Genomic DNA, 1,153,433 nt, shown 5'->3' with positions numbered 1-1,153,433 from the left:
AAAAATTAAGGTAAAGTAATACATAACCTCTTGTAATTCAAGCTATCCTGGGGGCTGGTGGAGGCAAGGCAGTCTGGGTGTCTTAACTTTAGAGAAGCACTTGCCTCATACATTTCAGAGCCCATCCTGAGGCCTTGCAGCTATGGGTCAGGGAAATTTGAGGAGAGAGCTAGGCATTTATATTACACTCACAAAATCTTCAGGCAATTTGCAGCCAGTGGGCAGAACCTTGGTGATCCAGATGGAATTGCACAAGAGAATAGCATACCACAAACAGGACAGAACTGATTTATTTAGTGACATTTGGAAACCGTTTATAGTTGTGTCAATTTATAGCCAGTGGTTTGAAGCTGAAGAAAGAGATGGGATGACTTATCCACAGCCTTCACATCCTGAGTGAATGTAGAATGGAAAAATAAGTGGATACAAGAAAGAAGTGCTTCCTCTTATCAGAACTTTTCATAAATGTATTAACCTTTAAACATTTTTATGCATATATTATATGTGCTGTTTTAGAAAAAGTAAAATGGAAAAGTCACTCATTTTTCAGTCATGGACAAATATTTGTGAGATATCAGGCACTTTCTAGGCAGAAAAGAGTGACACAATTTACTTGTGAAAGTATAGTAATGTTTACTAAGAGTTTACTATGGATTGTCACTTAGTTTTTTTCAAAAATCCTATAAAGTAGGTATGTTTATTATCTCATATTTACAGATGAAGTAACCGAGAAGGGAGAGATTGACTTGACCCAAATGGCACAGTTAGGATGGGGCAGAGTTGGTATCTGAAACCAGACATCCTAAATCTGAAGCCTCTGGGTTTAACCAATGAATTAAACTGCTTTTCCACTGTTCAAACAGAGCCAACGGACACAGTTGGGAGAAGGAACTTCCTAGGTTTCCCAGTCAGTGGCACAACCAGGATTTGGATCCAGTCTGACTCCCAAGTCTTATGTTCGAAGCATCTTGCTTTATTGACTTCAAGTTATTATTTCAGGTTTTCAGATATGAAGACCAAATGAAGCAGATGTCAGATGTTTTGAAATGCCCACTATTTTGCACAGTTTGGATATTTCTGTGGTTAAAAAATTAAGAGATTAGCTGCAAAAAAATTATATCACTAAATACTATGCTAGGCATTACTGATGACATGATAAAGAAGGTCAACTTTGTTTTCACAGAGTTACAGTCCCTAGGGGAAAGATTGATCAGTGAAATGGCAATGACAACACCATGGGGACACATGCCCAGCTCTAGGCAAGGACATCAGAGCAATACCAAGCCCAGTTTTCAGGTCCAGGAGGGCTTCCTGGAGGAGGTAACTTCAGAACTGGAACAAGCTGCACAAAACTTGGGCATGACAGGGAGTTTCACCCCTTGGGGTCCTCAAGTTGGTTGTGTTTGAAACAGCATGAGACAGGGACTGAGAAACACAACTGGGAAAGGAAGCAGAGTCTAGATCTTGAGGCCATGTCAGGAAATTAGGATTCATCCTTAGGCTATAGAAAATCATTGAAGGGACTTAAGTGGGAGAGTATATTAGGACTCCTTCAAGCTGCAAGTCACAAAAAATCCTAATTGAACTTGAGCAAAAAATGAGGAAATCTGCAGGCTGGTACAAGAAAAGAGACAGTTGTTTTTTCAAAGTACAAAACAGTATTCAGGCCAGGCATGGTGGCTCATGCCTGTAATTCTAGCACTTTGGGAGGTCGAGGCAGACAGATTGCTTGAGCTCAGGAGTTTGAGACCAGCCCGGGCAACATGGCAAAAACCCATCTCTACTAAGAAAAAAAAAAGTTAACCTTCCGTGGTGGCTTGTACCTGTAGTCTGAGCTACCTGTGGTGCTGATGCAGGAGGATCCCTTGAGTCTGGAAAGCCAAGGCTGCAGTGAGCCATGTTTGTGCTATTGCACTCCAGCCTGGGTGACAACGTGAGACCTTGTCTCAAAAACAAAACAAAACAAAACAAAAATAGTATTCAGTGGAAACTCTCCCTCTTAAACTTGTCTTCCAGCCGCCCACTTCCCCTCCCCACTCCAGATAACCTTACTTCAGGACATAACCATTATTGTGTATCCTGCTAGGACTATTCTATGCATCTTCAAGCATATATCTCTGTGTGTGTGTGTGTGTGTGTGTGTGTGTGTGTGTGTGTGTGTGTATAATTTTTCTACATAAATATATGTTATTACTATGAACTAATGTTAATCTTTCACCAGAGATCAGTTAACATGCATGTAACTCTTTTTTCTAGTTTATTTTAAAATATTAGAATTTCTCAGTTGTAGATTTAGCCAGAAATTATTATTATTTGGCATGAGCTTTTTCTCTATTAAAATTTAGTATACTCCTTGCAGGGGGTGGGTGTGTGAAGCAGGGGGTATGGGGATGTGGCAAAACACTGTAATCACTGAAGATCAGAGCTGTAGAAAGAAACATTGGTGTTTCCTCAGCACACTATAAGCCTTATTTGTGACGACAAAACAAAACACCCAGGGCCTCTGAGATCATCTAAACACTGAAAGAGCCTTGAGTGTTAAGAGCTGTCAGGAGACTGGGGTCTTCACTTATCTCCTGATTTTATTCTTGCCTGTTCCCTAACCCTTCCAGTCCATTTTCCAGCCTGCAGCAAAAGTGATCTTTTAGAAATGTAAATCATCTGTTAGTCCTGTGCTTCAAACTCTCCAATGGTTTCCAATGACACTTAGAATGAAATCCAACTCACTCCAGGTCATAAAGACTTATCTGATCTAGCCCCTGCCTAGGTCCCTGTCCTCATCTCCTCCTTGCACAACAGAGTCCAGTTATGTGAGTGTCACCTTGCGTCACTGCCTAGAAAAGCCCAAGATCTTGCCTGTCTAAAGGACTTTGCACTTGGTTCCCTCTGCATAGATTGCTGTTCCCTCCTATCCTACGGTTGATTTCATTCATTAGGTGTTACCACCTCAGAGAGGCTTTTCCTAACTTCCCTAACCAAGGTAGGTCTCCCCTGTGATTATCTAAAATGTAGTTTTCATCTCCTTCCACAGCATTTAATGCAACCAGCAATTATTTACTTGTCTTCATCACTGGAAAGTGACTTTGTCTCAACCACTCTTGTATTCCTAGCGCCTAGCACAGCATATAGCACAACTAGGCACTTGGCAAATACTGCTGAATAAATGAATGAGTGCAATGTGTCTTAAGCTCACTGAGCCTGATCTATAAAATGAGTGGCTTGCAGTAGCTCTGTGACTCTCACACTTATTTACACATCAGGATCACCTGGAGCGCTTTCACAAAATACAGATTCCTGGGCCCAGACCTGAGTTGCTTCTGGGTGGGGTCCAGAGAGACAATATACTTAATAACTTCCCCTGAAGACTCTGATTCAAAACCAGATGATCTGTGATGCCCTATCTGGCTCTAATATTCTGTCGATTATCCTACAGCTAGCTACATTCTTTTGGTATCATAGCTGGATTCTGATGTGAGAAGCTGTTGAGGTGGCAGCACTGGAACATCATTAAGAGAAAGCACAACTAAATCATCTCTGTGTCAAATGAGGCTAATTACACCAGCAAAACCCTCCCTGTCAGCATATGGATAAAATGCACAGTAGAAGCAGCTGGGAGAGATTTACCCACTGCCTACGCTCATTCAGCAAGATGCAAGTCAGATGAAGGAGCACTCCTTACAGAAATTCCTAAATCAGCTCGATCATCAAAAGCATTTTGATCACATTAAAATAAGTGGAATTCATCAGAAGAGAATTTGAATCTAAAAGCTTACAAGCCACCTTTCAGATCATTTTCTTGGGGGAGCTTCATATTTATATGCAAATGGTGGTTTTCTATTTTCTTTATACATAATTCCACCTAAAAGTCTCTCAGTTCCTTTCTGTAAAAGCAACAAGATTTTGAAAGCTCTTTTGTTTATTGCCATTAATATAACGGTTTCTATCTTGAAAATGGTTTTTAAAATGTAGTACATGTAAATGTACTGCATTATGTAAACATACTGCATTTTATCATTGCCTTTGTTTTTCTTTAAATATTTCTGCAGTTAACCATGAGTTATGAGAATAATACTGTTTAACATTTATTGAGGGTTACTCTGTGCCATGTACCATCCTACCACATATATCTATGGATATAGATATAATAAAGCCTCATATATATGTATAAAACCTCATTTAATTTTCTCAATAATTGCATATGGTAGACATTATTATCAGATATGGGCTAAGTTGCTCAGTATCACCTAAGTTAGGAATGGAGCTGACACTGAAATCCAGGTATACTGACTCCAGAGGCTGCTCTTTAATATTTAGCTCTGTATTTCCCAAAATATGAATTATTTAAGATTGGGGAGGGTTAGGTTAAAAAACTGGTTTCTTTAGTGTAGAATTTCTCAGAGTTTCTCAAAGCTAATTGTGCTTTACAAATATCTAAAACACAAATGCAGAATATAACATTTCCCAAGCCTCCCTGAACAAAATTGATTTGTTGTTCTTGTTTTGTTTTGTTTTGTTTTTGTTTTGACTGAATCTCTTTAGATCATTGTTCTGCAAAGAAAACTCTATGAAATGATGGTCCACAAATCAGTGGTCTACAAAGTGGTCTACCTCCCTGCCCACCAAGGCTCAACTCTTCCCCCTTTTACAGGGACTAAAAGAAGACCTGGCCAGGCATGGTGGCTCACGCCTGTAATCCAGCACTTTGGAAGGCCGAGATGGGCAGATCACCTGAGGTCAGGAGTTCAAGACCAGCCTGGCCAACATGGTGAAAACCCATCTCTACTAAAAATACAAAAATTAGCCGGGTGTGGTGGTACACGCCTGTAGTCTCAACTACTGGGGAGGCTGAAGCACAAGAATCACTTGAACCCAGGAGGCAGAGGTTGCAGTGAGCCGAGATCATACCACCGTACTCCAGCCTGGGCAATAGAGTGAGACTCAGTCTCAAAAAAAAAAAAAAAAAAAAAAAAGAAGAAGAGAAGACCTGATAGGCGAGAGGCCAGGGATAAGTTGCCAGTACATAACTGTGTCCTTTGAAAATTCTCATTCAAGTAAATTGGAAATACCTTTCTGGGGCATTAATTACATATGAAAAGCCTTTCAACCTGGAATGCTCAAGATAAAACACTAGGGTAGGAAGAAAATATTATAACTTTCATTTCAAACTCACACTTGATTTGATTTTTTTTTTCTTCCTTTTTCACAAATTTTATCAATAAAATATCCTTGGACAGATACACAAGAAACTAAAATCCTTGGATACTTTTGGAGAAAGGAATGGGGGTGTCTCAAGTTTCAAACTTACATATATATGAAATGTTGGAATGGTAACATGTATATCTGTTTGTTTGTTTTTATTTATTTATTTTAAGATGGAGTCTTGCTCTGCCACCCAGGCTGGAATGCAGTTGTGTGATCTCAGCTCACTGCAGCCTCTGCCTCCCAGGTTCAGGTGATTCTCTGCCTCAGCTTCCCGGGTAGCTGGGGCTACAGGTGCCTGCTACCACGCCTGGCTAATTTTTGTATTTTTAGTAGAGATAGAGTTTTGCTATATTGGCCAGGCTGGTCTTGAACTCCTGACCTCAGGTGATCTGCCCGCCTCGGCCTCCCAAAGTGCTGGGATTACAGGCATGAGCACGGCGCCCGGCCAACATGTATAGTATTTGTAAATATTTAATATAAGTAGATTGGAGATGGGTCCTAGTAGGTTGGTGCAAAAGTAATTGTGATTTTTGCTGTTACTTTAATCTACATATAAAAAGTATTTAATTTCTTCGTATTCTGTGACCTAGCAATTTCACTTTTTAGAATTTGTTCAATTTACTCTAAAGAAATAAACTTGTGTGTTTATAAACTATTTAGGTATAGGGATATTTATTAAAGAACTATTTGTGCTTGTGAGAATTGAAAACATTCTAAATATCCAACAATTGAGGATTGGTTATACAAATTATGGTACATCCATATAAAGAATCCTAACAGAGGGCAATAAAAAATTATTTAGTAGTAGAGTACACAGTTGCCTAGAAAAAAAGAATCCTGACTTTCTCAGTCAAAAAAACAGATGAGAAAAAATGATAGAGTTTGTATGCCTAAAAGAAAGGACTGGAATGAAAAAACTGAAATGTTAATAGTGGTAGCTTCACAGTGAGGTAAGGGGAAGATTTTGTTCTGTGCCTTTCTATGTTATCCTAACTCTTGTACAATGAATGTATATTTCGGAATAAGAATATATTTACGAGCCAGGCACGGTGGCTCACGCCTGTAATCCCAGAACTTTGGGACACCGAGGCAGGTGGATTGCTTGAACTCAGAAATTCGAGACCAGCCTGAGCAATATGGCAAAACCCTGTCTCTACAAAAAATACAATTAGCTGGGTGTAGTGGTGCATGCCTGTGGTCCCAGCTTGATCCTGGGAGGCAGAGGTTGCAGTGAGCTGAGATCGCAGCACTGCCCTCCAGCCTGGGTGACAGAGCCAGACCCTGTCTTAAATATATATATAATAAAACTTGTATATTATATATTATTGTACCCTTTGTCACACAAATAATGGCATGTAAAACACACTGTTTTGTACTTTGCTATATTGTGTAACCTTGTACACACGTTGTTTCACCCATGTAGGGGTATATCTGTAGGATACACTTCTCAAAGTGGAATTGCTGGGTCAAAGGAAATGGGCATTTGTAATTTGGACAAATGTTGCATATTGCCCCTTCAGGGTTTGAAAACAAAATCTTCTCATAGTTTCTTTTAGTATATTAGTGGTCTGGATTTCTTTTTTAACACTTCACTTTAGAGCCATTTTCATTGATATTGGCTTAATGGATACTTAATAAGAAAAGCAAATAATTTAAAATATTAAACTCACTTATAGTGGAAATCCAAGTGCTGGTTGTCCCCATCTGTTAGATCACAGGATCTAGATGCAAACAGGACATCTTGCAAAGGTTCGGCTTACACAGAGGATGAGTGACATAGCAAGACCTCTGTTCCACTGTGCACCACTTTATTTGCTTCCACACTCACCTTGTAGGGAAGAGGCAGACCCTAAGAGCTTGATTTCTACCTTCAAGTGAATTCTTTACTTCAGAAACAACTCAGGTTGCTGGTTGGATTTCCCTTCTGAAATATTGTAAGTTGCTTTAATATTTAAATAAAAACAAGTGGAATCCCCTGGAGTATTGGGGTATGTATGTATGAGCTGCATGAATTTGTGTATGGCAATATGATGGCATATAGGAAGATAATTAATTTTATTCCTGCAGAGATTCTGTAGTCTCTGCTAGTCTCTGGCAAACATAGCAGCTGTACTGAAATGTCAGATGGATTTGCGCAGCTGACTCAAGTTGCCAAAAAGAGAGCAGCATAGTTGTTCCATAAATTGACCCCATCCAGCCAAGCCCTGCTTAATATAGATCCGGCAAGAGCTTAGCTGTGATCACTCCTAGCTGCTCAGCAAACCACTGAGGTTCCTGGGAAAAAAAAAAAAATATCTCAAGGGTGTGTTAACTTGGGACACTCGTTAACTGGGGGACCTTCTTGAGGCTTTTTTCCTTCTTTTTAAAAATCATCTTTGATTATTCTTCTTTTCTAGTAAAATAATATTTAGAAAAAATAATGTCAGAGCACAGCAGAAATTCAGATCAAGAAGAACTTCTCGATGAGGAGATTAATGAAGATGAAATCTTGGCCAACTTGTCTGCTGAAGAACTGAAAGAACTGCAGTCGGAAATGGAAGTCATGGCCCCTGACCCCAGCCTTCCCGTGGGAATGATTCAGAAAGATCAAACTGACAAGCCACCGACAGGAAACTTCAATCATAAATCTCTTGTTGATTATATGTATTGGGAAAAGGCATCCAGGCGCATGCTGGAAGAGGAACGAGTTCCTGTCACCTTTGTGAAATCCGAGGTAACCAGAGATTTGTGTACAACCGAGAAATGGCTGCCTGGGATGGGCTGTTAGGTCTCTCTGTTGTAACTGTGATTTCTCAAGACTCCAGGGTTTGGTTCTGCTTTGTTTTTGCCATATCTAGATTAAACCATAATATTTAATCCTACTCCGACTGGAACTTTCTGAAACACATTTATATTTACAAGGGGAAAATTGGGTAATTTCTTGCAAATGTCTCTTTTTAAAAATTGCTGTCGGGTTTGCTGTGTCAGAAAGCCTGTGTTCTATTGCCACGATACTTAGTGACTTAACTCATAACCCAGAGGCAGTTGTCCTTACCTCTCTCTTTCTTTTTTATTGCAGGCCCCTTTGAGAAAGTAATGACAGCTCTGTAGCCTCTGTCTCTCTGGCACATCCAAACATACGCAGTGTTTCGCACACAGTGTCAAACATTTCAGTCCTCCTGAAGTCTGGCCACACAACCTGCAATTAAACCAAGTCGAATAACCAGAAAATGTCTTATATTATTACTATGTATTGGCTGTCAGTGATGACATTTAGAAATCGATGGCTATTAAGTGGTTTTGAAGCTAGTTCTTCACTTTCTAAAACCTGAAAGCTAGAATTGTTAACTCTGCAAACTTACTGTGCATGAGCATAATTTTTTTTTTTATGTTCCACTTGAAAATGACTTAACAAAAAGAGGACAGAGATGCCTCCTAGGTAAAGTCTCTTTAGGTTATGCCTGTTTACAAAGATACATCTTGTTAAATTACTCTGAAGCTGGCTGTAATTAAGGAAAGTTGTCAATTGGTTTTACAGTCAGTAGAGTTTAAACATGTGCTAAGATTAAGAAAAGAAACAGCTGGATTGATCAGGTTAGAGTTCAAGGTACAATTTGCAGATTTTTTACAACTGGAGATCAATGGATGAAAAGCCAATTCTATGTGAATGCCAGTTTCAGGGGGTAAAAACGAGTACTTGCAACATGTTTTTCCTTCCTCTGGTATAACTTGAACAGCTTGATGGTTGGCTCCCCCTTCTGGTCAAGGTGAGAAATGCAGTGGTGAAGACTTCAGGTGGTTAAGGTGACTTGTCACTGTCTCTTCTGACCTATGTTATGAGCATGAAATTTTTGCTCAAATGAACCTGTGTCTCAACTTGCTATACTGGCTTTCAAAATGATATCTATGAGGCCCACAAGTTGCATAGAAAAGCATTATAATTGATGTGCAAGAATCTAATACATATTATTGATAAAAGGCCCATTTTATTTCCCAGACTAAGCAATTATTTCTCAATGTCTGCATAATCCTGTTTCATCTTACAGCTGGCCCTGGTTCCTAGGCACTTTCTTTCACAAGAAACTGGGATAGTAAACTTGTCCTAGACAGAGTATCATGGCAGTTGTCAAAGAACTGAAAAAATAGAATCAAAATTGAGGTTTTAAATATATATATGTATATATATATATTCAAAATCAAAATTGAGGTTTTTAAATATATATATATTCCAAAATGTCAAACGTATCTAATTTCCCATACATTATGTTATGTTCTCAGAGGAAGTTCATGTACATTCTATACTAGATTAGTAGACATTGTAGGGATGTTAATTTTAGGGCAATAATTTCCTTATTCTAATATATTTATAGTATCACATTTATAATATATTGGAATAATAAGGAAATTATTGCCCTAACTCAGGACTGTTGGGTACTAGATGCCTATTTGGTAGATACAAAATCAAAGCTTCAGTGTATCGATGAACAATTCTATGAGGTTTTCAAAACAATTTTTAACTGCTTCTGAAATTAAACACCATTAAAAAGTACAGAATATTAAAATTAATAAGGTTTCCTTTTAATACTCATTTTAATTTATGGGATAGAATAACCACCCATTTTTAGCAATCAGCTATTTAAATAAGGATTATTTAAAATAGCAACCAGCTCTTTTAAATAAGCATTTTTATTATCTCCACTAGCTGATGCTCCACTTCATATTTCTTCTCTGCTATGTATTCTAACCCTCATAAACCTCTCTTGTAGGAAAAGACTCAAGAAGAGCATGAAGAAATAGAAAAACGTAATAAAAATATGGCCCAGTATTTAAAAGAAAAGCTCAATAATGAAATAGTTGCAAATAAAAGAGAATCAAAGGGCAGCAGCAATATCCAAGAAACAGATGAAGAAGATGAAGAAGAAGAAGATGATGATGATGACGACGAAGGAGAAGATGATGGTGAAGAGAGTGAAGAAACGAACAGAGAAGAGGAAGGCAAAGCAAAGGAACAAATTAGAAATTGTGAGAACAACTGCCAGCAGGTAACTGACAAAGCATTCAAAGAACAGAGAGACAGACCAGAGGCCCAAGAACAAAGTGAGAAAAAAATATCGAAATTAGATCCTAAGAAGTTAGCTCTAGACACCAGCTTTTTGAAGGTAAGTACAAGGCCTTCAGGAAACCAGACAGACCTGGATGGGAGCTTGAGGAGAGTTAGGAAAAATGATCCTGACATGAAGGAACTCAACCTGAACAACATTGAAAACATCCCCAAAGAAATGTTACTGGACTTTGTCAATGCAATGAAGAAAAACAAGCACATCAAAACATTCAGTTTAGCCAATGTGGGTGCAGATGAGAATGTAGCATTTGCCTTGGCTAACATGTTGCGTGAAAATAGAAGCATCACCACTCTCAACATCGAGTCCAATTTCATCACAGGTAAAGGGATTGTGGCCATCATGAGGTGTCTCCAGTTTAATGAGACGCTAACTGAGCTTCGGTTTCACAATCAGAGGCACATGTTGGGTCACCATGCTGAAATGGAAATAGCCAGGCTTTTGAAGGCAAACAACACTCTCCTGAAGATGGGCTACCATTTTGAGCTTCCGGGTCCCAGAATGGTGGTCACTAATCTGCTCACCAGGAATCAGGATAAACAAAGGCAGAAACGACAGGAAGAGCAAAAACAGCAGCAACTCAAGGAACAGAAGAAGCTGATAGCCATGTTAGAGAATGGGTTGGGGCTGCCCCCTGGGATGTGGGAGCTGTTGGGAGGACCCAAGCCAGATTCCAGAATGCAGGAATTCTTCCAGCCACCGCCACCTCGGCCTCCCAACCCCCAAAATGTCCCCTTTAGTCAACGCAGTGAAATGATGAAAAAGCCATCGCAGGCCCCGAAGTACAGGACAGACCCTGACTCCTTCCGGGTGGTGAAGCTGAAGAGAATCCAGCGCAAATCTCGGATGCCGGAAGCCAGAGAACCACCCGAGAAAACCAACCTCAAAGATGTCATCAAAACGCTCAAGCCAGTGCCGAGAAACAGGCCACCCCCATTGGTGGAAATCACTCCCAGAGATCAGCTGCTAAACGACATTCGTCACAGCAGTGTCGCCTATCTTAAACCTGTAAGTAGAAGGAGGGAGAAATGGTGACTGAGCACCCTCCATAGTAAATGCATCCCAACTTTATTCCCTCTCTGTTTTAACATAAGGGGATACTCACTAATTGAGACCAACTGGGGGAAGCCAATGAGCATTACCAATAGAACTAAATTACTGCTATCCCTAAGGATGTACACCTGTAGCACCCCATCTCTAGGTACGCCTATATGACTTCTGTAACAACGATATTAGCAGCTAACATTTAGGGAGCATTTACTATAGGCTGGAGTTGTTATATGAATTAACTCATGTAATCATCTTACTAACCCTATAAGCTAGGTACTGTTATTCTCCCCATTTAATAAAAAGGATACTGAGGCTTAGAGAATTTAATAACATGTGGAGGAGACACAGCTAGGAAGTGGTAGAGCTGACATTGAAACCCGGTTCTGAGTCTAGAGTCAAGCTTTAATTCACCTCTTCTTCTGACCTCTTCAAGTGCATATTCAAAAGAACACCATTCCAGCCACAATGGAGCTGACACTCAGAGATCCCTAGGAACCTACAGTGAGGAATAAATAAGAATGAGGCCAGGCCGGGCGCATTGGCTCACGCCTGTAATCCCAGCACTTTGGGAGGCCAAAGCAGGTGGATCACAAGGTCAAGAGATCAAGATCATTCTGGCCAACATGGTGAAACCCCATCTCTACTAAAAATACAAAAATTATCTGGGCATGGTGGCGGGCACCTGTAGTCCCAGCTACTCAGGAGGCTGAGGCAGGAGAGTCACTTGAACTTGGGAGGCGGATGGTGCAGTGAGCGGAGATTGCACCACTGTACTCCAGCCTGGTGACAGAGCGAGACTCCATCTAAAAAAAAAAAAAAAAAACCACCCAAATTGGGCCAGTTGTTTGTAGATAATGGAATGCTTCCAAAATGCATAGAAACAGTTCTTTTTAGTAGATGAAGAGAGACTGTTCGAAATTGCATTTGTATTGCTCACTTTTTAGGCAGATAAATGTTGAACTTCAGGTTGGTGTCACCATGAATTCACGGAGTTTTAAAATCACTATTTCAATTTAACATTTACCATGATCCACGATTACTGCCGAGTGGAAAAGTTATTTTCCGTGCAACTTAAGTTGCAGAAATGAAGATATTTTGGTCATTATTATGATGGCGTTTATTGAGGTTGAAAGATGTGTTCAGAGGCCGCAGGTGATTGATAATTAACTATATTATTTTAAAATCTCCTGTAATATAGCCACGAGATTATGTTGGCAGAATAGTCTGTATATTATTTTGTTACACAGATTCATGTTTTTTCAAAACATGTTGAATTTTTATGCATGCTTGCTCTTTTTCTGCTTTAAAGAGCTTGATATTCTGAAATAATTGCTAGTCTTTCACATATGTATCGTCCTTATTCCCAACTCCTAGAATGGAGAATTATCAATAGCCCATTCTTCTAAATCAAAGCTGACTTTCATCTATGATTTAGAGAGGCTCTGATTCTTCCTGGAGCAGTGGCCAGGGTGAGAACGCTGGAGGTCACATGAGGTCAGACAATGGTTCTTTGCCTGCCCTTGGGCACAACATCAAGACTTTCTGCACCTGCTCTTCTCTGGACAGCCAGAACTCCCCTAGGAATGAATTGGGGTATTGTTTGAGAGAAACTAGTTCTACCACTTTTCCAGTAACTAGTCATTGGCAAAGAATATTCAAGCCACCTTGGTGGCTGTACATTCAGAAAAGAGCAGTCTGAAAAGAATGATGAGACGTCTTTTGAAAAAATCTGTGCCAAAGGTGGCATGTAAGTTCGGAGTAGAAGAGGGAATGAAGTTCAGAAGAGCATCTGAACCAACTCCCTGACTTCTGAGTGCTCTGCTGAGCAAATCCATTTTTCCTGGGTCAATTCCATTCTATCCATTCACTTATTTGTTAATCTAACAAATATATATGTCAGGCAGATGAGAAGGATTGGGGATATAGTGGTAAGTCAGGTTCAGTCTCGACCGCACACAGAGCTTACAGTGTAGGTTTAATTTTTCACCCCTCTGCCTTTTACTCAACTGAGAACACTACAGTTTTGGGTCTAGAGTCTAGGACAAAAGACATTAAAATAAATTCATGATGATAATTGCAAGAATAAAACACCCCACCAAGCACTGCATTTTTCATATTTTAATCAATTCAAAACTACTACCAATTTTAAGTGTATTTGGTGGTGGTGTTTTAAAAAAAATAATTCAAGAAAAACATGCCGCAAAGTGAACTCTGACATGCTTTTTGAATGACAATCTTGCATATCACCCTCGGTTTTGAAAGGGCTTCATTTATTCTGAAGGATTGGCAATTTCTCCTGCCTTCAGTTGCCTGGCTTGGCCTGTGACAGATCTGTTTGCATGTGTCTCAGTTACAAAATGTCACACAACTTCATCTATTCGGTCCTGGAAAACACTCGGCAAGAAAAATATGAAAATGCCTCCTTGCACTAATGAAAATTTGCTTCACTAATATCAGATTGCTTCCCAGCACTCTGTTTCTGTGCCTTTCTGCATGTACTATAAATTTCTGCTTTAAAGCCAAAACATAGTATAATCTTTTAAAAGATATTTTAATTTTTTTGTTTTGTTTTGAGGTCATTTTAGACTTACAGAAGGTCAAAAGTAGTACAAAGAATTCTTGCATACCCGTCTCACTTTACCACATTTGCTTACTTATCTTTCTTTAAAAGCTATTTTAAGAGGCAATACATCTGTGTGTGTAGTATCAACAGGGCACATGACTCAATGGAGGTAATAATAGTATGAGTAGCTATGATGTGTTCACACTTGGGTCTCCAGCCAACTATTGTAAAACACCATCGATTTTAAGATGGATTCTGATTTCAGAGCTGTTGAAATGTCCCAAAATATACATCTTAGACTCAAAGTACAGTAAACACTATAAATGGTAATGTCACAAAATCTCAGCAGAAAGGGATAGTTTTAGCCAATCAAGTGAGACAAGACAATGTTCACTTGATAGAGGTGAAATGAAGGGTTTTGGGGATTTGGGACAGATACCCTCCAAATCCCTGGATTTTCAAGAACGAGGTTAAAATTAAAACACAGTTTTGAAACCTTGTGGGGTTCTCTGTGTGTGTATGATGTTACTAAAGAGAACATTATTCAGAAACAAATTTTTTTCTTAGAAAAGTTTTGTGTGTGTGTGTGTGTGTGTGTGTGTGTGTGTGTTTGAGGCAGGATCTCACTCTATCACCCAGGCTGGAGTGCAGTAGCTCAATTATGGCTCACTGCAGCCTCAACCTCCAGGGCTCAAGTGATCCTCCCACCTCAGACTCCTGAGTAGCTGGGACCGCACTCACCACACACGGCTAATTTTTTTTTGTTTTTTAATTTGTAGGGATGAGATCTCACTATGTTGCCCTGGCTGGTCTCAAATTCTTGAGCTCAAGTGATCCTTCCGCTTCAGCCTCCCAAAGTGGCGGGATTACAGGCATCAGCCACCATGCTCGACAGAAAAATTTTTTTAAATTGTAGTTACTGGCTGGGAGCGGTGGTTCATACCTGTAATCTCAACAGTTTGGGAGGCCAAGGCAGAAGGATTGCTTGAGCCCAGGAATTCAAGACCAACATGAGCAACAAAACAAAGTGAGATCCTGTTTCTACAAAACATTTTTAAAAGTTAGCCTGGTGTGATGGCATGCACCTGTGGTACCAGCTACACAAGAGGCTGAGGCAGGAGGATCACTTGAGCTCAGGAAGTCAAGGCTGCAGTGAGCCATGTTTGTGCCACTGCACTACAGCCTGGGCAACAGAGTGAGACCCTGTGTGAAAAATAAAAGTAGTTATTTTCCTTATAGATTTGGAAATATTACTTTTGTATTTGATAGAGCACATGTATTTTAAAATTCTTTTTTAGGCTGGGTGCGGTGGCTCACACCTGTGATCCCAGCACTTTGGGAGGTCGATCACTTGAGGCCAGGAGTTTGAGACCAACCTGGCCAACGTGGTGAAAACCCATCTCTACTAAAAATACAAAAATATTCGGGTGTGGTGGTGCTCGCCTGTAATCCCAGCTACTTGGGAGGCTGAGGTATGAGAATCACTAGAACCTGGGAGGTGGAGTTTGCAGTGAGCCAAGATGGTGCCACTGCACTCCAGCCTGGGCGACAGAGCGAGATTCTGTCTCAAAAATTTTAAATTAATGCTTATTCTCTCCCTACCCCACGCTTCTGGCCTGGGATACCTGAAATGAAGTTGCTGGCAAAAAAATAAAGGAAAATCCATATACTTGCTTTGCTCAAATGCTTCCTCCTCTGAGAAATTACCCATTCAATTCAGTTTAAAAGAAGTTTACTCCGTGGGCCAGGTATTGAAAACTGGTAAAGCATGAGGTCAGATCTGGTAAAGCATGAGGTAAAGCAGGCCCACTTTATTTAGCTTGGGTATCATTGTGTAAGTTTTTGAATGTCACATGCAAAAAAATCCAGATATCTAGCACCACTTGGAACATCAGATCTGGCCACACTGCACTTGCATGGAAAAAATTAGCTGTTTCTATGCATTGGTTTCATCCTTGAGAATGCTCATGGACCCTCTAGTTTTTCTCTTTTGCCCTTACTGCTTTGTACCTGGCATGCTTCACTCATTTACATGACTTATCTGGCTTCTGTAGAATTTTTTTATTATGCTCTTGTTGTTTTTAGCTATGTTTTTAAAAATCTTTGTCTTATCTAACAAACTGAATTTATTGGATAATGACTAAATCATTTCCCTATGAGTTAATAAAGCTGAGTCGTATGATAACACAAAGACATTAGGCTGGTATAGGCCTATCCCTCCCTGACAAATGTGTGATATTCTTTCATCTTCAAAAATCTTGTGGTCTGCTCACTCCTACCATCTCAAATGAGTGTTTGTACTTTTCACTGAGATAAAATCCCATTTGCAGCAACTGTCTAATTCCCTGAGGCCAGCTGCATTTTGTATCATATCCAAGCTTCTGTGCCAATCACGCAAGATAACTATTTTAACATTCACTCAATTTCACTTCAGGCTTACTCATGTATATCTGGACTGCTCCCATCCAGTTGGCTAAAGCCATTGCTAAATTTTCCTCCAGAAAGACTTCAGTATAATAATATCATGGGCCGCCTTAGTACATCAAAAGACTCCATGACACATTAGGGGTTGTTATGATTACAGAACTGAAGTTTACAAACCCTTCAGCATTCATCTTCATCACTGGCCATTTCTTCTTTGCCTCATTTATGAGGTCTTCTTTCTCTTTAGCCAGATTCTCTAGATTCTCTCCTTTTGTACTTTTCTCCTCTTTCTCATCACATAATGGGAAATTTTCTCCTCTTTCTCTTGTCACATAATCTAGAACAATTCCCAAATCTCCCTTTCCCTTTAGATCACTCAGGGTTTTCTTAGCACGTTCAATCTGTCCCCAAACCAAGCTGCTCATTTTTAGGCCTAGTGGTTGCTTCTGGTTCCCAGTTTTCTGTCTTATCTCCATTCTGTCACGCATTCAGGTCTGAAACTCCAGGGTTACCTTCTACTTCTTTTTCTTCCTTCGACCCCTCCTCCCCCATTTTTAGGACCTCCAATAAAGAAACCAGGATGATCTATAAAAGCCAAAGCCAAACATAGATCATAGCTTTGGAAATGTTACAATTCTAATGAAGGGAGCCTCCATAGGAAAAAAGCAATGTAACATTTCAAGCTCATCAAGAGCACGTATAATCCAGGAATTATATAAACCAGAATTGCTTGCCTTTGATGTGTAGTGGGAAAAAAGGTTTTTTATACACTTTTCTAAAGTCCATATAGTGATTCTCAAATGTTATTGTGGATCAAAATCACCTAAAGGGCTAAATACAGATTACTGAGTCCACTGACAGAGTCTCTGATTCAGTAGGTCTTGGATGGGGCCTAAATATTTGCATTTCTGACAAATTCCCTGGTAATGCTGCTGCTGCTTATTCTGGGACCACATTTGACAATCACGACTCGGTGACATCTATGGTAAACCATGTCTGCTGCTGTCTTCCCTGAAGGGCCTTGCTTTCTTGCCTCTGTACCACCCTTTGCCTCAAATTACCTTTTCTTCTATCTCTGTTAGAATCTATCCAATTTCCAAGGCTTGACTCAAATGCTACTTCTTACAAAAAAACGTTAGGGGTACTCTGCCTGTGTATTTCCATTACCTTTTTTGTCCACACCTCTTTTATAGCACCTCCCACATTCTGCTTCAGGTTGACAGCCCTTCTGGCCACAGTGGTGGAAAGACTTTGAGCCTTACAGGATTCTGAGTTCTTCAAAGCAGGTCTTGCTCATCTCTGTCCTGGACATCCACTGAGGTGTTGGTCCAGAGCAGGAACTTAATACAGGTAGACCAAATTAAATAGCCTGTGCTGAAACCAACTTTCCCACCCGCTCTGCCTCCAAGCCTCTGAGTGTATGCGTATGTGTGCACTGTGTGATGCTAGACACACACACACACACAAGCACACTAGACATACTTTCTTTGAAAACTAACAAGCAAAGGGGAAAAAGGCTCCCTACCAATAACACAAGTTGATTTTCTTCTGTTTGTAAGTTTTACATTTTTATGACATCATATCTAGCTATTTTTATGATTTCTACCTTTTGTATTCTGCTTAGAAATGGCCTCTTTGAAAATGATTAAAATGTGTGCCTGCCTTTTCTTGCAACTTTTATAGTTTTTGGTTTTTAAAAAATATTTGATATTATGGATAGATTAAAGGGTTAATTTTTAAAGTCAGTAGAAAGCAAGAAGGCTATTTCATTATTTCTTTTCCAAATAGTTAACCAGTGATCATTTAGTGACTGATTCCTCTTTTCCCCAGTGATCTGAACTACCAGCTTGGTCATACTTTAAAGTAAATATGTGTCTGGGTTTACTATTCTGGGTCAGTGCCACATTTTCTTTTTAAAATATTATTCTGGGCTGGGCATGGTGGCTCACACCTGTAATACCAGTACTTTGGGAGGCCAAGGCAAGAGGATCACTTGAGTCCAGGAGGGCCTGGCTGCTTTGAGTTATCATTGCACCACTGCGCTCCAGCCTGGGTGACAGTGAGATCCTCATCTCTCTAAATAATTAAAAAATTTTTAAATTTAAAATATTATTTTGGAACTCTTCCATGCATATATAAACAAATACAGGGAATAACTTATATAAAATGCTTCTTTTTCCATTCCATAATACAAAGAACACAGTGTTTTAACTATTTATTGCAGCTTTACAGTTATTTTAAATACCTGGCTCATGGTTTCTCTTAACTACTGGTGTTCTCCATGGGAGAGCCCTGCAGGGTGCAGTCATACCCCTCTCTTCTCAAAGTTTGGCACAAGGGAGGTAGAGGGTCAGAAGCCATGGAAGTCCCCTTGGCTTGAAGGCTGGCAGGCAGCAGCACATCAAAGGTCCTCTCTGGTGGGCAGAATATTGGAAAAACATTCCTAGCCAAAGATCGTGGGCTGAGAACTGGCTGCAAGAGGAGCCAGAGCAGATGACCAAAATGGTTCATCACACTGGCAGGTGGACATTAGCAATACAGGGAGAAACATTCCTAGTCATTGTTATACAAATGCCCTGGGGACACTGGGCATCTTCAGTGTCCTCTGGAAGGTACATACATGATGGATGAGTTGATGAGTTACTTTCCTAAGATACAATGACACTTGAAACCCTTTAAAAACTTGCTTTGTCCTTAAGGTTTTCCTATGAGGCAGAAGTATGAAGTGGGTTTGCAGTGTTGGACTTCTGTTGTTGTTTTATAATTTTTTTTTGTCTTGGGGGATGCTTTAAATATATATATATATATATATATATTTTTTTTTTTTTTTTGAGATGGTGTCTCTGTTGCCCAGGCTGGAGTGCAGTGGTGGGATCCCAGCTCAAGGCAACCTCTGCCTCCCGGGTTCAAGCAATTCTCCTGCCTCAGCTCCCTGAGTAGCTGGGATTACAGGCACGTGCCACCACGCCCAGCTAATTTTTGTATTTTTAGTAAAGACAGGGTTTCACCCTGTTGGCCAGGCTTGTCTTGAACTCCTGACCTCAGGAGAACCGCCCACCTCGGCCTCCCAAAGTGCTGGAATTACAGGCGTCAGCCACCGCGCCCAGCCTTGTTATAAAACTCTTTTAAGAAAATCAGGTGGCTGGGTGCGGTGGCTCACACCTGTAATCCCAGCACTCTGGGAGGCCAAGGTGGGTGGAGCACCTGAGGTCAGGAGTTCACGACAAGCCTGGCCGACATGGTGAAACCCCGTCTCTACTAAAAATACAAAAATTAGCTGGGCGTGGTGGCATGCACCTGTAGTCCCAGCTACTTGGGAGTCTGAGGCAGGAGAATCGCTTGAACCTGGGAGGCAGAGGTTGTCTTGAGCCGGGATCATGCCACTCCACTCCAGCCTGGGTGACAGAGTAAGACTTTGTCTAAAAAAAATAAAATAAAAATCCTAACAAGGTGAGATGGGTCTCACTTTGTTGTTCAAGCTGGTCTCGAACTCCTGGCCACAAGTGATTCTCCCATCTCAATCTCCTGAGTAGCCAGGATTACAGGTGCATGCCCCCTTGCCTGGCTTATATTTCATGTTTAAATATTTCTGACCATCAGATTAGGAGTGTGCTTCAAAGAGGAAAGACATGTTTTAAAAAGAACATATATTTTATATTCTTATAGTGATATTTTTACAGGCAGTGTATAATAATGAGCACTGAAATCAGGCAGACCTGGTTCAAATCCTGCTCTGCCACTTCCTAGCTGTATGATCTTAGGCAAGTTATTGTCTTCTCTGAGCCATTTCTCTCCCTACAAGGCTTTTGTAGGATGTAATGAGATACTGTTTTAAAAATAAGTGTTAGGCCGGGTGCTCATGCCTGTAATCTCAGCACTTTGAGAGTCCGAAGCAAGTGAATCACTTGAGGCCAGGAGTTTGAGACCAGCCAGGCCAACATGGTGAAACCCTGTCTCTACTAAAAATACAAAAATTAGCTGGGCATTGGTGGCACATGCCTGTAATCCAAGCTACTTGGGAGGCTGAGGCAGGAGAATCGCTTGAACCCGGGAGTTGGAGGTTGCAGTGAGCCAAGATGGTGTCACTGCACTCCAGCCTGGAAGATAGACTGAGACTCCATCTCAAAAAAAAAAAAAAAAAAAAAAAAAGTGTTAACATGGATTACTCACTTGTATAATAGCCTTGTGAATTAGATACTGTTATTATCATTTTACAGCTGAGAAAACTGATGCCCAACACCACATAACTACTACATGCTAGTGCCAGTCTTTGAACCCAGGCCAACTTAGGCACCCGCCCTCTTATTTCCATGATGTTACTTTGCCATGTGCTCAAAGCTCTTGGAACAGTCCCTGGCATTAGTAAATGTCTAATAAATGGTGGCTGTGGTTATGATTGTTGTTTTATCTTGATTTTGGAGGTGCTTTGGCCAGAATTTCAAACCTATTCTGTATCTTTTAAGGCATGTAAATTTTGTAAATTTTGCTGCAAAGCTCTTAAATTTCCAGGATTAATTTCCCCCGTTTCCTCAAATGCTTAAATCGCAGGTGCAACTGCCAAAAGAACTGGCGTAAGAGGCAACAGAGCCATCTAGAAGAACAAGAAATGGAAATAGTGACTCTTGGATTACAGCATGGAGACTATGTCAGCAGCAATACTTTAGGATCCACGTGGCAGAACTGGAAACAATGCTACCATCTGATAAGGGTATTTGTAAAAGGCAGAATGTTTGGGCCATGAAGAAGTAGGGGCTGAAGAGGAAGGTGGAAGGAGATAAAATATAATATTTAGAGGCAATATTTTCTACTTGCAATCAATTTGAGTGACTCAGGTGAAATTTAGAGTCATATTTCCCGAAGCAGAAGTTAAAGAAAATTTTTTAAACATTTGCTTTATTATTGTTTTCTTCTGGTAAATAATAAATATAACAGAAGTGTTAACTATTGTATTCCCATTTTTTTCTCCTTCCATCTCTTCTGCGGTAATTCATCACATAGTATCTTAAAGGGAACAAATAATGTTTCATCCTATGGAAATGTGAAGGATGAATTGAGCTCCTGGCCCTTCTGATGCTTTGAAATGGAAGGATTGTTCCTTAGAGCTTCTCTGCAGAATCAGTGGAGATTTTCAGTTTCCCACCCTGCCTGGCTTTCTCTCTTGGTGACTCCCTTGGTGTTTTGGAGTATTCTTTCTATAGGGGTACCTGTGAGGGGCAGAACACGTAAGCCACAGAACATGGTGAAAACTAAGTGTCACTAGGAAAAGTAATGGGAAAGTAAACCCTGCATATATGAAAACTTCCTGGCAGCAAGTTTTCATATATAGAGGGACAATGGGAGACAGCATGCTGTTTTTATAGAAAAGAAGTTTTACATAATATAGTTATTGACAAGCTTTTGGTTTTGGCTAAATACACACACACACACACACGCTCATATGTGTTTACTCTGTAAGTCTAATTTGATTTTATCACTCTCAAACATATTTTAAAGGAAACTTGCTTACAGGAAGGATTAAACTTGAACTACTTATCCTATTCTTTAAGGCACTCCATTGCCTGGCCCCAATTTACTAATCCTGTCTTATTTCCCACAAATCCTTTATACTCTACTCGATGAAACATCCTTGTGCACACCCTTGTGCCTTTGCTCGCATTAATCCTTCCAAGAGACTTCCCTCCTGTTCTCCATTAATGAACGTCCTACCCAGTCTTCAACTCCCGGGTCAGATCCTGTGTCCTCCATAAAAAATTTTCCAGACAACTCCAATCTGTCCTTCTTCCAAGTTCCTAGAGGCCTTAATTATTCATTCTAGCCACTAGGTGCATAGAATTTGAGATTTTTGTAATAATAGAAGTAGTGTGAACCCTAGAAATTAGAAAATCAAGCTTTGGGCCAGGTGCGGTGGCTCATGCCTGTAATCCCAGCACTATGGGAGGCCAGGGAGGGAGGATCTCCAGAGGTCAGGAGTTCGAGACCAGCCTGGCCAACATGGTGAAACCCCGTCTCTATTAAAAATACAAAAATTAGCTGGGCATGATGGCAGGCACCTGTAATCCCAGCTACTCGGGAGGCTGAGGCAGGAGAATTGCTTGAACTGGGGAGGCAGAGGTTGCAGTGAGACAAGATCACGTCACTGTACTCCAGCCTGGGTGACAGAGTGATACTCCATCTCAAAAAAAAAAAAAAAAAAAAAAAAAAAAAAAAAAAAAAAAACCTTTGGTGCCTTTTCTCTCTTCTTTACCTGAGTAAATAATTGGCACCTGCCTTCTTTCTCCTTTTATGTTATCATAAGTGGCATGTATCAAACCAAACAGGCTAGGGGAGAATAGGTCTAATTGTGACAGACTTAAAAACAACACATTATTTGGAAAGACAAGCCATGGGAAAGAAATATGGCGTTTCTATTTTTTTAAGATAATTTAGTATGTACAAAAGTATCCAAATTTAAATATAGTTTTCAATGGCTGATAGTTTTGTTTTCTCACCCTTCAATATTTCTAGAAAACATCCTTGCATACAAAGCAGGATAGCTAAGAAAGGGCTGTAACAAACAAAACTTCAAGTGTCTAGCACATACTACATCTAAGAGGCTAAACTCTGATAGGAAAAGCACTTTAAACATAATTAAAAGCTTAATGTAAATTAGTAGTTGAAATTCTAGGCCGGTGCGGTGGCTCATGCCTGTAATCCCAGCACTGTAGGCGGCCGAGGTGGGTGAATCACATGAGGTCAGGAGTTCAAGACCAGCCTGACCAACATGGTGAAACCCCATTTCTACTAAAAAAAAAAAAAAAAAAAAAAAAAAATACAAAATTAGCCAGGCATGGTAGCTCATGCCTGTAATCCCAGCTACTTGGGAGGCAGGAGAATCACCTGAACATGGGAGGTGGAGGTTGCAGTGAGCTGAGATTGCACCATTGCACTCCAGCCTGGGCAACAAGAGCGAAACCTCATCTCAAAAAAAAAAAAAAAATTCTAGAAAGCCCCTATGCATTTGTTTGTATAGCCACAGTATTATTAAAGTCAGGAATTTCAAAATGCACAGTAAGAGGGTTTTTATCTTAGATATACAAGAAGAAAAGATGATCCAATTTCATAGCTTATGGCCTCAATACACAGGTTTTGCCAAAAGAGGTGAAGCAGTTCACATTATGCTTTTTCTACCACCCAACCCTAAAGATCTTAGTTGCAGATTTTAGCTTGTTTTTAAATGTAATCATAATTTACAACATTTATATGTTACATTTTTCTGTTATTACCCTTCCAGAATTGACTACTGGCCATTAGTAATTACAGGTATCTTTTTTTTTATTAGTTTCTCCAAATTTATTGGATTTTATCGGCAGAATTCACCTTGTAGAAAATGGAATGGGCTAACATGTATATAAAACTGGGCTAACATGTATATAAAACTCGTGCCAGGTTTAAAAATAGGATCCCACTGGAATTGTTTTATTCTGGCTGCAAGTTAATAAAGTATTCAAGCTTTACTAAACAGTATTTGAAACAGCTGAAGTGTTTGCTTCACTGTTTATAGGGTCGTCGCCAAGTTTCTCAGGTATTTAAGACAGATGTGCATTAAATAAAGTCTCACCAAAAAAACCTTTAATCAATTTTATTCTTCATATGTGGGTAAGGGTACAGATTCTAGACCATGTCTGTGAAGTCATGGTGATATCACTGTGCTAAAGATCATGGCTGTAGGTTGGCTGAGAATTTAAAATGCAAGAAAAATCAGAAGCAGCACATCATTGCTTCTTATTCTAGGACATACAGAGAGTTTCTTCAGTAAGTACCACTCCAGTTGTCTTCACAATTTAATGCTACAGAAACCTAAATGTTTCTACTTCAGCTACGAAATCATTCAATTGGCAGGCAAAACATTTTTTATTACCTATTTATAAAAACATGAGAAAGGGAGGAAAAATAATAGAATGTATAAACTCATGCTATCATAATTCTAATGTCTAGCTATAAAGGCATATGGTTGTAACAATTGCTATCTAAAATTTTTTATTAGCTGCAGTAGCTGCATTCCATTTTCATTACCATTTTTTAAAGTCTTTTTGCTTGGTCATCTAAAGACGTTTTTCAAATTTCAAAAGATCAGCTATTATTGTCCTCCTTGTGCCCCTAAGGAATTAATAAAATGCACATTCATTTCCTTCTTTCTAAATGTTCCAGTTAAAAACGAAACAATGCAAAAATGGCAAACATTTTCTTGGACCATTTTTTTCACTGTAACAACAAAAAATGTGCAAGGTAAATAGAACTCAAGTTTTGTTTTATTTTTTGTCTGTTTGTATTTTAATAAGTCCGTCCAGAATAATACAGGTTACATAGCTGTAACCATCTTAAGGAAAATGACATTAAGTTTGCAACAAATACTTGCTGGTGAAAACACATTACTAGCATTTCAAAAATTTACAAAAATGTAACAAAATATCCTAAACAGCTATCTTTATATTTGTAAAGGAAGTATGAACAACTGGCTTAACCAGTTTCCACTGCACATCAAACAGGTGGCAAAGTGATAGAGATCATCTTTGATTTTTAAGAGAATAATAAAAACTAATTTATATCCCACACATTACAATTCTAGGGGATTAGGAACAGGCTAACACATGATGTCATCTACTTTAACAGCCTTTTCATTTACTCGTATTGTCTTGATACTTTACAATGATTTTTTTTTTCCTATAAGATAATCGTATTGTTGCTGTAAAAGCCGTAATTCTTTTATTTTTTTTAATTCCCTTAAAGAAATCGTGTGATCCATTTCCCATTAGATTTCATAAACACACGTGAAACTTCAGACACAATAGGAGGGTGGTGGTTTTCTTTCGGTTTCTGAGGTCTTCTCTCTGAAACATCAGAGCTGATAATAGTTCGGCCTATACATGCATGCTGCCATAGATAATTGGGTGGTACGTGCACCTCCTGTTTCAAAAACGCAAGCAGAACATAGGTCTGGACAAGGGCAAGCTGCAACTCAATTTCTGCTGCAACCCTAGCTCAGGTAAGTTATGTTTATTCCTTCACTTTGCTGATATAGTCAGTGAGTCTGTTGATGCCTTCTTCCTGCTGTTCTAGGGCATCCAGGACAATGCCCATCGGTGTCCTCTTCAAACCTATTCCTTCCATTTTATTCTCCAGTTTGTTCTTGAGGTTCCGAAGTCTCAACGATGCATGGATAAACATCACTGCAGAGAAGGGACACCTGGTTAACACCAAAGCAACAATTCTCTTTTGCCATATCAATATTACACTCCCTCTCTTCACACTATTAGTAAACTGCCTTAGTTAGCCACAGTCCAGTCTGCTTCTCGAATTGATGCAAGCTTTCAAATGGCTCCTTGGACTTTATGTAAAGCTCTCCATCAAGTCATACATAGTTTTTTTTCTGCATTAAAGGAAAATGCTGTATTCAACAGGAAGGACCATTATCTGGAAGCCACACCCTTTCCTTCACACACTGATATCATCACCTTGCAGATGCTACTTAAATGTCCTGAAATTCAGAGTGAATCAACGGGATTCCATCCTACTTAAAAATCAACTTACCCGAGGCTTTCCAGAAAAGAACTCTTGCTCGATTCGGGATTATCTGTATCTTGTTCCCTGCAGGAGCACGTGAGTAAAGTCCACTTTTAAAGTGCCTCCCGGAGGCTTTACCCAAAGTGTTGGGTATAGAATTCTAGATGTAAAAATCTAAGGGCTTTACAGAGTTTCTATAGCCTACCGTTCCCCAAACTTGCTTGATTATTTTACCACAGATTCCCTATCCCCTTTCCTGGACCTCCTCCACCTGAGCCTTAAAGAGACAGGCCTGGGAATCTGTATTTTAAACAGGTAACCCTCTCTCCATATGATCTATACCAGTGGTTTTACAACTTCCATGTACATTCAAATCACCTGGAGAGCCTGTTAAATAGGCAAATTCCTGGTCTCCATCACCCCAAATTCAGACTGTTACAACTGAGGGAAGGCTCCAGAATTCATTATTTTAATAATCACTCCAGATGATTCTGATGTAGGTGGATCTTGGACCCTTATTTTGAAAAACCCTGATGTGGATTCATCTGGAGGATCTCAACCTAGACCACCCGTTAGAAATAGTTGACGAGCTTTCTAAAAACCTAACATCCTTGGGTACCACTGTTGACCCACAAAATAAAGATGTGGCTGGGAAATGTATATTTTTAAAAAGTATCCTGAATGCTTGTCACAATTATCCGTTTGGGAATCACTTATCTAATCTCCTTACTTTAGAGATGAGTGAACTACAGCCCATATAGGATGACTGGTCCAAATCACATGCTGGTTTCCAGCAGGTCTAAGAATAGAAATCAGGACTCTTAACTGTCTACCTCTGATACATTTCGTTACACTGGCCTGTCTCAGGTTCTGATGTGGAAAGGTATTAAAATTAGCAAGCTGTTTGATTAAACAGTATCATTGAAATACTAAGCGTTAAGCACCTACAGAAAACCTGAAGAAAATTCCAAAAATGTGTGAATTTGTTGGCTCAGATATTTTATCCAATAGGGTATGGGATGTATCCATAAATATTCTGGACTTAATCTAACAAAGCCCTAAACAAGCAAATAATTTCATTTAGTGGAATAAGTGCACATGTCAAATGTTATTGAAAGTTAAAGGGATGTGCCTGTCACTTAATATACTAGAATTTTAATCAGATTTCTGCTGATTAGGCTGGGATTTTATTTCTTGTCTATTTCAGGCTTCAAGTGTTTGGAGTCTTAGTAAATAATTCATGTAAAACTTAGAGAATATCTAGATCTCTTCACCAGAATCTGAGTATTTAGTACCTATATTCTGAGCCAATTATTCCTATAGACTTACCAAACTTTTAACACTAGTTATGATCTCCTGAGCAAGTGGAGAATAAATAGTCTACTTCCAAATAATAAATACATTCATTCCTGTGTCAGGACAATAGGAATGGCACTTAAAAATTGAGAATAGACTCTCTTATTAGACAAATCTGGAGTCTAGTGCAGGTTATGCCACATTCCTGCTGTATGACCTGGGATTTGTCTTTGTTCTGTTTACTGTTGTGTCCCCATAAGAATGTATGGCACACAGCTGGGCGAAGTGGCTCACGCCTGTAATCCCAGCACTTGGGGAGTCCAAGGAAGCTAGATCACTCAAGCTTGGGAGTCCGAGATCAGCCTGGGCAACATAGTAAAACCCCGGTCTCTACCCAAAACACAAAAAATTAGCTGGGTGTGCACCTGTGGTCCCAGCTATTCAGGAGGCAGAGGTTGCAGTAAGCCGAGATAACACCACAGCGTGGGTGACAGAGTAGACCCCATCTCAACAACAACAAAAGAATGTATGACACATAGCAGATGCCCCAACAAATATTTGTGGAATTAATGAACTATAAGGCCTTGACCTCATAGTTCTTGACCTCAGTTCTGTGTTATCTGGGTCTAGTTGGATAACAAGTAGAAAGCTGTTTTAGAAAATTCTGACACTTTTGCTGACATGCCAACACATATAAGAAATGGGTTATGGAATTCCCGTTGGATAATTGCTTCTACATTTTTTTGATGATGGAAGAAAAAACTCAAGTTCACTTACACAGCAAAGGAAAAGTAATGCCAAACACAAAGACCATGACTCCTCCAAACATGGAGATAAGGAAATAGCTCGCCAACATGACCACCATAACGAACGTCGTGGGGTAGCGCTTCTTCATCCGGCGAAGGACGTCTTTATTGTGGGCTGCCCACACAAACCCTGTGAACACCAGCACCACCACGATTCCTCCCAGGATCATGTTGAAGGGACTCAGAAACCTGAAATATGAGGAAGAAAAAATGAGGGGTGACTAGTTCAGCAATAGAAGTAGCAAAAGGAGAAAGAGGAGTAAAAACAATTATTGAGAACTTACTAATACTTTAATACTTTATCTAAATTGTCTCATTTGATTTCTCATAACCTTATAAAGGAGATACTATTAGTTCATTTCTCAAATGAAGAAGCTAAGGCACAGAGGTTAGAAAATGGTGGGGAAGGCCAGGAATGGTAGTTCACACCTATAATCCCAGCACTTTCAGAGGCCAAGGTGGGAGGATCACTTGAGCCCAGGGGTTCAAGACCAACCCAGGCAACATGGCAAAACCCATCTCTACAAAAATATGAAAATTAGCCAGGTGTGGTGGCACACACCTGTGTTCCCAGCTACTCAGGAGGCTGAGGTGGGAGGATCACTTGAACCTGGGAGGTTGAGTCTCCAGTGAGCCAAGATTCCCCCACTGCACTCCTGGCTGGGTGACAGAGTGAGACCTTATCTCATTAAAAAAAAAAAAAAAAAAAAAGGTGGAGCTGAGATCACACCCAGGCAGTTCCCATCAAAGTATCTCGTTAGAGGTCCACAATTTTGAAGACTAAAACTTCTTTTGAAGGTACTATGTTTAGCTTCCTTACATCCTGGGCTCTAGTACACAGTAGGTTGTGTTTTCTTAGCTCTAAAGGTTTATTTAAATCCTCAGAGAAGCTCATGATGGACGAATGTAGAATACAGGCCACATAATGGCCTCCATGGGCTAGATCCAGTATACAGTCACATTTTTGTTTGGCCTGTACAGTGTTTTAAAAAACTTTTACTTGAAACCCATGTGTTAAAAAAAAATCCAGAAAACTTGGGATTTCTTGTTCTCCTGGAACAAGAAAATAACAGTGCTAGGCCCACTTTCCCACATGTCAACAGCTGGCTTGAGTGCCTTCTCATTCAGACAGAATAAACAGTCTCCATTGAGCTCCAGTCCACACTGCTCTCTACTGCATCATGGACACATAGGCCCAAAGTGAGGTGCTATTAATCACTGTTTTTCTTTTTTTTTTTTTTTTATTTGAGACAGAGTCTTGCTCTGTCACCCAGGCTGGAGTGCAGTGGCGCAATCTTGGCTCACTGCAACCTCTGCCTCCTGGGTTCAAGCAATTCTTGTGCCTCAGCCTCCCGAGTAACTGGGATTACAGGTACATGCCACCACGCCCAGCTAATTTTTTGTATTTTCAGTACAGGTGGGATTTTGCCATGTTGGCCAGGCTGGTCTTGAACTCCTGGCGTCAAGTGATCTGCCCAGCTCGGCCTCCCAAAGTGCTAGGATTACAGGCATGAGCCACACCATGCCCAGTCTAATCATTGTTTTTCTAATAGCTGGCCTGAATCGCTCTCTTACATAACCTGCCTGCCCCATGGAGGCATTTGAGTTTATGACTCCTCACATAGAGAGTTCATTATAAGTGTTTTAAAATGCCCAAAGTATCATTAGGAGATGAGTTACCAATGCAGATTTTCAAGCACACAGTTCCAGATTCATTCTTATATAAGCCAAATGTTTAGTATGTAATAGCAATTACACTACTATTGATAATGGAGGAAACACATTATGTAGAAGAAATTTATGCCAGGCATGGTGGCACACACCTGTAATCCTAGCACTTTGGGAGGCCTAGGTGGGTGGATCACCTGAGGTCAAGAGTTCAAGGCCAGCCTGGCCAACATGGTGGCACCTCATCTCTACTAAAAATACAAAAATTAGCTGGGCGTGGTGGTACATGCCTGTAATCCCAGCTACTTGGGAGGCTGAGGCAGGAGAATCACTTGAACTCAGAAGGTGGAGGTTGCAGTGAGCTGAGATCACGCCATTGCACTCCAGCCTGGGCAACAAGAGCAAAACTCTGTCTCAATAATGATAATAAGAAGAAGAAATTTAGACAAAGTTTTGGGCATTATAGTCGCCCACCCCAATCCACTGTGTATACAAAACCCTTAACAAGACGTCTGTGGTGGGCTGGTACAATGAGTTACTTAACTTTTTACCCTAGAGGCTAATGAGGACTTTACTTGGGAAGGACACAGACGATAGTGTGTTCTCCTCATGCCCTGAATAGTAACATTGCTGATTTGAAATGAGGGAAGGGGGAAGACAGGATAAGGGAGGGTGATGCCAAGAGCTTACTTTCTCTGAAATGGAAGAGATGAAGAACTCATGCTCATATTGGGATTCGTATTCAGGATAAATACAATTCTTTTTCAAAAATCCCTTTAAATTTTAGCTCTGTTTCTGCCTACTGAAACATAAAAGGAATTTTGAACATTTTAAAATTAAGAGTAAAAGCTTTTCACACCTGAATGGGTGAAATTAAGGGATAAAATCAATGTCAAACTGCTTTGAAAAAGCTAAAAATTTCTATTAAGATGCACAAAGCTAAACAGTGGTAAGAGTAGTTGCATATAATTTTTTTTTGTTTGTTTTTTTGAGATGGAGTTTCACTCATTGCCCAGGCTGGAGTACAATGGCGCGATCTCGGCTCACTGCAACCTCTGCCTCCCAGGTTCAAGCAATTCTCCTGCCTCAGCCTCCCTACTAGCTGGGATTACAGGCACCCGCCAACATGCCCAGCTAATTTTTGTATTTTTAGTAAAGACGGGGTTTCACCATGTTGGCCAGGCTGGTCTCGAACTCCTGACCTCATGTGATCCACCCCCCACCCCCCCCGCCCCTCAGCCTCCCAAAGTGCTATTACAGGCATGAGCCACCGCACCCAGCCAGTTGTACATAATTTAAAACTAAACTCTACAATAATAAGTTGCTAATTTCATTCAAAATCCTTGCAAATACTTGTATCCTTCAAGCCAATAAATCCCCTCCTCAGAATATAGTCTAAGGAATTAAACAAAAACGCAAAGATTGAGTTGTAACAGTATTGATATTAGTGGTATTTATGATTAAAAACTTTCAGAAACGACCTATATGGCCAACAATACCAATAGCTGTGGTATTGTATACACAGCTATTTTTAAAACATTGAAGTGCATTTAATAATATGGGAAGACATTATATATTGAGTGGGTAAAAGCAATTGTAATACATAATGCATTGTCTGTTAGGTAGATTTATCATATAAGTTAGATAGCTCAGAAGTAGAAGTTTCTAGGCTGAGTACAGTGGCTCAAGCCTGTAATCCCAGCACTTTGTGGGGGCCAAGGTGGGTGGATCTTTTGAAGTCAGGAGTTTGAGACCAGCCTGGCCAACGTGGTGAAACCCCACCTCTACTAAAAATACAAAAATTAGCTGGGCCTGGGCTGGGCATGGTGGCTCATGTCTGTAATCCCAGCACTTTGGGAGGCTGAGGCGGGCAGATCACCTGAGGTCAGGAGTTCAAGACCAGCCTGGCCTACATGGTAAAACCCTGTCTCTACTAAAAATACAAAAAATTAGTTGGGCTCGGTGGCGGGAGCCTGTAATCTCAGCTACTCGGAGGCTGAGGCAGGAGAATTGCTTGAACCTGGGAGGCGGAGGTTGTAGTGAGCCGAGATGGTGCCATTGCACTCCAGCCTGGGCAACAAGAGCAAAACTATGTCTCAAAAAAAAAAAAAAAAAAAAAGCCAGGTATGGTGGCAGGCACCTGTAGTCCCAGTTACTTGGTAGGCTGAGGCAGGAGAATCACTTGAACCCGGGAGGCAGAGGGTGCAGTGAGCCGAGATTGCGCCACTGCACTCCAGCCTGGGTGACAGAGTGAGACTCTGTTTCCAAAAAAAAAAGAAATAGAAATTTCTATAATTAGTATATTATTTCATAATCAGAAATAAAATGAATATATAAAAAAGGAAATACAAAAACATAAAAGCAGCTGCTCTCCAACCCACAACCGCCGCTTGGCACAGACCAACCACAAAAGTCCATCTCTACTTGTCCCATCTCGCCAACAACATTAATGGAATTTCAGTTCATGAACCACAGCGAAGCTGTTCCTTCTCCAATCCAAATCCTGGTTTTCTGCTCATCCTCCAGATCCTCTTGTGCCAGTCTATAGCACCCCAGTGCCCCAACCTTCCCCAATACCCAGCACATGTGCTATTCTCTCTGCCCTCTTCCCCTCCCTCTTGGTTCTGTGTTACCTGGGTCTACTTGGCCTCTCTGCACTTTCTTTCTGTTTTATTTTATCTGGATTATGCCCTGTCTTCTGAGACAACCCCGGAATTGGTCTGGGAAAGAAAAAATTCCCTTATACGCCTGAGGAAGGAAAGAATCTGATGAATCAAAACCACAATCCCCTTCAGCAGGTTGTAGAGAGTGGAGAGTGAATGAAGAGGCCTTGAAACTCTTATAGATTAATATTATCTAATTCCCAGCATCACAAAAGATTCTAAGCCAGTGTGGTAGCTCATGTCTGTAATCCCAGCACTCTGGGAAGCCGAGGTGGCGGATGCATCGCTTGAGCCCAGGAGTTTGAGGCCATCCTAGGCAACATGGCGAAACCCCATCTCTCCAAAAAAAAAAAAAAACACCCCACAAAAATTAGCCAGGTGTGGCAGCACACACCTATAGTCCCCACTACTTGGAAAGCTGAGGTAGGAGGATCATCTGAGCTCAGAGGTCAAGGCTGCAGGGAGCTGTGATGGTGCCACTATACTCTAGCCTGGGTAACAGAGTGAGATCCTGTCTCAATTAAAAAATAAAAAGATACTTAGAGAAACTGAAAAATTATACCAAAGACTACAGTATAGTAGGATAAGGGGAGTTTATTTCCATTTGCTTATTTTTATTTTCATATTTTTTTCAATGGCCATGTATTCCTTGATGAATAAAAAAAATTGGTATTTAAAAATGAACAAATGAAATTGGGGAAAGGCTCCTGAATGTAAAAAACCCTTTACAAAGCCTTGACTTTGACCTATAACCTACCCAAATGTTTCTTCTGAGCCGTAAAGAAAAACAAAGATCGCCAGGTACAGTGGCTCACACCTGTAATCCCAGCACTTTGGGAGGCTGAGGCAGGTGGATCACAAGGTCAGGAGATCAAGACCATCCTGGTCAACATGGTGAAACCCCGTCTCTACTAAAAGTACAAAACTAAGCCTGGCTTGGTGGCATGTGCCTGTAATCCCAACTACTTGGGAGGCTGAGGCAGGAGAATTGCTTGAACCCGGGAGGCGGAGGCTGCAGTGAGCCGAGATTGTGCCACTGCACTCCAGCCTGGGTGACAGAGCGAGATTCCGTCTCAAAAAAAAAAAAAAAAAAAAAAAAGCAAAGCAAAACAAAGATCAAATCAACACAAAGAACTCAAATGGAGGATTGAAATTCAAGGAAATTCCTTTGCATACCCTGCAAGTAGGAGTGGGTTGGCTGGCAGCAAAGCATCAAAGGGCTCCTACTCAGTTCATTCTGGAATACTTATTAAAATAATAATTCATGAAGTGAAGCATATAACAAAATTCATGTCAAGCTGTTTTTATTTTCCTCTAGACAAGTAAAATACATATTTAGGTTGAGTGCCTAAAGTCCAGGACAAGGAACAATGAAAAATCCAGGCCTAACTCAAGCAATTCCAAATTTGTTTCACCTGTTCTGGTTGCTCATGTCCAAGAGAAAAGAACAGAGCCTGAAGTTCTATAGAACTGGTTTTAGTTCATAACCTGCCCAACAACAGTCTATAATTAGAAAGCAAGCAAGTTTCCAAGCTGGAAAAAAACTAACGAAGTTACTCTGAGCAGAAATTATTTTCTTCTGTATCTGATAAAATGTATACCACTCCAATGCCCTGGCACTTACCTGTATTTGGAACAAAAGACAGACAGACAGACAGACAGACACACACACACACACCCTCTACAGATTAACAGAAATTCTCAGAAATCTGGGAACCAGTTCTTGCCTGAGATGCTTTTTAGTCAACAGTTGGGCTGTTTATCACAGCAATCACGACAAACCCCAAAGACTTTTAGGACAAAACTTTCCATAAACATGCCACCCATCTTTCATGTAGACAGCTGCCTCTGTGGTCTGCTGGGTGGAGTTTCACTTACTGATAGTCCTAGAGTAAGAAAGAGGGCTGGGTGCGGTGGATCATAACTGTAATCCCAGAACTTTGGGAGGCTGAGGTGGGTGGATCAGCTGAAGCTAGGAGTTTGAGACCAGCCTGGCCAACATGGCGAAACCCCATCTCTACTAAAAACATAAAAATTAGCTGGGCGTGGTGGCGCATGCCTGTAATCCCAGCTGTTCAGGAGGCTGAGACACGAGAATCACTTGAACCTGGGAGGTGGAGGTTGAAGTGAGCTGAGATTGTGCCACTCCAGCGTGGGTGACAGAGCCAGACTCCGTCTCAAAAAAAAAAAAAAGAACGAGGGATGGTGAGAAAGAAGGGAGAAACAGCAGGACCTAGTTTTGCAACTCAAAAACCGTTATGTTTTTCTATTGTGAAATTAAAAATATATTAATACATATGTTTGTATATATTTTAATTATATATATTTAAAATATGAACATGTATTACCCAATTCCAATAAATAATTAATAAATCTTTCCCTATAATAGTTACACATTCTAGAGCAGTCATTTATGGTTATAAAAAGGTTTAGAATCCCATCACAGAAATTTTGTAGCAGTCTTCAAAGATGAATCAGTCTAGTCCAATTATACAGATAACTAAACTGAGGCCCAGAGAAGAAACATATCCAAAGGGATCCAGGAGAGAAACAAGAAAACAAGGGTGCCAGTTGTGGCAGCAACTCACAGTAGAACCCATTCTGTCATGTTAACCGGCTTTAAGGATTTCCCCCACACTCTAAGTAACCTACTATAACCAAGGATCATCCTGGAAAATCCCTCTGCACTCTCATTTCTCTCTGAAACAAGGTGGCTATTAGTGGGTGTGGATACAGGTCCTAAACTTCCCAACGTGATTCAGTAGCTATGTCTATAGTTTTACCACAAGTTACTGAAAGGGGAAAAAAAAATCTCACAAAATTTTAGAGCTAGGAAGGATCTTGCTAACCCACCTCATTTTACACGTAAGCAAGCTAAAGAATATACAAGTTAATAAATTTGTCCAAGGCCACCAATTGCAAAGTTGGCAATAAAAGTTTGCCATAACAGAAATCCTCGGATCAACTCAAGGCCACATTTGGTGACTCCTGTCAGGCTGCAAGGCCAAAAAGAACCACCAAAGAGGCAGCAAAATATTTCCTGAGGAGTACAGGCAGCTTTGCACTGAGTTCCAATTTTCTAGCCGAAAAAGCTATTTTTGAAGTGTGGTTTCTGAGGAAGGCTGACTCACCGAAAAAGTGGGGAACAATATACTCACGGTGGACTTCTCTAAATTGGCGATGTTTCTCTGTGGTCCTTAATCAGCCAGAGGGATCACTGCAAATATGAACCCACCCAACCATTTTCTTTTCATTGTTCTTAAACTAAAAACAGAATTCTTTAAACATTCTACAAGGCTTCGCAGGGTCTGGCCCCTGCCTGCCTCTGCAGCCAGGGCCACTGTATATAGGTGTGGAGTTGGTGCCTGGCTGAGGGGGTAAGTGGGGCCTGGAATCCAGGTCACACACTCCACAAGCCAAGGCCAAAATTTGGCTTTGGCTGTAACTGCTAGGAGAGGAAGAAGTGCCTTAGTAATTAGCATGAGGGAACTCTCAGGGCTAGCAGCTGGCCTACCTGCCAGGTTTGTCACACCATCTCCTGATTGCACCCCCATCCACTCAGGGTTTCTATCTACCCCAGAACTCACCTTGCCTTTTGCCATCTCAGGGTGAGGTGAATCAGGCAGAGAGGATACTTTGCACACAGGCCTCACTCCACCCTCCTTCAAGTCTCAGCTCAGCCAGCCTTTCCTCAGTCTCTCTGACCAGAGCACAGCTCCATATGCCTTTTCTTTTCTTTCCTCAAGAAAGGTTCTTCCTCTGTCACTCAAGCTGGAGTATGATGGCATGGTCATAGCTCACTGCAGCCTCTTTCTCCCACACTCAAGTGACCTTCCTCAGCCTTCTGAGTAGCTGAAACTACAGACTACAGGTGAGTGCCAGCTTGCCTGGCTAATTTTTAATTTTTTTCTTTTCTTTTCTTTTTTTTTTTTTTTTGAGACAGAATCTCCCTCTGTCGGCAGGCTGAAGTGCAGTGACACAATCTTGGCTCGCTGCAACCTCTGACTCCCTGGTTCAAACAATTCTCCTGCCTCAGCCTCTCCAGTAGCTGGGATTAAAGCATGCGCCACCACACCCAGCTAATTTTTACATTTTTAGTAGAGACGATGTTTCACCATGTTGGCCAGGCTGGTCTCGAACTCCTGACCTCAAGTGATCTGCCTGCCTCAGCCTCCCAAAGTGGAGAGCTATTTTTGACTATAGGCATAAATGTGGGCTTTGGACACAAATTCGTCTTGAGTAAATGAGAACAGTGTCTCCTTGGCCTAAGGATCATGGAATAAAGGAGACTGTACAGTAGGTAAAACTGAACAGGAGCCTGTCTCTTTTGTTACAGAAAGGTCATAGTGAGATTTTCCTAACCAACTGAATTAGGAAGGCCTAGAGGATTTATTGTATTCTTGCCATTCCCTAAATATTTACTGTATCCTGTGTAATTTGGCACAAATTAAACACTCGCATCCAAACCAACCATTGTCTTTTTAACAGTTGGCATGTTAAAAGTGTTCATACTAAGACATGCCTTAGGAACCTCCAGATTTTCTTTTGTTTTTAATAAACAACAGGTTGGACTCGGATTAGAAACCATAAATCTGACGCTTCCCACAGTGACGGAGCTTCAAATAATAGTTGTGTACAAAGCTCTGATTAGACTTCATAAAACCCTTTTTAACTTTTCATTATGGAAAACTAACATATACATAGGTAGAGAGAATAATGTATAATGAATCTTCATGTATGCTCATCACTGCTTTCACAATTAGCAACCCATGGTTACTCTTAACAACCAATACTTTTTGGGGAACAGAAGTGGAAAGATATTTGTTTACAAACTGTTCTTCTTGAATGATTTTAGAAAATTAAAAAAAAAAAAAAAAGGCTGGGTACAGTGGCTCACACCTGTAATCCCAGCACTTTGGGAGGCTGAGGTGGGGGGATAACTTGAGGCTAGGAGTTCGACACCAGCCTGGCCAACATGGTGAAACCCCGTCTCTACTTAAAAATACAAAAATTAGCCAGGCATAATTGTGTGTGCCTGTAATCACTTAAAAATACAAAAATTAGCCAGGCATAGTTGTGCGTGCCTGTAATCCCAGCTACTTGGAGGCTAAGGCAGGAGAATCGCTTGAACCTGGGAGGCAGAGGTTGTAGTGAGCCAAGATCCTGCCATGGCATCCAGCTTGGGCGATGCAGAGAGACTCTGTCTTAACAAAACAAAACAAACAAAAGCTACTGAGAACTGTCACATGGCAAATTCTTACAGAGCTGTGGAGAGAAGACAGGGGCTGGACAAATGCTAACGAGCTTGGTAACACAGACTTCCTTCTCACAAGTTTCCTGTCTATTTACCCCTCACTAACCCCCAATTTCTGCATTCTTTTTCCTCTGAGACAAGGAGAAGCTGCACCAATGAGATATGAAGCAGATTAGAAGAAGCAGGGCTTTCTGCCTTCCAGGTGTCTCCTTTAGCAAATTGCATAACGAGAAGGAAGGCCAGGAAATCCTATCATATATCAATGATGAATGCTTGCAAACCTGAAGTTGTTAGCCTGAAGGTTTTGCCTAAAATTACAGGGCTTGAAGGCATTCTCAGAAACAGGAAGCCACGCTCATTTCAAGAGACAGAGGATGGTATTAAGGGTGAAGGCATTCTCAGAAACAGGAAGCCACGCTCATTTCAAGAGACAGAGGATGGTATTAAGGGTTAAGTTTTCTGAAGCTGAGTGATAAGGATAGAATTCATTTGTCCAAAAAATAAAAAATACAAAATTTCCAATATTGATGCTTAATTAGATATTAAGTGGGTAGGTCAAGAATGGGTCTTGACCTTTTTGAACTGGATTTCCTGTACAGAGCTCTCTGTCCCTAAGCTGATGGAGAGCTTCTCCTTTCTAAGACAGGGGGCCAGGAATCCAAAATACACTCATTTATTTGCACACTTACCTAGAATCATTGTAAATCCTTACCTAGGGAAAGGAAACAGAAACTACCAACCAAAGGCCAAAAGTAGCAGGCAACATTGAAAAAAAAAAAAAAAAAAAAGCTGGACGGAGAGGGGAGAGAAGTTCAGATAAACAAAGTTACATAAATAGTATCAAAGGTGTGCCAGCCATACCTCTCGCCTGTCATCCCAGCACTTTCGGAGACCAAGGCAGGAGGATTGCTTGAGCCCAGGAGTTCGAAACCAGCCTGGGCAACATGGCAAAAACCCTTCTCTACAAAAAAAAATACAACAATTAGCCAGGCTGGTGGCACATGCCTATAGTCCCAGCTACTTAAGATGCTGAGGCAGGAGGATCACCTGAGCCCAGGGAGGTAGAGGCTGTAGTGAGCCATGACTGCGCCACCATACTCCAGCCTGGGCAATAGAGTGAAACCCTGTCTCAAAATATATATATATGTATGTATATACACACACATATACACACATACACTGTCAGAGGTTATTTAATGAAAAGCAATCCTTATTAAAGATTTATATTTACTTATTTATTTTTTACACGGCGTCTCACTCTGTTACCCAGGCTGTAGTGCAGTGGCGTGCGTTCTTGGCTCATTGCAACCTCCGCCTCCCACGCTCAAAAGATCCTCCCACCTCAGCCTCCCAAGTAGCTGGGACCACAGATGCATGCCACCACGCCAGGCTAATTTTTTCTATTTTTGGTAGAGATGGGGTTTCGCCATGTTGCCCGGGCTGGTCTTAAACTCCTGAGCTTAGGTGATCTACCCGCCTCGGCCTCCCAAAGGGCTGGGATCACAGGCGTGAGCCATCATGTCCAGCCTAGATAAAGATTTTGAGATTAAAATGTTACTGTGTGTTGACAGACCTCTTAAAGTTCTGTATTCAGAAGAAACACATAAGCCATCAGAGGAAGACAGGTGCCAGCCTCAAATGCAAATAAATGGGCATCGAAGGGCAGGAGAATTCTGGGAGGATTTGGGAAGGCTGGTGGAGTTGTACTCCTGACTGTATCCTCAGGGCCTAGACAGTGTCTACCACATGGTAGGTGCTCAGTATTTGTTCAATGGAATAGAAGGATCTGAGCTGTGGGTTAGGATAGTAAAATTTAAAAAAACCTTTTTCCTGTCTACATACTCAATGCCTCCCCTATTCCCAACACCTGAGAGATTTGGAATTTGGAGTAATAATGTACAGGGGAGATCAGGTAAGTCAGGTTGAGAAGGATGTGTTTATGTAGGTGTGTATTTCTGTACACTTGCTATACTTGTATACAAATTAGTTATCATGTGTTCAGTGTGGTCTTGCTGCCTTTCCGTGAAGGCAGGAATCACAGCTGTCCTATTCTTCACTATCTCCTAGCAGTGTCTGAGAAGTTGGTAAGTGCTTCATACTCTTTGTTAATTGAATGAATGAAGCAACACAAATAAGAGTAATGTTGTAGAACTGGTGTTGAAGCTGACTAATCTCAAAAACATTTCCACTTGCTTTAGTATAAACAGACTGCAACTCATTCTATCTGCAATCATTTCAATAGATTCTGATCCAGAGCCTCCCAGGGTTGCCTTACGCTTTTTTTCCTCTACCAACTGGAAACTTGGTTCTTCATCTTTACAGCATTTAAAGGTACAAACAATACGAACATTTCATAATACCAGATGCTGGGAGCCACAGGCCTAGAACATATTACAGAGCCACCAAGCCACGTTCATTTTGAAAAGATTACATTAATGCTGTTTTCAAACTTATAATTACCAGCCTTCTAGAAACTCCTTACCATCTTGAGTAACTGAAAGCATAAAGTGGCAGCTGTCAATTCCACCCTCCTGCAACATCTCCATAGGCCAAATGATCAGGCCACATGGTGAGGAGTTACTTCAGCTGAGAAATCATGGGCTCATTCCTTCAGCAGCTACATGGTTCTATCTAAAGGGGGAGGCACAAATGTATATACATAAGAATACATGCAGCTCTCTTGCTGGAGAAGCAGCAGAGGCATTTTTATATGTTGCAAATTCTGTGTGTGGTTGGTGATTCTGAGGCCATACCAGAAAATATGAGTTCTAATGGCAGAAAATAATTTTTTTTTTTTTTTTTTTTAGACAGGGTTTCACTATGTTGCCCAGGCTAGTCTTAAACTCCTGGCCTTGAGCAATCCTCCCATCTCTGCCTCCCGAAGTGTTGGGATTACAGGTGTGAGCCACTATACCCATCCAGGAAAGAACTTTTCAGAATAAGACAGCAATAGCATTGCAAATATTGTAAGAGTCAGGGATGCAGTTGAATTTGGTTAATCAAGAGCTTTAGAAAATTTGCAATATGGCTTAATGGAAAAAATATTTCACTTCCTATTATTAGCAGCTTTAGTTCCAATTAGCCTGTGACCTCGAGCTTTTACATTTCAGAAGTTACGGGGTTCAAGAGGATCAGTATTTCTCCTAGGGGTGTATAATCACAATCACTTAGGAAGTTAGAGAAAAAGAAAAAAACAACAGATGCCTGGACCCTGCCAAGAACTATACATTTTGAATCACGGAAGGTGACACCTGGGCATATAGGTATATTTATTTAAATTTTCTTTTGAGCCAGACCAATCCAGTGCCTCTCAGATTTTAATGTACCTATGAATCATCTGAGACTTTTGTTAAAATGTAGATTCTAACCCAGTAGGTCTGAAATGGGGCCTGAGATGCTTCACTTCTGACAAGCTCTCAGGCGAAAGATGCTGCTGTTCCATGGCTCACACACTGAACAGAGTTCTCCAGCTCAAATCATTTGGCATTCCATTAAGCACAAAGAAGTTTTCATCCACAACTAGAATGTATCACACGCTTAGTACTTAAATTGCAAGTGTCATTAGGTGTTGCCTTTGTTTTTCACTTTGAAGATCAAGGTAGAGACTTCTATTGTTGTGTGTGATGTGAAAAGAATATCTTAATCCCAAAACGTCTCACATCAAGGATGCAGAAGGTAAGCTATGGCAACTTCGATCTTAGACACTTTTCCTTCTTGATGTAAAGGATCCAAAGGCATTTCCAGCAAAACGCAAGTTTCCTAGCCTGTTATTCATGCTATTCCTTTTAAATAATTCAATCTCTTCTGATCAGAAGTTTAAACACAGATTTATCTCTATCCTAATCCCTCTTAATCTCCGTCTTGGTATGGGCAGTTTTTTCCAGTGTTTCTGGATCTAGATAGTATTTGCTATGTTCTTCCCTCACCCTTCCTGAAATCTTGAAGAGGAGGCCCTCTCTATCCTCATCTAAGCCAGTTTCCAACATTGGAGAGCTGAGGCTAGAGCACTCCTACAATGCCCTTGAGGCTCTCCTCACCAGCAGGGGATGGAACCATTGTTGAACACTCTTTTATCCAGGTCACATTTTCACATATACTCTACCAAGATATTCTGAGAAACTAGAGAGAAGTCTGTGGAGGATCCAGATGAACAGCTGCCAGCACTGCTCTGACCTACCCATCTACTAGCATCACCGAAAGAGGATAGTTCTCTTTAGAATGAGAAGTGTTCTGGAATCAAGGACGCTCCCTAACTCTGAAGATGTTTGGTTTCTTCCTTGTGACTCATAGTAAGACAGAACAGTAGTTAAGAGCACAAGCCTAAGTTTGTGACTTTGAGTAAATCATTTAACCTCTCTGAGCCTCAGGTTTAATGATAAAAAAAAAGTAACAGTTTTTTAAAATTGGGTTCTATGACATAATGCAGGTAAAATACTTTGCAAGGTACCTGACACACAGAGCACTCAATAAATATTTATATTATTAAATGATAAAGAAAGAAAAGAGAACAACTGGTGGAAAAAACTACTGACTGTGCTTATAGTTGCATAGAAAACAGTTAGGGGTTATATACCAAACTTTTACTGAAGTATGAAGGAAATTTCACATTTTATCCACATAATTTTCAAATCAACCTTTACTACTAGCCTGTATCTTTTGTAAGTTTTTAAAAATAAGGATAAGTTTTAAAAACTTCATGGCTACTTTTCACTTTTTCACTTCAAAATTTTCATTGACAACCAACAACTCTTATTTGAAAGGAAAATGAGGAGGGCCAACACCCCTAAACTACCTGAGTTAGTGGCCTAAGGCACAATACTGACGGAGCTATATTTAGTCAAAGGGCTGGCCCCTGGCCTTCACAGTGAAAAATGGATTCTATCAAAAGCAGCAAGGCTGTCTGAGCTTGTGCCTGGTCTGGGCAGCACACATGTCTGAAGAAAATAGACTTTTTTTTTTTTTTAATTATTGGTCTGTGTCAAACTTTGCCCCACATCTAAGTTACCTCAAGAAAATACCTCCATAACTAGATCACCAGATAAGATGCCCTCCTGCTTCTTTGCAAAGAGAAAGAAAAAAACAAAAATTGATGCAAACCTATTTACTACTTATTTTGTTTTAAAGACTTTTTTGGCCAGGCACAGTAGCCCCCGCCTGCAATCTCAGTGCTTTGGGAGCCAAGGTGGAAGGATGGCTTGAGCCCAGAAGTCAAGACCAGCCTGGGCAACATAGTGAGACCCCATCTCTAAAAAAAATTAGCCAGGCTTTGTGGCACGCACCTGGGGTCCCAGTCACTTGGGAGACTGAGGTAGGTGGATTGCTTGAGCCCAGGAGGTTGAGGCTGTAGTGAGCTGTGATCACAATACTGCACTCCAGCCTGGGCAACAGAACAAGACCTTGTCTCAAAAGTAAATAAATAATAAAAATTTTTAAAAAGAAATTTTTGGCCAGGCACAGAGGCTCACGCCTGTAATCCCAGCACTTTGGGAGGCTGAGGCGGGCAGATCACCTGGCCAACATGGTGAAACCTTGTCTCTACTAAAAATACAAAAATTAGCTAGGCATGGTGGTACGTGCCTGTAATCCCAGCTACTCTGGAGGCTGAGGCACGAGAATTACTTGAATCCGGGAGGCAAAGGTTGTAGTGAGACGAGATCACGCCACTGCACTCCAGCCTGGGCGACAGAACGAGGCTCAGTCTCAAAAAAAAAAAAAAAAAAGAAATTTTTTAGTGTTCCAGGAAAGCAGCCTGAAGCACAGAGCTGAGGGAAGGTTCAGAAGGCAGCTGCCTCAGGCCTTGGGCCTGCCCCACCCTGCCCTGACTAACTTGTACCTTGGCTGCCACACTAGTTCCGAGTCCACTCAGAGCCTGTGCCCTCTATACACCAAGCCATTCCCAGAATGCAATTCCTTAAGAATTCCTTAAGCAATGCAGAAGAAGGATCTGTGCGATTGTGTATAGAGTCCCACATGTGGGCTTCCACCTCTGCATGGGGGTGATTGCTGTGAACCATACTCGGAAACTGTGAAGTCTCCCCCTCTCCTCTGTGCTGTGTGTTTGCTCCTTTAGCTTCTCAACAACTGCCAGGAGCCCCTGGGCCAGAATTCAAGTCTGATTCATCTTGGTGTGCTTGGAGCTTGGCATGGGGCCAGGCACAGAGAGGTGGCTCAATGTATAAGCCAATTAACTGCGAGCCAACTGAAGAAGCCACCCTGTTCACCCTTTCCCACACCCTTCAAGTGCAAATTTCTCCCTTTTCTCCCAAGCCAGCTTGCTGCTTCTTCCCTCTACGTCTGCCCTGAAATAGAAATGTCAGACATTTAAGTGCAAGTGAGTCCTTTATAAAGTCTGAGGGTGGCTTTTTCTTTAAAGATGTGTAGGAGATAATCAGCAAGATTGAGAATATCACCACCCATCCTGCATAAGCGAGAGAAGCATTTCTTAAAGGGTGAACTAGAAGGAAAGGTGGTTTCTAGGAAAGCAGGTGTACATGCAGTCTCAACACAGGATACTTTGTTAAGTATCAGGTATTGAAAAGGCCTTCTGATACATTGAAACCTCAGGCTAGGAAGCGAAGACAGAGAAAGTGACCACGCCTGGCCACTGCTGGAAGAAAATGCCAGAAGGCCATCTTCCCACAGTCATGGCAGCCTTTACCCCACAATGGGAGATGCGCCACCAGGAGACACCCCCCCTTTTGATCCCAAGCTCAGCTTTACTGTACAGTGTGGCAGGCATTAGGCAGAGAAAGCAGCAAAGTGCGTCGCCACTTGGTTGCCCTTTTTACACTAGCCCGGGTCCACACCCTGCCGCCCCAGCCAGCTCCAGGGTAGGGTTACACCACTTTCCTTTTTCTTCTTATTTTTAAAAGACGAGGGCGCTACAAATATCTTTCCAGCAAGAGCCCGATCCTGGCACGCGGGCGGGGGCAGGGGGGTGGGGGAACTCTCATTTTTCTTCCCTGCGGCTGGCAAATTTTCCCCGTCCTCTTTCCCCTAGGGCCCCCCTCAAGTCTCAGCCCTTGGTGCAGAAAATGGGGCCCCAGGTTACTGCGGCCTCGCCCTGCAAACAAGTTTCCACTGGCTTGGCCGCTTGCAGAATTGCCAGGGCAGGCGCTGAGCGTGGTCAGAGAGCGTCTCTACATCCCGGGATCTTGCACCCCGAGGCCCCTCCGTGCTCGCCCCGGATCGGTGTCCCGGGTAGGGGGACCCCACTTACCCCACAATGGAAATCATCATGGCAGCCACCACCAGGTAGTTGGTCTGGTAATAGAGCAGGTTGCTCACTACGCGGTTGTTCCATTTGGAAATGTCCCTGAAGTCCGGCCGGGCAAAGCGATCGGAACCCGGGAAGAAATCGTCCCAGGCGCGGAGTGGGGCGATATTAACGTCCATGTTCTCAGCTTTGCGTTCTTCGCCTCCAGAATCTGGCGGCGGCGGCGGCGGCAACCGATCAGCTGAGCTGAGTTGGAGAGTTGACAGCGGCTCCGTCTCGGTCGGCTTTGCGGTTGGCAGACAGCAGAGCAAAGGAAATTGGGAGTGGGCGGGCGTGTTTGCTCCTCTTTACTTCTTCATTGGCTCTTGGTTGGGTACAGGAAAACAGGAACCTCCAGACAGAACAAGGGACTGAGTGCAGAATAGAGACGAAATGACAGAAAGCAACTAGCGGAAATCCCCTGTCTGAAGGGAGGTGGCAATGCCTTCTCTAGCAGCAGAGAAGCTGCCTCCTTCGAAATACCTTTTTTGAAGGTTTACCTAGGAGTGTGTTCTCTGACTTAGAGAAAAATTTTGGCAGCTGTGCAGATGCCAATCTAAGTGAAATGAAATGGAAGGCGACTACAGTGTTAATGGAGAATGAGCTGCTTTTGAAAACTAAGTCTTACTAACCTCTACACATCTGAATGCAATTCCCATGTTTTCTCTGTTTCACCATGAGTCACTATGTGTGAAATCAGATTGGCAAAACGGGAAAGAAGGTCATGTAGAACAGAAGGGCTGGTCTGTTTTTTTCACTTCTCTTCTTTGTTCTCCACCTCTGTTCTCTCTAGGCTAAATTGTTGGACTGCTATGCCATTCTGATAAAGTAGGCACTCTGGCCACTTCAGTCCTGAGCTGGGCATGTTGCTTACATTTTAAAGCAAACAGTTGTCTGCAGTGAACTAGTTGTTCTGCATCCAGCATTTTCTGGGCAGAAATATGCATTCCACTTCAAAAGTTTTCTTAGTTTTATTGCAATATTTGGTGACAGCTTTCACTGAGGGACCACAATATATTCATAGATAACGTGATGTTTTGTATCCCAGCCCAAAGACCTGGCAAAAGAAGTATTCGTTGTCAATTCTCTTCTAAGCTTCCAAGGGTCATCTTTTTTCAGTTAAGGGGCTGATTGGTACAATGCATGAGAAAAAAAGTAGTTTGTTTAATTGTATAATGTAATAGGTAGAATTCTAAGGTGAAGATTTCTAAGATAACAGAGTCTCTAAGCCCCTAAGTGGCTTAGACAAGGTGAATTCACTCTACTCAGATCACCAATTTTTGAAAACTTGGAAAGTAATGAAATATACTAATGCAAAGTCTAGAAAACATAATTTAATTTTCCTTATTAATTCAGAAGACAGTTAAGGAGCTTACAGCGACTCTAAGAAATTACTACTACTACTGTTGTTTAGGAAAATTTGGTGATTGCATGGAATTAGTGCTAAGATATATCTTATGTGCTGCTTTTTGAATAAAGTTTAAAATGTGAAAATATTCCTGAGTGCTCATGTTTTCTTGATTCTGGAAAAATGGGATGGTGTGAAGTCAGAGAAAGCAAAATTAGAGTCGCAGCTCCTTCCTCTCTGGCAGGTGACTTTGGAGAAACTACTTAATCTCTCCCAGCCTCGGTGTCTTCATGTGTAAAGTGGGGATAATGGAACATCTGCCATATAGACGAGGCTAAGTGAAGGAATGTATAGGAAATGCTTAGTGTATAATAAAGGTTCACAGTTATATGTTACTATTATTGTTATTAGCAATAGGATAGCCCACGATTCTTGTTTGCTATTAATAGTGCTTTAATCTGATTTGTTTTCTATGCTTTCATTATAAACATCTACTAACTTTTCTCTACCTTGCTCCAACTTTATTGTTGTGGATGTATCTGGGTAGGGGGAAAAGGTTGAGAATATTCAGTACAATGCCAGCAAGTATTTCGAGTTCTTTTGAGGCTCTGTGAAAGCACTGTGGGTTTTTTTTCTTTTCTTTTCTTTTTTTTTTTAAAGAGGAGAAAAATGTAATCCTGCTCTGCCTTCAAAACTTCTGCAATCCAGTGGAAACACTAGTTAAATATGAGACAGTAAGAGGAGTGCTAAATAGAGATGCACTGAGCCTCAGTGCTCAGTTACAGGAAGTCAGAGGGTGTGGAGGAATTCCCCAGGGCTTCAGAATGTCAAGAGGCAGCACTGTGGGCAAGCTGAGTAAATCATCTTGGTCAAGATGAGAGTGGGAACTCCAGTGGGGCCCCACACTGTTGGTGAGATTTATGAGTATTAGAAGCTGTAACTAAGAACTTTATCTTCCAACTGCTCAGAACTGCATGACCAAAAGCTGTCAAGAGTGTATTAGTAACAATATGATTACTCCTTGATCACAGGCAATTGATACCCAAGAAAGAATTAAACCTCTTTAGAGGTTTAAACATAAATAAATAAATTCTGAAAAGACAGAGAAAGCTGTTTATAGCATGATTCCCTTCTGTCTCCCTCCCAAAATGTTAACCCTGTCTCTCTCTTTGGGGTATGGGAGATTTTTTTTTTCTCTAAATATTTCTACCTTTGTTAAATTATTTTAAATAAAAATGAACATGTAATGAGTCATTACTTTTTTCCAGTAACTGTTTGAAATGCTATTAGTAGCAGCTCTTTGTTAGTGTTCATTCCGGGGAGGGAGGGGTCAGATTCACTGTAGAGGTCTTTCTGGAGCTTTAATTTATTATTATTTTTAGAGACAGGGTCTCACTATGTTGCCCAGGCTGGTTTTAAACTCCTGGGCTCAAACAGTCCTCCCACCTCAGCCTCCCAAGTAGCCGGGACTACAGGTGTGGGAAGCCGAGCCCTGCTTGATGGGGCTTTTATAATGGGACTGGTGTGTCTAGATAGGACCATTCAGACTATCTGTCTGTTTAAAAACCATAGCAGATAGTCTAATTGTTTATGATATGTTCCATTTGAAGTAAAATAAATCTGTTGAAGGTTTTGCTTGCATGTCTCTGTTGCTTTCATTCCTGGCAAGGGCAGATGGCTATTTCTAATCCGTCAATCAATCTAAGCCAGTGAGAGTGCCTGGTGTCGTTTATCAAAATACCACCATGGTGAGTCAGGCTGTTAGTCTCAAAGCAAGCAGATGCAGGGCCAGATACCTTTGCAGACTTCTTCATCGGCTAGCTGTACTCTATCCCTAGGCCTCAGTTTCCTCCCCTGTGAAATGGGTGAGACTGGACTAGGTGGCCTTTAAGGTGACTGCTGCTTTTCACTATCTGAGAGGGTTGCAATGCTCACTACCACTAATCAAAGGGTATCCAGTATTGTTGGGGGTTCAGGCTACAGGAGCCCATTTTGATAAGCACTGAGGTTAAATCCTCAGTGAAACCATCTGTGGAGTTGTCTGGGCAAGAAAAAGTAGTTTCATAGTTGACGCTGAGACATGTGATGCAGAAGGAGGCTGGTATCTCTTGATAGGGACTGTGAACTCTATTCCCACGCTCACTGCCTGGCATTGACTTTCAGCTCAGTGAATGCTATTGAACTGAACCTAATTGGGGGACCATAAAGGACAAGCTTTCCTTAAGGTTCACTGAAAACTAGGACAAGAGGAGGTTAAATATCACAGTGTAGTAACAGCAGCTACATTTACTGAGTACCCATCAGGCTTTATGTACTCCATTTCAGTGGCCCTCAAACTTTACCAGTGGAGAATCACCCCAGGCTTTGCAGAAGGCTGAAGGGTGGGGTGGCGGGGGGGCGGTGGGGAGCGTGGTGGGGGCGGTGAGGGGTGAAAATTTGTGTTAAAAAAAACTTCCCAAGTGATGTTGATCAGGAACTGTATTTTGAGAGCCACTCTGGATTTTACTTAATTATCAGTCTTACAAGGTGAATAGTGTTATGCCCACTTTATAAATGAAGAAATAGAAGTGTCTAAGGGTTTCGTAGCTCACAACTGAGAAGAATTTAAAATCAGTTACTTTTGATTCCAAATATCATTCTTGTCCCACTCCATAGAAGGAGATGTGTGTGTACGTGTATATACATACATTTTTGAACATGATCATTTCCCTCTATCCAGCCATCCAGATTCACAGTGTATATTTGTATTTCTGACTCTAGAAGAAAATAATTGAAACTTTTATCACAATTTATCTTTAGGTGATAGGATTATGGGTGTTCTCAGTTATTCTTTGATTTTTGTGATTGTTTTCCTTTATACTTTTTTCTTTGTATCTAAATATACACATTTATCTCAGGAAAAGTTTTAATCATTTTGTTTCCGCTGAACTTATCTAACAGAATGTGACATGAAAATATTAATGCTGATTTGTTCAAAGAAAATAATAATCTCCCACCCCACCAATGTAAACGGATTTAGATAAATTTATTATTCAAGTGAGTACTTATAAAGGCAAAGACTTTGGAACCATCCTGAAAAGCAGAAAGTGAAAATTTCCTTGATCTTTGCCCCCAGAGGAAAGCTCTGGCATACTGGGAGGGTTCTTCACGAATTTTTCATAGAATATACCAATATTTTGTATAATTACGTATTAACATATAGTTTGTGTAAACGCATAATGTATTGTCTACATTTTCACGCTGCAGAGCAACATTATGCACGGTATAAGATTCACCTAATTAAGCGTAGGTAATTAAGATTATAATTACAGGGCAAGACTTTAAAGCCCATGGGAGCCCAGCCGCAGTCAACCTCGCACCTCCCTGCCGGTTGTGTTTCTGGCCTCGCCCCTCCCCGCTTCGCCAGCCCCGCCCCTCCCCGCTTTGCCAGTCCCGCTCCTCCCCGCCCTGCCGCGCGTGGGCACCTGGGAAGAGGCGGAGAACAATATGGCGGATGGCGAGGAGCCGTAAGTACCGGGGCTCTGCAGACGCGCCGGGCTGGGCTGGGTTGTGAGAGAGCGCGGCGGTGGGCGGTTGCCGCCGCCACCCGGGGTCCCCACACCCCCCGCCCCGTCCCCTCGCCCCCCTCCCCTCGCGGCGCCCAGTGTGTAGCGCGATGCTGACCCTTCTTTTATTCTCTCTTTTAGGGAGAAGAAAAGAAGGAGAATAGAGGAGCTGCTGGCTGAGAAGTTAGTGCTGCCGGGAGGCCGGGGCCCTCTCCGGGGACCCCCGCCTCCCCCCACCCCAGGCCTAGGGGACCAGCCGCAGCGGGCCCGGGGGGCTGGGAGGGGGACACCCGGAGCGCAGGCCGCGCTGCCTCATCCCCTGATCCCCGCCCCGCAGCCCCGGGGGCCTGGCGGGCCGCTCCCGGTATCTGCCCGGTGCGGGCGTCGGGGCCAGGCTGTACTGCCCCAGCTCCTGCAGGGGCCCTCCGGGGTGCTTGACGTAAAGGTCTTGAGGAAGGACCCTTGTGCACTCCTCTTCCTCCATCCCAAATTGTCAGAGCAGTGACCCTGTGAAAAGGCAATCTACCTTAAACACACAGGAAAAGGACACAAGACCGTTTTGTGGCCTTTTGCAAACACTGAGACAGTAGTACTAATTGCAAACTTTTAATGATAACTCTACATGTCAGGTATTGTACTAAGCACTCCAGTCATTTTGGCAGAATAATTGGCTCTTAAAAGATCTGGAAAGAGGTTGTTGACTTCAAACAGCCTATTTATCCCTTTTACTACACACCCTATTTCTTATCAGATGCTTAATTCTATGCTGGTGAGACAGATTTAATCGAAGTGTTTTCTAACCTGGCCAGCGCCACATAATTTACTCCCCTCCCTGCCTGGGCAGGGAAAAAATACTCTTGCATTGGTTATGGTGAGTTTGTAAATTTCCGTGCCGATTCCCAGTAGCAGTGCTTTGATCTTTATGTGTGTCCCTCAGTTGAATTTCAGCTGCAAGAGGACCGGGATGACAAACTTAATTTCACATTCTTTCCTGCCTTTTATTTCCCTCCCACTTTTACATGAAATCACAATTAAACATTGCTTACCATATCCCACGTACTGTACTGAGTCTTCTGTGTGATTATCTATATCCTCATGGCTGAAAGAAGTAGCTATGAACGGCCTGCAGATGAGGTTTATGTCTATTAAGTAATCTGCTCAAGGTCACAGTGCTGTTAATTGTGGAACCCAACACAACTCTGACATCAAAACGTATGGTTTTTATTGCTAGGCAATACTTCTTGGTCCCTTTTGTAAAAATTGGATATTACTAATATATTTGACGGTAGAAACTGTGGAGTTATAGGAAATTAGAAAATTAAAAATAATCACAACCAAACGTGAATCTTAACTAAGTATAAAATAGATGAATTTTGTAGAGGAGTCCCACCTTATTCTGTTGTATGTTCTAAAAGGTTTGTAGATGTCTATCTGTGGCGTAATTGTAATCTGAAACTTTGTGTTTAGTGGCAAGAAAAGCCGTCCCACAGCATTAAGAGATTCTTTAAAAAATTAAGACCTCTGCCAGGTTCGGTGGCTCATGCCTGTAATCCCAGCACTTTGGGAGGCCGAGGTGGACGGATTACTTGAGCTCAGGAGTTTCAGACCAGCCTGTGCAACATGGCGAAACCCGTCTCTACTAAAAATACAAAAATTGGCTGGGTATGGTGGCATGTACCTGTAGGCACAGCTACTTGGGAGGCTGAGGCAGGAGAATCACTTGAGCCCAGGAGGGCAAGGCTGCAGTGAGCTGCAGTCACACCACTGCACTCCAGCCTGGGCAACACAGTGAGACTCTGTCACAAAAAAAGAAAAAGAAAAAGAAAAAATAACCTTATTTCTGAGAAAAGTGTGTGAAAATTCCTCTCATCAAAGTGATTTTTAGATTACACCTTTGGAAAGGACACATAAATATTAAATTTGCATCAGACATATAAGCATCAGAATTCTGAAAGTGTGACTTTTTTTCTCTGTTGTATCTCATATTTCCTAATGCAAGTGTGATGAAACAACAGATTGAGGAAGCTTGCAGTGTTTTTTTTGTAAATACCAAATGTAGAGAAGTCAATTTCTCACATAATAGACCAATATCCTAAGTTGAACCTTGGATTGCTTTAGGAAACCAAAAACATGTAGACTGATTTATTTCATCCATTGGGTGAAATAAAAATAGAAACGTGCAGTTCTTAACTTTAAATGAATTGTATAATAGGCAAGAAAAAATTTCAAAGCATAAACATAATCACATTGAATATTTTCCTTTTTATTTGAGCAGGTCTGGTGTGGTTACCTTTTCATTTGGGGATACCATAATAGTTGTAGGTGTGGTTTTTTTCATACTGATCTTTGCAGCTGAATTTACTGTGTTCTGTGCAGAATGGCTGTTGATGGTGGGTGTGGGGACACTGGAGACTGGGAAGGTCGCTGGAACCATGTAAAGAAGTTCCTCGAGCGATCTGGACCCTTCACACACCCTGATTTCGAACCGAGCACTGAAGTGAGAAACGTTTATTTTTAAATAACTGCTCTAATAGTTTTATGTTTCAAAACTAATAGAATGCTTCTTTTTTAATTTGCTCTTACAATGAAAATACTAATAAAATTGTTTTGTGAAACTAAATTTTTCTTAAAATATGAGATTGAATATTCACAACTGATTTTGTTTGAATATTTGAGTCTTAACATTTCTCATGTAATATAAGTTGAAAATTTTTGTGAGAAAAATCTAACTTCATGACCTCATGTAAAAATTTAAAATGCTTTCTGAAACATACTCCCCTTTTGTAGTGCTACTGTGAGAAATTAATTTTGATAGGAGTATAGGTGTGCTTACTTAAATTTTGAAATTTAGTTGGAATGAACATCTTAGCTTTGAGTATAATTAATTGCATGTTAAGAATTATGTAAGTACTAAATAATAGAGGCGTAGAATTTTGGACTGATAGTGTCTATCTTAAGGCAAGTGTTCACTTATATGTCACTTTTTTTTATTACAGGGTAGGGAAAAGTATAGCACATCTTTATGTGCTTTTGTATTTATAAAAAGATAGTATTTTGAAATAGAAATATTGTGTTACTCCCATAAATTAACGTGCAAACTCTTGGTTTGGCCCAGTGTCTCATGTGAATAACTTTCTCCTTTAATGCTGGGCAGAACTGAAAGCATTAAAAATAAAAAAAAAAAAAAGAAAAAGAATTGAAAGTATTAATTCTGTCTTTCTTTAGATAACACACCATATTTTCTTGTGCTTCTAAATTTTTTTTTTTGCCTGATAATTTAAGATTGTTACTTCTGTTAAATGATTGTATTTCTGCTGATAAGGAATTTTCTAAGAGTTTTATATGTTTTCGTGTTATCTCATGTTTTGTGAGTTTCGCTCACTTTATTCAAAAGGAGATGTTGGCCAGGTAAGGTGGCTCACGCCTGTAATCCCAGCACTTTGGGAGGTCAAGGCGGGAGGATCACTTGAGCCCAAGAGTTCCAGACCACCCTGGGCAACATAGAGAGAACCCATCTCTAAAAAAAAAAAGAAAGAAAAAAAGAAAAGAAAAAAAAATTAGCTGTGCATGATGATACATGTCTTTGGTTTCAGCTACTCAGGAGGTTGAGGTGGGAGGATTGCTTGACTGCACCTGGAGGTGGAGGCTGCAGGGAGCTCTGATCATGCCACTGCACTCCAGCCTGGGTGACACAGTGAGACCCTGTCTCAAAAAGGAAAAAAAAAAGCAGCTGTTACTCTTTCCCCTTCCATCTGCCGCAGATGGAGTTTTGCTTTTGTTGCCCAGGCTGGAATGCAATGGTGTGATCTTGGCTCATGGTAACCTCTGCCTCCCAGGATCAAGTGATTCTCCTGCCTCAGCCTCCCAAGTAGCTGGGATGACAGGCGCCCACCACCACACCTGGCTAATTTTTTATATTTTTAGTAGAGACAGGGTTTCACCATGTTGGTCAGGCTGGTCTTTCCTGACCTCAGGTGATCCACCCACCTCAGCCTCCCAAAGTGCTGGGATTACAGGTGTGAGCCACAGTGCCCAGCCCTGTTACTCTTTTTACCTTATTGTTTTACTCCTTTAAACACTTTGGGCAGTGCTTGATCCTCTGTTTTTTAAATTTTTAAACTTTTATATTTTTAGGAAGTCAGTTAACTGAATTTGATGTTCTCTATCCCTTTGCAAAAATTAAAAAACAAATTAGAGATAGTTTTCCTTGTTAAAAATACCCTTTAACTTTCATACAATAAAAGGCAATTTAAAAACATTAATGGCCGGACGCGGCACCTCATGCCTGTAATCCAAGAAACTTTGGGAGGCTGAGGCGGGCGGATCACTTGAGGTCAGGAGTTCAAGGCCAGTCTGGCCCACATGGTGAAACCCTGTATCTACTAAAAATAAAAAATTAGCCAGGTGTGGTAGTGCACACCTATAATCCCAGCTACTCGAGAAGCTGAGGCAGGAGAATCACCTGAATCTGGGAGGCGGAGGTTGCAGTGAGCCGAGATCCCATCAGTCACTCCAGCCTGTGTGACAAGAGCGAGACTCCGTCTCAAAAAAAAGAAAAAAAAAAGAAAAATTAACATTGAAACTTCCTGAAATCATTAGAGTTTTAGAATTCCTGGTTCAATAGAATTCACAAATTTCAAATAATTGAGCAAATACAAAGTCTCCTCTTTATCCTAGTGGCATTTTTTCCTGGAAACATCAGAAACTATTTTAAAGTTTGTTGCTTTATTTATAGTCTTTGCGGTTATCACCCAGCTTTTAATATGCCTTTCCATTCTTTACAGTCTCTCCAGTTCTTGTTAGATACATGTAAAGTTCTAGTCATTGGAGCTGGCGGCTTAGGATGTGAGCTCCTGAAAAATCTGGTAATATATATACATATATATATAAATATTTTTTTCTTCTTTGTGATAAGTAAACCTTACTTATCTGTCATACTAGGGAATTTCTCGTGATTCTTAACCTTTTCTCTTGAGCCTTTGTTAGATAAGTTTAGCATGCCAAATTCCAAACAGTAATTAAAATGGTAGAACTTTGGAACTTTTTAAATTCTAAAGCTCTCAGCTATAAAGTTATTGATAAAATTTCATACTTCAGTTTTCTTCTCTGATCTTTAACAAACAACTTTTGGTGCTTCCTCTGGCAAAACGCTCCTAACTTCAATGAAGTAAATAACAAAACTGGCAATTCATATTTTAATGTATAGTTTCAAATAATTTATTATTTCTTTTGCTTCCCCAAATAACCCAGCTAGGTGGGTAAGGCATTACCCCATTTTATATAGAGGGAGACATTGAGGTTTAGAGATGTTGACTGAGTTGCTGAAGTTTTTGTGGATTATAGCGATTTGCCTGGAATTGAATCCAGGTCATCAGTTCTTAGTTAAGTGTTCTTTTTCAGTGAACCATTAGGTCATTTTATGACCTAATAAGACGATTGTGGACACCTAAGGTTTGGGAAAGCTAAACCTTTACTGAACTTATTTGCATATATTTAGAAATAAATTAAGTATATAATTTGATTTAATTAATTGGTTTCCTTGACTTTTTCTAATCACAAAGTCGCTTTCTATAAATTTTAATGAGTTTATGTAACAAATGAGTAGAGGCAGAATTGGTTTAGAGTTGTATGCTAGGCTTCTCACTGCTGTGTAGAAAAGTGGAAATGCTGGAATAGACTCTTTAGAAAATAAAGCAGGTCACAGCCAGATGGAGGACCCAAATAATTGGCCAAGGGGGTTAAAGTTTAAATATAAACATAGCCACATTAATTTTGTTAAGAAACACTAATGTCGCTTGAGTGAAGTTGTAAAAACTTAAATATACTTCACTGTATTTAATGTCTTGCTGGGTTCTGTGGGGATTATATGTCATCGTGGTCTCTGTCTTCAATCAATCTGAAGTTTCATTGGGGAGATAAATCTCACATGAAATAAATAGCAGTATGCATGATATACTCTGTGGTGGAATGCCAAAATGACAGTACCGTATCAAACATAAATACTCTAGCAGTGTGAGAACCAAAGACTTAGAGAAGGAAAGGGTTTATGGAGGATGGGCATTGGTTTTTGTTAGGTATTATAAATGTACAAGTTTCCTAAAGCTTATTAAATTTTGAAGCCATTATTTGCAAATGTGACATTTACTAATTTTAAGTGTAAAATAATTGAAGATTAGATCTGAAGATTAGTCACCAAGCAACTTTAAGGAGTGACCTCTTCTTTATTGCATTATAGTAATCTTTTACACAAAAGAAGAAAACTAAGGGTTTTCAATTTTACTCCTTGTTTTGCTTATTTAATTCATTGTAAGCCCCCTAAAGGCTCATTCTAACAAAAAAGAATATGATACTAGACTGGGCATGGTGGCTCACACCTGTAATCCCAGCACTTTGGGAGGCCGAGGCAGGCGGATCACAAGGTCAGGAGATCGAGACTATCCTGACTAACACAGTGAAACCCCGTCTCTACTAAAAAATACAGAAAACAAAAAATTAGCCGGGCGTGGTGGCAGGTGCCTGTAGTCCCAGCTACTCGGGAGGCTGAGGCGAGAGAGTGGCGTGAACCCGGGAGGCAGAGCTTGCAGTGAGCCGAGATCACACCACTGCACTCCAGCCTGGGCAACAGAGCGAGACTCCGTCTCAAAAAAAAAAAAAAAAAGATACTAATATTACTGATTGAGCAAATATTTATTGAGCCTCCATCCCATATGCCAAGCACCATTTTAGATGCTGAAGATACAGCATTGAACAAATACAGAAAGGTGTTTGCATTGGTGGGACTCACATTTTAGTTGAATGAAAAAGTAAGTATATAGTATGTCAAATGGTGTGAAGGGAAAAGGTTTACAAAAAGGTGCTATTGAGTACAAAGGTGAGCAAATGAGCCATACAGTTATCTGTAGGAAGAATATTCTAGTTAGAGAGAATAACAGGTACAAAGCTGTGAAGTGGAGCACTCCTGTTTGTTCAAGGACTGCAAGGAGGCTATCATCGCTAGAGCAGAAGTGGGTTGGGGGAGCATTTTTGGAGACCATATCAGACAGATAATGGGAGATGGAGGGGCTTGGAGTGGATATCACAAAAGACTTTGGAGGTTACTGTAAGTGCTGTCGCTTTTACTCTGAGTCATGAAGTCATTGGAGAGATTTATGCAATGAGAGACTTGATTGGCTTTTCACCTAGGTTACTGAGGCTGATGCATTGAGAATAGACTAAGGGAAGAGCAGAGAGGGGGAAGAAACAGAGAGACTAATTAGATTATTATAGTCCTCTAGACAAGAGACAACGTGACTTGAAACAGGATGGTAGCATTGGATGTGGTGACAGGTGGTCAGATTATGGATATATTTTGAAGATGGAATCAACAGGATTAGCTGATGGATTGGTGGTGTGCTGTGAGAGAAAGGAATCGAGGATGATACAACAAGGTTTTTGCTCTAGGGGCGGGCACCTGGAAAGATGGAGTTACTGCAATGAGGAAGTTACTGCAATGAGGAAGATCTGGAAAAGAACAGATTTGGTTGTTGTGAGCAAGGGTGATCAAGTTTGGTTTTGGAAACTGTTAAGTCTGAGATGTCTGCTAGATGGTCTATATCTTACAAGATGGTCTGAGATCACCAGAACAAAGCACAAGGCTACTCCGAATTCTGGCCAGTAAAGTAGGAAGAAAACTGAATGAACTGGAAACCAATTTTTAAAAAGTGTTTAAATTCTCATGAGTGTGGTGACCAACTGAAGAACATGTTTTAGGGTGGAGGAAGTGACCCACCCAGCCTAATACCTCAGAAAGGTAAGGTCAGATAGATTGAGAATTGGTCATTGGAGTTAGCAACACGGAGGTTATTGGTGAACTTGACAAGTACAGTTTCTGTGGAGTTTGAGAACAGTCAGGACTTTGAAAGCACAAATATGGATAAGTCTTGAAGATCTCTTGGTATATAGGGGGACAGAAAAATGAGGAAATTATTGTCAAGTTATTTGATCATCGAAGTAAACTGACCAAGACCAGAAAAGTTAGTTATTGAGACTTATTTTTTTCAGTTTTTTGCATCTGCTGCTAAATTTGAATGTGGTTGTACTGTTCAGAATGCATGGCATTATTATGGAAACCTAACAGGTTTTTTGTTTTTTGCCTTTCCCTGCTTTTTAAATTGCATGCTCTTGATTCAATATCTTTTAAGATACTCCTTTTACAAATACAGCCTACCCATGTGTGTGTTTTTATAATATATGTCTTATAATAGTTACCATTTCTGAATTGTGGCATGCTTAATATTAAGTAAACTAAAATAAAGCTTGTAGAATTGCTTTTAACAATATTTTGAAAAAATAATAGCAAGCATAGTAAAATTAAAGTATCCATCAATAGCAGCAAAGCAACAAATTTTACAAATGTGTTTATGGAATTATATATATATGTAAAATAGTTTCAATCCGTAGAAATTTTGAGTTGTTCTCTTTTGGTTATAGATTATTTGAAACTGAGTGATTGTACACTTTTGACCTGTTCAAGAACTCTGAATTTTATATACCTTGCAAGAGTCTTTCAGCCATTGAATACAAATTACACAGAATTTATTACTGAGAATTTGTAGACTTAAGACTACATTGAAAACAAATGTTACGTTTTTAAATGTGAGGAAACTTCTGCTTAATTGGATTGTTTTTATTCCCACAGGCCTTGTCTGGTTTTAGACAGATTCATGTTATAGATATGGACACTATAGATGTTTCCAATCTAAATAGGCAGTTTTTATTTAGGTAAGTTTTAATATCTTAGCGGTTTTCTTTTTTTAAGCTCTGATAATCATTTGAACTTGTACATTGCAGTTTAATAATTTTTAAAAATGACTTGAGAGGATAATACTAATTTTATTTTAAAAAACAAAAACTACCATTCCCATTGTAGGTAAAGTTTTGTAAGAAAATTTTGGGCATCTTGGTGATAGTAGTTATGTAAACAAATACATGTTTTTGTTTTTTCGAAGAAGTCTCCTTCCAAAGGTTTATGTGATTTTTGGGAATATCCTCAGGTTAACTGTGCTCTGAAGAAAGGAAAGAACGGTAGCTCTTCCTCCAGTTGATGTCAGAAGAGAATACTCGCTGGAGTATTAGGCCCTAGTGAGAGATTGGCAGGGATTTGTGAGCCAAGGTTTGAATGGTGACTGGAGCAATAAAGTTGGGAAAGAGTTTGAGCTTTTCCTACAAGGGGAAAGAAAATGGAAAGTCGAGGAGAGAAAAACCAGAACCAATTGGAATGGAACAAAGAGGGATGGTTACCTTAGGCATATATGGAATATAGAGAACATCAAGGAGTGATTTGTTAAAGATGAGTTTAAGAAGAGAAGTAGAGGCCAGGCATGGTGGCTTACACCTGTAATCCCAACACTGGGAGGCTGAGGTGAGAAGATTGCTTGAGCCCAGGAGATCCAGACCAGCCTGGGCAACAAAGGGAGATTTCGTCTCTACAAAAAAATTAAAAAATTAGCCGGGTGTGCACCTGTGGTCCCTGCTGCATGGGAAGCTGAGGTAGGAGGATCGTTTGAGCTCAGGATCTGGAGGCTGCAGTGAACTGTGTTCATGCCACTGTACTCCAGCCTGGGCAACAGAGCGAGACCCTGTCTCAAAAACAAAAACAAAACAACCCAAAAAACAAAAACTGAAGTAGACCATGTATCCAGACATGAAGAAATGTTCATTCATGAATTTAGTATGTAATATTGAGGGGTTTGAGTAGTTTAGGTAAAAGTGTATATTTGTTAGTCAAAGATACACAGAGATAAGGACTTTTTTTTTCTCTCTCTATTTAGGAAGTTTGCATCTGTTACTGACAGTGCTCAAATTGTTCTGGGTATATAGGATAAAGTTGAGCTAGCAAAAAAGGTAACATTAAGTTTTTGGATAGGCATAAAACCTCTACATTATCTTTGTGGAAGATCTTAATGGGACTGAAGTATGGATTAAAATAAGTTAATGAAGTGTTGTAATTGCAGTGTGACCCTTAATGTTTAACTTTTAAGCTTTATTTTTTGTTTATTTTTTAACCTTTGAAATTTCCCTTCTCTATAGCAAAGTTTGTGGGCTCTGTCCAGCTTGTCAAATTTTGAGTTGTGAATTCTCTGAAAAAGATACCACTGAATTGATTTGTTATTGATACAGGCCATACCCTTTAATTTGTGGCTAAAATGGTTGAAGATGGTAATAACGATATGTAGCAAGTACTTCTAAACTATCCATATTATTCCATTTAATCTCAGCAACCTCAGGGTAGGTTCTTGTGTTCAAGGTTAAATAATTTGGGCAGAGTGTCCTGCAAGGATGATGTGTGTGAAAGGCCATTTTATTGAGGTGGAGCAATCTGATTGTTTCATCCTGGAATGGTAAATTAACAAACAGTTCCCAGAAACCATCTAGGAGTTCTTTTGTTTGGGCCGTGCCATAAAAGCACATAGAATATATTACTTAAAATAATCTTAGAAGTCTACTTTATCCCTTTTACAAACCAAAAGAGCTTTCTGTGTGTGGAGCCATTGAATGCAATACTGAAATTAAGTTCTTTGATTTATAACAGGGCCTTTTTTATGTAAGTTAGTACAAAGTGAAGATAAAACATTTACCAAAAGTTTTGAATCAAAAAAGAACAGTGCTTTATTGGAGAGAAAAAAAATTGGCCTGGCATGGTGGCTCATGCCTGTAATCACAGCACATTGGGAGGCTAAGGTGGGCGGATCACTTGAGGTCAGAAGTTCGAGACCAGCCCGGCCAACACGGTGAAACCCTGTGTCTACTAAAAATACAAAAATTAGCCAGGCGTAGTGACTCATGCCCGTAGTCCCAGCACTCTGGAGGCTGAGACAGGAGAATTGTTTGAATCTGGGAGGCAGAGGTTATAGTGAGCCGAGATTGTGCCACTGCACTCCAGCGTGGGTGACAGAGCGAGACTCTGTCTCAAACAAACAAAAAAAAAGAAAAGAAAAATTGACATGCTAAAGTGTTTTTCTTTGAAATTTCAGATTTTTTTCTAATAAGCACACGATTTATTATTTTCATTTATTTTAAAAGTATTTACTGTGTGCTAGGTAGGAAGGAATATGAAGAGAGTAAGAACATGGTCACTTTCATCCAAATAATAGTCTAGTGGGTATGATAGACGTGTATGTAGCAAATATGTTACGAAAAAAGTAATAATGTTCTTATTATATACATGGAGTGATTTCTCTGAGGAGAATATGGAAATATTAGGAAAGAAAATACCATTTGTATAGAACTTAGAGGAGGAAATTCATATCCTTTCCTATCTATATGTGTGGTTATTGTTTTAAGAGTGACCTTTTGAGGCCTTATATATTCAGCTTCTGTGATGTAATAGTAACATTTGCAATTTTAGCTGACACTTTTGGTATTATTCTTTCTTTAAAAACTTGGTGCCGGGCATGGTGGCTCATGCCTGTAATCCCAGCATTTTGGGAGGCTGAGGCGGGCAGATCACCTGAGGTCAGGAGTTCGAGACCAGCCTGACCAACATGGCAAAACTAAAAATACAAAAACTAGCTGGTTGTGGTGGCAGGCACCTGTAATCTCACCTCCCTAGAGACTGAGGCATGAGAATTGCTTGAACCTGGGAGGCGGAGGTTGCAGTGAGCCGAGATCGCACCACTGCACTCCAGCCTGGGTGACAGAGTGAGTGAGACTCCGTCTCAAAAAGAAAAAAGAAAAAAACGTGGTTACAGCCTCTTTTTTTTTTTTTTTTCCATTTTATATACGGTCCAGTGAAATTTTTTTTTTCTTTTTTTTTCTTTTTCATGCAGCTTCTTAGGGGACACAAAATTTGCTGCTTAATCAGCACACACAGGAAGAAGGGGTTAAATGAAGGTTCTTGCATCCCAAGGATGAATCTTATTGTGTATATTTCAGCCAAGACCTGTGGAGTAACACCATAAGGTTCTGAGCTCTAAGAGTGGGATAATTTTTTACAGTGGAAAGTGGCCAGGAATCATAGCATTATTATGCTTTATCTGGGAGGAAGAACACTGTTCAGATTTTCTCTTAATTAAAGCAATACTTAATTAGACTTATGTTAATTTGGACCATTAGCAAGGGTTGACATTTAAGGTTAAATGACCGTTTACCAAAAGTTATTACTGAAATCAAAATACTTAGGCAAAAATATTCCTTCTAAATTTCCTATAAGTAAACTTACTGTGAATTTACTTTTATGTTTGAAAATAAGTTATGTAGATCATATAGATTTATAATATGAATTATAATTTAAATATTTTTCCTGTAGGCCTAAAGATATTGGAAGACCTAAGGCTGAAGTTGCTGCAGAATTTCTAAATGACAGAGTTCCTAATTGCAATGTAGTTCCGTATCCTTTTGACAAAAAGAAAATTACTTAATTTTTAAAAGCTTTTTTCCTTTATTATAAGAGATATTTAACAGAGAATACAGATAAGCAAGAGGGAAAAAAAGTCAGCAGTAGTAACTTTATTACTGAGATAACTGCTGGTAACATTTTGCTATCTATTCTTCCAGTCTTTTCTGTATGGTTATATAAATATTTTTTGGGCCCTGATTTTTAACTTAAGTTTATAAAGCCTGTTTCATCATCTACTTTATTTTGCATTATTGCCCTTAATTTCAGTATCAATTACATATCTCCTTTACTAGAGTGTAAATTCCTAGGCTGGATCCAATTAATCTTTGTTTCTTTATAGTAGCAGACAGAGTAGACAGTCAATATAGTATTAGCCAAATGGAAGGTACATCACAGTAAATTTATTTTTACAAGAAATATGTTTTTAAAAAGGAGTATTTACACTGTAGTTTGAATTTAGATCTGGAGAACTTTTGGCATTTTATAGAAAGTCAGAAGATGTGATTTCTATGTAGAAAGTCCCACAGAATACAAAATCAACATACCGGTGAACTTGTGAAAGTTAATGTAAAATACAATGCCATTTACAACTGCTTAGAAAGAAAAATAAATACTTAGATGTAAACTACAAGATAAGTAAGAGATTTATATAGTGAAAAACTACAAAATGCTGATGAAAGAAACCAAAGAAAATCTAAATAAATGGAGAGATAGTCCATCTTCAAAGATTGGAAGATTAAATATAGTAAAGATGTCATTTCTCCCTAAATTTGTATACATATATACCATAGTTTCTATTAAAATCCCAGCAAAATTGTCGATATAGACGATCTTCTAAAATTTTATATAGAAAAGCAAAGGAATACCTACTACAAATCTGAAAAAGAAAGTGGGAGGAATCACTATCCAAATTCTAGACTTATATAGCTATAGTAATCCAGACTCAGTGGCGTTACCAGAGGGATATATAGATGACTAGAACAGAATAGGGAAGCCAGAAATAGCCCCATATAAGTATGGCCAATTTGTTTTTGATAAAGGTGCAAAACAGTTCCAATGGAAGAAGCATAGTCTTCAACAAATCGTACTGGAGCAATTTCATATCCATAGTTAAAAGATGAATTTTGACCTAAACATACAAAATTAACTCAAAATGGATTATAGGTGTAAATATAAAATATAAAATGAGCCAGGCGTGGTGGCTCATGCCTGTAATCCCAGCACTTTGGGAGGCCGAGGTGGGTGGATCACTTGAGGTCAGGAGTTCGAGACCAGCCTGGCCAACATGGTGAAACCCCGTCTCTACTAAGAATACAAAAATTAGCCGGGCACAGTGGCTCCCAGCTACTCAGGAGGCTGAGGTGGGAGAATCGCTTGACCCTAGGAGGCTGAGGTTGCAGTGAGCTGAAATTGCGCTACTGCACCCCAGCCTGGGCGACAGAGCAAGGCTCCATCTCAAAAAAACAAAAAAAAACACAAAAAACCATAAAACGATAGAACTTTAGGGTTTGGTGGAGAGTGCTTAGGCCACGTCAAAAGCAAGACCTGTAAAAGGTGGGGTATGGTGGTGCAGATCACTGAGGAAGCAGTGAGCTTTTATCATACCACTACAGAGTCCTGGCTGCTTGGGAGGCTAAGGTGGGAGGATTGCTTGAGACTAGGAGTTTGAAGCTATAGTAGGCTGTGGTCATACTGTGAATAGCCACTGCATTCCAGCCTGGGCAATGTAGTGAGACATCATCTCTAAAAAATTAAAATAATTTTTTGTAAAAGCATGAGCCATAAAAGGAAAAAATTGATACACTGAACTTCATCAAAATTAAAAACTTGCTGTGTGAAAGACCCTCTTAAACGGATGAAGAAAAGCCACAGACTGGAGAAAATACTTGTAAAGCATCTGATGGAGGACTCATATCTAGAGTATATAATGAACTCTAAAAACTCAACAGTAAAACAAAAAAAAATTCAATTAGAAAATAGACAAAAGATAGGAAGAGATATTTTACTAAAAAGGATGACGAAAAGCACATGAAAAGATGTTTCACATCAAACTAAGACCACCATGAGCGATACTGTTACACAACTATTAGACTAAAAAAAAAAAGCCAGTCTCAAAAGGTCATATACTGCATGATTCTGTTTATATAATACTCTTGAAATTACAGAATTATAGAGATGGCTGGGTGTGGTGGTTCAGGCCTGTAATTCCAGCACTTTGGGAGGCTGAGGCGGGAAGATCACTTGAGCCTGGTTGTTTGAGAACAGCCTAGGCAACAAATGAGACCCTATTTCTGTAAAAACTAGAAAAATTACCCGGGCATGGTGGCACATGCCTGTAGTCCCAGCTATGTGGGAGGCTGAGGCAGGAAGATCAGTTAAGCCCAGGATGTGGAGGCTGCAGAGAGATCTTTATTGTGGTCGAATAGTTATGTGTGTTGCCTGGGGTGGTGGTTACACAAATCTATGTGTGTTTAAATGACAGAATTATAAACACACATTGTACCAATGTTCTGTTCATGGTTTTGGTACTGTACTATAGTAAGATGTAACTGGGAAAGGTGCATGGTACCTACCTATACTATCTGTGCAACTTACTGCGAATCTATATTATTTCAAAATAAAGAGCTTAAAAATGCAAATACAGGCCCCTGTAGGGAAAAAGGAAGAGTTGGTGGGGGTGGGTTGGTTAGTGGGGGGCACTCAGTTTGTCTATCCCCATTATGTGGGTCTGGGAAACTTTGGGTATTTTCTAGAAATCCAGATTAGATTTCTTAGTCTGGCTCTTGGTTCCCTGATTGCCATTCCTCCACTGTTTGCTTTGTTTCTTTTTTGACCTCTTTCTAGCTGTAGCTTCGTTCTCCTGCTTGCCTAGCATTCAAAGGGAATAGAGGTCTGAATGACTGAGGGCTAGAATTGAAATTATTGTTCATAGCTTTATTTGTAGGCAAGAATTAAAAATCTAGAGGAAGCATGTATTGTCCCTTTTTTCTATGTATTGTCCCTTTTTTCTCTGTATTGCTTTTAAAAAATTTATAGTGGACTATTTATCTTAACTTTAGAGAAGTTGCATAATTTATAAATTATTAAACAATTGCTCCATTCATTAGAAAAATTAAAACAAGTTTTTGCACACATGTGCTATTAAAACATTAAGTGCTATATTGACTCACCCACAATCAGTTTTGAATGGAGTTTCCTTTTTAGCCTCCAGGGATGGGAAGACTGGTAATAGGATTTGGTAGGGTAACTTGAAAACTGAGTTAAATGAGAAAGGTAGAAAAAATTCGTACTTTTTCTCCTCCCCACAAAAAATAAAAACAGTAAAATCTTTACCAACTGAAAAAGCTGTTGAAATTTTCTGTATGTTAAAAAAATGAGCTTTGCAGTAACTCTTAAAATCACCTAGCAAAATAGGAACTATAATGTGCATCTTTCCTTCACTAAAACATTTATTGCATCTCTTCTTGATGCTGATGATTGAGGACACACATTCTGCTTTCCTGGGGCTTATGGTTTTATATAAAAACCAAAGCAAAGTAGAAAGTATACCTCCTACCAAGGGCATAAATATAATGATATAGGGGTTCAGGAATGAGAAAAAGTAAGTAGTTAGGGGAGGAATGGCAGAAAAGTTTTGTCAGAAAGGAGAGTTGTGTTCATTTAGTCAGATTCCTTGAATTCCACTGATGTGAACATTGATTACTTATTTCTTGTTGTAAATATATGCAGAGTGTGTTCCTTATGGCATTGTCAAATTCATTTTAGAAATTAAAACTTAGCTGCTTAAGTTCCTTTACTTGTATTCAGACATTTCAACAAGATTCAAGATTTTAACGACACTTTCTATCGACGTAAGTTTTTTACTTGAAATTAATGCTCACTAGATTCTTAGAATTTTTTAGTTGGTAGCTATTCAAATATTGCTAGCTATTTCAAGGCTATTTCTTCACTTGCTTTCCTCTCTCACTGTTGGCTTTTCAGTAATGTTGCTGATAGACTGAAAAGAGAATGCTAGTTTTAGCTGACATGACCAGCTACAAGTTTCTATGCTTACCTGAATGAGAGTTCACTCAAGGAATTGGAGCTCTGAGAACGTATGTGGGATTACAGTAAAAAGTGCTTGTGGTTTTTTTGTTGGTTTCTTAGAACGTGCAAATTGTTTTCTGCAAGTGCTTTTTTTTTTTAATTAGTAAACTTTATTTTTTAGGGCAGTTTTATGTTCACAACAAAATTGAACAGAAAATTTTTGAAAACTTGGGTTCTCATAGAGCTTCCTGTTCCCACAAACACACTACCTTCCTAATCAACATCTTGCACCAGAGTGGTACATTTGTTGCAGTTGATGAATCTACATTGAAAGATCATCATGCAACTACATATTTAAAAACTAAAGTTGCTTTTTTTTTTTTTTGTAGAATTTCATATTATTGTATGTGGACTGGACTCTATCATCGCCAGAAGATGGATAAATGGCATGCTGGTAAAGACTTTAGTATTGTTATAGTTCTCTGAAGTTCTTGCTGCTGTGCTTCACATCCCCAAAATTAGAATTGATATATTTTTGAAAAATCAGAGTTTAATTTTTAATTAAGTATATTTACTTCATTGTTTATTGCCAGTCATTGGTTTTCAGGTGAAGACACAAATTGTTATTATAATCCCTTGATTTGATACATTGGTATTCAATAGCACAACCGACTCATAGGATTACTTGAAAGCATACTTCTTCTTTTGAATTCTTATCCCCTTCTCCTTTAAAGCCCTTCAAATTGTTTTCCTAGATATCTCTTCTAAATTATGAAGATGGTGTCTTAGATCCAAGCTCCATTGTCCCTTTGATAGATGGGGGGACAGAAGGTTTTAAAGGAAATGCCCGGGTGATTCTGCCTGGAATGACTGCTTGTATCGAATGCACGCTGGAACTTTATCCACCACAGGTAATCAAAAAAGCACCTGCATTTCTTTTATAGTATCTTGGCATGGAATTAGGGATTAATTATTAAGTCTAGTTAATATTTAGGATTGTTAATTAGAAGTGGCCGTATTTTAAAAATTACACTAAGAAGAAAGATAAAATATGAAATTCTGCTCTATTTGAGGAAAGATATGAACCGAGTACATTGTTTTGATACTATTCTGCTTTCATAATTTATTTGTATTTTTTATTTGGGGAGTAGGTATCAAGTAGAATTACAAAGTTGTATATTGATGTCAAGCTGTAATCTATGTGGTTTTCACCTGTATTTATTTCAGGGAAATAAAGATACCAGGGATAAGAATGATCTTTCCAAGGATGGGGCTTTTTGGTTTACATATCCACTTTAAAGAACACTTGAAATTTTGAATAATAAATGTAAACAATTTTATGAGTATTCACTTGGGATTCACTTAACTCTGAACTTGCTTTTGTTTTGGTTTGCTTTATACTTAAATATTAGGTAAAAATAACAAGGTGTTCATATTTGAGAAAATCTGTTCAGTATTTTTCTTCTCATAGTCTAACAAAGCTTAAATTTTATACCTTGTAAATGTAGGGCAAACCTGTCTTTACAGGCAGTGCAGCCTAAGTGAAGTGACTCAGTTAATCTGTATTATAGTTTGAGAGGCATTTTTAATGGTATACAATATTTTGAGTTGAAACAAATTGTATGAAATTGTTAAGAACTAGATCATAACTGGAAGTTGCATTTTAAAATAATTCGTTTAAAATTCACTGAAAAGGACAAACTGTGGTTTTAGGTTAATTTTCCCATGTGCACCATTGCATCTATGCCCAGGCTACCAGAACACTGTATTGAGTATGTAAGGATGTTGCAGTGGCCTAAGGAGCAGCCTTTTGGAGGTAATAAACCTAATTTAATAATCTAGAATTACATAAAATACATATTTTTTCTATATTATTCCTTTGGATAATTTCATTAAAAACATTGTTTTGTGATTACGTATTCCTGTCTTCTCTCTCTCTCTCTCTCCCTTTTTTTTTTTAAACAGAAGGGGTTCCATTAGATGGAGATGATCCTGAACATATACAATGGATTTTCCAAAAATCCCTAGAGAGAGCATCACAATATAATATTAGGGGTGTTACGTATAGGCTCACTCAAGGTAAGTCAGCAAATTGTCATGAATTATGATGTTGGGATGACTTAGGGCTGGGATGCTTTCAGGAGAATAATCGATAAGTGAGTTTAGACAGTACCATCCACTTGAAGTTCAGTAAAGGTACCATGTAATTCATACTACTTATTAGCTAGGGGGAATTTAATAAAATTATTGAATCTTACTTACTTAGGCTATAAGTCATCCAAGTCAAACTGTCCATTTTATCTTCCACTGAATTCATCATCTCTTAGAGACAGTCTATTTCACATTTGGACAGGACTGTTAGACAAATATTCTATATATTGAACAGAAATTGTCTTCAGGTCAGCTGCGGTGGCTTATACCTGCAATCCTAGCACTTCGGGAGGCCGAGGCAGGCGGATCACCTGAGGTCAGGAGTTCGAGAGCAGTCTGACCAACATGGCAACACCCTGTCTCTACTAAAAATACAAAATTAGCTGGGTGTGGTGGCACATGCCTGTAATCCCAGCTACTCAGGAAGCTGAGGCAGGAGAATCACTTGAACCCAGGAGGCTGAGGTTGCAGTGAGCCTGAGATTGCGCCACTGCTTTCCAGCCTGGGCAACAAGAGCAAAACTTCGTCTCAAAATAGAAATCGTCTTCAGTTTGGTCTGACTGTTGTCCCAGTACTGTATACAGTCTAATTCCCTTTTAAGTAATAGCTTTTAACATATTGAGGACAGTGATCACATCCTTTGCAAATTTTTATCAGTGCCATAAACCTCCCTAGTTAGTTCCTTTAACCCTGTATTAGTTCATTTTGCTTTGCTATAAAGGAATATCTGAAACTGGGTAATTTATTCAGGAAAGAGGTTTATTTGGCTCATGGTTCTGCAGGCTGTGTGAGCATGGCAAAAGCATCTGCTTGGCTTCTGGTGAGACCTCAGGAAGCTTTTACTCGTGAAAGCTAAGGGGGATGGCAAGGCATGTCATATGACGAGAGGGAGCAAGAGAGAGAGGAGGGAATACCAGGCTTCTTTTAATAACCAGCTCTTGCGTGAACTTAATATCACAGGGAGGGCACCAAGCCATGCATGTGGGATCTGCCCTAACGGTCCAAACACCTCCCACTAGGCCTCACCTCCAACACTGGGGATCACATTTCAGTATGAGATTTGGAGGGGACAGATATCCAAACTATATCCAACCCTTTGATATGTTGTACAGCTTCAGGTTCTCATGTTGTTTTTCTGTAACCATATTCCAGCTATCCATATTGGTTAACTGGAATATAGTTAGAGAAAACAACTTTTCCTAATTGTTCAGGCCAACATGCAGCATTATGGGACTGGTCTTAACTTTAGATAATAGACTTCTGATAACTGATGCAGTCTTAAAGGAGAGCAGGTATTTATGTTGTTGTTTTTTTGTTTACATTGATGCTATACTTTGGATTCTTTGATGTTACTAGCCACTGAAAGCTGGATGTTTTGTCCACATATGCAATTGCTAAGCCACATCTGCCTATTATAAACTTGGCAGTTTGGGGAGTGTCTTTTTTTTTTTGTTTTTCTTAATATCCAAGTATAGGTCCTTACAAATGTATTCTTAAAATTCAACCTGTTTTTCTCTCTTTATATGTATTCTGCCAACTTACCTGGTGTTTCTAGCTTCATTTCACCTGTTTTGATAATTATATCCTTTATTTCTTTTTCAAATAATTGATGAAAATTTTTAATAAGACTGAACTCTCTGAGAACAGACATCTGAATCATACTTCTGGCCAGGCCCTTTTAGGTTTATCTCATTCTGTTCATCAGACCTTCTTGGTACTTTGTATTTCTTTATCTTGTTCACAAGGATGTCATGAAAAACCTTTCCAGATCCTCTACTGAAGCCTAGGTATGCTATCTTTTGCATTTTCCTGAGTTGCTAAGTTAGTCATAGTAGCCAAATGAGGCTACTCCAACATGATTTGTCTAGTAACCAGTCATGCTCAATCATAGTGATCAATGTTTCCAATCTAGTTATAGTTTCCTTTTTTAGAATTTTGCCCAAGATCATTACCAGGTTCACCAGAATGAGCTTTGTCTTCTTTTTGAAAATCTGCCATTTCTCTCCTGTGATTATTTCCTTACATTTACTGATCTAGTAATGTCATTTTAAAATTCCATTTATACTTACTCCTTGTTGCCCTCTGCATTCTCCCTACACGGACCTGCTTTGTGTTCCTTGAACACACCAAGTTCTTCTGTACCTTAGAGCTTTAATACTCCCGAGTTCCTACGCCGGGGATGGTGTTTCCTTGGATCCCCTCAGGCTGGCTCCTCATCTCTTAGGTGTCTGCTTAACCAGTTTTCCTAATCATTCAACCTAAAATGACTTCTGAGCCATTCACCATTCTATTTTTTTTGGTAATTGCTCAGAACTGATTAATGGTAGCCTCATTCTCCTATGCAAAGAATATTTCACACTTAAACTATCTTACATCCTTGCCCCAGGACCAGGACCATTGCCATTGCTGTTTACAAACAGCTTTTTCTTCAGGTAATTGCATGGCTGGATCTCTCTCATGGCTTAGGTTTCAGCTCAAGTTATCACCTCTCCAAGGAGGCCTTCCCTGACCATTCTCTCTAATGGACTGCATCCATCATTCTCAGTCTAACACATACCTCATTTTCTTCATAGAACTCTTCAATATCTGAGGTGTTCCAAGTATTTACTTTTGTGTTATCTCCCCTATCAAAATGAAATCACTATACGAGCAGATACTTTTTTTCATTGTTACTATGCACAACACCTAGAACAGTGTCTGGAGCATGTGTTACACATATTTGCTAATTGTTAGAATTAACAAACGAATTCAGTGTGTTCTAACCAGAAACTGTAAACTCCCCATTTTAATATGTAGTCTCATCCATCCTTCTTTACCTTTTACCAGGGCTTGGTGTGTACTTTCTAGGCTGGTGAATGAGGGCCTCAACAAGGAGTACAGAAGGAGAATTGGAAGTGAAGTTGCACAAGCCAGTGGTTCTATCTATTCTATGATTTTTCCCCTTGTTCTCAGTATAACAGAAAGTTGCCTTTCTGCCCACTCTAGCTTTTTTTGGTCGAAGGGCAGGGGTATGGGTGGCAGGGGTTGGAGAAAGAGGGGAGTCCTCATCATTTTGGCAATGTTCTTACTGGGCAGTGTCTCTTACACGCTTCACTGTTTGTGTCTACCACTTCCTCCTTTCAGTACATCCTGCTACATGTGGTTCAGTGGAGAGCTTCCAGTTTAACCATCATGCAGTTTATCTCTTTTTAAATTTCCTCTTCTCCAAAACTATAGAGAATCATATGGTCACAGTCAACTTTTTAAAAAAGCTTTCCAGCCTTCGTAACTGTCTTTCTTTCATGTCTTCTTAGCTACTTGCTGTTTTTCCTTAAGTTTTTGAAACCTGACTATACTTGGAGTCTTGGGAACACATCTTACAGTGTTTCCTCACACTGTGAGATAAAATGGCTACTTTTTCTTGAAGTTTTTGTCTTCTAAAATGAACAATTCAAATATAGTTATAAAATGGAGTATTTATTTTGTACTTTTAAAAAATGGTTTAAGGTGAGGCTTTGTTTATTCCTAATATGTGAATAATACTGATGTGAAAAATGTGAGTCCCAGCACTTTGGGAGGCCAGGGCGGGCGGATCACAAGGTCAGGATATCGAGACCATCGTGGCTAACACGGTGAAACCCCATCTCTACTAAAAATACAAAAAATTAGCCAGGCGTGGTGGCGGGCCCCTGTAGTCCCAGCTACTTGGGAGGCTGAGGCAGGAGAATGGCGTGAACCCAGAAGGCGGAGCTTGCAGTGAGCCGAGATCAGATCACGACACTGCACTCCAGCCTGGGCGACAGAGCGAGACTCTGTCTCAAAAAAAAAAAAAAAAAAAGAAAAATGTGGGGTTGAAGTAGAGAACTGTATTTAATATTTTGTGTAGCCTCGGTTGTAGAGTAAAAGATAATAAAGGGCAGCTTTTCTTTTTTTTGAATGTTTGTGAATCAAGTGACTGAAGCTGTTACAGGAATAATTAGATAACACTTATTCTTCATGGTGTATCAGTTAATATCTGTGTTCATATGCCAACCCCACCTCTTGCTAAGTATATAGCTGTGGATAAATTACTAAATTTCTCTCAGTCTCACTTTTCTTATGTTTAAAATCAGAGTAATTAACATGAAGATGTTGTGAAAATTAAATAATATTTAGTCTTTACATTGTGCCTGGAACATAATACTCTAAATTGTTAACTATTATGATGTTATTGTTTCACCTTTCTATAGCACTTACTTGAGAGAGTTTTCTTTGCTACTGTAGCTTAAGATTCTGAATTTACTACAAAGTGATGGGGATGTGAAAGATTGTTTCATGGTTAAATTTATTTTCTGGCTTGAAAGTCTGAAAAATCAAGTTTTAGAAAATGGTATTTAATAATCATGCCTTCTAATTTAAGAGAACTCTTTTATTTTAAAGAAATGACCATATTTTAATTGATATGTTTTTTCAGGGGTAGTAAAAAGAATCATTCCTGCAGTAGCTTCCACAAATGCAGTCATTGCAGGTGAGGAAGAAAAGGCCATCACTTAGTTTATTTTGCTTTCTTTAGTTTTTGACGTTGCTGCAGCTTTTTTGTGTTGTAGGAATTTGATATCTTCTTGGATGGGTTGTGTAACTAAGCTGTCGAAAAAGAACCAGTTATTAGACTTTGCATATTTTTTGTCTTACATTATGTCTTAAGTTACCTGCAGTAAAGAGACGTTTTAGTTCCATATGAAGCAGGCCATTTATTAATCTGATAAACAAGAAAAACATGTAGTGTTACTCTATTACATGAATCACACAAAACAATGTAAAATTTGTTACTGTCTCAGTTTTTAAAAATTGGAATATGTATTTTTTAATGAAGAGCCAATGTAAATTTATCTGTTCTGATTTATAACTGACTTTTAACATGCCTAATTTCCATTGAGTTAAAGCACCTGTATTTTCTCCTCCCTTCAGCTGTGTGTGCCACTGAGGTTTTTAAAATAGCCACAAGGTAATAGGTTTCATTTTTAATATGCATGTAAATTTATGTTTTGACTTGGTTTAATTATATAAAGATGAACATTTTTTCATTACAGTGCATACATTCCCTTGAATAATTACTTGGTGTTTAATGATGTAGATGGGCTGTATACATACACATTTGAAGCAGAAAGAAAGGTTAGTAGTATTAAGAACACATTTTTGATCATGCATATTTTGATTTTTAAATATTATTGGTTAGAAATTTGAACAAAGTCACCCATACATTTTCTAACTTCCAGAACTCTACTTATTATATATCTTTTGCTTTATAGCCTGAAATAACTCTATAGCGAAGTAATTTACAAGAAATGGTCTATTATGAAAAGCAGGCTTTAAAGCATAAAAATTTTTTTATAGGAAATATGCATGATTATAAAACAACCTGATTTTTATTTTATTGTTCATAAAAGAGACTAATATTGGTGCATGTGCTGCTGTAATTTGTTGTGTATTATGTGTGTAGGAAAACTGCCCAGCTTGTAGCCAGCTTCCTCAAAATATTCAGTTTTCTCCATCAGCTAAACTACAGGAGGTTTTGGATTATCTAACCAATAGTGCTTCTCTGTAAGTATTGTAGATTTTTGTTATGTTGTAAAAATCATTTTTGTGATTTTTGAAACCTTAAAAAAATTATCTTTTGATAAAAATTATGTTTGATACTTCTCTCTCATCATAATCTTTAGGCAAATGAAATCTCCAGCCATCACAGCCACCCTAGAGGGAAAAAATAGAACACTTTACTTACAGGTTATCAATGTGTATTTTAAATTTTTTTCAGAAAATTATATCAAGTTTTATTTTACTTTAATGTGTCTTACATTAAAGTAATTTTGTTTTCTAGTCGGTAACCTCTATTGAAGAACGAACAAGGCCAAATCTCTCCAAAACATTGAAAGGTATTTTACATAAGGGTATTTACTAATCATTTTCTTTCTTTTCTCTCTTTTTGGTGAAAGTAATCAGTGCTTGTTCTAGATTTCCTCTTAATGCCTTGTATATGGTCAGGTAATAATTACTTACAACTTTAGACATATTAATAGAATTAATTGCTCTTTTAGTAGAATATTTTAAAATCTCTAAGAAATCAAATATTACTTTGATTAAAGAGGATTGGATTTTGATGTTTTTCTAGACCGTAATACTCTGTAGTTTGTTTACATGTGTATTATCCTTTCTGTTGAGTTTTTTTTGCTTGTATTAATAATATTTTTTCTGTTTTAGAATTGGGGCTTGTTGATGGACAAGAACTGGCGGTTGCTGATGTCACCACCCCACAGACTGTACTATTCAAACTTCATTTTACTTCTTAAGGAAAATCTCCACATAATAGAAAACTCATGGAAATAATATACTTTGTGGATGCTAAGAAGTTGAATCGATGTCATTTTTAGCAATAGTGTTGCCACGATTTGTCTTTTTTTATATAATGAACCACTCTTTTTTAACTTTGTAACCTTCCCTTGAAGACAGAATTTTGGTGTTGGTGCTTGTAAGCATTTTCATTAATAATATGAGAAATGATACCTGGAGAGAGAGATTATGAGCAAATGTATTGCTTCTTTTAGAGGAGGAAGCATACAACCTCTTTTGTGTGAATTTTGTTATTATGGTCAAAGAATGCATTCCTAAGTTTTCATTTGAGTACCCAAATACACAAAAGGTGTCCCTTTAAGGAAAATAAAGAATTAAGTTTTAAATAACATTACATTTTACAATCTGACATCTGGAGTATATTGAACATAGGCTATTTCTTGATATAACACTCATTTAATTGTGGCCATCCAAATGAATATTATTGCAGAATTTATCTTGTTCATAATGATTTGTAAATGGTGTTATAGCTGAATACCTGTGCATGAAAATGGGCAATATTTTCATCTGTTTACTTGTAGTGCCATAGAGGCCAATATGCACAATATTAACTAATGCCAAGACATGGCTGTTTAAAAAATTTAATGTTCAAACAGTTATCACTGATGCTTTTGCACTATTTATTAATAAAATCATATATTGTGTACTTCTTTCACTGAAGTTTTTAAAAGTACATTAAGGGTAATCAGTAGTTCCATGGTAATATAGGAATAATTTTTAAATGTGTAGCAGAGTTATATCAAATTTTTATTGCACTTAATACTTTTGCTACAGCAATTTCTATAGTAAAAATTTACTGGTTTAATTTAACTTTCTGTATCAATATAATTTTTTTTTTTTTTTTTTTTGCGACAGAGTTTCGCTCTTGTTGCCCAGGCTGGAGTGCGATGATGCAACCTCAGCTCACTGCAACCTCTGCCTCCCCGGTTCAGGCAATTCTCCTGCCTCAGCCTCCGGAGTAACTGGGATTACAGGCGCCTGCCACCATGCACGGCTAATTTTTTGTATTTTTAGTAGGGACGGGGTTTCACCACGTTGGCCAGGCTGGTCTCAAACTCCTGACCTCAGGTGATCCACCCCCCCCCGCCCCCCTCGGCTTCCCAAAGTGCTGGGATTACAGGCATGAGCCACCATGCCTGACCATGTTTTTGTTTCTTTTAAGTGAATAAAACTTCAAACAAAATTAAGTACAAATACTAAAAAAGTAGGTGCTAGTATTTTAATATGAGAACATGTATGTGTTCTCATTCTTTGTTTTTGACTTAGATATGGCAGTTTTCTGTTCAAATGTTTTTTGGTTACTTATGTGTCACTGAGTTAAGTTTTCAGTAATCTTTCTAGCTACATATTGACAAATAAGTTTTATTATAAAACCATACGGAATAAATTTATAAGCTCTACCTGAAAAGTTACAGGTGTAGCTTACAATTTTGAAAGTGAAGGAACTAAAATTTAGCACCATATAGGTGCTATAATAATTCTCAAAGTAGCATTGTAAGAAGGTGACTCTATCTGAGAGCTGAATAAATAGTTTTAGATGGTTTAGGTAGGTCATTTCACCAAAGCTGTACAATTAGAAGTCTTGGAACTGTAACTGTACAGCTAATTTCAACCCGAATCTGCCCCAAATCTCCTCTGCAGACTACTTAGCTGTTTGAAAGTACTTGAGTTACTTGGTACTACTTGTGTACATGACTAAATTGTTAGTTTTAACATGCAAGTTTTTACTGTAGTTAGATAAAATTATTGGAAGATGATTATAACTTCTTAAGGGGTTCAATCTGATTTTTTAAAAGAAAAATAATTCTTTTTTGCAGAGTTCCTTGCAGTGGGGTAAAATATTCAAATATGGGAGGCAGGCATATAAGGTAAATAATCACAGCAGGGAGGGTGTAATAGGATGAGTGATAGGGGTCTGTGGCAAACTGGAGTGAGTGAAAATTATTTGGTGACCACTCTGGCTGACTATTCCCATGCTTGGTATTCATATTTTTCAAAAGCAGCTGGAAATCTAGATTTTTGAATGAAATCTGGCTTTTAGTTAGGATTTTGTCTTTAACTTGGGCCCAAACCAAATATAGCTGCAGACTGGATTAGGAAGGCCACCAATTTAAGGTATTTTCCCATGTCCAAATGTTCGAAGAGAATGCACACAGAAAAGGTTATGTTTTAAGTAATATGCACAGTGCACATTGTTAGGATAACAGCTTTAGTGCTTCCTAGGTGTCTTAGTCCATTTGGACTGCTGTAACAAATTGCCATAAACTGGGTGGCTTATAAGCAGTAGCAATTTGTTTCTTAACAGTTCTAGAGGCTGAGAAGTCCAAGATAAGGAGCCGGCAGATTTGGTGTCTGGTGAGGGCTGCTATTCTGGCTTAGAGTTGGTGCCTTCTTGCCGTGAGCTCCCTTGGGCCTCTCTTATAAGGGCACTAACCCCATTTATGAGGGCTCCATCATCATCTAATCATCTCCTAAAGGCTCCCCTTAATACTGTCCCATTGGAGATTAGGTTTCAACATAGGAATTTGTGCAGGGGACACCGACAGACCACAGTATTAGGGGTATTTTGACTGCAGCAATGAGTTTACTACTATTTTGAGAGAGAGGTTGTGCTTTATGCACCATGTGTTCCACGAGTTGGACACAGTGTTCATACGTGATCCTGTCTTTTAGGCAAGCCCAAACAAGTGTTTCTCCTTACAATACCAAGTTAATACAGAGCTTATTAAATATTTGAGACAAAGGGCTAAGAGAAGTGTGAGGCCCAATTTCCCTTTGCAATTATTGCTGGCAAGGTGCAAGCTTTTAGCACGTGAACTATTTTCCTGGAAAGCACACACACGAAAACTTGAATATTCCTTCCGGGGAAATCGACCTCTATCGGTAGCCATAGCTTCCCCTTCGCTAAGAACTGCTGTAAGCACGAAATCGACATCAATAGAAACCCTTCCGCGTTCCTCGGTAACTAACGGCAACCCTGCGCTCCCGGATGTGACGTCAACGTTCTTCTGTTCTTCCGTCTGTCGACCGAACTCTGGGCTCGTAGATTTGGTTGCTGTGTACGTGGAAGAAGCAAGCGCATGCGCACATGGGCCCCCTTCGTCTCAGCTGTGCGGGAACGGCCGAGGGTAACATCCCGGGCTCGCGGGAGGCTGTCGGGGTAATGGCCACACGCTGACAGAACCAGCCGAGTGGAAAAGGGGAGCGAAGCCGTTCCTCTGCACCCTTCCCCAGGCCTGAGGCCTTCCCGCTTGGTGCTGCCGCCGCCACTGCCGGCTGAGGAGGGGCGATGAGTTGGTTCAACGCCTCCCAGCTCTCCAGCTTCGCTAAGCAGGCCCTGTCCCAGGCCCAGAAGTCTATTGACAGGGTTCTGGACATCCAGGAAGAGGAGCCGAGCATCTGGGCCGAGACCATTCCGTATGGAGAGCCGGGTAAGAGAGAGAGGAGCGGGGTTCCTGGCTCCCGGAGGCTGCTGTTCTCTTGATGCAGGCAGGTTAAGTGGTGTAGAGAGGGGTCCTTCCTTGCTGAGAGAGTTTTCAGGAAGTAATTTCTCCCCGGCCCGTTCCCTAATGCTGCTTCAGCCTCCAAGTCGGTCTTTGCTGTTTTCCTGAGGGAAAACCCAGATCCAGGTTCCCCCTTGTCTTTCTTTGGTCCTGGGTGCGAGGCTTGTGGACTTGGATGACAGGGGACTTGGTTGGTTGGTCTTGCCCTCAAGCTCTCCCTCGACGCAGCTTCCAAGCACAACCTTCCCGAACCTGAACCTCGAATTGCTTCGCGTCTCGGGCACTGTTGGGATCCAAGGTCTGAAGTACGTAAATCATCAGGGAAGGGAAGAACAATCGCTAACAGTCAGTGAACATTTCGCGCTTGGTAGCGCGTAATGTGGTTTTATGTTGTTGTTGAGACGGAGTCTCACTCCGTCGCCCAGGCTGGAGTGCAGTGGCGCGATCTCGGCTCACTGCAACCTCCGCCTCCCAGGTTCTAGCGATTCTCCTTCCCCAGCCTCCCTAGTAGCTGGGATTACAGGCGCCCACCACCACGCCCGGCAACTTTTTGTATTTTTAGTAGGGACGGGGTTTCACTATGTTGGCCAGGCTGGTGGAACTCCTGACTTAAGGCGATCCACCCACCTCGGCCTCCTAAAGTGCTGGGATTACAGGCACGAGCCTGTAATGTGCTTTTTTATGGCCTTCTCATCTTCAGAACAACTCCCAGAGAGAGCTTGGTTTATATCCGTGTTTTACATAAGAGGAAAATGAGGCCCAGAATGGCCAAGTAACTTGCTCTAGGTCACACGGCGGAGGAGGATTAGAATGTGCCGGAGGTATTAGCCGGAAAATGTGTGACCCAAGATTTCTGGATGGTATCACATTTTATTTCTGAATAGCCAAGTCTCTCTTTGCAGTTTCATTGAGCTTAATCTTTCAGGGATCTTCATTCAGTTGCTTTTGACTCTTAAGTCTAAGGAACAGTTCAGCATTTGATGTGTGGGGTAAAGATTTGCTGGTGTTGGGGGATGTGAACCTTTGTGTGAAAAAGGATAAGAGATGTACTTGACTACTCCTTTCTGGTTTCTGTTCTTAATTTTACATCATTGAAAAGTCAGGACCTAAATTTGAGGTACCTCAGTTTAAGATATTTTGGTCCATGTGTGTATGTGATGATCCTCTTTACTTTTTACAAGATGTCATATAACCTTGCTGGAGTAACTCTGTTTTTTCATATGTGCCCCAGTTAATTAGAATTACTAAACTTTAGATAAGATAGAATATAGGTTTTACATATAAGGATATTTGTTTTCGGAAAATGCCCATAGTCTTCAGAATGGTATAATTTAGATGGATACCAAATAACCCTGGGATTATATAAAGTATTCTCCAAGAGGCAAAATTAATTCCTGTCATCTTTTGAATGTATTTAAATTAATCAGACATAATCTTGGTTGTTCATTTGCATATTTAATTTTGATTTTCTCTGGTTTGGATATTGTGCAAATGAATGTGTAGAACTATGCCTCCAAACTGAAGTTTTCTACATACTTTTCATCCTAACTGCCTTTGAAGTCATACATATATTTACATATATATATATTTGTTTTTTTGTTTTTTTTTTTTTTGAGACACAGTCTCACTCTGTCATCCAGGCTGGAGTGCAGTGGTGCCATCTCTGTTCACTGCAGATTCTGTCTCCTGAGCTCAAGTGATTCTCGTGCCTCAACCTCCCGAGTAGCTGGGATTGCAGGTTTGCGTCACCACACCTGCCTAATTTTTGTAATTTTAGTAGAGACAGGGTTTTACCATGTTGGCCAGGCTGGTCTTGAACTCCTGACCTCAGGTGGTCCGCCCGCCTCGGCCTCCCAAAGTGCTGAGATTACAAGCGTGAGCCACTGCGCCTGGCCTGAAGTCATATTAAAGGATAGATTCTACTATAAGGCTTGATAGTTTTTAGAAGCTTTTAGTTACTTGTGCTCTCTCCACCAACTTCTAATTGTGAATATTTTGTGAATATTTTGTTCAGCCACATTTTAATTTGAAAAAGAAAACATTTTTAAAGAAATGCTTTAAATACTTTAACGAATATACCATTTTTAAGATCCTGATTATGCCATTTTTAAAAATCAGGATTTTAGTAGTAGCTATTTGTATGACTGATATGATAATTAACTTTTTCCCCAAGAAAACAGTCATTTTCTTTGTAGCGCTTTTTTAAAAACCCTAGTGTCAACCACCTCTATGTCAAAGAGCAATAGTTCTTAAAAAAACACACATTTCTGAAATTTATAATGACCTTGTAATTTCTGACATAATTTAGAATTTGAGAACAAAACTTCCTCTTAGAGTGGGCTTGGAGAGTGGGATTTAGAGAATCAGCCTGTGATTAAGTGGATGAAAATGAATTTGTTCTCTAGAACTTACCATTCCCATCAGTTTAATATGATCTTCGGGAAAGAACATTTGTCACCATTATCTTGGTTTGAGGCTTTTGTTGTTTTGTTTGTTTTCGAGACAGGTTCTCGATCTGTCACCCAGGCTGAAGTGCAGTGGTTTGATCATGGCTCACTGCAGCTTCCACCTCCTGGGCTCAGATGATCTTCCCACCTCAGCCTCCTGAGTAGCTGGGACCACATATGTGGGCCACCAGGCCCAGCTAATTAAAAAAATTTTTTTGTAGGGACAGGGGTCTCACTATGTTGCCCAGGCTTGTCTTGAACTCCTGGACTCAAATGACTCTTCTAGTGTTGGGATTATAGGTGTGAACCTCCATACCCACTGAGTTCAGTTTTTGAGTGTTGCCCTTTGTCTAGCTCATAACTATATTACTGATATTACAAGTAAAAATTAATATGAAACTGACTGAATAGGTAGGGTCATTTTTCTGTGACTGCACATGGCCCAACCTATTCAGTTAGTTCCATATTAGTTTATTTCATATTGATAAGTAAAGCGTGTTATTATGAGATGAATCATAGGTATCTTGGACTTACTGTGGGTTATAAAACATATACTGTTACTTCCTTAATTTGTTGTGGGGAGGAATAACATACTCGCATCTGGTAGTCCAGGCCAGGCCCAGTCTTTTGTCTGTGCTCCTCCTTCCTCTCAGGTGGACCCACACCAGTTTTCTTCCGTAAGTCCCTGTATTAACTTGGAAACTACTTAATGATGTAGTAAGCAAGGAGTTTAGCAGGTGCAAATTACAGGTATTTCATAGGGTATTTTTTCTAAATTTATATTTATACTGATTTATAATGATGATTGAAATATTAATGTAACATATATGTGTTCTTTTTTAATATTTACTTTTTTGTTAAAGGAATAAGTTCCCCTGTCAGTGGAGGATGGGATACTTCAACCTGGGGGTTGAAATCAAACACTGAACCTCAGAGTCCACCAATAGCCTCTCCTAAAGCAATCACAAAGCCAGTTCGGAGGACTGTGGTCGATGAATCTGAAAATTTCTTCAGTGCCTTTCTCTCGCCAACTGATGTCCAGACCATTCAGAAGAGTCCAGTGGTATCAAAACCTCCAGCAAAATCACAACGACCAGAAGAAGAAGTGAAAAGCAGCTTACATGAATCCTTGCACATTGGCCAGTCAAGAACTCCTGAAACAACTGAATCACAAGTAAAAGACTCTTCTTTGTGTGTTTCAGGGGAAACTCTGGCAGCAGGTACTTCATCACCTAAAACTGAAGGCAAGCACGAAGAAACTGTTAATAAAGAATCGGATATGAAGGTGCCAACTGTAAGTTTGAAAGTATCTGAAAGTGTAATTGATGTGAAAACAACTATGGAAAGTATATCTAATACGTCTACGCAGTCTCTCACAGCAGAAACAAAGGACATAGCTTTGGAACCTAAGGAACAAAAACATGAAGACAGGCAGAGCAATACACCTTCTCCTCCTGTTAGTACCTTTTCATCAGGTACTTCTACCACCAGTGATATTGAAGTTTTAGATCATGAAAGTGTAATAAGTGAGAGCTCAGCGAGCTCGAGACAAGAGACTACAGATTCAAAATCAAGTCTTCACTTGATGCAGACATCTTTTCAGCTTCTCTCTGCATCTGCTTGTCCTGAATATAATCGTTTAGATGATTTCCAAAAACTCACTGAGAGTTGCTGTTCATCTGATGCTTTTGAAAGAATAGACTCATTTAGTGTACAGTCATTAGATAGCCGGAGTGTAAGTGAAATCAATTCAGATGATGAATTGTCAGGCAAGGGATATGCTTTAGTGCCTATTATAGTTAATTCTTCAACTCCAAAGTCTAAAACAGTTGAATCTGCTGAAGGAAAATCTGAAGAAGTAAATGAAACATTAGTTATACCCACTGAGGAAGCAGAAATGGAAGAAAGTGGACGAAGTGCAACTCCTGTTAACTGTGAACAGCCTGATATCTTGGTTTCTTCCACACCAATAAATGAAGGACAGACTGTGTTAGACAAGGTGGCTGAGCAGTGTGAACCTGCTGAAAGTCAGCCAGAAGCACTTTCTGAGAAGGAAGATGTTTGCAAGGTAACTCTAGTAAGTGGAAGGGATTTTTAGATGTGCTTTTTGGAGATTAAATCATTTGTTTTAAAAAATACTTTCATTGATGCATAATAATTTATACAGATTTAAAAACATACGCATTTTGCCATTTCTGTGTAGCATTAAGTACCTTGAAGTTGAACAATTATTAATATAATTTGGAATTTCTCCAAGGCAATTATGGTAGAATAAGTTGATACTTCAATACAGTTAAGCATGAAAGTTTTCATCTTACATCTTTATTTTTGAGTCCTTATCACTTCAAAATTCTGTTATGCTTATTAGTATGTCAATTTGAAAGGAATATTTTCTTACATTAACATGTATCTTCACCTCCTTTGCAGATAGATGTGCCAAAAAAACTAAATGTTATGGTTTTTCTTGTATCAGAATTTGTTTTTACATGTTTACATTATTTGTAGCAAATATTAAATGATAATTTAAGATTTTAATTATTGGTGCTTTTCTGTTATTAGTATTTTCATTCATATATAAGGAGTATATATCCTTATATTGCTTCAGTTTGTTTTCTGCTTATGTTATTTTTGAGATCTCCTATTGATAGCTATATTTCACATGAACGAGAAAGAGAAATGTCTAAGGAACAAAAGCATTGCTTAGGAGGGACAGATTGCTTCTACCTAATACATGTGAAAGGAAAGTGATATAAATTCTTTGACATTAAGTCCTAGTTTTGGTTTTTACTGTGACTTTTAGATATACAAATTTAGTTGGATCTGGTATCTTTAATAGACTTCTGAGATGTAGGATGTCTTGAAGAAATGTCCTGTAAGTGCCATGTATTGAATTACTTAATTTTTTAAAAAAGTGCCAGATTCTGTTAATCAGGTTAAATATTCACAAACAAAATGCTGTGCAATAATATTTCAATTAGTAATAGCTATATACTGTAAGATATATAATAGGAGTTTGAATTCTTAGAAACCAGCACTAATTACTATCAGATATTTTTGAATTTCAGTGTATTTAAGAAGGTAAGTGATTTCTAAGTTCATCTAAACCAAACTCAGGTAAGACTATTTTTTTGAGTCCAAAAAGGAACCCTTCCTACTCCTTTTATACTCAAGTTTATCACCATTTGAGTAGGACCTAAGGAATTAGACATTCCAAGCATTACTTTTTGTTTAGCTTTATACTGATACATTATGGAGATTTAAAAATTCTTATGGGTTTTCTAAAATTACTTTTAGTGTGGATGGATGTATGTATGAATGAGACAGGGTCTCTCTCTATTGTCCAGGCTAGCGTGCAGTGGTGCGATCGCGGCTCACAGGGTCTCTCTTTGTTGCTCAGGCTGGTGTGCAGTGGTGCGATCATGGCTCACGGCAGCCTTGACCTCCTGGGCTCAAGCAGTCCTCCCACCTAATCCGCTCTAGTAGCTGGGACCATAGGCTCGCACCACGCCTGGCTATTTTTTTGATTTTTAGTAGAGATGAGGTCTCACTATGCTGCCAGGCTGGTCTTGAACTCCTGGGCTCAAGCGGTCTTCCCATCTTGGCCTCCCACAGTGCTGGGATTATAAGCATGAACCCGTGTCCAGCCCTACTTTTATTTTATTTTATTTATTTATTTTTTGAGGCGGAGTCTTGCCCTGTTGCCCAGGCTAGTCTGCCTCCCAGGTTCAAGTGATTCTTCTGCCTCAGCCTCCCAAGTAGCTGGGACTACAGACGTATGCTACCATGCCTGGCTAATTTTTGTATTTTTTGTAGAGATGGGGTTTCACCGTGTTGGTCAGGCTGGTCTTGAACTCCTGACCTCAAGTGATCTGCCCTCCTCAGCCTACCAAAGTGCTGGGATTACAGGCATGAGCCACCATGCCCGGCCTCTACTTTTATTTATTTATTTATTTTTACTTTTTGAGATGGAGTTTCACTCTTGTCACCCAGGCTGGAGTGCAAGATCATTGCAGAATCTTGGCTCACTGCAACCTCCACCTCCTGGGTTCAAGCGATTCTCCAGCCTCAGCCTCCTGAGTAGCTGGGATTACAGGTGCCTGCCACCATGCCCAGCTAATTTTTGTATTTTCAGTAGAGACTGGTTTTCACCGTGTTGGCCAGGCTGCTCTCAAATTCCTGACCTCAGGTGATCCCCCCACCTCAGCCTCCCAAAGTGCTGGGATTACAGGCATGAGCCACTGCGCCTGGCCTACTTTTATTTTTTAAATGCAATATGTCATATTTTAAAAAGGGTATGTGTTTCGGGTAAAGAATAATACAGAAAATAGACACTTGTGTATCCACCACCTAGCTAAAATATAGAGGCTTTAAATTTCCTCTTTGACCTCTTTTGATTGCATCCATCTCCCTTCTTCTTTTGGTGTGTATGCAGATTATTCCAGATTTTTGCTATTACCAGGAAGCTACATAAAGTATTCTTATACATGTCGCCTAGTGCATTTATGCAAGAATTTTCTCCTCTAAGGTATACCTAAAAGTGAAATTTTCTATATCAAAGAGTATGTAGATCCCCAACTAGATATTGCCTAATTGTTTTCTCAAGGGGTTTCTCAACTTACACTCCCACTAGCTATTTGGTTGTATTTACTTTTACTCTCCTCTCAGCTGCCTAAGAGTTCTTCTTGTTCTGGATCTTCTGTGTTCCTAATACTGTTCTTGATTGTTTTTATGAGATAAAGCTGTTTTCTTTGTTACAGTGATACACCTGCATGTAAAAATGGTCTTTTTTAAAGCTAAGCGTTCTGACTTTTATGTATTCGCCTTATCCAGACAGTTGAATTTCTGAATGAAAAGCTGGAAAAAAGGGAGGCTCAGTTATTATCTCTTAGTAAGGAAAAAGCACTTCTAGAAGAAGCTTTTGATAACCTGAAAGAGTAAGTATTCTGCAAATGTGAATAATGTTACACATTTTCTGGAAACCTGTATACTTTGTACATATTTAAGAATGTTTTTGAAATTAAAATGTTTTGTAATTTTATCATTATTGAAAGTTGTATAGCTTTCAATTATAACCCTAAAGATTACTTTTCTCTTTTGATTGTCTTTACCCTTTGCCATTGAAGAGAGTCATTTTGCAAAACTGGAAAACTCTTTCCTTTCGTTTTTAGTCTTTTAGTATTAGAGATTTAAAACGTATTTGAAGAAAACTGTGTTAATCAATAACACAGTTGTGCTATAAGGAGCTGATTGGGAAAATGTGATACAAGAAGATTCAGAATTGAAACATTGTATTTACTCTTCTCTTATTTTTACATGTCAGATATTGGTGACATTTTCTCTTTCTAACAGATTTTCTTTGAGGTGTTTTAAAATAAATTTAACAAGGGAAATTTCCTTTTTTTTTCTTAAAAGTTAATAGGCCTAAAACTGTTCTATTTTAATAAGGTATATGTCAGAGAAAAGTTATCTTCCTTTTGAGAATTGAACTCATGTATACCTTTGGGATATATAGACACCATCCTCATTCTCAAATATTATTTTAAATTTAGTGAAATGTTCAGAGTGAAAGAAGAAAGCAGTAGCATTTCTTCCTTGAAAGATGAGTTTACTCAAAGAATTGCAGAAGCAGAAAAGAAAGTTCAACTAGCCTGCAAAGAGAGAGATGCTGCTAAAAAGGTAATTGAAATTTAAAGTAATATTAATTAAACTCTATAGAGATATAGATTTTTGAGGAGTGCATTCATCGTATTTTGATATTGGAAAAAAGAGAAGTAAGGTGAAAAGGATATCATCTATTAACATTTAAATTGTAGATTTTTGGCCACGTGTGGTGGCTCATGTCTATAATCCCAGCACACTGGGAGGCTGAAGTGGGCGGATCACTTGAGCCCAGGAGTTAGAGAGCAGCCTGGGTAACATGGTGAGACCCTGCCTCTACTAAAAAATACATAAAGTTAGCTGGTCATGCTGGTGTGCGCCTGTGGTCACAGCTACTCAGGAGGCCGAAGAGGGTGGATCGCTTGAGCCCAGGAGTTCAAGACCAGCCTGGGCAACATGGCGAGACCTCATCTCTACAAAAAATACAAAGATTAGCTGGCCATGGTGGTACATGCGTGTGGTCCCAACTACTCGGGAAGCTGAGGTGGGAGGATCACCTGAGCCTGGGAGGTTGAGGCTGTGGTGAGTCGTCATTGTACCACTACTCCAGCCTGGGTGACAGAGTAAGACCCTGTCTCAAAAAATAAAAATAAAAATGAAAAGGAAAGTTAATTTATTCTCATTTATATTTTCATATTAACACTTGCTTGTATATCTGAATTTAGGTTTTGAATATCATTTTCAAAGTTGTTTTCTTAGTCTTAGTTAACCAAGGTAGTAGATTAACTGAACAAAACTTACAGATTCTTATTGCAAATGTGATTATGGACAGCTTCTTTGGATGGGGGAGAAATGAGAACTGTACTTAGAGTGAAAGTCATTCTTTACGGTATTCACAGATTTCTTTTTTATTAGGAAATCAAAAACATAAAAGAAGAACTTGCCACTAGATTAAATAGTAGTGAAACTGCAGACCTTTTGAAAGAGAAAGATGAGCAGATCCGAGGGTTAATGGAAGAAGGTGCGTATAGTATTTGGTTGACTATGAAAAATACTGTAAGAACAGGAAAAGTACTTGCCACATAACTAGCTGATGCTTCCTAATTAAAAATACTGAAAGCAAGGAGGGTTTGGACGTAAACCATAGAAATAGGTGACAGTTTATGGAAGAATGAGGAATAAGATATATTGAGACAGAGATACGTGTTTCTAGCTTTTGTTTTTTGGAAGTAAAAAGAAAAGTAAGTCCCTGTAAAATAGACAGAAATTTGTGCTGCCCTAAGAAAACTTTAAACAGGTCTTAAGAGCCTGTCATTTAAACCAAGACATTCAAAGTGTGTAACTCTGGGATTTATGTAATATCTGAATACCTAGCTTAAGTACTGTATGATATTGTCTTTTTCTGACATTTGATAGTGAATTTTTCATTGTATTAATTTTTAAATTATTAAGCACTTTTGTCTCTGAAAAGATTTAAAATAAACAGGGTTGGCTGAGTGTGGTGGCTTATGACTGTAATCTCAGCACTTGGGGAGGCAGAGGTGGGTGGATCATTTAAGGTCAGGAGTTCGAGACAAGCCTGGCCAACATGGTGAAACCCCGTCTCTACTAAAAATACAAAAATTAGCCGGGTGGTGGTGGTGCGTGCCTCTAATCCCAGCTACTCAGGAGGCTGAGGCAGGAGGATTGCTTGAGCCTGGGAGGTGGAGGTTGCAGTGAGCCAAGATCACGCCACTGTACTGCAGCCTGGGCGACAGAGTGAGACTTTGTCTCAAAAAAATAAATAAATAAAATAAAATTAATAGCATTACAGAAATTAAAGATCTATTCATGAAATAAATCATTACAAATGGATACTGAATTAATTTCTTCATGTAATATCCTGGGAGAGAGGAGCCTTTGGAAAACGTGGTCAAGTGAATCTCTCTTTTTATTTCTCTTGTTAATTAAAGTTTTTGTAGTTATAAGAGTAATACTTGCTACTTGTAGAAAGTTTTGAAGTTATAGGAAAGTATATGAATAAAGAGGAAAAGTAGATTATAATCCAATATTATAAGGAACTATTAATTTTTTCTAGTTTTAATGTATTTTTTAATGCATTTTTAAACATATTTAAGATCATATATTTAATTTCCAATCTTCCTTCTCTTACATCTCTCTATGCCATTAAATGCTTTTTATCATTATTAGTGGCTGTATTAAAGTCCATTATATGGGTATACCATAATATGTTTTACTATTTCTAGTGTTGTACATTTATTTTTATAATGTTAATAATATAGTTAGTGGTAGGATGAATGTTTTTGTGCTTAAATCACTGAACTTAAGTAAATTTCCAGAGAAAGGGTAGCGTTTGAGAACAGTTGGAAGCAGTCATTTCATTTGAAAGTTAGCTTTATCCAACTTTTTCATTTATTCAACTAATATTTATTGAACGGTTAGTATGTCAGATACTATGTTTGATACAATAATAAGTATGACACTCTGTCCTTTAGGGGCTTAGTTCAGTGAGAGGGAAATATAGGAACACAGATAATGATAAAACACAATTCTAAGCACTAAAATAGAAAAATGAAGGAACTGTTGTTATAATTATTTTCTCAAGATGTCTTGAAGTCATTAACTGCCTTGCCTTACAATATCAGAGACTGAGGGGAAGGCTAACTGCATGGTTTTCTTATTTTAAAAGAGTTATTTGAAATATTAATATCGAATGTTATTATTTTGTAATTTAATAATTTTGTCAGAGAATGAACTGATGTCTTCTTTTGCTTAATGAACCTTTTTACAGAGAAAATAGAGCAATTTCACATGGGAGTATTTTATATTCACAGAGTATTTACATTTCACAAAAGGGTATTATATATTGTTTCCGCGTGCCCCAGAAAAATTTTTTTTTTTTTTTTGAAACAGAGTCTCACTGTGTTGTCCAGGCTGGAGTACAGTGGCATGATCCCGGCTCACTGCAACCTCCGCCTCCCAGGTTCAAGCAATTCTCCTGCCTCAGCCTCCCGAATAGCTGAGACTATAGCTACCTGCCACCACGCCTAGCTAGTTTTTGTATTTTTAGTAGAGATGGGGTTTCACCATGTTGGCCAGGCTGGTCTTGAACTCCTGACCTCTGGTGATCCGCCTGCTTCCCAAAAGTGCTGGGATTACAGGCGTGAGCCACTGCACCCGGCCAGTATTTTTAAAACTTAAAGCTAAAGAGCTGTAAAACTCAAAGCTGAAAGCACACTACAATGAATACCTGATTACTTCATCACCTAGATTCATCAGGTGTTAACATCTTGCCACAACTCTTCCATATCTTTCTGCACATACATACACTACCCTTTTGTCAACTCATTTGAAAGGAGGTTACAAATACCGTAACATTCTGCTCCTAAATTCTTCAGTCTACATCTCCCAAGGGCAAGTACGTTTTCCTTGACAGGTACATCATAGTCAAACCTAAGAAATCAGCATTAATTCAGAAGTGTAATCCAGCATATATTTTAATATTAATCCTAGTTGTCTCTAAAAGTGTCTGTTATAATTGATCATTTGTTCTGCCCCAGGATCCAAAGTTTGCCCATTGCATTTGATTGTTATGTCCTTTTAGTCTTCCATCAGTCTAGGACAGTTCTCTCTTCTTTATGTCTTTGAGGACTCTGTAGAGTCTAGGGCAGTTGTCCCACAGGATGTCCCACCCATGTTCGGGAATTTGTTACTTTCTTCATGATGAGATTTAAATTAGATTTAGTTCATATTTCTAGTAGGAAATATCTGGGTGATATTGAACAACTATATCACATCAGCAGACACATATTGTCAGGCTGTACTACAATTGGTGATGCCAAAACTGAATGCTTAGTTAAGGAGTTGACTGCCAGATTTTTCTCTTTAAAATTAGTAGGTGATATATGAGAGTGATTCTTTAAGACCGTGTCAATATCCAGTTCCCAACAACCTTTTACCCAATAATTTTAACATTCATTGATGATTGCTGTCCAAATTAGTTGTAACATTGTGGGTTACAAAATTGTAATTTAAAAAAATTCTGTTCTTTTATGTTACTATTAGATAAAACATTCTATTGAGATTTTTAGGGAATAGTTATCATTTGAGTTTATACTTCTTTACCATCACCAGGAGAAAAACTTTCAAAACAGCAGCTGCACAATTCTAACATCATCAAGAAATTAAGAGCTAAAGACAAGGAGAATGAAAATATGGTTGCAAAGCTGAACAAAAAAGTTAAAGAGCTAGAAGAGGAGTTGCAGCATTTGAAACAGGTGAATAGCAATCATAATTCTCTACATATATATTGTTATTACTTCCTGTATGAACAGTTGGCCATGGTTATGGAGCATTTGAAAAGATTTAATGGGGTATATCATGTAAGAAGGATTTTTCAAACAATAGATAAATGATAAGATTTTTTAGCCGAGTGGGGTGGCTCACGCCTGTAATCCCAACACTTTCGGAGGCTGCGACAGGCAGATCACTTGAGGCCAGGAGTTTGAGATCAGCCCGGTCAACAAGGCGAAACCCTGTCTCTGCTAAAAATACTGCACCAACCTAATACAAAAATTAGCCGGGCGTGGTGGTGCACATCTGTAGTCCCAGCTACTTGGGAGGCTAAGGCACGAAAATTGCCTGAAGCTGGGAGGCAGAGGTTGCAGTGAGCCAGAACATTCCACCCTGGGCAATAGAGCGAGACTTTGTCTCAAAAAAATATATATTTTTCTCCATTATTATAGATTCCTGGAATACAGTTATTTACCATGGTATTATTTCTTGAAAAATACTTTTGTCTGTTTTTATAACATATAGGTCCTTGATGGCAAAGAAGAGGTTGAGAAACAACATAGAGAAAATATTAAAAAACTAAATTCCATGGTAGAACGCCAAGAGAAAGATCTTGGCCGTCTTCAGGTAGACATGGATGAACTTGAAGAAAAGAACCGAAGTATTCAGGCTGCCCTGGATAGTGCATACAAGTAAGAAAATGAACAAATATGCAACCCATTTAGAATGAATTATCAGAGTAGGATGTTGAAGAAATACTTTTTCTATTATCTGATCACTGGCAACATTTATAAACTCAATCTAATTTTTTAAGAGAACTTACTGATCTTCACAAAGCCAATGCTGCAAAGGATAGTGAGGCACAGGAAGCTGCTCTGAGCCGTGAAATGAAAGCTAAAGAAGAACTTTCTGCAGCATTAGAGAAGGCCCAAGAAGAAGCCCGTCAGCAGCAAGAAACATTAGCCATTCAAGTAAGCAATGGATGATGAATTAGAGTAGTTTTAAAAATATTTGTTTATGCTTCTACAAATTAAACAATTAGCTGGTTTGAATCAAACAATGTAGTGATACATGTGTTAGATTTCAGAGTACTGGATTCTGCTAAATTTAACCAGTTGTGTTTTTTAAAACTGTTAAAGTAATGCTTACGTGATACCAGTATTGTTTAATTTTTTTGAGTTTTAGACCCATTTGAGAGTATTATAAAAGCTAGGAACCCTCTTAGAAGAGAAGAGCAAAAATGCACATACATATTGCATATAATTTTGAGAGAATCCATTTAACTCCTGAGCTCATTCATAACATCTGTGGGAGTCCAAGGACCTCAGATGAAGTAGGAAAAACAAAATTTGTGAGGCTTTGTCTTATCAAATCATCAGTTGATGGGCATATGGGTTATTTATACTTTGTGGTTATTATCAATAATGCTGCTTTAAATATCCATGCACAAATTTTTGTGTGAACATATATTTTAAATTCTCCTAGATATATATCCTTAGGTCATATGGTAACTCTATATATTTAACTTTTTGAGGAACTGGCAAACTTTTCCACAGTGGCTGCATTACTTTACATTCCCACCAGCAATAGGTGAGGGTTTCAGTTTCTCCACATCCTTGCCAAGATTTATTATTGTCTGTTTTTAAAAGTATAGCCTTTTTAGTGTGTGTGAAGTGGTAACTGAGTATGGTGTTGATTTGCATTTTTTTTTTTCAATTTATATATATTTTTTGAGACAGAGTCTCACTCTTGCCAGACTGGAGCACAGTGGCACGATCTCAGCTCACTGCAACCTCTGCCTCCCGGATTCAAGCAATTCTTCTGCCTCAGCCTCCTGAGTAGCTGGGACTACAGGCAGGTGCTACCATGCCTGGCTAATTTTCTTTTTTTGTGAGACAGAGTTTCGCTCTTGTTGCCCAGGCTGGAGTGCAATAGCGCAATCTCGGCTCATTGCAACCTCCACCTCCCAGGTGCAAGTGATTCTCCTGCTTCAGCCTCCCGAGTAGCTGGGATTACAGGTGCCCACCACCATGCCCGGCTAATTTTTGTTTTTTTTTAGTAGAGACGAGGCTTCACCATGTTGGCCAGGCTGGTGTTGAACTCCTGACCTCTGGTGATCCACCCGCCTCCGCCTCCCAAAGTGCTTGGATTACAGGCATGAGCCACCATGCCCGGCCACCCTGCTAATTTTTTTTTGTATTTTTAGTAGACATGGGGTTTCAGCGTGTTAGCCAGGATGGTCTCAATCTCCTGACCTCGTGATCCGCCTGCCTTGGCCTCCCAAAGTGCGGGGATTACAGGCGTGAGCCACTACGCCCGGCTGATTTGCATTCTCTTAATGACTAATGATGTTGGATGTCTTTTCATTTGCTTATTGGCCATTTATGTATCTTCTTGGGAGAAATTAATTAAAATATTCAAATCCTTTGCACATTTTTAAATTGGGCGGTTTGTCTTTTTATTGTTATTATGAGTTCTTTGTATAATCTGCATACTAGACCTTTATCAGATATAGGATTTGTCAATATTTTGTGCCTCTCTGTGGGTTGTCTTTCTTTTTCTTGATAGTGTCCTTTGATGCCAAAAGGTTTTAATTTTAACAAAGTCTAGCTTATCTATGTTTTCTTTTGTTATTTGTGCTTTTGGCATCATATTTAAGAAACCATTGCTTAATCCAAGTTTATGCAGATCTTCATCAGTTTTCTTCTAAGAGTTTTGTAGTCTTAGCTCTCACATTTAGGTCTTTTGCATGTGGATATCCAGTTGTTGCAGGACCAGTTGTTGAGAAAACTATTTTTATTGACTCCTATGCCCTTTTGATTTAATTTTAAGTTTTGTATGTGTAAAACATTTACATGATTCCAAAGTGAGAGCAAAATCTATTCAGACATTTACTTCCAATTTAGCTGCTCCCCATTTCCTCTCTTTGCCTGTAGGTAACCATTTTATTAGAGTTTGGCTTATCTTTTCAGTGTTTCTATTGGCAAAATGCAAGAAAATATATGTATCTATATACTTACATGTTCTGCGTACATACACATTCGCTTATACACCTATTTCTGTCTCCTACATCCTTTTTACATAAATGACAGTTTATTATTCACACTGTTTTATAACTTGTTTTATTTTCTTAGTAAAATATCCTGATGATCACTCTAGTAAAACATAGAGGTTTTTAAAAAATATCTTTTTACAGTTTTATAATACTTCATTAGGTGAAGGATTTTCAGCTCTTTCTTATTGATAGATTATACACCTATTTCTATCTCCTACATCCTTTTTACGTAAATGATAGTTTATTGTTTATACTGTTTTATAACTTGTTTTATTTACTTAGTAAAATATCCTGATGATCACTCTAGTAAAACATAGAGGTTTTTAAAAAATATCTCTTTACAGTTTTATAATACTTTATTAGGTGAAGTATTTTCAGCTATTTCTTATTGATGGATATTTGGGTTATTTTCAGTATTTTGCTATTATAAGTCATGCCATGGTCCATATATCCTTTGTGTTTCTGCTGGGATAGATAAAATATCAGTAATTTAAATTTAAAATACGTTAGAATAATAATAATACAGAAAAATTGGGGGAATGGGAGATAGAGCATATATGAGTTACCATGCATAAATCCATCACTTTTTCCAAGTACTGTCAGTTTTGTGTGTTAGTGTTTCATTCTATTCCCATATATGTGTTTTTCATAATTGATGTCTTACGTGTTATTTTATAGTTTTTCCATTTAATAGTATATTAGAAATTTTTTTTACATGTTTTATACATTTATTGTAATTTTTAATGGTTATATTCATGTTGTATCGACATTTGCAACTATAGATTACTAGTGATGGAGATTTAGAATATTTCCAGTTTTGTTTTTGCTAGCCTATTTAATACTGTAGGGAATATCCCTGTGTATTTACGTATCTGCTTTCTTAGAGTGAATTCCCAAGACTAGGATGGCCCGGTGAAAGGATGTGAGAAGTTTGATGATTCTTTAAACATATTATAACGTTTTCCAAAAAGGCTATGGTAGTTTATAATGTATGCTCCTGCATATGAGTGGAGCCCCCAGCTTTTATAATCCGTATAGCACCTATCACTTTCTGTGTGATGTGGCAAATATTTATAGACGCACTGTCTTTTCTCCAATATTGTATGGTAATGGCTATGCCTTATACATATTTGTTTGCGTTTCTTTGCCTTAACAGAATGCTTTTCTAAGTAAACATTGAATATACATACAGTTTTAGAATTGCTTGATGAATGAGAGATGTGATAATCATATGTAAAAGTTCATTGGAGAGTATGAAATAGTATACATGAACAATGTTGACACAACACAAAATATGTAGTTAGTGGGAAGTTATAGATAATACTGTACCATTGTTTGTGAATGTATTGTTTCTCCTCCTACAGGTGGGGGACCTTAGGCTTGCATTGCAGCGTACAGAACAAGCGGCTGCCAGAAAGGAGGATTATTTACGCCATGAGATCGGTGAACTTCAGCAGGTACTGTCACAGGTTTCCAAAACACAAATCCAAGAAGTATGTGTTTTTCTAGAAATAAAAGAATTCCTCAGTGGGATAGTGTTCATGGAATTGAGAGGATTACTGTCACACCTAGCATTTGCTGAATTTTTGTGGCTTGTGTGAATAAATCAGAGTGGGCACCTTAAAAATTATACAAGGAAATTCCTTATTTTGTTTTATAGAAAATAATGTTATGATAGATTTGTTATATGTATTCAGTATTGCTTTTCCATTTGTAATCGCTTATTAATGATTGTCAGTCTTTGATTACTGTGGGACAGGTAATAGTTCCCGGTTTCTATGCCTCTGTTAATTTTCAGTCATTTATAACATGCAGAGGAAAAGGGAGAGAAAATACAATTTAGGTTGATTTTTCAGTTTTTATAAATACTTAGAAATATTTGGATGAGGAGGTAACTACTAAGAGGTTTGGATGAACTCTTTTTTAACCTTCAGGTAATTGAAGACTATCTTAGAAACGCTTTTTAAAGAAGCACTTATTTATTTATTTATTTAATTTCTTTATTTTGAGACAGAGTCTTGCTCTGTTGCCCAGGCAGGAGTGCAGTGGCACAATCTTGGCTCACTGCACCCTCTGCCTCCTGGGTTCAAGCGATTCTCCTGCCTCAGCCTCCCAAGTAGCTGGGATTACAGGCGTGCACCACCATGCCCAGCTAATTTTTGTATTTTTAGTAGAGATGAGGTTTCACCATGTTGGCCAGGCTGGTCTTGAACTCCTGACTTCAGGTGATCCACCCACCTCAGCCTCCCAAAGTGCTGGGATTACACACATGAGCCACCGTGCCTGGCCAAAGAAGTACTTATTTAGATACTGTATTACACAATCTAACTCTCTTGGAAGGATTGAACAGTTAGAAAAATAATTAAGGGCTGGGCATGGTGGTTCATGCCTATAATCCCAATGCTTTGGGAGGCTGAGGCAGTCAGATTGCCTGCTCAGGAGTTCGAGGCCAGCCTGAGCAACATGATGAAACCTCGTCTCTACAAAAAAATACAAAAATTAGCCAGGTGTGGTGGCGTGTACCTGTAGTCCCAGCTGGGAGGATCGCTTGAGCCTAGGAGGTTGAGGCTACAGTGAGCCACGATTGTGCCACTGCACTCCAGCCTGGGTGACAGAGCGGGACCCCGTTTCTAAAATTAATAATAATAATTAAAAAGCAAATTATTTTCTCTTGGAAAAATAATTTTCCAGGAACCTCTCAAAGTTCAGGTTTGCTAGTGTTTTTAATGTTTTTATTGCTGTCATTGGTAATGACTTCAGAATTTCATGATTCAGAGACTCCAGGAAGCAGAGAATCGAAACCAGGAACTGAGTCAAAGTGTTTCATCAACAACAAGACCATTGCTTCGACAAATAGAAAATTTGCAAGCAACCCTGGGATCCCAGACATCGTCGTGGGAGAAATTAGAGAAGAATCTTTCTGATAGGCTTGGTAACTGCTTTAGTTTTTATGCTCGATGCAGAAGCTCTTCCATCTTGTTTATAGAATTAGAATAATGGTATGAAATTGAAATTCATTTGATCTGATAGTTACATTTTGTGTCTAATATGTAGATTTTTACATTTTCTCTTTTTCTACATGTATTTTTAATACCTTTATTATGTCTCTTTCAAACCATTTTTTCCCATTACACAATGGTATCAGATACTGGCTAAAGTACTTCCATGTCATTCTTTCATTCAGTTCTTTTTTTTTTTTTTTTTTTGAGATGGAGTCTCACTCTTTCACTGAGGCTGGAGTGCAGTGGCGCGATCTCGGCTCACTGCAAGCTCCGCCTCCCAGGTTCACACAATTCTCCTGCCTCAGCCTCCTGAGTAGCTGGGATTACAGGCGTCTGCCACCATGCCTGGCTAATTTTTTGTATTTTTAGTAGACTGCTGCACTCGATTTTTTTTTCTTGTCCATTGCTAAATCTGACCCCTTTGTAGCTTGTCTGCAGTAGTGTAGGAGGTAGAGATCATATATGATTCTCATCACTGGTAGAATTCCAAGAGCGAAAATAGGTCTAAGGAGAGTCAAGATCGACCTTAGAAGAGACATACTAGGGAGTCTTAAGATTCCATATTCTGGCAGGGCGCGGTGGCTCACACCTGTAATCCTAGCACTTTGGGAGGCCTAGGCGGGTGGATCACTTGACGCCAGGAGTTCAAGACCAGCCTGGCCAACATGATGAGACCCCCGTCTCTACCAAAAATACAAAAATCAGCTGGGTGTCATGGCGCATGCCTGTAATCCCAGCTATTTGGGAGGCTGAGGCAAAGAATCCCTTGAACCTGGGAAGCAGAGGCTGCAGTGAGCTGAGATTGCGCTACAGCACTCCAGCCTGGGTGACAGAGCGAGACTGCATCTCAAAAAAAAAAAAAAAGATTCCATATTCTGCTTCTTTACAGTCATGCCCCAGGTTGCCCTTCTGTGATGTTAATAAAAAGAAAAGTATTATTCTAAAATGTTTCCCTTCAAGCACAGACAGCTAGTGTATGTATATTATAGGTATCCCAGAAGCTAGCAAATTCATGAAAAATTCATGTATGCCTTCTACGCCTGACACTAAATGTAATTTGAGAAATCACAGTGTAGTGATAAAATCAGACCTAAATATGAGTCAGGAGACATGGACTCAGGGTATTCTGTTTTGAATCATCCAGCAAAACAGTGTGGAACAAGTCACTTATATTGTTCCAACTATCTCTGTGCTATTCCTTGTGAATCGGGGGGGTGAACTAGATTAGTGACTTTCAAATAGTATTCAGTGGACTCTTAGATACCTTTGGGGCTGCTGTCATGGTGAGAGGGAAGCTTGATAAATAAGAGGCTGGGCTTCTCTAGCTGCTTTAATGAAAATAGGGCCTCCTTTGTCTATCTTTTTTTAATTGGAGTTCCATGAAAGATTTGGTCTAGAAAAAGATTCATTTACTTAAAAAAATGAACTGAATTAGATAAACCTTCATATATATTTAAATTTATAGGTATAAATGTTAGGTCTGTCGTTTATCTCTGACAGCTTTTGAGAGCAATGTGCTGTGAAATATGAGACATCTGAAAATGATATCTTTTGAAATAAATATTTAGCAATAAATGAATGCTAGAAACTGGTACTTTTGTGGTTTTTAGACTGAAGTCTACATACCCTCAGCAATATGTGGTATTGTGCTAGCATATAGGCAAAGCCACAGGACAAACATACCAAGGAATGCTATTAAAAAGACCATAGCTATGCTGTGGAGCAGAGTGTAAAATGTGAAATAGAGGTATTACTAGCTCTACTTTGGTGGAGAAAAAATACAAGAATTCTTACCTAGGTTAAATCTCAGAATCTTACCCATTGCTCTTTTTTTCAATTGAAAATTTTTGTTGATATAATGTAGATTCATGTGCAGTTATAAGAAATAATATAGAAAGGTCCTTTGTACACATTGCCTAATATCTCCAAGTATTAAAATCTTACAAAATTAATGTATAATATCACAACCATGGTATTGACATTGATACAATCTACTGATTTTATTCAGATTTCCAAAGTTTTATTGGTACTCATTTGTGTATGTGTGTGTGTGTGTGTGTATTAAGTTCTAAACAACTATACCACATATCCATTACCATAGTCAAGATATTGAACAGTTCCAACACTATTGAGTCCTTCCTGTTAGCTTTTTTTCTTTTTTTCTTAGCTGAAAATAATCACTCTTAATGTTACCCTTTTGGAAACACACCTACCACTCTCTCAACCCTTCCTCCCTTGTCCCAAATCTCTGGCAATCACTAATCTGTCCTCTGTTTCTAAAATTCTGTCATTTCAAAAATGTTACATAAATAAAATTATACAGTGTATGACATTTTGGGTTTGGCTTTTTTCACTCAGTGTAATTCCCAGGAAGAGGTTCACACAGTTGTTTTTGTATCGGTAGTTTAGTCTTTTTATTGCTGAGTGTTATTCCATAGTATGTACCACGTATATTTAACCATTCACTGCACAAGGGACGTCCAGGCTGATTCCAAGCTCTGGCTATTACAGATAAAGCTACTGTGAATATTCATGTACAGGTTTTAGTGTGAACCTAAGTTTTCATTTCTCTAGATAAATGCCCAAGTGTGCAATTGCCAGGTCATGTTTAGTGTTTTTAAGAAAATGCCAAACTGTTTACAAAGTGGCTGTGTAAGAGTAATGTGGTTTCTTCACACCCTTGCCAACATTTTATGTCGTCCCTGTTTTTTCTTTTAGTTACTCAGACAGCATGTAGTGATATCTCATTATGATTTTAATTTGTATTTTTTCCCTAATGGCTAATGTTATTGAACATCATTTTATGTCCTTATTTTCCATTTGTACATTCTCTATGGTGAAATTTCTGTCTATGTCGTTTACCCATTTTCTAACTAGATTGTTATATATTCCTGATACTAATCCTAGATATATGGTTTGCATTTATTTGCTCTCACTCTGTAGTTTGCCTTTTCATCCTCTTCACATAGATTTAAAAGTTGAAAATTTTGAAGCAGTTTGTCAGTTTTTCTTTCTATGGCTCTTGCTTTTTGTGTCAAATCTGCCTTGTTCTAGATCCTGAAGACTTTCTCCTCTGTTTTTTCCTAAAAGTTTTATAGTTTCATGTTTTACATATAAGTCTATGATCCATTTTGAGTTAATTTTCGTGAATGATGTGATGTGTAGGCTTTTTGGTTTTTTTGCATATAGCTGTCCAGTTGCTCCAGGACCATTTGGTGTTGGTGATCCACTACTCTTTTAATGCATGACTCCATTTTGAAATTAAAATACTTTTGGAAAAGAGTGATAAAGCAGGTATAAGTTAAGATTGGTTCATTTGTCTCAGTAGACAGTCCTGCCTTAGGCAATAAATAGTTATCAGTTTTAAGTGTGGCTACTTGCATCATTAAATGTTTGAAATCAGAATTGACTTGGTATTTTGGTCTCTGGGCTGTATGTGTATGTGATTTTTTTTTCTGTCCTGTAATCAGGTGAATCCCAGACCTTGCTGGCAGCAGCAGTTGAGAGAGAACGTGCAGCTACAGAAGAACTCCTTGCTAACAAAATTCAGATGTCTTCCATGGAGTCACAGAATTCTCTTTTAAGACAGGAAAACAGTAGATTTCAAGCCCAGCTAGAATCAGAGAAAAATAGGCTGTGTAAACTGGAGGATGAGAACAATAGGTGAGCATGGTTTCTGAGTGATATTTTTGGTAGTTCCGTGACATCCTAAAGCACTTTTTAAAAGTATGTTGTTGGGCCGGGCGCCGTGGCTCACGCCTGTAATCCCAGCACATTGGGAGGCCAAGGCGGGCGGATCACTTGAGGTCAGGAGGTGGAGACCAGCCTGGCCAACATGGCGAAACCTACTCTCTCCTAAAAATAAAATTAGCCAGGTGTGATGGTGTGCGCCTGTAATCCCAGCAGCTCGGAGGCTGAGGCATGAGAATCGCTTACACCCGGGAGGCGGAAGTTGCAGTGAGCCAAGATCCCACCACTGCACTCCAGCCTGGGTGACAGAGTGAGACTCGGTCTCAAAAAAAAAAAAATAAATTAAATAAGTAAATAAACAAAGTATGTCGTTGGCTTTTAGCTTCAGGGTACCAAGAACTAAATGTAATCACTTTTAGCATTTAAAGTTAGGGTTATTAGTAATAGGATATTATGGCCGGGTGCTGTGGCTCATGCCTGTTATCCAGCACTTTGGGAGGCTGAGGCAGGTGGATCACCTGAGGTTAGGAGTTCAAGACCAGCCTGGCCAACATGGTGAAACCCTGTGTCTACTAAAAATACAAAAATTAGCCAGGCATGGTGGCAGACGCCTGTAATTCCAGCTACTCGGGAGGCTGAGGCAGGAGAATTGCTTGAACCTGGGAGGCAGAGGTTGCAGTGAGATTGCACCATTGCACCCCAGCCCGGGCAGCAGAGCGAGACTCCGTCTCCAAAAAAAAAAAAATAAATAAAGTAATAGGATATTATAACAAGAAGATAGTACTGGGATTCATTGTCATGTAGATTGTTGAGATTGTGTGGCATGTTTTGTATTTATTTTTTTTTCCAGGGAAAGGATTTGTACCTTTAATCAGATTTTTTAAAGGGGCCTATAACACCACAAAATAGTTTTGAGACTACTCTTTGGAGTTACTTTTATATTACAAGGATTTTAGTAGTATAATTTAAGTCTTTTCTAAATAAATTTCTGGGTTCTTGGAAACCATGGGGTGTAAAATCCATCTATCTGAGATTATATTAAGGCAATGGTTAGTATTTTTTAACCCTCTGTTCTTCCTTGGAAATTTTACTTTTTAAAAAAATGTCAAGTAAAAATGATTTCTAAAGTAAAATATCTGAACTTTTAGAAACATTTTCATAGAACTCCCTAATAAGCTTTGTGGAATCTGAGCATATTATAGGATGATGGTACTCAAAATTATTTTTATAAAGTCTCTTTTTAAATGAAATCTTAACCCAGAGCACCAATAAATAAAATGCACAGAAGTGGAGCTTTTTCACTTTTGGTTTGGTTTCTGAGTGAAACTCAGATGGGATCTGGAACACACTGTTGGAAAATCACTGATGTCAAGCTGGTAATAAAAATGATTTCTCAATATGTAGCTGGAGTTAATAAAGTACTGAGTTTTTAATAGTCTATACTAGCATCTTTTTCATTTTCTGTTTTTTTAAATTCTGCCTTGTTTAATAGGTACCAGGTTGAATTGGAAAACCTAAAAGATGAATATGTAAGAACACTTGAAGAGACGAGGAAAGAAAAGGTATTTCTCTTCGTGACCACTCAGCTCTTAGGGCATACATTAGAGAATGGTTGGGGATGGCAGCAAATTAATGAGATAACAAGATGAAATGGGTGATGCCACTGCTTTTGGAACTTGGTCTTTAGTAGGAAAACAAATATGAGTTTATACTTTATGCTTCTAACTTTGAGATTGACTTATCATGGCATGAATTACTATCACAGAAATTGTCTAACTTTATTTCTCTCTATTAGACATTGTTGAATAGTCAGTTAGAAATGGAAAGAATGAAAGTTGAACAAGAAAGGAAGAAAGCCATTTTTACTCAAGAAACAATAAAAGAAAAGGTATTGAATTTTGTTTTTGTTTGTTTGTGGTGTAACCATTTAGTAGATGCTGTGATTAATCATTGCTTTTTAATTTTAGCTATGCTTTATAACAAGCTTGTCCAACCTGTGGCCCTGGTTGGCATGTGGCCCAGGATGATTTTGAATGAAGCCCAACACAAATTTGCAAACTTTCTTAAATCATCATGAGATTTTTTTCATGATTTTTTTTTTTTTTTTTAGTTCATCAGCTATTGTTAGTATATTTTATGTGTGGCCCAAGACAATTCTTGTTCTTCAAATGAGGCCCAGGGAACCAAAAGATTGGACATCCCTGCTTTATAAGTATCATTTTTTTAATGTCTAAAATCAACATAGTGATGAATTCTAGTATTATAATCAGTGTCCTGCTCAGAGTGGACCCAAAGTAATTTTGAGTTTATCCAAAGAGATCTATGATTTCTAGGACTTGAAATATAAAACCTCTTGCCCTTTTTAAAAATGAATTTAATTGTCTGTCACTGAAACCAGTGCACATCATTTGGTCTATAGGCACTTAAGGAGTAAGTCTGGCTTGTTTTCTTTCTGGTTAATGAGGGTAATTTTTCTGAAATGAGTTTTCTGAGGCTGAGCATGGGGACTCACATCTGTAATCCCAGCACTTTGAGAGGCTGAGGTAGGTGGATCACTTGAGGCTAAGAGTTCAAGACCAGCCTGGCCAACATGGCAAAACCCCATCTCTACTAAAAATACAAAAATTAGCCGGGCATGGTGGCATGTGCCTGTAATCCCAGCTACTCGGGAGGCAGAGGTGGGAGAATTGCTTGAACCCGGGAGGCGGAGGCTGCAGTGAGCCGAGATCGCATCACTGCATTCCAGCCTGGGCAACAGATCGAGACTCTTTCTCAAAAAAATAAAAATAAATAAATAAATAAAAATGAGTTTTCTGTATTGAAAGAATTACCGTGTACTTGGAGTTAGCATAATATATTTAAACTACCGATAGGTAAATTTAAATTACCTATTGAATTTATTTGGAATTTTAAGAATACATTAAAAATAAAATGGATAAGCCAGAAATTTTATGATTTGTAACACTCATTAGTAATTTTATGTTACAGAAATAGGTTTAATTGATAGTATATTGTATAATATGAAGCTTAACAGAAACATTCTTATTCTATTATAAAAACCCAACAAATTACATTGTTGTAATAAATGGGTTCTGTGATGATCTAACCAAGTCTAGCTACAGTTTTAATTAGTAAATATTGTACTTTTTTTTTGTTTGTTTGTTTTGGAGACTGAGTTTTACTCTTATTGCCCAGGCTGGAGTGTAGTGGTGCTATCTCAGCTCACCGCCACCTCCACCGCTATCTCGGCTCACCGCAACCTCACCTCCCAGGTTCAAGCGATTCTGCCTCAGCCTCCCGAGTAGCTGGGATTACAGGCATGCGCCACCACGCCCAGCTAATTTTGTATTTTTAGTAGAGACGAGGTTTTTCCATGTTAGTCAAGTTGGTCTTGATCTCCCAACCTCAGGTGATCCACCCTCCTTGGCCTCCCAAAGTGCTGGGATTACAGGCATAAGCCACCATGCCTGGCCAAATATTGTATTTTTGACTTAAGAAGCCATTTTATGGGGAAATTAGAATGAATCTTAAAAAAGTTTTTTTTCTTCTTTTGATTGTATTGAATTCCTTTGTAGTGTGGCTTTTTTAAAAGACTGAATCTTTGTTCTCATTAACCCTAGGAAATGTTCTTGCTTTCTCTGCTTATCTCTTTGCTCTTTAATATGAACAGAATTTTTTTTACTCCCTAAGGAACGCAAGCCATTTTCTGTTTCTAGCACTCCCACCATGTCACGCTCAAGTTCAATAAGTGGTGTTGATATGGCAGGACTACAGACATCTTTTCTGTCTCAGGTGATGTTTTATTTTTTATATGTGCTTAGTTCTTAGAATAATAATAAAGGAAATATGCAAATGGCAATATTGTCTGTCATCATGACCTTGCCATTCTATGGGTAATTCATCTGAATACTTGTGGAGGAGTGCTAATTTTAGTGAGAGGAAACACGTGAATGATTTTCTGCCTTTGAGAAGACATTTAAAGCAAAAATTGACAGAACCATTTTTGTTCGAACCTGGTAATGGAAGACAAGCTATGATAACTGAGTAACTGTGTGAACTTTCTTAATTAACATAGGATGAGTCTCATGATCACTCATTTGGACCAATGCCTATATCAGCAAATGGAAGCAATCTTTATGATGCTGTAAGGATGGGAGCAGGATCAAGCATAATTGAAAACCTACAGTCTCAGCTAAAGCTAAGGGAAGGGGAAATCACTCATTTACAGGTATTGGAAAAATTAAATTTGCTATAGAAGTAAATGAAGTTTTGAGGCCTAATAAATAGCACCCTTCATTTCCATCTGAATTCTGAGCAAATTGAGAAACAAGATGACATAGTGGCATGTGAAGCCCAAAATGTATCACATATATCAATGATAAAGGCTAAAAAGAGAAATTAGCTAAGGATAACAGCCAACTGAACCTGCTAATTGCCAGAATTAGGCATATTCGGCTGATCTGTCACAGGAAATGCTGGGCTGGAGCAGGCCTCCCATGTTTTACAACCTGCCTACATAAGACATAAGCATCTAGGAGCAGAGAATCCCTCCTCCTTTCAAGCAGCTCTTTCCCAACAGAATAAAGGGAAGTCACTGAGCTGTGAATGCCTGTTCTATTCAGATTTACCTCTTAGATAAGTTGTTCCAGCTACCCCGGGAAGGAGGGGTAAAGGGGATGAGATGTTTGAACTGTAACACCCTGTACATGGGAGGAAACAACATGAGTTGTTGATGGAGCATCCTTCCATCTTACCTTTTTGGCTTTTAAAAAACTTTATGCAGTCAGAAATATTGAAATGTTTTACAGGTTTGAGCATCCCAGCTCTGAAATCTGAAATGCCCCCAAATCCAAAACTTTGAGTGCTGACATGCTGCTCAAAGGAAAAGCTCAATTGAGCATTTTGGATTTCCAGATTTGGGATGCTCAACCAGTAAGTACATAATGCAATTATTCCATAATCTGAAAAAAAAAAAAAAAAAAAAAGAAATTTGAAACATTCCTGGTCTCAAGCATTTTGAATCAGGATACCTCTTTTCAGTGTTAAACACAATACACTCAGAAGTAGGTAAAAATTCAACTCCCATTATATACTTTTAGTTATATGAAAATATTAAAGAACTTGAATTGGCAAAAAGTAGATCAGACTAATCTGAATCCCAGATGTTTGTATAGCTGGTATGCTATACAGGGACCTAATTAATTTCTTTGGTAGTGATGAAAGCCTCTGTCGATACAACCTACACAGGTGGGGCTACGTTAAAGTATATTTTTATTTCTCTGGGTTCTTGTAGTAATTTAGAATAACTGAAATATATGTCATTTCCTTAGATTAGAAAAATATATGGTTGAATGTTTTCAAACAAATAATTGGATTTATCTCTGTTGCACAGTAAACCTTATAAACGGTATACCTCTCAGGAAAGTTGGGACCGTTTTTCTGCCACTGTTTCCTTTACTTAAGAAAGAGCTAGCTCAAGGTTATATGTTGACATGTCTATTTCAAAAAAAAAAAAAAAACCACACACACATTAAATATTTTTATATTACTGGGAGTATTAAAAAAGATATGTTTTGATTTAAACTATTTTGTGGTAATGCTTCTCAGCTAGAAATTGGCAATCTAGAAAAAACTCGATCAATAATGGCTGAAGAACTAGTTAAATTAACAAATCAAAATGATGAACTTGAAGAGAAGGTGAAGGAGATACCCAAACTTAGAACTCAGCTAAGAGTAAGTATTCTTCACCTAAGGATGAGTCTAAGATATTTTAGTTCATTTACTTTAAATCTCATGTTTTTAATTTATAGTATGTGTTAGTGATTTATTTGAAAATTAAAGAGTACTAATATTTGAGCAAAGAAGTTTAAAAATGAATCTTTTATCTTGCTTGTATCTTTACATATTCAAAGTAATTTTCACAATCATGTTTAGTCCCAGTATAGGAAAAGAACTAGATTTCATTTGGCTACACTTCATTTATAACATTGAACTTTGTATGATCTTAGTAATATTTTGTTGATTGTTGTTATATGTATCATCACAATTGTCTCATCTGGATGTTAGAAGACACTGTTAAGCCATAAGTGAGAATATGTTTTCTTTTGATCTTTCCTGTGGTGTGGGCTAAATGCCGGGTAATACTTATACCACCATGGAACAAAGAGACTAAATTTTATATCAAGTGTGCTTACATTAATGGGAGAGAAGTCATATATGGGGAGAATTGTAGATTTAGTGGAGAGATAGGGTAAAATTGATAGCCATCTAGCTTGGTTTTTTTCTTTAATTCCTTTTTTTGCTATTTAGTTCAACATAGACTGAAGTGTGAGTTTAATTTTTAAAAGAGATGAGTATATACTTTTATTTAAATTGTAGTGTTTTCATTGTTGACTCCTATGGCAATATAAATATTAAAGATGTTCTGTGTAGTTATTTTAAAAATTGTAAACAAATACATTTTTCAGGATTTGGATCAAAGGTACAACACTATTCTGCAGATGTATGGAGAAAAAGCAGAAGAGGCAGAAGAACTTCGATTAGATCTCGAAGATGTAAAAAATATGTACAAAACTCAAATAGATGAACTTTTAAGACAAAGTCTCAGTTAACTTGTGAAAATTGAATTCCCATCAAACTGAATGTAAGCATTTAATATCTAAACATTTAATGTGGACTTCCAATAAATTCTTTTATAGAATTAGAAAGTGGGATTTACTGTAGAGTGTAAAAATTTTTTTAAAATTGTTTTACACTATGTAGTAATATTTACAGTTAAATTATTTTGTGCAATATTTGAACTTTATTTTTGAAACTATTCTTTAAAGATTTATTTTTTAAAGCATTCATTTTTTTTCCTTGAATAGCACAGAGATTTATTACTTTATCCTCATATAAATATGGCTAGAGAAGAAGAATGGTGTTCATATATGTATTGTAGATATACAACTAGTTGTATCTATAATTTGTAAGTGTTTATATATATATTAAGAACATTTGAAGAGTAATGTTAACATACTGAAACTTTGAAATCTTTCACATTTAAAATTTCAACATATCTTAATTACTGCTCATGAAAATGTACATTAAGTGTTAAAGTAAAAAATTATTAAATCTGTGGCTATTAAATTTTAAACTAATTTTTTTCCTTTAAAAGTAAGAGTCACACTGACACTGTCTGAAATTTAAAGAGTGAATGATTTAAACTTAAAAAAAATTTTGATCTGAAAATTTATTTCACCCAGCTTTCACAATTAAGTCTGTATAAAATGTGGTACCTTTTGGTACCTATCCAGAGAAACCTGTACATATTCAATGTTATCTAGATGTGATTGGATAATGGAGAAAATTTATTTATAATGATTTTGCAATGGCATCAATAACATTTAAATGATTTTGAAGAAGTATTATTTTACTACCCTATAAAATGAATCGAAAATAATAAAGTTCTTAACATAATTTACTCTTTAAAAATTACCTGTTCATATTTTGTAAACCCATATTTTTAGCACATTAAAAATGAATGTTTGATATTACAGAATATTCATAACAAAATGGAAGAATTATAGGAATTAACTTGAATTTGGCATTTTTAATTTTGTGATTTATCATTTTATTTTTTCTTGAAATTTCAAACACAAGGAAAGCATAGAATAGCTTTTAAAAGTAGCTATGCCTTCTTCCAAATGTTATTTTATTCAAAAAGGTAACCAGGTTGTGTTTTAAACCTGTGAAATATTGTGATGCATTTTATTACTGAAAGTTATTTAACTGCCTTTACTTGCACATAAAAACTCTCATTTACGGCCAGGTGCTGTGGCTCATGCCTGTAATCCCAGCACTTTGGGAGGCCAAGGCGGGCATATCACCTGATGTCAGGAGTTCAAGACCAGCATGGCCAGCAGTTTGGTGAAACCCCATCTCTACTAAAAATACAAAAATTAGCCTGGCGTGGTGGTGTGCGCCTGTAATCCTAGCTACTCGGGAGGCTGAGGCAGGAGCATTGCTTGAACCTGGGAGGTGGAGGTTACAATGAGCCAAGATTGTGCCACTGCACTCCAGCATGGGTGACAGAGAAAGACTCCGTCTCAAAAAAAAAAAAACAAACTCTTATTTAATTTTTAGTTAAAATTAAAACACTAGTACTTCAGAATATAGATACAAGTACACCATCTTGAAGAATTTGGAGTTTTTCAGGGCAATTCAAATGACCTCATTTTTTGTTCTTTTTGTATTCCAGACAGTGTTTCTGTCATTGGATCTCTGATTGGTAGTGTTAATAAATATTCTTTCAGTGTGAGCCAGATTCATAAAATTAATTTTCTTCATTTTAGTAGTAAAAAGTAGTCTAATAGCTTTTTGTCAGCTTGATTTTTTTGTGTGTGTAATATTCAAGGGCAGAATGACAGGACAGATAAGCAATAAGAAATGTATAGAATTAGAAAATATAGTAGTTCCCTCTTACCCATGGGACATACGTTCCAAGACCCCCAGTGAACGTCTGAAACCATGGATAGTATAGACACCTCTATACACTGTTTTTTCCTATACATATATACCTATGATAAAGTTCTATTTATAAATCAGGGACAGCAAGAGATAAACAATAACTGCAAATAGAACAATTATAACAGTGCACTGTAATAAAAGTGATGTAAATGTGATATGTCTGTCTCTTTCTCTCAAAATATCTTATTGTACTGTACTCACCTGTAATCAGACTGTGGTTGACCGTGAGTAACCGAAACCACAGAAAGCAAAATCGTGGATAAGGGGAGACTACTCTATATGAAACTTAAGTTACAAAATTCTCTGAAGCATTTGAAACTAGACGTTTTGGAATTATAAAATAGTCCCTTTAAAATATCCACTAGTAGAAAAAAACTTCATTTGCAGAGAAAAGATTGCAATAAAACTCATTCCTAAACTTTTCAATTTTATAAAATTAAACATTCTTTTTTTATCCGTATTAACAATTTCTAGTTACATAGTTTCTAGTTACATATTACCATATATTACTCTTTATCTACAAATAAATAGCTGATACTCAAACTGATCATATTTTGATTGTTAAACACTTGGATCTCTCAATACTTCTGTAAGTTAAAGTGAACTTAAACAGTTTCTTGAAAAACTCCAGTAGGTGGCAGAATACCTATTGAATATTCGTTGCTATACTTTGCTGTTTGTCATTAAAACATCTCTACCCATATTCTTGCAAAATAATATTTATATTTTAATGGATAGGAAAATGATTTGCAATTAGATGTTTCCATTCTTGAAAGAAAAAAGCTGCAAATAACATTTTCAAGAATATAAAAAAATGAGTAAACAAAGGGAAGGTTGTTTGGTCATTTATAGACAATTAAGCACAGACTGTAGATGTCCTTCCAATTCTTGGGAGGCTAAACTGAGTCTACCATTTCTTACATTTCTTTTACCTATTTTTTGAGAATTGCCAGTTGTACAGTGTTTAGCATGTGGAATGTACCAAATATATCTATGTTGTGACTTAAGATATTCTAAATGTGGATAACTTCTGACCTAGGAAACATGAAGTTTGTAGTGAAGTAAGTGAAAAGAATGTTCAGGAAATTTTTTTTCTCCATCTCTTCAGTTGGCATTTATTGAGAGTTTTATTTGAATGCTTATTAAAAGTATATGATTTATAATATTTAGAAAATAGAAGAAAAAAGAAAACTGTAGATGTTTTATCTTGTTTTAATACTGTATGTTTAGTACGTATACATTTATGTTCTAGTGTATCAAAATTTTTCATTTTCATTAAAGTGAATCCAATTTTCCATATTCTAGGTCCATTTTAAACCATGAAAACTTTAATCACATATTTTGTAAAGGGCTGAAAGTATGATTTAAACTACAGATTGATATATTTTAATTCTAAATGAAAGGTAATGTAAATAAGCATGGATCTGATTGAATAAAGATTTTAAAATAGTAATAGTGTATTTCATTTTTAACAAAATTTATAGTGGTCAATAGTAATGAGTGAAGAATGAATATTGTTTTATGAAAATATAACTTGTTTACATTTGAGATTAATATTTTAAGAAAATGAAGCCCTAATTTTCTATAAGTTACATTATTAGTATTAAGTGTAGTTTTTTTTTTTTTTTTTGACAGAGTCTCACTCTGTTGCCTGGGCTGGAGTGCAGTGGTGTGATCTCAGCTTACTGCAGCCTCTGCCTCCCAGGTTCAAGTGATCCTCCTGCCTTAGCCTCCCAAGTAGCTGGGATTACAGGTGCGCACCAGCACATCCGGCTAATTTTTGTATTTTTAGTAGAGATGGGTTTCACCATGTTGGCCAGGCTGGTTTCGAACTCAAGTGACCTGCCCACCTTGGCCTCCCAAAGTGCTGGGATTATAGGCATAAGCCACTGCGCCCGGCCCTAAGTTCATTATCTTCTAATGAAGATATGTTTTCGGAAAACACAGTGCTAAGAATTTACTTATAACTAGCTGGTAACTACTGTAAGGATAGTTTGTGTCAGTTTTTAATCTTAAGCAATATCAAGACATTCTTCTAAAAGTCTTATGTTTCTGTATTCAAGTAATAACAACAGTTAAAATAAGTTATCCTCTATTTCTGAGTTCATATTGCTTGGATTAAGCTCTGTAACCTTTAAAGTACTTTTAATCTGTTGCCTTTATACATACGCATTTTACCTTTTAGCAAATTAAGATCTTTTTGTAAGACAGACTGGAAATGAAATGTATTTCTCCTTAGTACTTAAATACCTTTTCTCAAAACAAAACAAAAAAACTCAAAATGCTTCAATAATTCACAAATACGGTAAAGAGAATTTACTCTTAGAACTGTCTGGAATTCCCCACACTGCCCTACTCCCAAGTAGCCTAAATTTAATATTTAGAATCGCAAATAACATTAAACAAGAACGTAATGGCAGGTTTTTCTGTTTGTTTAATATTAAACATTCTTCTTGCTTTTACAGGTATAGGCACAGCATGGTAGATAGAGGTATTCCTTCCATTTTTATAAAATGCCATGCTGATTTGTCTGTTTTAAAATTACAATCTTAATTTTTAAAAATATACGTTGTTCAAAAATCTGTGGTCAGGTTGGTAATAGGAAATATAGTCTTTTCTTCTTTTTTCTTTTTTTGGGAAACATAGTCTTATTTTGTTCCAAACACTGTGTAAGGAATTCACTTATGTAGGATTATAATCCCATAATCATTGTTCTGAAATCCACAAAGCTCTAAAAACCATACATATTTTAATACATTTGCTGTTAAATCTACTTCGGTGGTAAAGCCTGCACTGCACTGACATAGGGCTATGTATAGTCTTTAACTCATTTGGTGTGAATACTCATACATTTTGCTGCAGAAATACTGTGTGAGATTATGGGGTACTCACCCAGGACTCAGTGGGGGGGGGGGGGTATTAAGTTAAACGATGGGCATATCTATTCTATTTTTTAAAGTTCAGACACACACAGGGACCCAAGGATTTTGGAAAAGGAAGTGTGTACCCACACTTTATCATCAAGTCAACCTTTTAAAATGGATGCCATTATCACCCCCATTTTTAAAAATAAAGATTAAGTAAATTGCTCAAGGTCATATGGCAAGTAAGTGGCAAAGCTGGGATTCTAATTTGTGCAGTTTGGCTCCAGAGTCTATGATTTCAATAATTAATTATATGGTGCTACTTTTCCTACTGCTTTTCTGTAAAATCATAAGCATATAGATCAGTTACAGCCAAAATTTATTCATTAAAAATGTCAACACCTTTTAATTATGGTCTAACAGTTGGATGAGAGAACCAGTATACTACATTCTGCTGATATTGTTAGCAATTTACTCATTGTAATTTGTTGGATTTGTCTCAAATTTTTTAAGCCATGCATTCTTCCATCTCTGTCTCTCTTTTTCTTAATTCTTGCAATTTCGATGAAGTTTCTTATTTGTAGAAAAAACTAGGTCATTTGTCCTATAGTTTCCCTCCATCTGGATGTTGATTTCTTACCTTTTGTTAGTGTGTTCCGCCTCCTGTGTTTAAATCTAAAGGCAATTATTTTTCAACAAAAATACTTCATTAGGTGGAAGTGTATTCTTCCAGCAGGAGACAGATAATTCCTGATGGTTTCTCAGTTGTGATAAAGAAATAATTGATGATCACTTCTTAAATCTATTAGTTCACAGAGCTTGTGGAGTGATATTGTCATTTCTTTTTCATTTAGTAGTTGGAATGTTTCCATAAAAAATTTACTTCAGTTATTTTGTTATTTGCATCATAATTCATACAGGAAAGACAGTATAAATATTCCTGATTCTTTCCCTTTGTTTACCAGTTTTCAGAATAAGAGTTGGTTTCCTTCTGTCATTAAAAATGAACAGCGATACCTTTTTGGCTTGCATGTTTGGTTGATTGGTCGTGTCTGATATGATTACTTAAATGTATCTGTCCTTCATCCAATTACAGTTACCTTTATTTATGTTTTAAATCATCCTATCTTTGGCCAGTAGGAAGGTTTTCAAGGTGGATCCTGAGTCCTTTTGATATGACCCTAATAGCCTTTTGATTGCTTTGCTGCTTCCTGATGTAAGATGTTGCAGGCTTATCTTGTACATTTCCTGCTCCAGACCCAAGATCATCCATTGTTCTATGGAGTCAGTGTTTCTTTTAATGGGAAATGGTTGGTAGAGATCACAGTGTGAGCGCAAGGGGGTGCTTCTTCCTCCTGGGTAGCTTGTCTCTAGGCCTTTTCAATGGAGCACGTAGGAGAGATGTGTTTTTAAAGATTAACCATACTGTTAATCATACTGAGGCCTCCAACTGAAATTCAGAACTACAGGATGTTTATATAGCCTGATTAAGCTTTCATATTTCTATCTCATGTCAAAAATTTCAGCTTCAAAGGTACCATCATAATTACTTCAACTTGGTGTATCCCATAATACCAATATTGCCACCAACAATTTGGTTACGGAATGCAGTCTACAAAAGAGTTTTTTTGTACTTTAGTCCTGAGAATACATCCCACTAAGTATATACAAATTAAGTTTTAAAGTCACTTGGGATAGCTCCTCTGGGTGATATGCCACAATTGGAAAACATTTAGGTTCATTTAGTTTCATTTTACTTTCAAGGATTGCTTTTTAAAAACAGAATTTTGCTTTATAATGTAACATATTTACATGACTTCAAAGTCATGTCTTCACGCCAGGCGTGGTGGCTCACGCCTGTAATCCAAGCAGTTTGGGAGGCTGAGGTGGGCGGATCACTTGAGGTCAGGAGTTCGAGACCAGCCTGGCCAATACAGTGAAACCCCGTCTCTACTAAAAATATAAATATTTGTCAGGCATGGTGGCGCATGCCTGTAATCGCAGTTACTCAGGAGTCTGAGGGAGAAGAATTGCTTGAACCCAGGAGATGGAGGTTGCAGTGAGCCAAGATTGCACCATTGTACTCCAGCCTGGGCAAAAGAGTAAGACTCTGTCACACACACACACACACACATACACACACACACACACACACACACCAAAAAACAAAGTCATGTCTTCTTTGTTCCTTATACCCCTCCTCTTCCCTCCTTGCCCATATAGTCATTTTAAATGTTAATCTACTTGTAAAATAATAATTAGTAAATATATATGTGTATACACATGTATACACACATATTCCTCTTAGAAAAATGATATTTACATATTACATATCCTTTTCCCACTCAATATTCTGTAGTGTACAGAGATATTTCTCAATTCCTTTTTATGCATGCATAGTTTTACATTGTATGGATAAACCATAGTTTATTCAACCAGCCTTCTATTGGTAGACACTTGAGTTTTATGTCAGCTCAAAGAAAATTTAAATTCTAACATTGGTATTTTGGAGAGAAATTCTATTTGAGAATGGCTGTTACAGTAAGAGAGACTCAATCTCATGTTCAGGTTTATCATATCTGGTTTCCTGTAAGTCTGAATGACCATTCAATATGTAGGTGTTTAAAATAGCACCACATAGCCAGGCGTGGTGGCTCACAACTGTAAACCCAGCACTTTAGGAGGCCGAGGCTGGAAGATCACTTGAGGCCCGGAGTTGGAAACAAGTGCTGGGAACATAGCAAGAACCTGTTTCTACAAAAAAAATAAAATAAAATAGTACCATGCACATGTCATACTGATTTTAACCTTTTTGTATGTGACAAAAATAGGATGGTAGCAAGTAGGCTGAGGAAGCTTTTTTTTTTTTTTTTTATGAGACAGGGTCTCACTGTGGCCCAGGCTAGAGTGCAGTGTCTCAATCATGGCTCACTGCAGCCTCAACCTCACTGGGCTCAAGCGATCATCCTGAGTAGCTGGGACTACTGGCATGAGCCACAGTGCCTGGCTTGAGGAAGCATTTTAAAAAATTACTGTCATTAGTGTGGGATGGTGAAGTATGCAAAGTATAAAATAATAGAGCAGTAATTCTGTTATAGGAAAGGGGTCCCAATCCAGACCCCAAGAGAGGGTTCTTGGATCTCGAGCAAGAAAGAATTCAGGGCAAAGTGTAAGCAAGTTTGTTAAGAAAGTAAAGGAAAAAAAAAAAGAAAGTAAAGGAAGAAAAGAATGGCTACTCCATAGACAAAGCAGCCCTGAGTGCTGCTGGTTGCCCATTTTTATGGTTATTTCTTGATGATATGCTAAACAGGTGGATTATTCATGCCTCCCCTTTTAAGACCATATAGGGTAACTTCCTGACATTGCCATGGCATTCGTAAACTGTCATGGCGCTGATAGGAGTATAGTAGTAAGGACTACCAGAGGTCTCTTTCATGGCCATCTTGGTTTTGGTGGGATTTAGCCGGCTTATTTACTGCAACCTGTTTTATCAACAAGGTCTTTATGACCTGTATCTTGTGCCGACTTCCTATCTCATTCTGCGACTTAGAATGCTTTAACGGCCTGGGAATGCAGCCCAGTAGGTTTCAGCCTCATTTTACTCAGCTCCTATTTAAGATGGAGTTGCTCCGGTTCACATGCCTCTTGACAGTTCCCTTAGAGGCAAAATCTTTTCAATAAAAAGAATAAATTAATACTGTAAAGTGCTTTAAAACAATGTTTGGCACATGTTAAACACCACATGTTCTTGCTGTTATTATTTGAAAAAAATTCCAGGTAAGATTCCTAATTTAGCAGGTCACTAATGGAACTTGTAACAATTCTTAAACAACATTACTTTTAAAAATTACGTAAAAAGCATGTAAGCCTTTGGAAACAAACTTGTTTCCTTATGATCATATTATTTAACTTCTGGTGACTATATTCATTTGAGCATGTTTATTTTGAAGTCATCACCTTCATATAATCAGTTCAACTTTAGTCACTATTTAATGATCAACTCTACTGTGCTGTAGATGGAATACTAGGCCTGGGGGAGCTTAGAGGAAAAGACAGTGGGGGATGGGAGTTCAAATAATTATAAGCAGTAATAAAGTAAATTAACAAAACCATAAAAATTAAACTCCACAGAGTAGCATTTGAACTTGATGAGTTTACGGATAGGTAAAACTATACTGCTTTTAAAATGTGTGTGGACTCCAAAGTATCCTCACCATCACAAAGTGTATTCGGTGAACGATGTTCAGTCCCCAAATTTGGAAGTTAGGGCGGCAACTTCTGCTTGAAATAAGACAAAAGTAAAAATCCACCTCAGTGCAACGCAGAAGACACGAAGAGTCAGGTTTTCTACCCACCCCGTCCTAACATCCTCTGAGCGCTTTAACGCTCTCGCTCAAGGAGGCGCGGGCTGCTGCGATGGAGATGGGCGTCCGGCGCCGGCACGTGCCGTCGGTCTTTCCGGCCCTGGTGAGGGAGCTGGCGGACTCGCGCGAACGTTCGCGGGAGAACGCCAGGAAGGGCAGATGGTTCCTCGACTCTGAGCCCCTCCCTGCTGCGCTCGCCGGGTCGAGGCCGCTCGCCGGGCTGAAGCCGCTCCGAGCGTCGGGCCCCGCGCCCTGGCCCTCCTGGGTGTAGTCCCGGTCCTGCCTCTGCGGGGCCCGAGCCCGCCCACGGCGCCGGCTGGCCAAGGTGTCCCAGCTGCTCCTTGGCGCCCCCTGGCCCAGCTCCCGCGCCCGAGGTTTCCGGTGAGCGGCAGTAGCCGGTTATGACGACTCCCTCCTCTGGAACAGCCGCCGTCTCCTCCGCCTCCTCCTCGGTAGTTCACGGCTGCCCCGGCTCCAGGTGGGACTCCCCCGCAATCTGCGGAGCCTTCCCCCGCTCTCCTTCCCGCCGCCGCAGCGCTCTGCGCTGTTCTTGCCCGGGTGGTAGCCGCTCCCGGCGCGGCTTCCCGGAGGGCTATAGCCTACGCACGCACTCCGCCCGCGCCTTCCCATTCCCTGCGGGCCGGGAGGCGGGCGTCGGAAGCCGATCCTGGCCCTCCCCGGCCCCGGGCGCCCGGCCCCTTCCCAGCGCCCGGAGCGCAGGCGGGCCCCGGGCCCTAGCCGCGTTGACCAGGTTTCCAGCCGGGGCGGAGCCGCTCCCCGGGGCCCCTCCCAGGCGCGCTGGGGACCCGGGGCGCCGCGGTGCACGGTGGCGGGCGGCCCCGGGAGATCACCGACCCCGAAGCAATCCCTGGCGGCGCCCGGGGTCCGGAACCCCAGCGCGGCGTCTCAGCCGCGGCGGGGTGCTCGCCACTGACCCCTCAGCCCTTGGCCGGGACTGACGTTCAAGCGGACAGCTGGGCTCTGCCGGGACTGACGTTCAAGGGGCAGCCGAGCACTTCCTGAGCCCTGCCTGGCACCCGCCGAGAGACTTTTTGGCACAAGTAGGGGCCAGCCGTTGAGGTGTCATTCGGGGTCTCACGTGTTGAACTTTCCATTTGCCCACTGCCGTCTTTAAACTTTTCCAAGCTCTCTCTCTCTGCGACATTGCCCCATTTCGCCCGCTGTGTCAACCCCAGGTTTTGCCTCCTATCCATCATCTTTCAGATGTTTCCCTTTTTTCCTTCCTCATTAGGCCTGTGGAAATCGAATCAAGGGTTTCTGGAGTGGAGTGATTCCAGCTGCTTTGAGCTGAAGGAAAAGTAGCCTGGCCAGTAAAGCGTCCGTGTGCTGGAGGAGTGCAGCCACCCATCCCGGCGGGCCTTGCAGGACGACCGACACCAGGAAGGCTTTGTGCCAGGCCCAGCAGCCACCCCCAGCCGCCTTATGCAAGTGGGTACATGCCCTCGCCAGACGCCAGCTTTCTGATCTGCGTCTTTAGATTTTTTCCATCGCCTAAGCGTTACTTCTCCACTGATCGGTGAGTTTAGTGATGGCCAGAGCTCACTGGAGGACAATGGACTTGGATAACCAAAGGTCAGGGCTTGGTCATAACAATGACTTTATTACCGGGAAGGACGAGTCAAAAAATAGGAAGGCCTGGGAACCCTCAGGCTCGCCACTCTAGGTGGGTAGCCCTGTGATTCAGCCAGTGGGATTACTGCTGTGAGAATGGGAAAGTTGTTTGCTTCTGGGAATGTTTGATCCACTAAGTATCCTGTTGGCCAGTTCCAGTGGATGCCTGTAGAAAGTGGGCCACCTCCTCCCGTTCCCCATTGGAATCTGGTCCGAGTTGCTGTGTTGGGGGTGGTGCCTGTGAACTCGAGTATAGCAGTGTGGTATTCATTAAGGAAAAGAAAGCGCACCACCGGCCAGGCCTTCTGGCTGAGAGTTATCACGTTACATTATTTTCTTTCTTAATATTTCCTTTAATTCACAACATCATCTGAATGATCAGGTTTACTTTAGCATCCTTTTAAGGTAATATGTTTCATTTCTGACAGGTTTTAGAGACCTGAAACATCACAGAAGCTTCTGAGTGGTTCTGAAGATTCAAGAGGTATATATTTTTATTACAAGTAGAGTCATTGTTACTATTAATATGTGTTTTTAAATTTTTATAAAACTGCTGTCAACTCATTCTTGGATAAAAGCTCCAAGTGAAAATGTTATTGTAATTCAGATCAGATTTACAGCAGATAACACCATACTCTTGAGGGCCGCCAAAGTGAAAAACCACAATACTTAACTACTCCAAGGGGGGAAAATGGGGGAAAAAGGATTCCTTTTTGGTGTCCCCACTGTTCACTTAGAATTCCATGGCCTTGGAACTTGAGGTTTGATGGAACATAGCAGTCAATTTCCTTTTCTTCTTTCTTTCTTTGTTTTTTTTTTTTTTTGAGACAGAGTCTCCCTCGCATTACCCAGGCTGGAGTGCAGTGGCGAGATCACGACTCACTGCATCCTTGACTTCCCAGGCTAAAGTGATCCTCCCACTTCAGCTGGGACTACAGCTGATTTTTTGTATTCTTAGCAGAGACCGGGTTTCATCACGTTGCCCAAGCTGGTCTCGAACTCAGGGACTCAAGCAATCTGCCAGTCTTGGCCTCCCAAAGTGCTACTATTACAGGCCTGCAGTCTGTTTCTAAAGGTTCCATCTTCACAGCCCATAATCAATGAAGACTGATTTCGAAAGTTGGGTTTTCCGGTATGACCCAGGAAACAGCAGTCCTAGCTGATGAACATCCAGTGTGTATTAAGACTCTGTCATCCAGTGGAAAGAGCACTTAAAAAAAAAAAAAGAACAAAGATCCCACTAAAGTGACCTGAGAATGGCAGGATCATTGTCTGGGATATATAGGAGAAATCTGGTCCAAGAGATTTAACACTTACTGGGTGAATTAGAAATGCAGTGAGGTTTCTGACCATTATCACTGTTCACAATGTAAAGGCATGATGGGAGAGCTTAAGGGCACAGTCTTTGAGGCAGACTGCTTAGTGTCCTGGAGTTTCTAAGTCTTAGCTATTATAGCTGATTATTATACCTACTAGCATGTAAGCTTCACAAGGGCAATGAGTTTAGTTCGTGACTGCACCTTCATTGCTGTATCCTGAGTACAGAAGCGCTCCTGGAACATTGTCTGTGCTCATACCTTGATTATGATTATAATTTTTTATTCAGCAGACACACACTTGCTCAGAGCCATCCCACTCCCTTTGCTCTCTCACAGATACTTTTCCCCTCCTCATCATTCAGATCTCAGCTTTAATGTTATTTAGGCCCCTTCTCTGCCCCACATGGCTTTAAACTTTTATTTAATAAACATTTCCATAGCATTTAGCATGTGCCAGATAGTTTTCGAAACACTTTACCAATAACTAACTCATTTAACTCATGACAGCTCTATGATGAAGGTTTATTATTATTTCCATTTTACAGATGGGAAAGCTTAGGTGCAGAAAGGTTAAGTAACTTGTTCCAGGTCTTACAGCTGGGAAGCTGCAGATTTGCGATTCAAATCCAGGTGGTTAAGCTTTAAATGTTCACCATGCTATGTTGTCTATCATATTACTTTATTTAGTTTCAGGTATCACTAAACTGGATCCTATCAAGCCCTTCCATAATTTTTGTAAGTTAAAAAGTTTTATTGGAACACAGCCTCATCCATTCTTTTATAATAGACCATGGCTACTTTTTTGGACAGAGGCATTGTTGTGTAGTTGCCACAGAGATCTTATGTCTGGCAAAGCCAAAAATATTTACTGCTTCTCCTTTACAGGAAAAGTTTGCTGGCCCCTAGTTGGTTTGATTCACAGGCCCAGTCATCAGCTGAAGTTGTTTATTTGATTGCTTGTTTATGACAGTTGTAGTAGGTTTAAAGGCACCATGAGAGCAAGGCTCTTTCTTGTTTTGTTCACCTCTGTATACCCATTTGCTAACGTGGTGCCTGGCACCAAGCAAGTGCTCAAAAAAAATTGAATAAAGGATCATTATTCAGTGGGATAGCAAAGTGCTTTGTAATTATACTTAGCCCTTGACCCTTTGTTTTTTTTTTTTTTTTGTTGTTGTTGTTGTTGTTGTTTTGGCTTTTAAAGGAAATTTGTTAACAAAGTTGTCTTCATTTTGATCTCTAGGTTTGCAGGTTGCTATGTTAATGTTGTTTGTCTTTGGAGTCTTACTTCATGAAGTCTCACTGAGTGGTCAGAATGAAGCTCCTCCTAATACTCACAGCATTCCAGGCGAACCTCTGTATAACTATGCCAGCATCCGCTTGCCAGAGGAGCACATTCCCTTCTTTTTGCACAACAATAGGCATATTGCCACTGTCTGTAGGAAAGACTCTCTTTGTCCATATAAGGTAGGTATTATTTCTTTTCTCCTTATTTTTATGAGGATGCAATTTCAGCTGGCTTACAGGTTCTGCTTTATAACCTGAAACTGAAGGCAGAATTCTAATTTTCGGTTGTCACTGTATAAGTTAATCATTGTTTCATATAATACTTCTAAGTGACTAAACTGCTTAAAATTATGTCCCATTCATAAGAGAGAAATTTAAAATCTAAATCACTTCTAAAACAAATAAGTAGCCAATACTATTTGTAAACTCTGTAAAGAAGCAATTAGATTTTATGCAGGAAAGAACATCTTGTTAAAAGTAACTAAAGAATTTCACACCTCTTCTTTCTTAAACGGCACATGAGAGGATCGGTTAGCACTTAATTTCAGTAATAACACCTCAGCCTCTGTCTCCACATAATTAAGCCTGTTACTGTGGCTTTCTTTCTGTTTTAGAGGAGTTGGAAAGGCCTCAAATAGGAGCCCATTAAGACATCTCACAGGGCCCCAGAGATCAAAGCTGGGCATTGTGAGACACTTCCTTTCCCATGGTGCTGGCACAGGAAGCATATGGAAAAGCAGACTTGGGAATCAGACCAGCATTGCTCCTGGGGCCTTGCAGAAGAGCATTCTCAACTCCTTGGCCAGCAGCAGCTGGGTGGTTCCCAAGGGTGGCAGAGTTGTCCATGTGTTGTGGGGTCTCTGCTGATCTTGATTGCTAAGTGAAGTTGCTGATTGATTCAGTTTAGCTGTGATTCCTTTGGTAGCACAAATTCCAGTTTATATGTCTTTTAGGGACTGATTTTAGAATCCGCTTGCTCACTGAGAAAGGTGGTTTCTTAAGCTACTTCAAGAAATTCAAATTCAAGTGGTCTTTGAGCGTCTAGGTAAAGCCCAGACTTTCGGTTAGGGGACCGATATGGTGGGGGTGATGAGTAAGGAGGATTGTTAAGAACCTTGAGACTGCTCTTTTTAGAATTAACTGTAAGTTTTAAATTTATTGTTATAAGAATACGTATTATAAATGTAAATGTGAATGCTCTATAATGATTTGTTTTCTTAATGGAAAAATCTAAGAGTCTTCTCTAAATGTCAGAAGAAGGGAAATCAATGTAAGTTTTATGTTCTAGAAACACCTAGAGAAGCTAAAGTACTGCTGGGGTTATGAGAAATCCTGCAAACCAGAGTTCAGGTTTGGTTACCCAGTTTGCAGCTATGTCGACATGGGATGGTAAGTTTCCATATGGAATACCCTCTTCAAGTCTTCCTCTTTCTATACAGTGTATGTTGATGCCCTAATTTCCAGCTAGATTCTTTTGGTTTTAGATAGTAATTCATTTAGATATTAATTTGCTTGCACAGTCATGAATTCAACTTGACTATTTCATACTGGGATAGGAATATCTGTCATTTCCTCTGCCAGAGGGAGAAACAGCCAGGACCATAGATAATTTTTTCCCCCAGTGTATAGTAAGAAGATAAATGGATGGTTTCTTCTTGATTCTTCCTGGGAGAATTAAGTATAATTAGTACTTCCAATACATGCAATGTTAATGAGGTAAAGAAAATATAGTAATTAAGAATGCATCATTGGCTTCAGTTTCAGGTGATAACTTCATACATGTCTGTTATGTATTTTATGATAAAGGAATAATTCTGTGAATAACTTAGTTTCGTAACTTCATGTAGTGAGGCGTAGTTTTGGAAAAACTATGATAATATACTGTAACAAAATTAAAGTAATAAGGAACCTCTAGCATTTTAACCTTTAGAATGAAAATTCAAGGTCCAAAAAAGTAAAAAGAAAAAAACACAGAATATTTTTATTTGCAAATAGGACGGACACTCTTGAGTCAGCTGAGGACATATTTTGGAAACAAGCTGACTTTGGATATGCCAGAGAGAGGCTGGAGGAGATGCATGTGCTCTGTCAGCCTAAGGAAACGGTGGGTATTTTGCTCCTTACTAAATAAACTTGTTTATTTAATTTTAATTTTATTTATTTTTGAGACGGAGTTTCTGTCTATTGCCCTGGCTGGAGTGCAGTGGCGCGATCCCAGCTCACTGCAACCTCTGCCTCCCAGGTTCAAGGAATTCTCCTGCTTCAGCCTCCTGAGTAGCTTGGATTACAGGCGCGTGCCACCCCCCCCCGCTAATTTTTATATTTTTAGTAAAGGTGGGGTTTCGCCATGTTGCCAGGCTGATCGCGAACTCCTGACCTCAAGGGATCCACCCACCTCAGCCTCCCAAAGTGCTGGGATTACAGGCGTGAGCCACTGTGCCCAACTAAGCTATTTTATTTTTATTACTTATTATTGATTTTTAATATTTATCATTTAGCTTGTAATGTAAAAACAAGATAGACGGCACTATGAAAGGAATTCCTCACTCTCACTTAGTTATTGGCATAGAATTTTATGTAACTTCCCCAAATAGGTTGTTTTCTTTCCTTTGGAAACCCTGTCCTCCTTATCCCACATTTATCAGATAGTCATATTTTAAGACAGTCGAAATATTTTTAGGTTTAGAATCATTCCCCCAAACATGTGCTAATGAAGAGAAATTGATAAACTGCGTCTTTACAAATTCATTCTCAGATAGTTTGGGACAGATGATATAACACCACCATACTGCTCTATATTTGCCCAGAGCTTTACAGTTTGCAGAAAGCTTTTCTGTGTGTTATCTCGTTTGATGCTTATAAGCGTTATAGCAGATACTACTGATGCCACTTTATCAGTATGGAAAACAGGGTCCTCAGAGGAGTTAAGCAACTTCTCCAAGACTGCACAGCTACCTTTTAAAATTAATTACACATCTAGGATTAAAATGCAGGTTTTTTTCCAGTTTACTTTCAACCATACCATATCGTACCTCAGTGGATCAGATAAACACGTTGTCAAGAGGTGGTTTGGGGTAGTAAATACAAGAGCAGGCTCTCAACTACAATTCAGATCCTGAGTCTTAGACAAGGTACTTAGGCTTTCCTTGTTTCAATTTCCTCTGCCTTAAAGCCATGCCCATTATGTAGCATATGGTAAGGAAGAAATGAGGTTCTGCAGATAAAAATGCTCAGTGCAGCAGGGCCTGGTTCCCGGCCAAGGGCTCAGCATTATTTTTTAAAGGTTGATGAAGTTGTAAGCACTTACGATTAAGGTACACTGTTCAATGATCCTGAACCCTGAGTCTCTGACATCTCAGGGGTCTCCGATCTCCAACCACACTGGAGAACTAAAAAAATTTTTTAATTTACTCACATTCAAAAACTGAGTATATACTTTATAGAGCTATTGGAGGGTGTCACGTAATAGAGCTTTGAGCATTCTAGCAAGGTGAATGAGGCCTCAGGATGTGAGGCATGCCATTAAACTGCACGGCCGCAGGGTGTCTTTAACAGAGTTCTGTTCTGTCTTGCACATTTGGCTCAAGTCTAGCTGTTCACATGGAAAGGGCAAGATAATAATGACAACCCCTATCTTGCACTCCTCTTTCAAGGTGGCTTGTAGAATGTTCTTTTGATTAAGATTTACCTTGATTTGCTTTGTGCTAGCAGAGTATGATCCTTGTCTTAGTTGTTTGGGCTGTTATAACAAAATACCATAGACTGGGTAGCTTCTAAACAATATCATCACATTGGGGGTTAGAATTTCAACATATGAATTTGGCAGAGACACGGACATTCAGTCCATTGCAATATTTTACCAACTACAGACTCCAAAACACCATGCAGGTCAAGATTGAGACTTTGTGTTCATTGGGAGTTTTGGGAAAAACAATTAAAATGGCATTTAAATCTATAAATAAAACCCAGAGCAGATAAAAGTTTTTGAAGTTCTGAGCATAACCCAGATTGGTTGAAATAGAATCAGGCTCTGGTAGCTGACTCTTCGACTCCTTTCTTCAATTATTTAGAAAATATTGCCCTCATGTTGCTGTTGAGACAGAGGCTCCCACAAGCTTTACGGTTTGCAGAAAGCACCTCTTATTAAAACTGGCAAACTTCCCTCCCTGCTTTTAATGTCTCTTACATGTGCATTTTTCCTTGTTTCTTTTGGCTTTTGGAAGCTGCTTTTTCATATAGCTGTGGGGGTAGTAGTACTGGATCTGGGTACTTTTTTTTTCTTTTAAAGGGGACTGAACTGAGCCACATATACAGCTCTTGGCTTTAAAATTTGAGGTGACAGATCGTTGGGGAGTTTTCCATGGTAACTTAAAAGTGGGAAACTGGCAAAAGTATGCTTGGCCAGGGTCTGCTGGGAAGGAGAAAATATCCTTCAGCAGATGCAGTCTTTGGAGAGCTTTCCTTGTCATGTTGTGTGGTTTGAATGTGAGGGTATCCGTGCTGTCAGTGTGTCTAGCAAGTCCGGATGAGTCTTTGCTGTGTTAATACTCAGAGTCATTCTTTTCTTTTGCTCAACCTTCAGAGTGACTCAAGTCTGGTGTGTTCCCGTTATCTTCAGTACTGCAGAGCAACCAATCTCTATCTTGATTTAAGAAACATCAAGAGAAATCATGACAGGTACTTTAGTGGTTAATGTTAACATCTAGTATAAATTCTGAAATATTTTCAGATCCAGGGATTTTTTTTTTTTTTTTTGAGACAGGGTCTTGCTCTGTTGCCCAGGCTGGAGTGCAGCGGTGTAATCATGGCTCAGTGCAGCTGTGACCTCCCAAACCCAAGTGATCCTCCCACTTGAGCCTCTCAAGTAGCTGGGATACAGAAGCGCACCGCCAGGCTTGGCTAATTTTTTAATTTTTGAAGAGATGGGGTCTTCTAACGTTGCCCAGGCGGGTCTCAAACTCCTGAGTTCAGGTGATCCTCTCACCTCAGCCTCCCAAAGTGCTGGGATTATAGGTGTGAGCCACCAAGCCTTGCTGAAGGGGTATATCTTGAATTTGTTTTTGATGATATGGCAGAGGGGTTGGGGAATGGGTGGGGGGATGGATGACTCAGACAGGCCATGAGTTAATCGCATTGCAAAGTTGGGTTGTGGATACATTAGGGTCCTGATAGGATTCTGTTACTTTCATATACACTTGAAATTTTCTATTGTAAATAGTTAAATTCTTTTAAAAAATTCAGTTTGGAAATTGGTAATCCACTTTAGTTACAACCCACGTGCTTGGGTCATGAAGACGTTTTCTGAACTTAACTTAATGTTTTGTTATATACCAGATTTAAGGAGGACTTTTTCCAGAGTGGTGAAATTGGAGGGCACTGTAAACTTGACATCCGTACATTGACGTCTGAAGGTCAGCGCAAAAGCCCTCTGCAGTCATGGTAAGATATTTTTAACGTATCTGTTTCGGAAATATTTGCCTTTATTTACGGCACTTGCAGATATTAATGGAGACTCTCAAATGGAAAATGTTACTTCATTTGTACATAATTTGGCATGAGCTTCTGGGAAGTGACGGAAACCGAGTGAATCCCTCAGTTGCATCTGAATTAAGTATGTGTTTATAATAGTAGATACAGTACTTACTGTTTGCTAATGAAAGAAAAAAATCAGCTTAAAAATCCATTTTTATTAACTCACAATTGCCAAGTTTTATTCACTTACAAAGTCACATAGGTTACTTACATAATGTTAATTTTTGAGGTCAAACGTCCATGCCAAGGCCAGGAATGGTGGCTCATGCCTATAATCTCAGCACTTTGGAAGGCCAAGGTAGAAGTATTACTTGAGCCCAGGAGTTCAAGGCCAGCCTGGGCAATATGATGAGACCTCAAATCTAAAAAATAAAAATGTGTTTTGGGGAACCCATTTAAAAAACAATACACATATATTAAAGTATGTAAAAGCATACAGAAAAAGGTACAGTTTGGATTGTGAAAAAGTGAACCCACCCATGTAACTTTTACCCAGGTCCAAAAATAGAACATTGTCAGCACCTCAGTCTCCCTCCCAGGCTCTACCCCCATCCCCCTCTCCAAAGGTAGATGCTACTCTGACTGTTAACATCATTGGCCAGCTTTTTGAATTTAAAAAGTTTGTATTTTAAAATAATTTTAGACTCATAGAAGTTTAAAAATAGTATGTATTATACCCAAGACTGACTAACTTACAAAGGAAAGAGGTTTAATGGACTCATGGTTCCTCATGGCTGGGGAGGCCTCACAATCATGGTAGAAGGCAAAGGAGGAACAAAGGCACGTCTTACATGACAGCAGACAAGAGAGCGTGTGCAGAGGGAACTGCCCTTTATAAAACTATCAGATCTTGAGAACAGCGCAGGAAAAACCCACCCCCATGATTCAGTTACCTCCCACCGGGTGCCTCCCATGATGGGAGCTACAATTCAAGATGAGATCTGGGTGGAGACACAGCCAAACCATATCATACTACAAGGAGAACTTGTACGTTGTCTAATTCCCTGAGCTTCCTCTAATGATAATATCTCATATAACCATGGCACAATGATCACAACCATGAAATTGACATTGGTACAGTAGTATTAACTTGTGCAGGTTTTACCAGCAATTACCTGTACTCATTAAAATTTTATCACTTGTGTAGGTGCGGGTATGTAGGTAGGGAGAGAGAGGGGGAGGAGGACGGGGAGGGCGACCACCACAATCAGGATGCAGAATTGTTCCATCATCCCAAAGAAACTCTCCTGCTACTCCTGTATAGTCACATAGGTTACTTACATAATGTTAATTTGTAAGGTCAAATGTCCATACCAAGGCCAGGAATGGCGGCTCATGCCTATAATCACAGCACTTTGGGAGGCCAAGGCAGAAGTATTACTTGAAGCCAGGAGTTCAAGACCAGCCTGAGCAACATGATGAGACCTCATCTCTAAAAAAGAAAAATAAAAAATAAAAATAAATTAGCTGGGCGAGATGGCATGCCCCTGTAATCCTAGCTACTTGGGAGGCTGAGGCGGGAGGACTGCTTGAGCTCAGGAGGTCGAGGCTGCAGTGAGCTATGATTGCACCACTGCACTCCAGCCTGGGCGATGGATCAAGACCCTGTCTCAAAAAAAAAAAGAAATTCATGCTGAGCAAACCTTTTTTTTTTTTGTCCTTAAAGAGGCCTCACTGCCTGGCTGCAGATCATTCAGAATAATGATCTACCACACATTTATCTGGGATTTTGCAGTCTGCAATGCAATGTCTCAAGTCACTTAGCAGACTTTTACAAGAGGTAGTTTCTATATTCAAGTGGGCTTTTTGATTCCTGGTACTTTCTGATATTTGATTCCACATGGTAGTTGCTCAGGGCATAATTGTATTAGTTGCTTATTGCTGTGTGACAGGCTATTCCAAAGTGTACCCTAGGGTATATTTATATTTATTACCTATTGTTGTATAACAAATGACTCTAAAATTTAGCAGCTTAAAATACAAACATTTATTATCTCACAGTACTTCTGAGGGTCAGGGTTTGGGAGCAGCTTGGCTGAGTTGGCCAGGGCTGTAGCCATCTCTAGACTCAACCTGGGCCTGGAGAATCTGCTGCTAAACTCACTCAGGTTGTTGTAAGCCTCGGCTCCTTTTGGCACCATCTCGGCTCACTGCAACCTCTGCCTCCCAGGTTCAAGCGATTCTCCTGCTTCGGGCTCCTGAAAATGGCTGGGACTAAAGGCGCTCGCCACTACGCCCAGCTAATTTTTGTATTTTTAGTAGAGATGGGGTTTCACCGTGTTGACCAGGATGGTCTTGATCTCCTGACCTCGTGATCTGACTGCCTCTGCCTCCCAAAGTGCTGGGATTACAGGTTTGAGCCACTGCACCCGGTCTGTTCCTTGTCTTAACATTAAAATTGATATCAACCTATATAAAAGTCAGTAAGTTTTAGAAGTTACAGGTGTCCATAGGAGTGTCTGTACCATTTAGAGGTAAAATCTGCCTAATGAACAGATCCTAAGTTACAGTGTTCTAATAGGAAGTTTGGGAGAATCAGTTTGAAGTCATGTCCCAATTCATAATTTCAGGTTTGCTGAGCTACAAAGCTATACTCAGCTCAACTTCAGACCTATAGAAGATGCTAAATGTGACATTGTCATTGAAAAACCAACATATTTCATGAAATTAGATGCAGGTGAGAAATAACTTTTTCTGTTATTTGTGTATTTGTTAATGAGATATTATTCCTTTTTTTGGATGTAGTAATTCTCTCTGAATTTTTTGGAAGCAGTATGACAAACAGTAGATTTGTTTTTTTTGCTTTCTTCTCTGAAGAAGTAGTTGAACTAATTTGAACTTCCCATTATTTTATAACTTGGGCATTTTAGAAGAAACTTTCACATTTATATCAAAGGACTTAACCAAAATCAAAGGACGAGAGGTGAAGGCATATTTATGCCTTTTGTAACTAAATTTACCTCATCTGGTTTCTCTAATCACTTGGTTTAGATTGTCTTTCATTAAGATGTTTAAAATCAAAAGCTAAGCCGGGCGCGGTGGCTCACACCTGTAATCCCAGCACTGTGGGAGGCCGAGGCAGGCAGATCACGAGGTCAGGAGATCGAGACCATCCTGGCCAACATGGTGAAACCTCGTCTCTACTAAAAAAACACAAAAAATTAGCTGGGCGTGGTGGCAGGCACCTATAGTCCCAGCTACTCGGGAGGTTGAAGCGGGGGAATCGCTTGAACCCAGGAGGCAGAGGTTGCAGTGAGCCAAGATCGTGCCGCTGCACTCCAGCCTGGTGACAGAGCAAGACTCCGTCTTAAAAAAAAAAAAAAAAAATCAAAAGCCATGTGTATAGTATGGGTGGGAAAGAAGTGTCCATGACCTGCGCTGACAAACTTTCTGTATCATTTCCATGACTAAAGTGAACTTAAAATTCTTCTGGAAGTTACCAGTGTAATTTATTCTTGACATAAAATTAAAATTATTTTATCATTTATACTTATAGCCTCTTTCTCAGCTTGCAAGCAGAGCTTTAACTTTGCGAACTAGTTACACTGGGGAGGAGAAACACAGATTGTACTATATTATCTCTTTCATTATGAGAGACAGGGATTACTGTGCTAGATCATATCAAAATTCATGAGAGGTTGGGTTTACAGTGAAATATAGAGAGCCTCTGTCACAAATATTTCAGAATTAGTATAATTTATTGATCATAGTTTTAATGTGCTCTGCCTTCTGAAGTCATAGTTCTTATATTACAAAGTATTAAATTCAGAAATCAGACAAGTTTAGGTTTTTGAAATAAAAGCGAGTAAAAATGCTATGTTCCAGGTTTTGACTCGTTTTTAAAACATGCAAATTAAAAAGGGGCAAAGAAAACACTGATCCGTCTGTAAAAGTGGCAAATATGTGTGAGCTATTAAATTTATGCAGATACTTATACAATAAAGTATATAAAGTGAGAATAATAGGCTAGAGTAGACATGTCTCATTTCTTTCCTATATTCATAACTCTACTTTTTTCTTCTAATTTATGCTGTCTTCCAATTTTACTTTTCTTTCTTTAGAGACAGGTCTTGCTCTGTTGCCCAGGCTGGAGTACAGTGGCATGATCACAGCTCATTGCAGCCTCAACTTCCTGGGCTCAAGTGATTCTCCCACCTTGGCCTGCCAAGTAGCTGGGACTACAGGCATATGCACCACCATGCCTGGCTAATTTTTAACATATGTTTTGTAGAGATGGGGTCTCATGGATTGCTCAGACTGGTCTTGAACTCCTGGGCTCAAGTGATCCCCCTGCCTTGGCCTCCAAAAGTTCTGGGATTACAGGTGTGAGTAACTGTGCCTGGTTCAGTTTTCCTTTTCATGTTAACTTGTACCTTAGGGAAATGAACATTCTACAGATCAGGACTCATTAGGGGGCACATTTCTCAAGGATGGAGCTTATGTTTTCTTCTCTGTTTATAAATTCTTGCAACCCCAAGCACTGATTTGTGCTTGCTGCATTCCTCAGTAACTGTTAGGAACTCACTAAATGTTACGTGAAAGAGCTCATGTGTGCTCTATGGCTAACCTGGGAAAAGAGGATAGATTCTGATAGAACTTTATTTTTCTTGTTAATTTGAAAATATATTCTTTGCCAAGATTTTTCTGGGTGAAAAAATTAGCCCTTCCAAACAATCAGCTAAGATACGAGGCTGAAAAAAACAGAGTATTTTTATACTGTTATTTCTGGCACACAATGTTATTATTCACTGTGGGAATGAAGTCAGAATATTTTATGATTTCTGCATTTGAGAGTCCCTGTTTTTCTTTTACTCAGCATTTTCCTACCTTTAAAATGCATGCTCTAAGTGTCAGTTCTTGGAATTTCATCCCATTTAGATTTGTATATTTCCAGGATGAATATTGGGTCCTGCATACCTAAGTGGAGAGGGTGCACATTCTGTTTCTTTTTAATGAATGGCATGTGAACTTACAAATAGTAGTTCCCACAACCCTCTCCACTCTATCTGACCTAGTGGGATCCAGCTAGTCTTCATTCAGGTCTTCCTATGTGCCTGGCACTGGGATGGGTACTTTAAGATGTATTATCTTTGGGTTTCTCATAATAAAGCTGGCACTTAGGTAACTATTTCCCATTTCTATAGAGAAGCTAAAGCTTAGGGACTTTATAAACTCATCTAAGAATGTTGCGCATGCTTGGCTGTGCTGGAATTCAACTTCTTCTTTCTCCAGAATTGCTTCTCTTTCAATCAGAACACAAGACATTCACTTCTTTTATATGATAGTTGGTTAATGTTTTTCCAGGAATGATACATGTAATGATTAAATAGGGAAAAAAGAGACAGGAATGAAAATTACCAAAATGTTAGTTGCCATCATTGCCAGTACTTCCCTGATGAACAGATGTTTCTTAATTGATTTTTTTTTTTCTGGTTTTTTTTTTTTTTTTAGACAGAGTCTCACTCTGTTGCTCAGACTGGAGTGCAGTGGTGTGATCTTGGTTCACTGCAGCCTCCACCTCCCAGGTTCAAGCAAATTCTCCTGCCTCAGCCTCCTGAGTGGCTAACCACGCCTGCCTAATTTTTGTATTTTTAGTAGAGATGGGATTTCACTATGTTGGCCAGGCTGTTCTCAAACTCCTGGTCTCAAGTGATTGGCCTGCCTCAGCCTCCCAAAGTGCTGTGATTACAGGTGTGAGCCACTGTGCCTGGCCCCTTAATTGACTTTAAAAAACAACTGATCAAGCTAGGCATGGTGGCACATGCCACCATAGCAAGACCCCACCCCTGATTAAAAAAATAAATAAAGTCAGAAGAAATAATGGTTTGTCTTCATGGCCCTGTAGTTCTACTCAGTTTTGAGTTAAATAGACCTACCTTGTTTTTTTCTGGGAACTTAATGATCACTTGTTACTTGGGATATATGGGAAAATGCATTCCTGATTTTAAATAACCAATTTTAGAGTGACTTTTGAAACCCAGGCAGTCCATAAATTGAGGACTACCTATGTATCTAGATCATTTCATGTTTGGAAAAACAAAACAGTTATTTTTTTCCCCATTTATTTAAACTAAAATTCTCTTAAACTGTAAATAGATGGGATAGAATAAAACTTGCTTGATCATGTGCTCTTTGGTGTTAATTAATGTAGTTTCATTTTCCAACACTAGGTGTTAACATGTATCACCACTTCTGTGATTTCATCAATCTTTATATTACTCAGCACGTTAATAACTCATTCAGTACTGACGTGTACATCGTGATGTGGGACACCGTAAGTAAGAATGTGCTCTCCGCTTCAGTACTGTCTTTCCCTTGTATCAGTGTGTGACTCTGATGTTGTGAAACAGAATTTTCAAAGACACATATATTTCAACATGTACAGCCGCACATAATGCGGATGGGTGCGAATGTATCTGTACATATATGTGTTGACATGTGCATATACGTATAGGCAGATAGGTATGTATGTGTGTACCTTCATTCTTTGAATTTTAGAATGAGGCAGTGGGGAAGGTTTCTTTCTCTTTCTGGGTGGGTGGAGCTCCAAAGGCCAGAGATTCAGTGACTTTGGCTTAGTGTTCCTCTGGGACACACATATGAAAGACTGCCATTCAGCAGGGCGTGGTGGCTCACGCCTATAATCACAGCACTTTGGGAGGCCGAGGCAGGTGGATCATTTGAGGCCAGGAGTTCGAGACTAGCCTGGCCAACATGGTGAAATCTTGTTTCTACTAAAAATACAAAAATTAGCCAGATACGGTGGCAGACACATGTTGTCCCAGCTACTCAGGAGGCTGTGGTCGGAGAATCACTTGAACCTGGGAGGTGGAGGTTGCATTGAGCCGAGATCGTGCCACTGCACTGCAACCTGGGTGACAGAGCAAGACTCTGTCTCAAAAAAAAAAAAAAAGGCTGTCATTCACTCAACCTCTGTAACCTATGTTGGAAGTGCTTGCCTCTGTTTACTGTTTGGCCTTTTGCATTTACTGTCTGCCTTTGCTTAATAGCAGCTTCCTTGTTACTGTGTCCTTTGTGCTGAATTATGCTGTGTGTTTCAGCTCACTGTAAAGGGCAGGTCTTAGGCATGCACATAAATGCATGTGTTGAGTGACACCTGCTATTTATTTGTTTTTAGTGCAATCTTTTTTTCCTTCTCTCTCTTTGCCTGCCTTTTCCCTGCTTCTTCCCATATCTGGCCCCTCCACTTGCTGAGGAAACCCCAAGATGTGCCCCAGAATCTTCAGCTCTGAAATGAGATAGTGAGATAATGACATTTACCTAGGTGTCATTTTGAGAATGAACCGTGTAGTGTGTGAACAGTCACCATGCCTGGTACACAGTACTTGTGCTCTGAATGTTAACTGTGACAATTACAATAAGGAGAATAAATGGTTTGTAGTGTACATGAGAGAGGCTGTCTAAACTGGGAAGTTGGAACACCCACCAAGGGGTCATATAAGGTTCCACTCAACATTCTGACTCACGACACTCATATGCTCGGCTCTTGGTGTGAGTCTATTCAGGATGACATTGCAGGGGAACCACAGCTTGCTGGCAGGGCAGCCTCAGGTGTTTCTTCCAGAGGGAGTGCTAGCAGTTCACACAGCACAGCTCAGGTGCAAGGAGACAAGATTCGCCTGGGGCAGGTACAGGCGATGCCTTGGCTTAGGAGCCTCATATCCTGTAGGGGCCAACATCTCCTGACACAGCTGTGTTGGCAAAGTCCCCAGGATCCCTGAAAGAGACATGCCTGGTTCCAGGAGTCAGCGTACTCAGGGAATCCGAAACATGGCTTTCCCAGTCCAGATGCAGTTTACCCATCAAGCATCTTTTTAGATCAGAAGCATTGTTGCCTAGGCTTGTTGACACAAGCTGTCCTCATTTGCAGAGAGCCGACTTAGCTAGTTAACAGGAGGTCAAATTCTCATGCAGAAGGAGAGACAGTTTTGCCGACCCTTAATTTCACTGATAAGAGGCTTGTAGTAGAGCTGTGTAAAAAGGTTTTCAGGATCACTGCTCCCTAGACTTTGAGTTAGATTTGAAGTCTGATGAGACTATAATTCTTGGCGTGTTAATGCTTTATTTTCCGTCTATATGCATTTACATTTTCCTCTTGTATTTCAGTTTTGCTGCCACCACAGTTTCATTTCTTCGAAATGTTTTGTGAGCAAAGGGAACAACAATCCCTTTCTTTTCTTCTTTTTGTATCAGTGAAGTCAGGCCACACTCACCAGCCATTACAAGCCCTAAATTATTAACTCAGGGTTGTTTTGCCGTTTTTAAACAAAACTATTTTTAAATTTTGTAATTAACATAAATTATGTTACTTCATTTCATGCTTATGACCCCCGTGGACTTGAGTTTTCATTAGCTTATCTTACAGACAAGAGGCCGAGGCCTGAGCAGCAGGTGAGTGTTCTAAGATAATGCTGTCAGCGAGGGCAGAACCAAAGTTTCCATCCAGGCAGCCTGACCCCAGACCTGTGCTCAGACACCACAGTGCTCTGTCGTCTTCTTAAAGTCCTCTGAAGAGGACTCTACCTAAGTTGCCAAACAGAATTTTATCAGATGACAGAAATTTATCAGATGGCTTCCAGAAGCTTCCTTGTACCTGTTGCATGCTTTTCTACATCTTCCTCAAATGGGCTTAGTATAACTTAGTCACATTAGCTCACTGTAAGTGAGCCAGCTCCTACAACCCTCCCCTTCTCTGTGGCTGCTGGAGTAGGATGCACGGCCACCATGAAGACCCCAGGTTACTCAGTCAGCTGAGCATGAGACATGAGGGCAGTCTGACCTCAGCTCTGGCACAGTTAAGCAGGATGGGTGTAGCCCAGCAGGGTGGCCGCCTGGTGTTACCTCCTTCCTTTGCCACTCCATGTGCATCCATTTTAAACCCGGACGCTTGGTCAAAGAAGCCATTTACTAAGCCAGGTTCTCAGGACAGGCAATTCTGCCAGATTGCTCCAGAATTCAGGTCCACAGGGTAGGTTGGATGGGGATGGCGCTAAGTAAGGGTTTGTGTGGCTGCTGTTTCCCTTTTGTTGGTAAGGACTTAAATTAAGCATCACTGTGACCTGCAGGCTGACTATGACATGAATCCCTCCCGGTGGATGGTGTTGCCAGAGTCCTGATGGTCTTGGATGAGCAGTTTGCCCAGGGAAGAGCAGGGAGGTAACTGTGACTGCAGTTCACATCTTGGTGATATTTTCCAACCTGTCATCACAAGGAAGCCTATGGGGCCTTTCCCTCTCCTCCTTGAAAAGCTCTGCAGTTTACTCCCTTCAGCATGTGGCATCTTCAGTGGGATGGGCAAGGCCACCAACCTGCAAACATGCATAGAGGGACCCATCTTCAGATGCCTCTCTGGGCACAGCAGGGTTGCTCTTATCAAACAGAATGAATAAAAGGAGAAATTACGGCAGGCTTTCCACATTTGCTTGTGCTGAGAAGTAGTATAGCTTTATGATTACTTTTTTTCTGTTTGTTTTTGAGACAGAGTCTTGCTTGTCACCCAGGCTCAAGTGCAGTGTCGCGATCTTGCCTCACTGCAACTTCCGCTTCCCAGGTTCAAGCGATTCTCCTGCCTCGGCCTCCCCAGTATCTGGGATGACAGTGTGTGCTATCACACCTGGCTAATTTTTATATTTTTAGTAGAGACAGGGTTTCACCATGTTGACCAGGCTGGTTTCGAACTCCTGACCATAGGTGATCCGCCTGCCTTGGCCTCCCAAAGTGCTGGGATTACAGATGTGAGCCACCGTGTCCAGCCATGATTACTTTTTTAATTATGAAAGTAATACCTGATTATAATGAGTTCAAACAACACAGAAGTATGTGAAGTTTTTAAAAAAGTCTCCTTCTTCCTCTCCAATTCCCTGTTCCCCCAAGGGTAACTGCATTTAACGTGTGTGAGTCCCTTGCAGGACTCTCTTTATTTTAATAAGTGCAAATATGTCACCCAGGCTAAAGTCCAGGAATATGATCCTAGCTCACTGCAGCCTTGCTCTCCTGGGCTCAGGTGATCTTCCTGCCTCAGCCTCCCAAGTAGCTAGGACTACATGTGCATGCCACCATACCTGGCTATTCTTTTCCATATATGTGTTATATATGTGTTATGACAATATAGTCATAACATATGTGTGTGTGCGTATATATAATATATATTACTGTCTTCTGATTTGACATCTGGCTAATTTTTAAATTTATTTTCTGTAGAGACAAGATCTCGTTATGGTACCCAGATTGGTCCTTGATATGGTTTGGCTGTGTCCCCACCAAATTTCAGCTTGAATTGTATCTCCCAGAATTCCCACATGTTGTGGGAGGGACCCAGGGGGAGGTAATTGAATCCTGGGGGCCAGTCTTTCCTGTGTTATTCTTGTGATAGTGAGTAAGTCTCATGAGATCTGATGGGTTTATCTAGGGTTTCCACTTTTGCTTCTTCCTCATTTTCCCTTGCTGCCACCATGTAAGAAGTGCCTTTACCTCCCACTATGATTCTGAGGCCTCCCCAGCCATGTGGAACTGTAAGTCCAGTTAAACCTCTTTTTCTTCCCAGTCTCGGGTGTATCTTTATCAGCAGACTGAAAACGGACTCATACAGTAAATTGGTACCAGTAGAGTGGGGTGTTGCTGAAAAGATACCTGAAAGTGTGGAGGTGACTTTGGAACTGGGTAGCAAGCAGCGATTGGAACAGTTTGAAGGGCTCAGAAGACGACAGGAAAATGTGGGAAAGTTTGCAACTTCCTAGAGACTTGTTGAATAGCTTTGCCCAAAATGCTGATAGTGATATGGACAATAAAATTCAGGCTGAGGTGGTCTCAGATGGAGATGAGGAACCTGTTGGGAACTGGAGCAAAGGTGACTCTTGTTATGTTTTAGCAAAGAGAGTGGCAGCATTTTGCCGTGCCCTAGAGATTTGTGGAACTTTGAACTTGAGAGAGATGATTTAGGGTATTTGGCAGAAGAAATTTCTAAGCAGGAAAGTATTCAAAAGGTGATTTGGGTGCTGTGAAAGACACTCAGTTTTAAAAGGGAAACAGAGCATCAAAGTTCAGAAAATTTGCAGCCTGATTGTGCAATAGAAAATAAAAACCAACTTTCTGGGGAGAATTTCAAGTCAGCTGCAGAACTTTGCATAAATAGCAAGGAGCCTAATGTTACTTCCCAAGACCATGAGGAAAATGTCTTCAAGGCATGTCAGAAACCTTCATGGCGGCCGCTTCCCATCACAGGCCTGGAGACCCAGGAGGAAGAAGTGGTTTTGTGGGCTGAGCCCAGGGTCCCCATGCTGTATGCAGCCTAGGGACTTGGTGCCTTGTGTCCTAGCCGCTCCAGCCATGGCTGAAAGGAGCCAATGTACAGCTCAGGCTGTGGCTTCAGAGGGTGGAAGCCCCAAGCCTTGGCAGCTTCTATGTGGTGTTGAGCCTGCGGTGCACAGAAGTCAAGAATTGAGGTTTGGGAACCTCCACCTAGATTTCAGAAGATGTATGGAAATGCCTAGATGCCCTGGCAGAAGTTTGCTGCAGGGGCGGGGCTCTCATGAAGAACCTCTGCTAAGGCAGTGTGGAAGGGAAATGTGGGGTTGGAGCCCCCAAACAGAGTCCTTAGTGGGGTGCTGCCTAGTGGAGCTGTGAGAAGAGGGCCATCATCCTCCAGACCCCAGAATGGTAGATCCACTGACAGCTTGAACTGTGCACCTGGAAGAGCCGCAGACACTCAATGCCAGCCCGTGAAAGCAGCCAGAAGGGAGGCTGTACCCTGCAAAACCACAGGGGCAGAGCTGCCCAAGACTGTGGGAACCCACTTCATGCTTCAGTGTAACCTGGATGTGAGACCTGGAGTCAAAGGAGATCATTCTGGAGCTTTAAAGTTTGACTGCCATGCAGGATTTCGGACTTGCATGGGCCCTGTAACCCCTTTGTTTTGGCCAATTTCTCCCATTTGGAACGGCTGTAATTACCCAATACGTGTATCCCCATCGTATCTAGGAAGGAACTAGCTTGCTTTTGTTTTTACAGACTCATAGGTGGAAGGGACTTGCCTTGTCTCAGATGAGACTTTGGACTGTGGACTTTTGGGTTAGTGCTGAAATGAGTTAAGACTTTTGGGGGACTGTTGGGAAGGCATGGTTTGTTTTGAAATGTGGGGACACGAGATTTAGAGAGCCCTGGGCAGAATGATATGGTTTGGCTGTGTCCCCACCAAATTTCAACTTGAATTGCATCTCCCAGAATTCCCACATCTTATGGGAGGGACCCAAGGGGAGGTAATTGAATCATGAGGGCCAGTCTTTCCTATGCTATTCTCGTGATAGTGAATAAGTCTCATGAGATCTGATGGGTTTATCAGGGTTTTCCACTTTTGCTTCTTCCTCATTTTCTCTTGCCGCTGCCATGTAAGAAGTGTCTTTCACCTCCCGCCATGGTTCTGAGGCCTCCCCAGCCATGTGGAACTGTAAGTCCAGTTAAACTTCTTTTTCTTCCCAGTCTCAGGGTATGTCTTTATCAGCAGTGTGAAAACTGGCTAATACAGTCTTGAACTCCTGGCCTCAAGTGATCCTCCCACCTCAGCCTCCCAAAGCACTGGGATTACAGCCATGAGCCTGGCCAATATGTTTATATTCTTATGGAAAATACATTCTCTGTCTCATATTGCCACCTTAGTATTATCTGTGGAATGTCTTTTTAAGTCAGTACCTTTAGGGCTATCCTTGCTTTAGATGTTATGTGGTATTCTGTTTAATGGATGTTTTGGAAGTTGGATGCATGCATCAGTGCATGTATTCATTTCCCACTCCACCCCCCATCACATTTAGTTTTGTTTCCAGTTCTGTGCTATTTACTGAAATGTGACCATAAACACATATGTCCTTTCAATATACCTATATCTTCACATGCTCATCCTAGCATTTCTGTAGGACAGATTCCTATAATTGGAATTTCTAAGTCATAGATTATGTGCATGTTTAAATTTGAGACACACTAAAGGAAATTTTATGTCATCTTGAAGACTATCCAAATATTCTTCAACATGAGTATAGGAAGAAGTGCCTCCTTCCCAAATGGTGGATAATTTGGACTTGGGAAACATGGAAAAGAAGCTTTTGGAGGTGGTTCTTATTCAATAATGTATGACTTCCCTGAGGAAGGATCAGTCAGGATTACTGTATTTTATTATTAAAATTTCCTTTCAAACATATTTTATTTTATCTGAAGTATTTTATCTCAGGAAACCATCTAGAATCACTTCTTTTAATTGCCCTTTATTTATTATTGAGCCAGAACAGGGACATTTCATTTTAGATGGTGTTGAGAAGGGCCTTTATTAGAATGGCATTGGAGGAACATGGAAAGAAGGCTTTTTTTTTTTTTTTTCACATCTAACAGATCTCAATAACTTTGAAATAACTGTAATATGTGCAACATAAAATTTTCAAAATCTGAGAAAAGAATGCTATAAAAAAGAGACATGAACATAATGTATAACTGTAGAGCTTGAATGTAGTGCTACAATGCATATTTCTGATTTCTATTGGCTGAATTTTTCAATCTAAGTGAAACCATTTAAAAATTAATTGATCTTCTTAGCTAATGGAGCTCATAATCAACTACTTTTCAAAAAATAAATCAGGCTGGGTGTGGTTTCTGTAATCTCAGCACTTTAGGAGGCCGTGGTAGGCGGAGCACTTGAGCTCAGGAGTTTGAGACCAGCCTGGCCAATATGGTGAAACCCTGTCTCTATCAAAAGATACAAAAATTAGCCGGGTGTGGTGGCGTGCGCCTGTAATCCCAGCTACTCGGGAGGCTGGGGCAGGAGAATTGCTTGAACTTGGGAGGTGGAGGTTGCAGTGAGCCCAGATCACGACATGGCACTCTAGCCTGGGCAACAGGGTGAGACTCAGTCTCAAAAAAAAAAAAAAAAAAAAAAGCATGTGGTAATTATACTGGAAAGAACTAATTCCTGCTGAAAGGCAGCTGTCAGATGGAAGTGGCAGCACAGGCTGGGTTGAATACCAGCTCTATAACTCAGCTGCTTCGCAATGTAGGCAAATGACTTAAAATTGTGTCTCAGTTTCCTCATCTGCAAAATAGAGAAAATGATATTATCAACTCATTAGGCTTGTGGGTGGCTTAATGTACATTAATAATATCAAGTGCCCAAAAAAACTGCCTGGAACATAGGAAGTATGTAAGATGCTATTATTATTATATAAAGTTGTTATTGACACCATTAATATTAATGGGAAATTACCACTTTTTATTCACTAGTCAATGGGTGGGGGGATATTTCATAGAATTACATATGTTATATATTTTTATTTTATTTTATTTTATTAGAGACAAGGTCTTGCTCTGTTGCCCAGGCTGGAGTATATGGCATGATCATAGCTCACTGCAGCCTTAAACTTCAAGGCTCAAGTGATCCTCCCACTTTGCCTCCCAAAGCGCTGGAATTACAAGCATGAGCCACTGTGACCAGCCTATATTTTTAATGTTAAACCTTTCTTTTTTTTTTTTTTTTTTTTTTGAGATGGAGTTTCGCTCTTGTTGCCCAGGCTGGAGTGCAATGGCATGATCTCGGCTCACTGCAACCCCCGCCTCCCAGGTTCAAGTGATTCTCCTGTCTCAGCCTCCCGAGTAGCTGGGATTATAAGCACATGCCACCATGCCTGGCTAATTTTTGTATTTTTAGTAGAGATGGGGTTTCATCATATTGGTCAGGCTGGTCTCAAACTCCTGACCTCAGGTGATCTGCCCGCCTCGGCCTCCCAAAGTGCTGGGATTACAGCTGTGAGCCACCGCACCCAGCCAGTGTTAAAACTTTGAACCCATTTTCTTGCTCTGAAATTTTTTTCCAAAGATTTTTCATTCACCCTGATGGTTTTTGCACACTGAGCATAAGAGTGTGTGTAAACGGTGGCATAGTGTGTGTTGTGTGTATCTATAATTTGGATAAGATGTTCACAGGAAAAAGCCCTGAACTACAAAGATGTGAGAATAAAAGAAGTTAAGGTAGAAAAATGAAACACTATTAATGGCTAAGAGTATAATTGTGATAATTATTTCTGATGATATTTCATCAAATTAGGCATTTGCTCTGGCCCAAGATGAAGATCCATTTTGCTTGTATGGATTTTATGAACTTGCGTAGGATTGTTAGTTTTTAACACAGGCAAATTCAGGTATTTTGTTGCATCTTTGAAAAGTCATGTTATATCCTTTTATTGCCCTAAAACCTTGTTTTGTTTCTACTTTCAGAGTTCTTACGGATATGGTGACCTATTCTCCGACACATGGAATGCATTTACTGATTATGACGTTATACATTTGAAAACTTATGATTCCAAAAGGGTACTGGAAATTTTCCTGAAATGTCTGTGAATATTTCTTGAGTGCAGATGACTCACTCATAAAATAAACATTTATTATGAGTTCCTATTAGCCATTACCACTGATTTCTGAATTTCTGAATTTCTTTTATAATTAGAATCCTCAGTGTTGTTAATCATGCAGCCTTTGAAAAGTTTTTTCTATAATCTTTCCAAAAATATGAATTCTGTTCTCTTTGAATGAAATAGTGTGCTATTCAAGCAATGCAAAATGGAGATTAATTAAAATCTATTTCTCAAAATTATACGTGCTATTTTTGGTGTGAAGGGTGCAAATTACATCTTCTTTTAATGTATCTTTGTTCTTAGGTATGTTTTAAAGAAGCTGTTTTTTCATTACTCCCCCGCATGAGGTATGGGCTGTTCTATAATACTCCTCTGGTAAGCACATTGTCTACCATTAGCATTCATATTTACAGACATAACATTTATACATAAGTTGACAGTATCTTAAATTATAATACAGAAGTATTCATTGTAATATGAACCAGTGTTTTTATTTTAGATATCTGGCTGTCAAAATACTGGACTATTCAGGGCATTTGCCCAGCATGTACTACACAGACTAAACATCACACAAGAAGGACCTAAGGTAATGGATACACTGCGGATTCTGAGGTGGGCTTGAGTTTTCTTCCCTAATAAAAATCGATACCACCTTTTCAGAAACAGAAATAATCAGGAGACCATGTTTTTGTGTTAACATTTTCTGGGGAGGCCAAGGCAGGTGGATCACTTGAGTCCAGGATTTCAAGACCAGCCTGGCCAACATGGCAAAACCCCATCTCTGCAAAAAATACAAAAATTAGCTGGACGAGGTGGCATGTGCCTGTAGTCCCAGCTACTCAGGAGGCTGGGGCATGAGAATCGCTTGAACCCAGGAGGCAGAGGCTGCAGTGAGCCAAGATCATGTCACTGCACTCCCGCCTGGGCGACAGAGCAAGACTGCCCCAAAACAAAACCCAAAAACATTTTCTGACCTGGAGTCATCTGAAACCAGGTGTCAAAAACCTATAAAAGAGAAGCTAAGGGATATTACAAGAATGTGCTTCCTCCTGTCCTCCTTTCCCCCTTCATTGGTTATATCTCCCTCACCTCCCCAAATGTTCATGTAACATACACAACCCCTGCCAAAAAATTCACCCACCCAACCAAACAGACAATGTAATGAGCTGGTTTTTGCCTTCGGTGGTTGAAGTGGATACATTTTTATTCCCTGAGAGTGGTGAAGGAATCAAGCTAAAAAAGAAGAGTTCTATTAATGTATCCTGGTTGAGTTTCATCTCTTTGTGAAAATCACATTTTGGGTTCAGATGTTCATTCATCTACCCAGGCATATGCAGTGTTATTTTACCGTTTCATTTTGATTACAGGATGGAAAAATTCGAGTCACCATTCTTGCACGGAGCACAGAATACCGGAAAATCCTTAACCAAAATGAGGTTAGTTTTTGGTATGCATTTTTAATGCCTTCATATTCAATTCATAGAGCAAATTGTGTTTTTTTTTTTTTCACATTACGTTAAAAGCTTTGGTTTAAAACTTAGTTTTGAGAAAAGTTTGATGGCCTATGCCCGGTTTATTTATTAGATTTGAATTTCTAGTGAGATTCACCAAACCACCCATAGACAAACTAGCTTTGCCTTATAGTAAATTTCATCTGCATCAACTCAGCATGGAAAAAGCTGTCAGAATCTTGCCTTGACTGCAGTAGAGGGCATCCGGACAGACAAGTAGCAAAAATGTAAGACTTTCTTTTGCATAGTTGATGCAACAGATGGTTGAGGCCATTAATCCTGTGGTATCAGCAGCAGATTTAGTTGGAAGAATCTCTGTCCTCTTACATGACCATGTCTTAGAAACTGCATTTTCAGCATCCTTACTCATTTCAGTAGCACCAACTCATAAATTACATTTAACCTCAATGAGATCACCATGCAAGGCCACTACCTACAACATCATGGCCTGAAGATAGCCTCTCAGTAGTAAGAATTTATTCTACAATAGTTAATTGAGCACCTGCTATGTGTCAGGCCATGTTCTAGGCCCTGGAGATAGAGTAGAGCAAAGACGGGGAAGGTGCCTGACCTCATGGAGCTTACACCGTAGAGGTGAGAGACAGATAAGAAGTAAGTGAAAACGTCAATAAGTACGGTGATGTCAGGCAGTGATAAGTGCTTTGAAGGATGAACCAGGGTGATGTCATAGAGACTGGGGATGTGGATGGATGGGGGTTTGTACTCACATGAGGGCATTCAAAGACCTAATCAGAGAAGAATCTAGCAAGGGAGAGAGCCTCTCGGGCAGAGTCAAATGTATTCTAGTGGACTGAGCTTTCAGTATTCTAGAAACAGAATACCAATATGACTGTAGCATCTTGAGAGAGGTGGGGCGATATCCAAGAGGTCAGGCATGGTGCAGGGGGCCACAGATCGTATCAGCCTCCTAGACCTTGGTGGGAGAGGGATTTTATTCCAGTGTAGGGGAAAGCCATTGTGAAGTTTTAAAGCAGGGCGTTGTTGGTAGAATAATGTCTCTTCCTGCTCCTCCCAAAGGATGTCCACATCCAAATCCCTGGAATCTGTGAACAGGTTAGGTTACATGGCATAGGGAAAGTAAGGTTGCAGATGGAATTAAGGTCCCCAACCAACTGGCCTTAAAGTAAGAAGATTATCTTGGATCATCCACGTGAGCCCAGTATAATCACAAATGGGCCTTAAACTCCATCTGCTAGAGAACTTTTGCCTCGGCCTGGACAGCTCTTTTCTTCACTGGATTCTTCTCACTGATCAAATCAGAGTTCATAATTTCCTTAAAAGTGGGAGAGGGAGATATAAGGGAAGTGGGGCCAGAGAGATGCCATGTTGCTGGCTTCGAAGATGGAGGGGGCAGGCCTATGAGTCATGGAGTGTGGAGGGCTTCTAGAAGCTGGAAAAGGTGAGGCAGTGGGTTCTTTCCTGGAGCCTGCAGGAGGAACACAGCCCTGCTGACACCCTGGTGTTAGTCCAGTGAGACCCACGTCAGGCTCCCATCCTGCAGAACTGTAAGGGGATAAATTGTGTTGTGTTAAGCTGCTAAATTTGTGGCAGTTTGTTACAGCAGCAGATAGAAAACAAATACAGAGGGAGAGACATGAATTGACATTTATTTTTAAGTCATTCTGCAAGGAGATTGATCAGAAGTTGTTATTGTGGCCCAGGGGAGAGTGTTTAGCCAAAGTGATGACAGTAGAGATGACATGGTAGATGCATTCAAGACATATTTTGGAGATAGGACCTATGATACTTACTTTTGGAATGTAAAAGTACATTCACATTAGAGAAGGCCAGGAAAGGTATCAAGGATCAAGTGTGACTTGAGGCTTTTAACTTGAGCAGATAAGTGGAAACAAACTGGAAAATATTCAGTAAGAGGAAAGTTGAGGGGGGAGGTGGTGTGTGTCATGTTTTGATGGGTAAAATATTTTACACAGACTAATTTGGCTGCCTAACAGGCTGATCCGAATTATGTAATTAACATCTCTTCCTGAGACCCATATGGATTACAGAGGACATGAACATATGGCATAATGAGGTGTTAATTGTAAGCTCTGTGGATGGAAGAAATGAGCAGTGTGTGTGTTTGTATGTGTGTGTTTAAAGACCTAGAAATACGAACGTATCAAATAGTGCAATGTTGGGAATACAAATGAGAAGCCTCACTAGCCAACAGATCAACAGTATATATTGGTATAGACCATACATATTGAGTGCAGTTGGGGGTCAAGCATATTATTGTGTGCTCCTTTTGTACATTGTGCCCCCCAACCCTCCCAGCAAACCCATGAGGTAGGTATTGTATTATTATCCTCTATTCTAGACAAGGACACTGAGGCTCAGTGGTTAAAAAACATGCCTAAGGTCACCCGGCTGGTGATTAGAGTAACGGGGGCGTGAGTCAAGGTAGTCAGGGACTGAAACTGCTTTCTTAGCCAGAGTGTGCTACTACTAAAACAGCAAATAGATTTCAGAGGAGGCAGAAGCTACCTCTGGCCCCAGTCCATCAGGAAGGGGCAGGCTGAGGAACAACATCAGGCCACTGCAGAGAAGTCCAGTAGAAAGGTATAGTGCTGGTAGATGCTTTAGTGCATGTGTGAGGTTTTCAGATCCAGTCATGCGCATTGCCCAGATGATGGCACCCAAAGGCGAAATTTGATCATTCAGCCCCCAACTCCAAGCCAAAGAGCACCCAACTGGCTGCTTCTTTCTTGAGGATTGGATGTTACTAGAAAGGCAGCTCCTGGGAAGGGAAGAAAGCACCTTTGGCTATACTTTGATTAATAAACAGGTATGTATTAATCAACCCAAATGGCCTCATTAAATCATGGCTTGTGGAATTCTGCCCAACTTTAGGGTTTGAATAGCCATCGGAAGGGATAGGGCCACCTTTTTCGTGCAACTAGAAGTCATGAAAAAGGGCATGCTTGCCCTGAGACCGTCAGCACACATGATTCCTTTTATGTGGGCAATCTTGTTAAAAGACCAAGGCTTATGCCATCTGCCATCTCTCCTGTAAAACAGAATTCTAATCTTCTTACCCCTTCAACTCTTTATAAGATTTCAGTGGCTGTCTGGAGAGGGAAATTTCCATGTTATGACTGTGTGCGTGTGTGTGTGTGTGAGTGTGAGAGAGAGAGAGAGAGGGGAGGGGATTAAATGTTGGTCACTGCTTGTTGCTTTCTGTAAGCAGGACAATAGAGTGCACTGGTTAAGAACGCAGGTTCTGGGGTCAGAAGACCTAGATTTATTTTTGGCTGTGCATTTGGGAGCTGTGAGATCCTGGGAAAGTTATTTCACTTCTCTGAGCCTATCTTGTCTAATTTGTAAAGTGGGCATAGTACTAATACTTACTTGGTATGATATTTGGTATGTTTTTTTCTTTTTTTAGACAGAGTTTTGCTCTTGTTGCCCAGGCTGGAGTGCAGTGGCACGATCTCGGCTCACTGCAGCCTCCATCTCTCGGGTTCAAGTGATTCTCTTCTCTTAGCCTCCCGAGTAGCTGGGATTACAGGCATGTGCCACCACACCCAGCTAATTTTGTATTTTTAGTAGAGACGGGGTTTCACCATGTTGGTCAGGTTGGTCTCGAACTCCTGACCTCAGGTGATCTGCCCGCCTCGGCCTCCCAAAGTGCTGGGATTGCAGGTGTGAGCCACTGCGCCCAGCCACTGGTGTGATTCTTACGAGGATTAAGTGAAGTAAACCTAACGACACTCTTAGAAATGCCAGCACCATTTACATGCCCCATCAATGATACTTGCAACTGTTGATGTTGCTGTTGCAGTGCAGTGCATGCCACAAGGCAACATGACACAGTTGCAGAAATTTCTGAATGGTGGTGATCCCCCGTGGCCTAATTGTGAGGGACAGAGAACCATGACTATATTTTTGATAATAGATTAACAATGCTTTGTTACTTTCTGTTTGCTAGAAGAATAATTGTTTTTCTATGTAGAAGTACTGAAAATGTTTTTCTGCCAAGACCTTAGTATTTTCAGAGGATGAGGTTCAAAGCGCTAGTGTTGTCTGAAATGAGATAATGGATGGGGCAAAAACTCTTAAGGTAAAGTCTAGAACATTTTGGGCATTCTGATGCCCAAAAATGTGTGTTGAAAGTTGAGGGAATAATAAGCAAATGGTAATAACAACAGTTAATGGTTAGCTATTTCTGTGCCTAGCACTTTACTTCCCTGAATTGTCTTCTCCTTTCAGCCTCACAGCAACACAGTGCATTGGTATCTGAGGGAGGTAGAGTCGTGTGTTCACAGGTGGGGCCTGGATTTGAACTTAATGACAGTTCAGAACTATTGACCTGAATGATATTTATTTATTTTCTTTTTATTTGTTGTTGTTGTTACCAAATGATATTTAATATCTGAAATAGTATATGCAAAAAAAGAAATTTTAGGACTCATAAGGGAAAAACAGAAGTGAAAGAAGGAAAAGAAATGCTAAATGTTTCTCTTTTTTTCCCAGCTTGTAAATGCACTGAAAACAGTATCTACATTTGAAGTCCAGATTGTTGATTACAAGTATAGGTAAGTAATAGCCAATCTCAGCAGACACTGTCAACTTTTGCTTGGATGAGGTCAAGGGGGCTAGAAAGCATTTTTCCAGTGGGAGCCATTGGCATTTGTAGGCCCAGAAGGGACAAGTAGACACTACAGATGAATGAAATGGGCAGGTGAAGTCCCTGGTAACAAGGGCAGTTACTCTTTGGCTTTCTGGGGCCTGATGTTGTCACTCCATCTCCTTATTCAAAAGAAGTGATGAATTCAGATTTTCATTTAAAATTTCAGAATTTTTTGTTTGTTTGTTTGTTTGTTTTTGAGACAGAATCTTGCTCTGTCACCCAGGCTGGAGTGCAGTGGTGCCATCTCAGCTCACTGCAACCTCCACCTCCTGGGTTCAAGTAATTCTCCTGCCTCTGCCTCCCGAGTAGCTGGGACTACAGGCGTGTGCCACCATATCCGGCTAATTTTTGTATTTTTTGTAGAGACGAGGTTTCACCATATTGGTCAGGCTGGTCTTGAAGTCGTGACCTCAAGTGATCTGCCCGCCTCTGCCTCCCAAAGTGCTGCAATTAAAGGCATGAGCCACCACACCCGGCCTAAAATTTCATAATTTTAAAAAATTGGCAGACTGGCCACGATGGCTCACGCCTGTAATCCTAGCACTTTGGGAGACTGAGATGGGTGGATTGCCTGGGCTCAGGAGTTCAAGACCAACCTGGACAACATGGTGCAACCCCATCTCTACTAAAAAATAAAAAAAATTAGCCGAGTGTGGCAGCGTGTGCCTGTAGTCCTAGCTGTTCAGGATGCTGAGGCAGGAGAATGGCTTGAACCCAGGAGGTAGAAGTTGAAGGGAGCTGACATTGCACCATTGCACTCCGGCCTGTGTGACAGTACGAGGCTCTGTCTCAAAAAAAAAAAAATTGGCAACTAGTTCAAAATTTAGGTGTTATAAAATTTATCAAATATTTGATAACATTATCAAATGTTTGATAACAAAAAAGTTATCAAAATTTAGATGTTATAAACCTAATTTGCCCTGCCTCCTGCCAGATTTCAACATCTGACTGAAAATTATTTATATGGGGATAATTTGAGGGTCAGAATAACATGAAATTTTAAAAAAACTTACCAAATATTTACATTTCTTTTAAAACTCTTAACACAACTAAAAGGCTTAGAAAGACAGAATATGCCTATTATTCACAGTTTGGGTAATTCCTGTTGCTAGAATTACATCTTCCTGGTAAAAGTAGTACATGTTTCTGGTTGAAAAGTCAAGCAGTATAGAAAAGATCAAAAGGAAAAGTGAAAACTTCTGTCTCCATGTCCACCTACAGTCACAGCTGTGTTTCCCAAATCTAACACTGTGAACACTTTCCAGTTAAAAGAAGTATACATATCCCAGCATGTGGGTATCTAATATAGATACACTTAATTTCAGAGAATGTTGGCATGGGAGCTTTGCACTTCATTCATCATACATTAGTTCATTTGTGCAATAAATCTCTATTGGGGACCCATGAGCTGGTCACCAGTCTCAGCAGTAGGAATCCCATTATGGCGGATGGCATAGCCCTGGTCTTGAGGATCTCAGACACTGAATAGAGGTAAATAGCAATTGTAAAAACAGCTACTATTTATCGAAATGTACTTTTATGCTTACTTGCTTTATCTCATCTCACGCTTTCAACAGTCTTCTGAGTTGGCCCAGCTAGTCCCATTTTACAGATTATGTAAAATCTGCTGCGCTGAAGAAATGTTGTGTCAGTGTTGCTTGAAGAAATGAGTGAGCCAATATGGGGCCCCCACATCAGTCCCAAAACCATTCACCTAGATGAGGCTGGGAAGAAATGGAAAGAACTGGGCAGGGCACCTCTGAGGCTGTATCATTGACTGGCTTTTAAGGATATGTTGTAGTTTCTCAGATAAGCAAGAATGATAATGAATTCGTACCTTGCCAGTCTGCGGGAAATACTAGTAACATGTTGGCATGGGGATTGGTGAGTGCTGACCACAGGCGTTTCCACAACTGGCAGTGCAGGGGTATGTTCACCTGGGTGAATGGCCGTCCTTCCCTTGGCATCAGTTCACATTCCTGGAGAAACTGAGGCACATGTTCTCGTTGTGATACACATACACATGGAGCTGTCATCTTTTTCCTATGCGGAGTTTTTGTTGTTAGCTGGTGTAAAAGGGAATTCAGCTTCCCTTCGTAGATCCAAAATAATCTTGATCATTTATTTTTCTTTACTTTGGGTAAGTTGGGGCTGGGAGATCTCATTTCTTTCTGTTTATTCAGAGTGTCACCCTTATTCCAGCATTTCTCCCTAGCCTCACCTCAGTGAATTGTTTGGGGACTGATTTTTGGTTCAAAGTTTACACACTGGTTAGTGTCTTGGATTTAGAGAACACTTGTACAGTCCTAACATGCATAAAATTGTGGATTTGTCTGTTCCAAAGGCAGGATAATGCCCTGGTGGTATCTGAGATCATTTTGGAGGTACCCAGAGGGCATTATAAAAACTTAAATCACACAAGGAGAAATGTTTCTTTTTAAAAAGTGCTTCTATTGTCCTAAGGAAATAGTTTTTAATTTAGTGCTAGTGTGTCACAACATCTCTTTAACACTTGCCAATTTCTCTTTTTCATGAAGAAAGAGCAGGCCTCAGGCTCTGAGCTTTGTCTTGCAATAGTATCTACCTCGATTTGAACACTACTTAGTTTGATTATATCAATTTTTACAGTTTTGTTGATGTCATATGTCACTGCTTTTCCATTTAAGACAGATATTAAAGTTTCCTTTAAAAAAAGTACTTAAACCTAAAAGGATAGGTGAGCTTACTTAGAAAATATGTTAAATTATTAAGAAACTTATTAATTACTAGAGCGCACTTGAAATTGGCAAAAATGCTTCTTAAAAATGGAATGTGGTTTAAAATGGGCAATACACTTTTATAAATATCCTTACTGTGAATCATGAACTAACTCAACCTAATACTTCTCTCTTCTCCCCATCTCTCTCATGTTATTCTGTATGTTCACAGAGAACTTGGGTTTTTAGATCAACTAAGGATCACACACAACACGGACATATTTATTGGAATGCATGGAGCTGGTCTGACCCATTTACTTTTCCTTCCAGACTGGGCTGCTGTATTTGAACTGTAAGTGTTGGGAGGCAGTTTTACACTGAAGCAACTGATAATGCTTTTTATGCATGCTAAAGCTTTCATTCTGAGCATCAAAAGGCTTAATATTTAATCATTCAAAAAGAGAAGTCACATCATATAGACAATCTGGAAAGAAAAGAGGCCTGAAGCTAAAAATACAAAGTCTGCAGCCTGCCATTGCACTTAGTAAGCCAACTACCCCTTCATCTTCCCATCCCGAGCATGATATGGAAGATGTGAATCTGTGGTTTCCTTATTCTGAGTTTGTTCCTGCATACCTCCCAAACTCTGAGCGTCTTCTTGCAAACAGTGTAGTTATTGTGTTAAAAGAAAGCATTTATGTCTCATGCACGACATAGCTTCAAAACACAAGCCAACCACTTAACTTAGTGCTTGCTGATCCCATACACAGGGAAACTGAGGCCCTTGGGTGTTCATGATTTGCCCAGGGCATACTTTTAACTCAGTGGTTGGTTTATGGAGACATGACCTTCCCTCTCATAATAATTCTGCTGTTGGCACTGTGCTCCATTTTAGGTCTTGAGACACTAATAGCAGTTACTGTTACCTGTTTCCCCCCATTATGTCTAAATATCTGGGTTCTATGGTTTCATTTTAAAAGTGATTTGACTCTGTATTTAAATAGGAGGCTATTTAGGAAAAAAGTTGTCATGAACTTCCAATGCCCTGCAAAACATTTCAAAAATATATATGATATATGTAGAGAAATAGCCAGATAATGGATTCTATCTCTGTCATTTCTCTTATAGAGAGAGAAGGAAGGATGGAAGAAAGGAGAGAGAAGGGAGAGAAATGTAACTGAGAAAACTCAAGCCTTATAGTCTAATGGACCTGGGTTCTACTTTTGCATCCTTCACTATTTAGTTATATGACCTTGGAAGTGTTACCTATCCCCCTTGCCTCTTTCATACATTTAAAGACAGAGGTATTATAAGGTCATGCCAAGTCCATAGGCAGCAGGCCCTATTGAATAAGGTCAATTCTCTCCATTCCATGACCCTATTTTGTTTTTTAAAAGTTAAGTTCATTTAGTTCAGAGAATATTTTTACATTCTCTTCCTCAGTCTTGTTTACTGTCTTCCTCAGTCTTGTTTACAACCTTTTGCAAGGACATATTTGGGAGCTGCATTTTATTTTCGCAGAGTTGTTGATTTGGAAAAAACCTTGGACAAAAGCCTCATGTTGTGACACCCTTGTGTCCTTAGGTACAACTGTGAAGATGAACGCTGTTACTTAGACTTGGCCAGGCTGAGAGGCGTTCACTACATCACTTGGCGACGGCAGAACAAAGTCTTTCCTCAGGATAAGGTAAAGTTCAATCACAAAACTTACCTTGCTTCATTTTTAATTGGTTTAAAGTATCCAATTATTGATATGAAAAATGGTTATTGAACTTCAGTGCTGCAAAGATAAACTGTTCTCTGGAATACTGAATTGTTTTATTTTATATTTGCAAATAGGAGAAAAAGGGGAATTAAGCAACCTATATCTTTAATGTTACAAAGGCAGCTTCGTGAAATTTGGGCTTAGAAAGATCTATTAGATTATATATAGAGACGGGATCAACAAGCAACAGCCCTGTGGGCAAATCCAGCCCATGACATGTTTTTGTAAAGAAAGCACAGTCATGCCTGTCTGTTTATGCACTGTCTCTAGTTGTTTGTGCACTTCAACGACAGTGGAGTAACTGTGACTGAGACCTTAGAGTCAGCAGAGCTGAAAATATTTATCATCTGGCCCTTATCAGGAAAAGTTTGCTGGTCTCTGATGTAGAACATAAATTAGTTGCCTTAACCAAAGTAACATAATTTTCCTGCTGTAGAGAAAACCATGCCCTCATTGAGTTATGGATTCGTGTTTTGGTTTATTTTCACAGGGCCACCATCCAACCCTGGGGGAGCACCCGAAGTTCACCAACTACTCTTTCGATGTAGAAGAATTTATGTATCTTGTCCTTCAGGCTGCAGACCACGTATTGCAACACCCAAAGTGGCCATTTAAGAAGAAACATGATGAGCTATAAATATGCTGAGTCTGTTTGCAAAAAGAGAGTGTTTAAACACTCCAACACCCAGACTTAGAATTAAATCAGTAAAGCAATCTGTTATTTCCTATCCCCGAATTACCTTTTCTATGCCAAAACATACCTTCAGGATATTGTTATGTGTTGTATAGATGTTAAGTGTTTCATGTGGTTTTTGTGTCATTGCTATTTATCAATAGCAATAATTTTGCACTGAAAACTTTTTATAGTTCAAAAATTAAGCATGGACTCCCCAGTATACTTTAACTTTCTTTCTTTCTTTTTTTTTTTTTGGAGACAGAGTCTCACTGTCACCCAGGCTGGAGTGCAGTGGCATGATCTCAGTTTATGCAACTTCTGCCTCCCCAGGTTCAAGCGATTCTTTTGCCTCAGCCACCTGACTAGCTGGGATTGCAGCCTGCACCACCACACCTGGCTAAATTTTTGTTGTTGTCGTTGAGATACAGTTTCACTCTGTCACCCAGGCTGGAGTGCAGTGGCATGATCTCAGCTCACTGCAACCTCTGCCTTCTGGATTCAAGTGATTCTTGTGCCTTAGCCTCCCAAGTAGCTGGGATTACAGGCGTGCACCACCACGCCCAGTTGATTTTTGTATTTTTGATAGAGACGGAGTTTCACCATGTTGGCCAGGCTGGTCTCGAACTCTGGGTTCAAGAAATCCTCCCACCTTGCCTCCCAAAGTGCTGGGATTACAGGTGTGAGCCACCACGCATGGCCCTGAACTTTCTCTTTTTAGGAATACCAAAGTTTTCAACTTTTTCAGCTTTAGAATTTGTAAATATTTTTGTAGAATATCATATGACTGTAATTCCAGAGTGTTCCAACTTGTTTATGATATATTTGGGTAAATTTACAACTGTTCTTTTATTTGCCATAATCTGGTTATAACACTGTTTGTGGTAGGAAAGGAAAACATGCAAAACATACACACACACACACACACACACACACACACGCAGAGTTGTGATTCTCAGTACCAAGCTATAGGACCATGTTATAGATCAGCGTTTAGTCACCTCCAGGTTATATGCATCGAGAACCTGAATAAATCATGCCACTATATTAATTTATATTACATGTTTCATATTTAAATCATGTTTTCCTAAAATGTAGCAACTACATGTGATAAAAGCAAATTAGAACATTCTGTAGGACTGTCTTGCATACCTTCTGTCTGGTTTCCACTGATTCCTTCTTAGCCATGGAGAGCATTTGTGATTAATTAATTTATATATGAAATAATGGTTTCCATTTTATGCGAGTATTTGTAACTGCATATACCAGTGCGTGTGCGTCTACCTCTGTCAGCATGAAAGTATTCCAGTCTTTAATTTCAAAAACTTCAAATTAGCCTCATGAAGAGAATTTTTCCCTGTGAAAAGTAAGACCAAGAAAAAACAAACTAAAGACATGTGACTTATTCAATGAAAGTGAAAAAGAAGCTCTAAAACAGTGTCATTGATTAAAAAGAATATCTGGAATGTAGCCCCACTCTTTGAGTGGGATTCATTTCTTACTGCTTATGAACTTTCAATTTAGTAGTCAGAAACCATGGATTTATTTTACTGCACAATGTGAAGTTTACATTTTATTAACACTTGAGTAGTCTGATTTAGAGACTAGTTACTTCTATTTTTTAAAATAATGGAGTAACAAATTACAGAATAGCTAAATAATTTTTTAAAAATATTTTACAGTTGTAAAAAATATCCATCAGAAAAATGACACACAAAACAAAATATCTGGACCTTTACAGAAGACGTTTGCTGACCCCCACTTTAAAGGATTGGAACAGTCTTCTAGAATTGAGGAATATTTATTAAAATACCTGTAAAGAAAATAGTGAATCACTGTAGCAATGGCTTTGATTCAGACCTTAAAATCACATAAGAAGAATTACAACATGTTATGGATTTTTAAGTGGCAGGTATTGTAACTGTTTTTTGTGTGCAAAATACTGAGTAACCACTGGGAAAATATTTCAGATGAAAGGGATGACAAAAGCATGTTGCGCTTTGCATCAGCAAGGCATTGACTTCTGAAAAAATGATCTGAAAAAAGTTTCACCGTTTGTCTTCTTACCTCATTTTAAGAAGCATGTGAAAATGGGATACTATAGACTACTGAGAATTTCAGAAATTGAGAACAATTTCATAATAAAACGGCTATATTTGAAGAGAGAATACATTTTATATAAACAGGAAAATACATTTGACACTTTATGGAATTTTATGAGACTTTTTGTGGGAACAGAAGGTCTTCAAATTGTAAAATGTAAAGATTGCTCTTTTTATTAAGTCTTTAACAGGGATGTATTTCATTGTATGTTTTGGGTATGGCTTTGGAATAAATCATTTTATATTTTATTTGAATATCAGAACCATTTTTAAGGTTTTCTGTGTCTGAATGTTTCTGTGCTTCCTTTTTGGCAATCTGGTAGCTCTTAGATTATAAAAATTAAGTACCTCTCTGATGAAGAATTCAGTTTGATCAAAAATGCCTTTTATTTAGCAGTTTATTACATGATGCTTCTATAAATGTTATATTGTATAATCATTACCAAAATGACATAAGAATTATGGTTCCTGTTTTTCATGTGAAGAATGCTTCCCTAAAGATCACAAGCCTTCTGATTCCACGTTCACAGTCTTCCATTCGTTTAGGGAAGTCTTCCATTCCACTCTAGGGAAGTTATGGGACTTCCCTGAAGATCACAAGCCTTCTGATTCCACGTTCACAGTCTTCCATTCGTTTAGGGAAGTCTTCCATTCCACTTTAGGGAAGTTATGGGACTTCCCTGAAGATCACAAGCCTTCTTCTGATTCCATGTTCACAGTCTTCCATTCGTTTATTTACTTGTTCATTTAGTAAATATTGATTGGGCTGCAACTTTGTATCAGTTACTATTCTAAGTTCTGGGAATACAGCAAAGAATAGATAAAAGTTATTGCCCTCATGGAGCTTACGTTCTGATGGAGACAGACATTAAACAACATAATGGAGCTTACATTCTGGTGGAGACAGACGTTAAATAACATCAATAAGATGTACCGTGTGCCAGATCCTGATACGTGCTATGGAGAAAACCAAAGAAAGGGATGTGGAGTCTGGGGTGGGGTGGAGTCCTGCACACTTAAGTAGGGGGTCAGGGAAGCCTTCATTGACTCAAGACTAGAAGGAGGTGAGGGATGGAGTTATGCAGATAACTGGACAAGGAGCATTCCAAGAAGCTAGAAGAAGATGTGCAAAGACCCCAAGGCAGAAGCATGCCTGGTATGTTTGAGGAAGAGCAAGGAAGCCAGTGTGGCTGGTGTGATCAAGGGCAGAGGAGTAGGAGGCAAAGTCAAGAGATAATGCAACAAGGGTGTAGATGGCAAGGTTCTGATGAGATGGAAGCCATTGAAGGGATCTGAGTAAAGTAGTAAAGACCTGCCTTATCTCTAACACACTAACTCTAGCTGTTACGCTGAGAATAGGGTGTGGAGGGATGTCTTAGGAAAACAGATTCTGGGATGGAGATTTGAATGCAGATAGTTTTTGGGGGGAAGGTTCTCACGATCAACACCTGTGAGGGTGTAAGGGGTCCAGGCTTGGGCAGAGGGAGAAATTGAGGGGCAATGCCAGGTGAGGCCTCAGCGGGGTGCTGTAGGGCTGGAGTGGCCTTTCAGTGAGGTCCCCAAATGAGGCAAGAAATGCACGAGGCAAGAAATGCACGTAAGTTCAAACAGGGGCCATCCCAGAGAGGGGTGGGGCCTTAGCAAGGCCACTTCCTTCAGCTGAGGGCAAGGCCTGGTGAGGAGCTCAGCTGTGACCCATCAGCAGCCAAATGTCAAGCAATCTGGGGACTGAGTGCTTCAGTCTGAAGGGGATCTCAGCGGCACATTCACTAGCGGGTGAGGTGGTGCCGAGGTGCCGTTTAGCTTGTCTTACTCTCCCTCCTGCTTCCTGTCAACTGAAAGTTGGATCTAAAGTCTCCTTAAGATTCAGATTGAATGTCTGTTTTTAAAGAATACTTATAGTTGATACCGTGTACTGCTGACTGAATATTTTAGGCTTTGTGGGCCACATATGGTCTCTGCTGCGTATTATTATTTGTTGCCCTCCTCCTGCAATCTTTTAAAAATGTAAAAACCGTTCTAAGATGTTTAAATAGAGGTTAAGGAACTTGCCCAAAGTCACACAGCCAGTAGCAGAAGGATTGGATATAGGGCTTTCTTGGTGAAGGAATTTTGAGTTAGGTAGGGATGTTTACATGTAATGCAGGAAGGAAGGAGGTCGGGGAGGAAGAAAGGGAGGAAGGAAGGAAGGGAGGGAAAGAGAAGGGAGAAATTAGTTGGGGGATATAGAACATGGAAAAAACAGTCCTGGAGTTGGGCCTTTTCTTGCCGTTAAAAAACGAATTTTTTGTTTTGTTTTTTAGTTTTCCGACAGGTCTCTCTCTCTCACCCAGTTTGGAGAGCAGCAGCGCAATCACAGGTCACCGTAGCCTCAAACTCTTGGGCTCAAGTGATCTTCCTGCCTCAGCTTCCTAACTAGCTGGGACTACAGGCATGCACCCCCAGGCCCGGATAATTTTTCATATTTTGTTGAGATAGAGTCTCACTATGTTGCCCAAGCTGGTCTCAAACTCTGAGCTTAAGAGATCCTCTGGTCTCAGCCTCCCAAAATGCTTGGATTACAGGTGTGAGCCACCACTCTTGGCCCAAAATAGTTCTTTTTTGAAACCTAGTCAGTAGAGAGAAAATACGGAAAATACTTGCTTTTTCTAAACTAGGAGCATATACACAAATCAACTCAGGTATGATTGCCCTGGAGAAAGCAATTGTTTAAAATAACCTACTCCCAAGCAAGGGCTGTTGCGAGAATACTTTAATACCTTGTTCTCTTTCGGCTTACTGGGACATGTCAAACGATGTTATAACCATTCTTGTCAAAACAGAAGAAGTGGGTTAGAGCAGTTTGCTCACGGTTTGTTTCTCCCTGGTTGTGTGCCCTCGCCTTGGCTGGTAGTGCACAGGACCACAAGGTGGCAGTCAAGCCCTTCCAAATGGCCTCTTGGGTGGTCTGAAGCCTGTGTCTGAATCTCATTGTAGATTCCAGGCACCCGAGTGTTAGGAGTAAGGCCTTGCTTCTGAGTGTGATGGATTTTGTTATTCCTGATTTGAGGGAAGGCGGGAAAATGATAACGGACCGTTTTCAGGTTTAAGTGTGGAATTGCTTAGCTGCCGCCAATAGCTGGATCCTGTATAGTATCTCCTGATCATCTTGTGGGAAGAGCACTTGGTCCCCAGAAGATTATTTCTAGTGACAGAAGCTGCTTAGGGGAATGCATTCTTTTTGACTTGGTAGAGAATTTGATGAAGACTCTAGCTCTATTTAGGATCTATAGATGGCACATGATCTCTTCAGTTCTTCTTCAGAGCAAATTTCTTTATGTTGGTCTTCTAGGTTATATTTTCTTACTTGTAGATTGGTGGTAATATACATTAGGCAGCGTTCATATAAGGATAAAATAAAAGAATAATGTCACACTTATTTAGTGCCTGGCACAAAACATGTTTAGTAAATGCTATTATTGTACTATAACATATAGAGTTATTATTTAAAGGTCTAATACCTGGGGAGCATTTAAATTCTGATCTCCAGACCTCTCCTCAGACCAAGTAAATCAGAATACCTAGCGGCACAGTCTGGCTGATTATATTTTGTTAAATGTCCCCAGGTGGTTCTGATGTACAGGGGTTGGGAACTGCTGTTCTGGAGACACTGATGAAGCTGGTGGCAATAGACAGTTCATGAGGTCTAAGCCAGAATTTGCCAAAGTATCTTCCACTGAGTGTCCATAAGATGTTCCACAAAAAAATGGGTTACAGCTGGGCGTGGTGGCTCATGCCTGTAATCCCAGCACTTTAGGAGGCTGAGGCAGGCTGATCGCGAGGTCAAGAAATCGAGACCATCCTGGCCAACATGGTGAAACCCCGTCTCTACTAAAAGTACAAAAATTAGCTGGGCATAGTGGCATGCACCTGTAGTCCCAACCACTTGGGAGGCTGAGGCAGGAAAATCGCTTGAACTTGGGAGGCAGAGGTTGCAGTGAGCTGAGATCCCGCCACTGCACTGCAGCCTGGCAACAGAGCGAGACTCGGTCTCTAAATATATAAATAGTTATTTGATAAATGCTTCCTTAAGTCAATTTAAAGCAAGTTTATTGCAGGACTTCTCAGCACCTTTGATGTATGTGCATTGTGAATCTCTAAACAGGAAGATGTCATATGCACTGTATGCAAGTTTATTTGACCATGGAATCTTTTCTTCAAGAGGTATGAGGATTGGTGTTGCAAGAATCCCACTCCAGGCAGGCTACCCTAAGCATTTGCCATGGCTAAAGCCGCCTTCTGGGGAAAGGGGGACCAGGCAGTGCCTTCACCATGCAGTTGTTCTGGTCAGTTGCATCTTATTTGTTGAGTTAAATCAACTGTGATACCTGGTTCTTGTTAATTGGACCAGGAATCAACAGCTGAGCCAAAGTCTATTCAATCAAGAGGCTGCGAGATAAACGGTAAATAAATGACCCATCCAGAGCCATTCTGCTGGGGACATTTGAAGGTGAGGTGCAAAGAGAATGCCAAAGTTCCTGGGACAAAGACACCAGATCTGAGCTACTGGGGTTCCTCCTCTATGGGGTACAATTATGAGTCACTTTCCAGTTATCCATGAAGCTGCTAGTACATTTAGGTTATGGATTGGATTAGCTCATCCTTACAATCTGAAAGAACTTCACTGCTACAGCAATGCCAACACTGCAGGTATTATTCTCCCCATACTACACCATGGAGATGCAAGCAAACTAAGGTTGAGGGATTTGGACCTTTGTTGTCTTACTCCAAGTTGAATGCCAGCCAGTTACATCACTGTGTTGTTGCCTCTCAAGCTGAGGTCATTCAATCAGCAGGACAAGAGTAGGCAAAAAGTAATCGTAGTTTCCAGAGAAATCTGGAGAGTAAATGGCAAGGACACAATTCAGCGGAAGTGTCTCCTGTCTTGGGTGGAAATCCAAGTCGGGCACAGTGTTAAGTAAAGGTGCCAGCAAAATCAGGCCAGTTTGATATAAGGCCATTGGATGAGGAATCAGCAGGTAGGGGATGAAGTTTAAGGTGACTGTTGCAAGTCCCAGAAGAAAACCCGAAGTTAAAGTGGTATAGCCATGTGACTAGTGAAGCAGGTGACTAGTGAAATGAGAGTAGTACTAGGGACACATTGAACAGACCTAAGGTGAGGCAGGGAAAGGCCAGGATTAACATTTGAAAGCCAGCTAAAATAAGGCAGGATGAGGAGGAAAATGGAAAAACTAAGGAAACAAGTAAACATCATCCATAGCAACCCTTCAAACCCTTAAGGCACGTGGAAAATGGGGAGAAAAGAAAGCAAGTACTTATTCACAGCAAGGGCAATTCTACATTGATGGGAAAATGTAAATCCTCTAGAAAAATATCTTTGTCTACATATCGTTTTTCAAATATTCAAGTGATATTCAGCAATGTGCTGGGAGAGAGTTTACCCATGAGGCATTTAGAAGTGTTTATGGTTCACCTTGCAGAAATGAGACTGAGAGGTTTTCTTCCAGTTGCTACAACTGCTTTTCTGTAAAATTAGAAGTAAGATGTGATGATGGAGCATCTCATAGTACATTATTACCAGATTCTGAGATGGAATTTTGGTTTTCCCTCTCAGGTATCTCTATGCAAATAAATTGCCTTCAGAAATCGCTTTGTTATTCTATCATATTTACTTTTTACTAGATTATATGTTACTGGAGAGTCTTGCTCTTGATATTCAGATAGCAGTCTATTGGAAAGAAGAGTTTTATGGTGGAAGCTACGTGGTGCAAGCAATAAATCTAGAGGACAAGGGGATAAAAGTCATACCCATAGAAAGGTGCCCATTCTTTGATGGTTTTGCTTTTAAAGTAGTGAAAAGGGCCATAGCTGGGAAATATGCTCTCCTTCTCTTTGTCTTTCTTCTCCTTCTTGTTCCTTTCTTCCTCCTCCTTCTGTTTAATTCTAATAGCACTTAAAAGTCTGTGGTGTAAAAGTCTGCTTTCCTGTTGGAACTTGATAGCACCCATCAGCCAGGAGTCCTGCAGAAATGACTTGACTAGTTGCTTCTTAGGTAACAGCATCTTGTCCAAGTGAAGACCCCTGTGGTAAGACATCGTAGCAGAATTTGGATTTACTCTGTTGGGATCTGTGCCTGACCCTTGGAAGAGAACCCAAGTTAGCCTGAAGATAACACCCGCTTCACCCATTAAGACATCTTGACATCCACCGAGAGTCTTCCATAAGGTAGTGAGTGATGTTTGGCAAGTGCATGCAGATGACATCTTGACAGAAATTAGAGGGGTTTTGCAGACTCATGAGGAGTGGCAGTGTGGGAGACGGGTGAAAGTATGGGCTCTGGCCTCAAATGCACCCCGTGCTGCTACTTTTTACATGTACACCTAAGGCAAACCACTTAAGCTCACTGAGCCTCAGCTTTCTCATCTGTAAATGGAGGGTATTAAGGGACCCAACCTCATCAGGTGGTTGTGAGGAGCTATTTGTTCATTCCAGGTATGAGGCACTCTGCTGAGAACACAATGGTAAGGAATAGGGGAGACTGATATTAGTCAGGTAATCACACAAGTGAGAGTATGTAAGGATAACGGGAGAGAAGTACCCTGAAGGGAAAGAATATGTTGCTAAAAGGAAAACCTTAGCCACATTAAATTTAACAGAGTTTAATTGAGCAAAGGACATTCGGGAATCAGGCAGTCTCCGGAGCCAGAGTAGGCTCAGAGAGACTCCAGTGCAGCCACATGGTGGAAGATTTATGGACAGAAAAAGGAAAGTGATAGACAGAAAGCCAAAGTGAGGTAAAGAAACAGCCAGATTAGTTACAGCCTGGTGTTTGTCTTGTTTTAACATGGTTTGAACAGTTGGCCCCCTTCGATTGCCCCTGTGATTGGCACAAGAGTAGGCTACAATTTGTTTACACCTCCATCATAGGATACAGTTTCCCATCTACGTAGAAACCTTTAGGCTGAACTTTAAATATGTGAGAAGGCAGCTTTAGACTAAACTTTTTTTTTGAGACAGGGTTTCCCTGTGTCACCCAGGCTGGAGTACAGTGGCACAATCACTGCTCACTGAAGCCTCTACCTCCTGGGCTTATGTGATCTCCCATCTCAGTCTCCCAAGTAGCTGGTACTACAGGCATGTGCCACCAAGCCCGGCTAATTTATTTTCTGTTATTGGTGGAGATGTGGTTTCACCATGTCGCCCAGGCTGGTCTTGAACTTCTGGACTCAAGCCATCTGCCTGCCTCGACCTCCCAAAGTGCTGGGATTACAGGTGTGAGTCATCATGCCCAGTCTAGGCTAAACTCAACAATGTTCCTGACCAGGAGAAACGCTTTAGACTGAGGGGTAGTGTAGTCAGGGGAGCTTCTTCCCAGGGAAATGTAAGAAAGCACAATTAATGCCTGGCATCTGGCAAGGCCTCGATAAATAGTAAGGCAGCAGGGAGAGGAGGAAGAGCAGGAAGAAGATGCAGACATATAGGAAGCCAAGGCCATGTGCCCATGTACCCCAGAGAAACCTTTGTGTAGGTGCCAAACTTTAATCTGAGATGCCATGATGCCAATGGCCACTGAGGTCTACAACCCCAGAATGTTTGGCCCTGTAATGGGTTGACAGTCTGAGAGGTAGACCCTCAGTGAGAAGGGTGAGAGCAGATGGCAAATGATGCCCCCCTGGGAAAACTGGCAGATGCTCCAGGGCTGCAGGACTGGAACTTTTGCCTTGTGGTAGTTTTATCAACATCATCTGAGAACTTCACTAACTAAAAAGGCTCTGTCTGCCAACCTTCCTCCCCAGGCCTCAGCATTCTCAGCTTTTCAGTGAGGAGTTTGGACACGTTATCTGAGCTCTAACTATCTTGTCTAGACTTCTGCTCATCAAGTCTATGATGAAATGACAAATTAAATGTGGATATATACAAATATATGCACACATGTGAACTCATGTTATATAAAATAGCCACTTCGTGGCTCTGATGGAAAAATGGTTCTTCTGTGCCTTATCCTAAAGTCTTTATATAAAATGCATGTGTTCTTAACCCCATGTTAGTGGGGGGATTATTCATCTACTTGTATTTAGAGATGGGCTGAGACAGAAAGAAATACTCACATAATCCAGTGTTTTCAATGATAGTAGGAAAATGTCTACCAAGAGAGGGGAAACGAAAACTGCCCCCTTTTTTTTTTTGAAATAACAAAATTAAGAAAATTAATTGCTGTTTAGTGGAGGGGGAGGGGAACTCCTGAAGCAGGTGTTATTACTATAATACTCACTACTTGGGTGAATGTGGTAGAGAAAGCCCCTACCTGGAAACCAGAGAAGGCCCTATCTGGAAACCAGAGTCTTTTTTTTTTTTTTTTGTAATTATATTTTAAGTTCTAGGGTACATGTGGACAACGTGCGGGTTTTTTACATAGGTATACATGTGCCATGTTGGTTTGCTGCACCCATTAACTCGTCATTTACATTAGGTATTTCTCCTAATGCTATCCCTTCCTCTGCCCCCCACCCCATGACAGGCCCCAGTGTGTGATGTTCCCCACCCTGGGTCCCAGTGTTCTCATTGTTCAATTTCCATCTATAAGTGAGAACATGCGGTGTTTGGTTTTCTGTCCTTGTGATACTTTGCTCAGAATGATGGTTTCCAGCTGTGTCCATGTCCCTGCAAAGGACATGAACTCATCCTTTTTTATGGCTGCATAGTATTCCATAGTGTATATGTGCCACATTTTCTTAATCCAGTCTATCATTGATGGACATTTGGGTTAGTTCCAAGTCTTTGCTATTGTGAATAGTGCCACAATAAACATACGTGTGCATGTGTCTTTATAGCAGCATGATTTATAGTCCTTTGGGTATATACCCAGTAATGGGATGGCTGGGTCAAATGGGATTTCTAGTTCTAGATCCCTGAGGAATCGCCACACTGACTTCCACAATGGTTGCACTGGTTTACACTCCCACCAACAGTGTAAAAGCATTCCCATTTCTCCATATCCTCTCCAGCATCTGTTGTTTCCTGACTTTTTAATGATCGCCATTCTAACTGGTGTGAGATGGTATCTCATTGTGGTTTTGATTTGCATTTCTCTGATGATCAGTGATGATTAGCATTTTTTCATGTGTCTGTTGGCTGCATAAATGTCTTTTTTTGAGAAGTGTCTGTTCACATCCTTTGCCCACTTTTTGATGGGGTTGTTTGATTTTTTCTTGTACATTTGTTTAAGTTCTTTTTAGATTCTGGATATTAGCCCTTTGTCAGATGGGTAGATTGCAAAAATTTTCTCCCATTCTGTAGGTTGCGTGTTCACTCTGATGGTAGTTACTTTTGCTGTGCAGAAGCTTTTTAGTTTAATTAGATCCCATTTGTCTATTTTGGCTTTTGTTGCCATTGCTTTTGGTGTTTTAGTTATGAAGTCCTTGCCTATGCCTGTGTCCTGAATGGTATTGCCTAGAGGAAACCAGAGTCTTAATGAAAGTCCAAGACTGCCTTTTAAATGCAGGAAAAAAAGTTATTTACACAAATGGTAAGTGCCTAATGCATTAATGCCTAGCTCTGTGGATTGTGACTTCTGTCAGTATTAAGCATTTTGTAGCTCCAGTTCTTAATGTTACTAGGGGCTCTGGACAAGTTTGCTCAGTGGGTCTTACAGCCTTCAGGAGACATTCCCTTGGCTACAGTGGTTCAGATTTGGCCTACCCTGGAGATGCAGAGAAGGATGATCATGCTTTAGGAGCAGAGTATAACTTGGGTATGTGTATATGACCCATTCTAAGGGAAATGGCCCCATGGCTTTGATATGAGTACCTTCTTTTTGTCTTTCTTATCTCTGAGCCAGGGGAGCTGGGCCTCTGAGTTGAGTGCAGTAGCAGCAAATAGCTTCCAAGCCAGAAAAAAATCAAACCCCAAACCTTTCCCAAGTAAAAAGGCAGAATTCTTGGATGGTGTTTTGTTGCAATTATGTCGAAATGTGAATGTGGAATTGTATGTTTTCTTGTTTTTCTTTTTTAAGATGGGGTCTCATTCTGTTGCCCAGGCTGGAGTGCAGTGGCATGATCTTGGCTCACTGCAACCTCTGCCTCCTGGGCTGAAGCCATTCTTCCACCTCACCAGCTGGGAATACAACAGGCACACGCCACCATGTGCAGCTAATTTTTTGTATTTTTGGTAGAGACGGGATTTCACCACAGTCCAGGCCAGTCTTGAACTCCTGAGCTCAAGTGATCCACCTGCTTTGGCCTCCCAAAGCGTTGGGATTATAGGCATGAGCCACCAGCGCCCAGTTGGAATGATACATTTTTAATTATGAGGTGTTATCACATGCACCACAGTTGTGTCTGACCTTAATGATACCTCTGACCTTGCCTCCATTCTTCCCTCCATCCCTAAACCACCATCCTCCTCTTCAGCAGTCCCTGAGCCTGCCCTCATCCTCCTAGTTTTACACACCATGGAAAGAACATTGATGTTATTCATCACCCCTGAAAAATGCTGCATGGAGCCCAAGAGTTACGTGCGATGGTGATGTCAATGGGAACAATTCATTATTCTATCAAGCACTTGGCATGTCAGACAATGAAAAAGTATGTGCTTTAGAACTGACAGCTCAAAGTAGTCTTTTCAGCTATCAGCATGCCAAGATCTTGATGGTATAATGAATTATTCTTTAAACCTATCATTTCATCCTATCAATTTAGTCCTATAGTCTTTTTTTGGGGGGAGGAAGAGGGGGGAAACTAAATTATAGAACTTATCTCAACTAGCAAGCAAAATAACTTTGCACCTGGGAAGAAAAGACTAGAGGTGTGAGAGGTAGAATTAGAAAGAATATTCCTCAGGGATGACATTGAGGTAAATATATATTACAATTCACAGAAGTATGGGAAAAGTCCCTGATTTTTATTTGACTCTTGGGCGTAAAACATAGTTTATTCTCATTGACCACCCGTAGAATTTTCATCCTCATTTTCCATAACAATGCACTGGAAAAATCAGAGACAATTTATTATTCTGTTTACATTGTTATGCAAGCTTGCTGAGCAATATAGTTCCTGATTATTTAGGACATGCAGGTGTTTAGAGTAGTCTTGGATTGGACTTTGAGTTTGGTTGGAAGATCAATTTTTCCCAGTTAATCTCCATATGTAGATAACTTTTCCCACACTTGATGTATGGTTTCCTTACTCTCATGTGGCTAATTAATTCTGTTCATTCTCAAATCTGACCTCTTCAAAGATCTGCACCCATCTCTTCTCCCCTGAGTGTTTTGAGACCAGAGTGAGAAATTCCACAGCTTGCTGGCTTTATGGGGAGTGTTTAGCACGTTGGCATGCATTTCGGGTGACTTCTGAACACGGCACAAAGCATGTTTAGGTTTCAGCTGGTTGCTTTCATCCGAAAATGTCAGCTTTATTTCTAGGAACAGCAGCTGCCACATTTTTTTTTCCCAGAATATCTCTGCTGAAATGCTTGATGTAAATGGTTATTTTCATTCCTGTTAAATAATACCTTGTTGCTACAGCAATGGTCATTTTAAATACCATCACAAAATAACAGCGACACCAATTTGTCCTCAGGATTGGGTCCTAATTGTTCATCCATTGTTTGAAAATAGAGAACTGCCTCATTAATCCACTGCAGAATATTAAGCGTTTCATTAAAATATTGCCCAGAAAGGAGAGTTACTTCAAATCCCCTTCATGTGTCCTTCATAGCCAGCAATATTATCTATTCTGCATTTTTAACTATCAACCTGAAGAAAAATCTGGGCATCCATGACCTTTTAATTTGTGCTTCAAAGAAAACATTTCTTAATGTTATGTAATAAATCAATCATTACTTGCTTAATAATCTTAATGCATGTCTTTGAAGTCAGCAATCCACAAGAGATGCTGGGATTTTTTAGAAATTGGCAACTCTCTGGTCATTTGATGTAAACTGTGTTTCATTGATTTGCTGTGAAACTGTACTTGATATTAGCTGCATGTAAAGGCATGAGATCATGAAGAACAATGAAAAATGAAGAGAGATACACACATACACATTTTCATATAATTTCTGTAATGCATAGGAAATATGATGTTTTAGTACTTAAGTATTTGAAATGTGTCAGATAATACTAACTCCACTTTAAGTCCAACTTATTTTTGTAACTACTATGTATATAAAATGTATAAAATGGTTTGTATAATCTTGAAATGACAATTTGCAACTGTATTTTCTATGATTCTATAGATGCATTATTTAAGATGCAAATTTATCCAACTTCTTTCAATCATCTTTTGTTTATTTGCCTTGATTTCTTTTATCTGAAGCCTTTTTCAATTTAGACATATTTCATCCTAGGAAGAATATCCTAGTTGCTTTTTATTAATGCTCTGTTTATTAGACCAAAAAAAGAAGCCCTGGATTTTTATTTTATTTTTTAGAAGGGCTTCAGATAACACAGTTGCAGATCCACTGCTACTTTAATGACTAACTGCTGAATTATAGGTTTCCTGATTTGACATGTATTTAGAAAAAGCAACAAAATGCAATTAATCTGATAGTAATAGGAATGGAAGTTAATATTGGCCTGAAGCTAAATTGCTCATTGTAAATATCTAGCCTGAATAATTTACAATCACAAATGCTTACTTCTGGTTCCTAAAAATGTCCCTCAGTTGCTGCCTGTACAACTCAGATTGTCCCCATTTTTCAGAGAATTCTATCCAGACATTACCAAGGTGTTGTCTTGGTCACTGTAACAGTGACAATGACTTTCTTTGCACTTTCCTGGGTTCTTCTCTTTGCAAATGGAGAGCCCCGAACGGCATCTCAGGGCATGCCCTTGGTGAAGGGCATCTCAGCTCACAGATTGCCTGCTATATGACCTTGGGCAAGACATTGAACCCCCCACTCCCTGGGCCATAGTTTAGGAAGACCTACCTTAAAATAATTTCTGTTAAGGATCAGCAAGTAAAACCTGGTCTGTTACAGGAACTCCAAAAAACTCTGGCACTCCGAAAAAGGGAGAGAAAAATGTGCTATAATATTTCACTGGTTTGGTTGGTGAGGGGAGCACATCTCACTTATAACTCCCAGGCCCAGCTTGGGAAATTATCACCAATTGTAGGGTGGCTCTTCACTCCTCTCTGCTTCTTTCCCCATTACCTTTTCCATCATTTCTACTCAATAATTAATATGGAAAGGCTTTTCTTTATTGAAACAATGCTCCCAAAAGGTTTTTTACATCTTCTCTAGGTTGTTTCACTTGCCTTTTATCTGAACACTTGAAACACATTTAGACAGAATAGGTTTTATCTGTTATTTTTGTTCCTTTTTATTTCGTATGTAGCTACTACTTGTAGTAGTATTCCATTATAGAAATATATAAAAATACTGCTAGAAAAAAAATCACCTAAAGGATACCATATTTCTCCATCCTGACTTAAGCTGTGCACACACACCCCTCCACAACACTCCCTTAAACACATACATTTACACAAATTTTACACACATATATGTATGTAGAGGTAACTTCTTTCATGTGAGGCTATATATATGTGGGTGTGTGTTTGTGTATATGTATAATAATATATTCATTAAATGCATATTGTGGATAACCTGTTTACTAACAGGATTTAATGAATACCTCTCCACTACCATACAATTATTTGCATCAACATTTTAAATTTCTGTGGATAATTTCATTAAGCCAATCCCATATTGTTGGACAGTTAGACTCTTTGTATTTACTATTAAAAAAACAACTGCCCTCAATATCCTTGCATAAAAATCTTTGTGCATCTGTCCAGTTACTTCCTTAGGATAAATTCCTAGATATGGCACTACTGGGTTCCAGGGCATGCACACTCTTAGGGATTTGATCACATATTGATAAATTTAAATTTCCATCCAGAAATGTGGCACTTTTTTTTTTTTTTTTTTTTTTGAGAGATAGAGTCTCACTCTGTCACTTAGGTTGGAGTGCAGTGGTGTGATCTCAGCTTACTGCAACCTCTACTTCCTGGGTCCAAGTAATTCTCCTGCCTCAGCCTCCTGAGTAGCTGAGACTACAGGCATGCACCACCATGCCTGGCTAATTTTTATATTTTTAGTAGAGATGGGGTTTCACCATGTCGGTCAGACTGCTCTCGACCTTCTGATGTCAGGTGTTCCTCCCGCCTTGGCCTCCCAAAGTGTTGGGATTACAGGCGTGAGCCACTACACCCAGCCAATGTGGCACTTTTAATCTAACCCCTCAGCAGAAATGTGAGCATCCAATTACCCCCCCCTTATTCACTGGATATTCTAAGTTGATGGACGCAGAGTAGCAGAATAGCTTTTACACAAAATATTGTGTGAAATATGGAAAAGATTTCACATATGGGATCAATCTGGTTTCCTATATTGAAACAATTCTAAATACTCTGGTTAGCAAGGCAAGTTTCAACGCTGATGTACAAGACAAGGATCATGACTGAATAGAAAGTATATCTAGCTCTACAGGGCTGGACCACACACCAGGAACTATTGTTTTTGATTGAATAGATCAAATAAAAGAGCAGTGGCGTACATTATTTAGACAGCTCAGTGGCTGTCACTTCTCAAACTAGGTTAAGTAAAAAGGGCTACACAGGTTAATTAAAAGATAACACCATGCAGTTGGACACAGTGCTTGGGTAATTGTTTCTTCCACTAAGGTAAGTATGCAATGCATATCATAGAGGTTTAGAACAAAAAAAAAAAACTTGTGTGACAAAAATGGGACCTTTGTATTTAAAGCTGAAGTGCTCTTCTTATGTTAGATATTTATAACCTAGACACATAATGAAACATTTTCAAAATTATCTACAAACATTGAATAGCAATACTGATCAGTGGACTTGGATTGTTTGTAATTGCATAAAAAAGATGACATTAAAAAACCTTTTTAGGGGCCAGGCACAGTGGATTGCTCTTGTAATCCCAACACTTTGGGAGGCCAAAGTGAGCAGATTGCTTGAGCCTGGGAGTTCGAGACCAGCCTGGGAAACGTGGCAAAACCCCATCTCTACAAAAAATATGAAAAAATTAGCCGGGCATGTTGGCATGACTACAGTCCCAGCTACTCAGGAGGCTGAGCAGAGAGGATCCACGGGCCCGAGAAGTCAAGGCTGCACTGAGCCATGATTGCACCACTGCACTCCAGCCTGGGTGATAGAATGAGATTCTGTCTCAAAACAAAACAAAACAAAAAAATCCCAAAACCTTTTTATATGGTTAGCTTCCAAGATACGCAAAAGTAGAGTGAATAGTACAATGGGCGCCCACATACCCATCACTCACTCACAAGTCATCAATATATGGTCACTCTTATTTTATCTATACTCCACTCCCTCCTGCACTGGATTATTCTGAAGGAAATTCTCAATGACATATCATTTTATTCATAAATATTTTAGTGTACGGAAAGGTGATTTTGACAGATTGATCCCAGTTTAGTTTTTTGATCCAGCCTTATCAGAATATCTTTGGAAAACATGATTAATTATAGAACCTCAGAAAAATCATTTGACTTCTCTAAGTCTCAGTTTCCTCTTCTGTAAATGAGATACTTAGACATCATAGTGGTGATACAAGGATTATAGGAGATAGTTCAAGATAACATAACATCAAAGTGATGAAAAAATTTAAATAATCTAAATAATCATCATTGCCATTATCATCATTGGAATTCAGATTTTATAGGTAAATGACACAGGAGCATTGAAAAGTGGAGTAATAAGATGTAGGGACTTAACCATAAAAATGAACAATATAATGGCATTCACAGAAACCTGGTTGGAGTTGGAGACCATTATTCTAAGTGAAGTAACTCAGAAATGGAAAACCAAACATCGTATGTTCTTGCTTATAAGTAGGAGCTAAGCTATGAGGATGCAAAGGCATAAGGATGATACAGTGGACTTTGGGGACTCAGGGGGAAGGGCAGGAGGGGGGTGAGGGATAAAAGACTACACTTTAGGTACAGTGTACACTGCTTGGGTGACAGATGCACCAACATCGCAGAAATCACCACTAAAGAACTTTTCCATGCAACCAAACATCACTTGTTCTTCAAGAACTATTGAAATTAAAAAAAAAAAAACAAAATATCAAAAATTTCAAGCCTGAAAAAAAAAAGATGTGGGGGCTTAAGAAGCTGCTGGGAGAGATGAAGATGGAAAATGTGGCAGATGTATTTGAAAAAGATGGGTGAAGTAAGATATACATGATGAAGGAGCATCAGCACAGACAGCCAACGTTCAGGCATGGGGGAGAGTAAGGACGTGAGTGTCTGATGGTGGTGGTCACTTGTCAGTGTTCTGCTTCTAGGCAATAGGATAAGAACTTGGGGAAGTGAAACATCAGTAGAAGATTGACGAGGAAGAGACAGAACTTGAGTTTCACAAATGTTAAATTCTATTAAAGGTCAAATTCTATCATAGTAACAAATACTACTATAATGGAGAAGTTGAGCTGTATATGGAAACAATTTTTAAGTCTTGCCTGATGGATCCCTTATTTCCAGAAATGATTGATATCACAAATTTATATGTGACCGATATATTTAAGTCATCTCTTGGAATTTAGTTTTGGGGGGATTTAATTGGTGCTCTATTATGCTAATCTTATCAAATGAAACTGGCTAAATTATTTTGAAATTTTGGATCCTAAATGGCTATTTACACTGGCCACTGGCCACCTCCTTCTTCTTCTTTTTTCTTTTTTTACTGATATCAATAACTTTTTAATTCTTCATCAAAAAAATGACATGCAGAATAATTTCACAATACAGAATCTTTCCAGATGCTTGTATGTTTTATGTTCACCAGCAAATTACTTTTATTTGAATGTATCAGAAATGGCTCCAGACACTAACTTAGACAACCCTTGCCTTTTTTGAAAACTTATCTATCCTATGACCAGTTTCAAAAGGACTGAATAGCCACAGAGGATACTTTCATGAATGGCATAAAGGAGTTAATGGCTGCTAACGGCTTAACTGGGGCCATGCCTCTCAGATACCATTTGCAACTAACAAGGACTTCAGGTGCCTTAACTAGAAGGAATGGATAATATGGACATTTTATTGGCAATGCTAGGGAGAGAAATGTGTGGGGCAGGAGGGCATTTGATGTCTTTAAATCAAATCACACAAGAACAACACTTATAAATCACATTAAGGAGTTTAGATTTTATCCTCAACAGTATGCCTTCCAACTAAAATGGGAAGCAACATAATCATATTTAGATTTGAGAAAGGTCACTCTGGACTGTAGGGGAAATAGTAAGGAGAAGAGTGTAGAAGTCCATGAAGCAGAAGAGTGACAGCGAGGACAGAATAACGTGGTAGATAATAGCAGTTAGAATTGACAGGCCTTTGTTATCAGTTGGCTGCAGAGGGTGAGGGAGAAGTAGGAGATAAGGATGCTACTCAGGGTACAGATTTCGGAAACATGGTGGATGGTTGCATAGCTTGCTGAGATAGCAAAGGCAAAAGACAGGCAGGTTTGGAAGGAAAGATGGCAAGTTCCATTTGGGATGTGCTGAATTTGAGGTGCCTGTGAGGTATCCAAATGAATATTTGTGGTGAACTCAGTCTTGGAGCTCAGGAGAATGGATGTCATGGGCATGGAAATGGTAGCTGAAGCCACAGGAATGGACACGATCAAAGACAGCAGTAAATCAACGAAGAATACAGGTGAACACACAGGTGCTGAGCACTGCTTACATCAGCCCTCTCTGGTTTGGACTTTCCCCTGGTATAAGCTTTTTTTTTTTTTTTGCTTTTTTTTTTTTCGAGAAGAATCATGCCCAAGGTCAGGGAAGAAATCAGTGTCATTGGGCTATCATTCGATATTTGAGTTGGAAGAGATTCTTAAGGTCAAGTGGCAGATTAAAGATAGCCATAAATTTCTTGACATTCTTTCCATGTACAGGTGGAGTGTATTTCTTGCCCTCCCACCTCTTAATTCTTGGAGGGCTCCATGGATGCTTTCACCAATTCAATATGGCAGAAGTGACCCTGGGCCAGTACCCAGGCTCAGGCATCAAAAGACTGGCAGCTTCCCTTTCCTGTTGTTTGGAGTATTTGCTGTTGGTGCCCGAGCCACCATTGAGAAATCTGACTACCCTGCTGGAGAGACTATGTGGCCCTTGGACCCATGTAGAGAGAGAGAGAGAGACCCAACTGAGCCTAGCCTTCCAGCTGTCTCACCAGGGCACCAGATGTGTGAGTAAAGCTGTCTTGACCCTCCAAACCAGCTACCAGCTGAACACCACAGAGCAATTCCTGTGGTCCCAGTCAACAGTCGCCATATGGAGCACAAGAATTGCTTATCGGAGCTCTGCCTGAATTCATGCCCCACTAAGTTGTGAAACACAACAAAATGTTTGTTGTTTTAAATCACTGAGTGTCGGGTTGTTTACTCAGCAATAGAGAAGAGAAACAGTTGTTTGTACCATATTCCCTCGTAATCCAATTTTGTAAAACATTATAGCATCAGTAGAGTCCTCTGTTAAGCCAGAAAGACCTATATGATGTATTCAAACCCGTGTTTCCATCTGTAAATCAAGGATAATAATACGTGTCATCCCTGCTTCTCAGAATTATTTTAGAGCTCAAGTGAGATAATATATGTGAATGCACTTCATAAATTATAAAGCACTCTACAAATATAGATGAATTTAAATAGAATTGTAAAGCACTCTACATTTTAAGTTTAAATATTTAAGTTTAATTTAAATAGAATAAATAGAATTTCATTATAAAACGAAAGTTTTAAACTGACAAAGTTTTAAAACAGTGTTAAATATACAAAATTAATTAGCGTACTTATAATTTTAAGTTAAGATTAATCAGAATTATTTTAACTCTCCATAAGTTGATTCAGAAGCTTTTCATTAGTTTTTTCTGCTTATTTAGTATTTTGATTCTTTGCAAAAGAATGGAAGTTCATTTTCACCTCTTCTTTCACCTTGTGTTGGTCTAAAGAGCTTTATTTACTTAAGGAAATTGAACAGATTCATTTTGGTCAAGAACAAAGAGATTTGTATCCAAATACACAGCAGGTACGAACTTCCTTGGATGACTTGGTTCTAGCTACAGATGACTAGCTTTTAAACATTTGTCACATTACCTCATTAGTAAATTGAATTATAAAATTAGCATCAGTTGCTCAGCAATCTGGTGATCTGGTACCAGTTTTCTTCAGAGTAATTGAATTAATTTGTGTAGTTTAAATGAACACCAATCTTGCAATTTTTCCATCATGATGCCTTTGAAAAAGTGGGTGGATGGAGAGTTCAAATTGAATTGTGATCCTTCAGAGGAACATAGTGAGGGATGCTTTCTAGTGTTTATCTTTAGTTGTTTGACACATGCCTGTAATAGCAAATTCGAAGTAACAGCAAAATAAAGTCAGGCGTGAGGTGGGGGTCAGCCGTGGTAGTTCCTGAGTCTATAAGATTTTTCTACTTTGGCACTATTGACCATTTTGGGCCAGATAATTCCCTCTTGTGGAGGCTGTGCTGTGCTTTGCAAGTTGTTTAGCAGCATCTCTGACCTCTAACCACTAGATGCCAGCAGTAACCCCTGACAATCAAAAATGTACAGACATTGCCAAATGTCTCCTAGGGCCCCAAATTGCCCTCTATTGAGAACCATTGCTGTGGACAGTTGAGTGTGTTTCTCATTCTAAAGAGCAAACAAATTTTGCCCCAAACTCCTGCTCACTTCCCATCCCTACCTCCCTAATCCACAGCTTTACACATTACGTACATTTCTGTTTGATCAGCCCATCTCTGGTGGTATTTTTGTGGGCAATGATCTCTTGTTTATCTCCTTGATATTTGACAATAGGCTGCTCTTCCTTAGCCCCACTTGGAAACTGACATCCACATTTGAAGGTGATTTTTTAAAGAAGCCATCCTTTAAAAGGTCATAAAACACTTGGCATTAGGTTCTTAGAGTGTGTGATGAATATTTCAATAGTTAAAAATGTAGCCAGGCAGCACAAAGAAATGATTTAATGTTGTAAATAAATCTCTTTGTGGGATTTAATGTGCAAAAATGGACAGCAATGGCTTTAAAAAATCATTCCCCAAATGATAAGATCTATACAATGGCACACTCTGTATGTTGGATCCATATCTGGGGAGAGTGTTCACTATATCTTTCTTAGATATTGGAGGAAGACACTAAGATCATTTTCTCTCTTAGGACCTCCATCTCTTTTTCTCAAAACTAGAAGCCCATAAGGTTGACTTTCTGGGAAATAATACTGATACCAGATCTCTGGAGAGTATAGCATTCATCATGGTCCGCTAGATAATAATAATAAATAACAACATGGAAGTAGTCCTTATGTTGCGTCAGGCACTTATCTAAGAGCCTTACATGTGTTATACTCAACCTTGCGGACTACGTCAGGAGTTGACCAGCTTGATATGGCCCAATGGCCAAATGTGGCTACTACTTGTTTTTGTACAGCCTGTGAGCTAAGAATATTGTTTACATTTTTAAGTGGTTGAAAAAAAGGTCAAAACAAGGATATTTCTTGACAAGTGAATATGATATGAGATTCAAATGTCAGAGTCTATTCAGCAAGTTTGATTGGGACATGTCCACACCCATTGGCTTACATATTGCCTGTGGCTGCTTCATGCTACAAGATGGAGCTGAGCAGTTGCTGCTGAGCCCATGGCCTGCAAAGCCTAAGGTATTTCGTATCTGGCGTTTTACAGAATAAGTTCATTGACCCTTGAGCTAGGTATTATTACTGTCCACATTACAGAAGTGAAAAGAAAATCACAGAAAAATAAATAGTTTGTTCCAAGTCATGTATCAGAGGTGTGGCAGGGTCAGGACTTGAACCCAAATAGCCTGGCTTCAGAGATCCTTCAGTCCACTGTGGTATCACAATACAGTGACGATAAAACTTGCCAGTACAGAACTCTTGCTAAAAAACAAAAACAACTCCCTGTAATTCAGCTCCCTTTATTATACTTTCCAGCCAGTTCATCTTTATTTTTGTACTTAGAGTCCCTGAGCAGCGATAGCTGAATGAAGTGCAGAGCCTTTTGCACTCCTTAGGCTGTATATATATTCCCTTCCAAATTTCTAAGGATGAGTGTTTATAATTTTCCTTTTATCTAGGGGGATCCTGCCGTAAAAGGAAGCACCCCTGAGGTGCAGTGAACAGAGAGCTAGGAACTAAGGCAAATAGCTGGCTTCCTGTTGCAAAGGAACAAGTGAGGAAGGAGGAAATGTCAAGGACAGAAGGACGGTTTCTAGGTCTGCTGTAATGGATGTTTTAATGTCTATGTAGAACAGTTAGGAACTTAAAAAAAAAATCTCATCCAACAGCTTGGCCCAGAATTGGCCTTGCTTCATTCAATTTATCCATTTTAGAAGATGAAAGGCTGCGTTGTCTGCCAGGATTTAGTGTCCAGTCCCAGGGAATCATTGTGTTTCTAATCTGATGTTTGGGCCATGACGCCAACCCTTTGCCTGCTGGTCAAGATCAGTTCCTCTTTTTGTTATGTTGTTAAAAGGCCCATGACACAGATTGGTTTCAAACAGCATTTGGCTCCGTAGGGGACCAACTCACAGTCCTTCAGTTTTATTTTATTTTTTTCCTGGTATTTAGAGAGGAGTTCATTCCTACTAGCAGAGGACTGTAATAATACTCATTTTTAAAAACAGCTCCCCCAAAATTGAGTACGGAATGTTCTAGATCCTGACTGGGGTGTGGTTGCATGGGTGTATACATTTGTCAATGCTCATCTGAGCATTTTACCTCAATTATAAGGGCATGAGAGGAGGAAAAAGCATGAAAACTAGATAGAAAAAAAGAAGAAGAATGAGAATAGTTAATTAGAGCACCTGTCTGAGGCTGGGTAAACCTAGAATTACTCTCTAGTAATCACTTCTAATTCTTAAGATTTCTTCAATCCCAGATCAAGGTATCCCCTTGTGGGAGGCTTACATTCATTCCCCCTAGTTGTGTTCTCCATTCCTTTGAAAGCAGTCATTCTAAGGCCACATAAGGATAACTGATATTTATCCCTATAAATAGTTAGTGTCAGAAAGGTAATCTTTCTCTGCATGTCTCTTTATTATGTCACACTGGACTTAGAATTAAATGAAGATAGAAAATCTATCTACTTGAGGTGGGGGGCAGTGAATGAATTTGGCATTTATTTCCTTAAACTTGTAAGGAAAGTGAAAGTGTAAAGATAAGAAATATGACTTTAAAATAAAAAAGTCTTTGGTTGTAATCATTCGTCATGCCTCTGATACAGATTTCCAGTCTTAGATATAAATATTTCAGGATCGAGACGCTTTCATCTTTCTCTGCCTTGCAAGAAGGGAAGATTGGAAACAATCTTCCTTAAAGTAAGCAGCTTTAATCATTGTTTCTAAATCAACTGAACTGTGTAGGGAAAAAAAGAAGATGTAAGAATCCTATAATCCCTGGTTTAGTTGTAATGAAAATGTCCAGGCTGAGAAGGGAACAGATGGATTTTGATTAATTTCTACTAAGACCAGCAAGTATCAACCTCAATATTCTTTATAAACTTGTCAGGGTAAATGTTATGTAGTCATAAGAGAATGAAGAAAAAAAGATTTATAACTGGGTTATGAAGAGTTAAAGAGGATATACTTAAAAACACGATCCTTAGCAACATGTCAAAAATGCAGATTCATTGAATCACGGCAATTTTTTTCAGAGACTGTTTCAGATTTGTTCCTTTAAAACGAAGTTGATATTTTTAAGAAGAGGACTTGTACCCATTGCCTTGGGTATCCAGTGCAGTGGGCCACAACATACCCACTACATAGGCTTAACGGTAAGAAGAATGCAAACAAGACTCAAAGAGCTGAGAAGCTGCACCCTGGATTCGACATTTATGATTCCAGGATGATAATTGAAAACAAAGATGAACTTTACCAAGACATAATTTGGAATGAACTTAGACAATTCAGTTGCCACAGTTCATTAGTTTTATGGTTGATATTTAGGGTACTGAGGGGCAAACTCTCAGCTTCCCTTGTCCTTTGCAGAACCTCCTCATTCCTCCAGTCAATCAGAGAACCAACTGGGAAGAAGTGCAGAAAAATTCAGGGGCTTAGAGATTTAAATTCGGCATTAACTTGCAATTAGAAATGAAGTTTCTAAAAAGGCAAAGAAACAATCTGAAGTAGCATCAGTCCCACATTTGGGTAGAGTATGAGATGTTTACCTCCAACAGAAAATCAATAACTGCTGATTTTAGATTTAAAAGTACTTCTGCTGTCTAGCATTGTCTTCTTCCCGGTGTAATTTCACATTTTCTATTACTTTCTGCCTGGTCTATGAGACGGCCACAGACTGAGGGCCGGGTGAACAAATAGAATCTTAAATATAACCTTCAGTATTATCGATACTTAACAAATTGCCAATTAAAGGCAGTATTCGTCATTCAAAAACTTCTCAGATCTCCTTTAAAAACAAAACAAATTTCAACTGGGAGCAAAAATGTGATCTTTCTTAAAAAAAAAAAAAAAGGATCTTTCTGAGCAGAGAACATATGGAAAATGTCCTCTCCTTCCCAGGTATAGAGTGATATATTTACATAGAGGAAATGGAGAATTATTAATGAACTATGTGATCGTTGTGCCTCCCATCACTGGAATGTGGTGAGTAGTAAATGAATTAGGCATTAATTCAACAGTAGATACACCATTTTTTTCTATTATCTTGTCATCATAGCTGTGACTTGGAAATAGGATCTACTTAGGGACAAGGATGCTGAGCTCACTGTAATGGAAACAGGCTGTTTGGGAAATTTGATCCAAGGATCATGATTTTAACTTGATAGTAGCCCACCTTCCAGGGAGCTCCTGTTCATTTTCTGTCAGTTAGGCCTGTGGGTTGAAGAGGATGCATCCATTAGAATGGCCTCCTGTAGAAAATAACTGGAGCCAACCTCTCCATTAGGCACAGTAGGCGCAGTGCCTAGGGCCCATGGAATATTTTAATTTCTTTTGAAATTGGAAAAAAAAGATTATAATCCAGTCTGGATGACATGTCTTTATATCAACAGAATCATAAAATATAATTTTCAATAGCTTTAAAATGTTCTTTTTTTATTTTTTATTTTCAATAGCTTTTTTATAGAGGAAGGAAGTCATGTAAGCAGGAGTGCCAAGGGCCCACAACAGCCATGATGTAGGCCTGGAAACTGATGGCAAACTCTAAGATTTTAGTGGAAGAGAATGATGCAAAGGGGCTCTTTGCAAAGGCATGGCTTGAGTGAAGAAAACCAGGAAGGGGCGGTGAAGCCCTTAGGGGTTAGAAATCATGGGAAGCTATCACCACCTGTGGGCCTGAAGCCACAAAAGAAGACACTTCATTGGCCAAACCCAATTAGAAACCAGGGGTGAGGGAATCTAGAGGTTCAGTCCATCAGCTCCAGAGGACAGAGAGCCAAGCAGAAGCACAGGCAAGAGCAGAAAATAGATTAGAGTTGGGAGATGGAGTTGTCAGCAAAGAATAACCAATTCAAGGACCCATATTCCAATTACTTCCTGTCTCTGGATATTTTTTTCTTTTGTTTTTTCCTTGAGACGGAGTTTTTGCTCTGTCACCCAGGCTGGAGTGTAATGGCACGATCTCAGCTCACTACAACCTCCGCCTCCTGGATTCAAGTGATTCTCCTGCCTCAGCCTCCTGAGTAGCTGGGATTACAGGTGCCTGCCACCACACCCAGCTAATTTTTGTATTTTTAGTAGAGATGAGGTTTCACCATGTTGGCCAGGCTGGTCTGGAACTCTTGACCTCAAGTGATCCACCCGCATCGGCCTCCCGAAGGATTACAGGTGTGAGCCACCATGCCGGGCCCTGTCTCTGGAATTTTTGAGGGGGTAAAGCTGCCTTTGTGAAGGATTAATAGGATTCATGCATGAATTGTAAAAGTAGAAACTTATTTTCACTTTCAAAAAGAAAAAAAAAATGGATTTGAGAGGATGGTACCTACCCTTCAGGGTGCAAAGGGCCCAGGCTTTCTTGCTTGAATGCTTTCTTTTTAAAGAATCTGTCCTTTAGGGGTTGTGTTTCCTAGCCCTTTCCAGTCAAGGCTCAACCTTCCTTTCTAGCCCAGTGAGGAGATGGTTGGAGAATTGGTCAAGAAAAGCCTTCTGAATCAGACTGCCTGACCGAGCTCCATTATTGAATAGCTGTATCACCTCAGTTTCTGTATCTGTAAAAATAGAATAATAACAGTACATGCTTCATAGGATGGTGGGGAGGATTAAATGAAATAATAGTAGCAAATATTTATAGAGTGCTTATTATGAGCTAAGCAGTATTCTAAGCATGTTATGTATGTTAACTCATTTTAACCACACAGAAAAACAAAGATTAAAACCTGAAGAGAGACCAGTTTGTGATGGTATTATTTGGGTAACAGGATATGGCTGTGCTTGAAACTAAACTGCCCTGGGTTTTCATATATGTGAATCAATAAATATTCTCTTATTTTTGGGAGAGTCTCTAAGCCGGTAACATTGAATTTCTGTTATTTGCAACCAAGATAATTCTAACAAAAGAGATAACATATATATATATAGTTATGTATGTTGATATGGCTTGGCTCTATGTCCTCACCCAAATCTCATGTCCTGTTGTACTTCTCAGTGTTGGGGGAGGGATCTGATGGGAGGTGTCTAAATCATGAGGGCAGATTTACCCCTTGCTGTTCTCATGATAGTGAGTGAGTTCTCACTAGATCTGGTTTAAAAGTGTATAACACCTCCCCCTTCACACACTCTCCCTTTCCTCCTCTGCCATGGTAAGAGGTAATTGCTTCACCTTCATCTTCCACCATGATTTTAAGTTTCCTGAGGCCTTCCAGCCATGCTTCCTGTACAGCTTGCAGGACTGTGAGTTAATTAAACCCTTTTTCTTTATGAATTACCCAGTCTCAGGTAGTTCTTTACAGCAGTGTGAGAATGGACTAATATATATATACACACACATATATATGTATATATTTATGTATATTGTATATATGTACACAAATATATACTCATTAGCTAAATAAGGAAGAAAAGTGATAGAATTCATTGGTAATGTTGTTAAACTTGTATAGACATTGCTATAGGAAGTCTCTCATTAGAAAAACTAATAAGGCCGGGCGCGATGGCTCACGTCTGTAATCCCAGCACTTTGGGAGGCTGAGGTGGGTGGATCATGAGCTCAAGAGATTGAGACCATCCTGGCCAACATGGTGAAACCCTGTCTCTACTAAAAATACAAAAATTAGCTGGGCGTGGTGGCACACACCTGCAGTCCCAACTACTCAGGAGGCTGAGGCAGGAGAATTGCTTGAGCCCGGGAGGTGGAGGTTGTGGTGAGCCAAGATCGTGCCACTACACTTCAGCCTGATGACAGACTGAGACTCCATCTCACACATACACACACAAAAAAACCCCCAAAAACTGATAAAAGTGACTTTAAATTTGTTCAGTACCTTTGGTGCCAGGTGATTGTATGTATATTTTTCATCCACCCTATGAGGGAAGTTTTAATACTATTCCCACCTTATAGAGGAAGACAGGAAGCACCAGAGAGCTGGAATAACTTTCCCAAAGCCAGTTAGCTGCTGAGTCAATTGAGCCAGGATTCAAATCCTGATGCCTAACTCCAAAACCTGTGCTATGTTATCATAGTAGACTTCCTCCCTGTGACATACTCAGAATGTATGAGGGGATGGCCCATGGGTTTGAGCCAGTGTAGTTTTTGCCATCTTCTTTTGTTCCATCAGAGAAGGCTGGGATAACCACAAGAACTGCAAAGGAGGATGGGATCAGAGCTGCCGTGATGAACACGGCTCACCGTGAAAAATGAACTCTGCATCAGCTTTGGAAAGGTGACCCTCTCTCCTTCAGAGTAATTGAACTGACAGAGGCTTTTCTCTACCTGTTGGTCACATGCTGTGTGGGCATTAATAGTAAAGCCCCTGACACTAACTTCTGCAGCGATAGAGCAATTGTCTTGCCATATTATGTGCTTTGGCAACAATAAGAGTCTGAAGTGGTACCCACTGGCCCAAACCCAGAAGTGAACTCCTTCCTAATGACTTTTTATTTGTTACCAGTCTTCCTGCCCTTACTGAAGCAAAAGGGAGGCCCTGATCATGGGTGGAGGCCACAGAGAAGGGAAGACATTTCCCTGGACCTGAGCATGCAGCTGCAGCCTCTCAGTTCCCTGGAGAGGGGCTGGGGTCAGGGTTGGGGCTTGAAGGATAGAGGAACATCCTCAGTCCTTTTCAAGCCTATGATTCCCATCTCTTGGGGTTAATATCAAATAATTGCCTGTCAGGCTTTCTCTGACCTTCCTTCCTCAGGCCCAACTTCTTTCTCCTTCCTGTGTGCTTTCATAGAGCATTTATTATATCACACTGTAATACTTTTTCCTTTAAAAATGTATTTCCTCTTCTTTATAATACAAAAGTCATTATATTCTAGACTACTGGAAAAAATACTCATAATTTCATCACTTAAAAAACTCATTCTTAGTATGTGTACTTCCTTTCTTTCAAAAAATATTCTAGGTTTTTTTTTTTTTTTCTGAGACAGAATCTCACTCTGTTGCACAGGCTGGAGCTCACTGGCATGATCACAGCTCACTGTAGCCTAGACCTCCTGGACTCGAGTGATTCTCCCTCTATGCATAATTTTAAAATTTTTTCTAGAGGCAGGATCTCATTATGTTGCCCAGGCTGGTCTCAAACTCCTGGGTTCGACTGATCCTCCCACGTTGGCCTCCCGAAGTGCTGGGATTACAGGCATGAGCCACTGTGCCCAGCCGAAAATATTTTACTTTTTAGTTAAAAGCTTATCACTCCAAAAGGGCCATGATCTCCTCATATTTTAGGTGGCTAGTGCATAGTAGGTGCCTGGACAATATTCGCTGAATCTGGCTGGCACAAGCCAAATGTTGATTTTAACTTGCTTTTTAAAAAATTTCCAATTAGTCACATCAAAGTTGTCTGGAAACCTCTTTAGCCAACTTAAACCAGTGAGAAAAAAGCTTCTTCTAATGTTGGAATCCTATGTCTGTCTCAGGCTCTTGGTTCTTTTATTCTAACTTTTTAATTCTGTCTCTGCCTTTTTTTAAAAAACAACTTTACTGAGATATAATTCACATACCATAAAATTCACCCCCTTTAAAGTGTACAGTACATTGGCTTCAATATATTGACAGAGTTGTGCAGCCATCATCTCTACTTAATTTTAGAAAATTGTCTTCACCCCAAAAAGAAACCCTATGTATATTAAGAAACTGTAATAAGCAGTCACTCTTCAGTCTCCTTTCCCCATCTGCTGGCTGCTAGTGTCTTTCCTCTGTCTGTAGATTTGCTTATTCTGGATATTTCATAGAAATGAAATCACACAATATGTAGTCCTTTGTGATTGGCTTATTTCATTGAGCAAAACGTTTTCAAGACTCATCTATGTTGGAGAATGTATCTTTTTTTTTGAGACGGAGTCTCACTCTTTCGCCCAGGCTGGAGTGCAGTGGTGTGGTCTTGGCTCACTGCAGCCTCTGTCTCCCAGGTTCAAGCGATTCTCCTGCCTCAGCCTCCTGAGTAGCTGGAACCACAGGTGCCCACCCCCAAGCCCAGCTAATTTTTTGTAGTTTTTCTTTTTTTCAGTAGAGCTGAGGTTTCTTCCTGTTGGCCAGCGTAGTCTAGAACTCCTGACCTCAAGTGATCTGCCCACCTCAGCCTCCCAAAGTGCTGGGATTATAGGCATGAGCTGCCATGCCTGTTCCATCTATGAGTTTTTTTAAAACAACTTTTTACTGTTGCTCTGCATGTTTTTTTCTGTCTACTTGTCCTTCACATTCTTTGAGAGCTCCCTAACTGCCTATGTGTTCAGATGGCCTCTGTTATCTGATATTTGCCTTCTTTGTCCAAGCAGTGTGACATCTCCTGTATCCCATTGCTCAAGACTCCAAAGATCAAATAACAACCCTATTGGAATTTGCCAGACTCTAAAAAACACTGTTTATTTCAGCTTTATGTAATATACACTTCTATAATTGGATGTCTAATGACTAGAAAGCAAGTCTATTTGAAAGTAACAATCTTACACACACACACAAACACACACACACACACACACAGACACACACAGACATACAGAACCATTCCAAAGACTACATAGGCAACTGGGAAAAGAAAAATAAAATTTCCAGAAGAGTATGTCGAACAATTCATTTTTAAAAAGTATATCCCTGCAAAAGAATTTTAATTAACTGAAAGAAGGATTGGCAACAACTAGGTTCTAGGAAATAGAAAAGTTATATGATGTTCTAAATTTTCCAAGTTTTATTATAACTGAGAGGAATTGGTTCAAGGTTTATCTGGAGCTTTAAAGTCTAAACCTCAAATCAGTGTCAATTACCTCAGCATACACTGCCAAGAAGATCACTTATTATTAATGGGTGGTGAAATGGATCACTAGGAAGTTAAGATAATTCTTTGTCATGAGTTCTGTCTCTGAGTACAATTGAGTTGTTTTTCTAACTATATTTCAGAGGTCTAGAATATGTCTGTATCTAATCAACTCATCACATTTTCCTCTGTGTGTTATTAAGGCATTCATTAGCCTTCAATAGCACTGCAGAAGCTGGCTTTGGTTTAAAATTGTGCCCATGGTAGGAATATTTCCATAAACCACTTAAAACATTAGTAAGCTGTACTCTTCTCCCCGCTCCGCAGAATTTATTTAATCTCATTAAACTTAAAAAATAGTCGAAGCAGTGGGTAGCATTTTCTTTCTTTCTTTTTTTTTTTTTGGTGAATCAAAACATGAAAAAAGAATGCAAGCATTAAGAGGTAATGAACATTGGATGCACTCTATTCTAACTGTTCAGACTTAAAGCAATATAAAATACTTAGGTGTCATTATCTAAAGTACTTATGATGGGATTGTTTTTCCTCGATAAGAAATTAATTGGTAATAAATCTGTATTAGAGGGAAGCTGGAAGTAAAAACAGACTGTGCCAACTTAATTTGGCTTTAGGGATAAGAAAGAAGCAGATGTTGGAATTAGCACTTTAGATAGTAACCCTCCAAATCAGCATTTGGAGACAAGATTGGTTGTGGAATTTTTCCTGGGAACTGGTAGATTCACCCATCTGAGGTCCATAGCTTTGATTACATTTTGGGACCTCTGAAATTTATAGAAAATTGTACTTAGAAATAGGACTCATAATTTAAAATTTTCTTAACACCACAGTGCTCACAAATTTGCATGTCATTTGTGAGTAGGGGGCATACTATACTAATCTTCTTTCTCTGGATTATGTCAATTTTGGTGGTATACATGCTGCCAAAGTAAGCACTAATAGCAAAAAGCCCAGGACTCAAGCAAGATGGGTTTTAGCATTCTTGTAAAATAATTATGTTGCCATAGGCAAGTCGTCTAACTTCTATGACATCAGTTTTCTCATCAGTAAAATGGGAACAATTGGTAGCTGCCCTGCATGTTTGGTAAGGTGGAAAGTACTGTGGAAAGTTAAAAGCACTGGAGAAATAAAATGTGTGTGTTAAGTCAGAAAACTATGACTTACACCACTGAGATAGTAAATATTACAGATCCAAACCCCAACATTAGAAATTTTTTGTAATAAAACAATCAAAGAAATATATGAAGATATTCATCAAAACATTACCAATGATGGTGCAATGTTGGGAGTAATCTAAATATCCAACAATAACAGATTGGCAAAATAGATTATGTTATGGCTATAGTAAGGAAAACTATACCTCTATGAAGTTTCACGACATGTAATCTGCAAAAAATTGCAGAATATGAAACAGTATTTTATTATATAACCCCAACTTTTAGTTTGTTGAAATACAATATATAGGAAAAAACGGAAATAGATAAAACATTAATGATTAGCTCTGAGTGGATGAAGCATGGTTGACTTTTTATTTTGAGGGGAATTTTCTGTATTTTTGAAGTTTTCTGTATAAAGCACATAACTTTTTTATTAGAAAGATATACATGTATGTGTGTAATATGTATCTATGTCTCATTGATTCCCAACTGGGGCTAGTTTTGAGCCCCATCCCCACCCCCAGTGAATGTTTGGCAATGTTTGGAGCTATTTTTGCTTGTCCCAACTGTGAAATGCTATTGGTGTCTAGTGGGAAGAGACCAGGGATACTGCTAAACACCCTACAGTGCACAGGGAAGCCTCCCACAGTAAAGAATTATCTGGCCAAAATGTCAATAATGCTGAGGTTGAGAACCCTGAGCATTTCTTCCTAGGTCAGACCTCTGTTGCTGGTCTCATGAACAAGGGCTGAAGGCTAAGGGAGATTTGTCCACAGTGGTCTCCCAGGTAACGCTCACCCCTACCTGACTTTCTTCTCTTCAAACTGTCTTCTCTTGCACTCAGCCCATGGAGTCTGTACCCAGTCTAAAGCTAGAGGGGAGGCTATTTTCCCCAATCTATTGTTCAGGGTAGGCTGTGGCTTTTTGATATTCAAAAGCCTGGCTTCTGGGGCTCAGAAACCCTTTCAAAACTATTATCTCTGGTGTGGGTTTCAGCAGCCTATTTTGAAACTCATAAGCCATGGCTTTGTCTCTTTGTTCTCAGAGTTTTGCTTTGGTATTTTTTTCCCTAGGGCTGTAAGCATACTGTTTAGCTGCTGCAATTTGTTGAGTGCAAGAAGGAAAGAAGGGGCATGGAGTAAAAGGAAGTACAAGGGAGTATTTAAAAAATCATCTCAGTGCATTTATTTATTATTTAAAATGTATGTCAGTGTGTTCTAATAACCTTAAAAAATAAAATGCTGACATAATGAATCACACATTACTTTTTTGTTTTTGTTAAGAATCTTATGAAAATGTTAGAATGTTTTGAATTTGCTAGGGGCAAAATTAACTCAATTTGGAACCTTGTTTATCAAGACTGGGTGGGAGTGTCACTTTGGGGTGTCGCCATATTCAACCTGATACCCACTTTTTTTTTTTTTTTAAAGAGATAAGGTCTCACTCTGTCATCCAGGCTAGACTACAGTTGCCCAATCATAGCTCACGGCAGCCTCAAACTCCTGGGCTAAACTTACCCTCCTGCTTTAGCCTCCTGAGTAGCTGGAACTACAGGTGCCTGCCATGACGCCCGGCTAATTTTTAAATTTCTTGTTAAGACAGGGTCTCATTATTTTTCCCAGGCTGGTCTTCCCAATTACTGGCCTCAAGCGATCCTCTTGCCTTGGCCTCCCAAAATGTTGAGAATACAGGCATGAGCTATGGCGCCCAGCTGATACCCGCTTTTTTATATTCTCCAGGTCCCGTCTCGTTCTCTTCAGCCTGGTCCTTGAGACTTGTATTAATTTGCAAGGTTTGTTTAGAGATTCAAATGGTTAAGGCAGATTGAATTTTTCAGACCAGGCATACTACGAGGGTAATGGAACATGAGCATGGCAGGAAAATGACCAAATCCTAGAACAGAAACTGCTTGAGGTTCCTTCCATCTCATGACACCTAGAAGCATGGTCACTGTGAACCTCTGTAAACTCTACCTCAATCTTGCTTCTGTTGATAGAATACTATAGTAGTCAGCGTTCTTCAGAGAAACAGAACCAATAGGATATATATAGAAATAAATATGAATATAAATTATATATATAAATTATAAGTATAGCTTGTATAAATAAATATAAATTATACAAAAATAAATTTAAATACAAATTATATAAAAGTAAATATAAATATACATTATATATAAATATACATTATTTATAAATATATATTATATAAATATACATTATAAATATATATTATATATACATTATAAATATATATTATATATAAATATACATTATTTATATATATAACAAACCTGAGATTTTTTTAAGGTAATTGGCTCATGCAATTACAGAAGCTGAGACTCCATGATCTGCCATCTGCAAGCTGGAGACTCAGGAAAGCCAGGGGTGTAGCTCAAAACACTGAGAGCTCTATAGCTGATGGTGTAGATTCCAATCCAAATCTAAAAACCTGAGAACCAGGAGTGCTGAAGGCAGGAGAATATCGATGTCCCAGCTCAAACAGTCAGCCAGAGAGTGAATTCAAACTTTTTCTGCCTTTTTGTTCTATTCAGGGACTCAATGAATTGGGTAATGCCCTCTCTCGTTGGGGAGGGCCGTCTGTTTTTTACTTAGTTTACCTATTCAGATATCAATCTCTTTCAGAAATACCTTCACAGACATACCCAGACATTATGTTTAACCAGATATCTGGGCATGCTGTGGCCCAGTTAATTCAACACATACAATTAGTCATTACTAGTATATAATGTGTAGAGCCTTGCACAGAGTGAGTGCCCAATAGATGAGGCTATCACAGTAATTCCCTAACTGTGTACTTTCACTTGACAGCCTCATTCCCCTCTGTGGCTGCAATGAGTACCTCTAAGCATCTAAGCAGATGATTTCCAAATCCACGTCTCCAGCCCAGATCTCTACCACTCAAGATTCTGAGGCAACTTGGAGTAGGGGAAAAGCATTCTTGACTTAGAGACTTTCTAGCTTGAAACAAGTCACACTAAGAAACATCACATATGTTCTCTGAGCCTCAGTTTATTCATTGGTAAAAATGGAGAAAATAAATAACTTCTAATGGAGTTACTACAAAGAGAAAATAAGACAATGTGGGTAAAATCACTAAATATGTTAGCCTTTTCTTACCTAGATATTCTACTCAAACACAAAATTTTCAAGCACTGAAGCTCCCAGTAAACCGAGTCAGCTACTTCCTGAATATCTCTTTTAGAGTTGCTGTGGTCTCAGATCTCCAACTCTGTAGACTGGCTTCTTCATAGCTTCAATTGCACATCGTCCATAATTGTCTGTCATGTCTTCTACTTTATTATGACATTTAGTTCAACTGCCCCAACCAAATGACTCAGTCTCTAGGGCCCCCATTTTCAAATTCCAGGAAGAAAAGTCTGTTTGGCTCATGCCACTTTTCCAGCCAGGTCACACAAATCAGAGGAACTGGATAGATGAATTGTACCTGGCTTAGGACCTCAAACATAATTTATTTAGCTGTTGCCACGTGGGTTGGGTAATACGGAACATGGTTAGTTGTTCAGTCAGGGCAGTGGGTAGGGCAGTTTTCCGCAATGGACACTAGTGAGCATTGTCCAACGTTCCTTCTTTTCTAGGAATTTATAACCATGTAATGATAGTGGGGCTGCCATTCACCACCGCCCCCCCTTGCCCAACCTGGGCATGGACATAGACTTGTGAAACAAGCTGGGCTAGATTTTTAAAAAACTGAAGTCAGAGGAGAATTCTTGTTGCCTTTAGGGTCACGTGGCTGGAAGGGAATAGCTTGGGATTATTGAATAACATTTCCTCTGCTTTTTGGATGTAGCCTCTTCTTGATAAGAGAATGAGGCCAACAATAAAAAAAGAAAAAAAAAAGCCAAGAGATGGGGAAATTATACATACACATACATTCCTTCCCTGAGTACTAATATCCAACCACACTTCTGGAACTTCTCAGTTATGTGAGCAGATAGCTGTCCCTTTTTGCCTATGCCAGTTGTGTTGGGTTTCTGTCACCTGCAATCAAGGGTTTTGGCTAGGACGCTTTCTCGGGAGATGCTTGGCAGGCAGGCAAATGTCTAGTACTGCATCCAGCTTGAAATCCATGGGATTTGAGGTCTATGGATAGATTTAGCTTCCCTGATGAGAAAGTCCCTGATTGAGAGTATTTCAAATGTCAGTTGTCCAAGTGAAGCCTCTTAAGTCCTACTTTAACATTCATGACCTTTTACAAAATAATGTTCCAAGGTAGAGGCAAAAAACTCAAGTCCAAAAATAAAAGTCAAATGGCATGTGGTTTTTGTTGCATGTGTTAGAATATGATAGATAGAAAAAAAAAACTGGAATAAAACCCAACTCTTATTTTTCGGTTTTCTCCAAAACTTTGCACTAGAATTCTAGGAGATTAGACAGGACAGGTAATGACCACCAGCATGGTTTCTCTTTCCACCTTTATTTTGTCACAATATCAACTTGCAAGACACAAACTCAGCACGCTCAGAACCCAAGTTCCAAAGATATTTAACTGTCAGCCCATCTTTGCCACCATCCTCACTAGATTGAGTCGTTTCAGGGGAAGCTGAGTTGGTGAACGGGGAAGGAAGAAATTCTCAGTATACATCATCATTCAGTGTGAGGCAGAGTGGCTGCCCCTTAGGGTTGCAGAGCTAGAGAGAGAAGAGAACATTAAGGATGGAATCAGGCTAGGCCCATGGTGGAATATGAAGGCACTGCAAATCCTGTGTTTCTTTAGAATAGCATTCTCATTGGCCATTTCTGCCAATGGAGTCACTCCTATTTTCATAAATCTCAGCCCCCTTCTGATTGTGTTATGCCCCACCTTTCCAATTTTGCCATTTACTTAAATTATTATCCATATATTTTTCTTTAATTGGAATCACCTTTGAATTTAGCCTCATTCCAAATAGCAATATCCATGAAACCACAGGTTTGATATTCTCACTTAACTTTTTCCTGATGTACATTAAAACAATGAAAACTATTAAAAAATTCTTTTGCATTTCAGGTAAAGTCATTTTGCAACCCATCTGTGGAATAAAAACCATATTTTGGAGAATAATGGGTTAATATATTGTTTCTTGTGTTACCACACAGACATGCTACAAATGTGGGAGGGATAACAGTTAGAAACTTTATTTATATCTGGAAATGATTAGCAGATTTGATACGGTCACCTGTTACAGTCTATAAGGTGAAGGTACAGAGAACCAGTAAATTTTGATGGAGCAGATAGGGGTTAGAGAAAAAATAATTTCTTTCTTTCTTTTTTTTTTTTTTTCTTGAGATGGAGTCTCACTCTGTTGCCCAGGCTGGAATGCAGTGGCTCAATCTTGACTCACTGCAACCTCTGCTTCCTGGGTTCAAGGGATTCTCCTGCCTCAGCCTGCTGAGTAACTGGGACTACAGGCACGCACCACCATGCCTGGCTAATTTTTGTATTTTTAAAATAGAGATGGGGTTTCATCATGTTGGCCAGGCTAGTCTCAAACTCCTGACCTCAAGTGATCTGCCCGCCTCGGCCTCCCATATTGCTGGGATTACAGGCGTAGGCCACCACACCCTGGCTTAGGGAAACAATAATTTTTTGTTTATTATCTTTTTTCCTTGCTAGACTGGCAGTCCTGTGAGAGTGCAATCTGTATCTACTTTGTTCACTAATGTGGGCTCGTAGGTAGCAGAGAGACTGGCACATAGTTGGCACTCATTAAATATTTGTTGGAGGAGGAAGGTATGAGCTGAATAAAGAGTCTCATCCAGGTCATTGTGGTATATATTTGTAAGTTCTTTGAGGTCTAGGATTATGGATTTTTCTTTTACAACTGCATCTCAAGTACCTCATACAATATCTAGCACATGCAAATAAAATTAAAAAATTTTTTTGACCAAAATATGTTTAGTCTAAGTTTGGTAATTTATGATACAAATGGAATCACATCTCCATTTTCAGCTTTAAAAATTTGATATTTTAGACATTTACAAGAACTTCCATTAGTTTTTAAAAGTTATTTTAAATTGTGGTGAAATGCACTTTGTAATAAAATGTACCAGCTTAATGATTTTTAAGTGTACAGTTCAGTGCCATTAAGTACATTCAAACTATTGGGTTACCGTCACTTCATCCATCCCTGAACTCTTCATCTTGCAAAATGGAAACTATACCCATTAAACACTAACTTTCCATTCTTCCCTTCCTCTAATCCAAACTCATCCAACCCATGGCCTGTGGGCCGCAGGATGGCTTTGAATGTGGCCCAACACAAATTTGTTAACTTTCTTAAAACATTATGAGATGTTTCTGTGATTTTTTAAAAAAGTCCATCAGCTATCATTAGTGTTAGTGTATTTTATGGGTGGCCCAAGACAATTCTTCTTTTTCCAATGTGGCCCAGGGAAGCCAAGATTGGACACCCCTGCTCTAGCCCCTGGCAACCACCATTATACTTTCTTTTTTCTTTTTTGAGACAAGGTCTCACTGTCACCCAGGCTGTAGTACAGTAGCATGATCATGGCTCACTGCAGCCTCGACCTCCTGGGCTCAAACAATACTCCCACCTCAGCCTCCCAAGTAGCTGGAACTATAGATGAGCACCGCCATGCCTGGCTAAGTTTTTAAATTGTTTTCTGTAGAGATGGGGTCCCACTATGTTACCCAGGCTAGTTTAGAACTCCAGGGCTCAAGCGATCCTCCTGCATTGGCTTCCTGAAGTGCTGGGATTATAGGCATGAGTCACATGATTCCACTTTCTGTCTTTATACATTTGACTAGTCTCAGTACCTCACATAAATGAAATCATACAGTATTTGTCTTTTTGTGAATGGCATATCTCACTTAGCATGATGTCTCCAAGGTTCATCCATTTTTGCATCATGTGTCAGAATAGCCCTCCTTTTAAAGGTTGAATTACATTCCATTGCATTCATGTATATATCACATTTTATTTGTTCATCTATTGATGGACACTTGGGTTGCTTCTTTCCAAAAAGTAATGTTGCTATAATGTGGGTGTACAAATATCTCTTTAACAAACATAATGTTTAAACAAATTAGCAAAAGAATCAATGAAAATAAAGTAATGAATGACATCACCAGCCTTCTGTGTAGCTGAGTGCTATACGACCATATTGGGAGATGCTGGAGTGGAAGGGATGGACAGAAGAGAGGGTACCAAAAGGAGCATTATTTCTTTGATGATTCTATCTGTGGTTGTCCCTGCTTGGAACCTAGCTTGTATTGCTCTGTGCAACAGCTCTTGTATGATTTCTAAAAGTGACCTCCCACTGTGGTTTCATAAATCCTTCTTATGCTAATTTGCCCTGAAGTGCTGATCTTTTCCAGGGTGTAAATTATTGAAGCAGTTGTGGTCAGCAAAGGGAATGATAGTGAAACCCACCCGAGCCTTCCAAAGCAAATATCCAGACACCTTGTCTGAGTTCCAGAAGTCTAAAACAAGTCTGACCAAGCCATCCAAGGCAGGAAGTCATTTTACGGCTAAAACGGCTACCCACTTCCTGGGCAAGGTGAGGGAATCCAGGATGCAACAAGAGAAGCCTCACATCATTTCACTGTTGCAAGTTCTCTGGGCTTTTTCCCTGATCAGGACTGTGGGGAAGCCACGAGAATAGAAAGTTATTCACAAAGACTGGCCGAAGCCATTTTTAGATGTTCACTCTCAGGCAGGAGGATCTATTAGTATCTGTGTAAAGCGGGCCGGAGCTGGTATTGCAAAATTGTTTATAGCATTTGGTCTGGCAAGGGACGTGATGTTCTTTACTATTGGAATAAGGGGAGGGACCCCTTAGTGTTGGGACACTGTCAATGTATGAGATAGGATGTCTGGCAAAGTAGGCTGAGCGCTAAGAAGCTGGACTTACATTTCCTTAGAGGGTGTTGAACAACAGACAGGCTGAAAACAAACAAACAAAAATTATATGTATCAGTTATTTCATTTATAAAGTCCCTGCAGTTCCTAGTTTGAAGCAAGGGAAAACAAAGCAAATATCCTGCTAGAAAAGTGTACTAGAAAGCTAGAAAGCTGGGGTAAATAAAAAAAAGTTAGAAAACAGTGCTTTGAAAATTTCAAAGACAAATGTAAAGGAATAGACAGATGCTTTAAAAACATTTAAATTTATTTTTATATATTTAGGAGGCACAAGGGCAGGTTTCTTACGTGGACATGTTGCATGGTGGTGAAGTCTGGGCTTATCGTGTACCCATCACTTGAATAGTGAACACTGTACCCAACGGGGAATTTTTTAGCCCTCACCCCGCTCCCACCCTCCCACATTTTGTAGTCTTCAATGCCTATTATTCTACATAGTATGTCCATGTGTACCCAGACAGAGGCTTTTTGCTTTTTCTCTGTTCTTTCTTCACTTGTTTCACTGTTCAACCACTCGAACACAGAGCTGACAGTAAGCGAGACTGTTTCAAGGCATAAGTCGGCCATTTAAAGGTGGTTTCAACCACGGGCATATTAGCCTTTTTGGAGTGTCAGTTTTCTCATCTGTAACATGGAGATTATAATAAGAGAATTTACCTTGTATTTACCTTTACTTATATTTACATGGATTATAAAGATGATAATCCGTGTGAAGTACATAGTATAGTGAGCCACACACAAGCCTCCAATTAAGTCAGCTATCATTCTTATTAGTCTCCTCAGAAAAATTACTAAGTGCAAAATTGTGTTGCAAATTTTTAAAACTGAAGCTTCGCTAGAAACAAGAGGATTTTTTAAACAGGCCCAGGAGAGTCAGAACGTTCCTTTCAGGCATAGTCAGTCATCAGCACGTATTGATTAAGCACCAGGACATGCCAGTAGTGTTCTGGATGTTATACAAATGAGGAAAGTAAACACAATGTCCAAGTCACGTGGTGTCACTACCTACAAATACAGAGGCACATCCAGGGGTGTTTTGTGAATGTGTGGTGTGTGCAAAATACCGTTGGCGTGACCTTCACAGGTTCTTACATAAGAAAATAAATCATTTGACCCCATTTTTAGGAAACAGATGTTGATTGATTTTACACAACCTCAAAGGATGCAAAATGGGTCGCAAAGAGAGAGAGAAAGAATGTTACCGAATGAATGACAGGAATGTTTTCTTGTAAGAGGAACTACTGTCTCTGCCTGGAACAATTTTTGCCCAGATATTCGCTTGGATGGCTTTTTGTCAGTTAGGTCTTGACTCAAACGTCACTACCTCATAGGGACCTTCTCTAGGCAGCCAATCTAAATTAAACCCATCCTCATATCCTTCTAATGCTCTAGCCTTCTTTTATTTTCTTTTAGCACTTATTGTGCTCTGAAATGACCTTATTCATATATTTGTTGAATTATTTACTGTCCAACCTTCCCCACAAGAATACACGCAACTCACATGTGCCTTGTTTGTCACCATATCCTAGAGCCTGGCTCACAGCAGGCGCTTGATAAATAGCTGAATGAGGAAACAATTGGATAATTGGGGCTTAGTGGCTATTTCTTTTTTTTTTTTTTAATATAGCTTGCCTTTTTTGTGGTGATTTGGTTAGTAAATCTCAATTTATCAGATCATTCTGGCTTCTTGCTACTGCACAAGAGACATCAGGTCATTGGAAACTTACAGATGAGTCCCTTAACTGTACTATCTTACTTTAGAAACAAACACACTTTTATGCTTGTATGAATTTGCTAGGGCTGCCATACAAATACCACAAACTAGGTGGCTTAAACAACAGAAATTTCTTGTCTTACAGTTCTGGAGGCTAGAAGTCCAAGGTTAAGGTGTTAGCAGGGTTGGTTCCTTCTGAGGGCTGCAAAGAATTTGTTACACGCCTCTCTTCTCCCTAGGTGGTTTGCTGGCAATCTTTGGCATTCCTTAGCTTGTGGAAGTATCACTCCATCTCTGTCCTGATTTCTACATGGTGTTCTTCCTGTGTGCATGTCTGTCTCCAAATTTCCCCATTTTATAAGGACACAGTCATACTGGATTCGGGCTCATTCTAAAGACCTCATTTAATTTAATTCCATAAAGACCCTATCTCCAAATAATGTCACATTCTGTGGTACTGGGGGTTATGACTTAAACATATAAATTTTAGGGAGACAAATTTGAACCTCTAACAGTACTGAACATCCAGGATGGAAGAACATGGTATTAGGTTGAGCCAAACACAGTTGCTTACGTTTTGGTTTTCCTCACCAGGACAAGAAACCCCCAGTGCAGGAAAATTGGAGACATGGAAAACAGGGCTTAAGTAAACACGCAGATCTTTGCCAGAACCATGTTTGTCACACAGTGTGGAAGCAACGAATATCTGGTGAACAAATGAATGTGGACTTGTTCTTCTAAATGACTTGCTCCCTCACTTCTTCCAAGTCTTGGTTCAGATATTACCTTCTCAGTGGGAACTAGCCTAACTACTGTTCTTAAAACCACCATCTCCCCAGTACTCACCTTCTTTTCTGTTACTTTCTTTCTCTCTATAACACTGACCACTTTCTATCAAACTCTGTAATTCACTTATTTGTCATGTTAATTGCCCATCTCTCCCTACTAGAAGATAAGTTCCATGAACTCAGGAACTTTTCACTGTTGTGTTTCCTTCTCTATGTACCAGCACTTGTTACAGCGCCTGACACAGAGTAGGCCCTCAGTTTTGCTGAGTGAGTGAATGAATGAATGAATGCTGTTGAGAAAGAGCTCTGGAATCTCCTGGCATGCTATTTCAGGTTTTGCTTGGATCTCCCCTTTGGCCGTCACAGAACTTCAATGCTAGTCTTTAAAGGAAATCTCAAAGATCAAGCGCCTATCTCCAAAGCTTGAATTCTCTCTTAAACTGGTGACATCTTGATAACAAATTGCCTTTGAATGTAGAACCCCCATTTTAATAATAAGAGAGTAAGAGATTGAAACTGTTTAACAAGTAAAATGTGCTATGGTATGTGTGGTACGGGGAACAGAAGCAGAAGGCCTGCCATACGTTAGTTCAAGGGGTAGAGTCAGAGAAGGGTGAACATACTTTGGAGTGCAGCAGGGGCAGGATGGCACATAATTGTATGTCAATGCAGAGTAAAAGGACCAGAAGATGATAAGCCAAGCCAATGACAGTGAGCAGCATAGTGGTACAGAGCAACGTTTTCTAACTTTATGCATGCACCAGCCACTTGGGCATCTTGTTAAAATGAAGATTCTACTTCTGGGGTGGGGCCTGAAAGTCTGCAGTTCTAAAGTGTTCTCAAGGGACCGCTCTACGACGCCATGCTTTGCATACTAAAGAGCATGGATTTACTAGTTACCTGTGTAATCTTCAGTAAACGATTTAACTTCTCTGTGCTTCAGTTATCTCATCTATAAAATAGAGATCAGATGAACTAATCCCAGTAAAATGAATACCATTAAGTGACACTGATTATCAGTTACTTCACTTGCGGAAGAGTGGAGGGCATGACTAGGAATGGGGTGGGAGGAGGGAGTCAAAGAAGTCTTAGCTGAATTTTTTTTTTTTTTTTTTTTTTTTTTGAGACGAAGTCTCGCTCTGTCGACCAGGCTGGAGTGCAGTGGTGCGATCTCGGCTCACTGCAAGCTCCGCCTCCCCGGTTCACGCCATTCTCCTGCCTCAGCCTCCCGAGTAGCTGGGACTACAAGCACCCGCCACCACGCCTGGCTAATTTTTGTATTTTTAGTAGAGACGGGGTTTCACCGTGTTAGTCAGGATGGTCTCGATCTCCCGACCTCATGATCCACCCGCCTCAGCCTCCCAAAGTGCTGGGATTACAGGCGTGAGCAACCGAGCCCGGCCCCAGCTGTATTTTATACATTAAAAAAGAAAAGTATTTAGGTATTCATACGTGGGCCGAGTTTTCTCCTCTCTCATACAAGCACATTACACGCGAAGCCAGATTAGTTCATGAATGTGCTACTGCACGGGGTGGCTAAGAAATCCTGCTTGCAAACCGCTTTGGGTCCTGCGTGGAGAATGGTTTCGAGTGAGAGCCGAACCCTAAATCCGTCTTCCTTATGTGGAGCTCAACGCGACTCTCAGGTATTCAGGAAGAATACCTTTTGCTCAGCACCTGCGGAGTGGTGGCCACAGCGAGGCGCTCGGGAGAGGCGCCTGGAGGCCGGCAGTGGGGGCGCGCCGCCTGAGCAGGGGTGCGGGGCGGGGAGAAGGCCGGCCCACGTGGACCGCGGGGCCAGGCAGGGACAGGAGCAGCCGGGCGGCCCGGCCAATCAGCGCGTTCCGCGGCGGGCCCGGCCCCTCCTGGTCAGCGCGCTAGCTGGGCTCGGCTCCGCACTGCTAGCTGCGCGCCGCCCTGGACGGGGCGCACCGACTGCGCGCGCGGCTGCGGGCAAACATCGGGAGTCCTGCCTCAGCTGCCGCTTCTCCAGCAGCAGCTTCAGGCTTCTCCCGCAGGAGCTTCGGGCTTCTCCTGGTAGAGACGTGGGAACTTTTCTTCTCCTGGCGAGGCTGCAGAGGTGATGGGCCGCTCCCGGGGCTCCCGCGGGGAGGCGGCACGGTGAGCGTCCTCGGGCTCCGGTGCGGCGATCAGTACCTAGTTCCGGACGCGCCGGTCCGACTTGGATGCCGGCTCTAGTCGAGTAAGAAGGGTTGGAAGGGATAAGGAGGGGCGAGAGGATGGGGTGGGGGTGGATTTGGACCCTGTATTTAGGTGCTGTCTCGTGGGCAGCCGCTGCCTCTCGGCTGGTACCGAGTTAACTCAGCTCGGTGCAGCTCCCCTCATCCCGGCTCTCTGGGGCGCCGGGGAGAGTGCCTGTGCTGAGGTCGGCGTGCAACCCGAAGTTGGAAGGGGCACTCCGAAGTAAGGATGTGTGGCTGGAGAGAGGCAGCGGCCGCTTCCAGTTTCGGGGTTCATGTCTGACAGAATCCCCGGGGGTGCTCTGCTGATGCGGAGGAGGCCACTCGATGAATTGGTATAGGGGGTGGTGAACTCACCGTGAGCTCTTTTCTGGACAAGTCGACCTTAGCGCTTCATCCCTTTAATCTGAGCTAGGATCTTTCTAGGAGCAAGCAGGTGGGAGCCGGTCAGCGTCCCCCCGCCCCCACCCCCACCCTGAAGCTCTGGTTGCTAGGATCTTGCTTGAAGGGCGCAGCGAGCGCTCGGGAGGCGTCTTCCAGCTGGGAGCGCAAAGCTTCCCGCCCAAGTGGAGAACTGGAGCGGGTCTGGAAGTTGCGTCTCTTTCCGCGGGAGGCATCTCAGATTTGCCCACCAAGGTGGCATCTCTACATTTCTTTCGCTCTTTTTCCCACTTTGCCCTGTTAATCCGCTCCTAGAAGAGAGGGCATCCTTGACCCTACGCAAGGAGCTCGGGAGAGGATTGGAACTGGAAAGCTTGATCTCCTGCACCTGGTGAGGCTGCCCAAGCCAGACACAGTGCCGCTGGTGCGTTTTCTTCTCGAATCAGCATCATTTAACGTTTAGGGGCTCCACGGAGCCTTAGTAAAGCTGTGAATCAGCTCCTAAGCAGTATGTACATGCACGGGTTCACGGACTCGCCGAGACCTAGCCTGGTGCCCATCCCCCGTCACCGAGATTCAGGGACCCCCCTTTGGTTTAACGTCTTTATCCCTGAACTCTTTTCCCTTTTAACTTTTCAATGGTCTTCCCTCTGAGACAAGCAAGGTTGATGTGATGTGACAGGCGATCCCCGTGTGTGGGGATGGGCGCCTTCGAAGCTTTGGTCTGTTTCTGTCTCTAATATCCTTGGCATAAAGCTTGTCCACCATAACTCGTAGCTGCCACCTGCAGACTCGGTCACCCAAACTTGTGCACACTGATGGCCTAGCTTCCTAATCACACGCATCTTCGTTTGGCCCCCTCTAGAACACTCGCTGAGGAGGGAAGAGGTGGGGGCAGTTTGTGTCAGAGCCCAGTTCAGGAAGGCCTTGGATTTTTTTAAAGGCTAAAATAATTTAGGAACAGCCATTTTGCAATATAATTAGTGTTACCACTCAGTCACTGAGAACAAATGTATGACTTGAAGAATTCTTCAATAGCTCGCGTGGGTTTTATAGTGAGAAGAATTTCTGCTAAGTTTATAGTCATATCAGTGTGAAAGCCCAACACTTCCTCTAGATGGGAAATACAGGCCTTAATAAGGTAGTGTGAGAGCAGTTTTCAGAATCATTATGACGAATGATGACTTGTGTCCTCCCAAAATGACCGAGTGAGTTGGCATGGCTCATTTGTGGAAGAAGCTTTCTTCATATGCACGGACATTTCTTAATCAATATTCTCATAGCAGAAAGCCGTATTTCAAGGTTCCCTTCCTAAGTTCTTCTGTCTCATTGTTCTGCTTTGCGTGACTTTGCTTTCATCCCTCAGTACCATCTTAACTGCCCTTTGACACTTTAAAATTTATTATAAGGCTTCAAGTCACAATTTGACTTGGCCACTTTTCCCTGCTAAAGATAAGTAAGTTGTCCTGTCCAGAAAAGCAGTGGCTGCCAATTTCTCTATCTTTGAATGACTTTAATTGTATTACTTGTTCCCTTAGCACATACAAAAACCCCTACAAATATCTCTGCTTGATTATTGGATATTTTTCATTGAAGGCAACCATTTTTATATTTCTAGTACTAGAATATCCTAGGTCACTTGAATTTCAATATTCATTTTCTGATCTTTTTAGACATGTGTATTGTTTGATGACCTAGTTCCATTTAGTAATTAAAAAAGAAAAAGAAGAAACTCCTTTGCTCCCCGCTACCACCTCCTTTTCAGTGGTACCTAGCCTTTTCCTAATAGCTGCTTTTTTTCTGCACCACTCATTTATTGTTACACTTAATATAATACTTTGCTATGTAAATGGCATGTTGATGCATGTGATATTAAAACTGCATTCACTGGGGATTAACCATTGGATATGACATCATCAGCAGCCAATCCTTGATCTGATTTGAACATGCATTGACAAAAGTCATATTATCATATTGAGCAAGTGATTCTATATTGCCTGTGATGAATAAGGGAAAGAAGGAAGTCTTTTTGGCACTTACTAACTCTCCGTTAGCTGCCCAGTTTGAGAGTTTTGGGTATTTCTATACTAAGAGGCTTAGCTTAATAATAACATTCTCAGATTGCAATTTTATAGATCTCTTTAGAATTTGCATAAGTAGATTTTCCCCCTTGTGCTTTCTTCCTCTTTGCGAGTTTTTCACCCTGTGTTCTGGCTCTGTTTCTTTACAAATATGTAAAGACATCACAGTAAATGGACTAATCTTTTGCTTTTATTTTTTGTCCTAGAGATAGCCACGTAGGTGATGGGCTAATTTGAGTACATGAGTTCATTTCTTCAGGTGTTGGCTATTAAATCACTCAGGATTAGCAAGATGACTTAAAGTCCTGAAGCCAATCAATCATAAATGATTGGGAGGCCATACAGTATATTTATCCTAATTTGTCAAGATTCAGGATTGAGGGTGGGGGATTGAGGCCATAGGAAACAAGATTCACGATTCAGGCAATAGGAAACAAAGATATCCACAAAGGTATTGGTGAAGCGATCTTGGCCACATTAATCACTTCATAATTATTTGTTTTGAAAATGTTATTTCTGAAAGCCATGTCAGAACCTAGACAGCCCTGACTTCGAGACTTAAGTATGGTATGGCAGCCCTGACTTAGAGACTTAAGCTGTAGTATGGCACTGCACTTTGTAATGCCTCACTCAATTTGTGATCTCCTGTAACCCACCTCTCAAAAGATAAAATTGACCTTGACTTCCCATCTATTTGGTATCTGCTGAAAAATAAGAGAAATTCTTCCTGTTGTACAGTTGCTATTCAATTCATTTCCCTTCAGTCAGTCAAAAGGGCTCTTTTTTTTTTTTTAAATAAACTTAATTGTAAAATCTGGTTTAAGGAAACGCTCAAAGAATTTTAAATCTAGAAAGTACCTCAGATTTCACCTTTCTAGAAGATCAGGGGTAGGAGGTGTTGTCCTACCTTGGATCTATTATGTTATTTAAAAAACCTGGGATTAGAATCCCGGAGTCCTAATTCCTAGCCCAGTGCACTTTCCAATGAAGACTGGGAGAGAATGACTCCTGTGATGTGGTGGGACCCCTTCCCTTGGCTGTCTCTGCGGAGGAGGGCCACATTGGCTTCTTGCACCATCAGTTTGCTGGACTACCATGCTAGTTGAGCCCACCTCAAGGATTGGACAGCTGTATACACCAGCTAGCTTGGGTTACTTCCTAGTAGCTGCGACAGTATCCACAGTTATAAACGAAAGGTTTAAAGGGGAGCTGGCGATGGAAGAGTATTGGGCAGGGTGACGCAATTTGAACCTAACTGAACACATGGAAAGACATGGATGTTAGAATGATGGTCAGGCAGTTTAAGATAATGATTTATGGTTTATTTGTGAAAGAACTCAGAATATCAATCTATTAAGTGATAGGCTGCCCTTTCATACTTAGTGCCTTTTAGTTGCTATAAAAGCCAGTACTAGCCAATAATTTGGTACAACATTATTTTCTGGCATGATTGTGAATAACGATAATGGTACCCCACATTTGTTGAACACTCAGTATGTGCCAGCTGTAGCGTGTTGATGTTATGGAAACATTCTGGTTACTAGATGGCTTTCTTTATATGGATGAACTACTGATTTTCAGAGTTATGAATCTAAGGCAACATTGAATCTTTTTTAGTCATTCTTTTTAATTCAAAAGCTGTCAGGATCTTAGAGTAGCAAATCATTAACACAAGCATAAATAATTTTAATTCAGAAGTATGGTAGCATCAAATATTAGGGAGTTCTTGTTAATAAAATGACAAGACACCATTTAGAAAGATAATAAAGACATGGGTAATTTGTTTCCTTTTATGAGATTGTGGTATTGTTAGTCCAGAAGAGTAAAATATCCTTTTTGGAAAAATAGGAAGATATCATTGTATTTCTTTTTTCTTTTTTTTTTTTGAGATGGTGTCTCTGTTACCCAGGCTGGAGTGCAGTGGTATGATCACAGCTCTCTGCAAACTTGACCTCCTGGGCTAAAGCAATCCTTCTGCTTCACCCTCCTGAGTAGCTAGAACTACAGGTGTGCACCATCACGCCCAGCTAATTTGTTATTTTTTCTAGAGACAGAGTCTCAGCATGTTCCCCAGGCTGGTGTCGAACTCCTGGGCTAAAGCAACCCTCCTGTCTCGGCCTCTCAAAGTGTTGACACTACAGGCATGAGCTACTGTGCCTGGCTATACTTGTATTTCTTATGAAGCAAAGAGAAAACACTAAGCTTTTTTTAAAAAGATAAAAATATGGCAGTACACACAAACTACTCTGTTGGCTTTGCTAGTGCTATAAGTTCATTTTAAACTAGAAAGCAATAGAACATTCTACAGTATTTCAGTTACGTTAACAAAAGGCGGAGCTGTCAAAAGCTAGAGTTATTATTTATTCATTTTTTTTAATGACCACTGTGTCTGTTTGGATTCTTTTAGTTTCACATCTGTGCCATGTGTTCTAAAGTTTTCTCTGAAAATTAGTAGTTTTATTTCTTGATTTTCTTCATTTCTATTTCATCTTTTTCTCTAGTGTGATGAAAATATTGATAAGTCTGCAGTACACTGTAGTTACTAACCTGGGAATCATTGGGCCTAAAACCACAGACTTTAAATACAGCTTCTAAAAATTAACAAAGGTTTTCAGCAAGGAAGAAACTTACAGACCACGAAGTGGAGGGGAAACTTAAAATTGCTCCAATGGGGGGCAATTTTGCTCCCCAGAGGAGTTTTGGCAATGTCTGGAGACATTTTTTTGATTGTTACAATTTGGGGCAGGATGGTATGGGAGAGCAGTCTCTCGTGGGTAGAGGGCAGGAATACTGGCTAAATAAACATCCTGTTGTGCACAGGGCAGCTCCCACAGCAAAGAATTATTATTTTTTATTTATTTATTTTTTTGAGACGGATTCTTGCTCTGTCACCCAGGCTGGAGTGCAATGGCGGAATCTTGGCTCACTGCAACCTCCACCTTCCAGGTTCAAGCGATTCTCTCACCTCAGACTCCTTAGTAGCTGGGATTACAGGCACCTGTCACCATGCCTGGCTAATCTTTGTATTTTTATAGAGACGGGTTTCACCACGTTGGCCAGGCTAGTTTCAAACTTCTGACCTCAGGTGATCTGCCCGCTTCAGCCTCCCAAAGTGCTGGGATTACAGGCCTGAGCCACCACGCCTGGCCGCAAAGAATTATTTGATTCAAAATGTCAGGAATGCTGCAGTTGAGAAACTCTGCTCTAATGGCAACTTTTAAGGTCCAGAGTAGTGAAAAGTGTCTTATCCAATGTCCGCAGCTCTTTATTTCTGTCGGGGAACCCAAGTATCTTGATGCATAGGCCACAGTTCTTTTCATCACCCTAGGCTTCTGTTTTGAAAATTTCTTTTCTTAATTTATAAAAATAGTACATACCTGGGGTAGAAAAATTCAAACATTGCAGAAAAATATAAAAGGAAAGTTAAAAAAAAGAAACCCACCCAATTTTGCCACCCAGAGACAATTCCTTTTTAAACTTTGGTAAACCTATTTCCAATTCCCTCCTGCTGCTTTTATTCACATATATTTAGACCTGATTTTTTTTTTTTTTTTGGAGACAGAGTCTCTGTTGCCCAGGCTGGAGTGCAGTGGCATGATCTCAGCTCACTGCAACCACCCCCTCTTGGGTTCAAGCAATTCTGCCTCAGCCTCCTGAGTAGCTGGGAGTACAGGCGTGCGCCACCATGCCTGGCTAATTTTTGTATTTTTAGTAGAGACGGGGTTTCACCATGTTGACCAGGCTGGTCTGGAACTCCTGACCTCAAGTAATCTGGCTGCCTCCGCCTCCCGAAGTACTGGGATTACAGGCATGAGCCACTGTGCCCGGCTTAGACCTGACAATTTTGAATAACGGGGTTCATACATCATATGATCTGTGTCCTGCTTTGTTTACTCAGCAAAGGCCCATTAGAGGGCTTTTGATGAACCTGTGGCTAGGGAAGGAGGCCGACATTCCTTGCCTGTAGAGACCTCCTACGTTGTGGTGATCATTTTACATGAGACCCAGATGTGCTCTGGAGTGATTCCAGGAAAGATGACAAATCAGTGAAGAGAGCTATATGTCATTCTTTTTCATGGCTATATGTTATTCTACCTAAAAATTTATCTTAATATTAGTCATAAAACATCCAAAAGTTAAAAGGGATTTTGAGTTTCTTTGTAATGCATCCTGTTTACCAGACATCAAGTTTCATATGTCAGTAATGGAGTAAGTCCTTCAATTCTACCTTTTAAAGTGGTGTCTAGTTTAAGATTTTAAGTAGTCTGAAAGCCATAAATATTTTGTACAGTGTGATGTTTAATTAAGGCCATCCAAAGAAAAAATTACTGGGGTGAATTCTTCTCTGTATGTATCGTTGGGGGCAACAAATCACTGGAATAGTAATCTTTGTTACTATTTAAATCATTTGGCAGCTCTTCCAGTAGGAGCCAGATTGTAATGTAAACATCTATTACCTTTTCTCTGCCTTCAGAACTGATTATGCAACTCGGCTTCACATCAGAGTCGCAGCTTTCTTCATCTATATTTTTGGATTAATTCCTTCTCAACACACACTCACACACACGCACACACAGAGATATCCATGGACCCAAATCAAAAGAGCCATAAAATTGGTTACCATGGGCTCAGTCCTCCCAGGATAAAAACCTCACATCTTCTTTGCACTCTGTCCTGCTCTTTGTCTGCTTTGTCTAGGTCTGCTTAGAAGCACGGAACTCCATTAAGCAAGCCAGAGGATGGCTGTGAGTCTGCCCCTTGGTACCAATCTCATTCTCCTTGTATGCGGAATTTCCCCCACCTCAAAGCTTAGGTGCTGATATGCAGCTGAGGAGATTTAGAAAGCTCATTGGTTAACATTTAAACATCCCCATGAAGGTCAAGGAGTGCCTACCAGTGGGGGTTAGAGAGGCAGTGGGGAGTGGGTAAGGAGATGTTTAAATGGAATTAAATCTTACTTAGCAAGTGTGTCTTTCATCAGAGCTTTCTCTGGATGCTGGCCATTTTTGCGTTGGAGAATGTTTGTTAATATTTGCCTTGTTGAGCTTTAAAAAAATTATAATAGTAACAATAGTTATCATTTGTTGAGTAAGGATGTTGCTGGGTGTTATACTAAGCATTTTTGTTTCAGTTTGGGTAAAAAAGATAAAATTTATCATTTTAACCGTTTTCAAGTGTACATTTCAGTGGCGTTAAGTACATTCACATTGTTAAGCTACCATTGCCCATTCCATCCACAGAACCTTTTTCGTGGTGCAAAACTGAACTCTGTACCCATGAAACATGAATTTCCCATTTCCCCCTTCTAGTTCCTGACAGCCACCTTTCTACTTCCTGTCTCTCTGAGTTTCACTCCTCTAGGTACCTTATATAAATGGAGACATAACATTATTCGTTCTTTTGTGTCTGTCTTATCTCACTTAGCATAATGTCTTCAAGGTTCATCCATGTTGTAGCATGTGTCAGAATTTCCTTTTTAAGGCTGAATAATCCATTGCATGTATAGCCCACACTTTATTTTTTATTTGTCCTTCAATGGACATTTGTTTTTTTCCACCTTTTGGCTATTGCACGTCATGCTGCTATGAACATAGGTATACAAACATCTGTTCAAGATGCTTTTAGTTCTGCCTTTAGTGCTTTTGAGTCTCTACCCAGAAGTGGAGTTGCTGGATTGGATGATAATTCTGTGTTTAATTTTTTGAGGAACCACCATGCTGTTTTTCTATGGTAGCTGTGCCATTTTATTGTACTAAGAATATTTTTGTGCTATCTGATTTAATTCTCCTGAAGTCCTACAAGGTAGACACAATCAATCATCACCCTTCTTTGCATTAGAAAAATGAAGCACTCAGGGTGGAAGCCACACTGGTAGTTTGTGGCAAGGACGCAGTATGAACCCAAGCAGTGTGGTCCAGAGACACAACTCTTAGTAGATTATTCATTCTTTGAACTCAAGAAACGTTGGACAAACTCCTCATGCATATGGCCCAGGCGTGGTTGGGAAGAAGAGGTAAATAACAAGTGTGTTTACCCTAAGGAGAAGCTCTAACAGTCCTCCTCCTGCCACACAAAGGAATTTCACCGAGATCTGGAGTTCCTGTAGGTCAGATGTTCATTGTGAAATTGGTATTTTATCAAAATAATAACAGGCAATAAATACACACTGTGGCTATTGAGGCTGTTAATATTAGTGCTGCCTCAAATCCTTTGTCAATTGATAATCATGCAGCCCATGGTTTTTTAAATGCCATGACAATTTTTGCTTCTCGTTGGAGTTGTGGGGGAGAGGTGGGTTGAGACAATATGAGGAAATAATCAAGATTAAGATAAGCCTTAGGTAGGATCTGACTGATGATTGCATTTTTGTTTTACAGAGACAGTAGGCAGAGGACGTGGGCATCCTTCCCACCCAAAACACAGCTTGATGGAGTTATTACAAAGGAAGGCACGTTTAGTCACTTTATAGAATTAACAATTGATCAGTTTTGTGGTGCCTCAGTCCTTTTTAAGCACCCCATGTTTATTCATTATTGTGATTACACAGTAGAAGCAGCTCTGCTTGATGTGATGAGCAATAGCAAGATGTGAAGACATTTAAATATACTTGAAATTAACGTTTGCACAAATAGGTGTCTGACAGGGTGTTCTAATTTGATTCTAAAGACCCAGAAATAAGCCTGTATGGGGAAGGGGAGTGGGAGAGCTGGGCCTCATGGAATCCTGAGTCAGATGTGTGTAGTTTATTTGCCAGGTTTCTTTGCTATTTTAAAGGAAAATGGCAATGGTTAGAACCATGTTCCTCATGGGTGAGTTGGGGGAGCAGACAGTGCCAGTAAGCTCTGCCATTGATACTGGCCTAGCATGTTAGTTAATCCTTTTACAATGGAGCACCAAGCTCTGGTGTTCTCAGTAGTAGGGGAAAAGTCATGAGCCAGCTTGTCCTGATGTACACATGTACAAAATATACTAATCATCCTATGAAGTATTAATCAGGAAAGGAAAAAATTCCTCAAGACTGAAAGTTAAGGTCATCCTGAGAAAAAGGAATGGCAGGATTCCTAGAAAACCGTTTCTTCGAGAGATTTTGATTCCAAGTTTACTCTTTTCACATCTACAAAAGACTCAGGATCCCAAGTGTAAACTCAGATTCTGGTTTGATGTGCAAATATTTCTGAACCACAGCATAAATAGACATGAACTTACAAGCAATTGACTATATCCATATGTAAGTTTCATGATCCTCATTTACTTAGAAGTAAGGAAGGAAGGGAGATGAATATAGGGTTTATGCTGATTGCAATTTTTTTTTGATCCTCTGCAAATTCTGAACTTTGTTGGATTTTAAAAATTGATTTTACATGATCGATCTTGTTTGGTATACCGGTCCCCAAATTCCAGTATTCTTGACATTCCTAATATTACCCTTTAGACCAATGCTGGAGCACCTGGAAGGCTTGTTAAAACAGATTCCCTGGCCTCACCTCAAGAGTTTGTGATTCAATAAGTCTGGGATGAGGCCTGTGAATTTCTGTTTCCAGGAGGCTCCCATGAGGTGCCGATGCTTCCAAGCTTTGGACCACACTTTGTATAACACTTTCTTACACAATACATTTTTCAGAGTTTAAAAATTTTAATACAGAGATTTTTATAAAAATAAGGTTGTTTTGATTAGGTTGAGAGTTTCTCATTTTGTCATATGTTGGTAAGCTTGTCTAAATAGTATGATTCAGAAGGTTGATTTAAATTACTGAACCAAAAGTACAAATTAAATGTTCGTTGGATCAGTGTTGTGCCCGAGAAACTGATTTTGATAATGTCTTGACGTTTCTTTTAGAGCATAAGATGTGTTTTCTGTAGTTGAGGCCTTTTAAAATAAGAATTGCATAGTTGTTTAAATGGATGTTGAGGCAGGTTTGCTGTACGTAGCATGTAACCAGCCTATTGCCAACTTCCGTCATCTGACTGATGTCTACATTGGACTAGGAAAAAACAAGGCTTCAATTTCCATATACTTTTGAGTCTGATTTAAATTGTAATCCTATCGGCAGGTGACATACAGGAATTCCGTTTTTGTTCCTGTATAGTTAAGACTCGGCAGATGTTAAAAGCTGATGTGGATTTAAGATTTCATTCGTTCTGGGAATAATCGAAGATTTAGTCAGGACCAGAAGATGGAGTTGTAGACAGAGTTATAGGACTTGAGGGGGTATGGAAAGTTTTGCACAGATGCCTGGCTTATTGCTTTCTCCTGCCACTTGGAGGAATAAATTATCTTCTGCATTTGCTTAAATGAAAAGCCTTCAGTGGATTTCACTTTGTCTTGCACTGTCTAAAAAGATTAAAAGTTTGCAAACTGAAGTCTCTTTTGAATAAGAAAACACATGTAAAGAGCTTGCTTTTTTTTCTTCACTTGTTTAAAAAAATTGGAAGTTTGTGAAATATTTTGGAGATAATCTGAGTTATAGAAATGTGTGGGTGTTGGCAGGAAGGTTAGAATTGGCAACCACCAAGCAGAGCGGATGGACTGGGTCAGAGTCATTTAACCTCCTTCGTCTCCAGAGCTGTGTTTTAATTACATAGCTGGTTTGTGGAACTGTGATCCCCTCTTGCGGGCAGCAGGGTGTTGCGTGCGACTAGGTTTGTACTAATACTTCCTTAGGAGCCATCAGTCACTGTTGTCCCCTCGGCAGGTTTTCACATTGGTCATCTCTGCCCAACTGTCAAGATGCTACAGTTCTCCTCCCTGGCTGCCGACCCTTTTGGCCTTTGTCCCCCCAGCACTCAACCCCAGACAGTTAGAAGATGAGGTTTCCAAGTTGAGTGGCAGACGAAGGCCCTGCTGGAGATGGCTTCTATGGAAGACTAAACAGCAGAAGCATCCAAACAACAAAATTGTCCTAATTTTTTTAAGAACAATATCTGCTTTTAGAAAACCATAGTCTTTGATTTACTGTAGAACATGGCATGTGTGGGTGGTACTGTCTGCTGGCTGGGAATGGCTGCTTAGTGTTATTACAGCCACTTAGGCTGCATTGTAGGGGATAGTGGTGCCACTGGTCATAATACAGGGTCACAGTGACTTTGTAGAACTCCTGCAGGGAATACACAAGTTGTAAAAAAAAAAAAAAAAAAAAAAATTAGAGAAAAAGTAAAAATCACTTCTAACTCTCTCTACAACCCATTTCTATCTCTCCCTTCTCAGATACTATGAAGAGTTTGGGCTTCTGCGCATATTTAAAATATTTAGTATACATTATGTTTCAAAGAAATCCAAACATGAGCAGGAAGAATGGACTGATGAAGACCTGGTAGATTCTCTCTTATCATTTGAAGTTGATTTGTATCAATGCCAACTAATCAACAGAAATAGGAAGCATATTTGGCATTTAACTTTATTTAAAAAGTATAATGTGAAAATATCAAAATATATTAAACTTTGCTATTTATGTTAGTTATGTATGGTTACTAAATATACAGTCTTGTGTGTGAATTTTTTCACTTAAGTAGTGTCATTTTATACATCTGATTCTATAGTTTGTATTTTTTTGCTTACTGGTGTCTTGGAGATTATCCACGTTTATACATACACAGGTCTCACTCATTCCTTTAACTACCATATAGTGTTCCACTATGAATGTACTGTATTTTATTTAGCTGTTTCCCTACAGATGGGCATTCAGATTTTTCCCAGTTTTTTCTACTACAGAGAGTATGATGATACCATTCTTGAACAAAGTCATATATGGTGTTAACTGAGATGTGGTGTTTACTGTTTAAAGCCTTCTCATAATTACAATCTCTTGGTACCCATGTGTTTGCATTTTTCTAGGGTAGAAGTGTAATTGCCTGGTCAGAGGGTGTGTTTTAGAGCATTAAAAACACCAATGCACTAGTGGCTTGGGAATGTGTCTGGAAAACGTGGGGACTGCAGAAAGTCTCTTATCATTATGTTCTCTTGGAATTCAGATATGTTAACTCCAGAACAGGTCAAGTCCTAGACATTATCAATAAAATCTGTAAGTAGAATCTTACAAATTCCTGTATGTTTCAATAGAACTTCCCTGTGATGGTGGAAATGTTCCAAACTTCTTGCTGTTCACCGTGAGAGCCACTAAGCAACATGTCACTTTTGAGTACTTGAAATGTGGTTAATGTGACTCAAGAAGCAAATTTTAAATTTTCTTTAATTTTAATTAATTTAGCTTTAAACTTAAATAGCCATGTATGTGTAGTGGCTGCCCGATCGGACAGCGCTGGTGCAAGGTATGCATCATCATAAAAGGTAAGGCCATTGTAATTTACTACAGTCCCAAAAAGTTTTAGAGAGTGACTCATGGAGAAATGGAAGTGTAGTCTATTTTGTTCGATCAGGGGCTCGAGACTCTTGAGCTGAAAATAAGGTGATAAGTAAGTGAATGAAAACAAGACGATGTCATTAAGATTTATCAGGCATTTTCCTCCTTGTTTAGAGACTCCTGTCTGCTCTGTCCTGACGGGGGCTGCCTGCTGGAGCTGCACAGTCCTACTGGGGCAGTTCTTTGTAAAGTGAATTGATGGCTATGTAAATACAGCCATTAACCTTAAGCACCTCAGACAGCTCCTTGGGCGCTGCTGTTTTCTTGCCCTTGAAAATGCTGGTTGATGGATGCCAAGATGTTTTTTAAAAATTGTTTTTCCTAACTGGTTGAAGCAGTGGACTTGGGAAGCTGCAGGGAAGGTGACAGAATTGAAGGCCTACTAAGTGTGAATCCTATGGCAGGGGTTTGGAATTTCGTTCTTACAGAGGGATATTTTGAAGGTTTACTCTTGGTATACAGGAAATAGGATGCTGTATATGTCTGTGTATATGGTATTTTTAAAAAACAAAGTGAATTGCAATTTGAAAGTGCTGGTTACAGAAAGTTTATAAAAATCTGGTTTTAAAGCAAATGGAAGAGGCTGGGCATGGTGGCTCACACCTGTGATCCCAGCACTTTGGGAGGCCAAAGTGGGCAGATTTCTTGAGCCCAGAAGTTCGAGACCAATCTGGGCAACATGGTGAAACCATGTCTGTACAAAAAAATACAAAAATTAAGCAGGCATGGTTAGATGCATGCATGTAGTGCCAGCTACTTAGGTGGCTGAGATGGGGGGATTGCTTGAACCAAGGAGGTCAAGGCTGCAGTGACCCGTGATTGCACCAGTGCATTCCCGCTTGGGTGACAGAGCAAGACCCTGTCTCGAGCAAATAAAAATCAAATGAAGTTTTATAATTTAGGAATTTTGTATATATTTTAAAATTAGACATAGCTTGCAATGAAAACAAGAGCTTCTTTTTCGTTTCTTGAAAGACATTTTTAGAAGTAGATTGAGTGAGGATGACAGAGGCAGAAGATGGATAAGATTCCCATGTTGAAAATCTATCTGGAGGTAGGACAAGCAAAAGTTACATTAGAAGTAGGGTCAGAGGATGACGGTTGACAGTGCGCTGATTTTTTCTCCAGTGTCATTTGCGACCTCTCCCCCTTCCTCTGAGGTAACCACACTGACCATCTCTCATTTCTTACCATACAGTGAATGTGTTCCTTCCTTGTTCGGTGGCTCTGTACCTGATTTCCTTTCCCTGGAATGTGAAATGTGTTTGTGTGTGTGTGTGTGTGTGTGTATGTGTGTCTGGCTTCCTCTCATTATTTAAGTCTCAAATGTTGTCTCATGAGAGAAAACCTTAAGCAATAAATCCCTAACCTACTCAAAGCTACAAAGATCTGGCCTGCTATAAAGTACTGATGGGAGTTTCCAATTGATGACTATGTGAAAATGCTTCGAAAACTACAGCTCATTGTATAAACGCACATTATCATTACTCCTAAAGATCTGCCAGAAGCCACGTTGCCATCTACCAACTTGTCCTGATCGTCCACAAACTGGGTGTCAGAGTGAAAACTCAGAAGTGTTGAATTCAGAGCTTAGGTTTCTACCTTCCCACTTGGTTCTAGGTAAATACCATTGTTCCTGGGAACTTTCTTTTTTTTTTTTTTTTTTTTGAGACAGAGTCTCGCTCTGTCGTCCAGGCTGGAGTGCAGTGGCGCGATCTCAGCTCACTGCAACCTCTGCCTCTCGAGTTCAAGTGATTCTCCTGCCTCAGCCTCCCGAGTAGCTGGGATTACAGGAATGTGCCACCACGCCCGGCTAATTTTTTGTATTTGTAGTAGAGATGGGGTTTCACCATATTGGTCAGGCTGGTCTCGAGCTCCTGACCTCGTGATCTGCCTGCCTCGGCCTCCCAAAGTGCTGGGATTACAGGTGTGAGCCACCATGCCCGGTCGTTCCTGGGAACTTTCAGTCTGTTCCACACTGACACACAGGGGGGGAGGTCTCTGATTCTGCTTTGAGCTTGGATGATGTAGAAACACCTGTGAGATTTTAAAGCCCTAAAAACTCAAACTGTAGAACCACCACAGTCTCATAGTAAGTGCAGTTGAGGTGCTGTTTATATCTGAAATCTGTCATTACATTAACCTGATGAGGAAATATGCAATACACCCCCATGTCCAATCTGAGAAGTACATCAGTGTTTCCTCACTAGGGGTGAAAGTTGCCCTCCAAGAGGTTGGGGTGGAATCTTCTGGAAGTTTCCCTTAGGTGATGAAAGGGCCCATGCTGGAGACATTTCTACATTTCTTTCAATTATTTAATTGTTGGTGGTCCATCTATACAAAATGGATATATGCAATACAGGGTGGAAGAGATGCTAGCTACGTACGTCACATCTATTCTTCCCCCTACCTTAGTAATTGGAACCCTGATTTCTAGTAAGACACAAGCTGTACAGAATCAGGACTATGTTTTACAGACTCTCTTTCACCAGGGTAGCCATAGGAGATATATGTAGAAGTTTTGGGTGGTTATTTCTAGTGAGTCTTCTAAAATCCAGGGGTAGAGCCCTTTCTGGATCTTCCTCCTTTCTAAGTCCTGGAATGTGATGTAATAGTTGGTTCTCCAACAGCTATTTTGGGCTATGAAGTGACCTTGAGGATAAGAGGCAGAAGGGAAAAAGGCAGAACAGAAAGACAGAAGCTGCCTGAGGCCCTGGTGATTCTGTGGTGCTGAAGTACCTGCCTTGACCGTTCTACCACTAGGCTTAATTTTTGCAAAAAGAACAACATTTTTGTATCAAAGCTTTTATTTTCTAGGGCATTGTTACATGTGGGGTGAAATGATACAGGCAGAATGCAGTCATAAATGAAGTTGGGACCTAGTTTTAATGAGGTAATAATCTGTAAATCCAGAATACTTCGAGTTACATGTAGATCTAACTTGAGTTCTGTAAAATCCGAGTGATGGGAAAGGAAACCACACAACGGATTTGGAATTGGAGGGATGGATACTACGAAGACAGATACTGAGGGCCATTTCTGGGAAGGATCAAATGGAGAGATACTCAGTGGTTTGGGGGCAAGAAGAAGAAAACTGTCAAGGCTATTAAAAGCCATCAGAGAATCCTCCAAATTGCCAATATTGAAGTGAGTTACAACTTATTCTCAAATAAATTGAAGTCTTATCCGTTTGATATGTTTTGACAGGAAACGTATATTTACTGCCTGAAATGACTTCACTTGCTGAGCTCTGAACCACAGTATTTCATAAATGATTAACATTAGATGGAGTCAGTGGGAACCTCACAACATTTCTTAAACAGCATTCCACAAGAAAGAATTTCTCACAATTGTAAGGTATTTACCCTATTTCCAAAAGTACACATTCACACTGGTAGGTTTTGAACTTGTCTGTCAAAAATAGTTATTGCCTTTGCAGATAGAAAAATAGTCACTTAAAGTCTAAGGAGATGAGCAGATAAATTCAGCATATCTTGGTCAATTCCATATTTATTGAATGGAGATAGAAATTTCTCTTATAAATTTTTCTTCACTTCATATGTATCTTAAGTGCCCATTTTGCACAAAGTGGTGGGCTGGGTATGATTATTAATTCTAATATGGATTTCATATTCAGTGAACTATCAGTTTAGTTAGGGAGATTTAGCTACAATGGAGACAGGAGGAAGGATATTCCCATGTGGAGGAAAAAATGCAGTCCCATAAAGTCACCTCCCTGTTCTAATTCTTTCTTACTAAGAGGCTATTGTCAAATACCCACCATGATTAACTTCTTGGCTCCAAATTCTGAAGCCTATTGAAAGTTCAGAGGTGGGAAAATTCATCTTCCATCACCATTTTGAGAGTTAAATTTTCTTATCACCTAATTAGCAGCCCAATTATTTTCTGTCTGTACATGTCCAACAATGACCCTAAATGTTTCTACTTTAAAGATGCAGTAATGACTTGAAAACATAGAAGAGGACTCTACAGTTGGTTGGTTTTAAAGCAAGAACTAACTTGAGAGCACAGTAAAAATTCCAGAAAAAAAGGACACTTTTTCAATGTGGTACAAGAGACTAACTCATAATGTTTGCTTGTGATAGTTTGTAATTGTATTGTCTTTTTTGGCAAAGATCTTGTAATAGTGTTCTAGTTGCCATTGGGCCAGAGCTTGTCCTAAGAACTCAGAGCTTAGACACTCACTGGGCTTCAGAATTTGGAGCCAAGGAATTAATCATGGTGGGTATTTGAGAATAGCCTCTTAGTACGAAAGAATTAGAACAGGGAGGTGACTTCATGGGACCGCATCACTGACAATGATGAAAGGTATCCACTTGAGCAGCAGGGATTGACAAACTTTTTCTATAAATGGCTATGTAGTAAATATTTATACTTTGTGGCCCCATGAACTCTGTTATAGCTACTGTTATAGTGGGAAAAAGCCTGCGATGGTATGTAAACGAATGTTGCATGACCATGTTCTAATACATTTTATGAATACTGAAATATGAATTTTATTTAACTTTCATGTATCAATAAATACTATTCTTTTTTTCCCCCAACCATTTGGGAAGGTCAACACGATTCTCAGTTTACAGGGTGTACAAAACCATGCAGTGGGCTGGATTTGGCCCATGGACAAAGTTTGTTGATCCCTGCTGGAATAAAGGACTGTGTGCCCACTTCTCCATAGTCTAGTGAAGTCCAAACGTCACTAATTTGCACACCGCTTCCATGGTTTTTTTACTACATTATTTATTAAATATGCTAATTGAAGTAGACATATTTGGTCTCATCTTAATAACGAGTTTGATGTTGTAGCTTAATTGATGAAGTGCATCACGAATGCATCACAATTTAAATAAACTTTAAAACTCTTAGTTACTAACTTTACACATAAGGTCACATCACATATACTGATTTAATACCTTTTGCTAATTAAAAAACTTGAGGTGCAATTTACAATAAAGTGTCCAAATCTTAATTACTAGAGCTTAGTGAATGTTCACATAGGTACATAGTCATGAAACCACAACTCACATAGCATGCAGAATTTCCAGCACCCAGATTGGTCCTTTGTAACCCTCCTAGTCATACACACCACTACCAGTAGAACTTACTTTTTTCTCTTTGACAGCTTCTTATAAATGGAAATATATAGTTTATATTGTTCCCTAAGTTTTTTGCCCAACTCTATGTCTGCTGTTACCTGTAACAGTAGTTCTTCTTCATTGTTGCATAGTATTTCGTTGTAAGAATAGGCTACTTTATTCTAGTGTTGAACATCTATTTTTTTCACCTAGGTTTTGGCTAGGGAAATAAAGCTTCTGTGAACATTCTCATACATGTTTTTGGCAGATGTAAGCACTCATTTTTGTTGCACTTCCTTGTTTTTTTCAGACTGTTGGAGTCAGGACTACTTCTTGCCAGAATTGATAATTAAAAGAAAACATAGCTACCACACATATAGCACTTATTTTATGCCAAGCACTATTTAAAATCCTTTAGATGTATTAACACACTTAATTGGGTTGGGTAGGATTATTGTCTTCATTTTATAGGTGAGGAAACTGAGGTATAGAATGATGAGGTATTTTGCCAGGGTCACACCTAGTGAGTTCTAGAGCTCGAATTTCTTTCTCTCTCTGTCTCTAATTGAGACTGTCTTTCAGACATTGATCAGATTAGTAACAGATAATTTCTCCAAATGGTTCTCATTCTGTAGGACTTGCATGCTGGAGAGAAGGCAAGCAAGGAACAAACAGCACTGTAAATTGAATACCAGCAGCTCACGACTTGAACTGCCATTGGAACCCAGGTGGTCCAGCTTGAAAGGCTCTGCTTTTAACCATTCTGCTAAATAAAACACATTTTGTCTTTGGCAGCCTTTCCCTGCCCCTTCCATCACATCTTTCCGCTTCTTCTTGGGCACTTTGCTGCCCTAGCTGGCGGTACCACCTCCTCCATGCCCTCCTTTCTGTTCCCTGATGGCCAGCTTTATTTTGCAACTCCGCCCAGCCACCGGGTATACAAGGAGGTGGAACTGGGTGGCCTTTAGAAAACTGGCTCTGGAGTCACTCTCCTGGATTTAAATCTTGGCTTGAGTCCTATCTGTGCAACCCTGGGCAAAAAAATGTTAGCTCTTTCAGGTATCCTCTGTAAAAGGAAGAAAATAACAGGTGAGGATTAGATGGAAGATGCATGTACAGCACACAGCACAGTGTTTTGACACAGGAAGTTTTCATTAGGTAGAAGCAGCCATTGCATTCATTATTTATTTTGGTGGTTATTCATATAAGTAATTAGGGCAGTTTAAATGAATTAGCAGCTGAAAGTCTTTTCGTGTTAATTCCTCTAGGACAGGCATTTCCTAAAGAACCCCAAAGAATTGATCTCTAATAGTATAACCCAGTTGGGGAAATATTTTGGGGCAGAATTCCTACCCCCACATCACCTTCAGTAACACTTCTTCCAGCAGCCATGCTCTATTCAGGAACCTGGGTAAATACCTTGAGCCTTAGAGTAAAATCTATATCTTACTTTTTATTAACATCCACCTAGAGGAAAATACTAGAAAACTCAGTTTTTTCCTTTTGACTTTGTTGCTCTCCAGTGGTTTTCTGAAGCCCCAGAGAGGGTATTCTTGGGGCTTTGCAATTTTCAAGCTATCACAGAAGTAAAACTGAGTTTGATCTCTTGGGGCTTAAAAGAACAGCCATGAATCTGGGAGCACTTGAACAGGAGCCAGCAGCACCTTGGTCCTCCCGGTTTTCAGCTAAGCCCGTTATTAATTCTCTTTGAATGCAGCGGCACACACAGATGAGTAAGACTTGATTAACGGCATGCCGCTCGCTCGCTCATCTGGTCCCCAACACTGCGAAAACACGGCAGGATCGGGGAGGGAGCCAAGGGGCGGCTCATTTTGCAGCAAAAAATAAAAACCCAATATAGTGTGGCTCATCCCATTTCAAATTAATGTTCCTGTTTTGCATTTAATTAGCGGCCAGTAGTGAAGTCAGGCATCTAACATTTTGGTTCTGTCCTTGAGTTGCAGCAGTCTTTTAATCATGGCTATTTCCCCCTTCTCCCCAATCTTTCTTTTGATGTACTATTCTGCAAGCAAATAAAAAGACCCAGATTAGATGAGACTGGTAAAAGTGGAAGGGGGATTTTGGTTTTCAGGTCTTCCCTGTGGTTTCATGATTAAAGGGGCCCCGGCAGGTGTAGAAAAGCAAAACTGGCTCATATTCCCCTTTAGGAGTGGGCTCCTCTTTCGTGGGATACAGACAATGGGGAAAATAACAGACTGACTCTCCCAGTGAGTTGCGGGGTGGTGTCAGGTGAAAAACAGAACGAAAGTACAGGAAATATTCTGTGAGCTCGGACCCAAAGAATGGAGAAGGATCAGTGATTCACTGGAATGCAGAGGATGAAGCATTGATCCAAGGGGGCTTATGAGGGGAGTGATGCTTCGGAGGTGAGGTGTGGAGAATTGAAATGATTTCCCAGCGCTTGGGCTGATGATCTGGGCACTAGAGCCCTCCGTGTGGGTCGGAAACGTATTACCACTAATAAGAGCTTTGAGCCCTGGCAGCCCCACTGGCTGACGCACACCCAAACGTATGCACACCCTTCCTAGGAAGGTTTGTGGCATTTTATTTCTGTTTGACCGTTTCTGACATACCGACTTAAATTAAGCAGTTTTCCCTCCTTATCCCCTCCCTGCTAACTCATGGTTACAGGTGAACTTGTATTTTTGTGTCTCCCTTCCTGATTTGTTCTCCGATTTAGGTATAAGCCATGCAGTGGCTGGTGGTGTCCAGCCCATAGAAGACTCAAATATTTTTTGAACAAATGATTGGTTTGGGCGATTTGTGTGGCCTTGAGCAAATCATTTAACCTCTCTCACAGCTTCTGTTTCTCTATCTGAGTTGATCATACCCATCACCTGGGGTGTGTGAGGTGTAAATGAGCTAGCATGGGACCTTGTTGAGCACAGTGCTTGACACATAAGTCTTTGTTAGTGTCTTTTCCATCAAAATACACAGGGAATGTAAATCTCTTGGAAAAGAACATTTGATTCTAATTGGACAGCACCTTTCTGTGGTTGATGTTTTGTCTTTGCCTTACGAGAAGATGATAGAAACATGGGGGAAAGCTGTTAAGTCTCCAAATGCAGTCTTTTATAGGAAAAAAATGGATCATGGAGGATTCATCTTTACAGTTCATTTTATCGATTGGCTTGGCATAATTGCTCTCCTCCCAAACGTCAGCAGTGTCTTTGCTTTCAGCAGCGAGCTGTTTGAATGTGAACCGTGCCCTTAACATGTTTTGGGGCTACAGTTATTGAAATGTAAATTCAGCAGAAGAGAAAAATTCAAAGTTTGACCCTCTTTTGGAGAATGCAAAATTAAAATGAACTAATATTTCAGGCAAAATCTATCATATCTTTTTTACATGCTTTGTAGTTTAATAGGAGGTAAGAGTTGATATTTATCAAGCACTTAATTAAGTACCAAGCATTGTGTTAACCTTTTATTGATGTTTTATTAGAACAAACCTATGAGGTTGGTACAATGGAATCTGATTGCACATGAGATTTGGTGCTGAACTATGCAAAGAAAAATCGTATATAGTCAGAATAACTCCCTGCAAAATCCCATAAAATATTTTTGTGTACAACCCTGCAGAACAATTCTTAGCCCTAAAGTTTGAGAATTGCTGAGCTAGTCCACAGGAAGGAACAAAAGGAATGTCTACGTGCAGAAGTCTGGGCATTCAAATTTGTTGAATAAATGAATGTTGAATGAATTCTGCTTCTATCAAAGTTCTATAGAGTGGATGATGGCTTGAGAATTCTTAAGTATATCTCTGGCTTAAAGGGTTGGCTCGCTTCTCTTTTAATCTTAAGCCTCTTTAACCTAAATCTATCTTACTATATTTGTTGTTGTGAGGTTTCAATGCCATTGAGGAGACAGACCTGACTCTGGTTACATCCTAAAGTGAGTTTGCATATTTAGGGTGCCTATCATGATTCCACTGTACTATTAGTTGCCTCATTTTTATAGATGAGAAGCTGGAGTGTGTTAAGTGACTTGCTAAGGTCACTGTCACAGACAGATACCAGGGTGGGCCCCTATGATCCCCACATCTGAGTGTTCTCACATTTGTATAATCACCTCCCCTTGAGATGGGTGGAACCTGACTTGCTTCTAACCAATAGAATACAGCAAAGGTGATAGGATGTCACTTCTATGATTATGTTATATAAAACTCTGCCTTGCTAGCTGCCTAGCTCTAGAGACTCTATGATGGCTTGAAGAAGTGAATGTGTGTGTTGGGGATGCCCATGTGGTAAAGGACTGCAGGTGACCTTTAGGAACAGCTTAACCTCTGGCTTAGAGCCAGCAAAAACCCCTGAAGCTCTCAGTCCTACAGTCACAAGGATGAAGGACTGAATACTGCCAACAACCCTGTGAGTATGGAAGTCTTCCTCCCCCAAGCCTCCAGGTGAGAAAGCAGGCCTTCCCAGTGCCTTGAGTGCAGCTTCTTGAGACCCTAAACAAAGCATCTAGATAAGCCACACGCAGGCTTCCGACCCAAAGAAACTGTGAGATAACAAATGTATATTACTTGAAGTCACTAAGTGCATATAATCCATTATGCAGCATTAGATAAGTAACACAGTCATGTGAATTACGTGTCAGGATTTGAACCCAGTCCCATCTGATAGTAGAGGCAAAAGGCTTTTAGCAGATCTGGAAAGCACTTAAAGGCCATTTAGTCCAGCTACCTTTTGGTGGAGCCTGGATCTTCCATAGTATCCCTAGCAAGTTGTCAGCCAGCTCCTTGGGGCTCCTCCAGATTGGGGAGGCGGGGAATTCATAGTCTTTTGAGGTGTTTATGTTCCATTTGGACAGTTTCCTATTTCATGGGTTGATTGAGCCATTCACTCATTCAGTAGATATATTTACTGAGGGACTACTTGGTGCCAGGCACTGTGTTAGGTGCTAGGTGGTGAGTATGGTGACGACAGGTCCTGCCCTCATAGAATTGATATTGTTGTAACTGTTAAGCTGTTACTTCTTCAGCGCCATGGATATTCTCTTACTGTAATTTCTCTAAGTCCTAATTCTGCCCGGTGGGTTGCAAACAGTATTTCTAATTCCTCTTCCACAAGACAGAACTTCAGATACTAAATTCTGTTGTCATTTTGTCCCCAAATCCCTTTTTTTTTTGGGGGGTTTGCCATCCTTTGAGTTACTTCCACCATTTGGCATATGGCGTTGTCTAGAGCTGTGCAGCCCGACTTGGTAGCCCCAAGCTACAAGCAGATACATAAATTTAAATGAATTAGAATTAAACAAAACTAAAAATTCAGTTCCTCAGCTACAGTAGTTACATATCAGGAGCTCAGTAGCTACATGTGGGTAGTGACTACTGCATTGGAGATAGAGAATGTTTCATTGTGGTGGGAAGCGCTGTCAGATGGGGCTGGTCTGGCTTTTTGACCATCTGGGCCATGGATGCTGAATGAACCCTGGATCGTTGTCATGCTTATTAAATGGAACTGAAAAATAGGATATTGTTGATTCTGGTCTAGCTACTTCGGAGTATAACTGAACTAGCCCTTCTGTACTTTTGAGTAGTATACTTTTGTTAATGAAACATAAGATGAATGTTTTTACCAACCATATTGTATGACTTACTCATCTTGAATTTACCATCAAGACATTCTATGTGCAGTCCTTTTCCATGCGGAGAGCAGTGTTTCTTCTCTCCACTGTTTGTCCACTTATAGTTTTAAACTCATGCTTAATGTTTTGCATTTACCTCTGGAGAATTCCATCTTACTTTCTGTGAATTGGGCACCTTGATGGATATTTTTTTTTTTTTCACTTTTGCTTCTGATTTTTTAGAGTGGCTGTTTCCCTTCTTAGCTTCAGGTCATTCCCAAATTTAGTGGAATGATGGCAATATCGCCATCTGAGTTGTTGATAAGAACGTGAATAGGACAGGCTCTGGATAGAGCCTCGTGGCTTCCCACTAGAGATTAGGGCTGATTTAACAAAGCCCTAGAGCTGTTGTTAAGAGAAGGACTCTGGAGGCAGACCCTCACAGGTTTAAATCCCAGCTTCCCTACTTATCAGCTTTGTAACCTTTCCCAAAATGTTAACCTCTGTGTCTCTTAGGGAGTCTCTAAGAGGGACATTCTAAATTGATGTAGATATGGTTAATCAGTACTTTTAGAGCGTTATTTAGTCTACCTATTTTCATTACGTCCAGCCTACATTTTAAAATATTTTTGCATTGGAGTCAGTTATATGAAAAACCTAGTCAGAATGCCTTGCTGAATTCCAGATTTTATAACCATAGTAATCTCTTGATCACCAGCTTCAGTGAGTATGAAAAAATGGAATGAGCATTGACTGGTATGAATTATTTTTAGCGAATCCATGCTGATTCCAAGTAATCGTTGCTGCATTGAGTGTTCACCCTGTCCCCCTTGTTAATAATGCATTACAGCAGTCTGTCTGGGATTGGCATGATGCTTACTGATATGTGATTGGCACAACTTGTATTTTTATTCCTTTTTATTCGCTGGTACATCTCCTATTCTCCTGGATTCTTTAGAGTTTACCATCGATGTTGTGGCTACTTCAGACTTCATGCCATGAGTAGCCTGGGCTTTAATTCATCAGGGCCAGGAGCCTCAGACTTATTTAGAGAGGGCAGGCACTCTGACAATCGTGGTACCTTATTTTGGATCTCACTTCCCTGAAACAGTGTCCCCTCTCCCCTGTATGGAAAGCATCTCCTCTATCTTGAGGGAACACAGATGCAGACTGGAGGCTGAGTAACTGCACTTGCTGTCACTGTTAGTATCACAACACCCTCTCCAGGCGTCAGACCTATGTCGTCTTGTTGTTCTCCTTGCCCTGAGCATAACAAAAATAGCCCTTTTGTAGCTCTTTGCATTTTCTGCCGGGTTCAGCTCATTCTAGCCTTTTGCCTTCCTGACACTTGTATCAGCAGCTGAAGAGTTTTCATATGAGGATCCAGGCATTCTCCAAAGCAGGGGACTTTAAAGAGCTGGCTAGAAACAAAGCTATTCTACTGAGAATGACAGTTGGTGCATATCTTTGCCTCCACCTTCTCTTTGGACAACAAGCATTAATTTCTGTGGCTACTTTGGATATTAGCAGAGAATCAATTTCTCCAAATCTTCTCTCCCTTGCTTTTTTGCTTCCCTCCCTCTTGGCTAAAATCACGTTATTGAAACCTTTTCATGATGGGTGTAATGTACCATGGAAACTGGTTTTTAGACAGCAATGAGTTCTTTCTCCCCTTCCACCCCTGGCTTTTTTTTTTTTTTTTTTTTTTTTTGAGACGGGCTCTCACTTTTATCACCCAGGTTGCAGTGCAGTGGTGCAATCTTGGCTCACTGCAGCCTCCACCTCCCGGGCTCAAGTGATCTTCCCACGTCGGCCTCCCAAGTAACTGAGACCACAGGTATGCGCCACCATGCCCAGCTAATATTTTGTATTTTTGGAAGAGATAGGGTTTCTCCATGTTGCCCAGGCTGCTCTCAAACTCCCACACTCAGGTGATCCACCCGCCTCGGCCTCCCAAAGTGCTGAGATTACAGGAGTGAGCCACCATGCCTGGCCCAGATGACAGTGAGTTCTGTACAAGATAAAGGGTGCTGTCTACATACAGGCAAGTTTTAAAGGCAGCACCTTTAAAACACCAGCGCCTTGGAAAGTCCACTCTCTGGTTGACACTGATTTAACAAAGTCCTAGAGCTGTTGATAAGAGAAGGACTCTGGAGCCAGACCCTCACAGGTTTAAATCCCAGCTTACCTACCTATCAGTTTTGCAACCTTTCCCAAATTATTAACCTTTCTGTCTCTTAGGGAGTCCCTGTCTCAGAAGGCTGTTGCAAGATTCAAATGAACTAATGTAAACAAGTTTTCAACATAGTATTTGGTACATCGTTAGTGCTAAATAAAAGCTGTCTCATAGTAGCTATTATTATTTGCATACTGAGTCCCTCAAGAGTAAAAGACCCCGAATAATTGAAAGTAAAAAGCAGTCAACTGGCAAGGTCTTCAATTCTAATGCCCAGGGAGGGACATGTGTAATCAATACCTGATTTTCTGTTATGCCAATCAATGTATCATCGCCCAGGACATGAACAAGAGACAGAGAGGCAGTGCCAGCTTTGCCATTTTGAGGAACGACACTTGTTCCTTTGAAGAATGTCTACTCCACATCCTACTTCCACATCTGACCTGCTGTGTACATACAACATTATTTCACTTCATGTCTATGCATTCCCACTTGCTCCTTTTCTTCCTCAGATGGGAATTTACTTTATTGTTTACTTTTGCTTTTACCTTTCCCAAATGCCCTGGGACTCAGGCAGTTTGGGATTTTCACTTCGGTTTAGGCCCAGTTAACACAGTGAAACTTCACGTTCAGTGATCCGTGGATGGCAGTTTAGCAAGAAACAAAGAAAGCAACAAAAGCTTTGGCTTGCTTGGAAGCCTGCTCCAGGAGAGGACCCTGTTTCTTGTACAGATCTTATCACCATCTGAAAATAAATTTCCATGGTACGTTTACCCCCTGACCAATGAGAACTCCTGATTATAACAGATGTTCCCTTCTCCCTACCTTGTGGGAGATCGCACTGACTAGTGATCTTTACACCTCAGGGCCTTTGAACATGCTGTTCCCACTGCTTAAATGCTTTTCTTCCACATGTCCCTGGTCTGTCTCCTCCTTGTCATTTAGGCTCCAACTGAAAATGACAATCCCTGACTCCCCTTGCTAAATTATCTTCTCTGTGTGTTTCCCTTTCCTCATCACTCTTTCTTTGATCTAATTTTAAAGTCAGTATCTGACATATTAATTTTTTATGAATTTAAGGAGTATGAAAGCAGAGACCGGCCGGGCGCAGTGGCTCACACCTGTAATCCAAATACTTTGGGAGGCCGAGGCGGACGGATCATGAGGTCAGGAGATCGATACCATCCTGGCCAACGTGGTGAAACCCCATCTCTACTAAAATACAAAAACTTAGCTAGGTGTAGTGGCAAGCGCCAGTAGTTCCAACTACTTGGGAAGCTGAGGCAGGAGAATTGCTTTAACCTGGGAGGCAGGAGGCGGGAGGCGGAGGTTGCAGTGAGCCGAGATCGCACCACTTGCACTCTAGCCTGGCGACAGAGCAAGACTGTCTCACAAAAAAAAAAAAAAAAAAAAAAAGGCAGAAATCTTGCCTGGCTTGGTCATTGTGCTGTCCCAGTGTCTGGAGGTAGTGTGTAGCACATAGTTGGGGCTCAAAAATGTTTGGAGAGTGGATGGATTTTAAAATGTAATGCAGGGGGAGCTGCTATAGAGGAAAAAAAGCTTACATTCCGCATTTGGTTATGGGTAGCAGCCACCTGTGTTACCTCATGTTACATCTCCTCAGCCTCCACTGATTTTGGCCACAGCTGCAAGGCCAGTTCCCATCCCTAGCATTCACCAATTCTCTTGCCACCTTCCTCACTGGGCATTCCCCAGGGCACTGGTGGACCAGCAAAAGTAGCCCATGAGTTAACTGCCATTAACCTGGAAGTTAATGCCCCTGAGTCAGCAGAAGTGAGGAGTTGATAAATAAATGGCCTCACCTCCTGTCCTTCGGTGGATGATTCTGGGAGCATCTCTATGCTTCTTGGGAGCCCCTGGTGGCATCCAGCTTCCGTTGCTCATATCAGCAGTCTTGATCATGCATTCTTCTGTTAAGTCCTTGTCCCAGGCTCTGCTTTGGGGAAAACCTACCCTAAGACCCCATTCATATTGATAATTTCACTTCATTGTTGCCTGTCCTTTGTCATAGCCTGCGTAGACACTTGCAATATAAATTGGGAAACTTTTATGAACCTCTTTACTATTATTTGCCTGCTTACGCATTTTATCTTTCATAATGACAAAGATCTCTTTGTCTGTGGACTTCTGACACCTGTCATCCTAAATATCTTAGAAACGTCATCTCCTTTTTCTCACAGCTGTTTACTGAGCAACTCGCTAGCCTATGGCTCTCCCGGTTTCCTTCTTAAAGATGCAATCATGGAATCAAGCTTGCTGTTGCTTTCCCAGGGCATGTGTATTTATAGCACAGGCTTTTAGATTGTGGGCTAACTTTCAGAGGTGCTTGCTTTGAAATAGGCTTTCTGAAGGACCTCTGTGGGGATAATGAGGCCATTTCTACAGTAGCAAGTTGGAATACATTATAGGATAGTGGTTGCAAGAGGCACTTGAAACGATGGAGCTTTCTATACATGGCAAATTGTTTTTTTTTTTTTTTTAACTTTCTAAAAACCATTCTGCAACAGTTTTCTGGTGCTTTTGTGACTGGTGTATGCCTTATACAGAAGTCATTGCATCATCTGTCAGTTTTCTTTCCAACTTCTGGAAGGATTAATGGGTTATAGGTTAGGCTCACATGGGATGGAAAGGAGGAAAGAGGGAGGAGGCAGCTGTGATATTGCGCATCAAAGGTATAGTTTTGTCACCTCTGAGGATGGAGAGTCCTGAACCTTTTCTGTGCCATCGGTCCCTTTGGGAGTTTGATGAAGCCAGTGGATCCTGTCTCATAATAATGTTTTAAAAACACATAAAACAGGGTGATGAAATAATCTGTACATCAAACCCCTGTGACACACAATCCACTTATATAACAAACCTGTGCATACACCTCTGAACCTAAAATGAAAGTTTAAAAAACCCACATTAAACAAAATTCACTGGCTTTCAAAGGAAGCCATTATATGGAAATGTAGTGATCAAAACATTAAAACATTTTATGATATAGAATATGTGTGCTTCTGTATTCATTTAACAACATGATCTTCAAGCAAGCCTGTTAACTACATATAATTATGAGGTTGTTGATGGACACACATTTTGAGGTCTTGCTGATAAACTTTAATGAGATTTGAAAGTACCTATGATTTCTATTTGCGGCCAAGTCATAGGAACTGCTAAATGGTTTGTTGCTGACGTTTATAATTGAAGGAACAGATGAATTTCAAATAGAGGCTCATAAATATTAAGATGTCATTTTTTTTTCTCATCCCGGTTTATGGACCCCTGATTCTGTGCAAGGACCCCAGGTTCAGAATCCCATTCTCGAGGCTGGCAGTTGCTTTATAGCCTATGCTGAAGCTCCTGTTTTCTAGGTGGGTGGGCGACCCTTTGCTCCAGCTTCTGACTACCAAGAGATGCTAGGAAGGAAGACATTGGTTGAGTAAAAGCATTGGCTAGCACTGTGCCTGCCATTGTTACAGGACAGATAAATGTTAACAAGAAGAGGGAGGGTGCTGGGATGCTCTCCAGAGTCCTGTCCCTGATTTTTTTTAATTTTTTCAGTTCCTTTCGTCTATTATAGAAATGGCCATTGATTGGGAGAACCAATGATGTCTGAAATTACTTATTAGATTGAAAATACTTTGGAAAGTGATTTTACTAACTTGGGTTGTCAGGTTTTCTCAAGCAGGATCTGTTTGCTGATTGCTACTTTGCATAATATTGTAGGATGAACAGGCCTGCTTCTTGTTTGGATGTCAAGTGTTTTCATGTCTGATAAGGTTCTGGTTGTTTCTCATACCCATGTACAAAAATATATACATATAAGGGAAACATGTTAATAGAGGAAGACCAAAAGACAAGGTTGTAACTAGAGTGTGCATACAAAATATGAATGAGGCTGGACACAGTGGCTCATGACTGTAATCCTAGCACTTTGGGAGCCTGTGGTAGGTGGATTGCTTGAGCCCAGGAATTCGAGACCAGCCTGGGAAACATGGTGAAACCATGTCTTTACAAAAAATGCAAAAGTTTTTCAGGCATGCTAGCATGTGCCTGTAGTCTCAGCTATTCTGGAGGCTGAGGTGGGAGGATCACTTGGTCCTGGGAGTTCAAGGCTGCAGTGAGCCATGATCATGCCACTGCAGTCCAGCCTGAACAACAGAACAAGACCCTGTCTCCAAAAAAAAAAGTGAATGATATAGGTATTATCTGAAAGAAAATGGTGGTATGGGTAAAAGAGAGGGAAGAGTGAATGCATTGATTGTGGAATACCTGCTTTGAGATCTTAGAAAGACAGAGTTGCCCGATGGTTAAGAGGGCAGACTTGGGAACCTGGCTTCATATTCTAGCTTTGCCACTTGGTAGCTGACCTTGGACAAATCACATCACCTCTCTGCCTCCACATATCCTTCTTTGTAAAATGGGGATACTGATAGCAACTGCCTCAAAGTACATTAGAGGGGATTAAATGAGTTAATGCATTGAAAATTCTTACAGCAGAGTTCTTATATAGGCTCTAGAAATGATTTTAACTGCTGCTGTTATTAATGATAACAACTATTGTTAGTACAGGTGCAATTTACAGAGCCCTTCACTATACCATGCCTCATTTGAACATTGGACGGACCCTGGTAGTTATTTCCAAATCTATTTTCAGATAAAGAGCTTGAGGTTCAGAGAGGTCTAATGATTTGCCCACTGAAAGGATGTAAACAGTGAGGACAAGAACCCAAGCCTTGGGTTGGCAAGATCTGCCCTCCTTCCAGTGTGTTCCACTGTGTTTGGTATCAGCCAAAGTCAGCTTTTGCAGTTTGTTTCAGATTTTACAAATAGAGAGGGCTTATCCTTCAAGGATCTAGTGCTATTCAATATAACTTTCTGCAGTAGTAGAAATAAATGTTCTAGAACGGTACTGTCCAATATGACAATATTACCATATGGAGCTATTGAGCACTTGATATATCGTTCCTGGAACTGATGAACTTGATTTTAAATTTTACCTAGTTAAATTTAAATTTAAATAGTCATGTGTGGTTAGTAGCTACTAATTGGGTAGCATAGACAGAGTTTCCCTTGTCTCAGAAGGCTTGGGTATAAAGCCCAGCTCTACAACTAATTAGCTTTGTAACTTTGGGAAGGTAATTTCTGGGGGCTCATTTCTTCCTATCTATGAAATGGGCTAATTCTATTTAGATCAATACAGAACTCCAGCGAGGCCAAGCAAAGATAAGAATTTTTTTTTTTTTTAAGTGAAATAGCTGTAGGAGTTCTTGAGGAATTCAAGGGAAGGCACAAAGGCAGGCCAAGGAAAGTCTTGGAACTAAAAATAGAATGACCTTCAGGGACCTGGATCATCCTCTTCTAGTCTTATTTCTGTTTTGTGTGCATCTGTGTCACTCTTGTCTCTGTGAAGTCTGGCTTTCTTTGTACCCCCTGCATGGATGAGGAAAAGCTGGCCACCTCATACCTCCTAAATTTATATATTTCTCCCTTGACAGCTAATTCTGGAATTATTAGCTGTTTCTCATTCTCAATTCTAAGTTGCAGGAAGAGGAAAGTTCCCTTGGCTTGGCTTGAATTAGCCATGGGTGGCTGAACTACATAGCAAACCATGCTGCCCTGCCCTTTCTTAGAAGGTTTGATGGGGGCTGGGGATGTTCCTTAGTGAAAGCAGTAGTTGTGAATTGGGTCAATGTCTAGGAAAGTATCTTTGGTTAAAAATTTCACTGCAAGGTGGAAACTGTGATTGCAAAACCAAATTTATTAGGTAAAGGAAATGGGATAGCCTGATTAAGTTTAGGTGTTCAAATCCATTCATTGATTCAGCAAGTATTTGTTGAGTGCTTTGAACTTGCTCTGTTAAGGGCTAGAGATGAGAAACAATACTGAGAGAAGAGGCCTGATCTTTGCCCTCACGGAGCTCCAGTTTGATAGGGAATTCTCACGAGAGTATAAAAAGGCAGTTCTAGAGAGTACCAAGAAGAAAAGACTAAAATTTGGGATTTTAGCTAGTGAGTAGAGAGTGCTTCTCTGAGGCAGTAATATTTGCCCTGAGATATGAAGGATGAGTAGGAGTTAACTTAGTGGAGGACAGAAGAATGTGTTTGCCTCTGAACAGAAGGACTGCCATGTGCAAAGACCCTGTGGCAGGAAGGCTGGAAAAAGCTGGATACTATTGGAATTATATTGCTTCTGTTCCTTCTGGCCCCAGTTACCAAAGTTACTATGGAATTAATGGTTTCCAGGCAGCTTTATTATTATTATTATTATTATTATTATTGTTATTATTATTATTATTATTATTATTATTATTATTATTATTAAGAGAGAGTCTCGCTCTGTCACCCAAGCTGAAGTACAGTGGTGCAATCTCGGCTTACTGCAACCTGTGCTTCCCAGGTTCAAGTGATTCTCATGTCTTAGCCTCCCCAGTACCTGGGATCACCACAGCCAGCTAATTTTTGTGTTTTTTTTTTTTTTTTGTGTGTGTAGAGACAGGGTTTTGCCATGTTGCCCAGGTTGGTCTTGAACTCCTGAGCTCAGGCAGTCCCCTGCCTCAGCCTCTAAAAGTGCTGGGATTACAGGTGTGAGCTACCATGCCAGGCCTATTATTTTAATTAAAGGTTAAATGTCTTTTAGGTGGTGAAAATAAATTTGCTTTCCAGATATTAATTTTTATGTTACACTGCATATTATGGTGATCTGAGTTTTTATATGCATTTCTTCTTTTGGGGATGAATAGTACATTTAATACCTTGAAGGCATAAACTAGGAAGAGAGGTCATTCTCCCTAGTCTCTTGTGTTTTTCTGCTTTGGAAGTCTCCTAAAGTGTGTGGTGCATCTCTTGTGTGTTGGAGTTATGGGATCGTGACCTAATATTTCCTTATATAGGTATACTTGCTGCCAGGATGTTTCCCTGATGCCTGAACAAAGCCTTGATGAGTGAATTTGCGTTTGAAACTGTGGACTCGACATAGAAATTTCTTAGGCCTCAAGTTCTGGTTGTAATGCGTTATAAATGTGAACTGCTGCTTTTTTAGATCCTGAATAGGAGGAATGGCTTCCTAGGCCTTTATCTGAGTCAATGATGTCAAACCATGGAAGAAGTTTAAGAAGCCTTCCGTAAATGCCAAAACTTTTTTTGAAATGAAGAAAAAAAAAAATCCAGGGTATATTATTGTCTGTGGAAAACCACTTTTGGTTATACCAGTGTGCCTGAATTTTATGTTTAATTTTCATATTATATTTTATTTAGCTGGCTATGTCTAAAATAATATTTCTACATGGAATATTAAAAATTATTAATGAGGTAGTTCTTTTTTCTACTAAGGCTTTAAGATTTGGTGTGTATTTTACACTTAGTATCTCAGTTTGGATGCTAAATTTTCTTTGGAAATATTTTAAAGGTATTTCATTTATTTCATAAAGTTTACACATGAAAAAGTAGATATGTGGCTGAAATTTATGTGATGTATTTCCTACGCAGCTATGGCCAGTGTTGGGAAGACTCCATCTTTAACAACTGCATCCTCAACCTGAGAAATACTCTGAGTTGGGCTTTCTGTAGTGTCCAAACTTCAGTCTTCGGAAGGTCTTGGCTGACCACTTACTACCCTACTTCAATTCCCCTTCTTGTTTTCTCAAGCTTTTTTTCTGGTCGACACTCCCTTTTCTTCCCAGGTAGTGGAATCTCCCAGCCTAGTTTGGAATCCTGAGTCTACCACTAATATTGTATACTTGGGTAAGTAAACGGGTTTACTTATTTTCTCTCCTGTTAAACAGAGATGTAAACAAAACAAAACAGACTTCCTTACAGGGTTATTCTAAGGATTCAACAAGATGAGCGATAAAGTGCTTGATTGGTCCGATATTTGACCCAGAGTACACATCTGCTAAATTATTATTTTTTATTTTTTTGAGATGGAATCTCATTCTGTCACCCAGGTTTGAGTGCAGTGGCACGATCTTGGCTCACTGCAACCTCTGCCTCCCAGGTTCAAGCCATTCTCCTGCCTTGGCTTCCCTAGTAGCTGGGAGTATAGGCGCATGCCACTATGCCTGGCTAATTTTGTGTTTTTAGTAGAGATGGGTTTTCACTATGTTGGCCGGGCTGGTCTCCTGACCTCAGGTGATCCGCCCACCTTGGCCTCCCAAAGTGCTGGGATTACAGGCATGAGCCACAGGGCCTGGCCCACATATGCTAAATCATTATCATTATAACAGATTATTTGATTCTCTTCTCTTGACTTAAACACGAGGGCAAAACAATCAGATATGCCTTTCCATATTTTCTAGGGCCTGTGAAAACTTTTCCGGATTCTTGGATCATACATAACAAGTTGATTTTAATCTCAGATGAAGCGACTGGTTCTGAATCACTGCTGGTCAAGACTGACCTTTGCTCAAGCTATAAAATGTATCTCCTTGGGGTCCTTTCCCATCTCACCCCTTTTTCACCTTGTCCTTCTCCAGCTCTCCTGATTGCACTCACTTCCCTGTGCCACATGTCCTGGACCTTGTTCCTCCCATTCGTATTTACCTTAAACCAAACCTGACCAGTCCTTTGTCTCATCCCCTTGCAACCTTGCTGTCTACCAGGAAATCAGTCAATGAATCCCAATGTGATCTGTTGTCTGTGACTTCCTGTGAGGTACAGTCTGGGTAACATTTTTCATTTGGAAAGAATGCTTTCACCTGAGGTAACCATGTCAAGGGGGAAGTGTTGAGTTTTGTTCTGGCAAGTAGGTTGGGTAAAGAAAAGGGGAGTCAATGAAGAGACTCTTAGGACAATCTGAACTTTGGACCGGTTAGTGTGTGGTGTCTTGTTGATATATTCATTTATTTGTGTATGTCTTCATCAAAACAGATTTGAGAGTGACTTTAAGAATAATCATTGAAATGAGAGATAAAGGGAAAAATAAATATTTTTTTTTTTTGAGATGGAGTTTCGCTTTTGTTGCCCAGAATGGAGTGCAATGGCATGATCTCAGCTCACTGCAACCTCTGCCTCCCGGGTTCAAGCGATTCTTCTGCCTCAGCCTCCCAAGTAGCTGGGATTACAGGCATGTACCACCATGCCCGGCTAATTTTTGTATTTTTAGTAGAGATGGGGTTTCACCATGTTGGTCAGACTGGTCTCAACCTCCTGATCTCAGGTGTCTGCCCCCCTTGGCCTCCCAAAGTGCTAGGATTACAGGCATGAGCCCCCGTACCTGGCCAAAAATAAGGATATGCAAAATTAAGCATAAGATTAATATATAAAAGGCATGGTGAAAGGTCCTGTTCACTTACTGAAGATGAACTATAAATTTGGCTGTCAGCTTCCTAGCAGCCAAAGTGAAGAGTGAAAAACAATAGATTAGGCCAGGCGTGGTGGCTCACACCTGTAATCCCAGCACTTTGGGAGGTCGAGGCGGGCGGATCACTTGAGGTCATGAGTTCGAGACCAGCCTGGCCAACATGGCAAAACCCCATCTCTACTAAAATACATAAGTTAGCCAGGCATGGTGGCGTGTGCCTGTAGTCCCAGCTACTCGGGAGGCTGAGGCAGGAGAATCACTTAAACCCGGAGGCGGAGGTTGCAGGGAGCCAAGATCGCGCCATTGTACTCCAGCCTGGGTGACAGACTGAGACTTCGTCTCAATAAAAACAAAACTAAACAAAAACAACAGATTGTATGAAGTACAGTGTCCATAAGATAAAAATGAGTATTGTTGAAACTTGGACCTTATAGTTAGTTCGGTAGTTTTCTCCCATATGGTAGTTTGCTCCCACATGGAGTGTCTGAGATACCCAGCAGGGATGTGAGAGGACCCCATTTAGAGGCCTGGGCTTCACAGGTACCCTACTCTCCAGATAGCTGGCCAAATTCATTCTCTTGTACTTCTCGTCACAACCTTAGCCTGCGAACAAGCAGTCAATAAGGTGTTTTGCCACTTTTTCTTCTCTTGAGGCCATCTATGTCAGTATTTGTTGTATTTGCCCATGAGACAGACATCAGCTCTAGAGAGAGGTTAAAAAACCAATGGCATATTGCAAGACTGGTAATAACATTTTGCTCACTTACTCAAGCATTCATTCATTCACAGACTTATTGAGAACCTGTTGTGTGCTCGGTGCTACTTTTGGCCTTGGAAGATCAGTTTTTCTTGGGCTGTGTTGTCACCATCCTGCTCCAAGCCATCACCATCTCTTGCTTGGATGGCTGCAGTAGACTCCCTGTTTCCGATCCTGCCCCCACATCAGGACATTCTCTACCCAGCAGCTGGAGGGCTCTTGTGAAAACCTAAACCATCTCCTGTTTCTCTCCTGCTTAAAACTCTTATACCACATTTGGAATAAAATTCTAACAGCACACTATGGCCTACAAGCTTCTGCCTGGTCTGTCCCTGGATACCTCTCTGCCATCACCTGCTACCTAACATTACCTCCTACCTCTCTTTGCCTTGCTTACTCCCCTCTGGCCTCCCTAGCTACCTCTCCGCTCCTGAACACACCAAGCTTATTTTAGCTTCAGGCTCTTTGTGCTGTCTATTTACCTGGAATATGCTTCCCTTGGAAAGTCACATTATGTAATTCACCATGATGTCACAGTCACCTTCTCAGTGAGGCCAGGCCATCCCTGAACACCCACTCCAAGTAGCTAACCTCTTTTCCTCCAAGCTCAGCTAGTCTCCATCACATTGTTCACTTTTGTTTTCTCTGTAATGCTTCTCTCAGTCCACAGTTAACCTTATTTATGCTTGTTTACCTGTTTGTCTCCACATGCTATAATGCAAGCTCCAGGACACTGGGGATCTTGTCTACCCTCTGTGTCCAGTACTCAGCACAGGCTCTGGCACAGAGAGTTGATTAAAAAAAAAATCCTTGTTGAATTAATCATGCAGAGGTGACCCATTGAACACAGAAATAGAGCATGGATGCTGTGCTAGCTCTTCTGTCTAAGTTCCCTGTGCATAGCTAATTCCCCCTACCCACTGTATCTCCCCTTCTCTTTTCTCTACATGAGTTCTGTGGTTTCCTTTAGTGGCTCTTCCACTTCCCCCACCTAATCAAATCAAAACAAAACAAACCCATGCACATATACAGACCTTTTCTGTCCTAAAGAACAACAAACAAAACCAAAAACAGCTGGGCACGGTGGCTCACACTTGTAATCCCAGCACTTTGGGAGGCCAAGGTGGGTGGATCACCTGAGGTCAGGAGTTCACGACCAGCCTGGCCAACACGGTGAAACCTCATCTCTACTGAAAATACAAAAATTAAGGCTGGGCGCGGTGGCTGACGCCTGTAATCCCAGCACTTTTGGAGGCTGAGGCAGGCGGATCACCTGAGGTCAGAAGTTTGAGACCAGCTTGGCCAACATGGTGAAACGCCATCTCTGCTAAAAATACAAAAATTAGCTGGGCATGGTGGCGGGCGCCTGTAATCCCAGCTACTCAGGAGGCTGAGGCAGGAGAATTGCTTGAACCCAGGAGGCAGAGGTTGCAGTAAGCCGAGCCTGGGCGATAGAGTGAGACTCCATCTAAAAGAAAAAAAAAAATTAGCCCAGCATGGTGGTATGCACCCGTAATCCCAGCTACTTGGGAGAAGAGGCAGGAGAATTGCTTGAACCTGGGAGGTGGATGTTGCAGTGAGCGGAGACCACGCCATTGCACTCCAGGCTGGGCAACAAGAGTGAAACTCTGTTACAAAAAACAAAACAAAACAAAACAAAACCAAAAACACCCTCAAACTTCTTTTACTCCTTTCCATCTTTACTTTTACTGTTCTGTGCTGTTGCCTCTTCCAGGAAGTTTTCCTGGATTACAGCAGTCCCCAGTGATCTTACCCTTTTTCACATGGTTAAAGTATTCTTTTTCATTATGCTAAAACACACTGCCAAATATTGAATGGCCTACTCTGTTGGCTGCTCCTTGTGTGTTTTTGTCTTTCCAGTTAGATTTGTCTTGAATTGACAAGAATCAGTCTTGTTAATTTCCCCCAGCATGTCCCAGTATAATGCCAGCGCTGAGTCTGCTTTCAGTACACACAGGCTGGATGTTTGAACATCTTTAAATAGCTGAGGACCTTTGATAGTTTGTAGCATAGACTTGTGTTATAGAAGTAACATGGCCAGGCGTGGTGGCTCACGCCAGTACTTTGGGAGCCCAAGGCAGGAGGATCGCTTGAGCCCAGGAGTTCGAGACCAGCCTGGGCAACATGGCAAAACCCTGTCTCTACTAAAAATACAAAAAATGAGCCAGGCATGGGGATGCGTGCCTATCATCCCAGCTACCTGGGAAGCTGAGGTGGGAGGATCACATGAGTCCCAGAGATGAAGGACGCAGTGACCCCTGATTGTGCCACTGCACTCCAACCTGGGTGACAGAGTGAGACTCTGTCTCCAAAAAAAAAAAAAAAAAGTAACAAGTAACAGGAAGAACCAACAAATACTGAATCCCATTAAGCCTGCATTTATTATGTGTAGTATTCCATAGAAATAATTACCATTTTATTTAGAAGCTGTTAGTATATTTTGATTTAACTTTTTCTTTTGGTAATACTATTTAGTGTGATAGTGTTATTTAAATTATATCTTTTGTTTATTTAAGGATAGTTTGCATTCTATTTATAAATATGGCTTTATTAAAAATTTAAAGGTGTAATTATTATAATAAAAACATACATATTATAAACCAGTTAAAAATGTTAGCATAGTCAAAATATTTCCTTGTTTTGTCCACAGGAGGGCACCATTGTCAAACAAAAGATGATTTTAAGGTTGAAATGTAATACAGGTTTAGATTAAGCTTTTAAGAAGCCTTTATCCCACTAATAGATTAGAAAGGCCAATATTGTCTGCGACGGGCTTTGTCTTGCCATGTAATCCACTCATGGCTGCATTTACTGTGTATATATGTCCATGAGCTGTTTGTTAACAGTAGCTAAATCACACTGTACTTTTCCTAAAATGCTCTGTGAGTTATTGTTACAGCTGGAAGGCACCTCGGAGGTCATCCGGTTAAACTGTATTTGTTTACAGATGAGGAATTTGGGAAGCATAGAGATTAAATGACCATTCATTTGGGAGTGAAACTGGGGGCTTACATTTATTCATTTATTAACAAAACATATTTAACTTCCACGGTATGCAAGATATTATACTAGCAGCTGGGGTAGAAGAGAAATAAGACATTATTCTCCCCTCAAGAACTTTACATTCTGGTTATAAGTAAATAGACTCCCACTTGCCCATAGTAATGATGATAGTATTAGAAGACCTATTATTTAATGTTTACAAATATTTTTTATGTAGAAGTTAGATCCTATCATGTAAAAACTTTTCAGATAAAATTCAAGTACTTGGCAACTTGTAGATAATCTCCAAAATTTATGTTGGCTATTGATTATGTTAAATAAAATCCTTAGACATTCTGTTTTGAATATTTGAAAAATGAGAAATGAGAGGAAAATTTCCAATTAAAAACTGGTCCAATTAAAAGAAATAAACCCTCTGCAGTAAGGATAATTGGGCCTTGAGAGATTTATGGCTAAATTGTCATTACCGTTAACATTTGTTCAGCCCCAGACCTGGGCAATTTCACTTGGACAACAAGTTGTGGAGCCATGCTGGGTGCTGCTGATTTTGGTGAGCGCATTTTATTTTATGTAACTTGCCAGCTAAGTTTTCAGTTTTATGTATACTGGATCTCAGTTATTCATTATTACTTAGCAATGATTGCTTTTGTACTTTTTACTTCACGGTCACTTGAAGGCTAGAGTTTTTCTTCATTAACGAAATGCGTGGTTTGACCATATATCCATTAGGAAGGAATTTATCAGTGCACTTAAATGAAGATGCTGTGTGGTTTTAAGGAATTTCTCAGTTCTTAAAGTGACAGAGTGTAAACCATATATAAACATAGCATGTCTATTTATTTAAATCATCTCTGACTAGAAGAGCGTTTTTTAAAAATGGGAGAAGAATCTTATTTCTTTCTTTGTACATATTTATGGGCATATGTACAGTTTTGTTACATGTATAGCTTGTGTAGTGGTCAAGGCAGGGCTTTTAGTGTATCCATCACCTGATTAATGTACGTCATACCCATTAACTGATTTGTCATCATCCACCCCCCTCAAACCTTCTCACTCTGCTAAAACAACTCTCTACCACCTAATTTAGATGAGATGGTATTGGTAACACTTGAAATTAAAATGCCATTTATAAAATTCTTTAATATTTAATAGACAGTTATTGTCTTTAATGGCTCATTTACAACATACTTTAGCATGTTGTAAAATGGTTCAGTAGTAAATTCTTCACTGATGTTTTTAAGGAAGCAATAAAAAGCAATTTATGACAGGTATATACCACATATTGGTGGGAAAACATGTCTGCTTTAACATGTAACAATGAATACTCTCTAAATTACAAAAGTAATTCCACATATGTGATCATTATAAATGATGGCTCAGTGGAGGTTCTGCCGTGTATCAGGTGCTTGAAATATATTCACATAAACGTTGGTAACCTGTTAAGCACATTTACTTTCATCAGCACACTCTTTAATATAAGAAGATCATTAATACCTGCCTTATTTCAGGATATATTTGTCAAGAGAGAAGTTACATTTCATTGTGCATGCTTTGGTGGAAAAGCTGTTTGCAGATTTCTAAAGACAATTCAATGTGATTGTGTTATTTAAGCAACTGGAAATGGAAACATATTACCTCATTTCTGTCTAGAGAAATGATGAATGGTTTTATGTAGGCAAGTTCTGCTTCGAGATTTCTATTGATTATCCCAGAATGGAAAGACATCACTTAGTGGGATAGTCTCCCCCCATCCCTACCCTTCCACTCATAAAACCCTCTAGTTACTCCCCAAACCCAGATTGCTGCTTTCTGAAACATTTTTCACTTCCATCATCTTCTGTCTGGGTGGAAATTAGTGTGGAAAAATGATTTACCACAATATCTAAACGCTTTAGGGTGTCACCTCTTACATCATTAGCTGAAAAAATTATTCCTACTTGTGCCCTAGTACTCAAGGGGCTGAGTACAGAAGGCACCAGGCTATCCCGGTAGATCCCAGCCCGGGAGGTCAGAGATGAACTGATGGTGAGTCTGGAAATAGCTAATTATCCAAACCTCCTCACTCTGGAGGTGATGCAAGATGGGCTTGGAGGTTTCCCTGGTGAGTGGGCAGGCGGGAAAGGGCAGTGTGGTTTAGTAGCACTTGGGCTATTTGTTTGTTATTAAGCAGATTCTGTTTTGCTGTGTACTTTTGCAAAAATGCTTTTGAATTCAAATGTGTTAGGAGATGAGTTTGAGTGGATGCACAGACAAAAATCCATTTTTAATGTTTTGGTGCTGAATTCCTTCATAGAAATCAACCGAAGTAATTTAGCCTTCATGTATGATGTTCTGGCTCTGGTATATCTTCACTGAAACGTTTTAGAGAGTTCTATTCAGAAGTGCAGCTGTTTTCCATCTGTTTAAAAAAATGGTGGTGAAGGCCCTCAAGCTGTATATAATTCTTGCATACTTGGTCTTAATTTGGGAAATGACATTAGTTAACCTTTAATAAATCTGTAGCAAATGAGAAGCCTGTGCCACTGTTTTTCACTAGCTTTTCAGAGATGAGGCAATATTTATTTAGGCATTAATGTAAACCATCATAGGCACAATCCGAGCATCTGCTGACAAATTCAGTCCAATTGTCTACACAAATTCAGCCACAGACAGAATTTTTAATGTCAGATTGATGACCAATGTCTTCAAGTCCTGAAGAAAGATTTATTTTCCTCCTGTTTACTAAAGCATGAAAAGGGACTGGTATTTTTTGGAAATACTTTTACTAGAACTGAAACTGTAGGTACCTTGGTACCAGACAGCATAAATTAGAATCTTGGCTCAGCCACTTACTAGCTAAGTGAGCTTGGACAAGCCACTTCTACCTATGCCATATCGTGATGTAAATAAATCCTTCTTTTAAAGTGAGTTTATATTTTAAAATGACTAACAAGTGCATGGTTCCTAGCAGGCGCTATGTCAGTGTTTTTAAAATAAAAACAAATAAACCTTCTCTGGAGGCTTGGATGAAAGCTCAGAGAGTTGAATTAACCACAACATTCAAACTTTCACTCCCCTTATTGCTTAGAATTGGCAATAAGCTCTCAATCATTTTAGTATATTTTATAAACTGAAGGCTTTTAAGTACGTATGTAATGTCTTAATTTGGTATAATTTCCAATTTAATGAAAAGTTCATAGAAGAGTACAAAGAATTCCCATATACCTTGTGCCCCGATTCACCAATTGCTTACCTTTTGCTTATTAGTTTTTGCATTCATTAATTCCCTTTCTCTTCTTCGTTCCCTCTATCCTGCTCTTCTGTCTCTCTTTCTTCTTGACTTCTTCCCGCTCATGTTTTCTTAAAGTCATTTGAAAATAAATGGGAGGCATTTGCCTCTTTATTCTTAAATATTTCAGGATGTATTTAATAACAAGTGCATTTTCTTTCTTAACTACAGTATGAGGATCAAAATGAGGAAATTTAATGTTGATAGAACACTGTAATGCAATCTACAGGCTATATTCAGATACTGTTGATTTTCTCAATAATGTCCTTTATGGCTACGTATATGTGTCCTTGTTTTTGTGTGGGTGTACAGTTCATTCTGAGGATGACTATTTTTTCCTGGTCCAAGATCCAATGTAAGATCACAGTTGCATTTGGTTGCCATGTTTCTTGCCTTTATTTGAGACAATTCTCATGGTTATTTTAATTTTTTTTGTCTTTCATGACCTTGATACTATTTAGGAATGCAGAGAAATTATGTTGCAGGATGTTGCTCCAATTTGAGTTCATCTGATTTTCCTCATAGTTAGATCCAGGTTTAAGGTCAGTGTGTCTTTCAATTTTAAGAGGAACTGGTATTTCATCATTGTAGAGTTTTAGAGTGAAAAGATGGGGGAAATGTGATGCCCTGCAGATTCATATGTGGAGTGAGGTGGGTGTAGCAGACCGAAGAGGTATTCTGAAGGTGCTCATCTACAAGTGAATGACTGTATTCTGAAAGAATAGTTCTCTGAGGGAATTCACCTCACCAATAATGAAGGCAAGTAGATCAACAGACGAGGAAGGCACAGCCTCTCTATTTTCCTTGATAAGAAATCAAGTGTAGGTAGAATTCTTTCTTGTGTAACATGGAAATAAATTAAACATTTGAAGAATGGGCTCTTCTGCCTGGGAACCTCAAAGTTTCTTGGTACCGGGAGACATAAATAGGCTTTCTGCTCTTTTGTAGTAAATCAGTAACTGTCTCCACATAATACCCACACATCGGGCAGAAGATGAAAAATGCAGCCCAGCATCCACCATCTTTTTAGTTCATTCCGAGAATGACCAGACATGTTCTAAAAAAATTCTCTTAGTCTAGATATGGGCAATGTCTTTCATCATTGAAAACACTGAGACTCTTTAAAAACACATGACTTTTGAAGCAGACTGATAGAAAGGACTGTGTTATAGTTGGGAACAACAGAGGAATAAAATGATTGCAAGTAAATGCTTTCTTTTGGTGCCATGCACAAAGTTATCGATCTTGAATGTACTGAAGTTAGAAGTGACACAGTTTGGTTTAAATGTGCCTTCCAAAACTTATGTTGAAATTTAATTGTCATTGTGATGGTATTAAGAGGTAGGATTATGAAGAGGTGGATTAGGTCATAAGGCCTCCACCCTCATGAATGGATTAATGTCATTATCTCGAGGGCCGTGTTCCTTATTGTGAGAGTGGATTGTTATACAAGCAAGTTCAGCCCTTTCTCCCTCTCTTGAGCACTCTTTCCCTTCCATCTTTTGCCATGGGATAATGTAGCAAGAAGGCCCTCACCAGATGCTGGCACCTTGATATTAGACTTCCCAGTTCTGGAACTATGAGAAATAGATTTTTTTAAAGGTATTCTGTTTCAGTTTCAGGTATTCTGTTACAGCAGCAGAAAACAGACTAAGGCAAAAAATTGGTACAGAGAATGGCGTTATTGCTATAACAAATACTTGAAAATGTGGAAGCAGCTTTGGAGTTGGGTAATGGGTAGAGGCTGGAACAGTTTTGAAGTAAATGCTGAAAAACTGTATTGCTGTGAATGGAGTGTTAAGGGTGGCTCTGGTGAGGGCTCAGAAGAGAATAGCTGTAGGGAAAGTCTGAGACTTCTTAGAGATCACTTAAGAGGTTGTGATCAGAATGTTGTTAGAAATATGGACGGTAAGGGCCATTCTGATGAAGTCTCAAGCAGAAATGAGAAACATGTATTGGAAACCAGAGTAAAGGCAATCCTTGTTTTAACATGGTAAAGAATTTGGCTGAATTGCGTCCATGCACTAAGGTTTTAGAAGATGGAAGTGTTTTATAAGATTCCATTAGAAGATGGAATTTAAGAGCAATGATCTAGTATATGTGGCAGGAGAGTGTTCAAGGTGCTGCATGGCTTCTTTTGGGTGCTTACAGTAAAATGAGTGAATAGAGAAATTAGTTAAAGGCAGAATTTACAATTAAAGGGGAAGCAGAACAGAAAGATTTGGAAGACTCTCTGCCTGGCCATGTGAAGAATAAAACAGCATATTTGGGAGAGAATACTAAGGGTGTGGTCAGGCAAAAGAGATTGCTAAAATGATTGATACAGCTGGAATGGAGCCAGGTGCTTGCTGTTCAAGACAATGAGAAAATTACCCTGATGATATTTCAGAGATCTTTCAGGAAAGCTAGCACCTTGAGGGCAAGATTTCAAGAGGGGTACCTGTGGGACCTCAGCATTCAATGCCCTATGCAGCCTTGGAATTCTCCCCAAATTCCAATGCAGCACCCCTCAAGCAGGCCCAGGTACAGCTAGTGCCAGAGCTTCAGAGGGCACAAGTGGTATGCCTTGATGGTGTCCACATGGTACTGATCCTGTGGAAGTTCAGAGTGCATGAGCCTTGGGGCCATAGTCACCTCCACATAGATTCCAAAAGATGTATCAGGCAGTCTGGGGTCCTGGCAGAAAGTTGTTACAAGGGAGGAGCCACCACAGAGAGCATGTACTAGGGGGCAGTCATGGGAGCGAGGCTACCCCAGAGACTCCCGAAATGTAGAGCTGCAGGTGTACAACTCCAGCCTGGGAGAGCTGCAGGCATAGGACTCCAACCCAAGAGAGCTGCTGAGTGGATCGGGTCCAGCAAAGCCACAGGGGCAGGGCTGCCCGTGGCATTGGCAACCTAATTCCTGCTGTAGCATGTCCAGGATGCAGGACATACAGAGCCAAAGGACATTATTCTCCAGCTTTAAGACTTGATGTTGTTTTACCTGTTGGGTTTTGGACATACTGAGAACCAGTTACTTCTTTTCTTTTTCTATTTCTCCCTTTTGGAATGGGAATGTCTGTTTTATGCCTGTTCCATCACTGTGTTTTGGAAGTAGATAACTTGTTTTGATTTTATAGGCTCACAGCTGGAGGACATTTGAGGTGGGATGAATCTTGAGTCTCATATCTGATTTAGATGGAACTCTGGACACTGGGCTTTTGAATTGATGCTTTTGGGCTATTGAGATGGAATGAATATATTTTGTATGTAAGAAGAACATGAGTTTTGGGAGGCCAGAGGTGGAATGTTATGGCTTGAATGTCTCCTCCAAAACTCATGTTGAAATTTAATTGCCTTTGTGCTATTGGACTTCCTAGCCCCTAGAACTGTGAGAAATAAATTTCTTGGTAAATTACTCAATTTCTGTTCTGTTACAGCAGCAGAAAACAGACTAAGACATGACAAGAAAGAGTTAATTCTTTCAAGTAAGTGCCTCAGGTACACTCTGGGAAAATATGACTGAATGAGTTACTGCTCAGCCTAAAATTAAACTCCTGGCTTCTTGTCTTGCATATGAACTATTAGGTCGCATTACTTTCCACTGATGGATCTATTTTTTTAATGAATTGAAAAAAGAATACCCAGTGGTTCCTTTTGTGTGAAGAAAATAAGAAAAATATTAGCCAGGAAAGGTCATTTTGGTTTCCAATATGTGGGGAGTTCATTATGATGAGTTCTGATGAATTATATTGTGTAGTTCTTTCTGATAGCAGAAGGTCACATCATGCCGTTGGGTGGACGTAAGGACAAACACACTTAATAAAGTTGGAGGATCTGGGAGATGAACATTTTCAAGTTGTTTTTTCTGAGCAACTTGTGTTTATACAGCTATTTAAAGCCATTTCTCTCTTGTTGAACTAATTACTCAAGGCCCATACTCTCTTACATGCAGCCCCAAAGTGGTGAGTCTTCAAATTTATCACCGAAAGTGTTCTCTAATCAAACTTGTGGAATTATCTTTGGGTTATCTAAGAGAAAAATCTCAGTTGTGCTTGGTGGTGGATTCTTAATTGGTTCTACAGGATTCTAAAGTAATTAGACTTCATTTCAAAAATCATTTTTATGTTATATTTGCAACTTGAATATTTATTAACACATATCATAATTTTTCTCTGATCTTTACCACTGGGAGGGATGTATTTAACTTAGCATCTTTACAAATGGTATAGTTTCATGTTCTGTTTTTTTCTTAAGATGTGTTTGCTTTAGGGTCATCTGAGTCCTTTTACAAATGTGTTCACTAAGTAGAAAAATCCTTTTAGGTTTATGCGTTGAGGGAATGTCAACTACAGTATTCACAAGTGTTCTTTATATTTTGGTATGGTGGATTATATTGGAAACACTTTTTCTCTTGGTGTCCTATTAATATTTTTTCAAAAAGCAACCTCATAGATTGTCTAGCATCATCTTCAGGCTTATGTCACACAAATCCAGGAATTCAGATCTTCGTGCTGGCTTTTCCACTGCTCCATGGGCTTGGGCAAATTGCATGTCTTGGGAATGCATTATCTCTAACTTCCATTTTTCCTGATGGTCAATGAAATGGGAGAGTGAAATTTGTGCATTTCAAATGATTTGGGACCCTCTGTTAAATTTTGAATACCCTTCCTGCTGCAGAAAGTTCTTTACAACTATGTGGTGTTAACTAATATGTGGCTAATTAATGACTGTAGAATTCTATATCTTTTCCTCCCTAATAGTAGGACACCTTACAACTATGGATATGTTTGGCTGTCTGCCACTTGCCTGAAACTGCAGGTGTCATGGTTAAAAACCATTATTTTGCTACTGGAAATTAGTTTCATTTTAACATTAAAATGCTAATTGATTCCTTTTTTTTTTTTGGCCTTTTTAACATAGGTCTTCTGAGCTACGATAATTTTTTGGAACGGCAGAAATGATTGGTTCTAGCAACAGATGGGAATTTGGAGTCACTCTGAAATATATCCTGGAATAAGTGTGTTTGACTAGAACCACATCTTATGAGGTCCCCAAGGTAAGATTATTTTAACGTTCACCTGGACATGATATCTTTACAAAGTATTGAGAATTTAGCAAAAGTGAGTATCCTGGAGTTGATGATCCGTTTTAGAAGCCTGCTTTTACACTTTTTGGGAATTTGGGGAAATGTTGATTTTTTCATTTTAGCTTTCATCTGTGAAATGAAAATTATTTCAGTTTGCAAAATAGTACTTTGGTTTATTCAGTAGAGGAAAAAATGAAGAAATACAAATCTATTGCTGAAGAGCTTTCTGGCCCCAACCCTACCACTCTGCCCTGGCATTTCTCTGGGGGAATGGTTGTTGAGCTATTGTTAAGTGAATACTTGTTTTAGAGACAGGGAACTTATTGCTACTAACCCAGCAACTTGTTACATAGAATTGTCCACGTAAGAAGAAGATAGATTAGGGATCATTGCCCAGGATTTGGAATGTGTGCCCTTGAGACTTTTGATTTAAGGCATTTGTTGTTGGAATCCAACCAGGAAAACAGAAACCATTCTGCTGGCTTTTTCACTGCTCTGTGAGCTTGGGTAAATTGCATGTCTTGGGAATGAATTATCTCCAACTTCCATTTTTGTCCAGTGGGAAGTGAATTCAGGAGACTGGTTATACATATGATGGGAGAGTCAGAGAAACTGAGCGGAAGATACACAGGAAGCCACTGCCATCCCCTGGCTGGGAACCATGGAAGCAGTTAGACCGTGGGGAGGCAGTGCCTAGAAGAAGGAAACTAGAGTGGAAACTAGAACCACAGTGGACCCTTCTGGCAGGAACTGGAGCCATGGTGGAGAGATGGCCACCCCACAGATCCTGCCAAAGACAGAGAAGGCGGGGAGAAATGTCCTGGCCTATCCCTTTTCCTATTCTCCAGGCTCCAGCTGTTGCGTTTCCTTGACTGAACCCAGCCAGTAACCAGCTGACCTGGGAGCCTGGGAAATGCAGCCTAGAGGGCCCTCCAGCCCTCAATATAGGGGAAGCGGGAGGAATGGATCTGAAGGCAAGACAGGCCCAGGCTGTCATATAATTCATATATTTAAAATAAACTTTTGTTTCTTTTTAATAAACTTGTTTATTTTCATTTTATAATATCACTTTCATTACTGAAGAACATCCCATCTTGTGGCTGTGTCATAATTTGTTTAACCAGTCTCATACTGTTAAACATTTGGATCATCATTTTTTTTTGTCTTTCCCTCCCTGCCTCCCTGCCTGCCTGCCTGCCTGCCTTCTTTTTTTGAGACAGGGTCTCACTCTTTGCTCAGGCTGGAGTGTGGTGGTATAATCATAGCTCGCTCCTGCCTTGAATTCCTGGCCTCAAGCGTTCCTTCCACCTCGGTCTCCCAGTGTGCTGGGATTACAGGCATGAGCCACCATGCATGGCCAGATCATTTTCAATAGTATAAACAATAAAAAAAAGTCCCATACGTTGCTGGTTATTTCTTTAGGGTTAAATCCTATAAGTGATCTGCTGGATTGTAAACGTTTGACATACATGATCAAATTATCGATCAATTTATGGTTTTATCAAGTTAAACTCTTTCTCTTTGTATTAGAGATATTTCATTCAATTATTGCCAACAGTGGGACATTATTTTAAATATTTTAATTGCTTTCCTTTGAGTGTGGGTGGCATTGTGGTTTTGATGAGTTTCACATCTTTGATTAAATTACACCTGTAAGGCATAGATGAAGGGATTTCACAGGTGTTTTTAAGGTTTCACATACACTGAATTTAGTTAATCAAAAGAGAGACTATCCTGGGTGGGGCTGACCTAATCAGATAAGCCCTAAAAGGGGACTGAGCCTTTCCTGGAGGAAGAGATTCAAACCATGAAGGAGCACGTGCAGGGGCCATGTGGCAAAGACATGAAGGGCTTGAGAGCAGTTCCTGGTCAATAGCAAGAATACGGGGAATACAGAGAGTCCCAAGAAAATGGCTTTTGCCAACAACCTGAGAGCACTTGGAAGTGATCCTTCCCCAGTTGAGCCTCCAGATGAGGACACACCCAGCTGACACCTTGATTTTAGCCTGTGAGTTTCTGAGCAGAAGACCCAGCCAGAACATGCCAGACTCCTGACTTACAGAAACTGTGTGATAATATATCGGTGTTGTTTCAAACTGCTCCTGTCCAAGCTCTAACTAGGCCCGACCCTGCTTAGCTTCTGAGATCAGGTGGGTTGAGGGTAGTATGGCTATAGATTGTTGTTTTAAACTTCTAAGTTTGGTAATTTGCTTCAGACATTGCTAACATTCTAAACTTACACAGAAACATGGAGCCTCTCTGCTTTGAAGGGCCTTTCGTTTCTCAAAGCATGCCTTCCATCTCCACCTCAGTGTACACACATGAAGAGGACAGAAACTCTAGAAACAGCTTGAAAGGTGGCAAAGAAAATAATACGTGGATCTTACCTGAGTTCTAGATGCTATTATCAATCACATAATTTGGGGGAAGTCCAGAGGCTCAAATTCCGGTATTGGATGATTTATTTTTTGTTAATGTAACACTCTGTCTCACACATAATGTTTTAAAATTCCAGTTATTACCCCAATATCAGCTATCAATCTATTTGTTACAAAGGCTTATTCCTCTTACCCAAGGATCAGAAGTTCAAATGGCCACATGTAAATGAGTTGGGCTGGTTGGGCCCAAGGTACTGACTAGTGGGAGGGACTGTGGAGACCCTTCTAGGGGCAGCTGCGACCACGGCAGCCTGTTACTCCCATGTGGAAATGTGAGCCCGGGGATGCCAGGAATAATTTTTCAAGAGAATCTGGATTCTGATTTGCAATCTGGACATTGTATGTGTTGGCAACCAATTCAATTTCTTTCTTTTTTTTTTTTAAAGCACAGATCAAACAAAACACATTTGCAGGCTGGATCAGATACCCTGGCTTCCAGTTTGTCATAATTAGTGGCCCCAAAAGGGACAATTTCAAGGCATCACATAAATGAAAGATTAATTTTTTATTGCTGCATTGCAAATTACCCAACATAGCCGTTTAAAACCATTTTGAAACAGTTTAAAAGGGCAAAAAGAAGCCAGTGCTTTTTGTTGCCTTTAACACCAAGTTCTTCAAACATGATTGGCCTGGCTACTTAAAAAGCAGACCAAATCTCAAATCAATGAGCAATACACCCTTTAACAAGATCTATTTGACGGAATTGTGAGAGGTCACGGAGAGAGAATGTTGGCAGCAGAACATGTGTGTGCCTCGGCGTATGGTGTGGCATTCAATTCCCCTGAGGCTTTGATGTGTTTTCGTGGAGTAGGGGACTGGGACTTTCGTAGAGGCACTGCTAGGTTGCTGGGAGCTGGAGATGCTTCCTTATAGGACTTCCTTAGGGGTCTTGCCTATAGTGTGACTCAGGCAAGAAGCCAAACTCAGGTACCATGTTTTTATTGTCGGCCCATAAGTGTGTATACATTTGCATATATTAAACAGGGGTTTCTTTGATCCATTGTGGTAATAATAGATGCCATGAGGCATGTGTAAGGAAGAACCTATTAGCACCGGAATTTCAGATGCCAAATGCGGTGAGTTTTGCTTCAAAAGTTAATATAAAAAAAGCAAACAAAAAAAGTTAATCGAGTTCTATCTACTTAATTCCCTTCTGATGTTATAAAATGGCAGAAAGTTAGGCAGCTGGGAATAATGTTTTTGATATCTTCCTTTTTTTTACTCTTTTGTTTTAGAATAGACCATGCAACTGAATTGTCATGTGAACGGAATTGTTTTTGAGCAACTGTTTTGATACTGTCCATCATACGAAGTTAAATTTATTTTATATTCACCTGTATTTGCCCATACTCCTTCCCAAAGGAGGAGTTGAGATTGGTTTAATCAACTATGAACCTAGTCTTCCAGACCAGAAAGCCTTAGGGTACAGTCAGAGAAACCAGGAGAAAGTTCTTGGACCACATGTGCAAAATCTCCATGGATTCTTTCAGATCCAGAAAACATATATATTTTATTTGGATCTGGCTCTAAGTGTGTTGCTTTTACATCTCATGGTATAAAATAGAATAAAATCCCCATGCTCTATTAGGGTAACTCAGGCAACAACTTGCAGATTCATAAATAAGCTTCTCACTGATGCATAGTGCTAACTTGGAAAACTCTTAATTATCAAAGGTTTTTATTGAAAATTTAGTTAATGCTAAGTGCAAATAAGGTTTGATTGGTCTTCTGTTTTCTTGGGAGAAAGGAATTCCAGCTCCAGGGATCTGCCCCTGCTTTCTCCCGCCTTCCTAGAATGGTGCTTGCCAGGGAGTCTGGCCTTCCTCAGCCCTCACTGACTCCAGCCCTGCTTTTCCTCCAGGATGAGAGTCTGTGCTAAGTCAGTGTTGCTGTCGCACTGGCTCTTTCTAGCCTACGTGTTAATGGTGTGCTGTAAGCTGATGTCCGCCTCAAGCCAGCACCTCCGGGGACATGCAGGTAAGCCCTTTAAGCTCATTATGCACTGCTGAGATAATAAAACCCCTCCAAATGTCAGAGTCCACATTTTAGACACAGATAACTGATGTGAGCTTCTGATGGTGTGTAAATAACTAGAGGAAGCATGAAATATGGCGGAGTAACACAGTTTAATGGTTTAGTGCTTTAAGAGTCCTTTAAAAATATTTTTCAGGCTTTTAAAAACTTTTGTTTTCTTGGGCACACTTTTATTTTTATAGCAGTTTTTCTCAAGGAATCCCAGAAAACCATCAGCAATTTGTGTGGTTGGCGTGTGTGTGTGTGTGCATACATGTCAGTCCATCTGCCCATCCATCCATCCACTCCTGCAGCTTCCTTAGAAGTAGAACATCTTTATGATAAACTTAAACTAACACTTACAGGGCTTTAGTGAAGGGAATAGTCAGATAATTTAAGATCTTTTTGAGAGATGTGGAGAAAATATGCTACATGATTTTTTAAAAAAAGAAAAGAGAAAAAGCTGTGGTAACTTTTGTAAGGGACTTAAAATGGGTGTTGTCTAAAGATTTAGAGGCAGTCATTCTGATAACTTCTAGTGAGACTCATATCTCTGCATTGCTGATTTTTAAAGGCGAGATCAAAACCATCAGCTACCGATCAGTTTGTGTGTTTGTGTGTGTGTGTGTGTGTGTGTTTCTGTCCTTTCTTTCTTACATCAACATTTAAAGTGACACAGTGGAAACTCCCCAGCAAATTGTGTTTTCCTGAATAATTCATATGTGTCAATGGACTTGTTGTCAATTAATTTACTCTCTCAGCTTTGGTAATCTGAGGCGTGGCAGTGCCAGAAATGTTTTGACTTCTTTGGGAAAGAGTGATGCCTGAACCCTAAATCACGTATGGGTCAGAATTATAAATTCTGTCTCCAAAGGTCTTGTGTTTGGAAAGTTCATGAGATATTCTTACCACCAAATATATAACATGTCATACTTTCCACTTCGTTATTCTGATATTTTAAGGTTAGTCATAATTTAAGGCTCAAGATAATTTTTAAAATCTCACACAACTCAATTTTCCCTCCTCAAGTGACAGTTCCAAGAAGATGAGAAAAATAATGATTGAAGTTTCAGCAAATCAGCATAAAATCAATACCATTTGGCTGCTGTGAAGTGCCCACAGCTAGTTGGTTATTGTGCTGTGCCTATTTTTATGAGTTTGTTCACGAGGATAGTGTTTGAGGTCCTCAATCTTATCTCTTTTCTTGAGTGGAGTTTAAGAGTCAGATTAGTTGACAAGTGAAGCATTTCAGTAGGATTACCACCCACTCCCATTCATGCTATAAATTTTATCTAATGATCTTCAGGGAATGAAAGTCCATGATCCTTGCAATGTCCATGTGGCATTTTTGTCCCAGTTTAGTGCTCAGCTGATGGAGAACTCAGGATCACCAGAATTAATTGGGGCAGTGCACCGAGATCCTGAGAAACTCTGGTCAGATTTTCACTCTACTGTGGGTATATTATAGGAAGTCTGACAGCGGGAGCAAGTTGCAGAGTGTTATCTGCAAACGGCTGTGTCTGAGTGTCCAGAGAGGCTCCTGGCACTGTCCCATGGGCTTCATGGTTAGTGCTGGCCAATTAAAGAAATGATGGCACTAGGAAACCCTAGTTAGAAGTTGGATGCTTTTTATGGCTTGGATTAGAAGAGTGGATGTTGATTGCTGTGTGTAAACAAGGAGGTATTTTACAACCCTATCTCCACCTACCTGGCTAAGAGACACAGAAGAAAGGTGGGAATCTCCCCCCCAGTTTTGGCAGATGGGTGTTACGGTAGGTGTGTATCAGAGATGTAATTTTAGTTTAAGCATTAAAAAAACCAAAATGAAAACCCACCTAATTTTCACAGGTTGGGTGGTGAGACTCTTTCTTGAAGACAAATGGCATTAATACATTTCCACAGAATCCAGTAGTATTTTTAAGCAACTAAAAAACGCAAAAGACAGGTTTTGTTGTTTTTAAAGTCTATTTTCCATCATAATTGAGCAGGCAGGAGATCACATACACATATGGGACTGTGTAGCTTCAAGCTGTAGAAAAGGTGAAGGGGCCAATTGGCAGGTTCGTTTCTTTTAAAAGGAGGCCAGGGCTAACTCTTGTTATTTCTTCAACTAGCAATTTGTCCTTTTGTTCCTTTTTTTTTGGCTGTAAGCAGTGCCTTATTTCCCCACAAGAGGGTAGCAAATATGTTTTGTGCAGTGGAAAGATGCCTTCTGGAAGGAAGTTTCAGAAACTCAACTCCTGTGGAATTAAAGATTTAGGGATCTTCCTAGAAATTTCATCTGGTATAGACACGAGTAGTTGGGACACAAAGCATCTTACAACTTTAAGATTTATTCCTGTGAATACTAGGAGACTTCAAAAATTCAGATTTTTATCCTTTAAAGATGGAGTCATAGCTAGTTTTCTGATGGAGCTGAGAAAGTTGAGAACTTGGGTGCTATTGATTTATACGTTCACTTTAATAGTTCCATTTCCCTAGAGAACTTTGAATATAACCTGGACTGCACTATTTCAATTCCACAAAATGCTGTGGTGCTTGGTGACTATTTAATAAAATCTGTTGGCATAAAGTCCCTGGAAAAACTGGGGCACACCTGGAAATGAGGCAGGAAAGGAAATCAAATGTTGGGGGGTCTAAAGTCAAACCTAATTCTGGTTCTGGTACATCCTGGCTGTGTGGCCTTATCCAGGCCACTTAACCTCTCTGAACCTGTTTTATCATCTGTAAAAATGGAATGATATCCATGCCTATTTTATTTGGAGTTATTGGGATAACTAATAAGGAAAAATAGGTGAAGGGATTAGCACATAGTAAACATTCCATAAATGGCAGCTGTTTTCACATTTGGAGGCATCGAGAATGAGTGTGGAAAGGTTCGCATTCCAGGAACAGCTGAAGACTGTGAGCATGGGTAGGTAGATGTGGTCAGAGCCTTCAGGGTTTGAAGATTTCTCATGCATAAGAGAAAAAGGCTTGTTTTTTCATTGTTCTAGTAAGCTGACTGTGGCGAAGAAAGTTGCTCTATGAAGACTGAGGTTTCAGCTCAACCTTAAGGAGAGAAAGGCTTCAACAAGCTGGGGAACAGAGTGACCCAGAAGGGTGTTGAGAGCCCTTTTATTTGCTGGCCTTGACCTAAATCTGCTGTAGAGAGGATGTATCACTGATTGGGAAGTAGTTAGATGTCAAGAATTGTGAAGGGTCTGAGCTTTTACCCTCCTTGCAAGCTAACAGGTTAGCTGGTCATAGTTTCGTGGATGCTGGGCAGAAGGCATGAGATGCTTGGGTCAGAGACAAAAGATTTTACTTTATTTTAATTAATCAATTAATTTTTTGAGATGGAGTCTCCCTCTGTCACTTATGCTGGAGTGCAGTGGCGCAGTCTCGGCTCACTGCAACCTCTGCCTCCCAGGTTCAAGTGATTCTCCTGCCTCAGCCTCCTGAGTAGCTGGGGTTATAGGCGCCTACCACAGCGCCCAGCTAATTTTTGTATTTTTAGTAGAGGTGGGCTTTCCCCATGTTATCCAGGCTGGTCTCGAACTCCTGACCTCAAGTGATCCACCCACCTCGGCCTCCCAAAGTGCTGGGATTACAGGCCTGAGACACTGCGCCCGGCCCGAGACAAAAGATTTTATTACTCATGGCAGAGGAAGCAGCATGAGCTTCAGTTTTGCTTCAGTTCTTCTTTCATTCTTGGGCAAGTTATGAAACCTCTTCGGGACTCAGCCTCTTTCTATGTAAAATGAGAATAATAAAAATAATAAAAAATAAGTCTCACGGTTATAATAAGGAATCAATTAATACCTGGGAAATGCTGAGAACTGTGTTTGCTTAGTGAGTGCTCAAATGCTAGTTATCCTTATTTAGAGCTGTCTTCTTCTTTTGAATGTTATCTGTTTTGTAGAGGTTCTGTACTGTTCAAATTTATGGAAATTTAGGTTTTCTGTTTTTTTTTCTGTTATAAATGATTATGCAAAATATGCATGTTGTGATTGTGTGTTTTGGTGGTTTATGTTATTTTTAACTTAGGGTAAATTTTTTGAAGAGCAGTTGTTGCATCCAAGTTTGATCCCATGTTTTCTGTCCCCTATGATGGCTGAAATTTATAGGAACCCTGCAAATACTCTTGACTAAATAGCATACGCTGTTTTAGTTCTAATTTTCTACAATAAACCTGGTAATTTCAAAAATACTAACTGAGTGGGGAATATAACATCTACTACAGGAGTCTCTCTGAGGCTTAAATTTGAGATAACATTTGTGAAAATGATAAAATTGTATGTACAGGCGGCTATACTTGTACTTTGCCGGCAGAAATGAATTGTACTTAACACAGATGCGTTTGAAAAATGATTTGCCTGCATTGCCTAAGTTCTGACACTAGGGGGTAGGCAAGGCTTATCATAGCTAAATAGAGCCACATGTAATTTTGCATGTTATAAAGCTGCGCTGAAAAAAGTAAAAGGCAACAGAGGAAATTAATTTCACTAACACATTTTATTTAACCCAATATATTCAAAATATTATCATTTTAACATGTGACCCTAGCCACGTTTCAAGTGCTCAATAGTCACATGTGGTTAGAGCCTACTATGATAAGTCCCATGAACTAATAATGAGTTAGGTCTTAATGTTGCTTTTTTAAAGATTGGAATTATGGGTTATTTTAATTTTCATGGGTCAGTCATAGAGCACATTGTTTTATCTCTCTTTATTTCACTTAATTTCTTTTATGTTTTATTTAGTTATTTAGTTCTCTCTCTCTTTTTTTTTTTTAAAACAAATGACTACTAAATTTAGAAAAAGTACCAGGTAAGTGGGATTCGTAACCTCAAGTAATAAAGAATGGGGAAGAGTTCTGTTTCCTGATGAATAGCTTATGCTGTTATTCTCTGCAAGAGCATATTTTTAGGGAGAGGGAAGTGGCAAAAGTAATTTGACAGTGTGTGTGTGTTTATGCATGTGATATCAACCATTAAGTCTTAAAGTTACCCACTAGCAAACTTATTTTGATCAATAATGAGCACTTACCCACTGGGGTAAGTGAAACCTGATGATACCATTTTAATATGGTTTCTCCTGTACTTTTCTCTATCTTCCTTCTTCCTGTCCCACTTCCAGTGAATGGTTATTTCAGTAAATCTATGGATGTATTGCTATGCAGGCAACTCCACAATAGCATACACTATTTTATGAGCAAGAAAAAGAAAAGACTGTGGAATGGTTTAAAGGTCCTATGTTTTGGTAGCAATGGAAAAAGGCATCCATAAGATAGTGGTTACTTTATTCTCTCCCTGGGGAGCTTTTGCACGAAAAACACAGAGGGCCCACTGCAGCGAGATTCCATCTGAACCTTACAAAGTAGAGTGCAGGCACCTGTATTATTTAACAACCGTACTATTGATTACTCAGACCTGCAGCCAAAGATGAGAACAAATGATTCAGAAGTTAAAAAAAAAAAAAAACTGGAAGTTTGACTCTAGCTCCTATCAAGGTACAGTTTGATGTGGGTGGTGATGTCTCCATTTCAGTCTTGCTATGACATAGTTAGGCTGAGGAGAGTTGTCACCCTGTCAAGGTGACCTCCATTTCCACCTCTTGGGAAGGACTGTGAAAATACTTACTCATTTTGTACCAGCTCAGCTTTTTGAATGCTAAAAGCTTCCATGGTGAGGGATTCCACTAGCCTCCGTTGTACCCCATATTATATTTCTTCAGTGCCATCTTGATGGGCTCAGCTTTTAATAAGAAGGGAAAGGAACACATTATATGCAGTGTTCATATTTGGCTTCTTCTCACCTCCTCAGCTGCAAGTTCAAGTCCCAGTGCCACTGGCAAGTTCAGCTTTGTGAAATGTCTGACAAATGAGCATGCTTTACATCCTTTGTGTGTGTGTGTGTGTGTGTGTGTAAAGAAAGGGTTGTATTACTGACGGGAGTAAAGAATTTCAGTTCCTCAAATGAGCTTGTGAGCCATCCTACTTGGCAGAGTAGGCTTTTTCACCCTTCCCTCTTTGAGTCTTTAGGGCAGAACAGGCAACTGTCTTTGAAGAGTTCCTCGGGTAGTTTGGGAAAAGATTCTCCTTACCCTTGAGAAGAAATTTCCCTTTTTCTTCTTTCAAGCCACGGCCTTAGACTCATCTAAACAAAGCCTACAATTTGGGGTTTAAAAAGCTACAGGTCAATACCTCATCTGTATGCCAGTGCTATACGAGGAAATTGGAATCATTTGTTCCCTATAAGGAAAATAAAATCATTGGTAAAAAGAAACAGCAGGGGTAGAGACGGGGCAGGAAGAAAAATGACGTTTTGTATTTTCCTAGGTGTTGCTTGGATGCTTTAAATATTTTGGTCCATATGGTAGTCTCAGAATAGAACACTGGAAATAATATTTTTGAAGGGACATTTAAAAACCCATTACAAAGGATTGATTGTGAGAAGACTGTGTTTGCAAGAGTTAAAAACAATTTGACTACTAAGGCCAAGTACCATCAATGCTTATATTTTAGGGTATGTCTGAAATCAGATAAGAACTATAACTAAGTCCGACAGGGTTAGAAGGGCCTGAGATTGTTGGGTGTCTCCAACTGGGCTCTGTTTTTTTCTTAGCTGTTGGGGATTGGGTAATGGGATCCTAGAAGCAGAGAGGGAACAATAGAGAAATTTGTTTCAGGAAAAATATAATATAGGCATGAAATGAAAGAAGTGAATAGCAACAGTGTTGTTAGCAGCAGGCAATTTTTCAGTAGCTCATCACTGACATTGCACAGCTACCTGGGAAAGGGCTGGGAATAAATACCAGCCATCCAAGGGTGTGGGAGATTTCAGCAATCCGAACTTGGTTGTGCATAAAGGAGTCAAGAGGTGTGTCTTCTTCCCCAAAGTCAAACAGTTACAGATTTTGGAAAAGTCTCCTTTGCTCTGGAAAGTCTTATTTGTTGTTTAGAAAGCATTTGCAAGAAATAGTGGGAGGCTTGTCTTTCAAGTGGCACTTTCAAAGGCTGGTTGGATTTGAGCTAGAGAAATGAACATGTGAACATGTTGCTGTTTTCTGCCCTCCCTGCAAGTGTCCTGTGGTCATTTTACAGGCTTTTCAAGTAAGTGTTGCCCCGTGGAGGACAGTGATTTCTAACTATGCATAGTCTATATGTTTGAGCTGTTGCCGGCTAAACATATCCAATAGGAAATAATACCCAAATTGAAAGGGAGAGAGCAGCTATTAATATGAATTACTTGTCTAGTTAGTTGCTTTCAGGATACCATCTAGAAATTGGAAACATTCACAGAATGGCTAGGTCAGCATTTTTCTGGCCCAGGGTGTGTGTGTGTGTGTGTGTGTGTGTGTGTGTGTGTGTGTATGTCTGCGTGTGTCTGTCTGTTGTGTGTGTGTCTGTGTCTGTTTCTATTTGTCTTCTCCTGGAAAACAAGTATGACGTTGTTTGATCTCTCCAGGTGAGAGCAAGGTTGTTAGCCTCTCCTACCTTATGTTGTACTGATCTGGAATTTGTTTTCTAATGAGCCTGATGCATGCCTCATAGGTGTGTGACACATCAGAACCTGGATTGTTTCTATAAGTCACTGAGACCTAAGTTTGAACCCTACTAATTTTAGAATTTGTAATGGAATGTGTGATGAAAGATCAGCCTTGAGATGATACGGCTGATATTTACCCATGCTGTCTATGAAAAGGGATTTGCTAAGCAAATAAATGGTGTAAATATATTTACCAAGGAGCTGTTCACGTTATCTTAAAAAATCGTCAAGTGCTTTGGAAGCATTTATTTAACATGAAGTCAAAATGCTTGTGCCTTCTCTCTGCAAAGTCCTACCTATGTGACCCTGGGCAAAGTTATTTAATCTCTCTGAGCCTCAGTTTCTTCTTCCTGGAAGTGAGTATTACAACATCCCCTACCTAAAAGTATTTTTGTGACATGAAATGAGACAATTTATCTAAAGAGCTTGGTATTATGTCTGGAATTTAATGCATTTTCTTATTTATTATTGCTACATAATAGTTGTGCATATCTTTGGGGTACATGTGATATTTTGATACATATATACAATGTGTAATGATCAAACCAGGACAGTTGCAACATCGATCACCCCAAACATTCACCCTTTCTTTATGTTGGGAATATTGTGATTCCTCTTCTCTAGCTATTTTGAACTAAAACTAAATTATTGTTAACTATAGTTACCGTACCATACTATTGAACACTACCTCATATTTCTTCTCTCTAACTGCATTTTTTTAAACTATTAACCTCTGTTCATCTCTCCCTCCTCCCAACCCTTCCTAGCCCCTGGTAACCACCAATCAACTTTCTACCAGTATGAAATCTACTTTTCTAAGCTCTCACATATGAATGAGAGCATGCAGTATTTATTCTGTGCCTGGCTTATTTCAGTTAACATAATGACCTTCAGTTACATCCGTATTGCTGCAAATGACAGGATTTTATTCTTTTTTATGACTGAATAATATTCCATTATATATATATATGTACCACATTTGCTTTATCCATTCATCCAGTGATGGACACTTACGTTGTTCCCATATCTTGGCTGCTGTAAATATGGCTGCAATAAACATGGGAGTATAGTTATCTCCTTGATATTCTGGTTTCCTTTCTTCTGGATAGATATCCAGCAATGGGATTGCTGGATCATTTGGTCCTTTTAGTTTTAGTTTTTGAAGGACCACTGTATTGTTTTCCACAGTGGCTGTACTAATCTACATTCCCCCAATGATGTATGAGTGTTCTCCTTTCTCCACATTCTTGCCAGCATCTGTTATTTTTTGTCTTTTTGATAAAAACCATTTTGACTGGGGTGAGATGATATCTCAGTGTGGTTTTGACTTGCATTTCCCTGTTGATTAGTGATGCTGAGCATTTTTTCATATACCTGTTGGTCATTTGTATGTCTTCTTTTGAGAAATGTTTATTCAACTCTTTTGCCCATTTTAAAACTGGATGGTTTTTATTTTTTGCTGTTAAGTTGTTTGAGTTCCTTATATATGCTGCTTATTAATTGATTGTTGGATGGATAGTTTGCAAATATTTTTGGCCTTTTCATAGGTTATCTTTTCACTTTGCCGATTGCTTCCTTTGCAATGCAGAAAATTTTTGCTTTTGTGACCTGTGCTTTCAAAGTCTTACTAAAAAAATTTTTGCCCGGACCAATGTCTTGAAGCATTTCCCCAGTTTTTGCTTCTAATAGTTTCATAGTTTCAGGTGTTAGACTTAAGTCTTTACTCCATTTTGATTTGATTTTTGTATATAGTGAGCGATAGGGGTCTAGCTTTGTTCTTCTGCATATGGTTTTTCAGTTTTCCCAGCACCATTTTTTGAAGAGACTGTCCTTTCCCCAATATAGGTTCTTGGTGTCTTTGTCAAAAATGAGTTGGTATTGTAAATAGTGCTGCAATAAACATTCGTGTGCATGTGTCTTTACAGTAGAATGATTTATAATCATTTGGGTATATACTCAGTAATGGGATTGCTGGGTCAAATGGTATTTCTGGTTCTAGATCCTTGAGGAATTGCCACACTGTCTTCCACAATAGTTGAACTAATTTACACTCCCACCAACAGTGTAAAAGCATTCCCATTTCTCCACATCCTCTACCGCATCTGTTGTTTCCTGACTTTTTAATGATCGCCATTCTAACTGGCATGAGATTTTGGAACCAACCCAAATACCCATCAGTGATAGACTGGATAAAGAAAATGTGGCATGTATACACCATGGAATACTATGCAGCCATAAAAAAGAATGAGTTCATGTCCTTTGCAGGGACATGGATGAAGCTGGAAACCATCATTCTCAGCAAACTAACACAGGAACAGAAAACCAAACACTGCATGTTCTCACTCATAAGTGGGAGTTGAACAATGAGAACACATTGATACAGGAAGGGAAACATCACACATCAGGGCCTGTCGGGTGGGGAGCAAGGGGAGGGAGAGTATTAGGACAAATACCCAATGCATGCCGGGCTTAAAACCTAGACGGTTGGCTGATAGATGCAGCAAACCACCATGGCACATGTATACCTATGTAACAAACCTGCACATTCTGCACATGTATCCCAGAACTTTAAAGTAAAATAAAAATTAAAAAAATGAGTTGGCTGTAAATGTGTGGATTTATTTCTGGGTTCTGTATTCTGTTCCACTGCTCTATGTGTCTGTTTTTATGCTAGTACCATGCTGTTTTAATTACTATGGCTTTGTAGTATATTTTGAAGTCAAGTAGTGTGATGCCTCCAGCTTTGTTCTTTTTGTCCAGTTCGGATTGTTTTGGTTATTTTGGGTCTTTTATGGCTCCACATGAATTTTTGCATTGTTTTTTCAAGTTTTGTGAAGAATGTTACTGGTTTTTGATAGAGATTGCATTGAATCTATAGACCACTTTGGGTAGTATTGACATTTTAACAATATTAATTCTTCTAACCCATGAGTATAGGCGTGTTTCTTTTTTTGTGTGTCTTCTTCATTGACTTTCATCAATGTTTAATAGTTTTCTTTGTAGAGATTTTTTGCATCTCTGGTTTAATTTATTTCTAGGTATTTTATATTCCTTGTGTCTATTGTAAATGATGTTGGTGCCTTGATTACTTTTTCAGATTCTTTGCATATAAATGCTATGGATTTTTATATGTTAATTTTGTATCCTGCAACTTTACTGAATTCACTTATCAGTTCTCAGTGTTTTTTGTTGGAATCTTTAGGCTTTTCTAAATGTAATGTCATGTCATCTATGAACAAGAATGATTTGTCTTCTTCCTTTCCAATTTGGATGCCCTTTATTTCTTTCTCTTGTCTAATTGCTGTGGCTAGAACTTCAAATGTTATGTTGAAAAAAAGTGGTAAATTTGTGCATCCTTGTCTTATTCCAGATCTTAGAGAAATGTCTTTCAATTTCCCCCCAAGCAGTATGTTAGCTGTGGGTTTGTTACGTATGGCCATTTTTGTTTTGAGGTGTGTTCCTTCTGTACCCAATTTGTTGAGAGTTTTTATCATAAAAGAATGTTGAATTGTGTTGAATCCTTTTAAAACATCTGTGGAAATGATCGTATGGTTTTTGTCCTTGATTCTGTTAATCTGATGTATCATGTTTATTGATTTGCATATGTTGAACCATCTTTGCATCCCTGGGATGACATTGATTATTTGATCATGGTGAATGATCTTTTTATTGTGTCATTGAATTTGTTTTCCAGTGTTTTGTTGAGGACGTTTACATCTGTGTTCATCAGGGATATTGGCTTGTAGTTTTCTTTTCATTGTGTCCTTATCTGGTTTTGGTGTAAGGGCAATGCTGGCCTTGTAGAGTGAATTTGCACATATTACCTCTTCTTCATTTTTTTGAATAGTTTGAGTATAATTGGTGTTATAAGTAGTTCTTTAAATATTTGGTGGAATTCAGCAGTGAAGCCATCATGTCCTGGGCTTTTCTTTGATGGGAGATGCTTTATGACTGCCTTAATCTCATTATTTGTTATTGATCTGTTTGAGTTTTCTATTTCTTCCTGGTTTAATCTTGGCAGGTTGTATGTGTCCAGGAATTTATTCATTTCTTTTAGCTTTTCGAATTTGTTGGCATATAGCTGTTGATGATCCATTGAATTTCTGTGGTATCAGTTGTTATGTGTTCTTTTTTTTCTTTCTGATTATATTTATTTGGGTCTTCCCTCTTTTTATTCTTAGTCTAGCTAAACGTTTTTCAATTTTTTTATCTCTGCAAAAAAACAACTTTTTGTTAATCTTTTGTATTTTTTAAAGTTTCAATTTCATTATTTCTGCTCTGGTATTATTTCATTCCTTCTACTAATTTTGGATTTGGTTGGTTGTCTTCTAGTTTACTGAGATGTATCATTGTTTATTTGAACTTGTTCTACTCTTTTGAAGTAGGCATTTATTGCTATAATCTTCACTTTTAATGCTGCTTTTTCTGTATCCCATAGATTTTGGGATGTTTGTTTACATTTTCATTCCTTTCATGAATTTTTAAATTTCCTTCTTGCTTCATTTTCCCATTGATCATTTAAGAACATGTTGTTTAATTTCCATGTGCTTGTATAGTTTCCAAAGTTCTTATTACTGATTTCTACGTTTATTCCAATGTGGTCAGAAAAAAATACTTGATATCATTTTTAGTTTTTTGAATTTGTTGAGACTTGTTTTGTCACTCAACATGTGACCTGTCCTGGAGAATGTTCCATATGCTGATGAGAAGAAGGTGTATTTTGCAGCAGCTGGATGAAATGTTCTGTAAATGTCAGGTCCATTTTGTCTAGAGTGTAGTTTAACTCTGATGTTTCTTTGTTGATTTTTCTGTCTGGATGATCTGTACATTATATATATATTTGGGTGCATATATATTTACAGTTGTTATATCCTCTTGCTGAATTCACCCCTTTATCGTTATATAGTGAACCTCTTTGTCTCTTTTACAACCTTTGACTTGAAGCCTATAACTGGTATAAGGTTAGCTACTCCTGCTCTTTTCTCATTTCCATTTGCATGGAATAGCTTTCCTTCCTTTCACTTTCAGTCTATGTGTGTCTTTATAGGTGAAGTGAATTTCTTGTAGGCAGCTTATAGTTGGGTTGTGTTTTTCAAAAATCTACTCAGCCACTCTATGTCTTTTAGTTGGAGAATTTAGTCAATTTACATTCAAGGTTGTTATTGGATATGGAAGTACTTACCACTGTCATATTGTTATTTTCTGGTTGTTTTGTGACTCCTCTCTTTCTTCCTTTGTTACTGTCTTCTTCCTCTGTGGCTATGTGATTTTTTTCTCTGGTAATATGTTTTAATTTGTTGCTTTTCATTGTTATTGTATCTATTATAGGTTTTTGCCTCGCAGGGTTTACCATGAGGCTTACAGAAAACTTCTTATAGATATAACAAGTTATTTTAAATAAACGATAAGTGATTACAAAGAAAAGAAACAAACAAATGAAAAACAAAAACCCTGCACTTTAACTTCATCCCTTCCACATTTTGACTTTTCGTTGTCTCAATTTTCATCTTTTAATATTGCCTATCCCTAATAAGTTGCTGTTGTCATTGTTACTTTTGATAGATTTGTCTTTTAGTTTTCATATTAGTGACATGAGTGGGTTACACACTGTAATTACAGTATTAGGATATTTTGAATTTATCTGTGTACTTACTTTAGCAGTTAGTTTGTTACCTTCAAATGTTTTCTTTTTGCACATTACTGTTTTTTTCTTTCAGATTGAAGAACTCCATTTAGCATTTCTTGTAAGACAAGTCTAGTAGTGCTGAATTCCCCCAGCTCTTGTTGTCTGGGAAAGACTTCATCTGTCCTTCATGTTTGAAAGAAAGCTTTTCTGGGTGCAGTATTCTTGGCTTATGGTTTTTTTCTTTAGCAGTTTGAATATGTTGTCCCATCTTTCCTGGCCTCTGTGGTTTCCATTGAGAAGTCTGTTGCCAGACGATTCAGAGCTCCTCAACATGTTATTAGCTGCTTTCCTCATGTTGCTTTTAGCATCCTCTCTTTTTCCTTGACCTTTGAGAGTTTGATTATTATCTGCTTTTTTGGTAGTCTTATTCGGGTTGGTTATATTTGGTGATCTCTGACATCCTTGTACCTGGATATTTATATCTTGCTCTAGGTTTGGAAATTTTTCTGTTATTATCTTTCAGAATAAGGTTGCTGCTACCCCTTGCTCTTTCTCAATTCCGTCTTAGACACCAGTGATTCTTAGATTTGTTCTTTCGAGGTAATTCCTCATATTCTGTAGGTGTCCTTTGTTCCTTTTCATTCTTTTTTTATTTTTTCTATTCTGACTGTATATTTTCAAACAGCCTGCTTTTGAGCTCACAGACTTTTTTCTGGTTTTATTCATTCTGCTATTGAGAACTTCTAATGCATTTTGTGGTCCAACACATGAATTTCTCAGTTCCAGGATTTGTTTTTTGTTGTTGTTGTTGTTCATCTGATACATTTCTGAGTTTTTTTTTTTGTGAGTTTGCAGAGTTTTTTTTTTTTTTTTTTTTTTTTTTTAGAACTGCTATTTTGAATCCTTGATCTGAGAGCTCACACATCACCATCTCATTAGGGTTCATCCCTGGCTGCTTGTTTTGTCTGCTTAGGGAGTTCATGATTCCTTGTTTGCTGTTATTTCTCGTGAATATATGTCTATTGCTTTGTATGGAAGAGTTAATTATTTATTTCTGTCTTTGCTCCCTGGCTTGTTTTGGTCTTTCTGGGGTATGTTTGCTTAGAGGTTCTTTGCAGTTGCCTGTTGAGTTCCCTTAATCCTAGATTGCTGCTTCCTTTTTGGCACTAGATGGTGCCTGAAGCCCAGATTTGCCTCTAATCTCACTAAGGTTCAGAGCTCTGCCAGTCTTGAAATGGGAGTGTGGGTCCCAATGGGAATATCCTGCCATGTGAGAAGTATAGCTAGGGGTTCATGCCCAGAAGAACTGTGGAATGTGCCTTCTACAGTGTGGTGCTGCTGAACAACCACTCTAGTTTGGCATCTTTTTTGGCTAAGATAAAGGGCTGAGTTTTGTGAGCTGAGGTCACTAGTCTTACATCCTCTATTTGTTTCTAGCACCCTCAGGGGATTTTCTCCCTACCGGCACTTGCTGTGTTTCCTGTGGGTTGAAGCAGGAATAGTTTCCCTGAACAAGAACCCAAGATGGTTTGGAAGCTGGCTGTCCACCTCAGTCTCACTTTTTTCCAGTGTAGAAATCATAAATCTGGGTGAATTTTTTTGCACATGGTGCTTGGCAGATTTGAGGGAGGTGCATTGCAGATAGAAAAGTCCATTTCTCTTACCATCTGTCTGGAGTTTTTCACCTGTCTGTGGTTTCAGGGAACATCTCAGCCTCAAATTTGAGCTCTAGCTGGTGTGGTAAGTGCCTATAGTTCTAGCTACTTTGGAAGCTGAGGCAGGAGGATCACTTGAGGACTGGAGTTTGAAGCAGCAGCACACTATGATTATGTCTATGTATAGCCACTGCATTCCAGACTGAGTGTATTCATCCATTTTCATACTGCTATGAAGCAATACCCAAGACAGGGTAATTTATAAAGAAAAAGAGGTTTAATCGACTCACAGTTCCACATGACTGGGGAGGCCTCACAATCATGGCAGAAGGCAAAGGAGGAGAAAAGGCATGTTTTACATGGTGGCAGGCAAAAGAGATGTGCCAGGAAACTGCCCTTTATAAAACCATCAGATCTCGTGAGACTTACTCACTATTGTGAAAACAGTACAGGGAAAAACCTGGCCCCATGATTCAATTGCCTTCCATCAGGTCCTCCCCATGACACATGGGGATTATGGGAACTACAATTCAGGATGAGATTTGGGTGGGGTCAAAGCCAAACCATATCACTGGGCAACATAGAGAAAGCCAGTGTTTAAAGAAAAATTAAAAAAAAAATAAATTGTGGGATATTACTGGTGATAATCTGAGTGCTGAATATTTGTTTTTGGTTTCTTGTGGAGTAGAATGAAGCCAGATTGCTTCTGCCATTGTCAATGCACATATTTTATTTTTGTTTTTTAACAGCTCTATTAAGGTATAACTGACATAAAATAAACTGCACAAATTTGAAAGTGTACACTTTGTTAAATTTTAACCTATTTACACCCATGAAACCATCTTAATAATAAAAGTAATGAATAAACCCTTCACCCCAAAAGTTTCCTTATACTCTTTTGTAATCAGCTCCTCTTTCCTTCCCACCATCCCTAGGCAACCACAGATTTTTTTTTGGTCACTGTAGATGAGTTTGCATTTTCTAGAATTTTGTTTGTGGAATCATCTTCTTTTTCATCTGGTTTCTTTCTGCATAATTGTTCTATGATTCTTCCATGTTGCTGCATATATATGGGTTCTTTTTTTAACTAAAACATTTTAAGTTGACACACAACCTCATTTCTTTTTATTGCTGAGTAGTATTCCATTATGTGCCACACGTTGTTTATCCATTCACTTGTTGATAAACACTTGGAGTTTTTCTAACTTTGGCTATCATAAATACAGCTGCTGTGAACATTTTGTACAAGTGTTACACAGACATATGGTTTCATTTTTCTTTGGTAACTACCTTGGGAGAAGAATGGCTGGTTCATATGGTAGGTGTATGTTTGACTTTTAAGAAACTGTTAAACATTTTTAAAGTGATGTACCGATGCGTGCTCACCAGCAGTGAATGAGAGTTTCAGTCCCTTCATATTCTTGCCAGCACTAAGTATTGTCTGTATCTTTAATTTTAGCCATTTTTAATAGGTGTGTGGTGATATCATATTGCAGATTTAATTTGCATGAACCTAATGGCTAATAATGTTGCACATCTTTCATTTGCTTGTCACCTGTCTATCTTCTTTGGTGAAGTGTGTTCAAATTATTTGGCCACTTTTTAAAGTCACATTGTTTGTTTTCTCAGTATTGAGTTTTGAGAGATCTTTTTATATTCTTGATATAATTCCTTTATCAAATAACCAAACTGCAAATATTTTCTCCCAGTATGTGGCTTATCTTTTCACTCTCTTAACAATGTTTTTTGAGGAGCAGAAGTTTTTATTTTGATAAAGTCCAATATACTAGTTTGTTCTTTTATGTATTTTACTTTCGGTGTCTTAGAAATATTTGTCCCAATCCGAGATCACACAGGTTGTTTTCTGTTTTCTTTGAGACAGTTTTTAGTTTTTGGCTTTATATTTAGGACTGTGATCCATTTTGAGTTAATTTTTGTATATAAAACATGTAATGCATTTTTAGTAGGTAAAAAAGTGCTCATTATACATTGTTCTCTTGTTACTTAGGTGAAGTTGCTGAGAATACTTGAAAGTAATAGATTTATTTTAAAATGCCTTAGGCATTTTAATAAGTCAGATTGGTATTCCCAGACTAATTAGTTTGAATTAGTGAATTAAAATAAAGGGTGTAATAATTTCAGCCATAGAGCTTTTCAGATAAGAATATTTTAAACAGATCACATCTGTGCAGCTCTGAATAATAAGAATATCAACCCAGAAGCTGGAAGACTGGCACTTCTTCCACAATAGTTGTGTAGACTATGAAAAATTACTACAACAAATTGTTTACTCTCTTGGTCTCAGTTTTTACAGCTGTTAGATGAAATTTTAAGTTCACAGCCTATAGACTTTGGACTATTAGGGATGGGGCAGATTCTTAAGAGTCCTCATGTCCATCTTGGGATGAATAATTGACTGGATTGGATAAAGTGTCTCTTGTCTATACATTTCTCATTTTCCAAGCATGTGTTGATGGCATTTTGATGGAAAAAATACAAATAGACTTAAAAGGACTTATGACTTCCTATCAATGGTGTATCATTTATGCATTTTTGAAATCGGTGTTTAAGAATGCAACTACTTTCTTACTGGAAATATACTGTGAGCTTTATCTTATTTTTCTATCTTTTTTTTGAGACAGGGTCTCACTCTGTCACCTAGGAGGCTGGAGTGCAGTGGTATGATCATAGCTCACTGCAACCCCCACCTTCCCGGGCTCAAGTGATCCTCCCACCTGAGCCTGTTGTGTAGCTAGCTGGGACTATGGGCACGTACCACCATGTCTGGCTAATTTTTTTTTTTTTTTTTTGTAGAGATGGGGTTTTCCTATGTTCCCCAGTCTGGTTTTGAACTCCTGCTCTCAAGCGATTGGTCAGCCTTGGACTCCCACAGTGCTGGGATTACAGGCATGAGCCACTGCGCCTGGCTCTTGAACTTTATTCTTACTAGTAAAATGTATTCTTACTCATTTTAGCTGGGGAACCTCCAGCAAAATGATTGTGTGTGTGTGTGTGTGTGTGTGTGAAAATTCTTTTAAGCTTGGAGGCTGAATGAGGCCATGATGTAACAAATTGCTTAGCAGTTGTGGCTAGTGGTGGTTTTAGTAGCACTGAGATAGATGTCAGTTTCCAGACATCTCAGACGGTACCAGCCCAAGGGGGTTTAAATGACTTGACTCTGCTCCCAGGCCCTTGACAGTGGTCCTCACCCTGCTCAATCATGCTGTTGATAGCTCAGAAGGTGGCAAGGGTGGTAGAGTGGTGCACATCACTATTGGAAATACGTTTGTAGTTCAGGCCTTCCTGAAGGGGTAGAAGAGGAATCTCTGTCGATGACTATCCCATGTTATGTGCTAAACTGGAAATGCTCAGGAACATGTTAATAAGCAGGTTAATTAGGCTAAAAAGAGACATCCTTGTGAGAACCATTATGTGGTATGCTGCTAAATGCTTGTTGGCACGAACAGCAACACATCTGTCTACCCGCAATCACCCTATAAGTGGCATTTATAAATTGCTTAGATTCTTAACTTGGAGTGTTTTAATGTAACCAGTTTCCTTTTCAGTCCTATGAATTTTGTTTTATGCACTTACAATATGTGTTTGGAGAAGAAGTTCATAGGTTTCACCATGGCATAAAAAAATGAAGAATTGCTGTGAGCGTTTGCAGGAAATCTTAGCCTACCTGCCTTTAGCAAGTCCCCTAACTTGTTAAGTGTCGGTGGTGGCCCAGACATCTAGTGGCATCATCAGAAAACTATTTCCCCACAGGGAAAGCGTGTGGTGGTCACTTGGGAAGCTGTCCTGTCATAACCTCAAGTTCACCAGCTTACCTATGTGGCTGAAAAAAAGGGAGAAGAGGAAAATATGCTCAGCAGGAGGCAGATGTGGAACAAGTTGCATAATATGGCAGTGTGGGGACCTGGAGCTTGCACGTGAATGATGTGGGGATATGTTATTGAAGGTTTTGTGGCAATATCCCCTCTCCCCAGCACTATGTCTAGTAAATCACATGTCCATTACCCACCTTCGTCTTCTCAGTGTGCATTTCCAGCCAGTGAGAATCCAATGACGGGTCACAGGAGGCTTGATTTTCCACTGCCTTCTACTTCCCTTTTCTCCCTGCTTGTGGAGTGAGAAGTAAGTGAATGTTTGAAGTCTTCCAAGGCTGTGGTATTTTTCCCTGAGGGTGTTGAGCTGGGCTGGGGGGGTTGGCTCACTCTGCTCTGGGGTGAATTCAACCATGTCGTCCTTTCTCTGTGTCCTCTGGCACAGGCAGCACCTTGGGTGCTTTGACTACATGGGTCCATGCATCTTTTGTGGTCTTTATTATAATATTATGTGAAGAAAATAATTTGTGTCTGTCTCCCTTCCTGGACAAGAGTTTCTAAAGGTTAGGGGCAGGTGTCTTGGTTTTGTTTCATAAGATGCCTGGCAAAAGAAGATTAAAAAACGAAAACTAACTGAATGAGAGAATATTGAATCAAACAGGACATTTTTCTTTCCTAAAGTAATTTTTCCTGCAGCCTGTCGTCTCAGCTTTTCATATACAAGTGGGAAGGTTTTTCCAAGTTAGTTTTTGGTAGTGAAGGATGTACTAAGATTCCAATTGCTGCAGAATACTTCACAGTGAACCCTCATCGCAGGTAACTTCTGGATTCCCTTAGCAATGGACACTTAGGTTGCTTCAGCTCCCCACTACCCCCGAGAGAAAGACAAATGGAAACAATGGCAACAACAAAAATGCTTTGGTGATCATCCATGTAAGTGTCCCTTTAGGAAACTGTTCAGGAATTTTCCTGGGATGTACAGATGGGAAGGATTGCTGAGTCGTGGGGGCGGGGGGGGGGTGCATATTTAACATCACAAAATGCTAACAGATGGCTGACCACAGTGACCATTCCACTTTAGAGTCCCAGAAACTGTGTGTGAGATTTCTTCTTTGAAAGGAAGAAATTTAAAGGCAAGTATTTTAGAAAATAATTTCTCTGCTTCACTTAGTTTTCGGGTCACAGCCCAATGATGATGTGATTTAGCTTATTGGGTTAGGGACCTACGTGTTAAAGAAGTAACGTGGACTTGAACTATCGTTTATTTGTATTTTAAAATCTTCATTTAATTTTTATTTTTAGCTTTGAAATGCATTTTTTTTGATTCTTGGAATTCATCTTCCATGAAATTTTTGAGTAGTGTATTTTAAATTAAGCTCAAAAACATAACTGCAACCCAGTAGCAATACATATAAGAGGTTTTCCATTCAAATTTACAAAAGCATTATTTGTTAGTAACAAAAATATAGAAGGGATTCAGTTTTCCTTTTAATCCAAAGTTTTTATTTTTAAAAGACCATTTACCAACATCCTACTTAGATAGTTCAACAGAGAGAGAGAGGAAAAGGAGCACTACCTAACTAAGATTATTATAGCTGCATCATCCAAGTTACCCAGTAGCTTGGTGGGTGGATATTTCAGAGTCCGCTGTGGTTTTAAATGTTTTCTTAGCAAATACATTCATTTGTATGCTAGATTTTTAATGTTTTATAGGTGAAAACCTAAAGAGTGACAATAGTGCACTTGATATTCATAACTAATAATTAAGTGAATAAACCCTTCTGTTCATTAGGTAGGTGCCATGTGGAACAAGCTTTCGCCTCATCAGTTTACTTTGTTTTCAGAGAAATTGATACACTAATGACACAATAATGGGAACATTTCAGCAGGTTACCAGGAACTATTTCAAGGGGAAAGGAAGTCGATAAACAATTACAAATTGACTCTGTCAAATTGTAATTTGACAGTTATAATTAACAATATCTTAGGTTAAAAAGCTCCAACACTAAGTTGGGACCTTAGGTCCTAAGGCCAACTCCCCAGTCTAAGATGTTCAGGAAAGGTCCCACTTCCTAAAATCTCAGGTACAATGGAGTACATGTTACTGAGAGTTGAACTATCTTGCAGAAGATTCTTTAAAACCACAGGATTCAAGGATCTTACCTAAATATTAGCCATACAATTTTAATTTTGTGGTATTCTAAGAAAACCTCTTGCTAGGCGTGCAATTGGTGGATATTCATTATTTGTGTTTGAAACACTGGATCCTCCTTTTATTAGCATTCTGGGTGTCCATACTGGTTGGTGAGCTCTGCTTGCCAAACCCGGGCCACAGCCTTAGTGCTGCTTTCCCTGCGTGGCATTCAGTTCAAGGTTGATGCATGGCTGAGAAGTTCTCAGCCTAAATTATTTCCATTATTTCCCAAGTCTCAGTCCATTAACCAACTTGGTCAAAAGGCCAGAAGAGAAATGGCATTCTCGAAATATTATTAGCATTTTGTGGTGAATGCTAACTACTGTACATTTACAGCTGATTAAGTTTTGCCCTCTCTATTTTATTATGGATTATGACAGGGATTTTGAGACTGAGTTCTGTTAAACAATAAACAGAACTAGCAAGGTCATTTTCTACCTGACCAAAGGAAAACTTCGCAGCAAGGAGACATGAATTAAGAAACAGGTTAAGTGTCTCAGGGGGAGGAAGGGATTCAAGTTTTTCAGAGCTGCTCAAGCAGATATTTGCAATGAAATGTGAATATTATCAATGATTTATTGTCAGTGATACATAATTTTTCCACAGAAAATTTGTTCAAGGCCTGGGTTGAAGCAAAGCTCTCAAAGTGGTGGCTGATAGGTAATGTAGGCCCACAGATATGTTTTGTTTGGCTCAGATTATGTTTAATAACTGTTTTTTGAATTGGTTGCATTGTGTGAAAATCACAAGATTTGACATAATAATCCTAAATTGGCACAACACTGAAATAATAACAGATTATTTCTTTTTTTTTTGTAGCAGTCCTCTGCAGCTGGCTTCTGGCTGCCCCCCAGCTCCCCACCCCAACTCTTGCAGATGGGACATTTTTCATTCTCTATGTCACCCTCAGGCCTGTCTCTGTCATTTACATTGACCCCTTGAAACTGCAAGTGAATTTGAGAACTTTGACTCAGATATTCCAGAATGAAGAAAAAAATAATTAGATTATATTTCAAATTTCAAGTTTCTTTGTCACCTTAGAACACAGTGGTTAAGAGTTTGGGCTCTAGGGTCAAAATAGCCAGGGATCAAGTGCTGGTTCTGCACAGACTAGCTGTGTGACGTTACACAGGTTACTTAACCTCTCTGAACACTAGTTTCCTCAGTTAAAAGGGGACAACAGTGTACCTACATTTTTATGTGTAGAATTCCACTTGCATCTATGTGAATGCATACGCCTTAAAGACACACACACACACACACACACACACACACACACGTCACTTGGAATAGTACCTAGTACATGCTAACCTGTCAAATATTTTTATATTCGGTTGAAAAAAAATTTTCAATTGGTCAAAAAGGAAAATTGGTAAGTAAAGTGATGATTTCTCTTCCTTTTCCCATCAATTGGGAAAAGCAAGTAACATTTTGCTTTACATAGACATTCATTAAAATAGGAGGTACACTGCGTTAACGGTGTTATTAATCTGCGTTCCAGCATTAATAACTACAAAAGAGAAGTTGTGTAAGCTGATGGATACTATTCTGTTCTTGATGTTTTTCATAGCAGAGAGACTTGAGGGGATGGTGCATGTAGAAAGGATGCCGTGCATTTCCACGATGCATTTGCTCATGAGTGAGCCTTCTTTCTTACGAGTGAATCACATGACTTCACTTGATCTTAGCCAAAAGGTGGAGAAGCGATGAATCAGATGACTTAAGTGCTGGCTCCCTGGCTCCACCTGGAAAGATGGCGACACTGCCATACTGATTGCTGAAGTGAGTGGCATCTGACAGTCCACAGAGGGGAGGAAAAGCAGGGCCACTCTCCCTGGAGACTTGATGTTTGACAAGCAGATGGAGAACCAGAAATCAGATTTAAATTACTGAATGATGGGATGAGATGGAGGTCAATTGGCCTGCTCTAGGCATTACAACCTCTCTGAACTAGAATCAGAGCTTAATATGTTGTATTTCTTCAGGTAATATGGCTCTCTCCCACCTCTTCTTTTCTTTGTTTTTTTTTCTTTTTGTTTTTTTTTTGTTTTGAATGATGTTAGTTTCCAAAGCTATTGAGTGCTAAAGCCATGTCCAGTGAAATCTTACATTCATTGGTCGGAACAGTCTTGAACACTTTGGAACAAATTATGTTTGTGATGGCCAGTGCTATGTCAGAGTGGTCTTCATCTCAGGACTTGTAACATTCAAGGAAAATTAATAACACTTTAATATATGTATATGTATTTACATTTCACAATGTATTTATACATGTATCTTTAGATAATGATAAATTAGTAAAGTATTCATGGTTTTAAAAAGCTGATTGTAATTTCAATGATTTGTAATCATTTTGATGGCAATTGAGAGCATTTTCTGGGTGATCAAAAGTTGCCATCCATTGGTCCTCATTACCTAACACCTAACATTATTTCCTGTTTATCTTCTTTTCAAATTATCTCCATCCTCTAGGGTACAGGCATTGTTTTTCTATGTTTGCAGTGCTCCATGTGTGCTTAATGTACTTAGCAAATCAGCAGGCCATGATAGTCCCTTATTAAGAGGAACTATTGTCCTTTAGACATGCTGCAGTATTTAACATTTGTGCCACCCAGATAGCTGCATGTTTTCAGAAAGCCTACATGACAACGTTTGGCAGTTTGCACAAATTGGGAGAAATCGTTAAATGCTGTTTTGAAAGGGAATCTGATTGCCACATTTCGAACATATAAGGATAACAAGAATGCTCAGGAAATTTAATTCAAGAAAAGTGTTTTAAACATGACAAGTTTAATAGTAATTATTATTTTAGTATTATTAACAGGCACTGGGTCAAATCCTCTACCCTGCGTGTTGTCCCATTTGACTTTATCCTTGATCCTGGAGGTCTGTTCTATTATCCTGTCATGTTTATGTTGAGGCTCAGACCCATTCTGTGTGTAACTCAAGGTCACCCAGCCAGCAGATGGTGGAGCTTGGATTCCAGGTGTACCCATTTTCTTCCAAAGCTTTATCCTTCCCCTCCATACAACAGTGCTGCTCCAGCGGTAGGTTTTGTTTCTGTGTTGTGGTTCCTACCTGCATGTCCCTGAGTAGGAGTGAGGTATAATTCTTGTTGTTATTCCTTCCATATGAATGTGGAAGCTATAACTTGGGTTGAGCGACTTTCCATGTAATCATTAGTGCTAGAAGCGAAAGTGGAACCTGTAATATCTGCTTTTTATCTCAAGGTTCCTGCCTCATTATCACTATTATGGAGCTAATTTAAAGATCACGTGAAGGTTGTTGTACCTATGGAGCCTGCTGAAGTTACCCCAAGAGGATGCCTAATGGGTTAAAAATACAGGCCAAGATGAAGACTGAAAGACTCTGGAAGTCTTTTCTAAGAGGGAATAGGTAAAGCGTTTGGGAATATAATCTTTGGAGAGTAATGTTGTATAAGCAACTGTGGTGCCTATCTTACACTTTTGTGCCATTTAGACGTGGAATTTCAGAATGGCATGCCTACTTTATTAATTTAAAAATGACACAAATAATAAAGCATTCTTATTTTAAAACATTTTGGAAAGTAGATAAAGTTGCCTTAGACCTCTCAATCTTCCTCTCCCGCCATGCTCCTACCTAGTTTTCTCCTCAGGGGTAACCACTACCCTGTTTGGATTGTTAATCAGTTAGGGTTGTGTTCATCTGCATGGAATCAACTGAGTAGTTTAACCAAATCAGCATGTTTTTTCCTTACACCACGGAGTCTGGGTGAGGGTAGTTGTACCAGCTCTGGACGGGTAGTCCAGAACTGGTACAAATATTAAGGATCCACACTCAATCTTCTTTTCTGCCTCACCATCTTAGTTTGGGAGTTTTGTTGTGGTGGGAACACAGCTCTTTAGTTTTAAATATCGTGTCTGCATTCCAGCAAGAAAGACAGGAAAGGGCAAAGGAAAACAGGTACACGGCAGTGAGCTTGGCTCTTTCTGTCAGGAGAATGGTACCTTTGTGGAAGTCACGCCCAGTGAAAGCTGACGGCATTCGGTGGTCAGAACAGGGTTACTTGACCACTTTGGAATGAATCATGTTTCTGCTTGCAGGGAAGATGGGGAGAAGGGATGTTGGGTTGGCATTTACCTGTGTCTGTTTATCTACTCAGTCATTTTCAGTGAATTTATATACACGTATATACATATATAGAAGTGTCTCTGTCTTTTAAGATACATGACGTCTACTCTAGATATTGTTCTACAACTTTTTTCCCCCCTACTTATCAGTTTGTCTTAGGGATCAAACGCTACGTCAGTACATGTTTATCAGTTTCATTCTTTTCAGCAGCGGCTGTTTTTCCATAGTATGTGTGTACTGTAGTGCATTTAACCCTTATTCTCTTGATGGGCATTTTGGGTTTGCTAAATTTTTACTATTATACAGAATGTTTGAAAGTACATTCTTATAACTGTTGTGGAATTAAATGAAAAGTTGACTCCCTGACATATGTTCTATGTTAGCAATTTATCTGGCTTCATTATTGAAACCAAATTGTCTTCCCATTATGTATAAAGTACAAGAATAAATCAAGGTGTTCTTACTATATACCAAAACTTTGCTGATTTTAACCACTTTGCATAGAAGTAATCTAGATTGTATTTTTTCTTTTTTGTAAATTAGAAGATACAGAACATAATTGAACTCTTTGGTGTTGGTTTAGAAACATTTAGTTTTGAGTTGAGTTGTATAAGCCAGCATAGTTCTGTTGTGACTTACATTTTTTATTTCTTACTTAGCTTTCATACAGTCATTTGTTACTTATCATTGTCATTGTTCTGGCCCCTAAGAGTTCCACTGTCCCCTATTATGATTTTTACTCTGCTATGGGTTTGGAACCAAGGGTGTTAGAATTATATGTTAACTAAGAGTGAACTGCTGTGTATCCAGACAGGTACAAGTGAAATATAGAGGCTTTGTGTTGGGAAGTTGTGATTGATTTTTGGAGAGCTCGGTAAAATATTTCTTTTCTGTTTTTCAAGTCTGTTTTCCAGAAGCGTAAGGTTGTTGGAAAGCACACCTCTGTGAAGGTAGAATTACTGTTCAACTGTCTTTGCAAATTGGTTAGGTAAAGAAACAAACAAATTAAAAAAACTAATAAAATACACAACCAGAGAGAAGAATGTATTAGAGGGTGCTTGGTGATTAAAAAAAAAAAAATAACAAAAACAAAACCAAGTCAAATGAGAGGCTAAGGCCACTCATCCAATTGGTAAGGCTTTAACCATATATTTGTTCTTTATTCTGTGGAACTGTATGACATTTCAAGACTCCTAAGACTTGGTGCTTGCCCAGAAAGGAGCTCAGATAACTCACAAGAGCAGCTGTGAACACACGGCCTTTTGACCATTAGTGAAAATGTATATGAATCTAGAACATTTTCCACATAGCTGATCATGTCACCTCCCCTGCTTGCAATCCTCTAGTGGCTCCCATAGTCCTTAGAATAAAGTCTGTAGTCATTTTCATGACCTCCAAGGCCCTGTGCAGCCTGAGTCCTGGCTCTATCCCTGATGTCGTCTGCCATTCTCTTCTTGTTCACCTTGTTTCAGCCACACGAGCCTTCCTGCTGTCAGAGAACATTCTCGTCTCAGGCCTGTGTTCCCTCCACCTGGAGCCCTCTTTCATGGTCATTCCTCCATTGCATTGAGAACTTGGCTTAAATGTAAATGTCATCTCTTTAGGTGTCTCCTCTTCCACCAAGTCACTCTCCCATACTCCTGCTTTATAATTCTTGATATAAATCATAATTATATGACATCCTATTATATTTTCATTTATTTTTCCAATGAAAATAATTATATTTTCATTTATTAGTTTCTCATTGAAAGAGGATTTTCCTAATTATATTCCCTGTGCTTCATACATAATAGGTGCTCAGTAAATATTTGCTGAATCACTGAATGAGTTTGAAAATATGACAGGCATCATGCCCTGTTTATTTCTGTATGCTCTGAGCCCAGGAATATGCTTAGCAATAATAATAACAGTAACAACTGAGACACAGCAGTTGAACAGCTAGCCAAAAGTCACACAGATAGTAAGTGGAGGATCCAGAATGCCTCCAACTTGGGGCCTTCTTACCTGCCCTTAGCTACCTTGTTGTGCCTTTCTTTGCCTCTAGCAGACAATCAGTAAATATTTATTACATTGAAATGAATAATTAATAAAGGGGGCATATTATGGAAAACAGATGGTAAGACACTGGAGGAAAATGTAGAAGGGTGCTAACTGTATTGTATAAATGAGAAGTAGGATAGGAATTAGCAAAGAGAGTGACCCAGGGAAGGGAGAGACCCATCCTCTCCTTCTTCCCAGACCTTCTTCAAAAGAGACATGGGACTTGCCTGGGTTTTAAGAACAAGTCTCTACCAGTAGGCAGAGAGGAGGAAAGGTAGGCATTTCGGGGAAAATTAATCAAAAATGATAAACCATGCATTTAAAATATTACTTAAAATAGATTTGAAGGTAAGGGAAGGAAGATAGATATTACGGAGTCACACTTTCCCATATTCAAAACACAACTGACTCATGTCTATTAACACTTGAAGATTTATTTTTAGAATACTAGCAGAGAAAAAAAAGTTTTTTTTCCTTAACTCTATAGTAGATAATAATAGTAATTAAAGCTAATAAAGATATAAACATTGTGACACTCTAAGTTTATATCTATCTGACATCATAAAGTATAATTTACTTATTCAGGAATCATTGCTTTGTACTTTATTACTCTGTTCTTGCAAATGATTCAAGTGAATCATAATTGAACCTTTGCATTTCTTGTTTAAGAACCCTCAGTTTTCCTGAGAAGAGAGAAGAGTTTATTAAGGAGGAATTACTTCAGAACACTATTGGGAAACATGTAAGATTTTAAATCCAAAAGGATTAACTAGTCTGATCTTGAATATGAGATGAGGTAGATGAGGTAGATTTTCTTTTTCTTTTCTTTTTTCTTTTTCCAGTGCTCACAGGATCCCAGGATTTCAGTCTCATTGGTTTGCTTTATTTATGTATTATTTTATTTTTAGTAGGTGACAATGCTAAGATAAGGGTGACATAATAATGTTTGGGAACTTTGTTAGTGAATTTCAATGACTAAGGATTTAAGGCTAGTAAATTGGAAAAGAAATTGATCATGGGTGTGTATTGACTTTTATGCTGAAGCTAAACTTGGCCAATTCAACTCAAAAGTTTTAATTGGGGTTTTGGGAGGCCTGGTAAATTACACCCCCTACCCTGGGTTCTCCATACCCTGAGTTGGTTGAGACAGTCATGGAGTCAGGCAGGTGGAGGTGAGTATATCACCTTACGCACTGTTGAAACAGGCTGCCTTTAGGTTTGCAGCCAAGGAGCCTCGCTAATGCTTCTCTCTGGAATTTGGTGGACTTTTATACCTAGTTGCTGGCAGAGCTAGGCAGCCACAGGCCTCCACACAGGAATAGGCCCCACTTGGCTCAGAACTGACCAAATACGAGTATGTTCTGGGAATGCAAGCCCCAGAGAGGGAGAAGAAAGTCCCAGGCTCAGTTTATCCTCCAAACTCATTAATTCTGTCAGCCACTCCTCCTTTAGATGCATGGTCCCTCCTAGCATTACATGGCACAAAAGAGTCCTCTCTCTCCAAACTTTGGTCCTACAGATCTCCTTCTTTCTGTATTGGCCTCCGTCAGTCTTGAGATGCAAGAGTCAGTGTGGACTCTTCATTTCTTCTCATCTTCATCACGTATCAGTTGTTAAGACTTCAGGTAGGGACTGTTAAAGTGTGGTCTTTGGCCACTTGCATCAGAATCACTGCGGAGCTGTTAAAACACATATTCCTGGGCTCCCACCCAGACAGATAGAGTCAGAGTCTCTTGGTGGGAGTCCAGGAATCTGTACTTTTAAGGAGCCCTCCTGGTCATCTGAGGCAAGCTAACCTTTGCTCACCCTTGTCCTATAGATCTGATCTCAATATTGTCTCCACAGTTCGTTTCCCTACATTGCTGGTGCCACCATCCCAGGATACAGCCTCATTGATCTCTCTCCCATTTTGTTTCCTCCTCTGGTCTTGTCTTCCTTTGATTCTTTCCCGCCTACTATAACCTTTCAATGAGTTTTGAAATTCTAGTTTCTAATCCTATTAGCTATCAGGTAATGGCAAGTTGTGCAATCTATGTCTGGGAGAGTGTGCATATTGATAGATTTGAGATGGTAATATTTGCCTAGCAAGTATTTAAAAACTTTATTTTCCTTAGGGAGGTCTTTCCTGGCTAAAATATCTCTCTCTTTTCACCCAGTTTCTACGGTCACCATGCTCTGTCCTTCATAGTAGCATAATTTGAATTTATGTTTATTATTTTTATTTTAAATTCTGGGGTACATGTGCAGGCATAGGTAAATGTGTGCCACGGTGGTTTGCTGCACCTATCAACCCATCACCTAGGTATTAAGTCCAGCATGCATTAGCTATTTTTCCTAATGTTCTCCCTCCCTACACTGCACCCCCCGACAGGTTCTAGTGTGTGTTGTTCCCCTCCCTATGTCCATGTAATTTCATTGTTTAGCTCCCACTTATAAGTGAGAACATGTGTTTGGTTTTCTGTTCCTGCATCAGTTTGCTGAGGATAATGGCTTCCAGCTCCATCCATGTCCCTGTAAAGGACATGATCTCATTCCTTTTTATAGTTGCATAGTATTCCATGGTGTATATATACCACATTTTCTTTATCCAGTCTATCATTGGTGGACATTGGGGTTGATTCCATGTTTTTGCTATTGTGAATAGTGCTGCAGTGAACATATGGGTACATATATCTTTGTAATAGAATAATTTATATTCCCTTGAGCATATACCCAGTCTACACAGTACCATTCAGTACATAGGCATGGGCAAAGATTTCATGACAAAATTACCAAAAGCAATGGCTACAAAAGCAAAAATTGACAAATGGGATCTATTTAAACTAAAAAGCTCCTGCACAGAAAAAGAAACTATCATCAGAGAGAACAGGCAACCTACAGAGTGAGAGAAAATTTTTGCAGTCTGTCCATCTGTCAAAGGTCTGATACCCAGAATCTACAAGGAACTTAAATAAATATACAAGAAAAAAAAAACCCTGTTAAAAATGGGCAAAGGACACGAACACTTCTCAAAAGAAAGCATTCTTGCAGCTAACAAACATGAAAAAAAGCTTGACATCACTGATCATTAGAGAAGTGCAAATCAAAAACTGCAGTGAGATAATATCTCACACCAGTCAGAATGGCAATTATTGAAAAGTAAAGAAACGGATGCCGGTGAGGTTGCAGAGATACAGGAATGCTTTTACACTGTTGGTGGGAGTGTAAATTAGTTCAACCATTGTGGAAGACAGTATTGTGATTCCTCTAAGATCTGGAACCAGAAATACCGTAATTTGAAATTTTCATGTTTTTATTTTACTTATTGTCTGTTTTGTCCCTCACTAAGACATATACTCCATGGGGATAGGGGCTATATTTTATTTACCTGCTGTGTCCCTTGTCCTGAGAACAGTGGTGTGTACATTGTGGATGCTTGGTAGTTATTGTTGAATGAATGAAAAGAAATGAGCAACTGAAACAATGCCTGGAGTCCTCAATTCCCTACCTTAGGCAATATTACTGTTGTATGATACCTACCCCTGAGTGTTTAGTATAAATGAGTTGCATTTATTTGAAGGTTTAAGAGCGCTTTGTGCGTCAGGTAGTATTTGAGGAAGAGGAGGGTATAGATTCTGGTTGTTTCATGGGAAAAGAGGCAATTTTGCAACTCAATGGTAAATGGCAACTGGCAAGCCAAAAACCTTGACTGTGGTAATCATTTCTCAATATGTACCTTTATCAAATCATCATGTTGTACATCTCAAATTTATACAGTTTTACTGTCAATTATACCTCAATAAAACTGCAAGAAAAAAAATCCTTCGAAGGACTGAAGAATGGGGCTGGCATGTGATTAGAGGAACCTGTTGAGGGCTGTTGAAGTTGAATGAATTTTCAGTAATGGATCCTTTGTGAGAGAAGAAACTGAGTAAGATACAATGTGAATGAAGGCTGGGGTTTTGTGAAAGGGCTGGTGTTCAGTGTTTCATTGCTATGTAAGCAACCACTCCAAAACTTCATGACTTAATGTTGTATTATACGTCATGATTATAGATTGGGAATTCTGGCAGACCTGGTTAGGTGGTGGTTCTCCACAGGGACTGGGTTGCTTGGTGATAGTCAGCTGACACCTGGGCTAGTCCGAAGGGTCCAAGATGGCTTTACTCATATTTCTGCTACCTTGTCAAGGACAGCTGGAATGCTGGGCTCAGCTGGGTGCCTCTGCTGATCTGTGTAGTCTTAGGGCCTCTCACAGAGTCTCTCCAGCAGGGTGACTGTACTTCTTGTTAGTGGCTCAAGATTCAAGAACAAGCATTCCAGAGCCAGGAATTGGAACCTGTTATCTCATGAAGCCTGGGCGATAAATGGGCACAGTGTCATGTCTGCCATATTCTATTAATGAAAACTTTCACAGAGCCCATTCAGATTCAAAGGAAGGGGGTATAAACCTCATGTCTTCATCAGAGAAGCATAGAAGAATTTGTGTCGATCTTAAATATGGCACAATGAATTACCACCTTTTACATCAATCTACTGGACAAAAAGAGTTTAAGAGATCTGAGAAGAAGGAAATATGTGTTATTAGGCAAGGATCTTACTGCTAGAAGAGACAAAGAAAAATATATCATGGAAAACTCTATATTTATCATTGTATTTTTATCAGGAAGAATTTTTTTTATTCCATTCTAGAAGGATAGCTCATGCTAGGTGTAGGAAATCTATTTATTTTAGGGAGAAATTTCAGAGGAGTGTGTTTATTTTTCTCGCTAGGTACATTTTTTTTTTTAAAGTTAGCATTCTCCTTGGTGAAGTATTCCAAAGAATGAAGTTTATTTCTGTTGGGTGAGCTGATGAGGTGGAAAGGAGACAGCCTGTCACTTTGCATGCACCAGGAGCTGTGCATGTTCCCACTCCAAGATGGTCATGCTGGAGGACATGGCAGAGGGGCTAGGGACTTTATTTTGGGGTAGGAAGTGGTGCAGGACAGATTTCTATTGCTCTCTGGAGTTGGCAACAGAAATTACTGTCTGAGCCACTGGTACTGGATGTGGGGAAAGTTAAAAGGGCATGGGGACTACTGGGAAGAAAGTAATGATATTAAATATGCTTGTCCATTTATACCTTTAATCCAAGTGCATGGTATCATTGCCACCAAGGTGAGTTGATCAACCATGGACCCTGGAAAGGCTGTAAAGTAGGTTGAAAAGGCTGCTGACAGTTTTTACTATATTGATTTAAGAATACCTCCTTCCTGGGGAAAAAGGCATATAGGTCACAGGAAACTCCAGTTATATCTTGTGTCTAAAGAACTAAAAAATGAAAGCAAGACCATCATTTTTTATTCGTTGATACATAGCTATCTGAGAGCAGAGAAGACACTCTCTGATTCATTGTCTCTCATCCCATGCCTAGCCTTAGAGCCATGTATGAGGTAGGACATCAGGAAATGCTGGACAGGTTAATTTCGTGTGTGTTCTACTTAAGTATGGAGAAGATAGATTCTCACAGGTGTTGCCAGGTGGTATAGTGTGACAGTTAATGTTGCAGGCACTGGAGTCAGACTCTGTATTCCAAGCTTGGTTCTGCTATTTAATAGCTGTGGAAACTCCTCAACTATAAAATGAAGATAATAATAGCATCTACCTTTTAATACATTTATGAGGATTAAATGCATTATTGTATGTAAAGTGGATATAGTAAATGCTACAAAAGTGATAGCTGTTAGCAGCAGTAATATTTATCTTTTTGAGAGCTGTTCTTAGCATTAGGTCTTGACGCAAAGTAGAAACTTGAAAATGTTTAATGAATGAATTCTGCATGGATTTATTTCACTTAACCTTTGGAGGGCATGTTCAAAGCAGGGATTGTCCACGAGGGTGGTAAATGTTTCTAAAGCATGCTATACACCTGAGAAATTTCCATGGATTTTATGACCAAGTGGTTTCACACCTTACCGTGTTCAAATCTGCTAATTTGTAACTGGTGGCCTTTAAAAAAAGTTCCTCTTGGACAGTGCACTCTGGCCCAGATACTGTGCTTTTCCCATGGTCTTCTCAACCTGCAGACCAGGAGATTCCCTCGGGTGCCTATGCCACCAGGGCCCTGGGTTTCAAGCACAAACTGGGCAGCCCTTTGGGTAGACACCGAGCTAACTGCAGGAGGTTTTTTCCATACTCCAGTGGCACCTGGAACATCAGTGAGAGAGAACCATTCACTACCCTGGAAAGGGGGCTAAGTGGTCTAGTTCAGTGGATCCCACCCCGACAGAGCCCAGCAAGCTAAAATCCACTGGCTTGAAATTCTTGCTGCCAGCACAGCAGTCTGAAGTTGACCTGGGATGCTCAAGCCTGGTGGCAGGAGGGGCATCCGTCATTACTGAGGCTTGAGTAGGTGGTTTTCCCCTAACAGTGTAAACAAAGTGGCCTGGATGTTCAAACTGGGCGGAGCCCACTGCAGCTCAGAAAAGCCACTGTAAGCAGACTTCCTCTCTAGATTCCTCCTCTCTGGGCAGGGCATCTCTGAAAGAAAGGCAGCAGACCAAGTCAGGGGCTTATAGATAAAACTTCCATCTTCCTGGGACAGATCACCTCGGGGAAGGGACAGCTGTGGGCACAGCTTCAGCAGATTTAAACTTTCCTGCCTGCTGGCTCTGAAGAGAGCAGCAGATCTACCAGCACAGTGCTTGAGCTTTGCTAAGGAACAGACTGCCTCCTCAACTGGGTCCCTGACCCCCATGCCTCCTGACTGGGAGACACCTCCCAGCAGGGGTCGACAGACATCTCATGCAGGAGAGCGGCTGGCATCTGGTGAGTGCCCCTCTGGGATGAAGCTTCCAGAGGAAGGAACAGGCAGCAATCTTTGCTGTTCTGCAGCCTCCACTGGTGATACCCAGGCAAACAGGGTCTGGAGCGGACCTCCAGCAAATTCCAGCAGACCTGCAGCAGAGGGGCCTGACTGTTAGAAGGAAAACTAGCAAACAAAGCAATAGCATCAACATCAACAAAAAGGACATCCACACAGAAAGCCCATCCAAAGGTCATGAACATCAAAGACCAATGGTAGATAAATCCACGAAGATGAGGAAAAAACCAGTGCAAAAAGGCTGAAAATTCCAAAAACCAGAATGCCTCTTCTCTTTCAAAGGATCACAACTCCTTGCCAGCAACGGAACAAAACTGGATGGAGAATGAGTTTGACGAGTTGACAGAAGTAGGCCTCAAAAGATGGGCAATAACAGACTCCTCCGAGCTAAAGGAGCATGTTCTAACACAATGCAAGGAAGACTAAGAACCTTGAAAAAAGGTTAGATGAATTGCTAACTAGAATAACCAGTTTGGAGAAGAACATAAATGACCTGATGGAGCTGAAAAACACAGCACAAGAACTTCCTGAAGCGTACACAAGTATCAATAGCTGAATCAATCAAGCAGAAGAAAGGATATCAGAGATTGAAGATCAACTTAATGAAATAGAGCATGAAGACAAGATTAGAGGAAAAAGAGTGAAAAGGAACGAACAAAGCCTCCAAGAAATCTGGGACTATGTGAGAAGAACAAATCTACGTTTGATTGGTGTACCTGAAAGTGACAGGGTGAATGGAACCAAGCTGGAAAACACTCTTCAGAATATTATCCAGGAGAACTTCCCCAACCTAGCAAGACAGGCCACATTCAAATTCAGGAAATACAGAGAACACCACAAAGATACTCCTCAAGACGACCAACCCCAAGACACGTAATTGCCAGATTGACCAAGGTTGAAATGAAGGAAAAAATGTTAAGAGCATCCAGAGAGAAAGGTCGGGTTACCCACAAAGGGAAGACCATCAGACTAACAGCGGATCTCTCAGCAGAAACCCTACAATCCAGAAGAGAGTGGGGGCCAATATTCAACATCCTTAAAAGAATTTTCAACCCAGAATTTCACATCCAGCCAAACTAAGCTTCATAAGTGAAGGAGAAATGAAATCCTTTACAGACAAGCAAATGCTGAGAGATTTTATCACCACCAGGCCAGCCTTATAAGAGCTCCTGAAGGAAGCACTAAACATGGAAAGGAAAAACTGGTACCAGCCGCTGCATAAACATGCCAAATTGTAAAGACCATTGACACTATGAAGAAACTGCATCAACTAATGGGCAAAATAACCAGCTAGCATCATAATGACAGCATCAAATTCACACATAACAATATTAACCTTAAATGTAAATGGGCTAAAGGCCCCAATTAAAAGACAAAGACTGGCAAATTGGATAAAGAGTCAAGACCCATTGTTGTGCTGTATTCAGGAGACCCATCTCATGTGCAAAGGTTCAAAGGCTCAAAATAGGCTCAAAATAAAGGAATGGAAGAATACTTACCAAGTAAATGGAAAGCAAAAAAAAAGTAGGGGTTGCAATACTAGTCTCTGATAAAACAGACTTTAAACCAACAAAGATTAAAAAAAACACAAGGGCATTACATAATGGTAAAGGGATCAATGCAACAAGAAAAGCTAATTATCCTAAATATATATGAACCCACTGCAGGAACACCCAGATCCATAAAGCAGTTCTTAGAGACCTACAAAGAGACTTAGACTCCCACACAATAACAGCGGGAGACTTTAACACCCCACTGTCAATTTAGATTAACGAGACAACATTAACAAGGATATTCAGAACTTGAACTCAGCTCTGGACCAAGCGGACCTAGTAGATCTCTACAGAACGCTCCTCCCCAAATCAGCAGAATACACATTCTTCTCAGCACCACATTGCACTTATTCTAAAATTGATCACACAATTGGAAGTGAAACACTCCTCAGTAAATGCAAAAGAATGGAAATCATAACAAACATTCTCTCAGACCACAGTGCAATCAAATTAGAACTCAGGATTAAGAAACTCACTCAAAACCACGCAAATGCATGGAAACTGAACAGCCTGCTCCTGAATCACTCCTGGGTAAATAACAAAATTAAGGCAGAAATAAACAAGTTCTTTGAAACCGATGGGAACAAAGACACAACATTCCAGAATCTCTGGGACACAGCTAAAGCGATGTTCAGAGGGAAATTTATACCACTAAGTGCCCACAGGGGAAGGTAGGAAAGATCTAAAATCGACACCTAACATCACAATTAAAAGAACTAGAGAAGCGAGAGCAAACACATTCAAAAGCTAGCAGAAGGCAAGAAATAACTAAGATCAGAGCAGAACTGAAGGAGATAGAGACATGAAAAACCCTTCAAAAAAGTAGTGAATCCAGGAGCTGTTTTTTTTTTAAAGATTAACAAAATAGATAGACTACTAGCCAGACTAATAAAGAAGAAAAGAGGGAAGAATCAAATAGACACAATAAAAAGTGATAAAGGGGATATCACCACTGATCCCACAGAAATATAAACTACCATCAGAGAATACTATAAACACCTCTATGCAAATAAACTAGAAAATCTAGAAGAAATGGATAAATTCCTGGACACATACACCCTCCCAAGACTAAAACAGGAAGAAGTCGAATCCCTGAATAGACCAATAACAAGTTCTGAAATTGAGGCAGGAATTAATAGCCTACCAACCAAAAAAAGCTCAGGACCAGATGGATTCACTGCCAAATTCTACCAGAGGTACAAAGAGGAGCTGATACCATTCCTTCTGAAACTATTCCAAAAAATAGAAAAAGAGGGACTCCTCCCTAACTCATTTCATGAGGCCAGTGTCATCCTGATACCAAAACCTGGCAGAGACACAACAAAAAAAGAAAATTTCAGGCCATTATCCCTGATGGACACCGATGCGAAAATCCTCAATAAAATACTGGCAAACCAAATCCAGCAGCACATCAAAAAGCTAATTCACCACAATCAAGTTGGCTTCATCCCTGGGATGCAAGGCTGATTCAACATATGAAAATAAATAACTGTAATCCATCACTTAAACAGAACCAATGACAAAAACCACATGATTATCTCAATAGATGCAGAAAAGGCCTTTGATAAAATTCAACAGCACTTCGTGCTAAAAACTCTCAGTAAACTAGGTATTGGTGGACCGTATCTCAAAATAATAAGAGCTATTTATGACAGACCCACAGCCAATATCATGCTGAATGGCAAAACGTGGAAGCATTCCCCTTGAAAACTCGCACAAGACAGGGATGCCCTCTCTCACCACTCCTATTCAACATAATATAGGAAGTTCTGGCTGGGGCAATCAGGCAAGAGAAAGAAATAAAGGGTATTCAAATAGGGAGAAAGGAAGTCAGATTGTCTTTGCAGATGACATGATTGTCTATTTAGAAAACCCCATTGTCTCAGCCTAAAATCTCCTTAAGCTGATAATTCAGTAAAGTCTGAGGATACAAAATCAATGTGCAAAAATCACAGGCATTACTATACACCAATAATAGACAGAGAGCCAAATCATGAGTGAACTCCCATTCACAATTGCCTCAAAGGGAATAAAATACCTAGGAATATAACTTACAAGGGATGTGAAGGACGTCCTCATGGGGAACTACAAACCACTGCTCAAGGAAATAAGTGAGGACACAAATGGGAAAACATTCCATGCTCATGGATAGGAAGAATCAATATTGTGAAAATGGCCATACTGCCCAAAGTAATTATAGATTCAACGCTATCCCCAACAAACCACCATTGACTTTCTTCACAGAATTAGAAAAAAGTACTTGAAATTTTATATGGAACTGAAAAAGAGCCCATATAGCCAAGACAATCCTAAGTGAAAAGAACGAAGCTGGAGGCATCATGCTACCTGACTTCAAACTACACTCCAAGGCTACAGTAACCAAAACAGCATGGTAATGGTACCAAAGCAGATACATAGACCAATGAAACAGAACAGAGGCCTCAGAAATAACGCCAAACCCTCTGATCTTTGACAAACTTGACAAAAATAAGCAGTGGGGAAAGGATTCCCTATTTAATAAATGGTGTTGGGAGAACTGGCTAGCCATATGGAGAAAACTGAAACTGGACCCCTTCCTTACACTTTACACAAAAATTAACTCAAGATGGATTAAAGACTTAAACATAAGACCTAAAACCGTAAAAACCCTAGAAGAAAACCTAGGCAATACTACTCAGGACATAGGCATGGACAAAGAATTCATGGCTAAAACACCAAAAGCAATGGCAACAAAAGCCAAAATTGACAAATCGGATCTAAATAAACTAAAAAGCTTCTGCACAGGAAAGGAAACTATCATCAGAGTGAATAGGCAACCTACAGAATGGGAGAAAATTTTTGCAATCCATCCACCTGACAAAGGGCTAATATCCAGAATCCACAAAGAGCTTAAACAAATTTACAAGAATAAAACAACTCCATCAAAGAGTGGGTGAAGGATATGTACAGACAGTTCTCAAAAGAAGACATTGATGTGGCCAGCAAACATATGAAAAAAAGCTCATCATTACTGGCCATTAGAGAAATGCAAATCAAAACCGCAGTGAGGTACCATCTCCTACCAGTTAGAATGGTGATCATTAAAAAGTCAGGAAACAACAGATGCTGGAGGGGATGTGGAGAAATAGGAAGGCTTTTACACTGTTGGTGGGAGTGTAAATTAGTTCAACTACTGTGGAAGACAGTGTGGCAATTCCTCAAGGATCTAGAACCAGAAATACCATTTGACCCAGCAGTCCCATTACTGTGTATATACCCAAAGGATTATAAATCATTCTACTATAAGGACACATGCACACGTATGTTTCTTGTGGCACTATTCACAATAGCAAAGACTTGGAACCAACCCAAATACTCATCAATGATAGACTGGATTAAGAAAATATGGCACATATACACCATGGAATACTATGCAGCCATAAAAATGGATGAGTTCATGTCCTTTGCAGGGATATGGATGAAGCTGGAAACCATCATTCTCAGCAAAATATCACAAGGACGAATAACCAAACACTGCATGTTCTCACTCATAAGTGGGAGTTGAACAATGAGAACACACGGACACAGGGAGGGGAACATCACACACAAGGGCCTGTCAGGGGGTTGGGGGGTAGGGGAGGGATAGTATTGGAGAAATATCTAATATAGATGATGGGTTCATGGGTGCAGCAAACCACCATGGCACGTGTAAACCTATGTAACAGATCGCACATGCATCCCAGAACTTAAAGTATAATTAAAAAAAAATCAGAAAAAAAGTTCCTCTTAAACCCCTCTAGTAAATCAACTGGAGGTGACAGTGTATGAATTGTGTAGGGTGATAGTCACGCATTGTGATTTAGTTGTGGGTCAGGTGGCCTTGTCCTGTCAGGAAAGAAGGTAAGAACAGTGCCAGCCAATTGTGAAACCACAGGGACTTAATGCAAATTAAAAGTTTTGTGGAGAATGTGTGTGGATTTTATTTTTTTTTATTTTTTTTTTTTTTGAGACGGAGTCTCGCTCTGTCGCCCAGGCTGGAGTGCAGTGGCGGGATCTCGGCTCACTGCAAGCTCCGCCTCCCGGGTTCACGCCATTCTCCTGCCTCAGCCTCCCAAGTAGCTGGGACTACAGGCGCGCGCCACTACGCCCGGCTAATTTTTTGTATTTTTAGTAGAGACGGGGTTTCACCGTTTTAGCCGGGATGGTCTCGATCTCCTGACCTCGTGATCCGCCCGCCTCGGCCTCCCAAAGTGCTGGGATTACATGGATTTTATTCTTTAATATCACCTTCTATTTAGCCTTGTAGAGGAAAGATGGAAGCCTTTTAATGATGTTAGATTTTTGCACAGATTATAGTGCTATCGTATTGGTAGCAGAGGTACAGAATGTGAGATAGGGTAAGTCCAGGGTTAGAAAGAAACTCCATTTAGTTCAGTATTACAGAAAATAATAGTAGCTGAAGCAAGAGTGGTTGGTTAGTCTAGCCATGGGCAAGCGCAGTAAGCCCAGTGTGGTCTTTGGCAGACATGGTGCTACCAAGGACAAATCACTAAGTGTTCCCCATGCATGAAGAGAGTTTACTGCTAAACCAGCTGTGGAACTGTACTTTTTCTATATGGGAGGGACCAGGGCTTTATTCCTTCTCCATGGCTATATTCTATATATGTGAATGTCATCAGCCAGCTTCTGTCTTTGGGTATTGAAGGAAACAACATAAGAGTTTTTATTTACCTTCTAAAGGCACGTGTTTGTATTTCTTAAGTATTTCTCAGGGAGACTACTTAAAAATGATTTTTCTAAAACTAGTAAGTGGGCTGGGCATTGTGGCTCACACCTGCAGTCCCAGCAATTTGGGAGGCTGAGGTGGGTAGATTGCTTGAGCTCAGAAGTTCGAGACTAGCCTGGGCAACATGGTGAAATGTATCTCACCATGTTGAGATACAAATACAAAAATTAGTTGGGCATGGTGGCACATGCCTGTGGTCCCAGTTATATGGAGGGGCTGAGGTGGGGGGATCACTTAAACCCAGGAGGTCGGGGCTGCAGTGAGCTGTGTTTGCACCACTGCACTAAAGCCTGAGCAGCAATGTGAGACCTTGTCATAAATCAATCAGTCATTCAATCATTCAACCAACCAACCAAAAGTGCCAACACCTTGATTTCTGTCCAGGGAATGCTCACTGACATAGCCCCATTTGCCATGGGGTCCTTGAGTCTCACCATCTCCATCTTTTCTGGTGACTTTAGCCTGAGGGAACAAAGGCATCTCTTTGGAGAGAAGACAGTGGCATAGACAGCTTCTCCCTGGAACCCAAGGGAGGTTAAGAGGAGGGCGTAAGACAGCCACATTTCTCTCTAAAGCTTTCTGCCTGTGTATTAAATCTGTCTGTGGCTAGTGCTTCATTTCCATGATAGACCCAGCAAGGGTCTCTCCCATTTTCCTCCTAGCCCAGTGCCTCTGTTCCTACTCCAGCAACTGCTCTGTCCTACCTCGGAAATTTCTAGCCAGTTTATCAAGTTGCTCTTGTTACGCTTTCCCCTTTAGCTGTATCCTCAGAGACCCAGCACCTCCTTTGCAACAAACTTCTGTAGTGAAGGATCAACTCATCTCAAAGTTAACTCCTCTAATGGATTAAGAAGAGGTTGGAAAGCAGAGCTCCAGGCCATATGTCAGGGAAAAGAGGAATTTGAATGATTTTTTAAGAGACAGGTTTACGTTTCTCAGTGTGAAAAGGTTGTGAATTGCATCCGGGTGTTAGTGAAGTTTGAGAAGATGCTGACTTTTCCAGTACCTGTTGGAATCTTTCTCATTTACATCATGTAGTCAGAGGGTCATACCTGCCTTGACTACAATATTTGGGGGACTGCAGGCCATTTTATTGTGAATTACTTTTGTTTGTTCATTGTTGTTGTTTTGGACATTATTTCTAATGTGCTCAAATGGTGTTAACACTATTCCCCATATAATAATGTAACTTGAGAAAGTCTTGCTGTATCTGAAACCAGAGTGCTCGTTTACTCACTTCATTCAGGTCTTTGCTTAAATGTCACCTTCTTTGGCTACCCTCTGTTAAAAGTTCTCTCCTATCATTTTTTATGCCCTTACTATTTTCCTTTGTAGGACACAATTGCTCCCCATTTTACAGCATTTATTTTCTTATTATATGTGTCCCTCTGCTAGAATATAATCTCCACATAGGCAGGGAATTTTTGTTGTTGTTGTTTTTCTTTGAGACAAGGTCTCGCTCTGTCTCCCAGGCTGGAGTGCAGTGGCATAATCATGGCTCATTGAAGCCTCCACCTCCTAGGCTCAAGTGATTCTCCCACCTCAGCCTCCTGGGTAGCTGGGACTACAGGTGCGCCTCACCATACCTGGCTAATTTTTGTCTTTTTTTGTGGAGACGGGGTTTCACCATGTTGCCCAGGCTGGTCTCAAACTCCTGGGCTCAAGCGATCTACCTGCCTTGGCCTCCCAAAGTGCTGGGATTAGAGGCATGAGCCACTGCGCCTGGCAGGCAGGGACTTTTGTCTGTTTTATTCCCTGCTGTGTCCCTGTCACCCTGAATAGGGATTGGCAAACTATGACCCACAGGCTTAATCTGGCCTATGGTATGTCTTTTTCATAACTGAGAATGAAGAATGATTTTTACATTTTTAAAGGGTTAACAAAGGGGTAAAAAACCTGAGAGAATAATATGTGACAAAAACTATACATGGCCCGCAAACCCTAAAATATTTACTGTCTGGCCCTTCACAGAAAATGTCTGCTGACCCCTGACCTAGAACAGTGCCTGGCTGTTGAGCAGGTTCTCACGAAATACTTGTCAAATGAAAGAGAATGCTGCTTGGGCCACTCAATTTTGTATTCTACAAGGGTTATTTTTCATTTCTTAGATCCTTGCTCTGTCTAGAATGATGCTTCAAAAACATTTGGTGTTCAATAATTTCTTGAATAAGGAAATGAAAACATACAAATGTATTCTTGACATTAAAAATAATAATTGTGGTAAAGTATTTTTGGTAGCTCAGTTAGCGCACTTAATTAACATCTAGCCATGGAGGCACCATGAATCATTACTGTACAAAATTTCAGTTAGACAGGAAGAATGAGTTCAATAGAGCTATTTTATTAGGTTGGTGCAAAAGTTATTGGGTTTTTTGCTGTTACTTTCTATGGTAAAAACTGCAATACTTTTGCACCAACCTAATACAACATAGTTGTGACTATATTAACTATAGTCATACAGTGACTATAGTTATTAATAATATATTGTATACTTGAAAATTGCTGAGAGTAGATTTTAAGTGTTCTCATCACAAAATGATAAGTATGTGAGGCAATGCATATGTTAATTAGCTTGATTTAGAGATTCCACGATGTATACATTTTTCAAAACATAATGTTGTATACCATAGATATAGTTGAATTTTTCAATTAAAAAAGAATTAAATAATAAAAAACAGATCCTGAACTAAAAAAAACACAAACCAAAACAAAAAAGTCATTAATATAAACTATTGCTGACAAATCTCCCATTGATATTTTATATATCCAAAAGAAAAACATTGATAATGATGAACATGCAGAATATTTCTTAACCTTTGTCCCAATCCTAGAGTATATATAAGTGTACTTTTTAAAAATAATATTTCTAAAGTGATATCCTAGGGTCACTTGTGTTTGAATTTCCTTTGGGTATTTGTTTTAAAAATGTGGAATCTTTGACCCCCACCTCTGATTCATTGAATCAGAATCACTGGAGTGGGGGGCGGGTGCCAGGAGTTTATATTTTTAGAAAGCCCCATATGTGATTCTGATGTTTACTAAGTTGGAAAACAATCATTATTCTGAACTTAGCTATTGGCTGGAGTGGAAGGAAGGGGAGGGTTGAAATTGACCATATTGATGTAGTAGAGCAAGATCACTTACGTCCTCATGGGCACACTTTGTGGCAGTGTTTCTTGGGCTTCCAGAGATCATATGTGTCACACCTGGGTATCTTGTTAAAATGTTGATTCTGATTCAGGTCTGGAGTGGGGCCTCAGATTCTGCAGTTCCAACAGGCCAGCTGGGTGATGCTGATGATGCCTGTTCTTGGACATCATTTAGCATAGCAAGAGATTAGAGCCAGAGTTGGTAAATTTTATTTCTTCAAGGGGTCACATAGTAAAATTGTTAGGCTTTGAGGGCCATACAGCCTCTGTTGCAATTATTCAACTCTGCCACTGTAGTGCGAAAGCAGCCGCAGATGATACATAAATGAATGGGTGTGCTTGTGTCCCAGTCACACTTTATTTACTCAAACAAATGGCCAGTTGGATTTGGCCTGTGGGCCATAATTTGTCAATTCCTGTGTTAGAGAACTATACCGATTATCATCACTGTTCTCAGAGTTATCAATCATTTTCCACATGACAGGTAATTTCCTGGGTACTTTATTTCATTCATTCAAATCCTAGGAGAATACACAAAACTAAAGATCTGGGAGCAAGCATAGTCAAGACTTGAACCCTGGTAGCATAGTCAGGACTTGAACCCTGACCCCTGGACTCCAATCTGAGTGTTTTCTCGCTATACAAAGTGGGTTCCAAATTAGTAATAAATCTTACTATTGTAAATAAATTTTCTGTTGAAAGACTATTGAAATGTAACTTCCATGAGAACAACGATTTTTATGTTTAGTTCTCTCTGGATTTCTACTACCTATAAGAGTTCCTGGAATGTAGTAGGTGCTTAATAAACATATATTGAATGAATGGTTATTTTATGATTTCTGACTTCTACTAATAGCATTTTTCTACAAAAAGATTTCAGAGTAAAGTAATATAACCAATGATACAGTTTAGTGACCCTTAGAGGAAGTTCTAGAAGCCAGACTTTCCTACACACAGGCTTCTTCATAGTCAGCAGTTCACTTAACTGTTTGATAAGTACCATTTGTAGGGACATAAATGTTACTTGTGGTTTCAAACAGCTATTATCCCCTGTTAATTTTGAGCCACCACTCTCTTCTCAGCATTTGGAGTAAAGCTGTGGTTTGGCAAACAATCCTGGTGACAGGCGGAATTGAGGATTATTCCTGAGGCAAGAGAATCCAGCAAAAACCCCATCTCCTTGTGATGGGGAGTTCCTCCAAAACAGAACCAATATTCAATTCTTACATCACCCACCAGAAAACATAAGGGGCCCGAAGCGGGAGATTGGGTATTATACCTTCTTCTTTCTTCTCTGTAGTTTCTCATTTTAGAATACTTCATGAGATTGAAAAACTGAAATCCACAGATCTAGCTGGGGTAGGTTTCTTTGTAATAATATTGCATATAATGAGAAAATACACTGTAATTTGCGCACAGTTCTTCAACACAAAGTGAAAGGGCAATTTGGTAGGTGTGTTTGAAACATCACACATAATTTTAAAGAGGGATATGTGAAGATGACAAGTAAAATGGCAGCCCTGAAGTGAAATTATCTAGAGGAAGGAGGCTGCAGAAAGGCTGAAGTTGGCATTTGATGCTTGGGAACTAAGAAAGCACATCTGCTGCAGCTACACAAAGACTCATTTGAGGAGTCTTACAGATTTCTTCATCATTTCTAAGCATTCTTGCCCCCAGTGACCTAATTATGTCACCTGTAAGCTGCACAACTTTGTACTTTACTTTGTATGCATGTTAGACAGCCACATGGCATCTGGGCTTTGCAGTGAAAATTTTCACAAAAACATCTTTCTCTGCTCCACTTGAGCAACTAACCCGACTAGTTTACCTTAGATGGAGAAATCATAACTTTACAATTTTGGGGTTTATTTATTCATGGCATGTATTATTTATTATGCCTTCTAGAAGCCAGCTAACAAGGAAGAAATGCATTTGTTTTTATCATATACTTCTACGTCGTTCATTCATTCAGCAAATATTTGAATACTGACTGTGCATCAGGTACATACTGTTCTTTTTCTGCGGAAACATTTTGCCCTCAAGGAGCTCTTAGTGATAGTGAGTGGAGGCAGACAGTGAACAAAGAGAAAAAAGTAAATGTCAGATGGTGATTAGTTCTGAGGAGAAAAATAACACAGAGTCAAGGAATTGAGGGAGCAAGGTGGGTGTAGGGGAGTTTGCTATTTCAAATAAGGTCACCAGGGAAGGCCTTACTAAGCAGATGCTATTTGGATAAAGACTAAAGATAACTGGGGGCCAGGTGTTCCAGGTGGTGGACACAGCAGGTGCAGAGGCCATGAGAGAGGAGGGAAAGGAGTAGGTGATAAGGCCAGAGTGTTAAGTGGAGTGAATACTGCACTTCCCACCCCTGCATGTGTAGGCCATTGTGAAGATTTTGGCTTCTATCCTGAGTAGGATGACCATATATTAGAGGGTTTTGAGCAGAGGGAGACAGAATCTGACCTACACTTTACATAGGAGGGCAAGAGCAGAAACAGAGACTCATTGGGAGGTTTTGAAAGTAATCCTGTCAGGAAGTGAGGGTGGGTTGGAAAAAGGGAATAGCAGCAGAGGCAGTAAGAATGGAGTAGACTGTGAAAATGTTGTGAAATGGAGCCAGTGCCATTCTGCTGACAGATGGGGTGGAGAGTGTAAGAGAAAGAGGGGAATCAAGGAGGATGCCCGTCTTTTTGGCTTGAGCAACCAGAAAGAAGGGGTTGTTGTTTCTGAGATGAGGAGGTGTATGGGAGGAATAGGTGTGGGAGGTGAAAGAGGAAATCAGAAGTTTGATTTGGGATATGTTGGGTTGAAATGCATATTAGCTATCCAAATGGAGATGTCAAAAAAGATATAAGATGGTAAAGATCAAGTAGGAGGATACAGAAGATGGTGATGATGATGATGATAGTAATAGCTGTTAGTATTTTGTATCGATTGTTTGGGTTTTATGAGCACAGTAAATGACACTCTTTTCTATATCTGAGTTTACAACCAACAGATAAATTAACAAAAAAGTTATATAGATAGCTGAAATTTCAGCTGTATAATTGATAATAGGAGGAGTAGAGACCATGGCTTTGGGTATGTGGGAAAGTGGACTTGGTCATTCTACCAGGCATGGCTAAAGCAGTTATTTTCAGGATGTCCTTAGCAGGGTAGGTTCTTTACTACATGGAACAGAACAGATCAAAATGTTAGCCTCTGCTTAAGTAGGCAGACCCTAAAAGGGATCCTTCCAGGGAATGATCTTTGAATGCTAGGTTCCTTTTCTCCAAACTTGCCAATCAACCAGTTATGTAAGTCATTCCTCTTACTTTACGGAGGGGCTCCTGAGGTTTGGGGAGAGAAGTCAGGGTGAGCATCAACTCTGGCTAATGGAGCATGAAGAGTTGGGAATATGTGTCTGCCTCTCCCCTCCAACTGAGTGTTAGGGGCTTTACACTAATTCTTTCACTGAATCTTCACATTTTGGTCAACACTTTACAGTTGAGGCAACTGAAACTTAGAGCAATTTCCTAAGATCTTCTAACTTGGAGTGGTAAGAGCATAGTATGCCTTTGACACTGGCCTCATGTTCCTCTGCTATATTTTATGAAACAATAAACTGAAAGGGGTGATCAGTTCATTTATTCATTTTTAAAACTTATCCATGAAAGTGTTTGTTGTGGATAGGGGGCTAAGAGTGGATGTCAGTTAAGAAAAACTTTTATTTAAAGTTATAAAAAGAAAATGATTCTTCCAACCAAATTAACTATTTACATGCTATTTAAGTTAAAAAAGACTATTGACTGTTCATTCTTATTTGACTTATTTTTAGAAAAACTTGTTTTTCTTACCTTTTATCCCTAAGTGCCTAAATGCTTTAGGTAGTCAAAATAATCTTTATATTGGTCCTTTTATTGAAGCTCCTCAGACATGCTACAATAAAGTTAAGTGTTGTATTTCACATAAGCTCCATTTTCATGCATGGAAGATTCTAGACTCTGGCTGTACGTACACTGAATCTGCATTCTGTGGTGCTTTGAGGAATAGGTAACTTTCTTTAAAATAGAAATTTATTATAGTCGCTTCCGAGATGGCTGAATAGGAACAGCTCCAGTCTATAGCTTCCAGCGAGATTGACACAGAAGATGGGTGATTTCTGCATTTCCAACTGAGGTATCAGTGGGACTGGTTGGATAGTGGATGCAGCCCACAGAAGGCAAGCTTAAGCAGGGTGGGGTGTTGCCTCACCCAGGTGCAAAGGGTTGGGGGATTTCCCTTTCCTAGCCAAGGGAAGCTGTGAGTGACTATACCTGGAGGAATGGTACACTCTGCCCAAATACTATGCTTTTCCCATGGTCTTTGCAACAGGCAGACCAGGAGGTTCCCTCCTGTGCCTGGCTTGGCACGTCCCATGCCCATGGAGCCTTGCTCGCTGGTAGCACAGCAGTCTGAGATTGACCTGGGATGCTGGAGATGGGCGGGGGAAGGGGCGTCCACCCTTGCTGAGGCTTGAGTAGGCGGTTGTATGTTCACAGAGTAAACAAAGTGTCGGGGAAGCTTGAACTGGGCAGAGCCCACTGCAGCTCAGCAAGGCCTACTGCCTCTCTAGATTCCGCCTCTGGAGGCAGGGCATATCTGAACAAAAGGCAGCAGACAGCTTCCGCAGACTTAAACGTCACTGCCTGACAGCTCTGAAGAGAGCAGTGTTTCTCCCAGCATGGCATTCAAGCTCTGATAATGGACAGACTGCCTCCTCAAGTGGGTCCCTGACCCCCATGTAGCCTGACTGGGAGACACCTCCCAATAGGGGCTGACAGATCCTCATACAGGTGGGTGCCCCTCTGGGATGAAGCTTCCAGAGGAAGGATCAGGTAGCAATATTTGCTTTTCTGCAGCCTCTGCTGGTGATACCCAGGCAAACACGGTCTGGAGTGGACCTCCAGCAAACTCCAACAGATCTGCAGTTGAGGGGCTTCTCTCTTAGAAGGAAAACTAACAAACAGAAAGGAGTAGCATCAACATCAACAAAAAAGGACATCCACACCAAAACCCCATCTGTAGGTCACCAACATCAAAGACCAAAGGTAGATAAAACCGCAAAGATGGGGAGAAACCAGAGCAGAGAGGCTGAAAATTCCAAAAACCAGAAGGCCTCTTTTCCTCCAAAGGAACACAGCTCCTCACCAGCAAGGGAACAAAACTGGACAGAGAATGAGTTTGACGAGTTGACAGAAGTAGGCTTCAGAAGGTGGGTAATAACAAGCTCTCCAAGCTAAAGGAGCATGTTCTAACCCATTGCAAGGAAGCTGAAAACCTTGAAAAAAGGTTAGACAAATGGCTAACTGGAATAACCAGTGTAGAGAAGAGCTTAAATGACCTGATGGAGGTGAAAACCACAGTACGAGAGCTTCGTGAAGCATACACAAGCTTCAGTAGCCAATTTGATCAAGGACAAGAAAGGCTATCAGTGATTGAAGATCAAATTAATGAAATAAAGTGAGAAGACAAGATTAAAGAAGAGTGAAAAGAAATGAACAAAGACTCCAAGAAATATGGGACTATGTGAGAAAAACAAATCTACATTTAATTGGTGTACCTGAAAGTGATGGGGAGAATGGAACCAAGCTGGAAAACACTCTTCAGGATATTATCCAGGAGAACTTCCCCAACCTAACAAGACAGGCCACATTCAAATTCAGGAAATACAGAGAACACCACAAAGATACTCCTCAAGACGAGCAACCCCAAGACATATAATTGCCAGATTCACCAAGGTTGAAATGAAGGAAAAAATGTTAAGGGCAGCCAGAGAGAAAGGTCGGGTTACCCACAAAGGGAAGCCCGTCAGACTAACAGCAGATCTGATTGCAGAAACCCTACAATCCAGAAGAGAGTGGGGGCCAATATTCAACATTCTTAAAAGAATTTCCAACCCAGAATTTCACATCCAGCCAAACTAAGCTTCATAAGTGAAGGAGAAATAAAATCCTTTACAGACAAGCAAATGCTCAGAGATTTTATCACCACCAGGCTTGCCTTACAAGAGCTCCTGAAGGAAGCACTAAACATGGAAAGGGACAACGGTACCAGCCACTGCAAAAACATGCCAAATAGTAAAGACCATCGACACTGTGAAGAAACTGCATCAATTAATGGGTGAAATTACCAGCTAGCATCATAATGACAGGATCAAATTCACACATAACAATATTAACCTTAAATGTAATGGGCTAAAGGCCCCAATTAAAAGACACAGACTGGCAAATTGGATAAAGAGTCAAGACTCATTGGTGTGCTGTATTCAGGAGACCAATCTCATATATAAAGACACACATAGGCTCAAAATAAAGAGGTGGAGGAAGATCTACCAAGCAAATGGAAAGCAGAAAAAAACAGGGGTTGCAATCCTGGTCTCTGATAAAACAGACTATAAACCAACAAAGATAAGAAGAGACAAAGAAGGCCATTACATGATGGTAAAGGGATCTATTCAACAAGAAGAGCTAACTATCCTAAATATATATGCACCCAATACAGGAACACCCAGATTCATAAAGCAAGTCCTTAGAGACCTACAAAGAGACTTAGACTCCCACACAATAATAATGGGAGACTTTAACACCTCACTGTCAATATTAGACAGATCAACGAGACAGAAAATTAACAAGGATATTCAAGACATGAACTCAGCTCTGGACGAAGTGGACCTAGTAGACCTCTACAGAACTCTCCACCCCAAATCAACGGAATATACATTCTTCTCAGCACTACATCTCACTTATTCCAAAAGTGACCACATAATTGGAAGCAAAACACTCTTCAGCAAATGTAAAAGAACAGAAATCACAACAAACTGTCTCTCAGACCACAGTGCAATCAAATTAGAACTCAGCATTAAAAAACTCACTCAAAACTGCACAACTACATGGAAAGTGAACAATCTGCTCCTGAATGACTACTGGGTAAATAACGAAATGAAGGCAGAAATAAAGGTGTTCTTTGAAACCAATGAGAACAAAGACACAATGTACCAGAATCTCTGGAACACATTTACAGCAGTATGTTGAGGGAAATTTATAGCACTAAATGCCCACAAGAGAAAGCAGGAAAGATCTAAAATTGACACCCTAACATCACAATTAAAAGAACTAGAGAAGCAAGAGCAAACAAATTCAAAAGCTAGCAGAAGACAAGAAATAACTAAGATCAGAGCAGAACTGAAGGAGATAGAGACACAAAAAAACCTTCAAATAATCAATGAATCCAGGAGCTGGTTTTTTGAAAAGATCTACAAAATTGATAGACCGTTAGCAAGACTAATAAAGAAGAAAAGAGAGAAGAATCAAGTAGACGCAATAAAACCTGAAAAAAGGGATATCACCACTGATACCACAGAAACACAAACTACCATCAGAGAATACTATAAACACCTCTATGCAAATAAACTAGAAAATCTAGAAGAAATGGATAAATTCCTCGACACATACACCCTCCCAAGACTAAACCAGGAAGAAGTTGAATCTCTGAATAGACCAACAACAGGCTCTGAAATTGAGGCAATAATTAATACCCTACCAACCAAAAAAAGTCCAGGACCGGACAGATTCAAGCTGAATTCTACCAGAGGTACAAAGATGACCAGGTACCATTCCTTGTGAAACTATTTCAATCAATAGAAAAAGAGGGAATCCTCCCTAACTAATTTTTTGAGGCCAGCATCATCCTGATACCAAAGCCTGGCAGAGACCCAACAGAAAAAGAGAATTTTATACCAATATCCTTGATGAACATCGATGCGAAAATCCGCCATAAAATACTGGCAAACCGAATCCAGCAGCACATCAAGAAACTTATCCACCAGATCAAGTTGGCTTCATCCCTGGGATGCAAGGCTGGTTCAACATACGCAAATCAATAAACGTAATCCATCACATAAACAGAACCGATGACAAAAACCACATGATTATTTCAATAGATGCAGAAAAGCCCTTTGACAAAATTCAACAGCCTTTCATGCTAAAAACTGTCAATAAACCAGGTATTGATGGAACGTATCTCAAAATGATAAGAGCTCTTTTCACACCACCATTTATTAAATAGGGAATCCTTTCCCCATTTCTTGTTTTTTGTCAGGTTTGTCAAAGATCAGATGGTTGTGGATGTGTGGTGTTATTTCTGAGGCCTCTGTCCTGTTCCATTGGTCTATATATCTGTTTTGGTACTAGTACCATGCTGTTTTGGTTACTGTAGCCTTGTAGTATAGTTTGAAGTCAGGTAGCATGATGCCTCCAGCTTTGTTCTTTTTGCTTAGAATTGTCTTGGCTATACAGGCTCTTTTTTGGTTCCATATGAACTTTAAAGTAGTTTTTTCCAATTCTGTGAAGCCAATCACAATATCATACTGCCAATATCATACTGAATGGGCAAAATGGATTGCATTCCCTTTGAAAACCAGCACAGGACATGGATGCCCTCTCTCACCACTCCTAGTCAACATAGTATTGGAGGTTCTGGCCAGGGTAATCAGGCCAGAGAAAGAAATAAAGCATATTCAATTAGGAAAAGAGGAAGTCAAATTGTCTCTGTTTGCACATGACACGATTGTATATTTAGAAAACCCCATCGTCTCAGCCCAAAATCTCCTTAAGCTGATAAGCAACTTCAGCAGAGTCTCAGGATACAAAATCAATGTGCAAAAATCACAAGCATTCCTGTACACCAATAATAGACAAAGAGAGAGCCAAATCATGAGTGAACTCCCATTCACAATTGCCTCAAAGAGAATAAAATACCTAGGAATCCAAATTACAAGGGATGTGAAGGACCTCTTCAAAGATAACTACAAACCATTGCTCAATGAAATAAAAGAGGACCCAAACAAATGGAAGAACATTCCATGCTCACGGATAGGAAGAATCCTTATCGTGGAAATGGCCATACTGCCCAAGGTAATTTATAGATTCAGTGCTATTCCCATCAAGCTACCACTGACTTACTTCACAGAATTGGAAAAAACTACTTTAAAGTTCACATGGAACCAAAAAAGACCCTGTATAGGCAAGACAATTCTTAGCCAAAAGAACAAAGCTGGAGGCATTATGCTACCTGACTTCAAACTATACTACAAGGCTACAGTAACCGAAACAGCATGGTACTGGTACCAAAACAGAGATATAGACCAATGGAACAGAACAGAGGCCTCAGAAATAACACCATGCATCCACAACCATCTGATCTTTGACAAACCTGACAAAAAACAAGAAATGGGGAAAGGATTCCCTATTTAATAAATGCTGGTGTGAAAACTAGCCATATGTAGAAAGCTGAAACTATCCCTTTCTTACATCTTACACAAAAATTAACTCAAGATGGATTAAAGACTTAAATGGAAGACCTAAAACCACAAAAACTCTAGAAGAAAACCTAGGAAATACCATTCAGGACATAGGCATGGGCAAGGACTTCATGACTAAAACACCAAAAGCAATGGCAACAAAAGCCAAACTTGACAAATGGGATCTAATTAAACCAAAGAGCTTCTGCACAGGAAAAGAAACTATCATCAGAGTGAACAGGCAACCTACAGAATGGGAGAACATTTTTGCAATCTGCTCATCTGACAAGGGCTAATATCCAGAATCTACAAAGAACTTAAACAAATTTAAAAGAAAAAAACAACCCCGTTAAAAAGTGGGCAAGGGATATGAACAGACACTTTTCAAAAAAAGACATTTATGCAGCCAACAAACATATGAAAAAAGGCTCATCATCACTGGCCATTAGAGAAATGCAAATCAAAACCACAATGAGATACCATCTCTTGCCAGTTAGAATGGCGATCATTAAAAAGTCAGGAAACAACAGATGCTGGAGAGGATGTGGAGAAATAGGAAGGCTTTTACACTGTTGGCGGGAGTGTAAATTAGTTCAGCCATTGTGGAAGACAGTGTGGCAATTCCTCAAGGATCTAGAACCAGAAATACCATTTGACCCGACAGTCCCATTACTGTGTATATATCCAAAGGATTATAAATAATTCTACTATAAAGACATATGCACACATATGTTTCTTGTGGCACTATTCATAATAGCAAAGACTTGGAACCAACCCAAATGTCCATCAATAATAGACTGGATAAAGAAAATGTGGCACATACACGCCATGAAATACTATGCAGCCATAAAAAAGGATGAGTTCATGTTTTTTGCAGGGACATGGATGAAGCTGGAAACCATGATTCTCAGCAAAATATCACAAGGACAGAAAACCAAACACTACATATTCTCAGTTATAAGTGGGAGCTGAATAATGAGAACACATGGACACAGAGAGAGGAACATTACACACAGGGGCCTGTTGGGGGGTGGGGGGCTGGGGGAGGGATAGCGTTAGGAGAAATACCTAATGTAAATGAGGAGTTGGTGGGTGCAGCAAACCAACACGGCACATGTATAGCTATGTAAAAAACCTGCATGTTGTGCACATGTACCCTAGTACTTAAAGTATAATAATAAAAATACAGAAATTTTTTGAAATTATACAAGACCTGTTATTTCTTCTCATATCTGATTGTTATAATATTCCTGAGTAAGAAAGAGGTTGGAGTAGAAGGGTATTAAAGTTTCAGAAGGAATGTGGGTTCTCCTCATTCTTGAGCCTCCTTCCATTGTTTATAATACTATTTTGTGCCTCCTCTTTCCCTTCCTTGCCAGATAATCCTTTCTGCCTACTATTCTACCCTCAAATTCAGAGGAACATTTATGCATGCTCACTTATATTATTTTACTTATTTTGCATAATATCTTTCTGAGTTAACCTTTTTTTTTTTTTTTTTTGAGGCAGAGTCTCGCTCTGTTGCCCAGGCTGGAGTGCGGTGGCGCGATCTCGGCTCACTGCAAGCTCTGCCTCCCGGGTTCACGCCATTCTCCTGCCTCAGCCTCCCAAGCAGCTGGGACTACAGGCTCCCGCCACCATGCCGAGCCAATTTTTTTGTATTTTTAGTAGAGACAGATTTCACCGTGTTAGCCAGGATGGTCTCGATCGGCTGACCTTATGATCTGCCTGCCTCGGCCTCCCAAAGTGTTGGGATTACAGGCGTGAGCCACCATGGCCGGCCCTGAGTAAACCTTCTTATTATCCCTTTTTATGCATGAGAAATCTTGGTGTAATCAAATAGCTATGGTTACATAGGTAGTGGCAGAGGTGGCTTCTCAAATCTGGGCCTTCCGACTGCAGGTCCAGTGTTCTTAGGGCATCTTCTCCCTTCGGAGCAAATAAAACTTTCCTGCCCTATGCCATGATTTCCAGCCTCTGTGCTTTTTAATTTTTATTTAATGCTTAACAACCCTCCCTCACCTTGCAAAACTCACTTCATTATCTAGAGCTCTGCAGCATCCTTGCTTGTTGTGAGGGTCCTCCTAGTTTGGCTTCTTTTATTATGAAAAACCTCATTGTGATGTTGACCTTTGGCCTGGGTAACTGACAGTGTTGCTCTCTGCCTGAATCATGTTTGAACTGATGAAGTTTTACTTATTCCCTCTTCACATCCCTTAGGTTATAAACTGTTTGAGAGGAGGGATAGACACCTTTTTGTGTCTTCAATAGAATCCAAGATGGAGCCTTGCATAGAAGGGCAGAATGGTCACAGATTTGACCTGAGATATGCTTTGGAAGGCCTCACAGATAGGGAAAAGCTGTCCTTTCAAAGGTTTCATTTTCATTCTTATGAGTTATGCTGGACACTAGGTTTATTAAAGAGTAAAGGAACTGCTCAGTGAGCCTCTCCTTTTTATTCTCCCTATCCTGAAATGTGTTCATTAAGGTAAGGTTAATACTGGATAAATAAAAATAAAATTCAGTGACTGCACACACTCTAGTGAAGGCCCCAGAAAGCCATTAAAGAAACTGTTACTTTGCTTTTGTAATAGTGCTGTAATGAACATACACGTGCATGTATCTTTATAATAGAATAATTTATATTCCTTTGGGTGTATACCCAGTAATGAGATTGGAGTCAACCCAAATGCCCATCAATGATAGACTGGATAAAGAAAATGTAGTACATATACATTATGGAATACTTTGCAGCATAAAAAGGACTGAGATCATGTCCTTTGCAGGGATGTGGATGGAGCTGGAGGTCATTATCCTCAGCAAACTAACACAGGAACAGAAAAACCAAACACTGCATGTTCTCACTTATAAGTGGGAGATGAACAATGAGAAGAGATGGACACAGGGAGGTGATCATCACATGCTGGGGCCTGTGAGGCAGCACGGAGAGGGAAACCCTCAAGAAAAATAGCAAATGTATGCTGGGCTTAATACTTAGGTGATGGGATGGTCTATGCAGCAAACCACCATGGCACATGTTTACCTATGTAACAAACCTGCATATCCTGTACATGTACCCCAGAACTTAATAAAAATTAAAAAAGCATTAAACTTTGCACCCAAGAGGTAAGTGAGAGTTGACCAAGCAAGCATCGGACAGCGAGTTGAGAAATTAAAGGGTAAGAAAATCCCGTACGCGTAAAATGCCCGATTCATAGTAGGTACTTAAAAGTAGCTGCCGTTAGAGTCAGGTAGCTAAAATGACTGAATCCTAGTTCTGCCCCTTGCTGCCTGCATGACCTTGAATTCTGAAGTCAGAGCTTCAAAATTGTCATCTGTGAGCCTGAAGATATTTCCAAAAACATTGCATTCTGTGTCACATAAAGCTGAATTTCTGGTATTTAGTGTGTGGTAGGCAGAATAATGGTCCCTTAAGGAGATGCACATTCGAATCCTTGGAACCTATGAGCATGTTTACCTTACATGGTGAAAAGGGCTTTGCAGATGTAATGAAGGATCTTGAGATGGGGAAATGATCCTAGATTATGTAAATGGACACACTGTCATCACCAAGGTCCTTTTACATGAAAGGAGGAGGCAGGAGAGGTGGAATCAGAGAGGAGATATGATGATGGAAACGGAGGTCGGAGTGATGTACTTTTACGATGGAACAGGGCCACAGCCAAGCAACATGGGCAGCCTGTTTCAGAAGCTGGGAAAGGCGAAGAAATAATTTTCCCTTAGGGCCTCCAGAAGGCAGGCAGCCCTGTGGACACCTTGAGGTTAGCCCAGTTAAACCCATTTTGGACTTGTGACATGTAGAACCATCATAAATTTACATCATTTTTAAGCCACTAAATTTGTGGTAACTTGTTATAGCAGTAATAGAAAAAATTATAGGAAGTATTCACAAATGATCTATGTTGTCGTTACGATTTTTTAAAAAATAACTTAGGGCAGTTATTTAGCCTCTCCAGCTTTCAGCTTCCTTCCTGGTACTTGGGTATGATCACTGTGGCATACCACTGGGGTTCTTTCTCTGAGTCATGGATCCCTTTGGCAGGATGGTGAAGCTGATGGACCCTTCTCATAATTATGTTTATAAAATAAAATCAGAAATAGGACAGAAGAGACCAATTATATTGAAATAAAATGATCAGATATTAAATACAAGTGTGATAGAGTAATATTTGTACTTTATTAACACATTTAAAAAGATCTTGTATATGTACCACATTTTCCTTATACGGTCTATCATTGTTGGGCATACTATGCAGCCATAAAAAGGAATAAGATAATGTCCTTTGTAGGGACGTGAATGAAGCTGGAAGCCATTATCCTCAGCAAACTAACACAGGAACAGAAAACCAAACACTGCATGTCCTCACTTTATAAGTGGGAGCTGAACAATGAGAACACATGGACACAGGGAGGGGAACAACATACACTGGGGCCTTTTGGAGGGTGGGGTTTGGGGAGTGATAGCATTAGGAAAATTAGCTAATGTATACTGGGCTTAATACCTAGGTGATGGGTTGATAGGTGTAGTGAACCACCAGGGCACATGTTTACCTATGTAACAAACCTGTATGTCCTGCACATGTACCCCAGAACTAAAAATAAAAATTAAAAAAATCTTGTAGCAGGCCTCAAAACTACCATAATTTGAAGTAGTGATGAGCATTCAATGACACTTCAACATATCTGCAATAACTGAGATGTGAGATGAAGAATGTATTCGATTTCTTTTGATGACAAGTTTGTGGGTACTGCTAATACTACTGCATTTTAGTGCTTGTATTCATCGTTGAAAGAAATGTTAGATTTTGTTGGAGGTTAATGAAATAAAGATGTAATTTTTTATCTCATCCAAGTTCAGCACCCCATTTCCCCAAATTCTGTCGACCCCTTCAAGCCTGAAGACCTCAGGTTTGAATCCTGGGCAGGGGCATTGTGAAAAGACCACCAGAAATCATGGTGAAACCTGAAGATCTTGATACTTATATTAAGAGTCAAGGTTGGTATTCTATAAATCATTAGGGGTTGAATGGGCAATAGGACTGTTAGGAAGAGGAAATGACTGCTCCTATTCATTTGGGAAATGCCAAAGCCATTCTTTTAAACCCAACTGAGTTTATTTGCGCTTCATAGTTTGGAATGTTATTTGTAAAGCAGACTTACCAGGATAGATGAGTTAGCAAATAAACAATTTTAGAGTAGAATTGAGAGTGGTGAAGGTAAAATTAATTCCATCTTAGAATGCATTAACACAATGAAAGAAATGGCATGATAAGAATTTTAGCAGCCAGGCGCAGTGGCTCATGCCTACAATCCTGGCACTTTGGGAGGCTGAGGCGGGTGGATGGCTTGAGTTCAGGAGCTGGAAACCAGCCTCCCTGAAACATGGTTAAACTCCATCTCTACAAAAGACAAAAATTAACTGGGCATGGTGGCACTCCTCAGTGGTCCAGGCTACTCGGGAGGCCGAGGTGGAAGGATCGCTTAAGCCCAGGGAGGTCAAGGCTGCAATGAGCTATGATTGCACCCCTGCACTTTAGCCTGGGTGACAAAGTGTGACTTTATCTCAGAGAGAGAGAGAAAAAAAGAATTTTAGCAATGTTGCCTCTTGGAGGTAATTTTGGATAAAAAAGAGTGGATAAGTCAAATTTCTTGTCCAGGAGTGAATAAGAAAAAAGGCCAAGTAGATTGTGCTGGCCATTGTCACTCAGCAGGACACACAACTGAGCTTCAATCAGAGTTCATAATAGAGTAGCTTATTGGAGAGCATATCAAATAGCTCATTTGGTGAAATTTAGGCTTATATCTGGCTTATGGCATTGCACATAGTAGGCATCCAAATGCTCGTTAAATTGTTTTGACTCAATAACAGTTTATATCCCATTCACTGTTTGGGTTACATTTTTTTTAAAAAAGTCAATATTTGTTTTCACTGGATAATTCAGAAAGACAGCTGTGGCAGCCACAAGTAAACAAGTAGCTCTTCACAGCTGTCCACACCTGCCATATAAAAAGAGCAAGCATAATACATTTTTATTTTGTTAACATGAGGCTCAATAGGATTGCAAAATTAATACCGGTAGAGATTTTCTACAGGCGGTTTCCATTGCAGAATTACCGGAGAAGCATTTGCAAATACCTTTTTAAGTGATGGATTTGGCAGCACAGTCTTTAAATAGAAGACAGAGAGCTGCTAGTTACTTATCATGGTTTAAATATGTCAATATTTTCTCATTTTTCTTTGAATAAAAAGTAACATAAGGGTAAAACACCTGAAAGAAGTATAGTACTTGGGAATGCACCCTTCAGGCTTCACTCTTTATGGCAAGGTTGAAAATCCAGGGTAGCAGTGGTGTTTATTGCCAAGGTAGTGCCTTGAAGAACTCATATAATTCACAAAGCGTATCATTCAGGACTTGTTTTCTCTTAAAAAAAAAAAAAGCACACTTTGGGAGGCCGAGGCGGGTGGATCACGAGGTCAGGAGATCGAGACCATCCTGGCTAACACGGTGAAACCCCGTCTCTACTAAAAATACAAAAAATTAGCCGGGCGAGGTGGCGGGCGCCTGTAGTCCCAGCTACTCGGGAGGCTGAGGCAGGAGAATGGCGTGAACCCCAGGGGGTGGAGCCTGCAGTGAGCCGAGATTGCGCCACTGCACTCCAGCCTGGGCGACAGCGAGACTCCGTCTCAAAAAAAAAAAAAAAAAAAAAAAAAAAAAAAAAAAAAAAAGCAGGGAGGTTGTCTACATAGTGTATAAATCTACAGCCATCATATCTTATTGTTGTTTTGATGCTGTGTTTATATCTTAGGATTATCTCTAATAGCTGTGAGTCCTCACTGAAATTAACAGCGTGGTATATTTTGGCAGTGGTTCAAAAGTTATTGATTTTTGGTTATGTTTTTCAGCATCACTGAATGTATGGAAGACATTATTATAGAATTTGTAAAAGATTTTAACCTGGGAGTATTGGCTGTTAAAACACACAGCACATTAGTGACTAAAATGATTTACAGAATGCATTTCCATACTACTAAGTCCGTGGGTATTTGTACACTACATCATTTGGTACCACCTTGTGGTACAGCATAAACACAGTTTGTAATTCCTTTGGTTTACCAATTTCGAAACAAAATTCTTTGCATTTTCTAAAATTATGGTGTATTTACATTTTTAAAATTTTGTGCATAACATGAGACTTTAATAATTTTTTTAATTGACAAGTAAAAGTCATAGGTATTTATGGTGTACAAATGATGTTTTGATATAGCTATACATTGTGGAGAGGCTAAATCAAGCTATGTAACATAGGTATTCCCTCACATATTTACCATTTTTTTGTGATGAGAACACTTAACATCATTTCTCTTAGCAATTTTCTTTTTCTTTTTTGAAACAGGGTCTTGTTCTGCTGCCCAGCTTGGAGTACAGTGGTGCTATCATGGCTCACTGCAGCCTTGACCTCCTAGGTTCAAGTAATCCTTCCAAGTAGATGGAATTATAGGCACATGCCATCATGCCCAGCTAATTTTTTATTTTTTTTTTGGTAGGATGAGGTTTCACTATGTTGTTCAGGCTGCTCTCAAACTCCTGGTCTCAAATTCCCCTGCCTCAACCTCCCAAAGTGCTGAGATTGCAGGCGTCAGCTACCGTGCCCAGCCTAGCAATTTTTAAGTCTGTAATATATCGTTATTAACTGTAGCCACCATGATGTGCAGTAGATCACTTGAACTTATTCTCCCTGAAATTTTATGTCATTTGACAAATATCTTATCTCTCAGCCTCTGGCAAGCTCCATTTTACTCCCTGTTTCTATGAGTTCAACATTTTTAGATTCCACAAGTAACTGAGGTCATACAATATTTGTCTTTTTGCGCCTGACTTACTTCACTTAACATAATGTCCTCCAGGTTCATCTGTGTTATTCCAAATGACATGATTTTCTTCTTTTGTAAGGCTGAATAGTATTGCATTGTGTATATATGCCACATTTTCTTTATTCCTTCATTCATTTATGTACACTTAGGTTGATTTCATATCTTGGTTATTGTGAATAGTGCTGCAATGAATGTGGGAGTACAGGTATCTCTCTGACATACTGGTTTCATATTCTTTGGATGCATATCTGGTAGTGGGATGGCTAAATCATGGTAGTTCTATTTTTAATTTTGTCAAAGGAATGTCGTACTGTTTTCCATAATGGCTTTATTAATTTACATCCCCACCAACAGTGTGTAAGCGTTCCCTTTTCTCTGCATCCTCACCAACACTTAGCCTTTGTCTTTTTGATAATAGCCGTCCTAACTGGTGTGAAGGGATATCTTACTGTGGCTTTAATTTACATTTCTGTGATGATTAATGATGGTGAGAATGACTTGTCAGCCATTTATATGAGAAATATCTATTCAGGTCCTTGGACTGTTTAAAAAAATCAGGCTTATAGGTTTTCTTACTATTGAGTTGTTTGAGTTCTTATATATTTTGGTTATTAGCTCCCTGTCTGGTTCTTGTTTTGCAAATACAATCCATGAGTTGTCTCTTCCTTCAGAACAATAGAGGCCATAGATGACAAATACCCAAACTCAATGGTGAAAGGTTGAAAGCTTTTCCTCTAAGATTAGAAACAAGATAAGGAGGCCCACACTTACTGCTTTCACTCAACATAATACTGGAGTTGTAGACAGAGCAGTTAGACAAGACAAAGAAACACAGGCATCCTTGTTTTATTGCACTTTGCTTTGTTGTGCTTTGCAGATGCTTTTTTTTTTTTTTTTTTTTTTTTTAATTAAAGACAGGGTCTCACTCTGTCACCCAGGCAGGTGTGCAGTAGTGCAATTTCAGCTCACTGCAACCTCCGCCTCCAGGCTCAAGTGGTTCTCCCACCTCAGCCTTCAGATAGCTGGGACTGCAGGTTTGTGTCACCATGCCAGCTGATTTTTGCAGTTTTTGTAGAGATGGGCTTTCGCCATGTTGCCCAGGCTGGTCTTGAGCTCCTGACTTTGAGTGATCCACCTGCCTTGGCCTCCCAAAATGCTGGGATTGTAGGCATATGAGCCACCACACCCAGCCTAAATATTGCAATTTTTACAAATTAAAGTTTTGTGGCAACCCTATGTCCAGCAAGTCTATCAGTGCCATTTTTCCAGCAGCATGTGCTTATTTCATGTATCTATGTCCCATTTGGGTAATTCTCATAATATTTCAAACTTTTCATTATTATGATTATCTGTTATGGTGATCTGTGATCAGTGATCTTTGACATTACTATTGTAATTGTTTTGGGGTACACCATGCACTGTGCCCAGGTAAGATGGTGAACTTATTTGATGAGTATTGTGTGTTTTCTGATTACTCCACTGACCAGCCGTTCTCCCATCTCTCTCACCCTCCTTAGGCCTTCCTATTCCCTGAGACACAATAATATTACAATTAGGCCACTTGATAACCCTACATTGGCTCCTAAGTCTTCAAGTGAAAGGAAGAGTCACATGTGTCTCCTTTTGAATCAAAAGCTACAGGTGATAAAGCTTAGTGAGAAAGGCATTTTGAAATACGCTGGGATATGCTGAAAGCTAGGCCTCTTGCACCAAACAGTGAAGTTGTGGATGCAAGGGAAAAATTCTTGAAGGAAATTAACAGTGCCATACCAGTGAACACATGAATGATTTCTTTTTGAAGCAAAACAGCCTTATTGAAGATATGGAGAAAGTTTAATCTGGATAGATCAAACCAGCCTCAACACTCTAGTAACATGCTTAATCCAAAGCAAACCCCTAACTCTCTTAAGTTCTTTGAAGGCTGAAGGTAGGTGAGGAAGCTCCAGAAGAGAAGTTGGAAGGTAGCAGAGGTTTGAGGATTAAAGAAAGAAGCCATTTCCATAACATGAAAACTGCAGGATGAAGTAGCCAAGTGCTGATATAGAAGCTGCAGGAAGTTATCCAGAAGATCTAGCTAAGATCATTGATGAAAGTGGCTACGCTACACAATAGATTTTCAAGGGAGGCAAAACAGACTTCTATTGGAAGAAAATGCCATCTAGGACTTTCCTAGCTAGAAAGTAGTCACTGCTAGGCTCCAAAGCTTCAAAGAACAGGCTGACTCTCTTGTTAGAGGAAATGCAGGTGACTTTAAGTTGAACCCAGTGCTCATTTACAACCCTGAAAATCCTAGGGCCCTCAGAGTTATGCTAAGTCTACTCTGCCTATGAGTAGAGCCAGGATGACAGCACATATCTTTATAGTATGGTTTTCTGAGTATTTTAAGCCCATTGTTGAGAACTACTGCCCAGAAAAAAAAGAGATTCCTTTTCAAATATTACTGCTCATTGACAATGCCCCTGGTCACCCAACAGGCCTGATGGAGATGTACAAGGAGATTAATGTTGTTTTCATGCTTGCTAATACAACAACCATTCTGCAGTCCATGGACCAAGGAATAATTTCAACTTACAAGTCTTATTACTTAAGAAATACATTTCCTAGCATTATAGCTGCTTTATATAGTTATTTTCTCTGATGGATCTAGCCAAAGGAAATTGAAAACCTTCTGGAAATGATTCACCATTCTAGATACCACTAAGAACATTCATGATTTATGGGAGGAGGTCAAAAGATCAACATTAACAGGAGTTGGCAGGAAGTTGATTCCAGCTCTCATGGATGACTATGAGGAATTTGAGACTTCTGTGGAGGAAGTAACTGCAGATGTAGTAGAAATAGCAAGAGAGTTAGAAGTAGAGTCTGAAGATGTTACTGAATTTCTGTAATCTTATGATAAAATTAGCGGATGAGGGGTTGCTTCTTACGGATGAACAAAGAAAGTAGTTTCCTGAGATGGAATTTTGTGAAGATTCTGTGAACATTGTTGAAATGACAATAAAGGATTTAGTATATTACATAAATTTATTTGATAAAACGCAGGGTTTGAGAGAATTGACTTCAGTTTTGAAAGTTCTGTGGATAAGATGTTTTCAAACAGCATCACATGCTACAGAGAAATCTTTCATGAAAGAGTTAATTGATGCATCAAACCTCATTATTGTCTTACTTTAAGAAATTGCCACAGCCACCCCAGCCTTTGACAACCACAACTTTGATCAGTCAGCAGCCACCAATATCAAGGCAAGACCTTCCACCAGCATAAAGATTATGACATATTGAAGGCTCAAATTATTGTTAGCATTTTTTAGCAATAATGTGTTTTTCAGTTAAGTGTTTTAGACATAAAGTTATTGAATAGACTACAGTAGAATATAAACATAACTTTTATATGCACGGGGAAATAAAAACTGTGTGACTTGCTTTCTTGCAACATTTGCTCTATTCTGGTGGTCTGAAACTGAACTTGCAATATCTCAGAGATACGCCTGTAAAAGGTACCCAAGTCAGAAAGGAAGAAGTTAAATGGTCTCTGTTGGCAGATCACATGATATTATATATGAAAAACCCTGAGGATTCCATAAAAACTATTAGAACTAATAAATGAATTCAGTAAAGTTGCATAATCAAAATCAACATACAAAAATCAGCATTTCTGTACAGTAGCAACACATCGGAAAAGAAATCAAGAAAACAATCCCATTTATAGTAGCTACAAAAAATATATAAGGATAAATTTACTCAAGTACATAAACGATTTTTCAACTGGAAACTACAAAACACTGATGAAAGAATTTGAAGAAGTGGCAAATAAATGGAAAGATATCCCATGCTCATGGATTGGAAGAATTACTATTTTTTTTTAATTATACATTAAGTTTTAGGGTACATGTGCACAACGTGCAGGTTTGTTACATATGTATACATGTGCCATGTTGGTGTGCTGCACCCATTAACTCGTCACTTAACATTAGGTATATCTCCTAATGCTATCCCTCCTCCCTCCCCCCACTCCACAACAGGCCCCGGTGTGTGATGTTCCCCTTCCTGTGTCCATGTGTTCTCATTGTTCAAGTCCCACCTATGAGTTAGAACATGCGGTGTTTGGTTTTTTGTCCTTGTGATAGTTTGCTGAGAATGATGGTTTCCAGCTACATATATGTCCCTACAAAGGACATGAACGCATCCTTTTTTATGGCTGCATAGTGTCCCATGGTGTATATGTGCCACATTTTCTTAATCCAGTCTATCATTGTTGGACATTTGGGTTGGTTCGAAGTCTTTGGTATTGTGAATAGTGCCACAATAAACATATGTGTGCATGTGTCTTTATAGCAGCATGATTTTATAGTCCTTTGGGTATATACCCAGTAATGGGATTGCTGGGTCAAATGGTATTTCTAGTTCTAGATTCTTGAGGAATCGCCACACTGACTTCCACAATGGTTGAACTAGTTTGCAGTCCCACCAACAGTGTAAAAGTGTTCCTATTTCTCCACATCCTCTCCAGCACCTGTTGTTTCCTGACTTTTTAATGATTGCCATTCTAACTGGTGTGAGATGGCATCTCGTTGTGGTTTTGATTTGCATTTCTCCGATGGCCAGTGATAATGAACATTTTTTCATGCGTCTTTTGGCTGCATAAATGTCTTCTTTTGAGAAGTGTCTGTTCATATCCTTTGCCCACTTTTTGATGGGGTTGTTTGTTTTTTTCTTGTAAATTTGTTTGAGTTTATTGTAGATTCTGGATATTAGCCCTTTGTCAGATGAGTAGATTGCAAAAATTTTCTCCCATTCTGTACGCTGCCTGTTCACTCTGATGGTAGTTTCTTTTGCTGTGCAGAAGCTCTTTACTTTAATGAGATCCCATTTGTCAATTTTGGCTTTTGTTGCCATTGCTTTGGTGTTTTAGACATGAAGTCCTTGCCCATGCCTATGTCCTGAATGGTATTGCCTAGGTTTTCTTCTAGGGTTTTTATGGTTTTAGGTCTAACATTTAAGTCTTTAATCCATCCTGAATTAATTTTTATATAAGATGTAAGGAAGGGATCCAGTTTCAGCTTTCTACATATGGCTAGCCAGGTTTCCCAGCACCATTTATTAAATAGAGAATCCTTTCCCCATTTCTTGTTTTTGTCAGGTTTGTCAAAGATCAGATAGTTATAGATATGTGGCATTATTTTTGAGGCCTCGGTTCTGTTCCATTGGTCTATATCTCTGTTTTGGTACCTGCACCATGCTGTTTTGGTTACTGTAGCCTTGTAGTATAGTTTGAAGTCAGGTAGTGTGATGCCTCCAGCTTTGTTCTTTTGGCTTAGGATTGACTTGGCAATGCGGGCTGTTTTTGGGTTCCATATGAACTTTAAAGTAGTTTTTTCCAATTCTGTGAAGAAAGTCATTGGTAGCTTGATGGGTATGGCGTTGAATCTATAAATTACCTTGGGCAGTATGGCCATTTTCACGATACTGATTCTTCCTACCCATGAGCATGGAATGTTCTTCCATGTGTTTGTATCCTCTTTTATTTCATTGAGCAGTGGTTTGTAGTTCTCCTTGAAGAGGTCCTTCACATTCCTTGTAAGTTGGATTCCTAGGTATTTTATTCTCTTTGAGGCGATTGTGAATGGGAGTTCACTCATGATTTGGCTGTCTGTCTGTTATTGGTGTATAAGAATGCTTGTGATTTTTGCACACTGATTTTGTATCCTGAGACTTTGCTGAAGTTGCCTATCAGCTTAAGGAGATTTTGGGCTGAGACAATGGCGTTTTCTAGATATACAATCATGTCATCTGCAAACAGGGACAATTTGACTTCCTCTTTTCCTAATTGAATACCCTTTATTTCCTTCTCCTGCCTGATTGCCCTGGCCAGAACTTCCAACACTATGTTGACCAGGAGTGGTGAGAGAGGCCATCCCTGTCTTGTACCAGTTTTCAAAGGGAATGCTTCCCATTTTTGCCCATTCAGTATGATATTGGCTGTGGGTTTGTCATAGATAGCTGTTATTATTTTGAGATACATCCCATCAATACCTAATTTATTGAGAGTTTTTAGCGTGAAGGGTTGTTGAATTTTGTCAAAGGCCTTTTCTGCGTCTGTTGAGATAATCATGTGGTTTTTGTCTTTGGTTCTATTTATATGCTGGATTACATTTATTGATTTGCGTATGTTGAACCAGCCTTGCATCCCAGGGATGAAGCCAACTTGATCATGGTGGATAAGGTTTTTGATGTGCTGCTGGATTCGGTTTGCCAGTATTTTATTGAGGATTTTTGCCTCGATGTTCATCAGTGATATTGGTCTAAAATTCTCTTTTTTTGTTGTGTCTCTGCCAGGCTTTGGTATCAGGATGATGCTGTCCTCATAAAATGAGTTAGGGAGGATTCCCTCTTTTTCTATTGATTGGAATAGTTTCAGAAGGAATGGTACCAGTTCCTCCTTGTACCTCTGGTAGAATTCGGCTGTGAATCCATCTGGTCCTGGACTTTTTTTGGTTGGTAAGCTATTAATTATTGCCTCAATTTCAGAGCCTTTTGTTGATCTATTCAGACATTCAACTTCTTCCTGGTTTAGTCTTGGGAGGGTGTACGTGTTGAGGAATTTATCCATTTCTTCTAGATTTTCTAGTTTATTTGCATAGAGGTGTTTATACTATTCTCTGATGGTAGTTTGTATTTCTGTGGGATCGGTGGTGGTATCCTGTTATCATTTTTTATTGTGTCTATTTGATTCTTCTCTTTTCTTCTTTATTAGTCTTGCTAGTGGTCTATCAATTTTGTTCTTTTCAAAAAACCAGCTCCTGGATTCATTGAGTTTTTGAAGGGTTCTCTGTGTCTCTGTCTCCTTCAGTTCTGCTCTCATAGTTATTTCTTGCCTTCTGCTAGCTTTTGAATGTGTTTGCTCTTGCTTCTCTAGTTCTTTTAATTGTGATGTTAGGGTGTCAATTTTAGATCTTTCCTGCTTCTCTTTTGGGCATTTAGTGCTATAAATTTCCCTCTACACACTGCTTTGAATGTGTCCCAGAGATTCTGGTATGTTGTGTCTTTGTTCTCGTCGGTTTCAAAGAACATCTTTATTTCTGCCTTCATTTCGTTATGTACCCAGTAGTCACTCAGGAGCAGGTTGTTCAGTTTCCATGTAGTTGAGCGGTTTTGAGTGAGTTTCTTAATCCTGAGTTCTAGTTTGATTGCACTGTGGTCTGAGAGACAGTTTGTTATAATTTCTGTTCTTTTACATTTGCTGAGGAGTACTTTACTTCCAAGTATGTGGTCAATTTTGGAATAGGTGTGGTGTGGTGCTGAAAAGAATGTATATTCTGTTGATTTGGGGTGGAGAGTTCTGTAGACGTCTATTAGGTCTGCTTGGTGCAGAGCTGAGTTCAATTCCTGGGTATCCTTCTTAACTTTCGGTCTTGTTGATCTGTCTAATGTTGACAGCCGGGTGTTAAAGTCTCCCATTATTATTGTGTGGCAGTCTAAATCTCTTTCTAGGTCTCTAAGGACTTGCTTTATGAATCTGGGTGCTCCTGTATTGGGTGCATATATATTTAGGATAGTTAGCTCTTCTTGTTAAATTGATCCCTTTACCATTATGTAATGGCCTTCTTTGTCTCTTCTTATTTTTGTTGGTTTAAAGTCTGTTTTATCAGAGACTAGGATTGCAACCCCTGCCTTCTTTTGTTTTCCATTTGCTTGGTAGATCTTCCTCCATCCTTTTATTTTGAGCCTATATGTGTCTCTGTGTGTGAGATGGATTTCCTGAATACAGCACACTGATGGGTCTTGACTCTTGATCCAATTTGCCAGTCTGTGTCTTTTAATTGGAGCATTTAGCCCACTTACATTTAAGGTTAATATTGTTATGTGTGAATTTGATCCTGTCATTTTGATGTTAGCTGGTTATTTTGCTCGTTAGTTGATGCAGTTTCTTCCTTGCCTCAATGGTCTTTACAAGTTGGCATGTTTTTGCAGTAGCTGGTACCTGTTGTCCCTTTCCATGTTTAGTGCTTCTTTCAGGAGCTCTTTTAGCACAGGCCTGGTGGTGACAGAATCTCTCAGCATTTGCTTATCTGTAAAGGATTTCATTTCTTCTTCACTTATGAAGCTTAGTTTGGCTGGATATGAAATTCTGGGTTGAAAATTCTTTTCTTTAAGAATGTTGAATATTGGCCCCCACTCTCTTCTGGCTTGTAGAGTTTCTGCTGAGAGATCCGCTGTTAGTCTGATGGGCTTCCCTTTGTGGGTAACCCGACCTTTCTCTCTGGCTGCCCTTAACATTTTTTCCTTCATTTCAACTTTGGTGAATCTGACAATTGTGTGTCTTGGAGTTGCTCTTCTCAAGGAGTATCTTTGTGGTGTTCTCTGTATTTCCTGAATTTGAATGTTGGCCTGCCTTGGTAGATTGGGAAAGTTCTCCTGCGTAATATCCTGCAGAATGTTTTCCAACTTGGTTCCATTCTCCCCGTCACTTTCAGATACACCAATCAGACATAGATTTGGTCTTTTCACATAGTCCCATATTTCTTGGAGGCTTTGTTCATTTCTTTTTATTCTTTTTTCTCTAAACTTCTCTTCTCGCTTCATTTCATTCTTTTGATCTTCCATCACTGATACCCTTTCTTCCAGTTGATTGAATTGGCTACTAAGGCTTGTGCATTCATCATGTAGTTCTCGTGCCATGGTTTTCAGCTCCATCAGGTCCTTTAAGGACTTCTCTGCATTGGTTATTCTAGTTATCCATTCTTCTAATTTTGTTTTCAAGGTTTTCAACTTCTTTGCCATGGGTTCGAACTTACTCCTTTAGCTCAGAGTAGTTTGATCATCTGAAGCCTTCTTGTCTCAGCTTGTCGAAGTCATTCTCTGTCCAGCTTTGTTCCGTTGCTGGTGAGGAGCTGCGTTCCTTTGGAGGAGGAGAGGTACTCTGATTTTTAGAGTTTCCAGTTTTTCTGCTCTGTTTTTTCCCCATCTTTGTGGTATTATCTACCCTTTGGTCTTTGATGATGGTGACCGACAGATGGGGTTTTGGTGTGGATGTCCTTTCTGTTTGTTAGTTTTCCTTCTAACAGTCAGGACCCTCAGCTGCAGGTCTGTTGGAGTTTGCTGGAGGTCCACTCCAGACCCTGTTTGCCTGGGTATCAGCAGCGGAGGCTGCAGAACAGTGGATATTGGTGAACAGCAAATGTTGCAGCCTGATTGTTCCTCTGGAAGTTTTGTCTCAGAGGAGTACCTGGCCGTGTGAGGTGTCAGACTGCCCCTACTGGGGGTTGCCTCCCAGTTAGGCTACTCGGGGATTAGGGACCCACTTGAGGTTGCAGTCTGTCCGTTCTCAGATATCCAGCTGTGTGCTGGGAGAACCACTACTCTCTTCAAAGCTGTGAGACAGGGACATTTAAGTCTGCAGAGTTTTCTGCTGCCTTTTGTTTGGCTATGCCCTGCCCCCAGAGGTGGAGTCTGCAGAGGCAGACAGTCCTCCTTGAGCTGCGGTGGGCTCCACCCAGTTCGAGCTTCCTGGCTGCTTTGTTTACCTACTCAAGCCTCGGCAATGGTGGGCGCCCCTCCCCCAGCCTCACTGCCACCTTGCAGTTTGATCTCAGACTGCTGTGCTAGCAATGAGTGAGGCTCTGTGGGCATAGGACCCTCAGAGCCAGGCGCAGGATATAATCTTCTGGTCTGCTGTTTGCTAAGACCGTTGGAAAAGTGCAGTATTAGGGTGGGAGTGACCCGATTTTCCAGATGCCGTCTGTCACCCCTTTCTTTGACTAGGAAAGGGAATTCCCTGATGCCTTGTGCTTCCCAGGTGAGGTGATGTCTTGCCCTGCTTCGGCTCATGCTTGGTGCGCTGCATCCACTGTCTTGCACCCACTGTCCGACACTCCCCAGTGAGATGAACCCATTACCTCAGTTGGAAATGCAGAAATCACCCATCTTCTGCGTCTCTCATGCTGGGAGCTGTAGACTGGAGCCAAGATGGCCGAATAGGAACAGCTCCAGAATTACTATTGTTGAAATGTCCACATTACCCAAAGCAATGTACAGATTCCATGCATTCCTTATCAAATTCCAATCACATTTTTTATAGAGGTAGGAAAAAAGAATTCTAAAATTCATGTGGAACCACAAAAGACCCTGAATAGTCAAAGCAATCTTGAACAAAAAGAACAAAGCCAGAGGCATCATGATTAGAAAATCTGTTACCCGATTTGAAAATCTGCTACAAGCAAGTAATTAAACAACCTGGTACTGGCGTAAAAACAGATACATAGACCAAGGGGACAGAATAAAGTGCCCAGAAATAAATCCACACATTTACGGACCAATGATTTTTGACAAAGGTGCCAAAACACAATGCCAACACACAGTGGGGAAAGGGCAATCTCTCAATAAATGGTGCTGGGAGAACTGGGTATCCACATGCAGAAGGATGAAATTAGATTCTCGTCTCACACCATGTACAAAAATCAACTCAAAATGCAGTTAAAGATAAGACTATGAAACCATAAAACTGCTAGAAGAAAAAACGGGGAAAAGCTTTATGACACTGATCTGGGCAATAATTTTTTTTGGCTGTGATCCCAGAGCACTGGCAACAAAAGAAAAAATAGAAAAAGGAGATTACATCAAACTAGAGAACTTCTGCACGGCAAAAAAAAAAAAAAAAAAAATCAACATAGTGGAGACATTAATAATATTTTAGATTTCACTATTTAAAATTTGCATATTTCAAAACTAAAAAAAATCACAAACAAATCATATTGGCAACCAATTATATTTCTAGACAAGTAACTATTCCCATACTGTTATAGTGAACTTTAATGTTCAAGTTATTTTGTTATACTGGAATTTCATTGCACTGGTAAACCAAATTTAAAAACTGGTGGCTTCAATGAAACATTTATTTTGATTGATTCTGTGCTTTCATTGTTTTGATCTGTACTTTAAAATGTGTAAGCTCACTTCTATCATCATATTTGAGTAGAATACCTGTAAATGGATTGTTGCTAACCATGAAACTTGCACTGTGTTCTAGGGTAAAAGGGCATTCCTTGAAAGCAATTGTTAACTATGAAGTTGATTTGATTATTACAGATTTTAATTTTATTTGAAAATATTTGTTGCTCCTCCCTTCTCTGCCTCATTGACATGTTTGATCATGTGAGTTGCTTTAACAAATGAAATCTGAGTGGAAGTGACATGTGTACCTCCTGGACAAAAGTGTAAAGTTAGTGGGGGTTTCTATGTTCTTTTCCTACTATCATGATAAGCAGCAATGTTCCAGGTAAAGCCTACTCCCTTGATTTGTGTACTAGAATGAGGATGACATGGAGCCAGAAACATGGCTCATTTTCAGTAGACATTTGACATTAAGTCAGAAGTAAACCCTTGTTGTGAGCCATTGATATTTTGGGCTTTTTTGTTATTGCAGTGTAACTTAACCTATTCTGACTGCTGTGCCACACTTAATTGTTATCTCTAGGTTTTTAGAGGAAGAAATGCTCACTAAGGGTGTGTGTTTGTGGAAATTGAACTGAACCATAAAGGAAAGTCTAGAGTTTAGAGTATTAGAGATAAGAATGGAATTTGTCATGGGGAAATCAGAGAAGTCAAAGGTATGAAGATAGAATTTGGGACTGCTCATAACATATTAGGAAAAAAAGTAGGCTATGGTGGCTCATTCAGAGGGTTTAAGAAGGCAGTAGATTATTTTTTTAAGGTAGGTTGGGTCTAGATAGTCAACACTTGAAGATAATTTGGAAATTTGGAAAGCTTTTGCATAAGATGAAGACATTAGTACTGCTTCATTCTAGGACAACTGTTATGATAGAAGGATGGATTAGAGAGGTCATGAGACAGGAGACAAAGGATGCTTTCAATTGCTGGACTCAGGTGGGACGGTTGAGGGCCCAGGACCAGCTGGAAACTGCCAGTGGAAGGGTCATTTTTAGGGGCTTGCTCATGTATGTGAACAATTCTGTCTTGTGAGACTCTGCTTTCCTGTGTGTTCCTTCCTCTCTACTCTGACTAGTAACTTAACCCCTTTCTTTTCTTTTCTATCTTAGTGATTTTCAACTTCATCAAACCCCACCCCATTTTTTTCTAATAAACATTTTGTAGCACTTCCTTTACTGTTCTGTGCTAAATTTTACACATAATATAATCTATATACATATGTTAAACACCCTTCCAATATAATGCTCTACTGTATTATAAGGGAGACACAAAAGAAGACACATACAATAATCTGTAGCTCAATATGTAGATGCTCTGGCATGACAACACCAGAGGACATATTGTTGTTACCAGATACTTGCAATTATATGTCAAATCTTTGTGAATGACACAGCTTCAAATGCAGCTCAGCAAAGGTGTGTTAGGTTGGTGAACTTAATACAAAGCAATCTTATGTAGGTGATGCAGCTACATGAAATGGTGAGTGTCTCTTGATAAAGCTCTGAACAAAACAACTCTCTGGATTGACATAATGGCACTCCTAACTTTAATAGACAGTGATTTCTAACACTATATAAACATACTTTGTATTCAGGTGCAAAGTCAAGTCAGGATCTAAGCTCTTATAATTACAAGTGTGTTTTTGCCTATGTGAATGCCCTGCAGATCATTAAGAGTAGTGAAGATTTTGGGATGATTCTTCATTTTGCAGGACTCCAGGAGCATTGTAAGATATCAAATGTCATTGTCTACCCAATTCTTGTGACAAGCTACAATGCCCCATGTTTCAAAAATGTCTACTTGTGGCCAGTCTGGCTTGGATTTGGGAATTATTGTTCTTCATCATTGCTTCCGCTGCGTGGTAATATCAGCTTGCCTATGCCTTAACAAGGCCTCACTGTCCTCCCTAGAGATAGACAGACATGAACTATCAGCTTCAGCTTCTATTGCTAATTGCCTTTGTCTTTTGATAATCTTTGTTCAAATTCTAAGCACTGGAAGAGGATAAACCCAACATGGTGAGGTTTTGTTTTGATTTTGTTTTTGAAATTTCAGGCACATGATTCAAGTCACTAGCCAGCCTGTGGATTAGCTGCCCTAGACCGATCAGCTGAGGCAAACAAGGGGCAGGATTGCAGAGAAAAGGAGTTAGCATGCTTCATGCTGGACATGTCTGATATGCTTAGTTATTCATGTTCATCAGCAAAGTAGAAGTGCATTGGCAGGACTTCATTTGGTTCATTCTCCTATTTCCAGCTCCTAGACTAGTTTCTGGTACATGTTAGCACTCAGTAAATGCCTTAGGCCTTTCAGGATGCTGTAACAGAATACCATATACCGAGTGGCTTGACAGAAATTCATTTCTCACAGTTCTGGAGCCTGGAAGCCAAGATTAGGTTCTAGCATGGTCAGATTTTAGGTGGCAGACTGCAGACTTCTTGTTTTTTTCTCATGGTAGAGAGTAGAGAAGGGAAAGCAAGTTCAATCATGACTCCTATAAGGGCACTGATTGCATTCATGAGGACTCTATCCTCATGACCTCATCTAATTCTAATTACCTCCCAGAAGTCCTACCTTCTACCACCATCATATTGCAGGGGCTAGGGTTTCAACATATGAATTGTGGGGGATGTAAAGATTTAGTCCATTACAGTAAACAACTATTGAATGAATGTTGGTGATATTTGTGTATCATTGCTATCTTATATACTCTTGGCCAACTCTTGTATGTAAAAGAGTTAGGGTAAAAACTTTTATTACAAAAGGCTTAATAGAGTATATAATATATGACATAAATATGTAACATAGAATGATAAACTAAATGGCTTGGGCTTACTTGTACTTCCTCAGAAATGTCATTTGAATTAAAACATTTTTCTTGTTTGTTGCTTTTGACAGTTTTTAAAGCAGGCAATTAGAATGTGTGGAAACTGCTAAAAGACTGTCTCTTCTTCTATCTACTAGTAAATTTGAGGAAAACTATTTTTTCTCCTTACTTAACAAGAAAATGCCATGTCACAGACTTCGGGGAAAGTATTATTTTTTTTTCTGTTTCCTGACTACTGAGGCATAAACTATAAAATGAAATACTGCCCAAGTCCTTGGCATATTGCTTTTTACAGTGTTCACAATGTTGTCAGGTACTTAAAGTCACACAAATTCAAGACCCACCTTTTGTACTCAAATTGTTGTTTTTGAGTTATTTTCTGATAATTTATTTTTTTATTTTAATTTTTTTCTTCTCTGGTTTTGTACTTTTTAAAAAAAATTTTGTTATTATTATACTTTAAGTTTTAGGGTACATGTGCACAATGTGCAGGTTTGTTACGTATGTATACATGTGCCATGTTGGTATGCTGCACCCATTAACTCGTCATTTAGCATTAGGTATATCTCCTAATACTATCCCCCTCTCCTCCCCCCACCCCACAACAGTCCCCAGAGTGTGATGTTCCCCTTCCTGTGTCCATGTGTTCTCATTGTTCAATTCCCACCTATGAGTGAGAACACGCGGTGTTTGGTTTTTTGTCCTTGTGATAGTTTGCTGAGAATGATGGTTTCCAGTTTCATCCATGTCCCTATAAAGGACAGGAACTCACCATTTTTTATGGCTGCATAGTGTTCCATGGTGTATATGTGCCACATTTTCTTAATCCAGTCTATCGTTGTTGGACATTTGGGTTGGTTCCAAGTCTTTGCTATTGTGAATAGTGCCGCAATAAACATACGTGTGCATGTGTCTTTATAGCAGCATGATTTTATAGTCCTTTGGGTATATACCCAGTAATGGGATGGCTGGGTCAAATGGTATTTCTAGTTCTAGATCCTTGAGGAATCACCACAGTGACTTCCACAATGGTTGAACTAGTTTGCAGTCCCACCAACAGTGTAAAAGTGTTCCTATTTCTCCACATCCTCTCCAGCATCTGTTGTTTCCTGACTTTTTAATGATCGCCATTCTAACTGGTGTGAGATGGTATCTCATTGTGGTTTTGATTTGCATTTCTCTGATGGCCAGTGATGATGAGCATTTTTTCATGTGTATTTTGGCTGTGTAAATGTCTTCTTTTGAGAAGTGTCTGTTCATATCCTTTGCCCACTTTTTGATGGGGTTGTTTGTTTTTTTCCTGTAAATTTGTTTGAGTTCATTGTAGATTCTGGATATTAGCCCTTTGTCAGATGAGTAGGTTGTGAAAATTTTCTCCCATTTTGTAGGTTGCCTGTTCACCCTGATAGTAGTTTCTTTTGCTGTGCAGAAGCTCTTTAGTTTAATTAGATCCTATTTGTCAATTTTGGCTTTTGTTGCCATTGCTTTTGGTGGTTTAGACATGAAGTCCTTGCCCATGCCTATGTCCTGAATGGTATTGCCTAGGTTTTCTTCCAGGGTTTTTATGGTTTTAGGTCTAACATGTAAGTCTTTAATCCATCTTGAATTAATTTTTGTATAAGGTGTAAGGAAGGGATCCAGTTTCAGCTTTCTACACATGGCTAGCCAGGTTTCCCAGCACCATTTATTAAATAGGGAATCCTTTCCCCATTGCTTGTTTTTCTCAGGTTTGTCAAAGATCAGATAGTTGTAGATAGGAGGCATTATTTCTGAGGCCTCTGTTCTCTTCCATTGATCTATATCTCTGTTTTGGTACCAGTACCATGCTGTTTTGGTTACTATAGCCTTGTAGTATAGTTTGAAGTCAGGTAGCGTGATGCTGCCTCCAGCTTTGTTCTTTTGGCTTAGGATTGACTTGGCAGTGTGGGCTCTTTTTTGGTTCTATATGAACTTTAAAGTAGTTTTTTCCAATTCTGTGAAGAAAGTCATTGGTAGCTTGATGGGGATGGCATTGAATCTATAAATTACCTTGGGCAGTATGACCATTTTCACGATGTTGATTTTTCCTGCCCATGAGCATGGAATGTTCTTCCATTTGTTTGTATCCTCTTTTATTTCATTGAGCAGTGGTTTATGTTGTTTTATGTGTAACTGATACCTTTTATATAATGATTTATTCAGAGATGCTTTAAAAGTGTGGATTGGTGATTTACTTTTATGTTTTCCTTAAGGGGTTGAATTGAATTCATGATGTTTCGTGGAGCAGTGGGTTACACCTTGTTTCTTACTATGGTTTAATTATATAAAGTTTGAAAAATAGACTGGGCATGATGGCTCACACCTATAATCCTAGCACTTTGGGAGGCTGAGGCAGGTGGATCACCTGAGGTCAGGAGTTCGAGACCAGCCTAGCCAACATGGAGAAACCCCATCTCTACTAAAAATACAAAAATTAGCCAGGTGTGGTGGCACATGCCTGTAATCCCAGGCAAGAGAATCACTTGAACCTGGGAGGTGGAGGTTGCCGTGAGCCGAGATCACACCACTGCCCTCCAGCCTAGGTGACAGAGCAAGACTCTGTCTCACAAAAAAAAAAAAAAAAAAAAAAAGAATCAGAGATGTAGAGACCCTTAAAGGCCCTGAGCCTCTTGAGGGCAGAAATCTTATTTGGTAGGGCTTTAGGAAGACAATGAGTCACATCCCTGTTTTTTTTTTTTCCCACTTACTGAAGCTATTGAAAAACAAACACAGGGTCAGAGAGGAATCAAAACTTCAGTTTCACCACTGGTTAAACTGGGTTAGAGAACGAGAATCAACCCTTGAGCCTAGATGGACTTCTTAGTACTTCCCTCCCTGCCTTGAGTTTTCTCCTTGGGACTTACACATGGCAAAACAGGCCCCTATGAACGATCATGTCTGATCATGGCTTTCATCATGTCCCTTGAACAAAGCAAGGCCACATAAACACAGCAACTGGGAATAAATCAGCCTTGCCCAGGACAGAATTAAGGACCAGTGGATGTCGGACTCTTGTCATTTCACCAATCAAATCAAATCTCCCTCTTCCCATTTGAAGGAGCAAGTGGAACCAGGCAGCAGTTTCAAACCCATTCTGTAGAAACACAAAGAAAGAGGAATTGTTCTCTTTAAATTATTCATCTATTTATTTCTCATTATCTAGCACAGAACATAATAAGCATTAACAAATAGATAGATGGCTCTCACATGTATTTATTTACTGAAGCCTGGTAACTACAAAATAATAACTGGCTGTAGTGGATAGAAAATGAGCTACGTTTGTAATTTGGCAACGAAGGACATTTTCAGTAGAGATCATTTTGGATGGCATTTCAGGTACTGAATTAGGAAGAAGGGAACAAGGGAAAAAAAGCTAGAACAAACCGTCTTCTGAGAGTTCTCTCTTGGATTGTACAGCTCAGCATCCCTGTAAGCTTGGATTTTGACAGCAAATTGCCAAAGAAGAAAGCAATCAAAGCTCCACTTCAAGTTCTATATTGTGAAAATGTGGTAATTTAATTGAAAGGCCAACTTCCTAACCACGTAACCTTTAAAAAACAGGGTTGCTATATGCATTAATTCTACATGGAGAAGCTAAGGTGATTTCTCGGATGTTCTATGCTTAGAAATGTTACTGTGCGGTGGAAAGATTCTCATTTCTCTATATGTGTCAGACAGTTCTCTGTGTGCTCTGTGTTGTTCAGCACTATTGTGTTTTGGCTGCTCTTCAAAGCAGAGTACTTCTAGGGCTTACATATTTATGATAACTTCAGGCCATCTGCCGCTCAACTACTATCAGAGAATGAAGAACAATTTTCAACTTCAACAAAGCCATACTCACCATACCAAAGCACTTCTTATAGTATTTATCTTCTAGTGCACTAAATTTTGGTGTTCTAAACTCATGTTGAAACTTGGTACTTTTTTTTTTTTTAACAATTATCCTTCCTGCCAACCCCCCTTCCCCTAAAGAAATCAACATGCTACCTTTTATTTCTGGGCCTATGATCAAGGTTCTAAAGATGACAGATTGATTTTGACCTTCTGATTTAGCATGTAAATTAGGATACTTGAATTAGAATGCTCCATATTTTCTTCCAGTTTGTGTGTAATGCCAACAGATTGGTATGAATCAAAATGGAACACTTAGAAAAAGATACCATTTATAAAATGTCAATTAGAGATGGCAAAACTGCATATGAAAGTTAGCTAACTGGTGATATCAATTGGAATAGTTTTTCCTATTGCTTAATACCACCATTATTATTTTGTAACAGAGTAAAAATTTAATGTAACCTCCATTTTGTTATTTTGAAAAACTTTGTGAACATAGATGTGTATTAATATTGCTTTGCTGCATTTACTTGGAAGAAAAATCTGAAGATACGAGTGGCTGGCTTGCATCTTGTACCACACTGTAGATTGCTGGATTCTGGAAAAAAAAATACATCGAATTTTGTGTAAATTATTTGAATGATTAGGGGACAAGTTCAAAATTCAAATTAATGGATTTTTTTCCACCTATAAATAGGCTTTCTTAATTATCTTGATCAGAGGTTGGTAAACTTTGATCAAATCTGGCCCACTGTATCTTTTTGTAGGGCACATGAGCTGAGAATAATCTTGACATTTTTAAGTGGTCATTTTTAAAATGATTGTACCAATATAACAGCCTTGATTTTGCAGTTTGGCCTCTAAAGCCTAAAATATTTACTGTTCGGTCTTTTAAGAAAAGGTTCACTAACCCTTGAGCCAGATTATGGTGATAAGACCTAAATGAATTGCCACGATAGATGTGTAGTAGGTAAAAATGCCTTTCTGGGTGACATTCATGTTGTGTCAACAGATATTTGTAGTAAGAAAAGCAAAAGCACCACTGCAATTTGTGCTGTGTGTGGAAATGCTTTAAGAACTGAGAAGCTACTTAATCCCAGCTTTTTATGTTAGCCACTGAAGAGCCATCTGGTGGAAAAGAGATTTGGGTGGTTCTTAACCTGGACCTATATATTTCCCCCAAAGGCTGTAGCAAAATTCACAGGGATTCTAGAGCTAGTTCAAAGCTATGATGGCCAGTTAGACAAAGACAGAATAAAACAGGAATGCATCAGCAAAACAATAATCCCTTCCGATATTTTGGCCCAGGGGGACGTGGATGAGAGTTTCACTTGGAAACCTACATGTCTATGACCATCAGAAAAGCAATATTTATTAAATCTTTTATCTCTATAAAAATAAAACAAATAGCCCTGGCATGGTGGGTACACTTTCTTGGGATTTAAATCCAGAAGAAGTCTGGCTGTGAAATTCTGGAGTCTGGAGGGAGTCATGCAAGTTAATGATGGGCTTTTTCATCCAGGCATCTCTTGGCCATTCAACACTTGAAAGCCTAACTAGCTTTGGAGCAGTCAAAGGGGTGGCATCTTCTCTCTTCTCAAATTCCTGCCTCTTGCCCACAGCTTTGGTGACAAAGCTGATGTCCCATCATTTTGATCTCATAGCTTTGCCTTTTCCTTAGCCTCATTTTCAGTTCCCTGTCTTGTTAATAAAGATTCCAGCTCAGTTCTTCAAGTGCTTCGGTTCTTATTAAATTTGTGGAATATGCACACGTAGAAGAACTTGACTTTCTTTTCTCCTAAGTTTTGACAAGCTTTCAAACGTGCCTTAATGAAATTCTTCAAGAGTGGCCTCCCCATTCTGGTGCCAGTCCCTGGCGAGCTGAGAAGCAAGTGTGGAGCAGACCAGTTGGGGAGTTGAGTGTGGATAGGAAGGCAGAGAACTCACACTCTCTAAGTTGGGGCAGTTGCTTGGCCACTCTGTGGCTCAGTTTCCTTCATAAGCAAAATTGAGGGGCTGGGTAACGTCCACTCCATGGTTCTATCTGTTTCGACAAGTTTGATTCTGTAAGTGACTGGGATAGAATCCCTGTAAGAAAATGTGTTTTATACTCAGATTGTTGTTGTGCTCACTGGGGTTCAGGGTCAGCACCGTTATTCTGTATTAATTTCCTACTGCTGTTGTAACAGATGATCACAAACTGAGTTGCTCAAAACAACACAAATTTATCATCTCATAGTGCTGGATTATTGGCAGGGCTGGTTCCTTCTGGATGCTCTAGGGCAGTGGTTCCCAACATTTTTGGCACCAGAGAGTAGTTTTGTGAAAGACATTTTTTTCATGGACTGGGGAATGGAAGGATGGTTTTGGGATAATTCAAGTGCATTACATTTATTGTGCACTTTATTTCTGTTATTATGTTGTAATATATAATGAAATAATTATACAACTCACCATAATGCAGAATCAGTAAGAGTCTTGAGCTTATCTTCCTGCAATTAGTCCCATTTGGGGGCAATGGGAGACAGTAACAAATCATTAGGCATTAGATTCTCATAAGGAGCGGCAACCTAGATCCCCCACATGTGCGGTTCACAATAGGATTCACACTTCTGTGAGAATCTAATGCTGCTGCTCATCTGACAGGAGGCGGAGCTCAGGCTGTAATGTGAGTGATGGGGAGCGGCTGTAAATACAGATGAAGCTTTGCTAACTCACTGGCCACTTACTTCCTGCTGTGCAGCCTGGTTCCTAACAAGCCACAGACAGGCACTGGTCCATGGCCCAGGGGTTGGAGACACGATCTCTTTGCCCCTTTCAGGTTCTAGAGGCTATCTTCATTCCTTAGCACGTGGCCTCTCATCACTTTGCCTTTTCTCCTTCTGCTTCCTTTGTCACATTGCCTTCTTCCTGACTGATCCTCCTGCCTCTTCCTATAAGGAGCTATGGGATTAAATTGGGACCACGTGGCTAACCAGGGATAGCTTCCCCATTTTTGGCTCCTTGATTTAATCACAACTGCAAAGCCTCTTTTACCAGGTGCTATGGTCTGAATGTTTGTGGATCCCTCAAAATTCATGTGTTGAAATCCTAACCCCCAAGGTGGTGGTATTAAGAGGTGGGGTCTTTGGGAGGTGATTCGGTCATGAGGGCAGGGGCCTCATCAGTGGGATGAGTACCCTTATGAAAGGGACTGCAGAGCTAGTCTCTTCCACCATATGAGGACAGAGAGAGGGCTTTGTTCCAGGACCAGGAATCAGGGCCTCTGCAGACACGTTGATCTTGGACTTCCCAGCCTCCAGAACTGTAAGAAATAAATGTTTGTTGTTTATAAGCCACTCAAATTATGATATATTGTTACAGCAGCCTGAATGGACTAAGATACCAGGTAAGACAACACATTCATAAGATTCTGGGAATTAGGACGTGAACATCTTGAGGGAGGGGGGACATTATTCTGTCTACCACAAACTCCTGATGCTTTGCTGCTCAAAAACTCTTCAGTGGCTCCCTGTCACCTAGAAAGTAAAGCATTTTTCAAGGTATGTCTTTCTTTTAACATAAAACAAACCAGGACTACAATAAAACAGATTGCAGTTTCCTTTTCATCTTAATTTACCAGTGACATATTTAAACTTAATTGCAATGACCACGCTGAAATTTAAATTTGCATATTTTATTTTTTCTTGTTCCTTTTAAATTTTGTATGACTCAATTTTACTAGTTCTGCTTCTCTTAAAAAAGTTAGTTGATGGTTTTATCTTGTATGTAGTTTTATTTTAGTAAAAAACAGTTTTACAAGTTTTAACAAGAATTCAAACATAGCTCAACTCCGAATATATCATAAACCACTGAATTGTACACTTTGACTTAATTGTATGGTATATGAATTATATCCCAAGCTGTTATTCACACATTTATATGAATCTAAACAACAAATGATTTTATATTTTTGTGCTCTTGATGGTGTGCATACCCCAAATGAGCAATGTCCCTTGAATGCAACTAAATGTTCAACAGCTGCCATGCATGAAGCTGGAACATATCCCTCTTATAAAAATTAAGTCCAGATTCCAGATACATTTCTAATAGGGTTCTACTTATTACTTCTGGTTATTTTAATTTTGTTTGCACTTACATTGTCAAAACATCATACTTTTGAAAAAATTGATGGCTCATAATTTTGTTGAAGAGAGGAAGCCATTTTCTTTGCTCCATAATTACAAGACACTTATATTTTTAGATTTATAAACACCAATTAACATGATAAATTGGGTGAATATTTTTCATTTCTGCATTATCTCTTCCCCTGCATTCACCTTTGTACACACCAGCTGACTTCAGCATATCTCCATTTACCAATTGCATCAAGTAAATTTTGGTACCTAGGTATCATAAAAGAGGAAAGAATATTGCCATGCCACCTTTTAATAAAAACAGGATCGTCTAGGTTTTTCTTGTGAGATACTGTGTGATGAAATCCTTGATGGTGAATGACAGCTGGATGAAGATATACCTATATTATATTCTTTTTGAGAAATATGTTGTTCATTCATCACCTATTTCATTAAACATTTAAAAAATTGTAGTGAAATGCACAAAGCATAGAATTTACCATTTTACCAATTTTTAAGTGTATAGTACGGTGGCATTATGTATACTCACATCGCTGTGCTACGGATCCATCCATGGAGTGCTCTTCATTTTACAAAGCTGAAACTCTGTACCCATTAAATAATAACTGAGGGTGATGGTATTCGTCACCCTCAGCCTCTGACAACCACCGTTCTACTTTCTGTCTTTATGAATTTGACTACTCTAGGTACCTCGTATGGTATTTTTCTTTTTGTGACCAGCTTATTTCACTTAGATAATATCCTCATGTTCTTCCATGTTGTAGCATGTGTCAGAACTGCCTTCCTTTTTTTTTTTTTTTTTTTTTGAGATGGAGTCTCACTCTGTTGCCCAGGCTGGAGTGTAGTGGCATGATCTCAGCTCACTGCAACCTCTGTCTCCCAGGTTCAAGTGATTCTCCTGCCTCAGCCTCCCAAGTAGCTGGTCCTACAGGTGTGTGCCACCATGCCCGGCTAATTTTTTGTATTTTTAGTTGAGACAGGGTTTCAACGTGTTAGCCAGGATGGTCTCGTTCTCCTGACCTCGTGATCCACCCACCTCAGCCTCCCAAAGTGCTGGGATTACAGGTGTGAGCCACCACACCTGGCCCTGTCTTCCTTTTTAAGCCTGAATGACATTCCAGTGTATGTACATACCACATTTTGTTTATTCATTCATTGGTTGATGGGCATTTGGGTTGCTTCTGTCTTTTGGCTATTGCAATAATATCACTATGAATACGGCTGTACAAATATCTGTTCAGGTCCTTGACTTCAATTCTTTTGGATATATATCCAGAAGTGGGATTACCAGATCATGTGGTAATTCTGTTTTTACTTTTTTAAGGAAATGCCGTATTGTTTTCTACAGTAGTTGTACCATTTTACATTTCTGCCAGCAGTGCACAAAGGTTCTGTTTTCTCCACATCCTCAACAACACTTGCTATTTTCTATTTTATTTATTTACTTTTTTTTGATAGTAGTCATTGTAATGAAAGGGAGCAGGTTTTTGTTTGTGGTATTGCCTTGCATTTCCCTTGTGATTAGTGATGTTGAGCATCTTTTCATATGCTTGTTGGCCACTTGTATATATTTGGAGAAATGTCTATTCTAGTCCTTTGGCCATTTTTAAATTGGGGTGTTTGATTCCTTGTCTTTGAGTTATAGGGATTCTTTATATATTCTGGATATTAACCTCTTATCAGAGACATGATTTGCAAATACTTCCTCTCAAACTGTGGGTTGCTTTTTCAAGCTGTTAGTTATGTCTTTTGATGCATGGAAATTTTAAACTTTGATGTAGTTCAATTTATTTTTTCTTTTGTTGCTTACGCTTTTGGTCATATCTAAGAAATCACTGCCAAATCTAATGTCATGAAGCTTTTCCCTGTTTCTTCTAAGAGTTTATAGTTTTAGGTCTTACATTTAGGTTTTTGATCCATTTAGAGTTACATATATAGATTTTAAAAATAGTGAGTAGCAACCCTGCCACATTCTTTTGGAATGTATAATTCCAGTATATTTATAGTTGCACTGTGTCTTTTTGGTTCCTAAGGCCAAAGGATTTCTTTTGTCCTTTAAAAGTGGAGAGATATTGTCTATATTAGAATTATATATACTGTAGTAGTGTATAATTTCTTTAAATCTGAACCTTATAATCAGGTGTTTGTTATTCTACAGTTTGTCACTAATTTTTCATTTATTGCTTTATTTCCTAATCATTGTTATATATGCCCACTGCAACCAGCAAGTGGTTTATTTAGGGCCTATAGAACTTGCCCTGAGTTTTTAGCAACCCAGTGCAGTCCAGTGGTGATGGCCACAGGGGTGCTTGTGTCACCCCACCCCTAGCTCCAAGCAGCTCAGCACAGAGAGAGACTCCGTTTATTTGGGAGAAAGTAAGGGAAGAAAACAATAGTCTCTGCTTGGTAATCCAGAGAATTCTTCCAGCTCTTCTCCAAGACCACCAACGTGGTACTTTACAAGTGTGCAAGAATCACGGTGTTACTGGGCTTGGGGTGCCCCATAATGCAGATATGGCTTAGATCACAACACCCACATCTGTTTGAATACCTGGAATGTCTTCCCAAAAGAGGACAGGTACAAACAAACTCAGACAGCAAAGACTACATTAAATAACTAACCCTTCAATGCTCAGACACCAACGAACATCCGCAAGCACCAACACCATCCAGGAAAACATGGCCTCACCAAATGGGCTTGAGCTTCAAACAGTAGCTCGAGGATTCAGTTTTTCTTTATCTTTTGCCTCTACTTTCCTCTGGATTTTGTATTTATTTTTGGGTTCCATGTGGTGGCAAGATGATGACAGTAGCTCAAGCATTACATCCTTGTAAATTTTGGTTTAGCAGGATAGAGCAATGAACTCTAGTCAATACGGCAGAACACCCTGAGTTAGCCCTAACTGGGGTCTTGCTTGGGTAAGCTTGAGTCAATAACTCGTGACTAAATCAGTGGTTGTGGCTAGGGGTAAATGCAAGGCGTTGGCCATCTTAGGTTGGGGTCATATGATCTGTAGCTGAAGCTGGAAGGTAGGGCCTCATGTAAACCAGAAGATTGAGAATGGGGGAAGGGTGTTTTATTAAAGGGAAATTGGATGTGTTACTAGCATTGAGGGTAATGGATACTGAATGGCCCCAAACTAACAATTGTCAAAGCTGTCTCCATCTAGAATGCGTTGTACCCTCTCTGTTATCAGTATCTGAATCTCTTTAAGACCTAGCTAAGATCTTCACCTCTTTGAGTCTTTCCTGCTGAACTCCCAGCACAAAATAATCTCTAATTTATCTGAATAACTATGGAATCTGTCCTTTATTTTACAAGCATATAAAGTATTATTTATCTCTCAGACCCTGTGTGCTGAGGACAAAAAGACTGTGTGTCTGTGTGTGTGTGTGTGTGTGTGTGTGTGTGTGTGTATTGAGACACAAATCTGATTCAAAAACAGGCTTAGTTTAGGCTTTCTAACACTTGGTAGGATATGTTTTTTCATCTATATCTACTCTTGGTTCTGCAACAGCTGTATTTTTTTTTTCTGTTTGTCTTTTTGTTGGGAGCAATTCCTATGACTTATCTCTCTGCATTAGTGGTATTAATAGGATGGCTATTAAAAATAATAAAGGGAATCAGAATTGTTGGATCATATTAAATAATGGTGCTGCATCATGCTTTCTGAGGTATGGAGTGTATATATTTTACCCCACCAAAATGATCGACAGAGATGTCTTCTTGGCTTATTGGGCTGCAGGCAGGGATGCCAACTGTGACATCTGCAGGTAGGCATAGCCGTTCACTAGTGAGATCACTACACAGTGTGGAATTTTGAAAGCAATATGATGAAAAGAGGGAGTCACAGAAAATAGAAACGATATGAAAGTGCTAAGGAGAGGGGAGAGCTGAGCAGCTGTGAATGGTGCGGGGGAGGAGAGAAAGTCATCTGAAGGCTAGAGCTGTCCCTGTTGTTTATATTTATTTGAAAGTAAGGGACTTTAAAGCCGGGTGTTAGATTACTTTGTAATAATGCAGCATGTATTTAACATGAGTGAAATACAATGATCTTTATTTACCCTGTGGCTTTTTAAATTATGACAGGAGAAATGAAAACAGCCAGAGTAGAAAACAAACCTCCCCATGTTAATGATTAGTTCTTCAGGAAGGATAAGTAGAGGGGAAAAAAGTGACACAAATTAATTGGAGTAGTCTTTCCTTAGCTTGGGTTCATGGACAGTGACTCCTTAAAACATGAATTCCATGTTCTCATCAATGGCAAAATAAATTCTCATGTATCTACCAAAGCTTGGCAAAAAGATATTAGAATTTTCAAGAATATCCTTTTATTCTAAAGAGAGGAGTTTGAAAAAAATCAGGGTTTATACAGGTCAGGATCCTCAAAGCTCCTCAGGGAATAGAAGATGTTTATGTCCCATTGATTCTGACAACCTGTCCACTTTTAAATGAGTCATCAGGGATGTGTTGTACGTGGAACAGCTTCAAAATTCCAGTGTCTTGACACATTTTTTGATTACACCATTAAACACAGTAAGGTTACATCTTGAGTTATTATATAGACCGGCAGGTAAAGGGATGGCATTTTCTGAATTGCACTTTATCTCTATGTAATTCCTCTTTCTGCACCTACATTTGATTCATTGTTACAGGGTGAATTAAACTTGCATGCATGAAGCAGTTTTTAAAGTCCGTAACTCAAGCACAGCAATAAAAATGGCAGCTCCTTTTTAAAAAACCAGCTCAAAGTTTCACTCATTCCTTTCACAAAAGATCATAATTTTTACTCTTCATGAAGTTCAGTTAACTGTTACAGGAGAGAGCATTGATTCATACTAAGTGTTTTTAATGCTCTGTTGCTCAAATATAAGCTCAAAGTTAAAATGCCATTTTTGCAATTTAGCTTTCTGACTAATTATTGCATAAGCGGCAATTGGATTTCCAAATTGGGCTGCCTAGCTATGAACCACCAAATAGGATTGCTTATCTGAAGCAGTTTGCTGCAAAACCAAACCCTGAAATGAATTACAAGCAAACAATTAGAATGGAGGGTGTTTTCAATAGAGCAATAGCCGTCTGAGTGCAGTTATTGTCCATATATTCTTTTAATTTTTCAGTCTGCTTGGTGGAATTTAAAAACAATATTCCATTCTCCTTTTCTATTTAGTAAATGTTGGGCTCATGCCAGTGAACCATCTTCTTTTTTTCTGAATGGAATTAGACAATCTCACTCAAAGATCCATCTCCCAGGGTACATTTGGATAAATCAGTTTCTATGTCCCTGAAATCAGAGAGTGATTAACTGCCTATATTTGCCTGCCAAAATTGAGATGCTTTGCGAACTCAAGAATAATAAAAGCAGAAATATAGGAAAAATGTAATCCTGCCATTAAGAGACAACATAACTCCTTGATCTCATGGAAGCAGTAGCACAGCTGTATAAGGATCATGAAGAGAATAAGAAGGCTTTTTACCTTTGTGTAGATGGCCTCAGTTTAATAGAAATATGAAAGTATCAAACTCATTTTAGTGCTTGAGATTTTGCTTGAATTTAAGATGAAAGGTCTGAGTTTCATTAGGAATGGAAGCAAAGTTGTTTCTATCTTCAGAATGTATTTTGTTCATAAGTGGCATTCTTTTAATCTAGTTAATTTGAAAAGATCTTAGATGAAAATTATTGCTGCATGAACAATAATTACAAAATTACATGTGCAACCGCAGACCAATTTGGGAACACAGAAGATTTTTGTCAATGAACAGCAGGGCAAGAGATAGAATAAATCAATCTGTTCTGAAACTTTGAGAGCTTTGAGGGGTTTATCTTTGGAGTATGTGTGTGTCATATTTTGTATCTGAAATAGAGAAAGAATACTATCCTAATGTTAGAAAAATTTCTTCTTTTTTTGTCTACTGTGGAGGTTTGCAAACTGTGCGGCATGCTAAGATACTGGGGAAGCTTTTAAAAATCAGAACACCTAGGTCATATCCCAGACTATGAAATCATAGTATGTCCCTCCAAGTTTGAGACATCACCTCTCTCTCTTCCAAAAATTTTCATTGACTCATTGAGGGAGAACATGATTGTCAATGGGTGAGTCTATATGTATAATCATAGCTAATTTTCTCAACCAAAAAATAGAAATAAGATTAATAATTGATGATTTCCCTCCACTAATGATGAAAGGACTTTTTAGTCTGCTAACTTCTTATTCTTGATAAGTAATACTTAATAATATGGTATTAGTTCAGCCTTTCATTTTGCGAATGAGTGAAATGAGCTTGCAAAGATGGGTTTTGATGGCATGTTTCTAAGAACAATTAGATTGTTTAATAATTTGAGAAAAACTAGAAAACTAATGAAATCCATTAGTAGGCCATTACATATTGAAAGTCCTCTGAATTTTCTGACAGTCTCAGAGTTTTTTTTTAGAATCTAAATCTCTGCCTTAGGGTACAGGAGTATGCCTGAGAGCAGGGATTATAAACTGGTGGCCTGTGGGCCAGGTTTGGCCCACTGTGCTGTGTTTTAGATTCTGGAAATACCACATCAAGGTTCTAATTTCTAGTTTCTAACAAAAGTTTCACATATCTAGAGCTGAAAAGCTGCTGCTCCTCTGGGACAGGGCTCCCTTTTGCTTCTGTGTCCTACTAGGTAACATAGCTGCCTTTCTTATTTACCTTGTAGTCTTTGAAGTTTGAGATCTCTGCTTCATGACAAGAGAGTGAGGCACAGTATGGTTTATTTCTTGGGCTTCCTGACAGAAACAAAGTCATTTATTTTCTTATTTTCTTTGTCTTTAAGTGATGATACGTTATAAAGAGAAATATAGTCCTCTGCTGCATTAGCTTCCTAAGGATGCCATAACAAAGTGCTACAGCTGGGTGGCTTAAGACAATAAACGTTTATTCTCTCACAGTTCTGGAGACTAGAAGTCTAAAATCAGGGTGTTGGCAGGGCTATGCTCCCTCAGAATCCTTTAGAGGAGGATCCTTTTTGCGTCTTCCAGCATTTGGTAGCCCCAGGCATTCCTTGGCTTGAGTTGGAGCACTTCAATCTCGGCCTCCATTGTCATACTCTCTCTGCCTCTGTCTTCACATGACATTTTCCTCTTCTTACAAGGACACCAGCATGTTAGATTAGACTTCATCTTAACTTGATTACACATGGAAAGGTCTTATTTCCAAACAAGGTCACATTTACAGGGATTAGGACTTAAACATATCTTCTGATGGGACACAATTCAACTTCTAATACTTGTGTTGTGCAGAGAGCATGGACAGTGTGACTAGTGCCCCAGGGCCATGTGTGGTCAGATACTTAAGTTGGTTCCCTTTTGTGGACCAGGTGGCTTGAGATCAGTCCATAGGAGAAAGATGACTCTATCTTCCATGACTTTGTTTTAGTTCTTTACCATGTTTCTTCCTTTTGGTCACATGTGCTTATAAGAGTTTGCATCCATCCACGTTTGCCTTATCCTTCCACTGACCTACTACACACATTGGGGGTTGCCATAAATACTTTGAAAGGAAATAAGTATGTTGAGGAAGTGGGCCAGAGAGCAAAAATGGCCAAAGTAGGGTTCCTGAGACTTGCTTCCTTCCTTCATTAGTGCTAAGGGTGGTACAAAAGGTAGGAGAGGTCCTTTCACCCCTCACTGCTCCTGTGTTCTCCCCAGTTGGCACATTTTCCTTTGTTACTATGCCATTGTACCACTTTGTTCCCTGGTTGGGATGCCTCTGCACAAATGTCAGATTTGAGGTCATTTGCAGTAGTCATTTAGGGGATTCTCATATCCATATGAATATGATGCTGACCTTCTACCTGAGAACTTACTGTATAACATGACTCATTTGAGTATACTCAGCATGGTCCTTTTTCCCCATTTATTTTGTTAAATTATGAGTATTCTCACTTTATCTAATCTGATAATCTCTCTTTTAATTTGTATGCATAGATCATTTACATTTAATGTAATTATTGAAATATTTTGACTTAGGTTTACCATTTTATTGTTTTCTGTTTGTCACCTTTGCCTTTTGCTTCTTTGTTCCCATTTCCTGCTTTCTTTTATTTGAATAATTTTTAGTATTTCATTTCAATTTATTTATTGACTTTTTTATGCTTCTTTTTTTTTCTTTTTTAGTGATTGCTCTAGGGCTTAAAATGTACATATCTGATCTTTCAAAGTCTGCATTAGAGTTAATATTTTGACACTTAGCAAAACGTAGAAGCCTCACAAGCATATACATCTCTTTATCCTCCTCCCTTTATATGATAATTATATATATTACATCTACATACATTGAAAACTCTATTCGAAAATGTTATAATTTTTGCTTTCAACAGTTATACATATTTTTAAGAACTTGAGGCGAAAAATAGACTATATTTACCCAGATATTAACAATTTTTGTTGTTCTTCCTTCATTGATTTTCTTCCTCCAAGTTTCCCACTGATGTGGTTTCCCTTCAGCCTGAAGAATATCCTTTAGCATTTCTTGTAGGGCAAGTCTATTGCCAGTGAATTATATCCTCATTTTAGAGGTGAGAGGTTACCACGGTTTTATTGATGTGTGTGGGTATGTGTTAAATGTGTGCATTTCTTTTGTTTTCTGATGAGAAACAAAGTTAATTCATCCGATGGATATTTTTACAGTGGCTACTGCGTGTCAGGCACTAGTTGAAACTAATTACATGGCAGTGAACGAATCAGAAAATTTTTTTTGCCCTCTTGAGCATCATGTGTAGGGGGATAGACAGTAAATAAGCAAATAAAGCATAACATGTCATGAATTCTATGGGGAAAAATAAAGCTGGGGTCAGAGATGTGCTCCCCCAGCTTTATTAAGGCACAATTGACAAATAAAAATTACATATATTTAAGGTGTCTAATGTGATATTTTGATATACATATACATTGTGAAATGATTACCGCAGTTGAGCTAATTAACATATCTATCACCTCACATTGTTACCTGTGTGTGTATGTGTGTGGTAAGAATATTTAAGATCTACTCTCTTAGCAAACTTTGTCATTAAAACAGTATGATACAGGCATAAAAAGAAGTGCATAGGCCAGCAGACTAGAAAGCCCAGAAATAAACCCTGGAATATATGGTCAACTAGTGCTTGACAAAAATCAACTCAACTCCAAATGGATTAAAGATTTTTTTTTTTTTTTTTGAGACGGAGTCTCACTCTGTCGCCCAGGCTGGAGTGCAGTGGCGCGATCCCAGCTCACTGTAAGCTCTGCCTCCCAGGTTCACACCATTCTCCTGCCTCAGCCCCCCTAGTAGCTGGGACTAGGCACCTGCCACCATGCCTGGCTAATTTTTTGTATTTTTAGTAGAGACGGGGTCTCACCATGTTAGCCAGGATGGCCTTGGTCTCCTGACCTCGTGATCCACCCACCTCAGCCTCCCAAAGTGCTGGGATTACAGGCGTGAGCCACCACACCAGGCCCAAATGGATTAAAGATTTAAACATGGCTGGGTGTGATGGCTCCCACCTATATATAATCCCAGAGCCTTGGAAGGCCAGGGTAGGAGGATAGCTTGAGCCCAGGAGTTCAAGACCAGCTGAGTGACATAGTGAGATCCTGTCTCTACAAAAATAAAATAAAATAAAATAAAAATTTAGCCAGGTATGGTGGCGTGTGCCTGTAGTCCCAGCTACTTGGGAAGCTGAACTAGGAACATGGCTTGAGCCCAGGAGTTGGAGGCTGCAGTGATCTATGATGATGCCACTGCACTCCAGCTTGGGTGATGAAGTGAGACCCTGTCTCTTAAAAAAAAAATATGTAAACACAACGCCTAAAACTATAAAACTCCTAGAGGAAAACATAGGTGAAAAGCTCAATGATGTTGGTCTTGTCAATGATTTTTTGGCTATGACACCAAAACACTGGCAACAAAAGCAAAAAGTAAATGAGTGGAAACTGCATCAAACTAAAAGTTTCTGCACAGCAAAGACTTGTGCTTTTAAATAGCATAGTCAGAAATGACCTCTCCGAAAAAGGAAATGTTGGAGTAAAGATTCAAAGAAGATGAAGGAGCCAGCCCGATGATATCTGGGGTAAGAATGTTCCAAGTGAGGGGACAGTGAGGGCAGCTGTCCTGAGGCAGAGGTGATTGGCATGTTTGAGGAGCAGCAGTAGTGTGGCCAGGGTAGTGAGGGAGAAGGTGGTAAGGAATACAGTCAGATGATTGAGGCTGGAGCTATAGAGATACTGCCATGAAAATGAGGTGAGAAAGTGCAGCCACGTGTTACACACCACTGTGCAAGATTTATGTAGAGAAAGCTCTATTTTATTTTTAAATGTGTACTCTTCTGGGGCTATAATGGATCAAAACCCTCAAATACCTAAAGGAACTAGTCTTACCTCTTACAGAAATATGCAAATGCACAGCCAGCATTGCAATCTTCCAATTTTGCCGGACACACTGGAGAGAGATGATTGAGTTACATCTCTTGATTTTTAAGTACTAACAACTAAAACATTTTCAGAGCCTTGACCCAAATGAAACACCTGTGGGTTGGAATCGGGTTACAAGTTGCTAGTTTTGAGTGCTCGTCTAGAAGCTTTATTACACAACATGCAGCTCCAATCCATCATTCTTTAAGGAAAATAATGGTTTGTGCATAGATTGCTTTAAATTTGATTTGTATTCATTATGCCTTCTTTTGTTTAATTTGATGCAGTCAGGGACTGTACCATAGCGAATGACTAGGATAAAATAATTTTATTTGCAAGTGTTGCTGCTTGTGGTGTAGATCAGATGTGACCTAGTGAGATGAGCCAAGGGGCTCTGATGTGTAAGTGGCTCAAGGACGAGTCCCGTGATGCCGATGGACGTTCGCCCTCTTCCCTTCTTTCTTCTTTACAATGGCAGACTTTGGACATTCATCTGACTTTATTGCCTGAGAGGCTTATTATATTTAGCACAGCTTTCTCCACAGCCTGGTGATATAATTATGATTGTTATCTTCTCCTTATCTCCCCTCTCTTTCCCCTTTATGAGATGAAAACCTCTGGTATAAATATGTGACAGTGAGGGCATGTGCTTTTTCTTCTTCTCAGCCTAATGGATGAACAGCTGGGAGTTAATGAGCTTTTAATAGTGAGTGTAGGGGGTTAGTTTGTTGCAATTTCAGTCTCCGCTGAATACTCTTAGGTCTGGTTGTTTTTCTGTTTCCCCTTAACATTAGCTTTATTGATACCTGCAAACACCTGCTTAAAATTCACTCAGCATGGAGGGGACATATTTCTCTTTGGATCACCTTGGCCTCAACTGACTCTTCTTTAATTATGAGGCTCCTGTGGAACTTCATGTGAGGTTTTATATCTTCATTTTTAAGGACCTAAAAATGTTATATAGGATTACATTTTTATTTAGCACAGAAATAACTTTCTGCATGAGCTTTGTATATTTTTTCCTGACTCTTTTTATTTTTTCTCCTCTGTCCTTAAAGGCAAAACAAGACAAAAACCTTCTTCCACAAATACATTTTGTAGCAATGTTCTTAGCCTTTATTTCACATTTATCCTTCCCCAGTAAATTAAAATTTTCTCAGACCTACCCATTGTAAATCCTGAGTCATAAAATGATTTCCTGTAGCTGAAAAAATAATCATGATTAGCAATAATACCTAACTTATATGCAGTTTGTGGATCACCCATATAAAGCTTACAAATCACTTTCGTGCATCTGTATTTTCTCATTTGGTATTCACAATTACCTTCTGAGATGAGCTAGATAATTATTACCATTTTACAAAGTAGAAAACCAAGATACAGTACATTATTAAGACTAAGTGATTATAAAAGCTAATACTTATATGTGGTAAGATTTCAAACAGTAGAAAGTGTATATAAACATTTAGCTATTAGAGGTAACCATAGCTAACTCTTTCCTTCTTTGAAGGGGTGGAGTCTCACTATGTTGCCCAGTCTGGAATGCAGTGGCTGTTCTGCAGTGTTTACTCATAGGTGTGATTGTAGCACACTGCAGCCTCAAACTCTTGGGCTCACCTGATCCTCCCATCTCAGCCTCCTGGGTAGCTGGTACTGTAAGCACATGCCACCTCACCTGGCCTCATAGTTAACTATTTTCTTGTGTTTCCTCCAGTAATTTTCTTTTTTTAAAATTTAATTTTAAGTTCCAGGATACATGTGCAGGATGTGCAGGTTTGTTATATAGATAAACGTGTGCCCTGGTGTCCTCCAGTACTTTTCTAAACTTATATCTACTTTTTTAAAAAAACACAAAGTAGAGAATGCTCTCCATGTCATCCAGCAATTTGCTTTATTAATTTAATTCTAGATATCAAGCCATATAGATCACCTTCCTGCATTGTGGGGACTTAACGTAGTTTATTTAACCAGTCCCCTATTGATGGACATATGGGTTGTTGCCAGTTGTTGGTATTGTGAAAGAGTACTGAACGGCCTTGTACATGATCATTGTGTATGTTTGCAAATACATCTGTAGAACAAATGTCTAGAAGTAGAATTGCTAAGTTAAAGAGGGTGTGCATTTAACATTTAGATGCCTCTTAAGAAAAGTGCCCTAGTGAGAGGTTACAGCGTGCTGGCAGTCCTCACAGCCCTCGCTCACTCTCGCTCACTCTCGGCACCTCCTCTGCCTGGGCTCCCACTTTGGTGGCACTTGAGGAGCCCTTCAGCCTGCCGCTGCACTGTGGGAGTCCCTTTCTGGACTGGCCAAGGCCGGAGCCGTCTCCCTCAGCTTGCTGGGAGGTATGGAGGGAGAGGTGCGGACGGGAACCGGGGCTGCACGCGGTGCTTGTGGGCTAGCGCGAGTTCCAGGTGGGTGTGGGCTTGGTGGGCCCCGCATTAGGAGCGGCCGGCCGGCCCTGGGCAGTGAGGGGCTTAGCACCTGGGCCAGCAGCTGCTGTGCTCCATTTCTCGCCGGGCCTTAGCTGCCTTCCCGCGCGGGGCAGGGCTTGGGACCCGCAGCCCGCCATGCCTGAGCCTTCCCCTGCTCCTCTGTGGGCTCCTGTGCAGCCTGAGCCTCCCCGACGAGAGCGCAGCCCCCTGCTCCAGGCGCCCAGTCCCATCGACCACCCAAGGGCTGAGGAGTGTGGGCGCATGGTGCGGGACTGGCAGGCAGCTCCACCTGCAGCCCCAGTGCGAGATCCACTGGGTGAAGCCAGCTGGGCTCCTGACTGGTGAGGACTTGGAGAACCTTTATGTCTAGCTAGGGGATTGTAAATACATCAATCGGCACTCTGTATCTAGCTCAATGTTTATAAACACACCAATCAGCACCCTGTGTCTAGCTCAGGGTTTGTGAATGCACCAATCGACACTTTGTAGCTATTCTGGTGGGGACTTGGAGAACCTTTATGTCTAGGTCAGGGACTGTAAATACACCAATCGGCACTCTGTATCTAGCTCAAGGTTTGTAAACACACCAATCAGCACCTTGTGTCTAGCTCAGGGTTTGTGAATGCACCAATCGACACTCTGTATCTAGCTACTCTGGTGGGGACTTGGAGAACCTTTGGGACCAAACTCTGTATCTAGCTAATCTGGTGGGGACGTGGAGAACCTTTGTGTCTAGCTCAGGGGTTGTAAACGCACCAATCAGCGCCCTGTCAAAACAGAACCACTGGGCTCTACCAATCAGCAGGATGTGGGTGGGGCCAGATAAGAGAATAAAAACAGGCTGCCTGAGCCAGTAGTGGCAACCCACTCGGGTCCCCTTCCACCCTGTGGAAACTTTGTTCTTTTGCTCTTTGCAATAAATCTTGCTGCTGCTCACTCTTTGGGTCCACACTGCCTTTATGAGCTGTAACACTCACCGCAAAGGTCTGCAGCTTCACTCCTGAAGCCAGCGAGACCACAAACCCACTGGGAGGAACGAAGAACTCCAGAGGCACCGCCTTAAGAGCTGTAACACTCACCTCAAAGGTCTGCAGCTTCACTCCTGAGCCAGCTTTACCCCTGAGCCAGCGAGACCGTGAACCCACCAGAAGGAAGAAACTCCAAACACATCCAAACATCAGAAGGAACAAACTCCAGATGTGCCACCTTAAGAGCTGTAACACTCACCGTGAGGGTCTGCAGCTTCATTCTTGAAGTCAGTGAGACCAAGAACCCACCAATTCCGGACACACTAGTATTTTATTGCAATATTTTCACAATATAGCCATTTACATCAAAAGTTGTGCCTTCCCCTCATAATCTCTCTTAACACTTTGAATCATAAAGCTTTTCAAAATTGCTAGTCAGAATTATTTTAATTTTTGCTTCTTTAATTATTAGTGAGGTTGAGCATCTTTTCATATGATGACAAGCAATCTGTGTTTCTGTTAACGTGTGACCCTTTGGATTCTTAACCTTTTCTTAATTGATTTTTAAAACTCTTTATGTATTGAAGAAAATAGCTGCATCTGTCTTGTTGCACATCTTTTCCCTAATTTGTCATTTGTGTTTTGACCTTTTTTTTCCATTTAAGACAAATGTTTATTGCAAGAGTAAACAGGGTCATTATAAAAATAAACTTGGGAAAACCTGAAAAGCAAAAAGAAGAAAACTGAAGTCTCAACAATCTTTTTATTTAGTGACAATCACACCTGTTATTTTGGTATCTATTCAGTCCATCTCTTTTTCTTTGTTTCTTTGTTTTTGTTTCTTTCTTTCTTACTTTCTTTCTTTCTTTCTTTCTTTCTTTCTTTTTCTTTCTCTCTCTCTCTCTCTCTCTCTCTCTCTCTCTCTGTGTGTGTGTGTCTGTGATTTTTCTTTGAAGTTTATCTTGCAAACTCTGGAGCCATCTGGAGAGTCAAAAAAACTAGGTGGGAAACTCTGAAACAGATAGAGCCATCATTTTTTGGATCACTGTCCCCTTTCCATTTTCTTTGAGAAAAGTCCTCAGTGTTTACAAATATCTTTTTCTTGTTTTCCTAAATTTATTCTTGGAAGGCCTCTCCTCATCTCAGTTTGGTCTTTGGTCACAGTGCTGAGGCCCCCAGGCTGGATGAAGCTCCTCTGTGCTTGTCTATCTGGTTCTGAGACTGTCTGCCTTTGTTTTGGATTTTCTACATGAATGACCATGTAATCTGCAAATAGAAATAGGTTTATTTGCTTTTTATTTCTTTTTCTTGCCTGATTTTCACTGGCTAGGACCTCTAGTTCAATGTTGAATGGAAGTGGTGAGAGCAAATATTCCTGCTTTGTTCCCAGTCTTAGGGGGAATGCATTTGATCTTCATAGTTGTGTATGTTTGCTATAGGTTTTCTGTATGTGCCTTTTATTAGGTTGAAGAGATTTCCTTCTATTTCTAGTTTTCTGAGAATTTTATTTCTTATGAATGGATGTTGAATTTTGTCAAATATTTTTTCTGCATCTACTGACATGGTCATATTGGTGAGTTACATTGATCTATTTTTAACATTAAATCAACTGCATTCCTTGGATAAACCTTACTTGGTCATTACATATTATTATTTTTATATACTGCTGGAAATGATTTGCTTTTTTATTGTTGTAAAATACACATTTTTAAAACAACTTTAAGGTGTTCAATTCAGTGGTACTTAGTACATTCACAATGTTGTACAACCATCATGACTGTCTAGTTCCAGACTGTCTTCATGACCCCAAAGGGAAATCTCATATGCTTTAAACTGCTACTCCCCATTCCCCCTCCCTCTCCTTAGCCCTGGCGATCACTAGTTTGCTTTCTGCTCTAGGGATTTGCCTGTCTTGGTCATTTCATATAAATGGAATTGTACAACATGTGGCCTTTTTGTCTGTCTTTTTTCTTTTTTCACTTAGCATCATGTTTTTAAGGTTCATTCATGTTGTAGCATGTATCAGTACTCAATTTTTTTTCAATCACTGGATAATTTATTGTATGAATATATCACATTTTATTTATTCATTCATCCATTGATAGACGTTTGGGTTGTATTCACCTTTTGGCTATTTTGAGTAATTCCTCCATAAACATTTGTGTATAAGTTTTTGTTTGAACATCTGTTTTGCACCATTTTACATCCCCATCAGAAATGTATGAAGTTTCCAATTTCTCCATATCTTTGCCAACACTTACGTTTTCCTGCTTACAGCCATCCTCTTGGGTGTGAAGTGGTATCTCATTGTGGTTTTGATTTGCATTTTCCTAAAGACTGATGATGTTGAGCATCTTTTCATATGCTTCTCGACCATTTGGTATCTTCTTTGGAGAAATATCTATTCAAGCCCTTTATAAGTTGGGTTGTTTGTCCTTTTTTCTTTTGTTGAGTTGTAAGAGTTTTTGATGTATTCTGGATACTAGACCCTTGTCAGATATAGATTTTCCAGATATTTTCTCCCATTTTCTCCGTTGTTTTTCTACTCTTGAAAGTATTCTTTGATACTTAAAGTTTTAAATTTTGATGAAGTTCAGTTTACTTATTTGGTTTGTTTCTTTGCTTGTGTTTTGGTGTAACATCTAAGAATTCATTGCTAAATCGAAAGTCATGAAGATTGACCCCCATACTTTTTTCTAAGACTTTTGTGGTTTTAGTTCTTACTGATTTGCTAGTGTTTAAAAGGATTTTTGCATCTATTTTATGCGAGATATCTGTCTGTAATTTTCTTTATTTTTAGTGTCTTTGGTTTTCATATCAGAGTAATGCTGGCCACATAAAATGAGGTAGTAAATGTTCCCTCCTATTCCTTTTTCTGGAAGAGTTTGTGTAGAATTTATATTAATTCTTCTTTAAATGTTAGGAAAAATTCAGCAATGAAGTCTTTAGACATGTGGTTTTCATTGTGGGAAGGTTTTAAAGTATAATTTTAATTTATTTGATATAGAGATACTCATATTGTCAGTATCTTTTGGAATGAGCTTTGGTAGTTTGTTTTTCAGGAATTTTTCAAATAAGTTATCAAACTTATTGGCACGAAGTTGCTCATAATATACCATTTTTCCTTTTATTATCAATATAATCAGTAGTGATGTTTCCCTTTTTGTTATTAATATTGGTAATACATATTTTTTCTCTTTTGTTCTTGATTAATTTGGGGAGATTTATCAATTTAACTGGCCTTTTGAAGAGCAGACTTGTTTCATTAGTTGTTTTTAATTATTTTTCTCTTTTTCATTGCTTCATGCTGATGTTATTTTTTTCCATTTTTTGCTTTGGATTTAATTTGCTCTTCTTTATATAGTTTTAAGTTATATGGAATCTTAAGTTTTTGACTTAGGACCTTTCTTGTTTTTGAATATAAGGATCTATTTTTGTAAATTTCCCTTGGTCACTGCTTTAGATATGTCTCACACATTTTGATATGTTCTATTTTTATTTTCATTGTATTAAAACATATTCTAAAATACTTTTATGATTTCTCCTTTGAGCCATGAATTATTTAGGAATGTATTGTTTACTTTTCAATAGTTTGGATTTTTCCAAATACTATTCTTTTATTTACTTTTAGTGTAAATCCTTTGTAGATAAAGAACCTGCCAGGTATGCCTTTTAGGTTTTTAAGGTTTTTTTTTTTTTATGTCCTAGAATATGATCTGACTTGATGAATATTCCATATTGTACTAAAAATATGTATTCTGATGCTTTTGGGCATACTTTTTCCATAAATACCAGCCAGTTGCTGATTATTTGTTTACTTGTTTTATCAATTACTGAGAGTCAAGTTTTAAGGTCTCTGTATTAGTCTGTTTTCATGCTGCTGATAAAGACATACCTGAGAATGGGCAATTTACAAAAGAAAGAGTATGAATTAGATTTACAGTTCCATGTGGCTGAGGAAGCCTCACAATCATGGTGGAAGGCAAGGATGAGTAAGTCCCATTTTACACTGATGGCAGCAGGCAAAGAGAGAATGAGAGAGCTTGTGCAGGGAATGCCTCTTTTTAAAACCATCAGATCTCATGAGACTTATTCACTATCACAAGAACAGCATAGGAAAGACCTGCCCTCATGATTCAATTACCTCCCACAGGGTCCCTCCCCCACTACATGGGAATTGAAGATGAGATATGGGTAGGAAACAGCCAAACTATATCATTCCACCTCTGGCTCCCCCGCAATTCTCATGTCCTCACATTTCAAAACCAATCATGCCTTCCCAATAGTCTCCCAAAGTCTTAACTCATTTCAGCGTTAACTCAAAAGTTCACAGTCCATTGTCTCATCTGAGACAAGGCAAGTCCTTTCTGCCTATGAGCCTGTAAAATCAAAAGCAAGTTAGTTACTTCCTATATACAATGGGGGTACATGCATTGGGTAAATATAGTCATTCCAAATGGGAGAAATTGGCCAAAACAAAGTGGCTACATGCCCCATGCAAGTCCTAAATTCAGTGGGGCAGTCAAATCTTAAAGCTCCAAAATGATATCCTTTGACTCCATGTCTCACATCAAGGTCATGCTGATGCAAGAGGTGGGCTCCCACAGCCTTGGGCAGCTCCTCCTCTGTGGCTTTTCAGGGTGTAGCCCTCCTCTCAGCTGCTTTCATGGGCTGGCATTGAGTGTCTGCAGCTTTTCCAGCAGCACGGTGCAAGCTGTTGGTGGATCTACCATTCTGAGGTCCTCTTCTCATAGCTCCACTAGGTGGTGCCCCAGTAGAGACTCTGTGTGGGGGCTCCAACCCCACATTTCCCTTCTTCACTGTCCTAGCAGAGATTCTCCATGAGGGCCCCGCCCCTGCAGCAAACTTCTGCCTGGGCATCCAGGTGTTTCCATACCTCCTCTGAAATCTAGGCAGAAGTTCTCAAACCTCAATTCTTGACTTGTGTACACCTGCAGGCTCAACATCATGTGGAAGCTGCCAAGTCGTGGGGCTTCAACCCTCTGAAGCAACAGCCCAGCTGTACTTTGGCCCCTTGAGTCATGGCTGGAGCAGTTAGGATGCAGGGCACTAAGTCCCTAGATGCACACAGCAGAGGGACCCTGGGCCCAGCTCATGAAACCATTTTTTCCTCCTAAACCTCCAGGCCTGTGATGGGAGGGGCTGCCACAAAGGTATCTGACATGCCCTGGAGACATTTTCCCATTGTCTTGGTGATTAACATTCGGTTCCTCTTTACTTATGCAAATTTTTATAACTGGCTTGAATTTTTCCTCAGAAAATGGGATTTTCTTTTCTATCTCATTTTCAGGCTACAAGTTTTCCAAACGTTTATGCTGTTTCCCTTTTAAACCTGAATGCCTTTAAGAACACCCAAGTCACCTCCTTAATGCTTTGCTTCTTAGAAATTTCTTCCAGTAGATACACTAAATCATCTCTCTCAAGTTTGAAGTTCCACAAATTTCTAGGGCAGGGCAAAATGCTGCCACTCTCTTTGCTAAAACATAACAAGAGTAACTTTTCCTCTAGTTCCTGACAAGTTCTTCATCTCCATCTGAGACCACCTCAACCTGGACTTTATTGTCCTTATCGCTATCAGCATTTTGGGCAAAGCCATTCAACAAGTCTTTAGGAAATTCCAAACTTTCCCACATTTTCCTGTCTTCTTCTGAGCCCTCCAAACTGTTCCAACCTCTGCCTGTTACCTAGTTCCAACATCACTTCCACATTTTTGGGTATCTTTTCAGCAACACCCACTCTACTGGTACCAATTTATTGTATTAGCCTGTTTTCATGCTGCTGCTAAAGATATACCTGAGACTGGGCAATTTATAAAAGAAAGAGGTTCAATTGGATTTACAGTTCCACGTGGCTGGGGAAGCCTCACAATCATGGCAGAAGGCAAGGAGGAGCAAGTCCCGTCTTACTTGGATGGCAGCAGGCAAAGAGAGAATGAGAGAGAGCTTGTGCAGGGGAACACCTCTTTTTAAAACCATCAGATCTTGTAAAACTTATTCACTGTCATGAGAACAGCATGGGAAAGACATACCCCCATGATTCAATTACCTCCCACTGGGTCCCTCCCATAATACACTGGAATTCAAGATGAGATTTGGGTGAGGGCACAGCCAAACCATATCAGTCTCCAACTGTAATTGCGTGCTTGTCTATTTCTTTTAGTTCCATGAGTTTTTGCTCTGTTTATTTTGAAACTCTGGTATTAGATACATTCCCATTTAGGATTATGTTGTTATCTTGATATATATTGACCTCTTTATGATTATGAAGTTCCTGTTTTTACTTCTAGTAATAATCCTCTTTTCTGAAGTTTACTTTGTAATTTAATATTAATGTAGCCATTCAAAGTTACCTGTATGAGTGATTGCATGGTATATATTTTTCATTCTTTTGCTTTTGATTAATGTATATCTTTATAGTTAAAGTGGGTTTCTTATAGACAGCAAATAGTTGGGTTTTCTTGCTTATTCATTCCAAAATCTCTGCCTTTCTAATTAGTGTGTGTAAATGATTTACATTTAAGATAATTTTTGATATGGGTAAATTGAAATCTACAGTCATGTGTTGCTTAACAATGGAGATGCTTTCTAAGAAAGATATTGTTAGGTAATGTTGTCATTGTGCACATATCATATAGTTACATAAACCTAGATGTTATTGACTACTACACACCTAGGTTATATGGTATGGGCTATTGCTTCTAAGTTACAAACCTGGACAGCATGTTATGGTACTGATTACTGTAGGCAGTTGTACACAATGGTAAGTATTTGTATGTCTAAACATAGAAAAGATACAGTATTATAACCTCATACTTCCACCATTGTCTATGTCGTCTGTCATCGACAGATACATTATTATGTAGCACATGACTGTTGCATATTACTATTTGTTCTCTACTTTTATATATTCTTAATTTGTTTTACTGCCTTTTTTTGAATTGAGTAGTTTTTATGATTCTATTTTCCCACCATTATTACTAATTATCTATACCTCCTAATTGTACTTTCTTTAAAAATGGTTATTCTTGGGCTTTACTATCCAATAAGGCAGGCACTATCCCTATGTAGCTGCTTAAATTTAAATTTTTAATTAATTTACAGTTAAATGCTTGAAATTTCATATCCTTAGGTAATCTAATGACATTTCAAGTGTGCAGTATCCACATTTGGCTAGTGGCTACCATATTGGACAGTATAAATATGGCACATTTTTATCTACACAGAATGTTTTCTTGGACAGTGCTACCCTGAAGCTTAAAATATGTCACTTTGTCTCACAGTCTACCTTCAAATAATATACTGCCTTATGTATATCATAAATATGTTCCCGCAGTGTGCTTTTGTTTCATGCCTCTATCTACTGCTTTAAATTCCATAGTGTATTATTATTTTGCTTTAGACAGTTATAGTATGAAGATTAAAAATAAGAAAAAATCTTTCATATTTTTATAATTTCCAGCACTCATTATTTCGTTATATATATATTGAAATGTCTATGCAGTGTCATATTCCTTCTGCTCTGCCTGAAGAAATGTCTTTATTATTTCTTATTGTGCTGAGTTGCTGACAATAATTTATTTAGCTTTTGTTGGTCCAAGAAGGTTTTCATTTTGTCTTTTAAAAAATTATCATACACACCAAAATATATTATAATTTGTTTTGCTATTTCTTCTTTGACTTGATGATTATTTAGTAATTTGTTGCTTAATTTCCAAATGGTTTTTCTGATTTTCTTATTATTGGTTTCTAATTTAATTAAATTGTGTTTAGATATCATGTTTTTTGTGATTTTAATAGTTTTAAATTTACTGAGACTTACGGTATGTTCCACAATATGGTCTATTCTGATAAACTTAACACGTGCTGAAAATAATGTGTATTCTGATGTTGTCGGTTGTACTCTTCCATAAATAGTAAGTAAGTCCAGCTGGTTGACAGTTCTGCTGTGATTGATGGTGGTGGTGTTAATATTGTCTAGTTATTTCTATTAGTTGCAGAGAGAAGGGGGAATCTCAAACTATGGATGTAGAATGGTCTCTTTGTCCCTTTAGTTCCAACACTTTTGTTTCACATATTTTAAAGCTTTACAGCATACACTTTCAGGCTTTCTATATCTTTCTGTTAAACTGACCCTTTTGTTATAATGAAATGTTCCTCTTTATCCATGATAATGCCTTTTGTTTGGAACTGTGTTTTATCTACTACTAATATAGTGATTCCAGCCATTTTATGCTTACTTTCTGTATGGTGTATCTTTCTTTCATCCATTTACTTTTAATTTTCCTGTTTCTCACAGTGAACCTCTTATAGATAGCATATATTTGGGTCTTGTTTTTGTCTATTCTGACGGTCTCTACCTTTTAATTGAATTATTTAGTTTGTTACCCTGGATTATAATTATTATTATGTTTAGGTTTGAGTCTACCGGCTTATTTTTTTGTTTTCTGCTTGCTGCCTCTCTTTTTATGTCCCTCCATTCCTCCATTCCTCTGTTACTCTGCCATTTTTGAATACTTTTTGAAATTCTACTTTAATTTTTGTACTATATTTTGCCTTCATTTTTAAACATAACATTTTGGGTTGACAGTTTTTTGCTTTTTCCCTCTTAGTACTTCAAAGATCTTGCTCCATTGTCTTCTGGGTCATTTTTTCTTGCTTTCTTGTGTGAATCTCATCATTTTTTATTGAATGCTGGACAGTATGTGTGGAACAGGATACTGAAGTAAATATTATTTATGATTTATGACAGGAAACAGGTCTATCTCTTCTGCTATCAGGCCAGGAGTTGGGTCAATCTAGCCAGCAGTTAAGCTGGATTTGTTTTTGGTTGTTGCTATCATTGCCCGGGTCCCCACAGCCTTCCCTTGCCTTCAGCTCTGGAGTGTTGCTACTTGTGGTCAATATGGGACCTGTATTACCAGAGTACATTTTTAAGATTTCCTGCTTCACCCTCAGCTTTGAGCAAACCCCGAACACCCTGCAACGTGGAAGAAGTCTCTCTCTTTGCTCTTGTCCCCTCCCCAAAGGTAGGCTGGAGTAGCTTGTGAATAAGTTCAATACTTGAGTTGGGAACAGGGGTACTGTTTCTTGGCTCTTCTGCTTCCAAGGGTGGGGCTTTCTGAATGCTCCTCATACTCTCTCCATGGCAGCTGAATTTTCCCTTGTATGTGTAGCGGTAAGGTGGTTTGGGGAGGGAACAGATTTCCTGCCACATTACTCTCCCCAGCATTGTGTTTTGTGCCTATTTCACAGTGACAGCTTATCCCCAGTCTAAACCTACACTGCCTAGTGAGTCTCTCTCTGTCTTCTCTTGCACTGTCCCCAAGCTTTCTCATGAGCACCCAGTGGAGGAAATTGGAAAAGAGTGAGTACAAATTCCCCCAAATCCTATTGTGTTAGAGGCTCCCAGCTCACATAAGGGCTTTAACAAATAGCTAAAATCTGAGTTGTTTTCTGATTGTCTGCCTGTATAGCAGCTACCGTTTCTTCCCCTGGTCTGACAAATGTCAGTTAACATCCTCACATCCTTTGGAATTTACTTCACTCATTCTTTGTTACTTTCTGAGGGTCTAAAGATAGTTAAGATTTTGTACATTATCTAGCCTTTGTTGTTATGATGGGAATAGCTTTCTTTTTTGCAGCTTTTTAATATCCCGAGAACAAGTATAGAGCCTCCTCCTATGTTTTGACTTTATTTTTATTTTTATAAATTTTAGCTACACAATTTCCTTTTCACAGAGTCACTTATAGTTTTCTTCCCCTATGCCTCTGATTTCATGTTTTGATTAGAAAGGGCTTTCTTACTACTAAATGAAAGAATGAAAAGAGGATCTCTCATGTTTTCTCATAGTGCATTTACAGTTTATTATTTTACATTAAAATTCTTGATTCACCTGGAGTGTATTTTGATATATAGCATTTTATATAAATTCAAATTTATTTCTTTCCAAGTGGCTACTAGTTGACCCAATACCATTTGTTGATTAATTGATCTTTGCTCTACTGCTTCTCTCATATGTGCTATTAAAAAGTAAAAGGCAAGATTCAGGTGGAATGCTCAACATTTACTGATATTCCATTTAATTGTATTTCTTGGTTTTCTTTCTGATGTTGCTTGAGACTAGAGAGTGTGGAGAGAATTTTCCTTTCCACAAGCAGTGCCTCTGTATTCATGGTCTTATCTTTCTTTCCCTCCGGTTCAAGAGCCATTTCAAAGGAGATAATGTGTATTAAATAGTCAATAAAATGTAGTCTCTTACAGAAGTATGGGGTAATTTCCATCTATCTAATGCTTGCAGCAGAATGAAATAATTCAGTAGTATTAACATTATACTATAAACATTTGGCCTTGTTTATAAATTCCAGGTTTTTATTGCTATTGATCTTAGCAGGTATTTCCAGGAGTAAACTACTTCCAGAGGCTACCTTTCCAAGTATTGCCACCTCTCCTAGGACTGGAGCTTGGGAGAAGATCCCTATTTTTATTGTTAGCCTCTCTAATGTCTACCCCCAGGCCTAGCTTGACTGCTGTAGTTCATCTCCTGGATGAAGAAGGAAGGTCCATTTCTGTTTGGTCTCTCGCTCCAGAGGCTTTGTTTCTGAATGAAAACTACTCTTTGGACAAACATGTTGACAATACGGTTCTGATCTTAGGCTGTTGGTTACTGCTTGAGTAAGTCTCACGCTTGCTATAAGTTTTTTTTATTGCTGTTTTCATCGCACATTATTCCTTGTTTCCCTGTCCTTCTCATGTCTTCTTAAGTGCCTCTGCTCTTAATCTTCATCTGTCAAACGAAAATTTTATTAGAAATTTAACTAAATTGTCACCATTCCACCATTTTAATTTACCTGATGTGGCATAATAAATAATGTGTCTGGTTCCTGGGACACAGCTTTGAAAACCCTTGGAATTTGCTGAGTGATAGGAGTGTCTTTGATATGCTACTGAGGTGACTCAGTGAGTCATATCCTTACATAGCTTCAGGTGGGGGCAGGTCATCAGAAAGACCAAGCACAGGATTAGAGGGATGGAACTTCCAGTGTCTGCATGGGTAGAGGAGGGGAGCTGGAGATTGGGTTTAGTCACATGGCCAGTGATATAATCAATCATGCCTAAGTATTGAAATCCTGATAAAAACTTTGGACACCAAAGCTTGGTGGAACTTCCTGATTGGTGAACACATTGATGTTTCAGGAGGGTGTTGTACCCTGAATCCAAGGGGAGAGGGTATGGACACTCCACATCGAGGACCCTTCCAGACCTTGCCTGATGTGTATCTTTTATAATAAAATGGAAACTATACATATAGAGCTTTGCTGAGTTCGATGAGTCATTCTAGTGAATTATCAAAGCTGAGGGACTTGTGGGAACCCCTGAATTTGTAGTCAAGTTGGTCAGAAGTGCAGATGGCCTGACATCTAAAGTGGGGTCAGTCTTGAATATTTGCACAATATTCAATTAGGTTGCATAATTCCGGCTGCTTATAATATTCCCTATTATAGGGGACCTTTTTGAGAATGACTGAGCTGGAGTTAATCATGACTTTTAATTTTAATAGATGCTCTCTCATATAGATGATTGAGATCATTAGTTGTCTGATTAACAGAAAAAGTCATTTGGAGAAGGAATTATTGTTTTAAAAAGATGAAACATGCAGTGTTATTCAGAGTTCTCCAGAGAGACAGAACCAATAGGATGAGTGAATGGATGGATGGATGGATGGATTGACGGATGGATGGATGGATGAGAGGGGATTATTAGGGGAACTGGCTCATGTGATGATGGAGGCTAAGAAATGACAGGCAGTCTGCAAGCTGGAAACCCTGGGATGCTGGTAGCATGCCTCAGTCCAAGTCCAGCTCCCCTCCCTCTACCCATCCAGGCACTGGAAGTTCCAACCCTCTAATCCTGTGCTTGGTCTTTCTGATGGCCTGCCCCAACGTGAAGCTATGCCTTGGAACCAGGGAAGCCAATGGTGTAACTCTCAGTCCAAGGCTGAAGGCTGCTAGTGTTAAGTCCCCAGAGTCCAAAGACCAGAGAGCCTGGAGTTCTGATGTCTATAGGCAGGAGAAGATGAGTGTCCCAGATCCAGGAGAGTGAGGGAGAGAATTCACCTTTCTTTTGCCTTTTTGTTCTATCTGGGCCTCCAGCTAATTGGATGGCACTCACCCACCTTAATGATGGCTCTTCCCTACTCAGTCCACTGACTCACATGCCAGGTCCCTCTGGAAATGTCCTCACAGAAACACCCAGAAGTAATAATTTACCAACTTTTTAAGTATTCCTTAATATCCAGTTGACACCTGAAATTAACCGTCACACATGCCTTAATATTTTATTTGAACTTAATACCCATAAATGAACTCATTTACCAATCATCTGATGGATGATCAAGGCTCTTCGTTGAACGTGGATTGAAAATCTGAATTCCATATGGTCTTGCTTCCATAAAGCTCATCTATTTTATGTCATCCCTGAATTTCAAGTTTTCTGGTTAAAATGAGGTGTAGGCCTTAGACACTTGTGAAGCCTTACAGAATTAAAAAAAAAATCTTCATCCCTCCCTTTTATACTTATTTTGCCCATTCCTCATTTGGTTGCATTTTTTTTACAATTTGCTTTTGAGTCTTACCAAGCATTTGGATTTGTTTTTGAAGAAGCAATTCTCTTGGTTACACAATACTCAATTAGGTTGCATAATTCCAGCTACTACAAATGATGTAAGCAGGTTTGGTAACACACAATTTTGGTGAATATGAAGCTCACCTCTTGCTCTTCGTATGTGAGAGCATTCATTATGCTGTGGCATTCTGTTAGAATATTCTAGAAAGGCGTTGTGTGGTTAGTGGTCTTCACACCTCTGAATCTGTTTGCACATTTTAAGTTGACATCTAAACTTCTTCTGCATTAGTAAAATTTTACTGGAATTTCATCTTTTAATGAAATAAATTTGGAGGGGTGGTACTTTTGATAATACGAATTTTTAAACTTTTTTTGTTGGGTTTTAATCTGGAAATGTTTACTCCTAGTTCCATAGTAATGAGATGGGAGTGTTCCCTTATCCCCCTCGCAGGAAGTGCGACAGGGTGTGGCTCATATTTTCAGTGCCCCGCTGCTCAAACCCCAAAGGGGAGCATGCAGATGGGCAGATACAGAGGCCATGGGGAGCACTTTTTGGGCTCCAGTCCCATGGCAGTGTCTAGGGGTGTCATGTCTGCGATTCCCGAAGCCCCAGTGGATGTGTGTTACAGTATGTTCTTTCAACTTTTCTGTCTGCAGGCAGCTTGTGTTAACCAGCTCAATTACACATTCTGCCTTATCACAAGGACAGAGGGCTTTCTGTATCCCGGGGTTCTTGCCCTAGTGTACCAGAAAAATCAGGTCACACGTGGGCTTGGAGGATGAGTGCAAGGTTTTATTGAGTGGTGGAGGTAGCTCTCAGTGAGATGGATGGGGAGTCAGAAGGGGGATGGAGTGAGAAGGTGATTTTTCCCTGGACACAGGCCACCCAGGGGCTGGACTCTTCTTCAACCGCCCCCAGCCAAACTCCCCTTGGTGTCCGAGTCGTTCTGCTGTTGTTGGTCTGCCGGTGTCTGCTGGTGTGTCCTGCTCCTCTTGATGTCCAGCCGCTTGTGTGTGTGCCCTCTAGAGCTCAGGCTTTTACGGGAACAGGATGGGAGTATGGCAGGCCAAAAGGCAACTTTTTGGGCACAAAAACAGAAATGCCTGTCTTCATTTAGGTCCATGGGCACAGGCCCGAGGGTGGAGCCCTCGCCGGGACCCCACCCTTCTCTACCTGGCACTTCCCTGCCCTCTTCCTGTATCAGTAAGAGATGGGTTGCACAAAAAAATATTTTCTTTATAAAGTGGGAGAAGGTGAGGTGGGTCTTGAGAGCCGGCATGTGCCTCCATCATCATCCCAATTTTTAAAAATGTATGAAGGATAATCTGGAGATTGATTCCTTAAAAACTGTCTGTGGATCTATCCCTTGGAAATTCCTTGTATATTTCTAGGGGTTCACATACCCTAGTTTGAAAACTGGTGTTTTAGAGCACTGGTTAAGAGAGCTTCTGCTTTATTTCCATTTTTATAATTGCTTTTATTTTTATAAAACCAGCCTTTGCTTATTTCAGAAATTTTCTCCTCAGTCTCATTCCTCACAGATAATCACTGTTATCAGCAATGGTATTTCCTGCTAGACTCTTTCTGGGCATTTCAGAACATGCTATCATCAACCTGTCCTGAGCTGTCACAAACTTTTCTACCCTTATAACAGCATGTAAGATGCATAACCCCTACAACTGACCCAATTTTGGCATCATTCCTAAAGCAGTCATGTTTTTAGGAGGGAGATATTTTTGACAAAGTGTTTTTCCCAAGAATTGTATTAAAAACAAACAGAAAACAAAAATGAACCCACAACCCAAAATCTGGGATGTAACAAATTTAGCTTTTGGATGGGATTATATTTAGATATATTTTTTTTTCATGGATCTGATTTCCTGACTGGCTTGGAGGTTGGGCATAGTCCTATGCAGGGATATTTTTCCTGGAGTTTCATGATAGTAAGGTACCTCTGGCAGTTCTGTGGCCATTGATAGAGCTTTTACACGGCAGTTGTTTTCTGTGTTAGTGTAAGCCATGTATGAAAAAGAGGATTAAAAAGATTAATTCCTGAATTCGAAAAGAATTTACTGATTGTTTACTACAGGGATCCATCCACAAATAAAGGAGTTGTGTTCCCTGCCCTTATAGAGCTTACAGCCTAAGAGATGGTGTGCAAGAAAAGATTGTTAATTAATTAAATATTATGAGGATGCTACTCGGTGGGATTTCTGCATTTGTTTTTGGGAATTTTTTGGTTTTTACTAACACACAATAATTGTACATATTTATGGGGTATAGTGTGATGTTTCGATACATGTATGCATTGTGTAAAAATCAAATCTGGGTATGGTAGCGTATCCACCACCTCATGCATTTATTATTTCCTTGTAGTAAAAATGCTCAAAATCTTTTCTTCCAGGTATTTTGAAATATACACTACTGTTAATCATAGTCACCCTACTGTGCAGTAGAACAGTGGTCCCCAACCTTTTTGGCACCAGGGACTGGTTTAATCAAACTTGATTTTTCCATGCACTGGGATGGGAGGATGGTTTGGGGAATGCCTGAAGCACATTACATTTATTGTGCACTTTATTTCTATTATTATTACATTGTACTGTATAATGAAATAATTATATAACTCACCATAAGGTAGAATCAGTGAGAGCCCTGAGCTTGTTTTCCAGCAACTAGCTGGTCCCATGTGGGAGTGATTGGAGACAGTGACAGATCATCAGGCATTAGATTCTCATAAGGAGCGTGCAACCTAGATCCCTCCCATGTGCAGTTTACAGGAGGCAGTGCTCAGGCAGTAATGCAAGCAATGGGGAGCAGCTGTAAATACAGATGAAGCACTTGTCTGCCACTTACCTTCTGCTGTGCAGCCCAGTTCCTAACAGGCCACAAACTGGTACCTGTTTATGGCTCGGAGGAGGTTGGGGACCCCTGCAATGGAACACCAGAATTTATTCCTCGTCTCTAACTGTAACTTTGTAGCCATTGACGAATCTCTTCCCCATCTCCTTCTCCCCTCTCCTATTCTTAGCTCTGGTTCCCACTGTTCTACTGTTATGGGTTCAGCATGGTTAGATTGCACATATGAGTCAGATCATGCAAGGTTTGTCTTTCTGTGCCTGGTTTATTTCATTTAACATAATGTCTTCCAGATTCGTCCATGTTGTCACCAATGACAGGATTTTACTTTTTTAAATGACCCGATAGTATGCCATTGTGTATATATACGATATTTTATTTACCCATTCATCCACTGATGGACACTTAGGTTGATTTCATATCTTGATTCTTCATGCTATTGCAGTAAACACTGCAGCTATTTTTTTTGGCATATGATTTTATTTCTTTTGGATACATACCAGGTAGTGAGATTGCTGGAACATGAGATAGTCTTCTATTTTTAATTTTTTGAGGAACCTCCATACTGGTTTCCATAATGGCTGTACTAGTTTGCATTCCCACTGACAGTGTATAACCACTCCATTTTCTCCACATCCATGCATTTGTTATTTTTTGTCTTTTTGATAATAGGCATTCTAACTGGAGTGAGGTGATGTCTCATTGTGGCTTTCATTTCCCTGATGATCAGTGATGTTGAGCATTTTTTCATATACCTGTTGGCCATTTGTATGTCATCTTTTGAGAAATGTCTATTTAGGTCTTTTGCCCATTTTTCAATGGATTATTTGCCTTTTTTACTATTGAGTTGAGTTTCTTATATATTCTGGATCTTACCCCTTATCAGATGTATGGTTTGCAAATATTTTCTCCCATTCTGCGGTCATCTCTTCACTCTGATTGTTTCCTTTGTTACATAGAAGCCCTTTTTAGATGTAATCCTATTTATCTATTTTTGCTTTTCTTGCCTGTGCTTTGGGGATCTTATATTTTGGAGGTTTTAACAATTGTTAGTCAGTATTCTTATAACAAGTTGTGTGTGCATGTGGGTGTTTGGCTGCTTAAGCAAATCTGAAAAATGTAGCAAATAAAGATTTGATTTTTTTTTTAACCTGAAAATAACCTTAGCAGTATAGGAAAAAAAGTACTAAGGATAGAAAATTTATAGATTTTTAGAAATATTTATCAAATGCAAAGGAATCAATTCTTGTACATGTATGCATATATGTGTGTGCACATATGTATGTGTGATATGTGGAAATATATATATATATTTGTATGTATACATATAAGGACTTACCTATGAATGTAAGATACTATGGCTTGAAAATCATCTGTCTGGTTAGATTTTGAAATATATAATCAGATTTATCAAAATTATGCTGGTATATATTTGAAAAATTAACTCCCTCATCTTTCTGTGTCCCAAATTCCACTGTTCAGTTGCAATTACTGCTCTCTTTTTATATATTATATATTAACACCATATTTCTAATCAATATATATACATTGCAATTTATTGATACATCAACTTTAGATTTTACTTATAACCTCTTGTTAATATATAGTGTTTCCTTTCTTGGATAGTTTTTCTGTTTCTAACTGCTTTATTTGCATGTGTAAATGTTTGTAGCTTATGCATTTTATGAAATTTCCTATTGTTCCCGAGATCATTTCCATTCTGGCTTTCTTTTCTATTCCGGCTTTCTCTTCTCTACTGGCTAGTTGAAAAACTGAGTCTGGGGCTTCCTTTCGCCACTCTTTTGAATTGGATTCCTTGATTCCTGGGCCCCATATCTCTCTCTAACTCTACCCTTTTATTTTGCTATAGCATATCCTCTGGTAAATTATTAAATAATTGTGTTAATGAAAATAAAAGTTTTGAGTACAGTACTTGGGTGACAGGTGCACTAAAATCTTAGACTTCACCACTATACAATTCATCCATGTAACCAAAAACCATTTGTACTCCAAAAGCTATTGAAATAAATAAAATATTCAAAACAAAAAAATAAACGTTTTTAGGCAGGATCTGATATATTTGCTAAGTCTCATGCTTTATTGATAGTTTTGTTGGGTGTGGAAATCTTTTTCAGACTTTTAAAAGCATGAGTCCATTGGTTTTTAGCATACAGTGTTACTTTTGATAAGTATAATAAAATTGTTTTATTTGTTTTTCCACATGTTAATATTTGTTTCCCTTGGCTTTTCAAAGCTCTCACAATTTTCTTTTTGTTATCCCAAAAAATTTGAATTCCATGAGGAAACACCTTGGTGTAGGTCTGCTCTTCATCCCGTGTTTCTGGGCACTAACTGAATTCAAGTCTTTCTGATCTTGGATATGTATTCTTTCTTTGGTGGTATCTTTACTCTGCTTTTTGTAGTTGTTCTTTATCTCTGAAATAGGATTCGGGGACATCTGGATTGTTTCTCTAAGTATTTTCTGTTTGCTTTCATAATTTTCATCTCTTTATCTTTGCTTTTGGAATTTTCTGAGTTTTTTTTTTAGGAAAAATTGATTTTAGCTATTAAAAAATTTAAGAATGCTTTTGTATTATTGTCTGATTGATTTTTTTATCATAGCATTTGTATTATCTGTACATATGTCTCTCTGAGAAGTATCATAGCAGAAAGGTTAACAGCATTGTTTGAGGATCCTTATTACCTGGATTTGATGTGTGGTATTTTTTTTTAAGAGTATTTGACGATGACCTTATGAAACTTTGTCTTGTTCCCTTACTGTCCCTATTATCAAAGACTTAATGAGATTATATATGTGTGTTTATGTGTGCAGGTGAGTGTATTCATTCTCTATTTGATCTCACATATATAAAACTCATGAGGAAGTACATATAAACTTTAGGTACCTGGCATATTGTAAGTGCTAATCATTATCTCTTTCTCCTTCTCTTTCTCTCCTTTTTGAGTAGTACTACTATTATTGGTATGTTTAGGTGCTTTTCTGTTCCTTGTCATTGTTTCTCCATTCTCTAGTTCTATCTTTTCTGTTTATTTATTTTGGTCTCTTTCATATTGGAGACTTTCTCCCAGCATTGTACCTTTTTTATGGAAGCATGGACTCTCTGAATATGGATGGGAATGGTGACTAATGGACTTATTTTTGAGTACACTGATGGTCAGCTTAGCCTCTTGCTGTCAGCCCCATGCATTGAAGCACCTATTGAGGTCCTTTAAAGTGAGGGGATACTGAATCTCTTCCCCTCGGTATCCACTTCTGCCTGTCTCAGTCAGTCACTCCTAATCCACCTGCTTTCCATCCTCCAAAAGGCTATTAAATGTCTGTCAACAGCTGATGTGTCCACTTCTGTACTTTGCTCTTCTGAGTTCAGATCTTATGTTTTCCTTTTCTTTGGTTTTAGTGGGGTCTTAGGAAAGAGAGAAGATACACACAGGCGGTTACTCTGCCATCTTTAATTAGAATTAGAAATTTAAAAATCAATTGAAATCTGGTACTGCTAAGTGCTATTAAAGAGAGATTCATGGTGCCACATGAGAGTAGCATTCTCATATTTTAATTCTGGACTTAGATACTTAATGACATATATAGTGTGTAAACAAAAATAGCATTTGTAAGAGAGTTTAACACCTAAAATATTGTTTAGGTTATGATAAAAAAAAATGCAGCTTATTGCTGGAGCCTATTTTACTTAGGGCTAAAATAGAACAAAATTTCCTAAGGGAAGATGTTAACAATACAAATATACTTTTTATATTTAAAATGTACAAGTAGAAACTTATCACCAATTTCTACATTATACATACAGAGATTTATTTAGTTTTGTTCACGAGATGGTCCTGCATACAAATTTAGTAGAAGAACAAATAAGAAATCTATCCAACTGTGGATGAAATGTTGCTGAAATCACAAATGCACATATTGAAAAGGACTTATAAGGACTAAAACAAGTCCTTTTGTTTATTTTTATCTTCTAACTCTCCATTTGGCTTTATTCTAAATATGATATATATAGTTTTTTTTAACAGTTCTTTGAAACTGAACCCAAGCAATTTCACTGCTCCTTCTGGCTTCTTTGTCTTTTGGTTAACCACACACTTGGCTGTCACTCTGCTTTTTCAGGGATGCTGGGAAAGGGGGATGATTAGGGTAGAGGGAGGATGTCAGTGAAGGGCAGTGTCAGTGCCCTGCTTGTCAACTGCCTCCAAATGGAGAGTTTTTTGCATTCTTTTCTGTGTCTTTGCAACTATGCTCTCTCAGAAGCAAGGTACTCATTGTGATGGACTGAGCATGGGGAGCCACTTCATTTGATTTCCTCTCCACTAGTGGCCCTGCTGAGTTTGAAACCTTTACAAGCACTAGGCAATAGTAAAACCAGAGCCAGACAAACAGGAACTGGAGTGCCCAGTACAGTCCATTGCAACAGGGATGAGAGTCATGATATTTCCCAGTGATCGAAAATGAATTAGGCTAAAAAGCCAATTTACTACATATATAAGCACACAGAGAGAGACTCTTCAGAAACACGAGTGATTTGTTTTGCTCAATTATTTTTCCACTGTGATACTCCCTAATACGAATCATTTCACCTTTTTTCAGCCTATGAAGTTATAATTACTAAGTGACAGTGTATTAGTCAGTGGGGGCTTCTACAAATACCACAGTCTGGACAGCTTAAACAAAATAAATTTATTTTGTTATAGTTCTAGAGGCTAGAAGTCTGACAACTTCAAGAAGTTGTTGATCTTGGACCTCTGGCAATTCAGTTTCTGGTGGGGGCTCTCTTCCTAGCTTGCAGACGGTTGTCTTTTTGCTATGTTTTCACATAGCCTCTTTCTCTGTGGGGGTATGGGGAAGAATGAGCTCTCTGATGTCTCTTCCCCTGAGGACACTTGTGCTATCAGATTAGGACCCCACCTTTATGACCTATTTAACCTTAATTACCCCACTAAAGCTCTATCTCCAAATACAATCCTACTGAGGGCTAGAGTTTCAACATATGAATTTGTAGGGGACAAATTCAGTACCGTTCATAACACAGTTTGATGGAATATTTACAAAATATAAGTGGATTAGGTTCACTAAGAAGTAAGTTGTATCTCAGTATAACATTTGAAAGTATATGTTATTTATTTAAATCAACTAACTCTTAGGGAGCTATTTCTAGTTCAGTGTATGCATACTTATGTGTGTGTGTGTGTGTGTGTGTGTAGTCTGTCATACATACTAAAGACCAAGGTTTACCTAATGATGAGATCCCCTCAGAGCATTTATTCCATGGTGTTTATCATCTTGAGATATTATGAACCTTCAAATCTATGATATTATTAGAAAAAAAGTGGTAAACAGATAGTAGACTTCTGATTAAGAAAACTGACAAAAGGAAAGTCCTTAGAAAAGGTAGTGTTTTGAGTAGTAAGGGAAGACAAATTTTAAGACTTATTAGAAGTGATGAGCTTGGGAGGTTTTTAGATATCTTAAAAAGTAAGGTAAGCGACTGAGGAATGTTGGTTAGAATATAGTATTTTTTTGTGTTGATTTTTGACCCATTGAATAACTTTTCTTGTAATATCTATTAGAATCGAACAATAATAGTTAATCTCACAAAGACAGAGTGTTCCAAGCAGATGATAAATTTTCCTTGAAATATATTAAAGTTAGGAAATACATTATATCTTTTTGGTGTAGGAAGAAGGCTCTGAGTGGAAAAGGGAAAGAGAGCTGGGATATAATTCTTAGACTGGATTTTGCTACATGGCTTTTCAGGGGAAATAATGTAATATAGTCTAATATATCATCCTCCATTTTACAATTGCCTTTTGCCACATGATCATGGATGTTCACAAAAGCATTCAAGAGCTTCACCAATTTTCCTAAAGGTCTCTCTTTAGGCCTTTGCTACTTAAATCACTCTCTTTTGAATATTTCAGTTGACTTTCTCATCTTCAATTGTTGACCTAAATCTGCCAAATTCTCAGTTAATAGCTATGAATGGTGTTCAAGCAGCTCTCAAACATCACTGTGTCTCAAAAAGAAAAAGGAAAAAAAGGAGTCTCGCTCTGTTGCCCAGGCAGGAGTGCAGTGGCATGATCTCAGCTCCCTGCAACCTCCACCTCCTGGGTTGAAGTGACTCTCATGCCTTAGCCACCTGAGTAGCTGGGATTTCAGGCATGTGCCACCACACCCGGCTAATTTTCATAATTTTAGCAGGGACGGGTTTTGCCATGTTGGCTAGGCTTGTCTTGAATCCCTGGCCTCAAGTGATCTGCCTGCCTCAGTCTCCCACAGTGCTGAGATTACAGGCGTGAGCCACTGTGCCCGGCCCCAACATCACTTTTATTGACTTCATGAGATTCTTCATCTTTTGTAATATTTGCATCATAGGATATTTTAGACAGTCACTGAGAGATAGACAGACTTAACAGGACAGCACCTGGTGTTGAGTGGGGACTAGTTTTATGTGGGCAAGGCATACTTTATTCTGATGAATTTAAGAAGTGCATAGCAAAAACCATACCCTGCAAATAGACCATCGGCTGTATCAAAAACTGGGGAGAGGAAGACTGTAAATGAGCCATCTATGCTCCTATAAAGCCTTTCCTTTGATGCTCTACCCATTTCCTTCTACCTATTCAGACATCTCTATGAGATTTTCCCCCATAGCATACACATATGTTGTAATTTCCCACATCTTAAAAATCCCGGCTAACATCTGTCTATCCTATTGGTGGCATTCTCATTTCTCTCCTTGCCTTGATAACACCATTTCTCAAATAGTCATTATAGTTATTGTCTACAATTTCTCAGTTCTGCTCTCTCTCCAACCCATTCCAATCAAGATTTACCTCCATTCTTCTGCTACATTTTTTTTTTTTTAAATTAAGGCCACCAATGGCTTTCCCAGCTCTTAACATAGAGGTAATCTTTTTCTTTATCCTCTAGCTACAGTTTTTCCCTCTGGGATTTTATCTAGTCTCATGGCTTTAATACTAGATACATACGCCAATAATGAGCAAATGTCTTTCCTAAAGCCAGATTTCTCTCTTGAACTCCAGACTTAAATATCTGGACTTCTCTCAGTTACCTGTCTATTTAAGACATGAAATTTAACAACCAAGCTCCTTGTTTTCTCTGGTTTATTTAAGGGACGACTCCATTCTTGTTCAAACCCGAAACTTTGGAGTTAGCCTCTTAACATCCAGAATCTCCACATCTAGAAGCCTCTACTTCCAGAATCCAACCTCTTCTTCCTACCTCCACTGCTACCACATTGGTCCAAGCCACCACCAGCTTTCCAGGGATTACTGTGGCAGGAGCTGGTGTCTCTGCTTCTTCCATCCTTGCCCCTCTTTAATCTGCTCTGATCACAGTAGAATCTTTTAAAATATATGTCACATTAAGTCATTATAAGCTCAAAATATCCAGTGGCTTCTCAGCCCACTTTGAGTAAAAGCCCAAGCCTCTATAATGATCCATGGGGCCCATGTAATCACCCACACACCTTTCATTATCTTTCTGGCATCATCTCCTTATTGTTTCTGCTCTGACACAGCTCTAGTCACAAGGGCATTTCCCCTCAGATTTTGCAAGGCTTTTATCTTTTCAACAGCTTTAATGTCTCACTCAGTACTCAAATGTTAGTTTCTTAGGCTCTTCCTATTTTAAATTGCACCTTTCTTGCTTTGTGTTTTTCCTGTCACTAAAATATGAAAGATCTTCAAGGAAGATGATTTTTTTTTTTGCTCATTTTTTTCAGTGTTATATTAGCATGTGCTTGTCAAAGAGTAAATATTTAGCAAATAATTATTGAATAAATATGTAATAAAAGCCAAAAGGCATTTATTCAGTATCTGCAGTGTTTCAAGTAGTTCACTGTGTTCTTTAAGCACTTTATTTAAACTTCATAATTGTCATGTACTACTTACACATGCGAAATGCAAGACTGAGAGGCTTAATCAAATTACCTAAGTCTGGAAGCTAGTATTCCAGCTCAGTTCTTTTGACTCTTAAGTTCAATACCCTGTCTTTTGTTACCAGCAGGTAACGATAAATCCACTTCCATCTTAGGAGAACAGTCAGATAATTCCATTTGGCATCTCTACTTTTTGAGACCACAGGGGTCTCTCTCTTCTACTGTCCTATCCTCACCACCTGGCAGAGGCCCTGGCACATAGTAAGGCCTCAGTGGATATTTGTCTTCACAACTAAACTACCAAGTTTGTCCATCAAATGGCTACTATCGTCTTCTACACTGCGATGTCTTCCTTGATTAAAAGCCAAGTTGGGATAGGGATAGGAGAAGAAAGTTGAGAATTACTAGAGAACTGCAACTAGGAATACTGGGCATGTTCGCCAAGGGAAGCCACTATCTGTGGCCTCATTTTCTGCTTTCATTTCATGAAATCTTGTATTTAGCCTTCTCTTTCCTCTATTCTGCTCCCGTGGAGAGATAGGCTGAAAATGCCATACAGAAAACCACACTCAAATCAAACAGATGCCTTCTAAGAAGATCAGTGGAGTGTGAGACTTCTCTTTGAGGGTGTATTTTCTAGTGCTGGGCAGGAGGAGGAAGGGGAAAAAGGATTTCAACAAAAGGAGAAGGATGCAAGGGAAATAATAGCATAAAGAAAGTCTCCCTAATCTGATGCTTTCTGTGTCTCTATTAGCTTTCAAGTAGTTTCAGCTGAAGAACTTCTATTGCAGATGTGGTTTTGTATTTTGTCCCTTTCACAATAGAAAAGCCCTGTCTGCACTGGGACAAATGGGTATTTTTTCTATTGTTTGAAACTTTTCTTAAAAGTATATTTAATAAGAAAAAAATGATATGTATTTAAGCTATTTATTCTTCAGATAAAGTTAATCCATCCTCTATAGCAGTCCTGAAGCAATCAATTTTTGTTGTAAGGATTATCATAACACTTTTAATGGTGTCTACATCAACTATTCTGGTGAATGAGGAAACAGGCATCTCACATGTTACAGCCCTGCCAGTATTTTAAGTCTTCTTTTTTGAACAGAAAATATGCAACCCGATTGCAATTTCAGAAGTGTGGAAAGGAATCGAGTAACAGTTTCAAGTTTCCCCACTTAAAAAATATGTCTCAAAGAGCACCAAGAACAGTCTCTGGCACATAGTATGCTGTACGTAAGAGTTGGTAAAATAAATAGAAATTAGTACCTACCCATCTACCCCCCATCTGCCCACCCAGACAAAGCCAGAAGGGAAGTAGCTTAGCCACTGAAAGGATTAACAGCATGAAGGGGACAGTGTTTTGTTTTTTGCTTTGTCCAGTTTCCCTCCTAGGAGCAGCCCCATTTCTGGATAACGCAGTCTTGCCTGCTCCAATTCACACTTCAAAACTTAAAGTAAACTCCATATGAGAAGTTTCATCTGCAACTTCTCACTTATTGCAGGGGCCTCATGTTATGTTCTCAATATTTAGCTTCAGTTTTCAAGATGGATCGCCACACCATTATGTTCCCCTGCTGTTTTAGAGGAAAAATTCATCTTTGTTTTAAGTGAATTTACTTGAAGTGGCCACTCTCTGGTACCAGGCTTATTGAACAAGGCATCCCCCCTGTACCTTTTTAGAGAAGTAAGTAAGTTTATAACAAGAGCTGCTAGTTTCTTGCATTTCAGCTTTCATTTTTCTCCCATCCTACAATACTGTATGTCATACATGGTTGTAAGACATCTGTGATGGTTACTTTTCTGTGTTATCTTGACTGGGCCATGAGGTACCCAGATACTTGGTAAAAATTATTCCCAGTGTATCTGGGAGGATGTTTCTGGATGAGATTAACATTTGAATCAATGGATTGAGTAAAACAGATGGCCCTTTCAAATGTAGGTGGGCCTCATCCAATCTGCTGAGGACCTGAATAGAATAAAAAGGCTGCTCTACCCCTGAGTAAGAGAGAATTCTTCCTGCCTGACTGCCTTTGAGCTGGGATATAAGTCTTTTCCTGCCTTCAGACCTGAACTGAAACACTGGCTTTTGCTGGGCCTTAAGACTGCTGACCTTCAGATGGGAATGACACCATTGGCTCTCCTGGTTCTCAGGCCTTTGGACTTGGACTGAAACTAGACAAATGGCTCTCCTGAGTCCCCATCTTGCAGACTGCAGATCTTAGGACTTGCCTACTACCATAATTGCATGGGACAATTCCTTAAAATACTTCTCTTTTTCTCCATGTATACATCCAGTTGGTCCTATTTCTCTGGAGAACCTTAACTAATACAATGTTATAACACGAGCTGCTGAAACAATTATAAGCAGCAATTTCTATGCGCCATTCACACTGGATCCTTATTTTCTGCCATCAGGCTTTGAGCACCTTTAAGTACCTGTTGCCGAGTACCTACCTCCTGTGCCAGGAAATTACAAAGAAATAAAAATATATCCTTATTCAAAGATCATAGTTGTATTTGTTCATTTTTATGCTGCTAATAAAGACATGGTAATTTATGAAGGAAACTAGGTAATTTATAAAGGAAAAGAGGTTTAATGGACTCACAGTTCCACAAGGCTGGGGAGGCCTCACAATCATGGCAGAAGGCGAAGGAGGAGCAAAGTCACGTCTTAACGTGGCAGCAGGCAAGAGTGTGTGCAGGGGAACTCCCCTTTATAAAACCATCAGATCTCATGAGACTTATTCACTATCACAAGAACAGCATGGGAAAGACATGTGCCCATGAGTCAATTACCTCCCATCAGGTCCCTCCCATGACACGTGGGAATCGTGGGAGCTTCGATTCAAGATGAGATTTGGGTGGGGACACAGTCAAACCACATCAGTTGTCCACTGTCACCAATACACAAATTTCTAAAAAGACTGTATGGAATCACACAAACACTGTCATCAAATTGAAAAAGATGTTGTCAGTGGGAAACTGAGCTATGTCCCATGACTTGCTGAGGTGGAGATGCCATTTTAGGCTCTACTTGGTAAAATACAAGCTATAAAGCAAGAGGGGAACCTTTCCTTCATCTTATGGTTTGAATCTCACCTCTTCTCAATCTCTAGTTATGAGGCCCTGGGTGAATTAGTTAATTTCTGTACATTTTCTTAAAGATAAAATCGGAGTAAAAAACAGTACCTACCCCATAGCATTTTTATAAGATTGCACAGGATATTTGTAACAAAAAAAAAATTCAAACAGTACCTAAAACCTATATTTTATCAAATCTAAGATGCCATCAGTTGTGAGATACAACACTATAATGTGTATTCCTAAGAAGGAAAAGCAGTGTCAATTATAATTGTAAGGTGCTATTAGTTATGTCACCTCCTGATGTGTTAGAAGGTGAAAAAAATATGTATCTTAAAATCAGTGAAATACAAGAGTTGGTGCTGTATAAATAATTAAAATTCTGGATCAGGCAACCTGATAATTCAGGGCACTGTGGCCCAGTTCTAAGTTTGAATGGAAAATAATCCATTTGTACTTGTGGATGGTTATATAGCAACAGAGTTCTAAGTAAATCATAGCATTACTGAACATCCAGATCATTTCTTGACTGCTCCAAGAAGTTGCTGACACATATATTTTTCATTTTCTTAGTGGGGTTTAAAGCTGCTTTCATTACAGACTCTCAAGGGTCATTTAGTAATCTAACCAAGGCATGATGGTTTGTTATGGACTGAATGTATCCTCTCAAAATTCATATGCTGAAGTCCTAACCCCAAATGTGATTATATTTGGAGAGAGGGCCTGTGAGGTGGTGATAAAGAGTAAATGAGGTCATTTAAGGGCATGGCCTTAATCTGACAGGACTGATGTCCTTATAAAAAGGGGAAGAGACACCAGAGTTTGTTCTGTCCTCCATGTGAGGACACAGCAAGAAGGTGACTGCAAGCCAGGAGGAGAGCGCTCACCAAGAATTGAACAGGCTGACATCTTAAGTTTGGACTCTGTCTCCAGAGCTGTGAGAAAATACCTTTCTGTTGTTTAAGCCACCCAGTCTATGTCTATGGTATTTTGTTATGGCAGCCCAAGCAGACTGAGACAATGACCAATGGGAGGACATTTCCTGAGAGGTAACTGTGAAAGGATCATCCTGGCCCCTGCTCATGGCTAGTCATTAGCTGTCAGGGAATGTTTGACTGAAAGTTGCTGATTTGCATTTGGAAACCAAAGACAGGATCTCCCCTCCAACCTTTCCCAGCCCTTACTTTTCTGCTCACTCAGTGCTAAAGTTTCATACTACTTTACTGACATTATAATTACTATTTATTTAATTTTACAATTGTATACAACTACCTATGGGAAATCAACGCTCTTGTTATGAACATTTAATTAGGTTTATCATTTAAATCACTTCTCCATATTCATGCTTTCTTAAGTAGTAGATTGAAAACTTTCTCTCTTGCTGGTAGTTTGATTCTCTGGGTACTGGTTCTGTCTGTGCATTTTACAAATGAAACTTCGCCTTAGCATTTGTTCTCACCAGTAATTGAATTTTCTTGCCATCGACGTTGAAGATGGCATGACAGGGATGGTCCAGAAAACATTCAGAATAATATCGAGGTTATTGTTTGGAAAGCCTGTCTTTATGGATCAAAAGTCTGAATCATGGAATATTTTTAAATTGGTTTTATTTTGAAACACATACACCAACAGAAACCAAGCAAAGCATTAACCAGTGGGAATCCTCAGGGAAACCTCTTTTAATGAGTAGATGAAATTGCTTACAATTCACACAACAATTTATATGTAAATGGATGTATCTGAAAATCATGAACACACTTGAGGGTACTTGAAAAAGTTGTCTTTCCTTAATAATTTCTGAACAGAACCTCTACAGTCTCGTTTATGTTATTTTTATCAGAGCAAAGGTAAGTCTCCCCAGCTGGGTATAGCCAGAGTTGGTGTATTAGTTATCCACTGCTGTGTAACAAATTACCCCAAATCTTGGAAACCTAAAACAATCAACAGACATTATTATCTCACACACAGCTTCTGCACACCAGCAATCTGGGAGTGGCTTAGCTGGGTGGTTCTGGCTCAGGATTTCCCATGAGAGTGTAGTTATGCTGTTGGCTGGGGCTGTAGGATCCACTTCCACACTTATCCATGTGACCAATGGCAGTAGACTGTAGCTCCTGGCTATGTAGTCCTCTGCATAGGGCTGCTCACAACATGGTTTCCCCAGGACAGATGATGAACATGTGAGTGAGCGTGCCATTGTCTTATCACCTAATCATGTACATGGCAAACCATCACTTCTGCTGTGGTATGCTGTTGTCACACAGACCAACTCTGGTTTAATGTGGGAGGGGCCTGCACAAGGAGTCTGTTTGCAAGTTTACTGACTCGGCTATTGTCAGGACACTTCAGTTTCTTACCACCTGGGCCTGGCTGTAGGGCTGCTCATGCCAGGGTTTCCCCTGAGTGAGTGATCTGAGGGCCTGGAGATGACAGCCACCTAATTTTGGACTTGACAAACCAGCACATCTGCTGCATGCTTTTGGTCATATAGACCAACCCTGGTGCCATGTGGGAAGGGGCTGCACAAACGTGTGAATACTTGGTGGTGGGGATGACAGGGGAGCATCTTAGAGGGTGGCAGCCACAGTTGACATGTGACCTAAGCCATGCCAGTCAGATGCACCCTTTCCTAGAACTGACACATGGAGCAGAATGGCAGGTTCAGAGTGGAATTACTCACTCAGGTCGAGCCATGAGAGTAGTTCCACTTATGGTTAGCTACATTCACTCTTTGTTCTACAAACTCCTGATCTTCCAGTAAAGTTTCTTTGCATTAAGTTAGCTCAAATCAGTTTCTGTTGTTCTAACAAAAGACTCCTGATAAATGGATTCCAATGTAAATTACCCTTAAGTACATGTGCAATACAGAAACTACTTTATCACAGGATGATGGAATTCAGGTGGTTGGTGATGGGAGATATAAATAGAGAGTTGTTGGGAGAGTAGCAAGAAACTGTGGTGCTAGATTGGAATCGGAGATGTCGATGTACCTGCGCACATACTTCCTTGACCTATTTGCTGAAAGGGCCTGAATCACTCCCTAGTTGTGATGAGTAAACCTACACATTGAGATTCGGGTTTCTAAGTCGGATGCCCCACAAAAAGTCATCAAGGATTCTTGAAGAAATTACGGGGGCAGGGAAAATACCAGGTAAGTCTGGAACATCTTGAGGGTCAGAAGGTTAGTAAGTTCTCAGAGAATGATGAGAATATGACACAGCTCCTCCTGCCTAGATCTGGGACAATTTGAAGGGTCTCCTCCTCCCCAGATATGGGACGATTTGAACATTAACATAGAATCAGTTTTACAACTATCATATTGATAATTGATTCAGGTGGAAATCATCAATGGGTACTAAAACTAGTAGGTGACAGTTTGATAAAGAATGGGATATATTCATAGTCTCACTAATATATCTCCCTCAAAATGCTTACTAATATAAAGGGAAAAATAATACCTTTACAATGGAGAAGCCTGACAGATACCATCCTAACCATTTAATTAAAGGTAGTAGCACTGATAATGGGATGAAAGGACATTGGGTGTTTCCTGATATGATGCACTGAGAATATAGAATCACTTCTGGGACAATCTGCTAAAAATGCATTGCTTGAATCTAATCAAGAGGAAGCATCACACAAATCCAAGCTGAGGGACATTCTGCAAAATAATTGGCATGTAACTCTTGAAAAATGTCAAGGTCAAGAAAGAAAGACTGAGGAGGAGTTTCTGAATAAAGGAGGCTAATGAAATGTGACAACAGAATGCAATGCATGCACCTTGGTTGGATTCTGATCAGGGGGAAAATAGCTATAAAAGGCATTATTGGGACATTGGCAAAATTTGAATATAGATTGTACATTACGTAGTAGCATTGTATCATGTCAGATTTTCTATCTTTAATCATTATGTAACCTTATGTCTTTGTTTTTAGAAAATACACAGTGAAGTAGTTAGGGGTAAAGGGGCATCATGTCTGAAATTTACTCTCAAATGGCTTAGAAAAACATGAGAGAGTGAATGATAAAGCAAATGGGGCCACATATTAACTGGTGAACCTGGGTGAAGTCTGTTACAACAGCAATTGCCAACTAATAACAAAGTACCACACATTTAGCCCCATGTTTCTGCAGGTCAGAAGTCTAGCACTGCCTGGCTGGATTCTCTGCTCAGCGTCTCACCATTGGGTTAAATTCAAGGTAGCAGCAGACTGCATTCCTTTATGGGGAGGCTCTGGGGAAGAATCAGCATCCAGGCTCACTCTGGTTATTGGCAGTTCTTGAGGTTGTAGGACTGAGATCTCCATTTCCTTGACATGTGGCCCCTCCATCTTCAAGCCAGCAATGGCACCTGGAGCTCTTCATCTGTCTGCTTTTCAGGGCTCATTTGAGCCCTGAATGGCCTGACCTGGATAATCCAGGCTACACTGCCTCTCTTAAAATCAACCAGTTGGCCAGTGACGGTGGCTCACACCTATAATCCCAGCACTTTGGGAGGCTGAGGCAGGCAGATCACTTGAGGTCAGGAGTTCGAGACCAGTTTGGCCAACATTGTGAAACCCTGTCTCTACTAAAAATATAAAAATTACCTGGGCATGGTGGCACACACCTGTAATCCCAGTTACTCGGGAGGCTGAGGCAGGAAAATCGCTTGAATCCAGGAGGTAGAGGTTGCAATGAGCTGAGATCGTGCCACTGCACTCCAATCTCAGTGACAGAGTGAGATTCTCTCTCAAAAAAAAAAAAAAAAAAACTCTATCAATCTCAGTCACATCTGCAAACTCTCTTTTATCATGTAATTAATGTGTCATAACCATGAGTGTGACCCCAGGGGTTGAGGATCCTGGAGGCCTCATTTCTGCCTACCACAGGTTCACAGAAGCTTTTTGCACTCTTCTCACCACCTTTATATAAATTTGAAATAATATGTTATCAAAATAAAATGTTACAAAGACTCATAAGCATAGCACAGGAAGTTGGAAAATGTCATCATAGCATCATTTTGGTTTTGGTGGTGTCATTTCCTTCTAACAGCACTGGGTTTGTTTTTCTCCCCCATTACCAACTAGGTCACCACCAAATCAAGCAAGGGACCTGTGAGGTGGTCGCCGTGCACAGGTGCTGCAATAAGAACCGCATAGAAGAGCGGTCACAAACGGTCAAGTGCTCTTGCTTCCCGGGACAGGTGGCGGGCACAACTCGGGCTCAACCTTCTTGTGTTGAAGGTAAGACCTCTCTGGTCAGCATCTCTGGTATTTCAAAAAGGCCAAAACCCACCAGGAATTTCCCTACTTTACTGTCTTTGCAACCCAAAGAAACCTAGGGTTGCTTTGAGATCAGTGTCAATCCAAAAATGTACATAAATACAACTCCAAAAATGTCTTGATGGTAAGATATGCCTTCAATAATGTCCCACAAGGGGTACCAATGGGGAGTTATATTATAGGGCAGTTGGGAAGATGTGCTTCAATTCCTTTTACCCACCTGTCTCCAAATCTCACTCACCAAAGCAATTGTTTCCTCTGATGCCCTGTTCTCCTTCCTCTTATGCTCTCTACTCAAAATTAGCAGCATGACTTTCTCACTTCATGCTTGGTGTTATATGTTAGTATCCTGTCTTTTATTTCTAGTTTATCATTTTAACAGACATTTATAGGACAGTCTCTTTGGAACAACTTCCCTGGGAATAGTTTGGAATCATGTATCGTTCATTTGTAATCTCCAAATCCCCTAGCAGAGTGCTGTGCCAATAGTTAAAAAATATATATGAATGTTGATGGTTGTAGGTGGAGGCCTGGGATTGATTTCTTTTGATACCCCTGGCTTCTTCCAGCAGACGCCGTGTTAGAAACAAGTGTCAGTCCCCAGGGGAACAAATACATGGGGTTAGTCCTGTAGCAGTTGCTCTGCAGTGTCACGAAACCTCCCTGAAAATGAACATTTCCTGTCTCATTTGATGCATGTCTAAAGGTCAGCAGTTAAAACACACACACATTCTTAACTCCAGATCATATTGCACAGTGAACAAGAACGGCTGATTTACCTGCATCCCATTCCCCCTACCAAACACACATATAGACATACACAACTATATGGGCTCTGTGGTTACAGTGGTATACATCAGCACCATCTGAGCCACCTTTAAAACAGGAAAGTGAAAGTGGAAATTTTCCACCTACAGTTCTTTATCAGAAACTTTGGGGGCCAAATGTGTTGCTGAATTCAGACTTTGCTCATATTTTATGTGGGTAACATAGTAAATATACCATCTATTACCTTACAGACCTACTGTACTCTCCACTTGCACCCCATAATCATAGAAATATTACTATATCTGCAGTGAAATGTATGAATATTCATGCAGCATGGGATAAGGCTGGATAAAGAACTTCATGTTAATTCAAGTCAGGTTTTGCTGTCATCTTACAGAAAACCTTTCAATTTCCAAAGCTTTTTGGATTTGGGGATTATTGATAAAGGATTGTCAACCTATTAAAAAAAGATGAAGATCTTTAACATTTAAAAAATGGCATTTAAAAGAAATATGCTGAGTCTGTATATCTCCAGCTGGGGAAGTCTAATGTATTTATCATCTCTATTAATTGAATCCAAATCACATCACAACCATTCTTTCTGCTGGCTGTCTCTCAAATCAGCCCACTTTTCTCCATCCCCACTGCTACGTCCACAGTCTAGGGGCCACCCTTAGATCTTGCTGAGTGTGCCACACCTCTCCTTCCGCTTTCAGTCCTCTACCCAGAATGATCTACACAAACAGAATGGATTATGTCACTCCCATACTGAAAACCACACTTTAGTGGCTTCCCACTCTCTTTAAGATAAACTCCAGGAGTTCTTTACCATGGCTTGCCGAGCCCTGCAAGATCTGTGTCTCAGTTCTCTTTCAAGTACTCTACCCTAGGCAATCCAGAGTTCTTCCCATTTCTTTTCATTTCTGCACATTACTAATTTATATCCCTTGCCTGAATCATTGCCCTCCTCCCCATGAGACACACCTGGTCTGCTTAATTCTTCTTATTCTCCTTTCAAATCTCTTGTAAGTTCTTGCAACACCCTGGATTTCCAGTTCATGACATTCATCCCATGTTATTGTAAAAACGTATGCCTTCCAGTTAGTATGTAAACAGCTTGTGGATGGGGATGTGGTCTCTTACTTTCATCTTTCCCCATTGGCTGGCCCACAAACAACTTTTAGTACAGTGGAGAATGGACTTTGCTAATCACAGATTGCTCTCTACAGACAATATGTTTGCTTGCCTCTGTAGGCCTTAAATGTCTTCTAACAAACTCTTTTTATATTGTCTAACCCAGAATAATGTTGTACAATATTCAAAGCACTTTTATTGGTACCTAAAAAGTACTGATAGGGCAGTGATGACTATTAGTATCTTTATCTTAGTAAAGAAAATGTGAATACCTTACCGCAAACTATCTTGTTTTAAATTGTATGTATGGGCAAATCCCCTTTGGCCACCACCCTAGAAGTAACTGCATTTATCTGTTTGGTCAATATATTTTTCTGTATATCTGTGTATTTGGAGATAGGTTTGTAGAAAACAGTGGTAGATTTCAATATGAGTGTGTGTTTTACACAAATGCTATCACATTGGATATTTCACGCATCCTGCTTTATTCCTATCAGTATTAGGTTGCAGAAATCTTTGTGTGCTGGTACATATTGATCTAACTGGGTGTTTTCAATTGCTCCATAGCATTCCATGTATGGATAGGCCATAATTATTTAGCCATTCGTCTTCCCTTTTAAAAATAATGATAGGGTCTTGCTCTGTCATCTAGGTTGGAGTGCAGTGGCATGATCATAACTCACTGCTGCCTTGAACTGCTGGGCTCAAGCAATCCTCCTACCTCTGCCTCCCAAAGTGTGGGGATTACAGGTGTGAGCCATTACACCTGGCCACCATTCCTTTATTGATGGACATTTTGATTGTGTTTATGGCAAAACAAACAGACTCTCAGGTTAACTAAATGGTTTCCCTAGTGTCACAGGATCAGTGATACGGACCAGTCCTGGAGCATCTGAGCAGAGTCTATGCAGTGCTGTCTACTAAAATGTTCTGTGATGATGCACATGTTCCCTCTCTATATATTTATGGACATAACCTGTGTAGATAGATATCTATATGTGATGATATATATGTCCAGTGTGGCTAGTAGCCATTAGCCACCCGTGGCTATGGAGCATTTGAAATGTGGCTAGTGTAAATTTAGATTTAATAGGGACTTGTGGCTTAAAGCTTCACATTGGAAAGTGCAGGTTATGCTTGATGTAAACATGTAACTTGAGTGTAACATTTGTGGTCAGAGAGTGCCAGTACCCTGAAAGGTGAGATTGTGTCTTTCAACTTGTGTCTCCTATACCTAACATTGTCTGGCAAACAGTCGGTGTTCAATAAATGTTTATTGGATCAAAGTCACTGAGAAGTGTAGGAAGTTTAAGCTTTGGTTGGGATGTATGTCTGATTTCATCTCTCTTTGATCTCTTCCTTATCTGAATATGTTTCCATTAGGGCTTTTTAGCTTTACCTGCTTAATCTTTATCCCATAATAATTATGCAGTATCATGCCCTAATTGGAATGTGAGAAGACCTATTCTCTGCTGATATGTTCCTCTTATCTGTCAATAAGAATAGAAAGGATCTAAAATATAAAATTTACCTGAATTTACATTTAAATTAAAACAAAGGCAAGAAGATGTTGGCATGGGGCACTAATTAATGCCGACATAGAAACTGGAATATCCTTTTGCATTTCTGTTAATCCACACCACAGATAATTATCTAGTGTTTTCATTGCTTTTCTATAAAACCATAGATTATATTATATAAACAGGGAAAATAATTAGCTGTTCCCCTTCTGCCAAACTTTTTTATCATAATTAACTTACGAAACCTCCCCTGAGTTATTGAAGTGGGTCTTTAATATACATTGGGGATTTGGGAGACGGGACAGGGAATTATTTGATCGTGAGACTGTGGTATGGGTCCTAAAACAGACAGCTATTCAGCTGGTAAGCATTCTTCTTTGTGAATCTTCGGCTGGCATATACAGGTCTGTTTTATGGTGGAAACTATATTCTACACATTTATGAAAATACTGCTCTATAGAGATAATGCTGAATGGTTTTATGATAAAATGAGACAAATGTGTAGTACAAGGAAGTTTATTTTGTCAAAATGGTTTCTAAATATTGGGTTTAAAAGACTAATAAAACAAAAGCTCAGAAATGGAAAGTAGTTACTTTTCAAAGCTATTTAAAAAATTTTTTGATGCCCCAATTTCTATCACTTTTTTTTTTTTTTTTTGAGACGGAGTCTCGCTTTTTCGCCCAGGCTGGAGTGCAGTGGCGTGCTCTCTGCTCACGGCAACCTCTGCCTCCCGGGTTCAAGTGTTTCTCCTGTCTCAGTCTCCCGAGTAGCTGGGACTACAGGTGCGTGCCACCATGCCTGGCTAATTTTTTTGTATTTTTAGTAGAGACGGGGGTCTCCCCATGTTAGCCAGGATGGTCTCGATCTCCTGACTTCGTGATCCACCCGCCTTGGCCTCCCAAAGTGCTGGGATTACAGGCATGAGCCACCGCACCCGGCCCACTTTTTCAAGATGTCAATTCACTTAGTTAAGAAGGAGAGTTACTGTGTGGACTGCAGACAAGTTTCATGGCTTTATGGGCTGTGTGATGAGACATAGGGTCTGTCTTTACAATGTGTTTTCACTGGGCTTGTTCTCCTTCCACTTAAAACGTATTTTTCTCAGTGCAGACACATGAATGACAGAGAGGATTTTGCCAAAACACTTTGGGAGTTGGGAGGATATGTATATTGCATACGTTGGTTCATTCATCATTTTAATTTGGCACCTTTGTGCCTGACCTGCCCTAGATGCCAGATGGAAGCATGATAAGGAGACTCAGGTCCTGGTTTCAAGGAACTCAGAGTTTACTAGTTCAGAGAAACAAAGTTTTATTAATGAAGGACTCAAAGGGAGAACAGAGAGGTGGTCAGGGATGCTGCCCCTTGAGAAGCAATGAGTCTGAATTTAGTAGGTAGAAGGATATGATGGTGGAGGGAGTCAGGGAACAAGGCAGCACGAAGCATATGAGAGTGAGTGGGGCTAACTCGGGAACTAGAAGTAGCTTGGTCTGGCTTGGAAAGGTAAAAGGACCCTTGATGTGAGAGGCCTTAGAATAAGTCAAATTTTAGGATTTAATTCCTGCCTTCTGGGAATTTGCGTTTTAAGAGAGTGTGCCAATAAAAAAGAGTATGAAGTATTATGAACAAAGTTTATATAAAGCACTGTAAGATTCCGGAGAAGGAGAAATGTGATGCCTAAATTTGACAGGTCACCTCGTCAGCATAGGTTTCATGGTGAGCTCACAATCAGTCAGGATTTGTGTGTGCGAGCATGCATGTGTGTGTATTAGTCTCACGCTGCTAATAAAGACATACCCGAGAATGGGTAATTTATAAAGCAAAAGAGGTTTAATGGACTCACAGTTCCACGTGGCTGGGGAGGCCTCACCATCGTGGTGTAAGGTGAAGGAGGAACAAAGGCATGTCTTACATGGCAGCAGGCAGGAGAGTGTGTGCAGGGGAACTGCCCTTTATAAAACCATCAGATCTTCTGAGATTTATTCACTATCACAAGAACAGCATGGGAAAAAAAAACCCACCCCCATGATTCAAATACCTTGCACCAGGTCCTCCCATGAAACATGGGGCTTGTATGAGCTACAATTCAAGATGAGATTTGGGTAGGGGCAGAGCCAAACCGTATCAGTGTGTGTGTTTGAGAGAGAGAGAGAGAAAACTCACAAGTGGGTGTGCAAAAACTTTAAATTCATGGAATTGCCCATGGTAGGGGCAGGAAGGAAGACATAAAATAGAGGTAGCATGGTGTTTATCATGGATTAGAATTATTTTCGTAAGTAAGAGCTTTGAGCAGGTCTGATGAACTAGCACAACCTCTCGTTTTGAGTTAGTATGCCTTCAAACTGTAGATCAGTTTCTCAACCAGGGGCGATTTTGCCCCCTTGGGGATATTTGACATTGTCTCAAGACAGCTGGGAGAGGGTGCTACTGGTGTGTAGCATGTAGAGGCCGGAAGTGCTGCCTTACATCTTACAATGTACAGGATTGACCGCCACGATAAAGAATTAACAAGGTCCAAATGTCAATGACACTGAGGTTGAGAAACCCTGACTTAGAGGTTCCCAAAGTATGTGGATATGCTTGTGTGGGTCTGCATTTAGTAGAGAGGACAAACGTAGATTCCAAAAGATCAGTGTATGTGTACTCATGCACTGACTCAGTATTCTGTGTACTTTGTGGAACTAACAATATTGTGTTACTTGCAGAATGTGTGAACAAGTAAGATTCCTTGTAAAAAAAATGGTTAGTGCTCTAACTACTGCTCTTATGCCTGTTAGCTGGGTCAAGTTGGTATGGCTTCTTTTCTTAACAAGAAATATAAAAGTTAATGGCTTAATTTTTAAAGAACACAGAATCTTGAAATAATAATAGGATTGAAATAACTGAAGACACAAAGTGTTAAAATCTTGGAGCATATTTTATAAAGCATATATTCTAGGAAGATGTTTTCTTAATTTTTCTGTTCATAGTTGCAGTAGAAACATACATTTTTCTTTAGAATATCTTTCACCATGTGTATTAGGGTTCTCTAGAGGGACGGGACTAATAGGATAGATGTATATATGAGATAGATGTATATATGAAGGGGAGTTTATTAGGAGTATTAACTCACACAGTAACAAGGTGAATTCCCACAAGTGGCTGTCTGCAAGCTGAGGAGCCGGGAAGCCAGTCCTAGACCCAAAACCTCAAAAGTAGGGAAGCCAACAGTGCAGCCTTCAGCCCATGGCTGAAGGCCTGAGAGCCCAGAGCCCCTGGGAAACCACTGGTGTAACTCCAAGAGTCCAAAAGCTGAAGAACTTGGAGTCTAATGTTTGAGGGCAGGAAGCATCCAGCACGGGAGAAAGATCTGCTCCTCTGCCTGCTTTTATCCTAGCTGTGCTGGCAGGTGATTAGATAGTGCCCACCCAGATTAAGGGTGGGTCTGCCTTTCCTTGTCTACTAACTCAAATGTTAATCTCCTTTGGCAACACCCTCACAGGCATACCCAGGAACAATACTTTGCATCCTTTAATCCAATCAAGTTGACACTTAATATTAACCATCACACCATGTAAATACAGCTAAACTAAATCAGCAAGTAAGAATCCAACTCATGAAAAGTGAGCATGTCCTTGGTTATTATAATTTGAAGTCTGGCTTATCTAAGTAACTGTATGAATACATAATTGTGTTCTGTTTAACCGAGTGATGTTTATTTGGGAAAAGAATACAAAATAAAACTCATTTTATACAATAGAGAGTAAGGAAAATGTACTAGAAGCAAAACAGCTAATTATCACATGAAATTTTCACCTCGACAACAGCATTATAGAATATAGCAGTTGCTACCACAAAACCAGGGAGGGCGTCACTGTCTTTTTATTTTTTTCTTTCTTTCTGCATAAAACTGGAAATTCATTACAGGTTGGCAGCTTGAAGACAGGGGTATTATGTGTTTTCATAAGTCAGGAAGCATGGGGCTTTTAAACGAATTTTATTTTAAAAATAGAAGTGACAAGACACTTTCTCATTTAAAGTGTATTATGATATTTTGTAACAGGAAAAAAATATCTATGCCTCCTACAAACTTATTTTCCTGTGGAGACAAGGCTCAGTAAAGTGGGCAGATGTTCTCACCAGTAACTTTAATAAAATCCTACTTCTGAGTCCTTTGTCCCTGCTAGTGAGGCTGAAGGTGCACTCGAAGCTTAAATTTCCTGGCTGTTTAATCACCTTATTCTCTGTCAGGTCGAGCCCTCAGTGGGTTCTTACCCTTGCTGTCAGTTTTTAGTCAATCCTTAACTCATAACGGAATTTGCAATGTGTCTTTTGATTATTGTGGTGTTTCCTTCTACGTCTGTCATTTCTGAGAGAGCACTTGCCATAAAGCCTTTCACAAAGAAACTCCATCATGGGTAACACTTTGACGAACAAGGGCACCTCACAATGTATTCTTCTGTGAGATGGGAAAATATATATATTTGCAAATAGGACTCCTTTACATTTCAGGGCAGCTTGCTATTTTAAGGAATCTGAGGCAAATCTGTTTTTAGAAGAAAGCATCACTCCATATTTTCCAATTAAACGAAAAACCTGGTAGATAATCTCATAAGAGTTCTGTCTTGGTCTTTCAGGTTTCCTTTTTAAATTTTTTAATTTAAATCCCTAAACACTAGGTAAATGCTGATTTTTTTTCCTGTAGTTAAGAAGTGGCATAGTGTTCTGTGATATACATCCGGATCCGTCATTTTTATTTCCCCCTCCAGCTCCTTTTCTAGGTTTTGGCATCAGAAGTACCTTGTGTCCCCATGGGTTCAGTAAGTAAGTGCTGACTGGAATTTATCTGCTGAAAGGTTGAGATTATCTGATTCATTGTTTTTCTCTGCAGGGAATTTATTCCGCAATTTCTCACTTCACTCCCACCTCAGTTGCTCTTCTGTTTTAGAGTTTGTTCTTCTCAAACTCTTCTGGCACCCAGTTTTGTCTACCTTATTGCACTACTTGGCTCAGACTCCTTCCCTGGCTGTCTGCTGCTGAGAGACCCAAGTCTAATCTTGAATTTTCCTCGAGAGCCCCTAATGGTTCCTTCCCAGACACCCTCCTAATCTGGGTGTCCAGGGCTTCCCTGACCATCTCTCACTTCAGCCACATGCGTCTGCTGGCTTCCAGGTGGAACCGTCACTGTCGCTCCTGTCTTCAGTTGTGGACCTCTGGCCACCTGTCAAGACTGCTTTTGAATCTTTCATGAAACTCTGATACCTTTCCAAAGTACACGGGTTCTCACTCCTGAGTGGAAGAAAGTTAGTCTGAGGAAGAGTTTTGAAGACAAAGTATTTTAAATTCAGCTCTAATTCTATGTAAATACAACTAAGCTCTGTCAACATTTATGTAACTTTTCTAGTCCTGCAGATGGTATTTTAAATTGAGGTCTGGGGGCCATCTCTTATTTATTTTTATATCCACTTGGAACCAATCTGTGGTATTCAGACAAGAATGAGTGGTCAACACTATGAGTATAGTAAAACTCTATGTAGAACTTCCTAATCTAAAATATTATTGAAAATTGTGTTACAGTAGAAAGACTACTGGATAGAGAAGAAGAAAATCTAGATTCTAGTACCACCCTCCACCCCTTTACTAACTCTGAGGGAAGCTCTGGTTTTTATCTGTGGTACCATCTGGCTCCCCTTTCTGGCTTCTGAAGGTTGTTGGGACAATCAAAAGAGGAACAGTAAGTAGAAGTGCTTTGAAAGTGACACAGCTCCATGAAGCTGCAAGGGGAAATTGTTATGATATTTGAGGCTGCAAAGAATATAACTTAACTTTTTCTTTTTTTTTTTTTTGAGACAGAGTCTTGCTCTGTCACCCAGGCTGGAATGCAGTGGCGCGATCTCGGCTCACTGCAACCTCTGCCTCCCGGGCTCAAGTGATTCTTCTGCCTCAGCCTCCTGAGTAGCTGGAACTACAGGTGCACACCACCATGCCCAGTGAATGTTCGCATTTTTAGTAGAGGCGGGGTTTCATCACGTTGGCTAGGCTGGTCTTGAACTCTTGACCTCAAGTGATCTGCCCACCTAGGCCTTCCAAAGTGCTGGGATTACAGGTGTGAGGTACCATGCCTGGCCAAGAATATAACTTTATTAGGTTTTACCTGCTATGTACATCCATCCCAGTTTAGTGGCAGTCTCTGGCACAATAAATAACCAATTTGGCTAGATTCCTTTCTTGGTGTTGGCAATGCCTGATTTAAATAACAAGTGGTTACCCTAGATCACAAATCCACCTGACTTAGGTACTATTTGTTTTGATGGATATCACTAGATAGTAGCTCAGTATATTCGGCCAGAATCGGGTACAATGTGGCCACTTGTGGAGAAGATTCTACAATGTCTGGCCCCTTCAGTGGATAATGAAATTGTCCCGTGCTCTCATCATGCCACATAGTGTTTGTCTGGGGAACTGTTTGAATGCACTGGCTGCCTCCTTCCATACAAGGATTTGTTTCTAGTAGATGCATAAGGGAGGGAGGTATGAATATAAGCGTTAGCACTTGGGCTCTAGCATTAGACTGCCTCTCTTCAAGAGCTTGTTTGACTGTTTTCAGACTCTGTGACCTTGCCCTAGTCACTTAAGGCCCCTGGACCTCAGTTTTTTCATTTCGATGAAGTACAAGATAATGTTTTTAAAAATATTTTTTATTTCAAAAGGTTTTGGGGAACAAGTGGTTTTCTATTACATGGGTAAGTTCTTTAGTGGTAATTTGAGATAGGTGAGGGGTGCACCAATGAGCGGTATACACTGTACCTCATGTGTAGTCTTTTATCCCTCACCTCCCTGCCCTGAAAAATAATTTTTAACCTCAGGTTTGTAGTGAGGTTTAAATTAGAAAATGCAGGAAGGAAATTAGCCGGGTGCCTGGCCCTCAATAAAAAGTAGCTGTTAGGATTTGTAAAGCTTTGTTTGAACTAGAGTTTCTGACTTCACAGGCAGCATAGTTTGAGTCAAACCTGTCAGGAAAGTCTTCAGGGCTTCCTATATATAAGACTGTGTTGCCTGCAGAGAAAATTTAACTTCTTCCTTTCTAATTTAAGTACCTTTTTTATTTTTTTCTTGCCTGCTTGCTCTAAGACTTTTGGTACTCTATTGAATAGAAATGGTGAGCGTAGATATCCATGTCTTGTCGTATATGACCTTTATAATGTTGAAGTACATTCCTTCTGTATAAAATTATCTTTGTTGAGAGTTTTTATCATAAAGGGATGTTGAATTTGGTCAAATGATTTTTCTGCAGGAGATGACCATATGATTTTTATCCTTCATTCTGTTAATGTGGTGTATCACATTTATTGATTAAGCATTCTTGCAGCCCAAGGATAAATCCCATTTAATCATAGTGGAGGATCCTCTTAATGTGATGTTCAATTCAGTTTGCTAGTGTTTTGTTGAGGATTTTTGATGTATGTTTATCAAGGATATTGGCCTATAATTTTCTTTTTTGTAGTGTCCTAATCTGGCTTTGGCATGAAGGTAATGCCGGCGTTATTAAATGAGTTTGGAAGTGTTCTCTCTTCTTCGATTCTTTGGAAGAGAAAGTGGAGAGTTTTTATTTTTATTTTTATTTTTTTTTGAGATGGAGTCTTGCTCTGTCACCCAGGCTGGAATGCACTGGCGTGATCTCAGCTCACTGCAAGCTCCACCTCCCGGGTTCACACCATTCTCCTGCCTCAGCCTCCTAAGTAGCTTGGGACTACAAGCACCGGCCACCACGCCTGGCTTTTTTTTATTTTTAGTACAGATGGGGTTTCACATTGTTATCCAGGATGGTCTCGATCTCCTGACCTCATGATCTGCCTGCCTGGACCTCCCAAAGTGCTGGGATTACAGGCATGAGTCACGGCACCCGGCCAAGTTCTTCTTTAAATACCAGGTACTAATAAATTCAGTAAAGCTGCAGAATACAAAATCTACATCCAAAACTCAGTCGCATTTCTCTAGCAATGAACAATCCAAGAAATTAAGGAAGCAATCCTATTTTTATAATAGCATCAAAAAATATAAAACACTTAAGAATCAATTTAACCAAGGAGGTAAAAAAATCAGTACACTAAAAACTGTAAGACATTAATGAAAGAAACAGAACAATATCCTGTGTTCGTGGATTGGAAAAATATTGTTAAAATGTCCATACTCTCCAAAGCAATCTACAGATACAATCCCTAACAAAATTCCAGTGGCATTTTCCACAAAGATAGAAAAACAGTCCTAAAATTCATATAGAACCACAAAAGACCCCAAATAGCTAAAGCAATTTTGAAAAAGAAGAACAGAGTTGGAGGCACACAGCCCGATTCCAATTATATTACAAAGCTATAGTTACCAAAACAGTATGGCACTGGCATAAAAATAAATAGACATGTAGACCCATGGAACAGAATAGACAACTCAGAAATAAATCCATTCATTTATAGTTGACTAGTCTTTGACAGGGTGACAAGACTACACAATGGGGAAAGGATAGTCTCTTCAATAAAGGGTGCTGGGAAAATTAGATATTCCCATGCAAAAGAATGAAGTTAGACCTGTGACTTAAACCACATGGAAAAGTTAACTTGAAAAGGATGTAAATGTAATCTGTGAAGTGAAACTATGAAACTCCTAGAAGAAAACATAGGGAAAAAGGTCCTTGATATTGATCTTAGATGTTTTGGTTATGACACCAAAAGTACAGGCAACAAAAGCAAAAATAAACAATTGGGACTACATCAAATGAAAAAGCAGCCTAGAGAATGGTAGAAAATATTTGCAAGCCATATATCTGATAAGGAGTTAAGATCCAAAATATAAAAGAAACCTACCTGCTCAAGTGCCAAAAATTAATACCCTAATTAAAAAGTAGGAAAAGGAGCTGAATTGATATTTTTCCAAGGAAGACATACAAATGACTAACAGGCATATGAAAAGGTGAAGGAATGCCAGGCCCTCCCATGTTCCTGTGGCTTCTTGTAATTGACTTTAAGTGGTTGCTGTCCACTCACTAGAATGGCATGGAGAGATGAATACCATGTATGATGGAAATTTTTAGTGCTTTTAGTTTTTCCTATTGACAGCATCAAACTTAAGAACCAGTTGCAATACCATTGTAACCTGCAATCAAAGATGATGACCATATTAACAGCTGACATTTTCTGAGACTATTGTGACTGGCTCAAAGTCAGCAAAGACTTTCACACGTGGATTAACTTTATCCTCTTAACATCCTGGGGTGAGGATCTACTTTTCAAATGAAGAAACTGACACTAAGAGAAGTCCGAGAACTAGTGTAATCTAGACAATGGCACAGTCAGATTCAAACCCAGGCAAGCCCACCACAAAGCCTGAGATCTCACCAGCTATATTTTACAATTGGGCAGTCCACTGCAAAAGTGATCTGTTTTATATTTGTATAAATTTAAGGGTACATAGTGGTGAAGTCTGGGCTTTTAGTGTAGCCATCACCCAAATAGTGTACTTTGTACCCCTTAAGTAACTTCTCGTCCTTCCCACCCTTCCAAGTCTCCAATTTCTGTTGTTCCATGACTCTATGTCTCTGTGTACACATTATTCAGCTCTCATTTATAAGTGAGAAAATGACTGACTTTTGACTTTGTTTCTGGGTTATTTCACTTAAGATAATGATCTCCAGTTCCATCCATGGTGCTGTAAAAGACAGGATTTCATTCTCTTCTGTGGCTCAGTAGTATTTGATAGCATATCTATACCACATTTTCTTTATCCCGTCCTCCATTGATGGACACATGTTGTTTCCATGACTTTGCTATTTATTACTAGTGCTGTGATAAACATATGAGTGCAGGTGTCTTTTTGATATAACAGTCTCTTTTCCAGGGGTGGGATTGCTGGATTCAGTGGTTGATTTTTAGTTCTTTGAGAAATCTCCATACTGTTTTCCATAGAGGTTGTACTAATTTACCTTCACAGCAACAGTGTATAAGCATTCCCTTTTCTCTGCGTTCTCACCAACATCTGTTGCTTTTAAAATTTTTAATAAAAAAATGAAATATTTTGTAGAGTATATGCCTGATTGGATTCCTTCAATTTACCAACCGTAAATTTAATAGCAATCTTTGAACTCAGTGTACTACTCTGTATTGAGTTTTATTTTGTCCATCTTTGGAGGAAGAAACAGTGTCACAAATATTATTTGGCCTTTGTTTTCCAGCTTCCATTGTGATTCAGAAATGGTGGTGTCACATGAATCCGTGTTTGGAAGGAGAGGATTGTAAAGTGCTGCCAGATTACTCAGGTTGGTCCTGTAGCAGTGGCAATAAAGTCAAAACTACGAAGGCAAGTATAGACAAAATGCAACTACAATTTACAAGTTATCAACTGTGGGGCTTTCTCCCCTTGATTTTATTCTGCCATCAAGAACACATTATTATGTGTTAATAAACCTGCTTGGGCAGTGCTACCTTACGGATTTGGCCTTTTTGAAAAGCGCATTTCCCGGCATCATTCTGTGTGTCAGATTTTATAGAACAGTGATTTGGTGGGAGAATTCATTATTTTAGGCAGGGCTACTAAATTCATTTCAGCTTCTTCACAAGCCCGATTTAAAGTAAAGGTTTCAGAGTCGACAGGCCAATGTATCAAAACACCATGACAAGAATCCACATCCAGATGATTTACTCAAGTAGAAATACCTATTGCTTTAAAGGAGATTTAATGGTTGGAGATTCTTATTCAAGACTTAGAAGCCAACGCTTTTCTCCCCAAGTGGTCGTCTTTTCAATTCTCACTGTTGCTGAAGAACACCATTGTCTACCCAGTCCTCCAGCCAGAAACCTACCTTCTTCCTATGTTCAGTTGGTTACATTGTCCTTAGGATTTTTACTACCCAACTTTTCCATGATTCTTCAACACTGTGCTTACTCCTCTTGTCCAATCTGCCATCTCATATGGAGATGAATCTAGACTGCTAGACTGCTGCCTTCCAGTCTGGTCCCTACACAGTGACTACAATAATTTTGTAAAATGCACATCCTCTAAGCTAGTCCACCTCAAAATATTCCACTGGCACCCTCTGGTGATTGGTCCACTAGCCTCTGCCTGGTCCTTAATGTGTAACATGGCCAAACCACCTCCGCTTCCTTCTTGCTGCTCTAAACATCCTGGCCTTTTGTCAGTCCCTCTTACCCTGGTCCTTTGGCATGGGCTGTTCCCTCTTCATAGAATATGTTTCCCTCCTTTCTTTTCTGGCTAATCATCATTTTTTCGGGGACTTCTTTCCTGATTGAATTCAGGCTCCCTGTATCTCTGAGCATTTATTATGGTTACATTTTACATAGATTGCTATCCATATTTTGCTTAATACCTAGAGCTTTCTGTCTGGTGGGAGAGCTTTGATGTTGGGCCCTGGCTTTGTTTTTGCTTTCCCTGCTAGTCCCAGAGCCAGATGAATGCCTTGGTAACTATTTCTTGAATGAAAAATGACATGACCAAGGTCATTCTAAGATCATTAGAGCTGGACATACTGGAATGGAGTGAGTCTTTGGTTCTCATTGCTATTGAGCTTTGATCCCTTAGGAAGTACATACAGTGAATGGCTTCTTGCCTTTCTTATGTCGTCCCCTTTATGAATACTTTGAATGAGAACTCTTAAGTGTTTAGTAATTCATCTTCAGCCATGGAGGTCAAAAACAGGCCAGTTCTCCTTCTAAGTGTGAACTTGAACTTATACATTAAGATTTTGTAAAATATATTAAAATATAAAGATATTAAGTCTAAAACAAAATAGAAAATATGATTCTACAATACATTTTAAATGGGAACTTTAGCTGATATTATACCCCAGATTATCAATGGAATAGTTGTCGGTTGATTCTCTAGGTAAAACCAGACCATTTTCAACGTGAATTGCGGTTGTCAACTAACTTATCCTTGTTAGTGATACTGAGATGACTGGGATAACGATCTGATATCTGCTTTTATGTCCAGAGCAGCAGAAGTCCATGGAGTCATTTACTGGTGGTGCAAGGAGGTCAACACTCGTATCATTCTAAGCCATTCCCAATAAATTTCCATGCTATATAGACTCAGCGTGCTTGCTAAGCAAACCCTGCCTTAAGATAATTTCCCTATCTTTCCCTTGTCCCATTTCAGCTATTTTTTCCTAATTCCTTCCTAAGTGAAAATCTTGGAGTAGCCCACGAATTAGGGTATTACATCCATCAGTGTATTTCTTGTAGGCTAAGGAATAATATTTTGGAAGATTATATTTGTATTGATTTTTATATATAAATATAAAACAAGATCATGAGCAAAAGCCAACTGTAGTTCTCTTGGTAGAACGGCTTTCTATTTATGTGTAGTTAGAAAAGGCATTTGCAGGAAGCAAACCTTTAGGGGCATTTTGGCTCTGTGCTGGGAATGTAAGTTTGCTGTAGCTAAATCCTCAATGGTAGTGACATTTCATTTAGCACTTCGAAAAGTTGTAGAAAGATAATACAGTTCCCCAAGCCATCATGATACTTGGGCTGCTTTTTTAGTGATATGTCACTTGAGAATAATCTTGAAGTCATAAAACTTTGTTTCCTTTATTAATCTAAGTCAGTGTGACTTGAACTGCATAAAACATTTTATGTCTTTTATGGATCTTATGCACATAGAGTAAATTCATTTGTGGATCTGTGACTAGCTTCCAGTAGTATCTTTTTCTTAAAATTGTTACTGACCTTACACCACAGGTAAGACAGAGGTCCTAGAAAAGCAGAGCAATTGTCTCCCTAGAGGACGTATTAACTAAACTGTATAACAATAATAGTTTCCATTTTCTTTAAATAGTTCATGCACAGCAGCATCAAAACACAGAAAAGCTAAAGGTAAGATGGTCTCCAGTAAGTCAGCTATGTCAGAATTTTATTTTCCATTTAAATGCAAATATGAAAATAGTTGGCAGTTAACTTGAATATTAATAGCTTTAGATGAAGATATGAAAAGAGAGAGGATAATTCCCTAACTAGTTATCTTTTCCAGGTATAAAATATTGGCACTGAGTTTACTCTGCCGACAGTTTTCAGTGTCTCTAGAGGGGATGCAGCTACTGCTTCTTTTGGGAAAATATGACTCTCTCTGTGGACCTGCCTTAATTTTTTTTTTTCTTAATTGAAATCTGGGTTTTGCTGCATTCGGTGAGCTAAAGAGTTTTTTACTATCTGGGGTTGCCATTTTAAGCCTTCTAACAAGGGTATGATATCTTCTTAGCAACGAAGCCAAGCATTTGCCGTATCTTGTTTGTGAGCAGAAGCAAATCACTTTGAATCTTAAGACATTTTAGACTTTTTAATGTTCTTATTTTTGAATCCTCTACTAAGGGTGAAAAGCTATGTCTTTAGAGTAGCAGTTCTCAACCAGAGACAATTTTGCCCCTGAGTAGACATTTGGCAATGTCTCGGATATTTCTGGTCATCACACATTGTGAGGATGCTACTGGCATCTTGTGGGTAGAGGCCAGGGATGCTACTAAACATCCTACAAAGCACAGACAGCTTCTACAACAATTATTTGACCCCAAATGTCAATAGTATGAAGGTTGAAAAGCTGCTTTAAAGAATAGTATATTTTTTTCAGTAGCTCTTTGCAAACTTCCTACTTGATTCTTTTACTTCATTTTGTTTTTCAAAGTTTCTATTGTCTAAATATTTCCAATATTTCATATTGGAAAATTTGTACAGAATGGAAGCAACAGTTTTGTCTTCAGTATCTTCCTCAAATGGCTCTCTAATCTGCCTGTCCCTTAGGCCATCACCATGGGTCATTGTCAATATAATAATAATTTAATGCTATCATGGGAACGTGTAAAAAACACAGTTTTGAACTCTACCTCTAGGATATTCTGGTGTAGTAAGTCTGGGATAGGGCTTAGAAAACCACGCTTTTAAAAAAGTTGTTCTTAGGGTGATTGTGATCAACAGGCAGTATGAGGGAACCATTAGTCTAACTGAGCTCTCTACCTGTTCTCACCTTTAATTGGCTTATACCTTGCTTTCTCTGCATCAAAGGTAAGCTCCCTGCCCAGGTTCCCTCCCTGTTGAGAGAACATCAATGGATCCCCATTGGAAACTGATGCAAAATACAGATTATAAGCATCTTAAATGGGCCTTCACTGCCAATCATTGTACAGGCCATGTATTTCCCCATACCATTGCTGCCTCCTTTTTCCACTTGCCCTTCTAAAATTCCACTTGTCTTTTAATGTCCAGCTCAGATGACTCCTTTACCCTCAAGTTTTGTCTTCCCTGATCTCTATAGTCAGACTTGAAATGCTCAGGGTACCCTGATGAATGGGAATAGAGCTAATATTGGCATCTTAGTAGCCTTGTATCCGTCAAAATTCAGAAGTAGCAATGAATCTTCCACATGTAATCAGTACAATAATAATTTTAAAGGAAAATAAGTCTGAGAGCATTTTATCATCCAACTTCAGTGAAGTTGTCCAAAATGAGCTGGGCATAGGGAATAAGTTGCCTCAAAGAAGATGCTTTTGACAATTACATCCCGGATGTAGACTGATAGATCCAGAAAGAGCTAACATCACAATAGCCACCATTCCCTGAGTACAAACCATGTGTCAACCACTGGGCTGTGTCATTCAAGTCACATATTTTATTTACTCTTTGACGGGGGCAGGTACTATTATCTCTATTTTGCAGATGAAGAAACTAAGGCAAAGGGAGACAATCTCTACCCCATCACAGAACATGGCCAACTCCATCATTCAGTTGCTCAAGCCAAAGATCTTGGAATTGTCCTTGATTCCTCTTTCTCTTACATCTTTGTTCTATTTGTCACAACTCTTTAAGTTGACAGTTCAGTCTTGCCATGCATTCCTCATCTCTTCCTTGAACCTCAGAAAAAGGCCAAAGTCCTTGCATTTAACTCTTCCTCTCCTCCTTCAACCTTCCTTGACATCCTGTATAGAAGAGCGGCCCTCTACCCTCCCTGCCTCAGCCTTTCTTTCCTGTATCGTACTACCTTACTTTTCTCCATTGCCCATATTATTAATTTTACCTGTTTATCCAACCTCTTCCTCTGGAATAGGGATCAGCAAACTGTGGCTTACAGGCCAAATCCAGCCCTTGGCCTGCTTTTGTATGGGCCATGAGCTAAGACTGGGTTTTACATTTTTAAGTACTTGGAAAAAATCAAAAACAGAATATTTCAGAATGCATGAAGATTATATGAAATTCAGATTTTACCATCTATACATAAAGTCTGGAACAAAGCAATGCCCATTCATTTATTTATTGTCTATGGCTACTTTTGTGAATGAAATAAAGGCAGAGTTAAGTAGTTGCTATAGTGACTGTATGGCCTGCAGAGCTGAAAATATTTACCATATTGAGTCCTTTCCAGTAAAAGTTTTCCAGTCCCTGCACTAGAAGGTAAGCTCCATGGGGGCAGGGTTTTTGTTTAGTTTGCTGTAGTTACCCAGCACAAACAAAAGGGGAGTAATACTGTTGAGTACATAAAGGCCAGATGTCAGTTAATAGCAACGCTGAGGTTTGCATACATAGCTGATTGGGTCTAAAGCCTGGGTATGGTGACTATACTATCAAATAATTTGCTTTGAAAAAATATTTTTGTGGTGTAGGCATGTTAAAGTCTTATGCTTTTTTTTCCACCTGTGCTGGTATATTGACTAACAAACACGTAAAATTTCTTACATGAATAGAAACTGCTGTTCAATTTTCTTAGATCACAAGCAATGAGCCTGGATGTCTGAAAAATACAACCACTACCTTTTTAATGGATAATACAGCAGTTTTATAAAATAACCTATTTTCAAAAGTGAAAGTTAACTGCATAAAAAATAACATAAAAAAGGCAACATTTTTATCTTGACATGCACTGATTTTAATCAACCATTTATTTGAAAAAATTCTAGTGCCATTAACAAAGCATGCTCAGCATGCATGAACTGATGGGCGATGAGTGTACCTAATCAGATGGGATTTTTATAACCTCACAAATACAAAGCCAGACTGCATAATACCCTCTTATGGAAGTCTTTGTGCATGTATTCTTTATATTTCTTGCTTTTAGGCTGCAAAGCAGAATTTGAACTGTTGATTTGGTGAGGTCGGTTATAGGTAAATGTACAAACTGATAAAGTATTCACAGTCAGGACCTTATTGGTCTCGGGGGCAGGAATGGTTATTTCGGTGGGTATAGAGTGTTGAATGTTCCCTTATTTTGATTTGTTTTAGGTAACGCGGTAGCGAAGAGAGAGGTGTGCTTCAATCCTGGAGGGGCAGCAGGAGGCGGAGCTCTTTTGCTTGGATTCCCATCATGGCCCCTTTGCAGAAAATTGTCTAGGATTTCAGCAACTTCATATTTGTATATGTGAGCTGTGAGAGGTGGCATTCACTTAACTGGCCCAGCCCTCTCTGCTTCGTGATTTTATTTCATTGAATTATAACCACAAGCCACCACCCATTTGACATCCTCTCTGGATTCCCAAGGAGCATACCTCCAAAATCCGAGAAGAGCAAATCAGAGTCTTCAAAATGGATCACCACTAAGGGCATGTTCATTCTTCACTTTCTTTCTGCTTTTACAAAAGAACTTGGATGTATGTTCCAAAGGGTCCTCATTCTGTTCCTCTTTTGAACTTTTCCTTTTGTCCTTGTATTAAAGTGGTTTTAAAGGGGTCTAAAAAGATTTTGGCAAAACATATTTGCAGATGTAGATTAGCTGGTGAAGAAAATTACTGCTAGAGATCAACTGATTAACTGGTAAAGAACGTTTATTTTATAACCCTTGAAGAATAGAAGGACATAGTTGGATTATTGTGTGTGCATTGTATTTTTACTTCTATTTTTTTTTTGCTTTCCATTTTCCAGTTAGCAGAGATAAAATGAGAGCGTTTTAACTTCAATGTACCATTTTACTGAGTGCTAAGGAAGCATATCAATTCCAATATTTTATAACCAAAGCTCTATCAGAACATATTTATAAAACTTGTTGGAATTTTTACGGCTTTTGTGTAGTCATGTAGGTAAATCATTTAAAATATAAAACAATCTCAATTTAGATCAAGGGTTATTTCTTAGATCAAATTTATGCCAATTATATGAAAAGATTTTAACTCCGAGACAGGAGTCTTTCAGTGCTGAATTTTTAGACTGTAAATGAGTTCTTCTTAACTTAGCTGTTTCCCTACTTCTGTGACTTCTGTGTTAGCCATCTTATTTCTTTAAAATCTGAGTCCTGATTGGCTTAATGATTTTGCAGCAGACATGTCTCCACATATTCTCAAATGCTGTCATGCGGAAACGTATGAAACAGATGAAGAATGACTGACCCAGATTTTAGATGTATAATGTTGTTAAAGTACATACTACTGTAAAAATATGGGATGAATTTTATATATTAAGAAATGCCAAAAACATAGTTTCTGCACCAAGTTAATTATCCCTGTCCTTTCACATTTATAGGGGGAAAATAAATACTTTAATGTTGTTTATAGCCTAACAGTTATTTGATTTTATTCTTGCAGAGGGAATGGAAAGGAATGGAAAGATTTGTTGGCGTAATTTTTGAATATTTGTTATGATCATATGAATAAGTAAAAAAATTCATCCTGCTGATGGCATACATGTTTTTGTGATTATTATATGCCTTAAGACTTTGTGTTAACATCCTACCTAGGCTTACACATTTTAAACGTGAAAAACTCCTTTTAAAAATAACACTTAACTTTAGGGATGTTGAACTATATGGCAAAGTTGGCACATACATTTGGGTAGCTTAGTTTCTTCTCCCAAACCTATGTAGCATTAAGCTTAGGCACACTCATGATGTTTTACGCATACTTTGCTCCCTTTAGTATTGAGTTAAATATATATATATATATTTAACTATGTATTTAAATATATATATGGAAATTTTATGGTACATGAAACAGTGGCTTGACAGTACTTCACCTTAAGGTACATCTCTGGTGAGTAAACCACTTCCAGGGAATCAGTGGTCCATTTGGGAAAATGGCAGGCCTCAAAGCTGCCATTTCATCCATTGTTGTTTCAAAGTGTACTTTTTTACTTCAAAAGTAAGGCCTGAAATGGGGCTTGCTTTGAGAAGTATTTTAATGTTATCATTCCCATTCCTTTCCTGTAGGGAAATAGGTATGAGAATGTTTGGTATTTTTGCAGAATTTAAAACAAACAAACATACCAGGACAGTTTTGAGGCTGTTGGTCACAGCATGTTAGGACTCTGACTGGCACATGTAGTCCCAACACCTGAGAAACCTTTGCCGCTTGTATCTGTGTGGACACAGCCAAAGTCTCCGTAAAGGAACAGTACCTAGATTTTTCTCTCTCTCCCTCATGTCCGGATGTGCTGCTCCAAACCATGTACCCCTTTGCCTTCATTTCCACATTGGAAAGGTGGAACTCTGTTAATAAATTACATTTAAGGAGGCTCTACAAGACTGTTCAGAGTTATTGGCAAAATTCTCTATCCCTCTACAAACCTATTTTTCTACTCAATTTGGGAGACCTTTATGAGTATTTCCATTTCATAGAGGAGAATTTAAGACCTACAAGATATTAGACCGACCCAAACTCACACAGGGAGTTATTACTGGAAATTATACAATGAGGGTCATGATAAGATAGAGAAAATTCTAGATTTATTTTTGTCTGAGAGTACTTTTAAAATACTATTCTGTATTCTAGGTGTCCGGGTGATGGGCTAGCCTTAAATCTGTAGCCAGATTCTGTTTGCATCCAGCACCTGCGCTCTTTGCCACTATCCCAACGTCAACAAAGTGATGAAGAATATCATCATGTTGCTACCCATTTTTAAAAAAATGGATGCCTTCCTTACACCTTATACAAAAATTAATTAATTCAAGATGGATTAAAGACTTACATGTTAGATCTAAAACCATAAAAACCCTAGAAGAAAACCTAGGCAATACCATTCAGGACATAGGCATGGGCAAGGACTTCATGTCTAAAACACCAAAGCAATGGCAACAAAAGCCAAAATTGACAAATGGGATCTCATTAAACTAAAGAGCTTCTGCACAGCAAAAGAAACTACCATCAGAGTGAACAGGCAACTTACTTACAGAATGGGAGAAAATTTTTGTAATCTACTCATCTGACAAAGGGCTAATATCCAGAATCTACAAAGAACTCAAGCAAATTTACAAGAAACAAACAACCCACCCCATCAACAAGTGGGCAAAGCATATGAACAGACACTTCTCAAACGAAGACATTTATGCAGCCAAAACACACATGAAAAAATGCTCATCATCACTGGCCATCAGAGAAATGCAAATCAAAACCATAATGAGATACCATCTCACACCAGTTAGAATGGCAATCATTAAAAAGTCAGGAAACAACAGGTGCTGGAGAGGATGTGGAGAAATAGGAACACTTTGACACTGTTGGTGGGACTGTAAACTAGTTCAACCATTGTGGAAGTCAGTGTGGCGATTCCTCAGGGATCTAGATCTGGAAATACCATTTGACCCAGCCATCCCATTACTGGGTATATACCCAAAGGAGTATAAATCATGCTGCTATAAAGACACATGCACACGTATGTTTATTGCATCACTATTCACAACAGCAAAGACTTGGAACCAACCCAAATGTCCAACAATGATAGACTGGATTAAGAAAATGTGTCACATATATACCATGGAATACTATGCAGCCATAAAAAAGGATGCATTCATGTCCTTTGTAGGGACATGGATGAAGCTGGAAACCATCATTCTCAGCAAACTATCGCAAGGACAAAAAACCAAACACCGCATGTTCTCACTCATAGGTGGGAATTGAACAATGAGAACACTTGGACACAGGAAGGGGAACATCACACCCCGGGGCCTGTTGTGGGGTGGGGAGAGGGGGGAGGGAAAGCATTCAGAGATATTCCTAATGTAAATGATGAGTTAATGGGTGCAGCACACCAACATGGCACATGTATACATATGTAACAAACCTGCACATTGTGCACATGTACCCTAAAACAAAGTATAATTTAAAAAAACTTAAAATTTTAAAATTGGGTAAAATAATCATAACAGAATTTCTGCTTGAGTTTAAAAGAATATTTGTATTTTAAAAGATTTATTTAAAGGAAACCTGGCCAGGAACAACACTAAAAATATTAAACTGCTCTGTAGTTGGTCTTGGACTATAAGCTGCCTGTAAGTTACATATACCACTGTGCTCATTGGCAGATCACCAGCCCCTCCTCATGCCAGAGGCTACCTGAGAGTGTAACTGAGCAGTCTAGCTTGAAAATGCACTTTTAAACTTCTTTCCCCTCCTTTCTTTCCAGTCTCAAGATGTAACCCCAAAATAAACTGTAGAAACTTTTCCTTAGTCTTAAAATATAGCCTCAAAACATACTTTGAAACTCCATTCCCTTCCCTTTCCCACTATGCACTCCTTCTTTCCCCCATGCACATTTATCTAACTGTATGCTTTTATCTAATTATGTGCTTACTTAGAAGTTCCAGGGGCTAATGTTGAGACAGACCAAGCATGGAGACCCAGCTGCAAAATTCCAGACATTACCTCAAGGGTGGTTAGTCCACACCCCAGCCGCTTTAAGATGACAGCCGCCCATGCTCCTGGTAGACAATAGTTCTAGATAGCCACCAGAAGAAGACACGTGGACCTTGTATTCAGCACCATTCCCCCATGCCTCCCATTCCAAGTTCCCTCTTTAAGCCCTTCTCCCCAGCCGAAAGTTTGAAGTGGTTCCGGAAAGGGTGAGCTGGCTGTTTTCCCCACGGCTAGCTCTGGAAATAGAATCACTTTCCTTTCACTACACTTCATCCTTGTTACTGGTTTTATAAGTGGTGAACAGCTAAGCCTGCACTTGATTACAAGAGCAGATACAATCTAGCATATGTTATGTGGATTTCCAAGGTTGCTTAAACAAGCAGATGTGGCAATATTGAACAGCCTATGTTATCTCACATCGACACTATTGGATGCAGAGGAGAAGCTGCCCCTTTTATGGGTCTATATATACTCCCTCGTCCACCACCATCACTACTTGGCCAGCTACTTTCATTTCAATTTTTGCAAGAACTTGTTGTTGTGTATACAAGGTTGAGCATTGACTCCTGCAAGTGGCAATGGAAACACCATACCAAAAATTCCTATTTCACAGATAAACTGGAAAATGCTTCTGTACAAAATTCTTTGTGCATTATTAGGGACACACTGACCAAGGATAAATCCAATGCTAGTCTGTTGACTAACTTCACCATTTAGTGAAGCAGTCTAGCCTGAACAAACTGGCATAGTATCTGCATATAACCTACGCACATCCTCCCATAAACTTTAAGTCATCCCTAGGTTACTTATACTACCGAATACAATGCACATCCTATATAAATTGTCATCATACTGTATTTAGGGAATACTGACAGGAAAAAAGGTTTGGACATGTTCAGTATAGACACAACCATCTTTCTTTCCCCCCAAGTATTTTTGATCCACAGTTCGTTGAATTTACAAGTGCCCATGGACTGTAATCAGCTCTTAATAAAGTTGTATATCATTTATGAATAACTTGTAGTCCAATTAGTCATTTCATGCCAAAAGAAAAACCAAAAAGCCTTGTCTGAAAACTGGGGCGTGAGGTTTAAGTGCGTGCAGCTGATAGAAAATTGTGAACAGGTAAGACTAGATCGTTTCATGTTTTTTCTTTGTTTCCAAGTCAGAAATTTGAGCAAGTAAAGAAGGGACAAACTCAAACACTCGAGAAGCATTGCTTCCTGTTGCCCTTAGCTGTCGATTTGGCAGAATGTTGAAAAACTCTTGTGCTTTCTTCATGGACAAGTAAATGCCTTGGCCTTTAATAACTATCTGGTGGACATCAGAGCACCACTGGAAAGAAAGATGCAGAACAGCGTTATCCCGATTTGATCTGAAACATGAGATGACAGACAGACACACACACAGACACACACACACATTCCTTCAGGTTCATCTTGTAAAAAACTCAAGCCCCATTCAGCAGCCATATGAGGGGAAACAATCATTTCAAGTTATAAAGTAATCTTGTAAACAGAAACTTAGAACAAAAGAGCCCAGTAAATAATTGATGAACAGTTATTGAAGCATGTTGGGCATCTTTGTAGTATTGATTTTTGGCTATGAAGAAAGCAGGGCTCTGCAAGCTCATACTTTCATCTCTCCTATTCAGTACTATCAATATTCATAGCCCACTTACATGTTAGGAATGTAAAAGTATGCACGTTTTATGTTGTTCATTTGGGCCCTTGCTCTCTGTGGATGAGGTCTCTGACTCATTCCTTAATTATCAGCTTTGATTCTCTTAATGAGAAGTTATCAAAATAGTTCAGGACACTGAATTATTAATTGAATAACTATAATTAATGATCAAGAAATGGACACAAGCAAATAAACTTTGGTCTTTTACTTCCAAGTCTGAAATACTATTCTCAGAAGTTCAGTTGGGTCTCTGAACTTCTCTGCCTTCTCTTTGAATTGCCTCTTCACCATTGCTTTGTTACATGTATTAAGTTCAGTGCTCAGTGTTTTATAGGCCATTCACAGACAGCATAGAAAATAAAATCATGACCTTGCTATTTTAGCATTGCAATAACTGAAAAAGAAAACATAAAAAATAATCCATAGTTTCTCACACACAAGTCAATAGAGTGGAATGCTTAGGTCAGCTCAGTGGGGGCATGGGTTGAAGTAGGAATCAGGACAATACTTTGGAATATTTAAATATTTATGAGTGCTATGTAACTGACAGAGGACCGAAACTGATTCTGAGTGTCACAGCAAAGAAACTAAGGTAAAAACACTAGGTTTCAGCTTGAGAAAAAGCTAGCGACAACTCTTGAAACTGTCAAAGTCAGAAAAACTGGTATTTGATGCTGCCATATGCTATTTCAATCAATCACTGTCTTTCCTGATTCACTACTAGAGCACAGACAAGGAGTAGGAACCGAGCAGGGAATCTGTGAAAGATGCTGTGTCTGATGTTCCCAAGGGAAATGGATTTTGCCTGTGGAAAGTCAATGCAGATGGCTCTGATTTGGCCATGTATGCATTTGGCTTAGGTCAGAGTGAGCGAAGTAGTGAGGGATTTGCATGGGTTTTTGGAGGGCTCTTATTTTACAAAAAAGATTAGGAAAAAGTAATCTTGAAGACCTTTCTCATGTGTTACTCCATTCCTCTTCTTTAAAAAGATCTATGTTGGTTTTTCTCTTCCCTTTTGACATCTCAAACACAAAAAGGGGACAGAAGAGAGTAGGGAACGATTCGGGTTCAGAACAGGGCTTGGAAGGAAGATCTGCCCAATAGCTAATGTGTAAAAATTGATAGATTTGACTACATAAAAAACAAAACTTTGTACATGACACAATCACATAAATCAAACTAAACTCAAACTGGGAATAGTATTAATAGCCTATATGGCAGACAAAATACCGATATTCATATATGGAAAGCTTTTACACATCAGTAAGGAAAAGATGAACATCTCAATAGAAAAGTGAACAGGAGAGAGGCCGAGATGGCTGATTAGAAGCAGCTGCAATCTACGGCGCTCACAAAACAGTGAGTGAATTCTGCACCTGAGGTATCTAGGTTCTCACATTGGGACTGACTAGGAGGATGGCTCAACCCATGGAGAGTGAGGAAAAGCAGGGTAGGGTGATGGTCCACCCATAAGTGGCAAAGAGCCAGGGGAACCCCCACCCCCAGCCAAATGAGGTGGTTAGTAACTGCGTGACCCTTCCTTGGAAACCATGCTTTTCCTATGGATCTTTGCAGCCAGTGGATCAGGAGATCCTTTCATAAGCCTACATCACCAGGGCCTTGGGTCCAAAGCACAGAGCTATGCAGAGTCTTGATGGAGTGGCTGCCTACCTGCTCACTGGGGCATTTAGGGAAACCCGGGAGTTTTGCATACTCCAGCCCCAGGAATTCCAGCAAGGCAGGAGATCCTGTGCATTTGCCTAGGCAAGGGGCTGAATCCAGGGAACCAAGCAGCCTCATTCTGTGGGCCCCCACCCATGGCACCTCATAAGACTCACTGGCTTGGAATTCCAGCTGGCCAGCAGTGGCAGGCTGGAAATGGCCTGAGATGGATGGAGTTCCCAGGGGGAGAGGCAGCTGCCATATCTGCTGTTCCAGTTGGCTGCTGTAGCCTGCCAGTACTAGCGACCAGGAGGAATTCCCCACAACACAGCACAGCTACTGTGTCTGATCATGGCCAGTCTGCTTCTTTAAGTGGGACACCAATCCATCTCTCCTCACTGGGAGGGGTGTCCTGGTGGGAATTTCAACAACTGCAGCCAGGGTTCTAGGGACAGAACTCTCATCATTCCCTGGTGCTGCGGCTCCCAGGGGAGAGGGGCATCCACTATGTCTGTGGTTAGCAGACTTAATCTTTCTATGCTCCTATCTCTGAGGAGGCCGAGTGGTCAGTGTAAGGCACCTGCTCTGCCAAGGAGCAGCCAGATTGCTTCTTTAAGTGAGTCTCTGATCCCATTTCTCCTATCTGGGTGAGACATCCTAACGGGGTCTCCACACACCTCCTACAGGAATGTTCTGGCTGGCATCAGGTCGGTGCCCCCCCGGGATGGTGCTCCCAGAGGAAGGAATGGTCTACCATCTTTGCTGTTTTGCAGCCTTCACTGGTGATACCTCCAGGTATGGGAGGAACAAGGCAACTATGGTCTGGAGTGAACGCCCAGCAAACTGCAGCAGCCCTACAGAAGAGTGACTTGACTGTTAAAACAAACAAACAACAACATTAACAAAAAAGACCCCACAAAACCCCATTTGAAGTTCAGCAACCTCGAAGATCAAAGGTAGATAAGCCCACAAAGATGAGAAAGAATGCAAAAATGCTGAAAACTCAAAAAGCCAGACTGCCTCTTCTCCAAATGACCGCAACACCTCTCCAGCAAGGGAACTGAACTGGGCTGAGGCCGCTGAAATGGATGATTGACAAGTAGGCTTAACGAGGTAGGTAATAATAAACTTCACTGAGCTAAAGGAGCATGTTGTAGCCCAATGCAAAGAAGCTAAGAATCATGGTAAAACATTACAGGAGCCAATAATCAGAATAGCCAGTTTAGGGAGAAGCATAAATGACCTGATGGAGCTGAAAAACACAATATGAGAACTTCACAATGCAACCACAACTATTAACAGCTGAAGAGACCAAGTGGAGGAAAGAATCTCAGAGCTTGAAGACTATCTTTCTGGAATAAGACAGGCAGAGAAGAATAGAGAAAAAAGAATGAAAAGGAATTACAAAACCTCAAATAAATATGGGATTATGTAAAAAGACTGAACCTATGACTGACTGGGCTACCTGAAAGAGATGGGGAGAATGGGGCCAAGTTGGAAAACATACTTCAGTATATCATCCAAGAGAACTTCCCCAACCTGGCAAGACAGACCAACATTGAAATTCAGGAAATCCAGAGAACTCCAGTAAGATACTCAGTGAGAAGATCAATCCTAAGGCACATAATCTTCAGATTATCTAAGGTCAAAATGAAGGAAAAAATGTTAAGGGCAGCCAGAGAGAAAGGTCAGGTCAACTACAAAGGGAAACCCATCAGACTAACAGTGGACCTCCCAGCAGAAACCCTACAAGTCAGATGAGATTGGGGGTCAATATTCAACATTCTTAAAGAAAAGGATTTCCAACCCAGAATTTAATATCCAGCCAAACTAACCTTCACAAGTGAAGGAGAAGATCCTTTTCTGACAAGCAAATCCTAAGGGAATATATTACCAGCAGGCCTGCCTTACAAGAGCTCCCGAAGGAAGCACTAAATATGCAAAGAAAAAACCATTACCAGCCACTAAAAAAGCAGACTAAAGTACACAGACCAGTAACACTATGAAGCAACCACATAAACAAGCATGCAAAATAACCAGCTAGCATCATGATGGCAGGATCAAATTCGCACATAACATTATGAACCTTAAATATAAATGGACTAAATGCCCCAATTAAAAGACACAGAATGGCAAGCTGGATAGTGTCAAGCCCCATTGGTATGCTGTCTTCAAGAGACTCATCTCACATGCAGACACACATAGGCCCAAAATAAAGGGATGGAGGAAAATTCACCAAAGAAATGGAAAACAGAAAAAAGCAGGAGTTACAATTCTAGTTTCTAATAAAACAGACTTTAAACCAACAAAAATCAAAAAAGACAAGAAAGGGCATTATTATAATGGTACAGCATTTAATTCAACAAGAGCAGCTAACTATGCTAAATACGTATGCACCCAATACAGGAGCAACCAGATTCATAAAACAAGTTCTCAGAGACCTTTAAAGAGACTTAGACTCCCACACAATAATAGTGGCAGACTTTGACACCTCACTGAAAATGTTAGATTGAGAAAAGAAAATGAACAGATATTCACAGGACCTGAACTCAGCTCTGGATCAAGCAGACCTGATCGATATCTACAGAACTCTCCACCCCCAGACAACAGAATATACATTCTTCTCATCACCACACGGCACTTACTCTAAAATTGATCACATAATCGTAAGTAAAACACTCCTCAGCAAATGCAAAAGAACTGAAATCATAACAAACAGTCTCTCAGACCACAAAGCACAATCAACTTAAAACCCAAGATTAAGAAACTCACTCAAAACCACACGATTACGTGGAACTTGAACAACCTGCTCCTGAATAACTCCTGGGTAAATAATAAAATTAAGGCAGAAATCCAGAAGTTATTTGGAGTCAATGAGAACAAAGAGACAATGTACCATTCTTTTTGGGATGCAGCTAAAGCGGTGTTAAGAGTGAAATTTATAGCACTAAATGCACACATCAAAAAGCTAGAACGATCTCAAATTGACACCCTAACATCACAACTAAAAGAACGGGAGAACCAAGAGCAAGCAAACTCCAAAGCTAGCAGAAGACAAGAAATAAGCAAGATCAGAGTGGAAATGAAGGAGATAGGGACATGAAAAACCCTTCAAAAAACCAATGAATCCAGGAGCTGGTTTTTTGAAAAAATAAAATAGACTTCTAGCTAGATTAATAAAAAAGAAAAGAGGGAAGAATCAAAGTGACTCAATCAGAAATGATAAGAAGGATATCACTATTGACCCCACAGAAATACAAACAACCATCAGAGAATACTGTAAACATGTCTATGCACATAAACTAAAAAATCTAGAAGACACGGATACATTCCTGGACACCTACACCCTCTCAAGACTGAACCAGAAAGGAATAGAATCCCTAAATAGACCAGTAAAAAGTTCTGAAATTGAGGCAGTAATAAATAGCCTACCAACCAAAAAACAGCCTAGGACCAGAGAGATTTACAGCTGAATTCTACCAGAGGTACAAAGAAGAGCTAGTACCATTCCTCCTGAAAGTATTCTACAAAATTGAAAAGGAGGGACCCCTCCCTAACTCATTTTATGAGGCCAGCATTATCCTGAGACCAAAACCTGGCAGAGATACAACAACAAAAAAATACTTCAGGCCAGTATCCCTGATAAACATCAATGCAAAAATCATCAATAAAATTTTGCAAACCAAATCTAGCAGTCCACCAAAAAGCTTATCCACTACAATCAAGGTGGCTTCATCCCTGGGATGCAAGGTTGGTTCAACATATGCAAATCAATAAATGTGATTCATCATACAAACAGAACTAAGGGCAAAAATGACATAATTATCTCAATAGATGCAGAAAAGGCCTTTGACAAAATTCAACATCCCTTTATGTTAAAAACTCTCAATAAACTAGGTATTGAGGGAACATACCTCAAAATAGTAAACCCATATATGACAAACCCATGGCCGATATCATACTGAATGAACAAACCTGGAAGCATTTCCCTTGAGAACCAGCACAAGACAAGGATGCCCTCTCTCACCACTTCTATTCAACGTAGTATTGGAAGTTCTGGCCAGGGCAATCAGGAAAGAGAAAGAAATAATGGGTATTCAAATAGGAAGAGAGGAAGTCAAAATGTCTCTGTTCGCAAATGACATGATCCTCTATCTAGAAAACCCCATCATCTCAACCCAAAAGATTCTTAAGCTGATAAGCAACTTCAACAAAGTCTTGGTATACAAAATCAATGTGCAAAAAATTGCTAGCCTTCCTATATACCAACAACAGGCAAGCAGAGTGCCAAATCATGAAGGAACTCCCATTCATAATTGCCACAAAAAGAATAAAATACCTAGGAATACAACTAAAAAGGGAAGTGAAGGACCTCTTCAAGGAGAACTACAAACCACTCTCAAAGAAATCAAAGAGAACACAAACAAAAGGAAAAACATTCCATGCTCATGGATAGGAAGAATCAATATTGTGAATATGGTCATATTGCCCAAAGTAATTTATAGATTCAATGCTATTCCCGTTAAACTACCATTGACATTTGTCACAGAATTAGAAGAAACTATTTTAAAATCCTAAGGAAAAAAAAAGCTGGAGGCATCCTGCTACCCAATTTCAAACTATACTACAAGGCTACAGTAACCAAAACAGCATGGTGCTGGTACAAAAATAGACACATAGACCAGTGGAACAGAATAGAGAACTCAGAAATAAGACTGCACACCTACAACCATCTCATCTTTGACAAACCTGACAAAAACATGCAATGGGGAAATAATTCCCTATTTAATAAATGGTGCTGGGAGAACTGACTAGCCATATGCAGAAAATTGAAAGTGGACCCCTTCCTTACACCTTATGCAAAAGTTAACTCAAGATGGATTAAAGACTTAAATGTAAAACCCAAAACTATAAAAACCCTAGAAGAAAATCTAGGCAATAACAGTCAGGACATAGGCACAGGCAAAGATTTCATGATGAAAACATGAAAGGCAATCGCAACAAAAGAAAAAATTGACAAATGGGATCTAATTAAACTAAAGAGTTTTGCACAGCAAAAGAAACTGTCAGAGTTAACAGACGACCTACAGAATGGGAAAAAATTTTGCAACCTATTCATTTGAAAAATGTCTAATATCCCAAGTCTACAAGAAACTTAAAAGAAAAAAACAACCTCATTAAACAGCGGGCAAAGGACATGAACAGACACTTCTCAAAAGAAGACTTCATGCAGGCAACAAACATATGAAAAAAAGCTCAATATCACTGATCATTAGAGAAATGGAAATCAAAACCACATTGAGATACCATCTCACACCATTCAGCATGGCAATTATTAAAAAGTCAAGAAACAACAGATGCTGGTGAGGTTGTAGAGAAAAAGGAACACTTTTACACTGTTGGTGGGAGTGTAAATTAGTTCAATCATTGTGAAAGACAGTGTGGCAATTCCTCAAAGACTTAGAGGCAGAAATACCATTTGACCCAGCAATCCTATTACTGGTTACATAACCAAAGGAATATAAATCATTCTATTATAAAGATACACACATGCATATGTTCATTGCAGCACTATTCACAATAGCAAAGACATGAAATCAACCCAAATGCTTATCAATGATAGACTGAATAAAGAAAAGCGGTGCATATACACCATGGAATACTATACAGCCATAAAAAGGAATGAGATCATGTCCTTTGCAGAGACATGGATGGAGCTGGAAGGTCTTATCCTCAGGAAACAAACACAGAAACAGAAAATCAAATACTGCATGTTCTCATGTATAAGTGGTAGCTGAACAATGAGAACACATGGACACATGGAAGGGGGAACGACACACACTGGGGCCTGTTGGGGGGTGGGGCAGTGGGAAAGAGTCCATTAGGAAGAATAGTGAATGGATGCTGGGCTTAATACCTAGGTGATGGGTTGATCTGTACAGCAAACCACCATGGCACATGTTTACTTATGTAACAAACCTGCACATCCTGCCCATGTGTTCCAGAACTTAAAAGTTGAAGAAAGAAGAGTGAACAAATGGTATTAATAATACACAGAAGAAACAGAAAAAGGCTAGAGGCTTGCAGTTCTTGATGAGTAATCCAGACTGAACAGTCTTTCATGTATCAGCTTGGCCAGTATTAAACAGAAAGATAATATCTAGCAAGAATTACAGGGGTACAGTGTTACATCACACGTATTACGTATCAAGAGCTATAACAGTGCATTACCTCTTGACTTCAAGATTTCTACCTGCAGGAATTTATCTCAAGGAGCTAAGAGGCCAAGTGGTATGTACAAGAATATGAATCAGTATTGTTCATAAGACCAAAGAATCAGAAATCCTTAATAGCCATCCCAAAGGAACTGGTTGTACTTCCAGTTCTAGGCAAAGTGAATTCTATTTTACTCCTTCTGCTAATCACAACCAAGGTCCCTGGATGAAATACATAAGTTACCCAGCAGAGTACTCTAAAAGGTGGAGGAAAAGCAGACTGCCTTGGGTTGTTGGAACTGAATGAGGCCCTGGGTTTTGTTTTCTTTTCTCTTTTTTTCTTATCTCCTATATATCTCAGCTTGGGCACTAGAGAAACCTGAAACTCAGCAGTATCAGTAGATGCAGACAAAAAAGTACCCCCAAGAAAACCCTGTTTTCTCTTGCCCAAAGAACTGAGAAAAGTGCAACATAATAGTCCAGAAGCCTTTAATGAACATCTATCTGTTCTTGAGGTAAACACCATGAAAAAAACTACACCTACCCTCCGCCACAACAGGTGTTGCAGCAGTAGCACTTGTGGGTGGAACCCTTTCTTTCTTCCATCTCTTTGCTCTGCATGTGAGGCTGTATCCTTCCTACGTAGAGCCTGTAGGTCAACTCTGACTTCCACCTTCCTGTTACTCACCTCCCATGACACCACAGATATGAGGAAGCACCCTTGCTCTCTGGAGCTGGTGGGCAGAATTGTAAATCCATCTCCTCTGCGGAACAAGATGACTCCCCATCCCCAGCTGTGTCAGTGCATGGAACTCTGTCTTCTATCCCCTGCAGTAATGAGTGCCCCTGCCTTCCCCACTCTAGCCATTGCTAGAGACGATAGGGTATACTCCTGTCATCTAGGTTGGTACACAAGTGTCACTAACCTCAACAGCAGAACTGCAGACTTAACTACATTGACATTTGAATCATGAGCCACAAAAGTGAGCTGGACGTGCATTTTGAACTTACATGGTTGACGAGCTGCCAAAATAGCTTTACATAGGAATCAGTCTGACAACATAATATTCAAAATATCTAGAATACAGCCCAAAATTACTCATTATATTAAGAAATAGGACAATCCAAAATCATATAAAAATGTGATTGACAGATGCCAAACTGAGATGACACAGATGTTGGGGTGTTTAGATAAAAATTTTAAAACAGCTATCATAAAAATGCTCCAGGAAGCAATTACAAATGCTCTTGAAACAAATGTAAAAATAGACTGCGCAATAAAATAAAAATACAAAGAACCAAATGAAATTTTTGAAATGAAAAATACAATAAATAAATACAAAATGAAAAACCTCACTGGATGGGTTTAATAGCAGAAACGAGATGAAATAGGAAGGAATCCATGAATTTAAAGATAGACCAATAGAAAACATCCAGTCTGAACAATTGAGGAAAAAAAAAATAGATGGAAATAAGATGAACTGAGCCTCTGGGACTTGTGAGACAGTAACACAAGATCTAACATTCATGTCCTTTGAGTCCCACAAGAAGAAATAGAATATGAACTTGGAAAAAAAGTGGCCTCAAACTTCCCAAATTTAGCAACAAGCAGAAACCTACCATTTGAAGAGCGCATGTAAGTAAGTTTTCATGTCTCTGGGGGTAAATGCCTCAAAGTGCAATCATTGGCTTGTATGGTAAATGTATCTTTAACGTGATAAAATGAGTTGCCAAACTTTTTCAGAGTTGTTATACCATTCTACATTCCCACCTGCAATGTGTGAGAGATCCAGTTACTCTGCATCCTGACCAGAATTGTACAATCAATTCTTGTTATGTTTTATAATGTTGCCACAAATACTATATTAATGAATACTGAATCAAACCTCCTAGGGGAAATACAGGGTAAGTTTCCTACCAGGCTCTGGTCAGAATATTTTCAACCAATCAATACATAACCTTGTTTTATGTGTGTTTTTGTTTAAAGCACCTTATTTCATACATTATTGTTGATTCATTAGCATTGTACTCATGGCCAATAGCACTGTAACTCACGTCTGAACAAAGCTTGTCTAACATAGACTGTTTTTTTTTTTTTTTTTTTTCCTCTAAGCCTGTTTGTTATTCAAACTAGCCAATACTAAACTATTTACCCTGGCTTGCCTTGCTGTTGAAGAAATCCCAATGAAAGCTCTGGTCTTGTTTTTTTTCTCATTCCTGCTTCTGTTTCCTGACCAAAGCTTGATGCTCCCACTGTGGCCTTGCGTGGCATGGTATGCTCTCTTCTCTTGGGAAATGTAAGTAATCAATTCTTCCAATGGCATTAACGTCCTCATGTCAGGCATCTCTGTAAATTACAGTCTCTCTGGTACAAACAAAACAGGTTTAATTTCCTTGTTTAAACTGTCTCTCTTTGAAACAGGTTCACCAGTATATTTAATCTCCAACTGAACTCCCTTGAGATACTCCCTTGGCTTACCTGGTCATCGTAGCTTGGACTGAAGTATTTCTCTTGAGGAGGAAGAACAACCCAGAGAGCTAGAAATGCCATTCTGTTTGACTGTCAAAACTCTCTGAGATTATAACTCACTCTTTCCACTTGATCTCTCATATGTAAGTCTTACCAACCCAGAGATTCCATGTATCAGAATGTGTGGAAAGAGATTTGTGTATTCATCAGAATTTATCTATTACCTTTTCCTCTGTTCTCCCACATTCCAGGTTTCAGTGTAAGCCTGAGACATCTTTGACTTCACTGTGCAGAAATCATGAGAGAGAGAAAACCAATGTTTACTGAGCACCCACTATAAACAAGGCACAACACAATATTTCACCAGTATTTCCCAGATGAAAATCTGAGTCTTAGAAAAATTCAAAAGCCATGCTGAAGACACAGATAGTAAGTGTTAGTTAGAGTTGGAATTCCTACCTCTTGTCATGTTTCTACTTTGTCTCTCTCAGAGATTTGCAATTTGAGAGTAAATGTTAGTAAATAGTAATGTCAGCAACCACAATTCATTTTCAAGGCCTTACAGATTGAACAAAAAACCCCAGAGAAGGCATTGTAAAAATAAAGCCTTATCAGGCTAGTGATAGCAGAAGTCAAAAGGAGATTTAGACTCTAATGCTATAATAAAATTTGTAATTACACAAGACTGTCCAGAACTGGGAATATGAGTTCTTAGAAAGTAAACAGATTTAAATGAGAATTACTTAACTAAAAATTTGATAAGACACTAATTGATTTCAGCAGTGAGACACTGTATAAAGTACAGTCAGCAAGACTGCTAAAATGAGGAAGTATGTGTCTTGGAGTTTAATGGAACATTATCCCAATTGCCAAGACATCCTCTCAGCAGAAAATAGGAGGTAATAGGATGCTATTAGATAGAAGAAGGTTGTTTTTTTTATGGCTAAAAGGAGGGGCAAGCAGCCCCTGGTGGACTACTTCTTCTGGTTTTGGCTATGCATGTGATAACTATTTTCTGATCTGACTTCCAAACACAGGATTTTGTTGGTTGGTCCAAAGTTTCCCTGGGTTACAGCCTCATGTCTCTTAATACTGGACCACTATGCAATGGTCCAGAGATGCAATGACAAAATCAAAGGCTGAGAGGAAAAAAAGGAGTATCTTCCATTTGATCTCCTAAGGAGGCTTGAAACCATATGGATTTTTCAATAAATGTCTTCATTCTACTTTCTTACAACCTTTCTCTGACAAAGGAGAACTCCCTTTAAGTTTCCATCTGAAAAGGTCTGTCAGAAATATAGTAAGAATTGTGCTATCATGAGCATTATCAAATCAGTTCTAATGACTGTATTTTGAATAAAATATAGATATTAAAAGGACAAATTATAAAACCAAGCTCATTTTATGGCATCCCTTTGGGAGAACCCTAGGGCATATTGATTTACTGAATCAAAGTAAAGCCTTTGTTGTTAAAAGTGCCTAATGATATAATTAGACATTTGATCATTTGCAATATTAGAGCTGTTTTAGTCTTGCAATGAACAAGTGGAAGCAATATCAACTCTTTAGTTCACATTAAAAAATAGGAAGGGCCAGGAAACAAGAAAGTTTCTCTTTGTTTCCTTTTGTTTTCTTCTGCTCTTTGGGATATCTGTGATTTGGTGCAGATCAATTGCTAGAGATGCCTTTATAAATCAGATGTATTCCACAGGTAAATTGATCCAGTCATTCAGAATATATCTGTGCTCATCTAATGGGAGGTTAAGATACTACAGGGCATCAGGTTCCATTTTCCTGTTTTCATCCTCCAACTGTATCTGAACTATCATTGCCTAGATAGCCCCAAGACACTGAAAGAAACATACATTTTGTCTATTAGAATCTGAGGTATTTTGAAGGGTAGGCAGATTATCCTCAGGAAAGTTGACTCTTTAAATAATAGACTTGTTAACAAAATAGCATATTTAAAATCTATTCCCAACAGGATGAATGGTTTTCCCTTGGATTTAACTTTTTATTTTGAAATAATTTTGGGAAGTTACAAAGATAGTACAGAGAGATAGATCTCTGTACCTTTCACTCAGCTAACTGGTTACATCCAACGTAACAGTAGCATAATATCAAAACCAGGAATTTGGCCTCGATACAATACGAGTATACAGTTTTACATACAGAACTGTTCCATTACTACAAAATTCTCCCTTATGTTAAGCCCTTTACAGTCACACCGCCATCCCTGCCACCCACCATTGCTAACCAACCCTTAACAACCATTACTCTCTTTTGCATCTCCCTAAAAAACTCAGCAAAATGCCCTGAGATCCGTCTAAGTGGCAAATGTCAATAGTTCATTCCTCTTGATTGCTAAGTAGCATTCCATGGTATGTATGTGCCACAGAGTTTTTGCTTAGCCATTTACCTACTGAGGCACATTTTCATTGCTTCCAGTTTTGGCTATTATAAGTAAGGTTGCTGTGAACAATCATGTCCAGGTTTTGTGCAAACATGGTTTTCATTTCTCTGGGATAAATGCCCAGAAGTACAACTGCTGCGACATCTAAGTGTATTTTCAGTTTGTTTGTTTGTGTTTTTAGTGGCCAAGCTTTTTGAGAGTGGCTGGTCCATTTTTCATTCCGCTAGCAAAGTATATGTGATCTGCTTTCTCCACATCCTTACAAGTCCTTTATCAGTGTATGTTTTTTATTTTGAGTTATGAGAGCTCTTTATATATTCTAGTTATGAATCATTTGTGAGCTATGTGGTTTGCATTTTTTCCCCAGACACGTCTTATCTTTACTGATCTTTCACAGAGCAAAAGTTTTAAATTTTGATGAGGTCTAATTTATCTATGTTTTTCTTTGATAGATTATGCTTTTTGTGTCATGGCTAACAACTTTTCATCAAGCCTCTGGTCCTGAAGACATTCTCCCGTTTTATTCCTGTACATTTTATAGTTTTACATTTAAATCTATTTGTATAATATGTCAGGTTTAAGTTGAAGTTCATTTTTTGCCTATGGATGTCCAATTGCTCCAATACCATCTGTTGAAAACACTACCCTTCCTTCGTTGAATTGCTTTTATTCCATGGTCAAAAATCAGTTTGCCATGCTTGTCTGTGGCTCTGAGTTCTCTATTCTGTTCCATTTATCTATGTGTCTACCCCTCTATCAAACATGCAGACATGATTACTATATAATAAATATTGAAATTGATAGTGATTCCTTCATTTTTTAAGAATTATTTTTGTGATTCTATTTTGCCTTTCCAAATAAGTTTTAAAATAGTTTTGCCTATGTCTACAAAAATTATTGCTAGGATTTTGATATAAATTGTTAAACCTTATTTAGGTTGAGTAATCCTAGAATAATTTTAAGACAATTAATGTTTACTAAATTGTATTTTCTAATCCATGATCATGGAATATTTCTCCATTTATTTAGATATCTGATTGCTTTCACCCAGCATTGTGTAGTTTTCAGCATACATAGGTTGGATAGATTTATACCTGAGTATTTAATATTTTTGGAGTAATTTTGAGTGGTATCTTATTTTTAATTTTTATGTGCTCACTGGTAGTGTACAGACATACAATTGATTTTGTATGTTTAGCATGTACCTTGAGACTTTATTGAACTCATTTATAAGTTCTAGGAGGTTGCTTTTTATAGGTTCCTTGGGATTTTCTATATATGAAGTAGGAAAAAAGCAGTTTTATTTCTTCCTTTCTGATATGTGTGCCTTTTCTTTTCCTTGTTGCACTGGCTAAAACTTTTAGTTCTATTTTAAATAAGGCTGGTGAGAGCAGTCATTCTTGCCTTGTTTCTGATTTAGGGGGAAAGCACTTAATCTTTTACCATTACGTTTAATGTGAGCTGTAGGGTTTTTTTATAGGTGCTTTTTATCACATTGAAAAAGTCCACCTCTATTTCTATTCTTCTGAGTATTTTTAGTTAGAATAGGTGTTGAATGTTGTCAAGTGCTTTTTCCTGCAATAATTAAATGATCTTGTCATGTTTCTTCTTTAACCTGTTAATGGGATGACTCATATTATTGATATTTGAATATTCTAAGAACCTTGCATCCCTGGCATAAAGTCATTTTGTCATGACGTATATTTCTTTTTATATTTTACTGATTTTTTTTTTTGAGACACAGTCTCCCTCTGTTACTCAGTCTGGGGTGCAGTGGCACGATCTCAGCTCACTGCAACCTCCACCTCCTGGGTTCAGGTGATTCTCCTGCCCCAGCCTCCCAAGTATCTGGGATTACAGGTGTGTACCACCACGCCCAGCTATTTTTTTTTTTTTCAAGTAGAGATGGGGTTTCACCATGTTGGCCAGGCTGGTCTTGAACTCCTGACCTCAAATGATTCACCCACCTCAGCCTCCCAAAGTGCTGGGATTACAGGCGTGATCTGTAATATAGGTACACTTGGCCTATATTACTGAATTCTGTTTGTAAATATTTTGTTAAGGACTTTGTGTGTATACTGGTGTGTAGTTTCCCTTTTTTGTATTGTCTTAGTCTGGTTTGTTATTAAAGAATGCTAGCTTTATAGAATGAATTGAAAAGTCTTCCCTTCTATGCTGCTTTCTGGAGAGATTGTTTAGAGTTGGTGTTAATTTTTCTTTAAACAATTCTTTTGGTAGTCTTCTCTAGTGAAACCATGTGGGCCTAGAGATTTCCCTGTTTATGACCATTGGTGTTCCTAGGTTGCCAGTTTCTTCAGCACCCAGAAAGCAGCACCCAGAAAGCACCCCTGGGTTTGCTGAGGCAGAAAGCAAACCCAGGGAATTCATTATCAAGTTGTTCCCTGGATCCTGAACTTCCTTGCTAGTCTGCCTTCTTCTGCCTCTCAGACTTTTATCATATTTGTTTAGAGTTTTTATTTGTACTTATTGGGAGAAATAAGGAAAAGTACATATGTTCCATCTTCCCAGGAGTGGAAGTTTTCCACAGGATTTTAATATGTTGCCTAGTGAGTAGCCAAGAAGAAAAATGTTTAGGAGAAAGGGGAAAGGACATCAAATTCTTGAAATGGAATTCTTGGAAAAATGAACAGTGAGGGTTTTGGTTCTGATCAACAACCTACTTTTGTTTTGTTTTCCTTTCTACTGCGATGTAATTCCAATACGCAAAATTTATTCTTTTAAAATACACCATTCAGTGTGTTTTTTAAAAATATATTCAGAAGTTTCTGTAACCACCACCACTATCTAATTACGGAACATTTTGGTCATTCTAGGATGAAACCCCATGCCCACTTAGAGTCATGCCACATTCCCCACTAATATACTTTCTCACTAATATACTTTCTGCCTCTATAGGTTTGCCTATTCTGAACAATTAGTATAAGTGGGATCATACAATATGTGGTCCTTTGTGTTAAGTTTCTTTCACTTAGCAATATTTTCTAGGTTCATCCATGTTGCAGAATGTATTAGCACTTCATTCTTTTTATGGCTGATTTATTAGTATATTCCATTGTATGGCTATACCAGATTTTGTTTATCCACCCATTAGTTGACCGACTTTTGGGTTGTTTCCAGTTTTTGACTATTATAAATGATGCTGCTATGAATGTGTATTCACACAAATTTTTGTGTGAACCTATGTTTTCAATTCTCTTGGGCATATACCTAATATTTGAATGGCTAAATCATATGCTAAATCTATTTTTAACTTTTTGAGAAATTGCCAGATGTTTTCCAAAATACCTGCACCATTTTACATTCTCACTAGCAATGTATTAGGGTTCCAATTTCTCCATATCCTCATTTTAAATTTTTAAAATCATATCTCTTCTAGTGAGTGTGAAGTGGTATCTCACTGATTTTATTTGCATTTCTCTAATGACTAAGGATGTAAGTACATTTTCATGTGTCTATTGGCCATTTGTATATTTTCTTTGGAGAAATGTCTATTCAAATAGTTTGTCTATTTTAAAATTTGGTTGTCTTTTTATTGTTGACATATAAGTGTTCTTTATATATTCTGGATATTAAAGTCTTATCAGATATGTGATTTGCAAATATTTTCTCCCATTTTGTGGGCTGTCTTTGCACTCTCTCAATATTGTCCTTTGATATGTAAAATTTTTAATTTTGGTAAAGTTCAACTTACCTATTTTTTGTTGTTGATGTTTGGCTTTAGGTGTCATATCTAAGAAACCACTGCCTAATTGAAGGTGATCAAAATTTACACCTTTTTTTTAGTTTTATTTTTGCTTGACACAAAATGCTATTGTACATATTTATGAAGCATAGTGTGATGTTTTGATACATGTATATATTGTGTAATGATCAAATCAGCATATTTAACATCTCTATCACCTCACCTCAAATATTTATCGGTTTTTTTTGTGTGTGGTAAAAACATGGAAAATCCTCTCTTCTAGCTAGTTTGAAATATGCAATATTAACTCTAGTCACTCTACTGTGCAATAGAAACCCAAAATTTATCTTCCTAATTAACTGTAACACTGTCCCTGTTAACCAATGCCTCCCTATGCTCCCCAAACCTTCCACTCCCAGTCTCTGGTAACCACCATTCTACTTTCTATTTCTATTAGATCAGTTTTTTTTAGATTCCATGTATGAGTAAGATCATATGGTATTTGACTTTCTGTGACTGGCTTACTTCACTTAACATAATGTCCTCTGGGTTGATTCATGTTGCTGCAAATTAAAGGATTTTATTCTTTTTTATCCTGAATGATATTTCACTACACACACACACACACACAAACACACATTTTTCTTATCCATTTATTTGTTGATGTACACTTAAGTTGATTCCATATCTTTGTTATTGTGAATAGTGCTGTAAGATAAGCATGGATGCTTAAAAAAAACAGTATGACTATTCCTTAAAATATTAAAAAGAAAACATATGATACGGCAGTCTCACTACTGGGTATATATTGAAAGGAAATCAGTATGTCAAATAGATATCTTCCAGAAAATTGAAGAGGAGGGAATTCTTCCAGATCCATTCTATGAGGCCAGCATTACTTGACACCCAAACCAGACAAGGACACAACAAAAAAGAAAATGTCAGGCCAATATCTCTGATGAACACAGATGCAAAAGTTCTTAATAAAATATGAGCAAATGAAATCAAGCAGCACATTAAAAAGATCATTCACCGTGGTCAAGTGGGATTTATCCCTGGAATGCAAGGATGGTTTGACATATGTAAATCCCTAAATGTGATTCACCACATAAACAGAATTAAAAACAAAAACCCCATGATCCCCTCAATGGATGCAGAAAAAGCATTTGATAAAATGCAACATCCCTTTATGATAAAAGCTCTCAAGAAGTTAGGTATAGAAGGAATATTAAATGCTATATATGACAGACCACTGCCAACATCATACTAAATGGGGAAAAGTTGAAAGCTTTTCCTCTAAGATCTGGAACAAGAAAAGGATGCCCACTCTTGCCATTTATATTTAACAGAGTACTGAAGCCCCAGTCAGAGCAGTTTCACAAGAGAAAGGAATAAAATACATTCAAATAGGAAAGGAGAAAGTCAAATGGTCTCTGTCTGTAAATGACATGATCTTAAATATAGAAACCCCAAAGACCTCACCAAAAACTCTAAGAACTGATAAAAAAAAAAATGCACTAAAGTTGCAGGATACAAAATCAACATACAAAATTTAGTAGCATTTCTCTATACCAACAATGAACTAGTGGAAAATGAAATGAGAAGAGCAGTGCCATTTACAATAGCTACAAAAAATAATAAAATACCTAGGAATTCTCCAAGGAGCAAGATTTCTATGAGGAAAACTATAAAATGCTGACAAAAGAAATTGAAGAGGACACAAAAAATGGAAAGACATCCCATGTTCATAAATGGGAAGAATATTGTGAAAATGACCATGCTACCAAAAGCAATCTAAAGACTCAATGCAATCTGATGAAAATACCAATTAGATTCTTCACAGAAATAGAAAAACAATCCTAAAATTTGTATGGCACCACAAAAGGTCCTTAATAGCCAAAGCAATCCTGAGCAAAAAGAACAAAGCTAGAGACATCACATAACAAACTTCAAAATATACTAAGGTAACCAAAACAGCATGGTACTTGCATAGAAATAGGCACATAGGCCAGTGGAACAGAATACAGAACTCAGAAATAAATCTACATATTTATAGCCCACTGATTGTTGACAGTGGCACCAAGAAAATTCATTCGGGAAATGACGGTCTCTTCAATAAATATTGCTGGGAAAACTGGATATCTATGTGCAGAAAAATTAAACTAGGCTCCTATCACTTACCATATACAAAAATCAACTCCAAATGGGTTAAAGACTTAAACATAGGACTTGAAACTGTGAAATTACTAGAAGAAAACAGGGGAAATGTTTCAGGATATTGGTGTGGGCAAAGATTTTATGGAGAATACCTCAAAACCACAGCAATAAAAGTAAAAATAGATAAATGAGATTATATCAAACCAAATAAGTTTGGTAAAGCCCTTTACCTTTTTACTTCTGTAAGTTTCATAGTAACAGTCCCTATTTCAATAAGTTGAGTCTTTTATTTTTTTGTTAAACCAAGTGTTTTTCAATGTTCTAGTTAATCTTTTCCAAGAACCAACTTTTGATTTCATTAAATGACTCTATATTTTTTCTATTTTCTATTTCACTTATTTTAGCTCTAATCATGATTCTTTCTTTGGTTGCACTGAGTTTAGCTTGATCTTTTTTTCTAGCATCTTGAGTTGTAACATTAAGTTTATTGGTTTGAGAACTTTAAAAAACTTATTGGTATTTGTTGCTATCAATTTCCCTTTGAGGACTACATTAGTTGTAGCCCATAAGTTTTGGTATGCTGTGTTTTCATTTCCTTCTTCTCAAAGTATTTTCTAATTTCCTTGTGATTTTTTTAACCTCTTGGTTAGTTAGAAGTATAGTGTTTAAGGTCCACATATTTGTGAATTCCCCAAATTTCCTTCTGTTAATTATATATATAGATGAGAGAGAGAGAGAGAGTATTGCTCTGTCACCAGGCTAAAGTTCAATGGCATGATCATGGCTCACTGCAGGCTCAATTTCCTGGGCTCAAGAAATTCTCCTACTTCGGGGGTAGCTGAGACCACAGGCACATACCACAATGACCAACTAATTATTTACTTTTATGTAGAGATGGGCTCTCCCTATGTTGCCCAGGCTGGACTGGAGCTCCTGGGCTCATGAGATTCTTCTGCCTTGGCGTCACGAAGTGCTGGGACTACAGGTGTGAGCCAATGTGCCTGGTGTTTAGCAATATTCTTAATGTATTTTGTATTTGTCTTTAAAAAGGTAATTTAAAAACTAATGTTCTAGATCAGGGGCCAGGAAAGTTAATTGGCAAAACACCAAATAATATTTTAGGCTTTGTGGGTCATATAGTCACTATCACAATGGCTGAACTCTCCACTTATAGTAAGAAAACAGCCATGGCTAGTGTGTAGACAATTGAGTGCGACAGTAAGCCAGTAAAACTTTATTTACAAAAATAGGCAGTGGCCTGGACCATATTTGCCAACCTCTGGTCCACATGAATGTTTTTTTTCAGTGTGATTTATTAAGAGAGTTGTTTTATCAATATTATCCTCTGTGCTCTTTTGGGATATTTCCTCTGCATAATTTCAGCAATGTAATTTGATTTTATAAACTTTATTCATATTACAGAGATTCAAAACTACCAATCCATGATGTGTTTATTTTCAAGAAATAATTCTTTTTTTAATGTCTTCAGTTCTGAAACACAGATATGAAAATACCTTCCCATTTTCTTTACGAGTCATGTGTGTGTTACTGGAAACTTTAATATTGACATTTGACATATAATGAAACAGACACAGCATAATATTCTCATCCTAAACACAATCTGATATACGGATTCAAATGAGTCACATCTGTGTTCATAGCAAGTCCCTGCAAATCAATTATAAAAGAGCATCCTAAGATACATCATATTTGGCTGGGAATACGTGAAACTATGTGTTAGAAAATATTTGGCAAGTACCAAGGCTTCAAGATTCCAAGAACACTCCTGAGATTTCAGAGGTCCAGGGCAGGGAAACTGTGGCCATTCCAACATACAGATGTGACAACAGAAAAAACTGAGCATTAATTGATTAGTGGCTGCTCAGTGGTATGAAGCAGTCTGTAGCAGAGTCTAAATGAATAAATAATCAAATCCAGGCTATAAAGTAATGGAATGATAGATTGCTCAGGAAGGTTCTGTTACCAAGACATCTTAGTAAGAGCTGCAAGAACACCTTTATGCCCTGGGAGGAGACAAGAGACATGGATGTAAGGTATTTATCACTATATTATTACCCTATGGCACGTTTCTTCTAAGAGCCTTGAATTGCTGCCACAAACTTCCCCAGTAAGGGAAAGCAGACGGGGAGGTTATCTCAGTTTAACAGACTCAGAAATGATGGCCCAGAGTGGCTTAGTGACACACTGGTGAGCTTGTTTTCTTCAGCTCTGGAGCCCTCTTGGGAGAAAATCTGGACAGCTTCCCAAGCTGCCTGCCTTCAGCTGTGTTACAGCAACAAGTACTTATCTAACTCTGGCTGTGACTGGTGAGGAAGATAAGAATAATAGCAGCTACTGTTGTTGCAAGCGTATTAGGTACCAGACTCTGTGTTAATGGTTTGACATATGTTATCTCATTTATTCCTCACAAATAACACTGTGCAGATGATTAAAATGATCTCCAATTTAAAGATGAAGAAACTGAGGCTGTGAATGGTTAAGGGACTCAACCATACTGAACCCTGTCTCTGATTCCAAAACCCTCTATAAATATTTCCTGTAGTTTCCTCAGTCAACACAATGGTTCTGGTCTGTCTGGCAGCTATACTTAGTGCCAAAAAATAGTTATGTCCCTCTGGCTCCCTGACCAGTCTTTTGTGAATCTGGGCAGCCTGAATTAGGCTCTCAGAACTGAATATATGCCCAAATTGAATTGTCAGAAAATGATAGATTGTGGCTCACACGAATCAACTGGTTCTTAAGCGCAAGAGTTGCCTACTTCTGGTTCATTCTTCCCTCGAGTACAGATAATAACTGTTGTGGAAGGTTCTAGGAGGTCAAATGCTATGTGAGCTGGGAAAGCCAAAAAAGCTGTGGCATGCAGAATTCTTTTTTTTTTGAGATGGGGTATTGGTCTGCTGCCCAGGTTGGAGTGCAGTGGCACAATCTCGGCTCACTGCACCCTCTGCCTCCCAGGTTCAAGCAAAGGCAGAATTCTTTTTTTTTCTCCAGCTTTTAAGTTCAGGGGTATATGTGCAGGGTGTGCAGGCAGGTTTGCTACAGAGGTAAACACGTACCATGGTGATTAGCTGCATAGATCATCCCATCATCTCGGTATTAAGCCCAGCATCCATTAGCCATTCTTCTTGATGCTCTTCTTCCTCCCACCAACCACCCTCTAACAGGCCCCAGTGTGTGTTGTTCCTCTACCTGTGTCCATATATTCTCACCATTCAGCTCCCACTTATCAGTGACAACATACTGTGTTTGATTTTCTGTCACTGTGTTAGTTTGCTGAGGATAACGGCTTCCATCTCCATCTATGTCCCTGCAAAGGACATGATCTCATTCCTTTTCATGGCTGCATAGTATTCCATGGTATATATGTACTACATTTCTTTATTTAATCTATCACTGATGGACTTCTAGGTTGATTCCGTGTCTTCACTATTGTGAATAGTGCTGCAATGAACATATGTGTGCATGGATCTTTACAATAGAATGATTTATGTTCCTTTGAGTATATACCCAATAATAGGATTCCTAGGTCAAATGATATTTCTGCCTCTAGGCCTTGGACGCACACTGTCTTTCACAATGGTTGAACTAATTTATACTCCCAGAAACAGCATAAAAGTATGTCTTTCTCCATAACCTTGCCAGCATCTGTTGCTTTGATTTTTTGAAAATGGCCACTCTGACTGGTGTGAGGTGGTATCTCATTGTGGTTTTGACTTGCATTTCTCTAATGATCAGTGATGTTGAGCTTTTTCTCATATGTTTGTTGGCTGCATGATCTGTCACTCAGGCTGGAATGCAGTGGCGTGATTTCAGCTCACTGCAACCTCCACCTCCCGGGTTCAAGTGATTCTCCTGCCTCAGCCTCCCAAGTAACTGGGACTACAGGTACCCACCACCACGCCCGGCTAATTTTTTTTTTTTGTATTTTTAGTAGAGACAGGGTTTCACTATGTTGGCCAGGCTGGTCTCAAACTCCTGACCTTATGATCCACCCACCTTTGCCTCCCAAAGTGCTGGGATTATAGTCATGAGCCACCAGGCCCGGCCGAACGTCTTCTTTTGACAAGTGTCTGTTCATGTCTTTTGCCTACTTTTTAATGGGGTTGTTTTTTTCTTGTAAATTTAAGTTCTTTATAGATGCTGAATATTAGACCTTTGTCAGATGGACAGGTTGCAAAAATGGTTTCCCATTCTGTAGGTTGTCTATTCACTCTGTTGATAGTTTATTTTGCTCTGCAGAAGCTCTTTAATAAGATCACATTTGTCAATTTTTGCTTTTGTTGCAATTGCTTTTGATGTCTTCATGAAATCCTTGCCTTTGCCTATGTCTCGAATGGCATTGGGTAGGCAGAATTCTAAGGTGGTCCCTGAATTTCCTGTCCCTTGGTGCTCAGGCTTTGTAATCCCCTCCCCTTGGACAGGAGCAGGACCTGTAAATACAATATCACTCCCATGATCAGGTTATATGGCAAAGGTGAGGGGATTTTGCAAATGTGATTAACGTCTCCATTCAGTTTTTTGTTTTTTTGAGAAAGGGTCTTGCTCTGTCACTCAGACGAGAGTGCAGTGGCATGATCTTGGCTGTGAGCTCAAGCAATCCTTCTGCCTCAGCCTCCTGAGTAGCAGGGACTAGAAGCACATACCACCATGCCTTGCTAATTTTTGTATTTTTTGTAGAGACAGGGTTTTACTGTTTTGCCCAGGCTGGTATTGAATTCCTGGACTCAGGCAATCTGTCCAGCTTGACCTCCAAAGTGCTGGGATTATAGGCACAAGCCACCGTGGCTGCCCTCAATTCAGTTTGTCTTGAGTTAGTCAAAAGGGAGATTATCCTAGGTGGGTCTGAATAATCAGATGAAAACCCTTAAAAGCAGATCAGCTTGTTCAGAAGAGACTGATTTTCTTGCCGATCTCAAAGAACTGTCATGCTGCAGGAGGGCTACACAGCAAGAAAGTGTGGGCGCTGAGAATGACCCCCAGCTGACACCTATTAAGAAAACCGGGACCTCAATCCCATAACCAAAAAGAACTGAATTCTGCCAACAACCACATGTGCTTGGAAGAAAACCCTGAGCTCCAGGGAAGTGTGCAGCTTGGCCAATGCCTGAATTGCAGCCTAGTGAGACCCTGAGCAGAGGACTTAGTGACACTGTACTGGGACTCCCCACCCATGGAAACTGTGAGGTCATAAATGGGTGTTGTTTTAAGCCACGAAGATTGTAGTAGTAGCAGCAATAGAATATAGGAGACTTGCCAGAGGAAAGCTTTCCCACTTCTCTCTTATCCTCTCCAAACCCTTGTCCAGGCAGCAGCTGGGGTGATTTTTCAACACTGTGCATGAAATCATGTTTCTCCTTGCATCAAACTTTCTAATGGCTTCCCTTTGATGGAAGCCATCTCTACACTCCCACCAGAGCTCACAGGGTTGCATATGACTTGGCCCTTGCTCTGCCTGCATTCACTGTGCCATTCTTCTCCCTAGGTCTACACTCCATCCAGCAGGGCCTTCCTTTACTACCCAGAAGATACCACCAGGTGCTTCCCAAATCTGGAGCCTTCACACATGCTTTTGTCTGGAATATCCTTTACCTCACTCTGTGCCACTTCATTCTCATTATTTAGATCACATTTTCATAGAAGTCTTTCCTAATTCCCTGTTTAAACTACAAGCCTTGATTTCCAAAAGAGTTTTTCTGCCTTAAAGGTTTGCTGTCATATATTTGTGTATTTTTAATGATCGTCTCCACCCTTCCTTCCCTATTAGACTCTAAGCTCCTTGAGGGCAGGATGCAGGTCTATTTTATTTCACACTTAATATGTAGAACCCTGAACAGGGGGGTGGTGTGTAATTCACTAAAGCTACTTACTGAGACTTTTTATTCTCCTTCTATGAGATCAAGGTAGGACTGCTCTACTTGACCCGTGGAAGCTCCATGTGGACACATGATTTACTTTCACCCATTGAATGTGAAAGGGCATGATGATTATTACTTCTGGGTAGAAGATTTTTAGCATCAGTATATAAATGTCCACGCTTCTCTCTCCCTGGCCTAGCAACACATGATGTTCTGAATCTGCCTTGTTCTGTATAGTAGCCAGTGGCCAATTTTTGATTGTTGTTATTTATACTAATTAAAATTAAATAAAGTAAAAATTCAGTTCCTCAGTCACATTAGCTGCATTTGAAATACTCAATTGCCACCTGTGACTAGTGGGTACCATTTCGGGCAGTGCAGATATAGGCCATTTCCATCATTACAGAAAGACCTATTGGCCAGAACTGCTGTGGATGCTGGAGGCTTGTGTTTCTAAGTAAGGAAGACATAGAACAGAGCCACCAGTTGCTTTAATAGGCGTATTATTTGAGTGTGAAATAACCTGTGTGTCAGCAACTTACATTTCAGATTTGTTTGCTACTGCAGCAAAATCCAGGCTATCCTCACTGTTGAATGTAGTCACTAAATAATTACTTGCTAAATACCTTAAGGATTAAATTTCATAAGGGAGATTTGCATGAAGGATGAGGAAGGAAGAGCTTTTAAGGGGGCTGAGCAACCTCAGCAAAGGCTTGGATCTGGGACATTAACAGGACCTCTGGGAGTCCTAGGGTTTATGTGAGGAAGCTTTAGACCTGAGAGAGGCCTGGAAGGAAGCAGGGAAGCCAGAGTTAAGAATCAGTGCACAGAGCATGAGGGGAAGGTCAGTGGTAGACCAAACCCACATATGACTCCTGAATCTCTTGAGCAGTTGTGATTTTCAGAGCCTACAACCTGAACTCATGTCTGATGCTGCTTTGCCCATTTAACTGCTATGATACGCTACCTCCCCAAATGGCGCATCTGTCAAATGGGGTATATTAGTCTATTCTCACACTGCTGTAAAGAAATACTGAGATTGGGTAATTGATGAATAAAAGAGGTTTAATTGGCTCATGGTTCTGCAGGCTGTACAGGTAGCATGGCTGGGAGGCCTCAGGAAACTTTCAATCATGGCAGAAGACAAAGGGGAAGCAGGCATGTCTTCACATGGCCAAAGCAGGAGGGAGAGAGACAAGGGGGAAGTGTTACACACTTTTAAACAACCAGATCTCGTGAGAACTCACTCACTGTTACTAGAACAGCAAGGGGGAAATCCACTTCCATGATCCAATCACCTCCCACCAGGCCACGCTTCCAATGCTGGGGATTACAATTCAACATGAGATTTTGGTGGGGACAAAAATAAGAACCATATCATTGAGATGACAAGCTTAGTTCAGAGCATTATTAATTTGCTAAGCAGAGCATACATGAAGAACCTGGAGGATGGTCAGTAGCCAGGAGGCTGTCCTTGTTGTCCCAGAATCGTGGGTAAGACCCACAGCCAAGGAAGAAACTGGAAATACACTATGTGCTTAGTCACAGTGAAAATGGCAGCCATTTCTGGCAATGCTTGCTTAAAGGTACCACTGAAGAAGGACTAGTCCCTTCTCTCTAACTTGACCTTGCCACCCTATTAATAAGATAAATGTGCAAGAAGAGCTATTATCTCTATTTCCCTCAGGGGCATGAGGTGAGAGGTACTCTCTCTCCCTGGAGTCTAGAGACAGTCCTCCAGGAAGCTTACTCGTAAAACTGGTGAGTGGTGCTACTACTCCCCTCATGCACCCCAGGTAGGGGAGAGGAGGTTGATTCCCTCTTAATGGTGATGAGATTTAGGACTGGGCATTAACATGGTAAAGAGGGAAAAACAATGACATTTAAAAGCAAACAGGATTGAATCTCAAAATCCAAAAGAAACCATTGGAATAAGTAGAAAGCACCTAAACCTCATGGAATTGGGCTAAAATACAAAGGGGGCTGTTCCTTGGCTGGGAAAGAGTGGGGGAGGCTTGACATGTGCTCCTTGAATGATATTATTAGGAAAATGTTTTTCTTGTTTCTATTCCTATAGCTTGGAACTTCTCCATGAGCCAGTTATCCTAAGGTGATGGCTGGGACATAAGCCCCTGATGACCTTCCCAGGTGCCACAGCTTATGAGATGTTTTAAGAATTGGCTCTTGAGTGCCCTTCAATTCCCTCTTTTGAGCTCCAAGTTGATGAAACATAAAGTAATCTTTAAAAGAAAGTATGGGGGATACAACTTGATATTCTTAGAGTATTTCTAGTTTTATAATTAATTCACGGATGAGAGAGCCATTATCTGATAGCATCCAGAAATGTGGAAATTATTCATTTCAGACAAGCAACCCTGGTCCTGTTATAGTTTTTGATTAAAATGAAAACTTACCAAGTTTTATTTCTCAAAATATGATAGCTTCACGGGCAATTGAAATCAGCTAGTTCCATTGTTGGGTTTCTAATTCCAGGGCTTATAATAATATTTTTTGGAGTCAAACATGACATAATGCTAGGACTCCTGGAGCTAGCAAAGATGACAAAGTATTTTTGCCACAGCAGGTACTCTGCAAAATCCTTTATTAAAAAGAGCTGCCATACACATGCTCAGAGTGTGATGGATTGTACAGAAATGAGGAGTGACATGCTATGAATTTACAACATTAATTTTTTTCCCCTAATTAAAGCAATGGGAATGGCCTCCAAACAGAATCTGGCTGGAGCTGGACAGGAATGATTGTATTCCCTAGCACTCCAGAGGATGGATTCTTGACCCAGTGTTCTTATAACAAGAGTGCTTGAATTAAACTATGAGCTGATGGCAAGAGGTAACTGACATTATTTAATTAAAAAGCCTGTCTACCCTGTTATACCTGACTTCTACTTCCACTTGATATGTGGACATTTTTCCTTTTTTAAAAAAGTGTGTAATTAGACTTGGTAATGTAGCTGTCCTGTTGACAGAGTAAACTCTCCTAACAGTAAGAGTGGCTGACTTCTAGACATCAGAAAGGTTCACGGAGTAATTCAAACTGTGATGATGTGTGCATTAGCAGCAATGAAGAAAATCTTGACAAACAATATCTACTAACAACTCTGACTGCCAGGGAAGGTGTGAATGACTTTGCTTTTTCTGCATGTTTCTTGCACCGAGGGAAATGAAGGCATACATATGTCTCCAGTAAGAGGTATTTAATGAGTCACAGTGATGGTACAGGAACAGACTAATATATTTTTCAAGGCTTTTGGAAGAGAAAGGGTGAGCGGCCATGTATTCGTGACAAGTGGATCACATCTGGAACAAAGAGGTATTCAGAAACAATAATGTGCCCCAAACAGTAGACTCTGTGGCTGCACCAGCCCATTTGTCCCCAGCTGTTTACTCATCTCCTAACTGTCAGTCAAGTCTTTCCCACAACTGATCCATACAGGACAATGGGAGTGTTTCTTTCATCCAGCAAATTTATAGCTTCCCTCCTTCTCCCAGAACTGAGGACATGACTAGGAAAATACACAAATTCCTCCACTTATTTCCATGGCCTCCTCCCACATTAGACTTTAATTTCTCAGTGTTCTTTAAATACCTCAGTTATTTCTCATCCCAATAAATTGGTTTTATTCTAATATTTTTCTCTATAGGGTGAGTAGCATCATTATTCACAACATGAACTTCAGAGCCTAGCAGCTCAATGACTTCCTAACTGAATGATCTTGGGCAAGTTCCATAATTCTCTTCTGCAAAAGGGAACATTAATGGTATCTATCATCAAAGAGTTGTTCTGAAGATGAATTGAAGTTATGTATATATGCCTAGAATACGGGGTGCACCCACTAAATGTTAGCTATGAATATTTACCATCATTATAATTATTATCAATGCACTAAGACCTGATATCACTTAAGCCCATTAAAAATTGCATTTGCAGAATGCTGGAATCGGTAATAAATTATAGAACCATAAGGGGGTCAAACTGTTTTAGCAAGAAGAGGGGAGCCCTCTTTATTATTAAATTCCTCTTGTCAACCGTCTTAGTGATGAATGATATCAGAAAGGCAGAGTTAAAAAATGAGAGGAAAGAAAAGTGGAAAAAGAAGGTGAAGAGGAGGAGAATTTCAGAATGCTGAGAATAAGAAAGAAGGGGTGAAGGTACATAATTCTAAAACTACATTCTTACCTTTTCCCCCCCGAAACCAGTGGTCTGACAGTCTTACCTCATGAGACCTCAGATCCCTGCTCACATGCCTTTGTAATCTTCTCCAAATACTTTCCTATCACTATGATTTAATTGTGTCCCTGCTGTACTAGAAATATCCTTCTTGCTATGAAAATCCCATCTACTTATTTGTATGTTCTCTTCAAACCACTGTGACTTCTTAGAGTCCACAGCCCAAAGACGGCAAACAGAGTTCACCTCAGGTACCATCTTCCATGGACTGGTTATGATCACTTGCTAAGCTATGTTAAAAAGATTATAAGTCCATGTCTGAGTTCAGTTACTTATGACTTTCCTCCTGCCTTGAGTTCACTCTTGTGCAAGATCATTTCACCTATTTCCCAAACTTTCTGAGGAATTCAATCACAAGAAGTTATATTGTGTTCTTCCTTCTATCAACAGTTCCACATGAATGCTTTGCATGCTGTAAATACTTGGTAATTACATATTGAATGACTGACATCCAGGAGTAGAAATTAAGGTATTTGAGTGAACAGAGACAGGCCCTATGACATCTCTTTCTTTCCTCTTGAAATTTGGCTCTCTGAACACCTACAATGTAAATCCTCATCAGCTCCTTTGAGCTTTTCAAAGGAAAATACTCATACATTTCTCATACCTGTAAAGGAAGATGTGTCTGGCACAGTCTGCAGAATTAGTCTCTGGAACACAGAATTACTCAATTTGTATTATTCAGTATCATTTTCTCTGTCCTGCAAACCACTGGGAATGGTAGGCCAAAACAGCAGGCCTACTGAAAGTAAACACATATCCACTCATCTCCACTGCAACTACATTGAAAAGGGTGTTCAAAGCCAGGGCACACAAGAGCTTAGACTTGGCAAAAATCACAGCTAGCTTGGAAAGAAAGTGACTACCCACAGTGGTGCCACTGAACTTTCCCTATTGACCACTGCTTCTCTCACTGGGTTCATGAAAAAGCCACAAAGAACCAACATGGCAGGGCATGCTGTCTGCAAGTCAGAATAACTATTGCAATTTTTGGGCTGCCTAGATATATGTGAGAGGGACAGCTTCTATGCTGGGGTACACAGAGTGAGGGGATGTATGTGTGTGTGCATGTGTGCCTGTGATGGTGCAGATGGGATTAGCTCAGTCAACTCAATTTTTCAGGACCATTGCTAATTTATTTAGTTAAAGCTAGAGAAGTATTGAGGTATTCACTTATCAATTAAGCAGGAGAGATGTTGCTTGGGTAGCTGTGACAAGGGCTAATATAGCTAGAGAAACATAAATGTCCACACCAAAGGATATGAAAGGGCTTTACATTCACCAGATTAGACCAAGGTTTCCCAATCTTGGCAATATTGACATTTTGGGCCAGATAATTCTCTGTTAGAGAAGGGAGCTGCCCTGTGTACTGTAGAATGTTGAGCAGCATCCCTGGCCTCTACCCACTATTGGCACCCACTCCTAGTTGTAACTACCAAATTGTCTCCGTATATTGCCAAATGTTCCCTGGAGGAAAATTCACTCTTTATTGAAAAGTATTGGACCAGACCTTTCTTTTAGTTTCATGAAGTTGAGAGAGACATTAAATCAACACAGAATCCCTTGGCGATATAGTTTCACAAATTATACACATGTACCTTATGTTTTATCACTCAGCACTGCCTTAAGAGAAATTTGTGTGTCCCAATCAGCAATTGTGTTAAAAGTTTCTTCAACATATTAAATAGTTTTAAAGAACACATATTTTTAATTTGAAACATATTAGCCTACATTAATCAGCATATTTTATGCAGATAGAATTATATATCCAAAGACAAACTATAATCATACATAAATCATGGCAAAGCAGGGAGTATAATTAAATTAGAAATGAATCTACAAAGAAAATACAAGCACAAAAACATATAGAATAAGTATGTCCCTTGCTGCATCCTTTTTGGTATTGCTATAAATTTGGGGAAAAAAGAAATATGTAGAGTGGGAGTTGGATATACATTTTGCTCGTCAAAATACACTAGCACAAATAGATTTATGAGCAGGTATAGTTCACTGCTATCATCACTAATCTGGATTTACAAACATCTTGGCTTCCCAATGAGAAGGTGAAGGAAAACAAATAAAAAACCTCATTGGTATTAATTGAATGACAAAACAATGGGAAAGATACACTGTATTACAAGTGTTGACTAAAAATCTTCATGCCATTCATTCATAGGCATTCCTTCTATTTAAGGTTGGCTACTACTCATTAACTTATTAGATAGACATGGTGTGAAGAAAGGGAAACCAAGGACAAGTGACTTTTTTTTTTGAGATGGAGTCTCACTCTGTCACCCAGGCTGGGGTGCAGTGCCATGATCTCAGCTCATGGCAACCTCTGCCTCCCGGGTTCAAGTGATTCTCCTACCTCAGCCTCTGAAGTAGCTGGGACTACAGGTGCCCACCACCAGGCCTGGCTAATTTTTGTATTTTTAGTAGAGATGGGGTTTAACCAAATTGGCCAGACTATTCTTGAACTCCTGACCTCAGGTGATCAGCTGGCCTCCGCCTCCCAAAGTGCTAGGATTACAGGCATGAGCCATCATGCCCAGCCAACAAATGACTTTGGGCAAACTTTCCAATTCAATATTTTTTCCAGCACAAAGAGAAGCATTTAATCAAATTGCTTTTGCCAAGCAAATTGACTATTAACTTATCAGATCCAAGGCTTGATTGAATAAAGGCAGTTTTAAGTGTAGTTCTTATCACTAGGAAAAAGAGTTAGAAACACATAAAGTCACCTCAGCATTATACTTAGATTGGATAATTTAACTAAGCAGTATTTTCATGAAGTTCAGTCATTATCATTTCCCATTTTAAAAGCAAAGAAATTTTAAAATCAAACTTATTTTTAAACTCCTGACAGCTCTCTTTTGCTCACTGTTTACATCTTTTAGTTTAAGGGAAAGGCTTCCTACTTCATTTGATAAAATTTGGCATCTTTTATTGTTAGTGTATTTTGTATTTTGCTTGAAAACAGGCATCTTCAAAAGAAGAAAGTCATCTCTGAACTGAATTGGCATTGTTTACACTTCTATTGTGAAAGACATTCCTTTGTTTGCTGAAATACCTTCTGTGTCTCCATTCTAAGAATCACCACGTGAAAATACTGATGGAATCTGCTCTCTATATAAAATGTAGCCAGCTGATGCAAATAAACTCCTAATATACTTATGAAAACACGAAGCATTTTATTTTGTGGACTGATATTAACGTCTTCTATGAATCTACACATGTAATCAAATGACTAGAGTTAAAAGCAAAAGCCAATCCTCCAGACTCAGCCCAGAGAATACTGCCTCTAGAAGCTACCAGGAGCAGCCAGCCCCTCTTTCCTATTTGCTACAGTATTTTGAACATAGTCCCTGTTAGCATTCAGCCTGCTGTATTAAGATGATTTATTTTCATGTCTTTCTCCCCTAGCAGACTGAACTACCGGAGAGGAATGAACACTTCTTATTCATTGGACTAACTTTCAAAGATTGTCCTTTCATGATACTGAGCATATTTACAATAACTTATCTAGTGCCTGCCTTCCCTGCTGGACTGTTAGTAGGTGGCAAACACCGATAATAACGTACATGGAACTGAAGATGTGCTAGGCCTTGTTCAAAATGTGTTGATAAAATCCTTTTTATTACTTACAACTTCATATGAAGTAACTACGACTATTATTGGTGCAAATGTAATTGCAGCTTCTTTCATTACTTTCAATGACAAAAACTGCAATTATTTTTGTACCAACCTAATATAATCTTTATATTGTCACTGAGAAACTCAGTAACTGAGAGGTTAAGTAACCTGCCTGAAGTAATGGAGGTGCTAAGTCAAGAGCAAGGATTTGAACCCAGACAGTCTGGTCAGAGGCAATTATGCTAAATCATTATGTTATACTACCTATAGACTATCAGGGCCCTCAACAATATTTGGTAAATGGATAAGAGGAGGAAGAGAAAAAAACGAAGAAATGAGGAAAGAAGCAAATGAACAAGGAACACATAGTCATCAAATTTTTGCTGAATAACTGAGGAGTAGAATCTAATTTTTACAGCAAGAAAAACTAAGTATTGGCCGGCACGGTGGCTCATGCCTGTAATCCCAGAACTTTGGCAGGCTGAGATGGGCAGATCATTTGAGGCCAGGAGTTTGAGACCAGCCTGGTCAACATGGTGAAACCTCATCTCTGCTTTTTTTTTTTTTTTTAAAAAAAAAGCAAAACAAAAATTATCTGGGGGTGGAGGTGCATACCTGCAATCCCAGCTACTAGGGAGGCTGAAGCATGAGAATCAGTTGAAGCAAGAGAATCAACTTTTTGTCTCAACAATAACAACAACAACAACAACAAAGAAAAACTAAGTGTCTCATACACAGACACACACGCGTACACACATACATACACACACACAAAGTTTCTAGATGCTACAATCTATAGTATCCCTAAATGATTTAAGTTGAATAGCTATTAAAATAGTAATCTTGAAGAATTATTTGTGGTATGCACAAAGTGCCGGCGCTAATGTTGACTGAAAAAAGAATATAAAATAGCATATATTAGCACTATCTAATAGAAATATTATGAGAGACACAGACATGAGTCACATATGTAATTTTTTTTTTTTTTTTTGAGACAGAGTCTCGCTGTCGCCCAGGTTGTAACACAGTGGCGTGATCTCCGCTCACTGCAAGCTCCGCTTCCCAGGTTCACGCCATTCTCCTGCCTCAGCCTCCCGAGTAGCTGGGATTACAGGCGCCTACCACCACGCCCAGCTAATTCTTTGTATTTTTAGTAGAGATGGGGTTACACTGTGTTAGCCAGGATGGTCTTGATCTCCTGACCTCGTGATCTGCCAACCTTGGCCTGCCAAAGTGCTGGGATTACAGGAGTGAGTCACCGTGCCTGGCCCACATATGTAATTTTAAACGTGTTAGAAGCCACATTTAGAGTTAATAGGTGATGTTAATTTTAATAATTTATTTTGTTTAACCCAACAGAGCCAAAATTTTATTTCAGTAATCAACATAAAAATTATGAAGTATTTTACAGTTTTTAATAATAAATCTTATAAATCTAGAGTATATCTTCCTCTCATAGCACATCTCAAAAAAGACTATATTTTAAAAGCTCAACAGCTATATGTGGCTAGCAGCCACCATCTTGGACAGTGCAGCTACATAATATTTCTTTTAAACAAAGTCACTTGGTTAGCCCTTCTGTCTATACCTATTTACATGGAAAACTGTTGGCAGAGAATACGGCAACTTATTCATTGCAGTTATCTTTAGGTTGAAGAGCTATAGGTACCTTTTCTTTTTTTTTTTTTAAGACAGAGTCTCACTCTGTGGAGTGAGTGCAGTGAGTGCAGGCTGGAGTGCAGTGACGCAATCTCAGCTCATTGCAACATCCGCCTCCTGGGTTCAAGTGATTCTCTTGCCTCAGACTCGTGAGTAGCTGGGATTACAGGCACCTGCCACCATGCCCAGAAAATTTTGTATTTTTAGTAGAGACAGGGTTTTCCCATGTTGGCCAGGCTGGTCTCGAACTCCTGACCTCAAGTGATCTGCCCACCTTGGCCTCCCAAGGTGCTTGGATTGCAGGCATGAACCACCGTGCCTCTCTCTTCATTCTTTAAAAACTATGTTCAAGGGTTATTACTTTTGGAATCATAAAAACAAAATATTACAGTCTCTACTTACAGTCTCTCAAGAAATACAAATATTATTAAAAGGAGTAAAATTAATATGTAAGACATGGGAGTGAATTCAACATCGTATTCTTCTATGTTCTGAAACTAGCACAATGGTCAACGTTCTGGTGGAATATGAGAAGGGAATGAAAAAGACACCAGTGGCTTTGAGACAATGGCCCCACAAAATGGAAATGCTACTAGGGACTACAGCTTTTGTAATGGGAAGCTAGCTTTTACATACAAATCCTCCCATGGAAAAACAAGAAGTGCTAGATAAATGATCAAATAAGTCTTCTTAAAAACAACAAACAGAATAGTAAGACATTAGTAAGCCAAAAATGGAAGAAAAACTGAAAAGGCAGAGAATTAAACAGGGAATAGAAGCTATGCTCTGAGGGTATTTGCTGGTCTTTTCAAGTTTAACTTTAAAAGGCTCTCAGGGAGAAGTCAGAGCCCACGGAAACATACACATTGGAGATTCTGATAGGAGACTCTCCATGGACAGTCTAGAACTCTAAAGGCCTCCATCACTAGGGAAAGTGTAAAGTGAAGATGAAATAAAACCCCAAATAAGTAGAATGAAGAGAGTAATTAAGATAAAAGGGGACACCAATTATGTGGAAAACCAGCAAACAATAGAGAAGAAGCAATGAAATCAAAGACTGTTCTTTGAATGAAATAATAAAATTGATAAATCTCTAGTCAGACTGATGCTGATGAAAGAAAGCATGAATTACCCATAGCAGGAATTACAAATCCTACATTATTAAATGAATAGCGATGCAATGTTATAAACAATTTTATTTCAATAGACTTGTTAACATAGAAGAAATGGACAAATACTTTGAAAGATGCAGACTACCAAAACTAACTTAACATGAAATATACAACTTGAAATAGTTCTCTATTAGAGACATTCTATAAACATACTGCAGGCCCAGTTTTATTGTTTAGTGTTATCATGAAATTAATGAAGAAATAATACCAACCCTATAAAGACTCCATTGAAGATAAAGGAATAACGAACCCTTCCCACCCTGAGTCCAGTACCAGCGTAATAATAAAACCAGAAAAAGACCTTAAAAGAAAACTAGAGTTGAATACTCTTTAAAAGACACAAAAATCTTCAACAAAATATTATTAAATCTAGACATACGTAAAAAATATTTTGACCAATATTATAAGAGACACAGACATGAGTCACATATATAATTTTAAATGTGCAATAAGCCACATTTAGAGTTTAATAGGTGATGTTAACTTTAATAATTTTGTTTAACCCAATAGAGCCAAAATTTTATTTCAGTAATTAATGTAAAAATTATGAGGTATTTTACATTTTTTAATAATAAATCTTATAAATCTAGAGTATATCTTCCTCTTATAGCACATCTCAAAAAAGACTGTATTTTAAAGGCTCAATAGCTATATGTGGCTAGCAGCCACCGTCTTGGATTGACCCAAGGAACTCAAGATTGGTTTAACCCCAGGAACTGAAGATTGGTTTAACATTTAAAAATCAATTAATGTAAATTGTTGTATTACTAGTATAAAGAAGAATGGTCATCTTGATGCATGGAAAAATATATCTGGACATGATGTGATGCCCATCGATTATAAAAACTCTTAGCAAGCCAGCTAGTGAAGAAAATTCCTTCAACCTGGTAAAGGGAATTATGGGAAAAAAAAAGCTCTTAAATAACAACTGGGTCAAAGAAGAGATCACAGGGGAAATTAGAAAATACTTAGAGATGAATTTAAATGAAACACAATAAACCAAAGCTAACAGGATGCAGCAAAAGCAACACCAAGAGGGGTGTTTAGAGCTGCGAATGTATACTTTAAAAAAGATCTCAAATCAATAAACTGTACACCTTAGGAACTAGAAAAAGAAGAGCAAAGTAGACCTAAAGGTAGCAAAAGGAAAAAAAATAGAAAGATTAGAGTGGACATAAACTAGAGAAGAGAAAAACAACAGAAAAATCAAGGAAACAAAGTGTTAGTTATCTGAAAAGATCAACAAAATTTAAAAACCTTTAACTAGACTGACAGAAAAAGAGAAAAATCTTAGAATTACTAAAATCAGAAATGAAAGTAGAGGCATTCTAACTGATTTTACAGAAATAAAAAGGATTAGGCTAGCCTGGGCAACATAGCAAGACTCTACCTTTAATTTTTTTTTTTTTAATTAGCTTGGCATGGTGTCATGTGCCAATAGTCCCAGCTACTTGAAAGTCTGAGGTGGGTGGATGCTCGAGCCCAGGAGTTTGATGCTACAGTGAGCTCTGGTTGCACCACTGCACTCCACCTGCAGTGACAGAGTGAGACTCTTTTTTTAAAAAAAGGATGAAAAGAGAATACAATGAACAATTTTACACCAAAAAACTAAATAATCTAGATGAGACGAGCATATTCCTAGAAAGACACAAACTACCAAAACTGACTAATAAAAAAATAGAAAATCTGAATAGATATGTAACCTTTAAAATAACTGAATAAAAATCTTCTCAGCAAAGAAAAACCCAAGACTGGATGGCTTCACTGTTGACTTCTACCAACAATTAACAAAGAACTAATGCCAATCTTTCTTAAATTCTCCCCCACAAAAAGTGGAAGAGGAGGAAACACTTTCCAGTACTTTTTGTGAGGCCAGAAATACCCTGATATCAATACGGCACAAAAATACTACAAGAAGAAAAAAACTCTACAGACTAATATCCCTTAATATCTCTTAATGTAAAAATCCTCAAAAATACTAGCAACCTGAATTCAGCAGGATGTCAAGAGTGAGATTCATTTCTGGGATACATGGACAATTCAGCATACAAAAAATGATAAATGTAATACGTCACATGAACAGAAGGAAGAAAAAAATAACAGGCCGGGTGCAGTGGCTCACGCCTGTAATCCCAGCACTTTGGGAGGCTGAGGCGGGTGGATCACGAGGTCAGGAGATCGAGACCATCCTGGCTAACATGGTGAAACCCCATCTCTACTAAAAAATACAAAAAAAAAATTAGCCGGGCATGGTGGCGGGTGCCTGTAGTCCCAGCTACTCGGGAGGCTGAGGCAGAAGAATGGCGTGAACCTGGGGGGCGGAGCTTGCAGTGAGCCAAGATTGCACCACTGCACTCCAGCCTGGGCAACAGAGTGAGATTCTGTTAAAAAAAACAAAGCAAAAAACAGAATCATCTCCATTAACAGAAAAATCATTTGACAAAATTTAACACCCTTTCATGATAAAAATACTCAATACACTAGAAATAGAAGGGAACTTCCTCAATATGATAAGGGCTATATATGAAAAAATCACACCTAACATTATACTCCATGTTGAAAGCATGAAAATTTTTCCTCTAAGATAAGGAGGAAGAGAAGGGTCGCTTTCACCACTTCTATTCAATATAGTACAAGAAGTTTAGTCAGAGCAATTAGATAAAAGGGCATACATATTGAAAAGGAAATAGTAAAATTATCTCTGCTTTCAGATGACATGATTTTATCCATAGGAAACCCTAAGGATTCCACAAAAACTTTTAGAACCATTAAATGAATTCAGCAACGTTGCAGGGTACAAAATCAATTCACACAAATAAGTTGCATTTCTATACACTAGCAATGAACAATCCAAATAAGAAACTAAGAAAACAATTTTTTTACAGTAGCATCAAAAAGAATAAAATACTTAGGAATAAGTTAACTGTGGAGACAAAAGACCTGTACACTGACAATTATAAACTGCTAGAAAAACTAAAGATGACATAATCAGGTGGAAAGACATTCTATGTTTATGATTTGGAAGAATATTGTTAAGATGACAATATTACCCAAAGAAATCTACCAATTCGATGCAAGTCTTATCAAAATCACAATGGAGTTTTTTACAGAAAAGAAAAAAACAATGCATCCTAAAATTCATATGTAATCTCTAGAAACTCCCAATGACCAAAACAATCTTGAAAAAGAACAGAGTTGGAGACATCATACTCCCTGATATTAAACTATACCACAAAAGTATACTAACCGAAACAGTGTGGTATTGGCATAAGGCACAGACTAAAGGGAAAAAACAGCCCAGCAATAAACCCTCATAATTATGGCTCATTGATTTGATTTATTTTTTTTTTTTTGAGACGGAGTCTCTATCACCCAGGCTGGAGTGCAGTGGTGCGATCTCAGCTCACTGCAACTTCTGCCTCCCAGGTTCAAGTGATTCTCCTGCCTCAGCCTCACAAGTAGATGTGGTTTTGCCATGTTGGCCAGGCTGGTCTCGAACTCCTGGTCTCAAGTGATCCACCTGCCTTGGCTTCCCCAAAGTGCTGGGATTACAGGTATGAGCCACCATGCCCAGCCCAGGACTTGTCTTTTCAACAAACAATACTGGGAAAACTGGATATCTGCTTGCAAAATAATGAAGTTGGACTTTTATGCCATATACAAAAATGAACTCAAAAGGAATCAAATAGCTACAACTATAAAACTCTTAGAAGAATACACAGCAGAAAATCTTCATCACATTAGATTCGGCACTGATTTTTAAAAACGTGACACCAAAAGCACAAATAGATAAATAGCAACAAAAAAGCAAATAAATAAATAGGACTTCATCAAAATGTAATGCTTCTGTGCATCAAAGAACACCAACAAGAATGTGAAAAGGGAATTCAAAGAATGGGAGAAAATACTTGGAAATATTACCTGGTAAGTGATTAATATCCAGACTATTCTATGACTCAAAAACCACACAATTAAAAAAATGAGCAGAAGACTTCAATAGGTACCTCTCCAAATAATCTATACAAATAACTAATAAGACATAATATGTTCAACATTACTGATCATTAGGGAATGTCAAAATCAAAATCACAGTGACATATCACTTCACGCTCATTATGAAGGCTATTATAAAAAACTGGAAAATGAGTATTGGTGAGATATAGGGAAACTGGAACCCATGAGCATTGCTGTTGAGAGTGTAAAATGGTGCCACTGCTTAGTGGCAGTTTGGTTTCCACAAAACCTTAAATAAAGAATTACCATTCTATTCCCATACAATTACCATATGATCCAGCAATTCTACTCCAGGTATATACACAAAAGAAATGAAAGCAGGAACTCGAACAGATATTTGTACATAAATGTTCATAGCAGGATTATTCACAATAGCCAAAAGGTGGTACCAACTCAAATGTCCATCAACAGATGAATGGATAAACAAAATGTGGTATATCTATACAATGGAACAGTATTCAGCCATAACAAGAAAACAAATTCTGGTATGTGCTACTACATGAATGAACCTTGAAATTATCATGTTCAGTGAAATAAGCTAAACACAAAAGGACAAATATTGTATGATTCCACTTATTTGAGACACTTACAACAGGCAAATCCAAAGACACAAAAGTTAGAGTTTACCAGGGTCTGGGGGGAGGGACAGATGGGGAATTATTATTTGATGGGTACAGAGTTTATGTTTGGGATAGTAAAAAAGTTCTGGATAGAGATAGTGGTAATGGTTATACAATATTGTGACTATATCTAATGCCACTGGTCTGTACACATAGTTAGAGGTAACTTTTATATTAAATATGTATTTTACATGACAAAAATAAATTTAAAAATACTAGCACAAACATAATAAAGATAAAAAACTAAATGCTCACAGAAGGATGTCCAGTATTAAAAATGGTACTGGAGGTCCTAGCCAGGGGAAAAAAGCCATAAATCCTTTTTGGAGACCTGATGTACGGTGTGAATGACAATAGTTAATAAAAACTTATTAAATCTGTGAGGCTGGCAAGATGGCTGAATAGGAACAGCTCCAGTCTGCAGCTCCCAGCATGATCAATGCAGAAGGTGGGTAATTTCTGCATTTCCAACTGAGGTACCTGGCTCATCTCACTGGTACTCGTTAGACAGTGGGTACAGCAGCCCAGGGAGGGTGAGCAGAAGCAGGGTGCGGCGTTGCCTCACCCGGGAAATGTAAGGGGTTGGGGAACTCCTTCTGCTAGCCAAGGGAAGTTGCGAGGGACTGTGCTGTGAGGAACAGTGCATTCTGGCCCAGATACTATGCTTTTCCCATGGTCTTCACAACCCACATACCAGGAGATTCCCTCGGGTGCCTACACCCTGGGTTTCAAGCACAAAAGTGAGCAGTCATTTGGGCCGACACCGAGCTAACTGCAGGATTTTTTTTTTCATACCCCAGTGGCACCTGGAATGCCAGTGAGACAGAACCACTCACTCCCCCGGAAAGGGGGCTGAAGCCAAGGAGCCAAGTGGTCTAGCTCAGTGGCTCTTACCCGCACAGAGCCCAGCAAGCTATGATCCACTGCTGTGAAATTCTCACTGCCAGTACAGCAGTCTGAAGTTTACCTGGGATGCTGGAGCTTGTTGTGGGGAGGGGTGTCCACCATTACTGAGGCTTGAGTTAAGTGGTTTTTCCCTCACAGTGTAAACAAACTGGCCTGGATGTTCAAACTGGGCGGAGCCCACCACAGCTAGGCAAAGCCGCTGTAGTCAGACTGCCTCTCTAGATTCTTCCTCTCTGGGCAGGCCATCCCTGAAAGAAAGGCAGCAGCCCCAGTCAGGTGCTTATAGGTAAAACTCCCATCTCCCTGGGACAGGGCAACTGGGGGAAAGGATGGTGGTGGGCACAGCTTCAGCAGACTTAAATGCTCCTGCCTGCTGACTCTGAAGAGGACAGTGGATCCCCCAGCACAGTGCTTGAGCTCTGCTAAGGGACAGACAGCCTCCTCAAGTGGGTACCCGACCCCCATGCTTCCTGACAGGGAGAAACATCCCAGCAGGGGTTGACAGACACCTCATACGGGAGAGTTCTGGCTGGCATCTGGCAGGTGCCCCTCTGGGACAAAGCTTCCAGAGGAAGGAACAGTCAGCAATCTTTGCTGTTCTGCAGCCTCTGCTGGGGATACCCAGGCAAAAAGGGTCTGGAGGGTCCTCCAGCAAGCTCCAGCAAACCTGCAGCAGAGGGGTCTGACTATTAGAAGGAAAACTACCAAACAGAAAGCAATATCATTATCATCAACAAAAAGGACACCCACACAAAAACCCCATCTGGAGGACACCAACATCAAAGACCAAATGTAGATAAATCCATGAAGATGAAAAAAAAAAAAAAAGAAAAAAGAAAACAGTGCAAAAAGGCTGAAAATTCCAAAAACCAGAACGCTTCTTCTCCTCCAAAGGATCACAACTCATCGCCAGCAAGGTAACAAAACTGGATGGAGAATAAGTTTGACAAACTGACAGAAGTAGGCTTCAGAAGGTGGATAATAACAACAAACTCCTCTGAGCTAAAGGAGAATGTTTTAACCCAATGTAAGGAAGCTAAGAACCTTGAAAAAAGGCTAGAGGCATTGCTCACTAGAATAATCAGTTTAAAGGAGAACATAAATGACCCGATGGAGCTGAAAAACACAGCATAAGTATTTCGTGAGGCATACACAAGTATCAATAGCTGAATTGATCAAGCAGAGGAAAGGATATCAGAGATCAAAGATCAACTTACAGAAATAAAGTGTGAAGACAATATTAGAGAAAAAAGAATGAAAAGGAAGGAACAAAGCCTCTAAGAAATATGGGACTATGTGAAAAGACCAAATACACATTTGATTGGTGTACCAGAAAATGACAAGGAGAATAGAATCAAGTTGGAAAACACTCTTCAGGATATTATCCAGGAGAACTTCCCTAACCTAGCAAGGCGGGCCAACATTCAAATTCAGGAAATACAGAAACCACCACAAAGATACTCCTTGAGAAGAGCAACCCCAAGACACATAATCATCAGATTCACCAAGGTCAAAATGAAGGAAAAAATGTTAAGGGCAGCCAGAGAGAAAGGTCGGATTACCCACAAAGGGAAGGCCATCAGACTAACAGCAGGTATCTCTGCAGAAAACCTACAAGCCAGAGGAGAGTGAAGGCCAATATTCAACATTCTTAAAGAAAAGAATTTTCAACCCAGGATTTCATATCTAGCCAAACTGAGATTCATAAGTGAAGGAGAAATAAAGTCCTTTACAGACAAGCAAATGCTGAGGGATTTTGTCACCACTAGGACTGCCTTACGAGAGCTCCTGAAGGAAGCACTAAATATGGAAAGGAAAAACCAGTACCAGCCACTGCAAAACATATCAAATTGTAAAGACCATCAACACTATGAAGAAATTGCATCAACTAATGGGCAAAATAACTAGCTAGCATCCTAATGACAGGATCAAATTCACACATCATAGTATTAACCCTAAATATAAATGGACTAAATGCTCAAAGTCTGAGGATACAAAATTAATGTGCAAAAATTGCAAGCATTTCTATATACCAATAACAGACAGACAGAGAGCCAAATCATGAGTGAACTCCCATTCACAATTGCTACAAAGAAAATAAAATACCTAGGAATACAAGTTATAAGGGATGTGAAGGACCTCTTCAAGGAAAACTACAAACCACTGCCCAAGGAAATAAGAGAGGACACAAACAAATGGAAAAACATTCCATGCTCATGGATAGGAAGAATCAATATCATGAAAATCATCATACTGCCAAAAGTAATTTATAGATTCATCACTATCCCCATCAAGCTGCCATTGACTTTCCTCACAGAATTAGAAAAAACAACTTTAAATTTCATATGGAACCAAAACAGAGCCCATACAGCCAAGACAATCCTAAGCAAAAAGAACAAAGCTGGAGGCATCTTGCTACCTGACTTCAAACTATACTACAAGGCTACAGTAACCAAAAACAGCATGGTACTGGTACCAAAACAGATATGTAGGCTAATGGAACAGAACAGAGGCCTCAGAAATAACACATATCTACAACCTTCTGATCTTTGAGAAACCTGACAAAAACAAGCAATGGGGAAAGGATTCCCTATTTAATAAATGGTGTTGGGAAAACTGGCTAGCCATATGCAGAAAACTGAAACTGGACCCCTTCCTTACACCTTATACAAAAATTAACTCAAGATAGATTAAAGACTGAAACATAAGACTTAAGCCTTAATAACCCTAGAAGAAATCCGAGGCAATCATTCAGGACATAGGCATGGGCAAAGACTTCATGACTAAAACACCAAAAGCAATGGCAACAAAAGCGAAAATTGACAAATTGGATGTAACGAAACTAAAGAGCTTCTGCATAGCAAAAGAAACTATCATCATAGTGAACAAGCAACCTACAGAATGGGAGAAAATTTTTACAATCTATCCATCTGTCAAAAGGCTAATATCCAGAATCTACAAGGAACTTAAACAAATTTACCAGAAAAAAAAAAGCCTCATCGAAAAGTGGGCAACAGATATAAACAGACACTTCTCAAAAGACACTGGCCAACAAACATATATAAAAAGAAAGCTCATCATCACTGGTCATTAGAGAAATACAAATCAAAACCACAATGAGATACCATCTCACACCAGTTAGAATGGCCATGATTAAAAGGTCAGGAAACAACAGATGCTGGAGAGGCTGTGGAGAAATGGGAATGCTTTTAAACTGTCGGTGGGAGTGTAAATTAGTTCAACCATTGTGGAAGACAGTGTGGTGATTCCTCAAGGATCTAGAACCAGAAATATCATTTGACCCAGCAATTCCGTTACTGGGTATATACCCAAATAATTATAAATCATTCTACTGTAAAGACACATGCACATGTATGTTTATTGCAACACTGTTCACAATAGCAAAGACTTAGAAACAACCCAAATGCCCATCAATGATAGACTGGATAAAGAAAATGTGGCACATATACACCATGGGATACTATGCAGCCATAAAAAGGATGATTTTGCATCCTTTGCAGGGACTTGGATGAAGCTGGAAACCATCATTCTCAGCAAACTAACACAAGAACAGAAAACCAAACACCACATGTTCTCACTCATAGGTGGGAGTTGAACAATGAGAAGAGATGGATGCACAGAGGGGAACATCACACACCAGAGCCTGTCAGTGGGTAGGGAGCTAGGGGAGGGATAGCATTAGGAGAAATACCTAATGTAGATGACAGGTTGATGGGTGCAGCAAACCACTATGGCATGTGTATACCTATGTAACAACTCTGTACGTTCTGCACATGTATCTGAGAACTTAAAGTTTAATTTAAAAAATGTATTCAATCTTTGTAATTTGCTGAGAATAATTTTTAAGTATTCTTACTGCCAAAAAAGAGATGATTGTGAGGTGATTAATATTTTGATAGCTTAATTTTGTTAATCATTTATCAAGGTATATGTATATCAAAATATTATGTTGCAAACCTTAAATACACACTATTTTTATTTGTCAATTATACCTCAATAAATGTGGAAAAAAATAACATTCTAAAATAAGTGGTAAATTTCTTTTTGAAAAAATATAAGACCTTATAGGAAAAGTGAGAAAATAGTGAGATGATGCCAAGAAAATTGCCAAATATTTTCAATGGTGGGAAAGCAGCAGAAGACAGGAGCACAGCTGATATTTGACCAAGTAGAGAGTTTCACCAAACACTGACAAGTGTATATATTCCATTCTCAGTTGCCCGTGAAATGGCCCATGCTTTGTGATAATGATAACATTTTAAGAAAATTCACAGCAAGTTATGTAGAAAAGAAATCAAAACCAGCGCGAATCAAATTCTTATTGCCAGTAATTAGAGGTTGAGTAACCCACACATTGAGATAAGTTGGGGAGGTCTTTGGGCTGCATACAAAGAACTTGAGTTTACAGAGAGGTTATATTAAGTCTGTGTAACTGAGTATTGCTGGTTATTTCACATATGTTTCCCCCGCACTGGCTCAATTACAACCGGAGATAAAATGTTAAGTAGCCGTAAAGACATTCTGTTATATTCCTACAAACAACCATCACTGCAAGAAAGCATTTGGATGGAGAATGAGAAGAGTCACTGTCTTGGTGGTCTGTAGAGACCTGCCCCTTGAGTCTGCACAGAGAAAAATAGGGGTACTATACTCAAAGAGACAATAGAAAATTTCCTAAAAGTCCCTGAAGCAGAAGCAGTACAAGACACATTTAAGGGTAACATAGTAAAAGTTTAACCTATTGGAAACGAAATCTTCTAATGAATCTTGAAACCTTCTAATGAACCTTAGGTCAAAGAGTCATCATTTACAGGTAACATGAGAAGTACAGCCATTTCAACAGTGAAATCACAGACCTTTGGAAAGTATTGTTAATGAGACTTGTACTTAAAGTGTATAGTATGCAGGAATAGAAATCTTCGAAAGAAAAAAAAATCCTGGTCTTCAACAGTTCCACTGAAAAGGAAAAAAATAGCAACAAATAAACATTCCGTTCAGTAATATAAAAAGAATAAAACAACTGACAAGGAGTTTGAAAGAATTAAGATTAAAGAATTAATTGAAAATAAAAAATGGAGATTTGAGAGAAAACTGTGAGAGCTGGATATATGTAAAAGGACAAAAAAATAGATTTTTGCTAGTTTGAATTACAAAAAAGACAAGACAACTTTGGAATGAGAAGGAACTTATTGGTATATCTGGAAAAGATTTTTAAACTATAAAAAATGCTGTATAAAGCTCATGTCTATTTAAAAATCTAAATTAAAGAAATGATTGAGATAAATATTTAAAATAGATTCATGATCAGCATATTCACAAAGTAAGTTGAAAATGGTAGAACAGATCTATGCCCTACAAAGGAGCAGGAGAAAAATATTATGTTGCTGAGTCTACAAAACTAATATGTTTTAGAGCATGTGTGAGGATGATGCTATCCAGTAATTTTGTTTTTCTCCCACTTCATATGTTGAAGTCCTAATCTTCAGTGTGAGTGTATTTGGAGACAGGATCTTTCAGAGGTAATTAAGATTAAATGAAGTCCTAAGGGTATGGCCCGAATCCAGTAGGATTAGTGACTTTAAATAAGAGACAGAGGGCTGTCTTTTTCTTGCTGCCACATGAAGATACAATAAGGAAGCAGCCATCTACAAGCTGGGAAGAAAGCCTTCTCCAGAAATGGAATCAGCCTGCACCTAGACCTTGGACTTCCCAGCCTCCAGATGTGTGAGAAATAAATTTGTTGTTTAAGCCACCCAGTCTGTGGCAGTTTGTTATGGCAACCTGAGCTAACCAATTACAGATGGAAACCTTCCCAATTTATTTTTATCAAAGTAACAAAACTAATTCCAAAACCTATAAATAGTACTGAAAAATTACGGACCAGTCTCCTAACAGTTTAAAAATCCAAAAGAAAATATTGAATGAATTCAGCAAAGTATTCAAAGAATTAACTTTTGCTACAATTAACATTGTAGTTTTACACTAAAGCAGGATCAGAATAGTTGAACACTTGTAGTTTTATTAATCTCATATGTATATAAATAGGCTAAAAGAAGGGTCAAAAAACTTTTTTCTGTAAAAGGCCAATGAATATGTTAGGCCCTGTGCAAAAGCAATCTCTGTTGTAAGTACTCACTTCTTTCATTGTGGCCCCAAAGTAGTGTTAGGTAATATGTAAATAAATGGGTGAGGCTGTGTTTCAGTATAACATTATTAAAACAAGAGTGGGTTTTGCTAACCTCTGGGAAAAGGAAGAAAAAAAAGATTTTATATATCTAGAGGCTAGAAAGGGATTTGATTGAATTCCACATATAGTACTTTAAATAGAATTCTCAGTAAAACAATGAATAAAATCAATCTTATGAGCATAGATAATCTTTTATAAGGAAACATGAGAAATGCAGCTTTTACAGTCAGGAAAAAAGTTACTGATGCCTAGTATTTTATTGCTATTATTCAATGTTGCACTAGATGTCTTAGTCAATGCAACAACACAAAAAATAAATGACAGTCTAGCAGAAAAGATAACTTCTATACAATAAATTTTTTTCTATCCTAAAATGCAAGAAAATCAACTTAAAAATTATTAGAACAGATGCAGATTTGCATTGTGTGGTTAGATAAAAGATAAATATACAGAAAGATCAATAGTGTTCTTTATTAAAACTGAAGAAGACTCCCAAATAATATTATTCTCTGGAACAGTGACACATCCTGCTAAGTGATTAGGCCCTGCTGAAGGGAAACATGGCTGTTGTGAGCCACTGTTAGGGATAGGAGTTGATGGCATCATTAGAGTGGGATATATAAGGAAGTAACTATTGAGTCTCACTGAAGAATGTAAAGAAGTCATGAATCAAGGGAAATCTATCTGGTCCCCCCGGATGAAAAAGTTGGTCATTGTCTGAATAGTTAATCTCCAACAAAATCAGAAAAGCATGAATTTTAACTAGAAGTCATTCACTCATTTGCCAAATAAGTAGTCTAGCCACCCTTCTAAGGGCTTGGTTTCACTAAAGAATAAAATGCAAAGATTCTTGTCCTTGTAACTTCTTTCTGGCCCTTATTGAGATTACATTCTAGCCAGGCAAGATAGGCCATAAGCTATAAGCCTAATTACATATTTTAGAAGGTGGTTAAAGAGGCCTAAAAGCAAGAGAAGGAAGATCAAAAGTTTAGTAGCAGTCAATTTTAAAAAGCGGGGTTAGGTGTGCCCTTACTGATGAGGAGGTGACATTTAAGCAAAAGCCCAGAGGTCCAACAGGAATCCTATAAGGCTATCTGGGGGAGAAACATCTCAGGTCGAAGTTAGTGCCAAAGCTCTAAGACATGGATAAGAATTAGAAGGAATACAGGTAAGAGCAAGGAGCCAGCCTGACTGGAGTGGAATGAACATGTGAGGGGGTAAAAAGTAAGACGTGATGTCTGACAGGTACAGGAAGAGGTCATGTAGATCCAGCATTCGTTGTGTGAATCTATAGTAAAATGCTAATTATTAAATAGTACAATGTTAATATTACTGGAATAGGTTTCTTCAATTATATAATAATTGAACCTGCTATGTAGCACGGCAATAAAAGAGCCTCAATAAAATAGAAAAAGTCATTTAGAAGAGCTAAATATTTGATAATTCATATAAGATAGGTTTGGTGTTCCAAATTTAGAATAGCCATCTTTGCAGGGAGGGGGGTTGGTAAGGGAGGGAAATGATCTAGTTGAATCATACCATGGAAGAAGAGGCAGGAGATTTGGAGTGCAAGATGGACTTGGCCTGTTATTGCTAGCTTTGAATACAGAGGAAGCAGGCCCCGGCAGGAGTCAGAAGGCTGGAATCAGTCTTCGTGTTGTCACTGGTTGGTCCTGTGAAAGTTATGTAGCCTCTCCGGGCCCTGATTTCCTCAGTCCCTGTCACTGTTCCCTTTCCAGAGTGCCACTGAACACATATCAGTGCACAATAGTGAATAAGATCCTAGGGTTGTGGGGTCCAAACTTTAGTTCAAATCCTGACTTGACTAGAGAGTAGCTGTGAGACCATGATATTTATCTAACCTCTGCTTTTCATAGTTCCCGTGTGCAAAGAGGACCACAACCCCTATTATAAAGGCATGAATGGAATAGATATATAATACATATCATGTAGTTTGATACTTAGGTGCTCAGTAACTTTGTCCCCTTTTCTTTATGAGAAGTAAAATATTCTTGAAATAGGAGAACAATAGTAATAAAAGTTTACTTATTTGTGTTCTAGGCACTTTTTATTACCTACAACTTCATAAGATCAGTGTCATTATTCCCGTGTTACTGATCAGAAAACTGAGGCTGTAAGGGATACAAAACTTGCTCAAATAGTAAATAGACTATTTAGTAAATAGAATAAGTTTAATAGTAAATAGAATAAGTCTAACTTATTCCAGAGCTCAACTTTTAATTGCTACCATTTAATGCCTTAATAATTACCCATGTATGTAAGACATTTTGCATACATTACATATTGTACCTAAAAATGACCCTGTTAAGATAAAGTCTCAATTTTCCTTTTTGATCTTAAATTGAGGCAAATAGTTTGCTGGCACATAAAGCTGTTTCCTTAGAGAATTAGAACAATTATAAGCTTCTCAGGAGTCAGTAAATGGTGACGTCTGTCAAAAAGTGAAATATTACAAAGGCAGTTGCTATTAATTTTTAAATAACTGCTGGAGCCTACTCCTGACAGCAAGAAGCTCCGTATATATATTCTGCCTAATTTGATGGGGATGAACTTCAAAAAACAGATTAAAATCTTTTTAGTTTTTTACCTAAAAGATAATTAGCTTGAAATATAACAGATGAGAATAAATCACAAATACTGTTATTTCAAAGACATTTCCTTCCACTTAATCCTGACTTGCTTGATGCCTTGATTCATAAAAAGTAATATTCCTTCTGTATGTAAGTTTTGCATTTTGTTCAGAAATACCATTCTTGTATTTTAGCCCCTAGATGGTAATTTCCAAGATTTCAGCTCCTCTCATTTGACGGCTATTCACAAATTGCTTGAAATCTCATGAGTATAAACAACAAATAAAGAAATATGGTAAAACTGAGAAATATCAGAAGGTCAAAGATAAAGTGAGGACATTTTTCTTTACAAGCCTGAAAGAAGTAGTTTGTTCAATTCTCCTTGCTGCATTGAAAGATCAAGAGTCATTCCTAAGTCCTTTTCCTGTGGCTTGCTTGTATCAGCTGGAGCTCTCACTAGCCTGGAAGGGACTTCAAGAAGACATATATGCCTGCCTGATAGTTTCAAGCAAGGTTTTACCCAATATAGCAACACAGGCATCTGGGCAGTGCTTGTAAAACTGAAATAAACATTTGTCGATCAAACCCAAAGTTTGCCCTAAAGGACTACGTTTTTTAGTATTATTTCATTTCTAGCAAAACCTCTACCTTCGGATCATGTCTAGAGGCCTAAACAAGGGCCAAGTCAATTTTCTTTTGTAACTTTGGCCGACATGCCTCATGCATCATGTCTTCTCCTAAGTTGTTTACCCCAAGTTACCATTTATTTTAACCATCTAAAAAATTACTCCTAATGCTACTCAGTATTTGGTTCTACTGATCAATACCAAAAACGAAATTCCAAATGGAATAATTTTCTTATTTTGTCATTCCAATTGGATCCACCAGCCACAGGAGACAAAGTGTTAGTACTTGGGTGCCAGAGTAGACAAGAAAGGGAAAGAACCTGTATTTGCTTTGGAAAATTATTCATCCTTTTACACATCATGGACTCTGGCTGCATATCTCTTAATGAAATGTTTCTAAATCTAACCAAACTGCCAGAAAGAAATTTGTAATAAAACCTGGCATTTTGTATCACTTTCTATTTTCTTTTTTTCACCTCATTACTATGACAAAAAGTATATTAGTCTCTGAACATTTCATCAGTTCCAAGAACTGTAGCTGTAGGCACTTCATAAAATGGAAATGGGTGACTTGGTTGGGTTCTTTATTGCATGAGTACCACACCCATAATTGTTTAGTTTGCATTGCATTTGCACACTCAAATCTTATACATGGTGTACCAGGCGGGGCTGGGAAGCTCGGTTGGTGACAGCAGAAGTTGTTGTCTTAAAACTGTTTGAGAGGTGATTTAGTGATTCGGGTTGTGCAATAGGTAAAAAACTAAAACATAGTAAAATATTGAATTATTCTAAAATAATACCTTACATATCCTCTTCCAGTGTCACTGGTATTTGTATTCTATGGTTCTGGAACCATTTGAGCAACCAGAGCCAATTCTCCAAAACTGACCCCACAAAACAACTGACTGGGGCAGACACAAAATCCACGTGTTCCGTAGGGAGCAAGTCTCCTCTGCTTCTCAAGCAGTCTAGGAAGGTTCATTGTTGGGCCACATGTGACAGTGATGGAGAATTTTGTCAGAGGGGGAGTTCTGAGCAGCTGGGATCTTCATCATGGCAGATGAGAACAGGATCGATATGCCAGTAATAAATCTTCTATCACTGAAGAAATTGGTGATCTGTTCTGCTATTTTTTGCTGTGACAAACTCTCAAAAGGGGGAAAATCCACGTTAATAAAAGGACTTTTTAAATACTAGGATTGGACTAATACATTTAAGGGAAGAGGGCCAGGGTCCACCTGGGACTCATGTTTAGATAGACATCAGCCCACTGTTTATCTTAGTGTTGAGAAAAATTGATTTTTTTTTTTCATAGATTCTGTGTTGCTTCCCCGACCCATGCCATTCAATAGTCAGGCCACAATCCTGGCTGACTGAGCCTTTGGTAGACCCCAGAGACACACCAGGAAATACGAAGCCATGGTACTCTAAGGGATTACATCTAGATGGAAAAGGAAAACCCTATTCTCAGAAACAATTAGTGAACAATTACGTTTTATGAATATTTTAAGAGATCGTTGCATTGTGGGGTAGCCAAAGAAATTTCACATAGTGGAAGGATTAAGCTTTAATGCTAAATTGAATTTAAATAGCACTTTATCTATTTGAATATTTGGCTGGATATGTTGTAATTTATATGGTTTCTCTTACCTCCTGAAAAAGTGAGCCTCAAACTCTCTGAGTGTTAGGATCACCTGGGGAATGCATTAGAGGAACAGTTTTGGATGCTCTCTCATACACACATGTGCCTTCAGACATTCAGAACTGAGCCTTTCCTTAGGTTATATCCTTTTTAGAACAGAGTCAGGTATAGTTTGTAAATTGTAGCAATTTCTCCTTTTGTGAACATTTAGAAATATTAATTTATCTCCACTTCTAACAAATGAATTGGAAATCTAACTAGGATTCAAATAAAGAGCCCGACTCGAGGCTGGCCACCTTGGGCTGCTGGCACAGGGCTGGGGAGGGGTCTCTGGGTGGGTACCTGCTGAGAACAAGAGGAGATAGGATAACTGTGGACAGCGGGATCTGGAAGAGATGAAAGGGACAGAGAAATTTGGCAGGTTTCCCATTATGTTGGGAAGTGTGGATACTGCAGTTTCTGTGGGCTTTGGGTCCTGATTCTGCCACATCCCAACCATGTGAACCTGCGCAAGTTCCTCAGCCCCTGTAAGTGGTAGGTCTTCAGCTAACTTGGATATCAGTGCTGCTTATCTGAACTGGTATTAATATGAGCAATATGAGCAATATTTATTTACTCAAGAGGGTTGTTGTGTGTGTTAAATAATTTAACATCTGTGAAACTTGGTAGAATAAAAGTCAATTAAATATTCTTTGTGCATTTAGTTTATTTTAAAATTTTCAAATATTCCATATCATTGTTTATATTGTCTTATTAAAATGGCCTATATGGTATGTCATAAATATGTTGCATTTTTAATAGTTCAGACTTTTTAAATTTTAACATGAAGAAAAATGGAGTGCAATCTCTTGGGCCTTATCCTGAGAGATTTTTAGCTCAGGAGCTGTGGGGTGGGCCCCAGGAATCTGCATCTTTGAAGCACTCCTGGGGATTGTATTATAGATAATACCTGAGCTACCTTTTGAAAAATAGTATATATACTCAGAGTTCCTTATTGCGAAGAGAAATATTCTGTATATTCTGTATATATATGTGGGGAAATCACACATTTATGGGTGCTCAGTAAATGTGTGATAAATGAAGGAATGAACAGTTAAATGAAAAGGAAGACTAATTCTATATTTCTCACCTTCAGTACTGTTAACATGTTGAGCCGAATAATTCTTTATTGTGGGAGCTGTCCTGAGCATGGTAGGGTGTGTAGGAGCATCCCTGATTTCCACCCACCAGATGCCAATGGTACCCTCTCATTGAACCAGTCTCATAGGTTGATGCAACAGCATAAGAGAAGACCCCTAGCACTGTGTGGGGCACATAACATGCATTAAATAAACATTCGCACCATCGTGTAAATCATGGCTATTTCTTAAGACCATTTTGGATGTTGAATTTTTAAAATGACCTTCAGATGAATTGAAGGAAGCACAGACTAGATAGAGCATTCCAACAGAAAGGGTTGCTTGCTGGTTCTGCAGGCCTTCTTGTAAGGTTAGATAATTATTTTCTCTTTCAGAATATCTGAATATGAACATAGGAAAAAAATTAATTTGATTTTGAGCATCCTTAGCAGATGTCTGGCCCTTAATTTGAAAAAAATGTTATGGGTTGTAATTTATCAGTGTGATTCCCGTTAATCCTGTAGGGAGTCAATGAATAAATCCATACACAAGATTTGAAGATGTAACCTTGGATAGGATCCACTTGTTATATTCATGAGAATTGTGATTGCCTACACATAGACACATTTCTCTTCTCCCTCTCCATTAAAATTTTAAAGCCACACACTTAGCAAAAGGAACTCATTTTGTCAAGAAAGCAAGTAGAAAAAAGAAATTAAAAACGTGACTGTGATAAACATTATATTTACTTCAGTATTTAAACATTTGGCCTCTCCTATAGCTTTAACCAAACAACTGAGTTTCCCTGGGGTCAGAGGCAAATGAGGCTGTGGTGTGAACTAGAAGTAGATGACTTTGTGCTTTCTTGCATCGCAGGAAACAATGAGGATTAGTATCCTCATAGAAGCACACAAGGATGTGTACATCTCAGACTGAATTCTGCCTTTTACCTGGGGTTCAAAATAATGAATTAGGAGCTTTAGTAAGATAGGTAAAATAAAGGAAATACTCATCTTGCCTTCCTTCTGCCTGAATTCTACCATGTCAGCAGCTATCGCTGTAACAGCTATGGCAACTGCAACACCAACAACACCACAAAACAGTGCCTATTTCTACTAGAAGAACTGCTACTACCACTACCAGAGTCCTCTCCTGGCCTCTTCTCTACAACTGCTCTTACAATGCAATAACAACTACCATTGCTACCACATAGCCACAATGGTAATAGCTACAATGACAACAATAACACTACTACTAATACTATGCTACTTTTTTACTAATTCTGGAAAATAACTGTGTTGAGAACTTACCGTTTCATGGATTTCACCACCATCGTCTCACATAGGTATTATGACCCCATTTTGACTAATTAGTTTGACTCAGGTGCTCATAGAACGCAGTTTTAGGGTCCCAGAAGGCCCAGTCAAGGTGTAACTCTGGATCTCCTGTTCAATGATGTGGGGGCTTTACATTGTCTCCCAGGTGGCCATACAACCTTGGGCAGGCAACTTCACCTTCCCGGAACTTAGCCATTATGCTTATAGAATGCAGAGGATGGATTAGATAATTCATAAATAGGTCCCTCTATTCCTTCTCTGACTGACTGTATCACCATATTATGTGAGCTGAGAGCACTGCGGCATCACAGTGACCTATAACTGAATGTTCATTTTGTCCTCCGGGTTCCCATGGGGATGGCTGCCTAGAGCTGTGGTCTAGCCAACAGGCAATAATTGAATTTGTCCTCTCCTGGCCAACAGAACAACATTAAGATCAGGATCCCTAGCATCTACATCAGGAGCAGCGATGGAGTAGAACATTCTTATTTGAACTTTGCCTTCTTTGTGGTTCAAAAAATGATGACCATGGAAACCCCTTAAGTTAGACATCGTTCAAAAGCATATTAACTCAAGAGAAAGACTGAGGGAGGATTAGGAAGTGGGAAGAACAAGTTCAGGCCTTTCTGTAAATAAGAGAATTGTGAATGACAACAACATGCATAGTTTTGTTATTGATAATAGCAAAAAAGTGAACGTCACATATATGCCCATGAGAAGGGGGCTGGTTAAATAAATTATGAAACCCTTCTACAACATGACACCAAGCAGCCATTAAAAATGATTCCATATTTGATACAGAATGATACCCATTTAAGTAAATGACAAAATAAAATTGTTATATAGCATAATCCCATTCCTCCTCAAATTCTCAACATTTCAAACTCTACAAGTACAAGCAAACTTTAAAAAATATACAAAAATATCAGTCATAGGTACTTCTTGGCAGTGGGATTAAATACAGTTTTTGTCTGTATAAATTGTTGATCATAAGTAGAAAAATATAAAGCTATTTCTAATTAGGGAAAATTTACTTGTAGGGGGTTACAAGTATATTCTAGTGATATAGCCCGTCTTTGAAATGATTTTCCTCTCATCTCAACTTTGCAAATTGTCTGTAAATTTACATGCCACATTGGAAAATCAGGCCTCTTCTTGTTAGAAACCCAAATCGCTTATCTGGATCAGCCGTGTTATTTGGAAGCTTTGATTCTAAACAACCTGTGGCTTCTTATGAAAGCTAAATCCTCCCAGATGGAAATGGGATAATACTGGCATGTGCAAAAGGATGCTCCATGAGTTCTGACACCACCTCCTGTGAACATTGCTAGAACAAGGGCCAAACTTCAAAGACAACTATTTTGAAGGAAACAATACTTATTTAGACATATGCATTATAAGGTGTGAACTAAGAAAAGTACTTTTTAAAAAGCACATAAGTGAACACACAGAATGGCAGCCCTCTTTTTAGCATAATTTTATGCTAAAATTATATACAATTTTCAAATTAAGTCCTTTCAACCTCTAGTCTTGCCTCTCAGATTCAGTTTCATTTGCTAATCGATTTTCCTCCATCAGTTTTTGCTTTGTGCACAGTGCATTCTGGGCTCATTTTTTTTTCCTAGAGGCCTGGAGGTATTTTAATAGGCTGTGTCAACAAATGAGCTTAATTGATCCTGTTGGGCCTTCATTTATGCAAGGATGGTGAGGAGCGGATGGCTCAGTGCTCTTCTGAAAATTATAGTTTTGGAAAAATGCATTTCCATCTGATTTTATTTGCTGAAGGAAATATTCACTTCTGTGTTATTCAACATATATTAGTCACTATATTACAAGCATCCCCACTTTATTTTTTTGAGATACTCTGTCACCCCGGCTGGAGTGCAGTGGTGTGATTTTGGCTCACTGCAACCTCTGCCTCCCAGGCTCAAGCGATCCTCCCACCTCAACCTCCTCAGTAGCCAGGACCACAGGCACGCACTACCATACCTGGCTAATTTCTTATATTTTTGGTAGAGACAGGGTTTTGCCATGTTGGGTTGGTCTCAAACTCCTGAGCTCAAGTGATCTGCCTGCCTCAGCCTCCCAAAGTGCTGGGATTACAGGTGTGAGCCACTGGGCCCAGCCTATCTCAACTTTAAAGGACACGTTTTCCCAACTCTGCTGGTATGAACGCTAGACCACCATTTGGTAATTTATGGTAGCTGTTCTTCAAAGAGGTTCAATGGCTATCAAAGACCTTCTCGCAGTCTTCCCCCAAGAAAACCTTTGTGGGGTGAGAGTGAGAAGTAAAAGACCTATTTACCAGAGGACTATGATGGACCATGTAACGAACAATGCTTGGGCTCTAGCCCAAGAGCCATATCAAACTCGGGTCAAACATTTTTCTCGAGTGCCTCTCAATTCTCCCAGCCTACGTTTGTCCTCCCCACTATTCTCTTAGGCTGACCAAGACTCAGTGATTTAGCATCCTTCCTGTCTGTCTGTCCTAAACACATTCCTTAAAACAACTTCCAGTGCTGGCAACTTCATTCTGCTGGTAGTCTCCCAACACACACACTGCAGAAATGCTTTGATCACATCATTTTCCTATCCTCTGACCCACCTTCTGGTGTTCAGCCGTGCTGCTTGGCATTATTAACACATCGGTTCAGTCTCCCACATGCTTCCTGACACCTCCTCCCTTCTCAAAATGCTAACATCTCCTTCTGCTCATCATTCTTTGATGACTTTGCTGTTTCCTTCAGAGACAATTAAAGCAATAACAAGAGAACTTCCACAAACTCCCATCTCCACAACCACTTACCTTTCAGCAGGTGTGTCTATATGCTGTGTCTTCCTTCTTGTCACCATAGGGGAACCAGCCACATTTCTCCCCAAAGGCAACACTTTCCCTTACGTACAAAAGCCCAACCTCTCTGCTCAAAAACACTGCTCCTGCAGTTAATTCCCTGCTTTCTTTCCCCTACTTCATCAATTCTGGCTCCTCTACTAGATTGTTCCCAGCTGTGTAGAACACGTTGCACTCTCTGCCACCTTTAAACAATCTTCCTTGATTCCATTGCTCCCTCCAGCTAAAGCTTCCTTTATCTGCTCTGCTTTTACAAACCTCCTCTAAGAATGATCTATGCTAATGGTCTCCACATTCTCCCCGAACTTATTCAACAAGTTTTTTCAGGTGTTCCTCCAGACTCCACTGAAACTACTTCCAGCAATGTCACCAACGAATTCCTTGTTGCCAATTCTAATAATCACCTAACTGGTCTCTTTTTTCTCATTTCCTCCCATTGAGTATTCTAAATACAGCAACCAGACATCAGTTAAATCATGTCGTGCCTCTGCTCAAAACTCTTTCCTGGCTCCTCATTGTATGAAGTCCTGATAATTTTAGATAATATTTTGCATGATGTGGCCCTCATTACCTCTCAGCTCTCAACTCATCTTCCTCTTCCTCTTGCTCACTCTACCTCACTCAGTCATGTCATCTTCTTGCTACTCCTTGAATAAGTTAGGCGGACATCCACCTCAGGGCCTTTTCATGGGCTATTTTCTCTCTGACATGCTCTTCCCCCAGTTAACATGCATGGCACACTTCCTCAAATCCTCCATGTATCTGCTCATATGTGACTCCATCATTGAGGTTAACTCCGTCTACTCTATTTACAAATTTACTTTATTCCTGCTCTTGGCAATCCCTTCTTCCAATTAGCTTTGTCACTTATTTGTTACTTATTTATTATGTTTCTTGTCTGTCTTCTCCTCCAGTATGAAAGCTCTTTGAAAGATGTGATTTTGTGTACCAGCTTTGAGGACTACTCTTGGCATAGTACACACTCAGTAAATCACGTCTTGAATGAAGGAACTAGTGATAAAATGACCAGTAGTACTTTTTGAAGCTTGGTTTCAAAAGACTTACAAAAATGCATATTTTTTGGCTTCACATATGACTACTTAATTATAGTCTCTGGAATTGGGCCCTGAGAATCTAATTTATTCTTATGCACAAGGATTCCTTGTAGTAGCAATCCGAGCGACAGAATACTGAAAGGCTATTTTGTAGTAAAACAATAATAGATAAGACGCTCAAATAACTAGGCCAATGGTTTTGAAACTAGGGCTATTTTACTCCCCAGGTGACATTTGGCAATGTCTGGAGACATTTTTGATTGTTCACACTTGGGGAGAGTGGGGGTGGAAAGGGTGTGCTGCCGGCATCTGGTGGGTAGGATGCTGCCAAACAACCTACAATGCATGGCACATCTCCCAAGAATAAAGATTTGTCTGGCCCTAAATGCCAATAGTGGTGAAGTTGAGAACTTTGGACTAGGCTCATTTTCTGTCCTGGACAGCTTCTGATCCCTAGCTCCAAACAAGAAGCTTGTCAAAGATTTACAGAGGGAGATCAAAAGGTAATAAGGCAAAGAGAACATTGTTTTAGGAGTTATGATGCGACTTCCAGCCTCAGCCCTGCTTTTAATTATTATCTGGATTATATCACTTATTTATTCTATTTAATTTTATGACCTTAATTGTTATATCACTTATTCATTCTATTTATGAACTTAATTTTGTCCCCTAAGGTGCATAAGTTGAAGCCATAACCTGTAATAGGACTGTATTTGAAGATGGGGCCTTGAAGGAGGTAATTAAAGTTAAATGAGGTCATAAGGGTGGGGTCCTAGCTGATAGGACTGTTTTCCTTATAAGAAAGAGGAAGAGACCTCAAGAGTGTGTGCACACAGGAAAGAGGCCATATGAGGACACAATGAGAAGGGAGCCATCTGCAAACCAGGAACAGAGACCTCCCTAGAAACCAAGCCCCCTGTCACCTTGATCTTCTTGCCTCAAACTGTGGGAAAGTAAATTTCCGTCGCTTAAGCCACCAGTCTGTAGTATTTTGTTATGGCAGCTTAAGCAGACCAACACATATTGCAAATGGGCTTTGCTGTTCATGCTGCCCTTTATTTTTATGACAGCATCTTGCTTTTCCTTTGGAGAAGACCTTATCTCTTGCATCGCGCACTGTAGTTCAGGTAGGTTGATCTCACTTTCCGGCTCTAATGACAGACCTATGAGCTAGGTTTGGCCAATCAGAGTGCCTTGGTCTTTTCACCCCAGTGACTGAAACTAAGCCTGTAGAAATTATGGGATTTTATTGGATTTACTGGAGAAGAAGATCTTCCTTTCTCCTGGCTTAATGTTTGGAAAATGTGATCCTGTAGCTGCCAGGCATCTTTACTGGCTACAGGAAGCTGCCTGAGAGTGAAGCCAACACTAAGGAAAACAGAACTAAGTGGTGGAGAGAAACTCTGTCCCAGTGATGTTCAAATCTTTAGGTCTAACTTTGCATGGGGGCAGATGGGAGGGAGGAGCTGGAATTTTCATTCATAAAAGTCAACAAATTCTTATTTCCTTAAGTCTGTTTGAGTGGATTGTAAAACTTCCAACAAACTATGTCCTGTTTCAGATTTCCTTGAATATAACACAAGGAGCTGGATTTGCCTTATAGCTAAGAATTTGTAGTATGCACAAAATGGTCTCAAAGAGCCAATTTTTTACTTCTGATAATAACCAATAATGATGAAAACATGCACAAGTTAAACCTTTGCCCCTAAAGAAATGTTGCCTGTGAATCGAGTTTGAGGAATACAGTGTGGATCAGAATCCATTCTAGAGTTCCTCCCTTTGGTAAAAGTTAAATTAGAAACAGCAGGGACCTCATCACATTTGGGAGAAACTGAAGTTCTGGTGGTGAGGCAGGCCAACTCTGGCCTAGGGGAAGAAGAGAAGGAGAGGAAGAAGTACAACTGTAAATTAGTTTTTAATGTGTGCAGGCCACTTGGCTTTGCCGGTAAGGAATCATGTATTACATAGATTCCATGACGCACCCAATGTGGAAATGGGGTGTATCATTCCTAGGAGGAGATAGTCATAATTCAGAGCTATTAACAAAAATAATAGGGCTGAGGCCCCGAGGAGCTTTTCTTAGAATGCAGGCACACATTCCACCTAACCCAATTTATGCAATGTCATGAGTCAGAACAGATCCCCATCAAGTCTGTCATGCTTGTCATAACATAGCATTTGAATAGAAGACATCCCTTCCCAAGAGAAATTCCTGCTAAGGAACTGTGTTATTTAATGGGGTTTAAAGATATCCTTTTAAGTTTCAGGGCCTGTTTGTATGAAATTTACATGAGAACAAGCAACTGTTGGCTGAGCTCCATTTAAAGAGAAACAAGCTTTCTCCAGGCAAGGATTCAGAGGGGTAGGCTCTGTGGCTATAATTAGCTAATGATAGCAATGGAGCATAGAAGAGAAAGAAGGTAGGGGGTGGGCTTTGGTTTGAATTTGGAATCACAAATACGCTTTTCTTTTAAGCTGCCATCTGTGAATCTGAGTTACCTCCAAAATAACCCTGTGGCTATTAATGACAATGTTTCTCATCCATAGTGTCACTGCTCTGGCTGAGCTAATTGGACCAGAGGTGGACCCCTGGCTCAACACTGGCCATCACATTCTCTTGGGATTTGAAAATGGGGCACAGAGACATTCTAGTTGGTTTATGGTTGCCATTGGTTGTTTTTTCTTGAACTTGGGACATGTACATTTCAAGAGACATAGGCTGATAGGACAGGACTGTCCCGGTCCTACATTTTTATTTAGCTTGGAGGAAGGAAGAGATAGCTTTGAATCCTTTGGAGGAAGCCTTGGGAAAAACAGCAAGTGATTTAGAAAAAAAGGATCCGGTGAAGTCTATTGTTTCTAGACACATGGCAGACTCCTTAACAGGTTATTAATTTCAAAACTAGGTGGTGTTAAGAAAGAATATAGCTCATTATCTAATCCACTTTATGTTTTTATTTCAAAAGTAGCATTCCAAACTCTCTGAGCTCCTACAGGTTTAACAGTGACAGAGTAATAATGTTGCTGGAATTATTTAAGCAGAAAATTATTAAGGCATTGAGAATATTGGAATAAAAACGAAACCAAAGTGCTTTTCCCATTATCTCAACAATCAACACAGAAGACTTCTGTGACCAGATGTGGGGGCTTTTTTTTTCCCTACACACCAAGCAAGCAAGGAAGCAATTTTGCAGGAGACACTAGCTGGGTGTTCTCTAATTCAATTCAATTCTGACACTATCTCCAGGTAGACAGTGTCAGAATATCACAAGTTGAGGACTTAGTCCCCAAGACTGCCCTGCACTTCTGATGCCAATCACAAGCTCCAGGTTATTTAACCTGTGCTTCTGACCAACTGCCTATAAATCAAGGTTCTTTCCTCGGGCTTAATTTCCTAGAGCAGCTCACAGAATTCCGGGAAACAGTTAAACTTACTGGTTTATTATAAAGGGTATTGCAAAGGATACAGATGAGGAGTGCATATGAGGGAGGAGGTGCTGAGCTTTCAGGTCCCCCCTGAGCTTACCACCCTCAAGCAGCCTCCATGTGTTAAGCCATCCAGAAGCTCTCTGAACCTAGTCCTTTTGGGCTTTCAAGGAGACTTCATTACATAGGCATGATTGATTAAACCATTGCCCGTTAGTGATCAACTTAACCTTTGGGCCCCGTTCCCTTCCCCCTAATCTTGCCTTGGTCTTTTGGTGACCAGCTCCCATCCTAAAGCTACCTAGGGGACTGCAACCCATCAGTCAAAATATTAGCATACAAAAAAAACACATCAGTTTGAAGACTCCAAAAATTGTACGAGTTGTATGCCAGGAAATGGGGACAAAGACTAAATATGTTTTACAATATTACAGGCATCTTGGTCTTACCCATCTTTAAATTATTTCCTTCTTCATTGCAGACATTTTCAAATAATGGTTACACACTCATGGAATATTTTTTAATTGAAATGTAGAGAAATTAACAAAAGATATACCCAAGTAAGACATACTGCCAAAATGGCTCTGTGAGAAGATCTCCTCACAGAAAAGTAGATATACAAAAAGGCAAGATTGGTGTGTCAATCATGTATCCAAATATATTACTAATTCCTAAATATCTGCACTGATCTCGATGCCATGGATTAGGTTAGTATCCAAGTGATTCATTATTCCTATGAATATGTTTTCCAAAGTTTATTTTGCAGTTAACTAGCAAAAGAAAGTCACAGTTTTCCACATCAGGAAAAAATTTGTGAATAAAATGAAACCTCTCATTAGTGACATTCCTTTCTAAATGCTGTGTTGCCACAAATCATGACAACAGATCATTCGGACCCTACACTTATACTTCAACCTCCCTTGCTTTCTTTTCCTGCCTACTGTTTCTCTTTTACTTCTCTGATTAGAAAAAACTGGTCCAGTGCTATTTTAGTAAAAGTGCTGGCTGAGCCTTTTGGAAGAGAAAATGGCTAGGGTAAAAGGGAGAGAGTGAGTTAGCTCTGAATGTTTCATGTTTGGGGGACTTCAAGCAGCAAGTTAACAGCTGGAACTTTTGCAGCTGGATAAAATTAGATTCTCCCTGAATTCCTCACTCAGTATCACAAGAAATGGGGAAGGATTATCCCTGTCTATTATGAAGGTATGGCTTAGTTCTAATAGTTTCAGGAGGACTGAGGCATTGTTTCTTGTTTGGCTGACAGTGAAACAACTTTATAGTTAGCTCCAAGACAATGGCTGTGATCAGACTCCTAGGTGTATGCAAATGACGGTGGCAGCGTGGCCTTCTGTACACCTACCAAGCAAATTAGTCCTGGGATGGTTCAGATGGCATTTGACAGCAGCTACAGAATCTCTGGCTGGGAAATCTAATTCATACACACAGGTAATTTCACCCCAAGGCAATTTTCAGAAAGACTTAAGGGAGGGTATGTTTATTAGGAGTCTGTCTGTAGGGAGTAAGAGACACCTAATTATTCTGGCTTAAACATAAAGGGATTTATGACTCACATCCCTAAGAAGTCAAGGGACCTACTAGCTTCAGGAATAGCTGAATCCAGGGGAATTGTTGTACTGTCTCTCTCCATCTCTTACCTCTGCTTTCTTCTGCAGTGACTTTTAGTTTCATACAGGCCTTCTCATCCTGGTGGTCTCTGAGAGCTCTGGGATTATACTACATGTGCAACCACAAATCCCAGCAGAAAGTGAGCTTCTCCCTCCCCAGTAGTTCTAACTATTGCTGAGATTTCTGAGATGGATTCACTTCGGTCTGGGGCGGGTATTGGTTAAGAAATTCATTGGCCAGACCCAAGGAAGTATTCTCTCCTGGAGTCAGGTGTGTATGTATGTATGAGATGGGGTATCAATGGCCCCCACTGCATAGAAAAGAGGTGATTTCTCAAAGGAGAACCAAGATGCTCTTACTAGAAGAATGAGGGCTGGAAGGGGGGTTTACAAAACCAGTGTTTGTAGATATTTACCACAAGGAGACACCTGCAAGGACTAGTCTTCATACTTGAGTACGTAAGGGCTGGTGATTTATCTAGATGGGGCATAAATGTTCACATGTCTTCATTTACGCTCACGGACTAGTTAAACCTGGAACGTTCAGATTTGACTTATTTTAAACTGACCAGGGTGAGGTTAGATGGGAGGGGACTTGGGAATAGGAGGGGAACTGACTTCCCTTTACACCTAGTACTTTCATATATGTCATATATGTATGATTGATTCTTTTCTTATATTATTTCAAGGCAGGTATTATTATTGCCATTTTAATATGGAAACAAACAAAAAATAAAACAACAAAGAAACCTGTCTATGGTCACATAGCTAGTAAGAATCTAGCTCCTGTCTTCAACCTATCACATTATTTTCATGTTTATATAACTCAAAAAACTGATTTTATATAGAGGTCTTGTGTTTGTGGTGCTGATGAGGGAGGTCACTCCCTGATGCTCAAATGTGTTAGTATCTTTCTACCTTTTGATATAATTTCTGTGGTTTGGTTGCTCATCTGTTAGTTTGTGTTGCTATAAGAGCATACCATAGACAGGGTGGCTTTAAGCCACACACATTTATGTCTCACAGTTCTGGAGACTGGGAAGTCCAAGGTCAAGGTACCAGCATGGTTGGGGTCTGGGTGAGGGCTCTCTTCCTGGTTTGCAGATAGCCACCTTCTTACTATGTCTTTGAATGGCAGAGAGTGAGTGCGCTCTGTCTGGTCTGTTCCTTCTCTTACAAGAACACTAATCCCATCATGGAGGACCTGCCCTCATGATCTCATTTAAATTTAATTACCTCCCAAAGGTCCCACCTTCAAATAACACACTGGGGGTTAGGGTAGCAAGATATGAATTTTGGGGCATACAAACATTCAGTCCATAACATCATCCTAGCCTTCCATCCTAGATAATCTTAACTCATGGTCATTTATTCTCTTATCCTTTCCCCAGTTCTGCCTGCCTTCCTGCCTGCAATGTCTCTCTTTGCCAAACCTATTCATGCCAAAATAAGAGTTTGTTTTGGAAAGTGAGCTGGAATCTCTCTCTCTTTCTCATTCTTTTGAAAGTAGGCATCCTTTAGCTGGCACATTAACTCAGAGAAGGAAAAACTTGGCTTATAGAGGCTGCTTTTGCGCCTATGCCCAATAACACCCATATCTTGGAACCAGGGAAGGCACAGAACTCATCCTTCCCTTCTACCCATGCTTCACTGCATTTCATTCTAAAACATCTTGCAATTTTTGATGCAGTAATAATTATGAATAGGATCCCCAGTTAAATTATCCAAATAAGGAAGGGGGGCAGGAAGCTATCCCACTCAATTTGATATAATGTTTTATTTGGTATCTACTCAGAGTAACAGGCATGAGGTGCTAGCTGGCTGGGCTGAGCAGATTAATAACTTGCCTTGGGTTATCAGCTGAGTTTCATCCAGAAATAAATCCTGTCTGATCTCTTGGTATAAGCCATGAGATTATTCCATCTAGTCTTGAGGCAAGGATTTTTTGCCTCATAATTGAGCAGCAAAATGACACTGACTAAAGCATATTTTGTGTGTCTCAGGGTTTGGCTAATTTATGAATTAGGATCGTGGGAGAAAGATGGCTTGCTCACTGTCATCAGAAATTTTATAATCAAGGAGGATATGATCATACTGGAGCAATAGTTCTCATCCTGGGAGCAGTTTTGCTGCCCTTCCTTCAAATAGGGCACATTTGGCAATATCTGGAGACAATTTTGGTTATCACAGCTGTTGGGGGTGGGGGAGGTGCTCCTGGCATCTAGTGGGCAGAGGCCAGAAGTGCTGCTGAATATCCTACAATGCACAGAACAGCCCCACGATAAAGAATGATCTGACCCAAAATGTTAATAGTGCTGAGGCTGAAAGACCTTAAAGTAAATCACAAGTAGCCAAAGGTAATACTCAGACTTCTAAGCAGGTAGAATATTTTCTTAGACTCATATAAGAAATATTTCTCTCTTTGGCGGAAGCTGCTGCTCAGGAACTTAGTCCTTGTGTTAGCTTCCTATTGCTACTATGACAAATGACTGCAAACTAGATGGCTTAAACAATACAAATTTATTATCTTACATTTCCAGAGGTGAGAAGTGTCACTACATCCCTTCTCTGAACTCTAGGGGAACATCTGTTACCCACCATTCTCAGCTTCTAGAAAGCTGAGGAATCTAGTTGCCTGCATTTCTTGGCTTGTAGATCTCTTCCATTTTTTCAGAGGAGCCATTTCATCACTCACCTCTGTTTCCATCACATCTCCTTCTCCGACTCTCTAGAACAGGAGTCCCCAATCCCCAGGCCATGGACTGGTACTGGTTCATGGTTTGTTAGGAACCAGGCCACATAGCAGGAGATGAGGGGTGGGTGAGGGAGTGAAGCATCATTTCTATTTACAGTCACTCCCCGTTGCTTGCATTGCCACCTGAACTCTGCCTCCTGTCATATCAGTGGTGGCATTAGATTCTCAGAGGAGCGTGAACCCTATTGTGAACTGTGTATGTGATGGATCTAGGTTTTGTGCTCCTTATGAGAATCTAATGCCTGATGATTTGTCGCTGTCTCCCGTCACCCCTAGATGGGACCCTGTAGTTGCAGGAAAACAAGCTCAGGGCTCCCATTCATTCTATATTATGGTGAGTTCTATAACTATTTCATTATATATTATAGTTTAATAACAATAGAAATAAAGTACACAATACAGGTAATGTGTTTGAATCATCCCCAAACCATCCTCCTACCCAGGCCCATGGAAAAATTGCCTTCCATGAAACTGGTCCCTGGTGCCAAAAAGGTTGAGGACTGCTGCTCTAGAACATGACTACCTCTCTCTTACAAGGATCCTTGTGATGACATTGGGCCCACTCAAATAATTCAGGATGTGCTTAACAGAATCACACTTGCAAAATCTCCTTTGCCATCTAAGGATAACATATTTACAGGTTTCAGGGGTTAGAACATGAACATCTTTGGGGAACCATTATTTTCCCTACCAGAGTGCCCTTTCCCTGCTAGAAGAATTTATAGCCTATCCCTGTTTTCTGAGATACTTTCTCCCCAAACTCCTTTATATTACTAGAACTCTGTGACCAAAGAAAAATAAAAATCAGCTCTGGAAAATCAAAATAAAATAACATCCCCAATCTCAAAGAAAGATAGTTCTCTTAAAAAAGCTCCTGGCCACTTGGTCAAGTTTCTAAGCTAATTCCATGTAAAGGTGAATACAATAATTATAATAATCTCAAGATTCCAAGAAGACCGGAGAGTTGAGCTATTTTGGTGGGCTTTCATTATTTTTTCTTTCTGTATATGGATTAGAACTCAATGGGGTCTTGCTTTAAGAATATGAATCTGTAATCTGTATTCCCTCAATCCTGCTCAGTCAAAATTTCTAGGAATACAGCTACCATTGTGGTCTAGATCCTTGTCAACATCCAGCTTTGTTCTTCATAGTCCCCCAAAATGCTGATGCTGAACTTGAAGGTCACTATAACAGATTCTCTGTGAGAGATGTGTTTATTGCATTATTTGAGCACCTACATGGTTACCATTGTGTTTTGGAGGGTAAAGTGGATACCAGAAACTACCAGACACTCTACCAGGGTTCAATGAACTTAAAATGCATTTGGCTCCACCTAAGTGATTTGGGAACTAGAAGAAAAAAATTCAAGCCAATTGAGTGAACATCTACGGAGCATGTACTTTGTACCAGGTTGGCATAAAACACTACCATATAAAGATAAATATGCAAACACTTCGACTTAGTACCTAGGAGGGATTTGCCATACTCTACCTTTTTATACGTATTTCCATAATAGCAAGACTTCAATTTGTTCCCACCTCTAAAAAACTTACATCCCTACCTATAGGTGACATTGTAGAAAGAAAATAAAAGTTATTTCTTCATAACTGAGCTGTATTTTTTCACTTGTGTTTTTAGAGTGTCATCATGACATAATGAAAAGCACATTGGCTTTCCAGTACACAGACCTCAGTATGAACCCCAGTTTAGCCCCCTTCCCAAGAAATAGGAACCCTGGGCAAATTGCTTGCTATCTCCTTGGTTCAGTTTCCTCATTTGTAAAATGAGATTAATAAGAGTCCAACTAAATCACTTTACCAAGAACCAGAAAAAAACGTAAGGGCTTTATACAGGTGCAGCGGATGGGCGGTACGTGATCTGAGTTCAGACCGGAGCAGTCCAGGTCAGTTTCTATCTGTTCTACATTTCTCCCAGTACGAAAGGACAAGAGAAATGGGGCCCACTTCACAAAGTGCCCCTCCCCCATAAATGATATTATCTCAATCTAACACTGTACCCACATCCACCCGATAGCTTATTTAGCTGACCTTACTTTAGGATAGGGTGCGACAGGTGGCACGGAGAATTTTGGATTCTCAGGGGTAGAGGATTAATGTAAGGTTTGGCTTGGTATGTACCATGGACGCTCAAGCAATTATAGTACTATGTAATATTCATGGTGGCTAGCAGTAATGCATGATATACATAAAATCGTCATGGGGGGGATTGGCTGATGAGTGGCAGTCATGATCATCACCCTCCTCCAGTGACCTGGTTACCAAACATGCTGCTCCGAGTTGGAAGTACCGTTTCAGATGGGATGCATGCTTATCATTTATAGCTCCTTCGCCTCCGTCATGGGCTTGGAAAGAGCTTAATATGAGGACTAATTAAAGTTGATAACACTGTTCAGTTCGTATTTGGAATAATTTTTTCAATGCCTTTAAATGTAACTCACTTGTCATATAATTGGATGTTATAAAAGCCTCCATTTTTTAAAAAAATTACCCAGTTGAGTATCTTCTGCAAGATGCTGACTCTATAGTTTTTAAAACCTATTACTATTACAGCTTTTCACTTTGGAAAGAATCCCTCATTTTCATAGAGCACATAGGGCTGGCCAGACAGCCAATTGTGAGCTTTTAAAACTCTCCATACAGGCTGGGCGTGGTGGCTCACACCTGTAATCCCTGCACTTTGGGAGACTGAGGCAGGCGGATCACGAGGTCAGGAAATCGAGACCATCCTGGCTAACACAGTGAAACCCTGTGTCTACTAAAAATACAAAAATTAGCTGGGTGTGGTGGTGGGTGCCTGTAGTCCCAGCTACTCGGGAGGCTGAGGCAGGAGAATGGTGTGAACCCGGGAGGCGGAGCTTGCAGTGAGCTGAGATCACGCTACTGCACTCCAGCCTGGGTGACAGAGCAGGATTCCCTCTCTGAAAAGAATAAAAAACAAAAAACAACAACAACAAAAAAAACAAAACTCTCCATTCATATAGCTCCCATTTGGAATCATTTTTCTGAGAGGAAGAAATGATATCAATGTTTTTGATCTATCCTATGATTCTAGAAAATTTGAACACTGACATCATTCTTTTATGTGATTTTGAGTTGGTGGGCAATTGAGAGGTTGGGACATGGTATCGGAGATGACTGAGTATGAATCCCAGCTCTGTCACTTACTTGCTTTCTCAGGAGACTTAACTTGTTGTGCCTCAGTTTATTCATCTGCAAAATGGGGATTATAATAGAACCTCCCTAATAAAGATGTTGTGAGATTTGACAGAATACTTAGTATACTGCCTGTTGCATATATTATTATTGCCATCATTAATATTAGCAATATTATTTATTCTCATACTACTGTACTTCACTGATTTATGGTTGGAATAAATTTAGCTGTTATATGTAAAGTGCTTAGCATAAAGTCTGGCACAAAGTAAGTTCTTAGTAAATGGCAAATATTATTCATTATGATTCATATTTAAGGGTTTTATAAACATTAACTCATTTAATAATTATAATAATTCTATGTGTTGATTCCATTACTTTATTTTATAAATGGATAAACTAAAGCACTGAAGGACCAGAAAAAAAAATATAAGGGCTTTTATACAGGCGCAGTGGGTGGATGGGTGACTGATGAGTGGGTGGGTGATGAGTGGGTGGCTGATGAGTGATGATCATAATCATCACCTCTCCCAGTGCCCAGGTTACCAGATGTGCTGCTCCCAAGCATAAGTATTAATTTTCAGACAGGTTGCACATTTATCCTTTACGGCCCTTTCACCTCCCTCATGGGCTGGGAAAGAGCTTAAGGGCTAAATATCTTGCACAAATCACACAGGTATTAAGTGGCAAAGCTGGGGTTTGAACCCAAGAGCCATTTTATATCATTTGGCTATAAGATTCTGTTCCTGGACCAAACTGAGGGTTGGGCTGCTATTTCTTGTGGCCCAGTAATGAGATGCTGATGAACGGAGGAGGAAGAGAGTTTTTATTTCTGTAACCGGTTACAGGGAGAAGGCCTGGAAATTATCACCAGACCAACTCAAAATTATGAAGTTGTCCAGAGCTTATATACCTTCTAAGCTATACATCTACATGTAAGTGTGCATTTATCTAAAGACGTAAGTGATTAACTTCTTTTAATCTATAACTAAGGTCTGAGTCCTGAAGACCTTTTCCTCTGGAGCCTCAGTAAGTTTGCTTACTCTAAATAGGTCCAGGTGCTGGGGTAATTATCCTTATCTTGTCTCCTGCTAAATCATAGAGGTTTGGGGAGTTCCTTCAGACCCCCAATAAACTTGTTTGTGGAGGCCTGGGGAGTTTCTTCAGACCCACAATAAAACTTGTTTACTCCTAAATGGGTCCTGTTAAGAATTCCTTCGTTATTTTGTCGTGCTTTAAGGCCCAGGAAAGGCCTAGGCAAAACTCTTGGTGGGCTTTTGTTACATTCCAGCCTTTGTATAAGGGCACTGGCTTTCAATATTTAACTTAACCACTCAGTCAGTACTGAAACAGTTGTTATAGAGCCCTGCATGAGTGAGACCTGGCCTGCCACAATTCTACTCCATTTAACTTCTATCACAAAAGTGCCACTGGTGTGTCACTCAAGTCATGGCCATGCTGAAAGACCAGTGACATTATCTAGAGCAAGGCCAGATAATTGAGACTGCAAAAATATTGCCAGACTTTGTATGGTGGTTCTCCTTCCAAGGTAGCATACCACCCACCTGGATGCCTGAGAAAAGGTAGGAAGTCAAATTTTTTTATTAAATGGCTAAGTGGGAACAGTCAAAAATTAAGCATGGTTGGAAATGAGTGAGACAGCCACTGATTCTAGAAGAGCTGTTCTTTATTAAGAATTACTAAACCTTTTCATTGTTCTGATGGTGATTAAAACAATTTAGCAACAGCAGTATCACCCCCTTAAGAAGAAAGGAGGCCTTAACGGGGAGGTTGTGGGTGAGAAACACAGCTTCTCATAGGAAGCTGAAGTGTGAGATTACCTTATAATGCTGACCCTATAAGATGCTCTAGTTCAGGTGTGAGGCGAAGGTAATTCAGAGCGTCCTTGGAAATAAGCAGGCTGGATTCAGTGCATAACTGAGATACTGCTTCTCCTAAATAACATGCTCAATGCAGTCTGCTTTGCGTAGACTGCATTTTACAGGCAGTAGGGCAGAGACAATGATGTGATGAATTTGACAATATTCTTACTATACAATTTATTGAGCATTTACTAAGCCCTTCATTCTTTCCATACACATTTTCACTGGAATGGTGTGAATTCTTACAGCAGCCACCTAAAGTAAGTAGTGCTGTTTCACCATTTTACAAATGAGGAAACTGAGGCACACAAGCTTGAAATGACATGCCCTGTGTCTTACAGCTAGAGTGTAGCAGAGTCAGGGTTTAAACCCAGGTTTGCCCACCTCTTTCACCTGCTGATCTAATCACTCAGCCTCATGGGCTGCCAAGAATGGGAGAAAGAACCAGACCAGAAGTATTTTAGCCAGTCAGGAGACCTACAGGAAGGCACTTGGTTTTCTCATCTCCACAATGAGGAGTTTGTATACCAAATATCCTTGCTCAGTTTGTGTCCTTCATAAAGATGTCCTAAGGAACAGATCTCCTCATCAGATAAGCCAGTGTGATGTAGGGAAGGATTATAATTAAGATAACTCATCTAATTTTCTATCAAGTGTTAGAACAAAAAGATTGAAGCTGGTAAGAGAAACACACAAACCAAGTTCAGACTGGTTTTACTAAGAAAGAAATGGATACATGGTACTAAAAACTCTAGAATAGTGATACTTAAAACAGCTGATTTTCTGTCAACTTACTGTATAGTTAACAACAGCGGTTCTCAAACTTTAGTGTAACCATAATCACCCGGAGGGCTTGTTACAATGCAGATTGCTGAGTCCTGTTGTGCCAACCCCCTATTAACCTCAGTAGGGAAGCACGAGGTTCAAGAGGCTAAAGAAGAGACTCAGAGCCAGCAAATGAGACCTTATTAGGGGTTTCCATACCAGGAAGAGAGTCCAGTGACAGTGGGCTGGACAGGAGAACTGCCTTAATTACAAAAATAGTCCAGCGGTGGCAGGCTGGATCACATGACCTCACAGCCCAGTGGCGAAGGGCTCAGCAGGAAAATCACAACCACCTACAAATATCATGCAGTTTATACAGGATTTTCACTTAACTCCCTCCCACTAACAACCTCCACCTGGTTACCTTCATTTACCCTCCCCCCCCACCCCCCCGCCCCCCCCAAACTCAGAGCCTCTATCCCCTGTATGGTCCATGTTCCATGGGACAGGCTGGAGGCTCAGATCTTCCTCATAGACAAGGAACAAATCTCCAGGTTGGCCACTGGTGGATTCCCTAGCTTGGAACACACATTTAGGTGCATCTGACATACAGTGTCATTCTAAGGGTATGCTTAAGTTATTACTGTCAAGGGCGTTTACCCTACAGACCCCATGCACAGAGTTCTGTTTCAGGAAGTCTAGAGTGGGGACCAAAAAATTTGCATTTCCGATGAGTTCTCAGGTAAAGCTGACTCTGCTGGTCCTCACATGGGAAACCACTGGCCCAGAGAATAGGATATGTCAGGTGAGGCTTGCTTCAAAGGTATCTATGTTACCTATGTCCAAATTGCCCTCCATCTCTTTGTTCTGGCATCTGTAGAGTTTTCTTCAGCTTTGGGCTCTGCATTTGCCTTGTCCTCTAGAATGGCTGCAGTATTTCACTAGCAGCACTATATTCCATTTCCCCACACCACATGTTTTAGGGGTTGAGAAAGAAAGGGTCCCTCTTTTCCTGGGAACACAGCTTTTCCGCTAGGCTGTTTACAGTATCTTATTGGTTCTGATTGCTCAGGTGCTCTTCTGTGACCCAAGGCCTGGGGAGGAATGGCTTAAGCCAATCAGAAACTCTGGAAATAAAGATGTGAGGTTAAAATACATGGCTGAGAAGGGCTGAGGGATGAATTCCGCAAAGAGAAATCAGAAACCTGATTTTGGGTGGGATTAAATAGATACTGGAGAGAGAAACAACATATTCTCCCAATTTTATAACATGATGAGATGCCTTGTTACAGCCAGTGCTGTGGCCAGAGCTGGCTTTTGCCTGAACACAGCAAATTCGGGATATAATTCGGGATAGGAATTATTCCAGGAGACATGTCTGACTCCTTTCAGAATCCTAGCTGTGCTCTAGTGGGGTTCTGCTCCATTCTTCTTACTTATTAAGTGAATATCATATGCTCAAGATAAATTTTCTCTCTTCCTGCTTACATGGCTACAGAGCACTATGAAAAATAGAGACTTTAAAAAAAACCTGGCAGTGCAACCAATCTTTATGCAAAAAAAAATCTCAGAGTCTTAAAGCAGTAGCCATAGCCCTAATGACCACTGGGTATAAAGGGAACTCATTGCTGAATTCCAGGTAATTGTTTAGGCAGCAGGCATCCTTACCATGCAGCACAGGAGTGTCCACAAATCTCCAATTCACTGTCACAGCAAGGAGAAAAAATGCTTCCCTGCAGGCAGGGCCTTGGGTAAAAGGAAGGATTGCAGTTTGTTTTCTGTATACATTGTACCTGAGGTCAGTCCTTTGGGGAGGAGGCCCTGGTGGGAACAGCTCAAGACAGCAAGGGCTGATTGTTGCTCCATTTAGAGGGCACCTGAGTTAAACAGGTGGAAGGCCTTTACTGTAAAAGGCCTCAGGGTCAGGAAACAAATAGCTGAGACATATGACTGTGTGTGGGTGAAATGGGAGCAAATAAATGAAGGAGGTGATGTGAGAGTGGATATATATATATATATATCCACACACACACACACACACACACACACACACATACTGTGGTGCTGAGTGCTTGAAGATTTGCCAGCCAGGCCTGGTGCCCTCTAACAGAGGGTCAAAGCACTTCTGCCACCTAACTTGCCCAGTCTCCCAGTCTCTCGGGCTGACCCTGCCTGGTGCTGGGAATTTTTGTTACATACCTGATCTCCCAGCACCTAACATGCTTCTGGATACAAGCAAGCACTCAAAATAAAAAAGTACTTGGAATGTTTGGCCATTTGGGCTGGACTTGTGTTTCTGGTTAATATTCGTGTGGGCTTGTCATACATTTTGATATGTAAAGTGCTCATCAGTCTGGCTCAGTAATTCTTGACAAAGATGAGTTTTAACATGTCTCTCTCCTGCTTTTGTCCTCCGATGGTTTCTAATGAAATCTAGAGTCCTTGCCATAAGGACCTATGCAACCTGTCCCCAGCTTCCCCATGTTCTCAGATCTCATCTGCTATATCTCCCCCTTACTAATCACTTCATGTGGGACCTCCAAGCTGAACTCTTTGCTCTTGCCTTGCACTTACTCTTCCCTCTGGCTGAAAACCTTGCTCCTGATTATCCTCATGGCTCTCTCCTGACTTCCTTCAGGTCTCTGCTCAAGTGTCAATTTATCAAAAGGACCTTCTCTATTGTCTTAGTCCATTTAGTGTTGCTGTAAAGGAATACCTAAGGCTGGGTAATTTACAAAGAAAAGAGGTTTATTTGAGTCATGGTTCTGCAGGCTGTACAAGAAGCATGGCACTAGCATCAGCTCCTGGTGGGAGTTTCAGAGAAAGGGGAGCCAGCATGTGCAGAGATCACAGGGTGAGAGAGGAGGTAAGAGAGCAAGCAGGGAGGCTCCAGGCTCTTTTTAACCCTTTTCCTGTTTAGAAAAATAAAATGTGCAGCTCACTGCCAGCACTCATTTAATTTTACATAAACACACTCTTTGTGGCTGAAGTAAATCTGACTGATTTTCAATGTGAAAATAAAATATAGAAACTGTTCTTGTAGTTATGTATAATAACTAATATCACAATCATCTGAATGATCAGAATTGTCTATTTCAGAAACATTGGATTCATGCAATGAATCTTCAGCCAACAACTGTTCAAGAATGATGTTAACATCATTGGCATGCTATGTTTTCTAGGATTTGACATTTTCAGCCATTGAGAATTACTGTATTTTGTAAATGGAAATACCACTACTAAAAACAGAATGCTATAAATAGAATGATGTGTTTTGTTTCCAAAGTCTATTTACTAAAGTGATGTGAACATAATAACAAATGTGAAATATTTTGTGGCAAAGTTATTTTGGGGTAAATGCGGCAGCCGCAAGCACCACCTGCAAGTATTCTCGGGGCAAACGGGAAAAACATTAACAACCAGCTGTTGCAGGAACTAACAGAGTGAGAACTCACTCATCCCCTCCCGACCCTGCCAAGGAGGATATTCATCTCTTCATGAGGGCTTCACCCCATGACCAAAATACCTCCCATTAAGCCCCTCTTCCTATATTGGGGATCAAATTTCAACATGAGGTTTGGAGAGTCAAATATCCAAACCATTGCACCTATCTTATTTCAAATGTTACTGCCAACCTCAACACTCTCTTTTTCCTAAACTTGCCTAATTTTCCTCATTGCTCTTATCACCATGAATGTATTGTATACTGGTGGTCACCACATTGGACACTGGAGACTCAATTTTGTGTTAAAATAACGAACAGGTAAATAGTAAATAGTGTGCAGGAAAATGAACAGATAAGCAATGAACATGTAAGACATGGCCACGAGATGCCCATGGGTCAAGCCAAAGAGTATTCAAGGCTACTGATTATTTCTCCGGAGTCCCCTTCTTTCAGGGGAAAAGTTAAGGTGATCTGTATGGTTTGACAATAGGCCAGGTAATTTTACTTTAGTCTTCAGCAAGGGGAACTCTAGGAGGTATGAGAAAAATCAGCATGTGGCCTGCGAGAAAGAGGTTATTGAACTGGGTCTAGCTATATGGCCTCTCAAAGGCCTGTGTTTCCCAACTATAAAATGGAGTTAATAACGATACCTACTCCTCAGGGCAGTACAAGGGTGAAATGAGATAAAGCAGGTAAGAAGTTTAGACCAGTGCCTGGCATGTGGTAAGTGCTCAGTAAATGCTAGTTATCACTTTATTATTGTTTTCATTATAGAAATGAATCATCTAGCTACACTGCTGTAAACTTTAGACTAAGGCCTCCTCACCTAGGAGCCCTCAAAATGCTTCACAGGGGTTGTGAGGCCCTCAAAAGTAAATACCAAGTACTTTTTGCGTGAGCATATCTAGATTTCTCTGGAAAAGAGACTCTGAAGAACTCCTCCCCATGTGTCCCCTCCTCAACACCAGAGTGATCCAGCATCAGGGTGAAGACATAGAAGGCTGTGAAGAATGGCATGGTGAGCAATGCACAAAGCTGCTGGCTCAGCAAAACTGTTAAGCCTCCCAACACTATGTTGAATAGGAGTGGTGAGAGAGGGCATCCCTGTCTTGTGCCAGTTTTCAAAGGGAATGCTTCCTGTTTTTGCCCATTCAGTATGATATTGGCCGTGGGTTTGTCATAGATAGCTCTTATTATTTTGAGATATGTCCCATCAATACCGAATTCATTGAGAGTTTTTAGCATGAAGGTTGTTGAATTTTGTCAAAGGCCTTTTCTGCATCTATTGAGATAATCATGTGGTTTTTGTCTTTGGTTCTGTTTATATAGCCATCCCATTACTGGGTATATACCCAAAAGACTATAAATCATGCTACTATAAAGACACATGCACACGTATGTTTATTGCGGCACTATTCACAATAGCAAAGACTTGAAACCAACCCAAATGTCCAACAATGATAGACTGGATTAAGAAAATGTGGCACATATACACCATGGAATACTATGCAGCCATAAAAAATGATGAGTTCATGTCCTTTGTAGGGACATGGATGAAATTGGAAATCATCATTCTCAGTAAACTATTGCCAGGACAAAAAACCAAACACCGCATGTTCTCACTCATAGGTGGAAATTGAACAATCAGAACACATGGACACAGGAAGGGGAACATCACACTCTGGGGACTGTTGTGTGGTGGGGGGAGGGGGGAGGGGGGAGGGGGGAGGGATAGCATTAGGAGCTATACTTAATGCTAAATGACGAGTTAATGGGTGCAGCACACCAGCATGGCACATGTATACATATGTAACTAACCTGCACATTGTGCACATGTACCCTAAAACTTAAAGTATAATAATAATAAATTAAAAAAAAACTGTTGAGCCTCAATTTAACCAAAAGTCTAGGGGAAAATATTTGTCTTCAATGGAGCAAACACATTGTAGAATAGAAGGTTAATATTCATGAACTTGAGAGAGAAAACACTAGAGTTAAAGGAAATTTCCTATCACAGAGACTTAGGATGGTGAACCCATATTCCCAGAAAGTACAGGATCACTCACATCTGCTAATGGGTGCTGGTGATATATACAAGATAGTATAAAGTTTGAGAAACAACAGTGATGTTTAAATTAGTGTGCATCAAAATTCTCTGAGATGTGTGTTAAAATTGCCAGAGATTCTGATTCAGGGGGTGAGCAGTAGATTGAAAAACTTGCATTTGTAAGAAGCACCCTGTATTAGTCCACTTTCATGATACTAATAAAGACATGCTTGAGACTGTGTAATTTATAAAGAAAAAGAGGTTTAATAGACTCACAGTTTCACGTGCCTGGGGAGGCCTCACAATCATGGCAGAAGGCAAGAGGCACATCTTTTTTTTTGGGGGATGGAGTCTCGCTCTGTTGCACAGGCTGAAGTGTAGTGGCACGATCTCTGCTCACTGCAAGCTCTGCCTCCTGGGTTGATGCCATTCTCCTGCCTCAGCCCCCTGAGTAGCTGGGACTACAGGTGCCCGCCACCATGCCCGGCTAATTTTTTTTTGTATTTTTAGTAGAGACGGGATTTCACTGTGTTAGCCAGGATGGTCTCGATCTCCTGACCTCGTGATCCGCCCACCTTGGCCTCCCAAAGTGCTGACATTACAGACGTGAGCCACTGCACCCGGCCGAGGCATATCTTATATGGCAGAAGTCAAGAGAGAATAAGAACCAAGTGAAAGGGATTTCCCCTTATAAAACCATCAGATCTCATGAGACTTATTCACTGCCATGAGAACAGTAGGAGAGAAACTACCTCCATGATTCAATTATCTCCCATCAGGTCCCTCAAACAACATGTGGGAATTATGGGAGCTACAAAACAAGATGAGATTTGGGTGGAGACACAGCCAAACCATATCACACCCTAAGTAATTCCATACAGGTGGTCCAAGGCCCATTCTAAAAAAAATGAGTCAAAAGGAAAGAGGTTAGAAAGCAGTCCTCTCAGCAACTTTCAGCTCAGCTCACCAGGATCAAAGAGCATAGCATTCAGGGCCAGTGCTTTAGGAGAGGTGTATTTGCATGGTGTATCTTTTGTATCTAAAGTGTTGGAGATCTGTGCAGAGACGGGAGGCTAGTTGAGGCTTAGAAATCCTTACCATTTCCTCTTTGGGAACTTGGCTCATATCCACTGAACTTCCTATGATTCATCCATCATCCTTTTATCTTAGAACACTGGTTTCTATGTACAGAAATCCCCAGGTAAGTTCTGAGTTGTCTTCTGGAATCCTAGATTTGGAAGGAAGACCTAGTGAGCAAATGCTACGAAAGAAACAAAACAAAGTATGGTAGATTATTATTCAGCAAAAAATCTCTTGCTTTCACTCCTCCCTGACCTCCATAGGAGTAGTGTACATCCCAGCTTCATGGGTACTGGGCTTGTCCTGGTGACAGGTTTTGGCTAATGGAAGGTAGGTAGAAGGGACAGTGTCTGGATTCCAAGCTTATGTTGTATGATCTTCATATGTTTCCATTCATCCCTCTGTGTATTGGTTTTCTGTGGTTGCTGTAACAAATTACTGCAAACTTGATGGTATAAAATAACTGAAATTCTTTCACTGTTCTGGAGGCCAGAAGTTCAAAGTCAAGAGGTCAACAAAGCTGTTCTCCCTGCAAAGTGTGTTCCTAGGCTTGTGCTTGCCTAATTCTAATCTCTGTCTTTATCTTTCCACAGCCTCCTTGTACCATCTTCTCTTCTGTATCTTATGAGAACCCTTACTTGGTCATTGGATATAGTACCCACATAGATTGCAAATGATTATCTCATCTTAAGATCCTGGACTTAATTACATTTACAAAGACACTGTCTTAGTTAGCTTGGGCTGCTATGATGAAATACCATAGACTTGGTGACTTAAACAACAGATATTTATTTTTCACACTTCTGGAGGCTGAAAAGTTCAAGATCAAGGTGCTGGCAGATGCCATGTCTTGCGAAGACCCTCTTCCTGGTTTGCAGATGGCCATCTTCTTGCCATAGCCTCACATAGTTGAAGAGAGAGAGAGAGAGAGAGCGCTGATGTCTCTCCCTCTTCTTAAAACGGCACCAATACCATCATGGAAGTTCCACTCTCATCTAAACCTAATTACCTCCCAAAGGCCCTGCCTCCAAATACTATCATATTGAGGGTAAGGGCTTAAACATATGAATTTTGGGGGAAACAAACATTCAACCTATAGAAGACTTTTTTTCCTAAATAAGATCACATTTACAGGTTCAAAAGGTGTATTAGTCCATATTCACCCTACTGATAAAGACATACCCAAGGCTGGGTAATTTACAAAGAAAAGAGGTTTAATTGACTCATAGTTCCACATGTCTGGGGAGGCCTCACAATCATGGTGGAAGGCAAGGAGGAGCAAGTCACATCTTACACAGTGGCAGGGAAGATAGAGCATGTGCAGGGAAACTCCTCTTTATAAAACCATCAGATTTCATGAGACTTATTCACTATCACAAGAAAAGCATAGGAAAGACCCACCCCTACGATTCAATTACCTCCCACCGGGTCCCTCCCACCACACTTGGGAATTGTGGGAGCTAAAATTCCAGATGAGATTTGGGTGGGGACACAGCCAAACCATATCAAGGAGTTAGAACATTTTGTAGGGTGTGGGGACACCTTTCAACTCACTATACTGGGAGCTTCTAATGTCTACAGTGAGAGGAACATGCTCCAGTTCTTCAGTCTGGGCCTCAGTACATTTGAGCACAACCCACACCCTGAAGCAGAGACACCAGCTCAACTGCCCAACTTGAACAGAGATAATTGCTGATTACTGTGTGCTGCTGAGACTTAGTGATAGCTTGCTGTATAGCAAAAGCCGACTAATAACCTGGGTATGAAGAGCATGCCCACTTAGTCCCCTCTTGGCAAAAGGGAATTTTGTAAATTATGTCACAGACACAGTAACAGTAAAAAGTGACTTTGTGTTATGGAAGTTATTAGGGAGGCTGGTTTTGGTTTCTTTTACCAGATAATTTACCCCCAAATTGGCCTGAGAACATTCATTCTGCCTCAAGGTTCACATATAGTGATTTAATTGCCAACTTGGAGAGAGTGTGGAGGGGAAGTGGAAATGATTTTAGCATTCCTTACTTGCATGCTCCTCAATAAAGCAACCCACAGTTGCAAATGATCATAAGATTCCTTTGGATAATCTGCATTTCTCCTTACAGAGAGAACTTGGCTTTTTGAAATCTGATGAAATACATTTTAATACAAAACACTTTTAACTTGAATATATACCAGCCTTGATTCAGCCATAAGAAAGAAATTATTAGTCAGATTAGGGAAAGTAATGGATGAGCCTGTGAAAAATGGGCTTGGCACCAATCAAACAGAAGGCAATACATGGGAATGGTTGAGGCACTCAGCAGTGGAATAAAACTACAGCCTCACTCACTCACAACCCATGGTCCTTGCCCATGTACTGAATTAAATAAGACATTTAACTCATTTTCAGAGCAACCTGTATAAATAGCTGCAGCAGATTCCGTGAACTGAAAGAAGAAGCCAAATTTTGTTTAACTTTGTGTCCCCAATTCCTGGCGTCAAGCTTGATGCTAAGTATATGCTCAATAAGTGTTTGTTACATGAACACATGGGCACAAGAGTGATTCTCTTAAAATTAAGATAGACCATGTAATTCCTCCACTCAAATCTTTTAGTAGTTCACATCTCATCCAGACACAAACTCAAAGACTTTTTGATGCCTGTCAGAACTTTACATGGTATGATCCTGAGCTCCACTCTGACCTTGTCTGTCCACTACTGCTCTACAACACACCGATTCCTCCCCAGCCACTTCATCGTCCTCTCCTTGTTTGTAAAACTCACCAAGCATTCTCTAGCCTCAGGAACTCTGCACTTCCTAACTTCTCTGCCTGGATTGCTCTTTCCCTACATATCTGTATGTCTTTTCGGTCTTTGCTCACACCATTTCCTTCTCCATTAGGCCTCCCATGACCATCATATATAAAATTGCAATTCCCAGCCTCACTCCCCAACACTTCCTGCTTCCAATCACTGCTTTATTTAGTCATTTATTCCTACTCCAATTTAACAATGAATATTGATATATTTATCTCTCTCTCTAGCTAGACTATAAACTCTTCCAAAGGAAGAGTTTATATATATATATATATATATATATATATATATATATATATATATAAATTTATAAAGAAAAAGAGGTTTAATAGACATATATATATATATATATATATATATATTCTATCTATCTATCTTAAAATAGTGCCTGGCACAGAGTAGTCACACAGTAAAGATTTGTTAAATGAGTGAAAAAATGGCAGTTTGTGCCAAGCATTGAGTGATTCCATGAACAAGAAAATGCACCTTGGTAATGAATGCTGTTGCTACAGCTTAGTACCAGAACTGTCTCTTTAAAATTTACCTGAAAGCGCCCTTGTTTCTGCTACTCTGTCTTCTGATCACACTGAGGCTTCCTGAGGTTTCCTTACATGGCCTGCTTGGCATGCCGTGCCTCCTATTTCTAGGCCATAGCACTTAAAATCCACTCTCTTATAAATTTTCAGGGAGAAGAGGCAAGATGGCCAACTATATGCAGGCAGGAAGAACATCTCCCACAAAAAGACCAGATAGAGAAGACTGGCACGCTCTGAGCAGACCTTCGGAAGGAAGGCATTGAGAATAGACGGAGGGAGGATGCAAACCCTGAGCTGCAGGGGGAGTAAGGTAGGAACCCTGTACAGGACTGCTGAGTACCAGGACTTATTCCTGGCCTTCAGTGGCTCCTGGGGAAGGAGTGAGTTAAATAGGCAAGGAGTGGCCTACTCTCACCATGGATCTTCAGAATCCTAGCTGCAGGAGACCCTATGACCCCCATGAACATTTGAGCTGACAGGGACAGCTGCTTGGAGAGGTGGCAGGGACAGAACTCTAGCCTGTGTGGAGCCCAGAGGGTTTGGCGTGGGAATGGCTACAGTGGAGCATGGCCAGGGATGTCATACCCCAAGGCTTGCCATGCTCCTCTAGGTGGCTTTGGCTTTTGTTGACTCTTGGACCTAGACAAAGCAGGGTGGTCTTGCCTGTGGGACAGGACCAGTCTGATCTGAGCAGGCCCCTGTTTGTTGGCCTCTCCTGTGGTCCCTGCCTGGCTGTATCTGCTTGCAGCGCAGCCTTGGAAGCACTTTCTGGTAGCCATCACCATAGATTCTTTGCTGGTAGTCCCCGCCTAACTGTCAGAGAGCTTCAGTAGATGGGCCCCAGAGGATGTGCACTTGCCCACAGCCTCCTCCCACTGCTTTGCCAGCATGTGTGGACCTCACCACGCTATTGCCGCCAGTGCACACGTGAACCTCGCCACTGCTGCCCTGCCCCTGCCAGTGCAGGTGTACAGTACATGTGTGCATATGGATGCCACCACCCCACATTTGCTGGTGTGTACACACCCTCCCACACCACTGTTGCCACCAGCATATGCACACAGACACCACCACATCAATGCTGCTGGAGTGAGCACACGCATGTGGTCTCTACCACCCCACTACTGCCGGCATACATGCACATGAGCATGGACCCTGCTGCCACCACCCAAATGAAGTGCTTTTGCCGGCACCCCATCAGAGCATTTTTACCAGTGGAGTGGGAACACCTCAGCCCCTCCAACACAGCAGGTGCTTAACCTCGAGGGGCCAGAGAGTAAAGCTGTAGGCTTGGTACCAACCCTCCAGGGTTAGAGCACACAGCCTAGGAGTGGTGAGCTGAGTCTTGGCACCCTGAAATAATCCAGGAACAAAGCCAGTCAACTGGGTCAAACCCTCAAGGGCACTGAAGAATACAAAAGCAAAAAAACCCCATCCGAAGGACAGCAATGTCAAATACTAAAGGAACATCAGCCCACACAGATGAGAAATAACCAGCTCAAGAACTCTGGCAACTCAAAAAGTCAGAGTGTCTTCTTACCTCCAAACAATCACACTAGCTCTTCAGCAATGGTTCTTAACCAGGCTGAAATGGCTGAAAAGACAGACATTGAATTCAGTATCTGGATAGTAACAAAGATCATTGAGATTCAGGAGAAAGTTGAAACCCAATCCAAGGAATCTAAGGAATCCAATAAAATGAAACAAGAGCTCAACCAAACTGATCTGATAGAGCTAAATAACTCACTATAAGAATTTCACAATACAGTCAGACACTGGATCACCTATATTCATAAAACAAGTTCTTACATACCTATGAGGTAACTTAGATAACCACACAATAATAGTGGGGGACCTCAACATCGCAATGACAGTATTAGACACATCATGGAAGCAGAAAACTAACAAATATATTTGGGACTTAAACTCGACACTTGACCAAATGGGTGTAAAAGACACCTATACAATATATGTTCTTCTCTTCTCATGTGGCATGCACTCTAAAATCAACCAGACACTCACACATAAAACAATTCTCAACAAACTAAAAAATACTCCAAATCATAAGAAACACATTCTTGGAGCACAGCACAATAAAAACAGAAATTAATACTAAGATGATCTCTCAAAACCATACAATTACATGGAAATTAAACAGCCTGCTCCTGAATGACTTTTGTGTAGACAATGAAATTAAGGGGGGAAATCAAGAAATTCTTTGAAACTAATGAGAACTAAGCTATAATATACCAGAATCTCTGAGACACATGTAAAGCAATCTTAAGAGGAAAGTTTATAGCATTAAATGTTCACATCAAAAATTAGAAAGATCTCAAATTAACAACCTAATATCACACCTAGAGGAACTAGAAAAACAAGAGCAAACCAACCCCAAAGACAGCAGAAGAAAAGAAATAAGCAAAATCAAAGCTAAACTGAATGAAATTGAGAAGCAAAAAAATGACACCAATGATCAATGAAACCAAGAGTTTGTTTTTTGAAGGAAGAGGACTAATAGGCTGCTGGCTAGACTAATAAAGAAAAAAGAGAGAAGATCCAAATAAACACAATTAGAAATGACAAAGGGGACATTTCTACTGACCTCACAGAAATACAAAAAATACTCAGAGACTACTACAAACACCTTTATGCAGACAAACTAGAAAACCTACAAGAGATGGGTAAATTCCTGGAAACATACAACCTCCCAAGATTGAAACAGGAAGAAATTAAAAAGCCTGAAGAGACCAATAATGAGTTCTGAAATTGAATCAGTAATAAAAAGCCTACGAACCAGGAAAAGCCCTGGACAAGACAGATTCACAGCTGAATTATACCAGATGTGTAAAGAGCTGGTATAAATCCTATTAAAACTAATCCAGCGAATTGAGAAAGAGGAACTCCACCCCAACTCATTCTACTCTATGAGGCCAGCATCATTCTGATACCAAAACCTGGCAGGGACATAACAAAAATAGAAAACTTCAGGTCAATATCCCTCACGAACAGGGATGCAAAAATCCTCAACAAAACACTAGCAAACCGAATCCAGCAGCACATCAAAAAGCTAATCAAACACAATCAAGTAGATTTTATTCCTGGGATGCAAGGTTGGCTCAGCATGTGTAAATCAATAAATGTGATTCATCACATAAACAGAACTAAAAACAAAATCATATGATCATCTCAATAGACACAGGAAGGGCTTTTTGATAAAATTCAACATCCTTTCTTGTTAAAAATCATCAACAAACCAGGCATCGAAGGAAACTACTTCAAAATAATGAGTCATCTATTATAAATCCACTGCCAAGAGCATACCGAATGGGCAAAAGCTAGAAGCATTCTCCTTGAGAACTGTAACAAGACAAGGATGCCTGTTCTCACCACTCCTATTCAACATAGTACTGGAAATCCTAGCCAGAGCAATCAGGCAAGAGAAAGAAATAAAAGGCATCAAAATAGGAAGAAAGGAAGTCAAATTACCTCTCTTCATGAACAATATGATTTTATACCTAGAAAACCCCATAGTTTCTGCCCCAAAGCAGAGACTTTCAAAAGTTGGAGAGGAAAAAAAACTAAAAATATAATATATTGCTTTTATCTGTAGTCAACCATAATTTAAAAAAAATCTCTAACTTAAAAAAAAGAAAATTCACCTGAAAGGAATGCTAGTCTTGAGATAGGTGGAAGATTTGTAGGAGGTAATTCTTTAAGTTGTTTGTGATTATCTTTGACAGCTGGAATAATAAACCAAAATAGTGCTAATGTGCAATATAGAGGTAGCAATTGTGTCTTAGCTCTGTATTACATATCAGTCTGCAACTTTGTATTGGTCAGTAGAAAAGAACCAGATGATCATTGTGATTTATTAAATGTGTCTCCTTAATTAAGATGAAAGAATTGATGCATTAATATTATCTGCTGACTGGAAAAAAAATCCAGTGAGCAATAAACCCTTCAGATTCTGATAAAATGATTTGGGTTGGGACTTATGAAAAGCTAGTTCTTTTCCAATGGAGAGAAGTAGGGAGAGATACCTTAAATTCTGAGCCCTGGAATAGATTGTGGCTGCATCTTTGGCTTTATAACCAGCCATTAGAGTAGGGCCCTAAGAACCAATGACACACCTTTGGCTTTCCCTTGGATGGAAAATATAGGGTACCAAGTCAATGGTTCAGAAAGTGCCATTAACATAGCATTATCCATAAGTCAAACCACTCCCTAGGGGAAGGAACTCCAGACTGAAAGCCTTGTCTATCTTGAGTGTGTTCTATCTTGGGGTCATGATAAGAGGGGAGAGGAGGGGTTGAGATATGGGTTTCATGTACACATCCATATGTCCCTTAAATAAGCTTTCATGAATATTTGCATTAAAGAATGTTTAAATCTGGTCAATCAAATGGGTGGCTAAAGAGAACTCAAATATACTGTAAACTAAAAAATTCTGAAATAATTCAAATGAGGGTACTACGGTTTAAATGTGTTCCTCAAATTTCATGTGTAGAAAACATAATCCTGGCCAGGCATGGTGGCTCACGCCTGTAATCCCAGCACTGTGGAGGGCCAAGGCAGGTAGATCACCTGAGGTCAGGAGTTCAAGACCAGCCTGCCCAACATGGCAAAACCCCAACTCCACTAAATATACAAAAAATTAGCTGGGCATGGTGGCAGGCACCTGTAATCCCAGCTACTCAGGAGGCTGAGGAAGGAGAATCGCTTGAACCTGGGAGGCAGAGGTTGCAGTGAGCCGAGATCAGTGAAATTCTGTCTCAAAAAAAAATAAAAAATAAAAATAAAGAAAACATAATCCCCACACTCATATGTTGATTGGTTGTGGAGCCTTTGTGAGGTAATTAGGATGAGACAAAGTCTTTAGGGTAGGGCCCTCATGATAGGACTGTTGACTTTATAAAAAGAAGTCACTTAAGCTGACCTGCACTCACTTGCTTTCTCACCATGTGATGCCCTATGCCACATTATGGCACAGCAAGAAGGCCCTCACAGATGCTGGTGCCATGCTTTTGGATTTCCCAGTCTCCAGAATCATGAGCCAAATAAATTTCTGTTCATTATAAATTACCCAGTCTCAGGTATTCTGTTATAGCAACAGAAAAGGACTAAGACAGAAAATTGGTACCAAGAAGTGTGGTTGTTGGTATAGCAGATACTTGAAAATGTAGAATTAGCTTGAGAACTAGGTAACTGGTAGAGGTTGAAAGACTTTGGAAGAACAAGCTAGAAAAAGCCTGAATTTTCATAAACAGAATGTTAAGAGTGATTCTGGTGAGGACTCAGGAGGATTGACTAGGAAAAGTCTGAAACTTCTTAGAGATTACTTAATTTGTGTGACCAGAATGTTGACAGAAATATAAACAGTAAAGGCCATTCTGATGAGTTCTTAGATGGAAATGAAGATCAAGACATTGGAAACTGGACTAAAGGCCATCCTTGTTATTCTGTTGTAAAGAACTTAGCTGCATTGTGTCCATGCCCTAGGGCTTTATGGAAGGCAGAATTTAAGAATGAGGAACAAGAATATTTGGTGGAAGAAATATTTAGGCAGGAAAACATTCAGGCTGCTGCATGGCTACTTTTAACTGCTTATAGTAAAAGAAGGAGATTAGTATTGACAGAACAAAGTTAGAGGCTATTCATCAGGACAATGGGACATCAATACATGATATGGAATTCAGAGAAATGCTCTTTTCCTAGAAGCAGATGAGGCAATTTTGTATTATAAAACTGAATAATAGGTGTAAGAGTCAGGAGGCCTGGATTATCGTTCCAGATATACTACTCTGGGCACATCACTTAACTCCACTGAGCCTCAATTTCCTCATCTGTAAACAAAATCAATTGTATTTTGTCTGCATACTTTGGAGGGTAATTCTTAAAATCATATAAGGACACATATGTCTGATCACTATATAAGCATAGCTTAAAAACATTTTTTTAAATAAAAAAACTCATAGCTTTTGTTAAAACAATCTTAATCCCATAAACCCCAGTATGGACTGACCAATCAACCCAGCAGACAGCTGGGATGGTGTGGGCAGAGGATATTTAAGTCTATCAAAAATCAGATTTCTTTTGAAACAAGTCATTGTCTTATTTCTGAAGTTGCCCATATGCTAGCAATACCATGAGATTAAAATTCACAAAAGTTCTTTTTTTTCCCTTTTTTTTTCAGGATTTAAATATTTCACAGTTGAATTTTGAGGAAAAACAACTCCATGTTTAATGTTTTTACTGCTCCTTAAGGCTCCAAGTCAGGATTTAAGACCCTGCCTTGAAAACCTTAATAGAAGATGAAACTATGCTAACTAGGACAATGGAAATTCATGTATCTACGTGGAAGGATCCTTTGTGTGTGTGTGTGTGTGTGTGTGTTGGTGGGAATCTCTACTGGGTAGCTCCTCACTGTAGTGGGAGAAAAAAATACATTAAAAATAATACAGGGGCTGGGTGCGGTGGCTCATGCCTGTAATCCCAGCACTTCGGAAGGCTGAGACAGGCGGATCACGAGGTCAAGAGATCGAGACCATCCTGGCCAACATGGTGAAGTGCCGTCTCTACTAAAAATACAAAAATTAGCTGGGCATGGTGGTGCGCACCTGTAGTCCCAGCTACTCGGGAGGCTGAGGCAGGAGAATCACTTGAACCTGGGAGGCGGAGGTTGCAGTGAGCCGATATTGTGCCATTTCATTCCAGCCTGCCGACAGAACAAGACTCCACCTCAAAAAAAAATAATAATAAAATAATAATAATAATAAAGGATGCTACTCTATGAAAATATATTTAAAAGGCATTATTTTCTCCTCTGCTTGGGGAACAGAGTTAAAGCTGTTCTGAGGACTCTGAAAAATTTCTCAGAGGTCTGAAGTCAACAGACACTCCCCTATGGCCTCAGTTTCACATGTAATTTTTCTTTTCCATGCACACATGCCCCTCTGCAATGCCCTTTGAGATTCATTTTCCCTTTTAAGCCTGCCTGCATGAGGCTGCATTTCATACAGAAATTGTTATCTCTCTTTATTACTCTGTTACTCTTCCCAAGAAAAAGGGAATACTAATTTTATTGGTCAGATTTTGGAATACTTTATAGAAAATTTACTATTGTATGCGGTCACTGCAAATTAAGAGGTTGTACATATGATATTGAGGTATAGCATTGAAACTCTTTAAGTTCAATGTTAAAATAGACTTTGAATGAATGAAATAAAATAGGCTCTAAATCTACAGTTCTTTCCCTAATATTCATCTTAAGTCTTCAAAACCAGATTCCATGTAATAGTCAGACAATGGCATGGTGAATTTTCTTGTTTTCCTTTTCCTCCCAGATAACTAAGTTTTATTTTCTCTGTCATTCATATCTTCAGCCCAGAAACCCAGTTCCAGACCACTGTAAGCAAGGCTATAGGTATAGATAAAATAAACTTTTTTCTTGTCTAGGAATTTATATTGTTGTTTTTATTATAGGTTACCAAAGAGTTTATTCTTATATCTTTTGACATAATAAATGCTAAGCTTTCTCAGTTCTCTGCCTCCAGCCATTCTGTCTTAGGGATGTGAGTATTTACAGCTTTTGGCTGCAATTAGTGAAAGCAAGTTTGTTACTAGTTATCATTTTGGAGTTCATGAAATTCTTGTGAAAGTCTTTCTCTCTGAGTCAGCCAGGACCTGGGACTTTGCTTGACTCTCATGACTTGGGGTATACCACATGGGAAGATAAAATACCTTAAAGTTCTGCCATGATAATGGTCTCTTTCTAAAGGATACTGACTAGAAGGCAAAGGGTGGTGCATAGGATTCATTAGACATAACGGTTGGCTGTAGCTCTCGCTCTGCTCCTCTCTCTTCTTTATCTTGCTTCCAAAATAAATGTGCATACAATCACTGAGGGGTTTTTGTTAAAATAGAGATTCTGACTCAGTAGGTTTGGAAGCCACAGATTCTGCATTTTTAGCAAGTTCTCAGGTGATACAGATGTTGCTAGTCTATGGCCCACACCCAAAGACCAACCTATGGGAGGACACTTCAGCTCAGCTTGCCAGAGAGTGCAGTCCTCTAGTAGTGTAGCAGGCACAAATCTACCTAACAGTCCATTGGTATTTTGATTCATTCAGCTTCAATCCATTGTATGCACTACTTCCTCAAGCTCTTTTTTTTTTTTTTTTTTTTTTTGTTTGTTTGTGAAAGAGCACGCTTTATTGGGAAGCAGACTGCTGCACAGTGACCAACAGGCCACCCAATGGGCACTTACACATCGTACTCCAAAAGACACAGGATGTTTTGCTAATAAAAATCAGTGGGAACAGGGATTCCTCTGGGCAACTCCCCCAGCCTCATCCCTTTCAGGGACTGAGAAATCTCCCAACCATTTTCCTGATGACAGCCATGGTTCATTAGAGATACAGCCCCTCAGGGGTGCCTTCCTGTTTCTTATAAAGAACATTTTCTTTAGATTTTTTGAAGTCTTCATTTGTTACTTTCATTCTACGTTCTCTTAAGGCCATCAGACCAGCTTCTGTACAGATTGCCTTGATGTCAGCACCAGAGAGGTCATCTTTAGCCATGATCAGGTCGTCCAGGGTTACATCATCAGCCAGCGTCATCCTGCTTGTGTGAATCTGAAAGATGCGCTTCTTCGTCTTTTCATCAGGCAGGGGGAACTCAATCTTCCTGTCAATGCGGCCTGGTCTGATAAGTGCTGGATCCAAAGTTTCTATTCGGTTTGTGGCCATGATAACTTTCACATCTCCCCTAGAATCAAATCCATCCAACTGGTTCAGCAGTTCCAACATTGTTCGCTGAATTTCTCTCTCACCACCAGAATTGGAGTCTTATCTTTTTGTCCCAATGGCGTCAATTTCATCAATAAACACGATGGACGGTGCATGTTCTTCAGCAACTCGGAACAATTCCCGTACGAGTTTGGGCCCATCACCTAGGTACTTCTGAATAAGTTCAGAGCCAACCACTCTCAAGAAAGTGGCTGAGGTTTGGTTTGCTACTGCTTTGGCTAACAAGGTTTTACCTGTGCCAGGTGGACCATAGAGAATGACCCCCTTAGGAGGCTTTATACCCATCTCTTCATAATATTCAGGATGGGTGAGAGGAAGCTCCACAGATTCCTTAATTTCCTGAATTTGGTTGTCCAACCCCCCAATATCTGCATAGGTCTCCTGGGGGGCCTTTTCTACCTTCATCACTGTGACCAGGGGATCCGTGTCATCCATCAGCACCCCTATCACGGCATGCACCTTGTGGTTGAGCAGGACCGAGCAGCCAGGTTCCAGCAGATCCTTGTCTACAAATGAAAGAATGCTGACGTAGTGTTCTGAGCCCACAGATGTAGACACGATGGCATGATTGTCATCAATGATCTCTTCCAAGGTTCCTACTGACATCGGGGTCCCCCTCAGATCATCCACTTTTGATCTTTCCTCCTCTTGCTTTTCTTCTAATGGTTTCATTTGTTCCTGATTTCTAATGAATTCTTCCTCCATGAGAAGATAGTCTTTAATTCTCTCTAACTTCAGTAATTTTAACCGGCACTGAGTGTGAGGTGTCACCAGTGGCAGTTTGCTGGCAGCATCTGGTCCCTTTGTTTTCTTCTTCTTTTTCCCCACTCTAGTTGGTACAGGAGGTTCATATTTCTTTTTCTTGTCCTTGTCATCCTTCTTGCCACCTCCAGGACCATGACCACCACTCTGACTTTGACCCATCTTGCCTTGGCCACTTGAGCCCTCAAGCTCTTTTTGTAGAGGGGTGATTGGGAAAGCAGGTAGGATCTCCTGGTACAAAAACGATACAAATTCCTTCAGGATATTACCACTCTTCCTACCAACAATCCATTTATATTTCTAGATTTAAAACTGCAGTAGCAAAGTTATCCTCCAGAGGATAAAAACTAGTGGCCAGAAGGATGATTACTGGTGGCCAGAAGGTCACTTTTATTCCCTTTTCCTCCTTGATTTATGTTTAATTTAACTGTCTTAAGCTATCCAGTCTCCATGGATGGCATCATCAGTTAGGCTGCTGATATTTTTCAAGACTTCTGTGAAGGGGCTAAGAGCTTTTTCAAACTAATGATACCTGCATTAAAATAACTTCACCAACACAGCTTTAAACAAGTGGGAACTCAACAAAGCTGCAAAGGCACATTAGCCTGTTTAACAAGGCAGGCGGGCAGGATGGTAGAGAATTTTTCTAGTTGGATTGAGGATGCTTACAGCCTCTGTTGACGATCTGTTCCTTGGGATCAACAATAATATTGAATTGTATTCCTTCATGAGATGGCTCTTCTATAAACACTACTAAACATTTGCTTTGTGTTGGGGACCACATGAGGTATTGTGGGAACAGCAAAGATAAATAAGACAAGTGTTGGCTTTCCGGAGATCTAAACACAGGCCAGAACAGACATGTTAATGACTAGATTTTAAAGGATTCACTAGATGCCATTAATGTATGCATCCAATAAATATTTACTAAGCCACTACCATGTGCCAGGCAAAGTGGTGAAAATAATAGACATAGTCCCTTCTTCCATCGGAGCTCATTAAATAGCCAATTACACAAATAAATATGGGATGACAAATGTATGTAAGTATCATGAAAGGTAGATGGGCTATAAGGAAGCAAAAAGAGAGACCTGGTTGAGAATGGAATTAGAGAGAGCCTTTCTGAGGAAGGGACATTTCTCCTGAGACTCTGAAGGATAAGGAGGAGTTTGCTAAGTAAAGAGATGGGAAGACCAGTACAAAGGAAAGCACGGCATGTGCTAAGGCAGGAAACAACTTGAGACATTCCAGAACTAAAAGCAGACCAGCATGGCCAAATGGTCATGAGGGAGAGAGAGAGAGGAACAAGATGAGGCTGGACAAGCAGGCAAAGAAGCTCACATTGAAGCACCCTGCAGGACCAGACTCAGCATTTTCTTCTAAATGCAGTGGGAAACCACCAACACAATTTACATTTTTAGAAGTTGACTATGCCTGCAGACAGGAGAGAGGCAAAATTCTTAGTTGATGGACCAGTTGGAGCCGTCAGTTGGGTCATGTTCATTATGTTCTGAGTTCAGGGACACACTGCTGGCCAATAAGGTGCCAGCTACCACCAATGCTGGTGCCACTGCCCCATGTGAAGTCTCTGTGCCCAGAAAACCATGCTGAGACCAGGTGTTCTTCCAGGCATTAGGCATCACCACCAAAATCTCCAGGGGCATCGTTGAAATCGTAAGGGATGTGCAGCTCATTAAGACTGGAGACAAAGTGGGAGCCAGTGAAGCCATACGGCTGAACGTCTCCCCTATTCCTTGGCGGATCATCAAGCCAGTGTCTGACAATGGCAGCATCTACATCCCTGAAGTGCTTTACATCACAGGGGACACTCTGCATCCTCTCTTCCAGGGTGTCTGCATGGTGCCAGTGTTTGCAGATTGGTTACCCAGCTGTTGCATCAGTACCCCATTTTATCATCAACGGGTACAAAGAAGTCCTGGCTTTGTCTGTGGAGACTGATTGCACCTTCCCACTTGCTGAAAAGGTCAAGACCTTCTTGGCTGATCTACCTGCCTTGTGGCTGCTGCCCGTGTGACCTCTGCTATCACTGCTGCTCCTACTGTGGCCACAGCTACAGCCAAGGTTGAACCAAGGAGGAATCGAGAGTTGGACAAGGATATGGAGTTTGGTCTCATTGATCACCAAAAAGCAACCAACTTAGCCAGCTTTTTTTTTTTTCAAAACAAGTAAATAAAGACTTCTCTTAAAAAAAGAAAAAGAAGTTTCAACACAGACTAAAGTGCCTGAGGTCAAGATGGAGACAAATTTGGTCAGAATGTTTCTCTTATATTCTAAGGTGTCCTGAGGGGATGTACTTGGAGAAGAAATTTTGGAGCATGTACTTCAGAGAAGAAAGTAGACTTCAGAGATGACCTAAAAATATAGAATAAGTTAATCTTAAAGTATCCTTTTGTGTAAGACAATACACTAAGTGTTGTGGGACTTGAGTTCCCATCCCCATTTCACTATGTGTACATGTGTATACACAGTACACATGTGTAAACTTAGGACCGAATGCTTATTTTTCTCATATATAAACATTGATATGATCTCTAAAGCTCCTTTCAGCTATATGTTTATTCTGTGGAAATGAACATGGGATTTGAATCAGAGGAACTGGGTCTTTTGCTCACTCCTGTGACCTTGGCCAAGTCACTTAATCTTGCTGAAACCAGGTTCCTCATTTAAAAATAGAGAAATGATGCTATCTAGAATTGCAGACACAACATTGAACACAATGCCTGGCACTTTGTAGGAAGTATTTTGTAATGAATGAATACTTTTCTACCTCGTGAAGATTAAACGAGATCTGACGTAAGTTTGGAAACTATATAGCTCTGTTTCAATACTCACTATGAACTCAAATTTACATTATTAAAAAACTTTACTGTGTTCGGGGCTGAGCATGGCTCTTTATCCAGCATCATTTGTTCAAATGAGGGTACATCTCCAAATTCCTCAGCACGTATTAAAACAGCAGAAAGTGAGGCTGGATAAAAATGAGACGGTATACCATTTAATGAGCTATTAAACTTCCCACCAGAAAGCCAGAAACTCAGGAGTTCAAAATAGCAACAGCTACATAACCAGCCAAATAATCAGTTACATTTATGAGCAAGCAATCTATTCTTAATGCACCTACAAGATAAATAGGAGAAATAAAATAAAATTAAAAAGCCGGCTTTGGCTCAGCCTTCCCTGTAAGGTAACTTTATCGATCATCTTTAACACTTCCGATTTCCAGGCAACAGTTTCTTAACATGGACTTGCAGGTTTCATATGAGAATGACAAGTAAAGTATAAAAAGTTGCCTCTGCAGAAGAGTCAACTTTTTACACTTTAAACTACTTCACCTTATGTTGGAATTTTCTTGAAATGATGGCTTGAGTTTAAGCTGCCAATGTTATTTAAATGCCAGAGTGGTTGTTCATCCTCGCCCCCACCCCACAGCACTCCATTCTAGTTTCTCCGACTGCTGCTTTCCTATTCTTGAGAGTTGCAGGGGGTACCAGCTGCGATTCAGTTTGGCTTTGAAGTTCAGCGCCTTCCCCTGTTTCCCATGAATGATTTCTCTCATTGAGAGTTACTTTGAGCTCGAGGTAGAATTTAATGTTCTCAGAAGACTAAAAAAAAATCCCTTAGGTGTGTGATATGAAGAAAGAACATTGCCTCCTTATTTCTGCTCCAGTTCATCCATCTACAAGGCAGGCCAGTGGGAAGGCTGGAAAAAAGTCTAGGCTAAATTAATACTCTGGTTCCAATATTCGCTATTTATATATTGCATGAGGAAACCTGCTGGTGGCCCCATGGAGTGATCTGAAAAGGATAGGAGACAAAGACGGCTATGAGTACAAAGGGCATTGTGGACAAGAGCTAATGTTTCCTCAGGGGGAGTATGAGCCAGTAAGAATGTTAGTAAGAATATCAGCAAAAGTAGCAGCAATACCAGTAACAATAAGGTGCTACCATTTAATTGAGTGCCTCCAATGTGTCAGGCATAAAAGTTCCATCATATACATTGACTCTTGCACAGATGAGGAAATGGAGGTGAAGAGAAGGTCAGTGATTTGGCCAAATTTATTTAACTAGAATGACGAGGGAGTGGGATTCAAACCCAGGTACATCTCAGTCTACAGTCTTTTCATTTCATCAAGCTAGGGTGTCAAGAAGGATCTCAATAACTCTTTCATGGTGGCCTTATTTTTCTGTCCTCCCTGATTTCCAGGACTTATGTGAGGGTAGATGGAACTTGCTCAGGGCAAACGGAATGACCATGTTTTGCTAAGAGAGTGAGGGAGCTTTGATTTTTTTTCCTGTTTAAAGCTAAAACGAATCTGAATTGTGATGTGTTGGCAAAAGGAAAGAGGAATGGTGCTAAAAGTAGAAAACATCGTGGGATGTTTGCAATCTAGTAGTAGGTGCGTAGAGACCCAGCACCTACTTGCCCCAAGAGGAAACACCAAGCCCAATGGGGCATTCAGAGCACAAATAAATTATATCTGTCTGGGTGGAAGAGACGGACTCAGAAAAGGCTTCATGGAGGTGGTGGCTTTTGGTCTATGCTTCAAAAAGCAGAATTCTAGAAGGCAGAGATAGTATTCTAAAAAGCCTAACAGGGGAATTTTAATTAGTTGCATCTCAGACTACAGAGTGACTTTTAGGGCAGGAGAAACTTGTATATTTAAGCAATCTTCTTGGTCAACAAAGAAGGTCAGCCTTAGCAGTTTGCCAAAGTAGATATTATAACACTCTAGTAGAAAGAGATTTGAAACTGAAGTAGAAGGCCTGGTTTCAAATTCTAATTCTGGCACTGAGGTGGGACTTAATCACTCTGAGACTTAATCCATCAACTATAAAATTCTAATAACTTATACCCTGCCTTTCTCCTAGCTTGTGAAAAAGTTTAAAGTAGATGACAGGGTTGTAAATGTGAGAAATTATCATTTCTTTTGGAAAATTTACCCCTCCATTCTGGGGACAGGGGTTCCCAGTGGAAAGATTTTGAGTTCCACTGGCTAACCAATTTGCTGCTGGCCCTTTAACTGTCTAAGTGAATGAAATCTCTCATGAAATCTCTCATGGTGTTTGAGTTTCATGAACTAGTAAATGACCAAGATAGAATTTGGACATCCAACTTTCTACATGTCACAATAGGTCATAAAAAATCCATCACACTTGCACACCAAGCACACACTCACACACACACCTGCCTTCATTTGTCTTCTAGTTTTAAAAAATAGTTTGAACACCAAAAAAGTAGAAAGAACATAACCTCAGTAAAAATTCAGGTTTTTAAATGGAATAAATATAGCTTTAAGAGAAATTTAATTGTACTGTGCATCTGCCACAGAAGGTGAAAGCATCATACAGTGATGGCATAAGATCACATGGGACCTAATTTCCCTCCCACAGATACTTGCTAGGGACAGGTTGTTTTTTAATTAATTTATTTATTTTAGTTGTTCTTCCACAGACTAGAGGATATAATTTCTCAGTATGGTTATTCTGTAGGCTGAGGCAAAGTTTAAGTCTCTCACGATATATTTTTCATGTGTCTACCTTCCTAGCCCACAGCTTAGTATCTGAGATGAAACACTGAGGACAATGTGGGAGTATAGGAAATATAAAGGAGAATTATTTTGCTTATTATTTGAAGTTGTTCTGGGTTTAGCAGGTAAAGTAGGAATTATGGTGGTCATTACAAAGATACAAAACCAACCTAAGTGTCCATCAGTTGGTGAGTGGATAAAGACAATATTATGTATATATAATACACATATTATATATATAATTACATATAATACACATATTATATATATAATTACATATAATACACACATTATATATATAATTACATATAATACACACATTATATATATAATTATATATAATACACACATTATATATAATTATATATAATACACACATTATATATAATTATATATAATACACACATTATATATAATTATATATAATACACACATTATATATATAATTATATATAATACACACATTATATATAATTATATATAATACACACATTATATATAATTATATATAATACACACATTATATATAATTATATATAATACACACATTATATATAATTATATACAATACACACATTATATATATAATTATATATAATACACACATTATATATAATTCTATATAATACACACATTATATATAATTCTATACAATATACATTATATATAATTATATATAATACACACATTATATATAATTATATATAATACACACATTATATATAATTATATATAATACACACATTATATATAATTATATATAATACACACATTATATATAATTATATATAATACACACATTATATATAATTATATATAATACACACATATATAATACATATCTATAATGTATACATATATACACACATACCATGGAATACTCCTCAGCCATAACAAAGAATAAAATAATGTCTTTTGCAGCAACTTGGATGGAGCTAGAGGCCATTCTTCTAAGTGAAGTAACTCAAGAATGGACAACTAAATACCATATGTTCTCAATTATAAGTGGGGGGCTAAGCTATGCGTATGCAAAGGCATATAGAGTGATATAATGGACTTTGGAGATTCAGAGGATGGGAGGGTGGGAGAGGAGTGGAGGATAATAAAACTACATATTGGGTACAATGTACTCTAGTCAAGTGGTGGGTACACGAAAATTTTAGTCTAAAATTTAACCAAAAACCACTTGTATCCCTACAACTATTGAAAAAAAGTTTTAAAAAATTAATTATGGTGAAGGTGGCCATGAACACATTTAATCTACAAACTGAATTTAGACCTAAGCTTTTTCCAGACCTGTTCTCTGCAATCAGATCCTACTCTATCAAATCCTCAAACAGGTTAAGGTTAGATGTCTTAATGGAAAAATGGTACAAACTCTGAGCACATAGAGAATGTTTAGAGTTTTCACATATTTCTGACTCACTGCTAGGAATTTTCTAATTATGTTAAAAGCAGAAGAGTTTGAAAGTCCAGGTATCTGCACAGAGACCCTGTTTTTGTTTCTTTCTTTGGGGTTTCTTAAACTGGGATAAGCATACATTTGCAGAGCTATAAACACAAAATCATGACTCTGAACTTCGGGGATAATTTGCAAGCTCTTCAAGGGTGTTTTTGATCAGTCATAACTTCTACTTTACACACTGACTCTGACACCTGTCTTTTCTCTTCCAACCAAATGAAGGGTCTGCACTAAGAATCATTGAGCTAAACAGTCCAGGACTTGAAACTTTGCTGGCAAGTAGAGGAACTGTTGATACTATGTTAGGTGACCCAGCAAGTTCAGGAGGAGAGGACTGAGATACAACCAAAGAGTTTACACAGAAACTGAAAAAGAACCTCTAGTTTGTGTTTGTCACAGTGTACTGGTTAGCAATAGCCACAATAATGCCATGTAACAAATTACCCCTAAGCTTAGTGGCTTCAAATAACAACCGTTTGTTATCATGCACTTGGGTCAGTGACTTAGCTGCTGAGCAGCTCTGCTTCTACCTGTGGGTCAGCTGGGCTTGGCTCTAGCCTTTTGGTTGGGCTCAGAACATTCTATTGCTCAAGCTGAAAGGGCAGAAGCTACCTTCAGCATGCCCTTTTCATGAAAGAGGGCAAGCCCAACCCTGAAAGCACAATTCAACTGTATGCTCATATCATGTTCACTAACAGCCCACTGTTAAAACAGGTTGTATGTCCAAACACACAGTCAAGGGCTGGAAAATACATCACAACTACCAGAAGGCCACAGAAGAGGTGTGGACATATAACTCCACTGCAGAGAGCTAAAGAAATTGGGATCAATAGTTTATGCTATCCCAGTGAGGACATCCAGATACACCATGGGAGAGTTTTAGAGGACAAAAGGACAAAACTCTGTTTAGCCAGTTAAGTTCTTTTCCAGGCAGCTAAATAAGCATCCTTTCCCAAGGCAGTGACTTGATGTTTTTCTATTAAGTTTTACTTTTGTTGCCAGATCTGGGCTCTGGTGGCCATAGTTGATTTCTCTAGAGCCAACACACGACACATAGGCAAATGCAGAATAAAGGTTAACCATCAGAATGTGAAAAACTTAACACTTCTTCATTTCTGTGACTGAATTCCTAGCTCCAAAAAGAACACTGATAACTTGAGATAAGTTGCTTCACCTCTCTATGCCTCAGTTTCCATATTGATAAATCTGGTTTAATAATGGTATTTACTGAAAAACATATTTGAGGGAATAATCAAGGAAAATGTCCTCGGCCTTGCCAGAAATCTAGACATCCAAATAAAAGAAGCTCAAAGAACACCTCAGAAATTTATCACAAAAAGGTCATTGCCTAGGCACATAGTCGTCAAGTTATCTAAAGTCAAAACAAAGGAAAGAATCTTAAGAGCTATGAGGCAAAAGCACCAGGTAACCTATAAAGGAAAACCTATCAGATTAACAGCAGATTTCTCAGCAGAAACCCTACAAGCTAGAAAGCATTGGGGTCCTATCTTCAGCCTCCTTAAACAAAACAATTATCAGCCAAGAATTTTGTATCCAGTGAAACTAAGCTTCATAAATCAACGAAAGATAGTCTTTTTCAGATAAACAAATGCTGAGAGAATTCGCCAGTACCATGCCAGCACTACAAGAACTGCTAAAAGGAGCTCTAAATCTTGAAAAAATCCTTGAAACACACGAAAATAGAACCTGTTTAAAGCGTAAATCTCACAGGACCTATAAAACAAAAACGCAATAAAAAAATCCTCAAGGTTTTCAGGCAACAAATAGCATGATGAATAGAATAGTACCTCACATCTCAATACTAACATTGAATGTAAATAAACGAAATGTTCCACTTAAAAGACACAGAATGGCAGAATGGATAAAAGTTCACCAACTAAGTATCTGCTGTCTTCAAAAGAATCACCTAACACATAAGGACTCACATAAACTTAAAGAGTGGAAAAAGATATTCCATGCGAATGGACACCAAAAAGCAGGCAGAAGTAGCTATTCTTATATAAGACAAAACAAACTTTAAAGCAACATCAGTTAAAAAAGACAAAGATGGACATTATATAATGATAAAAAGACTAGTCCAAGAGGAAAAATATCACAATCCTAAATATATATACACCTAACATCGGAGCTTCCAGATTTATAAAACAGTTACTATTAGACTTAAGAAATGGGATAGATGTCAACACAATATTAGTGTGAAACTTCAGTATTCCACTGACAACACTAGACAGGTCATAAAGACAAAAACTCAACAGAGAAACAATGGATTTAAACTGTACCCTAGAACAAATGGACTTAACAGATATTTACAGAACATTCTACCCAACAAATGAAGAATATACACTCTATTCATCAGCACATGGAACTTTCTCCAAGATAGGCCATATGATAGGCCACAAAACAAGTCTCAATACATTTAAGAAAACTGAAATTATATCAAGTACTCTCTCAGACAACAGTGGAATAAAATTTGGAATCAACTCCAGAAGGAACCCTCAAAACCATGCAAATACATGGAAATTAAATAACATGCTCCTGAATGATTACTGGGAATTTAAAAATTCTTTCAACAGAACAATAACAGTGACAAAACCTATCAAAACCTCTGCGATACAGGAAAGGTGGTGTTAAAAGGAAAGTTCATAGCCTTAAATGCCTATATCAAAAAGTCTGAAAGAGCACAAACAGACAATCTAAGGTCAAACCTCAAGGAACTAGAGAAACAAAAACAAACCACACCCAAACCCAGCAGAAGAAAGAAATAACAAATATCAGAGCAGAATTAAATGAAATTAAAACAAAAAAAGTACAAAGAGTAAATGAAACAAAAATCTTTTTCTTTGAAAAGGTAAATAAAACTGATCGACCATTAGCAAGATTAACCAAAAAAAGAAGAGAGAAGATCCAAATAAGCTCAATTAGAAACAAAACAGGCAATATTACAACTGATACCACAGAAATACAAAAGATCATTCAAGTCTAGTATGAACACCTTTGCATGTACAAACTAGAAAACCTAGAGGAGATGGATAAATTCCTGGAAATATACACCCATCTTAGATTAAACCAGGAAGAAATAGAAACTTTGAACAGACAAATAAGGTGCAGCAAGATTGAAATGGTAATAAAAAAAATTGCCAACCCCCCCCCACCAAAAAAAATCCAGGATCAGATGGATTCACAGCTGAATTCTATCAGACATACAAAGAAGAATTGGTAGCAATACTATTGACACTATTCCCCAAGATAGAAAAGAGAAAATCCTCCCAAAATTATTCTATGAAGTCAGTATCACCCTAATCCCCAAACCAGGAAAGAACATAATAAAAAAAGAAAACTACAGACCAATATCCCTGATGAATATAGATGCAAATATCCTCAACAAAATACTAGCAAATTGAATTCAACAGCATATCAAAAAGATAACCCACCACGATCAAGTGGATTTTATACCAGGGATGCACCGATGGCTTAACATACACAAGTCAATAAATGTGATAGACCACATAAACAGAATTAAAAATAAAAATCACATAATCATCTCAATAGATGCAGAAAAAGCATTTGACAAAATCTAGTCCTTTTAAAACCCTCAGCAAAATCAGCATAAAAGGGACATAACTTAATGTAATAAAAGCCATCTATGACAAACTCACAGCCAATATAATACTGAATGGGGAAAAGTTGAAAGCATTCCCCCTAAGAACTGGGACAAGACAAGAATGTCCATTCTTACCACTTCTATAGAACATAGTACTGGAAATCCTAGCCAGAGCAATCAGACAAGAGAAAAAAATAAAGGGCATCCAAACTGGTATAGAAGAAGTCAAACTGTTGCTGTTTGCTGATGATATGACTGTATTCCTAGAAAACTCTAAAGGCTCCTCCAAAAAGCTCCTAGAACTGATGAATGAATTCAGCAAAATTTCAGAATACAAAATTAATCTACACAAATCAGTAGCTCTGCTGTACACCAATAGCGGCCAAGCTGAGAATCAAATTAAGAAATCAACCCCTTTTACAATAGCTGCAAAATAAAAAAAGCAAAAAACAAACAAACAAACAAAAAACTGAGAAATATACCTAACCAAGAAGGTGAAAGACCTCTACAAGGAAAACTACAAAACACTGCTGAAAGAAATCATAGATGACACAAATGGAAGCGTATTCCATGCTTATGGATGGCTAGGATCAATATTGTGAAAATGACCATATTGACAAAAGCAATCTACAAATTCAGTGCAATTCCCATCAAAGTGCCAACATCATTCTTCACAGAACTAGAAAATACAATCTTAAAATTCATATGGAACCAGAAAAGAGCCCACATAGCCAAAGCAAGACTAAGCGAAAAGAACAAATTCTGGAGGCATCACATTACTTGACTTCAAACTGTACTATAAACTCATGGTCACCATAACAGCATGGCACTGGCATAAAAATAGGCACATAGACCAATGGAACAGAATAAAGAACACAGAAATAAAGTCAACTGATCTTTGACAAAGCAAACAAAAACATAAAGTAAGGAAAGAATATCCTATTCAACAAATGGTGCTGGGATAATTGGCAAGCCACATGTAGGAAAATGAAACTGGATCCTCATCTGTAACCTTATACAAAAAACACCTCAAGATGGATTAAGGACTTAAATCTAATGCCTGAAAGCATAAAAATTCTAGAAGATAAAATCAGAAAAATCCTTCTAGACATAGACCTAGACAAAGACTTCATGACCAAGAACCCAAAAGGAAATGCAAAGAAAACAAAGATAAACAGATGGCACTTAATTAAAGAAAAAAGCTTCTGCACAGCAACAGAAATAATCAGCTGCGTAAACAGACAACCTACTTAGTAGGAGAAAATCTTTGCAATCTATATATCTGACAAAGGACTAATATACAGAATCTACAAGGAACTCAAACAAATCAGCAAGAAAAAAAACAAACAATCCCAAAAAAAAGTGGTCTAAGGCCATGAATAGACAATTCTCAAAAGAAGATATACAAATAGCCAAGAAACATATGAAAAAAATGCTCAACATCATTAATGATCAGCGAAATGCAAATCAAAGCCACAATGTGATACCACCTTACTCCTGAAAGAATGGCCATAATAAAAAAATCAAAAAATAATAGATGTTGGTGTGGATACTGTGAAAAGGGAACACTTTTACACTGCGGGTAGGAATGTAAACTAGTACAACCACTATGGAAAGCAGTGTGGGGATTCCTTAAAGAACTAAAAATAGAACTGCCATCTATTTGATCCAGCAGTCTCACTACAGGGTATCTAGCCAGAGGAAAGTAAGTCATTATACGAAAAAGGTACTTGCACATGCATGTTTATAGCAGCACAATTCACAACTGCAAAAATATGGAACTAGCCCAAATGCCCATTAATCAACAAATGGATAAAGAAAATATATACTTTTATATGTATGTACATATATACATACATATATACATATATATATAAATATATATATACACACACACACACGCACCATGGAATATTACTCAGCCACAAAAAGAAATGAAATAATGGCATTCACAGCAACCTGGATGGAATTGGAGACCATTATACTAAGTGAAGTAACTCTGGAATGGAAAACCAAACATCATGTGTTCTCACTCATAAGTGTGAGCTAAGCTATGAGGACGTAAAGGCATAAGAATGATACAATGGACTCTGGGGACTCAGGGGACTAAGGGTGGGGCAGGTGAGGGATAAAAGACTACAGATTGGGTACAGCATATACTGCTTGGGTGATGGCTGCACCAAAATCTCACAAATCACCACTAAAGAACTTATTCATGTGGCCAGGCATGGTGGCTCACACCTGTAATCCCAGCACTTTGGGAGGTCAAGGCAGGCAGATCACTTGGGGTCAGGAGTTCAAGACCAGCCTAGCAACATGGTGAAACCCTGTCCCTACTAAAAATACAAAAAATTAGCCAGGCATGGTGGTGCACTCCTGTAGTTCCTGCTACTTGGGAGGCTGAGGCATGAGAGTTGCTTGAACCCAGGAGGCAGAGGTTGCAGTGAGCTGAGATTGTGCCACTGCACTCCAGCCTGGGTGACAGAGCAAGACTGTCTTAAAAAAAAAAAAAAAAAAAAAGCACTTATTCATGTAACCAAACACCACCTGTTTCCCAAAAAGCTATTGTAATAAAAAAATTAATTTTAAAAATTTAAAAAAACTAAAAACATAAAAATATAAAGACATTTTCGTACAACTATGCATTTTTTGTGTATTAAGCTAAATGTTATTACAAAAGAGTCAAAAACTTAAAAAAATAAAAAATCAATAAAGGAAAAAAGTTACAAGAAGTTAAGTTTAATTTATTATTGAACAAATGAAACATTTTTAAAATTAAAAAATAATGGTATTTACTTCACAGAATCGTTGAGAAAAAATAAGAGAATTCAGGTGAATCACTGGCTGTAATTTCTCAGCAAATGCTTTTTTTTTGCTACAAATATTAGAACAACTCTTAGAAAGTTTAACCAATAGATGGAGAAAGGAGGATGCCCCTGAACATGCCATATCAGTCTCCTCAAGACGACTGAAGAAGGAGTATGTGAATGGTACTTTCAAGTGACATTTTCCAAGAATAGATCAAAATGGATATCAAAATACAGGGTCTCCGTTCAGCCTGGCTGCTAGATATCAGCAGCTTCCCATTTCCGCATTGCATTGCTATTTTACATGCTGGCCTCATGGTCACTTCAGGGAAAATTTGCCGAACATGCTGTCAGGAATTTCACTGGAAGAACAGAGTGGCATCTGGAAGCACGTTCATAGGACTTTATTAAACTTCATACTTTATTTTGTCAGGCTCTGAGCTGCCATTAGAGCTCTAGAAGGTGTTCATTAGTTTATATTTGCAAGAAGTCTCATTTTGGGAGAACTTTGTGTAAGTCACAAACCTCTCTGGACACAATTACTTAGGACATAGACAGTTCTCAGGAAATATCAAGAGTGTCTTTGCAAAACTTTGCAAAATTTTGACCAAATACTAGGCTGGGGATTTTGTGCAGTAACAATATCACAGTCTATGTGGTACTATTCCAGGAGCAATTATTGCTGTTTGAAATAAATATCAGGTGTCTGGTGACACTCCTTACTTTAGTGGTTCTCAAAAGGGATGTCTCAATTTTACTGGTGTGCCATGTATCCTTCGAATGTATTGATTGATGTGTACAATTTTTTTTGTTACAACTGAGGGTACATATTATTATGATGATTTCTGTCAGGCATCAGGTTGTGCTGAGTGAGGCTCATGAAACCCTGCAGAACAGAGAAAACGTGCTGACAGGGAGAAGAGGCTAATCATGATATCAAGTTATCATCAAGGAAAAAAGCGTATGTTTTGTGGAATATTTAAGAACTTTGCCTTATGAGTATTAGAGAGCTTAGTCAGGGAAGTAAACTCTTCTAAAAAGGTCTGCATTTGGTTGAAGGACAATCAACAGTGTTTAAAACTATGATTATTTTGGTAGACACTGTGAAGCGTTATCCTCTTGTAATAGAATTGTACTGTAATTATTAGGCTTCTTTATTGGTTTCAATCACTTCATTGCTTTAATGTATGGTCATCATTTCTGGTATTTTAGATATTGAGAACAACTAATTTAGCATCATAAAACCTTATCCTTCACATGCTGTGGGGAGAGAAGGTCAGTATTTACCAAATGAATGAGAATCTAGGATTTATGTGCTCATTTCAGGTTCTCAGGAGGGTTTAGGGATTCAAGGAAGCACAAAAATATCTGAGAAATAGCAAACTGGGAACATCCTCATATTAAAAAGTTGCGGGGTCAGGGCACAGTGGCTCACACCCCTAACCCCAGCACTTGGGGAGGCCCATGTGGGCGGATCACCTGAGGTCAGGAGTTCAAGACCAGCCTGGCCAATATGGTGAAACCTCGTCTCTACTAAAAATACAAAAATTAGCCGGGCATGGATGCCTGTACTCCCAGCTACTTGGGAGGCAGAGGTAGGAGGATCCCTTGAACCTGGGAGGTGGAGGTTGCAGTGAGCCGAGATTGAGCCATTGCACTCCAGCCTGGGCAACAGAGTAAGACTCTGTCTCAAAATAAATAAATAAATAGAATAAAATGTTTTGGGGGCATTACAGGAGTTAATAAAAAAATTAGACGGATAGAGCGGGTAAAATAGTCCTCTCTAAAGCTTTTTCTTTTAATAAAAAGCACCCATGAAAACATTTCTTTTCTAACAGAAAGCGGCTTGAAAAACCAGATCCGCAAGCATTGACATGCCCGCTCCACCCAATGTGGAGGTTAAAAGCCCGGCCCACCCAATGTGGAGGTTCCTACCACTTTCTCTTTGTTGCCACTAGTGGAAGACATCATGGCCACCAGCCAGGTAGAGGCCAACTGTGCAGGACAACATGGCGGCCAGCCAGGCATGTTAAAAGGCTAGGGTGGGAGGGCCAGTTTGCTCTCAGGCTACATGAATGACATGCCTGGTCAAACCAATCCTCTGGGCCCTATGCAAATCAGACACCATGTCTTCTAGCCTCCCAATAGAACCTACTGATTTCTGCTGCATGTGGGGTTTTCCATTCGGAGCCCTCTTCCCTCTGTATGGGGGAGCTGTTTTCTTCTTTCTTTCCTATTAAACTTTCCGCTCCTTAAACCACTCCACTTGTGTCCGTGTTGCTAATTTTCTTGGGGTGAGACCAAGGACCCTGGGTGTTTCTCCAGACAATGGAGCCATATTGGGGGAGTGATGATAACAAATCAAATGCTCCAAAATAATGAAGAATAATATGCAGCTAACGAAAGAAGACAAAAAAACTGCTGCGTGCTGTACTTTGAAGGGGCAGAATACCAGTGGTTAAATACACATCTGTTGAATAGACAAACATGTAAAAAAAAAATGAGTGAATGAATAAATAACCTTACCATATATTGTGGATTTACTATGTGTCTCACGTGTATATGACCTGATTTAAGGAGGCAGGTATTTTCATGCCCATTTGGCCACTGTAAGTTATAAAGCTAGAAATTAAATAACTTGCACAGGGTGAGCTACTAAATGGTAGAGCTGGGATTTAGACTGAGAACTATCTAATCCCCATAACTCAATTCTCTAAAGTGATTATATTTTAGACAAAATGTTATAGATCTATTCACTACAGATTAGCCAAAATATAACCTTTAAGAAAGTTAAACCAGGTCATATCCTTCTTCTACTAAAGCCTTGTGATAATTTCCCGTCACTCAGAAAATAAAACCCCAACTCCTGACCTGGACCGACCAAGCATGTCCCACAGAATCTTGCCCTGTCTACTCCTTAGTTCTCATCTTTTTATGCTGGACTCTCTGTTTTTCTAACCAACCACGTTTATTCCTGCTTCAGAGGCTTACATTTGCTGTTCCATCTGTCTGGAATATTCTTCCCCCAAGTCTTTTCAGATCTCTGTACAAGTGCCACCTCTTGAAAAGATATTCAATGGTTACCTTGTCTAATTGTATGCCCTACAATTTCCTTACTTCCTTCATTGCTGTATTCACTCTCTGAAATTAGGTGTTTTTGTTTACTTGTTTCTTGTGTCTGAGCTCCAGTAGCAGGTGAGTTCTAAAGATCCCCTCAGGATTATCACAGTAGCCCAGTCCCTAAAACAATACCTGACACACAGTAGACACTCAACTGATACTTACTAAATGAATGAACAAATTCATCCTTTGAAGCAAAGACTGAGTGCTACTTGTCATCATGAAAACATTTCATTTGTCTGTAAGACAGATGATACCTTGAAGTGTAGGGAGATAAAAAATAATGTCTAGGTAAGATATTGTCACTTTAGGAAAGCACAAGATTGATCATGGAACATAACCCCCCAGCCTGTACGAACAAAGCAGCAGAAAGATGAAGGTGAAACAGAATCGAACGGGTTGAGAATTTGTGGTCATATTCTCACTGGTCAGGTTAAACTTCGTGACCTCAAAATGGTGCAGGTAAATATGAATTTTGGCCAAAGTTAGCCGATGACAAATTTGGCCACAGGGTCACAAGGCAGCCACAATTTTAATGTAAACAACCTTCCACAGTGAGAGCAGTATCGTATTTGTGCATGTGATTCCAAAGTAATATTTTAAAGGGCTGCAGCAATTTTGGCCAGGCACAGAACTGTACAAGTCTGTAGCTAAGTTTAAACCACTGTCGAATTCAGAATATGTTGTGTGAGTGTCAATTTGTGAACTCTTAGCTCTAGCAAGTTTTAGAAGATGACAAATCGATTCCCATTCAGCTACCCGTCCCAAGGTTAAGGTACCTCTGAGGAACGATCTCCAAGACTAAGATGTAGTTTGGAATTTAACAGTTATTGTTTCAGGTTAGAAGTATAATCTAATGAAGTGTGCAGTAATATCCTGTGGTGAGCAGCTGAACGTTAAGCTGCTTGGGATGAGGCAGTGGATCTCATCCGACCTTGTCATCTATATTGAATTTAACACTCCCAGTGAACGCATTTTGAGCAGCCCACCTCAAATGGATGCGATCTATTTCGATTTTCATTCTTCCTCCTAATAGTTTAATACAGCTGAGTAACTCCAGGGGCCTTGGTACAAATCAGAAGTGTTGCTCCCTGCTGTCATTTAAGGGCTGGTGCATGAGGTAACTAGAAATTGACCTTCATAAAACACCTCTCTGTTTCTACTACTGATCCTAATTCCAGGAGGTGATTGAGAAACCCAATGGCCAATTCTCCCCTGAGGATCTCCCCACTCTAACCCATGGAGGAGGGCCTTGACAGATGTGGGAATTGTGAGAGATGAGAACTGGCAACATCTGTTTCCTTTCATAATTAGAGCTTAACTGCTCTGAGAAGTGGTTTAATGCTGTGGGGTAACATTACACAGTAGTTTCTGGTTTCCATATTTTATAGACCATAGCGAGTATGACATAATTCAACACTGATCAATTCCATTTTCCTGGATGAGCTGGTTACTGCCAAACGGTAAGAAATGGCATTTCTAGGATATTTGCATGAATTTTACTTTGACAGTCCATTGCATTCCCCATCTAAGGTGTGAGAAGACTGGCAGCAGTTTCTTATACCCCACCCAAGTAAATACTACACAATTATTTAACATTATTACAGAGGCAACTGGATAATCCAGGTCTTGGGAAGGGGGCTCAACTTCAAGCTTTGTTGAGAGTGAATGCATTAATATAGAAAATAGAATGGGTAACTTTGGGCAAAATATCCCATTTGGATTTTAAGGTATACATAGTCTCTTTGTAGAAATCAGACTAAACTAGGTTAACTAAAAACCTCTATTTCTTCCTAATACAGTTCGCATAGCTTTGGTCTCTCAGGAAAACAACTCAAAAAACCAGCAAAAATGGGGCAAATGTCACCTTAAACATTTATGGAGAGCCTGAAATGTTCTGGGCTCTGGGCTAGATTTTACAGCCAAGTGTCATAACATAAGGCATTTTAGAGATGAAAAGTCTGAGGCTCAGAGAGGCTAAGTGACTTTGGCGAAGTCCCACAGCTTGTCAGTAGCAGAATAAGGACTTGAAGCCAAGTTCTGCCACTGAATTTCCAGCTGTTTCCCAGCATCTATCTGCAATCAGGCTTTGGGATTCCATCCTCTCTAAATGGATAAGCTGCCCAAGGTAGGGGGTCCAAGACCTCCTTCTGAGATAATGCCATTTGGTGCATCAAGCACTGGAATGCTTTAAGGATCATCTCTGTACTCTCTAAATTCCAAGAGGTTGGGACTTACACCTGTATTAAGTACCTACTACTTCACTATTTTATTCCTAGTGCCTGGGAGGAAGTAGGTGCTTAATAAATGAGTGCATGAATGCATAAACTGATGAATGAATGGTCCATGCAGTTAGAGTCTAAAATACTTCCCTAAATAGAAAGAAAATGATCTGGATAAGGCATACAAAAGTCAACAGCAAGAAGCCATCAAGAAAATCCCCAATTCAGGAACTTTGCACTGGCTTTTGTCACTGCTTGGATGATACTTTCTACAGATTCTTGCATGTTTGGCTCCGTCTCTACCTTTATCATCTCCAAGGCCATCTCCTCAGAGATGCTTACCTCACCATCTCCCCTTTGTGTAGAGTTTATCTTAAATCTAGTTACTTTCTGTTCCCTGACTCTAATTGATTATAGTGCTCATTATTGAGGCTATCTTGTTTATTCATTTGTTTCTTTCTTTCTTTCTTTGTTTCCTACCTTTAGAAGGCCAGCTGGCTTGTTTCACCACTGCATCCCTACTGCCTAGACACATAGTAGGCACTTAATAATTATTTCTTGAATGAATGAATGAAGCCAAGGAAAGTGAGATCAAGTCAGGACTTCAGAGGTCAAGGTCCAAGGGGAAAGGTCGTCTAAGAAGCCAGAGATTAATACAGCAGCACATAGCTGATCCCCTGAAGCCTTATAAGTCTGTCTGTCTTGGGGTTTGGGGTCTACATTCTACCCAAACGCTCTCTTGGAGTTCAGCTGCTTTCCAGCAACCCCTCCCACAAAGATTGCTTGGACTGAATTGTTCTCAACACTTGGCCCTTCAAATTAGTCTTCAGTAACTGAATGCAGGGGTATGATAGAACAGATTCTACTTTTCTCCTGACTTCAGTTCCAAGGGGATACAGCAGTCCCCAACCTTTTTGGGAATAGGGACTGGCTTTGTGCAAGACAATTTTTTCCATGGAAGGTGAAGGGAGGGGATGTGATGGTGGTTTCAGGATGAAACTGTTCCACCTCAGGTCATCAGGCATTAGTTAGATTCTCATAAGGAGTGCACAGCCTAGATCCCTCACATGCACAGTTCACAGTAAGGTTTGTGAACCACTACTGTCCATGGCCCGGGAGTTGGGGAATCCCTGGGATAAGGTATCCATTTGGTCCCTGGTTGGTGTTCTCATGTCTCAAACAAAACAAAAGAAAACCTCCAAAAATTTACAATGTTATCTCTCAGTTGAAAAAAAAAGTATATATATTATATAATTGTATGGTGGCATTTTGCATTTTCCTTTAGCCCTAACTCCCTAAAAGCAGAGGTCTTTATAACTAGTCAGCTGTGAGGCCTGGCTGCTGTAAAGTAGGGGGTTAAATGACTAAAAAGCCCCAATATCGAACAGACAAAGGGTAGTTTGGAAACTTTTCCCAGGCGTGATTCACTACAAATGATCCAGCATCAGCGGCTGACTCCTCATGGAACAAAGCCCACTCTTGTCACTTCCCTGACCCTTGTTTCCTACCCAGACAGATGGCTTCATCTTCCACTTCTGCCATTGCACTGCCTTCCTCACCAATGGGATTCAATCAATGAGCCTAACCAGAGTAAATGTGATGTAGGCCGGCTTGGCTGTCTCATCTCAGTGCAGTAAATGCCACCGTCGATCATTGTTTGGGCTTTTCCCGGAAAGGCCACAGGTTCCGGGAGAGTCTGTCATTTTCTGAAAGGCACATTCTGTTCTTCAAGGTAAGAAGAGACATTTGTTTAAACTCAAAGTGCCTGGGAAATATATATTTTTTTTTCTGGGGCCTGACAGGATAGGAACAACTGAGAATGTGTCAGCAGCGCATCATTCATACGAAGTGAATTAATACTAATAATTACCGTGGATAGAGTTATCATGGCTGACATTTATCAAGTGCTTTTTAAGTGCCAGTCTGCACTTTACATTACGTCGCTGAATCCTCACACCAATTCTCTGTGGTAGGCGTTGTTATTCTCTCCATTTTCCAGAGGCTTAGAGATATTACAGAATTTGTCTAAGGCCACACAGGAAAAAAAGTGGTAGAAGTGAGACTTGAACCCAGATATTCTACAGCAGTCGTTCTCAACTGGGGATACTTTTGCTTCCCAGGGGACACTTGTGGTATCTGGAGACAATTTTTAAATTATCTTTTTATTGTAGAACAGTTTTAGATTTACAGAGAAGTTGTGAAGATATTACAGACAGTTCCCATATATCTCACACTATGTTTGCCCTATTATTAACATCTCCCATAGGAAGAATTAGTATGGTACGTTTGTAACAATGAACCAATACTCATACACTATTCTTAAATACATTTTCTTCTTTATTCAAATTTCTTTAGCTTTTACCTGATGTCTGTTTTCTAGGATCCCATGCAGGACATACACAATGTTCATCTGTCTCCATAGGTTCCTCTTAGCCATGACAGTTTCTCAGAATTTCCTTGTTTGTTTTTGTTTTTTGTTTTTGAGACAGAGTCTAGCTCTGTTGCCCAGGCTGGGGTGCAGTGACAGGATCTTGGCTCACTGCAACCTCTGCCTCCTGGGTTCAAGTGATTCTCATGTCTCAGCCTCCCAAGTAGCTGGGATTATAGGCATGTGCCAAAGTGCCTGGCTAATTTTTGTATTTTGTAGAGACGGGATTTCACCATGTTGGTCAGGCTGGTCTCGAACTCCTGACCTCAAGGGATTCGCCTGCCTTGGCTTCCCAAAGTGCTGGGATTACAGGTGTGAGCCACCACACCCGGCCTTTCCTTTTCTTTTTCTTTTTTTTGATGACCTTGGCAGTTTTGAGGAGTACTAGTCAAATATTTTGGAGAACGTCCCTTGATTTGGATTTGTCTGATGCTTTTCTCATGATTAGACTATGGCTATGGTCTTGGAAAAAAGACCACAGAGATAAAGTGCCATTCTCATCCCATCATTTCATGGGTACATATTGTCGAATATGACCTATCACTGTTGATGTTGACCTTGATCATGTGGCTGAGATCGTGTTTGTCAAGTTTCTCCGTGGCAAAGTTCCTTTTTTGATTTCTTTCCATACTGTACTCTTTGGATAGAAGTCACTATGCACAGCCCACCCTTAAAGAGTAGAGAATTCCACACCATCTCCTTGAAGGCTGAATATCTACATACATTATTTGGAATTTGTCTGCACAGGAGATTTGTCTATTGTCCCTATTTAATTAATTACTCATTTATTTATATCCTCTTGAATATTTATTTTATACTTTGGATTATAATCCAATCCTACCTTACTAATTTTATTGCTCAAATTATTTCAGGTTTGGCCACTGGGAATGCTTTCAGTTGGCTCCTGTATGCCTTTGACATAGGCCTACCAGTGTGTGTGTGTGTGTGTGTGTGTGTGTGTGTGTGTGTGTGTGTATGTGTGTGTGTGTGCGTGTTTTGATAACTTCCTTTCTTTCCAACACCACAAGAAGCACTAGGGCCGGGCGCGGTGGCTCACGCCTGTAATCCCAGCACTTTGGGAGGCCGAGGCGGGCGGATCACGAGGTCAGGAGATCGAGACCATCCCGGCTAAAACGGTGAAACCCCGTCTCTACTAAAAATACAAAAAATTAGCTGGGCGTAGTGGCGGGCGCCTGTAGTCCCAGCTACTTGGGAGGCTGAGGCAGGAGAATGGCGTGAACCCGGGAGGCGGAGCTTGCAGTGAGCCGAGATCCCGCCACTGCACTCCAGCCTGGGCGACAGAGCGAGACTCCGTCTCAAAAAAAAAAAAAAAAAAAAAAAAAAGAAGCACTAGGCTCATTTTGCATATTCCTTCCCCAGCCACAGAATCAGCTCTTTCCCTGGAAATATTGTTGATTGTTGTGACTGGGGGAGGGTGCTCCTGGCATCTAGTGGGTAGAGGCCAGGGATGCTGCTAAACATCTTGCAATACACAGAACAGCCCCCACAACGAAGAATTATCCCGTGGAAAATGTCAATAGTGCCAAGGTTGAGAAATCTCACTCTATTATCACGTAGAAGTTGAAATATGCCATGTTGACAATTACTGCCTATTCTTTATCCAAAGTTTCTAAGTGAAAATGTAGCAAAGGTGAGGGCACAACCAATGAATGCCACACAATGTTTCAACCAAAATGAAAACACCAGGCTAACGGATTCAAAGATTCTTTTTTTTATTTGCATGCATTTTCCTTGCTTTTCTGCTTGCCTTGAAGAAGGAAGTATATTTGCCAATAGGAGGGAAGGTTTTTTTGAGTACAGCGCACAAGACAGAAGGAGCAATGACTGAACACATGAATCTAGCATCTGCTAAATTAAAAATAAAAGTCTGTGTCCCTGGGTAGCTCCATTACCAATCCCTATTTTCCTTCTAGCAAATTATCCTTGGTATGAAGGTAAAACTCCTTTCCCAATCCTCTGTAGAAGGATATTTTAGAATTCAGTTTAAATAAATTATATGCCTGGAAAATATAACACAGTAACTGGTAAGAGAAGCAGATCTGTCGTTTGTGTCTTCTCTTGATTAAGCATAGTTAGTTTATCTTACACTGGGACACAATGACTGCTTTGTATGGTTGTCACAAGTTCCTGACACTTGTTCATGTCAAATTTCTGTTTGTAATTGATTTTTCTGTTGTAATAGTTTTGGCTAGTAGAGTTTGCATGCTCTTTCCCCACGTGTGAATTTTTCTCTCTTGTTTTGAGATAGGATGGGTATTTTATCCGTCTTACTTCCACAACTGCTCCCACTAGGGACTATAGAACACACAAATTCTTGCACAAAGGAAATGAAATAACCAGCCTATGAATGAAGACAAAGCCAGGTCATTCAGAGAAAGTCAGTGCTTATGAAGTATGCCAGTTCAATCTCTGGGATAGCCAAGCATGTCCTCAGCAGACCAAAACAGATTCAGAGAATGAATTACCACCTAATGTGGATATTCCTGAACCCTGACCCTCACTTCAACACACATAATTTTTCATTAGAGAGAGGTAGCCATGTACAGGGAAGGGCATCAGACTTAGATAATTTTTAATCCTGGCTCAGTCATTGCCTAGCTGTGTGACCCAGGGCCACTCACTTAATCTCTCTGAGCCCCCTGGATACTCATTCATAAAAGTAGACCAATTTTGGCTACCTCATAGAGTTGAGGATTCAGTGAAATAGTGAATATAAAGCACTTTTTATAGTGCTACATATCGTAGATGTTCCACAAATTAGTCTGATTAGATATATCTCTATATACCGCATGACATTGATATGTTGATTAGCAGAGAATCCTGAAATTACTGGAAAAAAGTGAAGCTCAGACAAATTAGTTCACTGCTATTGATCTTGTTTTCTTTTTTCATATTTGAGTGATAGGGTGGGACAAGATGATCTTTAAACTTTCAGAGTTGTTAAAATTCTAAAATTCTAGGATTCTCTTAAGTAGGCATTGAAATATGAATTTTAGCCCCCCCAATTGGCATACATACATATATACATTATTATTATGGCTATTATTTACCATAACAAAATCTATAGGTTTCACCCAGCCTCATAGAATCCCAAGAGAATGCATAATTTCCTGCCCCAATTCTCTTCTCCTCCCCTCTCCTAGTAATCCACTGGTTGCTCTCACTCAGCCAGTGGGCCCAGGGGTGCAGATCTGGCAAAGGGCAAAGAAGGGCAGACCCGGGGGGTCACAGGTGGGGAAGAGTGACAAGGTGAGAGGTTCAGTTGGTCTCCACGATGAAGACATGGAGAAGAGAGAGGATGGGTGTGCAGAGAATAAAAAGGGGTTGGGTCATGGCAAGAAAGAGCACAAGCAAGGTGCTGGTGTAGAGAAGAGCAATGGAAATACAGTAAATGTTGAAAGTTTTGAGTTGGATCCCTTGAATTATCGTATGAATTTGAGTAAAGAATAGACCACTCCCTTTAAGTTTCAGACAAGTATATGCAACTGCCTGCTCTACATTGCCACTTGGATAGCATTTTAACACAATCCATCCAAGACTGAATTCCTAAACTTTGCCCAAATCAGCTTTACTCAACATCTTTCCTATCTCAGCTGGGGGCAGCTTGATCCTTTAAGTTGCTCAGGACAAAATGTTAGAGTCCACTTTACTGGAATTTTTCTCCCACAGTCGTATCCACATAATCAGAAAACTTAGTCAGTTGATATTGTCAAATAAACAAGTAGAATCTGATCATTTCTCATCACTCTTATTGCTATTACCTTGCTGAAATCACCATTATCTTTTGCCTGCAATATTGAAATAGGTACTTGCTGGTTTTTCTGCCTCTGCCTTAGTACTCATGCCACAGTGATATAGTTAACATGTAAAGCAGATTATGTCATTTCACTGCTCAAAACCCTTCAATAGCTCCCAATCCTGTGCAAAATGTGATGCTTAATTTTATGTGTCAAGATAGACAAATGGGATTACATTAGACTAAAAAGCTGCACAGCAAAGGAAATAGCGACAAGTGAAGAGACAACCTGTGGATTGGGAAGCATATATTTGTAAAATGTACATCTGATAAGGGGTTAACATCCTATATCTATATCTATACATTTATTTTTATTTTAAGTTCCAGGATACATGTGCAGGATGTGCAGATTTGCTACATAGGTAAACATGTGCCATGATGTCCCATGAAGGTTTGCAGCACCTATCAACTCATCACCTAGGTAGTAAACCCAGTATGCATTAAATATTTATCCTGATGCTCTCCCTCCCTCTGTCCCCAACCCTGACAGGCCCCAGTGTGACTTGTTCCCCTCCCTGTGTCCATGTGTTCTCATTGTTCAGCTCCCAATTATAAGTGAGAACATGCGGTGTTTGGTTTTCTCTTCCTGTGCTGGTTTGCTGAGGATATTGGCTTCCAGCTCCATCCGTGTCCCTATAATGGACATGATCTCTTTCCTTTTCATGGCTGCATAGCATTCCATGTTGTATATGTACCACATTTTCTTAATTCAGTCTATCACTGATGGGCATTTGGGTTGATTCCATGTCTTTGCTATCATGAATAGTGCCACAATGAACATACACATGCGTGTATCTTTAGAATGGAATAATTTATATTCCTTTGGATATACATCTAGTAATGCGATTGCTGGGTAATATGGTTTGGCTGTGTCCCACACAAATCTCATCTTGAATTGTAGCATTCACAATTCCCATGTGTTATGGGAGGCAACTGGTGGGAGGTAATTGAATCATGGAGGCAGGTCTTTCCTGTGCTGTTCTCATGGGAGTAAATAAGTCTCATGAGATCTGATGGTTTTATAAGGGGGAGTTCCCCTACACAAGCTCTCTTGACTACTGCCGTCCATGTAAGATGTGGCTTTGCTCCTTCTTGCCTTCCACTATGATTGTGAGGCCTCCTCAGCCATATGGAACTGTGAGTCAATTAAACCTCTTTCCTTTATAAACTACCCAGTGTCAGGTATGTCTTTATTAGAATTGTGAGAACAGACTAATACAGTAAATTGTTACTGGTAGAGTGGGGTGCTGCTGTAAAGATACCCAAAAATGTGGAAGCGACTTTGGAACTGGTTAGCAGGCAAAGGATGGAACAGTTTGGAAGGCTCAGAAGAAGACAGAAAAATGTGGGAAAGTTTGGAACTTCCTAGAGACTAATTGAATGGCTTTGACCAAAATGCTGATAATGATATGGACAATGAAATCCAGGCTGAGGTAGTCTCAGACGGAGATGAGGAACTTGTTGGGAACTGGAGTAATGATGACTGACTCTTGCTATGTTTCAGCAAAGAGACTGGTGGGGTTTTGCCCCTGCCCTAGACACTTGTGAAACTTTGAACTTGAGGGAGATGATTTATGGTACCTGGTAGAAGAAATTTCTAAGCAGCAAAGCATTCAAGAGGTGACTTGGGTGCTGTTAAAAGCATTCAGTTTTAAAAGGAAAACAGAGCATAAACGTTTGGAAAATTTGCAGCCTGATGATGTGATAGAAAAGGAAAAACCCATTTTCTGAGGAGAAATTTAAGCCAGCTGCATAAATTTGCATAAGTAATGAGGAGCCAAATGTTAATCACCAAGACAATGGGGAAAATGTCTCTAGGGCATGTCAAAGATCTTTGCACTAGCCCCTCCCACACAGGCCTAGAGGCCTAGGAGGAAAAAATGGTTTCGTGGGCCAGACCCAAGGCCCCCATGCTGTGTGCAGCCTAGGGACTTGGTGCCCTGCATCCCAGCTGCTCTAGCTATGTCTAAAAGGGGCCAAAGTACAGCTTGGGCTGTTGCTTCAGAGGGTGCAAGCCCCAAGCCTTAGCAGCTTCCACATGGTGTTGAGCCTGCCGGTGCACAGAACTCAAGAATTGAGATTTGGGAACCTCCACCTTGATTTCAGAGGACGTATGGGAATGCCTGGATGGCCAGGCATAAGTTTGCTGCAGGGACAGGGCTCTCATGGAGAAAGTCTGCTAGGGCAGTGTGGAAGGGATATGTTGGGTTGAAGTCCTCACACAGAGTCCCCACTGGAGCACTGTCTAGTGGAGCTGTGAAAAGAGAGCCACCACCCTCCAGACCCCAGAATGGTAGATCCACCAACAGCTTGCACCATGCACCTGGAAAACTACAGACACTCAATGCCAGCTCATGAAAGCAGCTGGGAGGGAGGTTGTACCCTGAAAAGCCACAGGAGCAGAGCTGCCCAAGACCACGGGAACCCACCTCTTACATCATCGTGACCTGGATGTGAGACATGCAGTTAAAGGAGATTATTATGGAACTTTAAGATTTAACTGCCCCACTGGATTTTGGATTTGCACAGGGCCTGTAGCCCCTTTGTTTTGGCGAGTTTCTCCCATTTGGAATGTCTGTATTTATCCAATGCCTGTGCCCCCATTGCATCTAGGAAGTAACTAAATTGATTTTGATTTCACAGGCTCATAGGTGGAAGGGACTTGATTTGTCTCAGATGAGACTTTGGACTATGGACTTTTGAGTAAGTGCTGAAATGAGTTAATAATTTGGGGGATTGTTGGGAAGGCATGATTGGTTTTGAAATGTGAGGACATGAGATTTGGGGGAGCAGGGGCAGAATGTTATGGTTTGGTTGTGTCCTCACACAAATGTCATCTTGAATTGTAGCTCCTACAATTCCCACATGTTGTGGGAGGGACCTTGTGGGAGGTAATTGAATCATGGGCCCGGGTCTTTCTCATGCTGTTCTCATGAGAGTGAATAAGTCTCATGAGAGCTGATGGTTGTATAAGGGGGAGTTCCCCTACACAAACTCCCTTGACTGCCACCATCCATGTAAGAAGTGACTTTGCTCCTCCTTGCTTTCCACCATGATTGTGAGGCCTCCCCAGCCATGTGAAACTGTGAGTCAATTAAACCTCTTTCCTTCATAAATTGCCCAGTCTTAGGTATGTCTTTATCAGCAGTGTGAGAGCAGACTAATATTCTGGATCAAACGGTATTTCTGGTTCCAGGTCTTTGAGGAATTACCACACTGTCTTCCACAATGGTTGAACTAATTCACATTCCCACCAACAGTGTCAAAACATTCCTATTTCTCCACAGCCTTGCCAGCACCTGTTGTTTCTTGACTTTTTAATAATCACCATTCTGACTGGTGTGAGATGGTATCTCATTGTGGTTTTGATTTGCATTTCTCTAATGATCAGTGATGTTAAGCTTTTCTCATGTTTCTTGGCCACATAAATGCCTTCTTTTGATAAGTGGCCATTCATGTCCTTTTACTACTAATAGGTTTTTTTTTTTTCTTGTAAATTTGTTTAAGTTCCTTGTAGATTCTGGATACTAGACTTCTGTCAGACGGATAGATTGCAAAAATTTTCTCCCATTTTGTAGATTATCTGTTTACTCTAATAGTTTCTTTTGTTGTGCAGAAGCTCTTTAGATTAATTAGATCGCATATGTCAATTTTTGCTTTTGTTACAATTGCTTGTGACATTTTCGTCAGGAAACCTTTGCCTGTGCCCATGTCCTGAAAGGCATTGCCTAGATTTTCTTTTAGGGTTTTCATAGTTTTGGGTTTTACATTTAAATCTTTAAACCATCTTGAGTTAATTTTTGTAACAGATGTAAGGAAGAGGTCCACTTTCAATATTCTGCCTATGGCTAGCCAGTTTTCCCAGCACCATTTATTAAATAAGGAATCCTTTCCCCGTTGCTTGCTTCTGTCAGGTTTGTCAAATATCAGATGGTTGTAGATGTGCAGTCTTATTTCTGAGTTCTCTGTTCTGTTTCCTTGGTCTATGTTTCTGCTTTTGTGTCAGTACCATGCTGTTTTGGTTACTGTAGCCTTGTAGTATAGTTTGAAGTTGGGTAGCATGATGCCTTCACCTTTGTTCTTTTTTCTTAGTATTGTCTTGGCTATATGGGCTCCTTTTTTGGTCCCATATGAATTTTAAAGTAGTTTTTTCTAATTCTGTAAAGAATGTGAATGGTAGTTTAATGGGAATAGTGTTGAATCTTTAAATTACTTTGGTCAGTATGGCCATTTTTATAATATTATTTCTTCCTATCCATGATCATGGAATGTTTTTCCATTTGTTTGTGTCCTCTCTGATTTCCTTGAGCAGTGGTTTGTAGTTCTCCTTGAAGAGGCCCTTCACTTCTCTTGTTAGCTGCATTCCTTGGTATTTTATTCTCTTTGTAGCAATTGTGAATGGGAGTTCATTTATGATTTGGCTCTCTGCTTGTCTGCTGTTGGTGTATGGGAGTGCTTGTGATTTTTGCACATTGATTTTGTATCCTGAGACTGTTGAATTTGCTTATCAGCTTAAGAAGCTTTTGGGCTGAGATGATGGGGTTTTCTAAAGGATTATATCATCAGCAGACAGAGACAGTTTGACTTCTCTCTTCCTATTTGAATACCCTTTATTTTTTTATCTTGCCTGATTGCCTTGGAGACTGTAATCCCAGCACTTTGGGAGGCTGAGGTGGGCACATCATGAGGTCAGGAGTTCGAGACCAGCCAGACCAACATGTTGAAATTCCATGTCTACTAAAAATACAAAAAATTAGCCAGGCATGGTGGTGTGCAACTGTAATCCCAGCTACTTGGGAGGCTGAGGAAGGAGAATTGCTTGAACCCAGGAGGCAGGGGTTGCAGTGAGCCTAGATTGCACATTGCACTCCAGCCTGAGTGACAGAGCAAGACTCCATCCTGAAAAAAAAAAAAAAAAAGAATGGGAATGGTGAGAGAGGGCATCCTTGTCTTTTGCCAGTTTTCAAGGGGAATGCTTCTACTTTTTGCCCATTCAGTATGATATTGGTTGTGGGTATGTCATAAATGACTCATTATTTTAAGGTATGTTCCATCAATACTTAGTTTATTGAGAGTTTTTAACATGAAGGGATGTTGAATTTTATCAAAGGCCTTCTCTGCATCTGTTGAGATAATCAAGTGGTTTTTGTCTTTAGCTCTGTTTATATGAATTATCTAGATTTGATTATGTTGAACCAGACTTGCATCCTGGGAATAAAGCTGAGTTGATCATGTGGATATACCTTTTCATGTGCTGCTGGATTTGGTTTGCCAGTATTTTACTGAGAATTTTGCATCAATGTTCATCAGGGATATTGGCCTGAATTATTCTTCTCTCTTTTTTTTTTTTTTTTTTTGTAGCTCTGCCAGGTTTTGGTATCAGGATGATGCTGGTTTCATAAAATGAGTTAGGGATGAGTCCTTCCTTTTGAATTGTTTGGAATAGTTCCAGAAGAAACGTTACCAGCTTCTTTTAATATCTCCGGTAGAATTCAGCTGAAAATCTCCCTGGTCCTGGGCTTTTCTTGGATGGTAGGCTATTTATTACTGCCTCAATTTCAGAACTTGTTTTATTGGTCTATTCAGGGATTCAACTTCTTCCCGATTCAGTCTTGGGAGGGTGTATGTGTCCAGGAATTTATCCATTTCTTCTAGATTTTCTAGTTTACTTGTGTAGAGGTGTTTAGAGTATTCTCTTATGGTTGCTTGCATTTCTGTGGTATCAGTGGTGATATCCCCTTTATCATTTCTTATTGTGTCTATTTGATTCTTCTCTTTTCTTCTTTATTAACCTAGCTAGTGGTCTATATTTTATAAATTTTTTCAAAAAATGGGCTTCTGGATTTATTGATTTTTTGAAGGGTTTTTTGTGTCTCTGTTGTTGTGTCTTTGTTCTCACTGGTTTCAAAGAACTTGATATCTGCCTTAATTTTATTATTGACCCAGGAGAAATTCAGGAGCAGGTTGTTCAATTTCCATGTAGTTGTGTGGTTTTGAGTGAGTTTTTTGATCTTGAGTTCTAATTTGATTGCAATGTTGTCTGTGAGACTGTTTATGATATCAGTGTTTTTTTTGCATTTGTTCAGGAGTGTTTTACATCCAATTATGTGATCTATTTCAGAGTATGTGTTGTGTGTTGCTGAGAAGAACGTATATTCTATTGTTTTTGGGTCAAGAGTTCTGTAGATATCTATCAGGTCCACTTGATCTAGAGCTGAGTTCAAGTCCTGAATATCCTTGCAAATTTTCTGTCTCAATGATCCGCTTAATATTGACAGTGGGGTGTTAGAGTCTCCCACTATTATTGTTGGTTTAAAATCTGTTTTGTCAGAAACTAGGATTACAACCCCTGCTTTTTTCTGCTTTCCCTTTGCTTGGTAAATTTTCTTCCATCCCTTTATTTTGAGCCTATGTGTGTCTTTGCATGTGAGATGGGTTTCTTGAATACAGCACAACAATGAGTCTTGATTCTTTATCCAGCTTGCCATTCTGTGTCTTTTAATTGGGGGCATTTAGCTCATTTACATTTAAGCTTAATATTGTTCTGTATGAATTTGATCCTGTCATCATGATTTTAGCTGATTATTTTGCTGACTTGATGTAGTTGCTTCATAGTGTCATTGGTTTTTGTACTTCAGTGTGTTTTTGTAGTGACTGGTAATGGTTTTTCCTTTTTATACTTAGTATTTCCTTTGGGATCTTTTGCAAGGCAGGCCTGGTGGTGACAAATTCCCTCAGCATTTGGTTATCTGAAAAGAATTTTATTTCTCCTTTGCCAATGAAGCTTAGTTTGGCCAGAAATGAAATTCTGGATTGGAAATTTTTTTCTTTAGGAATGTTGAATATTGGCCCCTAATTTCTTCTGGCTTGTAGGTTTTCTGGTGACCCCTGTGGGGGAGTCTCACCCAGTCAGGATGCATGGGGTCAAGGACCTGCTTAATGAAGCACTCTTGCTGCCCCTTGGTGTCAGAGGAGCACTGTGCTGGGAGTAATCCCACTGGTTCAGAATTCCCAGGTTCCTCAGAGCCATCAGTGGGAAAGACTAAGTCCACTGATCCATGAAGACTGCGGCTGCCCTGCTTCCAGTGACTCCGTCCCAGGGAGAACAGAGTTCTGTCTGTAAACCCCTGGCTGGACTTGCTGAAATTACCACAGGGAGCCCCCACCCAGTGAGGAAGGATGGGTCAAGATCCAGCTTAAAGAGGCAATCTGGCCACAATCTGCTACAGCCACTGTGCTGTGCTGTGGGAAGTTCCTCCTGGGTCCAAACTGCTCAGTCTCTCCAGCACCAGCAGGAGAAAACTGGATACTGGAGCTGCAGTAATGGTGGCTGCCCCTCCCCCCAGGAACTCGGTAGTCTTAGGCAGTCTCCAGTCAAGTGGTCACCGAGAATCTGCACAGCTCTGTGCTTGGGACCCAAGACTGCAGTAGTGTGGGCTCATGAGGGGATCTGATCCATGGGTTGCACAGATCCATGGAAAAAAGCATGGTTTCCTGCGTGGGGTAGCACAATCACTCACCACCTCCCTTGGCTGGGGGTGGGAGTTCTCCTTGTGCCATGTGGCTCCCAGGTGGCCTTCGCTGCACCTTGTTTTACCTTGATCTCCGTGGGTCACGCCAACCGCCTAGTCAGTCCCAGTGAAAGAACCTGGATATTTCAGTTGCTGATGCAGGATTCACTTGCTGTTTTCATTCTTCTTATTGGGAGCCTCTGACTGTGGCTGTTTCTATTCAGCCATCCGGGCCCCTCCCAGGCTTATTTCTATAACAATTTTGCTTCCTAGCCTGTATTCCACTCTTGGGATTCTCTCTCCCCACATGCTACTCTAATACTGCTATAGTTATTGTGACAGTCCAAGGCCCTGGAATAGCAGGTTTCATTCAGATGGCCATCGTCCTTGTAGGCATGACTCCTTCAGGTCTGATGATATCCAAATTATATAAGGAACTCAAACAACTCAATGGTAAGAAAACAAATCAGCCAATTAAAAAATGGGTGAAGGATCTGAATAGACTTTTCTCAAAAGACATACAAATGGCCAAGAGGTATATTTAAAAAATGCTCAATATCACTAATCATCAGATATATGCAAATTAAAACAATGAGATGTCAACTCATACTTGTTAGAATAGCTATTATAAAAAAGATGAAAGATGACAAGTGCTGGCGAGGTTGGGGAGAAAAGGGAAGCTTTGTACACTATTAGTGTGAATGTAAATTCTTGCAGCTATTATGGAAAACCATATGGAGGATCCTCAAAAATTAAAAATAGAGCTATCATACAATCCAGCAATACTACTACTGGGAATATATTCTAAGTATATGAAATCAGTGTGTCAAGTTGATATCTGAATTCCAATGGTCACTGCAGTATTATTCACAATAGCTAAGATAGGTGATATTATTTGCATGTTTGTCCCCTCCAAATCTCATGTTGAAATGTGATTTTCAATGTTGAAGATGAGACTTGATGGGAGGTGACTGGATCATGGGGCAGTTCTTTCATGAATGATTTAGTACCATCGCCTCAGCAATAAGTGGGTTCTTGCTCAGTTAGTTCACATGAGAGCTGGCTGTTTGAAAGTCTAGGACCTCCTCCTTCTCTCTTGCTCTGCCTTTTGCCATGTGATGTGCATGCTCCCACTTCACCTTCTGCCAGGATTGTAAACTTCATGAGGCCCTCATCAAAAGCTGAGCAGATGTTGTTGCTATGCTTGTACAGCCTACAGGACTGTGAGCCTCTTTTCTTGATAAATTACCCAGTCTCAGGTATTTCTTTATAACAATGCAAAAATGATCTAACACAATAGGAAATCGACTGTCCATCAATGGATGAATGGATAAACAACATGTGGCACACACATACAACAGAGTACTTATTCAGCCTTCAAAAAGAAAGAAATCCTGTCATTTGAGACAACATGGATAAACCTGGAGGACATTATGTTAACTGAAATGAGCCAGGCACAAAAAGACAAACACCCATTACCTCAGTTATATGTGGAATCTAAAATGTCAAACTAATTGAAACAGAGTATAATGGTGGTCATCAGAGGCTAGAAGGTGGGAAAATTGGAGAGATGTTGACCGAAGGACACAAAGTTTCCATTAGAAGGAATAAGAAAGATCTATCGTACATCACGGTGACTACAGTTAATAACAATGTATTGCATATGAAAATTGCTAAGAGAGTAGATGTTAAGTGTTCTCACTGCCAATTTACATACTTACAACCACATACCTGTCAACAAAAATAAGTATGTGAGGGAATGCATATATTAAATAGCTTGATTTAGCCATTCAACAATGTATATATATATATCAAAACATTATGCTGTACACCACAAATATAAACAATGTTTACTTGTTGGTGAAAAAATAATTATGTATTACCTTGACTGGCCCATGGGGTACCTAGATATTTGGTCATATATTACACTGGATGTGTCTGTGAGGACATTTTTGGCTAGGTTTAACCTTTAAATCAGTAGACTGAGTAAAGTAGATTGCCCTTGATAATGTGGGTGGGCCTCATCCAATCAGTTTTGAAGGCCTGAATGGGCCAAAAAGGCTAACCCTCCCAGAAAGAAGAGACAATTCCTCCTTTCTGACTATGTTTGAGCTGGGACATTTGTGTTTTCCTGGGTTAAGACTTAAACTGAAACATCAGCTTTTCTTGGCTTTTGGCTTTTGGAGTAGAGCTTTTCTGGTTCTCAGGACATGGACTAGAACTACATGGTGAACTCTTCTGGTTCTCTAGCTTGCTGACTGCAGATTTCTGGACTTGTTGGCCCCAGTCATGTGAGCCAATTTCTCATTTTATGCACACACACACACACACACACACACACCCTTCTGGTTGTGTTTCTCTGGAGAACCCAGACTAATACACAAAGTCATTGGGCATGGTGGCTCTTGCCTGTAATCCCAGCACTTTGGGCATCCAAGGCTGGAGGATTGCTTGAGCCCAGTTCAAAACTAGCCTGGCAACAAAATAAGACCCTATCTTTGCCAAAAAAAAAAAAAAAAAAAAGAATAGCTGCGTGTGGTAGCACGCACCTGTGGACCCAGTCACTCAGGAGGCTGAGGTGGGAGGATTGCTTGAACCTGGGAGGTTGTGGCTGTAGTGAGCTGCGATTGTGCCACTGCATTCCAGTCTGGGTGACAGAGCGAGACCCTGTCTTCAAAACAAAACAAAACTAAGGTGGTTACAATGATGTATAATGCCGTGCATCTTCAGGCCTTATTATTCCCTGTTCATTCCTTTAGTCCAGGGGTCTACAAACTATGGCCCATAGGCATACAGCCTGATTTTGTAAATAAAGTTTGATTGGAGCAGTCTCGCCCATTCATTTACGTATTGTCCTGCTGCTTTCATACCCCACTGGTAGAGCTGAGTTGTTGTGATGGAGACTATATGGCCCTCAAAGCTGAAAATCTTCTACTATCTGGTACTTTACAGAAAACATTTGCTGACCGCTGCTCGAGACTCATACCGGCCTTTGTGCAGTTCTGAGCACCCCCCAGGCCTAGCACCCTCCCACCTTAGGGCTTTTGCACTTCCTGTTCCCTGTCTGACATATTCTGCCCTCAGATGTCTGCATGACTCAGTCCCTTACCTCCTTCAGGTTTTTGATCAAAAGTCACCATCTCAAAGAAGCTCCCCCTCCCAAGTATTCTTTCCTGCTGTTTTCCTCCATATCAGCTATCACTATCTTAGTTATCATACATTTTATTTATTCTGTTTATCATCTGTGCTTCCCCATTCAATGTAAACTCTGCGAGGTCGTGCTTTTGTTTCATTTGTTCATTATTGAATCACTAGTCCCTAGAATAGTGGCTGGCATAGAAAATGTTCAACGGAAATGTTGAATGAATGCAAGGAATTCATCTTAATCTATTTCTAGACTGTTGAACTATGCCTCTTGAATAAGATGCCATAGACTGAACTACATGGATCCAAGATTCACAAGGGTTTCATATGTTTATCTAGGCCATGTAAGCATGTATCAGCATAGAATGGCATTGATTGAAATAGCCTTCTGAACAAAACTATAATAGAAATAAGTTTTATTTCCTCAGAGGACAAAAAAAGGAGGGAACACATGCTTTAGGCATTGGAATTTTATCTTTTAATCTCTTTTTTGACACCTCTCCCATTCTTATAAGCATGTGCCACCCTTTGCTCACTCCCTTGACTCTTTGACTTTCTCTGAAATGACTACATTTGATTTTCCTCGTCTTATTATCTTCTGATCCCCTTCTATTTGTCCATACCATCTCAATTCTAATCCTTTAATTCCTTTTAGCAAATAAGAGTGTGAAGAATGAAAAAAAGAGATAAACCTCAAGCACAGAGGTTGTGGACAAAAATAAGTTCTCATGAGAAATAGACATTTGTCTTTTTTATTAAACAGCTGCTGAGAGTCTGCCGGGCAATGCACAATTGCTTTGCTTCACCAAAGCAGATATTCATGGCTTGCATGTTGTGGATAAATGGAAAGATTGTGGGGATCTGACTGCCATTTCCTGAGACCCTCGTTTATATTCTTATTTAACTATCTGTGCATGATTAAGAACAAACATATTTTTGTACCTCTTTCCACATGCCTATATACAGATATAGGTGTAGACACAGATATGGATGATATAGATGTAAGATGTAGATCAAATACATTTTATATATGAGTTCTTATATACATACAGAAATTGTATATATTCTAAAATATTTATCAGATTGTATGATGAATCAATACCAGTAGAAAATAAATTCCAATTTCCTATGTGCTTTATTTAGTCTTTGTGGATCTGTAGGGTAAGAAACTTGACTCAAACTGGTTTAAACAAAAAGAAAATTTGTTTGTGCATGTAACTAAAATGTCTATGGGATTACTTCAGTCACAGTATGATTCAGAGACTCAACCTGAGTCAAATAAGCCCCTAGTTTCTTCAGAGCTCCAATAGGGAGACTAACCAAATTCAGTGTAGCAAATGCAGTAGCTATCCCACCCACATCCCCTTTTGGACTCTTTTTTAGTGCAGTGGGCCCTGACTTTCAAAACCTAGCATCTGTATGTCTTTGCCTGAAGTCATCCTTCAGTGGCTAAAACATTTACTCTGCTAATGCTCAGGGCAGACCAGAAGTATCAGGGAATTAACACTCCTAGGAGCAGCCCTCTACCAATGACTGACAAGAGTTAGTTTCCACTCTTGTGTCAGGCTAACTCTGAGGCTCCTGTTCTACATGGGCTCCCAGAGTTTCCCAGAAGGATTAAGCTACAATCCCCTCAGTTGTAACTTACTTGATGGTAACACATGCTTTATTGGCTGGCCTTTCTTCTTCCTTCTCTATCACATTTCCTGGGATCACTTCTCAAATAAACCATTTACACTGAAATGTTTGTCTCGGTTCTACTGCTGGGAGATTCTTCCTGGTTGAACATGATGCACACCTTATCATGATTGGACAAGTTGGGACCACGTCCTATCTCTGCACCAGTCACTGTGGCTAGGGGGATTAGTGTGACCATTGGTTAGATTTAGATCACACTCTTTTCCCATAGGGCCCAGAGTCCAGCTCAAGAAAAAGTGTGTGGACCAAAGGATGTCAAGAGAAATAGATCCCAAGTAGCCCAGAAAACAAAACCAACAATGCCAACATTACCCATCTCTGCCACATTGTCATCAGGCAAGTATATCTGCATACCCAAATTTTGGGCACCAGATGTTATGACTAATGAACAGACAGATCTTCTTTAGTGCAGATGAGCTAGACCAGAGGTTGGGAGACTGTGGCCCTATGGGCCAAATCCAGCTGCTGATTGTTCTTTGTAAAAAAGTTTTATTGGAACCTGGCCATGCTCCTTTATGTATTGTATATGGCCATTTTCATGCTCTAACATTGAAGTAAAACAGTTGCAACAAAGACCTTATGGCTCACAAAGCCTAAAATATTTACTATCTGGTCCTCTACAGACAAACTTTGCCAACTCTTGTTTGACACTAACCACTTTTATTTCCAGAAGCTGTTTCCTAGATCCCAAGTCAGCACACGAAGAATTGTTATTCTCAACTCCTCATTCTCGTTTTCTGTTCCTTCATAGCTATCCCCATCTGAGGGGTATCACCTGAGCAAATGGCAATTAATTTAGCAGATGCAACTTGTCATACTTCCCTAAGCAAGAACTATATATTAAATCTCACAACCTTGCAGCTAATCTTTTCAGTAACTCAGTACCCATGGCCCCACTAATGGAATATACTTAATACAAAATGCAACTCCAGTGCTTCTAAACACAGTTGTCACAAGTGTGATTAATTCAGTGAAATTGCCCATATACAGCTGGAGAGAATGAGAAAGGCAAATGTTGATTGGTTTTGAACCTTAAGTGACAATCTAAGTTGTGCAAAAATTAACTTTACTTCTACAAAACTCTTTGATTTTTTGACTCATTGGTCCCCTCTGAGAGAAGAGTTAATTCAGTTTTTTTTGAGGATTTTTTCAGTCCAGTCTAGAGATTTTCATGAGGCTACTTCTGGGTTTAAACTCATTACCATTCAGAAGATCATACAAGCCATCTTGAGATTTTCTTCTTCCCTCTAATTCAGTCCTGATTTTAAATGCCTCAGGACTAAGACAATTTCTGCAATGCCACTGAGGAGCCAAATCCAGATCTTGGTCCTTTGCTAGAGTTTTTAAATATGTAATTTGTCTTGTATGAATCTTGAGTGTGCTACACTTTCTATGCTGGCACTTGACCTTCATGGCTTATGGCCATTGACTTTTAGCTGCTCTGCCCTCTGAGATGTTCAAGATTTTGCCCTAGCTTTGATAATCAGGTCCTTAGGTTATTCTCCACCCTCCAGGTCCTTTATCCAGGCTTATTCAGATTTTTCAGCCCAATTTCAGTCCTTCCAGGTCTTTCCTATAGGGTTGATTGTTGTCCCTCATCTTTAGGAGCACCACAGGAGTTGCAGAATTACTCTTCCCTAACCCCTTACTCCCAGCTCTATATGACTACCAATGACCATAGTTTGAAACAGAATAGACAGAGGTCCAATCCTTTCTATTATCAGGTTCCCAAATTAAAAGCCATTGTGAGGCAGTTTTCCCTCTCCATCATAGGATTTATTCCAGGGAGAGATGATAGAATAAATCACCCTGGTACTGTGTCTTTTCTCTTGTAATCTAAATTCTTTTGTCCATCTGCAGCTCAGAGGATCTTTTGTAGAGTCTTGGGGCAGGAAGAAAACATTTTTTTTACTTGTTTGTCCATTTGGAGGCTAAGGATGTCACACTTAGCTGCGGACTGTCTCTTCTGCAATACGTGTTCATCCATTTGGGTGTCAAAGATGGATGGTGAGCAGCTACACTGGGAGGTAGTAAGTAGTACTTCAATTAACACTTTGAAATATTATTATGTCACATTAAGAAATGGGTTGTTGATGATATCCAGAAAGGCAAATAGTTGTCAAAAATAATAATTATAGTTAGCATTTCTTGGATGCAAAGAATGCATTAGGTGTTATATTGAGCTCTTTTAAAACATTTTCTCATCTACTTCTCACAAATCTCTATAGGACAGGTGAGCTCATAATCCCTGAGGAAGAGTTTGAGATTGAGTTAGGTCATTTAAATGATATGACCTCTGTATGGCAGAGAAGGGGCTTCATCCCAAGTCTCTGGCTTTCTAATGAGTGTCTTTAATCACTAAGAGACTCTGCCTCCTCAGAAACACTAACAACACAGGTTTCTCTCTCTTCCTCCCTTCCCCACCCCACTCTGTTTCTTTCTCTCTCTCTTTAACAGAAGCACGGTTTTGCAAAGAGTCTGTGTGGCTTCCAACAAGACCTGACAAATGGTTCTCCCAGATGCGAGAGTAGCATATATTACTATTGTATAATTGTTGAGTTCATATATGTCTGTGCTTAAAAATGTCAGTTACTCAGTGGTAAGACTGTAATTTATCTTTATGACCCTGGGGCCCAGCAGTTAGTAGGCAGATAGCATCTGAGTGTTGCCTGAATTAAGAAATCAAGCATCAACAGAAAGAGTCATTCTCACTTCTTGCAGAACAGTTTTCACTCCTGACATGTATAAACTTTGGTAACATCTTTTTGGCTAAATTAATGTATTTGTTTAAAATGGCTACTAAGGCCATCATCTTAGGGATGACCATGATTTTTACACATTTCATCCTTCCATCCATCCACTTGTCTACCCAGCTTTCAGTAAATGCTCCCTGTGAATTCCTGTTCTAGGCTGGGTGCTGAAGAGTTTTGCCCCAGAGGAGCTCACATTCAATTGGGGGGAGCCAGAAATATGAAGTATTAATTTCAGTACAATATGGTGAGTACAAAAGAAGTATGAATAAAGAGTTATGGGAGGAATCCAAGGAAATGGGTAGCTACTTGTCTGTGGAAATTTTCATGGAAAATTTAGAGAAGGCAACTTTCCAAGAGAAAGTTGACGAAATAATATAGAAGTCAAGAGAATTAATGTAGTAGACTCCTCAAAGAGATCGGTGTCCTAATCCTGGGAATTTGTGAATATGTTACCTTACATGGTGAAAAGGACTTTGCAGATGTAAATACATTAAGAACACTGGGATTATCTTGAATTATCCAGGCGGGCCCAAGGTAATAACACACATCCTTATAAGAGGGAGGCAAGAAGGTCAAAGTTAGAGAAGGAGATCTGATGATGGAAGCAAAGTCATAGAGAGGAAGAGAAAGGAAGGGAAAGGAAGAGGGTGGGAGAAGGAATGAGAGAAAGAAAAAGAAACATTTGAGATGTAATGCTGCTGGCTTTGGTAGTAGAGGAAAGGGCCATGAGTGAAGGGATGTGGGCAGCCTCTAGCAGCTGGACAAGTCAAGAAAACAGATTATCCCCTAGAACTCCAGAAGGAAGGCAGTCTTGCCAGCACCTTTATTATAGCCCAGTATAATTCATTTTGGACTTCTGACTTTTAGAACTGTAAGATAATAGGTTTGTGTTGTTTTAAGGTACTACATTTGTGATGATTTGTCACAGCTTGATAGGAAATAAATATAGCAACTTTGGAGCCAGAGCACCTTGATTTCTCTGCCACTTCATGGACATAAATCCTTGAATGTGTATCACTTTGTTGAGCTCCATTTTGCCAAGCCTTAGATTCCTTCTTGTGCTGAATAATACTACATCATAGAGTGTTGATCATCACCATGCTGGGCACACAACACGCACTTAATAAATATAAGCTAATAAGGTGACCCTTGGCCAGAGCCTTGAGGGCTCCACAGGGACATTCCAGGCAAAGGGAAGAGTATATGCATGGCATGATATTATGACCAGGTGGCGTACAGTGAAAATTTTGCTCTGGCGGCAGTAAGACATGGAGGATGCAAAGAAGCCAGATATGAGGCTGAAGAGGTGAGACTGGAACAAGTTGTGAATACCTTATATACTATCTTAAGGAGTTTAAACTCTACTCTGTTGACTAGAAAGGCAGGAGCAATCTTTAAAAGAGTGAGAGCCACGATGAACTTGGGTATTTAGAGACATGGCTCTTTTGTTCATAAAAAGTATAGGGATGGAGAAGCTTGTTTGAGGGAAATAATGTTAAATACCCATTGGTCTTGCAAGTGATCATTATCATCAAAATTCCATTATCTAAATTAACGTATTGGGCTAGGTGCAGTGGTTCCCGTCTTTCGTCCCAGCTACATGGGAGGCTGAGGCAGAAGGATCACTGGAGCCTGGGGTTTCGAGGCTACAATGAGCTATGATCATGCCACTGCACTCCAAACTGAGTGATGGAGCAAGAGCCTATCTTCAGAAATAAAATAGGACCCTATCTTCAGAAACAATACATTTCCACCAAACTATTGTCTCCTTTATGCTAGCCTATATAGCTGTTTTTGAACATGGGAAACACTTTTTAACCTTATGAGAAGAAATGTAATACTACCACATAATTCATCAAGCTGCACACTGATAAATGTGCAGTTATCTGTGTGTATGTATACATATTACATTTCAATAACAAGTTTAAAATATTAGCTTGAAAGTGATGCTACCAATATGTACACATGTGTAGTTTGGAAACACAAAAATAGGGGTATTCTAAGAAGATATGTTCCTCCTAGAATTTAGAAACATGACTATAGCAGACATATATTTCAGACCCTAGCTTCAGAAACAAAATGCAAGTATTTCTTGAGTGCTTAGTTTGTGTCTGGCACTGTAATAACTGCTTTTCAAAGGTTATCTAATTTAGTGACCCCAAGAATCTTATACCTTGGTATATTATTAGACCCAAGAGACAGAAGAGAATGTGTACTTAAAAAGGTTAAGTGGCTAGCCCAAGGTCAACTAACTAGCAAGGAGCAGAGAGAGGATTCAAGTCCAAGTCTTTCTGATGCCAGGGGTTATTGTTTTACCTACTGCGTAATTTTTCACTTCTGTCTCTTCCAAGCCATTTCATAAGTGAAGGCATATACTAATGAGGTCCTTCGGTCCTTAGAGACTAAATTAGGCTCCATAAAATACTCTCACTCTATCTATTAATGTTATTTCTTCTTGAACTGTACCAGAGCAAGTTTCCAGTATAATAGTTTCTCTGCAAGTTCATTCTTCAATCTAGCAGTCACATATGCTAGAGACTATTTAACCACCGAATGTCTTTATTGCTATGAATTTATGCCCTCCTCTCCATTCGACGGATGAACTAATAGCCATTGATGAGCCAGTGAAGCGCTGTGGATGTTGGCATTCTAAAAATACAGCCAGTTAAGTTTGTTGGGTAGAAATGAACCCTATCATAACTGTTGCTGATGTCAAAGATTTGTTTGTCTTGGTATCAGAAATAAATATAATAAGCTTTTGCATTCTAAAATGGCATCAGAGAAAATACATGCCTTGCTGGGTGCAGAAGATGTTGTGATATCAACTCTGGTACTTTTTGTGGAGTGGATGAGATAGGAGATTGGGGAAGACTTCAGGTTGTGATAATCATATGAAACATCCTTTATAAGAGATTATTAAGGAGATTAGCACACCTTCAGTTACATACCCTTGAACATAAAAAATTTCCACATCCCAGATATCAGAAAAAGAAAAGACATTCTAGAATCTGGGGTTGATTACATACTGGGGCCTGTCAGGGAGTAAGGTGGGGGGAGGGAGAGAATTAGGAAAAATAGATAATGTATACTGGGCTTAATACCTAGGTGATGGGTTGACAGATGAAGCAAACCATCATGACATACGTTTACCTATGTAACAAACCTGCACATCCTGCATATGTACCCCAGAACTTAAAATAAAAATAAAAATAAAAAGGAATCTGAGGTTGATAACATGAGACCAAAAGAAATTGAGGGGTGACTTCAAAGGCAAGGGAAGACACTTGTGATGCCTAAAACTGAAACAGGTAGGATAAGATGAAAAATAAATAAATAGGGGAAAAAAGGAGAAATATGGAATTATGGACTTTGAGAGCTGGGAAATGTTAGCTTCTCTAGTCAAGAGTTAGCTAATAGACAGCATTTGGTCCATTATATCTCAAGGCAGCCCTACAGGAGGGACTTGGGAAATTAATACCTTGACTTCCCTTGTCTCCCTCCTTCTAATTTCCTACACATGTTCTCCATTGGCTGAACCCAAATGACAGGCAGAAAGTAAGGAAACCTGATGATGTCATACATACAAGTCAGTCTTGAGGCAGAGATGGGTGGTGAGTAGACATAGAGGGGCAAAACTGAGATATCCACCACATTGGAGTGGGAAATTAATCTCTAGACTAACAGTAAGAAAGGGCTCCTAAGACCCTAGTTAATAATAAAAGAGCTGGATGAAGCCATCTAATGATATGTGTATAGTAATCCCTGCTAACCTGCTGGGGATACATTTCAACATCCCTAGTGGATTCCTGAAATCACATATCATACAAAACCCAGATATACTATATTTTTTCCTATACATACATAACTATGATAAAGTTTAATTTAAAAATTAGGCCCACTAAGAGATTAACAACAATAAATAATAATAAAATAGAACAATTATAACAATATACTGTAATAAAAGCTATGTTAATGTGGTCTCTCTCCCAAAATATCTTATTGTACTGTAGTCACCCTTCTTGTGATGATGTGAGATGACACAATGCCTATGTGATGAGATGAAGTGAGGTGAACGACATAGGCATTGTGATGGAGCGTTAGGCTACTATTGACCTTCTGATGATACATCAGAAGGAGGATCATCTGTTTTAGGTGATCCTGGATCACTGAGCCATGACGATGTCAATTATTGGATGTTGGGAGTGAATAATGTCAATGACTAATGGGCAGGTAGGGATATAGCATGGAGAAACTGGACAAAGGGGAACTCATGTCCCAGGAAGGACAGAGTGAGACAATGAGATTTCATCACGCTACTCAGAGTGGTACATGATTGAAAACTTATGAATTGTTTATTTCTGGAATTTTTTCATTTAATATTTTTAGACCATAGAAAGCAAAACCACAGGTATGTAGGTACTACTATATGATGGACATGTAAGCTGGCCACACCAGAACAGACTTAGCTTTTTGGTAGCATTTCCCCATACACCTGTAGATAACCAGTTGCCTGGAGCTTTTCTCTTATTAAGCCAATGGTTCAACTCAATAAATACTTGGTGACCAGGACTGTCGTACATGAGCTAGACCCAAAGCCAAACACAAATGGTGGAAAACCATGCTTGGTAAGTTACAGGGCCAGCTTACCTTTAAGCTTTGTTAGTCCATGAGCTGCAGACATTTAGTTCCCATTGTCCTGCTCCTCAAATCTACCTTCTTGAATATTTCATCCATATATTTCCACCAAACTATTGTCTCCTTTAAGCTATAGCCTGTATAGCTGTTTTTGAAGATAGGAAACACTTCTCAACCTTATGAGAAGAAATGTAATACTACCACATAATTCATCAAACTGTACCCTGATAAATGTGGAGTTATCTGTCTGTGTGTATGCATATTACACTTCAATAAGAAGTTTAAAATACTAGCTTGAAAGTTATGCTACTAATATGTACACATACATTGTTTGGAAACACAAAATTGTGGGTATTCTAAGAAGATATGTTCCTCCTAGAAACAAGAAATATGATTATAGCAGACATATATTTTTACTCCTTAATTCTACTTTCTTTGGAGAATTATCCCTCCCACTTTCTGAATGGTTTCGTGGGTGGCTGCTCTTGCTCCATGAGCCCAAGGATGAGCATGTAATCCAGTTCTGGCTAACAAACCCCACCCCTCTGGCTGCAGCGACAGGTGTGGCAATAGATATTTAACCTAGATAAGCCAAAGTTCTCTTTGGACCTTTCTGCTGGAACTATGGAGGTGTATCCTCTTATGTTTGGATAACAAATTATAAGAAAAATGATGTATACATGGGACTTCTGGTTGTCATCTTTCCAATTACATGGCAGGAGAATAAAATGAGTCCAACACATATTGGAAGTAGAATGGAAAATTAGAGAAAGAAAGGCAACCACTATCATCTGAGCCCCCTGGAATCTGCTATGCCCAGTGTGTAAATGTCTTGATTATGCCATGGGTCCATTTTTATATTTTACAGCTAGATGAGCCAATACATTCTATTTTGAGTCAGTTTTTATCATTTTCCTGCCATTTGTCATCAAAAGAACCAATCAATATAACAGTATTAGTAGTAGAGTTTTTTTCTTCCAAAGGTTGAAACATATCTTGGGCTTCCTCTTTTCCTTGGAGCCAGGAATTAAACAACATTGTCCTGACATCCTCCAAACTCACTGTGTGTCTCATTAAAGAAATAATGATTTTATATACCTTAGCATATGCGAATCCCAGTTTGCATATCCAACATAATTATGATGCAAAGGTAGGGAAAGCTTTAATAAAGTCATAAGACCATCTGGGTTTCAGATTCTCTCCTCTTCCTTTCCATCCCCTGTCTCACTGTCTCTGAGACTCTTGAGTTAGAACTAATCCCTGGCACTATGCCTCTGAGAAGGCATTTCAACTCTCCAGACCTTACCTCAATTTTCTGGGATTTGCAGGGATAAAGAAAAGAAAAATGCTTCTCTCATTTGAGAAGCAGAGAGATACCGATATATGGCCTCCTTTGATAGCTGCAGGGAGTCAACAAGACTCCTGAGAGACCAGTAGAGCTGTCCCAGTCTGCTGAAAATCAGCCTCCAGGGGACTGACAAAGAGCCTGGTATGACCACAGCTGGTTGTTTCCTTAGGGTCTATTCTCACTCACCTCACGTCTGCTGCCAAAAATCCCTGCTCTCTGGAAACTTCTTTGTTCTTTGGCCTAGACTCAGACTCTATTTTTCTGTTTAAAAATGCAGGTATGATTAGACTCTTTCTTGGAGCAGTTGCAAAGAGAAATGTAATTTTCTTCTCCCAGCTTGACTGGTTTTACAGTGAGACCTACAACTAAACTTCTAAGATGACACTTCATGAGAACATGGTCTTGATCTTAAAATAATGAATGAACCCTTACCTTAAGGGTGTTTGTTCCATGTAAGATTGATCTCAGACACTAAGATTTATTTGCTAGGCTGACCTTGGCCATTCCCTGAGATCTGAAGGTTCTACTTGTAACACATTTTCATCATTTTTGAAACAAGAGGGAATTACCTATTGATCAATATGCCTCAATCTCAAGAGTGGCTTTCCCCTCTTGTGTACTTTTTATAGTGTCCATTTCTTACTCCTTCTATGTCCACCCCTCCCTTCTGTGCCACCATCATGTCTCACCTGGATTGCCATCACAACTTCCTAACTTGTCTAGCTGCATCTACTTCTGTCCTTCTGCCCCTTTGATCTATTTTCAACAAAGCAGCCAGAGTGATTTTATTGAAAGGAAATCAGATCATATCACTCTTCTACTCAATATCCTCCCAAGGTTCTCATCCCTTACTTGGAGTAAAAACCAAAGTCCTTAATGTAACCCACCGGTCCCATAAACTGTGGGTCCTCCTTCCCTTTCTAACTTCCCTTTCCACTACTCTTTTCCTCATTCACTCTGCTTCTGCCATATTGATCTTCCTGCTATCTTTTGTCTTCCTCAGGTTCACCAGGCATGCATGTACCTTGAGGCCTTTGCACGTGTCCATAGTGTTCTCCCTCAGATATTCTAATGGCTAGCACCCTCATTTCCTCAGGATCTTTTCTCAGAAGTCACTTTCTCACTGAGGCTATGTATGACACCTGACCTAAAATTTCAACCCTTACCAACTGTCACTTCATATTGCCTTTCTTTGCCTCCAATTACATTTCATGTATTATTAGTAATTCTATTTGTCATCTGTTTCTCCTACTAGAAAGTAAGCTCTACAAGGGCAGGAATTTTGGTCTTTTATTTTTACAAAAAAAAACCCACTGAATCCTCAGGGTCTAGAAGAGTACCTGGCACATAGTATGTGCCAATAAATATTTTTAGAAAGAATAAATGAATGGATGAATATTTAAAATGGAAGACAGAGGCACACAGCTGAGAACTAAACTGAAAATGTGTGTAAGATTTTTCAGAGAAGATGTTGCTCCAAAGTGGGGAGGGGCAATGGCTTTATAGAGGCAGGAAACATATGTATAAACTGCTACTTAGGAGGTAAAAAAATAAGCAGTTGACATAAAAATACATGAGGCTGGGTGCAGTGGCTCATGCCTGCAATCCCAGCACTTTGGGAGGCCGAGGTGGGCAGATCACAAGGTCAGGAGATTGAAACCAGCCTGGCCAACATGGTGAAACCCCATCTCTACTAAAAATACAAAAATTAGCTGAACGTGGTGGTGTACACCCATAATCCTAGCTGCTCGGGAGGCTGAGGCAGGAGAATCACTTGAACCAGGTAGTTGGAGGTTGCAGTGAGCCAAAATTGTGCCACTGCACTCCAGTCTGGTGACAGAGTGAGACTCCATCTAAAAAAAAAAAAAATACTGACATGAAACTATCTACAAATATGCTATATACATATATACAAATACACTATTAAGTAAAGCACCTCACAGGACAATGAACAAATAAAATCTTACATCTATAAACAAATCAAAAAACAAACTATAGATTTCTGTATGTGTGTGTGTGTATAGATGCATACCCAGAAAAGGGTCTAGAAGTCTACACCAGTGGTCAAAATTGTTTTCTGTAAAGGGCCAGACTATAAATATTTTAGGCTTCGTAGGCCACACATTGGTCTCTGCTGAATATCTTATTTTTCTTCTTTTTAAAACAAACCTTTTAAATGTAAAAAGAAAAATTTATTTGACATAATGCGCAAAAACAAAATCCAGCCTTCGGTCCTTCAGGTTATTGACTCCTGATCCAGATATTTTTTTAGTTATGGCAAAGGCAATGACATTGGGAAAAATGAGGAAGACTAGTTTTTGCCTTTAGATGTTTTAAAACTATTTTGAATTTTTAAAAAATTATTGAATTATTTTGAATTTCAAAATAATTGATGGGGTTTGAATTATGTTTTCAGGATGTGTATTCCTTAAATTTATGGGTAAAAAGAAATTAGGAGTTTTTTTTTTTTCATTCTAAGATGGCTGAATAGTAACAGCTATGATTTGTAGCTCCTAGCATGATTGAAACAGAAGACACGTGATTTCTGCATTTCCAACTGAGGTACCTGGTTCATCTCATTGGGACTGGTTGGGCAGTGGGTGCAGCCCATGGAGGGTGAGCTGAAGCAAGGCGGGGCATCACCTCACCCGGGAAGCATAAGGGGTTGGGGGATTTCCCTTTCCTAGCAAAGGGAAGCTGTGACAGACTGTACTTGGAAAACTGGTACACTTCTGCCCAAATACTGCACTTTTCCCATGGTCTTAGCAACTGGCAGACCAGGAGATTCTCTCCCGTGCCTAGCTCAGCAGGTCCCACACCCACAGAGCCTTGCTCACTGATAGTGCAGCAGTCTGAAATCGACCTGCAAGGCTGCAGCCTGGCAGGGGGAGGGGTGTCCGCCATTGCTGAGGCTTAAGTAGGTAAACAAAGCAGCCAGGAAGCTCAAACTGGGCAGAGCCCACCTCAGCTCAGCAAGGCCTACTGCCTCTACAGACTCCACCTCTGTGGGCAGGGCTTAGCTGAACAAAAGGCAGCAGACAACTTCCGCAGACTTAAATGTCCCTGTCTGACAGCTTGGAATAGAGCAGTGGTTCTACCAGCATGGTGTTTGAGCTCTGAAAATGGACAAACTACCTCCTCAACTGGGTACCTGACCCCTGTGTAGTCTAACTGGGAGACACCTCCCAGTAGGGGCTGACAGACACCTCGTACAGGCGGGTGCCCCTATGGGATGAAGCTTCCAGAGGAAGGATCAGGCAGCAATATTTGCTGTTCTGCAGCCTCCACTGGTGATACCCAGGCAAACAGGGTCTGGAGTGGACCTCCAGCAAACTCCAACAGACCTGCAGCAGAGGGACCTGACTGTTAGAAGAAAAACTAACAAACAGAAAGAAATAGCTTCAACATCAACAAAAAGGACATCCACATCAAAACCTCATCTGTAGGTCACCAACATCAAAGACCAAAGGTAGATAAAACCACAAAGATGGGGAGAAACTAGAGCAGAAAAGCTGATAATTGTAGAAACCGGAGTGCCTCTTCTCCTCCAAAGGATCACAGCTCCTCACCAGCAATGGAACAAAACTGGATGAAGAATGACTTTGATGAGTTGACAAAAGTAAGCTTCAGAAGGTCGGTAATAATAAACTTCTCTGAGCTAAAGGAACATGTTCTAACCCATGACAAGGAAGCTAAAAACCTTGAAAAAAAGTTAGACGAATGGCTAACTAGAATAAACAGTGTAGAGAAGACATTAAATGACCTGATGGAGCTGAAAACCATGGCATGAGAACTTCATGACACATGCAAAATCTCCAATAGCTGATTCGATCAAGTGGAAGAACAGATATCAGTGATTGAAGATCAAATTAATGAAATAAAGTGAGAAGACAAGATTAGAGAAAAAAGGGTAAAAAGAAACCAACAAAGCATCCAAGAAATATGGGACTATGTGAAAAGACCAAATGTACATTTGACTGGTGTACCTGAAAGTGGCAGGAAGAATGGAACCAAGTTGGAAAACACTCTTCAGGATATTATCCAGGAGAACTTCCCCAACCTAGCAAGGAAGTCCAACATTCAAATTCAGGAAATACAGAGAATACCACAAAGATACTCCTTGAGAAGAGTAACCCCAAGACAAATAATTGTCAGATTCACCAAGGTTGAAATGAGGGAAAACATGTTAAGGGCAGCCAGAGAGAAAGGTCGGGTTACCCACAAAGGGAAGCCCATCAGACTAACAGCGGATCTCTTGGCAGAAACCCTACAATCCAGAAGAGACTGGAGGTCAATATTCAACATTCTTAAAGAAAAGAATTTCCAACCCAGGATTTCATATCCAGCCAAACTAAGCTTCATAAGTGAAGGAGAAATAAAATCCTTTACAGACAAGCAAATGCTGAGAGATTTTATCACCACCAGGCCTGCCTTACAAGAGCTCCTGAAGGAAGCACTAAACATAGAGAGGGACAACTGGTAGCAGCCACTGCTAAAACATGCCAAATTGTAAAGACCATCAATGCTAGGAGGAAACTGCATCAGTTAATGGGCAAAATAACCAGCGAACATCATAATGCCAGGGTCAAATTCACACATAACAATATTAACCTTAAATGTAAATGGGCTAAAGCCCCAATTAAAAGACACAAGACTGGCAAATTGGATAAAGAGTCAAGACCAATCAGTGCTATATTCAGGAGACCCATCTCACGTGCAGAGACACATATAGGCTCAAAATAAAGGGATGGAGGAAGATCTATCAAGCAAATGGAAAGCAAAAAAAAAAAAAAAAAAAAAAAAAAAAGCAGGGGTTCAATCCTAGGCTCTGATAAAACAGACTTTAAACCAACAAAGAACAAAAGAGACAAAGAAGGCCATTACATAATGGTAAAGGGATCAATTAAACAAGAAGAGCTAACTAACCTAAATATATATGCACCCAATACAGGAGCAACCAGGTTCATAAAGCAAGTCCTTACAGACCTACAAAGAGACTTAGACTCCCACACAATAATAATGGGAGACTTTAACACCCCACTGTCAATATTAGACAGATCAATGAGACAGAAGATTAACAAAGATATTCAGAACCTGAACTCAGCTCTGCACCAAGCGGACCTAACAGACATCTACAGAACTCTCCACCCCAAGTCAACAGAATATACACTCTTCTCAGCACCACATCACATTTATTCTAAAATGGACCACATAATTGGAAGTAAAGCACTCCTCAGCAAATGTAAAAGAACAGAAATCACAACAAACTGTTTCTCAGACCACAGTGCAATCAAATTAGAACTCAGGATTAAGTAACTCACTCAAAACCACACAACTGCATGGAAACTGAATAACCTGCTCCTGAATGACTACTAGGTAAATAACAAAATGAAGGAAGAAATAAAGATGTTCTTTGAAACCAATGAGAACAAAGACACAACATACTAGAATCTCTGAGACACATTTAAAGCAGTGTGTAGAGGGAAATTTATAGCACTAAATGCCCACAAGAGAAAGCAGAAAGGATCTAAAATTGACACTCTAACATCGCAATTAAACCAACTCGAGAAGCAAGAGCAAACAAATTCAAAAGCTAGCAGAAGGCAAGAGATAACTAAGATCAGAGCAGAATTGAAGGAGACAGAGACACAAAAAACCCTTCAAAACATCAATGAATCTACGAGCTGGTTTTTTGAAAAGATCAACAAAATAGACCACTAGCAAGACTAATAAAGAAGAAAAGAGAGAAGAATCAAATAGATGCAATAAAAAATGATAAAGAGTATATCACCACTGACCTCACAGAAATACAAATTACCATCAGAGAATATTATAAACACCTGTACCCAAATAAACCAGAAAATCTAGAAGAAATGGATAAATTCCTGCATACATACACCCTCCCAAGACTAAACCATAAAGAAGTTGAATCTCTGAATAGACCAATAACAGTCTCAGAAATTGAGGCAATAATTAATAGCCTACTAGCCAAAAAAAGTTCAGGACCAGATGGATTCACAGCCGAATTCTACCATAGGTACAAAGAGGAGCTGGTCCCATTCCTTCTGAAACTATTCCAATCAACAGAAAAAGAGGGAATCCTCCCTAACTCATTTTATGAGGTCAGCATCATCCTGATACCAAAACCTGGCAGAGACACAACAAAAAAAGAAAACTTCAGGCCAATATCCCTGATGAATGTTGATGTGAAAATCCTTAATAAAATACTGGCAAACTGACTCCAGCAGCATATCAAAAAGCTTATCCACCATGATCAAGTCAGCTTCATCTCTGGGATGCAAGGATGGTTCAACATATGCAAATCAATAAATGTAATCCATCACATAAACAGAACCAATGACAAAAACCACATGATTATCTCAATAGATGCAGAAAAGGCCTTTGACAAAATTCAACAGCCCTTCATGCTAAAAACTCTCAATAAACTAGGTATTGATGGAACATATCTCAAAATAATAAGAGTTATTTATGACAAACCCACAGCCGATATTATACTGAATGGGCAAAAACTGGAAGCATTCCCTTTGAAAACCGGCACAAGACAAGGATGCCCTCTGCTACCACTCCTATTCAACATAGTGTTGGAAGTTCTGGCCAGGGCAATCTAGGAAGGGAAAGAAACAAAGGGTATTCAATTAGGAAAAGAGGAAACCAAATTGTCTCTGTTTGTGGATGACATGATTATCTGTTTAGAAAACCATATTGTCTCAGCCGAAAATCTCCTTAAGCTGATAAGCAACTTCAGCAAAGTCTCAGTATACCAAATCAACGTGCAAAAATCACAAGCATTCCTACACACCATTAACAGACAAACAGAGAGCCAAATCACGAGTGAATTCCCATTCACAATTGCTTCCAAGAGAATAAAATACCTGGAAATGCAACTAACAAGGGATGTGAAAAACCTCTTCAGGGAGAACTACAAACCACTGCTCAACAAAATAAAAGAGGACACAAACAAATGGAAGAATGTTCCATACTCATGGATAGGAAGAATCAATATTGTGAAAATAACCATACTGCCCAAGGTAATTTATAGATTCGATGCCATCCCCATCAAGCTACCAATGACTTTCTTCACAGAATTGGAAAAAAACTACTTTAAAGTGGAACCAAAAAAGAGCCCACATCGCCAAGTCAATCCTAAGCCAAAAGAACAAAGCTGGAGGCATCAACGCTACCTGACTTCAAACTATACTACAAGGCTACAGTAACCAAAACAGCATGGTACTGGAGCCGAAACAGATATATAGACCAATGGAACAGAACAGAGGCCTCAGAAATAACACCACACATCTACAACCATCTGATCTTCGACAAACCTGAAAAAAACAAGAAATCGGGAAAGAATTCCCTATTTAACAAATGGTACTGGGAAAACTGGCTAGCCATACATAGAAAGCTGAAACTGTGTCCCTTCCTTACACCTTATACAAAAATTAATTCACGATGCATTAAAGACTTAAATGTAAGACCTACAAACCTAAAAACCCTAGAAGAAAACTTAAGCAATACCATTCAGGACATAGGTATGGGCAAAGACTTCATGACTAAAACACCAAAAGCAATGGCAACAAAAGCCAAAATAGACAATGGGATCTAATTAAACTAAAGAGCTTCTGCACAGCAAAAGAAACTACCATCACAGTGAACAGGCAACCTACAGAATGGGTGAAAATTTTTGCAATCTACCCATCTGACAAAGGGCTAATATCCAGAATCTACAAAGAACTTAAACAAATTTATAAGAAAAAACAAACAACCCCATCAAAAAGTAAACAAAGGATACGAACAGACACTTCTCAAAAGAAGACATTTATGCAGCCAACAGATATAAAATGAAGGAAAAAAATACTCATCATCATGGGTATTTTGATCATCATCAAAGAAAGCAAATCAAAACCATAATGAGATACCATCTCATGCCAGTTAGAATGATGATCATTAAAAAGTCAGGAAACGACAGATGCTGGAGAGGATGTGGAGAAATAGGAACGCTTTTATACTGTTGGTGGGAGTGTAAATTAGTTCAACCATTGTGGAAGACAGTGTGGTGACTCCTCAAGGATCTAGAATGAGAAATACCATTTGACCCAGCCATCCCATTACTGGGTATATACCCAAGGGATTATAAATCATGCTACTATAAAGACACATGCTCATGTATGTTTATTGTGGCACTATTCACAATAGCAAAGACTTGGAACCAAGCCAAATGTCCATCAATGATAGACCTGATTAGGAAAATGTGGCACATATACACCATGGAATACTATGCAGCCATAAAAAAGGATGGGTTCATGTCCTTTTCAGGGACATGGATGAAGCTGGAAACCATCATTCTCAGCAAACTATCACAAGGACAGAAAACCAAACATTGCATGGCCTCACTTATAGGTGGGAATTGAACAATGAGAACACTTGGACACAGGGCAAGGAATATCACACACAGGGGCATGTCGTGGGGTGCAGTGCAGGGGGAGGGATTGCATTAAGAGGAATACCTAATGCAAATGACGAGTTGATGGGTGCAGCAAACCAACATGGCATATGTACACCTATGTAACAAATCTGCACTTTGTGCACATGTACCCTGGAACTTAAAGTATAATAATAGTAAAAAAATTAGGAAAAAAAAACAAATTGGGAAAAAAACTGATATGTAGGAGGTATTCAAGAAATATTTGTTGAATGAATGGATTTTTTTTTTTTCTTTTTGAGACAGGAGTCTCGCCCTGTTGCCCAGACTGGAGTGCAGTGACATGATCTCAGCTCACTGCAACCTCCGCCTCCTGGGTTCAAATGATTCTTCTGCCTCAGCCTCCAGAGTAGCTGGGATTACAGGCACCCGCCCTCATGCCCAGCTAATTTTTTTGTATTTTTAGTCGACAGGGTTTCACCGTGTTAGCTGGGTGACCTCGTGATCCTCCTATATGCTACCATAAAGACACATGCACATATATGTTTATTGTGGCACTATTCACAATAGCAAAGACTTGGAACCAACACAAATGTCCATCAATGATAGACTAGATTAAGAAAATGTGGCACATATCCACCATGGAGGCCTCAGCCTCCCAAAGTGCTGGGATTACAGGCATGAGCCACTGCACCCAACCATGAATGGATTTTAAATAAATGAATAACTGAATGTTCAAATGAACGAATGAATACATGGACTCACATGTTTCCAATTCTTTTGCTATGTTTTGTGTAGAGGCAAGTAAGTAGTTTGCAAAGTTTCAGAGCTAACAGAAGAAGCCCTGAGGCATGTCCTATAAGATTCAAAGTCCAAGGTACTGACTTCATATTTTTCATTATTATCAATTTTCATAATATTAGTACTGAAAAACTTGTTAATAAAATCAATTTCATGGACTTAAAATTATTTTACCTAATGTATTCATCTTTGGTTTGCATGAGGCTTTACTGTAATACACCACAGCAAAACTTGCAATCATATTTAGTTACTTCCACATTTTGTAACAAGCCTAAGTGAGCATTGAGCCACAAATATTTATTCATATTAAACCCACTTGTCTAGGAATTAGTTGCTTTTCAGGCTCAATATGTCAAACTTTTTTGTAGAATAAGCATTTTAAACCTTTTTGGAGTTTGCAAAATCTATTGTTTAATGACCTCTTTACAAAGAAGCAAAAGAAAACACATGCACATCTGTGTCCTTGTAGAGAGATGACACTGTCTTCATTTTTGCCTTTAAATCCTTTTTATACAATAATAAAAACATAAATTTTAAATTGTCCTTGAGATTACTATCTAAATTGCTAATAATTGTTTAAAACACCCCTTGCCACGCTTTAGTACCTATCCCATGTGTTTTCATAAAATAGCATATGTATCATCATCAATATAAATCTCGTTAAAAACACACATTAGGCACCCATCTGTACATTCTATTCTGGTCCTATACCAAAGGGTTTTAGGGAAAAGAAAAGCAACAATTTAAGTTTGAGAAGTCCTTTAAAAGTTACTACTGAAATTTATTTTAATTCTTGCAAGATTTCATTCTCTTAAATACCTAGATTCTTCTCCCTCTCTGCCCCATGTATGTAGAAGATTTCACTTTCTACTAAATTTATTACCTAATCTGATTTCCAAAAAAGTATTGGAAAGGACAGAGCAGGATGGCAGAATAGAACTCTCCAGCAATCATTGTCCTGCAGAAGAATCCACTTAAACAACTATCCACACACAAAAATACCTTTACAAGAGCTATATGGCTATAGCATAATAATAAAAAAAGACACACTGAAGAGGGTAGAAGGAACAGCTTTATATTACCTGTGTCATCTTTTCCCCAATCCCAGGCAACACGGCACACAGAGAGATACCATTCCCTTAGGAGAAAGAGAGGAAAGTGAACATCGAACTTTGCCTTGGTCCCCAACACTGAGACTACCACAGAAAAACCCAGCACCAGGCAGACCCTCATCGTCCCTAAATGCAGTCTTATACCCTGGACTGAGCCCCAGTGTCAGGTGGGAACCCATAGTCCCCGTGAAATGGATTCAATCTCTGGCCTGTACCACAGCTGGCTGACTACAATGGCCTTGGATCTCAGAAAGACTTCGGCAGCAGGCAGGCCTCAGCAGCTGTAGACTTTGGCTGTGCCACATGGTATGCCAGCCTCAGCAGCCAGACAATTCCAACTCAGCATTGTGCCAACCACAGCAGTTCTGGGCTTAGGGTACTCCCTAGCACTGCAACAGTTGCAGTGATCACAGACTTAGCAAACATGCTAGAGACCTACCCAGAATCTCTGCAATCACAGGCATTCTGTGAAGGGCATTCCCAGACAAAGCCAAACTGTGAAGACAGAAATAAGTACTTCTTCAATGTGCAGACACCTATGCATGACCACAAGAATCAAGAACAATCAGAGAAACATGAAAAAACAAAACAAAACAAAGACCAATATCAAAGTGACAAAATAAAGTTCCAGTGACCAACCCCAAAAAGATGGAAACGTATGAACCACTTGACAAAGATTAAAAATACTATTTTAATGAAGCCCAGCAAACTTCAATAAACTACAGAGAAACAATTAAACAAAATTAGGAAAACAGTAAATGACCACACTGAACAATTTAACAGAGAGACTGAAATAATAAAAAAAATTAAACAAATTCTGGAGCTTAAAGATACAATAAACAAAAAGAAAAATGCAATAGAAGGCATCTAGAGCAGAATTAATTAAGCAGAAGAATCTGTGAACTTGTAGACAGGTTGTTGAAAATACATAGTTATAGGAGAAAAAAGAACAATGAATGAAAGGGAATAAAGAAAGCTTACAGGATTTATGCGGCAGCATCAAAAAAGCAAAGGTCTGAGTTATTTTGAGTTAAAAAGGAAATAGAGAAAGACAAAGGGGGTAGAAAATTTATTTAAAGAAGCTATAGCAGAAAACCTTCAAAACCTGGAGAAAAATAAATGTTCAGGTAAAGAAAGGTCAAAAACCTGATTCAAATCAAATAAGACTACTCCTACCCCAAGGCATATTGTACCCCATGACATATTATAATCAAACCGTCAAAGCTTGAAGATGAAAAAAGGAGCCTGAAAGCAGGAAGATAAATGACGAAAATAACATACAAGGGACATCCAATATGCCTAGAAGCAGACTACATAGCAGAAACCTTACAGACCAGTGGGATGATATATTCAAAGTGTTGAAGAGAAATAAATGCCAAGCAAGGATGCTGTATCCCGCAAAGCTATCCACCAGAAATGAAGGGGAGATAAAGACTTTCCCAGACAAACAAAAGCTGAGGGAGTTCACTACCACCAGACCTGTCTTAAAAGAAATGCCAAAAGAAGTTCTTCGAGCTGTAAGAAAAGGACACTATTAACATAAAAACATCTGAAAGTATAAAACCTACTGGCAAAAGTAAGTACACAGTCAAATTTAGAATACTCTAATATTATAATGGTGATCTGTAATTTATTTATATCTCTAGTATAAAGGTTAAAAGAGCAAACTATTAAAAATGATAACTACAATAATTTTAGAGATATGCAATATTAAAATGTGTAAATTATGACATCAAAAATTCAAAATATAGGGGGAGAGTAAAAAAGGGAGAGGGTTTTTTTTAAGATAACTGGGCTTTTTTAAAAAAAAACTTTTTTTTTAGGTTCAGGGGTACATGTATAGGTCTGTTATATAAACTTATGTCATGGGGGTTTGTTGTACAGATTATTTTATTACCCGGATACTAAGCCCAGTACTCAATAGTTATTTTTTCTGATCCTCTCCATCCCTCCACCCTCCACCCTCAAGTAGGCCCCAGTGTCTGCTGTTCCCCTCTTGTGTCCGTGTGTTCTCATTATTTAGCTCACACTTGTAAGTGAGAGCATGTAGTATTTGGTTTTCTATTCCTGCATTAGTTTGCTGAGGATAATGGTCTCCAGCTCCAACCATGTTCCCGTAAAAGACATGATCTCATTTTTTTTATGCTGCATAGTATTCTATGGTATACATGTACTATATTTTCTATATCCAGTCTACCATTGATGGGCATTTAGGTTGATTCCATGCCCTTGCTATTGTGAATAGTGCTGCAATGAACATATGCTTGCATGCATCTTTATGATAGAATGATTTATATTCTTTTAGGTATATACCTAGTAGTGGGATTTCTGGGTCAAATTGTAGTTCTGTTTTAGCACTTTGAGGAACTGCCAGATTGCTTTTTACAATGGTTGAACTAATTTACACTCCCACCAACAGTGTATAAGCATACCTTTTTCTCTGCAACCTTGCCAGCATCTGCTATTTTTTGACTTTTTAACAATAGCTATTCTGACTGATGTGACATAATATTTCATTGTGGTTTTGATTTGCATTTCTCTAATGATCAGTGACATTGAGCTTTTCTTTTTTCATATGCTTGTTGGCCATATGTATGTCTTATTTTGATAAGTGGCTGTTCATGTCCTTTGGCCACTTCTTAATGGGTTGTTTTATTCTTATAAATTTGTTTAAGTTTCTTGTAGATTCTGGATATTAGACCTTTGTCAGATAAATAGACTGCAAAATGTTTTCCCATTCTGTAGGTTGTCTGTTCACTCCAATGATAGTTTCTTTTGCTGTGCAGAACTGTTTAGTTTAATTGGATCCCATTTGTCAATTTTTGCTTTTGTTGCTATTGTTTTTGATGTTTTCATCAAAAAATCTTTGCTCATGCCCACATCCTGACTAGTATTGCCTAGATTTTCTTCTAGGGTTTTTATAGTTTTGGGTTTTACATTTAAGTCTTTAAGCCATCTTGAGTTAATTTTTGTATATGGTGAAAGGAAAGAGTCCAGTTTCAATCTTCTTCATATGGGTAGCCAGTTATCCCAGCACCATTTATTAAATAGGGACTCCTTTCCTTATTGCTTATTTTTGTCAGCTTTGTTGAAGATCAAATAATTGTAAGTGTGTGTCCTTATTTCTGGGTTCTCTGTTCTGTTTTGTTCCATTGGTCTATGTATCTGTTTCTGTTGTCTATTTACCATGCTGTTTCAGTTACTGTAGTTCTGTAGTAAACTTTGAAGTCCGGTAACATGATGCCCCTATTTTTTTTCCTTTTGCTTAGGGTTGCCTTGGCTATTTGGGCTCTATTCAGGTTCCATATAAATTTTAAATATTTTTCATAGTTCTGTGAAGAATGTCATTAGTAATTTGATAGGAATAGCATTGCTTTGGGCAGTATAACCATTTTAATGATACTGATTCTTCCTATCCATAAGCATTGAAGGTTTTTTTCATTTGTTTGTGTCATCTCTGATTTCTTTGAGCAGTGTTTTGTAATTCTCATTGTAGAGGTCTTTCACCTCCCTGGTTAGCTATATTCCTAGGCATTTTTTTCTTTTGTGGCAACTATGAATGGGATTGAATTCCTGATTTGGCTCTCAGCTTGGCTGTTGTTGGCGTACAGGAATGCTAGTCTTTTTTATGTTGATTTTGTATCCTGAAACTGTTGAAGTTGCTTATTAGCAGAAGGAGCTTTTGGATCGAGGCTATGGGTTTTTCTAGATATAAAATAATGCTGTCTGCAAACAGAAATAGTTCAACCCCCTCTCTTACTATTGGATGCCTTTAATTCTTTCTTTTTCCTGATTGCCCTGGCCAGGACTTCCAATACTATGTTGGATAAGAGTGGTGAGAGTGGACATCCTTGTCTTGTGCTAGTTTTCAAGGGGAATGATTATAGCTTTTGTCCATTCAGTATGATGTTGGCTGTAGGTTTATAATAGATGGATCTCATTATTTTGAGGTATGTTCCATCAATACCTAGTTTATTGAGAGTTTTTAGCATGAAGGGATGTTGAATTTTATCAAAAGCCATTTCTTCACCTATTAAGATGATCATGGGGTTTTTGTCTTTAGTTCTGTTTATATGATGAATCACATTTATAATTTGCATGTGTTGAACCAGCATCCCAGGAATGAAGCCTACTTGATCATATTGGATTATCTTTTTGATGTGCTGCTGGAGTCAGTTTGTCAGTATATTGTTGCGTATTTTTGCATCAGTGTTCATCAGGAATATTGGCCTGAAGTTTTCTTTTTTTGTTGTGTCTCTGCCAGGTTTGGATATCAGGATGATGTTGGCCTTGTAAAATGAGTTAGGGAGGAGTCCCTCCTCAATTTTTTTGCTTAGTTTCATTAGGAATGGTACCAAGTCCTTCTTTATACATCTGGTAGAATTCAGCTGTGAATTAATTCTGAGCTTTTTTTGCTTGGTAGACTGATTCAATTTTGCATGCATTATTGGTCTATTCATGGATTCAATTTATTCCTGGATTAGTCTTGGGAAGGTGTATGTGTCCATTTCTTATAGATTTTCTAGTTTGTGTTCATAGAGGTGTTCCTAGTAGCTTCTGATGGTTATTTATATTTCTATGGGGTCAGGGGTAACGTTCCCTTTACCAGTTATAATTGTGTTTATTTGAATCTTCTCTCTTTTGTCCTGTGTTAGTCTAGCTAGTGTTCTATTTTATTTTATTTTTCAAAAAACCAGCTCCTGAATTTGTTGATCTTTTGAATGGTTTTCTTATGTCTCAGTCTCTTTCAGTTCAGCTCTGATTTTTGTTATTTCTTGTCTTCTGCTAGCTTTGGGGTTGGATGGCTCTTGCATCACTAGTTCTTTTAGTTGTAATATTAGGTTGCTATTTTGAGATATTTCTGTTTTTTTTGTTTTTTGTTTTTTTTTTGACAGAGTCTCGCTCTATAGCCCAGGCTGGAGTGCAGTGGCATGATCTCGGCTCACTGCAACCTCCACCTCCCAGGTCCTGGTTCAAGCAATTCTACTGCCTCAGCCTCCTGAGTAGCTGGGAATACAGGAATGTACCATCATGCCCAGCTAATTTTTGTATTTTTAGTAGAGATGGGGTTTCAACATGTTGGCCAGGCTGGTCTTGAATTCCTGACCTCATGATCCGTCCAATGTGGACATTTAGTACCGTAAATGCCCACTTTAACATTGTGTTAGCTATGTTCCAGAGATTCTGGTATTTTGGATCTTTGCTCTTACTAGTTTCAAAGAAATTGATTTCTGCCTTAATTTCATTATTTGCCCAAAAGCCATTCAGGAACAGGTTGTTTAATTTGCATATAAATGTATGGTTTTGAGTCATTTTCTTAGTCTTGATTTCTAATTTTATTGCACTGTGGTCTGAGAGAATGATTGGTATGATTTCATTTATTTTGTGTCTGCTGAAGATGTTTTTAATGTCCAATTGTGTGGTTGATTTTAGATTATGTGCCATGTGGCGATGAGAAGAATATATATTCTGTTGTTTTTCTAGTGGAGTGTTCTGTAGATGTCTATCACATGCATTTGGTCCAGTGCTGAGTTCAGGTCCTAAATGTCCTGTTAATTTTCTGCACTGATGATGTATTTAATAGTGTAAGTGGGGCGTTGAAGCCTCCTACTATTATAGTGTGAGAGTCTAAGTCTCTTTGAAGGTCGCTAAAAACTTATGTATGAATCTGAGGGCTCTTGTGTTGGATGCATATATATTTAGGATAGTTAGATCTTGTTGAATTGAACCATCTACCATTATGTAATGCCCTTCTTTGTCTTTTTCGACCTTTGTTGGTTTAAGGTCTGTTTCATCAAAAGCTAGGATTACAACTCCTATTTTTTTCTGTTTTCCATTTTCTTGATACATTTTTCTTCATCCCTTTATTTTGAGGCTATGTATGTCACTTCATGTAAGATGGGCCTCTTGAAAATAGCATACCAATGGGTTGTGCTTCTTTATTCAACTTGCCACTCTGTGCCTTTTAATTGAGGGCATTTAGTTGATTTAGATTCAAGGTTAGTATTGATATGTGTGGAATTGATCCTGTTGTAATGTTGTTAGCTGGTTATTATGCAGACTTGCTTGTGTGGTTACTTTATAGTGTCATTGGTCTGTGTAGTTCAGTGTTTTTTTGTGGTGGCTGCTAATGCTGTTTCCTTTATATATGTAGTGCTTCTTTCAGGAGCTGTTTTAAGGCACGTCTGCTGGTAACAAATTCCCTCAGCATTTCTTTGTCTGAAAAGGATCTTGGCCAGGTGCGGTGGCTCACGCCTGTAATCCCAGTATTTTGGGAGGCCGAGGCAGGTGGATCATGAGGTCAGGAGATCGAGACCATCCTGGCTAACATGGTGAAAACCCGTCTCTACTAAAAAATACAAAAAAAATTAGCCAGGCGTGGTGGTGGGCACCTGTAGTCCCAGCTACTTGGGAGGCTGTGGCAGGAAAAATGGTGTGAACTCGGGAGGCAGAGCTTGCAGCGAGCCGAGATCATGTCACTGCATTCCAGCCTGGGCAACAGAGCGAGACTCCATCTCAAAAAAAAAAAAAAAAAAAAAAGGAAAGGATCTTATTTCTCCTTCACTTATGAAGCTTAGTTTGGCTGGATATGAAATTTTTGGCTGGAATTTCTTTTCTTTAAGAAGGTTGAATATAGGCCCCCAAACTCTTCTGGCTTGCAGGGTTTCTGCTGAGAGGCCCACTGTTAAGTCTGTTGGGCTTCCCTTTGTAGGTGACCTGTCCTTTTTCTCTAGCTGCTTTCAAAATTTTTTCTTTCATTCTGACCTTGGAGAATCTGAAGATTATGCATCTTGAGGTGATCTTCTTGTGAATTATCTTGTAGGGGTTCTCTGCATTTCTTGAATTTGAATTTTGGCCTCTTAGCTAGGTTGGTGAAGTTCTCATGGATGATATCCCGAAATACATTTTCCACATTGCTTCCATTCTCCCCATCTCTTTCAGGGATACCACTGAGTCATAGATTTGGTCTTTTAAATAATCTCATATTTTTTGGAGATTTTGTTCACTTTATTTCTTTTATACTTTATTCTTGTCTAATGTCTTATTTCATACAGGTCGTCTTCAAGCTCTGAGATTCTTTCCTCAACTTGGTCGATTTTTCTATCAATACTTGCAACTGCATTGTAAAATTCTTGTAGTGTGTTTTGCAGCTCTATCAGGTTTGTTACATTCTTTTCTATACTGGCTATTTTGTCTGTCAGCTCCTGTAGTACTTTATTGTGTTTCTTAGCTTCCTTGGATTGAGTTTTGATGTTCTCCTGAACTTCGATAATCTTCCTTCCTATCCATATTCTGAATTCTATTTCTGTCATTTTAGACATTGCAGCCTGGTTAAGAACCCTTGCTGGAGAACTATATCATCATTTGGAGGAAAGAAGGCACTCTGGCTTTTTGAGTTGGCAGAGTTCTTGTCCTGTTTCTTTCTCATCGCTGTGGGCTGATGTTCCTTCAATCTTTGAAGTTGTCGTCCTTTGGATAGGTTATTTTTCTTTTATCCTATTTGGTGACCTTGGAGGTTTGATTGTGGTATAAGGTGGTTTCAGTTGACTGGCTTCATTTCTGGAAGATTTTAGGGGACCAAGACTCAGCTTAGGATTCCTGGAATGCATGCTGTAACTCTGGGGGACTGGTATTGGGCCCCAGCTTTGTTCTCTGGTTCCTTGAGGTTAGGAACCTGTTGCACTGGAAGGGCTGAGGTGCTCCCAGCCTGCCAGTCACAATACTCCAATGGGTGGTGCCAGCCAAAGTGTTTCATAGTGTGCTGGCTGTGGGATCCATCCTCATTTGTATGTGTCAGCAGCAGTGGCAGTGGCAGTGGCAGCATGGCAGGGTGCACACTTGTCAGCTGTGGCAGGGCGCTAGCAGGTGCTGGGCTGCTGGCCTCCATGCAGGCATTCATAGCAGTGGTGGTGGCAGTACAGCATGGAGTGACAGGGGCCCCCAGTGGTGTCTGTGTGTTCATGCTGATGGTGGTGTTAACACAGTGGTGGGGTACTGGTGGATGCAGGGCTGTGTGAGCCCTCTGTGTGCATTTATGCAGGTGGCAGTGGCTTCTCAGGGTGGGGGTGGGTCTACGGTTCTCCACAACTATTTTTGGGCAGGTGGTAGTGTCACTATGGGGTTGGGGGCTGGCAGGTGTGGGGTGCTGGTGTGTGTGTGGCTGGTGAGCTCTGGGCACCAACACTCTAATAGCAATGGTGATGTGTGGCCGGTGAGAGTATGCACTCACACCAGCAGCAGTGGTGTGTCAGGGAGCATGTGCCATGCATGCTAGTGGGAAAGGGGAGGCAAGGTCTGCCTCTGCACACACTCACCATCAAAGAAATTTGGGGAATGGCTGTGGGTGAGTGCATGCAGGTAAAGCAGCATGAGGGAGGCTGCAGTTGGGGGAGGGCATGGGCAGGCTGGTGTGTGTCTGTAGGGGCCACTCTGCTGCAGCTCTCTGTTGTCAGGTGTGATCTACCAGTACAAGAGCTACAATGTGGGCCCCTAGGAGGTATTTCCTGGACAGCTGAGACTGTACTGCAAGCAAGAGTGGCCAGGCTGGGGTCAGTAAATTGAGGGTTGCTTGGGTTGGAGTGGCCCCATCTCCGAGGCAAGACCATCCTGTAGAGTTCAGGTCTGACAGTTCCCGCTAGGGCTAAAGTCTCTTATGGGAGCAAGTTAAGCCTAGTGGGGTGGCCGTTCCTGGCTGTGCTACACTACAGATGCTCCTGCACCAAACCCTCTGGGCTCCACTCTGGCTGTAGTTCTGCTCCTACCATTTCTCTAAGCAGGTCTCCCTGCCAACTCAAGTGTCTGTGGGGGTCATGGGGTCTCCTCCTGCCTGTATTCCAGAGGCCTTTGGTAAGAGTGGGTTGCTTCTTGCCTGTTCAACTCACCCCTTCCCCAGGAGTTACTGGTGGCCAGGAATGAATCTGGGGGGATGGTAGCTTCATGTATGGTTTCCAGCATTTTCCCCCTTCAGCCCAGCATCTATGTCTTCCCTCTGTCCAGTCTCACTGCCTTCCCTCTGAAATCTGCTAAGAGTGCACCAGTCCTCCTGATGTTCCAGTCCTTCAGTGGCAGAGGATCCCTCTGGCTGTGTCTAGTTGGCAATCTTGCCTCAGAGGGGCTTTTTGCATTTAAAATTAAATCGTTTTCAGCTCAAAACAATCTGTTAAAAGACGTTTTTGTAAGACTCATGATAATCACAAAGCAAAATCCTATAATAGATAAACAAAAAATAGAAAGCAAGGCATCAAAACATACTACTACAGAAAATCACTAAACTACAAAGAGAGGAAGAAAGGTGGAAAGTATCTGCAAAACAACTAGAAAACAATGAACAAAATGGCAATACTAAGTCCTTACCTACAAATAATTACCTTGAATGTACATGGATTAAATTATCCAATTAAAAGACAAAGCATGGCTGGATAAATTTTACAAAACGAGACTCAAGTATATGCTGCCTACATAAGGAAGGACACACATAGACTAAAAGTAAAGGGATAGAAAAAGATATTCCATGTAAATGGAAACCAAGAGAAAGGAGGAATAGTTACACTTAAATTGGATATAAAATAGACCTTAAGTCAAAACCTATAAGAGACAAAGAAGGTCATTATATAATGATAAAGAGGTCAATTTAACAAGAAGATATAACAATTACAAATATACAAGTATCCAACGTTAGAGTACTGAAATAGAGGAAGCAAATATTAATAGATATGAAGGAAGAGGTAGACTCCCATACAGTAATACCAGGGCATTTCAACACCTCACTTTCATCAATGACAGATCACCCAGACAGAAAATCAACAAGAAAACAATGGACTTAAATTACAGTTTAGACCAAATGAACTTAACAGACATGTATGGAACTCTCTATCTAACAGCAGCGGAATACACATTCTTTTCAACTGCACATGGAACATTCTCCAGGACAGATCATATGTTAGGCCACAAAACGTCATAATAAACCTAAAATATTGAAATCATATTACTATCAAGTATATTTTCTGATCACAATGGAATAGAACTAGAAATCAATAAAAGAAGGAGTTTAAATAATTCACACATACATGGAAATTAAACAACATGCTACTGAACAACAAATGGGGCAATTAAAAAATTTAAACATTTCTTGAAACAAATGAAAATGGAAACATAACATACCAAAACCAATGGGATACAGCAAAAGCAGTTCTAAGAGGTAAGTTTACAGCAATAAATGCCTACATCAAAAAAGTAGAAAGATCTCAAATAAACAACCTGATAACCAGCCCTCAAGGAACAAGAAAAGCAAAAACAAACCAAAACCCAAATTAGTAGAAGGAAAGAAATAATAAAGAACAGAGCAGAAGTAAACTGAAGAGACCAGAAAAACAATAGAAAATATCAATGAAACAAAGAGTTGGTGTTTTGAAAAAATACACAAAATTGACAACACTTTGGCTAGACTAAGAAAAAAAGACTCAAATAAATAGATAAAAAGGAGAGATTATAATTGATATCACAGAAATACAAAGGATAAAAGACTATTATGAACAATTATATGCCAAAAATTGGATAATCTAAAAGCAATAGATACATTTCTGACACATACAATCTACAAAGGTTGAATTATGAAGAAATAGAAAATCTGAACAGACCAATAATGAGTAAGGACATTGCATCAGTAATAAAAAGTCTCCCAACAAAAAAAGCCCAAGACTTGATGGCTTCACTGCTGATTTCTACCAAACATTTAAAGAAGAAGTACCAATTTTTCTAAAACTCTTCAAAAAATTGAAGAGGTAGGAATATTACCAAACTCATTTTGCAAGGCCATCATTACCCTGATACCGAAACTAGACTAAGACACAACAACTACAACAAAACTATAGTCTAATATCCCTAACAAACATAGATGTAAAAATCCTAAACAAAATACCAGGGAACAGAATTCAAGAGTGCATTGAAAAAATCATTCACCATGATGAAGTGAGATTCCTTTCAAGGATGCAAGGGTGGTTCAACATACACAAATCTATAAACATGATACATCACATTAAAAGAATGAAGAACAAAAAACATATGATCATTTCAATAGGTGTAAAAAATGATTTCACAAAATATAACAATACTTCATTATAGAAACTCTCAACAAAAAAATATAGAAAGAATGTGTCTCAACACAAATAAAGGCCATATTTGACAAACTCATGGCCAACATTATACAGAACAGGGAAAAGTTGAAAGTTTTCCTCTAAAATCTGAAACAAGACAAGGATGACCACTCTTGCCGCTTGTATTCATTATAATACTGGAAGTTTTAGCTAAAGCAATTAAGAAAATGAAAGAAATAAAAGGCACCCAAATTGGAAGGGAGGAAGTTAAATTGTCCATATTTGGAGATGACTTGATCTATACATAGAAAACCCAACAGATTCTATTAAAAAGCTGTGAGAACTGATAAACAAATTCAGTGAAGTTGCAGGATACAAAGTCAACAAACACAAATCAACATTTCTGTACACTAACAGTGAACTCTCTAAAAAAGACGTCAAGGTAAGGCATGGTGACTTATGCCTGTAATCCCAGTGCTTTGAAAGGCTGAGGTGGGAGGATCACTTGAGCTCAGGAGTTCGAGACCAAACTGGGCAAGATGGTGAGGCCCTATATCTACAAAAAATAAAAAAAAAATTAGCCAAGCATGGTGGTGTGCACCCGTAGTCTCAGCTACTTGGTAGGCTGATGTAGGAGGATCCCTTGAGCCCCAAAGTGCAAAGCAGCAGTGAACTATGATTGCGCTACTGCCCTCCAGCCTGGGTTAAAAAGTAAGACACTGTCAAAAAAAAAAAAAAAAAAAGTCAAGAAAACATTTATAATAGTTACAAAAAATAAAATTCTTAGGAATAAATTATCAAAGGAGGAGAAAGAGCTCTATACTGAAAATTATAAAACATTGATGAAAGAAATTAAAGACACAAATAAATGGAAAGATATCACATGCTTATAGATTGCATGAATTAACATTGTTAAAATGTCTATACTATCCAAAGCGATGTACAGATTTAATGCTATACCTATTAAAATACCAATGACATTCTTCACAGAAATAGAAAAAACAATTTTAAAATTTATATGGAACAACAACAAAAAAAGACCCTGAATAGCAAAAGCAATCTTGAGCAAAAAGAACAAAGCTGGAGACATTATACTACCTGACTTCAAAATATACTGCAAACCTATAGTAACCAAAACAACATGGCACTTGCATAAAAACAGACACATAGGCAAGTGGAACATAATAGTGAGCCCAGAAATAAACTAATACATTCACAGCCAACAGATTTTTGACAAAGGTGCCAAGAACACATCATGGCGAAGAGACAGTCATGTCAGTAAATTGTGTTGGGAAAACTGGATATCTACATGTAGAAAAATGAAATTAAACCTTTATCTCTTACCATATACAAAAATCAATTCAAAATGGGTTAAAGATTTCAATTTAAGTCCTGAATCTATGAAACTACTCAAAGAAAACATAGGATAAAATCTCCATGACACTTGTGATGTGGACAATTATTTTCTGGTTATGACCTAAAAATCACAGGCAACAAAAGCAAAATTAGACAAATAGGATTACATAAAAAAACACCATTAGAAAAATTAAAAACACACAAAAAATTAAACCTAAAGAAATTAAAAATCCTTTGTTGGTTTCTGTACAACAAAGGAAATAATCAACAGAGTGAAGAGACAACTTACAGAATGGGGGAAAATACTTAGAATCTATACATCTGGTACGGAGTTAATAATATCCAGAATCTAAAAGGAACTCAAACAACTCAATAGCAAGAAAAAAAACCTGATATGAAAAGGAGAAAAAAAATGAATAGACATTTCTCAAAAGAAGACATAAAAATGGCCAACAGTTATATGAAAAAATGCTCCACATCAGCCATCATCAGGGAAATACAAATCAAAACAACAGTGAGATATTCCCTCACTCCTGAAAAATGGCTATTACAAAAAAGATAGAAGATAACTAGTGTTGACAAGGATGTGGAAAAAAGGAAAAACCTGTGCACTGTTGGTGAGAATGTACTTCCATTATGGAAAACAGTATAGAGGTTCCTCAAAAAATTAAAAATAGAACTACTGTGTGATCCAGCAATCCCACTACTGGGTATGTATCCAAAGGATATGAAATCAGTATGTTGAAGAGATAGCTGAACTCCCATGTTTATTGCAGCACTATTCACAATAGCCAAGATTTGGAATCAACTTAAGTGCCCAACAACAGACAAATGGTTAAATAAAATATGTTGTATACATACATAATGGAGTACTATTCAGCCATTTAAAGAGAAGGCAATTCTATCATTTGTGACAACATGGATGAACCTGGAGGACATAGTATTAAGTGAATTAAGCCAAGTACGGAGGAATAAATACTGCATGATTTCATTCATAAGCAGAATCTGAAATAGTTGATCTCATAGAAGTAGAGAGCAGAGTGGTGTCTACCAGCAGCTGGGTTGGTTAGGAGGAAGTAGGGTAGGGAAATGTTGGTCAAGGGCTATACACTTACAGCTAGATAGGAGGAATAAGTTCGGAGATCTATTGTATAATGCAGTGACTATAGTTAATGACAATATATTGTATTCTTGAAAAGTGTTAATAAAGTGGATTTTAAGAGTTCTCACCACAAAAATAATGATAAGAAGTAATTCATTTGTTAATAAGCTAGATTTAGCCATTCCACAATGTGTATATAGATACTCCAATACCTCATGTTGTACATAATACGTATACATAATTTTTATGTCAATTAAAAAATAAATTTGAAAAAAGTATGTGAAGCCCACATTTCACTGTTTTTGGCTAGAGTTGTTATTGTTACATGGTTGTTTATTTTGACTTTATTTAAGTCTACCACATTTAACTGCATTGAATGCCATTCACAATAAATGCTAAAACACAGCTCTAACTATGAGCAAATATCCTACTACAATATGTGAACCACTCAATATTTTCTTATCATACTAAAAAGTGTGAATTAAATTATAAAATAATGAAAAACTAGAAGTTTGAAGTCATTTCAAATGTGGTGAATCTTCACCAGTGCATAAAATTTTTCAGTGATTGTGAAAAACATCAGAGTGGTTTAAGCCTTGAAGCTTTCACCCAATAACCAAAAAAGGGCCCAAAACAAACAAGCATAGCTAAGCATTTCATCCTGGAAGCAGCTTACTGAATTAATAAGACAAGTCAATTAATGTAATGCTCTGTTGCTTCAGGATAAAACATGAAAATGGAAAAATGTGAACTGTTTACCATATTGGGATCAAGCAACTAGGAAGACTCTGAACAAAACATCTTCCCTTCTCTAATTATTAAAGAAGAACTCAACATGGCTTCTGCCATGGATTGAGTTGTATTACCCCCAAATTCATGTGTTGAAGACCTAGCCCCCAGGGTGACTGTGTGTGCTCTTTCTCTCTCTTTCTCTGCCATATGAGGACAGAGTGAGAAAGCAGTCATCAACCAGCCAGGAAGAAAGCCCTTGAGAGATAAAAAATTGGCCAGTACCTTAATCTTGGACTTCCCAGCCTCTGGAACTGTGAGAAAGTAAATGTCTGTTGCTTAAGCTACTTAGGCTTTGGTGTTCTTATTGGCAGCTTGAGCCAACTTATATGGCTTCCCATAGCTTTCTGGAGAGGAGTACCCTGGAGAGGAGGTTATAGTGGGCACTGAATGGGCATTCAGCAAGCTATCTCTTTTCCCTTCGAGGTGTACAAGTGGACTTTTTTTTTTTTTTAAACCAGCTTTCCCTACAGTTAGGTGGGGCCATAAGCCAGAGTTCTGCTTAGTGGAATGTGGGCAGCTGTATTTTATACCACTTCCAAGCCTGTTCTTTAACATCTCTGGAGTGGTCCTCTGAGCTTGCTCTCTCTTCTTTGCTGGCTGATAGGAAGCAGAGGCTTCGTGGAAGGTTTCATAGGCCCTGAAATGTAGAAACCTCTCAGGTATTTTTAGCTTGGAATCCAAGGACCCCTTAGTCTATGGATAAAATTCAAGGAGTTCAACCATTTTCTAAGCTTGGTTACAAAATTCTACATCTGTATTTTCAGGAGGCTCTAACTTGATTTTAGCACTTCCTTCTATTATGAATGTAGGCAAATCACCACCATGCTATTACAAGTACCTGTGACTTTGTCACCTAGAGAAATTACAGATTTTTCATATCCCATTATAGTTGTTGTGGATATTTCAAAGTATTTTTACCCTCAAGACTCCTTAAAAATTATGATACTTATGAAACTTGCTGCTAGGTTTTGTTATTTAATACTTTAATAATGAAGCATGTATATTACTACATATTAAATTTGTTTTTAAATAGTTTGATCACTGAGTTTTAATATAATTTTCTTTAAATCCCATGAATTTTATTTTATGCATTTTAAAACTACTACTGTGCAAAAGTATTGACAGACAACACCAGACTGCCCAGTATCCAAGGCAGAAAGAGGTTAAGAATTTTGGAGTCAGATGGAAGGAACCTGTGTCAGTGTTACATGGCGGGGGGAAATAAACATTTGTTGGGTTAACCTACTGAGACATCAAATATGTTTTTTATATTTGTTAGTCTTCCTCTAAAACATGGGTTGGCAAACCTTTTCTGTAAAAAAAACCAAACAGATAGTAAATATTTGGGGCTTTGTGGGACTCACAGTCCCTGTTGTAATTATTTAACTCTGCCATTGCAGAGTGAAGGCAACCATAGATAATACATAAATGAGTGCACTTGGCAGTGTTCCAGTAAAACTTTATGTATAGACACTGAAATTACAATTTTATAGAATTTTGACATGTCACTAACTGTATTCTTTAAAAAAATGTTTCCCAATAATTTAAACATATAAAAAATATTCTTACCTCAGAGGCCATACAAAAGCAGGCAGTCGCCAACCTCTGATCTGAGACATGGGTCAGGTTATCCTTTGGGGAAGGGTTAGGGAGTGTCATTGTGGTTGACTGTTGAACTTTCTGGATGATTCAATTCCAAAACATATCCTTACTGGCTATGTCACTTAATAGCAATCTGAAGCAATTCTGTGTTGTCTAATCTTCCTAAATCCAAATCCTAACACTGTGTACGCTTAGTTTAGAATAGTGGTTCTCTGGCTTGGCTGTGCTTTAGAATAACATATGACACTTTAAAAAGAAATATTGAAGTCTGGGACTCACAATGTACCCATTAAGTCAGAATCTCTGGGGTTTGGGACTCAGGCATTTTTACAAAGCTCCCCAGCTGATCTCATGCAAAAGAATATTAGTATAGATGTGCTGAGGCTAAAGGTGAACAATTGTCCTGTGTCCCACAGTGGGGGCAATGAATAAAAATAGAGATTTCTTCTTTCACCATCTTGGACTTCAATTTATTTCATTTCTATTAGGTTGAAAACAGCACTTATCATTTTGGTTAAACAAATATAAAACATCTCCTCTCTTCTAACACATACCATGTCATCAGGCTAGAGCTGTTACCAAATATGAATGACTAGCGTGTAACCTCTTGCCCAGAGTTTAAAAACTGTTGTTTAGGGAATGGTTTTTGCTGTCTGTCTCCTTTTCTTTTTTCTTTTTCCCTTTTTTCCTTCTCAGCCTCATTTCCTCCCTTTCTTGTTCCTTCCCACCCATATTCCCTTCCAACATACTGAGAACCTACTATGTGCCTCCTAGGTACTTTTCTGGATGTCCTGAGATTTGTTTCAGTTTGTCTGTACATTGTCTTAAAATTTTTACATTATTTTCCAGCATCTAAAAATAGGAAGATTTCATAGAAAAATTAGTGGAGATGGTGATCCTGTACATTTCCACATGGTGACAATCAGGTGCATCTGAGTAACAGGATTCTTTGACACTGGGTTCTTTCTGCTTAGCTACAGTTCTACCCCTTCCGAATGTCTCATATGCACCTACATTTCTCATGGAACTGAAATTCTTCAGCCTTTAGAAATTTGAGCTGTGGCCCCTTAGGTAGCCCAGTTCTTTAAAAAAATATTCTACAGTCTGCACTTTTACTCTCACCCTGCAACTAAGTGCCAAATTCTCAGATGAAAGTACACTCTTCTGCTATCATCCATATCGGAGGTCTGCAAACTATGGCTCCTACACCAAATCTGGCTTGCTGCTTGTTTTTGTAAACAATTTTGTAATTAAGTTGTATCAGAATACAGCCCTGTCCGTTTGTTTATGTATTGTGTATGGCTCTTTCACATATTGATGGCAGAGTTCAGTAGTTTCCTGCAAAGTCTAAAATAATTACTATCTGTTCCTTTGCAGAAAATACTTTCTAACCTACGATCTAGACTTTTGGTGTAAGACAGTTGTGCATCAAGACATCTGTTACAACCTGGCTGATTTCAATTTTAGCTTTTCATTCAGATGTTTCATATTGTTGTGGTATCAACTTAATTTCTTGTAGCACAAACCAGAGGCCCCTTTCTATTAGAAGGGACCAGCTTTAGTAAGAGGAAACAAATGTAGAAAGAGGTTATTGGCATCTGTTATTCTTTTGCTAAAATACTTTTGCCTTGATGTTAATTTGAATCATGCTTATTATTTTTTTAGTCAATTGTTTCTTTAAACAGTCATTAGGTGAAATGTTTTATTTCATCTTATTATGTAAATTTTGTTACCTTGCTTGGAGAACAAAATCACTGCTTTACTCTTCAGCAAATTCCCACTTACTCCCAATTGCATTGAACCCTACAATGTAATAGGAATGGTGATGGAGGAAAGAAGCTAATGGTTTCAGAGCATTTGACCATTTTGAACACTACAATTGCAGCTAATCTACTTGAAATATGCTTAAGATATTATGCTCATTTTATGTCTCCAGCCAGCGGGGAAAAGATCTAGTTTATTGGGTTAGAGCCAAATGTCCAACAGTGGTAAGACACATATCAAAGTTCCTAATCTTTTTCAGGAAAAGATTGTCTGAAAAAAGAATCATTTAAAAACTCTTTTCTTTCACCTTCTTGGTACATTTGCTCAAACAACTGACTAGAGTTTGTTAAAATAAAATTTTCTCTCTGTAAAATGCTGACTTGCAACACTTTCTTAATCTTTCTCCATCCTGGAGAATGGACTTTTTGTTGAGCTTTATGTACTGGGTTCCAAACAAGAGAAAATATAACATAATATATAATTCACCATGGTAGCCTGTAGCATGAAAATGTTCTACAGGAAGGGGTATCAATGTTCTTGTCATTCCACATTTGTTTTGTCAAGTACCTAACAAGTGCCTAAGACTGTTCTCAAGTATAAAGGAATAATAAAAAATAATAAGCATGAGGAAAATGTGGCTTAGCTTTATTAAGATACAATGTTAAGAGCCCTGAAATTGGACCTGATATCTCATCACAGCTTTACTATCAAGAAGCCCTGGTGACACAGGCAGAGTGGCTTCAATTATCTGAGCTGTGTGTACTCTTCTACAGAATGTGGACACCACCATCTATCACCCGAGAGCTGACTGCCAATGTTATTTTTACTTTGGAGATGACCAAATAAAATGATAGAGCATTTGTACTCTGTAAAGGACTCTACAAAGGAAGGGAGTTTTTAATGTGCTGCTCAGGAAGACCTTGAAATTTCTACCGGAATTTTTTTTGTAGTTTTCTTTTATAAGTCCTTGGCAAGACCTCAGTAAGTTTCAATTGGCTGAAGATGGGGCAATTTGAGCATCAGTAAGAATAATACGTGCAAAGGAGAGAAATGCATCAAATATGTTTACTTCCATAAAGTAATTATCATACTAAAATATTCGTTAGCTTCTTTCAAGGTTGCTGGTGAAAGAATTCCATATTTTGAAAGCTGATAAACCAGGAGAACCAAGCATTTATCATGCCTTCTTATAAAATCTGTACCTCTGGATAACGATGTGAGAAAATTTCTCTTTAGAGAAGTATTCGGCTAACGAACAAAGGAAGAATGATAAAATTTAAAATATCATCCTTTGTAACTGCTAAAATATTAGTGTATCTGAGAAGTTGTCATCAATGGCTGATAATGTCATGAAAAGAGACAACCAGACACTATGTGCCTCTACAAGGAAATACACATCTCCACCTATGAAGTCTCGCCCGAAAAAACAAAGAACAAAAAAATACAATGTAAATCTGATCAAGCCTTTAGATTTAACTACTAATTTATAGAAAATTCAAGAGACAGAGGAACATTTTAAACAACACCATGGGGATGTTATCAACAAAATGCAGACTTTGGGAAAACTTCAGAGAGCAGAGACAATTCACTTCTTAAAAATTTTTTCAAAGAAGAAAAAAAGAAAGGCAGAAAGGAAACATATAAATTAAAATGGACATTAAGAGACATATCAATCAATTATAATATATGGAACTTATTTGGACTCAAGCAATTTACTGAAAAATTGTAAGACAGTAGACCATGGGAAATATCACTGACTTGGTAGTTGATAGTATTAATAATGTATTGTTAATTTTTTATTTGTTTTGATAATTGTATTATGGTTAAGTTTGAGGAAAATGGCTTATTTTTTACAGATACAGTGTGATATATTTACAGAAGATATAATTTGCTTTAAAATAATCTGAGGTTGGGAACTGGGTGGGTATATGGATGAAACAAGATGGGCCATGTACTAGCACTTGTTGAAACTGAGTGATGAGTACAGAAGAGTTATTACACAATTCTATCTACTTTTAAGTTTGAAAATTTGGATTTTCTCTGTTCTGTAAAGTTTTCCCAAAGTCTGCATTTTGTTGATAACATCTCCATGGTGTTGTCTAAAATGTTCTTCTGTCTCTTGAATTTTCTGTAAGTTAGTAGTTAGATCTAAAGGCTTGATCAGATTTACATTGTATTTGATCTGTTCTTTGTTTTTTTTAGGCAAGACTTCTTTATAGGTGGAGATGTGTATTTCCATCGAGAAGCACACAATGTCTGGTTGTCTCTTTTCATGACATTGTCATTCTGTCTACTTTTATGTGTGATATTTTCCATAATTAAAAGTTAAAAAACGTGAAGCAAAAGAGTTCCAGTATGAAACTATGGTAATGAACATAGGGATCCTCCTGCATGTTCAGGGGTTTTGGCCTGGGAGCTGGCAGTTCTAATAGCAGATAGGGCAGAGTGAAAGCCTAAATGAGTCACTTTTCTACAGATTATTAAATAATGTTGGGATCAGTCAACTTTGAAACCCATAAAACTTTAAAGCTGCCTCAGTAAAATTCATCTCTCTCTCTCTTTCTCTCTCTCTCTCTCTCACACAGACACACATTTCAAATGTCATTAAAATCTGTAAAAAATCTCAGAAGTTATAAAAACCAACATAATGACCACCAATTTTATCCCCACTGAAAGACTATCCCCAAAATAGACTTTTAGTCTATCTTGAGTTTCTTTAATAGTGTGCTCAATCTGACCCGAATCTATTATTCTTTTTAGATATAAGCTTAAACCAGTGTGAAAAGCTGAGTGGTCAAGTTGAAGGCTAGACTTCATTTTATTCAAAGAGGGAATTAATTGTATGTTCAGATTAAAATATTCAACAAAAAGGAGTTTTTATTTCCAGTTGTAGAATTCACAGTGCTTCTGTTAAGAGGTCAAATGGAATTATCATAGAAAAACACAAGACATGTCTCTAATCCTACTATGGGATTTTAAAATCTTCACTCGATGTTTAGAATAAAGAATGACATTTTTGAATAAAATACATTCCTTTCCTCTCTCTTTGGGACTACGGTCAATGTTTAAACTTAATGATTGTTTCATTAAAATCCCATCCCACAAGTAAAAGTGATTCACAGGAGGTTACAGAAGGCATTCTTGCAGTGATATCAGCCAGTGGCCAGCAGGCTGGGATATCAACTTTGTGAAAGTCTGCGCTACATTACCCATGTCTTCTAGGATACTCTGGGGAGATATTTTATTTTGGAAAAAAAAATGAAGTATTTTAAGAATTTTAGATTTTCCTTGAAACCATTGGAGACATCCCTGTGTATGCCAAAACTTGGTTTCAGAATCACGGACTTAGATCCTTGTTTTAAGTCTTCAGTACTTGGAAGGGGCCAATTACTGAAAATAAAAACTGGAAAGATTGTTTGCTGTTTTTGGTGACACCAGTAGTCCACAGTGCTTCTATAATTCTGCAAGCACTCTGCTACTAGGTTTTGCATTTGAAGCCCTTCCCATGCCTTGAGGCCCTCTTAGCTGCTATTTGTTTGTTTGAGACAAAGTTTCAATCTTGCTGCCCAGGCTGGAGTGCAATGGAGCCATCTGGCTCACTGCAACCTCCACCTCCCAGGTTCAAGCGATTCTCCTGCCTCAGCCTCCAGAGTAGCTGGGATTACAGGTGCTTGCCACCAAGCCTGGATAATTTTTGTATTTTTAGTAGAGACAGGGTTTCACCATGTTGACCAGGCTGGTCTTTAACTCCTGACCTCAGGTGATCCACCTGCCTTGGCCTCCCAAAGTGCTGGAATTATAGGCGTGAGCCACCATGCCTGGCCCTTACCTACTGTTTTAAATGAAAAATAAAAAATTAAATATTTGAGAAACAGGAAAACATCTAGCTTGGAATCTTTTTTGTGTTTTTATCCTCTGCCTTGAAGCACATTGCTGAACTTTTCCTCTTTGAGAAACATATTTTTGAACCTTAAGGGATATTGCAAATTCTCAAAAATACTGCACATCCTAGTCATATTTATTTAGAAAAATAACTCAGAATCCTGCAAATATTGCATAGATTACTGCACAAGAAAACATGCCACACTGCTATCTTAAAAGTTGGGATGAAATATGACAGATAGACAGGTGAGGGGACCAAGTCACACAACTAGGACAGTCCTTGAAGTGGTCTCTAAGGGGTGAAAAGTCGTGGCTATTTGTCAGTTTAGAAATCCAGGGAATTGTACTACAAACTATTTATACATTTTGGTTATATTTGCATGCATGCTGCCAGGGCCATGGTTCTCAACAGGCACAATACCTAAATCTAAAAATACCTTTGAGGGCCACATGGAAATTTGTGCAATGATTTCTTGGTTGTTACAGCAGTTGTGGGATGCTGCTACTATGTGGTAGGCTGGGAGAAGTGCTATATGTCCTGAAGTGTACGATGTATTTCTGCTCAAAGAAGAATTGTTGTCCCACTGAATTGTTAATGTCTCATTGAATATTAATGTAAGTGAAAAACCTGCTCATAATGATATAAGCCCAGAAATGAACTCAGTTTATAAAAAGTAATTTTTAAAACTTCAGACATAATTAACATTCCATAAAATTTACTCTTTTTAAGTGGTCTATAATTTGGTGGTTTTCAGTATATTCATAAGATTGTACAACGATTACCAGTATCTAATTCCAGAACATTTTAGTCTCCAATTAGCAGTCACTCCCTCATGTCCCCCTTCTTTCTAGCCCTCAGAAATTAAATTACTTCTGTCTCTATAGATTTACCTATTCCAGACATTTCATATAAATGGAATCATATAATATGTGACCTTTTGAGTCTAGCTTCTTTCACTTAGCATAAGGTTTTCAAGATTCATCCATGTTGTAATATGTATCAATATTTCATCCCTTTTTATGCTTGAGTAATATTTTATCATATGAATATGTCCTAGTGTCTTTTATCCGTTTGTCAATTGATGGATGCTTGCATTGGCATTATTTTGATTTATGTTAAAATTACCCAGGAATGCAACTATCATGTAAATGGGGGAAAAATTGTACTCTTTTGTTCTCAATTTTACTAAGAATCAGTTATCATTTTAGAAAAATCATGTCAGCAACAGTAGCCTGGCTTGTGGATTTGAATCATCAATAAAACAACTTGTTTTTATTTACAATGTTGTATTCTTGAGTTTATATCTACACACCTACACCCATGTGCACACGTATTTTTACTTAGCTTGTATTTTAAAATATAAAACATAATATGGCAACTGTATCTAGGTAAATTTACTTCCCTTAAATCTAATACTTACTCATTATAAATATGTACACAACTCTATATCATTATGTCTTCTGGCATTATGTGCCAGACTATTTACAAATTAAAACAAACATTTTAAAACAGATTTTCTTATATTTCTCCTTTATCTCACATTTGAGAGTTACACTGATTTTTCTGAATTACATATATAGGGATGTTATACTATTTATTAATTTCATTTCGAGAGAGTAATTTCACTTCTGTTATCAAAAGGCAGTATTAGATCTTGTAAAGTTGACAATCACTGTATTAGGGCAAGACTGTGGTGAGATTATCTTTGTGAGAACTGTCCCTCTGACATAGGCTACACATTTCTTCAGTAGTATTTGTATGCACATAGGCATTGTTTAGCTCCTCAGGGTATTTGAGACAAGTGATTTGTATATTTCTGTTGAACTCTGCAAATTTGCCACAATGACAAATTAATTAACAATGGCCATTGCACCTTTGAGTTGGAGGTGACTATTCCTATTTAAAAATTTTCCCTGAAGTAAGAAACACAAAATTTGTAATGAGACAAAAAAAAATCTGGTGTCTTCTTTTTAGACATTGCTGAAAAGATTGTTGAGATCTTAAATAGCATGTTAAAGCTGGAATGCAAAATAGAGTTGAGAGATTTTTGTCTAGATGAATTTTCATTAATTGCATATCCCTTAACTCATATGTTATTGCTTTATAAAGCTAGTATATAATTAGATGATATCTACAAATCTGATAAAGCATTATCTGTAAAGGTAGTGGTGAGATCTCTGGCTAAAATATTAAGTTACTTATTCAATTTTACATTTTTGAACCAATTCATGCCTTCAACCATTTTATAGTTTTGGCCAATTTACATCTCACCTATTTGTATTTGGTCTGCTTCCCTGTTATCAAACTCTTGGCAGGTTCATCTTTGCAGTTATAGTTATATCTGATTGAACATCTCTGAAGTCTTTCTGCCAGTCTCCATAAAAGAGGCCATTGGTTTATTATAAAATTCCTATGACTCCAAGTCCTTTCCATTATCATCCTATTACTGATGTAACTGACTAATTAGAGATGGAGCTGGCTTGCCTCGAGTGGCTTACTTACTCTGAAGAAACAGATGCCATTGAAATTGGTTAAAAAAAAAAAAGAAAAAAGAAAAAGAAAAGAAAAAAAGAAAAAAAAACACCCTGTTTTTGCCAGTAAGCAATGCTGTTAGACAGTTAAGGGATATCTGTATTTCTGAACAAAGCAACCTCCTTATAGATGGTATGAGCTGCTCTTCTGAATCTAGAATTCATTGTGTCAAAAGAATCTGGCATTAGAGAGTATCTCTAATTTCATTTTCATTATACAGATAATGAAGCAGGCTCAGAGAACCACAAATTCTGGGAAAGAAAAGACTGTATAGGCATGAATCCTTCTACAACATTCCTAACGGTTCTGCCAGTCTATGTTTGAACACCATCAATAACAAGAAACTCACTACCTACCAAAGAAAGTCTGCTGGGTGGTTCATTCTTATATTAAACTGAAATGTGTTTGGCTATAAATTCCATGCACTCTTTAAAAATTAATTAAATTCCTTTTCTAAATGACAGACCTTTAATTACTTAAATGCAGCTCACTTTCTTGATCCACTTATTGTTTTTCCATGAATCTGAACACTGCGTTCTTAGACTGTGTCTAATCATCACAGCTGCTTTTGTTTGCTTGTCTAGTTTACTTGAACTTGCTTCAACCATGCAAGGTAGTCAATGGCCATTTTGAACGTAGATCACCTGCAAAATTGGTCTGCATGCCATGCCAATGCCCTCTTTCACATAGTTGATAGTAAAACATTGCATAAGACATAGTCAGGACAGAACCCAGGATTCTGCTACGAGAAATCTTTCTCCAGCATGTGATTAGTCCATGAATTAAAAACATTTAAATATGGCTATTCATTAAGATTATGAACCTACACAACGTTTTACGAATGTCCAGACTTCTCCATAATAGGCCAGGGGTCAGCAGACTTTTTTTTATAATGGATCAGATAGTAAATATTTTATGCTTTCAGTGCCTTAAAGTCTCCGTTGCAGCCATTCTACTAATATCGTTGTGCAAAAGCAGCTATAGCCAGTATGTAACAAATGGTTGTGTTAGAATAAAACTTTATTTTTAAAAAGTCAGCAGGCCAGATTTAGTGTAAGAGCCAGTTTGCCAATCTCTGGTCTGGACTTGAACTTTCCTAAATTCTAGATGTATTATGTCCATCATTTAAAAACTTAATCCTTCAGACTAAACAATGAGGCCAATGGAAAAGGTGTCTGACATGATTTTTTTCTCAGTGAACTCAAGCTGGCCTCTAGTGATTACTGTTTCCCTAATTATTCATAAAAATTCACTTAAAGATACATTCTAGAATATACCTCAGGGTCACTAGTCCACAGTTTTCAGAATCTACTTATGTTTTAAAATAATTATAACTATACTTAACTTATTCTAACTTCTGGCACCTCTCCTTGGTGCCTCAAAATTCCTTAGCATTGGTGTGGCACTATTTCGATAGTTTTTTTTTTTTCTTTCTGGTTTTAGGAATGTAGTTCTTATGCAGGGAGTGATATACAGGACCTGGCTCTTACTGGCTTGTGAGAGCCGGCTGTGTACATCTCTTCCCAACTCCACACTGGTATCTTGAAACCAGCTGTAGTGAGAGGATTTACACCACAGGAATCAATAGATGGTACAAATCAAGGCTTTCCCTTTCCCTGTGTCATGCATCCTGGGTAATTCAATCATTGAGGAGAGCAAGATGCTGTCTTATAAATCTCTTCCCCTATCTTGGGTTTATTTTTCTCTTGACACTATTTCTTCTAGGCATTTTAGCAGAAACAACATAGTTGCTTGAGAAAAATCTGAATTCTCTATCACCTACACATTATTGGATTCAGGCAGTAGGTTTGTCCCTTCCTTGTTTTTCTTGCTTGGAACTTAACTACAAAAAGCTCTTTAGGTTGCTCTTAGCATTTTTGGGAAGCCATAAGTTACTGGGGGAATTTAACTTTCCTTAGTATGTTCTTCCAGGTTTCTGTCATTCTTATATATAGTCCTTCTTGATGGTTTGCTTTTGCTAAATCTTTTGCCAATGTCTTTTAAAATTCCAAACTGTTTCTTTAGCTAGCTTACCATATTTCCTCATTGTTCTCATTTGCTCTTGCCTGCATAGGATGCCAGTTCTAAGAATTGATTTGAGAAATTTAAGTGACTCCCTCAGTTAGGACTAAAAATTAGGACTCTTTTAACCCAATGCATTTACTGGGATGCTATGTTTTATTTAACATTCAGTAAAAGAAGATACTGGGATTAAGAGAAAAATTTGAAACCTTCTCATTCATAATTCAATTTGAACTTTGTTCACTGACAGTGAGGCTAGGTCTCATGGGAGTAGACTGAATCAGATGAAACGAAAGCTTTCTCTCTATGAATAACCTCTAAAAGACTCAGCATAGTCTTATTCTTGTTTATCAAGATGGGCTTAGATAGTTCGGTCCACTGAATGGCAACTGATTGATATAGCTGAGGCTTGAATCTAAGTCATCATCTCCTCCATGAAAGGAATAGTATTATTGACTGCTCTGTCCTTAGGCTTTGACATGGTAAGTCTTCCACGTACATTACTAAATACCACAAAAACATCCTTACTGGTCCTCTCAGTTTACTTGGGTGCCCTTCAATCTGTTCTCCATTTTGAAACCAGAGTTGTCATCTTAAAAGCTGCCTTAGGATTTTATTTGAAAGATGAAGCCAGGAAGCACTGATAAGGAAGTAAGGATATAAGACAGGAAATTAAGGGAAGCCAATAAAGTGTGTGTTTATGGGCAGGCTGCAGCTTTGGGTAACTTGGGCTCAGTCTTATTTGGGAATTCTTAAATGCTGAAGAGAACTGTGCAGTACAATATGATAGCCACTGGATGAATGTGGCTTTCTAAATATAATTTTAGGTTAATTAAACATTTAAAATTAAATAAAACTAAAAATCAGTTTCTGCATTGCAACTGCCACATTTCAAGTGCTCAATAGTTCCACGTGCCAATTGGCTACCACATTGGATAGCTCAGATACAGAATATCTTCACATTGCAGAAAGTTCCACTGGGTAGCCCTGATGTGGAGCATACCTCAGTGTTGCCCACCTGGGAGCAAGGGAGCTGGAAATTTATATATCAGCCTTATTTGTCAATGGTTGCTCTCCTAATTCCCTGACATATCTGGTTTGCCCTGCACGTATAAGGGAACAAGGACAGAATATGGATAGACACCAATAGCATCTGCTGCAAGTATAAATCAGATTGTGTCACTCTTGGCTTAAAAATCCTTTTTCATGGCTTCCTGCTACAAATCAGATAAAACCCACACTCTTTATCATGCCCTACATGGCCCCATAATCTGACTTCAAGGTTACTTCCCCAGTCTCATGCCACTTTGCTCTCAATTACTCTGCTTTCAAATCAAACTGAAGAGACTTTCTGTAAGTTTCACAAACACATTGAGTTCTTCCTTGGCTAGGGCAGTGGCACATACTAATTTGTCCACTTGAAACACCCCCACTGGTTCACTCCCACTCCCCCTCAGCTCTCTGCATCGTTGTATCTTGCTATCCTCTAGTTCTCAGCTAAATGCCACCTCCTCCAGGAGATGTTCCATGGTCATCTTACCTAAAGTTAGCATTTCCCTCCCATTGTTTACTTCCTTGGCTTGTTCTGAATTTCTTTTGTATCATGATTTTTAATTATTTGTTTACTTTTGTTTTTGTCTGTTTCCTCTAGAACAATGTAAGCTCTGAAGTCACCCCCAGTATCTAGTAGTGTTCCTAACACATAGTAAGAACTCAACAGATATTTGTTTATTGAATGAATGAGTGAATTAATGAACAAAAAAAGTCTTTACCAGTGAAGTGGGTGTAAGAGAGGGCATGAAAGGTCACACCTCTGCAGTATGCAGGGTTATGTGTGAATCTGCTTGGACAGTTAGCCTGAATGACAAAGGGGCTGAGTGTGAGGGAAAGAGTGGCCTGGCCATGGCATTGTGTGTAGTTGCTGATCATGGTCTTACACACCAGATGGCACAAGTCATTAGCAACTCAACTTCTGAATTAACACTCTGGACACCAGCAGGGTGCATTCTCCAACACGCTATTACTTGCTTATGTCAATGGTGTCACTCAAGTGTGGGTTATACCAGCATTTTACAGTGGCTTAAAAACACTGTCTAGCAGATGGAGAATTCTACAAAGTTGAGAAAGCATCTGTCTAGTCTTCCAGGTTTCTAGAAAAGGAATATGAAATAAAATTTTGGTTATTTTTGCTAAGTTTGTCTGTCTTGAGTGGAGCGAGCAGAGACACAGGGAGCACCTAGGTGACACCTTAGTAATTTGAGAATAACACAGTAACAGTTCTCTGGGAATAACCATTGCTTATCTACTGCTTTATATTTGTATAACATTCCCACTTTCTCCATTTCTCTAATCCTCCCATAACCTTTAAGTCTTGTATAATGATTTCCATTTTACATGCAAAAACTCTGGGAGAGAGGTTGCAAGCTTTTCTGGGTTGAATTTTTAAATGGAAGGCAAGGACCTGAATCTCTGAGGAGTTCTTTTCAATACACACAGTGCCTTTTAGGTGTGAGATGTAAAGGGGAGAAGAGAGGAGAAAATGTGATAGTGGTGAGATGAGCGGTGGGGGAGGGGGTGAGAAACCTTGAAAGCTTCTCAGTATAGCCATCTCGGGAGGAGTCAGATTAGGATCCAAACACAGCAAGAACTCACATGGAGTCCAGGTATGAATGTAGACAGCAGCAGGAGTCATGAAATGATTTTATGTGACTCAATATAGAATCAGAGGGGGAGGCCATTTTTATTGGGCAGCCAGTACCTAGCATTGAGTAGATGTACAAGCATCTCGGGACTTTTTGCACTAACTGATAGGCTCTGGCAACCTTATACTGCTTCCTTTTGGTCCCCAATGTTTGCTCCTCCACTAGCTTGGTTACCCCAAAGTTGGAGCTCATGGAAATGTAATAATTTTACTCCATTCTAGGAGAGAGGTTGGCTCCTTTTTGCAACCCTGACATTTCATGCAGTAGACGACAACTGATGTGCCCACAGCATCCTCAGTGGCATAGGTAAGACAGGCTATAGGTTGTGTGTAATTGCCTGCAAACTAGCCTTTTCTGCCACTTTTTCTACCACCAGAGGAATCCCATGAAAATGCAAATATATGAGAATAATATAATTTTGGGCCAGATTTAACAAAATTCCAATGGGTTATAAATATATGAGATTTGGACATTTCATATTGTGACATTGTGAAATATATTTTTGATTTTCAACATGGTTCCCTGGCATACAACTCTTAAACTCCTTAGAATTTCCAAGTGATGTCTTTTTATATGCTAACGAGCTGACTGATGATGGCTGGCTGCTTCTATTAGCTTTAGGATAGGGGCTGGTCTCTGGAAGGACCATCTATCCTAAAAGATTAGATCCAAGGCAGGATTAGAGGGTTGGGACTTCAGCCCCACCCAAAACATCTAGGGAGGGGACAGGAGCTGAAGGTTGACCTGATTACCAATGGCCAATGATTTTGTCAATCACGCCTATGTAAAGAAGCCTCCATAAAAACCCAGAAGGACAGGGTTTGGAGAGATCCTGGACAGACGAACACGTGGAGGTCCTGGAGGGTAGTGTGCTCAGGGAGGGCATGGAAGCTCAATACCCCTTCCTATACTTCATACTATGCATCTTTTCATCTATATCTTCTGTACTGTCCTTTATAATTAATTGGTAAATAAAAGTAAGTGTTTCCCTGCATTCTATCAGTCACTTTAGCAAATTAATAGAACCCAAGGAGGGGGTTGTGGGATCCTCAGTTTGTAGCCAGTCAGTCAGAAGCACAGGTAAAACAACTTGGGGCTGTGACTGGCATCAGAAATGGAGGCCAGTCCTGTGGGACTGAGCCTTCAACCTGTGGGATGCGACATTATCTCCAGGTAGATGTGTCATAATGGAATTGAATTAGAGGACATCCAGCTGGTATTCACTGCAGAATTGCTTGCTTCGTGTGCGGGGAAAAACTCCCACACATCTGGTCACAGAAGTCTTCTGTGTTGATTGTTGTATGGTGTGGGAGCAGAGGAAAAATATTTTGAGTGTGTTTTTGTCCACATTCATATACCAGCATCTGAATTTCTGGATAGTCCTAAAAATAAGTCAGAAGAATGTGGACATATGGCTCCTTAATGAGCAGCATTAAGCATGGTGCCATGCGTGGCAACAATAGGCTGAGATCAAATTCTGGCTACTAGTGCCCTGCAATGTGCCAGGGTTTCTACCTTCATCTTGGTATTTTAGGCACTGTAGGTGGCCCTGCTTAACTAACTTTTGTTACCTGGCTAGCTTCTGTAGGCTTATGTGCCTTTTAGGCCATGTTTGAGAACTACCCTTGAACCAATTATAATGCCTTTAAAAATTTATTCACAGTCAGCTGGGCCTGGTGGCTCATGCCTGTAATCCCAGCACTTTGGGAGGCCAAGGCAGGCAGATCACAAGGTCAAGAGATCGAGACAATCCTGGCCAACATGGTGAAATCTTGTCTCTACTAAAAGTACAACAATTAGCTGGGTGTGGTGTTGCACACCTGTAGTCCCAGTTACTCAGGAGGTTGAGGCAGGAGAATCGCTTGAACCCAGGAGGCAGAGGGTGCAGTGAGCTGAGATTGTGCCACTGCACTTCATCCTGGTGACAGAACAAGACTCTGTCTCAAAAAAAAAAAAAAAAAAATTATTCACAGTCTTTCTGAAGAAGCCATTTCCAACCCATTCCATGATCTATGGCCAATATCCATGTGCCATGGCCTCATGGCTGCAATACACCGTCTTATGGAAAATTTGGCTGCAAGTTTTCTTCATAGCATGTCAGTCTATTCTTGGGTTATAGCTTCTCTAAGCAGGTGGGAATCAGGGCTGGATAAACATTGCCTGGTCTATCAAAGTCAGTTAGGGCTGGGATCCTGGCTTTCATATTTGGTAACCAATTATTATTTCTTTTAATGATGTAACTAGCTACCAGAATGAGAGCTTAAACTTTTTGAAAATGAAGCAAACTACCTAAGTAAATAAACAAATGAGAGCCACTTGTGTACCAATGATGTGAGCATGTCATGACATCCATTGATGTGCCCTGAGCTCTTTCACAAGGAAAAAACAATCCTGACCTATTCAACCTCAAATCTCTAAACCTTTAATAGGGGATATAGTAAGAGGAGTGTATGTACAATTAATGGCCTCATCTTTAATTTAAAGTGTGAACCTGATTCTATTTCATCACTTTTGTATTATTCCCATGGGTAGTATGAAATAAGATTCCATTACTGCTCCCACTAGTACTGAGTTCTCACATTCCAGAGTAGTGCCTTTTATCATGTTTTCTTGTATTTATAAACTAGCTGGAGATGGCTCGAGCCCTACAATTCACTAAACACGCAGTCTTTTATTTAGAAGGTAGACAGCTCACAAAAAGACATGACACACTTCTTTGTCAAGAAAACTCTAATAGCTTTTGAAATGGGGCTGTCAAGCTTAATTAAAAGAAAAAGTCATACTATGACATGATATTTAACCTCCCAGGGAAGCAGTGTGTGCCTTGTGCAGGTGAAGAATGTGGTGGATCTCCTCAGATAAACAATTTTTATGCCTTCCATAACTTACTGTATCAGTGACAATGGCAAGGTGGTATAATATACTGTATTATAAAACCACTGTATTGCTTTGTGAAAGTTATACTCAATTTGATCAAAAAAACATGTTGAATTGTGTCTCGGTGAAAACATTCTTCATCATTCTACAATGTAAAAAAGCCAAGTAGTAAACTTCTCAATGTGCTTGCCTCGTCCATTAATAGATTAATCTAATCACCCCAAAATGTCAACAAATAAGATTCACACTATTTGAAAATCTTAATCTTATGAAATAAGCCACATTTTCACTTTTTTACTAAAAGAAGGGCTCTGGATAAAACTCTTTGCATTTACTCTAATTATGTTATAACATTATTCATCGTCCTGGATGCACAAGCTCAAAATCAATATTAGTCATACCACACAGAGCTCTTTATTACCAGAAATACGTGATATAAGTTTTTACACCATAAATGTGCAGATTCAATAGGCAGATGGTAGCTACTGAATTCCCCAAACTGGAGCAAGTTAAATTTAAACACAATTTGATGGTTCACACATTTGTGTAAGGGACTTGGATAAATCCAAATTGAATTTGACGACATTTACAAATATTTGCACTGTCTTATTGGATGATTTCCTGATTCTGTTGTGACTTTTTTCTCCAGGTCTTTTCATGAAAGACTAGCATGAATTGACCGATGGGAAATGAATGAACAGATGTGGACCTCTAGACCAGCCCCTTCATTGACTTAAAGGCTCTGGTTACAGAAAAGGAAAAGCTGTGACCACGACATCTTGTGAGTTATGAGAAGTGTCTGCATGTATGAGGCCATACAAAAGAGAATAGCCCTCTTTCTTCCCATTGGATTTTCATTTAGGATCAATGCTTTTAAAAGAGTATCCTAGGGAACACTAATAGTAAAGTCCACATGTTCAGAGAATTTGGGGCAATACTAACGCTGGCATCATTTAAAACATTGAATTAGTTCATCTCAATTTAGGCATGATAGAAAATTTTATGTAAAATCTAGATTTCTGGTTCTTTTGAAAAACTGAAGATATAACACTGCAGTGATTATATCCTCACATAGAAGCAATTTCTTACAGTTTCCCATTATGCAGGGCATGTGTGCTCCATTAGCCATGTGACCAACTAGAGGTTTCTTACTTGACTTCTCCTCTTCTAGTCTTTCCTAAAGACACACGGTGCCTTTTGGTTTATTAAAGCCTCTGACAATTCCCCCAGTAAATATCTCTATTTTGTTTAAAAAACTTTCCCAAATATACTTGATTATAGAAGTTCTTTTCTTCATATTTTGCATCTGGATCATAAATTCAAAATATTCCGATTTTCTGGTGTAAACTTTGTGCTACCTTCTGGCAAATATTTTGTGAAAGCATTTGAGAAGCCTAGATTTTGCAGTCAGGATTCTATTTCTGTCTCTGGATGCTTTTATAGGCCTTCAAGATGCAGAATCAGTTTATCTGGTTAGAGTGTTTGTATGTTCAATCAGACTTCAGGCTATCTTGGTAGAGATGGGGGAGCCTCTGGATTTGACCTGAGATTTAAATTTAAAAGTTGAGACTATGGGGCCCAATGTGCTACTAACCTAATAAGAAGCCATAACAATATTCATTCCAGAGAATATATTTTGCAGAAAAAGGGATACACTTACAAGATGACTGGAACGGAAAGTATGATTATGCTATCTCCAGGAAAACTAGAACTTAAGTAGATATTTCCTTCTTATAAGCATTAGCTGAGTAACTCTCAAAAAAAGAAGATCATTTTTTGGTGGGGTTAGCCCCATATCTATTATTCCAGTAACAACTACGAAAGCCCAATAATGGCATCTGACATTTCGGCTTGCTGACTGAGGACACTGCAGTTATAGTAATGGAGTTCTGATTTTCAAAATATTAACATTGTAAATAGTAGCCACAATGGAAGCAAAGACCTTATGGGAGAAGCTCTGGCTGACTATGAGTATCTGAGCAGTGCATTCTCTGGATTTGGTTAAGGTTGATTCAGTAAAAATAAATGGCAAAATAAAGAAGACAAGTAGGTTTAGAAAGAAGTTGTTTACCACTTTAATAGGGCTGTCCAACATTTGGTCACATAGATCATCTTGAAATCTAATTGTTTTCATGGCCTTCCTATCTCACAAGAGGAGACCTGAATACTCTTGGAAAAAGCAAACCAAACATAGAAAGAGATGCCATGATAAGACTTGTTGCTACAGCACTATGTAGTTAACGATGCCAGACTTTGGATTTAATCAGAGGACATTTCTGCAGTCTAGGACAGCTATACAAAGCCTTAAGACATTGTATTTACAGGACTTATTCATGTAGGGATCCATATCCTACCCATAACTCTGCCAGAGTCTTAATAGCATGGTGGAGTGGCTCCCTTAAGAATCCTCATTTTCTTCTAAGTGGAAAAGCTAGTAGTTCTAAAAATATTTTCCTGGAAGAGGTTAGAACGGTTATTATATATCAATTGAATATAAAGTATGACTATGTAAGCCAAGCTTGCATGCTAATATTGCACAGGGTAGAAAGCAATAAAACAGGACGATGTGCTTCCTTGGGCCATCTGGTAGAAGCAGAAGGAAGTTCTTGATTCAGTATCATTATGATGCCTCAAATTCCAGGAGTCCACCTGTAGCTGGCCTTCCCGTGTCAGTGCCATCTTGAATTCTCAAAAGGGCACATATCTTCCTTGCCGTTAGAAAAAGAAATGACTAACAAAACAAAGCAAAACAGACAAAACATCCAAAACTCAAAGGGGTACACCAGCCGTCTCAAACTGTGGTACTGTTCATTTCTTGAAGAGAATAGATAATATTTCAAAATATTATATATATATATATACATATATTTCAAATGGTACAAAGTAACTATAGATTCAAATTAGAAGATAGTTGATCGTTCTTCATGATGCCCAAAAATTTCACTGAGAAAACCCTTTTTTAAGCCCACTTTCCATGGTGTTGCCAAAACGCTGTGTCTTCTCACTGTAGGATATTTCGTTACACACAGTAAACGCACTGTGATTATCTGGTAGCCAGTCAAAGTGCAAGTAAGAAATCCATTTGGCTTGTATATATGTGAGATGTTTGAGATTCTCAAAATGTATTTTCCAGAGGGTTGGTTTTCCTTTACTACCACAAATGCTTCTGTTAGGTTCTTGGGTGAATCTGAAACCAAAGAAAGACAGACATTTCAGGGAGAACAGTGCAAACTGAAGGCACAAAGAAATGTGATTATGTAGAAAAGGAGGACACCTTGAATCTTTAGGATGTTGCTTTTTTTCAGGTGATCTGAAGTCAAAAATCTTAAAGTTTAGAGCAGTCATTTTCAAATGGTGATCAAATCATATTGATAGGCCACCATATTTTTATCAATGCAATAAATTAATGATGTCACTCCTGAGGAGTGAGGCTCCTGGAGCAATGCCTATCCAGGACTGGTTTCCTAGGCATGTGACCTATGAAGTTGCACAAGGCCCTATCCTGGAAAGAGCCTCCTGCTTGGTTTAATGTTCTTCTGTTGCCATCTTGAGATTATTAATAATTTTTAAACAAGGGCCCTGCACTTTCATTTTGCACCTGGCCTTGCATGTTATGTAATCACTCCTGTGTCTATCTGATGAGAATTTGAACTGGGTAAGTTATTCCATGGTCTTGTGAAGTTGGCCTGTTGTAAGATATAGAGGGCTGGCATGAGGTGAGGTCGTTGTCAAGGTTAGACCACATCTGTGTAGGAACACAGCGATGAGAAACTGTTCCTGTGCAAGGTGAGAAACTGTTGCACTCAATGACACTGTGTTCAAGGGCAATCAAGATTACATTTCTGTTGCTGTAGATGTCTTAATCCACTTGAATAGGGTATCAAAGGCTCAAATATTCAAAAGGACGCATGTACAGAGAACTACTAACTTCAAGCATAAATAACAATTCTAATAGAGTTGAAGACTCTACTCTAGAGTTCCAGGAAATATGGCATTTTTCTTTATTATCTCTTACTTCTTTACAGTTTTAGAAGTTGAGTGTTCTGAGGCTAGAGGTAGAAGTCCATTTAAGGATTTTAGAGTTAGGCAGGTGGATTTGTGTTGGGCCAGTTACAGAAAACACTGATTTGACAAGATGGCTATAGTGGTTAATTGTGCAATCTGGGGTCTTCTACCTCCTCGTTTTAGGGAATAAAACTTGACTTTACATTGTGTACTAACTGTTGATTTTCTCACTAGTCTGAGAGACATTCACATATTGGAATGAAGCAAACCCAGCGTGGTTTGCTGCTTCCCAAGATATGACACCAGATTATGTTCTGCTATTTTAACCTGTTAGTTTGTCTTTTCCAGTGACTGATTTTCTCCTCATTTCCTCCTCTTCCTCTTCCTGCCACCAAGTAACTGACATTCAGTTTTTAGCTGAAATTATTCCATCATTGTCAAATAACTTATTTTGTCTTTGAAAGGCAAGTAAACCTAGGGACTCCAAAATCACTAAGCCAAAGGGAAATTCAAGCTGAGAATGATGTCAGGCAAACCTGCCTCTCATTTTATTCCTAAATAATATAGCTACAAAGATGTTTCAAAAGCCACATACGTCCCTCACAATTTTACCACAGGGAAATTCCTTGTGGGTCCCAGATCTTTATCCTAAAACCTTTCTGTTGAATTTTACCCTGGCAATGTAAACTGATAACTTATTTTTTCAGGTGCAGGACAAAGGACAGAACTCTAAGTCATCCCCCTGCTCACCTGAGACAAATGTATATCTGATTGCGTCCTCTGTCGTAAAAATAAAGATTAACTGAGCTACATGAAGGCCTAAGTGGCTCTTCCTCTACCCCCTTCCCACATGTAAATGGTGTATTTGGTGAAAGGCTGTCAAAGACCAAAAGAATGTAACCACCATTTGTCTCTTAACTACCCACACCTTTAAAAATTTGCTTCTTTCCCCAATATCCACCCTTTTCCCTTTAAATATTAAAACCCTCAAAATCATCTCTGGAGAAAGGCACAGACCTACCTCTAGGTCATGCATTCATAACCTTTGCCAAATAAACTTTCTAAATTGAGTAAGACCTGTCTCAGATACTTTTCAGTTTTACATCTCTGAGGGGAAGTCTGTCTTTCTAAATTAAGCCATTGTTCCTGAATATAAAAGGTATAGACATGTATCTGAATACATGGGATAGAGCCTCCCCAACTTTCAAACTTACGTATTTGATATAGTTTAAAGAAAAGACGTAAATAAATAGGTGTCTAAAACTGCAAGAATAAAATCTCTAGTCAATATTTTGGTTGGTTAGTCTTGCTCCTAAGTACCAACAAAGCTATTTAATAAAGCAATTGAAGCAATGATCAAGCAGACGCAGAGGAATAATTTGGCCATGAAACTTCACCCAGATGTACTGAGATTCTCCCCAGAAGTGTGTGTGTTGCCAGATTTATTCTACTCCAAGCTGGGTCTTGGAAAACCTTTCAAGGTGAATACTTCCTTTCTATAGGGTGGCATCCAGGAGTCTTCCTCTCTTAAAAAGTTATTCCAAATCTCCTGAAAGAAAAGGCTTTGCCTAATTCCACCTATATTTTCTCCTTCCTTCTGGGGTAATAATATCACTCAGATCCATTGTTCCTGAGGTTTTTCTTTAGACTGTGGCCTGTTACCTGGGCTACTCCAGACGTTCTGGGGTGTCTGGTAGTTTAGATGAACCACCACATTTCTACTCTTCACCTTCCTTAAAAAATGAACACCATAAAGTTTTAAATTAGATCAGACTTTGAAACATTATTTAACCACATTTCGAAGAGAATTTTGTTCAGGATGATTATTTTGGAAGTAACCTACAAAAGATGAAGGTTTGGAACAGTCTTTTATAGGAAAGAGAATGAAGTCCCAGGAACCTTTCCCTGGATTATCTTTATATTGAAGTTACTTTTAAAATAACAGTATGAAGGAAACTCTCAGTTGCTATTAACAATCTGAGTGTGTTTCCCCAACTTTATTTTTATCCTGAGTGAACTGTCTTTGAATTATTCTCACACAAAAAAGAACAAAAGAGGTAAATTTCTTTGTTTTTTTTTTTACCTCTTTGATAACAGCAGAACAATGAAAACATGTGACTCATAATAATTAAAGTACATCTGTGAATTAAACCATTCTTAAAGTTAAATTGTTAGAATCAATATTTGAAGTGAGTAAGCATATTTGTGCTCTGATGGAGAAGAATACATAAGATGTAGAAGAAAAATTAATACAGAACATATTTTCAGAGCAGATGATCTAAGGACTGGCGTTGACACACCATTTACACAGAATAGATGGTTCCTATATACATCATCTGGACTTAGTTGGTGCTCCTTGTGTTTAAAAGTGCTTATTTCATTGCAAATTTCTTGAGAAGGAGGGAGGAGGGAGGACGTATGTCAGTAAGAGCATTTGAGTCCTCTGAAGGTTTAAAAAGTACAGCTTTTCCAGTGTCTTCTCTTTCCTTTTCTAAGGACAGACTTGAGAATTCTCAGCTGACTGATGTGCAGCTCACATGGCTGTAGAGTGGCCTCCTATTTCCTTGCTTGAAAAGGATGTATACGTCAGAACAGGTACATCCTCTGCTTTCAAACCGACTGCAATGGCAGTTTGTTTATCTCATCCATTCAACTGCTTGAGTTGAATTCAGCCCACCCAGGGAGGTAGCAAATGGTGTGCTCCAGTCTCTGGTACTGTGATCAGATCCTGCACAATACTCCTGTGTTGTTGGAAAATGTCTAGGGTGCATCTGCAACATGCCTGATGGTTTTAAAATGTACTCTACAGAGGCCAAATAAAAGAAAGTTACATTGGTCTCAAAAAAGTAGCATTAACAATCTATGTTTCTGTTTTTTTGTTTTGTTTGTTTTATATTCTATCTTCCAAAGAGTCTCCTAGTTGGTACTCTTGGAATTTCACATATTTAAATCCTGACTTGAATTATTTTTCTTTACTGTGTTTCAGGTCTGGAGACACCATGAGAATAAGACTTGCCTTCAATAAAAGGCAATCAGTTCTTTAGAATAGAGAAAAGAGATTTGGCAGGAAATATATCAGCAATGTGTTTAAAACAAAGGTGGTTAGATTCCAATCATACTGGCCATAATTCAGAATAGCTTAAAACAAACCAATTTGTGAGGGCAACTTCAAATTATTGGGAAGAATCAGTTTTAGGCAAAAGGTAACCAAAGGGAAACCTGATTTCCCACCTTCTACTAGTTAATTAAAATGGTCTCTGTGGATAAGTTGCATGAACCAGGCTTATTTCTGAATAATGTCTTTTGTAGGTGTTTCATTAAAATGAAACAGGATAATCCACATTAAGCTACTCAGGCACAGACAGATGCATGTTAGCAAGCTAGGGTGGTTCAGAGGTTCCTCCTGGTCGCAAGCCGGAAATGTATAGCCATTTACTACTGGTCAAGGGGGTCAAAAAAGGCAAGGAAATTTGATACACAAGATGTTTTCACCTATTTTATATGTGAAAAATAAGTTTTATATAGTATTATGTAGCATTAGTTTTGTCTTCTGCATCACAAAGACGAAAGAACCAATTTTATTCACTGAAAAAGTGAGGCTGAGAAGAAAGAGTAAGTCAAGATTAATAATAAGGGGTGGGAAACAGAGACATCCTTTCAAATACATCAGACCTTTGGTAGAATAAAACTTCAGCATACTGGGATTTGTAACCGATGGAGCTTGCTTTAAAAAATACTCCACAGGCTGGGTATGGTGGATCAGGCCTGTAATCCCAGCATTTTGGGAGACTGAAGCAGGAAGATAGCTTGAGGCTAGGAGTTAGATGCTGCAGTGGGCTATAATCACACCACTTCACTCCAGCCTGGGCAACAGAGTGAGACCCCCCTCTCTCAAGAAAAATTCCTGTAAATTAAAACACACACAGGCATGCACCCCCTCCCCCCACCACACACATGCACACACCCACCCACCCACCCCATGCCCCCCCACACACACACACAGAGAGAGACAAAGAGAGAGAGAAACAGGGCTGATACTCAATTGATACACATACATATGACCACACTTGTCAAATAGACATACTTTTTTATTAGTGGATATATAATTACTATCTTAAGCATCCGGAGCATCTCCCACCCCTGTCCCCTTTAGGATTCCAAGGCTGTCCAGTAACTACAGGGTTAATATCTAGCTAGCTGGGCCTTTCTGCCCTGCTCCAGCATAAGGGTGCCAATTTTGATGGTTTGGATTACCCCACCCTGAAGATTGTTATTTATTTAGAAGATCACTCCTGATTTAACCAAAGAAATCAAAGAATGATGTATTCACTCCCCAAAACCCTTTTCAGTTCTCTGACGGATCATCACAGAACTCTTTTAAAGAACATTAGAAAATGGCTTCTGTAGGTGTACTTAAACGCAGACCCTTTCAGCAAACCATCTGGATGAATTAGGGAGGAAGTTCATTTGATTATCATTCTGAGCATTATAAATGTTGGATGAATTATCCGAATAATTACCTCATGATTCCTCTCCACTCTGGCTGGAAACCCAACTTAATTTATGAGTCTGTGACAGAAACACTAAACTGCTCAGTGTGGGAAAGTCAAGTTCAATCTCTAACGTCTCATTCACGGATGGACACTGATCTGCATAGTTCAGAATGCTTTCTGTCAGTGGAGAATCTTCTCTCCTGTGCAAAGCTTCTGTGGATGCTGTTTGCACAGCACAAACTCAAATAGTACAGTCTGTAACATCCAAAATACATTTGAAATAAGTGCACTTACTCTCGTGGTCTTAATTTTGTTGCCTGTTGCGCACATCCATCCAGAATTGTCAGGGAGTGTCTTACATTCTTCTCCTTCTAGGCAAGGCTCCATCTCACACCACCATTTCCCAATCACTATGGAGGCTGTGCAGAAACAGGAAACAACTGTGTTTGCAATTCATCCAAACAACCTGAACACTGACGTTGTGTCCCTCTGCAGATTTTCACGTTCTTGGAAGCACACTAAGTTCTCTTTAATCCTCCATGACTAGCTAAGAAAGCTCTATTAAAAAAATAAGATTTTAATTTATATGCCTTATAATGCAAATATAATTATGTGGACTGGTTTCATCAAGCAGCATTTTTGTTGGGGATTGAGACTGCCTTTTCAAAATTATGACAGTAAGAGAAACCTAACATAGCTGACTCCATCTTGCTTCTAACATCCAAGCTATCTTTGGTCATTCCTGGGCATAGGCTAAGCTAACTTTGGGAGGAATTTAGTTTAAACTTAAAGCAAGGATAATAATAACCCTTCCCAAAAGTAAACTGCCTTTGTAAAACTAATGAAAGGCCACAAAGTTAGGACTATGAGAGGGGGCTGAATTCTCTTAAGATATAGAAGTAGTTAAATGATAATCAGCTACTGTTCTGGAGGCTGCGAGATTTGTAACTTTTCCAATTATTCCTGTAGATAATATCACTATTGTAGAACTGAAAATTGACTGAGATTTTTTCAGACTTTTGCATTCTAGCAACTGACTCCACTGAGACCCACACACTCAGGACCCAACCAGTCCTGTGGCCCCCACCTGGAGGCTGACTTAGCACATGAGAACTGTTTGCCACACCTCTATCATTTCAACCCCAATCAACATTCCCCATTCCCTAGCCCCCTGCCCACCAAACTACCCTTGAAAAATCCTAACCTCGAAGACTTCAGGGAGCCTAATTTGAGTGATAACTCCAGGTTTCCCACGTGACCAGCCTTGAGTTAATTAAACTCTTTCTTTACTGCAATATCATGGTCTCAGTGAATTAGTTTTTGTCTGTACAGTGGACAGGAAGAACCCACAGGCAATTAAAACAATCTTTTTGTTTTTATGCCAAATGCATATGGAAGAGGAAGACTTATGAAGGAAATAAAAATATTTTACTCCAAAATATGCTTCTTTGACATAGTGTGAGACGGCTGTTCAGAGAGTCAGCAAACAGAAGTAGTCCAGCAAAGTTTTCTTTCATGGGGGAGATTTGTATCTATAAAGAAAATCTGCACTGATACAACCAGGCTTTCTCTGAAGCCCCCATTGTCCAGTCTAGGAAAAATTAACTGAGAGTCTGACACTTTTAAAGGCCTAAAAGAAATATTTACCAGCTATTTTCTCTGAGGGCTGCTACCTGTGAGACCAACGTTGCTAGCCAGGCCTCCTTTTCTCTCCCTTCCCTAACCTGTCTTGCCATATAACCTGATTTACCATCATAACCTGTTTTGGGCCATGCACTGAGTCCCCATTCTTTATGAAGTTTCAAGATAGTATGTAAGTTTTTATATGCCATTAGGGGGTTAGTGTAATCACTGTGATTCTCCCTCATGTACACATTAATAAATTTGTATGCCTTTTCTTTTATTAACCTGCCTTTTGCCCATTGATTTTTCATCAAAATTTCAGAAGATGAAGGAGTTTTTCTTTGCCCCCTACACTTAATTTTTGGGTCTTCAGGAACTTTCGTGCTCTTAGCTTTTGTAGAGCACAGATCTTGCACTATTTCTATTCAATGAAGGGGACAAATGCCTCAATACTCTTCAGAATGACTGAGGCATTCTTCTCAGAAAGGCAAATTTATCCACCAAGCATTAGGGTTTATCGCCTAGCCTAGGGCCTTGAAGAATTTCAAAGGCCTGGCATAGAAAAAATGAATTGACTGAAAGTACAAAAGAAAAGTTGCAAAATAAAAGTCAAGAGTAATATTAGATAAAAATATATCCTTACCATCAAGAGTATAGTTGATATGAGTTGTGGTTACCTTTTAATATGTTTAATATGATGTGGGGGGAACTATCAAAAGTTGAGCCTCTGATAAAGCAGCCCTAATTTTCAGGGGAATATCAAGGATGACCACAATAGGAAGCTGGCAATGAATTTAGTGTATGTACTAAATATTTACAGCACACATTTTCTGATAACAAAATTTTATAAAACCAGTGACTAGATTCACTCAATGCAAATCAAGAAACTCTATATTTCCCTTAATGCCTTAATTGAAAAATGATTTCTACACAAGCACCAGTCATTTCTGTAGCTCCTCCCTGTGTTAGCTCTTCCCAAATCCACCTGGGCATTTCCCATTCAGAATCCTCAAAATGTCAGCCAGGTGTTTGTCTTACGATGCTTTCTGGTTGGCTGTTTTTACACGGGACGAGAACCCTCGTTCTTTACTCACTCCCCTCCATCCCCCATGTTCCAAAGATGCTCTCCACCATGATCTTTAAGTCTCACAACACAAAGAAGCCAAATGACATATGATAATGTCACAGAGGATTAACATTAAAACGGGATGGAGTAGACCCTGAAGCAAAGCAGGAGCACATTAAAATTCTCTCTCTATCCAGTATTCACTAGAGGGATGAGATTGCTGACTTAAAAGCAGAATGGTTTAACCATCCAGACATCTCTCTGCCCTTAGGCTTTCCTTCTATGCTTTTCTTACTTCAGTCTTCCCCTTCTTTAGAATTCAGTGTTCCTCAATCTTTACTTTGAATAAAATTATTATGTAGTGAGGAAAGAAAAGAACTTTTATGTGAGGAATGTGAGCCTTTTCAAATTATTAGGCCCAGGGAGGTGTAAAATGAGATAGCAATCACACCCTGCTTCCTCTGTTTTGAGACACACATTCATCTAAGGAGATGGCTTGCAATTGCCACAAATAGCTATGCATTAACCTAATAATGCCTCAGTGGACACCATATCCCATGCCCTATAGCTTAACAATGGATAGCCAATCACTAATGAATGTTATTTCTGTAAACCAATGAGAGTTCCTAACAAAAACTTTCCCCCATCCCCATTTTTCCCCCTTTAAAAACCTGCTTTTAACTATGGCCAGTAGAGCTCATATCCAAGATTACTATGGTCTGAGTCTTCCAGGCAGCTATCCTTATTTTGGTTCAAATAAACTCTTCAAGTTACATTTTGTGCTTCAGGCTCTTCCCTTTAGGTCGACAGTAGGATTCTATATGCAAAGTCATGTCTACTCTATTATATTGTCAATTTAAGAAACTTCTCAAGGGTAATTTTGCCATATTTAATTTTTGCCTTATATGTGGACCAGACCAAAGTATGTATGATGCAATTCCACTGGATATGGCCAGCAAGCATAGGTGGTAAAATCTTCTAAATAGCTGTATTCATATGTAAGACAACGTAATATTATGGTAAAACAGAGTTTGAATAGAAGACAGAAATCCTCCACAGGGTATAGAATGATTGAGAGTTTAAAGTTGTTTTTTTTTTTTTCTTTTTGATGGCAGTGCTCTGTATCTGGGCATGAAGTAAAGGAAGTAAAGGAAGATTCTTGTCATGGGTAAAAGTACTTATTTATGTGAATGAACAGATGACAATATTACATAAGAGAAGCAAGAAAAACATACACTATTGAAAGGGAACAAAAATATATTGTAAAACTTTCAGTTACATAAGACACAAATCAAGGTTTGCCAGTGTTTATTGAAAACCTATAATCTGAAGTTTCCTTTGGGCAAGCACTTAATCAGAAACAGTCCAGTTACATTTACTACCATTTCTGATGCTTATCCACTTAAACCCCACCTAATATTTCAATATTGTTGCCCTGAATCTAAACCATCAAGAATGGAAACCCTTTGATCTTAGCATGAGAAGAAATTGCCTTTCCCAACAACCCTTCAACTTAGCATTTTGTCACCCTTTTTTTCACAGAAGCTAGCGAATAATGCACATCCGCCAGTGGGGTCAGCTTTTTGCATTTTTTTTTTGGTGTTGCCTCCTTCTAAGCCCTGTTCCTCCTCCTCCTTCAGGCTGCTCTCTGCCCTCTTGGAGCTGATCTACTTTGTTGCAAGTTAACAAAGCAGTTTCCTTTTGTCTTAAGCATTAATACCTCCTAAATGAAAATGTAGACATTAGGGAAAAAATAAATCTCCAAACCCATGCATCACCTTTAATTCAAGGTTGTAAAGATCCACTGGTTCATAGGGGGAAAAGAAGAGGCTTTCTAAGAAGAAAAACGTCCTCAGAACTGTTATAATATCTAAAAATTCACATTAGAGTTGCCTCTTCTAAATAGAGTTGGATGATTTGCTTTACCCTTTGGCTTACTAGAATCCAATTCATTCTTCCAGTTGTAGAGAAGTTTAAACCTGCAGATTTGCTAATTTGAGTCTATAAAACAAAATAAAAATAAACATTAACAGGAAAAAAAGGCATACAAATTATGTGCACACATGTGCAAAAGAATCATTCAAAATATAAAAATTCAAAGAAAGCCAAGATTATCGATGTTTTTATGCCATCTTGAGCTTACAGAAAGAATAGGGGCTTGGAACAGGTTATGGAAGAAGGCGAAGAGAAATTTGGCTAGCAAAGGTGGTCCTGTTATGCAGATGAAACTTCTCAGGTAGCAGCCCTCAGAGAGAACAGCCAGGTGTCAGACCCTCAGTCAATCTTTTCTAAATACTGACAAGGTGGGGGCTTCAGAGAAAAGCTGTTTGCATCTGTTCTTTAGTTCACTTTTTTTTCCTCTACAGATGCAAATCGTCTCCACTAGAGACAGATTTGGGGGCTACTTCTGTTTATAAGCCCTCTGAACAACCATCTCAAAGTATGTCAAAGACATATATATACGGGTAAAATATTTTAGTTTTCTTCACAGTGTTGCCTTTCTGAAGATGTCATTAGACCAATTTTGTTTCTGATTGACATGTTACATGGCCATCTTCATATATATCCTTTTATATTCCAGGTCAAGGTGTGAAAGGAAAATAAAATCTCAGGACCACAAACTCACTATGCCAAAGGGAAAAGTAAAGCTTGCGAACTGAGTCACACAAACACAAATCCTTTGTTTCTAAACAGATAAGTGCAAGATAGAAGGCCACATGTCTCTCTGCATGGTCTCACTCACTCTGACAATGTAAATTAACAGCTTATCTTCACAGGTACAGGACAAAGACAGGAGTAGAAATCGATCCTCTCCCCACCTCAAGACAAATGCATATTAGACTTCTTCCTCTGCTCTATGTTTACTTTATCTCATGTAAAATGCAGTTTTACTGAAAGCACAAGGCGAATCCATACTTTACTGTTCCTCTGCCTGCTCCTTTCACATGCAACATGTAGATTTAGTGATCACTCACTAAAGCCTCTGATATGGTTTGGCTGTGTGCCCACCCAAATCTCATTTGGAATCACAGGTCCCATAATTCCCATGTGATATGGGAGGGACCCTGTGGGAGATAATTGAATCATGGGGGCGGTTTCCCCCATACTGTTCTCATGGAAGTAAGTCTCATGAGATCTCATGGTTTTATAAGGGATTTCCCCTTTTGCTTGATTCTCATTCTTTCTTGTCCAGCACCATATAAGATGTGCTTTTCACCTTCTGCCATGATTGTGAGGCCTCTCCAGCCACATGGAACTGTGAGTCTATTAAACCTCTTCTTCTTTATAAATTACCCAGTCCTATGTATGTCTTTATCAGCAGTGTGAAAACGGACTAATACAGCATCATAAGGATGCGACCGCTCACCTTACTACATACCTTCCTTCTTTTTTTTTTTTTTGTTCTCCTTACCACCCTGCCCACTTTTCCCCTTTAAATACTGAAGCCCTCGAAACCCTCTTTGGAAAAAGTGCAGGCCACAGTCCTATGGTGACTGGTGTCTCTTTTTCCCAGGTGTGTCCTCATCATTGGCAAAATAAACCTCCAAATTGATTGAGACCTATGTCAGACTTTTATTATTATTATTATTATTATTATTATTATTTTGCTTTACAAAGCTACATTCTCTAAACATAATTTTTTCATAAACTCATTTTATTTCTGCAATTTAAAAAAAAATTTACAATGAGAGAATTTCAAAATTGCCTCCTCTTCACCCAAACTGAAAGCTACCTGAAAACCTTCAGGTTATTGAAAGAGAATTGATCCACTAGATTTAATAAAATGAGCTAATATCAATGCTAGTTAACTGTTTTTACAATTTTGTCTCATGGAGATACTTATGATAAGTGATGGAAACCCAAATATGCACCCTCCCCAACTACTTCTTTGGTATATTTTGAGATGGCTACTCAGAGGGGCTGTAGACACAGAAATGGCTCTGAAATGCTGTGTTTTTTGGGGATGATTTGTATCTAAACAAGAAATCTACATTAGTGAAGAGTGGATGCAAATGGGCTTTCTCTGAGCACTGCCCACCCTCCATCCCCCCTCCGAAAAAAAGACTCAATGTCTGACACTTTTAAAGTCTGACAGAGAAACTTTTACCACAGGCTACCATTTATTCTTTCTGAGAGTGCTCCCAGATACCTGAGGGGCTTTTATCTGCATAAGAAGGCAGCCTTTCTTTGCCAGGTTTTGCCTCTGCCATTTTCCCATAACCAGTGACACCACCTCCCCTCCTCCTCCTGGGAAGACCCGAGCCCCTATTCTTTCTATAACCTCAGGGTGCTGTAAAATCTTCAGTCATCCAGCTCTTTAGGGGTCTCACATTTGTGGGACTCCCATGTCTATGTACATGTTAATAAATTTGCCTACTTTCTCCTCTGTGGATCTGTTGTCCATTCATTTTAACAGACAGATTTGGACGTTCAGAGAGAAGAAAATTCTCCTCAACCCTGCATAAGAAAAATATAAAGATAAATAATTCTTAAATATTTTGAATTAAGATAGTCAATGCAATAATAAAAAGGATAATTAACATTTATTGAGTGCTCCTATGTGTTTCTCTGTTAGGTATTTTAAATGTATTACCTCAGTCTTTGCAGTAACTCTGTTAGAGCAGGTAGTTAGGTTGACATGAGCAGGGCAGGAGAGGGCCCCCCACCAGGAATGCCTGGCAACCATCAGTTGATGGTCAGGTGCTTGTTAAACTGTCTCTCTAAAATAATAATTGGTCACAACCAGCGCCAGGGAAAGGCAGTCTCCCAACAGATAGAAAACACCTGAAGCTGGTGATCAGCAGCTTCCCCATAAGATCTCAGGAGTTGGATGAGTAGGTTCAAGCACGTGCTCTAAGAAGCAAAATGATGGAGTTTAACTGACCTTCCTCTAGGAACACTCAACTGATAAGGGAAAAATGCCTCAAATGAGCATGAGCACAACTTCCCAAGTGCTGGCGGGTCACTACACATGTGGACAGCCCCGCTAAAGGAAGAATCAGGGGAGATGGGACACAACCACCCAGAAGTAAGCCAACTTATAAAACCCCAAGTCAAAGGTCAAACTGTGCACTTGGATCTCTCAAGTCACCCGCTTGTCCCTCTTTCAAGTGTGCTTTACTTGCTTTCATTCCTGCTCTAAACTTCTAAATAAACTTTCACCTCTGCTCTAAAACTTGCCTTGTTCTCTCCCTCTGCTTTAAGTCATTCGGTCAAATTCTTTCTTCTGAGGAGGCAGAATCTGAGGCTGCTGCAGACCCACATGGATACGCTGCTGTTAACAACCCTATAAAGTAGGTATTATCACTAACCCATTTTAAAAGTGATGAAACTGAAGCCCGGAGAGACTAAGTAACTTTCCCAAGCTTACACAGGTAGGAAGTGCAGGAATTAACACTAAAACCCCAGCTTGCTTCCCCACCAAATCCATGTTTTGTTTTGTTTTGTTTTGTTTTGTTTTGTTTTGTTGTTGTTGTTAATCATTATAATGCTAATTCAGTGCCTTCTAGTTTTGTATTCAGCATTCATAGAATTAAAAAAATATATTGGCTTTTGAGTCCATGAGTCCATGGATTCTGTATGTTGTATTACTATCGAAAATAAATTTCATATCAAACACAAATACTTGCAGAAAACAAAAACATTTAGATTCTTGTAAAATTAAGTTAGCTTTAAAAAAAATTCAAGCAAGAGCCAACTTATCACACTTTTTTTTTGATCTGAGCTACTCATTACTTGATTTCACTAGTTACAGCATTTTAATAGAAATTCCCACAAGTGAACCATTTTCGAAGCCATGAGAAACTTGTGAGGTAGATGCATAACTGCTCCGAGGACTTTTTATCCCCTAGAACTGAGTTAATTAAATATCAGCCACCAAAACCAGCTTCTCTTATCTGAAGTGATTATGAAAGAAGATCTTTAAGGTCCCTTTTAACCCTGGGGTTCTAGGACTTGCTCTGTGAATTTGCCATGCTTAGGAAAATATTTGATCTTCAACTCTTTCCAGAATGTTCATCTTTCTTTGAGAGATTCTTAAAATCACTAAAGCTTCTTTAATCATGAGTCTTGATTTTTCCCTTATACTAGGTCATATTGCTATAGAGCAAAAGAGAGGCTGTAAAAGGAGAATCAATCCTTTATTTCAGTATAAATCCTAAATAGAGCAGAAATCTGTTTTTCATTATGGTTGTTGTTCACTCATGAGGCATTTTGCCATGGAACTATAGCAAGATACTAATAAGCAATGGGCTTAATGAAAACAATAAATAAACATTATATTGACTAAGAACTGCAGTCCCTTTCTACTGTTTCAGTAGATAATCAAATTCAGCAAATGTTTATCAAAACATTACCTGCTTTACCAAGAGTGATAAAATAAAGAACATGACATAGTCCTGTCCTCAAAGATGACAGTTTAGATCAGAGTTTCTCAATACAGGTTACTGGCATTTTGTCATAAATTACAGGAAAGAAGTATAAATGAGCAAAGTGCTCTTCCCCTAGTAAATATGTTGTGTTAATAGAGCAGGCTCAGGTTGGGGAATAAAAGGAGAAAACCTGCTGTAGTTTGGATTTTTTGTCCTCTCCAGAGTTCATGTAGAAATTTGATCTCCAATGTTAGAAATGGGGCCTAATGGGAGGCATTTGAGTTATCGGGTGGATCTCTCATGAACAGGTCAATTCCCCTACAGGGGAGGGTGAGTGAATTCTCACCCTCTTAGTTCCCACGAGAGCTGGTTGTTTAAAGGAGCCTGGCACCTCTCCTCTCTCCCTTGCTTCCTCTCTGCCATGTGGTCTCTGCACACACAGCTCCCCTTCACCTTCTGCCATGAGTGGTGGCAGCCTGAAGCTTTCACCAGATGCCCAGTCTTCCAGCCAGCAGAACTGTGAGCCAAATAAATATTTTTTATTTATAAATTACCCAGCCTGCAGTATTCTTTTATAGTAACACAAGCAGACTAAGACAAAGGCTTAATAAGACTATGGAAGTTCTTGAAAGCAAGCAGCTTGTGTTCTTTTTTTTTTTTTTTTTTTTTTTTTTTTTTAGAGAATGGTGAATCTAGATTCCATGAGCAAAGGGGAGATATGATTAAAGGGTAGGTAGGGGAAGATGCATTGGTGTAGTGTGTAAGATGGAAGAAGAAGCAGATGAAATGCTAGTTAAGAGTCACTAAACTCAAAGAGAAAAGATAAGCTCCTGATTTTACATGCTTGCACTAGAATTGTGAAGAAGGGCAGGGTGGAGGGCAACGTTAGGAATAACAGAGGAACACTTTAACCAGTAACTCGGTCATCTTAGCTTTCACTCCAATCACACTGGACTCATCTGCTTGCCTACTTGTACTAGGCAGTGAACTCCTTAACAGTAGGATTAATACTATACTAATCTTTGAGTGGCATGGGGTAGGTCAAGATGGATTTCCAACTTATGAATGAATAAACACAATGAAACAAAAAGAGAAAAAAAATAGTGCCTATATCAAAGGGTTGTGAGGATTACATGAGAAAGTACATTTGAAGTACTTAGCAGAGTACTGGGCATTCAGTAAATCTTCAATAAATATTAGCTATCATTATCTTCATTGGCATCATCAATTTTATTACTCTAAAGAATAAAATCATGCCAAACCAAAAAGGCAATTCTTCACTAAGTGAGAGTAAAACATTATTCTTCGATATGCCAAACTCTCAGCTTGCTTCTATGACTTATGAGAGTTTGAGCATAAATTAAATGGTTGAACATATGATTGTATTCATGTTCCCAGAAGTAGGTTATAAGTACCTCAATCAAGACAAATCTCCAGACTTACTTTTGTGCAACCTGTCATGCAATTTAAAGCAATGGCTAGAACTCCACTGTAAGGATGGGACAGATCTCCAGCCTCCCTTTTTGCACTGGTTGTTGGAACAGCTGTTACAACTCTTTTCTTCAAAAGACCTGTAGTGACTCCCAGTGTGTTATTGTCTTTATCAAAGCAAACAGGAAATTAAAGGCATTGGATAACCTTCCCTGCAGTTATTTCAAACTTCGCTTTTCTATGAGCACATATTTAAGGATAGGATCCAATTTTGAGACATTATGTATTGACTAAGACTCTAAACTCTTGGGTATGCGATAGAGGGACCTGGGTTTGAATTTTAGTTCTACCACTTTGTAATAGTATGACTTTGGAAAATTGCTTAGTTCAAGATTAAGTTTTCTCAGTTGTAGATGAAGTTAAAAGTCACAACTGGTTATCGTGAATTTTAGATAAGGCACTTACCATAATGCCTAATAAACTTTATACTCAGCATGTGGCAGTTATCACTATTATTTATCCATGTGTTTATTATCCAGCTCTGTATGCATCCATCCCCTCACCTTCATACAGGGTTAATGCCTTATCTTTAATGCAAGATTATACTAATTCTGAAATGCATACGATCATTTTTTACAGCTCAAATTGTATTTCTTTAGAGGATCTACATTATATTTCAAAGACATACATGAAGTTAAGGGCTGATGATAAGATTCATTAGGATTGCATTCCCTCTACAAATTCTATTCTAGTGCTTTTCGAACAGACAATCTTATCTTGGTGAGGGTAGAGGGGAGGACATGGATTGTGAAATGGGAGGATTGAAAGTCACAAGTTAAATGTGGTATAATTTCCTTCAGTCGGTAGATTTTTTTTAAAGGTATTTGAGACAAAAGTTATTTTTTATTCATTCAAAAGCTAATCATTTACTGCAGTGCTGGACATAAAATCAAGACACACAGTTCCCACTCTAAAGCAGCATACAGTCTCTTTTTGGAACTCTGCACCAAATATAAAGACCAGACAATATATATTGACAAGTTGTGATGCATAAAAAGATACAGCATGCTATCAGAGAAAAGAACTAGTGGATATAATTTAGATTCTCAGAGTGTGACCATAAGAAGACTCCTCATTGATGAAGTAATTTAACCATTAAGTAATTAACAAAACTGTTTTTGTATTAAAACAAGTAAGTATATATTATGATATAAAAGGCTACCTTGACATGAATTTTAAAATAAAACACAAAACAATTAGAAATCTTTTACCTGTTATGGGCTACTCTAAGCTGTCTTATTGGAACACAGGGGTACATGTCCTATTTTGAAAAAAGCTGTATGCTCTGGTGACAAGGAATTTTCAGAGACCTTTTGCAACTCAAGGAAGCTCTCCTAATTCCTGCCACTAATAATACTCTTTGTCTTAGGCTGCATACCAGTCCTGGAGTCCCTGGCTTATTCTATACTTTTAATCTGTGGTAACTTTATCCCTGATTCTATTTGTAAATCAAATCCTGAATGTTGGTCTTGCTTTCACTAAATAGATGGTTTTATTTTAGAATTCAGCTTTACATGACTTTGCATCTGTGTAGAAAAATAATTTTTAATAAATGGTTAGCAAGGAACACAAGGAATCATGCTTATTAAATACATGTCTTACTGTATATACCTTGTATCTTAAAATTTAACATTCTACCTTCAAATTATTTAAGAGTGACCCTAAAGTTTATTTACAGTGGATAGTAATTTGCAATTTTGTTGAAGAACAAATGTTTTTTATGTTTCTTATTTTGCCAACTTAAAAAACCTTTATTTTTTTTCTAATTCTGAAAGTAATACATATTCTTTTCTAACATTTAAAGCATATGGATAATTATTTAAAAAATTATCACTCATGATTCCATTTGGCAGAGGCATTCTTTTACACTTTGGTATTTTTCTTAAACTTTAGAAATGGCTCTTTGAAGGAATGAGTTTATATACAAACATTTCCCCAGTTTTAAAAAGTACATTATGAGAGTACTATTAGACTCTATAATATAGTTTTTGCTGGAATTGCTACAAATTTACCATGATCAAATAATGTCAGTTAAGTACTCTTTCCTCTTTTTATATGTAATCATTTTTATAGTTATTGAGGTATTAAAATATCACTTTTGGTTGATTCCACTGTGCAGTTGATCTCAAATATTAAATTATGCTCAGAAAATTCCTGGTATTGAGTTCATTTGCAAAACTAGTGTTCACAATTTTGGCAGTAATGGGAAAGTTGTACACTGATTGTAAGGTATTTCATTTTAATCTTACTCCCACTAGAGAAGATTGATATAAATAAAATTTAAATAGAGAACACATTTTAGATGCCAGCACTGAAAAAGACTTTGTCAGACTAATGAAAAGTTATCAATTTTCTCTACTTCATTCAATGAATTGTGAGTCATTTTCTAAATGGATTAGATTAAAGGGAAGTTCAAACTCCCAGGGAGATGCTCTTGGCATTGATGGAAACTTTAGACAAGGGAGAAACTACAGAGCATGCAAAACCTCTTAGGCCACTTCAGATCTATACAAATTGATACCAACTAGGAGAGAAGTGTCTCTTAACTCTGAACTCACCTATTGCCTTAGAAGCCAAATCCTAGGGAATCAAAGGAGATACATTGTTTCTCTTATTTTATTAAGCTGTCATAGGTGGCTGAGTGAATCACAACTGAGAACATGGAAAACTCAGGAGGACTAAGGTCTGGATGAAAAGCTTGTGGTTCTCAGCACTATTTGCCTGGCTCACAGACACTTGAGAATGTGTTAATACAGGTGTTTGATTAAAAAAAAAAGAGAGAGAGAATAACAGGATATAATACCATTGTGCTCTTGCAGTCTCTAGGGGAGACTGATATCTTCAGGTTTGCTGTAATTAACTTCAAAAAACATAACTAGACTCTCATGTGAAGATGAAATATGGACTCCTTAATCATAGAGCACTCTTGAAACTAATTTGATGTGTGTCTATATTTGAAATGGCAAAATAATTTGATAGTTGATTACTTCAGTCATTTGGCAAGAACTTCCCAATATCTCTGGAATATGCCTTTGACCTTCACCTCTTAAAAAGTGGAAAACAACAATCAACAGCTTTGTTTTCCTATACAATACCACACAACTAGCATGGTTATTTTTGTGGAATTGTCTGGACTATTTGGAAGAATTTAGCTTTACCTATCAGAAAAAATATTTATAGACCACCTGCTCTATGCTCAGCACTACTTAAAATAGGCAGACTGAACTATATAAAAGCATAGCAGAGCCTTCACCTATGAGTTTTAAAGCAGATGAGAAAATGAAGGATGATATAAGGATTCTTATATTTTGAAATATGTAATTTCACTAATATCAAACCCGCTAAACCAGAATGAATCTGCCAACTGCCAACAAACATGGGTAAAAAATAAAATTCCATACTGACGCTTCGAAATTCATTTTGTTCGTGTCAGTGATGGCATTAAGAAAGCTAAAAAAATAATCAAAGGAGACCAGGAATATACATGCAGCAATGTTTCAGATGGATCTGTTTGCAAAAAGTTCAACATCTTAGTTCTACTGCCTTGAGCTGCACATCCCCTACGCTTTTGACTGTATTTATGGCTATATATTTAGCTAAATTGAAAGTCGAGTGGAACACATACCCAAAGTTCAACAATAAAACCTAGAAACGGCCGGGCGCGTTGGCTCACGCCTGTAATCCCAGCACTTTGGGAGGCTGAGGTGGGCGGATCACGAGGTCGGGAGATCCAGACCATCCTGGCTAACACTGTGAAATCCTGTCTCTACTAAAAATACAAAAAAATTAGCAGGGGGTGGTGGCGGGCGCCTGTAGTCCCAGCTACTCGGGAGGCTGAGGCAGGAGAATGGTGTGAACCCGGGAGGCAGAGCTTGCAGTGAGCCGAGATCGCACCACTGCACTCCAGCCTGGGCGACAGAGGGAGACTCAGTCTCAAAAAAAAACAAAAACAAAAACAAAAACAAAAAACAACCTAGAAACATAGAAAAGTACTTCCCAATCTGAGGGCTCAGGATCCTGGGAGATGGGGAATCTTGTGGTAGCTTAAAACCTTACTTTTCTAGCAATAGTGGTTTAATAATGCCAATTCATTTTGATTTTATTTTCTAAATGTACTGCCTCTTTATGTCAGGTAATACTAAATTTCTATTTTCTGATTGTAAGAACAATTACAAATGCTTCCTCTTCTACACCTGCCTCTGTGCACTGACTTTGCCTGTCCTTACATTAAGAAGTAGAGTCTATTTTGCCAGCCCTTCTATCTGGGTTTGGTTATATGATTTTTTCATCCAATAAAAGGTTAGCAAGCAAGAGACAAGAAGAGATTTGAAGGTGCTTGTATTGGGGCTTACTGCTCTTTAGAAACCTGTCGTGACCATGCTGAAAAGTCATGTGGAGCAGAGAGTAGCTACCCCAGCTGAGGTCCTCCTGGCATCATCAACCTGTCAATCATCAGACATGTGACAGAGGCCACCCTGATTCCAGGTCCAATGGAGCCAGCCCAGACCAGAAGAAACCACCCAGGCAACACACAGAATCGTGAGAAATGGTACATTTTTGTTCTTTTAAGTCATTCAGTGTGTGGAGATTTGTTATACAACAAAAGGCAATGGGAAAGTAGTCAGAAAATATCTTTTTAAGATGAATACATTTAGGTAAATTTAAAGAAAAGCATCAAGCAAGTAATGATAAAGACAATGTACTGGTATAGCACGAAATAGGAAGATGGTATGAGACTGACAGAAGTTTGGAAAAAAATGACATAAAATGTTGGGTATTCTGCACCTAAATCCAAAACAACAAACCCCAATCTATAAATGCATTTTGCCCTTGGATTTACTGGGAAGCAAGAGTACATGCAAAGAAAACCTAGGCCTTTGAAAAGAAAAATAAAAACAATCTTTTCCATAATACACTTAAATAGCAAAACACTAGGAATATGAAAATGATCTATTATACTGAATAGTTATTAAGAGTGTTATTTTAGTATATATATTTTGGGGGATATTTTATTTTAATCAAATTCAGATACTATATTTATGAGTTTTTGCTTCTAAAAGCACTGATGTAAGAATCAAGCAATTGATGACAGGGCATTTTTTCATGGCTTCTTGATCATTGACTACTCACTTTCCTGATTAAAGGAGATGTCCTGTTCTCCAGTCAAATTGATCCTAAGAAATTACAAAACACTTATTTAACACAAAGGTCAAAAGTTGGCAGCTTATGTGCTTAAACTGAAGTGTGGATTCTTTTTTTCTCTCTACACAGTACTTTTAATAATTGAAATTAATCACCAATATTCAAATTAGGAGATTTTACATTAAAGTACAAATGTTAGGTTTCTGGGAAAAATAGGAAGACTAGCAACACTGGGGCTGCGTGTTTATAAAAACAACTGAGCAGTGTTTTCTCCTTTGGGTGGGGTTCATGTTCTCCAGTTTGCCATAGTCCCTGCCACTCCCTATCATCCCTGGCATTCCATTCACTCATCCCATAGACACACATACACTTCTTTCAAGTGCTTTATTTATTTATTTATTTTTTGAGACGGAGTCTCGCTCTTGCTGCCCAGGCTGGAGTGCAATGGCATGATCTCAGCTCAGTGCAACCTCCGCCTCCCGGGTTCAAGCAATTCTCCTGCCTCAGCCTCCTGAGTAGCTGAGATCACAGGTGCACACCACCATACCTCGCCAATTTTTGTATTTTTAGTAGAGTTGGGGTTTCACCATGTTGGCCAGGCTGGTCTTGAACTCCTGACCTCAAGTGACCTGCCCACCTCAGCCTCCCAAAGTCGCCCAGGCTGGAGTACAGTGGTATGATCTCGGCTTACTGCAAACTCCACCTCCTGAGTTCAAGCAGTTCTCCTGCCTCAGCCTCCAGAGTAACTGGGATTACAGGCACTCACTGCCATGCCTGGCTAATTTTTGTATTTTTAGTAGAAACGGGGTTTCACCATGTTGGCCAGGCTGGTCTCGAACTCCTGGTCTCAAGTGATCTGCCCACCTAGGCCTCCCAAAGTGCTGGGATTATAGGCATGAGCCTCTGTACCTGGCCTCAAGTGCCTTTTATGTATGTACTCAGAGCCTGACTTAGGTGCTGCCTCTGAAGCACCAGTCCAATTGACTAGAAGAAGACTTGGAAGCCTTTCTTTTTCTGCTTCAGTAAATCGGAATGGCCATCTAGCTCCCCGAACCTTTCCCTATCATTTCTCTGCACATTTATGTATGTTGCTAACACCACTGGAACTGCTCTCCTTCCACTGGCCCATCGAGTAGAGACTTTTGACATCTTACAATCTCAATCCAAATACGTGTTCTCATTGAGAATTTGTAGTGAGGAAATGATTTATATCAGATCTCACCAAGTTAGACAGAAAGACACTGGAAGACATTACACAAAATCAGCCTATCATATTCAATCCACAGCTAAAATCTCAGGATATTCTAGAAAAATTTATAAATAACTGAAAAGTTTTTGATATTTTGGTGGCTCACACCTGGAATCCAAGTACTTTGGGAAGCTGAGGTGGGAGGATTGCTTGAAGCCAGGAGATGGAGACCACCCTGAGCAACAAAGCGAGACCCCATCTATGAAAAATAGAAAATAAAAAATTAGCTGGGCTCGGTGGTGTGCTCCTGTTGTTGCTACTCAGGAGGCTGAGGCAGGAGGATCATTTGAGGCTGCAGTGAGTCATGATCATGCCACTGCACTTCAGCCTACGTAACAGAGTGAGACCCTATCTCCAAAAAAAAAAAAAAAAAAAACAGAAAAAAACACAGAAAAACCCAGACTCACTTCTATGTTTCTGTCACAACATAAGCAAACAAATTTCACTTTTCCCAAACTGTCTATAGGTTTTTTCCTTCCCTATCCCTTATGAGTTCTGTGTCATTGTTACTTGATTTAGTTTACCACTGACTTTCTCAAATACAAGAAAATCATTTGCATGAGGAATAAATAAACCACATGCCAAATAACTGTCTCTAAGGTATACTTTGATACTGTACAAATTTCTTGATCAATTCCACACTAAACCAAACTTAAGTCTTCCTTCTTTTAGGCTTCTATGGTATTGTGCTCCTATTTCCTCACGTATTTTAAATGTTTCCTCATCTATCTCTCCACTAAGCTGTACGCTTCGTGAGGCCAGTGATTGTACATTTCCAGTTGTGTGTTTAATGCACCAAGCAGAGTGCCTGGCACATAGAAATTGTGACCAGCATTGTAAATTGGCTACAGAAAAGCCATTCCCAACTCCTTCTCCCTTGATACTTCCCACTCCAGCAGCGGAACTTCAAAATAATTGCTTTACTAGCTTTCCTGGTAGCTGAGTTTGGGCATATGATACGATTCTGGTCTATGAGAGCAAGCAAAGGTCTGCTGGGGAGGGCGCTCTGGAAAAGTCTTGATTTCCTGCTGAAAAGACAAAGTCACTGCTGGCCTGGTCCTTAAGTCACCTACTTACACAGTCTGAAATGCGTATATGACAGCTGCAGCTACTATAGCCATCATAAAAGACAGTTCAGGAAAATTGCTGCAAGGCTGGCACTTATGTCAAAAACCAATACCTCCTTACTTTCTGTTATGCAGGAAAAAATCAATTCTTATTGTCAAAGCTGCTTCAGTTGGGCATTCTGCTACTTGCCACCTAACACAATCCTATGCTACACTGAAGGTGCTCAATAAATATTTGTGGAATAACTAAATGATTGAATGAATCCAGGTGTTTGACTGCACCAAAGCCAGATTGCTGCTATTTTCTAGCCATTTAGTACCGAATATTAACAATTACTGAAGAATGAGATTTTGCATTAATATTAAAAATTTAGTTGACTAATAGATAATCCTGAGAGTAGATTTCTGTCCTTATCATGTGTCCCTCCACTTTACATGCATGATCACACTGTCCCTCATAGCATGCCAGATGCAGAAGTTACAGAACAGGCATAGATCTATGTAAATTAGTCATTTTCCTAGCATACTTCTGTGTCAGTGGTAATGTTGGGTTTTCTTAATTATAATCCAGATCTGCTCACAATGGAGTAATACTAACTGTTATGGCCTAGAGAAGCCAAATTCAATTTTACTCAACTATTAAGATTCATTTGGATGTTTCTGACATGATTTCTGCAAGAAGACGAGAGCATTTAGAAGTTGCTCTTATAGTGAAGTATTTTTCGAGGCTTGCTGTAGCACAAGAAAGAAATTGGGAGAAAACTGAACATCAGCCATCAAAAGAAAAAGGGAAAAAATAGCAACTAAAGAAAAGGCTTCTAATATTTATTTATTGTTCTTTTAAAATCATTTTCTGTCCTACCTGTGGCAGGCTGAAATCTATCTCTACTTGAGCCCGAGCCACAGGGACAGAGTCTGAAAATCTTCGTGAATATAATTTGTGGAGAAGACAGGTCTAAAGAAAAAAATTTTTTCTCATGCTCTGAATTTTCAAGTTGGCTCTAGCCCAAATGCCAAGCTCAAAAACCATTTTCATTTTACTTTCTGAGACGACAACTTTTCCCAAAGAAAAAAAACAATCACCAGTGCAACATTCTGAGTATAGGCAAACTGTTTTGTGTTTTAGGATTTTGTTGGTCATACGATCCCCTTCCTACAAGAAGGAATACACCCAAATTACTTCCTTTCATTTCATCTCATTATGAAACTCTTCTTCAACAACATTCCCCCTCAATTCAGAAAGGTAATATGTAAGCTCATGTTATGAACTAAATGTTTGTGTCCTCCCAAAATCGTATGTTGAAATCCTAACCTGCAACATGATGGTGTTAGGAGATAGGGTGTTTGGGAGGTAATTCGGTCATGAAAGTGGAGCCCTCATGGATGGAATTAGTGCCCACATAAAAGGGTCCCCCAGAAACCTCACTCTGCTTTCTGCCATGTGAGGATACAATTAGAAGCCAAGAGTATACAACCCAGAAGAGGGCCCTCACCAGAACCTGGCCATGCTGGCAACTTGGTCTCAGACTTCTAGACTCCAGAACTGTCAGAAATATGTTTCTGTTGTTTATAAGCCCACCCAGTCTATAGTACTTTGTTACAGCAGCCTGAACTGGATAAGGTAGCCTATAGCACATACATATGAATTTATTTATGAAATGCATCATACTAGGCAAAGTAGTTGATACAAAACTATGAGGTAATCATTAACAATTGGCTTTGTCCATTTGGGATATTATAACAAAATAATATAAACTGGGTACCTTATATAGGACAGAAATTTATTTTTCACAATTCTGGAGGCTGGGAAGTCCAAGATCAAGGCAATGGCCAATTCTTTGTCTTGTGAGGGCCTGCCTCCTTGTTTATAGATGACGTCTTCTCATTGTATCCTTACATGGCAGAAAGAGACAAAGTAGTTCACTGGAGTCTCTTTTATAGGGACACTAATTTCATTCATGAGGATTCCACTCACATGAGGCCCTCGTCTTCTAATATCATCACATTGGTGATTAGGTTTTAACATACGAATTGAGGGTGGGGGAGACACACACATTCAGACCACAGTAGCAATATTCTAATTAGCCTTTTACATATTGTATTATAGACCAACAAGCTCAACCACCTTGATATATATAAACGAATGTATCAACTCATTCTGTTTGGGAATGGAGGAAAGATCACTGATATTTAAAATAAACTTTAATCTTATCACTTAAATTAACTGCTAGGTTGTTGCCCTGGAATGATCCAAGAGGCAGGCTTTATGGACAAATAAAAATTACTCTGAAACCAGTGTTGTACTCATCTGACATTTTGGTCTCCCCAGCAGTAATCCCAATTTTTTTCCCTCTGGTTGTGGTACTTGGGTTTATCTTTGGGGAAACAACCTTCACTCACTCTCTCAAACCATGTGGTCATGGGACCTTGTCTTAACCCCTCTACATGTTCCATTCCCCCTATCTCAGTGATGGGTTCAGATGTGAACGAAACAGCCAATTAGTTGGTTTGGGGACTTTGATTCCCAGAATGCCTAGTTCAAAGTAAGTGCTCCATAAACTTGCTGTTGTTATTGTTATTATAAAAGTAATCATCAGTAATTACTAATCAGTAACCATCAGTTGCCCTCATCCAGATGCAATTCAATGCAGTTCAATTAAATATAAATATGTTATATTCCTAAATATGTTGAGGCTGAGGACAAATTTAATAAATTTCAGTGCATATCCTTAAAAAACTATCAGCTTAATAAAGGACACTATTTAATTGCAATCAATGTAGTCAGGGCAATGACAAAATAAATAATACTTTGAAATCATAGGGAGAATTTAGGGAGAATTGGCTGTGGATCAGGCTCTGTGCCAAAAAAAATTGTATTCATTCCATAATTTAAGCCTCATAATAATCTTGGATGTGGGCACTACTATTATCTCATTTTAGAGAGGAGGAAACCAATCAAAAGGAGGCTACATAACATGCCCACGCTCACACAGCTATTAAGATGCAGGATCTAATCCAGAGTTGAGAGGAGGTTGAAAAAGGGATGTCTGCAATGAGTGCTAAAGGATCAGTAGGAATTTGCAAAGGCAGTAAAGTAGAGAAAGGGAATCTCAGTGGAAGTAATGCTTGTGCATGACCCAGAGGTATGAGTTAGAATGTTGTATTCTGGCAACTATTAGTTCAGCATTTCTGGAGCAAAAGTGTGCGAGTGTGTGTGAGTGTGTGTGTGTGTGTGTGTTTATCAGCAAGTGGGAGCAGATAAGGCTGGGTATATTTTAGGAACTGTGCTGCTTAAATTTGATCACAGTCCACAGTCTTAATTAACTAGGCCTTATACAAATGCAATTGCTGTGACAAATCAAAGATACCATGAGAATAATAGAAATGATCACTTTTGATCCAGAGCAAGTTCTATCTCATCTCAGCAATGCTGTTTCTCTGTCAGATGACTGTCTCCTCCTGGGCCATAGTTCTGCTTTTGTGGAGTATAATTTCATAGATGGAACTGAAAATGAATTAGTTCGTTTGACAGGATTAAGGGGTCTGTCCTCATCAAATATTTTCTTCAGTACAGAAATCTATCAGATGCTGCCCAGAGGAGGCTTGTTCAGCATTTGTATCGCTCATCTTATTACAGACCACTTGACTACACATTTGCACGGCTTTCCCTGCACCCAGGTCACCAAACAAACTGGGTAGTCTTGGTTTATAAACAAGCAGCCAGGGTGAAAGGCACTACATAAGGCCATGACTAAAAGAGCTCCATCTGACTTCTAAAACAAAGGGTGTCACTTTTAGGAACTGATTCTTTTAATTCAATGACTTTATGTAAAAAGGAAACATTATTACCTTACTATAAGTGGAAAACTGGTATTACATTCTCTGCGGTCAATATAAAAATAAATACAACAATAAAAAGATTACTGATTATAGTTAGACACTATTGTCTTCCTAAGGTGAAATCCTCAGTTTCTTTTAAGAAGTTGGAGATGAATATATTTTTGAGAGGTGTTGAAGACATGATAATACTAAATTGAGATTTTCTCCTTCAATGTAGCAAAAGGATAGAAGGAAATGGAAACAGGAACAATTGGCCAGGCGCGGTGGCTCACGTCTGTAATCCCAGCACTTTGGGAGGCCGAGGTGGGCGGATCACTTGAGGTCAGGAGTTTGAGACCAGTCTGGCCAGCGTGGTGAAGCCCTATCTCTATTAAAAATACAAAAATTAGCTAGGTGTGGTGGCGCATGCCTGTAGTCCCAGCTACTCGGGAGACTGAGGCAGGAGAATGGCTTGAACCCAGGACGTGGAGGTTGCAGAGAGCTGAGATGCTCCATTGCACTCCAGCCTGGGTGACAGAGCAAGACTCCATCTCAAAAAAAAAGAAGGAACAATTTATTTACTCTGTACTTCAGTTGCTATTTGGTGTCACCTGTACTATTATCTGAAATGATTTTATTTAGCAGTGGTATGACCCCTACGCACTGAACACAACGAAACATTCCCTTCCTCTCCTGTTCTTTTATTGCCTCTTCTAGCAGCAGGAGAGAGAAAGAACCAGTGCTCTCCTTAATGCTGCACAATATCCTGATAGCTTTCAATCCAAGATCACTTTTATTTAGATCCAATTCAAGAACTAAGCACATTAATTGAAAATATACACAAAGGAAACTATAAAATATGAAGGAACTGCAACATATGTAGCCTAATTTTTTCAGTTGGCATTCACATTAAAAAATGTACAAACCAAGGCTAACATTTCTTGAAGGACAGCTCAGTTTCCACACTGTCCCCTTGATGAAAAGCACCAGACTGAGAAGTCATCAATCTAGTATCTTAAGACACAGTTAATCGCTGAATTTGGAACACAGCTTTCAGCACCTGGATGCTCAGGAAAAAATATTAAGCAATCAAGTTTTATCAGTGATGACCAATAAAAGAGAAAAAGCTAAATTCAGCCCTAAATTCCATTATCAAGATGGGTTGGGATGAGCAACCTACAATATTCTTAAAGGACCAGTGACCTTGACTGCTTTGGATTGTGAGAGAAATGAATTTCAAAGATGAAATAGGAAAGTATGTCACTGCAAAGATGCATAGAGGTACTCTCTCATGTGAACAGAGACCAATATATCTGCTTTTACTGATCAAAGTGAAAATGTAAATTGCATTTGGGAAGTAAGGGCCAGTGCAGCCTGCAAATAATGCTTGGTTTCTACACACTTGAAACTTCTTAGGCTACTATGCTTCAGGTGGCTCTAAGAGGGGGTGCTAATTTCAAGAGGAGCTCGTGTTCACAGTTTAAGAGGTTTCATAAGGAAAAAAAGGGGATAATTGTTGAGTAAACCCTAAGTGTATAGCACTCCATCTAATGCTTGCAGCAATCCTGGGAAGAAGATCATTATTATCCACATTTTACACATAAGGAAGGTAAGGTTCAGATTTTAATTAGCCCAAGCTAGTGAATGGCAAGGTTTAAGGTTCAGGCTTTTATGGACCCCACATTTTGATATCTTTTTTGATTTCATAATGCTTGTTAGAATTATTATATGAGGCTTGGTGATGTCAACATCAATTTGTCACATAGCTCTTATTTCTACATACCTAGCATCTGCTCCCTTCTCTTCTGGGAACAATACTTTAATTTTCCTTTGGGGAGCTACTCTCCCTACGGTGTTAGTCAGATGCTTTAGGTGGAGCTAACCATACTTCCTGGAAACAGAGGTGGCCACATGACCAGGCTGGTCCAATCAGATCATCCATCTCTTTCTGGCTGAAACACTGTTGGAAAAAACAAATAGCTATGCCTCTCCTTGAGAACTATGATTCCTCTCCTGCTGAAGCTGGGCTGGCTCTAGTTACTTGCTTGAACAAATGAATGTAACCCAAGTAACATTCTAGGATTTCTTAAGGTAAGTCATAAAATGTTTTGCAGCTTCCACCCACCCTTTTTAGACTCTTATTTCTGGGAGTCCTGAGCCAGCCTATAAAAAAATCCTACAGCCCTGACACTACCATACTGGGAAGTGCACATGCAGATGCTACAGTTGATCATCCCAGCTGATCCCAGCCTTCCAGCTGTCTCCTTCAAGCCAAGGTAAATGAGCCATTTTGAACTTTCACAACCAATTCAGTCACCAGCTGAACACCATGGACCTCTGTCCATGAGTAGTTTGAAACAATAGCCATTTTATTACATCTCTTGTTTATTCTGAAGAATCATCCTGCCAAACCTTATCCAAATTGCTACCAATAAAAACATGAGATGTAATAAAATGGCTATTGTTTCAAACTACTAATTTTGGGGCTGTCATATACAACTAAAAACTGGAACAATCTCTTTGGCCACAGTGACTGATTCAGAAATAGGCTTGTGACCTAAGCCAACCAATAATTTTCAATTCCAGGATTTTTTCTAATGATATTGGGAAAAAACGTTTTTTTTTTTCATTGCTGGGTGGTACCCTGGTGTTATATAAAACTAGGCCTGTTGGTAGCATTTTTATTACTACTGAGGCACAGCTTGTTTGAGATGGAACCCAATGTAGAAGAAAACAGAATAGAAAGATGGAGAGAGAGATAGTGATGTCTGAAGTCAGTCATTGCCTTGGCCTTATATTTCATGGCCAGAAAACTTTTTGTTTAAATCAGTTGAATGGCATTTCTTGCTCCTGAAAGAATTTAAACCAAGAAAAGCCATACTGGGGGAGAAAAGTAAAATGAGAAGTAAATGGTTACAAACAATGAAAGGAAGGCTCTCTACACATATATATTTATATACCTATGCATATTTGTAATTCATGTCAAAGGCACTGTTTCAAAGTTGGAGGTATGCAAAAAGAACAAGATAAGCTTAAGGACCACATTTAAAAATATTTTGCCATATCTATATAGAAGGGCTCTCAGTTCAAAGGCCATTTTAATCTTTCCAAATATACTTCTGCAATGGACTGATGTTTATGTTCCCCCAGAATTCATACATTGAATTCCTAACCTCCAAAGTGATAGTGTTAGGAGGAGGGCCTTTTGACATAAGGATGGAGCCCTCGCAAATGGGATTAGTGCTCTTATAAAAGAGAGCCCAGAGAGATTCCTCACCCCTTTTGCCATGTAAAGTCAGAGAAGACAGCTACCTGTGGGGAAGTGGCCCTCACCAGACACTAAATCTGCAAAGCACCTTGATCTTTAACTTTCCAGCTTCCACAACTGTGAGAAATAGACGTTGTTTATAAGCCACCCCATTTGGTATTTTGTTATGGTACCCTGGAAAAACTAAGACAATTCCTAAACAGAAAGAAAAACTGTATAGTTTGATCAAAAGCTACTTGAGAAAAAATAAATAAGCAGAATAGTATGGTAGTCAAAACTATCAGCTTATGTCTCAATGGGCAAGTTACTCTGATGACCTGAGTTTTACTTTCTTTATCTGTAAAATGGAAGTAATACCTGTCCTGCTTTATAGTCTTTTTTGTTTTTTAAATTAAATGAGTTAGTGTTTCTCGAGGCAATAGGAAATAGGCAAGTAAAACCATGTTAGGGCTCACAGTTTGGAGGGACTTATTTGAATGCATCAGGCTTTATGAAATAGGTAGTGGTCTACATCCACAGAAAAGATATGGACATGACTTCTGAGGTTGATGCTAAAAAAGCTAACACTATGGCTGTCAAATAAGATAACTACTAGCCACATGTGGATATTTAAATTTAAATTAATTAAAACTAAATAAAATTAAAGTTCCTTCTCAGTCATACCAGCTACATTTCAAGTGCAAAACAGCCACATATGGCTAGTGGCTACCATATTGAATGATACAGAATAGAACATTTCCATCCCTACAGAAAGTACTATTGGACAGTGGTGATCGATCTGGTACAGCAGATCATTCTATCTACATGGCATTTGTTAGCCATCACTTGGCACAAACTCACTACTCCTTCACTCCCACCACTCCTAAAAGAGTTAGAAGATCTGACTTTCACTTCCTTTCATGTCTTATGTTCACCACTCTGGAGGCACCTGTGGATGAAAAGTGGAATGGAATCATAAAAAAACCTGGGCATTGATACCATGTTTGCCATCGATATTGGTGAGAACTCCAGATAATCACATCATGTTAATGAGCCTCAGATTCTCATCTGTAAAGTGAGTCTACCACACACAACATGGACCTCCATCCATGACATGTAGAACCACCCACTTTGCACGGTTGTTGAAATTGCCTGAGAGAACACTGGTGCTTTGAAAAATGTACAAAGGTGGAGATGGACAAAGTTCTCCAAAGGTGAATTTTTTTCTAAAGAGGACTTTCTCAAGGTTTAAATTAATAGTTCATGTAACAACGTAATCAAGATCATGAGTTCTGACACCAGAAGAAACAGGTTTTTTTTTGTTAACTTAAATCCTACTTTTAGTCACTTAGTAGTTATAAGGTCCTGGACATTAAAAACAAACAAACAAACAAACAAACAAACAAACAAACAAACAAAAAACCAGCAAAAAACCACCCAGAACTCTTTTACCCTCTTTTCTCATAAAATGAAGGAATAAAACCCACCTAGCAGCAATGTTGTGCTGATTAAGTAAGATAACATGCTCTTTATATTGTGTCAGGAGCACAGAATGAAGTAAGAATTATTAGCCAATTCTCTTGGCCCTGGACCTTCCACAGGCCATTGCATGAACTTCAATCAGTACATATGCAAGATGGTAATAGGACTGTATCTGTATTTTTTGTGGCAGGTAGAGAAAATTGCAGACAGCTAATAATACCAGCATCTATTTTCTTTTAAAAGTACATTACTTTAAAAGGCTCATTATTCTTTGTGTTGAAAAAATAGTTTCTACTGTTAAGTGAATTCCTACTATTTTTTAGAGTAATATTTTGGAAGCATCTCAGTTCTATATTGTGGGAAGCAAATACAAAAGTCCACTAAATGATGAAAGACACAGATTGAACTTAGTAAGTAAATCGATAAGTCTAGTTATTGGTACACTCCTCTGTGCATCACGTGAAGCATTTAAGCAAGTGAAGTGGTTAAGAACTTTATCACTGGAGTTGGTGAGATCTAGGTTTAAGGGACCTTGATCAAGTGATTTAACTTCTGTAAACCTTGGTGCCCTTTTTATTAGATAGGGATAATCATAATGTTCTTATCTCATAGGGTTGTTGAGGTAATGATATATGAAATGAGTTAATACAGAAAGACCTTAGAAGAGGACTTGTCATATGTAAGTGCTATCTATGTTATTGGTGATGATAATGATGGCCATTATCATCATTTATACTATGCAGAACAATTCCAGGTATGCAACAAGTATCTAATTAAATATTGTGTATTACTTATATTTATCTACTATAATTTTAAAATAACATATTTGATTTTAGTTTGAATAAGTAAATGATGTTGACAGTTGTAATAAAGAGATTTACAATCAGGAAATTAAGTTTATCTGTGGTAACTAAGACTACCAGGAAAACATTCAACTATCATAAGCCTGGTGACCATTAATCTATATTTAATTATATTATGTTAAAATTTTAAACTACTTTTCAACCAAATTGCTGTTAATATGTAGTTATTTAAAGTAAGATATACCTTAGAATCATTTTAAGGCATGAAAACCTCATGGTATTTACCCAGTTCACACTGGATTGTCTCAATTCAATACAGTTTAGGTTTTTATCGTTTTGTTATAAGAAAACTAGTTACCTTCTCCAGTGTAATTCTAGCCAAGATCTAGAGGAAATAATTTATTTCAACTTGTCTGCTAGTAGAAATATATGATTAGAAATCTACTGAAGCTAAGAAAATAATTAAGTTAATAACACTTATGGCAACTACGTCTGCTAATAGTAGTATTTGCACATTTGTTTTCATACCTGTTACTTCATGTTTAAATTCATCACACCAAGGCTGAGCCTTATTTCCATATTTATTGCTACCCAGATATTTATACTATATGTTTGTTTAAAAAACAGCAATGGGTGTAATCTTGAATGGGCAAAGCAAATAAAGTACGATTGCAAAAGTTCTAATGAGTTTTTTCCCCTTTCAGGGACAAGAAAATAGCTAGCATAGTTGAGAGGCACATTTGCATTTGAGTCTCTTTAATGTATACTCTGGAAAATCAATACAATAGATATCTGACCTTTCTCCTGTACTTTTGAATAAGCAAGAACAGACAGAAATCAAAACGTGTAAAATCTTTAGGAATGTAATGAGCTGGTTTATATCAGAGGACACATTTCTAACTTACATTTACCTGGTAGCCAAACAAGAAAATTAACTTGCCTATGTCTTCCTGTTACATTTTTTTGCAGAACCCAATAAACCTGTCACCTTCTTGCATTTTTATTTTTGTTTTATTCATTTTACCTTTACTATGCAAAAGAGACAGTGGGAAGAAATTGAATTGGGAGTCAAAATTCCCCAGTGTACATCTGCCCTCTGTTGTTAATTAACTATGTCACTCATTTGACTCACTCAACTTTTTTGAGTCTCAGTTTATCCTAAAAAGTGTGTAAATTCTAAGTTTTAGATGCAATATAACCTATTTAGCAATATTGTGTGGACTGTTGGCTACATAGGCAGCCGAGACTTACAGCTCAGGCTTTTGCCCCAAAACATGCAACTGGGAAATGTGATACTGTACCCAGTCAACCATGCACAGTGGCTCCCTGGTTTAAAAGGGATGCAGGCTGCTCTTCAGGAGATGGGAGAGTTAACATTGTGCTTCCTGTAGTTCAAGATGGTATGATTGGGCCTGAATCCTCACCTCTGAAATGTCTACTTTCTGTCCTTTAAGCAATGGACATACAATGATGGCCAAAGCCCTGTCCATTCCCTTCCCTTGAGGTGCTCTAATGGGGAGATGGCCAAGTTAACAGGACATTATGGTTGAGTATAATATGTCCTATTGCAAAGACAGCAATGGATACTAAGGTAGCAGAGGTGAGGGGTAACAGACTCTGCCTACGAGAGTGATTAAGGAAGATTTATGTTAGTGGACAGTGATCCAAAGCAGGATGGGAAAGAGCACTGCAGGGAGAGGGATGAGGCTTTGCAAATGCCTGAACCCGAGAGGAAGCATGGAGCAAAGAGATGGGGACAGACCATTAAGGATATGATAAGCCATGATAATGGCATTGAACTTTATCCCGAGACAATGGGGACTTAAAATTGGGAAGTTACATATAACATGAGTCTTTCTTAGCTTGAGTCAAGAGGGCATAAATTAGTGGTAATAGCCCACTCTGGAGCCAGTTGCCTCAGCAAAATGGATCCAGTTCCCTTCAGCCCCTTTTCATTCTCCCTTTCAGGAAACTATTTCCCTGTGAGGCATTTCCCATCCTCTGCTCCCTGGCAGTGTCTGTTCTGGGGACTTTCCTTTGCTCTTCTTGTGTAATTCTCTCCAAACAGAGAGAGTTCTGGTATCTGAAAAGGATCAAACTAATACATTACCTTTACATAGCTGGTAATGGCTGGTAATGACAGGATATGTTACCCTTTCAAGAGGCTTTGGGTTTTAAAAATAATTGTGATTATAACAGTGATGCTTCAAAAAGTCTTCCATTTTTTTCATGGCTTCTACTAGTCCTTGCCCATAAGCATATCTATTTTCACTTGATTTACATGAAAATCCAGATAGTATTTTGAATGTTTTTTGTTGTTCCTGTAAAATTAAGAATTAGTTTTGTCTTGATAATGGCCTAACCTAGTGGAAGAGTGGAATTTTGCATTTCAGGAGACAGGCCTGCAAAGGAGATACACACAGACAAGACCATGACGGAAATCTTGTCAGTGTCCTTCAATGACCTCCACAGCTGCTTTTTTCTCTACCTTGACGCAGGGTAGGATGGACATGAAACGAACTCTAATGAGACCACATGTGCTGATGACATTTCATTAATTAACTTGATACATTCTTTCTTTCCCCATGGGACCAACCCACACAGAATTTCCCCAGGCAATTTTGGTAATCAAAGTGACAACCAATAATACATATGAAGTACCTAGCACTGTGCCTGACATTTACCAAGTGCTCAATGAATATTAATTTTCCTTCCTTATCATAGAGACTGGAGATTGACAATGGTGCATCAACACTTGGAGGCCAATGTGACAGCAATTACCAAGTTGGACTCTTGGGTTAGACAGACCAGAATTGGACTCTTGGCCTCATTGCTGTTTCTCAAACACACCCACACCATGATGCTATCTTTGGGCCTCTGCTCTTCTTCCTTCTGTTGTCTCAATTCTCTTCCCTCATGCATTTACTTGGCCAGCCTTCTCATCTTCTTCTAGTGATCACTGAACTCTTACTTGCCCTATGAACTCTATCTATACCACTTTATTTAATGTTGTTACTTGCCTCTACTTCTTCCAACACTACGAATCTACCTTAATCTACTATATTTTTTCATGCACTATAATTTCCTGATTTTGTATATATTATGTCTATTGGTGTTATTTTTGTCTGATTTCCCTCATAAGAATGTAAGTTTCTCAAGGATGAAGATCTTTTTCTGCCTTATTTGTGCATGCATCTCAGATATGTAGGATTGTTTTTAGCACAGAGGAGCCAAAAATCTTTGTTGAACGAATTAATGGTTACTTCATGAGTTGTGTGATCACTGGAAAAGATGCTTGACCTTCCTAAACATATAGAAAGTAGGAAAACTAACAGTATCCACAGCATAGAGTTGCTAAGAAGAGTAAATAAGATAACGAAGAGTTTGACACCCAGTGAAAGTTCAATAACTGTTGTAAAAGATTTAGGGCAAACCTAAGATGTCTTTCTGAACACTAAGATTTTTTTCAGGTAGTTATGGACTGCATGTTTATGTCCCCTTGAAATTCACATGTGAAAGCCCTAATCACCAATCTGGCAGCATTTGGAGTAAGCAAGTAATTAAGGTTAAAAAAAAAAGATCATATGGGTGGGGCCCTGATCTGACAGGATAAGTGTCCTTATAAGAAAACACATCAGAAAACTCCTCTTCCACCTTACTGCATACGCCAAGGAAAGGCCATGTGAAGCCATAGTGAGAAGATGGACATCTGCAAGCCAAGAAGAGAGCCCTCATCATAAATGTAATGGGCTGGAATCTTAACTTGGACTTCTAACCTCCAGAACTGTGACAAAATAATTCCTGTGTGTAAGCTGCCCAGTCTATGGTTATTTTGTTATGGCAGCATGGGCTGGCAAATACACGTGTTTAGATTTTTTGGTATATCTTGCAAAGGAGAACTGACATCTAAATAAATACTACTTTGTAATAACATGACATCATGTTTCTTGTGAGGTCAAAACACTTTCTCATTACTTAGGTTATATACTATCACCATCATCCCAAGCACAATAGGGGTTGTGCGGTTTTTGTATTTTATCTTCATTGCCATTTTGCATGTGGAGAAATGGGTCTGGGTTGGTTAAGAGGTGTACATAAAATCATACAGTGAGATATGCTAAGAACCTAAGTGTCTGACTCAAAGATGTCTTTATCACACTACGATGCTTCCCAAGACCAAGTCTTATTGAAAATATAACAACTTTAGAGCCTAAAAATCTTGTGAGCTCCATAATCATTTAATAGAACAATACCTGTTTCTTCATTGCAAACACAGCTTAAGTATAGGTAGAAGGTACTACAAAGGGGAGAAGGGGTGAAGAATTCTAGACGCTAGTTTTAATCAACTGTTTTTGCCCTGATCTGACAACCTGGTAATCATGTTATATAATTTAAAAAGCATAATAATATATTTCATTTTTTCCATATAAATAAATAATATTTTAATATAACCTTTTAAATTTTTTGTCTCAGTAGTAGGGATCTCTTTCCCTATCCTGTCTCATCATGGTTCTCCATTAGTCTATGTTTTCTATTTGCTTTTGAGCAGATAATTTCATCTTTAGTTTAGTTTTAGGGCCCAGTGGTGGCTCTATGGTAAAATAAGCTAACTGGCTATCCAAGGGCTGGCCAGCAGGTTTAATTCAAGTTCTAATCCAGCCATTGCTAGTGGCTGCCTAAGGCATGGTGTTTAAGGTTCTGAAGCTGTGTCTAGATTTCACGAGCAAGAGAACTGTGATTGATTATCAATGTCTGCCCTGGTGAGAAGGACAGAACGGCAGCAGGAAAGCTATGAATTTGCTATGCATGGCCCAGAACTTAAAATATCGAAGACCTTCCTGCATCACAGGCTTTGCGTGAGGCCATAATAAACACCCTTCCAGCCCAGAAAAATAATGTAGAATATTCTATTGCCATACAATATGTATTTCTGATTCATTTGCACTGTGGCTGCCTTTGAGAATAATTTAAATGAAATGAAATGAAAGGGTATATTTTAGTCATTTTGAAAAGAAGGGCATTTTGGGGAACATTTCATCTGACAAATTTGTTGAAATGGGCATTGTTAGGTTCTCAGCTAGAGCAACCAGGAAAAATGTCTTCTATGAAATATGTTAAAATATATTTAACATTTTCTCAATGCTAGAGCAGCTATTTCACCTTGAGTTATCAGGCTTCAATGACTAATATTTTGACCAATCAGACCATAACAAATGCATACCAGTGGAGCACAGCGTTGCCCTGATTATGCCCACACAGTGTTTCCACCAGCTTTCAGATCCTGGTAACAAACCTGGATTGTAAACTGATAAAGCATATTTGCTCTGTGTGTGTGTGTGTGTCTCTGTGTGTGTGTGTTGAACACACCCTAAGGTGACCCCTAATGATTTATGTCCTTGGGTCATCTCTGCTTAAGTGTGGGCAGGACCTGTGAGTCAGTTTTAAGAAATAGAATGTGGCACTGGTGATGGGAATGCCACTGTGTTCACAATAGCAAAGACTTGGAACCAACCCAAATGTCCATCAGTGATAGACTGGATAAAGAAAATGTGGCATATATACACCATGGAATACTATGCAGCTATAAAAAGGATGAGTTCATGTCCTTTGCAGGTACATGGATGAAGCTGGAAACTATCATTCTCAGCAAACTAACACAAGAACAGAAAACCCAACACCAGATGTTCTCACTCATAAATGGGAGTTGAAAAATGAGAACACATGGACACAGAGGGGGGAACATCATGCACTGGGGCCTATCAGGAGGTGGGGAGGTAGGGGAGGGATAGCATTAGGAGAAATAACCTCATGTAGATGACGGGTTGATGGGTGCAGCAAACCATCATGGCACATGTATATCTATGTAACAAACCTGCATGTCCTGTACAAGTATCCCAGAACTTAAAGTATAATAATAATAAAAAAAAAAAGAAATAGAATATGGCACTAGTGATGGGAATGCCACTCCCATGATTGTTTTATTGTATAAGACTCCTTCTTGGTAGACTAAAGAGATTTTCTTGCTGGCCTTGAAGAAGCAAACCACCATGTTGCAAACTGCCTGTGGGAGGGGTCTTGTGGCAGGGAATTGCAAGTAGCTTCTAGGATGTTGAGCAGGCTCCATCTGGCAGCCAGGAACAAGCTGGGTCCCCAGTCATACATCTGCAAGGAAATAATTTCTGCCAACAGCCTGAAGGAGCTTGGAAATGGAATCTTCCATAGTTAAGCCTCCAGATGAGAACACAGCCCAGCTGGCACTGATTGCACCCTGGTAAGACATTGAGAGGAGGATTCAGCTAGGACATTCCTGAACTTCTGACACACAAACATTTTGAGTTACTAATGTGCATTGTTTTAAGTGCTAGATTTGTGTAATGTGGTTTGCAGAAATAGAAAAGTAATACAAAGTAACAGAGATGAATTTAAAATGTGACCCTTAAACTTGCATAATGTGATTATAAGGTTACAACCATGCTCACAATGCCAGTGAGTGTAAGAGAAGCTGTTAAAAGATAAAAAGCTAAAGACTTTGGAAGAATACAGCTTGCATCATATGTGACTATTCCCAGGACAGTAGTTTGTAACTTTTTGTGTTTGGTTGAACACTTGAAAAGTGTAAAATGTTTCTCTCTCCACAGTTACTTATTATTATCCACTTGATTATCCTCCGAAACCTTGTCCCTGTTTGAGTAGAACAATTTACTGACCTGGCTGCAGTTTTACATACTCAGGAGGTAGCTCTTGCACATTTCAGCAAACATGCTTTGATCTTTGGTGTCTGCTTAATAGGCTGCCATACTTCTCACCCCTACTCGCAACAAGACACACTCTGTTCTTACCATTCTGCATGCCCACAAATGTTACAATCTGACAACCTTTTCTTATAAACTTGTTTCTGAGTAGATACCCTCCTCACTTTTAGCAGGAATAACTTGCATTCTTGATCATACTTTGATCCCTTTGAAAGGGTCATGGTACATCTGTGTACCATAGCACAGGTTGAAACCTGGCCCCACTACTTTTGGAGAGACTTTTACTTTTACTGAACATTGATATTTTTGTTGCTGCAGATGGGGAATATTTTAAAGCTCATTAGCTTAACTGTTAAGAGGTTGGATGGTAAATTTGTGGTGAGGGGATAAGAAAAAGGTGAGGTACAATTTTGATTTGGTAAAGGATTCCTTTTCTGTATTAAGGGGCTGAGTCAGATATGAGGACACTTGATACATAGTGACATGACAGGGATAGCTGCAGATCTCTTACAATTGTGTGCCTGTGTGGACCAGGTGAAACTAATCAAATCAATTTAAAGCTCCAGTGGCAGACAATGTAGGAACAATGTGGCTGTCATGCTTGGATCATGGTATCAGCCCTAGTTAAGATGCTCCAGGAATGCATGCCAGAGTCTAGGGAGACCCCTCATGGGGCCGTTGCAGGCAAATGCATACTGCTTGCTCTGGGAACAATTTGTGCTTGGAGCAATTCATGTTAGGATGGCAGCTAAGGGGCCCTGCTGGCTTTCAACACAAAGGTCTAGCAAGCAGTTTCTCTGTGGCTCAACTCAGAGAGCTGGGCAAGAGGGACTAGGTTTTATGCGAAAGAAAGATCCTTATGGAATAATGTTTACGACAGACTAAGGGGACATACAAACTCCAAGGCTGGAAATATTTACCCTTTGCTTTATATTTGGTTATACATAAATAAGACTAAAATGTGATTATTAGCCTTTTTCTTGTCCCTTCTCCACGTATATTATGCTTTAAAAATATATAATCCTCCAAAAAAGCAGTCAATTAGGTATGCACTAAAATTCAGTTTGTGTACATTGGATTAATTATTTCTGTGGTTCCCAAGTTTATCCAAATTATATGATTATGATAATATAATGATGATGATCAAGGTAATTGTCATTATAATTATCATCATCTTTTTACTTAATCATTCTCTTAGCATTAAGCATTTTGTTCAAATATAAAAATAAATCTATGAATGCTGTTCCATTAACTCTCTTTCCAAAATATTATTAGAAAATGATGCCCTTTCCTGGAGAAATGGAAACTTAATAGGTTTTCATCAGAAAGGCCTCCCTACTAGGAATGATTTTTCAAAAAACGATTCGGTAAAATTCACATAACTAAAACTCATGACTTCAAGTATTTTAAAGTGTACAAATCAGTGGCTTTGAGTATATTCACAATGTCAAGTCATTGCCACAAGTTAATTCCAGAACATTTTCAGGATCCCAAAAGGAAACCCTCTTCGAATTAAGCATCATCATTTTCCTCTCCTCACAGCCCCTATTGACCTCTAGTTTGCTTTCTATCTCTATGGATTTACCTATTCTGGACATTTCATATCAGTGGAATCATACAATATGTGGCCTTTTGCACCTGGCTTCATTCACATAGCAGGTTTTTCAAGTTCATTCATTTTAGTGCAGGCTAAGTATCCCTTATTTGAAATGCTTGTGACAAGAAGTGTTACAGATTTCAGGTTTTTTGGGTTTTGCAGTACTTGTACATACATAATGAGATACTGTGGGGATGGGACCTAAATCCAAACACAAAACCTACGCATGTTTTATGTGCACCTTATACACAGCCTGAAGGTAATTTTATTTTTCCCTTGGGGACACTAAATAATCTATGTGTGTTGTTCATCTGCATTTCGACTCACTTGACTTGTCACATGAGATCAAGTATGGAACTTTCCACTTGTGCTGTCATGCTGGCACTCAAAACACTTCAAACTTCAGAGTAGGTCAGATTATGGATTTTTGGATTAGGGATACTTGGGCTATACATCATTCCTTTTTATGGCAGAATAATATTCCATTGCATGGATACATCACATTTTGTTTAGCTATTCCCCCGCTGGTGGGCATTTGGGCTGTTTCCACCCTTTGGGGATTATGAATAGTGCTGCTGTGAACATTTGTGTAAGAGTGTTGGTCTGAATACATGTCTTCAATACTTTAGAATCTTAGAATAATGCTTGGTTTTGTGTCTTTTGTGGGGAAAATCTTCAGACCTGGTCAAAACTGTTATAGATGATGCCATAGCTCTTTGCATATTGTGTCTCAGAGTATTAAGAAGGAGCTGTTTTACTTGGGAGGGTGAAGGTGAATGTGGCAGATCAAAAGTACATGGGGCTGGGGAGAATCAGGGGGGAATAGGCAAGCAGAAAAAAATAACTGGGTCCTCTCTGAAATAACTCTAATTTCTCATAATCTGCTATATTGGTAGTATTGACATGGTGTCTATTGTCTGTGATTATTAGTATGACTGTCTACATTCATCTGTGTTTCCAGAAAAATAATCAGTTTCTACCCAGTTTGTCAATTTTTAGTAATCCATCAATGGTCTGAAATAATTAGGATATTAATGCCCAAAATAGTATATTTGGGCATGGTAGCTGAGGTTTCATAAGTAACTATTTTGTGTTTGGTGAAAGTCTTTTTTTTTCTGTGTGTTCTAAAGCACAAGAAGGCTCAAATTTAATTTTCTGAGTAAGCAATAAAAAGAGTAATTATAAACCTTATCTGTAAAACAGAATTAATTATAGGGTTGCTATGAAGATTAAGTAACTTAATATGTTTAAATTGCTTAGAATGATGCCCTTGCTATGAAGCAACCATTATATCATGATTATTACTCATTTAATATAAGAGAGCAAAAATAGTATTATAAAAAGTAAATCAAACTACGTCCTCCACTTGCTTGAAAGCCCTTCAAGGTTTTCTCACTTTGCCAAATCAGTAAAGAATTTCCATGTACTAAGGCCCAGCTTGAATGATTGGGTTTCTAACCTCCCAAATAGTTTGGATTATTTTTCTTCTAGCTTACTTTGATTTTCTTTCCTGGAGGAGATCAAGATTTTCCTGCCAGAGGGCCTTGGCACCTGCTTTTCCTATGCATGTCCACACTACACGTCTCTATGCTGTGTCCAAACTACACTTCTGTTGGCTAGTTGCTCCTCCTCTTTCTTATGGGACATGGCTTCAATATCACTTTCTCCTGGATACTGTCCTTGCTAAAAGAGATTCATTCCCCCATTACTAATTTCTATTTCTTCTCCTTTTGGCTATGGTCAAATAATAGCCTAATTATAACCTGCAGTTTGTAAATTATCCACTGACCACAGTTTTGTCTATCCTTCCAACTCTCTGCAACTTACCTGTCCACTGTCATCACTCTTGTGGTTCCCGCATTTAGCACAGTGTTTAGATATTCATGGTATATATTGATTAAATATTTGGTAAACAAACATAATTTCCAAATAGTTTTCATTTCCATTTCTGGAAAGTAGAGTTAAGTAAGTATTTTATAAGTATGATTATTTTATACACTCTCATGGTAGGTATTATCAATTCTCTTATTTTAATAACATTTTCAGATTATTTATTTATTGCTTTGCATATTCCGTGGCTTTTTTCCTCAAAGGATTTGAGATGACAAATTCTGTCAAGCCTCGGTTATGACCTGCATTCACTTAAGGCATGGTTTGACTTCGCAGTATTCATTTTATACAGTAATTCAATTTTCAATAGAGTCAGCAAAAGATGAGAGAATTAAGAGTAAAAAGATCTAAGTTTGGAACTAGATATTTACAGATTTTTGGCTCCCTAAAACATTTTCCCTTTTTTTTTTTTTTTTTTTTTCAGACAGGGTCTCACTCTGCTACACAGGCTGGGGTGCAGTGTCATGATCTCAGCTCACTACGACCTCTTCCTCCTGGATTCAAGTGATTCTCGTGCCTCAGCCTCCCGAGTAGCTGGGACTATAGGCGCTTGCCACCATGCCTGGCTAATTTTTTTTGTATTTTTAGTAGAGCCAGGATTTCAACATGTTGGCCAGGTTGGTCTCAAGTGATTTACTCACCTCAGGCTCCCAAAGTGCTGGGATTACAGGTGTGAGCCACCATGCCTGGCCCATTTTCCCCCTCTTTTGATAGCTGAATCTCAATTTCCTTTGGAGAATCATCTAGTTTCTACTCTCTGTTCATGAACTTCTGAAGTGGGGGTGTGCCTTCATCTTGATTAATCATAAATCGTGATCTTCTGGTCACAGTGATTGCTTAGGGTAGGAATAGGCAAACTTTTTTTTTTCCATAAAAGACCAGATAATAAATATTTCAGCCTTGTACGTCACATACTCATTGTCACAGCTACTCAATTCTGTCATGACATCACAAAAGCAGCATAGATGATATATAAACAAATGGGTGTGACTAAGTTACAATAAAACTTTATTAAAAACTAGTGGTGGACCAGACTTAGTCAGTGGATTGTTGCTTGCTGACTCCTAGTTTAGAGTACTGCTCCTCAAAGGGTGATTATCTGTTTGTTATTGCTGGTCTGTAACAAGTACAGACATTAAGAAGTTTTATAACAATTGGGCAGGGAATTTTATGTCTGAGAAGTCTAAAAACAAAGAATTTGGGCTTATATTTTATGTCCTTTCATTTTATTTTCATGCTAATTCATTTTTATTGTATTTTACAAAAGTATCGGCCCATGACAGATTGGGTATTTTTTAAGAAGAATAAAAAGGTCCTTCATGATGGAGAGTTTGAAAAGCACTGGTTTAGAACACAACATGACTTAAGCCAAGCCCATTAACCCAAACCAAGCTGATCCCATGACTCACCTAAAGAGACAGATTTCCTCCATTGGCACTCAAACCCAGAAAAAATGTGAGCTTGGAGTTGTTTAGAGCCATGTCAAAGAGCCTAGGAAGGAAGCCAACATAGTAGAAGGCACAACCAAAAGATGGGATGGAATGGGATGGAAACTGAGCACAGATGGCATCATTTGAGGCTATGCCTTAAGAAAACCTGTGGTTTATTATCGTGTACTTGCAGTCTGCTTCCCTCACTAATAAGCTTTATCCCTGGACTTTACTTGAATATAAGACTACAATTCCTTCCTGCTTCTTAAAAAAAAAAAAAAAAAGGAAAAGAAAAAAAAATTCAGTTTGAATTGGGTTTTCTGTCACTGATAACCAAGAGAATCTTGACAGACATACATTTTCAAAACTGCCCTTTGCTTCTAATAACTACCTGTGAGATATTAGAAAAATCACCTCCATTATTCATACGTTTATTTCTGCTACTATAAAACTAATGGGGTTTTATCAAATAATACCTTAGTTCTACTAGAACTTTAAAATGTGTTTTTGGTGGGGTTCACTCACCACACACTGGCTCACAGCCTGGCCCTCGCCCATAAGATAAATAAATACATAAAATAAAGTGTATTTTAGCTTACCTTTTCATGGTTAAATTGAAGATATTTATGATCTACATTTAAAACGTGAATTCAGAAATTTTAGTTTGTAGCATGTCTTCTCAAAAAAAAAAAAAAAAAAGAAAGGAACACAGAAAGAAAGAAAACAAAGAAGCAAGCTAGCTCCAAACAATAAACAAAAACAAAAAGCAAAAATACCCTCTCTACTAAGAATTCAAGGTTTGGTTCAGTCTGCCATTTTGGCAATGGCAGGCTTAAGAATGATTTGAATGCATCAATAAGCAGTAAGTAGCTTTTTTTTTTCTTTTAACATATAAAGAGTTTCTATGAAAAATTCTACCCTAGATATTTGTTATTCATATTAGTTTGTCCCTGACAAACAAAATGAGTTGTTTAGTATAAATGAAAATTCTGCACAGATCTCAGAAGATATTTTAATACCTAGGCTGCTTTAAAAGAGTAAGGAAAAATCGTATCTCTTTGATGATTTCTCCAGTTCCATTTTAATGACAAGAAGTTGACTACTTTAGTTTCTACCAGGATAAAGGGAAAAGACTGTTGCAAAAGTAGGAGAGAGAAAATTTACTTCTAGGCCCCAGCCTATACATGTCAAAAATCCCTTTTGCTGGAGACAGGCTTTCAAAGCTCCATTTCCCAGTAAGTGTTAAAAAATATATCTCCTTTACTCATGAAAGTCCCTGAAGACCATTTTAGTCAATCACGCTGGCAGCCAACCCTCTATACACAAGAATTACTTCAAATGTTTCTTTCTACATGGTGGCCACTAAAATAGTTTTCTCTCTCTCTCTCAAAAAAAAAAAAAAAAAAAAAAAAAAAAAAAAAAAGCCACCAAACGGCTTTGGGAGGAATTTTTATAATCCCAAATAGCCTTCTTCTAATCCTCTACTTGAATCAGCCTTCGAAGGAAAACTATCTTTGTGCCCTCAAGCTGTCTTGCATTTTCAGTGACATCTTGGGCTCTGTAATTACCATGTTTTCAGCCAAGGTCAGACATGGTCTTTTTTCCTTAAAATAATAAATTTCTCTGCTTTAAGGAAATGCAGATACTCAGACCCACTTAGCAACAATATGCTTTTGTAATTTGGTATTCATATTTTGCACAGCTGTGGCATTGTTCTTAGCCCCCAGCTTACGTTTAATCTCTGATTTATAACCCTGCCTCCTAGGTGTATCTTTGAGAGTGGGGACATTGACTAATTCATCTTTGCATCCCCAGTGCCTGGCTCAATACATATGTGTGGATTAAATGATTACAAAATAATATAATAATTATTGAGGACTTTCTCCATTCCAGGTGCTATTATAAATACTTTTCACACTTTTCATCCTCATTGCAACTTCATGAGGTAGACACTATCCTTATGCCCATTTGACAGATGAGGAAAAAGAAGCAAAAGGTTATACAACAACCAGTAATTGCCCAGCTAGGATCAAACTCTGATCTAGAATCTCTTAACTATTTGACAATACCAAGTGCCTCAAGCTACGTTGGTAAAGAATGTACTTAGTATCAAGCAAAGAGTTAGTAATGGAAGTCACCTATTCTCCCCAGAGTAGCATCAGATCCAAGTGGATCCTTTGGAAAAAGTTCAATTAGTGGGTTACCAGGTGGAGATAATTTTCCTGTAGCAATGACTGCTGAGCATTTTTCTCTATCCATGCCATCACTCCCAAGGGCAAGCTATTATCCTCTTCCACCTGGGCTACAGCTATTTCTATGCACAGCAGTCAAAGCTGTACTAAGAAACAAATGAACAAACACAAAACCATTCTGCCTGTGTCATTCCGCTACTGCAAAGACTTTATTATATATCCAAATAGGATAAAGTCAGGATCCTCCTCTGATTGTGGAAGGTCCTTTGTGAGTACTCCACTTGTCATTTCAGGCTCCTTGCAAGATCATTTCCCATTCAGCACACTCTGTCTACTTTTGTTTCCTGGAAGGAACCAGGCTGTTTCCTAGCTTAGGACATTTGCTCAGGCTGATTCTTCTGCCAGGCACATTACCAACCTCCCACCCTTCCACCCTCCCAACTGACATATTTCTACTCATCCTTCCTTTATGTCTTAGCTTGGCTAGGAAAGAGTTTCTTGATACCTCTCAATCTTAGACCACATTAGATTATTGTAATGTGCACAGTCATAGGTGTGTCTTGCTCTTCTAACAATTACCTTTTAAATATCTTCCTACCAGCCTTGCCATATTGCTATTATCTATCATAATGTCTGCCATGTTGCTGACATTCCAGTGGCCTACTAACCAGAATGCATTAATGAATGAGTGGACATATGTTAAAGAATTAAAGTTGGGTTAATTCTTAGAACCACTGCCTTAGAGATGATAAAGCATCTAGAACATATCTTGAAAGCATGATTAGCTGGTAGAGTACTGAAATAGTTTAGCCAAGGACATTGGCAATCAGAAAAAAGGTGGTATTATAATCATGTCTAATACATGCCAAACACTTACAATGTACAAGGCATCATTCTAAGCACTGTACCAAGTGGCCATTTTCTTTTTTCCACTGGGCTTTTTCATGAAGGCAGTTCAAAGGTCTCTCTCTCTCTACTAAAAGCTGACAAGAAGTAACAACAGCAGTAGCAGTAGCATTGATGGTAATAGTAATGATGATGATGATGGTGTTGTGGGGATAGAATCTTACTGTATGTTATATTATTTATATGCAGTATAATCATATGTTGTCCTAAGGACCACCCCATGATATAGGTAATGGTATCACCCCCACCATAGAGAAGAAAATGACACAGAAGGGTTAAGGAACTGTGTAAATTTACATGCATAATTACGGCAGAGCCAGGACTCACATCAACCCAGTCTTGACACTTGGGTCCCATATTCTTAACCACTGTGCTTGACAACATCTGTTCCAGTTATCTTTCACTCAAAATTAGGTGGCTCAAAACAACACAGTATCTTGATTTCATCTTTGGTCATCTAAAGGTTCAACTGGGCTGGATGGACACATCTAAGATGGCTTACTTGTAGGACTGGCAGTTGATGCTGCTGTTGCCTGAAAGCCCATTAAGTCTGTTAACTGGAGAACCTACACGTAACATCTCCAGGTGGCTTGGGCTTCTCAGAGCATTGAGACTAGCTTTTGACAAGAAACAGCCCATAGGGACCATTGCAAGATACTAAAGGAAGCTGCAAGATTTCATACGACCTAGTCTTGGAAGTTCAGACTTCTCTAACATTTTATTGGTCAAGGAAGCACTCAGGACAGCCCAGGTTGAAGGGGAGAGGAATTACAGTCAACTACTCAATATTAGAAACAGCATCTTCTGGAAGGCCATCTTGGCAACTATCTACCACAATATCCTGGCTGTTTTCCTAATTTATTCACATTTACAACTGATTCTCGTTAACGCTGATCTTTCTGCGTAAAAGGGTAGGCCTTGCTACCCTCCTTGCATGTCTCACTAGGGAACAACTTTTGGTATCCTTTAGCCAAACCACAGACACAGTGATATTTGATTTGAGAAGGTCTGTTGTTTGTCTTTTTTTTTTTTTTTTTTTTTTTTTTTTTGCTTCAGGGAAAGAAGGTTCACTATCGTTGTTATTTCAAGAGGCAAGTGAGAAAATCCTGCAGAATAAACAGAAGCACTTCAAAGGACGCTTCTGAAATCACTATCTGCACAGATCACTTTTCCTTTTAAGCCTGTGAAGGAAGTTTGGCATTGCCTAACTTGCTTTCATGTAAATTCCTTTCTTGGTTTCCTTTCTTTCTTGATCCACATGTGAGCCTGGAGAGCATGTGTCTTTCTCCACCCTCACAATCAAACCTGAGTTGTTTTAGATACCTGTCCTCGGGCCATGCCTGCAGCAGTGTGGACTGTAGATCATTCAAAATGATCAAGAAAGTTAGTTGGTAGGTTAGTTGGAAAACTCGGTGGAAGCAATAAATGACAACTTGATCCACGCATCTTGTATACATTTCAGTCTAACTAAAATCAATGAAACGTACACTTATTTGCCGACTTTTAAATGTAAGGCCAAGGACTTTCCTTGGATTAAGAATTCATATATTGAGGTCCCAAGCAGTCATTCTTGCATACACTAAATTTATTATGCATCATCTTTGATGCCTAGTTTTTAAGTAAAATGACAACTTAATGCAGAACATATAATACTTCCAATTGTTTTTAAATGATTTTGCCAACCTGCAAAACAGAGAAAAGAAGTTGCTCTTTTTACCTAACCTTCAGATTTAACTCTTTTTCTTGTCCAACTCGTATTCCATTCCTTTATATAATATTTAATTAAATTATGTATTTCAATAGTAAGTGCTACAGGCACAAATGGGTTTGGAAGCACCAAATGTTGCTAAGTATACAGCTCAACTGCTGAGAACAAAAGTGCTCAGATGAACTAGAAAGTGTCCTACAAGCCTGAAGCCTGTGTTGTGGGTGTCCACTGGGATTTTTATATACAGAATGGAGAACATCAGTTAACCTGTTGTATTGGTTAGAGGTCAGTTAATAGAGCTTCTGTTGTTTTCTTTTCTTTTCTTTTCTTTTGTTTTTACTCTAGTTGTCTCTTAATCTCATTGATAACCATGTTGTCCACAGTACAGAGAAGAATCTAGACTTTCAGCCTGATCTTTTTGTTAACGTCCTATGGAATCCAAGCCAAGTTTAAACAAAATTGATCATTTTTAAAGCACATTATTTGTGCCAGGCACTATTTTAAGTGCATTGTATGTTTTATCTAATCTTATCCTTATAATAACCCTATGAGGTAGTGTGTCAATTAGGAATTGCATTAAGCTGTTAGTGCAGAAATAACAGAGGCTTAAAAATAGTTTAATTTTCTTCTAAAGAAAATGATAAAAAATAATCAGCCCAGAGCTTGTGAGGTATCATTAGGAATTAATTCATCATGTGTGACTTCCATTTTCAAGAGTACTACATGAACCAAGATGACTACTGGAGTCTTCACATCTGCATTTTTACCAGCAAATGATAGGCAGGAGGAAAGTTCTCTGGGAGGCTTATTAAGATCTAGAACTTTCAGGCCACACCTGCCTGTGAGGGAGATTGGGATATATATTTTTCAGCTGTGAAATTTGATATTCAGCATAACATCTGGGTTATCCTACAGAGAAAAAAGAGGAGAATGATACCAGATATCAACTAGCACACTAGGAACCAGACAGTTCTTGTTACTATCCCTATTTTACAGAGAAGAAAATGGGCTTATCAATGTTAAGATCCTGATCACCAAGGTTTTAAGTGACAGGTCTAAAACTTATACCAATTAGCCAGGTGTGGTGATGTGCACCTGTAATCCCAGCTACTCGGGAGGCTGAGGCAGGAGAATCACTTGAGCCCAGGAGGTGGAGGCTGCAGTGAGCCGAGATTGTGCCACTGCACGCCAGCTTGGGTGACAGAGCGAGACTCTGTCTCAAAAAAAATTAAACAAATAAACTTCAGGTGTGGTGTTATGTTTAACCCTTACAAACAACCCTGGGAAATTGATATCATTAGTCCTAATTTTCAAGAAACTCAAACTTAGAAAGATTAAGACCATGATTATACAGCAAGCACAGCAAGTAAGATCAGAGACTGAATAAACTCCTGGTTATCAGATTCTGAATTGGAAGCTCCAAATCAACACACCATTTGGCATTTCTGGGAAAGGGTCAATACAAATTCCAGATGCTGTCTCACCCCACTGTGCATGAAGCCTCCAGGGAATGGGGCAGGAAAACGTCATAAACTTATAAAAGTAATGTTTCATCAGCCTTCAATTTCTTTTTAAATTTTCTGATCATTCATTGTCTAGAATGTGCTTGATCATAGAAATCACCTAAGCTATTTGTTTAAAAAACCAAATTTCCTCTTACATCCATTAGGATGGCTACTATAAAAAATAAATAACAAGTGTTGGTGAGGATGTATAGAAATTGAAACCCTTGTTCACTGTTGGTGTGAATGTAAAATAGGACACCTGCTGTGGAAAACAGTTATGGAGGTTCCTCAAAGAATTAAAATTACTGTATGATCCAGCAATTTCAATTCTGGGAATATATCCAAACAAATTTAAATCAGGGATTCTAAGAGACATTTGTGCACCCATGTGCATAGCAGCATTATTTACAGTAGCCACAAGGTAGTAGCAACCCAAGTGTCCATCAACAATGAATAGAAAAACAAAATGTAGTGTATATATACAATAAAATATTATTTAGCTTTAAAAAGGAAATTCCAACCCATGCCGCAACATAGATATACCTTGAGGACTTTATGCTAAGTGAAATAAGCCAGACATACAAGGAAAAATACAGTATGATTCCGCTTATATTTGACTACTTTCAGTAGTCAAGTTCATGGAGACAGAAGTAGAATGGTGGTTGCTGAGACGAGGAAGAGGGAGAAAAGGGGAGTTGTTGTTTAAAAAGTATGGATATTTACTATTGCAAGATGAGAAGAGTTCTGGAGATGATTTGCACAACAATATGAATGTACTTAATGCTACTAAACTGTACACTTAAAAATGGCTAAGATGGTAAGTACTATGGTATGTGTATTTTACAATAAAAAATAAGAAAAAAGAATTTTCTGGTTCTTTTCCCTAAAGATTATATTTAGCACATCTTGGATGGAGCCAAGAAATCTGTATATTCAAAAACTGCCCCAGCTCATCCTTCTAATCAGACTAATGTAGGAAATAGACCTTTTACATGGCTTAATCAAGTGCTTTCTCCTTTAATGCTGAACTCACAGAGATTTTGAAGGTGAAAATGTCTTCCCACGGTAGTTTTTTTAAAGCTTTTCCTTCCAAGAAGAAGAAGAAGAAAAAAACTACAAAACCTTGCTTATTCTTGATGTTCTGTTTTTTTCTACAAAATAAATATAGAAACACTGCAAGCAAACTATCAAACTCCAGAGATACTTATCTTGAAACTTCAGCATTAAAAACTCATCCATAAAGTCATGAATCAAAGACTACAATAAAACAACAGAGAAGTTGGGCAAGCACTCCTTTCTGATTCATTCATTGGTTTCTTCTTTCACTCATGGAGAGATCAGATGAATTCAGGGAGAAATGAGGGAATGGAGAATATCAGAGAAGCAGCTCCCTCAGAAATTCTCTCTGAAGTCGGATTTCCCTAGGCTTTGCTGCCTTAACTTTTATAAAAGAAAGTCTCAGTGATACCGAAGCCTCCACTGAGTATTTTGGAAAGTACTTGATGCAAAAAAAAACAAAAAAACAACCACTGGTTGAAATAGAATGGGTCCATAAGAAGGCAATTCTGCTTAATTTATCAAGACTTAATCACAGTGGGAAAGGGAGTTTCTACAGCGTTTTTAATCCTTTTATGGAGCAATGCAATTATAACCAGGGACCCACAAGGACCAGTCTCCATATAGAGGTGCATTGTACACAACAGCAAATATCCGCTAATTTCTATTTTTTTGGTGCATGTTTTAATTTTTTATGTACTGATCATAATATGTAAGTACAGAACTGCTTGTACGTAGACTAAGGAAATAAGTACACATAAATCGAGGGCATATTCTTAAATGTTTTTTACTATTGAGGTAGGTCATCGATACAGTTTGATGTAGAACAGAGCTCCTCTGTCTTTGGTGGGCTTCAGAATTATCTGGAAGTCTTGTTAAGATGCAGATTTCTGGGACATACAGGCAGAGATTCTGATTTGGTAGGTCTAGAGTAGGGGCTGAGAAATTATATTTTTAACTATTTCCCATGTTGTGCTGACAGTGCCCATCCATAAACATGACGTTGGGTAGCACTATTCCAGAGTAGTGGTTATCAGACAATTTGGTTTCAGGATCCCTTTCCACTCTTTTTTAAAATTTATTTATTTATTATACTTTAAGTTTTAGGGTACATGTGCACAATGTGCAGGTTAGTTACATATGTATACATGTGCCATGTTGGTGTGCTGCACCCATTAACTTGTGATTTAACATTAGGTATATCTCCCAATGCTATCCCTCCCCCCTCCCCCCACCCCACAACAGTCCCCAGAGTGTGATGTTCCCCTTCCTGTGTCCATGTGTTCTCATTGTTCAATTCCCACCTATGAGTGAGAATATGCGGTGTTTGGTTTTTTGTTCTTGGCGATAGTTTACTGAGAATGATGATTTCCAATTTCATCCATGTCCCTACAAAGGACATGAACTCATCATTTTTTATGGCTACATAGTATTCCATGGTGTATATGTGCCATCTTTTCTTAATCCAGTCTATCATTGTTGGACATTTGGGTTGGTTCCAAGTCTTTGCTATTGTGAATAGTGCTGCAATAAACATACGTGTGCATGTGTCTTTACAGCAGCATGTTTTATAATCCTTTGGGTATATACCCAGTAATGGGATGGCTGGATCCCTTTCTACTCTTAAAAATTGTGGAGGAGGCCAGCTGCAGTGGGTCATGCCTGTAATCCTAGCACTTTAGAAGGCCGAGGCAGGAGGATCGCTTGAGCCTGGGAGTTTAAGACCAGCCTGGGCAAGAGGATAAAATCCCATCTCTATAAAAAGTACAAAACTTAGCTGGGTGTGGCAGTGTACACCCATAGTTCCAGCAACTCGGGGGGTTGAGGTGGGAGGATTGCTTGAGCCTGGGAGGTCCGGCTGTAGTGATCTGTAATTGCATTACTGCACTCCAGCCTGGGTTGACAGAGTAAGACCCTGTCCCCCCCACAAAAAAAAAAGAAAAAAAAGAAAAAATTGTAGAGGATTCTAAATAACTTTGTTCATCTATTGATATCTGTTGATATTTACTGCATTAGAAATTAAAAGTGAAAAATTAAAAATATTTTAAAATTTATTTAACAATAAACCTCACATGTTAATGTAAATGGCATATTTTAAACAAAAATAACTATATTTTCCAAAACAAAAAAAATTAGCAAGAAGAGTGGCTTATTTTATGATTTTTAAATCTCTTAAATGTCTAGCTTAATAGAAGAAAGTTTTAGTTTCACTCTGTTCTTCTGTATCCAAACTTTTATGATATGTTGTCTTGCTTGAAGCATATAAAGAAAATTTGCCCTTACATAGATATGCAGCTGGAAAATGGGGAAATGTTATATGATATGATAATATTATAGGATTATAACAGTCTTTTAAGATAATCATGGATATTTTTCTTTCGTATTAAAAGCTCAAAATATAGTAGTTTCTTAAAATTTAGTTGCAATATTTCTCTGAAACCTTATCAATGGCTACCTGAAAATCCACTGGTCTGTCTTCTCCTGTGAGTGGTCTTATATCCATGCAAGATTTTGTAATATGATGAACTATTCACTGGAAAATATTGGTTCACTGAATTAAGCAGACTTTTGAAATGTTGAAATATTTCACTGTCTAATAAAAGTAGTGGTTTTTAAATATCATTACCAATAACATCAGAAAAGTCCATAAGTATTGGAAATCTGTCAAGCTAAAATTTCCCAAAATTTGAATTTTTCACTTGAAAGCTTGAGCTCTATCATTGGCAACAAATGCTATTGGTTATTTTCCTTGGAAGTGATAGTCTCACTTTTTATTTTGTTTTGTTTCACAAAAGGGTTGCAAAATACCAAGTCTGAATAACCATAGTTTGTCAATTTTTCATTTAAGTAAAAAAGATGGCTCATCCAGCTGGCCATTTGATTCACAATCACAATATATGTACTTGCCATTTTGTCACATGAAATATTACATGTGCTCAAGAGTTTAGATTAAATAAAATTAATAACTTTTCACTGGTTTCTTAATAACATTTTTAAGAAAATGGCCATTCTTTTATTTTACCATGTGCATATGGCAGCAAATAAAACAATGGCTACTAGTATATTTTGGTGCCACTGCCTTGATTTTGTGCTAAGGAAACAGCAGTACTACTTATCATCGCTTTTGTAGCATTAATGCAAATGTCAACACAGTGAAAAAGAAGAATGTTTTATTATTTTCTGAAAATAATTTTGAACACGACCCTAAATGAGTCATAGAAAAACACCGGGGGTCTACGGACCACAGTATGGGAAATGCTTTTCTAGAGAACAATACAGAGTGAACATTGAAAATCAACTTGCAAATAGAGTTTGGCCTACAGATATATTTTATTTGGTCATCACAGTGCTTAAAAATTAAATTAAATTAGCTTTAAACATTTAATAATGAAAAAATTTCATATCAAAATATGGCTTTCAGACTTTTCTTGGTAGACCATAGAATTGGTAGCATTGGCTCCTCATTCCTTCATGGTGATGATAGGTATTCGCTACTCCTTTTGCATGAGGCACGCTTCTCCTAAGTTGCTATAGTTCCCATTTTTATTCATTACATTTACCTTCCTAGGTGCAAAGCAATCTGAGTCTGCAAATCCTGGTATTATGACAAAATGATGAAAAGCAAAGCCTTTGAGTTGGATATGCATGAGTTAAAAACTGCAACTCTTCTGCCTTACTAGCTATGTGACTTGTGACATTAGCTCAATTTTTCTTAGTCTCAGTTTTCTTATGTTCCAAATGAGGATAATAATATGAAAGTTGTCAGGATTAAATGAGATTCTGAAAATAAAGCACTTAGCTCAGAGCCTGTCAGATCTGTAAGTGCATAATAAATGTCGGTTCTGTTGGTGGTGCCAGTTATAACAGAGCCACATGTTCACTTAATCCTCATAATAACCCTATGAGGTGATTCCATTTTAGAGATGAGGAAAATGAGGCACAGAAAAATTAAACAGCTTTCCCAAAATAACACAATCAATCAACACCAACAGCTTTAATTCCACTACTAATAAAAATGAGACAACAATGCCATATATTGAGCACTCATCATATTGCAGGCTGTACACTAATAATCTTCTATTTATCATCTCATTTAATATTTACAAAACCCTGTGGTGCAGGTATCTTATTGCCATTATGCAGATGGAAAAATTGAAGCCTAGGGAATTTGAGGAATTTTCTCAAGATCAAAAGCAGATCCTGGACTTGAACCCAAATAGGACTCCAGAGTTTTGGTCCTTAAGAGTCCCAAGTCTCAGTGCTTTTTGTACACTGTGATGGTTAATATTGCGTGTCAACTTGATTGTATTGAAGGATGCAAAGTATTGTTCCCCTGAGGATGTTGCAAAAGAAGATTAACATTTGAGTCAGTGGACTGAAGGTAGACCCACCCTCAATCTGAGTGGGCACCATCTAATCAGCTGCCAGCGTGGCTAGAATAAAAGCAGACAGAAGAACGTGAAAATATTAGACTGGCCTAATTTTCTGGCCTACGTCTTTCTCCCATGCTGCATGCTTCCTGCCCTTGAACATCGGACTCCAAGTTCTTCAGCTTTGGGACTCTGACTGGCTTCCTTGTTCCTCAGCTTGCAGACGGCCTATTGTGGGACATCACCTTGTGATTGTGTGAGTCAATACTCCTTAATAAACTCCCCTTTACGTATACATCTATCCTATTAGTTCTGTCCTTCTAGAGAACCCTGGCTAATACATACGCATACTAGTAGGTGCTGAAATATGGTTTTATCTGTCTCTACTGACACTATGCTTATTGCTATGTGGGGGCATCTGTAAAGAAGAAATTTGTGCTACTTACTGCAACCTGTAGATGCCAGATCACGTAGCGGCTTCTTTCTGTAAAACCCTCCAATACATGCCAATAAAAAGAACAAGCAAAAACATCTACAACACTCTAAATGTTTCAATATGATGAATGTGTAATTTATCACTTCACCTTTTTTTTTTTTCTTTTGGTACAGAGAACAGTTTAACACTCACCACTCACAGAATTTTTTTTTTTTTTTTTTGAGACAGAGTTTCGCTCTGTCCCCCAGGCTGGAGTGCAGTGGCGCGATCTCGGCTCACTGCAAGCTCCACCTCCCAGGTTCACACCGTTCTCCTGCCTCACCCTCCCGAGTAGCTAGGACTACAGGCACCTGCCACCACGCCCAGCTAATTTTTTTTTCTGTATTTTTAGTAGAGACAGGGTTTCACCGTGTTAGCCAGGATGGTCTCGATCTCCTGACCTTGTGATCCGCCCGCCTCGGCCTCCCAAAGTGCTAGGATTACAGGTGTAAGCTACCACGCCTGGCCAACAGTCATAGAAATTTTAACATTTGTAGAAATAAACACACACTTCCATCTTTACAAATATGCGATGACTTATGAATCATAAAACATAATTAACTTGCTGTGAAAAATTAAGAAATGATGAACTTGGCTATTCTTTTCTTTTGTCAAATCTAGAGCTTTTAAATAATAAAAGAAATTTACAGTGTGTTATAAAAAAGATGATGCTGGTTTCTGACTGTAATTAGAACCATCCGAATTTTGCTATCAAGTACTATCAAGTTTCCACAAAGCTTCCCTGACATTATAATATTTTGGATTAAGTCACATTTCTAGACAATTGACATTCTCTCTTATTTGCAATTAAATTCTGATGTTTCAAACGCTCTCTGGACCATCATAACATTTCCCATCTTTTCATAAGTTTAAGAATGATCTGGCTTGGATTCATCGGATCTCAAAGGATAAAATTACTGTTATTTCTGGTATTTGATTTCATTTTATCTTTATTTTGTTGTCAAAACTTACTGGCAATGAAACATCACAATAAACTCACATTTTAAATGGTTTTAAATTGTTTTAAAAATGAGCATACCAATAACACATAGGGTGATACCAAACTGCCCCCGAAATGTAGAAAACACTGATTAGGACAAAATGCTAAGATATTGAATGAGAAGTGGGTAGCTCAGTTGTGTATGTGCCCAGATATCAAGACATCCAGGTAATTAACTGAATGCTTACCTTTTTAATGATAAATAATGCTGCATTGACACCATCAAACAAGGGTTCTTTTCGCAGACCCAGAGGTCGTCATTACGAAATGCTTTGCTATATGTCTTGTATTGGTGAGTACAATGCATTATCTCTTTCAACTACCCTGTTAGAAAGATGAGTTATCATCTTCATTTTATATATGAGGAAACAGTCTTAGATCAAAGAGCGTTCCACAAATCACAGTGCTAGCAACTGGTAAGGCTGAGATTTGAACCCATTTCTGTTTGTGTTCAAAGTCTAAGCTTTTCTCATGTTGGAGGCATGGTACAGATCAGGTGCTGCAAATGGGAACGACCAAGGTCCAGGTAGACGGCCTGAATTTGTGAACATGGTCATGTTTCAGACCACAGGGAGTGGCCAGATAAGCAAGCAAAGCAAAAACAATCCTGTATATGGCTTTTTTTTAATTTAGTAACTAGTTGTTCAGGCTGCTGAAATCTGTTTAATAAGAATTTATCGGGCTGGTGGCCCACATCTGTAATCTCAGCACTTTGGGAGGCTGAGGATGGCTTGAGCCCAGAAGTTTGAGATCAGCCTGGGCAACTTATTGAGACCCTATCTCTACCAAAATAAAATAAAATAAAATAAAATAAAATAAAATAAAATAAAACAAAATAAAATAAAATAAAATAAAATAAAAATAAAAATTTAGCCAGGAATGGAGGCTACTCACTCAGGAGCTGCTTGAGCCCAGGAGGTCGAAGCTGCAGTGAGCCATGATCACACCACTGCACTCCAGCCTAGGTGATAGTGAGAACACATTTTAAAAAAATAAAATTATCAGTGAAGGAAAGTTCTCCATTTTACTGACCTTCAGTGAATTACAGATTAAATGTTTAAAAGCAGTGACTGGAGAGATAGTCAATGATCCCAAACTTTCCTCTTAAATGCTTACTGGCTTTTTACTATAGCAAAATGTACATTTTAGTATTTAAAATTTCCTAGAAATTATAGTTCAAGGTGCAAATCAGTGGTGAACTACCATCAGGCAAGTAGCCAGTGAGAGGGTCTGAATCATCTATTGGTATAAATAACTGGGCATTTGAATTTAATTGACTGAATATAGAATTCTTTACCAGGTATATGCAAGGACTTTTATAGTAACTACAATTTGCTTACATTTATTGGAGTGTCAAAGGAAATAGAGGAATTGAAATACCTTAGATGCTTTCTGGTAAATACGGTGAGTAAACTTGGGTTTCAATATTGCATAAGGAGTGGCTCAGAAAAATTTCATCAGGTACACTCATCTAAATTCTGACTTTGTCAGTAGAGGCAAAAAATGATGGACTTTTCCTGATTCTCTAAGTAAGCCAGTGGCAAAGTACAACAAAAACACAGATTTATTTAGGCCACTGTTAACACATGTAGTGTGGGTTGGGGTAGAGCAACTTAGCACAAACAAGTGGGTTGTTTTGAAAACAAATGGCTGGAATCAGTTAGACATCTGGCAAAGCCAGCTGGCAGGTTGACAACATTTACCCTTGTGTGTGATAAGGTAGTGCAGTTGACCACCAAGAGAGATTTTGTAGCCTGTAGCTGCGGCAATTGTTAAGAGAAAAGACAGTTATTTGTTCTGGGTGGATTAGAGGCCCCAGAGGCTGGAGACTGCAACCCATGAACCTTTTCATTGCTACTTTGTGTGTAGATACAGCCACATCCACCTCCTTAAAATTCTAATAATCTTCCTATCTTTGCAAGAGCATGTGTTGCCATGAAGGTAATCAAAGGATGGGTTAAAATAGCCTTGATTATGACTCTTGCCTTGAAATTAAACCCCAGCAAACAAATTGTTTCCCTTTTCCCTGAGAAGATTTTAAATCCAATTTATTTAAAGTTTCTATTTAAACTGAAAATACTGTAGCATCTCATGGAAAGTGAAATCAATCTCTTTAGAAAAAGGGAGAGGAGTAAGTAGAAGGGGAGAATGTGGGCCAAGTGTATGAAGATTAAAACTTGCTTTTTCAAAGATTTTGAAATATGAGAAACTACTTCTGCCTCTAGGATTAATGATGGATCCTTGGGACAGAATCACTCCATTTAACTGCCTTCCTGGTTGCTTAATAGGCATCTTGAACTTGATATATCTAAACCCAAACTCCTCATTCTGCTTCTGCCCAGCTTCTTTCTCTCCTAGGCTTTGATCATTCAGAAAATAGAACCAACAACCTAGTTGCTCATGCCAACCTCCAGAAATCAGCTTCTATTCCTTTTTTCACCTCACCCACCAATCCAATGCATTGCATCTTACCTCCCTGACACATCCCAAATTAATTCCTCTCTGCTACTCTTACCCTGGCTCATCCCCTTTCACCTAGACCGCTGCAATAGCCAATAACTGTTTCCCTTGCTTCCACTCTTGCTCTAGATATTCCATTCCCTACTCAGTAGTCACAGTGATCTTTCTAAAACTATGCTGTTCAACATGGTAACCACTAGGCAGAGTGCCTTCTGAGCCCTGGAAAGGTGGCTGGTTCCAAATGAGATACGCTATAAGTCTAAAATATACACTGAATTTTAAGATTTAGTACAAAGAAGAAAGAATGTAAAATAACTCGTTAATAATTTTTATATTGATTACATGTTGAAATGACAATAATTTGGATGCATTTGGAGTAAAGCAGTATGAAAATTAAGTTTACTTGTGTCTTTTTACTTTTGAATGTGGCTACTAGAAAATGTAGAGTCACATGTGTGATTCACATTGTATTGTCATTGGACAGTGTTATTGTAAAATGTACGTATCAGATTGTGTTTCTCCCTAGCTTAAAATCCTTCCGTGGCTTCCCAAGGCATAAAATCAAGCTTCATACCTCAGTCTAAAGAGCTATAAGTGACTTGGCCTCAACCTCCTATTGTTTCCTTCTATAAACTTCGGGCTCCAGTGACACTGGCCCTTTGCCTGTTTTTTAAACATGTGAAAGGCATTATCCTCTTAAAGTCTTAGCTCTTGCTGTTCCCTCTGCTCTGAAGGCTTCTCTCCCACAAGTTTACCTATATCAGCCCCACAGAATCTGTTTCAGGGAGGTATTTTTCAAACCACCCTAGGTAAAATAAACCCCTGACTCTTCCAACCACATCTCCCTGTCTACCCTTCTTTATTGCAACTAGCATTCTCTGAAATTATCTTGCTGCTCATTTGTATTTTGTCTTCTTCTCCCATTCTGCCCATGACAACTGGGACAAAAAATCCCTCTAAAGCAGGGTAGTGGGTAAGCTAAATATAACTTCTTAATCAGAGGCTACAACTGAGCACATAAAGAGTGTTCAGTAAATATTTGCTGAATGGATTAATGAAAAAGATGTAAATGGGTTTTATAATCCATGAAGCATTATATAGATCCGGGTACATATTGTCTATGATTAATTCCCTGCTACGAGAGTACAGTTGAATAGCTTTGAAAGAGACCATACTTGGTCAACAAAGCCAGAAATGTCTGTTCTTTACAGAAAATGTTTATTGACCCCTGACATGTATATCTATTTTTTAAAGTTATGCAAGATCCTTATGAGTTGGGCCTTCTCTGTCTCCAGTGTGTGCTGGGTTACTTCCTTACTCCCATTCTGTGGCATAGCTGAGCTAGACTACTTGCTGAGGCCTGGATGCACCTTTTTATTTCAAGGGCATGCCTTTTTATTTGCTGATTCCTTAGTTGGGAATATCTGTCTTCCCTATGTCTGGCAAAGACCTATGTTGATTGCAAGAAACAACAGAACTGACCCCAACTGGCTTAAGAAAGAAGTTGAATTTAGTGGCTCCACGAATTAAACAGTCCAGGGACAGGACTAACTTTAGGCACTTCCAGGACCAGAGGCTTCAACTATGTCAACAGAATCTAGTTTCTTTCTCTCCATTGCTCTGTTCTTCCCCTAATGTTAGCTCAAATCTCAGGCAGATTTTCTACTTATGGTGGCAATAAGGCTTCCAGGAGCTCCGAAAGGCCTGAATCCATCACCCTGGCTACAAGAATGTGTTGTTTAAATTGGCTCAGAACTATGTTAATGTCAGCCTGCTGGGTGAAGTCCATAGACAGTTCTACCAAAAGGAAGAGAGTAGAGGAATTAATCTTCTTGAGGAAAATCAGGACTTTTAAACCAGGAGAAGTAGGAAATGAAAGCTGTGTGGCAAAACTCATGGATACCTGCTACCTCATCTTTTAAGACCTAGGGGAAATGTTATCCCCTTTTGCAAGTTTTCACTGACAACTCTGTTACTTTTCTAGGTGATTTCTATACCCATTCTCATCTCCCTGGTCTTTCCTCTGTGTCAGCACTGCCAACCCCATGTGGTAATCATTGGTTAACTTGCTTCTCTTTTGCAGAGGCTTCCAGCTTCTTTTCTTCTTGGTGTCTACAATATCCAAATACAGTGCCTGATATACAGGAGGAGCCCAGTAAATGCAGAATAAATGTTTAAGAATTTCACACCTGCAATCCCAGCACTTTGGGAGGCCGAGGCGGGCGGATCACGAGGTCAGATCGAAACCATCCTGGCTAAAACGGTTAAACCCCGTCTCTATTAAAAATACAAAAAATTAGCCAGGCATGGTGGCAGGTGCCTGTAGTCCCAGCTACTCAGGAGGCTGAGGCAGGACACTGGCATGAACCCGGGAGGCAGAGCTTGCAGTGAGTCAAGATCGCGCCACTGCACTCCAGCCTGGGCGACAGAGCGAGACTCCGTCTCAGAAAACAAAACAAAAAAAAGAAAGTATGCTGTCTTTTGGATCTCTTTTCTTGAGTAACAGATTCTGTGTAAAAGTTGTGTCTTGGGAGAATTACTCTAGTAGGGTGAATTTGAGAAGATTGCAACTAGAAGACCATTACTGTGTTTCAGTGTGAAATGAAGAAGAATGAGTCAAAGATGCTGGGCCATGGTAGTAGGAAAATAATGAAGGAATTCGTATTAAGAAATGCTCTCTCTGAATCAGTGATTTAGAGACAAATCTCTAAATTATTGATCAAAAACTTAGACCAATTAAAAAAGCTACGACATATTGATATATGCCTATGTGCTAGGAATTGTGTAATCTGCTTTATATAAATTAACAAATTAGAGTCTCTCAATACCCCTGGAGGTAAGGTAATAGTCTAATTTTAGAGATAAAGAAAGAGTTTCAGTAATGTTAAGCAAGCTGTTCAAGGAGAAGTAGTGAGTTAGGGTAGAATTTAGCTCGGAATGAAACTCTGCCTCTAAAGGGTGTGTTGTCATGAAAGCCAAAAGAGGTATATAACGTCATCCAATTCTTCTAACACTCTTTTAGATCCCAAGATGAGTGACTCTGAGAATGAAGGTCTGTATTAGTTTTAGCAGTTTGAGCAAGACACCACTTGTTTGTGGTAATACTCTTCAGACACTTAATAGATTAAAACACTCACTGTTTATAGACCCCCAATCCATTGTCATAGTAAGGTCTCAGATGATCTCCCTGGTGGTGCCAGATAACATCAGAAGTCAGATAACAGTCAAGAGTTGAATAAAGAGCTCATGGCTTTGTTGTCACAGAATCAAGTCTCAAATCCAGCAGTAAAAGAGATATTGAAAGTCAACAATGTATGTTCAAAAACATGGTAGTCTTTGTATTAGTTTGTTTTCACACTGCTGATAAAGACATACCTGAGTCTGAGTAATTTATAAAGAAAAGAGGTTTAATGGATTCACAGTTCCACATGGCTGGGAAGGCCTCACAATCATGGTGGAAGGCAAGGAGGAGCAAGTCACATCTTACATGACGGCAGGGAAGAGAGAACGAGAGAACCAAGCAAAACGGGTTGCCCCTTATAAAACCATCCTATCTCCTTAGACTTATTCACTACCACGAGAACAGTATGAGGGAAACTGCCCCTATAATTCAATTATCTCTCACTGGGTCCCTCCCACAACATATGGGAATTATGGGAGCTACAATTCAAGATGAGACTTGGGTGGGGACACAGCCAAACCATATCAGTTTATAAAGTGACCAAACTTACAGGGATTCCTATAGTACTTACGCTTTCATTATTTGCTGTATGAAACAATAGCTACTGACAACTGGATTTCTGGCCTACTCTTTGCTCTCAAAGAGTTTATAATCTAAAAAGAAGGAAACAGACACCTAGGGTTCTGAGGATTTGACAGGTTCATAAAATACTAGAAGGGATATTACAGATCATTTAGTTCAGTGGTTCTCTAGTCTTAATATGCTTCAGAATGACCTAGAAGACACTGTTATAACAGAGATTACCGTACTGCACTCACGACTTTCTGACTCAGTTGGTCCTGAGTAGATCCTAAGAATTTACATTTCTTTTTCTTTTTTTTATGTTTTTTGAGACCAAGTCTCGCTCTGTCACCCAGGCTGGAGTGCAATGGCACGATCTTGCCTCACTGCAACCTCCGCCTCCCAGGTTCAAGCGATTCTCCTGCCTCAGCCTCCCAAGTAGCTGGGATTACAGGTGAGTGCCAACATGCCTGGCTAATTTTTTTTTTTTTTTTTGTATTTTTAGTAGAGATGGGGTTTCACTGTGTTAGCCAGGATGGTCTCGATTTCCTGACCTTGTGATCCACCTGCCCTGGCCTCCCAAAGTGCTAGGATTACAGGTGTGAGCCACTGCGCCCAGCCAACCCCAAGAATTTATATTTCTAAAAAGTTTCCACATCTTACTGATGTTATTTGCATGGAACCACACTTTGAGAGCCAATGCTTTAGGCCACGTATTTCATTATGCAAATGAGAGAATCCAATCTTAGAGAAGTGAAAGACTTGTCTCAAACCATGTTAGCTAATGTCACAGCTGAAAATGAGGGCTTCTCCCTAATGTGGTGATGTGTGTGTTTGTGTGTGTGTGTGTGTATGCGTGTGTATGAGTATGAATGTGTATGTGTGCATGTATGTATATATGTTTATTTTTCTGGCCTATGAACCATCCATTACTCCTTGTACTGATTTAATTATGCCTCCCCTCTTCTTAGTCCCTATGATTTGAATGAAGCTGGTATCACAGCCTCCTGCAGAGAAAAGAGTGTGAAAAATGTTGGAAATACCTTCAGAATTCACATAGCCCTTCTGATTGAGCATGTACATTTTCCAGAATCTCTCCTACAAATATAGTCTCATGTTATATAAATATATCAAGTATTGTGTTTATCCCAGCATTGCTTTAATAGGAAGAAAATAACAAAATGTCCATCAGGAAGAGACTGTTCAACTGAATCATGGTAGATGCCTATAATGTAAACTCATGTAGCCATTTCATAAAATAAGAGAGACATGCTGACATTGATCTCTGGAAGTCTTGCATTTAGGACATTGAAAGAGCTGTAAGATCTAAGAAGTGAGAAAAAGCAAGATGTAAACAATGTCTAAAGCTGTTATTTATACAGAGTGGAAATATGTGTATTCACATATATGTACAGACAATATATTAGTGTATATGTGTGTATGGAGCTACAGTTTATAGGGTACAGACATATATATATATATATATATATTTTTTTTTTTTTGAGATGGAGTCTCACTTTGTCACCAGGCTGGAGTGCAGTGGCACAATCTCGGCTCACTGCAACCTCCACCTCCTGGGTTCAAGCGATTCTCCTGTCTCAGCCTCCTAAGTGGCTGGGACTACAGGCGCGCGTCACCATGCCCAGTTAATTTTTGTATTTTTAGTAGAGATGGGGTTTCACTATGTTGGCCAGGATGGTCTCGATCTCTTGACCTCGTGATCCACTTGCCTCGGCCTCCTAAAGTGCTGATTACAGGCATGAGCCACTGCGCCTGGCCTACAGATATATATTTTTATGTATATATATATATATACACACATATACGACATAAAAATGTATATGTGACTTCTAAAAGATATTTCAATATTTCATAAAATTGATTTAATTTTTGGAGTCTTTAATAATATAGAAATATAGAATTGGGTATTTCCATATACAACACATACCTTTTTCAAATAATCATTTATTCATTTAAATAACATTTTTTGATTTCTTGTACACTCACATGTTATAGTTCAGGTTGTTCTTATGTTAAATTTTATAAATTGCTAGTTGTTTCAAAGTGGAACAGAAGTTGAGGACCACTTGCAATAATGTCTTAGAATTGATAGGCTCAATCTACAAAAACTGATTATTCATATTTTATAGCTAATAAACTACGATGGCACAGAAATGATTCCAGCATGTAAGGGAAGAGTCACTATTTCAACTTTTAGCTTCTTATGGAAGGTGAATAAATATTCATTGAGACATGATCCCATATTTTGCAGACTCTAAGCCTTACTGAAAGTAATTTTTACTTGTTTTTTTTCTTCTTATTTCCACTTTATGTCATAGATGCTGTTAGATGTTTTATCTCAAACAGATTGCTGAAAGTCTTCCAGATCTCTCATTTAGAAAGGGCCTGTTGACTTTCTTGCTGAGGACCATGAGCAGACCACATAAATATGCACAGGTGCCTTGAGCACATCACTGAGAATTCTTCTCAACTCTGTCAACTTGCCATACTGTGTTCCAATTTGTTAAACAAAGAGAGTGGCAAAATTGGGAATACCTAATGAGACAGTAAATGCTGCTGCTGTTACCTATGAGAATTCAGGAATCACAAGGAATACGTCTGCCCATACCTCCAAGGACCAACTTCAGTCTTGATCTCTGATAGTCCTTTTTGCTCTAAATTTCACCCCATGATTTAAAACACTTTCCCCTTTTCTGCTGGACAAAGCACAGGCTCCAAATCTCTCATGAATAGGGGAATGATTTCCAAGCCATTAGTGGAACTATTTCTGTGTTACTGATGATCCATGCCTCTCATTCTAAACTCAAATTCTAAAACTCAAGTTAAAATGACAATGAGTTACCTCTCTATATCCAATAATATGTATTTTTCAAAGCCTAAACTTGATAATACCAAGTATTGGTAGAACCTCTTTGGAAAACTAGCTATATCTTCTAAAGCTGAAAAATATATATTTTCAGAAATTCCACTGTTAGGCTTATATCCAACAGAAATATTTATATATGTTTGCCAAAAGATACATAAAGAATGTCTATAAGAACACTGTTTACGCCTGTAATCCCAGCACTTTGGGAGGCTAAGGTGGGCAGATGACTTGAGGACAGGAGGTTGAGACCAGCCTGACCAACATAGTGAAACCCCATCTCTACTACAAATACAAAAAAAAAAATTAGCCAAGCATGTTGGCACATGCCTATAATCCCCGCTACTTGGGAGGCTGAGGCAAGAGAATCACTTAAACCTGGGAGGTGGAGGTTGCAGTTAGCTGAGATTGCACCACTGCACTCCAGCCTGGGCGACAAAAGCAAAACTCCATCTCAAAAAAGAATTTTTTTTTAAAAGCACTATTTATAATAGTCCCAAGCTGGAATCTACTTGAATGCCCATCAAAAGTAGAGTAAATTTTTAAAATATACACTCATTCTGTGGAATTCTATATAGTAATGAGAAGGAAAAGAAATAACTATTATATGCAACAATATGGATGAATCTCATAAACAAATTATGTTAAAATATATAAAAGAGTATATACTATATATATAAAACATATAATTGTGTTGTATAATTTATAGTTCAAAAAGAATCAAAACTAATATATGGTGTTAGAAGTCAGGATAGATACCCTTGGGGGAATGCAGCAGTTGAAGTCAGGATAGATATCCTTGGGGGAATGAAGCAGTTGAAAGGAGACACATGGGGGTCTCTGAGATGTTGATCATGTTCTGTTTCTTCATCTGAGTGCTGGATACATGGGTGTATTTACCTTGTGTAAATTCCAGCAGCCTTTTAATATTTATGTTATACATTGATCAAAATAATAAAAATTAACCATTATGATAGAACATACTCATTTCATCCTATTACTAATAACTATAATATTGGTATAAAACACTAATAGTTATAACTAATATTGGTATAAAAATTTTCTGGTTACAAATGGGTTCTATATATCCTTTAAAAATAATCTTGGATCCTGGTAACAAATCCTATGAATGTAAAAGGATGGGTATTAGAAAATAATCCTCAGGGTTAATTTAGGTGTGGCCCCAGGTCACAGCATATCTTTTAGCCACAATTATTGAATAAGAAATAGATATCTATGAAGCCACCTTAAGTCAACTTGAAAAATGACAATTATTAGGCTTCTTTAATCATGTGAAACTATTCATTCATTATTACTCTACACTTCCAGATATGTAAAAATAGATGTAAAATTTCAGGTGGTTAAACTGGAATTCTTCACACGTTTGTAAAACACCTCAAAATCCCCAATGTCATCTCTGCATTTTTAAAGACTAGTTGAGTTCCATGCTTCCCTTTCATAACCTTTGTACTAAACAGGACAGGTCCCGAGCACTTTTCTCACTGTGTTGAATGGCTGCAGGTTTCTGAAGACTGTGGCTATCTCAAACTTAACAGCTTAAGGTCAGGACCTTTAAAATTAGAAGCCAGCAAAAATTTTCTCCCATTCTGTAGGTTGCCTGTACACTCTGATGGTAGTTTCTTTTGCTGTGCAGAAGCTCTTTAGTTTAATTAGATCCTATTTGTCAGTTTTGGCTTTTGTTGCCATTGCTTTCGGTGTTTTAGACATGAAGTCCTTGCCCATGTCTATGTCCTGAAATTTTTGCAATCTACTCAACTGACAAAGGGCTAATATCCAGAATCTACAATGAACTCAAACAAATTTACAAGAAAAAAACAAACAATCCCATCAAAAAGTGGGCGAAGGACATGAACAGACACTTCTCAAAAGAAGACATTTATGCAGCCAAAAAACACATGAAAAAATGCTCCTCATCACTGGCCATCAGAGAAAAGCAAATTAAAACCACAATGAGATACCATCTCACACCAGTTAGAATGGCGATCATTAAAAAGTCAGGAAACAACAGGTGCTGGAGAGGATGTGGAGAAATAGGAACACTTTTACACTGTTGGTGGGACTGTAAACTAGTTCAACCATTGTGGAAGCCAGTGTGGCGATTCCTCAGGGATCTAGAACTAGAAATACCATTTGACCCAGCCATCCCATTACTGGGTATATACCCAAAGGATTATAAATCATGCTGCTATAAAGACACATGCACACGTATATTTACTGTGGCACTATTCACAATAGCAAAGACTTGGAACCAACCCAAATGTCCAACAATGATAGACTGGATTAAGAAAATGTGGCACATATACACCATGGAATACTACGCAGCCATAAAAAATGATGAGCTCATGTCCTTTGTAGGGACACAGATGAAGCTGGAAACCATCATTCTCAGTAAACCATCACAAGGACAAAAAACCAAACACGACATGTTCTCACTCATAGGTGGGAATTGAACAGTGAGAACACATGGAGACAGGAAGGGGAACATCACACACAGGGGACTGTTGTGGGGTGGGGGGATGGGGGAGGGATAGCATTAGGAGATATACCTAATGCTAAATGATGAGTTAATAGGTGCAGCACACCAACATGACACATGTATACATATGTAACAAACCTGCACATTGTGCACATGTACCCTAAAGCTTAAAGTATAATAATAATAATTTAAAAAAGAGATTAAAAAAAAATAGAAGCCAGCATTTAAAGAGTGACTCTGGAGATTGGGACCAGGAATCGTTTCACATCTGACCCTGAGCAAGAGAGATTTTCAGTTTTATCATCAATGGTGAACTCAAAGAACCAGAGCTTCTTTGATAAAGAAGTACGATCTTAGCTAATCAGTTCAGCACATCTCATCTCAGCTGTGAGGAACTCTCCACTTTTGTAATATAAAATAGGAAAAACACAACCACTCTGAAAAAAACAAAGCCACTCTAATGTGATAAACAAGAACTTTGTCCTGGTAGTCAAAGTTATCTTTGTCATTTTCATTGCTTCTCTCTTGTGCTATATTTCCTCCTGTACTAGAAACCATATATTAGTGATGATTTGTGTGGCTCACTTTGTCTTAATTTCTTATATGCCTTTTCAGGTATGACGCCTGTTTGAATTTGCTTTCCATGAGAAGTAATAGAAATGGCTGGGAATATAGTTAGAGAGATAATTTACAACGATTTATAAAACCAAGATGCAGCACCTGCTATACTCTCACGTAAACTTGGTTCTTTTGACAACCACTGCATTGAACTATTTCAGGTTACTAGAGACCAAGTCTGCACATTGAGTTCATACCTTAGTGAGTTTGACTCTGCTAGATTCTACCAGACAACTTCCAAAGCTTTTGAATCAAGTTCTGACAGCTGAATAGCTCTGGCTTGCTTCTATGGATGGTAGAGCCAACTCACCATAGCTCTTAGTAATGGGGCACAGGTGTGGAAATCGGCCTCCAGGCAAAGCTTCAGATTCTCGAATGGATGAATGGACAAGTGTTTCATTCCTATTTCAACCCCTGTTTCTAGCCCCTTTAGAGAAATGAAGAAGCCTGGTATAGTGGTGAAAATAAAGGCTCTGGAAACATACAGACTTATATCCTGAGTAATCTTAGTAACTTTGATTTACTCAATTTTTGTTTCATTGTCTGTATATGGGACCAATAATAACATACTAGTATTATGATGTTAGACAACAGTTCTGTAAAGTGTCTAGGAAATTATTTGATAGTTAAACTGTAGTCAAGAAGTAGGATAGCTTGGCTTTTTATTTACTTGGGGGGGGGGGTGATACATTTTCTTGCAGATACACACTTAATACTAGATTCTGAGCTAATTCACTTTGCTCATGTTGACCTTTATCTCCTTGAAAACTTTCTTCATTCAACAAATGTTTATCTAGCACTTTCCATGTTTCAGGCACTATTAGGCCCTGGGGATATAGTGTAGAACAAGTTAGCAAAGGTTACACCCCTCTTGGAGATTATATACAACAACAAAGCTAGTTAATGGAATAACTAGAGATGGGGAGTGAGCATGCTACCTTAAATAGGAAAGGCCTTTCTGGAGTCTTTTCTGAGCAGAAAGCACACTAGAAAGCCAAGTGATCAAGACTTGGAAAAACATTTCCTTTGCATGACATTATTTGCCTGCACTGGGCCTATGAGGGCAGACAACTGCAGAGACCTGAGGCTTGGTATCTCAGGTAATCATTCTACCTTTGACCAATTCTGGTTGGGAAGGATGCAAACCAAACAACAAGGCTGTTGCTCTCTGGCAGCAAGTTTCATGATGGAAATAATGCTACCTGCTAGTAAGACCACTAGATTTTTGGTGTCTGGTGATGAGCGCTATAAACTTAAAAAAAATAGACTGGAAAGTTAAGACAAGAATCCCATGTAGCAAGTTATGCAACTAGAGGCAAGGCAAAATATTCTTCATTTTCTATCTGTTGTGGATTGTCTGTCATCAATTCACAACATAATAATCACTGTAATCAATCATCATACCCTTCCCATTTCGTCTAGGTCAATGGGAAGAAGCTTACCACTGTATATCCTAGAATCCTATTCCTCATAGATTCCCTAGCTACAGTGAGTGAGAGGCTCCTGAGTGAAGTTTGGAAGGTGGAAGGGAAATACATGCCATTATTCTCTGGTTCATGTTAACAGTTTCCCTGAGCTACCGAAGATTCCTAAGTAGCTGAGGTAATGGGCAGTGCTTTTCCTCACCATTTGTGGTTTCCTCTGAAAATCAATCACTTTGATCTTGAAAGCAGCTGGGATCATTGACTCCAACTTGTTGGCAATTACTTCGAGATTTCTTAAAAGTAATCTCCTAAAAATTTCCTCACTCCTCCCACCTTAGCCCTCATGCCAGTCATGTAAGCCTGTCATTCCTGTGTTAAATGTTTAGCTAATCAAAATATCTAGAGTGCCTTCTATATTTCTGCTTAAAGCTTGAATGATGTGCCATTCCTTATTCTTCATTAGTCAAAGTAACTTATTAGACAAGTAGACACTTCTCCAAAAAGTTGCTATCACTTATTAGGCATATGTGATATTCCACACATTGAGCTAACTGATTTATAGGCATTTTATTTTTTAATTGAGATAATTATGTATTTACATGCAATTGTAAAAAATAATAGAAAGAACTCCTATATACCCTTTATCCAGTTTCTTTCCATAACATTTTGCTAAACTACAATATCACAACCAGTATATAGATATATATCTATAGATATATAGATAATGATACAATCTACTTATCTTGTTCAAATTTCCCCCATTTTATGTGTATTTGTGTGTGTGTGTGTGTGTGTGTGTGTGTGTATTTAGTTCTAAACAACTTTGTCACATGTAGAAGGCTTGTGTGTATACCACCTGTATTAGTCCATTCTTATGCTGTTAATAAAGACATACACAGGACTGGGTAATTTATAAAGGAAAGAGGCTTAATTGACTCACAGTTCCACATGGCTGGGGAGGCCTCACAATCATGGCTGAAGGCTAATGGGGAGCAAAGTGACTTCTTACATGGTGGCAGGCAAGAGAGTTTGTATGGGGAAACTCCCATTTATAAAACCATCAGATCTTGTGAGACTTATTTAGTATCATGAGAACAGTATGGGGAAAACCACCCCCATGATTCAATTATCTATACTTGAACCCACCCTTGACATGTGGGGATTATTACAATTCAAGATTAGATTTGGGTGGGGACACAGTCAAACCATATCATTCTGTCACTGGTCCCCCCCAAATCTCATGTCCTCACATTTCAAAACCAATCATGGCTTCTCAACAATCCCCTAAAGTCTTAGCTCATTTCAGCATTAACTCAAAAGCCCACAGTGCAAAGTCTCATCTGAGAGTAGGCAAGTCGCTTCCACCTATGAGGCTGTAAAATCAAAAGCAAGTTAGTTACTTCCTAGATACAATGGGGGTACACTCAGATAGTGCTCCAGAGTTTTTGTCCTTAACAGTCCCAAGTCTCAGTGCTTTGCATACACTGTGATGGTTAATATTGAATGTCAACTTGATAGGATTGAAGGATGCAAAGTATTGTTCCTTGGTGTGTCTGTGAGGGTGTCACCAAAGGAGATTAATATTTGTGTCAGTGAACTGGGAGACACAGATCCACCCTCAATTTGGGTGGGCACCATCTAATCAGCAGCCAGCATGGCTAGGATAAAAGCAGGCAGAGAGTCATAGAAACACTGGACTGGCTAAGTCTTCTGGCCTCCATTTTTCTCTCATGCTGGATGCTTCTTGCCCTTGAACGTCGGACTCCAAGTTCTCACATCCAGGGCATGCTGATACAAGAAGTGGCCTCCCATGGCCTTGGGCAGCTCCACCCCTCTGGTTTTTCAGGGTGCAGCTCCCTCCTGGATGCTTTCACAGACTGATGTTGAGTGTCTGTGGCTTTTCTAGGTGCATGGTGCAAGTCATCAGTGGATCTACCATTTTGGGGTCTGAAGGATGGTTTGCCCTCTTCTCACAGCCCCACTAGGCAGTACCCCAGTGGGGACTCTGTGTGGGGGCTCGTACCTCACACTTCCCTTCTGCACTGCCCTAGCAGAGGTTCTCCATGAGGGCCCTGCCCCTGCAGCAAACTTCTGCCTGGACATTCAGACATTTCCATACATCCTCTGAAATCTAGGTGGAGGTCCCCAAATCTCAATTCTTGACTTCTGTGCACCTGCAGACTCAATACCACATGGAAGCTGCCAAGGCTTGGACTTGCACCCTCTGAAGCCATGGCCTGAGCTGTACGTTGGCCCCTTTTAGCCATGGCTGGAGAGTCTTGGATGCAGGGCACCAAGTCCTGAGGTGGCACACAGATGGGGAACCCTGGATCCACGCCAGGAAACATTTTTCCCTCCTAGGCTTCCAGGTCTGTGGTGGTAGGGGCTGCCAAGGGTCTCAGACATGACCTGGAGACATTTTCCCCTTTGTCTTGGTGATTAACATTTGACTCCTTGTTACTTATGCAAATTTCCACAGCCATCTTGAATTTCTCCTCAGAAAGTGGGCTTTTCTATTGCATCGTCAGGCTGCAAATTTTCCGAACTTTTATGCTCTGTTTCCCTTTTAAAACAGAATGCTTTTAACAGCACCTAAATCACCTCTTGAATGCATTGCTGCTTAGAAATTTCTTTTGCCAGATGCCCTAAATTAACTCCCTCAAGTTCAAAGTTCCACAAATCTCTAGGGCAGGGGCAAAATGCCACTAGTGTCTTTGCTAAAACATAGCAAGAGCCACCTTTGCTCCAGTTCCCAACAATTTTCTCATCTCCTGAACTTTAATGTCCATATCACTATCAGCATTTTATGCAAAGACATTCAACAAGTCTCTAGGAAGTTCCAGACTTTCCCCACATTTTTCTGTCTTCTTCTGAGTCCTCTAAACTGTTCCAACCTCTGCCTGTTACCCAGTTCCAAATTAGCTTCCACATTTTGGGGTATCTTTAGAGCAGCACCCCACTCTACCAGTACCAGTTTACTGTATTAGTCTGTTCTCATGCTGCTAATAAAGAGATAGCTAAGACTGGGTAATTTATAAAGAAAAGAGGTTTAATTGACTCACAGTTCCACATGGCTGGGGAGGCTTCCCAATCATGGCAGAAGGTGAATGAGAATCAAAGTCATGTCTTGCATGGCAGCAGGCAAGAGAGCTTGTGCAGGAAAACTTCCCTTTATGAAACCATCATATTTTGTGAGACTTATTCACTACCATGAGAACAGTATAGGAGAAACTGTCCCCATGATTCAATTATCTTCACCTGGCCTGCCCTTGACACATGAGGATGATTATAATTCAAGGTGAGATTTGGATGGGGACACAGCCAAACTGTATCACCACCACAGTCAAGATACTAAGCAATTACTTCCATCATGTTCTTAAGTGGAGCTGTAGATGTGCTTTTAAAGTTCAATCCTTCAGTGTCCCTATAGATTCTGTTGTTATCTCCATTTTGCAGATAAGAAAACTGAAGCTTAGACAGCCCATCACTGGTACAAGGTTGTGTAATTAATACATACCAGAATCAGAATTTGAATACAAGTTATCTAACATCAAAGCCAGTGGTCTGACCCAGTAGGCCAGTGGAGCTTCCAATGTCTCAAAGAATCTCTCTCTCTGAATTTTCCTTTTCTTTTTTGAGACAGAGTCTCACTCTCTTGCCCAGGCTGGAGTGCAGTGGTGCTATCTCGGCTCACTGCAAGCTCCACCTCCCGGGTTCACGCCATTCTCCTGCCTCAGCCTCCTGAGTAGCTGGGACTACAGGCACCCGCCACCACGCCCAGCTAATTTTTGTATTTTTAGTAGAGACGGGGTTTCACCTTGTTAGCCAGGATGGTCTCGATCTCCTGACTTCGTGATCCACCCGCTTTGGCCTCCCAAAGTGCTGGAATTACAGGTGTGAGCCACTGCGCCCGGCCCTCTCTGACTTTTCAAAAGAGAAAATAAGAGAGCCAGTCTTGGAAGTGAGCAACAAATGGGAGATGAATTATACTTTTCACATGCCTACTTCCCACTGGACAGCAATGATGTCTCCTGAGTGCTCCTTGTCAAATTTCTTCTTTCAATAACCTATACTACTAGTATACTAGTATTTTAATATTTTATTAAATATTTTTATTTTATATACATTTATATTTATAAAATGTTTTAAATATTAATCTTCATTATTTTAATGGTATTTTAAAAACCGTAAAAATACTCCAAATGTGTTCTTCTCTGTGACCTCTTAAGCCTTTGCCAGCACTGATCCTAACAATTGCTTGGAAAGGTGCTTCAGTTTGAACCATTGAGATGTATTACTCATTTCTTTTTCTTTCTTTTCTTCTGGACTTTCCAATGAACCAACCACTTTGACAAGAAATAATTTGACACCTCGTGGAATTTATGTCTTACTAAAAATGGTGTAGCTTTTGATGAGTTGGCAGTTTCTAAAGTCATGCAGACAGCAAACATACGTCTTTCTTAGAAACTACATTTGCAGATAATAGAAAAGTGCTGATAATGTGGGCTTCAAGTTGGATGTAGCTACCCAGTGAAAAAATCCCATAAATCTCAAAAATCTCAACAATATTTCCAACTCTCAACTATTGATAGTAATGGGGGTCTCAGAGAGCACAAATACTGTAATTGAAATCCATGGATAATCTCAAAACTTCATTCTGTCCAATCATTTCAGAGCCCTCTTGGGCTATACTCTTGACAGGAAGGGGTAACAAGTGGTCAGTGTGACCGATTTGGGTTTCATCTCTGTCTTCTTTTCTTGGCCCAGCCTAGCAGTGTGGGTGCTCTGCTAGGGAAAACAGTAAATGCAGGAAGCAAAGCCTGTCACTGAGGGACCAGGAGAGTAATTTGGTTCACGTCTCACAAATACAAAGAACTTCAATGACATCTTTTGATGATACTGTCAAATAAAGTTTTGTATACTCTCAGAGGCACACATAGGATTGAAAGAAAAGTATGTTCTTCATACATATTTCAACCTCTATGCCATTTTCAGAGCACCACCTCTCAAGTCTAGGTACCATCAATTAACATTTTTTTTACCTTCTAATATTATGGTGTGAATAACACAATTATACTGTGTTACTTTCATTTTGAAATGAGAAGCTTAAATTTGTTAGATGCATATCCTTAAAATAGTCAAAAAGTTCAAAACCTATCACTATCTCTTGGTTTTCTGTTTTGTTTTTGTTTTTATATGTATCAGGGCCCTGTCAAAGTGCATGTGATTTGTGCCCTGGAAGAAAATTTAAGAGAATTTAAGGACTAGATAATCATATCTTGACATCACAGTAAAGTACATGGTTATTTTTACTTTTAAAAGACAGAGGCTGCCTATTAAATGTTTACTATAATGTTCACAACTTTATCTAGTTTCTGGAACATTTACTGAAAAAGATTCTGTCATTGATCAAACTACTCAGGCTCCCCTGAACTCTTTTTTCAACTGGACCTGACTTTTGGATTTCCATGTTTGTCTCTGCATTTTCCCGTTTTAGCAAGAATTTGCTAAATCAGTTTAGCCAGAACCCCCTGCCCTTGAAATCTGCTCACCCTTGAAACCAGGTTCCCCATCCTCTAGCATCTCCTAGGTTATGTCTGAGGAACCTGGTCTGCCTTCAGGAAAAATCCTGTTAAACCAGTTTAGCCAGAATCTCCCCTTACCCCTGATGTTTCCTCTTGGTAATTTTCTATCTGCTGACCTCACACTGCTCCTTGGCTGTAAATTCCCATGCTACATTTGAAGTCGAGTCCAAGACCCCCTTGCAGTGGTCTTCACATCTATCATCATGGCCCACCTTGAATAAAATCTTCCTTACCACCTTTGACAAGCATCATTGAATAATTTCTTCTTTAACATCATCTACCCGTAACCATTGTTGTGGGAAGTCAGGGACCCCAAATGGAGGGACCTGCTGAAGCCATGACAGAAGAACATAAACTGTGAAGATTTCATGGACATTTATCACTTCCCTAATCAATACTCTTATAATTTCCTATGCCTGTCTTTACTTTAATCTCTTAATCCTATCATCTTCTTAAGCTGAGGATGTATGTCACCTCAGGACCCTGTGTTGACTGCATTAACTGCACAAATTGTTCGTAAAGCATGTGTGTTTGAACAATATGAAATCTGGGCACCTTAAAAACAGGATAACAGCGATTTTCAGGGAACAAGGGAGATAACCTTAAAAGTCTAGCTGCCTGTGGGCCGGGCAGGACAGAGCCATATTTCTCTTATTACCGAAAATGGGTAAGAGAAATATCGCTGAATTCTTTCCCCAGTAAGGAATATTAATAATTAACAGCCCTGGGAAAAGAATGCATTCCTATTCGTACACTCCCTCCCCTTTGAAAATTGGCTAATAAAAACTTGCTGGTTTTACTGCTCATGGGGCATCACGGAACCTGCCGACATGCGATGTCTCCCCTGATACCCAGCTTTAAAATTTCTATTTTTTGTACTCTTTCCCTTTATTTCTCAGACCGGCCGACACTTAGGGAAAATAGAAAAGAACCTACGTTGAAATATCAGGGGTGGTTCCTCCGATAAACCATGATCTTAGTATGACTGCCCCTTGGTCAATGAGCTAATGTTAAAATAAAAATATTGAAATCAGGGGCTATTAGGGTCCGAGAGGACTTGAAAACAGTGTTTATCATCAGGATATAAGCAGTTCAACATTAGGATGGGAGTGTGGATAACTGGGAGGGCTCAAGATTTTATGCTGGGACCCAGTGTTTCAAGGGATGTTCATACAGGACCGAGTACTTCAAGGGGTATGGGCTTTGGCAGGTCGTTAACCTTCTCTGAACACTTGAAAAGTGGAGATGGCAATATTTACATTTTAGTATTGCTATAATTTAAGAGAAAATACATGTATTGTTTCAGTCAAGACAGGCTGAGTCACACCATCAGAATAAACAATCTTCTGACCTCAGAGGCTTAAAACAAAGTTTTATTTCTCACTTCTATGCCCACTGTAGATTAGCTGGGAGTTCTGCTCCATTTCATTTTTGTTGATACTCTGGAAATTAGAGCAACAGATCAGCCACTATCTGCAACATTGCCAGCTACTGTGGCAGAGGAGAAACTCTCTGTATGGTCACAAATTAATAAATAATGCTTTACCGAGAAGTGAAGTATGCCAACTCTACTCATACCCAGCCCAACCTCAAGAGTGCCAGGAAATTCATAAGCCTATCATGTGCCCAGAAGTAGAAGAATAAGTGCAATATTTAGCAACAAGTTCAAGTACAAAGCCTGATACACTCAACAAATGATAACATCTACCATAACAATTATACAATACAGTCAGTTCTCAATAGGCAGATATCCAATCGTCTTTTGTTACAGTTGTGTGTGGAAGACAGGCTGCCTGCAATTCCCTCCCCTATCCCACCCCTTACTCCCCTGCCTAGTGTATTATCTTCTTTTGGTAACTTATTCCCCAAGTTTTTGTTGTATACATAATTTCCTAGCAAACAGACAACATTTTTCAGTTAGGAATGTTCATGTGACTAAGAGCAAATGGATATAAGTAGAATGGTTGTCCTTCAGAGGCCATATCCCTCTCTGTCTTTTCTCTTTCCTGATGGTTAGAATATGGACCTGTGGCTAGAGACGAAGTGGCCACCTTGTCCAGTGAGTTAACTTTGGAACAGATTTCACCAGCAGGAGAGCAAGATAGAAGACCCACTATTCTAGTTCTGAAATATCTGCATCTAGACTTTAACTTCAGAAATAAATTTCTAAGTTATTTCACTCACAGCTACTTTGGATTTCATTGCTTCTTTCACTTTTCAATTATGAAGAACTGGACAGGACCTAGCAAATTTACACACAGATATATTAATTAGAATGCATTTGGCTGCAAGTAATGGAACATCCAAATTAATAATGACTTATACTCTTTAGACACCTACAGCTGTCTAGTCATAGATGGTTATATAGTTTTGATGCTCAACAGACTCAGATTCTTCCTGTCTTTCTAATCTGTGATCTTTAGCATGTTGAGTTTGGTCACTATATGGTTACAAGGTATCTGCTGCAAAGCTAGTTGTTCCCAGTAGTATTCAAGGCACAAAGAGGAAAGAGGATCTCTGTTATCTCTATTTTTATCAAGAGGTAATAACATTTACTGATCTTTATCACTGATCTCTGCTCCTCTCCCCTCCCATCCACCCAGCAAAGAAATTTCTTCTTTAGTATCTAGAATAAAGCCACATGCCCACGCCTAAGCCAATCACTAGCGAAGGGGATTGGAATTATTTTGTACGGTTTAGGACTTCATGACTCATCTTCCAGGCTAGAGAATGGACTGTCCTTCTCTAAGTATGCTGCTGCCCAAATAAAATCAGAATTCTGTAGATTAAGGAAGAAGGGGGAAACAGTATCTGCCTCAGCAGTTAAAGTATCTCTGATTTCTTCTCTCCTTTGGCACTTAGCAAGTCATGCAGTGTCATGCTTATTCTAAACATATGGAACTACAGAATGAAAGGGTAGAGAGGAAGGATATCTTACTACTACCCTGCCTTTCATCCACCCTCCTACCTTCAGTTTATTCTCCAACAGCAGGCATTGGCTACATTACTTTTTAAACAAATCATATAATGTCACTACCATTGCTTAAAACCCACCAAAAATGTGCCATTGCCTAGATGAAAATATCTACAGTTTTGACTGTCCTCTACAAGACCCTGCACTATGTGACCCTGGCTTTCCTCAGTTCTACATCTCATGCCACCGTCTCCTTTCACTGCTCCAACCAGAAGGGGCTTCTGATGGTTTTCCAAGAGTTATGGACTCATTTTCACCTTGGAGATTCTGAACCTGCTGTCATCGCTCCCCACAAAACTTTACCAGATGGGATCCTCCTTGTCCATTCCAAGTATCTTCTCTGAGAGACCTTCTCTGGCCATTCAATCTAAAGGAGCTCCCTCCATTCCAACTCTCTCTCTACCTGGTTTTGTTTTCCTCATTGTAATTTCACTATTTGAAATTATCTTAGGAATGCATTTATATTCTTTTTGCATTTTCATTCACTGTCCTATCCCCACTAGACTGCAAGCTAAAAGAGAGCCAGGGTTTTGTCTGTTTTCTTTGTCTACAAAGCTCCAGCAAATAGACCAGTCTCTGGTACATGGTAGGTGCTCAGCTGATGAACAGAAAGTTGGGCTATGCTGGAAGTATTCTTCCCTGCTTGGCTAAAGACAATGGCATAAAATCAATGTTCCTTTGTCTATAAAAATGAAATAACATCCTACCTCATCAAGAGTATGTTGATTCAAATCTATAAAGGGTCCTATAAAACAGTTATTTTGAAATTAATGTAAAAAGTTATCCATTCATTTAATGAGTAGATTTTAATCCATGTAGCTCACTGAATTTGTCTAAATCTGACTTAAAAATTGTTTTTTATTACAGTCTCCATTTTACTCAAGATGGCTGTTCAGGAGGCTATGTAATTGCCTGTAAATGCTATGGTCCATAATTCAGTAGATATGGAACACGGAGAATAAAACTGGAATACCATCCTCCTTCCAAATTTATAAAAAAAACAAAAAACTGTCATAAGATTTTGACTTCACCCAACATGACACCCAACATCAACTAGCAAAGCTTCTCCTTGGGTATGTGGACATGCTCACTATTTACATGGAGCTTTTCTTTTCTATGAAAATTTGGAACACAGGACATGGATCAAGATTCATTGTGGACATGGAAAGGGAGTTTATAAGTAACAAAGATGGAGTAGAGAAGTTACACAACACAAAAGGCAAGGATAAGTGGGGGCGGATCCTGAGAGAAAATCAAACTGATTACACAGTGATAATTCCAATATGCTTGTCAAAAAAAGTGCTAATGAAAAAACTGAATAAAATAAAACTTTTTGATGAAAACCTTATAAGTGACAGCATCTTAGTTGCAAGTTGTTTAAATCAGTTCTGAAATGAAACAGTGGTTTTTCCACTATGCTCCAGGAAATAGATGCTCGCTAAATAACTTCTTTAACTTTTTTCTGACATCTATTGATTATATCCATAGAGATTAAGAGGAGACAGCAATTAAGTTTAAAATTTAATGGTGTTCTGCTGCTGTTAATTTACTGGCTGACTCTATCAATGTGTCAACTTGGATAGAAATCTATGCCCCCACCATCCATGTGCTAGAAAACTCTATGATGCCCTTTCAGCTAAAATTATAATAATCACAAGCAACCAAATAACTAAGAACTAGGGATCACACAAGGTCCCTGTAGAGAGTGACAACATTTGCCTATATGAGTTGCCCAATCTACATTTTTAAAGAGGCCACTTAAATTGAAAATAGCAAGCCTTGAGAGTTGTTTTGTTTACCTTACTACTTTCCAATTTTGGAATTCACTAAATGGTAAACATATCACACTCACAACAAAAAGGAAGCTTTTCCTACCAATGACAGCTAAAATATGTATATTCCATGGAATTTCATTTTGCTTGTCAGGCAATGGAGTCTCTGATATATGTCATAATTAAATCTGGAAAAAGCCTGGTTACTATCAAAGGAGATAATTCCACGTAACATAAAACAGCATATTAGGTAAGCCTAAAATTATCAGTTTACTCTATGACAAGGAACTATCCTGATGATATGACTTAAGACAAAACTAGTAGTAATCAGATATAAAGTAATGAAAAGGAACTAGAATATCTTATTTTCTATAGAATTTATCTGGAATCAGTTACTATATTAGTCTTTTCTCACACTGCTAATAAAGACATAGTCAATACAGCATAATTTGTAAAGGAAAGAGGTTTAATTGACTCACAGTTCCACATGGCTAGTGAGGCCTCATGATCATGGTGAAAGGTGAGTGAGGAGCAAATTCACGTCTTACATGGTGGCAGGCAAGAGGGCATGTGCAGAGGAACTCCCATTTATGAAACCATCAGATCTCATGAGACTTACTATCATGAGAACAGCACAGGGAAGACTTGCCCCCATGATTCGATTACCCCTCACCAGGTCCATCCCGCGCCATGTAGGAATTATGGGAGCTACAAGATGAGATTTGGGTGGGGACACAGGCAAACCATATCAGTTATCTATTATGTTTGCCAAATTTTATTTCTTTTTAATTATATATTTTGAAAAATATAAGTGTAGATATATATTTAGGAATACTCAAAATACAGCAAAATACAAATAAAAAGCCAAAAATCTTCTAAGCTTTTTGTCTTTTTTATCTGCCATTGTACTGAGAATTTTCCAGAGTTTTCCAAAGTGTAACTTTTAACAGTGAAAATGTATTCTGTTTTTATCAATGCCTCACAATCACTAACTGCATTATTCCTGCATAGTTTGATTTTCCCCCCACTTTTCCTAAATAAACATCTTTGTTGCAACCCAGACAACAGCTCCAGGAGTGACTGTTTCTTTTCTCCAAAGGTATTTAACCCATTATATATTAACAGCCGAAAGTGCTACCAGAAAACTGGGCATAAGTCACAGGGTGGAGTATCAGAAAATCAGTGGAGATGGACATGTCTATGGTCTTGTCCTGAGTCCTAGGACAGAGCAGCCAGAATTGCCTTCTATAGGAAAGACAACTGGGACTACAGGCAACTGTCTTCTGCTTGAGGACAGATGAACATAACTGAGACAGGGTTTCATTCTTACTGACATCATGGTGATATGTTGTGGTAGGCTTGGGTTCTGCCTAACACTAGAGTTTCCTTATGAAAGGAACATAGAAATATGGCAAGGGTGGTATACTAATTGAAAGCTTCAGTCCCTCTTCAATTTGTCACCTCTACTAAGATTCAGTGAGAACAGCCAGAGCGGCTGAGAACAGATTGGATGCTGGTAGGGGAAAAATAATTGGATCACATAGCCAGGTCCAACTAGCTAAAAATCTCTAGATGGGATGGATATATACATACATACATATATATATATATATATATGCACTTTCATTGGCCTGGGTTCCTTCAGGATATCCTGGCCAGGTTTGTTTGTTTGTTTGTTTGTTTGTTTGTTTGTTTTTTGGCAGAGTCTCACTCTATCACCAAGGCTGGAGTGCAGTGGCGCAATCTTGGCTCCTTGCAACCTATCTTTCCTGGGTTCAAGTGATTTTCATGCCTCAGCCTCCTGAGTAGCTGGGATTACAAACATGCATCACAACGCCCAGCTAATTTTTGTATTTTCATTAGAGTCGAGGTTTAACTATGTTGGTCAAGCTGGTCTCAAACTCCTGACCTCAGGGGATCCACCCACCTCAGCCTCCCAAAGTGCTGGGATTACAGGCATGAGCCACCACACCTGGCCATGGCCAGGTTATTTGGACTCTTATCTGCCCTATCTTGGGCACTAAGAGCTGATCTTCTTTAGCTGTTTCTGGAGGAAGATTCCATTTTAAGATATATTTCTTTTCTTAAATATATTTTTTAAAATTTGAAGGAAAAGTTCTAGTCTAATGGGGTTCCCTATGTGTGATCCCCAGACTAGCAGCATCAGCATCACCTGGGAACTTGTTTGAAATACAGATTACTGGGCCCTAGCCCAGGTCTATGGAATCAGAACCTTTGCTGATGGGAGGCAGGAAGCAACCTGTGTGTTAACGAGCCACTCCAGGTACTGCCTTTTCTCATCTCTGGCAACTATGTAGGTGAATATTCACTCTCTGTTTCTCTGGGTTCCACTCTTAGGAAGGAGCGAGAGATGCTCTGAATCTATAACACAGAGAAGAGGAGGAGGATGTGCTCATAGAGATCTTACTTCTGAATTCAATTCTTAAAAATATAGTTCAATTGATTTTATTAGGATAGTTACGTTCCTGCTAGCATGTACCCTATACCATATTATGCTAAAAGTCTGTCTCTCCCCTGGACCTGAGTGGCAGTATTAAAAAAATAAAAATCCTTTATACTGAAGGAACCAGACCCTAGGTAGTGGATGCTGAAGAAAAAAACAAAATCTCCTGCCATCCTTGTATTGACATCTTCATGAGGTAAGACGAGAGGACCTGGATTTATCAGATGGTCTAGGATGGAACAGGATGCTCTAAAGTTTCCTTCCAAATCTGGAATTCTGAGATTTGAAGGGATGGGTATATTTTGTCCCATCCCTTTTTTAACTTCACTAATGCCACCTATAGCCAATTTTCAGCTAAATTTTTGCTGTTGGGAGAGAAGGCATTTTTTTTTTAAAGCCTCATTTTTCCTTTCCTTCTGAGACCAAGAAAAGCTATTTCTTAGCCATACTGGGAGATTGAAGGAACAACCATAAAGTAATTCTTTCAGAGATGATATGCAGTTGTCCATCTCTCAAGCCTCAATAAACGGCCTTAACACGTTTCCCTCATGATCTACCTAAGTAAAGGGTCGTTAATTACTTTGTGAATCTGAACAAATATTAAAAGCACAACCCAAGTTTAAGGGTAAAAAGCACAACATCTTTATTATAGTTTCTAGAGCTTCAGGTATCTCTGATTACACATGAGAAGTTTACCTTTGTTTATCAATTTCTTTTCTTTCACTGGGGATGATATTCATGAGTATTTGACTGGGATATCTTAAAGTGAAAGTCTTATATGGGTAAATAGGGAATTAGGGAAAAGGTGGCAATGAGCTCTTTGTATTGATTTTATCATTCGTTTCAAAGATGAGATAATACTTTCTATCAACTGCAAATACTTTCATTCAGCTCCCATAAAACTAGTATTAGTTTCATTTATTTTGTCCTCACAGTTAGGATTTAGTTATATTTATTCAATTCTCAGAACTTGTATTTTACAAAATGAACAGTTTAGTCTGAATCATTACTTATTCTTCTAGTGCGTTAAAAAACAGAACAAAAATAGCATTTCTTTAAAATGAGTCACTACTTAAAAATTTTTATTTATTTCTCTCTAAGATATAGCTTCTGAACTCAAGATCAAAGTATGGGAAGAATTTTTCCAATAACTTCAAGTGCTCTTAATGTTATAAAACCTGTCTACTATTTTAAAAAATAGTGTTATTGCTTATTGTCCTACAGGTTAAGGAAATTATTACTTGTAATGGATGTTGTGGGGTGCCACCTGATCCTCCCCACTCCCCTCTCAGGACAAGACACTCATTCCCTCAGCTCCTGCAATGGGAATTGCCCTCAGCTGATGAGCACTTCCTTGCCCAAAATGGTACCCCCCTCCCAGGGAGCACCCTGCACTCAATGACGGGCAAATGTGGGGATAGAATGGCTGCTTCTTTGCCTAAAGGAGAAAAACTCTGAAGAATTCTCGCTGTGAGAACAAGGCTAATGCTTTGCAATGACTGTACCACAATTCAGCTCCTTTTTCTGTAGATTGCTGTTTCCTTGCCCTGCCTCTCCCACAGATGTTGATCCTGAAGTCGTTACTCAATAAACCTCCCGAAAGTAAATCTGTTTTAGAGTCTGTTTCCCAGGGAACCTGCCCCAGATATTACTAAGTATAACTGGATTTACATTCAGGTTTGCCCTTTCTTATGGAAGTAGTGATACAGTTTAAAAAAAAAAAAAGTGGGAAGCACTGTTTAAAAATGTCTCTACTCCAAGCATGAAAGATTGTTTCCCCAGCAGTTCAAAGTGACCTTCATATGGAATGTTTGTACATAAGACATCTGGAAATGTCATAACAGTAGTTGCCAACATGTTATTTATTTCCTGTTGAGAATCTAAAAAGCCACTTTGGGAAAAGTGGGATGACTAATAAACTTAGAATCAGATTCCTGTGTCTTAGTACTGGATTCTGAGTTGATGACTTTGGACAGACTGCTTAACTTTCCTGAGCCCTCTTAGAAATTATAAAACAATGAACAGGTATATGGTTCTCATGAAAAACAAGCTGCAATTCTGGCTTATCAAATGTCCATGTACTAATTCATAAAATGCTCCTGTAGTAGAATAAGACCAGATATGTTAGTTAGTTCTTGCATGATATAATAAAACTACCTGAGACTGGGTAGTTTATAATGAGGTTTAATTGGTGTATAGCTCCACAGACTGTACAGGAAGCATGGCTGTGGAGGCCTCAGGAAACTTTCAATCATGGTGGAAGGTAAAGTGGAAGCAGGCATGTCCTACATGGCTGGAGAAGGGGAAATATAGAGAGAAGGGGGAGGTGCTACATACTTTTAAACAACCAGATCTCATGAGAACTCTCTTACCATCGTGAGAACAGCAAAGGGAAAATCCACCTCCATGATCCAGTGACTCCCCACCAAGCCTCTCCTCAGCACTGGGGGCTATAATTCAACATGAGATTTGGGTGGGGCCATAAATCCAGACCATATCACCAGATCATTAAAATGTCTAATGGGTTCATCCCATGAGCTTACCCATGAGTGATAGGGTAAACTATTTCAAAGTATTTCAAATCATGGTCTATGGGACAATGTCATCAGAATCACAAGATGTTTGTTAAAACATCTTGGATCTCATTTATATGCGGACTCTAAAAAAGCTGAACACATAGAAGCAGAAAGTAGAATGGTAGTTACCAGGAGCTTGGAGAAGGAGGGGACTGGGAAGATGCTGATCAAAGGATAAAAAATTTCAGTTAGAAATTGAAGAGATCTATCATATAACATGTTGATTATAGTTAATGACAATGTATTATATTTTTGAAAATTGCTAAGAGAGTAAATTTTAGGTGTTCTCACCACAAAGAGTGATAAATATGTGAGGTAATGCATATATTAGCTCAATTAGACATTCACAATGTTTATGTTTTTCAAAACAACATGTTGTAGTTGATATACAGTTGGCCCTTGAGCAACATGAATTTGAACAGTGCAAGTCCACTTGTGTAGGTTTTTAAAAATAAATGTATTCAAAACAATTTTTTAGACATGTGACAATTTGAAAAACTAGCAGATGAACTACGTAGCCTAGAAATAGCAAAAATGTTAAGAAAGTTATGTCATGAATGCATAACATATATTTAGAGAGTAGTCTATTTGATCATTTACAACCATAATATATGCATAAATCTATTATAAAAAGTTAAAATTTGTTAAAATTTACACACACACTTACAGGCCATACATGGAGCCATTCACAGTTGAGAGAATATAAACCAAGATAAACATGCACTATTAATCCTAACTGCATAAAATTAACTGTAGCACATAGTATACTACCATGTAATTTTGTAGCCCCCTACAGTTGCTATTGCAGTGAGTTGAAGTGTTACAAGTACCTACTTAAAATGCCATGTGACTCTAATTATCTCCAAGTGAACAGTACATCTCTCCAGTAAATTGCATACTGCAGTAAAAAGTGATCTCTTATGGTTCTTCTGAATTTTTCATCATGCTTAGCGCAGTATCATAAACCTTGGATAACACCATGGGACCCATACGAGGTGCCACTAGTGATGGTTGAAGTGTTCCTAGGAAACAGAGAAAATTCATGACATTACAAGAAAAAGTTGAATTGCTTGATTGAGGTCTGCAGCTGCAGTTGCCTATCATTTCAAGATAAAATGAATCCGGCTTAAGGACCATTGTAAAAAAAGAAAAAAGAAAAGTGGGAAGCTGTAGCTGCAACTATGCCAGCAGGCGCAAAAGCTTGCATTTTTTGCAAGATACCTTTTCATATCATATTGAAATGAAGCTTTTATATGGGTGCAAGATTGCTATAAGAAAGCCATACCCATAGACTCCAATGTGATTTGAGAAAAACAGAAGTCATTACCTGACAGCGTAAAACAAAAGGAAGGTGAAAGATCTAAACCTGGAGAAATTAATGGCAGCAAAGGATGGTTTAATAGTTTTAAAAAGAGGTTTGGCTTAAAATATGTCAAGATAACAGGAGAAGCAACTTCTGCTAACCAAGAGGCCGCAGACCAATTCTCAGATGCTGTTAAACAAATTTTTGAGGAGAAAGAGCATCTGCCTGAAGAGATTTTAAATGAAGATGAAAGTGTCCTATTCCAGGGGAAAAAATGCCACAAAGGACATTTATTGGTAAGGAACAGAAGCAAGCACCAGGATTTAAGCCAGGAAGCTAACTGTATTGTTTTGCGCAAATGCAGTTGGGTTTTTATCAAGATTGCCCTTATATATAAAGTTGCTAACCCCTGAGTCTTGAAGGGAAAAGATAAATACCAATTTCCAGGCTTTTTGTTGTGCAAGAAGGCCTGCACAACAAGAATCCTTTTTATCTGAATTGGCTCCATTGATGCTTTGTCCCTGAAGTCAGGAAGTACCTTGCTAGTAAATAATTGCCTTTTAAAGTTCTTCTAATATTGGACAATGCTCCTGGCTACCCAGAATTCCATTATTAGTTCAACACTGAAGGCATCAAGTAATCTACTTGCTCCCAAACACCATGTATTTAATTCAACCTTTATATAAGGGAGTCATAAGGACCTTTAAAAGGCTCCTTAAGCGTGACACTCTATAAAAAGTTTGTCAGTGCTATGTAGGAGAACCCTGAGAGAGAACACAGTGAAAGTCTGGAAGGATTACACCATTGAAGATGCCATTGGTGTTACAGAAAAAGCTGTGAAAGCTATCAATCCTGGAACAATAAATTCCTGCTGGAGAATGTATAATGTATCCAGATATTGTACATGACTTCACAGAATTCATGACAGGGCCAATCAAGAAAATCTTGAAAATGATCATGTATATGGCAAAAAAAAAATTGGGGGATGAAGGGTTTTAGGATACGGATCTTGAAGAAACTCAAGAGCTAATGCACACCAGACCAGAGGAATGAATAGAAGACAAATTGATGGAGATGAATGCATCGAAACCTGATGATGAGGAAGAAGATGGAGAAGCAGTGTCAGAAAACAAATTGACCTTGGACAGTCTGGCAGAAGCATTCCAATTATTGAAGACTGCTTTGACTTCTTTTATAACGTGGGTACCAAAACTAAAGCAAATGGTGGGTAGAGAATTGGTTCTATATAGAAACATTTTTAGAGAAATGAAAAAGCAAAAACATCAGACAAATGTTATGATGCATTTCTGTAAAGTTACATCAAGTATGCCTGCCTCTCCAGCCTCCCCATTCCACCTCCTCCAACTGCCTTTGCCTTTTCTACCCCTGAGACAGCAAGACCAAGCCTTCATCTTCCTCCTCCTCCTCAGCCTAGTCAATATGAAGATGAGGAGAATGAAGAATTTTATGATGATCCATTTCCACTTAAGGAATAATAAATGTATTTTCTCTTTCTTATGACTTTAATAATATTTTCTTTTCTCTAGTTTACTTGATTGTAAGAAAACAGTGTATAATATACATATAATATGCAAAATACATGTTATCGATGTTTTATGTTATCAATGAAGCTTCCAGTCAACAGTGGGCTATTAGTAGTTAAGTTTTGGGGGAGTCAAAAGTTATAGATGGATTTTTGACTGTCTAGGGGATTGGTGCTCCTAACCCTGTGTTGATCAGGAGTCAACTGTATACATTTATTTGTCAATTAAAAAAATGAAAACAAATAAAAAATGCAGATTCCTGGATGCCACCCTAGCCTACTGAATCAGAATAGCTGGGGGTTGGCCTTAGGGACATAGCATTTTAAGTGAACATTTTTGGTAATTCTTATGCAACTTGTAATGAAGAATAGAAGAATAAGTGTGGGTGTGGAGGCTCAAGGAGGGAAAGGAAGATCTGAAACAGTAGCTGTTATGGACCAGCAACAACAGTAACAAAAACTTGTCACTAAGAGCTCAGATGAGGATGGAAGAACTGGTCCTTACATAGTGTCCAAATGGCTCAAGATTTCCAACCCTTCTTAGAAGCTCAGGAATAGGCATAGAGGTAAGGGATTCCTCTATTAATCCAGAGCTCTGGGCTATATCAAACAGGATACAGTGGAGAACTATAGATATGGGCTTCCAAATTCACAGTTCTTGTACAAGGCTGTTTCAGATAGCTGACCCTAAAATCTGAGAGTGGGAAGGAAGGACATCAAGGCCAGCTGGGATGTGATAGGCTGGGGAATAGGTTGGGGACAATGGGGCTCAAAATGCTAGTAAAATCAAGTTCAGTAGAAGCAAATGAATAGATGGGGTGAAAGGAAGAAGAATTCAAAGACAGGGAAGAATATTTAAGGGACTTAGTACATATGATGATCCTGTATTTCTTATAGAAATAATGCTGGAGAGCCTGGAAAAGCTGCCACTATTCTTTTATAATTCCTGTGTCAACTACTGTAGGTTCTCACATTGTGAAGTTGCAGAATCTTCATTTAACAACACAATTGCAGTCAGTGCTATAAATTTACAAGTTGCTGTAGGTGCCCCATTGGTACAGAACATCTGTTAACCTGCTTCAACTTCCACGGGATGTGCAAAGAATTAATTTCTCATTTCAGCCCTTCTCCTTAAGCCTTTATTTACTCAGATTCACCCGAGAGTGAAGTTCAGATTTCCAGCAGAGTGTCAAGGTGAGAGGCCCTAGAAGTTACTGCATCTTTATCAATAAAGAATATGCATGCAGAGGATTATGGGAAATATGAAAAGCTCAGCTGCAATGTAAACCTTGTAGCTAATTGTCATTTAAATCATGGCGTTGATGAATAACATCCCAGGAATAAAATGAGCATTCACCCTGACAAATAGTTCCTCAAAAATTATCTAACACAATTTCGGCATATTGCTATTTGTCAAATTATTCCTTTGCCAGATGCTTACACAGAATCTGTTGCCCATTGCCAAATGGCCTAGCTGTACATTTTCTCATTAGATAGAATTGATATTCTATGCAGAGAATGTATCAAATATAATTAAGAACAAAGAGATTTGTATTTGCATTTTCCATCTACAAAACCACTACATACCTCCTCTCACCTGGTGGTTCAAGCCCATATATATGCCATCCTCCTCATTTGGGGCATCCAGAAGCCTCCAGACTTGCTGAGGATAGTGTTACAGCTTGCATTTTGATCAGAACAGGAATGAAAAGTGACTTGAAGAAGAATTGCATTTACAACATGCACCATTTTTGTCATTTTGGAAACATGCTGCATTTTCTGATTGCAGACATTTTCACATCCTAATATAGGACCTGTCAGTCCCCAGCACAAATTAAACAAGGGTGAAAGGAGTCTGCAATGGCTCTCTTGTCAAGACAGAGGGTTTGGGGCACTACCTCTGACCTACTCAAACCCCATCATTCTTAAAAAGAATTCAAAAATCTGGAGTCGGGTGACTCTCGAGGTTAGTAAGCGCTTATGTCTCTGGAGATTAATTCATTTTTTGAATCTTACTGAAATAAAGCAATTCTATAGCAGCAAGGAAAAAAGCCCCAAGTATCTAGCAACACTGTAGTGTTTCAAATGAATTTATATTATCATTCAAAGAGGCGAGTAGATGAGCCCATGATTGACAACTACAGTTTTCAACATTTACAATTCCCTCTTCAGGGATATTCAGAATCGATTGAAAAAGAATGCAGTGTTTAGGAACTACTCAGGGGTACTTTCAGTAAAAATGCCTTAAATAATGATTGCCCAAAGCTTGCCAGACACTTTGTAAATGTCAGAAACACATTAAATATGTTAAATGGGCATGTTCAATATCTAGAAAACAACACAAATGATTTACAATCAATTTCACACATGCCCTGGATGCCTCCCTGATGGAAAACAAAGACATCCTCTTTGACTGGGGCACATGATTCCAAGTGTTCATTTTGGTATAGAATTCAAACTCACATGGCTGCTTGACACAATATAGGGCATTTTCCATGGCTGAGTAAGCATAGTAGTAGACATGTTCTTACCAGGTTTTTTGTTTGCTAGTTTTTTTTTTTTTTTTTTTGAGAGAGAGTTTTGCTTTGTCGCCTAGGCTGGAGTGTAGTGGCGTGATCTCGGCTCACTGCAACCTCCTCCTCCTGGGTTTGCGCGATTCTCCTGTCTCAGCCTCCCGAGTAGCTAGGACCATAGGTTCCTGCAACAACGCCCAGCTAATTGTTGTATTTTTAGTAGAGACGGGGTTTCACCATGTTGGTCAGGCTGGTCTTGAACTCCTGACCTCAGGTGATCCACCCACCTTGGCCTCCCAAAGTGCAGGGATTACAGATGTGAGCCACGGCGCCCAGCCGACATGTTCTAATAAAAGTACAGTGCATAAGAAAGCAATGTGGCTCCTTAAAACTAAATTCTCCTTTTAGACCACAACCGCATGTCCTTCAGGCCTTCTCAGGCCCTCCTTCTTTCCTTCCTTACTCTTCACCATCATGGAAGCATTCAGACCCTGGGTCCTTTTGTTTTCTCCCAGCCATCCTCCCCTCTCTTGGCCTTTCCTTCTATCCTGGGTGATCATCTGAACACCTCCCTCAGAAATCCATCCAGATTCCTTCACGGTTCCATCCTGTCATCACAGTGTCCAGGAAAACCTCCATGCAGAACAGCACAAAACTTGCTTGTCACATTAAATGTATGGTCTCCCACTTAAGTTAGGCCATCAGAACTGACCTTTAATCCTTTTAGTATCAGCTAACTCCCTGTCTCATTTTGGAATGACCCATTTCATATCACCACCTCTCCCCTCCAGCCCGCACAACTCTTTCATTCTTAACAGATGGCTCTGATCCCTATGATGTGGAGAGAGTCTCATCTGTCAGTTTGGTCTTGTTGTCTTTCTGTCCAGTGTCTTCTCATGTCATTATACCTATACAAATCCCACTTCTGTTTTCACTGTTATACTTTTTTTTCCCCAAAATCAACCTCTTTTGTGCTCAGAATATTTTTGAATGTACAGATGGAAGGGGAAGATGACAGGGATATGGGGATATGACTTCAAGGAAAAGGCCTAATAGCCTTTTTTTCCTTTGTGATGCAGGACTGTCTTCAGCACCATCTCTTTCTCCCTCTTTTGAAACATCACTAAATTAGTCGTTTACTTTGTCTTGCATTCCTTCAAGTTCCTCCTCTACTGACAACCTCCCTTCAGTCTTATTAATATGCTCTAGTCTTTACCCTCTGGATATCAGTCAACTGCTCTCATAATGAATATTTCTGATGCATTCATTTAACAGACGTTTATTGAGGACTTACAAATTATGAGACACTATGGCAAAAAGAACTGTCTAGGCTTACAATATTTATTTTCCTATTGTCCTTATATTGCATGAGTGAGGTGGTCAGATGTAATTTTTTATCTAAATCTGGAAAATGACTGCTTCATAGCCTGGATATTGGGACAACGGGCATAAACTGGGCTACCCTATTTGTTACTCACTGCAATATGAAAAGATAGTTTCATAGTAATGAAGTCAAGAGCCTGGACTCTGGAGCTAAACTGCCTGAATTTGAAACTTTAATTCCATCACTTATTTGCTGTGTTTCTTCAGGAAAGTAATGTAACTTCATTTTCGTTCAGTTTCCTCATTGTAAAATGGGGATAACCAAGGTGCCAATCTCATAAGATTGTAGTTTCAAATGAGTTACAATGTAAAGGGAGTTTAGTTGCAGTAGAGATATAAGCACAACATCAGATCATAATTACATAACACTTGCTACATGACTACAGACATGACTACATTACTAGAGTCATGTAGTAAGTGTTATATGTAATTAGGATCTTGTGTTGTCCTTATAACTCTACTGAAATTCACTAAGAGCAACTATACATTTCAAATTTCCAAAATGTTGGGACCCCCTTTTCTTCATATTTTATTGCATTTAATACTTCTTAAAAATCTACTTCCTTGGTCTCCATAACACCTTCATCTCTGGATTCTTTTCACTCTTGTGCAGTGGTGTTTGGAGGGTCCTTTTAATGGGATCTGATCCTTAAAATACACTGTTGCCTGGGCACCTGCCCATGAGCCATTCTTGAGCCTCAGGCTCTCCTTGAGTGATAGAATTCACTTTCATGGCTTCACTTACCAACAGACTGAGGCTCACTAGTTAAATTCAAACTTGTAACTCAGACCTCTTTGTCTTCAGGCTCATAAATCCAATTTTCTGTTAAACATTGCTAAATATATGTCCCAACTTTATCTCCAGCTCAACATGTTCACAACAGATTCCATTCTCCTCACCCTAAATCTGCCTTTCCTTTCCTAGTCTTTTAGTTGAATGAATCATAAACAGCCTCCAAGTACAAACTAGAAAGTAGGCAAATCACTCTTTTCCTCTATTATCCTCAAAGCTAATGAATCATGAATCCCATGGTTATATTGTCTCCAATGGATTGTTTGACTGCATCCCTTCTTTCCATCCTCAGGACTACAATTTTAACTCCCACTCTTATCATTCCTTGTGTGGATCATGGCAATCATCTAACTGTTCTACCTGCCTCCAGTTCTGTCCCAAAAAACCCATTTTCCATGAGTCTGGCAGCCTGCGCTGTGCCTGGCAAAAGGGGCTGCATACACAATGTCCAGCTCCAGGCAGGTCCTGTGAGTGAGAAGAGCAGGCTAGAGTAAGGAAGGAAATATCTTTTCCGTTTTTCTTGAAGCATGTAGACCTTTTGTTTATTCACTTTCCCACTTTTACCAAAAGTACTCTGTACTCATGTAGACATGAATACAAAGAAATATATCTTCACCATAAGAAAAATGTGCTTTAAGCTTGATGATAAATGGCCACACTCATGTGGGCTCAGCATTGGCAAGGAAACAGGAAGTGGGGAGATTATAGCCACCTGAAGAGCCCATGTCTGCTCCAAATGGGACATCATTACTCAGATGCCATGTGCAATATGGACTCAGAGATATTAGATCTTTGTGTTTTTTTGGAGAGAGGGTAGTCTTCTTATTTTTAAATATAGGAAGAAGAAATTCAATATATTGGGCCAACACATATGTAAATTAGATTTTTCTAGGTCACCAATTTGCAATTTCTTTCTAAAACATAAGTTTGATCATGTAAATCACCTACTTAGAAGACATTAGGGTCTCGCATCCTCTGTAAAATACCGCCTACATTCTCTAACAAAGCAGCTAGGACCTTCTCTGTTCTCGCCCTTACCTCTCCCCTTTTGTCTTTGGTACTTCATGTTTTGGAAATGATGAAATGAGTCTCATTTCCTGCATACAAAGCCCATATCTTACTTCTGTGCTCTGTATGATGCTGTTCCCCGTAGCTGTAACATCAATACTTCTTTCTTTGCCTAATTCCTACTCAACCCTCAAGGCTTGGTACACCGCCTCCTGCAGGAAGCCTTCCCTGCATCTTTTCCGTGCATTTCTCTTTCACTGTACTTCACTATTTTGTGGAGATGTATCTGTTTTTCCCACAGTAGACTCCAATCTCCTTGAAGGTTGTATTTGTACCTTAGCATGGAAATAAATCTAGTGTGGACACACAGTAGGCAGCCAATGAAGCTGTGTTTTTTTAAACAGCACTAATGAAACCTGAGTAACAGGCAGCTCAAATTCTGATACTAACTTGTGGCTGCTTCTCTAACAGTTATTAAGATCTCTTAGAATTAACACAGTGTTTTATAGCCCACAATGTCATTCCAACTAGATTATTGTTTTTTCTTCTCTACATCAGTCTAATAAGAGAGGTTTAGTCCCATTTTACAGTGAGAAAATGAAAACCCAGAGACGTTAGCTGACTTATTCAGGTTACACAATTACAGAGAAGTTATTAAATTTCTTTCTACTGCCTTTCATATCCAGTTTTCCTCTTACAACATTAACAGTTGAAGTACTCAATGTACTTTGAAGTTTCAGTGGATAGACCCACAGGGTCTGTGGCCTTAAATAGAAAAAAAAAAAAATCACCTCTTTCCTTCCATTAACCTTTAACTGCAATTAAGCATCTCCTTCAATTATGAAAGAATGCAACAAACTACCCTTGAATTAGCAGTACCTGTGACTTTGTCACAAATAGAAATCACAAAGATTTTTATTTAACAGTACAGTCGTCGTATTAATAGAGTCATTGAAACATTGTTTATGCTCTTCATTATTTTAAAACTCTGGTTTCTATTAGACTCACTGATGGATCTTGTTATTTACTGTATTAATAAAGAAGTATGCATATTACTGTCTCACAAATTTACATCTAAAAATATTTTGAAAATCAGATTTCAATATAATTGATTTTATTAGTTGCCTTATATTTTTGCTTTATGCATTCAAAAACATTATCCTCAGAAGTTGTCTGTGGACCTTATAACACTGTTAAGGGCTCCAAGGCACAAAACAGTTTAAGAAGCCCTGAGAACTCCTCCTCATTTTGTCCTTTTACTAGGAGATGACCCCAGGGATGCAAATGTCTCTCACACACCCTACTGCTCTCTGGCAGAACTGCTCACACCCTCCACCAACTGCAGCAGAATTCCTGAGCTCACTTCTCAGCTCTGCCACTTAATAATACTGAATGTGTGGTGTGGGTAAATTATTTAACCTTGGTGCTTTATTTCTCTCCTTTGTACCTATCTTATAGGATTATTGCAGGATTAACCAACTTAATAAAGTGTTTAGATCCATATCTGGCAAGTCGTGCTGTACATGTTGATTCTTTTGTTTACTGCTTACAGCATTCTTTCCTAAGAACAGAATATAGCTTTCCTAGGCAGAACATTGCTTCAGAATACTTCCTCACACAGGCTTGCAGCAGCTACTAACAAGTGATCACAGTTCACTCAAGAGATGAAAATTATTTGCCAGCCTTGGCATTATTCAGTTCATGAGTCTGGGTTTGCTTCCTATGGTTTTTAGTTACACTACTCTGTGCAAATGTATATTTTTTAAAATTTTCAACTACCATCCACACCCATCTAACTGTTGTCTAGAGCTTTGGAATAAACCTTTGGCTTGTTAATGATCAGATCAGAAACTGGAGAGTTTTGGAGCAATGGTTCTGGAACAAGGACAATTTCTGTAGAGCAGACAAGAGTTCACTGGGGGAATGAGTGGATCCTGAGCAAGTGATGCATAGTGGATGAATTGAGTTATCAAATCTAGCAAATTTAGGGGAGGGAACTGCAGTGGACAGAATGGAGTAGCCAACAGTTTGGTTTTTAGACAGCCAGTCAATGACTGACAACCAGTCAATCCTGGTTCTAGCACTCAATAGTGAGATGAACTCGAGAAAGTTCTTTTAGTTTTCTACATCTCAGTTTTCCTCTCCATAAAATAGAATAATCTTACCACTAATCTTAGGAGGCTGCATTGTGTGTGTTGGAGCTGATAAACATAAATGCCTACAATAATACATGGCACACGTATGGATATTTAACAAATGCTAGCTCACTTTTCTTTACCCACTTTTAAAATATGGGGCATCATTCCAACATTATACAAATCCTTTAAAAATATCTTTTCCAAATGGTGACAGCAACTGACCCAACATTATGAAAGAGAATCTGATTCTCCAACTTTCACTGTTGGAAAACTCAGAAATGCAATGGATGGATAATTAGTGCCCCTAAGGTAAAGCACAGTACAGTGATCAAAGCCAAGAAGTCACTGGATTGATACAGATCTGTCCATTCTGACTACTCCACTCCACTGAAGATGACCTCATTAAGTAGTGATTGTATTCAGATTATTTGGTTCTATGCCATAGACACTTTGTTTCAGTTTCTGTGCTTTGGATGCAGATGACAGAGTGTGTCTAATTAACTGGACATGCAGTGAACAATTCATCAAATTGATGGAGCTTCTTTGTCACCTCAAAAGGGAAAGTTAACCTGTATGTCTTTTCTAGAAGCCATAAGTTTGAGAAGAAAGCTGATTTTGTGATTCTTTTTAGACATAAGTCTTCTGTCCATCTAGAATAAACTGGGTACTGAAGTGGGTAATTCAATTACCTTTAATTTTTATTATTTAATGACAGGCATATATAAATGATTTGTCCTTATAATTGAATACGCTGCTGGCAAACTCCTGCTAATATCTAACTCAAGGTATTGAAGGGAATTTATGTGAGGCTCAGATAGAAGGGAGGGGGCCAGGACTCTTGCTGTCTTCTTCCACACTCACCTCCCTATTCTTTATCTAGGGATCAGCAAACTTTTTCTGTAAAGGAACAGATATTAAGTATTTTTGACTTTGCAGGCCATATGCTCTCCATTGTGACTATTTATTCCTGCTGTCATAGTGTGAAAGAAGCTATAGATAATGCATAAATAAGGAAGGCTGTATTACAGTAAAACTTTATGTATAAAAATAGGCCAGGCATGGTGGCTCATGTCTATAATCCCAACACTTTGGAAGGCTGAGGTGGGAGGACGTCTTGAGGCCAGAAGTTTGAGAACAGCCTGAGCAACATAGCAAGACCCCATCACTACAAAAAATTAAAAAGAAAAATTAGCTGGCTATAGTGGTATGTGTCTGTGGTCCCAGCTACTTTGGAGACTAAAGAGGAAGAATTACTTGTGCCCTGGAGTTTGAGGCTGCAGTGAGCTGTGATTGTACCACTGCATTCCAGCCTGGGCAAAGAGTGAAATCCCATCTCTTAGAAAACAAATCAAAATAACAAACAAACAACAACAACAACAAATGTTAGGCCAGATAGGGTATGCAAAATGTAGTTCTCCCAACTTCTGCTTTAGGCTGTGGTTCTCAGAATGTGTTCTCAAGTACAGCAGCAGCACTTGGAAATTGTTTAGAAATGCAAATTTTTCATCCCTGCCCTAGACCTCTGAAGAAACTTTGAAGATGAGGCCCAATCATCTGTTTAAATAAACCCTCTAGGTGATTCTGATGCATGCTAATACTGGAGAACCACCGATTTAGGCCAAGGGGTCTTACATCTTATCCAAATAGAAGAATTCCCTCCTAGTCAGTTTACAGCTGGAACTCATTTCAAAAAATTTTCACGCTGAATGCTAATTTCAGTGTCTGCAACTGCATCAGTATTTATATATTTGTTCAATATAAATATCTATGGAGAATTCTTCAGAGAAAATTAGTTTGCCCATACTTCATTGCATAAATCATTTATTCATTTGTCGACTAATTAAAACAATATTCTTGTAAAGTAGATAATCCTTCAGTGCTGAATTCTACAAAAGTGCACGTCCTACCACTACACAAATTTGGATCAAACACTGTGCAATCAGAAGGCTTTCTTCCAACTAAATTGGAGTGGTCGTTATCACTTTCCCAAAATGCAAAAATAAAAATGGCAGAAATAGAAAAGGTACTATACATAATCTGCTAAGCAGATGTCACAGTAAACCAGCTAATTCTGCAGCAAAGAAAATAAAATGCTCAAAATGCAAAGTTTATAATGTATGAAATGTCTTAGAGATGTAAATATCAGCATGTCTAAGTTTTGTTTAATTATCTTTGGGTTATAACAAAAACTGAACACAGATATGGGCTCTATTCTCAAGATAACTGTCCATATTCTTTTTGAATTACTCAACCATCATTGATCAGTTAAATAAATATGTAATTTAATTAAACAATCCTGTGAAGTAAGTACAGCTACCAATATTTTGTAGATAACAAAATGTGGCATTCAGAAGGAATAGAGAAGTGCTTGAGATCATAGAAGTTATAAACGGAGAAGCTGGGATTTAAATCCAGATCCACTGTATTTATTTATTAATTTATTTTATATATATATATATATATATATATATATATATATATATATTTTGTAGAAACAAGGTCTCGCTGTGTTGCCCAGGCTGGTCTAAAACTCCTGGCCTTAAGTAATACTCCTGACTTGGCCTCCCAAAGTGCTGAGATTACACACATAAGCCACCACACTTGGCCCTGAGAGCCACTGTATTTAAAAGAAGAGCTAGCAGCAGCATTTTATATTACATGCATATAGAATACCCATATTCCTCCAAATATTCTTAGGGAGCTATAGTACAATGGTTAACTATTCACCCAAGATTTGTACTTCCTTACATGGTGTAGCATTGTTACTGGAAAGCTCAGCCAAGAGCTACAATTCCCAGGGTCCCTTCAGTTAGGTGAGGTATTGTGACTTCACCTGGACAATGTGAGAAAATAATGCTTGTCACACGAGAGTGACAGAGAAAAAGAAGAAGACTTGAGGACTCTAGGGAATTACATTGGATGTGATCACTGGTAGGTATAACTTATGGGAGAAAGAAAGACTAGGGACTGTCTGAGTACTTGAGAGAACTATTTTACCCAAAAGACTAGCACTGATTTTTTTAAAAAACGTATTTCACTGTTTGAGGCTACAGCAACCCTTGGACTTCCAAATTTGTATAAAGAAGTAGGTTATGAGAGCTATGGAGCTCCAAGGTGGGCACACTGCCTGACACTCCCTTCAGATGAGGCCATAGAGGATGATGAAAAAGAAAACCTGTCGAGGCTGTAGAGACAGGGCCATGGAGGAAAGGGACCAAGGGCTTCTCCCAAGTGGGGATATTTACAATGCCTGCCTGGCAGGATCTCACTTTGTTAGGAAATGGTGATCACTGCTTCTTTTCCTTTCTTCCCTTCTCTGAAAGGGAGTTTTAAAATTGCAGTTATTCTGCTCCTGACACAACACCTATGTGTTTTGTATTTGGGATGCGGTGAGGGATAGATGACTCATGTTGTGGTTTATAGGAAGGTCAGAATATGAGGAGGAATCTCATTTAGACCCTGATATGGTTTGGCTGTGTCCCCACCCAAATATCATCTTGATATGTAACTCCCACAATTCCCATGTATCATGGGAGAAACCTGGTGAATGGTGATTGAATTATGGGGTCGGGTCTTTCCTGCACTGTTCTTGTGATAGTGAATGAGCCTCAGGAGATCTGATTGTTTTAAAAATGAGAGCCCCTGCACAAACTCTCTCCTTGTCTGCCATAATGTGAGACATGGCTTTCACTTTCCACCATGATTGTGAAGCTTCCCCAGCCACATGGAACTGTAAGTCCAACAAACCTCTTTTTTTTTGTTTTTTTTTTTTTTTTTTTTTTTGTAAATTGCCCAGTCTCTGGTGTGTCTTTATCAGCAGCGTGAAAACAAACTAATACAGACCTGATGGAGAAACTATTCATGACCTGGAGATCCTAGACTGTGAGGTAGATGCTTGAAGGGTAGAACTTAGGGCTGTCTCTTTTTGGGAAAAGTAGGCACAGATATTTGGTGGCCAGATATAAGAATAGTGAGGGAAAAAGGTAGCTGCCTTCCAGGGTTCTGTGCTTGTGCTTCTTAGAGGAAGGATGTTACCAGGAAGAGGCTGTCTTACCCAGGACTGCAATTTTCAGGCCCCTTGCAACAAGGTGGAACCCCTTACCAATGGAATTTGAGTGTATGTAATCTGAGTCATTTTCGAGCCAAGGTAATTACGAAGTAGATGGGCCTTCTCTACTCTCTGCCACTTGATGTGGATGCCTTTTGTAGTCATATATAACAGAGCCACGATACAGAGGTGATTCAGAGGCTTCCTGTATCACCACATGGAGGAGAGCTACCCCTACACCTGAATCAATTTTTATGTGAATGAGAAGTAAATATCTATTGCATCAAGCCACTGAATCAAGAATGTGGAGGTATACAGGACTATAACATGAAATTACTGACCCTCAATCCTTATCAGCTATCTGATGGAGAGAAACAGTTTATAGTAAAGATTGCCTGTGAGATATTTAATCTATTCTTTTCTGCAGGCACTAAAATCCATTTCTGGTTTCAGTCAGACTAGTTGAGTGCTGATGGCTACACTGAGCCATTTTGTGTATACTACCTTATTGTTAGCAAAGCATCCCATACATTTTGTAGATTTAGAATATAGATTTCTTCTCCTCCCTTTCCTCCCTGCCTCCCTCTTTCTTTTTTCCTTCATTCACTCACTAGTAGCCACTACGTGTCATAAACTCTACTGGGTTATTGAAATGTGATAAGAATATTAGTATTGCTATAGTTTGAATGTCTCCTCCAAAACTCATGCTAAAACTTAACAGTATTGAGAGGTGGGGCCTTCAAGAGATGACTGAGTCACATGAGTGCTCTGCCCTTATGAATGAATTAATCCCCTCATGGATAAATGAGTTGTCTTTGGAGGGGAATGGATGGCCTTAGAAGAAGAGGAAGAGAGACCTGAGCAAGCACATTAGCTTAGCCCCTTTGACATGTAATACCCTTTGCCACGTTGGGATTCTGGTCCAAGTCCCCACCAGCAAGAAAGCCCTCTCCAGATGCAGCTAGCTCCTGGGTGTCCACAACTGTAAGAAATAAATTCCTTTTCTTTAATAATTACTCAGTTTCAGGGATTCTGTTATAAGCAACAGAAAATGGACTAATTAAAAAAATTGATATAAGGAGTGGGGTGGTGGTGATCATGAATACCTGAAAATGTGGAAGCAACTTTGCAACTGCATAATGGGCAGAGGCTGGAAGAATTTGGAGCAGCAGGATTCTGGTGAGGGCTAAGAAAACAGGAAGACTAGGCTACAGCCCATGTATCAGTATATAATCACACATCTGGCCATTTATCCTTCCATGTAAAGTGCACAGCCAGGTACACTGCTCAAAGTTCTGCCCACTGGGAAGATATCCCTTCACTGCTGTCCTTCAGGGATGTCCTAGAAAGGGGCTGTAGTGCTGCAGCTGTCCACTTTCAGATGGTGCCTGCATATCATGCAGAACCATCTGTGAACCAGGCCCTAGTCTTCTCTTCCTCTGTCAACTGATCATAGGGAACTCCTCATGAAGCCCTCAGTTCAGGCTGAGGGAGAAAAGGCAGGGTGGCAGAGGTGGAGACCATGGGCATTTGAGACACTTCCTGATGTAACTTACTTGTGCCTTCAGGACCTTCTCGAGCCCGATCATGTATATATCAATTCTATTTGATGATGGAATGCTGGTGTGCACAACCCACTTTATGGCTAGATGGGTCAGAAAGTACCCAGTTCATGATAGGCAGTTCAGGTTGCATGATGAGTTGATGACCCATAGTTAAACGTTCAGTTTCCACCAAAGCCCAGTAACAGGCCAAGAGCTATCTCTCAAAAGGAGAGTAGTAATCTGCAGAAGATGGCAGGGCTTTGCTCTAAAATCTTAGAGGCCTTTGTTGTGATTCACCTATGGGGGCTTGCCAGAGGCTCCACACAGTGTCACTATCTGCCACTGACACCTCAAGCACCATTGGATCTGCTGGGTCATATAGCCCAAGTGGCAGAGCAGCTTACAAAGCAGCCTGCACCTGTTGCAGAGCCTTCTCTTGTTCTGGACCTCACTCAAAACCGGCAGTCTTTCAGGTCACTTGATAAATGGACTAGAGTAACACACCCAAATGAGGAATATGTTTCCTCCAAAATCCAAATAGGCCCACTAGGCCTTGTGTTTCTTTCTTGGTTGTAGGGGTGGCCAAATGCAGCAACTTATTCTTTACCTTAGAAAGAATATCTCGACAGACCCAACACCACTGGACCCCTAGAAATTTTACTGAGGTAGAAGATCCCTTAATTTTAGTCAGATATAGTTCCAGAGGGAGGAACACTGCCACCAGGAGACACAACAATGATTCCATTAAATTGGAAGTTAAGATTGCCACCTGGACACTTTGGGCTCCTCTACCTTTAAGTCAACAGGCTAAGAAGGGGGTTACAGTGTTGGCTGCGGTGACTGACCTGTATTATCAAGATAAAATCAGTCTACTATTCCACAATGGAGGTAAGGAAGAGTATGTGTGGAATACAAGAGATCTTAGTATTACCATTCCCTGTGACTAAGGTCAATGGGAAACTACAACAGTCCAATCCAGGCAGGACTACAAATGGCCCAGACCCTTCAGGAATGAAGGTTTGGGTCACTCTACCAGGAAAAATTCATGACCTCTTGAGGCATTTGCTGAAGGCAAAGGGAATACAGAATGGGTAGTAGAAGAAACTAGTCATTAATACCAGCTATGACCACGTGACCAGTTGCAGAAACGAGGGCTGTAATTGTCATATTTCCTCCTCCTTTTGTTAAAAACATGTTTGTGCATGTATACACTTGTGCTATAAAAAATCTTCATTTTGTTTCCTTTTTCCTTTATCATGTGCCCTAAAATTTATTGACTTCTGTATTAGTCCATTTTCATGCTGCTGATAAAGACATATCCAAGATTGGGCAATTTACAAAAGAAAGAGGTTTAATGGACTTACAGTTCTGTGTGGCTGGGGAGGCCTCACAATCATGGTGGGAGGTGAAAGGCATGTTTCACATGGTGACAGACAATAGAAGAGAGTTCGTGCAGGGAAACTTCTGTTTTTAAAGCCATCAGCTCTTTTGAGACTCATTCACTATCATGAGAACAGTGCAGGAAAGATCTGCCCCCATAACTCAATCACCTCCCACCCAGTTTCTCCCATGCCATGTGGGAATTGTGGGGGTTACAATTTGAGATGAGATTTGGAGGGGGGGGACACAGCTAAACCATATCAATTTCATATTGGCATTTAAGTGTTGTTAACTTTATGTAATAGCATTTGAGTTGGGGATTGGTGCAGTTCCAGTTGTTCAAAGGAAGTTGTATTATGTTAGGCATAATTATGATCTTATTATTGTCTTTATTTGAAGATTATGTATGATCTCAGGAGTTGTATATGCATTCAAGTTGACAAGGAATGGACTTGTGATTGTTAATACTGAGTGTCATCTTGATTGGATTGAAGGATGCAAAGTATCGATCCCGGGTGTGTCTATCAGGGTGTTGCCAAAGGAGATTAACATTTGAGTCAGTGGGCTGGGAAAGGCAGACCCACCCTTAATCTGGGCATTCACAATGTAATCAGCTACCAGCACAGCCAGAATAAAAGCAGGCAGAAGAACCTGAGAAGACTAGACTGGTTTAGCCTTCCAGCCTACATCTTTCTCCCATGCTGTATACTTCCTGCCCTCAAACATCGGATTCCAAGTTCTTCAGCTTTGGGACTCAGACTGGCTTCCTAGCTCCTCGGCCTGCAGATGGCCTGTTGTAAGGCCTTGTGATTGTGTGAGTTAATACTCCTTGATAAACTCATATATATATATATATATATATATATATATATGTATGTATATATATTCTATTACTTCTGTCCCTCTAGAGAACCCTGACTAATACAGCTTTGTAGAAGGCCAAACTCAAGAGTGATATACTAGGGTATGTGGCAGAAGAAATTTCTATGCAAAATATAGACGTTTCATGGTCACATTTGTCCACTTACACTGAGATTTGGGAGGAAAAGAATAATTTGAAGACAGAATTTATAAATAAAAAGAAAGAAGAGTAGAAAGATTTGGAAAACTCTCAGCCTGGCCATGTAAAAAGTGAAAAAGCATGTTCAGGAGAGAAAAACCAATGGTGTAGCCCAGTGACTGTTTCCTAAAGAGATTAGCATGGATAGAAGGGAGCCAAGTATTATTCCATAAGACAATGGAAGAAAGATCCCAAAGGCATTTTATAGATCTTTGAGGCTGCTGCTCCCATCACAGGCCCAGGGGGCTAGGAAGGCAGAATGATTTCAGGGGACAGGCCTGACACTCTCTACATGGGCTTGCTGCTCAGGGATACCACGACACTTTGCTCCCAGAACCCTGGTACAGCAATGTGTGGCCATCCTAGCTGTGGCTCAAGTGGCCTTAATTGAGATGAAACCCACTCCCCAGAAGATGCAAGCCATAAACTTTGGTGTCACCAAAGTGGTGCTAATTCTGCAGGCTTGCAGAAAACAAGAGCTATGGAAGCATGGCAGCCTTCACCTAGATTTCAAAGAATGTGTCAGACAACCTGAGGGCAAGGCAGAGACTTATCACTGGGGTGGAGCCACCACAGAGAACTTCCTCTAGAGCAATGCTGAGTGGAAAGGTGCGTTGAAGGTGCTCCAGGGAGTCCCCACCAGAACAATGCCTAATGGAGCCATGGGAGTGGGACTAACACCAAGACCCCATAACTGTAGAGAGAACAGTGTGCAATGCAACCCTAAGTGAGCTGGGTAGACTGAGTCCAGCCAAGCCACAGGGGTTGGACTGCCCAAGGCCTTGGGGGCCCAACCACAACTGGTGTGCAGAAAATGCAGATATGGAGCCAGAGGAGACTATTCTGTTATTCTGGAGTCTTTTTTTCTGAGACAAGGTCTCACTCTGTTTCCTGGGCTGGAGTGCAGTGATACAATCCTGGCTCACTGTAACCTCCCACTCTGGGCTCAAGCAAAACTTCCACCTTAGCCTCCCAAGTAGTTGGGGCTATTGACATGTGCCACCAGACCCAATGAATTTTTGTATTTTTAGTAGAGACAGGGTTTTGTCTGTTGCTCAGGCTGGTCTCAAACTCCTGGGCTCAAGCAATCTGCCCAGCTCCATCTCCCAAAGTGCTTGTATTACAGGCATGAGCCACTGCACATGGCTAATCTGGAGTCTTATTACTTAATGTCTGCTCTTGGGTTTTGGACTTGCTTGGGGCCTGTTACTCCTTTCTTCTAGCCTATTTCTCCATTTTGGAATGGGAATGTGTACCCTATGTCTCTCCCACCGTGTGTCTTGGAAGTAGATGCCTTGTTTTGATTTCACAAAAAAGTAGACGGACTTTTGAGTTGGTGCTAGAACAAGTTAAGACTTTAGGGCTATGGGGTTGAAATGAATATATTTGTATGCGAGAAGGATATGAGTTTCGGGAGGCCAGGGGTAGAATGCTATGGTTTGAAAATTTGTACCCTCCAAAACTTATGTTAAAACTTAATCCCCAGTGTGGCAATATTGACAGGTGGGGCCTTTAAGGGGTAATTGGGTCATAAGGACTCTGCCCTTATCAATGAATTCATTTCTTAATGAATGAATTCCTTAATGGATTCATGGGTTTTCATGAGAGTGAAACTGGTGGCTTTATAAGAAGAGAAAGAGAGAATTGAGGTGGCATATTCCGTCCCCTTGCCATGTTATGCCCTGTGTTGCCTTGGGACTTTACAGAGTCACTCCTAGGAAGAAGGCCCTTACGAGATGCAGCCCTTTGGCCTTAGGCTTGTCAGCCTTCAGAACTGTAAGAAATAATTTTATTTATAAATTAACCAGATGCAGATATTCTCTTACAAGCAACATAAGAGAATGGACCATAAGAAAGTCCATAAGAAAATGGACTAATACAACTATTTTAAACTATATTCTCTTTATGTAGACCTGGACATATTTCTCTTTAACATTGTGCCAAGAATAGCACAATGTTATTGTGCTATTAAGCAACAGCCTGGATTAAGCTGGGAACATTCTAAATCTTGTAACCAATCTTGTTTCCCTCTTTGCATTGCCTGTTAGAAGGCTTACAGCCAAACTTGCGATGCATTGGTGGCATATTTATAGGATTGCGTGACCTTCTCTCAGTTCCCTCCCAGCTTTCTTTTAAACATCTCATCCTCATTTCCCCTGTCTTCTTACTTCTTTCATGTCTATATTACATTTTATGTTTACATTGCTGTGTGGGATTTGTCCATGTAAGTTACATTTGCTCTTTTATAAAATATTTATAAATAAAAAGAGAAAGAACAGAAACAGTTTTCAGCACTATTTAGAGTTTTCTAATAAAGTGGGCAAAATCTGGACAACAGAAGTGGAGCTGGCTGTATCTGTTAACAAGAGCCAAGGTGTCACCAGGAAAGGCATCTGCCTTCCTGAGTGCCAGGGGTTATTCATAACCAGTGACTCGCTGTTCATTTGTGAAGCTCTATGTTGACTTAATCACAACTTTCCACAGAGACATCTGTTGGTTCCACATTTGGGTTCAATTCAAATCAGAGCCCAAGTTTTGGAATGAACTCTGAGCAATCCTTAAATTTATTCTATTTTGTACAATATACACCTGCTGGTCTTACCTGCTTGGGGACTACATTATTAGATGACCAATTAATGAACACTTGCTGAAATTTCAACATTAGCCTGGAGCTCAAGAAAGAAATTTGGCCCCAACTTGACTTTGTAAGTTTTTTACCTATTACTCCCTGAGGCCTCAGCCAAACTAATTGGTGTCTTTGAAACATGCTTTGTGATTTCTCTCCTCTCTGTCCTGTTTCTCCTATGAACTTCACCTGAGTTAAGAACAATAGCTTACATCTATCAAACACTTATATGCCAGGTACTTATAAATCTTTTTACTTATTAACATGTTCAAAGCTTGCGTAGATCATATAAGGTAGATACTGTTATGCCCACCTTACAAATGAAGAAACTAAGGGCAGGGCATAAGAGTTGAATTCCTTTCATGTCTACATTACACTTTATCTGGTTGTGATGGAAATATCTATATAAGTCACCTTTAATGCCACATGGAAGATTTATAAATTAGAAATTAAAAGAACAGAAATAATTTTGTTTTCAGCAAGAGCCAGAATTTCAATCCATTCTACCTTATTCCCCAGCCCGTGCTCTTAACCACTACAGCTTTGGTTCTCAACTCTGGTTATCCCTTAGTATCCCTCATGGAGCTTTTAAAAAATGCAAATGTCTAGACCCTGCTTCAGCTCAATCAAGTAAAAATATCTAGGGGTGTGGCCAAGCCACTGATATTTTAAAAAACCTCCCTAGGTGATTCTAACATGTAGTCTGGCAGGACGTTAATCGTACTCTTTAATTTCCCTTATATGAAGGGCCTGTTTTTACATGGTTAAGATATGTTATTCTCAGTCCTTCTTACTTTTTCTGCATAAGTAGAATGAACACTCCCCTTGCCATAGTGATCCTTGATGCAAAACCAAAAGCATGCATTCACAGTCATGTGGCTAAGATGCCAAGATTTCCTATTGGAGATACTACTTCTTTCATAATCTCCACTCTAGTTTTTGCCAGCAAAACTGTGATGTAACTTTGTTACCCTAAATATCAGAGCATTGACCTAAAAATCAGAATGGACCTGTTTCCTTTCTGACATTTCTTGGGTTTATTCTCTGTATTGGTTAGAAATTTGGGCTCTAAGTACAATGAATAGCAATTATACTAGAAACAATTTAATTCCTGTGCTATGTAGTGAGACATCCAAACACAGATCTAACCATAACATTCATTGACACAAAACCCTTTAGTGCCTGATTCCACTGCTCTTGGGCAGTTTCAATATCCACCATGGCTACCAGGCTGCTGCATGAGCTCATTCCTAATGAGATTTCCAGTCTCACTTCTTTCCAGACCCATCCCACACCCTTCTCTACCCAGGCACATTGAACTTCTTGCAGCTCCTTGGATTCATTAGGATCCTTCTTGTTGATGCTGGGCTTTTGCACATGCCATTGTTTCTGCCATGGACATTCGATCCCATCCTCTTACCTAGTCACTTAGAGTCCCAGACTGGATGTTAGTTCTGATGAGAAGCCATCTAGAACACCCTCCTGCTTCCATCATTTAACACCCTAACCTCTGCTCTCAGAGCACTCTGGGCTCATCTCCATCAGAGCACACATCACACAACTTTGCAATCACCAATTTGCCTGTCATCTCCCCTGAACTTTATAATCATTGAAGCAGAAATCATGTCCTATTGGTCACTCTATCTGATGCTCAGTATTAGAGAGTGTTAGTAAGTATTTGCAGAATGAATCTTCTGATTTGGCATTTTCTTGGGCCTTTCATGTATCATTTTTGGTTTCGACAGGAGGTAGTATTAGACATGTTTCTCTTGAATTCCACAGACAATGCAAAATGAAGTCCGCAAAAATGACTAGTTTTAGACACATGGTGTTAACTCTGAAATGTATACCAAATTCTGTCAGTCAGTCAGCAGGCTGGAAAAGCCATTTGTAGTGTTTTCCCATCAGAATAATCATGTAGTATATTGAGTAATTCTACCTTTGGTCACAAGTTATGTGTAAATTCATCCTGATACATGTTTTGTGCCTTCCAGGAATATTAGAAAAAGTCATAGATAGAACAAATTTCTGCTTGAGGTCTTCTTTATTTTTGTATCAAAATGGAAGAAAAAAATTCACAGCACATGAACACAAAGAAGGGGGCAAAAGCTCTTCAATGTACTGTAAAACAGACATCTTAGGTATGGTATCTAATAAGGTTCTATGGTTGAATCTGTTTATATTCAGTTTCTTGTAAATAGCAGCCAAGAAAATATTTACATTTTCTTCTACTGCTTGTAACAAGCTCATTGCTAGAAGAGGCTGTATTTAGACAGAAAGAAGTACAGAGGAAATTGTTGAGCCTTCCTCGGAACAGTCCTTTAATTGCTGCAAAAACTTAGTCCACACCAATCTCAAGTTACCACTTCACATAACACTAGCAACTCAAAAGTAAAACAACATAAAAACTTAAGTTTATTGATTTCAGACGATACAAATGCTTAGAAGAGTTCACTGCCAATTCAGTTTTGTTGATAGAGATTATTGTAGCCTCTATAACATTAAAAACATCAGGTTTTTGACTGGTTCCACCAAGTACAAGACTTCAACTTTTCTCTGATATCCTTTTACAGAAAACTTAGGGTAGAGATAGTCAATTGAGTCTGTGATACACTCAGGACAAAAGAATGTCCTTTACACATAAACAATGCTCAAGTGTAAGTCTGGGAATTGTTCCTGTGCTGTCTTAATTTCTCCACTTTAACAGTGAAGTGTTCAAGAGATGGCCCACCAAATCTGTATCTCACATCAATCCTTTCAATTGTTAGAACTAATACTTATTCAGAACTAATTCTGTGCTAAGTGCTCTACATGCATTTCTTATATAATTCTCAAATTACATTGTGAAGTTAAGTTCTTGTAATTCCTGTTTTCAGATTTGGGAACTTAAATTTAGGATTATAGTAGAGCTGGAATTGGAACATAAATCCATCTTTGATTTGATCTTGTCCCACTACATAAGTACAAAAGACATGAATTATTTGAGCATCTGTACCAGTCATTGTGCTGGGCACTGGCATGCAGCTGTGAACAAGACCTTCATGAACTTTGCCTTCATGCAGCATTTGTTGTACAGAAATAAAGATAGTATTAAAATGTAATTTAAAGTGGGAATTTGTGTTCCAAAGAGGGAAGAACAAGATGTACAGTAGCCAACAACAGGAGGACTTAGATTAGTTTTTGGAGGCTGTGTATGATAAAGACTTCAGGCAATAAGAATGAAGATCCTTCAGTAATCAAGGTGAAAAGGTGATAATGGCTTCAGCTTGGTTATTGGATAGAAATTGAGATGGAAAGAAGGGAAAAGATGAAAGAGAATTAGTCAGAGGAACTAAGGAGTTCTGATGACAAAATGGACATGGGCCATGAGGAAGTGAAGAAAGGCAAAGATGTTTCCCAAGAGGCTGGCTTGAATAAAGAGTAAATGCAAATGCTATTGAGTGATGCTGAAACCATGCTCAAGTAAGCAGACTGGTGGAAATGTGTGCTCCATTTTCAGCATATTGAATTTGAGGTGTCTTTGAGAAATCCAAACGGAGATGTCTAATAACTACATGAACAAAATGACCTAGAGTTTGGAAGAACGGATTAGGCTAGGTGCATAGACTTGGGAGCTATTTGGGTCTCTGAAGCCATGAGAATGAATGAAGTAACCTAGGGAGTCTCTATAGTGAGAAGAGAAAGGCAGCTCTCGTGTGAGGGCTAAGAGAAGACCAAAGTCAGGGGTAAGTCAACCTGTACCTAATGTGCCCCATCTTCAGTGAAATGCACACTCCTAGTTCCTTAATTCCATCATGCATATGAGATATTTCATTTCCAGAGGTACTGTGAGTACCAATGGGAGCTTGGAAAATGAGTGTCTTCTCTTACTTGGACTGGGATTAGAAGATGTCCTCAGTACCTTCACTTCTGCATGAAAACACGGCATGTCGCGTTCAACTTGTCTCCTCTTATCATGCCTGATGGGATACAGACTTTTCTATGTCATGACCAGCTTCTTTTTGTTTCTCTGCACACATTTCTGGAGACTTGAAAGTCTTGTTTTATGGTTGGAGGTAATCAAATGAGGAAAAGGTGCACAAGCAAAGGCATTACAATCAAAATTGCATGATTTCTTATCTTAAGCTCTAGAAATGCACTTATTAATGAAAATATAAATTTAATATATTTTCTGAGTGCATTATTGCTAATATAATTGAGGGCTCACAATATGCATGGAGATTGGATTACGCATTTGTGGTTTATATGAATTTTCTTGTTTAATATTCCCTTCAACTCTTCCATGCTATATTCTTTTCATTTCCTTTTTATAGAAAAAGAGACTGTGGTTCCAAGAGGGTAATACGTTTAAGGACACGTTATGAAATGAGACCACCACTTCTCCTGTTGTCCTTCCCAGCTTCTCCCCAACCTCCCCTTTTCCCTAGTTTATAAGACAGGAGAAAAGGGAGAAAGCAAAAAGTTGGAAAGCAACAGAGGTAAGATAAATAGCTAGATGACCTTGGCACCACCATCCGGCCCTGGTGGTTAAAATAATAATAATAATATTAACCCCTGACCAAAACTACTGGTGTTACCTGTAAATTCCAGACATTGTATGAGAAAGCATTGTAAAACTTTTTGTTTTGTTAGCTGATGTATGTAGCCCCCAGTCATGTTCCTCACGCTTACTTGATCTATTATGACCCTTTCACGTGGACCCCTTAGAGTTGTAAGCCCTTAAAAGGGCTAGGAATTTCTTTTTCGGGGAGCTCGGCTCTTAAGACGTGAGTCTGCCGACGCTCCCAGCCAAATAAAAAACTTCTTCCTTCTTTAATTTGGTGTCTGAGGAGTTTTGTCTGCGACTCATCCTGCTACAACGTGACTAATCAGTGGCAGAATTAGGGTTGAAATTCAAGCCTCTGTGTGTTCCAAGTCACAGTGTTTCTATATTCCCATAACAAATTTCCATTTGTCTGTTTGAGAATGAATGCAATCTTAATATCTTTCATGAGTAATACTATCAGATTGCTGAGGTTGAATCTTGACTCTCCAACCTGGTAGCTATGTGACCCTGGGCAAGCCCCTTATCATCTTGAGCCCCAGTTTCCTTATCATTAAAATGGGGATAATAACAATAGTACCCATCTCATGCATTGTTATGAAGATTAGGTATCATAATGTTGGTAACATTTTCAGTAGGATATGAGACACAGTGTCAGTCCTCAACAACGCTCAGTCCCTGTAGTTGTTATAATTCTTGCATAAGGGCTGCTAAGGGCAATAGGTAATTTCTATAGTGTGAATGTGGTTTTATTACATTGTTTCTCAAACTTATGTGCTTGAAGATTTTAAAGGGAGCAGGACTTGGTAATGTGAGAAACAGCCATTTCTCCATCATCTCTTTCTTCACAAAATAGACTTATAACACCTGCATTTGAATTTTTACAACACTATACTACCCCAGATTTCATGGAAGGCTGGTCAGGCGTCCTTTGGTATAGGTGTTATAGAGGCTTTTGTAGGGGGTTAGGGAGGGAGCTACATACAACATGGTGTTGTCAATCCATAAAGAAATAAATTAGAGTTGAATAACTTAAGTGCCAATCAGGAGAAAAATAAATTGACATGAGCCTGTAGTTAAAATAAACCCCAAATGAGAAGCCGTTTACCCAGATGCGCTTCCCCTGTATAAAGAATCTCTTAGTTAATACAGTATCTTAAGACTGCTTCAGACAGTAAGCAGAATTGAAAAGAACAGTGATTTAAAATTTCCATCCAAAAGTTTTGTTTGTTTGCTGTGTGTGTGCAGTTGTGAAGACTCTTTGTAGCAGTGTGAGCGGTTGGGAGTAGAGAGTGAATGAGACATTCAGGTGACAGCAACCCTGTGTGGGTAACAACATGTGTGGAGGCTGGTAGTATCAAAAAGACAATTTGACTTGCTTTGCTTTGGCATTGTCTGAAGTGTTAGTATAGAGGTTTTGAAATCTGTTGTCAGACACTTCATAGGAGATGTTTGTCTCTATAGAGGGCTCTCAATACTGTCTCCTCACTCACAAAATTCTAAGTTGACTAATTTACGCAATTTCCCACTGCAGATTCCTTTATTGCCCCCTCTAAGTACATGATTAGCATGACTCAGTTTTAAGAACTATGTTACGTAATAGAGACACACAGCTTAATTACTACACTATTTATTGTTACTTCTTGTTTGGCCGTATCTAACTTTTCAGCCTTCTGTCTCATGCAATTTCATTGTCCTATGGGCTTCCACCACCATGGCTTTCTCTCAACTTTTTGATTAAAACCCATGGCTTTTCTGCATGCTCTCTTCTATGCCTGCAATGCTGCTCACCCACTAGCTTGAGCTGTACCTCACATTTCAGGCTTCCTGTCACGTCTTCACGGAAGTCTTCTTAGTTCCCCAATCTCCTTTATATTCCTCATTATTGAATCCTCTCCAAGGACAGAATTCTTTTCCTTCTGAATGTGTGGTTTACTTGTATATGTTTAGGTATGATTAGATCATGGTCTGTCTCTCCTGCTGGACTGTAGGTTCCATGACAGCAAGGGGCTGTCTTTGTTCAGCATTATGTGATTAAGTATTTGGCATAATTCCTGGCACATAGTCAATACTCCAAAAATAATTGCTGAATGAATGAATGAGTGAGTAAGTCTCTCTAGCAAAGGAGATAACAAGTCAACAAAGATTATAGTACATTACAGTGAGTTATGAGAAATGTTATACAGGCTGTTCCAAGGACTCACAGGTGGGCATTATTAACTTAGGCATAGCGGCTTCAGGAAGGACCTCTGGAATTGATGATCTAAGTTGAGTAATGAAGAGTCAGATGGTATGAAGAAGGGGTTTTGAGGATGCATTTCAATCAGATGGATTAACAAGTGTTGAGATATGAGTCTAGATAATGGCAGTCTTGAAATTCGGGAATGAGGAGAAATGGATGAATTTGGAATGTAAACATATGGAACATGAATGATGATGGTGTGTATGTTGAAGGAAGAGCTTAATCAGGAGGCTAGTGTGACTGGTGTTATTGTTCTCCTAGAGAGCAAATATAAGAAGTGAACTGGTACTCTGAATCTTTCCTACCCTTGCTTCTGATCCTGTCTTCTGCCCATTATTTCCAGCAGTTCCCACATGGGGTCCCATGTCTATCCCTACCATGTCCTGGAAGGAATGATCTAACTTCTCTAAGGCATCAGGTTCTTCCCTTGTAAAGTGGGAATAATAGTACCTATCTTATAAGGCTATTATAAGGATGATATAAGTAATAAATTCAATACACAGAGTCTGGCACACAGTAAGAACTCAGTAACTACAAACCAGTAAAATTACCAGTTTTAGCCTACTACTCTAAGTAGTGTTCCATTTAGTTGAGAAGATCATTGCCAGGTGACATGGACAGACTTAACCTCCCTGGTTTGTAAAGAAAAGAGAACAAGGCAAATATCCAGAATGAGCCCAAGATGAAAGGCAACATCTCCCATGAGAAAGAGCTATGGGGAACACAAATGGGCTGCCTGCTGAAATCAGTATTTCAGTTTCAGGTGCCTCAAGGCATGCTGTAGAGCAATCAATCTCTGCTCTTGAATTCCATGACCCCAAGTATATTCTCACAATAACTTCCCTTTTTACTTGAACCTCTATTGAGAAGGTTTAGGTTTCTTGTACCCGGGAGACATTGATGAGAAGAGGCATCTGGCATAAAGCAAAATTAGTGCATAGGCACCAAAGGAGACCATGAATGACGACTTCTAAGTTAGCATGTACAGGTCACTCTAAATTTAAAGGATGTGACCTTCCTTTGAATGAGTGTCTAGTTAATTGCCCAATCATTTTATAAGCCTAAGTAATATAAATTGATAGTCCAATAAATTTTACCCTCAATTATTAAAATGATGCAATAATGAAAATACCAAGTAATATCAGATATTATTGGACTTGCTTTTCATTTCATAAACGAAACAGGTGAAATGGGGAGGGTGAGAGTGTTCCACCAATGTCTTAGGTCAGTTGGTGATCTCAAACCCATCTGTTCTTACAGAGTTGGTGCATAAGATTTCCTTCCTATGACTACTCCACCCATCTAGGAACCCAGGTTTCTCCTCTCGTTTCCTGGGGGTCACCTATGCAGGGTAGGAGGCTAAGGAGGTCGAAGGATGCCTGTGTTTATGACTTTTGTTGGAAAATCAATGTGCAATATCTAGCTGCTGTTAATGGATGGTCTTCACTTGAAGGCAGCTAATAAAATGGCTGGAACAAAGTGTAGTGAGCTGTCAAGTACAGTGTTCTCTTGGCTGGAGGCTGGAGATATGGATCTTTAGATAAAGTCACATCTCTCTGGTACTAGTCACAGATGGCCTTTACTCTAGTAGGCCACATTCCTGCTACCCATGTGGTCCTTCCTTCCTCCTCTCCCTCTGCTCTCAACAGTATGGGTAACAGGAAAATACTCATTCTTCAATTTTAAATCTGAATACCTTAACAGGTTTTGAATTTAAACTCCACATGTTTGGGCATCTCTGCTCCGGTTAGTGGGTGCATTAGTCCATTTTCATAGTCCTATAAAGAAATACCCAAGACTGGGTAATGTATAAATGAAAGAGGTATAATGGACTCATAGTTTCACATGGCTGAGGATGGCTCATAATCCTGGCAGAAGGCAAAAGAGGAGCAATGGCACAAATTACATGGTGGCAGCAAGAGAACATATGCAGGGGAATTGCCCTTTATAAAACCATCAGATCTCATGAGACTTATTCACTATCACAAGAACAGCATGGGAAAACCTGCCCCCATTATTCAGTTACCTCCAACTGGGTCCCTCCCATGACATGTGGGGATTATGGGAGCTATAATTCAAGATGAGATTTGGGTGGGGACACAGCCAAACTTTATCAATGGGTAATTCATATCTTGTTGTTTGAACTTGTATGGGGGGGGTGGTAGGTTTTCAAAAATTCAAGGAGCTTCAGAGGATGGAGGAACATATATATCATTAATTTTTTAAAATATTACTCATCTGTATAAGTTTATATACAGGTCCCAGAAGGGGATACAAGTTTTACTACTTCCTTATATAAAGTTATCAGATTTTTCCACATAGCAATGTACCAGTATCCTTGGCAGCTTCCAGTGTTGTTGCAGAAGGACAGGGTTATAGATTTTCCTAGAAGTGTGAAATAATTCACAAGATTTGCTAGTTATTCATGTGGACAGCACATTAATAACACAGGACCCTAGAATCCTGCCTTATCTAGGCTGAAGCCCAGCTAAAGAGATGAGGAGCTGACTCCTTAGATTTAGAACAACATTTTTCCCACTTTCTGGAAAAAGAAAGGATGAAAAGTGCTATCATATCAGAGAAGACCAGTTCTTTGAAAACACCTGAGCTCTCTAGAGATAAATGAAAACCAATGACTTGGGGGCTACTTTGGGGAAATTTCTTTGTGAATTTGAGGTTATGTGTAAACAAGTTTATGGCAGTTAGGTAACTGACAAGGATTTTGGGTGTGCTGTGCCATGACCTATCTCTCTCTCTCACACACATGACATACACATCATGACAGATGTTTATACAGAGAATTTTGCTTCTCTTAAGTGGCTATATAGATGGGCTTTACAATGAGACTTGCTACATTAATCCAAGTATACGCATTAAATCTAATTTTATGTATAGTTTTCACATTAAAATAACATCAAAATTCTTGAAATATTTCTTAGATGATACCCACAGTCATGAATCTGATCCTGTTGAGAAAATGCAGAGAATTAAACATTCAAGAGATGTTGCTAAAGTCATTGCAATTATAATGCACATAATTTGTATTATGTACCCGAAACAGCCAGTCTCATCACAAAATTTCCTATTTATCATCTTCTTTGTTGGTGAACCCCATAGAGAAGAGTGGCTAACTAATTGAGTTTGTAAGCCGTTTATCACCGAGTATGATTTAAATGTAATTTTTTTGTCTTTCTTCCTTAAGTCTGGATATTACCAAACTTTTCATCTCTGCCTATTTGATTGATGAAACACTGTAGTTCAGTGTTTAATTTACATTTCTTCATGTGAGTGACGGTAAGCATTTTTTCCATGTTTACCAGCCATTTTTATTTCTTTCAGTGAACTACTTATTTCCCTGCGCTAAAAAATTTAGGTTCAGAGCAGTCTGTACAATATAATATCATTTTTATTTATAAAGTTTTATATGTCTATACCTGTAGGCCTGCATGTACCCAAATATTTTTCTGTAAGGATGTGTAGAAATATGACAAGGATAATTTCCTCTGGCAATTATGATGTGAGAGGATTAGTGAGAAAGAAAAAAATGAAGAATTACTTTAATTTTTATCCTTTCTTTGTTAGGTTTATACAGATACATTTCTTTTGTAAAAATTTTTAATTGATAAATAATTACGGGGTACAATGTGATGTTTTGATGTATATTTCTATTATGGAATATATGCATACTTTTATATTCACAACAGATTATATATATTACTTTGATTAAAGAGTATATTTTTTCTACAAAATTAATTTTTTAGAAAAAATAATTCATTCAAAATTAGTTTATTCACTTGAAATTAGTAGGAAACGACTGTATGAGCTTGTTACCACATATTCCATTGCCTTTAAGGACCAGGCAGGAACATCAACCTGTCAGAGCCTAGTGCAATAATAAGAAAGAGTGAGCCTTGTGGGAAACTGGAGTGTCCCATTTAAAGGCATGCAAAGTCAATTTTTTCAATACTCTGCTGACCTCAGGAACAGGTCTGAGAATGGTTTTTGCCAGTGGGCTGGAAACTGGCAACTGCTGCTCTAAACTAGAAAACAAACAAACAAACAGAAAGATGACAACATCTGCTATTAGATAGATACATATGATGACTGAATTCCAGCTGTCTTTATTAGGAGGAACAAACGTAGACACCTATCTTTTATTAGGCAGTATAAAAAGCTTTGACAGTTCTTGTACATTCATCCTCTCATTCCTCTTATGAATGCAGACTTGCATCTCTCACACACCTGTACATGCTTAGGTGCCAAGTTGGGGACTAAATGCTGTTTCAAGGAGGATTTGCATAAGATTCAGAAAGCATGCCTGAAAATGCCATCACTTCACTAAAGATGTTATGCAAGATCCTCTTCTAATAAGAACAATCGAATTTCCCTTTATAAATGTCTTCTGATAAAGTCAAATGCGTTCAGCATTCCATCTACTAAACAAGCTTTGGTGTGTTTAAAAAGAACAAAGCAAGTTTCAAACAGAGACAGTAATGAAGGAACCACAGCCAGCCTTTGTGGCATGCATCCCTGATCCACCACAGCAATTCATTATCTCAGTATTTCATCGTGTGTGGATGACAAGTAACAAATGGCAGAACCAAAATAGGTCATCTTCTCTGTCCCCAAAAACGTTTAATATTTGTGAATATAAATAGGGGCTTAGGGTTTTTCATACTAGGCTTGCTCTGGAAGCTCTCTAGATGATTTCCAAGCTGCAGTTGAGCCCGACATGTCACTGAGATACTATAAATCACATCAGTATAGGATCAGTTGTGTACTCTCTGGCCAGCCAGTCTTAGGCAACACTTAGCTATCTTCGGGCATCACACTATCCATTAACTCGGAAGACTTGAAAGACATTCCTAAAAAACAAATCATAGTCCACAGACTCTACAGCATCATGGCCCCAAGTCTATTGCATGGAATTCTGGGGACTAGAGGAGACAAATAAATGTTACAGTTAAAAAGGTTCTAAAAAGTTTGGGAAATATTGTGTTCAAGTTTAATAAGCTACTTGTCTACAGAATTTCTCAGAGCCTTTAATACACTGTCATGTTTTGGAAGGCTAAGCAGAGGCTATCATACATAATCCTTCTCACATATATCTCATGTTATCCTATGAAAAACTGTTGCTGAATTTCAAACTTCCTTCAATTATCAAACCTTTTTCTCTACCATGGCTGTCTCTAGGAAATATGATGGTATGTGGTCAAGAAAATTGTATCATGACTTTTTCCCAGGAGCAATCACCAGAAGGAATTTTTGCAGAAGTTCTTGTTCTAGAATCTCATATAATGCCACTTGAAAAAAAAATTAAAGTTACATCTGTCAAATTTTATTTTGTTAAAAAATAGTTATAAACTGTAAGACTGAATACAAACAGTTCTTGGGGAAAATGAATCAAGCCATTTTATGGATAGATGTATTAATGTTCCTTCTAAGCATTTCTTTATTAACTACTCTCTTTTACTACCCTTAATCTCTGACCCTCTCTTTCTCATATGCTTTGTATGTTTCTTTCTCTCACTGTCTGGTCTGTCTCATCTTCTCTGTCAGTCTGTTTTCCTGGGTCGAAGTCTTTATGTATGTCTTCTCTGTCTCATTTGCACTTATCTTGGGGACTAAGTATGATGAGCCAGGAGCAAAATGTTCTGTTACGTTGTAAGTTTTGTTTCTTCACAGAAATAGCAGGATGACTTTTTCATTGTATTAACTAAAGGGTTTTTTTATTTGTTTGTTTTGTTTTGTTTTAAACTTGGGTTTTCACTGCCGTGAAAGAAAGTTTTCTGATGTAACCTGGCCTTTTTGTTAACACTTTCTCTTGCTGGTGATCCAGTATAAGACGGCAAGAACACCAGGTGAAGGTTGCTAGTAATCAGTCATCCAAATGGTCATAATTTACATGGAATGAGAAGAAAGACTTCTGAACTTATCATAGAGATTTTTTTCTTAATTACAGTGATGCTAAAATCCACAAGGGATTAAAGGACCTCCCCTACTAACAACTAGTTAAATGCCCCCCACCCCCCATATTTGTCCATGTTAGAAACAGATAAAAATTACAAGACAACAAAATCCTAAATAGAGAAAACTGCACGAAAATTTTACCACTCCCACTATGCCTTAAACAATGAAGCTTCAATCATTCTATAAAAATAAAAGCACTGAAAGAACTGCTTCTAATTGCTCCATAACAATGAAAGTGCAATCATCTTTATGATGTAGAAAAAAAAGGGGCAGGTATTGCCCAATGAACTGGGTGTTTCTGTAAGTATCCACATGGTTGGTTTTACTTCCCTCTCACCCAGATATTTTGCATCTTATAAGAATGCCCTTGGAATATAACTTGTGTTCATGTCAGTTAAGAGTTTGCCTATGCTTGATGAATGATGAGCCCTGAAGACAGCCCAGGCTGACCTTCTGGCTATGCCATGACTGGCTATGTGATTTTTGAGTCAGTCACCAAATTTCGCTGATCCTCAGTTTCCTGGCGAATAAAATGGAAATAATGGGAGGACATACCTTATAGGGTTAGAGTTAGAATTAAATAAGTGTATAGACTTAGAGTAGTTGGGACAGTAGCACATAATAGCCTTAAAAAATGGTAAACATTATTTTTATTATTATTACTGGTATTAATTATGTTCCATTATTTTTACAACTTTGAGATCGATACTATTTTCATGCCATTGTAGATTAATCAGAATCATAGAACGTAACTTCATAAGCCCTCCAGAAATTTATTTTTGTTTGTTTTAAATCATTTGCTTGGAAAAATTGTTCTCAAATAAATAGGTGTGTTTTGAGTCATCAACCTCTTGTTTATGAATCTTTATTTGATTTTAACTTTTAGTCCCCGAGAAGAACTTGGAAATTAATGAAAGGCTGTAGGTAATATTTTTAGTTGTTCTCAACTAAAGATATTGAGTAGCATGCTCCCCACTTCCATTTTGGGTTATAGATTAATTACTAATTAGGGTATAATGACTTACATTCCTTCAGAATAGTGCTAGGCACAGGTTCAAGGATATAATGCTTTTATAAGTATTTATAAATGACTACTTCATAACTTAATTTGGCAAGTGTGTAATTTGGTGTTTTCAATTATTAGAAAATAGAATATCATTTTTGAAATAAAAGATCACCACTTAAAATTTTCTCCAAATATATATTATACTCTTGAATAAGCTGCTAAGGTTTTACCCCACATTTTCTGTTCCATTTTAAATAATCTGCTCTCAGATTCTCAACCTTAAAGCAATCCAATATATGCTTCTTTTAAAATGATAGCTATTCTCTTGTTTTTGAAAACACTGTAAAAGGCAACTGACCTGAAATTTCAGAGGAAGGCAAATAAGAGCAATTGGAACACTTACCATGGGAAATTCACTGCATAAGACAGAATATGTTTAGGACAAACGTGGTGTATAAACTATCAACTGCTGTCACGCAGAGAAGTTGATGCCTGTCTATTCCTAGGGAACTGAGATTGGGAATGCAAGAAACTCTGTAAATGCCATAAAGTGGAGAGGATAGTTAAATAAATGGTGGTGTATCCACCTCTGAAAAACCCATATAGCTATTAACAATAAGTTTTTGAAGAATATGTATTCACTTGGGAAATGGTCATCATATATTAAGTGAAACAAGCCATCCATAAAACTTTGCTACAGCATTTTAGTTCAATAAAATACCTACAATGTGAGTTTGCTTTTTAGTAGTGGGGTAAGACTGGAAGGACATATATTAATATGTTATCTTACAATGTAGTAATAGTCCCTGGGCAATGATATCATGGGTGATTTTAGTGCATGGATGTATCTCTGAAATTTTCAAAATTCCTATTATAAACATGCATTCCTGAAGATGACTTACCAGTATTAGTAATATCCAGGATAATTAGTTGGAAGCATTTCTAAGAAAAGATGATGGCTAAAATTCCACCGTGTTCAATTAATATGAAACAAAACTCATAAAAAAAGTTTCTCTCTAAGCATTATCCACATTTACTAGTGAGATAGAAAACAGATATTATCATTTAGTGAGCCTCTGAAGGGAGTCAGACATTGTGCAAAAAACATTATATAGAAGATTTTCTTAAATCTTAAAAAAATCAGCACAATCTTAAAAAGTAGAAATGTCTATAATCCCTATTTTACAGATGAGCAAACTGAGCTTAGGAAGCAAATGTCATTCTATCAAAAATAAAGACGAGGAAGCTGAGGTTAGAAAGCAAATGTCATTCTATCAAAAATGTCATTCTATCAGTAATAGGTACAGCTGCGATTCCATCCAGGTATATGAAATTTCTCACTCCATGATGTGAATAACTATACTGAAATTTTAATTTATAGTCACACTTTATATTTAATTTTCATTTAGAGATCTAGGCCACCAAAACAATTTTGATCATAGCAACACAATAGACTTGCCCATACATGCCAATGGATTGAAGGATTTTGGAGTAGAATGTTACCAAAAATATAAATAATCAACATGAGAATAAAGAACACTCAATACTTTATTGACTTTTGCCTGGAATGCAGAAAGGATAGCCCTTTTGTTTGAACCAACCACACCAAAGGGTTCAGAGTTCCCAAAGTCGAACAAAGTTTTCCTGAGATAAAAATATTACTGTTATGTGGCTTAACTTCTTACAAATCTTAGGGCTAGATACCATTTCCCCCTCTGTCAGCATAAGCAATGCATTGCACTTTGTGTTTTGTATCCAAATCCTAAAGGCAATTCTATTTCTAGATCATTAGAGATAAAAATGAACTGGAAACAAAATGAAGATTTATAGTTAACGGCTTCAAGGCTTTCTTTGGCAAAGAACATGAGAAACCATCATGGTTTTGTTTTATAATGCTTATTGGCTTCTAGGGCCAAGAGTTTCTTCTTTAAGAGAGAGGGAAATAGCTTTACTCATCTAACTGCCTGCCTTCCCTGCATTAGAGGTGCTCACTGTGTTGACTGTAGTGTAGAGTAAGTAAATAATCATAGTGCTAGTTTTTCAACCTCAGCACCATTGACATTTTGAGCTCGAGAATTCTTCGTTGTGGGGATTCGGGGGCGCAGGGGTTGTCCTGGGCATTGCAGGATGTTCAATAGGATTCATGGCCTCTACCCACTAGGTATCAGTAGCAGCTCCCTTGTTGTGACAAATGGGTAGACCCAAATATCTCCAGACATTACCAAATGATCCCTGGGAGAAATTGCCCCAGTTGAGAACTAGTCCCAGTATATCCCCAAACTTGACTTTTTAACATCCTTTAAAAAACAGTTTGACCTGGCCAGGTGTGGTGGCTCATGCCTGTAATCCTAGCACCTTGGTAGGCCTGGGCAGGAGGGTTGCTTGAGCCCAGGAGTTTGAGACAAGCCTAGGCTATGTAGCACGACCTCATCTTTACGGAAAATAAAAGAAAAATTAGGTTGAGGGAGAATGGTTGCTTGAACCTGGCAGTTTGAGGCTGCAGTAAGCTATGATGGTGCCATGGCACACCACCTGGGTGACAGAGCAAGATCCTGTCTCTAAAAAATAAAAATAAAATAGCTTGACCTTCCCATGGCATATAATTGACAGCTGTATATGCCACATAAGCTTGCTCCTCTGGCTGTGACTAGCTGGGCAAAGGTTGACACACTGGCCTAAGCTGGGCCAATCACATCTTTTCTTCTCAGATAATGTATTAAGACACAGAAACTGAGTCAAATATATTCATGCCCTGAAGCAATACAATCATGCTGAGAGAGATTAGAATCAGTACCATGAAAGTAAAAGCCTTATATCATTCTCTAATTTATGAGAAGGTAAAAATAAAAATCTTGAAGAGAGACAGTCTACATAGGAGAGAACTAGGTAAACGAGATCAGAGATAGTATGTTCCGTGAACAAAGAAAATGAGATGACAGCTGCCTGAAGAATTTACGAATTCCACGAGGTTTGGCTGAATTTCCTTTAATTGGTTCACCGCGATTCCTTTATTTTCTTAAAATACTTCCTCTTTACTTAGCCTAGCTTGAGTGTGTTTCTCTTTCTAACCACCTACTGACCCACAATGAAAATACATAACATGAATCGATCTAGAGGTTGTCCTTCCTTATCTATATCTAGAGGAAGAACAATGAACACCAAGCCAAGGGATTCAGGTTCAGTGTCCTGTTATGTGAACCAAGCAAGTGACTCATTTCTTTGAGTCCTCCTCCTGATTTCTTAAATAAAGGATTTGAAAATCAACTTACACCCAGCTCTAAATTATGAAACATAAAGATGGGAGGAGAGATTTATAGTCCCTTTGCGCCTTGGACTCATTGTTTGACAGTAACATATAAAATTGTCTTAAAGGTGGTGGTCTAAATTTGGTATTAGAGTCCATTATGCTGGGCTGAAGAGTCATTCAAGCCAGGGCTTATCAACCATAGGATGAATGGAACACTATTCAACCCTTCCAAGCCTCGGTTTCTACATGTTGAAAATGGTAGATAAAAATGTATCTCCTTATGGTAACCAGCTTCCATGGTGCCCCACAATGATCCCTGACTGCTGGTCTTCCAGCCCTTGCGGTCTACCACCACAATGAATAGGGGCTAGTGGGTATAACCTGTAGGATATTGTGGAAATAAAAAAGAGTAACTTTCTGAGGTGACATATAAAGGCTTCTGTATTGTTTTATTGGATTACTCACTTTGAGGGAAGCCAGCTACCACGTTGTGAGGACATCAAGTTTTTTTTGAGAGGTTCACGAGGCGAGGAAACAAGACCACCTCCCAACAGCCATGTGAACAAGCCATCTTAAAACCATTCTGCCATATCAGTCAAACCTTCAGATCTTGACTGCAACCACATGAGATACTCTAAGCCAGAACCTCGTAAGTTTAATTCGTGACACACAGAAACTGTGACATAATGTTTTCTGTTTTAAGCTGCTAAGTTTTGGGATTTGTTATATCACAATAGAGAAAAAATATACTGCTTTGTAGAATTGTTGGGAGGATTAAATAAAATAATGCATGAGAAGTGTTTAGCACAGGGTTTGATCCATACTGAGGACTCAGGACAATTCTGTTTGTTCATCAGTTTTTCTGGAGCACCCAGAGTGGTATCTGGAATACAGTAAGTGCTCATTAAATATGTGTTGAATGAATGTTAGGTATTGTTATATTTGTCAGGCCTCTGAGCCCGAGCCCAAGCCAAGCCATCACATCCCCTGTGACTTGCACGTACACACCCAGATGGCCTGAAGTAACTGAAGAATCACAAAAGAAGTGAATATGCCCTGCTCCGCCTTAACTGATGACATTCCACCACAAAAGAAGTGTAAATGGCCGGTCCTTGCCTTAACTGATGATATTCCACCACAAAAGAAGTGAAAATGGCCGGTCCTTCCCTTAAGTGACGACATTACCTTGTGAAAGTCCTTTTCCTGGCTCATCCTGGCTCAAAAAGCTCCCCCACTGAGCACCTTGCGACCCCCACTCTGCCCACCAGAGAACAACTCCCCTTTGACTGTAATTTTCCTTTTTCTACCCAAATCCTATAAAACGGCCCCACCCTTATCTCCCTTTGCTGACTATCTTTTGGGACTCGGCCCACCTGCACCCAGGTGATTAAAAGCTTTATTGCTCACACAAAGCCTGTTTGGTGGTATCTTCACACGGATGCGCATGAAAATATTTATTATCATTATCACCATCATCATTCTCTAGAGCCTCAGTCCAAAATCATTTCCCAAATGAGCTGGACCTTCATGTTTCTTGACCTGAAAAAAATGTCAAATTGTAACCCCCAGTGTTGGAACAGGGGCCTGGTGAGAGGTGACTGGCTCATGGAGGCAGACTTCCCCCTTGCTGTTCTTATGATAGTGAGAGAGTTCTCACAAGATCTGGTTGTTTAAAATTGTGTAGTACCTCCCCCTTGGCTCTCTTCCTCCTTTCCTGGCCATGTAAGACTTGCTTGCTTCTCCTTCACTTTCTCCTGTGATTGAAAGTTTCCTGGGGCCTCCGTAGCCATGCTTCCTGTACAGCCTGTGCATCCAGGAGCCAATTAAGCCTCTTTTCTTTATAAATTACCCAGTCTCAGGTTTTTCCTTATAGCAGTGTGAGAATGGACTAATACAGTTGCTCACAGCCCAGTCACCTCTCAAAGGTCCCACCTCTCAATGCTGCAATGGCAAGCAAATTTCAACATCTATTTTTTGGGGAAAAAACATTCAAATAATAGCACCAGAGAAAAAAGAATTCAAACTCTGCTGAGGCTGGCAATTGTATAACTTTCTAACACTTCGGATGCACCTTGTTCATTATCTGGAACCATATTAGATAAAACAAGAAATTATATTATGTATAGTGAATGCCATGTGAGCTTTTCAAGAGGTAAAACCAGGTACCTACCATCGACGCAAGAAGGCCGGTTTCTTGTTGTTCCAGCCACTTTTCCAGGTAGACAGGAACACTTTACTGTTTGTGACCGCTCCTCAATGCGATTCTTGTTACAACATCGGTGTGCTGCTATCACTTCACACGTCCCTCCTTCTGGCAAGAGAGAAAGAACAGGGACACTGATTAGAAATAACTCAGTGACTATTCGAGCCCCTGGGAGTGCATGTAGCGGGGTTGAGGAAAGTAATTGAAATTATAGAAACAGTTTCCATGAAATACAATTACAACAGGACTCTCTTCTACTACGTGTAATCACAGAGAGGACAGTGCTGTACTTCCAAACCAGCAAAGAATACCAATGGATAGCCCTCAAGATGTGGCAATTCTGGCCTGTAGGTATTGACAGGCAATAAAGCAATGAATGCCTGCAACTAACACACCCAATAAAGATGCTGCCTGATTTAAATGCATATTTTGGGAGCCATCTTCTGTGTTATCATCACATTTAAGATTCTCTGAGTTCTATTGACAAGTGACACTCCAGTGATACAGAAGCTACAGTGCCAGAAAAACTGCCCAGAAATCAGCTCTTCCTTCCATTGCCTGCCTACTCTCAAGGGGGGCTAAATAGAAAATCTATTCGGGACATATTTCCCAAATCTAGACTTCATCCGCAAATGAAAGAAAGAATTGCTGGAGAAAATGGGTAGGTGCTTTAAACAATGTCTCAAATTGCAGTCCTGGTCATATAGCTTGACTTAATTGTAACAGCTCATCCATGCATTCATCAGAATTTATTGGCAAACTAATGTATGTCACTCTCCACTACGATCTTAGCAGGTGAACTGCCGGCTCTGCATAAAGGCTGATAAGCATCCAAGTGGGTCTTTCCCCAGAAATCAGCTAAATCAGCTAAGTCAGATCTCTAGAGACACGCAAAAGATACATCAAGTGACCAGAAACCAGGAATCAACTTTCTCAACATCAAATTTGGAGTTCAGAATAGACCCAGACCATTTAGGATTCTTGGCATTTAGGATGCAGTTGGCAAAAATTCACCAAGCATTTGTTAAGCAACCTCTATATTCAAATTACTGTGTGATAAACTATATGGATGAGAATACATCTCCTGTACATAGAGGATACATATGGACACTTAGAAAACATTGTGAAAAAGAAAAGGAGGGAGAAAGGAAGGAGAGAAGACTTAAGACACAGCTTCATCCTTTCATCCTGTCCTCTGAGAACTGTGTAATGCAGAGATCCTCAGTGCAGTGGTGGTGGGGTGTGATGTTGCTCCCTCCCCCATAATAATAGCTGGCCAGTTTGGAGATATTTCTGATTGTCATCACTGGTTGGAGCACACAGCTACTTGCATCTTTCAGGTAGGAAGCAGGGCTATGTTAAACATCCCACAATGCCCAGGATGGCCTCCCATAGAAAGAATGATCTGGCTCAAAAGATCGATATTGTGAAGGTGTTGAGAAACCCTGGCCTAACATGAAAGAAACGCAAGAGTCTCTGATTTTGAGTAGACTAATTATGTTTCTCTCCATAGGAGGGAAGAGTTCAGGCTTTCATATCAGCCTCTTTTAGTTTGAATCTCGGCTCTGTCATTTACTGAATGCCTTAGTTTCCTCATCTGTAAAATGGGAATAATAATAACACCTGTATCACAGGGTTGTGTGAGTATAAACAGAGAGAACACATGTAAAGGGGTTAGTGCCGAGCCTGACATATGGTAGAGTCTGTATATACTTCCTATAATAAGAATACCAGAGTGACTAGATATTATTTATATCTTTGTAGGTGCCAACAAAGGTATAAATTTATATCTTTGGTGCCAACAAAGATATAAATAACATATTTTCTGTCTTAGAGGGATTGAAAATATGGTTTCTTCTGGAATACTCACTCCTACCTCCCATCCCTCCAACCTCCTCACTCCAACACAAATGATTTTGCCAGTTAACTCTCCTTAGAGCTCAACTCAAAGGTCAGTTCCTTAGAGAATGCTCCTCACGTCCACCTTTGTTCATTCTATTAGCACCCTACACATTTCCTGTGTTTAGTTGTTCATGTCTGTGCCCCAGCCAAACTGTAAGCTTGACTGGGGTCAAGGTTGTCACTTGTTTCCTCACAGCAATGAATGGGAATTTTTGGAACAAAGGACTGGTGTGGTACAGGTATTTCTCTAGGGCAACCACCTTGGTAAGCTATATGCAGGAGGAGTTGGAGAAGTACAAGGTAGCGAAGGAGAAGAAATAAATGGCTCGTGCAAAACAATGACTAGAAGAAAGAAGGCTGCAACTTGTTCATGGAAGAGTGCCTTACTATCTCCCCATGCACGACACTGGGATTCAAGTTAATGGAATAGGGCTAATCATATATTACACTCTTTAACTCAGACACCTGCAATCATGTCACTTTAGCTTATAATTGTCAGCTACAAATACCCTCCGTCAAGTCAGTAACAGCTAGTTCGACACTTCACAAAAATGCCACTAATTTTAAAGTCACCTCTTGGCTCTAATACAAGAGTGGAGCAATATTTATGATTGAAAATGGCACAAGGCACATGAAAGCTCTCAGGATGTATTTTGAATCTCATTTGATTTACAGTCAAGTCAACGGACACAATGACAGACAAGCCAGATCGCCTGAGTTACTGCACTGAGTTAAATAATACTGACAACAAGGTGGGCACTGAAGGTCCAAAGCCTGTCCCTCATGGCACTGTTGTCAAAGAGCCAAAGGAATGGTTCTCTGCTACTCTTGGAGCTCAATGCCATTTCTGGAGCTCTGATTTGGGTGCTGGATGCTGTATTAATTATACACATTCCAGCAACTTTACAAGGTATTGTCCCCACTTTACACATGAGAAGCTGAGGCTCAGAGGGGTTAAATAACTTGCCCAGAATCACATAAGTGTGACCCCAGTCACTAGATCCCAAAACTCAGGCTTTTTGCATCTTTTCACAAGTGGTTGTGCCTTATGGTTGAAAAACTTCCAAGAAAATGTTTGACACTTGGCTTAGAAAGGTTACCAAGGTTAAATATCCGAGCCGCCCCTCCTCCCCTAGTTGTGACTCTGACCTTATTTGTTTTGTTTGTTTGTTTGTTTTGATATGGCGTTTCGCTCCTGTTGCCTAGGCTGGAGTGCAATGGCGCGATCTCAGTTCACTGCAACCTCTGCTTCCCAGGTTCAAGTGATTCTCTTGCCTCAGCCTCCCAAGTAGCTGGGATTACAGGCATGCACCACCATGCCCAGCTAATTTTTTTGTATTGTTAGTAGAGACAGGGTTTCTCCATGTTGGTCAGGATGGTCTCGAACTCCCGACCTCAGGTGATCCACCCGTCTCGGCCTCCCAGAGTGCTGGGATTACTGGTGTGAGCCACCGTGCCCAGCCGATTTGTTATGACTCTCTCTCTCCTTGACTTTCCTCCATGGACACTGGTCACTTTGACGGTTACTGCATGAGCACCCCAGGCATGTACCCCATGAGGGTCACTGTATCACCTGAGACATGCTCCCAACAGATCTCTGGCTCACCCACTCCTCACTCCATCATTGCTCAAATGTCACTTAATCAGAGGCACACTTGACCTGTCTACTTAAAATAAATCATACTCCCCTTAGCAAGCACTCATGAGCTCCCTTGCTTTATGTCCCCTCACCCCCCTGCCCCCAACACCTGTAACTTTCAAACACAGTATATAATTTTCTGATGACATTATTGTCTGTGTGTCCCATTGGAAATCAAACTCTTCCAGAACATGGATTCTTATTGTTTTATGTATTCAACAATGTCTCACATATTATTATCAAGGTTTAAAATGTGCTTTTAACACATATTTCATTTAATTTTCAAAGTAGTTGAAAGATGGAGATAGAACTATTGTTATTTCCATTTTCTAGAGATGATACAGACTTACAGCAAGCAATATAGCCATGCAACCAATGGTAATAGTAATAATATTAAAGAAAGTAATCATTTATTGAGTTTTTCCTATGTGCCCAATACCATAATAAACACATCACAAATCTTTATTTTACAGGAGAAGCAAATGAGACCAAGAGTGACTTAGAAACTTGCCCATGTTTCAACCTACAGAATGGGAGAAAAATTTTACAATCTACCTATCTGACAAAGCTAATATCCAGAATCTACAATGAACTCAAACAAATTTACAAGAAAAAAATCAAACAACCCCATCAAAAAGTGGGCAAAGGATATGAACAGACACTTCTCAAAAGAAGACAATTATGTAGCCAACAGACACATGAAAAAATGCTCATCATCACTGGCCATCAGAGAAATGCAAATCAAAAACACAATGAGATACCATCTCACACCAGTTAGAATGGTGATCATTAAAAAGTCAGGAAACAACAGGTGCTGGAGAGGATGTGGAGAAATAGGAACACTTTTACACTGTTGGTGGGACTGTAAACTAGTTCAACCATTGTGGAAGTCAGTGTGGCAATTCCTCAGGGATCTAGAACTAGAAATACCATTTGACCCAGCCATCCCCTTACTGGGTATATACCCAAAGGACTATAAATCATGCTGCTATAAAGACACATGCACACGTATGTTTATTGCGGCACTATTCACAATAACAAAGACTTGGAACCAAGCCAAATGTCCACCAATGATAGACTGGATTAAGAAAATGTGGCACATATACACCATGGAATACTATGCAGCCATAAAAAAGGATGCATTCATGTCCTTTGTAGGGACATGGATGAAGCTGGAAACCATCATTCTGAGCAAACTATCACAAGGACATAAAACCAAACACAGCATGTTCTCACTCATAGGTGAGAATTGAACAATGAGAACACTTGGACACAGGGTGGGGAACATCACACACTGGGGCCTGTTGTGGAGTGGGGGTTGAGGGGAGGGATAGCCTTAGGAAATATACCTAATGTAAATGACGAGCTAACAGGTGCAGCACACCAACATGGCACATGTATACATATGTAACAAACCTGCACGTTGTGCACATATACCCTAGAACTTAAAGTATAATAATAATAATAAAAGAATATATATCCAAATTTAAAATGCAAAAGAAAAAAAAAAGAAACTTGCCCATGTTTTACCTAGCAAGGAGCCAACAGCATTGAGACCAGAACCCAGACCCTCACCCCATATACAGTGCTCTTTCCCCTGTCCCACCCTGACGTACATGCTGTCATTTCTTTGAAAAAGGAAGAGCATGGTAACTGAGAAATGACAAATGCTCCATTTTCATCAAAGACTTGTATATAAAGTCAATGACCCCAGGCCATATCTTCCTTAGGCTCACAGATGGTGGATTTACACACATGAGGCCAGGAAGGTGTTGCTCTAAATAACAGGCTCTTTGATTTTGACAAGTTGAACTATGGCCTCAATCACACATGCTGCTCAGGTACACTGGTGCAGAGCCCAGAAATAGGTCTTGGTGGACACAGTGGAACCCCACAGGACCCCAACAGTTGGAAGCTCTGATTGTCCCATCATACCCAAATCTCATTCCCAAAGTTTACATTGTAACAGACCTAGCAGACAGTCAAACGGAGCAATTTACTCTTTCAGTCTATCCTGCCCATGGAAGCCTGGGCTTGTATTAAAAAAGTAAAATTTTTAGATCTTTGGCAGGAAAAGTCACACTTACATAACTTTGCTCTAAAGACACATTTTGTGGGACTTTATGGATTATCCAAGGGGGCTCAGTTACCTCTACTCTAAGAAAGGAGATATTCTATTTTTAAAATTTGGTATAATGATCTATTCTTCACAGAGATTCTTCTGCTAAGGAAAAAGTGAAATCAATCATACTTAGGTGATTATCAGCTATCTAAAGGTAGTATTAAATGACAAATATTTGATTGACACATTATTAACTAAAGGCTAGGCTTTATTCAGATTCTTTTAGCTTTTACATAATATACTTTCCTGTTTCAGGGTCCCATCAAAGATATCACATTACATTTAGATGGGTAGATGATTGAACAAAGTGAAAAATGAATAACAAATCTGCCATGGATTTTTGCATGATCAAATAATATGGAACCTAACCAAGAAGGGTGTATGCCTTTGGTATAGCAGAGTATATATACAGAGTATAGTATGCTTGTAAAATACACACCGTCCCACATTCCTATGTGTTTTTTACTTTTTGGCTACATCAAGAGCCCACCTTTACTTGGGCCCACCCATGATACAGTGAGAAGGTGATCAAATTCTATAAGGACATAAAATGACATACAATTCCTATTATAACCCAGAGATAAAATTTTTCAAGACTCCCTCAGACAAAAAGGTTTTACTTATCTATTGTCCCCATCAGCTGGCTTCTTGGAAAAAGAGAAAGGAAACCAAAATGTTCCCCCAGAGTTTCTCCCAATGAAAGGGAAGAGTTAAGTTTGTCACAACCTTTCTGGAAATTAGGAAATGTGTATTTTAATCCAATGTATTTGTATTTTAAGGTTTACCTTGTGAACTATCCTTTCAAACTTAACTGCCAATGTTATTTCAGAATGATAATATTTGTCATGCAAATATCTTTCGGACTTTTCCTTGGTGTCAATGCCTATCCATTTCTAAATTTCATCTCAATCCAAGTCAAAATGATTTCAAGATGATCTATGGTTTCTCAAAGCTAAGTCATTTAGGTGCTTCCTTAGAAAATGCAGCTTCCTTTTTTTTTTTTTTTTTTTTTTTTTTTTGCTTATGGAAAATGGTCTCTTTTTTGGATTTCACCCAGGATCTGTAGATCTAAAAAACAAGACAGATGAAGTAACCTATTATCTAATGGCAGAGGATATAGAATAAAGAACAGGCTAGTATGGAGGTTGTTTGTACTACTCAGATTTTCCAGATTATTGTTTCTGTTATCAGTTAATCTGCAGAAAACATACATCTAAAATATCTATAAAATTAGCCCAAAACCCTAAATCTAGCATTATAAGGGATCCCATTGTTCTTTCCAACTAGGAAGTAAATGCCGTAATTATCTGGCTAATGCACACCGATCTGGAAAAGTTAGATGTGTTAAATGTACTCTGCTTCCCAGTTCTCTTTCTGCCACAAATCTTCAAAACAGTGGACTTTCTTCTCATTCCTTTTGCCCATGTTGACCCTGGTGTTAAGGGGAAGGGCCCCTGCAAAAAAAAACTCCATGGGGCATCTCTCTAGTTTCCCAACTGCTCTTTTCTCTTGGGTTTGTTAGAGCCCTGAATACATTATCAAACCTATTTTTAACAGGAAAAGAAAGTTTCTAATATCCAAAAAAGAGAAAAAGATAGCATTTCAAGATTATTTCCGGCAGCAGCAACTCTGAGCTGGAGAAGTTAAAAAAATGCCAAGTCCAATATGCTCCTAGCAATGGATGCCTCCTTCCCAGCTCAATGCATCACTGTCTTGAGCTGTACAAGTGAGGAAATAAGGAAGATAAATTGCGAAGGATAATGTTTCTTTTAAAAGGGTCCCCACTGGTGACAATTATGTGTCATGATGGAAAGGGAAGAAGAGGTTAGGAATGACTGGCAGGCAGATGACTAAAAGCTTGACAACTGGCATTGTAAGTCAGGGTTTGCCCCCAGATCTGATATTTAATAGAAATAGCTCATACCAACCAACTGGATCACTCTGGGCTACAAACTGGGTCAAATTTTTTGAATGGACACCTATGGGAACTTGCTAATGTCCGGTCCTTTTCATCTGCCAGGGAATTGGACATTCAGTAGTATCTTTTGCTGTTGGTGATTGTATTAGTCTGTTTTCACACTGCTATAAAGATACTACCAGAGACTGCGTAATTTATAAATAAAAGAGGTTTAACTGACTCACAGTTCTGCATGACTTGGGAGGCCTCAGGAAACTTACAATCATAGTAGAGTGTGAAGAGAAAGCAAGTACCTTCTTAAAAATGTGGCAGGAGAGAGAGTGCAGGGGAAATGACCACTTTTAAAATCATCAGATTTTATAAGAACTCCCCCACCATCATGAGAACAGCATGGGGGAAACCACCCTCATGATCCAATCACCTCCAACTAGGTCCCTCTCTTGACATGTGGGGATTACAATTCGAGATGTGATTTGGGTGGGGACATAGTGCCAAACCATATCTATCAGTGGTTTCGTGTCCAAGAACAAGCATAGCCAAACAACTTTAAATTATCACAACAGCAGACTTTCCGGGAAAGAAGAAAATATGCTAAGGGGGGAGTGTAAATTGGAATAGAGAGAATTGCTTCAAAAATAAAAAGACAGGGAATATAAGCCTAAGCCCTGTACATGTACATGTGTGTGGGTATTGCTGTGGTGGCCTTCCTGAACCATACTGTGAGTTATATTCTACTGTGTATGAGCCTACATCTCCTACATAATTCTTGTACAATAATATTTATAGTGTGCATGATTTTGATTTTTAAAAAATAATGTCTTGCTTTTCCTATAAGGAGGAAGGACAACAATTTTTTTCTGTTTTACCACTATTCCAGTACTAAGCTTGAAATCTGGCACTTGTTTGGTATGTAAATAGTTGTTGAATGAAACTTTTCCTCAAAGACTCACTTTTGACCCCCATTATATGTTCTCTTAGCAAGCTGAACTTTTCTTTTTCAGCCTGACTCCCAACTGGAATTATGGGCTTGTTGTCTAGCCTGTTTGGCTGGGCACTCCACGCTGGCAGGGGGACCACATCTTGTTTAATTCTTTATCTCTTGTGCCTGGAATAATAGTGGGCAGTCACACATTTACTAAATGATTAAATGACTGAATAATGAAAGGAAGGAAGGAAGGAAAGAAAGAGAGGGAGGGAAGAATATGTGGAATGTAAAGGGAAAGAAAAGGAAAATAGGAAGGAAACGGTAGAAGAAGAAAGACAGAATGTATAAATTAATCCTTTTTCGGGAACCTTTTCTGAATATCCATTATGTGGATATGTTCACAAAGATGAATTTGAATGATAAGTGTAGCTTTTGCAAAGATGAGAACTTCCAATATACCTTCTAGAGAAATCAACTTGGGATTTTGGTTGGGGATCGAGTCATAACTTACAAAGGTAAAGCTTTTTACTCTAAGTGAAATAGCTTTAAAATGAAATAGCAATTAAAAGTAACTATGAGTAAACCCCAGTTCTCATTAATAGGCCAGGATATATGCTTATAGCCAAAGACAACTTTTGGAGAAAATGAATAAACCATATTTAAAGAAAGTTAAGATGGACATGATTATTAGAATCCTTGCATTTCCACTTTATTACAAACGGTTCCTTTCTTTAAAAGCTGTAATATGTAAGAAAAATCGCAAATTTTTTTCAGAGTCACTTTTACAGGACTTTTTGATCAGGGTTGTATAAGTAGCTTTTTTGGAATTCATCATAGTGGATGTCAGAAATGCATATTTAATACTGTGTTAAAAATGCTTTATTGACCCAATGGACTGGAAAGAAGCTCTGAGTGTCTTTGTCTGTAAATCATTGACAAGAGAGACACTAATGGATCTTTAAGCATGTTTTGGTTGAGGAGGGCAAAATAGCTGCTTGATTTGTTTATGCTTGAGATTAAACAAATTCCCATCCTTTCTCTCCCAGCGTCCTCGGGTATGTAAAGGAAAAAAGTAGGAAAAAGGAAGAAATTCTGGGCAGGACAACCATGTTTGAGGCAGGGTAACATAATGGATAGGATCACAGATTCCAGAGCCAGGCTGCCAAGACTCAAGTCCTGGGTCTGCTGCTTCCTATTATTTTCCATTCTATATTTCAAGATTCTCATCTGTAGAATGTGGATGACAGCATCAACTTTACAGGGTTGTTTTAAGAACTACATTATTGCCTAGCTGGGTCAACGGTCTTGGTTTAAGAGTAAGGTTGAGGGATATCCAAAGGGGATTTAGGTCAAGAATATTGCATCCTATAGTGAACAGTAGACATATTATAGCTATTTTTCTAAGCCTTATTTCATTTCAATTCTTGTCCTAATCACAGTAGAATACAACGTATTTATTTTAGTTGTTAGCTCAGGGAAGCTGAAGGGCATTCATGCTGTGATTCAGTTTCCAGAGACTAACACTGACATCCAGGGTGAATGCCCTGGATTGCAATAATTCTTATACTTATCAGGTATAAGAATTAAATAAATACAGGCAAAGTGATTATAATAATACCTGGTTCAGAGTAGGCATGAAAATTTACTCTGATATTCCTAATACTATTGAAATTATCATCTTTGACCAGGTCAGAATTATTGGTGGGAAAAATATAACTCTTATTTTTTTCCCTTTTTTCACCAGTATGGACTACTCCTCACTCTTACCTTTCTACTCTCATTCCAGGCTAATCACGGAGAAACTGCATTTAGGCATCATTATCTCCCTGAAATAAAATTGCTAAAAGTAAGGTAATACCATAATCAACTCAACACCCACCCACTAGATTTCTTCAATTTTTAAAAGAAGAAAATGGCTTATACGTTGGATATGTTGAAACTCTACTGCAGAAATAACTTTTAGCAACTGGTCTACCCCCACGGAAATACATTTCACCCAAAGGTGCACCAATGAGGTTACAAGAACACACTTGATTCCTTACTGCTCTTTACATATTGTGGAACGTTTACTCTCTCCCAACAAGGATGCATCAGAGAGCATGAGGAAAGGGAACTCATGTAATGGATTGGACATCAGACTGCCTTTGGGCTACTCTTAGATCTGCCTTCAAATTTTTGTTAAAATAAGGCTGAGGATATATCTCCACTTTTCTATTCTCTGTCCTCAAATTTGCTTGCTTGATGTAGACTTTCCTTCAATACATTCCAAATTAATGCAATCTCAGAAATGAAACAACTGAAGGGGAAGTTTCTTCCTCAAAGTGGGGCATTCACCCTGGATGTCAATATTAGTCTCTGGAAACTGAATCACAGCTTCCCTGAGCCAACATCTAAAATGAATAAGTTGTATTCTACTGTGATTAGGACAAGAATTGAAATGAAATAAGGCTTAGAAAAATAGCTATGTTTACGTTCATTCTAGGGTGCAATATTCTTGACTTAAATCCCCTTTGGATCTCCCTTGACCCTATTCTTAAACCAAGACCATTGAACCAGCTAGGCAATAGTTGATTAGGCTTTCCTTCACCAGTGCTATCCTTTAGGGCTGAGAATGACATGGAAACAATTTCCAGAACAGACATAGGCCATGCTATTTTATATGAATAACTCCTCTGGCTATACTAATTTTTCTAAAATTATATAAAACACTGACATAAAAGATTGAATATACTAATATCTAATATAATTTTGAATAATTAACATCACTTTGGTTACTAGCTGGATGAATTTGGAGCAAGTTGTAACCTCTAAGCCCTCGTCCCTGTAAGCAAAATGCCTAAATTTAACGGATACTGTAAGCATTAGAGATTGTATATGAAAAGTAATTAATAAATCGAGCAGCACATAGTAGGTATACTATAAATAAGGGCTGCCATTCTCCTTGTTATTAATATAAAAATTGAAACCCAATTTCAAAGGCAACACTGGAGGAGGATGAAAGGGTAGAATTCTGAAATGCTGGAAAATGGAGTCATTTGCCTTTTAGGTTCCAGGTTGCAAAGACCCCAAATTTCTGAGCTCTTCCTGCAGTGGTGGGGGGCCTAACGTGTTCTTTCCATTGCATACTCACTTTGTCTAGTCTTTTTTTTTTTTTTTTTTTTTTTTTTTTTTTTTTTTTTTTTGAGATAGAGTCTCACTCCATTGCCTAGGTTGGAGTGCAGTAGCATGATCACAGCTCACTACAGCCTTGGCCTCCCAGGCTCAACTGATCCTCCCACCTCAGCCTCCCATGTAGCTGGAACTGCAAGAACATGCCACTATGCTTGGCTAATGTTTTGATTTGTATTTTTGTAGAGATGGGCGTCTCCCTTTGTACTCCCTATTTATTACTCCTAGGTTACAAACCACGCTGGTCTCGATCTCCTAGGTTCAAGCAATCCTCCCATTCTCATGTGATCCTCCCACCTCAGCCTCCCAAAGTGCTGGAATTACAGCTTTGAGCCACTGTGCCTGGCCTGACTTGTCTACTCCTACCTCTTTATTCATTTTTGTTCTATGTTTCTTTATAACATTTATTTAATGATATACAAGCAGGAATACATACTGAGAAAGAAGCCCAACAATAATCATTAACTTCTTTTTATTCTCTTAAAATGAGATTCTTCCATTATTGTTCACAGATAAGTGTAATGGATGTTAAAACGAACATGGGTGGTGATTACAAACAAACTCCTTTATGAAGATATAAAGGTACAGTCAACAACAAAAAAGCAGACACTGCAATATGATGACTCTGAATCCATCACTTCTAAACCATAACTATTTTATGATATTTCTTTTCTCCAGCTAAATGAAGAAAATGCCATTGGAATTTTTTTCCAATGGAAAAAATGGAACAACATTTTTGAGTTGGCTTAGAAGTGAAGATGAAAAGATCAAAACAAAATCTGAGATACTCAAGGAAGAAGTGGCTGTAAAATACTGTCCACTTTAGGGCCAGATGCCCGTCAGTTGGTCCTCTTGCTGAGCCATAAACTGATCTCAAACTGCAAATCCAGCCATCCTTTTTTTTTTTTTTTCTTTTTGAAGCAGAGTCTCGCATTGTCACCTGGGCTGGAGTGCAGTGGCACAATCTCAGCTCACTGCAAACTCTGCCTCCTGGGTTCAAGCGACCCTCCTTCCTCAGCCTCCCAAGTAGCTGGGATTACAGGCACCTGCCACCACGCCTGGCTAATTTTTCTGTTTTTAGTAGAGACGGGATTTCACTATGTTGGCCAGGCTGTCTTGAACTCCTGACCTCATGATCTGCCCACTTCGGCCTCCCAAAGTGCTGAGATTATAGGCGTGAGCCACCACACCCAGCCCTTTCTCTTTTTTTTGGTCCTATAGGAGAACTGCCCACAACTCCATAGATGTTAGATTTTACTTTCATCTATGGACCACTTACTAACCACCTCCTAAATAAACTGTTAAATGTTTTAGAAATCTGTTATACAGACACTAAATTAGTGTTTTGCTTATGTCTAGCATATTCCATAATTGAGGATTTTGTGAAGAAGTTGTCTCTACAGCATCAATGAATGGCATTCTTTTAAATCTCAGCAGGTCTGTGATTGGTAGGATGGTTGAGAGCACAGTGTTTGAGATTGAATTTTGGGGTCATTGACTGGGTTTCAACTGCTTCCACCCTTTATTAGCTGGATTTATCTCAGGAAAATCATACAAGCTTTCTTTTCTTAGTCTCCTCATCTGTAAAATGGGGAAAATAGTACTATAATACTTTCATCATGAGGTTGTTGTGAGGATGAATGAGTAAACACAGGGAAAGCACTTGGAAGAGTGTGGGAGTACAGGAGCAATGTGTTTGCTCTGATGCTGTTGCTATTATTAGTATTAGCTGGAGCAGCCATTAGGGATGCCAATGACTGTCTTCTCTTCCTGGGCTTATGGTAGTTACTGATCCCCTTGTGGGAGGAGGAGGCATTGACTGTTTTTAGTCAACTGGGTATTAACAGACTTGACATATCACTACCAAGCCAAGCTTTTAATTGCCTGTGCAAGACCTTCCAGGGCTCTCTTCCTGCTGGTGTGGCAGCCAGTGGTATTTCAGATCAAGGATCAACAAACTTTTTCCATAAACATCCAGATAATAAACATTTTCAGCTTTGTGGGCCATGTGGTCTCTGGAGCAACTACCAAACTTCGCTGTTATATCACAAATGCAACCTCAAATGATACATAAACAAGTTAGTGTAGCTGTATGTCAATAATATTTATGGAAATTGAAACTTGAATTTGTGTGATTTTTATGTGTCACAATTTCCAGCCATTTCAAAGGTGAAGATCATTTTTAGCTTGTGGATCATAAAAATCGGACAGTGCACCAGATTTGGCCTACAGGCCAGTTTGCCAACCCGTTTTAGACGGTGCCTGCTCCAGAAGATCTAGTCCCTGAGTAACTCCTGCAAACACAGCCACACTGATAAATCACAAGGGGCTTGTTGTATGATCAAGCAATAAACTTTTGCTGTTTGAAGCCCATGAGATTTGGAGGTTGTTGCTGAAGCTTAACAAAGCGTACTATACAGTCTACTACACAGTCATGCCTCACTTAATGACAAGGTAACTTCTAATGAATATGTCATTAAGTGATTTCATCATTGTGCTAATTCATAGAGGACACTTACACAAACCTAGATGGTATAGCCTACTACACACCTAGGCTAGATAGTATAGCCTATTACTTCTAGGCTACAAACCAGTACAGCATGCTATTGTACTGCATACTGTAGGCAGCTATAACATAATAAGTACTTGTGTATCTAAATCTATCTAGACATAGAAAAGGTACAGTAAAAATATGGTATTATACCATGTTATCTTATAGGTCTGTCGTTAACTGAAACATTGTTATGGGACAGATGACTGTATTATTCTTTAAGATGATGACAGCAAAAGAGATGCCTCCCACCCTTAACAGTATTTAAGCAGCTTCTGCAAATATGTTTACAAATAACTATTGGGTGGAGCCATTTCCAAGGCCTTCACTCAGTGAAATACAGTCTTTCAAATCCATGTCTTCCGTGCAGAACTAGAACGAGGTACTTCTGCTTAGCTTTTGCCTGTGCATGCATACCTCATCCAAGCCAAGAGTCTGGCCCTTGTCAGCTGGATATTTTATTGGTTTAGCTGAGAGGTAATAACAAAAGTATATATTTATTTATATTTTGAGGGCTGTGCCTCACATCTACAGCCAGAGAGATCAGAAAACACACATTTAGGAGAAAAGAAGGCAAACAGTAATTCTGATTTGTGTTGCACATTGTAGATGTCATTAACTATGACTCAGGTAGAAAAATTTATTACTCCCCCTTTTGACAGTGATGACAATTTAATAGTATTTGACTCTACCGAGTTACATACAGCATCCACAGACATTGAAAGAGACTGTTTATCAAGATGATAAATAAGTTTTTCTTTTCCTCTCTGGCTGCACGGATGTGATCAGAAGTCTAAGGCCGTCCGAATTAACTTAGTCTGGCCACCAGGCAGAGGCTAAGCTACCTGGGACCATCTGTGCTTGAAATGAGCTTCCCTTAACAGACCCTCTCCAGGCATGTCAGCAATAACAGAGACAAGTTTGCATGAATCAATGAGCACCGGTGCATTCAAGGTGAGCTTCGGGGTGGAGGGAAGGGAATTAGTTATACCGGAAATCCTCCTCTCTGGAAATCTCATGCTCACTAATTTCAAACTGCAGAGCTAGTTTTGTCTTCTGGGTTATGTAGCTATGGCAAAGCAGGCTGGCTAAATTCTTGACATGCCAAGAATGTAGAATGAGTTTTTATGGGGAAATTATAATAAGAAACACTTTTAAAATAAGTGTTTGTTCTTAGTATTATTGCTATTGCTAGCTGTAGCAGTTATTAATGTTATTAGTTATTTCTACTCTGTAGCAGACACCTGTTCTTTCTGCCTGCCCAGCAAACAGTCCTACTTTTACTGAAGACTGCGTTTTCTTTCTTCTAGGGAAGCCAGTGGCCTCTCTTCCCCATTTTCAGTTCATGGAGTTTGGGAGGTGCTGATTTCACCCCCTGCTCCAAGAGAGGGCACAAGACTGAAGACTGGTAATGAAGATAATGACATCTCTAGTGACCAAGTGGTTGTTAACAAGGGCTGGTACCTGGTCCAAGCTACACACAAAGAGATCCAAATGCAGAACATTTATTCTTGGGGAAGTAGTAGATTGTTTTCCTCTAAGTGTTACTGACGAAAAGACGCAAGTCTGGAGATTGCCACTATCTAAACACCATGATGGAAAAGCCTGTAGGAGAATGGAGTCAACCCAGAGGGACACTGAGTAGAGAGGTGGAGCACCTCCTGACACTATGTTAGTATTATTTGATGCCACTGTGCCTGAAGCAGGGCGCTGAACTTTAGCCAGTCAATGCGTTTTTCTCTTGATTGAGTTTGAATGAGATTTTCTGCGATTCACAATACAAAGAGCCATGAGGTACAAGTGTATTCAAAGTATCAGGAAAATTCTCTTTAGTTATCTCTTTACTTCTGGATTTGTTACAAGAAGAACTCTGTAAATGCTAAAGTTGACTGAGACACCACCCTAGCTCCAGTGTCACCTCCTCAAGGAAGCCCTCCTTAACCTCCTGATTGGGTCTGTGACACTTCCCCCTTTATCATCCTGGACTCATGACTTCCTCCACTTCAGCACATTCACAACTGCAATTTTATATGTGTTTGTGAAATACATTGTCTGCCTCTACCAAGAAGTGAAAACTCCACGAGTTGGTGGTCACGCCTGCTTTCACTGATCGGCTTATCCCAAGTGTCCAGCACAACGCCTGGCTGTGGAAATTGCTGTTGCCAACACAATATTCATTCTCTCCTTTTTCTATATGGCTAGAACAGTAATTTGCCCACACATTCAAAAATATTTTTCTGTCCTATTCACAGCTGTGGATGAACACCTGACACAGTTCTCGTCAATGGTATAAAAATGAAAGTCCGCTGAGGCCATCTAGGAAGATTGCACATTCCCGACATAGTCACTACTTCTCTTGTCTGTTTTCTTGTTTCCACCTAGTGTATTTTCCCCTCAAGTGTGTAGTTAGGAATTAATTAGGTAATTTCCATGTATAAATGTCCACTAAGTTTGATAGTTGAGTCATTACCAATAACATCTTCTATGAATCAACAGTATATATAAGATTTATACAAATATAAAAACAGATTTGTCTCTTAAAGAATCTGATTGTTTAGAGAGGAATAGAATTTAGCAGTTTCTACTTCACTCAGCCTGAATATGACTCTGTTCTCCTTATAGTTGGGAGGATTACTGGGGTTCAAATGCTGATGGTTCCTTATCAGGGCTGGAATAAGCAGCATAAGCAATAAAGCTCTCTTGAGAATCTTCATTGTATGTATAGACTTAGTTGCTAGGAATGCACTATAGTTTTGTAATTACTCTGAGTGTCATTGGCTGGAATACTGTCATTGTATTTTATAACTGGTGAATCTCAACAAATGAAACTTCTTGAACCTTAATTTACTTATCTGTAAAATGTGAATAATGATGACTATTACTATATGTAGATGAAATCCACTGTTCCTGCTTGCCTATGTCTCATTCCCTCTTTTGGTAACAGCACACCTGGTTTCCTTTGTAGAGTGACCACCCCTACCCCATTTTCAGTCGATGCAGTGCAAATGAACAACAGCTCCAGGAGTGGGATTGTGACCTGGCCAAACAGCGTAGTCTTTTCCCAGCCACAGTGAATGGTTTAAGGATAGGCTTGTCATCCAAGCTGGTTAAGTCAGACTGGACCTGGGCTGTGTGGAAACATTGGGTAAAAAGCAGCTTTATTTCTGTTGAACTTTAAAATGTGAGCTCACCTTTGGAGAGATCCTGTGTGAGTCGAGATTGAGCTGACATGGAGACCAGTGCAGAGAGGCGGTATAGATGAACCCAGCCCTTGTGACACCTTTGAGCACTAGATCCAATGCTGACAGCTCTACCTCTGTAATTTTTGTTTCTGCATGTCAATAGATGGTCCTCCTTTTATTTGCTTCATTTAGAATTAAGTTTTAGTGTTCCAACTATGTACCTCATTGAGTAGATATGAGGACTGAATAATAAAAATGTGCATAAAGCATTTAGCACAGTGCCTAGAACACAGTAACCACTCAAAGTGGGTAGTCGTTTTTATTACTATTATTATTAATATATATCCATTATTATGAAATTATTGGAATTTTATTAGGCTAACATGAATTATGGTCCTGCAAGAATTGTTGAATATCTTTAAATTTACTGAGAGCAATTGGGAAAGGGAATCAATTAGATACAGATTTTCTGAGACTTCTACTGAAGGTGAAGTCCAAATAACTCACCATCATTGATTCCTAGCAATTGATAGTTAAACAGTCAATTGAACTGATTCTTAGTCAACTGGATGGTTGAGCCTCTGTTGTAAAGAAATCCCAAATAACAGAGAAATGAAATAATTGGCAAAATATTAATACTACAGTGAAATCTCCTGGGCTCAGCAATCTCTCAAACAGGGGTTCAAATCCCAACCCTACTACTTATAAACCATGTAAAATGGATACATTTCTTAAACTCTTTGAGCTTTGTAAAATGCACACCTTCTTCATAAGATAATCATGAAAAAGAAATGGAGTAATATGAACTGCTCAGTATAGCTGGACTTGGATTGTAAAACTTCGTAGTTATTATCACCTTTGATGTTTTAATTATATTGACTGTCATGAATAATCTAGTTCAACTCTAAAGTTATGTAAATTAGAACTTAACATTTTTATGGCCAAAAAATATTGATTAATTGTCATTTGATCAATGTAGAAGCAATGTGTGGAAAAAGAGTAATTTGGATGTTAAGTCAGTTAGACTAAATGAGAGAGAAATTTTTCTACTTTATTTAAAAGAATGCAATTTTTAGAATATAAACTTATTCCTTTAGATAAGTTGTAAATAAAGAATGAGTGACTCTGCAGTGAGAAGTCTGCAAGAAAATGAACATTCTTCTTTGATTAGATGTCAATTTGACAGCAGACATTTTATGACTGATAATCTGAAGAGCAGAATATAGTTACTGAAGTTTCAGTTCCCTGAAGAAACATTTACGTAAGTTAATGTTCGTAATGAAATAACATCAAGGAACAGCTAGGGAAAAAATACATAAATTTCAACCTAAGGTTAAAGTTTTCTTCCTCACAGTAAACTATATTCAGGTTAATGAGATTGACATGGGATCTGAAGCAATTGGGGAGGCCCAGTTGCTTTATACTCCACTTCTACTGCAGTCAATAATGCAGGAAAGACATTTGAAGGGATGCTAGCTCCAGACAGTATTTGTGAAAATGGAAGATCCTTCTAGGGTTTTTATGGTTTTAGGTTTTACATTTAAGTCTTTAATCTATCTTGAGTTAATTTTTGTTAAGGTGTAAGGAAGGGGTCCAGTTTCAGTTTTCTGCATATGGCTAGCCAGTTTTCCCAGCACCATTTATTAAATAGGGAATCCTTTCCCCATTGCTTGTTTTTGTCAGGTTTGTGGAAGATCAGATAGTTGTAGATGTATGGTATTATTTCTGATGCCTTTGTTCATTTCCATTGGTCTATATATTTGTTTTGGTACCAGTACCATGCTGTTTTGGTTACTTTAGCCTTGTAGCATAGTTTGAAGTCAGGTAGTGTGATGCCTCCAGCTTTGTTCTTTTTGTTTAGGATTGTCTTGGCTATACGGGCTCTTTTTTTTATTCCATATGAAATTTAAAGTAGCTTTTTCTAGTTCTGTGAAGAAAGTCAATAGTAGCTTCATGGGAATAACACTGAATTTGTAAATTACTTTGGAAAGTATGGCCATTTTCATGATATTGATACCATTCAGGACATAGGCATGGGAAAATATTTAATGACTAAAACACCAAAAGCAATTGTAACAAAAGACAAAATTGACAAATTGATCTAATTAAACTGAAGAGCTTCTGCACAGCAAAATAAATTATCATCAGGAAACAACAGATGCTGGAGAGGATGTGGAGAAATAGGAACACTTTTACGCTGTTGGTGGGAGTATAAATTAGTTCAACCATTGTGGAAGACAGTGTGGCAATTCTTCAAGGATCTAGAACAAGAAATACCATTTCACCCAGCAATCCCATTACTGGGTATACACTCAAAGGATTATAACTCATTCTATTATAAAGACATATGCACACGTGTGTTTATTGTGTCACTGTTCACAATAGCAAAGACTTGCAAACAACCCAAATGTCCATCAATGATAGACTGGATAAAGAAAATGTGGCACATATAAACCATGGAATACTAGTCAGCCGTAAAAGAAAGAATGAGTTTATGTCCTTTGCAGGGACATGGATGAAGCTGGAAACCATCATTCTCAGCAAACTAACACAGGAACAGAAAACCAAACACCACATGTTCTCACTCATAAATGGAAGTTGAACAGTGAGGACACATGGACACAGAAAGGGGAACATCACACACCGGGGCCTGTTGGCGGGTAGGGGGCAAGGGGAGGGACAGCATTAGGACAAATACCTAACGCATGCGGGACTTAAAACCTAGGTGATGGGTTGATGGGTGCAGCAACCCACCATGGCAGATGCATACCTATGTAACAAACCTACATGTTCTGTACATGTACTCGGAACTTAAAGTAAAACAATAAATTTAAAAAAAAGAAAGAAAACGGAAGATCCTCACGAGAACAGTCTTAGAGAAACAGCACCTTTCTCCTTTTTTTCCTCCATAGTTTTGTTTAAGTCTTTCATGGTTAATACTAAGATTTTTCCTCCAAACAAAATGGCAAACAACTAAGTATGGCTGGAGATTGGAGTGCTGGGGTCAAAATGAAGGAAGATGCCATTGAGGATGAGAGCAAGGGAAAGGGTGAAAGACAATCAGTTGTAAATTCATAGTGGACCTTAAAATTCATTTAAAAATGTTCTTATTCTATTCAGAGGACACTGAGTAGTTCTTAAAAGATTTTAACAGGTAAAATAACGTGATGAAAGCAGCATTTTAATAGAATTGTTTAAACTTTTATGGAAGGTTTGGATAACTTTATGTATGGATAAATTTTACATTATCCTTCTACTAGGCATATGCCCAAGAATAACAAATACATCCATTGAAGAAGTATGCAGAAATGTCTATGGCAGTTTTGTTGATTATAGTCCCAAATTGAAAGTAACTGTGATGTTTATCAATAGCAAAACTAAATTGTGGTATGTTACTGCAGTAGACTAGTGTACAGCAATGAGAAGGAACCATCTACTGCTACATGCAACACAGTCAATGAAAGCAGCCAGTCACCAAAGAAGATATAGTATAGAAGTCCATTTAAATAAAAGGTTCTTTTTTGTTTTGTTTTTAAAGACAAGAGTAACCTGTAGTGCTAGAAGTTGGGACAGTAGCTACCTTGGGAAAGGTAGTAGAGACAGAGAAGGGACACCAGGGATACTTCTGGATTGCTGGTAACATTCTAGCTCTTGATGTGAGTTATGGTATCATGGGTGAGTTCAGTTAATGGAAATCCACTGAGCTGTTCATTCATGACTTGTCTGTTTATATCAGTATATATTACATTTCAATTTTTAAAATTTGTCTTAAAATGAAGCAAACACTAGAATTCTGATTTATAAAATTCTCATCTCAACAGGGTTTTTACTCTAAAATAAACAAAAACCAAATGACCAAAATCAAAAGTCCTCACAAAATAATAAGGAAATATAAAGTAAATCTACAAACATTTTCCCCCAGTTTGGCAAAAATTATAAAGAATGCTAATATCAAAGTTGGTGAAGGTATGCAGACACAGACACTCTCAAACACAATTGGGGAGAATGCCAGTAGATATTTTATTATTATTATTATTATTATACTTTAAGTTCTGGGATACATGTAAGTTTGTTACATAGGTATACATGTGCCATGGTGGTTTGCTGCACCCATCAACCTGTCATCTACATTAGGTATTTCTCCTAATAGTATCCCTCCCTTGCCCACCATCCTCCAACAGGCCCCAGTGTGTGATATTCCCCTCCCTGAGCCCATATGTTCTAATTGTTCAACTCTCACTTATGAGTGAGAATATGCAGTGTTTGGTTTTCTCTTCCTGTGTTAGTTTGCTGAGAATGATGGTTTCCAGCTTCATCCATGTCCCTGCAAAGGACATAAACTCATTCTTTTTTATGGCTGCATAGTATTCCATAGTGTATATGTGCCACATTTTCTTTATCCTGTCTATCATTGATGGACATTTGGGTTGTTAGCAAGTGTTTGCTCTTGTGAACAGTACTGCAGTAAACGTATGTGTGCATGTGCAGTAAACGTATGTGTCTTTATAGTGCAATGATTTATAATCCTTTGGGTATATAGCCAGTAATGGGATTGCTGGGTCAAATGGTATTTCTAGTTCTAGATCCTTGAGGAATGGCCACACCATTTCCCACAATGGTTGAACTAATTTACACTCTCACCAACAGTGTAAAAGCGTTCCTATTTCTCCACATCCTCTCCAGCACCTGTTGTTTCCTGACTTTTTAATAATTGCCATTCTAACTGGTTGAGATGGTATCTCATTGTGCTTTTAATATGCAATTCTCTAACGACCAGTGATGAGTTTTTTTTTCATATGTTTGTTGGCCGCATAAATGTCTTCTTTTGAAAAGTGTTTGTTTATATCCTTTGGCCATTTTTGATGGGGTTGTTAGCTTTCTTCTTGCAAATTTAAGTTCCTTGTAGTTTCTGGATATTAGCCCTTTGTCAGATGAATATATTGCAAAAATTTTCTCCCATTCGGTAGGTTGCCTGTTCACTCAGATGATAGTTTCTTCTGATGGGCAGAGCTCTTTGATTTAATTAGATCCCATTTGTCAATTGTGGCTTTTGTTGCAATTGCTTTTGGTGTTTAGTCATGAAGTCTTTGCCAGTGCCTATATCCTGAATGGTATTTGCCTAGGTTTTCTTCTAGAGTTTTTATGGTTTTAGGACTTACATCTAAATCTTTAATCTACCTTGAGTTATTTTTTGTATAAAGTGTAAGGAAGAGGTTCAGTTTCAGTTTTCTGCATATGGCTAGCCAGTTTTCCCAACACCATTTATTAAATGGGGAATCCTTTCCCCATTGCTTGTTTTTGTTTGTGGAAGATCAGGTACTTGTAGATGCATAGTGTTATTTGTGAGGCCTCTGTTCTGTTCCACTGGTCTATATATCTGTTTTGGTACCAGTACCATGCTGTTTTGGTTACTGTAGTCTTGCAGTATGGTTTGAAGTCAGGTAGCATGATGCCTCCAATTTTGTTCTTTTTGCTTAGGATTGCCTTGGTTGTATGGGCTCCTTTTTGGTTCCATATGAAATTTAAAGTAGTTTTTTTTCTTATTCTGTGAAGAAAGTCAATGGTAGTTTGATTGGGATAGCATTGAATCTATAAATTACTTTGGGGAGCATGGCCATTTTCACGATATTGATTCTTCCTATCCATGAGCATGGAATGTTTTTCCATTTGTTTGTGTCCTCTCTTATTTCCTTGAGCAGTGGTTTGTAGTTCTCCCTGAAGAAGTCTTTCACACACCTTGTAAGTTGTATTCCTAGGTATTTTATTCTCTTTGCAGCAATTGTGAATGGGAGTTTACTCATGATTTGGCTCTGTTTGTCTATTATTGGTGTACAGGAATGCTTGTGATTTTTCCACATTGATTTTGTATCCTGAGACTTTGCTGAAGTTGCTTATTGGCTTAAGGAGTTTTTGGATTGAGACGATGTGGTTTTCTAAATGCATATTTCTTTCTCTTGACTGATTGCCCTGGCTAGAACTTCCAATACTATGTTGAATAGGAGTGGTGAGAGAGGGCATCCTTGTCTTGTGCCAGTTTTCAAAGGGAATGCTTCCAGCTTTTGCCCTTTCTGTATGATATTGGCTGTGGTTTTGTCATAAATAGCTCTTATTATTTTGAGATACATTCCATCAATACCTAGTTTATTGAGTGTTTTTAGCATGAAGGGGTGTTGAATTTTATCAAAGGCCTTTTTTGCATCTATTGAGATAATCACGTAATTTTTGTCATTGATTCTGTTTCTGTGATGGATTATATTTATTGATTTGCATATGTTGAATCAGCTTTGCATCCTCGGGATGAAGCTGACTTGATTGTGCTGGATAAGCTTCTTAATGTGCTGATGGATTCGGTCTGTCAGTATATTATAGAGGATTTTTGCATTGATGTTCAACAGGGATATTGCCCTGAAATTTTCTTTTTTTCATTGTGTCTCTGCCAGGTTTTTCTATCAGGATGATGCTTGCCTCATAAAATAACTTAGGGAGGAGTGCCTCTTTTTCTGTTGTTTGAAATAGTTTTTGAAGGAATGGTACCAGCTTCTCTTTGAAAGTCTGGTAGAATTTGGCTATGAATCCATCTAATCCTGGCTTTTTTTTTTTTTCCATTGGTAGGCTATTAATTACTGCCTTTATTTGAGAACTTGCTATTGGTCTATTCAGGGATTTGACTTCTTCCTGATTTAGTCTTGGGAGGGTGTATGTGTCCAGGAATTTATCCATTTCTTCTAGATTTTCCAGTTTATTTGTGTACAGTTGTTTATAGTATTCTCTGATGATAGTTTGTATTTCTGTGGGATCGGTGGTGATATTCCCTTTATCTTTTTTTTCTCTGTGTGTGTGTCTACTTGATTCTTCTCTCTGTTCTTATTAGTCTGGCTAGTGGTCTATTTTGTTAATATTTTCAAAAACCAGCTCCTGGACTCATTGATTTTTTGGAGGATTTTTCATCTCTCTATCTCCTTCAGTTCTGTTCTGATCTTAGTTATTTTTTGTCTTCTGACAGCTTGTGAATTTGTTTGCTCTTGCTTCTCTAGTTCTTTTAATTGTGACGTTAGGGTGTTGATTTTAGATCTTTCCCACTTTCTCATGTGGACATTTAGCGCTATAAATTTCCCTCTAAACACTGCTTTAGCTGTGTCCCAGAGATTCTGGTACGTTGTGTCTTTGTGTTCACTGGTTTCAAAGAACTTATTTATTTCTGCCTCATTTTGTTATTTACTTAGCAATCATTCAGGAGCAGGTTGTTCAGTTTCCATGTAGTTGAGTGGTTGTGAGTGAGTTTCTTAATCGTGAGTTCTAATTCGATTGCACTGTGGTCTGAGAGACTGTTCTGATTTCCGTTTTTTTGCATTTGCTGAGGAGTGTTTTATTTCCAAGTATGTGGCCAGTTTTAGAATAAGTGCGATACGGTGCTGAGAAGAACGTATATTCTGTTGATTTGAGATGGAGGGTTCTGCAGATGTCTATTAGTTCTGCTTGGTCCAGAGCTGAGTTCAAGTCCTGAATATCCTTGTTAATTTTCTGTCTCATTGATCTGTCTGATATTGACAGTGGGGTACTAAAGTCTCCCTCTATTATTGTGTGGGAGTCTAAGTCTTTTTGTAGGTCTCTAAGGACTTGCTTTATGAATCTGGGTGCTCCTGTATTGGATGCGTATTTATTTAGGATAGTTAGCTCTTCTTGTTGCATTAATCCTTTACCATTATGTAATATCCTTCTTTGTCTTTTTTGATCTTTGTTGGTTGAAATTCTGCTTTATCAGAGACTAGGATTGCAATCCCTACTTTTTTTTTTTTTTTTTTTTGCTTTCCTAAATATTCCTCCCTCCCTTTATTTTGAGCCTATGTGTGTCTTTGCACATGAGATCGGACTCCTGAATACAGCACACTGATGGGTGTTGACTCTTTATCCAATTTGCCAGTCTGTGTCTTTTAATTGGGGCATTTAACCCATTTACATTTAAGGTTAGTATTGTTATGTGTGAATTTGGTCCTGTCATTATGATTCCAGCTGGTTATTTTGCCCATTAGTTGATGCAGTTTCTTCATAGTGTTGATGGTCTTTACATTTTGATATGCTTTTGCAGTGGCTGGTACTGATTTTTCCTTTCCATGTTTAGTGCTTCCTCAGGAGCTCTGGTATGGCAGGCCTGGTGGTGACAAAATCCCTCAGCATTTGCTTGTCTGTAAAGGATTTTACTTCTCCTTCACTTATAAAGCTTAGTTTGGCTGGATATGAAATTCTGAGTTGAAAATTATTTTCTTCAAGAATGTTGAATATTGGACCCCACTCTCTTCTGGCTTATAGGGTTTCTGCAGAGAGATCCACTGTTAGTCTGGTGGGCTTCCCTTTGTGGGTAACCCGACCTTTCTCTCTGGCTGTCCTTAACATTTTTTCCTTCATTTCAACCATGGTGAATCTGACGATTATGTGTCTTACGGTTGCTCTTCTTGAGGATTATCTTTGTGGTGTTCTCTGCATTTCCTGAATTTGAATGTTGGCCTGTCTTGCTAGGTTGGGGAAGTTCTCCTGGATAATATCCTGAAGAGTATTTTCCAACTTGGTTCCATTCTCCCTGTCACTTTCAGGTACACCAAACATAGGTCTGGTCTTTTCACATAGTCCCATGTTTCTTGGAGGCTTTGTTCATTCCTTTTCATTCTCTTTTTTCTCTAATCTTGTCTTCATGCTTTATTTCATTAAGTTGATCTTCAGTCTCTAATATCCTTTCTTCTACTTGATTGATTTGGCTATTGACACTTGTATATGCTTCACAAAGTTCTCACGCTGTGTTTTTCAGCTCCATCAGGTCATTTATGTTCTTCTCTAAACTGGTTATTCTAGTTAGCAGTTCCTGTAACCTTTTATCAAGGTTCTTAGCTTCCTTGCATTGGGTTACAACATGTTCCTTTAGCTCAGAGGATTTTTGTTATTACCCACCTTCTGAAGCCTACTTCCGTCAATTCATCAAACTCATTCTCAGTCCAGTTTTGTTCCCTTGCTGGCCAGGAGTTGTGATCCTTTGGAAGAAAAGAGGTGTTCTGGGTTTTGGAATTTTCAGCCTTTTTGTGCTGCTTTTTCCCCTTCTTCGTGGATTTACTGACATTTGGTCTTTGATTTTGGTGACCTTCAGATGCAGTTTCTGCATGGCCATCCTTTTTGCGATGTTGATGGTATTGCTTTCTGTTTGCTAGTTTTTCTTCTAACAGTCAGTCAGATCCCTCTTCTGCAGATCTGCTGGAGTTTGCTGGAGGTCTACTCCAGACCCTGTTTGCCTGAGTATCACCAGCAGAGGTTGCAAAACAGCAAAGATTGCTGCCTGCTCCTTCTTCTGGAAGCTTTGTCCCACAGGGCCACCTGCCAGATGCCCGCTGCCTCTCCTGTATAAGGCACCTGTCAACCCCTGCTGGGAGGTGTCTCCCCATCAGAAGGCATGGGGGTCAGGAACCCACTTGAAGAGGCAGTCTGTCCCTTAGCAGAGCTCAAGTGCTGTGCTGAGAGATCTGCTGCTCTCTTCTGAGCTGGCAGGCAGGAATGTTTAAGTCTGCTTAAGCTGTCCCCACAGCTGCCCCTTCCCATAGGTGCTCTGTCCCAGGGAGATGGGAGTTTTATATATAAGTCCCTGACTGGGGTTTCTCCCTTTCTTTCAGAGATGCCCTGCCCAGAGATGAGGGATCTAGAGAGGCAGTCTGGCTACAGTAGCTTTGTGGTTCTGTGGTGAGCTCTGCCCAGTCTGAACTTCCCAGAGGCTTTGTTTACACTGTGAGGGGAAAACCCTGTACTCAAGCCTCAGTAATGGCGGACGCCCCTTCCCCCACCAAGCTTGAGCATCCCAGGTTGACTTCAGACTGCTGTGCTGGCCGTGAGAATTTCAAGCCAGTGGACCTTAGCTTGTTGAGTTCCATGGGGGTAGGGTCTGCTGAGCAAGACCACTCACCTTCCTTGCTTCACCCCCCTTTCCAGGGGAGTGAACGGTTGTCACTGGCATTCCAGGCACCACTGGGGTACAAGAAAAAGTCCTGCAGCTAGCTCAGTGTCTGCCCATATGGCTGCCCAATTTTGTGCTTGAAACCCAGGGCCCTGGTGGTGTAGGCACCCAAGCAAATCTGGTCTGTGGGTTGCAAAGACTTTGGGAAAAGCGTAGTATCTGGGCCGGATAGCACCATCCCGCACAGCACAGTCCCTCATTGCTTCCCTCGGCTAGGGGAGGGAGTTTCTCAACCTCTTACACTTCCTGGGTGGGGTAACACCCCACCCAGCTTCTGCTCACCCTCTGTGGGTTGCGCCCACTGTCTAACCAGTCCCAATGAGATCAGCCAGGTACCTCAGTTAGAAATGCAGAAATCACCCGCCTTCTCTGCTGTTGTTGCTGGGAACTGCAGACCGGAGCTGTTCCTATTTGGCCATCTTGCCCGGGAATCAACCAATAGATACTTTTTAAAAGAATATAATTTGGCAGTATTTACTAATATTTCAATGGACATACCCTTTGACCCAGTAATATCAATTCTTAAAATCTCTTCTATTGATATTCTTGCAAAAGTTTACAAAGTTATGCATACAAAGATATTAAATGCCTTATTCATAATAGAAAAAATGGGACAGTTATTAAAGATAATATAAGAAATGAATACAATATTTTTAGTCACAAAGAGGCCAGGTTGATGAAAGCTTTTTGTGTATGGCCAGTGTTTCCTCTGGTAAAAAATGTGAGCCTAGAAAGCCCTGTCAAATACATATTATATTTAAGTTGACATGCGATCATTTGTAAATCAAGGCCAAGCATGTCATGGTTTTACACATACAAAGTCCCCCGAGGCAGAATAAAGACTGTCTAGGCATGTTTCCCAAAATATCAACCTACATGGATGAACTTCAAAAATACAGAACTCTCCTTATAAACGTGGACCATGTACTGCTTAGCAAACCCACAGTTTTATTTTAATTAAATAGTAATGTGACCTTTAACCCAGGGTCAGAGATACTTTTCTTACTTTCATTGTAAAACAAAAAGTTCACTCAAAAAGTATAAATTAAGTGAAAATTACAACTTAATCTTGTAAGAAACAGATTTCAAAGTAAAGCTGAAGTATTAATGGCTAATCACATGGAGATCTCTATTCTATTATGATAGAAATGTTGGCTAATTATTAAGGTTTAAAAACACCATCCAAAAGGTCCCTTCTGACCCTGAAGTTTACATTAAAAAAAAATCAGATGGCCATAAATTATTTAAAAAGTAGAATGTCTTTTTTAAGAATGATTCATTTCAGTAGAGTTGTCAGTTTCAGAGTTTTGGAATATAGGCCGAAAGCGTATGACAAAACAAAGATCCTGTTAGCACTCCATCTAACTCTGTAGATGTGGGAATTGGTTGGGAAAAGCAAATAAAAAGGATGCTGGTGGTTAGATAAAAAAAACGTCATAGGTGGCAAAATGAGCTGAATACAGCAAAAATGGAAAATTACAGAGACAAACGTTAGCTATGATATATTAGAGAAAAAATGCAAAAATATAGATGAAAATAGGCTTAGAGCAATAATGTTTAAAAAAATAGAAAGGTCTAAATTCACAGTGAATGCACATTGAGGCCTCTGTGTAATATAGTTACTAAATTTGCTAATGTGCTTTGGAGCTTTATTCATAAAAGTTTGTTACCTAAAGCAAATAAAATTTAATGAATGCAATCTTTTTTCTTTAGATCTATACTACCTTTTTATAAACATATAGTTCACATCTAGTGATACTAACGTGTTCACTCAATGCCATGTCCCCTAAAACTCTCTGGTAAAAATTGTTATTTTTCTTCATATCTCCAGCCGCCACGATTTCTCTGACCCTAATTTTTCTAATGTTAGTTAAAACAAGAGGAATTTTACGTGGTTTCTAAAAATGACATATTGAAATACTGAATATGCCTTTTCAAACTATATATAATATGCCTATTATGGAATTAAGGCTTAACATTCATTCATGAAGTAACATGAGTTATTTTAGTGGAACAGGGAAGTTCCACTTTGAATCTCAGGAATTAGTTTTAATGATATAGTCAGAAATGGTTTAGATACTTTTGTTAAACACAATAATAATTGTTTTTCATAAAAACCTAGAGCTGAATGAAATGCATATTATAAATAACCTTCCAAGGCTGTGGTCTCAGAAAGTAACCATGAGTTCCTCCACCATGAAGGGGGAAAAACAGTTTTTTGTATCCCTGTTAGAGCCTACATGTACTACTGATGGACCTCATATGGGGAATCTTTGACTACAGCAGAGAATTGCCTTTCAAATTATGTCCTGAGTGAAAGCAGAAAAACGACTCACTAAAGGAAACAGAAAATCTGGGAAAATAAATCAATCTAATACATCATCATGCCTTTATTTCCCCAGCACCCATCATAATGTCTGGCTCAGAGTTATTTACTAGTAAATGCTTGTTGAAGGTTGAACATGGAGTAAACTCATACCACAATCCTCTGTTGAGATACAACATTTCCATGGCACAGAATAGCATGAATAAAAATCGCCTGAGTGGCACTATTTAATGTAAAAAATAAATAAATACCCTAGGCTCCACGAACATTACGTTTAATCAATGACCTTAAGGAGAGGCTTATGTGTAACTGGAGAACTCCAATAATCTCTTCCTTAGTGTCTTAAAATAGCCCCCTTTTGCAAACTGAGCTATAGACTGCCATTTAGAGTCTAGCATAGAGAATGTCAGATCTGTGAGAAACCTAATTATCACTGAAAGTACAATGTCTGGATTTATAGTCACCAGAACTTTTAGTCCTGCTTTCAGCCAACAACAAAGACAGATTTTTGAAGCTGTAGATTTGAGATTTGTTCCATCACACTCTTCTTGTGCTTAAGGGCTCCATCCTTAAGAAAGTGTCTGCATGCAGACACCAAAAAAAAAAATAAAATTAGGCACAGAGTGTATGGATTTAATTTTGAACTTTATAAAGAAAATTCTGAGCACACTAGCAATCTAGATGTAGGGCAAGTATATGTATTTCCATATCAAACCAATACACACAAGAGAATGATCTTTCTTTCTAAACTAAAGAGTCTTGCAAATTGATCTCATGGGAAATTGTTCCTAGGACCTAATTCTTATGCATATAATATATTTCAAAAATGAATCAAAGGGAAATGGTATTGTCTCAAACAAAATAAGCTTCTGGCAGGCAAAGCTGCAGCTACACACGTTTCTATAAGCTTCACACCTACTAGCTACAGAGCAGACACCCAAGAGGCCAACAGAAAAGAAAGCAATAGTCTACAAAACTAATTCATCAGCTACACAGCTGGCCTTCTGGAGCCAGCATTCTTGGTGAAGGCAAACAGTTCTCTCCAGGGAAGGGAAGGATAGTTGTCAAAAAAGATGGTAGTAGAAAAACCTATCTGTAGCTAGGCCAGTCTCCTCCAGGATTGTCAGGCTAGATCATGTGCATAGCACCCTAGATGAGTTCTTAACACTTGTAAAATGGAAATGATTGACCCAAATGTGGACTTTTCAAATATGTGCTCTCCATGCTATCTACATAGGATACTAGAGACAACTAAAAAAACAAACAAAAAAAAACTCGTAACCACCTCAGTCACTACACATCACCAGAGAACAATCTAACCTAATCTAAAAAATGTGATATGATTACGATTGTGAACTGTAGTGTCATATAAAAGTGCTTCAAATTCCAGCTGTGTCATTTGTTAGTTGTAGGACTTTGGACATTTTAAGTGGTAAATCTGAGTCTTTGTTTCCTCATATAAAAAATAAGGATAACAACAGTATCTATCGTGTGTTACTGAAAAAATATTATTCATGGTGTGGAGAATAAATTTGGCACAATGTCTTGTTCATAGCAAGTCAGCAAAGTTTTTCTGTGAAGGGCCAGATAGTGAAAGTATTAGGCTCGGGGGACCATGTGAACTCTGTGGCTACTTGTAACACAAAAGCAGCCAACTTTTAGCACTGTAGGATGGCCAGAGTTAACACTAATATATTATACAGTTTCAGATAACTAGAAAAAGGATACTCAATGCTCCCAACACTAAGAAATAATCAATGTTCAAGATGATGGATATGCTAATTACCCTGATTTGCTCACTGCATGCTATATGTATCAAAACATCACTATATACCTCATAAATACGTACAATTGTATTTCAAATAAAAAAATTTGAAAAGACAAATAATTTGTAAATGAGTAAGTGTGACTGTGTTCCAGTAGGAAACTACTTAAAAAAAAAGGAGGCAAGTAGAGTTTGGCCTACAGGCTATAGTTTGTAATGGCTTCTAGATATGTTTAACAATAACATTATGAATAAATCTAGTCATAGCAAACACTTGAGATTGCCTACAACATGCCACATATTGCACTAAGTGCTTCATGCGGATTTATTCAGTCTTTATAACAACTTTCAAGGCAGAAACGAATAGTGTATCCTTTTAAAAAAAAGATAAAACAGGCCCAGAGACTTTAAGTGCCGTCTCAAAATCCCACAGCTAATACGATGAAAACCAAGGATTCAAATCTAGGTCTTCAGGTTTTGAAGTCTTGTTTTCTTAGCCACTTACTCTGACACTGACTATTATCTGCTAATAACCTGGTTTAGCAAGTACTTTAGTCTTTGATCAGGATTTATGCTGGGGAAACGCCATGTTGTTTACACAGTCATTGGAAAAGTTTTCAAAATAAGTAAAATTTATCCCACCTATGGGAAACAACTTGAAAACAGTTCTTTCCACCTTCCTCGTAATAGTCTAGATGCTACATTATCTCATGTAATCCTCAGGGGCGAAAACCCAGTGAGGTAGGCTCTATTATTACCTCCAGTTAACAGATGAGGAGTGCGAGGTTAAGAAAGGGCAACCATCTTACCCAAGGTCCCACAGTTAGTAATTATAGAAGCAGGACATGCATAGGTTCAAAATAAAGGGACACAGAATAATCCAACAAGCCAATGAAAAACAAACAAAAAAAGTAATGATTTCAATCCTTGTTTTAGACAAAACAGATTTTAAACCAACAAAGATGAAAAAAGACAAAGAAGGGCATTACATAATGGTAAAGGGTTGAATTCAACAAGACCTAAGTATCCTAAATATATATACACTCAATGCAGAAGCACGCAGATTCATAAAGAAAGTTCTTGAACACCTTAGAAGAGACTTAGACTCCCACACAATAATAGTAAGAGATTTTAACACCCCATTGACAATATTAGATAGATTATTGAGGTAGAAAATTCAAAAAGTTATTCAGGACTTGAACTCAGCACTGTACCAAATGGAACTGATAAACATCTACAGAATTCTCTACCCCAAAACAACAGAATATATATTCTTCTCATTGTCACATGGTACTTACTCTAAAATCAATCACATAATTGTAAGTAAAACACTTTTCAGCAAATGCAAAAGAACTGAAACCACAATAAACAATCTTTCTGACCATAGCACAATGAAATTAGAAATCAAAACAAAGAAATTCACTCAAAACCATACAAGTACATTTACATTGAATAACCTGCTCTGAATGGCTTTCGGTTAAATAATGAAATTAAGATAGAAATCAAGTTTTTTAAAACAATGAGAACAAACATACAACATGCAAGAATCTCTGGGACACAGCTAAAGCAGTGTTAAGATAGATTTAGAGCTCTTAAAGTCCATATCATAAAGAAAGATCTCAAGTTAACAACCCAACACCACAACAAAAAGTAGGAAACCAAGAGCAAACCAATCCCAGAGCTAGCAGAAGACAAGAAATAACCGAAATTAGAGCTGAACTGAAGAAGACTGACACATGAAAAGCCATTTAAAATATCAATGAATACAGGAGGCATTTTTTGAGAAAATTAATAAAATACCTCTACCACTAGCTAGACTAATAAAGAAGAAAAGAGAGAGGATCCAAATAAATACAATCAGAAATGAAAAAGCAAATATATTACCACTGACCCCAGAGAAATACAAACAACCATCAGAAAATATTATGAATACCTCTATGCACATAAACTAGAAAATCTAGAAGAAATGAATAAATTCCTGGACATATACATCCTCCCAAGACTGAACCAGGAAGAAGTTGAATCCCTGAATAGACCAATAATGAGCTCTGAATTAAATCAGTAATTAATGGCCTACCAACCAAAAACAGCCCAGGACCAGAAGGTTTCACAGCTGAATACTACCAGATATAAAAAGAAGAGCTGATACCATTCCTGATGAAACTATTTCAAAAATTGAAGAGGGACTCCTCCCTACCTCATTCTATGTGGTAAGCATCATTCTGATTCCAAAACCTGGTGGAGATACAACAACAACAAAAAAACTTCAGGCCAATATCCTTGATGAACATCAACGCAAAAATCCTTAACAAAACACCAGCAAACTGAATCCAGCAGCACATCGTAAGAGCTTCTCCACCCGATCAAGTAGGCTTCACCCCTGGAATGCAAAGTTTGTTCAACAGACACAAAAAAATAAATGTGATTCATCGCATAAACAAAACAAAAGACAAAAACCACATTATCTCAATAGATGCAGAAAAGGCTTTCACAAAATTCAACATTGCTTCATGTTAAAAACTCTCAATAGACTAGGTATTGAAGGAACATACCTCAAAATAATAAGAGCCATCTACGACAAACCCACAGCTGACATCATACTGAATTGGCAAAAGCTGGAACATTTCCCCTCAAAACCCGCAAAAGACAAGGATACCCTCTCTGACCACTCCTATTCAACATAGTGTTGGAAGTCCTGGCTGGTGAAATCAGACAACAGAAAGAAATAAAGAGAGTAAGTCAAACTATCCCTCTCTGCTGATGACATGATCCTATATCTAGAAAACCCTATAGTCTCAGCCCAAAGGCTCCTTAAGCTAATAAACAACTTTGACTAAGTCTCAGGATACAAAATCAATGTACAAAAATCACTAGCATTCCTATACATCAACAATAGTCAAGCTGAAAGCCAAACCAGGAACACAATCACATTCACAACAGCCACAACATAAAATAACTGGGAATACAGCTAACCAGAGAGGTGACAGATCTTTACAGAAAGAACTATAAAACATTACTCAACAACATCAGAGATGACACAAACAAATGGAAAACATTCCATACTCTTGTATAGGAAGACTCAATATCATTAAAATGGCCATACTGTCCAAAGCAATTTGTAGATTCAATGCTATTTCTATTAAACTACCAATGACATTCTTCACAGAACTAGAAAATAGTATTTTAAAGTTCATATGGAACCATAAAAAAGCTCAAAAAGGCAATCCTAAGCAAAAAGAACAAAGCTGGAGGCATCACGCTACCTGACTTCAAACTATAATACAGGGCTGCAAAACAGCATGGTACTACTACAAAAACAGAGACATAGACAAATGGAACAGAATAGAGAACCCAGAAATAAGGCCCCATAACGATAATAATCTCATCTTTGACAAAGCTGACAAAAACAAGCAACAGGGAAAGGATTCCCTATTAAATAAATAGTGCTGGGATAACTGGCTAACCATAAGCAGAAGATTGATACTGGACATGTTCCTCACACTATATACAAAAATCAACTTAAACAGAGGTACAAGGAGGAGCTGGTACCATTCCTTCTGAAACTATTCCAATCAACAGAAAAAGAGGGAATCCTCCCTAACTCATTTTATGAGGCCAGCATCATCCTGATACCAAAGCCTGGCAGAGACACAACAAAAAGGAGAATTTTAGACTAATATCCTTGATGAACATTGATGCAAAAATCCTCAATAAAATACTGGCAAACCGAATCCAGCAGCACATCAAAAAGCTTATCCAACACGACCAAGTGGGCTTCATCTCTGGGATGCAAGGCTGGTTCAACACACACAAATCAATAAATGTAATCCAGCATATAAACAGAACCAAAGACAAAAACCACATGATTATCTCAATAGAGATAGAAAGGCAGAAAAGGCCTTTGACAAAAGTCAACAACCCTTCATGCTAAAAAGTCTCAATAAATTAGGTATTGATGGGACGTATCTCAAAATAATAAGAGCTATCTATGACAAACCCACAGCCAATATCATACTGAATGGGCAAAAACTGGAAGCATTCCCTTTGAAAACTGGCACAAGGCAGGGATGCCCTCTCTCATCACTCCTATTCAACATAGTGTTGGAAGTTCTGGCCAGGGCAATCAGGCAGCAGAAGGAAACAAAGGGTATTCAATTAGGAAAAGAGGAAGTCAAATTGTCCCTGTTTGCAGATGACATGATTGTATGTCTGGAAAACCCCATCTTCTCAGCCCAAAATCTCCTTAAGCTGATAAGCAACTTCAGCAAAGTCTCAGGATACAAAATCAATGTACAAAAATCACAAGCATTCTTATACAACAATAACAGACAAACAGAGAGCCAAATCATGAGTGAACTCCCATTCACATTTGCTTCAAAGAGAATAAAATACCTGCGAATCCAACTTACAAGGGATGTGAAGGACCTCTTCAAGGAGAACTACAAACCACTGCTCAATGAAATAAAAGAGGCTACAAAGAAATGGAAGAACATTCCATGCTCATGGGTAGGAAGAATCAATATCATGAAAATGGCCATACTGCCCAAGGTAATTTATAGATTCAATGCCATCCCCATCAAGCTACCAATGACTTTCTTCACAGAATTGGAAAAAACTACTTTAAAGTTCATATGGAACCAAAAAAGAGCCCACATTGCCAAGTGAATCCTAAGCCAAAAGAACAAAGCTGGAGGCATCATGCTACCTGACTTCAAACTATACTACAAGGCTACAGTAACCAAAACAGCATGGTACTGGTACCAAAACAGAGATATAGACCAATGGAACAGAACAGAGCCCTCAGAAATAATGCCACACGTCTACAACTATCTGGTCTTTGACAAACCTGACAAAAACAAGCAATGGGGAAAGGATTCCTTATTTAATAAATGGTGCTGGGAAAACTAGCTAGCCATATGTAGAAAGCTGAAACTGGATCCCTTCCTTACACCTTATACAAAAATTAATTCAAGATGGATTAAAGACTTACATGTTAGACCTAAAACCATAAAAACCCTAGAAGAAAACCTAGGCAATACCATTCAGGACATAGGCATGGGCAAGGACTTCATGTCTAAAACACCAAAAGCAATGGCAACAAAAGCCAAAATTGACAAATGGGATCTAATTAAACTAAAGAGCTTCTGCACAGCAAAAGAAACTACTGTCAGAGTGAACAGGCAACCTACAAAATGGGAGAAAATTTTTGCAGCCTACTCATCTGACAAAGGGCTAATATCCAGAATCTACAATGAACTCAAACAAATTTACAAGAAAAAAACAAACAACCCTATCAAAAAGTGGGCGAAGGATATGAACAGACACTTCTCAAAAGAAGATATTTATGCAGCCAAAAAAACACATGAAAAAATGCTCATCATCACTGGCCATCAGAGAAATGCAAATCAAAACCACAATGAGATACCATCACACACCAGTTAGAATGGCGATCATTAAAAAGTCAGGAAACAACAGGTGCTGGAGAGGATGTGGAGAAATAGGAACACTTTTACACTGTTGGTGGGACTGTAAACTAGTTCAACCATTGTGGAAGTCGGTGTGCCAATTCCTCAGGGATCTAGAACTAGAAATGCCATTTGACCCAGCCATCCCATTACTGCGTATATACCCAAAGGATTATAAATCATGCTGCTATAAAGACACATGCACGCGTATGTTTATTGCGGCAGTATTCACAATAGCAAAGTCTTGGAACCAACCCAAATGTCCAACAATGATAGATTGGATTAAGAAAATGTGGCACATATACACCATGGAATACTATGCAGCCATAAAAAAGGATGAGTTCATGTCCTTTGTAGGGACATGGATGAAACTGGAAACCATCATTCTCAACAAACTATTGCCAAGGACGAAAAACCAAACACCGCATGTTCTCACTCATAGGTGGGAGTTGAACGATTAGAACACATGGACACAGGAAGGGGAACATCACACATTGGGGACTGTTGTGGGGTGGGGGGAAGGGGAAGGGATAGCATTAGGAGATATACCTAATGCTAAATGAGGAGTTAATGGGTGCAGCACACCAACATGGCACATGTATACCTATGTAACAAACCTGCATGTTGTGCACATGTACCCTAAAACTTAAAGTATAATAATAATAAAATTTAAAAAAAAAAAGAACTTTGGAGACAGACTCAAAAAAAAAAATCAACTTAAAATGGATTAAAGACTTAAATGTAAAAACCCAAACTGTAAAAACCCTGGAAGACAACCTACATTTAAAATTAAAGACTTAAGTGTAAAACCCAAACCTCTAAAAATCCCTGGAAGACGACTTGGCAATACCATTCTTGACAAAGCAACAGGCAAAGATTTCATGATGTAGATGCCAAAAGCAATTACGACAAAAGCAAAAGTTGACAAAAGAGATTTAATTAAACTAAAGAGCTTCTGCACAGCAAAAGATAGTATCAACAGAATAAACAGGCAACCTACAGAATGGGAGAAAATATTTGCAAACTGTGCATCTGACAATGGTCTAATATCCAGCATTTGTAAGGAACTTAAACAAATTTACAAGAATAAAACAATCCCATTAAAGGACATTAACAGACATTTTTCAAAAGAAGACATACATGTGGTGAACAATCATATGAAAAGAAGCTCAACATCACTGATCATTAGGGAAAGGGAAATGAAAACCATGAAATACCATCTCACACAAATCAGAATGGGTATTATTAAAAAGTCAAAAAATAACAGATGCTAGCATGGTTGTGAAGAAAAAGTAATGCTTATACTCTGTTGGTGGGAGTGTAAATTTGTTCAGCCATGGTGGAAGACAATGTGGTGATTCCTCAAAAAACTGAAAACAGAAATAACATTTGACCCAACAATCTCTTTACTGGGTGTATTATTCTGTTTTCACACGACTATAAAGAAATACCCGAGACTGGGTAATTTAGAAAGGAAAGAGGCTTAATTGACTTACAGTTCCACATGGCTGGGAGGTCTTAGGAAACTTAGAAACGTGGCAGAAGGCAAAGGGGAAGCAAGGACCTTCTTCACATGGTGGCAAGAGAGAGAGGAGTGTGTGAAAGAGGAACTGTCAAAGGCTTTGCTTACGAAACGAAACAATCAGATCTCATGAGAACTCACTATCATGAGAACAGCATGGCGAAAACCTCTCCCACGATCCAATCACCTCCCTCCCTCAACACGTGGGAATTACAATTTGAGATGAGATTTGCATGGGGACACAGAGCCAAACCATACCATCCTGCTCTTAGACCCTCCCAAATCTCATGTCTTTTCACATTTGAAAACCAGTCATGCCTTCCCAACAGTCCTCAAAGTCTTAACTCATTCCTGCATTAATTCGAAGATCCACAGTCCAAAGTCTCATCCGAGAGAAGGCAAGTCCCTTCTGCCATTCTTGATTTTATGAGCCTAAAAAATCAAAAGCAAATTAGTTACTTCCTAGATACAATGTGGTTACAGGCATTGGGTAAATGCTCCTGTTCCAAGTGGGAGGAATTCGCCAAAACAAAGGGGTTACAAGCCCCATGAAAATCTGCAATCCAGCAGGGCAGTCATTAAATCTTAAAGCTCCAAAATCATCTCCTTTGACTCCATGTTTCATGTTCTTGGCATGTTGATGCAAGATGTGAGCTCACACAGCCATGGCAGCCTTTTCATGGGCTAGCATTGAGTGCCTGCAGCTTTTCAAGGCACATGGTTCAAGGTGTCAGTGGATCTACAATTCTGGGTTCTAGAGGATGGTGGCCCTCTTCTCACAGCTCCCTAGGCAGTGCCCTAGTGGGGACTCCGTATGGGGCCTCACACCCCACATTTCCCTTCCACACTACCCCAGCAGAGTTTCTCCATGAGGGCCCTGCCCTTGAAGCAGACTTCTGCCTGGACATCCAGGCGTTTTCATATAACCTGTGAAATTTAGGCAGAGGATCCCAAACCTCAATTCTTCTGTGTACCCACAGGCCCATCACCACGTGGAGGCTGCCAAAAGTTGGGGCTTGCATCCTCTGAAGCAACAGGCCGAGTGGTACCTTGGCTCCTTTTAGCCATGGCTGGAGCTGGAGCAGCTGGGATGCAGGGCACAAAATCCTGATGCTGCACATAGCAACAGGACTCTGGACCCAAATCACGAAACCATTTTTTTCTCCTAGGCTTTGAGGCCACTTGTTACTTTTAGGCTGCAAGGCCTGTGATGGGAGGGGATACTGCTAAGATCTCTGACATGCCCTGGAGACATTTTCCCCATTGTGTTGGCGATTAACAATTAAATCCTCGTTACTTATGCAAATTTCTGCAGCTAGCTTCAATTTCTACCAAGAAAATGGGATTTTCTTTTCTATTGCATCATCAGGCTGCAAATTTTCCAAACTTTTAGCTCTGCTTCCTTTTTAAACATAAATTCCAATTTCAGATCATCTCTCTCAAGTTAAAAGTGCCACAGATCTCTAGGGCAGGGCAGAATGCTGCCAGTCTTTTTGCTAAAGCATAGTAAGAGTGACCTTTGCTCCAGTGCCAGATAAGTTCCTCAGCTCCATCTAAGACCACCTAAGTCTGGATTTCATTGTCCACATCAGTATCAGCATTTTGGTCAAAACCACTCAACAAGTCTCTAGGAAGTTCCAAACTTCCCACATCCTACTTTCTTCTTCTGAGCCTTCCAAACTGTTCCAACCTTTGCCCATTACCCAGTTCCAAAGTTGCTTCCATATTTTCAAGTATCTATTTATAGCAGCACCCAACTCTCTGTGGTACAACTTTACTGTATTAGTCTGTTTTCACACTACTATAAAGAAATACCCGAGACTGGGTAATTCAGCAAGAAAAGATGTTTAATTGACTCACAGTTCCATATGGCTTGGGAAACCTCAGGAAACTTACAATCATGGTGGAAGGCAAAGAGGAACCAAGGACCTTTTTCACAAGGTGGTAGAAGAGAGAGGAGCATGTGAAGGAGGAATTGTCAAACACTTATAGAACCATCAGACCTCATGAGAACTCACTCACTATCATGAGAATAGCATGGGGGAAAACCTCTCTCATGATCCAATCACCTCCCTCCCTCAACATGTGGGAATTACAATTAGATATGAGATTTGGGTGGGGACACAGAGCCAAACCATATCACTGGGTATATACCCAAAGGAATATAAATCATTCTATCACAAAGACACATGCACAAATATGTTCATTGCAGCACTATTCCCAATAGCAAAGATATGGAATCAACTTAAATGCCCCTCATGGTAGACTGGATAAACAAGATGTGGTACATATACCCCATGGAATACTACGCAGCTGTAAAAAAGAATGAGATCCTGTCCTTTGTAGCGACATGGATGGAGTTGGAGGCCATTATTCTTAGCAAACTAACGTACGAACAGAAAATCAGATACTGAATGTTCTCACTTACAAGTGGGAGCTAAATGATGAGAACACATGGACACAATGAGGGGAACAACACACACAGGGGCCTACTTGAGGGTAGATGGTGGGAGGAGGGAGAAGACCAGGAAAACTAACTAATGGGTACTGGGCTTAATACCTGGATGATGAAATGATCTGTAAAAAAAAAACCCATGACACAAGTTTCCCTATGTAACAAACCTGCATATGTACCCCTGAACTTAAAATAAAAGTTAAAAAAAAAAAGAACTAGGATAGAATTCCAAATAACTCGATTCCAAGATTAAACACTGAACCACTTAAACACTGCAATGAAATGTCCCTTTTCAGCTCAAGAATATCATAAAATTGATTAACATTGAGGACCTGGAGCTCAAAAGGCCTATATCCTGATCAGTTGTGCAGACCCTTGGAGATGGGCTGATACAACAAATACTAGTGCAAAGACAAACAATAGATAAAGTTTAAAACAGAGTAGATGGTCAATGAAAAACATCACTTAATTAGGAGATGGTTCTTAAAAACTCTCTGGCTGTGCCTTTCGAAGGCTTTAAAAATATATAAATACTTTGGCTGCTTCTTTAGAGATTCTTTCACTTTTGACTGCAGTAGAGCTAAAATCAGAGGTTTTCTTTCCCCTCCATTGTATATTAGAAGCCTCTGTGGGATATTTATATATGCACATACAAAAAATAGGCTATAGCAATGGTCTCAAACTTGGCTGCATATGTGAATCACTTGTGTATGTAAACTATGTAGCACTGAGCCTGATACACAGAGAACATTCAAAAAGTATTAGTTATTACTGTTAAATAAGGATGTTAAGAATGAAAAAGCAGACTTCACATCTGTTTTAATGAATTGAATTGAACAAAGAAAAGAATGATTCATAGTAGTCCTTGGAAATCATCTATAAGTTAATCTGATATTGACTTTTCCCAGGCATGAAATTTGATTGGGCTTATTTATATACAAAATGTATAGATCACGACTTCCTTAAGGTCAGGGACAACATCTGATTCATCTCCATTCTTTTTTGCCCACTGACTTGTGTGGAGTAAGTATGCCAATATGTATTTTCTGAATGACTCCGAATATGCTTTATTGGATAAGCCAGCACTTAATGATTTTAATCAACTTCGTTTGAATCAAAATAGGTTTAAAACTTAGTTGCATGGTAATAAAAAGTCCTGAGAGATATTGTCAAATGATAACACCACTGTCTGGAGTGGGATACACAATAGAAAACAGTCCTGCTCCTAACAAAAGCAAGCTCTTGCCTTTGATGACAAGCACTGATCCAAAAGCAGAGAGAAAAATGAGGCTAGAAGGCTATTTATGTTTGGGAGAATTACAGTTCAGGTGGGAACACACAAAAAAATCTGGTAGAATCATGCCAAAAGAGAATCTTCTTATACAAAGATTTGGTTTTGATAAATCAGCACCAGATAAATTCATCCCCAAACAGCATTATTCTGAAATGTGATTAGCCTATGGAGAGTTGACGAAGCCATCACCGAGAGAGAAAGGTGGTTGGAGACAATGCTCTTCTTGTACTTTTGCACTGGAGGATGATTTTGCAGGCAAGAGATAAGAGGTGTTGAAAGTAATGCGATCCATAAAGAATGTATAGAGATAAAGTGTCTGAGATCATTGAGATAATATGCAAAGGCTGAGCTGGAGTTCTTAGCAGGGATGGAGACATTCATCTCACAAGAAAGCATAAAAAGTAACTTAACAGCAGGGAGACCTGGAAGTAACCGACTTTCATCAATACCAAATCATAAGATGAATGCTTACCATGATGCTGACACAGCATTGCGGTTTTTAGAAATACATGGGATGGGGTTATAGATGATGGAATGGTTACAGGAGTTTTAAAAGTCATTTTGTGCATCAAGACATGCTGAATTGTAGAGTACTCAAAGAGCCAATTTATTGTCCTAAAATATTAATCTGTTAAAACCTTTATAATCAGTGAACTCTCACTTTAAATTTCACCTTTGCATTTGATTGTACACAGAAGAGTTATTTTTCTTTGTATCAGTATATATAGATAACAGTACAGAAGGCAATTGAGAGTGGTTAACTTGCTCAGAACTCACTCCCCCTCACTCCTTTCTTCTTTACAGAGACAAGCCCTTTTCAGCTCTGCTCCATCCATATGGTCACCGTGTATATAAAGTATGATCATGTTTATAAAATATGACCCTTGCCTACCAAACCTCAGTGGATTGGCCAGGAGTGGGAAACTGACTCAAGCTGCACCAAAGTGGATTTAGAATTCTCACACGCATCTGACTGGTCTCTTAAATAGCAGCATTTAATCACTGGAGTTGTGGGTGGCTACGTTTCACCATGTGGGATGAGAAGCAGAGAAAGCTAATTTGCAGGGTAGAGATGCAAAGAGGAGGGTGACACCATCTTTGGTCTATTTCTGAGTCTCAGATGCATTCCTGCCCTCAGGTTCCGGGAGACATTGTATTTCCTTATAATAAATTTCCTCCTTGTGTTGTATTCTTGCCCAAGTGAGTTTCTATTCCTGTCAAACAAGAGTCTGAACCAATACAGAAAGGAGCTCTAGCTGTTTGCAGAATGCGTTTACTTTTGCTCATGAAAGGGAGTCCTAACAAAATGAATGTTTGCTAGGCAGAGTGACCCAAGTCTTCACTTTGAATACTGATAAGCTTTTCCTTCACATTGGAGTTAGATTTGAAAATCTGGTCTCAAATTAAGATTGGCGTATCTGGTCTTCCAGATGGTGACTCGTATCTTGATGTAAAATGAAATGACTTCTGTCTTTTATGGTAGCTCTGACATCAGCATTTATTACACTTGTAGAGCGTGCTGGTGTCTGCTGTGTGAAACATGCTCAAAAGATATTGTTTGCCAAGGGCTTCAATGAGGAAAACAAAGCAGAAAGAGGGCATGGGGTACCTTAGAAAGGGCAAAGGGGGTAGAGCAGATAACCTGGATTTAAGTCTTATGTTTCTTTGAACAACTTGAGTCCCTCTCCCTGAGTTGATATGGATGAAGCTAAACAGAATGGCATAATGAAAGAGTAAGTTTTTAGGGTTAAATAACCACATGTTCAAATCTCACTTTTGCCACTTACTAGTCATGTAACTTTAATTTAGTTACTCATGATTTCTGAACCTCAGTTTTTTCCTCTGTAGAATAAAAATATATGTTCTTCTTCCCTTATAGAATTAAAAAATAAGAAATAACATAAAAGCTGGGCACTTAGTAGGTGTTCCTTATATAGTAGGTACCATTATTAGGCCAAATCAAATTGTTGGATTTAATTCCTTTATTAACTTATTTATGTATTCATTCCTCCCACAAATATTTTCTCTGTGCCTGCTATGTGCCAGGCACTGTGTTAGGGGCTGGAATTGCACCAGTGGAAAAAAAGCAGTATCTATGTCTTCCTGATGCTTACAATTCAGTGAGTACTAGAGCAAATGTAATGGATGATCAAATTTCTTGGGCTTTGGAGACCTCATCTAGGTAGAGGCACCCTACATGTTCCTGTCTGAACAGGCAGCGGCCTTCCTGTTTACTATCGTTTTAAATGCAATATTTGTGAACACCTTTTCTTCCTCATGCTTCCACAACCTGTATGAGGATTCCTTGGCTTAGCTTCTTATTGGGGCTATTCTTTAGTGGCTTTCACTTTTTTTTCCAAATAGCTGATTTTTTTTCTTAGTGCTAAATGTATTGTTTTCTGTCTGATTGATTCTGCTATTTCATTTTATTAATTCAAACTTTCTTGCATGTGGGTTTTTGCAGTTTATTTCCCAAATTGTGTTTTTCCAGCTCAGTTTTGGCTTCTTCCTGAAAACAAGGCTATACTGCATTATGCTCTAGAATTTCTTCACCTGCAGTTTCATATCACCTGCTGGTTGCATGCTAGGCTATTTGTCATGTGATTAACAATTAGTAAAAATGGCATTTTGACCACATGCCCAGAGGAACACCAAAGATTGGTAGTCCATCTTCAAACCCACCTGGCTCTCTTCATCAAAGTGCTCATTAACACAGAGTTTGGGCTTCCATACTGTCAGTTTCTGGGACTGATTATTCTCCATTTAAGTCTGGATCCACGTCCACAACAGTCTTGTCTTTACTTGCGTGTACATTTTCGGCTGTCACTAAACCATCATACTGCCATCAGGGGCCAGAGAAGTCCAAATAATGCAAGGCTATGTTCTTCAGAGATTCCTGGGGGTTTGGCCAGACCACAAAAATAGTCATCACTGTCCTTATTGTATTTCAAAACCCAACCAGTAACTACTAATGTCTATGATTCTTTGTTCACTTATTTTCAACCTGCGGGGCATCTTAAATAACTTAAATATTTATCCAAAAGTTTGGATAAAAGTGGGAGAAATAAGGAGGCACTTTTATCAAATACTTTCTATGTGTTAGACTGCAGATCTCAAACTGCCTACAAAGTTTGGCCCATTAGATACTAGCCTACATCGAGATGTTCAGAAGTGTTAAATTAGTCACAGTAGAATTTCACATAAGAATCTAGATTTCTAGTTTCTCTGAAAAATATCAGGTTGAGCAGCACTGGATCACCATGTCCCCATGGGAGCAATTAGCTGGTACTGACACTGACCAGTAGCACCATTCCCAATTAAAAACAGTGTGTGCTCACCAGTTCTCAACATTCTCTAACACTCTTCTCTGTCTCCAACTTGGCCACTTTTGTTTATTTTTAAATTTTATGCATCCTGTGCGCATTTGAGTTTGCAACATCTATCTTAGGTGATTTCACACATTTTAACTTCACAAAAACCCATTTATTGCAGCACTATTTACAATAGCAAAGTCTTGGAACCAACCCAAATCCCCATCAATGATAGACTGGATAAAGAAAATGTGGCACATATACATCATGGAATACTATGCAGCCATAAAAAAGAATGAATTCATGTCCTTTGCAGAGACATGGATGAAGCTGAAAACCATCATTCTCAGCAAACTAACACAGGAACAGAATACCAAACACCTCATGTTCTTGCTCACAAGTGGGAGTTAAACAATAAGAACACATGGACACAGGGAGGGGAACATCACACACTGGGGCCCGTTGGGGGTTGGGGGCAAGGGGAGAGAGAGCATTAGGACAAATACCTAATGCATGCAGGGCTTAAAACCTAGATGACAGGTTGACAGGTGCAGCAAACCACCACGACACATGTATATTTATGTAACAAACCTTCACGTTCTGCACATGTATTCCAGAACTTAAAGTAAAATAAAAATGAAAAAAAGAAATAAGAATCGTCTGCAGTTTACCAATGAAAAAACAGAGGCTCAGAGTAGTTTTCTTTATAATAAGAGTGGACCCATGCTTATTTACATTGCATCAATGGGGAGAAGAGGAAAAATTACAATCTTTTCTTAACAGAAGAGTAGATAAGAAAAATAGAGTATTTCTGACTTGCTTGGCCTGTTGTGCATTTTGTTCAGTGATTTCTAGATTATTACGGTAGTTCAATTTTATAGTTAGAAGCAAATCAAAAACAGTTAAATGTAGAAAAAAGGCGAAGCAATGTTCTAGAAGATTATACCCCAAAATATCTTCTCAAACTGATTCAACCACATGATCATAGTTAATTAAAATTATAGATTATTCCCTGGCACTCCCCAGCTCATTCAGGGATTATGAGTCCAGACAATTAAAAAAAAAAAAAAAAAACAACGAAAACACCCGAGGAGGTTTAACAAAGAGAACAGTCATTCTCCAATTGTCTAGGAGTACTTTTGTGGCTCTTATATGTAGTTTCATGAAGATAACTTCTAATTCTCATAAGATTTTCAATTTCCCACACACTTAGAAAAGGAACTCCATCATCCTACTTGTAACATTTCTTAAATAGTTAACAATTCATTTTGAGTTTTTGCAGTAAAAGTTGAGCTATTTCACTCTGGTTAACTTCAGGCTCCAAAATACATATGTGGGTATATATATATATATATATATATATATATATATATATATATATACACACACACACACACACATATATATACATATGTATATATATGTGTGTGTGTGTGTACATATATATGTGTATATATATGTGTGTATATATATGTGTATATATATATGTGTGTGTGTGTGTATATATATATATATATATATATATATATATATTTTTTTTTTTTTTTTTTTTTTTTTTTTTTTTTTTTGAGATGGGGTCTCCCTTGTCGCCCAGGCTGGAATGAAGTGGCGTGACCTTGGCTCACTGCAACCTCCGCCTCCCGGGTTCATGCCATTCTCCTGTCTCAGCCTCCCTAGTAGCTGGGACTACAGGCGCCTGCCACATTGCCAGGCTAATTTTTTGTATTTTTATTAGAGACGGGGTTTCACCGTGTTAGCCAGGATGGTCTCAATCTCCTGACCTTGTGATCCGCCTGCCTCGGCCTCCCAAAGTGCTGGGATTACAGGAGTGAGCCACCACACCTGGCCCAAAACATTTTTAAAGAAATGATCAATCATCTATATTTTAAAACAAATATACATTTCGGCATTCAGCTTCCTGAGTGCCTTAAAAGCACATGGGTGGTCCTGTTTTCTTTTCTATTGTCTGAATGGAGGATCTGTCTTGTGTTTTGAAGGTGTGGCACTTGCAAATATTTTGAGAGGGAATCTGGTTTTTTTCTAATAGAATGTGCAAATGTGCACACCATTCTAGAAACAGGAGATCTTGTTTAACAAGAAGAGTATTTGGAGAAACAACACAAGAGGCAGCATCAATTTATATTGAAATTGAAAACAATGTGAGAGTGAGTGATGGCAAATCCCTAAGAAATGGAGTATTTAAATTGAACAAGGGCTATAAAATGGAATTGGCTAAGGGAAAACAACGATTCAGAAACTACATAGGACAATATCATCTTTGAACTGTGACTACTATTGGCTAACAACCAATGGGGTGACAGGGTTGATAGCACCAATTTTAAGATGTGGACCTCATAAATATTTTGCTAACTTCAATCATTTGTTTAAATACACATATCCTTATTGTAGGCCTGATTTCTTTGCAAAGAATAAATTGAAAATTCACTTTAGTAAATTTTTTAAACTTCAGCAATAATGTATTGAGATATAATGCCAGCCAATGCATCACCTTTTTCTTCATATCAACTATAAAAGATACTCCGATCCAAGGATTTGTCAAAAGCTCATCTTACCTATTACAATGGTTGGTGGCCTTTGTTAGCCTTTCATTATAAAACAATTTATATCCAAGACACATTAGATTTATTTTGGGTGTGTGTGTGTGTGCCTGCACCAACATAAGTGTGTGCTAGACAAGTGTTCCAGAACATCTCTCTTCTAACTAGGCATGAAAGGTTGATATTATAAAATGTGTTTTAAAGAAGTGAAGTGCCTGCTATAGCAAAATATAGGCTATCTATTTTGACAATATCGTAAGGTCATATCAAGCAATAAAATAGTGATTTACATATATTTTTGATATATTCTACATAATAAATTTTATGTTCATCAGATGCTTTCATAATTCTCCCACTATCCACTAGTCCAGAACCTACTATCAAGTTAATTCACGGAGAAAACAGCAGGAAAGAAATACTGGTATAAGCAACGAATTCAGAATACATTCTTGTGTGATGCTGCCTTGCTTCTGAATAGTAACTGCTCCACAAATGTGTTGCCCCTCATTTTCCCTTGGGTTTAGATAAAAGTAAGTTGGTGGAGATTTTGGTGGCAGAGATGAAATGGATTTTTATTTTGGGTTCCCCTTCCCACATATACCTGTGCAAAGAAGTCAATACAAAATAATATTGAGGAAATGAAGGAGGGAATAGGGGAGATAAGTAGAATCATCATGGTTTTCTTTTTCTATTAAAGACAACGGTAAAAAAAAAAAAAATCTCAAGATGGCCTCTGGTTAGTGGACAGTCTGACATCCCTGCTGTCTTTATGATGTTCTGTGTAATGGGATTTCTTTTTACTTAGACTATGTTATCTACATGGGCCACAGAGATATAAGGGCTTCAAGGCCCATCAGAAATGATTTTGCGGTCTAGTGATAAAGTCACTAAAATTCTGGCCCCAAAGGTGAAACCTCCCACCAGGGACTGAGAAACACCTATTCTCTTTATGGGATCAAATTCCATACTGCTCAGCACCTCCCTTGTTTAAAAACTAACCAGAGAAAACATATATTAATCTAACATTAATGTATTGGGTTTATTTCATCTCATAAATTTAATTTGATTAAGAGACAATGGTGAGGAGAAGCACACTTTTAAAGATTACACAAGTTGTCTGTTACTTCAGGACAAAAAAATCCTGAGGTTTTTCACTTGGGAATGTGAACAAAATGAAAATTTCAGGCAATTAACTGGCAGAATTACATGTATATTTACACGTAGAATGGCTTATTTTTCATTGTAATTAGCTTTTAGAGTATCACTGGGGATTCAAATAAATGTATGGGAATATGTACATATAAATAAGCTGTTTGCATTTGAGTTAATTTGTTTCACCACTAGATATGGGCAGCAGCTAAGTGAGCCATTAATGTTGAACATTAGTTACACAAACAATAGAACCACTCCCTTCACCCAAGCAGTTGTCCTTTATTTTTTTGTCTCCTTCCTAGAACCTGCCTTATTAGAACTTTTATATCCCACTTCTCAACCTTGGCTTAAAATTAGAATCACCCAGGGAGTTTTAAGACAAACAAACAAACAAACAGGCAACACAAGCGAGCAGATGCATGGGTCCTACCACAGAGAGCCTTTTATTTTGTCTGGGGTATGGTTGGACTAGATTTTTAAAATCTTTCAGGCGATTATAATGTGTCCGAGGTTGTGTACCACTGAATCACAACATGAGTTTCGTCAGATATTAGGAACATCACTTTGATGATCACAGCTTTTCCAGCCCTGTCTCTTTGCTTACAAGTGACTTGTGTGGTTCTTGACATGTTTCACCTTTGACTCCCAGTGGAGGAAAATCATGGTATGTGACCGCTGATGGACACTGAAAGTTGTTACTAAACAACTTGAAAGTGCGTTTGACCTAACCTTTGTTTCCTTTTGTCCCATTAAATCTCACCACTGCAAGATTATTAAAGCCTAAAGAGATCTTTCACATTTTATAAGGCAACTTTACCATGTTAAGCAGGAAGCTGGTAAACAGGTTGAGATTACTGAAGAATGACACTGTCATTTACAAGAATTCTGATTTCCAATGAGGGACGTAGATTACGTTACACTTGAAGAGATTTCTGTGCCAGAAACATCCCACTTAAAGCTTCAGGTGGGTCTTAAAAATAGGCAACCTCATCATTTATGTGCTAGCACGATCTAAATTGCTTTGCATGAGGTAATCTACTACATTCTCACAACCACCCCATAAGGGAATGTAGCACCTTATAATGATCTTAAATAAGATCCCTATTCCTGCTTAAGGGGTAAGGAAAACTATGGTTAACTTAGAACTGGGGGGTAAGGACAGTCAGTTCTGGAGACCTTGAGTCAGGGTCAATGTCCAGAGTGTCACAATTGACAGGTCAGAATACAAACACATTTGAACATGATCAGGCTCTAGATAGACAGATATGATTCCTGGTTTTTCATTCTAAATCTTGCTTCTAATAATAAATGTGAGTTCTGTTTATTGAGCACATACTGTTAAATCAGGCACTTCACTGGACACATCATTTAATTCATTTAAAACCCACAAAACCTAGATGAGTAAAATCATTCTTTTTGGTGTATAGAAGAGAAAATTTATGCTTAGAAAAGTTCAATAACCTGTCCCGAGTCCAAAGCTGGATTTGAACTGTCTGGTCTTGAAACCTCTGTTTTGAAGCCCTGCCACATATTGCCTGCCTGTAAGGAAAGGTATGATAATACGTTTGTATCCACTACATTACACTACTTCATGGTTCTTTACATTTCCACCCAGCGAAGTCCCTTTCTCCATTGCAGACATATATGCTTAAGAAGAATCAACACTACATTGTGTAATGGTTTGAAAACAAGTACTAGGTGTAAGGATGTTAAAGGAAGACTATGAATTGCTGCTTTACACAAGAATCCTTGTGCCCTCTGTTCTTTCTGAAAGTCAAGATTTCAAGCTGTTTTCCTTCACACTCATCCTGTGACAATTCTCTGTTGGACTCAGCTACAGACAAGAGGGAAACTGGAAAGGACACTCACCCATTGATATTATTGGGCTGTGTCCCCACCCAAATCTCATCTTGAATTGTAGCTCCCATAATTTCCATGTGTTGTGGGAGGGACCCCATGGGAGATAACTGAATCATGGGGGCGGTTTCCCCAATATGGTTTTCATGGTAGTGAATAAGTCTCACGAGATCTGATGGTTTCTTTTTTTTTTTTTTTTTTTGAGATGGAGTCTCGCTCTGTTGCCCAGGCTGGAGTGCGGTGGTGCAATCTCGGCTTGCTGCAACCTCTGCCTCCTGGGGTTCAAGTGATTCTCCTGCCTCAGCCTCCCGAGTAGCTGGGACTACAGGCACGTGCCACCATGCCCAGCTAATTTTTGTATTTTTAGTAGAGACACAGTTTCACTATGTTGGCTGGTTGGTCTCGAACTCCTGACCTTGTGATCCGCCCGCCTTGGCCTACCAAAGTGCTGGGAGTACAGGCATGAGCCACCACACCTGGCTGATCTGATGGTTTTATAAGGGGAAACCCCTTTCACCTGGCACTCATTCTCTCTTGGCTGCTATCATGTATTATGTGCCTTTCACCTTCCACCATGATTGTGAGGCCTCCCCAGCCACATAGAACTGTGAGTCCATTAAACATCTCTTTCTTTATCAATTACCCAGTCTCAGGTATGTCTTTATCAGCAGCATGAAAATGGACTAATACACCCATCTTTATTTGAAGTGTCCTACATAGTAACTCACATCCTTGATTTTTTGGGTCAACATCCCTTCTCCCTCCTTAACTCCTCATCCTTCTCATTGTCAAAATATCTTATACATTGTAGTGTTGGAGCATCCAAACCATATTTCTTACCTGCCTCTGTAATTTGGAAGTTCTATAAATATCTTTAGCTGTGGTCCTTTCATTAGAAGTCACATGTAACTTTCAGGTTTCAACTTCTCTGGGTACCAATATTGATTCCATAAGCAGCAGCAGGTAGAGCGGCCAGAAAATGGGTTTTATAGTCAGAGAGACAAATGTTCAAGATCTAGATCTATCATTTACTGTCTGTGTATCTTATGAAAATTATTTAGGATCATAGGTAAGAAGCTCAGTTTTCCCATCTGCAAAATGGACCTCAGTATACTTACTGGGTAATTCATTATACAATGTATACGAAGTGATAATCACATTGCTTGCTTAGTGTATATGAACTGCTACAACAAACACAACTACTATTAATATAACAAACTGTGCCCCACTCCAATAAACGAGTCTTTCAGCTTCATGATCAAGGTCAAAATCATAAGGTCCCTTACAGACAAGCCGATTATCACCTTAAATAAAGGATGCAGTGGAGATTCTGCAAACACATGTTTAGGTTCAAATCCCTGCCTTGCCACTTTCTGACTGTGTGACCTTTGATAAGGGACTGAACTTCTCTGTGCCTCAGTTTCTTCATTTATAAAATGAGGATAAAAATAATATTCATATCATAGGGTTGTTGGAAAGATTCAGAAGTTAACAGAAGAGTTAACATATGGAAAGTTCTTAGAATTCTGCCTGGCACATATGAAGGAGTATTTCAATGTTAGTTATGTTAATTATTTCAGTTAACTTCACCCCAAATTTACAATGAAAAAACAGAATTGAAGAATATATAGTCTATGCTTTTCTTAGATATACATCTCAGTTTCCCTAGAAACTTTCATGTTTATACATTTTAAACTTAGATGTCTGTAAGTTTATAAGATAAATACGTTCCTCTAGAAATGTTCCCCTTGAAATGCATCCTTCTCTTTATTATCTTTACCCTCTTTAATTAAGTTTTTGTACCAAATCTCTCTTTACGGTGCTGTTCTTTATCATTTTTTAACTTCTTTTTTGGAATTTTGGAGATGTGCCTCCTGAATCAAACACAGTATCCAAGCTATGGAGTGTAAATAATAACTGCCATTAATCGTAGTTTTCTAAAGTTTCCTGTGACGAATCACCAAAAGTACCTGGTAAGTGCCCAGTTATCTGGCCTGTCCCTGGGAAGCCCTAACTCAGCAAGTCTGGATTGAAGTCCAGGGATCTGTATTTTAAACAAATATTACAGGATATTCTGAGAGCTATATCCTTCTGTCCTAAGTGCTGACTTAAAGCTGAGGTGGGAGATAGCAACAAGGCCTTCACTTACACTTAATTCTGATTTCACTTTCTGTTGTCACTCCTCCCAGCCCCAGAGGGTAAATTTCTCAGCTTTTTTCCTGTGAACAATTACTCTCAAACACACTGTGCAATCTTCATTTCTGAGATTCCTAACCTCTAGTAGCTCATGCTTTCAAGCCACCAAATCCATCAGCTGGAAACAGTTTTTCATGGCATGTTGAACAAGACAGAGACAATGTGACCCCTGAGACACTGCAGAGTAAGGTAATGGGTAAAAACTTATGTTCGCAATGTTGTAACCTTGAGAAATCCCGCAAGGCTGCCTGTGTCTTCAGTTTGCGTACTCATAAAGAAAAAAGCTATAACTTGCCTTTCTTTTTGGATATATTGGGAGATTTCATTGGTTATTCCAGGCAAGAAAATGAGCCAATGCATAATGATTTACTTCTTTAAAAAGAACCGGGATGAGTCTTCTAAAGAAAATCAGGCAGGATGCATTTTTAAAATTGCAAAAGTTTTTCTTATTTATGCTTCCTTCAAATTGTATTTTCTCAGAAAAGGGTTAGAAGAATTAAAAAATGCCTTGGGCTTTCTCTGGATAGGGCAAGATACCCTAAAGATCAAAAGCTTGTCTTTCGGACTTTGAATTCCCATTTTCCATGTATTAGCTGGGAGGCCTTAGAAAAGTCATTCAGCCTCTTTGAACATTGGTGTTTTCATCTATCAAGTGGGAACACTCTACCTCATAAGATTTGCTCCAAAGACTAAATAAAATAATTTATGTAAGCCATTTAGCACAGGTCCTAGCACAGAGGACAGAAAGGTGCAACCCAGGACCCATCGTGGTTCATTTTCTCTGCCTCAAAGTCACTTCCTTCTCATTTTCATGTGTGCCGCTCTCATTCATTCACTGAGCCCAGCTCGAATATTTCTACCTTCTCACTCTTCCCAAATTAACAAATGTTGAACACCTACCATGTGCCAGGCATGCATTCCAAAACCAGCTCTCAGGCTTTGTAATAACATGAGCCAAGGATTGAGTGGAAATCATAAACTAGTGGAAAGAGTAACATCAGGAATTCCCCAGTAGGTAATTGGCAATATCATCCAAAATAGAGAAAAGTTTTATTCAACCAATTTTAAAGTCAGGACAGTTAAACTGTATTTAAAAAAAAAAAAAAAAAAAGCCTGCAAGACAGGGCTTACATCGTTAAAAAAAAAAAAAAGGAAGAAATCTAATTTGGGATTAAGGTGCTTTAAAACTGTTTATATTCTCATTCTATTACTCGTTATGTACTATGACATGCCCCACATTTAATTTCAGAGTAAAATGTGTTTGGAACTACACACATTTGTAGAACCTACCGTATCATCTCTTTCCTGGTGAGTGATATCATCCACCAACCACTTGTCTCCCTGATTTTTGGTTCTGCCTTCTAAAACCCTCAGACAGCTTGCTGTTACGTAGCCCCTTCTTAGAAACTCCTTATGACTTCACATTCACTGCAGGAAGGGTTGAACTGCATTTCCACTCCATTCCTGTTAGGAACCTAACCTCCTGTTATTTATTTATTTTTGGCAAACAAACCAAACACAAACCAGCTCAGAAGCTTATACGTTGAGAAGGTGTCCAATAGATATGTATTAAATCAAGTCCATAAACACCATACCAATAAAACCAAACCCAACATTATAGCTTGATTCTCTGTAGTTTTTGCCTGTGCTGTTTCCTGAATCTAAGATACCATTTCTCCGTCTTCAGTCCGTGAGAATGTTATCATTCAAAGCCCAGCCAAAATGCCACCTCTGTGGTTATTGCTTTGCAAGTCTCTAGGAGCAAAGTGAATAATGACATCCCCTTTTAACTCTCACAGCATTTAGTATAGACTCCGATTATGGCTTGTGCCCAATACACACCTTGCAGTCCCTCTAGGCCTGTAGCACAAATCATGTTTCCATCTTCCTCAGAAACCAGCATGGCACAGTTTGTACATTGAGAAAGTGTATAATAGGTATGTTATAAATTCATAGGTATAGTTTATAAATTCAATTTATAAACTCCATACCAACAAAACCCAACCCAACCTTATTGCTTGATTCTCCATTGAAAGAAAGAAGTAAAAGACATTTTCTCCCTCTACTAGACAGCCATTTTAGTTTTCAAAATTATTTAGTGCTAAGTTGGGGACTGGTTGGAATGGTTAATAGATGAGTGACACCATGTTAGTAAAAAGATCATTGATTTTGGATTTACACAACTCTGCAACTCACTGCCTTTGTGAGCTCAAGTAAATTCATTACCCTCTCAAGAGATTCAGTGCCACCTGTAAAATGGGCATAAGATAAATCTCACAGATTTTTGTGTCACAAGTAAATTAAATAATGTGCAAAATCACCTAACACAAAAGGTTACAAATAATACATGCTCATGAAATGTGGGTTCTCTCCTTTGCTTTCTTTCTCATGTCTTACCCAGTTCTGTTGGGTTACAGTTTAATCTTGTTTTTTTTTTCCTTTGTTTTCCATTTTAATTTTTTTAGTGATACAAAATATTTTACACACTTAGGGGGGACATGTATTTGTTACATGACTATAATGTGTAATGATCAAATCAGGAATATGGGGTTATCCATTACTTTGAGTATTTACCATCTCTATGAGCCCATAACACTTCAAGTCCTCTCTTGTAGCTACTTTGAAATATGCAATGCATTGTTGCTAACTATAGTCACCCTACTCTGCTATCGAACATTGGCGCTTTTTTGTCTATGTTTGTACCCACTAACCACCCTCCCTTTTTCTGTAACCCTACTCACTCACACACCTTTCTCAGCCTCTGATATCTATCATTCTATTGTCTATCTCCATGAGATCAATTTTTTTAGCTCCTACCTGTGAGTGAGAACATATGGCATCTATCTTTCTGTGTTCGGTTTTTCACTTAACATAAAAACTTCCAGTTCCATCAATGTTGCTGCATGACACAATTTCATTCTTTTTTATAATGCTGTTTTTTTTCTTGCTCAACACTTCGTGATGCAGCCAATTGATTCTGACTTCCCACCTATACAATAATTATTTTAATACTTGAAGGCCAGTGTGAGGTCATCCTTTAGATGACAGTAATTAAAGTTTTCAGCAAAAGTGCATTTTGCCTTATTATTTCTTTAGCATAAAACTATACCACACTTTATCCATCGTCAAAACAGAAGACCGAAATCATAACATGTGTTTCTTATGAATATTAAACTTGGTGATTTAAAAGCCTCTCGCCAGCTTAATATTCAATGAATAATAACTGATTTTAATAACTTCTAGTTTTCATTAGAGTACCAAACTTTTTTCATGGCTGCATTATGTTGTCAAAATGCTAATGTATAGTACAGTGATTTTGTTTCTGCATAAAATGTGAGCATTTCCATATGACTCAGTGATTTTAGCATTGCTGAATCTTCATAGGAGGCCAAGCTGTGAGTTTAAATAGAAACATGTGTCATACTTACATGTACAGACAGTATTTCAAATGACTAACTGTGGCAATATTAATGGTACCAACTTGAAATTTTCAGTCTGCTGAGTGAGCAGATTTGTGACTTAAAAAAAACCCAACAACCATACTAAATGACATAACCACCGAGTAGCCGCTACTCTACTTTGTGCCCTTTTCCTTCTACTCATCATTCCTTTGTCTCTAAATATCGGGTGAAGAGTGAATTTGGCATCTTGCTCTATGATGAAAACTTAGTTATGCCAACATATGTACTGGAATACCACAATGTATAACATGTTATATTATGGCTGTAACCAGGCAAACAGCCTAGAGAGGATAAGCACCTATATTCTACTAAATAGTTAAATTGTTAATCATAAAAGTCTTGCATGTGCTCAAATGGTTGCTCAAAAGGGATGCTAATAGTGGTGCAGTCAAACTATTCTCTACACGTCACACACCTCTATGAGGATCTGTGGAGTAAATATTCTCTGCCAAATCACCACGACATTTAGCATGAGGAGGCATGGAACTGAAGTGCCATCAAAGTTGGTTATGTACTTTTATTGTTCAAGAGGGAAAATCTGTACCATACTTCAATCATAGCTGCAAATAATGGAGAGGCATTGATTGATCCTGATAAATACAAGTGGGGGTCTAAAAAACATACAGTAACAGAATGGTGAACCCATGACCCCACTTCATATAATATCTTATAAGGGAGCACACTTGTATTTTTGTGTTCAGTTTATACATGTTTTATTCAATATGTCTCATATCAAGGTCCTCACTAATAGATTCTACGAAATGCTTCCTTATAAAACTAGAAAAGTGGTTCGTCTAATGGAAAAAGCCCTCTGTTTTGACAGTGAAATAAACTTTAGCTCCATGAAGGGGCATTTGGTGGCTTAGTTTCCTATTGCTGTTTTAACAACTTACCACAATCTTGGTGGCCTGAAACAACACCAATTTATTATTTTACAGCTCTGTAGTTCAGAAGTTTAACATCGGTCCCACTGGGTTAAACTCAAGGTGTCAGGAGGGCTGTGATCTTTCCTGGAAGCTCTAGTGGAGAATTCATTTCCTTGAATTTTCTGGCTTTTAGAGACTGCCCACATTCCATGGTGAATGGCCTCCCTTCCTTGATCTTCAAATCCAGTAATGACAGATTGAGTTCTTCTCACAGCATATCACTGCATTCTTTTCTTCTGCATCCCTTTGTATTTGTATTAGGCCAAGCTAGATAATTCAGGATAATCTCCTTATTTTAAAATCAACTAATTAGCAGGCTTAATTCTATCTGCCACCTTAATTTTCCTTTTGCCTTGTAGGGTAACATATTCATAGGTGCTAGGGATTGTGGGGGTATCATTGGCGGGATCATTATTCTGCCTATCACAGTGGCCAACCCAAGCATTACTGAAGTCTGTTCTGCAATTTTTGATTAACATGATTTTAAGAATATTGACCTTTTGCCATAGGGCATACTGGAAGAACTTCATGTATTTGCAGTATGATATGTGAACAATAAAAAAGGAAATTTCTCCATGGAGAAGGGTAGCATAAATAATATGATATCTGGCCCAAGAGTAGACAACAGTGCTCTGGGTACAAAGCTTATGATGTCAAACAAATTCATGCAAGGAAAAGACATTTTGTTATAGTGGTGAGACCCAGGACAAAAAGTGGCAGATTGGCCATAGCCTTGACAGAAGATGATACCTGATTAATTCTAAATCAAGTTGGATGATTATTGCTTTAGGTGGGATTAAACTTCTTAGGTAGGCTGGAAACAGAAAATCAATTCAGATCACTCAATTGGTGACAACAGTTTACAAAAATGGTCATAGAAGGATTATCATCTTCTCCATTATGCTACATGTTTACCTAAGAACCAGCAAGGTATCACTAATACATGCCATAGGCTCTGTCATCCTGAAGGCTACAAGTTTTATTTTAAAGGAAGGGCAGCATTTATTCACCAGCAAAAACTCCATCTGAGGGCTGTGAGCAGCTGCAGGGATGGGGAAGGAGAGTAGACCATAGATTTGCGGTATGGGGGAAAGACAATCAGTCTACCTTGGAGGTGGGGATAATGAGGCATGCAAACAATGAAATAATATGTAACCATTTAAAAAGGGAAGCCATATCATACAGTGTCTGAGAGAGTCCACCTGTTACTAGTTTTTCTTGGGCAAGTTGCTTGACCTCTCAAGCTTCAGTTTCCCTGCCTGTTAGATGAAAACAATGATAGAACTGGAATAATGCCTCAGATTTGTTGAAATGTTAATGAGATGTAAATATCTTAGTACAGAATTTGACATATGGTATGCCATCAATAATAAAACTGGGTATAATTGTAAATATTATTAGCTCAATAAGATGACATGAAGATCTCCAGGATATAAAAAAAATAAAAATCAATAGAACTAGAATGATTCAGTGTTTTAAATAAAAACAATTCAAAATTATGTATACAGAAAGTCATATAAGCATAGAAAAATGTCTGAAAATACATACACTTAGTTGTTTTCAGTAATTCTGGGAGCAGAATTTGACTTTTAGCTTTATTGCTATAATAAGAATAAACAGCCTTGTTGAATGTTGGTTCCCTGAAAATACTACCAAAACAATCTGCTGATAATCCATTTAATGAATACATAATACTTTTGTAAGAATATCAAGAAGGCACATGAAGCAACATGTAAAGTACATTTAAACATTTTGTGTAACATCTGAAGGCTTCTGTAATCTGATATTATTCTATCACCTCTTAAAGAAAAATTATCTCTCCAATTTCCAAGATCCCAAATCTAAACTAAAACAGATCATCTTCCTCATAATTCCTTGGGAACTTGAACAGGTGTAATTGGGAATCTCCAAGCTCAGGGACACTTACATCTCTAAAAGGGATATAAAAATGCCCTGTCAGTCCACCCTTAGGCTGCCTTTTGCACAACATAACAAGAATCAGAATGCTTGGAAAGAATATAGTTGACAAGAGCCATTTTCTCCCCCTGTGTCTAGTCTCAGCAGCACTTTAACCACTTGTCAGCTAATTGGAGTTTTCTACTTGGCTGGCCTAGCAGAGAAACACTACACCGACTAGTGTGGGGAGCTCCATCTTCACAATAGAAGGGGTGGAAATGGCCTGAAAGTACACAACTATTACCCTAGCTTCTTAAGGAATTAAACGGCAGCCAAAACTAACAAATCAAACCAAAAAATTATTTGGTTTTCTGAGAGATTTGACATCAAGTGTTTTTCGCCTTGCTATTAATCCTAGTTTTTTTTTCTGAAAACAAACAGACCCTTCCACCTTAACTGCAGGCATCCATCAATGGTTAAAGTGATAACAAATATATACATAATGAATACTTGCTTTTCTTCATGAAGATAGACAAGGTTCCACTCAAGTAAGTTGCTAAATAAGAAACATTTCTTGTCAATCTGTTTTCTGAGAAGATTTACTTCTATTCTAATTAGGCAAATAGTTATTGAATCCTATGTAGTCTGTGCAGTTCTTGGAGACTTAGAAGAAATAAATGCTGGAGATACAACCCTTGTCTAAAAGAGTTTACAGTGTGATTGGCAAGAGAAAACACATACATGGCATCTTTATCTCTGCATGACAAAGGCCATAGTGACATCAACCTTAAAGGTTTTGTTCACCTGTCTTCTAAACAAGGATGCTAGCCTGGGAACACAGCTGTAAAACACGTGATACTAGAGAGACTTGGGTCCAGATACTAGCTGTGCTAGTTTCTGGGTAGGAATTGTTAAGCAAAGCATTTAAATTTTCAAAACTTCTTCACCCACATAGTACCTATAAGGATTAAATGAGATGATGCATTCATGTGTTTAGCACAATATATGTATGTATGCATGTATGTATGTGTGTATGGATATGTAATATTCCATATATATCAATTTTTATAAGTAGCAATCATCGTGAGTCAAAAGAAGCTGCATTTGAATTCTGTATACAGCCCTTTATAATCTTGGGAAATCATATAATCTCTCTAAGTTTTAGGATCTTTGGTGTGAGAAGCCATCTCACAGGATGGTGGCGGGAATTAAATCAGATACTGCATGTAAGGAGTTTAGCTTACAGCCCAGTACACGGTTAAGTGCTCACTGATGGTAGCTAGGGTAGCTATTGATTTTGGAAAGATCTTGCTCTTTGGGAGGCTACATAAAATGGCTGTTTTACTGTACCTGAGATTGTTGACTCTACATGTTTCCTTTCCTTTCATAGAAAGAAAGAACCCAAGCATCCGTGTACGCTGCCTTGTGCTACCTGCTGAGCTTGAGCTTTATCCCTTTATACTCACAACCACCCTTAGGGACAAGTTTTAATCATATAATATATATGAGGAAACTGAGGCTGAGGGACAGTGCTTTTCCTGGGGCCATGCATAAGCCTGAAATCATGGAGTCTGCAGGTAAGTGCTATATCACCCAGTATATCAAATTGTTTTTTTATTCCAACCCAAATACTGGATTCAGAAATCTAGTGCAGGACATCCCTCTATAATGACGGTGTTCAGCAGAACTTTCTATTGTGGTGGAAATGTTCTACATTTGTGTTGTCTAATAAAGGAGCCGCTAGCCACTTGTGGCTATTGCTATCAGCACTTCAAGTGTAGCTACTGTATTTGAGGAGCTGAATTTCTAATTTCATTTCAATTTTTAAAATATTTATTTCTTTTAGCTAGGATTTGAACTTAATTATTTAATTTTAAGTAACAAATTTAAATAGTCATATGTAGTTTGTGACTACCAGTTTGCCGTACAACTTGCCTAGCTACAATCATTCAGTCTTTGCCTGAACACCATAAGTGACAGGTTGCTCATCACCTTACAAGCAGTCACTTCATTGCTTTCTAGCTTTGAACATAAGAAAAGCCTTCTTTATGTTGCATTAACATCTGTTTCCCTCTAACTTTTACTTACTTGGCCTGTATTTTTCCCTGGAGCTACATAAAGTATGCTCAATCAATTTCACGAAATTGTATCCCCTAGTGCTCTTTACCATGTTCACAATTATGACGCAGTCTGGGATTGGGGGATTTTTATAAGGCTACTATGGGGTTTTAAAACACTGGGGTGATGCTATAATGGTGGTAGTAATAATCATTAGTATGCACTAAGCACTCACTACATGCCAGGTATTGTCTAAGCCCTTCACATATATTAGTGCATTTATCTATCGTAACAATCCTACTGACTCAGTTCTATTTATTAGCCCAATTTTATGAAAAGGGAACTGAGGTAAAGGGAGGTTAAGTGACTGAACAGAAGTCACATGCCTCTGAAGTGGGGAAGCTACCATTTGAAATGGGGTAGCCTGAATTCAAAGCCCATATTCTTAATTGTGCTGCAACCTGGCTTCCCAAGCCCAGACTTAGAGGAAATAAAAGAGCCCAAAAGTAGGACTATGTTGACTGAGTGTCTGGGGCTCAAAACCCTTACCCTCAGTAAGAGAGGGTTGAAGAAGAGAGCATGATAGACCCCATCTGCAAGACCCTCACAGTTTTTTGCAGAACTCTGGTCTGGCTACCAAACACCACTTCCCATATGTCCACAGTGAAAAAAATGGAAAAGGTGCTCTTGTCCAGAAATTTCACACCAAAATTTCCACAGGGATCTGAACGACCATATAAATGAGTGAAGTGGATTGCTTATAATGATTTGAATGTTTGCGTCCCCTCCAAGCTCATGCTGAAACTTAATTCCCAATACAACAGTATTGAGAGGTGAGGCCTTTAGGAGGCAATTAGGCATAAAGGCTCTGCCCTCTTGAATGGATGTCTGGCTTATAAAAGGGCTTGAGGGGACAAGTTTATCTCTTCCATCCCTTTCATCATGTGAAGACGCAGCATTCATCCCCTCTGGAGGACACAGCAACAAGGCACTATCTGAGTAACAGAGAGCAGCCCTCAGCAGAGACTAAATCTCTTGGTGCCTTGATCTTGGACTTTCTAGCCTCCAGTACTGTGAGAAATAAATTTGTTCTTTATTAATTACCTAGTCTAAAGTATTTTGTTACAGTAGCATGAATGAACTAAGTCAGTTATTTAAGTGTATTTTTATTTCCTTAAATTTGTTCTTGCTCAATTTCTTTTTCTAGATGTTTCATATTCTCTTCACTGTATAGCAAGAGGAGGTAACAAGTGATGGTAATGGCGGTTGTCAGTTGGTCTCATTGTCTGGGAGGCAATAGAGAGTAGCGGAGATTGGGGAAAATGAAGGCACATGTCATGCCTAAAAGAGCAGTAGCATCTCAGCTCCAGCTTATCACTGCTAGATGGAAACACAGGGCTTTTGTTCTCCGAGCTGTCAAGGGAAGTGTGAAATCCACATCAGATCACCTGAGCTTTCAAAGGAAGTGTGAAATCCACATCTTTTATGTGAAATATTTCACTTTTTGAATGTTGACAATTCCATTAAAAGAAATCACCCTGTACTAAAAGCATTGTGGTATCCTACATTAAATCTTGGGATAGAAAAAAAAAATTAGAAAAATAAATGAAATTCAAATAAAATGTAGAGTCTAGTTTTTGTTGTTGTTTGTTTTGTTTTAAAAAATGAACGAAAACCCCTATAGTCAAAACTCGAGGGTCAGTTAGTATATATACAGGGAGAACCCACTGGCTGCTAATATGTAATCTCTAATCCAATCCAAGCACCACATTTAATGGTGGGAAAGCGGAGGCCCAGAGATCAAAAACAATTTGCTTAAAGTTGTATGAATTAGTTGCAGCATTTTGTCTAAAAACTCCATTTTGTACTGCTCAGACTGGGGTTGATTAATTTGGGAATTATAATAGAGCTTACTCTTTTTTAGCCCATACGTGGAATAAAGCAAGCCTGGTGGATTTTGCTTGCGGAGTTCATCACACATGTTAAAACGTTAGGAGACTGAAATACTGTGCGACCTTTGACAAGAATGCTTCCTCTTCCTTCCCTACTGACCTTGCTCCTCTGCTGTCTGCCTCAGGCTCGATTTTTCTGTTTCCTGCCTTTTTCTGAATATTTAGAGTTTTCCTTCTATTGTTCCCTACTTCCCTGCAGCCATTGTTGCATGAACAGCCAGATTATATAGCAAATAGTGGCTATGAATACAAAATGATATACTTGTCCACAAACCTAGCTCAGAAACACCCGGTCCATTAAAGCATCAAAAACTTCTCAAACCCACCAAATAAAAATTACTACTAGAGTGCTCACACCACAATAATCACATGATGTCCTTGTGCAGCTGAACATAAACCGATAAGGTGAGAATCACCTATAAATGGCTTACACGCTATATCAGGCTTTACTTAAGAAACAGAGACACAATCAAGTCCATCTTCACAATGTGACTTCTAGGAACAGAGACAACCAAAGAAACAAAAGCTACAGACTCCTTGTTTGTCCAAAGATGGACCAAAGACTACTAGTGCTTGGTGCTTGGATCAGTTACACAAAGCTGGTGGGAGACAACTGAATGAAAAATCAGAGTTGGGGATAAAATGACTTAATTCCAGCCCAGTGGAGAGCAACAAATCTGTGAAGTGTGCTTTTTTCTCCAGTGAACACAATTTAAGGACAGATAAGGGAGTCATCTCATTTGTTAAAAGGCCCAATTTTAGGAGAACAAAAAAGCCATTTTCCTGGCATAGTGGTTTAATACTGGGTCAATTTGGCTTCTTCGCTTTTTGATTCTGTTTTAGATTTGGTCAGAACAGAAGTCTCCAAAGGCAGCCCTATACCCTGGGAAGGTCATCATAGGTAGAGGAGGTAAATGACAGATGTGGGCTCTAGGTCATCCTCACTTTCCCTTGCTTTGCTTCCAGGTCTTCTTCCCAACTCCTGACCCTCTAATCACCAGTGTCCCCAGGCCTATCACTGACAATGGGACAACAGCCTTCCATGCACTTCTGTCAGTTTTCTTCTGCCATCCCACTGTGGCAGTGGCATCTGCCTTCCTACTGACAGAAACCAGAATATGTCATGCCAAATAGGTCTCTCTGACATAAATATTATTGAGCTAAAGACAGCTAGGCAGCAGCAAACAAAGGAAGAATGCTTTCTGTCCTCCCTTCTTTTCTATACAGACAGATGGAATATAAATTCTCCTTTACTGGAGAAAACTCTTGTCAGCTCAGATATGGCACCAGAGGAATCCACAAACAAACCTTACTCCATTAGTTTACTTCTATATATTTACCTTTCCATAGTTTTTCACCTCTGGAAGCCTAAAACTACTTTCTTTGCCTTGTCAATTCTCTAGAATTTATTGTTATTTTGTTGAAGATGCTGTAGGAGCTAGAGTTCTAAGCCATTGCCTTCAATTACCTTTCACTGAGGTTTCCCCTGCATGATGTGTACTGCATGCGTTAATAAACCTGCTTGTTTTCTCTTGTTAATCTGTCTTTTATTACAGGGATCTGTCCCAGCTACAAATTTATGACTTGAGGAGAAACTGTATTTCCTCCCTGATATCATATTCCTATGCAAGCTCCTACTTGTTTACCTACAAGTGCTCAAGAGGGTGGTTAGTGACTTTTCTCAGATCTCCCACCTCCTTCAGACCCTTACTTTCCTGGAATCTCCCACAATTGTGTATTCTTATTTCGATTATACATCTCTATTCCTTAATGCTCTTAATAGAGCATTCCACACTGCTTTCCAGTGTGGAAGAATAGAACTTGCTGCCCCCAAATAGGAATCCCAAATAGGAATCCCAAATAGGACTGTTGAGCTGAAGACCATTAAGATGAAACAGATGTAGGATAGCTCTCTGACCTCACTCTGCTTGCCTAAAAACAAGACAGAGCTTTGCAAACACAAAGGTAAACTTCCCCCTCTCTGCTGGGGAGAACAAAGTTAACCACTGAAGACAGCTTTACACCCTCATCAGCCTGGAGATGATACCAGAGGAATCCACATTAACAAGCTTGTCTATTACAAGAGCTTTTCTCTTCCAGTTATTTGTCTTCTCCCTTAAATTGCTACCCCTAGAGACTCAAAGTTCTTTTCCTTTGTCTTGTCAACTCTCTAAAAATGTATAGTTCCTTTTTGAAGATGCTATATAAGCTGGAATTCAAAGTCACTCTTAGAGAGCTACTCCGAGTGTCCCCCATGAATATATAAAATACACATGTTAATAAACTTTTATTTTTCTCTTGTTAATCTATCTTTTGTAACAGGTGTCCATTTTAACTACAAACCTATGGGGGTTGAAGAAAAACCCCTCTACTGCATTGAATCTGCTTAATACACTAAGAAATTCTCTGGTGTGGTGTTTACCCCAATTTATCTGATTCCAACAATCGTCTTGGTTGCTCATCAAAAACAGATTTCCAGAACCTATCCTAGGCTCAATGAATTGGATTGTTCAGGACAGTGACTGAGACCTTCCACTTTCAACAAGCAACCCAGGTTACTCTTTTAATTAAGTAACTTTGGCTACCATTGCTCTAGTGCTGCTGTTCTTACCTGGGTGGCACATTAGAAACACCCAAGGAATTTTAACAATACTGATGCCTGGGTTCTAGCACCAGAAATTTGGATTCAGTTGATCTGGAGCATGGCCTGGACATCAGGAATTTAAAAAGCTCCCTGTATGATGCCAATGAGCATCCAAAGGTGGGAAGCCCCACTCTACTGGAATACAGGTAAGCCACCTGTTAGGAGGGAATACTGTCCTTCCATCTCACTAATCAAGTAAGACAGTACCATATGCTTCAGCATAGGAATTCTTTAATGGAATTTCAAAGTCAGTTTCCCAGCTACAAGGGTCTTGGTCTTTTAGCAATGCCCTCATTTCTGCCCTCAGATTAGAATATAGAGACCAGACCAGTTAAGTGGCTGGTCCACGGCCACACGACTACTTATTAGGAGACCCAGCATGGAGCTCTTTCTGACACAGATAAACAACCTCTTCATCAATGCTTAATTGTGTCTGGAATGTATGTTCGTACATGTAATTGACTCTGTCCTGAAGATGTATCCTGCTGTTTTTCTGTTAAAAAGGAATTTAAATTACATCCAATAAACAAACAGGAAGTACAATACCTGTCCTTGTTTTATAGGAGCAATTCTGCAATTTTATAGTGTATAAGAAATACCTTGGGACTTTTTAAAAATGCAGATCCTAGAAGGCTAATTCAGGAAATCTGTGGTAGGCCTAGGTATCTGTAGTTCTAATCTAACTATAAGCATGTATCCCTCCCATCCCTCATGATTCTACTGCAAAAAGTCCAAGGACCAGCCTTTGAGAAACTCTGTTCTGTTATTTATTAGAAGATATTTAAATAAGAACAGCGTGTATAAGATACTGGCATAACATAATTAAATAAGAACAGCATTTGTCTCTCATTGTATATAACACATACTCAACATTTTGCTTTTCTTTGGATTTGTGCAGAACATTAAACTCTCAGGTCTTCTAGAGCAGGGATTATATGCACAGCCTCTTAAAGCAGTGCTTCATCAAACAAAGCCGATTGAGGCGCTGAGTACCAATTTCTTTCTTACTGCAGTCTTGTTATCCACACTTTGGCCCACCAGAGTTTTTAAGATAACATTTGCTACTTATAGCAATAACTATACATATGCACGGTTCAGTTTACAACCCTTAAATCAGAGTTATAGAGTCTAAATTATACAGAGGCCAGATAAATACTGCTAACGACTGAAGTAAACTGGGTTGGGAGTTCATAGGGAGTAGTGGGGACTGTGGCAAACCATAAAGTTCTTCTGTGTGAAAAAAGAACTGTTGTTAATTGGCTCAAGGCTATTATGGTGAATACGGACCCAGAGATGCTGATCTTCTGGGCTCCCTTCCGCATCCCCACTAGGGAAGGTGATAATCTAGATCAGATGTTCATAATCTAAGACCTAATGGCCACACCTGATCCCCTGCTTGCTTTTACAAATAAAGTTTTATTGAAACACAGCCACACCCCCATTCATTTGCATATTGCTTATGGTTGCTTTCTCCCCACGATGGCAGAGTTAAGTGTTTGTGATAGAAACCTGTAAGCCTCAAAGCCTAAAATAGTTACTATCTGGCTCTTTCCAGGTACAACTTGCTGCTTATCTTGACTTTTTTTCCTATGAAATTTTAAAATGCCAGCTGAAAATTTAAAAACACTCTATGCCCAAATAAAACACACATGCTGAAGAACTAAACATCTGTGACTGTTAACTCTTCCTCTTGTCTATATGGGTGCCGTAGGACTTTATCGTCCTTTATTAGTCTTTGCTGTAGTCTCTAAGGGATCTTTATTTCCGTAACACCTTTTCATAAGAGAATATCATGTCCAGAAAAATGGGGACTTATGTGCTGTGATTTCTGGTACAAATTTTTTAGCAATTAGAAAGCATTTTGCTTGTGAAAACGAAGAAAAAAGTAGGTGCAGATAACTTTGAATTTGAAGATGGTAAATGCTGATTTAAACGCTCCAAGCCAAACCCCCCCAAAACCTGAAAAAAGAGATAGTCAAGATAACAGAGCTGGTAGGAGAATTGATCTCAAATTTTATGATGTCCTTAGAAAATAGCAGAATTTTCTGAATCCATAGGGAATGATTCTGGAGAAATTTCCAGAAAGGAAAAAAGAAATCAGTCTCCTATAAAGAAACAAGCAGGAGATTGGCATCAGCTTTGTAACAAGGTTTTAGCATAAGAAAACCAGTTTGTTTTAGAAGCAAAAAGCTTCTACACCTTGTATCAACCATGTTTTAAAATTATTAAAAGCCATTCATTTTGCTTTTGCCCCAACCCCCTCTTTAATATGAATCCTTGATCTTCCTAGTGCAGTTTTTCAACCATGCTACTTTTCATGAACTAATGTGATCTCTTTGACTGATTGCAGTAATTCATTCTTACATTGCATGTTGAGTTTTTAAAATTGCTTTCAGATGTTCTTGGGGTGGAGGAGCGTGGGAAGAAAACAAGGATCATAAAGAAACTTTGATTGAAATATTACAGAACTGTAGCAAGTTGGAAGCCCTTTGCAATTTATTGGCGTTTCAGGAGTCAAGTTTAATTAATAGCTCAGAGAGAAACAGGATGCCTGAATTGGATCTTACAGCTTAAATGTTCCCTCCTCTAACATCTGAAATGTATCTACAGGAACAAAATTAGGAAAATAGGTCTCAGGTAGCTTGCAATGGTTTTCTATCACCGAAATTTCTAGTTCAAGAAAGCATATGAGTAAGACGAAATAAGCTCTTTTATTTAAGTGGCCAAATATATTTGATGGTAGAAGAAAAGGTTAGACATTGTATGTGACTGTGTACTCTGGCTTGGAATTTATGAAGCAGTCCATAAGTATAGTGATAAATGAGTATAATGATACATAAAAATACAAATACTGGTTAGTATAGACTAACTGTGTGCAAAGCTCTGCAGTGAGCATTTTTACATACATTATGTTATTTAATTTTTACAAGGTCTCATTTCATCTTACAGGCAATGGCACTGAGGTATAGAGCAGTTAAGTAACTTGCTCTAGATGACACAGCTAGCAAGAAGTAGGGGCCTAAGTCAAAAGCTCCCGTGGGTGGCACTTTTACCTTTTCAATAACCCCTTGAGGAGTGTCTGCTTTACAGATAAGGTATGAAAAGGCTCTGAGGAATCAACATCAGGGAGTTAGTAAATGGCAGCATCAGGACTAGCACTAAGTCTCACTGATTTTGGTTGCCTTTCAGTAATGCCACACTAGTCCCCACCTGAAACCCTTGCAGCCAGGAATTTCAAATGGAGAGAGATAAAGAATCCAGTAGGAGAAAAGACCCAATAGGAGAAAAATGGCTCAGAGACATTATCCTGAACAAGTTGCAGAGAAGGATAAAAATAAAGATGTACCCTTCCAAAAGGCATATTGTAGTTGACTGTTGCTAGAATATATGATATGATTAAAAGGTAACCTCTTGCCTCTACTCTTTATAAGTAAAGGCAAAGCTAGTGATTTCTGAGCTGGAATCACAGTGGCCCTATGGGCCAAATGCAGTCTAATATCTGTTACTGTAAATAAAGTTCTTTTGGAGCACAACCATGGTCATTCATTTTTATGCTGCCCATGGCTGCTTTCATGTTGCAATGACAGAGTTGCACAGTTGCAACAGAAACCATATGACCTGTGGAACCTAAAATATGTACTGTCTGATCCATTATGAAATAAATAAATAAATCCATTAGGAAATAACTATGTTATACAGAAAGTGTTATGGTGCTGCACTACAGGAGAACCATTTCCAGCTTGGATGAGAGGAAAGTGAAGTTTCCTGCAAACAATAACAGAATTTAAAACTCTTGCCTTTGCCCTGGAGAATACCTAGTCTTGGTAAATCCAGAATGAGAAAGCAAGGGAGCGGATAGCAAGAGAGAGAGGGAAGAGGTGTTGTAACATCATTCAGGGCATCCCTGTGAACTGGTAAAGCAGACAACTAGTATTTGCGGAGTATGTTAAAGAGAAGCAAAATCATTCAGAAACTCAATAGCAAAAATCACACTTTCTGCAAAAGTATAAGCAGTAAGAGAATTCCAGATGAAAATGATGTATAATAACGGCCATGATTCAAGAATTGGTCATCCCAGAGTAGGTGACATAAGATGAAAGCAAGATCCTACATGTGGGATCACAGTGGAGAAAACAGGCTGGACTAATGCAAAAGAACCTTCTGAGAAAAGGGATGGAACTAGTTCCCTCATAGAAAGATCTTAGGATCTTGGGCATTTGCGTCACTTAGGTTATATGTCATGATACTGTTTCTATCAGCCCTCTAGCCTCTGCTATTTGCTTGTAAAATACACCCCAGCATACTAAAACATTTTGTTTCTTGTGTCTTGTTTCAGAAAAAGAAGTTGGGAAGCACCAGTACATCTCATTATTGAAGAATATGGAACAACTCTAGACAGAAAATTTAAACTTGTGCAAATTACTTTGTCGCTTGAAGCCTCTGAAGTCTGCTTTGTCACTTAAAGGAGTTAACCTACAGCAAGTTCTGTGTACAGCAGTTGTCAGATGATAGAGCCTCAAAAATGTTAGCAGTCATTCTCAATCAATGCTTCTGTTGTCACCATAAAGGCCATGAGTTAAAGAACACTCCCAAATACTGTTGCTTTAAAATGTTTGAGCTGGTAGAGAACTTTATGACTACAATGGTCAAGATTTTGGGGCCCAGAGAAGGAAAATGCCAGATAAGCACATCTGCTCCTGAATATTAACACAAGATTGCCTGTAATGTCAGCACTTTGAGAGGCTGAGGTGGGTGGATTGCGTGAGCCCAGGAGTTTGAGACCAGCCTGGGCAACATGGTGAAACCCTATCTCTACAAAAATACAAAAATTAGCTGGGTGTGGTGGTGCACACTGGTAGTCCCAACTACTCAAGAGAGGCTGAGGTGGGAGGATCACCTGAGCTTAGGAGGGTGAGGCTGCAGTGAGCCATGATCATGCCACTGCACTACAGCCTGGGTAACAAAGTAAAACCCTGTTTCAAAAACAAACAAAAACAACAACAAACACACACACAAAACTTAATTCCATCTGAGTAGGCTGCCCATCCCTCTAGTACTTCTAAATATTTTGGCTTCTCAATTAGACAAATCTGATCCACATGCAGCTAGTGAGGTCCCAAGGAAACAGTGTAAAAAAAAGAGCTGCGAAGTAGCCAGCCATTCCTTCTGGAAAAATTCTAAGCAGACTGTTAGTTTGCTGGTAGAGTCAGGCCTGTAAGTTAACAAGCTTCTCTCTCCGGCCAATCTTTTCTATCTTTATCTCTAAAAAAGAGAATGTGCATCTCATTACCAAGTATCCTCAGTATATCTTTTCATCCACCCTTTCCTATCCCCATCTCAAAAAATATGGTATAAATTCTCAATGGGATACCTCTGGTTTTCCAAAACCTTCATTTAAAAAACAAATTCCAACATTACTCCACAACACTTTTTGCAAAGGCCTTTTTATTTATTATTATTATTTCTAGCTGTAAGGTGTTTTCCAGGCAATAGCAAAGACTTGAATGAGATGGTATTTCTCTGCCTTAAAGAAATGCTTGAACATGATCTCCTGGGTCTCCTTGGCCAGCTTAAATGTCACTCTACTGTTCATATCAACGGATTGCTGATTTCTCACGTTTTCCCCTGACTTCTTACACCCTGAGTGCTGTTAATCCCCTTTTCTATTTTCCTCGAGTCAGAGGATTTTCCTGTGTAAAAGGGCAGCTCTATTTCTATATTCATTGGTTTTCTTTGGAAATTGCATTCTGTTATGGAAGGAAGGGCTGCAAGGATGATAGCTACAGACAGATGAGAAATACACAGCAGCCACTCACTGGTCCTTGATTCTGATTTCTTCTTCTAGGCCTCTCTGCCTGAACGAGGTAAGGATTAGATCTGGCCCTGGTTGCTCACTTTCATTCCAGTCCATTGTGACCTCCTGCTTTGGTGACCAATCTGTGGGAATTTGGCAGGAAGTAGGGTATCTCCAGAGGTTCACAGTTGGTCTGGTTCAAAATGGTGATCTCTTCCAGGATGTAGACTGTGAAGGTGGACATTTTGTTACACTCCATATGATGCCAATCTCCTGAGATCTAAATATGAATGAGGCACTAGATTTCCTTGAATTTTTTTTTTTTTTTGAGATAGGGCCTCACTCTGTTACCTAAATTGTAGCTATTTTGAAGACTGTAAAGAACTAAAATAAACTTATTTATAACTTTTGTAGTCAGTGATTAAGAGCATAATTTCCGGTGTTGGATATTCTGTGCTAGCTGTTAGTTGGCTGGTAGAGAGCTTCACTCTCTATTTCTCAGTTTGCTTATCTATTAAATAGAAATAATAAAAGAACCTAATAAAATAACTCAAGGATATTTGAGAATAAAAACAATGACACAAAGCACTTAGCACAATGCCTGGCAGCTAAAGACTGTGTAGATATTTATAACTATCCTCTTCCTTATCTCTGTTGTTAGGTAGCCAAGCCCAGCTAAAACCCTAAAACACAGAGAAGTAACCTACCCAAAGTCACAAAGCTAGGGGGAAAAGTCAGGGCTAGAATCGAGGTTACTTGATAGTCAGTTCAATGTGACCACTTTAGAAGAATGAGAATAATGAACTCCTATGTTAATGATGCAGTCCTGAACAGCATTTCACACCCAAGCCTGTCATCACACACGTCTGTACTCTGGAATTCCTTGATGAGATTATGATCTAAGAAGCATCATTCAACATACATAGCATTTAGAGCCATGTAGACTTGGGTTCATAATTTACTTCCACAAATTCATGACTTAAACTAGAGGTTCCCAAACTTTAGTAAGGTCATGTGGTACCTTAGTGTCCCAGTAGTTTTTCACTGTGTACAGTAGGCCCCCAAAACACTTAATATTTCCATTTATTAAGTAGTTCAAACACCCTAACAGATGTTTATGTTCTGATGTTTTAACATCTGTTTGAAAAAATATACATTATTTGAGAGATATTATAAAATGTCACATATGTGAATATATTAAATATTATAAAAATATAATAAAATCTTTTGTGGCCCACGCCTGTAATCCCAGCACTTTGGGAGGCCCAGGCAGGCAGATCACCTGAGATCAGGAGTTCAAGATCAGCCTGATCAACATGGAGAAACCCTGTCTCTACTAAAAATACAAAATTAACCAGGCGTGGTGGCGCATGCCTGTAATCCCAGCTACTCGGGAGGCTGAGGCAGAAGAATCGCTTGAACCCAGGAGGCAGAGGTTGCGGTGAGCCGAGATCATGACATATCACTCTGGCCTGGGCAACAGGAGCAAAACTCCATCTCAAAAATTGATAATAATATTGCTGCACACTTCTTAAATGTCAGAATCAGATTGGACAGCAGCATTCTTTTTTCTTGTTCTATATTGATTTTCATATGGGTCAAGCTTTTGTTCACAGCAAGAACTACAAACCCGGCTACACAAACAGGACAACATAAAAAAAATATGTGGCAACAAGTGCAACAGAGATATAGTTTGAACCTGAACTGCCTTGAACTAGTAGCTGCCCAACAGATCTCAAGTATCACTGTATTTTCCCAGAAATTTTAAAATATCCTGCAAACCTCTGTGAGATCACTGTAGTATCCATGGGTACCTCAGCATGGAATTTGAGAACCCCATACTTAAGCCAATCTGTACTTTATTATCTTTACCTACAAGTCTGAAGAGACTACTATCATACATAACATTTGTAAGAATAAAATTAAATAGTGAAATTTCAAAGCACAGAGACCAGTATGTCTCAAACTTTAGTGTACATAAGAATCACATATTATTCTCTTTTTAAAAATGTAAACTACCGGTCCTATCCCCAGAAATTCTGACTCAGTAAGATTAAGGGTACCTCAGAAATCTGCATTTTTAATCTCACCAGGAGATTTATACATGGGTGGTCTGAAGACTTATACTTGGAGAAAAACTGCTTGAGATGTAACATTATTTATTTGGGATACATTAAAATGCCAGCAATTTAGAAAAGACAATTAACCTAGGACATTTGCTTCTTAATGGGTAATGAGAAAACTTGAAATGATGCCAGTGGGTTGCTAAGAAAGTTGCTTTCATCCAATTCCCCAGGTAATCAATCTATAGATCCTCACCCACCCCTACAAAGTGCAACCTGACAGGCACTTTGTTAAAGCAACTAAACCTATAGGAAATTTGATCTTTGAATAAGAAAAGGCCTTACAAGAGAAAAATATACTTTGTGTGTGTGAAGAATCTACTATTAAATCTTAAAGGCTGTGCTGTATAAAGTAAAATTATAGTTATTAAATTCTCCACAGATTACAAGGTAGCAGCAGCTCATATTGTAAAGGCCAGATTGGGCCTTTGTGACGCCTAACTCGCTAAGCACAAGGGATGTAGACTTTGCCTCTTGAAGGATATTTGCCTACAGCATAATACCAATAATGGAAATAATATCTGATCATATAAAGTTGAGGCTTTTATTCTCCATAGAACTGAGAAATGACGAGAGAGGCACTCTGGGAATTTTCCCTTTAGATTAAATATTTGAATCATGACTGTCTGAGACAATCACATTCAGCTCGAAAATTACTTTGCTATCTCAAGCATGCTGAGAATAAAAGACACTTTAGGTATCACAATTAAGACATGAAAATCTTATTTTCTGCAGGATTTGTATAGTTAAGAGAAAGACGTATTTGAATGGTACTTAATGTTTAAGCTAAATTTAACTGACTCCATCTTGCTGCACTGATATGGGAATAAACAAGTTCACAGCCTTTCGGAGCTGATTAAAGAAACTCCCCAGAAGCTCATCAGTTCTAAGCAGGATGAGACAAGAGAAACAAAAGCCAACTGGACAAGCACTTTGTTGTTCTGCATCAAGATGGCAAATCTTAGATTTTCTAGTACTTTCTTACATTTACTTCCAAACTGGTTTGGATCTCACATGGGGCTGATACATTATGGAGGCTTTGGAGGACAGGGGTATCTTTGTTTTGTGAGTTTATTCCCTTTATCTTATTTTTGCCAGAGTCAGTGATCATTTCTAGGGAGGCCACCCAGCTTTCAGAATTGGTCAAAAGGGTGGAAGCCTTCCACCCATTCATAGCTCAACTAGCTTTAAGGGGAAGATGGTAACCATTTGATGATGCAGTTTCTTCAGCAAGATCCCATTCTTCAAACGTGCCTTCATTCAACCACCAACTCAAAATGCCACTAGTTCCAAAACCACCTTGGTACTCAAGGCCTTTTCAGGCTAAACTTTCATTCCACATCTCCCAATTTTCCCTATCAAGCTCCAGCCAAACTGAATAACTGAGATCTCTTGGTTTATACTCTGTGGTCCTCTATCTCTAACCTTTACTTCGGTGACTCCTCCTGAAACCAACTTTGCAAAAATTATAACTCAGGAAATTATGACAGTGAAAGAGATCAGACCTAACAAACTCCATTTTCTGCTAACCTTGGAGCTGTCTTTGTTCATTCCTGGGCGGAGGCTGAACTAACCTTGAGAAGGAAAGTAGTTTATAGTTGAACTCTGAAAATTCTGCAACAAAATTGGTAATAGCCCTTTTCCCCCCAGAAAAAAACACCCTTCTTTCCTGGGGACCAGTCTGCCTTTGTACGACTAACAAATTAACTACAAAATTAGAAATTATGGTTTAGGAGCCATGCAGCCTCTAGCTGCAAGAGTTTGAACCTCCCCAAATTGCTCGTGGGAATAACATCACTATTGTAAAACCTAAGATCAGTGTTTGAGATATTTTGCAGACCCTGCACTGGGTGCACCAGCTGACACCACCCAGACAGGCTGTCTGGCTTAACCAGTTCTGCGATCCCACCTATGAAAAGAAGACAGCAAGAAAAACTCACTTCGACCCCCTTTGATTCCATCTCCAACCCGACCAACCAGTACTCCCTACTTCTTGAGCCCCTAACCACCAAATTATCCTTAAAAACTCCAATACTGGAATGCTTGGAGAGACTGATTTGAGTATTAATAAAACTATGGTCTCCCACACAGCCACCTCTGTGTGAATTACTCTGTCCATTGCAATTCTCCTGTCTTGATACATCAGCTCTGTCTAGGTAGTGGGCAAGGTGAACCCATTGGGTGGTTATTCTCTTATTCTGGAAAACTAGCTCACTCTTTCCTAACTTTTAGACATCAACATCTTACCCACGATTTAATGCTATCTCTTCCAGGAAGGCTTCCCTTACTCTCAACGTCTCCACTGTAAGTCTGTTTTCTTTTATCTGAATTCATAGCACAGATCTCAATTTGCCCTTCAATTTTGCCTGAGATTAAGGAAATGTGAATACAGGTCAGATTTCTGTCTTCCTCATTAAATTGTAACTTAAAAAAAATCAAATTTAGTTTTGTATCCATCCCAACATGTAAGACAGGGCATGTGACCCTATCAATGCTCAGTACTTGAATTAATTAGAGAAAAGGATGGATGTGTACTTACTCCTGGAAATCCCTCCAAGAATCTAATGTGCCTAGGCTAGAAATGATTGAGCTTTCCTGTTCAAGGAAATATCCATAGAAAAAAAAATGGGAGAGGAAAATACACAGAATATGTGCCCATCACTCAACTCCAGGGGGAGAGGTCAGTTGCTAAGGAGTAGAGTGCGATGGTGAGTCTATTTAAAGGAAATTTTACCCAGTCTCATTCCTTCGCATAATACTTCGCAAAGGAGAGACTATTTCTACCATTCAAATGCCTTCTACATTTAAAGTCATTCCATTCACATGACATATTGACATATGATCCTGTTAAGTACATTCTCCAATGCAACCACAAAGTTTAGTTATATGGATTTCATGTAGCTTATTTCAGATGGAATCAGAAGGCAGGGAAGGAGATGCCTTTTGGTCCACTGAAACCTTGGCTATTTAAATTCAAAGAGAACCTTAGTTTCTTTTCTTATACCTTGAGGAACAGGTAACAAATGATAGGCTGTGATCTTTTAGGATTCTGTGCTGTCTTCTACAGTAGAATACTCAATTTGCATGTATGTCAAAAACACAGTGGCTTGTTTTCAAAGTTTAAAGCACCATATTTTCATACTAGTTTTTGAGAATCACTTAAGCTTAATTTATTGTTTTGATGGTGTATGAGAACAAACTGAGGCAGTATGAAAAAATAATTAGAAGAAAATAAAAAGGATAGGAAACTCCTTGGTGGAACAAATAGTATTCGTATCAGAAGATGGTTGTGGGAGCTGTCTCATAGCTGCATTTTGTGAGCTGATTGTTAAGCCATTGGCAAATCCAAAGCAGCCATGGTGGGAATATTTACACCTTACAAATCGGTGAACAGTACAAATCATAGCCCCTCCACCCCTCTCTTTTAGAGATGGTTTACCAGCATACCACTGATTAGAGGCTGGCCTAGTCATAGTTTGCAAAGAGGTGGGGAAAAAAGATTGCAATATCTTAGTGATGTTTTCTTTCCTCAAAAATCTACATTAAGGACAAAAGTGGCAACAGCATATTCAAAAACACTGGCAATGTTTAAGTAGAGTTGTACACACTGCAAAAATGTAGTTCTATCTAGAACAAAAGGATTGTAAGTCACAGCTCTACCAAATAAAGCATCAAAAGAGCTTTTAATAAACTTTTTCAATACACAGATTGCCTCTGTTTCTCATGTAGTATATATTAATATAATGTCTTCAAAAAATAAATGAACCTTAACTTTGTCTTTCTCTCTCAAATTGGGTTGGCTATTACTATCCATATTGCCATAATCATTTATAAACAGTAATCACAATCTCTACTGAGCCCATGTCTCTAATCATACAAGTCTCTGTATCTTTATGATTAACATAGCAAAAATGTTCTGAAATTATAACTTTAATGAGACATAAAAGTAAAATCTTGTTTTAATTTGTAGAAAAATTCAGTTCTTTTAATGCCACACTCAGAAACCAATGACATTTCAGTGAGCATGAGAAGAAAAGGAAGGGTGACTATGGTGGATGTAAGCACTGCTGCGGTTCTTTACATACCTACCCTGCTCTCAGCATCCACACTAATTTCCACACTTCTCATCACACTGATATTGGTTTTGGCCATGCGACTTGCTTTAGCTAATTTAATGTAGGTGAAATTGACAGTATGCCTGTTCTAGTCCATATTCTTGAGAGGTATTACATGTTTCTCTTGTCTTCTTGTTATTGACCATGAGACGACTATGCCCTAGGAAGATGCTGCCCTTTAGCCTGAGCCTCAGAAGGAAAAACTTGGCCTGTACTTGAATCCAATCTACAGCACGAATCCAAGCCTTGCTTAGATCAAGCTCCAGACAACTCACCAACCCATAAGCAAACAACAAATGTCTCAAGGCAGTGAGTTTTAGTTTAACTTGTTATACAGCAGTATGGTAGCAATAACTGATTAATACAGTTACCAGATGTTAGGCTAAAGTGGAAATTATTAAAAACTTTCTTCATGATAGTTTATGTAAATCAACCTTGTATACAGGTTTGGAATAAGAAAGCAAAGTTTTGAATCCTGGCTCAATAATTTCAAACCCCTCTAGCCTGCTTTGCCATCTATAAAAAGAGGACAACAATATTCACAAGTTTCTGGTAAGGATGAATTGAGAATCCTTAACACAAAATGCTTCATTATAAAGGGTTCAACACAGAATATGGCACATAATAAAAGCTCAAAAAATGATATCTGTGTTATTTTTATTAGATAGCATTTATCGAACATTCACTGTTAACAGAGGCATGAATACTAACTGAAATCTAGAAGACAAACAAAGCATATTTTTGTTTAAACTCAGAAACCACTAATAAAACAAAACCACCTACAAGGCAACGTATTCAGTACTGACTGTAGAACATAGCCAAAGGCAATTGCTTTGGAATTAAATACAGGTTTGGAACAGGGATTTATTTTTTGAACACCGATAAGCACTGACCGTATCAAAAAGGCTCTGTAAAATGTGATGGATGAGTTCCATTACATAAGTAAAAATTAAAGCATGGCCTCATCCAAGTGTTGTTAACAACAGGCATGAAAGATCCATAGCAGGTAGTCCAGAGCTCATCAGGGAGAAGAGTTTTCAACACAACCTTGTACTGCAAAAACAAATACCCACATCTTTAAACGAACTCCAACCCAAAGAACCTTAAGCTTTGCACTTGAACACCAGCTAATCTAATTTGACAGAAACCCACTAAGTGATCAGAAAATTCAACCATGTGGTCTTCAGTGAATTAATGAAATTGGTTGGGGACTCAATGTCTCAGGCATGCCACACTGCTCTTTTTTCAGCTGGAAGAGAGAAGATCGGCAAATGGAAAAGAATGTGAAGTTTAGGTGGATGTGTACCTCACTTCACATACCTAGGGTTTCCCTCAGAAGCCACAATGTGCCCCATCCCTGTGTCTTCCTGATACCGTTTCAAGGTTACTTTAAGAAATGCAGTACTTAAACATTTAAGAGGGTAGATCTTCTAGTAAGTGTTCTTACCATAAATATACACAAAACAAAAAACAGAATAACACAGGGACACAGGAAGCTTTTGCAGGTGATGGGTATGTTTATTACCTGAATTTTGGTGATAACATGAGTATATACATGTGTCCAAACTCACCAAATAGTATGCATCAATTATGTGCAGTTTTGTATACCAAAGCAACTTTTTTGTACACCAATTGATATCGTTTGGATTTGTGTCCTTGCCCAAATCTCATGTCCAGTTGTAATCCCCAGTGTTGGAGGTAGGGCCTGGTGGGAGGTGATTGGATCATGGGGGAGGATTTCCCCCTTGTTCTACTCGTGACAGTAAGTGAGGTCTCATGAGATATGATTGTTTAAATGTGTGGCACCACCCCCGCTCCCCCTGCCCCATTCTCTCTCTTCCTCCTGCTCCAGCCACATAGGACTTGCTGCTTCCCGTCTGCCTTCGCCATGATTGTAAGTTTTCGGAGGGCACCCCAGCCATGTTTCCTGTATAGTGTGTGGAACCGTGAGCCAATTAAACCACTTTTTAAAAATACATTATCCAGCCTCAGGTAGTTCTTTCTATAAAGAAGTGTGAGAACAGACTAATACACCAACTATATCTCAATAAGCCTGGAAAAGGGGGTAATACTCCAACTAATCTAAATTGTCAAACATTAGGCCGGGCACGGTGGCTCACGCCTGTAATCCCAGCACTTTGGGAGGCCAAGGTGGGCGGATTACCGAGGTCAGGAGTTTGAGACCAGCCTGGACAAGATGGTGAAACCCCATCTCTTCTAAAAATAAGAAAATTAGCTAGGCATGGTAGTGCATGCCTGTAATCCCAGCTATTTGGGAGGCTGAGGCAGGAGAATTGCTTGAATCTGGGAGACAGAGGATGCACTGAGCTGAGATCGTGCCACAGCACTCCAGCCTGGTGACAGATCAAAACTCCATCTCAATAAATAAATAAATAATCAAACATTAAAGGACATAGAATCACCTGGAAAGCTTGTTTAAAATGCATATCCTGCCCAGACCCCAGATATTCTGATTTAATAGCCTACAATGATAATTGTAACTTTCCTTTTCATCCTCATACCTTTCAAGCAGATAGTTTGAAGATTATACTTTGGGGAATATTAAACTACGCTTAATAGAAAGTCACAAACTTTGGCTCTTGGCCAAAGATGTGTTTTCTCACAGATCTGATGGTGGAGAAGAGGAAATTTCACATAGATATTCAGATTTCTGGATTTTCTTTAAAAATAAGATATAGATAATTCTTGAGCCTAGCTTTTTCATGATAAAAGCACATCAGAGGTAAGTAGTATCAGAAAAGTCAGTTAGGAGGATCCCAAAAGCATGAAAATTAGAGATCAAAGTCACTGAGGAAAGGATGTCAGAATTAAGATTTTCAGATACTGAAGCCCAGTTCCCGTGGCTTTAAAATAATCATAGTCAGCATTTAAGGAATGCATGCAATGAGAGGACCCCTCTGCTAGGTGCCTTTTACATATATTGCATCTAATCCCCACAACAACTAGACAAGGTAGACATTATGTTCTTTATTGTCAAATTAGAAAGCCAATGATCAGAGAGAGGAAGTGTTTTACCTAACACCACACAGCTGGCAAAAGTGTGGTGCTGGGCTTCAAGCCCAGGTTTGCCAGGCTCCAAGGCTCGCCTCTTTCTTAATAACCTGCCACTTTTCCAACTCAGTATATTAAGGTGGAAGAGATGTATAGAACAAATGTTGAAAGGAGTGTGCTGGGATCTGGGAACCACAAAGAAGGTGTACAAATGACAACTTGACAAAGCAACAAAGGAAAGTTTTCCATAAGTAAATCTTCTATGTCACCAGTAATATCGTGAGATTTTCTTCTTTTCTAAGGGCATTTTTACTTGAGCACATAATTCAGCGGCAACTGGGTGTTCATTCTAGCTATTGCTATCATCCATTATTTATCCAGTAATTTTTATAATTAATGGAAATTCTTAAAAGCGAACTCAACCTACCAAAGTTGGGATATGATTATATGTGTCTGATACCATTACGTATATGTGTATAAAAACATGCCTTATATTTTATAGGATATCCTCTCCAATTAAAAAAAAATTTGTCCCACTGTTTCCATAAACCATTGGAATGGCCTGGAAATTTGAGTTATTAAGCATCTGAAACCCATTTTAATCCAACTATTTTAAAACTTAAAGGAGTATAAAGTTCTATGTAAGATCATGTGTATAATCATGAGTATGGAAAAGTTGATCTCTGTATGGATAACTCATTCATTGCTATTTCCCAGAGGGAAAAATGGGCAGTGGTACCATAGAAAGACTCAGAGTTGAAGCCCAAATAACTAAATAATAGACATGATATTCTCATCCCTGGAAAGCAAAGTGCTTATCATTTTTTATGCCTCTGACTCTCCATTTACTAAATAAAAGCGTTGGTGATAACATCTATAATTCCTTTCAGCTGCAAATTCTATCAGTCTAAAAGAATTATTAGCTTATCCTATGAAGAGAAAGAAAAATCATACCAAACGCTCTTATAAATAAAAGGCATGTAACAAAAGCCATAATGCAAACACATTTCTCATGAAGCTTGTGAATGACCATTATGGTCACATGATAAAACTCCATGCACAATCACCTTGACAAGTTACTAAGGTTCACTAATCTATGGTTCTGCTCTGCTTCAGAATATACACAGAATTACATTTCTTTATTCCCTTGAAGTTAGGTATGCTCTCGTGACTACTACTGGCTAATGAAATGTGATATAAGTGATGTGTGACACCTTGGAGTCAAGTATTTAATTGCTGGGGCTCTGTTTTCCAACCCTCTCTCTTCCTATCCCTCAGAAGATACAACAAACAGCAAGATGATAGATCCTTCATTGATATGGGTCCCTGAGGAACCCATATCAATGTGTCTCAATGACTTGCCTCAGACATGTAACATGAGTGAGACATATAGCACGAGTGTCAAAACGCTGGGATTTCAGGGTGAATTTCCTACCACAGCAAAAATCAAAATGTGGTACCTGATCAAGCAGCACTGGTATCAGTTCAGAGATTGTTAAAAATGCAGAATCTTAGGGCATGCCTCAGAACTAGTGAGTCAGAGGCTGCATATTAACAACATCACCACATGATTTGTATTAAGATTGAGACACACTGAGAGTCTATCCTGACTTATACATTGCTTAAGTAACTGTCCAATGTAGATATATTTGAAAGATCTAGCTTTCCCTACTGTTCATAAACTCCTAGCATTTTCTTCAACATGTTCAAAAGCTGTTTCACAAATCGACAAATGTAACAACAACAACAACAACAAAAGAAATATAGTATCTCAGCACTGCTTTGAACTATGCCTAATAGAATGAATGTTCTCTGTTCCTATCTTGAAGAATGAAGAAAGGAAAACATGTATAAATGGCCCTACCCATACCATTTTTTCTATGTATAAATGCATAGTAAAATCATTACCACAATCAAGCTGATTAGCATGTTCATCACCTCATAGCATTATTTTATGTGTGTCATAAGCTTACCATTTACTCTCTTGGCAAATTTCAAATATACAGTATATTAACTATAGTTTCCATGTTGCACATTGGGCCTCCTGAACTTTTTCATCTTATAACTGAAAGTTTTGTACCCTTAGACCAAGATCTCCCCATTTCTCCCACCTCCTGAAATCCTGGTAACCACAGTCTTACTTGTTTCTATGAGTTTGACTTCTTTAGATTCCACACGTAAGTGAAATCACACAATATTTGTCTTGCTGTGGATGGCTTATTTCATTATAATAACATCCTCCAGGTTCATCCATGTTGTAATTGATGGCAGAATTTCCTTCTTTTGTAAGGCTGAATAATATGCCATTTCTTCATTCATTCATTAATGAACACTTGTGGTGACTCTGTATCTTGGCTATTGTGAATAATGCTGCAATGAACATGGGAGTGCAGATCTCTCTTTCACTCACTGATTTCGTTTCCTTTGGTTATACAACCACAAATGGGATTGTTAGATTACATGTTAGTTCTATTTTTTAAAAAACTGTTATTTTAGGTTCAGGGGTACATGTGCAGGTTTTTTATATAGGTAGATTTTGTGTCGCAGGGGTTTGGTGTACAGATTATTTCATCACCCAGGTAGTAAGCATAGTACCCAATAGTTTTTTGATCACCCTCCACCCACCCTCTACACTCAAGTAGGTCCCTTTGTCTGATGTTCCCTTGTGTTCATATGTACTGTGTTTAGCTCCTACTTATGAGAACATGTAATATTTGGTTTTCTGTTTCTGTGTTAGTTTGCTTAAGATAAAGGTCTCTACCTTCATCCACATTGCTGCAAAGGATATCATCTCACTACGTGCAGTAGTATTCCATGGTGTATATTTGCATTTTCTTTATCAAGTTTACTGATGGTCATTTAGGTTGATTCCATGATTTTCCTATTAATGGTGATGTGAAAAACATACACATGTATGTGCTTTTATGACAGAATGATTTATATTCCTTTAAGTATATACCCAAGAATAGGATTTCTGAGTCTAACGATAATTCTGTTTTAAGTTCTTTCAGAAATTGTCAAACTGCTTTCCACAGTGGCTAAACTAATTTATATTTCTACCAGCAGTGTATAGGTGTTCTCTTTTCTCTGCAACCTCACCAGCATCTGTTATTTTTTGACTTTTTAGGAATAGCTATTTTGATTGGTGTGAAATGTTATTTAATTGTGGTTTTGATTTACATTTCTCTAAATGATTAGCAATGTTGAACACATTTTCATATGGTTATTGGCTGTGTGTTCTATTTTTAATTTCTTGAGGAACTTCCACTGTTTTCCATAATGGCTCTACCAATTTACATTCCCACCTACAGTGTTCAAGAGTTTCTCCATATTCTCATCAACACTTATTATCTTTTGACTTTTTGATAACAGCCATTCTAAGAGGTGTGAGGTGATATCACAGTGATTTTGATTTATATCCATGATGAGTGATGTTGAGTACCTTTCCACATACCTGTTGGTCTCCTTCATTTAATATGCATGTCTTCTTTAGGACAATGTCTATTCAGGTCCTTTGCCCAATTTTTATTTAAAAAATTTTGTTTTTGCTGTTGAGTTGCATGAGTTTCTTATATTTTGAATATTAACTCCTTGTCCAATACATGGTTTGCAAATATTTTCTCTCATTCTTCAGGTTGCCTTTCATTTTGTTGACTGTTTTCTTTGCTGTGCAATAACTTTTTAGTTTGATGTAATCTAATTATTTATTTTTGCTTTTTATTTTTTTGCCTGTGCTTTTGGCCAAAAAATTATTGTCAAAACAAATGCCGTGAAGATTTTCTACTATATTTTCTCCTAGGAGTTTTATGGTTTCAGATGTTACATTTAGATCTTTAATCCATTTGGAATTGATTTCTATGTATGGATCCAATTTCTTTTTTTTTTCTGTTTTCTTTTTGTATACAGATATGCAGCTTCCTAACACCATTTATTGAAAAGACTATCCTTGGCCGGGCGCGGTGGCTCACACCTGTAATCTCAGCACTTTGGGAGGCCGAGGCGGGCGGATCACGAGGTCAGGAGATCGAGACCATCCGGGTTAACACGGTGAAACCCCATCTCTACTAACAACACAAAAAATTGGCAGGGTGCGGTGGCGGGCACCTGTAGTCCCAGCTACTCGGGAGGCTGAGGCAGGAGAATGGCGTGAACCCGGGAGGCAGAGCTTGCAGTGAGCTGAGATCGCGCCACTGCACTCCAGCCTGGGCGAAAGAGCGAGACTCCGTCTCAAAAAAAAAAAAAAAAAAAAAAAAAGAAAAGAAAAGACTATCCTTTACCCATTGTTCATTCTTGGTGCCTTTATTGACAATTAATTTACCATATATGAATGGGTTTACTTCTGTCCTTTCTGTTCTGTTCCATTGGTCTGTGTATCTGTTTTACACCTGTAGCTCTGTAATATAATTTGCAATCAGGAAGTGTGATATCTGTTGTTCTTGCTCAAGATTGCTTTAGCTATTCAGAGTCTTTTTGTGATTCTATGCAAGTCACACAAATTTTGTAATAACCTCCTAAAAGGTGCCTGATTTTGGCTTCAAATCTTTACAATAAACATCTTTGTAATGGTAGAGTCCTAGTAACCAACTTATTTATTTTTTAAAAAGTCTATTATCTTACTAGCATTCATTCATTTATTAAATATTTTTCAAGTATCTACTATATGCCTGAACTATACAATATAAAATTCATCATATAAAATGAAATTTAGTGGCATTTAGTACATTCACAGTGATGCAAAACCATCACCACTATCTAGTTTGAGAACATTTTCTTCAGGCCAAAAGGAGAACTTGTACCCTTCAAGAAGTCAGTCTCCATTCCTGTCTCCCCATAACCCTAGCAACCATTTATTTACTTCCTGCTTCAATAGATTTGCTCATTCAAGATATTTAATATAAATAGAATCATACAATATGTGACCTTTGTGTTTAGCTTCTTTCAGTTAGCATCATGAATTTTAGGTTCTTCCATGTTATAGCATGTACTAGTACTTAATATTTTTAAGATTGAATAATATTTCATTGAATGGATATACCACATTTTGGTTATACTTCATCAGCTGATGGACATTTGTTGTTTTTTGTTTCACCTTTTAGCTATTGTGAATTGTGCTGCTGTGAACATTCTGTAAAAATTTTTGTTTGAACACCTATTTTCAATTCTTTTAGGTATGGAACTATTTTTAAACTGTGAAAAAAAAACACATATGAAATTCCCTGTCTTCAAGGTATTTAAATCTAGTAAGGGCAATACAAATATTTATTGAGAGTAGAAAATGTCACAGCCAGATAGACTAAGACCATTAAGGCAGTCTTTCAGGTAAATATCTCAAAGCTAAAAACTTCCAAAATTATACAAACCAAATAAATGAATAAAACACAGTCATGAAGCTTAGTAGTTTATTATATCTGATTCCAATCCCAGTTCTACCACCTACTAGTTATGTGACCCAAGGCAACTTAATTTCTCTAAGCTTTGATTTCTTCCCTTGTAAATTGTGAATATTGATAACATACCTTGCATCCCAGGGTTGTTTTGGGGATTAAGTGTGATAACACACATAAAGCACAGCAAGAACTCAATAAATTGTCATTTCTATTATGTGCATTTCAAAGCAAAATAAGACTTAAGACAAAGTAAAAACATATGAAGGGGACCTGGTATAGCTCTCCAGATCCCCCTGTGTGACTTTGTTATTGAAATAATCCACACAGTAAGTAATCCATTTATGTGGTTTGATGAAGCCAGCCTTACTCTCCAGTTGCAGTAATAAGCACCTGGATCAGCTTGGTTAATAGAGGCCTCAATCACATGGCCAGATTGATGGTTTCAGGAAAGGGCATGCAACCCAAACTGAACCAGAATCTGAAGTGAGGTTTCTTAGAAGAAGCCTGGAAGAGAAAGACTTCTTTGCATCTAGAACTATGACGACGTAACCTGTAGCTTCTTTTGACCATTTGCCCATGATACATGGACAAAGCCAGTTTCTGTAAGAATTAGGCCAACACACATATATAAGTGGTACTGATACACAGTCACATATCTATTAACATTCTCTGAGCCCCTGGACCCAGCTATCCCTGCAATTGGACACACAAGAGTACTTCAGTTTATGTGTGTATCCAATGTGTATGCATGTACTTATGTATTTATTTTGCCAGCTTGACTTGGGGTTTGGTCATTTTTAACTTAAAAAACCAAGACTAATGCAAAATTTAACCCAGAACCAGGTGAATTAATTTTTATATAATTCTAAATTAATAAGGTATGAAAACCCTCCCATTTCTCTATCTCTCAGCACAGAATTTCTTCATAAACATGATAGGTCAGAGATTATTCATACACAGCCACAGGCTGCCTCTGTCTCTCCTGTTTCCAACTTTATACATGTAAAACTCTTCCAAAGTGTAAGGTTAACCAGCAGCTAGTATTGAAGATGTGTTCCTTGAGCTTGTAGAAAGCCAATGGTCAACATATGAGACTGTGGGCATTAAAACAAAGCAAAACAACAAATTCACAAGAGTCTTGTTTGAGAGCAAAAAGGATCTGATAGTCAAGAACTGTGGCCTCTGAACTTCGAAGCCAATCTCTAACATGTCATTAACCATCACCACACTGAGTAAAGACTTATCCCATGACAGAACTGGAACTGAATAGATATGCTGGCACAGATTATCCTTGAGGGGCAGTCTTTGGAAACATAGGCACCAAAATGATACATTTAACATTAAGAGTGGTCACAAGTGGCTGGGCGCTGTGGCTCACATCTGTAATCCCAGCACTTTGGGAGGCCAAGGCAGGTGGATCACGAGGTCAGTAGTTCGAGGCCAGCCTGACTAACGTGGTGAAACCCCGTCTCTACTAAAAATACAAAAAAAAAAAAAAAAAAAAAAAGGCAGCCAGGCATGGTTGTGCACACCTGTAATCCCAGCTACTCAGGAGGCTGAGGCAAAAGAATTGCTTGAACCCGGGAGGCGGAGGTTGGGTGACGGAGTGAGACTCTGTCCCAAAAAAAAAAAAACAAAAAAGTGGCCACAAGCAAGACTGTTTACTTCTCTAAGGAGGCTTGGGAGAGATAAGGGCACAGATAGAATCACAGTGCTTAGTAACATCATGGGGTTACTTTTTTTTCAATTTTGTACATGGCTTGGAACCATGATGCCATTTTGTTTTTGCCTTCCTATTTGATTTTTATTTCATAACATTTTTTAAATCACTCCTCTTGGTTTACCACTAGTCACCTTTCTTCTTAGCTTCCATATCATTGTTTCCTACCATTAAGCTCTAATTTCTAGTTCAAGTTCATCTGTTTCTGCTCTTCAGAGATGCAAGGCCATATACATATTTATTATATATAAAGAGTTTATTTTTTAAAATGAATAAAAAAATAAAGAGTATACAGAAATAAGTGCCACTTGTGAGTTGATACTCAGGCAAAGAGAATTCCAAAATAAACTGCATAATAAAAATGAATAGGTAACACATCTATGCCTCACGTTAGCCTGCTAGTTTATGCAAATCCCTGGAAAATGCTGTAGGCAAATTGTGATAATCCACCAAGGTTGAAATGTTTGTTAACATCTCTCAGAAAACAGCTGAAATGCTTAGACTAGCTTCCCGGCCCAGCAGACATTTTCCCCAGCAATTTTAGCTGAAGGGGCTTCAAAACTGTGTAATAACTACTTTCCCCAAACACAAATCTGAAACTAAATAGGATCATCAAGAAGAAGAGACTGTCCTTCTGAAACTGGGACGGCAATTGCTGTGTTCAATAAAAATAGCATCTTACCCAACATCAAAAGCAATTTTATGAAATTGGTAATTTCAACACTCCACACAGCCCAAGCCAGGCACTGGGGAATGTATTTGTGAGAGCAGCACAAAATCCCAGTTGATCACCAACCAGCTGATTCATGAAAACCAGGCATGTAGAAAATATAAAATATGAGGCTGGCTTTCCAGTTTTGCAAAATGAGAAAAATGAGATCCTAGATCCTAGCCAGTGTCAAAATGTAACATGTTTTTATACCAACAGATTCACAGGCCGACGTTAACCAGGCTGAACAACAGATATGCCCTTGAAGGTACCATATTAAAAAAAAGTTAACACGCATGTAATCAATTAGTAGTCTCAATACCCAGATGCCTCCATTAAAATTTTCTCCATACCATAAAATGCTACAGTAAGAACTCAAGGGTTTGGAGAGTGTCTGGTTTGTAGACCACCTGGGTCCATATCTTTTTCATTATGGAGACTAATAGTGAAGTAAGGCAGCTCTATGTCATGCTTTAAATGATATAATCCATTTGAAAAGCCTTCATTAATAAAAACTCAGCATCCATGAGATGTTGGAGATTTTTATGCATGTTAATTGATTATGAATAAATGATACTGAACTGTGCACTGGGCAGTAATACCCCAACTAATGCCCTTTGTTGAGTACTCACTTTGTGCCCAGCACTGAGCCAAGGATTTATATGAATTGACCCATCTAATCTTCTCAGCAAGCCTAAGAAGTTAATATTGTTAGCTCAATTTTACTGATAAAAGAATTGAAGCTTAGAGATGTTTCATATTTTGACCAGTTTCATGCTGCTAGCAAGTGGTGATCTAGTACTTGAACCCAGATTGGTCTAACATCAAAGCCCATACTTCACTCATGTTGTATCCCCTCAGTTATACAACCATTTTACTTTCAAGTTTTTGTAAAAATGTATTTCTTACAAATACATTTTTACAAAACTCTGCTAGAACTGTAAATGATAGGCCTCAAATTTCTGAAATAGTCTCCCGGTTAATATCCAAATACATCTGAGAAAGAGATAAATTTTGCAATATTCTGCTCTCATGATGCTAATAAAGACATACCTGAGACTGACAATTTATAAAGGAAAGAGGTTTAATGAACTCACAGTTCCACATGGCTGGGGAGGCCTCACAATCATGATGGAAGGTGAAGGGGAAGCAAGACATGTCTTACATGGTGGCAGGCATGAGAGTTTGTGCAGGGGAACTCCCCTTATAAAACATCATATCTTGTAAGACTTATTCACTATCACTAGAATAGCACAGGAAAGAACCACCCCCATGATTTAATTACTTCCCACTGGGTCCCTCCCATAACAACTTGGAATTACGGGAGCTACAATTCAAAATGAGATTTGGGTGGGGACACAGCCAAACCATTTCAGCAATCTAATCTATAATCTAGAATTTGGAACTCTCTATTTAAAGATGTCCAAACTCTGTTTTGTGGTTTTGGGTTTGTCACATAACATCTCTCAGCCCCTATTTATTTATCTTTTCAAAGGAGATAATATTTCTTATTTCTCAGAGCCATGAGGCTGAAATGAGATAATATTGAGAGATAAGTGTGCTATTGTGTCTACCTGATAATAAGGGCTTTTCAAATTCTGATTTTCTTTCCTTCTGCCATGATAATTCTTTTTATTTTATGGTGAAAAATGTATGTATTCTTTCAAATATCAAATTCTGATAATGAAATGGCCACATAGATTCTGATAACACAATGGCTAACAGACAGCATGGACAATGCAGGATTTTGCAGGACAGCAGAAGGGGTGAATTGCAAGCAAACTCTCAGGTCAACATGTTCCAAGACTGATGTGAACATATGATATCTTAAATGGGAAATACCAATGAGGCACAGATATGACCAGTGAACCCAGCAATTTCCCAATGGTGCTTATTCTGTCACAGTTCCTCCCTTTCCAGGCTTAATTTCCAAAGATAATTGTCAATGACACAAACCAGAGGCTGCAGTAAACAGTCATTTAAAACAACTGAAGACACATTTGAGTTTCAAATATGTGACACAAGGAACATGTCAAAAGTTGGTTTTGTTCAATAATAGTATCAGTAAAAAGGAAATCCAGCATTTTCTATCAGTCTGAAAATGTTAATTCCTTGTTTGTCAAGTAAAAATAAGAAAATACGTAGCTTTAGGGAAACAACATTTGGGACTTAGGAGCACAGTGAATTCCAAGAAGTCCTAATATTTCCTTTAAATTGCCATTTGTTTGAATTCTCAGACATTCTAATGTATTCTATTTCAAGTTTATTTATAAATAGCTAAGATCAAAAAGTGTTTACACCTGCTGCCCTGTAATGAGTCCCTTGTGTAACAGCTTCCCAATCACAAAGCAGTGATTGTGAATTTGGGATCTGGGTTCCAGTCTCAGATTTATCACTAGCAAGATACACGTCATTGGGCAGATTATTTAACCTCTCTCAAATCCTAGCTTTCTCACTTAAAAAGGGGGCTTAGAAGAGCCTCTGGGATTCTTACAGAGTTATGGGAACTGAATAAGCTTATGAAGAATTTAATACGTGCCAGCTATTATGATTAACACAACTATGGGTCTTAAAATCTTAACTGATTTACCTCAAAGCCCACAGTCATTTCAGCTCCTAGAGGGGAATTTTCTAGTTTGTTCCTAAGTTTACTCTTGATTTTATAGAAAATGAGACCTAAGTAAAAAGAAGTTATTTGATATGCCTATGTAACATAGCCAGAACATAGACTATAATAGTTGCAAAATTAATAGAGTGATAAGCATAATCACTATCATGATAGTAGATACAAACATGCACTGAGCATTTATCTCATGCCAGGCTCTACTCTAAAATCTCCACATATGTTGCCTAATTCAATCATCACAACACTCTGAAATGTAGATACTATTCACCCTTAGTTTACAGATGAGAAAGAGATTGAATAACTAGCACAAAGGTCACATAATTAGTATTTGGGGGGCTAAGAATTAAACCCAGATGATGTGGCTCTTAACTCGGGCTCCCAACCACGTCGCTCTACAGGGAAAGATATGTGTTCAGCTTAATCTTCTACAAATGGTGACACTGATGCCTTGGTGCTGTTAAATATTTCTTCTAGGGTCACACAACTAGTAAGGGACAAACAGGCACTCTAGTTCAGACTACTTCTTCTATTGCAATGATTTCCAAACTTCTGTGATTTTTGTGAATAAATTGAAGAGAGAGAGACAGACACACTCTTGACTGGTGTCAGTGTGGAGCAGATCTGGCAGTAGACCATGATGCCCTTCTGCTGAATACAAACAATTTCATAGAATACCCACCCACATTAGACAAGGCCACTCTGTGACTGTGATGAAGACTGGCAAAATGAGACAACTTTCTAACCACGTCTGAGCATAGACCATAACACAGACATGAGCCAAACTACAAAACAGAACAAATCATCCCTTTCCTGCCTAAAAAGTGACCGTTATTTCTTTGCTAATTACTGCTTTAGCTCCACTTCGTTTGTCCTACCTACTTATAAAAATAAGATATCCAATCTAGAATTATTTCTACAAGTTGGTGCAAAAGTAATTGCAGTTTTGCCATTTTAATGGGGGGAGGACACATGATTTAGGTTTAATTCTTAGCCTCCCAAATACTAATTATGTGACCTTTGTGTTTCGTAATGGCAACAAATGCAATTACTTTTGCACCAACCAAATACTTGTGAGCATTCAATTCAGGGCAAAACCATGAAACCTCTCCAAATTATGTCACAAGCCAAATCCTACAACAAATCCTTCCCCACACACCTTCTGTGACTCCTTGCACTTCCAAGGTGTGCTCCCTCCCTCTCTGTTACAAGCAAGAAATTCAACATTTATTGACTACAAGTGTGTTCCTAGTATGCTTCGGGGCTTTTTGGCTGTCCTGACATAGAATTTTCAAACATATTTTGTATTATGAGAAGATGTGTATATATAAACATTTAAAATTAGCATCTAACATCTATGGCCATGGTTTTTAAAAGAAAGTATATTTATCAACAAGGCTATATTTATCAACAAGGCTATATTTATCAACAAGGCATAGAAAAATATCAAAAACAAACACAATCCACAAACTGTAGTGAATATTAATTTAGCTTTATGAAAAAAAGTCTATATTATCCTTATTTTCCTTAATTCATTTTGGTCTGGCAAAAGCTTTGTCATGGCCCAGCACTGCCAGGAAGAAATCTGGGCTTTGGAAAATCGAAAGCATATACTACAATTTGGAGATGGTGGAGGCTCTTTAAGAAAAATACAAAATAAAGTGGGAAAGTTGGTATTTACGGAGAATGAAGAAAGAAATGCAACAATTCCTGGAGTCTTGGAGACATAGGTGCCCTTCTTCTGGTATTTCCTCAGGCACTTTACCAGAGACACATAGACAGATTATTCCTGATTGCTATCTGGCTTGCCCTCCCAACGTGGAACACAACATAAAACTCGTGTACAAGTGAGGACTCCAAGGCTAAAGTTCCATATGTTTCATAGTAAATCTGTCCATTGCTAGCATTTGGTAACACTGCCTCATGTCATGCTGCTTCAGAGAATTATTTTTCAAGAAATGAATTCTAATGAATCTCACAGGTTAAAGGAATATACAATATTTGTATCATTTGGTTCACTATCTGACTGTTGGCTATTCTTCCTCCTCCCCTTTCAGCTTAAAACTACCATGCACATTTTAGCCTTGAAAAATCATAATTTTGAAGGCTGAAATTACAGAGTTACACATACGAGGACAGTCCGTTCAAAACCTTTTGGGCAGAGAATTGTCAATCACTGACCTGTAGTTAACTCAGATGCTGTTGCTTCCTTTCCTCGAAAAACTCAATGTTTTATTTGGTTTGGTTTGGTTTCTAATTCCCCTTCAGCTTTCCTTTACATTTGTGTTGGCTCCTCTTTCCTGACTCCTCAACCTGTTCTCTAGTTCTGGCCACGTGAATCTATTCATTTCAGTGAATTGTTTACAGCTGGGTAGGTCTGCAGGTGGCAGCTAATGTATTGTACAGGTGGCTGCATAAATCCTGATTCATTTCAGCTGGAGGAGGTAGTGTTCTCCCTGGAATATGTTTAGTTCGCCTGGGTCTAGGGCAGACAGCCCTGGTCATACCAAAGCCAGTGTTTGAGGTAAGATGATATATGGCAAAATCACATTAGCATTTTATGTAAGATTTATTTTTCAAAACATCTTTTAAGATAAGCCATGGCACCGCTTTTCAGCAATTGTGATTATGATTATTGACCACAACTGGTCCTGATTTTCCTGGGGGTAGGGATATTGTGTGCTGTACTGGGAGTGTCCTGGTACTCAGAGAAATACTTTTTCTTTTTTGAGACAGAGTCTTGCTCTGTCCCCCAGGCTGGAGTGCAGTGGTGTGATCTTCGCTCACTGCAACCTCTGCCTCCAAGGTTCAAGAGATTCTTCTGTCTCAGCCTCCTGAGTAGCTGGGATTACAGGCATGCACCACCATGCCCAGCTAATTTTTGTATTTTTAGTAGAAATGGGGTTTCACCATGTTGGCCAGGCTGGTCTTGAAGTCCTGAGCTCAAGTAATCCACCTGCCTCGGCCTCCCAAAATGCTGGGATTACAGGCATGAGCGCCCGGCCCCTGACTATTACCATCTTTAAGGGACCTTATAGCAGCCAACTCCTGGGCTCAGGCAATTCTCCCTCCTTGGCCTCCCAAAGTGCTGGAATTACAGATATGAGCCACTGTGCCTGGCCACAGAGAAAGACTTTTAACACGTGTCTAAACTTGGTTGGGCAAGACATGTAACTTCTCCAAAACTGGGTCTCCTAATAAAGTGGATACAACTGCAATGACGTCTTAGGATTGTGAGAATTAAGTAACATACTTGACTCTCCGGCTTCCTTGAGTGAAGTATGTGTCTTCCTAAGGGTATAGATGATTTTGAGAGGAATAAAACGTCAAGGGCACAAACCCAGCAAATCTTATAGAAGCATTAATTTTACTTAAGGATTGAGCTTTAAATAATTTAATGAGTATGTTAAAATACTATTTTTATGTCAAAATAATTATGGAGCTTGAAGCAAAATATGTATGCTTTCTTTAAAGATATCTATAATATAAGATCAGAGAAAATTTGTACTTGTATATGTAATTTTAGCTTATGGCCCCAGGCCCAGGAAATTAGGAAATTAGCCTCCTCTGCCATTAGGCCTAGTTTGGTTTAAAATTTAAGTATGTAAAATTCTTTTGTATTTATAAATTGCACAGTAAGGTTTTGGCACAATTTTAGTGTACATGCAGCTGTGGGAAAAAAACTCTGTCTTTGGGAATGGATAGCGCTGAAATGCATGGGAACTTCTTTTAAGGTGGAAATATATCTTTTATGAATGATATTAATGGAAGAGAGAAGAAAGTGATTATTCATATTTTGGGCCTTTTCAGGAAACCTTGGAGATTTCAGTTGGCTGTTTCCTTTAAAATGGCAGACTATTGTCCTCCTGTGGTTTTCATTGCTTCAAAGTCCAGATGGAGACTGAAGTGGGCTGACAGAGCTAATAAAACTTAGAAAGCAAGGTGGGAGGAGGTGATGGGGATGGATGAAGGTAGGGAGAGAAGGACATGGTCAGGAAAAGAGAATGGGAGATCAATGATGGCTTCCTGTTAGCCAAATACTTAGCAAGCACGCAGCACACAGCATGCAGCTTCCTGAAAAGCCCTAGCATTTTAAATTTCAGACTTGTTTTATTATTATATGCCATTTTCACCAAATGACTCTTAGAAAAGCCAAAGCTGAAAAAGAAAGGTCTTGAGTACTTGGTTCTTACATATTTACAATTTCATTTATTTATTAACTTCCCTCTTTCTTTCTCTCCAACATCAAAGGAAATATTAATTAAAGACACCCCAGAGGAGATGGCCATACTAACAGCTAATTTATTGAGCCTTTACTATGGCACACAGGCTTATTAAATCTTACAACTAAGCTATTGAAGTAGGGGCTATGATTATCCCCATTTTATGGGCATGACCAAGAGGGGTAATAATAATAGCAGCTAATGTTACAGAGGGTTTCCCATGTGCCAGGCAATGCTCTCATTGCTTTTGTATATTAGACTACATCCACCTCATAATAATCCCAGGAAGCAGGCCATATTTATCCCCTATTCGAGAGAAAAAGATACTCAAGTAAAGACAGAGTAATTGACTTGACATAACACAGTTGGCAAGAGGTAGATCAGCGATTTCAACCCTGACAGTCCAGCCTTGAAGCCCATTCTGTAATATAGTCTGTGTGGCCCCCAATGTATATGAAAAGTGGAAACGTCTACTCTGTTCTGCTGGAGGAGATATTAGGGCTAGACCATGCCCAGCGCCTCCTTAGCACCTTCTCTCTTTGTCCCATTGGGAAGAGGGAGTCTATCTGACTGCAGACCAGGGGAGAAGGAGGTAAGCAGGAGCACTGCTTTGGCTCCCTCTGGGGTGCAGCCTATTCTCAGGGTGCATGCTTTCTCAAATTCCTGCCTTGTTTCACAATCTAGAGTTTGAGATGAGAATAAGAAGAATCTTTGGAACATGGTTTTCATCAGGAAACTGGCTACAGAGGTGACAGAAGAGCTTTGAAGCCAAAGAAGAGATGGGTATTAGCAGTAACAGGGAGCCACCTCTGGCCCTGGGTCACAGGGAGAGCCCAGGCAGGTAAGTTTACTGGGACTAAGTACCAGAGTCCAACAGTAGAAGGTGGGATCATGACAGGCCTTTCTGCCAGGATCGGGAACCAAGGAGGAGATAGGCTTGCTGCAGATAACATGACAGAGAGGGAAAAACACCCCTGAGTCTCCTTTCCCAGTACCTTCCCGTCTCCCATCAGTGAAGCCCATTGGCTAGATCCAGCTGGCACAAGAGCCTGGAAAGTACAGTCTGCAGTGGGCAGCCTCTCCTTGCCCAGAGCAGAGCAGGGCAATGATGATGAGTATATCTGAAAGCATGAAGACTCAGAACACACCCCTGCATCCATTCAACTTGGAGGGGAAGATACAAGGAAGCCAGGTTGTGGCCACAAACCAAAGCCTTGTTCTCAAACTGCTTTACCAGTAAGAAAGCCAAAATGTTATTTTAATCTTCATTTTTAAAACATACACCATCTCTCAATCGACTTGGATTTTACCGGGAAAAGAAAAGGGGTTTGATAAGTAGTATATTCTACCCTCACCTCAAATGGTGAATAAGGTTAAATGTAAATATTATATATATCCATATATATGTAAACATACTGTATATTTACTCAAACTGCACATAAAATATTCAGGTAAAATTATCATTTTAGGAGAAACACTGTTTTAGTCGTATTCTCATCACTTGCTTTATCAAAGCTATCAAGCATTCTAGTGTTACTATGAAAATAACTAATTATTTCTATGATAATGAAGAATTTAAATAGCTCAGTATGATAAAGTAGATTCAAACCATGGCTTAGTTTTCCCCATCTTTGGAATACTAAACTGGAGTAAAGGATTTAATGCTTCTAATATGAAAACATGTATTTTAAACTTTAAAGAAAAACATTTATTTCTCAATCCATTTTGAGCATGATGAATTCATTTTGGGATGGGGACATGAAAAAGTGATTTTACCTAAAGGACAAAGCCAAGAATGAATTTAACTTAGTCAAAGTCCTAAGTGGTAACAATGGCAAACAACAGCAATGCGTATCCATGTGACAACATTGGACAAAACTTGAGCAATAAGCCATTCGGGCAGGGTTTCTCAACTTTGCAGTATTGATATTTTGGACTCAATAATTATTCGCTGGGGATGAGGATTGCTCTGTGTAATGTAGGATGCATCCCTGGCTTCTACCCACTAGATGCCAGTAAGCCTCTTCCCTGCCACCCCCAACCAAGCATCAGTCATGACAACCATGTCTCTGCTATTGTCAAATGTCCCTGGGGTGGGGGAATGATGAAGGAAGGGGGCAAAATAGCCCCTGGTTGAGAATCGCTGTTCTAGAGATTTGTATTTCTCACTCACATTATCCTTGGTTGTGACTGTTCTCTATTTTGTTTGAAGTAATTCAAATTTTAGCTTTAAACATCACACACACTGAACTGTATTCTACTAGTGTAGAAGTAATATCCAAGGATCAAATCTCTTTGTGGGATTAAATATTTTTATAACTATCTCTTTTATGTCCTTAAGGTGAACCAAATTATAGTCTTAATATGCCAAATAGGACCCAAGATACCTCAAGTACATTGTGAAAGGAATATATTTGCTGAGGACAGCAGAGGAGAAAGAGAAAGAATCATTTCTAAATAAAATGCTGACTTCTGAGTTATCTGCATTAAGGTAATTTTAAAAAAAATGGATGTTTATTAGTGTTATGAATTCTGTTTCTAGTTATGAATTTAACTATTGGGATCTATTTCTTTTATTAGTAGGTATATTACACAGTGCTTTTTTATTGAAGAGGACATGATTCAGAGGGTTTAAATTCAATTATTTTTCAGGTAAATAAGCCTACTTAGACCAGATTACTTTAAAATCTTTTAAGTAATCATAAGGAAAGAACTAGGTTTCATGTTTTCATGTAACTTAACTTTCTCAAACAGTATAAGAGATTTATCCTCTTCTATCACTTGTAATAAAGACTGGAAACAAAGTAATTTAAACACTCAAAGAAGAAGAAAAACATAACAAGAAATCAAAACAATTTAAGATTTGATGGACGGTCAGGAGAGCTGGATTCTGGTCAAGACTGTAGGAATGCACTGCAGTGCAACCTAAGCTTTGTCATTTCTGTGGGTTTCCATTCCTCAGCAGAAAGACATTCAAGCTTGGCGACTTTAAAGATCCCTTATACCTGAAGGATCTATGATTCTATTAATAAATGTCTGTCTAACATATTACCCTCCTTTAGATTTAGGGCCTTCCAATTTCTGCATATAATGACTTCAAGGATATTCAAATATTTTCCATAAAACTCAATCATCAAAGAGGCCATCCTTGATAGCCAGGAGAGGGAGAAGCATATGGTGCATCCCATCCCTTGAGCCGAGGTGTGTCACCATTAGAAGGGCACAATTTGCCTTGGTATTGGTGGTTTCATCACCAGAGAGCTAAATCAGTCTCAGTGTGTGAATGTCTGTACATGTATGTAAATTTCTATCTTACTGACAAACTGGTTGGCAACACATGTACTATAAAACTAACAGAACATTATAATTCTATTAAAATTATAGAATTTTAATAGACAGCTGCCCTGTCCCCAGCTGGCAGCACCACAGTGAGTTTGGCAGACGACTTGGCCACCCCTGATTCTGATGTGTTTGGTACCAAACACATTGCAAAGCGTTGGATTTCAAGGCTGTGGGAAGGATAATTTACAGGCTCCCAGGCACTTGTTCACATCTGTACTCATCAGCAAGTGTCTCTAAAACCTGGACAAGTACAACATTAAATAATAAATAAAAACAGCAAATATAAAAACCACCTCGACAGATCCAGAAGAGAGAGAGACTACAGAAGAAAGAATGAAGTTTTAATTTGAGTAACTTTAATTGTACTTTCCCCCCTACTTTTTGAATAAAGTCATCCCATTTTCATTTAGCACTGGGCCTGTGAATGATGTAGCTGGTCCTGTAATCAATAATTATTAAGCATCTGGCATATTCCAGGGACCATGATAGGTACAGGGGACCTGACAGGAGGCAAAACAGAGCACACTTTAGCCTGCAGGGAGTTTTCAATGATTTCACTTTCTTTGACCAATGGGATGTGGGTGGAAGTGTTGTGTGTCACTTCCTTATAGGCATTTTAAGAGCCAGCCCATAGCTCACCAGGTCTCTTTACCTTCTGTTGCAGTGGCTGGCAATGTTCTATATGAAAGTTGGTTCTTTAGCCTTAGATTTAGGAAGGAAGGCAACATGGAGAAAAGCTACAGCTGACATATGGCCTAAGTAAGATGGTTGTGGCAACTTGGTTGTGGCAAGTGACTGAGATAGGAGTTGTCTGTTAATGCAGCATACTACCAACAGTTGATAACCTTTCACTTGAAGAAAGGGGTCTCTGTAAAATCTTCGGAAAGGCAGGACCTATAAACACATAATATCCATCATTATATCCAGAAAACAACAATCTTTTAAATGACGCATTGGAACTCTTTTTCCTAATACTCAATTACCATTCCCTTCCACAACTCATTGCCAAATTATTGACCCTTCAATTAATATGTATTTAGTTTGACTTACTTTTTGTCTTATCCTGTACCAGCTATTCTAAATATTAAGTTGCTTCTGAGTCACTCATATACTGCTATCAAAAAAATGAATGAATGCAATTCATTGCATTGAAAAAAATAGAGTCAGAAATAATGGAGGCATTGGGCTATTTTTGTCATTAACCAAAACACTTTAGAAATATTTATTCATTATGCTGTCTCTACTTTTTCTTCATATATTAGAAAAGTAGACCAAGAAGTAACCAAATCCACTGAATTCAAATATTAACACACAGTTCAACTTCACCAACTCATTCAACACCTATTCATTGAGACCTACTATGTGGCAGACACTGTTGTATGTCTGGCATGAATCCCCTGGTACCTAGTATAGCATCAGGCATGTACAAAGTGGTCAATAAATATTTGTTATAAAAATTGGAATCTAATGAATTCAGAATTCACTCAAACCAGCTCATAAAAACTAAAAGGTTTTTATTATGTTTTCTGGACCCATTACTTTCCTTTGTCTGAAAGGAGATGCCAAGAAAAAAGAGAGAAAAAGCCCGGACCACTGCAAGTTAGCACCTAAAAGGCAGAACATTATGAAAAGCCCGAACAACATTATAAACACATTATTCTGCAGAAGATTTAAATCTAAAGCTACATGAAACTGTATTGGTTAAGAATTACTTCTATTTCCTTTTTTTACCTGAGGGTATATCCTCAGATATTTTAGGACAGGTAAATTTTCCAAGCCATTCTAAATTTATTTAACCAGTTCATTTCTAAGGGAGGGAGTCCTCCCCAGTGGACTGAACCTCCTCCTCACCCCCTGGGTATTATCCAGTTTTGTCAACTTCACAACTCAGGCAGTAAAAAATGCACATTTGAAATAAACTATTTCATTATGTGCATTCGTACAGTTATGGAACAAAACAGCCTTTACTCAGCTTAGGCCAGTGAATCCCTCATTTAATTACAACTGGAAAGGTTAGAAACTTTTTATCATGCACACATATTCTCTGGGAATTATCTGGCTCTGAAATATAATTAATCACCCTCTGTCATGCTTTCATTATATGCAGGGCCCTCCAGAGCCACTGCTTTCTTCTTTCTTCATTCATATTCCTCTGACCTTCCTCTTCACAGACCTCAGGTGAATTTCATCGACTGCCCAGAAATGACTGGATATTGTTAAACCCATTTGTCAACCACATTATCAGTTCACAAACATGAAATCTCTGCATATGTTTAGCCTTTTCCATATATAGCAGCCCAAGTATTAACATGGAAGGCATCTGTCAATGTTGACAAAAATTAAATTTCAAAACTACTGTAAATAATAAAGCAGTCATATAAAGATTATTTCTCTGGAGCATAAGCTACTAGTAAACACAATTTGCATAGTGTGCTTACAGCTGTTTCAACATGAGATGTTTGCTGTGCTTCATTAAAATGATTTGATTTGTCAGATTCTAGGATAGTCAAAAGTCTATATAAAGAACTATATAAGGAACTTTAGTGACATTTTTGATTTTTAAAGCTAGGCACATATGGCATAGGAGGAATAAAGTGAACCGAGTAATGTATCTTTAGGAGAATTTTTAGGGTGTGAAGGTGGGGAAATACACCATTAGCTCAATTCCAAAACTATTTCCGCGCCCCAGCAAAGCCATTAACACTTTCCATGCACAACTTAATGGAGGTAGAACGGCCATTCCCAAAGCAAGCTGAGAGGACATGATGTCCTTCCACACCAACAACTGAACATGACAGAATCAAGCATGTACTTGGTAACTAAGCATGTCTCGGACAAGTTTTCTGTGGAATTGATATAATTGGAAAATTCTATAACTTTCCTCTTTTGTCCATATCCAGTCAGAAAGCATAAAATCTAATTGCTCAGTGGGACTGGAAAAGGGCATGTGAATTGGCATTCTCTCTTCCAGGAAGAGAAGAGCTAACCTTTCTTAGAAAAATGGTTGGGGCCTCTGTTTCTTCATGATTTCCACAGGAGAATATTCCATGAGCCTTTACTTATTGAAGTTCTCTTTAACAGAGAAGAAAGTCTTTATTTTGTGTCTAGTTGATGATTTTCTTAATATATTTTCTTTTTCTCTTATTCAATGTTATATAGTGATAAATATTAATATTATATATAATATTTATAAGAATATATCAATATGTGTATAAATATCTTATGACCGAAGAATAACTATGGTAAGTCAATCTTTAGCTAACTTTCTCAAACTATGGACCTGAAAATTCCTTTAAACATAATTTATGATCTTTTTCGTCCTGAAGCTCCTCCTGTTTCATTAAGATGGGGAAGCTGGGCTGAGCATCTCTCACCACAGGTTATACATGTAAAAAGAATGTTTAAGATTTCATATATAAAAGCACTTGCTAAATGCACTTACAAATAAAGCACTAGTATCAGTGAAAAGGCGACTTATTCATTGACTAGTAGCCATCACAAATCATGATATTGCGTATGTGTAGACACACAAATATGTGTACTATATAGTGATACTTTGTCAAAAAGCAATCCCATCAAAAGAAAAATTTGTCAATCATTTTTATCTTATCTAATGATGTATATTTGACAACAATCTGTGGAACATTAATAGCAGGAGAATCTGTGTGTAGGGAACTGAGGAAGTGACAGGAATGATTATGTGTTGGTGGCATGACTTTGCTGTAACTCTGTAGCAAAGTGGCAGATATTAATTCCCTTTATGAATAAGTCTCCAAATAAAGCTCAGTTCTGAACATACAATTAACTCTATGGACAGGAACAGGTGTTCCAATACGAATTTAATTTTTGAAAAAGTACACTTACCTATGCATTCACAGGTCAACTATCGCTACCTAATTGGACCAGGTGTTCAATACAAAGGGTAGTTTCCTCCTAAAGATTTTTCATAGACTACCATAGGAAAAACAACAACCAAACACTAACTGAACAAAATCCTAAAGCCTAGCCAAATAAACAAGAACGATGGGAGCCATCTTAATCCTATTCAAGGGTATACTTAGATATTTACCTTTAGGCAGAATAATGGCATGAAAATTGTTTCTTGGATTAATGTTGAAAAAAAAGGATTCCTTTTTACAGTTCTACTTATTTTTATAATCAAACATGTAAGGGATATTTGATATCTGCAGGCTAATATTCATACCCACTTCTTAAAATAAAATTAAAACACACATTTCTCCACTTCTAGCTTCTATGGAAATTGACTTTAACTCCAGGGCCTGAGAGTGAGGCAAGGGCCATCAGAATAATTCAAGTTCCAGTAATAGTGATTGATTTAGGCAAACAACACAAGTCCATCCAGTTAGGGCCAAAGAGAGTGAGGATTAGGGCTTTTATTTTCTGTACTCTTTTCAGGAGAGGTGCATACCATTGTCCAGGTGTACACTGCAGAAAGATAATACATCTGAGGGGATACAATTCATATTGATACATCTTCATTATTTTGACTTTTTTCTTATTTTATCAGAACTTTGTCAACTCCAGCATACATGGTTTCCATATTTATTTGAACAACTTTGCGGGGGTAGATGATGCTTAAATATCTTGTTCTAAGAAAATCAGCACATTTGGACAATTTTCAAACAGATGAAAGTAAAGACTGTTCTTTTACAAGGTATATGCAGATCATTATGCTTGGACATGGGATAGACAAGTTTAAGAATCAAGACTGCACCTATCTAGCATCTAGGACGACAAAAAATAGCCCATGATTTGAAGTAAGGAGTTTAAATAGATAGGTTTTAGAATGCAAGACAATGTTACACTTTCAAAACTATTTGCTTTCAAATGTAATTGTTTACTGTTAATTTGGTATAATGTTTTAAGCAACATTAATGTTATAAGCAACATGATGAGAAATATGGTTTGGCTTTGTGTCCCCGCCCAAATCTCATCTTGTAGCTCCCATATTTCCCATGTGTTGTGGGAGGACCATGTGGGAAATGATTATTCATGGGATCAAGTCTTTCCCATTCTTTTCTCATGATAGTGTATGGGTCTCATGAGATCTGACGACTTTAAAAATCGGAGTCTCCCTGCACAAGCTCTCTTTTTTGCCTGCCACCACCCATGTAAGATATGACTTGCTCGTTTTTCTCTTCCACCATAATTGTGAGGCTTCCCCAGCCATGTGGAACTGTAAGTCAAATTAAACCTCTTTCTTTTGTAAATTACCTAGTCTCAGGTATGTCTTCATCAGCAGCATGAAAATGGACTAATACAATAAATTGTTACCATGAGTGGGGTGCTGATGAAAAGATACCTGAAAATGTGGAAGAGACTTTCAAACTGGGTAACAGGCAGAGGTTGGAACAGTTTAGAGGTTTCAGAATAAGACAGGAAAATGTGGGAAAGTTTGGAACTTCCTAGAGACTTGCTGAATGGCTTTTCCCAAAATGCTCATAGTGATATGGACAATAAAGTCCAGAATGAGGTGGTATCAGATGGAGATGAAGAACTTGTTGGGAACTGAAGTAAAGATGATTCTTCCTATGTTTTAGCAAAGAGACTAGTGACATTTTGTCCCTGAGCTAGAGATTTGTGGAACTTTGAACCTGAGAGAGATGGTTTAGGGTATCTGGTGGAAAAAATTTCTAAGCAGCAAAGCCTTCAAGAGGTGACTTGGGTGCCATTAAAGGCATTCAGATTTATAAGGAAAGCAAAGCATAAAAGTTCAGAAAATTTACAGTCTGTCAATGTGATAGAAAAGAAAATCCCATTTTCTGGGGAGAAATCCAAGCCTGCTGGAGAATTTTGCATAAGTAATGAGGAGCCAAAGGTTAATCCTCAAGACAATGAGAAAAATGTCTCCAGGGCAGCCCCTCCTATCACAGGCCCGAAGGCCTAGGAGGAAAAAGTGGTTCTGGTGGGCTGGGCCCAGGATCCCCGTGCTGTGTGCAGCCTAGGGACTTGATGCCGTGCATCACAGCTGCTCCAGCCATGGCTGAAAGGGGTCAACGTAGAACTCAGGTCATGGCTTCAGAGGGTGGAAGCTGCAAGCCTTGGCAGCTTCCACACGGTGTTGAGCCTGTCAGGGCACAGAAGTCAATAACTGGGGTTTGGGAACCTCCATCTACATTTCAGATGTATGGAAATGCCTGGATGCCTAGGCAGAAGTTTGCTGCAGGGGCATGCCCCTCATGGAGAACCTCTGCTAGGGTAGTGTGGAAGGGAAATGTAGGGTCACAGCTCCACACAGAGTCCCTAGTGGGGCACTCCTAGTGGAGCTGTGAGAAGAGGGCCACCGTCCTCCAGACCCCAGAATGGCAGATCCACCAACAGCTTGCACCCTGCACCTGAAAAACCCACAGACACTCAACAACAGTTTCTGAAAGCAGCCAGAAGGGAGGCTGTATTCTGTGAAGCCACAGGGGTGAAGCTGCCCAAGACCATGGGAACCCACCTCTTGCATCAGTGTGACCTGAATGTGAGACATGGAGTCAAAGGAGATCATTTTGGAGCTTTAAGATTTGACTGCCCTGCTGGATTTTGGATTTGTATGGGGCTTGTAGCCCCTTTGTTTTGGCCAATTTCTCCCATTTGGATGGTTGTATTTATCCAATGCCTGTACCCCCATTGTATCTAGGAAGTAACTACCTTGTTTTTGATTTTACAGGTTCATAGGTGGAAGGGAGTTGGCTTGTCTCAGATAAGACTTTGGACTATGGACTTTTGAGTAAATGCTGAAATGAATTGACACTTTCGGAGACTGTTGGGAAGGCATGATTGGTTTTGATGAAATTTGAGAGAGGCCAGGGGCAGAATGATATGGTTTGGCTCTGTGTCCCCACCCAAATCTCATCTTGTAGCTCCCATAATTCCCACGTTTTATGGGAGGGACCCAGTGGGACACGATTGAATCATGGCAGTGGGGAGTAGGTCTCTCCTGTGCTGTTCTCTTGATAGTGAATGGGTCTCATGAGATCTGACAGTTTTAAAAATGGGAGTCTCCCTGCACAAGCTCTCTTTTTGCCTGCCACCATCCATGTAAGTTGTGATTTGATCCTCCTTGCCTTCCACCATGATTGTGAGGCCTCCCCAGCCATGTGGAACTGTAAGTCCAATTAAACCTCTTTCTTTTTAAATTGCCCAGGCTCGGGTGTGTCTTTATCAGCAGCATGAAAATGGACTAATATAATAAGCAACCAAAATTTAGCATACGTAAACACTTGACAGCACTAAAAAAAAATTCTCTGAATAAAAATGAAGCAATATTTTAAAAACCACACAATTGAAACTAAATAAATTTCACTATCTTTTAGCATTAACATTGGCTTCTCCAGAATAGAAAATATTAGACTCATTTCAAATATAAACAGCATGATTATTTCAAATATAAACAGCATGATTATATTGATCATAGAAATTATCCAGAACTAAATTTTAAAATGAATTTCTTTTTTCACTATATTTATCATTAACATATATCACCTTTAAGATTCAAGTTTATGATAGTGTTTATATGAATTATAATTTGAAAAGTTGTAATGAATATGAATATGAACTACTTCAACAATATAAACTATAAATTGGAAATTTACCAAGGAATATAGTCATGTGATACTGGGGGAACATCAGGAACATGAGGAACTAAAACTTATACATAGTTTTCTTAGATTTAGAACATCTCTTGTTGAAGTACTGAAATATTCATGGCAATAATTCACCAGAAAAAATTACAAACACTTTTATTTAAAAATATTTAGGGTATACTTGACTTAGCTGATACTGGTAATTGAGAAGCCGAGACCTTTGCTTCTAAAAATTAAACAAAAACTACTTAAGATCTCCATTCCTACTAGAAAAAGTGGTGAAGTCTATGGTTTGGTTATTGGTACAAGTAAGCTTTTAAAGTATCATAATTTGTTTTCCTGAAAAAAAGACATGAAATTTTTACGTAACATCTAATATGAGTGTACTTGAATCTTAAAAATTTACATATTCTACTATATTACTTCTAACAGTATGATTTGTATAATTTTGTAGAGTAGCTTATATAAGTTTCAATAATTATTGATAAATTAATCATAAACTAACTTTGGAAATTTCCTCGAGAAAGGGTTACCTTTTGCAATTTGCACAAAAGTGCCATGTGGGCTGGCAGTAGTCTTTACTACTGGGGAAGCAAACTTCCTCCTTCCCACTGACATAAAGGAATATATAATCCCTGCAGCTGCTAGAACTAACATCCTGCCATATTAACACCAAGGAAGTGAAGTATGAAAATCAAGAGAGAACCTGGGTTCTGGTGACATGATTTGAGGACCATGTTGAGCCCCCTTTGAAGCCATCCTTCCCATCTGTTCAACTCTGTGGGCCAATACATTTACTTATTTTATATTTTTGCTCAAGTAAGTTTAGGTGGCAGCTTCTGCCACTGCCAACAAAATCCTAAATGATACAAATCCTGAGAAAATTATTCATGCACAAATAGCTATTTCCAACATCCAAATAGAAAAGTGCTAGTAGGTAAATCTGTATTTGGGTCTCTCAGTGTAAATATTCTGGGCTTCTTCCAATATTTGTGCCCAATGTCTAATTACATGGCTTTGTAATAGGATAGACATGGGTTAAATTTTCTCTTGGCTATTTATTAGTGCTGTGGTACAAAGTTCGTGTTAGTATTAAATGAGGTAAGAGGTATAATACCTTGATTATTGTAGGTGTTCAGTAAGTGACAATAATTATTATAGCTTATTTCTTCCTTATCCCTTCAAGGTACTAGATATCTTTGGGCATATTATAATTGATTATTATTTCACTTTTGTATTTTATAATTCATTATTGTATTCAGAAAATATGTCTTGGACACCTATCGTATGCTTTGTATGTTCTAGACTAAGGATCCAGTGGTAAACAGAATAGACAAATATTTCACTTTTACAGAGCTTTCAGGGTTGTGGGATTCAGAGTACCAGGGGTAAGGTAAACCTTGAATTAGGAAGACTTTTGAGCTCAGATATAAGTGATGAGGAAGAATTAGCAATGTGCAGATCTGTGATGAGAGCATTCCAGATCAAGGGTAAGGTTTCTGAAGCAGGAACCAGCTTGGCTTCTAGGGATGTGAAGCAACTGGTATAACGGTAACATACTGGAGAAGCAAGGTGATAAAGATTGGAGCAGTAGGAAGGAAGAAGATCATTCAAGCTGTGTAGGCTAGAATATTAAATTAAGATACTATTCCAGTGAAACCAAAGCTTTCCAACTACCTGCTACTTTTAGGTGAGTGAGTGAGTGTGTGTGTGTTTGTGTGTATGAGATGGGACAAGCTATTCACCACTTTGTAATAGCATCTCTTTCTCTGTGTCATTAATAAGCATATGATCAAAATAAATGAGCATTATATTCCTGATGAAATCATTTGATGAGAATGACAAATTTTCCATGCAAGTGTAAAGGAGGAGGATGATGAAAACAACCTCATTATTGTTGACTATAAAGTGCATTATGTAGTTTTACATGAACAAAGTAGTAAATAAGAAGCCTTTTTTTTGTGGCTCCAGTGGTGCAATTGGTTAGCATGTGGTACTTATAAGAAGCTTTTGTCCCTCTGAATTGTTTGTTATAAAGGCATCAACTTACTAAGCCATCTATTCTGGGTAATAGACCTGTACAAGAGATAGCAAATTCACTAAGACAGGTAACAGGTAGTATAGGGAAGAAATAGTAGTAGCAAAAGTGTTTCTAATTTATTATAAAATGAATACAAATAACTTTTAATAAAACTAAAATGAAAGAGCAATAGCTTACAGTATGACCACTCCAGGGGTGATAGCATTTTAATGAAGACAGAATGCAACAGATAAAGTGAAATTTTGGATGTCAAGCAGTGTATATAAGACAATTACCTTCAGTATAAAGCCTTCTGGGGTCCTCTGAATTCATACAATATTATTGGCTTATAAATCATAGGTTTTTAGCACATGAATGCTCCATCATTTTGAGGCTCCTTTTCAAATTAGGAAGTAAAATTTTCATTATGTCACCCGATTTATTACTATGCTTGGCATTTTGGGGAGTGATTACACATATTTATTCAACACTTGGCAATAGTAAAAATGAGCATTTTTGTCTTAAAAATATATAATAATTTCAGAACACTTAAGAAGGCTTAAACAGTCATATTAGAAACCAGTGAGGTAACAAGGGCAGTTATGAGTCTCTTGCACACTGATTAGCCATTTCTTATGCATCTTTACATATAACTAATCCTGACCTCAGCTCACCTTCTCACATGGAGCTCACCCCTTATGTCTTTCTAGTTCTTGGAACCCACCTTCTCATGAATACTTAAACTCTCCAGATGAAACTAATATGCTAAATCAAGAAAGGAGTCTAGAGAACTTTAAATCTCCAGTTTTTTCAAGTGCCTTGCCCTGTGCAGCTAAACGAAAGTAACAATCACATAGTAGAGATAAAATATAAATATTGTTTCCAAAAAAAAGTAGAGGCAAATCTTTAATAAAACCACAAATAAGAACTGGACAAAGCCATATATACAGTAAGTTTGAAAAAATTAACATGTCATATTATTCATGTATGTAGTTAAGTGTTACTGCTGAATGTAGATGTTACTGATCCAAATATCAGATGGCTGGATGTGTAGAATTTGGAGCTAGTCTGTATTTATATACCTGGTGATTACTTTACCTATAAGACCACTCTAGACCAGCAATGGGATGCTAGAAAAAATATATTTGAACTATCTCTTTCTCATTTTGAATCCCAAGATTGAGCAAATAATTCTTATTTAAGTTAATAAAATAATTTCCAACTTTCGAAAAATGAGGTACAAATAAACACTCTAAGTAACTTTTTTCATCATTGTATTATAAAATGGACTTTGGTCTTAGAAAATGTGTAATGAGAAATAATAGCTAAATTTAGTGATGCTGATTAGGCACACTGCTATGGGCTAGGGCAATGTATTAAATTCTTAACATACATTATCCCAACAATACTATCATTATTCACACCTTATTGATGAAAAAACAGAAGCTAATGGTAGTTACATGGATTTCCAGAGTCATATGGTGGATCTGATATTTGACTAGTCCTTGCTGGAGTCAAAGATCATGTTCAAAAACACTACAGGTTTTGATGTTTTGAAATTTTAGTAAAAGTTTATAGAAAAGAAATGTAGGTATTTGTCAGAAAGTCATTAGAAATATGAGAATTAAGCTATAATTGGTCTCAGGGGAAACATGGTATGAGGCTGTTACAGGAATGTGGACACTTTAGAGAAAGATCCACCCCTGCTCCTGTGTAGGGGAGATTCAGCACCATGGATAGCAACCTAGGTGGCTTACCCACAGGAGACCACATCTCAGTCCAAAGACCCAGAGACAAATGACTGTAGTTGGGACAGATTTTTACATAATGTAGTTCCAGAGACCAGCTTTAGCTCCTCGGAGATCCAGATCCATCCAGGAGGTGGAGGCGGAGGGGACACTCAACAAATTTGTATAAGACCAAATTGAAACTGTTCAGTCAAAATCTATTTTTGACAGCATGTAAATTTAAACATACACACACACACACAAGCACAACTGTATATGTGAGTTTAAAAAGAATATTTCTGAATATGTGAAAACTAAACTCAGACAAACCCTCTAGGGTAGCATGCAAGCCTTAGATGTTTCAAAGTTAATAACAGCCTGATAATTACTGTCACTTAATTAAATTTTTGCAAGGTCAAACCCAAAGAGAGACGTGTTATTTCCCCTTAGGCACTAATCCCACTGGAAAAAAATCCCACCCAATAAAGAGGAGGTACAAAGCTATAATGTAATAAAAGTTTAAAGAAATACAACTACCTGGGTAAAGACCATGAAGGTCACACACTAGACAATTATCAGGTAGCATTTAACCAACTCTAGTATTCTCCTAACACCTGATCTTCCTTTTGGAATCTGAAGCTCCCTTGTTTGTATTTTCTCTGCAATAACAGTTTCAAATATCTAGCCCTTGCATGAAGTCACGGTTTTGTATTTTTTTTCCTCCTCTGTCTTTTCAATCACCAAAGGGTATTCATTAGTAACTTACTCCAATTCACTGTTTTTCAAACATTTTAAATCTATGCCTCACCATACAAAGTATTATTCTAGGTGCTGTATTTGCTCATTTAATACTTACAGCTGCCTTGTAGTGTTATCATGTCCATTTTACATGAAGAAAATGAGGTGTGGAGTCACCAAATAATGTGCCACAGTTCACATAGCTAGAAGTGGTGGAGCAGGGTGTGAACCAGCCTTTTGGCTCTTGAGTTTTTGTCCTTAACAACTTCACTGATGCCTCTCAATATTCCTATTACATATCCTCTTCCCTTGGTGATACTTGAAAACCCACTAGAGGTATAAGGCACTTTCTTTCCATCCCCTGACCCCCACCCCACTGGAGAATCTTTTAATTATTTACTCTAGCTAGGAAATTTACTAGTGTATCCCTATAATTCCCAGAGATCTAAAGAGATCTAAAATGATTACTACTCTAGAAAATTATGTTTCAAGGAATTCTCCCTTACCCTAAGCCTTTATAGGTTGAATTGTGTCTCCCCAAAAGATAAATTGAAGTCCTAACCCCTTCTACCTATATATATATATATATATATATATATATATATATATATATATATATAGTCATATAGTCATATATAGTCATATATATATAGCCATTTATATATAGTCATATATTATATATTACTTTACTTGGAAATAGTGTTATTAAAAATATAATTGCATTAAGATGAGGTCATTAGGGTGAGCTGTAATCCAATATGACTGGTGGCTATGTAACAAGAAAACATCGGGGGAAAAAAAACATATGGGAAAAACACCATGTGACAACAGAGTGAGAAACTAGAGTTATGCACCTGAAAGACAAGGAATAATGAGGATTGGTGAAGCTAGAAAGAGACAAGGAAGGATGCTACCCAGAGACACTGCAGACACATTGATTTTAGACTTCCAGCTTCTAGAACTTAAGGAAAGTAGATTTTTGTTGTGCTAAGCCACCCAATCTGTGGTACTTAGTTTTGGCCATCCTAGGGAACTAATACATTATTTCATATTCTATTTTTACTGCAGTTTGCAGGAGGAGAGGTAAAATGGAGCTATCCTGATAAAAACAGCTACTATGTGGTCTACTGGGGTGACCTTTTGCCTGGCCCACTAAAACACACACGAAAAATGAAAACACCCAACTAAACAACTATATAAACCTTCCTTGGACAACATTTTCCGTGATAACTTCACTTTTACTTCCTCTTACCAACTGACCAAATAATTAACTAGCATTAAAAAGAATTTTATTTGCTTATTTCTCCATTTTAAAACTCTGACCTTGCCAAATCACTCTTTAGCTTCTCTAAGTAATTAAGTATTTTTCTATTATATTTCAGTGGCTGTTTGAACATAATAGTCTGAAACAATGGTAAAGAATTTATCTCATTTCCTAGGTACCATAGGAATGGCTATCACTTATTAGTACAACTTCCAGGAATAAAATAACATCTGCAAACTTTTTGAGCATCTCAATATCCCAAGATGGGAGGTGGGCATAGAACATGATACAGATTCAAATCACACCCCTCATTCAGATTATTTAGAAAAATCTTCCATACTGAAAAATATAGCCATACTAGAAAGGTAAAATTATAGCCAGAAAGACCTTTTGCTAGGTTCAAATATAAAGAAAACTTTACAAAGAAGATTTCTCACTGTACTTACTTTACAAATTTGTTTGTATTAACCTGGGCTTTAACAAATAAAACCTTCTAGTATTTTGAATTTTGGATGATTTCTTCTGTATGCAACCTTCTCCTTTACATTTTTTCATATCAAGTATATATCATTTAAATCACACAGCTATTGTGTATTTTCTATTTTAATATGCAACAGGATGAAAATATGGTTAGAATACTTTCACATGCTTTTAGACACCTTCATTTTCCCACATTTAAATATCCAATTTCAGATTTCTATCATTTTCAAATAGCTCTGCCTTACTCTTTGTGGATAAAACTATTACTACACTTCAATTTCCACTAATGTAATGTCTACTTTTGTTAAGCAAGCACTGTATGGTGGGTGCAGTACTAATATTTGAAATTCTAGTGAGTATATTTCCAGTGTAACACAAGTAAATAAAAAGCTTTTATTTTTCTCTTAATTTTTTTTTGATAAGGAAAAGGGCTGCGGTTTCCTGGCTGCTTTTCGAATACATGTCAGCAAATCAGTGGCTTCCTTTAATAAATTTGCCTCTTTGTGACATATTTTTAATCCTTCTAAAAAGTTTTCAGGCCGGGCACGGTGGTTCACGCCTGTAATCCCAGCACTTTGGGAGGCAAAGGCGGGCGGATCACGAGGTCAGGAGATCAAGACCATCCCGGCTAACACAGTGAAACCCCGTCTCTACTAAAAATACAAAAAAATTAGCTGGACGTGGTGGTGGGCGCCTGTAGTTTCAGCTACTCGGGAGGCTGAGAGGCTGAGGCGGGAGAATGGCGTGAACCTGGCAGGCAGAGCTTGCAGTGAGCTGAGATCACGCTACTGCACTCCAGCCTGGGTGACAGAGTGACACTCTGTCTCAAAAAAAAACAAAAAGAATTTTCATAACAAGGACAATTGGGCCAAAAATCATTGTTTTGTTTCCTCTTTAGGCAGAGTAAATGGCTAATTTTTGAAGTGTTATGTTATGGTCAACCAAAAGCTCCTCCTTTGTAAAATCTGCCTTTATCACTATCCCATCATTTGGAAGGATCTTTATTATATCTATAAATTCGATTAAAAGCAATGTGGTTCTAGAAGCCTCCTGCTAGAAGACAAATGTTTGTCCTTGACAGGGTAACATGGAAATCTGGAAATATTTATCTGTGTAGCTTTTTATACAGTAAAAGTACTTTCATTCATGACATCTCATTGATTTCTCACAATAATGCTGATAATAGAAGTGGGTCATATTTATTGAGCATTTTTTATGTACCAGGCACCTTGACATATACTTCTTTGAAAAAAATATGTAGTCATCACAACAATCCTATGAGGTAGATTACTAATATTTTTCCCATTTTAAAAATGAGAAAACTGAGACGCAGAGGTTCAAGTTGGCTAAGGTCACACATGGACAGTTAGTAGTAGAACTTGGATAGAACTTAGGTGTTTTGGCTCTAGAACCCTTATTTTGAACTTTATTTTATAATTAGCCCCATTTTATCAATGCATAAACTGAGGCTTAGGGAAAATGATTTCCTTGCTGGTTTGTATAGTTAGCAAATGTCCAAGTGGGGATGAGCATTCCAGTCTCCCATACTTCTGGCCAGGAGGTATTTCCTGTAGGAGAGACTGCTTCCTGTGTCCCAGTCATCCAGAGGTATTTAGTTAGCACCTTCGATACCAGACATTGTCTTAGATGCTGAGGATACAACAATGGAAAAGACAAGTACTCCATTCTCTTGGAACTTTTATGAATAAGAGAACAAAGATTCAAAATTAAAAAAAAAAAGAAAGATTAACAAGAAAAGAAAAGGGCAATGGACAAATAGCTGGGGGAGTTCATTGTCATTACCAGCTATTAGCATATGAACTGTTTATTTTTCAGAGTAGCTTAGCTGTTGGAAACGTTCTGTATGAAGAGGTCATAATAAATTCGAATGAGAGAGACCAAAGGCATTCTCTGAGTGGGAAGTGCCATTCTGGACATGTGTATGGTGTTTAATACATAAGAGATGGTCAGTAAATAGTCACTGAATTTAACTGCCTTTCTCGGGAACTGTTGGAGTCTGTAAAGCAGTTAGAGGTCACTGGACTGGCCTGGAAATAAACACCTCTCTATCTCTAGTAGTTTTATTTAATGAATTAAGATTTAATGTAATTATTACTTTGGCCTTTCAAATTCCAACTACAAATATTTCTCTCTTCCTAAATTAGGGCAAAAGAAAACACCTGATCTTCTGTAGTGATCATTTTATCAAATACTTATATAATATTTCATCATTTTATCAAAAGCTAAAATAACATGATATAAAAATGAGTAATTAATACAAAAGAACTAGGATAAAATGAACTAAGACTAAAAAGCTGAATAAATCTACCAATGAACTACGAATACAAATATAAATAAACTAAGAACATAAAACTGAATAAACTTACCAAAACAAAATATATTCCCAAAATATGTACATTCAATCAATGCTATCATTCTGAAACACAATCTTTCAACTTGGTCTAGACAGTGAAATGATGTTCTTTCTTGCTTTCCCACATAAGCACCAGTTGTCAGTCATCTGACCGACTTCTGACAGTTTTTAGAGTATTGGCTGAGTCTCCAATGCTAGTTTTTAACTCAGTTATGACCTCATTATCTTAAATAGTTCAGATGCTCTTCTGTTTGACTTAAAAAAAAATCCATCTTTTCAGTGCAGAGAGATGTACTTTCTGCTTTTAGCTCTGCTTTACTTTTCCCAGTTCCAGACAGGGGGCCACTTTACTCCTCACCATCTGGTAAACTTGCCAGAGTTTACTGTCCACATTTGGACACCTTCTTTTGAGCTTTACTGAGACTCTTGTTTTGTGAGACATATTGTATCTTGAGTTTCTAAGTTTAAAAAACCACTCAAAGATTGCTCAAGCAAGTTAAAGGTGCAGGGTTTATATAACAGGATACTATGCACCTATAAAAAGAATTAGGAAGCTCATTTTGTGAGGGTATAAAATGATCTCCAACAAGATAAATGAAGATAGGTGCAGAAAAATTTATGTAGTGAGATAACTTTTACATAAGGAGGATGAAGTTTATAATACATGGTAATTTTGCTTTGTATTTTCAAGGAGAATTAATGGAAGGACAACAGAAGAAAACAGTAAAAGTGACAATGGGACAGGGAACAGTATAAATTGGGGGTGGGGTTAGGATTGAAATGTTTCATTAAATATTTTTTAAATATTGTTTTTTAAAACCATGTGAATGTATTACCTTTACTAAAGGTGCTAAATATTTTGTTTAGTGGTTACACGATTCTGTGTATGTGATAAAATTCCATAGACCTATTATATTAGTCTGTTCTCATATTGCTATTAAGAACTACCTCAGACTGGGCAATTTATAAAGGAAAGAGGTTTAATTGACTTACAATTTAGCATGGCTGGGGAGACCTCAAGAAACTTACAATCATGGTGGAAGGGGAAGCAAGGCACCTTTTTCACAAGGTGGCAGGAAGGGAAATGAATGCAGGAGGAACTAGAAAACACTTATAAAACCATCAAATCTTGTGAGAACTCACTATCTCAAGAACAGCATGGAGGAAACTGCACCCATGATTCAATTACCTCCACCTGGTCTCTCCCTTGACACGTGATGATTATGGGGATTACAATTCAAGATGAGATTTTGGGTGGAGAGGCAGCCAAACCATAGAATTCTGCCCTGGCCCCTCCCAAATCTCATGTCCTCACATTTCAAAACCAATCATGCCTTCCTAACAGTCCCCCAAAGTATAACTTCATTCCAGCATTAACCCAAAAGCCCAAGTCCAAAGCCTCATCTGAGATAAGACAAGTCTCCCTTCCACCTAGGAATCTGCAAAATCAAATGCAATTTAGTTACTTCCAAGATACAATGGGGGTAGCGGCATTGGGTAAATGTTCTTTTTCCATTTGTTCTCACATTTGGCTAATGTGAGAAATCAGCCAAAACAAAAGGGCTACAGCTTCCATGCCAGTCTGAATTACACCTGGGCAGTCATTATTAAAGTCCCCAAATGATCTCCTTTGACTCCATGTCTCACATCCAGGTCATGCTTATACAAGAGGTGGGCTCCTACAGCCTCAGGCAGCTCTGTCTCCATGGCTTTGTAGGGTAAAGTCCCCCTCCTGGCTGCTTTCATGGACTGGCATTGAGTACCTATGACTTTCCCAGGTGCATGGTGTAAGCTATCAATGGATCTACCATTCTGGGGTCTGGAGGATGGTGACCCTCTTCTCTCAGCTCCACTAGACAGTGCCCCCGTGGGGACTCTAAGTGGGGGTTCCCACCCCACATTTCCCTTCCACACTGCCTTAGCAGAGGTTCTCCATGAGGGTTCTGCCCCTGCAGCAAACTTCTCCTGGACATTTAGGTAGTTCCATACATCTTCTGAAATCTAGGCAGAGGTTTCCAAACCTCAATTCTTGACTTTTGTGTACCTACAAGCCCAACAACACAAATAAGCCACCAAGGCTTGTGACTTGCACCCTCAGAAGCAGTGGTCTGAGCTGTATATTGGCCCCTTTTAGCCACAGCTGGTATGCAGGACACCAAGTCCCAAGACTGCACAAGGCAGCAAAGCCCTAGACTTGGTCCACAGAAGTATTTTTTCCTCCTAGGCCTCCAGGCCTGTAATGGGAGGGACTTCCGTGAAGACCACTGACATGGCCTGGAGACATTTTCTCCATCGTTTTGATGATTAACATTTGGCTCCTGGTTACTTATGCAAATTTCTGCAGCCAGCTTGAATTTCTCCTCAGAAAATGGGTTTTTACTTTCTATTGCATTGTCAGGTTGCAAATTTTCCAAACTTTTACGCTCTGCTTCCCTTTTAAACGTTAGTTCCAATTCCAAACCATCTCTTTGTGAATACGTAAAACTGAGCACCCAAGTCACATCTTGAACTCTTTGCTGCTTAGAAATTTCTTCTGCTAGATACCTTAAGTCATCTCTCTCAAGTTCAAAGTTCACAGATCTCTAGAGCAGGGGCAAAATGCTGCCCTTCTCTTTGCTAAAGCATAGCTAGGGCTGTTTATCTTGTTTATTTTTCAGAGTAACTTAGCTGTCTTTTGGAAATGCTCTGTATGAAGAGGTCATAATAAAATCTAATGGGAGAGACCAAAGGCATTCTCTGAGTGGGAAGTGCCATCCTGGACATGTGGAACTTTGCTCCACTTCCCAAGAAGTTCCTCATCCCCATCTGAGACCACCTCAGCCTGGACTTCATTGCTTATATCACTATCAGCATTTTTGGTCAAAACCATTCAACAAACTCTAGGAAGTTCCAAACTTTCCCACATCTTCCTGTCTTTTGAGCCCTCCAAACTGTTCCAACCTCTCTGCCTGTTACCCAGTTCCAAAGTCACATCCACATTTTCAGGTATCTTTCTAGCACTTCCCCACTACCTAGGTACCAATTTACTGTATTAGACCATTGTCACACTGCTATAAGAAATATCTGAGACTGGGTAATTTATAAAGGAAAGAGCTTTAATTGATTCACAGTTCAGCATGGCTGGGGAGGCTTCAGGAAACTTACAATCATGGTGGAAGGCAAAGGGGAAGCAAGGGATCTTCTTCAAAAAGTGGCAGGAAGGAGAATGAATACTGGAGGAACTACCTAACACTTATAAAACCATCAGATCTTGTGAGAACTCACTATCACAAGAAGAGCACAGGGGAAAACACCCCCATGATTCAATTACCTCCACCTGGTCTCTCCCTTGACACATGGGGATTGTGAGGATTATGAGTCAAGATGAGAGTTTGGGTAGGGACACAGCTAAACCATATAAGTGTTTTTGTCCCTCCTTTTATGGATTCCACTCCCTTAGCTACAAGATTTTTTGATCACTGCTGCAAACCCTTTCAATGTCCTCCTTTTTCTGTCCCTTTCATTTCATTCTTTTGATGTCCCCTCCCCAAATGGCTTCTCAGCATGACACACACATTCACCTGTCCATGGTTATTTATAGTCTCTTCAGCCCCTACATGGACCCTCACTTCCGTAGTCCAAATCAACTAATTCAATATGTTGGATCCCTAGTTCAAACTCCTGCAAGAAATATCTAAGTGGCTCCACTAGAAGTAGTGTCCACCTCTGGCTGCTACCAAGATGGGGTGTCATTAGCTTGCCCTGTGTTCATCAGGGACTGAGGGCACAGGCTCACTGGGGAAGATGAAAGGAAGTGCAGACATTTCCTCTGCCTAATGGATGAAAAAGAACTAATGGACAGGGAAAACATCTCCAAGTGCAAGGAAACAATTTTGTCTGAGAGGGAAACACTGTTATATTACTTCTGAAGTGTTCAGAAAGTATAAATTAAATCAATTGCAAGAAAGCATTATATCACAGTAAGTTCTTATTGAGTGAAAAACAAGATAAATATAGCACTATTGGAAAATGCTAGACTTACTGAGCTTGTTGTAATAATTGATCTAATTAAGTTTCAAAATAAATAGAATATTAACTTACAAAGAAAATTTCACAAGGAGGAAAGCAAAAGAAGGAATATGAACATATAGAAATATTCTTAATACAGAAGACCCCAAAAATGTAAAAAAAAAAAATGAATGATCAGAAATCCCACTGATATCAGGAGAGGAAGATCTTGCTGTAAACTTTCCTCTTCATTAAATAATTTTCAAAAATGACCAATAATATTATCTACTTCACTGAGGTTGATAATATCTATCATTAAAAGAGGAATACACAAAACTGAATTTTGAATGCAATAGTTCCCAGACATTATTGCCCATCAGAATCACTAGCCGAATGTTTAAAAGATAACGATGGCTATGTCCCACCCTAGATCTGTGGAGTCAGAATCTCTAGGAATTGGGGTTGGGGGTAGCTGTGGTGTCTCTGTCATCAAATTTGTTGTAAATTTTCCCAGGGGCTCAGGGTGAAGACCCAGAATTGAGAGTGGCTATTCTGAAGACTTAGGAATGTTCCATGCTAACTGTTGGCTTCTGTAGAAAATTAAAGATAGGCTAGTGATGCTTTAATGCTTTAAGTAGTCCCTACAACCTTAGCCAATGAAGAGAAATACCCTAATCAAATGGGTACTTACTTTGGTTTCACTTAGAATAAAGATCACCATTGGTGACAGGGTCTACTGTGTTTTGCAAGGTCTGATACCCTACTACCCCTTCAGCGTCATCTTGTGTTATATACCTGCTTATTTTCTAATCTCCAGCTACCTGGGCTTGCTCTGACCTCCTTGAATGTCCTATTTTACCTTCTACCTCAGGGTTTCAGAACAATGCTGTTCCATCTACCTGCAAGATCCACCCTTCTTCTCTCCTATGGGCTGGTTAACACTCTTTCATATTTTGGGTTTCAGTTCAATTATAGAAGCCTCTGTGACATCTCCAATTAGGCCACTTTCCCCAAACACTCCAGCATCATTTTTCCCACCTTTATGTGCTATTTACTACTGTTAATTTTTCCATTAGGTTATTTGATGAACAGGTCTCCCCAGTGATAACAAGCTCGTTAAGGGTAGCAGCCATGTCTGTATCTTTTCACCATTGTAACCCAAGCACCTAGCACAGTGTCTGCACATGGTACACTTTCAATAATTATTACGTATATTAATATAAGGGCACACAAGTGGGCAGCTTGTATGTTGAAACAGGAAGTGTATCCATAGAGACTAGTCACTTCAAGAGAGACCTAAAAGCCAGTTTGTTAAGGGCCTATGCAGGAGATATTATCTTTTTTTTTTTTGAGTAAGTATCTTTTTGAGCCCCTAAAAATCACTTGATACCTTGTATTATTTTTAAGGATAATCTAAATATATTAAGTTGATTCTATCTTTCTGTGGCTGCTTAGCATGAAAACACCTAGATGAATTTGTATCATATTCCAAGGGTATGTTTAGGATTATGTGATCTAAATAGAGATTTCAAGGGATATGTGACAGAAATTCATTTAAGGGGCTCTTGGGAACAATTCAACCAAACAGGCAGTAATTCTCCTGAGAGGCTAAAACTGAAATTCAACAGGATACCATGTGGACAGACAAGTCACATGTTTTAAAAGGCTGTAGATAAAAACAACAATATGGATGTCAAATATGAACCGAAACAAAAAGTCACGAGGGTAGGCGGTCCAGATTGCTGGTGTTGACTTTGGTAAAGTTGTAGCTCACATAGGCAATTCTCTAGAGCAAGGATCCCTGATGAGAAGTAGCTATGATTTATTGGTTTGTCTATATTAATTCTCATGTATAATAATGGTGCTCATTTTCCAAAGAAGATTAACTTTATCTGTTGTCGACAGAGAATCAAAGCTCTTTATCTTATATAACATGATTTTGTTTTCATCTACACTGATTTTTATTTCAAAAATAATACATATCTTTCTGTTCAAAACTGAAACATAGCTGGTCTCAGCTACTCAGAAGGCTCATGCTTATAATGCCAGGAATACAGGAGGCCAAGGAGAGAGGATCACTTGAGGCCAGGAGTTAGAGACTAGCCTGGGCAACATAGCAAGACCCTGTCTCTACAAAAAATAGAAAGAAAATTAGCCAGGCATACTGGCACATGCTTGTAATCCTGGTTACTTGGGAGGCTTAGGCAGAAGGATTGTTTGTGCCTAGGAGTTTGAGGCTGCAGTGAGTTATGACGACATCACTGTACTCCAGCCTGGGTGACAGAGAAAGACCCTGTCTCAAAAAAGAAAATAAAACAAAACTGAAACACCAGTGAAGTCAATGAAGCAAAACAAGTCTCTCTCCTTTCCTTCTTTCTCTGTGAGGGTAAATAGGCTTGAGAATTTTGTGTGTTTCTTTTCCAAATGCACACACACACAGACACACAGCACTAAGACTGTGTTGTCAATTAAACTTTTTAAATAGACTTAAAAAGTCTTTTTTTTTTAACTGAAAAAATAGGTCTTAGAACTTAGAGTCAAGATAAAAGCACTGATTTTCCTAACAAAGTATGAAAAAGAATTGCTTTAAAAAGCTACCAACCCACTGCATCCTAACTTTAGGATTTATAATCATCATTGGCAATACTTAAAGGAGATGATTTCCTTCTGCCTCCACAAATGTCGTGGAATCTGATTCAAAATCCCTAAATAATTAACTCTCTCCATATTATTAAATTTAAAATACCTTATGTTTACATTTCATTTTACAGTTCTCTGGGCCCTTTCCCTTCACATTATCTCATTCAACTGTTAGGGCTCAGGAGGTTGAGCGAAGGGGACAAAACTGAGGCTTAGAGAACATAGTGAATTGTGCAAAGACAGAGAGCAAATGGGAGAAGCAAGTTCACACCTAGAGCTTCTGACTCTAAATTCAGATTCTTCCCTGTGAACCGGTGCTGCCTAATATAACCATTGGCCATTTGTGGCTACTGTACACATGAAATGTGGCTGTGTGATTCAAGAAGTAAATTTTTTCTTTTTTTAATTGAGACACGATCTCTCTCTGTTGCCCAGGCTGGAGTGAAGTGGCACGATCATGGCTCACTGCAGCCTCAACCTCCCAGGCTCAAACGATCCACCCACCTCAGCCTCCCAAGTAGCTGAGACCACAGGTGTGTGCCACCATGCCCAGCTAATTTTATTTTGTAGAGGTGGGCTTTCATCATGCCCAGGCTGGTCTCGAACTCCTGGGCTCAAGTCATTTGCCCATCTCAGCCTCCCAAAGTGCTGAGATTATAGATGTGAGCCACCATGCCTGGCCCAGGAGCTGAATTTTTAATCTTATTTAAATGTAAATTGAAAAATGGAAATAGTATAAAACATTTTTTTCTCTAAATGTGACTTAATCGTTTTGGCAGAACTGCATTTTACTTTTACTGTTGAACGTTTATTGTCAGAATATAGATACACTGAAAGTGTCATAGATACATTGGATTTGAAGAGTTGGTATAAAATTAAAAATACAAAATATCCCATTAATAAATTTTTCCACCAATTACATGTTAAAATGATATTGGGGATATATTTGGTTAGATAAAATACATTATTGCAAGTAATTTCACTTTTTTTTACTTTTTAAAATGTGGCTACATGAAAATTTAAAGTAACATATGTGGCTTGCATTTTACTTATATTGGGCAGTGTTGTTCGGAATTACACTGTCCTTTCGATTCCTTGACCAATGGAAGAATTGTGCATAGAAAATTAAATTTTGAATTATTGTTGTTGTTTATTACATAATTTGACAGTGAAGAATATTATAAAATATTCCCTAAAATAAAGAAGGACTCAAGAAAACATCAAATCAGAGGCAATTTTAACTGCTGAGAGTATGTTTTAGTAATGTTCCTCTGAGTGCATTTCACAGCAAATGAACAAAAAATCCTAAATCTTAATCAATAGCTTTGCAGAGACATTCTCTGCACTTTGATCAAGTTCTGCTTCTTTGTGTTTTTTGACAAGGTTCTCTTTTCTCCCTGACCTCTTTCACAAGAGGGATAGACGGAGCAGTCCCTCAGTGGGCCTCAAAATGAAATCAAAAGGGCCTTTCTCACCACAGTTCTCGACCTGGAAATTGCTCTTCAATTTCCCCCAAAGGTCTCCAAAGACCAGCTTCTTTGCCCTGACTTCTGTTTCTGCTGAAAAACCTAAGATATTAAATACAAATGCGTTATGAAGAGAACAATAGCTCGCATTGATCAAGCACATGTGCCAGGCACCATGCTAAGTCCTGATCTATGCAATATCTCATTAATTCTTACAGAGACCCAAGGATGCAGATGCTACTATTAATCACAGGACTGGTTATACAGTTTGCCTATGATCATATATCTAGAAAGAAGTGACAATAGGGTTTGAGTCCTTGTTTATTTGATCCTGAGTACACACTCTTAATTAACCATTACACTTAATTCAGTCCCCAAGATAACTGATGGGGTTGATCTACAACAGGGATTTTTTTTTCTATTTTTATTTTACTTTAAGTTCTGGGATACATGTCCAGAATGTGCAGTTTTATTACAGAGGTAATGTGCCATGGTGGTTTGCTGCACCTATCAACCCATCATCTAGAGAGATTCTTAATCTGAGGTCCATGGGTGAATGTCAGAAAGCATGTGAAGATCCTGATGCTATTTCAACATGCTGCCAGCATATGATTATTTTTCCCTGGGGAGAGGATCTATACTTTCATTATACTATTAAAGCATCTCATCAACTATGAAGGGTTAGACACCTTTGGTTTACAGAGGTAAATCTCCCAGTGAACTTTTCAGCTAGAAGGTTGTAGCTGTTAGTACAAACCTAAGGCATTTTTTTTTTAAAGTCATCCTTTTATACTAACAGTCTAAAAAAGGTACAGGATTGAATACGTAGCTTTTGAGAATTCATGAGAGAATATAAGGGAAGCAATCAATGAAATGCCTCTTAATCTAACCTGTGGATAAGAATAAGGAAGTGATTGTTTTTGTTTGTTTGTTTGTTTGTTTTTCTAGTAGCTGTCACAGGATCAAAATGAAAAGAGGCCAGATACAGTGGCTCACACCTGTAATCCCAGCATTTTGGGAGGCCAAGACAGGAGGATCCTTGGAAGCCAGAATTTCTAGACCAGCTTGGGCAACATAGCGAGACCCTGTCTACCAAAAAGTTAAAACAAAACAAAACAAAACAATTAGCCAGGTGTGGTGGCATAGCACCTGAAGTCCCACCTACTTGGAAGGTTGAGGCAGGAGGATCACTTGAGCCCAGGAATTCGAGGCTGTGGTGAGCTGTGATTGTGCCATTGCACTCCAGCTTGGGCGATAGAGTGAGACCTTGTCTTTTAAAAAGAAAAAGAAAGGAAAGAGGCAAACGATTATGAAAACACTTACATGAAACCTAAAACATATGTAAATGAAAATCTTAAAAAGTGTTTTTGTTTTTGTTTTGGGTTTTTTTTTTTGTTTTTTTTTTTTGACAGAGTCTCACTCTGTTGCTCAGGCTGGGGTGCTGTGGTGCAATCACAGCTCTCGGCAGCCTCGATCTGTCGGGCTCAAGCAATGGGAGTACGTATGGTAAATAAGTAAAAGAAGACTGAGAGGAAAAGCCATAAAGAAGATGGTCTGGGAAAAGAGGACAGATGCCTTGTCCTTCCTTAAATCTCTGGGTAGATAAGACACAGCTACTAAGAATTATATATACGTAGGTAAACTAAATGTTCTAAATATGCTTAACTGTATAGAGTAGATAACATCTAATGGAATATGTGAGGGGAAAAGCATAATTGATGTCTAGGTTGATTTTTGGCTAGGAGGGGAGATGGTGATGAGAGAGTAAACGACATGAGTGAAAACTGAAACCGTATTAGCTAAAACTGTGGTTATATATATGTTTTACTACATTGGTGTAAAATTCTCCAATTCTGGAAGCCACCTCCCAGATATTTATAAAGAAAATATCAGATGCCTTATACTGTATTATCTCCCACTAGATGATTAGATTTTAAAGACAGGACAAAGCATTTCATTTCTGTTATCCCTTGTATGGCAGGTGACCCAGGATTCTCTAAATAAGCATGCATTTATTTGGAAGGGAGTATTCAGTCTAGCATGATTTGTGGTTTTAGGGACATAAATAACATTTTGATTCAAAATACTTTGAAAATTTTTTTAACATGATCCAGATTTTTTTTTTTGTGGGGAATGAACATTCTATGTTATATTGATTCTGCACTACCTTAACGTGTGGATCGTTTTTTGGCCTTCGCTCCCTTTTTTATACAATGACTCGTTTTCACAAGATTCTGTCAACAGTAGTATGTAGAGTAGTTAAGAGTATAAGTTCTGGATGTAGACAGTCTTAGGTCAAAATCTCCCTCCACCACTTAATAGCTCTTTGGTCTTGGGTAAGTCTAGACCTAATATATTGTTGTAAATGGGATCTGCAATACTACTCACCTTGTTTTGGGGATTAACTGAGATCATTCCTGTAAAGGGTTTAACAAAGCACTGGGCATGTAAAAAAAATATGTAAATACTATAACATTATTTTCTTAAGTGCCTTCTAGATCCATCAATTGTTCACAGTTGCACTGCCAATTGTGTTTGGGCCTAGACAACATCTTACAGTCCGAGACTCTAGCTCTAAATATCTCTTATTCTATTAACGTAATAAAGGAAACTTTAATGTGAGCTGAAGTTATTTCGATTCAACACCTATATATTGAGTCCATGTTGCTGTCAGATCCAAAAATCTTCATAACTGAGGTGCATAGAACTAACATTTCTTGAATATTTTCTATGGGTCAGATCCTGTTCTAATCCTTTTACATGCATCATTTTTATTTGATGTTCACAGTGACACTAAGGCTGTTATTTTCCCCCATTCTACAGGTGAAAAAAAATAAAGCTTAGCAGAGTGAAATAAAACATGCAAGAACTTATTAAATAGAAAGTTAGATCTTGAGGAAAAAAGAGTTTTTTTTTTTTTAAGAAAAGGATTAAATCCACTTTGAGCTGAGGCTTTCAGATTTATCTATTCACAGTTGATAACAAGTAATTTCTTTTTAAAATTATTTCCCACATTCAGATCAAAGGTTATAAATTAATAGTTAAACATATTGGAGGAGTGCATTCTTTTTAAAGCAGCAATACAGATATCAATTAAGGAGAAAATTAGATATATCTTTTGACTTATGTGAAGAGAAGAGAATTGCTATAGTATTAAAGTGTTTTTAACTATAGGATAGTAAGGTAATTAGGAAGCTGTCAAAGCTTGTTATCTTGTAGCAGCTGGGGTTCAGAATATTTCTTGTTACTCCTGGTCTGAATGGGATGTGGTTAATATGCAGCTTCAGTCAACAAAGGTTCAAAGGGGACAATTTCATTATGACTCTGTAACTTCTTAATTTTCAATTATTATGACATGGGGGAACTGCCCTTGAGAAAGGGTAGTTAAAAGACATTCACTACTCATATAAAATTACAGAAATAGACAGATGTGAACAAGAATAATGATTACTGTTTGTGTATTTTAAGGGTAGTGTTTTACATGTTAACATGGTAGTAGATTGAATAATAGTTTTTCCCAAAGATTGTTCCATAGAACATTAATACTAGTATTGTGTGACGTTTGCAGGTCTTCCTTTAAGAACACTTTTATGGAAAAATAAATTTGAGAAATATTGGGTTAACTAAAGCTAAAGAAGTAACTTTTTCCTGCAGAATTTCTCAGAAACATAAGTAATATATACAGTAAATTATCAAGAGGGTTGTTACATCAAATATGCCAAATTATTTGACCAGGGAATCTTTATTTTTCCATGATACTATGAAACTAAAGTTCAACAGAATATTATCTGGGTTATATTTGTATAATGGATAAAAATCTTAATTTTAAGCATAAGAGTCAAGGCACCTGGGTGCCTAGTTCTACCGCTTACTTGCTTATTTATTACACAAGTCCATTGGTTTACTCATCCATTCATTCATTTCCACTTAAATGATTCATCTGAAATTAACCTCAGCAAACAGAATTATTCAGTTTGCTCCACAAATCTCTTGCCTGCTGAATCTTAAATAACATTACCATTACTCAACCCGTTGCTGAAATTAAGAAGCAAGGAGACACCCTTAATTTCTCTTCTTCCCTCATTCCTCATTCTATTCATCTGCAAAATTTGAAGGCTCAGTTTCTAAAACACAGATCACATCCAACTACTCATTGCCATTTCACTCAAATCCAAGCCATAATCATTTCTCACCAGGAGTAGTGCAGCAGAACATTCTAAATGTTCCTCCTGCTTCAACTTTGGTCCACAAAGCAGAGAAGAAGGTCTTTATAAAATAGCAGCTAGCCCATAAGCCTCTCCTAAGAATATTCCAGTGTCTTCCTGTGACTCTCACACTAACACCAAAATATGTTTCTGGGCAGATGTAGCTCTAATTATGAATGTAGTAATGCTTCTACAAAATAATAATGGAGACTATCTTTATGACCTTGGGATAAGGAGAGATTTTAAAATAGGACACAAAAAAACATGAACCATAGAGGAAAGAGTCGTAAGTTGGACCACATTAAAATGGAGCACTTAGAGTCAACAAAAGACACCATTAGAAGAGTGAAAGTGCAACCTATATAGTGGGCTTTTGTTAATACAAATAATGAACAGAAAATTCATATGCAACATATGTAAAGACTGTATATAAACAATTCCTATGTATTAAAAAGCAGAAACTAATAAATATGGGTTAGAGACATGAACAGGCACCTTAAAAATATACTATTTCTTCACCAGGCAGTGGTCACATACTTTGTGAAAATTCATTGAGCTGTACATTTATGATATGTGGTTTTCACTTCAATAAATGCTACAAAAATGTATGTACCCAAATACTTCAAGACATGAGCTAACCTCCTTGGAAACTGAAGTAACTTGGCCTAGTTTCAAAACTTAGTTATTTCTACAATGATCTTCACAAAGCTAGTCATTTTTATCTTTGAAAAGATAGGCATATTTCATTTTTTCTCCCTACAGGCTAGTACTAGCAGAGCATTTTTGAATAAGAATTGCATGATTATATAAAGCCCTGGCTCTCCCATATCATGAAACAGTCATTAATAAGTCATTGAATCTGCCCATACAGTAGCATTTAATACAGATGGAGTTCTCACTGTTATGTTTTGCATAAGACGAATAAACAAAGAATCAAAGAACAAGGGGTATTAATATTTTAAGTATGATATTTAATTTGGAAACAGGACAGAGAGACATTAGCATTGAAAGCAGATAGGCAAAAATGTCTGGATGAGAAATAGAGGATAGACATCATTAAAAATGTGGGCGAGGTAAGAATACAAACAAAGGGAATCTAGCCTTGCTTGACAAACAGCTGCACCAACTTGGTGCAAATGGCGACATAATCTTCCATGGGCAAATTCTCCAGGAAGCTGAGCCAATGAAACGGAAGTTTCCCAGAGTCATTCTGCATTTTATTTGGCTCATTTCGCTTTCACTGACTTCTTGGAATTCAACACAAATACAAGCCCAAGGATAGCTTTACCTTAGCAAAGCTGCTTAAAAAACTAAATGTTCTTTTTGCGCCTATGGCAATGTCAGGGATCCACGTGGGCCTGGAACCCGGCTCTGTTTTGCACTGCGGAGTGAGCAGCAGCATATGTGGGAAAGTTATTACTGCAAGGAGCAGATTTTTCTACTTCTGCTAATTCTGGATTAGAAACAGCCGTGAACTCTCAGCCATGAAAAGAGAGGGGAGATCACCCATGACCAGAGAGCAAAGTAATGAGAATTGAGAGCAAAGGAGGCTTCGGAACCCAAGGAAAGCGCTTCACTAACAGGAATTTACCATGGCTCCTGGACAGTGGCCTGTGAAAATCGATATTTAAGAAAAATTAAACAAAATGGATCTAATCATTTTAGGGTACTCAGAAAAAAATTTTCAAAAAGCCCCCCCACCCCCCAACAAAAACAAAAAGCAAAATCCTCCAGACCTGAGAAGTAAGCCTGTTGAAAGATCTAAAAATGTTCTTCAATCCAGGCAAATAAGGAGGTATAATTAGATTTCACAAATGGGCCTTGCTTCGGGGCGTCACGGACGGAAGGATAAATAGCCCTAATTGGAAGTTTATATAGTGCGCAATGCAAGCCAGGAAACATCCACTGTTAAAATAATTTCCTCAGATGTATTTTTAAAACACTTAAAATGCATACGGAAGCAACAGGAGGTACCTTTAAAGCCATTGGGAGGAGAAATGATGCAAAACTGAGGTCAGTAGGACTGAAGAGTGTGGTGAGAAGGTTCTCACAGGGTGCCAGATGCACGCTTCTGGACTTTAAGGGACAGAGAGTGGTGCTTAATGCTCCCTGTCCTGTGAAGGCAAAGAAAAAAATCTCATTGCCCCTTACGGTGATTTTCATGCACAATAACTTCAACCCCAAATGGAACTCATCTGTTCTCTCAAGGAGGAGGGTGAGGGAGCAGCAAAGGTCAGAGCAGAACAGCTGACATTAAAACAAAGCGGCTGGACTAGGTTTTCATAGTCAGCAGGAGATGAACGAAGGGCAAAGAGCAGCCAGTTCCTCATGTAATAGGGCGATAATGGGAGTCACATTTGGGCTGCTATATTCCACTTTGGCTTGTGTCCGCTTTTCCATTACACACGCGGTTTTTCAGGAAGGTGATAATTCAATTCAGGAGTAAGGAAAAGCAAAAGGAAAGTAAATTAACTGAGGGCCGAGACTTGGCAAATAGGGTCTCCACTTGGACATGCAGAGCCCCAGGAAATATGAAAGCTGATCACTTTTAATTCTAGGCCTGAGAACTGACTGTTCTCTGGCATTTTTCTTTGTGCTGTGGCTGACTGCGGGGGCCCCACAACTGCTGTGTTTCCCTTGCTGGAAGTGCGATGAGCCTCTGTTCCAATTGTACAGCACCAAGGATGGCCCTGTTAACAGCTTGATGTCAGGGGGCCTGGCTGTCCTGTTGAGGTGGTCTCCTTTTGTTATACCAGCACAAATAATAGAGAGTTTTTCTCTCACATTTCCCGTACGGGTTTTCTCTCTTACCCTTCTAGTTAGAGTGAATACTCTGTATCTTGATTATTCTCTATTACTACAACCTTGTGCTTGTCTCCTCATATTCCTCTGGGACAGCCTCGGGAAGATGTCAGCAATGACCTCTCCATAACTCAATTCCAGTGCCTACATAGCAGGTACTCAGAAAATACTTTCTGAATGAAATTCAAGAGATGGTTTTTGCAATTCCTAACTTTCTTGGGTGTTTTTCCTCCTCTCAATTCTTCCTTATTAATCCTTCTTTGCATCCTCCGGGGTCTCTAGTTCCTTTGTCTACTCTCTGAGTGTTGAGGGTCTTGGCTTCTGCTAGCTCTTTTTGTCCATTCCAAATATTTTCCTGATCTGATTTCCTTCAAACTCAGGGCTGCAACTTCAGAGAGAGCCTGACATCTTTCTCTCCACGCTAGACTTCAGTGAGGAGCTCCTGTCTCACACAGCCAACAGTTTTCTCTTGGATAGCCCCGTGGACTAACGTAGACTCATTAACTCACCCCTCAGCTCACCTAATACTGGTCTATTTTTAAAAAAATATTTTTAATTTAAAAAATTTTTTTAAATTTGTTATGATTATTATTATTATTTTTTAGATGGAATCTTGCTCTGTCACCAGGCTGGAGTGCAGTGGTGCAATCTTGGCCCACTGCAGCATCCGCCTCCCAGGTTCAAGCGATTCTCCTGCCTCAGCCTCCCGAGTAGCTGGGACTACAGGTGCATGCCACCACGCCCAGCTAATTTTTGTATTTTTAGTAGAGACGGGATTTCACCATGTTGGCCAGGATGGTCTCAATCTCTTGACCTCGTGATCTGCCTGCCTCAGCCTCCCAAAGTGCTGGGATTATGGGCATGAGCCACTGCACCTGGCCTGGTCTACTATTTTTGTGCTGAATGTTTCAGTCTCCTAATTCATAAGTCTGGGCCGTATATTCAATGATTGGCCATTCTTGCTTCATATCTTTGCTCTCACGTTGTTGGTTGAAATATTTAATGCAAATCTCATTACTTTTATCATTTCACCCTTAGTGACAATTGCATGATCACACTCAAAAATCTTTTCACATTTAAAAAAAAGTCAGGACCCAAACGAAATCCACATAAATTGCATGTGATTGATATGTCTCAAATCATTTTTAATCTGTAACAGTTACTTCTTACTCCCCTTTCTCATGCCACATATTTGCTGAAGAAACTGGGTATTCAGAAGGTTTTTTATATAAAGTCATTAATTTTCTGTGGTACATCTTACCTTATATTAATAAATCTATTCTAGCACTATATATATAGTTGCTATATATAAATGTTGCTATGTATATACATGTTTCTATATATATATGTTGCTATATATATATGTTTTTTGAAATTTTTGAGGCATATATGCACATATAGTAAAATCTACAAATCTTAAAAGTATATCTTCATTAATTTTTACATATCTATATATAAGCACCATCCAGATCAATATTTACAACACTTACAACACTTTCACCCTCCCAGAAAGTTCCTTTATGTCCCTACAATTCATCAGGTACTCTCAGAGTAAATACTATTCTGACTTCTACCAGCATAGATTGGTTTTGCCTATTCTTGCAATTCATATCAATGGACTTATAAAGTATAACTCTTTTTGCCTTGCTTCTTTCACTCAATATAGTGTTTTGAGTTTCATCCATGATGTTGAATGCATTTGCAATTTGTTTGTTTGTTTTTTACATGCAGGATCTGGCTCTATCACCCAGGCTGGAGTGCAGCGGCACAATCATAGCTTACTACAGCCTCTAACTCCTGGGCTCAAGTGATCCTCCCACCTCAGCCTCCCTAGTAGCTAGGACTACATGCATGTGCCATTATTTTAATTATTTTAATTGTCCATGGCTAATTAAAATAAAAACTGTAGAGACAGGGTTTCACTGTGTTTTCCAGGCTGATCACAAACTGGGCTTCAGCAATCCTCCTACTTCAGCTTCCCCAGTAGCTAGGATTGCAGTAGCATACTAGAGACATATGCTAATTTAAAACAATTTTTTTTTTTTGGTAGAGATGGGGTTCTCACTATGTCGCCCAGGATAGTCTTGAACTCTTGTCCTCAAATGATCCTCTTGCCTTAGCTTCCCAAAATGCTGAGTTTACAGGTGTGAATCACCATGCCTGGCCTGCTCTTTTTTATTGCTGGGCAGTTTTCTGTTGTATGAACATAGCACAGTTCATTTCTACCCATTCTCCTATTGATGGACACTTAGGTAGTTTCCAATTTTGGCTACTGCGAAGAAAGCTGCTAAAAGCATGATTGGACAATCTTTTTGAAGATGCATGTTTAGTGAAAGAATTTCTGGGTCAGAGGAAAGATATATATTCTATTACAAATTGCCAAAAAGTTTTTTTTAACATTGTAACATTTGACATTCTCTCCAAAAATGTACAAGAGTTCCCTTGGTTCCACATTCTCATCAACACTTAATATTATCATTCTTTTATATTTTGGCCATTCTGATGGATTTGCAGTGATAGCATGTATTTTTAATTCCCAAATCCATGCAAGAAAATTAAGAATAACCCAACAACTTTCAGAAGCATTGAAACATTAGTAGGGGCCTACTATTTAAAGTGATATCTTCTGACATCAATAGAAGTTCAATTAAGGATAGTAGGGACGAAAAACACAGAAAGAGAAAGATTCCAATCTCATTTAATTCTTCTGTCTTTCAAAATAACTTGGCCAAGGTGGGTATCTACACAGATTCAATATCAAAAGCCTAATGACAACCTGGTCAGCTGCAGATAACATCATAAGGAGCAACAGGCATTCTCCATTGCAGGAAATATCAGGTCTTGGCTTCTGGTTAAAGTTGATGTATCCTTTTACTTATGGCATTTACTTAACTTGACGGGATGTGAAAACTGCACAACCATTTATCCAGGAGGATTCAACTAATCAATGAAAATTTTGCCAATTATGCAGCCATGCAATGTATAAAAGGAAGCTGAGGGCTGATAAAAACAGACACATGCTCTTAAAGGCAGGAATGATTACCCATCCCTGCTTTGTGCTGTGGGATGTGTTGTGAGGTAGGATAGCTAGGAAGGGAAGTAATGTTTGCTAGATACTTATAATATGCCAGGCATATGCTAAGACCTTTTGTGTAGATATAATTTTGAATCTAATTAAGTCCTCACAAAAATACTTCAAGGTGGGTTTTATTACTCCATTTTACTGAAAAGGAAATTTATGCTTAGAGGCATTTAGAAGCGCTCACTGCAAATGCTCAGGGCCAGGATGCACCCAGGAATGTAGTAAAGTCATGGTGTTTTATCTTACAAGAATGATGAGGAATGTATTAGATTTAGAGATATAAAAATTATGCATAAATTACTTTAAAAATCTTTTTAATTGCCCTCAAACTAGGCCATACCTGACTTGGTGTGTATAATCCAAAACAGTAATACATATGCATACTGAAGCTTGAGAAACAGCTAGTTAGACTATAAGAAAAGTCAGACTATAAGACTGAATCTCCAGTCATATGCAGATTCAGGGCTCTTGCCCCCTTTGCATTTTAACATAGTTATCAAACCTCTAGGGTGAGGAAGTATAGCAGAATGGCCTCAAGCATTCCTGCTTGTGTGCAGGGTTTACTTATTTGGTTTAAGTATTAATTCTCTATTATCATAAAGCAAATTACATCTCTTTATTGTTCTGAGAGTTTAAAAATATAGTAGATTCACAGCTTCAATGAGGAAGGTTACCTTCCAAAATCAGCCATAAAGTAAAATATTATGCAATAGGATTCCTTTGGATTCCTATTGTATTATGAATAAAACTGAGTTTCAGAGAAATTTAAGATATGTACCCCAAACCCTAGTATAATTCAGGACCAGAAAGTAATCTCAGCTCATCTGATAACAAGCTCCAAGGCCCCTTTCATGGATCAGCTGACCAACAGTTTAGCAAGAACAGATCTGGAATCAATTAACCTGGAATTTGATATACTTCAGATCATCTCATTGAAATAAAAGGTTGGGGGACTTAAACATAAAATTGCTGCATACATCAGGCTTGATTCACTAGAGAATGAAAGCCAGCAATTTCCCTCTTCACAGACAAGATGCTTTAGGATAGCCCTTCCCAGCCTTGATTTTGCTATGATACTCAGACGATGTTCTCCAAGGAGCAGAACACACTCCCTGGATTGTACCCAGGTGTGGACTCCATGAGTTTGCTCTAACTGTGCTTCCTTGTCTCACATTCAAGGGAACGCATCAGAATGCAAGGTAGTTAAAATGACATTGCCTGGGGAACCTTGAAAGCTCTTAATTTTGTATTAAGAAGTAAGTCATACACAAATGGCTGTGTTTTACTGTTACTTAGAGATTTTTTTTTTATGACACATTTACTGTCACAACTCCACAAAGTCATTGGAAGGATTATGCACAAGGATGCACAAGGTACTCAGAACAGTGCCTGATCCGTCGTAAGTGTGCAATGCCTGTTGTCCATGATCACCGTCATCAAGAATGAAAAGAGAGCAAAGTGATTGAGATGGTTGGGCTGTGTCCCCACCCAAATCTCATCTTGATTTATAGTTCCCATAATCCCCATGTGTCATGGGAGGGACCCAATGGGACGTAATTGAATCATGGTGGCAGTTACCCCCATGCTGCTGTTCTTGTAATAGTGAGTGAATTCTCATGAGATCTGATGGTTTCATAAGGGGCCTTTCTCCCTTTTGCTCAGCACTTCCTCTTGCTGCCACCTTGTGAAGAAGGACATGTTTGCTTCCCCTTCCACCATGATTGTAAGTTTCCTGAGGCCTCCCCAGCCATGCTGAACTATGGGTCAATTAAACTTCTTTCCTTTATAAATAACCCAGTCTCAGGTAAGTCTTTATTAGCAGCGTGAGAATGGACTAAAACAATGATTCCACTCTCTTCTGTGGATCAGAAATATCAATCCTTTATTATAAGGAAGTCAAAAAAGTGAATAATGGTGCCACAAATGCATCCACTCTTTTAAGTATCCCACGCAATGTAAAAACTTCCCATGGGACCAGGCGCGGTGGCTCATACCTGGAATCCCAGCACTTTGGGAGACCGAGGCAGGTGGATCACTTCAGGTCGGGAGTTTGAGACCAGCCTGAAATCTGTCTCTACTAAAAATATAAAAATTAGCTGAGCATGGTGGGGATGCGCCTGCAGTCCCGACTACTCAGGAGGCTGAAGCAGGAGAATCACTTGAACCTGGGAAGTGGAGGTTGCAGTGAGCCGAGATCGCACCACTGTACTCCAGCCTGGGCAACAGAGTGAGACTCCATCTCAAAAAAAAAAAAAAAAAAAAGGTTAATGTGGAAACTGGTGCCCAGCAAAATCAAACTATCTTAAATAACTACTCCTAGAGCTTGATATCCTACCATGCTTTCAGCAGTCCTGATTTTTAAAACACTGAAAATAAAATATTAACATGGTATAAAGATAATCTCAAAAAAAACATGGTATAGTATTTTCTTTTTGTGGAATTTTAAGTCGTTTTGTAATGTATGAGGCTGACAGTTTATATCCATTCTTCCCTTTAACCTTTTGAGACTTAATTTACTTATCTATAAAACCTCAGTTAAAAGATTTATCATGCCTATTGTACAGGGCTGTTGTAAGAATCAAAAGGAACAATGTAAATAAAAAATTAAAATGATAACTTATTGTAAAATATTTTATTAGAAATTTAATGGATTTCTTATTCCATAAGAATATTCCATAGGAATAAGAAATAAGTTGCATACCATCATAAAGAACACTATTATAAATACTGTTTATTAAATATTATCTCATTTAATTCTCTAAAACACTTTTTAAAATAGATACTGGTGTTATAATCATTAAAAAGTAGCGAGATTAGGTGTCAGAGAGGATAAGACTAATTGCCTAAGAACACAAAGTTGAGAAGAACCAAGATCTGAACTTATCTGAAGAAACTGGTTATTATCCTGAGAGTAAATGCAGTTTTATTATTGTCATGTGATTCCTATTTCTGGAACAACTTAAGCAAATTGCATCTCCATCTTTGCAATTCTCTCCAATCCCTGAAGTCCCGTGACCCAAATTTTTAGATCCATGAAAGTGATATAATTTGGGTTCTCCTTCAAATTAAAATCTTTCTAATCATCCCACTGTGCAGAAGGGGGAAAAAAAAAACAAAAGTCCACTCAATGCATGGTCAATTTCTTTAAAAGTGGAGGTAGGGTTGTTTTGTAATGATGTGAAGCCGCTGGTTTATACCATGCTTCCCTTTAACCATATGATATCCTGCCTAAAAAGCGGTCTTTACCATCTGAAAATTTTCCTAATTCACTTACCAGACTGCACTCATCAAGACATACAATGTTGAGACTGCCTAACAATGAACCACCAAACAGGGCAGAATAAATGTCACTAACTTTGTAACTTACAAAGAGAGATTGCCAGCCAGGGTTGTTAAACGGATCAATGGTATTGAAAGAATGAGTTGTGGTGAGCAGAGTATTGACCATTGAAAAGAGTGATGGACAATTATAGTCTCAGTCCAGTATCAGTGTTATAAAGGTCACTGTTGAAAGATGTCTCAGTTCCCCCTTTTAAAAGTCCTTTTATGCTTGATTACAGCTTTTTCTTCTCCATTATCCTGTTTTCTCAAGTGCTTCTTTCAGAATCTTAATGACAGTGAACAGCCCCATTCAGCAGACAGTAAATATATGACCTACACTATTAGCTTTATTAGAATTTTTACATTCTGTATAGAAATGATAATTTGGGAATACAAGAATTTGCGAATTTTGTATAGGATGAGAATTTGGGAAAATAAGAACACTATGCAAGACTCCAATCAGCATATTACTTAAAATGGAAAAATCTACAGTTGTATATCATTAAGGCTACAAATTGAAATTTCTCCAAAGTCAAGAAATGACAAAAGTTATGGTTCTCTAGGTGGCATTCATTTTCCCACTGTTATATGTACTGTGTAATGCACATGTTGTGTTATACTTACAAACCTAGCTAGTATCTGGGAACGCCACCCAAGAGCAAAGCCCATATTATGACTTAATATTACATAGAAAACTATCTCCTTGGCATTTCTATGCTTTTATGAGATTTCTATTTGAAATGGGAAATTTCCTCTTGAGCAAATGTTTTTAATTTAAGTTTCAGGAAGGAGGATACCGAGAAGGAGAGGAAACAGGTTTTCTGCCCTGACTTCCCATAGTAGTGACTATGTATTATTACATCAATCTCTTTCACCAGATTATCAGGTCTAGAGAAGTAGAATCTGTCCCTAATTCATCTCTGTATGACCCACAGTATCTAATGTAGTCATGTAAAAAGTCAGTGTCAACATTTTTATCTTGATAAGATTAATAATTAGGTGAGGGATCAGATGAATCCAAGAATGAACACCTGTGCATCATCCAAGAAGCATAAAGTAGTGGCTACCACACTTACCTGGGCTCCAAGGTTGGCAAAAGAACTGTATAAAGAATAGATTCCTGGACCCCTCCCCAAATTTCTCATGAAGGACAATTTCTCATTGCACAGACTTGAAATCTGAGTTTTAAGAAAAGTTTCTCAGTTGAATATTTTTTAGCTATCCTGGTTCTAGTCTATGTAATGATATTTAGGAAACTTTGAGGTCAAGGAAGGCCTTGGTTCTAGGTTAGACATGGCTGATTAATTTTACTTCACAACCAACTCTGCATAGTAGTGGCCACTGAGGACCTGATACTCAAATTTAGTCTATGATCCAGCAGTATCACCTGGAACTTATTAGAGAAGCTAAATATCAGGGCCAGAAGCAGACCTACTGAATGAAAATCTGCATTGGAACACAATCTCCAGTGATTCATATATACATTAAAATTTGGAAGCACTGGTCTAGAACAATGCTAACAAACCATGGTGTGTGGATAGGCAGAATCTGTGTCATCTGGCAACTTGCTAGAAATGTAGAATGGAATCTTAGTTCCCATCCCAGACCTACTGAATGCGAATCTATGGGGGTGGTGGGTGTGGGAATGTGTATTTTAACAAGCTTTCCAGGTGATTCTTAGGTATGCTGAAGTTTGAGAACCATAGGTATAAAGCACTGTGCTAAGAAAAGGTGCAAGGGGACACCTGGGCTTACAGCTAAAAGATATATTGATCAAGTAATACTATCTACCCAGGCGCAGAAGGGGAAAGTGATGGCACTATCTCTGCACTAGACAGAAAACTTGATGCATGGCTGTGAGCTTTAAGACAAATACATAGGACTTATGAGGAAATCAAAATTCTTACTAGAATAAGAAGTAAAAGATGAACAACAACCTGCCTCCCTCCAAAATAAAAAAGGGATGGTAGCAAAAATAGAAAAATGATTAAATTCTGTGCAGCTAAAACAAGTGTGGCAATATATTGGTAATTATTGAAGCTGGGTGACGGGTAGTGGGATTCTTAGTTTATATTATTTGTTCTACTTTTGAGTGTATGTGAAATTCTTTATATAAACAGTTTGGAAATAAATCCATCTGGAGACATATTATTGCCTGAAAAGTTAGGAAACATTACCAGTCTTTTAAGACTGATAATATCCATTGTCGGTGTGAATGAAGAGAGAAAGAAACTCACAGCTACTGTTGGTGAGACTGTAAATAATTACAGCCTTTTTGAAAGGCAATTGAGAGTACCCATTAGAATGTTTAAACATGCTTCACACATATTGACCTGGCAATTCTATTTCTAGCCTATCTACAGAAAAAGTCACTCATTTGTGTAAGGATACCGTATAAAGATGTACTGGGCTTTATTTGTAATAACAATAATTTTGAGAGAATCTATGTTACGATGGGACAGTTTTGTAATTGTGATTTGCTCATAGCATGGACTATTGTACAATTATTTCTAAATGACTTATGGCTAAATGTATTGACCTGAAAAGTTGTCACGATATATTGTTGAGTAGAGGAAAATGTCTATCATCCCCTTTTAATGGGGATGGAAAGATGACCTCAATGCTTTTGTGCGTATCTCTCTACACTTAGACAAGAATCTAGAAGTCTGATACTAAACCTTTAGTTGTTATTTCAGAGAAGGAGGCAAGGATTACATCTGTTTTTGGAAGGCTGTCCATCACTTTTAACTCAATGTAAGTTTGTTCTATTTTTTCTATCTTTTGCATCTTGGGGTCCATGTGAAATAGTTCCAAACAATAACATATAAATGGATGTTATTGAGAAAACTCTTAAGTTTGGAGAAAGCTCTTTTATGAGCTCAGATTCGGGGAGCACCTGCCTTTTTTTTTCCTTTGGCTTTTCCCCCTTTTCCAGTCTGGAACCTGGAGAAATACCTTAAGAAGGAGAAGCTGTTTTGCAAGCTTAGAACCAATGGTTCCATGCTTAGAAGTGGCACAATAGAAAGCCAGAAGGATCCTGAGTAATCGATAGAAGTATAAATTCAGAGCATCAGCCCTGGTTGACTCTCTTTCAAATTTCTTATGCAAATGAGATAATATCCTTAACGTTTAAGTTAATGTTTTTCAGGTTTCTTCACTGACAGCCAAACGATTGCCAGCCAAAGCATTACTGAACTATCTAGGTGTCCTGGTATGATTCTGGTATGAATAAAGGTGGAATACACATTCTAATGTATGCACTAATATATATGCAAGTAGGTTTTACATAAGGAGATAACTTATATATCTTGTTCTCATGTATTTCCAGCCTTAGCACAGTGCCTGGCACATAATTTCATGGAGGAATAAATAAATCCATGAAAGAATAATGTACATACTTATCTCTCAATTGTGGGATTATAGATGATTTTAATTTCCTCTTGTATACTTGACTATATTCTTTGAATATTTAAAATCAGAAAAAAGTTATTTTTAAAATTATTAAAACTGTATAGGAAAGCTATATGGTACAGCTTGATGAAGTGGAACTGTGTTATTCTACAGATTTTAACATATTGCATATCAAACCTTTTCCTCCTCCCTCCCTCCACAAACTATTTTAAAAATAGCATAAAATCCTGATAAAACTCAAGACAGATATTAGTCTGATCCTCCATCAGGATGATAAAGGAGGTTTACTCTACAATTATATTACATATTTATAAAGTAAAACTTAGAAGAAACTGGTTTCTTTTACATTGATGGATGTCTCATCAGAAACCATTAGAAACAATAAAATATTAAGCAACTTTGTTTTCTGCTAAGAATGCATGTACGATACACAGTATTTCAACTCAGGGGACATATTTATCATACCTCTTGGTAAAACTTTGCACACAAATCAACTGAAAACCCACTGGGTGGCACAACAACTTCTGCAACATTTTAGAAAGTGGCATGGCATTAATACTTTCATACCAGTGTTCTCAATAGGGCCATCTGGCAATGTCTGCAGACATTTTGGGTTGTCGCAAGAGGGGAATGCTACCAGTAACTATTGAGTAGCGACTAACGATGCCACTAAATAATGCTCAGGACAGCTCCCATGACCAAGAATTATTCAGCCCCAAATGCTAATAGCACTGACGTTGAGAAGCGTTGCTTTAGATAATTTTTTTCTTTTCTTGTTATTTAGTCTGCAGCTACTCTTAGAAATGGTTTGACTATTTTGTCTTCTGGGTTTTTTTTTTTAGTTGGGTTATTAAATTACCAATTGGCTGACTGAATTTCAACATTTAAATTGTTTTTTTCTAGTCTTAGAATTTTAACAGTAGATATACAGTCAGGGTATTGTAATTGTAGAGATGTTTTCATTCAATGAATATTTACTGAGAGTCTAACAGGTACTAGACAGGGCCCAGATACTAAGTTTGCAGAAATAAGTGGGAAGACATGGTCCCTATGCTCAGGTACTTACCATCTAGTGAAACAGAGAAAGCCCCTAATCCTTAGCAAACAGCAGGCTCAGTTAGGTAGTCGCATTTGGGGGCAGCATAAATAACTTTGAATTTGAACTCAAGTCCCGAGTCCAAATTCCAGTTAACCATTTCTTTCTTTCTGTGTATTAAACAAACAGCACAGTCCTGCTTCCTGATTTTTGCCCTATTTACTCTAATGCTTGAAATGCTCTTTCTTCAGATCTCTTCTCCACTAGCCCTTTTGTCCCATTCAGGTCTCCGTTCAAATGTCACCTCCTCAGAGAGGACATTCCTCATCATTATCTCCTCTAAACTTGCTCTATCCCATTTTTGTTTCATATACTTTATCTGAAATTATCTTGCATACCTGTTTAGTGTTTGATTCCCCCACAGTGATTTCTTTATGACTTATGCAAAAAAAAAAAAAAGTCCCCTAATCTTACAAGGCCTTGGATGATCTGAAGTCTGACAATGCACATGATCTTGCTTGAAGCCCCCTTTCCTTCTTTCTCCTTTCCAGCCACACTGGTTTTGCTCTGCACCTTCAAGAGAACACATTCTTTTGAAGCCTTTGGACATCTCTCCTTTATTCCTACCCCTTGGCAGTTATCTTTAAATATGACATCTTTCACTCCCCCACAAAGATTGCCCTCCATATTTCTCCCCAACATTACTTATTACATTTTAATTATTTGCTTATTTTGCTTACCTCCTCTTTTAGTCCTAGACCTATAAAGGAAGGACTCTTGCTTTCTAGTTCACTGCTATCACCCCAGTACCTGCCATAAATTCTTCGTTAGATGTGCTCAGCAAATACATATTAATATATATATATCTCAATTAACTTTATCCTGCAAACTTAAAACTAATTTTTAAAAATAAAATATAATACAACATGTAATATAACTTATCTCTTTTTTGCCTGCCTATGTCAAGAAATATGAACTTCACTGTCCCACCCAGACCATGCTTCTGTTTTGCAAATTGTATATGGTCTATGTTAATTTTGCAACAACAACAAAATGACGAAAATAATGTCCTTTGGTAATGGAATCATTTCTAGAGAAAACAGCAAAACAAGAAAGAAAGAGAAACAGAGAGAGAGAATGCACAAGCAGTCGCATCTCATTAAATTAAAGCACACATTAGACTTCTGAGTAAGGCTAATGATACACATGCTAGACAGGCAGCCCCCACCACACAGTTACATGTGGGCGGGGGCGGGGCGGGGGAACAAACACCAAAAATCCTCACTACTTTTGTGAAATCTTGATGATTTGATTTATGGGTGCTATAACTATCTAGGCTCCAAAGTCCTCCCAGTGGAAAATATTGCTTCCCACAGCAATTCAGGCAAACTCTGAAGAGTAGCCAAAGCAGGCTGTGTCTTGTCCTTGAGGATATTAGCTGCAGAACGATTTTTGCAAACCACACTGTGAAGCTCACATTGATCTGCCAGCAGTGTTTGAATCTGCAGGCAGAAATGAACTTTGGCTTTTCTTGAATGTATTGGCATCCCACACTGTTTTGCTTTTCTATTAATTTACCATTTTTCTCTGAACACTAGACAGAAAAATGTTGGATGGGGTTTGGAGAGTTTTCTCTTTTGAATCCTTCATTTAATAAAACTTTCATCATAGCTCTTTTTAATCTTTTGTCCTTCTTCATGAAAACCATCATCCTAAACAGCATAAAATGAAACTTAACATTCAGAATCTGGGTTTATGAAATTTGTAGTTTGAATTTGGAATTGGAAATTCATGCACACAACTGAATAGACTGTTTTGAAACCACCCTAAGCGTAAAACAGAAAAGATAATGCCATTTCAAGGCCAGCCAACTCCCACAGTTCTTAATAAGACTTGCACTCATTTCTTATTTCTTGGCAGGTAATCTCATATCTTTACCCTAGGGCCTGGCAAGAAAGCTGGTAAGAGCAAATCAGTGCATCAAAGCCATGTAAATTTAACAAAAGAGTTGGTCTGGCTTAGAGATTTTTAGAAATTAGAATAAAATGTTGACATACGAGTCCCTTAGAGATTGTGTTGTACCTGCTCATGTTACGGACAGTGAAACTGAGTCCTAGGGATTTAAAAAGGAATTTGGTGTCAGTCACACAGCCAGGGATAAGACTGGAATATTTCTTCCTGTGCATTATACTATTACCACCTAGTTTAGCTCACCGTTGTCTCTACCCTGGATTTCTCTGAGAAATACCTAACTGATCTTCTAGCTTCCATTCTTATATTCTCTTGTTTATTTACAGAAGCAAGAGTGGTTTCAAATCACAATTTCTATTAGTCTTAGGGAGGCAGAGTAGTAGCAAGAGCTTAAAATGTGGGCATCCATCTGCCTTCAGGTTGTTCTCTTGCTTGGCCTTTTCTTACCTTGGTAATCTTACCTGCTTAGCTTGTCAAACCCAAGCTTCCTTGTTTCTTCAATGATTTGACAAATTTACCTAAAGCATATGGGGTTATGAGGATGAAATAAGATAAAACATTTTATTTTTTAAATGTGTCCTTTGCAAGACACAAAGAGGACAATGCAAGCTCTGACAACACATTACAAGGCCACGTGTGATCTGGCCTCTTCCTTTCTCCAACTGCAACTTCTACCACTGTCCCCGACTTGCTAAAGTTTAGCCATGCTGGTCATTTAGTCTTCAAATACATCTTACCCCAGGGGCTTTGCACTTGCTTTCCCTTCTGTTTGGAGTGCTTTCCTTCTTCCCCTTCACATGGTTGAAGGCTTTTACTCATACACCTTAGCTTATAGAATCCTTTCTATATGAAAATGAGGCTGGCACCATTTGTATTAATATTTGTTTCCTTGCTTGCTTTCTTTTTTTCATAGCCTGTGGCATAATTTGCAGTTATTTATTTTGGGTTACTTATTTTTATTCCCCCCCACCACCACCAATTAAAATACAACTCCCATGGATAGCATAGAGATACGGACAGAACAGGCCAGGCCAGGCCCTCAGTTCATTCATGTAGAATAAAAGAAAAAAGAAAGAATGGGATTTGAATTCAAAGCTCTGACTGTCCAGCTCAGTTTCTAACTATATGAAGATACAGGTATTAAAAGAAATGCAATTTTAATGTTTTAGTAGTTTCTGCCACTACCTGCTCATTGCTTGGCCTGACTTTAAGGTTAGCTTTGGCTTGAAACCATTTAGGATGTCCTTACAATGTATGAAAACTAAACCCACAGGAATGTTTTCCTGAGAATTTTAGATCCTATTTGAATATTTTCTTTCATAGATGAGGAAACTACGCCCAGGCAGATGAATTTCCACAAGTGTCACAAAAACTGCTGGTATTCTTAATACCTTTCTTTTTAAAAAGTCCAGTTTCTTAAAAACAGAATAAAAGTGCTGTTTTCCCTAATTTGCATTGAATCATTATGTTCCATTTATTGCATCCCATTATACTCAATAACCATATATTCATCCATCACCAATTCTTTAGTGATTTTATGATATGCCAGGCCCCATGTTACGTGTTTTATCTTATTTCATCCTCATAACCCCATATGCTTTAGGTAAATTTGTCAAATCTTTGAAGAAACAAGGAAGCTTGGGTTTGACAAGCTAAGCAGGTAATGTCACCAAGGAAAGAAAAGGCCAAGCAAGAGAACAAGCTGAGGGCAGATGGATGCCCACATTTTAAGCTCTTGCTACTACGCTGCCTCCCTAAATGAAGATCCAGCAGCACACAGAAGCTAACGTGGTTTTCCAGAGGATTGTGTTTTATTACAAAAGAGCAGCTTTTCACCTGGTGGGAATAAGGCTCTTTTTCTGTAAAGTGATTTCTATCTTTGGCAGAAAGCAACTGCAATACAAAGGCATATTTCACTCTGCTCAGAGCTTGGATCTCCACATACATTGCCATAAGTCAATAGGATCGGGGAAAGAGAATTTCCCCCTGAGCATCTATTTATAGTTACACAGTGCAAATCACTGTATACTTGAAAATCACTTAACCATATTTCAATCATATTAGTGAAACCCTCCAGCTGGTGTCACATCCCTGCTTCTGAGGTGAATAAACTCATTGTATATATTTAAATGTGTGTGTGTGTGTGTGTGTGTGAGAGAGAGAGAGAGAGAGAGATAGACAAAGAGGCAAAAGAGACAGGGAGAGAAAAATCTAATATGGAAGGGGGGAGATGAAATACAGGTGGATGTTTTCCAAATGTTTCCCCAACTCCCATCCTCTGAAATATTAACTCTTTGGACACTGTGGGGTATTCGACACAAACACCTCGTTTGTGATTGTGACAAACATCAGAAAACGTTTCTCAACATCATAACTTTGTTGCAAAACCTGGGACTCTCTATCTCTTGTCCAAGTTTCTATAAGGAACGTGTCATTTTACTCCCTTTGGGTTCTTAGAAATCGCTGTTTTTCCCACCCAACATTCTTTCTTTCTTCTTGGAATAATACCCCAGTTTTACTAGGGAAATCATCCTTGTTGCATTCTCAGTTACGTGGGTTGAGTGGGGCTGATGTGGCCCAGGCCTGGCCAATTAGAGGTGGACAATTCCATCCCCTGGACAATATGATTGGTTATGGAGTGTGAGTAAGGCAAAGCCAGGCCTGTGAAATGTGATCCTAGGGCTTCTGTGGGTCCAGCTGGGAAGCAGGAGTTGGGTGTTTTGTTGGAATGAATGACCTGGAGGAAAATAGGCCTGGAGGAGTGGCTAATGGTCATCCTTGCACCCTCATGAAGAGATGTTTTCTGAATTTAAAACCAATCCAGGAGGAAGCAGCACCAAGAGAGGAAGGGGGAAGGGGCAGGGTGGGGTAGAATTTGATGCTGTTTGACCCCTTGCCTCCTGTCATGTCCCAAATCAGCTACAACTTTGCAAACTTCAGTTAGTTAACCCAATAAATTTTACCTATTTTTCTCGGCTTAAGCAGTTTAGATTGGGTTTCTATCATTTTCCACAAAGAGTCTTGATTAACATGGACGGAAAATCAATGTTTTTAAGAAGTCTTCAATGGAAACAAAAATTGTTATCTTTTCATCACTCTGTCAGCTTTCTTAAAAAACAAAAGCTCATGTATGCTAAATGCCCCCCAGGTGCTTCATTAATAAACTTTAAATTGAGGCTTGATTTTTGTCTTCTGTTTAATCCATAATACATCTCATAGCTGCCAGTGGGCCAGTCAGGCACACCCTCTAGAAAATGAAGTTATATTTGACCTTCCCTCTTGTTCCTTCATCCACAGGATCAGCTCTAATTAATGAGGGTAGCTCCAGCCAAAAGGAAGGGTACTTGAGTTTGGAAGAGCCTTTTGGTAGACCCAGGTTATACTTTCATCCTGGGTCCACAGATAACCTGGTCCTTTTCATAAATTCTTTACACATAACAATAAGCAAATCCCAAATGATTTCCCTGACAGGGGAATCGATGCTGCATAAAAACATCAATGAGTCTTCACATTTTACATAAGAATGGTCTGGTTTTTGGTCCACATAAAACCAAATATTTTCTAACTTCAAGTGTAGGCAACATAAGAGGTTTGAGGATGCTCTGTCTTCTTCTGGACACAAACACACCAAATGCAACAAGAGTCATCTCAAAATATTAGAAGCTATCATTTATAAACCCCCATGTTCTGATAATCTGTCATAGAAGCCCCTCCACAACCCCACTGAGTACCCACCATTTCAACCTCATTCTAAACAGGGGCTTAGAGGGATTAAGAAAGTGATGAAGCTGGAGCTCCAGTGGCGCAATCAGTTAGTGCCGGAACTTGTATAGATAGTGATGAAGCAGATATTGAAATCTACTTCCGTCAAAATCTAGAGTTCTAAGAAACTCCAACTCTTTGGCACAAAGAAAGGGAGGAATACATTTGGATGTGGTTTCCTGCAGCATGCCTTTTAGCCTGAAGAAAGGGGCACAGACTTTCCAAGGTAGGCATAGAAATTGTTTCACCAAATGCACATCTGAGTAACAGGTTCGACCACAGAAAATGTACTCAGAGGAAAAGAAAAGGTAGAACTGAAAAGTTACAACATGCATAGAGTCATATAAAGCTTGTATCTTTTCCTTCCCTTAAATATTAAAAAAAGAATCCTTCAAATTGGTTGGTTGCTGTGCATTAAAACTGGTTCTCTCTCTTTTTAAAAATGTTACCTGTTTTTAATTCTCTTAAAAAATTAAATAGGGTCTTGCCATTTTGCTCAGGCTGGTCTCAAACTCCTGGCCTCTGGTGATCCCACTATCTTGGCCTCCCAAAGTTCTGGGATTATAGGCATGAGCCATCACTCCTGGCCAAAAGTTATTATCTCTAATCCCACTGGAAATGTGTGGACCATTGTCTTGAAACTTCTCAAAGTGTTGCCCTGGTGTCAGTAGCATCAGCATTACCTGGAACACTCATAGAAAGGCAAAGTCTCAGGTCTCACCTCAGACCTACTGAATCAGAATTTGTATTTTTTATTTTTTAGAATTGGGTCTCACACTATCCCCCAGGCTTGAGTACAGTGGTGCAATCATAGCTCATTGTAACCTCATCATTATAACCTGAACTCTTGGCTCAAGGGATCCTCCCACCTTAGCTTCTGGAGTAGCTGGGATCACAGGCATGTGCCACTATGCCTAGCTAGTTTTAAAAAAGAAATTGTAAAGATAGGGTCTCACTCTGTCGCTCAGGCTGGTCTCAAACTCCCGGCCTCAAGCAATCCTCCTGCCATGGCCTCCCAAAGCACTGGGATTACAGGAGTGAGCCAATGCACCCAACCAGAATCTGCATCTTTAATAAGACCCTCAAATGATCTATATGCACATTACAATTTGGGAGAATTAGCCTCAAACAGTTCAGCAAAAGTTTGTTCTTTGGACAGGCAGCATCAGCATCAATGGGAATGTGTTAGAGATGAGAAAGAAGGGAAGGAAAGAAGGGAGGAATGAAGGAAGGTAGGGAAGAGTTGGGTAAGGAAATGAAGGAAGAAATATCCACATTAGTTAGAAATTCTTACATGCCAGAATGTAATGGGGTATTGGAATTAATGTTAGTTCAGTCAGGCAAGACAGCTTAGTGTAATGAGTTTGTGTCAGCCACTCTGAAAGTTTACATCTTTTTTAATTATCATGATTACCCAACTGACTGGTTTCTTTCTAACAGCAGAAAAGTGCAGGGAGCATGTGAGTTAAGCAACATTAGCAGCCCCTACAGCACATGCATAAGGCAAGCAGAGTGGAAATGTCAATCAGGCAAGAGGTGGATATTTTTAGGTTTCTGGAAGAAAACCAAAGGGCTTCGTTTGACCCTGTTTTCCCTGTGTCAGGGTGCCTGGTCTCTACCCACTATTCATCCATTCTTTTCTTTGCTATCCCTTTCACCTTTCATTTCCTTCACCATATTTTCTCCCAGTGGGGGAGAAAAAATGATGATAATACCCATCAAAAAGAGGTCAAATATCACAGGAAGAAAATATCTCAAGGACTCTAATATTTAGCTGACAATTGAACTGCCTGGCTCCCCCCATCCATGTCTCCACACCCACAATGAGTTGAGTCACGGGGGCCACACGTTTTTGGTCTCCTGTTTGAATCTGCTAAAACTCAAAATGTCAAAGTTTCAGCAATATCTTAAAATATGTCTTTCCTCCTTTAAACTGAAATGGTGCTCTCTCTCCTCTTATTTTCTTATATCCTGAAGTAGCTGTCCTTTTTTAGAATATTCTCTCTCAGAGCCAAAACTTTGGTCATCCTTTCAGAATAAGGAGGACTCAGAATGGCAGTCAAATACCTTAGAACTTTATTTTTGGAAGATGATGTTATAAAAGAGACTAACAGTATGATTCTGAAAACATGCCTCACCTCTTAACACCTCTTTGAAACAAAGTCAGAAATTTTTCAACACAAAGAACAAGGAAAATGCATTCTCTGGGCTGTCAATGGCAAGAGACTATAGCTCTTCTAATGAGTTCATGACTAAGAAAAACTCCAGAACTAAGTTATCTTTGCCAGTTTGTATTTATAGTAGCATCTAGCAGCCTTAAAATTATCTGACAATTGTCTAGCAGAGATTTATCGTGTGCGAGTAGTCTTCCCATTGTGGACTACCTATTTGAAGAAATAAGAGGAGTCACAGAAAATGTGCTTACAGGAAAAGAAAAAGAAGAACTGAAAAGTTACAACATGCATAGAGTCATATAAGACTTGAAAAGTTAAAACATGCATAGATCCATATAAGGCTTATATCTTTTCATTCCCTTAAATATTAAAAAAAAAAGAATCCTTCAAATAACCTGTGCAAGATAGAACAAAACTTTCAAGACGTAGAGAAATATCAACATAATCAGTTATCTTTTCATGAAGGAAAATCTCCAAAAATTCCCTGCACAAATTTACTTGAATCAGGGCACCAATCAAAAGCACTTCCATCTATAGGGTGGGATAATTCTTGGGATCACTAGGTACACAGGCTTGGTTTCCCACAGCTGCACCTCATATTTTGGCTTCACACCTCATTTTCCATATAACTTATATGAGTTACTAAAACTTCTGGAGTTTGGTCTCCTTGTCTGAAATGATAATGATGTGACAACCATGGAACCTAAGTAGAACAGTTTTGTTTGAGTAAAATGATACTTGTTAAGGGCTTAGCATACAAGTATGGGTTCAGTAAGTTTCTTACAAATGTTTTAAAATTGGCAAATAATGATTGTATTTTGGGGGTACAATGTGATGTTTTGATGTATGTCCACAGTGTGGAATGATTAGATGAGGCTAATTAACACAACAAGTCTTATCTGTGTGTTCCTATAGACCAGTTTACACAAATGAGTCGGAATAAACTTGACTTGTTGTGAGGAGAAACTCAGCTTTCTCTTGTTAATGCGTTCCCTAGGGAGGAGGATTATTTGCATGCAGGAAGTCAATCAATGGGAAATCTGTTTTTATTGGCACCCAAAGCCCCCTGTACCTTTGGCAATATTCATAGGAGAAACTGGAGTCCACCGAAGGTTCTTTTGCTTGACTGAGCCCAAGAGTGGATGTGCCTCATTAAAGACTAGTCAGGCAGGACACGTAGCTTCAAATTATGATAACAAGCCAATTAAAACCACATACTTATCGCTGAGAGTTGGGCAGCATCCTCTAGAGAGGTGGAACACAGAAGACAGGTTAACTGCTGAGCCAGAGCTGCCAGATTCTTTGGCCTTCCCTTTCCCATCCTCACTATGTGCCAAGCATCTGGGAACTGTGTCTTCCTCTGCTCTCACCCGGATCCTTTATTATGTGTCTCCTGCAATGCCCCATGCTCCTAAATCCACATCACATAGTTTGCAGCCCTATGTTCTAGAAATGCAGAATTTCAAATGTGCAACAAGTCTCGGTAAAGGGAGAATAAAAATACTGTATCTTCCAGAAAGGTATAAAGATCAAACGAGTTTCTGTTTGTGAAAACCCTTATAAACCATGAAAAACAAACCAAATGCCAGTATCATGCGGGATGGTAGTGAAGGGGTGTCAGAGATTTACTTAGGACCGGGCTGTTTATATCTACTCTTCTGGGTAAAGACAGCAGTTATGTTTCGTATAAAACCTTCAACTTCACAACCCTTGTGATACAGATCTCTTCAATTAAAGGTATTTTATATCTCAATCTCATTCTTTTAAGCCAAAGATCAAGCTTCACTCTCTACCAACTGCTGGGACACCTTTATTACAGTGTGTAAAAGCTTAAATGACCATCCTGGCTGTAAATTAAAGCGCGCTACATGAGAAAGATGACATTCCACTCCTGTCTCAACTCAGCCTGAACACTGACCACTTTTCCTTAATAGTATACTTATCACGGGTGCTTTCTTTTGCCTATGAAGGGAACATTTTATGTCCTGACATGCAGCAGCCTGGCACAGGCAAGAAGAATAAGAACTTGCTGACTATGTCAATAGAGCCTAATCTGACAGTGCCGTTCAATTTAGAAACTCAAGACATTAGCATTCCAGGGATTATACAATTTTTTTTCTTCTTAATATTCTGAACTTTTACTTTCAGGCATAAACCTTTTAGGATGACATGCTAGAGCTGTGCAGTGCCCCAGAGAAAGAGTCCTATACCACTAAGGCCTGGCATTTTAATTAGCCATGTCTGGGCTACACCTGCAGCCCAGATGTAGAAGGCTGACTCAGCTTCTGCAGTACGCAACAGTTCACAGCCAGGGGAATGAACGGATCTGAGTATCTTGCGCCAGTTCTGTAATGAGCCTCAGCAAGACAGGCTCCTTCCAACCAGCTGTAAGGCCATGCTTTTCTGGTTCATGTCATCTTTCTCAGGCCTGGAGGTGAACCCAGTTAGTTCAGGCCTCATATCACTCTGTGCCCTGGAAAAGTTCCTTCCCCTAGTGGGACATATCAAAACATCTTTCTGAAGCTTCAGAATTCATAGAAATTCCCACCAGGAATGTCAAGTGTGATGTGGATAAACCTTGACAAAAGTCAAAAAGCTGGTCTTGGTAGGATGCTGTGTGAGTGTGCTAAATTACCTTTAATGAATGAATGAGGTGACCCTGATGATGGAGAGTCATTTTCACATGAAAGGACCTCACATATTAGGTTGATGTAGAAAGCAGCCAGGCCAGGGCCCTTTGGAGTACACAGTGAGAATGCTGTGGTTAGACTTCCTAGCAAGGAAGACAAAGAAAATGAAATCCACACCTGTTAATGGCTGAGGGAAATTAAACAGGAGATCAAGATCTAAGGGATCAGAGCCTCAGAAAAGGTTTTGGATGAAATTATTTTAAAAAGAGCTTCCAAGTTTAACAGAATCATGATGAGGTGAAAATAAAAATTGGGATTATGGAAATGATACTAAATTGAACACATATCTTGCTTTGCCAGCAAAATTGTATATGAGTTTTTAAATTTCATATATTAAAAGCCACAATTTTTGCATACATTTTCACATAAATATGAGAATTCTATATGGAGAGACATATTATTATAGCAGATCTTAATAGTTATCAATAAAATCTTAACATATCTTTTTATGTAAATTTGTTTAAAAAACTGACCATCTCTGTCTTCTCAGATGCAACACTAAATTGCTCAAATTGTGAAGGTCTTGAAATAAACAATTATCTATCACTAAAATATGTTTTAAGCAATTTAAGCAGATTTTTGTCAAAAGTTTGGTCTGTCTTTATAATTTCTTTATAGAAATTATATAGAATATAAATTTCTTTATAGAAATTATCTATATATACTTTCTATAAAGACTTTCATTGATAAAGACTTTCATTGACTGTGTTAAGCTCAAAATAGGTAATGCTAGTTTACTTCTACACTAATAGGAATTCTAAGATTTACTTTAAAATGATAACATTGAAACATTTCTCAGAATGTATTGTGTTCTTGCGGTCACTACCTACCCATCCTCTGTCATTGAAATTTTATAAGTTAACTGGTGTAGTTTTCACACAGTTGCTTCCATTTCATTGGCTGGAGTGACTATAAGAGAACCACAGCCAGGTAAGTTTTGCAGACACATAAATGGTGATGAAAAGGTAAAAGATGTTAGGGATGTATGTTGACAGTTCCCAAACTTCAATAATCTGTGTGCCCAATATTTGCCATCTCCACAAACGACCTGAACTATTGTTTATTTTTTCAATCTACTTTATTTATTTATTTTTTGAGTCAGAATCTCACTTTGTTGCCCAGGCTGGAGTGCGGTGGTGTGATCTTGGCTCACTGTAAACTTCACCTCCTGGGTTCAAGTGATTCTCAAGCCTCAGCCTCCCGAATCGCTGGGATTACAGGTGCCTACCACCATGCCCGGCTAATTTTTTGTGTTTTTAGTAGAGATGGGGCTTCACCATGTTGGCCTCAAGTGATCCGCCCACCTCGGCTTCCCAAAGTGCTGGGATTGCAGGCATGAGCCACTGTGCCCAGCCTCAAATCTACTTTATTTTGACCGAAATGAGTATATTTAAAAAAATAAAATTCTATATAGCTGTTATTTGGCAAATCATTCTCATTTGTAAATAGAAGATACACAGATATTGATATGCATTAAAGTAAATGAATAATTTCAAAATCAATGTTTGTCTAAATATGGTATTCCCCAAATCACCTTGTGTGCTTGGATACACGAAACATAGGTTTATAGTGTAATAAAAAGACCTAGACCATAGACTAAGGATGCTGGGTGCCCAGTGCTGTGCTGGCCTGAGACAGAGAATGGCAGGGGATGGTATCCTGGATTGAGAGACAAGATAGGTGACTTTGAGTCCTGACCGCCCCCCGCCCCTCCACTCACTTGCTGTAACTCTTTGAGCAAGTGGCCCAGCCTCTCTCAGCTTCATTACTTGTTCTGTAAAGCGAGGTCATAGGATGAAATCTCTATCACCCCTTCCAGAGTCAAATGCCAGTAACTTCATGACTATGAGTAAGTCCCTGGGCCTCAGTATCCCCTTACAAAATGTGTGTGTGTGTGTGTGTGTGTGTGTGTGTGTGTATGTGTGTGTGGTTAAAGTATCTGTTCTACCTAAGAGGGATTATAGTCAAATTTTGAACATGAAAAATTTGAATTTTTGTGTATGTTCCACAAAAAAATGACAAAATATAAGGATGAGACTAGTCTCTATTCAAGAGACTAAACAGCATATTGTATGTCAGGTATTAGCAAATCACAGTGAAATTCCACCGTATAATATATTGGTTTATACCATAGAAGTATACTTTTACCAATTTTCAGGGTTCAAAACCCTATGTGAGGGATATTAGAATCTCTGAATTGAGACTAAGAGTTTGAGTCCAGCCTGGGCATCATAGTAAGACACCATCTCTTAAAAATATTTCTGAATAAAATCAAACTTCCAACCCCATGAGTAATACTCTAAAAACCTGTATTATGCTGACTAACAGAAAATGCTGTGTTCTATCAGGGGTGACTGTCCTTCCAGATGGATATAACAATCCATGACTCAAATAAGCAGTGTCAATGTTTTCAATAAAACTACAGAAATTATTAAAACTTTATAAGATCTGAAGATTTAAAATGCGTACAACATTTAATGTCTAACATCATTTGAACCATGACATCTGGCCTAACCACAGTCCCAAAAGTGTTCACAGCTACTATTTGACCCAACAACCCCATTACTGGGTATATACACAAAGGAATGTAGATCACTATGCTAAAAAGACACACACACTCATAAATTCATCACCACTATATTCACAATAGCAAAGATATGGAATCAACCTAGGTGCCCATCAGTGGTGAATTGGATAAAGAAAATGTGGTACATATATACCATGGAATACTACACAGCCGTAAAAAAGAATGAAATCATGACCTTTGCAGCAACATGATGGAGCTGGAGGCCATTATTCCAAGCAAATTAACCCAGGAACAGAATACCAAATAATGCATGTTCTCACTTATAAGTGGGAGCTAAACATTGAGCATACATGGATATAAACATAGGAACAATAGATATGGTGGACTACTAAAGGGGGAAGGAAGAAGGAGGCATGGGTTGAAAAACTGCCTATTGGATACTATGCTCACTACCTGGCTGGGTTCAATATACCCATGAAATATATATATATATATATATATATATATATATATATATATATATATATATACCCTCCATATCTAAAATAAAAGCTGAAAATTTAAAAAAAAAAAATCCTAAACCCAGGACTTAGGGTTTGGGTAATCACTAGTTAGTGAATCATAATGGGAGAAAAAAGCAAGAATACAAACTGAGAGGATTATCTAGCAAATGGAAACAGTCCCTAAATTGGACGGTATTTTGGTCAAGTTGACAAAGCCCTTAGTTCACTTGGAGATTGAGCAGAGAGCGTTTCTCCAACTTGCTCAACATGGATCACAAATGATTCTACCTAAATAAATAAATCATTTTATAAAATCAGTCTTTTAGCAGGTAGGTGATATAAATTCACTTTTTCTTTTTTTTTTATTTCAAATTATCTCATACTGGGGTCACTTTCTTTTTTTTGTAATTTTATTATTATTATACTTTAAGTTTTAGGGTACATGTGCACAACCTGCAGGTTTGTTACATATGTATACGTGTGCCATGTTGGTGTGCTGCACACATTAACTCGTCATTTAGCATTAAGTATATCTCCTAATGCTATCCCTCCCCACTCCCTCCACCCCACAACAGTTCCCGGTGTGTGATGTTCCCCTTCCTGTATCCATGTGTTCTCATTGTTCAATTCCCACCTATGAGCAAGAACATGTGGTGTTTGGTTTTTTGTCCTTGTGATAGTTTGCTGAGAATGATGGTCTCCAGTTTCATCTATGCCCCTACAAAGGACATGAACTCATCATTTTTTTATGGCTGCATAGTATTCCATGGTGTATATGTGCCACATTTTCTTAATCCAGTCTATTGTTGTTGGACATTTGGGTTGGTTCCAAGACTTTGCTATTGTGAATAGTGCCGCAATAAACATACATGTGCATGTATCTTTATAGCAGCATGATTTATAATCCTTTGGGTATATACCCAGTAATGGGATGGCTGGGTCAAATGGTATTTCTAGTTCTAGATCCCTGAGGAATCGCCACACTGACTTCCACAAGGGTTGAACTAGTTTACAGTCCCACCAACAGTGTCAAAGTGTTCCTAATTCTCCACATCCTCTCCAGCACCTGTTTTTTCCTGACTTTTTAATGATTGCCATTCTAACTGGTGTGAGATGGTATCTCATTGTGGTTTTGATTTGGATTTCTCTGATGGCCAGTGATGATGAGCATTTTTTCATGTGTCTTTTGGATGCATAAATGTCTTCTTTTGAGAAGTGTCTGTTCATATCCTTCGCCCACTTTTTGATGGTTTTTTTTTTCTTGTAAATTTGTTTGAGTTCATTGTAGATTCTGGATATTAGCCCTTTGTCAGATGAGTAGGTTGCAAAAATTTTCTCCCATTCTGTAGGTTGCCTGTTCACTCTGACGTTAGTTTCTTTTGCTGTGCAGAAGCTCTTTAGTTTAATTAGATCCCATTTGTCAATTTTGGCTTTTGTTGCCATTGCTTTTGGTGTTTTAGACATGAAGTCCTTGCCCATGCCTATGTCCTGAATGGTATTGCCTAGGTTTTCTTCTAGGATTTTTATGGTTTTAGGTCTAACATGTAAGTCTTTAATCCATCTTGAATTGATTTTCGTATAAGGTGTAAGGAAGGGATCCAATTTCAGCTTTCTACATATGGCTAGCCAGTTTTCCCAGCATCATTTATTAAATAGGGAATCCTTTCCCTATTTCTTGTTTTTGTCAGGTTTGTCAAAGATCAGATGGTTGTAGATATGCGGCATTATTTCTGAGGGCTCTGTTCTGTTCCATTGGTCTATATCTCTGTTTTGGTACCAGTACCATGCTGTTTTGGTTACTGTAGCCTTGTAGTATAGTTTGATTTCCTTCTGAAACTATTCCAATCAATAGAAAAAGAGGGAATCCTCCCTAACTCATTTTATGAGGCCAGCATCATCCTGATACCAAAGCCTGGCAGAGACACAACCAAAAAAGAGAATTTTAGACCAATATCCTTGATGAACATTGATGCAAAAATCCTCAATAAAATACTGGCAAACCAAATTCAGCAGCACATCAAAAAGCTCATCCACCATGATCAAGTGGGCTTCATCCCTGGGATGCAAGCCTGGTTCAACATACACAAATCAATAAATGTAATCCAGCATATAAACAGAACCAAAGACAAAAACCACATGATTATCTCAATAGATGCAGAAAAGGCCTTTGACAAAATTCAACAACGCTTCATGCTAAAAACTCTCAATAAATTACATATTGATGGGACGTATCTCAAAATAATAAGAGCTATCTATGACAAACCCACAGCCAACATCATATTGAATGGGCAAAAACTGGAAGCATTCCCTTTGGAAACTGGCACAAGACAGGGATGCCCTCTCTCACCACTCCTATTCAACATAGTGTTGGAAGTTCTGGCCAGGGCAATTAGGCAGGAGAAGGAAATAAAGGGTATTCAATTAGGAAAAGAGGAAGTCAAATTGTCCCTGTTTGCAGATGACATGATTGTATATCTAGAAAAACCCATTGTCTCAGCCCAAAATCTCCTTAAGCTGATAAGCAACTTCAGCAAAGTCTCAGGATACAAAATCAATGTACAAAAATCACAAGCATTCTTATACACCAATAACAGACAAACAGAGAGCCAAATCATGAGTGAACTCCCATTCACAATTGCTTCAAAGAGAACAAAATACCTAGGAATCCAACTTACAAGGGATGTGAAGGACCTCTTCAAGGAGAACTACAAACCACTGCTCAATGAAATAAAAGAGGATACAAAGAAATGGAAGAACATTCCATGCTCATGGGTAGGAATAATCAATATCGTGAAAATGGCCATACTGCCCAAGGTAATTTATAGATTCAATGCCATCCCCATCAAGCTACCAATGACTTTCTTCACATAATTGGAAAAAACTACTTTAAAGTTCATCTGGAACCAAAAAAGAGCCCGCATCGCCAAGTCACTCCTAAGCCAAAAGAATAAATTCACTTTTTCTATCAATGTCTTGTGAAGGGACATCTCAGTTAAAACTAAATCCCTTTTCTTGTTCATTTTGCATCCTAATTTGTGGAGTTCCACAAGTGTTACATTGTTGAACTAAAGAGGTTAAATTGAAAAGGAAAGTAAAGCTGTGGAATACACAGTTAAATCCCTAATGGCATAATTTCGTTAGGATGTCATTAAAAATACCCTAGCACCTTTCCATTCAAAATGCAGTCCCAAAGACCCACAGTGGCACCTGGGAGCTTTTGGAAATTAAGAGTGTCAGTCCTCACCCCACACTCACTGAGTCAGCATCTGTGGTTTATCGACATCCCCAGATGATTTGAGAATCCCTGCCCACGTGTGCCTTTGGGAAGAGCTAGATGTGAGTCCTGGCATGCTGGTCAGATTCTAAGTTACTGCGTGGGCACTCTTGATCAGAATCCAGCAGAACCTGATATTTCCAAGGGTCTAGGTGAGATCTGTAGCGACTTGAAAATGGCACTTGTTGGCTGTTTCTGACAGAAGATGCAGAAGAGAATAAAACATGCCCTAGCATATTTCTGATAGAGTTCAGTTCTGTGACATCCCAAGGAAGAAAGTGAACCTGGAAAAACATATTCAACCTCTTCTGATACTCCAACAAGTACCCAGTAAGGTTGGACTAGAAGATTTCCAATATTAGGCATAAATTGGTATATTTGTTATGTGGCTCTGAGAAACCACACCATTGACAGCTGATCTTTCTTTTGCTGTGGCATAAGCATTATCTGGAGTTTCGATTTGAAATTATTCTCTGAACACTTAGATTCACCATGGTAACCACTCAGTTAAATAGAACGACTTAAAGTCACACACAGTTTCTTATTCTTCTGAGAAAAGAATTATTAAAAAATACTTTTGAGTGAATAGAAAGTTGATCATAATTTTGTAAAAAGGGAGCATAGTTAGTAATTCTCAATACGGTCAACAACATGCCATGCTCAAGTCCTGACCAATTGAAGCCAATATATTACATCAACTTGAATACATCAACCACGAGTGTATGCTGACTAAAGGTCAGCCCTGGTTTCCAAACCAATGTAGCCATTTAAAGGAAAATGTTTTGAAATATTTTAGATTTACAGAAAGTTGCGAAGATACTACAGAGAGCCCTTCCATACCTTTTACCCAACTTCTCCTAATATGAACACCTTATATAACCACAGCACATTTGTCAAAACTAAGAAATTAACATTGACACATTACTATTAACTAAACTTTATTTGGATTTTACCAGTTTTTTCACTTTAGTCCTTTTCTGTTCCAGGATCACACATTGCCTTCAGCACCCATATCTCCTTAGCCTCCTCCTAATCTATGACATCTTTCTTTCCTTCTGTTTCATGACCTTGAGAGTTTCGAAGAGATATTTTATGGAATGTCCATGAAATTGAATTTTTCTGATGTTTCCTTATAGTTAGGCTGGGGTTATGAATTTTAGAGAAGAAAATCACAGAGGTGAAATCAGGGGGCACATGATAACTTATCATTGGATATGTTAAACTTGGTCACTTGGTTAAGATAATGGCTTCCAAGTTTATCCACTGTGAGGTTACTATTTTTACCATCATTTCAGTTTCCATACTCTATTCCTTGGAAGCAAGTTACTGAGTCTAGCCCATACTCTAGGGGAAGGTTGGCCACTTTTTAGAGGATGTAACAGTCCCTTCTAAGCTCACTGCATGAAGAAGTATTATTTCCTCATTTGTGAATGACATTAATGATAATTAACTCAAAAGGTTATTGTGAGGATTAAATAAAATCATGAGTATTATGCACTTAGCCCAGTGCTTGTCACATACTAAGTGTTCGTTTGTTGATGTAATCATTGATTCAACAACTATTAATTAAGCACCAACCACATCTTGTCTGAGGCAGAGTACAGCACTTAAAAAAAAAAAAAAGATGGACACCGTCCATGGCTTTATAAAGTTAACTGTCTATTGGGGAAGACAGAGGTTAAACAAGCATATAGAAAACATGACACCACAAATTATAATAAGTTATACAAAGGAAAAGGTCAGTATGCCCTGTTGGAAATTAGATTAAGGATGGGGAGAGGCCAATTTAAATTCTGGGGTCGGGTGGCTGGGCTTTAAAGGAGTGCCATCCAAGAAAGTTATGTTTAGCTGAGATCTAAGGGATGAGCAGGAGTGAGAGATAGAAAGTGTGAATGGCAGATGTCCTGTGTAGCAGAACAGCAGGTTGCAAATACCCTGAGGCTGGAAAGAACTCCATATAGTCAAGGGCCAGAGAGAAGGCTGGCATAAGCAGAGCGTTACGAGTGAGGGAAGACATGAGATGAAGCTGGAAAGGAGGCAAGAGCTTGATGCTTTCTGTTTATCCAAAGTCCAACTAATGAGTGATGCCAAGTGTAGGAATGACATGAACCAGTAGAGAATCATAAGAAATGATATTGGCTGCCGTGTGGAAAAGAGACTGGAGGGGGCACAAAGATGTCCCAGGGATGTGACTATTGTGGCTCATACAAAGGTTTTGGGGCCAGATGGTGGCAGCAGAGAGTGAAAAGCAGATGCAATCACTTGATAAACACATAAACATGTATCAAATTTCCTCCAATCTTCTCCCAATTACCTGACTGATTTATATTATAATTAACCCTCCAGTCTTATAACCCTAGAATCAAATTTGCTATCCTCTTCTTCCAGAGTGTCCAAATAACATTTTACACAATGCCAAGGCCATGTACATTAAACTATGTACAAGACTATGTGAATTTAAGAAACCCCAAAATAATTTTACAGACGGAATTCTTTCAATGACACCTTTCTCTCTTAGGGTGGGCACCTGAGAGTAACATCCTGGATCAAGCACTGTTAAAAATGTGACTTTGTACTACAATATGTGGAGATAGGTACTATTATTATCCCCACTTTACAGATGTGGTAACCAAGGCACAAACATGTTAGGTAGCCTAATCAAGGTCTTGGTCTCCCAGCCAGTCTACCTGCTCTGACCACTGTGACACACCTCAGAGCTAAGGAAGTTCTGGTTTGAGAGAACTCCTCGTATTGAAAAAGCAGCATTTCCCCTGTGGCTAAAGGAAGACTTTTTGAGGTGAGGAAGTGTATTTACAACTGTGGAAACTCCTCAGTAAGTAGGCACTAGGACCTCCCTCCAGAGTCATCCAATATCAAGTGGGAATAAAAATTCCTTTATTCTACTCACACCTAAAAGGAATGTTATAATGCCTCAGTCTAAAGGTGCTTGGAGTAGCCATCTGATCTGATGTTAGAATCTAATATTTGGAAAGTATTTCAATGCGCTTTTCTGGCTTTGATAAATAGTATCTATTTATCAAAGATAAATACTCTAGCAGAGTTAGTATTCTGAAAGGAAACAATTATTAGTAAATAGATTGATTAACAAATTAATTCATTCACAAATTATCAGTAAATTGATTCATTAGCCTCTCTTCTGTTAATTAAAAGTGTTTGTTAACACTGAAATATCAGTGTATTACAGACTTAACTGCCTGTTAGCCAGAGAAATGGACTAGTTTTCCACTTCCTATTAGCCCATCTCCAACCATCCCCACTTTGGACACTTTAGTCAATATCTTCAGAAGACAGAAAATCCTAAGAAGCCTAGGGTCCCTTAAAAAATAAATCATTATCCTTCATAAAACAAACAGGCAAACAAATAAATTAAAAAAAACCCTATAAAACTCTCAAGAATGGGCTTTGGTTTTCTATTAGTGATCCTCTATGCTGTGGCCATTGACCCTGGCATCACCTGAACGGACATAGAGACAACATTTAGCTCCAAATCCCAGAAATAAAGTGGGATATATAGGTCCCTTCACAATAAATGTCACATCGAAGGAAAAATAGTGGTGATTACTGATTGTACACTAAGACCTTAAAAAAAGTTCTCAATTCTCAATACTTCCTTGGTACACTGAAGAGTTGGTGAATATTTTTCATTATCCAGATTTAATGATTACTGCAATCAGAACCGAACCAATAAATGTAAATGGATTATGTTTTTCTAAATTGAACACAAATAAGATTTACAAAATATAGGTTTGTAAGCCAAACCTAATAAAAGAGAAACAATAATATTTAATAAAAAGTTATTTGAGAACTAAAGAATATTCTTTATTCCTTCTCTATCCATTCACATTTCTCAGATTGAATCATTCCACTTTAATCTAATTGTTTGTGTCAGCAGATGACCTAAAGATGAATGAATACTCTTCATCTGTTTCACTAGCCCTTATTTGATGTATTGCTTCCTTTTAGGCAAAATGGCCACTCTTCAGAATGATTTTTATTTCCTGTTGTAAACCAAATATCTTTTGAGTGACAAGTAATTCATTACAAAATTCATTTTCTCCCTACTTTTCAATGAGGCCAAGTGGCTGCTACTTCCAAAGCTAGTTTTTTGGGCAGAGTGTCAAATTACCTTTTCTATTTATTGTACTGTGTAGGCTGGCACTGTGGGTTTGGCTTACTGCTGGCAGGATTAATTTAGCATTCTCTAACCAATCAAACAATCTCATTACTCTCTTCTGCCTATATAATACAATGGCCCTTAGTACAGTAAAGTCAGACATGAACATCCTAGAAGGTCACTTTCAGAGAACTGGGACTTAATTGTGGTAGGTCTACTGTTAAATCCTGGGATCATCTGTAATATTCCTATATATCTTTACCCTTCCTTTACCTTACCTTTATCTTTATTTCCACAGAGGAAATAACTTGGCATCACAGCATGTCTTTGGTTCCCATATGAATAGATTCCAGTAGTATTATTTAGAAAGTGACCTCAGTAATTATAGTCCCCTCCCCACCATGAAAGCCATATGGAAGTGTTTCATTTCAGAGATTAATGCAAATGATGTTACAAGTATCTTTCTTCCAGGTTTAAAAAAGTCTTCTGAAATTACACTAAATTTTAGGTAGGTATTAGCTGACATTAATGAAAAAGCACATCTAATTACTATACTTCCACTAACAATCGTCTTAGGTGGTTCAATTTTGATGAAATTGATTTTCATATTTTTCTCAGTAATTATTTCACTGTCTTTGTCCCATATTCTAATATTGAATTCTCATGTTCTGTGTTTTATCCATGTTGAAGACCAATGCCCAGTAGGAAGTATACTCATTTCTCAATGGATAGACAGATTAGATAGATAGATAGATAGATAGATAGACAGATAGATAGATAGATAGATAGATACATACATACATACATACATACATACATAGACAGGTAGATAGATAGACAGGCAGACAGACAGACAGACAGATAGACAGAAACACAGAGTTCCATGCATAACTTTCAGAAACCCAAAGAAACTAATGCTGTAGTCATTTTTACAGATTTGCCAATTATGTTTGCAGCTTCTGTAAAGTAGGAAAGCACTGAATCAAAACCCAGTTGCCACATGATAATGACCTTCAATCTGAAACTAATGTCACACAATAATGACCTTCATTCTGCATTAACCTGTATTAGAAGGGGCACAAAACCTGTTTCAACTCCAGAACCTTGTTATTTAAAACATACTACCTGTTTCAATATTGCACTCATTAGACAAACATCTAACCTTCTAATTTAGTATCATTGACCAAGAAAAATGTCATGATAAAATCCTCCCCATGAGAATTCAGAAAATAATCATTGTACTATCTAGCATTGCTGCCAACTACCTGCCAGAAAGTTGAAACATAACCCAATCATCACCTGCCATGCATCACCATTAGGGTTCTTCAGTCTGGCTGGAGAGAGAAAATATTAATGTAAGACAGTTAAACAGCAATGCAAAGGGTTAGATGAGTATGCAGTAAGTAGTGCACAAAATCTGAGCTGCAGAAATAGAAAGAAGTGAGAAACAATATCTATACAGAGTGGCCAGTGATGGTTTCACAAATGGGTGAGATTTGAAGTAGGCCTTACTTAAGAGATGGATAAGATTCTGTGATCATAGAAGACTGGACCATTTGGGAAAACCATCTGGGAAGCAAGATTAAAGTACGCAAGGGCAAGGAGATGGGATTGTAAAAAGCATGTTCATTTTGACAAGTATACCAACTTACCTGGTATACAGTGGGAATTATAAACAGCAACCTCAAAAGGTAACCTTTATCGAGTGCTATGTCCAGCTATTTTTTCTAAATGCTTTTATAAGTATTAGTGCATTTAACCATCACACCAGAAATATGAGGTAGTTATCATAATTACCTACTGTATTAGTCGGTTCTCACACTGCTAATAAAGACATACCCAAGAGTGGGTAATTCATAAAGAAAGAGGTTTAATGGACTCACAGTTCCACATGGCTGGGGAGGCCTCACAATCATGGTGGAAGGTGAAGGAAGAACAAAGACACATCTTGCATGACACCTGGCAAGAGAGTTTGTGCAGGGGATCTTCGCCTTTATAAAACCATCAGAGCTCATGAGACTTATTCACTATCATGAGAACAGCACGGGAAAGACTTACCCCCATGATTCAATTACCTGCAACTGGGTCCCTTCCACAACACAGAGGAATTATGGGAGCTACAATTCAAAGTGAGATTTGGGTGGGGACACTGCCAAACCATATCACCTAAATTTTACAGGGCAGCTACAGAGATTTTAAGTAGCTGGGCAATAACATAAGTTTAGTAAGTGGTAGAGCCAGAATTGGTACCCAGGCAGTTTGGCTTCAGAAAGTACTTATAGCCACTATTCTTAACTGTGTCAGTGCCTGCAATGATAAGACAGATGCCTCCAATGATAAGAGAGATGCCTGACGATGTCTGATTTTACAGAGTGGTGGAGACTGTGGAGAACTGGAGAGCTCTTGCCCCATCCAAAATGGGCAGCCACTACCCAGCTTCAGCTTTGTGGGACCATGGGCCCAGTACTGTCAGATTCAATTTTTTAAAGAGATATCAGTAATATAATTTGATGTAATTTTTTTAAGAATAGCATATAGTCAAAATATAGTCTGAAGGTGACCAGTTTGAGACATGAGAGAATGAGGAGAAATGAAATTGAACATGTAGGCTAGTATTGGATCATTGAGGGTTCAGGAATCCTGGGAAGTGAGAGCAGACAAGACTTGAGACAAAACTTGAAACCTGAATAGTAGCAGGAGCAATGGAAAAGAAGGGTTACATCTGGTGAATTTCATAAGAGATAATTAATTGGACCTGTGACTGGAGAGGGAGATTTGCTGACATTTAGGATCAAGGAAGAAGATGAGAAACAAGCCAACTGAGATTATGAGTGAAGAGATCTCAAAGAGATCTCATTGTCTTTATAAAGGCAATGACAGAGCACATATACATGGAATTATCTGTTGAGTGACTGAGAAGCTGGGCTGTGATTATAAATGACTGAGCCTTGGGAACTGCATAGACCCCAGTGTGAGTCCCGATGATGGGGCTTCCCACATATGTGACATGGATGAGTTAGTTAACATTCCTTTAGATTCAGTTTCCTCACAGGTAAATCACATCACTCCTTTCCTGGCACCTACATATGGCTGATCAAAAGAAAGAAACCCAGTGTTTTTTCCTGCCCTCCAAGGCTTTGGCACTATCTATCAGCTCATATTCCTCCAACCCCTCTCAGCACATTTCACTCACAGAGGCCATGCTGTGTTCTTCACAAGCACTGTTTCTGCCTCAGGACCTTTGCACATGATGGTTCTTCCACCTGAAACACTTTCCCCCTGAGCTCACAACATCCCTTCTTTTAGGTCTCTGCTTAAATGTCATCTCCCTGATGTCTCCTCCTCCTTCCCCTCTTCTTTCTCCTTCACTTTCTCCTTCCACATATTGTCTTTCTCCTCCACTGAAATGCAAATCTTTGTTTTCTTCATTGCTATATCCATAGCACCTAGGCTGTTGCCTGGTCTAGAGTGGGCATGCAATGAATGAATGAAATGAAAATGACAAAAGAAGGGAATATTGTAACTCCTAACAGAGAAGTGGCATGTAGATAAAATGAGAATATGTGTCTTAGTACTTAGCATATAGCCATAGCAAACTTTTTTTTAAGTAGCTAAAAAGGATAGGAAATGCCACACTGTGGGCAGGGAACTGGAGTTGAGCCCTAGAATTTGGAGTCTGAGACTATGAACAGGCTTCTGGGCAGCTCAGTCTGTATCCATTGTCACCACTCACACTCTCAAGGGTCTGTTGTCCGAGTTCTTGAGGAGACTTCTGAATGTTACCAAATGAGAAATAGAATAGCCACAATGGTGTATAATAGACTAATAATTTATTTTGGTTTTTTTTTCTTGATTAACAATAATCTACAGGCTGCCATTTATCACTGCTTGCTGGTAAGTTGGAGATTTGGGAATGGTATGGCATGAAACTAAAAGCAATGAAAAGTTGAAAGAAAGCAAATGCCATTTCTATCATATGTATTGTAGTTATTTTAAAAATTACTATTACATTACCATAAGAGAAATAGGGTTCCTTTGCTGATTTTGTAGGTAATTATATCCCTTAGGAATTGTAATTGACTTGAAAATAGATCCTTGTCCTGCAGGATCAGGCTCCAGGGAAGAAGGAAATTGCTAAAAAAAAAAAACAACAAATGACTAAAAGATCATTTAGGCTTGCCCAATTTAGCTAATTTTTTTTTTCTTGGAATCCCTGTCTAAATCCCCGCTCAAGTAATTTTTGTTCTGCCTTAGAGACTGGTCACCTAAAAAAATAAGTAATAGGTGGGAATTTTAAAGCATGCAAGGTACCTCTTAGCTGACTGAGTACATCAAGATTTTGGGGAAAGAGCTACTCTCTTGAGAATAGGGAGTATTGTGTGTTATTCCTAGGAAGCCTGGATAGCTGCTGTGGGGACGCTGTGAGGACAAAATATGCAGTGGAGGTTAGTTCAAGGGCCCAGGCTGAGCCAGGAGTAATCTGATTCCTAGTTTAGTTTCTAAACTCCTAATATTAAGCATTGGTGTGTTGCACTTTCTTGGAATACTATGAGCAAGTATGTCTTATATGATAAGCTCATTCTATAATCTTACGCTATAAGATCAGTTCTGAGACTGTCTCCAAATGAAGCCCAAATGCGTAAACAGTAATAACAGCCATGTGTACCTCTGCAGGGTATACTATTATAGTCCCCTTTGGAAAGATAAGCAAATAGAGAGCCAGTTTTGCCCAGGGTTCCACAGTTAGTACATGGAGAAGTCTGGATTAAAATCATCACCCTGGATGATGAGGCGGGGACAAAGCTATAAGTGATGAGAGCGTATAGTTACTCCCTGGAAATGCTTTTCCTCCCAGAATGAATTTATCGTATGACTTAACATTAATAAATTAGTCTCAATATACGTTTGGGAGATAGAAAAAGCTGAAGGAACAATAAATGTTTCTAGAGCCATTTTTCATTGTTTGGTGCTATTCTAGACACGTGGCCTTCGGAGGCTGTGTGATTCAAACACATGAATCACACTAAAGTTGTCTACCCAAGAGGAGACACTCCACCTCTGGCTCAGGAGGGTACTCACAAAAAAACCCAACAAATCTCCTTGTCAGGGCTTCATATTGGGTCAATGGTGTGCCTTCTCTACTTTTAGCAGCCTTAATTTAATTCTGCTCTTTTATGACTGAGTGGGTGAAATGGACCTCAGGAGGGCTTTCTGATTTTCCCTTTCAGTTTTCTTCTTCTTTCTTGGTGCGACTTGCTCTTAGTCCTGACTGTCTGCTGTCCTATGCCTTTCAAATCCAGATTTGGTAGATTGGTGGTGGAGGGTACCCAAGTTTTTTTTGCCTCCTGAGCAGCCATTCCCCTTTTACTGATAACAGAATCTCAATTTCCTCTGGGGAAACACCACTCTTCTTATGCTGTTTGATACATAGGACAAATGACACATCTCAAGCCCTGACAGTTGTGATTTTGTCAGTGACGCCTTATGACTCAAACCAGGTACTGAGACTGAGTTGTCAGAGCTGTGACTAAAACAGCTGGGGAAGACATTTTCTCCCAAGTAGAATTGCTGAGCTAGTGGAGTTGAAGCCTGGAATTCCCAAAGTGATCTTGACATGGTAGAAAGGGTCTGCCCGGTAGTGAGGGCAACATGGGAAAGGCAGAGTCAGGGACTAGGGGAGATCAAGTCCTGGGGATAACATCCACATTCCTCCATCTGATTATTCCCTGGATTATTTTAGTCACCTGAGCAAATCTGTTTCTTTTGGTGCTTATGACCATTTGAATTGGGTTTCTGAAGGCAGGTGGCCTGTGTGTGGGTGATCTGTTGTGCTGAGCCCCTATTACCTTCAGTAGGGAAGGCACCAGGTTCAAGAGGCTGAAGAAGAGACCCAGAGCCAGCAAATAAGATCTGTGGTTTTATTAGGGGCTTTCATACCGTGAAGAGAGTTCTGTGGCAGAGGGCTGGACAGGAGAACACCCTTAATTACAGAAATGGTCCCATGGCAATGGGCTGGACAACATATTCGCCTTCCTACAGTCCAGTGGCTGTGGGCTGGACAGGAAAACTACAACTGCCTGCAAACATCATGCAGTTTATACAGCATTTTTACTTAACACCCTCCCCTAATGACCTGCACCTGGCAAACTTCATCTACCCTCCCTACCCCACCCCCAGCCCCCGCCCCCCGCCCCCCGCCCACCACCCACCCCGCAAAACTCAGGACTCAGATGTTTATCATAGATAAGGAGCCCATCTCCAGGTTTGCCATTCCCAGATTCCCCAGCTCTGAACACACATTCAGGTGCATCTGCCATACAGAGTCATTCTCAGGGTATGCTTAAGTTATTGTTGTCAGGTGCATTTACCGTACATTGTCTTCCAACCAATCAGGTCAACTGTAATAACATGTTTACTTTAAGATCTGGTTTCTATCACTTTATGATCTTCTTTTCCTCCAAATGGTTTATCTCATCCTTAATCTTTTCTCAATAATTTTATTTCTAGAAACATCAAGCCTAAGGCAAATTGAAGTCTTTTCCCCACTAATGATCTACAATTATATAGCTTTATCAAGTGTTTCTACTTACTGGTTCTTGTTAAGGTTTTGTATTAACCAAACTGGGGATTTCTTGCATTATAAAATAAGCCCTGACCTTACACTTTACAAACAAATATTTATGCAATATTGCCACTGCATAAAGGTTATGAGAAATTAACACGATGAATATTTTTAGTGTTTGAATCATTTAGCTTTTTTGGTTTTAATGAGCATGTATTGAAAGTCAGTTATGTACAGAAGGCTCACAATCACCCTATTCTCAAAGTCTAAACCTTAATATGAGAATTTTCCCCCAACAGTCTGCAACTAAGTACTCTAAGTGAGGTCACACCTAATTCTGCCTTTTAGCCAACAGTGGTTCAATATTCAAATTATCTTTACTTTATGAACATAAACCATAGCCTGGAAATTTAAGTTACCTTTCCAAAATTACCCTACATTATTAACACAGACAGAATTCCTACTCATTTCTATACAAATAAAGAGAAAGGGAGATCAGACCAATTGATTCAGGCTCAGAGCCCAACTTCAGGAGAGCTCAGAGCTCAACATACTCACCAGAGCTTGATTCAATTAGCCAATTGAGAGACTTGCTCCTTCACATTCTGCAACAGAGTCATGAATCGTGTTGCTGTTTTAAAAAATATATACTTATGATATTCCTTTATCCCATACAGGACTGCATTCAGATTGCGGCCAAAAGGAACTTGCAAAAGTGAAAAGGATTTATAAAGTACAAATAAAAATGACACGGGTGGGGGAGTTGGGAGAGAGTAAAGTACGGCCACCCTTACAGCCCTGCAGCACCCGGGCCTCAGTGTGCCTGGGTGCAAAACAGCCTGTCACCTCCAGGCCCCTCAGCATACCTGCAGCATGAGGGACCTGAGGTGGCTTCAGGCAAAAAGCACTGCAAAACTGACAAGGTCCCTAATGCTGTCCACTTGAGCAGGTCTGCTGGAGTTCACCAGAGCTGGAACTAGGACAGGTGTTAGTGCTGGTGACATCTGGGGAGAAGAAAAAATAATTCTTGCATATGCTTTTTTTTTCTTTCCTAAAGCAGGAGGAGAAGAAATGAGAAAAATAGGAAAATTCCTAGCAAAAAGGAAGAGACTTTTGTCCAAAGGTTGCATGTGAAAGAGATTTAGTTAGTATCTGAGGGAACATTCAGGTGGACTTTATCACAACAAAATTTTGTTTCTAATCACACTCATCTTTTAAGATCCAGGGAAGGAGGAAGAGAGGGAGGATAGAGAGTCAGTATATAGCGTAGGTGGAGGTATTAATAATAATACATCGATGTTTACTATGTGCCAGGAATGTTGCTGATTATTATATGTAGTCATTTCTTTCTCACATCAAGCCAATGAGAAAAGAGTCATTTGATCATACGGCATTTAACTGACAGAGAAATTGAGGCACCAAGAATCTAAGCACCCTGATTCCATGTTCTAACATTTATCATCCTTCTGAATCCTCAGATTTCCCCAATCTTGAACTCCTTTTGACCTAGGAAAAATGAGGCTTTGCCCATTTTCAAAGTGTCTTAAATCCTGGCAGTACAGCCGAGATTTGAACCAGTCAGTCCGAGCAGAAACACCTGTGGAACTACTTCACTATGATGCAACAGAAGCGATATTCTTAGATGGAGATAGTGCTTTGTCATTTGGAGAGTTCTTTCACTGTATCGTCTCATTATGTATTAACAATAGACCAATGAAGTCCGTAGTTACCTTCTCAATTTTTTTTTTTTTTTTTTTTTTTTTTTTTTTTTTTTGAGACGGAGTCCCGCTCTGTCGCCCAGGCTGGAGTGCGGTGGCACCATCTCGGCTCACTGCAAGCTCCGCCTCCCGGGTTCACGCCATTCTCCTGCCTCAGCCTTCCGAGTAGCTGGGACTACAGGCGCCCGCCACCACGCCCGGCTAATTTTTTGTATTTTTAGTAGAGACGGGGTTTCACCGTGTTAGCCAGGATGGTCTCCATCTCCTGACTTTGTGATCCACCCGCCTCGGCCTCCCAAAGTGCTGGGAATACAGGCGTGAACCACCGCGCCCGGCCACCTTCTCAATTTATAGAAAAAATATTGAGACCAAAGGACTGAAAGCAGATTGAACAAGATTATTAGAGATTCTTTATTCTTGGTTCAGGTGTGTTTCCCCAGGATGGTTGGGACCCCTGGGAGGTTTGTTTGGACACAATGAAGGCAACGGATGCCAACAGTTCCAAGGTTCATTTCATTACCTTGCAAGCTCCACATGGAGATGTGGAAACAGGCATGGAAATAGCAGACAGAGGATGGTACCGGACATCGTCGTTGACTCTGAAGATAGAGCAGGGAACAAAACACACAGATCCCTGTCCTCAGGGAGCTTGCATTATTGGAGACTGTTTTGAGTCACTTTATTACCTATGCCTGTGTCTTATACCATACCCGCTTTATTACCCTGGCTGTCCTAGATGAGCCCTCTTTTATGACTCTTGTAAAAGACCAACATATTTCCTCTTGCTTCCAAAAGACCAGCTTATACATTTCGCAAAACACGAAGACAATAAAAGCTAATCCTCAAGAGCAAAACATTGATTTCCTTTGTGATCTGTACTTGCAGGATGGGCAGGTTTAGAATTAGAAGCTGCTCAAGGTCATTTAGCAAGTAATCAGTAGAGGAAGCAAGGCAATTCATCTTCTGATTTTTGCTCTATCCATGACATTTTCTATTTGCTAAAGGTGACCAAAGTATCAAATGTTTATGAAAGAAAATGGAACTACGGTAAAACTCTGCTATCAATCCCCTTCCAAGGAACATATGGTATCAGGTGACCCTCTTGTTCACTTTGTCTTAGTATCCATATCTATGCAAGCCTCCATGAAATGAAAAGTAGAACAGTAGAAATATATGTAAATTGAGGGTGTAACATGTAAATCACAAAGAAAACATTACTACAGGTTAATATCTGGGAAAATAGCTTATCAAGATTTTAAAAAAGAATTAGAGACTCAATAAATAAAGAAAGTCATCCTTAGCTACATGGCCTCTGCTAAAAATCAACACAGCTTTGGAAGAAGTTCTGTTAAATACAAACCAAGTAAAAGGGAGCAAAACTGTGCTAGATGCTCAGGCCGTAACTACTGGCACGACAAAGTGTATTGTCAAAAACTGATTCAGGATGAAGACTACCATTTTATTTTTTAAAGTGGACATAGATAATATGTCAAATGCCTGGTCAAATTTCGTAACCAGTCTCCAAACCTCCAGCTGAGTTCTTGAGATAGAAAAAACGTATTTTTAAGGGTCTTCTAAAGAGGTCATCGGTCCTGACTATACAACAAAATAAAGGCTTGATAGATGAAAAGCCTTAATTCTGAGCTTCCTTTGGTAAGAAAACATTTTATTACTAAGCATATTATAGGCTTTCAAGTTAGACAGACATGGATTCTACTTTGTGTCACACTGTCTTTATGACTTTGGGCAAATCACTTAATTTTTCCAAAACCTGGCTTCCATATTTCTAAAATGTTGATAATAACAATACCCTGCACGCATTTTTTTCTGCAAATAATAATCAGTTAATAATGCAGGGAATGTGCTTAGAAATATGCCTGGCACAGGGTGGGTGCTCAAATACTTCTAATTATTTTTATGCAGGACATGTAGTTTATTTAAGGACTATGTACCTTTAAATAAATCATGCTGGCTAGGGAGAGTGGCTCACATCTATAATACCAACGCTTTAGGAGACCAAGGTGGGTGGATTTCTTGAGGCCAGGAGTTTGAGACCAGCCTGGGCAAAATAGCAAGACTCTGTCTCTACAAAAAATAAAATAAAATAATCATTCTTTGATTCAATAGGGGAGACATAATCTTTTTAACAAATGGTGCTGGAGCAATTGGGTATCCACAAGCAAAAGAAATAAGCATAAACATAAATCTCACACCTTATAGGAAAATTAACTAAAATGGATCATGGTCATAAATCTAAAAGATAAAACACTAAAATCTCTAGAAAAAAAATAGGAGATCTTCTAAACCTAGGACTTGGCAAAGAGTCCTTAGACATCAAAACAACAACCAATTAATGGAAAAATTGATAAGTTGGACCTCATCAAAATTAGAAACTTTTGATCTGCAAAAGACCCCATGAAGGGGATGAAAAGGGAAATTAGAGTTTGGAAGAAGATATTTGCAAATCACATATGTGACAACGGACTTGCACCTAGAATAAAGATCTTTCAAAATCCAACCTAATTATAAAATAGGTAAAAGACATGGACATTTCACTGAAAAGGATATTTCTATGGCAACCAAGCATACGAAAAGATGTTCAACCTCAGTAGACATTAGGAAAATGCAAATTAAAACCACAATGAGACTTCACTACACATATATCTGAATGACCAAACTGAAAAAGAGTGATCACACCAAATGCTGGTGAGGATGCAGAAAAGCTGTATTGCTCATACATAACTGCTAGAACTGTAATATGGTATAGTCACTCTAGAAAATAGTTTGGCAGTTCCTTTAGTAATTAAAAATGGACTTACCATACCACCCAGAAATCGCACACTGTGGTATTTCTCTCAGTGAAGTTAAAATTTACTTTCCTCAGAATGTCCATGGTCTCTTTATTTATAATGGTCAATAACAGGAAACTACTCAAATGTCCTTCAATGGGTGAATGGCTAATCAAACTGTGGTCCATCCATAACTCTGAAATATTACTCAGCCATAAAAAGAAATGAACTATTGACACACACAACTTGGATGAACCTCAAGGAAATTACGCTGCATGAAAAAAGCCAATCTCAAAAGGGTATATACGATATGATTTCATTTATATAGTAGTTGAGATATAGAGTCAGAAGAGATTAGTAGTTGTGATGGGCAGGGCAGAGGGTGAGGAGGTGTAGGTATGGCTATGAAGGGGTAGCTTAAGGAAGCCCTGTGGCAATGTTACATTAAATATCGTAATTCTGGAGGATGGTTAATGAAGGTACCCATGTGAGCATAGATCTACACACACACACATGCAAATGAGTACAGGTATAACTGGTAAAAACTGTAAAAGCTCTGTAGATTTTACCAATGTCAGTTTCCTGGTATTCCTTGATATTATACTGGTATTATGCATGATGTTAATTAACACTGGAGGAGGCTGTGCAAAGAGTACATGAGACAGCCTGGTACATTTCTTTGTAATTTCCTATGAATTTATAATTATTTAAAAATAAAAAGTTAAAGAGATTATTACAGCCTAGGTGACAGAACAAGACCTTGTCTCGAAAAAAAAAATCATTAAAGAAAGATAAAGCTCACTGGTATGATTAAGATATATGATCCAGTGCCAATCACCACCCCCAAATCTAGTTTTTAGCCAAAATCCAGGGAAGACTAATAATCATACAATCATATAATCCATCAGGGATAAGTTGATCTTTTTTCTGCTCTCTGTTCAAGAGGATAAATATCAACTTAAAATGCTTCTTAGGAAATAGGAGATAAAAAAATGTAGTTTATTTCATCACACTTTTTCCAATGCACACACACACACACGTCTCACATCATTACTTAAGAGTCACCATATGCTAAGTGTTACATACAACACACACACAGATATGCTATGTAGTCTACATCAAAATGACAGTTTATATAACAATATATGCCTGCACTTAATTCTTACCAATAACACTTAAGTAGGACAAATAAATGGCATTTTCAGTTCCCAAACTAAATTTGTGATGTTAGGCAAATCAACTCTCAAAATAGTTTTTAATGTGGCAATTAAACTAGGTGATGTGAGAGACTCTAACTATAATTAAATAACATCTAATTGCTAGGAACAAAAATTCATCAGGCACAGGTGCTAGAGATGTATTATACTTTAATATACAGTAAAACCTCATTAATTTAGACACTGCTAATTTAGAACTTGTAACCAGTTGGCATGGTTGCTTCATATGTCACATTTTTAATATTTAAGAAAAGAAGGATTGTTTAGACTGTGCAAAGAAAAGTCTACGAATATTTATTTAAACAGAGCAAACTTTTAAAAGGATCAGTGAGTACTTTATTAGTTCTGGTGTATGTAATAGACTGGAAGGGTTCATTAGAAACGTTCTTACCTAAACACAGAGTCACAGATGGACTTAGGATAATGCCACAAGCAGGGCAGGAGAAGGGACTAAACCTTTGCAGAGGATCTCCTAAGCTCATTCATTTCAACAAAAAGCTCTTACCAGCTCCCATCTGAAGCTGTGTAAAGTATATGCATCTTGCTAGTATACTAACCTGATTTTAGGCTGTATTACTGCAGACTTAGGCAGGGCAAGGTGTTGGTCAGGCCAAAGCTGAGAGCTAATAGTTTACAAAACAAAATTAACATGACAGAAGGGCAAAACGAAATCTCTGGAATTAAATTTTTATGTGGCACTATTCAGATAATTTGCAAAACTTCAAGATTTTCCAATTACAGATTTTATGTCTTTCTCACACCCTGCGCTTTCTGTTAGTCCTGCTTTTGGCTTTGGCTCCAAAGTGAAATGGACTTTTTGGGTTTTCATCCATGGCGGATGAAAAATAAAACCTTTGAATGAAGCATTAAATGGGATGCTAGTGTGCCTGCCACACATCCTTTCCTCTGCCCATTCATAGCCATCTATCCATTGCCTGGAAAAGAGGAGGAAAAGCTGGGTCATTTGTCTTAAGAAAGTCATAAGGAAAACTGATGATCCAATTCAGAGGAAATTAAAAGGCAACAATGTTGCTCCCAAGGCACCATGGGAAGTGACTTCATACAGCCTAGGAAAAGCACACTTAGCTGGAGTTCAGGATTTGTGTTCTGTTTTTCACTCTAAAGTACTATTTCTCTTTGCGCTGATTCATTTGTAAGCTGAAAACACAATTTTTAAAAAGTCTTGAAGAGTTGGACTTCTCAACAGTTTCTTCCATTATATGTTGAGTCTCCTGTGGAAATAGTATTGTTAGTCCAAAAACATCCCCAGAAGGTAATTGGGCTAATCTCAGGGTATCTGGAAAAGTATTACAGAACATCACCAAGCAAATGCTGCATTCTTTTCCTTCTATTTAAATCTGCAATAGAGACAGACTTTATTCATTTTATACTCCTTCCAATAGGTCAAGTACCAAAACTTTTAGTATGAAATAATTATTCTTATTTGCAATTTTATGAAAAATATAAGTACTATTTTGCAACCCTAATTTTTTTCTTATAACCGCAGATAACTGACCTAACCACTGTGAAGACATAAAAAATTCATTCTTTAGTTTAAATAGGTAAGCCCAAAATATGCTGTGACGATTTATATCTATAGTGGTGTTTTTCCCCAATCTCAATCAAATAAAAATATCAAAATATCCACACTAGAGCTGATTTTATCATCTCAAAGCTTTCTTTGGCAGAAATAAGTGTGGTCAAAACAGAATTACTTAATGCTACTTGCCATTCTGTGTCCATGGTTAAGTTGCTCTCTGTCTCTGTACAGCAAAGCCTAGACTGATAAAAGGAGGTATGTCTGCTTATTCCCTGACAGTACAAATCAGTAAAGGAATATACATGAGTTCTTTTGAAAAGACTTTGTAAAAATTACAGCGCTTCAGAGTGCATGCTGACCTCTGAAGGAGGGGAAGGAAGCAAGATTCCTCTGTCCTTCCTCCCTGTCCACTCTGTGTCTTTCCAAAGGAGAGTGATATACACTTAACAGTTCAGACGCTAGGACATACTAGGTCTATGTCACAGAATGGTTCCTGTTTACTAGTGGGCAGGGTCACTGTATAGTCAAAGGTCATATAAACCCGATGCAAGGGTGAGCATGGTGCTCCTTCTCTCTATGCAGCTGGAGTGATTTTAAAAAAGGAAGGGTTATGCTATGTTCTAAATCATACATCTTCTGCTGCTCTCTTCTCTGCCCTCGTTTGTGCTCCTATGGAGTTGACCAATGACAACAGCTTGAGATTTCCCTTTGTGTTCAAGAGAGATGGAAGAGTCTTGCATTTGGCTAGATGACATTCTTTGCCCCCAGTTTACAAGAGTTCTGACCTGCTATTTTGTACATTCTTAGTTACACATGCAATGTTACTGTGCTTTCTTAAACAGCTTTCCTTGTTCACTGGTCTCCTAAGGGGACACCATGAAGTGGAGTGGTATAGTTGGGAAGAAGATATGAGTATTCTTAGATCATTTGCCATAAAATATCTAAGAGCATCCCATTCTCTTCATCATTTCTAAAAGTGTAGTAGAGAAAACACTGGATTGGCAGTCAAAAGACTGGTGGTTCTAATCCCAGCTCATATATAAACTTGGGTAATCACTTTACCTCTGTAATACTCTATTGCCTTATGTGTAAAACCACCTATTTTACAAAAGAGCTCCTGTGAACATCAGATTTCAGAATGTATAAGAAAGCCTTTTACACTATTATGTATAAACACCATTTATTTATAAGGTGCTATTATATATTTAAAAGGCAAATTCACTTCCAGCAAAACCATCTGTCTTCTCATCTATAAATGTGTCAACAAGGTTGTTACAGGGACATGGGGGCTGCAAATGGTTCTGACTAATTGTCTGAGGGATTCAGTCGATCAGTTGGCTGTTTGCTCTCAGTGGCACAAAAGAAGCAGATGGACTGCTTCCTTCTCCCTGACTAAACCTGCTAATTGTTTTGGCAACTAAGCCTTCAAGAGATTAGAAGTTAAACTAAGCACTACTTAAAATCATCTATGTGTGACTTGAGAGCTATCCAATAAGCATAGACCCTTCTTCAAATGCTAGTAATATCATCATCATGGTGACTGTTTTTGTTTGGGGCTGGGTCAGGCTAGGGGTGTAGTTCACACAGAATTTCAGGTGCCTGTCCTGGATAAAGGGTGAAATATTGGGAAAAAAAAATCCTCTTACCAAATATTCAGGAAGAAAGAATTGTATCTGTTTTACCATAAAGTGGAAGTTCAACAGAATGAATTGATAAATAGAAACTCAGGCACATTAATTGTAAATAAGTTTCTGAATTTAAATTCAGCGCTCCTGAGTTCTAATAACTTATTGATAAACTTTGTAACATGAACTCAAGTCAATGCAGTCATAATTGTTAGTTCTTACTTTCTTCCATAATACATATATTAATACTAAATTCTTGACAAATGAAAAGGGAGGTAAAAGGAAGACAGAGAAAACTAAGAAGATTCCTTACTATTTGAGGTATACATAAAAGTTAATTTTTGTCCAAAAAGTATAAATACACACATCTCTACCATGATTCAAATCTTTGCTTCTCAAAATTACTCTCCAGTAAAAATTTAATATTCAAAAAGTGATATTTCACTGAAGTATTTCCATCTGGGAATGCCTGTTTAGAAATTAGCCCAAGTAAATCCATAAATCAAAAAAGTGGGATATGTTTTAAAGCCTTCACCCCCAAAGAATTCCATAGATCATTAGTTTCTACAAGTTTCAAACCTAAATATTGATCTAAAGCAAACTAACCTTAAACTATGGGTTTAAATACTCATTAATAAGGTGACATTTTCATTCGGTGTAAATGTTCTCTTATATAATTATGCATTGATTGAGGCTATGGAGAGAAGAGAACTAGGCAAAAAAGTGTTTAAATATTATGATTATCTGAAATGTCCATGTTTCTGTTAAGATATTACAAAACTTTTAATCATCAGCCATCAATTTGGCAAAGGAAAGGATTAACAAAACAATTCCACCCTTTCTTTTTGTATTTAGCCACTTTGTGCCAGCTTTTGATTAAACAGTCCCATTTAATACCCTACCAAGTTGTCATCATCAGGAAATAAAATTTTCAAAATTAGCTGACTATATAGGTCATATAATGTACTATGCATGGAAAATTAAAGTTTCGTTTTTGCACAATTTAGCTGAAGGAAACCTGTAAACTGCTTCTTCCAGATCTTACATCTGGCATCACATTGCCGATTCTTCAGAGAAAATCCTGAATTTCTTTATTCAGTTCATGTAACCAATAAGGAAAATTAACTGGTAAAATTAAGAAGGTCTGAGAAATCCCACAAGGTCCAGGTCTCAGCCTGAGGGAGGAAGGTTCTTCCTGGGGTCCCCTACCTCAGCCCTAATGGTAGTGGTGTTACCAGCCCTCTGATGTCAAAAGACCACCTCTTGGACACTTGTACAGGCCCAGTTGAAGGGCTGTGTCTCAACGGGTGTGAACTAGACAGAAGCTGACCCAAGTTCCTGAAAAAGCAACTGAAGCGAACATTACCATGGTGGCCTATGAATGTTATCCATAAAGTGACCAGTGAACGTTAGGTTTCAGTATTTAGTGGTGAGGACTTCAGCTACCCTGGCCTTCGCCTTCATGGAAAAAGGAAAAAAAAAAAAATAACAAAAAGCAAATGACCAAAAGCAAGGAGGGCAGACACATCTGATCAAATTAACCCCTCAGTTTCAGTGATGCCTTTTTATATCTGCTATTATGATATTTTGTAAAGTTCTCTTTAATTCTTGTCAGTCAGTCAATCTCTTGATACTCTAATCTCCTATTACAGTTCATAATCTTTATATGCAACTTTCTATCCCAATTACTATGTGATTTTTCATTTCTGATTGGGCTCTGACCAACTCAACATCTTTGAATACACTTTGACTTTTTAACAATAAGGAATATATTTGTAATTGAACAAAAACCAATAAAATTTTAAGGCAAAAAGTGTATAGGTAAAAAAATTCAGAACCCTATTATACATTGGTTACTTTGAGATAATCTGCCTCCAAGTTGTGTCACCCCCTCAGGATGCCAGGAGTTAAATTCATGAAAACATGAATTCATACATACATGCCTTGTTATCCATTTGTACCTGATGTGTGCGTAGCATTAAAAACCAACTGAGTCAACTATCTACTTGAGCATCAGCAGTGAATGTTATTGCTATGGTCTGAATGTTTGTGTCCTCCCAAGCCCTCCCTACCCCCTCCAAATTCATATGTTGAAATCCTAACTTCCAAGGTGATTATACTAGAAGGTGAAACCTTGGGGAGGTGATTAGGTGATGAGAGCTCTGCCCTCACAAATGTGACTAGTGCCTTTACGGAAAAGGCCCCAGAGAGTTGCCTTGTTCCTTCCACCACTGAGATCACATTGAGAAGACACCATCTGTGAACCAGAAGGCAGGCCTTCACCAGACACTGAATCTGCCAGAGCTTTGACCATGGACTTGCCAGTCTCCAGAACCTTGAGAAATACATTTCTGTTGTTTATAAGTCACCCAGTTTATGGTATTTGGTTATAGCAGCCTGAACAGATTAAGACAATGATGTATCTTGTATATCTTGTGTTGTAACATTACATATGTTGAGATATTATTCAATGTCTTAGTGTTTAGCAAACATAATCTAATTTTCATTAGAACAGCTAATTCATGTCTGAGATCTTTGTTGAAGCCCCATTAATTCCAGCACATGTTTTATGAGCTCTTATTGATGTGCTGTCAATAATTCTCCACAAAGGATTCCATGATTATGATCTCATGAGAAGGTGCTACTCCAGCCAACATAACTCGGCCAGGAAATTGGAGGAAGCAGTTTCAGTGATGACTTCCTTCCATGAAGCTGTTTTTATATGACCAGGCAGGGACATTCAAATGGATATTTAGTTTCAAGAATAATTAAAGCCCACTTTAAGAAATACATTTTCCCATGAAAAATATTAACACACTCTGAATATGAAAGACTGCAATTGGAATATTCGGGTTAACAGAGTTTTTCAACAACCTCAACCTTTCATTTTTTTCCCATCATGCAGTTGGTTAGCGAACGTCTGTCTCCTGAATAGGTTCAGTTCATTAGTACCTCCTTTCAGTGCATCTTGTTAGAATAACTGTCACAAAGTACATTATAAAATAATGAAAGGGAATGAGTTTAAGTGGCTTTAGCCAAGTATTTTGGCCTATATGAGAATGCCATTTCTTAATCTCACTAATGATAGTAATTCATAAGTTCATTTTGAATGCACTGGCTTGTGGAAATATATTTTTTAAAGTATGAATCATTGAAATCCAGCTATAACCAAAATAATTTTTGAGTTTAACAAAAAGCTTAGAATATTACCTAGCATGCCTTGGGAAACTAGAGGTATGAATAATGAAATGGCTCAGAATGTCCACCTTTATTATGAGTGGCCCTTTTCCTTGGTTCTGTCCTACTTGAATATGAGGCTTTTGGTGTTCTGCCTTTATTGAGCATCAACTTTGTATAACAAGGTAGAGTGACCCAGGTGGGTAGTGTTGTGGTAGTTTTACTCTCAATAATTACATTAATGAGAAACAAGTTAATTGCGACTTCCAGTTGCAGATGCCAAAAGCTAACTCAAATCAGCTTAAACAAATAAGGAATATTTAGAGCACCTCTTGGTGGAAAAGTCTAGAATGGTGCTCATTTCAGAGTTGGCCACGTAGATACTCAACCTTTGTGAGGAAGATTTCATCTTTCTCTTTCCCATATCTCAGTTCTACTCTTTTCTGCTTTATTTTCACTCTCAAGAAATTTTCATGTGTGAAGTGGTTCTCTGAAGCACCAGGTTTGCACTCGGCCAGTTTTAAGTCCAGCAAAAAGACAGTTTCTTTTTACCAATATATGTACCAAGGTTCCAGGTCTGAGTCTCACTGGACTACCAGGGGTCACAAAACACTTGATTGGCCAGCCATACTTGATCTACAGAGCATTGGGTAGGATAAGCACCAACCAGATCATAATGACTCCTCCAGAGAAAAAAATGAGCTACTCTATGGGAAAACTGGAAATAGAAATTGAGCCAATACAAACAAAAGTTCTCCATTCCCAGAAGCTGTTATTTATTTTAGCGAAGTATGAACCTGGAATGCAATTTTTAATCCCCACAATACCACCTATTTCTTAGAATCATTCCATGTTATTTGCATATGAGACATTTGGTGCTGAAAAAAAATTAAATAACACGCCCAGAATTTTATAACTGGTAGGTGTTAAGGCTGCTATCAATATAATAGAGACAAATTATTCCTCCTGAAGAGCAACAGTTCATTTAGTCATAATCTCTAAGATGGATTTCATAACCAATGTGTGAGATGTGGTAAGATATGGTGAGTGGAGATGTTTAACTCAAAAAAATTCATCGGTTGGAATAAAATAAGATTTCTACCTAATTCGCTGAACTCAAAGTCTCTCCACAAAGTTGCCATATGTGAGGAAATAAAATAGTTAAGATCCTTAGAGAGCAGCCCCTTCACCTTGAACTGAGGTGAAAATGCATATTGGCCTCTAAGAGCAATACCTTCAGAACTCCAGCAAACGTGTATATAAACGTGTGTGCATACAAGGTGGGGGCAGGGGTCAGGAATGAGTCAAGCGTTTATTACAGACAATGGAGTTCATCTGTGCTCCTCACTAATTCATTCAAGGATCTCTACTGAGCATGTACACTGCCAAGGATTCACAGAAAGCTGTATCAAATAGATGTCAAACTACATTGTTTGAATCAAAAGTCACCTGCTCTGCCACTTTGCCTTTATGTGATTTTCAGTGACTTTGTAATCAGAGGAAATCTATGTATATTTACAGCAAACACCAATGACATTGGTTTTTTTGTTGGTTTCTTTGCTTCTCAAGGCCGAGAATAAAATGTGGGAGAAACTAACCAATGAGTGAAAATGTGGGTAGTGATGACTCGACTCTATCTTGAAAGGCCAAGCAGAGCTTTGGTGAGCCAGGTGAAAAGTGGAGCAGTGTCACTTGGGAATGACTCAGAAACCAATCTTTTTGGAAATAGAAAAATGGGAACTGTGGGTGCACAGCATGTTGGATGAACTGGTGCTTTTTTATACTTTCATTGCACTCAGAGTTGATGAATCCTAAATACTCTCCTTCGGGTTAGCATCGACAGTTTTATCTCCAAAAGAGGAGATACTCAACATATGAAGGTGGCATCCCTGTTGCTCCCCGCTCCTCAAGCCCTATATATATCTTCAGGGATTTAATGTGAAAGAAACCTAAATCTGTGTGCTTGGAAAGCTGCCATAGAAGCAACTTCCCTCTGAGAATGCTGTCGACTTCTCTCATCACCCACGAAGTCAGTATCTAGCTTCTTTCTGTAGGAGGCCAATTCCAAATGCAGTTTCCAAACACCTGCCACTGCTGTTCTTTGATTTCACTCTCAAATGCCATAGTGGGGAATCTGTTCAAGCAATCACCACCCCAGCTGATAACCCACAGAAATATCAGCTGCTGGATAATCTGTATGTATTCTTCCATCTCGTTATGTTTTGTGGAGGTACGGTGATATTCAGCAAAGCGAGACTCAGCAGTGAGCAGTGATGAACAACAGGGATCTCCTGGCTTGAACTCCACAATTACCATTGCTTTTCTGCCAGTTTCGGTCTTTTCTTCTTCCTCATATTTCCCTCATTTTTTCTTGTCAGTAAAATGGGAATTTATTTAATGCTCTAGACATTAAAAATTGGAGTGAGACCACAGACAAAAAAGATGCAAGAAGATGTATGTAAGCCCTATAACCTTTGCTTCATTAAAAAAATAAGGTCCTTCTGGTATAGACAGTTTCAAGACCTTTATCCTGGAAGTTCCAGTATAAAAGCACTCATGAATTATTATCATGCTGCTTAGGAATGTGTGGCTTTTTCAATCTACAGATTCAATGCAATTCTTGTCAAAATACCAATGACATTCTTCACAAAAATAGAAAAAAAAATCCTAAAATTTGTAGAAAACCATGAAATACCCTGAATAGCCAAAGCAACATTGAGCAAAAAGGACAAAACTGGAGGTATCACACGACCTGACTTCAAAGCTATAGTAACCCAGACAGCATGGCATTAGTATAAAAACAGACACATAGGCCAATGAAATAGAATACAAAACCCAGAAATAAATCCATGTATTTACTTCAACTGATTTTCAACAAAAGCACCAAGAACATACATTGAGGAAAGAACATTCTCTTCCATAAATGGTACTGAAAAACTATATTAGACTAAAAAGCTTTTGTACAATAAAGAAAACAATCAACAGAGTAGAGAGAAGCTGTAGAATGGGATAAGATATTTGCAAACTATTTATCAAATAAGGAACTAATATCCAAAATATACAAGGAACTCAACAGCAAAAAATAAAAAAAATTAAATAAACTCATTAAAAAATGGACAAAGTATCTGAAGAGAAATTTCTCAAAAAAGATATACAAAAGGCCAGCAAATAAATGAAAAAATGCTCAATGTCACTAATTATCAGGGAAATGCAAATCAAAACCACAATTAGATATCATCTTATCCCATTAGAACAGCTACTATCAAAAAGACAAAAATTAACAAATGCTGGCAAGGATGCAGAGAAAAGGGAACTCATATATTGTTAGTGGGAATGTAAATTAGTAGAGCCATTATGGAAAGCAGTATGGAGATTCCTTAAAAAACTAAAAATAGGCCAGGTGCAGTGGCTTATGTCTGTAATCCCAGCATTTTGAGGGACCAAACAGAGAGGATCACTCAAGACCAGGTGTTCAAGACCAGACTGAGAAACGTAACGAGACCTCATCTCTACAAATATTAAAAATTAGCCAGGTGTGGTAGTGCGTGCCTGTAGTGCTAGCTATTTGGGAAGCTAAGGTGGGAGGATCACTTGAATCCAGGAGTTTGAGACTACAGTGAGTTATGGTTGTATCAATGTACTCCAGCCCGGGTGACATAGCTACTAAAAAAAGAGAAAAAAAAACCCACTAAAAATAGAATTACCATATGATCCAGCAATCCTGCTATTGTGTTACTTATGCAAAGGAAAGAAAATCAGTATACTGAATATCTGCACCCCCATGTTTATTTCAGCACTATTCACAATAGCCAAAATAGAGAAGCAACCAAAGTGTTCATCAATAGATGAACGGATAAACAAAATGTGATACACAATGGAATACCATTCAGACATAAAACAGAATAAAATCCTGTCACATGGGGCAATATGAGCCTGGAGGACATTATGTTAAGTGAAATACATCAGGCACAGAAAGATAAATACCACATGTTCTCACTCATATGGGGGAGCTAAAAAAGTTGAGCATATAAAAGTAGAGAGTAGAATTGTGGTTATTAGAGGCTTGTGAGAGTAGCAGGGAGAGGAGGATAGGGAGAGGTTGATTAACATATACAAAATGACAGTAGATAGGAGGAATAAGTTCAGTGTCCTATAGTAGTATAGGGTGACCTTAGTTAATAATTATTTATTGTTTATTTTCAAGTATCTAGAAGAGAGTTTGAATGTTCACAGCACAAAGAAATGATAAATGTCTGAGGTGATAGATATGCAAATTACCCTGATTTATCACTGCATACTGTACACTTGCATCAAAAATATCACTCTGTATCCTATAAATATGCACAATTATTAAGGGTCACAACTAAAAATAAAAGGAAAAAATGTATGGCTTTTCCAGTCTATAGAGACAGAAAATATATTAGTAGTTACTTGGGCTAAGGTTAAGAAGAGACAGTAATTGCAAAAGGGCACGAGGAACCTTTCTGGGATGATGGAAAGGCCCTAAAGCTGAGTGTGGACTTGGCTGCACCCTCTGTAAATTTATTAAAAGTCATTAAATTTTACCTTTAAGACAAGTGGATTCTATGGTATATAAATTATATCTCAATAAAGCTGTTAGCAAAAATCAAATAGATTGGCCGGGCGCGGTGGCTCACGCCTGTAATCCCAGCGCTTTGGGAGGCCGAGGCGGGTGGATCATGAGGTCAGGAGATCGAGACCATCCTGGCTAACAAGGTGAAACCCCGTCTCTACTAAAAATACAAAAAATTAGCCGGGCGCGGTGGCGGGCGCCTGTAGTCCCAGCTACTTGGGAGGCTGAGGCAGGAGAATGGCGTGAACCCGGGAAGCGGAGCTTGCAGTGAGCCGAGATTGCGCCACTGCAGTCCGCAGTCCGGCCTGGGCGACAGAGCGAGACTCCGTCTCAAAAAAAAAAAAAAAAAAAAAAAAAAATCAAATAGATTAAAGCATGGGTAGATTGACAGATATGTGTTAAAGCAAATATAATAAAAGGATAATTGTGTAAGCTATGTGTTGGTAATGAGTTGTTCATTTGTTCAATTTTCTACCTTTTTGAGTATTTAAATGTTTATAATAAAATGTCAGAAAAAATACATGTGTACAAAAATTTGTATCTCTATGCTTGGTGGAAAGGATGGACCTTTCAATTTGCATATCCTGTATAAATACAGGAACATACACATGCATTTAAATAAACAAAAAATGTAAACATATAAAAACCTTCATTGTCTTTGATAAAAATACACTAAATATGACTAGTGATTAAAGAAGGCACTCAGTAAATAATGATTGAATGATAATTAAATAGTTATTTATCTGTTTGAAAAATGGGCAAAAGATCTGAACATTCATTTCTCAAAAGAAGACATACAAATGGTCAACAGATATAAAAATATTCAACATCACTAATATCAGAGAAATGCAAATGAAAACCACAATGGGATATTGTCTCACCCCAGTTAAGTTGGCTTTTATCAAAAAGACAATAAATAACAGATGCTGACAAGGATGTGGAGAAAGAGGAACCCTCATACACTGTTGGTGACAATGTAAATTAGCACAATCACTATGGAGAACAGTATGGAGGTTCCTCAAAAAATTAAAAGTAGAAGTAGTATATGATTCAGCAATCCCATTGCTCATTGTATATCCAAAGGAAGGAAAATCACTATATTGAAGAGATATCTGCACCCACATGTTTATTGCAGAACTATTCACAAGAGTCAAAATATGAAATCAACCTAAGTGCCCATCAATAGATGAATGAATAAAGAAAATGTGGTACATATACACAATGAAATACTATTCAGCCATGAAAAAGAATGAAATCCTGTCTTTTGCAACAACATGGATGGAACTGGAGGACATTGTGTTAAGTGAAATAAGCCAGGCACAGAAAGACAAACATGGCACATTTTTCACTTATATGTGGGATTAAAAAAAATTGATCTCATGGAGATATAGAATAGAATGACGGTTATCAGAGTCAGGGAAGGTTCATTGGGGGGTTGCAGGGGGGGATAAAGAGAGGTTTGTTATGGGTACAAAAATATAGTTGGATGGAATAAGATCTAGTGTTTGGTAGCACATAGAGTGACTGTAGTTAACAATAATTTGTTGTATATTTAAAAATAACTAGAAGACTAGAATTGGAATGTTCCTAACACAAAGAAATCAAAAATGTTTGAGGTGATGGATATCCCAATTATACTGATTGGATCATTACTTACTGCATGCTTGTGCTAAAATATCCCATGTACCCCATGTACATGTACAACTCTTGTGTATCCATAAAAGTAAAAAATAAAAATTAAAAAAAAGTTACTTATTAAGCCATCACCATAGGTCCTGTGCTATTCTAAGGATTTTACATACATCATCACATTTACTTGTCATAAACGGCTGTTTGAGGCAAGCATTATATATCTCTCCGTTATATAGATGAAGAAACTGAGCCTTAAGGGGGTTAAACTACACATGTAAGTAGAGAAACTGGAATCCGAAACAGGTCTGACATCAAAGAATTGACAACTATATTTCATTCCAATGAATGCACATTGAGAGCTGTTCATATGACAATGATCACAATTTAATTAGTCTAATTTCTTCTTCCCACCTACGAAAAAGTAATGATTAACCATGTGAAGAAAACGTCAACTATGTTATAATCATCTTGGCCATGCTACAGTTCCAGCCTATGTTTCCACATTTCTCATTTCTACATTAGAAAAGTGTTTTGCATCATTTGCCAAAAAAAAGCCCACTCCAAAACAAAACAGTGCCTTGTGCTACTACTTTGATTATGTTGGGATTTTTAAAATCCCATCTCAACCACAAACCAGTGAAAATGGTTGAGCGATGACATTTTAGACAGTAAAGCAGCAGGTATTTTTTCTGTTTTAGAATAAGATATCTTAGCAAGAATTTCTACTTTTTCACCTAGCATATAAGGATTTGTTATATATGTTTATTTCACAGAGGTAAAATTCTTATTTTTGAACGTTGTAAAAACATGAGAAAGAGCAATAGCAGATCTTAGTTATCTGCTTGACTGCCAATGAAGAAAATCAGTGAGGAAATACTCACTATGACTTCCAAATCTACTCCAACACAAAATGCTGCTAAGACTATTGTGCCTATCTGGTTCAAAAATCACAAGTCCATAGCCAAGATTTCTTGAATTTGATGAAAGTGAAGCCTCCTGTTTTTTAAAAGTCGAGCCAGATGCCATATTTGGAGGGGGCAGATGGTGGGTGGTCAGGGAATCAGAGAAGTGAGTGGAAAACCATCTTGGGCAGAATGAATTCTTCAAGAGCAATCTTTGCTCTTTAAATCCCTCCCCCAGTGTCCCTTTTTTCTCCTGCTTTCTCCCAAATTTCTTCCTTCAGCCTTCACTTAACCTTAAGTATTTGAGCAAGGGCTCAATATAGGTGGAGGAAGGGTGCCATTCTCATCTGTTTCACTTGCAAGTTCAACACCAGATGAGATGTGGTTTTATTCCAGTCTTGGCATATTTCCCAAAGCTGGTTTTACTAAGAAGCAAAGAATTGTTTCTTTTAAGTCCATTAAACTTGCATATATTGAGAACTAGTAAATTCTAAACTTTGTGCTAGGCACCAAGACTACAGAGACAACAGGTAATAAACCTAGTTCTTGAAACATTCATAGTATAGTAGGAGAGATGGACAAGTAAGAAAATCAATAACTAAGCAGTCGAGCAGGAGTAAATGAAAGAAGTAAAAGTACACAGCCAGATGGTACTGCTAGAACAGAAAATATACAGTAATAATGTATTTTCTGCGGAAATATTTTTGAGCCTGATTATCATGCCTGACATAGCAGTTGATATTTATAGAGGTCTGCCAGGTATGGTGGCTTGCACTTGCAGTCCTAGCTACTTGGGAAGCTGAGATGGGAGGATAGCTTGAGCGGGAATTCAAGGCTGCAATGGGCTTTAATCGTGCCTGTAAAAGCCACTTCACTCCAGCCTGGGCAGCATAGCCAGACCCCATCTCTAAAACAAATTAATAAACAAAAATATAAAAATTAGGAAAAAGAACAGTATTTATAGAGGGCTTACAATATGCCAGGGGATGTAATGATGCTTTCCATGCATTATCTTGTTTACTCTTCATGATAACTCAATGAGTAAGTACTTTTATTCTCCCAGTTTTCACAGATGAGCAAACCTCAAATGCATCTGCCGAAACAGCCTGTGTTCTATCTTTCCATCCTGAGGGCTCAGCTACAAGCTACTTATGCACTTGTCAACCTGTCTCCAAGTTGCACCCTGGGCTGTTTTCTCCACAAGGCAGCTTCCAAAATAAAGTATATGCTCCACTCCAAGTTACGGCCAGTGATAAAAGATTTCCTTCTGGGGAATCACTTTTAACTTATAACGTACAGACCTTGCTCCATGGAGCACATGTAGTGGGAAAAAAATCATTTTAATAAAATGAAAAGCCCCAGATGCTCCCAATATTGAGTGATAAATTCACACCCTGTTTGGGAATTCACCACGGATTCAAGCCAGATCTGTATAGAGAAAGTTAATATCTCTGACCATAGTTGGGAGAAAAAAAGCCAACAGTCTAGTCCATAATATATAAGTGGTCAGCATTATATTTTCCATCTTCTATTCAGTCTTTCACTTAATTTCTCCCTTTGCATTTTGTGGTCTTTTGTGATTCAGTTTTTCCCCAATATGCCTGTATGGAGACTTGCTACATGGAAAGTGTCATTTTGAGTTTGAAGTACTCATTTTCCAGGTTTACCTAGAGGATGGACATAGGATGTCACCAACTTGGCAAGGCTTTGAAGGGTCTGGCTGAATTCCAGCCCACATAATTATGTTCTAATCTGTCTTGATTCCCTTTCCTCATTTTTCATGTAATGTTCTCAACACAGCCCAAACCATAATTTCATTGCTTTTTAGCAGGAAAGGAAATTAATGGATGTACTCTGAGATTATCTAATGACATATGATTTATTTTTAGTTCTATTCCTGTTAGAGGAAACCTAAACAGAGATTGCTAGGATACAAGCTAATCCACATTCGAGAAATACAAATTTTTATGTGAATATTTGCATATGCTAGAAATATTTGCCTTGTGTTAAAAAACAAAAAAAAACAGACATTTTGAGATGTTTAAGGAATCCACCCCAGTAACAATGACTGCTTGACTCTTGGCTTTCAGCAGCTCATTGTTTCATTTGTGTGCATCTGGGCTCCCTTATAATAGTAAATGTTCTCTAGAGGACAGAGGCCAAATCAGCTTCTCTTATGTGCCCCACAACCCCTCGGCCAAGGCTACGTACCCTTTACTCCTCTGAACTGCTAGTCAGCTTCCTGGTGGCGCTCATTGCTGGTTGCTACCTTTTGCAAGTTTTGTCTTCCCAAGCTTGTGCTTGGCAGATGTGGTAGGGAGAAAAAGCACTGGCATCAGGATGGGGGCTCAGCTGGGAAGTGACCAGGCTCTGAGAACTATTGGTTCTCTGTCTTGAGCCAAATCACTTCTGAGCTTTCATTTGTCTGACTTCAAAAGAAAGCTAATAATTCATGCTCTGCCTACATCTCAGGGTGGTTGAGAGTCTTAAGTAGTATAATATACATGAAAGTACCTTGTAAAATGTGTTACACAATGAACATTAATATGAAGAAGAGGAGGGCAAGCAATGATGAGGCTGCCTCTCCCCATTCAGATTAGGTCCTTGAGGCCAAGGAGAATTTATCTCAAGTTTTATTTTCATTAACCACTTGTGTCTCCTATATTGGAACTTCACCAAAAGGCATGACAGACATGGGAGTATGTGAGAGTGGAGTGGAGAGGAGGGCAAGTAAATATTTTGAATTGATAATTCACGTATGCATATAAAATGATGTCCCTAAGAAACATGAGAGTCATTCATTTGAACATGAAGCACAGTGGTGGAAAACCTATGATTGTGATAATATGGTTGTTTCTCTCCCTTTGTTAATAGGCATGAAAGCATATCAGACACTTTGGAGCATATCAGCCTGCCCATGAGTGAATAGCATTGGCATATGGCACAAAATCATTTTATTTTCAGTTATACCCTGACCCCTTGTTTTTAATTGTCTGATCAAGCTCTAAGGAACAGTGGGAAAGGCAGACCCTTGAGACTGAGAAAATCACAACACTTTTCCATCAATCAGTCGGTCTTTCTTTGAACAAGTAAACTGAACTCTGAAAATTGGACCTGAATTTCAATTCTGCTAATGACTGCCTGCTGCAGGAATATTCTGTTTTGTGAAATATGACTCTTTAACATCATGTCTCAACTACAGGCTATAAATTTATGTATAACAAAATCTTATCTCTCCATATTGATGGTTTTCAAAGTGTTTTCATATGGATTTTTTTTTTTTTATGCTTACAGCAAACCTGAGATAGAGATATTGTTATTGCTTCATTTTCACAGATAGGTTATCTGAGGCTCAGAGACTTCAAAAAACATGCTCAAGATTACACAATTTTCCAAGTAAGAATAAAGACAAAGAAGAATTTAAGATGTGGAAATTCAAGCTTAGAGAAGTGAAATACCTTGCCTGACGTTTTATAATAAGTAAATAATAGAGACAGGACTTGAACCTGAGAAGTCTGACTCCACTCTGGCTACCTACTCTGCATGTTGGGTACCTGACTCAGGGCCTGGCACATAGTAAGTGCTCAGGAAATACATATTTCCTACGACTATCAGTATCCACACCTTGTGGTAGAGAGGGCAGACAAGATGAGAGGAGACATGACCTCTCCAAGGTTGCCAGCTGGCCTTCCTTCTGTGGCACCATATTTCCACCACAGGCAGGAATTATTAGGTAATTTATTTTGACTGTTGCTCTCTATGGATTCCTTTGGTGTGGGTAAATTTATTTTAAATAGATGACCCTATAAAAGTTGCTACGAATAAATGGGCACAAGTTCCGATTAGACATTGCAGGTTGTTGAAAACTTCCCATTCATGTCTCCTCTTGACATGAGAGTACACTAGGCTTAAACACAGGGAAATAAACTAACACTGAAACAAGTAATAAAGTGCCATGAGCCAGCCAGGTGTGGTGGCTCATGCCTGTAATCCAAGCACTTTGAGAGGCCGAGGCAGGTGGATCACGAGGTCAGGAGTTGAAGACCAGCCTGGCCAACATGGTGAAATCCCCGTCTCTACTAAAAATACAAAAATTAGCCATGCCTGGTGGTGTGCACCTGTAGTCCCAGCTACTCGGGAGGCTGAGGCAGAAGAATTGCTTGAACCCGGGAGGCAGAGGTTGCAGTGAGCTGAGATCCCACCACTGTACTCCAGCCTAGGTGACACAGCGAGACTCCATCTCAAAAAAAAAAAAAAAAAAAAAAAAAAAAAAGTGCCACAAGCCAAACGTTTTGGAAAAGTCAAACAGCAAGGGAGGCAATCACAGGCCCACACCTCCTGGCTCGTAACCCCCTCCCCAACTAAAAGTCTAGAATCTCCTTTTGCTCTTATTGACTATTTATATGAGCTAAAAGTATTTTAGAAGTTGTTTGGTGTAATTGCCTAATTTAAAAGATGGGGAAACTGAGGCCCAGAGCAATGAAAGGAACTGCCATAAATGAGAGCCTATGAGCTTCAACCAGGAGGGTGACTCTAATCACTAGCCTCTCTGTCCAGTGACCTTTGCTACCAACTGTGTATGGTCCCTCAAATGAAAGGCCACAGGCTAGAAAGCTTTCAGGAAACAAACACAATTCTCCAGGTTAATAAACCTCTAGTTTCTGGATTTCTAGAAAGCCAAAAAGTTTGCCACAGAGACTAAGATGAGATTAGAAGCCCTTCGGAATAGGTTGCAAAAATTTTACAAACAGAGAATTAAAATTTATTAATTGACTATGTTTTCCTCTGTCTGAGCCTGGGCCCTACAGAGTGGACAGATCAGTGTAACCCCTTATCCTTGAAGAAAAGCTAAATCAGCAGGTGTGTGGAGGGGAAAGGTCAGAGTTCTGAGGTGGAAGACACCCACTTGAAGGGCATGTCAGTACTCTTCTTAGTCTTATTCTATCTTATAAGGATGTCTTAAATTTGCCTACATTTACCTTTATTTACCAAAGACAATTCATACATGCATTTAAATCTTTCTAAAATATTTTACATTTTAAGTTGACTGTGAGAAGCAAACCAGAAAACATCATTCAGGGAGGAAGAAATAACCCACCCCCACCAAATACTAGCAGTTTCCCTCTACTTGCATGGTTGTTGGCTATAAAATCTGGGCTCAATAAATTTTATTCTCATTAACTGCATTCTAGATAAACAAAAAATCTGGATTAAGGTTTAGTCAAATTCATATACTTGATGTTGAGGTAGTCACATAAACATGGCTGTATAGCATTGCATTCAGTTTTAACTGCAGAAATTAAAATAAAGCATGGTGATTCCCAGAAGGCATTGATCAGTCACAGATTTCAGCCCAAGATTGCTAATAACTTCAGGTGTGCCATAAATTACTTTTGTCCTGATCAGCATTCATCATGGCCCTGAATACATAGCCACTACTGAAAAGACCCTGCCACTTGTCTAAATTTCCTTATCCCAACAGTGAACATGGGGAATAATCCCTTGAGTTGCTAAGTGTTTGACTTCCAAGGCTTGGAGGGTTTCCCACAGTTGCATATTGTGCCTCTCTGTAGGTAAAATTCTGGGAAGGCTTACATTTTTATTAGAAGGACATGGTGATAATAAAAAAAAAAAAATGGTCCTAACAGGCTTATGTACATACAGGCGTAGACACATACATACATATATACACACACACATATTCTGAAAAAAATTAGAAATTGTTTTAAGTTAGTTTTATTTCTATGACTTAGTTAACTTGTTGTAAATATTCAGTGATACTATTGAATAACACGGTGTATATAAAGTATTTAACATAGAATCTGAAACATAGTAAGTGCTCATTTATTGAAAGACGATTTTGAACGACAACTCCAGCTTGCTTATTGGCAGAGATTTCCTTTCAAGTATAAGTGGAAATATTGAGAAGTTTAATAAGCGATCTCAACCTTAAGTATGTTGGAAGTGTCTAAATAATCATTTAATAGGCCCTCAAGGAAATCACACTGATTATTTTGACAGGAAAGATGTTCACCCACTCTGAATACCTACCTAAGTCACCAAACTTGGCTCTGAAAGACTTGCTTTCTTCCAAAAAAGAAATCAAGCCTCAAAGCATTGTCATATTTGTGGGAAAAAAATGCCATAATGAAGAATGTTCAATAGAAAGTGATATTTTAAAAAACAATACTGGCCAGGCACAGTGGCTCATGTCTATAATCCCAGCACTAGCACTTTGGGAGGCTAAGGTGGGTGGATCGCTTGAGGTCAGGAGTTCGAGACCAGCCTGGCCAAGATGGTAAAACCCCATCTCTACTAAAAATACAAAAATTAACTGGGTATAGTGGCAGGCGCCTGTAATCCCAGCTACTTGGGAGGTTGAGACAGGAGAATCGCTTGAACCTGTGAGCCAAAATCACACCACAGCATTCCAGCCTGGTGACAGAGTGAGACTCCATCTCAAAATAAACAAATAAATAAATAAAAATAATAAAAATAAAAACAATACTCTCCACCCTCCCCAAAAACAGACATATTAAGAAGTATGGTTGATGATCCTCCATTAGAAAATATGTTTAATCTGCCACATTGAGATGGAATAAAGATCCTGTACAAATAAACTTGAGAAGTTAATTCAACCAAATTTATTGATCAAATAGATATTGAATACCTGCCAAGTAGAAACATAACTAAGCTAGTAACCCTGAAGGCAAGAGGAGGGGGATATATGAAGAAAAATGGTCTCACTCTTCATACAACTCAGAAAATGTCAGAGACAAGCAGGTAAAAGACCAATTCTTATTTCCTTACTTTTAACTCTGCAAATAAAGATATATCAGAGGAGGAAATAGGAAGGACAATATAGTGCTTTCCTGTCTGGCATAAAATTCATCTTGTGAAAGGAACAATAACCTAACGGCAATGACATCAGATGAAGTTTGCGCTAAAGGGCAAGACAAACTACATCAACTGTTTTTAGGCTTGGTTTTGTTCTTCTAAAAATGGGTGGCATTGCATGTGTTAACGTTTAACTTGTAAATCAGAACCATGATCATAAATAAGTAAGGCTTTCTCTTCTACTCCTCTCATCCTCAATAGAATTATGAAAGTATAATAAAATGAAAAAGTTAGAGGATTTTTGGTCTGCTCAGATCCAACAGTTATTCATCTTGAGGGAGTAAGCTCTCCACAGTTGACCCCAAAACACCTTCCAGGTGCCATTCCCTATTATATTTCAGTGTTCAACAAATACACCATGGATTTTCATTCTATTTCACAAATAAGTATCCAATTTTTGTGTTCAAATTATTTTGCAAAATGTGATTGTTAGTGGTGTCTCTGAAGGGATTAAAAGAATCAAATAGCACAATCAAATCATATTTATTATAGATCATATTCATTGAGAATCTCCCCCACAGTACATTTGCTCATTCTATTCTCTGTACCTAGATACCCTGCTAGTTGCAATACTATTGAACCTTGTTTGAAATGATTTTCAAAACATAAAAATGCTTTTTCTCTTTTCACTTTCTGACTTTTTGGAAATTTTACCCCAGTTGTTCTAGTGTATCCATCTGTTTGAGGGTGAAAGAGGAGGAATATTAGGAATTTAGGAACAGAAACAATATTGGGAGAAAGGTAACTTTTTGTCTGTGACATTTAAAAAAATGATATTGTTGCAAAACAGGCACCTTACAAGCCACCCTATTTGCTTAAGAAAATATTATCTAAGTTGTTGTATTTCTCATTTAATATATCAAGAGCCAATCTACTCTCTTATCAGAGTTGTATGTAGGGAAGATCCAGATAAGAGGAGGAATAGGGGCAAACCCATCCCCCCCTTTTTAGACCCTAAGAAATAATGGGAAGGAGAAAAGAGAAGGGAAGAAGAGCAAAATTGGGTCCCAGTTTTCTTTATCCTAGGTCAAAGTCCAGTAAGAAAAGTTAATTAGATGAGCAACAGTAATACTGAAGTCCACAAAAGAGTATTTGTTACTGGACCAAAATGGTCTACAGGCCACTTCCTGCACCAGTGGGAGGCCATGGTGAAGCAGAGGAGTGGCCAGAGGGAAGTCTTGAGGCTTTACTTCCCTGAGCTACACTTGTGTGACCCGTGGGACTTGAAGCTGCTAAGGATGTGGTTGGAGGCTTCTACAGGGGTGCTGTAACAGAAGTAAGATCATTCTGTTTCTGGGAACATAAAGCAACCCAGTTCAGCCAGGTCTTGATGGAGATCACAGCCAATCCTCAGAGGCATCTGTGGTGCCAGTGGGGACAATCTGAGGATGAGTCTGATAGGGAGAACCATGCACCGAGGGATGCTGAAAGAGATCTACTCAAGAATACTGTGAGTGACCCTTAGAGACAGCAGTGCAGCAAGAAAATGATGAAGGAATATTACTCAGTGAACATGAGCCAAAGAACACTGTGACCCAAAGACCACAATCCATCTTCTCCACAGAGACTGAGAGAGCCAAACTCCTTTACCCACACACCTGATGGCATTTTGTAGAGTATCTTGGAGGTGGTGATGGAAATCTGAGATACTGATCATTTTGTATAAGATAGTAAACTCCTTCCGAAGAAATTGTTTGAACTGACAGATTGGACAGAGCTGTAAATCGGAATGGACATCCATCAGTAGTTTTTTTTTTTCTTCTCTTCACTAATGAGTAGGTCTAAAGAACTTAGGGAGAAATAAGACCATATTAATTGTAGACAAATTAAAAGAACTGCACACTAAAGTTGTAATATGTGCTAAAGTTGTGAGCCTGCTTTTATTCCAGGCTCAGCATAAATGCCCCCTTATCTGTGAGATTTTATTCAGCTTGAATTAATCACTTTCTCATCTAAGTTCCATGAGAGCTCACTTTAGAACTGGCTTCATTCAGCCTTGTTTTGCAGACAATCTTTATATATCTTTGTTACAAAATTAAAAAGTATTTGAGGACATCTATCTCAGTGATCATATAAATTTCACATCTTGAGTTAATGAACCAAATGAATTTAGAAGCTAAGTGACATTCTTTTCTAATTAAGAATGTTTTGTTTCAAAGGTCTAATCCATGCTCTACAGTTCATATTTCGACTTACACAATTAATTGGGGACCTATGAAGCTTATAAACCAATTTATCATATTAAAACCTCAAAGGATTGGAGAGGACAAAACCTTCTTTTGTATTGATTACTGATTATTGTCTAGCAATTGTTTTTATTGGCCTAATATGGATAAGGTCTCCTATTTTTTTCTGGCAACTAACTATAATCTGCAAACATATAACCAGTGCTGAGACAAACTTGGTACCCATCCAGGACAGGCAGAATTTAAGATGCTCCCAAGGTTTCTGAACTTGGGTGTATACACCCTGTAAAATCTCTTTCCCTTGAGTGTAGGCAGCAAAAGTGATTATAATGAGATATCATTCCCTTGATTAGGTTACTAATCAGTTGACTTTGAGTTAATGAAAAGCAAGATTATCCTGGATAAATGTCAATCAGGTGAAATGTTTAAAAGGTGAAGCATCAGAGACATGTTCTCTGGAAGGCCTGGAAGAAAGCAAACAGCCCTATGTGAGAAAAGGGGGCCCCTTGAGTGCTGCCTCTAGAAGCTGAGAGTGATCCCTGGCCAACAGCCAGCAAGAAAGCTGATTGGATGGGCCTGGATGTAGAGGCCAAACTAGAATGAGAGTTTATAAAGACACCTGTGTTTATACACAACTGCATTGGAAAAGGCCAAAAGATAGGGTAACAGAGTGCTAAAACATGACTTTTTAAGCACTGTGAGTTCTAAACTATATTTTGATATTCAGTTCAATAATGTCTATATTAGTAAACTATATACAAAAGTAGATCTAACTGCTCTAGGTTTTATTTTGTTATAGTTTTTGTCAAATTAAAATACTTTTAAAAAGTGTCTTTGGGTTATAAGGAAACTGTTCTGGAGGGGAATATAAATGCATTTCTCACTGTCAAGCTATGCCTAAGATTTATTTTTTTTAAGATATAGTAGCTGTAGCCATATTTCCCTAGTGATAAAAAGAAATCCTCTTAGTAATCCCTACAAAATCCTAAAAGGCTAAAAAGCAATGAAGAGGATTTCTAATGGTAAGTTATAAATCCTTTTAGAGAACATCTTGGTTTAAAATAATTTCAAAAAAAAAAAAGAATGCTTAGGAATTGAGTAGTACTATTTAGAAATCCTTCAGCAATATCAAGGACACTCAAAAGGATTTCACATTCAGAGCTAAGATGAAATGAAGTTACATTTGTGATGGTCACGGATAGTAAGAAACTAAAGTTATCAAAGAAACAACACTATGGTCTCTTGGAGCTTGATGGAAATTCAGTGGCCATTTATTCAGCTTAACCCAAGTCCAGACTCTTCTCTACATGGGTGGTAGCAAGGAATGATCTCATCACCTCACAAGTCAATGTGTTTCTCAGGTTAATTAAGCAGAAATTTAACTCAATGCAAATTTTGATCTTTCTTACAAGTTTTGTTTTCCGGCATTCCAGAGAAGAAGCTCTACCTTTCTTCTGTCTGGATGCTTTTCCAGTATTTGAAGGTAGCAGTTACTGGTATTAACTTTCATAGACTGGATACCTGTAGGACCAGGTATGAAATACAAACAGACATAAAGATATGAGATATAAAGACACAATGGAGTGGTGATGACTGTGAGACTGACGCCCCATCGACTCATTCCTCATCCCCATACCGTGACCTGGGAATCAGTCACAAGCCAGAAATCTGGATTATCATGAATAAGAATATACTCTCTTTTAAAAGCTGTAATTAATTAACCTACATATTAAGAAATTACATTTGATCCTTCTAAGTACATCATTACATCAAAACATGCTATAAAAATGGAGACTTTAGAGCATCATTTATTTCTTAAAGCTGTTTGCCAGTCGATGTTGAGAAAAAAATCTGAAATCAACATCTATTTAAATACAAAGAAATGAAAATCTTGGGACCTTTCATCGAATTTCTGTAACTGTGACCTGAGAGGCTGGAATTTTCTACATTGAATTAATCCTGGAAAATTGAAACATCAAATCATGTGGGATGCCAATTAAATCTCCAGGAAACATATTGTGTAAAGATCCATTTGTCATAAAGATCTGAAGACATAAGAAGTGCTTCAGATGCTCTTCCCAGGAAGGCACACAGCATATGGCATTTAGTATATAATTTCAGAGGTTCCTCTAAACCTTTAAAGGTATTTATTTTATTCAAATCTAAATACCCTTCAATTATAATAATGATGATAATAAAATCTAACATTAGGCAAGAAAAAATAAATTTACTGTGAAAGCTAAATGAGATAGTAAGTGTGCTATCTCAGATTGTCTTTGTAAGAATGAAATAAATCAATACATATAAAGGGTTTGAAAAACACGTTATCTTAATTGTCATACTAACCCTCAAATTTAATAAAATATTTTAGAGCAGTATTAGATTTATAGAAAAATTATGAAGAGTACAGAGTTCCTATATCCCCACACAGCAGTTTCCTCTATTATTAATGTCTTACATTAGTATTAGTATGGTACACTTCTTACAATTAATGATTCAATTTCAATATATTATTAACTAAATAAAGTCCATGCTTTATTCAGATTGCCTTAGTTTTAACTTAATGTCCTGTTTTATTCCCCTGTTCTAGGATCCCATCCATCCAGGATAATTGAGCCATCTGTCTCTTTAGTCTTCTTGGCTGTGACAGTTTCTCAAACTTTTTCTTGTTTTTTATGACCTTGATAGTTTTGAGAAGTACTGGTCAGATAACTTATAGAACATTGCTCAATTTATATTTATCTGATTTTTTTCCATAATTAGACTGGGATTATGGGTTTGGGGGAGGAAGACCACAGAGATAAACTATGATTTTTATTTCACTATATCAAGGGTAGATAATATTAGGTTGGTGCAAAAGAAATTGCAGTTTTTGCCATTAAAAGTAATTAATAAATTACATTAAGAATAATGGTGAAAACTGCAATTACTTTTGTTTGTGTTAACTTGGCTGTGGTAATCTTTGCCAGGTTTCTCTATTGGAAAGTTATTCTTCCCCTCACTCACTTTTCCATCCTTTACACTTCAGAAGAAAGTCACAATGCAGAATTCATACTTAAAGGGCAGAGAGTTGTGCTCTCCCTCCTTGAGGGTAGATTTTCAATCTAAATTATTTGGAATTCTCCTGCATGGTAGATTTGTCTTTTCTCCTCCATTTATTTATTCGATCATTTCTTTATATCAGTAAAGCCAATGGATATTTATTTTGTACTTTGGCTTATAATCCCATATCACTTTATTCATTTTGTTGCTCATTGCTCCAGTGCTGGCTCTTGGGAGCTCTTCAGTTGGTTCCCGTGTCCCTTTGACTCTGCGATTATGGAGTGATGTCTTTTTTGAGCCTTTTCTTGCTTACTGGTACTACAAGATGCTCCAGACTCATCTTATGTATTTCCTGTCCCATTCCTAGAATTATCCAATTTTCCAAAAATCTCTGGTCTTTACAATTGAGTCATACTATTGGAAACTATGATCTGGGCACTAAGTGTGCTCACTGCTATGTCAAGGAAATATACGTGTATAACAATGCCGCATATATACACATTTAACCCATGCTTTTGTGGAATACAACTTTATCAACCCAATCTCAGTGCTTATGCACAGTCTTATTTTCCTTTAATTTTACAGACTACACATTTCCAAAATTACTAAAGTCAGCATTGTTTTCCCCCACTGCCTTCAGTGAAGGTGTTTTATATATTTTAATAGAATTAGGATTTTTAGTCATATTCTGCATTCATCTGGGATTCCCCTGTTCTTGAAAACGGTTTTTAAAAATCTGCAAACATTAAGGTCCATTGTATGTGCATTCAAGTTCAATGGGTTTTGACAAATGCGTTTTGTCATATGTCCACAATTAGACTATCGTACAGAGCAGTTTTTCTGCTTTAAAAAAATCTTCTCTGCTCCACCTATTCAACCTTGCCTCCTCCTGAACTTCTGGCAACCACTAATCTTTTTACTTTCTCTGAAGTTTTGCCTTTTCCAGAATGTTTTGTGGTTGGAATAATAGAGTAGGTAGCCTTTTCAGATTGGCTTCTTTTACTTAGTAACATGCATTTAAGTTTCCTCCATGTCTCTCTATGGCTTGATAGCTCATTTATCTTTTTGGCTGAATAACATTCCACTGGATGAGTGTACCACAGTTTGTTTATCAATTCACTGATTGAAGGACATCTTGGTTGTTTACAGTTTGGGATGTTTATGAATAAAGCCACTATGAACATGTGTGTGAGGGTTATTGTGTGGACATAGGCTTTCAAATCAGTTGGGTAAATAGCTAGGAGTGTGACTGCTGGATCATAGGGTAAGATTATGTTTAGCTTTGTAAGAAACTGCCGAACTGTCTTCTAAAGTAGCTATACCATTCTTTATTTCCATCAACAATGAGGTCCTGTTGTTCCACATTCTTGTCAGCATTTAGTATTGCCAGTTTTTAAGATTTTTGTCATTCTAATGGCTCATCGTCCCTTATCAGAAATGTATTTTGCACATATTTTCTCCCCAGTCATGGCTTGTCTTTTCATTCTCTTAACAATATCTTTCACAGAGCAGAAGTTTGTAATTTTTAATGAAGTCTAGTTTATTGATATTTTCTTTCATGAGTCATGCTTTAGGTGTTGTATCTAAAGACTTGTCACCAAATCCAAGCAAGATTACCTAGATTTTCTCTAACCTTCCATTTTTCAGAAATTATATACTTTATTTTTTCAGATGGAAAAATTGGGACGTGAAGATTAACTGGGCAAAGGCCACATAGCCTAAATTTCAGCTTAGATTGTCTGACCTCCAAATCCTGTACTCTCACCACATTTTTATGCTTCTTAAGCACCACACTGCTTAGTGTGAAGATTAAATAGAATAATGCATGGAAAGTGCTTGGCATATATTGAGTATGATCTATTTATTATTATTGTTCTTATTATTCCTCTTAGGCATATACATTATGTCAGGTTTTGATTTCAGTTATAACCGCATAAATTCACAGTGAAACCTCCTTAGCATACTGGGCTAATGATGCTTCATTGAATTTAAAGTAGTTTTATGGAGCTTTATATTGATATGATTAAATAATGCAGAAATCTGAGTGTCCTTCATTTCACAGATCAGCAACAGTATATACAACCTCTAAGCAAAAGTGCAACTTTCTTTCTTATTAAGACACTTGGACTAAAATTGTGGGGAACTCCCCACTCACTCAGTGGGGTCTCTCTTTTCTTCCCACTTAAAAAAAATTGATGTGTATTATTTAAAAAACAGGGACAATAAATTCTCCTTTGAATGTAATGAATAACCAAATACAGTATATGTAAGAGGAGGTAGTTTGAAAGGGCAAACTGCAGTTGCTGATGATAACTGTTAACATTTTGTGAGCTCTTTGTGTTAGACACAGAATCAAGAATTTAGCACATAATATCCTACTTAACCTCATTTATTATTATTATATTTATCTGAAAACCAGGAAATAGAAGCCCAGAAAAACTAAGGAACTTGCTCAAAGTCACACAGTGAGAAAGAAACGGCATGAGAGTGTGAACTCTGGTCTCTGTGAACCAGGAACCTGAGCTCTCGAACACTATGCTCCTCCAACCAATAGAAATCACAGAGTTAGGTGGCCAGAACTTAATCACACCAAATTTTGTGCAAAGGGAAAGGCCTTATAGTACCTAAGAAATTGAATGGGAGAATTTTAGAAGACTATATTAAAAGCTGTATCTATGCCATGTGGCCAGGAGAGTATCAAAGCATCACAGCTTCTATACTCAGAGATCAATTCCTGATTGGTTTAATAAGGAAATAACATTGTTTCAAGTGTGCTTGGCAAATTAAGGAAATGCCTGAATTCTATGATAACTAGAAAGCATGAAAAGGACAGACAAAGCATTTGGACCATGTTGAGTGTCAAGAGTTGTTGATGTATGTCAAGGAAAAGACCAATATCCCAGCTGATCCATTCCTTCTAACAAGCAAATCCAAGAAACCAATACTAATGTGTTTTACTAGGGTACTCAAAATTAACTGAGAAACAGCTTTGACACAGCCCAGTGGCATACTGCAGTAGACACATATATACATAGGTAATATTGGGAACCATATTGCCTACTTTGTAGTTAACTCTTCTGTATATAGTCTTTTTTTGTGTGTATAATAACCATCTGAGGTTAAGGCAGGCAAAAATCAAATAACTTTTTATGAAAGTCAAGGTTGAATTGATTCAATATTGGAAGAATGTGCTAAAGGCTCTACTGGCTTTAAGCAGAACTTTCCCACTGGCTCCAATGGTAAGAAGTTCTAAGCTGGGTACACTTTCTGATCACAGACATTTACTGTGAGTGCAATTACTAAACTGGAGGTCATTATGCAGAAAGATGTGGCATGTGATTTATTGTAATATACTGATAAAATTACTTGGAACACGTAAGGTGTGCATCTTCCTGGCTGGGTGTGGAATTTATGGAATCCACACAGTCTTGATGACATTTCTCCGAAGATCTAATATCTTTCATATACTCCAGGCCCTACCCCCTGACTCCACAGGGAGCTTGGGGGAAGAATACATGAAAGTAAAGGGAAGGTATCACTTTTGGTAATAGCACTCTGATTTCCTCCTGGGATATTACTTCTCTTAACTACATACAGCCAAGCCAGATCAATGAGCTCTCTTTTGAGATTTTTAATATTAAGCAGAAGGATGCAAAAGGGAAAAAAGACAACAAGAAAATAACGATGACATTCATTCATTCCAGAAGTGACAACTTGAAGAGACTATGAGCTAGATCTGGGTGCTATGTCTTAAATTATGGACACAGTTTGATTTTTCCCTTTTAAAGTTATTTTTCCAACATTTCCTTCAATTTTTCAAGTCTCTTGGTAGTCATCCAATAAATTCAGTTTCCACTTACATTAGCTGGAGTTGGTTTCTTTTTTACTGGCAACAAAGTGTTATAACCGATTATATCATCCAACAGAATCAACTACTGACTTCTGTTGAAGTGCAGAGGAGCTAATAACCTCACTACCTGTGTTATGTTTTTACTCTCTCTAAAATGATTAAAAAAAAAAAAATACCACCATTTGTAAGTTAAGTTAGCTGGGCCCAGAGGAGGGTTAACGCGAGGGAATGTGGCATATCCTGAGAGTTTCTAAAGATGACTTTTCCTCCTTTGGCTGGGACCGTGGGCTACAATCCCACCCAGCAGCTTAGTGTGTGATTCAACCACATAGCTGAGTGTGTCAGTGCAGCACCAAGTAAAGATCGCACATGGGTCAGGGATGAATAATTCCATGGCAACCATCCCCTTTCTCCAACTCTGACCACCATTGCCTCAACTTTTCACCTTGGCTGGCCTTATTTAGACATACTTTTAAAAAACTGATTGGCATATTGTATGGATAACACCAAGAAAAGGAATTTCAGGTAAAGTACAATTCTGAAAGGGGATAAAAGCTGAGAAAATGTAATAAAAAGGTGAATGGATACACACTTATACTGTATGAGTGATTCATGGTTTTAATAATGTTTAGTGGGAGGAAAGAAAAGTGACTGCTCATTGCAGGGGGAAGATGTCTCATTTGAAAGCCAAAGTCATCCGGACCTATAAGGAGACAAAAAGGGGAACAAAGATAATAGCAGCTGAAACTGACCCTCTATTTTTTAACTAGTAGCAAGACTGAGCATCCCAAAACACAAAGAATATCATGCTGCTTCTCTACTAAAAACTTCTCAATGGCTGCCATTAAATTTAGAAGTGACTCACAGAGCACTATGTGATCTGGCCTTTTTCTCTCATTACAATCTCATCTCTTACCCCTCTCCTCTCCACTTTGCTTCAGCCACACTAATTTTTTTTTTTTCGGGTCTTGAACAGACCAGTCTCTTTCCTGGTCTGATTTGCCCCTCCTCTCCCCAAGCAGCTTCCCGTCTTCATATTACAGGCTCATACTCAGGCTGTTGTTCTTGAGTCAAATGCTGTCTCTTCAGGAAAGCCCACTGTGGCTACCCTATCCTAGGTAACCTCCACTTACCACTTATTTTCCATCTCAATGCTTTTATCTTTATTATGAAGCTCATGGCAGTCTATTTACTTGATTAGAGTTTGCTATATAGTTTGGATATTTGACCCTCCAAGCCTAATGTTAAAATGTCATTCCCACTGTTGGAGGTGGGACCTAAAGAGAGTTGTTGATCATGAGGGTGGATTCCTCATAAACGGCTTGGTGCTGTGTCACTGTGAACAATGGCCAGAGTTCTTGCTCTGTTAGTTCCCATAAAAGGTGGTTGTTAAAAAGAGCCTGGCAACTTTCTTATCTCTCTCTTGCCTCACCTCTCTTTATGGATCTCTGCACACACCAGCTCCCTTCACCTTCTGCCATGAGTGGAAGCAGCCTGAGGCCTTCACCAGATGCCAGCACCATGCTGCTTATGCAGCCTGGAGAACTGTGAGCCAAATAAACCTCTTTTCTTTATAAATTACCCAGTCTCAAGTATTCCTTTATAGCAACACAAATGGACTAAAACAGAGTTTCTCCACTCTAGACTATATGCTTCATGAGGGCTGTCATTCTGTCTATCTCAATCACCACAGTATTTTTGGTACCCAGAAGGGTGACTAGCAGATGGTAGAATGTCAGTAAATATTTTCAAATATCCAAATTCAGACGGAATCATTATGAAAATGAAGGCATTAGTCAGTATGTTTAGAATCTTCTCTCTTAAATATATCCTTCACACCAGGAAAATGATTTAATAGTTGAGAATAGCATATAGAATATACACTTTGTAAGTATAAATTATGTGTTATACCTACATATTGGAGCCTCCAAGATGGGCACCAGTGATTATTGCCACCTGGTATTCATGCCCTTGTGCAGTCTTCCCCCACACTGAATGAAACTAACCTGCATAGCCGATAAGATATTGTAGAAATGATGGTGCATGATTTCGAGGCTAGGTCATAAAATACACAGCTAAGGCTGCCTTGTTCTCTCTTGGATCACTCGCTTGGGGGAGGCTAGCTGCCAAGTTGTGAAGAGACTCTAGCAGCCCCATAAAGAAGTCCAAATGATAAGGGACAAAGGTCTCCTTTCAATAGCCAGCATCTCCTTGCAAGTTAAGTGTGTGGGTTGTCTTAGCACTGGGTCTTCCAGTCCCATAAAGCTTACAGATGCCTGTAGCCACAGGCAATATTTGAATTACAACATCATGAGACAATGACCACAGCTGGAACCACCCAACAAAGCCAGTACTGGAAACTGTGTGAGATCATCAATCTTGTTTTAGCTGCTCAGTTTTGGAGTTTATATGTTATGTGGTAATAGATAACCAATATACTACCTCCAAGTGTGTGGAACATAGTAAACATTACAAAAAGGTTAACTAGCAGCAGGAGCTGCATCAGTAGTAGCAGCAACAGTAGGGTGGCTTACTGAATAGAGCTTGGGAAGAATGGGTACACGTGTTAGGCAAAAGACTGTTGAATATTTATAGTCTTTCTCAGCTCTGAGAAATTGAGACATTGTGTATTGCACATCAAAACAGATTCCCTTCATTATGCTAGACTGAAGGGTAAACATTGGAACTTTGAGATGATTCAGTGAGTCAGGTAATCCTGGAGGATATGATCCCTTTGGTAGTAAGTCCCAAGTCTATACCCACCAGACTTTACCTAATGGATGAGCAGCTAGCAAAGCCCTTGATCACAAGAGCTTATGTGTATTCACACTGATAACCATGGTGAGAATACCTGGCCTGTCAGGATGGTCCCCAGAGGCATCTGTAGGGCCAACTTTCATTTCAGAGGAAAATCTAAAATCCAGGCCTTCAGACAGCTTGGTTTTCCTGACTTGAGTCACCATATTTATGATGAAGCCTTATAAGTTAGATTTCATTTTCTTCAGGTTTTGATAACTGAATCACGCTTCTAAGGTAAAACAAATGGAAGGTGTTAAACAATAGAAAAACCTTCAAAAACAGGAGTTAGTGGTAACGAGAGACAGTTCCAATTATTTTCTCCTTTTCTCTTTCTCTCAAACACAAGCTCATTACAAACCCGGGCCAGGAAAAAGGGGAAAAAAATTGTGATGGAGTTTGGCACTTTCAGACCATGTTTAACTGTGTTTAGGAAAAAAAATTAAAAGTGATGCTGATGAGTTTAAAATATAGGCCCACAATTTCAGCTACTACGGGCTCCACATCTATAGATTTGAACTATGTATTTTTGATTTTCAATCTGAGACAATGAAGTATATATAAATTGTGTGGGTTTTATGCCTCTTATTATAGCTGTATTTGTATTACAAAATGAGAAAAAAATAAGTTCCCTAACTTAACAGCAAACATGAACAATATAATGAAAAAAAGTTTTAGTAATGTTGTAGTATTTGTTGATAGAATGATAGCATTTTAACAATTTAAAAAAGCAAAACCTATGACTGCAATTTTGAGTCAATGTCTAAACACATTGGAAGCCAGAAAATCACAGGCTGAAACTGCTGAGAACACATATAATGTAATAATGCATGTGGGAGACAGCAAATAAACTGGTTAAGAAGCAAGAAGGGACAATGATAATACGATATGCTACCCTCTTAACTTAATTGTCTACAAGAATCACAACATTTCTATGTTGCTTTCCATTTGTTATAGAGCCACATTATCCATTTTTTATCTAACAGTCTTGGAAATTACTGCTGTATAATGTAATATTCTGCATGGAAGGTTAGGCATGTTCCAGGCTGTATTAGTTTTCTATTGCTGAATTTAAAAATCACCACAGATCTAGTGGCTTAAAACAACACAAATTTGTCACTGCACTGTTTCTGTGTATCAGGAGGCTGGCATGTTTTAGCTGGGTCCTCTGCTCAAGGTCTCACAGGGCTGAAATTAATCTGTCAGCTGGCTGTGTTCTCATGTGGAGGCTTGACTGACTAAGTGAAGATGTGCTTCTGAACCCCTCAGGTTGCTGGCAGAATTCATTTCCTTGCAGTTGTATGGCCAATCATCCCATTTTTTTGCTAGTCATTGGGTGGGTTTCCCTCTTGGCACCCAGAGGTTACTCGCAGGCCCTTTCCATGTGGCCCCATCCATGAAATGGCAGTTGTTCCTCCAAGGCAAGAGAGAGGACATCTCTGCAGTGTGGAATTTCTTAGACATTTTGTCTCTTCCATTACACCTGTTTTTTAAAGGGCTCACCTAATTAGGCCAGGCCTGCACACACTCAAGAGGAGGCGCTTATTCAGAGCACACTAAGTAGTGAGAACCTTGGGGGCATCTTAGATCCATGCCTACCACCCAAGCATACAACTTGGAGGAAATTCTGCACAGCAGGGCAGCCTGAGCTACAGGCATATGCAAACAACCTGAAGGCCTGGCTTGGTCCTTTTTTTTCCTGTGGGGAGATGAAATCCCTGGGGCCCTGAAAAGATAGAGGTTAAAATATTGTTCAGGCCAACTGGCCTTACTTTCTTGCCAAAATGAGAATGAGGCCTTGCTGGATCTGAGTTTGGTTCAAAAACCAGAAGGCTCTATGTTAGAGCCAGTCCCTTAATGGAAGAAGCCAGATTGAGTAGCCTTGTCCTGATTGGTGACATAAGCCAGACTACAAAAATGCAGTGGTGGAAAAATGAGTCATTTCTTTTCTTAAATCTGGTGGGACCCTACATACACAGAAAATGCATCCCAGAAGTTTCTTGGGGCCAAAAGGAAAAGCTATGTCCAGGCTTGTCGCATGAAGTTACAGCTTGCTGTAACTACTTAGCTGAAAGAAATAGGAACCTGGCTAAAACACGACTCCAATCAACACGACGAGCTCTAAGGCTATAAACGCACAATGGACTCTGCTGATGCTGCATGTTATTGAAATAAAATGACCAGGTTTGTACTGGTGCATGGATCATAGGCAGAAGGAAGGAATAGCTTCCAAACGTCCATATCCTTCATACAGCAGTGATTACATCTTATCAAGAAAAATACTGTAAGGTTTTTAAAAAATAACCTCATCTTCTCTTTTTTCATACAATGAAAAATATAAACAGACAGGGTTTACATTCAAATGAATGTAAAGCAAAACAGTGAAGGGTCTTCCTGTTTCTAAGTCTCTGAGTCTATTGTTACTCCATTGCTACCTGCAGAAGGTACTTTTCCAATTGCCAAAATTATAGAATGAGACTGGTGATTAATAAAAGGAAGCGTTCTTTATTTACTGTGTGGCCTTGACTAAGCACTTTGTTTTCATCCTCAATTTTCTCTTTCAAAAAATGGGAATAACAAGGGCATCTAATTTCTAGAGTTGTGGTCATCAACTGAGATATGCAGTGCCTGACATATAGTAAGGGATTAATAAACATTAGTAATTACTACAACTACTATTACTAGTGCAAGTACTATCAGAATAGATATTTTAATGAAATTTTTATTGCTGTAAAATTGTTGACAACAAACTGTGTGTCAATGCTCATTTGGTAGTTCTTAAATCTTAGTATGCATCAGAATCCTGTGGTAGGCTTGATTAAACAGTGACTGCTAGACTTACCCTCAGAGTTTCAGATTGTGTAAGTCTGAGGTGGGGCTCTGCGAACTGACATGACACACTCATGATCACTGTCTACTCTGTGAAGTTTCTCACTTCACTAACAAAATTTTAAAAATAGTCAATCCAGTGGTTAGACAATACTCTACTGCACAGGTAACATGTGGTCATATTTTTCACTTTTATGAATTTTTCTGATGGTCTATAAAAATAGCACCAATTAACTACGATATTTTGATATCATTTAATCTGGAAAACACTTAAAAAGCATAATGTGTAGGATCTTGAGGCTCTGCTTCAAGAATAAGAAAATTTCAGAAAACAGTAACTTTATGGGTCTTGGTTACCAAAATGTCACTCCATATTAGTCAATAGAAAGCAGTATCTCCATTTTTTGCTAATATAGGGCTGAAAAATACTGCTTTCTAAAAACTATTCATCATTCAATTTGATAATATTCAGGGTAGTCCTTACCAGGCAAGTTGATATTATTAACTCTGACTTCAAACATTTAGTTTACTACATATATAATATTTAGGGAACTTTTTGATGTTGAATTACACCACCTTCTTGGTAAAAACACCTTACCACTTTGGGGAGTGTCAAGTCATTTCTACTCTTCATCACTGTGCTGTGGGGGTGATTAACCTCAGCTCCTAGCATCTGTGGAGATCATGTGACTAGGTCTAGCCAATCAGCATATTTCTTTCTCCGGGCTAGGGTAACTGGGCATGCAGTCCAAGTTAGTCCAATGAGGTACAACTACAACACTTTGCTCGGAAGCACTTGGAAAAAAGTTATCTTGGGCTTAAGGTAATTAAGATGATAGAATGTGAATCAGAAGCTAGGGGTCGCTCTCTTGTCTGCACACAGAAATATTTTGCCAGATATGACCAATCCAAATGAGAGCAGAGCTCAGAGAGAAAGTGTAATTTATGGTGACATTGAATAAATGAATCCAACTGTGCCTGAAGCCATGACATCATTATTTTTTATTCTCATATGGGTGTCAGTAAATCCTCTTTTTTACTTAAGCCGTTTAAATTGATTTTTATATCCATAACTGAAAGAGACCTCAATAATATCATTTGGGAACTATTATATTTTTTATAAAACATGAGTAACAATATCACCATGTAGGTGACAATATTTTATGGTATTTTATGACAAATCAGAGACATATTAAAGAGAGAAAAAAGAAAACATCTATCTCATTTTAAGGCTGTCAACATGCTATTATCTGTTTGCCATTGGTTGTTATTCTACATATTCTTTTTTTTCTGACAAAGTATCAGATTGTCTACATTGATATAGAAGTAAATTCAAATCGGCCATCATTCCATCCCCTTAATAAACACATAATATATCTCTTTCAAACTATTTCATAATATTGACATAGTTTAAAACCTACCCCCAAATTCTTTAGCATTCACCAAAGACTGCTGGTTTTTTATGTGTAAATCTGTGGTTTTTAAAATGAAGCACACAAAAAAAGAATAAAAACACTTAAAAATCATTTTAATCTCCACATGACACATGGAACGATAAAGGAATTTTAGGTTATATCTTTAATCGGGGGTGACTATGTCATGGTGACTATACTTTCATTTCTACTGCAATAAATTCTAATGCATTATAACCACTGAGTATTTTTGCACATCTCCTGAAAGCTCAGTTAACTGAAGAGAAAATCCATATAAAATTTAACTTTTCCCTTTTTTATGTAAATATTTTGCTACCTAATATATTTTCATATTAGTGTAAAGAAGACCAATTTTGTGACTAATTGTTCTTTTTCCTTCTTCCATCCTTAGGTGAATGACAATGTTGGTTTTCTGGGACACCGCTTCTACTTATTTGTACTTTATTAATAGTCTATTTCTATGGAAATTCATGCCAATTGCAAACAAATGTAGTAGTTGAAGGAAAGATCATCTAGGGACGTTTTCTAGTCTTCAGGAGTTGAAGGTCGTGCTCAGTCCACTTTTGTCGCATTGTAGTAACATAGCTATCAAATACTGTCAGAATCTCTCCGCTTTTGAGCTCTAAATATCCACATTTCACCAATGTGGAAAGTGGGACCGAGAGAATTTGTGCCTTCCTTAGGGTCACAGAGTCCTGATGGACACCTGGCCCTATGTTCTTTTTCATTCCTCATATCCCCTCGTAGTCATTTTCTTCTTCATAAAGTTGTGAGGACAAGATCTAGAATATCACCGTGTATACTGGCTGCAAAAGAGACACTGTTAAGAGGGGTTCTGAAATGAACATAACCAGGACCTCAGTGCTTGTAATGATTTCCAATGGGTTTATCGACTAAGAGTTTCAGCTCATAAAGCACAAACCCTTGTTATTGAATGAATTTAAATCATCTCTGGAAAGGTGTGATGCCTAAAAATCACCTTTGTCTTATAGAATACATTAAAAGACATCCTCAGATAATCCTTGTGGTGCAGTGCTATTAAAAGTCATGGTTCATTTTCTCGGGCTTACCTGGGTTATGGAATTCCAACACATTACATTCAAGGTCAGTTTTACACTGTATGTAGATCTGCAATTGGCCAATCTACTTTATAATTCTATAATAGGATATGATTTACTAAATGGGAATAGTTATGCTTGATGTAAAAGGGAAAAAAAGGAAGTGGGTTTATAGGACATCTGGGAGGCCAAATGATACAGTGAGAACAGGCTGTAGACTAGGTAACTGTATATCTTTGTTATCTCATAGATTAGTCATTAACTCGCTGGATGACCTTGAGCAAATCACTTCAGCCTTGAGAATTTCAGTTTCCCCGTAAAGGGAGTTGAAAAATTTCACCATTAAAATAAGTTAGAGCTCTATATGGGAAGCCTGTTAGATACAATATAGTGAATATTTGAACATTTGTGATTGTTGCTTTTAATCTCTCCTTTCTTTTGGGATTAGCCCCATTTTCACTCCATATGAGTCCCATGGGCTGCCAATCCTGCTTATGCCTTCTTCGCCTCTGCAAAGGCACGTGATTCAGAACTATCTATAAAAAAATCCCTTCCCTCCCTCCCTCCCTCAGGACACAACTGTTGGTCCACAGCTGAGCACATCATCAAAGAAGAACAATCAATCACTTTTGGAAATTCTGTGGACAAAGGGGTTGGAAGGTTAAACTAATTTTTCTGGGGTTGCTAACCAAAAGGCCAGTGTAAGTGGGGGGCTTTCCCATGATCATCTCTGCTACCAGATGAAAAGTTCCTAAGAATTAAGCCAGCCCAAAGGAGAGTAGAAATCAAAAATAGAAAGGAACTTCTGGATTCATGTTCCACATCTTAGAAGCTTGGAAGTTGCCACTTCACCCAAACAACAAGTAAAAAGCTCAACGAATGGAAAAATCACAAACTAATTTTAGGTCCATAAAACAGATGAGGTCACAGGGCAAAATCCTGTCCCCAGAATTGGAAAGACAGATAGGTGGATACAGAGAATCACAATATACCAGGGCAAAAAGCTCCCAGCAACAAGTGCTAGGTAGGAAAACCTTTACTGTAATCAATGAATTGCTGAAGGGTTGGTGTAGACAAGTCTGAGAGCTAAAAACTACAAGGGGATGTGGTCATGGGGGGTGGGGGGGGCCTTTGACATTTTTGTGACTTTAACCTCCAGGAACTCAACCAGGTTCTCACAGTGAATATTGGAGAAATCTCCTGGTGCTTCCAACCAGGAGAGGGAGAAAAGCAACCATTTTGAAATATACCAGAACACTATGTTCTTAACCAAGTATACCATTAGGAGAAACTCATTACCTAGAGCCTAACTTGATGGGGTTTTATCAGAGCCTAACTGGCATGGGGAAAGGACAGTACCCAACTTCAGTCAGCTCAAGTTTTGCATGTGAGAAAAGATAAATACCAATTCCAGCTCACTCTGATCACCCAAGGGGGAAGGAAAAAAACTGAAAAACATGAAGTTCACAGTACAGAGCATAGGCTTACTAAAATCCTGAAACCCAATCATAGGACACTTCCCCTCTTCTCACACTCTGCCACCACCTTATTAAGATCTTTTTACAGCAGTTCCTTTTACCCAGTACATAATGTCTGGTTTGCAAGCAAAAATTACAAGGCATACTAAAAGACAAAACACATAGTTTGAAAAGTCAGAGCAAGCATCAGAAACAGACATGTCAGGAATGCTGGAATTAACAAACAGAAAATGACTGCAAATTTCATTCAAATTAATGTCAGACACCAAACCACAGATCCAGAAAGGTCAGAAAACACCAAGCAGAATTAAAAAGAAAAGAAAAAAATGCCTACACCTAGGCACATCATTTTCAAACTACAGAAAAGGAAAGATAAAGTCGTGAAAGAAGTTAGAAGGAAAAGACACCTTACCTGCAAAGGAGCAAAGATAAGAATTATACCAACTTCCCTTCAGAAACTACACAAGCAAAAAAGAGAGAGAAATGAAATATTTGAAGGGTTGAAAGAAAAAACAGAAGTGTAGATTTTTGTAGTCTGCAAAATTATTCTTTAAAGTGAAGAAGAAATAAAGTTTTTCTCAACCACAAACTGAGGGAATTAGTCAGCAAACATGCCTTAAAGAAGTGTTAAAAGTTCTTTAGAGAGAAGAAATATGGGTCAGAAACTCTATTTAAAAAGATCTATTAAGAAAAGACAAGGATTGAAGAAAAACTAAGTGAGGGTAAAATAAAAATTTTTGTTTTTTTATTCTTCATTGATTTAACAGAAAACAATTTATTCAAAATAAAAGTAACAACATATCAATTACATATGCTCATATTACCATATATAGGATATCTAATACTTATTTTTGCTTATATATAAGTAAATTTCACTAGAGAAATGATAGAAAGGATGGGAGGAAGAAATTAGTATTGTTTTGTTATTGTAAGTTACTCACAGTACCCATAAAGTGGTATATTGTTATTTAAAATTTGGCTTGATTAATTGTGAATGTGTATTGCAAACTCTAGAATAACCACTAAATAAGTGAAAAAAGAAGTATAACCACTAAATAAGTTATAAAATAAGTCTTTAGTATAGCGTGCTAAAGAAAGGAGAGAGAATTGAATTATAAAATATGTATCATTAAAACCACAAGGCAGAAAAAGAGTCACAGACAAAAATAGGAACAAAGAACATAAACAGTAAATAGAAATAGTAACAAATATGGTACATATTAATGAAAGTATACCAACAATCACTTTGAGCAACAATGGTCTAAATATACCAATCAAAAGACAGGGATTGTCAGAGTGGATAAAAAACAAGACCCAACTAGATGTTGTTTACAAGAAACCAACTGTAAATACACAGATACCCACAGATTAAAAATAAATGGAGAAAAATATACTATGCTAATATTATTTAAAAGAAAGTGGGTGTGACTGCTGTGGTCTGGATATGGTTTGTTTTGTCTTCACCAAAACTTTGTTGAAATTTGATCCCCAATGAGGTGGTGTTAGGAGATGGGACTTAGTGGGAAGTGTTTGGGTCATGAGGCTTCTGCTTTCATGGCTGACTTGGTGCTGTTTTTGCAGTAGTGATTGAGTTCTCATTCTGGTGAGACTGGATTAATTCTCACAGGAATGAATGATTTCCCATAAGAGTGGGTTTACAGAGCCAGGATGCCTCTTGGGTTTTGCCTCTTCCTATGTGTCAGCTTCCCCACTGACATTCTCCATCGTGTTATGGCACAGCACAAAAAACTTTTACACAGAAAGCCCTCACCCAAAGCCAGCAGATGCTGCTGCTATGCTTCTTGTACTTCCCATCTTGTAGAACCATGAGCTAAATAAACCTGTTTTCTTTATAAATTACCTAGTGTCAGGTATTCTGTTATAGAAACATAAAATAAACTAAGACAGTGGCTATATTATTTCAGACAGGGCAGGCTACAATGCATGAAAGTTACCAAGGATAAAGAGAGACATTGCACAATGATAAAGAAGTCAATTCTCCAAGAAGACATAATAATCTTTATCTACGTGCCTAATAACAGAGCATCAAAATACATTAAGCAAAAACTGACAGAACTGCAAAGAGAAATAGATGAATCCATTATTATGGTTGGAGACTTCAACACCCTTATATTAGAAATGAATAGATCCAGCAGGCAGAAAATCAGAAAGGACATAGTTGAATTCACCACCACCACAAGTGAACCAGAAAAAATTCACATCTATAGATTTCTTCATCCAACAACAGCAGAACACACATTCTTCTCCAACTCACATGAAACACTCACAAAGATATGCCACATGCTGGGTCATAGAATATACTATAACACATTTTTAAAAATATAAATTATAAAAAGTCTGCTCTCAGATCACAATGAAATTAAACTAAAATTCAATAACAGAAAGATAACTAGAAAATCCCAAAATACATGGAGATTAAACAATACATTCCTAAATAACACAGGGATCAAAGAAGAAATCTCAAGATAAATTTTAAAATATTTTGAACTAAATAAAATGAGTGAAAACAAAAACACAACTTACCAAAATTGTTGGAATACAGTCAAAGCAGACATAAGAGAGAAGTTTACAGCATTGAATGCATATATTGAATGTATATATTAGAAAATTTTAAAAGATCTAAAATCAATTATCTAAGCTTCTACCTTAGTAAATGAGAAAAAGGAGAGCAAATTAAACCCAAGTAAGCAACAGAAAAGAGATAATAAACATTAAAGCAGAAATCAATAACATTAAAAACATGAAATCAGTAGAGAAAAATCAATTCAATCAAAAGCTGATTCTTTGAAAAGATAATTAAAATGATAATCCTCTAGCCAGGCTAATTTTAAAAAAAAGAAGATAAAGAGAATGGATACAAACTACTAATATTAAAAATGATGTCCTTTCATTTTTAATATTAGTACATGCTACAGATCCCATGTACATTGAAAGTATAATAAAGGAAGATTGTGTACAACTCAATGCTCACAAATTTAATAACAGATGAAACGGACCAATTCTTTGGAAGACACACTCTGCCAAAACTTGCATATGAAGACACAGACATTTTAAATAGGCCGATATCTATTAAAGCAATTGACACAATCATTAATAGCTTCCCTAACAGAAAGCACCAGGCTTCAATGGGTTCACCGGTGAATTCTATCAAATGTTTAAGGAAGAAGTTATATCAATTCTTTACAATCTCTTTTAGAAGACAAAAGCTGAAGAAATACTTCTTAACTCATTTAATAAGTCCAGCACCACCCAAATACAAAACCAGACAAAGACATTACAAGAAAACAAATCTACAGACCAATATCTCTCATGAACTTAGAGGCAAAAATCCTCAACAAGAAATTATCCAATCAAATTCAGTGTATAAAAAGAATTATGCACTATAATCAAGAGGGATTTATCCAAGGTATGCAATGCTGATTCAATATTTGAAAATCAATTAATATAATTCATCATATCCACAAGCTAAAGAAAAATCATATGATCATATGAGTAGATGCAGAAAAAGCATTCAATAAAATCCAACATCCATTTATGATTAAACACTTAGTAAACTAGAAATTGATTTTAAAATGTACAACTTGATTTTAAAATGTACAAAACACCTACAGCTCACATTATATTTAGTGATGAGAAACTAGAAGCTTTCCCACTAAGATCAAAAACAATGCAAGGGTGTCGCCTCTCACCACTCCTTTTCAATGTTCATACTGGAAGTCCTAGCTAATGGAATAAGACAAGAAAAGCAAAGTATACTGATTGAGAAGGAAGAAATAAAACTCTTTGTTCTCAAATGGCATGATTATGTAGAAAATCCAAAAGATTTAACTGAAAAACACACCTGGAATTAATAAGGGATTATAGAAAGGTTACATGATACAAGTTTAATATGCAAAAGTCAATCACTTTCCTATATACCAGCAACAAACAGGTGTAATTTGAAATTAAAAACACAATACCATTTACATTAGCATCCCCCAAAATGAAATACTTAGTACAAATCTCACAAAATATCTTTATATGAGGAAAACTTTAAAATTCTGTTGAAAGAAATTAAAGAACTAAATAAATGGAGAAAAATTCCATATTCATGGAAAAGAGGACTTAATATTGTCAAGATGTCAGGTGTTCCCAGCTTGATCTATAATTTCAATGTAATCCCAGTCAAAATCCCAGAAAATTATTTTGTAGATATTGACAAATTGATTCTGAAGCTTATATGGAGAGGCAAAAGAGTCAGAATAGCCAACACGACATTGAAGGAGAAAAATAAAGTCGAAAGACTGACACTATCTGCTTTCAAGACTTACTGTAAAGTTATAGTAACCAAGACAGTGTGGTATTGGTAAAAAGAATACACAAATAAATCATTGACACAGAACAGAGAACCCAGAAATAGATATAGTCAACTGATCTTTAACAATGAACAAAGGAAATACAATAGAGAAAGATAGTGTTGTTAACAAATAAGATTGAAACAACTGGACATTTATGTGCAAAATCAATCAATCAAGGCACAGACTTTATACTCTTCATAAAAATTAGCTCAAAATTGATTACAGACCTAAATGCAAAATGCAAAGCTATAAAAATCCTAGAAGATAACATAAAAGAAATTCTAGATGACCTTGGGTTTGGTGATTACTTTTCAGATATGACAGCAAAGGTATGCTCCATAAAAGAAAAAATTGATAAGTTGGGTTTCATTAAAATTAAAAATGTCCATTCTCTGATATTTTTAATATCAAGAGAATGAAAAGACAAACCACAGAATTGGTGAAAATATTTGTAGAGGCATATCTGATAAAGGACTGTTACTCAAAATGTAAAACAAACTCTTTAAACAATAAAAAATCAACAACCTGATTAAAAAGTGGACCAAAGACCTTAACAAAATATCACCAAAGAAGGCATAGAAATTATAAATAAGCATATGAAAAGATGCTCCAGATCATATGTCATCAGAAAAATGCAAATTAAAAAAAAATTAGATATTACTACACATCTATTAGAATGGCCAAAATTCAGAACACTGACAACACTAAATGCTGGGTGAGGATGTTTGGAACAACAGGAACTCTTAACCATTGCTGGTGGGAATGCAAAATATTACAGACACTTTTGAAGACTGTTTGGTGGTTTTTGACAAAACTAAACATACTCTCACCATAAGATTCACTAATTGTGTTCCTTGATATTTACCCAAAGGATTTGAAACTAATGTCCACACAAAAACTTGCACACACATTTACAGTAATTTTATTCATAATTACCAAAATTTGGAAGCAATGAAGATGTTGTTCAGTAGGTGAACAGATAAAACTGAGATACACCCAGACAATGGAATATTATTACGTGCTAAAAAGAAATAAACTATCAAGCTCTAAACAGACATGGATAAAACTTAAATGCATATTATTAAGTGAAAGAAGTCAGTCTGAAAAGGCTCCACATTGTATGATTTCAATTATAATACTTTCTGGAAAAGGCAAAACTTTAGAAATTGAGATTTTCATTTTTAACGACTAATACCCCAATTCATTCATTCATTAAATGAGTATTTATTGAACAACTTTTACATGGTAAGCCCTGAGGGTACAGTAGTAAACATAACAGACAAAAATATCTGCACCTACAGAACTTACATTCTAGCAGGACCAGAGTTACATTATATTTAACTACATACAATTCAAGTCTTAGAAACTTCCAACCCACCTATATACAGGAACAATTAAACGCAGAGTGACAAATAACACTATATACCTCACAGATCTTAGCTTTCCAAATGCTTTTTCTCACCAGTGAATTTGCAACTAAGTGTATCATCAGAGCCTGAGCCTGAAGGTACTTTTGTTAAGTTTTTAAACAAGGGCTCCTGCTTGCTGTTTTGACAAAGATATATTCATGCTTTGCTCGATTGTACATTTCTGTAGGAGAGAATTTTGAGTAGTCCCTGTCAACTAAGGTTAGATTTAATACAACCACCAGCCAGCAATTAAAAAAAAAAGGCATTGACATTTCTTTCTTTATAATTAGATGTTGCCACTGATATGGAGAATAAAGCCACCGTGGTCCTGAATTCTGAATGTTGCCTGGTGGAATTTTCATTGCATTTCCCGAACCCCATAGGAGCTTGTCCTTCTGATTGAACTGTCATAAAATTTGCCAGGTAAAAATCAAGTAATTCTAAAAGATACACCTGATCTTATAAAGGCAAATACTCCATACCATACCCACTTATTTCTCTTTCATTTCATAATTTTATTTTAAAAAGCAATATTATATACTCAGGGAATATATATTTTAGCACAGTATAAATGTTCTGTTTACGGGCAAATCATTCTAAATAAAAGAAAGCTGGCAAATATTTCTAAATAAACCTGTATTGGCAATACTTAACATAGTAAATTACTACACATTTACTTCAGTTGGTGATTATATATATTTACCAATTACTGCTGGGGTTTAAAGCATGTCTAAAGCATGATTCTAGGCCTTCTAGAAGAAAGTGACACATGTTGAGGCTGTGATAGGTCATCTAATATATTGGAGTTCTACTATATTTTCTTGTCCAGGATGTCTTCTCACACATTATCCTGGTAACAAAATACCTCTTTCTTCTGTGAAATCCATTCCATGCAGTTGGCAGAGACTATCTCCACTTTCAATGGCCAGAAGGATGTGGTTGGCTCTGATCAAATAATCCAATTCCTTTGGCCAAAGTGATTAGTTCAGTTGTTGGTAAATGAGCTAAACAGGGCCAATTAAAATTCTTCCTAGGACTGTTCTAAAGAAGCTATGGGGCATGGTCACTCAGCAGGCATGGATGGTGGCCATCTTTCTGCATAGTGAAAGAGCCAGTCTGTGAGATGGACAGGGGCAGGGAGCACTAACAACAGCAGTTTGAGCCTTGGTTCCAATCACAAATGAAATATAACACAGAAAAATAGAGCAGGAGTAAGAATGAGAGGCAGAAATATGACAACATCATTTTTCTCCCTATATGCAATACTCTGGGGCTTTGAAAATATTTAGGCAATAAATTTCCCTTTATTTTTCCTTATAGTAATTTGAACTGCATTTCCTCAACTAAAAGAATGCTGAGTGCACATTGGAAAGCAGGTGAATCAGAACAAATATAGATCCCACATAAGTATCACCAAAATTGACTAATTTATAGATAGATAGATTGATTGATTGATTGCTACATTTGGTCAGTATTTGGTCAGAAAAATCTAGAAAATCTGAGACCGTTAGAAAATGCTTCCAGGAGGACTGTAGACACAGAACAATGAACTAAATGCAAATTGCCCATTGGTATGAACATACTATTTCCATTTTACCACTTTTGAAGACTTAGGGGAAAGTTACAAGTTACGTGAACAGAAGAAAGTCAAGGCCGGATGGGAGCTGCTTATACACAGATGCAAAGGGCAGAACTAGGACCCTGATTCTTGACCAGTATCCACTTAATATATACCTGTCCTGAGATGAGGATTATTTCTCAAAACCTCAGCTTTGTGATCTGTGGCCCATTTTCTAAAAGCCCAGCTGTCTCTAAAACTCTATACATTTCTGATGCTATTGAGACCAGAAGAAGAGAGAAAATATTTTTAGATATGTACATTATAAGTGACATGGGTCCAAGACATTTTCACAGCAGTAGATTCCAGCCGTAAACATTTTATCAAGAACCTACTACTTTCCAGGGTGGGTGCTGAGAGTTAAAGGAAATACAAAGACATATATGATATGGATCTATGTGGAAAGACAGAAGAAAAAAGAAAAAAGAAAATATTATATTATAAGAACCCTAATGAAAAGTAGAAATCTCTGTGGCCTGATATATTCAAACATAGCGTGATCATACTAGGGATGGCTGAAAACAGGATTTCTCAGCCTTAACATGGTGGACAAGTTGGGCTGAATAACTTTCTGCTATGGGTGTCTTTCCTGGACCTTGTAGTACACTGAACAGCATTCCTGGTCTCCACCCACCAGATGCCAAGGAGCAAAACAGGTTGTGACAGCCAAAAATGCCTCTGGACTTTGCCAAATGTCCTTTCGGTGGGGCAGTTACCCCTGGTTTAGAACCAGTGGTCTAGAGGTACTGATGTTTAGAGACAGAATGGTCATAATGTCGAATTTCAGATAAGACATGATCATAAGCACCTATATACAAGAAGTCCTCAAACTCAAACTGTTAATCTAGGATGCCAATAATCCCAGAAGTCTGTGGCAGTCTACCAGGGGTAGGGGTAGTGTAAAGGCACAAGAAGCCTTATGTTGTATTTTCCTGGGGCACAGACTTATCCCTTAAGGATTTAGAAAGAAATTAAGCATTTTAAGTAGTAATTTAAACATCCATTTTTATATTTAAACAAATGCACATATATTACAAGGCAAACCCCAAATTAGAGTAAGGCTTGAAAGAACATTTCCAAATGCTCTGGGCTATTTAAGGCTATAGTCACAACCTCTTCAAGCATACATTCAGCCTCTGATATGAAGAGAACACTGAAGCAGCATGTGAGGACCCAGACATGGATGGGCATGTAAGGGATATATCCACTTTAAACAGGATTACAGGAAATTAAATGGGCATACCGAAAAACTGACTACTACAGAGAAATGTGGGAGAAGACAACTATTACTAGTTAGTACTGATAATGACGATGATGACGCTCACACACCTGTAGGGAAGACTTCCTATATGCCGGTCTCTATGTTATACACTTTACCAACAAAACCTCACACCAACCCTATGAGACAGCTACTGATGTCACTGCCATTTTAAAGATAAGGAAACTAAGACTTCATACTTTGAAGTATTTTGTCCTAAGTTGCAAAGCTAATGTATTAGTTTGCTATGGCTGCCATAACAAAGTACCACAAACTGGGTGGCCTACAACAACAGAAATGGATTCTTTCACAATTCTGGAGGCTGGAAGTCTGAAGGTACATTATTTCTTACATAGATATTATGTACTCCCTGCCAACAACAACAATAACAAAAATATTGCTTCCATATTATTTAGTTAAATTTTTTTAGTACAATATATCTTTCATAACGATTGCATAGCAATTGATGTTGAATCAATTGTCATCAGATATCCCATCAGCATATTTGCAAAGAAAATTGTCTGGTTAGTCTCATCTTTTTAATTTGTTCTCAGTGGCTATGGAATTCCAATCTTGCACACCGGAAAAATCTACGTGGGGAAAACAATGTAGATTTCCATTTGATCATACTTCAGCCACCAAGGTAGATAGAAATGCTGCTCTTAATGCCTCACTTTCTCCCCAGGGTAGAACTGTTCATGCCCTTTGTCATTTGGCTTGGTAGTGACTCCTCCTGTGGAGGGACAGTATGCATTCCTACCCCATTGACTTTGAGGCTGGCCATTCTACTTGCTTTGATCAGTGGGCAGAAATGACTGTGTTCCAGTTCTAAGCCATAATTTTAAGAGTATTGTAACATTTCACCAGTCCTGTTGAGTTTCTGCCCTTTGCTGTGGGAAAAGCATGCCCCAGAGAGTCATTAGTCTTTCAGCCCAAGTCTCAGAACAAAGACACATGAAGTGGACTTGAATCTGACAAAAGCATAAATATATCTAGGCCTAAAGCTTAAAAATATAACTTTGCTCAGCCAAATTCAGCCAAGGTCAGCAAGACCACAACTGAACTGCAAACCCACAAACCTACAAATGTTTGCAGTTGTAAGAAACTGGGTTTGAGGGTTGTTTGTTACACAGTATTAGGGCGGCAGAAACCTGACTAACACAGCTACCATATATGATAGATACAGAAGAGACCTGTTCATTTTTTTTTTGCAATCCACTTTAAAGCCTAGGCTTTTTAAACCTGAAAAATGTGAAAAACAGAATTTCTCTAAGAAAATTGTATTTTCCTATTGATTTGCATAATAATTTCAGAAACATTTTTGCTTAAGGAAAGATGTTTTATTCAAAATGATAATGGAAACTACACTCAAAAATGCAGCAAACTTAACAAACAAAACTGTGTTCAATTCTCTGTTGTTGAGAATGCAAGAAACTATTGAGTATCAATACATGAAAAGGGGAGACACTGGAAGGAGACATCTGACTTTTCTGTTTTCTTGTTTGCTGTTTTAAGTTTCAAAGGCAGTTGCTTTAGATAAGTATTATTTCTGTGAATTCTATTGAACTTCTTCCTTTCCTTGACATTTTTGGTAAAAATGTTACAGTTAGGGGACAATGCTTTATTATCTCTTAAACTTACATTAAAATACCTTTTTATTACAAAATAATCCATGTTTGAATAGTAGAAAAGTACTTAAAATAAAATCTCTCTCCTACTAGATTCCATTCCCTAAATACCACAGTTAGCAGCATGGTATGTATAATTAAGATTTTTCCAACTTTTCTGCTATCCCAACTTACTTTGGAGCTTATTTTTTATTTAGGAAGAAGAGGCAGGTACTGTGACTAATTCCTCATACTTAAAACACTTCAGTGATTTTTTTCATCGTCTTAGGATGGAGCTCAGCATCTTATTAAGGTTTAAGGAGACTACCATATCTGTCCATGCCCACCATTGGGCTCAAATAGAGACAACCTCAACTTTGCTTTGTATGTTTTCCTTCTCAGCCCTCCTGTGCCTCTATGGACACATTTCCACACTCTGTTCCCTATTCTGAACTATATTATAGCCTCTTCCATTCCTGAGTAAATTCCTAGTCAAGTTTCAGGTCTCAGCTGATCCATCACACCCTCCAAGCCTACTTCTTTTACTTCCTTAGACTAGATAACACCCCTTGCTATATGCTTGGAGTGTCCCTTTTATTTCCCTACTAAATCATTGATTAAAATTTTATTTTATTTTTTAATACTAATGATTTAACATAAAGAAATTGCAGGATGTGAACTATTTCAAGATCAATGGATAAATGATTATTATTCAACAGAAAGGATATTGATATATAAAATAAGGATAGCACAAGAAAAACTGCATTCCATTTCTCTTAACTTTTTAGGTTTTGTTTGTGAACTATACAGCTCTCTAGAGATGCTCCTGTCAAATTCAGATTCCATTCAATGGGATGATGAAGGCACATCATAATGGTGCTCAATGAGCAACTTGCGGTATTCCCATCAGACACATTCAGTTTCTCATCTGTTTTCATTCGTAACACACTGGCAGATGCCATGACCACATAATGGAGACATGGAGGCCAGGTGGTGAAGGAGGTAGAACTTTATCTTGGAGTGACCTAGTCTTCAACCTTTTGCCAAATGCATCATTTTGGAGAGAATTACAGGGCAAGAGAGGGGAAAAGACCTCATTTATCATAATTTTAATCACTCCTGTTTAGTTTTAATTGTCATAATCTCCATGAGAGCAAAAGCTGTATCACTCGGTCCCTTACAGCACCTGGATCTGGTACCTAGTAGTTACTCAGTAAATAGTTGTTGGACTAGAGCGAATAGTGCTCTTATAGCTGAAAAGACAAGAAGCACTTAGGAACTAAAGCTGATGATATATGTAGGCGGGACTTTAGAAAGGAAAGGGAAACCAAAGCAAAAGCAGATAAACCAAGAATATAGAAAGAGATCCTATACTTAGAACTCACCTAAGAATGGTTGAAGCAAAGAAAGTGAATAATTTATTCAACATTGATTGAATGACGTTGAAGTGATTGAGTGACATTGAAGAGTTTACGAAAACACCACCAAATCACGTCTTAGATAATAACTATATCAATCAGGCCTCCAGAATTACCCACAGTGAAAATCAGGTGCCCATTATCATGTGGCTTATGGGCTTGTATTTGTACAAAATCTATATGAAACCAAGTTTACCTAATATGTTGTAACCTTAAGATGAGCAGTGGCCCTTTTTTAAAAAAGTCTTATCTCCCTTTCTTTGATTCTACTCTCTTTGCTGTGATAAAAAGTTTGTGGCAACTATAGAGTTAGGATGAGCTGATGAACACAGTCCAATTTGACCTATCCATAAGCATTTCCTCAAATATTTCAATTCATCAATCCTACAGGTATGTACTAAAGCCAAACCAATAGAGACATTAAGAAAGACAAAAATAATTGGATACACTTTTAGCTTAGCATCGTTAGTGTGCCACAAGCTTCAGCTTCAGTTTACCTATGAAGATAATTAGCTTCACTCTGACCATAGTTACGTTTTTCCATTGCTTGAACCGGCTTAATAAATACCGCCATGCTGAATAGTCCTACATGTCCTGCAGGAAATGTCTTTAAGCTCTAAATTAATATGTACTACTCTGAGCACACACTCAACTTTTTGCCTTGTTGTTGAGGATTCCATATGAGGAATATCAGAAGAAAAAGTACCACAAAGAAAAAATATATATTATAATGTGTTTACCACAGAATTTAAAAATGGAAAGACAGAACAAAACAAAAACAAGATAGACACACAATAGACTCATCATAAAACAGCATTCACCTCTCCCATCTCTTCACATGGGGATTTCATGTAGGGTTTATTTTAAGTCCCCACCCAAGACCAGCTGAATCCAAATATCTGAATTTCACAAGCTACGCAGATGAGTCTTAAGGTTTTTAAAACATAAGTAGTACAATGTAGGCAGTATCCAAAATGACTAGGAAATCAATGTGGGGTGAGAGGTATTTGTTAAAATTGTGCCTCAGGATGGATACTTTTTTATTTAATTCATACTCTAGTCTCATTGGAAGTTCACATTACTTTGCTTGGACAAGCTCAAGATATATAGTTAATTAGGAATAAATGAAAAATTTATCTTTCCATGGTTCATAAAGATATTTTAAGAAAAAAAACTTAACAGCCCACATGGTGTATTTCCTATTCTGTTCTCACAAACTCCTCCCAAAACACATACCTTTATTTACCGCCATAAGAAACTAAGGCTATGGATCTCAAATTTAATGTGCAGCAGAATCCCATGGGCACCTGCTGAAAACACAAGTGTTCCCACTGACACAGAGCAAAAACAGGAAGACTGAGGAACTGCCTGGGATTTACATTTTACCCAGATTCCAAATGACCCTGAGGTTAATGGTCTTAAAAGCACATTGTCAGAAACAGAGCAATGAGGTGATGGACTCTAAAAGGGTACTTTTCCTACTTCAATATTTTGTATTCAGAAAACAAATAAAATGAACAATGAAAGTCAAGTTCAGATGGGTGTGTGGAACCATTTTCAAGAAACACTTAAAAATGTGTTCCCAGTGACATGTTGCTATCATCTTAAACTTATCCAGAAGTATAGCCAGGCTCCCAGCATCAGAAAGACTGCTAGGCTGTAATGAGTGAAAGCAAGATAAGCTGTGACCTAATTCATCATCTCTTTCACTACAGGGTAATGTAGACATAAAAGAAGTTTTGGTGACTGACAATGAATCCTGAAGGAAAAAAAGAATGACAAAATGTTAGAATTCGTTAGTATCTCTTTCTGATACCACTCAAGAAAGAGATCAGGCTGATTTCACATGACTGATAGCAGTTCTTTTGACAGAATTTCCCTCAAGTGAAGAAAGACAATTCATTCAACCACAGTAGCTTGATATAAATATCTATGAGGCTTGCCAGCTTCCTTTGTTCTAATTTATCCTCACCAAGCAATCTCTGTAACTGGGTCTTCAAAGTTCACTAACACACTAGGAGAAATTCCCCCATGTTGATGACTAATAATATCAATGGTGACAATAAGAATTGCAGCAGTGACAACAGCAATATTAACGGCAGCTTCTTTTGTGCCAGGCATAATGCCAGACCCTTCTCCTGCATGATCTTATTTTATATTTGAAGCAGCCTATGAGGAAGGTATAATTACTATCCTCATTTTAGAAATGAAGAAACTGAGGCTCAGAGACTTTAAATAGTTCAAATTAAATAGACAAGCTTTGATTCAGGCCATTTTTATCTGAACTGAGAACTTACCCACTATACTTCTCACCTTGCTCCCTTTCTTGACTGAGTACCAGTCATTGGCCCAGGGTGTGAACTTCTAAAGGCCCAGAGCTGGAAGTGGGAAGGTCTCAATGAGGCCATGAAATCAAGATGATGGGCAGAGCTCTGAGAGGGCAGGCATATTTGATATGTGCACAAAAGGTAGCTAAAATGGCTTGCCAACCCCAGAGCTGACATTTAAGCAGGGTGTACAGAGCCAAAAATTTTAAAAATGGAAATAAGGACAAGGACAGGGTTGAATGGTAGTAAAGATCAGTCTGAAGCAACATTTAACAAAAGTTGCTTTCTAGGGCTAGATTTCTTGTACTATAAAACAGAGGCATGTAGGTGAGTCTACTGAATGGAAACAGCCAAGGATGAAATGGAAAGTGCTGGTTATTGCACTTAATATATCAGTCTTCCTCTCTTTCAATAAGCCAGCACCTACTGAGCATCTACCATGTGCCCAGCCATGGGAATACGATGATGAACAACATTAGTCCTCACCTTCACAGAACTTCCACTCTATGATTTTACCTTCCAAAATTTTGGGTCACACTCCAAGGATTTTATTTGGTGCAAATCAGTCCCTGAGAACATAATCGTTAGTGTACCACCAATTGGAAAGTCTGACCATCTAAAACTGCTGACCAGTCTGGACCTATGAAGACACAAGCATGGTCACAAGTCGTCCCCATTCAAAGTGCACACCTGGCCTTGTATCCATGAAGGAAACAGAAAGCTCCAAAACAAACAAACAAACGAACAAAAAAACAACAAAAAACCCCCACTATTCTGGATGATAAAAATTAATCAAAAGAAGCATCACATAAAATGTTGGTCAGCATCAAAAGTCATTGTTCCCTACCATGGTTCTGTCCTTAGTGCAAAATAGCATGGAATTCAGAGTTTAAAAAAACAATTTTCCTCTCTCTCTAAGACACTTAATGACCTAATGGAAACACAAAGACTGAACTGCAAAAGCCAAGGCTGGTTCTGTAAACATAACATAGATATAAGAGATATTAGTTTCAAATTGTTATAAATACATAAAAATAAAATTAGATGCTAGTTTCTGATGGTACTCTCTCTCTCTCTCTCTCTATATATATATATATAAATATATATACACATACATTATATACATATATATATAATTTAGAGAGATACTACTTTCAAATGTCTGTACAGCAAAACATTTAGAAAGATAGCTAAGAAATAGAAAAAAACCTTTAAGACATGCAGAATAGATGCAAAGAGAAAATCATCCATTTTAAAATTCTGTATTAAAGCCAAATGACTATTTAAAATAGCAAACTTAGCAAGTGATGTGGTGGAATCAACCTTGCAAACTTATTCCTATCAATGTCCAAAAAAGTTACGCAGTATGGAATTTAGTGTTCTCTAATTTAGAATTTCCTAAACAAAATGCAAATAGCACTTAGAAATTTAATTACATTAAAATTAAAACTTCTATTCATTTCAAAAGCAAGGAAGGAAATAAACATCCTCAAGAATATGAATAGGCAATCCACAGAATAGAATATGGAACAGAGATAACAAGGTCTTATATTCAGAATATAAAATAACTTCTACAAATCTATAAGACAAAGCTAGACAACCCAATAGAAAAATAGGCAAGAAATGTAAACAGAAACTTTATTAAACAGAATATCCCAATGGCAAATAATCATGCAAACAATTGCTCAACTTCATTAGTAATTAACAAAATGCAAATTAAAGCCGCAATGCTACCATAATACTCACTAAAATGGCCAAAATTAAAAGGACTGACAGAACCAAGCACTGGCAAGAATTTAAGACCAAAAAGATGATCATACATTGCTTCTGGGATAAGTATAAGCTGTGTAATGTGTTAGAAAACTGCTTGGCATTTTCTACTAAAACTAAACACTGCTTTGCATATGATGATCCAAAATCCCACTCCCAGGTATGTGCTTAAGAGAAATGCATGACACATGCTCCCAAAACACATATAAGAAAGTTCATGGCATTGTTACTTGTAATAGCCCCAAATTGAAAACCAGTATTACAGAGGATTTCTAAAATTTGTCCTGTAATCATACTGTGCAAAGATGAGCTATATCACCCAAGATAATCAATTTCACAAACCTGCTGTTGAACAAGTGAAGCCACAATGAGTGTATCAGCCCACCATAGAAAGTTCAAAAATAGACAAAGCTAATCTCTAGAGTTAAACAGAATCATACCTTTGGCCAGGGATGAAGGTGATTAGAAGGGGCATGAGAAAGCCATCTAAGTCTGACAATGTTTTATTTCTCTATTTTTTTATGTTCACTTTGTGATAATCCATTAAGTAATACATTATATTTGTACAATTCTTTTTTTATATGCTATACTCCCCTAAACACAAAAAGATAATGAGAGGCTGCTTATAAACAGAAGGTGATGTCAAATTTTGCATGGAGGACACACGTAAAAGACAATATTCATGTTTTATTTTTTAATCCACACCAAATAATAACAGGTAAAATGAATTTACTCAGAATTCAAGGTTTCATTATTGACAAGGTACTCCTAATTTCCTGAAAGTTCAGCTTGAAACTAGGAATATAAACTTAAAGATGGGATGGATATCTAAGAAAAGCAAACTGGCTTTTTTTTTTCCCACAAACTTCACACATTCTCAAGAAACTGCTAATTACCCACAGAGATAAGAAGGACAGATGATTTTCAGAAGAATCATATGTGGGCTAGGCCCATGGTATGTTTTGAAGGGACATCTCCTAGCAAGGTGAGAAATTAAAGGCCATCCCAAAAGCTTGAGCTTCCTCAGCAGCCTGGAGCAATTCAATGCATCCTGAGCACTTACTAAAGAGCCAGGCACACACCAATGTTCGATGAATGAATTAATGAGAGGGAGTTGGGGAGGAAGGAAAGCCCAGGCAGGTTGGGTCCCTGGATAAAGGACGGTAAGTAGACAGGTAGAGATACCTACAGAAGAATCAACAATAATCTTATCTCCAGGTGGGGATGGGATAAACATTCTTCTCATATATTAATCATACAACTACAACGTGTCTGTCCCAGTACAAGAGATGAGGCATACAATGGTGAAAGAAAAGGGAAAAAAACAAAAGTCTAACTTCAGTTCTCACGTCTTAGTAAAACATAGGTTTCATTCAATGATCTATTATTACAATGAGAGAGGGGTTGTGTTATGCTTTGGAGTACAACATCACATTGGAATGCTTAAAAGAGACCTTGGGAACTCGGAGGCATTTTCAACTTACTGCTCTGGTTTCAGGCTGTTCTGGGTACTTCTGCGGAAAGGGTTAGGGAAGCACACCAGGACCTGTTTAGAAGTTATCCACTGGTTTGTAATTGCCCTGGCAACAAAACTCAAAATCCTCATGATTAATAACAATTATTCCCAAAGAGTAGAAATGTATTATAAAAGACCCTCAAGATGATATTCGCTAGCACACCAAAGGGGGAGCTAAGGCAATAAACATCTCTGAGTTGCACAATGAGAAAGTTGTTTTTCCAGCTTTCTTTCCAAGGAGAAAGCCTCATGTTGCTAGTAGGGTGGAGGACTTTACCTCCTAACACTGCTCACCTCCCTTTTTGACAAGGAGCAGGCTTCATGCTCAGCATCTTCTAATGAAATCAACATTGAGTTAGGATTTATCAAATTCATTTTGTTTCCTATTTATTTATTTATTTATTTATTTATTTTATTTGAGACAGGTTCTCACTGTTACCCAGGTTGAAGTGCAATCATGGTTCACTGTAGCCTTGACTTCCTGGGTTCAAGGGATCCTCCCATCTCAGCCTCCTGAGTAGCTGGGACTAAAGGCAGGCGCCACCACACCTGGCTAGTTTTTGTATTTTTTCTGTAGAGATGAAGTTTCTTTATGTTGCCCAGGCTGGTCTGGAACTCCTGAGCTCAAGTGAGCTATCTGGCTTGGCCTCCCAAAGTGCTGGGATTACAGGTGTGAGCCACTGCACCTGTAATAGTTCATTTTAAAGGTGTCTTTCTACTAAGGTTAGATGATACTGTGGTTGCATTTACATAGCGATACAAAGTTTTATTTTAAAATAAATTCATTTAAGACAAGAAGTGAATAGATTTAATGCAACAAATTAAGGAAATAACAGTACAAGCTGTACTCTGGTGGAGCAAACCATGAAAATGTTATGAAAATACCAAAGACTGGAAAACACAGCCTTATACCATCCTTGAGGTTCCAGTCCCTTCTACCTCCTTACATACCACAAACTTCTACTCTCTTTACCTGCCATTAAGGCTTCTGTATTTCAAGTCCATTCTTCTTTATTGATGTTGGCTCCCCAAATGTGATTTGCTCTATTTGGAAACGTCCTTTCCCTTCTCTTTCCCTTCTTACCCTCACTTTACTGGCTCCTACTCATCCTTCCAGGGTCCCTTTAAATGTCACTTCCTCAGGAATACCCTTCTTGCTGTCTCCCATGCGGACTGGTTCCTCTGGCTACACATCTCCACTTAGTGCTTGCTCAGATGTCTGTCTTCTCTGATAGCCTAGGAGTGTCATGAGAACAGAGGCTTTTAGACAATTGTCTTGGCAGAGTCCCTGACATATAGCAGGGTTAAATATTTATTGGTTTAAATTGAATGAAGAAAAACAGCATTTCAAATGAGAAATTGAATGTATACCAGTGATTGTTCAAGTGAAGGATGTAGAAAAACATCCCGGGTGTTTTTGCAGAACACACTTTCCCATGTCTCAGCCCATAGGAATCTGCTTCATCACATTGGGTTGAAGAGTGAACATTTTTAACAAGTAAAATGGTGGTCCACAGGCCACTATGAAAAATATTAAATCTATACATATGGCAGTCAACATTCTTTGGGCCTGATATCTTTCTTTCTCTAGAGCAATTTCACATGAGTGAGTAGTTAACCTTTGCTCATTTAATCAAACCTAATATTCGTTCAACACCTGTTTTTGTTAGCAAATGGGAGCTTTCGTGTTCCCAGTATATATTGGAGCTAATCAATAGTCCTGCTTTAGGGATAGAAGAGACATGCCAAAAATTACCTATGTAGCATTTCAGACTGTTTTCAGGGGCAAAAAATAATAATTTTTATCCTTATAGAGAATAAAAATCAGCTCTCTTTCTTTTGCTTTCACACACACACATGCACACAGTGCTTATCATCATAAATGTAGAAAATATGTTGGTATACCTTCTAGCCACAGTGTTTCCAAATACAGACTCTAATAATTTTCTAAGCCTCCAGCCCTGCAAGGTTTATCAAACCTGATATTTGCTTTCAGGTAGGACTTAGAATGCTTTGAAATCGCTGTCATGTAACTTGTGGAGGTGATCTATTTCATTACCGTATCCATCCTCTGTCAATCATCTGAATTATCATAAATGTTAGTGTCAACCTAATCATTTGATTCCTTATTCACGGAAATTCGCAGAAAATTTCAGGGAGAATACAGCATGTATGACACTTTTTGATGTCCAGTTCCTCTCTGAGGCATATGAATGTAAAGTGTCATATCGCTATCCTGGAGAAAAGCAGCTTAATGTTAGTGTTTGGATAAGACATTTGAGTTTTTTGTTCAGGTTACAGATTAGGAACAATTACATTAAATCGTAATGAAGGGGAATATCTTTTTGAATATATTAGCTTTGCATTACAGAAGACCAAGGTTAGCTTACATCCCTCACTGTGGTTATCTCTGAAGCACATGGCATTATATAGTACACATCTGTGCATTCATTTTCCCTGACATGTTAACTACAGTTACTACTGTTTTGTATGCATCAATTCCCATTCTCAGAGCAAAATGAGAACTATAGAACTGACTCTGATCTAAATAGAATGTGCTTAGGAGCAAATATGCTATCACAATCCCTTGTATTACCAAAGTGGGTTGGAAATCACCACACAGGTAATGAAAGAATGAACAGTCCCTAAATTCAAAAGTGATGCATGAACAAAATTCTGTGTTTCAATTAGACTGCATAAGCTGTGAAATGATCCAATAACCTTCTCACTGTTGAGGGCAGCTAATAAATAATAAGAAAAGATATACAGGATCCAACAGTCTTCTGATCATAATAGTTCCAATCAAAGTCTTTATTGCATCAAAAATATACTTTGTCTTAAAATGGGAACTTCATCAAGCTATTAATATGCACCTCACTTTTATACCTCACTAAAGACAATGTATCTGAAACATAATAAGTTGCTAGAGTGTTCCAATGTATGACAATGCATGACTTCTGGTTCCTTATTTCCTGATGTTATGACATTGCTGTCCAATCATGGGGCATAATGAGGAGCTCGAGATCTTATATTATCACTTAATGAAGTCCAATTAAGAATCATTAACCTTTGCTCCACTTCTCATACTTGATGCACAATAAGTGGTCCTGGGATAACTTTAAAAGGTGAACTTGGGCAAAACTAGTCAATGGATCTTTTGAAGAATTAAAGCCCTCTCAAACCACCATTTCACCCAAAGCGATGGGGCAGGTATACTATTGATTGATGATAAAACTACACACATACTGCTCAGGTCAAATGTATTGAGTAGTGCAAGAATTTTCTGATAGGATAATTATTTGGGAGGGTTGGTTGAACCAACTGAAATAAAGATACATGACTTTGATGATTTGTTTCAACATTTTATCTATGAACCTCTGGAACCTAGACACAAATTATATTTCTTTTTATTATATTTTCAATGCAATCCAACCTATTCTTATCACCACCATATGCATAAAATATAAACAGCATCCATAAAACATGACATTATCACTAAATAATAAACTAAATTGGCTGAAATTGCTAATAAATGTGTATAGTGCATAAAGCAATATGTTTTACGTAGGGTTTACAAGAATGCAAGGTTTATATACAGAAATGACTTAAGGGCTGTAAGACATTATGTTAAAACTCACATTAAAATGTGTGTATGTTGACAAGTACTTTAAAAGAGTGTTGTGCATTAAGTACTTTAAAGGGGTGTTGGATGTTGTTCATGTTAATGTGATAAATTCAGTATTCTATAGGATCAGATAAATTAGTAATAACAACAGTACCAATTGAAGCAATAACCTGGTACAATAATTTCTAATTCCCATTTCTGATATTTGGATGTTAAACTGTTAGTAGTTTTGAATGAAATACTACTGCATTGTATGTAAATGTCACCACCCCAGAAGCTGACGGCACCATGCATCACACTATACATCTCATTCATTTGTATCTCCATACTGAGCACAATACACAGTACAACACTGGGGCTTTTACAAAGCTTGCTGAATAAAGAAATGAATAGTATCCAATTTTCCACCTGGTAATGTAATACTGAGAAATCCATTAAGGGTTACACAGTTTGTCTGTCTGTCTGTTTATGAATTCATTTATGTTTGAGACAGGGTCTCACTCTGTCACCCAGGCTGGAGTACAGTGGTTTAATCATGACTCACTGCAGCCTTGACCTCCTGGGATCAAGTGATCTTCTTGCCTCAGCCTCACCAGTAGCTAAGACTGCAAGCGTGTGCCACCCACACCCAGCTAATGTTTTTTGCTTTGTGTAGAGATGGGGTCTCACTATGTTGCCCAGGCTGGTCTCAAGCTCCCCAGCTCAAGTGATCCTCCTGCCTTAGCCTCCCGAAGTGCTGGGATTACAGGCATGAACTACCATCCCCAGCCTGTAAACTGTATTTATCATATAGTTTAAAAGTAAGGAATGACATCCAGATCTTTGAGACAATGTTTTAGCTCTGCTCTGCTTCTTTCATAACTTAGATTTCACCCTATTTTACAGATGAAAGTGTTGCAACCTCCACTCTTTTCCTTTCGATGTGTGCTGAGAGAGCCCACAACAGATGTCTAAGCCATTTCCAGTCATCTCCATTAGGAGTCTAGTATTCTGGGAACTTGTCTTGATCAATAGTTTCTAACATTTTTGTATCTAAGACATACTTTAGATAATCAGAATATTTGGAACCACATATGAAGGGAATTTTTAAAAGATAAATCTAAACAGTGCATAAAAAATAATAATTACCCTATTAGCAACATTATCAGTATAACAGTCTCTCATAACAGCTAACTCACCACTGGTTACCCTGAATTTACTTCATAGTTACTGAGTACCTCCAACATCAGTTATTAGACCAAAACTATATTCACTGGAACAGAAAAATTTACTGCCTTCACTTACATAATTCTAAGGAAGTTTTTTTTTTTTTTTTTGTATGTTCTAGTCAGTGCACCATCTTTCTCTGGAGTAAGGTATATTATTTACCTACTGTTGCATAACAAATTACTCTAAATTTCAGCAGCTTAAAACAAGACACAGTTTCTACAGATCAGGAGTTGGGGCACAATTTGGCTGGGTCCCCACTAGCCAGCCCCACCTGACTGAGTCTCTCACCAGGCTGCAATCAAGATGACAGCAACAGTTATGGTCTCATCTCAAAGCTTAACTGGAGAAGGATCTACTCACTCATGTGCTTGTTGGCAGGGTTCAGTTCCTTGTAGTTTGTTGGACCAAGGGCCCAAGGTTTTTGCTGACCGTTGGCCAAAGGTGGCCTTCTCGTCCGTACTTTGTGTGTTTATGCAGCATTGCAGCTTGTTTCATGAAAACCAGCTAGGCTAGAGAAGGGAAGACCAAGAGTGCCAGCAAAATGGAAGTCACCACCTTTTATAACCCAATCTCAGAAGGCACATCACTTCGTTTTTGCTGTATTCTGTGGTTGTTTTTTCCAGAATAAAGTCACTAGGCCTAGCCCACACAGAGAGAGAGGGGATACAGAAGGGCATGAAAACTAGGAGGAGAGGATCATCAGGGGTCGTATTAGAAGCTGCCTACCACATAGGTGATGTTGCTATTCTGGTGACCACACACATAAAGGTCTGCAGAGGCCAGGGAAGAATTGTAAATGACTGAAACATGTCAGTTGCCAAGAAAAATAAGGGGTTGTAGGGACTGGGGCAAACTGGGAAGTATCTATCTTCTCTAGAAGGGGCAGACACTACTCACCTCCTACTGACTTTTGTCAACTGGCTCATTTTTCAAAAGAAACCATAAATCCCAGTATTTACGATAAATCATCTGAACTTCTTATGTTGGGACAATATGGGCTAATCAAACAAAAATTGCCTGCAGGTGTGATGCTGTTCTCGTTCAGTATCCTTTACCTCTTGTTACTAGCTATCTAGCTCCTCTGCCATTTCAGCTCACAATCTGAAAACCCAGCTCAACATGAGTCTGACATATATAAATAAAATAGGCTGGATGTGGTGGCTCACACTTGTAATCCTAGCACTCTGAGTGGCCAAAGCAGGTGGATAACCTGAGGTCGGGAGTTCGAGACCAGCCTGGCCAACATAGTGAAAGACTGTCTCTACTAAAAATACAAAAAAAAAAAATTAGCCAGGTGTGGTGGTGCACACCTGTAGTCCCAGCTACATTACATGGGAGGCTAAGGCAGAAGAATTACTTGAAACTGGGAGGTGGAGGTTGCAGTGAGCCCAGATGGTGCCACTGCACTCCAGCCTGGGTGACAGAGTAAGACTCCCTCTCAAATAATAATAATAATAATAATAATAATAATAAAATTATGTGTTATAGGCAGGAAAGAATCTTATGCAAGCGTCAAAATTTGGTGTACACTAGCTGATTTGTTCATAGAGTTTAAGCATAATTAATAATTTATTTGCATTCACACAAGCATACATACAAATAAATGGGGTCAGGTAAATGAAGGACAGATGGGAAGACTGTCCTCCCAAATTTCAGGAGCATGCATTCAAGCAAAGTCACCTTATTTGACAATCCAAAAGAAACTATTTTCTACTTCACATATCTATTATCCAATTCATTTATTTGATAATTAATAAGTGAAAAATTCTAGCATTGTGCGGTTACATCAAGAAGAGGCAGATTAGCTGATGTTACTTTGGAAACTTTACAAAGAAAACATTTTCAGTGTTCTCCAGGGCTGGAGTTGCAAACAAGAGGTTCTTTAATAAATCACTAGATAAGTGCTTGTTATTACATTATTATTTAATAATTTAGAAACACAAGGAGTACAGAAAAAGAAAACCCCTAGTTCAATTTTTACAACTTCATTTTCTTTAAAAATGCAGACCAATGTTAAAAGGAGGAAAAATGGAAAGATGAACAAAATGAGCAGGAACAACATGATCCAAATTTTAAAATCCTAATGAAGATCAGAATTCCACTTTCATTCTGTAATACTTGTGCACTTAAATTAAGTTCTGAAGGTCATTTAGTAATGTAGGGTTGTAAAGCCTAAAAATATTTTCTACATACAGAGGAAAGAAATCAAAGAAATATGCTGATCTGGTATATGTCCTAGAATTTTAAATTTTAAAAATGCCAAAAGTAGGGTTTCTGTTCAGGGAAGATGAGTTGACATAAAATATAGTTTTCCTGGAAGTAAGTTATAGCCTAATGAAATTATGAATGATGATGTGTGTTTCAAAATAGCAATTATGTAGTCTTGAGTGGTTCTGCTATAAAAAACTGCTCTTATTCATCAAATAAGTGTGTTCTTAGCACCACCTTCTCTCCTCCTTGATATGTTAACAGTAAAAACATACAATATCTCCGAGTTTATCACAGAATTCACTGGCTACAAAATAGCCCCAGACGTGTGTTTGGGGATTTCCCCTTTGATCCATAAGGAAGCTCAGAGAGATACTACTGACTTTCTTCAAGCCATTCTCCACCACCAGCTGGAAGCACCTCCTTAAACAGTGTACCTCAGTACATCATCTCTTCTAGGGATCTCACTATTCTCTAAATTGAATCTAAACTCCTTACGTGGATAACAAAGCTTTGTGCTACTTTGTCCATTTCTCCTTTTCCCAGCTAATCTCATTATTCTACCTTACCTTCCTTGTGGTCCAGCCAAGTAGCTGTCTTTCAGATCCTTGTGCATGCCAAGGTATTTCCGCCCCAGGGCATATATATCTGTTTCTCTTTTAGCCTGGAGTATCTTTCCTGAGCTTTTTTTCCAGCCTGTTTGTCAGTTAGGTAACAGTTTTATACATACCTCCTCCTGGATGCCTTCCCTGAACACTCTGAATTAATTCTCATACCCATCTCTCCATTATTAATTTCCATCTTAACCCCTTGCTTGCTTCATTCCTAACACCTATAAAAAATCATGATCATTTTACTTCTTTGATAACGTTTTTGGTCTGTTCCTTCCACTACAATATTAAATAATAAGAAAGGGATTATGCCAACCCTGCTCACTATTATTTCCAGCATTGAATCAGCATGTCTGGCACAGTGGAAGCAACTGATAAGTATGTGTTGTATGAGTGAATGAATGAGGAAATAGATGACAACTTGAAAATAAATTTTGGTTAGGCCATCACACAACATAATAAATAGTTACCATATACCAGGTATGGTGCTTTGCAGGGTCATGTATTTTTTTTTGGGGAGGGGGGGATGGAGTCTCGCACTCTCACCCAGGCTGGAGTGCAGTGGTGCCATCTTGGCTCACTGCAAGCTCCGCCTCCCAGGTTCACGCCATTCTCCTGCCTCAGCCTCCCGAGTAGCTGGGACTATAGGCGCCCACCACCACACCAGGCTAATTTTTTGTATTTTTAGTAGAGATGGGGTTTCACCATGTTAGCCAGGATGGTCTCGATCTGCTGACCTTGTGATCCGCCCACCTCGGACTCCCAAAGGGCTGGGATTACAGGCGTGAGCCACCATGCCCAGCCCAGGGTTAAGTTTTTAATTTGGTGACCATCCTCTGAAATATCTACTATTATTACCATCAGAGTTTAGAAGGAGAAACTGAAGGTCATGGGTATTAAGTCATTTGCCCAAAGACAAGACAGATTATAAAAGGAGTAGGAAGAGCATTTGAACTTGGTTCTGTCTTCCTCAAGACTTCCAGCTTGTAACTATTATATTCACCATTAATAGTTAAGCCCTTGTGGAAAATTAGGAGTTTCTAATTATTTAGATTGGGACTACACTTTAGATAACTGCCTAAAACTACATTTAAACTTGTACCCAAGATGACAATATATCTAATCACAAATTGAATATAATAGGAGCTTACTCCTATTATATTCCTGATTACTACAGCTAGAAGTCTCAGGATGACAAGTTTCTCTCTTCAAAAGAGCAAGGTAGTAGTAAAGAAGCTGAAGAAGCACAGAATTCCAGGACTTTTTTCATTAGTGAGGTTTTCTCTTTAGCCATGAGCTCTGTAGCTACATCTAAGAGAAGTCAAGTGTGAATCTCAGTTTTCTAAAAGAGCTGGTTCTAAACTTCTCTGATCATTAATGTTGATTTACCAATTAAATATCCCAGAGCAAATTCGAGGGAGCATGCCTTGGTGTCTACTTGGCAGAAATATGTGGGCAACTAAGGAATTCTCTGCGTCCTACTTTGATGAAATATGTTACCAATTCTGCCTAATTAGAATTACTCCTTTTCTCTTTTAATTGCATCCCTATGCATATTTGTCCTCATTCATAGAATATAAACAGTTGACACCATCTGAGTTTCTGTAATATTTACAGTTTCAGTAAGGTCTATGAAGACTTCGGTGAAAATACCAGTTCTCGATGATCACCAGTCTATAAAACATCTTAATTCAAATGCCACCAAGAACCAGATGAGCAATATAGTGAATCATAAACAACTGAATCAATTTCCCCCCACATTCCTCCCAGAACTAGTAAACAATCTACTCCCAGGTTGAGCTTTTGTGCTGAGTTTCATCCCAGAATACAACTTTACAATGGAGTTTTAAGCCCCAAAATTGCTGATGTAGCCTTAATTATAGCTATGCTGGTGACACCATTCTAATGAACTCTTTGCTATTTTATGTGGCCTGGGTGTCCCAGGAGGGGCATTGTCTAAACGAACAAACACATTGGTCAGGGTTTAGTGGGAATAGAGAAGTGGTAAATATGTATGTGTATGTGCATGCAACATGAATTATGCAAATTTTAATGAGTATGATATCAAAATGGTAATAGCACTTCCCACTATGGGAAGTATTTGAACTAATGCAAATCCTGTCAATTAAAAAGCTTCATCAAAATTATAGGGGAGACTAAATGATCTGTAAACTTTATTATTTACTTGGTGGAGTCTCACTCTGTCACCCAGGCTGGAGTGCAGTGGTGCAATCATAGCTCACTGTGAGGTGGAACTCCTGGGCTCAAGCAATCCTCTTGCCTCAGCCTCCCAAATAGCTAGGACCACAGGGACTTGACACCATGCTCACCTAGTTTTTTCAATTTTTGTAGAAACAGGGTCTCAATATGTTGCCCAGGCTTGTCTCAAACTCCTGGCCTCAAACAATTCTCCCACCTTGACCTCCCAATGTGCTGGAATTGTAGGCATGAGCCATGGCATCCTGCCTGTAAACTGTATTTATATTCATGTATTAGTCCATTTTCATGCTGCTGATAAAGACGTACCTGAGACTGGGAAGAAAAAAAGGTTCAATGAATGTACAGTTCCACATGGCTGGGGAGGTCTCACAATCATGGCAGAAGGGAAAGAGGAGCAACTCACATCTTATGTGGATGGTGCAGGCAAAGAAAAAGCTTGTGCAGGGATACTCCCATTTTAAAATCACCAGGTCTTGTGAGACATATTCACTATCACAAGAAAAACATGGGAAAGACCTGCCCTCATGATTCAGTTACCTCCCACTGGGTCCCTCCCACCACATGTGGGAATTCAAGATGATACTCGGGTGGGGACATAGCCAAGCCATATCATTCCACCCCTGGCCCCTCCCAAATCTCATGTTCTTACATTTCAAAAACAATCATGCCTTCCCAACCATCCCCCAAAGTCTTAACTCATTTCAGAATTAACTCAAAAGCCCACGGTCCAAAGTCTTATCTGAGACAAGGCAATTCCCTTCCACCTATGAGCCTGTAAAATCAAAAACAGGTAAGTTATTTTCTAGATACAGCAGGTAAACAGGCGTTGGGTAAATACAACCATTCCAAACGGGAGAGATTGGCCGAAACAAAGAGGCTACAGGCCCCATGCAAGCACAAAGTCCAGCAGGGCAGACGAATCTTAAAGCTCCAAAATGATCTCCTTTGAATCCATGTCTCACATGCAGGTCACACTGATGCAAGAGGTGGGTTCCCATAGTCTTGGACAACTCCGCCCTTGTGGTTGTGCAGGGTACAGACTTCCTCCTGGCTGCTTTCATGGGCTAGAATTGAGTGTCTGAGGCTTTTCCAGGTATATGGTGCAAGCTGTCAGTGGATCTACCATTCTGAGGTCTAGAGGACAGTGGCCCTCTTCTCACAGCTCCACTAGGCAGCGCCCCAGTAGGGACTCTGTGTTGGGGCTCCAACCTCACATTTCCCTTCCATACTGCCCTAGCAGAGGTTCTGCATGAGGGCCCTGCGCCTGCAGCAAACTTCTGCCTGGACATCCAGGTGTTTCCATACATCTACACTAGGAAATCTAGGCAGAGGTTCCCAAACCTTCATTCTTGATTTCTGTACACTTGCAAGCTCAGCACCTTGGGGAAGCTGCCAAGGCTTGAAGCTGGCATCCCCTGAAGCCATGACCTGAGCTCTTCATTGGCCCCTTTCAGCCATGGCTGGAGCAGCTGGGCTGCAGGGCACCAAGTCCCTAGGCTGCACACAGCATGGAGAACCCTGGGTTCAGCTCACTTTTTCCTCCTAGGCCTCTGGGCCTGTGATGGGAGGGGCAGCCATGAAGACCTCTGACATACCCTGGGGAGATTTTCCCCATTGTCTTAGGCAATAACATTGGGTTCCTTGTTACTTATGCAAATTTCTGCAGCAGGCTTGAATTTCTCCTCAGAAAATGGTATTTTCTTTTCTATCGCATTGTTAGGCTACAAATTTTCCAACTTTCATGCTCTGCTTCCCTTATAAAACTGAATGCCTTTAACAACACCCAAGTCACCTCTTGAATGCTTTGCTGCTTAGAAATTTCTTCCGCCAGATACACTAAATCATCTCTCTTAAGTTCAAAGTTCCACAAATGTCTAGGGCAGGGGCAAAATGCTGCCAGTCTCTGCTAAAACATAACAAATGTCACCTTTGCTCCAGTTCCCAACAAGTTCCTCATCTCCACCGGAGACCACCTCAGCCTGGACCTTATTGTTCATGTCACTATCAGCATTTTTGTCAAAGTCATTCAACAAGTCTCCAGGAAGTTCCAAACTTTCCCACATTTTTCTGTCTTCTTGGCGGCAGGAAAGACCTGCCCCCATGATTCAGTTACCTCCCACTGGGTCCCTCCTACAACATGTGGGACTCCAAGATGAGATCTGAGCAGGGACACAGCAAAACCATATCAATTTACTTATTTCCTCTATTGCGATGGACCACAATTATCTTTTAAACCAAAATACCAACCACCATTTTTCAGTTCCATGCAAACCAATGCTTTTCAAAATATAATGTGCCTATAAAGCACAATCCAGTTAAAATTCAGATTTTGATTCTGTAGATCTGGAATGGGGCCTTTTTTGCATTTCTCACAAACTGCTAGTCCATGTCATTGTTTATTTGGAATAAAACTTCTATAAGAGGTTTTAGTTATCATTGCACTGTTTTTATAACATTCAATAACCACTTTTAAAATATGTTGGGTGATAGATTCATGTCCCAAAATATGCATTTTCTTGCAAGTTAGAAATATATATTTTTTTAATTAAATATCCTATAACCCTGTTATTTGAGCATTGTTTAAGTGGCAGTTCTACTGCTGTTTCAAAAAACAAAATGCTTCTGAAAAAAACAATGACTTTAAAAATGAAGGGAAGGGAAGGGCTCTAAAAACACTATAAAGGAAGGCAAAAAACCAACACAATACACCATGTTGCCTATTTACAAGGATCCTGAGAAATATCAGAGTTAATACTGAGAAGACAATAAGCAATATGAGAGTGAAGACTTGTCGGTCTCCATGCCCCATTCTATAAATGTACTCTCATAGGAAAATAAGTCTTGAATTCTTCAAGTTTCTTAAGTGTTTGAAGTTTTTAAAATAGGCCCTTCATATAAATATATGTCCCCTTACATATTTAAAATCTAGAATTCCAATTCGTGTATGTGTGGCTGTATCACTGACATTTCATCAGACATAATGTCAAAGTTGTGAATCACACAAATCATTCAAGAGCCACTTTGCAAATACTTGAGTGGCAGCTCACACCCAGAAATGTATGTGTTTTCTGACAAGTTAGAGTTGTAATTCATCCATTAAATATGACAGAATATATATTTATTTATATAGGGCTCTTAAGCGGCCTCTTCATGTTTCTGTGACAGTTTTTACATCTTAGTACATTTGAATAATGTACATATTTCAAGTAAACCCGCTAAGGTTAATAACAGTATCTCATGTTTCTTGTGTTTTCTTTGATTTTTTTTCAGAGTAGGAATTGGAATCATTAGTCATGGAATGTAGCTTTTTTACATAATCATTAGTCACATACTGTGGCTTATGGGATACTTTTTTGTACTGAGCTCAAGGACTATAGCTCTTTAGCTAACCCTCCATTTTTCCTTAAAAAAAATCCTCAGATTTTCCCTAAAAATAATACCCTCATGTTGCAAAAGAGCTGTGGCTTTGAGTGTATTCACAGAGTTGTGCAACCATCTCTAATATGTAATTTTAGAACATTTTACCACCCTAAAGAGAAACCCCTGTCAATTTGCATAGCAGTCACTCTCTATTCCTCCCTACTATCAGTCCCTGAAAATACTAATCCATTTATGTCTCTACAGATTTACCCATCCTGAACTTTTTTTTAATCAATAAATAATCTATTATGCGCCCTTTGGTGACTGCCTTTATTCATTCAACATAAAGTTTCCAACGCTTATTTGTGTTGTAGCATGTATCGGTATGTCATTCTTTTTTATAGCTGAGTAATATTCTCTTGTATATACAACTTATTTTATTTATTGATTCAGCAGCTGATGGACACTAGGGTTGTTTCCACTTTTTGGCTATTATGAATTATGCTGCTGTAAACATTTTCAAGGCTTTTTGGCAAATACCTAGCAGTGGAATCTCTGGATCACATGGCAGTGCTATGTTTAACATTTTGAGGAACTACTTAACTGTTCTCTAAAGTTTCTGCAACCTTTTATAATCCCACCAGCAATGTATGCATGCATGAGGGTTCCAGTTCCTCTCCATCCTTATCAACAGTTGTCACTTTTTTCTGTTTTAGCCTTTTAGGAGGTATGAAGTAGTATTGCAGTGTGGTTTTGATTTGCCTTTCCCTAAGGATTAATGATATTGAGCATTTTTCACATGCCTAGCCTCCATAATTTCTGGTGAAAAGTCATCTGTTAGTCTTATTGGGGAGCCTTTGCATGTGATAAGTCATGTTTCTCTGTTGCTCTCAAGATTCTGTCTTTGTTCTTCAACAGTTTGGCGATGACTTATATAGGTGTGAGTTTTATTGAGTTTATCTTAGTTGGAATTCGTTGAACTGCTTCAATCTGTAGATTAATATTTGTCATCAAATTTGGGAAGACTTAGACTCTTATTTCTTCAAATTTCTTTCTTCCCCTTTCTCTCTCTTCTCTCCTTCTAGACTCAATCATCTATATAATGGTACACTTGATGGGATCCTAAGGTTTAAACACACACATTTTTCTGTTCATTTTCCCTCATTTTGTTTTCTTCATTTTGCTTGAACTGGACAATCTTAATTGACCTATCTTTAAGTTTGTTAATGTTTTTCTTCTTTTGTCCCCTCCAGTAGCTACTTGATTTGCCATTGATTTTTTTTTCATTACAGTTTTTGTAATTTTCAACTCTAGAATCTGTATTTGGCTCTTTTTAGTGTCTCTTTATTGACAATTTGTATTTGGCAAGACATTGCTGTCATACTCTCCACAATTCTTTAGAGGTAATTTTAGTCCCTTAAACATATTTGTAATTGCTTAAAGTCTTTGTATAGTAAGTCCAACATACATCTTCCTGAGAGATAGCTTCTATTGATTGGCTTCTTTTCCTGTGTATGGGCCATACGTTTCTTTTTTGGTAGTGGACTTTTAAAATATATAATCTGGACACTCTGAAAATCAGATCCTCCTTCACCCCTTATTACATTTCTATTGCTGTGAAACAAATCACCAAAATTTAGTAACTTAAAACAACACAAATTTATTATTTTGAAGTTCTGCTGGTTATAAGTCTAAAATGTGTCTCACCAGGCTAATATTATCATGTCAGAAGGACTGCATTTCTTTCTGGAGGCTTTATAGAACAATCTATTTTCTTGACTTCCAGCTTCTAGAGGCTGTCTACCTTCCTTCACTCAGCCCATTCTATCTTCTAAGTCATTAATGACTATTTCAGTCTTCCTCACATTGTATCACTCCAACACTAACTCTTTTACCTCCCTCTTCCACATTTAAAGAACCTTTGTGATTACATTGGGCCCATCTAGATAATCCAAGATGATATTGCTATTTAAAATCCAGCTGCTAGCAACCTGAATTCCTCCTTGCCATGTAACGTGTAACAAAAATTTACAAGTTCTAGGGATTAACACATGGGCATCTTTTGGGGAGAGCATTATTCTGCCTATCATACTTCCCCAGGGCTTATTGTTGCTATTCGTTCTTGTTTTGGCTGTTGCTGCTTGTTGGCTTAATGAGTTTCCTGGATGAATTCTGTAAAGTATATATTTGTGTGTGTGTACGTGTGTGTGTGTGTGTGTGTGTTTCTGTGTGTGTGTAGCCTGTATCCATAGAAGTCTCTATGTCTCTGCTTAACTGGCTTAGTGATCAGGCAGTGATTGAACAAATTTTCCTTAAATGACTTGAATCAATAAATCCTCCAGCCTCTGTTGAGGGGCTGTGTGTTTATGAGCATGCCTCCAATGCTCCAGTAGTTTACAGCTCTGCCCTAGCCTTCACTTCCTACTCTTTGCTGAGCCTCAATGCCAGTCAGAGATTAAAGCTTGGGGCATTTTCGGTTTATTTCTGGGGATAAGCACAGCTCTGAACATGCATGTTGCCTTCTGGATTCCCAGAAATATATTGGAGCATTTCAAATGCCTCTATGGATATCTCATATCCCAGTTTTTCCTTTAAAATATTTTGGTCAGCCTCCTTTTGTGCCACTTGTACAGCTGCCTCAGAAAGCTGCAACATTAAACAACTGCAATTGATTATTTTTGACAAACACCCTGGGGATAGGGCTGTTTGCACAGAGAAATTTCAGTCAGATTGTATAAAAACAAGCCCTGGACTTTGGGCATTTATAGGGAGCCACTGGATAAGTAAAATAGTAAAAATTTTCTGGGAAGAGGGCTTTTGGGGAGCCCCAAAACTGTTTTTCCCTTGAGTGGCTGCTAGACTGTTGGTTTCTAACAAGTACCACGGTTGTGTGTCTATTGGTTTTCAAGGATACTGCAGATCTGAGGACAGGGTGATGAAAATAAGGCACACTAAAATTCCATAAATCTTGATCTTCTTACTGATACTTATGTTTTTTCTGAATAAGTGCTCCTTAGACTGTTATAAGCCCTTAGTTAATTTCCAGAGCTCTAGAAATTTACATTTGAGGACTTTTGCAAGTGTTCTCATTGCCTTTATGGAGAAGCAGATTTTGGGGAGTACTTATTCTATCATTCTGCAAGGGTTTCTTGAAAGGTCTTTCTAAACTGCCAATATCTCTCTACCTCTTCTGTAAGTAACAAACTTTGTCATTACAAGGACATCAAATCTTCTGGCCAGCTGCTGAAGCTGCCCAGCCATCAATCTTTTAAACATTTGCTACAAATTGAAGTTGCCTTTCTCTACCTCACCCATATACTATTCTTGTAATGCCTAGTTAAAAAGTAACTTTTCTCTAAAAATATTCACATCACCCACAGAGTGAGATACAGACTCATTGTCATGAAGTTTAGTGTGCATCAAATATTTTGAACTTTCATTTGTTATAATCTTGCCTTTAGCCATAGAATTCTACATTCATTATTTATTGCAGAGTAATGAACTTCCTTAAGACTTATGAGCTTAAAGCAATGATTATCATTTGTTAGACATAAAGTTCTATCTACTAAATAAGATGTTCAGGGATATGTGATCAAGCAGCTATTGCTGCATGGTTTCTGTGGGAAAGGAAGTAGAATTTGTTTGGTTAGGAGACTCCAGTTCAGGTTTCCTCATTTGTAATCAGATATTGACTAGGTCTAGAAGATTCACTTCCAAGGTGATTCAATCACAGAGCTGGCAGTTCGGCACTAGCTTTTATTCAAGGGCCTCAGTTCCTCTCAACTTGGGTATCATCAAAGGGTTGAATGTCATCATGACATAGCAGCCCGTACCGTCCAGAGCAAGTGATCCAAGAGAGTAAGGAAGAGGCTCCAGTGCCTTTTATGACTTAGCTTTGAAAGTTGCACATCATCACATTTGGCATATTCAATCAGTCATACAAGACCAGCCTGGATTCGGTGTGGGAAGGGCACAGATATATGGAGACATAAATCGTTTGGGAACATCCTGGAGGCTAACTACTACAGTATCTATTTTGTCTAAGACACTGTTTAGGATATAAAAACTTATAAATATGACCATTCCTTAAAGAATAGCAAATTTATTTCCAGAGGAAATGGCATGCATTCCAATAATAAAAATACTACTATAGATAGCTGATGTGTTATAAATGAAAGAAAGACAATATACTTCAAAAGTTCAGAGAAGGTAGAAATTGCATCCAGCTTCCAGAACAGTGACTTTGGGCTGAGAGGGACTCCTGGCTATAAATAAGAAATCAAAAAGCAATTGTCTATTTTTTTGTCCCAATAAATTCTTAAGATAAAAAAGAAAATATGCACATTTGAATTGCTGAGGTCAAAAGCAAATTTAGACCCCTTGTGTAGAAATAGACTTGCAACCTCATGGCAAGCAACACAACTCCAAAATAATCAGGAATAATTTTTAGCTAAACCGTTGGTACGAGAATGCATTCATCACAATTATAATTTGCTACCAGGATCTAAAGAAAAGACAGTCATTTCTGGATTTCAACTCCTAGACTGGAATAGAATTAAGAAGACATTATTTATAACCAGTCAAGGTCTACATTATGACTATTTTCAGAAATGTAAAGTTATATCACTATCAACTATTAACACTTGCTTTAAAAGCTGGCATATGTGTAAATATACAAGGGAGAATTAACGTGTGGTTACTAAATACACATTCTGACATTTCAGTGAATGATTTGCACCATCATTACTAAGTCTGTTGAACTTGATTCATAGCACATATTCAGATTTTTAAAATTCATAGAGACACATTTATTCATCAAGTTTCACTGTAATTACAGCAATTGCCACTGGGCTAGAAAGAATAGAACCCAACACAAGAGATAGTGGTTCCTGTGATTTGCTGTTGAGCAAAACAAATCAAGCCTTCTTTTTTTTTTTTTTTTGTATCTGAAAAGAAGCTTATTAGGACAAATAAACAGACCAAAAGTTTCAAAACTCATAAAATTATCAGTGGCCCCTAAAAATGGGAAATTTTGAAGTCAAAACTGATTAACAAATAGAGGACACTACCACAGGACAATGACATTGAAAGTGACTTTTACATTTAGGTGCAAAGTTGTCTTCACAGATTCTTAAAAAAACACGTGGGTTCTCCTGTTTTTAAGCTTTGTCCTGGGAATTATTTATTTATTTATTTAATATTTTGGGGGTAGGGGGACAATGTCTCTGTTGCACAGGCTGGAGTACAGTGATGCAATCTGGGCTCACTGCAGCCTCCACCCTATCTTGGAAGTAATTTAGACTTCTGTAACTTTTATTAAACTATTTCAACCTGTGTTAGGTGTTCTTTGGTACAGTGGTTCTCAAACTTGTTTGTCCCTGGTGCCCTTGTTAAAAATGCAGATTCCTTAAAAATGCAGATTCCTTACTACATAGTGTGGTTGATTGATTGAGGCCCCCAACTCTGCATTTTTAACTTTTTTCTTCTTCTGTTTTTTTTGTTTTTTTTTTGAGACGGAGTCTTGCTCTGTCACCCAGGCTGGAATGCAGTGGCTTGATCTCGGCTCACTACAAGCTCCGCCTCCCAGGTCCAGGCCATTCTCCTGCCTCAGCCTCCCGAGTAGCTGGGACTACAGGCGCACGCCGCCACGCCCGGCAATTTTTTGTATTTTTAGTAGAGACGGGGGTTTCACCATGTTAGCCAGGATGGTCTCCATCTCCTGACCTCGTGATCCGCCTGCCTCAGCCTCCCAAAGTGCTGGGATTACAGGCGTGAGCCACGGCGCCCGGCCGCATTTTTAACTTTTATGCAGTGATTCTGAAGCAGTCATCTGACAAAACTTTGAGAACTGGAGTATTACTGTATGGGAGCTATGTTTTCAGAGCATAAAGGAAACATCCCACATTTTCATTCGGCAGACCTGAGTTTATGTCCCAACCACAGCACTAACCAGCCAAGTGACCTTGGGAGACTCATTTAACCTCCCTGAGGCTCATTTGAATAATAGTGAAAATTCCTGTTTTGTGCTGAATAGTGCTAAAGACGAAAAGAGGCAGCGTTTGCAAAACCTTTATAAACCTTAAAGCCTCCACCAACAATATTGAGAATATTCTTACTGCTGAAGCATCTGCCAGAGGTGGCCAGTTTACATCCTTGATCTTATTTATCATTCAGAAGATATTTACTGCATGTCTACTGGGTAAGGCTTCACGGCGGATGTACTTCCCCTGGCCCTTATACAAGCGTATAAGGGGATTTCAGGACTCACAAATGGGCAATTAAACCTCCAGCCTCTTCCTGAGAGTTCTGCCCTCCATTTGATTCGCAGAACTTTCCTCTGATGATTAAATTGGCACCTCTGTACGAAAATGTTCCCTTCCCGTCCTCCAGGGAGGGGTGCTCTCCCATTATGCGCTTCACAAGGGAGGAGTGTGGCAGGCTTTGCTGTATATTGCACACTGTTAATTTTTAATGTGAAGAGTCAGACTCTGCCGGCTTCCTTTATGGTACGAATTGTGCTGCAGTCTTCTTATCCACTGTGCAACACACCCCATTGGCTGTTGCAGAGGTAGCTTTACCTTTCTAGGGGTGTCAAAATGGCAAATGATTTAGTTACTGTCTAAATAAGGGGGAAAGAGGACTTAACTCTGCTCATTGTAAGGGACTAGTCTGAAAGAGCCTCAAACGCATGATAATATAATTGCATGATAGACTGCCTGACAAGTGAGAGGAAAAAGAAAGCACTAATAGGAAGGAGGAAGACACAAAGAGCTACGGGGAGAAAAGTAGCTCAGGAAAGGGGGAACCTGAAATGTAGATGGGTTTAAGGCCCACTACGATTAAAACTTTTAGGTATCCCCATTGTCCATAGGATAGCAAAATCTTGTCCCTGCAAATAAGACCTTAACAATGACGTTTCAGCCTACTTGTTCAGTCTCCGATCTCTGGCCACACTGAATTTCAGTATTGGCAATGTGCTATGCTCTTTCATACCTCTATGACTTTGCGCAGAATTTTCTATCTTCTATCTGGCATTGCTATGTCTACTCACATCACTTTTCAATTTCCTATAGACCGTTCAAGGTTGGGCTGGAGTTTTCTAGCTCTTGTAGCCAGAATGAACTATTCCCTTCTCAGTCCTCCATGACCATTTAAAATATGGAAATATTGTACTAATTAATTTGATTCACATTCCTAAATATTTGAGTGCATACTATGTGCCAGGCACTGCAGTAGATGCTGGGGATATAGCAGTGAGCAAAACGAAGCCACTTGCCTTCTAAGCTTAATTACTCATGTATTGTCCATCTTTCCTTTTAGACAAGAGGGGAGGGTTTTGTCTGTTTAGTTCATCACTGTATTCCCACAGCCTTAGAAATGTGCCTGGCACACAGAAAGCACTTGATGAATAAATATTTGTTAAATAAACAGGCTTTGCCTTAATACTAAATTCTACTCTAGGATGCTAGTTAATTATGCTTTTCAACACAGACTTTAGGCAATTTGAGAGTAGAAGCCATACCTTCTTTGCCTTTTATATCTGCAGAGTAGAGCAAAATAGCTGGTATGTAGCAAATGTTCTGGAATGAATTAAATTATCTAAGCTTATTATTTTAGCTGCTTCTATATACTTCATATTCAAAAGCTGGGTGGCTATGTTAGACAATTATTTCTCCTGAGACAAATTAAAACCAAAGTGTAACCCTAAGAAATCTTTCTCTAAATATAGGGCTTCAGACAGAATTGGGAGGGGACAGAATCTGTGTGCATGGGAGTTGCTTATTAGGCAGTTTTGCTGGTGAAAGAAAAGGTTTTGGGAGTTCCCACCTTATGCCACAGAGATTGCTGCAAATTTACTAACATTTTTCATTGTTAGAGATGTTGATACAGAGAGTCACTCATCAGATAGAAGGTGAGATTCTAAAATTCCAGCAGTCGATAGTTCTCCATGCACAAAACATCATGGACTTCTGAGCTATCATTTATTTTCAGATTCTCTTTTGGGTTGCTGTCCCTTGGCCTGAACTTTATCCTTCTTAAACAACTGTGCAAAGAGTTCATGTATGAACAGCTATTCTTTGTTCATTCACAACATAGAAGGAAGAGGATTCATGGACTTCAAATATAGGCATATACATAACAGCATTTAAGTAATTGGCTTTAAATATATTTTAGGGAGTTGGGGTGGGGGAAATACATTCTTAAAATGATACATCTCAGAGGATATGCAGAGGTGTTTATACAGCCACTAAATGTGTATTGGAATGAGAGAAAGGAATAAATTCAGTTACATTCCAAGTGGATTGGGAAAGTAGAATTGCAGGAAAAATACATCATAGATAATCCACAAAGTGGGTAATCATATGTGAAAACTTGAGAGCTAACCCTAAGAACTAGATTTTAACTTCCCCGTGTAACTACCTCCCACACACACACACACACACACACACACACACGTTGCAAAAGGAACAAATGTGGTAGATGAGATCATGAGGCAAAAGCTGGGTAAAAGCAAAGGTGCATAAAAAATGGGAGGGAGAATGCAATGAAAAAGAAAAGATTCTGCAAAAATGAAAATTTGTCGAGTTTACAAAAACTGGGAATATTCTACAGAACATACCCAGGGCAATTACCCAAGGGGGACAAAAAGGATTTATTCAAAACTTGCCTGATGACACCACTATGAAGTGTCAGTATTTCAGGTGATAGCATAAGTTACAACACCTTAAAGGCCCTTTTCAGAATTCTACTTGAGTGTGTGTGAATTCCACAATAGTTCATGTACATTAAACAGCTTACTTTGAGATTCTGTTTGAAAAAATACCATTCAGAGGCAAGACCTATGTGAAGTTTCTACTCTGAGTGAATTTTTATGGCCAAATTAGGAACCTGGGAAGAGAGAGATTGTAATAAACGTGCTGACTCAGCAGTGAACTGCAGAATGGCAATGGGATATTATTTTAATGATGCTAGAGCTGAAATGCATCATTCCTGAGATTAGCATATCTGTTAAAAAACACATTCAGCAATCCAAGCTAAAGCATTTTGCCAGTGGTCAGCAGAAAGAGGGTTTTTGCACAAATGGGAAGACTGGGATATAGGATCAGCTCAGAAAATTTTGAAGAGATTACACAATTTATAGACCTAAGAGTTTAAACTGCAAAAGTCTAGATGGGATTTAGTTTCTTTTTGTCCTGGAAGTGTGTTCCTTAGCAAGTTCCCTGGCAGAGTTTGACTGGTTACACGGTCTACTTACATGCTCCTTCCCATCCTTCTAGTAGATCTTCCAGTTTATTAGTTAAAAATTAAGTCTCTTTAATTAGTTCATCCATCAGAAAGTTATTTAGTACTGATGGCAAACCAGGTACTTAGGATACTGTAATGAACAAAATCCAGCTTCTACCCTTAAAAATGTCATAGTTTAAAAGGGAATACAAACAAAACAGCTAGTAATTTCAGTCCAGGGTGAATTATGCCATGATAGAGATAAATAAGTATAAAAGACTATGGGAGCATCATAACACTATGGGAGCACAAACATATCTGACCGTCGTTTGGGAAGATCAATGAAATCGAAGGTTGAAGTCTTGACTTAAGGGTGGACTCAGCCTTTACTCTACTTTTCTAGAATAACTAACACATTCAAAGTGCAGCATCAACTTCATCAGACACTAAAATCAGTTTAATGTCTACATATGGGTGGAACCAGTGGATGAAATGGAGACAGCAAGTATTGGCCAAAGGTAATACAGCAAGGACATTGCATATCTTATAGGGAAATAATGTTGGCTAACTCCCAGACCACAGGCTTAACCCAGTGTACTAAGCTGGAGTCACCCTGTGATTTTTCACCATCGTCAGTACTTAGTTAAAATCAAACTAACACACTGGAAAAGGATGATTAATATGTAGAAAAGAGTAGTCCTTCAGAAGATTACGTAGAAAGAAAAATAAATTGTTATGCTCTTGAAAGAAAAGCTACTTACTTTTATTTAAGTTAATAAAGCTTTATTTGTTCTCTAGTCATTAAGTTTATAGAAATTAAAAGTCTTGACTATTTGTCTTTTGCCAACATGAATTTAAAAGTGGTTTTAAAAAATCTCATTAACATTGTGCTTTTTTTTCTGTCCCAAGCTGATTCAATACAAAACAGATTACCTCCTGTCTATGCCACTAAAGTGCACATAAATATTTCACAAACCAATTTATCTAAAAATTTTGTCATTCCTCATTCTGAGTCTGGACATAGAGTGCACTAGAAAGCACTTTAGGTTTTTCAGATAACATAATCAGAGAGGCAAGAGTATATTATATTTGCTTTTCTGCCTCTTGTCTGGGCTTAAAATATTTCACTTGGAGTGTTTTCAGAATTTTATTATGTCAGACTGGCAAACACACAGTTAATGGACTCCCAGAAAATACTTAATTGAGATACTTTAATAGTCAAAATAAAGTCCACACTATTGAGCCATAGGGGAAGGAGAGAGAGAGTAAACTTAGTTTTACCAGTTATGGTAGAAAAAATTATAGTCTTAATGAGCAGAGTGGTCCAGACCAGGGGTCCCCAACCCCTGGGCCATAGACAGGCACTGGTCCATGGAGGTGAGCGGCAGGCAAGTAAGCATGACTGCCTGAGCTCTGCCTCATGTCAGATCAGCCGCGCATTACATTCTTATAGGAGCCTGAACCCTATTGTGAACTGTGCATGTGAGCAATCAAGGCTGCACACTCTTTATGAGAATCTAACTAATGCCTGATGATCTGAAGTGGAACAGTTTCATCCTGAAACCATCCCCCAACCCCATCTGTGGAAAAATTTTCTTCTACAAAACCAGTCCCTGGTGCTAAAAAGTTGAGTACCACTGGTCTAGACCACTGAGAAATACATGCAAAGAAGAGTTGAGGAACCTTTGATCCTGAAGTCAAAGTTAGGAAACTGAATGGCCCTCTTCTGCTATTTATTATCAGGCTTTATGTGAGAAATCTATTGCTTCTAGGCCAGCAATTGGCAAATGTTTTCTATAAAGAGCCAAAGAGTAGAGAACTTGTGACCTGTAGGCTCTACAACCTCTGTTGCAACTCTTCAGCTCTGCTGCTGTAGTGTAAAAGCAGCCACTCACAGCTGATAAAAAAGAAATGAGCATGGCTGTGTTTCAAAAAAAAGTTTGCAAAAACTGGTGGTGGGCCAGTTTTGCTGACCCATGGTCTAGAAAATTAATAATTATGAATCTGAAGGTAAAACCCAAAAGGTACCAGGGAACACTAATCAAGGAGAAATGATCAAGTCTCCATGCCAATAAGACTAAATATAAGTAAACAAGGCCCAGCTTGAGGAAAAATATGAACTCAAAATAATAACAAAATGGGGTTTGAGTCTGAAATCTTAGCTTTGCTATCAAGATCTATGCTTGTCTAGTTTTCTCACTAGCAAAATGATATAAGCAAACATTTATTTCCATCCTACTATCCTGCCTACCTTAAAGATTATTTTGAAGCTGAAAATGAATTATATTTTTAAGTATTTTGGAAAAATGTAAGGTGGTATACAAGTGATAGAAATATTATAAAATGATTTACACAGCTCCTACATTGCTGGGTTCCATCACCAAATTCTGGGCCCTAGAGTTTCTAATCGAGCAGGTCCGAGGTGGGGCCCAAGGTCTAACATCTCTTATCATTTTCAAGAGACACTGATACTGCCAGTTTGGAGACTACTCTTTGAGAACCCCCACTGTACCCTCTTAAAATAGAACATAAATCCAGTGGTAGAAATGGAGGTTAAGTACACAGATGAAATTCCAAACTAGAAAATTTAGGATTAAGTACAGATTTACATATAGTGAGTATCCCTAATCATAAGCCTAATTTTTTTGGTCCAGCATATCATAGCGTTATACCTTCTATGGGAAAATTTATGTCCTTGGGATAGAGGTAAACATTGTTTTTGTAGCTTCCTAACTTAGATTGTGTTGACATCAAAGTATTATCATAACATTACATATATGTATAGTAAATATAGTTATGAAGAGTTTCAAACAAAAGCAATTAAAGGCATGGTCCTGATTTCTTTTAAGATGTGGATCTAAATGGATAGTGACCCACACACTTAACGCCCTGGGTATTTGCATTTTGACCCACTTGAAATCTACACGCTGTGATCATTGAGTGTGTGGACCATTATCCATTGAGTGTATGGTCAGAAAGGCCAGTTGTGGCAAGGCAGCATGGGCTCTGCGGTTAGCCAGACCTGACCTAAACCCTTTCTCCTCCAGCTCTGAGAGGGCATTGGAGGTCGAGTTCAGATAAAAGCACAGGCTCCAGACCCTGACCCTCTGAATGGAAATCCTGTCCCCACTTTTTAATAACTATGTGACGGTAGGGAAATTGATTAATTGCTGACTATTACCAAAAATGGCTAATGAAACAAGAATTGATTAAGTGCTAGGTGCTATTATAATTGTTTTGGAGATGTTACACTTAATTCTCACAACTCTGAGGTGGATACTATTATTATGCCCACATTATAGATGTGAAACTGATGAATAGGGAGATTAAATATCTTCTGTAGAGTCACTTAGCCAGAAAAAGACATATCTGGGGATATTATCTTCTGGGCGGTTTGACTCCAAAGCCCATTATGCTCTACTATAAGAGTTGGCACACTAAGGCCCTCTTGCTAAAGCCAGTCACTGCCGGATTCTGCAAATAAAGTTTTATTGAAACACAGCCACGTCCATCATTTACAATATAATCTATGGCTTCTTTCATATTACATTGCAGAGTTGAGTGGCTGCAACAGAACAAAGAATATATGGCCAACAAAACCTTAAATATTTACTATTGGTCCCTTTATAAAAAATGTACACTTACTCCTGCTCTATGAGGCCCTACAATTAGCTGTCTTAGCTATCTGGCAAGTTACTTCATTTATTCCAGTCACAGTTTCCCTCACTATAAAGTAAAGATCATACCACTGACCTTGCAGAAGCCCAAGAGCTTTCCATTTCTACTATACACTTATTCAGTCTGCCTATTAGAGGAAATGTAATCTAAACACAGGTTTGGTCACTTGATGCTTGCAGAGTCCAATTAACAAGAGCCAGGTCTGGTATAAAGAAAAGTGACTTTTTATTCCAAAGCTAGCTAAGGGGAAGAAGTACAGCCTTCTTCCCTTAAGAAGACTGCTTCGATTTTGCAGCAGAAAGAGGATGCTTTTAAAAGGGGTGACTATATAGTGATAGAAATGAGCAGGTGGGGGTGGTCCATGTGCTAGTTTGGTGCCTTATCTACTGAGCAGCTGAGCTGGTGTCTTCGTGGGCATAAATAGGTTTTAATGGTGGCCAAAAACTTTCCAGGTGGGAGAAAGTTTGTAGTGGGCATACTTTAGGTTGTAAGTCAACTGTTATCTCTTGAGGCAACCTCCTGGTGGTTGAGAGTTCTGTTCTGGAATTTGCCCTGTAGGAAGTGTCCAGTGAAGAGGAAGTAAAAGGCTATTATTTGCATCTCTAAAAAACTAAGTAGGAAGGGGGGAGCAGGGGGAAGTGGAGAAGAGAAAAGAAGAAAAAATAATTTAAAAAATAGTAATTCATTCTCTTTTCTTAGAAAAATGGGGATACTCAATTACAGAAAGTGTTGCTAATAATTTCTTAAATTGTTTGACCACAGACGTTCTGGCATGTTTTGCCTCTCAAAGTCTCCCGTTAATACCACGAAGAACTATTTTTTTCAAGGAGCACAATTTGCGGAATTTTAATAGGCTCATGGTCCAGCTGCCTCATTTTCACATAAAGAAACAACTCAGGCATTTTGCATAGGATTTCACTGCTAATCAGGCGATGAGGGGATTTGAATCAGCTCTCCTGATCTCAGAATGGGGCTCCTCACCCCTGCAGGTGGTGTGCTATCATCTTCTATCCAGTCCTCCCCATGTTCTTTCAAGTCACATGGCTTTCCTGCTGTCTGTCAAACCTTTCTTTCTCAAGACAAGACTGTGAGCTCTTCGAAACTAAAATTCATACCCTTCTCATCTCAGCCCCCAGCAAATTGAACAATGCTTGTAATGTGGTTGGCATTCAGTAATTGCAGATTGAATGAACAGGAGATTGAACAAAAGCCATGCCCTTCCCCAGCATTTGGGATTTCATTTCTTCCTTCAGTCACCATCTTCTTTGTCTAACTTTGATATGAGGTGCAGATATTCCCCATTCAAACTACAAGAATTTCTCTTTATTTCAGTATATGCAAAATGCCCTCCATCACAAAATACATATATGATGCTGTAGCTTGCATTTATTTCAATTAAATTACATGAAATCAAGGGCATATATTTGTAAAAGAAAGAAGTAATATGCAAATGGCAAAGGATCCAAAAAATGTTAAGGTCATCACAAAGTGAGGCCTTCTCATCTCAGAGTACAACTCTAGCATTTAATGATGTATTCTGCACAGGTCATGGCCCTCTATTCTAGCCAATGACTGTACCTTATATTCAGCTGAATAAAGACTAATGTTTCCTAACCCTGAAAACTTGACTGGGTAAGACTTTTTGATTGATGAGACCTCATAGCCATCTCCAAGCTGACACGAAAAATGGCCACAATGTATCTAGTATCTATGTCATCAAGATTCAATAAAGAGAAATGTATATCAGCTTCATGAGCAAGTCATACAACTTACACCTTACAAGTTGAATTTGAAACCAGCCCCTACCTGCAATGCCCTTTCACTATACCGTATGCTGCACACATTCATTGCTTGCAGAGTTATGGATAAGAAAGTAGGGATTCTCAAAGCTTGCTGGGAAGCTAGCTGCCTGGACCCACATCACAGAGTGGGGAGGCACTTCTGAATCGGAAATGTGGCTGAGAAATTTCAGCAATATGAATGCCAGTGTAAAAGATTTGCCAAAATCTGAAGGCCATTTCCTCTCAATCTGGGACTGTCAGGCGAATAAAAGGCAAGCAGAGCCATTGGATTGGGCCTCAATATTTGGGTTGCTTTCCAGGGGCAGATTTTGTAAGGGGGTTGGGTGAAGCCTCATCACAGATTTTAATTTCCGCTCATTCTAAGAGAAAGCTATTGATCTCTGGAACTTGTTAAATCCAAGACTGAGGGAATAGATTGAGAGTAAAGGGACTCAAATGTGAAAGTTGGCCAGACCTCACAGCTTTTCCTCATAAGCCAAAAAACAAGACACAGTTTTTCATTATTATAACTCAAATCCTTCAAACCAAGTAGACTTATTTTTGTTAATAATAAAGCCAAAGGTGATATCTGTCTATCCACCTAGCAGTTGATAATGCTAACAACAGTTCTGAAATGAAATTTGTAGCCAGAGCTATTTGGAGATAAACTGAAGAAGCCAGCCCTATTTGGAGATAAACTGAAGAAGCCAGCCCTATTTGGAGATAAACTGAAGAAGCCAGCCCTATTTGGAAATGACTAAAGAGACCACATATGAGTTTTTATTATCTTGGTTAAATAAATGGGAAACATAAAACCTGGGAGATGAGACCATAAGATTTCTTAGTCTTTTCTATTGATTAGAAAACATCTCCAGAAAAGACTCAAAACTGTTTAAAAATAAAACTGTATTTTTTTTCCTGTTTGCTCCTGTGCCTTCCAAGAAAGGCAAGGCTTTTTCTCCTCCTCTTTACAGCAGTTGGGAGAAATGAGTTTCCAGTAAATAACAAGCTTACTTATCAGATGTTCTTGATAGAGCTGTGATCATCTTCATTGCAATTATTTTTAATATCTCTTGGCAATGTTCTGCTTTCTGATTTAAGATCATGAACCTATAAAAGTTTCCTACCTGCCACTTAACATTGACCTCAGCATGAATTTCTACAGGATGCTCAAGAGCATGTTGTAAGCACAAAGACAGCAAACAAAAATAGAGAAAAGCAATGAAATAAAAAATAAATGTAACAAATAATAATAATAGCTTTCCCAGCTTTCTGAATATGCTCCAAACATGTTTTCTATATCATGGCTATTGTTTAAGTCAATCTGAACTAAAATACAAGAGCTGGGCTAGGATAATCTGGCATTAAAATATAAAAGTTTGTTAATATTGTCAGAAAGAACCTGAGAACATTTTCCCCAGGGCTTATAAAGGCAGTAAAGCACAGTGGTTATTGGCGACAGAATTAGGATATCTGAGTTCTAACTCATCTTCCTCATTTCCTCTCAGAGAAGTAACATAACCTCTTTGTGCCTCAGTTTTTCATCTATAAAATAGGGATATTAATATCAACATTAAAGATAAGGATGGCATTAATTAAAGCTAGTACAAGACTTATTATTTTTTTCCCTGGCACAGAACACATACTCAGTAAATTATAGTTATTATTAATATTATAAAGATGAAAATGATGCTGTTCATCATTTTGAAGTTATATTCATTGTTAAATACCCAATTCAAAATGTAGGTCACTGAACTGTTTTCCCTTCTAGATACAATACAGATAAAACAGGTTAACATTAATGGATCATTTTATTGCCCAACAGATATGTGCTGAGCAATGTTTATGCATTTACTCATTTAGTGGGCACAGCAGCCACAGTATCTGTTCCTATTTTGCAGATGAGGAAACTGAGGCCTAGCAAAGTCATGTAGTTTGCCTAAAATCTCACTTAATAAGAAGCAGACCCAGGAGAAAATAAAACAACCAAGCAGACAAACAAGAACATCTACCTGATTTCCAGTCTGATGCTTATGACTACCAGGCAGCGTTGCTTACAAACTCAGATTGCATGCCTGCTTTTGGATCCTCATTCCTTCTTATTTCCCAGATACCTAGTTAGAAGGGCTAGCCTGAAAGCCAAAATCTCAGAAATATCCTGACTGCTGGTTTAAGAGTCTGTCCCTTTCTCCAGACCTTATTTGGGATGCTGGATCCTCTTCCCTGATTCTGCTGCAGTAAGCCCAGTTTGGTGCTTGTGCTTTTTTACCATGTTCCGGGCTAGTATATTCTGCCACTGCACTTAGTTTCTTCAAAAGAACTCAGATGTCAGAAACGGTACCCTTGGGCCAAATACAGTCTGCTTGACCCTGGGGTTTGGACCACCTGGTACTTGAAGGGGGAAAAAAAGTAGTAACCTAATTATTGCAACCACCTGCCTGCAACCGCTGTTGTGTTCCTGACTGCTGCCAGGTGCTATGCTGGCAGGCTTGGATCAATTAGTAATTGTAACTGAAGCTGAATGCAATTAATTATATAACTTTAAGCTGTTCAAGTTTGACACCCTGCAATTACTTCATGAAACTGGGATATAATGGAGGTTTACAAGAAATGAAGAGAAATTATTATGAATAAGATTTCCATCAGTATTTTCTTTAGGTTTGGATCATACTCAATCTTCACGTATCATGTGAAGCACTTTCCATTTTCCCTTTATGGATGGAATGATTTGTTAATTTCCAACTTGTGGCCCAAGACTTTTAAAAGGGGTGGCTATGACGCTCATAGATCACAAGGGACAATCACTTCCCCTTGGGCCACACAGTGACAGGACTTCTACAAGGCATAAGAGAGTGGAATAGAGTGTGAACTAAGGAGTCACAGGGATTAGGGTTTGAGACATGGCTCCATCTGAAATAACGGGGCAGGCGATATCCTCACTCAACTTCCATACCCTCATCTGTAAGTTAGGGATGATATTAATGCTGGAAAAAGTAAGCAAGACAGAATCTACAAACTGACTAACGTAATACCTGGCATAAGGTAAAGGCTTGGTAAATGCGAATGTGCTATCCCTGTCTGCTAAGGCTGCACAGTTCTGGGGGTTGGCAAGCCTTCTACTGAGAATGTCATAGTTATAGCTTCCCCACTGATCAGGCACTGCAGAGTGATGTAGTGGCTACTGACCCAGGATTTGGAGTCTGCTGTACGTGGGTCCTTGTCATGAATGCCACCTAATGAGGAGTATGCCCAGAGATGAGTAATACAACTTATTCAAGTCTCAGTTTCCACATCTTAAAATGGGAGAAATGTTACTTAACTCATAGGATTGGTTTGTTAATAAGGCATGGGCCTGACGTAACTGGTTTGTTGATTAACTGGGTTGTTGATAAGGCATAACCCCGATATAAGTAATCAATATAATCAATGCATCTCAACTTTTATTTATGGCAAAATTTTAAAATTATGATTTGTATTTTTCTCTTGGTCTTTTTCCCTGTCTTCATTGCAGAATGGTAGCCAAGCCTTTCTATGCTCTCTTCCTCCATTATGTTTGGTGGGGGGCAGAAAATAGAAGTTAAACAATGTCCCAAGGGCACTGGGGAGAATAGAAGTGTGTGGGGTGCGTGTGTACTTAAGAAAATGACAAAAGTTCAAGCTGAGGGAGAGAACTACCCCCAAGGCAGGGCCCCCAGAACAGGGAAAGTCACATGTATTCCCTGGCAAAGCCTAGAGTATTAGCAAGAACACTGAGCAGATGGCTATATGGCTTCTCTAAAAAAGGCGGACCTGGTCTCTGGACTCCCATGTGGGGATGAAAGGAGAGACACATAAGCCTCAAGGAAACAGGGGTTTGGAACATGAGGATTGCCAGCTGCAATATTATAAGCTAAAGAGGCTCCACTTTGCAACTAAGTTCCCTAGATTTTACTATAATCTAGAAGCAAAAGGAAGCCCCAGTAATAATTGTAGCAGGAGGTGGCTGAATGCTCACCAAACCCACTTTCCTGCCTAGGTACACTGGGAAATTACATTTATCAGTTTTCCCTGCAGTAAAGGTGGGATCTTGCAGGTGGATCTTGTAGGTAGATCTGGCCAATGGATTATGGGAAAAAGTGATGTAGACAATTTCTAGGTCTCTAAAACCCTTCAGGTGATGTGCCATGCTCTTTCTTTTTGCTTATTAGCTGACTGGATGCAGAGGATGAAGGAGGGTTATCTTAGGATGTTTTAGAAAATACTGGCAAAAAGAGATGGACAGATCCAGGATCCCTGAACACCAAATGAAAAGTCACCTGCCAAATAAGCAATCAGACAATGGCAACACTAAGAAATTAATTTGCTATTAAACCACTAAGAATTGGATGCTGTTCATTAAGCTGGCTAGCATTAATTACTCTTACTAATAAAAGGCCTGACATAGGATTTTTCATCATCCCTAAAGGATGGGAGTTAGAAAACAGAATTAAAGTGATTGAAGGGGAACAGAATATAAGGAAACTCACACTTAAGTTTGTGGATAGCTTTCTTATTATAAAAACTGAACTTTTCACGCAGCAATCTAAGCAACACGTAGGCAATAGCAATGAAAAAAGGCAAGTATTTCTTACCATGGATTGTTCTGATGACTAATTCAGGGGAGTCATATGACAGGGTTCTCTCGCTCAAGGAAAATGTCAAGGTTGGAGTGGCTGTCTCTTAGCCATGAGAACACCATGGATTCATCAGACAGAAACAAGAATCTTAACCAACCCATGAAGTTCTCTCTGCAAATACAAGTGATGCTAATTCCTGGCAGTTTACAATAAGTAAAACATGAACAAATAAAATAAAACGAGTCTGTGAGAGCTCAATTCCAAAGACCTTCAAAGCCATAGGAGAGCTTTGCAAATGACAGCTCAGAAACATCCTCATTTCTATTCACATCTTTCAGCTTTCCCAGCAAAATTCCTATTCTTTCCACTCTCTCATCTACCACCTTCTCAGCTTCTAATCATGACCTCAGAGCTCTCTCCAAACTGCAGCACTTTTTAACTGGTCCTTGAAAGTGTCCTGTGACCTGTCATAAACAACTTTATTCATTTCAGTGATTTGAAGCATCTGGGAAATAAATTTTATTAACTCCACTAATTGGGTCTGATGTGAATAGTTTGCTATTGGATCTATATATAGACACACCTGGTTGAGCACTGGATCGTGTTAGATTTTGTATCATTTAAAAATATTTGCTGAGAAAATTATGCTACCAATAGTCACCTAGGGGAAAATGATAGCTTGACTATGAGCAAAAAGAGTAACTCATTTTGTCCATTCATGAGTGAGAAGGACATTCATTGATTTGTCTGCCCAACATCCATTCCCTCTCCTTGTACTATTAAGACTCAACTTCCCTTTGGGGACCAAGCCTCCCTTACTCTCAGTTCATGTGACTTATAAGCAGCTGGTCCCACTCTCCATTCCCTCCTCTCTCTAGTTTCAGGACTTTGGAAAAGATTCAAGTTTGCCCAGGGCATGCCACCCTGCTGATTTCTGCTTGGTTCGGAGAGGAGTTACCCAGGCCCAAGTCCCTAGGACTTCTCAAGGAATTACACTGAAAGATGAACTCTTTCCATTGGGAATTTAAACCTGGCAGAATATAAGCCTGGAGATGGTGGGGGCCACCTCATCACCACTTTGGAAGTGCTACTTAAGAATAAAGCCAACACAGAGGAGAGGTGAACCAAAACATGAAGAGAAAAGTATTGGTGATGATTATGGTTGAGCACCTAGATCTAGCTGTATTTTAAAAGAGCAATTAATGGCCTTTTGAGCTTCAGCTACTTTGATTTGGGTTTCTCTAAAAGCATCAAGTCTTCATATCATGGGACTGAATTTAACTGACAGCATTAGGGTCAGATTTCTGTGGTATATTCAGTCATCTTTGACTTTGGACTGTCAAAATTGTCTTGCTCACTGACTTGCACCAGGGTTTTACAGCACTATCACTGTGTTTACTTCTTATGGAACTTGTCAAAAAGTCATAAGCTTTTTACATGACTAAAAATTATATAGATGTCTGGGAGGTTTGGGAAAACTGCAAAAAAAAATGCAGATTCCTGAGCTCTGCACCCAAAGAATCTGACTTAGCAGGTCTTTTGAACGTTCCACAAACCAGCATTCTCAACAAACAGCCTAGGTGATTCTGATGCAGGTAGACACACTTTCAGAAACAGTGCTGTGGCAAAAAGATCAGAACTCAGGGCTCTGTGTCATATAGAAATGAATTTCAAATCCTGCTTCTAAGGCCTACAAAATTATTCTTTGGGCAAATTTCTTAATCTTTGTGTCCCTCAACTCCCTAAATTATAAATGAAGATAATGCCATCATAGAGGGCTTTGTAAGATAATGTTTATAAAGAATTTACCACAGTGCCTATCATGTAGTAAAACTCCATTAAATGATGTCTATTGGTAATTCATTTACATGAATGAGCTTCTCAGATAAACTAATCATTGCTAATTAGAATCCAGTAGCATATAAGATTTTGTAGCAATGAGACATAGAATGTATAAGTTTTGGTGTAGAACAGGGGAAGCAGGCTATATTCCTCAGTTCCATAGTTTGAATGTGTTCCCCAAAGTTCATGTGATGGAAACTTAATCCCTAATGCAACGGTGTTGATTATGGTGATTACATCATAAGGGATCTGTCCTTATAAATGAATAAATGTCATTATCACAGAAGGGGGTTAATTATCTTAGGTGTGGGTTAGTTATTGCTGGAGTCAGTTGCTGATGAAAATCGTGAGTTTGGTTCCCTTTTCTCAGTTCTCAAGCTTTTTTGCCCTTCCACCTTCCACCATGGTATGACTCAGCACAAAGGCCCTCCCTTGCCTGGAACCTTGATATTGGACTTCCCAGCCTCCAGAACTGTGAGCAAGAAATTTCTTTTCTGTATGAATTACTAAGTCTGGTGTATTCTATTACAGCAACACAAAGCAAACTAAGATATTTAGCCTAATAAATGTTCTGGTATACAAAGGACAGGAAAATATCAAGAAAAGCTGCCTGCCTTACTTTATAATCTTGCCTAAAGCCACTTAGGACATTGTCAATATAATTTTAGCCTTCACACTGAACATTTTTGTACATTAAATAACAATAGCTTAAATACATAAGTGAGTAAAGCAATGGAACTGGCATAGTATTACAAAATATGTTGCAGCTTGTGTAACAGTTATGGCTATACAAAGGAGAATGTTAATGGTGAAAGGTGTAGAGGGAATCAAGAGGATAGCTGTGTGAGGTATAAGTCTATGTGGCATTGTTATGTGAAATACAACATCCTGAGTTTGAATAAACTCAGGATGGCCATCCTGAGTTTAAGTCATAGAGGCCCCATGTCAGCAAGTCACTTAGTTTTTTAGTTTCTAGTTTCTAGTGTATAAATTGAGGAAAATAAAGCCAATGTTATTAGGTTGTGTTGAGGACTCAACAAATTGACTGTGCAACACTCTTAATAAAGTGCTAGCCATAGGGCTAATGCTCAACAAAAGTAGCTATTACTGTTATTTCTTATTATGGTTTTACTGAAGATCTTGTTTTTTAAAAGCTGGCAAAAATGAGAATTTTTTTTTCTGAAAAGAAACATTTTAAAATTTTTTACAGGCATGACAGTGAGGAGAGGAAGCAATCAAAAATAACCTAACTCATCAATTTCAATAGGCGGGAAAGAAAGAAAGAAGTAAATGAAGGGTTAAAACATGTACTTCCTGCCAGTACCATCTTGCAACACCTCATTTCTCAGATGAGGCCTTGGTTAACACTCCTCTTGGTGAAGCAGCAAGAACCCACTAGTACCAGTCATGGCTCTCATGTTAAGGAGTCTCCAACAGCTATCTCCAAAATCCATTTTTTAATGATTTGCCTTTGTTGCCATAACAGTTGCAAAAAATGAAAATCAATTCTACAAATTTCTTAATTTCCAAACTGCCCTGGGCTTTGGCTGATAAAACAATGATTTAAGTCAATGGCTGAGGTGGGAATTTGAGCATGTTCTTCAAGGATAATCACCAGGCTCCTCCTTGAGATGCATTTATTTTTAACCAATTACTCAACCTCTGAGTGTGGTGATTAAACAGAGAAGTGTAGGAAACACAAAGAGTGGGAACTGCAAACCAGCTTCATTCGTCTTTGTATCTTAGGAAACTGCAGGTGTGTGTTAATGAATTACATGACTGGTAAAACAAAATTAAAGGCAGCTGCATGTGTTTACAAAACTGCAGCAGCAAATTACAGGTATCTGTAGCATCCATAATTCATCCATAATTTGACAATTTTCATATTACTGAAATAAAGAATCAAGTCATGCAGATGATTACAGTATTTGCCTCTCAGCACAAGAGACCTTGCTTCATTACCTATGCAGTATCTCAAATGAAATAAATACAGCTTTTCAGGTGGAGGTGGACCTTAAGATAAAGGAAGAAAGTATTGCAGACAACCCAGCCCCCAGCTCCATCTCCTATGCCTCTAACTTCTATTTCCTTGTCAATAGAAGAAAGAGTTTGCACACAACCTTTAGAAACACACGTGCTAGGTCTTCTTTTGACATTGCTTCCTAAATCTAGAATCCTGAGGTAAGTTTCTTAAGACTCTGCTAAAGTTTTGAAGTTTGTCCTCCCAAATATCATGTTGAAATTTTATCCCAAAGCTGGAGGTGGAGTCTAATCCGAGGTGTTTGGGTCATGGGGACAAATCCCTCCTGGCAGGCTTGGTACCATCCTTGTTGTAATGAATGAGTTCTTGCTCTATTCATTCCCACAACAGCTGGCTGTAAACTACAGCCTGACACCCCTCTCTCTTACTTCCTCTCTTGCCATGGGATCTCTGTCTCCACACACTGGATCCCCTTTGTCTTCAGCCATGAGTGGAAGCTCCTTGAGACCCTCATCAGAAGCAGATGTTGGTGCCATGCTTCTTGTACATTCTGCAGAACTGTGAGCCAAATAAGCTTTTTTTCTTTATAAATTACCCAGTCTCAGGTATTCCTGTATAGCAACACAAAATAGACTAAGATAGACCTTGTGCCTTCATTTCAATTTATTTATCTGTGAAATGGGATAGCCTTAGTGACTAACAGAGTTTCTACATTTACTTTAGTTAATTAAGATTAATTGACCTCATACAGGTAAAGTGACTAGTGTAATGGCTCACCCCAAGTAAGCACTTAGGGAAAATTTAACTATTAATATCTCCAAGCTTCAGTTTTCTTAACCATAAGTTGGGGGTAAAAAACGTTGCTTACTACATATGGTCATCAGGAGGATGGAATGAGATAATGTGTGCAAACAGCTTAACTTACTTCCAGGTACACTCAGTATTACAGTCAGTAGTAGACATAATAATAGCAGCAGTTGTATCTAAAATAGGCAGAATAAAATAATATTGCTAATCATTTAAAAATTTCTTTTATGTATACATCCAAGGCAGCTTATCACTTCTTTGAAAAAGAAATTCATTTTGGTATTCTATATTCCATTTCAGAGTGATGTAGATATTATTGGGGACTGGATTTTTACAAAGCATCTTGTACTTGAATAAATTTAATCTTGATAAAAAATCCCTGTATAAAGGGATGTCCTGTGCCTTGGGGGGATAACCCTTAGCTCTGCCTCCCCAAAGAAGGCTGAGCAGAGCTGCACCTGGGCTTCTCTGCTGCTTGATGAGGATGAATCAGGAGGCTGCTTTGGAAAGCTGCCGGAGTTGGGAGGAAGGCTGAACACAGCACGGAATGTGACAAAGACAGCGCTGAGAAGCTACACAGACACAGGCCAAACGCTTTTCTGAAGTCTCTCTGACATTCCCAGAACGAACTTTCTCAAACACCTGTCATTGCACAGATGAGATCAAGGGCCTGGTGTGAACTGTTACAATTACCATCACTGGAATTTTGGAAGACAAGACAATGAAAATGTATAGTAAATTTAAAATAAACTTTCTGAGCCAAACTGATCTGAACACATGTCAAAGCTTATTGCCCATTTATAAGGGCCTCTGCAGGCAGAATACATTCATGCAAAATGATATGAGAGAAGGAGGTTAAATACATAAGGCTTCTTGCAAAATACAGACTGCTATGCTACGTCAAATAGTTCAAAAGGTCATATGTTTACCAGAGGTAGGACAAATTTGTGGCACAATATGTAGCCATCTTCAGATAGGACCCATTAGTCAAAAAACAACAAGTAATCTATGAGAGAAAAAATGACAAGCAAATTGATCTGTGGCTATTAATTAGACAAACTAGGTAACAAAGTTTCTCCTGCCTCTTCTACACAGAACCAATTAGCACTGAGACTCTGAGCAGAGGTCAAAGACAAGAACATTGGCAGAAGCAGAGTCCTGCTTTTTCTCAAATTTCTGTAGCATATAATCAAAGGCACCAAATAATTGATTTATTTCTCAGAAATTGAGGCAACATTTTTCTCTCACAACAATAATGTTATATTTTATATGTGTTTGGCACATCATTTTACCAAGTGTGTTTTCTCTGCCACATTTAATGCTTACAATAAGTCTGAAAGGTAGGCAGGGCAGGTGTGAGCCCTGTTTTATACACAAGGATCAGGACATCTAGAGAAGTTCAATGTCTTTGCTCAAAGCCTATCATTAAGCGGAAGAAAGAGCCAGAGATGGAATTCACGTTCAATAGAGCTACAAAAAAAATGTTTTGCCCTCAAATCTTTCAAGTGTTTCAGAAAATTGTCTCTGGTTGGAGCCGGTGGTAGACACAGATAGAGACATGCATTCAATGCCATGGGTGGTTTTGAGGAGTGTTTCATATTCTTTTATGTGATGGTCAATCAGGTGGGGCCACTAGAGGAGACAGGAGAGGCTCAGGAAAGCGAGCTTAACATATTAAGTGGCCCTAGAGATCGAAGGCATGGCACGTTGCATGAGGCCACATGGGAGAGACACTAGGCTGGACAAGAGGCAGAGGCAGGAGCAGAAAGTTGGGAGGGGGGGATATTTTGCAGCCTTTTTTGGAGTTTTCTTGGGAGAGGCAGGGGCGGGTAAACTATTGAAGATCAACTATTTTGGATAATTTGGCTGGCTCTAAACTATAAGAGTGGTCCCTAGTTGCCTGATACCTGGCCCTGGAGTGGTTAAAGCAGAGGAATGTTGCCTTCTGGGTATATGGGCCAGGTTAAGGAGGTATGGCTCAGGATTACTTAGTTTCCATAACAAGGGTATGCTCCTGGCTGAGTCCACTAAGAACCAATTAGCTCTAGGACAGGCAGTCTCTCCCCAGCTAGAAAGTTTTTGTTTCTTTTTAAGATGCCAACACATCATTATATATAGAATATATATATATATATATACACACACACACACACACACATATATATATACACACACAAGAGGTATTTTAAAGTCCTTGTTCTCTCTTTCCACTAAATCCATCAGCTCCAGCATCTCCAAATTTCCAGCCTGATTTAAGCCATTTAAGTCTTTTCAAATAAGAAATCTATTGTATAAAGGTAGGCTTACCACTTCAGAAATTATCACCTTTAGCATCTAATAAACAATGTTATTAGATGAGCTATTTTAGCTGTAGGATTTTCCCCAAGTGTATTCTGTTAGAATTTCCTATGCTTACCCTGGCAGACCTCTCAACCTCAGTTATAAATTGGGATCACCCAGGAAGAGTTAAAGAACTACTGAAATCTGGGTTCCACCCATGAGATTCTAATCTAGTCTTAAGATATTTGTAGATTACTTAAGGGGAATTCTAGAGTAAACCATAAGAAACATGTTTTTTAAAAAATAGCAGGACTTTTCAGAGCCTTTAATACATCCATGCATTATGTGGGTCCCCAAGATGGGGAACTATGGTTCATGGTGTTTGGCAAACTTATTTTTATTCCACAGTCCTTTGGGTGTTGAACATCTCCTGAGATTCTTGTTCCACACTAGCCTCTGAACGCTGGGAGAGGAGGAGGAAAGTTTTGGTGGGATCTAAGCTTTATCAAGAGTCAAAGGCACCTCTTAAGGAGAAAGACGGCATCTAAAGATAGATGAGATAAAGACAAACTTCCTCATCTACACCTTGCTACACAAAGTGTGGTCCCTACGCCAGCCTCAACAGAACCCCTGGGAGCTTGTTAGGAATGGCAGAATCTCAGGGTCCCCCATCTTAGACCCACTCAACCAGAATCTGCATTTTGACAGGATTCCAAGGCAGTCATACGCATGTTAAAGTTTAAGAAGCAGTGCTCTAATACCCCAGTTTTTCTCAAGCTCTTCCAAAGTTCCATCATTCTGACTTTGAGGAAACTTCTACCAATGTATCAACAGAGGTTCCTTCTGTAGAAAATCTTTAACATTCTATGGAAAAAACTGATAAAATCCAGGGTTGTGGTTGCACAAGCTTGAGGGACAGGGAGGGCAGTGATAGAGAACATGAGGTGGACCATGTCCCCCGGGTTGTGTAAACCAAAGAAATTGTTTCAAAATGGAGGCTATACCCTTTGAAAGATGAAGGCTTTTTACGTCAATTTTGTCCAGGAGCTTTATGAATTCAAGTTTATCAGTACAAGTTAATACTTTTTGTGTACTTCATAGGGCCTAGGCATCTTTTTTCTTTTTATTCTATATGTATTTTATCACATAGTAAGGAATGCTGAGGTGCTTAAGCCATCCAATAAATTGAAAATACAAACTTTACATTTCTATATTTGTCAGTATACAGGATTCTGAAGATGAATCTTGAACTCAGAGTGATAAGTCAGTCTTCAAGGAAAGCCACATAATCCGTCAGTCTGGCTAACTGCTGTTCATTGGGTATTGGGGGAAGTGGAGCAGGCTCTGATAAGGGAATAAACTTGTTAAAGGAAACATCCAGGGCCCCTGCAACTGGCTTTCTGGGCAGAACCATTCTTGTGGTGGAATCAACTTGCCATCCTTGTTCTAATAAGCCTTTCACAGCCTCTTCTATAGGAAGTCCAACAAAGGCTGCAAAATCATCAGTGATGATTGAAGTATATGCTTGAGAGACCAGGGCAAAGGTGCGTCTCCTTGTTGCATCTCTAAGTGCTTCCATAATTGGCTGGACTGTCTCAGACCACTGATGAGCGTTGATGGTTGTATAGATCCCAGGGAAATCTCTCTGCCAGACTCTTCGTCCTACTGACCAAATTCCCCCAAGTTCAGAATTTGCAGATTTTGTAGCAGGTGGTATTCTTTTCCAAAGATATCTTGCATTATTCATGTCATTACGGAGCAAACATAAAGCTAGACGCTGACCATACACTGGGGGTGTAGCAATTCCTCCAGGGGCCTCGAGCTCCTGGTTCTCGCACTGATCCAGCAACTTTTTGAAACTAAAGGCGCTTTCTGCCATCACCGCCACTGGCATCTTCACGGCCGGTCTCCGGGCCTAGGCATCTTGATGCCACTTTATAGTCATTATTTTATATTATCATCACAACAACTCTCTAAGATATGACCTATTATTATCTCCAATTTTTTGATGAGGAAATGGAATGTAAATGTAAAAGACATTGTGCTCAGGTTAAAAGTCAAAGAGCATGGAGTTAAAAGAAGCAGAAGCTGGGATTTGACCCTAAGTTGAACTCTGAAAACTGCACTTTTACTACAGAAAAACTAGGTTAAAAAAATTGTAAGACGGACTACTGAAGTGGGAAATTAAAGAAGAGTCCAGGGATCACATTTGAAGAGAGATTGATATAAAAGGTGTGGCCAGGAAACATATTCTTAGTTTTGCCTAATTTTAAATAAACCCTACATAAGTAGCCAATGGGGAAACAAACATTTGCTACATGATTACAATGTCCAATCATATTAACAAATAATTTTCATAGCAATTTTGAAATCTACAAATAGCTACCATCTTGTTTTGTCCCCACAGCTGTTCAGTGGAGAGTTTTACCATCCACGTTTTTAAGTACGAATTAAAGCACAGAAGTCCTGAGATCTCAAAGTCAGGAAGTGATGGTCATAAGATTAAAAGTCAGGTCTTAAAACATTCAAATGCTGGGCTCCTTATACTTCAGTACGGCCACCTTCCCAACCATCAGATAAATAGTATGTTCTTCAAAATAAAGGACAGTGCATACCTCAGTTGGCCAGCCCAACATGGACAGGCAACATACAGCAAAGGAAAGGGCTCATAGAAATAAATGGATAAAACAACAATAACAAAATTTAGAAAATGCCTTCCAAGAATTTTTCACACTTTAGCAGATGCTCGATACTAACAAATGGTCGGTCCTGGTACCTAGGAGCACAGAAAGTTATTTTCCCACGGCCCTTAAATTTGTTTTTAGGGTTTTCTTTTTTTCCTCTTTCAAAAAGAATGTTTCTGCCAAGTTTTCTCAAAAACAAAAAGAACTTAAAAAAAGAAAAAAAAAAAAGACTCCTCCAGGGTTCCTGCTGACATAAAGAGCATGTTGGATATGCAGCTGCCTGTCAGGCACAGTCATGAGGGTCCACGGGGACAGGGACACAGAGGAACCAAACTAGGTTATGGGTAAAAGTACCCTGGAATTCTAGGATTGGCAGGGATCTTAGGAGGTCATTTAGTGCATTCCTTTGTCTCCAGGAATGACCCATCTTTCTCTATTAATTTAAAACAAGATTCATTCTGTTTTAGGGAAGCTGTAAAACAACTACTGTTACTCTTGGTTTGGCTCAGTGGCTCTCAACCAGGGGTGATTTTTCCCACTCTCTTCCCCACCCAAGGAACACTTGGCCATGTCCGAAGACTCTTCTGGTTGTCATAACTGGGGATGTCATAACTGGCATCTGGTAGGTTGAGGCCAAGTATGATGCTAAGAACCCTACAATGGACACAACAGTCCCCACGACAAGGAATTATCTGGCCCCAAAGTAAATATGCTGAAGTTGATAAATTTTACAAAAGAGAGAAAGGGAGACCATTGTGCTTTGTATATTGCTGTCAGAGTGTTAGTAGAAGGATGGATAATGTGATGTTTAAGAATACAAGGGCCTATCCTGTAATGGGACTAAATTTCTTATGATTCAGAATCATAATTCTTCATAAGCCAATGTAGTACCCATTTTTTGTATGTGTGGCCAGACTGTCATAAATCCCTATTTAGCTATTAGACAGTAAGTGCCATGAGGGTAGAAACTATATATGGTTAATCTCTATTCTTCCAGGACCTACCACAGGGAATAGCACATAGTAGGTATTTAAAATGTTTTATATTTCTCTATCTAAAACTTTAAGTCATCTAGTTATGTAAAAATAGCAAGATGGATTTTCACTAAATAAGGAATATGTACTTGAGATTTTCTGTCTTGAACTTAAAGGCCATTTTGTGTACTTGATATTTTGGAGTTCCCTAGGTGAGGCATCTTAAAGAGTCTTCCAGAGCAATCGAAACCAAGAAGGTTTTGTGACTGTAAGTGGGGCACGACATGTTATATATATGAAGATTTTGTACACTAAAAAAAAAAAATAACGATTTCCCACGTGAGTCACAAAGTGAAAATCACAGGAGCAGATTCTCCAAATTGTGAATGTTGCTTTGCTTTCCAGAAGGGCAACCCTGTTTAATTATGCACCGGTCTGCTCCATGGAAATGAGCTGCCTCTGAGAGGAATATCTTAAAGAGATTCAGAGCTGAGCAATTCAAGGCATGGGGTGTATTTAAAGTGCTCTTGGAAAGCTACCAACTACCACTATCATAGACACAATCCATTTCTGTTTTAACAGGAACTTCTTTAGCCCACCCTGTTAGAGTAGGAGGTTTTGCCAACTTCCTTTAGACTTTAATTGATAACACACAAATCTGTTGCCACAGATGGCTGGGTGGGCAGCATCTGAAGCTGAGACCTGGAGAAAGGCTTCCCACCCCCAGCAAATGCAAGAACGTTCAAGGACTGCACATGCACAGTGCACCATGGAAACAGAATTGAAGGAGGAGCTCTGGGCGCCACACTAAAGCACAGGGGGTTTGGATGAAAGGCGTCCTTTAATGCAGAAGGTTACAGGTTCCCAGCTTGCCTTTCCATCACATGCAAATAAGACGCATGGTTTTGAATCCTAGTTATACCAGCTACTAACTGTGTGATCTTGGGCACTTTAACTTCTCCAAGTTTCACTTTTCCCATATGCAATAGAGATTTATATTAACATTTTCCTTTGGATATTTAGAGAAGCTTGAATGAGAAACAAAGCAATTTTTTTCATTAGTTATTAGCATTTCCTCATGTATGGAACAAAACTACCCTGGAGATAATCTCTCTTCTTTTTTATCTTTCCCCAATATGCCATGTGGGATCTAGGTAACTCCGCTAAGCTAGAGGTAAAAGGGCAGAAGCCAAAAGTCAAGGAGTTTGGTAACTTCAGATTCTTCAGAGATTACTGATGGAGATTCACAACATGCCAAGTGCTCACAAGAAACTAAAAGTGACCTGGGAGGGAGAACATCTTAGAATGGGGATAAAATTTGCTGAACTGGTTCTTTTCAGTGGCAGATGACTGAAGTTAACCAAAGCTGCCTTAAGGAATAAATAGGAAGACACCTGTCAACCCTTATCAGAGATGAGAAGCGCAGTGGAAAGCTTCAAGCCAGGTGGTATCCAATTGTTCAAAAGGAAGAATCAGGACTCTATCTCTTTCAATGTTTGGCCTTGCTTTCTTCTGTGTTGGCTTCACTGTCAGCAAGGTTCCCTGAAGCAGTGGCCCTGAGGAGCTCCAAGCCTACATCCTTTCACTGTCAAGGCCAGCAGACCAAAACTTATCTTTCTCAATAACTCTGGTATAGGTATTAGGATTTAGTCTGATTTGATCAGGCCTAGGTCATGTGTCTAGTTGGGCAGTGGGCATCCCACCAGAACTGGGTAGATTGTAAGGGCAGAGGAGTTATCAATAAAAGGAGAGACAGAAGTCAGTTAGACAAAAACAGAAGCATCCACTGCACTTGCTGACGACCTGAGTTCTCTCTCTTAATAAAGGGTTTGTCTACTTCTTTCTCTCCTGTCATATAATGAGGATGATTATGGAATTGAGGTGAACAAGGCCTGGAACTGTGAGTATATTATGTATAGCTGGGCTGAAAGGAGATTCTTGTGAGGTATATACATCTCATTAAAGAAGTGTCCACCTTAGACATAGGGGCCACATAAATGTTGCTTATTTCTTGTGCAGCAGTTTGGCTACATGAGAAAAGTAGATTCTCACAAGCTGCTGCCCACCATTGACCCGTGGCACCCGTTTGGTTATTCTTAGACTCCAAAGAGCTGAGGTTATTAATGCCAGAAGGGGAGACTAGCTTAGGTACAGTACTTTAAGTATAAATTCAGTCTGACAACCTCATAGGCAAGCAGAAATTTGTATTCATTCTAGAAAATTTCTGCCATGTCATTCTCTAACTCAGGTTTGGTATGTTTCTTTTTAAGCTCATTGAAGTCACTTTAACAAATTATACATGGTTTTAAAGACAGCAGAGCACCTGGGATTCCTAGTTGTATAGAGTGAATGATAGGAAGCAGCAGGGCAGTAAAGGGGCTAAATGCCAAGATTTTGAAGGTAGGTATAGTGGGCTCTAAAGCCCTGGGCAAATTATTCAACTCCCATGAGACCATTTGCTCTTCTATAAATTAGAGATAAGTTTAATACTGACTATTGCCACTGAGTACCTTCAATGTGTCCTAGTCTTAGTGCTTTATGTGCTTTAATGCACTGAATTCTCATACCCAACTCCATGAGGTAGCCATCATTGCCTTCATTTTACAGATGGTGGCACAAGAAGTTTAGGAACTTGATCAAAGTTGGAAGTCAAGTAAGTGGCAGGAAAGTGTTCAGCCCAGGACTCATGCAGGGTAGGCACTCAAAAAATGTTTGCAGTGGGAGAAGAGTTGGTAATACATGCACTTCCTCTTTTAGAAATGTATAGTCCAAATGTAGAGGATATCATCCAAGATGACTGAGGAGGAAAACGTATGATTCCTCATTGGAAAATGCAGTAGCTTAATCTTTCCAGAAGAGGAGGTTTGTTTTCAGATTCTAGTAAGAGAGCATCATACTCAGCCACCTCTGAAAAATGCCCAAGCTCCTTCCTTCGGAGTTTTGGGAGCAGATCACCTTTATATGCAGTAAGTGAAGAAAGGCATCGGCCCCAAAGCCTGCTGTATTTTCTGAATCAACTTTGATAACCAACCTCAAGTGCTGTTGTCACCAAATTAGCCTCCCACATAGGCTGTGAATAGATGATATGACAGGCTAAAACCTCATATTAACTGAGGCCACCTCAATTAACCCACTATGTATTCTTCACTGCAGTTTGAGATGCAAGAGTGAAACTGAGCACAACGAACCACAGGAAAGCCAACTTGGGTGACATCTACTATTTATTGACATATTTAGAGTCTCACTCCAGTATTTCATTTAGTCTTAACAACCACTCCATGAGGTACTATTATTATCTCCATTTTGTCGATAACAAAACAGGTTCTTTGACATTACCCAATATCACATACAGCTAGTAAGCCATAGAGCCAGCCAATAATAAACAACTTGTACTCTTAACCACTGTATTCTCAGTTTCCCACATTGACATGGGTTGAAATAGAGCAGGAGATGAGTTCAGATAAGTAAGATGAGGCTTGTTATTGATTGCTTGGGATTCCTGTAACAAACTCAAGGCTTAATCAAAATGCAAAAACTAAAGCTGGCATAATTACATGATCTTAACTTTTTCATGCCCTTAGGGTATTCAAGTCACGAAAAAATTGCTGAGGCCCAAGAAATCTCCTAGTTCATTCTATAAAAGGAAGCAATCTAAGTGTCCCAATTATAATTAGCAATTCCATATATTTACTTCTTTTTTTAAAGAAGAGAATAAGGAAAGAAATGGCCACAGACTCTGTCTTTATTATAACAAGACCCACTGTGCCCAAAGTGAATCAATATTTCCCCATAATGTTACTTGTTTTCCATTGAATTCTTGGGAAATTATACAGAGAAAAGCAATGCTTACAGTACATTATTACATTGGTGTTAGGTGGGGAATTATTCATTCCTACATATTATTGAAACAGTGTTCACTCTACGGAACCTATTCCCAACTCTAACTTCCAGTGGTGTGTATTTCTCCTCTTACTGCTATTTAAATACACAATTACTTTCTAAAGTTAATTGACCTGATATTCGGTATGTCAATGTTTGCAAGAGATAACATAAATAAATATTATGTATATAATGATGGATATAACAATGCAGTAGAAATTCATTTCCTAATGGAATTTTCTTAATTAGAGTATGTTGGTGTTTCCAGAATTCCAAAGGCACATCAATGCACATCTAAAATATAGGACAAAAACAATCTGCCTGTTTCTACATGGTCACACTCAAGGGCAGTAATTAACAAAGCAGAGGAACTGTCGATATGCTGGTTCATTCTTAGTTTCTCCCTTTGACAGAGGCCCATAGAGCCTCAGTTTCACTACTCCTGGCAACTTCCAGTAATGTCAAACATATCCTAACTCTACCCTGAAAAGACTTGTAATGATTTAGTCCCTTACTAAAGGCAACCTCACTGTTATGAAAACCAACTATCAAGAGTAGCAAACAGCAAGGGCAACTTCCAGTATTACTGAATACACACCATGTGCTCAGTTCTGTGCTAAGTGCTTTATACTAGTTATTTTATATAAACTGCTCATGTAGACGGAGTTTCCATCTTATACATGAGGAAACAGAGGCCAAGATAGTAAATAACTTGTCTCATGTTCCATCAGCTCATAAGTGGTGGAGTTAGGATTCTAATCCATCTCTGCTTAATTCCAAAGCTCACAGTTTTAAAAATTGCTCCACCACCTTTTACATAAACTAAACAAAATGGCTAAAGAAATTCAGCCTTGATAACAAACATTTCGTGTTTATTAGGATAGAAGAAGCTGTGCTGTGGTAACAGACAATCCCAGAATCTTTGACTAAACATAAGCCACAAAACCTGATGTACAATATGTTACTTTCCTAGAGCTCTGTATTCATTGCAGTGCTCCTGGTGACTTTTGCCTTGTTGCTACACCATGTCAACATGTTTCTCGTGGTGAGGCACCTAAAATCTGAAGGGATCTTGCACTAGCTCTTAAATGCTTCAGCCTACAAATAGCACATCAGTTCTACTCTTGGCCACTTCTTGTCACATGGCTCTGCTCAACTCCAGAGAGGCTGAAGAATATGGGGGAAAACATGGATATTCACTGAGCAGCAAATGTCTCTACTATGAAACTCTCGATGATTGTTAAGTAGGAAGAGACCTAATGGGCTGCTTTCTCACCTTAGGTATATACAAATATATTCCATTAGGCATTTTCAAATTCTTTGCCCTAATTTTCGGGAAGTAAATATCTACTCATTGAATCCACTTTTTTTTTTTTTTAAATAGTAGCGAAGATTAGTCATGTGTGGTAACAAAGAATTGGGATATTTGGCTATAAGAAAATACTTTTCATAAAGGTAACTGTGGAGTAGCAAGGCATGGATTTGGACATCTTTCGTGCTTTAGGGCTACTAGCATAACATTGCTATTTTTCTCTCAACAGTTTTTATGGGAAAAGGCCAAGTTTAAGTGCCAGCCAGACGTGAAGATGACCTATCTGGGCCTTTCCTTACAGGCCTCTTGTGATTTACTGTTTATGGTTCACTTTCTGGCCACAGCTGACCAACACAACCACAGGTTCAAAGGACGTCCATATGAAGGCAATGACTTGTGTGATAGGAATCTTTCCTTTTATCTGTTTCTACTTCACTCAAACCTAGAGGTAAGATTTCAGAGTGGGAAAACCTCTGCATCTATACATTTACTAGTCTTAGTTTCATTTGTGTTTTCTGTACTCCAGGAACCTATCAAGTTTCTAGAACTTTCTATCATGCAGTATTGCACGGTCCCACTTCTTACTGCTGCTGTTACTCACAGGTATGCTGCAATTTAGAACATACTTTCTCAGCTTAAAGTCAAACTCTCATTTTCTGAATATAATCCAATGGGATAAATTATTTAAGAAAGCCAAAACATTGAAGGGAGGTCAACACTTGTCAAGGCTTGCTCTTTCATTTAATTATAAAATTGAAAGAACAACAAAAAATAGAACCTTTGGGAACTAAAAGAAAAAAAAAAAGCAGGACATCTATATGAAATAGTTTGAAGTGACTGAATGCTTGAGGTTTTTTTGTTTTGCTTTGTTTTTCTGTTTAGAGGAGTCTCTTAACTTATTCCATGACAACAGGAGAGAGATTTTTCCCATAAAGTACTCCTATTTCTGGATCTTGAGCAAAGAGTTTAGAAAACAATATTCCTCAGACATAATAGAAAAATCATTCTGGTGCTTTCAGTCTTCTCTTTTAAAAACTTATATTCTTGAAAAATTATTCTGAGATTTTTCCCTCAGCCAAATCCTTTGGGTCTGAGTGGCTGCTGACAGTCCTTAATGAATAGGTAAAAAGAACACTGAAGTATCCTTTGAAATTGCAGCAAACCACTGGGCTAAAACTTGGTATCAACTGCAATACAGATTAATTGATCCAAACCATGTCTCTCCAAGATGTACACTGATGGAAGAGAGAATCCAATGCACAAAGTGAATTTTAATCATTTCTTTTTGACCCATATCCATGGAAGTAGGATGCAAATTAAGCAAAAGGAAAAAAAAATCCTCTGCGCTTTCCCTGGTGTCTGTTACTCCCTCCCTTTTTCCATTTAGGAACTCAAACACACATATTCCACTTCCTTCCCAATGTGTTCATTTTAAAAAGAGAGAAGCAACGAATGCGCCCTGTGAAGGGGTTGGGGTTGCCATGGAGAAGCCGTTCCAGGTAAAGAACAGTCACTACGGAACAGTGGCATGCAACTTGTCAGCAGAAAGGCTGCAGCGGCCCCAGAGCGATCATAATTTCTGTCCCCACTAATATAAATACAACCACATTTCTGCTGGTCTCCAGAAAAGGCTCTGTCCTTTTGTGGGTGTACCTTTACTTTACAGCAGAGCTTCAGCCTGACTATTTGCATTTAAGTCAATGTATATTTCAAATGCATGCATATTTAACCGAACCCTAATGACAATGCTTTGTTGAAAGCCTTTTCTCCTCCTATATAGCATTTCTGTTTTCGGGTTGCTTATATTGGTTTAAACTTATAGAATTCTGACTCCTGACCTCTGCCAGTGTGAAGGAAATATAGGTCTATCATGTGTTGCCTTAGTTTGCCCTCATTCTTGAAACTAGGCTATCAGTCAAAATCAGAAGAATTTTGACTGGTAATTGACTGATAAAAAGAAAACTATTCTATTTGCCCTCATACTTGAAATGAGCTATGAGTCAAAATCAGAAGAATATGTGCAAGTCAATCTTTCTGAAATTCAATCTGTTTTTCTCTGCTGGCTGAGAACTACTTAAGCATATGTAAGTAAATTTAGGCTTGTTCATTAGACTTCAGCAAAATTTCCCCGGTTTTAATGAAAAGAAATACATTTATATGCACATAAGATTCACCTCCCCCCAAATATGTGTGAAACATACATCTGGCATCATATCTACCATTGTTTAAATGTAAAAGAAAAAGGGAAATTTTGATAAATTAAAACAAATGAAAAAATGGCTATTGTCATTCAGTAACAGCTGTTTAAATAAACTGCTATTCGGAAAGCCAAAATGGTTTAATCCTTAAAGGATCAACTTCCAACTTTGAGCATACAAAAAATACCGCTGATATTTCTTAAGCATCTATTGTATTACAAGCACAAGGCTAGGTATTTTCGTTAATCCTCAAAGCAACCCTATGAGATGGTGGTTTACAAGCAAGAAAATAGAGGCTTGGAGCTGCTATGCAACTTGCCAAGTTAATTCTATTGTGCTAGAGCCAACCTGGGGGTTTGAACCTGGGTCTTGTAGACTCTAGAGTGTGTGCTTCTTTTTCCATGCTGCCTGGAAATCAGGAAATTCCCAAATTCACATGCAGGATCTCAGATATGCAAAGCATGTGCCTGCCCTACCACTGAGTCCTGGGACAATGTCAAAGAAGAAATTATAGGCTTTGTTTGGCCAGAGCTAGCTACCTGGAGATGTATTACAGTAGATGTTGTTTGATGACTACCTGAAATCGATTTTCCCTTCCTCTTTACTAACAGGTGGCAATGTGCCCAGTTAAAAAACTGCATTTTCCAGGCTCTCTGACAGATATGTGTGGCCAGTGGAATGTAAGTAATTCAGCAAAGCTTTTTAAAAGAGTCTTACTTGGCTGAAATGAGACCTTTTTGCTTCTCCCCCTGCCTTGTTCTTCCAATCTGGAACACCACCTCCCTAGCCACTAATGGCTGAAAAATGAGCAATAAGTCATAATCACAAAGCAAGCCAGAAGATAGAAATCACATACTAAGAAATTTTGCATGCCTAAAGACAGTGCTTGAAGTTCAAGCATCATGTTACGTAAAAGAAAAATTAACTTCTATCTTATTTAAGCCACTATTATTTGGGGTTTCTTTTAAATGAAGCCAAAACTAGTTTCAACAGAAACTTACATATTGTTTGAATAAGAAAGAAAAGGGAACTGATTCATGTCCTTACCTTCCCAATGACAGTAACCTCCTGGAGGCTAGAGACCCTATCTCTTATATTTCCTTTTAATATCTCCCCAGCATCTAGAATTTTTCCAGACAAATAGCATGGAGTCGATAGGTATTTGTTTACTTGACACAGTGGCCATTTTAGAAGAAGCACTGAGCAAAGTCTAACTTTCTGGATGTCAGCTTTTTTTAAAGCTAAACCCAACTTAAATATTCTAACTATAAGAAAATGTATCCTGGACAGATTCCAGCAGGCCACTGACACTGACTGACAGTAAGAACCAGCTGTTCCTCAACCTGAAGAAAACAAGAACCCAAAATTAAATTTGTTTGTCTAAATGTCAGTGGCTAACAAAGGAGCTATACGGATCTTTAAATAATTACAGTTGGCAAAGAAACAACCATATGTACGTGTATATATATAATATGTATACACACACACACACACGCACTCAGTACTTTGAGAAACTTATCCTATTAAGAATTTGAATGTGACTTGAGCGTTGGTCTCCTGATTTAACCTCTTTTCCTTTCAGAACTCACTGTGTCCTTGTTCACCTTCAGAACATTGAATCCATTCACTATCAAATCTCCAATCTCCCTTCCACTCTTGTGCCCACTTTGCATATTCACTCTTCCCTTTTGCACAGGCCATTCTAGAAGGCTTTCCTCTCTAGCCAACGACTCCAATGAATCAATCATTGTTTTTTTTTTCTCATTGTTTTTTTTTTTTTTTTCCAGTTGTCATCACACTTGTCATTTCAGCTGAATCCTATCTCTACTCTGAGGTCCAGTCCAACTCCCACACTTTTCAAGGGTCCAGTCCTGACCATTATGACCTCAGAAATATCTTCATCTTTTGTGAGTCCCTCTTTCTTTAACTCTCTGTCCAATTAATTGTATCTTTATTTAGAACTACCCTTTTCTCATATGGATATTATGTCCCCTCAGCAAGTTTCTAAGGTTTTTGAGGGCAAAGACTGTGTCCTCTGCCACTTTGGCATCCATGGACTGCCATGCTCCCTAATATCTAGTAAGCTTTTGTTAGTGAGGGCAGCTTGGTTGTTTGCCTTTGGGGTTTGGATACAAAATCAATGTGCAAAAACCAAAAGCATTCCTATACACCAATAAGAGGCAAACAGAGAGCCAAATCATGAGTGAACTCCCATTCACAATTGCTAAAAAGAGAATAAAATACCTAGGAATCCAACTTACAAGGGATGTGAAGGACCTCTTCAAGGAGAACTACAAACCACTGCTTGAGGAAATAAGACAGGACACAAACAAATGGAAAAACATTCCATGTTCATGGATCAGAAGAATAAATATTGTGAAAATGGCCATACTGCCCAAAGTAATGTACAGATTCAATGCTATCCTCATCAAGCTACCATTGACTTTCTTCACAGAACTAGAAAAAACTACTTTAAATTTCATATGGAACCAAAAAAGAGCCCATATAGCCAAGATAATTGTAAGCAAAAAGAACAAAGCTGGAAGCATCATGCTACCTGACTTCAAACTATACTGTAAGGTTACAGTAACCAAAACAGCATGGTACCGGTACCAAAAGAGATATATAGACCAATGGAACAGAACAGAGGCCTCAGAACTAACAACATACATCTGCAACCATCTGATCTTTGACAAACCTGACAAAAACAAGCAAGGAGGAAGGATTCCCTGTTTCATAAATGGTGTTGGGAAAAGTGGCTAGCCATATGCAGAAAACTGAAACTGGACCCCTTCCTTACACCTTGTACAAAAATTAACTCAAGATGGATTAAAGGCTTACACATGAGACCTAAAACTATAAAAACCCTAGCAGAAAACCTAGGCAATACCATTCAGGACATAGGCATGAGCAAAGACTAAAACACCAAAAGCAATGGCAACAAAAGCCAAAATTGACAAATGGGATCTAATTAAACTAAAGAGCTTTGCACAGCAAAATAAATTATCATCAGCATGAACAGGTGACCTACAGAATGGGAGAAAAGTTTTCTAATCTATCCATCAGAAAAAGGGCTAATATCCAGAATCTACAAAGAACTTAAACAAATTTACAAGAAAAAAACAAATGACCCCATCAAAAAGTGGGCAAAGAATATGAACAGACACTTCTCAAAAGAAGACATTTATGCCACCAACAAATATATGAAAAAAAGCTCATCATCACTGGTCATAAGAGAAATGTAAATCAAAACCACAGTGAGATACCATCTCACGCCAGTTAGAATGGTGATCATTAAGAAATAGGAAACAACAGATGCTGGAGAGGATGTGGAGAAATAGGAACACTTTACTCTGTTGGTGGGAGTGTAAATTAGTTCAACCATTGTGGAAGACAGTGTGGTGATTCCTCAAGGATCTAGAACCAGAAATACCATTTGACCCAGCAATCCCATTACTGGGTATACTCAAAGGATTAGAAATCATTCTACTATAAAGACACATGCACACATATGTTTATTGCAGCACTGTTCACAATAGCAAAGACTTGGAACCAACCCAAATGTCCGTCAATGATATACTGGATAAAGAAAATGTGGTACATATACACCACGGAATACTATGCAGCCATAAAAAGGATGAGTTCATGTCCTTTGCAGGGACATGGATGAAGCTGGAAACCATCATTCTCAGCAAACTAACACAGAAACAGAAAACCAAACACCACTTGTTCTCACTCATAAGTGGAAGGTGAACAATGAGAACACATGGACACAGAGAGAGGAACATCACACACTTGGGCCTGTCCGGGGGATGAGGGGCTAGAGGAGGGATAGCATTAGGAGAAATACCTAATGTAGATGACGGGTTGATGAGTGCAGCAAACCACCATGGCACGTGTATACCTATGTAACAAACCTGCATGTACATGTATCCCAGAACTTAAAGCATAATAATAAAAAAAAAAGGTTAAAAAATAGGGAGTTTCTATGATCATTCCTATTTCACAGGTAAAAAAGCTGAGACACAGAAACTAAGCAATATACCCCATTCTACGTCTGCTAAATGGCAGAGCCAGGATTCCCAGCGAGGCTCTTGGGCTCTAAAAGCTGAACTCCAGCCAGGATACTACAGTGATTGTAAGGCATGAGCCTTGAACGCTGATGGCTGTATGCAGCCCAGCCCCTCTGCAGCAGGGCTCACAGAGCATCTGCCTCTGCCTGCTCAGTAGCTAAGGTCTGGGCTTATTCTTTGTGGATGTAAGAGCTCACAGCAACAGCTAAAAAGTTTGCTTAATCTACTTGGGAGCAGCACTAATAAGGACAGTAGCAGTTTGAAGAAGAGCTGAAGCATGGCAGTGGGGAGTCTAAAAATAAAAATAAGGATGCAGGAAGGGTAATACTTGAAGGTAATTAAACGGTGCTCTTCTTCCCTCTGGGGAGAACAAAAGCCAACTAATTGGCCAGCCTAAACAGCTCTGACAGCACCTTAGAGACCAGCTCTCCTCTTATGTGTGTGTGTGCGTGCGTGTGCGTGTGTCTGTGTGTTCAGAGATGATTATGGCAAGAGGGTATTACACGTTACCCAGATCATGGGAAAATATGGGATCTGAGAGGAATTATAATAGAGTCACTGATAAGTGCAAAAAATAGCCATTACTAGCTATGGTTTCAAAGGTCACATGCATGACTAGTTATATATGGTGCAGGCAATCTCTCTGGGACAACATAACTCACCAATTCACTCATTCCTTATGTGCTTATTTCCTAAAATATTTAATAAGAGCCCACTATATGCCATGCATTATCCAGTTACTAAGGATGAAATGGTGAAGTCGAAAAAGCTCCCTGTTTTCGTGGAGCTTGTCTTTGACACTGGGGAGGCAGACCACAGACACACCCACCAATGAATGAACAAGAAAATAACAAGGAAAGAGACAGTGCAATGAGCTAGAAAAGGATAAGAAGACTCTAGCCAGGGAGGACAGGGAGGTAGCTAACGGAAAGGTAATATTTGAGCAAAGGTGTCCAGGATGGGAAGGAGCCATTCCTACAAACTGCTGGTGAGAAGGGAGGCTTTCAGGCAGATGGATCCAGAGGTGCAAAGGTCCTGAGGCAGAAAATAGTCTGATGTTCTCGAGGAAGGGAAATGTAACTGGAATGTAGCAGGAGGGGAACGTAAGATGAGAAAAAAGTTGGAGAAGTGGAAAAGAACCAGACAGAAAGGGCTTTGTAGGCAGTGGCACAAACTTGGCATTTTATTCTAAGAAAAGAGAAGCTTTTAGAAGGTTGTAAGAAAGGGAGCACAGTGCTGTGCTGTGGAGAGTAATTTGATTACTGGGTGGAGAAATGGTATTCAATGGAATTAGATGAGAAACAGGAAACTAATTGGGAGACTGCTGTGGAAGCCTGGGAGGTTTGGTTGAGTGTGGTAGCAGCAAAAATGGAAATAAATGAAAGGGTCAGAGCTGTATCTTGGAGAAAGAACCACATTTGCCTTTTACCCAAAGGCTCCACTGCCCCAAATGTCCGCAGCAAACTGCTCTAGTGCCTAAAATTCTTGGAATTAAATAATTAAAAAGTTAATGGGTTATGTTAAAAAGTAATTCAAAAAATAATTTTAGGTAGTTTTCTTCCAGCCCTAGCTTCTTAAATGAATGGCTGCAATGCTGTCCACTAATTCTTTACCTTCACGGATACCCTTTGGGCTCTTCATTCCAGGGCAATGCCTGCCCGGTTTTCCTGGCAGGGTTGTCATGAGAAGTTAATTAATTAATATTAAATAAAATAAAAACCTTTAAGGCTTTGTGCCAGTTTCCAAACTGAAACCTGTGTATAAAATTTTGCTCAAAGAAGTGTGAAAATTAGTGTTTTATAGTCAAAGACACATATAGGCTTCTACATTGCAGGACTTATCAGAGCCTTTAATGAGCTAACATGTATGAGAGTCTTCAATGAATAAGAAAATAACAAGGAAAGGAACAAGGAAAACAAGTCTGCTATATTTCTCAAACTTACTTCAAGAAGGAACTTTTTTCTTTCAGGCCATGTGGTTACGATTCCCATGGAACCCAGTATGTCAAACACTGTATTACAGAGATGAGAAAGACTATTATTGAGACACACCAGGAGATCTTTCACAAGGTCTTTTGAATTTTAAAATTGAAAATTTTCCATCAAGGAAAAAATATATACATAATATGTTATAATATGTAACGTATAATTATCCATGCTTTGAAGAACAATTATCATGTTATGGAACCAGCATCTTGCCTAGGTCCAAGACATAAGGCATTGGTCTCAGAATAAAATGGAAAGGGATGCTTATGAAAGACACCTTGGAAATGTTTTCTCCCTTAACCTACACAAGAAACCTGTGAGGTAGTAATGATGATCCCCATTTAACAGATGAGAAAACTGGAGCTTGAAGAGATTGAGTATCTTGCAGTAGTTCATCCAACAGATGTGTAACCAAAAAGTGTACTTCTCACCTTTATACAATACAGCTCTTTTTAAATGCTGGGATTGGGTGTAGCATTCCTTCAACTTGTGTGGCTTCTATTCTAATTCGAACCACAAGTAGCAGCGGAGAACAGAAAAGACAGTCACAAGGTTTACATCCTGGCTTTACCACTTACCAGCTGTCTGATGTTAGGCAAACTGCTTAACCTCTCTGATTTCTGGCTAACTTATCTGTACCAGACAGAAGACAACAAACCCCCTCCTGCCCCACTCGCCCTTAGATTTGTCATGAGTATTAAATGGGACAACACCAGTCAAGTACTTAGCCCAACTCCTGACAAATGGGGAGCCCCTATGAAATGTTTAGACTAGCTTGTCACTTTGTATAATATCATTTGTAGAAGTTGGGATTTTTATTTAGAGAAATGACCTACTGAGGTAATTTTACGTCTAGTCCAGTTTAAATGACAGAGGATAAAAGCTGAAATTTTCATTTCATCTAGGAGCACTACCTTGTTCTAGAAATCAGTTTTGAGTAAAGGCTTCCTTTTCTCTCTTTCTTCTTTGTTTCCTGGAAGCACTCAGTTTGGAGTTAACTCGCTGAGCCTGAGTAATAAGAGAAAAATTGGAATCCCAGTGAGACATAAGGACTTAGTTGCTGATGGCTAAATGATTCCCAGAGTCCTGCTTTAAGTACCAAATATTTCCTCTCCACAGAGCATATCCACATTGCATCAGGTGGGGAGAAGAGCAGAGAGGACCAATCATAAGAATTTGGCAGACAATCAGGTGCAACAGTTCTGCATGTTTTGGTGGGGAAGTCTGCTCTAACTACAAATAAAGCTTCTGATTTAAAATCACACCTTATTCTTGCCTTAGTTAAATCTACAGGAAATCAGTTTTTGACCTTTAAAACACAACATCAGCTTGTTCATAGTCCCCTTGTGAGTTACTTGTCTACTTAATGAAATTGTTGCCTGGCTAATAAAGTTGTGGTTGGAGTCCTGCCTCATAGCCATTAACCTCAGGATCTGTGAACAATTTCCTATTTATCACACTCTAAAGTCCCTTAGCAGCGGGATGTATGGTCTTGCTTAGAACTGAATTTGGATGGCCTCTAATCATGATGAGTTTAAAATGGGATGCAAGATGTTAGATTAGTATAAAGACTACATGGAGTTAAGTGTGTAGCCTCTGGAGAAAGCCTGCCTGAGTCTGAGTCTTGGCTCCACTGATCATTAATGGTGTGACCCCTATAAGCTTGTTCTTTCAGTTTTAAAACCTGAATAGCAATTATGATAATAATGATACCTACCCTACATCAGTGACTCTTTATGAGGACTCAGGGAGAGGTAGAGCTTCCGAACCATAATAAACACTAGTTATCATTATTATTACCAATACCATCATCATCACCACCACCATCACCACTTCCATTAGCATCATCACCACCACTACCAGTGCCATAAGCATCACCACAACCACCACCACCACTGCCATCAGCATCACCACCACCATAATCATCACCACAACCACCACCACCACTGCTATCAGCATCACCACCACCATCACCACCACCACCACCACTGCCATCAGCATCACCACCACCACCATCACCACTGCCATCAGCATCACCACCGCTACCATCATCACCACCGCCACCACCACCACTGCCATCAGCATCACCACCACCACCATCATCACACCACCACCACCACCATCATCACACCACCACCACCACTGTCATCAGCATCACCACCACGACCATCATCACACCACCACCACCACTATCATCCACTGCTACCATCACTACCACCACTACCATCATGATCACTGTCACCTTTGTCCACAACAGCAGCAGCCGTGCCATGTTTCACCCAAACCCATTAGCCAAAATCTTCAAGACCTACTCAATGTATTATACAACATTATAACCAAACAACATTACAACATTATAACCAAAAACAGCTTGAAAGCTAGCAAGATATTAGACAAAAGCTTTACTGGCAGCAAGGTTGAGTCATTAGTGCTGTTCACTTTAGTCTCTTTTAGGTAGTTTAATTAAAATATTCCGCCCTTTGTCCATTTTCTCTCTCTCACACATTGCCAATGACCTTAACGTTTTATTATTAGTCATTAAACAAGACTCATTCTCTTTTTAAAGTTTATCTATACAGACCTCCCCCTCCTTTTCAGTGACCAAGAGGAGGCAGACTTGCTCAGGAACTCCATAATTTGGATTGGTGAATTTTGCTTGTGTTCTGATTGAGTCAAAAGTCAGCTAAGATTATTCATGAGTTTACAGTTTCCACTAATTGTTCTGGCAGTGAAGCTCTAGTGTATGCATTTTATCTTTTCAGGCTACATAGTAACATCAATTCTTCTCAATCAGTATCTGGAAACCTTGAGTTCATCAGATTCTGCAGATTAAATGCTCTAAACCTTAAGTCTTTTCCTCTAGAAAAGATGAAATTACGAACCCATTGCCTTGAAGAGGTCGTGCAGATCACCTTTGTGTATTGAAAGCGGGTATGTGTCCACACATTGAAAGAGCATCCCACATTCTCAAGTCAGCCTAGGAGGCCTGTTGTGTTGTTACGTTTGCAAGTAAAATGTGTGGCCAATTGAATGTCCACATAACATGATGTGCCTCTGATACCAGCTTCCCTTATTGTGCCCAAATATTGCCCCATGATGTAATGTTAACTGTGCATCTTTCCATAAGCTCCCTCTTGAAAGGTGTGTACCAAATAGTTCACCCTCATCTATTGTCCAAACCTGGGGTGGGCCCATAACAGGATCAATGATTGTAGCTGACTTATAAAACATTTATATGTTTGGAATATATACATTTTTGAAAAGATAGAGAATCAACAAATTTGCCAACTTTTTCTCTTCAAGATTTTGGGGGAAAATTGAATACTTGCCAGGACCAAAGATAGATGTAATCTGGCAAGATATAAGAGCCCTCCAAGGAAGATTTTGACATCCTTTACCACATTGCTGGTGCCACATTTAGTAAGTACAATTGAGCAGTACCCTACTGATCTTCTCATTATCAAGTTCCAGGAAGCATGTTTATTAATTCACTCATGGACTCCATCATTCAGCTAGCATTTGCCAATGCTTACGGGTGGCCAGATGCTGTGGTAGGCACTGGGGAGGCAGCATGGAACAGGACAAATGGAGTTTACAGTAGATTTGCACAAAGACATCGGTTTGATCAGTAGGGTTTTGGAGCAGTTTATGTCTTACTTTGGGTCCCCAGAAATCAGAGCCTGAGACAAGGACCTGAAAGGTGATTCTAGGAGACAGGAGCGAAGGAGCAGAGAGAGTGATACAATTAAGGTTCAAAATCAATTAATGGATGTGTTTTGAAGGCCTCTGTTGCAGGCGTCAGGGGTTCCTGAGAATCCACAGAGCCACTGAGAAGCATGTGGAACACTTTCTAGAATCATCTACCTGGAGGATGAGGGGCTGCATAATTTACCTACCAGTCTTTATCTCCATTGGTGAAGGTTGCATTGGGGCTGCCCTTACACACAGGCTAAGCACACTCAGTCAGTGTTGAAAAAGGCCTTGAAGCAGAAAGATAATTGAAGTAACCCCGAGGCAGGCACTATATGTATAAGGTGAGTCTGAGCTGCCACAGCACTGCCCACCACAGCAGTGGCTAAAATGAGGGGTGAGCTGAGGGGATGTGATGTGGGACACCAGAGACAGTGTCTTGTTAAATTCTTTTAACAAGAATTTAAGCCTGCTTCCAGGGCTTTCAGTGACTGGCCCCATGCTAGGATTTCATACGTGAGCTTAATAAGACAAAGGGCTTCCACATCTCAGATATTACAATGGCCCCAGGCAGGGGCTGTGTCTCTCTCCAGTGTATTTAGAACATCATTTAGCTCATAGCCACAAACCAAATAAACAGATTTGGTGGTGAGATTCACTTTCGCTTTTTGAAGAGTTTTAAATGTTAGTTTTCAAAACAACGAGCAGCAGTAGCACTTGTAATAATAACAATAGCAAAATTCACAATAGCAGCACAGGTAGCTCTTGCTACATACCAGGCTCTCTTCTAAGTGCTTTATGAATATCAGCCCTTTTCATCCTCACAATAATTCAGTAACGTAAGTACCATTATTATCAGTCCAACTTTACAGACAAGGCAACTAAGGCACAGAGAAGTGCTGTGCTGAAATTCACCCAGGGTGAAACAGACAGTGGGATGCAGGATAAAGATTCAAACCTATGAACTCAGAATCCAGATTGTGTGCTCACTACCTTCTACTTCTCTAGGCCTAAAGGAAAACCTGAGCATTTCTTCCACCTTCCAAGTATATGCATCCTTTTCATGTCTATTTCGAGCACATTCAGGTATTACAAGAGTCTCAGTCAACGCCAAGTGGATGACGATTTTGTTTGCTTCTATTCCAAAAGTGAAAGAAAATGCAGAGCTTATCCAAGGAAACCCCAACTCTAACCTGCCTCCCCTTATTTTTACCCTCTTACCCATACTTACAGAAGCTCTAAGACAGCAGAAGTTCTGCCTTTTGGACAGTGACATGTCACAGGTGGGTAGTGAATGAGCAGATTTCAGAACCTCTGTTCACTCAAGGGGCTAGGAGCACAGGCTCTGGACCTAGACTGACTTGGTTCAAATCCTGACTCACATAAATTCTCCAGCCACTGGTTTCCTTCTCTGCAACATGGGCACTAAAGAGTGACTAATTAATTAGATAATATTTGTAAATTCCATAGTACAGTGTTTAAGACACTGTGGAAATAACATAGTAGAGCACTGGCTATTATCATTATTTCTCCCCACTACCATACACTTGCATGGGAAGAGCCCAAACTATTAACTTAGATGTTCATGATTCCATTTGAGAATGAACAAAATGCTATGAGTAGGCTTCCCTCACAAATGCACATATCACACAATTTTATATACAGTCTCAGAGACATTATAACCCACTGAGCATCCTTATGGGCCACATACAGACATCTCTAGGCAGACCACGTAAAGTTATCTGATAACTCCCATATTAGCCAGGAAGTTTTCTCAGAAAGTACAGAGTGACAAAAAGCTGCATCAACTGCTAAGAACAGTGAGACCAGACAGAAAGAAAATAGAAGAAGCTTCTGTCATGTTTTATCCCCCAATAATTATAAAATCCCTGTTACCATCGAGTGACAAGGCTTACAGCCAGCACATTTAAAACTTTCATTAATTAAGCTGAAGGCAACATTAACTTACTTCAAATAAAAAAAAGAAACCCTCAAACTCTCTATACATGAAGGCTAACACAGATAATCAAATCAGCAAACGCTTCAAAAATTTCAACATTAAAAGGACTCCAGACCCTCACACCTAACATAGTCCAATGGTCTGACCTGAGGAAGCTTTTTTAAAAACCCAAGATTACTGAAGGACAGTGATAGCTAAAGTTTCTAGTGAATCAAAAGAAAGCTTTTTTTTTTTTTTTTTTTTTTTTTTTTTTTTTTTTTTTTTGGAAAAAAAAGTGTTGTTCTTTGTCAGAGTATAAACTCAGGGTAGATATCCTCCTAGAGCATCTGGTTACAGAAAGCAAAAGTGGCTTATTGCAGTGGGACAAATAACCAGTTTATTATTCAATCTGAAACCAAATTTCAGGTGAACAATCACGTGGATTTAGAAATACTTCCCATGGACACAATGTTAAACCAGTTGGTTACTAAAGGCAACTTTAGACCAAGCCACTGTGTTAACTGGGAAGAGATGAAATCATGCTGAATGAAATAGATTCAACCATTTAATGAAAACTATCAAGGGCAGACCATCTCTTTTCAGAAAAGTGAAAAAGTCTTACCAGACTGGAGATCACTGCAAACATGTCAACCCACTATGTCTCCTTGGGCAATATAGTAGGGAAAGTTCTATGTTATCTCAGGCAGGACTCCTCTACATTGGGGCAAAGTTGCGCAAGAGGAAATGACTGTTTTCCATTCTCTCCATGTTCCTCTTCAGTGTCCTTCATCCGTGTGTTTTTATTGGACAACATCCCTCCTCCCCAGGTACTTTGAGAAATATGTAAACCAAGTGGACCCTTTGCCAAGCCCTTAGATGCTATTCCGAAGGCAACAGCCCAGTCTCTGTGCTCCTGTCGCCCCTTCTCCCTGGTGAGTGCCTCTACTTTCCTCCACTCTTCTGCACTCACAATGCATCTTAGCATCTAAGGATGCAAACCTAAGAAGGAGCTTGATGGAGTGTCATCAAGAGAGAAATCATACATTTTCCTAAGGCAAGAGGAAACATTTGTGCAAGAAATGTCTGGGGTAGGGAGGAAAAGAAGGAAGGGAGGAAGGGAGGAAGGAAGAAATCTACAGACAGATTTTTGGAAAAAAAAGGGTTTTTTTTTTCTTTACTGCTCTTTCTAGTAGGTTAGCCACCTCTCCCTAATGAGTCATGAAAATTTGGTGTATGTGTGTGTGTAAAACATATACATATTTAATATATATAGATGTAAAATACAGATGCACATATGAAAATGTAAAAATCTAGTGTATAATACACACATACACACACACATACACACACACACATATATATATACACACATATACAGAAATGACATGAAGCAAGTTATGGTAAAAGCAACTGAAATCTTCATATAAAAATAAATTTCTTATTTATTTCAAGTTCTATTTATGGGATTATAAGCAACTTGCTTTTTTTCAGGCTTTGCCTTTTACAAAACAAATGTAAAGTATGCCAATGACAGACTATTAGGTTTATCTTGACATTGAATTTCATTAGGGTATGGTCCTAAATTCATATTTAACTCATTTTCTCTCCTGATACAGGATTAAGTGTTCCTGTCATGTGGATTGCTTAAGTTGCACATTTACATCTAGATCCATATAATCTTTTCATTCTATTGTCTTCATTTGCGATTCTTTTTCAATCTTCACTTCCTCTAGAACACATGTGATTATTTAATTTTTGATAACTGGCATTACACAGAAGATAAAACATTCTTCTGGTCAAGTGTGTTTATAAACATTTTGAAATTTGTACATTGCAGGGGTCACTTCTCCTAGTGTTGGTGTCATTGCCAATGGGAACATGAAATGCTGGCCATATGCTGGAATGGGAAATACTCAAAATCATTAGGAAAGTTAAATTACATAGAAAGCCTCAGAATTAAAAAAAATATATAAAGAACAGTCATATCAGAGACCTAGACAGAGAAGAGTATCATGAAAATTTGACTCTTGAGTTAGACAGAATGAGGTTTGAATCCCAGATTCAGACCTCCATTTGTTTCTTGGTAAAATGGAGTTAAAAAGAGTACCCACCTCATGAGATAGCTGTGAACGTAAAAGAACAATACAACGAAGGGCCTAGCAGAGTGCTTTGTTTTGAGAGTATATTGAGTGTTCTATAAACATTAGTTGGCATTATTAATGAATGCAAAATACCTCAATATAGTTATAAACATCCTGCAATTAATCTTCCCTCCTCCCAGCAAAATTACAGAACTCATTCCAGGATGCCTGCAAAATTACAGATACTTTAAGTAAGAACCACACTTAAACTTTGGAAGGGATGGACACCCCTCTTTGAATTCATTGTCAATTGATATAAATGGCAGTGTATGCTACGTTTTGATAGATCTAGATGACAAAGGTATGATGTTGAACAAAATAGTAAATTATGTACATTTATATACTAGTATTTTTATATTCAGCCATGAACACTACATAATTTTAAAAGAATTAGAAAAACTCATGTTATTGAATTAGGGACATGATGAGAATTTAGTATCCCAGCTGGTTCATTTGCACTCCAAACACACTCTGTTCTTATTCAACTACAGCCTGTACATTCAGTTCAAGAGTGTTCTTCAAAAACCTTGTTAGTGAACTTCAGATTTCTTGGAACACCAAAAATAAACTTGCATATGTGAAAGATCCAGTGACACAGAATAATGAGTTCTGCCAGGGTTTTCAAAAACACAGGGAAATCGTCTTATTTTCTCTCTATCATTTAAAAATTATTGAGCCAGAATGACTTGAGTTAACTCATAGGAGCTCTGGTTAGGAGTATATACATAGTATACACACACACACACACACACACACACACACACACACACACATTAATGTACATTTGAGAAGTCTAAATTAAAATGTGTTCTGTGAATAATTAGAATAAGATGCATTATAAAAAAGCATTTTTCAGCCTGCATTGAAACATTATGAGCAAAGAGAAATAAAATATACTTTTCCTTGGAGAAATCTATATTTTGGCTTTTCATCCCAATACTGATGACTCAGTAATGGACATGAGCTGAGACAAAAAGCGACTGTAAGCAAGAAGAGACTATTGATTCCAAACAGGAATTGAATTTGTGATTTAGGCCTCCATCTAAGTCATGTATGAAGTTCTTAAATGGTCTTTAATTAGCCTCCTCAGGTATGTGTCCATAAAAACTGGAAATAATCATCACATTCCTAAAGGTGATAGGTACCTGGGAAAAATATATTAATGCCTTTAGTATTTCAGACAGTTCTCTTTATTTTTTTAGGAGAATGAAATCCCCTGAGGAGATCCCCTACCATAGGTTTCTAATAACGATCCCCAAAGACTCATGAGAAAACATGCTTCTTCCATAAACTTTCATAAAACAGCAGGCACACAATAAATATCCGTTGCACAGAAACATGAAGTTAGGTAGTGCTTTCTCTTCATGTGGCCCTTTTCTTTAAGTTTGTGAACCTCACCACAGGTAAGATGAGGCTGTATCATCTCTGTAACCCTCTCACTACAGCAAGAGATTTACATAGAAATATAGAGGTTGGCCACGTGCAGTGGCTCACATCTGAAATCCCAGCAATTTGGGAAGCTGAGGTGGGTGGATCACTTGAGATCAGGAGTTCGAGACCAGCCTGGCCAACATGGCAAAACTCCATCTCTACTAAAAATGTAAAAGTTAGCCAGGTGCAGTGCTGTACACCTGTAATCCCAACTACCTGGAGGCTGAGGCATGAGAATCACTTGAACCCAGGAGGCAGAGGTTGTAGTGAACTGAGATTGCACCAGTGCACTCCAGCCTGGGCAACAGAATGAGACTCTGTCTCAAAAAAGAAAGAAAGAAAGAAAGAAAGAAAGAAAGAAAGAAAGAAAGAAAGAAAGAAAGAAAGAAAGAAAGAAAGAAAGAAAGAAAGAAAGAAAGAGAAAGAAAGAGAAAGAAAGAAAGAAAATGAAATATGGAGGCTTACTATGAAAACTGAATGACAAACTCTTGCAGGTAGGCAGGACCACTTGAGTATTTTTTACTGCTCTCCCACATCCTACCCTGCTCTGACTTTTAAGGATTTCATAGTTCTCTTAAAGGAAGAATGGACTGAAAACACCTAGCAGACATTTGCATATGGATGCTCCTTTTTTCCCCTTACTTTAACCTAGGTTAATAGTTCTCAAACTTGAGTATGGAGTATACCTAAAATTTACTTTATAGAGTTGCAAGACACTAGGGTATGTATGGGAAACCCAAATAGCCAAAACAATCTTGAAAAAGAAGAAAAAGGTTGACGGTCCCACACTTCCTAGTTTCAAACTAATTACAACTACAGTGGTAAAAACAGTGTGGTACTGGCATAAAGATGGATATATAGACCAATAGAACAAATTAGAGCACTCTGAAATAAGCCCTCACATATCTGCTCAAATGATTTTTGACAAGGGTGCAAGATCATTCAATGTGAAAAGAACAAACTATTCCACAAATAGTGTTGAGAAAACTGGATATCCACACGCAAAAAGAAAAAAAAAACGAAGTTGGACACTTACCATATACCATATACAAAAATTAATTAAAAGTGGATCAAAGACCTAAACTTAAAAGCTTAGAAGAAAGAATAGGGGAAATCTTCTTGACATTGGATTTTAGCAATGATTTCTTGGATATGACACCAAGAGCACAAGCAACAAAAGCAAAAGTAGATAAATTAGACTACATCAAAATTAAAAACTTATATGCACCAAAGGAAAAAAATCAAGAGTGGAAAGGCAATGTATGGAATGAGAGAAAATATTTGTAAATCATGTATCTGATAAAGAGTTAATAGACAGAATATATAAAATACTCCTACTGTTCAACAACAGCAACAACAAAACCAAACAGCTTGATTAAAGATTAGGCAAAGACTTGAACAGATGTTTCTCCAAAGAAGATATACAAATGGCCAATAAGCACATGAAAAGATGCTCAATGTTAGTAATCATTATGGAAATGCAAATCAAAATCATAATGAGATACTACCTTATATGTATGGCTACTATCAAAAAAAAAACCCAAAAAAAAGAAAATAAGTTTTGGCAAGGATGTGGAAAAATTGTGTCATTTGTACACTGTTGGTGGGGATGAAAAATGACGTTGCCCCTGTGGAAAACAATATGGTGATTCCTCAAAAAATTAAAAATAGAATTACCATATGATTTGGCAATTCCATTTCTGTGTATATACCAAAAAGAATTAAAGCAGCATCTCAAAAAATATTTATACATCTGTGTTCATAGCTGCATTATTCACAATAGTGCACAGATGGAAGTGACCCAAATGTCTATCAACAGATGAATGGATAAGTAAAATGCATTATATACACACAATGGTGTATCATTCAGCCTAAAAAAGGAAGGAAATCTTGCTATATGTAACAACATGGATGAATCTTGAGTACATTATGCTACGTGAAATAAGTCAGTCACAAAAAAGACAAATACTGCATGATTCTAGTTATTTGAAGTGTCTACAGTAGTCGAATGTATAGAAACAGAAGGTAGCATGGTGGTTGCCAGGTGCTGGGAAAGAGGAGGAAATAGAGAGTTGTTGAAAGGTATAGAGCAGGGGTCCCTAACCCCTGGGCCACAGACCAGTACCAGTCCGTTACCTGTTAGGAACCGGGCCATACAGCAGGAGGTGAGCGGCAGGTGAGCAAGGGAAGCTTCATCTGTATTTATAGCTGTTCCCCATGGTTCGCATTACAGCCTGAGCTCCACCTCCTGTCAGATCAGTGGCAGTATTAGATTCTTATGGTAGTGAGAACCCTATTATGAAGTGCGCATGTGAGGGATCTAGGTTGTGTGCTCCTTGAGAATCGAATGCCTGATGATCTGTCCCTGTCTTTCATCACCTTCAGATGGGACTCTCTAGTTGCAGGAAAACAAGCTCAGGGCTCCCACTGATTCTACATTATGGTGAGTTGTATAATTATTTCATTATATATTACATTGTAATAATAATAGAAATATAAAGTGCACAATAAATGTAATGCGCTTGAATCATCCTGAAACCATCCCACCCTCGGTCCATGAAAAAAATTGTTTTCAACAAAACCAGTTCCTGGTGCCAGGAAGGTTGGGGACCACTGGTATAGAGTTTCAGTTTTGCAAGATGAAAAGCTCATGAGATTGGTCACACAACAGTGGGAATATAATTAACACTAGTGAACTGTACATTTAAAAATGGTTATGGTAGTAAATTGTATGCTGTGCATATTTTACCACAATTTTAAAAAATGTACTGGCCACATAAAGATCAAAGGTAATTTTAACTATATGAAAACTTTCATTATAAATTGATGAAAATTTTTAAGACATAACACTTACATTAAGCTGTGATTCCACTATACTTTCAGGCTATTTGTTATTGTGTTCCCTATTTATAAAGCAATATAATTACGATCAACTATAAACATCACCTAACCCAGATTTTTCTGGTTACTAAAGAAGAGACTGTGAAACTCTCATTTGCAGAAGTAGCCCACTGCCCAAGGTTATATAGAGAGTTAACGGGTTTAAAAACCTAGAAATAGTTCACTGTGCTTTTGCTATCTATTGAAAGATAGTGTACTTCATCCCTGAATGCTGATAACCTATCATTAAATTCAGCTGGGGATTATAGCAAATCATACCCGCTACTCTAATATATCACATCCCATCCTTATTAACTTGGCTTTCCATTTAACTTGTAATCTGATACACTGTTGCCACTCCTCTGAGAATGAAAGCGAGCTTGGGAAAAAATCTCATAGTATGTAATTAATGTGCTCCTGAGAAGTTTTGCGTAAATTGATTCATATCTTCCCATATCTCATTGTACTTTAGCATAACCAAAACCCCAGACTGGCTCCAAGGGAAAATGAAGGGTACTTAATAATGCAATGAGGAGAGTAAGTTTCCAAGAAGAGACCACAGTGTAATAAAACAATTAATTAAGGCTAACATGGAAAAAGAAACTTATTTGCGCAAAAGAGAGCTGCTGAGAGGCACTAATAAATGATTATTTCATTCATTCAGCATTCAACACATGTAGAGAGCCCACTCTACGCTAGCCATTTTTCTAAATCAGAGATCAGCACGTGGTTTCTGTAAAGGGGCAGACAGTAAATACTTTAGGTTTTGCAGGCCAGATGGTCTCTGTCACCAACTACTCAACTTGCATGGTGGCATGAAAGCAGCCATAGACAGTAAGTAAATCAATGGGCAATGCTGTGTTCCAATACAACTTTGTTTACAAACCCAGGCAGGTGGGCTGGATTTGGCCCAAAGGTCATAGTTGCCAACCTTTGTTCTGTGCCTTGGAAGACAAGGGTGAACTAGGTCCAGAGGTCCTTGTTTTCATGAAGCTTATATTTTAGCAGAGATGAGGGGGCAAGCAGACAAAGATAAATAGGTAAACAAAATAGTATCATGCGATATTGACAAATTTTGATGACCTGAAACTAGGGTAGAGCTTGGGGAGCATTACTTTTTAAAAAGTTCTCCAGGTGAGACCTCTGGTCAAACAACCTTTGTTTCTATAACTATGGTTGGGAATAATTAGATTGTTAATGTTAATTTCATTGAAAGAATAACAGAGAAATAGCGAAGTTGAATGAATGATCTACAAATAAATTAGCTTCTTCAATATACAAAGGCCAACATATATGTGCATTATAAGTAGCGTGGCTGATTGAGATACTTACACTTTATTTATATAAGAAAGCCAAATAAAATTTCCTTATGTGTATAATATAAATATCATGTTAATCTTTAAGGATTTCTCAGATTTACATTTTTTGTTTGTTTGTTTGTTTGTTTGTTTGTTTTTGCGACGGCATCTTGCTTTGTCGCCCAGGCTGGAGAGCAGTGGCGCGATCTCGGCTCACTGCAAGCTCCGTCTCCTGGGTTCATGCCATTCTCCTGCCTCAGCCTCCCGAGTAGCTGGGACTACAGGGGCCCGCCACCATGCCAGGCTAATTTTTGTATTTTTAGTAGAGACGGGGTTTCATCCTGTTAGCCAGGATGGTCTCACTCTCCTGACCTCGTGATCCGCCCACCTCGGCCTCCCAAAGTGCTGGGATTACAGGCGTGAGCCACCGTGTCCAGCCCAGATTAACATATTTTTATTAGAGGGTGGTCTTCCATATCATTACTAGAGGGTGGTTCATCCCCAAATTTTATTTTTACAGAAATGTTTTGTGGTGACAACAGGACATGTGTTACACAAGGATTACAAGCAATTCTAATTCATCCCTAGTTACATTGAGCAGGCTTTGAATTAGATAAACAATCATCTTGTCACACACAAAAAAATAGGATGGGGAGCAGCACATGGGAATAAACCAATAAGGTGTAGGCATCTCCTGGTTAGCATTCTGCTGTGTTTTCTGCTGACCGGTCTGCAAAACTGAGAGACAGGGCCACGCCTCCGGCATGACTGACCGTTCAGGGAGCAAGAAACAAAGCACTCTAAGGAGCACCTTAGCTAATGTGGGTTGCTACTCAAAATCACATCAAAACCTCAACCTGTTCCATTAAATGACTGTGAGAATAGTCATTTCTCACTAATCCTAGGGCTCATTATTTGGTCTGTATGCCAGAACTATTGTACTAGCATTCTACTTTTACACTTAGCACCCCAAAATGATAAAGAAAGATTTAACGCTTATCTGGCCAACCCATTTTTTTGCTTCACAGATGACATAGTAGCGGTATCATCTGGGAAGCAATAATGGGCTGATTGGGTTGTAAGCAACAGATTCACAAATGCCACTCTTGAACTCCCATGATGCCTCTCTCTCTTTAACAGTTTCATTATGGAATATACCATGCTAACAGTAAGTGCATAACACATAAGTGCACTAACTAATTAATTACCGTATAGCAAACTGTCATGTAACTGCCACTCAAGTCAAGAAATAAAACTTTGCCAGTGTTCCAGAAGGCTCCTGGCTGTCCCTTCCCAATTATAATCTCCTCTTTCCCTTCTAAATGTAACCAGGGGTTCTGACATTTTTACTTATCACTTCCTTGTTTTTCTTCATACATTTGTCTTCTATGAACTATAAATTATGTTATTGTTTATTTTTGCCTTACTTGCCTTGTTTATTTTTAAGCATTATATAATTGGAATAATATAGCAGGCATTCTTTAAATCTGACTTCTGTTGCCCAATATTCACCATGTGAGTGAAAAATTAACTGTAATTTTTCCTTTTCACTGTTTTATAGGATTCCATTATATGAGTATATCACTATCCATTTTACAATTGATGGACATTTAAGTTGTGTTAAGTTTAGGGCTATTATAAATAATACTGATATGAACACTCATATATATTTCTTAGTATACAAATGCACATAGCTAGATATGAAATTGCTAGTCTGTAAAATGTTTGCATTTTCAATTGTATTAGCTAATGCCAATATTTGTCAAAGTGTTTCATACCAATTTACACTCTTACTAGCATCATGTAAAATCGAAGTTGCTCATATCGTTTTTAGCACTTGGTATTGTTAGGCTTTAATTTTAGTTATTCTGGTAGCGATCTCATTGAAGTTTTGTTTCCCTAAGGATCAATGAGATTGAGCATCATCTCATAAGTTTATTGGCTCCTGTATATGATCTTTTGTGAAGTAACTTATTTTAAGACCCTTGCCTATTTTTATCATTTAGCTGTTGCTGAGTGACAAACTATTCTACAACTTAGTAATTTAAAACAATAAGCATTATTTAGCTCATAGTTCTTCTGCTCTAGGCTAGGTTTAGCTAATTGTGACTGGTCTGTGGGGCATATACAGGCTGAATGGGGGCTGGATGGTCTAGGACGGCCTCACTCACATGTCTGGCAATTGGCCAGCTTAGGATGGGGCTGTGGGGAAGACAAGGCCACGTCTCCTACGTCCTCCTGTAGGCTATCTGGGATCCAAGAGATCTAAGGGCACGGAGAGATCTGTACCAGACCAGCCTGGCCAACATGGTGAAACCCTGTCTCTACTAAAAATACAAAAATTAGCTGGGCATGGTGGCGGGTGCCTGTAATTCCAGCTACTCAGGAGGCTGAGACATGATAATTGTTTGAATCCAGGAGGCGGAGGTTGCAGTGAGCCGAGATTGTGCCACTGCACTCCAGCCTGGTTGGCGGAGTGAGACTCTGTCTCATAAAAAAAAAAAAAAAAAAAAAAACAAAAAAAACTACACCCCAAACTGTCACACTGTCACTTCTGCTGCATTTTACTGGCCAGAGCAAATTACACAAGACTCTACCTTTTGATGAGAGTTACTGCAAAGTCACAAAAAGTATGGATAAAGGAGGAAATGAATGGCCAGGGCCACTACTGCAACTAATCTACAAACCACTTTTCTATTGACTTTCTTTTTTTCTTAATACTTTGTAGGAACCTTGCATAGGGTCTTTATACAAACCTTTTGATGATTATTTTCATTTCATATTTCTTCTTCCATGCCGTGAGAACCTTTCTATTTTCGTTATGAAATCATTTAATGAAGACAGGTTTTAATGTATCTAAATGTGTCGATATTAACATTAATGAATAATATTGAGTCCTATTTATTAAAATCTTCCTCTATCCAAGCTTATATTCTCCCATATTTTATTTTCAATCATTTACTGTATTACCTTTCACATGTAAGTATTTGATTCACCTGGATTTGATTTTTGTAAATGGTGTGAGTCAGGTGTGCAGTTTGCTTTTTCCATATGGATTTCCAATTTTCCCAGCACCGTTTATGGAAAAGATCATCACTTTCCTACTTCTCTGCAGCACCACCTTTCTCTTGAATCAAGTGTCCTTATGTGTACATGTTTATTGCAGAAATCCATTCTGTTCTATAGCAATCTTTGCCTATCCTCACAATAACATAACACTGCCTTAGTTACTGTAGTGTTCAAATAAATCTTGGGATCTGGTGCGAAAAATTGCTCTCAGCTTATTGTTGATTTTCAAGAGTGTCTTGATTAATAGGGCTTTGTATTTCCATATACATTTTAGAATCAGCTCACCAATTTCTAAAATTCTACCTGCCAAGTTACTGATACACGACATTGAGTGTAAAAAGTAATCTAAAAAATTAATTTGAGAATAATTGATAGCTTTAAGATTAAATTTCTTCCAGTCTATGAATATAATATATATTTATGTGTAGGTCTTTTTCATTTCTTTAAATAATGTTTTGTCATTTTATTGATAGGAACATTCCATATCTTTTATAATTGCATTCTTAGTATTTGATTATTTTGATAATATTATAAACGGTATTTTTAATTCATTTTTTTCTGTTTATTTTTGGCATAGAGGAATTTAATTGATTTTTATATTTACCTATTCAGCAACCTTGCTAATATCACCTATTAATTATTTTAACATCTGTCAATCATGAATGTATTATTTCTTCATTGCCAATCCTTATTTTTTTCTTGCATTACTGAACTATCTAGGGCCAAGGATACAACATTAAAAAATAATGTTTATAGCAGGCATCTTTTGTTAGTCCCAGACTCTAAGGGAATGGGGAGGGGGTCAATATTTAACCATTAAATATAATATCTATTTATGGTTTTGGCCAATATAATGTATTAGATTAAAGAAATTATCTTGTTGATTAGTAAGAACTTTTAAACTCTGAAATAATTTTATCAAACACTTTTTCTGTATTAATTGAAATGATTTTCTTCTTTTATTCCATTAATGTGGCACATTACCCTTAAAAATTAAGAAACATTAAACAACTTTGAATTTCTGAATAAGCTCATTCAGCAGGATGCATAGCTGAATTCGATTCGCTAATTATTTGTTTAGAATTTCTACTTCTACACTCATGAGTTAGACAGGACTCATAATTGTCCTGTCCCGTAATTCCTTTTTTGAGTTTTGTTGGGAGGGGCCCACTGACCACAGGGAACAGATGCCCACTGTTAAAGCTTGCCTTGCTCTGTCTCTTCTCTATATGAGTATAGCATTTTTTTTTCATCCAGTGCTTCACTGTGTTATTTTCATTGGTGACTCTGATACCAAGATGCAATGGACAGAAGTGCTTGAACTTCTACTCCTGATAATAGGCAGCAGACGTTGATTACCCAACAGTCAGTGTTTTTATGGAGTATCTTTTCCTATTCTTTTAGTGAAATAACTATCTGAAAAATAACTGGCTTTTAATTGGGGCATTTAATGCAATTATTAATGTATTTGTAAACAATCTACTAAGAATACTACTAATGTCCTAACAATCTACCAAGAATTTGTCCTGCCCTACATTTCTTCTCTCTCTCTCTCTCTCTCTCTTTCTCATGTGTGTGTCATGGATTATTTATTCCTACTATTCTTTTTAAGAATTATAATACACTTTTTGAAATTATTTTATTTGTTATCCTAAAGATTAAAACATATTTTCTTAGCTTAGCATAATCTAATGCTGATTAGTGTTTTTATTTTTACCCTCTTCCTCAGAATTTCAAGAAACTTAGAACACTTTTGCACAATTAATCTGATGTTTATGCTGTAAGTATTATATATTTTAATTCTGCCTATGTCATTTATATTCATAATTAATTTACCATTTTACTCTGAATCCCTTCTTAATTCTTTAAGTTTCTCTCTGGGAACATTCTTTTTCTGTTTGTAAGATCTTTCTTTAGTTTTTACTTTGGGTATTATTGTCAAAAATCACTCACTCTTCATCTATATATATATTTATTTTGCCCTCCTTTTTGAAGGTTATTATTATTGGGCATGGAATTCATGGTTGGCAGCTTTCTTTCTTTTGGAACATTGAAAATATCAGCTCATTGTTCTTCTGGCTTCCATTATTTCGGTTGAAAAGTCAGCTACTAGTAGATTGCACCTACCCAAAATGTGGTCTAGGAAATAGCAGCATAATATACCTGGTTATCTTTGATTATGTTTTGGACATTTTATTTTAAATGTTGCTTGTAAAAAACAATTTGATCTGTAGTGGTAGCCTATATTTCTATAGGAAAGATTATCATTTTGTTTCAGCTTGGCAGCTATGCCCTAGCAGCTCAGGATCACATTAATTCTAGAGTTAGAGATTGAGATTTGGGAGGAGGGGGGCATTCAAACAACTCTTACTGTGATGAAGTCTTTGTGATGTCTGCTTTACCTTTGGTTCATCCTTGTTCCCAGGGAACCACCCACCTTTCAGGATCCCAGACCAAAGCAGAAAGGGTTTATAATAGAACCCACCAATGGTAGGCTCTGGACTCCAAGTTTTTTTTTCATTTTCCAAGCACTATGAGCTATCAAAATTACTTTTATGCCAAAGAACCGCCTCTTTTAGATAGGAAGATAGCCATAGTTTATCTCTTTCTTTCACATTGTACATGCAATTCATCACCAAGTCCTCCTGGTCCTACCTCCAGAATACATTCTTAATGCATGATGGCTCTCAATCTGCATTGTGTGACCTAAATATTGTCCTACCTTGCCTCCTGGTTTCCACCCTTGCCTTTCTTAATCCATTCACTAAACAAATGTTTAAAATTAACCACATACGATTCTTTGAATATCTAGAGGCAGAAATACTATTTGACCCAGCAATCCTATACTGGGTATATACCCAAAGGAATGAATATAAATCATTCTATTATAAAGATACATGGATGTGTATGTTCATTGCAGCACTATTCACAATAGAAGAAACATGAAATCAGCCCAAATGCCCATCAATGATAGACTGGATAAAGAAAATGTGGTACATATACATCATGGAATACTATGCAGCCATAAAAAGGAATGAGCTCATGTTCTTTGCAGAGACATGGAAGGAGCTGGAAGCCATTATCCTGATCAAACTAAAACAGGAATAGAAAAACAAACACCACGTGTTGTCACTTAAGTGGGAGCTGAACCATGAGAACACATGGACACATGGTAGGGGAAACAACACCCACTGGAGCCTGTTGGAGGGAGGAGTTGGGGGAGATCATCACAAAGAATAGCTAATGGATGCTGGGCTTAATACAAGGTGATGGGTGGATCTGTGCAGCAAACCCCCATGGCACACGTTTACCTATGTAGCAAACCTGCACATGCTGCACATGTATCCCAGAACTTAAAAGTTGAAGAAAAAAAAGAAAAAATAATAAAACTAAAATTGGCCACATAATCACATGAATCATATTATGAGGCTCTGCAGTTTAAAAATCTCTAACAGCTTCCAGTTGAACTTGAAGTACTTTGTTTTTCTAACATCAGACTTCTTATTCTGGTACTCAAGGCATTCCATGGTTTGGCCTCTACCATTCTCTCTAAACATACTGAAATAACTTTTGTTCTATGAATAAACCAAATTAGTTCCTTCCTTAGTTTATTTGTACTCATAGTTTCCTTTATCTGAAAAACAACAACAACAACAACAACAACAATTTTCTTAGTAAATCTCTTTCTTCATAAATCAAGAGGAGCAGCCTCCTCTTGGTCATGCAGTTTCTCCTGGAATATTACCTCTTCTAAGAGGCCTTCACTCATCATTTCAGCTAAAGTCTTCCTCCTTTACCAATGCTCTTGTGCATTACTCTATTTAATTTTTTACATAGCATTTGCCACTTTGATATTCTTTTTATTCCATGCAATTAAACTTCAGTCAAAGATAATCTGAAAATATTTTTTTTCCAATTTAAAGAAGTATGCCTGAAAATGGCATAATTGATTAAAAAATCAAGTCAATATGAACAGATAACACATGAAAGTATGTCGCACAATGATGCCACATTGCTGAAACGGAGAACACACAGCACTGGATCTTACACATAAATCATCAGCCTTCCTATGGCAATCTAATTTTCTTCTTTTCTATCCTTCACTCCAAATCTCCAACTTAATATAACCCAATTTCCTTCTCAAGAAAACACCTTTTTTTTCTTTTCAACTCAAAAATCTGCTTCTAACCTATCCAAAGGGACTGTCACAGAAGCAAGCAAATAATCGAGTCAACAATGCACACCATAATAGAGAAAAACTTTAAATATTCATTAACAGGGCTTTGGCTAAGTACATTTAGAGCTTCATTATATGCATCCTTGAGGAAGATCTGTAGGTATTTTCATGGAAGAAGTTAATGATAAATTAGCAATTGAAAAAAAATGTGTAGAATATGGCAACATGATAGAATTTTTATTTTTAAAATCTCTCTGTATATACATATATATGTATAAGTCACTTCTACAGAGTGAAATGGGATTGGTTAAATATTATTTTCTACTTCTAGATCTCTGTTTTTAGTATTTCATTTACATATTATGTTTTTATAATAATAAAAGACAAATTAAGCTACTCAGAAATTTTAAAAATCATATTCTATTTTGTTTTGAACATTTCATTTAGGTATATTTTTATACCTTCATCTAATCAGCAATGACAGTATTCTCCAGATGTTAAAAATTACTAATGTGCTTGTCAAGCTTTATGCTGTCTAGATTAATTTGTTCCTGTCTAGTTTGGCAATGATTTCCAGGAACCTTAATCCCAGGGCATTCACCAACAAATGTTGTGGAATCCCAAGCCTAATACCGTAGGCACAGTAGCCAGTGGCTAGAGTGTGTCATAATGCTTAATTCACTACTTTATACACACACACACATGCACACACACACACACACACACACACACCTTCAAATAAAACATCTTTCCTACTATCTTGGCTTTATTACATTGAATATTTCATAGAGAAAAGTTACTTCATGTAAACAAACATTTTTGTCTTTTTTTTGTCTTGGGACCATTGATGCATTAGAAAAATAATATTTAATACAATTCAGTTCAACTAGTTTGTTGCATTCAAAAGGAGCTCTCACAGCTCTTATCTAACAAGTTTCTACTTTTTTTGACGTGAAATAAACACTTTAGAGGACAAAAATAATAAGCTATTATATACCATTTGACACATCTCTCTCATAAAGTTATACAATAATGAAAGGTGAAAGGTGACTTCTGTAAAAGGTGATTTTTATAAAATCCTTAAACAACCTGGTCAGAAGTATTAGAACATAATGTGATTAGAAAAACAAAATCCAATCAGCCTGTCATTTTCTGCACTTCCTCACCCATACGTTATAGCATTGAATCACCAGGGTTTGGCATGAGTAGGTAATGTAGTTCTTAACAAGTATTTAACAGAATTAGTACCCTAATGACTAGGGCAGAACCATCCAAGGGCCTCTGTAAAATCAACAAAAACACAAGTGGTAAATTGGAATAGACATTAAATTATGTGCTAAAAGACATTTGCTCTTTGAATTTGGATTTAAAACTAGACTCTGTTAATTGGTGCTATGTCAGAGTATCAGAAATCATATTAAATGCAGCCACTCCTGGAAACTTAATTGAGAGGGAGAATTCTAAGCTCTTTAGTCTCATAAAAGATATGACATATCTCTAAAATTCATTTGATGGACTAATAGCAACTATAGCTCGCTTGACAGTTCAGAAGTACCTTTCAGGTCCAAACAATTGTGACAATTGAAAACATTAGAAGAAAATACTGTAGAACCAGATCCCAAAGAAAAGATTTAGCTTCATTCATGTTTGTGCTTTTATTTTTAAAGGAAAGAGAGTGTGTGCTTTTGCATATATCAGTAGTTCATTATGTTTTGTTGCTGAGTAATATTTCATTTATAAATGTAATAAATTTGTTTATCCATTCACCAGTTAATAAACATTTCCATTGTTTCCAGTTTGGGGCAAGTATGAATAAAACTGCTATTAACATTAATGTACATGTATCTGGATGAATATGTTTTCATTTCACTAGGACTAGAATTGCTGGACCATATGGATTACTTTACTGGTAGACATTTAATAGTTGACTCTTCCCCTTTCCCCAAAACAGTCTCTGATTTGTAGCATTTGCCAATTCCTGCAGTGTAAATACTCCTACTCTAAACCGCTTCAGTCTCCCAACATGGCATCACTGAATGTGGAGTTAGAAATAGATGTGCATGATTGGCTCCTATGAACTGGTAATGTTTGGCTGCAGCACAATGCTAGTAATATGGTAAATCTGTATTTTACTTTATAAGAAACTGCCAAACTGTTTTTCAAAGGTGTTTTGACAGTTTGCATTCCTACCAACAATGTATGAGAGTTTCAGCTCCTCCACATATTAGCCAGCGTTTGATGTTTAGGGGTTTTCCCCTTTATTTTAGCCATTCTTTTAGAGGTATAATGTTATATCTTGCAGTTTTAATTTGAGTTTCCCTAATGACTAATGATGTTGAACACTTTTTCTTGGGTGTAGTTGCCTTTTTCTGTATTTTTTTGTTGAGGTATATGTTCAAATCATTTGCCCATTTGGTTTTCTTAGTAGTGCATTCTGATAATGTTTTGTAAATTCTGAATACAAGTCCTTTAGCAGATATTTCATTGTAAGCATTTTCTCCCAGTCCATCGACTTGCCTTTTCACTTTCTTAACAGTGTATTTTATAAAGCATAGATTTTTGTATTCATAAAGCTTAATTTACCTTTCATCTTTCATTGTTTGTTCTTTTTCACCCTAAGAAATCGTTGCCTTACTCAAGTTACAAATATGTATTAGCTATAATTTCTTCTAAAACTCTGATGTCCAACACAACAATCACCAGTCACATATGGTGCCTTAAATTTAAATTAAATCAAATCAAATTAAATTAAAACTTTAGTTCCTCAATTATGCTAACCACGTTTCAAGGGCTCAATAGCCTCTTTGGCTGGTGGCTACTGCATTGGACAGAACAGCCGCTGATCACTTCCATCATTGTTCAGTATTCCACTTGGATAGCACTTTCCTAAAAGTTTCATAGTTCTAATTTTATATTTAGTATTTTATATATTTCAAGTTAATCTTTGTATATGGTGTGAAGTATGGCTAGAGTATTTGTTTGTGGTTTCGTTCGTTCTTTTTTTTTTGCATATGAATTCCAAATTGTCCCAGTAACATTTTTGAAATCTACTTTTGTGTTTATCACCATGTGATTTTTGTGTGTGAAAGTTAGATAGAAGGGCTTTCTTTTGGCATTTTAAAATTTCTTTTAAACAAGCATACCTGGGAATAAAATATTAGATATTGAAAATTGTGGTTGAATTAGGCTCATCAAATTTACCAAGCAACACTTGCATTACCTACAGTAGGCTGTCTCTCAAGCCAACACCAGTTTCTGACATATCCTGTCCACAAGTCTTTAAGGGATTAACCTGTAAATACCAGATAGATTAGGCCTGGTTTACATAGGGAGGCAGCTGAAATCTCTTGCAAAGAAATTATTGAATAATCTAATCAAGGTAGGAAAACATCACTGTATCCCCTTAATAGAGACATAGAGACAAGCCTCTGCAAATGATCCTCTGTTAGTGGCAAAAAAGTGTGACTGTATTTTTTTAATAAGTTTACTTAGCAGAAAATAGTTATTTCTCACGTGAAATTTGGTATTTATCTTCTCCCATTTTAATTCTGCTTTAGATTAAACAAAGTAAATACTTGATTCTGTGTTTTGTCACAATACCTTCTATGGTTGTTGTTGTTTTTCATCTCTTTTGCTTTATTTGGTCAATTTTGAAAAACATATTGTTTGCTTAAAGAGCAGTCATAGGATTAAGATAACCTCACCTTGATTTTGTGATATTTTTCAAATTCTGGTAACAATAAAATAAAACATGTTTGTTTAACTGGCTGAACATTTTAGAGTCTAAAAATTATTTTGACACGACTGTGTTTCTGTCCATTTGCAAAGTCTCAAATGTTAGGGGACTCTATGGTACTACTGGAATGTGTGCCAACCAATATTTTTGTTTTGATACTGATATATTTTGAATGTCCCCTCCAAATCTCATGTTGAAATGTGATCCCCAATGTTGGAGGTGGAGTCTGGTGGGAGGTATTTGGATCCTGGGGCAGATGCCTCATAAATGGCTTGGTGTTGTTCTCACAGTAATGAGTTCTCATCCTATGAAGATTCACATGAGATCTGGTTGTTTAAAAGAGTGTGGCACCTCCTTGCTCTCTCTTGCTCCTGCTCTCACCATATGATACATCAGATCTCCCTTTGCTTCCACCATGACTGGAATCTTCCTGAGGCCTTAACCAGATGCAGATGCCAGCACCATGCTTCCTGTACAGCCTGCAGAACCGTGACTCAAAATAAACCTCTTTTCTTTATAAATTACCCAGTCTCAGGTATTCTTTTATTGCAATGCAAAAGCAGACTGCTACAGACACATAGTTTAGAGGAGGGGTCAACAAACTACTTTTTCCCACAAAGGATAGATAGTAAATATTTCAGTCTTTGCATGCCCTAAGGTCTCTATCACAACTATTCAACTCTGCTATTATAGTACAAAAGCAGCCATAAACAATGTGTAAACAAATGAGCTTGGTCATCTTCAAATAAAACTTTATTTATTTATTTATAAATAAAACTTTATAAAAGGCTCTGGGCCAGAGTTGGCTTCTAGGCTATAGTTTGCCAATTCCTGGTTTAGAGTTACAGATCTTTAGTTCCACTCCCTCAAAAAAGAGAAAATTCATTTGAATGTAATTTGTTTAAAAATAAATAAAATTTAATGACAATATATTCCATTTAAAGCAGACTATATATATTCTAGGAATGTGATATTTTTAACCACAATAAAAGTAATCAAATATTGTTTTTATATAAATAAAAAGTAATAAATTTTTCTGTTAATATATTTTACAATTTTTACATATATTTTCCACATTTAAAATTTATATATTTTATCATACACTTGAAAAGATAATAAAGACTTAATTGAATGATGTAAGAATTCTTAGACAATTGTCCTTGTAATTATTTTATCTAAGTTCATCACCCTAGTAGTTAGCTAAATAAACACAATAGACCCATATTAATCTGAGTTTTTTTAATCCCCTCTGCCTCTTAATGACCAGAATCAGACTGGTATAAAGTAGCCATGAGTACAGAATGTGAGAGTTATTATAATAAGAGCAGTAAAGACTAATTATTATACACAAGATGATCTAACATTACACTTTAAATTCCTGTGATGCACTGGAGACACATAAAGGATGAGTCAGTAAATCAGGCTGATGAAAGACACATGCAAATAAAGTGGGAAACTTAAGTCAATGGGAAGAAGCTGTCTGAAGACCTGGGTTCAAATCCTGATGCTACCTTCATAGGTAGGAACTCTGAGATTCGAGAAAATCATTTGTATTCTCTGTGCATCATGTTTTATCATCTGTGTGATGAGGTAATAAAAGTACCCACTTCATAGGTTCAATGAGAACTGAAGGTTGTGATTCATGTAAGGTGTTTAGGACAGAGCCTGGCACATAACAAATGCTCAGTGAGTATTAGCTACTGGTATTTAATTATTTTGATGATGATGATGGTGGTGGTGGTGATGGTAGTAGCGGTGGTGATGACAATTAGCGTGCTAAAGCTTAAAAGCTTAGCAGATTCAGGGAATTCTGATACTCTTCCAGACACTTATTAATTCAACATGAGTGAATTATACTAATCTTGTGGCTTTTCCTCTGAGCTTTTCTAGGTGACTGGCTAATAAAACAAATGCATGCAAATATGTTAATTGATTCTGCTGAATAATAAAGATGTATTTTCCCCTTTAATAATTATTCATATTTTAACAAAAATTTAGTGTCTGAACTTAGGAATGAACAGCTAAGGCTGGAATTACTGTGACATATAATTAATAAGCATGTTTAAAAACAAGGAAACCTTTAACCACAATTACCATACAACACTTCCTCCTCAAATATGTTGGGTCAGCCCTTCCTGCAGCCTGCAGCTAATTCCCCTGCACTTTCTCCTAAAAGGTGGGAATTAACAGTTCTAACCAAATCTGCCTCAACACTTGCAGGGCCTGAAGCAAGAGTACAAATTGAAACTTCTGAACCCACTTCCCCTCATCCTCACCTCTGGCTCCAGCCTGCACTGCAGGGAACAGAACACATGACTTTGGACACCAGAGCCCTTTATCTCCAAACTTGGGTAATGCATAGTCCTTGGTCACTCCATGCATGCATGCACACACCCAGCATTCTTCTCTGACCTTAAGAGAATAAACTCAGGGAAGAAAGAAACTGGAAACAGATTCAGGGCCACTTATGCTGAGAATCCTAGGGTCTCCAGTACCCAGAACATGATTTGGGTAGGAGGACACTGGTTCTGGATGGACACAGCCCTTGGCCCAAGCATTCTTAGTTCATAGGAGCACAACCATAAGAAAGCCAGAGCTGGACCCTTAAGCCCAAGACCTTGTGCCAGGGCTAGTTGGCCTGGTCTAAAGGTGGTACAGACTGTAACTAATTGAAGAGAAATCTAAGAATCCAAGAGGTTATATAACTTGCCTCCTGGCCAATGGTAAAAACAAGTTAAAAGCAGAGATAACCTGCAAGTTCAGGCATCTTTTTCCTATCTACTTAGAAATGTACCAATAAACTTATAATAATCATAGTATATAACAGCAAGTTTGACAATTTTTTATAGGAGTGCTGATCCGAGCCTCACCCCTGGGTAAAACTCCAGGAATTCAGTATGGGAAAAAATATGAGAGCCAGCCTTCTGTGCATTTTAACGGTTAATTCACATTAATGTTTCTACTTGGTTCCCCTATTAATTATGGTAGGGTAAAAATCTTGCTATATACATAATTGAATGGTTGGACAAAGAGCTACAGGATGTTGCAAAATTGTAATATCACAGTTACCTGGGAAGTAGATAATTAAATGGTAGTAAAAAAGTAGCCTTTTAAATCTTAATCAGAGTATTTAAAGAATTGGACAGAGGTTTTAGAACTTTCATAGTAGGAGAGTTAACAGACTTTTAAACGTTAAGAGATGCCATCGGCCTCACATATTAGGCCAACATTGACGTTTCTACCTAAAATGAATTAGCGTAAGAGGAAATAAAGGAAGCATTTCCACTGAATCTAAAGGCATAATAACTTCCAGAGTCAAAATGTCAAAAAGGTATCAGCTACTCTAACACCTTCACCTTTATTCTTGTAAAAAATGAAACAAAATCTGTAATGCATTTTTATTTTTGACAAGACACTTGATTAAAAAATTGGTCTGACCCTACCGCACCTTGAAGAATCTAGACCTACTTAGCATTCTTCATGCAATTTTCTCTATCTGGAACCATCCACTTTGAGATCTGTGTTAATCTGGGTCTCAAAAAATATGCTTAAGGAGTAACTGGTCACATAAGCATCAGGAGTTGTCCAAAAGTAAAGAAAATTTCTGCTTGGATATAGGAGGAATTTGCCAGTTTTTGGAGAGCACTCCATGACATGACTCTACTCTAAAATACCTGAAGTCTTCCCAAGAGAAACCGTCTCCAATAGAACCTAGCAATGGTCTCAGTTCTCCATTGCATTTCTCAGCCTCAGTCTTCTCACAAGACATGGGAAGTATTGCTTTTTAGTACTGCTTGTGTGCTCCTTTTTCCTCTTCAAAACATGGAAGGCTATTCCTACTGAATAACCTTTTGACTTGTCATTCAAAGCCTTTGAAATCACACCTTCATCCATGTCCCTACAAAGGACATGAACTCATCATTTTTTATGGCTGCATAGTATTCCATGGTATATGTGTGCCACATTTTCTTAATCCAGTCTATCATTGTTGGACATTTGGGTTGGTTCCTAATGCTAAATGATGAGTTAATGAGTGCAGCACACCAACATGGCACATGTATACATATGTAACAAGCCTGCACGTTGTGCACATGTACCCTAAAACTTAAAGTTTAATAATAATAAAATTTTAAAAATATAATATAAAATAAAAATAAAAATAAAAAAAGAAATCACACCTTCAAGCCTTTGAAATCACACCTACCTTGAGGGCCTGACCTCTCCTATTTCCCATATCTAAAATAGGGGTCTGTATCAGAGGATGGAGGGTGGGAAGAAGGAGATGATCAGGAAAAATAACTAATGGGTACTAGGCTCAATACCTGGGTGATGAAATATTCTCTACTACAAACCCTCATGACACAAGTTTACCTATGTAACAAACCTGCACGTGTACTCTTGAACTTAAAATAAAAATTAAATAAAATCAACCTCCCACCAAAACAAAACAAAACAGGTGTCTAAACCTCTAGTGGCTAAAGTGAATGAACAGGTAACTAAACATGTGATGCTGGCTAGGTGTGCCAACATATATTGTTTTCCCACCTTTTGTTCCTGCTGATGGCTATATCACGTTTTGTCTTGTGCTATCGTAATGGGTATCTTTCCTACATCATTTCCTAGGCTGGAGGATTCTTAAGAAGAGGGATGAAATCTCATTCATTCCTGATTTCAGAGCAGAGTATCTGAAACACAAGGTATGTTCAAAAAATATCCCTTTATTGAATTATTGAAAGAGATATCAGGAAATATGCCTTTATTGATTAATAGATTTATATTGGGTCAATAGATAGCTGGAATCATTGAATGATAAATGACAAAAGAATGCTTAGAATGGAATTGAGCTGAGTGGAGTCTAAACATGCATGAAAGACGTATTGACAAGCAGTATCAGACACTAAATTTGGAAATGAGATTCAGAAAGCAAAAGACCAATCTGGTGGCCATGACAGTCCCATGCTAAACCAACACCCTCTGTTGCCCAGGCTGGAGTGCTCTTGGCCCATTGCAACCTCCACCTCTCAAGTTCAAGCAATTGCCCTGCCTCAGCCTCCCAAGTAGCCAGCATTACAGGCCCTGTCACCATGCCCGGCTAATTTTTGTATTTTTAGTAGAGACAGGGTTTCACCATGTTGGCCAGGCTGGTCTTGAACTCCTAACCTCAAATGATCTGCATGCCTCAGCCTCCCTAAGTGCTGGGATTACAGGCATGAACCACTGTGCCTGACCTTTCTACATGTTTATAGCTTTTGGGTTTTTTTGCTTTTTTAATTCAATTTTTATTTTATATTCAGGGATTGTACGTGGAGGTTTGTTTCCTGGGTATATTGAGTGATGCTGAGGTTTGGGTATGATTGATCCCATCATCTAGATAGTAAGCATATTACTCAATAGGGAGATTTTCAGCTCTTGTCCCTCTCCCTCCCTCCCCTTTCTAGTTGTCCCCAGTGTCTATTATTTCCACCTTTATGTCCATGTGTACCTAATGTTTAGCTCCCACTTATAGGTGAAAATATGTGATATTTGCTTTTCTGTTACTGTGTTAATTTTGCTAAGGACAGTGGCCTCCAGCTGCATGTATGTTGCTGCAAAGGGCATGGTTTCATTCTTTTTTATGGCTGTGTAGTATTCCATGGTGTGTATGTACCAAATTTTCTTTGTCCAATCCATTCTTGATGGGTACCTATGTTGATTATATGTCTTTGCTATTATGAATAGTGCTGCAATGAACATACAAGTGCATGTGTCTTTTTCATAGAACAATTTATCTTCCTTTGGGTCTATACCTAGTAATGGGATTGTTGGGTTGAATGGTAGTTCTGTTTTTAGTTCTTTGAGAAATTGCCAAACAGCATTCCACTGTGGCTGAACAAATTCATTTTCCCACCAAGAGTGTATAAGTGTTCTCCACAGACTCACCAGCACCTGTTGTCTTTGACTTTTTAATAATAGCCATTCTGACTGGTGTGAGATGGTAGCTTATTGTGATTTTGATTCACATTTCTCTGACGATTAGTGATATTGAGCATTTTTTTCATATATTTGTTGACAATTTGTATGTCTTCTTTTGAGAAGTGTCTGTTCATGTCCTTTTCCCACTTTTAAACGGGGTCATTTTGGTTTTGCTTATTGAATTAAGTTCCTGATAGATTCTGGATATTAGACCTTCCTCAGATTCATAGTTTGTGAATACTTTATCCCCTTTTGTAGGTTATCTGTTTACTCTATTGATATTTTCTTTTGCTGTGCAGAAGCTCTTTAGTTTAATTGAGTCCCACTTGTCAATTTTTGTTTTTGCTACAATTGCTTTTGAGAACTTAGTCGTAAATTCTTTCCCAAGATTGATATCCAGAATGCTATTTCCTAAGTTTTCTTATAAGATTTTTACAGTTTGAGGTCCTAAATTTAAGTCTTTAATTCATCTTGGGTTAATTTTTGTATATGGTGAGAAGTAGGAGTTCAGTTTTATCCCTCTGCATGAGGTTTGCCAGCTACCCCAGCACCATCTATTGAATAGGCAGTCATTTTCTCCAGGGCTTATTTTTGTCTGCTTTGTTGAAGATCAGATGGTTGTAGGTGTGCAGCTTTATTTCTGTGTTCTGTATTCTGTTCCATTGGTCTATACATCTGTTTTTGTACCCGTACCATGTTGTACCAGTTACTGCAACATTGTAGTATAGTTTGAAGTTGGGTAATGTGATACCTCCTTGTTCTTTTTGCTTAGGATTGCTTTGGCTATTAGTAATATGCTCATAGCATTCGTATCTCCCTCTACCATAGCACTTACTACCCTTCATTGGAATAATTTGCATAAGTCCGTCTCTGCCCACCACCCTATCTTTTGCTCCTCCAAGCAGATATCTCATCATTTGACTGGCACAATGCATTGCATATCACCAGAGGCCACTAAATATTTGGTGAATAGATGAATCAAAAAAGAAGATCCTAGGCAGACACAGGCCTAGTAAAAACTCACTAAGATATAGAAGTTAATGCCTTTATATATTTACTTTTATTCTTTCCATTTTATGGTATTGGAAACTGAACCTCTGGGAGATCTAGCAACTTCCCCCAAATCAAAAGACAGAAGTGGCACAGCATAATAGAAAATTCTGCTCTTCTTAAGAAGACACCAGTCATTTAGATGCATGTAACAGAAACATTTAAAAAAAAACAGTCACACCTTAAAATATCTCGAGTTGAGAGGTTGTGCTTTTTTTCCCCCATTTGATGCATTCAATTATTGACTTCCATCACGATTCTGTTAAAACACTGAATCTACTGCAAGTTTCATTTGAAAGGAATAACATAATTCTGCACAGTGAGACCACAACAGGTTCTTTGCAGTCAACAGTAGCTACAGGTATTGACTGTCCATCATGTGCTGGTCACTAACAAGAGCATCATATGCATAATTTTCTATTTCACAATTGAGAAACCTGAGGCTTGGGAGGAATAACCTGTCAACACTTTCAGGCCTGGCAAATGTGGAAGTAGGATCTATACTCTCATTTACGTGACAATGGGGGCCATATTTTATTGTGCCATGCTGTGGGAATTCTCTTTCTGAGAGCATCTGCCTCAACTCTTTATTCCCTTCCCTGCAGGAAATCAGTCCAGCACTGTACATTTCCATGGTCCTCTAGTAATCCTTCTTTCATAGCTCTTAATCTATTTTATTGTGCATACACTCATTCAACAAGTATTTATTGAGCACTAAGTCCCAGGCACGCACTGGGCATAGCAGTGAACAAGATAGACAAAATATCCTGCCTTACCCCTCTGCCAGACTATAAGCCACATACAGGCAGGGGACATGTTTGCCTTCCTTCCTCTCATATCTTATTGAATGAATAAGATCATTAAATCGACATGGATTCAAAACACTAAGTAACTGCTTTGAGACAACAGAATACAAACCCATATTATACATAGAGCCATTTCATCCAATGCTCACTTTAGGACAAATGAGAAGTGTTTAGTATTGGTGTGCCGTGCAGCAAACACAGAACCAAACACAAATGGGGAAGGAAAACAGAGACAATAACTTGTTTTGTTTACTCTCACATAAGTAGAAACAAACTGCTCTTCAACCTGAACATAATTGTTGTGGCCTTGAAGCTGAAAGGTGTTCATTTCAAATAAGGGCTACTATGAGAAAAAAAGTTTCATGTATAAAAACGTATGTTAATGAAGCTGAGATTCTGTAATTACAATCAAGTGAAACCCAACCCCAGGTTACACTTCCCATTGCTTGTGTGTCAGGCGATCATTTCTCTTATGATATATTCATGGTGAACACAAGGTCGGAAAATGCATCTACAGTGACAAAAGACAATTCTTTTGCTTAGGAATCATCCCAGAGCATCTGTTATTAAATCTCTCAGCTCACAGAAGCACAATGTAGACAGAAAGGAACACCTAGTGAAAGAAATATTCAATCAGGCCCCAGATACCATTTTACCTGCTGAAGGTGCCTAGGGGTATACACCTGCTGGATTGTAATTAGGTGTTTTCAAAAACTCTCCAATCTATCTGATTGCTTTCCACCATTACCTCTGAGAATAACTTTCCCAAACTCTCACTTCTAAGCTATATAAAAGTGCTTTGCGATTCTAATTCTCTTAAGGTGCAGGGTGTGTGTGCATGTGTATTTGTGTATTATCTAGACATACTCCATGTTAATGACAATGTCTTTCTTGTTAGACAACATGCCTCTATAATAGGTGTTAACTTAGCCTGTAATTTAAGAGTACAGGCTTTGTTGTCCTATATCCCAGCTTGGCTGTGAATACAAGCTGTCTGACTTTGGAGAAGTTAACTAACTTCTCCAAGCCTTAGTTTCCCCAGCTGGAAAAATGTAGCTAATGCTCCTACCTTACAGGATTGTTGAAAGAACAAAATAAGATGATGTATCCAAAGCATTCTTAATAAAGGAAATTCTCTGAAGTCAGCTCTACTATCTTGGCAAGTCATTTAGCCTCTCTGACACCAGTTTCCTGATCTGTAAAATGAGAACATTCATTCATGGGCAATTTTGCCAGGATTAAATTAATTAATATGTGGATGGCAAAGATATGGAATAACCTAAGTGTCCACCAATGGATGAATGAATAAAGAAAATGTGGTACATATGTACAATGGAATACTATTTGACCATAAAAAAGAATGAAATCTTGTCATGTGAAGCAATGGGAATGGAACTGGAGATCATTATGTTAAGTAAAACAAGCCAGGCACAGAAAGACAAATATTGCATGTTCTCACTCATATGTGAGAGCTAAAAAATTTAATCTCAAGGAGGTAGAGGGTAGAATGATAGAGAGTAGAATGACAGTAGAATGGAAAGTGTGTGTGAGTGGGAGGGGGAGAATGAAAAGAAGTTGGTTAATGGGTACAAACACAGTTAGATAGAACAGTTAAAAACAATGTATTGCATATCTCAAAATAGCTAGAATAGAGGTTTTGAAATGTTCCCGACACATAGAAATGATAAATGCTTCTGGTGATGGATAGCCTATCTACCATGACTTGATCATGACACATTCTATGCATGTAACAAAATATTATGTGTACCCAATAAATATACACAAATATTATGTATCAATAAAAATAAACAAGTAAAGTTAAACATACTTCCTTAAAATTAACTAATTAATGCATGGAAAGTGCTTAACACAGTGTCTGAGATGACACAGTAAGTAAGTGCTCAATAAATGTTACGAATTAGTAGTGTTGTTACTTTTATTATCATCACTATCATCACCACCATCATCATTATCATCACCAGATAATCTGATTAAGGGTGAGGACCATGTCTTACAAATATTTCCTCAGCCCATATTTTGGGAAGCTAAATATTCCTTAAAATCTGTGAGGGCTATCATGAGAATTTTTGGGTGAAAACTCTGCAGCATAAAGACATAACACCATGGAAAGTGGGTCCTGATTTTAACAATAAGACATTAAACCTATTACATTAAAACCCAATATTCCAGGACCAGCATAGAAAGCTTTTTATGTCTGAGTGCCTACAGGCTTGAATAGCACGAAGCAAGGGTATCTCTTTGCAAAAATATTTCCAAATAGCATTCTTTGAATTGATAAAAACTGTTTTTTAAAATGACACCACTTAAATGAAACTCAGAGATATTTCCATTTCAACTGATATCAAGATCAAAGGATTGCATCTCATGGGATGTCAGAAATGAGAGAACTTGTAAGTGGCAGAGGTTAGAACCTAAGAGCTATATCAAACGTGGGAAGAACAGGAGTGTCCAGGGAGCTGTAAACCCACTTTGGAAAACAGCCAATCAGATCTCTCTGGCTGGAAGACAAAGAACCAGAATGCTACCTGCCTGAAACCAAGCCACTTAAGGGCCTCTGAGAGGGTCACAGGCCATTTCCATGATGGGTGACCTTGTACAGTCTGCCATAGGAGTAATTCTCTGGAACTACCAACAGTTATTCTACAAGATGACTCCTTGTTAATCAGAGAAAAATGACCAACAGGAGCTAAAGCAACTTCCAGTTATGATAGAGGACCAAGTTTGTGTTCAATTTCTTTTTTCTCCCTTCTCTTCTCTGACTTTTCACATCACCCTATAGGTTAACACCTGTGATAGTGAAGCAGCAAGAACACTAACATCCACTCAGTACTTGTGATATAAGTACAACACTGTAGGGTAGGTGGCCATATCTCTATTTTACACTTGAGAATACTGAGGCTCATGGGGGTTAAATAACTTGCCAGAGCTAGGATTAGAAAAATTGATCTCTCTCCTTCTATCCTTCCATGAGAACTGGCTCAGTATGTCTGTTCCCTACTGTAACCTCAGCACCTAACTGATACTTTCTAAGCATTCTTCAGCAAATATTATTAACAATTCACTTTCTCAGATACAAACAAAATCTGACTTTCTTAATATTTGTCATAAAATGCACGTAGGAAAGTCTGTTTCTTTTATTCCTTCATTTAACAGATAGTTACAAGTCCCTACTGTGTTCCAGGAACTGGAGATACCTCCGGGAATATAATAGACTAAGAGCCCTGCCTGTGGACCTCATCTTCTAATTGAGGAAGTGAGACAGTAAGTAACAAAGTCAATAAATAAACAGATTACTTAGGATGCCAGAGAAGGATTCTTTGGCTCAGAGAAGATGAAGAATAACAACACCCACAAACCCACCAAAGTTGGAAATCATGATGGATGGAATTAGAGTTTTTTTAGGTATCATATTTTTGAACATGTTAAACTGGTATATTTTTTATATTTTTCATTCATCTTAAATCACAGTATCCTAGGCATCCACCCCCCACTCTAATGGGTTTCAGCACCTGAGAGAAAGAACAGGCATCATCTACAATAACAAAATCCTTATACATGTTGACTGTCAAATTAGATTTATTTTGAGTCCATAACATGAAAATAGTTTTGACAGTCAGGCATTGTCAAAAAGAGAAAAATATATGTAAATTGCAAAAACTTCCTTTCCATATCAAGAGACAGGCCTGGTGACTAGATCTATGAGGTTTTTCTATATGCCATGGGTAGAGGAAACTCAGGATAGAATATACTGTAAGTTCTCATTTAAGGGGGAAACAGAGAATGCTTCCAGGTGATAAGAAACTTGGATTCTTATTTTTCATCAACCTTTATCCAACTTTGGTAGCCAATCCTCAGGGGGAGTAATAAAAACACAAGATATATTGATATGGGATGCCATAAGCAGCTTTCCACCTATAGCTCTGGGGGAATGCAACTAGCAATATGCAACCTTCTGACCTGGAGCAGCTGCAGAAGAATACAAATGGCCACATCACATAGTCAGACAGAAAGTGACCCATTAGACTGACCTACCTCCCGAGATCCCACCACAGTGCTGCAAAGATTGGGATGATTGGGATAATATAAGAAAGATCTAAAAGTTTCTGGGATCTCTTAGGCACAATAAATAGTAGTTGAAATTTAAGAACCAAGAAGGGCCTGCCATGGGTGTGCTAGGGAAGTTTTTAAGGTCTTCCTCAGAGCTGAAATAAGGGGGATGGAAACTAGTTTAACATCATCATGGCTCAGACCCAAAGGTAGTGAAATTAGACCAAGTTATGGGACAGGAAAGAGGAAGTAGGAAGGAAAGCCTAGGTGGGAAGAACACATTCATCAGCTGTGAATTTGAGAGACATATACAGAAAGAGGCTCAGTGACCAGGCCGGACAAGAATTAAACTCAATGAAGGCCAAGAAGAGCCCAGGTAACAGTCCAGCTACAGCTCACTCCAGCATTCTTTCCTCCAACACTGAGAGTACACGAAAGCTTTTTTCTTTGTTTAATGCCACCCAGGATTTTGAGGAAGGACAGGGAAGACTTTCGAGAGGAAATAAACATACATAAAGTGAATTTCATTTATTAATCTGACTGATTATGTATCCAAAAGAAACTGAGCTAACCTGAAAGAGACTGTTTAAAACTAGCAGGTAATAAAATACTTAAAATTAAGTTTTTCCCAGCCAGCCTTGTTCAGCAGAGACAATAAAGCTAACGGAGTTGTAGTGTGTAAATCTTGGTCTCTGGGTTAAAGGGATACTAACTCAGCCATTATGATTTATCCTGCCTTCTTCTGTATGCACATGGGGGCTGCTGATTTTATTTTGGTACATTTGGGGAGTGCGATTGCTATTCTGGTGGGTGTCCAGATATTAGGAGTTTCTGTTTATGACTTCTGAGAGCTGTTTGTTGGAAAGAAGTGTTCTTTTGCCTGCTAATGTACCTATAAACTCTTTAATGAAAACTGCTTAATAAGCCCCATGAAAGATTTACCTGAGATGGAAGGAGGAATTTACTGGCAGAACATGACTCACTTTCCTTCCTATTTTCTTGTCCATTTATCACTGGTCTAAAACTCTTCTTGAAAAGTTGAAATCTCTCCCCACACTGGTATCTGTTCTTCATAGCTTCTTCCCAAGAAGTCGTCCTTCACCCAAAGCATGTAAGAATATGTGCTGACCTCCACCTTCTCAGAACCTTTTTCTCTAAATACCACTTAGGCTTCTAGATCTTTCTGACTTTTTCTCTATAACAAGTCACTGTTGACTGAGCTATTTTCCTCTTCAGGTATATTTACATTTTGTCAGGTTTTATCCCAAATCTAGAATCAGCAGTTCAATCAGGGATAAAGTCTTTAGGCATCAGAAAAAAAAAAGGTGTGTGTTTCATTCATTAATGCTCTCAAGCCAAAGACCAATAAAAATGCACCTTAATTTGAACAATGTTGGGTTTATTCACTTGCTGCAATGAGGGAGAGCTGATGCCATTGGGACTGAGGTGAGTTGGGTATTAGAGAGGGCTTATTACAGAATTTGGGCTTATGTTTTGTGATTTGGGAGATAATTCCAGGAAATGGGACATTGCTTTGAACTGGATGTTGTCTAGAAGCTGGGATAATTCTGTGACTGGGTATCTTAATAATTCTTACTTAGGAGATGAAAACACAGGACAAGGTGAAAACTGTTAAGGAAACCAGCAGTCATTCAAACTGTTATAGGAGATACTTGGTCATTTTTTGTGGCCTGGAAAATGTTTATGCTTTTGTCTGTGTTCTTAAATGATTAGAGTTCTTGTCTCGATCCCAGCATCTCAGCATGGTCTTGTGTGATATTGATGTTCTGTGAAATCGTTTGGGTTAGCCAGGTGAACATGGCCCCACTGCATGTGTGAGGCTGGCTCCTGCCTCTCAGGGCTGCTTTTTTCATCCTCAGTTTGCTCATTCATTCATTCATTTGTAGTGGTTTATCAAAATTAATGAGTATATAATTCATTGATCTGCTTGCTTGATTTTGATCTGTTCCTTATATTAGAAAATAAGCTCTATAAAGTCAGATACCATGTTTGCTTTGCTCATTATTTTATACCAAATGACTTTTCAGTGCCAAGAAACAAAGCACCTGGCAGACTGAGGAATCTTGGAAGGTCTCAAGTCAGATACTGATAATTAAGTTAAATATTATGATTTAAAGCACTGGAGAAGTGAGAATGGATAGAAAGTCAGCCAGCTATTTTGTGCTCCAAAAAGCCAAACTTTTCAATGGAAAAAACAATAAACATACTAACTTTAAGATATACCATTTGTTCTCAGGGCTAGCCATAAGGGCATACTTCTTTATTAGACTACTTGTTTCAGATAACTGCCAACCTATTTAAAATGCCCAATTTTCAATGTTCCATTATCCCCAGAGAGAAGTCTGTAGGTGTCCTTGGTGATGAAAAGAAAGGTTTAGGGAAATACTAACTTATATTGTCATTTTATAGGGTAAATCTTTCAGCTAAGATTGTCCAGCTGATTAGAACAACATTAGACAACGAAAAAGTGTTCCTCATCAAGAAAGCTATTCTGAAGCAGATTATTTCTTCAGACTTGATTTCAAGACATTTCAGTGCTCTCCTAATACTTAGCTCAGATTGGATTGTTTTAAAAAATATTATTTTTCCCATGTGTCTGAACACATAAATATTCTGGTTGTTTTGTTAGCTGAGAATCTTTCTGAAGATAACAGATTTGGATTCAAAGAAGCAAAAGTCTTACTAACATTGATTTTAAGCAGCATTACCACTAACTTCCTGGTTGTCTCTGACCCGTCTTTCAGAAATGCACTTCTCTCAGCTGGGCAGATTAATTGATTCTCTCACCCAAGTAAAAGGCATCCAGCCTCTTTGAGTGCCAGACACTTTGCCAGATTCCATAAAAACAGTAGTAAATAGCAGGTATAATTTTTGCCCTCTGAGGTTATAGTCACAAAGGACAGCCAACATTGAACAAGGAATCACTGATGAGCTGAGTGTCACCCATGAGAGGCACAAAACACCACCAGACATGCAGAATTCCTATCCAGACCCACAGAGTCACAGGTGGAGGGGAACAACATGGGGTACAAAGCAGAAAAAACAGCACTGGCTAAGATGTCTTTTCATGTCTTGTGGTTTTGAGTTGTGGTTTCCAATCTGACATTTATAATTCTAATGATACCAAATCTTAATGTAAAAATGAATTGTTAGTGTCCTGGTCATGATATTATACTACAATTTTACAGGATGGTACCATTAGAGGAAACTGAGTAAAGGGTACACGTGATCTCGCTATATTATTTTGTACAAGTGCACGTGAATCTGTAAGCATCTCAGAATAAATGTTTGATTCTAAAAGACAGAAACATATCTTGCAGGGATTTGTTTGTTTTATGTGTTGGAGAGAAGACTCTTGGGTTATTAACCAATGACAACTCAGCTGTCACAACTCCAAAAACACTGAAATTCTCAGCTATTTGGATGCCTGGCTAACATTAGTTGCTCTTCACATCTTTGGTGATTGAACGAATGAAGGAATTCTTAGTGAGTAGAAGGGCTCAAGCTGCTAACCTCAACTGCAAAGTCTTGGTCATTATAGTGAAATATTCACTTCGTGTTTAAGAGGGAATCTTAGGAGGTCAGCCAGCCAATTTCATTCTCAGAGATCACACGTATAATAGCTCTGTGAGTCATGAACATGTTTTTAAACTAGAAATTGTAATTCAAGCCAGTGTTGTTTACATTTGTCCCTTTAATATTTTATCCTTTATTCCTAACAAGACCTAGCCCAGACATTGAGGGACCAGCTAAATACAGATGGCTGAATTATTAAAAAGGATTCTCTCTGAGTGCCTCAGGAACTACACAGGCTTTTCTAGTTAACATTTCCATCTAGGCAAGAGGGGTCAGGACCACATTTCAACCACAAAGATTGGAGTTGGCAGAGTCAACCATGATAATATTCCCCTGGAATTCATGGCTTGGGTTTCCCTGGAAGGTGTAATTAATAACCCGCATGCCTCCAACTACTAATATAAATAAATGTCTGGTATTTGCCTTCTCTCTTATACCCTACACTGAAACCAGATAAACTTCTTTTCTGTCTTTCCCAAGATGGTCCAAACCTCTGAATTAGATTTAAAGAGTGTTCATGTTTATTAACTAATTAATCACCAATCTGTCCACCTATACTTCCATCATTGTAATGAAGAGGAACAGCTAATGTTTATAATCTACTTGCTACATAACAGCCAGTGTGCTGAAAATTTTATAAAATTCATAATATATCATTTAAACTTCACAAAAAGTATTACCTCAATTTTACAAATAAGTAAATTCAGGCATATCAAGATTAATTGCCTTACGATCACTTAGCCAATACTGAGAACTCCCAAATTTAAATTGCTAGCCCTGAACTTTCTCTTGAGTTTCAGGCTCACATATCCAGCTTCATATTCAAACATTTCCAGTTGTATGTCTAATAGGTGCCTCAAGCATAGCACGTGCAAAACCAAAATATTGACTCTCCTCCCCCACTCATCCTCATGAAAACCTCAGGACACTCCACTCAGTGAATGGCAGCCACCATATAACCAGTTGATTGGGCCAAAAACCGTAGAGTTATATTGAACATCTCCTTCCCTCTCCCCCTACATCCTAGTTACCAGCATGTCCGATCAGCTCTACCATTACATAGAGCCAGAATGTGGCCGTTTCTCACCATCTCCAGTGAGACTGCTGCAATCTCTCACCTTGTCAACAGTAATAGCCTTCCAGCTGGTCTTTCCACTTCTGCATTTGACTTTCTACAGTGTATTCAAACACATATAGTGAAGATAATCTTTTAGAATTTTATATATCAAATCACTCCTTGGCTCAGAGCTCTCATTGTATTTGTTGTTTTGCCATCCCTACCTCTCAGCTTGGCTTTGACAGATGGAATCAATATTCATAACAGGGTCCTTGACCATTTCACTGTTAACTTCCAGTAAAAACAATGAAAAACGCACAGGTTCAAAATTGCTAGACTGACAGAAACTAAGAAATTATCCAGCACTGTGCTCTCATTTTCAGAGCAGGAAACTGAAGCTTTGGAATATTTGATGACCTCCAAAGGTCAAGTAGCTAATAATTAGTTGAACTTGGTTTCATATTGAAAATCCCTGGCTCTCAGCCAGTGCTTTATACGTGATGTCACACTGTTTCCACCTTCCTGGTTGCTCTGAGCGGAAACCTCTATATGTGTCAAAACCACAAATGATCAAAAAAACCAAAATCTATGAAAAGATAAATTCTGAGCCTGATAGCACCAATTTACTGTGGCTGTGGAGGCAGTCTGACAGTATGATTGCTATATTATTTTTCAGCTAAATTAATATAGGCTATGGATGCTTTGTGAGTACATATTATTATTTCCAAGTCCACATTATGGTATGATTTATGTAAAATATTTTAATAGCCTTGGGAAGTAATAGCCAGCTGTGTTAACCTTGTCACTGATGATAAAGACTGTCTCAGCAAAAATAAATGTTGTTACTTCAAACTAAATGTAAATGATCTTGTTTTATTTATTTATCATAGTAGTACCGAAAGACAAAAACATGAGCTGTGTCTAACATGGTTGTAGTCCCAGAACCTGGCACACAGTATCAGCTCAATAAATGTTTATTGAATGAATAAATAAATAAGTAAATAATGTTTATACAGAAATGCCTATAGTAGAAAAAAATTTTTTAAATATAAAAATTCCAATAGTAAGAGATCGTATATATAATTCAGGGGACATTCACAAAATGAAATAAAATTCTCATGAAGTAGAGGTATATTTATTGGCATGGAAAACATTCAAAGTATGTTGCTTCATTTAAAAAGTTGGTTATGAAAAGTTAATGTTTAATATAATGCTATGTTTTAAATACAAGGATGGATGGATATATGGACAAAGGGAAGAAAGGAAAGAAGGGTGGGAGGGAGAGAGGGAAGGAAGAAGGAAGAATGGAAGGAAGGAAGGAAGGACGGAAGGAGGGAGGGAGGGAAGGAGGGAGGGAAGGAGGGAGGGAGGGAGGGAGGAAGGAAGGGAGGGAAGAAAGACAAAAATCCTGAGGACATTTTCTAAAATGTTTTCTGTAGGTGGTAGTTATAAATAATCTATTTTTATATATTTTTGTGTTAATAAAATGTATTACTTGTATTAACATTAATTATTATTTTTTAAATTTCTGGTATGGATAGTCAAATTTCATTGGCAACCTCATGTCCTCTAACTGAGAGTGAAAATATTGATAGTAATTATCTTCTTTCACTACCACCACCAACAAAAAACTTCCCAAACCAAATTAACATCTATTTCCCAGCATTTTCAACTATTGTCTCAAAAGGATTTCTACTGAAGTAGCTGAGTATGAGAGCTTTATAGATTTTATAAATTAGATTCTATTCCTTTCTAAATGCAATTCCTGTACAACAGTAGGTATCCAATGGTAACTAAGCAGGGTTATTTGAACAATGCATAAATATTTCATAGTGTGCAAAAAGCCACAAATGCCAAACTCTAAAATGTCTGCAAACATGCAAGATTTCCAGTCCCAAGAATGTAATTATTGTCTTGGGATTTGCAGGGTGTCTTGTTGAAGACCCTTTTCATTTTGAAAAAACGATGTTGCAAGGAAAATAATGCTCTAACATCCTATGTTAACCTCAATGGTCCTGATCAAGGGGAAAGATTCTTTTTGTAAATGATTTAAGAGAACACTACCTAAAGTCTTTTGTTATCTGTTAGCATAAAGAATGCCTCTCTACTAGTCCACTGTCTGGGAAAATAGGTTTATATCACAATAGGATGTGTGGCCACAAGTCTGACAATTTCAAAATCATTATTATTGGCAAAAGCTGCTATCACCATTTAGACTACATTAAAGGTAAGTTTTGGTATTTCATCTTCCTTTCCCCTCATTCTCATTATAGAATAAAGATACTTTTAAAATATCCCAGTAATTCAGACATGGATTTTAAAATTAGAAGGAAAAATTATAGTCAAAATGTTTTTTATACAGTTCTATAAGAAGTTTATAAGAATAAGTGAAAATGCAAAGTAAGAATGCTGTTTTAACATGCAACAATCAGAGATGCTTCCAAAACTCAGACAATTGAGACATACAAAATACACATGCTGCTGAAATCAGAGGACAAAGAGAAAGAAGAGAACTTCTGCAAATTGTAAAGGACTGCCCAGATATTCACTTGCATCTCCAAGAAGCCCTAAAGATACCCTGTATTCTACACAGTTACTGACACCTGACCCTGGTTAGACACTTTCCTGGATAAGCTCAATGACCAAATGCCCTCAATAACTTGGAAAATATGCTGGAAGTGTCTGTGACCCTAGTCTACTTTGAGAAAGGAAAGGAAGTGACCTTAGGTGGTTTACCTCATAGACCACTACTCACATCAGAACATCAGGTAATTCTCCACTTCCAGATGCTTGGTTAATAACTGCCCATTTTAGTATTAATATTTACAAATGGGCTGTACCTCATGTAAACAGAGACAATTCCTTCAGGGCAGAGGGGAGAATCGTGGGCTCATCAAGCATCAGATGTTGATTTTCTAAAACACCAAAATTACTGAGTGTTCATCTTCTGCAATAAAGATCCAGACCTGTGGCTAGAACCTTCCATGTTGGGCACACCTGTTCAGGCATGGCTGGATACTGTGTTGCAGATTCACTACATGAACTGTGGAAAGAGATTTGGGGAAATGCTTCAGAAGAATACTAAGGGAGTATACTTTGAGGGAGTTGATTGAAAACCCACTCAGCTAAAGAATATCCTTTCCCTACTCTCTGAGTGGCTAGGTAGTTCCAGTGATTTCTAAATATGTGACAGGAACTTGGATTATTGGAATACGCAGATATACTCTTTGGAGTGGATAAAAATCAAAAACAAATAAAAGCCACTTCAAAGCTCTATGGAAGGCAGCAGGTTGATCTTCAGTCTCTTATGAAGATCAGGAGTGATGATAACCATCAAGAGCCATATTTGACAATGTACCAAGAAACTCTGTCATGTTTGATATTACAGTGACATTTAACCTCCAGGAGAATCACTGAAATGCCCACTCTAATTCAGGCATTATTATTCACCTTGGCATGCTCAAAATGTGCTCCTTTGTGCACTAACCCTGCAAGTTATTCCTCAAAACATGTAATCATAATCAAATAAGTTAGGAAATGTTGCATACTCTGTATGTTTAGGGGTTTCTAATGAGTGTTTCACAATTAAGGCCTTGATAAGTCCTGTTGGAGAGAAAACTGTTAGCTTTCTTTAATTGAATGTCTCCAGATTTCTTTAACCACAGAATCCCTTTATGGTTACTGACTTTAGACTTATTATCCACTATCTATAAAATAAAGATAGCAATGCCTTACTCTCAGGAATTATAAAAAGGGTTAAGTGAGAAAATCCCTGACTCACAGTAGGTGAGAAATCCTATTGTGAGTCCATTTTATCATTTCTATATTGTAACCCCAAAGTGTTTCATTTGAACACACATGTTTATAGTGTGCTACTGATGCATGGATAACGAGATAAAATTTTTATGACCTGGAGTTCACATTACAATGGGGAGGAAAGTACATACAGCAGTGACTCTAACATAAGGACAGATATTTCAAAGTGCTGCAACAAAAGTACAAAGAACTAAAGAGTAAAGAGTATAGGAGAGAAGGCAGCCGATTCCCACTGAAGTATGGGGGCTACTTTTTGTTATTTGGTTTTTTTGGTTTTTTTTTTTTTTTTAGACGGAGTCTTGCTCTGTCTCCCAGGCTGGAGTGCAATGGCGCTATCTCGGCTCGCTGCAACCTCCGCCTCCCGGCTTCAAGCGATTCTCCTGCCTGAGCCTCCCAAGTAGCTGGGATCACAGCCGCCTGCCACCGCGCCCAGCTAATTTTGTATGTTTTAGTAGAGATGGGGTTTCACCATGTTAGCCAGGCTGGTCTCAAACTCCTGACCTCAGGTGATCCACCCGCCTCAGCCTCCTAAACTACTGCGATTACAGGCGTGAGCCACCATGTCCAGCCGGGGACTAATTTTTTAAAGGAAACAAGACTAAGAGTTAGAGGTGAAACCCGAATTTTGGAAGCATCCTGGCAGAGAAATTTTTTGGACTGATCTTCCAAGCACAAGGTATAATATAAGAAAGGCACAGCAGCACAAAAACGTGGCAGAAAAGAGCTACTGATACAACAAAGACATACATAAAGAGAAATTCTTATCTTTTCTAAGCTGGATGTGAACAAAATTCTTCTAATAATCTATTTCCAGTGCTAAATATATATTTTACACATATAAAAATAACATAACAACTCCACTAAAGAGGTGCCTGCCACACCTATATTCCTCCATCAGGGAAATTTCCCAGCTCATAGTCCTTACTTAGGGATGGCCCTAGACCGCCATGTAGTATACCCATCACATCACGTGTTTGGTCACCTCCAGAACTGAGGGTACCCAGCCAATTAGCCAGCCAGGAGCCCATGTGGTATACTGGCATGAATAGCATTGCTTACAGAGGAATGAGCTGAGCCATTAAGATTTTCACTCTCTGACATTTAAATAGGGAAATATGGAAAGAAGAGTCTTTGCAGTGATGTCTGAATTTGAATGCATGCAAAGAAAAAAGAGGTTCCTGTGGTAATATACAGGTCGGGAGGGACACTAACAAGATATGTGGAGAATGTACTGCACTTATGAAGAAGCATGATCATGAAAAATCCGAAGCTGAGGGAGAGAAAAAAAAAATATCAAGGCTGAATGTCAGCTAGTTGGTAACAGACCAGAAACAAGAAAAGATGCCAGAAGAAGTCAAGACCAAGAAAGGAGCTGAAGCTGGGAATTGCCAGAGCATACAAGATCTTCTACTGCTCAGATCTGCAGTGATGCTTCCCATTTAACTCCATTTCCCATGAGCCACAATAGTGTCAGAATGCCTGTTCACAAGTTGTCAAGAGAGCCCATAGGCCTAGTGACCATAAACATCCATGCACTTGTGCTGGTCTGAATGACTCTGTTCCATGCCACTAAATGAGCTAAATTAAACCAAGTTTGGAATAAGGAAGAACAAAGAAATCATCTATAATCTCAGTGTTCACACATAATGATCACTTTGTGGAGTTCTTCCCTCGTCCTTTTAATGTATTATTTTACTTGAAATGTTTTTCACATAAAATCTATAGAAAACAGGCAATTAAAATTCAGATAATTCAAACAAAGGCAAAAGTGATTATCACCTAAAATATTTAACTACTTAGAAGTTAATAGGTTGGGGCTGAAGGTTTGGTGCAGATGATAGCCTCAATTAATTTCCTTACTGCCCAGAATGTATTTTGTTTCTGGATAGAGCCCTTCTCTGATTTTAGAAGCTCTCTCTCATTTGATATGTGCATGACATAAGACCTAGCCTTCACATTTTTCCTTTCGGGCTCCATTATGCTGGTGAGTACTCTGCAACTACAAAGAAAGGAGTGAAATGGAAGGCTGTGATCTTCATTAATATTTAATATTAATCCTTCACAAATTAAGGTACAATTTGCAATTAAATGTTAAATGCATTCTTATAGCATCCCTAAAGGGTAGGTAGAATACTTCCTCCTTGTATATGGAGAAGTGGATAAACCAAGAAGGCAATGACTTTCTCAATGTCAAATAGCATAATTAGTAATGACAACCAGGACTCGATAGCTCCGAAGCTCCACTTCCTTCCATTTAGTCTTACATTTTTAGATGCCTCCAAAGTAGCTGAAACTGTGTCAGTCTCTGAAAGACACAACATAAATACAATTCATTCCTCCCTTCAAGGCCCTCACTATATAGTGTGACAGGCAGACATAAACAAAGTATTATAATACAATATAAAACTAAACTCATCATCATCATCGTTATCATCATGATCAACAGCAACAGCATAGCAATTGCTTTGGTACTAACTTAAACTCTTTCAGTGCTCAAACAACCAAAATAATTTAAGTACTATGCATTTGTCCATTTTACAGTTGTGGAAACAAGACTTTGAGAGATTAATAATTTGTTTGATGTCACAAAGCTAGAAAATGTTATATTTTAGGACCTGACCTCATGTCTATCAGACAGCAAAATTCAGACTTATAACCCTATGTTGATGTGCCTCTTATATTTAAGGTTTCTATAAATTGCTTCAGGAAAAAAATGAGGAATAAATTAATTAGGAAGTAGGAACAGGGGGGAGGAGCCAAGATGGCCGAATAGGAACAGCTCCGGTCTACAGCTCCCAGCGTGAGCGACGCACAAGATGGTGATTTCTGCATTTCCATCTGAGGTACCGGGTTCATCTCACTAGGGAGTGCCAGACAGTGGGCGCAGCTCAGTGGGTGCGCACACCATGCGCGAGCCGAAGCAGGGTGAGGCACTGCCTCACTTGGGAAGCGCAAGGGGTCAGGGAGTTCCCTTTCCAAGTCAAAGAAAGGGGTGACGGACGGCAACTGGAAAATTGGGTCACTCCCACCCGAGTACTGCGCTTTTCCAATGGGCTTAAAAAACAGCGCACCACGAGATTATATCCTGCACCTGGCTCAGAGGGTCCTACGCCCATGGAGTCTCACTGATTGCTAGCACAGCAGTCTGAGATCAAACTACAAGGTGGCAGCGAGGCTGGGAGAGGGGCGCCCGCCATTGCCCAGGCTTGATTAGGTAAACAAAGCAGCCAGGAAGCTCGAACTGGGTGGAGCCCACCACAGCTCAAGGAGGCCTGCCTGCCTCTGTAGGCTCCACCTCTAGGGGCAGGGCAAAGACAAACAAAAAGACAGCAGTAACCTCTGCAGACTTAAATGTCCCTGTCTGACAGCTTTGACGAGAGCAGTGGTTCTCCCAGCACGCAGCTGGAGATCTGAGAAGGGGCAGACTGCCTCCTCAAATGGGTCCCTGACCCCTGACCCCCGAGCAGCCTAACTGGGAGGCACCCCTCAGCAGGGGCACATTGACACCTTACACGGCAGGGTATTCCAACAGACCTGCAGCTGAGGGTCCTGTCTGTTAGAAGGAAAACTAACAAACAGAAAGGACATCCACACCAAAAACCCATCTGTACATCACCATCATCAAAGACCAAAACTAGATAAAACCACAAAGATGGGGAACAAACAGAACAGAAAAACTGGAAACTCTAAAAAGCAGAGCGCCTCTCCTCCTCCAAAGGAACGCAGGTCCTCACCAGCAACGGAACAAAGCTGGATGGAGAATGACTTTGACGAGCTGAGAGAAGAAGGCTTCAGACGATCAAATTACTCTGAGCTATGGGAGGACATTCAAACCAAAGGCAAAGAAGTTGAAAACTTCGAAAAAAATTTAGAAGAATGTATAACTACAATAACCAATACAAAGAAGTGCTTAAAGGAGCTGATGGAGATGAAAACCAAGGCTCGAGAACTACGTGAAGAATGCAGAAGCCCCAGGAGCCGATGCGATCAACTGGAAGAAAGGGTATCAGTGATGGAAGATGAAATGAATGAAATGAAGCAAGAAGGGAAGTTTAGAGAAAAAAGAATAAAAAGAAATGAGCAAAGCCTCCAAGAAATATGGGACTATGTGAAAAGACCAAATCTACGTCTGATTGGTGTACCTGAAAGTGATGGGGAGAATGGAACCAAGTTGGAAAACACTCTGCAGGATATTATCCAGGAGAACTTCCCCAATCTAGCAAGGTAGGCCAACGTTCAGATTCAGGAAATATAGAGAACACCACAAAGGTACTCCTCGAGAAGACCAACTCCAAGACACATAATTGTCAGATTCACCAAAGTTGAAATGAAGGAAAAAATGTTAAGGGCAGCCAGAGAGAAAGGTCAGGTTACCCTCAAAGGGAAGCCATCAGACTAACAGCAGATCTCTCGGCAGAAACCCTACAAGCCAGAAGAGAGTGGGGGCCAATATTCAACATTCTTAAAGAAAAGAATTTTCAACCCAGAATTTCATATCCAGCCAAACTATGCTTCATAAGCAAAGGAGAAATAAAATACTTTACAGACAAGCAAATGCTGAGAGATTTTGTCACCACCAGGCCTGCCCTAAAAGAGCTCCTGAAGGAAGCGCTAAACATGGACAGGAACAACCGGTACCAGCCATTGCAAAATCATGCCAAAATGTAAAGACCATCGAGACTAGGAAGAAACTGCATCAACTAACGAGCAAAATAACCAGCTAACCTCATAATGACAGGATCAAATTCACACATAACAATATTAACTTGAAATGTAAATGGACTAAATGCTCCAATTAAAAGACACAGACTGGAAAATTGGATCAAGAGTCAAGACCCATCAGTCTGCTGTATTCAGGAAATCCATCTCACGTGCAGAGACACACATAGGCTCAAAATAAAAGGATGGAGGAAGATCTACCAAGCAAATGGAAAATAAAAAAAGGCAGGGGTTGCAATCCTAGTCTCTGGTAAAACAGACTTTAAACCAACAAAGATCAAAAGAGACAAAGAAGGCCATTACATAATGGTAAAGGGATCAATTCAACAAGAAGAGCTAACTATCCTAAATATATATGCACCCAATACAGGAGCACCAAGATTCATAAAGCAAGTCCTGAGTGACCTACAAAGAGACTTAGACTCCCACACATTAATAATGGGAGACTTTAACACCCCACTGTCAACATTAGACAGATCAACGGGACAGAAAGTCAACAAGGATACCCAGGAATTGAACTCAGCTCTGCACCAAGCCGACCTAATAGACATCTACAGAGCTCTCCACCCCAAATCAACAGAATATACATTTTTTTCAGCACCACACCACACCTATTCCAAAATTGACCACATACTTGGAAGTAAAGCTCTCCTCAGCAAATGTAAAAGAACACAAGTTATAACAAACTGTCTCTCAGACCACAGTGCAATCAAACTAGAACTCAGGATTAAGAATCTCACTCAAAACCGCTCAACTACATGGAAACTGAACAACCTGCTCCTGAATGACTACTAGGTACATAACGAAATGAAGGCAGAAATAAAGATGTTCTTTGAAACCAACGAGAACAAAGACACAACATACCAGAATCTCTGGGACGCATTCAAAGCAGTGTGTAGAGGGAAATTTATAGCATTAAATGCCCATAAGAGAAAGCAGGAAAGATCCAAAATTGACACCCTAACATCACAATTAAAAGAACTAGAAAAGCAAGAGAAAACACATTCAAAAGCTAGCAGAAGGCAAGAACTAACTAAAATCAGAGCAGAACTGAAGGAAATAGAGACACAAAAAACCCTTCAAAAAATCAATGAATCCAGGAGCTGGTTTTTTGAAAGGATCAACTAAATTGATAGACTACTAGCAAGACTATTAATGAGAAAAAGAGAGAAGAATCAAATAGACGGCAATAAAAAATGATAAAGGGGATATCACCACCAATCCCACAGAAATACAAACTACCATCAGAGAATACTACAAACACCTCTATGCAGATAAACTAGAAAATCTAGAAGAAGTGGATAAATTCCTGGACACATACCCTCTACCAAGACTAAACCAGGAAGAAGTTGAATCTCTGAATAGACCAATAACAGGCTCTGAAATTGTGGCAACAATCAATAGCTTACCAGCCAAAAAGAGTACAGGACCAGATGGATTCACAGCCGAATTCTACCAGAGGTACAAGGAGGAGCTGCTACCATTCCTTCTGAAACTATTCCAATCAATAGAAAAAGAGGGAATCCTCCCTAACTCATTTTATGAGGACAGCATCATTCTGATACCAAAGCCAGGCAGAGACACAACAAAAAAAGAGAATTTTAGACCAATGTCCTTGATGAACATTGATGCAAAAATCCTCAATAAAATACTGGCAAACCGAATCCAGCAGCACATCAAAAAGCTTATCCACCATGATCAAGTGGGCTTCATCCCTGGGATGCAAGGCTGGTTCAATATACACAAATCAATAAATGTAATCCAGCATATAAACAGAGCCAAAGACAAAAACCACATGATTATCTCAATAGATGCAGAAAAGGCCTCTGACAAAATTCAACAACCCTTCATGCTAAAAACTCTCAATAAATTAGGTATTGATGGGACGTATCTCAAGATAATAAGAGCTATCTATGACAAACCCACAGCCAATATCATACTGAATGGGCAAAAATTGGAAGCATTCCCTTTGAAAACTGGCACAAGACAGGGATGACCTCTCTCACCACTCCTATTCAACATAGTGTTGGAAGTTCTGGCCAGGGCAATCAGGCAGGAGAAGGAAATAAAGGGTATTCAATTAGGAAAAGAGGAAGTCAAATTGTCCCTGTTTGCAGATGACATGATTGTATATCTAGAAAACCCCATTGTCTCAGCCCAAAATCTCCTTAAGCTGATAAGGAACTTCAGCAGAGTCTCAGGATACAAAATCAATGTACAAAAATCACAAGCATTCTTATACACCAACAACAGACAAACAGAGAGCCAAATCATGAGTGAACTCCCATTCACAATTGCTTCAAAGAGAATAAAATACCTAGGAATCCAGCTTACAAGGGATGTGAAGGACCTCTTCAAGGAGAACTACAAACCACTGCTCAATGAAATAAAAGAGGATACAAACAAATGGAAGAAGATTCCATGCTCATGGGTAGGAAGAATCAATATCGTGAAAGTGTCCATACTGCCCAAGGTAATTTACAGATTCAATGCCATCCCCATCAAGCTACCAATGCCTTTCTTCACAGAATTGGAAAAAAACTACTTTAAAGTTCATATGGAACCAAAAAAGAGCCCGCATCGCCAAGTCTATCCTAAGCCAAAAGAACAAAGCTGGAGGCATCACACTACCTGACTTCAAACTATACTACTAGGCTACAGTAACCAAAACAGCATGGTACTGGTACCAAAATAGAGATATAGATCAATGGAACAGAACAGAGCCCTCAGAAATAACGCCACATATCTACAACTATCTGATCTTTGACAAACCTGAGAAAAACAAGCAATGGGGAAAGGATTCCTTATTTAATAAATGGTGCTGGGAAAACTGGCTAGCCATATGTAGAAAGCTGAAACTGGATCCCTTCCTTACACCTTATACAAAAATCAATTCAAGATGGATTAAAGACTTAAACGTTAGACCTAAAACCATAAAAACCCTAGAAGAAAACCTAGGCATTACCATTCAGGACATAGGCATGGGCAAGGACTTCATGTCTAAAACACCAAAAGCAATGGCAACAAAAGCCAAAATTGACAAATGGGATCTAATTAAACTAAAGAGCTTCTGCACAGCAAAAGAAACTACCATCAGAGTGAACAGGCAACCTACAAAATGGGAGAAAATTTTTGCAACCTACTCATCTGACAAAGGGCTAATATCGAGAATCTACAATGAACTCAAACAAATTTACAAGAAAAAAACAAACAACCCCATCAAAAAGTGGGCAAAGGACATGAACAGACACTTCTCAAAAGAAGACATTTATGCAGCCAAAAAACACATGAAAAAATGCTCACCATCACTGGCCATCAGAGAAATGCAAATCAAAACCACAATGAGATACCATCTCACACCAGTGAGAATGGCAATCATTAAAAAGTCAGGAAACAACAGGTGCTGGAGAGGATGTGGAGAAATAGGAACACTTTTACACTGTTGGTGGGATTGTAAACTAGTTCAACCATTGTGGAAGTCAGTGTGGCGATTCCTCGGGGATCTAGAACTGGAAATACCATTTGACCCAGCCATCCCATTACTGGGTATATACCCAAAGGACTATAAATCATGCTGCTATAAAGACACATGAACATGTATGTTTATTGCGGCATTATTCACAATAGCAAAGACTTGGAACCAACCCAAATGTCCAACAATGATAGACTGGATTAAGATAATGTGGCACATATACACCATGGAATACTATACAGCCATAAAAAATGATGAGTTCATGTCCTTTGTAGGGACATGGATGAAATTGGAAAGCATCATTCTCAGTAAACTATCACAAGAACAAAAAACCAAACACCGCATATTCTCACTCGTAGGTGGGAATTGAACGATGAGATCGCATGGACACAGGAAGGGGAATATCACACTCTGGGGACTGGTGGGGGGTGGGGGGAGGGGGGAGGGATAGCATTGGGAGATATACCTAATGCTAGATGATGAGTTAGTGGGTGCAGCGCACCAGCATGGCACATGTATACATATGTAACTAACCTGCACAATGTGCACATGTACCCTAAAACTTAAAGTATAATTTAAAACAAACAAACAAACAAACATTCAAAAAAAAAAAGAAGTAGGAACAATGGAAAAACCCCTTATGGCTTGTTGACTTCTGTGTGGGCTACTTTAGAATTCTCTTTTATCAGACTCTCATCTTCAAAGACCACTACACCACAAGTAAAAACACTGGGTTCAGGTCTTTGCCTTTCCATTCAACTTTCACCAAGAATGCTTAAATAACAGTGGAACAACCCAACAAAAACCACATTTCTGTGATGCTCACTTGATTCTGCTGATGGAGATTTTTCCTAGATGATTGGGATGGATTTCTTTTTCCTATGAAAGATAGTGGATCAGCCAGGCACAGAGGCTAATGCCTGTAATCCCAGCACTTTGAGAGACTGAGGCAGCAGGATTGCTTGAGCCCAGGAGTTCAAGACCAGCCTGGGAAACATGGTGAAACCCCATCTCTGCGAAAAATGCAAAACTTAGCTAGGCATGGTGGCATGTGCCTGTAGTCCCAGCCAGTAGGGAGGCTGAGGAAGGAGGATGGCCTGAGCCTGGAAGGTCAAAGCTGCAGTGAGCCAAGATTGTACCACTGTACTCTAGCCTGGGTGACAGAGCAAAACCTTGTCCAAAAAAAAAAAAAAAAAGGGAAAGAAGAAAAGATAGTCGTTCTTGGTCCATCACCAGTAGTGTTGACATTTGACATTGGCTTCATTTTTCTACCCACTTGAGACACTTGGGAAATTCTAAGTTAGAAAGTTGACTAACTTAGACAACATCTTAATTGCTGCTTCTTCACAGTATGTAATAAGGTGGCATTTACTTTCAACAGCCCTCTTGTTAAAGTCATTGGGGTTTAAAATGGTGTAAAATGAAAGCAATTCATTATAATTCCACTGAAGTAAAATTTCTTTGTGGGGTTGAATGTAATATCATAGTTAGGTTTTCAATACTCTTATCACAAACTACAAGTTGGTTTCTGAATCAGCTTATAGAAAAGGAACAAAGGGGAAGGAAACTCATTGAAGGTCACAAATAGTCTATTAGCCTAGGAGTAAGAGTCAGAATCTCAGAGGTCACAGGCTTCAATGGAAAGGCAAAAGGCAGCTTATTTTACCCCTGGTGCCAATAGTATATCTATACAGAAGGTCAGGCAATCACTATGCCACCTGTACAAAGTAGGCACCACCTCTGGCCAGTCTCAGTGCAATATTGTATACAAAAGAAATAGGCAAAAGTTATAGTTTCAGACACTTTTCCACTAACAGTGTCTATTGGCCCTGGCTCTGTCTTCTGTGATTCTACTTTGTCTGGTCCTCAGTCTTGAAAACCAAAGGTACACTTTTGTCACCTGCCAGGTTCATGGGGAAGGTTAATCATCCATGATCCAAAGGACTACTCTTTACAACAGAAACATCTTGTTGCAACAATTTCAGAGAATTCAGAAATGCAACATTCTGTATGTTGACAACTATCCTGGAATGGCAAACACAAAAATGACCTAAATAGCTTGTTTTTCAAGACTCAAGAAGTAATTTTCAGGATTCAAAATTGAAGCAATTTATCCAAAGAAAATGTATATGGTGGTTATGAGACAAGCTCAAGAGTCAGATAGACCTGATATGAATTTCAGCTCTGCCATAAAATAGACTTGTAGATTATTTCATCTCCCTGAGTCTCTGTTTCCTAATATGTAAAATGGAGGTAAATAATCAAATCTCTCTCACAGTCAGGGTTACAAGTTTTGTCAGAAGCCTTATATACTTTTTTCTTTTTCATTTTAGTGTCATCATATCCCTTTGCTGTAGGCATTTTTGTTTTCCTTCTTTTTATTGATGAGGAAATTGAGACTTCAAGAAGTTTAATATTTGCCCAAGGTCATAGAGCAGGAAATAGTTACACTGGGATACAACCTCAGGAATTTGAACTTGAGCATCAGAGTCTTCCGTTAAGCTTCTATACAGCCTCTAAGGCAGGGGTTCCCAATCCCCAGACCACGGACCAGTACCAGTCCACAGCCTATCAGGAACTGGACCACACAGTAGGAGGGAGGTAAGCAGCAGGTGAGCAAGTGAATTTTCATCTGTATTTACAGCAGCTCCCTGTCACTCGCATTAAGCCCTGAGCTCCACCTCCTGTCAGATCAGTGGTGGTGTTAAATTCTCATAGGAGCAAGAACTCTATTGTGAACTGCATAGGTGTGAGATCTAGATTGTGCAATCCGTATGAGAATCTAATGCCTGATGATCTGTCACTGTCTCCCATCACCCGCAGATGGGACTGTCTAGTTGCAGGAAAGCAAGCTCAGGCCTCCCACTGATTCCACATTATGGTGAGTTAATAATTATTCATTATACATTATAATGTAATAATAATAGACATAAAGTGCACAATAAATGTAATGTGCTTGAATCATCCCAAAACCATATCCCCCACCTACCCCAGGTCTTGGAAAAATTGTCTTCCACAAAACCTGTTCCTGGTGCCAAAAAGGTTGGAGACCACTGCTCTAAGCACTCACTAAATACATATCATCATCACCATCACCATCATCATTACTACCTCCACCCCTGCCTTTCTACTGTAGCTACTCCTACCACTGCTGTGGCTGCTGCTACTACAACTGCTGTGCTACTCTCACCACCAGTATAACTAATATACATTGGAGAAAAAAAAATATTGTGTATAGAGATGCAATACTTATCTTTTAAATATGGAAACAGTTTAATCCCAACAGAATTTTCCAACTAAACCTTATTAGACAGTTTGAGAGTAATAGGCTATGTCCTGGTGAGGAAAGTTTTCCCAGACAACATGGCCACCCTCATAGTGCTATATTTATTCTTATGTTTATGTTCCCTTTAGCAAGATAAAGAGGAAAAAGAAAGAGTTAGGAGGTGGGGGACATATTTGTTAATGCTGCAGAATAAGAATCAGCATAGAACACTGAAGAAGCCCATTGCTCTAGTCCTGTGGACCTTTGCTAGGGCCTGGCTCTGCCATGTGTTGAAGATGAAACCTGGAGTAAATCATTCAACCTTGAGGGATTTCTTCTTTCTAACATGTAAGATCAGGTTGCCTCTAACTCTAACGTTCAGTAAATCTATAAAAATATCTTCGTATAACAAAGCCCTAGGTATAAGTAATCCTCCAAGAAACCCAAAAAAACAGCAAAGCCTACTCAAAGGAGGTCTCTTCTGCTGGTTTATCTACTTATGTTCTAATTAACCAAGAATAAGGATAGCCTGTCTTGAAATTTTCTTTGGAAGCCTGGAATTTAAATGCATGTCATTGCACACAGAATTTTCTCTTCAGAAATCCTTCTAATGAGCCAGGGGAAGAGTACATTCTTCCTTTTTAGGTAAATTTCATTGGAGTTCTTTGTATTCTAACAAACTAATTAATGCTGAAGACTACAAGAACCGAATAACACTGATCTGAATGCTTTATGTTTGTAGTGTTCTTTTCAGTTTACCCAGAGCTTTTGTTTCTACTAGATCACGTGTTTCAAGCTTCAGACAAAACCAGTCACTAAACTTCACATCCATAATGTCCAACTGCCAGTAGGCATCCCTCTGGGGACACCCCACAGGTGTCACAAACTCCACAGCCCAAAACTGAACTCACTAAATCTGTAAAAACTCCATTCTGCTTTATCTCTGTGGTGTCACCATTCACCTAATTCCAAAACAGAAACCTGGCTCGTCGTCCCTCTCTTCTTCCTAACCTCTCCCTTTAAAATCAGGACGTGCCTATTTTATCTCCTAAATGTTTCTTGGCTATCCTTTCTATCCTTGTTCTATCTCTTCCCCATCTGTCACCTGGACTCCTGCAGGTCTGCTTAACTTGTCACCCTGTCTCTGGTCTTATTTTTCCCAAATCCATTTTCCACATTTCTACCCTGGAAACAACTAAAACACCACCCTCTGTAACTCCTGGGAATGGTTCTCCATCACTTTAAAATTCACAGTATAAAACTCAAGGACCTTCACAACCTGACCTCTACCTACTTCTCTAACCTCACTTCCCGTACTTCACACTCAAGCCACACGAGGCTGCTTCTCATATCTGTGCTGTTGCTCATGATATCTGCTCTGCCGCAGAGGCCACCTGCCATTGCCACATCTGGTCCTTCACTAGGTTGACTCTTCCTCACCCTGTAAGCCTCAGTTCAAGGATTACATCCTCCAACCACAAAAATATAAAGAGAGAAAATATTAAACCACTCTTAACAATGTTCCTGGAAGTGTTCTAAGCAAATTACAGGCATTGGTCTATTTAATTATTTCAGTGACTATATGCATAAAATACTATTGCTATTCTCATTTTATAGATGGTGATATAGTTTAGATATTTGTCCTTACCCAAATTTTATGTCTAATTGTAATTCCTAATACTGGAGGTGGGGTCTGGTGGGAGGTGTTTGGGACATGGGGGCGGATCCCTCATGGCTTGGTGCTATCTTTGTGATAGCGAGTGAGTTCTCCTAAGATCTGGTCATTTCACCATATGATGTGCCTCTTCCTCGCTTTGCCTTCTGCCATTAATAAAACCTTCCTGAGGCCTCCCCAGAAGCCGAGCAGTTGCCATCACCATGATTCCTGTAAAGTCTGCAGAACCATGAGCCAATTAAATCTTTTTTCGTTAAAAATTATCCAGCCTCTGGTGTTTCTTGGTAGCCATGCAAGAACAGCCTAATACAGAGGGGGAACTGAGGCACAGAAATGCTAAGTGGCACAACTAGCAAGTGGCAGAGCTGGCACGAGAGCTGGAGCTCCCTGGCTCCAGAGTTCTGTTTCAAATTCCTATACCACACCTCTTCCAGTGAGCCTTCCCTGATTTCCCTCCATCACCCCATTCACCCCACTGATGATGTGATTTCCATCTGATATAGTTTGGCTGTGTCCCCACCCAAATCTCATCTTGAATTGTCTCTCCCACAATTCTCATGTTTGGGAGGGACCTGGTGGGAGGTTGTTGAATCACGGGGGCAGGTCTTTCCCAGACTGTTCTCATGATAGTGAAAAAGTCTCACGAGATCTCATCTGTAAGGGGGCGTTTCCCTGCACAAGCTCTCTCTTTGCCTGCTGCCATCCACATAAGGTGTGACTTCCTCCTCCTTGGCTTCTGCCATGATTGAGAGGCCTCCTCAGCCACATGGAACTGTAAGTTCATTAAACCCTTTTTCCTGTATAAATTACTCAGTCTCGGACATGTCTCAGCAGTGTAAAAATGGACTAATACAGTAAATTGGGACCAGGAGAATGGGGGACTGCTGAAAAGATACCTGAAAATGTGGAAGTGAATTTGGAACTAGGTAACAAACAGAGGTTGGAACAGTTCAGAGGGGTCAGAAGAAGACAAGAAAATGTGGGGAAGTTTGGAACTCCCTAGAGACTTGTTGAATGGCTTTGAACAAAATGCTGATAATGATATGGACAATGAAATCCTGACCAAGGTGTTATCAGATGGAAATGAAGAACTTGTGGGGAACTGGAGAAGGTGATACTTGGTACATTTTAGCAAAGAGACTGGTGGCATTTTGCCCATGCCCTAGAGATTTGTGGAACTTTGAACTTGAGAGAGATGATTTAGGTTATCTGGAGGAAGAAATTTCTAAGCAGCAAAACATTCAAGAGGTGACTTGGGTGCTGTTAAAGGCATTCAGTTTTATAAGGGAAACAGAGCATAAAAGTTCAGAAAATGTGTAGCCTGACAATGCAATAGAAAAGAAAATCTCATTCTCTGAGGAGAAATTCAAGCTGGCTGCAGAAATTTACATAAGTAACTAGGAGCCAAATGTTAATCCCCAAGACAATGGGGGAAATGTCTCCAGGGCATGTCAGAGGTCTTCATGGCAGCCCGTCCCATCACAGCCCCTCCCATCACTGGCCTAGGTGGACAAGATGGTTTCCTAGGCTTGGCCAAGGGGCCCCCTGCTGTGTGCAGCCTAGGGATTTGGTGCCCTGCAACCCAGCTGTTCCAACTGCAGCTAAAATGGGCCAAGGTATAGCTCGGGCTGTGGCTTCAGAGGGTGCAAGTCCCAAGTCTTAGCAGCTTCCATGTGATGTTGAGCCTGCAGTTGCACAGACATCAAGAACTGAGGTTTGGGAACCTCATCTAGATTTCAGAAGATGTATAGAAATGCCTGGATGTTCAGGCAGAAGTTTGCTGTAAGGGTGGGACCCTCATGGAAAACCTCTGCTAATGCAGTGTGGAAGGAAATGTAGGATTAGAGCCCCCACACAGAGTCTCTGCTGGGGCACTGCTTAGTGAATCTGTGAGAAGATGGCAATCATCCCCCAGTCCCCAGAATGGTAGAGCCACTGACACCTTGCACCATGCGCCTGGAAAAGCCATAGACACTCAATGCCAGCCCGTGAAAGAAGCCAGGAGGGAGACCATACCCTGCAAAGGCACAGAGGTGGAGCTGCCCAAGACCATGGGAACCCACCTCTTGCATCAGTGTGACCTCGATGTGAGACATGGATTCAAAGGAGATCATTTTGGAGCTTTAAGATTTGACTGCCCTGCTGTATTTTGGACTTACATGGGGCCTGTAGCCCCTATGTTTTGGCCAATTACTACCATTTAGAATGGCTGTATTTACCCAATGCCTACAACCTCATTGTATCTAGGAAGTAACTAACTTGCTTTTGATTTTACAGGCTCATAGGCAGAAGGGACTTGCCTTGTCTCAGATGAGACTTTGGACTGTGAACTTTTGAGTTAATGCCGAAATAAGTTAAGACTGTGAGGGAAGGCATGGCTGGTTTTGAAATGTGAGGATGAAGTTTGGGAGGGGTGAGGGGTGGAATGATACGGTTTGGCTGTGTCCCCACCCAAATGTCCTCTTGAACTGTATCTCCCACAAGTCCCATGTGTTGTGGGAGGGACCCAGTGGGAGGTGGTTGAATCATGGGAGCAGGTCTTTCCCATGCTGTTCTCATGATAGTAAATAAGTCTCACGAAATCTGATGGTTCTATAAGGGGGACTTTCCCTGCTCAAGCTCTCTCTTTGCCTGCCACCATCCACATAAAATGTGACTTGTTCCTCCTTGGCTTCTGCCATGATTGTAAGGCCTCCCCAGCCACATGGAACTCTAAGTTCCTTAAACCCTTTCTGCTGTATAAATTACCCAGTCTCGGGTATGTCTTTATCAGCAGTGTGAAAATGGACTAATACACCATCTCAGAGATTTATCTATTATGGTGCATACAAACCATTATTTTCCAAAGTCCAGTCTTAGCAACACCTTCATTACAATGTTCCAGCATATGTATTAAAAACTGCAGCTACTCCTTTTCTTAAAACCATCCAAAAATGCATAGCTCTGCACCTCCTCTAGATCTCTTGAATTAAACTCTCAAAGGGCAGAGCACAGGAAACTGTGTTACTGACAACCTTTGTATTAGAGTCTATGCACATACAATAATATGGGGATTAAATCAGATAATGCATGTATGGGACTTAGTCCGCAAATTCTCACATAATACGTGCTCCAAAATGTTAGCCCCTGTTGTTTTTATGGCCATCCTTATTACTGTCTGATACAAAGGAACAAGACTAAACAAGATCTAATGAATTTTCTATTTACTAAGAAAAAAAGTGGAAGAGAGATGACAAACCACGCTACTAGAACCATAACACATGAGGTCTTTTGTGATCAGGCAAAGAATAATTTTGAAGGAAATAAGAAGTTTGTGCTTTCCAGTTCCATGTTCTCTCGGGTTTGTCTTAGGTAAACCACAGGGGAAGAAAAAATACAGATATATTTTTATTTTAGCAGTTCTATTCCTGAGAATAGTGGCGCCTACTTAAGTAATATGACCCCAAGTACAGGAATTAGGGTGATTAAAGATTTAAAAGCTTAAAGCCATCAGCACTGTTATACTATGAAGTCTCAAGCCTCAGAAAAGCAGAAATAGCCAGCTAATATAAACAAGAGAAATCCGTCTGAGCTAGAAATAAGTATCTTATTCTGGAAAAGAAGATCTACAGTAAAGTTAACCCCATGAGGAATGCATTAAAGTCCTTGATAGACAAAATGACAACTTGAATATAATATCCCATAGCTTCGAAATCTTGTTCTTTCTGTATGTCTTATTTTATATGTATCACTTATTGAAACCAGTTATTTAACTTATCTTTCATCTAATGGTCAGTTTGAAACTTTTTTTAAGTTAAAAGTGCTTGCTTAGCATGTATTAATTCCTAATCTCTAGTCAACAATGCCCAAAGCCAGGTGATCTGCTATGACTTATTTTCTTGAGTTGCTGAAGACATTACTGCCATGTGAAGAACTGCAAGGATGGCGAATGTCAAAGGAAGCAACAAGGAGTGTTATGGAGGCCGACAGTAACTTTTTTTTTGTCTTGTTTTTGTTTTTTGTTTTTTGTTTTTTTGTAAAGCATTTCCTAGTTCCTTCATTAGAGTAAGTATTTTTCCTTATTATAATTGTTTATGAATCTGTCTTTCTACTACTCCTGGACAGTAGGGACAGAGTCTCATTCAACATCGTGTCATTAGATTGAGCAAAGAATAGGCAATCAGTAAATGTTTGTTGAATTGAAGGAAAGAGGGAAGAAAGGAAGGAAGGATGGAAGGAAAGGAAAGGAAAAAGGAAGAATGGAAGGAAGGAAGGAAGAAAAGTTGGCTACCGGATGGTCATAATGCTTAGCAATTTACAGTTAAAATGGATGCAAATTCAAAACTTGCAATAACAACACAGTAAAAATAATCCTGTAAAACCACTCCCTCTACAAATAAATAGTAAATGCCTACCATGTGCAGGAGCATGCTAGTTCCTAAAACTAAGTGCTTGTATTACCTCTCAAGCCATGTACTAAATAAACACAATAACCACATTCCTCACTCTCATGGAGCCTCCACTCCTGGAGGAAAAAGGACATTAAACTTTTAATAGAAAGTCAGTTTATTGTGGTCATTGGGGAAGTAATAAATGATGGAGTGAATAACAGAAAAGCTTGTGAGAAACTATGAATATATTTAATGAAAAAATGATGAAGGAATGGGAGTGTTTAACCTGGAGAAGATTAAGAAGATCATAAAAATGCTCTGGGACAATTAAAGAGGCAAATCCTTACGTTAGGCATATTTAGGATAGCCATGGAATTCAAAACAAGGACCAAAATGTAGATGTCACAAGGAAGTAGATTTGGGGTTAATTTGAGGAAAACTAATCTCATTGTAGAACTCCAACTTGAATCCTGGCCAATATTATGGACACAGTTAGAGCCTACTGCCTGGCTCTACGCCAGTCACCCAAAATCAAATCCAATGAGAAAGTTTATGAGTTATTCTACATGGAGCTGGCCGTCTTGCTTGATACCATGTCAAAGACTTTACAGCATTGACTATTTTTATTTAATTGCCCCTAAAAACCCCTGTGCCTTATGGAAATCTGTCACTCTCCCACCCTGACAGAGAAATAGAGGCATCAGCTTATAAAAACCCCAGAGTTCCCTCCTCACGTTCTTCCCAGCTATTTTGTATATCTTCCTCTCTGTCCTGAATTCAGCAGATCTTAGTCCCAGGTTATCCTGCCTCAGCTTTTTGTTGCCTCTTGATGCCTTTTATAATCTTACCATAATTCCCAGAATCACCTGAAGGTTTTCTCTTGTGAAAATCAGAAATTATGTCTTCATGGTCAGCTCCTCTCATGAAATATTTGGCTAATCTACTGTATCTCAACCTACAGTTGAATTCTCCTTCTACCTGGTTATTCTGTATAACCTGGGTACTGCTCAGTTCTTTGCAACCTGAAATTATTTTATATTTTCCAGAACTGTCTGAGATATATACCATTCCTGCACCATTCAGATAGAGAAAAAGATGGTGATGTTCTTTAGACAGACACACATTTAAAAGCAGAAGCATAGTGCTTACATATATCTACAGAGAGGTGTATATGCCTTCTTTGCATTTATTTATTTCCCAAATATTTATCAAGCTCCTACTATGTGCCAAGCACATTCTAGAAGCTGGAATATAGCACTGGACCAAAGATAAACTTATCTGCTCTCATGGAACTAATACTTTGTTGGCAAAAAAAAGAGTAAACAAACAATACACTCACCAACACAGAAATGTGTACATACATATATGACACATACGGCTTTATTGATATATAATAAAATGTAAATATTTCATGTATGATTTGATAAATTTTGATATATGCATTCACCTGTGAAACCATCACTACAATCAAGAGAATTTCTGCCTGCTGCTTTATAATCTCTATCCAACCCCCTCCCAAGTAACTACTGATCTGCTTCCTATCACTATTGTTTGTATTTTCTACACATTTATGTAAGTGAAACCATACAGTATGTACACATTTTTGTCTGGCATAATGATTTTGACATTTATCCATGTTGTTGCACATTTCAATAGTTCATTAGTTTTTATTGCTGAGCATCCTATTGTATGGATATATCACAATTTATTTCTCTATCTACCTGTCAATGAACATTTGGGTTGTTTTCAATTTTTAGCTAATAAAAATAAAGAGATAGATAGATTGATCAATAGACAGAGGCATAGGTAATGTGTGTGTATATATATATATATATATATATATACACACACACACATACACACAAACATCTATGTATACACACATATGTATATGTCGTCTCTATATCTACCTATGTATATATACACACATATACAAATTCATCTATGTCTCCACTCACAATTTGTACTCTCCAGCACTTTCACTGGCTCCCTTGTGAGTTCTAAGTCAAAAGGCATTGATAGAAATAGGTTTGGAAGGCTGTGAATAGGATTCAAGCATTCATCAGGAAAGTGCTCAATAACCTCAAGGGTTTCTTTAAACATAAAGGGGAAGACACTGGGACCCTATCAGTCGTTCATTACGTGCCCTTGTAATGTGCTTGCAAAACACCCAATACATTGCCCGTCACAGCAAGATGCTCTCTTTCTAGTTGAGAAAATCTCCCAGACCTCAAAGATCACAGACTCTGATTTATGTGATCAGATAAAAATGTATTCTGCAGTCATCCTTGGAAAATCCCAAGTAAAACAAATTAAAACAAACAAAAACCCCTGCAATATACCAGGAGAGCAAATCAAAACTGAGAAGCTGTGCCCCAATAAAAATTAAAGTTACAGTAGACATTCATAGTTAGTCGCTCTCTGTCTGTTGTAGATGTAGAAGTGTTCTGATCTCCCTAATTTGAGGGCTGTTACAATTTAGATAACAGATGACACAAACTGAATATACAGTCAAAATTAAACCACTTACAAAGCTTAAAATCTATAGCCTTATACATGATTTTGCTCTTCTTGATGGGTCTACCTTTACTCATGAACCCATAGCTCTAGGAGGCAACCAACCATGGAAAGTGATAATTAGCTAAGATGTACATATCAAGGCAATTAGTTTATTTTTTTCTCAAAAATGCTGATATTCCCTAGAAAGAATAAAGAAAAGAGTTTAAATGAAGATAAAAGATTCCTAGAGCTTGCATCTTTGCTGATCTTATTAAATTTACAACACAAGACAACTTTATCATTAATATTATACAATGGCATAAACCACAATAGGATACTTCTCAAGCAGAAAATGGCAAAAAAAATTACACAAAACACAAAATATTTTCTGAGGAGTTAAGAAGCTTTCTTGGACAAGTGATGTTACAATAAAATATTAATGTATGCTCATTTGTCATGTGTTAATTAGCAGAAAAAGCTGTAGGAAGTCCGGATTACCGTGCAAATGTTAATTAGGTCATAATTTATGTTAAGCATTTCTAAGTTTAAGAGCACCGCGTCTCATTTAGCAGCAGTTGAACTTTAGAAATAATTTGCATGTGCAACTGCTCGTTTTCAATTTTAATATGACAGTCACTTCATTTTAATAAATACAAGAAACTGCATTTAAATAATAGCAAATTCTGGACTAATTTGGTCACAGCCAGTGCATTTCCCTAGGAAACTGAAACTTTGTCCTTTCATCACTGTTCAGGTAATAAAAAAAATATGCTTCAGAAGATATTTTTCCTAAAAGAGCCCAGAGAGTCCTCCTGACTCCTCATCAACTATCCCCATTTCTTTTTTCGGAGAAAATGTCCTCCCAGCTGGTTTTTCACGTGATCCACGTTGGCCGTCTTCCTTTCCCACCTCATCACGTTTTTACCTCTCCACCTGGGTTTGCTACACAGCAGCATTCTGCCGGTTCTCCCCTATTTTGCTTTTACATATTTGAATTTATTTTTCTTTAAGTTGTCAACTTATTAAGTTTTGTTTTTTATTCTGTTGCAGAGTAATGTAGGATTCCAGCTGAATTCCTGTAAGCCACAGGAAACTCACATTGGAAAGGTAAAAAGTCCTACCTGGGGGTAGGAAATCTTTGGAAAGAAAAGCAATTCTGGCATCGCCAGAGTGGGTAATCTTTTTATTTACTGCTACACTGGTTCCGAACAGCCTTCCTAACTTTCCTTGTGCCATGGACTCCTTTAGTGGTCCAGTGAAGCCTATGCATCCCTTTTAAAATAAAGGATTAAAAAGAAAACTAATTATAATGAAATAACATTTTAAAAATGTGTGATATAATAAGATGTATGCTTCTTTATTAATGCATTAAAGAACATAATCTGACTGCAGGTCTGCAGGTCTGAATAATGACTGTAATTTCAAAATACCTGTAGTAAGAACCCTAAGTGATTTTTCAAGCCATCTGCATTTCAACAGTATAAAAATACCTGAGATTTCTATTGGTGGCAAAGTCACAAGACTCTAGAAAGATATTTTTAATCAATGTTTCCCTAACTTAAATTTTACATTATAATTATGAAATGTAACCTTTTAAAAATATTTTTACTTTCAAAAACTATTTTCATTTTATACTTCTTGTCCATGCGCAAACTTTTTTCTAAAACATATGTATAATTATGGTGCATGCCAAATTTATTGCATCTTTAATGGTTTCTTATTACCAGTAGCAGTAGTATTTAAAACGTTCTCTAAGATGAGACCCACCGTTAGCTCAAGAAGGGAAAGTATGTAGCTCAGTGACTGGGGCCTGGGTAATCCCAGCCCTCATCACCCGCAGCCCTGAGTTTATTTTACATATGGGATTTCAAATAAGCTTTGATTCACACTTTTCCTTTTTAATGTGAATTTGCTGCCAACATTTTAAAATTCTAACTTGCAAATAAAAACCCAGATTTCGAACTTCTCTTAGGCAATGCTGGTGCTGCATTTCTACGTGGCAAGGATCCACTGGAGCTGAGCCTGTTTTTTTAATCTGGATACAGTGTCCCATTCTCCAAAATCATTTTTCTTTTTAGGTTACCTGTCTGGCCCCTGTGGGCATTTGAGTTGGCAACCACCTGTTAGACGATAAAGTTCAGACTTAAGACTGCCACTGAAGACTGTCAAAAACTAGTGCTTTTAGCTAATTGCTTTTGAGAGCTTTTGGTGTCACTATTTCCCCAGAAAAGGAATTGGTAACTTTCCCCACCATGGAGCATTTCTTCCCTTCATTCAACCCATGAGGACTGCTTCTTCGTTATGGTTATCTCTTAACCAAGCCACATCCAAATTTCAACTCATAATTCAAATATTACCTCTTCTATGAATCCTCCCCTACTACTTCAAACTGAAATATTTGTCTCCACTCTTGATGTGCAGCTAGCAGAGAATAGGAATTTCAGCTTATGGTTTAGACTTTTCCATTGGAAAAACCCTAGGGTCATGCATATGTATAGGAAGTCACAATTCCTTGTTGATTTTATTTTCATTGGTTTGGTCAAGAACCTGCTTTTTGTTTCATTCATGCTTTGTTCTTGCTGTTTATTTGTTTGGTGTTCACTTTCCCAAGAATAAATTATTCTCCAGAAGTCATGAACTAGTCTTTCAGGACCTGCGCATTATTTTAAATGACAAAAAAACTTTGCTTATTTGACCATGTTTGTGGCATCTCTTTGAAAGATTTGCCTAGGATCACAATATTGGGCCTGAAGCCCCATATGGCAACTACTGGTTGAAACTGAGTAGCAGAAGTCTCCCTTAACAAAAGCATAGGAGCTTCAGTTTCCTGCAGTCCTCACCATCCCCTGTTGCGGTGCCCTTGATTCACCTTGATAGTCTATATTACCTACCTCCTCCCAACCCCAGAAATAGCTTGGTTTGAGACTACTTAGTCTACACAAAAATAAGATTATTAAAGAAAAAAATAAGTGATAGTCACTAAGAGGTTTTGGCTGTTAGAAATGTAGTAGCAAAAGATCAACTGATAGCATCTAAAATAAAATACCACATACTTATGTCTAGTATATGTTTTTTGGAAGCATTGAACCCCCTACCATGTCTTTGGAAACAAAAACCATATCGTTTGAGGTATCACTTCTACATTTCCCAATAAAAAGAAAAATTTCTCTTTGATGAGGGATAAATGTGATATATTCAGGGCACACAAAAAGAGAGAAACCATGCTGCACCAGTGGTTCAACCTCCCCCTCCTTTCCTGAAGGGTGTTTTGTGGAGAAAGATGACCTCATCCTCAAAAATAGAGACATTTCTTGAGTGTTCATAATGTACCTTTAATCGTCAACTACAGTTTTATTCTTCATGTACATATCTGCTCTTTTTTGGAATCTACTTCCCTTTCAAGACACTGCACATGATCAATAGTGCTTATGACCTATGCAAAATGCACCTGTGATTCTGGTCTTAAATCACTGCTTTCAAGCTTCAAGCAAATCCCCCTTCCCAGCTTTCAGTGATGTGATAAACAAGTGTATTTTCATCCTGCCTGTACCCTCTTTAATTCTGAGGATGTATATGCCATTCCTACTCAGACCTTGTATCCCTGCACTGATTCCCACTATGCCTTTTAACCTGTTCTCATGGAGAAATCATTCTAGCATGCTGAATGCACTCGGTCTCCTTTCTCAGGACTTCTCTCAGGACACACAGACTGAATTACATGTAGAATTCCTGAAATGGGAAGTTTATACAAACAGAGAAATTTATCAAGCACCATAATTGTTTTTAAAATTATATATCATTTTCATAATCAAGATGAAAACACAACTCTCAACCTGACACTTAATAAATCTCCTTTTCAAAGTCTTCTAGCTGATATATACCGTCTGCATATAGCATCAATGAGAGAGACAGACTCGCATATGCCATGTCATGGAGCTTTCCACGGGGAAGTTTCACAGTATTCTCATTGGCTGCTGTCCACTCGGTTTAGGCAGATATTTATTTTCTACAACTGTTAGCTCCATCTCCAAACAAAGCTGAGAAAGAGATCCAGAGAGAGCCAGCAAGAAAGAGAGTACACACACGCTAAAGAGGAATATGGTCAGTACACACTTGAACCTATGTCACACCCACTGTGGATCTGTTGAATCATCCATCCTGACAAGCTGGTTTGTGATGGTGAGACTTGAACAAATCCATATTTTCATTATATAGCGCCTAACCACTAACAAGAGCAATCAAAAGCCAGCTAATTGAATTATCCATGAGCCCATTTAAAGAAGAAATATTGCTCAATAAAATTATACAGCCTTTCTCAAGCCCACCCCTCCAACTCTTTTATCTTTTCTCTAAGGTATATGTACGTGACATCCATGACAAAGACCCACAGCTCAACAGAGACTGACCCAAGAGACATGGAGGCCAGTTTCTCCACATTCACAGGGGCCAGAGTAATGTTATGCATAAGCAAACAAGAAGCTTACTGTAAAAACATGATGCAAGGATTTCTGGAGAAGGACCCACCATCTCATTTGCTGGTCTAGAATAGTCCACACACCTGTCCGCTTCTCTGCCTGAAATTCTACCGGCCTAGTTTCACTCCGTCAAGGTAAAGTGTTATGGCCTAAAACAATGTTCTTTAAAAATATCTGCCCCAGGCTAACTTGAAGTTGCATCAGTCAGTTTTATGGCCAGTGTCTGCCTTTGCTTGTTTCTACCCATGGAAACCATGTAATTGAAGCTGCTGTGTGGAGGTGGTGCCACAGGAGAAGGCTGAGGAAGACAGGGATTGTGAAAAATTGTGAGGGCACTGGCAATTTAGGAAGTTGACATCCCCAGAGGGAAAAAGGAGATTCTGAAAGACACACACACACACACACAAACACACACACACACACACAGTTGCAATGGTGGACTTTTGAGGTGATGAGGCACATAAGTCAGAGAAAAATATGGAGGCATCAAAAATAAATTTTCCTTCCCAGTTTTTTGTGCGTGTGTGTGTGTTTTTTTTTTCCTTCAGTAAGCCTTGATTATACATGGAGCAAGCCCCTTTAGCATTCAGGAGTAAATTCTCACTTCAGCCTAAAGAATGCCGTGTGCTTAGCTGGCTCCTCTAGCCCCCAGAGGAGGAGGCCAGGAACAAGCCTGCGGGGGCTCCCCAGCTGCCTCCCAGGAATAGATTTATTTGCACCCAGCAATTTAGGCTTAGGTGCTCTTCTAAGTAAAAACAATTATGCTCATTCCACCCTGGCACTTGGGTTAATAATTCCCAAATGAGTCAGTAAATCAAACAAGCACACTTTTACAAAAGATCTTATTTTCTCTGATTCTTTAATTCATTTAGCTAGGGCTGGCCCTTGGCTAAACTGTGGACTAGATAAAGACTATTCATTATTGGCTCCCTATATCCCAGGCCCCTCTGTCATTGTGCAGACACACACTGAGTGCCCCTTTCTTACTGTAGAGGTCAAGATACTGCTGTGGTCCCTTACCTGCATCTGCACTCTCTACCCAGCATTCCCCCTCTTGCTCTCAAAACCCACCTGTCCTGTGTTCTGCTCTCTCAGAGATGGGTACTGTTCCTTCCAGGGTAGCTTATTAGTAGGTAGAATATAGGCTGTGCAGCCTGGCTCCCTGAGCTCAATTCCCATCTCTGCCATTTACTAACTCTGTGACCTTGAGGAGGTTACTTAGCCTTTCTGTCTCAGTTTCCTCATCTACGCATTCAAATAATAGAATCTACTTTCCAGGGTTGTTATAAGGAACAAATGTTTCATATATATATAACATTTCTGGTGTGTGTGTGTGTGTGCATGCGTGTGTGTGATTAGTGTGTGATTAGTGCTGTGCCTGGCACTTTCCATGCACCCAACGAGCATTTGCTATTGCTACTATTATTATAAATGACATATAAGTCATAGTCCTCCAATTGTATGGTCTTCTTCTCCAGGCTGTTCACACAAATTTTCTCCAATATGTCTTCTCAGCTCCTGGAGAAAGTTTGAAGAGGCAGTAAAGAAGTGCTTTGATATCATTTATACCATGAAAGTGATAGAAAAAATAACTTATTACTCATTATCATGTGGGAATTTTATATATAATAGCAAATATCTCCACAATTTGGTCTCATCTTCAGCAATCACTGGGTGGCTTCTGATCCTGAAACCTCCCAATTTACAACCCTTTTTTGCCTTGCCACCAGAGCTCATCTTTGTAAATAGTTATGGACTGAACCCAAAGATACAGCAGCCATAGAAAACGTTATACAAGCCTTTTTCTATGGACTATTCATTTAAAAATAATAAAACTATAGCTTTTACACGTCTGAAAACAGGTATCAGTATACAACTCTGTTCAACAAGCAGCAGCCAGTTGTTTTCTGAGAGACATTACTAAATGTGTGTGGCTTTGTGTATCGTTTTAAGAACATTTTTTTCTTTACCTCTGGAATTTAGAAACTTATTATATTTTCAAAATTGACTCAGCAGTGAAGAACTGAGAAGTCAATCTCAGCTATGTCTATTAATAACTCAGAGATCTTGTGAACATTCATTATCCTCCCCAGGACTCTATGTGTCTATCTGGGAAATGGTAAGGGAGAGAAGGGGAAAATGATCTTACAGAATTGATTCAAGCTTAAACACCCATATGTGAGAACACCTTATAAACTGAGATCATCACAAAATAAAGATCATTATTGTTATGTTGCAATAATAGTCAATGTTTTTGAGCTGTTATTATGTACTGGGAACTCTCTTAAATGCATTTTCTAAATTATCTTGCTCAATGCTTATAACAACAATATAAGATACAAATCCTTATTTCCCCCATCTTACAGATGAGGAAACCAAGCCTTAAAGTTGTTGCATAACTTTCTCAAGGCCACATAGCGAGTAAGTGATAGAGCTGTGAACTTGATTTCACTAACTAGATTATTAGCATCTATACTATAGTTCCAGCAGAAGTAGAGACATCACTGCTTCCACTTCAGCTGCAAAGATGATTGTCATCCTTTACACCTGTGATTAGTTTCTTATTGCTGCAGTAGCAAACTACCATGAACTTAGTGGTTTAAAATACAAAAATGTATTACCTTGCAGTGAGATCAGAAGTCTGAAATGCATTTCAGGTGTCTTAAATTAAGGTGTCAGCAGGGCTGCACTCCTTCTGAAGGTTCTAGGGGAGAATCCATTGTTTGCCTTCTCTAGCTTCTAGAAGCCACCCACATCACTTGGTTCATGACCACTTCCTCTGTCTTCAAACCAACCATTGTGCCACTCCACCCACTGCTTCTGTCGTCACATTTCCTTCTCTGACTCTCACTGGAGGCTGTATCTTTCACTTACAAGAATTCTTGTAATTACATTGAATCCACTCAGGTAGTCCAGGATAATCTTCCCATACCAAGATCCTTAATTTAAAAACACCTGCAAAGTCCCTTTTGCTGTGTAAGGTAACCCATTCACAGGTTCTGTGGATTGGGATACGCACATCTTTAGGGAGAGCCCTTATTTTGCATATCACACACTGCAATGACCAAGTTATAAAATTACAATTAAAAATTGTTTCTAATGTATAAAAAGGGAAAGGAAGCAGATTGCTTCCACCTTAGCACATTTCCTGAGATGAAGTTCCATATTTAAATGAAGCATTGGAATTGATATTGTCTCATTAATGCAGTAAAATGATTAATGTGATGTGCAATAGAGGGATGAAGAAAATACACAGGATCACCTCTTTTCAACACTGATGAGAACGAGCTGGCCTTGGGTGAATACAGGAGTTCTGTTTCAAGTGATGAGATTCGGCCCCATAACATAGATAACTGAAATATCTCTAACTATGGACCATTAGACAGCATTTGAATTATCACACTGCCAAATCTACAAACTATGAGTTTCTATTCCTAGCTCCCAATTCAAGAGGGTGAAATATACATTGATTCAGGTTCAGGAGAGGATGCTCTGCCCTCACTGGGGAAATCAAATTGCTGGCCAAGGGCAGAGGAACCTAAAACGTGTGTTAGAGAAGAGAGATGATGGGCAGAATTGTAGCTTTTCCCATAAAAACTCCTGTAATAAGTCGTGACCAGTCAGCCACTCCCTTACTATGATGATGTCAACTTAACAGGGGTCACAAATGGATCTGGGTATTGCAAGGGGTGAGCAGTAACAAATGCTAATTTTCCCTACTCGTCTCATCCAGACCCCTCAGAGTCTCCCACCAAATTCCTGCTGCCAATGTCTGCATACTTAAGCCAGAATTTGCTTTTTTTCTTGGAACTACAATCAAACCATACTATTCGTGGCCAGCAGGCTGAAAGTGCCTGGAATTTAAAACCCTCTAGGAGTAGCCCTTTGCCAATGACTCTCAGAAATTGGCATGTAAATCTCCCACACCCTTGCTTCTCTACTGGGAAATTTCTGAAGCATGTGTTTTGCCCTATTTCCTGGAGTTTCCCATGGGATTAAGCTCTGGTTGCTCACTGGGATATCTGGCTTAATAATGTTTCTTTTATTGATTGGCTGTCTTATCTTCACTGTATCATATTAAAGCGTTTTGCATCTCCAAAATAAACCTGGATCTACCTCAGGATCTAATTCTGGAGTAATTACACAGTTGAAACTTGGGTGACCACCCATCTGGTTTGGTAAGGACAGAGGGTGTTCCTGGGACATGGGACTTGCAATTTTAAAACCAAGACAGTCCCAGGAAAAGCATTTCAAATTTGCCTAGAACTTGTAGCTTTTCAGGATGTGGGACTTTCAGTACTAAAACCTGAGAACTCAGGTTGGAACTCAAAGTGGTCCTAGGAAACAGATCTCTAGAATTGGTCTTTGCAGCTAGAAACTAGCAAAATGGCAACAAAATTACCATTGCTAGTCACGAGTGGAATGGTGTGCTATGAAATCATAACTGCTGAGACTCTTACCTAAGATTGAATTGGGATGGGGCACAGCTGGAAGAGGATGCACTAGCTTATGCAATTTCTCTAGCACTTGAGAGATAGGGTGGCATTGGCCATTGGAAAGATTATGGAATTGGATAGTTGGACCAAGTACCATCAATGAGCTGAAAGAAGAAAATGACAGGCTCAAGTGAGCTGAACACCAACCCAGGGTTCAGTATGGAAAGCCAGAGGCCTCTCCGGCATCATTTAAAGAGACTCTCATCTTCTGCAGGCAGAGAAAAGATCAGGCTGAAAATCGGGGCTAGGACCTGATGTGAGAGAACTGTCTAGAGTGTTGAAGCAACAGCCCCAGCCAACATTCTAAGGCAGAGCATAGATAAAGAAGATGGAAAACCCTGAGATATGTCCAGGGAAAGGGACATCTGTGTAAATGCACTCCAGACTCTTGAACTCTCAGATTCTCCTTAACCCTCTGAGACTTCAGAAGTTATCTACATCTTATTCTTAGAATATAGCATCCTTTCCTTGCTGGGAGACCAAGCAGAAGCTTCACCTAGGAGGCAGCCTTGGGAGATGATACTTGCCTTCCTCAAGATCTGTCCCCACGTTCTAATATGGCTTGAGTAAGGAAGCACTTACTCTGCTTCAAGAAGTAAAGAATTATTTAATAACTGTGTTTCAAGTTCTGGTTAATAGGTAGCTACCGAAACTAGGAAAACAGGTGTGGCAGTGAACTTTGAGAGTTCTGTACCCTTGGGGTAGGGGAAGGGAGCAAAATATAGTGCTGGGTAATGGAGTTTATTGATATGGAGGCATTCACCATACAAGGCAAACAAAGAATCAAACCATCCCACCTCTTGCCCCCCGCATACATACACACACATGAGTATCTACCGATGACACTTAAGAGTTGGATTATAAATTCCTCTGCTCCTCAGCCCTTAGGTGAGGTGTTTCTGAGTTGTGTGCTTTACAGATTTCCCAGAGTTTCTTCAGGGGATTAAGTTTCTATCACGCACTATGGCAGGTGGCTTGGTAATTAACTCTTTTTTGACTGCCTTCCCTTTCCTTTCATACTTCCCCACTCCTGTTCATGTTTTCTTACCATCCAAATAAGATGCCTCCACCAAAACAACTGCCTGAAGGTCTGCTTGTGGGAGACCCTAAACCAAGGCATAGAGGTACATATCTCATTATAAAAACTTCAGAGCATAGTCTACCCCAAATAAATAAAAGACAAACATACGTAGTACTAGATTAAGAAATTGAGGATCATAAACTTGTCTAATAATGTAACTAGTGCTATAACCTTAGATCTTAAAATAGTGTCTGGCAAATGGTAGCTACTTGTTAACTGTCTGTTAAATAGATGAATAAACAAATGAATGAATAATATTAACCCCAATCAATTAAACTCAGAGGTTGGCAAAGCTTTGCCTGTAAAGCACCAGATAGTAAACAGTTTAGGCCTTGCAGGCCATACAGTATGTGCTATGACTATTCACCTCTGCTGTTGTAGTGTGAAAGCAGCCATGGACAATATGTAATGAATGAGTGTACCTGTGTCTCAAGAAAACTTTATTCACAAAAACAGCACATCAGATTTGGTCCACAGGCCACATGTCTTCTTAGTCTATTTTGTATTGCTATAAAGGAATAGCTAAGGCTGGGTAATTTATAAAGAAAAAAGGTTTATTTGGCTTGTAGTTATGTTGCCTAGAAGATTGGGCATCTAATAAGGGCCTCAGGCTGCTTCCACTCACAACAGAAGGTGAAGGGGAGCTGGAGTGAACAGATCACATGGAGAGAGAGGAGGGGAGGTGCCAGGCTCCTTTTAACAGCCAGCTATGGTGGGAACTAATAGAGTGGGAACTCACTCACTACCCTCCCTACTCCCCTGACCCCTGGCTCCCAAAGGGAAGACATTCATCTACTCACAAGAGGTCCATCTCCATGACCCAAGCCCCTCCCACTAGGCCTCATCTTCCAACACTGGGGATCACATTTCAATGTGAAATTTGGAAGGGACAAGCATCCAAACTATAGCAACATAGTTTGCCAATTGCTAGTGCACATAAAAATTAAAACTTCATATCTGTGAAGGGGAGTCCAGAAAACTTGTGATTTCTCTGATGGCTATTTTGATACTTTTTAAAATGTAAAAGTAGGTCAGTCATGGTGGCTCATGCTTGTAATCCCAGTGCTTTGAGAAGCCAAGGTAGGAGGATCACTTGAGGCTGGAAGTTCAAGATCAGCCTGGGCAATATAGTAAGACCTCATCTCTACAAAAAAATTTAAAAATTAGCCAAGTGAGATGGTGCTTGCTTATAGTCTGAGCTACTTGGGAGGCTGAGGCAGGAGGATGGCTTGAGCCCGGAAGTTCAAGGCTGCAGTGAGCTATGATTGCATCACTACACTTCAGCCTAGGTGACAGAGCGAGACCCTATCTCTAAAAAATAATAAAATAAAATCTAAAATTATTTTCCAAGGAACCGATTTCTCATTTTTTTGTGGCTCTGCTTTGCTGGAAGCTTAATTTGCCGTTTGAGTGTCTCTACATCCCACAAATTACTGTGAAATGCAATGTTATCAAAATGAAGAGCAGAGGCAGATTCCATAGCATGCATAAAAGTAAATAGATACATTAAAATACAGATGTCAAGGTTTTGGAGGAGAAATGTAAAGAGAGTATCTAGTAGGTAGACCTGATTTTGTTTCCATTCCTACTAGAAAAAGTACCATCAGACTCTACAGGTAGTTCATGCTCATGGCTTAAATGCCAACATTTGTCACATGTAGATTAAGGTCTTTATCACATCTGTTAAGATTTAAATAGGCAACCTATGGGGAGTAAAATTAAAAAATCATCAGGGGAGTTCTCCTTGGCTCCTCCATCTAAAGAAGTCCCCACCCCCACCAACTACTCTGTTTCCCAACACACTACTTTATTTCTGCCATTGGACTCATCATATCTGCAATGTTCATATTTGAAAATTGTCTGTGCTAGTGTTAGAAAAAGTCGTGAAGACTTTGAAATGGACCAGAAATGACTGCTATAGAATGCTGGATGAAGTTTAACAGATACTCCAGGGGTAATCTGATTTCACTGGGTACCCACACACTTTTGATTGTCTTTCAGGAGAAAGAAGTTAAATTGCTGATGGTGTCAGTGAAGTAAACATTTCCTGTCCAATGCAAGGCAAATTATTCCTGCTTGTGGCAGTGAAAATGAATATTGTCCAGTAGAGATTATAAATCTTTGTAAATCCAGTTCTAATTTGAACCAATTATAAACTCTTCCTGTTCCCCTTATTAATTAGTAAGTCACATAAATCTTTGACATGTGTTCATGTTGTATTTGTGGGAGTCATGATTTTACCTTTTTGAAAATTATCCTTTAACACTAGACACAATATTCATAAGTGAGTCAGATAGAGGATGTTGTCTTATTCAATATCGTGCCAGGCACATAATGGAAACAATAAATATTTGCTGGTGAGTGAAGAAATGAACAAATGAAATAACAAATAAAGTGAATGAAGATGTCCAAATAGGATGTAAAGCCAGGGGACATACCTAGCTTCAGTATAAAACTTTCAGAAATGCCAAGTAAGAGTGTAAGTTGTTCGCTGATCAAGAGCTCCCAATCAGAGTTCTGTGTCCTAATTTATGAGATGTATCTTCTCAGAGGATTTCTTTCTTTAATGAGTCCAAAGTTCCACGTGGGTTAGAGGAGGATTTAAAAACATTGTGAGGACATTGGAGGACTCAGAGTAGTCACAGGAACCTGGGGATATCTAGGTGAAATTTGAGTACCAAAACAAAAAAGAGTGCCATTGAGAAGGGATGGTTTGATGGAGATGGCCTGTTTAGGGCCATTGTTTAATAAAAATTCTCTAGCAAATTCATCTGTCAAGTTGAGAGAAGATCTCAATACTTAGAAAATAAGAGAAAGAAGAGGTCATGGTGGTTTCTTGACAGCAAAGAGCTATTAACAATCACTCCAGTGTGGTGAAATTCAGTACAGAAAGCATTTTGAATGGGGATATTCCATTTCAAAAATCATGAAATCATAATATTGAGAGTCAAACAGGTGTAAATAATAGCTTTGCACACTTTTCATTGACAGAGACACCTTAGTAATTTATGGAAAAAAAGACTTCCTTAAATTACAACAAAGATGAGGAATTCTGGAGTCTGTCCTTTATCTTCTCAAATTGTCCTATATTCATAGAAATTATAGAATGCAAAGAATGTCATTTGTATTCTTAAAAAGACTCTCCAACATTTAAAATTATTTTAGAAGAAAATTAATTATGTAGTTTTGTCAGCTAGCTACCTGGTGTATTTTTTAAACGATAGTGTTGTTAAAAAAAAACACTTCTCACCTAAATTGACTTATCTTGACAAAATATTTCCATACATCTTTTCAAAGCCTGTGAGTCAGAGAAATCATGATGATAATTTGCAAATCATGTGAAATACTATGATATAAACAGTGCCATATATTAGAGGGTAAAAGTTCAGAAGTGATATATACAATCTAAACGAGAGTTTCTTAACCTGAAAACTAATGTCATTTCGAGCCAGGTAAGCCTTTATTGTACAGAACTGTCCTGTATTAAAGGATTTTTAGATTTTACTGACCTCTACCCATGACATGCCAGTAGCCCACTCTTCCCTAGTTAGGACAATCCAAAGAACCTCCTAGACTTTGTCAAATATCCCCTAGGTGGCAAAATTGCCCCTGGTTAATAACCACTGATCCGAATCCATGCAGTTCTAATAGGTTATTCAATTTTAACTAGTAAATATCTCTGCCAGATCTGATTCTTAGTAAGAATCTTAAGAACTATTCTGTTGTCTTTTCTCCAATAGAATTGCAGTGAGTTCTGCCAGGAAGAAAGCACAATAATAGTAGAAATTGAAATGAATATAATAGAAACATTTATTCACTTCTTCTGTAATCCACATACTCTAAGCCTAGCATATGGATTAGCCTATGCAGTCCATCTCCTCCAACAACCCTACGAGCCAGGTATATTTATCATCCCTATTTTAGATGAGAAAACTGATGGTTAACAATAATAAATGTGTGCATATAGTTGCCAAAGTAGAAAGTCATCAAGCTGAGATACAATACCAGGCAGGTTGACATAGACTGTACTTTTAGTATGTGTGCTGAGAAGTAAACACTGTTTGTTCTCACATTATGCAGCTGTAGGAAAAGATACTTTGGCTTATGGGCCAAACAGTGGCTGGTGGGTCAAATCCAGCCCACCACCTGTTTTAGCAAATCAAGTTTTACTGGAAAGCAGCCACAACCATTCATTTACTTATTGTCTTTGGTTGCTTTCACACTAAAAAGCTAAGTTGAGCAGTCACGATAGCAGGGCTGGCTAAGATGACATATAATTATTCTCTGGACTTTTACAGGAAAAGTTAGTCAATGGCTGACCCTTGCTTTAGAAGCTGAAAATCTGGCCTCTTAAATAGTAAGTGGCAGAGCCAGAACTTGAATCCAGCCCTATCTGGGATCGAGGCTCTTACCCATAAGGCTCTGCTGAGGACAATAGGAAAGGCAGCCAGCACAAAGGTAGGGCTTACTATATGTCAGGTACTTTTGTACACATTCCTATCAGCAAACTCATTTAATCTTCTCAATAACTCAGTGAAGTATCATTACGTGCCATAGCAGACGATGGTGGTGCCCAGCCCAAATCCCCAGCCAAATCCCCTCAGCATTCACTTCTACACCCTGAGGGCTTCTATTTCCTCGCCTTATGAGCACATTGGATGCAAACACAGGACAAGTGGCAAGTGCCATAGCATAAATGGCCCATATGCAGCCTTCAAAGAGTCTGAGGGTGATACATTGCTCAGGGGCTCTTCTATACTCTCTTGAGTACCCACATCCTCACAGTGGTAACTGCTTTACTAATACATCCTTCAATGGTTTTTTCTTCTTCCCTACTGTAATTCCTCACTTCCCAATCTATGTTTCCTGGCATCACCTTCCAAAGGAACTATTTATAGTTGAATTCTTGTTTCAGAGTCTGTTTCTGAGGGAATAAACTACGATACACCATTTTTACAGGCAAGAAAACTAAGGCCCAGAGAGGTTATGTAACCTGCACAAAGTCACAAAACTAGTAATTGGAGATGTGAGCCAGGACATCTAGCTCCAGAGTCCACATTCTTATCCACACCACTCCCACAGAACAGCCATTTATGGGAGTATCTGAGTATTACTGTTCCCCTTTCTCTACAAAGCAGGATAAACGCATAATCATGAACAACATCTTTGGGAGTTTATTCAGAGCGGGATGAAAGCCATTTGAGGGTGGAAAAAAAATATGCAGAAAATGTTCTCTCCCTGCTCCTTCCCCTCACCACCTAAAAAGGACAGAGCTTCTGTTATGATGGCAGTCAATTTCTGTGTTGCCAGACAAGTGAGAGGGACAGAGGGAAACTTTCCTCTCTCCAGTCGTAGAAATTAACATCTGTACACCTCCTTTGCTTGTGCTCCACTACCAGCCTCAATTGGGAAATATTCCCTCCAACTCCAAGTAACCTATCAGGGCTACCATTTCCCCAGGCCTGATAGTAGTACAATTCTGTCCAGGTTCCATTACTGAGATGCAGAATTCATGTGTGCCAAGCAACACAAATGACATTTCTTCTCCTCTTCAGTGTTGGAAAACAAACAAATAATCACTCTCTTTTCTTCAGGGATTAAAAAAACCCACACACTTGATTGATAGACAGCTACCATAATTCTTCATCTGCAGCCCACAATCCTCATACAATGAGAGGCACTGAAATCATTCTGCCTGTCACATAGACACCTGGTGGCTGAGCAAGAGCTGCTCCCCAAGGAGAAAAGCCTTTCTTCAATAGACACTCTAGACACCGTAGGCAAAGATTTAGAGTTTATTTCCTTTTAATAGCCTATGAGTTGTAAAAAAGGAAATTTCTATGAACTTCAGCAGTCTTAGAGAAAATGAGTAATTAAGCCAAAGCCACTGCATATAGTTATACATTGTAGGCTATGATTGGTATCCCCCTAGAAATGTGCAGTAAAAAATGTGCCCAGCTATAATGTAAATTTGTGCAATCACTATGGAGAACAGTTCAGGGGTTCCACAAAAAACTAAAAATAGAACTTCCGTATGATTCAGTAATCCCACTGCTAGGTATATGCCCCAAAGAAAAGAAACCAGTATATCAAAGAGATATCTGCACATCCATGTTAATTGCACCATTATTCACAATAGCCAAGATTTGAGAGAAACCTCAGTGTACATCAACAGATGAATAGATTTTTTAAAATGTGGTACATACGCACAATAGAGTACTATTCAGCCATTAAAAAGAATGAGATTTTGTCATTTGCAGCAACATCAATGGAATGGGAGGTTATTATGTTAAATGAAATAAGCCAGGCAAAGAAAGACAAACTTCACATATTCTCATTTATTTGTGGGAGCTGAAAAAATTAAAACAATTGATTTAATGGAGATAGAGAGTAGAATGATGATTACCGGAGGCTGGGAAGGCTAGTAGGGGGAGAAGGGGAAACTAGGGATAGTTGATGTGTACAAAAATATGGAAAGGGAGAATGAATAAGATCTAGTGTTTGATAGTACAACAGAATAACAACAGTTGACAATAATATATTATATATTTGAAAATAATTAAAGGGTATAATTGGATTATTTGTAACACAAAGAATAAATGTTTGTGGTGATAGATGCCTCATTTATCCTGATGTGATTATTATGCATTGTATGCCCATATCAAAATATCTCATGTACCCCATGAATATATTTACCTACTACTTACCCACAAATTTTTTCTAATTTGAAAATATCCCTCCAACTATACATGACAGCCCTGCCATAAGCCCGTCTTCAATATTCATGAACCCCACATATGTCTATTTTCCCCAATACATTCTTATAATCATAGATATTATATTATTTAATATTAATGATTTGCAGAGGGAGTATAAGAATGTTTCCACTTGTCAGAAACAGAGTACTCAACTAACAGCACTTACATTTCATAAAGCAGGAAGAAAGGAAACAGGCAGTTCTGGGGTTTGTTACCTTCATGATTCCATGATGTCTAGGCTCTGGGTTGATTTCTCTACAATTAAGCTTGGGTTCCTCCTCTTGCTCAGAAGATGGTTACTGCAGCTGTAAGCATCATCCCTTACAAGCATGTGGCCAACTTCATCCATTCGCATAATCTGGAAGGCCCTTGCAGTGATTGAGTCTCCCTCTCTCGTAGGAGAGTGATGGAGTCAGAAGCTTCTAAAATTTCTGAAGTCTCTACAGCTATCATACCTATTAGGTTGGTGCAAAAGTAATTGTGATTTTTGCCATTACTTTTAATGGCAAAAGTTGTTGTGTCTATTGGGTGATTATATTGGCAGGTGTCTTCTTCAGGTCAGGTTGTTGTGCTCCTGGGTTCCATAGATGTAAATATTGCCAATATATCCCTCCCCTTCATTACTTACAATAACTTGAGTCTCTATTCCTTATAGCCAAATAGTGTAACCAATCCACTCAGCTGTTAACAGAGAAGGGTGTTTCTCCTTGACAGCTGGATCCAGTGAAATTATGTGGCATTTCCAAAAGAAAGAATAGATCCCATTAATTCTGGTTCATTTCAGAGATGAGGGCTTCCCATCTTCATTAAAAGTGGCTGCTACCCATATAAAATAAACTTTCCCTTCTGTGAAAATTCAGTTGGCTGCTATGCCATCCCTTTGTGGTGAGCCCCTTCTTGAATTTATGCATTTTTCTCATATTTTATGTGAGCTTTATTTCAACTGGAAGGTTGTTCCAGAATTATTTCATATCTGGGGCCAGGTATGTGGGTCTATGTCAACATCTGAAGAAGGATATTTAGAATCTGTATAAAAGTTTCCTAAGCTGAAAGATGTGCTATTGTCGCCACATAAGATCCTAGACTTGTCTAAAGAAAGAAAAACTGCTCTCACTGTCGGTGCTTTATAAAGATAATATGTGTAGCATCTGTAGCTTGCCTACCCTCATGGGGATGAGAACAGTTGAGCAGATAAAGCTCAACTACTTTCAATATTAAAACAGTTTTTCATAGATATCACACTAAGATAATGAATGAAGCAAAAGCTGTATTCAAATATTAAACACAGTGCTTGCATATTTCTAACAACTTCTGATGCAAGAGGTACATACTTGGTTTTTTAAAAAATCAATATGCCTTATGTGATACTATAATACTTGCCAGGATAAACTAATATCATCAGGCTTAACCTTATCTTAGATACAGTACAGCAGCATGTACAGTACCATTCAGGATCTAGAGCTAGGTCTCTGGGGATGACTGGAGGCTGTGTTCAAGTCTTAACTCTATCAATAGCTGACTGTCTAGCCAAAGAAGTTACTTAACCTCTCCAAATCTCTATCTACTTATAAGTTCAGTTGGCCTACCCACCATATAAAGTGTTATGTGAATTAAATGAGATAATCCATGAATGACCCTTATCATGATGCTTGAACTCAGTAAGCACTCAATCAATATTTATCATCAAAGAATCAACTTACCCAACATTGATCTTAACAATAAGACAATTGGACCCTAACTGGACAATTTTGCTGATTTATTTCTAGGATTCTTACAGCCAAACATTTGTTTAAAAAGTTGAAAATGTATCATTGCAAACTTAGCAGCACAACTGTGAGAGAGTGTATTCATCATGGAAAAATTTTTTAATAAAGTTGAAATTAAGTATTTTCTGGAATTAATGAAATAGTTATACATTTAGAAGTCGGTTAACTATGTCTTTGCTTTAAGGATAAATTATTTTATACTCCTACAATCAGAGTCACCTAAATATAACCTTATCAATATAGGCAGCAATACAAAAAAAATCATCTAGACCTGTGTTCCAATTTTTCATGTAGTACAGAAACTAAATAAAAATATGGATTTGTTTCAAATCCTGAAAACCGCCGCCAGAATCACTATATTCCATCCAACACTGCAGTTGCAAAAGTAAGTATCCTCAGTGGGAATATGGCTTACATAAATAATGGAGATAAGAGAAAAATGAAGGAATTACTGTAAATCTAAGAGGAGCTGTAAACCTATTAGGGGAAAGATACTTCCAGGGGGGCAAATTATTTAAAACATGTCACTAAGCTAATTCCCAAAACTTTAGTAATTAATTTATGACAATATCACTAGAATGCTACTTCAGATTATTTACAGCTCATAGTCAGTTATGAATAAAGTCTTTTCGAAAGTACAAAGTGTCCTCAGCCTAAGAATGTTCCCTTTGTTAATTTTCAAAATGGAATAAAACTTGAAAAATAACGAAATGAATGATTAAAGAGTGGAAAAGGACTAAAGAAATCATCTAGTCACAGAATAATACATACACATCATCTGTGCCACCACTCCCTTCCCTAGTGCCCAAGCTAGACATAATCAATCAAGCTCAGAACCGTATTTGTCCTTAAAGAATGCAAGGTGACTATTCCCAGTCGCTCCATACTAGGACTCAAGTCTCAAGACCAAGCCCATTGGCCATATATCTAGTAGCAGAATCTCATCATTCTACAGATGTTGAAACCAAGGCTTACAGGAGGAGCTTCCCAAGGCCGCACAATTTGTGGTAAAGGCAGAAGAGCCCACATTTCCTGACTATGTATCTAATTTTCTATAATACTAACTATGGTGGATTACATTATTGGTCCCAGTCCTTCAGCTCTTCCTGTATTCTTATCTTTTGCCAGATACCTTTGTAGTTTATCTAACAAAAGAAAATGTAATGCCCCACCTCTGAACATTGGACTCGCACATATGACTTTTTTTTGGTCAATGGATTATAGGGATAGGTACATTGTGCCAGTTTCAAGCCTAGGTCTTAAGAGGTCTCTTGTATTATTTTTCCCCTATTGCTCCTCTGCCATTGCCATGAGAAGAGCTCCATTTGGATAGCTAATGCCCTTCTACCTAGGCCAGAGAATGAGACACAAGGAGCAGACCCAGACCTCAGCTAACTGGCCCCACGACTCAGAGCAGAAACTCCCAGCCAAGATCAGCACACTCCTAGTTGTATAAGTGAGCCAGCTGAGATCAGCTGAGGTGCCCCCAGTCAACCCACAGAGGCCTGCAGAAAAAGAAAATGCTACTATTTAAGCCCTGAGTTCCTGTGGGTATCTTTCCACACAGCAATAGCCGATTCATACAATTACGATGAACATGTGATAATAATTACTATCAATTAACTTCTATATGTCAGTAATTTTGCCACTTTATGTCCAATCCTCACAACATTTCTGCAACAACAGTATTATCATTCCCATCTTAAAGACTGGGAGAAGAGACCCAGAAAAATTTTGAAACTTGCCCAAGGTCTAACACCTAGCAAGTGGCTGGACCATAATTTGAATTCTGGCCCAATTCTAAAATTCCATGTTCATTCTTTAGTAGCACACTTTCTCTCTCTCTACTTTCATCTCCTATTTGACTATCAATGTCAATATATCAATGTAAGAAGATGAAATTGTTTTCAGTGTCTTGAATGAAGAGAATATATCTGTTTCCTTAAACCATGGGAGAACCCAGGCCCAGGCTGGAGTGAAACAGCCAAGAGGGAAAGCAGCAGGAGGTGAAGTCAGGGAGGTGACTGGAGGCAGGATTATCCAGGGCCTCTTAGGTCACTGCAGAAAGTTCAGATTTTTTTCTGAGCAAAACAAAGAGCCATAAAAATGGACAACACAAGCTGCTTACCACGTTTTCACTCAACAGATATGTAATCATCATTTTGTAAGACACTAGGGTTTCAGTGACAAACCATAAAAGAACAAAAGTCCCTACCATCATTGAGTTAAAATGCCAGAGATAAAAGCAGAAGAATTAAAAATAAATGTAACACTATAATTGCAGTAAGTCCTGCAAGGGAGAAGTTCATAATCCTTTAAGAGTCTGAACTAGGAGAGAAGTTGAATTAGGAAAGAAGAATGAAGGAACAAACGAATGAAGTAACAGAAAGGGTTCTCATCCAAATCTAAGGACACAGTATGTTTGTGAAACATGGTACCAGACTTGGGTCTTCAAAGAGTAGAATCCTAAAATTGAGGACTGTGATTTTCCTAGCCTTTTTGTCTGAGTGGAAAAGGTTGGCTGGGATAATGGGCAGGGGGTTCTAGGTCAGAAAACAGAAATGAATTTTTCTTTCTTTTTATTTTTTACATGTATACATATGTAACAAACCCGCACATTGTGCACATGTACCCTAGAAATTAAGGTATAATAAAAAATAAGTTAAAAAAAAACAGAAATGAATTTTTCTTGAAGACTCCTACATGCATTCCTAGAAATAGCCCACTTCAAAATAAATGCCCTCAGCAACAACACAGGCAGGTTTTGACTCTGGCAAGCAACATCCAAGAGCCTGTAAAATGACCTGGGAAGAAAGAAATCTAGGAGAGAAAAAATGTTTAAATCCTGCAAGCAGCCTTAGCCTCTTTTAGAATTCAGAGGGAAAAAAGGCAAAAGTCCAGCCTCACTTTTAGATGCCAGAGAAAAAGAACTCATAGAAAATTCTATGAATAATGGACTCACTTCTTTATTTTTCATGTGTGGCTTCTGAGCAGTATTCTTTATTCTATTTGCATAGTTCTTTACTTTTAAAGGAAATTAATTAAGCAAGTTAATCTTTCAATTATTTTTTTAAAACAAGTCTTCTTCCATCCCTTATAGAAAAACTCAGAGGCTCAGGGGACCTAGGTGGCTTATAAAGAACAAAAATAATAAATTATTGCAAAGACAATTTTAACAGTCCCTTTTATCCTTCCAGTATCACCACTTTCTACTTTAAGTAAGTAGCAGCAGAATCACTCAACAAAGAGTGAAGCAAAAGGCAATCACCTGTCAGTTTTTTACATAAAGCAGTGTACTCTCTTTCTGTTAACATACAAACTCAGAATGGCATAATATAGGCTGGGCACGGTGGCTCACACCTGTATTCCCAGCACTTTGGGAGGCCGAGGCAGGCAGATCACGTGAGGACCAGCCTGGCTAACATGGTGAAACCCCGTCTCTACTAAAAATACAAAAATTAGCCGAGCATGGTGGCGGGCACCTGTAATCCCAACTACTTGGGAGGCTGAGGCAGAATTGCTTGAACCCGTGAGGTAGAGGTTGCAGTGAGCCGAGACCGTGCCACTGCACTCCAGCCTGGGTGACAGAGCAAGACCCCGTCTCAAAAAAACAAAACAAAACAAAACAAAAGAATGGCACAATTTAAATGGTGATTAAAATGAAAATTAATGTGTGCTTGAAGGTTTGAGGAATTGAACTGGAGTCACCAGCCTCTGTGCCTGTCAACTATAAAACAGTAGCAAAAATACTACCATTCTAAGATATGTCATGAAAATTAGTGCATAAACACATAGACTATGCACAGCTATAGTTGGTGCTCTATTTAAATATAATACATAAAGTTTTTGTTTGTGTGTTTGAGATGGAGTTTTGCTTTTGTTGCCCAGTCTGGACTGCAATGGCACAACCTTGGCTCACTGCAACCTCCACCTCCCAGGTTCAAGAGATTCTCCTGCCTCAGCCTCCCAAGTAGCTGGGATTACAGGCATGTGCCACCACACCAAGCTAATTTTTTTAATTTAGTAGAGACAGGGCTACACCATGTTGGTCAAGCTGGTCTTGAACTCCTGACCTCAGGTGATCCATCCACCTTGGCCTCCCAACGTGCTGGGATTACAGGCATGAGCCACTGTGCCCAGCAATATATAAAGTTTAATGTTTTCATTGATCAAAATTGAAAACAATATCTGCTAGATATAATGCACAAGGATGTAATCACTAGACAAATGTAAAGAATTATTATGTCTCAAACACTGGGGAAATTCTATATTGTTTAGTTTCCCAAATATAAAGTTATGTCTATAAATACAGTACCCTACAGGCTCAAGGCAGGTAATGCAAATTAGGGTAGGAAAAAACTGAAAGTGGAGGGGTGAGGAGTCTATGAAGAATGGAGGTCAGTCATGAGAAAAAGAAGGCTCATTGTGGCCAGGTCTGTCAATTTTCCCATTAAAGTAGAAAATCTGGATTTTTTTATATTTTAAAACTATTGGCAAATAATGCAAAATTGTTGAACAATATGATAACAGCACGGATGGTGTCCAGCCAAAGCTCTTTGTAAGATATGTTTGCAATCTCTACTCCAGGTCCATGATTTTCAAGCCATGGTATGTGAAGAACCAAGAGCTCAGATAGGAAATAAAGAATTGTGTTCCACAAGCCATACCTTCTTGGGTCCTCTATGCCCTTCCTTCACCAGCATAACCCAAATTTTATCTTTTACTGTAGATAAGATACATTCGAATCAAAGGTGAAGAAATTGAGAAAACTCTGGTTTATAGTGGGAAAAGTCCTAGAGAACATGGCTTTTGCCCATTCTAGACCGAAAGCTCTGGCTGACTGTCCTGCTTCTCCACACAGCTCCAGCACCTAGCACAATGCCTAACATAGCAGACACTCAATAAAGAGTTTTCAATACCTGAATGGAAAAAATGAGCAAAGTATTAGTTTCCAAACCTTTTCAACCCAGGTTCAGTTTCTAAACTTCTCCACTTTGAGTTATCCCTATCAGGAAAATGGGAGAAAAAAAAATCTGTCCTTTACAGGGATGGAGCAAAGATGCATGAAATAGTCTATATGATTGGCATAATGTTCTCAGTAAGAATGTTGCCATTGCAACTCAAAGGCATATATGTGTGTTCTCTAACTTTAATCCATGCATAAACTCTTGGAGAGTACAAAAACTGAATTTTGGTAACCCAAATTTGTTGGTTCCATTATTTTTAATCAGGTCATTTTACATGCAAGAAGGATATGTTCATGTAAAAGAATCTCAACACAGAGTCTTTCGGGAATGTAAACAATCATACAAGGTGGAAGAAGAGCAACTGGAATAAAAGGGATTTTTTCTTGTTTTTGGATTATGTCTTTATTTACAGCAAGGCACATGCCTTTATAATTATTAGCCATATTAATTGCAAATAAGATAATTAATGTGTACATTTGCAATAATCTTTGATGTTTGGCAGAAGAGAGGCACTGTCTTAATGCAATTTTCAAGACAATGTTACGTATCTTAGAGTTGCATAATCCATGAATGTGCAGGGACTGAGAGCACTGGAATCTTCATTGGCGATGTATGTGTTATTAAAGAAAAAAAGTTTTGAAACAGAAAGGAATTTACTACTTTGCTCAAAACTTTTTATTTTGTAAAAATTGGTTGAACAAAATAATTGGGATAAATGTAAATTATAAAAGGCTAGAACAGTGATTCTCAATCATTAGTGTTCATCAAAATCTCCTGAAGGGCTTTTTTAAACAGATTGCTGGGTCTCACTTCCAGAGAATTTGAATTAGTAGGTCTGGCAGAAGGAGGAAGGAAGGAATCAGGAATGTGCAACTCTAACAGGTTTCAGGTGATGTTGATGCTGCTGGTATGATGACCACACTTCCTGAGCCACTGGACTAGAGGAAACCTTAACAACCTTCTCGAAATAAGTGTAGATCATTAGTCCCACCACCAGAGCACCAGGAAAAATTACATTCTCTTTAGTCGGTATTAATATAGGCACTTTCTTGGACACAGAGTTTACATTAGAGCTTCAGAGTCATTAAATCAGAGACTAGGTTTCTTGACTCTACTCAGTTGAACCCCACCTATAGGAGCAGTGACCCTCCCTTGAGAGAAGGTTACAGAGAGACAGACTTCATTTGTTTATGGGACAGTCAGAGAGTGTTAAGGTGATTGGCTGGCTCAGCAGGAGGGGAGGCTTAAAGGGAATAGGAGCAGTTTCAAGTGACTGAACGATGGAGCAGGTGAGTAAAATTGCCTTGCAATAGTGTTTTTCTCAAGAAACACAGCAAGCCAAGACTTAAGGTCCAGTTACAAATGTTAAAAGAATAATCTGAATATCATCCCAAAAATATTTATTAAAATATAGCCATAAACACAAAACAATGTTATAGCAGATGCCCTCAATGTCCTGTCCATATCCTATCAGAAGGTGTCGTTCCACATACCAGCAGCTTCCTACTGTGCATGTCTGTGACTGCTGGAGGACTTTCTATGAACATAAATGCAGGGATGTGTTTGGCCCACCCACAGGGCAGATCAGAAATGTATGGAGTGATTAGCCCTGGGAGCATCCCCAGCCAATGTGCTGGAGTTGGCGGGTTAATACCCTGGTTTATTCACCCCTCCAATGGGACTTCTCTGAGGTATGTCCTTCACAGTCCCCCAGAAAGCCCCAGCAAAACTGAGTCTCAGTTGTCTGCATCAGCAACTCACTTATGGAAGCAACACATATTGGTTGCTTTCCCTTCCCTGTCTCATTTGCCCACTTGTATCTCTGGAGATCATCAATGACCTCCAAGTAAACTACCTGACTCAAATCCTTGTTTCAAGGTCTGCATCTGGGGTAATGCGACTCTTCATGGTTTAAAATAGTAAGAAATATAAGAGATTGTCTATCATAGGAGATCTATAAGATGAAATGCTACACAATCTTTGACTGGAGAGAAATTTGCAGAATAATAAGAATGACATCATATCAATCGTATAAAATACACACATGTACAATAGCATACATTTTCTTAGTGCATATATATTATATAAAAGCCTAGAAACGACCTAAAAAGACTCAAACTGATTATTATGACTCTCCTTGCACAGAAAGTTGATTGTTAAAGAGTACTTGTCCCTTATCCATAAGGTTTCCACTTTTATATGGTGATTATATTCATGTATTATTCTATAATAATTACTAAAACAATTAGAAATATGCATAATTGCTAATATTAATATGAGTAAAATCATCTATGAATACTCTGGAGAAAAACATTTTTTAAAATCTAAGATTTCAACAATAGAAGATTAAGCAAATGAATTATGCTATATTCAGAGAATAAGAAACTATGCAATTAATACAAACAAAACAGTAGCCATCAATCAACTAGTGCTGATATGGGGACCAGCAGATGGCAGGGCTTGGATGTAGACAGAGGACAAGAGAGACACAGCCCCTGCCCACTTGGAGTTTATAGTGTACTAGAGAAGGAAGATACTGAAGCAGGATCATGTACAGTGAAAGTCACATATGAGTTAAAATGCAGATATGGGTGACAGATTAGTAGAAAAAATAGGCTACTGAACTGAACATACAATAGCATCCCTTTTTATGAAAATAAACACTCACATAGAGTTATGCATTGTAAACAAGATGAGAGGTTACATAATGAAATGATAACAGCAGTGATCTCTTTGTAGTGAAATGAATTCAAAAACATCTTGGCTAAACATCTCTAAGAAACTAGGGTTGTTGTTTATCTTCCTACTTTTAATGTCATTGCTTTTCTGACGAGTATTGACCCCTGCATAGTTTTTTTAAAGTTTTTTTTTTTTAACAATAGCTTCTACTTTAAACTGCTTATAATTCAGCAAATGTGACTACCCTGAACCCTAGATTCTATAGATTAATACTGCAGCCATGCAGGCATCATTTATACATCCACTTGACATTCACTGAGCACCTGCTAGAGTTCGGGCTCTGTGCCATGTACTATGGATTCAGCTGTGAGCAGAGAGGAACGTGGCTTCTAGCCTCAGACAGCTTACTGTCCAGGAAAGAAGACAGGTTCTGCAAAGCACTGGACAAACTGTTACACTGACCTCGATACAGAATTCCTGATTGGTTACCCTGAAATTACACCTTCCCACCAACATTGACTAAAGATTCCTGGAACACAAAATCTTGACTTTCTAAAGGTTTTGATAATCTGTCTCAATTTTTCCAACTTTTTTCTTGATCATCACCTTCCCAAAGTGACTCACTAAAAAATCATAAGGAAGATTTTTCAGACTCATTGTTCTGAAATATGACAATGAGAGTCATTAAAATTATGATAAAATACGATAAAGAATTCTACAAGGCAAGACAGTCCATTAAACTACACATACTGTAGACAAAATTCAGCATCGCCCTGTGATTTCCTAATGCTTCTATCTGTGGTCTGTTAATGGTACAATCAGCAGAGAATCATTTATAATATAATAATTTAAATACCATCAGGCTTTTATGCAATCTATGGAAAGTTGTCTTGTGGCTTTCTTTGTCTTTCTTTTCTTCATTTCTCTGTTTCAGAGAGAGAGAGCACGCACACAATTTTCTTTGGATTGCATTCCCACTTGCATAAAATGGCATGCCGTGAAAATATGTTTTCTTCCTGTTGTCCTGTCTGGCCAAAAGATGCTTTAAAAGGATTTGCTTAAATTGGGCCTTCAGAGCAGTAGAATGCATCTTGCCAGAGACCTTCTCTCTCCACGTTGCCTCTGGAGTGATCTCTCTAAAATGCAAATCTTACTGTTTCTCTTCCCTGCAGAAACCACTGAAAAAGATCCCTTCCACATACCAGAGGAAAAGATTAAAATATTTATAGGCTGATTTTTTTCCACTAAAACTGAAAGTCATTTTACTGAACTGTATTTCTTCCAAAATGGATTGCCTACTTTATTGAGTAAAAGAATGTCATTGGAAAAAAATGGAAACTGTAGTTTAGACATAAAATATTAACACCTAGACATTTTTTAAAAGCAGCAACAAGAAGGTAACTTTCTAATCTTTCCACGTGAAGCAAGACTGTGGGCTTGGGGAGGGTCATATAGGACCCATGGTTTGTGGATGCTTCATTACAGGCTTCTAAGATAAAAGTACAAATTCTTCGACATGATACACAAGGCCCTGCACATCTGGTCCTTTCCTCTTTGGCGTCATCTCCAGACAAAAGCCCCTTCATAGGTCACCCACCTGCAGTTCTGCACTCCTCAAGTTTCTCTAGACACACTGTGCTCATTCATGCCCATTGCCTTTCTACTTGTTCTTTCTTCTGTCTGGAACACCCTTCTCCTACCCTTCTCTGCCTGGAAACAAGTGCACTCATTCTTCAAGACTTAGCACAGCTACCATTATTTCTACATTCTTCCCTGACCTCTCCCAAGCTATGTCTCCTCATAGCTCTATGTCATGGCTGCAATTATCGTGACATAGCTAACAATCACGTATTTGTCTGCTCCACTAGACTATGGGTCTCAGAGAGCAGGAATTAGTTCCTGGTGAGGGACTTAGCACTCAATAAGTGTTAGATAAGTGCTCAATAAGTGAATGATTGTACAAATGAAAAAACAAATGAATATCAATGTGGCAAGAAAGTATTCAAAATCCCTGGCAACGAAATGAGAGGAATTGCCCTTGAAGTCAGTATCTCTTTGGAGATCCACAGAGTAGCCTTCAAGCTGTAATATTTATTAGAAAGTGGCCAAGATTTGGGGGCAGGGCAGATAGATAAATAGGAGAGAGTTAAGGGACCCACCTTCACCAGTAATTGTGCAACTAGTCTAACCTCACATGGATTTACCAAGCCTTCTCTGAAGGTCACCTGTAGCCAAACTTGACATCCAGGAATTGGTGGGCTCAGAGAGAGTTTTCCTCAACTTGAAAGAGAGGTGACAGGCTCTACGACTTTAGGCAAAACATGCAATCAACTTATAAATGATGCCAGGGGATCTTTTTGTTGTATATTTTATTCACTATTTTAAAATTTACTTACAGTAAAATTCCTTTTTTTTTTTTTTTTTTTTGACAGAGTCTCACTCTGTCGCCAAGGCTGGAGTGCAGTGGCACAGTCTTGGCTCACTGCAACCTCCACCTCCCGGGTTCAAGTGATTCTCCTGCCTCAGCCTCCTGAGTAGCTGGGATTACAGGTGCACACCACCATGCATGGCTAATTTTTGTATTTTTAGTAGAGATGGGGTTTCACCATTTTGGTCAGACTGGTCTAGAACTGCTGACCTCGTGATCCACCCACCTTGGCCTCCCAAAGTGCTAGAATTACTGGAGTGAGACAGCGTGCCTGGCTGTAAAATTCCTTCCTTTTGGTGAACTGTTTCATGAGTTTCAACAAATTCACAGCCATGTAACTACAGCCAGTATCCCAATATGTGGAGCATTTCCATCACCTTCCCACCAGAATTTCCTTACACTGACTCTTTGTAGTCAATGCCTACCCTCAACCTTAGCCCCTGGACACCACTAATCAGTTTTCTATCCCTTTTTTGCCTTTTCCAGAATGCACATAAGTGGAATCATGTGGTTTTTTGTCTGGCTGCTTTCACTTAGCACTAATGCAATTGAGATTCAGCCCTGTTGCTGCATGTTTCTGTAGTTTGTTCCATTTTATTGCCATTACATTGCGTGGCTGCACCAGTTTGTTTATCTATCCAACCCATTAAAGGACATTTGGAGTGTCTTCAGTTCCTAGTGATTGAATAGCGCTTCTATCAATATTCACACATGTTTTTTGTGTGAACATAAGTTGCATTTCTTTTGGGCGAATACTCAGAAGTGGGATTTCTGCATCGTAAAGTAAATGTATGTTTAATTTGATAAGAAACTTCCAGTTTTCTGAAGTGCCTGTGTCATTTTTTATTCCCATAAAATTGTTTCACATCCTCGTTAGCACTTGGCATTGTCAGGAATTTTTTTATTTTTGCCATTCTAATCGGAATTTTTTAGATGAGATACTTGGAAATAGAAGGTGAGATCTTAAACAGATAATAATCATGTATAATGTTATAAAATAAGTTAGTATTAATGATATACTAAAAATGGAGAGGCTTTTTTAACCAAATATATTAAATATTTAATCAACCTAAGGAAAAGTATGAGGGAATATACACAGAACCTTGGGTTTGAGAAGACAGAGTATATGACTATTAGCAAAATAGGTTTGTGCTGAGTGAGAGATGCCTCAACATTGCGTGTGAGAAACAGCAGTCATTGAGCTGATAGGACCACAGGCTGGCCTGGCCCACAGATCTCTGGAAATAAAAGTCTAATTATAGATCATAAATCAGAGGGGTGCTTTGTTTCTTAAAAATAAATCTGAGATGACAAGATCTGGGAAATAAATTACAATTATTGACTTTTTTAAAAGGCCAAAGTGGTGACATGGTAAAGTAGGGGGAATATAAAAGTCCACTGGATGAGCAGCCCTATCTGTAAATATTGGGCAGGTGACCCAAAGCCAGGATCTTCAGGTGGAAATTAGAAGAATTTGTGAGCAAGCCCTAAGATGCCACCCAACTGGGCACCACTATATAAGGATGAATGCATAACCAATAATCAATAGATAATATATCTGGTTTGGAATGTGAAATTTTAAAATTTCCCCTTTCTAAAATAGTATCACATTTGCCAGCACGTGTCCAGCCCAAAATTCATCTCAGAATTCCTGTCCTCCCCAATCTATAGTGTTCCCAGTATCTTTCTCCTCCAAACTGTCAGGTAGACAAGGACAGAAGAGTCCCTACACTGTGGAACAGAAAATGTTCCTCCTCACCAAGCAAGGACATGAAAGGGCAATAGCAATTTCTTCACTGTCCACTCAAAGGAAGACAAGTACTAAAGCAGAAATCAGCATTTTGTAAAGACACTGGTTTATGCTTCCTGCTGAAAGCTAGGTCACAATAGAGTCCATTTAAGCTAACATTGAAGAGTATGAAGTCTGAAATCAGACTGCTTGGGCTCAAATCCTTCTCCCTTACTTGCTAAGTGTGTGACACTACTGGGCAAGTTATGAAGAGCTGTGCTGCAGGTTCCTCTTAAGTAAAATGAAGTTAGTAATGGTAGTACATTATAGGTTTATGGTGAGGATCAAATGAATTTATACAAACAAGGAGACTAGAGTAGTGCCTGGCACAGAATAAGTGTCTCATGTTAGCTGTTATGTTTACATTTGTCATTATCATCATAGTTAACAGCATCCTATAGCAAGTAAAGGAAGCATTCCAGGGACTCTCAGTCTCCTTTCATGCTAAAATCACATGGGTCATTTTTTCTTTCACAAGTCCAAGGTACTATTTATTTAGCTTAATCTATAATTTAGGTCATGGACACTGGAGGTGGTTATGGGTAGCAAGTAGGCAATTTTGTACCTGCAGAAGACACCACTGTCTCTAGTTTGTAGGTCAAAGGTGAAGAGCGATTTCACAATGAAGATCTTTGCTCCGGTCTATACAGCTTTGCTTCCTTACAGTGTGATTATGCTCTCATTTATTTCACATTGATCCTGTAACCTGTCCATATTTCTTCCAAATGAACTGATCTGAAAAGTACACCAAACTCCTAAGTGAAAGGTGATATGGGATATCAAATGATGTGTCTATTTGTTCATCATGTTTGATCCAAAGGAGGTTGTAAATTGTATTTCCAGCATTTATAAGCAGATAATGATGTCCTCTAATAAGGATTTTTTGATGGGGAAAACATATATTCCAGTTCCTCTTCCTACAGAAAAGAAGAAATACTGTCTGCTTTAAAAAATACTTCATATGCTAATTTTTTTCATTCCATCCATTCCTTAATAAGTAAATATCTAGCATGACTTAATCCAGAAAATCACAAACTGATATTTGTCATATCTCATTGGCTTACATGCATATAAAAGTACAATGCTCTCAGAGGAGGCATTGAAATTGGATGGAGAATGTTCTTGTTTAAACGATAAATGTCTAGCATAATGCAAAGAAAATATCAATGTCAGAAGCTAAATGCTTGCATTGTGAATGCCCTTAAAAAACATACAAAATAAAACTAAAAAGTACAACCTTTATAATCCAATGCTCCTAAAGGATATAAAGATAAATGACTTTTTTGAGGTAGAATGTTCCAGATATGTCAGGTGTTGAAAGTCAAAGTATAATCCCCAACTGTGAGGACAGACAGAAGGTGAAGATCGAAACAGCTGAGCAAGTTGGCAGAAAAGGAAGTGAGTATGAAAGCTCAGGTACAGAAAAATACGAGTGCTCACTTTTATACAATGAAATAGCAACTAGGTCAATGGAAAAACGTGGAAAATTACCAGAGATGTTATCTATTTCTGTGGAAAATTGAAGGCAATTTGACCACTTTTTCATTATTGTATTTCACAACTAGGTATTACCTTCCTAAGTGACTGTTGAGTATATATATTTTCCTTCAACCATTTATATATAAATGTTCTTGCTTCTGACTTAATTTTGGGGGAAATGAAAGGATATCATACATAGGAAGGAAGAGAATGAGGAATTGGGAGGTGACGAGAAGAAACAAGTTGAACAGGAGTAGGAAGCAAGTACTGAAAAGAATTGAAAAGAACTGAAAAGCGCAAGAGCAAATCATTAGTTTACACATTTTGACTTTCCCCCAGATTCTTGGCTCTGTAGGTCCTAAGGAAGATCTTTTTGTTTTCCTGGACAGGATGATATGAGGGTGAAGCTCAAGAGGAACTGATTTCTGTACAAGAAACGGCTTGAGGTTCCACTGAAGGAAACAGACACAGGAGTCTGGGAGGGAAAAAGCAGAGCCAGAGAGAAGGAGGAGTGGGAAGGGAAGTGGAACCAGGCAGTGGGAAAGGAGTGGTTTGGAGTCTGGATGAACATGGAAGATGACACAGACTGAGATATGGACAGGAGAATTTCAGCAAATTCTCACTCTGTGTTCTAGGATGTAATTCTTTTTGCACTACCTCTACAAGAGTCTGTCAACAAAGTCTTACTTTCTTCTAAAATTTTTGCCATCACAGTGGTGTTTCTTTTGGATATGTGAGTGAGTTGAAATGAGCTCTGGGTGAGGGCTGGATGCCCAGAATTTATATGGCATGAGAGTCAGAGGGAAAGAGGAGAGAAATGATGAAATCAAAACAAGGGTAGACTAAATATACCAACATTTGATAATTTTAGTACATTTCTTTCACATTTCTTCTCCATACTTTAGTACACTTGCTCATCTAGAGAAAATGTTTGTCTATATTTTAAGGCATTGTTTGAAAAAACCAAAAATCTTTTGAGAGCTTCAACTAATGAATCTCATATAGACCAGATAAGCTGTTACTTTGTTCTCAAAGATCAGGCAGCCAAAAACCAAAATGGTCTGAAAAAAACATGAAGGTACCTACATGATATTTAAGATTTAAGACTAAAAGTGCAAAGAAATCTCAGAGAATATAAAAATATCAAGACTTAGATGTCAGTGCACTCAATACGTAAATAGGTAAACACTGCAGCTTAGAGAAGGAAAAACTATAAGAAGATTCAAATCCGTATAATTTACAGATTAACTATTAAAAAACGCGTCCCAATGATTCTGGCTTGGTTTATCACAATGGGATATGATTCAAGCAATATCTAGATTTGAACAGAAAATGAAGCCACGGAAAAAATAATAGAAGATAGAAGTCATCCAATCTAACCTTCTGACAAATAGTGTATGTCTGGGTTATTTTGGGATGGATGTTCACACAATGAAGCCTAAAATTTTTTAAACAAAATTTTTAAACTTGCTTGTTTCATGTATTAATCATCCTTTTTAATTACCGGCCACTCTGCTAGGCTTTGGGATTTATGGCAAGCCTGCCACATAGGAACATTTCAGCAAATGGAAATGACGATTTTCATCTTTCTCCCGGCCATCTCCTCCACAAACGAGGTCTTTCCCAGTCCTTCTAGATTGGAATGATTATTCTTTCTTTGTCCTCACACCTTTACTCAGCACATACTTCTTGCCTTATATTATTTTTCATTTATAAGCACTGCCCACTATTTCCGAGTGCTTTGTGATAAAGTATCCTTTGATTCATCTTCTTCTTTGGCACCTGTAAGTGCTGGCACAGCACCCCACATAAATGTTTGTAGAATGAAATAAGAACCCAGATGGGATATAAGATTGGTCACCAGATGCCCCATAAGGAAATGAATTCAACATCAATTTCTCAATACAAATAAATTCAGGCCCCAATCCATACTGAATATTTATCTTTTTATAATAATGTTTGTATTAAAACATTATCGACTCAAACCTTCAGGTCTCTTCTCTTCCATAAGGATTTTTGTTTTCTAAAAATTGGCTGAGAATTGATTCTGAATAAGAACTGCTAAGTTAACATAGGAAACAATCCCAAAACTTGAAACTGATGTATAATAGCCAAAGAGTAGCAACATATTTTAGAAGCTTGATCATCTCAAAATCCATGATATTTCTTTTTTGTTGGTACAATTCTTTCTGGTAATGAGTCCAAACTCTTGTAAAGTAGTAAGTAAGCTGACTTGTGGTCTCTCTAAAACCACTAAAAAGGGGACATCCTTTCTATTCCTAAGGGTACATTGCTACAAGGAGCAAACCAACAGCATCTTTTCTGGGAAACCTCTCAGGCAAAATATACTGTATGAGAGATAGACAGATGGCTTAAAATTCCATCAAGTGGAGTATATACCCAAAGGATTATAAATCATTCTACTATAAAGACACATACACACAGGTTTACTGCAGCACTGTTCACAATAGCAAAGACTTGGAACCAACCCAAATGCCCACCAATGATAGACTGGGTAAAGAAAATGTGGTACATATACACCATGGAATACTATGCAGCCATAAAAATAGATGAGTTCATGTCCTTTGCAGGGACATGGATGAAGCTGGAAACCATCATTCTCAGCAAACTAACACAGGAACAGAAAACCAAACACTGCATGTTCTCACTCATAAGTGGGAGTTGAACAATGAGAATACATGGACACGAGGAGGGGAACATCACACACTGGGGCCTGTCGGCTGGTGGGGGGTTAGGGGAAGGATAGCATTAGAAGAAATACCTAATGTAGATGACGGGTTGATGGGTGCAGGAAACCACCACAGCACATATATATATACTTATGTAACAAACCTTCACATTCTGCACAGGTATCTCAGAACTTAAAGTAGAAAAAAAAAATCCATCAAGTGTGTGCTGGTGAAAAGAAAAATTTTTAAAGCATGAACTGGTTTTATTTTTATAATGTGTTTTACTGTTGTGATATTACTGTTTGCCATTATTAATAATGTCACCCATTTTATTTCCATTTATCTTTATTCTCATGATATTTTAAGTATATTCTCTAATTTCTTCATCTTACAAAACATCAAGTTAATATCCTGAAGAAAAGTTATTTAGATGGGAATTCAGCTTACACTTGACAGAAGGTTGAACATCAGGTTCTACTGAGGTTCTGATCATAGGATCTCTACAGACTAAGCAGGCTTCTTACCCAGGCATTTTCAGATATATTTGCCCAGTGGTTTTCTTAACTATCGTCCCATACCAATTTCTGACAGCTGAGGCTTAGGCAAGGTAACGAAACTAATGTGCATTCAGACAGAAAACCCCAGGAGGTTGAGACCATGTTGATTTTGTTTATTACCATATTTACAGGTCTTAGCTCCTGAGGGCATTCAAAATACTTTCAGAATAAATTACCAAACTTAATGGTACTTAAAGTCTAGGCATTATTACGTAAGAGTACATCCGCTACTTTATGTATTATAGTTCATATGCTATAATTGAAGTGGGCTTTACGTTTGCATCATGGCAGAATATAAGACAGTAGCCACTGGCCACTGTACAAGGAGGTCCCAGGCTTCACTTGAAATGTGGCTAGTGAGACTAAATAAATGAATTTTTAATTTTTACTGATTTATTTAACTTAAATTTTAGAACTGATGTTTGATTTACTTACTGGAACAGTTTTAAATAAGGTTGAAACAACTCAAGTATGTTAATCAATGTTTATAACTGTACATTTTATAAAATCTAAAAGCAGATCAAGTATTTTCAAGAAAAATTGAGCATCTGAATTGAGATGTGCTGTCAGTGTTAAACACACACCAGATTTCAAAGACTTGTTACAGAAAAAAAAGTAAACTATCTCATTAATAATTCTTTATACTGATTACATGTAGACATAATTGTAGTGGGCTGATAGCCTCCAGAAAGATGTGTCCATGTCCTAATCCCTAGAACTTATCAGTACTACCTTATATGGTAAACAAGTGAATATTACCTTATGTGGTTAAAAAAAATGTGATAGAGAATCTTGAGAGAAGGAGCTTACCCTTGATTATCTAGGTGGCCTTAAATCCAATGTCAAGTTTTCTGTTAAGAGTGAGGCTAGCCAGTCATGGTGGCTCATGCGTCTAATCCCAGCACTTTGAGAAACCAAGGTAAGTGGATAGCTTCAGCTCAGGAGTTCGAGAACAGCCTGGGCAAATGGCAAAACCCCATCTCTACAAAAAATACAAACATCAGCCAGGTGTGATGGCATGAGCTTGTAGTCTCAGCTACTCAGGAGGCTGTGGAGAAAGAATCACCTGAGCCTGGGGAGTTTCAGCCTGCAGTGAGACATGATTGTGTCACTGCATTCCCGCCTGGGCAACAGAGTGAAACCCTATCTCAAAAAAATAAAAAAAAAAATTTTAAAAAAAAAGAGTGAGGCTGAGGGAGATTTGACAGACAGAAGATGAACAGGTAACATGACAATGGAGGCCAAGATTGGAGTGATATGGCAGCCACAAGTCAATCCACAAGTCAGCATCCACAAGAATCTGGAAGAAGCAAAGAAGGGATTTTTCTCTAGAGCCTCCCATAGGAGCGTAGCCCTGCTGACACCTTGATTTCATGTCTGGGACTTCTGTTCTCCAGAAACATGAGAGAAAAAATTTCTATTGCTTTAAGCCACCCAGTTTGTGGTAACTTGTTACAGCAGTCATAGAAGACCAATAAAGTATTTTGGGTTAAAAATAATATTTAAATTATTTTCATCTTTTTGTTCAACTTCTTTATATGTGGCTAGCTAGAAAATTTTAAATTATAGATGCAGCTATATATATATACTTTTTTGTTTTGTTTTGTTTTGTTTGTTTTTTGAGACAGAGTCTCGCTCTGTCACCCAAGCTGGAGTGCAGTGGCATGATGTTGGCTCATTGCAACCTCCACCTTTCAGGCTCAAGCGATTCTCCTGCCTCACCTTCCTGGGTAGCTGGGATTACAGGCATGTGCCACCACACCTGGCTAATTTTTGTATTTTTTGTAGAGACGGGGTTTCACCATGTTGGCCAGGCTGGTCTTGAACTCCTGGCCTCAAGTGGTCCACCCGCCTCAGCCTCCCCAAGTCCATCATATTTCTATTGAACTATACTGCTGTAGAATAAACTATCCCAGAGTGTCTATCTTTCCAAATATTTTTGTTGGGATTTCCATCTCTTAGGTTACATATGTAAGAAGCCAAAAACCCTCTTCAGTTCACAAAGCGATGAAACGTTAGTATGATATCATCATTCCTGGAACATGGAATCCTCAATTCATGTTTGGGAATTAATTTATTAAGTGTTAACTTGTAGGTTTCTTTATTCATTCAAAAACATTAAGCTGAGAACACTAGTTAATATATTAGATGACAGAAATGACATTTTCAAAGTTTCCAAGAAGATGGAAGGAAGATTGAAATCTAACATGATAGAAAATAACAGAGACAAATTTAAAGTCCACACTTAGGATCAAATAGCAAGCTGTGAAAACAGAGACAAGGAGATGTGACTTCACGGTGGCATGTGTGAAATAGACCTGGGGGTTTTCACTGATGGCAGATTCAATCCAAGTTGGCAGGCTGATACAGCTGCCTATTGTGACCTTGAGTTGTTCAAATAAATATCGGGGTTCCACAAATGCCAGTCATGTCTTAGGCCACAGCTGAGCCATTTCCAATGACAAACAATTAGCCTGGAAAAGGGACAGTCCAGGAATAACATAGGAACTGCCTTTACAACTAAATGGCTCTTCACTGAGAGATGGCTGGCTCTGCAACCTGCCACAAAAATAGAAACAATCCACATCTTCCATAGCCCCAGTGTCCTCAGGATTCTGCTAAATATTGGGAGAAAAGTCTAATTTCAACTCTCCAGTATTGAAATAGTCTACCTCAAAAGGCAGTAAACCTCTCACGTCTTAGAGAAGACTCTCAGAAAAGGGCCCACCATGAAGTCCCACGTAAATCTCATATTCAATTGCAATTCCCAGTGTTGCAGGTGGGGCCTGGTGGGAGGTGATTGGATCATGCAGGTGGTTTCTTGTGGTTTAATACCATCCCTGCTTGGTACCATCGTCATGATACTCAGTTTTGGATTCTTTAAAAGTGTGTGCCACCTCCCCCCTCTCTCTCTTCCTCCTACTCCAGCCATGTGAAATGCCTGCTTCCCCTTTGCCTTCTGCCATGATTGGAAGCTTCCTGGGGCCTCCCCAGAAGCAGAAACCACTGTGCTTCCTATATAGCCTGCAGAACCCTGAACCAATTAAAACTCTTTCCTATATAAATTATCCAGGCTCAGATATTTCTTTATAGCAATGCAAGAATGAATTAATACAACCTCCTGAGGTAACTGTGTACTCTTTTTCAGAAACAAGGTACATAGAAGTGAACATACAGGACAGTAGTTAGGAGCACAGACTGCAGACTGAGACTGCCTGGGTTTGAATCCTAGCTCTGTCCTTTACTAGCTGTGAGACATTGGGAAATTTACTTTGAGTTTCTATCTCCTCATCTGAAAAACTGGGATAATAAAAGTTCCTACCTCCTCAGGTCATTGTCAGGGTTAAATAATATATACAGATGTATATATGTGGGTGTGGGTCTGCAGTGCTTAGGGTAGGGCACAGTACATGATAAAGGCTCCATTAGTTTTGGGTATTATTATTACATCAGAAGAAAAGGACATTTAAATCTGAAAAGTCTCTCTATAAAATTCTTCTGTGTTTGAAAATCATAGTAACTTGCCATTTGGATTTCTGTTAGGCGATTGGGAGAAAATGGACCCTCTCGGTGGGGATGGAATTTCTCCATTGGCCATAATATCAGCCTTAGCAGCAAAAGATCTCTCATTCCCCCGCTGCTGGACCAGTCACCTCATCTTCACAAGGATTCGTCTGTGGGCCAACCCCTGCCCTCACTCCCATGACCAGAGAGTCATGCAGTTCAGAGGACCAGGGCCCCTGAAGCAAGGGAGGAATTTCATTTTTAGCAAAGAGCTGAAGGCTGTGGAGGAATTATGTAAATACTTACGTTAGATTTGATAGGAAATAAAAGGAATGGTCTCTATCTCATGTGGTCCTGACATTTTTCTTTTATTTATTCATTCATTTAGTCAGCAAATATTTATTAAGAGCCTTCTTTTTGCCCTCTGACATAACAGGGATCAAAACTGATGACAATCCCTGCCTTCGTGGAACTTACATTCCTGTGGAGGGAGACAAGTTTGGTAAGTAAGTGAGTTATAGTAAGGTGAAAGGCAGCAAATGCTACTGCAAAAATAGACCAGGAGAATGGAGATGTGCAGTTCTGAGATGAGGGTGAAATTAAAATCAATAAAGTGGTAAGGGAAGACCTCACAGAGGAGGTGATATCTGAGCAGATACTTGGAGCAGGGAGAACGTATATCACGTAGACATCTGGGGAAGAGCATTCCAAACAGAGCAAGAGCCAATGAATACAGATGTGTGCCTATCTTTGAAGGGCCAGCAAGGAGCCCAGTGTGGATAAAGGAGAGTGAGCAAAGAAGAGTGAAGTAGGAGAAGATGCTGTGGAGATAATGGGGGTAAAAGTTGAGGGCATATTATTAGGGCCCTTTGCAAGGACTTTGACTCTTACCCTGAAATAATAAAACCACTGTGTGTGGGTTTGGAACAGATGACTGACAAGACCTGACTAACTTTTTAACCTCACCATCTGCCTGCTGTGTGAAAAATATAGATTGTAGAATATAGACTGTGGCAAAGGTGAAAGCAAGAGACCACCCTAGGCTTCCCCTATAATCCACGTAGAGGAAGTTGTGGCTCGGCCCAGGGTGACAGCAATAGAGGTGGTGGGAAGTGGTTGGAGTCTGAATATATCATGAAGTTAGAGAAAGATAGCTTTTCCAATAAATTTAATGTAAAATCTGAGAAGAATGGAGTGTAAAATCTGAGAAGAATGGAATGTAAAATCTGAAGACAGTAGTTGGCAATTTCTAGGTTTTCGATGTGAGTAAGGAATGGAAAAGATGGAGCTGCTATTCACTGCAATGAAGAAAGGTATGGATGGAATAGGTGTGGGGACTAGGGAAGATCTGTTTTATAATTAAAAACATTTTGCCCAGGCCAGAGAAAGGAGTCATCCCCAATTTCAGTATGCCCCAAAACAATATGGGAGAAAATCCAACCAGTGAATCAACAACCACTTGACAGAGGAGGTTTTGAGGCAAATGAAGTGTCCAGTGAAAGCACAGTCTTCATGGTTGCTAAGGCAACTTCCAACTCTTTATTTCCGAAATATGATTGTTAAATACCTTAACAATGTATAATTGTGTGTGTGTGTGTGTGTGTGTGTGTGCATTAAGGAGATGGTCTAGAGAGTCCTTTAAAATCTTGACAGAATAATTGCCTCAGCCTTATTCTGCCCCTAAGGGATGGGAGGTGAGAGATTAAAGCTAAGTTTCACAAAACTAAACCTGATATGTAAATGCCATCTTCCTGAACCATCAGCAAGAAAGCAGCACTTGGTATTGATGTTTGTGACACAGAAGTGTTGGTAAACCAGGCTAGCCTTCCCATTTTTTCTTCTCTTATTTTGGCCTCACAATGTACTCTGCCCATCAAGGCAAATATTTTAGCTAATAAGAAAGACTGTTTATTAAATAACAGCGCTTAGGAAGCCTAACTTTCCCTAACACAATTTTTCTTCAGCTGGGGTCACTCTGCACTACAAGAATGTTTAATTAAAGGAAGGGGGAGAGGAAAAATATTGCCATACTCGTAGGGTTTGAAAATAAGTCACTTAACACCTAAAATTGCAATGTCCCCTGCTATCACTGTTTTCCAAGCTTCATTAATTTTTTTCTTCCAAAGCCAGCATCCACCCTTACAAGGTTTTGTTTCCTATCATCATCAAGGCATGTATAGGCATTCATCCATGACAAATGGATGCATTTGATCCATAACTGATTTATTACTAGAAACGATACAGTTCTGGAAGTAAAAATAAGGAGAATAAAAAATACTTAGGATAATATAAAAATATCACCTACTTACTGAATATGCCCTATAAAAGTTTCATCTGAAGCAAACAGCAGCATTCCAGACAGTGTAGTATTGAATGCTTTGACCTTTTATTCCAAGGTGGCAATTCTTCTTAAAACTGGGAATCAGTTCACAGATTAGATTCACAAATGAGAAGGTGGAGAGAGGGCAGGAGAGAGTAAGCAAGCAAGACCCTTAGGTATTTGCTATGGTGAAGAGATTTGATGGAGAAAAGGAAAGAAAGTTCCATAGCCTCAAAGGTTTGCTTCATTTTTACTTAAATGAGGAGCTGGGCCATATGACAATTCATTCAAAAGTCAGCTATATGTAAATAAAACAAAACAAGCTTGATGTCATGTTATTTTTTTGATTCACACACTGGATTATTCCCTTCTCAAATCTACACTTTTGCCTTCTTTATAGACTGAGTAAACTGATACAACATTGGATATTTCAGTATCCAACAAATACTGAAATAAGCTAAGATATCTAAGCTTGGATATCTAAGAATGAAAGAGTACCGTCACAAAGAAAATATCATTTTCTAACCACTAAGGTATTTTGTGGCCATATCATGAATGCTGTTCAACAAATAGCTCTTGCTGTCTGCCTTCCAGGAACATGGTAGAACTGTACTTCATGGCCCCTTGCTACCGGGTTAAGCCATACGCCAAGGTCTGGCCAGTGAGTTGTGATGCAAGTTACTTCCAAGTCAAGGCATTTATTTGATGTTGAACCTACAAAACTCTCCTTTTTCTGCCACGGTGAACAACACTGTTTCAAAAAGATGCTGCTCTGAATTCTGGATTGAAGACAATGTAGAGCACAGCCCCCACCCAACCTTGGCAGACAGTGGCGTGAGCAAGAAAGAAGTATGCATAAAGATATGGGGCTGATTGGTTACCATAGCATCACCTAGCATATCCTGACATACATTTACTTCCATCTTAACGCTGTCCATCACAAACAAAACTAATGATACTGGCAGAGAAAATTTCTGTGTTGTAGTCTATAACAGCATAGGATCTGGAATCAGGTTACCCCAGTTCAAATACTGGCTTTACCACTTACTAACTGTGCACTTTGAACAAGTTATTTAACCTCTCTGAGCCTGATTTCCTTCACTGGTACAAAGTAAAAAAAAAAAAAAAAACAAGAGTAACTTTCTCACAGTGGTAAATATAAGGATTAATGAAATAATATAGAATGATTAGCACAGGGCCAGGCACATAGTAAACACTTAATACAAATCTTAATTTTATATATATATATATATAATATATATATATTATATATAATATATATATATAAATCTTATACATAATTGAAGGAGAAAAGTGCTATTTTTTTTCAAAGCCAGCTTCCACTTTGTCTTCTCCTACCCTCAATGCATTTACAAGCATTAATTCATGATAAACCAATGCATTTTCCCTTGTATTCTTCTGATTTTCTCTAATTCTGGTTTTCTCACATTCTACCTCCTGACTAAAGACAATGTAAGTTTCTTTGCCTAGAATTCTTCGCTACTCAAATTCCATCCCTTACTCTTGGCATAACCCATTCCTACTTCTTCAGGTGATATTTGAAGCACTACTTTTCACTGAAACTTTGACCTGTGTCTTAGACCCTTCCCCCCACCAACAGCCCCTCCAAGAAAGGAAAGAAGGATGGACAGATACTATTGGAGTTACCCAGGGGCCATAGTAGAAAGACAAGAATGTCTGTCCTGTCAGGAACCCCACTTCATTTACCTAACACTGGATATAAGTTTAGAAATACCATCTGATTCTTCTGCCTCCAAATGTTCTATTATGATGACAACTTTCTTGACTTAGCATTTTTATATTGTTTCCTGTTGATGAATAATACCGTATCCTGTAGAAAGAACTTTACACCAGATCTTATTCACATAAACAAGTACATCAATAGGGTTTTCTGCTTACAATAATAATAAACTACCCTTAGTGACTTTCAACAATTTAATTAAATACAATTAAATCTAGTTTGTTTTGGCAACCTATTAATGTCACAATTGAATATAAATAGACTAATGAAAAGATTATAATTAATAAATCCTTTACACTACTGTAAAATTACTCTGATGCTCTGCTTGCCAGAAATACTTAACAGCGTTTTTGAAGTATGTTAATGAGGACAGTAAAAAAGAGATAATAAAGTTTGATCAAAGCACTTGGTAAGGCTTCTATATGGTTTTTGCCCTCTTCAGTAGAGAGCTAATGCCTGTCATGTACAAATTCTTAGGAGACCCTGAAACACTAATTGCAAATTTACCATCATCTTATAATGTCTTTAAACCATGGTTTTAACTATATAGGCTACTCTCTCACACTAGCTCACATTCCCTGGAGTCTTAAATCATAAGATACTGACTACTGATAACTTCTTTTTTTCCTTCTTCTTTTCTTTCTTGCTAGAGCTCAAAATAGTACACACCTTGTTAGTTATGTAATTCTTAATACACATAGATGTCATTTTGTATTCAGAGTAGAAAATACAGGGTACATACAGCAGTATAGATGAAACACACATATGATACCTTGGGATGGACATTTAGCTACCATTGTGTTTATTAGAATATGCCTGGATTTCTTCCTTTAGTGACTGAATCCTATGATAAAAGGGTGATGGATTATTGTAAGAACAACACAATTATTGAAAAGAAAAAAACATCCCAAGAAGTGTGGATACACACTGTAAGATTTCAGCTGACTAGTAGCTCTTTTAATAGAACTATAGCACAATTATAATCCAGTCTGAGGGTCACAAAACACCAGTGCTAACTTTTGGATTATTTCCCTTTAATGAGTTATTGGTCAGGTATCTTCATTAATTAATCAAACTTCCCTATTAGTGACACCACACAGACACCAGACACCACTAAACTACTTTTTTTTTTTTTTTTTTTTTTTTTTTGAGACAGGGTCTTGTTCTGTTGACTAGGCTGGAGTGCAGTGGCACGATCTTGGCTCACTGAAGCCTCTGCCTCCCAGGTTCAAGCAATTCTCTCATCTCAGCCTTCCGAGTAGCTGGGATTACAGGCACATGCCACCATGTCCAGCTGATTTTTGTATTTTTAGTAGAGATGGGGTTTCACCATGTTGGCCAGGCTGGTCCCAAACTCCTGACCTCAGGTGATCCACCCTCATCAGCCTCCCAAAGTGCTGGGATTACAGGTGTGAGCCACTGCTCCCGGTCAGACACCACTAAACTTCTTAACTAGACCACCTTCACCTGTAATTACGTACACAATGTACTTTTGGAAGGAAGGATACAATAAGCATTGACCTGTTTATATTGACTTAGAACATGTGGCCAACTATTATGTATTCCATAGTAGAGATTAACCATAAAAATCTATATCATGTACTGTGATGAGTACATGGATTTTATTATCAGAAGACTCAGGTATGATAATAGGTGAGTAAATAAGTCCAAGTTGTAAAACTTCTATGTGCATCTTTTCATATAATAAAATATTATCAGCATACAGGTTAGTAGTAGGCAGTTTATCTGTTCCATCCTTGCTCTGACATTCACATATTTACATAAAATATAAGAAGATAACATGTCCTAAACACCTACTATATGGCAAGTGTAGAACAAACATTGTCTCTATTTCTTACAGAATACACATTATCGCTATGTCTTACTTAAGCTGGCAAGGTAGGGGTTTTACAAACCCCCACTCTATGGGTGAGGCAGAGAAAGTTACACTGACTTGCCCACGCCTGGAGCAAATAAGTGTAATAATGATAGAGATGGGATGTAAACTCCCGGTTGGCCTAGTATACCAAGTTTCCCCTGTCCCTGCAGACTCCTCAGACCCAGAGTCACTGGTAGCAAAGAGGGTGAAGGCAGTTAAAAGACCTGCAAGCAAATCAACTCTTTGCCCAATTTCCAAAGATGTAAGTAGATGCTACGTGGCCCATTTTGATGGGACAACTGAATTGCATAAAAGAACAGCCTATCCCAGGAACAGACAACATGTTTCATCTCAAAACAAAACAAGTAAGTCCATGTAGGGCACTTAGCCCAGTATGTGACATATAGTAGTGCTGGATGATGATTCTTCTAAGAGGAGTTATTCTGGTTGTTTCTGAATTTATTCCTGTCTCATTTAATTACTCAATGACTGGAGAACTATACTGTGCTTGGAAGGATTCAGAGGTTGAATCTGGGTTCAAACACAAAGCATATAGTAATTGATCAGCAATGTCTGCTAGAGCAAAATCATAGGAAGAATGGGCTGTGTGTCAGGAATTTGCCATCACTGGCCGGGGGGCTATCTTTGGAAGACAGGGGTGTTGTTTTCGTTGTTGTTGTTGTTGTTGTTTGTTTTTGATGATGACAAGAATTGGAAAGGGAAATTTCAGGTCTGATTATATAGGCAATTTCTACCTAACATGTTATTAGGCTATGGGTCTAGCAAGTTTTATTTGAAAGACAGCATATTCTATATTTTAGCAAAAAGACACTGCTGCAAATGATCAAATCACTTACCAGAAAGGTCAACCCATTATACAATATTCTAGATAATTTATAAAGTCTCAACATGATAAATGCCAAACAATCTTATGAAAAAGTTAAATTGCAGTTGGAGAGCATTCTTTTCCAGTGTGAATGATTTATAACTTCATTTTAAGTAAACCAAAAAATCTACACTAAGAGCAAGTCTAATAAATGTAGATTTATCCTATGCTGCTGCTTCCCTGACTGGGGCACAAAAGGGTCTATGGAGTCTAAAAGAATTTATTGGGAAACAATAACTCTGTAAAAAATGCTTGAAAATTAGGCACTGTTAATCCAGAAAGGAAAAAAACCATGCTTTCAGCCAGGCCTGTTTGCATAGGGAAATTAAGAATCAAGCATTATTCAGCTGCAGTACTCAAAACTATTACATGATATACAACAAGCTAACTGCCCAAGAAACAGATGCCTGGCTAATGTAGAACAATGCTCCTCAACATAGAAATTTGTTATTTAATTTCAATTGACCAAGAGTAGATTGCTGATATTCCTAAAAGTAGTACTTGTTTGTAATGGAAACCTGACTGAGAATTGTTACACAACCTAAGTTTTCCTTTTATGTTTATACTTATTAAGCACATTTTGCAATGTTTTGTACAAATGGGAATAACAGTACCATCTACGTAGGGTTTTGGTTCAGACCAAATGTCATATCATAAGAAACATCCCATGTTAAGGCTTGTATACAGCAAGCACTCAGTAAACCGAGCCATTATTCAGAAGCTGGCAAAACTCCCAACTTGCCCTCCCAAGCTAGGTGACCTTAAACAAATCCATTAACATATTCTTTTACATTTTTGTTACTAGAAAAGTGGGAAGATGCTCTACCTCATGAGGATATTGTGAGGTTTAACTGAAATATCAAATGCTTAAGATCGTTCCTTCATTTAGCAAGTATTTATTTGGCCCTCACTGTGTGCCACACTGTTTCAGGCATTTGTCAGACTGCTGGGTTCCTTACCCTCACATAGCTTGTGATGTGGTAGGGAAATCAGAGTTATACCAGGGACTATAGTAAAGTGTCATTTCTATTACTACTGGGTAACTGTAGTCCTCCGCCCCTAGGAGGTGCAATAAACCATTTGTTGGATATAAATATTAAGTTTGTTGTAAGTTAAAAATAATTACTATCTTAGGTTTGAGTTAGAGTTATGCAGCTTCCTTTAATACAATAACCAGATGTTTGAAATCAACAGTTATGACACATCTTGCCTTTCATTGCACAAAGATAACAATAATTCAAAGGTGTGAAAGGCCCCACAGGGCTCAGAGAGTCTGGCCAGAATATGGTTGCCACTTCTTTGACAATTGGCTGACTTGTGTTCCATAGAGACTCTCATTGTGACACTGGGGCTCTTTCCATCCATCTCCATCTGTGATCATCAATGTACACTGATAAGGCAGCCTTGAGATTGTAAAACTAAGTAATTAAGAAATAAAATCTTGTTTTCCCTTTAATTGGAATGATACAAAAGTTTCTCTAACTAGTGCAGGGCCTCTAGCCATCAAGGTCTGCTACCCCATCCTTTTACACTTACCTGTCTCTAAGTCTTTACTTGTTCTGTTCCTTTGTGTTAAATAAACCACCCTTCTGTTCTTCTAGCTGACTTCCTACCCAACCTTCAAAGTCCAACACAAAATCACCTCCTTCATGAGGGCTTCCCAAATCTTCTCTGCTCAGAATGAATTGCTTCCTGCTTTATGATTACATAGTACCCTATTCAGTTATGACCCATAACACAAGCAGCTTTGCATCTTAGACACAGAGTTAGAGAAGAATCAGGCGAGGACTCAAAACTTTCTGGAGGTAATACAAAGTAAGTTTTTCAACTCTCAGAAGTTGACAGAACTGTCTAAAGCTGCACTATCTTAAACAGTAGCTATTGGACCCATGTGGCTCTTTAAATTTCAATTTGATTTAATTAAACTTAGGTCATTTTCTTCTTTTTTAATGAAAAAAACTTCATGGCACACATTTTTTGGATAGAAGAGATACTCTGAAGATGGTTAGCAAATTAACCCACATAAGGGATGGTCAATGACTCTCAACTTGCATGCCAGTGTCAATCATTTGACAGGGAGTGCCTGGAGAAAGATTGAAAAAGATTCTAAAATCACATCTAGGCTCTGTGTGAGCAACTGCTGTGACTGATTAACCTAAGCTGGTGATAGATAGAAGTCTGGAGATTGGCAACATGCACGCCATAAATTTGCTCTTACTTCTAAACAATCCTGCAAGCAACTGTCAAAAGTGTTGCCCTACAAATGTTCACCCAGTGACCTAGATTCTCAAGCACCTGTCCAGTAGGTGGCATCTTGCATGTTCATCAGATAAAGAGATGTAAAAAGCTACAAAACCAATTCATTTTAATAAGACCCCCATCCGGGAAGCTTCCAAGTAACATGTACTCATGTCTTATATCTTATCATTTTATTTCACAATAGGGGATTTATTGATTTATTTATACTTTTTGCTATGCCACATATTTTTAAAGTCGCAATTTTTATAAAGGGCTGACCTCTAGTTACCATTTCTCTATAGAACAGTGGTGTTCAAACTTTCCTTGACCACAGCACACTCAGTAGTTGAAATATCTAATTCCTGTCTTCACTTTCCAGTGGAAAAGTGCTTAAGTAATAAATACTTAGAAGAAAATTTGTATGAATCACAAATTATTTTTCATACAATAAGAAAGACCTATTAACATGCTCTTATATTATAAAATGATGCCCTATGAACCAAAAAATAAGATAAATATTATGGGTCATGAGAATATGTTGCAGAGGTTTGCAGGCAGTGAATGTCACCAACAATGTCACCATACATCACCATACAAGCAAATTTTAAGATAATTACAAATACAGTCATGTATCGCTTAACAACAGGGATATGTTCTGAGAAATACATCATTAGGTGATTTTGTCATTGTGTGAACATCAGAGTGTACTTACACAGACCTAGATGAGATAGACTACTACCCACCTAGGCTATATGATATAGATTATTGCTCCTAAGCTACAAGCTGTATAGCACATCAGGGTACAGAATGTTGTAGGAAATTGTAGCACAACGATAAGTATTTGTGTATTTAAACCTAACTCTAGTACCTAAGTGATGAAATAATCTATACAACAAACCCCCATGACACAAGTTTACCTATATGACAAACCTGCATATGTACCTCTGAACCTAAAGCAAAAGTTTAAAAAGCCTAACTAAACCTAGAAAAGGTACGGTAAAAATATGGTATTATAATTTTATGGGACCACTGTGGTATAAGCCATTCATCGTTATGCAGCACATGACTATACATGTTTTAGCAATAGGAATATAGATAAAATATTTTCTGAACCACAATTAAGCAATGTCTTAAAGTCTAGTCTTCAGCAAATTTAAAATCCAAAATATGTAAATATCCATCATTACAGACTACAGGGTTAACCCAATCGTCCACAGCAAACTTAATTGATAATGATGAAACTAAACCACTACTAATTTATAATTAAAAAACAAGGACCACAGCAATTGAAAATCACTAATAACTCAAGACAACACTCATGACACACTGATAACAAATTATCCTTCTCCACATTGCATGAATTCTAATTCTTTGCATACAGAAACTTTGCAATGTTTCCAAGAGCTGACAGCCAGTTAAAGAATACTGAATTAAGGAAGTTCAGTAAACACTAGTTAACATGTAATTTATAGCAAAATGATAACTCAGTTGTTTTACTAATAAGTAGCCTTTATTCATAGACAAAATGAATATATATGATATCATAAATCATTTTCTCAAAAGAGAATCTTGGGTTTCAAGATAAATTTATAACTCACTAGTGGGCTGCAGACTAGATTTGGAGAACTTTCATAAAGTATTAAATTAAGAGTTTTACATATGCATCTCTATGCTGCTTGATGCTTCTGTTTTATTAGATTTGCTGATTACTGTTTTTTCCCAACCATAATCAAGAAGAAAATTAGGCTGGGCACGGTGGCTCACGCCTATAATCCCAGCACGTTGGGAGGCCTAAGTGGGCGGATCACCTGAGGTCAGAGGTTTGAGACCAGCCTGGCCAACATGGTGAAACCCTCGTCTCTTCTAAAAATATAAAAATTAGCTGGGCATGGTGGCATGTGCCTGTAGTCCCAGCTACTCAGGAGGCTAAGGCAGGAGAATCGCTTGAACCTGGGAGGCAGAGGTTGCAGTGAGCCGAGAGCATGCCATTGCACTCCAGCCTAGGCAACAAGAGCAAAACTACGTCTCAAAAAAAAAAAGGAAAGAAAAAAGAAAGAAAGAAAATTAATTGATTTTTAGCTGAGATTCAAATGAGGCTATTGAATCAACTATTGTCTTCATTATATCAAAGCTGTTTACCAGAGCCCCAGTAATACCATTTAGCTTACAGACACAATGTTTTAGTCTGCTGGGTATAACTCAGTACAGGACTACACCATGGGCATATTTTTAAAGTAGGTCAAAACACATGTGCACAGAACATCCCCTTTTGATTCCACTTCCCTCGCTTCTCTCTCTACTCTGCTTGCATAAAGATATTTGATAAAATCATTAGAAATCATAAAATGTTAGAGTTGGAGGTAGTCTTGTCTGAGGTTATGCACTGACAGCCTGCAGGTAGGATAGAGCCATCAGTCTTGATTTATTTGGCCCACCTGACATTTCCAAGGTAAGAAAATTACACATCAATTTTTAGATTTCTGGCTTGCCTTGCAATATTCAGCATTTCCTAATATCTGAACAATCATTTTGTCACCTGCCTGGTCCATGATGGTGTTTGCTTTGCCTACCTATGAAATCATCCACAAAGTTTTCAAATAGTTTTAGCAGAATGCTTTTTTACATAAGAAAAGGTAATTTTGAATCCTGCTATGTCAAATAGATAAAGTTAATAAACCAGTTCCTTGGGTAGTTTAAAACTTATTTGGCAGAATATACTTCACTGTTTATGGAACACATGGATCTCCCTCTTGGAGCTACCAGGTACAACATGAAAATTGTTGAATTCCTTCCCACGCTCTCATCTGGAGCTTTGCAATTTGACAACTTAAAGGAGATCTTGAAAGCTCCAGCCTCTGACTCCTACTCTGGTGCTCTTTCCTCATTACCATTTGATATTTTTTAAAAAGGCTTAATGTGATGTTTTTCTACCACTTTTTGAATTTTAAAGAATGTAAAGTTCTCACTCGGCTAAAGCTAGGATGATCAATAAATAATTATTGAATACATACCCAATATTAATTCAATGAGAAGTAAGACCTGCTGGCCTGCTGATCCTAATGCAGTATACTGTTAATTTCAGGAACACTGAGGTGCTTTACCCCCTGCCTGTGTATTAGCTTATCTAAATCTAGGAGCTGACATTCTGTATTCACTTGAAAGTATGTGAATCAATTGGTCCATTCTTCATCCACAAAAGTGGAAAATAAGAAAAGTCCTCTGAATGTACACAGATTCAGCTTGGATTTATTCTTGTGTGATATGAAAGCACACCTAGAAAAGAAGGTCTAGTAACTGCATAGTAAAGGTAAATGCCAGTAATTACATCAGTAGAACAATGCCACACCTAAGGATGTGAGAGGTCTTCCTCCCTTGCAGACTCAGAGAACAACTTGGTTTGACTCCTTCCCTGCGTTAAAGAAAGATCTGCTTAATGAATAGGCAGATCCCTCAGCATTCCTATCCATTTTCTTGGAGAAACCCTGTGATAATATCATTTTTCTTTTCTTTTTTGGACCTTTATTATATGAAGTTGGGAAAAGAGAAAGAAATAATGGGCCAACAGAGTTCCCTAAGTGCTTTGAGGGTATTATCTTTGGGGAATTCAATTAGGTTATACAAATTTTAAACAAAATTCATCTTCTCTTTATTCCCAAAGAAAGGAAAAAGTGCTTGTCTGGTGTTATTTTCTCTCTGCTACAAAGGCAAAGTGACTTTTTCTCTTGATATCAAAAGATTTGGAAAGTAAAAGTCCTTTCCCTATTTGCCAAGTGAAGCCTCTTCAGTCCCTCAAGACAACTCCTATAGTCTTTTCTAAACTTATAGAGGAGAAAAATCCCCAAACCTGTGACTGAAAACCTTAGGGATTTAATTTTTCACTACATTTGTAAGTATAGTCTTTGAATTATTTTGAATGGAGTAGCTGTCAAAATTGAATAGAGTCAAATATCTACATAAAGATACACACATAATACATGTATGTTATACTGACAAAATAATGTTTATGACACTCTCCATTTGAGAAATCTCGAAATTATAAACACACACACAAAAATGCACATACATCCATATGTACACACACACTCACACACAAGTAGTAACAACTAAGGAACAGTTTAAGATTCCACCAAAATCTTCATTCCTCGTTTCCTTAGTAATTAAACAAGTATTTTCTGAGAACCTAGTATGTGTCAACTCAGTAGAAGTGAGAGATAAAAGGATGAACAGAGGATTCCAGAATTATCTTGGCCCATGCTTCTCAATGCATGTAATCTGAATAGGTATGGTAGATGCTGTCGAAAAAAAAAGTGTCTGGAAAATTTTAGTTAAACAAAATCAGATTTCTTACACGCAAATCTTTCCAGAACTTTCATATACTTACAAGCACTGCAAATCTCCAGGAGGAGAACATAACAAACAGTGGACACTTTTGTCCAAGGAGTATCTTCAGAAGACAGTGTTTCATGAAGTATAATTCTGAAATGCTGGCCTAGACATTTTACTGGATTAAGACCCTTAAAAGGAAAAGGGCCTCATGATATTTTCCTACTTATTCTCCCTTCTTTTTTCTTAAACTGGAAACGTGGTTTGGTATCTTTCTAATTTTACCATTGAAACTCTCTCACTAATATTTTAAGCTTTTTGATAAAAAGCAATATATGTTCATTCCAAAAATGAATCCAAAAAATAAAAATTATAGGAAGTTAAAAGTTCAAGTCATTCTAGTCCTCTCACCAGATTTAACTACCACTGTAGAAAGGATGTTTATATCCTTTTTGACATTTTTATGTATGTGCAAATATGATTCTTTTCTCCAAAATTATTTTGAAGCAGAGTATTCTGTTCCTTGTTTTCTCCACTCAGCAATGTAACATGGGCATTTTTCCTCGTGGGTAGATAGACATATTCTCATCCCTTTTAATGTCTACATCAAATCCCATTGTGTGGATGTGCTATGATTTATTTTACCAATCCCCTTTTGACGGAGATGAAACTCCTCTTCAATTTTTTGCCATTAAAACCATTGTTGCAATAACTATAGCTTAACATACATCTTTTCACATTTGTCTAATAATTTTCTTAGTATAAGCACCTGGAAATGGAAGTGTCAGGATTTGCACATTTTACATCTTGGGAGATGTTACTAAATTGTTATCAAAAATGGCATGCCGATTTATCCAGTTAAGCTTTGATACTTTCGCAGAAAGTTTAAAATTGAAAGAATGTTTAAAAGAGTTCAAATTGTCTTCTTAAGTAAACTTTAAGAAATTAACAATTAAAGGCTAAACTTCATTTTTGCCATTTCTAAATATTTTTGTTTGCAGTGTGGTATAACATCTATTTTCCCTAACTAGGAGTTGAAACCATAGGTTTGAGCTTACGTAAGTAAGAGTTTTTATAGCATTGTAATAATTTTCTTATAAGTTCATAAGATCAGCAGGAAATATTTATTTGCATCTGTATTTGGCTTTGATATTATAGGGTCTGATCAAATATCAATAGCTGCACCCTGACTCTGCGATGAGGTCAATAGGATCAATCAGATGATCGATGGATTATCACTAAGCACCAGCTTGCACCGAATAACAACCTGTCTGCTCCAATCCTTAGGCCAATTCGCTATATTTAGCAGCCTAGCACTGGTACGCATTCTTAAAGAGCCAATATGCGACCATAGTTGTACCCACTATTTCTTTTATATTACAGTTATAAAACAACCCTTTATTGTAATGTACTCTGGTATTCTACTGCATATTCTCTGAGCAGCTTTCAATAAAGTAATATTGAATAGTAAGGTAAAAATAAGTATAAGGCATACAAAAATGCTTTTTAATATTTTAACAAAAATATCCTACTTTAAAATGGAAGGTGATGTTCAGTATGTAATAATCAAGGCAAAAATGAATATATCTAACACACATAGTTTGCTTAATATAGCTTTAAATCAGGTCAAGTATAAATTACACAGACAACTCTATTCAGAGTAATCTTTTTATATATCATTTCCGTACACCCCTGTCGATAAAATAGCAGTGACTCAGGAATAAATGATTCATTAGGCACTTAAAACTTCTTGTCTCATGTAATTTATCTATATAATTTAAAATTACTGAAGAATCCCAAGGATCTTCTCTTGCTAAATAATTTTGAGATGATTTATATTTTACTAAGTTTCAAGGACACCCACCCCCCCACCACCCCCCACACACACACATTCAAAATTAAGTAACTATCAAAATTGCTGTCCTAATTCATATATCCATAAGGGGAAAAACTCATCCTAAAACAGAAAATTATGATTAGCAAAAACCGTTCAATCTTTTTTTACCTGTTACACAAAAAAACCTGGTGATTATAAAGAGTTGAGGTGTCTATTTTATAATTACCTGAAACAATTGAACACCACTTTTGAGTTTTCATTTTTTAGTGTGTCTTTTTACAACTAAATGTCCTGTCTATAGCTTTATAATGAAAAATAAAAAAGAAGCTCAAGTATTCTTCAAGTTTTTAGGGTAATTTCCTACATCATTCCCCAAATAAAAACTTGATCCAGCCAAATATTAAATTATTGAAATTACAAATCTGTTAATCTACAGCACATTTTACTCATTAGTGTAATTTTAAAATTCACTTTCATTTGATTGACTGTTTTAATCTTCCTTAACTAGTGAGTAACTGAAAATAAATGGTGCATTCCTAATACTATAAATATGAAAAATAGGAAGTAGTTAGAGACTGCAGGCGAATACATTAAAATGAGTCAGTTTTCTAGTTAACATATTCTCATTCTGTTTGTGTACAAACCCACTGCATTGAGAAGACAGATCACAAATTCACGGCCTCACAAAAACGTGGTCTCGATTTCATGTTATGACAGCAGAAATTGGCCCAAGTCTCTAACCATTTCCCCTAAAGGACCCTGGCTGGCTGGTGCCATCCAGGTGAGGCAATCTGAACGAGGGGAACATCACGTCAAATTCCACTCACCTGTCAATGTAGTGGATTATTTCTTGAGAGACTGAAATTGGCTGTTTGCTGTCTGAATACCATCAATATTACCATGCAAGGAACAGCCAAAGTGCCCGTAAGAGGCTGGGGAACAGAGGGAGGGGATTGGGGGGAGCCATTCCTAAGCAGGTGAGGAAGCAGCTGTAAAGCTTTCACTCTCCTTCCATTCAAGGCTCTGAGTGAAAGATTTGTCATTTTCCACATTTCCCAGATACTTGGTATGCACGCGGAGTCTGCCTGCTCTTGCTTTATGAAAGAGGTGATTTTTCAAGCTTAGGCAAATGTGGCAGAGCTCAGGGTCTGCGGGTGTCTCATTTTTTTCTCATCATGTCACTTGTTTTAACCGATTTGAGAAAATGAGATTATGTTTTTCCTTTTTGCTCATTTATCCAGCAATTTATTTATTTATTTGTTCATTTAGGGGTGGATTGTCACAGATAACTGGCCCTGATTTCTATCTTGTTTTCATACACATTTCATTAGTGTCCCTGGAGATTTAAGACCTACAAGGGAAAACGTCACAACTCTCATCCAAAATAAAAGCATATTTTTATTCTTAAAATCAAAAGATTGTATTAAAGAGTCTGACTGGAATAATCTAGAATATGGCTATGACCAAGATCTATCACTTTAATCTTTGCAGCTATTGTCAAAAACCAAAGAAAGTTGAATAAACGTATTATATAGAACTATTGGATGTTAAGTTTAATATCATTTTAATCATTCTGCATCTAGGAAGGGATATTTATAGTTTCTTCATTTCAACAATAAAGCTGAAATGGGTCTCAGATGTATTAGCACTTGGGGTCAAAATTGGTTTCAGTGCTGCAGTTTCTTGGGGTATTTGACGCACAGATCAACCACGCATTGGTTGATAATACACAAATTCTAAGGAAGAAAATGGAGAAAACAAATATTGAGTTTAATTTCAGCCAGAACCTAATATGTGATTCTCAGTTTTAAACTACGGTATTTTAACAATAAGCCCTATAAAGACATAAGTTTACTTATTATACATAACCCCCAATGAAAAACTCCATATATTCACTGATTAAGAGAGACAACTATGTGAAAGCTTGTTACAAACGGTACTGTATCTATTTCATGATTATACGCACAGAGTAAAATAAGACACATAGCATTGGTAGTATATTCTAGCCATGTACCACATGGTTAACAAAACAATAGCAAGAGAAAAAAAAGAGTTGTTGCCTTGGCTATGTGGATTATTAGCTGTGTGAACAGCAAAACTTTATTCATCAAACATCCCTGGCTTGTGGGTTTACAGTCTATTAAGGGGGGACATCAGTAATTCCCAATATTTGTGAAGAACTTTACAGCTTACAAAAGACTTATTCGAAGTTATTTTTATTATATTTACACCCCACCTCTCCCCGCCCCCAACCACCATATCTATAAATGGGGAATGAGAGCAGAAAAGTCAGTTGCCCAAGGTTATGTCACTAACCTTAAGTGACAGAGACTCAGGTGGCCAGCCCCGAGCCCTGCCTTTCCCCCTCAACCACGTGCCACTCACTAGTTCTGCCATGGCCACCTCTCAGAATGGGTGTGCAGTTGAGATTGGACCAAGTATTGACATAATGAAAGTTTTCAAAAATTATATGAAGGGGCTCACACTTCCTCAAAGAAGCTATTTGGCATGGTCACTCGGTGCACCGAGAGGCATTTTCGCCTCCTGAGGACACAGGCTCTGGCGGTGAATCGTGCTGATTTGACCTCCAATGGCAGCTATTCCCTGTGTGGCCTCAGACAAGCCACCTAACCTTTCAGAGCTTCTGTTTCCTGGGCGAAAGGGGAGAAATTACACCCACTTGCATAAGGATTAAACTGAACAGTGTGAACTAATCCTCAGAGCCCTGCCTAAAACATACACGTAGTAGTTGTTTTTATTATGAATTCTTATTCTTGATCATCACAACGAATGCAGATGTCCCGCACTGTTTATTATTTATGACCATGTAACAAGTGAAAGACATTTGTGCCAGAACAAATTGTGATTAAGTGATTGGAGGTAAAGTGGGAATCTCAAATTCACTTTTGTTTTCCCTCCATCTCGGCTGCACTGAGGGTTTGAGTGGCGGTTCCCGCGCCAGGCTCAGGACACAGGATGCAGAAATACAAGCGCGTCCTGAAGAGGGCGGTTTCCCTGCCCACCTGCAGGGGCACCAGCGCCCCCTCGCCTTCCCTGTCAGACCAGGGCTGGGGGAAACAGGGTGGCAGGGCCCAGAAACAGCCCCCAGCCTCAGCCCCTAGCACAAGCCAGCCCCACCCCTTCTCCCGGGGCGGCCCGAGCTCCAGCACCCAGCAGGCTTGCGCGCTCGCTGCAGCCTGGTGCAGGCGCGCGGGAGGACCCTGGGCTGCATCCGCGCTCTGACATGCCTGCCCCCAGCAGGGAAGCTGAGCCCCAGGAGGCAGCAAGCGGGGCCCCGGAAGGTATTGCTGGAGGGCTGTACAGAAGAGCCTAGTATCGGTGTCCAGGCCGACTGAGGAGCCAGGGAAAGGCGAGGGCGTAGACGCTGGACTACGCAGCAGGAGGAAGCTCGACGGATGGGGGGAGGAGGCCATTGATGGGATTTGGAGAGGCGGGTGGAGGGCTGGGAGCACTTCAGAACTGAGCATCAGAAACTTGGGCGCGCAACTGGTCCCCAGAGCCCGAACTTGACCGTCGCGAGAGAGGAAGGGAGGGGAGGGAGGGAGGTGGGGTGGAGGGTGAAGGCGGGGTGAGTAGTAGAAGGATGCGAAGGCTGATACTGAACAGAAAATGGAAGGAAATTTTTCCAAGAACCGGGGAAGGTAAGGACAATCGAGCTGGGAGGGACTGTAATGAGAAAGCTGGAGAGGCAAAGAAGGAGAGCAAAATCCAGAATGAAGAGCGAGGCCGTGGAAGGGTGAGAAATATACTTTGAACATTAAGAGGAAGAAAGCAAAATGCGTCCGGAACTAAAAATTCAATATAGGAAAAACAAAACAAAACAAAACAAAAATCAGGTGGGAGGGACTTCGTCCCTGAAACTGCCAAAAGAGAGGGAAAAATGCCACTGAGCATACCGGAAGAACAGAAAGTGAAGGAAGGGAGAAAGGAAAGAAGGCACATTAAACCAGGCAAGAAATAGTAAGTTACTTTTTAATTTCTTTTTCATTGACAACTTGCTTCCAAAGTTAGTTTGGGGACTATGCCCCCACAAAATTCTTAGCCACATACAGACCAAGATTATAGTAGGTAAAATCCTCAAGTATTGAAAGTTATTCCAACTTTTGCAGAATATTCTGCTATTGGCCAAAGCATCCAAAAACAGATGACTTCTACTTTTCAAGGTGTGTAGAAGCAGGTGGGGTGACACTTAGAAAAACACACCTTTTCTGAGAAATTAATAGAAATACCTCCAAGACATTTTGGCACACTCCCCTTCCCCCAAAGCATCCAGCCAACAATATGTCTTGGAATTCAAAGGCAAGCTGCCCACACTATAGCACTTTATGTCACTTGCATTCAACCATCTGTTAAGGAAATAGTGGTAAGACTGGAGGAGGCTGCAGTGGAGCCAGCTCCTGACTTACCTGGTCTGTGCAGGTGATGCTGCTGGAAAGTGTGCTGAAGGGATCCATGGCAGAGTAGCATTGCACAAGCACTTATCCACAAATACAGGACCCAGGACATCGCAGAGACCATTGCCATTCTCTAAAGAGAACATTCGACAGGAAAGGTTACCTCCGGCTTCAAGCCCCCAGCTCAGTCAGCCCCACTGATGAGGGAAGGGAGGTCTCAGACGTCATGTTCCTTTGCTACTTCTCTGGCTAGAACTAATGATCCAGCAGAGGTCATGCCATGAAGTGGGATTGAGAGAAAGCCCTTTTCAGATGATCATACATTCATTTTTTTCTTAATTCTGCAAAACAAAACTCCAAGGATTGGCAAAATGCAAAAATAAAGTTTTAGGCTATCAGTTAGTCGGTTTAAAACAATGCATGCTGACTAAAAATCCTATTTTACACAATGATCTTTAAACTATAGTTATCCCAGGCACTGAAAAGCTGCAGACTCCTCCTGTTCATTCTAACTTCATTGCAAGTCTGACATAAGCCTGGAAGGAAAGAGTGGGTTCTTTTTTTTTTTTTAATTCTACAGTCATGAATTTTTAATTGCAATGCTGTCTTCTAAACTAAGTAATCATTTCTCAGAGGCATGTTGTAATCTCCTGATAGAACTGATCCTTTTGACTGGACCTAAGAATCAGAAGGGATTGTGTTTAGCCAGAATGAGTTTCAGATGCAACACCTATGCTTCTATCCTAGAGCAAGCCATAATTTGCAATATTGCTTAGCCTCCTAAGATTCCATTGTAGCTTTTGTTGTATAGCATTGATGAATATGCATATACAGGTGGCATATGTATTTATGGATGAATATGTACCTTTTCTCGGGTGCTGAAACTTTGACAGTCTTATCTGCACCTATGAGGATCTTAGGAACTACAAAGGCTCAACTGCGCTATATATTGTCCAATTTCTCAAACAACACCTTATGCTGCATTTCATATTGCCAAATTAATCAAACTTGAAGCACCGTCCTTACTCAGCCAGTGATAGGGAAGCATTTTCTACACAAGAATCCAGTTAACTGTATGCTTTTCTGTTAGGCAGAGAGGGCTTTGGAAGATTTCTTTCTTTCTTTTCCTTTTCACTGTCAAATCATACCCTTCAAAAATCTCAACTATACGTTGAAAACGTGCTAGTAACCTCCCAGCCTGGCTTCTTTATTCATGAAAATTGGTTCTTTATTAAAAACTGATGTTCAGAAAACAAAAATATACATCATATGTATGCACATAATGCACGCTAATTTGTGGATTTTAGCAGAGAGATGCAGTCTTGGAAGGATTTTAGGACTATAATAGACAAATGGTGACAACTATAATTAAGTGCAAAGCAGGAAAACATTATTTTCAACAGCTTGGTGCTATTCATGCCTAAGTCTGTGATTCAGATGGAGCATTCACTTTCTAATTAGTTTCACTGCCCACTGTTTACTTTTGTATACAACATACTTTGCCTTATTGTTTTCAGAACTATTGGGATAACATACATGCATTCTCTTCAGTGGAAATAAACAGCAACACCCCTCCTGTGAAACCTAAAATGAATGTATTTGGGGACTTTTTCAGAATACCCTGCAAATTACAGAAAGACAAAACAGAGGTGACTGTGGATGTATTTACTGCTTGTGAATTGCAGTTAAAATGTACTGGAAATTCATCCAAACTTGAAAAAAAAATCCTGCCACAACCAAAACTTAATAGTTTTTCAATGACTGCTTTCTCTTGCTCATTTCTTCACCCATATAGATCCTACCACTCAAAAGGATTACTGTGATTTTATGCTTGCAATATATATTTTTTTAATTTAACTTTTTTAAATTCTCAGCATTACTTCCAAGCCTCCTGCATGTCACTCTCACTGCTTGCTCCTTTACCAAGGGGTTGTCTCAATGTTATTAAGCGTCTTCCCCAAATAAAGCATTCAGCCTTGCACAGTTCTCTAGATATGCCTGGATATGTTTCAGATCTGCTTTCTGAATCTTAAACCCTTAAAGATGCTTCTTACCTGAAAAATCCAGCCAAGAGCAGAGTACTCTATTAGTGTTCATTGGAAAGATCTAACACTTTTTAAAATCCATCTGTGCCACAATTTAAAATTTTTTTTCAAAGAGCTTCCCAACAATCTTCTTTATCAGGATTAAAAAAAAAAAAATGTTACTCTCTTCCGATCCTATTTCCACAGTAAAAAAAAAGACATCGGGTTCATTCAGACTGTATTGTCAGAAAAGGAGCCAAGGTTTGAGGGGTGGAAACCTTGTCATTTTCACCTTTAAATCATCTCCTGGCGTCACCTCTGCCTGACGAGACCTTTGAAGTGATGGGGAGATAATGTGCAGTTTCCTGATGAGAATCAGTTTATAGTTGCCGATGGACCATCCCCACTCCAGTGCATTCGGGGCAGAGTAAGGCAGCAAAATGTAGGAGCAGGGCTGCTATACGGTGCTGTAAGTAGCAGTAGTCTGTTTCAATACATCCCTCCGCTCTAAAGTATCACATGTCTTAAAGTGACATTACCCTCTATTACAGCTACAGTGAATTGTAATATCTGCCTACTAACTCTTCAACAACTCAAGCAGCGCTTTAACATTATATTGCCTGATTTATTACATTAGAAGTCCTACTGATACCACTGATTTAACAAAAGAGTAAAGAGGGAAGGAGAAACAAGAAAAAAGCATTCTGCAAAATACTGATAGTATTAGTGGGAGTTAGACTTCTAACAGTAAATGGGAAAGTGAAATATAAGCCATTTCTTACCTCTTAATGTTCTTTTTACCAGTAAATTAACCACAAATATTGTCAGGTTTATACTAATTTAAGTCTGCTGGTTGTTTCAGCAGTTAAATAGACTAGAATTTACCTGGAATAGGACATAGATGCGTATATGCATAAGTCCAATAAAAACCTTCTGAACTTTTTGAACATGTTTAATAAATAAAAATATGTTATTTTCAGCATCAAATGAAGAAATATGCTCACAGCTCTTTTTTAAAAAATTTTTCCTCTCCTTCAAATAACATGCTGGGGTGGGGAGGGAAAACACTCAGAAGTTCAACATCTTCTTCCTCTTACTACGGTTTGAACCCTTTCTTCTTCAGAAATATAGTATAATTTTGCCTAAATTTCAATGATGAATACAAGATGACCTAGTTTTCATTTATAGATTGTGCTGGTAATAATTCTCTGAAATACCCTCAGTTATTTCACAAATCACTTATAAAGCACCTACTATGTGTTAGGTGCCTGGGAACAAAGCAGAAAACGTGATTGATGAGATCCCCACTGTTATAGATGATACTGTCTAATCTTTTATGGTGTTTTCAAAATCAAGGTAGTTCTCATAATATTGCTTCCTTGGAAACATTTTGAAATTCCCCAGAATACTCTCTTGCCTTTCAGAGGCACAATAAAGAAGGTCCAATGCTGCTGCACATCTTTGCAAGTGATTCTGTTTTCTCATGTTACACACAGTGAGAGAGTTAGGGATCCTTCAGACTCGTCAGTCTTGCCAATTGGTCTTTCACATTGCACAAAACACACATAATAGCTCTTTGTAACATAACAACTGTTCTCTAAATCTTACCTCTAAACAGATTTCTAAGTAATAGTAAATATTAATCTCACAGTTAAAAATGTCAAAGTTCTAGTTGGTGTTGCATGTTTCACATCTGTGCCTCATTATTATTGTTCATGAGTGTGTACAGAAAGTTTACACTGACTGTACAGCATCAAGATAAAAAAATAATAACAGCAGTGGCAGCAGGTAATGTTTATCAAACCTTCACCAGATGCTAGCACATTCTATAGTATGTCTTGTAAAGTCTAATTTAATTCTTTTTACCAACCCCACAAGATAAGTATTATTATTATCTCTGTTTCACAGATGGGGAATGTGAGAGGAGACAGGAAGATTAAAGAACGTGCACAAGGTTGTGTGGTAGTAAAAGACAGAGCAGATTTCAAGCCCAAATGATTTGGCTCAAGAGTACATTCTTAAACACTGGGATAAAATATTTAATGGAAAAAAAATCCAAAAAAATAACTATTATATTTTCTTATTTCTTTAACATTAAGATAGTCTCAAAAAATGATTATTCATTCTTTCTAGAGGTACATATTACACCAGGCATTTGAAATATAGAAGTATACAAGATGGCTTTTGCCCCGTGATTGTTGTTGGTTGTGGTTTTGCTATGCTAATGAATTAAAATTAAAAGGAAGTTCACCTTTGCTAATAAAGGCTACTATTTTGAAAACCTGTAACCATTATGTTTTTCATTTCTAGAGATTAAAATAAGGGTCAAGATAGTTACTTCCATAATTCAATTTAATCGACCACCTAATGGATTACATTCAAGGCATTCAGATAGGCATTGCTGACAATTAAGAAAAAAATACTGGAATAAAGACTCGCCTTAACTATCATTCTAAATGCATGTAATGAAGCAAGAATATTAGCATAGTTCTATTTTTTTCTTCCAAATACCTTGCAGTCCATTGCATTGCAGCCAATGATCATTTGTCCTAATAATGTAAGAATCAACATATATTGATCTTTGAGGCCATTTAGTGTATTCTCCCAACTCAAAGCAAAACTACTCTCACATTTTTCAGAGAAGTTGAGCCTTTCCACCTTCTGACCATAGTAGGATTGCACTTCCTGATCCCTTTAGGGTTGGGTATGCCATAAGGTTCAGCCAGTGAGGTGTCATTAGAACTGATGTCATTTCCTCAAGCAATAGAGCATTTAATTGCTGAAGTGACACCCTCAGATCTCTTCTTGCCTTTGAAGCAGGGACAAGTTGCACTATCAGCCTGAGTCCTTGAGCAGAGGCCTCCTCTTCCCCTACCAATCTTTAATGGATCTACCTAGTGAATAAGAAATAGTTTTTTTTAAGCAATTGCAACTTAGGAGTTATTTGTTATTGCAGCATCATCTAGTCTATACTGACTGATGAAAACTTTATCTTGTAATTCACTTATTAATTGAATTTTTATGTTCCATGCACTGCACTAGGCCATGAGGAGAGCATTATACACATCAGTAATCACAACTATGTCTTAAAAGTACAAAGCATTCACAAGGTAAACACCAAACAAACAAAAGCAGCAACCAAAAAAAAAAAAACAACAACAACAAAATAAAACCCAACTACTGCTTAAGAAAGAATAAAAATCCTTAGTAGCAACAAGGAATGCACACAGTTGGAAAGAGAGGCTAAATCATTTTCTATCAAACTGGCAATATTCTATACTATAATTTGAATCTGGATCCGTAAGGCAGAATTTTCAGTAACTGTAAGAAAAAGAAAATGGGAGACAAGATTTTTCTTAGGCTGGAAAAAAAGATAACCTTCATGTAGGAGTCTCATTTTTCACCTCCAGCAGCCTATCTCTACAATTACTTTATCAACTATAATTCCTCATTGCTTATCTTGTCTGTCTTCCAGGCAGAAGAAAAAGAAAGAATAAGGTCATTTCTTTTGTTCTTACGCTTCTCATTTCTTTATTCTTTATTCTCCTTTTAGGACTGAGAGAAAGTTGAAATCCCACCAGCTTCACCTCCTTTTCTCTAACCAAAGCAATACATGTATATTTTTATAGCAACAAAGTAGTCTCTTTTTTTTGCAAGGATATGAACATATATCAGAAGCATATAAAGGTCATGAAAATGTTTGCTTTGGCAATAATAAAAACAATAATATGTTTTTTTGGTTTACAAAACTTTCAAATCCATAGCTGATTTAATATCAGATCCCCCAAAGCTACTCAATTCCAATGGCCATTCAACAACGCAATAGTTTGAGCCAGAAATGAAGACTCTTCTGGCCATGTCCCTCCCCATAAACTTCTGCATCCAATCAGTCACTACCACCTATTAATTCTACTTCCTGTTTATGCCTCAAATCCATCCACTTTCTCCCTCTCCATTCAACTACCCTCATCCAGGCTACCATCATCTTTTACCTGAACTATAGCAAGTATACTTGTCTTGGAGTATGTACCTCCCACCTGTGTCTCCCCGACTCTGCATCTTGAGGGAGCATATTTAAGACACATGATCATTATGTCACTCCTGTTACTTAAAAGCCTTTCAATAGTTTCCCACTGCATTTAAAATAAAGTCCAAATCTTATGTCCATGGTTGACAAGGCTCTGCATGAACTGACCCACCTACTTCTCTAGCCTCATCTCTTACAAATGTTCTAATTCTTGGCTTCTACTAGGCTCTTATCTTGGATCCTTGAATAGGATGGAGAAACTTTCTTCCCAAAGCCTTCTCTAGTACTCCAGACAAGATCAGGTCATTGTGCTATGTCCCCTTATATCCCTTGTTACAGCACCTCTAGAATCTTAAATACAAGTGTTAATAGCTATTTCTGGAATTATTTGTTTAATGCCTGCTTTATCTCCTTATAACAATCACCATGAGGGCAAGGAGGACAAGCATATTGGTCACTGCTGCATCTTCAGAGTCTAACATACTGCCTGGCATATAGTAGACAATAAAATGCTTGAATGACTAAATGAATAATAATAAATGAATCAAAAATAAAATACTAATTCACCATCAGGATGGCATGCATAATGAGCTGCCTTTACAGAAATAAGTAGCTTTGACCAGGCACGGTGGCTCACGCCTAGAATCCCAGCACTTTGGGAGGCCGAGGCGGGCAGATGGCCTGAGGTCAGGAGTTCAAGACAAGCCTGGAAAACATGGTGAAACCCTGTCTCTACTAAAAATATGAAAATTATCTGGGTATGGTGGCAGGTGCCTGTAATTCCAACTACTCAGGAGGCTGAAACAGGAGAATTGCTTGAACCCCAGAGGCAGAGGTTGCAGTGAGCCGAGATCACCATTGCACTCCAGCCTGAGTGATGAGAAACTCGATCTCAAAAAAAAAAAAAAGAAAGGAAAGAAATAAGGGTGACCACCTTGTCCTGTGTTAGCCTATTGCAATGACACTAAGTAAAGGAAACTGGCCTGTACACCGTTTAAACAATGCCTACTTGCCACTAAATTTGTGTTGGAATTTTTTTGCTAGAAGAAAAAAAAAGGAAACTGTCCTGAATTTTCTACCCTGGTTCTCAGTATTTGATATCCAATATGATCTGATGGTAGAGCTCACAGCTGATCCCTGGAGAATAAAAAAAGTCTACAGATGTTAAAAGTCAAAAGAAAGCACTTAAAATTTCAGTATATTGGACCTAGAAGAGACCCCCAAAATCTCCTAGTCTAGCCTCTTACTTTTAGAAGAAAGATGAAGACCTAAGAAAGGGGAAGAGGCTTACTCAAGGGAACGTGGTAAATTAACTAGCATAGATGATGTTAGAATACAACTTTCCCAATCTAATGTTACTCTTTTGTATGCTTCCCCTCCCTCCAACGTAGACACACACATACACACACACACACACAGAGAGAGGGGGGGGGGGGGGATAGAGAGAATGAGAGAGAGAGAGAGCACTATTCAAGAGAACTTTCGGCAGTGTGGAAGATGTTCTCTATTTCTGCTGGCTAATATGGTAGCCACTATTGACATGTAGCTATTAAGCATTTGAAACGTCAGAAGTGCAACCAAGAAACTATTTTAAATTTAAATAGCCACATCTGGTTGATAGCTACTGTATTGGACAGCACAGTTCTAGAATACACCAGCCAGGTCAAGGAAAATAAAACCTGTGATTTTGAATAATTTTTAGTAAGCTAGAAGAAAGATCTTTAATTACCTGATAGTAACCTTCCAGGATGAAAATAGCATAGAAAGAAAGAAGTAGGATGTGTTTGGTTACAATTAACAGAAAAACAAACATGCACACACAAAATTCAAACTGGAGTAAATAATAAAGAAGATGTATGGTTTCCTATGGGTTGATAGCCCACAGGTGGCACTCACTTGCAGTTGGGTTTGATCAGCAATTCCACTAACCCATGAAAGAACTAGCTTATTTCCAACTCTCTCTGCCTTCCAGGATTTCTATTCATTCTAAGGCAGGTGTCTCCTCACGGCTGAAACATGGCTGCCAATGGCTGCCTGGGCTATGTGCTTCCTCATCCACATAGGAACAAGAGAAACGATTGTTTTGGGTTTTTCTCACATGAGCAAGGATTATTTATTCCTAGCTTCCTCCAGCAAATTACTTGTCATGCCTCATTAGTTTAACTTGGGTCACTTGCCCCTCCTTAAGCCAGTGACCTTGACCAGGGGGAAGGATCACATTGTTGGGCTTAGAACTACAGTACATGCCACATCCCTAACTCAGGAGAGCATCCCCCAAAAGAGATGCATGCAGTGGGGGAGGGTGGCACTTAAAGGAGAATTAGGATAATAATGGGAAAAGGAGAATGAATATTGAGGGCATAATTATAATGTTGACTAAGGCTAGCAAAGCTTTCATATGTACTTTTAGGACTAAAGGACTTTGATATGTTTTATAATTTCTTCCTACGTATAAAATAACGTATTCATATGTTAAAAGGTAGATAAGATCTAAACTAAAAATTTTAAAAGTCATCTATAACCTATCACACAAATGTTACCAGTATTCACATTTAAGTGTACATACTTCTAACACTTTTCCAAACATGCCTATTTGGTGCTGTTGTTTTTTTAAAAAAATTGTAATTTAATATATGGTTTTTTTTGTTTAATTTTTTTTGTTTAATATATGTTTTTTATGTTTTATGATTTTTCATTGTATTTTTCATATTTTATTATTTTTTCCTCAAAATATCACATTTCTCATGTCAGTCCTCTAATGGTGCTCTTAATCCACTTAACCAATCTAAAGTATTGTGCTTTTGTTTCTTGAAATATTCAACTTCCATTCACTGCTTGTTAATTGTGGTTGATTTTACTTTTGTGGTAGTAAATTTTTTACTACATGAAACAAAAAATTAAAAACAGGAATGCCTTTCTTTTTCTATAGGATCCTACATAGTGTCAGTGGTTAACTACAAAAAAAAGGTAATCATACATATATCTTATTTTCTTGGTGTGGGCTTAAGTCCTATTAACTTTTCTGGACTTCCTAGGTTTATATCTGATTTGCCTTTAAGTAAATTTCTGAAGAATAGAAGTCTTTGGCTTACTGTTAATATAGCTGATTATTCTCTTTTGTCTGGCTTGAGTTTTTAATTATGTGAACTAGACAATTTCCAGAAATAGTAGAAAAACACAGGAAAATAGCAATATATATATTTTAATCTATATCTCTTTGGGTCTTCCTCCTTTTATTTATTTTTTAATGTAGTCAGAGAGGCAATCTAACAGCAGGAATGAGATAATGAACTCTGGAGTCAAACTGCTTGAGTCTATTTCAGCTCTACCTCTTACTAGCTGTTGGATTCTATGTAACTTCACCTAAGTTGCCTCACTGATACCTGCTTCAAAAGATCATTGCTAGATGCATATCAGTGTATCTGGTATACCATAAATTTCTATAAAGTTTTAAAATTAAATTTGATTTATTTGGTGTAATTAAGATTTTGCTCAGAATTGTAAGATGTTTTCTCACTTCTCTATACCTTTGAATGTGCAAATGTATAGAATTCTATTGAAACATTCTTTCTATTTGAAAAATCCTTGCTCTGTCTTTCATTTCTACCTACCATTTCCCTTCCCCTTCCTTTTTCCTAACTCAGCTTGCTTTTCCAGATTAGGTTCTTGATGTCATTCTCTATGGAGTTTCTCTTGGCCTCCCAAGTCTAAGTTAGAGATCCCTCCTCTACACTCCCATAGATTCTGTCAACTGCACTTGCTGTAGCATCTATTGTTCTGTGTCATATTTCTCTATTATTGTCTCTCCACTAGACTATCTTTTATGTCCATATAATTAGGCAAAGTAGCATAGTGCCTTTCAGCTCCTCAAACATATTATACCATTTTTTTTTTTCTTATTTTTGTTTTTTTGAGGTGGAGTTTTGCTCTGTTGCCCAAGCTGAAGTACAGTGACCTCGGCTCACTGCAACCTCTGCCTCCCAAGTTCAGGGAATTCTCATCCCTCAGCCTCCTGAATAGCTGGGATTATAGGCACAGACCACCACACCTGGCTAATTTTTGTATTTTTAGTAGAGATGGGGTTTCATCATGTTGGCCAGGCTGGTCTCGAACTCCTGGCCTCAAGTGGTCTGCCCACCTTGGCTTCCCAAAGTGCTGGGATTGCAGGCATGACTCACCACACGCAGCCATATTATACCATTCTGGACTCAAAGCTTTTGCACATTCTGTTCTCTCTTTCAGAAACATTTTTCCATTTTACTATTTTCCCAGATAGCCCTTTCTTTATCCCCCCTGATTTCAGAGATACTTTCTCTGACCATATCACTCCTTTCTTGAAAATATGTAATTATTTCCCAATGCACAGAATATAATGTCTGATTTTTTAAAAACTAGATCCAGCATGTACTGATATCCACACCTATTTCCAACCTAATATTATTCCACTTTTCCCTAAACACCTGCACATGCACCATGCTCCAGTCACTCTGGTCTTTTCTCACTAATTCATTTGGGCAGTCATTTGTTTACCAAGGACTCACTCAACAAATGAGGTACGGAGACTAGAACTCAATTACTGTTGAAGAAGATAATCATTTCCCTGCTTCATACACTCCAAACCCTTTCCAGATTTAAGGCCTTTAATGTGCTATAAGCTCCTGTTTTATTTATCACTATTCACTCACCATCTGGCAATGTACCTGGCACATAGTAGGTGCCTAATCAATATTTATAGAACATATGAATACATGAATGTGCGAATGAATGAATACACAGTCACTTCTCATTTATTCATGTTTTAGGTGTTTTATGAATTTGCAGCAAGATTCTAAGCAAGCCGTTGGCAGTGGGCTGAGCAGGGAGGAGGCTGGGAAGAATTTCAGATGATGTGTCTGTATGTGTATGGGTGTTTGTGTGGGAATCTGAGTCTGAGAGTGCCTAAATGTGCATCTCCAACCTCATCCTAGTGCCAGAGGAAAATGCTTTTTGCATCACTTCTTCTTTTCTCCACCCCTTTGTCCCCTTCTTCTAACACACCCTATTGACAGTACGCCTTCCCTACTCTTGGTTTCCACCCTCACATTCAGGTTTTTGTCATAGTGTAATGGAGAACATGTGGTATCTCTGGGAGTCCCAGCTCTGGGAGAAGAATCTAACAGTTACAAGTTTAGAGTAGAGAAAAAGAGAATTATAAAAGGGAGTTCAAGGGAAGAGGGGATGAGAACACGCCTCGCATGCTCATGTTTGGAGTCCCTAAGCCAGAAATCCTCAATCTTGGCAGTAAGTTACAATAATCTGGAGAGTTTTTAAAACTCTAAATGCCCTGGCCCCCACCCAGATCAATCAAATCAGGAACTCTGGAGATGGGACTCAAGCAATAGCGTTTTTCAAAGCTCCCTAAGTGGTTCCAATTTGCAGCCAAGTTTGAAAACCACTGCATTAAAACAAAAATGTACAGCAGAAGGCCTCTGGTCACTATGGCAACCCCCAAAATACCTGCAATTTCTTGTTATTTAGTTGTCAACTAAGAGATATGTTCTCTGTGTTTAACAGATTTAAGGTTAGCCCAAGGTAGGCATCTTTATTGAATGCTTACTATGTGCTTGGTACGATAATAGCTACCATATAAAACCTCCATTTCATTAATTTGTTTTTTTTTCTAGTTCATATTTAACTGTGTAGATCATATGAAACTTAAGTGTTCAAAGCCATGTTTGGTAGATTTCATGGTTGCTTCCATTACTTATGATCCTTCCTGATTTTCACTTATGTAACCACAATCTCTCTGCCAAGCTAACCGCTGGTTCCAGAAGTCTTTCCTATAGTTCACGGTAGCCCCATTCCCTTGACATGATCACACATATGAACAAAAGTCAGTTTGGGCCAAAGTCATGCAAGGACAAGTTTTCAGGGATCTTCTAAAAGACATTTCCTCACTTGTCTAAGACAGCCTCAAAAAGTGATTTTCTCTTTTCATCCAGAGTTGTATAAAAAAGCATAACATTAATCAGGAGTCATTAACTGATATTTTCAGATTCTGAAGAGCCACCAACCTGTCAGGATGAGGCCGACACCCTGGAAAGAAGAGTAAACAAGCTGGGGAAATGTCCTTTTTTGAATCAAACCAATCTGAAAGTCCACTCAACACTAGGCTTTCCCTGTGATGAATTAAGACAGCTTCAGTTGGGCTTTCTGTTGTTACTTGGAATCAAAAGCATTCTAACTAACTGAGCACTAACACACAGCCTATAACAATGGAAATATAAAACCAAGATTATCCTATAGATAATTTAATCTGGACTCTCAGTTTAAAAATAAACAGACTAAGATTCAAAGAGCTGAAGTGCCCTGTGTAAGGCAACACAGTCTACCTGGGACTGTATTACCTAGAGCTGGGCCTGGAACTCAAGTGTCCTCATTGCCAGCTCACTGCTCATTCTACTGAACTATAAAGACATCTTCATTGTGAACATTCACTTTAATTTTCCATTCTTGTTAAATTAGTTGTAATGACCCTAATTTTTGAAATGTTGTAAATTTCCTTGGAAGGAACTCTCTCTAGAAATATATAGTCTCAGCCCTCTCTCAACAGACACACCCAAAACTTATAGATACAATTTGATTGTTAAATGTAGACATCATGAAAGAATATGGAAAACTGTTGAAAATATATATCACACAGCTCACCCCCAACCAAGAAAAAAATTAAAAATTCTACCCGGCTAGGCTGCTTCACTAAATGATGTTGCTGAATATATAAAATACTTGAATCTAAATTTGAAAGTGCTCCCCCCTCCCCTTGATTAACCAGATTGTCCCCTCCCCTATATATAGGAACGCTATGTGCCTGAGCCCACTTGCCATCTGTCACCACATTTTCCAAACTTCTCTTCCACCCCCTCCTCTTACACAATCTTATCACATAAAAATATTAGATTTCAGGGATTTGTATAATTTCATCAGATTTTCTGAGCAAAGTAAAAATAGAAGATGTACTGGTATACTAAACTGACTCAGTTTTTGAGTGCCCAACACATATCTATGGCAGCCAGTAAAGCCCTTTACACAGACCTTATGTGGCCAGGAATAGCAAGAATAAGGTGTTTATTTTTCCCCCTGTAGTATGGTATTGCACATTAGGAATTTTCAGGCATTCCCCATATTACAGAGACGAATTTGGATAGTTTCCAGGGAGTCCTGACTCATATAACATTATAATACTTTGTTTATTAGCTTTTGTAAAGTTTGGTAAGTTTTCCCAGATCATTGGAAAATACTTACAAGCCAACTGGGGAGTATCCATATTGCTGCTTCCGCCTTACAGTTTAGGAGATGAATTCTAACCATCTAAATATATGGTACCTCCACTCACCCAGGTGCTTCGGCCAGAAACTTAAGAGTCTCCTTCGTTTGCTGTATTTCCTACCTCTCACAACCAATCCATCAGAAATACAAGCTAACGCTTTTGTTTGCAGATCCCACAGGAAGCCTTTAAAGAATATCCAGGGAAATTGGCTATGAAGTATCAAGCCTACTACCCAATATATATTTGTTAAGGATGGTCCTGTGGACTAGGTTCTTTCCTATTTCTCTGCATGTGTAGGAGAAAAGAGCTTGTAAGAAGCCCCCTGTTGTGTCTACCAAGCATCTTACTTTCTTCCATCTGCACCCCTGATGGCTTTGAAAGATTCCTCAATCACAGACCATTCTCTGATCATCAGGTTGGTCACATGACTCAAGCCTGACCACTCGGGAATTCCCATGCTCTGTCAGCAGAGATTGGCTCAAGTGTGGGCACATTACCCAAGGAAGAACACAGGGGAGGAGGGGATTTACTTCCTTTATAGTGGTGGCTACTTTTATCTTTGAGGAAAAAGGTTACCTGGGGAAGCAGAGAATACAATCATACCCACAAGAGAAAGAGGAAAACTAGGGTTGAAGATGGAGAGAGAGAAGGAGGGAGAAGGATAAGAATAGAGTCTAAATGAAGGTTACAGACTATGGTTTGCCTTCTGTTTTTATAAATTAAGTTTTACTGGAATACAAACATGCCCATTTGTTTATGTATTATGTATACTTGCATTCAGGCTACAACAGTAAAATTGTTGGAATGGATACCATATCTAATGGGTTATTCCTGACTGAGGGCACATGAAGTATGCTGTCCTTCTCAAAGATCTTATAATTTAGTGAAGGGCAAGAAATGTAAACATTAAAGCACAATAAGATAATGGGAATCAAGACAAAACTCAGGATAGAAATAAATCTAACAAAATAACAATGCTAACAATGATAATGTTCCTGATGATGACAGATACCATTGATTGACTGCATAGTGGCACTGTGTTGCCTCTCTAAGTATATTGTCACTCATCCTCCAAACAACCTTGCCAAATAGATGTTTCAGTTAGGATACAAAAATGTTTGCTGTAATAACAAGCAACCCCAATAGCTCATGCTGCATATCCAGTGGGGGTCAGTAGGAGGATTTGCTTATTGTAAACAGCCAAGATCCCAGGATAATGAAAGCTTTCTCCATATGTTTTCATATTTGCCTCACTGGGGGAAGGGACCATTGTAAATCACACACTGTCTCTAAAAATGTCTGTCCACTAGTGAAACACATCCCTTCCACTCACATTTCATTAGTCAAAACAAATCATTTAACCATTCCTAAACTGAAAAGTACTGGTGGAAAGTAATGCTACCATGTGCTTAGAAAGACAAGAGCTATAAATATTTAGAGAATGCCAGGGCATTAGTCAGGGTTCTCCAGAGAAACAGAACCAATAGGATATAGATATATTGACAGTTTATAGATATAGATAGATGATATAGATATAGGTATAGATATAGACATAGATAGACATATGAGGAGATTTATTAGGGGAATTGGCTCACATAATTATGGAGGCTGTGAAGTCCCACGACAGGCTGTCTGCAAGCTGGAGATCCTGGGATGCCAGTAGCGTGGCTCAATCCAAGTCCAAAAGTCTCAGGACCAGGGAAGCTGATGGTGTAAGTCTCAGTACAAGGCCAAAGGCCTAAGAACCCAGCAGGTTGCTTGTGTCAGTCCTGAAGTCCAAAGGCTGGAGAGCCTGGGGTTCTGATGTCCAGGGCCAGGAGGAGAAGAATGTCCTAGCTCTAGGAGAGACAGAAAGGAAATCTTTTTCTCTCCTTTTTTGTTCTATCTGGGCCCCCAGCCAATTGGATAGTGCCCACCCACATTGAGGGTGGATCTTCCCCACTCAGTCCACTGATTCATGCACCAGTCTCCTCTGGAAACCTCACAGACACAACCAGAAGTAATACTTTCCAGCTTCCTAAGTATTCCTTAATCCAATCAAGTTGACACCTCAAATTAATTATCACAACCATGAATCTGTACTCAAATGGGTATTATTAGTGTTCACTTTTCCAATGAGAAAGCATAGTAAGAGAAGTTAGGAGACTTCCTCAAGGCTGTCAGTTAATAAGTAGTAGTGTTAAAATTGAACCCAAGTCAGTATGAATCTAAACCCCAAGACATTTTTGTTTTGTTTTACCATGTCAACATCTTTTCTCATCAGCTTTGTGTTAGATGATTGAATAAAATAGTAAATTTACATGATGTAGGACCAAGCAAGAGATGTAAAACATTTGGGTTTGATGAGCTTGGAAATAGTAAGCCCTTTAATATTTTTAATAAAGACATTTACATTATATAAGCAATACTTAATAAAGATATGGACAGCAGTTTTGACCAGAGAATTGGGTCTGCAGTGGGATAAGAGAGCAGTATAAAAGTTGGGATAAGATAATGCAAAAAAAAAAGTGAGAGAGAGATTGAAGAGGAAGAGAGAAGTGAGTAGTTAGAAGGGAGGTTTCAGACAGAGACCTTTCCTGCTCTTGAGTAGCTTAAGTATAATTCTTTCCTAAAAGGTTCAGGTTCAAATATTTATGAGACAGAGTTACTATTCCTTTTAGAGGCGTGTCAAGTGTAAAAGAGGAGGAAAAATTTGTTTGTGAAGGGAGTTTACAGTATACTTAAAGTTTATTTTAAAAATAAATAGGACTTGATAGGGCAATAAACAACAGGCCCCATCAGTAACCTGCCAGGAGCACTAACAGGAAGCATCTGTAGGCTGCCAAGAGCCAGAAATAAGAATGAACAATTCTTACCGTCAGAGTCACAGGACAAAGTCACAAGTCACAAACAAAGTGACAGGACAAAGTCAGAGTCACAAACAAAGAGGATATTTGGGATGCAGCATCTCTAAGCCAAGTTACTCTCTGTTATGAGCACACTCACAGTTATGTGGAATACACCCGCACAGGTAAAATCACATCTGAATCAGATGTTGCTGGTTCCCTTTGCTACGAATTCCAGATGTTGTTTTAGCTTGAAATTATGACACAGCACACAAAAATATATGGGGATCTTTAGAGAAATGTAATAGCATAAAGATATTAAACTTTGTATGCTGTCAGTAATTAGGAAGTATATGTGGCCAAGAAGATTTTATGTGTTCTCTCCAACCACTTATTATTTTAATATTTATATGTATTAAATGTACACAGGCATGACTATTTAGGTGCTCCTACAATATGCTGGGCATGATTACAGGAGCTAGGGATGCAGACGTGAAGAAGAGAAACAATCTTTACCTTCATGGAGCCTCATATTTTACTGGAAGAGTAAAATGAGGACACAAATGCACAAGGTGATTAAAGATTGGGGCATGTGACCTGAATGTAAGAAAAGAATGGTATCATGGAAAACCTGGGGAACAAGGAGTGGAACTGACTGTAGGTAGTGGTCAAGGAGCCCTTTGGGGTACTAACCTTTGAGGTGAGAACTAAAAGGTAATAAGCAATCATGCAGTTGACAAAGCATGATATATATTTGGGCTTGCTTCAATTATAGGTCAGTGCACAAGTAATTGCAGTTTTTGCAGTTTTAATGATAAAAACCACAATTACTTTTGCACCAACCTAATAATAAAGACTTTCTTTCTGGAGACAAAAATATAATAGAGCTAATAGAGCTGGGTTGTGAAGCTCAATGGATTGGGGATCTGAGATTTGTTCTGCCTGAGATCTGAGATCCGAGTCTCTGTTTTCCCACTTAATAGCTGTACACCCTTAAGTTAGCCATCTAAATTTTATGAGTGCGGATTTCTTCATGTGTAAAATGTGTGGGTTGGGCCGGCAGATCTCTAAAATCTCCTCTAGCACGAAAAGTCCATACTACTTTCTCTTCTGTTGCCGCTGCAATAGTGTCCATATGCTTTCTCTCGACACACACACACACACACACACACACACACACACACACATAAGAATATGTGTATTAAGTCTTCTACTTTCAAACTGCTGTCAGAAATTGACCCTGGGAAAAATAGGAAATGATGTTTCAATACGATTTGAATATAAGTGAAAATCAACCTTAGCTCTTTACTCCCTTTCAAACACTACTTTGCTGAGATAACGTATTAGCTATTCCATAAAGGTCCCTGGGCCTTTATCTTATCTTAAGACCTTATATTAGAGGATACACCACTCCCATTTCTCAAACTATCCATCAGAGGCCACAGCCTTGGATGCTCCGTGTGTGTGTGTGTGTGTGTGTGTGTGTGTGTATGTGTGTGTGTGTATCTGTGTCTGTGTGTGTGTGTGTCTGTGTGAGACTCTTCCTCCTTACTCTCCCCTCAATGCAGCTCGACCCAAGTGCATCTGATGGGCTGTTTGATGACCTGGGAAATAATGGGAAAAGATGAGGCAGTCCAATGGATTTGCTTCCAAGGAATTTGGATTTGGGATTGTAAGACAGTGGATAGGTTGGTTGCAGGGCCCAAAATGAAGGACACATAAAAGCCTACAGAAGCATAATGATGACAAAGCATTCGAATGAAGCCTGTGGACTCCATGTCTGTTGAGGCTCCCAGACCTGTTTAAATCCAGACTCATTTTCCAGTTCTGTCTCCCGCAAGGCCCAGGCATTATAGTATTTCCTGCCCCTGATTTCTATGAAATTTCTCCGGGTCCTATCAGCAACCACATTTCTACCTTAACTGGAATTCTTTCAGTCAAATTACATTCACTAAAACAAAGAGTGTCTCATTCAACAAATAAGATAAACTCCATGAAGATGTTAATGGTGCACAGATTTAGAAACAGGAGTAAGACATACAAACAGGGGAAAGGCGGCCAGGAGCTGTTGGCACGGGGAGAGGTAAATGACGCCTGTAGCAAAAAAATGGATTCCACGAAATGCAGTTAGGGGTAGGGGTGGGCAGGTGCTCCAAAACTGGCCTGGGAGGATCTAAAAGAGAAGGCTGAGAGGAAGAAATTTGGCCTACAATTTTGCTAATGAGAAGTACTCAATTCCACAGGATAGAAACTGTCCTCAAAGCTCCCAAAAAATGTTTATCTTCTTCTTCCAGGTACCTTACAGCATCGTGCCTAATATATAGTAAAAGTAATAATAATACTACTTATTCGTAGGGGCTTGAAATTGTCTTTCAGGCACCACATAGAAAGACATTCTCTCCTAGTCATTCTTTAAAGACTCTATTCTTCTCCCACTGGGCCACTTGTTAAACATTTTTCTTAATTCTGTGGCTTATGATTCTCCACTTAGGAATCATGGGTAGGACAATTAAGCTTGTAATTTTTAAGAAGAGGATGGTATGGAGTGATTGTCCAATAGTCACTTCCAGCCACCAGCTGTGATGAGTCTATAAAACGTTTCATTTGAACTTAAAATACAGCACACTGTTCCAAAAGGTAGAAATATTCTAAGTCAAGTTATTTATCCTCATAAAATAGTATCTCCCCCACCCCCAGTACTAGCAACAAAGCAGAATTATTCTGTATTGCTTGAAATGTAAACATCTAATGCTTAAGGAATGACTGAATAGATATTAAACCTAGTTTCATCCAGTGCTGTAGACAGGTAAAGTTCTAAAGAGAGTAAGGCTGAGCAAAGGTCATTTAGCTGAAAGATGCTTATTTGGATTGAACATCTTCTCTGCTCTAGGGTAAGCAAGGACAGATCGGCAATCAGCTTATAAAAGCAGGCACTGTGTGCCATCCATAATGTAGACCTATATATCTGACCTAAAGAGGCCACCGCTCATGTTTCCAGAGTGGAAAAATGCATATGAAATACCTTACCTGTATGAAAAGATCCTTCTGTTTAGTCAGAAGTGGGCCAGCAAACTGACACCTTGACAGCATGCTGAAGAGTCTAGCAAAGGGGGCAGGAGGGGATGTGGACTTCATTCCTTCCTTGTCTCAGTCTCTAAAGCACAAGGACATTTTTGCTCTAGAAAATGACACTTTGTGTAGGTTCAGAATTTTTAATCATGTGCAACTGTTCTCCGAGTGTAAAATCTGATTGTTGCTACAGATGCAACTTTTCTAAAGCCACCATGTTAATCACAGTTGTTATTTCCTGACCATTGGAGTAGCCCTCAACACTCTATCCAAATTTTGATGATCCGTGGGGGAAGAACAGGATAAGTAGGAAAGGGAGATAGATGGGGGTTTCTTATCTTGAGCATTTTAATTAATCCAGTCTCATAAAGTAATTTAAGTCAATGGATGGCTTAAGCCTGATTATGAAAGCATTGCTATTGAAATGGAAGCCTTGGAAATAACCTTAGGAAGAATTTTTTTATAGTTTGGATCCAACTCTGTCCAGAGTGCTCAATCCAGGGCTGGAGAAACTTATAAATGGTTTTCCCTTCCAAACAGTCTGAATGACAACCATATCATACTTCTTTCAAGACAGATGGTGAGAGCACAGTTTGCCTTTCAGTTTCAATTCACTGCCATCTTTTCTAAGCAGCATGGTTAAGCGAGCTGCTAAAGAGAACGGCCTCCCAAGCCATTCTGCCTAATTTTAACAATACTGGGATGAAACCTCATGCTTTAATATTATGGTTAACTTTCCCAAAGTGTTTTATGAAACTTGCCTTAAATTTGCCATCCGAGATTCATAACTGATAAAACGTAGGCAACCTCCCTAAAAATAAATACATGAGAAGTTTGCAATTTTTCCTATGTTCCTGACACCATTGTCTGCCTCTTGATTCGTGTGGGTGTTCCCATTTCCAGAATCTGGCTCACATTGTTTTCATAACTCCATTTTTTTCTGTCCCATGATGCCCTGAAAGAGAAGCCAAGATCCACCAAACTCTTAAGTATGCCATCTGGATTTATGTTTCTCTTGAATACCAACTTATTGAGAGCTTACTGTGCACCTCCCACTGTGCTAAACCTTATATTTTTTTATCTGTGTTAATCACACAATACTGAAAGATTAATGCTATTTTATAGATGAGAAAACAGCCTCAGATAGGTTAGGTACCTTTTCCGACGTCATACGTCTCATAAATAGCAGAACAGAAATGCAAACTTGGGTATAAGGTTCTAACCTTCACTAAACAGCACCTTCATTTAATTCCATGGCTCAGCAGGATGCTTGAGCACTGACTCTAGCATCCTTACTGATCAATAGCAGACTTACCTTTGAAATTCCAATCCAGTCCTCCGTTTTGGTGGCTTCCCACTTGGCCACTAAATATCTGTATTATTTTGTGCCTAGACTGGGTAAAAAGAAGCTGATTCTCTTTGGGGTAGGTACAGAGATAGTTCAAGCAGTCCTTGCCAAATGAAGAGTGGCTATCATCACTTATATTGAACCTCTTTCTACCGGGGAAATTCCAGAAGATCACAGACCTAGTCTTATATCCCAAGCTTGTAGCACAGAGTTCAACATTTAGATATACACATATTTGTTGAATAAATGAACAAGTGTATGAACAGAGACTTCATTACCCAGGGACAAGAAACTGCAATGGGAGAGCCTTTTACTCTGTCTTGCTTTGACCAATGATACTTCTGATACCAGTTCTTTCCTGATCCCTCAGTGCCAGTTCAGTTATCCGGAAATATCCCCAGAAACAAAACTTCCCTTGGGTCTTTCCCTGATAGAAAGCCCGTCCAGCGTGGTGGCTCACGCCTCTAATCCCAGCACTTTGGGAGGCAGAGGCAGGTGGATCACGGGGTCAGGTGCTCGAGACCATCCTGGCTAACACGGTGAAACCCCGTCTCTATTAAAAACACAAAAAAATTAGCCGGGCGTGGTGGTGGGCGCCTGTAGTCCCAGCTACTCAGGAGGCTGAGGCAGGAGAATGGCATGAACCCGGGAGGGGGAGCTTGCAGTGAGCCGAGATTGCACCACCGCACTCCAGCCTGGGCAACAGAGCCAGACTCCGCCTCAAAAAAAAAAAAAAAAAAAAAAAAAAAAAAACCAACAAAAAAAGAAAACCCTCGTCCACCAAGAAGCTTACCATTTATTTTAGAATAAATTTAACTTTTCTCAGGTGGCACTGTCATAATACTCTCTCTGTACTTAGCCTCCCGGGCATAAAAAGTTAAAAATTAAAAAATAGAGAGTGCTTTTTGTGCTTTAAATTAATCAGACTTCTGAACAACTAAATGATATTGTTAGTGATCTATCATTTTCATTCATTCAACAAATATATATGGAGCCACTGTGTGCCAGGTATATTCTAAAAGCTATGGATTTTGTGGGTATGAAAATGAAAGGGACAAGAATCCTTGCCCTTATGAAACTTAAATTCCAGTGGAGGGAGCCTGACAGGAAGCCAAATAGAGAAGTAAAACATAGAGTGTGTTGGGAGGTCACAAGCAGCAAGAAGAGAAACAGAGCACAGAAGAAGCGGAGTATGCCACGCGGAGGGCAAGGTACAATTTTAAATAGGGTGGGAATTATAGGTGACATGTGCGCCCCCATTAAGAAAACGTTTATTGACATCCTATTTTCCAGTGCCTCAGAATGTGATATTTGGAAACAGATTTGTTGAAGATGTAGCTAGCTATGATAAGGCTATACTGGAGTAGAGTGGGCTCTGAAACCAAAATGACTGGTGTCCTTCTAAGAAGATAGGGTGAAGACACACTGGGAGAGCACCACGACCACAGAGGCAGAGACTAGAAGGATACAGAGACAAGCCAAGGAACACCAAGGATGTCTGGCTATCACCAGAAGCTAGGAAGAGGAAAGGAAGGATTCTACCTAGAGTCTCAGAGGGAGTACAGCCCTGCTGGCACCTGGATTTTTCTAGCCTTCAGAACTGTGGGAGAAGAAATATCTCTTGTTTCCTAAGACCTGTGGTTGGTGGCACTTGTAACAGCAGCCCTAGGAAGCTTAATACAGTGGGCAAGGAGGCCTCATCTGTGAGGATGGCATCTGAGAAAAGACCTGAAGTTGGTGAGGGTAGGTATAAAAATAACTCAAGCAGTCCTTGCCAAATCAAAAGAATGGCTGTGATGCAATGGTCATCGCTTATATTTAACCCATTTTTACAGTGCAAATACCCAAAGTTCAGAGACCTAGTCTTACAACCCAAGCTTGTAGCCTAGAGCCCAACATTTAGATATGCAAACATTTGTTGAATAAATGAATGAACAAACAGGTGTATGAGCAGAGACATCATTATTCAGGGACAAGAGACTTCAGAGCATGTAGCTATCTGGGGGAGAGGGAATAAAAAATCCTAAGTACCTCAGGTAGGCATGTACTAAGCACAGAGGTCAGAGTGGCTGGGGTAGTGTGAGAAGAAGAGCAGTCAATGAAGCGAAAGGGTAAATGTGACACAAATACCAATGGTCTTCTAACACAGCAGTGTTCAAACTGAAACTCGGCATCATAATTACCCAGGTGACTTGTTAAAATACTGATTTCTGGGCTCAGCTCACCCTCAGTGTTTCTGGTTCAGCAGATCTGGGGCAGGGCCTGAGACAATGAATGTCTAACAGCTTCCCAGGGGATACTGATCTTGCAGATCCAGGGACCACACTTTGGGAACCACTGCTATAAGCCATCCTAAGGACGTAGGCCTTTGTTCTGAGGTGGCTAAAATATTTCTGAGGGTTAGAGCAGAGGAGCAACACAATGTGACTTCCTTTTCAGCAGGAAACTATTTGGGTTGAGAATAGACTGTAAGGGATGAAGAGTGGAGGCACAGTCGAGTTGTGAGATTATTGCAACAAAAAGTGCATAATGTGAAGGATCTACTAAAAAGTAGACATGAGCAAGTATGCGTTGCCTGTGACCCAGAGTATTTCGGGAGCAGAGAGGAGCAATTGGGTTTGTTCACAGAAAACTAATATGTAAATAAGAGATTTGACTTCCCTGGTGCCTTAAAAGCTTGGCATGCTTACAGAAGAACATTTATTTTATAGGCATTATATTGCTTCTGAGGCGCACTGGCTTCCCCTCCATGTGTCGCCAATTTAGCAATCAAGCTCATGTCACATCTTGAAATTTTTAATGGGCCCTGTAGGCATCCCCTGGAGTTGATTGCCTGGCTTGCTTTTGAAGGAAAAAAAAGGGTCTTTTCATTCCACCCTCACACCAACTCAGAATCCTGTGAATTTTAAGAGCTTTTGTTTGAGTAGCTAATGAGGACTCTAATGTGCATGCTCTGGTAAAGTTCTCACATCATTCACAGGGTGACCTTTAAGAAGGTCCTAAAATAGAATATATATTATCTTTTTATATAAAACCCAGTTTTCCAGTAAAAGAAATTCCCAAATATGAAGAATAAAGCAAAATACCAAGATTAATAATGACAGGAAAAGGGATATTTAGAAGAGAACAATGCATTCAAGCTTTTCGAAAGTATTTGATTTCTATTACCACATTTCCCTTTCATTCTGTGTGTACTCGCACCTTCCCATTGATCTATCATCTTGGCAATACGCTCATAAAATCTACTCAGACCCCTTCAAAAACATCATGGTTTTAGGTCTTGCCTGTTTGAAAGGAATTCAAAATTTTATAATTTGGGTTTTACAAATACCTTAGTTTTTCAAAAAAAAGGATATTTTGTTTAAATAACCAAAGTCTTCATGGAAGACATAGCTTAGGACCTTTCTACTTCAACATAAAAAGTGAAGCATCTTCCAAGTCTTACTTAGACCACTTCAGAGCAGACATACTGTATCGTTAGTGATGTGACTATAAGCAAAACTTAATTTCTCTAAGTTGATCTCATGGAGGTAGAGAGTAGAATGATAGATACCAGAGGCTGGGAAGGGTGTATGGGTGGGGGGTGAAAAACAGAGGCTGATTAATAGCTACAAATATATAGTTAGAAGGAGTAATTTTTAATGTTTGATAGCAGCATAGGGTGACTATAGTTAACAACGAAGTATTGTATATTTCAAAATAGCTAAAAGAGAATACTCAAAACATTCACAAAACATAGAAATGATAAATACTTGAAGTGATAAATACCCTACATACCCTGACTGGATCATTGTACAGTCTATGCATGTAAAGACATATCAAATATATCCTATAACAATGTACAAATATTGTGTTTCAGAAAAAAAAAAAAAAAACTTCTCTGTTTCTCAGTTTCCACATCAGTAAACTAAGGGAGTTCGGACCCTTCACTTTTATTTGGGTCAAGTCATGAAGGGCTCAGTAAATTCAAGAATTAACTAATTTAAATTGTACTATTTTGCCCTATATTTATTTTGGCTTTAAAAGAGGAAAGTTATTTTAATGCATGTCTTCTAGGATATTAACACTGAGATTAAAATTCAAATTCCTTTCGAGGCTAGGCTAGTAGCATCAATGAGTGAAGCAGGTAAAAGGCAAAGAAAACAAAGCCAAGGACCAAGAAGGTGCAAGCTAGGAGGGGGTAGTGGCAACCTCCAAATAATAAGCAACTGGTACTCAGCTCCACGCTGTGCTATGCATGCAATGCAAGAATAGAGACCCAGGTTTGTTACACAATCCATTTCAGAAGCTCAAAATACTCATTGTTGTTGTTGGTATTTAAAACACCTAGATTTCTTTTTTTCTTGAGATGGAGTCTTGCTCTGTCGTCCGGAGCTAGAGTGCAATGATGCAATCTCAGCTCACTGCAACCTCCACCTCCCAGGTTCAAGCACTTCTCCTGCCTCAGCTTCCCACGTAGCTGGGACTACAGACTCGCGCCACCACGCCCAGCTAATTTTTGTATTTTTAGTAGAGATGGGGTTTTACCATGTTGGCCTGGCTGGTCTCGAACTCCTGACCTTGTGATCCACCTGCCTCGGCCTCCCAAAGTGCTAGGATTACAGGTGTGAGCCACCGCGCCCAGCCTAAAACACCTGGATCTTTAAATCACAAGCAATTCAAATGTGAAACCTTGTTATCACTATGTGGACCAAATCAACATGTCTTCTAGCTGAATCCAACCTGAAAGCTATTAGTTTGCATGATTAAAGTCATATTGGTTAAGATTTATCCCTTCAGGGATTATTGTTGCATGCTAAATGTCCATAAGGAGAGTATCAGGTCACATGAGTCCTCATCTTAATTAGTTTTCTTTCTGAAAAATAACTATTAGGTTGGTGCAAAAGTTATTGCGGTTTTTGCCATTACTTTCAATGGCAAAAACCGCAATAATTTTTGCAGCAACCTGATACTAACCTTATGCATGCCCCTACAAGAAAAAAGTTAAGTGTTTATAATAGACCAAGACAGACAGACAGAAAGACAGGCATGGGATATGCTGTAATGCTAATAAAACAACACAAACTGGTTTTCCTGACGGGCCTTAGACAACTGCAATTTGACCTTTTAAACTCTAAATCAAGATACTCTTTATTTCTGATCACTTGCATTGAAATGATGAACAGAAGTGGTCATGAATCACAAGAGTTGTCCCAATGCCCTAAACTAAAAAATAGACAAGTGAGGATATAATTGACACTATAAATAGGATTTTTTTTTCTTCCATGGAAAGATTAAAAGGATTAAGTAGTAAGCACCCTTAGGATATCTAAGTGGCCTTTTTTCTTTTTGTTTTTGTTTTACTAACAATACATTTGACATGCAGAGGCCCATAAATAATTTCAAGGGACAGTATTTAGGTTTATGGATGGGCTATATAAATAAAATTAGACTTCTGTCAGCTTGTCTACTGTTACTGCATCACATGAAAAATGTCTGGATGAATTTTCACCAATTTTGGAGAGAATATATGTGATGATTTGAGTGATAATATAGGTTATGTTCTTCATATCAAGTTGGATTCCTTCACAAAGATCTGAAAGTCTAGAGTAATTTATTTGAGAGATAATTCTGGGTGGCAGGAAGGAAGGAAGGAGAAAAAGCCAAGACAGCTGCATCACTGAACTGGTGATGACTATAAGCAACTAGGCTCATTCCCACTGGGGAATGTCTAAAACCATAACGAACGTGTTTCAGAATGGTCCCTTCAAAAGCCAGAGAGACTGGGACATTTATCCATAGACTCTCATCCTCCAGTGATTGGGATTCACCCTGGGTATTATCTTCTTTGCATATGAACACTACTCATGGCTTGGGAAGAAGTCTTGAGGCAGAAGAGCAGAAAGATACTGGGGGCATTTGATGTGGGATGACCTTACCATCATAGGAACCCTCCATCACATCAGCAGCTGGTGTGTAATCCAGGTAGACCACATACACACACAAATAAAATCTGCTAAATTATGTATGTAAAATTGAAGGTCATCACTGAGAAAGGACGCTATTCTTCAAAGCATGAGAACTTAGGTACAAAGAGAAATCTATGCCTTTTCAACTGAGAGAGAAAAGCTATCATCACCATATCATGACAGCCAGCACTGTTGGGCGCTGACGTTGAGCAACACTGTACCGTGTGTTTTGCGTGCATCCTTCATTGGGTCTTGCCACCACTTAATGCCACAGGCAATATTTTTATCCCCATTTTATGACAATCAAACTAATGATTGGACAGATTAAGTCATAACACTTTACTATACCAAGAGAACTAACACTATGTTCCAAATACATGCTCAAACAAAAAGTCATAGAGAAGACACCTTGAATCTCAGGCATTGATTTGCCACAAGCTGCTTCATACGTGGGCAACCCTAGAGAATATTCCTGGACCAGTAGCCTTAAGGATATACTTATTTCATTATGGTTTATGATTCTCTCCCCACCCCCACCCCCACCAATTCTTCAACTCCTTTATTTAACATATAATGACAACAGAAAAGGAGAACAATCTCAATGTAGTAAGAAAAAAATAAGTGTACTTTTTCAGGATTAGAGAGGGTCCAAATGAAAAATCTGCTTTCTCAGCAGAAATACACATACAATTATCTCATTTAGTGCTGCCAACTAAAGAACTATTTGGATATAACACTATACTTTTCAGAAATATTTTACATTAAATTTATACATACATACATAAGTCTTTCACCATATACTGGCTTTATGATTCTCTTAAACAATGATCAGTACACCAGCAAGTCACAAATAAAAAATTTTCTGAAAATCGAATTAAATTCCCTGGGTAAACAAAACTCAAGTTAGAAAGGTCTAATGGCTATTGAACTTTCAAGAAACACACCTACTCTATGTCACAAGATCCACTCATAAAAAACAAGTGTTTGTGGACATGTATCTGAAAAGAAATTCACATTAAAGGGAATTATTTCTTAAAAGAGAATTTTTCTCTCCTGCTAGGTGTCACCATTGCAGGGCTCTAAAACAGAGGCAGGTGTTTGCAATTCATGACTTCAGAACCACTTGGACACCAAAGATGTGTGTGCCTCATGCAGAGACTTCACTTCTCTTTCGTGGTAACTAATGACTCCCGTACCCTCTGCTCTCTCAGCTTCCAATAAAGGTTTTGAATACCAAGGTAGAGAGAATGGAGAAACAAGAAGAGAATGGAAAAGAAACTGCCGAAAAATAATGGCTAAAGTTATATAGTGTCACAACAAGCATTTTTATTCTAATTTATTTAATTTTGTTTAGGCAGGCTAAGTGGGTAAATGTTGTGGGTGTGGTAAAAGGAGTCCTGGTAGGTGAAATTACATGAAATCTTCTTAATGATGCCAACCAAACTGTTAAAAACTGATACCTGGCAATTAAAATATTTATCCACCTAGATTATTACTACTTTCTTCTCTGCTCTTGGTATATGTCTCCGTGATTTGAGTTTCAGTTATGGCTTAACTAAAGAGGTTTTGTGAAACTGTTTTCAATTTCATTCTATTAGTTAAGTAGCTAAGTTAATTTTCTAAGATATAAAATCATACTGAGAAACTGACATATACGCTGTCGCAAAAATCTTTTCTGTTACTTAAAACTACAAAAGTATTGAATAAAATAGAAGAGAAAGGAAAAGTAGACAGCTAGAAATTGTAGACATAAATGCCGATGGACTTGGATGTGATATAAGCTTTGGCTTATAGGAGGTTTAGGGTCAAGTCTACGGCCTCTTTCTAGCAACTATACCAGACTTTAAAGTCTATAGGTCTGTGATTAAATTTAACCCAGGAACGTAATAGTTTTTTCTAACCTTATACCAAACTCCCTCTAATATTTATGTAATTATTCTGTACCTTACGTGTTTTTAGAAGCTGCTTTAAACTCTCATGCTCATTGAAATAACAAAGCTTGTGAGGAAAATTAAACCCAGGGCATTCAGTCACACTCCTATCATTTCCAGCCCTACCCTTTTTTTATTTTTCCTGGTAGCACTTAAAAGTAATCATCTAACAGTATATTACATGTCAATTTATTTATGAGTGTTTATTTATGAGTGTTGTCTGTTTCTTCAACAGAAGAAGGTAAATACCACTGAGTCAGAGACATTATCTAACATGGCCAGTATTGCATCCTTAGTACCCAGAACAAAGTCTAGCCCTAATAGGACCTCAGTAGAGATTTGCTGAATGAACCTGGTGATCTGAGTTCACAGAAAAGGTTATTGATCAATTGATCCACAGAGCTCAGCCAGTTAACTCCCTCCTCTGTGCTCTTTTGACTCCTGTTAAATTTTCCAAAGCGTTCAAATGGAATAATTTTTAAGTTTGGCAATCTCCTAAGTTTAGACGGAAATCCATTCTATATACACAAATGTTCCCTGTTTGAATAACAATATAATTCTTCCCACTTGTTTTAAGTGATTCTAAAAGGAGGAAATTATTGGCTTTACAAGAATTTTGTAATTGGAAATGTGGGTACATTTTAGCAAAAGCTAATGGATACATACTTATTTTTCTGTGGAGCTGTATTTCTATAGTGCCTTGAAAGGAACTCTTATTAAACTTTTAAGGATATTCAAAACAAGCTTTCTTTTATGTTACTAAGGAAAATTAACATACTGTTTGTAGCCTTATACCAACTTCAGTTACATCGCTCTTAAATCATCATTTATATACTCTTAGTGTTCAGCAAAGAACAAAATATGAGTCCCATAGAATTTGTGGTTTGTTTTAAGGACGCATGAGAGTACAATTGAGAACCATGCAATTCATAACAAATTCAATCTAGACAAGACAGTATACTATTAAATGAAGCGCCACCTATTTCTTCTTTCCCACAAGAGGCTGAAGAACGGAAATCATTCACTCAAATATGAAATTCATGAAACACTTTAATTCTATGACAGCCATACACCAAGGAACAGAAAAAAATCGTTTCATCTCATAATGTTTTAGAGACCTCAGGCAAATGTAAACAGTAGATGCTGTTAGACATTAAGGATTCATTATGAGTACTAAACAGCTAAACTGAAAGTCTACTGGTTTATTTGAAATTTCATGAGATTCTAGTAGAAGATTTATTAAATTATTTACCAAACTTCAGTGGGAAAGATTACCATTTATTTGGTCTGAATATAATGCTGATAGGCTTATTTCTTTCACAATGTGGTTTATATTAAGTGATAAAATATGTGGTAAAATAACATCTAGCGTCTACCATTAACTCACCAGTCATGATTCATTTAAACGGAAGACAGCAATTCTTCTACAAGCTGACTCCTGGTGATTAAACATTCCCATGATTTTGTAATAAGATTTACCTTCTTTCAGTGAGACATGTCTGGGTCCCAGAGACCAAAGTTTAGTATTTATACACAGAAAATGGTCCTCTTTTGAGGAAACTATCTACATAATTCCATCATAGCTGGTTCCATGTAATTCATCTTCAAATCTTTCTGAACATACAGCACAAGTACTGGATATTATTCTTCTCTTAAGTGAGTGTGTTCTTGCTAAATACTTACATCCATGAATTACATATAGTT

The 1,153,433-nt window shown here is 38.8% G+C and overlaps 7 protein-coding genes, 3 long non-coding RNA genes, 1 other non-coding gene and 4 pseudogenes across 52 annotated transcripts, besides 22 other annotated features; 7 read left to right on the top strand and 8 right to left on the bottom strand.

Moving 5' to 3' along the window:
• Positions 7,359-8,558: an enhancer, noted in NCBI's record as "CDK7 strongly-dependent group 2 enhancer chr3:69170601-69171800 (GRCh37/hg19 assembly coordinates)". NCBI's record gives its function as "activates an origin of replication core promoter dependent on BRD2, BRD4, P300/CBP, MED14 and CDK7 cofactors, with strong dependence on CDK7, by STARR-seq in HCT116 cells {active_cell/tissue: HCT116}" and the evidence as "EXISTENCE:reporter gene assay evidence [ECO:0000049][PMID:35650434]".
• LMOD3 (leiomodin 3) lies at positions 7,413-23,943 on the top strand. Of its 2 annotated transcripts, NM_001304418.3 has the most exons (4): positions 7,413-7,504; positions 7,599-7,915; positions 9,948-11,309; positions 20,887-23,943. In NM_001304418.3, the coding sequence occupies exons 2-4, from the start codon at positions 7,622-7,624 to the stop codon at positions 20,911-20,913; spliced, it is 1,683 nt and encodes a 560-aa protein (NP_001291347.1). In that variant the 5' UTR covers positions 7,413-7,504; positions 7,599-7,621; the 3' UTR covers positions 20,914-23,943. The 2 variants fall into 2 exon arrangements, with proteins under 2 accessions (NP_001291347.1, NP_938012.2); NM_198271.5 differs by having other exon boundaries at positions 7,413-7,915.
• Positions 18,615-19,116: an enhancer, noted in NCBI's record as "NANOG hESC enhancer chr3:69160043-69160544 (GRCh37/hg19 assembly coordinates)". NCBI's record gives its function as "activates a minimal SCP1, AML or CMV promoter by ChIP-STARR-seq in naive H9 embryonic stem cells {active_cell/tissue: H9 hESC(naive)}" and the evidence as "EXISTENCE:reporter gene assay evidence [ECO:0000049][PMID:30033119]".
• Positions 23,916-45,071, bottom strand: ARL6IP5 (ARF like GTPase 6 interacting protein 5). The gene is made up of 3 exons (NM_006407.4): positions 44,785-45,071; positions 27,952-28,169; positions 23,916-25,544 (listed from the first exon to the last, which is right to left on the bottom strand). Exons 1-3 carry the CDS (start codon positions 44,958-44,960, stop codon positions 25,372-25,374), a joined length of 567 nt encoding a protein of 188 aa, NP_006398.1. The 5' UTR covers positions 44,961-45,071; the 3' UTR covers positions 23,916-25,371.
• Positions 24,989-26,188: an enhancer, noted in NCBI's record as "CDK7 strongly-dependent group 2 enhancer chr3:69152971-69154170 (GRCh37/hg19 assembly coordinates)". NCBI's record gives its function as "activates an origin of replication core promoter dependent on BRD2, BRD4, P300/CBP, MED14 and CDK7 cofactors, with strong dependence on CDK7, by STARR-seq in HCT116 cells {active_cell/tissue: HCT116}" and the evidence as "EXISTENCE:reporter gene assay evidence [ECO:0000049][PMID:35650434]".
• Positions 44,991-45,300: an enhancer, noted in NCBI's record as "active region_20053". NCBI's record gives its function as "activates an Ori minimal core promoter by ATAC-STARR-seq in GM12878 lymphoblastoid cells {active_cell/tissue: GM12878}" and the evidence as "EXISTENCE:reporter gene assay evidence [ECO:0000049][PMID:35858748]".
• Positions 46,908-47,067: an enhancer, noted in NCBI's record as "active region_20052". NCBI's record gives its function as "activates an Ori minimal core promoter by ATAC-STARR-seq in GM12878 lymphoblastoid cells {active_cell/tissue: GM12878}" and the evidence as "EXISTENCE:reporter gene assay evidence [ECO:0000049][PMID:35858748]".
• Positions 47,872-47,931: an enhancer, noted in NCBI's record as "active region_20051". NCBI's record gives its function as "activates an Ori minimal core promoter by ATAC-STARR-seq in GM12878 lymphoblastoid cells {active_cell/tissue: GM12878}" and the evidence as "EXISTENCE:reporter gene assay evidence [ECO:0000049][PMID:35858748]".
• Positions 49,535-49,604: a silencer, noted in NCBI's record as "silent region_14518". NCBI's record gives its function as "represses an Ori minimal core promoter by ATAC-STARR-seq in GM12878 lymphoblastoid cells {active_cell/tissue: GM12878}" and the evidence as "EXISTENCE:reporter gene assay evidence [ECO:0000049][PMID:35858748]".
• Positions 49,635-75,278, top strand: UBA3 (ubiquitin like modifier activating enzyme 3). Of its 4 annotated transcripts, NM_003968.4 has the most exons (18): positions 49,643-49,674; positions 49,855-49,896; positions 52,090-52,210; positions 54,498-54,578; positions 58,391-58,473; positions 62,000-62,080; positions 65,897-65,940; positions 66,505-66,569; positions 66,871-67,026; positions 67,829-67,931; positions 68,081-68,194; positions 72,699-72,752; positions 73,193-73,229; positions 73,315-73,396; positions 73,725-73,825; positions 73,945-74,008; positions 74,103-74,157; positions 74,483-75,278. In NM_003968.4, exons 1-18 carry the CDS (start codon positions 49,655-49,657, stop codon positions 74,569-74,571), a joined length of 1,392 nt encoding a protein of 463 aa, NP_003959.3. In that variant the 5' UTR covers positions 49,643-49,654; the 3' UTR covers positions 74,572-75,278. The 4 variants fall into 4 exon arrangements, with proteins under 4 accessions (XP_011532512.1, NP_001350790.1, NP_003959.3 ...); XM_011534210.2 differs by lacking the exon at positions 54,498-54,578 and having other exon boundaries at positions 49,635-49,674; NM_198195.2 differs by lacking the exon at positions 49,855-49,896.
• Positions 49,725-49,814: a silencer, noted in NCBI's record as "silent region_14517". NCBI's record gives its function as "represses an Ori minimal core promoter by ATAC-STARR-seq in GM12878 lymphoblastoid cells {active_cell/tissue: GM12878}" and the evidence as "EXISTENCE:reporter gene assay evidence [ECO:0000049][PMID:35858748]".
• Positions 49,935-50,164: a silencer, noted in NCBI's record as "silent region_14516". NCBI's record gives its function as "represses an Ori minimal core promoter by ATAC-STARR-seq in GM12878 lymphoblastoid cells {active_cell/tissue: GM12878}" and the evidence as "EXISTENCE:reporter gene assay evidence [ECO:0000049][PMID:35858748]".
• Positions 77,614-78,083: an enhancer, noted in NCBI's record as "active region_20050". NCBI's record gives its function as "activates an Ori minimal core promoter by ATAC-STARR-seq in GM12878 lymphoblastoid cells {active_cell/tissue: GM12878}" and the evidence as "EXISTENCE:reporter gene assay evidence [ECO:0000049][PMID:35858748]".
• On the top strand, positions 77,675-110,181 carry TMF1 (TATA element modulatory factor 1). 2 transcript variants are annotated; one of them, NM_007114.3, is made up of 17 exons: positions 77,675-78,063; positions 81,446-82,650; positions 85,413-85,516; positions 86,132-86,258; positions 87,096-87,201; positions 90,315-90,457; positions 90,999-91,165; positions 91,288-91,444; positions 94,893-94,985; positions 96,304-96,460; positions 100,001-100,193; positions 101,713-101,782; positions 102,016-102,108; positions 103,911-104,012; positions 104,296-104,448; positions 105,828-105,953; positions 106,688-110,181. In NM_007114.3, exons 1-17 carry the CDS (start codon positions 77,922-77,924, stop codon positions 106,829-106,831), a joined length of 3,282 nt encoding a protein of 1,093 aa, NP_009045.2. In that variant the 5' UTR covers positions 77,675-77,921; the 3' UTR covers positions 106,832-110,181. The 2 variants fall into 2 exon arrangements, with proteins under 2 accessions (NP_009045.2, NP_001350808.1); NM_001363879.1 differs by having other exon boundaries at positions 81,446-82,659.
• Positions 80,973-81,050, top strand: MIR3136 (microRNA 3136). The gene has a single exon (NR_036087.1). It is a non-coding gene; the product is annotated as a microRNA 3136 (primary transcript).
• Positions 111,955-116,888, bottom strand: EOGT-DT (EOGT divergent transcript). Its single transcript, NR_185971.1, has one exon. It is a non-coding gene; the product is annotated as an EOGT divergent transcript (long non-coding RNA).
• Positions 116,097-116,396: a silencer, noted in NCBI's record as "silent region_14515". NCBI's record gives its function as "represses an Ori minimal core promoter by ATAC-STARR-seq in GM12878 lymphoblastoid cells {active_cell/tissue: GM12878}" and the evidence as "EXISTENCE:reporter gene assay evidence [ECO:0000049][PMID:35858748]".
• Positions 116,324-154,783, top strand: EOGT (EGF domain specific O-linked N-acetylglucosamine transferase). Of its 22 annotated transcripts, none has more exons than XM_047448003.1 (19): positions 116,324-116,434; positions 117,209-117,405; positions 118,017-118,072; positions 120,148-120,371; positions 121,480-121,580; positions 122,187-122,295; positions 124,774-124,868; positions 125,526-125,630; positions 128,294-128,400; positions 131,894-131,997; positions 138,136-138,186; positions 140,991-141,083; positions 141,431-141,502; positions 141,627-141,713; positions 142,495-142,563; positions 147,136-147,197; positions 150,221-150,340; positions 151,573-151,675; positions 152,244-154,783. In XM_047448003.1, exons 4-19 carry the CDS (start codon positions 120,162-120,164, stop codon positions 152,388-152,390), a joined length of 1,635 nt encoding a protein of 544 aa, XP_047303959.1. In that variant the 5' UTR covers positions 116,324-116,434; positions 117,209-117,405; positions 118,017-118,072; positions 120,148-120,161; the 3' UTR covers positions 152,391-154,783. The 22 variants fall into 22 exon arrangements, 21 of the variants coding, with proteins under 21 accessions (XP_047303959.1, XP_011531904.1, XP_016861693.1 ...); XM_011533602.2 differs by having other exon boundaries at positions 138,133-138,186; XM_017006204.2 differs by having other exon boundaries at positions 117,209-117,493.
• Positions 116,457-117,006: a silencer, noted in NCBI's record as "silent region_14514". NCBI's record gives its function as "represses an Ori minimal core promoter by ATAC-STARR-seq in GM12878 lymphoblastoid cells {active_cell/tissue: GM12878}" and the evidence as "EXISTENCE:reporter gene assay evidence [ECO:0000049][PMID:35858748]".
• Positions 120,776-121,070: a silencer, noted in NCBI's record as "tiled region #589; K562 Repressive non-DNase unmatched - State 15:Elon". NCBI's record gives its function as "represses a minimal TATA promoter and a strong SV40 promoter by Sharpr-MPRA in K562 cells {active_cell/tissue: K562}" and the evidence as "EXISTENCE:reporter gene assay evidence [ECO:0000049][PMID:27701403]".
• On the top strand, positions 197,461-398,242 carry TAFA4 (TAFA chemokine like family member 4). Of its 4 annotated transcripts, none has more exons than XM_011533372.2 (6): positions 197,461-197,686; positions 244,698-244,833; positions 249,163-249,278; positions 376,990-377,145; positions 390,809-390,892; positions 396,855-398,242. In XM_011533372.2, the coding sequence occupies exons 2-6, from the start codon at positions 244,820-244,822 to the stop codon at positions 396,992-396,994; spliced, it is 510 nt and encodes a 169-aa protein (XP_011531674.1). In that variant the 5' UTR covers positions 197,461-197,686; positions 244,698-244,819; the 3' UTR covers positions 396,995-398,242. The 4 variants fall into 4 exon arrangements, with proteins under 4 accessions (XP_011531674.1, NP_001005527.1, XP_011531673.1 ...); NM_001005527.3 differs by having other exon boundaries at positions 390,809-390,933; XM_011533371.2 differs by having other exon boundaries at positions 197,461-197,768.
• Positions 210,460-211,062: an enhancer, noted in NCBI's record as "OCT4-NANOG hESC enhancer chr3:68968097-68968699 (GRCh37/hg19 assembly coordinates)". NCBI's record gives its function as "activates a minimal SCP1, AML or CMV promoter by ChIP-STARR-seq in naive H9 embryonic stem cells {active_cell/tissue: H9 hESC(naive)}" and the evidence as "EXISTENCE:reporter gene assay evidence [ECO:0000049][PMID:30033119]".
• Positions 246,917-247,041, bottom strand: RNA5SP135 (RNA, 5S ribosomal pseudogene 135; annotated as a pseudogene).
• Positions 318,899-319,398: an enhancer, noted in NCBI's record as "H3K4me1 hESC enhancer chr3:68859761-68860260 (GRCh37/hg19 assembly coordinates)". NCBI's record gives its function as "activates a minimal SCP1, AML or CMV promoter by ChIP-STARR-seq in primed H9 embryonic stem cells {active_cell/tissue: H9 hESC(primed)}" and the evidence as "EXISTENCE:reporter gene assay evidence [ECO:0000049][PMID:30033119]".
• Positions 485,020-485,520: an enhancer, noted in NCBI's record as "H3K4me1 hESC enhancer chr3:68693639-68694139 (GRCh37/hg19 assembly coordinates)". NCBI's record gives its function as "activates a minimal SCP1, AML or CMV promoter by ChIP-STARR-seq in primed H9 embryonic stem cells {active_cell/tissue: H9 hESC(primed)}" and the evidence as "EXISTENCE:reporter gene assay evidence [ECO:0000049][PMID:30033119]".
• Positions 485,521-486,021: an enhancer, noted in NCBI's record as "H3K4me1 hESC enhancer chr3:68693138-68693638 (GRCh37/hg19 assembly coordinates)". NCBI's record gives its function as "activates a minimal SCP1, AML or CMV promoter by ChIP-STARR-seq in primed H9 embryonic stem cells {active_cell/tissue: H9 hESC(primed)}" and the evidence as "EXISTENCE:reporter gene assay evidence [ECO:0000049][PMID:30033119]".
• Positions 492,761-494,301, bottom strand: PSMC1P1 (proteasome 26S subunit, ATPase 1 pseudogene 1; annotated as a pseudogene).
• On the top strand, positions 495,652-496,351 carry RPLP0P8 (ribosomal protein lateral stalk subunit P0 pseudogene 8; annotated as a pseudogene).
• Positions 497,263-498,241: an enhancer, noted in NCBI's record as "OCT4-NANOG hESC enhancer chr3:68680918-68681896 (GRCh37/hg19 assembly coordinates)". NCBI's record gives its function as "activates a minimal SCP1, AML or CMV promoter by ChIP-STARR-seq in naive and primed H9 embryonic stem cells {active_cell/tissue: H9 hESC(naive and primed)}" and the evidence as "EXISTENCE:reporter gene assay evidence [ECO:0000049][PMID:30033119]".
• TAFA1 (TAFA chemokine like family member 1) lies at positions 584,387-1,138,464 on the bottom strand. Of its 7 annotated transcripts, none has more exons than NM_001252216.2 (5): positions 1,138,204-1,138,464; positions 1,123,264-1,123,384; positions 712,588-712,728; positions 591,128-591,252; positions 584,387-585,522 (listed from the first exon to the last, which is right to left on the bottom strand). In NM_001252216.2, exons 2-5 carry the CDS (start codon positions 1,123,379-1,123,381, stop codon positions 585,505-585,507), a joined length of 402 nt encoding a protein of 133 aa, NP_001239145.1. In that variant the 5' UTR covers positions 1,123,382-1,123,384; positions 1,138,204-1,138,464; the 3' UTR covers positions 584,387-585,504. The 7 variants fall into 7 exon arrangements, with proteins under 7 accessions (NP_001239145.1, NP_001425576.1, NP_001425579.1 ...); NM_001438647.1 differs by lacking the exon at positions 1,138,204-1,138,464 and adding an exon at positions 1,125,306-1,125,761 and having other exon boundaries at positions 1,123,264-1,123,592; NM_001438650.1 differs by lacking the exon at positions 1,138,204-1,138,464 and adding an exon at positions 1,125,306-1,125,761 and having other exon boundaries at positions 712,588-712,725; positions 1,123,264-1,123,592.
• Positions 593,777-594,329: an enhancer, noted in NCBI's record as "OCT4-NANOG hESC enhancer chr3:68584830-68585382 (GRCh37/hg19 assembly coordinates)". NCBI's record gives its function as "activates a minimal SCP1, AML or CMV promoter by ChIP-STARR-seq in primed H9 embryonic stem cells {active_cell/tissue: H9 hESC(primed)}" and the evidence as "EXISTENCE:reporter gene assay evidence [ECO:0000049][PMID:30033119]".
• On the bottom strand, positions 624,136-629,371 carry LOC105377146 (uncharacterized). Its single transcript, NR_135532.1, has 2 exons — positions 629,074-629,371; positions 624,136-624,461 (listed from the first exon to the last, which is right to left on the bottom strand). It is a non-coding gene; the product is annotated as an uncharacterized LOC105377146 (long non-coding RNA).
• Positions 711,214-712,018: an enhancer, noted in NCBI's record as "OCT4-NANOG hESC enhancer chr3:68467140-68467944 (GRCh37/hg19 assembly coordinates)". NCBI's record gives its function as "activates a minimal SCP1, AML or CMV promoter by ChIP-STARR-seq in naive H9 embryonic stem cells {active_cell/tissue: H9 hESC(naive)}" and the evidence as "EXISTENCE:reporter gene assay evidence [ECO:0000049][PMID:30033119]".
• LOC107986019 (uncharacterized) lies at positions 811,046-883,390 on the bottom strand. 7 transcript variants are annotated; one of them, XR_001740445.1, is made up of 4 exons: positions 882,203-883,390; positions 879,097-879,216; positions 854,521-854,619; positions 811,046-812,795 (listed from the first exon to the last, which is right to left on the bottom strand). It is a non-coding gene; the product is annotated as an uncharacterized LOC107986019 (long non-coding RNA). The 7 variants fall into 7 exon arrangements; XR_001740446.1 differs by lacking the exon at positions 811,046-812,795 and having other exon boundaries at positions 853,459-854,619; positions 882,203-882,275; positions 882,511-883,390; XR_001740448.1 differs by lacking the exon at positions 811,046-812,795 and having other exon boundaries at positions 853,459-854,619; positions 882,203-882,249; positions 882,511-883,390.
• Positions 984,232-985,020, bottom strand: COPS8P2 (COP9 signalosome subunit 8 pseudogene 2; annotated as a pseudogene).
• Positions 1,064,837-1,065,753: an enhancer, noted in NCBI's record as "POU3F2 HCT in FAM19A1 intron, chr3:68196095-68197011 amplified region (NCBI36/hg18 genome assembly coordinates)". NCBI's record gives its function as "activates a mouse minimal Fos promoter in transgenic zebrafish G0 embryos {active_cell/tissue: forebrain | midbrain | hindbrain}" and the evidence as "EXISTENCE:transgenic organism evidence [ECO:0001131][PMID:20363979]".
• Positions 1,065,379-1,065,456: a conserved region, noted in NCBI's record as "conserved region; HCT with multiple POU3F2 binding motifs". NCBI's record gives the evidence for it as "EXISTENCE:sequence alignment evidence [ECO:0000200][PMID:20363979]".
• Positions 1,138,465-1,153,433: the final 14,969 nt, after the last annotated feature.

This window comes from Homo sapiens, chromosome 3, assembly GCF_000001405.40.
Source record: "Homo sapiens chromosome 3, GRCh38.p14 Primary Assembly".
Taxonomy (NCBI): Eukaryota; Metazoa; Chordata; class Mammalia; order Primates; family Hominidae; genus Homo; species Homo sapiens.
Note: the sequence above shows the minus strand (reverse complement) of the source record. Positions and strands in the feature narration are given on the sequence as shown.

Bases quoted from the DNA above. Each gene is read 5' to 3' on its own strand.
- TMF1 (NM_001363879.1), top strand. From the start codon at position 77,922: ATGAGTTGGTTCAACGCCTCCCAGCTCTCCAGCTTCGCTAAGCAGGCC. The intron at 90,458-90,998 runs GTGAATAGCAAT...TATAACATATAG, and splicing joins AGTTGCAGCATTTGAAACAG to GTCCTTGATGGCAAAGAAGA. The intron at 91,166-91,287 runs GTAAGAAAATGA...TAATTTTTTAAG, and splicing joins GCCCTGGATAGTGCATACAA to AGAACTTACTGATCTTCACA.
- LMOD3 (NM_001304418.3), top strand. From the start codon at position 7,622: ATGTCAGAGCACAGCAGAAATTCAGATCAAGAAGAACTTCTCGATGAG. The intron at 7,916-9,947 runs GTAACCAGAGAT...CCTCTCTTGTAG, and splicing joins TCACCTTTGTGAAATCCGAG to GAAAAGACTCAAGAAGAGCA. The intron at 11,310-20,886 runs GTAAGTAGAAGG...CTTAAATCGCAG, and splicing joins GTGTCGCCTATCTTAAACCT to GTGCAACTGCCAAAAGAACT.
- TAFA1 (NM_001252216.2), bottom strand. From the start codon at position 1,123,381: ATGGCAATGGTCTCTGCGATGTCCTGGGTCCTGTATTTGTGGATAAGT. The intron at 712,729-1,123,263 runs GTAAGTCAGGAG...CTCTCTTGCCAG, and splicing joins GCATCACCTGCACAGACCAG to AAGGAGGGACGTGTGAAGTG. The intron at 591,253-712,587 runs GTAGGTACCTGG...GTTTCTGCACAG, and splicing joins CCGGCCTTCTTGCGTCGATG to CCTCCATAGTGATTGGGAAA.
- TAFA4 (XM_011533372.2), top strand. The intron at 249,279-376,989 runs GTAAGCCCTTTA...ATTACCAACTAG, and splicing joins GCACCTCCGGGGACATGCAG to GTCACCACCAAATCAAGCAA. The intron at 377,146-390,808 runs GTAAGACCTCTC...TTTGTTTTCCAG, and splicing joins TCAACCTTCTTGTGTTGAAG to CTTCCATTGTGATTCAGAAA.
- EOGT (XM_011533602.2), top strand. From the start codon at position 120,162: ATGTTAATGTTGTTTGTCTTTGGAGTCTTACTTCATGAAGTCTCACTG. The intron at 122,296-124,773 runs GTGGGTATTTTG...CTCAACCTTCAG, and splicing joins TCTGTCAGCCTAAGGAAACG to AGTGACTCAAGTCTGGTGTG. The intron at 128,401-131,893 runs GTGAGAAATAAC...TTCCAACACTAG, and splicing joins TTTCATGAAATTAGATGCAG to GTGTTAACATGTATCACCAC.
- ARL6IP5 (NM_006407.4), bottom strand. From the start codon at position 44,960: ATGGACGTTAATATCGCCCCACTCCGCGCCTGGGACGATTTCTTCCCG. The intron at 28,170-44,784 runs GTAAGTGGGGTC...CTCATATTTCAG, and splicing joins ATGATGATTTCCATTGTGGG to GTTTCTGAGTCCCTTCAACA. The intron at 25,545-27,951 runs GTAAGTGAACTT...CCTTCTCTGCAG, and splicing joins CATTACTTTTCCTTTGCTGT to TGATGTTTATCCATGCATCG.
- UBA3 (NM_003968.4), top strand. From the start codon at position 49,655: ATGGCGGATGGCGAGGAGCC. The intron at 67,932-68,080 runs GTAATAAACCTA...TTTTTTAAACAG, and splicing joins TAAGGAGCAGCCTTTTGGAG to AAGGGGTTCCATTAGATGGA. The intron at 68,195-72,698 runs GTAAGTCAGCAA...ATGTTTTTTCAG, and splicing joins TACGTATAGGCTCACTCAAG to GGGTAGTAAAAAGAATCATT.